This window comes from Lissotriton vulgaris, chromosome 2_1, assembly GCF_964263255.1.
Source record: "Lissotriton vulgaris chromosome 2_1, aLisVul1.2, whole genome shotgun sequence".
NCBI classification, from domain to species: domain Eukaryota; kingdom Metazoa; phylum Chordata; class Amphibia; order Caudata; family Salamandridae; genus Lissotriton; species Lissotriton vulgaris.
The window spans coordinates 127,622,726-128,776,158 of NC_141687.1; the positions used below are offsets into that span (position 1 = coordinate 127,622,726).

The 1,153,433-nt window shown below is 46.2% G+C and overlaps 1 protein-coding gene across 3 annotated transcripts; it reads left to right on the forward strand.

Annotated features, from left to right (window-relative positions):
- Positions 1 to 5,515: 5,515 nt before the first annotated feature.
- LOC147729693 (S-adenosyl-L-methionine-dependent tRNA 4-demethylwyosine synthase TYW1-like) lies at positions 5,516 to 688,606 on the forward strand. Of its 3 annotated transcripts, XR_015308342.1 has the most exons (17): positions 5,516 to 5,750; positions 93,054 to 93,196; positions 142,817 to 142,957; positions 201,656 to 201,757; positions 298,897 to 299,091; positions 301,512 to 301,796; positions 321,346 to 321,468; positions 431,964 to 432,090; positions 483,139 to 483,191; positions 500,335 to 500,453; positions 517,935 to 518,044; positions 538,444 to 538,621; positions 546,814 to 546,949; positions 581,648 to 581,758; positions 618,888 to 619,055; positions 687,261 to 687,823; positions 687,966 to 688,583. XR_015308342.1 is itself a non-coding variant. In XM_086954579.1 (16 exons), exons 1-16 carry the CDS (start codon positions 5,684 to 5,686, stop codon positions 687,477 to 687,479), a joined length of 2,277 nt encoding a protein of 758 aa, XP_086810705.1. In that variant the 5' UTR covers positions 5,516 to 5,683; the 3' UTR covers positions 687,480 to 688,606. The 3 variants fall into 3 exon arrangements, 2 of the variants coding, with proteins under 2 accessions (XP_086810705.1, XP_086810706.1); XM_086954579.1 differs by having other exon boundaries at positions 687,261 to 688,606; XM_086954580.1 differs by lacking the exon at positions 321,346 to 321,468 and having other exon boundaries at positions 5,544 to 5,750; positions 687,261 to 688,604.
- The last annotated feature ends 464,827 nt before the right edge of the window (positions 688,607 to 1,153,433 follow it).

Consider the following 1,153,433-nt stretch of genomic DNA (forward strand, 5'->3'; position numbering starts at 1 on the left):
ACGCCATTCTATGCCCCTGCAATTTGATGTACGTCGGACAGACTAAACAAAAAGTAAAAAAACGAATTTTCCAGCATTCCAGCAGAATCCGATGCTCTACAGTTGGAGCACCCCTTGTGGAACACTTCAAGGAACACAACCACACTCCTGAATCACTGAGATGGTTAGTCCTGGAAAAGATCTCTCTGGGACCACGTGGGGGGAATGTGAACTCTATAATGAACATCAGAGAATGCAAATGGATGCACCTATTGAAAACTGTGAGCCATGGACTCAATGAAATGGATGCCAATTTTGCCCAAATGGCCGGACTAAACCCAGATTGACCTCTTGCAAAAATAGGCAATTTGACATTCTGAATAATCAACTATGTTTTTTATTGAACATATTCATTTGGGATCAATTGGCTAAACCTGGTCTCTCGATATGACCAAACTAGTTTTAGACAGATTCTAGTGGCTGCGAAGACCGAGATAGCATTGAATGGTAATCTATAACATTAACATTGACTTATACCATGAAATGGGAAGAGAGATATTTCAACTGTGTTCCTCAATGATATCCAATAATAACCACTATCTTTCCCTGTAATCTTTGATTTATGTGGATTTCCCTTCCTGTCTTTAAATAATGCACTATTTGTTGTTCATTTGTAAATGCAGTTACACTAGAATGCACTATTTGTTGTTCATTTGTCAATGCAGTCACACTATAATCATTTGGCATTTGCTCATAACGTTATGTCAATAATATGGATGTTCACCACGACACCACTTTCCATCCTTGTTACAACGGCACTTTGCAGACATTCCCTTACTCTCCATGACGCTCTTTGTAGAGATTCCCTCCCTCACGCAAGACGCGTTAGAAGAACCCGGCGCTTTAAGCCCCGTCTCTATAGTGATTGGCCCTTTGAAGTCGAGCCTCCAACCCGACTATCATTCAGCGGCTGCACCGCGAGTTGTTCATTCCTAAACCAGAACCCCAGAGGTCGGACCACGAGCGGCAAGATTGAAGTAAGTCTTGCTGTCACCCGACTATGATGAACTAACCCTTAGCGTGCACTCCTGACAATGTTTAGTTTACTTCCCAGCCGTGAACCCGAGAGATCGGACTCCAAGCGGCACGCTTTAAATATGCCCTACTGTCACCCGACTCCGATGATTTAACCCTTAGCTTGCACGCGCGATAGTGCTCAGTTTATTTCCAAATTAAACAACAGACTACACACGTATGTCTGCGTAAGATACTGATTCTGGGTTGATTCTTTATTTTTGCTTAGCGCGTTTAGTCGCACAGGATTCATCTGTTTTTAAAGGAGCTCTCTTATCATTGTAGCGGCTCTGTGCGTTTTTCGAGGTAATTAAATGTCCTTTTCTTCTTAACAAACGATAGTCAACATTTCGTGGGGTTATTCATTTTTTGAATATCTTTCCACACAGCGCGCCCAACATCTATGAATAACAGGACATAAGCCTGGAGCAACTCGTCCATACTTGTCAGGAGCAGTTCCACAAGTAAGTTCCCCTTTCAGCCACGAGCTTTCCTTGTCTAGCAGCTTGTGCTAGCTAGCGACTGAATTTCAGTCTCTATTAATTTTTTAACAGATTTCCCAGGAGCACCACCATGCCCATTCCCAGACGGCAAAGATCCTTACCGTCCTGATGATGTATGTAAATAATAATTAATTTATTACTGAATATATAGTGAACCAAACGCACCCACTGATCCATAATATAGAGGTAATGGATTCCCTTACTATTTTTGTAGGCTCTCACTACTCTCAGTCCTGATGAAGACCCCAACATGAGGCAACAGTCACCCTTACAGCGTACTTTGGGGGTCGAAACGTAGACTACGCCACTCGAGCACAACATAGGACACAAGGAAATTAATGAATTTAAACCTATGTTTGATGCATTTTTGGAACCATGTACCTAACGATTGTAAAGGCATCTTGATTTCTACGTGATGTTCTTAAACCAGTCACACCACCTTTACCCGGTCCCTCACAACTTGCACACCTTCCCTTTCCTTTCTTCTGAGAGCACATTGAAATGTAATGACTACACAATTGCATTTTAGTTTTTATGTGTTTTTCATGTTTTTGGATACAAGCTCAAAGCTCGCAAAAGTAATACTGCGTCAATACTAACTATGCATAAATAAATGCATACTAAATATACATTTGGTTCAATGTACATTACTTCAACTGTTTTCATGTATGACGAATGAATTTGTGGTGGGTACTATTTTGATGCAAATACTGGACTTACTATATAAATTGTAACTTAACCAGGACCACCGTTTTTCTGTATTGACCATTGGACCCCGGTCCTGGAGTTTTTAGGGTCTACCCCTTTCTTACTCCTAAAGTGATCAGACAACGGGCGGAAATAGTCATGGTGACTCCGTGGTGGACGTCACAAGCGTGGTTTCCCACTTTGTTACAGTGGAGTCGCGATCGTCCACGGTTACTACCGGACTTGAAGTGGTTGCTGCAGGGCCTTCGTCAGGAGCAGCATCGGTTGCTGTTGTAGGGCAGGCTGTCGCTGATGGCATGGAGGCTTTCCGGTAACAGTGGCAGTTGCCGGGAGTTTCGAGCGAAACTGCCGAGTTCATCAGGCAGGCATGGGCACGTTCCACCAGGAAACGTTACTCCGCAGCCTGGAAGAACTGGGTGGATTGGTGCGTGGGACGACACGTGGATCCCGTGGGGGCAGAGTTGCCCCAAGTTTTAAACTTTCTGTCGGAGAAAGCTGCAAACGGCTTAGCGTACCGTTCGGTCAATAATTTTCGTTCCGCTATCTCGGCGGGGTATGCCCAGGTAGACGGGAAACCGGTGGGCATGCATCCCGTGGTTTGCAAGTTATTGAAGGGAATCAGGGTGACTAACCCTCCTAAACCCAAGTATACCGGGTTATGGGACGTTTCTTTAGTGATCTCGTTATTTAACAGTTGGCTGATCAATGCTCTTCTATCTAGAAAACAATTGTCGCCGAAATTGGCCATGTTGCTTTGCTTATCGTCTTGCAGAAGGTCTTCAGATGTGAGAGCACTCGACGTAACAGGTAGAGTGTTTACCCCGGAAGGGGTTTCTTTCCATATTACAGGTCGTACTAAAACATTGTCTCGACATATTTCTTACAATTCTTTCCCTGATAATGAAAAACTATGTGTGGTCCAATGTTTAAAGGTTTACGAGGAATGTACCAAGGCCTTGCAGCCTCAGGGCTGTACTCAGTTGTTGATTGCGATCCAAAGGCCCTTTAAACCGGTGGCTGCGGCCACTATTGCCAGATGGCTCCGCTTCATTATGAAAGAAGCCGGTGTTGATACACAGATCTTTGGTGCTCATTCAGTGAGAGGCGCTATGGCGTCAAAATCATATGGTTTGGGTTCTACTATCCAAGATATAATGCGTTGTGCAGATTGGTCATCTGAATCAACGTTTAAAACGTTTTATTATAAGCCGGTGGGAGATATTACTTCAGTGGTATCTAATCAGCGTTAAACTAGCATAATCTGAAGCCTCCGGTCCTGTAATAGAATCAAAAATTTGCTAGCATTCGCGACAAGAATTTTCAATTCTATTAAGGACACGGAGGCGGGATTATCCCACCCGGCTTAATGTACAGTATGTATTAAGCTTACCCACCCTATTATCCAGTGATTACGGTGGTGTTATCCTTTCTTTCAGGATCTGATAAGAAGTCGGATTGAACGACGTCGGATGTCAGGATGTTAACCTGCAGATGTTTCTTCCACGTTGGAGGATTTGTGCCTGTTCAAGTTTCGTGGACTTGTTTCGCCTCAAAGAAAGGAGGATGATGGGAGCACGCAAGGGGTTCTTATGGACTATGGGGGCGTGCCTATGCTCATGTGTGTTCATGGGAAATGAAGTTTATTTACTGTTTTTTGCGAAAATATACATTTTCATTGGCTGCTGTGTTATATGCAGTAAAGATTGAGAAGCATAATCCTCGCCTCCGTGTCCTTAATAGAATTGAAAATTCTTGTCGCGAATGCTAGCAAATTTTTGACTCCCGAAAGCGCCTTGCCGATAGCATGAAGCCCTTTGTAAATGCAACTACAATACGATCAAAACTGACACTTAAATGCTTTCAGACCATCATCCAAAAGGAACCGTCCTTTTTACTAAATCGAAAACCAACCTGTTTACAAATTTCTGTCGTGTCGTCTGTTCCAAAAGCTTTGGATAGATCTTCTTTCTTTGCCACTTGGCCCTTTGATACATTAGTGAATACTGAATGTGTCTGCATAACTTCATCAAGGTCTTTCTCTCTGTGGGTCAAAAGTATAATTCATGTGAGATGCTGCTAGAAGGAATTAACAGTTTCAGTATTTCCATATTCCAAAAGACGCACGAATGTTCAAATACACAAAATAACTTCGAGATGTAGGACACGCAAAACACTACGATGGATTATTATTTTGAAAATGCTTTAACAATTCTGATGCTAATAATTAAATATACTAAAAACTTACTGGTTTACTTACTGGTTGTCAAAAAAGTTAACAACGCAGTTCGGCTCCTCCATTGTATCTACCTTTCCCTCAATCCCCCTGAACGCACACCCACATACTGTCTCACCAGTGTTGTCTTAACGACACGTGTAGACATTCATCCCAGGTATCCAATGTGCGTACCCTTTACCCGTCACTTCTCCCGCTCAACCCATTTCGCATGTCCCCAGCCCACACTTACACTCCGCTTCGCCAGCTCATCACTTTGTTCTTGTAGCAGGCTATCTCGAAGCGTTTGCCGCCCTTCTTCATCCTCACCACGGCTACATTGGTCAGGCGGATCTGGTTGGTGGGGGTGAAGATAGACATCTTGATGCAGACGATAGGGACCACAGGCAGCTGTCACTGCGTGTTCACAGAGATACAGAGCGCATGCGTCATAGCCTCTGCGTCAGAACCGGCACGGGTGGTGTTTCAAGGCTCTCCCTCAACTGTAAACAAGGGACACTTACAGCTAATATCATGGAATTAAAATTCGGGTACTGTTTCGAATCCGTTAAAAGGCACGCTTGTTCTTTAGTGCTAGAACACAATAAAAAAAAATACGAAACATCATTCTGAATAATATTTCAAATACCGCACATAGTTTGTTCAAATATTTTGCAAAATACGATATCGATTTACAAAAATAAGTTGCTTCAATATTTCTTTGAATATATGTCACTACACGTAGAGTCAGAATAAATTACGAAGAAACATAAAAAGATGCTAGAAAAGGTATTTATTTTCCTCAAGTTCAATTGTGAATCGTCGACTCCGGTAGGCAAATATGGCGACCTCGCTGACGAAACTCCTCGCAGTAGCCTAAATAACCTAGAGTCGTTCTTGCCAAGTCCAGGCAAAGTGTATTCCATTACTTCCCAACCTTCGTTCCACCCCCTTTTCCCATGGTTCCTAAACTAGAGCGAGATGACTGACCCTAACGTGGCGACACTGGTTTGCGTTCTAGATGATTTTGCACAGACTCAGAAATGAATTGTTAGACTGAGTCCTTCGTCACTGTTTATGACGGTCTCCTTTGCAGAGTGCGCTTTAAAGTTGTTGTAGTACCAGACAGCGTGTCCGAGTGTCATGTGCGTTATCCTGTGAGCGTGTTGAAGAGTGGCTTGCCTACACGCAGCAAGAGCCTAGCGAGATGGGGGTCTGCCTGCTTCTGTTCCTCATGCTACACGTGATATCTGCTCCTGCTCATCAGGAAGTGGGTATGTACCTACAAATGCCTCTGTGAAACATACTCGCATTGCAACCTATTCTACTTCGTTCTGGGCCTTTTTTTTACCTCATACTTGTTAGCTCAAAATGAGGGATAAGTCATATCATTAAGAAGGCGATTGCATTTAGATTAATGTAGCGAAGGACACGCTTTTTGGAGAGAGATTTGTTTTTTTGTGACACCCATGAAAGTGTGTGTGTGGGGATATGGTTGTCTAAAGCCTTAGTAGGATAGAAAGTGACCACCAATTATTGAGTGAGTTGACAGGTGTGTTCTCTGGAAGAGCAGGCGTCCTGGCAGCACGGGGTGTCCTTTTTAGGTCTCCCCTAGGTAGTGGTCTGGCCTAGACAGTGGTTGCGCTGTTTCTTCGAGACATGCTGTATTCGGGTATGAACTTGAATCCCCGCCCAATTTCTGCCCATATTTTTCATTGTCCTGTGTCATTGTCCTTTGTAAATGTTTGCTTCTGATTAGTTAATAGGATTTAGTCCCTCCTTAGTACCGCCTTTTCTACATTTGTAACCTCCAATGAGCCTCTAGCCCTTTTACTTGTTTGTTGCTCTGTATGTTTTATTTACAGTCTGTGATCACTATTTTCTTTAATGTATTTCTCCTTCTGCAGACCCAACATGTTTTCCTGCTAGGCACCCGCTTTGCTTGCACCATTTTATCTACGTTATAGTGCTTCAATGCCTCATCAGGGGTTGAAAGTGCTATATAAATACAATTACAATATGTTATTTAAAAAAAAAAATGGCAGCTCAGCACACTTCAACTATAGCGGCCGCAACCCTTAATTTTCCTCATGACTTGGTCCTTTTTATCTGCCTTATTTTTTAAATTTTTTTGCAAGTGCAGTATGCTTTTACTATATAGGCTGCACCCCTTTTTTTTGTCCTCAAACTATCTCCTTTTAATCGGCATTATTTATTTTTTATACAAATGTTGCACACTTTTACTTTAGTGGCCATGTGCCTTATTTTTCCCTCGGAAAAGCAGCCAATGTCAGCACCTCCCAAATGTGCCTGTAATGCAAGGGTCCTTTCTGATCTGCACCGAACACCACCTTTAAACATGGAACCCACCCTACTCACAATTCCCCGGAATGCTTTTCACCTGTGCGGGTGTCACTGGACATTACTGCTGTGGGGCACGGACTCACTGCTGTGGCCAAAGTCACAGTTGCTACCTTAGCTGCTGTTGCTCCAGCTGTGGAAGCTGCAGCTTGGGGCCTGAGGACATCTTTAGCTATAGCTGCCAGGGCCCTATTATCTTGCTCGTCGCCGCCAGGTTCAGCATGGCTTAGCCTCCTCTAACGTCCTGAAAGGAATCAAAACCCTTATTTAGATTTAGGCCCTAATCATTCTGTTCAATATTCTGTTTTACCTGTCACTTACCCACAAACTTTGAAAAATTATCATGTAAAGAAAGAAAAAACAGTATAATGCGGTTTAAATGTTTGGTTAAAAGTCCATATTTAGGTTGCACATTTTATCTGGTAATAACCCACAGCCTGCTTTAAAAAAAAAAGTATAAATCCGGTCTGACTTAAGTGTTTTTTCTTCTTTTTTTGGTGGTTCTTGTTGCTTACTGGTCATGATACCTGTCACAAAGTAACATTGATGTTTGGATGAGACTCGGGGTGATTTAGTTATTGCCCAGAATTACAGGATGTTTAGGCGAAGCAGAGACTCGTACATGAGTTGGCAGCTCTAGTATTACACCACAACCTCTCCGTATCTGTTTCTTCCCCACTCCCCCATTGACAAAAGCTTGATTTTATTATTCACAAACTACTCTCAGTTTGAGGGATGGGATTGTTTGCAGTCTGCCTTTAATTAAAGGAGTAACCACGTCTCCGCCCTATAAATCTCACCTGTGTTGCTGCTGCTGCCAGTTTTGCGTGTTATCAGTAAAATAAAATATTTGCTTCATCACACAATTTACTTAAGCATGGAAACTCTGAGTAATCCAGGTTTTTTGGTTTCACTTTCTGCCTCCTGGTCCATTTGCTTTATTAGCTTTCTTTCTGTTTGGATGTTTTCAAACCTGCTTATTGTAAACTTTATATAGCTAATGCATATCTACAACCACTCCACTGCAGAAAAGAAAAAAAACAAGTAAAAAAAATTGCCATTTACATCATCAATAACTCTAACTTTCACAAATGTGAGACCTATTGCATTGCAAATGCTTGTTCTTAGCTTCGCCGAGTCTTCTGGCTTGGCTATAGAGGCTCCTTTCTCATGTGTTTTTTTATACTTGAGGGAAGGTGTATGTGTTTTTTTAAAACATTTTTTTAAGAACTGCTGGGTATTAGGTATGGCTTGACAACACAGCTGTCTTTAATACATGTTGTTACAAATTCTTTAAATTATACTCTGAGTAGTCTTTGTCGTCACCTGAAGGAGTGTTTTTCTCTCAACACATGCTATTGGCTATTTGGTGTGTCATTGTGCCTCCTACGGAGTTTTTGCATTGCCAGGCATGAGGGGCTATTTAACATCTCAAACGTTTCATAGATTCACTCTTTTTAGAAGACAATCACTTTTTCTTTTCTATTTTCTTTCAGCACAGCAGATTTAAAAAAAATGTTTTTGTAAGGACTCCTAATACAAGGCAGACCTTTTGCTTTGCCAATGCTTGTTCAATTTGCTTGTGCACAACTTTTATGTTTGAATTGTTCATATGCATGACATTCTCTTGCCAGATGCATGGCACTCTCAGCCACACATTGTTATCCAACAAAAGTCTTATGTCTGGAGCACAAATATTTTTTAAATTTTCTACTTCTGGAAATGTCCATGTAGGAATTCTGTTTTAAAGCCTCTTGCACCTCTGGAATGATTGCACATCAGACCAGGGTACGTTGAAGGGTTTATTACAAAAACGCTATCCCTACCACAGTAGCATAGCTATCCCTCAGCTAGCCCTCATTCAACACACTTCACTGGAATGTTCGCTAGACACCTCGAACAGGGAAGACAGGCTAATCCCATATTCCCTGTTACTACTGTAGAGTTTCTATACTGAAGTGAAGGTGAACATTTGCCTACTCGCCGAAATGCAGCGTCAACCTTTTCGTTTACTAGTGATATTGTGAATTGTTTTGAATATGTAATATTTTTAAACTTGATTTTATTAATGAATGGAACCCACCCACTTGTTGCATATTGTATTAAGTATGTTTGGTTCCTCACATGTGCTTTTCAATTGGCAACATACCCGAGGTTTACATCCAGCTAGTTCAAGATAAAGCTAAATATTGGTATAATAATTGTTCTAAATCTTTAATTGCTATGATGCTACACCTGCAAAACAGTAATTGGAAGCTTAATGTAATTACATTTCATTTTTCTGCACCTTATCACATAGACCTCCCCAAATCATGTAGCAGATTTTCGTCAGTGAGACTAACGTGCATCTAGTATGGCAAGAAACGAAAATCTCCAGTTATCCATATTTTATTAGTATTACAAAAGGCTGGACCCTTACTTGGGCTGCTATCTACGTGGTTCTACAAGTTGAAGCTGTTTGCACAGGAACTGATTTAATGACAAGACAGTAAATGCAGATAACACTTTGATTTAAAAACCTGCTTAGCTGCTGTACTTTACAATGGTGCCAAGCAAAGTAAATTGGTGGTTAATATAGTGGCCACTGTAAGGACAATCTGAACGGGCCAGATTTATTTTTTAACTGTGGTTATTGCTTACATTGTACATAACTGTTTTTTGACTAGTTCTTTTATGAGTGAATAATGTTTGTCTTGTTCATATGTATAGTAAAATACATTAATTGGCAACTCTTAACTAGAGTGGACTGTGACAGTTGTTTTTTAAATTTAAATTTTAGAGAAAAATGTCAATTCAATATTTTAATGTCTAAACAGATGAAACCATAAAAACAGTGATTATGACGTATAATGTATTTATATTTCAACATTGTAATAAATTTGAATGGCATCATTTAGTTTCTGATTTGTTCTCTGTGTTGCACTGACATACTTTTAACTGTATAACATTGTTTTTGTTCTGCTATTAATTTCAAGTACCTGTACTGTGTCAGATCATAGTTCTGAAATAGCTTTAAATCTGAGTAGGGACCCATTTGTTTTTAGGTCTCGCTATAGTCATTGCATTAGCAATGCTTTGCGAGAATTAAGTAGGGGCTTTAAAAAATGCTCCCATTAGGCGGATTGCCTACAGTGCATGTGTGCCGGGAGCATGCACATCGCACGCCATTTGGTAGCCTATGAGCCTCTGCATCAGACTTCAAAGGAGTCCGCTCCCCCGCCCCTGCCGTTACTGGCTTTGCTACACGGCGCTTTCGCAGCCGCGCTTGTCTCCTCTCGGGATAGTCACAGGCTGCTGACTACAGCCTTGTGGGCAGACATCTAATTCATTGGCTACACAGCGTGTTTGCAGTGACTTGTTTTTCAAGGATTTGGAGGGAAGCCTTTAGTACCAAGAAGAACCAACAAAAAACAGCCATTTCTTTTGTGAACTCGGCTTCTGGTAAATTAGTTTGAACGTGCATTCAGCACAATACTGGAGACATACTGTGCATCAAGCTGGTTTTCCCGGCCCACACTTTCACTTAATGACCAGAGCACTGTTTGCAGAGTTTGTTTCCCGTTTAACACGCAGTGTTAAGTAGTAAATGCAGCATTTAAAAAGTGCACACATACAATGAATGTCTCTCCGCATTACCATTACAGCATAGGCGGTCGCATACAAAGAAGGCAGTGAGGAATGTTTGCCGTCCTCAAAACATTATCTCGGAGGAAAAGCGGACTCTCCCAAAACGGAACCGAAGAATCTAGTCTTGTTATTTATACTTGAGCTTTCTGAACGTCTGGACAAGCAAGTCTTTCACAAAGAAGGTTGTCCTTTTAACTAGCAACACTTCACAACTGGGAACAAATAAAAACAATTCTGAGGTTAAATTACACTTTATTAGGTACATATTCGATAACTACATCTGAAGTGTCCCAAAGTCACCACAGCTTTTTACTACCTTCTAGGTTGTAATGGCATTTTAGTAATTGTCTTCTATCCGGATGATCGATTGAAAAAATGGGCCAGCAAGGGACTTTATTTATGTTATCAAATCTCAGCAAATTCAGGACTCTAATTAATTGAGAACTCACACTGTTATGGATTAGTGGCTGAAGCAAATACATTTCTAATGCAAGAAAATAATGTTACCACACTAACATAATAAAAGAATACAATAACCAGGTATTTAGAGTCAAAAAGTTTGTTATTTACTTGAAGACAAAAAATTAATTATTGATAAAATAGGGTACAGAAAAATGCATTTCAGATATACAGGGAGTGTATTGTATGTTCCACCAATATATCAGAAAGAAAGTCTAAACTGCTAACAGATAATAACACAATGATTTCAAATCAAAAAGTAGATGAAAATAAATCGTGGTAGGTGAATCACGTGCAGAATTAGACACAATTGTCGACGTTTCGGTCTATGCGGTATTATTTCATAAGACCATCATCAGGACATGGATTTAGTGCATTTGAATGTTGACCCTTTAAAATGGTGTAACATACACTTCCTAGTTAGGTCAGTGATGCTGGTTGAAATAAATCAATTGATGGCGACACTTGGTCGAAGTTGAAAACAGGGGCTTCAATTGAAAGGACGCTTTAAATATTGGTTCAAAAAAGCAAACAGGGCTCGTTCAATGGCAGTAAATGCGTTGTCGCGTTTCGGAAAGTCGAGAACACGGAGCAACTTCGCTATCCGGGTCAGCCACGGCAGCGTATTCGGCAAAAACAGCCTCCCACAGCAATACCAACCCGCTTTCCCCAGAACCAGAGTTACTCACATGGCCCTGCCGCGACTCTCCTGAGTTATGGCCGCTCTTCAGCTCCTCCGGTGGACACCACCACTCTTCCGTCCAGTGGTCGTCGTTTTTCCTCTGCCTCCTCGTCGCGCAGGCCGATGTCTCTCATCCAGTCGTTCGGCACCTCGTCCTTGTCCTCACTCGCGATGTCAGTCTCCACGCTTCGCGTCTTCAGCCCCTCCTTCCATCCGCAGGTCAAAGACGTCTCTTCCTGTTCAGGTCCCGATTTTACTGGTCTAACGGGAGCGTTTCCGGGGTCAGCTCCTCCCTCCTGCAATACAGGGCCGCGCTGGGGGGGGGTGGGAGGGGGAGAGAGAGGGGGAAAAGAGAGAGAGAGAGAGAGAGAGAGAGAGAGAGAGGGAAGGTGGGTGTTTTTCTTTCTCCTCGCAGGTATTTGTTCCTGCCCATATAGTCCTGTCCTCTCCGCACGGGGAAATCTGGTCACGGTAGTTCCGTGCCTTGCTGTCTCCCGAGGTTCGCCGTCTCCCAATTACAAATATCACAAAAAGATGTCAATATTTCACTTCTGTTCTTGGATTTTAGGCACAATAAAATACACTGAACATAATCTTCACAAAAGTTTCAGCTATTGCCATTATAAATTACAATAACTTTTATTTAAGTATTAATTATTTAAAAAAGTGATAAGCCATTGTTATTTGTAATATCAATACATCTAAGTCACGTAAATACAACACATATTGCATTATAAATGCTATAGGTGTCACATTTGCGAAAGCTATAACTATTGGCATTGTAAATGACCAAGCTATTAATTTCGCTATTTTCAAAAAATTGTGATTTACAATACCAATAGCTTTAACTTTTCTAATGCAAGCCCTATTGCATTGTAAATGCTTGTTTTAACTGTGATTACCCAGTCCCTATCTTCAATAAGGGTACCTCCCCCTTTTTTCATTACGAGTTCCTATACTAGTCACATCACAAGCTGCATAAGCACAACATATCTTCCCCCTTATAAATGAAATGTGATAAACTAACAATGCAATTATTACAAAAACATGAAAACCTTGACAGAGAGTAACTAATGTAAGAACATCAAAATACATGAATACTCCAGTTATTGAGCATAATCTATCAAGCATGCAGGTGGTCTATGATTCCTGCAACTTTTAGGCAAAGAATGCTTACCATCTGTTAAGGGAATCTCACCCACACCCAACACCGGAGTGTTAATAGGTCTTTCAGAGGACCTGCACATGTCCCTATCAAAAATCCACATAAAGGCACTGTTACTCTAACCCGAACTTGACCACCTCTGATATAAACGGTTCAGCGAATGTGTGCCAAGGTTTACCAGGAGCAGATATTTGACCCATATCCGATTTCACTCATACCCGTAATATTTTATTTACCTTGTCTGGAGACCACACGGTGGGACAAACTTCCCACCTCTTATTAATACCATGTCCCCACCAATGGACAACGTAACTTGCAGCACTAAATTCCTGACCATCTAGTGCTTCTATGTAAGTTTCGAGCATCTATATCCAATCCTCCCATTCTACACTCAACAAACCAGGTTGAGTTTGAAACAAAGATGGGGTGACAATAGCACTTTGCATTTGCTTAATGAAAAATTGTAACCTGCACAGGCAATTAAATGTGCATAAAAATCAGAAATAACTGCAGCCCAAATGAAACTCAAAGGATCATTATCACAATCCATTGAAAATGAAAGTCAAAACAGGTGTGCGCATCACCGGTGTTCAGATGAATCACTGAAGAATGACGCTCTCCTACTCACAAGTTCCTCGGTTCACCTCACTATGGGGCACAGTGGTGTGCGAGTGTCACTATTCCACACACTCTATAAATGACACAGGTGTACAGGTCACAGACAACCTGCCTGCTCCTGAATGTTTATAACCACAAATATGGCTGTTTAACTCAGGGGCACAACAGGCCGTAGAAAACAAGTCCGCGCTCTCACCAGTGCAATCTCCATTGCGAGCATCTCTCTTTATTTGCGTCCTGGAATCTCTCAATTTAAGATGGTGGCTATGCAGGTGATGTCATCGCCATCATCTATGCGCCCGCATGTACAGGTATTTTCACCACTGTATGCAGTTCCTTCACTCCGTGCCCAAACGACTTTTCACCTTTGCCTGCGCCGTACTTAATTTTAATACTTTTATTTTTTTAAGGGCTTTCGTGAAGTGCTGCCTAGAACAGATGCAAACAAGCATTTACAATGCAATGGTCTCAGCAATATTATAGGTAGAGCTATTGAAATTGCTCATTATTTTTTAATCTTTTTTGTATCCCGAAATAAATGGCATTGTCATTTGTATTCGCATTAGCTTTGTATTTTGCATATGTGATACCTATTGCATTAGCAGAGAGAGAGAGAGAGAGTGAGGTAGTGAGATAGAGAGTGAGGTAGTGAGAGAGAGTGAGGTAGTGAAGAGTGAGGTAGTGAGGGAGAGGGATGTTGTGAGATATAAGCATAGAGTGATGTTGTGATGTAGTGAGATAGAGAAAGAGGTAGTGAAAGTGTTAGTGAGATAGAAAGAGTGAGGTAGTGAGAGAGTGAGGTAGTGATGTTTTGAGAGAGAGCAGTTGTGAGATAGTGAGAGAGTGGAATAGTGAGGTAGAGAGTTATGTAGTGAGATATAGGTAGATAGAGAGAGGTAGTGAGAGACAGAGAAAGTGAGGTAGTGAAAGAGTGAGGTAGAGGGATGTTCTGAGGTTGTGAGATAGAAACAGTGAGTGAGTTTGTGAGGTAGTGAGAGTGAGGTAGTGAAAGAGTGAGTTAGTGATGGAGAGTGATTTCTGGTGGTAGGGAGATAGAAACAATGAGTGATGTTGTGACGTAGTAAGATAGAGAAGGATTGAGGTAGTGTAAGAGAGAGTGAAAGTGACTTAGTGAAATAGAAAGAGAGAGAGTTAGTGAGATAGAGAGTGATGTAGTGAGTTGGAGAGAGAGAGTGAACTTGTGAGCTAGTGAGATGGAGAGAGAGTGTTGTAGTTATTTTTTGAGTGAGTGACTTGTGTTATAGTTAGGTAGTGAGAGTGATATCGAAATAGAGTGATGTTATGGAGAGAGTTAGTGAGAGAGAGTGAGATAGTTTTATAGATATAATTTGAGTAGTGATGTAGTTATTTTTGTTTTGTGGGAGAGTGAAGTAGATATAGAGTGAGGTAGTGAGAGGGAGAGAGTACGGTAGTGAAAGAATGAGGTAGTGAGGGTGAGAGTTGTTGTGCTGTATTGAGATAGAAACAGAGCGATGTTGTGAAGTAGTGAGCTAGAGAGAGAGTGAGGTAGTGTATGAGAGAGTGAAAGTGAGTTAGTGTATTTGAGAGAGAGAGAGAGTGCGGTAGTGAAAGAATGAGGTAGTGAGGGTGAGAGTTGTTGTGCTGTATTGAGATAGAAACAGAGCGATGTTGTGAAGTAGTGAGTTAGAGAGAGAGTGAAGTTGTGGGGTAGTGAGAGAGTGATGTAGTGAACTTTAGAGAGTGTGTCGTGATATAGTGAGAGAGAGATAGTGAGATAGAAATAGAGTGAGGTAGTATATAGAGAGAGTGTGAGGTAGTGAGAGAGAGTGAAGTTGTGAGCTAGTGAGAGTGTTGTAGTGAATTTGAGAGCCCTCTCTCCTCCTCCCTTCGAGGGCTTTATTGCCATGGAGATGCCTTATTCTAGCTGTAACATACACCACTACCTCAGATATAACAGGAACACAGACAATATAAATTATGCACAACCCTCCTGGACGCAGGCTGGCGAGCAATTCTTGGAAATCAAAAAACCAAAACCCTTTTAAAATGGCATAAAATATTAAGTGGTAAGTGCTATCAAGCCAACAATTTAAACCATGCCACAAAAGGCAAAACCTGAACAGGAAAAAAACACACATAGAACAGCGGCCTCTTCTCGGTGTTATTTATGGGCGTGGTATAGCCATATTTTTTTTCTGCCAGTCACCTTCTAAAAAGAAAATAGTTTTCACTAGCTTCTCTTATGTCAATTCTAACATCTCTTCCTTGTTACGCTGAAAGCAGTGTGCTCAGACTTGCACTACCAACACTGTGGCCCTGATGCAGGACCTGTCGGCATGTGAAGTGCCTTCCTTCATAAAGAGACATAGCACGGAAGTGTACTATTGGGAGGGTGGCGTCTGCTGTGCAACCATTCCTAGAGCACAGCCCACAAATGCCAGGATTATTAGCGCTGGCTACTGACTCAGGATATATGAATACTACCATATATAGAGAGGGCACAAAATACCCAAGAGTAAACAGTGGCTTGGTACACGTTTGTTAGCGTTAATGTTCTTATAGAAGCACAGCATATGACTTATGCCAAAGGGCGATTGCATTTCCAGGTTGGATGTTTAGTGCACCCACTTGGAGTTAAATATAATTTGACGCACACACTTGCATGAATGGTGTAGATTTACACACACCCCCACACACGTTTCAATGTGCGCACAAAAAGAATTTCAGAACGGTTCAAGGACAAAAATAAACTACGTAATTTCTGTTCACGTGTTGCACCGAACGTTTAAGTCTACACAGAAGCTTAAAAATTAGATATATTCTCATCGTACAGTCAACACCCGAATCTCTCGATTATGTCTGATCATTTGTCTGTGTCACACGCACGTACAGACCTTTTAGATATTTTGCGAGCTGTGCAATTTCTATTATTTTAAAGCTACACACCTATATGAGCTGTTGGCAGCCGATTAAATAGGGAGGAGTAGTAGAGTCAACCTGCATACATGGGCTAACGGTCAGTTGATGTAGAGTATCAGTGGCTAAAAAAAGAGTTTGCACTTTAAGGTAAACATAACCCAGGGAACACTGTTCGCGGGAACCGAGATTCTAAACGCCTATTGATAGCGCGTAAACAGCGTGCTTGTTTTAGCGGGTGGGGTCCCCCGTCGCTTCGAAAGTGATCATATGAAGGGGGTCAATTCCCAGAGGGATAGGATTGTCGTATGAAGCGTGACCCGAGCTCCCAGGGATTCCGGATGAAAAGGCTCTTGTAAGAATGTAAAAAAATTATTCATCAGCACTGGAGGAGCTACTGAGGATATTGAGGTCACTAAAAGCCATTAAAGAAGCAAAAAGAAGGGGGTAATGCATGTGGGTATGAAGATGAAATCTTACAAATAAGGAGGAGCAGCCGTGGCGCTCAAATACACGGAGAGCGGGAAACAGACAGGGGGAAGAAGGCACAAACAGACACGGACAGCGAAAATACACGGAGAGCGGGAGGGGGGCGGGAAACAGACAGGGGGTGGGAAACAGACAGGGGGAAGAAGGCACGGAGGGAAACAAACACGGGCTTACCTTCACTGCGAAGGATAGAAAATGGCGGACACAAGCTTCCGGATTTTGAGGATTTGTGGGCGTGGTTTTGCTGTCCTGAGTGACGGACGACGTCACAGGGCTAAACAATGCGAAAAATCATGCACCCAAATCCGAAAAAGATGGGGCTTCTTTGGAGGGATGGCTCTCTCCTCCAATGGCTGGCCTCTGTTTAGGAAACCAGCCAATGGAGGAGAGACAGGGCAGGGAGGCGGGACCCACAGCACTACTAAGAGTCATTAAATCTCCGGCCACAGACTGCGCAAGCGCAGCCTTTAGGCCTTCGACCTAAAAAGAACAATTGATGGACAGAATGCAGAACAATGTCATACATTCACCCCAGTACAGAGATCTGGGCCTAGATCAATCTTTCTTTTGCTCACCGTGCCCTTCCAGTTTGAACCCAGCTATGTGCAAATCAGTCTTGACCCTGTGCCCAATGGGAACAGTCAAGCCCGAACTGCCAGGCTAGGTCATACCTGGACTGGAAACAAGCATCCTAGGACCGGTTTCAGGGTTTCACACCTCATCACCCAGGATAGCTTGTGGGTCCCTTGCTCACTGTGCTATTCGATTCAAGCTAGCCTGGTTGATGAAGGGTGACGTACACTGAAACTGGTTCCAGGATGCTTGTTTCCGGTCCAGGGGGGACCTGGCTTGGCAGTTACGTCTGGACTGTTCTCATGAGGCGCATGGTCAAGACTGATTTGCATATGGCTGAGTCCAAAGTGGGGTGGCGTAGTGGGCAAAAGAACACATGATTTAACCCAGTTCTCTTGACTGGGGGAGAATGTTTGAATCATTCAGCATTCCGCCCATCATTTGTTGCAGTTACGCCTAGCACAGATATCATCACATCATCATCAGAATAAGGCTCCTGAAAGCATCCAATCCTTCCTCCAAAATGTCACTGACACCGTATACTCCATCACTGACAGTTGTGGTGTAATAGACTGCTGGGTCCTGATCTACTTCGCTTCGGTGTAGGACATGCTTGGCCTCCTCGTCGCAAACTCTTGCTCCCCTCGCCATGATGGCACATCAGTCAAGGTTACGTTGAAGGGTTTTTCACACAAGCGCTACCCCTACAACAAGAGCTTCGCTATCCCTCGGCCAGCATTCATTAAAACTTATTTCACTGGAATGCTCACTAGACACTTCGAACTCGGAACACAGGCTAATCCCACATTCCCTCTTCCTGCTCCAGAGATCTTATTTATACGTCACATCACAAGCTGCATAGGCACAGCAAAGTCCTTGCTTCTTGTAAGTAGTATAGGATCCAGTCAGTCCTGAAGCTGCATTATGACTACCATTAGCCAGACTTGCAGTTCTAAACAATACTTTACATTAAGGGCTTACCTGCTAGTTATGCTGAGTGTGCTGAGAGAACCTCTCTGTACTCTCTCAGGTGGAAAAGGTTACCCTCTTTTTTTTTTTTTTTGTTTTGGCACAAGCCGGCTGCTTAAATGCTACACTTGCATAATAACCAGCCATGACTTTGGATATCTAAATTATCTAGGGCTCGGTGTGAAATCAACTAGAAGAGAAGCTGATGTAATAGATCCCCATTCACAAATAAACAATAGATTTTGGGGAAGGCGTTCCCTTATGAAAATCCTATTACAATAAAAGGCAGACTGGGATCTACTTGCAACCCACAGTCCCACGATAGGATTCACAGAAGCGACATTTCAGCATTTAATGTTTTTGACATCAATAAAGTGGGTATTACTGATTCGACTACCAAGAACATTTATAATTTAGAGCTCAGCAAAATGGTACATATGCTGTAGAAACACCATATGAAATAGAAGTTATTTGTCTAAATGAAAGTTGAGGTTTGGATGGAAGTTAGTTACAATTGGGGAATGATACAACATTAAAAAACACCAGTCTGAAAAGCCTTTAGTTAATGTGTTTTGGAAAGCCACCATAGCACTGCACAGATACCTTAACAATTCCTGAGTAATGTTGAGTCGTATTGTGGTGTTTGGGTGGTCATTCAGAATTGAGGGTATTTTATAGCACTAGCACTATTGTCTGTTTATTTCAAATGCACTTTAATGTATTTATGTACCTTTTTATTTGATGTATTAGAGCTGTCCTAGGGTCATCTTTAGCTGTATTAGCAGCCTCTTGTTTGAAAAACAAAACCATAATAAAATTGGATACCACAGCATACTACTAGGGGCAGTGAGTAAGCCCACTTCATCCTTTGGGTATTTTGCGCTGTCAATCAAGTATGGATTTGTGAAGCACACTACTTACCTGTGAGGGTCCCCAGACGCTGGGCGGGGGGAGGGGGGAGTGTTGGAGCTGCTCTCTCATCTGAAGACCCAGGTCTTGAGGCTCTTCCTGAATGCTTCTAGTGTGGGGGTTCGTCTGATGCTGAGGTGGAGTTTGCGGATGCATGGGATTTCAGCCAGAGCAAGATCGGCGGAGCGGAGGCTTCGCTTGGGTGCGTAGAAGGAGATTCGGTTGTTGAGGTAATGGGTCCAATGTTGTGGAGAGATTTTGTAGGCGTGTGGGAGGAACTTGGAGGTCACTTTCTTAATGCCTGGAAGCCAGCGGAGTTCTTGTAGGTGCTGGGAGATGTGGTGTTGTCATGGGATGCCTAGGGCGAGTGTGGCTGCGGCGTTCTGGATGGTCTGTAGTTTGCTGGAGTAGAGATTTGTGTATTCTGGCATAGAGTGCCTTCCCGTAGTCCAGTCTGTTGGTTATGAGTGCGTGGATGACTATCTTCCTGAATTCACTGTGAATGATGCATTTTGGTAGATCCCATTTTCACACCCTCTAGAAAAGATGTATACTTAAGTGCCAGGCTTGTCTGCTTGAGATGCTGATATATAGATATAGATATATCTATCTCTCATGGGGATGTGTCCAAAGTTTCAGCAGCACTCAACAGCAAGTTAGCTTTTCCCCAAAGGCTTTATTCGGTATGGGCATGCGCAATGGAGACAATTAAAAGCACCTGACTGGTGCCGACTCGTTTCGTATGTTCACTTCGTCTAGGGCATTACTAGTCAAGAAGCTGCATTATGGGCAATTGAGTTCCTCTTTAGGCAATATCACGTTCCCTGATGGGATATTTCATAATTATGCGTGTAGCCTTTGGAATTCAAATTGTCCGATATTAGTCCTCAATGGATGCAGCTTAACTTCGACGCTTCATAAAGGCTCCGCATGAGCCCCTCCCTTCACGCATGTCCTAAATCCATACTTGCTCTCCACCTGCGGGCTTTACAATACGTTGAGCTGCGTGGCCCCACTCTCCGTGGGTGGTGCAAACTGGGCGGCAGGACGTCCGCTACCATGAAAGGCTTGTGGGGATGTGTCCAAAGCTTCAGCAGCACTCCACAGCAAGTTAGCTTTTCCCCAAAGGCTTTATTAGGTATGGGCATGCGCAATGGAGACAATTAAAAGCACCTGACTGGTGCCGACGCGTTTCGTATGTTCACTTCTTCTTGGGCGTTACTAGTCAGGAAGCTGCATTATGGACAATTGAGTTCCTCGTTAGGCAATATATATATTTTTTTTTCTCCATTGCACCAACCAAGATTTAATCCTGTGGGTCTCTGGTTACAACCAGACCTCTGCAGGGCATTAGATAATAGAGGTTTCTTAATGTAGTTTATTGTATTTGCCACGGATTAACGTAATTTTGAAAATGTATTTCTCATTTAAGCTCTGCACTATTTTATATGTAGCTATCTGAAGGTGAAAGACCAAAATAACTTACCGAATATTTTGCTGTTTTTAGTCAATCTTTTGATCCTCACCCAACACTCACTGACCTCGCCATCATTGCATGCAGCATCACAGTTCCCATACTTTTTTTTTATAATGCACTTACACCGCTGACGACTACCATTAAATGCTTCCAAGCATGTTCTTTGATCTGATACATTATTTCTTTGGCTTCTTTATTTCATTGTTTTTTGATTTTTGCCTTTCTATTTTCCATTCTTTCTGTCTTCCTTTTTTTTTTGTTTCTGTTTTTATTCTCATTCGTTTCCTTTGGTTGAATCTTTCTCTCACCTCCTTTTTGGGTCTCTATTCTATTTCTCCCTATCCTTTTCTTGTTTGTTTCTGTGTTTCTTTTTTCACTCTGTCCTTCAGCCCATCTCTCTGTTCTGTCTTTTTTTTTTCTTTTTTTATATTCCAATCATTTTTATTGAGAATAACAAAAGACAAACAAAGGAAAAGAAATACATATCACGTAACCCAATAAAGCAAAAACATGAAGATGAGAATACATCATTATGTAGGGATGATCTTAAATAGAGTAAAACTAAAATAACGAAATGACAAAGCAATAAAGGAAATAGCAACAAAGTGAATGTCATTAATGATCGAAAAGTGCTCTAGTGCTAAGTAGGACTACATCGTGGGGCCAAGTCATCTAGCTCTAATTGTCAGAACAGCCAGTATGCACAATATTAGGAAGCAAGGTGACATTCTAGTTTTAAGGGGTAAGAGACCTCCCAGGAGCAGGATTGCGGTTTCATGGGGGGTTATAGTATGTGTATGAGGAATCGAGGCAGCTCCAAAGTTGTGCGATTTGCGCCATGGAGAATTGTGAAGAGACTCATTATCTGCACCTCTCAAAGAGAACAACCATTCTTGCCATGTTTTAAAGGCAACTTCACTAGCATTTTTCCATTTGTTTAGGATGAATTTACAGGCCAGTATAAGCATGAGATACATAAGATGTTGGTCCTGGGCCTTTAGAAGATGAGGATCTATAGCACCTAGTATAATGCAAGAGAAATCTTTTGGAGGTCGATAATGAAAGGTATTGTGTATGTAATTGTAGATCTTGTCCCAAAACGTTTGTAGGGCAGGGCAGTAAAAGAGTCTGTGCGCCAGGTCACCCACATCAGATTTACAATTCCAACAAGTGGGATTATCATTGAGTTTAAGTTTTAAAGAGTTTTTCAGGGGTCCAATATACTCTGTTTATTAACATTATCTTGTGAGAGTATAGGCGATATTTTTATTTGCGAAAGGGGTCAGATGAATTTACTCCCAGTCAAATGGGATCAGACATGAATTCGCTTCATTTTCCCATGCCATCTCACATTTCCTTTGTGATTTTTGTGAGTCAGGAGAGAGGGTTTATATATTTTGGCGATCTTGTGTCCAGCTTTTACGAGTTGAGCAAGCTTCTCAGCAATGGAGGGGTCGTGTGATGTGATCGATCGTGAGGAAATAAGCGACTTAAGTTTTAGACATTTATGGAAATCCAGGGGTTGAAGCCCGTGCTTCGATTGTAGCTCGGAGAAAGGTAAAGGCATAGTGATTGTAAATAGGTCTTTGATTAGGTTTAACCCATTTTTTTAGAACAGTGGTCCCAATAAGGAGACCTGCCATCTATTTTTAGACTCGCCTTATACCATAGGGATGCTAAGTTAGATTTGTTCATTTTAGTTTTGGCCTTGGTCACCCGTTCTAAACTCTGTAAGGCTCTTTTGGTGTTGAGTAAGATGTATCTGGAGTGAGGGAAGGCAGATATCCGTCGTTAGGAGGGTGGGGAGAGGCATTTTATTGCAGATCGGGCTTTCTATATCTACCCAAACAGGGGTATCGTCCGCTTGTGGGAGAAGCCAATTGGACCCTTGTTTACATAAGTAAGCAGTCTGGTAGTTTCTAAAGTTCGGGAGGCCTGTACCACCTTTCTCTCTGGGTTGCTGAAGTTTATTTAGTTAGATCCTAGGTTTCTTACCCTGCCACAAGAATGTTTTAAAAAGTTTATACACCTTTTTCAGGAAATCGTTAGATAGCAACATTAGCAGCATGCACACAAGGTTTTTAACCAGTGGTGTAATCTTCCTTTTCAGAGTTTCCACCCTACACCACCATGATAAAAAATTTTGGGGACCAACCGTCTAGCAAGTTGGATATTTTTTTGTAAAGGGAGTTTTCATTAGTCTTTAAATTACTGATTGGGTCCTTCTCAAATTCCAGTCCTAAATACTTGAAGCATTTCGTTTGCCAGAGTAAGCCTGATTCGCCCATGATGTCTTTGTCGCCAACATTGTTTAAGGGTTTCACTTCCGTTTTATCTTTGTTTAATTTGTAACCAGACACAAGAGAAGTCCGCTATTGACTACATTAAGGCTGGTATAGCAGTCTCAGCGCTTTCAGATATCACTAGGACATCGTCAGCATAGGCCGTGATTTTAACGGTACACTCCCCGAAACCAATCCCCTTGATATCGTCATTATGTCTGAGGTGATAGAGGAAGGGCTCAATAGCAAGCAGGAATAGGGACGGGGTGAGGGGACAGTCTTGTCTCATGCCTTGTTCTAGGTTAAATGAGGATGAGAGGTAGCCCCCGCCGCTCTAACCCTGGCAGTGGGGCTGGAATAGAGTGCCATCACCATACGGATGGAAGCCTCACCTAATTTAAATTTATGTAGTGCCGCGTCTAAGTAAGACCAGTCTACCTTGTCAAAGGTCTTTTCGGCATCTAGAGTTATTGCAACTGTTGAGGAGTCAATAGATTTTGCTTCCTCCAATATATGGGCTAGGATGCACGTGTTATCCCTGGAAAGCCTGTTTTTTAAAAATCCTACTTGAGACGGATGAATTAGCTGGGGCAAGAATTTCTGTATACGTTTCGCAAGGATCATAGCGTAGATTTTACAATCTAAGTAAATTAGCGAAATTTGCCTGTAATATTTTGGAGAAGACTAGTCTTTCCCTTCTTTTGGAATCACAGTTATAATGGCTTCAGCCTGTAAAACTTCGCATTATAGCCGTCCGGGCCGGGTGCTTTCCCTAATTTAAGTGTTTTAATTGCGCATTCAATTTCTGAAGCAGCAATCGGGCTATTAAGTTCTGATTGCTCTATAGCCGATAACAATGGTAGTGAACAATTATTTAGGTAGTGTTCTATTTTGGAAGTGTCAAGATCTTTATTTTTGTTGTATAAGCCATTGTAGAAATCCTTAAAAACATCTGCGATCTTAACGAAATTGGAGTGTGATGTTCCAGACTGGTCTGTCAAGCTCTTAATCATTGATCGCTTCAACTTAAATTTTAGGTAGGAAGCAAGGCTTTTACCTGCTTTGTTTGAGTCGCATAATCTAAAATTCTTTTGTGCTGTCAACCAGATCCCTGCTCTCTCGCTGACTATCTTGTTGTATTCATTTTTTTTATTCACTAATTCATTCAGGACAAGGGGATCTCTGACTAATATGTGCCTTTTTTCTAGTGCAGTGAACTCTTGTTCCAGGCGAGTGAGAGTACTGTTAGCGTATTTGTTCATAGCCAATCTGATTTTTATGATTTCACCTCGAATGGTGCTTCCCATCATGTGAGATCAGATGTTTCTCCTTTTTTAGGGCACGCCTGCTGATGCGCATGCGCATAGCTGGCGAAGCTCTACAGTGGCTTATACAGAGTTTAAACAACTGGCGATTTACATGCAGTGCATGTGCGCTTTTTAGGTCATTGCGCAAGCCCTAAAAAGCGTGTGTACAATGCCACCAGCCACCTGCCTGCCTGCCTCGCATTACCACATCAAAGGCAGCCCAGCCTCCCTCCCACAGCTTCTCAGCGTGCGCTAATTATTCACGGCCGGCCGGCCGTACTTTCAGTTCCGTGTCTCCTTTTATTTGCTCTCTGATGCTTGTTGGTTATGTACCTTTGTCCACATTGTTACGAAAGCAAGGACTGTTGCCTTCAGTGAAAGTAATTCCACCAATCCCCGCTTGTAATTCTTCAAGGGCTGGCATTATGAGCACCGTAGCACAGGGGTTCCAATCCAACAATGAATTATTCTAAGAGAATTAAACAGGAACAGTGCAAGGATTTTCAACACTCCACAAAGTCTTACTTTTCCGCGAGAGCGCTCCGTCCAGTGATGAAAAATATGATTTTCTGTCTTTTTCTTAAACAATTGGCCTTGCATCGCCTTAGGGGGACTTCTGGCCCTGGAATCCGTGTACTGCTGAGTTTCAGAACCGCAGGACTTCTCAACAGATGAAGCAGCTTCTCCAGGAACTGTTAAAGAAGTGCACAGCTTTCACTTTGCAAATTGTTGCTTCACGTTTTCAATGACGTTACGTCAACGAGGTATGGCCTCATAAAGGGTGGCAAAGCATTGCTACAATTATTTGTGCGTCACAGGAGCGGAGACACGCACTACTTCCAAATCCTCTCCAATGTCCTTTTCAGGACTGCACCATTTGGCCACTCATTAACATGAGCAATTATGATTTACCGTATCATTTTGGTAACTCGAGTTTGCATACGTAAAGCCAACCACATTAAGCAAATCTTGATTATCAGATGCGAAGTATGAACATCTGGCACCTGTTGAAGCAACCACCACACAGCTCCACAGATGCACCCACGACACAGCTCCACCGATGCAGCCACCACACAGCTCCACCACACAGCTCCACCGAGGCACCCACCACACAGCTCCACCGAGGCACCCACCACACAGCTCCACCGAGGCACCCACCACACAGCTCCACCGAGGCACCCACCACACAGCTCCACCGAGGCACCCACCACACAGCTCCACCGAGGCACCCACCACACAGCTCCACCGAGGCACCCACCACACAGCTCCACCGAGGCACCCACCACACAGCTCCACCGAGGCACCCACCACACAGCTCCACCGAGGCACCCACCACACAGCTCCACCGATGCACCCACCACACAGCTCCACCGAGGCACCCACCACACAGCTCCACCGAGGCACCCACCACACAGCTCCACCGAGGCACCCACCACACAGCTCCACCGAGGCACCCACCACACAGCTCCACCGAGGCACCCACCACACAGCTCCACCGAGGCACCCACCACACAGCTCCACCGAGGCACCCACCACACAGCTCCACCGATGCACCCACCACACAGCCTCACCGACACAGCTCCACTGAAGCACCCAACACACAGCTCCACCGATGCACCTACCACACAGCTCCACCGATGCACCTACCACACAGCTCCACCGATGCACCCACCACACAGCTCCACCGATGCACCCACCACACAGCTTCACCGAGGCACCCACCACACAGCTTCACCGACACCGCTCCACCGATGCACCCACCACACAGCTGCACCGATGCACCCACCACACAGCTGCACCGATGCACCCACCACACAGCTGCACCGATGCACCCACCACACAGCTGCACCGATGCACCCACCACACAGCTGCACCGATGCACCCACCACACAGCTGCACCGATGCACCCACCACACAGCTGCACCGATGCACCCACCACACAGCTGCACCGATGCACCCACCACACAGCTGCACCGATGCACCCACCACACAGTTCCACTGACATAGCTCCACCGATGCACCCAGCTCCACCGAGGCAGCCACCACCCAGCTCCACCGAGGCAGCCACCACCCAGCTCCACCGATGCAGCCACCACCCAGCTCCACCGATGCAGCCACCACCCAGCTCCACCGATGCAGCCACCACCCAGCTCCGCCGATGCTCCAACTAAGCTCCACCAATGCACCCACCACACAGCTCCACCAATGCACCCACTAAGCTCCACCGATGCACACACCACTCTGCACAACCACAGCATCACTCTGCACAACCACAGCATCACTGGTTCAAATATGTACTTTCAATGTTTCAAGCTGTTTTCAAGCTTTCACGCTTTATTACAAATCACAAAAAGATGTTAATATTTCACTTCTGTTCTTGGATTTTCGTCACAATAAAAAACACTGAACATAATCTTCACAAAAGTTTAAGCTATTGCCATTACAAATTAAATAAATTATTTAAGTATTAATTATTAAAAAAAATTAAAAGCCATTGTTATTTGTAATATCAATACACCTAAGTCACATAAATACAAAACATGTTGCATTACAAGTGCTATAGGTGTCACATTTGCAAAAGTTAAAACTATTGGCATTGTAAATGACAAAGCTATTAATTTAGCCATTTCAAAAAATAACACATAAATAAAAAAAAAATCATTTATAAGACCAATAGCTCAAACTTTCCTAATGCGAGCCCTATTGCATTTTCAATGCTTGTTATTACATGCGAGGTAACTTTGTATTGCCCTTTCTATGGTATGCCTATAGGGCTCTTTTTCTAACACCGCATTATTCAACCTCCAAACATTTTCTTTTTTGATCGTATGCAGCTAGACTAGTGATAAAGTGATACAGGAATGGTCTGAGAACTCTTGGTTCAATTGAGGTGTCCTCAATATTGTTGGAGGCTTTCTCAGACAGGAGTATATAATCTATACACGAGAAGGTGTTGTGAGGTGTGGATAAGAAGGTATAGTCCCTCTCTGTAGGGTTTTGTAATCTCCTTGTGTCGACCAAATTAAAACGAGGTACAGATATTTAGGAGGTGTTTGTGAGAATTGTTGGGACGGAAAGGGCAGCGGGATTCCCTATCTAGTGCTGGGTCCATGGGCGAATTAAAATTTCCGGCCAATATGTGTATTGCATTATCCGGGATTGTACAGACCTGAGCAGACAGCTCGTTCCAAAAAGCCGGGTCTTCTTTGTTGTGGTCATATACGTTAGTGACATAGAATTTCCTGTTATCTTTGGATAGCTGAGTTGAAACCCATCTTGCCTTAGTGTCAGTGGTACTGCTTAGTATGTCAAGATTAGACTTCTTGCATATTAAAATCGGCACACCATTTTTTCCCCTAATGCTTCAGAATCCACTACATCGCTGTAAGTCCTATTTTTTTAGTTAATTAAATTGTAACGTGTCAATTTTTGTCTTGTAGTAAGACAATGTCACCCTTTTGTTTATAGAGATAATACAATATCTTCCTACTTTTGATCGGATGGTTGACACCTTTTACATTTAGTGAAACAATTTTCAGATTATCGTTTTTAGGTCGAGCTCTCTCGACCTATTGTGATCAAGTTGCTCCGCAAGGGACTTAGACAGGTGCACGAGTGCCGATTGCACCTCGTGGACGCGCCCCCTGGCCCCTCCCCCCCCCCCCCCCAGCCGTGCACATCTTTTGCTCCACATTCACAGCAGCAGCCTCTCACAATCACGCACGCACACACACACACGCTGGCACACACACGCACACCCTCCCTCTCTGCCCCCCACCCACTCACCTGGCTCTTTCCGTGTGTCCCTCTCCAGCGGGTCAGTGTAGGCAGCAGGCAGCCTCGGAGGTCGGCGTGTCTTCTCCGGCGATCCGATGTGCACGCTCACGGCGACGTGTGCTCCCACTGCACTGTCTCGCGCCATTTCCGCAGTTGCACCAACCTGACCAAAAAGCACAACCATTGACGTGTGGAGCGTGGTCAGCCACTGATGCAGATGACTCGTGGAACAGTGCTGGTATTACATTATTTCAGTTCTTTGTTTCTCCATTGTAAGCCTTAATTACATTTAATTATCAGTGCCGGACTGGGACTGCCGGTGTGCAGCAGCACAGCGCGTTCACGTAGGTGTCTCCTCCGCCCCGTGTCTGCGCACCTTAATTCACCGCATGCGCACTGGGCTTTCACAATTTAAAGTGCGCGTAACTACCGTGATCCTAGAGAGGCACCGTGGCCGCTGCCAGGGCCATCATTTAATTAGCACCCCTGTCTGCCGACTGCCGCCCGCAGCAGGTGAGTTCCAGGGCTTTCCAACTGGGCTCTCTGTGTCGAGCTGTAACGTGATGCTGGGAGAGCCAATGCAGAGTGAGTTTACCGCACGCACTGTGTCCCACTGCTCTGTTGTTTGGAAGCCCGGTGCCGGACGGTGTTATATGGTTCGTCAGATCACTGGTAACCGCCCCGCTTCCGCGCCCCCACCCTCCCGAAATCTCTCTGCCTCCGTGATGGCAGCTTCAGGAGTCGGACCAGCAACTTAAAGAATGGCGAAACCTTGGACAAAAGTGCTTCCTGGTGGCCTTGAGAGGTTCATAGCAACCAAGGTTTCAAATTGTAATGTGTGACATTTTCATAATTTTCGTGTTTTTATGAGGGACATTTGGGCGACTATCAGTGATACTTTCTTGCGAGTGAAATCCGCAATTAAGACCAGGGAAACATATTAATATCTTACTCTCGGAAATTACACTCGTGCAAGAGCAACTCTAAAATCTAGACTCCTGTAACCTAATTGACCTGTTGAATAAATATCTAACAATTATATTAAAACTTTAACTGCGACCTTAGCAGGAACTGCAGCGTTAATTTTTTATACTTACCAAGTCTCTCCGCTTGGCTGCAGACAACTGCTGTGATTCGGGATATATTCTCACTTGGTGACAACGGTGAGAGGAGATGACTGGTGACACTAAAGCTAACACTAACGAGACAAACTCACTGAGGGCTTCACCTTCCATAGTTAACATGGAGTTGGCCATAATCACTTTGAAACTCATAACCCCACTCCCTTCCTCCGGTGTCAGACAGGATCTTACTCTCCACGGAATTAGCTTATTGCTCAAGGAGGCCTTTCACCCCCACAGCTGATAAGCACATCAGTTAATGCCACTGGGCAAATCAGCTCAAAGTGGCAACTTTATTACTGGATGGCAAAGATAAATATGCTTTTTAGACAAGTACATTAAAAAAACACTTGCTCTAGATCTGGAACTAGGAAAATGTACCCAAGGCTGCATCGATAGTCAGTGTAACATGTATTAATCAAAAGTTATAATTCAAACCAGCTCAAACATAAAATGTAGTAGAAACACCACAGGTCTTACACTGAACCCAAAAGTGTACTAAAAACACCACAGGTCTTACACTTACCCCCAAAAGGAAAAGCACATTCACTGTCACTACCCAAAAGGGTATCCGGCCATACACAATAGAGTCTGGGTCCTATCTGCCACAGTTTTAGCTTTGTTCAGATGGCATACTGAGTCTGGCAACAGCATTCTTCACTCACCCTAAACGTGTGCACAAGTATTAATTGTCATGCGCAACCTGCTCAGAGTTCCTTATCCCATTGGTCCACATCAGCTGACCTTATTTAAAAAAGATGGGCAGTGGATGTGACTCAGTCAATGTGTGATGTTCCACCTATACATGAAAATAAAAATATAGTTAGGCCATAATTTCTTTAAAAAAATATTGTGGTATCCACAGCATCGTGGGGCGTAATATTATAGGTACGAATATTGTTTTTTTCAGTTTTTTCTAATGCTCTGCAACCTCCATCAGAAGGAGGTTGCTGTTTCATGTGTTTGCCACATGGTCTATTTAATTTCACAGATATCATACAGCTATTTGTTTGCCAAATGTAGGCCAGTGTACAAGTGATCGTGTCGACTATCAGACAAAATATTCATGCAATTGAACAGAGTTCTTACTAACAAACTCTCTCACCTTCTTTCGGATGCACAATTCGTTTCCATAAGCGAAAATTATTGATTAAAGATGTTTAGTCTTGTATTTGTCACACACATAGGTGGTTATTTGAATTTGATTATGTAATGAGGAATAGTGCATAGTGTTGAGTATTTAACTTGGAGTAGCATAACTTTCTAATCACATGCATGATGGGTATATTTTGTTTCCACTATATGAGTTGAGCCTGGCTATTGTGACACATGAGGTTATGCTGTTACTTCACTCACATTTATTATAATTTTAATTAGTTCTACCTATGTTCTTTTAAAGTTTCCTATTTTTGGTTAAGGTGTTACTGATTAGGTATTGGATTGGAAGGGTCTGCTGTTTTTTTGCTTTGTTTTGAAAAAAAAAAACGTTAAATATATATACATTTGAACATTTAGTATTTTATGATAGATGATTCCCTGGCCCTGATGAAGTCAGCTAATGATGAAACATGTGTTGGCGAGGATAGAACAATAGAAGAAGATTCCAGAATTCTTCCAGTATCGTGATTTATTTTGGTCAACTGGATAACAAGAGTGCTCAGGGGACCAATTTTGAATTTCTTGAAAGATTTTTCCTACTAAGGAGTGATTGGCAGTCACTCCTTCCTCTTCTAAGCACGATACCTTTATGAATGATCAAAAGAACCACAGCCTATGTTAGTTAGAATGAGATCCTGCATTCAAATTAGTGTATACTTAGCAAAAAAATATAGGGACACCATCCTACACACAATCAATCCCTAGAGTGCAAAATCAGGGTTGGGGGAGTCCCCCCCCCATCTTCAAGATGGAGGGGACTGTAAAGTGTGCTTAACTTTGCCTCCTCCACCGGAGGGATGTCGTTGGCAGAAGTGGGCACAACTCCTTATCTTTCTGACTTTTCCTGCTGTTTTCCCACAAAGAGGAAGTGTAACAGCTTTTTTGTCGGTCATTGTTAATGGGAGGAATAGAGTATGCTTATGTGATACATTTTCACTTTGTTGTGGAGGATCCAGATGTATGTTTACAATCTGCTGTTTTTCACCCATGTATGGGCCAAAACACACTATGGTGCCTTTTTTAAACGTTTGTCAATGTGAAACAGTATTTTTTTTTACCAAATACAACTAGCTGGTGTTTTGTAGCCATGTCTAAATGGTATAATTTTAAGTATGAATTAATACAGCCATTTTGTTTTTAGTCCAACATTTAGAGATTGTTGTCGATTTCCTAGTCACTCCTTTATGGTTGTCATATCTCTGACCTCTGGATCAGTTGCCGGGTCATTGTTGCCTTCTGTATTTGGAAAGACATTTTCATATTCATGTTAATCTGGAACTTTACCATGCAGCCAGATTTTGACAACTTAGTTTATGCAAAATTAGAGCTCAGGTTCCTAAGGCTTTCCCATCTGTGATTACAGTATCAATATTTAGACACTTTTGTAAGGAAATTCTATGGAATACAGTGAGTGCCTTTCTCTAAGTTATGTAAGTATTTATTTTGAAAAATAGGAGAGAGACGTACATTTCCTTCCTTTGCTCTAATGAGCATTTGTGATTTTTGAGATTGACAGTGTTATGTGCTTGGTGGCATGAGTTTAGCTTGATACACCAGATGCAAGAAGGATAATCAGTCCTGCCATTGGAGGGGTATGAAGGAGGGGTGGGTAATACCTCTGTGACAGTGTAGTCAGCAGAACCTGCCTAAATAGGGCTCATTCCATTCCAGGTAATTCTTGAACATTTGGTAAATTTGTTGTGTTCTCAATGTTTGATTAAGCATGTCATAAAGTGAATGACTAGTGGCTGGCCTCGTTCATATTTTTTTTAATCAGAGTTCATTGTAGTTGATCTGAGAAATTGTAATTGATTTCAAATTGTTGGTGCTAATGTATTAAGGTTTTGAAGATAATTGCCCTAGAAGGTCTTGTGCAGGTTGTACAATCGTTCAACATCAAGGTAGTGGTTGAGTGTATATGTTAATTCAGTTAATGTATATGCTGGCCACTGGAGTATGTATCTCTGAAACTGTTGTATGCTCAGTAATATTGCTGTAGTCTAGTCCTAAGAGGACCAGATATCTGTTAAGGTCTATGAAGGGAGCAGGATAAGTACGTTTTCAATAAGGCTAGTTAATAACGATTGATGGGAGCCATGTTCACTTTGCAGGCAGGATTAAATCAGCAATTTAGAGTAACAATTTTCTGATGTGAGTGCACTAGATCATGGACTGACCGTTTTTCGGTCTCGGGCTGCGTAGGCTGCGCTTGCGCAGTCTCGCTGGTGAGACATTTTGTTTTACAGTATGGGGGCTTGAACCCGCCCCTCTTCTCCATTGGCTGGCTTCCTAAACGGAGGCCAGCCATTGGAGGAGGGGCGTCACTCCGTTCAAGCCCGGATTTGGGGGTGTGTTTTTTACGTTCTTTCTATTCTTTCTCTCCTCTTCCAATTGGCTGGAATTTTACATTCCAGCCAATGGGAAGAGGAGAGAATGAAAAACACGCCCCCCAGTCCTAAAATGTCGGGGCTTTTTCGGGAGCCATTTCTGCTGGACCGCCGCCGGAAGAAGTAGAGAAGCTGCCGAGTCCTCCGGTGAGTGCTCGCTTTTCTTGCCTCTGTTCCCTGATGGTGTCCGTTTTCTGGCGTCTGCCCCCTCGTTGTTCTTGCTCTCCTGCCCCCTCGTTCTTTGTGCTTGCTCTCCTGCCTCCTCGTTCTTTGTGCTTGCTCTCCTGCCCCCTCGTTCTTTGTGCTTGCTCTCCTGCCCCCTCGTTCGTTGTGCTTGCTCTCCTGCCCCCTGGCTGTGCTTGCTCTCCTGCCCCCTGGTTGTGCTTGCTTTCCTGCCCCCTGTTCCCTCGTTGTGAGCGTTTTTTCAGGCCGCTGTTCCCTGTGTGTGGCTCTGTGTGTCTTTGTGTGTTTGTGGCTCTGTGTGTGGCTCTGTGTGTGTGTGTGTGTGTGGCTCTGTGTGTGTGTGTGTGGCTCTGTGTGTGTGTGTGGGGGGCTCTGTGTGTGGGGCTCTGTGTGTGTGTGGGGCTCTGTGTGTGTGTGTGTGGGGTTCTGTGTGTGTGGGGTTCTGTGTGTGTGTGTGTGTGTGTGTGTGTGTGGCTCTGTGTGTGTGTGTGGCTGTGTGGGTGGGTGGCTCTGTGTGTGTGTGTGTGTGTGTGTGTGTGTGTGTGTGTGGCTGTGTGGGTGGGTGGCTCTGTGTGTGGGTGGGTGGCTCTGTGTGTGGGTGGGTGGCTCTGTGTGTGGGTGGCTCTGTGTGAATGACTCTGTGTGGGTGGCTCTGTATGTGTGTGTGGGGGTGGCTTTGTGTGTGTGGCTCTGTGTGGGTGCAAATGCAATAAGTCTCCGATTTGCGAGCGATTAAGCTATTGGCATTGTAAATTACAATGCCATTTATTTATGTTTTAAAAACAAAAGGCATAAAGAAAAATAATGTCATGAGCAATGCCAATAGCTCTAACTTTAAGAATGGCGAGACCATTGCATTGTAAATGCTTGTTGTGTGACAGGTTCTCAGTAGAGGATATTGGTGGTAAGAGACCGCTGTGTACAAGCAACATTTGGTTCAGTTGTAATAATGAGACGTAATTGGGATGTAGCATAGTGCAAAATGAATGCTAGTTCTAAGGAAGCTTCCTTGGCAACCTTAAGTAAAGCATATGTGTGTTTGAGACTTCCTGGGCCAACACACAGAGCTAGCAACACTGGTTGAGATCTGTTTTTAGAGCACATCGAGAAAAAACTCAAGAATAAAATCAGGCAGTAGAACATAGGAGCATAAAGAAAACAAGAAAACACATTGAAGGCCCGAACCCCACCCACCCCACTCCCAAACCCTCCCACCCCACCCAAAAAGTAATCTGTAGACATGACATAGTGACACGGGGGAAAATAGCTCCCCTCCCGTGACAGCAGTTAAATCATGTGTAACACATCGAGTCGTGAATTTCAAGAACATCATATAACCACAGTTAAACTGAGTATGAAGCAAGCTAGGGTACTTGCAAGGAAGGATCATAGGAACTGTAACATATATTCAAACATGGGGTAGTTTCTGATAAACTTAAATGGACCCCTTTAGAAGGATTTGAACAGTGAGGAATGTTATGTTATGTTAGTTATGTTATATAGAGTTTTATTAAGCGCTCAGCTACTCTAACCGAGTGTCCCGGCGCTGTCAGACCCAACACAACACAACCATCACAGCAGAGGGGAGTTAATTGCAGAACAGCCACGTCTTCAACATCTTCCTAAAAGACAAAAGGGTCACTCATTTCCTTAGTGACAGTGCATTCCAGGCTCGGGGTGCAAGGTATCCGAAAGAGCGGCCCCCGATGTGAGCACGCCTGACTGCCAGGATAGTGGCCAGTGAAAGGGACGCAGAACGAAGTGCTCTGGATGGAGCGTGAAATCCCAACCGCTTCCTTGGGTAACCTGCACCAGAGCCATGGAGTGCCTTAAATGCCAAGGTCAACGTCTTAAACTCGATGCGTTTCCGTATCGGAAGCCAATGGAGGGATTTCAGCAGGCCAGCAGCGTGAGACCTCCGGCCAAGGCCAAAGATTGCACAAGCGGCCGAGTTCTGCACCACCTGCAGACGTGAGAGAAGATAATCAGGGAGGCCAAGGTAGAGTAAGTTGGCGTAATCCAGCCTGGATCCTACCAGAGCCTGCACTGTACTTTTCCTGTGGGCGATGGATAGGAAAGGAAGGAATTTCCTGAGCATTCTCAGTATCCTGAAGCATTGGCCCACCAGGCCTAGGTCTGTGGTTTAAGGGACAGACCGGTGTCCAACTTGACTCCCAGATTCTTTGCCATCCCCGTCCCCACAGAGGGATGGTGGATATCAACCGGCCACCATGACTTTCAACATGGGTCCGGTGGACACCCAAAGAAGAGTACCTCAGATTTGTCTGGGTTACATTTCAGCTGGTTTACATGAAACCAGCCGAACACAGCACCCAAGCAGTTCTTAATAAGCTCTCCATCAAAGTCCCTATTGTTGCTCCAGGTGAAGAGAAGCTGGGTGTCATTGGCGTATGAGACAATCTGGGCACCACAGGCCTCGGCCAGCACCGCCAAAGGGGACATATATATATTAAAGAGGGTGGGACTTAGAATCGACCCCGGGGGGGACTCCCACCTCCAATGGCGGTACTGCGGCCGAGTATGGCGGGGCCCAGACTGTCTGTCGATTCGAGAGAAAGGACTCGAACCACCTGAACACCGTTCCCCTTAACCCAATTTCCAAGTGTCTAGCCAAGAGAGGGTCATGAGGAACGGTGTCAAAGGCCGCCGACAGATCTAACAACACCAGCAGTGCCTTTCCTCCCTTATCCTGGACCTCCTTGATCGCTTCCGACGCCTCAAGCAGTGCCGTCTCCATGCTCATGTTAGCACGAAAACCGGACTGGATAGAATGGAGGATGCCGTGAGATTCCACAAAATCCGCCAGGACTGCCTGTACATGCTTTTCAGTCACCTTAGCCAGGACCAGGAGCAGCGAGATAGGACGGTAATTGACATGGGTACCCGGATCTAATACCGGCTTCTTTAAAAGGGGAAGGACCAAGGCTTCCTTCCACGCTGGAGGCACAAATCCTGTCTCAAGGGAGAGATTCAAAATTGGATTGACCATATGGTTAATCACGTGTGCCAATTTGGCAAGGTGCTTGGCCGGACAGGGGTCTAGAGGTGATCCCGATCACAACTTAGATAGAATCTCGAGCGAGTCTTGTGGTGCAATAGGAGAGAAATTAGCAAGAAAGGGCTGCCCCAACACCGGTTGAGGGGCGGGCAGAGCATGGTGGAAGTTGCTGCCCCAGCTGCTGGAGAGAAAGTTGCCTGGATACTAATCTTATTAGCAAAAAAGCTTGCCAATTGAGTAACCCAGGACTTCGAAAAGTAGCGTTTAGGAGTGATAGAGGCCGGAGAAGTAAATTCCTTTAGAATCAGGAAAATGTCTTTGCTGGTATTAGAGGCCTCCTAAATCCTCCTAGCAAAGTACGATTTCTTTTCCACGAAAATTGCCTTGTGGTAGCCTTTAATGCACTGCCTATAAACCTCCATGAGGTACACAACGCTTCAAAATACTAATACTAAACATTTCTATGAGTACTCCTTGAGTAATCGTTCAGTAGAAAGCTTAAGATATACCATAACTCGGAAACATAAGCTGTAGACCACAAGGAGGAGTCTTCCGGCTAACCAAACATACCTGTAAGCACAAGTCACATTATGTATCTAGCAAGTAGTAGTCTGAGACTGAGCAGAGTACGCTGAATTGGATTGACGAAAAGAGGAATCCAGGTGCCTGAACCGGAGCTAGATGATCCTGGCGTTGCAGTGTCCATAGAGGAATCATCCATACCATCAAGGAATCTTCAATTGTAGAGGATCCACAAAGACCCAAGGTATCCCCTGGATCGTTACACAGAATCTTGCTTGCCCCACAAATCCAAACTGGTAGTTCATAGCACGCAGTTTAGGTCTAAGAGCAAGGAAACCTTTCCTGATATTTACCGTCTCTTTGCTGTAGTCCTGAGAGATAAAGATCTTGTTGTTCTTCCAGAGAATGTGGTTATTCTTGCGCATAAACGTCTGTATTTGTTTAACGTGTTAGTATCGTAGGGGTTTGCACACAATTGGTCTTGGGCCCTTTTGATTTGGAGTGAGTCGAGACGGGACTCTGTGTGCCCAGTCAAACTCCAGGGGGTTACTGAAGGAAAGGTTAGTTGCTTGGGAGAACCATGATTCGAGGAAGGGGAAACGCGAGCCAGCAGAATCCTCTGATCCCTCTGGAATTCCTAAGATGCGCAGATTCCCTCTGCGATTTCTGCCTTCAAGCTCCGAAAGTCTTCTATTCAGGGAGTCTGTCGTGATAGACATTTGCTTGAGGGACTTACAGACTTTAGTCTCGGAATCCTCCAGGTGACTTTCTCTGTTTTCGGTTTCAGATAGTCTGAAATTGGTGTGTCTAATGTCTTGCCTAGTTGCCGAAATTTCCTCCTTGCTCGACTTCGGCAGGTTATGTACCTCTGCCATCTTGTTTAGTATAGTGTCCATTGTTCAGTTGATATCTCTTTTCCCTTTGGTTGGAGAGTCCGGGTTCGGAGCTCTTCCTTAAGTCTTTTAAGGTTTTTTGCTTCCTTCTCCCCCATGGCGCACATGTGTGGGATGAGGAGCTTTTATGGCTTGTGAAGTATGAATCGACGGTTGCAGAGGCTGCAATAACAAGTAGCTGGACGTTAGATCCAACAGGAGATCTGTAGGGTCAGTAGAAGATCTATTGTTCACCCCTTAATTGATGCTCGTTATTATAACAACAAAGTTAGAAACACCCACTGTGTAGATCTGCGGCCATCTTAAGGTCAGGCAGAGCTAATGTAGGAGATAGGCAGACTTGGGAGTCTGCCCTTTTGAAGTCGGGCATCATGATCAGCAAGATAATTAAAAAAAAAAAAAGCACATAGCAGCAAGTAAAGTATGAACCAAGTATGTTCCAAAGGAACACTATCTTCACAGGCACTGGGCTCCTACCTGGATCAAATTCGACAGCTGTGGGGCATACTGTGGGGAAAAGAGTGCTCAAATCTCTACACAAGCGAAAGAGCCTTCATAATTTTCAGCTACCATGTATATTTTCTAAAATGATACAAGCATTTCACTCTAGCCCATATTTCACTCTCTTATATCTTGTCATTCTCTTGTCTCATGGAGGGTCTTAAAGGGGTAGAGTGAAAGTAAAAGCTGTGATACGTGGCATCTCACAGTACCCATGGACATTCAGAGATGGGAACTATCAGTTAAAGGGAGGTGCCCCTCAACTCTCCCTGTGCCAGCTGCAAACGCAACGCGTTTGCAGCAGGCACAGGGCGAATTCTTCATATGTCTTCCAAAGGGGAAGTATGCAGGGGTTAATTGAATATGTGGCGCTATCATTGGTGTCCTGCGGTAAAGTCCGTCATTTTAGATGCGTGTTCAGGCGCGTAGCTTCCCAAGTTCGCCTACGAGTTCGTTTTTTTTTTTTTTCCTTTGTTTCATTCTCACTTTCCCTATTTCTTTGATTCTTTCTTTCACCCCTTCTCACCTTTGTACCTTTTGTTTCGTTCTTTACATTCTTGCTCTTTGTTTTTAATTTCTTACTACCCCAGATTCTTTAATTCATTCTGTCGTTTTCCTTTCATTGCACCCTTTCTTGTTTCTATTCTCACCATCAGTCTTTCTTTCCTCCCTCCTTCCCTTCCGTCCGAACAATTGTTCATCTTCGATGTTCCATTCCTGTCGTTTTCTTTCTGTATCTTTTGACTTTCTCTCCTCCTGTCTTTCTTCTTCTGTCACAAAAAGTACAAAACTTCCTAAATTAAGCTTCTCGTTCATTAATTTGCCTTTCCTTATTGGTTCATGGGCATTCCCTAGGGTATAGGAATGGAGACGGATATATGTAGGTGTTTACTTATTTAACATAATGGTTATGTTAAAAACGTTGGTAAAATCCATTGAGTGTCTTTGGGAGTACGTGGACGTTTTACCATAGGGGATATAAACTTTGCCATTAAAACCTGTGCTGTTCATGCCATCAATAATTCTTCATCTTAGTCAAGTGTTGACCTGTTTCTGGTCAACAACCAATAGACTACAGAGCAACTGTTAGATGAGTAGTACCTTTTGGGTCCTAGCTAACATAATCAGAGCAGTGTCATACAAATATATTGCATGAGAAATACAACAAACCTCAGTGAATCACTCACCACTCAGAGGATACTCACAAGTAAGAACAAAAGTGGCAAAACTGTTTTTGGGGACCCCACTGGTAGACATTCTCGATACAGCTCTTGTGACATTGGTGCTCTGTGTCCACTGCATCAGAACTGAGAGCCCTAAAAAAACTGTATTTAAAAAAAATCGCAAACGTCACAAGGCACAGACCTATTGGGTTTGTCTATGTTTGGTTTTGAGCGTTGTAGTTAGTATCCATTGTATTGGTTATTTTTTTCTCTGATTTTTATATAGTGCGAACTTGACCCAAAGGTATCTGGTATCAGAGCGCTTTACATGAGCATCAGTTGCTTACACAAGAACACATTCATTTTTGTTTGTGCACAGGAAGATTAAGTGATTTGCCCAGAATCAGAGGATGTTGCGCGTCATTGCAGAGACTTGAACCCGGTTCCCCAGTTTTGAGTTAGACTGCTGTAGCTGTTAAGCTACACACTCTCCCCAACTAGGCCCCTAAAATGTCTCCCTAGTATGACGTTTTAGTGAGAGACGATCCTAGATAATCATCATGGGCCTTCCTGATTATATTACTGTTTGGGGTGGAATCAGCTTGGGGGACGGTACAATCATACCATCGTCTATAGAGATTTCACTTCCAACCTTACAGTATGGTTACAACAAAGGAGAAAAAAACCTTCTCTTTGGCCCAACCCTTTTTTACTAGTTCAACCAGTTGTTGCAAAAATTGATCACTCCTCATAGCAGCCAACCATTCATCTTTGGACACATTTTCAATTCAGGTATTTCCAAAGATGCCACAAGACAACCTTCTCAATCTTCATTAATGAGATGTGAAAAAGTAATTTATTTCTTTTTTCTTTTTATTTGTTGGTTTATATAACGTGACCTGGGGGTATCAGCGCACTTTATAACAGTGTTTCATAAAAGTTACATAGTAGAGCAGTCTTAAAAGCATAAAGATTGGTAGTCCAAGAGTGCAGGGGCTTCTTGAGGCATAGGTTTCTTGAGGTAGTGATTGAGTCCTGAGGTAGCCTTGTTGAATACTTTATTGAGGTAGTCTGAGGTCTTGAGGCAGCTCAATTGTTTGCACATTTGCCTAGAAGCGGTCTGAGATGGATCTGAGCGATGTAGAGTCAGAGAGCATCAGCATCAGGGATAGCGTGCTGGTGGAAGCTATGCATTTGGGAGGGAACGATTGAGAAGGAGGGCTTTTAGGTGTTTTTTAAACTTTGTGAAGGACGGGATAGTTCTGATATCTGTTGGGATGGAGTTCCAAATTTTTGCTGCGTTTCCAGCAAATGACCTCGCAGCGGTTTTGTGTTTGCGTGTTCTCAAGGGGATGAGAAGGAGGGAGTTTGAGCTCCTGAGGTTTCCTGTCTGCCCTGCCTTCTTCAATTTCATTGTGTTCATTCTCCTCTTGTGGAAAACGAGAGAGAAAATCAGCTCTACAATTCTTACCACCCAAAAAGCGAACTACATCACACTGATCTTCCGATAGTTTAGTGATTATTCTTAAAGTCCTAAGTGTACAACGTTTGTTTACCAAGATCCCTAGAATGCTAAGGGCTATTGATACGTTTGTAACATGAAACGCCTTCCCCATACTTGCAGTCGAAATTTCTCAATGGCCCACAAACATGCCAATAGTTCCTTCTCAATTACTGAGTATTGGAGTTCTGCCTCCCATAACACGCAACTTTATATTCACCCTCCCCAATTATATATTTGTTGACTGGAGTGGAACTAGAACAACCAGCTGGAAGCTTGAATGCTGATTGTGCTGAGTGCATGCAGGAGCAAATCTGCTGGGTATTTTATGTAGCACAGCATCAGTTAGTTGAGGCAGCCCAGACTTTATACTCCATGCCAGTACGTAGTGCAACATTTGGGAGTTTTTTTTATTTATTTATGTTTTAATTAATTCATTTTGTAAAAATATTTTCATTTATTTGTTATTTTTGTACCTGAAGGCATCCTAACTTCAAATGCCATTTCTGAGCCTGAAGCTCCAGCTGGTTACTGGCAGGATGCTTGCTGACTGCTGCCACTGAGGCCACAAACTATGCTACCAGTATAGTCTACGAGAAGATCATTGTGATGACTGACTATATAATACCGGGCCAAAGTGGCACTCTACCCAAGTAACTGGTTGTAATAGTTAGGCGAATTCACACAAGGGGGCTAGGGGAGATTTAAGGACCAGCATGAGCCACCTCCCCACTCATAAATCATATCACAGAAAAAAAGCCACGGTCTGAAATACTTAGAGGCCAGAGATGTAGCCTAGTCCACTTGACCAGGCATCAAGGGGAATCCCTTTTAAGGATTGGTGTGTGAGGGAAAACATTGTTAATAGTGATTCCCACTGATGCTTGGTCAAGTGGACTAGGCTACATCTCTGACCTCTCAGAGTATTTCAGGCCCGTGACTTTTTCTGATGTATGTAATAGTTAGATGTCAGCAAGCAGTAGTCAATTTTTGCACTTGAGCGTTCTACAGTCTTAGCATGCCCCTTCCTGTGCCGTGTCCGTTCTGGCAACTGACCGTGACACCAATGCACTCTTTATGGGACTACTATAGGGAGAAGCCCACGAGCAGGAGTAATTTAGTTGCCTTTGAGTATTTTTACCTACTTCCTTTCTCCTGACACCTTTGTCAGGGCCCTCCTATCACAAGGGAAGACAACCAAGGACTGAGTTTCAGAGACAAGATGGTGACGGAGATTCTCAGGACTCCCTCACTAATAGCGGCACCTCTCCAGGCTCTCCAGTCACACCACCCTTGTGAATAACTACACAGTGGCTAAAGCTCTGTTGGTTGGCCACTCCTGTTACAACCTAGTAAGGAGTAATTAGTCGCTCCATAGGCTAGCACGTGCTCTCTCCCGCACTGTAACGGGAGTTGCCGTTTGGTGCATTGACTGCCAGCACCTACCCCATAACACGTCTGCCTGCATGTGGAGAGACTAAATACTCCTTACTAGGTTGCAACAGGAGCGGCCAACCAACTGAGCTTTAGCCACCTTGTAGTTGTTCACAAGGGTGGTTCACTCCTTTCTGAGCAGGGTTCTTGACCCACTCACGGTCTCTTTCTGACCCACTTTTAACCTACTTCATTGATCCTGAAGAAGTGCCCTGGATCGGTCTGACAACTTTAACGGCGCAAAACATGTCGACCTAAAGTTACTGCGGCACATCATGTCTCACCAGTTACACATGACCTAACGTTTTTTTAAACAGGCAAGGGAACCAGCATATTCAACTCAATTCTTTCCGGTATCCCAAGCTAGTTTTACCATTCACTCACTCACTCGCACACTTGTTTTCTCAAGAACCCCCTATCTCACACCCTCACTCATCATACGGCAGTATCACAAAAAGAACTCCGCCAAAGCGACCCTTCATGGGACCCTGGGGTCAATGAATCGCCGGCCCGTCGATGAAGCATGACGTCCTTCGGGATGTGAGGGCATCAAGAGTCAAGACTTGTTCTTGCCTCTAGCCTGTGGGGTGTAGACCTAGGCCTTTACCTTTTGATTTCCTTCCTTCTTCTTAGGTCTCGCTGGACCAACGCGCATGCGTTGTTCTGCGAGATTATAGTGGGCAAAATAGCTCTTGAAACCAGCGAGGATTTGCCACAATGCATGTGAGTTACTCGAGCGCGACGCTTCCCCAGCCCGTGCTTGAGCTCACTTCTTAATCACACCCTCTATGGTGTTCCCTCCCACTCACTCTCACATCAAAGGCTGCTGCTCCCGCGCCAATGCGCTCCCGCCCCGCCTCCCACAGCAATGCCAAGTACTTTAATTTTTTTTTTTTATTGCCGCGTGGCGCCAATGCTTGTTTTTTATTCACGGTCAGCCTGCAGTTTCGTTTTCAACGCCCCATGTCCATCTCGTGAAGCACAGAAACTACTTGGGTTGAAGTGGGCATACAATAGCAACCAGGCTGCTGCTCCCTCGTCAATGCGATCCCGCCCCGCCCCGCCCCCCCCTCCCCCAGCAATGCCAAGAGCTTTTTTTTTTATTGCCGCGCGGCGCCAATGCTTGTTTTTTATTCACGGTCAGCCTGCTGTTTTGTTTTCAACGTCCCATGTCCATCTCGTGAAGCACAGAAACTATTTAGGTTGAAGTGAGCATACAATACCAACCAGCACAACAGATGTACTGAGCCGCGGCCACGTACAAACACACACACACAAACTGTCAGAGCAGCACATTCCAGACTCATGTCTACAATGGCGATGAGAACAGGTTGGAGTAGCTTGTGTGTCGAAACCAGTTACCAAAGGTGCACTCTGCAAGGAGGCGGAGTAAGTAGGAGCAGGCATCTGCACAAAAGACAGACTTTCACAAACGTGTGAAAAGCTGCACACCCTGCTTAGCGCAGATTACTGACCAATATACCTTTATGCACAAGACCAGAACAGACATCACGCCTCCAACCGGGCGATGCCACCTACATAGACAAACCGACAAAATACAGGAGCAGGGAAGAAGCGAAAAAGCTGACGTCATTTATATTTTTCTCCATAGCTAGGAGTCAATCGCGCAACGGTTCCTTCTCTTTAGGGCGAGCGGTAGTGCCTCTTAAGGGTTCAGATGGTCGCATGTCTTCAGAGGCACCAGTCTGACTTCAATAGAAATCTGGAGGATTCAAGACCATCACATCAACTCGGGTCGCACATACTTTAAAACATAAGACACAAGAAATCATTTGTCAAATCCGATCTCAATTTTAGTTGAACTAACTCCTTACAAAAGTAGGCATTACATTGTGGTAAAAGCAGACCACCACATAACGATCTGTAGTCGCATCAGACCCGCCACAGCAATGCCGTGAGCTTCACACTTCAAAGGAATGCCTCTTCTCTCCCCCTTTCGCTATCTCCCCCGCCCTCCCACCTTCAGCCTCTTCCTCTACAGTCTTCGCTGGACCCGCCCTCCCTCGCCATTTGTATGCACAGCACACTCTCTCCCCCCTCCTCACAGTGCTACGCGAAGGTTGGCACCCCGGCTTGTTGGAGAAGGGTGCTTTACATTGACATCTCCAAACTTAAGTTAAGCGCCCCTAGACTGTACTTCCCATGCTGCGGATGTTTATATTTATTTATTTGTTTGTACTTTGTAAAGTAAGCACGTGTCTTTCTATATGTAAGAGAACCTCTTGAATACCAGGGACTTCTTCAATCTGCACCCGACCAAGAGTTTCGTAAGTTAATATTAAAAAATAAACTCCAGAGTGTTGTAAGAGAAAAACTGCAGGCACAGCTAAACATTTTAAAATATTTAGCAGCACTTTATCAAACGAAGATGGCTGGCGTGAAACATTTTGTAGTTGAACGCATAGGAAATGCGCTTTAAATATTAATTTTACATCTAAACGCCATAAAGGATTTATAGGGGTGGGGGCTGCAGCACCTCCTTCTCCCCTACTTCCAGTGCATCTGCTTTCAGACCCACAATCCCTTCATGGGATCTAGACACGCACACAATTAAAAAAAAAAAAGTCTCTGACTCTTGGACAGCTGATATCAACCTTTGATACAGCGCATTGCAGACTCCCACTCATCTCCAGGCGCGCCAAACAGGTGTCTGTGTTACCTGACTCAATGGTTCTCGATTCTTTGACGTCAAAGATGTGACGCTAGTTTTAGTCTACAAGTCCCAGGCAAATGTCTCTGGTAATCGCTTTAGTCCACTCCGCTATCCTAGAATATATTTCTCTCTCTCTCTCACGCTCTTGGTCACTCCCATATCATTCCCCCCTTACTTAGTTTCACTTCCTTTCTAACAATACTATAAACTCTCCCCACTCTCCCCACTCTCCCCACTCTCCCCACTCTCCCCACTCTCCCCACTCTCCCCACTCCTCCTCTATTTCTGTCTCACTCTCTCCTGCCCCTTCACTGTCTTGGCCTCTCCACTCTTCCTCTATTTCTGTCTCACTCTCTCCTGCCCCTTCACTGTCTTGCTTCTGTTTATTGTATTTGCACAAATCTAATATATTGGTCTATTCCTTTTCAATAATCAGGCATTTTTGTTTATGAGGTGTTTATGTTTTTGATTGGTTTAGTTATAGGCACTTTCTATCTATCTATCGCCCTCACTCTATCTATCGCCCTCACTCTATCTATCGCCCTCACTCTATCTAGCTATCGCCCTCACTCTATCGCACTCATTCAGCACCACCACTCAGAGGCACCACAGCATCAATCTGTGCAATCATTCAACAACAACTGGTTAAAATATGTTGTCTCAATGTCTCAAACTTTATTACAAATGTCACAAAAAGATGTTAATATTTAACTTCTGTTCTTGGATTTCGTCACAATAAAATACACTTAACACAATATTCACAAAAGTTATTTACAAAAGTTTAAGCTATAGCTATTATACATCACAATAACTTTTATTTAAGTATTAAATATTTAAATAAATTAAAAGCCTTTTTTTTGTAATAACAATACATCTAAGTCACGTAAATACAACACATATTGCATTACAAATGCTATAGGTGTCACATTTGCGAAAGTTATAACTATTGGCATTGTAAATGACAAAGCTATTAATTTAGCTATTTTCACAACCAACACAGAAATAAAAAAATTGTCATTTACAATACCAATAGCTCAAAATTTCCTAATGCGAGACCTATTGCATTGCAAATGCTTGTTGCTGTGGGTGACTATTGCGCCCACCCCTGGAATAGTCACCCTCATTTGAATAGAGGCCATTACTTTGCAGCCACCAATGACCATTATTTTAGTGGTGGTACACCATTGCTGTTTTTAATTTATTTGCTGGTTAAATTGAATTTGGAGCACCACTGCACCTAATTTTAGCCCTCCCCACATTATCCCTTCACACATTTCATCCACAACTACACCACAAGGTCCGTCTGGACCCTGTCCATTGCGGACGCTCCTACACGCTTCCTGCTTTCAGAGCCCGAGCGTGACCCTCCTTCCAGCGCTGATTGAAACTGCAGTGTGGTATTGTTTTGCCTCGTATTGCTAGCGCTTTCAACTGTATCTAGCGCCGACTCTCGCCCTCTGATTTGTGCATCTGTGTAATTCTGCAATTTCACTCCGAATAAGAGTATCTGAATAGAAGGTGCTGCCTAGTATTGCTGCCTTTAAATTGCATTAGCGCTGTTTGTTTACTATCCCTCGAACTTCTGTGGCCTCTCTGCCCCGTTTCACGTTGCATTCCCATTCCCCATTGCTATTGGTGTATACTCCCCTGGCCCGCCTACCCTCCCCGATACCGCCTCCCAGCTGCCCCTCCCACTCTCCGCCCCCTCCACTCTCCATTTATGTCAGATGGTCCCACGCGCAGCGTCCACGCGCCACGGCCGCGCCGAAGGTGCGCCAAAAGTAAGCCCGTCTACGGGCGCCTGGACCGCGCCCAGCGCCAGACCCCCTGGTCCGCGCAATATCCAGCACACTCGCATCACTTACGATGCCACCACACTCCTAGCCCTTAACCCCGGCCGTTCTCCCAACTGCGTCCAAGCCGCTCCTGGACTCACCCATGGAACCTTCTCTTGCAACTCCTGCAAGTTCGACGGCTCCAAAACCAACTCCTCATCCACCAACACCACACAGAGACCTGACACCAACCACCTAAAATGCATCCTGCTCAACACCCGCTCGGTCCACAGACACGCCATCGACCTCTGGAACCTGCTACACACCATTTCTCCGGACGTTGCCTTCCTAACAGAAACATGGATGAATGCCTCATCAGCCCAGACATCACCATTGCCATCCCGGAAGGATACAAGATCATCCGTAAGGACCGCATCGAGCAAACGGGAGGAGGCATCGCTATCGTCCATAAGAACTCCATCCGCATCTCAACCAGCTCAGACGTCAACCTCGCCAGCACCGAACACCTCCACTTCCAGATCCACACCGACCCCAAGACCACACTCAGAGGCACCCTCCTCTACCGGCCTCCAGGACCCCGTGCACAATTCAGTGACAACATCATTGACTTTATCACCCCACACGCCCTCCCCTCCGAGGACTACATTCTATTGGGAGACCTCAATTTTCACCTGGAAAAGAGCAATGACAGCAGCGCCACCACCCTTCTGGACAATCTCGCCGACCTCGGACTCAAACAACTTGTCACTACCCCCACCCACATTGCAGGTCACACACTCGACCCTATCTTCACCTCCAGCAAACATGTCTCATTCAGTCACACCACAGCTCTTCATTGGACGGACCACAGCTGCGTGCACTTTATCTACAATAAGACCACAATCCACAACCATCCTCAACCCACCCTGCGAAGAAATTGGAACAAAATCACCATCGACCAGATCTCCTCATCGCTTCTTCTTAACCCCCCCGCCCACTCCTCTAACCCCGACCAAGCAGCCATTAACCTCACCCAATGGCTATCCAACAGCGCCGACATCCTAGCACCGTTGAAAAAATGCCAAATCAAACTAGGCAGCAAAATCGCCTCCTGGTTCAACGATGATCTCAAGAAATCGAAGAAACTCTGTCGCTCCCTCGAAGATCTGGAAAAAAGACCCAATCGCCAGCACCAGGGACGCCTTCAAAAACGCCACCCGCATACACCATCAACTAATCCGGTCTGCCAAGAAAGCCGCTTTCAAAGACCGACTAGACAACAACGCCCACAACAGCAAGGAATTATTCAACATCGTCAAAGAATTTACCAACCCCTCAGCCAACTCCAACGACATCACCCCCTCCCAAGCCCTCTGCGACTCCCTAGCTTCCTTCTTCCACAACAAAATCGCAGACATCCACAACAGCTTCGACAACCGACCCGGAGACCAACCCACCCAACCTTCTGCAAGACCTTCACCCCCCCTGAACACCCTCAACGACTGGAACCCAATCTCCACTGAGGACACCATCCGCCTGATGAACTCCATCCACTCAGGATCCCCAACTGACCCATGCCCTCACCACATCTTCAACAAAGCAGACTCCATCATAGCACCACACCTCCGAGATGTCATCAACTGCTCCCTTAACTCCGCCACCTTCCCGGAAAGCTGGAAACACGCAGAACTCAGCGCCCTTCTGAAAAAACCCACAGCTGACCCCACCGAACTCAAACTACCGCCCCATCTCGCTTCTTCCATTCCCGGCCAAAGTCATCAAGAAAGCTGTCAACAACCAGCTCGCCGCCTTCCTTGAAACCAACAAATCCCTCGACTCCTCACAGTCCGGATTCCGAGCCAAACACAGCACTGAGACCGCACTTATCGCAGCAACAGACGGCATTCGAACTCTACTAGACAATGGAGACACAGTCGCCCTCATCCTCCTCGACCTCTCCGCTGCCTTCGACACAGTCTGTCATAGCACCCTTTTACAACGCCTCAGCAACGTCGGAATCCAAGGAAAAGCACTGGAATGGATCACCTCATTCCTCACCGGAAGAACCCAGAGAGTCCGCCTCCCACCTTTCAAGTCAGAGGCCTCTGAAGTCATCTGCGGCGTGCTACAAGGATCTTCACTCAGCCCCACCCTCTTCAACGTATACATGAGCCCCCTCGCGACCATCGCACGCCAACATAACCTCAACATCATCTCCTACGCTGACGACACTCAACTGATCCTCTCACTCACCAAAGACCCTAACACTGCCAAAACCAACTTACACGAAGGAATGAAAGAAGTAGCCGAGTGGATGAAGCACAGCCGTCTGAAACTGAACTCAGACAAAACAGAAGTCCTCATCTTAGGCACCTCTCCCTCCGCCTGGGATGACTCTTGGTGGCCAGAGGACATTGGAAAAGCACCCATCCCGACAGACCACGCACGGAACCTGGGCGTCATCCTGGACTCCTCACTCTCGAACAGACAAGTCAACGCCGTTTCATCATCTTGCTTCAACATTCTTCGCATGCTCAAAAAAACATTTCGCTGGATCCCCACAGAAACTCGTAAAACGGTCACCCACGCACTGGTCACGAGCCGCCTGGACTACGGAAACACCCTATACGCCGGTACCACCGCAAAACTCCAGAAAAAACTCCAACGCATCCAGAACGCTTCAGCCAGGCTCATACTAGACATCCCGCGTAAAGAACACATCTCTGGTCACCTGAAAAACCTCCACTGGCTCCCCGTAAATAAGAGGATTACTTTCCGCCTCCTAACCCACGCACACAAAGCACTTTACGAACTTGGACCAGAATGCCTCAACACACGAATGTCCTTCTACACCCCCTCCCGTCAGCTACGATCCTCCAACCAAGCCCTTGCCACTGTACCTTGCATCAACAAAACCACAATTGGAGGTACATCCTTCTCCTACCTGGCAGCTAAAACTTGGAACTCTATTCCCACTCACCTTCGACTTACTCAGAATCCCCTAGCATTCAGAAAGCAACTTAAAACTTGGATATTCAACAAGTAATTCTCCACCCTTACTCAAGCGCCTTGAGACCCTATGGGTATGTAGCGCGCTATATAAATCACTTGACTTGACTTGACTACACCCGCACTGCACCTAACTGCTTGGGATAAAAAGATCTCCGACAAAGAGCCACTCATAGGGTGCCCATCAGGCATAGCATCATCAGCTTGACAAGGAGCATACCCTATGATGAAGCATGACACCCAGCTGGGTGTGTGAGGGCCCCATTTCCCAAATTGGGAGACACCCTGTCTCCACTCAAGGGTTAGGGTGTTAGACCAACCTAGCCTCTTCCATCCCCCGCAGGTACTGCATACCATTTCTGCTATCATAATTTAGTTGACTCCATAAATCCTGAAGCATTAGGGTTAAGAGTCATAAGGAGTCAGGAAACGATGCAAGGAATAAGGTTCAACACAACTACCTGTAATAGCTCCTAGAAAAGAAGATCAGGGGGTTAAAAGATCTGAGTTGATATGATAGTTCTAGTCTCCCTCTCCTTTTCTCCTCTTCACCTGCCAGCAGATTACACATTGGTCTGAGGAAGGTTTTCGGAGGGCTGACAAATGTTCCCATTTGTCAAATCCAAGTTGCTCGATTTTTAATCCGGTTGTGCTTTCTTCTGAGTGTGTCACTATGAAAGATAGAGGCCGAATTACGAGAGCCCAATATCTTATTTTATTCATTTATTTATTTTAAAAAGGAGGCTTCGGCTTCAAATCATTTATTTGGTTTCTCTAGAGAACTACCATGATAGAACTGATACTTCAGCTATCCCTGTGTTTCCTACACGGGTCTCAACATCTGTATTATTTGAGCAGTTGGATCTTGTCCTGACCACATTATCAGACTGTAGGAAAGTGGGTTTCTGTTGCAGGAACACCCCCACTTTTTGCCAGACTACTGATGCACTTTTCCTTGGTGTGCCCTTGGTCCCTGCCAATCAGGTTCCCAGGGCCTGAGTTCTTTCCCCAAAACTAACCCAGTTGGCATCTCTGGCCACAGGTCATCCCCTGGTAAATGGTACCATAGGTACCCAGGGCACTGTTACGAGAGAAGGCCTCTAAGGGCTGCATGCAGCCTTTGCAGGCTGCATGTTTTGGTGCAGAACAAAGTAAAGAGTCGACATGGCACACTGTGTGCCATGCCTACAACCCACGGCCCTGACATAGATCAGTCACCCCTCTAGCTGGGTGCCCTGTGCCAGTGGTGTGGGTACAGCTCCATGGGCCCTTTACCCTACAGTGTAAGCCAATTCTTAGGCATTGTTAGTGCAGTGCTGCCATTAAGAGTATATGGTGCTGGGAGCTTGTCATTACGAACTCCACATCACCATAATAGCTACACTCAAAACTGAGAAGTTTGGTATCAAACTTCTCAGCCCATAAAACCCACATTGATGCCAGTGTGTGATGTAATGAAAAATGCACACACAGGGCATCTCAGAGATGCCCCCTGAAAAACGACCAGCCTCTGGTGGGTTCCCTGACTGTTACACACCAGCCTGCCACCACAAGACATGTTTCTAGACCCCTAGGGTGGGAGCATACACCCCCTGAGCCCAGGAACAAAGCCTTTTCTGGGCGGAGGTTCTCACACCTCCCCCAGGCCAGGAAGATCCATCTGTGGCAGGGGAGCTTCAAAGGCCTGTCAGCCTTTGTAATGCGACCCCCCCCCTCCCAGCCTCTCCTGCTAGCAGGAGCAGGCCCCCTTCCTGTCTCCCCTCCCTTTCGTCGGGAAGACAGGCGGGAAAAACAAGGCAGCCCAGGAGGTGTACCCACCTCTGCCCCTCAGGTGGGGGAGGCGAGGTGAAGCCCACTCTCCAGTGCTCGCCTTCTTGCAGATAAACTAATTAACAAAATAATTGCCAGTACTGTGAATTCTATTTTGTCATAATGCCCGTCCACTAATTGACACAAAACAAAAAATGGGGAAGACTACTGTTTCCGTCTGAGTTAATCAAATTGAGATCCTTATTTATTCAAAATCACATTTTTCATTCAATTTTTGTTACTTTTCAATGTTTTCAAAATTTCAACAATAAAAATATACATATAATATACAATTTACATCCATGTACAGTACATTCACAGGCACACCAACTCTAGAAATGTCTCACTCCCACTCCATACATTCACCACAAAAAACACACCATATATTTACAATAATCAAAAAACTTTTTACATGATTCTTTTTACAAAGCCATAGAACCTAGAATCAAATAATGCATTTTTAAATGTGTTTCTTTTAATCCTGAAGTCAGACCATCTTATAGCTTGAAGATTGGTCTACGCGTTTCGAACTCATACTAATTTAGTGAGTTCTCTTCAGGACCATTCAGACAAGCTGTGGGGAAAGGAAAGCACAACCTAATTAGTCTCTATATTCTTGTCAGCTTCCCTCCTCTATCTGTCCGTCAGGAGTCTCTCTTACCTGTCTGAACTTGTGAAACAACCCTGTCACAGGATGCTACATCTAAGAACATAACCTGGGTTTTAACACTCCATGCTTATAGTCCAAAAACCACAAAAAAATGCATTTACTCATTCGTACCGGTTACATTAAGCTTACTTGTCACTTGGGAGTTCAACGGTGCGTGTATAAATTTGTGGAAAACTGATCGTAGTTTTTGATTCCTGTAAAGGATAAAAACAAGGCTAGGAACATAGGTTCTAAAACTGGGCTTTGTCGTCTTAATTGAAGAAGGGGAAAAGGGAGGACTTAAGACTTGTTGTGGCTAGTTTCTGAGTAATTTAGCTGCTTCGCGATTCGTCGTTCTGTTGGAATTAAAAGCAATGCATCAGACATTTTTGGCTCGTTTAAGCGGTAGTCTACAGGGGCGGGTTTGGTTTTCAGAGGCTAGCGCGGAGACATACCTTCTTATTAGTCAAGTCGCTGTATTTCTTTCTTTTCCTTGGGGCGCATTCATATCAGTACCCTTTGCCGTTTTGCTGCCGGTTTATCATTGTATAAAAAAGTTGGCGTGGCAGAGGCTCACGGGATTTGTAGTTATTTCGCATAGGACCATGGGACAAGTAGTTTCCAACTCTGTTTGCGTGCGTTTAGGTGTGCATGAATGAAAATCTAACTTCGTGCTCCCTTCTAAATTGGTTAATTCCATGTATGTCCAATATAGGTTAAATATGGACTATTATGAGGTTTCTTTTTTTGCAAAAATATCTTTTCGGGTTTTGAAAAGAATTTCGCGGTGCTGACTGAAATAAAGCCGGTTTACCTCTTCGTGGTTTTTTAAGAAGAAGCATGTGGATATCTTTATTGACACTTGTCACAGAGACATTTATTTGTGGTAGAAACAACTCCTTTTTGAGTTTCTACTAGTCCGGGATGGACTTCCCAATCTTGTTATCTTTTTCCAATTTAGCACATGGAGTTTGGGGATGTCCGAATTCCGTTGGGAGCTAGATTCAGTTTGCACTTCTTCAACCGAGAAGACCTAATATATTTCTTTTGTGTCCTATACGAGTTGGGGTGGGATGGCCACAGTTGCGTTTTACAGTTGGAGGTCCGTCTAACAATGCATCTTAATTCTGATTGGCATTCCAGTTCTGTGGGACTCTGTTTCAACTGAGGTTATAAATTTCGGATAACTCCATTTAGGCCTACAATTGCCGTGTTGTATTTGACAATTAGCATGGCTTCTCTCCTTGATAACTTTTGGTTTAGGTCACTTCCTCTTTGGTCTCTCTCAACTTTTGAAATGACTGTCCAAGAGAACTTTTTGGTCTTGTAGGCGCCAATGGTTGACGAGTGGTGCAGACTGTACGTTATTTTTAATCCTTGACTTATGTTGTTTTATGCGTGACCGAATCTCCTGGTTTGTTTTTCCTATATATAGGAGGTTGCAAGGGCATATGATTCCATATACTACGTATCGCGACTTGCAGTTTGTGAACGTATCGTGTTTCCAGTAGATGTTCCGGTGTTCAAAAATATTTCCTTCTTTAGTAGAGTAATAACACAAGCACGTGCCGCATTTACGGTGGCCTTGGATGGGTGGGAGTCCTGCATAAGATCTGACTGACATGGATCTTATCTCAGGAAATGCAGCTCCTACTAGGTGATTGGCTATACTCCAGTCTTTTTTTAAGGCAAACAGCGGTACTGTATTTAAAGTAGGATCCAAGTTCTTTACCAGGTGCCAGTTTTGCATTATAACTTTCTTAAGCATGTTTTAGTTTGGGCCGAAAGTTGAAACACAGACAATCCTGTCCGTTTCTTTTTTTGTGTTTTTATCTAGCAAATATTCCCGCAGGGTCCACCAAGCTTGTTTTATGGCTTTCTTTAGCAATTTCCTTGGGTCGCCCTTTCTTGTAAATTCTTTGTGAGTTCTTTTGCGCGTAGAAAATATTAGTCTTTAAAATGACAATTTCGTCTTATTCGGAGATATTGTCCGAAAGGAAGGTTCCCTTTCAGACTCCGAGGGTGATTGGTGGAAAAATGCAGCGCCTTATTCCGATCTGTCTTTTTCTTATATAACGTGGTGACAAGTCCACCATCCGATGGGTACACTTCCACGTCCAGAAAAGGCATTTTACTTTTGGAGAAGAGAGTAAATTGTATCTCCTGTGTTCGGCTATTTAACCATTGATGGAACATTAACAGATTTTCTTTCGAGCCTGTCCACACCATAAAGACGTCGTCAATATAACGACTCCAATTTTTGATTAATTGTCCCAACGGGTTGTTGTGATCAATACATTTTTCTTCATATTTTGCCATGAACAATATGGCTAGTTCTGGAGCGAACGGACAGCCCATCGCTACTCCGCCTACTTGAAAGTAGAATTTACCGTTGAAGTAATTCTTTTTTAGAGCAAATTTTGCTAGGCTGAGAATGAACTCCGTGGGAACTTTCATCGGTCTTTCACGTGTCTCTAAAAAGGATTCAATCACCTTTAAGCCTTCATCTTGGGGGATCTTAGTGTTCAGTGACACCACATTGAGGGTAACTAGATAATGTGTGCTCTCCTCTAAGTCTACAGTAGTCCATTTATTAATAAAATCTGTTGTATCTCTTAGGAAGGATTGTACCTGATGTAAAAACGGTTTCAAGAAAAAATCAACAAACTTAGAAATGGGTTCCATCAATGATTCGCACCCGGACACGATTGGACGTCCGGGTGGTGTTGTTTCATCTTTATGTACTTTAGGGAGTACATAGAATAAAGGGGTGCGTGGACATTTGATTTTTAAGTACTCCTATTTTTTTTTTGCCAATGAACCCTTGGGTTCTTCCTTCTTCAAGAATAAAGTACAGTTCATTTTTGAGTTCCATTAGTGGATCTTTATTGATCTTTTTTTAACATTTAATGTCCTCTAGCTGTCTCAATACTTCTGTTATATATTTAGATTTGTCCCAGACTACAATTGAGCCCCCTTTGTCTGCATGTTTAATTATTACAGATGTGTCTTTCTTGAGATTATTCAAAGCCTCCATTTCTAGTTTTGTGGTGTTGGATTTGAACCGTCTTTTTTTTCTTTTCCATTTCCGTGATTGCCGACTGGAACGACCGGATTTTCGGACCAGATAGAATCAGCTCACCAAGACCCCACCAACCCAGCGGGGCTCTTAACCACCACCCTCCTCAGGACCGACTTACCTCGGTACCTAGATACCTTCTCTGGGCATGGGGAATTGGCAATTTACAAGCTTACACTATTAACAACACCCCTAAATCCGTAGGGATTACTAGAAACAATCACTAATGGCTGCGGAATATCCATATTCTACACCACACTCATAATTTACAGTCTTGCGGCAACTCAGGCCCAGACTATGCTACCCTCCTCCTCACAGTGAAGGGGGCAGTTCTGATCATTTACATTACACACTGACCTCAATCAGTGCTCATGCAAGCCGCAATCCTGCGGGTATACACACCGTATCGTCCCGGTGCTCACACAAGCCGCAATCCTGCGGGTATACACACCGTATCCTCCCGGTGCTCACGCTGCCGCCACAATCGTGTGACGATACACACCGTATCCCTCCGGTGCTCTCACTAACGCCGCTACACAACAGCGATCACTGTCCTATTGATACCTTCAACTCTCTCTCTCTCGGGAAGTTTCTCTATATATCTAATATCTACTGGGAATGTCTCATACACAATATTATATTTTATGTGGTAGATAGACAGTTCAATCCTCTCACACAAGAATGGCCAAATCACAACATGTAAAGGTTATTCTCTGATTTAGGCGCTCCCTGCTCCCTTGCTCAGTTACCACTTACCCGGACGGGAAACACATCTGTCCACATAACAGCATCTGACTAGAAGAAAGGTTAGTCTCATCATAAAAAAACACCTGCACAGGGGTTCACTAAGAACTGGGGTCCCTTTATTACACAACAGTAAATTATAATAACGATATAACACTGCAATATAACATATAGCCTGAAAAGCAAAGGAAAGAATTAAGATATGTATGTGCGCGCTAATAAGAAAGGGTCGACGTCACCTTATGAGTACGAAGTCTGGACTCAGTTGTCATCTGGGTTCCCTTCTCGTCTGTGCCTTGGCTCATCTTAAGATCACCCCTGCAATCACGGACACACGTTTGCACCGCTATGCTCTGTCTCCTCTGCTCCCCTCCAAGTCACTGGAACCTTTCTCCTATTCTCTGTTTCGTCTGTTTCACTCTCGTCGTTCTGCACTACTCCTCTCTCCTCTCTGTCACGGACTATCTTCACCTTCCAACTTCGATCTTATAAATCAGTTTCTGCCGCTCTAGTATTCGTCCGCTCCACTAACCTCTTCACTCTGCATGGTCTTATCTCCGTATCAAAGCTCACCAACTGCTCCAATTAAAGTAACTCCAATCTTTCTGAGAGATAATCAGCCTTCGGTCTTTTCAGACTTCAAAAATGGCGACTGTCTGCTCCAAGTTGATTAACTGCAAAAATGCTAACGACTAGCTGCCGTCTACTAACTGACTGAATGAACACTCCTCCTCTCTGTACCTTTGCTAATATGGAACCCTCTCCATGCATGGAAATTTCCAGCCAGTAACCTGCCGCCCACCAAATTCTTGTACCACCCCGTGCCAAGGACACGTTCTCAGCCGGCCGGCATGATGTTGCGTCTTCGACACAAAGAAAAATACAGTCATTCGATAAGGGCCAGCTCGGGAAGATTATGTTCAGTTTATTTTACTGTGATGAAAATCCAAGAACAGAAATGAAATATTAACATTTCTAATAAAGCTTAAAACATTGAGAGAACATATTAGAACCAGTTGTTGTTGATTGGTTCTAAAGAGTGATGCTGTGGCCTTCAGTGGTGCTGAGTGATGCTGTGGCCTTCAGTGGTGCTGAGTGATGCTGTGGCCTTCAGTGGTGCTGAGTGATGCTGTGGCCTTCAGTGGTGCTGAGTGATGCTGTGGCCTTTAGTGGTGCTGAGTGATGCTGTGGCCTTTAGTGGTGCTGAGTGATGCTGTGGCCTTTAGTGGTGCTGAGTGATGCTGTGGCCTTTAGTGGTGCTGAGTGATGCTGTGGCCTTCAGTGGTGCAGAGTGGTGCTGTGGCGTTGAGTGGTGCTGTGGCGTTGAGTGGTGCTGTGGCGTTGAGTGGTGCTGTGGCGTTGAGTGGTGCTGTGGCGTTGAGTGGTGCTGTGGCGTTGAGTGGTGCTGTGGCATTGGAGGGTGGGGGTGACTGAGGATGTGTGAGGGTGAGGATGTGTGAGGGTGAGGATGTGTGAGGGTGAGGATGTGTGAGGGTGAGGATGTGTGAGGGTGATAGGGTGAGTGAGGGGGCGAGGTGTGAGGGTGATAGGGTGAGTGAGGATGAGGGGGCAAGGTGTGAGGGTGAGTGAGGGTGGGATGTGTGAGGGTGAGGGCGGTGTGAGGGTGAGGATGTGTGAGGGTGATAGGGTGAGTGAGGATGAGGGGGCGAGGTGTGAGGGTGAGTGAGGATGTGTGAGGGGGCGAGGTGCGAGGGTGAGTGAGGATGTGTGAGGGTGAGGGGGCGAGGTGTGAGGGGGCGAAGGGTGAGGGGGCGAGGTGTGAGGGTGATAGGGTGAGGGGGCGAGGTGTGAGGGTGAGGGGGCGAGGTGTGAGGGTGAGGGAGGATGTGTGAGGGTGAGGGGGTGAGGGTGAGGGAGGATGTGTGAGGGTGAGGGGGCGAGGTGTGAGGGTGAGGGGGCGAGGTGTGAGGGTGAGTGAGGATGTGTGAGGCGGCGAGGGGTGAGGGGGCGAGGTGTGAGGGTGAGGGGGCGAGGTGTGAGGGGGCGAGGTGTGAGGGGGCGAGGTGTGAGGGGGCGAGGTGTGAGGGGGCGAGGTGTGAGGGGGCGAGGTGTGAGGGGGCGAGGTGTGAGGGGGCGAGGTGTGAGGGGGCGAGGTGTGGGGGCGAGGGTGTGAGGGTGAGGTGTGAGGGTGAGGGGGTGAGGTGTGAGGGTGAGGGGGCGAGGTGTGAGGGTGAGGGGGCGAGGTGTGAGGGTGAGTGAGGATGAGGGGGCAAGGTGTGAGGGTGAGTGAGGGTGGGGGTGACTGAAGATGTGTGAGGGTGAGGGCGGTGTGAGGGTGAGGATGTGTGAGGGTGATAGGGTGAGTGAGGATGAGAGGGTGAGTGAGGATGTGTGAGGGTGAGGGGGCGAGGTGTGAGGGTGAGGGGGCGAGGTGTGAGGGTGAGGGAGGATGTGTGAGGGTGAGGGAGGATGTGTGAGGGTGAGGGGGCGAGGTGTGAGGGTGAGGGAGGATGGGTGAGGGGGCGAGGTGTGAGGGTGAGGGGGCGAGGTGTGAGGGTGAGGGGGCGAGGTGTGAGGGTGAGGGGGCGAGGTGTGAGGGAGGATGAGGGGGCAAGGTGTGAGGGTGAGTGAGGGTGGGGGTGACTGAGGATGTGTGAGGGTGAGGGCGGTGTGAGGGTGAGGATGTGTGAGGGTGATAGGGTGAGTGAGGATGGGTGAGGGGGCGAGGTGTGAGGGTGAGGGGGCGAGGTGTGAGGGTGAGGGGGCGAGGTGTGAGGGTGAGGGAGGATGTGTGAGGGTGAGGGGGCGAGGTGTGAGGGAGGATGGGTGAGGGGGCGAGGTGTGAGGGTGAGGGGGCGAGGTGTGAGGGTGAGGGGGCGAGGTGTGAGGGTGAGGGAGGATGGGTGAGGGTGAGGGGGCGAGGTGTGAGGGTGAGGGGGCGAGGTGTGAGGGTGAGGGGGCGAGGTGTGAGGGTGAGGGGGCGAGGTGTGAGGGTGAGGGGGTGAGGTGTGAGGGTGAGGGAGGATGTGTGAGGGTGAGGGGGCGAGGTGTGAGGGGGCGAGGTGTGAGGGGGCGAGGTGTGAGGGGGCGAGGTGTGAGGGGGCGAGGTGTGAGGGGGCGAGGTGTGAGGGGGCGAGGTGTGAGGGGGCGAGGTGTGAGGGTGAGGGGGTGAGGTGTGAGGGTGAGGGGGCGAGGTGTGAGGGTGAGGGGGCGAGGTGTGAGGGAGGATGTGTGAGGGTGAGGGAGGATGTGTGAGGGTGAGGGAGGATGTGTGAGGGTGAGGGGGCGAGGTGTGAGGGTGAGGGAGGATGGGTGAGGGGGCGAGGTGTGAGGGGGCGAGGTGTGAGGGTGAGGGGGCGAGGTGTGAGGGTGAGGGGGCGAGGTGTGAGGGTGAGGGGGCGAGGTGTGAGGGTGAGGGGGCGAGGTGTGAGGGGGCGAGGTGTGAGGGGGCGAGGTGTGAGGGGGCGAGGTGTGAGGGGGCGAGGTGTGAGGGGGCGAGGTGTGAGGGTCAGGGGGCGAGGTGTGAGGGTGAGTGAGGATGTGTGAGGGTGAGTGAGGATGTGTGAGGGTGAGTGAGGATGTGTGAGGGTGAGTGAGGATGTGTGAGGGTGAGTGAGGATGTGTGAGGGTGAGTGAGGATGTGTGAGGGGGAGGGTGAGGGGGTGAGGTGTGAGGGTGAGGGTGAGGGGGCGAGGTGTGAGGGTGAGGGTGAGGGGGCGAGGTATGAGGGTGAGTGAGGATGTGTGAGGGTGGGTGAGGATGTGTGAGGGTGGGTGAGGGTGGGTGAGGATGTGTGAGGGTGGGTGAGGATGTGAGGGTGGGTGAGGGTTGTGCACAGAGGAGACGAGTAGGGTGAAAAACTGAGTCATTGCTGGGACTTTTCTGGTAAAATACTTGGAGAACCCAGGCCAGTATAATGCTGTCTTCTGCGTGCAAGTCTAGCCGCCCCCCTCCAATCGGGGGGGGGGGGGGGCGAGTTGGCAAGCAGCTGGGGAGGGTTTAAATAAGGGCCCAAAGCCCTGAGTTACCACAATCCCCCCCCCCCTTGCAACGAGAAGAAGGAATGAGGAATCGCCAGGAAGAGTAACAACTGACTTGAGGACAAGACCTGAAACCTGACCGTGAGCAGTGAGTTGGAGCCGAGCAAGCGCGATTCGCAAGGACCGGAGGTGCGAGGGCAGCGATTCACAAAGACCACGGGGGGACTAGCTGAAGAGTTTTCAGGACTTACGGGGCACTTGAAGTCAATACAGCAGTGCCTTGGGTTGAGGCAGGAGGCCCAGCCTGGAGTTACGAGGACCAGCGATCCAGTCCTGCATCGCAAGGTGGGTATAGGTGTGGGCGGCGGTGCCCCCGATACGGCGGATGTGTGAGAATAGAGCTGACCTCGGGTCGGGATCCAGAAGGTTGCTGGTAGCATAGGCGGACAGAGTGTGGGGGTGCAATGTAGCTTAATGAAATATGGTTTACATGGAAGGGGATTTAATTACAGGCACCCCATTTGCAAAGGGATCAATCGGCGCACCACGTCTGGAAGTGTCTTCATTGCGAAAGTCTCTTTGTGGATAGTTGAGCATAAAGGCCACGCTGCTATGTTAATTTTCGCGACACCGCGGGGGTAAGAGTGGAGTTGAGTCAAAAACAGCGGGAAGTTCCCCCCCCATCCCCCAATAAAACGGCCCCCATAGGAGGCGGGTACCCCTTGTCTAGTAAGGACGATGTAGCATGTTACATAGTGCCACAAGAGAATTGTAGCTAAGCTTTTATTGTTGTAACCAGAACACGATGAGCACGGCTCCAGCAGCGCGCAGGGTTTGCTGCGAGGTGTTAGAGGCAGCAGTGAAACAGGGAGCGGTTCAACTCACAGGGCGCACGGTACTCAGTAATTTAGCAGATAACGTTTTTCAATTGGGTTGAAGTACGTTCGCAGTTGGAGCAGACAGCAGCTAATTCTTGCTATGGCCGCATACGGTGATAATAAAAAAGTGTTTTCGGTTTTTAAGGTGCTTTTAGAAGTGCAGGTTGTTTTTAATGTATCGCGAATGATTGTTTATTGTATACTGATAGACATGCAAGCACAACAGAAGCAAGTTTAAATTGGGGCAAGATGCTCTTAACAGTTGTTGGACAGGCCTCGTGAAGGGCTCGCTCCCTCCCCGCATGACAGAGCCCGGACACCGGTTCCCCCGGTGTCACCAGAAGAACAACCCCGACGACCCACAGAAGCAACCCACAACCCGTCCCCTACGGGACACCTGCTCCCGGACATCTCTGTATCACTGGCCCGGGCCACCGTCAGCACCATTGCCCGGCCCAGCCGCCATCTTAGACACTGCACCACGAGGCTGCGTGGCCTCAGCTCGACCCCAACCTTGGGCCTGGCCAGGCCCGGGCACCACCATCCACCCAGGAGGTGAACGGACCACTCGGCAGGTCAATGGGAGAGAGGAGTGTCGATGGCTCTCCCCCGCCAGGTGCCGATCGCCCCCAGCCTCCCAGGGCGCTGGCTCCACCCCCCTGCTGGGTGTCTGGACTCCCTCATCCCGGACCTCCCGACCTCCAAGAGCGAGGGTCCGGACATCAAAGGAGGCCAGACCTATAACTGGGGCAGCTCCAGAGCGGGAAGGTAGTTGTATCCTGGAGTCGAGAGACACCGTGAAGAACTCATCCTTGACTGACTGCTGGCGCTGCCGCAGCCCTGCCTTGTGAATCATCGTCCTGCCTGCCGGAGCTGCCGCGGCCTTCTGCAACCTTCCTCCTCGTCCAAGGGACCTGCTGGAGCTGCCGCGGCCCTCTGCAACCTATGTCGTCCAAGGGACCTGCTGGCGCTGCCGCGGCCCTCTGCAACCTACGCCGTCCTAGGGACCTGCTGGCGCTGCCGCGGCCCTCTACCATCTACATCATCGTAGGGACCTGCTGGCGCTGCCGCGGCCCGACCCGACCCTCCAGAACTCCGAGCTCGAGGATTGTGAGCTATCCATCATTTCACCTCCATACCAGATCGGTATCAAGACTGTCCCGCTACCCCCTTTCCCTTCCAGAGACTAGAATTGAGAGGACCCTCGTGTCCCGACCTCACTGTATCGTGATACCTTGCTTCAAGAACTGCATATAAAGAGCGTTAACCTTATCCTTGTGTGGTGTCCATCTGTGGGGGGGAAGTTACTTGTCTGTACGATCGCTGGAGACGGCCCTCCCCGGAGGCCTCTCTCCTTGTCCTCGGCCGACCCTCCAGGTCCCCGTCTAACATTGGTGGCCAGCGGCGCGATCCGAACCAACGCGTAACGTACAGAAAGTAACTCACCCCACGACTCAACCACAATGACAACAAAAGAGAGCGGATCCGCAGAGAAATTCCAGATGGAGAAACTAGAAGATTACAACCATCGAGAGCTAAAACAATTTTGCATGGAACTAGGCATTGCTACCACCGGGCTGAGCACAAAAGAGGACTTCAAACACGCCCTAGAATCTTGGGCAGAAACGGGTGCGGCTGCCCCCCGGAACCAAAACCGCAAAACACCAGAAACAAACACCACTCCGACGGAAGAAAGGAGAACGGGTCTCTCCCCGGAAGAGATCCAAGAACGAGAGAAAAGCAGACTCCATGAATTGGAGTTGGCGCGGCTCCGGTTGGACGGAGAGCTGAAACTGGCGGAACAAAAGATAAACTTAGAACACTTACGGCTCCTAGAGGAGCGGGAAGAGAAACAGAAACAGAGGCAGAGAGAACTCGAAGAGTAAAAACTGGCATACGAACACGAGCGCAAGCTAGCAGAAATAGAAATGCGGAAACAGAATAAAGATCTAGGGGTGCCCGAGCGCCCGCACTACCGAACCAAAGGTCCACATCCCCAAGGATGTCGTCAGAGAATATTTTCGGAACGACGACATACAGCAGTTCAAGGCCTACGAGATCGCCATGACCTCCCACCGGATTGATCGAAGTGACTGGGGAGCCGGGCTATGGGGGAGGTTCGTCAATGAAGGCCGCGATGCCCTGCTACAGCTCCCAGACCACCAGATGACCTCCTATGACCACATGAAGGCCGCCCTCCTCACTCGATTCGGACTCACGCCCGACATGTACCGCCAGAGGTTCCGCGACTGCAAACGGATCCCGGGTACAACTTGGGTCGAGTATGTGAACTATTTCAGCCGAGCCTTCGAGGGATGGATCAAGGGCAGCCATGTAACCACCTACGAGCAACTCTTTAACCTCATGGTCTGGGAGCACCTCTCCAACAATTGCTTCGTCGAGCTCAGGCAACACCTCCTGGACAGTAAGATGACTGAACCTCGGCAGCTCGCCGCCGAAGCTGACTGATGGGAAAGCACTCGAGTGGCCCGGAGTGGGCCAAGTGAACAGAACCGAAACAACCAGGGTCTCCATCGCCCCCGAGGAGGAGGAGGAGGAGGAGGCCAGGGCCGGGGCCGAGATGCCGTCCCGGCAACTCCCGCCAGCAACACCCTGCCCCCGGCCGGTCGGGGAAACCCCCCGATGCGCCCAGGGTTCCGAGCCAACGTTACCTGCCACCGATGCCAGCGAATTGGACACTACGCCAGCGACCCGAGCTGCCCGAAGAACCAGACTCCAGTGCCCCGCCAGGTCACGGCCGCCGCGCTAGGAGAAGAGCAAAACTCCGAAGAGTACGAGCAGGAACCGCCCGAATGGGAACCGGCCGCCATGACCTTGGCCTGCCTGGGGGAAAGAGACATGATTCCGCGGGCTCCCCTACCCGCCAACACCAGAAAATACAGCCAGTGGGTGAACATAAATGGGCGCAAGGCCGAAGCCCTGCGCGACACCGGGGCCAGTGTGACGGCAGTCCGCTGTCACCTGGTGACCCCAGAACAAATTCTGTCAAACGTCCTTTGCCCTGTCCGATCAGCCGACAACTCAGAGAGCCTGTGTCGGATGGCCTGCGTCCCCTTCGAATGGGGAGGAGTGTCCGGCATGCTAAAAGTGACTGTCCGCGATGATGCCCCCGTGGACTGCCTCCTGGGAAACGACCTCGAGAGTTCTCCCGTGGGCGGCCGTTGAGAGAAGAGAGCACCTGGGGATGTTGGGCCTCCCGGACTGGGTGTGCGTGACAACCCGGTCCATGGCCGCCCGTGCCATCACCAGACCAGAAGAACGCGAATGGCCAGCACCTCCTCCCCCGATCAACCCCGAGGAGGCCACCTTCAACGCTGATCCCCCAGAACAAACCCAAGAAGGGCCCACTCCGCTCCAAGATCTTCCAGAACTGGCTCAGTGGCGTCAAGAGGGGGGACCCACCCAGGAACAATTCCGGCAGGAGCAGAAGACCTGTCCCTTCCTCGAGGGACTCCGACAGCAAGCCCTCGCCCAGAGCGCAGGAGACACCGCAGGGGCCCACTGGATCTATTGGGACAATGACCTACTATACAGCGAGCAAAGAATTGCCGAATTGGGGGCCAGTCGGGTACTGGTAGTGCCCCTCCGCTTCAGGGACTTCCTTCTGAACTTGGCACACGATGTCCCCCTTGCTGGGCACTTGGGGCAAGACAAAACGTACAACCGCCTGGTAACCCACTTTTACTGGCCCAAAATGCGCAATGACGTCTCCAACCACTGCCGAGCCTGCCAGGCCAGCGGGAAGAGCGGCCGAAAAATCAAAGCCCCCTTGCAGCCATTCCCCATCGTAACTACCCCGTTCAAACGGGTGGGAATAGACATCGTGGGGCCCCTGGACCCCCGAACAGCACAAGGACATAGATTCATCCTGGTCCTGGTGGACCACGCCACCCGCTATCCCGAGGCCATTCCTCTTCGAACTGTAACAGCACCAGTGGTAGGCCGAGCCCTAATGGGGATCTTCTCCCGAGTGGGATTCCCCCGGGAAGTCGTCAGCGACAGGGGCACGAACTTTATCTCTAAATATATGAAATCTCTCTGGCAGCAGTGCGGGGTCATGTACCGGTTCACAACCCCCTATCACCCGCAAGGAAACGGACTGGTCGAGCGGTTTAACCACACGCTCAAGGGGATGATCATGGGGCTGGAGGAACCCCTACGTCGCCAGTGGGATGTGCTGCTCCCATGCCTCCTCTTCGCCTACCGAGAAGTTCCCCAGAAATCCCTCGGTTTCAGCCCCTTCGAGCTCCTGTACGGACACCCTGTCCGGGGGCCCCTCAGCCTGGTTAAAGAAGAATGGGAAATGGCCCTCCTGAAGACCCCTCCAGACGTGTATAAGTACCTCCTGACCCTCCGCAACCAGACCCGGCGATTCAGGGAACTCGCTAAAGCCAATCTCGAGGCCAGTCAGGAGGACATGAAGAAATGGTACGATCAACATGCCTCCTCCATTGAGTTCGAGCCCGGTCAGCAAGTATGGGTAATGTCTCCCATCGAGCCTTGTGCCTTGCAGGACAAATGGACAGGACCCTTCAAGGTGGTCGAGCGCAAGGGCCCTGTCACCTATCTAATCAACATGGAGTGCCCCGGAACCCCCTCCGGGTCCTTCACGCCAACAGACTCAAACCACACTTCGTCCGCTCGGAGCTCAGCCTACTGATGGCCACAGATAGTGGGGCAGAAGAAGATTCCGAGCCCCTCCCTGACCTACTGAGGACACGGGAGGGAGATGGTTTGGTGGACGGGGTCCGGCTTTCCGATGCCCTGACCCCTGAGCAGCGCCAAGACTGTCGGACCCTCCTGCTGCAATTTGCAGGCCTGTTCTCCCTCACCCCCGGGGTCACCCCCTGGTGCCTTCACGATGTGGACACAGTCCCCCTATCCGACACCGGCCGTACCGAGTGCCAGATCGGGTGCGCACCTGCATCCAAGATGAGGTCTCCAAAATGCTCACACTCAGAGTCATCGAGCCATCCGACAGCCCCTGGGCCAGCCCAGTCGTACTGGTCCCCAAAGCTGCTGCCCCGGGCACCACCACTGAGCTCCGATTCTGCGTCGACTATCGGGGCCTGAACGCTGTCACCCGAACCGACGCTCATCCCATCCCCCGAGCAGATGAACTGGTTGACCGCATGGGGGCTGCCCGCTACCTGAGCATCTTCGACCTGACAGCGGGCTACTGGCAGATCGGCCTCACCCCCAGAGCCCAAGAACGATCCGCCTTCTCTACCCCGGATGGTCACTACCATTTCAAAGTGATGCCATTCGGCATGAAAAACGCCCCCGCCACTTTCCAACGACTTGTGAACCAGGTATTGGCGGGCCTCGAAGAGTTCAGCGCCGCCTACCTGGACGATATCGCTGTGTACAGCCGCCACTGGACAGACCACCTTCACCACCTCCGAGAAGTCCTGCACGCCCTCCAACAGGCCGGCCTCACCATCAAGGCCAGCAAGTGCCAAATTGGCCAGGGGTCTGTGACCTACCTCGGGCACCAAGTGGGGAGTGGATTGGTGGCCCCTCTCCAGCTCAAGATCGCTGCCATCCAGTCCTGGCAACCACCCGTCACCCAAACCGAGGTCCGAGCCTTCTTGGGGCTCACCGGATACTACAGGCGGTTTGTGAAGGACTATGGCAGCATTGTGGGGCCCCTCACGGAGCTCACGTCCAAGAAACACCCCAAAACTGTCAACTGGACTCCGGACTGTCAAACGGCCTTCGAGAAACTAAAGGCCGCCATGTGCACCGCCCCTGTGCTCCAGGCCCCCGACTACAGCCTTGAGTTCATCGTCCAGACGGATGCCTCCGACCATGGCATTGGGGCAGTCCTCTCCCAGCTAAACCCCGAGGGAGTCGACCAGCCAGTGGCCTTCATCAGCCGACGCCTGCTGGCCCGAGAACAGCGCTGGAGCACTATCGAACGGGAGGCCTTTGCAGTAGTGTGGGCCCTCAAAAAGCTCCGGCCCTACCTCTTCGGTACCCACTTCCGGGTACAAACAGATCATCGCCCCCTGCAATGGTTGATGCAGATGCGGGGGGAGAATCCCAAACTGTTGCGATGGTCCATCTCCCTGCAAGGGATGGACTTCACTGTGGAGCATCGTCCAGGCCAGGACCACGCCAACGCAGACGGCCTGTCACGCTTTTTCCGCCTCGACGAGGAGAGTCCCCAAGAGGATGGGTGACTCTCGCCGCCTTCAGCTGGGGGGGGACGCATGTTGGACAGGCCTCGTGAAGGGCTTGCTCCCTCCCCGCATGACAGAGCCCGGACACTGGTTCCCCCGGTGTCACCAGAAGAACAACCCCGACGACCCACAGAAGCAACCCACAACCCGTCCCCTACGGGACACCTGCTCCCGGACATCTCTGTATCACTGGCCCAGGCCACCGTCAGCACCATTGCCCGGCCCAGCCGCCATCTTAGACACTGCACCACGAGGCTGCGTGGCCTCAGCTCGACCCCAACCCTGGGCCTGGCCAGGCCCCGACATCCCGGCACCACCATCCACCCAGGAGGTGAACGGACCACTCGGCAGGTCAATGGGAGAGAGGAGTGTCGATGGCTCTCTCCCGCCAGGTGCCGATCGCCCCCAGCCTCCCCGGGCGCTGGCTCCACCCCCCTGCTGGGTGTCTGGACTCCCTCATCCCGGACCTCCCGACCTCCAAGAGCGAGGGTCCGGACATCAAAGGAGGCCAGACCTATAACTGGGGCAGCTCCAGAGCGGGAAGGTAGTTGTATCCTGGAGTCGAGAGACACCGTGAAGAACTCATCCTTGACTGACTGCTGGCGCTGCCGCAGCCCTGCCTTGTGAATCATCGTCCTGCCTGCCGGAGCTGCCGCGGCCTTCTGCAACCTTCCTCCTCGTCCAAGGGACCTGCTGGAGCTGCCGCGGCCCTCTGCAACCTACGTCGTCCAAGGGACCTGCTGGCGCTGCCGCGGCCCTCTGCAACCTACGCCGTCCTAGGGACCTGCTGGCGCTGCCGCGGCCCTCTACCATCTACATCATCGTAGGGACCTGCTGGCGCTGCCGCGGCCCGACCCTCCAGAACTCCGAGCTCGAGGATTGTGAGCTATCCATCATTTCACCTCCATACCAGATCGGTATCAAGACTGTCCCGCTACCCCCTTTCCCTTCCAGAGACTAGAATTGAGAGGACCCTCGTGTCTCGACCTCACTGTATCGTGATACCTTGCTTCAAGAACTGCATATAAAGAGCGTTAACCTTATCCTTGTGTGGTGTCCATCTGTGGGGGGGGAAGTTACTTGTCTGTACGATCGCTGGAGACGGCCCTCCCCGGAGGCCTCTCTCCTTGTCCTCGGCCGACCCTCCAGGTCCCCGTCTAACAACAGTAATAACCACAGTGACTGATAGGTATGCAAGCAAAATGGAAGCAAGTTTTAAGGGGGGCAAGAGAGGTTCTTCACTGGGCCAGCATCACAGCGGGAGGCAGGAACCCCTTGTCTAGTAAGGGCGATGTAGCATGTTACATAGTGCCACAAGAGAACTGTAGCTAAGCTTTTATTGTTACACCCAGAACACAATGAGCACGGCTCCAGCAGCGCGCAGGGTTTGCTGCGAGGTGTTCGAGGCAGCAGTGAAACAGAGGGCGGTTCAACTCACAGGGCGCACGGTACTCGGTAATTTAGCAGATAACGTTTGTTGAAGTGGGTTGAAGTTCGTTCTCAGTTGGAGCAGACAGCAGCTAATTCTTGCTATGGCAGCATACGGTGATAATAAGAGTGTTTTCCGTTTCGAAGGTGCTTTTAGAAGGGCAGGTTGCTTTTAATGTATCGCGAATTATTGTTTATTGTATCAGTATGTACATATTTATTTATTTAGGGAACACTTAATGCTTCTAAAAGCAACAGAACTTGGTAGTAAGCAAAGCCCCAAGCGGCCGTGAAAGAAGTGAAAACAATGGAGGAAGGGTGACGAGACGCATGGGGAGCAGCAGCCTTTGATGTGCCAGCCAGCCATGCAGTAAATAATTAGGGGAGGAGAAATGCCGGCTTGAGGACTGCACTTCTCAAAATCCGCTGGAGAGCCCCTTGGCAGAAAGTATCGTTTGGCTGCATTAGGGCTCTTTTCCTATTCCTGCGGAATAGGAAAGGGGCGAGCCCTAAAAAGGACTTTGTTGATGTTGATTTTGGTAAGCACCTCTCCTGTTTGTATTTCTTCGTGGTTCCTTAATGTCTCCGCTGCTGCTTCCTGAGAATGTAGTATCCGAGAAGGTCAAAAAATTATTCTTTGATCTCCCTTGGAAATCCTGAAGAAATCTCCTTGACTCTGGTCGTTGATAAAAATCAGATTGTAAGTATGGATATACTTTTTCCAGGCTAAAGTTTTTTTTGTCTTTTTCAAATTGGTTGGTCTTCTGATTGATTGTATAGTCCTTAAAGTCAGCTATTTCTTTCACTACTTTATCAAGTAGTGCTTTTGAATCCGTAATCTGTTGGTTTGTTGAAATTGCTTTTTCTAGAGACTCAATTTCTTTTAATTGTTATTTTGAAAGCCTTTGGGCTGTTACAACAGTAAGGACCATCAGGTCCCTACTGCATTTTGTCTCTATAAAGCTTTACCCTTTCTTATAAATTGGGTCTTCAGTGAAAATTACTGGAACGTTTTTAATTTGAATTCCGCCGGGGATTGTTCCTGCTCTAAGATGTTGGATCAAAAAATGACCGTGTAGGTCAGTTCTTATTTGTTTTTTCTTTAATCTGATTAATTTATCAGTTTCGTTTTGATTTTGTGCCGAGAGGCTTAAGGCTGCTGACGCGAAAAGGGGGGGAGCTGCTATAAGTTTTTGAATATGGTCTTCACTGTATGACAAAGTTTCATTCTCCGACATTCTATCATACTCAACTAGACACAAAATGCAATTTCACACTATCGGTACTCTCACAACGCGGGACTTGCCCGACACTTAACCACAATAACACTTACTAAACCTACTTAAACAGTGACTGCTTAAGGGGGTAACCTCGCAGACCGCCGTCTGCTAAATCATAAGCAACACCACTGGGTTTTGGCTTGCAGATGGCAGGCAATCCCCAATCAGGACTACGGATTGTGCGCACTCCCTCACATGGGATGAGCACACCAAGGGTGTAGTCACCCTAAGGTCGGTAGCCCATTGAATACTGACCTTTAGACCCCATAAACGCCCCCTAAATGCAGTATTTAGGGGGCAGCCCTGAACCAAGAAGGGAGATTCCTGCAACCTAAGAAGAAAAATAATGAAAGAAGACGCCCAGCAGAGGAGACTGCAGAGTACAACTGATGTGGCCCCAGCCCTACCGTCCCGTCTGCAGTTTCCAGAGATCCTGCACCAAAATTGTCCTGCAGCTAGCGAGCTCCAGAACCTCTGGGAGGACTGACTGCCTACAATAAAGACGGGATCTCCTGTGAACAACAGCCCTGTTAAAAAAAAAAACCCTCAGAAAACAGACTCTGAGCCTGCTGAGGACAAAGAAACCAGATGCCTGGAACTACCACTGCACCTGTCGCCTATGGCCCGAGTTAGTGGACCACCAGTCCCAGCGAGGTCCCTCAGCGCTCCACAGTCCGAGTCCACTGTGGGTTGACCCCTCCAGGACTCCCCGACATCACCTGCAACCTCTGCACAGAGACTACCCCAACCGAGAGTGGTCTGGTAAGGTGAAATCCGACCTCAAGACACCCCTGCATCCAGCCGCCCTGCACCCTGGAAAAAAGAACCTGAGATGCACCTACATTCTCGACCCCTCCAACTTACCTGCCCAGCTGTTGGTTCCTTCCGAAAGTCGTCCTGGACCGAGCCTGTGGCTGAAAACCAAAACCGAAAATCCCCATTAAAAACAGGGCACCCAACGCCAAAACAGCACTCTGCACCTGGCCGCCCTAGTACCGCTGAGGGTGCACTTTTTGTGCCTACTTGGTTCCCCATTTGCCCTGACCTAAACCCTAGGAGCTTGGCTCCCACCATCCCCGTGACCTGCTTGCCAGCAGCCGCCAACCGAAGCCCCCCCCTATCCTCTGTAGGATAACATTGGACCTCAACACTCTGCACCTGGCCGCCCCAGTGCCACTGGGGGTGCAACAACAGTGCATCACTGACCCTGGGAGACCCCTGAGTCTTGCCCCAGAACCCTAACTTTAAAGACCGAATACTTACCCCGTAACCGATTACCTGTTTTTCCTCATAGGATAACATTGACACTTTTTCACTCAAAAACTTTGTCGACTTTTGAAAACTAAAAATATTCCTTACAAATTTCACAAATAACCTAACCGAATTTTCTCAACTGTTTGCAGGAAAGGTCCTGGTGCTGAACCCAGGAGTCCAGCACGGAGTAAGAAAAGTAACTAAAAAGTAACTTACTTGTGAATTGAATTTCCTTCCATAGGATAACATTGGGGGTTCTTTGTGAAAAAGTTTTCAATTGTCAACTTTTGAAATGCAAGAATATTAGTATAAAATTCTACAAACTGTTTTAAGTAGATGTCCCAGTGCTGAATCTAGGAGTCTAGCACTGGATTACAAATCAACCCAAAAGTAACTTGCCTGCTAAGTGAATTTCCTCCCATAGGATAACATTGGTGATTCTATGTGAAAAAGTTTGTGTCAACTTTTGAAATACAATAATATTCTTTAAAAATCGTACCTCTAACTAAAATTAATTTACTCAACTGTTTACAGGAAATGTCCCAGTGCTGAATCTAGGATCCAGCCCCGTGTTAGCAAAAGTAATATGAAAAGTAATTGTGATAAGTTGGCCTGGTATATGATGTCCACTATTCTAGTGGGCACCCTGCACCAGTCCAAACGATCCTTATGGTGATGGTTGTAAAGTCAACCTTATAGACCAGCTATCCTAGTGGTAGCATGGACAAAGCAGTCTTAGGCTAAAACCTCAGTGAGCATGTAAAGCCAACCAATTATAATCCTTTGAATACCAAATGAAAGGACACCACACAAGGTATATATAAAATATATATGTATTTATTACTAACACAACCCCTCTGAAGTCTTTGAGGTCAGAGATCGAGAAACAGTACAAGTTACTTAATAAGCATACTTTAAGTTGCACAAATACAATCCTGCCCTAGAGGCCTCATGAACCATATACTAAGTGGTATAAGAACCACTTCAGGAATAGGGAATAGGCCTAGGGAATCGATGGGGCTACACTGAACAACCGAGGAATTGGAAGTAGGAGACCCACGGAAGGCGTGTGGAGTGTCTAAACACACACGCGAGTTACTATAGAGTTATAATGGGAACGTAAAAGTAACAAAGTAGTAGATTTCAGACACTTCCGGATGAACTACGGTAAAACCCTTTTAAACTAGGACACTTGGATAGTTAACACCCACTGGAGCACCGGAGTACTAGAGTTACCTCACCCAGGGAAGCCGGGTGCATAGGTGTTCTTTCGTGTCTGGTTTTGTCGCTGTTTCCTATGGAGAGCTGCAAGAAAGTGCTGCAGGTGACCAGAAGAAAAGTGTCCGGGTGGATCTATGAGTGGATTGGAGTCGTGAAGAACCTGAAAGCAGAGGGGACAGTCTGGGTCTCTAGCCAGTGACTAGGAAGGAAGGAACCAGGCGATGTCGAGATGCAATCAGGTGAAGAGGTGAAGCTTGTCTCTGCAGCCACGAGGACCAGGAGGCGTTGACGACGACAGACGCTGGATTTGAGCTGTCCCTCGAAGAATCTTGTTGACTGCGGTGTCTGTATCCGGATTGGACCCATCAAGCCTTAGCAAACGCAATCCACGAAGGATGGGAAGATTGGCTTCTGGTCAGACCAGCAAGGTCTGGGGAGCTCCTCCTTCACAGGGAAGCTGGAGCAAGCCCAGAGCAACCAGGCAAGCGGTGTAATTTCAAAAGGAAGTCTACGTAGGGCTCACTAGCCTACGGGCTAGCAACCGGGAAGACGCGTTGAGCTGAAATGCAGGCGCAGGCCCCACGCGGCACTCGTGGAGTGTGGACGGCTGAGCTTCGGTGCAAATGCTGCTCTGGTCTGGGGCTTCTCAAATCCCAATGCACAACTTCGAGGGTACCTCAGAAGCGGCACGGTTAGCAAAGAGTAGGTAGTCCAGGGTGTCCGGTCCCACGTCTCTCATGTCCGCCAAGGGTCTCAGCTTTGCTGTGGATGTGGATCGGATTCTGAGAAGTCTGGAAGTCCAGTTCCTGAGTCGCTGAGTCTTCGGGTTCCGGCGGGAGCGTCAACAAAGCAAACCGGCAAATTACTGGTGGTGCCTGTTTGCACAGGGTGGTCACTCCTTGACCACAAAGGAGAGGTCTTCAGTCTTCCAGTCCATATGGAACATCGAAGGTCCAAGAGTTTCGTTTCAGAGTTTCTTTCCAGGATAATCTAATGTCTCTAGACACAGCTCCTATCTTTATACTAAACTAAGGGGCTGGATTACCTGATGGGTCCCTCCTATGGGTGGAACCTGAGAAGGGGATGGTTAGACCCCTTCCTCTTTGTCCAGTTTCGTGCCAGAGCTGGGTCTGGAGTGCCCCAGTAACTGGTTTGAACTGGGCTATGCATGGGGCAATTTGTGTGCCCCAGGCAGTGTCTGGAAAAGCATCTTTACATTGAACCCAACCTGCTCCAATCCACTACAGGCTGTCTGAGGAGGTGCTAGCAGCTCCCTCGACAGGAGACCTATTGTCCAGGCCTCCCTTGCTGGAGTTTCGTCCAGCTGCAGGAGGTCAGACTCGTGTTTGTTGCAGCAGTATCCATTTTGTGATGCTGAGGCTCTGTTTAACTTTAACCGGGTAAAGCAGTAACTACATGTCTTCTCCCTCTAGAAGGGTGGAATGCTACCCCCGCCGCCAGGACTGGCGGTGGGGTGGGGGGGTGGGGGGGTTTAGTATGTTTAAGTGTTTCACACCTTACACGACATGTTTTGATAAAGCCAAACCAAAGTTGGCATTAACCGCGAGGATTATAATGCACTTAAGAGTATATGGTATGGGTATATCCTAGAACAGCTATAAGGACATGGTTCCGAAAGCTGCAGAAGGGCTCAGCTCATGCAGACACGATGCGTAGATATTGTGCAATCTGCAAGATATAGGAGACATCATGCGTTTGTGTTTGCTGCAGGCAATGCTTGTGATTGAAAAATTGTCAGTGGATGTATGAATCGGTGGGTGGGTGGAGTTGAGTGGTGGTTGGGTGAATGGAGGCAGTGGGTGGAAGGAGTTCAGTGGTGGTTGGAGTTCAGTGGTGGTTGGAGTTCAGTGGTGGTTGGAGTTCAGTGGTGGTTGGAGTTCAGTGGTGGTTGGAGTTCAGTGGTGGTTGGAGTTCAGTGGTGGTTGGAGTTCAGTGGTGGTTGGAGTTCAGCGGTGGTTGGAGTTCAGCGGTGGTTGGAGTTCAGCGGTGGTTGGAGTTCAGCGGTGGTTGGAGTTCAGCGGTGGTTGGAGTTCAGCGGTGGTTGGAGTTCAGCGGTGGTTGGAGTTCAGCGGTGGTTGGAGTTCAGCGGTGGTTGGAGTTCAGCGGTGGTTGGAGTTCAGCGGTGGTTGGAGTTCAGCGGTGGTTGGAGTTCAGCGGTGGTTGGAGTTCAGCGGTGGTTGGAGTTCAGCGGTGGTTGGAGTTCAGAGGTGGTTGGAGTTCAGAGGTGGTTGGAGTTCAGAGGTGGTTGGAGTTCAGAGGTGGTTGGAAGGAGTTCAGAGGTGGTTGGAAGGAGTTCAGAGGTGGTTGGAAGGAGTTCAGAGGTGGTTGGAAGGAGTTCAGAGGTGGTTGGAAGGAGTTCAGAGGTGGTTGGAAGGAGTTCAGAGGTGGTTGGAAGGAGTTCAGAGGTGGTTGGAAGGAGTTCAGAGGTGGTTGGAAGGAGTTCAGAGGTGGTTGGAAGGAGTTCAGAGGTGGTTGGAAGGAGTTCAGAGGTGGTTGGAAGGAGTTCAGAGGTGGTTGGAAGGAGTTCAGAGGTGGTTGGAAGGAGTTCAGAGGTGGTTGGAAGGAGTTCAGAGGTGGTTGGAAGGAGTTCAGAGGTGGTTGGAAGGAGTTCAGAGGTGGTTGGAAGGAGTTCAGAGGTGGTTGGAAGGAGTTCAGAGGTGGTTGGAAGGAGTTCAGAGGTGGTTGGAAGGAGTTCAGAGGTGGTTGGAAGGAGTTCAGAGGTGGTTGGAAGGAGTTCAGAGGTGGTTGGAAGGAGTTCAGAGGTGGTTGGAAGGAGTTCAGAGGTGGTTGGAAGGAGTTCAGAGGTGGTTGGAAGGAGTTCAGAGGTGGTTGGAAGGAGTTCAGAGGTGGTTGGAAGGAGTTCAGAGGTGGTTGGAAGGAGTTCAGAGGTGGTTGGAAGGAGTTCAGAGGTGGTTGGAAGGAGTTCAGAGGTGGTTGGAGTTCAGAGGTGGTTGGAGTTCAGAGGTGGTTGGAGTTCAGAGGTGGTTGGAGTTCAGAGGTGGTTGGAGTTCAGAGGTGGTTGGAGTTCAGAGGTGGTTGGAGTTCAGAGGTGGTTGGAGTTCAGAGGTGGTTGGAGTTCAGAGGTGGTTGGAGTTCAGAGGTGGTTGGAGTTCAGAGGTGGTTGGAGTTCAGAGGTGGTTGGAGTTCAGAGGTGGTTGGAGTTCAGAGGTGGTTGGAGTTCAGAGGTGGTTGGAGTTCAGAGGTGGTTGGGTGGATGGAGTACAGTTGTGGATATATTTGTCAGTGGGCAAATGGAGTTGAGTGGTGGTTGGGTGGATGGAGTCAGTGGGTGGATAAAGTTGAGTGGTGGTTGGATGAATAGAGTTGGTGGATTCATGAATTGATGGTTGGACGTTTGTGTCAGTGGGTGAATGGAGTTGAGTGGTGGTTGGGTGGATGCATGAGTCGGTGGATGCATGAGTCGGTGGATGCATGAGTCGGTGGATGCATGAGTTAGTGGGTGGTTGGAGTTGAATGGTAGTTAGATTGATGGATTTACTGGAATGCATGAGTCAATGGGTGGCTGGAAGGAGTTTTATGGTTAGATTGAGACAGTGGATGGTTGAATTGAGTTAGGAGTTGGATGGGTGGATTTGCATGTTGGATGGACAATTCAGTAGGTGGATATATGTCTGGATGTGGTAAGTGGATGGGTGAATGGATAGAAGATGGAGCTGGCCAATAGATGGGTAAAAGAGTCAGTTTGTGCATATAGTCAACAGGTGGATCCATGGAGCTGGCCAGTGGGTGGATGCATAGATTGAGTCAGCCACTGGTTGACTGGATGGATGGAGTCTGCTTGGCTCTTGGAATTAGGGTGTGTGTGTGTGTGTGTGTGTGTGTGGCTCTGTGTGTGTGGCTCTGTGTGTGTGGCTCTGTGTGTGTGGCTCTGTGTGTGTGGCTCTGTGTGTGTGGCTCTGTGTGTGTGGCTCTGTGTGTGTGGCTCTGTGTGTGTGGCTCTGTGTGTGTGGCTCTGTGTGTGTGGCTCTGTGTGTGTGGCTCTGTGTGTGTGGCTCTGTGTGTGTGGCTCTGTGTGTGTGTGGCTCTGTGTGTGTGGCTCTGTGTGTGTGTGTGGCTCTGTGTGTGTGTGTGTGTGGCTCTGTGTGTGTGTGTGTGTGGCTCTGTGTGTGTGTGTGTGTGTGTGTGTGGCTGTGTGTGTGTGTGTGTGTGTGTGTGTGTGTGTGGCTGTGTGTGTGTGTGTGTGTGGCTGTGTGTGTGTGTGTGGCTGTGTGTGTGTGTGTGGCTCTGTGTGTGTGTGTGGCTCTGTGTGTGTGGCTCTGTGTGTGTGGCTCTGTGTGTGTGGCTCTGTGTGTGTGGCTCTGTGTGTGGCTGTGTGTGTGTGGCTGTGTGTGTGTGGCTCTGTGTGTGTGTGGCTCTGTGTGTGTGTGTGTGGCTCTGTGTGTGTGTGTGGCTCTGTGTGTGTGTGTGTGGCTCTGTGTGTGTGTGTGTGTGTGGCTCTGTGTGTGTGTGTGTGTGTGGCTCTGTGTGTGTGTGTGTGTGTGGCTCTGTGTGTGTGTGTGTGTGTGGCTCTGTGTGTGGCTCTGTGTGTGGCTCTGTGTGTGGCTCTGTGTGTGTGTGTGGCTCTGTGTGTGTGTGTGGCTCTGTGTGTGTGTGTGGCTCTGTGTGTGTGTGTGGCTCTGTGTGTGTGTGTGTGTGTGTGTGGCTCTGTGTGTGTGTGTGGCTCTGTGTGTGTGTGTGTGTGTGTGTGTGTGGCTCTGTGTGTGTGTGGCTCTGTGTGTGTGTGGCTCTGTGTGTGTGTGTGTGTGTGTGGCTCTGTGTGTGTGTGTGTGTGTGGCTCTGTGTGTGTGTGTGTGTGTGTGGCTCTGTGTGTGTGTGTGTGTGTGTGGCTCTGTGTGTGTGTGTGTGTGGCTCTGTGTGTGTGTGTGGCTCTGTGTGTGTGGCTCTGTGTGTGTGTGTGGCTCTGTGTGTGTGTGTGTGTGTGTGGCTCTGTGTGTGTGTGTGTGGCTCTGTGTGTGTGTGTGTGGCTCTGTGTGTGTGTGTGTGGCTCTGTGTGTGTGTGTGTGTGTGTGTGTGGCTCTGTGTGTGTGTGTGGCTCTGTGTGTGTGTGTGTGTGTGTGTGTGTGGCTCTGTGTGTGTGTGTGTGTGTGTGTGTGTGTGGCTCTGTGTGTGTGTGTGGCTCTGGCTCTGTGTGGGACTGTGTGTGTGGCTGTGGCTGTGGCTCTGTGTGGGGCTGTGTGTGTGGCTGTGGCTGTGGCTCTGTGTGGGGCTCTGTAGGTGTGTGTGTGTGTGTGTGGGGCTGTGGCTCTGTGTGGGGCTCTGTAGGTGTGTGTGTGTGTGTGGGGGGCTGTGTGTGGCTCTGTAGGTGTGTGGGTGTGTGTGGGGCTGTGTGTTTGTGTGTGGCATTTGCGAGAGATTAAGCTACTAGCATTGTAAATGACAATGCCATTTATTTATCTGTTTTCAAAACCAACACATAAATAAAAATGTTGTCATTTACAATGCCAATAGCTCTAACTTTTGCAAAGGCGAGACCATTGCATTGTAAATGCTTGTTGGTTAACTCGTCGATAAGCAGGACTATCTTTGAGAAATCGGTTAAAAAATGTCTAGTAATTGGCATAACCCCCTAGTATTCTTGAATCTCTTTAACATTCGAGGTTTGGGGTTGCTCGTGTACAGCCCTATATATCTCGGTCTCTATCTTCAACCCTTCATCTTGTATAGTAAATCACAAAAATGAGGACACGATGTTTCAAATACACACTTTGCCAGTTTGAGGTACAGTCCTTGTTTCCGTAATTGAAGCAAACCTGGGAGTCCGACAACACAGCTAGCCTGAACGAATACTTGTAAACTTGCAAATTTATAGAGCGCGAATTGTTGCCCGGAGGCGTCCAAGCGCTAGGATAACCAGAGCCTACTGATGAGCAGAGGAAGGGAGACTGGCAGTTAGTGGGGGGAAGTGAACAGGAAGGTCTTTAATTGTTTACGAAACACAGTGAGGTTAGGGTTGGTTCTGAGATGGAGTGGCAGTGTTCCAGGTCCTGGACGCGTTGCCAGATCTAGATCTTTTTATTCCTGGCACCACTGCCAAAAAGGTCTGGCTGGAGCGAAGACTTCGGTTAGGCGTGTAATGAGTGACTAAATCGCGGGAGATGCTGGGGCCTGTGTCCCAGTAGGCTTGGTGGGCTATGCATAATGCTTTGAACAGAACTCTCTGCCGAACCGGTAGCCAGTGAAGGCTAGCCAGTCCGGCCCTCACTGAATGCCTCCGGGGGATTTTGAGCAGTAAGCGCGCTGCGCAGTTCTGCACAATCTGCATTCCGCGTCGGGTGTACTCTGGGGCGCCGAGGTAGAGCACGTCATTGAAATCAAGGCGTGAGTGTATGAGACCTTGTATGGCCACCTGTTTGGCTTCCATGGGAAGGAGGGGAAATATTTTATTTAGCATCCTCATGATGCCAAAACAGGTGGCTGAAAGTTTTGTGGCTTGAACGTTGAAGGACAGACATCTGTCCAGCCACACTCCGAGGCTCTTGATGTTATTTTTGGAGGGTGGGGGGGAACCTAGACAGGTGGGCCACAGAGAGAGGGGGGGGCAAGATCTGAAGGGCCTAGGAGCATCAGCTCTGTTTTGTCCCCGTTCAACTTTAGGGATGATGAAGACATCCAGGTCCTCACTTCCTCCAGGCATTCTCTAAGCCCGCCTGGCGCAGGCCGGTTTGCCTCCTGCGCCAGTGAGACCACCAGCTGCGTATCGTCCGCGTAGGAGATGATCTTAACTCCAAATGGGCGGACGACATCCGCCAGCGGTCTCATATACAGAGTGTAGAGTGCGGGGCTTAGAGAGGAACCCTGAGGAACTCAGCACTTTAGAGGTCTGCTAGAGGACACGGACTCTCTATCAAAAACCCTAAAGGATCTGTTCTCCAAAAAAGATTTATCCTTAATCCCGACACAGGACAGGCGGTCCAGTAGGGTGTCATAACTTACTGTGTCAAATGCCGCACTTAGATCAAGTAGGATCACTGCCAATGATCCTCCTTGATCCAGGATTTTTCTAGCTTCCTCGGTAACCATGAGGAGAGCGGTCTCAGTCCCGTGTTTCGGTCTGAAGCCCGTCTGGGTGGGATCTAGTATGTGATGATTTTCTAGAAAGTTCACTAGCTGTTGGTTAATATATTTTTCTAAGACCTTGCTCACCTATGGGAGCAGAGAGATGGAGCGGTAGTTGGCCAAGTCAGACGGGTCTAAGTTAGGCTTTTTGATTAGCGACCTGACCATGGCTTGTTTCCAGACGGTTGGTACAGTGCTGGAGGTGATGGATGCGTTTAGTACCTCTCTGATGATGGGCAGGGTGATCCGGGATGCTGCCATTAAAATGTCAGGTGGAGCAGGATCGTCCGGCGATCCTGATTTGACACTGTGAGCTAGTGATTCAAGGGTAGTGAGGTTCAGTGGGGGAAAATGGGTCAGGTTATGTTGAGAGAGGGGAGAGGAGAGGATTGGGGAGATGTTGGATTGATTTGATGGGTTAATTTTTTGGGGAGGGAAGGCTGAATAAATAGTGTTTACTTTCTGGTAAAAAACCTCAGCAATATTATTGCAATGAGTGACAGATTTCTCGACATGCAACGCAGGGGGCGGGTTTGTTAACTTTTTAATGATCTGGAAAATCTCCTTAGGTTTAGACTTGGCCTGCAGAATTTTATCGGCAAAGTACGTTGCCTGGGCTGCTTTTATTTGGGCTTTACACTCGCCGATAGATTCTCGGTAGCGAGTTTTGTTGTCTGCTGAGTCATCTAAACGCCAGCGTCTTTCCGCCCTTCTACAAAGACGTTTCTTATGCCTAAGAGCCTGCGTATGCCAAGGGGCAGTTTTGTGGGGACGCTTCAGTACAGTCTTGCTCATAGGGAGGGTAGCGTCAAGGGTGTGAGTGATCCAGTTGACATAGGCCTGATTTGCTAGGGCAGGATCCTCCTGATCCCCGGGTTGGGAGCTGGCAAGCTTGATAGACCAGTTGTCAACCTCGAGGCGCGACCAGACTTGCCTGAGCCTTGTAGTGGGGGCGGGTGATTGTGTTTTGAGCGATGTCCAACTGAAGGGGATCAGAAGGTGGTCTGTCCAGGGCAAGGGGATGGCTGGGTCCACTGTGAGGTCGGGACAGTTACTGAAAATTGGGTCCAGTAAGTGGCCTTTGGCATGAGTAGGTGTAGTGACACGTTGGGTGAGTTGCAGGGCTGCTAGATCCTCTGATCAGGTGGCAGCTGTGTGGTCAGAGGGGGAGTCAAAATGAAAATTCAGGTCCCCTAGCACGGTGAAGTTAGAGGAGGTGCTAACTCTATCGGCCACACTAGATGGCAGGATTTCATGGAACTGCTTGGGGGTGCCGGGGGGGGCGGTAAATAAGGGTGCCAGAGAAACAGCTGTTGGGTGAGAGTTCGATGTTAAAGCCAATACTCTCGCAGTCCGAGATGGTTTCAGAGGTGACTCGGCAGTGGTATAGTTCCTTGTAGATGATAGCCAGGCCTCCTCCTCTCCCTTTAGGTCGGTCTTGCCGTGTGATTTGGAAGCCAGACGGGAGAGCATCTACTATCGCGGGATCGGCCTCGGAGGTGAGCCAGGTTTCCGTCAGGAACAATATATCAGGGGTGTATTCCTCTAGCAGCAGGGCCATTTCAGCGCTATGCTTAGGCAAGGAGCGGCAATTTAGTAGGAACATGTGAAAGTCGTGTGTGGGCACAGGACAAGGTTTAGGCTTGAGCGGGACGGAGCAGGTGGGGCAGGTTTGCGGCAGGTCCTCAGCTTGAAAGGTATGCCGGGTGCAGATGCTAGCGGAGGGCCTTAGTCCATAGAGGGTTGCCGAGGTGTAGCATCTGCGCTGTAATGGCTGTGATGCAGGGGGGGTGGCCCGGGGCCCGGACTCGGCGCGAAGGCGCGCAGACAAGCTTGCCTTATGCGCGCCTTCGGCGTGCAATCGTCGTGCCCGCTGCGCTCGCATAAAAGGATAGAAATCACAGCAAGATGCATGCAGCCCGAGATGCATGGCTGCAAGGATCTGGCAGGGTGAAGTTGGGATCAGCTGTGCAACCCCAAAGAGTAGAGTTCAGCAGCAGGTTTAATGACCTGTCATCCTTCTGGCCAATTGTCCCATCTGAAAACAGACAAGATGTCACAGGCACAGGAAAGAAGATGCTGTATTCAAGAAGCAGTTCAAAAATATGTCCCGTCGGCTCACTGCTGAAGTACCAAATACCAAACGCAGAATTCTATAAAGGGAAGCAGTGCAGTGGAGCTATGTGAAATATCCTAGGCATTATTCTACTCCCTAGGATATGTAGTGGTTAGCAGATAACAAAATAATTCACAAGAAATACACATTCCGGGTCGGAAGCGGCAAAATTATGTGCCATATAACTTCCTCATAGTCATTCACTTATAATAACTCCTTCAATTAGATTTTTTTTTTGCCTGTCTGCATTCAGCAGCATTTTGAATTTCCAAATAAAATGAAGATTTTAAAACGGACCAAAATGTAATCTGCCTAGAAAAAAGGAAGAAGGATGATAAATTGACAAATAGCGTAGACCTTTTGGTACTGTAATGCATGTCCAAGGTTGTTGGGGGTAAAACAAATCTAAGTGAAAATAAATCAAATGAAAGCAAAGGCTGGAGTCTAAGCACCTCCTTAGCCAGCTGTATCATAGGCTATCACTTGGAGGAGCTACCAGAGGCCAGTGCCAGACTCCAAAAGGTTCAGGCGAATAAGTTGACAACTGATCACCTTGCAATCTCAAAACCTTTCTTGTAGTGCCTTATTCAAGCTTAAGTCTGAATGTTTACGCATTAAAACCTCCTTTGCTGTTTTTCATCAGGGTGCAAGAGACCTTGAAAAACGTTTTGTTTCCTACAGGGAGCTCTGTCTGTTAGTAATGTAACCTGGATGAATTGGTGACGGTGAAAAAGCATCAACACTACTGGTTCAACAAATTTTCCCTGAAGAGGATGTACAACGCGGCCCTCTGGTTAATCTTCCAAATCCTCCTCAACAATGATCTGTCGGATTGAATTTTGATTTTTGCATTCTATTTGCACAGACGGAAACTTCTTACGATTGCTCTTCTCAAACTATTTTGCTTATTATGCACCACCAGGTAACATGCGTTCTGTATTGTTTGAGACTGTCCTTTGGCCTAATTCTCCCTGCCCCTAACTTGGACACTGGCCATGAAACAGTTTTGTTCTATCGGCATTTATCAGTTCCCACTATAAAGGTTTCTGGACACTGATTCCCCTCCTTCCCCTTGTTTTTCCCCCTTAGTGCTGAAATCTCTGCGGTGAGTTAAAAGTTGTTACAGATGCAGGTTGCTCTGCTAAGCTAAGCTATACAGAATCGCATGCTCTGCTAAGCACCCTGCCCCAGCCCTGCAATCTTTTCGGAGACTTTTTACATGAGCACATTAACGTGGTATCGTGCAAACTTTTTTTTTTTCGTTCTTAAGTACGAATCGGCCATCTCTGAAATATAAATAAAGTTTTCAAATAATATAACAAAATAGAAGCCACTACTTAAGAATATGGGTGCACGCAGAGGCGCACATCACAAGACATATATACTTTTTCATTTCTTAGGAAAGATCTGGAGCTTAAATTGTTGACCGTGGAATCAGTAGACCTGGGTTTTAATCCTGAATCTCTCACTAGACTGCGTTCGATAATCTTTATTAATGGGAATCCTATCTGAATACTGTGAAGAAGATACAGAGCAAAATTCGCTCCAGACCCCTGGTTTCCATATGGCATACCTGGGTGTTTAGTGTGACATACAACAACACACAATTCAACACCACCCAACAGAATTACACACCACATAATATCACTCAATGCAACATGATTTTACTCCATATAATTACACCCACTCAATACCACATGATACACCAAACAACCCCCCACCCGCCCCCACATAAAACTGTTCTATTCCACATAGCATCAATACACATAAATACACTCGTAATCCCACATAATTCCAATCCGCATAATTTCACTCAAGGCCACACAGTCCATTGCTACACAATCCAACTGCACATATTTACATTCCACACCACATACGTCGATAACAAACCAATAAATAAAATTGGCCTGTCTCTCAGTCAAAATCTTTACAATTAATCTTTACATTGGACACCAGCTCGCTTTCTATAAACTAAAATGACGAGATAATGATAAATGCTGGAACTGTGACCTAGAGCCGGGCACACACCAACACATGTTGTTTGGATGCAAGCTATTAGACTTCTACTGGACATTGATACAGAAACATTTGTCAGTAATCTTCAACATACCGATAACCCTGTTCTTTTCGATGGTAAGGTTGGGTCCCAGGGCCTCCTCTCCATTGCCCTTAGACACTATTGATATGGCTCTGCTAGATTTACTTGTAACCATTGCAGTTAAAGTCACACTTACAATGTGGAAATCTTTTCAACACCTGTCTTATCACACTTTGTGGGCTTCGGTGTCATACCTCCAAGGTGCTCACACGATACACTCACAAAGGCAATCCTCACCACCAGTATCTAATATGGTCTGGCGATCCTTGGATAGATCCAGGAAATCTCTATGCAGGGCTTCAACAGACCCATCCTACGAAGCGCTAAATCTTTTTTTGCAGGTAGGGTCTCATTTGTTCGGAAGATTATCCTTCAGATGGAAATTCACAATTTGAATACATTTCTTAAGTGCATCCCTCATTTGCTTATTTCTCAGATCCATCACCTTTCAGTTACACAGCTATCTATCTTTCAATTTCATGACTATTGTATATCTTTAATTTTGATCTTTCGTTCTTACCTTTTGCGGCATACACTTCTTTACCTATCACTTGAACATTCTTCTCATTTCAATATAACAGTTCTATGCATATATTTAATTTACAACCTGCTTGACCGCAGATTCACATGTGCATTAATTTCTTTTGCATGCCGCTGGTTGGCGAATATTTCATGTGTATACAACCTAAGTTATGCATATTTTTTCACTTGATTTATTAATTTTTTTACTTGCAAACCATGGACATTGTTAACTTGCACACGATTTCCTTTCATACCTTTCACGATTGCATACAACCTAGACTGCTATCCGTTTTCTTGTACACCTTTCTGTGTGTGTTTACCTAATGCTTCCAGATTACCATGTTATAATGATTAAAAAGTCACAACTTTTGTCACTCCCGGCCCCCAACCCAGGCGCTTGCTATTATACATCAGTAAATCTCCTTTCCTACTCTCCTGCCCCTTGGGCATTAACAGACCTGTTTGGCATATTGTGGCTTCGCAAAGAAGACTCTTCAGTTTTGCAATTTACTTGTTGTGGTCTATGTGACTTGTATTTCCAGTATGAGTGTTGTTATCTTATATAATAAATCATATTGTAGCTGGTGTAGCAGACTGTAAGCCTGTGGAAAGTTTATTTGCCTAATCCTAGACAACTGGTATCATGTACTTACTGCATGCACTAAACACACTTTGTAAGTAGTGTATCGTGAGCTCAGTGCATCCAGACACAGACTGTTAACGCTGTAAAAAACAGTCTCTAAGAGAAGATAACTATATCCTGTTGCTGCACCTTTTCAAAGATTATTTTTTTTAATTTTTTCTCCAAAAAGTGCATGTCCGTGTAGAATCTAAGTGGGGTAATGTCTTTGGTTGTCTCTGCTCATCTCTCCCTCACACTTCCACCAACCGTCACCTTTCCCTCTGACTCCCACTGCCCCTTCTCATCTCTCCCTTGCGTTTCAACCATCCCTGCCATCTCTCTTCACATCCCCACTGCCGCTCATTTCTCCCTCACACTTCCGCCTCTCATCCCTCCCTCACACTCACGGTCTCCTCTCTGTACTTGCTCAGACATGCTGCTTTACTGTACCACCTCACTCTTTACACTCGTCCACCTCTTGCTCCCTCCCCTCCACCTCCTGGGTGCCTCTTCTACGCGTTTCGGTGCAGCCTTCACTTCTACTTGGAAACTGGAAGATGTGCACAGCCATCTCTTACCTCTGCTCACAGGTCTCTCTCGGTCCGGTGTCCCATCCGTGGTGGCATGGTAAGTGGAAACATGATGGACTTGCCCCAATTCACTTGTATGCTCGAAAGTGAGCCAAACAGAACCACCTCCCCTAGGACTGGGGACAGGTTGGTCTCAGGTTCCCTGATGTATAGTCAAGTGTCGTCGGCGTATGTAGACACTATTAACCTGTAATTTGGAAATCTAATGCCCCTGTATCCATGATACTCCCGCAGAGCACATGCCAGGGGTTCCGCCATAAATGCATAAAGTATCGGGAACAAGGGACAGCCCTGCCTACTACCCCTACCGATTGGTATAGGGTCAGTGACTAGCGAACCTATCCGAACTCTGGCCGTGGGCGTGGAGTACAATGTCGCGAGCAACTGTAAAAAGACCTCTCCCACTCCCATTCTGCCTAAGACCAGTCTCATAAAGGGCCACTCAACAGAGTCAAAGGCCTTTTCCATGTCCAGAAAAACTGCAATCGCAGGAATCTCCGGGCGAGTATGTTGCATAGCCGTGAAAACAGTCCGCAAATTATATGTTGTGTTTCCCGTAGGGACGAATCCGGCCTGTTCTGGGCCTACCAATGTGGTCACCAGGGGGTGGAGACGATTGGCTAGTATCTTCGCAAAGATTTTCGTGTCCACGTTCATTAAAGATAGAGGCCTGGAGGAGGCGCAATCGTCCGGGGCTTCCCAGGCTTGAGTATGGTAACCACGATCGCCTCTCGCATAGTTGGGGGCATCGTCCCTGAAGTGCATAAGTCTTCGTACAATGTGAGTAAATGCGGTATTAGTATTTCCTGGAAAGCTTTATAAAATGAAACCGTGAGGCCATCACTGCCTGGGGCGCTCCCTGCTCTCATCTGGGATAAGGCTAAAGTGATCTCTTCACGCTCTATAGGTTGCATCAGGAAATTACGGTGCACATTAGACAGCCAGGGCAGCTCAATATGAGTCAAGTAATCAAGGATACCCTCCTCTGAGCCACTTCCCCGGGAAGAGTACAGCCCTCCATAATAATCCCGGAACTTCTCCGCCACCTGTACTTCCGTGAGTGGTGGCGCTTCTGGGCCCGACGCAATATTCGGGACCACGGTAGTATCCCTGCGTTGTTTGAGGATTTGCGCTAAAACCTTCCCCAGTCGTTCACCCTCGCCATAGGTTCTGGCAGTGGCGTATTTCTCAAGATGTTTAAGTTTCGCATCAGCCTCCTCGTGGAATTCACGTAGAGTCTGAGCCAGCTTCCGGGTTTTTTATCTCAGTCAGAGCCCATGAGCGAGAGCTCTCCAGTTCCTTTAATTTGCGCTCTAGGGTCGCCAGCCTACCACGTATAGATTTGAGGCCTCCTGGGTGCTTAGATATAGTGATTCCCCTAATATATGCCTTAAAAGCCTCCCATAACGTTTGGAAGGAGTCAACCGATCCAACGTTCTTCTCAAAGAATGTCGCAATGGACTCAGCTAGCTCCTCTCTAAAAGCAGCGTCCAGTAGGGAGTAGGGCGGGAAACGCCATAGGAACGGAGGGATTCGTTTCTTAGGCGAGACTAATGTCAATAACAGGGGGGAGTGGTCAGAGTATGTGCGCGGAAGGATCACGCACGCTCGGATCTGCTGGAGAAGCTGTCTGGAGGCAAACCAATAATCAGTCCTAGTGTGAATATTGTATTGTGGAGAATAGTGCTTGTAGCCGCCCTGGAGAGGGGACCTGTGCCGCCATACATCCGTCATGTCAAAGCGCAATAACTCTGTCTCCACCACCCTAGCCGTGGACGAAGGGCGTCTGTCCAGGCTGTCCGATCTGTCCATGGCTAGCTGTCTGGTGAAGTTGAAATCCCCCTCCCCGCCCACAAAGTCTGGGCCTGGGCATATGACTGGATTCTAGGGATAACCCCGACTTTTTTTTGCAAAGTTATCATAGTTGGGACCATAAACATTGAGAAGGAGGAGTTCCAACCCCTTACCACTACATCTGGACAGTACGAACCTGCCCTCCCTGTCAGTCACAAGAGGCTCCAACGCCAGCGCAGACATTGGGTTAAACCATGTCGGGACCCCTCTAGCATGCGACGTGAACCCTGCAGAGTGGATATTGCCCAGAAGTCCTTTGGAGCGTAAGATGGGGCTGTCTGGGCGCAGGTGGGTCTCCTGTAGGAGAGCCACATCTACATTGTGCTTGTTAAAATAATTGAAGATTTTTCGAACCTTGCGGTGGTCATTAAGACCACGTACATTCCACGAGAGTAGGACCATAGAATCTAAAGCACCCTCCTGTGCTGTCACTGGTGTGTCAGAAGCAATAGTGATCGTAAATGAAGTGAAACTTGTGCTTGCGTATCTGGGTTGCGCCTCCTCATAGCTGTAAACCTTAAGATTAAGAACTCTAAAGCAACGTCGTAGAACATTCCCCCAACCTGACTTCCTCCCACCCAACCGCGGCCCAGTACCTGTTGCAGGAATCTATGGATGCATTTTCCTACAATGCTACATCAAGTGAACATATCCAATATCCGCAAACTCAACAGGCCCACATCTATCCCATACCTATGGAACACGAGGCACAGGGCATACTCTGCCATCGATCCAAACACATCTTTGTGCCCCCCCTGCGCAATCCACCCCCCCCCCCCCCCCCCCCCCACCAGCAATGCAAAAGAATACTCATCAGTGATATATCGCGCTCCCTACTCAGTCCTGCTCCTCCAAGGATCCACCGCCTCCTCGTCCAGTAAGAGTTTGTCTGGAGACTTTTTCGCCGTTCCTTCGACCAGTCTTTTAGGGCTTTCTGCTGAGCTTTAGGGTCAGTGAAGAGGAACGAGCGGCCCTGCCGGTTAACTCTTAGCTTTGCAGGATAAAGCATCACATAATCTGCACCCATGTCTCTGAGCTGTCTCTTCATCGGGGCAAACTAACGCCTCGCCTCCTAGCAGTAAAATCAGGAAATAGGGAGATAGTGGACCCCTCAAAGTTCAGCGGCTGTTTTTCACGCGCCAGTTTAAGGGCCACGTCTGTCTGTGTAGTTCTATAACTTCGCTATAATTGGTCGAGGGGGGGGGGCACATGGCTTATGGTGAGGTGCGAGAGAGCTGTGCACCCTCTCCACCACAAACATCTCTGAGAAGGAGGTATCGCCCAGGAGCATCTTGAGAAGTTTCTCGATAAAGAGTTCCATGTTTCCTGTTGAGGTGGACTCCGGCAGTCCCGTGATGTGCAGTGCCTAGAGCGTGCTTCCAAGTCCTCCGTTTAGTCCTGTAGTAGCTGTATCACCCTGCCCAACTGTTTGTGCTCCGTATCCAGGCCAGTTTGTGCCTCCTCCACCTAAGTTATCCTGCGTTCTGACATATCAAGCCTCTCTGCATGCTTATCTAATCTTTCAGCCATGCGGTCCATCCGATCCGTGAGCGCATCCATGTTGGTGCCCAAGGAGGGGATCCCACACTGTAGGTTCTTCTCCATTGTAACCAACAAGCTGCGGATGTCCTGTTGTTGGTCGCCCGCTGTCTGCTCCTGCTCCCCAAGACCGTCCTCCGTGGAAGTCTCCCCGGGCTTGGAGCTCTCAGGGTCAAACAACAGTTTGGTTTGTGTCCTGTCTATGCGCCCCATTCCAGCCAAGCTAGTAGACCCTCTCGCCGCAATGTGTCGCTTCCTGGGGCTAGGCTACTGTAATGCGGACCGGCCAGTGTAGGAGGGGAGCCAGGCAATCACTTCTCCCCGGGTCCAGTCCGGAGCAGACAAGCAACAGGCCGCACGGGACCACGTGCTTCGGGGCCACAGGGCCACACAGCGATCCCTGCTGAGAAAATCACAGCTTGGCATCAACCTAGCACAAAGGGAATCGCAGTCCCAGCCCGGGTCAGCCAGCGATCTCGCAGCCGGGCCCCACAGTTAGACCTCGAGCTACCCAGGTCCCGCCAGACAGCACGCACACTTCACCAGCTATTTCTCCAGCATATAGCGCACTCCGTGGCAGGCCATACCACCGCCCAGATTAGCGTTGACAAACTGTGGAGACCGTATTTCAGGCAAAAAAGAAATGTCTCACCACACTGCTTATGTGCTGTCCGGCACCTGGTGATCTTGGGGGGAGGGGGGGGGGGTGGTGGTGGGGGGTGGGGGGGGGGATGGAGGGGGGGGGGAGAGGGCCACTCTGGGAGGGGATGAGGCGGCCTCTCACCTCCGCGGCTGTAATCCTCACCCCAGCGGCAGCCAAGCCGCACAACTGGCAGCGATTGGGGGGGGGGGGGGGGGAAGAAGCCTTCACACGGAGCACAGGTTCCCTAACGCAGCGCCTCATAGGCCGCAGCGAATCCCGCGCTGACTGTAGGTCGTCGCGCCGACCAGGGGGGAATCAAGCAGGCCTCTCCGTTCGATCGCCGATCTCACGGGGTCACAGAAGACTGCATGCAAGCCTCCGCAGGGCTTACGAAACGATGCAGCTGTAGGATAATTTACTAATTATCTGGCGGGCTAGCGGAGCTCGCGGCTCAAGCAGCCATCTTGGCTGCGAGCTAGCTCCGCCCCCATTTTGTGAACATTTAGTGGTCTAGCTGTGCATTCATTGTTGCAGTTAACATCTACAGGTTTTCTGTATTACATTAATTTAAATGTACTTTTTTTCCAAGAAAATAATCACTTGTTTTTCTAAATGTAAGTGAAACCAACTGTACTTCCGATGAGGGTAGGCACCAAGTGTGTTATGCAGTTAGTAAAGTGAAAATTGCATAGTTGCCAAGGTTTCAGATTGCCATGTGTGACTTTTTCATAAGTTCAGTGTAATTATGGGATTACATTCAACAACTATGATCAAAATGAAGCAATAAAGATGAAGGCAACCTAATAAATTTTAGCAACCAGAAAATGTGAAAACTGCTGCAAAGCACCAGAATTGCAACGCAGAGTAGTCTCAGGCATAGTTGGCAGCAAGGGTGCTGTAGGGTTTATACTTTCATAAACTAGTCTCTCCCAACCCTTACACAGTTGGTTCAAGCTGGTAATTCTTTAGGTAGCGTTTATAAGCACCCTCTCTAGTACTGTTTCACTAAAAGTGTCAACATTGATGCTTTTTGAGACCTAAAGGAAAATATTGCCTAAATGGCCAGCGTAAATTTAGGAGTGTCCGATTCAGGCCACGTTTTCAGGATAACCACTGGTATGTAAATGATAAGAGGTTTCTATGAATTGGATTTAAATGAAATGTTATTTTGATATCCTCACTATCTGCCCCCTCCCTTCCCACCCCCCCCACCACCACCCCCGCCCTCCCGCATATCCCTCTACCGCATATCCCCTATCCCTGCCATGTCATGCGAAGCTCTTCATTTTAATATAAAATTCACACCACCTTTTAGCTTCAAGGGAGTGCTCCTCTATCGTCCTCCTGGGGCTAGAGCAGCGTTCCTAACGAACCTAAGCACCTTAATAGAATCAATAGCCACAGATGAGTCCATTACTGTAATGGGCGATTTTAACTTTTATCTTGAACAAAATAATGATAAAGATACTATCACCCTTACATCAGACTTAGAAACCATAGGTCTTAAGCAATTGGTCACGGCCGCAACCCATCAGGCAGGACATGCGCTAGATGGCATGTTTACTAACGTAGAAGACCTACAGGTGACAGAAATCCTTCCCATGACGTGGACCGACCACTCGGCCATTTTCAGTAGGCTGACTATTAAAGATCCGTTCAGGAAGAAGACTTCCCACCCCAAGCCAGGCACTTTTAAGGCGTGGAAGGATATAAATTGCAACAACCTAAATATACTTTTAAATAACACTAAACCTGAACTATCTAACGATCCTTGTATTTCTACTTCCCAATTTCATGATTGGCTGAGTGACGCCACAGCACAACTGGTACCCACTAAGTCTCACTCTAGAAACAGAAGTACGCCTACTGCTCAGTGGTACACAGAAGAGCTAAAAATACAGAAACAATTAACAAGAAACAGGGAAAGGTACTGGCGACGAACTTATGACAGTGAAAGTAAGAATAAATATAAGGAAGCTCTAGCCACCTACAAAACTATGATCACGGCAGCAAAGAAGCATTTCTTCTCTCTGCACATAGAACAAGCTAAAAATTCCAGCAAACAGCTGTATAACATAGCTAAAACCCTATCGGGTAACACACCAGATCTAAATCCCGCCCCATCACAATCACTATGTGATGCCCTGTCTGAGTTTTTCTTCACGAAGGTGAATAACATATACCAAGCTTTCTCCTTGGAACCTAATACTAATGCTGCCCCCCCCTCGCAGACAGTCCTGAGTAATACCATGATGAGTTTTAAACCTTTAACGACCGATCAAACAAAAACCATACTGAGTGCCAATAAATCAGGCTCCGCCTTGGACCCCTGCCCCACATCGGTGTTAGCCATGGTTTCAGACACAATTATTCCCATTATCACTCACGTCTGCAATACAATATTGAGCTCGGGGACTTATCCAGACTCCTTAAAAAACACGTTGATTAAGCCTTTGCTTAAAAAACCTAATCTTGACAGGAAAGATCTGAAAAATTACCGGCCTATAGCAAGTCTCCCTTTTTTAGCCAAAGTGATAGAGAAAACCATGAACCAGCAGCTGTCGGAACATATAGAGAGAAACAATTTGCTTGATGATACTCAGTTTGGGTTCCGTAAATACCATGGAACCGAAACTGCTCTCATCAAAGCAGCGGATGATATTAGACTCATCCGGGACCAAGGAGGGGACCGCCTTGCTGGTACTCTTAGACCTCTCGGTAGCATTCAACACGGTTGACCATAAGACCTTGGTCGACCGTGTCGAAAAAATGGGTATCCAGTCAACTGCGAGAAACCTGCTTGCCTCCTTCCTGGCTAATAGAACGCAGGCGGTCACTCTTGGACCATTCCAATCTGCCAAATTGTCGTTGCCGTGTGGGGTTCCTCAAGGCTCATCCCTTAGTCCGACACTATTTAACATCTATGTGTCGGACCTTGCTAGTGTCATCAAAGCACATGGGATGAGCCTAACCTCTTACGCAGATGACACACAGTTGGTGTTAGCCATTAAGGGTGACGGACAGGAGGTGGCAGAACGGTTCCAAGGAGGCATGACAGCTATCGGTGAGTGGATGGCAGGAAACTGCCTGAAGCTCAATTCCGAGAAAACGGAGGTTGTCATTTTTGGCAATCTTTTGCCATCCTGGCCGACTACTTGGTGGCCATCAGCATTTGGCATTCCACCTTGTCCTACCCCCAAGGTGAGAAATCTAGGAGTTACCTTTGACAACCAGCTTAACTTTATGGCTCATGCCAATAAGGTAGCGTCCACGGCCCATTTTAAACTAAAAATGATAAGGAAAATTTTGCCTTTTCTGCCTGACACGGCCGCTAAGACCCTGGTCACGTCATTGGTTTTAAGTTCACTAGACTACTGCAACGGACTCTTCCTGAATGCACAGTCCAGAGTCATAAAAAAGTTTCAGACAGTACAGAATGCGGCCGCACGCCTGCTGTCCAAAAAACCAAAATTCGCGCCCATCTCAGATACTCTGAGGACCTATCACTGGCTGTCTATCCAGAACAGGATAAAGTTTAAAGCTATTTGTACAGTCTATAAGGCAATGCAGGATCAGGGGCCTCGTTTCCTTAAAGATCATCTAATACCATACTGTCCAGCCAGAAAGCTACGATCTGCATCACTTAATCAATTAGTGGTCCCACGCAGCAGAACAGTCACATGGGGCGACCGCCGCTTCCTAGTTGCGGCCCCCAAAATTTGGAATACCCTACCATACCACGTCAAAGCCAGTCCATCACTCTTACAGTTTAGAAAAAATTTAAAGACATGGTTATTCAACCAATAACACAGTACACCCACTGTATACCTCACCTCTTGGAATGACATCACTGCAGTCTAGCGCCGAGACACCCAAGGGTAATTGTTCGCGCTTTATAAGTGTCACAAAATAAATAAATAAATAAATAGCTCTTCTGGACCTGCATTAAAAACACCAGGATTAAACCATGGTCAGCGACGTGGCTTGTTACTCTGAGTAATGAATTGTTACATTCTTATTATGAAAGGGTCGGTGGATATATTTTCCAGTAATCATTCGATCTTTGTGTGCAGGTTCGACCATGGATCCCTGGCATTACGTCTATAGCCCCTGCATGTCACTCTGGCTGAACAGGTTTTACATCTACTCATGCGCTGCTTTCGCTGTTACTGTTTGGTTCTGCATCCGGTTCATCAATTCCAAGAAGACAACACAGGTATGTTTGAGAGTGCATTGATCACCTGACTAGATGAGCTATGCAGCTTAACTGGATTGTCCATGCTTTTGAGCTGTTACTCTTTGCTTTTGCTGTTTTTGACCTTTTTGATATTGTATTTGAGTTTTTGTTTTTGTCTTGTAGTTGAACACTAGAGGAGGAGAACAATTATGGTGGTTGTAGTGTTTGACTTAACTCTGTACTTGCATTATCTGGCAGCGTTAGAGCATATGCACAAGTGTAAGTCAAGAAAGAAGGTAATTACTGTAGCCAGGACTGCTGAATATCAGTGGCCGCGATCAGCATAGACTTGTCCCAACCGGTCCCAACCTCCTGATTGACCTACTTGAGCTTTGCCGAGACGTGTGTCAGAGACCAGGCATTTTCCACCCTCTTCGACCTCCACTCCAAGAGCAAACAAGCATTGGCAAAGCCAATTGATCTATCTTTTGGCTTTGTCAGTGCGTGTTTTATTTTTTCAGGGTGTTTGCAAAACTTTAAAAGAGCAGCAGATCCCTTGTCAGTCTATACACATTTACTAAAAGCAAAACTATTTATGGTCTCCAAAAACATTAATTGCCATCGTAATACTTAGCACTGAAAGAAACTACTTTGTGTATGAATTTGGTCTTTGTGAAAGGGAAAAATGCTATCCCTCACAGTGAAGGTAGTCTGTGCCTGAAGTGGGCTGACCTTTGTCCTATGCTGTATTAGGCTGTAAAAATGTCACTGGCACCATATCGGACAAATAGGTGAAGAGGGCTGGCTGATAGCGCTGATAAGTATATTGTACATATAATTTAGTAAATACAAAAAGTCCTGGGAAAATTTAGTAAATACAAAATGTCCTGGGAAAAGCCAGACCTACAAAGAATCCTGACAAAAAGTGGGCAAAGGTGAGCTATAGTTAGTATTGCTATGATTACTTTAGGTAATCCCCATTACTCTTAGTCCTACTCGTCCTCGACCCAGTCATCACTCATGAGGTATTCCACCAGACAGGAAACAAAACTAGAAACACTTTTTAGACTCCACCCACCCTCCTGCCAGGTGCTATAATATACCACATCACTAGAAGCACAACCTGACATACCAAGCAACAAATGCCTGGAAAAGGGAGGGTGGGCGGGAAGCATGACTGGGTCGTGGACGAGTGAAATGCCACCTTGAAAGACAGGAACTTGAGGTCCATGGACTCCAAATGCTCAAAAGGAGGGGACTGCAAAGCACCCAAAACCAAAGAAAGATCCTAAGGAGGAACTGGAGAGCGGACAGAAGGAGCAGAGAGAGAGAAACTCCGAAATTGACGGGAAACCAACAACCCATCCGAAGGTAGAAGAGAAGCCAGATCCTGAAAAGCCCGAACAGCAGCCCACTGACCCTTCAAAGTGGACAGAGAATAGTGTTTCTGAAAGCCATCCAAAAAAAATTGCAGAACAGAAGAAATAGCACAAGAGGCAGGAGACAGGCCCAGGGCAGCACACCAAGAAGAAAAAGAAGCCCAGTGCTTGGAATAAGAGGCCAAAGTGGGCTGCCGACGAGATGCCTGCATCACAGTGATGAGGTGGTCGGGAAAACCCCGGACCCCAAGAGACAGCCGTTCAACCTCCAGACCCCCAACCTCCAGACCCCCAAGGTGAGAGGAACCAGCAGGGAGGGAGACGGGGACCCCAGGGGAGATGGGCAGCGGGACAGAATCCACGGAGGACCCACCGCCAGACACAGCAGCAGAGGAAACCAGGACTGCATCTGCCAATAAGGGAGAACAGCCACCACCTGAGCCCCCACCCGCTGAACCTTCAGCAAGAAAGCAGGAATCGGAGGAAAAGGAGGGAAGGCATAAAGAAACCAAGGGGACCATAGGACTGACCAGGCATCCACCCCCCAATCCTCCTCTCCGGAGACCGGGAGCAGAATGGAGGAAGCAGGGCATTGGACTGGGAGGCAAACGGGTCCAGCACTGGAGTACCGAACATCCGGCAGAGCAACCGGAAAATCCGAGGGGCGAGACAGAGAGAGAGAGGACGGGAACCTCGGACTTGAGGAATCTGCCACCACGTTGTCCACACCCCGAATGTGCAGAGCAGAGAGGGCCAGAAGATTAAGTTCCGCCCAACACTCAATAGCACAGGCCACGAGGTTCAGGGATGGACAGCGGGTACTGCCCTGGTGGTTGATATAGGCCACTGTCACAGTGTTGTCCGATCTCACCAAGACGTTGCACCCCTGAAGATGATCCAGGAAGAAGCGAAGAGCCCCCTCCACTGCGTACAGTTCCTTCCAATTGGACGGCCGGTGGGACTCCGACAGAAGCCAACGAGCCTGCACAGCCCAAGGACCCAAAGTCTCACCCCAGCCCGACGCGCTGGCATCCGTGGTCAACACGTAAGGGGGCGGGGTACGGATCCACATTCCCTTTGACAGATTCGAAGAATCCAGCCACCACTGTAGAGCAGCCACCAACTCCAGAGACACAGGAACCGTGAAGTCCCGGACAGGAAAGCGGACCCAACGTTGAACATGCCACAACAGTGGCCGCAGATGAACCCTGGCCCAGGGCACCGTGAAGACAGTGGCAGCCATGTGACCCTGAACCACCAGCCACTGCAGGAGAGGAGCCGTATCTTGGGAAAACAACCTCCTCAGCAACGACTGAAGACACAAAATCCTGGACTCCGGGAGAAACCCATTGCCCAGAACAGAGTCGAAAATGGCCCCGATGAAGGCCCTCCGAGTGGCAGGCACCGGCGACACTTCGGCAAATTGATGAGAAATCCATGATCCTCAAGCGTACGCATGGTCAAGGAAAGATGGCGAGACATGACCTCCGGAAACAGAGCCTGGTGCAGCCAGTCGTCCAGATATGGAAACACAGACCGGAGATGGAGGTGAGCCACCAAGGGAGCCGCCACCTTGGTGAACACCCTGGGGGCGGACTGGAGACCAAAGGGAAAGACGCAGAACTGCCAGTGACGACCCTCCAGGCAGAAGCGCAGGAACTGCTGATCTCCCAACGCCAGTGGAACATGGAGGAAAGCATCTTGGAGATCGATAGAGGTAAACACCCAGCCCTCCTGGATCAAGGGAATCACCATCTGCAAAATCTCCATTTTGAATGGGATCGTCCGCACAAATAAGTTCAGGGCCTGAAAATTGATAACCACCCGGTAACCCCCTGTGACCTTCGGGACTACAAAGACTGTGGAATAGGTCCAATCGCCTGCTTGTCGGACAGAACCCGCATCCAGCGGGGGCTTCTTCTGGAACCTCCTCCGAAATGTCCTACCTGCACCCCGCTGGCGCTTAAACAAGGACTGCTGAAACCTGGAAGGCTGCCGAAAGGACCGGGCATTCGAGAAGGAGGCACCTTTATGAGAAGGACGATGACTGAATGACAAAGAATGCTTCCACCCCTTAAGAGCTTATGCAGCCTATCCTCCAAAGCATCCCCAAAAAGACAAGTACCAGAAAATGACAACCTCAAAGCCATGGAACGTTGAGCCACATCCGTCTTCCAACCCCGCAGCAGCAAGTTCCGACGGGCAGCAATAGAGGAACCACAAGACTGAGCAGAAGCCCGGACAAAGGCGATGTCCGAAAGGAAGTACGTCTGACGTTCCATAGACTCCAGCAAATCCGGACAACTGTCTCCCTCCTGCATCGTGGAAAACCAAGTCTTAAAGTCAGCCAGCAAAGACTGAGCGACTTAGGCACCATACAACCCTGAACGAATGGCCAGTTGAGAGCCAGCATAGGATTTCTTCAGCGCAGAGTCGATCTTTTTATTCACGCCATCCTTCAGGATATTATCATCCGCCATAGAAGGCTGACCCACCAGACTAGCAACAATCGAATCCACCTGCACAGAAACGGGCAAGCCATCCACCATATCCTGCAAAGGATAGAGCTTCGACATAAACCTGGGCATTGTAATATGTTCTGGGTCCTTCCATTCCTTTAGGAGAACATCCATCACAAAGGGGTGGATAGGCAAAGAAGAAGCAACAGTATCCACCGACAGGAAACAAAATAGGTTGTGCTTCTAGTGTGGAATACCTCATGATTGATGACTGGGTCGAGGACGAGGGACGTAGAGGTAATCTAGCCTGATCTGTAATTCTAGACATCATATTTCCAACTTCTGAGTGCACAGAGGTCTGGAATATGCTCAGTCCCAACAACGCCTTCATAACTGCACTGGTGTCAACCTAAGAATACAACGCTGCATTATTCGACTAGCTCCACAAACACCGTGTCCAACTGCAGGCTAAAGCCAATAAAACCATGATTATGGGATACCGTAACTTGTGGGCGGCACCCGGAAGCAAAATATACCACTGAATGTATTAACAATATGGAGTCCCACACATTCACAGAAACAGCACAGCAGAGCACCTGTGAGGCCACAGCCCCTAGTTTGACTACTCCTTGATCTCCATTGCGCTCTCACCTACTTTAAAAATAATTCCTCTATTACCTACCAGAAGTTTCAGAAACAAAATCACTAAGACATTTAAGAATTACATCTTACTTTTAATATCAGTCAACCCTTAACTACTGATCCCACCATTTTTGTCGACGGCATCTACCTCACTTTGTAGCTATGCTAGATGCTGTAGTTCCTTCTAAATCCCAAAACATCTAAGTTTAGCCCCTACACCTACTGAGCTACAGCATTTCAATTAAAATCTGGAATAGCCATGGTGAGAATTTCAGAGCTAAGCAGGCAAATAAACAAACGCTGCAAGAGAGGCTATAACAATATCGAGAGAGCCAACAAGCTCCCTTTAGCAATTGCATCTACCCAGCTCTACTGTACCCAGCCCTCAAACCAAAGACTTCCTTTGTGTCTTTACTACCTTGTTCAGTCGTCTGCCTCCAACAACTCAACCTTCCAGTTGTGAGTGATGTAACCGACTTGATCGATGTCTCCACCTGTTAGTTACATCCTATGGAACTCTATTATCACACCACACCCCCTTGCAGAATAAAGACATCAGCTGAGCCAAAAACACTGGCCAGCTACTTATCCACCCTCGACCTTTCATTTTTAGCAAAATTATGGGAAGGGAAATGACAACGTAACTTGAGGAGGACTAGTGCTGCCTCCTTGACCACCAATCTGGATTCAGACCTGCGCACAACATTAAAACTAGTGCAATCTACGAGATAAGAATTGCTCTTCCTAGATGGGGACAAGTAAACTACTTTTATTCTCCTCCAATTGCCTGTGGCCTCGGACATCGACTGCACAGTCCTGAATACTGGGCTGACATCTGCGGATCCTCGCTGCCTTGGGTCAACTCGTTCCTCACCGATTGCAGCAACAAAATCCGGATCAGATTAATCCGTTTGTCCCTAAATCTATTTACATGTCCCTCAGTAACATTTTTTCTTGTGTTTTCCTTTCAATGTCTTTATGTATGTCTTTGTACACCCCGTGCACATTTCCTCTGGCAGTGCCATGTAAAGTCCAGCTATACGTTGACAACACAAATCCACTTCTGGCTGCTTGAACATTGTATTTCACTGGGAAAAAGAGACCGAGCTCCCTGTAATCTTGGACTCCAAGCCTGATTCATTTATGTGTTTGACTGTCTTGCAAATCTTGCAGTTTAAGAAATCTGACTCAAATTTCACCTTTTCTCCCCAAGTTAATTGTGGTAAAGAGCATGAATATGCAACGCTCGTTCTTCTGGAAAATGCTTCACGTTTCCCACAAGATTGAGGTAGCAATAGCCCTCTTCCTGGCGAGTCTACACACCTTGCAATATCCTCTACTGTGACCTCAAAAAGCTCATTCTACGCCCCAAAGTCATTAGAATCAGGCAGCTAGAATGTGCCTTAACCTCAAGTCTCACCACATCACACCCTTCCTTTAAGGTATCCACCGACTCCCAGTTAATGCCAGGATAAAATTCAGAGTTCAGTGCACCATTCACAGAGTGGTGGATAGAGCTTGCATGTGAGAATTAACCTGACATTGTATCTGAACCAGAGATTTGCGTTCATGGTCCATCCATTGGATCAACCAACATTCTTCAAGAGGTTGAAATATGGCTGCAGATGCTTAGGAAAGCTTTCTGCTCCAACCTAGGAGTGTTATTCAACCACTTGCAGTTCAGGAAACGAGTGAAAGCAGAACTTTTCAGACTACCTTTTAACTGATCTCAACGTGGAATGGGAAATGGTGAAGAAAATCTGAACGGTGTTTCATCCTGTCCCACTGGATTGTTCGGTCCCCCTCCATCTTTCAAACTGGACCACCACCTATCAGTCCTCAATGTATGAAAGGGAAATATCCTAAACCCCTTAATAAATGACTGTGTAAATATTACACACCGTTTCACAAAAAAACATGCTACCAAGGCTGAGCAAAGGATTCCTTACAGACTTCAGGATCACTGTGGCTGATTTTTTTTTTTGTTTCTTGTGGATGCTCCTTTACAACTTAGATGATGATTGGGACATCTTTCCTCTCATGTCCATACATTTAGATGACTTATCAATGCATTGATTTTGGCTAGTGACCGCGGTTAAAATGAAGCTTCGGAAGGCTTACAGATTTTCTTAGTCTTATCGAATTGTATAAGAGCATTCTTTTAAATCTTCTCCAGCCAGGCCGTGGCCTATGTTCTACTTTGCTATTATCAGAATCTCTTTAAGGAACGCAGATAGGCCTTTCTATTCCTCCCAGATTCAAAAGAGTCCTTTAGGGTAAGAAGACTGAAGGAAATATCTTGTTGGCACCTGGATCATAGCTGTGAGAAGTTCCTTGGTAGTGCTAAAGGGTAATGGGTATGGTATCCAAGAAATGTATTCCTTCGGAAGAAAGATCTTTGCTATCCAGATGTACATGTGAGGCTTCACTTTCAATAAGACACAATCAGAGATAGACTACTGCCTAGATCTGGTAAATATATGGGCTCATATAGAGTCCCAAATTTATGAAGTTAGTCCGAATCTCACGGAGACAAAATTATTTTAACATCAAAAGGCCACAGCGATATTAGAAAAAAGATTCAATTTTTATTTTATTTTTCAACTTTTCAGTTCAAACATCAGATTGAAAAAATCTTTATATATCCATAATAAATAATCGCAACATTCAAACAACGTCCCACACATCCTTTCCAACAATCATGCTAAAACACACATACATCAACAAGATTCATTCATCCTTCTCACAACACAATCAATTTGCCAACTGATGTAGATGACTCTGGTCCCATTTTTTTTTTTTTTTGAAATAATTTTTATTGTAGTCATGCCTGTACAGGTCATTACACATAGAAGCAGCGTCATAAAATTGAGCAGATACACAGTATGCTTCGTTGATCAGTACACAGCCGTCAAGCCCACAACCCGGGGGTTGGGCGGCGATGATATCTCTGCTCTTCCATGCCTGACGTTCAATATAGAGGAGTGGTTGGTGTCCGGATTATGTGCATGACTACTTTTACATCCCTACTGAACTACGCGCTGAACCCCAACTCCCACTCCCTGCGCTAAACCTAGAACTCCTCCCCCCCCCCCCCCCGAACCCGACCCACTCACCACCACCTGTCTAAGGCTATGTTGTGATCTTTCCTGGAGTACTGTCGTTAGCCCCCCTGCATATCCGCAGCTCCTAGGGCCTCAGCCTGCCTCATCCGCCCTATCCGCCTCGGGGACCTCCTCTTCTTCATCGGCCTCGCTATCCCTGAGTGCCTGCACCATTACTTCCCATGAGGTCGCAGTGTCAGCTGCTGTCTGGCTAGGGTTCCTGCGCGCAAGCTGGTATCTGTGTGTGCTGTCAGCCGTAGCCCATTTTAGAAATTCCTGCCGCCACCTCCGTGGAGTTGGCCCCACTTTCGCCTTCCAGTTCCTAGTGATCTCCCTCTTAGCCACCATCAGTCCCATGTCGATAAACTTACTCGTGAGTTTGTTTTTGGGGGTATGGGGAAACCAGTGCAACAGACATTCCGCTGGGCCGTATTCTATGGATCTTTCCGTCACCTCATTCAACATCTCCCCAATGTCCTGCCAGTAACCCCGTAGGGCCGGGCACGCCCAAAGCATGTGCACTAACTCGGCCCCCTCTTCTGGGCATCGGGGACAGGCCGCTGTCTCATCGCCAAAATACCGCCTGATTCTTCCCGGGGTCATGTACGCCCTATGCAATACATAGTAGTGGATTAGTTGGAACCTAGCGTTTCTCGTGCTGTTGCGAGCCCTACGGACAAGCTGTGCCCACGTTGTGTCAGGTATGTCCTTACCCAGGTCCGCCTCCCACTTGGTTTTTAGGGATGTAAGAGGAGGGATATTCTCTCTGATCATTCGATTGTAGAGGCACGTTACCGCCTTGAGCGTGCCCGCCGCCATCATAGTGTACTGGCACACCGCTGCCGTCCCAGGTTCCTCTAGTCCCGTACCCCAGTGGGCCTGCATCGCCCTGGTTACTGCTGCATGAAGCAGAAATCCCCCTCTCGGAATGCCGAAGCGTTCTATTAACTCCTGGAACGGGAGCAATGCGCCATTTTCATAGAGGTCCCCAACCACCCGCACTCCCGCTTCCTCCCATTCCTGTAGGTGCGACCAGTCGCCGCCATGCGGTAAGGCTGTTAACATGCCCAGAGGGATCTCAGGCGCTTACGGGCGTTGGGTACCCGCTCTCTTCTGGACCCGGTTCCAACATTGACGGTACGTGCGCTGCTCCAGCGACAAATCCCGACTGTCCAGCCGCTGCTGGAGGGTAATATATGCCAGGACGTGTCTGGGCGTCCCACGCAAGCTTTCGTCTTCTGGGCCCCGAAACACCCTCGCTACCTCCTGCGTGAAGACCTGCAGTTGGGCCGCTAGGTAATAGAAATCAAAGTCCGGTACCGCCAGACCCCCCTCATCTTTCGGGCGAGAAAGCGTGGCCAGCGCTACTCTGCACCGCCCCGCTCCCCAAATGAACGTCGTAATTTGAGATTTAAGTAGCCTAAAGAAGGAGCTAGGTAGCCAGATTGGGAGCGTCCGAAAGTAATACAATAATCTCGGTAGGGCAACCATCTTCAGCAGGGAAATCCGGCCCGCCACCGAGAGTGGCAATGTGGCCCAGAAGGCCATACAGCCCCTCAGTCCACGTACGCACCGCCCCAGGTTGCCCTCAAGCAAGTCCTCCGGCTTATGGTAAATATGGACCCCCAGGTATTTAATACAGGTAGGGTTCCAGGCCGCCTCCGACCGGTGTTGCGGCTGGGCAGCGCCCTCCAGTAGTGGGAACAAACTCGTCTTGGGCCAGTTAACGCTCAGGCCCGACATCTCTCCAAAGCTCTCCAGCAGGGCTTCCGCTTTCTGCAAGTCCTCAACACCGTCGCGGAGGAATAGTAGTAAATCATCGGCATACAGCGAGATGAAATGTTGCCCGTCTCGGGCCCGCACTCCGCGGATGTGCTGCCCCGTCCGGGCCGCAGCCGCTAGCGGCTCTATAGCCAGTGCAAATAGAAGCGGCGAGAGGGAGCAGCCCTGCCGAGTGCCCCGTTCCACCGGGTACCGGAGGGACACCGCCGGTCCCACCCTCACCCTTGCTATCGCCTCCGCATAAAGGACCTTCGTCTAATGAATCTAACCGGCTCCCAGCCCAAATCGCTCCATGACAGCATAGAGGTAGTCCCATTCGAGGCTGTCGAAGGCCTTTTCTATGTCGACCGAGAGAACCAGTTCCGTCCCAGCCCCGCCGTCCAGCCCGTCCATGAGACGGACAAGCCTTCTGATATTCATCGTGGTGTTGCGCTTCGGTATAAAACCGTTCTGGTCTTCGTGCACAAGACCCGTCATGTGAGGCAGGAGCCTCGCCGCTAGTATGGAGCTCAGGATCTTATAGTCTGCGGTGAGCATAGAGAGTGGCCGATAGGACGCGGGGTCACTACTCTCTCTGCCGGGCTTCAGTAGTGGAACCACTAATGCCTCCCGCATCGACTGCGGTAGCCGGCCCGCCGCCTTGGCCTCTTTATAAACGGTCAGGAGTCGCGGTGCCAGTATGTCCAGATATTTGCCGTAGAACTCTGTGGGGAGCCCGTCTATCCCTGGCGATTTGTTCAGCGCCATGCGCCGCACCGCCGATCGTATCTCCCCCACTTCAATGTCCGATCCCAAGTCTTTCGCCTGCTCAGCCTCCAGCCGGTGTAGGGGTAGATCAGCCAGGAAGGGTTCTACCAGCCCCGTCCTGTCTCCCGGGGCACTCTTGTACAGGCCCTCGTAATATTTCTGGAAGCCGTTAACTATGCCCAGCTGAGTGTGTTGCATCATGCCCGCTGAGTCCCTCAGTTGAAGTATGGAAGCGCATCGTCTTGTGGGGTTCATGACTCTGGTCCCATGGGGTCTCATACACAGTTGAGACCAGATGAAACAATTTTGGGACTATCTTCATGCGCCTTTTTTGAAACCATTTTGGAACTATCTTCTCTTACAATAATTCCAGTCTCTGAGAATTTATCTTGCATCATTAAGGTACATTAGGAACACTTGTGAAGTAGCTTGTCCTCTTCAGATACCCAATTGTAGACCCATAGATCCTCCATTCAACCTAGAAGAAACTGAATGTAATGAATATCTGCTTCACTAGGTGGAAGAAGTACAGTAAGAGCCGTCCAAGTGTGTGTGGTATGTAAACAAGAGTTCGCCATGCAGCAATACAGTCTATATAAGAAGAATCTCCGTATTCAAACCAAGTTAATTAAAACAAAAGCTAAATTGCAAACTTGGTTCGTCTGTACACGCTTTCGCTAAGTTAAATCCTTGAATCAGTAGGAGCGAATTTGGCAGGACAGATGCATATTAGATGCATACTTTGGCATTTCTGTTCTGGCTTGAATAACCAAATGGCCGATGACGTCTTGTGGTGGAAAATTAACATAGGTGGGCTAGATTTGTGGACATAACATTGAAAACTCACCGTAACTTTCACTTCACTGATTTTCTCTCCCCTGCGTTGTAGCAGCAGTTTTCGGGCTCAAAGCAATACAATTAACTTTAAGAGTGTAAACCTTGTTTCACTAGGAAGATTTGCTGGTATATAAAGTTTTTAACCCCAAAAGCATTCAGACTTGAAGCCACAATACATTTAAGCAGCGCTTAACAAGGCAAAAGGTCAATACCAAAAACCCGTTATATAGTGTTATGGTACAGTAAATGTAGGTGAAGGGTTAGGGGACTACTCAAGCCTATATTGGGGTACCCTATGAAACAGAACAGCTTAAGACTTTTGGGAAAAGGTGTAATTTGTATTGGTAGAAGTGGGCTTTTCCTGTATTTTTGCCTTGTAACATTTAGAAAAAACTCAAGTACTTTAACCTGTCTCTTGGCTGAAGATGATAGATAGGCAAATGGTGATTGTCCTAGCTTTTGTGCAGAAAAAAGATTTCATTGAAGTGAGTATGTATCCAAATCCCACTATTATCGATCCCCGCAGCGACAATCGAAGAATGAAAATGTTCGAGGCATGTGGGCTGCTGAATTCATATCTGTGCATAGATCGCCGCCTAGTGTTGGGTCCGGATGATTGCACATTGTTGTCCTGGAAGAGTCTTGGAAGTATCACGAGATAGGTGGCTCCTCCCCCGGACTACAGTGCGCATGGGAATTCTCTCCATCCTCAGATTGTTTTTTTCTGCCATTGGGTTTGGATGTACTTTTCTTTACTCAAGTTCGGAAACTTTCTAAAGGCCAAAAGTCCTTCGGGGTCGTCGGTATTGTTTCGATCGGTGCTGCGTTCTTGGTCCAGTGTTCTTAAGCAGGACGTCTAAGAGAGCCGCATGGCCTTTTTGACACCGGAGGCCTGATCGTCGATGGAACGGAAGCCTTCAAACGATGCCCCCTCTGTAACTCTAAGTACCCTACCCGCACATCGATGTACACCCGGTGTGCAACAAGTGCTTATCACCGGAGCACGACGAGAACAACTGTCTAGCTTGTGCTCGATTCAGGTCGAAGAAGACGCTTAGACTCCGACGTGCAGTGAGGCAAACTATGTCGAAACCAGCGCCTGACCCGGTGAACATCTTCGATGAAGACGACGATGAGGTCGTCGACACAGAGGATCCAGAACAGCAGTCGGATCCCGGTTCGGAGCATGGCTCCAACTATTATGAGGAAGACTAAGACAACGTCGTCGAGTTAGGGAACGACTTATCCCCCATCGTAGCCGTTGCTGATGACTCGAGCGATGAGCCAGGCCCAACAATGGGTACGGGGCCCAAAACAGACACTCAAACACTTTCAAAGGCTCAGGTCGAGGCATCGCCAGAAGGCCTTAGCCGAGATCATGAACAACATTCTATAGCCCCACGTCGAGGCCCGGCTAAGAAAACATCGCATGAGCCATCGGTTCCACTACTCAAAACGAAACTGAAAGCCATCGAGCCAATAACAAAACCGAAAGTGCTAAAAACAGTCTTCGAGTCAAACTTCGAACCCATCGGAGTCGACGAAGAAATCCAGTGTCGACGACCCTGCGGGGTCGAAAGTAAAGGGTGTCGAACCGAAGATCGGGGCGCTAAAGTCCGCCATTAAACCCAAGCACGTCGAACCGAAGAAGTCGACGCCATTGGACAGCGACACAAACAAAGGACTCGAGTCTCGGAAGGGTCACGATCCAAAGCATCGGGTCGACAGACCACAGCTTGTCAAAGGCCTCGAGTTGAAGACCAAAAGCGCCTCGCTAAAAAGAGTGCGCCCCCGACGCCGCAAGCACCGAAGTTGGTGCACGCCCAAAAAGTAATTGGCGATAAGGCAAAGTCAGTCGGGCCTACATCGACGCCGAAGAAGGTCTGCCTGTCTAAAGACACTATGCCACCGATAAAATTCGGACAACCACCGACTGCACGCCCCAAGGCGCTCGATCCAAAACCTGGGGTCGAAGCCCCCAAACGGGTGTCATTAGGAAAAAGGAGTCCTCCTCTAGAAGAGGACGTTATGTACCAAGAGCCATCATATGATGACCAGTCCAAGTTACATATTGACTCAGAATCTGGTAAACTTACTATTTATCAGAGGAAAATCAGATCAGAAAATACTTTGGAATCATACAAAATTCCACTCAAAAAGAAAAGGGATTCTGCAACATCACCTGTCCTTTTTGAGACTTTGAGGTACTATGGCCAGGACACTTCGGCATATTCACCCACTACTGAGGATATGGGGTATGATGATGATGAACAATATAATTACCCTGCTGACAATGATCAGGATGACCAAACACAAGCCTGGACAGACCCTGCTGACCAGGGGGAATCAGACTATTCCTGATACTCCCTCTTATCCTGTGAAAACTTCACCAACGGAAGATACAGCTGCGCTCAACGCTTTAATTGAAAGGGCAGCACTAAATCGTGATGTGGACATGGATGCAGACCCAGTTGAAGAGGACTTCCTGCTTGACACTTTCTCCACTTCAGAGAAATCTGTTAACTTTGCCAATGCTAAAGGGTGTCCTTAAACACGCAGGGGACATTTTCAAGGAAACCACTCGGGCAAGGGTTATTAACCCCAGGATTTAAAGGAAATACAGACCGGCGCCTGTGGACCCTACATATATTAAGGGACAGCTGCCGTTGGACTCTTTGGTGGTGTCAAATGCTCGCAAGCGTGCCAACTCACAAACTACTGGTGATGCTCCTCCTCCAGACAAGGAATCTAAAGTATTAGAAGCTTCTGGGAAGAGGGTGGCTGCTCAAGCAGCTAATATCTGGAGGATTTCTAATACACAGGCCCTATTAGCCAGATACGATAGGGCACATTATGACACTCTAGAGCAACTGCTGCAACATTTGCCTGAGGCCTACAAAGAGGGAGCAGAGATGCTAATCCAGGAGGGTAAACTCCTATCCAACGCATCCATTAAGTGCGTGCTAGACGCAGCAGACACTGCATCCATGGCCATCAACACAAGCGTCATGCTCAGGAGGCATGCTTGGTAGCCCATCTCCGGATTCAAACCGGAGATTCAGACCATACTACTAAATCAGCCTGTGAACCCAGATAATCTTTTTGGTCCTGATGTGGACACAATCTTAGAAAAGATTAAAAAAGACACAGAGGGAGGAGCCTAGCCTGCAACCATGATGGCCGCCTAATCCTTCGGCTCCGCCGACCCTTCCGCTTTCCTCCCGTCCCGTGACCTATCCTCGCATCCATCCTGCTCCTGAGTCGAATTTTCGGGCATGGGAGAGGACCCCGACTCCGATGGTGTGTCTTTCAATGCGCTCCCTGCGGTGGAAGCGGTGTAGCGTTCTCGCCTTCTCCCGGACGCTGCCCGGCGCTGCAGGGTCTTTGTTCCCCGGAATCGGCTGCCTTCACCCACAATAACAGCGGCCACAGTAGACGGGGCCGAGCCGGCCTACGGAGTGCAGCGGCTGCATTGGGTCTTTCCTTTGCTACTTTATATCCTGCCTCGCTTTGCTCCTCTTTACGCGGAGGGCATGCCGGCTGCGATCGCAACAATGTATCACCGCCCAGACTTGTGGATGCCTTTGTTCGCCTCTTGCCTCGCTGTGTGATGCGGTGGGAGCCATCTTGAAGACCGAGCAACCGCAAATTATTTCTCACGATCCCGGACTGCACCTGGTGACACGGCCGCTGCTGACGCTCTGTTTACACCTGCACAGTGCACGATGGTATATGTTCCCTTTGTGCCCCCGGCCCGGCGATGCTATGTAGGGCACCGGCGAGTTGCTCAGCTTTGCTATGGAGACGTGGGTGTCCAGTCTGGTGGGCTGCCACGAATTTCCGATCCCCGTAAACAGGGAATCGCTACATCCTTCCCTCCTAAGGCACCAGTGCGGATTGCGGACATTTTGGAAGCCCTGGATACCTTTCGAACTGCTTTACGTGAAAACGTCTGTGACCTAGGGCACCGTCTAGATGCTGTTCTCTCTGTTGTGCCTCTACCAGACCGGGCACATTCACGAATGCGGGACGCTGCGCTGCACCTTGTGTCCGACTTCTGTGGACTACCTGCCCAGGTGTGCTCGGAGGAGTTGGAGGTATGTGATTTCGATATCCTTGAGACGCTGTCTGTGATGGAAACGCAGCGGTCGGATGTCTGTGTGCTGATTCAGGGGATGGGGTCTTATCTACGGACGCCATGTTTGGATACTCCTTTGTGGTCTATTGGAGATGCTTCCTACGTTATTCTGCAGCTGCTGCCACTGCCCTGGCCGGGTGGTTCCTGTACCATTGTCATCTACATGGCTGTGTTTCGGATGGACTTTGATGGACGCCCCCCCGCTCGTATGTGGTCACTTTGCTCGCTCGCCTCTTCCAGGATGTCTACCATGAGGCCGGACTATGTAGCTACTTCGCATCGCAGGGGGCAAGGTTGAGGTTGTCTCCTTTTATGTTCGGATGGTTTTTTCTTGTACTGCTGGGATATTGATTGACTGCCGGGGTCATTGAATATAGGTATTGTGTTGGTGGCGGGGTCTGGGATCGGGCGGCCGGAGTGATATGTGCTGGTAGTTTTGGTTTTATCTCTGTGGCCTTCCTCCGATCTTCTGTGAATTACGTTACAATTTTTCTTTTCTTCTTTCCCTTTTCTGTTCTAAACTTCGGGTTCTCTTTCTGGGCGACAGGCACACTGCTAGGGGGGGGGGGGTAGGCCGTAGCCACCGCATGCGTGCAGGGTGGGGGGTTGGGGGTGGGGATTTTATTTAGTTTCAGTTTCTATGGGCCTAAATTTTTTCCTTTTCTTGGTTTCTCTTCCTTTTTCCTTTTTTCTTTGGGTCAGACGGGTGTTTAGGGGTAGCACAGAGTATTCTTTCTACTGCTCATTCTTTTATTATTGTGGGAGTACTGAGTCCGTGGGGCGGGCGATCGCCAGCATGTACTGTTTGTTCGTGGTATTATCCTGAAGTATATTATTCTTTGCTGCTTTTTCAATTATTCTCTCTCATACTGTCGCTGATTTGCTGGTTCGTTGCCTGCCATCTGCTTTGATAAATTGTTCGCATCTGATCCTTCTTATCTACAAAATACAAAATTAACCTAATTCCTCCTTTACCCGGCGGTCCCTCTTTCCATATGCCATGTCCTGGACACTTTTCGCATTTTGTTGTTTGGGACTGCTGGACTGCCCTATCCTTACTTTTTGTGCTATTCATTGCTTCGAGGCCGGCCCGTGTGGTTGTGGGCCCGTAACTGTATTTCTCTGATGCACAATAAAGGTTTAAAAAATTAAAAAAAAAAAAAAAAAGACACAGAGATGGCCAAGTGCATGGGTGCCTTGCAGTCCCAACAATTTAGAGGAGGTTCCTTTCGTTGCTCCAGTAACAGAGGAGCAACACGAGGCCAGGCATCACAACAAATTCCATACAATAAAGGGAGCACGCAAACCACCTGAAATAAAAATAAGAGGTGGATACCTTGGCAACAGCAGCAAAGGCAGAGGACGGGGGAATAACAACACCAGATCCTCCGCCACTACTAAACAGTGACGCCTTGTCACTGCCCCCGGACCATATAACACCGGTCGGGGGGCGATTACAACAGTTCCTGCCAGTCTGGGAAAGCATTACCACAGACAGATGGGGGAAACAACTTATTCAGTACGGCTATTGTCTAGAGCTAACCTCCACTCCACCAACATGCCCCCAAGACACCGTCCTATGTCAGCAGAGCACATAGGCTTATTGCAGCAAGAAGTCATCAGCATGCTGCAAAAAGGGGCCATAGAACTCATCCCTATACAGGAACAAGGTACAGGGGTATACTCGCTGTACTTCTTAATTCCCAAAAAGGACGGGTCTCTTAGGCCTATACTGGACCTCAGGCCCCTAAACCAATACATCTTGTCACAACATTTTCACATGCTCACTTTGCAGCAGGTTCTACCATTGCTCAGTCAGGGAGATTTTCTCGCAACACTAGGCCTAAAAGACGCGTACTTCCACATACCAATACATCCTGCACACAGGAAGTATCTCATGTTTACCATACAAAATCGGTACTACCAGTTCAAGGTACTACCTTTCTGGGTGACAACAGCCCACAGAGTGTTCATCAAGTGCCTAGCGACGGTAACGGCGCACCTGAGAAGGAACCATGTCCACGTCTACCCCCTATCTGGACGACTAGCTCATCCAGGCAAAGTCGGCCCAACAATGTGCCAGCCACATGTCGCACACTATTCACCTCCTGCACAGCCTCGGATTCTCATTAAACTACGCAAAGTCTCATCTCTAACCTGCTCACGTACAACAGTACCTAGGAGCGGCGATAGACACTCTGGTAGCAAAAGCACAGCCAAACTCAGCGAGAATCAACAGTATTCTGTTGCTGATTCAAAAATTCAGACCCCAACACTCGCTCGCTCCCAGCACGGGTGATTATGCAGTTGATAGGCATGATGGCCTCCTGCATCGTCATAGTCCCTCACGCGAGACTACACATGCGTCCGCTTCAGGAGTGCTTAGCACGGCAGTGGAACCAGGTTCATGGACAATTAAAAGACCTAGTGTTAGTGACCGGTCGTGCATACCACTCTCTGCATTGGTGGAACCCACAAAACCTTTGCAGGGACGACCGTTCTAAGAGCCTGTACCACAAATAGTGCTGACGGCGGACGCATCTCTCCTGGGCTGGTGAGCGCATGTCCTCCATTACACAGTACAGGGACTATGGACGACACAGCAAAAGAAGATGCACATCAACCTGTTGGAACTGATGGCAATCTTCATGGCAATGAAGGCGTTCAAGGTACATTTGTGCAACAAAGTCGTGTTGATCCGGACGGACAACATGACTGCCATGTACTACATACAGAAGCAGGGAGGGACACACTCTCCACAGTTGTCACATCTAGCGCAGAGCATGTGGAAATGGGCCATTCAGAGGAACATATTCCTCATGGCGGAACACCTCCCAGGCAGGGACAACCAAATGGCGGATCTGCTCAGCAAAACGCAGCCACCAGATGCACGAGTGGGAGATACATCCCTCAGTGCTGCAACCGTATTTCCAGCTGTGGGGTCACCAGGAGATAGACCAGTTTGCCACAAGGGAAAACGCAAAATGCCAAAGCTTCGCCGCCAGGTTTCCACATCCGCGGTCTCAGGGCAATACGATATGGATGAACTGGTCAGGCAGGTTTGCGTACGCTTTTCCCCCAGCCCCGCTCCTACCACTAGTGGCACTCAAACTGCGACAACACTCCATGACACTCATCCTAGTTGCTCCAACATGGGCGAGGCAACCGTGGTACACCACGTTCCTAGAACTTTCCGTGGTGCCTCATCAAAGGCTGCCATTAACACCCAGTCTTTTAACGCAGAGCCATGGAGACATTCAGCACCCAGATCCACAACAGTTGAACCTTGCGATCTGGCTCCTGAAGTCATAGTTTGGTTGCCTGAACTTCCCTCCTGACTGTATGGATATTATCAAAGAGGCAAGAAGACCTACAACCAGAGCATGCTATGCGGCGAAGTGGAAACGATTTGTCATCTATTGTACCAATAATGACATAAATCCGCTAGATGCATCCACTCAAAACATCATATGTTACATGTTACATTTACATAGATGCAATCCAGCCTACAGTTCCATACGTATACATTTGGCTGCGGTGGCAGCTTATCTTCACAACAGGCAACACCTTTCACTCTTCAGAGTACCTGCTATTAAAGCTTTTATGGAGGGACTCAAACGAGTGATTCCTCCACGACACCCACCTTCCCCTGTCAAGAACCTAAACGTGGTCCTAACCAGACTTATGGGCCCACCTTTTGAACCTCTACACTTGTGTGAGATTCAAGTCCTAAAGTGGAAAGTGGCTTTCTTAGTGGCGATTACATCACTTAGGAGAGTTAGTGAGCTACAAGCCCTAACTATTCAGCAGCCATTCATACAAATTCATGCAAATAGGGTAGTGCTACGTACAAACCCTAAATTTATGCCAAACGGCGTGTGTTAACGCGTAACACACGCCGTTTGGTAAAAAAACACGGGGCAATGCACCAATAGGAGTCACACTTTTCAAACTATCGTTCATCCGCAAGATTTCTGTATCACTCAGTTTAGCGTTTTAATAATTTGTTTCATTCATTCAATACCCTTAGTACATCTATATTTCTCTTTGTTGACAGAACATATCCCCAGAAGAAGGCATGATCTAAATGCCGAAATGCATTGGGATGGTTTGAGTGCATTTTTCGAACTGAGATGTTATCATTGAATGTATACTTGTGAATACAACGAGATGCATTAAGAACGCAAGATTAAAAATAGGAGCATCACCAATATTTGAACTTTGCTGTTTATTTTATATGAACTATAAAGGAAACCTTCATATAAGGACACTTGAGGAGCCCGGAGGACACTTCTCAATTTTGAGAGTGCTACCCCACTAGCGAAACAGATGGCCCCATAAAGAAGGTAACAAAGGTTTTACGCCAGAGGAAGTCGGGCCGAGTCCGTCCAAGTGGGACGGTAGAAATAGAGAAAAGTCGGAGTTGTGGCGAGCGCTTGTTTCCTCTGGTTACTTAGTTGTTGGTTTGTGTCTCGCTCTCCCTCACGGCAGATCCAGAACCGCCGGCCAATCAGACCTCCCAGCCCTCGCTCCTTCCATCAGACAGTGCAATTGTCCTTAACCGTTGTCACTCTCTCACTGTGCACCAGTTCTCTGCACCCTCGATCGCCGCTAGACCTGCCCGGCCGAACCAGCAGAGCATAACCACCACCAGGCTGACGTGTTGAAAGTGAGGAACAGCGAGGGATGGCAGAAACACCCTGGCAAGGAGTCTCCAGAGAGCTGTGGCCCAGACTGTTGAATGAGCGCCTCTACAGCTTCCACTACAGGCGACCGGCTCAGTGTGTCCCATGAGCTGTGATGATTGAGGAAAATTGTGGGAGATTGTGGAGTAGCGGAGGGGGGAAAACTACAAGCAGACCTACCTTACCGGCTACCTCGTGCCAGATGACTCTGGTGTCATAATGGTGATTGCAATGTTGCGTGGAACGATGAGCCAGGCTACCCTAATCCGTACCAGGGACTGGCCCTGCCTTTTCCGGTGGAACGACTATCCTACAAAGCCTTGCTGTAGAGCCTTGACATGCTTCTCGTTCTGCTGGACAGCAGGCTGCGATACGGCAGGCTGTAGTGACTGCCGCTGAGGTTTTTTGCAAAACTGGAGGGCTGCTGTGTTTGCCAGAGTGGCCTGTGTGGCCGTTAGAAGGTTAATGATCGTTTTTAAAGGCAGGAAGCCAGGCCTCCCCAGCAACCCTAGGCGAGAGGCTTCCGCCCCCGGGGAACTCCACCCGTTGTACTTAATGCACACTGCTAATCTCTAGGTGACCACGAGGTGGTCCCTCCATAAAGGTCCTGGATTCGCTCACCCCTTCCAGCTCCCACCAGGCCACTGCAGCTGCACCCACTCCGCGCTGCCTCGCCACCCCTCACGTCTGACTGGCGTCACTCCGGGATCAGGAAGTTGATGTTAAAGGTTAAACCTACATGTTTCACTCTAGTTGCTTGGCCTTAATAATAATCATGACGGATCCTGCTTTTATGGTTTGCTCATGGCGAGCGCTTGTTATTATCATCTGGCCTTTCTTCCCTGCTCTCACGCTTTGAAAGATGTGTAAGGAAATAACTCTAGAGCCTTTTTCTTTGCAACCTTCTTGAGAGAGGAGCTGTACCTCGTGAAGCACTGAGAGCAACCGAGTGCTGTTTGAATTTTAAGCTCGGACTGAAAGGGGTAAAGGGGCGCGAGTGGGTCAGAAGTAGCGAGCAGTGCTGTATAGGCAGCTAAGACTTTCTGGAGAGTGCCAGTAAGGGTAGATAATGATGTACAGAGCGCGACGAGTGCCTGTACGCATAGATACCAGTACTTTACCGGGAGCAAAGACTGTCTGGAGAGTGCCTGTGCATGGAGTATCTGTACGGGTAGATTGTAGCACTGTATATGTGCCTGAGTACATGGAGAGTACCTGTACGGGTAGGTAACAACACTGCACATGGAGCTAAGAGTACCCGGAGAGTGCCTGTACGGGTGGATTACAGTACTGTACATGGAGCTGAGTACCCGGAGAGTGCCTGTACGGGTGGATTACAGTACTGTACATGGAGCTGAGTACAAGGAGTGTCTGTACGGGTAGTTAACAACACTGCACATGGAGCTAAGAGCATACAGATCGTGTACAGTGCATGCAGGGGGAAGCTTAGACTGTCTGTAGAGTTCCTGCACGAGCAGATAACAGTACTGTACTTGGAGATAAGGTTGCTTGGACAGTGCATCTACAGGTAGATATCCGTATTGTGCAGTTCGCTAAGACTGCCTGTAAAGTGTCTGTACTGGTAGATAACATTATAGTACAGGGATGTATTATTGCTTGGAGTGTTCCTGTAAAGGAAGATAACCATACTGTGCAGTTCGCTGAGAGTGCCTGTACCGGTAGATAACAGTGTTGTCTGTACAGGGAGGTACGATTGCTTGGAGGGTGCCTGTACGGGAAAATAGTGCTTTACATGGAGCTGAGAGTACCTGGAGAGGGCTTTTACGGGTAGTGCGTGCAGGGAAGACGAAGATTACACGTAGAGTGCCTGCACGGTTAGTTAACATCTAGGAATCAGGAGATCTTGGCCACGGCCCCATTGCTACTGCGCAGCCAGTTCACAGTGAGGCAGGTCAGGGAAGCCCCATGGAGGAGGTGAGCCATCCGTGCTCCGAGCAGGGCCTAGGAGTTCAGCTGGATCTCCAGCCGTGAGCATGTCCCTACGGTCGGTCTCTTCAGCTCACTTTTCTAGCTGAACCAGGTCTAAGGGAAAGTGAACCCAGAGAAAGGTTCTGATTTTGTTTTTAGATCCAAGCATGAACAATGTATTTGGAATGCAAACTGGACAACAAACCACTATAATCGTTTGTTTTTAATACAATGAAAGTTGCACTTCTACTGGGGGGAATTGTGATGACATAAGTGCGTATTTATTGGATTAGTCCTCAAATAAGCCCTTGGGGTCTCCAGACGGGTATATTGAATAGGAGCAAGGGTGTGAAAGCACAAACCTACACCAGGTTATTATTATTATTATTATTATTATTATTATTATTATTTAAAATCTTATATAGCGCGCAGCTACCCTTGGGCATCCCGGCGCTTTTCCAGACAACATCCGATGGTAATGGGGGACAGAATTAACGCATTATACAGGAAACAAAAAGGTTTTAAGACCTTTGCGGAAACGCAGTGTGCAAGACTCAGCGCGTAGTTTTAGAGGGAGCGAGTTCCAAAGCTTTGCCGTGTTAAATGAGAATCTTCTCCCACCCGTACGGGCCTTTTTAACTCTAGGAACTAGCAAGAGATGTTTCCTCTCCGATCGCAGCGTTCTGCTTGCTTTATATGGAGTAGCTAGGTTTTTTAGAATGAGGGGGCCTTTACCTGAGAGGATTTTATGAGCAGTACAAAGTGCCTTAAAAGTCACTCTCTCCCGCACAGGGAGCCAATGCAGCGCCTTCAATGCCGGTTTCGCTGATTGCGTCCTCGGAATATCCGTAAGCAGCCTTGCCGCTGCATTTTGGACCTGTTGAAGGGTCTTGAAGGTAGATTCAGGGGCGCCCAAAAAAATGGCGTTACTATAATCGAGTCTAGATGTTATAAGACCCTGAATCAACAACTTCCTTGATGTTAACGGTAGGAGAGGGAAAATTTTCCGAGCCGACCGAAGCAGGGCATAACACACTCCTGCAGTTTTTTTTAGCTTGAGTGCGAAATGACAAGTCTGGTTCTAGCCAGACTCCAAGGCTCTTAATCGCTTCTTTGGGGGCCGGGGGGATCACCCATGCATCCCGGCCAGCTGAGCAAAGGGAAAAGGGTAGTTTTACTCCCCAGCAGCAGTATTTCCGTCTTTGAGCCGTTTAACTTGAGGGAGGATTCTTCCATCCAAGTATGAACATCCGAGAGGCAGGAGTTCAGGGTGTCCGGGTTGTCAGCCAGATGGGATAAGGAAACCACCAGCTGCGTATCGTCAGCGTAGCTGACGATTTTGATGTCATATGGGGATACTACGTCCGCCAGGGGGGCCATGTAAACATTAAATAATGTAGGGCTCAGAGAAGAGCCCTGTGGCACTCCACACTGGAGGGGAATTGATTTGGATCTCTCACAGCCATCCCAAACCTGGTAAGTTCGACCCGAGAGAAAAGATCTCAGCCACTGCAGGGCCACTCCAGACACCCCTACCTCAGCCAGCCGCCGAATCAACACCTGATGGCTCACGGTGTCAAACGCCGCGCTGAGGTCCAGGAGGATCACTGCCACTGACCCTCCTAAATCAAGAATACGTCTAGCTTCATCAACGACCGCCAAAAGGGCCGTGTCGGTGCCCTGACCTGGGCGAAATCCGGTCTGTGATGCCCGAAGGAGTCCATTCGACTCCAAAAAAGCTGACAGCTGCTTGTTGACCAACCGTTCAGCAATTTTGCTGAGGCCCGGCAGCAACGAGATGGGCCTAAAGTTCGACAGGTCAGTAGGGTCCAAATTGTTTTTTTTTAAAAGAGCCTTAACAACAGCCGTTTTCCAAGTGGGTGGCACCACACCCTGGATAAAAGAGGCGTTCATTAGGTCTGTCACGGGAGCTACAATGGACGCTGTTACCTGTTTGAGGAACCTCATGGGAACAGGGTCCATGGGGGAACCACTTTTAACCGAAGATAAGGTTTTGGCGACCTCACTCACTGATACTGGGCCAAAGGAGTCCAGATCGAAAGCGGTCTCTCTGGCCTGAGTTCCCAAGGTCTGCTTGCCATTGTCCTGAGATAGCCTGGGCTGGGGCAGGGAGTTTAGGATCTTCTCGATTTTTGTGTGGAAGAACTCAGCTAGCTCCGTGCTTTTTTGTTTGTCATGCGTAACGGCCGGCTCCAGAACTTTAAGCAGTTCTTTAACCACTTTGAAACTCTCCCTAGAAGAACTAGAGGCAGATTTAATGCGTTCTTCAAAGAATAGGGCTTTTGCGTGTCGAAGGGCGGACTTATAGCCCCTCATTGCAGCACGATATTCTTCTCTCCTAGAAACTTCCCAGTTCTTCCTCCATAATCTCTCCATCCTTTTACATCCCTTCCTGAGGGTGCGAAGTTCTACAGAGTACCACGGAGCCGAGCCAACTCGTTTCTCCCTCTTTTGAACTCTCTTTTTGGGAATAAGAGCGTCCAAAGAAGCAGATAACCAGTTGTTGATATTGGCGTCGGCCTTAACTGGATCCGACTCAGAAAGAGGGGGCATGTCTTCCAGTTTAGAGGTCCAGTTGTCAACCGATAATCTGGACCAGGCTCTATCCACTAGGAAGGCCTGTTTGGTACTTGTAGGCAGTGGGTCAATTTGCCAAAGTGCTGATACCATAAAGTGGTCTGACCATGGAAGGGGTAGGGCAGGCCTAGCTGTAAAGCGGGGAATGTTGGAAAACATCGGGTCGAGAAGGTGTCCCTTTTCGTGAGTGGGCCCGGAATTAATTAGGTCCAACTCACACTTTTAAATCGCTCTGGAGGTCCAGAGCCGCTTGGTCAGTGGGATCGTTAAAGTGAAGATTGAGATCACCTAATACCATGAAATTAGCCGTAGATGCGGCCAGGATCGTCACTGATTCCACAAGGGAACTCACAAAATTACCCAGCGCGCCCGGGGGCCGATAGATCAACAAGCCTGATATTGACACTGTCGGGGATATCCTGAAAGCGAAGTGGCAGCTCTCACAGTCCGAGAGTAGGCCATTCTGTGCCCTGCAAACAAACAAGCTCCTGTATACAATAGCAAAGCCGCCCCCTCGCCCCTCTGGTCTATCCACCTGACAGATAAGGTAGCCCGGCGGAAGAGCCTCCACAATGTCCGCATCGGAACTCGGAGTTAGCCAAGTTTCCGTTAGAAACAAAAGATCTAGAACAGAGTCTTGGATGAGTAGATTGACTTCTGTCGAATGACGTGGGAGGGATCTACAATTCAGTAGACCTACAACCAAGTCATTCTTACCTTTATTAGCGGAAATAATCCTCCTTACCCCACCAACTGAAGGGGGAGACAGGCATTGCATAGAAGGATAATCGCTATTGGTAAATATGACGAAGAGCCATGAGTTTGTCGCGCTCATAAGAGAGCCTAATGGGATTACGGTTCGACAGAGTATCGGGCCCTAAGCCCGTCTGGGCCCGGACGGGCACAGACGGGCTGGACTCTGGCGTGACTCCGGCGCTGTGACGGCGCTTCCGCTGCGCGTCACCGCTGCGCGTCTTCATGGTAGCTTTAAATATGGGCCGCGCCTCCTGTGTCTACAACTAGAGCGCTCGCGGAAGTGGCGCCTGTACAGAGTCCCTAAACTACCCCCAAGATGGCGGCGCTGAAATGTACAAGTCTAAAGACCCGCGAAAAGCGCGGTGAGGGGCCCAATTTAAAATGCAAGTAAGTGCTACTCTCCAAAAGTATTTTAAAAGCAGGGGTACAACAATTAGTTACATAAACAGTATATTATAGGACAAAAACGGGGCACTCGGTTAAAAACGCGCTGCTAATTCCACGCACTGTACTGGCATAATAGGGAAGCTCCTACGCTCGATAATGCAGATGATTAGTGCTGTCCGCTGAAAATTAGGTAGGACGATGTCAAAAGGTGCTCCCAGAACAAGCCTCACTTCGTTATCCTTCGTCAGTTGCAACTTAAGATCACACTGGGCCAGCCAGCTGTCAATCAATGACTATGAAGGGATTTGTAGACTCTCTGAAACTGATGCAAATGTGGTCATATGCGGAAGAAAACAGGTGAGCATGTTTGCGCTTGAGCGAGGATAGTTGTGGGTTGATACTAAAGTGGGAGAAGACCGGGAATTCCCAAGGATATCGGAGTATTGGCTCCATACCTGCCAAGCTGAATTCACACCACTAACGGAATCGCCTATCCTAAATCAGCAAGTCTATTAAAACTGAAATTAATTTAGCCAGCGGTCGAACTTCATTCACAAATATGGGAACTGTGATCCTGAGCACAACAATGGGAGCGAGGCCATTGAGTGTGTGGACAATATCACACCTAATTAAAAACGAGCATTGAAAATGCAATAGGTCTCGCCTTTAAGTTCAAGCCATTTGCTTTGCTAATGGTATTGTATATCAAACCAAATGGCTTTAACTTAATAAAAGCGAGACCTATTGCATTTTTAATGCTTGATCTATCAAACACACTGTGAAAAAGTGTCTCCCAGTGACTTTAGTTTTCTTTTTTTCATTCCTTGAAAATCCTGCCTTGCTATACAGAGAAGCAAGTAAAGAAAACAAATGTCAATCTAGGAGATAATTCGTTTTTTTAAATATCGGAGATCTGTGTACCATCGCATTTTATTGCTGCCTACCTCGTAATGGACACCAATCAGCATAGCAGGTATTGTCACTGGGCTGTCAAGTGAGACATGGCCAGGTTTGCCCTACCTCACAGGGCTCCATCTCCTTCTTGTGTGAATTACTTTGGCAATACGAAGAAGAATTGCACTTTTTCTTTAATCTGTGCAGCATCCATCAATTTTGTGTTAGTCAGTACAACATGGCTTCAAAAAGGCGGTGTCTCTTTCTAACTGGTAAATGTTTCTGATGGTGCCTTGGTGATCTGAATATATTCTTGTGTAGTTGCAGTAATAAACTCAACCTGAGTAGTGTGTAAGCCTTCCCAGGGTATGTGATGAACTCTTACTGCTGCAGGTTCAAGAGCCAGGTAAGATAGCTGTATTATCTCCTGGGTGATGGTATTTCCTGCCAGACACTAGGACAAGGCCTTAGGCATTGATTCAGTTGTACGCGAGGTGCTTTGTGGAGCTCCGAGTTTACTGCAGTCTTGACAAACTAACAATAGCACTGTATGTAAGACGAAAACAATAAAAGCTCTATCTAAGAAGTTTAATGGGCAGAAAAGACAGTAGCAGGTTCCCAGCTTGGCAATGTGACATCCGTGCCAGATGCCAAGCAGATGCATCAGTGTGTGACCAATACCACTAGGTGAGTAACATTTCCAGGGTTCATGACATACGAAATGAAATGAAATGAAAAGGGGATTTGTAGAGCGCGGTTGCTGCCCTGGGGCGTCCAAGCGCTACAGAAAAGAAATGGTGCTACCTGCCAGACACAGTCGTCACAGAGAATCAGTTATGTATACTAAAAAGAAAAGTCTTGAGTTGCTTACGGAAAGAAAGCAGATTGGGGATGGACCTAAGTTGGAGTGGAAGAGAGTTCCACAGCTTAGCCGCATTGTAGGAAAACCACCTACCACGGTTCTCCTGACTCTGGGAACTGTGGCCAGAAAGTCGTGACTTGAGCGAAGTTGTTTACTGGGGTGATATGGGGTAATCAACGCATGGCTAATCGCCGGGCCCGTCTGCCAATAGGCTTGGTGGAAGATGCACATCGCTTTAAAAGTGATTCTTTCTCTCACCGGGAGCCAATGTAGGCTCCTGAGCCCGGATTTTGCTGAAATCCTGCGGGGCAACTGAAGCAACGTCTGTGCAGCGCAGTTCTGAATGATCTGCAGTTTCTGCAGTGTATAGTCTGGTGCACCTAGGTACAGGGCATTGCTAACGTTTAGTCGAGACTGGATCAGGCCCTGGACGACTATCTGTTTAGCTTCCACAGGAAGAAGTGGGAGAACTTTTTTCAAAAGCCTGAGAAGACCAAAGCAAAGTGCCGATAGCTTGGTTGCCTGGTTGCTAAAAGTCAAAGACTTATCCAACCATACACCCAGGCTTTTTATATTATCCTTAGGTGTGGGTGGCGTGCCCAGGCTGGAGGGCCAAAGGGGGTCAATAGTGAGCAAGGCAGGAGGACAAGGAGCATCAGCTCAGTTTTATCTCCATTAAGCTTAAGACAGGATGTAGTCATCCAACTTTTTACTTCCTCCAGACAATTAATCAGACCATTCCGTGCTGACTGGCCATTTTCCTGCGCAAGGGAGACCACTAGCTGCGTATATCGTCTGCGTATGTAATGATCTTAATGCCATATGGACGGACGACCTCAGCCAGTGGTCTCATATAAACGTTGAATAACGTAGGGCTCAATGATGAGCCCTGCGGTACCCCGCAGTTCAGAGGTTTACTGGAGGAGACAATGTCTCCCTCAAAGACCTGAAAGGTCCTGTTGCTTAGAAAAGATCTGAGCCAGGTTATTGCCATCCCTGAAATTCCCAAGCCAAGGAGACGACGCAGTAGCATATTGTAGTTAACAGTGTTGAACGCTGCGCTCAGATCAAGAAAGACCACTGCCACTGATCCCCCCCCTCGATGCAGAATCCCTCTGGTTTCCTCGGTGACTGCCAGTAGAGCGGTCTCCGTCCCATGTCTAGGGCGGAAACCCATCTGGGTGGCATCAAGCAGTTGGTTACTCTTGAGAAAGTTCGTTAGATGTATATTAATATATTTTTCAAGGATTTTCTTCACCCAGGGTAGCAGAGAGAGAGGGCGATAGTTGTTAAAATTGCTGGGATCTAAGTTCGGCTTCTTTAAAAGTGAGTGCACCATGGCTTGTTTCCCGGTGGACGGAACTATACCAGAAGACAGGGAGGCATTGAGTAGGCTCATAATGATGGGAAGAACAACATGGATGGCCGAAACCATTATGTCCGGGGGAGCTGGGTCACATGGGGAGCCTGACTTTACTTGACGCATCAACGGTTCAAGAGTCACCTTATCCAATAAAGGAAACTGATCCAAAGTGAATAAGGGCAGATGGACAGCTTCTAACGGTTGTAGCCGTTCTTGGGCAGAGAAAGCTGGATTGGCATCTGTGAATGATACATGAATTTGATGTACTTTTTGATAAAAGAATTCTGCTACATCATTGCAGTGAACCACTGTATTGCAGCTGGAAACAGAAGGAGGAGAAAGCTTGGTAAGACGCTTTACTATTTGATAGATTTCTTTCGGTTTTGATTTGGCCAGCATGATTTTTCCTGTGAAATAGACAGATTGCGCACTTTTTTATCTCTTGTTTATATGCTCTTATCGCCTCTCTCTGTAAAATTTTATCTGGGGCAGCATATTCCAGGCGCCTCCTTTTTTCTAGTTTTTTACAATGTCATTTCTTTTCCCTGAGCTCCACTGAATACCATGGAGCGGTTTTCCGCGACCGCTTTGGAGTGGTTGTACACAGGGGAAGAGTGGCATCAAGAGTTCAGAATCCATTCATTGTACTCCTTGTTGGCTAAAAGAGGTTCCTCATTAAATGGAGGTGAAGAGGCCATAAGAATATTGGTCCACTGTTCCACTGGGAGCTGGACCAGTTCCTCGATTTCCTTGAAGTGGGAGTTGAAGAGGATGGTTTGTATATAGACCAAGTAAGAGGGATCAACAAGTGGTCAGTCCATGGGAGGCCGATAATCGAGTCTACCTTAAGCTCGGTGCAGTTACTAAAAACTGGGTCCAAAAGATGACCCTTAATGTGGGTAGAGGATACAACCAGTTGTTCCAGTTGTAATGCAGCTAGACTACCCGTCAGCTCCACGGCACATACTCTGGCTGTACCCGTCCAGCATTGTTAGTGGAACTGCTGTTGCTCAGAGGTGGCTACGACAGCCGCTCAGATGAGAGGCAAACATCATTATAGCACATTTACACAGCAATGTCTGGATCTTGTGTGTTATGGGTATTATCTCGTTATGAACCTGCACAAGAGAGAACCGGGAGGTGACCATTGACGGGGAAGGGGAAAAGAAAGTGAGACCTCCTGGTCAGACTGGCAGTGTGTGCCTGGGAGGGCAGGGGCTGTGCCTTAGGAATGTGAGTAGTGCCTGAAAATGTAACATGACACCCATTTGGGTGTATGATGACTCCTGCTTCTGAGCAAACAGATTTCGACCCCCACCCCCCCCCCCCTCCCCCTGTCCCCGCCTCCTCCCTTCTACTGATCTGCTTCCCCGGACCCCTCCCGACCTGCTGCCTTTTCGATTTTCCTTTTCTGATTCTTTTAGGAACTGCATACTCCACTTATATACATAGACCTCTACATAGTGCATTTACACTGCAATGTCTGGATGTTGTGTGTCATGGGTATAATCTTGTTATGAACCTGTGTATGAGAGATAAGGGACGTTACCATTGATAGGGAAGAGGATTGGAGACCTCTGGGTCAGACCGTCTGTGTCTGCCAAGGAAGGCAAGGGCAGTACCTGAGGAATGTGGGCAGTCTCACCACTCCTCTTACCTTCTGCTGGACAGTGCTATAGCCTATATCAGAAGGAAGTGTTGCACTGACATAGTCCAACTGCAGCCTCGTAGAATATGGCAGTCTATCTGAAGCACAGATGAGTTCAGAAGGCCGTATGATCCCAAAGCAGGACTAAGACAAGAAATAACCATACATGCTCGCCATTATCGTGTAAAAACAACACTTCATGTCCAGTGAAAAAGTACAGCCACAACAGCATTCTATGCTAGCGTGCACCACAGATGCTGCTCCAATGCCAAGCGCCATGCCTGCTGCACTCACTCTCCTTGTGCAGTGACGTCGCTGCTTTCTCCAGCCTTATCCCTTCACTCAACGGAACTCAGCTGCTTGGGGGGGGGGCTAGGGTGCTTGCACTTTGGTGGTCACGACCATCAAAATGCCATTGCTTTCACCGAATTGCATCCCAAATACTTGCTATCCAGTGGGCTGATCCAAAGGTGAGTGACTCTGGCACAAAGCCAAAATTTGATTGACCCGCTAGTAAAACAATGGCTAGTGGCGCTGACCGATAGTCCTTCTCGATATATGTTTTGCGTATGTTTTGCTTTATGTATTATTGAGATTACTAGATGCTGTCCAACATTTGAAGCTGTCACACTAGACCTAAAAATAGTCCTTGGTGTTCCCTGCAGTGTTGGATTTCATAAAACCACTTTCTTCTTGCTGAAACTGGTTGATTTGTTAATATAATTTTTCTCCTCTTTATTAATGCATAGGTCTTATTTCTATCCAATAATTCTAGGCCCCTCAGCCTTTTGACCTGTATCAACAAAAAAAAATAGAACTTAAGCTGGCTTATTATGAACTGTGAAAAAAGTAAGAATTGGCAAGTGGAGTGAGCTGAGTAGCTGGAGTGAAGAGGCAGACCACAAGCTGCAGCAATCTTTGTGGCAGGAACCGCCAACACCGCCAGTTTCATGCCCGGAGGCGGTCTACTAATTGCACCTGTGGCTCCCGCTGCCTGGGCCAAGAGCGGACCTGTCCGCGGCTGGTCGATGCTGGGCTGGGCCACCCCTGTGGTTGGAGCCTCAAGTTTGTGCCAAGAAATGCAGAGTGTATCCCTCGTATAACTTATTTACATGACTAATATGAATTTTAGGGGCCTGATTGGGATCTCCTTTTTAACAAAGACCTGCATTGGAGCCCAAATATATATATACTAGCAGCCCGCCCCAGCGTTGCCCGGGGCAGAAGAGGTCTGGGGGCAGAATTTTAATCCTCTGTGCACTCCCGCCCGCCCCAACATTGCCCAGACCGCATCCCTACCGCCTCCCGCCTCGCCCCCCGCTGCCTGCCCTGACATTGCCCATACTGCCTCGCGTCTCGAGCCGACATTGCCCATACCGCCTCGAGCCTCCCGCCCGCTGCCCGCCTCCCGCCTCACGCCTCCCTTTGCCTTACCTGAGCCGCCGCTCCGGACTTCACTGCCACTACTTGCCGCACGTCACCGCTCCTCCCCGCATGACGTCCTTACGTCTAGGTCGCGGTCAGCAGTACCTCGCGGCCGGCGCTAGTTTTAGGGGACTACTTTGTTTAGAAATTTGAATTTTTTAATTTACGTTTTCTTTTTTTATTTTATGTCGCCTATGTCCATCTACACACCCTGAGGATTCCAACAATGTGTTGGGTGTGTGCATTGGCGCTGTGGTTCCCGTGTTTACCTTGCCAAAAGGTTTCTGTTCTCTCTTTATACTAGTAGTATAGATATATTTTTTTAACACCCCCCCCCCCCCCCCACCCCACCCCATCTGCGTCTGTACGGGTTAACTAAATAGTTGACTGCCTCAGAGACAGTAACTTGCTTTTGCGGCCGACACGATGGTACGAGCCGGTCACGGGCCACCGTCGTGGTTGCGAGGTGAGATGGAAGAGTTGCAGCGTGCGGTGTCCTCACAACTCTGTGCAGGCAGTGGCTCGTTGACGGAGTTGGTGAAGGCTTGCGTTGCGGGGTGAGACCGTGCTTGTTGCAGTGCTGGCTGGTCATGGTGTGGCGACGGAGCCGTTGATGTTTGTCGGGTAGCGACGGAGTCGGTGAAGTCGGAGTGCAGTGCCCACAGGACGTGGTGCAAGCAGCGTCTTGTTGACTGAGGCAGTGAGACCAGGGTTGGGTTGCAATGCGAAGCGAGGCGGTGCTCTCTGCGGTGTCTTCAGGACACAGTCTGCTACGGACTGGGTGACAGTCGGCTGCTCTTTTTTTCCTCAGCGACTGGTACCAGCGAAACCAGAGAGGGTGCCCAGAAGGATGGTGAGTCTTTGCTGTTCCTGAGATCTCTTGAACAGGGGGCAAGCTCCACTTCAAGCATTAGGAGATACTTTCTCAAGAAGGATGCATACACAGTTCCTCTCCGTGGCAGATACAGGCACTGCAGGTCAACCCCAGACAGCACACAGCATAGGGTCAGTACCCCTGTTCCAGTTTCTCCAGCTCTTCTCCAGCTCTTCTCCTTGGCAGAGGTTCCTCTTGAATTCCCAAAAGTGATCTAAAGTTTGGGGTCTGGGCCCCAATATTTATACAGCAAAATCCTTTGTTCTCTGGTGGCAGAGAAACCCAATGCGTAGTCAAAATTAGCTGTGGTGTAGCTTCCTGGCAGGAGGTGGAGACAGCATTGTGGAAGGCAGACCAGGCCCACTCAGGTGAAAGGAAATCTTGTCCCCACTACTCTAAATGCAGCCCAGGTCTATTCAGCCCACCCCGGACTCATCCAGACTCTCTGGAGCCACTGCACATCCCCAGCCCCTGCCACTCTAAAGCCAGACAGACTCTACACATCCTAGCAGTGGCATACTGGATGGCTAAGCAAGAAAATACCTACTTTCTAAAAGTGGTATTTTTAAACACAGAATGTAAAAATCACCCTCACTAAAAGATGCATTTTAACGTTCAGGCATACTAAACTTTATTTTCCTCCCTCTTCCCAGGGGTAATTATGTTTATAAGAGGTTATAAGCAAACTCCCTATTCTATCCTATGGGAACAGGTAGCCTTGCGTTATCGAAATACTGCCAATTTTGTTTTTCACTATCAGGACATGCCACACACACACACCAGGGCATGTCCTACCTTTCATATACACTACACCCTGCCCACAGGGGTACCGTGGGCCTACCTTAGGAGTGACTCACATGTAAGAAAAGGGAAGGTTAGGGTCTGGAGAGTGGGTGCACTTGCCAAGTCGACATGGCCATACCAAACTGTGCACAGACATTGCAATGGCCGTTCTGAGTGCCATTTCCAGGCTGCTCATGTGGGTGGGACAATCAGTGCTGCAGGCCAACTAGCAGCATTTGATTTACAGGCCATGGGCACACTCTTTGCGCTGTACTAGGGTCTGGCTAGTAAATCAAATATGCCAATCATGGAATCACCAATCCATAAACACAATTTACAGGGAGAGCATATGCACTTTTGCACTGATCAGCAGTGGTAAAGTGCCAAGAGTCATAAAACCAACAAAAACAGGAGGCCAAAAAGCAAAAGGTCTGCGGATAAAACTGCTGGACAAGCCAGGTCTAACAGGAACCCAACAACAGTCTCGCTCTGTGAATGGCAGTAAAAAAAGCACAAGATTGTTCTTTGCAACCGGTCTGCACGAATAAAACAGCAGCCAACTACAGGTCAAAATAAACCAGAGATCTACCTGTGATCGATCTGCAGCCTACCCTTATGTGGTGGTACTGGTGGGAGTATCTGGTCTCAGACCGTGCTAGTCTGAATATTTTTCTGAACTCAACGATGATGCCTTTATGGGAACGGGAGGCGTGGGGGCTACATAATTGGTTGTGGTGGGATATTTCAATAATACTCCCAATAGAGTACCCAAAAAATAATTTTGACTGACGGCTATAATATGCTTGGTAATTTTCATCTTCATATAAACCAGACCAAGGCTTGCGACATTTATAACGATTCAGTTTGTAATAGTTTTAGACCCCAGTGCCAATCTGATTGACATCTTGCCTAGGAAGGTCCCCAGTGTAAATCCCATTCTAATAGGCCCGTTCAAGAAGGGTCCTTAAAAATGACTACAGCTATGTATGTAGAAAACATGTTCTTAGAAGAGCCAGAAAGTGATGTTGTCATGGGGATTCAGGTTTTTTCCCCTCACCAAGAAAAACTGCCTAGATCGCAAGAGCTCCTTGCAAATGAAGTTAGAACCCAATAAAAGAGAAACCTTCTCTCCCTATAGTTCTTAGGGAAATACAACTCCAGTCTAGCGGATACTACACAAAAACCATAATATATGGGGAGAAAATCTACCCAGAGGTTAGTATCCTGGAACATTCGAAGTATAGGCTCGAAACTTATTAACCCAAACTGGGAGGCATTTGTTAAAGATCTTGACATCTGTCTCTTCCAAGAAACGTGGCTCTGCTCTCAAATAAATTGGCCTTGTATGGTATTGCAGCTGTAGCAGGTACGTGGAGTAGGCCTATTGAAATGGGTGGGGTCACATGTAGGGGTTATGTTGAGCTCAGAGAAACTGAATTAAAATGTACAAGGAGAAAAACTTCTAATGGGAGAAGAAAAACAGTGAAAAATGTAATGTCCGGCTGTTTTCCAGAGAGTGCTAAGCAGTGAACGTATCCCTATTGCTCGGAGCAGCAAAGAAGAGGTTTATATATGTAGCCATTGTGAAAAGTTGCCCTGGCATATGATGTCCACTATTCTAGTGGGCACCTTGCACCAGCCCAAATGACCCTTATTGATGGTAGGTTTAAAGTCGACCTTATAGAAAGCTATCCTAGTGGTAGCTGTGGAGAGCAGCCTTCAGGCTAAGACTTAGAGGCGAGTTAATCAAGTAGTTTTACCAGTATATAATCTCTTAAATGATCAAATAAAAACACAACACACTAGGCATATATAAAATATATATGTATTTATTCTAAACACAACCCCTCTGGTCTCTTTATGAGGTCAGAGGTAAAAGTACAATACAAGGAACTTAATTAGCATACGATAAGTTGCACAGTATACGTTATGCCCTAGGGGCCTCACAAACCATATACTAAAATAGTGGTATTAGAACCACGTGAGGGTTAGAAAGCAGGCCTAGGGCCTGTAGAACCCCTGGGGTAACCAGGAACCACCCAAGGTAGGGACGCATGAGACCCACCGGGGACGCGTGCAGTGTCTAAACACTGCCGTGAATCACCATTGACTTTCTATGGAGAACGAACAAGTTACAATTTTAAAGAATATGGGCACTTGGAGGTGAACTACGATGGAACCCTTTTAGACTAGGACACTTCGAGAGTCAAGACCCACGGGAGCACCGGAGTACTCGTGTTACCTCACCTAGGGAAGCCGGGTGCATGGTGTCAGGTTTAGTCATCGATTCCAATGGAGAGCTGCGAAGAAATGCTGCAGGCGACCAGAGGAAAAGTGTCCGGGTGGATCCAAGGGTGGATCGCTGATGTGAAGGACCTGAAAGCAGAGGGGACAGTCTGGGTCACTAGTCCGTGACCAGGATGGCGACAGGAAGATGCCAGCCGATGTCTGGTGTTTTCAGGTGAAAGAGGTGAAGCTAGACTCTTCAGCCATGAGGACCAGGAGGTGTCGACGATGACCAGGAGCTGGATTCAAACTGTCCCACGAATGCTGTTGAATGCTGCAGCTTCGGAATCCAGATTGGACCCAACAAGCCTTGGCAACCGCAACCCACACAAGATTACAAGATTGGCTTCGGTTCAGACCAGCAAGGTCTGAGGGACTCCTCCTTTTGGAGGGGAGTCAGAGCAAGTCTGGAGCAACCAGGAAAGCTCTGGAAACAAAGGATTGGCCTTCGTGGGGGCTCACTAGCCAACGGATTAGGAACCGCGAAGGAGCCTCGAGCTGTGGTGAAGAAAGGGGACTCACGGGTCACTCGTGGAGTGCTGGCCTCTGTACTTCGGTGCAAAAGGGGCTCGGGGCAGGGGCTCTAAATACCCCAATGCACAATTTTGGGATACCTCGGAAAGTAGGTGCAGTTGTAAAAATGCAGGATGTCCAGGAGTTTCGGTCCCACGTCTCTCGTGTCAGCTACAGGTCTCGGCTCTGCTGGGAACTCGTGTCAGCTTCAAAGATGTCTGGAAGACTGTGTCCTGTGTTGCAGATTCCTCGGGATCCGGCGGGAGCCTAAAAAATGCAGACTGGCAAAGATACTTCTTTGGTGCCTGTTTGAACAGGGAGGTCACTCCTTGACCACAAGGAAGGTTTTTCAGTTGAATTGAAATGTCAAAGGTCCAGGATTTCTTCTTCAAAGGTTTGTCCAGGGTAATCTAAAGTCCTAGGGACTGGATTCCTATTCTTATAGTAAGTTTAGGGGTTGGACTAACTCTATGGTCCCACCTATGAGAGGACCTGGGGAGGGGTGGTTACACCCCTCCCCCTTTGTCAAGTTTCGCGGCAGAGCTGGGGCAGAGTGCCTCAGCAACCAGTTTGAACTGGGAAATGCATGGAGCACCTTGTGTGCCCCAGGCAGTATCTGAAAAGCATTCACTGAATGCAACCCACCCTGCCCCAATACACTAAAGCCTGTCTGGGGAGGTGCTAGCACCTCCCTGGACAGGAAACCTATTGTCCAAGTCTCTCCTGCCGGAGTTTCGTCCAGCAGCAGGAGGGCAGCCTCGTGTCTGTGGCAGCAGCATCCATTTTGTGATGCTGGGGCTCTGTTTATCTTTAACCGGGTATACCAGTGTTTACATGTCTTATCCCTCTAGAAGGGTGGAATGCTACCCCCGCCGCCAGAACTGGTGGGGGTGGGAGGTAGTATTCAAAGTGTTTGACACCAAACACATGTTTTGATAAAGCCAAACCAAAGTTAGCCTTAACCGCAAGGATTATAATGTACTTCAGAATATATGGTATGGCTAGACCATAGAACAGCTATAAAGAGCTATTTCCGAAAGCTGCAGAGGGGCTCCGCTCATGCTAGGGCACCCTCTCACACAAAACCAAGCACTCTGCCTTCAGGATTGCCAAGGTCTTCCATAGGAGTGACTTCTAGGTTAATGTGTGTCTATATGTAAAGGTAGATATAGGTATACTAGGAGTAAGGAGTGCTTACACCACCTTACCCCGACTGCAAGTGCAGACCTGTGGTGTCAGTTTGGAAGGCTAATCAGGGGTGGCATAATACATGCTTCAGCCCCTGGTAGGCCTCTGGGGTACCTATGCCCTGGGTACCTAAGGTACCATATACAGGGACTCGCAAAGGTGACCCAGAAGCCAATCTGGTATGTACCTAAAGTACATGGTATCAATTTAGAGAGAGAACAGATAGGCTGTGGTCCTGATTAGCAGGGCCACAGCCATACTAAAGTCGAAAAACCAGTGAAACACAGCAAAAAGTAGGGGTAACCATAGGAAGCAGACCCTACTCTCCTACAGCCACCTCTCATAGACATGCAGTGGCCCCGTGATGTACTGTTTACTTTTCATCTCTATACCTCCTGGGGTCAGTGATAAATAGATTTGAGTGTCCAGCAACATCATTGTCGTACATTAAAATCTAGTAATTAATGCCAATACCAGGAATATAGGGTGAAGATAAACTAACATGCTTGTGCTACGTAGTTCTTAACCATTAAATAATGAAAAAAAATCAAGATTTCTGCCAACTTTCATACTATCCATGAGAATGAGACCCGTTCACACAAACTGAAAGAGTGAATCCTACAAAAATCATGCCTTTACCATGAAAGTGAATATGAGGAGCAACTACATAAACTAATAAAGTAGACTGGTGTGCTAACAATCTTTATTTGTAGGTATGTCTGTCATTCCCTGCTCTGTTTTACAGTTGTGCTGCATTTATATGGGCAAAAATCAAAGATTTTGTACCAGTGAACCAATGTTGGGTAGAAAATATCTGAATTAAAACATTATATGCTTATAAGAAGCTGGGCAGATGTTACATTATCTTTTAATGGAAGACCTACCTACTTGGTTGTTTTGTTTGCTTTTCATATCCTTGTTTTCTCTTTCACATGGGAGCTTTAACCCTTTCCATGCGGCCGCGATTCCCCTGGTGTGCTGTAAACAGCACGAACAGGTGCGGGCCGTGACGAACCCCAGCCGTCATCAGCACACTAGCACCGTAGTGCATGACGGCTGGGGTTCGTCATCAGCATGGAAGGGGTTAACTCAAAGTTGCTCCCACGCCAGACAGGTCCCTGGTGCTAAACCCAGAGAGAGTGAGTTGTGTTCTGCACCACAAGGGGGTATATTGGGTTAATCTGCCCGACCAGCGGGTGTGGCGGAGGGCGGCTCGCCAGGCCAAAAACACCCCACGAGTAACTTCTGGCAGAGTGTGGGGGATAGCAGTTCCGTAGAGCATCCCTTGAATACCAGAAAAACCCAGCGCATGCAGTTCCAGGCAGTAGGCCGGATCCGCCCAACCACCATTGAACCAATTATGTACGGTAAGAAGCCTGGTCGCCGGATAATAGAGATGTAGATTTGTCATTCCTAACTCCCCATCAAAGGGCGGAATACTGCATTGCTTGAGGGCCAATCTTGGCCTCCGACCCCCCCCCCATCCCCTCCACACAGTAATTTAGTCGCCAAGCCATCCATCTCACGGAACCAGGACCGCGAGAAGGCAAGGGGCATGTTTTGGAGCATATAGAGGAAACTGGGCACGACCATCATCTTGAAAGGGGCAATCCTGCCCACAAGGTTCAGTGGGAACGTTTGCCATCAAAGGAGATCAGCGCAAACCCGCTTCACCAGAGGGCTGACGTTGAGAGACCAGGTGAGATCAGGGAGGAGTGTCACCCAGATCCCCCAAGTACTTGAACGACTGCGGCCGGAGAGGGATCGAGGCCTGCCAATCTAAACACTCTCTCGACAGATGAAGGTGGACAGGACCGACTTGGCCGTGTTTAATCGGAGACCAGAGACACACTCAAAGAGGTGTAGGGCTCGGAGACATCGAGGCCCTGAGCAGGCTGGGTCAGACCGAAAGATCAGGACGTCGTTGGTGTACGTGACCATAACACTCCACCTAAAAACACACAAATTTAACTAAAAGCTAGCTGTACACTTATACTGAACTAGTACCTTTACCTCTTCTAGGTGATGTCCTACAACCAAACCACAGCCCTGATGAAGACCGCACAACAAAAGTTTATCTTGTCCTAACGAAAAGACGGTCGAAACGCGTTGGCACGAATTAGTAGATTGGAGATATTTATGCTCTACAACTACTTATATATATATATATATATATATATATATATATATATATATATATGAGAAACAAAAGACATTTTTCTAGAGGAGCATAATTGTGTATAGAAATTTTCTCCTACACTATCTAGGACTATTGATTCAGTCTAAATCCGAGGGGCATATAACTCTACCCCAAATTTAGCACTTGTTCGAGTGTATATAGTAGGACGATTTGAAACGATTTGATCGCACTAATTAAATGAAATGTACAGATGAATCTAATTGACCGCACAGAAAGTGTATATATGTTTTGTGTAAAGTTATATGTTTTGTGATGCAAATACGTTTTTTGTGGCAATAACCTCACATAATTTGTTGTGTATAAGAGGAGAGCTTTTGAAACGAATGTGGATACCAATATATAAAAAATATAAAGTAAAGTTAAATGAGTTATAACGCAGAGTCAATAAAAAGGACTTCTGTGATGTTAGTGACTTTCATTCATGGTGTCAGAGGTACTTTTGTTGTGAAATGTCGTTGGTGTAGAGGGCAATCTTGTCCTCCCCTAGACCAGGCCATTGCCACCCCTTGAGGAGTGGGTCCGCCTGGATGAGAGAAGCAAAGGGCTTCATTGCTAACGCGAAAAGGAGTGGCGAGAGGGGGCAACCTTGCCTCGTGGCCCGGCTCAGACTTCTGGAGGCCCAAGCTGCCCGGCTGTAGGCCCTTCCGCCTGGAGAACGAATGGAGGCTCAGGATCGGAAGCTCTCGTTTCTCAGGGGAGCTCAGACAGGCCCCACGGAGTCCGCTAAGCTGTTGTGGAGGTCCCTGTGGCTCGAGTGTATGGGTGGGGAGATAAAAATGGGTAGCTCCTCCACCGCTTAGCCACTTATCCAATGGCCAACCATATTATTTCTGGGGTGATGGATTCCTACGGCGGTGGCCCAATATTTTGCTTCATACTATGCTTCTTTGTACTCTGCTCAACCTCCAGACTCATTCTCTCAGAGCTCCTCCGGAGTGAAAGATTCCCCCTCCCGCGGCTCGCTGAAGCAGAAAACCTTGATCTACCTAAAACTCTAGAAGAAATCAATCGCTATCTCCCGTATGGCACCAGATGGCGAGACCTCGTGCCTGCTCTGGGACCCCCTCGGGAGTGGCCGAACTGACCCACATTTTGACTGTGCATCCTTTGACCTTGATTGGTGGCCCCTGCTGCGGAGACTGCCTAAAGAAACAGTAGGATTCAGACATCATTAAATGACGACCATGGGTCATGACAGGGCGGCCAAGACCCCGGCCACTCGAACCATTGTGATGATTCCAAATTCTCAGCCCCCCTCTGCCCACTGCTCTGATTACCACCCTAATTCTCTTATCAACTCGGAGCTCAAAATCTTTGCTACGGTCTTGGCACAGCCCATACGACCTCACCTGAGCACATTGGTCCACATGGACGCCAGCAGAGAAGGGGGAGAGTACACGGCTAACTGGTTCAAGGGTTGGGTCCCAATGTTCCCCTCCAGAATAACAAAGCAGCCTCCCGGGTCATGTATTACTTTACACTCAACAAAAGGAAGAGCGCGACGCAGCAGGCCTACCACCCTGCGAGATCCCCGGGTAAACCCAGAGTGCCAAAACCCACTGTACGCATAGCGCGCCAGAAAGGGGCAACTGTTGCCTACCAGGTGGGTTTCCTGAAGTAACAATATGTCTACATTGTGTCGCTGGACATACCACAGGTCTGTAGTGTGCTTCACCTTATCTAGGAAGCCGTTAACATTCCATGACATAATATGAAGTGAGGTGAAACTGGTTCGATCGTCGGACATGGAGAGGTTGGGGTGATGGTCGGGCACCCAACACGCCCAGAAAGCATAGTGGTGCAAGTGCGTGTGGTGCAAGACCTAGAAGGACAATGTCGGTCACTGTGTGGATGTCGCTGAATGAGGTAATAGTGCTGGCAAAAGAACAACAAAAACTAAAACCCGGGACAACGGTCCCCACACCCGAACCCCAACCCCATACTTCATGAACGGAAGAATCTGTCATCCTAACAGTGAAAACTAGCAAAAAACAAACTAAAACGCTCAGGACTGGGACACGTGGAGGACCCCGCCTCTTTGCAGGATGTGTATATTTAAGTCCGTCTGGAGTTGGAGCAGGGTTGAGACGTGCAGCCGTCTCCGGCCGCGGAGCCAAGCCTGGCAGGCAGAGACATGCTCATGCGGGATTACTGATGAGCATCGGGCTGCGCAACAGGTCCGTGTCTGGGTGGTCCAGTGGTGAAAGCCGGGGCGAGGTGTTACCAGGTTCTAGGTGGCCTAATAAACCAGACTGCTGCACACACAAAGGTTCTCCAGGAAGCAGAGCTGAGAGGTACCCAGTGGGGAGTTTGAGCGGGCCCGCCTCTTGCCATGGCGTCGTCGTGAGTGGTTGCGTTGGGTCTAGGGGCCAGGAGCCCCCTGGATGCCAGACCCACCAAGTACTCCGCCAGATGATCAATGCCGGTCCTCGGCCCGCAGTGGTCGTTCCTCTGTGGCCCAAGTCCAAGACTCCTCAGGGATATCGAAGAATAGGGTCTTGTTGAAGAGCACCACTCGTAGGCGTGCTGGAAAAAGGAGCCTGTACTGAATGTTGAGGGCACGCAGCTTTTGCTTAACTTCCCCAAATGAGTGGCGCTGACCCTGAACCTCCCGAGTATAGTTACGAAGACACTGCTGCTTGCGGGCCTCAGTCAAGATGTAATTGCAGTCCTTGAAATTAAGAATTCTCATGCTGATGGGCCTGGGGCTTCCCCCGGAGGCGGTCTAGGGGCAAGGGAGCAGTGTGCTCGCTCAATCGCGAACCACAGGGAGAGGGAGCCCTCGGTGACCCCGAGCGAAGCCACCTATACATGAAGTACGCTGGGCGACCCTGCTCCACCCCCTCCGGGAACCCCACCAGGCAGAGGTTAATGCGGCGGGACCTATTTTTCGCTTCTTCCGCTCTCCGATGCAGTTCTCGGGTGTGAGACTGAAGCCGGGTGACTTGCTCCTTAAGCTGCTGGACATCATCCTCCACAGTAGAGCTGCACGACTCTGTCTCCGTGATCCGGGCCACCGTGTTCCTCAGATCAAACCTCGCAATCTTGCCTTCCACAGAAGACTGCGAGGCAGGTATTGCCTGAAGAATGGTAGTCCGATCCGCAGCCAGTGGGGCCTCTCTGTCCACAGTTCCCCCGACTGCCCCGGCATCCGTGGTGTTAAAGCGGTCCATTTTGGTCTGAGTGGCCGGTGTCTTGGCCGCCCTGTCATGGTCCTCATTTAATGATGTCTGAATCCTACTGTTTCTTTAGACCGTCTCCGTGTCAGGGACAACCAACCAAGGTCAAAGGATGCACAGTCAAAATGTGGGTCAGTTTCGCCACCCCCGAGGGGGTCCCAGAGCAGGCACGAGGTCTCTGCACCTGGTGCCCTTGACCGCGCCAGGCCCCCTCAAGGTAAAGCAAGACAGGGGCGTGGTGGAGGGAATACCCAGGTAGTCCTCACACTGCATAATAGATGCAGGCAAAAGGATCTCTTCTGGGTCACGGTCGCAGCAGGAGGCAGCACAGTGGAGGACTCGCCCATATCCGGCAGCCAGGGCCACCGAGCGGAAGGATCTACAGACCCCAGCAGGTGCCCCAAGACCGATCAGGAGGTGCCAAAGGGGACCAGCCTACAGGGCCTCATACCGTTCGATGTGTGCTGTCTAACACCTGTAAACAATAAGAGGTGTACAGAGTTCCCCCAGGAGAGCTCTAGAAAATTAGCTCAACCAGTAATTCTCTCTCTCACTCAATCTAGACAAAGGGTGAAGTGAGGGTCTCAAGTGTGCGGTGTAGACCCATATTCCAGAATGTAAAGGTACCTCACACAGGCTACCGACAGGACTACAGCTGTAGCCCCAGTCGATAGTCGTCCAGCCTCATCATCGGTACCCTGCTCCTTCGGCAGGCTGGCGGTGCAATGCCCGTCGGGCAGCGATGGAAGCTGCACTTTTGATGGAGATCTTTTATTCTGGGCCAGCGGGTGTGTGTGTGTGTGTGAGGGGCCTAAGGGAGTGTAATCGTGAGCGTGGTAGTGAAGTTAAAAGAAGTCAGGGAAGTCCTGTTGGTGAATGTTTTAATAGTCAGGCTTCCTGCTTCAGTAAAAAGGTACAGGGGTACTAAGGGGTGGTAAGTAATGGAACCAACCCTTACTCGACCCTTAAAGTGCAAGAAATGGTCAACATGTTTCACGCCCTAAGGGCGATTCATCAGGACCTGGGTGCTCATAAATTACTCGGGTCCTCTAAGTTTTGCAGGACACCAGTATACGACCTGAGGCAGTGTCGTATCATAATGGTTCCACAGAGGGGGCCTCCTGGGAACTGAAAAAGAATAAAGAGAGACAACAGTATAGACACGGATAATGGCACCTTTACTTTAACTTACTAGTGACATATTATCTGTGTTTGTGTGCATGATATCCAAAACATGCGTGCCCAGTGAATGGCTCTGCCCAAACATTGACAGCATCAAGTGTTATCGTGGGAAAGAGAGAGAGTCAGAATTCAATTAAATCAGGTGAGTGCGTGGAAGGTGCTCGCACTAAACAATGGTGGCGTGCTAGTTTATTATGACTGGTGTGCTTTAAACCATGTCGTAAAATCAACACTGCCGCCTACATCATGCAGTCGGTCATCACGTGGCAGGACGCGTGTTCAATCATACACCTCGAGGAGATGCGGCGGCGTGTGACACTGGCCAGCCAACCGTGATAGGTTCGAATCTTTATGCTTAAAAGTAGTGAGAAAGCCACACAGTAAAACCGGAAACGGTCGTAGTTTGACACTCTGTAGGGAATAATCAATCTGTGCACCGGTACAATGGTCATAACGATTAGTACGCCGTGGGGTTGCATATATGCCCGACTCTGATCATGAGAGAGGCGGGAGACCGAGTGCAGGGGCCCTTTACAAAGCCATGTGGCATTTATCGGATCGTTTTCTCCAGTGTCGGCGCACTCACCCCTAATGTTTCCTCCTGGAAACCTCACGCGCCGTCCAAGTGGGGCCGGCAGCGAATGAGGAAGTCCTATGGGGGGAGAGAAAAAGGGCAGACGCCCACAGGGGAATCAGACGGACATGAAAATCGATCCGGGCTACTAAGGGCAGATTGTGAAGATGACACTACGTCAATTCAAACAGCTGATAACATACCCGCCCAACACCTTACCTCTTACGTCGCTGCAGGCAAGCTGCTCTGCACCTACCCCTCCCACTGGAAACCAACGGTCTGGACAGCCGGCATGGTTGATCAGATCGTTTCCGGGTTTAAATGAGGGAGGCAGCGCGCGCATATTGAGGGTGTGTCCGTCCAGTTGCTAAGCGACGGTACACAGAGGTGAAAAGAGAGAAGGGTCGGTGAAGGACTGCGCAAACCGGGCGCGTTAGTGTGAGCACCATCTTGGAATGGGGTCAGGTGTATTGTTGACAGGGAATGCACAGAAATGGAAGTAAACGTGGACAACATGTCCAAACTCCTGACTATCTGGCGAGAGTCGTCCAGGGCACCCCGTCATTTAAACCCAACGTTTCACACTGCAGTCGATGTATCCATCTTTGTTCATGCTTGAAGAGTGCTTGTTGATTAAGGTGTGGTAGAGATTCAATCACAGTCCATCGAATGCTTTCAGGAGGGTGTTCCTTATCCTTGCAGTGGTCATACAATTTGGTGTGAGATTTATGACATCGAATGTTACTGTTATGTTCCATTATCCTTTGCTTGACCGGGCGCATGGTCATCCCTATGTACAAACAATTGCAAGGACAGATCAGGGCATATATGCACCTGGAGCTGTTGCAATTCGTATGCTTGCTGTAAGTCCGTGTGAAATTGTTGTTAAGGGTAATGGACTTGCCCTGGATGGTCTGTGGACATACGACGCATGTGCCACACCGATAGTGTCCAGTTACAGGGGGGAGGTCCCACAATGTCTTGGTAGTTTGAACAGTGGTCTTCTTGGGGCGAGTGTGGACAAGAGTATCTTTAAGGTTTGCCGTCCTCTTGAAAGCGAAACGTGGACGTGGCATCTCCATTCCTGCAGAGTTCAGGATGCCCCAATGGGTATTGACAGTTTTTTTGATAAATGCGGAGTTCCTGGTGAATGAGGTAACACAGGTGATCTTATCGTCTGGTACCTTAGGGTGCACCTCGAGCAGGGCCTCTCTATTGTTATTGAGAGCTCTTTTGGTGGAGTCTTTCAGTAGGCGGGTGGGGTAACCCCGGTCCAAGAGTTTGGTTTGGAGGGAGCGTGCCTGTCGTTTATAGTCATCGGTTGAACTACAGTTTCTCCGGAGGCGGAGAAATTGACCAAATGGTAGATTGTCCCTGAGGGATTTTGTATGGTGGCTGCTATACGGTAGCAGGCTGTTCCTGTCCGTCTCTTTCTTGTAGAGGGTGGTGCTTATTGTCGTGGGTTCCAGCACTATGGTGAGGTCAAGGTAAGGGATGTGTTCACTCGACATGGTGCCCGTAAATTTGAGGAACGGGTCTTGTTGGTTTATCCAACCACAGAACGCCTCACAGGTCATCCGGTCCCCTTTCCAGAATACCAGAATATCGTCGATGTACCGACGCCAGCAGGTGAGATTCTCACGGAATGGATTGTGGTCTGGGGGGTAGATGCATCTTTCCTCGAATGATGCCATGTAGATGCAGGCTAGGCTCGGCGCAAAGGTCGAGCCCATAGATGTACCGCGTATCTGATGGTACAAGGACGACTCATATTTGAAAAAGTTTTCAGTTAATGCCAAATGAGCCAACTCCATAATGAGGGAAACCGGTGTAGGTGACACCCACTCTTCTTGTCGGAGGAGTGTTTCCACGGATTCCAGTGTTGCTTGTTGGGGGATGTTCGTGTAAAGTGCTTCCACGTCGAGTGTCAGGAGAAGATCGATGTCCTCTCTCCCATCCATATCGTTAATGAGGCGAAGCACATCTCTGGTGTCCTGCAGGTAGGATGGAATGAGTTTAACCAAGGGTTGCAGGAAGGCATCGCAGAACTGAGAGAGGGGTTCTAAAATAGAACCAATGCCAGACACAATGGGTCGTCCTGGAACAGGGGTGATGCCCTTGTGTATTTTGGGCAGAATGTAAAAATACGGTGTTACAGGGTCTGTGGTCACCAGGAATTCTGCCTCTTTTTTGCTCACCCATCCGTTGGTCTCTGCTTCAATGACCAGGGACATCACGGTGGTCATGAGACGGTTAGTGGGATCTTCTGTCAATAATCTATAATGGTTTGAATTAGACAATTGACGTCTGCATTCCCGATCGTAGTCATCATAATCGAGAATAACAGTGGCACCCCCCTTGTCAGCTTGCTTTATGACAATGGAGGTGTCATTGCCAAGCGAGGAAGCTGCCCGTCTCTCATCATTAGATAAATTGTTGAACGGTTTGGTGGATGGTATGTTCCTCAAGGTTCTCAGAACAGCTCTTTCGAATGTTAAAACCTCAGGAGGGACCATCCCATCGGTTGGAGTAAAAGTGGATGGTTTCCTGAGGCCCGTGTCTTCACAGGGGATGTCCGGTTTGTTGTCGAAAAAAGCTCGGAGACGTATCTTCCTGAAGAATTGCTTCAGTTCTATCATTTCATGAAAGGTGTCGGGGGTCGGAGTAGGGACAAACCCGAGTCCTTTCTCCAGGACTGTCTTCTCTGCAGTGGTGAGGGTTCTCTTGGAGAGATTTACAATCAGGCTCTTCTCCCCCTGGACGTCGTGCTCCTGGTCTCCATCCCCGTTGGTTCTGGCATCTGGTCTTGCCACTGGATACCTTTGTTCCCGCCTCGCTTTCGCCCTCTTCCTCTGCCCCAACCTCTGCCTTGAAAAGGAGGCGGATTAAGGGGGTAGAATTGCGGGGGGCCCTGGGGGTAAAATGGGTATTGCCATGGTGGAGGTATATTCGGTGGGCCATGGAACATTGGTCCTTGATGGTATCCTTGTTGCCATGGGCGGGTAGCTCTTGCATTTCTTGCTGGGTAGCCCCCACTGGAGTCACTACTCGAAGAGCCACGCCTGGTGTCTGTGTTCGAGTTATCATCCGAGGAGTAATTATTCTTTCTACCCTTAAAACCTTCTTTGAGGTAGGGGTAACACCTACCACATCTGTGTCATAGTCCCTCAGAGGCGGGGCAGTGATAGCTAAGGCGCAGGCTGGCAAGGGGAATCCAGAATACAACAGGCCCAAGGACCGCATTAGGAAGACATGGCAACCGGGAACAAGGGCGGCGGAGGGTCTGCTCTAGAAGCCTAGCAGCAGATGCAGGCTTCACCCCCCTCACCAGGTCTGCGCCAGGCTGAAATAGTGACGCAGTCTCAGCAGGTCGGTAGGCAGAGTACCTGGGCCCGGGAGGTCGGACTCACAGCAGACGAGGAGGGGGGGAGCGACCTGCCAAACCACTTGTAGCACCTCTCAGTGCCCAGATCGCACGAGCAGGCTAGGCACACGGGGCGGGGGTCACTCACAGCAGTCCCATGACTCTTCCCTCCCCCCCCCCCCCCCCCCACCCCAATCGCCAGTACTCCCCGCTCTCCAAGCTGCCAATTGCCGGGCCTGCGCCGCCTCTAGGTCACCATTCAGTGTCCAGGGTCTCTCTCCGCCACCATCCACAGCCCCCCGCCGCCTAATGCAGCGGCCGGTACCGCGGCAGCGCTGCTGGGGAGCTGGAGTTTAGCTGTAGGTATTGCCGTCACAGGGGGCCGTAGGTGCAGGTCCGCACCGCAGGTGTGCCAAGTGCAGCAGCAGGGAGCCGACCTCCACCGCAGGCAAGGAAGGAGGAGGAGTGGGCATACTGAATCAAGGCCCTCCCACATGCCACTGCCCAACTTACAAGGCTCAGGTGCCGCCGCACCTCAACCTCTGAGACCCGGCTCCTGCTGTCCGAGGTGACAGCCGATATCATGGCAGCGCCGCAGGGGAGCTAGGTGCACCGCCACAAATGTCACAGCTGCGGGCAGAGGTCAAAGGGCAGCCTGTAGGTATCGCCCCTACAGGGGGCCGTAGGAGCACACAAATGTCCCAGCCGCAAGTGTCCTGCCACAAATATCCCAGCCGCGGGCAGAGGTCAGAAGGCAGCCTGTAGGTATTGCTGTCACAGGGGGCTGTAGGAGCAGCGCCGCACCTCAGGTGTACCAAGATCAGCGGCAGGGAGCCAACATCCACCGCTGGCAAGAAATCCACCGCTGGCAAGAAAGGAAGAGGGGGCAGACCGAATCAAGGCCCTCCCACAGGCCACTGCCCAACCTCTAAGGCTCAAGCGATACTGCACCTCAACTCCCGGACCAGGCTCCCCCCGTCCGAGGTGACGGACGATATTATGGCCGGTGCACCACCACAAATGTCCTAGCCACAGGCGGAGGTCAGAAGGCAGCCTCGCGCCCGTGGCACCGATCACAGCGGGGGGCCGGAGGCATCCTGAGTCCGCATGGGAGCATGGCCCGGGAGGGAAGAAGAGGAGGCAAGTGGGGCCCAAACCTCCACAGTACCCCAGAGGTCGGTTGCTCCCCAGGGGCCACTCAGGCCAGTTCAGAGATCGCAGTCGGAGCCCAGACAGCTCAATCCCTGGTGGCAGGTAGCGAGTGGCAAAAAGGGGCGGCCGCCATTTTAGAAGCAAGTGCCAACCAGTCCGTCAGGCAATCGCATGAAAGCCCCGTTGCCCAGAGTTCCCACATCCAGGACCACCATCCGGTATGTGGCAGGAGTTAGGGCGCCGAATTTCCGGGCTGGATGGCAACCAAGACTGGCAGATTGGGGGCGGATAGCGGAGGGGTCCAGGAGCACACTCTAGGTGCGACCGCCATCTTAGCCCGCTAGGCCTCGCCCCCCTGCCTCCGTTTAGTGCTTAAGCAACTACCAATGCTGTACTGAGTCTTTAAAAACAAGTCGATAAAACTCACTTCTGGAATGTAAAACAATATGAACTGCAAAATGTAATGTTTAAAAAATTCATATACCTTTACAGTGCTTCGTATCACTTTGGTTTTCTGCATCAACCTAATTTTGTGTTTGTGCATTTTTTAGTGCCCAGTCAGGTTTTGAAACCACTGTTAAAACTGTTTCCTTGGTGTGCTGAGTTTGCATGTTTAAAAGTTTAGCCTGCTTTTGTTTTTCAGCTTGCTGTCTCGTAATCGTATCCTTGATTTCGGTACGTTTGAATGTCCCAAGCAATTGTTTATACAGTGTATCATCAATCTTTCAGGTTGAAGAACCGAAGGAGAATGGTCATATGCTCTTCGTAGCACAGGATGGAAGAGGCAACGGTTCACTACAGGCAGAGGAAAAAGAAGTCCATGTTGCTGGCGTTAAGATCTTCTTTGGTTCCCAGACAGGCACAGCCAAGGTAAAACGTGAAAGGAGCTCTGATAATGTACACTAAGCTCTAAAATCATCCCATCTTCACTAAGTAGTCATTTTAATACATTCTGGACGCCAGTAAATTATAAATTACCACTATGCCCCCCCTGTATTTTCTTGTACCCACTCTCCGAATTTTTTTCCCGCTGAAGTAACCAGTGTCATTAGGCACACTTCATGCATTCAGGTTATTGCCAAGCACATTTTAGCGGTCAAACTGTGCAGCAAGTGTAGTACTAAACTAGTTGGTCACACATGGCACCTGGTTCAGATCATGGGCCTGTATCAAGCCGATCTCCTTCTACAGATTCTGGGACCTTTGCGTTTGTCTATTTAGGTCTCGCCTACGCAGCGCGCATGCGCTGCATAGGAGGACCTTAAGCCGCCGCTCTGCCCTTTTTGAGAGCACAGACCCGTGCTTGTGGCGGCATCCACCTTGTGGGAGCGAGCAGGGACGCACCACAAGCACGAGTATGTGCTTCCAAAAAGAGCAAACCACGCACGCACCACTCCCGGGCCAGCAAACGTATGATTGCAGTGCCAGCTATGCATTTAAAAACACAGCACAATTAACGGGTTTTTATTCGACTACTTTTTCAACCGTGGTCTTTCATTTCCTTTCTGATGCTGTGTTTTTTAGAATTAATATTTTGGGCTTTCTCTAGCGCCAACAGTCCCAGTCGGGTGGCGGAGCCATTTTAGAATAAGTGGCAAAAATACACGTTTCAAGAAGGTACATTGTGGGGGGGGGCCCTAGGTTTATGCACCAGTTACTAGATACCATGATGCTCCCTGTTGTGTGGCGCATTCTGCCTTTTCCTTCCGATTAACTTTTCAAATTTTAAACTAGCACTAATGATTTGAATGGAAAAAGCAGAACTAAACTTAAAACTAAATGTCCACCACTGATCAAAGCTGTTGCTCGTCCTTTACTTGCCAAACTGATTAAGACAGGAGTACATTTGGCGATAAATGCTTCTAGTTCTAAAGTCTAATGCACAGTTTGATGCTTTTGCGACAACCGCACATTGTGCCTTGGATTTTTGAACCGATGCTTTTCGGTGTTAAAAGTGAAACTACGTATGCCACAAAGTAAGCTGCGGTCAGATTAAGACCAGGATTTACAGCAGGTTTCACGGATGACGTGGGACCCTGAAGAGCTGCAGGTCAATATTTAGTTGGAAAACTTGTACCTACAAAGACTCCCGTCAGAAAAATGAATATAAAATAGAAATGCTATTGAAATAGGAATAGAAAATGATAAACCATTCACCCATTCATTGATGTGAATGCGTTCGAAGCATGTGGGCTGCTGAATCCAAATTTGCCTAGCTTACGTAACGGTAAGTTTCAATTCTATTAAGGACACGGAGGCGAGGATTATGCTATATCTTCCTTCGCTTTATTAACATAAAGAAACCACAGCAGCTCAGGAAAAGATATAATAAGAACAAAAAATGCTTTAAACATAAAGCATTGACGTAATGTTCAACAAAAAATCAACAACTCCCAAGAGTCTCTTTGCATATAATAATAGTCCATAGTCCTTCGTCTCTGTCCATCATCACTATATAACCGGACTTCCCATCATCTTCCTCCTCTTTCTTCGCGCAGATCAAGCTTAAGCCTCATTGGTCCTGTTTAGCACCGTCGTTGCCTGCCAAAAAAGGAACAGCATCAGCGAGGTGGCCCAGGAAAAATGCGACAACAAGGCGAGGAGCATTCAGTGAACAACACAGTACCGACAACGTAAAGGAAAACGCTTTACTTACTGCCATACGGGTGGGTAGAGACACCACCGTAGTCCGGGTGGGATAATCCTCGCCTCTGTGTCCTTAATAGAATTGAAACTTACCGTTACGTAAGCTAGGCAAATTTCGATTCTATGTCAGGACCGGAAGCTTCAGATTATGCTAGTTTAAAGCTTACTTACCACCAACTGAGCCAAATCCACCACCGGCTTAAAATAAAACCTCTTGAAGGTGGAATCCGAGGACCAGTCCGCCGCTCGCATAAGGTCCTCCAGACGAGCACCCACCGAGAATGCCTTAGAGGCCATGGCCCCCCTGGCGGAGTGTGCTCCAAAGAGAGAAGTATTGATGCCCGCTTCCTGCATGACCCAACGCACCCACCGAGCAATAGTGGGAGAGGAGACAGCTTTGTGTGGCTTCCGCAGGGCAATCAACAACTGACGCTCGCCCGGAGGGCGCAGATCCAAGGTCAGGTCCTCATATGCTTTGAGGCATTGCACGACACACAACTTAGGAGTGTCAGTAAAGGCTGGATAGGAAATGGAACGCGACGACGTCTTAGTGCGTCGGCCCACCGTAAAGGTAACCCCATCCGGGGAGAAAATGCGTGCAGAAACATCCAGCGCGCGCACGTCCGAGACGCGCCTACAAGAGACCAGACATAACAACATGGCTAATTTCGCCGAGAGCTCCTTAAGAGACAGATAAGAATTCGCTGGCCACGACAGGAACAGATTCAGAACCAAATTGACGTCCCAAAGGACGGAGTACCTGGGTTCTGGCGGCAGTGCGAGGCGAACCGCTCGCAGAAGCCGGCACACAAAAGGGTGTTCCCCTACCGGATGGCCATCGATGTTATCGTGGCCCGCAGAAATCGCCGACCGGATAGCATTGATCGTCCTATACGCTAAACCCTTGTCGGCCAAATGAGCCAGGAAATTCAGCACGGGAACAAGGCCGGCGACCATGGGATCCAAATCCCTTCGTAAACACCAACGCATCCACTTAAGCCAAGCGGATCTGTAACGCTTCGTCGTACTATCGGCCCATGCTTTGGAGAGCAAGTGCGCAGCTGACCCCGAAAGGCCCGGGAGCGTCCAGCGTCTCCTGAGAGCCTCCACGCCACGAGGCGGAGAGTGTTCTGCATGATGAGAGGGTGAGGTTCCTGATCCGGGCTCGTCAGGAGCAGAGGAAACAGGGGGAGTAGGATTGGAAAATCCCAAGAAAGTTCCAGAAGAACCGGAAACCATACTTGAGACCTCCACAGCGGTGTAACCAACACCAGTTCCGCACCCTGGCGGCGTATTTGGGCCGCCGTTCGCATGATCATGGAGAACGGGGGAAACGCAAACGGCTGTTCCCGACTCCAATCCTGCAAGAACGCGTCCGTGGCCTCCGCCAGAGGGTCCGGCCTCCAGCTGTAGAACCGCGGCAGCTGGTGGTCGAGACGGGACGCGAAGAGGTCCACCGAGAAGGGGCCCCAAAGGGAGTGTAGCCACCGGAAGACTCCCGGATCCAGTTTCCACTGGCTGGCATCCCTGAGATGCCGAGAGTGCCAATCCGCTACCTGATTGCACTGGCCTGGCAGATACTCCGCCGTCACCGCAATGTGACGAGACAGGCAATAATCCCAGAAGTCCTTCGCTAAGTCCGCCAAGGCGCGGGACCGAGGACCTCCTAGGTGGTTCACATACCGGACCGCCGAAATATTGTCCATCCGTAGCAGGACACAAGCCTTCACCGAATCTTTGGTCCAACAGCGAACCGCGAAGGAGCCCGCAAGGAGCTCCAAACAATTGATATGCAATTGTTGTTCTTCTGACGACCAGGCGCCGCCGGTGGAAAAATCCCCGCACCGGGCGCCCCAGCCCGACCTGCTGGCGTCTGACTCTATGATCAAGTCCGGAGCCGACCCGAAGATCGCTTGCCCATTCCATGCCTCCATGTGAGACAGCCACCATGACATCTCCTCCTTCACCTCGTCCGTGAGGGGGACCCACTGATCGTAACACATCCCACGGCGCAAATGTTGCGCCTTCAGGCGCTGAAGAGCCCTGTAGTGCAGCGGGCCTGGGAAAATCGCCTGGATGGAGGACGATAGAAGACCCACCACCTTGGCGACATGGCGCAGTGACGTACGATCCCTCGCGATCGTCTGCCGAAGCAGGTGTCGTATCTTTGCGACCTTCCGACCCGGTAGGCTCAAGACCGCCTGTACCGAGTCCACCACGAAACCTAAAAAGGTGATCTGCTGAGTGGGAACCAAAACCGACTTGGAGCCGTTGATGACGAACCCCAGTCTCTGAAGCAGGCCGACAGCTTGACGCAGCTGTCCTGCCAGAACCTCTGGGCACTGCCCCATGAGGAGGATGTCGTCTAAGTATACTATCATACGGACCCCCTGACTTCTGAGAAACTCCACTACCGGGTGGAGGACCTTCGTGAAGCACCACGGGGCCGAAGAAAGACCGAACGGCAGGGCGGTGAATTCGAACACCTTGCCGTCCCACAGGAATTGTAGGAAACGACGATGAGGGGGGTGGATGGGAACGACCAAGTAGGCATCCTTGAGATCCAGTCGCACCATCCAATCCCGAGGGAGGAGCACGTCCCGAAGGAGGTGGATCCCCTCCATCTTGAAGTGACGGTAGACCAACCACCCATTGAACTCCTTGAGATTGATCACAGGCCTCTTGCCCCCATCTGTCTTGTCTACCAAGAAGACGTTGCTGAGGAACCCACGTGGGTGGCGCGTTGATAGACGGATGGCTCCCTTGCGCAGCAAGTCTGAGACCTCTTCGTCTATCAAGCGCGCGTCGGAATCTGCAAAAACCATAGGGCGCGGGGGCCTCACCTGAGTTGGCTGGTCGTAAAACTCTATATGGAAACCTCTCACAGTTTGCAAAACCCAAGCATCGGCAGTGAGCAATTCCCACTCCCCGTAAAAGCTTGCCAGTCGCCCCCCAATCGGCACTTGATCTAAGCAAAATACACTTACCGGGGGCATTTCCTTGTCCGGAGTTCTTCTTGAACCCTCTGCCACCATAGCGTTGTCCCCTGGTGGGGTAGAAGTTGGTGTCGTTGGCCGAGGTCTGGTACTGACCTCTTCCGGAGCCTTGTCCACGGTTGTTGGTCTGCTGACCACGGCCGATCGCGCGGCCCCTGCCGCGACCGGCCCCTCCAGAAAAACGCTGGTGGAACACCCTCTTGATGCTGGACTGGGCCTTGTCCAGCGACGTGAACGTATTCACGAACTTTCCCAGCTCGCGGATGAAAGGCTCACCGAAGAGGCCACCCTGGGCCACGGCACCTGCCTCCGACGAGGCCAGGTCCCACAGCTTCGGATCCAGCTTGATAAGGAGCGAACGCCGCCTCTCCGTGGATAGGGCACAGTTGGCGTTGCCCAAAAATACGATCACCCTCTGGGCCCAGTTGGAGAGCACCTCCGGTGAAATGGCGGTGCCATTCGCTCGGGCCTCCTCCGCCATATCGAGGATGCGGTCGGGCCCGCCACGAAGATCCAACAGCTTGTCCTGGCAGGCCCGCCAGGACCGGTCGATCCCCTTCCTGGGGTCCTTCATGAATTTCGCCAGGAAGGTGGCCATCTTGGGGTCCAATTCTGGTGTCATGGCCACCTTCCCTTCTAGTGTAGGCCGAGGGCATTCCCCGCGCAAGCAACCCCTCGCCTCCTTCTCCAGGGGCTTGCGCAGTCTGCCCGCGACAAACTTCGCCACCGTCTCCCCCGGGGCCCAGGCCGCGGAACGGGGGTGGACGATCTCGTCCGGGTCCAGCATGCCCGACTCGTCTCGGGGCATCTCCTTCGCTGAAGGTGCCGGAAGCCAAGAACGGGTCGACTCCCCGTCGTCATCCGTGTCCGGGGAGTCGTAGATCGGGGAGGCGGGCGCAGTAGACACGTCGCCCGAAGTGCCAGGGTCCACCAAGGGCGCCGGAGGCACCGCCGTCGCCTTAGCCAGGAAGGCGTCGCGAAGTCGCTCGAAAGCGCCCTTGTCCACGCCTTGGGCCTCCGATGAAGGTCCCTCACCACGGGGTCTCTTCGGAGCGGGTGGCAACCCGCCGGACGTCCCCGGGAGTTCGGGGGACGGAGGCACCTGTGCCGCTGCCAGCTTCGCACACTCCTCCACGATGCGGGCAGAAAGGCGGTCCTCCATGGGCCCTACCACCTCCGTCACGCAACGATAGATGGAGTTGTCCACCGCCTGATAAAACTCATCATCCTGCAGATAGGGGCAGGCCTCCTCCTCGTACTCCCTTTCCATCTCGGAACCAAGGGGCAAATGCGGGGCACCCAAGAGGGCGGCAACCGAGAAAGTTCTCGAATGTGGGCAGGCCCAGCGGCTGCGATCACGTTTTGGGCCAGCTGACGTGGCAGGTGGGCTGCACCAACCCCCAAGCGCGCAGACCCTCCTCGCCGGGACCGGGTCTACGTACCCCTCAAGCGCGCTAGGCCACACACGGGAAAGAGGTGCACAGATCTCGCCCGAGGGCGATTCACGCGGTCAGAACCGCTATACAGACCCCAGAGGGCGTCAAATTGGTAAAGTACAGACCCGGATCACCAGGTGTCAGAGGGGTACGCGAGGGTCGGCCCCTGCGCAAGCAGACCCCACGGCGTGGCTCCTCGCACTGCGGAGGCGCGCCGGAGGGTCGGCGAGACGACAGGCCGCCCCCTTGCGGTCTATGTACACACCGCACACAAGTGGGAATAAAGTCGCGTAGGAACGGTAGAACGTTCCCGCAACCGGGGACTCTGAAAGGGAATAAACCATGCAAGGAGTCCCCAAAGACCGCACACAAGACAATCAATCACAATAAAAAGAAGTCGAAATAGAAAAGCACTTATCTGGCTGCGGGAGCAGCGAAGAAAGAGGAGGAAGATGATGGGAAGTCCGGTTATATAGTGATGATGGACAGAGACGAAGGACTATGGACTATTATTATATGCAAAGAGACTCTTGGGAGTTGTTGATTTTTTTTGTTGAACATTACGTCAATGCTTTATGTTTAAAGCATTTTTTGTTCTTATTATATCTTTTCCTGAGCTGCTGTGGTTTCTTTATGTTAATAAAGCGAAGGAAGATATAGCATAATCTGAAGCCTCCGGTCCTGACATAGAATTCATATCTGTGCATAGATCGCCGCCTAGTGTTGGGTCCGGATGATCGCACATTGTTGTCCTGGAAGAGTCTTCGAAGTATCACGAGATAGGTGGCTCCTCCCCTGGACTACAGTGCGCATGGGCATCGACTCCATCCTCAGATTGTTTTTTTCCGCCAATGGGTTCGGATGTATATTGGTTCACTCTAGTCAGAATCAATATAAACTTTCTTAAGGCCAAAAGGCCTTTAGTTTTTTCGTCGGTATAGTCTTGCGTTCGGTGCCTGATTCTTCCAGCTCGGTTCCGAGCCGGATTCCAGAAAACCGCGTGCTTTCGACACGGAAGGCCCAGTCGACACCACAGACCCTATCGACTGATCATCATGGAACGGAGCCCGTTCAAGAGATGTCCCGTGTGCAACTTCAAGTATCCCCACATCGACGTCCACCCGGTGTGCAACAAGTGTCTGTCGCCTGATCATGATGAAGCCAGTTGCATGGCTTGTTCCCGTTTTCGATCCAAGAAGACTCTTAAGCATTGACGAGCTGCGCACCAGGAGGCCTAGCAGACTGCACCGGCGCCTGTGGACATCTTCGATGCCGGGGATGATGAGGGAGCTGACCGGGAAGTTGGTGAAAACCTGTCGAATCCCGCGTCGGAGGTCGACTATAACTACGACGCGGACGCTGAAATGTTCGAAGCGGAAGAAATCGTCGACGAGGTAGGAGACGACGATGGGGCCTTTGGGGCCATGGAGGATAGCTCGAGCGAAGAGCTAACTCAGACTGACATTGGGGCCAAAATGCTTCAAAAGGCTCAGGTCGAGGGATCGCCACTAGGCCTTACCCAAGATCTTGCCATGGGTTCTACAGCCCCGCCTTTGGGCTAGACTATGGACATGACTATTGAGCCGCACCCTGCAAAATCGAAACCGAAAGTAAAACCAACGGTCTCGACGCAAGCGAAAGCACTGGTGCCCCCCTCGAAACCGAAAGTGTGCATTACTTTGGTCGGATCGAAGGCCTCGGAGCCGTCTGCACTGACGAAGCAGAAGGGTGTTGTCGATCCGAAGACACAGGTCAAGAACGTCGAGACTAAGTCTGCCACGCCGAAGACAAAGGTCAAGGTGGTCTAACCGAGTAAATCGGCGCCGAAGGTGGTCGACACAAACAAGGGACTCGGTGATCCGAAGGTTTTCGAGACTCCGCGTCAACATGACAAGGCCAAAAGCGGCAAAACCCACGAGTCCACGTCTAGTGGTGCCTCGAAGGATCCCGTCGACTCGGCGCGGCCGTCCGCCGCTTTCTCCAAGCAGGTGGCGGACTCCCTAAAGCGCATCAAGGAGAAGGCCTCGACTGTCGGCCCGAAAGATCCTCCACCTTCGAAGCCGGTCGAGAAACCTCAAAGCGTCAACGCCCATTCACTTCACGTTGCCGCCGAAAGTGGCGCCGAAGGCTTTCACCCAAGGATGGGCGCCAGCGTGCCCGAGAAGGTGCCCTCGGTGCCGAAGTCGACGACAGTGGTTCCTACCTTAAAGCATTGACAATCTTCGTTGGAAGAACAACAAGAACACTTTATCGATGCCGAAACAGGCAGACTTTCCCTCCATAAACGGAAAATTGCCCCGGAACAGCCAATGGAGTCCTATAAAATTCCTTTAAAGAAAAAGAAGGAATCCACTTCAACTCCTGTTCTTGTGGAACCACTTTCTCCACATGGCCATGATGTCTCACCCACTTACTCTGACATGGACGCTGGGGAAGGTGATGATGATGATGAGTACAGCTATCCTGTCTACACCGACCATGAGGATACCAATGAACCCTGGGCAGTTGGTGGTGATCCTCACTCTACCCCAGACACTCAACTCTGTGCTGTAAAAACGTCGCCTACAGAGGATTCAGCGGCGTTTAATGCCCTCATTGAAAGGGCGGCTAAAAATCAGGACGTCCAGCTCCATGCTGACCCCATTGAAGTGGACTTTCTTTTTGACACCTTTTCCGTCTCAGAGAGAACTGTCAAGACTCTGCCTATGTTAAAGGGTGTCTTAAAACCTGCTGGGGAGATCTTTAAAGAGCCTACCAGAGCCAGGGTGATAAACCCTAGAATTGAGAAGAAGTATAAACCAGCGCCTACTGACCCTACTTACATCCAGGGACAGTTGCCTTTTGGACTCTCTTGTTGTTTCAAATGCCCGGAAGAGGGCTAATTCTCAAACAACAGGTGATGCTCCTCCCCCAGATAAAGAATCTAAGGTGTTTGAGGCATCAGGGAAAAGGGTGGCAGCTCAAGCGGCCAATATCTGGCGCATTTCGAATACACAAGCACTTCTAGCGAGGTATGACAGGGCACACTATGACACACTGGAGATCCTGTTGCAGCACCTGCCAGACGAATACAAAGAGGCAGCTGAGATGCTCATCCAAGAGGGGAAGCTAATATCCAATGCTTCTATTAAATGTGCACTGGACGCGGCTGATACCGCGGCCAGAGCTGTCAACACTAGCGTCATGCTATGACGACATGCCTGGCTCAGAATCTCTGGATTTAAGCCAGAGATACAAACCACCATTCTTAATCGGACAGTAAACCCTGATCATCTGTTTGGCCCAGAGGTGGACACCACCTTAGAAAAGATCAAAAAGGACACTGAAACTGCTAAGTCCATGGGGGCCCTGCAGTCCCAGCAATTCAGGGGTGGTTCTTTTCGTCGCTCAAGCACTAGAGGTGTTTCCAGAGGCCAGCTCTCCCAAACCACGCAGTACTATAAAGGCAACACGCAGACCACATACCAAACAAAGTCGAGGTGGATATCGTGGAAACAGCGCCAAAGGCAGGGGTCGTGGAAACAACAACTCCAGATCCTCTGCCACTAACAAACAGTGACGCCTTGTCACTGCCCCCCGACCACGCAACACCGGTCGGGGGAGACTTCAACAGTTCCTGCCAGTCTGGAAATCCATCACCACAGACAGGTGAGTCACACAGCTTATACAGTACGGTTATTGTCTGGAGTTAACATCCACTCCACCCAACATACCCCCAAGACACCGATCTATGTCCGCCGAGCATTTGCACTTATTGCAGCAGGAAGTCCTCGTCATTCTGCAAAAAGGGGCAATCTAGCTCGTGCCTGTGGAAGAAAGAGGCACAGGAGTTTACTCTCTGTACTTCTTAATACCAAAAAAGGACGGGTCCCTCAGACCCATTCTGGACCTCCGACCCCTCAATCTGTACATCCTATCGGAGCACTTTCACATGCTGACCCTGCAGCAAGTACTCCCGTTGCTCAGTCAGGGGGATTTTCTCGCAACTTTAGATCTAAAGGATGCGTATTTTCACATTCCGCTGCACCCGTCACACAAAAAATACCTCCGGTTCACCATCCAAAATCAACATTACTAGTTCAAGGTTTTGCCTTTCGGGGTCACCACGGCACCCAGGGTGTTTACAAAGGGCCTGGCGTCGGTGGCGGTGCACCCAAGGAGACAAAACATTCACGTCTACCCTTATCTGGACGACTGGCTCATCCAGGCAAAGTCAGCCCAGCAGTGTGCCGCCCACATGTCCCACACCATTCACCTTCTGCACGATCTGGGATTCTCACTGAATTACCCAAAGTCCCACCTGCAACCCACCCACATACGGCAGTATCTGGGTGCGACGATAAACACTCTGGCAGCCACAGCACAGCCAAATTCAATGAGGGTCAACAGCATCCAATCGCTGATACAGAGATTCCGACCTCAACACTCTCTTCCATCGCGAGTGTTCATGCAGTTGATAGGCATGATGGCCTCCTGCATCTCCATAGTCCCGCACGCGAGACTACATATGCATCCGCTTCAGGAGTGCTTGGCACGTCAGTGGACTCAGGCTCACGGACAGTTGAAAGACCTAGTGTTGGTGAGCGGTCGGGCATACAACTCTCTGCATTGGTGGAATCCACAAAACCTTTGCAAGGGACGACCGTTCCAAGAGCCTGTGCCATAGATCATCCTGACGGCGGACGCTTCTCTCCAGGGATGGGGAGCTCATGTACTCCATTACACTGTGCAGGGACTATGGACACCACAGCAAAGGAAGATGCACATCAATGTTCTAGAACTGATGGCGATCTTCATGGCACTAAAAGCCTTCAAAGTACATCTATGCAACAAGGTCGTGTTGATCCGGACGGACAACATGACGGCCATGTACTACATTCAGAAGCAGGGAGGAACACACTCTCCCACAGTTGTCTCATCTGGCTCAGAGCATGTGGAAGTGGGCCATTCATAAAAACATCTTCCTCATGGCAGAACACCTCCCAGGCAAAGACAATCAGATGGCGGACCTGCTCAGCAGGTACAGCCACCAAATGCACGAGTGGGAGATACATCCATCGGTACTCCACCCGTACTTCCAAAGGTGGGGTCATCCAGAGATAGACCTGTTCGCCACAAAGGAGAATGCAAAATGCCGAAGCTTTGCCGCCAGGTTTACACACTCACAGTCGCAAGGCAATGCGATAGGGATGAACTGGTCAGGCAAATTTGCGTACGCTTTTCCCCCAGCACCTCTAATACCGCTGGTGGCACGCAAGCTGAAGCAGCTCTTGATGACTCTCATCCTGGTTGCTCCGACGTGGGCTCGCCAACCATGGTACATCACGTTTCTGGAACTGTTCGTGGTACCGCATCAAAGGCTGCGCCTCACGCCCAGGCTTTTGACGCAGAGCCATGGCGACATTCAGCATCCAGATCCGCAACAGCTCAACCTGGCGATCTGGCTCCTGAGGTCTTAGAGTTTGGCTACCTCAACTTACCTCCTGACTGTATGGACATCATCCGGGAGGCAAGGAAGCCCACCACCAGAGCATGCTATGCGGCGAAGTGGAAGCTGGTGGGAGGTTGGGAATAAAGAACCCCCAGTTACAAATCATGAAGTGTACATCTCAAACTGGCCTATACTGATAAAAAGAAGGGGTGTATATAAGAGTCATACTTCATTAAGACAGGGGAGACCTGTTAGTGGAGTCATGCAAAGAAAGAGTAAAAGCAGAGTAGTGAGAAAAAGGACCGAGATGGAGGAATCATTAGATCTAACCGAACAAGTGCCAAAATGTAAGCCTCCAAAAAGTAAGAGAGAGAGAGAGTGAGCAATACAAGAATGGGAAGCACTGAGAAGCCAGCAATGAATCGAGTAATAAATGATGACGGCAGTAAGAAACAAAATAACAAGGGGATGCAATTTAATGAGAAAGCCTATGAGGTTAAAACTAAAATACAACAACAACATAGGGGGTCAAAAGCAAATGGAATGCAGTCTAAAGGAAATCAATGGCTGTACTTTGAGCAAGTAAAAATGGGAAGGGGAGGGAAAAAATGAAGAAGAGCTCGTACTTAAATAGAGACCTAACTTGAAAGGAATCGACACAAAAGATCTGACAGGTGGGCTTTCAAACAAACTTTGATGGAAAAGAGCTTACTAAGGTACAAGTTTATTCTGAGTTGGTAAAAATTGCAATTGAACAAGCTGGTAGTGAGATACTAAAAGCAGGGATTCGGTTAGTACCTATTGAAGAAGTAGGGGCTGAAGAAAGTATCCAGCAAGGAAAAGATTTCTTAAAGTACCATGCAGGACTTGGTAAAAGGCAAGTAAGATTTATAGAAAGAGGTTTAGGGCAAGGCCCGGGAAACCTTAATATTATAATAAATAACTCTGCTCCGGAAGACTCTTGGAAGAATTGAAGCCTTAATACTAGCCTCCCAGGTCCTTCCCAGCGGTACTTAGAGGAATCCAATAGGTTTGGGCCCCTTAGTGACGTGGAATAGACAAAAGGGGCAGCCACACGGCTTAAAAAGGGTCTCCTTGAATATAAATGGGCTAGGTAACCAAATAAAACTTGAACGGCTAAAAGATCTGGCAAAAAATAATGCGATCATCTGTATCCAGGAGACCTGGCTATGTGGCGAGCCCCCTGTAGTGGATGGGTTCTGTCAAGCCTATCGACCGGTAGTAAAATCTAGATCAGGACGCCCGGCAGGGGATTTATTGACTTTACGATCTACAAATTTGGTAAAAAACTTCTCCCGGCTCACTGTAACATGCAAATGGCTGCTCTGCTGTAGAATAACTTTAATTGCAGTCGGTAATAAGAAAGAAAATGTGCTGATTCTAAATGTATATATGCAATGGGGGGGCCAGGGAGGAGTATTGAGTTAAAATGGGTCATTTTAAAAATGATTTAGATTTATTGTGTGAAAAGTACGATTCAGATTTGATTTTGTTGGTAGGAGATTTTAACCATGAACTTAACCCTAAGCAGCAGGATCTCATGTATCAGGGTTTTTTAGAAACTCATGATATAATTCAAGCAAAGTTTCCCGAAAGTCTGTGTACAACGAATGATGTAAGCTTGGGGAACTACCTAGCAAATGTTTTTTTCTGTTTGAACAGTAGGTTTCCACAAGATCGCCCGGCAAAGAAAACCTTTAAACAAGGTACACAAAATTGTCCCATAGATTATGTCTTTATCCCAGCATGGAACTGTGATATAATAAAGGGCTTTATGGTTAACCATATAGAAGAAAGTGACCACAATATTCTAGACTTGGAACTGGTACATTCCCATCAAATTGTTGCTGAAAAAGTAATTATACCACAGATGGACTATCCCAGGCGCATCACAACACGGTTAACCGAAGAATATATAGGGAAATTAACCATGCTCCAACATAATATCGTCCTAGGATGCGCAGTTGGTCTAGATCTGGCCTGGTACATTGAAAAGTTAAACCAAGTGGTACAAAGTATCAAGGTCGAACTTAGAACAGACGTAAAGATTACCAAGAGTACACAAACCACTCAAGTTAGGAAGGGAAATTGGTACAATGTAGCCTCTTTAAATAAGAAAAGAGAACTAAAGCGAGAACAGCGCAGTTTGCGTAAAATATTTGATATCTACAGCTGAATATCTTGTAAAATTAAAGAAAGAGTATACTATGCTTCTTGATAGCACAAGAAGAGCCCATAAGGATAATTGCTGGAGGAAATTGCTGGAGGCAATAGAATCTAGGAATATACGATTATTCTGGAATCTAGTCCGTTCAGCAACAGAAGCCTCGGCTGCTTTAATGATTTATGTGGTAGAAGAGGGTGCCTGGGAGGATTATTTGAAAGAGGTATTCCCTCCGGGGAGAGAAACCGAAGAGGAAGTACAAGGGGACTGGAGAGGTCTAGTAGATGACCTAAAACCAGACTTCTCAGAAGAAAATGTACTTAATACAATAAAAACCTTAAATTTAACAAGAGCCTCAGGCCCAGATAACCTGCCTGCCCTGATAATTAAGTCACGAACATCGTGGTGGGCTAAATTCTTCTCCCAAATGTTTTTAGTAATCCTAGAATCAGGGATAGTTCCAAGCAATTGGAAGGGTGTGATAATTCGACCGATCCATAAAAAAGGGGACGTCAACGCACCAAGGAACTATAGAATAATCAACCTACTTGATATCGGAGAAAAAATAATTGCTAAAATAATATTATGTAGGCTAAAGACTTGGGCAGAAGAGAGAGCAATTATTCCAGTGGAACAGAGCGGCTTCAAAGAAGGCCATTCTACAATAGACCACTGCTTTGCCCTATGGGCTTTGGCCCGGAAATCAATAGAACAAATTGGGAAGTTGCATTGTTGTTTTGTTGACTTTCGGGCCGCGTTTGACTCTGTGGACCGTAACAAACTCTGGGAGGATTTGACATGATATGGAATTCCGGATGGCTTATTGAGGATCTTGAAAGATCTTCATAGAGTGAATTGGGCCCAGGTTATTAGAGATTCGCATGGGTCACTAACCCACAAGATATTTGTAGGAAATGGCCTTAGACAGGGGTGCGTCCTGGCACCCCTGTTATTTTCAATCTTTCTGGCAGATCTCCCTGCGACACTTGTAGTAGAAAGAAGCGCAAGCCCTAGAATGAGTGGGCACAAAGTGCCTTGTCTGTTATACGCAGATGACTTGGTGATCCTGGATCAAACAGAAATAGGACTTCAAAGGAAACTAAATGCTTTTAAAGGGTACTGTGATAGGAAAATTCTGACTGTAAATATGGAAAAAACTAAGGTTTTATGTTTTGGAAAGAGCAAGAAGAACTTTAATTGGTTTTTGGGTAATGATAAACTGGAGGCAGTCAAGGAATATAGATATCTAGGCCTCTAGTTTGATAGTGCGCTAAAATGGCGCACCCATTTGGAGGCGTAAAGAGCCAAAGCTTTTTCATCCACATGTGGGTTGAAAAGGTTTAATAAAGAATATGGTGACATGACTCATAAACCAATGATAAAGGCATTTGAAGCAACGATTACCCCCCCCCCAAACCCCCCCCCCCCAAGTATTGTATGGCGATGAGGTGTTATACCTGAGCGGTAAACATGAGTGGGACCAGGAAGAGGGAAAAATCTTTAAAATATTATTGTCCTTACCAAACTGTACTATGGTTCAAGCAATAAGAATGGAGCTAGGGCTAACTTCATAGACCGTACAATCTCAAATGGCCCTGGTAAGATTCTGGAAGCGCCAAGACCCAGGAGTGACACTAAAGGTCTCACAGTGGTGTAGAGATGAGATCCAAATAAGTAACCTTGCCTGGGCAAAAGATGTGAGTAAAACTCTCCAGAAAGTAACTTGCCGCCTTAATGTGAAATTCTCTCAGGACGCCTTGATAGCCGATTTTACTAAGAAAACACTTAGGGAACAAGGCCAGTTGCTCTCCAGGACGCAGGACCTAGATTATATGTCAGAGAAAAAATCGGTCCAGTGGTTAAAAAAGTCATGGGTTAACGATGGCTGGTTCCCGTATTTGGACATCTTGCCCAACCAAGTGCTGAGATATGAAATCCTTAGGTCTCGGGTTGGGGTTAACCCATGGAAGATGGTTATATGATGTTACAACGCATTCCGTTGCAACGCATGCCTTTTCCACGCATGCGTTACAACGGAATGCCATTACCACGCATATGATTTACCACGAAAATGCCTTTACCACGCATAGTTTAACAACGTTTTTCGTTGTTTAACTATGCATGATATTTGCATTTTCATGTTAAACCGACTGCACGATTGATTATGTAGTTGATATCTATACTTTTTTTTTTAATTATGCCTAACCTAATAAATTATTATAATTAAAAAATGAACTTACATTTTCTTTCGACGGTATTCTCCTTCTTCAAAGTGGTCCTTTCTCTATTTTTGATGGAGTACGTAGACTCACGTACGTAATTACGTCTGTTAGGGAGGCTCTTTCCATGAAGGACAGAGGCACAGATGAGCGTATTGAAGGTACGTTTTCTTTTTTTTTTTATTTTATTAATCCCTCTCGTTTGTTTTTTTTGGGGGGTAGGGGGGGAGACCCCCCTAACCCCCCCATTTTTTTTTTCATCCTTTAACTCACATTCCTTTACTACGTTTTTCGTAGTAAAGGAATACGTGGTAAAGGTTATAGTGGTAACCACGCATGCGTTGTAAAGCATGCGTGGTTAGTGCATTCGTGGAAACTGCTTCGTTGTAGTGGCTGTTTCCCATGGAAGATAGATGGAAAATTAAAATCTGCATTGATTGGCCAAGAAAGTAACTGTAACTGTGGGCGTGGGCGTGGACGAAGACCTGATATGCTGCATATTTTACTTGATTGCTTATTTGTACACGATATAAGGAAATTGTTTTTACGTCCTATATTTCTATCACATAAGATAACTTCACGTGCCCAGGCGATCTGTTTACTTACCGATATGCCCACGTTAGAAATTGCTATTGGATTGGGTACATTTTTGAAGGTGAAGGGAGATTTCGAAGGAGGGGCACTGATTTTAAGTTGTTTTTAAGTTTTTATAAAATGAAACATTTTCTTCTTATCCTTTCAGCGATTTTGAGATTTCTGTGAAAATAGGGTGTATTGTATGTTGTGTTTTTGAGGGTGCCACCCTATTTTAATATTCTTTTAACAAGTATTGAATTTTACCTATTTAAGATGTAGTAGAATTTTGTGTCTGTCCGTACTTTTTTGATCCTAATTGCGTGTGTTCTGTACTGTTTAAAAGACCATGGTCTAAATAAACAAGTCTCTCTCTCTCTCTCTCTAGTAGAATTTTGTGTCTGTCCGTACTTTTTTGATCCTAATTGCGTGTGTTCTGTACTGTTTAAAAGACCATGGTCTAAATAAACAAGTCTCTCTCTCTCGCTCTCTCGCTCTCTCGCTCTCTCGCTCTCTCGCTCTCTCTCTCTCTCTCTCGCTCTCTCGCTCTCTCGCTCTCTCTCTCGCTCTCTCTCTCTCTCTCTCTCTCTCTCTCTCGCTCTCTCTCGCTCTCTCTCTCTCTCTCTCTCGCTCTCTCTCGCTCTCTCTCGCTCTCTCTCGCTCTCTCTCGCTCTCTCTCGCGCTCTCTCGCTCTCTCTCGCTCTCTCTCGCGCTCTCTCGCGCTCTCTCGCGCTCTCTCGCTCTCTCTCGCGCTCTCTCGCGCTCTCTCGCGCTCTCTCGCTCTCTCTCGCTCTCTCTCGCTCTCTCTCTCTCGCTCTCTCGCTCTCTCGCTCTCGCTCTCTCTCGCTCTCTCTCGCTCTCTCTCGCTCTCTCTCGCTCTCTCTCGCTCTCTCTCGCTCTCTCTCGCTCTCTCTCGCTCTCTCTCGCTCTCTCTCGCTCTCTCTCGCTCTCTCTCGCTCTCTCTCGCTCTCTCGCTCGCTCTCTCGCTCGCTCTCTCGCTCTCTCGCTCTCTCGCTCTCTCGCTCTCTCGCTCTCTCGCTCTCTCGCTCTCTCGCTCTCTCGCTCTCTCGCTCGCTCGCTCTCTCGCTCTCTCGCTCGCTCGCTCTCTCGCTCGCTCGCTCTCTCGCTCTCTCGCTCGCTCGCTCTCTCGCTCTCTCGCTCTCTCGCTCGCTCGCTCTCTCGCTCTCTCGCTCTCTCGCTCTCGCGCTCTCTCGCGCTCTCTCGCTCGCGCTCTCTCGCTCTCTCTCTCTCGCTCTCTCTCTCTCGCGCTCTCTCGCTCTCTCTCTCTCGCTCTCTCTCTCTCTCGCGCTCTCTCGCTCTCTCTCTCTCTCTCTCTCGCGCTCTCGCGCTCTCTCGCTCTCTCGCTCTCGCGCTCTCTCGCTCTCTCGCTCTCTCGCTCTCTCGCTCTCTCGCTCTCTCGCTCTCTCGCTCTCTCTCTCTCTCGCTCTCTCGCTCTCTCGCTCTCTCGCTCTCTCGCTCTCTCGCTCTCTCGCTCTCTCTCTCTCTCTCTCACACACACCCAACAACAACAACAACAAGGTGATGCATGGTATGCTTCAATTAATCTCCGCAATTGGCAATCACTCTGAGCTGTATCCCAATCCATCCTTTTTTACCCACCATGCCACCTGCTTCGTTTAAGTGACATTGTACATTGGCAATGCTTAAGCGGTCAGTGGATTTTGCCTTACTGAAAAATGATTGTTGGTTGTCTGTGTCGGGTTCTACTATGTACACATTGAAAAGGCAGCGTATTCGGGTTGCACTATACCATAGTCCGTGCCTTCGTTTGATCTTGAGGTCTTGTCACCTACTATGGTTGCGGTATTATGGTGGTTTTGTTCAGGTTCTAACTCTTGTAGCATGGCTACTCTGGATTAAGATTAATTTATCTAAGAGGAGAATTGTTGAAATATTTGAACAAGAAGCACCATTCCAAGCTTTCTCCCATCAGTGCATGTTTATCAGTTGGGAAACATTGGGAGCAGGAATGCTTCTGAGATGGGGAGCCTTCTCCTAGTTCCAAACAAAAACCATCTCCAGCCAGGCCGTAACCAGCCTTCAAGTTGGTGTATATCGAGGAGGAGTACCTGGGAGCAAGCGAATTAGCTTCCAGGCAGCTTCAACCACATCAGCCCTCTCTACCGGAAATCCCTAGAAAAGCCTTCATAGGTATGAAGCAGTCGGATTCTCGCACACTCGGTAGTTGGGCAGATTAAGAGCGATGTCGAGAAAATGTAGCTCATTAATACTCAAGGCACATAACTGAGTACACAACAGGGCCAGGAAACAACGACGTGCTAGTAATAATCTCGGACCTGAAAAGAAGATCAAGGGCAAGAAGGTTAATAAAATGAACACCCAGGACATCCAGAGCATTGTTAGTATTTTTTGCTAGAGCACAAAGGACGATAAAGGAATTTCCAGGCAAAAAAAGAAAACACTGAACACAGTCACATCGGATGGAGAAACCTCAACAAGATGTTGTAGTGATAGTGTCAAGGCCCAGTCAATTGTTCCATCCCATGACCCATCCGCGCCCATCCATCCCTCGCCCCCCCCCCCGGCTTTCCTTCCCAACAAGAAGCAATATGGAACGGCCCGCCTCCTGCAGCCCTCTTTTAGTATTCTGCCTGGCACGTAAAAGGCAAGCTGGCCTGCAGCAAGACCTAAGATCAACACCACCTAACTTCCTCTTTAAGCCTTTAGTTCTAACCAACAGGACTCCATCCCCTACAAGCCCGACAAGATCGCACACTATCGCCAGGGACCGAAATGGAAACAAGCATTGGAAATGCAATAGGGTTCGCATTAGGAAAGTTTGAGCTATTGGTGTTATAAATGAATTATTTTTATTTGTGTTTTTTTTAAAATACCTAAATTAATAGCTTTATCATTTACAATGCCAATAGTTATAACTTTCGCAAATGTGACACTTATAGCATTTGCAATGCAACATGTTTTGTATTTACGTGACTTAGATGTATTGATATTACAAATAACAATGGCTTTTAATTTTTTTAAATTATTAATACTTAATTATTTATTAAATTTGTAATGGCAATAGCTTAAACTTTTGTAAATAACATTTGTGAAGATTATGTTCAGTGTCTTTTTCTGATTTGTAATAAAGCGTGAAAGCTTGAAAAATTGAAAGAACATATTTGAACCAGTGATGCTGTGGTTGCGCTGAGTGGTGTGTGCATCGGTGTAGCTGTTTGGTGGGTGCATTGGTGGAGCTTAGTTGGAGCATCGGTGGAGCTGTGTGGTGGGTGCCACGGCGGAGCTGTGTGGTGGGTGCCACGGCGGAGCTGTGTGGTGGGTGCCACGGCGGAGCTGTGTGGTGGGTGCCACGGCGGAGCTGTGTGGTGGGTGCCACGGCTGAGCTGTGTGGTGGGTGCATTGGTGGAGCTGTGTAGGTGGAGCTGTGTGGTGGGTGCATCGCTGGAGCTGTGTAGGTGGAGCTGTGTGGTGGGTGCATCGGTGGAGCTGTGTCGGTGGAGTTGTGTGGTGGGAGCATCGGTGGAGTTGGGTGGAGGGTGCATCGGTGGAGCTGTGTAGGTGGAGCTGTGTGGTGGGTGCATCGCTGGAGCTGTGTAGGTGGAGCTGTGTGGAGGGTGCATTGGTGGAGCGGTGTGGTGGGTGCATCGGTGGAGCTGTGTGGTGGGTGCATCGGTGGAGCTGTATGGTGGGTGCATCGGTGGAGCTGTGTGGTGGGTGCATCGGTGGAGCTGTGTGGTGGGTGCATCGGTGGAGCTGTGTGGTGGGTGCATCGGTGGAGCTGTGTGGTGGGTGCATCGGTGGAGCTGTGTGGTGGGTGCATCGGTGGAGCTGTGTGGTGGGTGCATCGGTGGAGCCGTGTGGTGGGGCATCTGTGGAGCTGTGTGGTTGGGGCATGTGTGGTGGGGGCATATGTGGTGGGTGCATCGGTGGAGGTGTGTGGTGGGTGCATCGGTGGAGGTGTGTGGTGGGTGCATCGGTGGAGGTGTGTGGTGGGTGCATCGGTGGAGGTGTGTGGTGGGTGCATCGGTGGAGGTGTGTGGTGGGTGCATCGGTGGAGGTGTGTGGTGGGTGCATCGGTGGAGGTGTGTGGTGGGTGCATCGGTGGAGGTGTGTGGTGGGTGCATCGGTGGAGGTGTGTGGTGGGTGCATCGGTGGAGCTGTGTGGTGGGTGCAGCTGTGGAGCTGTGTGGTGGGTGCATCTGTGGAGCTGTGTAGTGGGTGCATCTGTGGAGCTGTGTAGTGGGTGCCTCGGTGGAGCTGTGTGGTGGGTGCCTCGGTGGAGCTGTGTGGTGGGTGCCTCGGTGGAGCTGTGTGGTGGGTGCCTTGGTGGAGCTGTGTGGTGGGTGCCTCGGTGGAGCTGTGTGGTGGGTGCATCGGTGGAGCTGTGTGGTGGTTGCATCGGTGGAGCTGTGTGGTGGTTGCATCGGTGGAGCTGTGTGGTGGTTGCATCGGTGGAGCTGTGTGGTGGTTGCATCAGTGGAGCTGTGTAGGTAGATCTGTGTGGTGGGTGCATCGGTGGAGCTGTGTAGGTGGAGCTGTGTGGTGGGTGCATCGGTGGAGCTGTGTCGGTGGAGCTGTGTGGTGGGTGCATCGGTGGAGTTGGGTGGTGGGTGCATCGGTGGAGCTGTGTGGTGGGTGCATCGGTGGAGCTGTGTAGGTGGAGCTGTGTGGTGGGTGCATCGGTGGAGCTGTGTAGGTGGAGCTGTGTGGTGGGTGCATCGGTGGAGCTGTGTAGGTGGAGCTGTGTGGTGGGTGCATCGGTGGAGCTGTGTAGGTGGAGCTGTGTGGTGGGTGCATCGGTGGAGCTGTGTAGGTGGAGCTGTGTGGTGGGTGCATCGGTGGAACTGTGTCGTGGAGCTGTGTGGTGGGTGCATCGGTGGAACTGTGTCGTGGAGATGTGTGGTGGGTGCATCAGTGGAGCTGTGTGGTGGGTGCCTCGGTGGAGCTGTGTAGGTGATGCTGTGTGGTGGGTGCATCGGTGGAGCTGTGTCGGTGGAGCTGTGTGGTGGGTGCCTCGGTGGAGCTGTGTGGTGGGTGCATCGGTGGAGCTGTGTGGTGGGTGCATCGGTGGAGCTGTGTGGTGGGTGCATCGGTGGAGCTGTGTGGTGGGTGCATCGGTGGAGCTGTGTGGTGGTTGCATCAGTGGAGCTGTGTAGGTAGATCTGTATGGTGGGTGCATCGGTGGAGCTGTGTCGGTGGAGCTGTGTGGTGGGTGCATCGGTGGAGTTGGGTGGTGGGTGCATCGGTGGAGCTGTGTCGGAGGAGCTGTGTGGTGGCTGCATCGATGGAGCTGTGTGGTGGCTGCATCGGTGGAGCTGTGTGGTGGCTGAATCGGTGGAGCTGTGTGGTGGCTGCATCGGTGGAGCTGTGTGGTGGGTGCATCGGTGGAGCTGTGTCGGTGGAGCTGTGTGGTGGCTGCATCGCTGGAGCTGTGTGATGGGTGCATCGCTGCAGCTGTGTAGGTGGAGCTGTGTGGTGGGTGCATCGGTGGAGCTGTGTGGTGGGTGCATCGGTGGAGCTGTGTGGGGGCTGCATCGCTGGAGCTGTGTGGTGGCTGCATCGCTGGAGCTGCGTGATGGGTGCATCGCTGCAGCTGTGTAGGTGGAGCTGTGTGGTGGGTGCATCGGTGGAGCTGTGTGGTGGGTGCATCGGTGGAGCTGTGTGGTGGGTGCATCGGTGGAGCTGTGTGGTGGGTGCATCGGTGGAGCTGTGTGGTGGGTGCATCGGTGGAGCTGTGTGGTGGGTGCATCTGTGGAGCTGTGTGGTGGGTGCATCGGTGGAGTTGTGTGGTGGGTGCATCGGTGGAGTTGTGTCGGTGGAGCTGTGTGGTGGGTGCATCGGTGGAGCTGTGTCGGTGGAGCTGTGTGGTGGGTGCATCGGTGGAGCTGTGTCGGTGGAGCTGTGTGGTGGGTGCATCAGTGGAGCTGTGTGGTGGGTGCATCGGTGGAGCTGTGTAGGTGGAGCTGTGTGGTGGGTGCGTCGGTGGAGCTGTGTCGGTGGAGCTGTGTGGTGGGTGCATTGGTGGAGCTGTGTGGTGGGTGCATCGGTGGAGCTGTGTGGTGGGTGCATCGGTGGAGCTGTGTGGTGGGTGCATCGGTGGAGCTCTGTCGCTGGAGCTGTGTGGTGTCTGCATCGCTGGAGCTGTATGGTGTCTGCATCGCTGGAGCTGTGTGATGGGTGCATCGCTGGAGCTGTGTAGGTGGAGCTGTGTGGTGGGTGCATCGGTGGAGCTTTGTGGTGGGTGCATCGGTGGAGCTGTGTCGGTGGAGCTGTGTGGTGGGTGCGTCGGTGGAGCTGTCGGTGGAGCTGTGTGGTGGGTGCGTCGGTGGAGCTGTGTCGGTGGAGCTGTGTGGTGGGTGCATCGGTGGAGCTGTGTCGGTGGAGCTGTGTGGTGGGTGCATCGGTGGAGCTGTGTGGTGGGTGCATCGGTGGGGCTGTGTGGTGGGTGCATCGGTGGAGCTGTGTGGTGGGTGCATCGGTGGAGCTGTGTGGTGGGTGCATCGGTGGAGCTCTGTTGCTGGAGCTGTGTGGTGTCTGCATCGCTGGAGCTGTGTGGTGTCTGCATCGCTGGAGCTGTGTGGTGTCTGCATCGCTGGAGCTGTGTGGTGTCTGCATCGCTGGAGCTGTGTGATGGGTGCATCGCTGGAGCTGTGTAGGTGGAGCTGTGTGGTGGGTGCATCGGTGGAGCTGTGTGGTGGGTGCATCGGTGGAGCTGTGTGGTGAGTGCATCGGTGGAGCTTTGTGGTGGGTGCAATGGTGGAGCTGTGTCGGTGGAGCTGTGTGGTGGGTGCGTCGGTGGAGCTGTGTCGGTGGAGCTGTGTCGGTGGAGCTGTGTCGGTGGAGCTGTGTGGTGGGTGGAGCTGTGTGGTGGGTGCAGCTGTGGAGCTGTGTAGTGGGTGCCTCGGTAGAGCTGTGTGGTGGGTGCCTCGGTGGAGCTGTGTGGTGGGTGCCTCGGTGGAGCTGTGTGGTGGGTGCCTCGGTGGAGCTGTGTGGTGGTTGCATCGGTGGAGCTGTGTGGTGGTTGCATCGGTGGAGCTGTGTGGTGGTTGCATCGGTGGAGCTGTGTGGTGGTTGCATCGGTGGAGCTGTGTGGTGGTTGCATCAGTGGAGCTGTGTAGGTAGATCTGTGTGGTGGGTGCATCGGTGGAGCTGTGTCGGTGGAGCTGTGTGGTGGGTGCATCGGTGGAGTTGGGTGGTGGGTGCATCGGTGGAGCTGTGTCGGTGGAGCTGTGTGGTGGGTGCATCGGTGGAGCTGTGTCGGTGGAGCTGTGTGGTGGGTGCATCGGTGGAACTGTGTCGGTGGAGCTGTGTTGGGGGTGCATCAGTGGAGCTGTGTGGTGGGTGCCTCGGTGGAGCTGTGTAGGTGATGGTGGGTGCATCGGTGGAGCTGTGTCGGTGGAGCTGTGTGGTGGGTGCCTCGGTGGAGCTGTGTGGTGGGTGCCTCGGTGGAGCTGTGTGGTGGGTGCATCGGTGGAGCTGTGTGGTGGGTGCATCGGTGGAGCTGTGTGGTGGGTGCATCGGTGGAGCTGTGTGGTGGGTGCATCGGTGGAGCTGTGTGGTGGGTGCATCGGTGGAGCTGTGTGGTGGTTGCATCAGTGGAGCTGTGTAGGTAGATCTGTATGGTGGGTGCATCGGTGGAGCTGTGTCGGTGGAGCGGTGTGGTGGGTGCATCGGTGGAGTTGGGTGGTGGGTGCATCGGTGGAGCTGTGTCGGAGGAGCTGTGGGGTGGCTGCATCGATGGAGCTGTGTGGTGGCTGCATCGATGGAGCTGTGTGGTGGCTGCATCGATGGAGCTGTGTGGTGGCTGAATCGGTGGAGCTGTGTGGTGGCTGAATCGGTGGAGCTGTGTGGTGGCTGAATCGGTGGAGCTGTGTGGTGGCTGCATCGGTGGAGCTGTGTGGTGGGTGCATCGGTGGAGCTGTGTCGGTGGAGCTGTGTGGTGGCTGCATCGCTGGAGCTGTGTGATGGGTGCATCGCTGCAGCTGTGTAGGTGGAGCTGTGTGGTGGGTGCATCGGTGGAGCTGTGTGGTGGGTGCATCGGTGGAGCTGTGTGGGGGCTGCATCGCTGGAGCTGTGTGGTGGCTGCATCGCTGGAGCTGCGTGATGGGTGCATCGCTGCAGCTGTGTAGGTGGAGCTGTGTGGTGGGTGCATCGGTGGAGCTGTGTGGTGGGTGCATCGGTGGAGCTGTGTGGTGGGTGCATCGGTGGAGCTGTGTGGTGGGTGCATCGGTGGAGCTGTGTGGTGGGTGCATCGGTGGAGTTGTGTCGGTGGAGCTGTGTGGTGGGTGCATCGGTGGAGCTGTGTCGGTGGAGCTGTGTGGTGGGTGCATCGGTGGAGCTGTGTCGGTGGAGCTGTGTGGTGGGTGCATCAGTGGAGCTGTGTGGTGGGTGCATCGGTGGAGCTGTGTAGGTGGAGCTGTGTGGTGGGTGCGTCGGTGGAGCTGTGTCGGTGGAGCTGTGTGGTGGGTGCATCGGTGGAGCTGTGTGGTGGGTGCATCGGTGGAGCTGTGTGGTGGGTGCATCGGTGGAGCTGTGTGGTGGGTGCATCGGTGGAGCTCTGTCGCTGGAGCTGTGTGGTGTCTGCATCGCTGGAGCTGTGTGGTGTCTGCATCGCTGGAGCTGTGTGATGGGTGCATCGCTGGAGCTGTGTAGGTGGAGCTGTGTGGTGGGTGCATCGCTGGAGCTGTGTGGTGGGTGCATCGGTGGAGCTTTGTGGTGGGTGCATCGGTGGAGCTGTGTCGGTGGAGCTGTGTCGGTGGAGCTGTGTGGTGGGTGCGTCGGTGGAGCTGTGTCGGTGGAGCTGTGTGGTGGGTGCATCGGTGGAGTTGGGTGGTGGGTGCATCGGTGGAGCTGTGTCGGTGGAGCTGTGTGGTGGGTGCATCAGTGGAGCTGTGTGGTGGGTGCATCAGTGGAGCTGTGTGGTGGGTGCATCGGTGGAGCTGTGTAGGTGGAGCTGTGTGGTGGGTGCGTCGGTGGAGCTGTGTAGGTGGAGCTGTGTGGTGGGTGCGTCGGTGGAGCTGTGTGGTGGGTGCATCGGTGGAGCTGTGTGGTGGATGCATCAGTGGAGCTGTGTGGTGGGTGCATCGGTGGAGCTGTGTGGTGGGTGCATCAGTGGAGTTGGGTGGTGGGTGCATCGGTGGAGCTGTGTGGTGGATGCATCGGTGGAGCTGTGTGGTGGATGCATCGGTGGAGCTGTGTGGTGGGTGCATCGGTGGAGCTGTGTGGTGGGTGCATCGGTGGAGCTGTGTGGTGGGTGCATCGGTGGAGCTGTGTGGTGGGTGCATCGGTGGAGCTGTGTGGTGGGTGCATCGGTGGAGCTGTGTGGTGGGTGCATCGGTGGAGCTGTGTGGTGGGTGCATCGGTGGAGCTGTGTGGTGGGTACATCGGTGGAGCTGTGTGGTGGGTGCATCAGTGGAGCTGTGTGGTGGGTGCATCGGTGAAGCTTAGTGGATGTATTGGTGGAGCTGTGTGGTGGGTGCATTGGTGGAGCTTAGTTGGAGCATCGATGGAGCTGGGTGGTGGGTGCATCGGTGGAGCTGTGTGGTGGGTGCATCGGTGGAGCTGTGTGGTGGGGGCATCTGTGGAGCTGTGTGGTTGGGGCATGTGTAGTGGGGGCATCGGTGGAGGTGTGTGGTGGGTGTATCGGTGGACGTGTGTGGTGGGTGCATCGGTGGAAGTGTGTGGGGGTGCATCGGTGGAGCTGTGTGGTGGGTGCATCGGTGGAGCTGTGTGGTGGGGGCATCTGTGGAGCTGTGTGGTTGGGGCATGTGTAGTGGGGGCATCGGTGGAGGTGTGTGGTGGGTGCATCGGTGGAGGTGTGTGGGGGTGCATCGGTGGAGCTGTGTGGTGGGTGCATCGGTGGAGCTGTGTGGTGGGTGCATCGGTGGAGCTGTGTGGTGGGTGCAGCTGTGTGGTGGGTGCCTCAGTGGAGCTGTGTGGTGGGTGCCTCAGTGGAGCTGTGTGGTGGGTGCCTCGGTGGAGCTGTGTGGTGGGTGCCTCGGTGGAGCCTTGTGGTGGGTGCATCGGTGGAGCTGTGAGGTGGGTGCATCGGTGGAGCTGTGAGGTGGGTGCATCGGTGGAGCTGTGTAGGTGGAGTTGGGTGGTGGGTGCATCGGTGGAGCTGTGTAGGTGGAGTTGGGTGGTGGGTGCATCGGTGGAGCTGTGTCGGTGGAGCTGTGTGGTGGGTGCATCAGTGGAGCTGTGTCGGTGGGTGCCTCGGTGGAGCTGTGTGGTGGGTGCCTCGGTGGAGCTGTGTGGTGGGTGCCTTGGTGGAGCTGTGTAGGTGAAGCTGTGTGGTGGGAGCCTTAACGGAAATTACAACTCTCAAAACAAAAAAAATCTATCCTTTAACGATGCTGGATAAATTATGACAAGTGCTTGCTACTGTTCCAACAGATACATGCAGAAAAATATGTAGGACTTTATTCTGGAAGGAAAACTAAATCACAGAAAAGAAAAGAGTACGAACCGTAAATGAGAGAGGTTTGTTTGTTAACATCTGCATTGGGAGAAGGTTTTGTTAAACCTGTCGGTGTTTAATTAATACCGAAGCTACACTATATTTTTTTAAGGAATGACGAATTTTAAAGGTCTGCTTAGAAAATGATAAGTAGCAGGGCAAAATAAATCACAACAATGTGTGCAGAAAGGAAAGAAAATATATATGAATGTTGTCTGGGCACGGAAACAGCACATGGCAACATAACTGCGCCTTAGCTAGCTACTACACAGTGCACTCAGTACTTAAACCAAAACTCCGAAAAGCCCACTTAAGAAGCATGGAATTCGTGGTCCTGGATACAGCATGCATTCCATGTTTCTTTTCAAGCAGAGCATAAACAGTTGTTGCAGCAAGGGGCGGGAAGATTAGGAGACGAAACTGAAAATACGGCCAGCAGGCAGTGAATAATTAGGAGGTGACAAATGACCTGGGACGGCTGCCTTTGATGTGGTAATGCGAGGCAGGCAGGCAGATGGCTGGTGGCATTGTGCACGCGCTTTTTAGGGCTTGCGCTTGCGCAATGACCTAAAAAGCACATGCACTCAAAGGAATCGCCAGTGGAATCGCCGGTGGTGGTTAAACACTGGATAAGCCCCTATAGAGCTTCCAGCTGTGCACTCTTTAAATGAAGAACGTGAACCTATTGGTTATTATTATAGACCGTTCCGTCAGGTCATCTTACGCAACGGAGAGTACTTCTGTTAACCTGGTTTTCCAAAAAATCAGAGACCAAGAAGGGGCGAGCCTGAAAGCCAAACCAGCTGATCCAAATGGAGTAGAAGGGAGTTTCTTCCAACTAGATTCCCCTCCATTCTGATGCAGATGTGGGTATTCCAGTGGTGCCATGTAGTGGTTAAACAGACTATTGTCATCACGGCCGTTTCAGCTCGGTGACGAAGAGAAAAGTGCTGGGGTCACGCTGGTGATCAAGGTTGAAGCGTGCCAGCATACATGCTCATCGTGAGTTTCTGATTTTGGAGCGAGATCTATGTGGAGTTCAGCCCTGGGATCCTCTAGCCACGGAAAGAAGGAAATAAAACGGACGGTTTACACTTCACGAGTGGTTTGTGAAAGGAACCGTAGCTTGAGCTGAAAACCGTCTCTCAAGCATATGCTGCCACCTAGTGGTTAAAATTGTGCATTCTCCTTACTGTTCATTTTAATGATTTTCATCTGCTAAGGTACAAACTAGATAACACTGTTTCCTTCTTCATTGTGTGGCTCGTTAAGTTACCCATACAAAATGAAAAACGATTGTCCTGTGTAAAGGGGGTGAAAGTTCTGGTGTGTAGGAAGTTGTGTAATGGTGAACTGAAACATTACAAACTTTAAGTCACTTGTGTTGCACACAGCATTCACAATAATCATCCATAATATCTCAGTCAGCATGCAGAATGTCACTCCTCCACCTTTTTTCCTATCTACACCAGGGGAGCTAGTCCTAAAATGGAACAAGTGGAAGAAAGTTTTTCAAAAGTATTCATTGGTTTGTGGACCTAACTTTGGGTTGGAAAGGAGAGTGGCACTTCTCCTGCATTATCTAGGAGCAGAGGGGCAAGAAATCTTGGAACATCTGCCTGTGTTGAATGCTAATGATGCTAGAGGGTTGAATGAATACGAAATCGTCCTGATTATTTAAATTAGATATCCATTTCTTGCCAAAGATCAGCATGATAATGGAACGTTACCATTTTGGGAAGAGGGGGCAGAAGGAAGGGGAAACGGTAGAAGATAATATATCAGAGTTAAGGAAATTAGCGGCAACATGCAAGTTTGGGGGCACATGTGAAGAGAGGATACGTAATCGATTCCTGTTGAAGTGTAAAATTGAACGTATACGTGAAGAGTTGTGGTTGAAGGATGACCCGCCCCTGGGGGATGTGTTCATTGTGGTGAAACAAATAGAATACATGATGGAATGTGTGAGTGAGATAAAGCAAGATTGTGAGGTAAAGTTAAGGTGAGCGAAGTATCAACAGAAAGTGAGAATGTACTGGTAGTCAAGGCTCAGAAGAAAGAACTAAAGGAGAATAAAAGCGTTTGGAATTTCAAGGGAAGCTGTTACAGGTGTGGAAAGCAGCACATTTAGCGAATGATAAAGAGTGTCCAGCATTGAAGGCCACATGTAATAAGTGTGGGAGGAGGGGACACTTTAGACAATGCTGTAGAAGCAACCCTAATTACTGAAAACCTTGCAAGGACGACACCACCCGCGCATGTGATGAAATTGTGTTGCAAGTTGAGAGTGAATCTGTCAACAACCCTAAAGACATCATAGCTGTAGAGGAGACAAAGATTGAAGCAGTGTTTGACTCGTGTTCAAAACGGACTATAATATCTGCAGAAGACTTTGAGAAAATCTCAAAGGGTAAATTGAAATTGCAGAGAATGGATGTGAGACCGGGAGGCTATGGGGGGCAACCCATCTTACTGAAGGGCTTCTTCTGGTGCACAGTAGGCTACAAAGACAGGCTGACCGTTGCTAAGATATATGTGTCTAGAAAAGGAGATAACATCCTGGGGTGGCAAGCACCGAAATATTTGGAAGTATACCTCAATCCCAACAAGAACCCCCAAATACTGATACAAGAAGTGGGCAGAACACTAGAAGAGATAGAGGAAGAATTCAAAGATGTATTTACAGACAAACTAGGATGCCTGAATCACTACGCCCACAGAATAAAACTCAGAGAGAATTGCAAGCCTGTCTCCGCCAAAGTCAGGAACCTTCCTATTGCCATACAAGAAGCAGTGAGAAATGATTTGGGTTGGGGGTGATCGAACCTGTGGAGGCCACTGAGTGGTTAGCTCCCATAGTTGTGGCCAAGAAGGGGGATGGTTCTGTACGCTTATGTATTGATTTGAGGGCTCTAAACAAAGAAGTCATAGTTGACTAGTACCCTAAACCGAACATTACTCCGATGATAAGCATGTTAGCTGGGGCGAACGTTTTCTCTACACATGACCTAACATGTGCCTACTACCAGGTCAGGCTCCACCCCGATTCACAAGAACTTACTGCATTTATCACGCCCATGGTGGCCTATAAATTCAAGAGGGTGCAGTTTGGTCTAGTATCCGCTGCTGCAGTTTTCCAGAGGATTATTAGCAATCTCCTAAATGGCATCCCTGGGGTTATGGGTTATTAGGATGATGTGCTGGTCTTTGCGGAAGATCCGACACAGCCTGAACGAAGACTCAGACAAGTTCTGAAAAGGTTCCAAGAACAGGGGCTCACCGTGAAGCGAGAAAAGTGCAAGATTGGGTGTGCAGAGTTGGAATTCTTGGGACACAAAGTGACGGACGGCATCTGCCCCAAGACAGATCTGCGAAACACCATCATCAAACTCGCAGCACCAAAAAGTAAAGACTAAGTTAAATCCTTCTTGGGAATGGTATAGTTTTGCAACAAGTTTGTGCAGAACTTTGCCAGGCGCACGTATGCCATCCGCAAACTACAAAAAAAAAGGAGTGCCGGTCGAGTGGAATTCAGAGTGTCAAAAAGAGTTCGAAGAAACCAAGAAGGCGTTATCTGAAGCACCCAATCTCAAATCCTTCGTTCCGGGCCGATGGACCGTGCTGACCACCGATGCCAGTGCCATAGGCCATGGGGCAGTCCTGACGCAAATAGCAGAAGGCGGTGGGGCGGAGACGATAGCCTTCGCATCACGCTCATTATACAAGGCAGAGTCGAACTACTCTGTGATCGAGAGAGAAGCTTTGGCGGCTCGTTGGGCGATCGATAAATTCAGAGACTTTGTATGGTGGTGAAATTTCACCTGAGGACAGCCAATAATCCCTTAGTCTAAGTCTTTAGCAAGAAGGGCCTCAACGCCATATCAAGCAGGATCAGACGGTGGGTAATAGGTCTGCAGGAATACACGTTCAACATGGAATACGTACCTGGGGTGAGGAACTTCGCAGCTGACTGCCTCTCTCGCCTGGTGAGTGAAGATCACAATGAGGCACACGAAGTAGAGAGGGATGATGTGTCGGAAGAGGAAATGCAAGCGGAGAATGTGTACGTCATTATCCAGGGTGCCATTGAAGAAGAACACTGGAAGGAAGCTTTGAGTGCCGATGCACTCCTGCAGAGAGTTTGTGAGAAAACCAAGAGCGGTTGGGTAGACCAAGACATGAAGGAAGAAAATCTTAAGCCATACTGGATGATCGGGGATGAACTATCCTTTGCCTTGCCGACAATTGTCTGCTCAGAGGCACAAGGCTATTCCCACTCTCCACCCTCCCCCCTAAAGTGTTGAGCGAGAGCCTGGTGAACCTAGCCCATGAGGGACATATGGGAGTCACCAAAACAAAACAAAGGTTGCGGCTGGACTACTGGTGATCAGGGATGGAGTTTGAAATCGAGAGGAGAGTGAGAGATTGTGAGCCATGCTCTACTAGCGACAAGGTCCTTAAACACACACCTCTCATGCACTGTAGGCCTCTGCCTGTGGGTCCATGGGTGGACGTGGCTTTGGACTTCGTAGTTCCTCTGACAGGGGAACATCGCACACCCTATATATTGGTGCTGCTAGATCTCTACTACAGGTGGCCCGAAGTGAAGTTTGTGTCGGAAATCACGACCAGGGTGGTCATAGACTTCTTGTTAGAAGTGTTCATCAGGGAAGGATTGCCAAGCAGTTTGTTGACAGACAATAGGGTGCAGCTCTGCTCGAAGGAAATGAGAGAATTTCTAGAATGTAATGGCATTGTACATAAGCGGTGTGCACTATACCACCCAGAGACTAATGGGATGGTCGAACGTTTCAACAAGACTATTAAGGAGGGCATCTAACTAGCAAAGGCCAGTGGGTTGTGTTGGGAAGCTGAGGTCTTGAAGCGTCTAGAAGCCTACCGACTTAGACCACACCAAATCACTAGGTGACACAGTTTGAGTTGCTTAAAGCAAGAAAACCCAACTCAAGGTTAGTACCAGGGTGGATGAAGTGGTATAAAGGTTGGACAAGTCACAATAAGGAATCCCAATGGCAGGACAGAGAATGCAAGGCCATGTTAGAGAGGAAAATAGATTTTGACAGACTGCATGCGGTCAAGGAGATGGAGTTCCGGGTGGGAGACCTAGTCCAAATCAAAGCACCCACGGGCAGAGCAAACTGGTCAGAGTACACTGAACCCACCAAGATTGTAAAATTGTTTAAGAATGCTTTTAAGACACAAGAAGGAAAAATATGGAACCTGGGAAGGGTAGTTAAATACACAGCTCCAACTGTAGACACCTACAACGCCTTTATGTGCGAGAACAGTACCCTGGGCAGAGAAGAGGGCCCAAAGGGGTGTTCCAGACTGGTTAACCCTCTTCACAGGGCGAGTGACAGGAAGGCTTGCGGCCCCAAGTATTTGGTACTTTATGTTGACAAATAGTCTGTAACTTTGTTCTTTACCTTATCTGTACTTCAAATGTGTAAGGAGGGGGATGTGTGGTATCCTCTGCCCCAGGGGATCCTTTCCGGTGCCACCCACCCTTTATCCTACGTGCGGTTGGGTTCCTCCGCTGTGACAGTCATTAGAATGTCACAGTGGCCAACGTTCTAAGGTTAGCTCCCTGCGCGGAGCACTGACGGAGCGGTTTGCGATCATAGCTGTGGCTGGGGTCCTCTGTTTGTATTTTTCTCAATAAACCATCTTGGTTCAACTTTACCGAGTCTCTTCGTATTACTGCCGATAGTGTGACTCCACACTTTTCTACAAGCGGTCGAGGAAATCAGTCAAGCGGTTGTGAGGTCTTTGAGAAGATCCTCATCTCGATAGCAGGCCATGGTATTGTATGCAGACAAGCTAGATATATCCAAATCTCTGTGCTTCAAACATTAGCCACTTTCCTAATGGCCATCGGTAATACATTAGAAAGGCTGAATCAACTCATCCATAACACGCAGAAATCGGCCTCAGATGATGATTGTCGTCAAAGTCCTGTGATGGAAAAAACTTGCAGTTCTACCCAAAACAATCTCAACGATAGCTTAGTTCTTAAAAGAACCAGCAGCAAAAGTACTGGCACCCTGGGATTGTAAGGCAGGAAAACAGGGGCACAAATGTCTGACCCGCTCTGTATAAGCTTAGAGCAGAAGGGCATAATGTAGGAATTAGACTTGGTTGCAAATACTAAGTGACCGTAGTTAAAACCTCTACCAGCAAGGAAAGCAGTGGTGCCCTAGAGCACTCCGTTATTGTGGAGATGTCAGTAGCACAGTCCACTCCAATATTAAATAAACAACAAAATATAAAGACTAAAGAACTGGGCGGGACACAAAAATCAAGCAATCCAATCCGCAAAAAACTATTCTTCCTTTTTTAAATCACAAACCTTGGCCCCCCTCATTTCCACCAGAAATGAAGTCTCTCTGGACAGTAGTCCTACACATTTATCAACACTGGAGTATAAGGAAGCCTCAGTAACAGCTTGAAAGTCCTAGCCAGAAAAAAATCCAACACACAGGAGCACACCAGGAATGTAGACCGATGTGACGGTTCAAGAAGGCGACCACGCCAAGCCAATGAACATCGATGCACCCTGTGATGCTGCCAATGCAAGTATACTTGAGTAACCAACGGGGTTGGCCGTTAGATTTGGAAGATCAATCTCCCTTGAGTTTTAAGCAAATGGATGATACATAAGCGCACAACAGTGCATTAGAGTTTGCAGGGTATAGTCCCGTTCAGACTTCCTTCCCAGCAATTCCTTAACAGTAATCTGAGTGGGAATCCCTTGCCTTCAAACACCAGCTGTGGGAGAATTGAATGAGGACACTTAGATTACTTTCTCAGGCACCAGTAGCTGCTCGTCTTCTGGAGGGCCATAGCAAGCAATTGGTCTAGTGGGGCTTAGTGGTCTCAATGGCAGTAATCAGAAATCCAACATTATTTGAACCAATGACCCCTTGAAAAAAAGGGTTCCTCAGACTCCCTTGTGGCCAGCGGTCACAACTGCAGTCACTGTAAGCACTCCCTTTTAGCCTGTTCTGCGTTAAGGGTGCTTGTGGAAAGGTCTTGGTGAACACCGGAATATTAACCCGCTGAGCACCCTTGACTAGAAATGAGAATAAGTATGTGTGGAACATGCTCAAAAAGATGCTATATACCACCTTTGGGAGAATAATATTGTTTGCCTTCAGGAGACTTGGTCACATACGCCCTCTCCCTGCCCAGATTTTATGGATTTTTAGCCCCTACGAAGTAGTCACATCAGTGTGGTCTTCCATCGGGCAGAGTGTCGAAATAGGTCAAAAACAATTTGGCAGCCGATTCCACCTCATTGGTGCCTGGAAAGGGAGATTTCATCTTTGGCAAACTGGACTTAAGAACAAAAATTAACCAGATATCCATCCCTCCAATGATAATTGGCTGTGTCTGTATACGCACTTAAACATAAATAAAGGACACAAAAGCCTATCCCAACACTTAAAGTAGTAAAAATGCACTATTCAATTGCAGTGTGGTTAATAGCCGGAGACTTTAATGGCTAATCTTTTCCAACGTGATGTTAGTACAGTTTGGCAGCAATCTGACCACTCTTATTAGTGAGTATCTCAAAAATGAACAGCATTTCAAAGAAAGGATGCCCCTGAACGAGTTATGCACAATGCATTCAAAGACCTCAGCCTAGGGCTACTGAATGGTGGAATCCCAAAGTTCAACCAGCAGCAAACACTTATTCATTTCCCTTCAGTCTACTGCAAACATATATCAAATTGGGGGTTTAAAAGTACTCCTTAGGCTGGTAAGTGACCATGCAATGTTGGAGTGCACCCTGAATATTGTAAACAGTTGTCGGGTACAGTAGAAAATAATCGTCTCGCTAGATCCGATTAGATGACAGGCCGAAAAAAATCCAAATACCACAATGTGCTGATGATACAATCCTGATAGACCATACGCTTAATGGGCTGCAGAGATCTCTGGAGGACCTAGTGCACTACTGTGAGGCGGATACAATCCAAAACGTATCCAAAAACAATGTAGTGAGTTCTTGGATGTAAATTAAAAGCGGGTTCTGTTTTTTTTTTAACTACGAAATATCGGAGAGGATTAACGGCTGTAAATATTTAGTACATTTGGATGAAGGAGGTCGAACAGCACAGCATATGAAAGCCCCCACAAATTCAGCTCATTCTCTGATGCAGACTTTCCAAAGATTATACGAAAAATATGACCTGTCTGGACATAGCAGCCTTAATGAAAGCAGTAAACTAATACCAACACTCATTTTATGGAGCGATTGCCTTTAAAGATTAACAAGACATTTGGATTGATGAGGCCCAATTTAATTGTTATTGACAAATATTTCACCTGCCAGATTTGTACCGTTCCATCACAAATTTATCTAGAATTCAGTCTCTCAATACAAGATCTGTTGTGTCAAACTAAAGAGGGCACAAAGTGGATCCCTGAAGCACCACTCGCAGGTGATAATTCAGGGAAACTCCCTGGCACCATTATTATAACTCTTCTTTAATTACCCTTGTGGCTCATGAAGTCTGGGAGGGTTTACCTACTTGCCAAAAAACTATTTAGAAACTGAAAGAAAGATGATTGTGCCAGAGCTGGACATCAAGGTACTTGGCAAAAACTTTCATGGAAAATTAGTAACCCATCTAAATACCCCGATGACTCTGCCCATCTACCTAAAACAATTACTGGCCACGGTTCAGAAGCTGCAATCAATGCGGCTTCGAATTGGGCTTATCCCCATGAAAGCCTATTGGCATGGGTGATTTAACTGGTGGGGTGGGCAGCAGCTGCAGACTGTGTGGTCTGTCACAGGAATCACTGAGCCACATAGTTTGTATATGTGAAAAGTTGCTGCCACTTAGAAAATTCAGTCTGCGACCCATTATTAAAACTCTGAAAATTCAAATTAGTAGTGAGGCCATTGAACAGTGTTCGTAGGGAGTTGGGCGGGAGGGGGTAAACTCTACTCCCGCCTTGGTTTCTGAAGTGATTAAAGGTGGGTTGCCACAAATGAACCAAATGATGCATTGGAATCGTTTTTTTAGATTTACTGGCTCCTTTGGCCCATTAGCTTTGCACGTTTTGTTGTAGTTTTTGATACTCTGTTTTCCCCATAGTGATGTTGATAAGGTTTTGAATTTTGACATGCAAGGACCGTCAATGTCTGCTTGTGGAGTTAATCCGGATGCATGCAGGGCCTATAAAGTACTTTTATGTGTTTTGAATTAACTTTTAGATAACGTAGTTTTTTTTAAAGTTTCTTTATTGCAGTTTTAAGGTTCACTTCACATGTTGAGACAATTACATTTTACAGACAACTCTAAATAATAAGCATCAGTTCCCGTGCAACAGCTGTTGGGCCAAATTGGGTTGCCTCTGAAGTGTGTACCGAACTGGCAATTAGTATGAACATTATCAATCGTATGAACTTGTACCTGAACACCGCCTCACCGCCCCCCCACCATCCCCCCTACCGGGCCCACCCACCCAGAGATCCGTCTCAATTAGGGATATCCTCCCGTCCCTCCCCTTGTCTGGGGGATTCATTTCCCACATGACTAACACCAGTCAACACTGTTTGTGTAGAATTAGGGGAGCTTCTCCCTATCTCCTGGACCATTAGCCCCCACTCATGCAATACTTCCGGGAGTTTGGCATCCCTCCTAGTACTGCATATATGCCCCTCCTCCGTTAGTGCCCATTCCATCAGGTCCGCTTTCCAGTTCACTATCAGTGGCCCACTCTGTGTCAACCAGTGGACTGCTGTTCGCCGCCAAGCAGTCACAAGTCCCAGCACCAAGAACTTCCTGCTGGTTTTACGTTTAGGGTCCCAGGGAATCAGTCCAAGGAGACAAGTACGTATCTCTAAGGCAACCCTCCATCCCGTTATTCTGTGCAGGTTCTCTAAGATAGCTGCCCAGTATATCTGAATCATCGGACACGACCAAACCATGTGTGGGAAACCTTAGGTGCATAGTGGCTTCTAGGGCCCCTTGGATCTCTCGAGCTATCAATAGTGTGTAGGCGCTTGGGTAAGAGCTATGTCATATGGACCATGTTGTATTGTATCTGCTTAAATCTATTGGAAACCGCCACCTTACTTACGCCCCCATTAATTTTTCCCACTCTCCAGGTGTAATCTCCTGTGGGCTCACCTCCTGCCATCTACCTTCTATTTTGAGAGGTGCACATTTTCTGTCTTCCCGTAATGCCCTGTACAGGTGAGTCACAAGTTTCCGCCCTCCCGCCATGGCTATTATCGTGACCAGAGTATGCGTGTGTTCCGGGGCTTCCGGGAATGTAGGCCATAGATGTCGTGCCGTTGCCGCTATTTTGGCGCATTGCAAGAACTGCCCCAGTCCCAACTGAAGAGTCTACTGCTTCTTGGTATGTTATGAACCGTTGTTCCGGTTAGACGTCCGACAGCATATGACAGCCTCCCACCTTCCATTTGTCGTTAGACATGACCCTCTCAATGAGCGCAAAAGGTGAATCAGCCAAAAGTCAGCCTCCGGGGCAAACGGTCGCACCTCTAGAAGTCTTCTAACCACCCTGGCCCAGATGGCGGCCAGAAATCTGCCCAGTGGAGGACATTGATCCTGTCGCCCTTTTGTGTGCCATACGAGCGCCCCCAACTGTCGATCCCCATATGTATCCGCCAGGAGCGATCGTTCCCATGAAGGGTCTGTATCGTGCCAGGCCACTGCGTGCTGTAATTGGGATGCAAAATGATAAAGTTCAAGGTCAGACATTTCTAGACTTTCCCTACCCTAAGTGTGTTTCATGACTTCTAGGCTCACTCGACAACACAGTAGTAAGCATTGCATCGAGGTCCCTGAAGACCTCGAGTGGGAGTTCAAAGAAAGAGCCCTGCATTGTGAAGAGACATCGAGGCAACACCACCATTTTAATCAAGGCGATCTTCCCCATCAACGAGAGCCTGAGTGTGTTCCAGAAGTCGATACTGCCTCGGAGATCTCTGAGTATTCTCTCCATATTATGTTGATAAAAAACGTCTTTGTCCCTACTGATCCAGATCCCGAAATAGCGCAACTTATCTGAAACCCACTGAAGCCCCATCTCTGGGAGTTGGACCCCGCCCCACTCAGCCTCCGACACAACTGGATATAGTTGTGATTTAGTATTATTGACCTTAAGTCCAGAAGCCTCGGCAAACTGACCCAGAGCCGCTAGCAATATCGGAAGCGAGTGGGTTGGCTCACGCAGATACACCAGTACATAATCTGCATACAGTGATACTATATGTTCCAAGTCCCCGATTTGGATACCCTCCCCCTAGGAACCTACGGGAATGGCACGCTAATGGCTCCATCGCCAGGGCGAACAGCAAGGGGGAGAGCGGACACCCCTGTTGCGTCTCCCTGGTTATTGACATCGCATCTGAGATATAGCATCCCGTGCGGACCCTCGCCACTGGCTGAGTGTAGAGAAGTCTCACTCAATTCACAAACTCCCCACCGATCCCCATTTTTAGGAGCACCTGCCATAGATATTCCCACCTGAGCGAGATGAACGCCTGTTCGATATCTAGCAATACCAGGGTGTTCTGTTTGGGAAACATCCGTTACAACGCATGCTTTTTCCCGTATGCCTTTACAACGCAGGTTTTACAACGCAAGTCGTTACAACGACTTGCGCTGGAGGGCGCTGTAGGATAGGGAATTGTTTAATTTACTATCCAAAACCTTCCCTACTATCCACGGGGACTGAAGTTGGAATAGTAAATTAAACTATTCACTATTCAGCGCCCCCCAACGCAAGTCGTTGTAACGACTTGCGTTGTAAAACCTGTGTTGTAAAGGCATGCGTGGAAAAAGCATGCGTTGTAACGACATACATCCTTCCGTTCGGGTCTGCCCTTTAGTGATTGCATGACATGGGCAAGACGGCGAATATTCCGCAGCATGTTCCTTCCTGGAATAAAACCGGACTGGTCATCCTGTACCAATCGCCTGAGATACAGTTGTACCAATTGCCTGAGAGTAATCTGTTTGCCAATACCAGACTAATGATCCAAAGGTCGACATTGAGCATTTAGATTGGCCTGCAAGAGGCGGGAAGTAAGGGGTCTTTCCCCAGCTTGGGGATCTTCACGATCAGCGCCTCACGCATGGAGGCAGGTAATATGCCTGTCTCACCGGCCTCCATAACAATGTCTAGGAGCCTAGGGATCAGAACTCCCCCTAAATTCTTTATATTGCTTCGCCGCCAGGCCATCCATTCCAGGGGATTTAGCTGTTTTCAAGTGAGTGATCACGGTTCTTATCTCCTCCCCCCTTAAGGGTGCCCCCAGGGATTCCTGACTGTCCGGGTCAAGGCAAGGTACGCTTCCAAAAGCCTGTGGGGCGACATTGGGCTGGGGCTCGGAATATATTTTTTGAAGGGGTGTGGTGAATATGCCGTTAATCTCATACTCTGTATAAACCAATCGACTATGACTGACTTTAAGGGCCAGTATCTGGAGAGGTTGAGTCTCCACCCTAATAAAGCCGGATGCCTACTGGCGTGCTTGATCACCCTCAGTGTACCAACGACGCCTACTCGTGGTCCTATTGAACTTGCCCAGTGACTCCCATAGATCCCCTATCTTTTGCTGTTGCTCCGGCCTCTCCGGGTCTGTGGGAAGGTCTGCCTCTAGGGTCTTTAAGCGTTCCTCCTGTTGTTTTAGGTGCCGCTCTATCACTCTCCGCACCCCCACCTCCTTGGACATACATATCCCCCTCAGCACCACTTTCATCGCGTCCCATTCAAACGCCCTTGAGTTGGCTGTGTTTCAGTTCACCTCAAAATAGAGTTCCAACCCTGCCGCAATCGCCTTTTTATAAACCGGGTCCGTCAAGGCCTCGGTGTTAAGTCTCCATAACGGTATTTTGGAGCGTGGCCGGCCCAAGGTGTAGGCCACTAGCAGGGGGAGTGATCAGACAGATATCGGGCCAGGTACTGAGGCTCTAGAACTCGATTGGCTGCTGTTTCCTGTATAAAACAATAGTCCAGCCTGCTATACGTATTAGCTGCTGGAGTATAACTGGAGTATATCCTACTATCAGGGTTGCGGTGCCGCTATATATCCAGCAGGTGATAGTTGCTAATCATCTGGTGTAGGGCTTCCAGTGTCTTGGGTTTAGCATCCACTTTTGGGGGGTGCCTATCCCATTCCCTATCCAGGGCACAATTAAAGGCTCCTGCTATAATGAGTTCCACGTCAGGTGTCAAGTCTAATTTCCCCAGGACCTTAGCTAAAAATTCCCCATCGTCTGTGTTTGGAGCATACACTTTCACTAAACATGTGTCTTCCATCCAGTGTCCCCTCCACCACCACGTATCTCCCATCTGAATCATGACCACATTTTAAAACTTTAAAGAGGACTCCCGGCGCCACCCATATAAGTGCCCCCCTGGCAAACTCCGAGGAGGAGGTTGTGAAAAACTTGCCCCTCCACTGCCTTTGGACATACTTCAGGCAATCCCCCGAGAGATGCGTCTCTTGTAAAAAGGCCACACTAATCTTATACCGCTGAAGGTATGTTGCTATCCAGATCTGTTTGATCCTGTTATTGAGCCCCCTAACATTCCATGTTATAAGTTTATAGGTCTGTTGATCGGCTGTCATAAGTAGAGAATTCTGATTGACCACGATACCCGATGCCGAAGTAGTAGGAACTCTAATGTGTAGTGTTGGGAACCCTTCCGAACGCTTTCATGACCTCTGGTGATCTGGCATAAAACATTCCTCTCATCGAACAGTAAAACAAAACAATGTGAACATTCTCCCCCCCCCTATTCCCCCTCTCAGGCAGTAAAACCTCATTCGCACAGCCCAACCTTGGTCTGAGAACTCAGGACTCTGCCCCATAGCTGCCAACCCCTCCTGAAATCCCAACCTGTAACAGTGTAAACAACAATGGCAGTCTGCAGAGAGAAGAACCCCAGTCCTTGTTGTACAACCAAACTGCCTGGCACTGCGCAGTCCTGCCCAACCAAAGGCCTAGCCGGGCTGACACAGCACACCACAGCTGAGATACCTAGACTGCAGTGTGGCGGAATAGCGCCCCAACCCACCCGCTATGCTCCCACCCCCCCCCTATAGTCCCTGAGAATGAGGACCCCCTCCCCCCACGGGCGCTCCACAGTAGAGTCGGGTTTCAGTGCCGGTGAGTTCCGTACTTACAGCGTCTAGTGCAGCCCTGTTGTCCAACATCCCCTAAATGGCAGTCCCCTTACTTGCATACAGAGTGGCTCACAAGCCACCAGCTATGGGCTGGCAGTGCCCTCCGGTTCCGATTGAGTTTCTTGGACGAGGCACAATGGGAAAAACTGGTTTTGCATTGGTATGCCCCCCAGCTATTTTCTCAGGGTGCCATCCGGCCCCACCATGAAGTGACCGCCATCTGGTTTCCCCTATGGCCCGGACTGTTGTCCTCAAGTGCGGCAAGGCTGGCTCCGTTGTCGACGGCTCCGTCTCCTCTATTCCCGTCATCCGTGATGTTTATCTTGCTCTTCTAGGCCCAATCGAATCCATCCAGACCGTGGCCTCTTGCGGATCAGTAAAGAAGTGGACCCTGTCTGCATATTGTACTCTGAGCCGAGCAGGAAACATTAGGTTGCATTTTATATTGAGATCTCTCAGCCTCCTCTTTACCCTCAGGAAGTCGTTCCGCAAGTCTTGTACCTTTTTTGTATAGTCTGGGTAGATATGGATCTCATGATTATCAAACCAGGGGGGACCGTTCTTGTGGATGAACTGCAGGATCATGTCCCGATCTCTAAAATTGAACAAGCGAGCGATCAGAGTCCTAGGCGGCGACCCCAGTTTCAGTGGGGTGGGGCCAAGGGAGTGGTGAGCCTTTTCCACCGCAAACATCTTGGATAGTCGAAGACCCGGGAAGGCGGAACCGATCCATTCCTCCAGGAATAGGTCCGCTGCTGGTTCCTCCGCCCTTTCCGGAAAGCCCAAATAACAGAGGTTGTTTCTCCTCAAGTGCCCCTCCGCGTCTTCCGCCCTATCTGCTAGATGAGAGGTGTGCTCCTGAAATGCAGACACCGTTGCTTGCAAGTGTTGGACCTTCGTCCGTAAGGAGGCCAAGTCCCCCTCCGTAGTAGTGACATGATCCGCCACCTTCTCTAGGTTCAGGCGCAGATGATTTATGTCCATGTCCATGGCCATGCCATCCATCTTGGATTCCAGTGCCGCCCGTGAGTCTCTAATGGTCTCCAGGATACCAGCCTTATCTTGGGCCGCCGATTCCCTCCGGCGGTCCGTGTTCATGTTTCGGTCTGATGCGCTCCGTCGACGTTGGGCCCGGTACTCTATACTGCATAATCTTGTTTGCTTGTGCTCCTCGAAGGGGCCTTTCTCTCCCCATTTCCAGTCCGGGCTCGCCAAGGTCATCCCTGGAACCCTCCACTCCGCAACTCCAGGTCCAGAAAAACTGTCACATGTCAACTCAGGCCCAGGATGCATGTGTGGGAGTCCCTCACTACACTTTAGTTTCAGTCGGATCAGTATCATCTGGGTAAGTCTCCCCCAGAGCTCTTCTCTCCAGGCACTAAGGTAACCAAGAGCTGCCTCAGGAGTCGCAGTCCTGCCGGGGTCCAGCTGTGGCCTCCAGAGTCTTCCCATCATAAATATTAGGTGATCACTCCACCAATCAACAGGGGCCGAGGTCATATTCTTTTTCAGGAGGTGAAAAGCCCCTAGGGCCTCCGGGGAGGGCTGCAATAAATCCCTGGTTTTGGTCTCTTTGGGCAAGAGGTCGGTCAGGGGGGCGGCCACCTCTGCGAATCTGGCTATGAAGCGGCGGTAGTAGCCTACTAGACCTAGGAAGGCTCTCAGGTCCCTTTTATTGTTAGGGAAGGGGAGTTGGGCTTTAACCTTCTCGCTTTGTGGAGCGATGGTTCCATCCCCCAAGACGTATCCCAGATAATTGACACTGGTAAAGGCCGCTCTGGATTTTTTTGAGTTAATATGTAACCCCGCTCGTCGGAGGGCAGTTAAAATGGTCTGAAGATGGCTCTGGTGTTCGTCCCAATCCGCGGCTGTAGATTACTATGTCATCTAAATATGCTGAGCTGAAAAGAGTAGGGCTGCAATACATTGTTCATGAGTCTCTGGAATGTCGCCGGGGCCCCATGGAGGCCAAAGGGGAGGACTGTGAACTCGTATAGTCCGTTATCCGTTACGAAGGCTGTTTTCTTCCGATCCTCCTCACGAAGAGGCACCTGCCAGTACCCCTTCGTGAGGTCAATGGTCGTGATGTACTGAGCATTTTTTCAATTAATTCGTCAACCCTCGGAATAGGGTATGCGTCAAAATTAGATATTGTGTTTAAGGCCCTAAAATCCATATAAAATCCGTCGGTTTTCGGTATCATCACGATGGGTGATGACCAGTGAGTCGTAGTGGGTCATATCACTCCAAATTTGAGCATTTCTTGAACTTATTTCTGTACGGCCTCACGTCGGGCCGCGGGGATCCGGTAGGGGCGTTGTTTCACTATCTTCCCTGGCAGGGTTTCGATATGGTGTTCTACCAGGTCCGTTCTCCAGGGTAGGTCCGAAAAGACGTCCGAAAACAGCCTCAGGACTTCTTGTAGACTATTCTTCATCGGCGCAGTGAGGTTTGGGTTTACCACAAGTTGATCCAATGTGAAGGTGTTCGTTTGGGAGGACGGTGCAATCCAATGGTTCCCCTGGGGTACAGGCCCCAGCCATTCCTTCAATAGATTAATGTGGTAGGTCTAGGTCTTCTTGGACGAGAGACGCAGTCTGTAGGTCGTTTGTCCTATGGTTTAGAGGACCTGAAAGGGCCCCTGCCACTCATTTTTGGACTTGCTGATTAGGGAGGGCAACAGTACTAGAGCCCATTTTCCCACTTCTATTTTTCTTAGCTTCTTGCCTTTGGCGTAGTTCCTTTTGTATTTTTCCTGGTGGTGTTCCAGACTGGTGTGGGCCAAGTTCCGTAATTTGTCTAACCGGGTTCGGAGTTGGGTGGTATATTCCAACATGTTTTTTTGTTCTTGAGCCTCATCGGTTTCCCACAGGTCCTTGGTCATTTCGAGGAGGGACCTGGGAAGGCGCACGTACAACCACTCGAAGGACGAACAGACCAAGCTACTTTGTTTCTGTGCTCTCAAAACATACAGGGCCAAAGGCAGAAGCCTGTCCCAGTTCGTGCCTTCGGAGGATAACCTCTTCTTCAAGGTGGATTTGAGGGATTGGTTATATCTTTCTACGAGGCCATCGGTCTGAGGGTGGTACACCGAGGTCTTCAGATGTTTTATCCCCAGGGTTTTACACACTTCTTTCATGAGCTTTGACGTGAAGGGGGTACCCTGGTCTGTCAGCACTTCTTTGGGAAAACCGACGCGGGAGAACAGCTCCACAAATTTCTCTGCAATCACCGAAGTGGTGGTGGTCCTCAGTGGAAAGGCCTCCACGAACCTGGTGGCATAATCCACGAGGACCAGTGCATATAGATGTCCTTTTGTGGATCTGGGCAACGGCCCGATGATGTCCATGCCCACTCGTTCGAAGGGAACATCGATGATAGGCATGGGTTGCAGAGGAGCGGACTGGGACGATGTGTATTCTTCCTTTGGCATACGTCGCACTTGGCACAATAATCCTGTACATCTCTGTAAATACCCGGCCAGAAGTAGTGTCTGAGGATGCTCTTGGTGGTCTTTTCTTTTCCCGCATGGCCCGCCGTTAGATGGGTGTGTACAAAGAAGTGCACCTGTTCCCGGAAAGAGACTGGCACCAACAACTGCTACTCTCCGTGGCTTGTCTGTACAGCAGGTCGTTTTTGGTCAGGAATCAGGGATACGTCTGGGAAGATGTTCCTTGACTGTGATGAGCGCTTTCCCATGCGTTGTACAGTGTTCTGTCCTCCACCTACGCGAAACGGAAGCTCCTATCTATTGCCCATGGCTCGGGGTTATGAATGCTTGGAAGGGTCCCTCCCCCCTGGATGTGGGAACTGTGAGCTTCTCCCTAAATAGGGATAGGAACACTGGATTGTCAATTCCTAAGATCATATCTTCCGGAAGGTTATCCACCACTCCTACCCTGACAGTACACGGAGCCCTATCTGGTAGCACTATTGTTATGGAAGCCAGTGGGTAAGGCTTCACGTCTCCGTGTACGCAGCGTATATGTACTTCTGACTTCTGTACATATTGGCCGGGAAGGACGAAGCGCTCCTGTATCACGGACTGTCTGTACCCAGAGTCAAGGAGGGCCCTCACACTAAAGCCATTCATCCTCATACTCGCGTAAAATGATGTGCCCAGTACGGCCGAATACATAACAGTCTTAGGGAGATATACGACCTCCATCGGCTCCTCAGGGGATCTCTTACGGGGACACATCCTTGCGATGTGGCCCCATTCCCCACAGTCAAAACATTGGGGCCCTTTAACATGGGGGACATCATTCCTGATGGTCGGGGTCTCGGTGCTTCTACCCCTGGTCTGGGTTTTTTCTACACTTTAAAGGGTGGAAGAGGTTTGCCGGTCTTCTCGCTTTCCCCACCGCTGATTCTAGGCTGGGCTCTGGCATAGTGTGCAGCCATTTCAATGGCCTGGTTGACGTCCAACCCGGCGTGTTGGCGCAGCCATCTTTGGGTTGCATAAGGCAGGGCGTCCATGAACTGTTCACAGTATATTTTATTGAGGATTTCCTCTTTACTACAGACTTCCGGTCTTAACCATTTGTTTGCTGCCATCCGCAACCTAAAAAATAGGGTCTTGGGGTTCTCACCAGGAAGGCCTCTTTCTTTCCTGAACTTTACACGGTAGGCTTCTTGATCCAGGCCCAGGTGGTCCAATATTACCTCCTTCACTACCGCGTACGGGGTGTTTCTTAGGGGATTAGCAGCCTGGTAGGCGGATTGTGCCTCCCCTGTCAGGAGGGGGGCGAGAAAGAAGGGCCACTTTTCCTCGGGCCACCCTAAGGCCCGGGCGGCCTTAAAATTCAGTAGAAAGGCATCAGGGTCATCACCCTGTATGTATTTTTGTAGCGCTATGCCGGTGGGATGTGGGGTATGCACGCGGGCTTCGCCGGCTGGGATCGGGGCAGGAGGCGGCGCATTCTTCAGGCCTTCTATGTGGGCAGTGATCGAGGTTTTAAACAGTTCCCTGTCCGCTTGAGCCAAGGACATCTGTCTTTCCACTGCCCACTCGAGTTTTTGCTGGCCTTTAATGAGGTGCTCGATGAGGGTGTCCATCTTGTTGCTACAGAGGGGGGATGTTGCTGATCCCACTTTTGATACCACTTGTCCCAGGTTAGGGGGGGAAGGAAGGCTCGGGTCTAACTTCACAGGGGTAACCAAGGGGGAGGAGGTCAAGTGAGAGGCCGAATCCTTAATTAAAGTTTTCAACGAAGGCTTTATTTTAATGTAATAGCGTAGTTGCCGACTTGTGATCCGTTCTCGGGCAAACGCTGCTGGGTCAAAGGGTGGCTTCAGGGATGAATCCAGCTTGCTTCCGGAAGGTCGCTCTTTCGGGGTTTCGTCGCTTCTCCTCTCCGGCTCCGAGTCAGATCAAAGCACCGTGTCAGATCAAAGCACGAGACCATACAGGCCGGTGGGGCCGGGGGTGAGGGAAACCGGTGAACAGTGCAGTATATACACTCAGTGAGGAAGTGCTCGTGTAGGGAGGAGGTTTAGGGGTTAGAGCTTTACACGGGGCTGTACAATCACTCAGGAGGCTGGACCCTCCGTCCCACCCAGCCCGCCACTCGGCCCCGTACCTGCTGGAGCCAAGCCCCTCCCGTGGGAGCGTGGCGGGGCGAAGCGTGGAAAGGATGGCCTCCTGCCTGCGGGTCCGTTGTTCCTTCTCCGCTCTCCGTCAATTCTCTCGGTACTCCTTCTCCCGTCTTCTCTCTGCAATCAGCACTCCAATCTCCTTTCTCCACCTGGGAAACGCTGCCGCTGCTTCCGGGGCTGGTTCCTTTTTTGACGTCCCGCCGTGGCTGTAGGTGGGAGGGGCCAGGTCGTCTCTTGCCTCATAGTTAAAAGGGCCACATTTAACCTAACCTAACAGGCCGTACTCAGACAGTGCAGCTAGATACATTTTCATCAGAACAACTGACCTTACCCTGTGGTGTTCCTCAAGGCTCGTCCCTTAGTCCAACCCTATTTAATATCTACGTCACTGATCTGGCAAGGGTAATCAAGGACTGGGGGATGAGCCTAACATCCTATGCGGATGACACCCAGCTGGTTCTCACCATCAAAGACAACGGAGAACAAGTAGCTGCCAGTTTCCAACAGGGCATGCTAGCCATCAGTCATTGGATGTCATCTAACTGTCTTAAGTTAAACTCCAACAAGACAGAGGTAATGATTTTTGGCAAACTTACCCCCTCATGGTCTGATGTATGGTGGCCTACTGATTTGGGTCCTCCCCCACCCCCTGTTACCAAGGTCAAAAACCTTGGTATAACATTAGATAAAACACTCTTATTCAGCTCATGTCAATACCACGGTGTCATCTTCTTTCTTTAAACTGAAACCTATTAAAAAGATTCTTCCTTATCTCCCCCCCCCCCAACTCTGGTAAAACTCTGGTCACATCATTTGTTATGTCCTCAGTGGACTATTGTAACTGACTTTTAATGAATGCCCAAAAGAAGGTCATTAAGAGGTTACAATCTGTACAAAACGCCGCAGCCAGACTACTTTCTGTCACCCCCAAATTCAAATCCATAACCAACACTATAAAAAACTATCACTGGCTTACAGTCAACAAAAGGATAAAATTCAAGGCACTCTGTATAGCTTATAAAGCCGCGCACAAACAAGGCCCTAGCTTTCTCATTGATCCATTCACGTTTCATGTCCCCAATCGTTCACTTCGGTCCATGAATAATTTCACTATGACAGTCCCTCGCACCAGAACAGTTGCATGGGGAGATCTCAGCTTCCACATTGCAACCGCCAAACTTTGGAACTCTCTTGATCTAGAGATCAGATCAGCTCCTACTCTTATCATTTTCAGAAGAAAAATTAAAACATGGCTCTTTGACCAATAATTCAATTCTTGTTTCTTTCTGCCTCATTCACAGCGCCGAGACGCCCTTGGGCAATTGTTCGCGCTCAATAAATTCCATAAATAAATAAATAAATCTCATTGACTCGCTCAGCCAGTTCGATTCCGGCTCCTCACTCCAGGAGGGGTCAGGCGGCTGTTGGAAAGTAAAAGAAGTGGGTAATAGAGGGGTGGCGGACCACCAGTCAGTGTTCTCTTCCTCTCCTGGGCCACTCGCCCCGTCACACAGGCTTAGATGATGATCTGTTTCCCTAAGGAAGGAACTTGCTAATGAGAAAGATCTTAGCTTCCCTCTTGAATGTTGTGGTGTTTGTAATTTTTCTAATGTTCGGGGGGAGAGAGTTCCAAATTCTGGGGGCCGCTCCTGAAAAAGCTGTATAGTAGGTTTTCTTCTTGAATATGGGTGGTCTCAGCATCAGTTCCTTGGCCTTCCTGGCCGGTCTGTTTCCTCCTGATATTATAATTTTCTGTGCATGGTATCTTGGTGTGTTGTAATGAATCGCTCTGTGGGTAATGCATGCCATTTTTAGTTGAATTCTGGCTTCGTAGGTTAGCCAATTTAATGCTTTCAGCTGCGGTGATATATGGTCAAATTTTCTCGTTCCTGTGACCAGTCTAGCTGCTGCATTGAGGCATGTTTTAAGTGGTGCAGTGGAAATTTTTGGTAAGCCTGCTAACGTTGTACAACCATATTCAATCCTCGAATAACCAGTGATTGCATTGCTAGTTTTAGATCCGTCTCTCTGTTAAAAATGGTTTCATTTTTCTTAAATAGTTCAGATGAAAGTGGGCCTTTTTTACCATAGCTTTGATGTTTGCTTTCATGTCTAGATTCTCATCCAGTGTGATTCCAAGTGATTTCGCTGAATCAACCAAAGTGGGGGTGCAATTTAATGCTTTGATCATTTTCGACCATTCTTTCATTTCTGATTAGTTCTTTTGTGGCGAGATGAGTAAGAATTCTGTTTTATGTGCGTTTAGCTTCAGATGATTGGTAGTTAGCCAATTTCGTGTCATTTTGAGGGCCTCGTTCATTAAGATGATGTCTTCCATGGCTTTGATCTTGATGTAGATCTGCGTGTTGTCCGCGTACATGTGGTGCGATATTTTGGAATTTCGTAGAATTTCTGTGAGGGGTTCGATGTACAGATTAAACAATGATGGAGATAATGTTGAACCTTGAGGTACTCCAATTGTGTTTGGACATGAAGGTGAGAGAGATTGGTTGACCAGGAATCTGACTTCTATTCTGTAGGAAGGATTCGAACCATCTCGGTCCTTTACCAGATATTCCCATCCTGTCCTGAAGTCTGTTCAGTAATTTTTCATGGTTGACTGTATCAAATGCAGATAAGTCGAGGAGGATGAGTAGACAAGATCGGTTTTGATCTACTGCTTGAAGTGCATCATCGACAATGTGTAGGATTGCCGTTTCAGTACTGTGACCTGTTCTAAATCCTGATTGGCAGTCATCTAGTAGTGAGAAATTGTCGATATGTTAGCTCAGCTGATTCTGTACACATTTCTCTATTAATTTGGCCAGAAGTGGGATGTTGGTCACCGGGCGATAGTTGTTTGGATCTTTTGGGACCGCTGTAGGTTTTTGATGATCGGTACTACTTGACCTGTTTTAAGGCAATCTGGAAGGATCCCCTGAGCAAGCGATGCGTTTACGATTTCTGTCCAAATAGGGATCACAATAGGTCTGATTTCTTTTAGGCATTTTGACGGTAGTGGGTCATTATAGTGGATGTTAGGTTTGATGTCAGCTAGCGTTTTCGCAATGTCGTACTGGTTCAATGATTTGAAGGTGTCCCAGTGTGCCTTGTTTTTATCTTATTGTTCACATCTTTTGATTTAGTGTTGTAGCATGATTGTGTGTGGTAGTCCGGGTTGTCTGCTGCCATCTTGAGTTCTCTTTCCAGCTTGTTGGCTTTGTTGGTGAAAAAGTCGGAAAATTCTTTGCAGCTTAGTTGCGTTTTAATGACTTGTTGGGCAGATTTGGCTTGCTTGTTTGATTGTTATTTTATGATCTCAAATAGTTTTCGTGGTCTGTTTTGGCGTTGTGTAGTTCTATTCTGATAAACTCCTTTTTTGCGTTGAGGATCTTTTTGTTGTATTCCTTTCTAATTCTTCTGAGGGATTTCAGTTCAGGGGATGATGGGTGTTGTCTCCATTTTCTTTCCGCACATCTCAGTTTTCGTCTGTCTTCATTCAAGGCTCCATTGAACCATGGGATTTTATCCTTCTCTGTTACTCCTTTAAGTTTTAGCGGCATGGTAGTGTTGACAATTTTCGTTACTGCCCTAGTGTAATGGTTCGTGATCTCATCCACATTTTGTACGTTAAAAGGTAGGTTTAGGTCTTCCTTGCATCTTTCAATTAGTAGCTCCATGTTTGATTCTCTGGTATCCCGTATCCATCTTTTGCTTTTGATTGGTTGAGTGGTCTGTGTCTTCATCCATGTAGGTATCAGGAAGGTTATGGCATGGTGGTCTGACCAGTCGCAAGGCTCTATTGCGAGGAGTGAGATATTTTCCTTTTTAGAGATTATCCAGTCCAGTGTTGCGCCTTTTGTGTGCGTTGGTTGTAGACATGCTTCGGATACTCTTTCAGAGTGTTGACCTGTTTGTCGTTGTTGTTGTTCCAGTGGAGATTAAAATCACCTAAAAATATGTTATTAGCGTCAGTGTTCGTGTTAGCCGTGATTACCTCCATTAGCTGATCAATGAAGGTCACGTTGTTGTTTCCCGCAGTTTGGTTTGTTAGCTGATCTTATGTTGGGACCTAGGTATTCGCAAGACTCTAGAGGGTCAGATTGAATTTGGCAAATTTCTAAGTCCGATCTGTGTATTTAGGCTATACCACCCCCTATCTTCGTTTGCCTATCAAATCTTACAATGCTGTAGTGGGGGGGCACCAGAAGGTCCATGACTGGGGATGAGGATTCAGATAGCCATGTTTCCGTGAAAATTGTTATGTCTATTCCCTGGTTAATAATAATGTCAGCTATGTCAGATGCATGTTTAGTTGCAGATCTACAGTTGAGCAGTAGGTATTTGAAGGATTTTTCTGTTCTACATTGGTTCATATTTTGCGATTCGGTGATCAGTTTGACTTGTTGCAGGTTGTTGGGATTGGGTTTCCTTCCATTTAGCTTTGATATTCTGTTGGCGTCTATCGGAACTCTTTTGATTTCCTCCCCTCTTATGTCGTCATTAGGCTCATAATCCCGGATTAAGGATAGGGTCTCTTCTTCAGTTAAATAGTTCTGAGTCCTATTTGGTGTATTTTGTCTTTCTGAAACTGGCATGGCCTTCTTCTTGCTCTTGTACTGAGATGTATATAATAGTTTCCGGATGTGCTAGACTTCTGTGTGTGTGTTTCCCGTGATATCCCGTAGTCTTTCTATTCCTATAAGGGTGTTTTGTAAATCGTGTGATAGGTTGCTCATTTGTGTTTGTAGCTCTGTGATCTTTTTCATGATCCTGGGTGATGTACTGGGATTGGTCATCCGCTCCTTTCGAGTTTCACGACTTTTGTTCCTTCGTCTACTTTCTGAGCTTTCCATCAAGATCTTGTTCTTTTTGCCCTTATGTCGGTTGTCCCTATTACCGTTGTTTGCCTCGTTTGAGTCTCTATCATTGTTTTGTGTTCCTACGGTCTTGTTTGAGGTGCCTAACGTTCTAGGAAAGCCTAGTGTTGCCGTATTTGGGGGTATAGAAGGGGCGACTCTTTCCGAGTAAGCTGTTCCTAGGTATTCATTTTGTAATTTATTCCTGTAGAATGTTTCATCACTGATGTAAGGCATCACTTCTTCCCATTGGAGATTATCTGTAACGCTATATGCGTGACAAGTAGACATTCCATTTCTCCGATTAATGTCTCCAGATTCGCTAGAGTCTCTTTGTAGCGGTGAGAGATCTGGTTCAGTTTGTATGCTGTCTAAGGTAGCTTTTTCTCTCATAATGGGCTCTCTGTTGCTGAGGGTATTTCGTTTTCTTTCAGAGTCATTCCTTATCATCGAGACTTCTGTACTGTTTGTGTTTTCTAGTTGTGTGGATTGTTTGGTTCCCGGAGGTCTCTAATCGGTGTGCTGACTTCCTTGCCAAGGTTTTGGCATCGGTGGTAGTTTGGTCACTTTACTAATAGAAGATTTAAAGTTACTTCCATAATATGGTTGCTTTGTGTCCTATTGTCTACCGTCACAGCTATAGTTTTCCCTTCATCTCCAAATGGACATTGTACTCCCTTTTATGTTGAAACGTAGCACAGTAAGGAAAATTGTATCATAAGAATACAAGAGAACCTTTAATTCGGGCTTGTCAAAGTACCCACTTCTGCTTTACCAAGTTCAAGAAACCTGCTCTTGGCAATGAATCGTGTTGCTCTGTGCTTTGAGTTAACATGGCATAGTTACTCGGTTTATGCCTGTGTTTGCCTTGGCATATTGAAGTGGGCGGCACTGCAACCCTTTGCCACCCCAAAGAGCCCCATAATAAAGCCATTGACTCAAGGACCCCGAGGGGTTCTTCATCACGGACCATTCACTAGCTGACATTCTGCATATACAATGCTCACATACCTGCCTTGGAATCTTATAGGCTGGTGAGAATGTACCCCCGGGTTCTCACATAGAAGCCATAGGGTATCTTCACTGAATCTAGCTCCATACAACTCTAGCAATGTCATACAAGTAGACTGTCTGCTTAGTGGCAACGAGAAAGCTGCTGCAAGATCTACCTGTGCAGAGCAACTTTTGTTGTCCTTTCTCTGTTTCGGTCTCACCCTAATCAGTGAAGCCTCCTGCAGCATGAGCGATGTAATAGCGTGGATCCTAACCTATGCTGCACAGTCTGTGCTGTAAGTCTCTTTTCACGGAGCTGCCTTTCTCAATGTTCTTGTTCCTTCTCAGGAAAACTTGGTGATCACAATTCACTGAGGACATCTCCAATGTTGTCACATGACCGAAATATGACCGCACAAGCACCTTAGGCTAATCCTATGCTTAAAAACGTTGCTGTAGAAGTGGCAAAATACGGTGTCCCTTTTTAACTCTCCTTGAATGGCACCATGCTTAAAAACTTTGCTAGAAAAACTGACATTTGAGGTGAGCAGATTGTGTTGCTGTGTTGTAGGGTGCTTAGGAGCTTCTCTCCACCAAAATGTAAGAACTAGCCATAGTTCTCTGCTTCCTTATTTGCATAATGTATGCGACACTCTAAGTCTGAAAGGTTATTGTTTTGATTTTTATATAGTTTATCTTTATTTTACTCCGTTCTTGTCTGCCTTGAGATTCACCCTCTCCCACCTTCTCCTACTTTCAAACCTAATCCCAAGTGCATCTTTGGTATACCCTACAGAACGTTATAGGAGAGGGGCGTAGGAAGGTATATGCCCATTTTCAGTATTACAATTCTTGATTCGGGTTTTACAGAAAGTAATAAATATTTGAGCAGGTATCATTTACAAGTTACAGCACTCATAGGTGCTTCAAGAACAAGGTTGGAAAAGAGCTCAAAAGGATTAAAGATGATTGTACAGCCAGTAAAACAGAAAAGGGATAAATCCAACATGGCCATGTCATACAAGGGAGAAAAGTAAAACGGCAACACCTTCCCCAAAACATAATCGTCCCCCCATCTCATCTAATGACAGCCACTTTAGGGTGACTGTGTAGTGACTTCCCTATAACACACAACTCTGCAATAGAGGGTAAAAGAGGATTCGAGTGATATCATGTTCCGATTAAGTTAAGAAGCTTCCCCACATCTCCTCAAATTGTACGACCTGAGCTTGCGATATGTGTATGTGTGTATATACATATAAGTTTTTCAAAAACTACATTTTACTCATGTCATCCAAGCAAGAATGTAGGGTCGGGACCTTAGTTGTTGTTTTCTACAGCTGAAAAATACCTTATTTCGCCATAGCAAAAGCAGTGGACATCCATCTGTTTGTGTGGGTAATGAGCGGTACTAGGTCAAAACTGTCATGTAAAGGAGCCCGCTGTACGGACCGGAATCCCCCATCACTGATTGCAGTCTAATCGGGTGCCAATACTGCAGTAAGCCATGGCATTCCCACAGGAGGTGTACAATGTCACCGGATCCCAGTCTGCATCACCAGCACCTCGAATGGTTAATACGTTTCACGTTTTGTAGTCGGATGGCGGCCCAATGCCCGCAGTGAAGTAGCCTGAAATAACAATTTCAGATGTGCTTCCCTCAACTATTTATCATGCTCAGTCACTAAGGCGTCCCAATCATTGTCCAAAAGTTGTGTGGTGGAGGTGCTCCCACTAGGTCGATAAGGAGGAGGAGATTGATCGTGAGAGGCCTGGTCTAACAGAGTGGAGTATAGGCCTGAGATGGTTTTCCGCAAATGCTTTCCAGGTGAGTAAGTACTAACGGATTTTGTTTGTAAGACCGCGTTCATGCATGGGCTAGCTACTTATGGCGCAATTGTTGTCGGGTGGGTTAACAATGAGATTGGTGAGCCATGAAGAATTTAAGTGCACGGACTGGGCTAAGTGATGGGCCAACCAATAGCTTTCCAGGTTAGATAAGCGGATACCTCCAGCAGTCATCACTGCATAAAGTTTCATGCCTTTTAGCCTTTGCTAATCATTTCCCCATGAGAGTTGCAAAACCTTCCATCTCTGGAAGTCGGCCTTTGTTTTGTCTAAAAGGGGCTTAATATGGTCCTGCACCATATTGCTGAGCCACAGTTAATGAAAATTCCTTGATATTTCAATTTGAAACATTTCCATATGAAAAGTAACGAGCCTAACATTGTGTGGGGGGTGACTGGAGTTTTAGGGAAGACCTTGCATTTAGACTAGTTAATGCAAATGCCTGAAACTCAAAGGGTCTATCAGGGCCATTAAAGTGTGCGCAAAAGCCATCATGCGAGATTGGTTGACCAAGACGTCATCTGTGTAGTAAAAGGCTTAGTGTTCTCCTTTGGCAGTGGGGTTTCCAGAGATCTTGCTTTTCCAGCACATCTTAATGGCCAAAGATTCTAGAGCGATTAAGATCCATAAGGGGTAAAGTGGGCGTTCCTGCTGGAATCCACCACAAGTGACTGAAGCTGAAGAGAGACTATACAAACGCATGACTGAAGGAATAAAAATTGGGGCCCAGGCCCATGCGCTCCTTTGTGCAGAATAGATGGCCCCACTCCACATGGTCCAACTCCTTTTCGGCGTCTAAAGACAGTAAGACCTTTTCCGCTGTATCTCTCCGAGCTTGCCACAAAAGCTGTAGGAAGGTACGAAGATGGTTAGCGGAAATGCAGCCAAGTACAAACCCCAACTGAGTCGGGTGGATGGGAGCAGTAATACATTTTCCAAATCGGTTTGCCAACACCTTTGCAAGAATTTCAACATGTGTTAATGAGCGAAATGGGCGTTTAGTTGGGTATTCAAGTGCGATCGCACTACTGCTCTCCACTGGACGGATCACAGCTGTGTTCACTTCAGCTACAAAACCACCCTGACCCTTAACCGTCCACAGCCTATCCCTCGGAGAAACTGGAACAAAATCACCTCCGACCAACTCCTCACATCACTCAACCAAAACCCTCCCACCATCTCAATGGACCCAAACCAAGCGGCCATCAACCTCAAACAATGGATTACCCACAGTGCTGACGAATTAGCACCCCTGAAAAAGCACCAGATGAAATCAGCCAGCAAAAAGGCTCCCTGGTTCAATGACTAACTTAAAAAATCCAAGAAGTTATGCCGCTCCCTGGAAAAGATATGGAGAAAAAACCCAACCTCCGACAACATGACCTCCCTCAAGTCAGCCACCCGCAAACACCACCAATTGATTCGATCCGCCAAGAAATCAGCTCTCAAGGATCGTCTCGACAACAACTCTCATAACAGCAAGGAACTCTTCAACATCGTTAAAGAATTCACCAACCCCACCGCAGCATCCAACGACATCACTCCCTCCCAAGACCTCTGCGACGCGTTATCCTCCTTCTACAACAAAATTGCCGACATCCACAACAGCTTCGAGAATACTCCCAGCGATCTACCCTCCCCACCCCCTTCAGATCCTACTCCGCTAACTAACAACCTCAGCGCTTGGAACCCAATCACCACTGAAGACACCATTCGCCTGATGAACTCAATCCACTCTGGCTCGCCCACTGACCCCTGCCCCCACCACATCTTCAACAAAGCTGACTCCGTCATCGCACCCCATCTCCGTGATGTCATCAACTGCTCATTCAACTCTGCCTCCTTTCCAGAAAGCTGGAAACACACCGAACTCAGCGCCCTTCTGAAGAAACCCACAGCAGACCCCTCTGAACTTAAAAACTACAGACCCATTTCCCTCCTCCCTTTCCCGGCCAAAGTCCTCGAGAAAGCCGTCAACAGCCAACTCGCTGCCTTCCTCGAATCCAACAACTCCCTTGATCCATCCCAATCCGGGTTTCGAGCCAAAAACAGCACCGAAACCTCCCTCATTGCAGCGACCGACGACATCCGAACACTCCTGGACAACGGAGAAACAGTGGCCCTCATCCTACTCGACCTATCCGCCGCTTTCGACACAGTCTGCCACAGTACCCTTATACATCGCCTCAGCAACATTGGCATACAAGGAAAAGCCTTGGACTGGATCATCTCATTCCTCGCTGGAAGAACTCAAAGAGTCAGACTTCCACCATTCTACTCAAAGGCCACCGAAGTCATCTGCGGCGTACCACAAGGATCATCACTCAGTCCCACCCTCTTCAACGTCTACATGAGTCCTCTCGCCTCCATCGCGCGTTAACACAACCTTAACATCATCTCTTACGCCGACGACACCCAGTTAATCCTTTCCCTCACCAAAGACCCCAACACCGCCAAAACCAACCTTCACGAAGGCATGAAAGAAGTAGCCGAATGGATGAAACATAGCTGCCTTAAACTCAACTCAGACAAAACGGAGGTGCTCATCCTAGGATCTTCCCCCTCAGCCTGGGACGACTCTTGGTGGCCTTCCGCTCTGGGCGCAGCACCCACACCCACAGACCATGCACGTAACCTTGGTTTCATCCTAGACTCCTCTCTCTCGATGTCCAGACAAGTCAACGCCGTCTCGTCCTCCTGCTTCAACATACTTCGTATTCTCAAAAAGATCTTCCGCTGGATCCCCCTCGAGACAAGAAAGACTGTCACCCACGCATTGGTCACGAGTCGACTGGATTATGGTAACACACTATACGCCGGAATCTCAGCAAAACTACAGAAAAAACTCCAGCGCATCCAAAACGCGTCAGCAAGACTCATATTGGACATCCCTCCCCAAGATCACATCTCCGGACATCTAAAAGACCTCCACTGGCTACCCGGCAACAAAAGAATTACTTTCCACCTTCTCACCCACGTACACAAAGCCCTCTACAACCTAGGACCCGAATGCCTCAACACTCGACTGTCCTTCTACAAACCCACCCACCAACTACGATCGTCCAATCAAGCCCTCGCCGCAATCCCGCGCATCCGGAAATCCACCATGGGTGGCAGATCCTTCTCCTTCCTGGCTGCCAAGACCTGGAACTCTCTCCCCACCCACCGCCGCCTTACTCAGAACCACATCTCCTTCAGAAAAGAACTCAAAACCTGGCTATTCGACAAATACTGAACCCCTTCCCCCAGCGCCTTGAGACCCTCTGGGTGAGTAGTGCGCTATATAAATGCTCGAACTTGAACTATAGAGATTCACGCCCTGTTAAACATTTTGGGTATGCATCCCTGTTTCAGGGATTCTCCGAAGGCCGATACTAGTAGCTCGACTATCATGTGCTTAGTAGGTTTGAGGAATTCCTCAGCAAATCAGTCCTCCCCAGGGGATTTGCCTGAAACCTTATAATCTATAGCCACCACTTCCTCATCCTCCATTATGTTGAGTTCCAACCTGTCCGTCTGTCTCCTAGTCCGTTTTGGAATGGGCAAATCCTTCATAAAGGCATTCTCTTCTTCTCATGGATTCGGTCACTCAGAAGTATATCATGCCAAGTAATAAGTTGAAACTCTGCAAGTATATCTTGAGAATTCGTCCATAAGGCAGAGTGTGTTTTTTCGGAGGGTAGTCTATGCCCATTTCCAATGGTGAAAATGTGAATTTATTTTGGAGGTAAGCAGAGTTGTCTATTTCGGGGGGCATGGATGCCCCTTCTAACAAGTGTGTAATGACATAATTGGAGTTCATGTTAATGAAGAGTACCAGTAAGTAATCTTCACTTTGTGTATTGGTTGAGGTGAGACCTTTGTTTGGGCAATAACTTGGATACAATTTAAATACTGAAATACTCGGGTTGTGTTAACTCTAGAACTAGTTAAGCATTTTGAAGGATTCACATTGAGTGTTATAAGAAAATTTCATTTAAGTTTCTAACCCCTTATCGACAAATGAACTCTAAAACACTGTCTTTGGTATGTGGTTTTATCTGAAGCTTAACTTCTGTCTACAGTTTCACGTTTTTGTGCACACCAAATTTCATTGTACAGTATTTGTTTTACCTTCAGGGGTTTGCAGCAATTCTTGCAAAAGAAATTGGTTCTCTGGGTTTATCTGCAGAAGTGATGGACCTGAAAGGATATGATCCAGATGACAGTCTAGCAGACGAGGTTAGTCGCTTTCTGCTTTTACGTATTTGCTTCTTATGATTTTTTTTTGTCTCCAAAATGCACACATTTGTTCATTCTTCCAGTTCATACTCCTCATTATTTAGTCGTGAGCTACAGCATTTTAGCAGTTCTTACTAATTGGCATATGCCCACCTGTCATTTGGGCAGATATCATGATCATAACCTTTCACCTGATGCCTTAGAATTCAGGAAAACTGAATTAGGCTTAGGGGGGGGGGGTCACCAAATAGATAATCAGTTCCTTGAATGGAACCTGGCACCCTTGCAGGAAGAAATATTGTCATGCTAGGGGCAATAGGAGAAATCTGTTTAGCGCTATCTAACCCGGAATGATGCAAACTCAAACGGGCACTGGACATACTAATTGGTCCTCCTTTATGACCCATTTGCTTCACCAATGATTTTTGCCAATGCTACGAGGCATCAGCCAAAAATCAAAAGTGCAATGAGGTCTGCACGTGCTCATGATGCTGTGGCTGCCTAGCATGATGTGTGTGCTTGTCTGAATCCTTACGCACCTGCCATTTTTAAATTTCTTTGTGATTTACTGTTCCAAGATGGTGGACGACTTGAGTGGTAATTTAAAATAAATAAATATTGAAAAATAAAATGTTTAAGGCTCAAAATATGAGGAGTGGGATGCAGTGGCGAAGCAGATGTGGGAGAATGCACAGGGAAGCAATTCTCACAATTGGGTGAAGAGGGGGGAGGTAGCAACTCTAAGCTTGGAGTAGTAGGCATACCTTCTAGTTGGGACGGAGCGGCACATGAGAGAGAGCAAGCAAGTAAACTCATTCAGTGCTGAAAAACAAAAGCAACAAGCATTTGCAATGCAATAGGTCTTGCATTTGCAATAGTTGGAGCTATTGGCATTGTAAATGACAATGCCTTTTATTCTTTCGTTTTGAAAACCTACAAGCCATGCATAAAACATGCACTTTGTACGTGTAGCCCTTGTTTACGAGAAGCAAGGCTGTCAGTAAAAGAGACTGCCAGCTTTGCTTCTCATAAGCAAGGACTACAATTACAAAGTGCTTGTTTACGCACAGCTTGCAGGTTTTCAAACGCTTTTAATAAAAGGCATTGCCATTTACAATGCCAATAGCTCAAACTCTCGCAAATGCAAGACCTATTGCATTGCAAATGCTTGTTTTAATGAACTGTGCAACTACAGTGGGTCAGCATCTTGAATTGGCCTCTTTTCTGAATCGGGAGCCAGTGTATTTTTTTTAGATGAGGTGTGATGTGAGTCCTTTTGGGGAGGTAAAGTATGAGTCTGTATGGTTACTCAGGGGAAACATTTGCTTGACAAGCGCTCACACTCCCCTTGTTCAGGAGAATATCATTTGTGAATTTTACATCACCAATTTTGTTTGGTTTGGAAAGCATGAGTAGTGGTGTGATGGGCAGGCACAGTAGGCCAGCAGTAAGCCAGCAAATCGAAGGCATATGTCTGAGCACAGAGCCACGGGGCCTGAAATGGCATTGAAAGAAGACTGATTTGTCTCTCTCGTTCTCGCTCTCTTGTTCTCGCCTTCCCCTCCTCGTTCTCCCCCCCCCTCTCTCTGGTTCTCTCTCTCTTTCTCTGGTTCTCCCCTCCTCGTTCTCTCCCTCCCCCCTCTCTCTCTGGTTCTCTCTCTCTCTCTCCCCCTCCTCGTTCTCCCCCCTCTCTCTCTGGCTCTCTCTCTCTCTCCCCTCTTTGTTTCCCCCCCTCTCTCTCTCTCTCTGGTTCTCTCTCTCTCCCATCCTCTCTCTCTCCCCTCCTCGTTCTCCCCCCCCTCTCTCTCTCCCCCCTCCTCGTTCTCTCCCTCCCCTCCCCTCTCTCTGGTTCTCTCCCTCCCCTCCTCGTTCTCAGTCTGCCCCCCCATCCCTTCCCTCCTGCCTTCGTGTTCTCTGTAGGCCGATAGATCTCCGGTACCTTCTCTTAGGGAAAACGAGTACCTTGTGCGTGAGGCGAAATCTATCTTTGGAAGTTGGGTGTGGAGTGTTCTGCATTTTCTTATTGAAATGATTTCAGGATATGTAGTTTCTGGTTTTGTGTTATGAACTGAGTTTATGTAAAGAAAAGAAAAACTAAGCAAAATACTGCACACTATGTCCTCAATAAAATGAACAGACCTGAAAGCTAGGAGTTAGCATTCCCAATTGTTGGTGCCTGGTAGCTGTTGAGAGCAAACTGTCTCTTCAACCTTCACCTGGAGTTTGTGCTCCTCCTTTTCACTTGACTTTGCATGGAGCCTCTCTGCTGCTGACAGGAACCCCAAGCTACAGCCACACACTCAGGCTCACTGTGGCACAAGAGCTGCTTGCTCCAGGTAGGGGCTGTTTTGTTCATCAATCCTAAGTGTAACACATTTCTCATTTTATGCACAACACGTTTTATGATGTGTGCTGTCTCCCTGGCATTTAATGTGTTTATCTTCGTTTTGTAATTGGCCTCCGTGCGTCTGTTGCTCGATTTAAAGAGTTAGTTATAAAATCAGCGGACTGGTGCCTGATCTGTATGCCGCTAGCAAATTGTGGCTGTGAAGTTTATTTTATATTCAAAGTGTTTAATTAGTTATGATTCAACATTACCTGTTATGTTCTTGTATCGCTTGATATCCCAATATTTTTTTTTCATTGATACAGGACCCTGTCTTGGCCTTTCCATTTTTGGCTTTTTTAGTCAAACAAAGCAATCCTTGCATTGGCCTCGTTTTATGTTCTATATGATCATACTATTAGATCCTTAAGCACAGAAACACATGCTAGTGGCAAGCAGGAATGTTTTTGTTAAGGTCCCTGAACATTGATATATGTTCACAGTGACATTTTTGCTTTGAATCCTAGTATCTTTTGTTTGAACTTTTCCACTCTATTTTACTATTTCAACAGTTATTTAATTTAGGCAAATACTCCATAAGACGCACAGATACAACATATCGATTGTTTTTTTTTTTTTTATTTTTTTTTTTTACAAGAGCAGAAGAAATCCTTTGCAAATGTATACAATCTATCGAATCCGTAAAAAATAGGTATAGAGAACTTTGATAAATACTTTAATTCTTATTAAAAGCCCCTACCTCTTCCTGATAAATTTGTCAGCGAATTAAAATGTACTGGAACTAAAAAACTATGGTATCTTAGTATCTGAAACACCTGTGATGCAAGGAAACACTGTTCAATACCCATGCTCAGACACACCTGTTTTATCCGTTTCCTACGTGCCTTCTTATACCTTGGGCAAATAAATAATACATGGTCTATCTCTTCAATTATATTGTTGCACGTATTGTTAGCCTTCACTTGTACATGAAGCTATTGATGAATAAATGTTCATATCTTAATCTAGTATGTCTGTTTGGCTTGCGATTGCTATATCACATCCAGATAAAGTTCTAAGGAGGGAATATATTTGTGGGTCAGAAACATGTCCGTGGGACTGCCACTTTTGGCAGGTCTGTAGTGCTGTTCTAGGACAAAGCCCAATAGGCAGGTTTTATTATGTTATGTTATGTTATGTTAAAAAAAATTTATACAGCGCACGTACACCGAGACGGTTTCTTGGCGCTCATAACAAACATAGCTAGCCAGGGCAGGAGAGTTACTCAAAAGCCACCTTGAAAAGGTGTGTTTTTAGGGTTTTGCGGAACAGCTCATATGAGGTAAAATGGCGAAAGGAAGAAGGGAGGGAGTTCCAGTAGGAGGGGCCTAGGAAAGAAAAGCATAATCCTCCATGTTTATTACGGCGGAATGATGGAATGCAAAGAAGATTATTGGCAGAGGACCGTAAGTTGCGGGTTGGAGAATAACGCTTAAGTTTGGAAGAAATTAACTCAGGGGCCTGGTTATGCAAAGATTTGAATAGGGTGCAGCCTAGCTTAAAGGAACATCGTTTAGCCACTGGGAGCCAATGAAGGCTCCTCAGGAGGGGGGGAGACATGCTGGTGTTTGGGTTGGTGGTACACCAGGCATGCTGCCTGGTTCTGGATCAGCTGAAGTTTATGAAGCTGATAGACAGAAATCCCCACATACAGGATGTTGGCAAAGTCGACTCTGGAGATGACCAGAGCCAGTATTACTAGAATGAGTGCCTCTCTGGTTAGAAATCTACAGATCTTGCGAATCCTGCGTAGCTGGAAAAAGCAGGATGATGTTACCGCTGAGATCTGAGGTTTCATGGAGAGATCCTCCGAGATGATCACTCCTAGGCTTTTCACAGAGCTGACCGGGCAGGGGGGGAGACCCAAAGAGGGGGGCCAATAGTTGTCATCCCAAGGATTGGACGGACCGCCCACCAGGACAAGTTCCGTTTTAGACGGATTCAGCTTGAGCTGGCTGTGAGCCATCCAGTCCGAGATGAGTAACATGGTTGTTTGGAAGTTGAGGCGAGAGGAAGGTGTAGTGTCCAGAGGAAAAATCAGTTGTAAATCATCGGCATAATTGTATATTGTGGCAGAGGAATGGCGAAGAGAAGCCATGAGTGGTTGCATATAAAGATTGAAAAGGAGGGGAGAAAGAGCAGATCCCTGGGGAACACCACAAGTGAGGGGGAGAGAAGAAGCAGAAAAGGTGGAAAAGTGGACTGCCTGGGAGCGGTCCTGCAAGAAGGATCGAACCCAGTCAAGGGCAGTGCCCCGAATGCCGGCGTTTCTGACACGGTCGATCAAGATAGTGTGATCGACCGTGTCAAAAGCCGCCGACAGGTCTAACAGTACAAGGGCTTGGGGGATATTGTTGTCGGCTCCAGTTTGAAGTGTGTCCATCACAGCTGCAATCACCATCTCCGTAGAATGCAGGGGGCGAAAGCCCGCCTGCTGGGGATCAAGGAAGAAGGAGGACTCAATAAAAGTGCTCAAACATTTAGTGACGTAGGTCTCTAAGATCTTTCCCAAGAAAGGGAGAAGGGAAATAGGTCTATAGTTGCTTAGCACTAGGGGGTCTGCACTGGGCTTTTTCAGGATGGGTAACACTACCGCCTGCTTGAAAGCTTCTGCGACGACGCCTGATGTTAAAGAAGAGTTGAGAAGGGCTAGAGCGGGGTCAGGGCAGTGCATAAAGATTTCTTTGAAAATATGTGGGGGGCAGCAATCCTTCGGGGTCCCGGAGCTAACTTTGTGAAGGTGACTGTTGAATTCGGTGATGGAAATGGGAGGGAAAGATAGAAATTTCTGAAAGTTTTCCGGGGGGAGGGGAAGTGATTTGGAAGGGGAAGGTGGAGAGATATTGTTTTTGATGGTGGAGATCTTATCTTGAAAGAAAGCATTGAGCTCATCACACAAAGCCTGAGTGGGAACAGGTGGGAGGGTGACACGATCGGGAAGGGAGAGCTCGTTGACTATTGAAAAGATGTCTTTGGCTTTTGAAGCCGACGCCAGGATTTTACCAGAGAAGTAGGAAGTCTTAGCCTCTAGAATGGAGGATTTGTATTTGCTAAGTAAGCTTGTAAATTCAGTCTTGAGTGCTGGGTCATATTTGTGGGGCCAGCGCCGTTCGGCCTGCCGAAGAGCCAATTTGTCTAGTTTCAGCTGGTCAGTGAACCCGCGCTGGGCATCGTGGGGACGTGAGACTTTAATAGCCTTTAAAGGGGCTACAGTATCAGCAGCTGTCTTCACCCAGTACTCGAGAGCGGAGGCTTGGTCCGAGACAGATTCTGAGGCTGAAGGGACTGAGGCCGCAAGAAGAGAATGAAGTATTGACACATCGGCATTCTTCCAGTTGCGAGCTATGATGCTAGCGGGGCGCGAGGGGCGAGAAAAACTGGGAAGATCAATGGAGAAAGAGACAAAGTAATGGTCTGGCCAGGTGCAGGGGGTGATCGATGGAGGTGAAAGATCGAGGTTGGCAGTCCAAACCTGGTCGAGTATATGACCCTTACAGTGGGTGGGGGCAGAGATCAATTGCTGACAGTTCAGGCTAGTGAGGGTGTCTGAGAACAGCTTAGAAAGTCGGCATTCTTGGGGGTCAGTGGGCCAGTAATTAAAATCTCCCAAGATAAGAATTGTGGAGTGATTTATAAGAAGCTGGGAGAGAAGTTCCCCAACAGCTTCAGCAAAAGCCGGCATGTAGGTGAGAGGTCTGTACATAAGGACACAGATAAGGGAGGTAGTGGTTGAGCGAAGCTGGATAACGAGGGTTTGAGAATTGGGGATGGGAGTGCAGTTTAAGGTAGAGAATACGTGTTCCTTGCGAATAATAGCTGCTACTCCTCCGCCAGCTTGCCCCCCGGGGCGATTACCATGAAGAATGTAATAGCCGATGGGGAGGGCGGCCAGAATATCGGGTGCAGAGTCCTCCGTCAGCCAAGACTCAGATAAGAAGAGAATGTCTACATTAGTACCTTCTAGTAAGCAGTAGATTTCTAGTTGGTGTTTCACCAAGGAGCGCGTATTCAAGTAGAGGATAGTAAGAGTACAGCTGGCAGGTGTAGGTGATGGGGAATTAGCGAAAACATGGGAGGGAACAGGTCCAGGCAGGGGAGGGAGAACCAAACAGGGAGTGGTGGAAATGCCGCACTCATGAGCCCGCCTAATGGCCTCGGGTGGCAGGGGGACTGGGTGTTGAAGGGAATACAAGTCCGCGGGCGAATACCTGAATGTTTGGGCAGGGTGAGGGGCCGCAGGACGCAGCCGGCTGCGGACGGGCGCAGACGGGCAGGACTTTGGCTTGACTTCGGCGCGAAGTCGGCGTTCCCGCTGCGCTCGTCCGCTGCGCTTCCGCCATGTCGTCATCTTATGTGGATGAGGCATTAAGCCACTAGACCGCTAACCTGCGCTGTAAGAGGCAGGGCGGAAGTGGATCAAACAATGCAGGGAATGGCGCTCTCCAATGCGACCCTCCGCACAAACGGCACTCAGCCGGGGCGGACCGGGGTCTAGAGCGTAGAAAAAACAGGTGAGAACTCTCACAGTCCCTAAGCGAGAAGACAGATAGAGTTTTGCAATTTAATACAGTAAGTTAAAATACACAGCGCGAAATGCGCAACTCCGCCTTAAAAAGCTATTAGTCAGCTTGTAATCAGCCTGGCAGGATAGGGAGATAGCGAGTATCCCGCCCAGCCTGGAACGCCATTATGTTCTCGGACACCCCATCAATTGCTAGTGGGGTGTTCCAGAGTTCGTCCAACCCCGGCATCCCCAACTAATGTCTTGTGTGGCAGAACCAGGGAATAGAATGGGCTTTGTCCATATTCGTGCTCTCGATAAGGCCATTCCTAGATGTGATCAACTTGTGAGTTGAGCACAATCTAATCCAGAAGGGATCAGAGCTGCGTTGTCCCCAAATCTCTTAAGACTACTCTCATAGAAAAGTGGTAGAATAGGAGTGCTTTGAGGCCAGTTCAGCGCCTCCAGACCTTCACGGGTGATGCAGCCACGCTACACAAATCTTGATTGATTTGGTTAAATAACTACCTAAAAAAATAAATACCTCCTTATGTGTGAGATCTTTGACATTTCCCATACCCCTGAGTTCAGTTCCATATAATGATGCAGTTTGGCCTTCCGTTTGATAGACATCAGATGCGACTGGAACACACAAGAATAGTGGCCTTCTACATCGCGATACCGCGGATGAGCTGGGGAGCAGTACTACAGTGCCTTTCTAGTTGTGATTTCCATAAAAGAGAGTACGAGATAATCAAATGTATTAACTTTCTGCAGGCACGTCCCCTTCGTGAAGCCACCCTTGGATGATATGTTGGGCTTAAAAACCATGTATTTGGACCTCCAAACCCCTTCAATCACAAAATTCAGACCATTTGTTGAATTAGTTCTGCAATACTTAGAGAAGTGTTGTCCGCAAAAAGCTGGTGTAGGTATACTGTCTAGTTTAGGAGAATCGTGGACACACTCACACCAAACATTATTTAGATCATTAATATATAGGTAAGCGGCTAAAGCACAACCTTGTCTGACCCATTTCTCTACTGGTATTCGGTCAGTAAATTCTCCCAGTTTGCATCCGCATGCTTAGTGAGATAACTATTATCATAGAGCCTTATCAGAATGTTTATTGTATACTTTTCACTCTTTTGATTGAACACTTCCAGATTACTATAGTCCATAAGGACTCACTGCTCCTATTCTTGGTTTTTGTTTATCAGCGTGATGCATTCTGGTAGTTGTAGTCCTGGCGCACTACAATTGATCCAATTGATCTAGCTTACCTGAAACTTGACTCGTAAAAAAAAAAAAAAAACCACTATACTGCGTCCTTGGTGACATGAGTCAACTAGTAATCTGAATTTTATCTCCGGAAGATCTCGATGAGGAGTTTTAAACCAGCAACATTAAAGTGGGCTTAAAATCATAAATGCAGACAGTAACAATAAGTAGAAAATGTTTGATGTTACCTGCTGAAGAGAACTCCACTTGGTGTACAAGCCAAATAACATTGCTACTCGTTTATGAGGTTTTGTACTTTGAGGTGATTCTGCCCTTCTAGACTCATGTCGGACACGGTCTAAGAGATTGAGGTCTGAATTCCTCCCTACTTTGAGCCAGTGTACTTGTTTGTCTACTGTCAAACATTGAGAAAGGGAGTTCTTCAAAGTCACTTGTAGTAATTAATACAATTTATGATACAGATTTTAGGAACTTATTCGACTGCAACATTACCCCACAATGGGGTAAGTGGACCAGCAGTATTTGCACAAGGCACCTCTAGGTTGTCCCTGATTGGTATTTTGAATCCTTTCTTACAGCTGGTACATGTGGTGAAACAGTTTGGTTGATTTTGACCTTAATATAATGATTTTATCATCTCGAGCTTAACATCAAGCATGTTTTTCCTAGAGGCAATTTTAGAACAACCATATAAACCTTGCCATGCTTCGATCTTTGCCTTTCTGTCCTACAAGACCTTCTTAAGTGTTGTGTTGCCAGTCTGGATCGCAGCCTCCAAACTGATCCCCAAGAAGGCAAATTGTCCTCTTTCTCTGTGTTGCGACTGTTGCACAGATAGGGCTCAGACCGGGAAACTTTCAGAGCACAGTATTGTACATGCCCTGTTCACTTTTGTGCTATTGCCCCTGTGGCACAATAAAAGTTGTTCAAAGTACCCGTCACAGAAAGATTATACCTCTTGGTTGTCAACATCAAAGTTCGCCAGGAAAACGCCCACAAAACTAACCCATCACAACAGTCACAGCATTTGTGCAGCATGTGAGTTGTGAAAGTCAACTTAAGGAGGTTCCTTAAGAGGGCGCGGCTGGATCGCCATTGGAGGCTTGGCCTACAGTACCTTGAGCCCACTTACCGGTTCTAGACTAGATAAACTGGAGGGTGAGCGAGCATTGGGAGACTGTGCTGGACCCACGTGACTGGAAGGCTCTACCAACATGACCAGTTGTAACTTACCAGGAAGAACCACCTACTTGTTCTCTCAGTGCTGCTTAAAGTAGAAACCTGAATATATGCGGGATAGGCATAATCTGTTCCAAACTAAGCAGCTTCATTGACCAGGAGCTGTGACCACCGCCTTTGTTGGTATTTCCCTCTGATGTGTTTACAGCAGAGTGTTGACGCCATCCTTTTCCGCTACGTCTTCAAGTTCCTGTCCATGATTAGTTTTTGTGTGTCCAATGTAGTTCATAAAAGACACTTTATTTATTTACAGTGGTGTTTCTCAAAAATTAGCCCATTTTCCAGAAATGTATTATGACTTCCTTATTGGTGTTTAATACCATTTAAAGAAAACACAAAAGTTGGGTTTCTTACAGACCTCGAGGATAGGGATATTCCAGTGTTTTCATCCAACTCATCTCGCACTGCTTAAGTATTCATTTGATCACCAACTCCTAGTAACTAAGGGATGGACGATTTAGAAACTTTTAGATTCCAAATGATGTGTGACTGATTTTAAAACGATGTCCTGAAGGCGCCTGACAACTGCAAATTTCAGATTGCCAATTGGATCTTCCTGCCCATATAGTAAAGATGAAGAACATCGCATGGACTACAAATCACAGGTTTTAGATTGTCTCTTACGCTTGTGTAATGCATAAGGGTGGTGGCTCACACCTCCTTTTACTACAAAACTCCAGCTAGAGAAATTCTTACCAGATGGGTATCAGTTTTGTGGTCAATCTAGTTTATTAGAATTTCATAGACTGCTGTTTAGCTGTTATCATAATTCAATCCATATTGATGCTTTTGGCAGGGAACCCTCAGTGGTTACTTAAGATGACAGTCTTAAGTTGCCATCTTGGTGACAGATTTGCCAATTTTCCAACAATATATTCTTTTTTTTATTTTTTTATATTTCTTTTTATTAAAACAAGGCATCAACAAAAAAGGGGACATTACAGGGAGGAGACATTCTTCAACATTGCACATCATCTCGTCAGGAGAAAAAAAGGGGGGGCGAGGGGGGAAAGCGGGGAACATGATACCCAATTACAGAACACTCAACGAGAAGTAGGAACATCAACGGGAGAAGCAACAGGTGGGGCACAAATGTCTCCCCTGTAGCGGTTCCAGAGCCCCCACACAGATGTCCATTTACGGGGGCGGCTCCTAGCTATATACATTTTTCTCCCGGAACATACACCAATCCATATTTTCTTTCCATTCTTCGACCGTTGGTAACCTCTCGGATCCCCACCTCTGTGCTGTATTCCTTTTCGGACTGGACTGTTCCCATGGGGCACAGGGTCAGAGCTGATTTGCATAACGCCATTATCTGACCCAGGGTGGTGTGGAGTGCAAAAAACGATGGATTTAGGCCCAGATCCTTGTACTGGGGTGAATGTAAGGCATTGATCTACATTCTGTCCATCAAATTGTTTTTTGTAATTTTCTCCCTGAGTGTACTGGGGTAGCTCAGACGTGGGTCCCAGAGCCTCCACACCACTGGAGTCAAGCTAGCTGGGCTGATGAGAGGTGTTACCTCGAAACCGGTCCGGTCCTCGGATGCTTGATTCTGGTCTGGGAAAGATATGGCTGTTGTAGTTCTGACTGGACTGTTCCCATGGGGCACAGGGTCAGAGCTGATTTGCATAACGCCATTATCTGACCCAGGGTGGTGTGGAGTGCAAAAAACGATGGATTTAGGCCCAGATCCTTGTACTGGGGTGAATGTAAGGCATTGATCTACATTCTGTCCATCAAATTGTTTTTTGTAATTTTCTCCCTGAGTGTACTGGGGTAGCTCAGACGTGGGTCCCAGAGCCTCCACACCACTGGAGTCAAGCTAGCCGGGCTGATGAGGTGTTACCTCGAAACCGGTCCGGTCCTCGGATGCTTGATTCTGGTCTGGGAAAGATATGGCTGTTGTAGTTCGGACTGGACTGTTCCCATGGGGCACAGGGTCAGAGCTGATTTGCATAACGCCATTATCTGACCCAGGGTGGTGTGGAGTGCAAAAAACGATGGATTTAGGCCCAGATCCTTGTACTGGGGTGAATGTAAGGCATTGATCTACATTCTGTCCATCAAATTGTTTTTTGTAATTTATTCCTTTTCGCTATCATATCACCTGGAGTCACCCAGCTAGTCTGCGCTGTATAAAGATTAGTGGGTTCCCAAATATTTAGGAGGCATCTCTTCTCCTCCGGTAGCACAGCCACCCCCAAAACCTCTTGCATGACCTCATGTATCCCACACCAATACTCGGCCACAGAGCAACACTCCCAGATGATATGGAGGAATGTTCCCACATGACCGCACCCCCGTCTGCACAAATCCGTATCCGACAGCCCCATTCGAACCAGGCGGGGCCCTGTGACATACACTCTGTGCAATATTTTCAACTGAATAAGCCTCAATCGTGCTGGGATCGCCACCACATTCGGCGACGACACAGCAGACTGCCAATCCTCATCATCCAATTCAACACCATCTTGCGACCATTTTTCCCTCAATACGACCAATAGATCTCCCCTGTGATTAATTAGCTTTTTATAAATTAGGGAAATTGTTTTTTCGGGCAGATGGCCATCTAAAATTCTGTCTTCAAGAGGTGACGACTCTGGCAAGTCCGAAGCGGGCTCATTAGTACAAAGGTTAATGGCGGCCAATTGAGAGGCCCAATAGTATCGCCTGATATCTGGGAGTGCAATCACACCATCATACCACGGAAGAGTCAATTTGGCTAATGCGATCCGGGGTCTGCCATCCCATAACAACGTATGATGTAATCCCTCGACCTCTCGAAAATAGCAAGCTGGCACCACATCCAATGTATTTTGAAGAACATAAAGAAAACTGGGCAGGGACATCATTTTAAAGAGGGTTGCACGTCCCAGCAGGGAGAGAAGGAGTCTCTTCCAGCTGGCCACATCGCTTCTAAGTCTTATCTATGGGGAAGGAGATTCCTCTCATAACGGGTTGCGGAGTCCAATGAAACAAATATCCCTAAATACTTAAACCTGTCCGTAGATAATTGAATCGGACAATTTAAACAAAAGCGATTTTCCCCAATTTATGGACAACCCCGAATTCCTACCAAAGGAAACCAGCACATCACAAACAGTATCCAGGTATTTCCTGGGGGAGGCTAAATAAAGTAAAATATCATCTGCATACAGAGAGATCCTGTCCTCCCACTGCGGAGACCACCGGAGACCTCAAACCGAGGGCTCCCAGTGGATCCAAGCTGCCAATGGCTCCATAGCTAATGAGAACAGGAGGGGAGAAAGGGGACATCCATGTCAGGTGCCCCATCCGAGACTAAATGGCGTAGAGACCCGATTATTCACCACCACTTGGGCAAGGGTTCAGCATACCATAAGCGGACCTCAATGTACATTTCCTGGACCCAGACGACAAACTGGCCAATGAACTACTCCAGGATCTCACCTCAATGGGCCTAGATCTTAAAAACCCACAGGCCACCCACGAAAAAGGGCAACTGCTTGACCCCATTCTTTCCAACATCCCCAACCTTAGATCCCTTGACCATATCCCCCTTCCCTGGACGGACCACTTTTTGGTTCCCTTAGTATGGGACATTATTACTGTGCCCCCGCCACCCCCAAAAATCAGAACGTATTCCAGACAATGGCAAAAATTGGAACCAGACGTCTGGGCAGCCAAACTCCGAGAAAACGTTCCTCATCCCCCCAATAACACCTTAGTAGGGGACAAAAAATTCAGTACCTGGATCACCCAATCGCTTGACGCCATCCTGCCCAAAACCCACTCTCTTAGACACATCAAGAGAGTTAATCCCTCACCCTGGTATACCCCGGAACTCAATCTGCTACGTAAGGCTTGCAAAAGATATGAACGTATCTGGAGGAAGGAAAAAACCGAGGAACGGAAAGAAGCATTCCGCGCTGCGGTAAAATCCTATAAAAAAGAGCTCCGTAGCATCAAAACTAGTTTCTACGAGGACAGAATTCAAAACGCGGCCTGTTCGGCTCATGAAACCTACTCAGTTCTAAAAGAACTACTCCACGCCCCCGACCCCCCACTCAAACCCCTCGATCTCAAAGCAGCTGAAACCAAATGTCAAAAATTAGCCACTTTCTTCGATGAGAAGATTCAAAACATTCTCCTAACCATACCCCCCCCCCCCCCCCGAACAGGACCCCACACAGCCGGATCCTACCATCACTATCGCCAATCCTCCACTGCCGCCAGCCCCCCAACCCTCCCTGGACACCTTCGGGCCCGTAACAACGGAAGAAGTAGGAGCTACGCTGGCCGCAATTAAAAGTGGTTCTCCCCTTGATCCTGCCCCCCTCCGTTTCCTAAAAAAAGTGTCAAATACCATCATCCCCCCCTCACGGCCCTGATCAATTCCTCTTTCTCAGAGGGCATTGTCCCCCCCAGCTGGAAAGCGGCAGCAGTCAAAGGTCTGCTGAAAAAACCCTCTTTAGACCCGCAGGACTTCGCCAACTACAGGCCCATATCCCTTCTCCCTGGAAACAGCAAGATCGCAGAGAAGCTGGTAAATAAACAACTATCGCTTTACCTAGAAAGCAACAACCTCTTAGCGGCCTCCCAGACAGGGTTTCGTCCAGGTCAGGGCACTGACATCGCCCTCCTGACAGCAGTGGAGAAGGCCAGAAGCATTCTGGATACAGGAGGATCAGTGGCAGTGATCCTCCTAGACCTCAGTGCGGCCTTCGACACTGTAGACCATCCCACCCTAATCCACCGACTGGGAGAGATCGGACTAAAGGGTCTGGCCTTGAAATGGCTAGAATCCTTTTTGACTGGACGCTCCTTCCAGGTGCGGGAAAACGACAGCTGCTCATCCCTCATCCCCCTCCGGTGTGGAGTGCCACAGGGCTCATCTTTGAGCCCTACACTTTTCAACGTGTACATGGCCCCACTGGAGAAGAGGGTCAGCTCGTACGGCGTGTCAGTCATCAACTACGCCGACGACACTCAGCTGGTCGTTACCCTTTCCCACCCTCACCACGCCCCATCCGACCTCCACAGCTGCCTTTCCGAAGTCCACCGATGGATGAATCTCTCCTCATTAAAATTGAACGGGTCCAAGACTGAGATCCTCCTGATGGGCCACAATGGGCCCTCTCTACCATCTCACCTTTGGCCCAGGTGCCTAGGGGACCCTCCCGCACCCAAGGAAGAGGTCAAGAGCCTTGGTGTGTGGATTGAGAAAGACATGAATTTTAGAACCCAGGCAAAGAGAACCGCAGGGACATGCTTTGGACTACTCAGAGCCTGCAGGAAGATCTTTCCCCTGCTCCCAGAGACCGCAAGGAGGCTCCTCATCCAGGGTCTAATCCTGGCAAGATTAGACTACTATGACGCTATATACTTGGGAGCCCCTGAAGCCACCTTGAACTCACTGCAGAAAGTCCAAAATGCCGCAGCCCGCCTACTCACGGGCACACCTGGAAGATCCTCCGCCAGGCCAGCCCTCAACTCTCTCCACTGGCTCCCAGTCAGAGAAAGGGTCTTGTTCAAAGCCCTCTGTCTGGCCCACAAAACACTCAACAACAACGGTCCCCCTCTTCTGAAAGAACTTTTAATCCCATACAAAGCAGAGAGGGATCTCCGGTCCAATGCAGAAAATCTCATTGCAGTCCCTAGAGTGAGAAAAGCCAAGACCGGTGGCCGTCGCTTCTCGGTTCACACGGCGAAACGATGGAACCAGTTACCCCGAAAACTTAGGACAGAACCGAACTATCTCCAGTTCAGAAAGACCTTAAAGACCTTCCTTTTCCCGCAAATATAATCCCACTAGTTGGCTAAAACCCCTGGAGAAGCAGATCAGCGCTGGGATGCTCTTCGGAGTTACTACGCGCTTTACAAAACCAAAAAAAAAAAAACCGAATAAAATCAGGGCCAAAGCCAAATTTGGCTAGGACAGCCCACAAATAAGGCCATTCTACAGTATCAAAGGCCATTGTTGCATCCAGCGATGCTATTACGGTGGGCTCCATTAGGGTATGAGCTCTGGTGATCACACTATGCAACCTACGCAAATTAAGGGCAGTGTTTCTATGAGGGATGAAGCCAGATTGATCGGGATGCACCAACCCACTGATCACCTTAATCAACCTGGTGGAGAGAATCTTGGCAAGGATCTTTGGTTTAGCATTTAATAATGAAATAGGCTTATACGAGGAGCAACTTGATTTAGGTTTGCCCTCCTTATGAATAACCACTGTAGAGGCTACTCTCTGATCGTAGGGCAGCATCCCGGTCTCCCGGGCCTCAATAAACATCCGTCTCAGGTAGGGAGCATCCCGGTCTCCCGGTCCTCAATAAACATCCGTCTCAGGTGTGGAGCAACCTTATCAGGTCGAAGTTTGTACAGCTCAATGGGGATCCCATTTGCCCCCAACGCTTTACCCGAATTCAAAGAGCGCACCGCCTGGGCCACTTCATCTATGGTGAGAGTACTGTCCATAAACTCACGGTCCTCCCTGGTCAGGTACGGAAGCTGCAAGTCTCGCAGCATCTACTGGGAATCTTCCTCCGGGAGATCGGAGACCGATGTGTACACAATGTGAAAATATTCCGCAAAGCTATCTACAATATTCTGGGGGTCTGTAAGGTGTATTCTGGCCTCTGTCACTTTCTCTGGGACAACACGATTTGCCCTATCTTTCTTATCCAACCAAGTGATAAGTTTCCCCGCTTTATCACCGACGTCATACAGTCAACCTTGCTGCTCTTTACTCGGAGCCTTAGCGCTATCCGTGACCAGCGACCGGTACTCGTGCTGTGGTTAAGATTAAGGACATGCAGCTTAGCACGAGTTACTTCCCGCTCCAGCTCCATCTCCAGGCCCCCTATCAACTTCCACATCAACAATTGCTTTATTACGGTCTCTCTTAGCCCCTGCTATCAACGAGAGAGCTTGACCCCTGAGAACCGTCTTAAAGGCCTCCCAGAGCGTAATAGAAGAGGATACCGATCCATTGTTCTCAAGGAAATAATGATCTAGTGCCTTGACCAGGTCCCCTCTGACTTTAGGATTACGCAGGTGCCGGGGAGTAATGGGGGCCACCCTACCCTCAACAATATATTCTTGATCCTAGAAATCGGTGTGGAATATTTACTAATGAAAATCGATGTGTTGGGTAAATCTTGTTCTTCGTACTACACTGAATCCTAACATTGCAATTGCTTCTCCCACTGTCTTATAAAAACACAAAAATGCCAAGTGGTAATTTAAAGTACTGTTTAAACAAAAAAATATATTTATATATTTATTTCACTGAAAAAAATAACTGTTGAAATGAACTAAAAGGTAGGTGTTGGAACACTGCGATATGAAAATGAATGCTTAACTAAAGCATCACCGCAAAACTCTTGTGCAAAGCCGCCCTCTACCACAAACAACTACTAGACTCAAAGAAAAGAGCCCTTACCCTCAGACTTCAAGCCAGCTCTAACAACTGCAGACAACTCTACCATCAGCAAGGAGTTCTCCAATCTCACAGTACTAATGACATCTCCCCACCCCAAACACTCTGGGATGCCCTCTCAAACTTCTACGAACAGACGATCGCCATGATCTACAACAAATTTGGCACTCACCCAACCGACCTGAACTTCCTTGACCAGCTGGACACGGCCCCCACAGCCAAACAGAAGATCAACTATTGGAAACCCCTCTTGCACAAAGACATCACTGGCCTGATGAAAACCATCCATGCCGGAGCCCCCTCTGACCCCTGCTCCCACTTCATCTACAACCTAGGAAGCAGCACTATATCCCCTGCGCTCACCACAATCATCAACTATTCCCTAACCACCTCCACCTTTCCGGCAAACTGGAAAAATGCAGAAGTCACTGCCCTGTTTAAGAAGCCATTAGCAGACCCAAACACCCACAGAAACTGCAGACCCATCTCACGCCTTACCTTTTCCCAGCCTAAGTCATGGAGAAAACCATCAACATTCAACTGTCTAACCGCCTAGAGCACCACTAACTCCTCAACTGATCTCAATCCGGCTTCTGCCCAACCACAGTACTGAAACAGCCCTCATCGCGGCCACCAATGAGATCCGAAGCATTATTGAACATCTTTGCATGTTGGTTGATTCTGATTACACTGCCGCACTGGTTCTTCTTGATCTCAGTGCCGCGTTCGACGCTGTTTCCCACAATATCTTACTTCAGCGTTTGGTTGAGGCGGGTGTCGACAATCTGGCACTTGAGTGGTTTCGATCTTTTCTATCTGGTCGCACCTTCAAGGTTGCCACTCCACCTTTTGAATCTAAACCTTATGCGATTACCCAGGGAGTCCCGCAGGGATCGGCTCTTAGCCCCACTTTGTTCAACCTCTATGTGCAGCCGCTGGCTGCTGTCGCCAAACGTGGGAACCTGACTATGGTGTCCTACGCCGACGACACGCAGCTGGCGGTTGCAATAAGTGGGGCTTCCGATCTTGAGGCTGCTAAGTTCCGCGAGGGGCTTATCTCTGTGGCCCGCTGGATGACTGACAATTTCCTTCAATTGAACGCCAAGAAAACCGAGGTGCTCATTGTTGGGAAACAGACTCATCTATGGGGCGACAATTGGTGGCCATCTGAGCTCGGTCCTACTCCTATCTCTGTCACTGAGGTTAAAAACTTAGGGGTCTGGTTCGATTCCAAACTCAGCTTCTCCACTCACACTAAAAAGGTTGCTGCCACGTGTTTCGGGAATCTGCGTCAGCTTAGATCCACTTTTAAATTCTTTGATGCGCCTACTAGACAGCTCATTGTTCAAGCAATGATTCTGTCGAAGTTAGACTACGCCAGCTCTCTTCTTCTGGGAGCTAATCAGGCTGAACTCTCTCGACTCCAACGCTTCCAGAACGCTGCCGCCAGGGCTCTGGTTGGCTTACCCAGATTTTGCTCAGCCAAAAAAAACATTCACAAGCTCCATTGGCTCCCTGTTGTTCAGAGAATTAAGTTTAAGTCCCTTTGTCTGTCATTTAAAATTCTTAAACATTCTTCCCCTCAGATTTTGGAGCACTTCATCTCATATGTTCCAGCACGGTCTCTGAGGTCCTCTGGTCTCCACTTGGCCATAGTGCCGCGCTTCAAGAGATCTAGGATTGGCCGCTGCTCCTTTAGAGTGCTTGCTGCCAAGCTATGGAACTCACTTCCTGTTCATATTCGTGCTATTGACGGACTTCTGTCATTCAGGAAGGCTGTAAAAACTTTCCTTTTTCTCCTAGACCCCTAGTGTTGTTGTGTATTGAGTTCCTGTTATCGCTTTTGTCCGGTTTTTAGGTTTTGACTGGCCATGCGCTTTGCGCATGTGCCAAAAAACCTCTTGAGTTGTGTGTGTGGCTTTGGGTCGGCCCTCGTCATTGATTGGCTGGCTCCGTAAACGGAGCCTTGCCATTGGACGAGGGGCCTGTCCGTCAATGCCGGACCAGACACGGGGGCGTTCCTGAGATTCTTTGGCTTTTGCCGACGTCACGCGACGCCGGGAACGCCCCCGTGTCTGGTCCGGCATTGCCGGCACTTCTGCGTCTTCTGTTACTTCTGCAGTAACAGTGCAGGTGAGTGAACTGCCAAATTGCGAAAACACGCGTACTGATAGTGCTTGTCATCATCATTAATTCCAACATGACAGTCCCTTGTTTTCCAAACTCGCTCACGACAGCACCGTTGCTTTCCGGCGTGTTTTCACCAGCTCGACGTGTTTTTTCTTTTTAAAAATTGCCCTGTTGTTCTTCAGTGTTTCCTCGAAGTAGGCTGCCATTTGAACTTTACGGCCACCCCTTCACCAGTCACCATTCAGGGGAGATAGGCAGCGGAAACACGATCTGAAAACAGGAAACAGGCCGAGCAGAGGATGTGTCCTCGTGAAGGGCACCTGCGTGCACAGATAAGCAGCCGTCCGTCATACTCCGTCATACAGCCAGGGCCGCGCTGGGATTGGCCCAGCCGGCCCAGCCTCCGCCGTGTCATCGGGAGAAGGGGGAGTGGAGAGCAGGAAGCAGCCTACGTCTCTGTCCCGAGGCTCCCGAGCGAAGGAGGAGCCCCGGGGAAAGAGCAAGTCCCGCCTCGGCCCTGGCGTTGGGTCCCTGGTCCCCGCCGTGACTGCCCCGGTGAATCGGCCTAAATCCAGCAGCTTGCACCGGGCCCGAGGCATCATGAAAAGCCGCGTGTCTGTAAATAAATAAATTACACACCGCGTCACGGTAGAGTGATTTCAAGATTACACCATTTATTAATGCCGGAGATGTCTGAGCTCACTAATGCCGACTTCTGGTACCGAGAGAATGGGATGAGGGAATGCCCTGAAGTCTATAGCGCTGGTGGTGACTTGCAGACCCCGCCCCCTTCATCCGAAGTTTCCGTCTTTGGTCCCGGGCAGGCGATTACCTCTGAGCGGGGGCATGAATCGCTCCCAGTGTGTTTTTTTTACTTATGTTGTGGGGAGGAGGGTCTCCCCCTGGCGTGGGAGTCTCATCACAGATGTCCCCTCGGCAGCGGACCGGCTGCGCTCTTTCACAGACTGAGGCAAGCCCACGTCCTCGGCCAGCAAACTGCATGCACGTCCCAGGTGCCCGGCTCCAGTAGCAGCCTCCCAAAAAAAAGTTTCACGGCACTCTGTAAAGACTGAATCGCTGTCCAGAGTTTGCAAAACATCTGCCGTTCTGCAAAATGTCATTGTAGAATGCGAGTAGACCCTCGGCGCATTCCTTGGCAGGTGCATGCCAAGGAATGCGTGAGACTGTTCGTGCAGCACGAGGGGAGGTCGGAGGCTGGCCTCGCGCGAATGCATACCTGCCTGTATTATCTGCATTATTAATGCGCGCGGGATTCGGGTGGCACGAGTAATGCACCAATCACGCGATGCATTCGGCCCCTGCCTCTGCCGAGATTTATGTTCCACGGACTGGTTAATGTGCATGGTTAATAGCAGCTCTGCTGCAGGAATAAGGCCAAGCATTCCGTGCTGCCAATGAGCTGCACGCAGGGGCGGGTTGACGGGCCAGACCGAGGGGCTCTGGTGGCTACTGCAAAGGAGGTCAAGGTTGTGCGATCTCCTACCTGTGGCGATAAATGGCAGATGATGTATGATTGGCTGCAGAGCCCGAGAGTGGTCCAGCTGTGTTCTGAGCTACATTAGTGGGCACTGCCCATGTGTGATGTACCTGGGCACATCTGTGCCAGGCACACACACGGGCCCGGCCTGGAGTCCTCTTTGAGCGTTTGCTCACATTTTAGACACCGTCTGAAGGCGATGCTCATATCTGGCAAACCCGTGCCTTCAAAAGGCAGTCATTTTTGCGTGCAGTGTCCCAGGGACCTCACTGAACTTCACATATTTATTTCCGTTGACTCTGTGCAGAGAATTAGTTAGCCTAGACGTGCCATAAATTAGAACCAATTTGACCAGGAGGTGAATACCAAAGCCACTAAGCGCCTGTCCCCGTCCTGTCTGACAGTGTTGCGCTAGGTTGAACGTGGGCTGTCAGGGGAGGGATGTCCCTGCACCTGTCTCAGGTTTGCCTTGAAGTTTACTGCGATTTTATTCTCCTGGGTGCAGCAGGTGCAAGATGAAATCTGCTGTCTCTGAGACCCACGGGTGCCAGCTCACACACATTTGCAAAGTGCCCACCGCCCCCCAGGTACCCCCTGCATTCCAGCTATTTGAGTACATATACATACCACACAAACGACCCTCTTAGGCGAGGCACGTGTTATCCATTTGCTAAGAATCAAATCTGGAAAGAACTGAACCTGTCATGTCCAGCATATTTCACTTTATCGAGGCCACAATGCTTTTTGATAAAATAACACTAATTCCTATGTGATGGAGTACAGTAAACATGTTTTTACAGCAAGTTCTCTTCCAGTGATTTTACAACTGTGCTGCGTTTTCTTTGAAAATCCATTTCCTATTTACAAGGACGATGATTTTAATTTGTTTTATTTTTTTGTGTCAAATGAGCCAATTAAGTGTCATTGATATCCTGTAATTGTCGTTTATAGAATGTGCACTTTTTTGGTGCATACATTTGCTCAGTCGTCTTTGACACGTCACAGCAACTGTAATGTTTTACATATGGCGATATATCTACGCCAGCCCAATTAAAACAGCGTCTGCCTCAGATTCCTATTGAAGGTTGTGCTATAATTAGAGTGTATGCATGTACGCACATCTTCAGTACCATGTATGACAATAATCAGAACCTTGCTGATTGTCACATTGTCCCCATGGACGTCACACATTGAAATTCTGACTCAGAAGTGCTTCAATTTCATGTTAATCATAACTAGAAGGATAACCCTTAAATAGATTTCTTTCAAAATATCAGTTCCTTTGTTTCTCTGCGTTCCACTAAATATATTTTCTTGAATGTATCTGAGTAGGGAACCTTTTGCCCTTCCGATTAGGAGCTATCAATAAACTGAAAGTGCTAACAGATGTCTTGCTGAAAAAAAAAAATGAATCCTACCGTTTGACCTGCAGTTTTGACAACTTAAAACACAAAAATTGGTACGAAATGCACACACTACAATGATCCTCCTTTCCTTTGGGGTTTTCTTTTAACTTAGCAATTAAAATTAATACAGCCAAAAATATTTTTCCTTATTTCTTCTCATTTTCATGTAGTTACCATGTGCACACTAAAAAAAAAAAAAAAATGCCAGAGCCAGTAGATATGGATTTATGGATGATACAAGCCGTTCCCTACACATATATAATTTATACAAAAGGCCCTGATTTCCTCGTTAGTGTAAATGCCTCTTGTCTCCAGAGTTCACAGTGGAATAATGGCTGGGAAGCAGAGTTCGGTGAGGGCGTTGCTAGATCACGCAGCTAGAGTGAATGTGTCTGCTCCCATGGTACCCTGAGACAAGCTCCGTCGTTTGGTTCTTTGCGCCTTTTTAAAGGAAGAGATCATATCTATTTTAAAGATAAAAAGGAATTGGTTAACAAAGCACCAAAAGGAATGAGGCACCATTCTGAAACAAATTCTATACAACGAGCCTGGCAGTATTAAAAAGTCTCCTGACCTGTAGCAAATTATACCTATTGCTCGTTGGTCAATATCTCTTCCGTTGTCAATGGAAGCGCATTAAATGGAGATTCTGCAGACAAACTGAGTTCTGCTACATCAGTCCTTGCCAAAGTCTGACATTGTTAATACATTAATAATATGTCTGTAATGTAATGGAAAACTATTAATCACATCTGGTTATGTGCCAGAAATCTAACCTGTTGTTGGCTGATTTTTGACAGCAAAGCTCTACATATGCTTGATATTCAGCCGACTTGCGCGCTCTACACCTTTTCATTGTCCTTGCACCAAACTCATCAAATAATATAATCCATAATCCTGTATAATGGCCGTCATTATTGCTCTGATTTATTTAATGAGCATTTGAGGGGGAATTGCTTTACTACGACTGTATGTGTTAAGAAGACACTTGGGCTCACATTTATTTTCAATTTCTCCTCTGTCGCTGAGGTCTGTGCATGCATCACGCTGAGGCATGTCTAACACTGAATGTATTTATTGGAAATTATAAGTGGGGCGACAATGATGGGCAACTAAAAGTCAAATAGATGGGCAGAAAGGAATAGTGGATTTATTTGCACCCCAAACTTAAAACAGAAAATATGAAATCAGAGGAACAGCCATGTGCACCTAGGTTTGTCGCTTTGAGATTTCTTGAAAGCCGTTTAATGCTACCAGTAGTCTTCAGAATTTTTTTATTGCTAAAACTGTTATTGGAGGTAGCCCATTATTCATTGCCTCTATACAACTAATTAGTGAAAGGTCTGCATGCATATCTTGTATGATGCAGGGGGTCCCTCAAGTCTAATATACTTGTTGTCTTACATTTTTACTCCTTGCCACTTACCTGCCAGCAGTCCGGAGGCTCATGGGGTCTTATGAAAACTGAGCTTGTTCACTGAGATTTTCTGCAGGCCATATAATATGGGCTGAAAAGTATTTTTACTAGCTAACCACTACTTAATAGTGACAATTTTTCTAAATAAATAAAGCCCCAAATAATGGAAATGCACTAACATTTATTAAGATTCCCAAACTACATATAGGAGCATCACCGGTATCTGAATGTGCAATCCTATTTCATGACCTTTATTAGGACTTTTTATTCCATATTATGCTTTGCTTCTGTGATAATGAATGTTGCTAAGGTTTTTTTTTTTGGGGGGGGGGACATTATGAAATGTTTTAAGTTGCTTAATTTGAGTTATTGATAAATGCCTCTGACCTTCAGTCAGAGCCAAAGACTATTAAATCCGCATTTAGTCACAAACTCCCTCCCTGCGGCGTGGGATATCACGGGATCCCATGAAATTGTCTGGATTATCGTTTGAGTTAATACGTCCCTCGTCAGTCCCATGCCATCTTTATGGGATTTAAACATCTTCTGCTGTAGAGAAATCTGTTCCATACACCACAATTTCACTGTTGTTGATTACACATAAGTATTGCGACAGTTTTGCAGCAGGCTGGTCTGTATTCAGATCAACGTGGCGAGGCAATCCGAGTTTTCAGCACATTTCCTAAAACAAACTATTGCAGCCTGTCCTATAATAGCATTTTGTGAATTGAATATGATGAGAATGGCAATTGCATCCATAAGGCAATTATTATAAACGACTTTGCTATGGAAACACAATCCAACCATCTGTTGGCATTTCACAGTATCTTTGGCTTCACAGACTTGAAGGCCAGACAATATTTAAATACAGTGAACTATGCAGAGATTGTCCTCACATCAAGGAATTAGCATGATGCGGAAAGAGGTTTCATAAGGGCGTGATTGTGAAACTGAACTGACTTACTGATGGCCAAGGAGGAGAAGGCTGAGCAATCAGATAGTTGGAAATGAAGCCTTCTCCGAGAAGCATTGTGTTGATCCACCTCAGTTATTTCTTTCTATGAGTGATCATATGGGCTGTATTACGGATGAATTAATAAACGCACCGATCTATATGCGCCATAAGGGAGTTGCTTCAATTCGGAGAGTAAACTAGTGGAATTACTAAAGTCCAGTTTGTAGTATACAGATGTTTCAGACCCACTCGTATACATTCCGCACATGCTATAGTTTCTTCAAAAGGATGAGGGCGTGACCTTGTTAGGGCTTAGTGGGAGGCATGGACTTGCGACAGGGGAATGGAGGCAATCTATCGTAATCATTACAGACAATAAGAACTGTGTCTGCTAGCCTGTTTGACACAGGATGCATTTTCCACAATATGTACTCAGCCCATCCTTTTGAATTACAAAATAGTTAATTGTGGAATTTGTTTTACATTTGCAATCTCATAGGTTCAGCTCTGTGGGTGATAGACCTAGCAGGAATTCTAATATAGTTTGGAATAAGCCTTCTTTTATGTACGATCAACATTTTTGAGTGCTGTAAAAAGTTACATTAAAAGTTGATTGACCCATTTTTTGTCATTGTTATGTAATAACCCAATCAGCCTAGTGTGACACCGAAGTCTGTGATTTAAGTCAAGACTGAAAGAAATACGTTGATTTAAAAATTGAAACCTTTCCAGCTGAGGTGCTATTTATTTATTTAGACCTTGTAAATGCTCACAAGCAATTATATCTTTCGTACTTTTATACTCATCGCTAAAAACTGGATTGCTTGTTTATGTTCAATGATAATTGCTGTTAGCCAACCCAGTAGCAACCCTTCTATCAATTGCATAGTTGTTTCCCCCTGGATTTGAACTTGAAACGAGCAGGTTAAACGCCATTTTCTGCAGCAGCATTAAAAATACTGAAGCTAGTATTAAAACCCAATAGGAGAAAAGTAAAAATGTTGAAATGTATAAGATCCCTATGTATTAGGAACGGGAAGAGGTTAAAGTAGACACCGGCATAATGACCAGACACATTTAATCAAGTTCACATTTCATGAAGTTTCATGAGTTTGTCGCTCATTTGATTCCCATTTAGTCTACAGCTGACAGGTTTTAGGTTTTGCCTAGCCAATGCGTACGAAGTACGCATGTGCTAGGAAAAAGCTAATGAGTATAGTATGGGGGCTGGGAATCCGCCCCCGTCTTTCATTGGCTAGCTCCATAAATGGAGGCTAGCCATTGGAAGACACGTTTGTCCGTCAATGCAGGACCAGATTCGGGGGCGTTCCCGAGAATTTTTGGCTTTTGGCAACGTCAGCCGAAAGCCAGTTCTCGGGAACGCCCCGAGTCTGTTCCGGCATTGACGGCACCCGCCCTCAATACAGTTGCCTCGTCCCTTGCTGATTTTTTTGAGCCCCCTGGCAGGTGCCCACCCTGCCAGGGACATTGCCGTCTTTGAGCGAGTGCCACCTCGCTTTATATTTTAATTGAAGCCGGTGCCCACCTGGCATTGCCCCGTGTTTACACCGCCGCCGGCCCGGTGGGAGATTAGGAGGCGCTGTCCGGCCTCCCGACCCCAGGGCCGCGCTGCGATTGGCTGCGACCCGGAAGTCAGGCAGGCCGGGGGCGGGACAAGCGGAAGCGCCGGAGAAGAAGAGCTCCAGCGCAAGGAGAAGAAGCCGCCTGCCGTGTCCTTCCCTGGGCTCCCAAGTGAAGGGGGAGCCCCAGAGTTCTGGCCAGTCTAGAGGGAGGAGCGGGAGTCCTCTAGCCCCTGGCCGCCCTGTGTTGCGTAGGTGCGTCACCAACTTTGAGGGGGGCAAGCCAGGCTCGTCTGAGCTGCCGCAGTAAGTTAAAGGTAAGCTGTTGGGGGTGGGGGGGGCAGGGGGGTTCTGCAACCCTGGCGACATGCTCACCTGCTGCCCCTGTCGCCCTGGGCCTCTGTGGCGAGCTGGCCGCACCCACATCATCCGTCAGCAGCAGTGTGCGGTGGCTTCAGTAGGTCCTGACAGGCGGCTTCGGGCCGACGTTTCAGCTGCTGAGGGTTAGGGTGGGTGGTTCTGTCGTCCACCTCCCTCCTCCCCCAATCCCCCCCCCCCACCCGAATTGGAAAGTGTTTTATTTTTTATGTTTTAACAATGACGAGCTATTTATGTCCGCCTGGTTCTGTCGCGCGAGGGCCGGCGCTTCACGCCACCTTCCTCTCTTTGCGGCATAGTAAGGGAACCACCTGTTAGTGCGACCTCGACTGCCCCGCATATGCATAATGGGGATTGGATGTGAGTGCGCACAGCCGTGGCACCGCCAAGTCCTGTAAGGTGTACACGGTGTGCTGTCAGCCACTTATGAAGGCCTGTGGGGTGCACACAGACACGTCCTATAAATTGCACACACTGCGCTGCTTTATTCAGCTTACCAAGGTACCTGTATGCACATGGGAAATGACCTGCAGCGCACACGCAGCAAATCGTGGCACGGATGTCTGGAGAATGTTCACGCGCGTCTACTACAGACAATATGTTGTTCAAGTATCTATAGTGTACGTGTAGCACTCTTGCTGTCAGATATAGCGTCCATTTATAAAGCAAGTTTGCATAGTGCGCGTAATGCACATTGTTAATGATACTGTTAATTACTAGCCAGACGCTGAGCAGATCCAGGCAGAATATTCACACCTTTCTATTACGAGCAGGAATCTATACCTCGTAGGATGGGACATACGTATACTAGCATCATAGAACAAAAAATCCACCCAGTAATACATATTGAATTCAAATATCAGCTTCGCCAATGGTGAATGTATATATGTGTGTGTTTATCCCATACAACCTCAGTGCACGTCTATGCTGTAAAGACACGAACCACAACCCACTGTTTTGTAGTGGATGAGTGGGCGGATGGATGAGTGAGCGGATGGATGAGTAGGTGGAAGGATGAGCGGATGGATGAGTGGGTGGATGGATGGATGGATGAGTAGGTGGAAGGATGAGTGGATGGATGAGTAGGTGGAAGGATGAGCGGGCGGATGGGTGGGTGGAAGGATGAGCAGATGGATGTGTGAGCGGATGGATGAATAGGTGGAAGGATGAGTGGATGGATGAGTAGGTGGGCAGCTGGAGGGAGGGACGAGGGAGCGGATGTATGATGAGGTCGGCGGGCACCTGCTTTGATAGATGAGTGGGTACCGGAATGGACAAGTGGGCAGCTGGGTGGGTGAATGAAGAGATTGGCAAGCGCATTCGTAGATAGATGAGCGGGTGGATCAGTGGCTGGGAGTTCAGATGGGTTAGATGAGTGGTTGAATTTGCTATTGTAAATGACAATGCCATTTATGTTAAAAAAAACATAAATAAAAATAATGTCAAGAGCAATGCCAATAGCTCTAACTTTAACAAAGGCAAAACCATTGCATTGTAAATGCTTGTTCTGTTCTGTTAGCGCCAGGACGCCCCTTTGCTGGGGCATCTGTGTGCTCTACAAATCCGGTTATCATAACATAACATAACATTGACGAAGGAGAAGGGGACACTCTCCTCCTCCTTGACCTCTCTGCACCCTTTGGCTCCATCTTTCACAACACACTCATCAAAAGACTTCACCTTCTGGAAATCCGTGTGCCAGCCCTACGGTAGATATCATCCTTTATTACGGGAAGAACACAACGTGTGACACTACCTCCCTAATCCTCAGTACCCAAATATCTCAACTACTGGGGTCACTCAGTGCTCATCCCTCAGCCCCATGCTCTTCAATGTATACATGGCACCCCTTGCAGACCTCGTCCGATCACATAGCATCAGCATTGTCTCATACACTGACGGCATTCAGCTCCTTCTCTCCTAAACTAACAGGACCCGGCTCTTCTAGAAGGAACAAGCATGCTTCCATTTGTCCATTTGTCCACCTTTCTCGGGCCCTCGCCCTACTCCGCACCTGGAACCCTCCTATGTGATTAGCCGCGCTTTACAACACACCTGACATATGACAGTCATACTTTATTGAGCGAACTATAATTTGCGTCGCTGTTCGGCCGTTTTCGAGAAGTTACCATTTAAAGATGGGCTGTAAATGGGCATGAAGGAGTTTAAAAAAAAAAGCAACAAAAAAAAACTTTTCAACATTTGTATTGTGTTTAATCATAATTATCGAATTTACAGAACTTAAAAAAATGTATACGCATTTAATAAATTGCCACCCATAATGACGATTTGGAGACGATAATGGCAAATAATTTTTGTGATTCGTTTTGACCTCCATTAATGTAGCGCGGATTAATTAAATACGTCTCACTTAGTTGGAAACTATGAATATCATGAATTAATCTTCAGCAGAAACCGCTTTCCTCCACCAGGTGGAGCTAAAAGTTCAGTTTAGAAATTCTATTGATTGACGCAAAAGCAAATTTTTTTTTTCTTCATCAAGGTGTATAACACTAAACGATTAAAGTTGTATTTTCATCCTTTTCCTCGGATGCTTTTGTCGCAAATGATTACTTTTACTTTTCGACAGCTAGCCAGACTATTCTGCTCATGGCCTCCTCAGACCGGGACAGTGAGTGTCCTTGGATGCCGCAGCAGGCCAGGCGATATCTCCCAGCCTCGTGCTCTGTGGCAGTCATTGCAGAGGTCAGTCACTGAAGCGAGGCAAGTTATTTTCAGGAAGGATCAACGTTCTGTGCTGTACATTTTACGTATTATTCTGGAAGTCCTAAAGAAACCCTTGACGGATTTTCCATCCCCGGGGCGCAGTCCTCGAGTCGGGGATGTCATACATACATGTGACAATAATTCTTCGCTCTGTTGCTTAACTAGGCAGTAAGAGAGACACGTGCTGCGATCTGTGTGGTCTTCTGGTTGCAGTATCCTCTATTATGACGTAGTATTTTATCTTTCGGGGTCGATAAATCGGTACAGGTTGTGATTGAATTTTTCAGTCTTGTAGGAGGCGGTATATATTTTTAGACAGCAGAATCCTTCTGCATTTCATACATCTACTGCATATAAGAAAGTGGTCCGATTTAAATATGTCATTAAAATGAATGTTCCTCTTGTGGACCAGTGCAGTTTAAACTAGGCAGTGCGTGAGATTGGAAGAGGGGAATCTGATTACTGCCTCTACTGCATCTTGACGATTTGGCGTTTTTCCTAGCACAATGCTTTGGGAGGGAAAGGGGGTCAAGCCACACCGACAACCATTTTGTGTGTAAAAGCCAGCTTTATTGAATCAGGTACATATCACAATGTTATTAACACTGGCACTTTGCCTTACAAAACTAAACTCTCTATACATCAAATACCTGACTCCTTGTCCCCCCCCCCCCACCCTGCAACATACAATAAAATCACTTCCAATAACAATTATATTACACAATCTTACAATATAGCATTTATAAATCCTGACCTCTCATAACCGAAAATCCTACCTGCCTTTATGCAACTGTAGCTAACAAAACTCTAATATAAACTTCCTGCCTGTTTAACCTTTCCCTGCTCCAGTTCACAAACTCCCCAAACTTAACCAGAAACTACAAAACTCCAGCCAAACATGGCCAACTTACAAACAACCCCGCCACCCAGGAAAAGGCAGAAGACTAGGCGGAGACGCTGCCTCCTCATTTTCCTCTCCATTTTCCTGCCCCCCCCTGCCTCCTAGCTCCAGCTCCCTTCCCCCTTAACCCCTGCCTATAAACCTAGCCCCCCATGACTCCTCCAGAATAGATGCCAAGTTCAGCCACTACGCAGTCCCAGCATCCTGGCCAGTACGTCCCTCAACTCCAACAAATACAAGTCCATGGCGAGCCTGGACAAATTGACCCAGTCTCCCCAGAAAAATTCTGGCGTGTTGTATCTGATAGGTTTTGCCAGGATCAGGCACAAAGATAACTGGCTGCAAAAACTAATCATCTCCATGTTTACCTTTCTCCTGGCCTTGTCCACAGCCCCTTGGTTCACAGCACCCCTCCAAACCCTATGCGGCACAAACTCCATCCACACTACTGCGCACCCTGCCCATTGACACTTAATCACTACCAAATCGCGCTTCATTCACCTCATCGGTGCCAAGCCAGTCTCTTTACCCATATCGTTTTCTCCCAGATAAATGACCAGGGCTTCCGGGCACCTACCAGCCACCAACATCCTATTCAACACTTCCAAAAGATCTCTCCAGAGCATTCCCCCTTTCCCTTTCCATCAAACACTGAACAGTTCTTTATTAAAGCCAAGGTTCTCCCCGAAATAGCTGGAGCTGGCCTGGACCCGAGCCCACTTCACAAAAGAATGGCCCACGATCCAAATGGACATTTCCCTGGCGAGGGACCCATCACCGAACCTGAAACGAGAAACTTGAATGAACACAGGGAAAGTACATAACCACGCTACAACGGTCCGGGAGCGCTACGCACATAACGCTGGTAACGGTCCGATGACAACCTACACAATCTTATAATGTCTCCTCACACCGACCCAGATTGTTCGTTTGAATGAGTCCGAAAACATTTACCATCCAAGCCCAGGAGGGTCAAGGCCTTCCTCAATATAGCCAGGAGCTGCATCCCTTTTGCTGCCTATCTGCATGCCTGAACACCAATCCCAACGTGTCTGAGGCCAAAGCCCTTCATCTCATCCCCCACCTATACGGGCAAGTCAAGCAAGAGTCTGCTGCCTGTATAGAGACCCATCGCCCCCGCCCCTCTGATCCGTTTTTTAATTTCCTCAGCCACAAACAGACCCTGTTCCCCCAGAGGGAAACCTCGGTCCATAACAAGCCCTCCCCTATTTGGTACCCAATAACTCCGAAACCCGGAAGGCCCCCACAAACATCCACAACATCAATGTGGAAAATAGGGAAAGCTCTGAGTCGTCCCTGCATACCCTTGACAACACCTGCAACACTCCCTCCAAAAGGTCCAAGGACAGGGGGTTTCTGACCAGAGTCACCCGCCCACACTCACAGGCCCACCCTTCCAACATGCGCAAACCGATTTCCCCAGCCGACGGCACATAACCCCACAGGAGCTTACCCATGAAAGCGATCCCTGCCAATTTACCCGCTATTGTGACTCTCGTGAGCGCTTTGTTGATCAAAGACAGGATAAACTGTATTACATCTTCCTGCCGGCTCGCAATTGAAACCCGCCGCCTTGCCCCCGAACCTAAAAACTCCTCCCATGCCGTTGTGTATGCCACCTTCGTCAATTGCGCCAGTGACCCTAGAACCAGCTGCAACATCCTGTGTTGCCTACGCACCACAAATGCGGCGGCATGCTGGTCGGGGTCTTGTCCACGTCCTTGGTTAGCCCACAAAATATCCCCCACTGTGAACGAGACAAAGCATCGGCTATGTCATTGTCCACCCCTGGCACATGCACTTTGCGAAAGGCAATATCATGCCGCAAACCACCCAGCACAAACACTCTTAGCAACTTCAAAACGTGCGCATCCCTTGCAGACTGTCGATTCGCAATTTCTACCACTGCCATGTTGTCTATCCTGAAAGTAACCCGCTTGTGAGCCAGCAAGTCCCTCCACAGCGAGATCGCCACCACCAGAGGGAAAAAGTCCAGGAATCTATGCTTTGACCTCCTCCCACCTATTCATGGGGCCACCATTCTGCTCACCATTTGCCCTGCCAATATAGTCCAAATCCCTTGCTCCCTGCTGCGTCTGAAAAGATCTGCACATCCCAAACCATGTCGTCGTCCCGCATCATTGGTACGCCATTGAAGTTCTGTAAGAAGAACTGCCACATCCTCAGGTCCTCCCTCACCCCTGCTGACAACCTCACATGATGATGCGACTGATCCGTCCCGCCAGTGCTCTGCCCAGTCGCCGACAGAAAGCCCGCGCTACTCTCACAACCCTGCATGCAAAGTCCAGGTGACCCATTAGCACCTGTATTTCCATCACCGTGACTTTGTTTCATGCCAACATAGCTGCCAGCAGCCCCAACATTAGCTTCTGTTTATATGCTAGTAGGCATGCCTCCATCGGATGTATGTCGTTACAACGCATACTTTTACTCCGCGTACCATTACAACGCGGTATTTACAACGCATACCGCTACAACGCATAGCGCTTTGGGGTGCTGGATAGTGGTAAGTATAATTTACTATTCTAACTCCAGTCCCCGTGGACCCTAGGGAAGGTGTTGGATAGTAAATTAAACTTACCTCTTATCCTAGAGCGCCCCCCAGCGCAATGCGTTGTAACGGTATGCGTTGTAATGCCCGCGTTGTAGTGGTAGTGCGGAGTAAAAGATGCGTTGTAACGGGTGAATACCGCCTCCATCACCACAGAGTTCAATTCCTAGAAACGACAGTGCCGTACATGGCTCCACCGTCTTTTCCTGTGTCAATGGCACGCCCAAATCCCCCATAATGTCTTGGAACCTGAGCAGCGCATCCTGGCACTCCACGGAGCCTGGGGTGCCCACAAAGAAAAAGTCATCCGGTAGTGCTTTACTCCTTGGTGACCTGTCCGTTCCATGAACAACCATTGTAGGAATGTACTGAAACATTCAAACAGTGTGCAAGACATGGAGCAGCCCATCGGCAGTGCTTTGTCCACGTACCAGCGCCCGTTAAACTGGATCCCCAGTAGGTCCCAATCGTCTGGGTGGACTGGAAGCAGCCGGAAAGCCGACTTGATGTCACACTTTGCCATCATCGCCGTTGTGCCCGCGTTCACCACGAGTGACATGGCTGCCTCAACTGATGAATATGACACCATGGTCTCTCGCTCATCAAGAAAAACATTTACAGAGCCACCTACCGGCTACAACAGATGTTGTATGAGTCGAAACTGACCCTTCTCCTGTTTTGGCACTACCCCAATAGGTAACACTATCAAATTGTCCAGAGGCCAATCCTCAAAGGGTTCGACCATGTGGCCCTCACTCACTTCTTTGTTCAATTTTTTCTGCACCACCTCAGGGTGCTCTTTCGCCGACTTCAAATTGTTAGCCCAACATCTTGTCCTCGGTCCATCATAACCTAGTTTGAACCCCTCTAGAAACCCCACCCGCAGACGTTCTGCAGCCCCCTCTTCTGGATATCCCCGCAGGGCTGCGACCAACTTGTCTCCCTTAACCGGTGTATGAGCTCTTCATCCAAGGCCCCTTGGACCCTCTCCCGTGGGCTGCTGTTGATTTCCAGACCTAAACCCCCCGGTCTGTCCCTGCTGGTTCCCTTGCTGCTGACCTTGACCTCCCCAGTATTTAACCAAAGCATGCCCACTCTTACCACAGCCCGAGCATTCATGCCGGAACCTGCAATGTTCCTGTGTGCACAATCCTTTATTATCATCGCAACAGGTCCCTTTGGATCCTGACTGTCCCCTCCCCATGCCCCCCACCCCATCTCAGGTGGGGCGGCCCTAAAAGGGCTGATACACTATGGGAAGCCTGCTGGCCATAAATATGGTCTTCCCTGACCCTACTAACCCCATCGTATGCTGCCACAGGTCCGTGTCCCGCTCGCCCCATTTCGCTTCAGGGTCCCATGCCTGTCCAGTCTAGTTCTCTATTGTAAGCGGCACCTTCCGCCTTTTCTGTAACTCATACTCCTCCTCTTTCAACCCTTCTTTCGCTCTAACGTCCCTGTGCAGGAGCTTCAGTATCTCCACATACTCTCCCTTCCATATACGCTCCTTAGTAGCTAACATCAAATGAGCCCCCAACGGCTTTGTGACACCCATATACGATAACCGTTTAATCTTCAACTCTTTACTTTCCAATTTGACCCCTTACGCCCTCATTGTGTCTCGTACCTCTGTGTCCCCCCTGGACCCCTTATTCTCTGAGTCCCCTGGCCCCTTACCCGGCCATCTCCTGTAGCTGTGGGCCCCTTACCTGGGCCATCTTTCCCTCCGGACGCCTTACCGGCGTCCCCCAGTGCCCCTTCAACCGTTTAGTCCGTTCTGACCCCAGCGTCAGTCACGTAAGTACCTTTTATGTAACCCGCCCCCATGTCCCCCACCCCTCCCCCACCATAAAAGTGGCTGCAAATGCCACCCGTTTACCTGGAGCCAAAAAAGCTGCTCGCCGTTCTCCTATCCTCTCCTCCGGGGAGGCCGACCTGTCCTCCCAGCGTGATGTCCGACCCGTGGGCTCCGCCTGGCGCTGTGACACCTGCAAGATACTATTCACAACATTACTCAGCCCCGTCACCCTTTCCTTCTCTCAACTCTCCTGCCTCCTTACTATCGTCATCATAAACTAAATCAACATCTTTAGAACAACCGGCCCTCCCGGTCGGCGGTGCTGACTGCACCCTCTTAACAACATTAAAACCAACTTTCACGTTGCTCCTCCTCCGATGGTAGCCTCAGGCCGTGGCGTCCCTGTGGGTGTAGGGGCGGGTTGGCCCGCTGTGGGCCTACTTATGCCAGACTCGACGGGATCCCCCGCCGGTACCGGGCATGCCGCCCGTGGCTCAACCCTCCATTCTCCTTAGCGCCAGTTGGCCATCTCCAGCCCTGCCAAGTCTGGTGCCCTGCAACGCTCTGCCTCCTGAAAAACAAACGGAAGGTCTGGTGTGCTGGGCCCCAATAACTTCCCCCACCTATCCCACGCTGCCTCGCCCCTACCCCTACCCCCAAAGTACTAGCCGTCCACGCCCTACCTACCACACTAAGATTGACCCCAGCCCTCCTGTCCTCCCCATCCCCCTCCTCCTCGCTCCACACCAGCCCTCGCGTCCCGACCCCCTCGTCCGAGGAACCCACCCTCCTCACCCCAACCTCCCCTGCCTGCCTCCCCCTCGCCGTAATTCCCCCGCCCCCAAAACGCGGGAAGGTTGAAACCTCCCCAACACCCCCTCCCCCCCGCCCGCCCTCCCTCTCCTTGGGAGTAATTGACTCCCTCCGATTATGACTCAGACGTCCAAACCCTCCCAGTCCCTCTCGCTGCCATCAGAGTCCAGCAGCAGTGGGGACATGCCCCCCACACCTGCATGCCAGCCTCCGCTTCCCCCCAGCCCTGTCAAGCTCCTGCGCCCTGTCTCCCTCTTAGGCCCCACCTGGTGCCCCCTCCTCATGCTCTAGTCCCCCTGCCTTCCCCCTCGTGCCCCCCACACCACTCCTCATCAACCTGCCTGGGCCCCGTGGCTGCAGCCCCCCCGGGCTGAACTACAGCTAAACCCTAGGCCCCCGCCCATCTAACCGAAACCGGCCTGCCGTGTGCAGTCCGCCTCACTATACTTTTTTTTTTTTTAAACCTTTATTGGAAGAGAAGACCGGTGTTATCAGCGGTGTACATACAGATTTGGTACATAAGTAATGAAAGTACATTCCAGCATCAGATAATAACAATCCTTGTCCCTCGTCCCGGCCACAATGCGTTACAGACAAAGTCAGGAGTTCATAGTTGTGCTAGCCGACAGCGTACCATACAGTCACAAAGGTCAGTACGGAAGCACAGTACTGTGGACATTAATCCCGCATATCACGGTGCAGTAAAACAAAATGGATGTTGTTAGTGCTCCCCCATCGCTTGTAGCCTGTAGGCCTAAAGTACCCATAGCACCCTCGACATAGCATCCAGCAATCAATCGCCAAATCCGCGGCGTCTAGGCAACCACGCCCATCCAGTCATCATTCCATCAGGGCAGAGGGCCAACCCTACACCCAGTAGTGCATGCAGCTCGAAGGGGATAGCAGGAAGTCTCTAGGGAGGGAGAGTGGTCCACAGGAAATGCCAAGTCCATATCAGTTTTCACGTATTGTTATTTAAAGAAAACACACTCAAAAAAAACTCTGGACCTCTTGAGTTTTTGAACAGTAAAGTCTTAAAGGGGGTGATGAGTGTGTTTAGCAAAGGTTCTTGATATCCTTAGGCTGAATCCTTACTCATGTAGTCAGTCAGAAGTCCATATTATGTAGAAAAATTGCTCTTTATTAATTTAGATAAAAACATGAACAGCCGACACGTGTTTCGCCTCCTGTGGCGATTTGCGCCGGGGCTTTTTCAAGGCTATTTACAGTGTAGTGTGTTCATTACAGTTCTTCATAATATGTGCTATTTTTTCAACCAAAGTCCGGTTTTTTCAAAATGTGAATTTGTGTGGGTGTAATCCCCAAGTTGCGTCGAAAGGAGGCGAAACACGTGTCGGCTGTTCATGTTTTTATCTAAATTAATAAAGAGCAATTTTTCTACATAATATGGACTTCTGACTCTGACTACATGAGTAAGGATTCAGCCTAAGGATATCCAGAACCTTTGCTAAACACACTCATCACCCCCTTTAAGATAGCATGAAGTCTGTTAAGCGTTGCGTTCCTAGCCAACCCCTACTCGATCTTCACTCTCTGAATCAGTATCCTGTACAGCCCTAGTAAGCAAATAAACCTGCAGTGGACTCCAGAAATCCTTAGGCCTAAAACGTACAGGCATCATTTCGGCATATACATTATACTGATCCTGACAATATGTGACATCGTCCAGCCATTCCTTGAATTTCGGCGCCCTGCCTCGACCCCAACGACAGGCTACTCGCCGTTTCGCCAACAGTAAAGCCACATCTGCAAACCTGCGGTAGAGTGCCGGCACCTCCTTCGTGTAACCCAATAGCATCACTACGGGATCAAACAACACTGCATTTTCAGTCATGACTTGCAGGGCGTCGTGAACCTGTACCCAGTACTCATATATGGCTCCGCATTCCCATGCCAAGTAGAGGAAATCAGCCCCTTCCGCCCGGCATCGAACACATCTATCGTCCTCTGCTAAGCGGAACCTGAGTTTCCGAGCTGGAGTATAATAGAACCTCTGTATGATTTTGTAATGGATGATCTTTAGACGACAGCTGGAAGAGATATTGGCAGTCACGCCACAACAGTATGCCCATTGTTCATCCGAGAGTTCAACTCCCAATTCGGAGTTCCAATGTTCTCGTACACGACTAGCCGGCGCCACCCGCTGTTTCCTGATGGTGCCGTATAATTTAGAGACCAAGTGACGTCCGTCGGATATTAACATCGCGTGAAGCGGTAGAGCCACTCCCGGCTCCTTGGGGAACCCAGGTAGCAGTGCCCGCAGGCCCTGTCGCAGACGGACATAATAAAAAACATCCAGTGGAGAAGGTGCCGCTCCAGCAAAAAGTTGTTCACGGGTACGAAAAGTGCCCTCACGAAACAGATCCCCCCCCCACGTAAGTGTCCCAGTTCGTTTGCACATGCGCTGAAACCCCGCTTCCTGTAGTAAGGACAGGGAAGGATGATAAGCCAGAGGCCGTGCTGGCGAATAAAGGAAAGTAAGGTCCAATGTCAAACCCACCTTTATCGTAGGGCAGTATTAAAGTAGACCATGCCAACCTCGGTTGTTTACCCCCACAGAGCAGTCGAAGCAGCTCCGAGCGGAGACGTTTAAAGAACGCACCTGGATAAGGTAACAGCACGCACGCGCGCTATGCTGCTGCGATTGTAGGCTGCAGCGCTGGTCATTTTAAATACCGTTTTTCTGTTTACTTTTGTTGTAATTTCTATTTCACCCTGTTTTTAACTGTTCTGGTAGTGCCCACACACTTGCACTTTAAATTGGGCCCCTCACCGCGTTTTGAGCGGATTTGTGATCTGTCTGCCTTCGCTTTGGCGCGTGGCCGCCATCTTGGGGGTGGCTAGTGTCGACTGTGCCACTTGTTGAGCGCTCTAGCGCTTATCACGACCTCAGGTGAGCCCTACTTAATGCTCACTATACCCGCGCAGCGGTAGCGCCTGACTCGCGCCGGAGTCAAGCCAGAGTCCTGCCCGTCTGCACCCGTCAGCGTTCCGGAGGCGCTCGGGGCGGCGGGGCAGGCTCGACCATCCAACATGTGCCATACAGGACCACTTGCGCTGCGGTATACTGCTGGGGAGCTCCGCGCTCTCCTCACTGCTTCCAGTGGTTGCTGTACTGTCTTTCCTGGGCGTCACCGTGGTAAGTCCATCTGCCCCGGTTGCGGCTGGCGTCCCTCCCGCGCTCTGCCTTGTTCCCCTGGCAATAACATCGCCAGTGTGGGTTATCTCTGCATGCTACTAAACACCAGATCGGCGTGCAGACATGCACAAGACATCTTTGAGCTTCTTGACACGGCTAAGCCACTGTGTCTTATGCTCACCGAGACATGGTGGGGAGAAAATTCGAATCCAGACGTCGCCATGGCTATTCCGCCTGACTATAACGTCTTCAGGAAGGACAGAGCTAAGGGAAGGGGCGGTGGAGTGGCACTGGTGGTGAAGAAAGGCACGGCTTGTACTATCTTGCCAGTGGAGGATATTCGTGGCTCGGAGTCCCTCGCTTTTTCTATTGCTTTGGCTCCGCATCAATCAGTCAAGGGATTATTGGTCTATAGACCGCCTGGCCCACCTGGAACGTTCTTTGAAGATCTTGACTCCGTCTTACTGGGACTGGCCTTGAAAGCAGAACACTGCATCGTGGCCGGGGATTTCAACTTCCGGATGGATGATCCATCTGACGCGGCCGCTATTAAAATCTGAGGCTATGGCACCGCTGGGATTGCTCCCTTATCTGCAGGGGCCGACGCATGACAAGGGGCACACTCTTGACCAGGTTTTCTCGACTTCCCCTCTTGAGGTCCTTGAGATTATCCCGGTACTATGGTCAGACCATTTGCTGGCTAAATTTTCGATCAAAGGCACAGTTAAATCGGCTGTTGCCGCTCCACAGCAGCATGGTTGCACCCATAGGGCGTACCATCGAGTGACCCCCGAGATGCTGGCTCAGGCGGCCCTGGATCATCCCTGCCCCCTCTCTGGCGACCTGACGAAGGATCTGGAGTCCTTGCAGGCATGGCTCTCTGACAGGCTTAACGATCTTGCCCCGGAACTGGCCCCCCGTCTTACTCCCAAACGAGTCTCCGCCCCTTGGTTCACCGCAGCACTGTCGGCCAGGCGGCAGCAGTGCAAGGTAGCCAAAAGAGCCTGGCGGGTAAAATATGACTCGGAGGCTAAGTTGACCTATAAGAGCGCGGTTAAGGAGTATCACCGGGACATTCGCCTGGGTAAGAAAGCCTACCTGGCAGGGAGGATAGAAGCTGCCTCCAACTCCTGCAAGGAGATTTTCTCTATAGTTAGAGAATTTATATCTCCACGGACTAATATCTCTGAGGAGAGACCCTCTGACTCTTGGGCCTCTGATCTTGCTAGTTTTTTTACTAGCAAGATCCAACTTATACAGGATTCTTTTCCACCGGCTGTACCCGCGGAGCGAATTAACTCTGAGGCCAACCGATTGCCCCCGGCTTCGCCAGGCTTGACGCTGGGCGTATTCCCACCTATATCTGCGCCCGCCTCTTTAGCACTTATGGGCAATTTGAAATCGGGCTCGCCCTTGGACCCATGCCCCGCTAAAATTCTGGCGAAATTGGCCGAGGTGGTTAATCCATTGGCTAACCCGCTACTGAATCTCTCGCTGAGCCAGGAAGTGGTTCCGCAGGCTTGGAAGCAGGCAATGGTCATCCCGCTGCTCAAAAAGCCTGGTCTGGATCCAAAGGCCCAAGCCAACTACCGGCCTATCTCTCTGCTGCTGGCTCTTACGAAAATTGTTGAAAAGCACGTGCAGACGGTGCTGTCCAATTTTCTAGAGTCGAATGACATTCTGCATGCCACCCAGTCGGGCTTTCACCCAAATCTCAGTACGGAGACGGCGCTCCTCGAGGTCTCAGAAACTATTAAAGGGGTTTTGGATACCGGGGGCAAAGCCATGCTGGTGATGCTTGATTTGTCGGCGGCTTTCGACACCGTCCCCCATGACGGTCTTCTCACAAGACTCTATGAGATAGGACTACGGGGGACGGTGTTCAGCTGGTTTTCCTCCTTTCTAGCTGGCTGCCGGCAAACGGTCTGGGCCTCGCCAGATTCCGCCCTGATGCCGCCTCTGGGAGTCGGGGTCCCTCAGGGCTCTATCTTGAGCCCGACCCTCTTTAATATCTTCATGACCCCTTTGGCGGCGTTGGCGGAGTCGTTCGGGGCCCGGATCGTATCCTATGCAGACGACACCTAGCTACTCTTCTCGTGCAAGAGAGGAGGAGACTTTGATGGGGAGAGTATCCGGGATTGCCTTGGGGCTGTGTTTCAATGGTTTCAACTGAACAGCCTCAAGTGCAATTCCGATAAGTCCGAGGTACTTTTCTTTGGGTGTGACACGGAGCCAGATTGGCAGGCTTGGTGGCCTGCCAATATGTTCCCCCCAACTTGTTCATCCCAAATGGCTAAGAACTTGGGGGTCAAGATGGACAAGGGGTTGACCATGAAGTCCCAGATCCTGGGGGTGTCGGGCATTTGCTTCGGCCTCCTTAGGATGCTACGGAGGTTTCTTCCCCTCTTATCGGAGGAGCACAGGAAGCTGACTGTGCAGGCCCTGATAGGCTCTAGGCTAGATTATTCAAACGTTCTGTACCTGGGCCTGCCAGAGTACCTGCTACAGCGGCTCCAAGTTGTGCAGAATGCTGCGGCGAGAGCGATTTTTGGATTGAACAGACGCGCTAGTGCCGCGGGCTTGCTCCAGACCCTGCACTGGCTCCCAATCCGCAAGCGGATTGCCTTTAAGGCTTTGACCCTGACATACAAGGCCCTCCATGCGACGGGAGCAAAGTACCTCCAAAGGAGACTTGCCTTCTACCGACCGGCTCGTTCTCTGAGGTCAGAATCCCTGTTTTTGGCGACTGTCCCGCGAGTGAAGAGAGCGCGCTTGGGAGGTCGCTCCTTTGGACTACTGGCGCCACAGCTGTGGAACTCTCTGCCTCTTACACTTCGGGGAGCCACCAGCTTACTAGCCTTTAGAAAGGACCTCAAAACCTGGTTGTTCACCCAGTAGCCCTTTCTTGCTTGTCGTTTTCTTTCTGTTTGTGACACTTTCTCTTTTAATGTGTTATGTTAGTATACTGCAGCCTACCTTAAATATAAGCGCCGGGACACTCTTTTTGAGTAGCCGCGCGCTCTACAAAAGCCATCATGACATGACATGACTTGACATGACATGACATGACATGACACCCCCGCCATAGACGGGGGTAGAGACATCCATCTGGTAATATTGTCCGCCAATTTAGTAATAGCGACGCCATAATTGAGCCTAATTGTTTCCTCCCTGTCAAGGGACACCACAATGCCCAAATAGCGAAGATCCGAGTCACACCATTCCAGGGGGTAGTCCAGCGGAAATCGGCGAACCGCTGCAGTGAGCGGAAAAAATTGAGATTTTCGCCAATTAATATGTACTCCAGATATACCTCCAAACGCAACGAGCTCTCGTAGTAGCGCGTTGAGATTCGCCTGCGGATCTTTCACATACAGCGTAACTTCATCCGCATATAGTGAAATCCCTAATTGGCGCTGAAAACAATTAAATGCACAGTGTTTATGCAATTGCCGAATTCTACAGGCCAGTGGTTCTATGGCAATAGCAAATAAAAGGGGGGAAAGAGGACAGCCCTGTCTGGTCCCCCTCGTTATTGAGCATTGGGGGAAGAGCACACCATTCACAATTACCCTCGCCACCGGCTGAGTGTACAACAGTTTCACCCATGAAATAAAGATCCTGGGAAAACCCATTCTACATAAGACATCAATAAGGTAATTCCACTCAACAGAATCAAACGCTTTCGTAGCGTCCAGAAAAATAGCGGCCACCGGGAGGTCCGGAGCTATCGTCTGGATCAGAGAGAATAAAGTTCGAAGGTTATGCGAGGTCGCGCGACCTGGCACAAAACCGGACTGGTCTGGCAGCACAATGTTGGGCATAAGCTCTGAGAGCCGCGCAGCTAGAACTTTTGCCAATATTTTGACGTTGCAATTAAGTAGTGAGAGGGGCCGGTAGGAATCCACGTCCAGGGAATCTTTGCCAGGTTTAAGCAAAGAGGTGATTGCCACCTCTCTCATGGTCCCCGGTAGTATCCCCACCTCCAGGGACTCCTCAAAGACCTCCCTGAGTACTGGGGCCATAATATCCACATAGCATTTGTAAAACTCGGCAGGGAGTCCGTCCAACCCCGTTGCTTTTCCATTATTCAAGGACATGATGGCGCCTCTGATTTCCTCCACCTCAAGAGGCCTACCGAGAAACGCCCTATGATCGTCCGACAGCCAGCATAAAGCAAGATCGAGGAATCCCCCATATCTGACCTCCCCCACCTGTTGCGTACTGTATAACTGCTTGTAGTGCTGCACAAATGTCCCCCGAATCTCCTCCGAGTTTTGACAGGCAGGACCAATTCCAATACATCTGTGCTAAATCGTTGGTGTCTCGTAAGCGTAGCAAGCACCTTCCCCGGTCTCTCACCCTCGCAGTCCAGTATTTCCCTCTGTGCTTCACCTCCCTGGCTGCCTCTTCCTCATACTCTGACAGTTTGTCCCTAAACTGATGTCTAAGTTCCGGGTCAGAGTTGGTCCGCATTCTATTGTCTAGAAGCTTTAGATCAGCCTCCAAACTTGATAGGGTACGAACAATAGTCTTGAGCACCCCACAACTCTTGGATATTGTGACACCCCGGATCGTTACCTTAAACGCCTCCCATATCATTTCCACACTGTCTACTGATCCCCTATTCCTGGGGAAAAACGCCTCAATTTCCTCTCCAAGCTTTGCCTTGAAGATGGGATCTAACAGGGCGGAAGGGAACAGCCTCCAGGGTGGGCGAGGTCTATGAAGTCCTGGTACCGATAGTATAACCTTAACCGGCAATGATCTGAGTATGTCCTGGGGAGATTTTCCACCTCGTGTATCCCCACGACAAGCCCCCGTGACAGAAACACATAATCCAATCGTGCCCAGGTACGGGCATGCGCTGTGAAGTGTGTACCCTCCTTACCGCCCGGGTGAGCATACCTCCAGCTATCCACCTGTCCCGCCTCCTCCACAATGCCCTGCAACACATCTCTAGCCTCCACATTGTATTGAGGGCTCCCATCCGATCTATCCACCATTGCCCGCATCGCTAAATTGAAGTCACCACCCCAAACAATATGCGATGCCTCCACAGCCATAACATGACCCCAGAGTGTAATAAAAAAAGCAGGTGTATCTACATTCGGCGCGTAACAGTTCACAAATAGCACAGTATCCAACCCAAGCCTCCCCCACAATAGCACATATCTCCTTTCCGGATCCACCCGCACTCCCAGCTCTTGGAAAGAAAGTGTTTTCTTAATCAGTACAACAGCTCCACGTGCATATGATGAATATGATGAAAATTTCCTAACTGCAGCCCACTGCCTCCCAAATGTAGGATCATTCGTCTGACGCAGATGTTTCTTGCAATAAAGCAATCTGTATGGAATGTCTTTCTAAGTACTGTAACACATTCCTACATTTCCTGGCATTATTAAGCCCACGTACATTCCAGGACAATATTGATATCCTATCTAACGTGTTATCCGGCATCACCATGGACCATGAGCACTGTGACATACGCATCCATTTGACAACATTGCTTCCTCAGCGTGGAGCAATACTTGTATATACTCCCACCCATACCAGATCCACACCACATTCATCCCCGCCCTCTTCCATCCCCAGAACCTGCCAACCCCCTCCCAGCCCCAACCAACAACTCACGTGTAACAGACACGTGTTCAGCACCAGTAACAATGCAACCTCACCATAAAGCATCCAAAGAGCATTGGCATTGTCCATAGCAGTACAACCCCCATTGCGCCCCCCCCCCTCCCTCATGGCAACACCAATATTGATCAGAAGGCAAGGAACCACCCCTAGGTTCGTCCAGACGGGCAAGACCCAGTACGGTCCCTAAATAACCAAGACTTTGGTCCAAAGAGGTATTCATATCGAAAGCACAAACGCAAACATCGGTACACCAACCCTCAGTTCCAAATAGCCAACACACTGCAGAGGCAGTGTCACCTCCCCCCTCCCACCTGACCAACCCCAACCTGTCAGGACCGCAACCCCCCCCGCCCACGCACCCATCCCACCACCCACCCAACACAACATTTGCACAAGAAACCTCCAGAACAGTGGGGTATTCCCTCCGGGTTGTAATCTAGTGGTACACATAGCCACCCCCTCACACCACGCCATAATCCCCCTCGTAAGTCGTGTGTGCAGCCCAGGAGTAGGGGGGGTGGGTGCCTGGAGCATATTACCATCATCGTCCAACGTTCCTCCAATGACCCCCAGCAACATCCAGTTAGTTCAATTCTGCATTCCTCACAATAAGTTCCAACAGTACAAGGTCAAGACACACAGCAATGGAAGCGGCCACCGCAGCACCACTCCAAAGAGTGCAAAGCCGCCTCAGCCCGTGTAGCGGGCAGGATCAAGCATGTTCATCAGGGGGGCGTGGCTTGGATGCCGAGGAGGTAGGCAGCGTGAGCTCAGAGCTCCGTGCCCGATCCCGGAAAATATCCTGAATATCTGATCGGACCCCGATGTAACCAGTATCATCCGGTACTGGAAGGCACTGCGGAGGGCCCGGGGCCCACGGAAGACGACACCGAGCCATTCCACAGCGATATTTCAGCTTTGAAAGTTGGACCCAGGCGAGAAGTCGCGGACCCCAAAATGGCGGCGAGGGCATGAGACTCTGAAGCGACGGAGACATCTGCCTGGAGACCTGCTAAGGACTGCTCCCTGGCGACACAGGGGTGTTGACGGCTGCACCGCGCCTCTCCCCCCAGGTGCCGAGTGGACCTTGGGCGCGCCCTCGGGCGGAGACTGGGGACCCCCCCTGGTAGGGGCGACGATAGTGACCCAGCGACGAGAGCCCCGGGCCCCTGGCACGACTGGCGCCGGCCGGGCTGCGGTCATTCAGTGTTTCCTGCTTTTTGGAGATAACTTCGGACCCGGGAGCCCTGCCGGAGGGCGAACCCAACGGCAAACGGAGGACGACCAGGAAAGTACCCGGAGGCCACCGAACGAGCCGGCCCAGATGGGGAAGACGAAAGGGAAGGGAGATGGTGCGACCGATACTGAGGCCGCGGAGGGAGCGGAGCGAGACCAAGCGGCATTGCAGCGGATGCAGGATCGTATCCTGGAGGCCATCGCCACCACAAAGGACGCCCTGCAGCGGGATATAGCTCAGGTGGCGACGGGTTTGGGCCTCCTGAAGGCCGACCATGACAAACTTAAGGACAGGGTGAAGTCCGTGGAGACCACGGTTAAAGAATTAGCCCCGGGCCAAGCCACAATGAAGGCCCAGATGGCGGACGTGATGGACCGTCTGAAGGTACTAGAAAGGAGGGCCGAAGATGCGGAAAACCGAAACAGGCGCAACAACGTTCGCCTAGTGGGCCTGCCGGAAAAAATCGAAGGCGACGACATGGTGGGCTACCTTGATAATTGGTTGCGGACGGAGGTGGCACCGGAAGGATTGTCCCCCTTCTTCTCCCTGGAGCGGGCACATAGAGTTCCAGCGCGACCGCCAGCCTTGGGCCTTCCTCCTCGCCCAGTGGTGTTTAAGTTGCTCCACTACCGGGACAGAGACTGGCTCCTACAGAGGGCGAGAGAAGCGGGGCCATTTCAAGTGGATAACAACAGAGTCACCATGTTCCCGGACTATACATTTGAGACGCAGCGACTCCGGGCAAACTTTCTGTCCCTCAAACGGGAGCTCCGCCAGGAAGGCATCAAGTACTCCCTGTTGTTCCCTGCCAAGCTCAGAGTGGTGGTGGATGAGGAAACATTATTCTTCACGACCTCAGCGGACGCTTGGGACTGGTGGGACACTTATAAAGCGGGTACGGATGGTGCTAAGGCCAGGGAGGAGGAGGCTAAGGTGGCGCAACCGGTCAGGCAATCCCAACGGATCAGGAGGAACCGCAAGAGGACCGGAAAACCATCGGTGTCGCAGACGGAGGCGGAGAGGCAGGCGGCACTGCAGGCGGTAGTGGACTTATCTAGGACCGCCAGGAGTCGATCCGGGAAGGGCACGGACTCGGAAGACCCGGGCACGGGCTCAGAGACGGGACAGTCGGAATTTGGTGGAGCCCGGGGCCCTATTGTGACGCCGCAGACTTCGGGGGAGATACTGGAGGCGTGTTGAACTGAACTGGTGGAGTGAACTCGTTGGTTGGACACCGGGGCACTGGGCCCGCAGCAATGGAACGTTAATGATTGAGGTTTTGGGGAGCTGTAAGGTGGGGATTGTGGGATGGAGCGCACGGGGCTGATTTGTTTTGAGGTTACATTGCATTGAGCCACGCCTTACTGGCCCCTAAGGTCACCGCAGTGGGGACTGCGACTATTACCGCCTTTCCTTGAGGGGTGGTCGGGAGTGTTGGTTTGGATGGGGGTACTTCCAGTTGCGGGGGGGTGGGAGAAGCGAGCGGTTGGGGTTGCTCGGGGGGTAGTTGTTGTTGGAGGGGTTCGGCTTCCTGTTTGGAGAGGGTGGGTGGGGGGACCCGTGGTCGCGGGACTTATGCGGACATTGTTCTTTGCTCTTTGGTCCGGTTGTGTAGGGGGGGATGGCTAGTACCGGGGCTCTGAAATGTGTGACCTGGAATGTGCGGGGTATGCAGTCCATGACGCGCAGACATAAAGTCCAGGCGTACCTCAAGCGTAGGGGGGTTCATATAGCGTTCCTGCAGGAGACGCATCTTAACAAGCAGGAGGGGGCTGCTCTGCAGAGGCGCTGGAGGGGGCAGTTGTTTTACACGACATTTTCGGCTTTTGCAAGGGGGGCACTGATTTGGATACGGGCGGGGGTCCCCTTCCAGGTCTCCAAGTCAGTGGTGGACCCGGAGGGCAGATATGTGGCGGTGGAGGGGAGGCTGAGAGGCAGGGTGATATCTCTCTGTAATGTGTATGCTCCTAATGTAGACCTACCCGCCTTCTTGTCTACCATCTCGGGCAAATTGGCGGGTTATTTGGCAGGGCCGGTCCTCTTGGGGGGGGACTTCAACTCGGTTGAGGATGTGTTACTAGATAGATCCCATCCCCCGCTGCGCGCGTCCCCAGTGCATAGGGTCGCTAAGCGTAGGTTGGAATGGCAGGAAAGCTGGGCCCTCGCGGATGCATGGAGGGCGTTGCACCCCACCACTAGGGACTATTCCTTTCACTCGCACCTACATGACCTGCATGTGAGGCTGGATGCGTTTCTTTGTTCGGCGTGTGTGCTCCCCGCGGTGGGAGGGGCGGAATACTTGGCCAGGACGTTATCGGACCACAACCCTTTGTTGATGTCTCTGGCGTGGATGGTGACTGTTAACTGCGTGCCAACATGGCGCCTGCAACCTGACACTCTGGATGACTTGTTGTTCAGGGAGGCCCTGGGTGAGCGCATTGAGAGATATTTTGAGGAGAACAGTGGCTCGGCCTCCACTAGGGCGGTCGAATGGGATGCGTTTAAGGTGGTGGTGCGGGGACACTGTATTGGACACACGGCAGGGGCTCGGAAAACACTGCTGGATGACTTAGATAAGGCTGAGATGCGGCTGAGGGACTTAGAGAAGAGGCGCCCGAATCACCCTGAGCTGCAGGAGGGGCTTAGCGGGGCACGGGAGGGGCTGGCGGTAGAGCTAGAGCGGCTGCGCAGTTTTGATCATAAGGCGTACATGGCAAGGGCGCATGCGGAAAGTGATAAGGCGGGGTCGATGCTGGCTTGGCTTGCTAACCCCGTCCGGAGGGGTGTGCCGATCATGGGGATCCAGGAGCCGGGGGAGGAGCCCTGCCACACTCAACTCGGGATCCTGAATAAGTTTCGTGCTTATTATGAGGGACTCTATGAGAGTGGTGGAACGGGAGGGGCAGGCGAGCTTGAAGAGTTCTTGGACGGGTTACAGTTACCGCGAGTGGAGGACTCTGAGGCGGAAGAGCTAGGTCGGCCCATCTCTCTTGGGGAAATAGGTTGTGCTGTAAAGCAGATGGCTAGAAATAAGACCCCGGGACTCGACGGACTGCCAATCGAATTTTATGGTAAATACCTAGAGCACCTTGCCCCACGGCTGCGCGAGGTGTACAACGAGGCACAGGCCAATGGCCGACTCCCGGGCTCCATGTGCGAGGCCCTCATGATCCCGCTCCTGAAACCGGGCAGAGAGGGTGCGGCTCTGTCCTCGTATCGTCCGTCGTCTATGTTGACGACGGACTACAAGATCCTCAGTAAAATTCTGGCCAACAGACTGCTGGCACACATGACAAGCCTGGTTCACGGTGACCAGTGTGGTTTCATACCGACACGCAACACCACTCATAACATTCGTAGGCTCACGAGACTGATAGGTGCGGACTGGCCTGACGCCGTCTCCCCATTTGTCCTCTCCATTGATATTGAGAAGGCATTTGACAGCCTTGAATGGGGATACTTATATGAGGTGATGCGTCGCTTCGGGCTGGGGGACGGATATATAAAATGGACCAAGGTCCTGTACACCGAGGCGGTAGCGAGGGTTCGGGTGGGCACACTGATCTCGGGACAATACCCGATTAAACGTGGCACTAGACAGGGTTGTTCCCTATCCCCGCTCCTATTCGCGTTGGCGATGGAACCCTTCGCGGCGGAAGCCAGACTGGGCCGCCACTACGCAGGCTTATCATTTAGGGGGAGACCGCAATTCATATCCCTGTACGCAGATGACCTGCTGATGTTTTTGGCCGATGCGGGCCCTGAACTTCAGGGGGCGCGGCAGCTACTGGGGCAGTTCGGCCGGTTGTCGGGCCTGAGGGTCAACTGGCCTAAATCCTGTCTGTTCCCTCTGAGGCCGGGTGAACCGTGCCCACTCACTGCTCAGGAACTCCGGTGGGAGCCGCGCTGCCTGCATTATTTGGGGGTCTATGTTTACCACACCCCGTCCGACCTACTGGAAGGCAATATTACTCGCTGCATCAACGCTCTGCGGGGGTCCATGGACTTCTGGGCAACTCTGCCGTTATCCCTGGCGGGTAGAATCTCCCTGCTTAAGATGATAGCCCTGCCCAGGCTGTTGTACTATTTTAGGACGCTCCCGGTATGGGTCCCGAGCTCTGTTTTCAAACGCCTAAGGTCATTGGTCATAGCCTTTTTGTGGGGCACGGGAAGGAGGCGCATAGCGCTCGACACCCTGTTGCGCCCCAGAGATGATGGAGGGATGGCGGTGCCGGATTTTGAAGGATACTACTTAGCCGCGCAGCTGCAGACCTTTACTCAGGAGGTGGCGAGGGTGTATAGAGGCCCCGAGGACGCGAGAGTGGAAGGTACCCCGCGACATGTTCTGGCGTATATTACGCTGCACCAGAAGCTCCGGGTGGGAGACCTGACGGTCGAGGAGCTGACGTTCCGGCTTTGCTGGGACCGGGCCCGTAAGCGGGCGGGTATCCGCTTTATGTATGCCCCCGAAATTCCGCTGGGGATGGTCACCGCCCTCCCACATGGAGGCGATTGGTCGCGCTTACTAGGATGGGAGGAGGGGGGAATACAAATGCTGGGTGACCTTTACGAAGATGGGGTGTTGCTGCCGTTCCAGGGCCTGCAGGAGCGATTTGACATCCCGAGGGGCGACTACTTGCTGCACGCAGCAGTCACAGGCGCCATGCAAGCTCACTGGGGGGAAGGGCTGCAGGAACCGGGCACCTCGATGGCCTGCCAGTACACCATGATGGCGGCGGGAACCTTTAAGGCTGTCACGTGCCTGTACGCTAGGATGCAGCGGGAGGCCTTGCAGCCTTTGGCAGCCCTGAAGGCCAAGTGGGAGCTGGACCTTCAGGTGGAGATACCAGACACGACCTGGGGCCAGTTGCTAAGGCGGGCGCGGAAGAGCTCGAGAAATGCCAGGTTTCAATTGATTCATTTCTATATCATCCACAGGGCATACCTCACCCCCGGGAAAATCCAACAGTATTTTGGGGCGACCGACGCTGCTTGCCCCAGATGTAATACCATTGGGGCGGATCTGTGCCATATGCTGTGGGATTGCCCCTCTCTGGGAGACTATTGGCAGGAAGTTGGGCGGGCCCTTAACGTCGCGACGGATAGGGATATCCAGTTTACCAAAGCGGTTGGTGTCCTTCATTGGTTCCCACACACGCCTAGGAACAAGATGACTAGTACATTTATAGATTTGGGGCTTATTCTGGCCAAGCGGGAGATCACAAGGAACTGGAAGTCCAAAGTGGGGCCCACGTATAAAAGATGGTATGGGGAATGCCTGAGATGGGCCGCGTGTGAAAGTACCTTACGGTACCAGATGGCCTGGAGGTTGAATGACGAGAAAGCTCTGGAAAGGGCGACTGCATGGGAAGTGATGGTGCAGGCGCTCCGGGATGTGGACGATGAGGGGCAGGATGGCGAGAGCGAACTGGACGGGGCGGACCCCATCACTACACAGGAGAACACGCCTTAGTGAAAGATTACTTCCTCCTGCATCACACCGGACACTTTTACACTGTTAGTCCAGCGCAGAGCGACCACGGGGGAGGGTGGGTAGGAGGCTGTTTTGGAGGGATGTTGGGGTACCGAAATTTGGGGAGGGGGAGGGGTGAAAAACGCAAAAGCAACCCAGGGTTATCTGCTTAAGGAAGCGATCAGACATTGTAAGGAGCTACAAGAAATGGGCAGGGATGAGGTCACCCGCGCCAAGGCTGAGGTGACCCCCCGGATGGAGATCGACTGGGTCGTGCTGAGCCTGTACATGCTGTATTATCACTGATAATTGTATTGCCTGTACATTTATATTGGTGATGCAATAAAAATGATGTTAAAAAAAAAAAAAAAAAATCAAGCATGTTCATCAGCTGAATGGAACCCCTCCTGTCCATCCTCATCTCTCCGCCGGTCCGCAGCACGCTCCCGTCTGAGGCGCGTCGCAAAATCTTCTGCCTGTTGTGGATTCGTAAAAAAATGCTGCTTTGCCTGATACGTCACTCTCAGTTTTGCGGGATATAGCAGAGCATAGTCCACCTGCATCTCTCTAAGTTTCTTCTTGACCGCAAGAAATTTGCGCCGCTGCTCCTGTACCACCGGCGTGAAGTATGGGTATATGGTGAAGTCGACCCCTTCATAGGAGAGCGTACGGGCAGCACGGGCCGCCTTAAGAGCCGCGTCCCGGTCCCGATAGTTCAGGAGGCGCGCAATGATAGGGCGCGGCGGAGTACCCGTGGCTGGCCTCGGTCCAAGAGAGCGGTGTGCTCGTTCCACAATGAATTGCGCTGAGAACGCCTCCGCACCAATTAGGAGCCGCTCCACATACGTCTCCATCTTTCCCACATTTGTCGTCTCCGGGACGCCCACCACGCGTATATTGTTACGCCGACTTCTGGCCTCCAACTCCTCATTCTTTGCAGCTATCACCCGTAGGACATTATCCATTCTCGCCAGTTGTGTCGTATGTGTGGCTGCAGTATCATCATGGTCCGAGATACGCTGCTCCGCCGCAGTGATGCGCTCCTCATGCACGACCAGTTTTTGCACCACCGCATCCATCCGCGACGACAATTTATCCACTTTGTCCACTATAGTGGCAAACCCCTGCCTCATTTCTTGCATCATCTGTTGGAAATCCGGGGCAACAGGCTGCGGCGCAGTGTCAGTAATAGGCGGGGGGTATCTAGAGCTCCCGGATTCCTGTGCAAGCCGTGCACCCCTCCTGGCCGCCATTGAATCAAAGGACAGTTTAGGCGGTTTGTTGTCCGGCTTCCCCATGGTACCACGCCTGCAGTCCGTCGCAGCTCCCACTGAAGGCAATAAAGATGGTCAGAGTAACCTCAGAGCCCACCGCAACGCAGTCCAAATGGAGAGTCCTCCGTCCCCCGGCTGGTATTCACAGTGCATAGACGCCCCAAATCATGCTGCAGTATCCAGGCTCTAGCACCACTCAGACGCGACCCACAGGCCGCAGCGCAACACAACAGTACCAAGCGCGGGCACAGCCCTGGCAGCAGCAGGGAACACTCACGACAGCAGGTCTGCAACCCCGTGTGATAGCAACAGCAACACAGCTCCACAGGCAAGTAGGTAGCAAGGCAATCTGTCTCCCCAGTCAGCACCATAGACAATATGCAGGCCACATCAGTGCCAGTAGCAGTGTCGCCCAGCTGCCAGAACCACGCACACTAGGACAAGCAATGTGCAATAGGGATCAATAGGGGAGGTGAGCTGGACAGGCCACAGAATAAAAGTCCAGCACGCAGGGACCCCCTCTGCACAAATCCAGTATATCACCAGCGATGGGGAATGCGGCGAAATCAGCGTCCTGCCGATTGCCGTCCCCCCTAGCACACGGTCCCAATGTCTCCAATGGCGCCAGTAAACACTTATGCCTCGTAGCGACAAGACACAGCACAGTACATCACTTTAGCACCGCCCGCCTAATGTCCGCAGCACATCGTCCAGGCAGGGAATTAATTGAGGCAGACGGGGGCACGAGCAGGTCGGAGAACCCCGCCACACCCGTCAGCTCGATGGCCGCCACCAGCAACGGACGCCAGCCCACAGTAATTAATGCTCCCTCCTTAGCCTGCACGCATCGCACAGACCTCAGCAAAGCCCCGTACACACCTGGGCAGGAGCGAAGCGCCGGGCCTTCTTTCCGATAGCGTATCCCGCAGCTGGGCGCCACACCAGGGAGCCTCTCCAAGGGCTGAGCGTCAGGGTCCTCTCACCACGTGTGACGCCGCGGGCTCGAGTAGGACAGAGAGCCGACCAGCAGTGCACGTCTTCTCCAGGACGTCACTCGGGGGAAACTTCAGCCACGCAGAACTCCGGCCAGGAGTTTCCGAATCACATGAAACTTGGACCGAGTGCGTATCGTGGCATCACCTCCAAGGATCCGGGGTCAAAAGAGGAACAGGCGACGATAAACCAGGATAAATGACCGGATTAACTCTCCAGGCTGCAGGAGCCTCACATCAGTGCGGCCATGCTGCAAGTGCGCCCTCTAGCGCCCCCCCCGCCTCACTATACTTAGCAGGGGCCGCCCTCTTCCCACACGGGCGGCCCCTGTCAGCGTGCGCAGGGGCCGGGGAGAAGCTCTCTGCTCTCCCCTTAAGCGCCTTCCTGTCCAACTCTTGTAGGCCCATCCGCGAGGGCCCGGGCCTACGCATACTCTTCCCCGGGCCCCGCAACCTCCTCCCTCACTCCTGCAGCCGCTCCCATCCTACTGGAGCGGCCGGGCTTCAGTTGCGGTCCCGACGGGGAGACGCAAGAGGTGCTCCCCCGCTGGTCCTTTTTCCCGCCTGCCCCTGGTCTCCCCCTCCCCCGGGTCTCCCCCTCACTATGCCCCCGGGTCCCGGCGGACGCACCTCCGGGGCCGCTCTCCTAGCATATGCGCTTCTCTGATCACTCACCTGCTTCCTGGATGTTTTGCGGGGCGGCGGGCAGGCCACCAACAAATCCATACGGCCAGCCTCACTGAGAAGGCGAATGGCCTCAAGCACTCTAAAATCCTCGCTGGACATGACTCAAATAAAACGCAATAAACTCCACTCCTCGCACTGCAAACTAAGCCTTCAACCTACACCAGGCCTCCTGACAAAAACCTGACACTACCGCGCTCCCAGCCACCAGGTCACCAAAACCTAAAATGGTGGCTGGGCAAGCGCGCAAACCTTAAGTAGCTTGGGCTACTAATCAAAATTTGGGCTAGTCCCAATGTAGCCCAAGGACACAAAATGGCTGTGCCCCTCTGGCCCCACCCCCTCCCAATCTGCCCGGGGGGGCAAACCTCTTGATGCTCGGCTGCTCCCCAAGCCCACCGTGCCTTTTAACTGAATGGCATTGAAATCAAGCTTGGAGAGCCGTACGATGTACATACATGTTTCGTTGATTACATTGTAGAAAGAAAATATCACTCCATCGTTAACTTGAGAGACCGACCGACCCCTGCAGTTAGTCTTCCGGTGGCGCACAGCTGCTAAATTTCAGATTGCATATGTGCGACATTACCATGGTTTGTGTGACATGCATTTCAGTATGTATGACACTCTAAGTGAAACTTAGTTGCAAATAAAACCAAGTAGAAAAATCCAATAAGAAAGTACCCTACTTGGTGCCATATGAAGCTTAGATATGCGAATTACTTTTTGTTTAAATGTAGTGGCACTGAGGTAGTGCTGCTCACTGGTTGCATACTGCCTTTGAATTTAATGTTCACACTTGTGGCACACAAAGAACTACTGCTGAGTGCAGAGGAGCTCTACATATTGTGTGACAAAATGACTTCCCACAATAAAAGATAATAAATAAGAACAACGTTTTCAGTACTCTTTTTTTAATTTTTTTAAATAAAAGAGCACACTGTGAATCGACACTGAACCTTTTCCTGTGGCACCATAAAAACCTACTATAAAAAAAGACAAATAAATAAACCCCCCAAAACCTAGAAGAAGGACTCAACGCATCTTCCATTAAGCGTTGACATGTAATTTTCCCATAACAGCAGTGACTGACTGAATTGACACGGTCACCGTATTTGGGCTGCGTGGGTTATTGCCGAATATGGGCAAGATTCGTATGTCTTCATTAGGACATGATTTATCATAACCGCATGAAGGCATGAATCAGGAATATTTAATTAGGGTCCTAGATACATTCACAACACCCACTCCACGTATAATGTCCATCATTACTAAATACTAAGCAATATATAAACATATAGGTATGCATGTGTTTTCCAACCCACCCCAAAATACAATGAAATGTATTTGAAATGGTATAGATACACGAAATGAGTATTATACTGTACGCTTTCAAGCAGAGTTATCATTCAGGAAATGCAAATATGAATGTAGGCTGAATGAATTGCAAAAATTACATTTTATGAAATGGCTCTGAATACAGAAAAAAAGTCGAGACCATTCCATCACAAAGTTATATAACATTGTACATATGCTAGAGGCTGATTCAAAATATTGTCTCTAGAGTCTCTACAAATAGAACTTCTGTTCTCTAAGAATAGTTCTACTTTAAGCAGAGTACCATGTGCCAAAAAATGGTAAAAATTTTGGAAATTAGGGGAAAATAATTTCGTTCTCTGGAAGGGAGAAAAAAATAGTGTCACTGTCTTTTTGGAGTTCTGTTTATCAAAAACTGAAGGCCGAATTCAGAGTTCAGGGAACGCTGTGAGCTCGTTTTTCAAATATTATTCTCGTGGTTATGGGAGAACATTACTTCTGATAGGCCGGTAAAAAATTTGTCTACAAGAGTAGGTGAAAGTTGGGCCAACTCCGAAAAGGTGGAAATAGTGCATATGTGCGATGCATTGCCATCATCGATGTCGGGATCAGCAATGTTCACAGAAGGTTGTACCTGTGTGGTGCCGCTTTCATCTCGTACCTCACCGCCACTTAATCGTAATGGTGAAGTCTCAACGAATGCCGTCATCAGAATAGGTAGCCGCTGGGGACAACACATTGCATGAGTCGTTACAGGACAAAGCAAAGCGTCGATATCCATTGGTACTGCTGATGATAGTGTAAGACAGACGTCCAACACGCATTCTTCTCCGCATAGCAGACATCGAAGCACAGGTAAGATGCAATTTTGCCAAATTGGTCGGAATGAAAGAAACCAGGTAGTATTCAAATCTCTTAGCCGGGCCAATCCGAGGACCTTAGTGATACGGTCTCGATATCGTATTGCTAGGATGGTTTCTTCCTTCGTTGCCAGAGGTTTGTCTGTGTTCTGGCTTGCCATATCGGAGCAGAAGGAACAAAAATAAAATTCCTGCTATGAGTCCCAAAATAAGAGGCAGGCCACCGAATGCACAAAATTCGGGAAGATGCCAAGAACTGCTTCGAAGGGTGTTAGCAGTCCCGAAAAAATTGTCTTAAATACATGTGCGATGCCACTGGTATCTGACATGTTTAAGATTTGACTTAACATTTCTACGAAATGCACCGGGCAATTTGTCGATAATAGGGTATGTATCTCTGCCGCTGTCCTTGCAACTTGCAGGTCCTATGTCTCTTTGGACGAGGTTAAAGGCACAGTTGTCTGTAAAAGAATAGACTTCATTCTGCTTAAAGTATCAATTCGAATAGAAGAGATATTCACATAAGGCCATATTGTCGCCTACATGTCTGGATTGCTGTTTGGATACAATACTTGCATACAGCAAATGACCCTGGACGTCACAGTTACGAGATAGGCTTTTCCTGGCACCATGCCACAGCAGCTGTGATCGCTTATTAAAATGTAGCTACAGTTGGAAAGCTGTCTGAAAAATGGCTCTATCTGTGTAGTAGGGGTACCCTGAAGATGACATGAAAGGTTGTTCGAAGAACCTTCACAGGCCCCATGCAAGTTAATACCTTGACACAGGAGTGTACTGCTTAGTGATTTTTTACAATCATTAACACTAAGAAATACCTCCTTTTTTCCCTTCACTGCAACATTTGTGTGTATAAGGTAAATTCCAGGTCGATTTGATGTATCCTTTACCCAACCTTTCATACAGGCCTGCTGGTATATATTTTTGGCAGTATTGAAACTGAAAAGTCGTAATCGGGATTGTAATGGTGCCATGTATTATCCATTCAATGACAGGTCTTTCTGACATTGTCAATGGTAATCTCTCACGTTTTTCAATGCTCAGTATTGTATAGTCTGCTCCTTTTTGTGCCAAACTGATTTGTTTATCAGTAAGGTTAAAGATAGAAAATAATGACGTTGTGTTGATTAAACGCCATGGCACTTAGCCTGTAAGCAGGTTTTGTAACGTTCAACCTAGCTGTACAATAGAACGTAATTGGGACTGGCCATGTTGTAACATTAGCATGTCCTGCTCTATTATATCAATAGCAGATGATACGATGTTGTCCAGTGAATAGATTCTGGAGGACAGTCGTTAACCCATTGTCTACTACAGAAAATGATTTCTCCAAATTGATACGGTCAATTTCCCATATTTTTTCTGCAGTTTCAATTTGTTTCAATTTCCAAGCTTCATTGTAAGCTGCGTATATACTGGCGTATATGAAACGTTTTTGACACTGTTTGCGAGGTCCCGTTATGAAATCTCGCAAGTCAGCACCTTCTTTAAGTAAAGTTAATTGTTGCTTTATTTCGGGAAGTGTGGATTTCTGTAGCCCCTCAAGGCATAGTTTTCCTACACTATATGTTGTTACTATCCCTGGATGTTGTCTCTGGGAATATCTAGGGTCTGGCCTATTCTGTTTGAACCCCTGTATTTTGTTCAGGAATCTATTTTGACAGTTATTTGTGTCTATGGGCCAGATCAACCATTTTTTCCAATCAGGATTTATTCTGTTTTGTTTTAAAATATAGGACACGTCTAACCCCTCGTCTGTAGTGGTATTTCTATCGGGCATAGGTTTTGGTATAGACGGGTTGTTTAAATCTTTTATCTTAGCTAAGCCAAGACAGGTTGTTTGCTGAATTGTATCATTCAGGAACATTATTTGTTCTGGGATCATGCAGGATCTGAATAATGCTTCTAGACCTTGTACCTGCCATTCTTTTGTTCCCCAGATGGTTTTTGTTCCAATGTTGTTTTTCCAAAACTCAAAACCAAATGTTGACATTTTGTCATAATTTTTTCAGAATAAATCAATCTAGTATTTGTCAGCATGTTTTTCATTCCTGTCTTATTTAACATCTTGAAATAAAACATTTCTGGATCAGTGTGATTAAACCGTGAAAAGTATGGGAATTTTTCATAAAACGTTTTTGAACTGCCTATTGGCGGACTTGGACAATGTTCCCACTGATTATAAGTAAAAACATTTCTAGGATTCGCAGACTTATGCAGATAATGATGACCATAGTGGTTATAACAGTACATCTCTTCATAATTCGATGAACCCTGTAAATCATGTTCTGTAAATTTTGCTGACATTTCAAAATCTGACATGATTAAAGTCCCAATCATCAGAGAAAGAACTTGGTGTCACAGTCACTTAATGAAATCTTGAACTGATGTGGATACTTCAAGAGCTCTACCGGGCCATAGATTTCATAGTCAGTTCTGTCCCATGCTATACCACCAGGTATAGGCTTTGCTGTGATGTTCACTGATGATAGTTCTTGTTTCTCTATGTTAAAGGATCTGTGTGGTTTCAGGACCAAGTTGATGATCTGATTTGCTGTGTCCATTGTGCTTTAATAAATCTACCCAAAATTAAAACTAGGATCAACCATAGTAGAAGGATAAGTACACCTAACACAATCCATAGTTCAATCCAAGGGGAAATCAGATATGTTTCTTTGAGTTGATGAGAAAGTTCTGTAATTTTCATTTTGAAAGTTTTTGTTGTTGGCTTGTCTCCATGTTCACTCGGATCATCGGAAAAGTCATCAAAGTTGATAAAGTAGCCGGATGCATTTCTGTCAATTGGTGGGACTGCTTCCGGATTTCCATTGATATTTGCATTTTCTTTTGTTACATTTGTATAGTCCGAGGCTACATCGTTGTAGACTGATGTTTCTTGAACTGTTGCAATTTGGGTTTCAAGAGGCACAAGTTCCATGGCTTTGTTGCATAGTTCTTTTTTTTTATTCACTGATGGTTTATCGAAAGTGATTAGTCTTTCAGTTTGAACCTCTTGGATTGTAGCAAGATTTGGTCTTCTGCTATTTCCTGGGAGTCCACTGGGCCTACTACTTATTATTGGTCACATGATTGTGGTTTCACCAGGTCGATGGAAACAACTGTTTTCCTTTTTACCAGCAAGTGGCGGTAGTACTACTGATCTTGTTCCGCTGACAGCTAAGACAGGTACTGCTTTTCTGTAAGAAGGCCCAAATTCCTTCTTCACTGCAATCTTTTCTCTCACCAGATCCCCAATCTTTGGAATCCAGACAGGTCTTGCTGGGACAGGTGGTTCTTCAGTAGTTGTTGGCTTAGACTTTGTTACTTAGACTTTTTCTTGTTTCATTCAAGTCCTGTAAAACAGCCAAACTATCTTTGATATCAAAGGTTTTTTCTTCTACCACTGAAGTATGACAGTCTAAGTCCTGGATTCTCATTCTAGTGCCGAACAATAGTTCGTACGGAGTGAAACCCTTTAGAGAATTTCTTGGCAGATTAAGACTACGTTGGACACTTGTTAGATGTTTGACCACCCATCACCCGAACCTAATACCCTCACCGTTATAGATTGCTTTATGTCACGGTCTTTTCTTTCCACAACCGCATTTCCCTCCGGATGGAAGGGAGAAGAGTACCGCAATGCAATGCCCATGCTGTTCATGGCCTCTTTGTAAGCTCGAGAGTTAAACGCAGGACCCTGATCAGAATGTAGCATGCCAATTGCGTATGTGCTGATAAAGACTCGCAAATCTTTTATAACAGTTCTGGCATCAGCCGAGCGCTGGGGCCAAATCTTTAGTGAATCTAGTCTTAATAATTATGGTATCGCATTTGTCCGGTCGGACGTCTGCGCATAGATAGTCTGATGCTGTCTAATAGTGGTGTCTGAGCTGGTGCCTGGTCTGGTTCACAACTGAGATCTCTGTTGCAGTCCTCACAATTTATTGCAAAATTGTAAATTTCTACGCTCATCCCCGGCCACCAGTATTGTGATTGTAATTCTATCAGAGATTTAAAATCTCTTGGTGCCTCAGACCCAATCCCATGTGTGCTTCTTGTATCAAGAAGATTCTCCGGTTCGTGTTTGGAATTAATCTATCCCCCCACTCCAGGGATTCAAGCAAACAGAACGGAGTTCGCATCAATTATGTATGTATTATTGAGTTGATAGTTGAGAGGTAATGCTGCATAATCGCCTTTTAATGAGGCTTTTACTACCAGCACGGTTTCTCCATCTATTTGTTTTTCTGAACGCTTTTTAGTGGCTACGGAAGCCGGTTGACCAGCTACAGCTGTGGCTCTATCAGCCAATGAATTCCCTGCAATGTGAACGCCATCACGTCGATGACTCAGTGTATGTATCACTTGAGTCTTTTGTAGTTCTTTCTGCAAAAGAACTACTTGTTCCCAAAGTTTTTTATACTTTATTGTGGCATCTGTGTCATCTTTGTAACCATTTTGAATCCAAGTCTGCAGGTTCTTATTATAAGATTGGACGCAGTAATGAGAATCGCACACTATTAGTGTGGGGAATTCGCGATCGGCATTTTCAAGCGCCATCTTTAGGGATCTTATTTCAGCTCGCTGAGCTGTACAGTTTCTGAATGATTCTGTTTTAGTGACCAGTGGTCTAAATTTTCCTTCGTGCCAACGACCTTTAACAATCGCACACGCGTTGTTGTAAATTTGCTTTTCCACAACAAAATGTTGTGCAAATCTGTCTGTATAGATTACACAGGTGTATTGTTTGAGAGGCAGGATTTCGGTCGGCAGAGGATTTTCATATTCGTACTCCAGATTTTCTAGTTTTTTCATTTTCGGATCAAAATAGTGTTTCACGTCTTATGCAGCAAGAGAATTTTCCCATTGTATCCATTTCGGATCTAATGCCACTGCATTTAGATTGCGTGGGCTTCTTAATGCCTCAATGGCTGATTCTGATGTAGAAACAGTTATACTCTTGCCTTGGGCTAGGGCTCTTTCTCTTGCTACAGCAGTTTGAACCGTTGTCAGAATTTTTTCTGTAGAACTGAATTTCATTTCAGCTTGTGTACAAATGTGATATGTAAGCTATTGGTACAGTTTCTCCCTCATTAGAGGTCAGGTATGTGAATCTGCGTCTTCCTGGGATGACTCTGATTACCAGATTGCGTTTGTTTGCACGTGTTTGAAGTTTTGTTTTAGTTAACATGTCTATCTGTAATGATCTCAAAATTTTTGTCTGTTTTTGAGTCCAAATATTTGGTTTGAAATCAGGTTTTATTAATTCGTAGAGCGGTTTAACCCTCTCTGCATAATTTGGAATGTATGTTCTTCCGAAATTCAGGAAACCTAGTATTGATTGTAAATTCTTCAGCGTTTTAGATGCTTGGAGTACGGCACATTTCGCTAGGAAATTGTCTGCTAGGCTTTTGCCATCACTTGATAATTCATATCCTAAAAAAAGGACAGTTAGATGGGCTATTCTTGACTTTTTTTAAAGTTGAATTTGTAACCTTTGGATGCGAACCCAAGTATTATGGGTGTCACTCTTTTCAAGTGAGTCTCCAGGTCTTCGTCTGTAAGTTAGATGTCATCGACATAGGATAATGCCTCATCATCATACATTTGTAGTAATTCTGTTACCTTTGCTGAGAATAATCCTTGGCTATTCTTGTATCCCTGTGGGAGTCGACAAAATTGTTATTGTGACCCCATTATTGAGAAAGCTGTCAAATACCTGCTTTCAGGTGCAATGTTTTGACAGAAGAATCCATTAGAGATATCTAATGTCGTTTTATATTTTTTGCGCACAATGTGATTCATTAGGGCTGCACTGTGTGAGTTTTGGACTGCAAAAGTTTTACAGCAGGAGTTTAAATGTCTGTAGTCCAAAACTAGACGATATGAATTGTCTGGCTTGGAGACAGGAAACAAAGGATTGTTCATTTGTGAGGTGCATGTTTCAATCACCCCTTGATATTCAAGTTGATCTAAGATCTCCCTGGCTTGCTTCTTAGCTTCTTGTTTAACTGGGTACTGTCTTTGTGCAGTAGGTTGATTTTTTTTTTTTAACTGGATTTTGTGGTGAGGAGAGTCCTCATCCCATCCTACATGATTTTTATTTAAAGCAGGAGCTTGGGCCACTGCCCATTTCCTTGCAAATGTGTATTTGTTATGAATCGGGATACGATTTGAGAAGGCAGGCATGATCATTTCTTCGCCATGAGGGCACTCCCTGACAAACTCTGGTGGACAGTCTTTTTCAGCTAACAGGATATCATAGCATTTAGAAAGATTCTCCCAAAAGAAACCTTTTTATTTTCCTAGTTTTATCTCCCTCTATACGTAGTGTTATTTCATATAGTTTATGGGGCACGCTGACTCGCGTGTCTGCAGTTTCCACCTGAATGTATTCATTCGTGTCCACTGTCTCCAGAAGATTCATCAGGATCTTGCGAGCTATGGTCACTTCTGCTGCGCTGTCTAGCATTGTCTGGGCCCACTCTCCGTTTTTCCGTTGTGTCCTCAGGATTCTCTGCATGTTTAATTTTAATACTTGCTACCTTCTTTCTGGGAAATTGTGATTTTTTACTTTGATGAGCAGGTTCTTTGTCTTTGGACCTGACATGCTCTTCCTTGTGCTCTGACCATCCTCTTCTTTCCGATTTCTGTGAGGAAGTCTGAAAAGATCGAGAGGGACTTGTATCAATATCTTGATATCTCTCAGGTTTTCTTAATTTATCCCTATCTCTAAGGTATATCTTTTTTCAGAGGGCTCCCTTTGGGGAGATTTGTCCCCTCCTCCTGGAGATCTATTTCTCCGTTGGGGAGAGCTTCCTCTGGACTGAAATTGTTTTTCTTTGGGGGTTTATTACCCTCTCATTTCTTCTTTTGAGAATTGAGATTGTTTTTAATAAAGGTTTTTTCAGGATTTTCAATTAGTTGGGGTTTTACTGGTTTACCACCCAAACTATCTCTGCCTAATTCTTCATAGCATTTTTCAATTATTTTAGCAAGCTCAAAAGGTTGGTCTGTTATATCTGTTTCCTTCAATTTTTGGCGGATTGCCACACATGCTGCTTCTCCTTTTATGTTGGCTAGTAATATAGCCGAGACCTGCTTGAAGTCTTTCAGTAATTTCATACCCAGAGTTAAAGCAGGTTAATTTTGAATCTGTCTTAGTACATCTGGTATAATCGCCATTGATGGAACACCATGTGTTTTTGTGTAGATAGAAGCAAAGACGTGCCCCAAGTGTCAGTCCTCCACATGTGGTGCGATCCCCATTGGGAGACAGAAAGTCAGAATTCTGTGTTTTTCATGAGGGGTAGTATCAGGAAATACTGCCTCTATCTGAGTGATTTTTTGACTAACCAAAAGGGAATTTGTTCCCGTTTTGCGGGTGTTTTTCCAAGACATGATTGAATATTCTGTGGTGTGATTTTATTTGTATTCCCCTGATGAGGGGTGTTTTGAGGAATTTTGATTGCAGGTTGGACTGTTGAAGTCCGCATGACATATTGGACCAATTGTCTATGTATTTTAATTATTTGTTTTAACTGAACTAAAAGTTCTCTGTCTGACATTTCTTCAATGTCTGGGTGTGGTATGTAGCTGGCTAGAACCGGCCACGTGGCTCCTGGTCTACCTAGTGGACCGAGCCTGGTAATGTGATTTTGATGTTTTAGGGCGCCTTTAAATAAGAGCAGGTGCTCTTGGTATGTTCGTAGAATTTCAATTTCCTCGAAAGGAGAGTATCCCTCTGGAGATTCCGCTACTTTATAGTAGTCGAACTTGCGTGTCACAGTATGTGCTGCTGGAAAAGTTATCCAGGAATAGAATACCTCTGTCTGCCGATACTCTTGTGCCCCTACCACAAATACAACTGTACTACCTCTTGGTGATACCCCATTTTCTATAAGTTTATAGTTATGGTTTTTCTTATATTGACCGGGATGAGTATTGCATCAGTGTCTGCATTTTGGAGGACTGTGTCCTCTGCTAAGAGTTGAGCTGCTAAAGCCTCTCGGTCTCTTTCTTCTTCACTTTCCGTCATTTTTACTGACAGAAATGTCTTTGTTGTAGATCCGGTTTTGTGGAAACCAAGATTAGGTGCACAATATTTTGGAACACTGTATCCTTCAACGTTGACTATACCGTAAACTAATACATAGGATTCTCATCTTACTAAGTTTCGGCGGATATTAACCTTTCACCCACTCCAGACGTCTATTAGAGTTTTTACGGGAGAAAGGGGTCTGTGTGAAAAGCACGACTGAGTTACTCTAGTATCTTGCGTTAGATTATCGCCTTACCAATCGTTGGGCGCCATGTAGTGTAGTTCATATATTACCAATAGGCTCTGCGCATTGAAATAACATAAACAGCAGTGTAGACTTAGGACTGAGGTCATCTAGGTCTCTATTGACTATGTTAGACTTAATTAGTTTTTGCCAGCTAGCTCAGAGGTCACTAGAAACTTTCTCGAATGAATAGGGACGGTTTAACTTCCCTGATTTAGACAAGAAGGGATTAGCTTCTGACAAGCATATAACATGACAACTTTGCTCCCCCAGAATAAGGAGTGTATCTCCAGAGTCGTGTGAAAACAATAGACAGGTATTTCACTCAGTCAATCGTGCATGCTTAATTTCACCAGGGTGCAGAGAAATAGAGAGACGGGCGTTTCCAATAAAAAGTGTTATTTTATTAAGCAGTCTTCTTTCGCATGCAAGAGAAATGAATTGCCACAATTTCAATACTTATCATGAAGTAAAGTGCGTACAGTAAAAGGAGTATTATAAAATAATACTGTAAAAGCATTGATATGGTTTTTTAGCCATATGATACTTTAAAACGGATAAAATATTTACATACATAAAAACATTGACTAACAAACTCAACTGGTGCTTCTAAGATACGCCTACCCCGGTGTACCTGACCTAAGCCTAATACGTGGGAAGGAGTAAGTAAGTTGCAGTTTTAAGTTCAGTTGGGTTTTTGCCAAGAATCTGAATCAAGAATTCTCTCTAAGGTTTGAATCCGCTCCGTACCTTGGTTATAGAATGAAGGAGGTCTTGTATCTCGTTTCTCAGGACTCGATCTCCCAGTAACCCGCAAGGGTGACTGGATAAACACCGGAGCTGGATTTCTTGGCATGAGAAAAGGCAGATTCTCCAGTGTGAGAAAGGGGAGGGGAGGCTTCCTTCGGCTCGCGCATCAGCTGGGCTTCGGATAAGTAGATAGCCGCTCTGCTCCACACCACCGTGTGTTTGCTTAAGACAAGTGTTGGTATATTTATACCTGGAAGGTGCCGTGTTTGACGTAAGGTTGGACATAAGACGTCAAAGGATGCCACTAATAACTGACTGTTCCTTTAGTGCTCACAGGAGTTCAATGACAAATCAAAACAAAGACATGGGGAATTCCCAGGTTGCTGAAGGTTTGGTGTGTCGAAAGAACTCGTTGTGCTCTCTAGGAATCTAAGGAAGTAGCCTTGCCGTATTTGGGCTGCGTGGGCTATTACTGAATATCGGCAAGATTTGTATGTCTTCATTAGGACATGATTTATCATAATCGCATTAAGGCATGAATCGGGAATATTTAATTAGGGTCCTATATACATTCACAACATGCTAATGCAGCTCCTCTGGTAGGTCCCGCCTTGTGCCCCGCAGCACCAGCAGTGTGATGAGGCACTATAAATGCATGACTAATGGAGTTCAGTGTGGTGATGCGGACCACCACACTAAAATATGTTAGTCTAACTCTGGATGCGTGGTACTTGCCAGGGCTGGTGGCGGTTGGGCAGCGCTGACGGTTTTTGGACTGGAATGATTGCTGCTGAGACTTGCATGACTCTGGGACATGCGCTGCTCTGTGGGCTAATAAACCACAACAATTAAATAAAAAAAACTACAAACCAGCCTACTTTGGTATTGCCCGAGGATATGGAACTCCTTGCCCCCTGAAGTCCGGGTTAATCCCTCTACTGTTCTTTTCAAAAAGAACGTCAAATTGTTACTGATGAAGAACTTTTTGCCTTAGAAAGGGAGCTTCCAAGGAGCTACCGGACACCCTCCCTGGTTTAAGTCTCTGAACTCTGTTTTGTAGATCTGTTGGTCCTCTGCTTCTTCTGTTTGCACGTTATACTGTACTGTGCCATGACACCCTGTTAGCGGGGTCTCAATAATACTTTTGTGTAGCCACAATAGATGCAAAACAGAATAGCAATGTTGATACAGGTGTAGGAGTCCCGCTGGCTTGTCCTCTTCTTTCGACATCTTAAAGACCTCTTCTTGGACTCTAGTCGCGGTCTCTGTCATGGAGGTGCTCAAGGAGAGAAGTGAAATGGGAAAAACTGGTAAGACTCCGATCACCTGCAATACCACTGGGAAGGGTAGTGAGGAAACACCAACACTCTTGGGACAACTTGTACAGAGTAGGGACGTGATAGTGTGGGGTTAGTGAAGTGAAGTACCTAAGATGAGGCAGGGGCGGTTTTCCCCTATCCGTCCGGTTTCTCCCGCCGCTCTACCCAGCCCGTGAAGCACTTGCGTGCCTGTGAAGCACTTGCGTACCTGTGTTAGCCACGCTCCTCCTCATGGGTCAATATCTGCTCCATGTGAGAATATAGCACGCCCTTTGACAAGTATAGGGTGTGGGGGACACCGAGCCCCACCACCCCGGCACATGCACTTATTCGGGCGCTCTACATAGGGGAGGAGGGACGTAGAGTAGTATCTTGGCTCTACAAAGCATACGTGGAATGTACTATGGGGTTATTCCAACCACTAATAGACAAATAGGAAGACACAGTGGATTGAGTATTTAATGACTAAGAATTGCAAAGGGCCCTGCAATAACCCCAAAAAAATCTCACATAACACACTATTCTGGTACATCCACATCTGTATATACAGCTTACCTCTCCCCTACCAGGCCTACCTTTCCCCTTCCCACAGCTCCAGCCCTGTACGCTAGATGCGGGAGTGACGAGGCAGACAACCACCACATGATGTGGGACTGCCCTGCCTTACTGCGTACAGATGGGTAGTTTGTACTACTAGAGTACGCAGTGGGCAGAACTGATGTGGGCACGAGGTGAGCTTGTACTGCTAGATTGCGCTGCTTGTGAAGAGGAACAGCAATAAATGCTGGAGATTGGAAGCTTCCCTCTGATAGAGGTTTGGAATAAAAATGTCCTCCACTGGAAATGGAAGCAAGATCGCTACCTGGTGAAGAGCGCCAAGGCCCGCACAAAAATGCCAACCTCAGACAATCTAGAAGCATTGACCTGCAAATTCCACACCACTCCAAACGCGGACTTCCGACCCCACTGAATACACAGTAGACAGGAGCCCTAGCCCAGGGTTTTTCATCTGAACCCAACTGCTTACCTCCAGAGCACCTGCTACCCTACACACACAGACTAGCACTACAAGAGTAATGATAACTGTGCAGCCCTTCCCTCACATACACATCCAGTAGGTATGAACACCACCCATCCTATGTGTTACTACAACACAATCCCGAACTCCTTTCACAAGGTGTTCCTGACCGGCTGACCAAATAGATGCACTAGCAACCATGTGTCTCATATTGCCTTCTAGTGTAGATCTGGGTGGATGAGGGATGTAAGGGGTGGGTAGTTTTGTACCAGTGATGGACAACACACACCGTCTCATATGTTGAGAAATGTCATTGTTGTGCACCAAATATCCTGACACCTAAGCGGGATAACTGCGGTACTTTGTTATGTATGAAGAAAACCATAACATTGTGTTCATCACACCCGCAGCCTCTCCATTTCAACTCTTGGCTTCCTGAAGGTCTGGGTGCCGTATCCGTTGGCGAACCTTACATTTCATCCTGGTTCTGTGAATGGTCTCCGTAGGATTTGGAAGATTTAGCAGTGGGCCAGGGAGTTGGACACAAAGGGTAGCAGAGCCTTCTTCCTACCTCTTGATTGAACAGTGATTCAAAAACGCCTATACAATAAAGTGTGATGCCTAATAGGGCTATGTTCTTCCTAAAGAAAACTACAAATACATGACTTAATGTACAAAAACATGATACCCTTGGTGCTCAGTTAACTCAATGATTTGAGTGCTTGCTGCTATGTGTGGTTTGCAGGTTGGACGTTTACGTCCACTCAGTGCGTGCAAAGTCTTTCAAATGGTGTCTAATTAAAATAAGTGCCAATTTTGATTTAATTTGTTTATTTAGAAAAATGTTTAAAACGTAACACCTTCTTTTGAGTTTGTAAAGGATACATGCGGAACAGAAGGATTTGGTCTACTGGAAAATTCTAATTCAATTGAACGTTCTCTCTGTGGGCCATTTGGAATGAACTTGACCACTAACTTACTCTGTGCCTAGGCAGTCATTTTTAGGTTTCATCTGCACACCGCTTGCATTCAATATTGTATTCAATATAAATCTTAAAATGGGCTTACTTGCTTTTCATTGGATACTGTGCTTGCTACTTTCTTTTCCTGTCTTTCTATTGGCTGTAGAATACTGTTTCATGTTCTTCCTCTTGTTGCTCATCCTGTGCTTTCATATCAGTGTCCCGTTGTCCAAGTACTATTTCCATGCGCTTTCTGGGAACTTCTTTTTTTAATGTTTTGCCTGCACAGCGCTTTTGCTGTGCGTGTTACTTTGAGACATGCACCCGTACTTAGGTTCCCCTCTTGTCCCCCCTCCTTTACCCACCACAATATGTGTTCATTTATCACCCTCTCCCCTCGTTGCATTACCCATGGAGCCATTAGTAACTATGTAGATCGAAAAGCACAGAACACATCAGTAGGAAATAGCTGAAACCAGTCGCACAAAAGTTACTTGCTCAGCTTCAGAAAGATCCAAATTTATTCATGGCGAACTTTTACGCTGAGCTTGCAAGAAAGAATGTATTGGTGGCGCTACCTCTGAATCACGTGCGCCTGGCTGACAGGCAGTCATGTCAGTAGGACATTTGCATTTAACTTGGCCTCATGCGTTAATAAAGGAGCAATTGTGTGTATGCATGATTGGCTGTCTGTGCTGATAGCCACCCGTGACTTTCAGTCTACATTGCCTGCACCTGCAAACGTGTAACCTCGCAGAAGCTCCATTCTCTTCAGAGGGGAAGGAAGGGTTGCCAACAGGCAGCGGTGCTAAGCTGTGAGGAAGCTGGGCTGATGCGATAGCGTCTGTATGCACTAGGGTAGGACTGTCTCCTCTGCTGCTCCGTGAAACAGCATTCCTTATCTAGAGAGTAGTTGCAGCAGTTTTCCTAGTAATGCCTGATCAAACAAGCCTTTGAAATGAAATCGGTCTCGCACTAGTGAGGGTTAGAGCTATTGGCGTTGAAAATGACAGTGTCCTTTACCCATGTGTTTTGGCTTGGAGTGTATGCATGCAGTGTGGAGTGGAATTATGTGGGACGACTTGGAATTGTTAGTTGGGGAATTGTGTGGTGTGGAGTGGATTCGTGGAGTGGAATTAAGTGACATGGTGTGCAGCGGATTTATGTGGAAAGTTGTGGTATTGAATCTACTGGAATTATGTGGAGTGGGATTTTGCGTCATGGAGTGTAATTATGTGGAATAGTATTTTGTGTTGTAGAGTGGTATATAGTGGTGTTTAACTGTGGTGTGCTGTTGAATTATGTTGCATGATGTGAAATTATGTGGTATGGATTAGATGTATGTGGTGTGTTGTGCAATTGTGTTGAATTAAATTATGTGGTTTGGTGTTGAATTATGTGGTGTGGAGTGGAAATGTGTGGGGTTGAATTGTGTGGCGTGAATCTGTGGTATTGGGTGGAATTATGTTGATTGGGATTGTGTGTCATGGTCTGGAGTATCTATGTGGATTGTTGCGATGTGACAGTGGTTTTATGTGGCGTGTATTTATGTGGTATTGAGTACAGTGTAATTATGTGGAGTTGAATCATGTTGCATGCAGTGGTATGGTGTTGTTATTTATTTCATGGTACAACCTCACCTCACTTTAGGTTTGGTGATTTCACGCTATGTTATGGAAGCAAACCTGTTGTATAATAACTCGTCACAGTCTCTAATCTGAGCACACAGCAGGAATGAACACCTGGGAACAAAACACTGGCAGCTACCTGTTCCAAACTGTGCTTATCCTGTGACCTACCACTGAGTTTGCAACGCTGTACACACAACTTACAAGATACTTGAACGTATGAGTTTGCTTTTCCTGCAGTATTTTGAAGTGTTTTTCTCTTTTATTTTTTCAAACAATTAATAAACCAGCATTGACAATGCAATAGCTTTACGCTTGCATATTAAAGACCAGAACTATTGACTTAACAATGATTGTTAAGAATTTGTGTGGGATGGTAGTGGCTCTAGGAGGAACCTCAAAAGGAAATCATCTATGGGCTGCAAGAACTACTACTTTGTGGAAAAGTGGTTGTTTGTACAAGTCAAGAGAGGAAAGTGGTTGGGATACTGCACTGGACTAACTCCCTGGTGCACGTACGCCATAATATCCAAAGGCCTCAAGTTTGAGGCATTTCCATGAATACCGTAGCACTCCTTAACATATGGCCTTCACAGATTGTACATAACTCATACTAATCCAACTTGACAAATAATTTAGCAAACTACGAGGCACAACAGAGGCAGATGCAACCATTGCAGACTTTGGGTTTGTGGCAACAGTGTTCATTAGTGAGTCGAATATGTTCCAAAAAGCCCAGAGGTAAGCTATCCCCTCCCAGTAGGTACTACACAGGTGGCATTTGAAGTTAAATATTCTTTGGCATGAGACCAATAGGGGCTAGGTTGATGAACTGAAAGAATCCCGTGATCTCACCGCTCTGACAAAGCTGCACACCCAAAGAGTCCGGTAAGAGGGGAGGAAGCATTGAACAGTCACCCACATTCTTTGGAGGTCGGAAGCATCAGGTAGGAGTTGCAAGACAGGTAAGTTGCCAGACTGGGTAGAGCAGAGCACTTCATGCTCATTACTTTAAAGAGTACCTAAGGGATGCTCAGCCAGTAAAACATCCCCTAACATTTTAGGGGGGTGAGTGTCGGACAATGGGATGGTGGTGGAAAGAGGTCATCAAACTAAGATAACTTAGCACGTATTAATAACATCGTTGGGTTGATGAGAAATAACGGTTGCCATAGAAAGAACAGTCTACAATAAATAGATATGGCAGGCCATGGTTGGAATGGGTAAAGAGTGAGTCCATATGGACAGGAGGAGTGCTTTCTATGGGTAGGTACTGTGCAGCACAGGGAACCTGCACTTCTTTATTTTGAAAGAGAGAGTACCTGCACTTCTCAGCACTGTTGCTAGACATTTTATGGATGAGTACCAGTACTTCTCAGGAGCAAACAGGTACTCTAAATAGCTGCACTTCTATATTTCCATTTAGAGCAGTGCACAGGACTGGAGCTGTCCTGAGCATTGAAGAGGTTAAGCGCACATACACCGAAAGGTCTCTTGAAGCTAATTGGAGGTTGGAAGCCGTCCCGAGGTATGATCTGAGAATAGGCTTGGGTGAACAGCCAAGTTTTCAGTTTCTTCCTGAAACCAATGTGGTCCGGCGTTAGTCTATCAAAAGGTAGAGCGTTCCAAAATTTGAGGCCTGCTATAGAAAAACGTGAACCACACATTCTTTTGCACTTGAACCTAGGAGTTGTCAGCATATTCATTAAAGCTGATCTTAGGTTCCGTTTGGGAAGGTACAGTGACATCTTTGTGGAGATAAATTTAGGGCCCTTATCGTGGAGTGCATTGAAAAGCATGCAGCCTGTTTTCAACATAGACCGCTGAGCCATGGGAAGCCAGTAAAGCTGCTTTACTGACGGCAGTGTCTTGGTTGCTGGAAGATTAATCTGGCAGCTGGGCTCTGTATCAGCTGCAGTCTGTGGGTTTGATTGGCTTGGAGACCCAAATAGATAGCATTGGTATAATCCAGCCTGGACATTATCAAGGCCAGCATGATCACCCTATTAGCCTCCTTAGTAAAGAATCTCTGGATTTTCTTGAAATTTCTTAGTTGATAGATGCACAATGATGTGACCAGGTTAATCAGTGTGTGCATAGATATCTTGGCGTCAATGTGGATGCCCGTGCTCTTTACACAGTTCTTAGGGATAGGTGGTGCCTAAAGTAGGCAGCCAGTGTCCTGGCATCCAATGGCGGAGCCTTGTTTGAAATTACTCTCTCTTTTTATCAGAGTTCCATTTGAGATGGTTATGACTCATTCAGTCTTTAATAAATAGCATGGTGTTTGGAAAAAATGCCTGAGTCCTCCACCTCGTCTATTGGGGAAAAACAACTGCATATAGTCTGCATAGTTCTAGACCTTAACCCTCCTGCTTTGGAGGGAGTGGATCTGGGGCAGATATGAAGGTTTAACAGGCAGGGGGATAGGGACTTGCGATACCCTGCAGGTGGTATTGATCCTGGCCGAATTATAGGATGCCAGCCTAACGGACTTGGTGCGATTCCCCCAAAAAAGAGATCATCTGGTCCAGGGTGGTTCCTCTCAGGCCTGCCGCTGCCATTCTATCCGCTAATATTGTGTGATCCATGCAGCCGACCGGTCGAGCAGGACCAGTGCCAGTGCCTGTTAGACCTGGCAACATTTGTGTGGGTCTCCTTGCATTTTCTGTTCTTACCTCCTGTGTTTTTGCTGTGTGTTGGACTTCAATTTGTTGGTCTAGATGCTTTGGGCACTTTGCCACTGCTGTTCAGTGCCCAAAGTGAGTGTTCCCTTTGTAAATTGTTGTTATTGATTAGTGACTTCATGATTGGCATACTTGTTTTACTAGTCAGACCCTAGTACAGTGCACTATGTGTGCCCAGGGCCTGTAAATCACATGCTGCTACTGGTCTGCAGCACTGATTGTGCCACCCACAGACGCAGCCTGTAAAATGTAACTCTGGCCTGCCATTGCAGAGCCTGTGTGCAGTCTGGGACTGCCATGTGGACTAGGCAAGTGCACACAATTGCTAGTCCCTAATCCTTCCTTTTTCTACATGTTAGTCACTCCTGAAGTAGGCACAAGGTACCCCTGTGGGCAGGGTGCATTGCATGTGAGAGGTAGGACATGCCCTGATGTGTGTGGCATGTCCTGATAGTGAAATACTGCCAATTTAGTTTTTCACTATTGCCAGGCTGCCTACTCCCCTAGCACAAAATGGGGAGTTTGTTTATAACAACCTACAAACATACCCGCTCCTGGGAGCAAGGTAGGAAAATGTAGTTTGATATGCCTAACTCAGAATGTTAAAATGCATCTTTTAGGGAGGGTGAGTTTTACATTTGAAAATACCACTTTTAGAAAGTAGGTATTTTCTTGCTTAGCCATCCAGGATGCCTCTACCTGGTTCATGTATTACATGTCTGGATTTTGGATGAAAGGGGCTGGAGAGGAGCAGTGGCTCCAGAGAGACTGATGAGACCGGGCTTGGCTGAATAGGCCTGGGCTGCATTTAGAGTAGGGGGAGGAGATTTGCTTTCACCTGAATGGGCCTGGTCTGCCTTCAACAATGCTGTCTCCACCTCCTGCCAGGAAGCAGCACCAGTGAGAACAGAACTGGTTTTGGCTGGGTTCAGACACTCTCTGCCTTCAGAGAACAAAAGATTTTTGTGTATAAAAAGAGGGGCCCAGACCCAAGATATTTAGATGACTTCTGGGAAATCAAGAGGAACCTTTGCCAAGAAGAACCGGAAAAGCTGAGGTGAAGACTGCCCCCTGTGCGGTTTGCTGTCTGGGGTTGGCCTGTAGTCGCTACTTGCTGCCAAGGAACAGAGAAAAGGAATTTGCTGTTTGCTTTGTCTCCTGCTGGAAGAAAAGATCTCCAAGGGCTTGAACTGAGCTTGCCCCCTGTTCTAGAGTGTAGGAGAGTAGGGTCTGCTTCCTATGGTCACCCCCACTTTTTGCTGTGATTTTCTGGTTTTTTGACTTTAGTGTGGCTGTGGGCCTGCTAATCAGACCCACAGCACAACTGTTATCTCTCTAATTTGATACCATGTACTTTAGGTACATACCAGATTGGTTACTGGGTCCCTCTTGTGAGCCCCTGTACAGTGTACCATAGGTACCCAGGGCATAGGTGCACCCTCTGCCTACCAGGGGCTGCAACATGTATTGTGCCACCCCTGGTTTGCCTTCCAAACTACACTACCTTATCCAGGCTGTGTGAACAGACCTGTGGTGTCAATCACCCCTTACTTAGATATAGTATACCTATATCTACCTTTTATATACAGACACATATACACCTATAAACCACTCCTATGGCAGGCCTCGATAATCCTGAGGGCAGAGTGCTTGGTTTTATGTGAGAAGGTGCCCTAGCATGAGCTGAGCCCCTGTGCAGCTTTCAGAACCATCTCCTTATAGCTGTTCTATGATATAGCCATACCAAATAATCTTAAGTGCATTATAATCCTCGCGGTTAGTGCCAACTTTGGTTTGGCTTTATCAAAACAATTCGTGTAAGGTGTCAAACACTTTGGAATACTACCACCCCCCTGCCAATTCTGGCGGCGGGGGTAGCATTCCACCCTTCTAGAGGGAAAAGACATGTAAGTTACTGCTTTACCCGCTTAAAGTTAAACAGAGCCTCAGCATCACAAAATGGATGCTGCTGCCACAGACACAAGTCTGACCTCCTGCTGCTGGACGAAACTCCAGCAGGAGAGGCCTGGACAATAGGGTTCCTGTCCAGGGAGGTGCTGGCACCTCCCCAGACAGGGGTTTTGTGTATTGGGGCAGGGAGGGCTGCATTCAGTGAATGCATCTAGACACTGCCTGGGGGACACATGGTGCTCCATGCATAGCCCGGTTCAAACCAGTTGCTGAGGTACTTGAGCCCCAGCTCTGGCGCGAAACTGGACACAGGGAAAGGGGTGTAACCACCCCCTTCTCAGGTCCACCCATAGGAGGGACCTAGTCGGGTAATCCAGCCCCCATCCTTATTATAATATAGTAGCTGTGTCCCCAGGACTTTAGATTATCCTGGACGAATCTTTGTAAGACATATCTTGGACCGTCGACATTCCATTCTGATTGGAAGATGGAAGACATCTCCCTTGTGGTAAAGGAGAGACCACCCTGTGCAAACAGGCACCAACAGCAACTTCGCCGGTCTGCAGTTTCAAGGCTTCCGTCGGAACCCGAAGACTCTGCGACTCAAGAACTGGACTTCCAGACTTCTCTGACCCAGAGACCCGTAGCGGACACGAGAGACGTCGGACCGGACATCTTGGACATCCTGCAATTTGCTACCTGCACTCATTTCCTGAAGCCTCAGTAAGTTTTGCATTGGGGTACGAGAAGCCCCAGCCCCGAGCACCATTTGAACTGAAGCTCAGGCCCCGACACTCCGCGAGTGCTCTGTGGGCCCGCCTTCACATTTGTGCTCGACGCGTCTTCCCGGTTCCTTGCCCGTTGGCTAGTGAGCCCCCTGAAGGCGCCATCTTGAATCTAACTTGCGATCCTGGTTGCTCCAGGCTTGCTCCAGCTTCCTTAAAAAGGAGACGCGCCACAGACCTTGCTGGTCTGCAACAGAGCCAATCTCGGCATCCTGCGTGGGTTGCGGTTGCCAACGCTTGTTTGGTGCAATCCGGATACTGACGCTGCAGTCATCTAGATCCATCGTGGGACAGCTCGAATCCAGCTCCCGGTCATCGTCGATTCCTCCTGGACCTTGTGGCTGAAGAGTCAAACTCACCTTAAAGCACCCGACATCGCCTGGTTCCTTCCTGGTCTTTGGCTAGTGACCCAGACTCTGTCCCCTCTGCTTTAAGGTTCTTCACATCTCCGATCCACCCTTGGATCCACCCGGACACTTTTCCTCTGGTCGCCTGCAGCACTTCTTTGAAGCTCTCCATAGAAAACGACGACAAAACCAGACACGAAAAGGCACCTATGCACCCGGCTTCCCTGGGTGAGGTAACATGAGTACTCTGGTGCTCCAGTGGGTCTTGACTCCCGAAGTGTCCTAATTTAAAAGGGTTCCATCGTAGTCCATCCGGAAGTGTCCTTAAATTGTAACTTTGTATCTTTTACGAACTCCATAGAAAGTCAATGGGAACCCGCGCCTATGTTTAGACACTGCACGCGACTCCCGTGTGTCTTCTACTTCCTATCCTTTGTTTGTTTAGTGTAGCCCCAGCGATTCTACAGGCCCTAGGACTGCTTTCTAACTCTCACGTGGTACTTGTACCACTTTCTTATATGGTTTGTGAGGCCCCTAGGGCATAACATACACTATGCAACTTATCGTATATTAACTGTGTGATTTGTATTGTATTTTTACCTTTGACCTCATAAAGAGTGCAGAGGGGTTGTGTTTAGATTAAATACATATATATTTGATATATACCTTGTGTGGTGTCCTTTCATTTGGTATTCAAGGTATTATATATGGTAAAACAACTTGCTTAACTTGCCTACTGAAGTCTTAGCCTGAAGACTGCTGGTTCATGCTACCACTAGGATAGCTTTCTATAAGGTTGACTTTACAACCACCATCAATAAGGGTCGATTAGACTGGTAGAAGATGCCCACTAGAACTAGTGGACATCATATGCCAGGGTAACTTCTCACATAGAGGTCTCGGGAATAGCAAAGACCTCACTATGTCTGTGGGCACTGTCTCTGATCGTCCCTGCAGAAGAAAAAGGGTAACCAATTCTGTCTGTCATCGAGTCAGCAGGATTCTGAGTCCTGAAAGCACCTTCGAGAACAACGCTTTGATTCGCTACGCAACCCTGTTCTCACCAACTCAGTCAACGAGCTGCTGCTTGCACCTCGTCCTGTGGTCACTGCAATCCGCAAAGCTTCACTAAACACTGCAAGGATGTCACCGACTCCGTCGCTGCCAGACCGAACATCGACCGGCTCTGTCGCCGCATCATGACCTTCCAGCATCCTTGCCCCGACGGACTCGCACCGACGTGTTGGCTGCAACAAGAAAGGTACTGTGTCCGAGTCTATGAACACTAGCTGGCCTGTATCGACGCAGTTGGTTAGAGTTGTTCAATTCTGTCATATTCAGTTTCGCAGTAGCTTTTGGAGGAACTACCGAGTCGGAAGAACTGTTTTATTGATTTTCATGCAATTTAAAGGTTATTTTGCACATGTACTATAGAGTATTGTATGTTGGATTTTTATCGTATTTGGTCTTGTTGGCTTAAATAAAGATTTACTATTTTCTAAACTGGTGTGGTGTCCATTTGTAGTGTTTTCACCGTATTACTGTATGTGTTAACAAATGCTTTATTAGTTGTCTCCGAGATAAGCCTGCCTGTTCATGCCAAGTTACCTAGGGGGTAAGAAGGTTTTTTTAGGAGTGTATCCCCCCTTACCCTGACGAGAAGCAAAGGTACCTACCTCTGTAAACTAGAGACCTCCATTTCGAACATTGGTGGTCAGTGGTGAGGATCTGGACTTGTGATTGGTGTACACTGCTAGCATAGTGCAGACCATTATGTGACCACATACTTGTACTGGACCTTTCCCTTGGATTGTTTTTTCTGCAAAGTAAAGAACTGCCAATTTTGTCATCCTGGCCAAGCTAGCATCCATTGATATCAAATTTGAGGAAGATAGGGTGGAAACCTACACTGTTTCTCAACTGAAAGCCATCTGCAAGAAATTTAAAGTCTCTGTGAAAAGCCTTCTCCAGGAAGGATGAATTCCAAAAGGTGTTGAGGGCCTGGTTCCAGTCCAGGAGTGCCCATGGGCAGGATGAGGAGCCTCTGGTGGAGCAGATAATGTGGATGAGCAACTGGAAGGGCAATTTAATCTGCCTGTATAGAGGGTACCTTTCGTGGATGGCAGCGGTGTTTCTCAAAGGGGTCTGTCTCCAGAGGAGTTGGAGGACAGAGAGAGAGATTGGGTGCATGAGCCCAGGTGCCTGCCAGAAAGAGAAGAGGTAGCGGGTGCGGGAAACCGGCCCGAAGTTCCCACGGTCCAGGAGGAGGCAAACCTTAAGGGGATAACCTGGAGCCCACAGGGGAACAAGTGGCTAAACTGGGGGGCCTGCCTGAGCTGACCCATTGGCAGCTGGAAGGAGGCCCCTCCAGAGATGAATTCTACCTGGAGCAGCAGAAGTTCCCTTCTATTGTTGGTTTGTGGCAACAGGCTGCAAACCAGGCAGCAGGTGATCAGTCTGGATCACATTGGATTTACTGGGAGAGTGATCTCCTGTATAGCAACCCTAAAGTTGCTGAGCTTGGGTAATCCCATGTGCTGGTGGTACCCCAGCGCTTCAGAGCCTTCCTACTGGGTCTGGCTCATTTTGTGCCTATGGCAGTACATTAGGTGCAAGACAAGACCTTTGAAAGGCTTGTCGCCCACTTAGACTTGACCCGAATGCGTATGAGTTCTGATATTCATTGTACGTTTTGCCAGACTTGCCAGGCAAGTGGTAAGAATGGGAGGAAGTGTAAGGCTCCTCTACAACCTTTCCCTGTGGCAAGCACCCCCTTTGAGAGGGTGGGTATTGACACTGTGCGGCCTCTAGATCCCAAGACAGCCATGGGTAACAGGTTCATCCTGGTCTTGGTGGACTATGCCGTCCGGAAGCCATCCCTCTACGGACTGGGACTGCCCCCGTGGTGGGTCATGCATTGATGGGGATTTTCTCCCTTGTGGGGTTCTCCAGAGAGGCGGTGTCCGACCGTGGCACCAACTGCATATGCAAGTATATGAATTTCCTGTGGCAGGAGTGTTGTGTTACCTACAAGTTCACCACTCCTTTCCACCCCCAATGCAATGGGCTGGTTGAGAGATTCAACCGGACCCTGAAGGTCATGATGATTTTTGGTCTTGGTGAACCCATGAGGCATAAGTTGGACTTACTCTTGCCATGCCTTTTGTTTGCTTACAGAGAGGAGCCACAGAAGTACTTACGGCTCAGTACCTTTAAGCTCCTGTATGGGCATCCTGTAAGAGGACCTTATACTGGTGTAAGAAGGCTGGGAGAAAGCTCCCAGTAAACCTCTTGAGGATGTATATAGCTACATGCTGGCCTTCAGAAACCAGACTAAGCGCTTCAGACGACTCACTCGGGTGAATCTAGAAGCCAGCGAGGAGGAGATGAAATGTTACTATGATCAGAATGCCACTCTGATAGTGTTTCAGCTTGGACAGAAAGTGTGGGTCATGGCCCCAGTGGAGCCTCGTGCACTCCAGGATAAGTAGACCCGGAACCTTTGAGGTGGTGGAGCACAAGAGTGATGTCACCTACTTGGTGGACTTGCAGTTTCCAAGGAACCCTTTGCGGGTCCTGCATGTGAACCGCCTTAAGCCCCACTTGCAGAGGTCTGAAGTGGGCATCTCCTAGCCACAAATGCTGGAATGGAGGAATCTGAGCCTCTTCCTGGCCTCCTGTCTACAAAGGAGCACAATGGTCAGTGGATGGTGTAGCACTCTCCCCGCCCTGACTCCTGAACAGCAGAGTGACTGCTGCCAACTGTTGACAGTTTGCTCCCCCCCCCCCCCCCTTCCAGCCCCTGCTCTTCTTGGACCCAGCAACTCTGTTGCCTCTAGCATTTTCTGTGTCCCTCTGCTGATCTCCCTTGCAACCCAAGCCCCTGTGCAGCTGCAGTCCTCCAATAGTTATGTGCTCCAATGCCCCCCTGCCGATATAGGGCCCCTCTGCAGCCCCCCTGCCCGCAGCTGCCCTGAGCCCCCTGCAGGCCCAGGTGCGTCAGGCATGTTATTACATCACTTCATTGCCAATCAGGGTAATGCTCCATTTGCATAAGGTGCCACTTGTGAACTCTATTTAGCATCTTTTTACGCTGCTCCCTGCGATTTTATTTTGTATTTGAGTGCTAGTTCTAAATTGCTTTGAGTGCATATAGGCGCTTCCTCTGGATTACTCTGCATGCTGCTTCCTATTACTTTTACTATTTATTCGTATGTGTGATAGCTGAAAAACACCGCTTGCTACCATGAACTGTTATAATTTACATAATGGTGTGGTTCACATCAAGGACAAACCTCTCGTACCCAACAGGCATTGCAAACCCACCGGAGTCGTTGGGTGTTCCCCTGACTCATGTCAAATCAACATATTTATTTCTGTGATTTTTATAAAGCGCCAACTTGCAGTCGCTACAGAGCGCTGGCGGTATAGGCAGAAGAGAAAGGGCTGGTAGAGTGCGGTTTGGTGTGAGCTGTGACACCCCTGTGCAGTATTCCGGTATCACTATCCACCTTGTTCTGAATGGTGGTTGGCTTTCATTCCACACTGTACTGGTTTACAAGGATCACAATGCATTAGTTGCAAGTAACAAAGGGATCTCTGTCTTTAAAGCAGTAAACCATGTACCCATTAACATCAAATACAAATCTGTCATCTGCAAGTTACACAGTGTGCTTTGCAGGAGACAGATTATCCCTCAAAGCACACTACTCGGTCTGCAGAAGCAAGTCCAAGCCGCTCCAACGTTGTTTATATTTTGATTTCCCTCTCCGGTGACGTAGGGTTTTCAGGGTTCTTTGTGCTCCAACTTCAGCATTTTTATAATGTAAACATTTTGTTGGCTGCGCTCTGGCAGCTCGGACTCTCGCACCTTTAAATTACATTTTGCCAGCGTAGCCCACGTGAAATCCGATTACGAAAGCGAGACTTGGCTCTGCATGATGTATGTGTGAATAGAAAGAAGAGATGAGGTTCTGTACATCATTGATCATTTGCACGGACATTAAAATACCAGTTTCTGCCTCATTTTTCAGTCTTCCTTGACACATCGGCCCCTTGTCTTGTAAGGCTTCAGCAGATGGTCGCATTGACTCTGCCAGTGGCCGATGCAGCATATTCGCCTAAAGGCCCTCTGCCGAACTGGATTGTATTTTCATGGTATCAGGGCCAAAGTAGTTATTGATTTTCAGATACCTGGTCGACTTTTTTGTGTGTTTAAAAATATATATATATATATTTTAGTATCCAAAAATCCTTCTGTACTACACCAAATGGCTTTTCCTATGCTTATGTGTAGGGTATTTGTGGCATGCATCTTAGCTGCCAGCCCGCTCACCTTTTATTATTCCACGAAACGGAATTCACATTGCAGACTGACGGACATTTATAGGACATAAAGTGTTTTAACTATGCGTTTAATGGTCTTCTCTCTCTTGCCAAACGTGTCAGCCTGTAGCAGAACATTTCTCTGGTAAACTATATAGGCAGTAAACTTTTTAATATGGACTGTTGACCCTGAAAGGAATTTAGATTCTATATTTTGTTTCATTTCTTTCTTGTAAACAGATATATTGCGTTTATTAAAAAAACAGGTCATAACTCTTCAACAGACTTTCAGTAACGTATATTGCACAGCTATTCACCAAGCTTCAACTTGCAACATAAAACAATGCATTAATCACATATGCGAAACCTAATGCATTTACTAAAGCTTGTTTTTTTCCTTGTAGCATAATGCTTTGTAACTTTTAATTGGAAAGAAATACAACCGTGGTTTTGAAGCATGTTGTAATCTACATGTGCATCACTGGTTGTATTGTACAAGCAAAATATCCCTGCGTATGTTCACTTTGGTGGCAGCTTACTGTTTTTTTGTCCCTTCAGTATAGATCTTTATTTGACAGTGATGAAATCTACGGAAATACTCTGTCTACACCTCTCTGCAGAATGTGCTGTCTGAACTGCAGAAGTCACCCTTGCGTGACCCAAAGTCTCTAGGTGTTTTGCACAACAAATTAGACCAAGGTCTATAGATGGTCTTCCTCCTGCATGATGCTTTTGCACAGTTAAAAGTATCTGCTGGCTATTGATCCCTGTATGCAATTCTTGAGGGTTTTCCTTGCAAGCATAAGGGGTGTAGGTAGACCTAGAGCGGTGGAGAAGTGTGGCTCAATGGTTAGAGCGGCAGACCCTGATGCAGAGGTCTAGCCCGGGACCAGGGTTCAATTCCTCGCCTCGGCGGGTCTTGGGCTCAGAATTCCACGGACCTGATAATTCTCGCCTCGGTGCCTATTCCAATCATTGAGTCCCACTCTGCAACTCTGGGCAATAGCTTGCTTAATCTCCACAACGGCCCCCACAACGCGAAATATGCCTGGTCTTCACCCTGGGGGTGCCCAGGAGTGGACGCCTCACAGGGAAAGCCAGGACTGGTTCCACAGCAGTATTCGTACAAGCGCCTTGAGACCCTTGCGGGTGAGTAGTGCGCTATATAAGTATCAGTTTACTGTAGATATGTTGAACGTGGAACTGCACGCGTCCCTGCCAGTCTGAGATGCTCCCACTCATTTGTGTTCACATGGACATCCCTTTATCTGCAGACCCATTGGGTAACTAGTGCAGATAATCCGATTATTAAATACTTCTGCTCAGTCCAAAACATTGAGGAATGTCCGCTATTACAGTGCCTTTCTTCCACTACTGTTGAAATTCATGTTCACTCCTCCTGGGAGGTTCTGATGAGTTGGCTCATTGACCCCGCCCCCTCTCCTTTTCCCCTCAGACTTCCTGTCGAGATCATGGCGTACTCTGCTCTGCAGTATAGCGGGGCTGGTGAGGCCATGTTGCGAGTCATTGCTACAAAAGCTTGTGCCCATATCCCCTCCTTTTGTATTTACACCCGAAGAGTGTGACTGTCATGGTTGGTGAAGATGTTGGAACATTACTCTAGATGTCTCGGCTTAAAGCTCAACCTACTACTGTCTGTTCTGGAGTGGCAAGAGCCCTGGGGGTGCACCATACAGATATAAGCCATATAGCCAGGATGTTATTTCCCCCCTCTCCACTCAAGACCCCTCCTTTCAGAACACTGATTATAACTCTATACACTCCCTTTCCGACCACACGGGCCTCCCTTCATCCACCAACCTGAGAACGTCTTTCCACCGCCCCCCCCCCCCACCCCCCCCCGGCCCTTCAACCCACACACTCCGCAGACCACTCTCCCCGGAAAACTTGTTTCTAACATCGAAAACCAGCTTCTTACCTTGTCGTCTGAACTTTCTCAACTCAGGAAAGATTTTAACTCCCTCTTCTCTGAAATCCTTCCAAACCGCGCGATCTCCCCTAGCCCTGGCACACAAAATACTTCCAACCTTCAACAGTGGAGAACCTTCCCCCGCTGCAACTGTTCCCACCGACCACCCCGTGCCATCTCTCCCCTACAGACCTCCTTGACCTTTGTAACTCCTCCCACCCCCCACTCTACCATTCCTGTGATCCTGGGGACGTGCAGAATCCCCCCCCCCGTCTCCCCTAGACCCCCAACACAACTTACCTGCTATCCAAACATGCCCTCCCGCCTTAAACAACCCGAAACCCCTCACATGCATGGTGGTCAACTGCCGCTCAGCTGTCCGGCATGCGACTGAAATAGCGAAAACCATTCTCAGCGAAGACATTGACATTGTCTTCCTTTCGGAAATTTGGCTCATGGTCCACTCTACACCTATCCTTGACCTACTCTCCCCCCTGGTTATTCCATACTCAGAAAAGATCGACTAGATAGAATTGGAGGTGGTTTAGCTATCATCTTTAAAAACGAACTTCAACTCATGCTCGTCAAGAACTCTGACCCTGCCACCTATGAATACCTCGGAGCAGACTTAAAATTCAGGGCGCCCCACCTATTCGCTACATAATAGCTACCATCCCCCTGGCGAATCCCTTCCCTTCGCAGAGGAACTTTCCAACCTCCTCATCCAATCCTCACTTTCCAACTCTAAAAACCTTTTCCTTGGAGACTTCAAGCTCCACTGGAATGATATAAAAGACCCTGCTGTTAATCTTCTCACGAATCTTCTGGAGATTAGTGACCTTAAACAAATTTGTCACTCTCCAAATCACACCAAAGGTACTACTCTTGATGCCATCATCACTAATAATGATTTGGCCTCACTTTCCAACACCATCCCCATTAAGTGGTATGACGATCACCTCATCTTCTTCACGATCACCTCTACGCCCCCCCCCATCCACGCCAAAAGCATCAAACACAAAAAATTGACCAGAAACCTTCATCTTATTCCCCCAGCGAACTAGACGCTAAACTCAGTCCAATTCCTGCTTGCTCCCCTCTCTCATAATACTATCGCACTGACCGAGCATTATAATAAATCAGTTACCGAGGTCCTAGAACAAACTAAAAGCCCAAATAAACTTTCCTTCCAAATCCTGGTTCAACTCTGATCTCAACAATGAAAGATGCTCCCTTAGACTGTCTGAAAGAACATGGAGGCAACACCTGTCCCCCTCCCATCTAGCCCTCGTCTGATCTGCTACGTCCAACTACAAAAAACACATCCTCAATGAAAAGGCCTCCTTCTTCCGTACACAGCTTGATAGGGCCAAAAATAGACCTAAAGAACTTTAGCACTGTCAAAAAACAGACATCGCCTGCCCCCCAAAAACTGACGACCACAAATGAGAAATGTGAAGAAATTGCAAATTTCTTCGCTGATAACATCACCAAAATAGATGAATTCTTCCTCTTAAATCCCTTCTCTCCCATCCTACTACTTTCTTATGACATCTCTTCTGAATCTTCATCCCCATCTAATCCCCCCAAGGTCCCTCCCCGTCCCTTTCCCACCTGAAACCAACCCTTTTCTCCCCCAGCAAAAATGCCTCCTGGCATAATTTTCCCCCCGGTCATGGAAAATGCAGTCTATAACATCATCTCTAAGCTTAAACCATCCTCTCAAACCAAGGACCCTACGCCCCCCAAATTTGTCCAAGACCTAAAACATATCATCGCCTGACTTTGGACCACCATTATAAACTCATCCCTGACCACTGGGTGTGTTCCTGCCTCCCTCCAACTGGGTCAAATCACACCTATCCCCAAAAATCCCAACACAGATCCCAGTGACACAAATAACATCCGTCCTATCTCCAACCTCCCTCTTCTCCCCAAAGCCTTTGAAAAATGCGCCCTGCTCCAACTGGATAATCACATCAAAACTTTCGACCTCTTTGACTCACTGCAATCCGGCTTTAGAAAAGGATTCAGCACAGAATTGGCCATGCTCAATATAGTGGTCCACATACATCACTTACTTGACAATATCGAGTCTGCCCTACTCATTCTCCTCGACCTTTCCGCTGCTTTTGATACAGTTAACCACACTGCCTTACTTTACACTCTTAACGTCCGCTTTGGCCTCAATGGCCATGTCCTCAACTAGTTCACCTCCTTTCTCCATCACAGAACCCAACAAACCAAAATCGAGAACTGCCTTTCCAACCCCACTGCAATCTCCCTCAATGTCCCCCAGGGATCCATTCTCTCTCCTGCTCTCTTCAACCTTTTCATGGAACCCCTCACCCGCATTCTCAAACAAGCAGGAATCAATTACCACCTCTATGACAACAGCACTCAAGTTTACTATAAGATTAAATCCCACTCTGATGTCCTACACCTCAATGGCACCCTGACCAAGATCCAATCATGGTTCCACCACAACCCTCTCAAACTCAACCCTAAAAAAGACAAAATCATTCTCTTCTACCCTAAAAACAACCCACTCCCCATTCAAGCCTGGATATCCGACCTTAATCCTCTCAACTGCTCTCTTGCCACTTCAAATTCAGTTAAATCTCTAGGCATCACCATTGATAACAGCCTTGCCCTTACCTCCCACATAAAAACCACAGCCAAAAGAGCAGTCTTCACTCTCCGTCATCTCAAGAAAATCAAACCCTTCATCCCGGCTGATGACTTTAAAACTGTTGTCCAATCACTGGTCCTGTTGAGAATAGACTATGGTAACGCTATCCTCACTGGAACACCTAAAGCCCCTCTTGCACCACTCAAATCTGTGCTCAACCTTGCTGCTAGACTAATCTCCGACTACAAACTTTTTGACCAAATCTCCCCTGCTCTTAAAACCCTCAAATGGCTTCCCAACGAAGGCAGATCCACCTAGAAGATTTCATGTATCGCGCAAAAAGCCCTTCACCAAAACTCCTCATGCTACCTCTCGGACAAACTCCACAAAGAGGGCTGCACCCTACCGACAAGGAACACCAACGCCCTCATTCTTATCCCACCCTATGTTAAAAAAGAAATGCACACAAGCTCGCTTCTTCTCTGGAAACGCTCCTTCCATCTGGAGCTCCCTGCCTAAAGCCTATGCTGTAACCCTTTCTACATCAACTTAAAAAAGATCTCAAATTGTACCTCCTCAACAAATATTGGGGTCAATAATTCCTACCTCTGACAGTCTCCCACTCTACACCCTTTCGGGCTACCCCCCCCCCCCCCCCCCCCCCCTATTGCCCTCCAATTCTCTCCCCTCCGTATTCTCTCTCCTAACTCCCCTCCCTCATGCCACACCTTCCCCCTCCCCTACTCCCCCCTCCCTGCTTCTACCTTTTTATTGTGACATCTAGCCTCACGATGGCTTCACACTTATCTCCCATTCCCCCATTCCCCCATTCCCACTCTCCTTATCATCCACCTCCATTATCTTCTCCTTTTCCTCTCCCTCACTCCCACCCTAGCCCTATTACTTTCACCCACGTGTGGTTATTATTGTTCATTTGTAAATAGCATTCGTATTTATCTGCTTTCCTTGTTATATTGGTTCTTATTGTAATGTTTTTGACCTAATGTATAGATTGATGTACCTCCTCACACTTCTATAAAGTGCTCTGATACCCCCGGGTCTAGCCAGGGCTATATAAAACCTTTAAATTAAATAAATAAATATGGCCTGAGGGGGAATACCGGCATATTTCAAACATTAGTTTATTTAAACACCTACCTGCTTGCTGTTCAGCTGAGAGATATCCGACAGGGCCGGCCCTAGGCATGTGCAAACTGTGCACCTGCACAGGGCCGCCAAACCCCAGGGGCCGCCACGACGAGGATCCGTTCATGGCACTGGCGGCCCCCTGGCAGGATTTGGCGGCCGACTCCGGCTACTAGTAGCAATGGCAGCGGCCGGCCAGCGCCGTTGTTGTTTATCTGTAGTGCTACTGCTAGTTACTTTCACTTTCCCAAATCAAATCCCAGAGGCAGAGTCAGGCAGCCAGCACTGGGTCCCAGGGCCGTCAATCTTAGCACTAGCATGACGTGACGGCCCTGGGACAGCCCCCGCGGCGCGCGCTGCCTGTACGCAGTGCACAACTAGTCGCACCTGCTTACCTTACGCCCGGTCACGAGTGTGGTGGTCTGGGGTCATGGTCACGAGACTAGAGTGCGTGCGTGACTGCGTCGTCATCGGAGAACAAAGAAAGATCCTGAACCGAACGCGCCGCCACCGAGCCTGCTCAAAGAGAACACCTCCGACTCCGGTTCGTTCCCAATCCCCGACCCGAGACCGGACCGGACGCTATTTGGACGGTGTGAGAGACTCCCTGTCCTGTCGACAGTCAGTCAGTGAGCCGCGGACTTGCACTCAGCACTGCACAGGTACTGACACAATTAATTTCAAATCGGCACTTGTAATATGCAATGTGATGTGGGAGTGGGAGGACGGTGCAACACTAGTGCAGGCCAGAGGCCTCGAACAGTGAGTCACTCACTGAAGGTAGGCTATAGTTTACAGAATGGATTGTTGAGAGCTCCCATCATGATCCCAATTCAATCTGTCCTTAAACTACCTGCCAGGTCTGTTAATGGCGGGCGCCACCCGGTTTTTCACCAAAAATTACCTACCTTGTTGTGTCAGTGATTGTTGACACTCTGCCTGCAAATGGGCTGGTTACTCCAGTGCTTTACCGAAGTGCAAGTCCGAGGATAAGGAATCCTGACAGCTGTACGTGCAACAGTCTTGCATGTGCCCGGTTGAAGTCCAAAGAAATAAAAAGCGTGGTGTACGTTTTTGCACATTGAGACACGCATCAAGAAGTTGCATCGATTTAAAATGAAAAAGATAAACGTGTTAGGGCGTAAACCAGAAAGGGTGTTGCTCACATAAAAGGAATGTACATGTACAAAAATCTAATCTTTGGACAAAAATTCCGATAGGGTCGTTTGTACTTTATTTTTTTTTGAGACAGGGCGGGCGATTCAAAGGTTGGAGAGTGGGATAATAATTGACATTTTAGTGAAACTGTCAGAAAGTTAGGCCTGAAAAGAAGACGAGTAAGTGCCTTTCAAGAATGAGTAGAGAAAAGGCTTTCTCCAAAGGACAAATGCTCTCTGCAGAGTTCCACAATGAGTACTCCTGTGGATTGTCCTTCATGTGTAAAATCGACTGGAAATGCCCCCATGCAAAGGAGGGAAATCCTCCTTTTGAGTGTGCGTGTTGTGAAAAAACAGATCAAAAGAAAGTTAGCACTGATTTGTATACCAGGCACTCTAGCTGTAATGGGGCTTCAAGTGTGCATATCAGTAGGTTGAGAGAACAGAGAAGCAGACGCAACTATGTTCACCTTGATGTCCACAAACGAGGAAGAACATGTTCCCCATTCTAGGAGGTAACAAATTCATGAAGTCTAAAGAAATAATTCAATCAAGTCATGTTTTGTGCTGTAGCTCCTTTAGAGTCTTTGTTCGGATTTGTTCAATTAGGCCGTCGTATCAAGTTTTGCACTGGGCAGGAATGTGAGATTTATTTTTTTAACTTAGTATATAGTTACCTAGATGATATGTTGGCAGACAATATTGTGGGGGTGCAGTAGTTTAACATGTGAATGATGCCTACTTGTCTGCCATTCTAAATTAAATGGAGTGCCCTGATTTAAATGGGGACCTTTGCGCACAATGAATGAGAATTTTTATGAACATTATTTTCATAGGTGTTTAAGCCTAAGTCACTCTCATTGTATAGTTCTTTGAAACCTACGTGGGTTAAATCTGCATGATATAAAACAAATACAAATAAAACAAATGGTGGAAGGGGCTGCCAGTTTCAAATAGCAATCTCTCTTTTGCCGAAGGCTGGAAATGAAGAGCTGTTTGTACCTGGAAGTGATGTTTGGAGCATACTGCATACTTGGCTGGCTTGGCTGTAGACTGCTAGGTGACTCTTGCATTAAGGCACTTTTGCAATGCATTTGATTCCACTAATGTGGTCTTCCATCTTATGTCCTCATTATCCCATTGGCCATTTTGCTATGTGTTTTCACCCCTAGCTGCTCCTGCGTGTATTCACATACTGTCCAGCAACCCCGTTATCAGGACCAGTGTACAGCTGTATGATTCCTCGTGCCAAGCTCCTAGTGGGCATAGGGAGAGGGCGCCCATGCCCTCTCAAGTATTTGGCCACAAGTACATTTAAACCAAAGTCGGTGGGGCAGATAGCTCTGCACCTAGAATGGTAATGACGGGCTTGTTAATCATCTAACGACTTTTCTGGACGTATTATGAAAACACCTTCCTGAGCTCCGCCCCGTCCGGACCGCCTCTTCCGGGCCCCCACCTACGCTCCCTGCACAGGGCCACCATGAGCCTAGAGCCGGCCCTGTATCCGAGTAAAGCTCCCCCCTGCCCTCTCTGACCATACTTAGTTTGCAGGTCCACTGAATTCCGTTAAATCTGTATACAAGTAGATCGGATTTTAAATTTACTATTAATTTGAGTTCTTGAATCATGGGTCTAGCTATTTCCAAATTGCAGTTATGCGTTGTAAGGTGTTATGCAACCCAGTGTTTTCTACAGGTGAGCCAGCCTTGCCACTATGAGAAACGACTTAGGAGATTTTTTCGTTGCCAGAACACGTAAAACCGAAGTACGTATGTCCTTTTTACATACCATGCATCCGGGCTTGTAGGCCTACCTCCGAAGTGCTTTTTAAGTATTAGAAAAGCAGGTTTCTGGCACAAGTTGAGTTTTCTACATCTAATTTGCAGTTTTAAAACTGCACGCTAAGGCTGCAGGGTCAGGTCTGAAGGCCTGCTTTACATTTCACTTTAGTGGTGGCACAATAGTTGCTGCAGTCTAATAGTGATATTTGAGGTTGCGGCTCAGTGTACCATGTACTAGGGACTTCTAGGTAAGTTAAATGTGCCATTTAGGTGCTTTAACCAATTCATCATTAGTCAGAGCACATGTTGCAAGGCCTGAATAGCAGGGTTCCAGTTTATAGAGTCGAAAAACACAACCGCATTAGTAAAAAAAATAAAAACAAATATGTCTTGATCTTGCAAAAATAGTTATTTTCATCTACTGTATAAGACCATATCCTGCTTTGCCGCAAAAAGATTGTTCTTGTGTTTGTTAAAAATGATACCTTTCTTCTCACCCCCTTCAAAAATCTTATGATTCCTTGTGTTAATGTCTGCGCATGTGAAACATTCACCGTCTTTGCGTTCCCAGTCCAGTGATGGCCTCTTTGCCATTATCCTCCTTCAGCACATGCGCTTCCAGTAGTTCTTTGTTTCTTCCTAGAAGGTCTAAGCCGAGGTCAAAGCAATCTTCTGTGTACATTAAAGCACACTGCACCAAACGATTTTATTTATAAAAAGATATGGACTTTTAGCCAGCACTGCTCCTCCATTGGTCTTTTGTAGTGCCACTCTCATTCTGCTTCCACCCTCTACAGCAGGGAGCGACAGATTAGCCCACTTCAGTCATTGGCTCTCTTCACTGTGAGTCACCTCATATTTCATGTGGACATCTGCCTGAAAACTGGGCCTGGGGGGGGGGGGGGGGGGGGGGGCGGTGTATTTTACCCATCCTCCTTTTCACTGCTTTGTCCTTCATTTCTCTGTCTGATAGTGATATGTGATAAAGTGCTGTACAAAAGTTACTTGGACTTGAAAGATAAAACATCTCCCTGTGTTATGTATATATATCACATATGTCATTTATGTCACTTTTGTACAGCACTTTATCACATATCCCTATCAGTCACTAAGTGTACACCGTAGTAATTTGTGTTTTTTCGCCGTATGTGTTTAATATCACAGTCAGCCATTTCATTTATTTGCATATGTATGAACACAAAGTAAAGAAATTAATTTCTTAAATAAACAAGTTGTTCTTGGTGCGATATATGGATGTATGATTAGTACATACTTCTTCCCTTTATGTATTGAATACTTTCTGCAAATTAGTTGAACCACCCGACAGAACCAATTTTTCTTTAGTGTACTTACCCAGGGTCTGAGGTTTACTGGGTTACCCCATTATCACTAATGGTTGCCCTTCATTTCTGCACTGTGGCTCCCGCTCTCCTAGTCCCTCAGAATTGCCATAATTGGAAGTCAGCACTATCTGCATTGATTAATCGGAGTGGCCGCCCTCTGAGGTGCACTGTGATGCTTTTAAGTCACCCCGCGTGTCCTGCGCCACGGGTTGCAGGACATGGAGGCGTTTTCATTCAGCTGGAATGGCTCTGCTCCTCCCATCAGCATGCATTACTTTATCAACCTGCTATAAGAGCATGGTAAGGACTCGTATTTGGAGGCTTGTAGGCGGTACTGTCGGCGTCTATACTCTAAAGGTCTAACCTAGGTTATGGCTGGCAAGCCTCTGAATATTTTCTACAGTACTTTACTAAAGCACACACGGAATGCAATCAAACGCCTTAACTTTAGATCAAGCTTGTGTGGCGGCTGAGTTGGTGATGCCAAACCACACAAAATGGGATGAGGTTTGCTTGCAAAAAGTCAAACCACTGGCAATCGTTAGTGGAAAAAATAAACCGATTAGTCTTTTGCCCCCATGCCGCTTCCTTATGGACCCAGCCATAAGCAAATAAGTCTTGATCGTGCTCCAATAATAACAGCCCAGCCCGGACTGATAGGCCAGGTCCTCCCTGAACCGGAACACAAGCAACGCAGGACAAGTTTAGGCCTGATTGGGACTCCTCAGTCAGGTGTTGCTTGGTTCCAGTGGCACAGTGAGCACAGGACCTACATCTAGGCATACCCTTCGCACTTAGGGCCTCTCACTGAAGTATAACAGGAAAGAACGCCTACCCTTTCAAATTTTAAATATGCTGGTCTGCGGCAACTTTTTTCTATTAAAAAATTGACAGAGTAATTAATACAGAAACCACTAGATGTATTTAAAATGTAATAATTTATTAATTTATCATTTTGAAAATGTATTGCATATTTTATCTCAAATTTATAATTTTAAATAACGTTTTATATGTCTAAATTGATTGTCTTCCCATACATTCCTATATATCCCCACCCAATTAAAAAAACACACACTTCCACTCATACAACACACACTGCTATTCTAGTAATTTAAAATACAAACTCTAAACATAATCATTGTCTAACGTTAGCAATAACGTTCTTTTACATTCAGTGAATATGAAAACACTATCCTACATAGTTCATTTGTATTCAGCCTTCAGAGGTACATACTTAATACATACATATATATATAATAAACCGGTTCATATATTTGTACCTCCTATGTTCAATACCATCAATATCTGACACCACTCATGAGGGAACCAATCGAATAAGGAAAAATAACTTCAAAGGATATAGTATCTTTCACCCATACAAACTATGCCCTCTTCTTTAGCATTAGAGTATTTTTTCAGGGAATCTTCTCATTCAGACCCTCTTTGTGGGTTTCTGTGTGATTATTCAGTACATCTTCCTTCTTCTAATGCATGGGGTTGTATCTCTTCCTTTCACAGATTTGACTCTTTCCAAAATAGTCCACTTCATACTTCTCTCTAGGTGTTCATGTTGCACACAGTGTTGACCGTTGGAGCAAAAGGTTTTTTAAAATTTCGATTTGCTGGTTTGTTTACAATTTTTAATACAAAAGTGGCGTCCTGTTTGCTGACATAATTTAGACCTCCTGGACAGAGGATGAAATGGCCGACATTAGATTTTCTGCAGTTGGTCATTTTCCTAAGAGGAATTTGTTTTCCTGTATACTTTATCTCTGTAGATTCTATAGCTTTCTCAAAAGTGTGACCGTGACAACACTTACGGTTCCCAGTCAGAGGGTTCTCCCGACAGTGATTTCTCTAAGTAAGTAGTTTGCTTCTTTTTTTAATACGTGTAATACTTATATTATGCTCTGAGGAAGACGCCAGACTCATCCTCGACATCCCACGAACCAGCCACATCTCCGGACATCTGCGAGACCTTCACTGGCTCCCCGTCAACAAAAGAATCACCTTCCGCCTCCTCACCCACGCACACAAAGCCCTACACGACCAAGGCCCGAGCTACCTCAACAGCCGAGTCAACTTCTACGCTCCCAAACGCCACCTCCGATCAGCCAACCACGCCCTCGCCGCCGTCCCCCGCATCCGAAGAGCGACTACAGGAGGAAGGTCCTTCTCCCACCTGGCCGCCAAGACCTGGAACTCCCTCCCGACCGACCTGCGCCTGACCCAAGACCACCTCTCCTTCAGGAAGAAGCTGAAGACCTGGCTGTTCGAGCAGTAGCGGCTCCCCCCCCCCCCAGCGCCTTGAGACCCCACGGGTATGTAGCGCGCTTTATAAGTGTCACTGATTGATTGATTGATTGAGGAAGGTGTACAGTTTGCTTGCCCAAAACACCTCTTCAGAACACTTCCTGGATCCGTATAAGATCAGAAGAAGACTGGTCCTGCTGTCTGCGACCCGAGATGTCCCCTCAAGGACTGGACCTGCTCCCACTTGTACCTAACCCAAATAAGTATACTCCAATGTCATTTGGCTGACCTCCTGTTTAGCTGGAGGGATCCAACAAGTTGCAAGAGGCCTTTACATGAAAATGCCTGCTGGTCCATAGCAACGGCACCTCGACTGAAATTTGCTGTTGCCCCTTGTCTGACACCATGAGCATGGCAGAGCCTTCTCCCTTGCCTGAGTTTCTGGGGCCCTAGAAGTGTACTTCTGTGGTTGTTTGGGCTCAGACAAAAACTTGGACATTTCAAAAATGTTTTCCTCTAGAGATTAAGGGGATCTTGAGGGTGAAGGGGGGGGTGATTATCTGACCAGCAGTTCCACTGCGTCGGATTAAATTTCAGCTTTCCTTCCAGTCAAAGCTCCCAGCACCTCCGAAAAATCACAAGTCCCATTCTGTGTCTGGACTTTTTCAGTGAGAAATCTCCAGAGCTCCATCTGGGTCAATCTGTTAAAGTATCTGGCCTTTGGTACCACGGCAGCAACAACCCTTTCAGTGGCAGCCAGCTCAGGGAGGATTTTTCTTTTCGGACAAGTGACTAAGTCCCTTTTTGCGTAAAACCTTTTTGACTTACGGACTTCTACCTGGACTAATCAAATTTTTGTAACAATGGGTGTTGCGCGCCTCGTATGCACTGCTTACATACTTTACACATTGCCTTTGATTTGAGCCTGAATGCTTTGTGTCACTGTACCAGGGATTGAGTATAGGTTTATTTTATATAATTTGTGAAACATTAAGAAGCCTTCTCTTTTGAGGCGCTTGTTCACCTCAAATAATCCTTTTTCCTACACACTTGCAAATCACTGTATTTATTATTGGTGTCCGGCTCCACAGTGCTAGTTGGATGCAGCAAAGATCTAGGTAAACCAAAGGATAATTAATTAAACCCACAATCGATTACACTTATGGGGCGAGTAGGAATCCTGTTGATAGCTCATAGAGTATTGATCCCGGTATGCAGTGGGTGGGCAGATGCCTAATCACAAAAGGTGCCGCCCATTCTCAGATTCAGAGGTAGTGAAAAAAATTAGCTCGCTCAAAACGTATCTGATGTCTGTGGAATCTTTAATGGCTCACTATTTGTAAACACTAAAATTCTATATGTTAACTTCAGTTAGGCAGGTCAGTATGTTTCATTGCAGTGTAATATGGCAGTGACAGAGGACAGTTAGAACGGTGTCTTCAAACAAACCGTCCACCTGAAAAATAAAGGGAGAAAATTATATTTGTAAAGCAATACCCTCACCCCAAGGAGTCTTGAAATTAGCGTACTGATTAAAAGTAGGCAGTTGATTTTAAAAAGCACATACACTCATCAAATTGTTGTGCATGAATCCCCTGCACAAAAGTAGAAATTGAAGGTCCTATGATGATGTATGCACTATCAGTCCCAGTTGTGTGAAACAAGCATTGCAATGCAATAGGTCTTGCGTTTTGCGTTTTTTGAAAGTTTGTTGTCGGTATTAAAAGTGACCACGTTCTTTATTTTTGTTTTTTTATTTGCATGCTTTGTTGTCTTGCTTGCAGATAGTCTGATGGCCATGGAGGCATTGTCAGAAAGAGAATAGGCTACCATGTATTGTGAAGCAACACCGGACAGTTCAACAACGCTTTGCACGCGGGTGTGTCTGTCAACCCATAGTCCTAGAGTAAAAATTAAAACTACAAATGATGTGCTGCATAGGTTAAAATGGTAGGACTGGCTAAAGGGGGGAGGGGGAGGTCATACATGGCATCGGCCACTTGGTGTCGGCAACAAACAGGCATTTGGAGAGCACATATCATATGATTCCCCCCAGCGTCGACATATTATTATTCTATAGAATATTATTGCTCAGCACTAAAGAAAGACATATTTTAGCCTCTGCTCCATTTCATACCCCGATAATGAGGCGCTGAGAGATGGCACTGAGCTCTGTGGCCTCGCCTAACAGAACCGCTGATCCAACTGGGCTCACTCCGATGGTTAGCCCAAATCCACTTACATAACTATCTACAGTTAGAAAAGCATGGGATCCGCTGGTGTGGGTGACCTCACCGGACGACACACCGTACCTAGGAATGCTATGCAATTTTTGCAAAGTTCTTGAATTTTTAACTATTGAAAAACAGGCCTGTGCAGCAGCATAAAGCGCGGCACCAGTGTTGATAATATGAAAGCAGGTGCCGTGCTGAAACCTGAAACACAGTCAACTGGTGTGGGACGGGGATGAGTGGCTGTGACCTGTGAAAGGAGGAATAATATTGAGCCATTGTTTTTTATGTTTTGTCCTCATTGCCCAGGTATACAAGAGTGTTACTCCTTGATCACCTCCGAGATGGGTCCTACCAGTGATCTTTTATTTCCTGGGATGATACACTCTACACCTTGCCTTCTTTACTCCACCATAGGTGACTGCTTCGCCCAGTCGTCTGTAAGCCACCACCACAGTTTTTAGGCAATATAGTATAGAGGCCTAATCATTGGACTATTATATAAATGATTGTTCCCAGTTCTCATAAGGAAGACAGAAATCATTCTGCCTATATTTACGTACTCTATCCAGCCAGTTAATGTATTTTGAGGCCCACCATTCTATTTTATTAGGAGGATTTGCTTTAAACCAATTGTTGCATATTTCCCTACGAGCAAGTAATATTAGTTAAAATATCAATTTTTTGGTATTTTTTTATCAAAGATTCGTAATTATCAGGAAGCCCGCAGCTGCCATTGTTGAAGCAAAAGCTCAACGTGACTACTGCTTTAAAAAAATATAGTAGGGCGCGTGCATAGTTAATGTCGCAACCACCATTATTGAAGCAAAAACACTAGAAAGCGCTGCATTCTGCGCTGCTTAAAAAACAAGTGGTTACTGGAGAGTATGAGAGAAGGTAATTTAAGAAAATAGTGCTCACAGACGGTAAATAAAACAAACCGAGTAGCAACACAAGTTACAGGGGCAGTCCTCATGGGAGGTTACAAAAGGAGGGATGGCGGTATGGAGGACAAATTACTAAGCCTATTCATGAATCAAAAGCCACCATTCACAAAGGACAGTAAGAGGAGACCATTGAAAAGATAGGCGTAAAATGGGCAGAGCTTTAAGTCCATACCTGCATACAGCATGTCTTGAAGCGGCCTCACAAGCGTTGCCTAGGCGAGACCTACAAAGGGGGAGGGCTTTTAAGCAAAAGTGTTGTCTCTCATTCGTAGAAAGTGCCAAATTTAATCTGAGATAAATCATGGCAATAAAAGCTGTGTAAGGCCGGCAGAGAAATGACCTTACGAAGCCCACTGGGGGCTTCTGACGAACCAAAGAGCAGATCAGGAAGTCTTGTCACTTGGAGATCAGAAAGTCAAAAATTAATTGAGAACACTGATGGGCGTGAGCAAGTGCGGACTTTCACCATAAGTCGGCATTAGAAACAGGTAATTATAGCACAATGCCACAGTCATTTTAAAAACAACTGTTTTCTGTAAGCAAAGGTAAAGAATTTAATGGGTGTTGACTTTTTTTGAAGATTTAAAATAGTCCTTCATACATTGTTATGCAAGCACTCCATACAAGATGGAAGAACACACAAACCCCCAATAGCATGAGGTGAGGAAGAGTGGCTCCTTTGAGTGGAGCCAAACCCAAATCTATGTACATTTTTAGACTTTGGTAACCATAGGTATGAAGACAACTGTGCTACCAAGTTAGACCGAAAAATGAATATTCACTTCCCATTCATGTTGGCAATGCACGTCTGTGAAACTCAATTAAACTAGTCTTTCTGTGTATTTTGAACCTAACACTATGATGCACGGATGCCTTAATGTGATTACCAGGTATTTCTTAAATTATACAAGTTCTCATCACGTTTTCTTTGTAGTAATTTAAATTTTCAATTGCATTATTGTTCTTCCAGATTGTGGTGCCATTAGTGTGTTGTCCCCATTTCAAGTACTGAAAGCATTTTTCCTTTCTTCTCTTTGCCAGGCTTTTAGTAAGAATGTGTGTGTTTTTCTGGTTGCCACTTACACTGATGGGCAGCCAACCGAGAATGCCCAGTGGTTCTGCAAATGGTTACAAGAGGCATCCAATGACTTCCGGTTTGGTAAAACCTATCTGAAAGGCATGAGGTATGCTGTGTTTGGCCTGGGCAACTCTCTCTACGCCGACCACTACAATACGGTGAGCTTTATTAACATTTACACGATTACCCCATTTCTGTCTTGGTAAACACTGCCTCATGAACTTTCCCCTACGCCACCCCATCCTCCCCACCCTCGGTCATTTTTTGCCTCTTCATTTTGTCCCAGTTTGTTGCATGGGGTTCATCTAGCAAAGAAAGTCCAGTTTGGTACCAGGATGCAGGTAATGGTTCCTTCCGGAGGGAGTTTCTGAGGGGAGTACAGTGAAAGGTTGTCATGTTGCAGAAGTGACACATGGAATGGGCCGCTTCCACCACAGCCACGTTGTTTTCCAGATCTCACATCATGAGGCATGGAGGTTTAAGATGGTACTTGCGCAGCCAGGGGAAAAACCAGGGATAGATTACATGAAAGCAACCTGGAGAAAACCCTTGTAGGCATAGCCACTGATAAGGGTTAATAAGGAGTAGTAAATACGTGCATATTTATATTAATTTAATATGCTAAATAAAAAAAAGTTTAAAATGAAGTCTCGTGAAACTTGACTTTATCAACCGGGTTCTGAAAACATTTTCCAAAGAAAGTCTGAAGTACATTCATTTGTCCTCCTCACACTATTTTCTTGTTGCTATAAAGAGGCGAGTGTTCGGTTGCACAAGAGGGGAAAAGTATTCACTTCCCCCAAAGCCCCTTTTGCCTAAGTTTGATTTGTTTATTGACATTAACTTACCTAGGAGTTTTCAGTGTAGCCATATTTAGTAGGGACTGATTTTGAGTGCGCCTGGTAGAGGACTTTAGGTTTACCATTTTTCTGCAATAAGCTACAGTGTTTGCTAATTTTTGAAAACATAGATTCCTCATTGCTTTGTGGAATTGTCCTGGATGGCAGCAATTCATCCCTTCAAAATTAGTATTCCTGTATTAAATGGGTGCTTGACGGTCTCGTCCTTTAAGGCTCACGTTGGTGCAAAAAAAATCCATAATTTCAGTGCCTTTCTTTTCTGCACTCCACCCCATCCCTTGATCTGTGCAATCCATTCTTTGGCAACTTAAGTCTTCTCTCTGTGAGGCGAACCCAAGTTTGAGTGTCCCAGGTGCAGGGCGAGTCTTTGGCTTGGTGTTAGCGGATGCTCTTTTCTAGAAATCTGGAATGTGTGTGTCTGTCTTATGTGTTAAGACACATGACACTGGAACAAACTGTGGCAGGAACTTTCTTGGTCCTATTGTGATCACCAATCAAGATTTCCCCTTAGGGAGCACTGTTGGAAAGGTACAGTTTACACTGGCGCTCCTACAATGTACAGGGAGCAGAAGAGACTGGTACCTCCTTCGTATATGTTTCAACCCCTGCTTATGCCGTGGTTTTCACTATGGGTGTCACTACATCAGAAACTTAGCACCTTTACCACTGCAATGCCAAATTCCTGTTAGCAGCACTGAATTCAGGCACATTTTTAGTTTAATCAACTTCTGAGTGATCCTGTTGAGCTCCATTTTAAGATGCATCATTTTTATATCCTTTAAGAACTTATTTCTGTTGATTCATAATGGATAGCTATACATGCGCTCTTGCTCTCAACCCCTCTCTGAAGAGCGTATACCCTGCTTTGGGGGCTCTGAATTTGAGTTTTCATGCTTTTAATGCAGCTCTCAAGCTTCCTAGTCGTTGCAAAAGTAGTTAAACCACCCACGTGCTTTCTTTCCATTCGGGTCCTTGTGGTATTGATTTGATAATGGAATATACTCAGGACTACAAGTAACAGATCCACAAAAACCTAGATTCTATTCGAACTGGTTGCGTTTAAGTGGAGCTTCATACAATGGACGACGGGCTTCTCATGCCTGGTCCTGCCCCTTTAAAAGTTGAAAGCTCTGCTATGAATAATCTGTCCTAATTGATGCTGGTAATTGGAATGTCTGTTTTCATTAAATTAAAGGCTAATGACAGAAAACGTGTTCAATGAAGCTCACTCAACACTGTTAAATTACTTTCTGTGACCTAAATTATGGAACTTCTTAGAATAGACCTATTCTGTTTCTGTAACTTAGTTTCTTTGGTTGATTTTATGATGGGCTAATACACATATCTGGTTGAGATAAGGAATCGCCTTTAGAAAGTAAATGGAGAACCTGTATCTATAAGCTAAGAAAAGCAGTTAAAATGTTTTACTGCTCCTTGTAGACTGAGATATAATGTTCTGCTGTGACTCTCCCTTTTATGTGCAGGCTTTGGGTGCAAGTCTTTACTCCTTAATGAATGAGAAAATGTGGTCTGATTAAAATCCTAAATGTTAAACTGGTTAAGCTTTTCAAGCTCCTAATCCCTGATTTAACCAAGATGAGAAATTCAGCCCAATGCTAACTCGGCGGACTGTGACATTCTCGAGCACTTGGGTGTTTTCTAATGTCTTTAAGTGTTGGCTTCTAAGCATTCTAATCATCATTTGTACTATGCTTTAGGTTGGAAAAAACATTGATAAGTGGCTGTGGATGCTCAGCGCGAGTCGCATTATGACACGGTCCGAAGGCGACTGTAATGTCGTGAAAAGCAAGCATGGCAGCATCGAGGCAGATTTCCATTCCTGGAAGACGGAATTCCTTGTTAGATTGAAGGCGCTTATGAAGGGAGAGAAGAAGACCTGTGGTGGCAAGTGTAAAAAAGGCGAATGCAAATCCAAAAAGAATCATACAGAAACCTCTCATCATGACCATCAAGGACAGGAGTCTGACAGCGAATCTACAGAGGTACGGATAGCAAGATTAGGGAGTCCAAAACTTGGGGCTCAGGGAGGGACTGTATATGCCTCGTAAGTCGTGCTGAATTAATTGTATAACTGCACTGCCTTTTATCTTGACAAGCACATGGAAAACCTCTTAGTAACAGACCCTATTTGTTTTGTATAAATGACAATCTCTGATGCATAGGTAGGATTACATACTTAAGGATAGTGGAGGAGTGGGGGGGGGGGAGATATACAATTCCTACCATATTACAGTGTAGTTCTAATTGTATATAAAGTGTGATCAAGAGAGTTTAACAATGTTACTGACAATGCAGCCTTGGTAAACATACATTACTATATTTAATGGTCGCAACAGAGTAATTTTTTTCAGCATATGCTTTTACATCTTGGGTGTAGCCTGTTACTGTGTTCCACTTTTCTATTTTATGCGGCAAAGACATGTGTTCTGAGCTATTGGAGAGGTTGTCATCACAGGTATGAATTGATGACTTCCACAGATTGAATGTTAGAGGTACTAGATGACCGCAATCCTGGCTCCTCTATTCCCCTCAGGTGTTGAGTCCATTATTTTCACAACAGAAAGGACCATTTGAATGAATGATCAAAGGCATACATCACACAACATTGTGTTCCGCCTCTTTATGATCGTTTTTTTTGCAAAGTGGTTGTGAATAGCTTTATTGAGAACCTGTCATTGATTGGTTGGAAACCAGCTAATTCAACTAGGGGTGCTTGTGCAAAAAGGCAACCGGACTAGTCTCACAAATGCAAGCTCAGTCCTACTGCCAGTAATGAGCCTAGTTAATCTGCCTGCTACCCCACATGTTGAAGTTCTTGGAGGGGGGAGGAGTACCGACAGTACGCCAAGGTCACCTAATTGGTGGGCACTGTGCAGCTGAAGGAAAGATTTGTGCCGGTGCTGAGTGGCCCGTGGCTTGCAGCCCAAGAGGGACCGTGAGAGCTCCTGACGAGGAACTGGGCAGAGCACCAGCCACGCCTTCTTCCCGGATCGAGAGGTGGGCCACAAGAGGGGTGGTGTGTGCACTTGTCCAGGGGTGTCTCTCCCAGGTCAGTAAACCCTGTGGCTCACTGTGGGTGCTGGTTGCATCGTGGGGCATCAAACGGTGGAGCGGAGAAAGCCGACATGTATCAGCAGGAACGGCCTGCAAGGCTGGGTGCCAGCTGAACAGAGCACGCACATTATGACGAAGGACCCTAACCATTTCCAGCAGGCAGTGCAACAACATACAACGCAGCAGGTGGCCCCCATTTGCAGGTGAGACTACTCGACAGGTCGCAGAGCAGCCTTGGAAAGAGGGAAGCCTCATGGAATAGTCAATACCCTTGCATGCAAGTTTACACAATGCCTGGGCCTCTGAGGACGAGGGAGCTTCTCTGGACGCTAATAGTACATGCTGGCTAGCACAACTAAAGTGTGCGTTTCCCCTAAAAAGGGACCACTAGTGGCACCTAAAATGCGGATGGCACTGCGGGGGCCTGGTGTCCTGTCTGGTGGGTTCAGATAGCAATACCTGTGGGCCTCCCAGTGAGGGCCTAAGAAGAATAACCCATTAACTAGTTGGAACGTCTTCTACTGTAATTTGCTGACCTGTCGGAGGACCCTTCTCCCACTGTTTGTTCTATATGCGCTCCTCTCACAGATATTGACAAAACCAGAGGAAGCCAGTTTGTGGATGGAGTTGCACCTACCGCACAGATACTGGCTGACCTGGCCCCAGTATTCATGTCTCCCTCTGTAGAGCAGATGCTACAACCCCACACTGACAAAGAACTCCTGACAGTGGTTAGCAATTTAAAAACCTCCCTGGAGCCCAAGTTAGAAACACCGAAAGTTGAAGGCAATGCAAACATATATCCAGGCGCTACAAGAAGAAGTCGACATGTTGTGGTCCTGGGTAAATGACGGCGAGGGCTGCTCCAAATGGAATAACATTTGATTAGTGGGACTACAGGAGGGGATAGAAGACACAAGCATGGTTCTATACTTGGAGAACTGGTTAACAGACCCAGCTTTGGGAGGCAAGACTTCAGCCTTTATTCAGTAGAATGTGCACATGAGGCACCTGGAAAACCACCCCAGCTGGGAGCACCCTCGAGACCGGTAGTGGCTAGATGATTCAACTTCGGAGACTAGGACAATTTGCTTCAAACCGCCAGAGCCAAGTGCCCATAGACAGTGGAAAACAACACAGTCCCAATTTTCCTAGATTACACAGTAAATGCACAAAGGTAAGCAGTGCGAATCTTTTCATACATTGAAACAGCGATTTCGCCTCCAGTCCTTGGCTCCTCTTTGCACTATTGTACCCAGTGAAACTGAAAGTGATGAATAGGGATAAAACTCTGATCTTCCCTTGTCACTCAAAGTGGTGTGGAAATGGTTAGAAACAAGTGGGGGTGGGGGGGTGGGGGGGTGTCAACCCTTCAGTTGTACGCAAACTCAGGCGAAGGATGGAGGATGTAGAGAAACAGACGTTGCTCCAACAGGAAATCCATGGCAAATCCACGAAGGAACAAGCTGCAAATAGAGTGCAGGTGGTATCTGAGATTGGAAAAGCAGGAACTTCGAGGACTGACACCCGAGATTCTCACTTGGAAACACTAGAGTCGAATGACCAAAGAGCTGCGGTGGGAGGGTGGGCATATCACCCAGATGAAGACTGACCTGCTTGCATGACTATACCACATATGGTATCCTTTTGATACAGTCATAAACGCAAGCCCATTGTGAGTACATCATTGTGCTATGATGGCGCGAGTACCCAAACACTGTTACCTGACTGGGGAGGGGTGCACATGATGGCTGGTCAGACTATTAGAATGAATACCTGATGGAATGTCAAGGACCCTCCTTGACTCTGAATGATTCTCAATGGTGTGCCAAATCATCAAGGGCAGTAGGTGACTGTGGCTGGCTGACACCATGGTGTGAGGTGTGGGTTTGTTGGGACTTGTTCAAGTTGTTTGTTTGTTTGTTTGATATGCATGCACATTTACCCCATCCACTGCAATTATTTATTTATTTTAAAGGTTTTATATAGAGCTGGCTTGACCGGGAGGTATCGGAGCGCTTTACATGAGTATCAGACCATGATTGCAGGTTACATCGTTACAAAGGTTACACAGTTTTTAGAGCCTGGCAACATAGTGAAAAGTAAGGTTGAGACAAACAAAAAGGACATATAGGTAAGGGGAAAAGCAGGCAAAGGGAGAATTTCAGGAGAGGGGGGTAAGTGCAGGCGAAGTAGACAGAGAATGGAGGAGTGAAAGAGAAGGGGCGGGTGAGAGACACAGCATGGAGAGAGGAGGGAGAGGGTGACAGGGACACAAACCGGTAGACGAGTCAGAGCTGCGTCCAAAGTCCAGTAAGCTGTGATCCCAGGGGAAGTGGTATCATTTCCCCATCTCTGTTGCGAGAGGCTCTCTATACGCAGTGGACTCTCTCAGAAGTGTCTGGGACTCCAAGGCCTACATACTGGATCATTCCCCAAAAAGGGGAGAGGGAGTGCTTCGGCAAGGGGTGCCATACCATACCTCAGCTGTGAGTGGCTCCCTAGGCACTGTGGACTCTCTCAGCGGGTTTGCTGAGACTCCAAAGTATAAATATTGGATCTTTCCCCAACAAGTAGAGAAGGAGTGCATAGTCAAATGGCACAAAAGGACAGAGGGCTAGGTGGCGTAGCGGGTAAGGGAAAAGATTCAGGTGAGAGGGGATAGGAGCAAAGGAAGTGAGACAAAGAAAGAAAGAGTGCTAAATGGGAACAGATAGATAGGAGACAAGGAAAAAGCAGAGTTAGAGAAATATAATGAGGGGGGGTGGGCGAGACAGGGAGACAGAAAGAAAAACTGTTGGTGACGGTCAGACGATAAACCAAGGCTGAACAGAGCAGCTCTACCGGGTGTCGGACATAGTGCTCGGACTCCTCTGTCAGGATGGAGAACAGGTGTAAGGGGGTTGGGTGGTGGGGGAGAAACCATGGCCGAATGAATTCCAGATGCCATCTTTTGGCCACGCACAGTCCTGGTAGGATTATTTAAGGAAGATTTCAGCTGCGGGAAAAAGTCACAACTGGCGTCCATGTTAGGGTCAGGCACCCATCCGTCTCAGCTGCGACCCTGTTGGATTGTGAACTAGTAACACTTACTTAGGTCTCTTGGAAGGTAAGACACTTGATAGGGATCACACGTCAGGCTTCCTACTGAGAGCATCTCCACAGTGGAGACACCATCTCAGGTATCCGTGAACAGGTCAGATCATACTCATGCACATCCAAAGGAGATTTAAATGCTTAACTGTCGCTTGCTTACAATGTGGATCCTGCACACAACTGCATGCATCCGCTTTATATTAGGGTTCTGGCCATGCACCTGACTGTAATGGAAGCTGCCATTTTAGGTCCTGCCATCGGGGTCAGGCAAATCAGGTGGGAAGGATCGGTAGACTACCGTGAACTGAGCGCAATGAAAGAGGTATAACTTTGTAATAGTTTATAGCCTGATAAAGGGTTACTCCTTCCCCCAGGATATGTTGCCCTCGTTCCACTGCCTGTCTGTGTTAGTTGGTGCCTTTTTGGGTCTACCGGCCATCCGCTGCTTTTCAGAAATACCTCTCCCAGCTGTTTCTCACTGTGTAATGACGGAAAAATTCTCTTCACCTATGATCTGTGTCGCTGGTGCTCACGCACGAACTCAGCGCCCCCGGTGCTCCTCCTCGATCCTCAGGCTCTCTCCATCTCTCTGATCCGGATGGGTCCTTGATGCGTTCTGTCACACTGAGTCCTTTTAGAAAACTTCTGGCAATGATAACACTGGTCAGGGTTGTGTGAAGTTGGAAGGCACACAATATACACAGAGTGTGGGTCTGACAGTGACATTTTCTCGCCACAGGAAGGACATTTCCCAAATAAAGCAGGCATTCTGACTGGAAAAACATGGTAAAAGACCAAAAAACTGTAGAATATACCTCTAGGTATCAGAAAATGTTGAATTGTCCAATAAAATGTAACATATATCCCTTTCAGTCAACAAACTGAAGAACTCAAACACCAGGATCCTCCCAGAAGGAGCCGGAAAAAAGAACTGACCCAACTGTCACCCGCGGTGCAACATCCACTGTGTCGCAGATAGTTCACACTATGAAACTGCATTGTGGCTCATGCGGGACCAACTGACAGTCGTGGTAGTGAAAAACCCTACATTTGTTTTTCACTAAGGTGAGGCCTACCTCTCCCATAGGATAACCTATAGGATTTTTGAATTAATAAGTGATCTCTTTTGTTTTTAATTAGGTAGGAATGGTAAGTTTGGTCTTTGAAGAATGTAATATAAAGTTGGATTTTAAGTTACAATTCTGAAAATGCCACTTTAAGAAAGTTCATACAAAAGAATCAAAACCTCTAGCTGACCATGTATAAGGCTGCCACCAGTTTAAGCAGACTTAAGACCAAACTAACCAATAAGATGCTCTATTTCATTTAATTATTCACAACAGCGGACGGAACACAAGGAAGAATGCATGACGAGCGCCACTGAAGTACGAAGAACTAATTCGAAAAACAAGAATAATTGAATGGCTATAAAATTACGGACCTTTCTCACACTGCTATTGCGAGGGACTGCTGTTTGTGCCTGCCCTATGGGTGACTTATATTTCATAAAAAGGGTAAGTTTAAGGCCTGGCAAAAAGTTTAATTTGCCAGGTCGAAATGGCTGTTTACAAATGCAAGCTCAGGCTGCAATGGCAGGTCTGAGACTCGTTTTAAGGAGCTCCTTAAGTAGGTGGCACAATAAGTGCTGCAACTCCATTTGTAGAATTTAACTTTAAGGTCCGGGTATATGTAGTTCCACTTTTCCACGATCTTACAGTAAAGAAATGTGCCAATTTTACCATGTTTAGAGGAAAGAGCACAAACACTTTAGCACTGTTTAGCATCGGTTGTGTGCAGAGTCTTAAGGCTTGAATAAACGAAGACCGCAAAAACTGGAGGATTAAAGGCTACAAGTTGGAACACCACGCCAAGGATGTCTGGGTCAAACGGGCACTAAAAGTCCAGAGGGAGATGATCATGGGGTTCGAAGACCGGTTAAAGGCAGTGGAAGGTGCCAGGGTAGTTGACCACACTTTAGGACACACACTAGTAGGACTTAAAAAGTTATACGGAGACTTCCTTACCCGACTATTACACTTCAAGCACAAGGAATATATAAAACGTTATGAACAAGTAGATAAAGTTGGAAGCCTTTTGACCTGGCTGCTGAATGAAGAAATCCTCCATACCCCACCAGTGATGGGTCGGTGGTAGGCTCCGAGTCAGAAATCAATAGGCTGTTTAAGACATACTACAGAGACCTCTCTAGAGACAGTGCAAGAGTTGAGCCGTTGGTGGCCCTAGAGTATCAGGTGGTGAACTGAGTTCCCTTAGATCATCTGGCACGGGACGCTTGTCCATTCCAAAGGTGTCCAAAGCTAGGATGGGTGGCAGGTCCTTCAGGTACCTGGCAGCGTCCAGCTGGAATAAACTCCCTGTGGCGCTACGCCTGGAACCCTCACAGTCCATCTTCAGAGCTAAACTAAAAACATTTCTCTACGCCCAATAGCGGACCACCTTTTCACCTCTTCTGCTAGTACTAGTATCACAGCGCGGGGACACGCCGTTGGCGTCACCATGCGCTCTACAAATCCCCCTATTATTATTATTATTATACGATCAATCCCTTACAGAAGCACAAATTAGAGGCTCATCTGAACTTAGCAGAAATAAAATTAGCTCTTCAACAGATGGAGTTTATACAACTTGCCAAGTACAGTGGACTCCATGCTTGCTAAAGGCATATGAGACGACCAAAGAGCAATGACTACTGTCTGACTCTGAGAGAGGTATTGATAGTAGTGCACCCTAAAACCAGAAAATGACCAGCTTAGGTGTACCACCAAAACTCCTATTATCATTAGCCTTGATTACAAGGTACTTGGTGAAGTGCTTGCTAACAGACTGTACTCCCCTACTGCCCTTAGTGGTGCACCAAGATCAAAACTGCTTTATACCAGCAGTAACACATTTCAAAACCTGTTGGTTGTTCTGGGTTATGGACTGGGTGAAGAGGACGAGAACACAATTTTGGGTGGCCTTGTTAGACTTAGAGAAGGCCTTTATCCTGTGGTGGACATACCTGCAGGGTAAACTGGGGATAGGCTAGAGTTCTGCCGGTGGATAACACTATTGTACACTCCTCTGATGACAAGGGTGCGTATATGCGCAATCATTTCAAAACCGATACCAATAGAGAGAGAGGTACTAGACAGAGATGCTCCCTATCTCCTACTTTATTCGCGCTTGCCATGGAATCGCTCGCCTTTACGTTTCGGATGTGGGGACCAAAATGGGTGGTTCTTCTTATTGGGCAACCTCAAATAATACAATTATATACGGATGACTCTGAACCCGTTCCTGTCTCACTGGGTATTCCCCAGGGTTCTGTTCTATCTCCCTCTCTATTTAACCTCTTCATAGAACCCATCATCCTCATTCTTAAACAAGCAGGAATCAACTACCACCTCTATCTCTGACGATACCCAGCTATACTATAAGATCAAATCCCAAGCTGACGTTCCGCACCTCAATGATGCCCTGACTAAGATTCAACAATGGTTCCATCACAACCACCTGAAACTCAACCCTAAAAAAATGGAAGTCATTCTCTTCGCTCCTAAAAACAACCGGCTCCCTATTCAAAACTGGATCTCTGACCTCAAAGCTTAACTGCTCTTTGTCCACCTCTAACACAGTTAAATCTCTCTGAATAAGCATTGACCAGAACCTCAGCCTTTCTCCCCACATCAAAAAATACGGCCAAAGGCGCTCTCTTCTCTCTATTTCTAAGACTGTTGCATCGTTGGGGACGCAGTAAGAAACTAATGCATCACCTCCCCCGCAGTAAGAAACTGATGCATCACCTCCCCATGCAGTAAGAAACAGGCTCATCACCTCCTCTACAGTAAGGAACGGATGCATCACCTCCCCTGCGCAGCAGTAAGAAACCGACACATAACCTTCCCTGAGTGTAAGGAACAGACGCATCACCCTTTCTGTTTGTGTGCGCGACGCATCCAAGTAACTTTATGTGAAAAGTGTCACATCTGCAATTTGCTTTGAACAAAACTATTTCTACCATTTGAAAATCCTATTTTGGTACTATATTGTGGATTTTTTTCGTTGTTGGTCTTGTTTGGTTTAGATAAGATTACTTATTAGGTTTCGCCTGTCGAGAGCTGCGCAAGCAGCAATTCGCGCAGGCGAAATCTTTTGTTTTGCAGTATGTGGGCTTTGTCCCGCCTCGGTCTTCCATTGGCTTGCTCCATAAACGGAGGCTAGCCATTGGAAGAGAGAGGCGTCCGTCATTCTGCGAGGCGACTCGTGGGCGTTTTCTTTCCCATCCAGCCCCTTTTAGCACGTCATTGCGGCGGTGGGCGGTTGTTTTTTTTTGTTTTTTTGGGAAGGCTTGTTTTTATCATTCCGCCCAAGATGGTGCCGGGGACGGTCGACTTCTCGTTGCTCGGCGCGTTTCTCCGTGGCTTCTTTCCATCTTGTTGTTCTTATGCCTGCCGGGCACTCCAGTGTTTTCTCGGAGCATTGTTCGCACTTTAAATCAATTAAAAAGGAACAAAAAAGCCTTCGGGTGCCTCACTTGTTAAATGTTAGCTGTTTGTCTCTCAGCCATATCAGGTGCGCAGTCTACCTTAGTGTTCCACGGTGGTCAGCAGTCCTACGAGAACCTCGTATAGCGAGAAAATACTTATTCCCTCATTACAACCGTGTACGCAGAATAAATCTTTCCCGAAACTCCTCAGAGCGTTTACACAGTGTGCCTTTCCTTCCAGCAGCTGAATTCATTTTGCCGCGTTCTGTGATCCGTCCCCAGAGTGCTGATTTAGCATCTTAGTGACTTCAGGTACGTTTGAATGCAGAAATGCAGAAATGTTGCTTGTTGACCTCATGGTCTCGGGTTCAAATCCCAAGGGGCATTTCATCATTCTGAGGTCGATAAAATGAGTACCACCGAGTTGGGTAACATTAAACGTGTTATTCAGCGACAATAGGCCTTTCTGAGTGAACGTGCACTTTACAAATGCAGGTTATGTTAGCAGATATTGAAAATATGGTTAATATTAGAAAGTGTTTCATACAGTAGTGTGCTACTGAAGACTGTATCCGAACGGTCTAAAGAGTTTTGGACAGATCATGCGTCTGATGAACACATGAGCTCACCTATATATATGAAGATTCCTACACGCTGGGATTCATTATATGAGGCAGGAACGGGCCGAGTGGCCTCAGCAGGACTCCCTCGCCCAGCCCTGCAGTGTCAGCATGAACTGAGGCAAAGTCCCTCTCGAGAGGCCAACGTCTGTTTACACTGGAGGCCTGGCGTCTGGCCAGCTGCAGTTAAAAGGTACAACACACAGGGGCGCTTTAGAAACACCAGTATCTTCAGTGATGCAAATGGAGAAGAGTAGACAGTCTGCCCCAGAAATTAGCCCCTTTTTTGGACCAAGAACAGTTAATTTGCAGTGCTTAACGGTAATTGGCGCTTATCTGTCTGCCTTTGGGCGCCCTTTGTCCTGAGCCGACACTCCTGCTGGGACGGCGCCTTCGTGAATGGAGCACCTCCTGAAGAAACGGTTACATCTGCAGATGGGAGAAAATGGTCGGTTAGAAAGAGGCGGATCACCCGACGTGCTAATCGATCCTGTGCGAGAACCAATCACGCGCTTCGTCAGGGGCAGTAAGCGCTTTGTAAAGGCAATTGGAACAATTACAGCACCAAACTGTTCCCTGTAGGGGGTCATCAGCTCTTTCCTCATCTCTTCCCAAATAAATTGAAGTCATAACACCCCCCCCACCCAAGTTACGAAGAAGGAACAAGAAACGTTCCCTACGCACCATGTTTACTCACAAGTGGGCTCCAGAAAAGAGTTTTTATTTTAAACCTCAGAATGTTCGATTTATGTTTTTTATATAGCGCGAACTCGACCCGAAAGTATCAGAGCGCTTTACGTGAGCACCAGATACGTTACAGACGGACACATTCGTTTTTAGGCTCTGGGAGATTTGCCCAGAATCACAGGATGTTTGAGCCTCCCGCCAGACTCTAACCCGGTTCCCCAGCGTCAAAGTCGCCGCTCTCGCCGTTAAGCCACATCCACGTGCAGTTCTTGATTCAACCCCTTTGTTCAGTGTACACCTGATATGTATCTCTGATGCAATTCAGATAAAAGCACTTATAGAGTATTTTTGGGAAATTTATTTTTTAATGTTCTTGTTTAATCGCAATGGTCCGTGACCTTGTCGGCCCCTGTTTAACAGAACTCATTGTTGGTCAGAGCAACAAGAAAGAGCTGAAGAAAGAAGGCTTGTTGAGTGGATAAATACACCAGCTGCAATGATTTGTACGCCCATCTCTAATGACAAGGTCGATAAAGTGGATTCATACCCCCGAGTGCATATGATAATGTTGAAAATAAAAACAACATGTACACATCGAGAAGTGTGCAGTGAGCTGATACATTCCAGAGAGTCAGTCACTGCACGTTTATGTTATGTTAGACCTATTTCTATGACGTACATTCTACCATAGTTTTTCAGTTTATTTGTTGCAGCATATTGGCTGCTGATTCACACGCAGATTAGATGGTTGTGTACAATGACCCTTAAGCGGAGAGGGGGAGGGGAAAGCAAGAGCTCACTGAATGAGTTTGGGCTTCTAAAAAAGAACACAGTGTACATTATGGTTCGTAGCAGACCATGTTATAACATTATGGACCACCAGGGTGGTCTTACTTCCTCTATCCATCGCTGGTGTTTCCGTCTTATTCCATCTTTCATTATTGGAGGCAGGCTGTGCTTGACTTCCTGTCTGTAGTGTGGCCTGCATCCTGCCCAATAGTCAGTGGGTCAGTTTTCCGTTTTTTTTACTTTCCTGTTTCCTGTTCTTGTGTCAGTGGTAGAAGGCCCTCCTCATCTTTTATTAGCAATGATAACTTATTACATAGAGTTTCAATGCTGTTGTTTCTAGATGCTGTAAACAACAGGTGTTACTACTGCCCAATTCAATGGTGCTCATTGTACCCACCTCCGAAGCATAGGAATCGGAGTTGGCCTTTCAGGGCTCAATATTATGACCCGCAGAAGATGAATATGTAATTACTGACCTGTATTGCAGGTTAACATTAGTGGGGTGGGTCCCCAATTCCTTCCTTATTAATAGCAGGGTCTTCATCGCCCTCCTTCGTTTTCGTATGCTGTAAAAGATTCTGCATTCCACCTCCTTCATAAGTGATGCCTGCCTCTCTCTTCTATCGTGAGAGGTAGTGGTAGCGGTGTCTCCCTTCATTCGAGGTAGCAGGGTCTCCCTTCCTTCATTAGAGTTAGCAGGGTCTCTCTTCCTTAATTAGAGGTAGCAGGGTCTCTCTTCCTTCATTACTGATAGCAAGGTCTGCCTCCATCTCTCTCTTCATTCCTGGAGGCACGGTCATTTGACCTCTTCTTTCATTTCAGATAGAAGGGTATGTCTCACCTCATGCCCAACTCCTCACACAATGCCACGTATGCCGCTCTTATAGATTACCAGCCTCTGTCCATTGCAGAGTCTTTATTCTCCTATCATGAAGCCCCGTCCCCGCTCTCGCGGCACGGTAAGCATCTAAAGAACTAGCCCAGAAAACAGCTTACTCACCATCACAGTTACTCCCCATGCTTGAAGCTGCTCCTCGAGGATGGCTGTTTGTGCGGCCTCAATAACAAGAAAAAACGTTTTTTAATGAACTGCATTTGTAACACGTTGCCAGGACTTCAACCCCGCTTCTATTTCTGGGCAGTTTTAAATAACGCGAAAGTAGGTATTGGAGTGCTTTACATGAGCACCAACTACATTACACAAGTACATTAGGTAATGTTATTCTTTCTGTGCTGTGGCATTTCTGTGGGCATGTGGTGTTCCTGGATCCAAAGCACAGTGGTATGCAGTAGTGTAGGAGGTTGTTATTCCTCCACTATAGTTGTACACCGTCTTCTTCCCAGTTCAGTGGTATTTGTCCCTCGCAGTTACAATTGCAGCCTCTCTCGTGTAGTCAGGACATAATGTTTCTATTTCTGAGGTTTCATTTTGCTATTTAATGTATTCTGGGAGTTGTTTTCGTTTGAGTGGCAGGCCGGATACCAATGGTTTGTTCAGAATAGCCAAGCACTGGAAACATGGCTGTGCTTGCTTCCCTGCCCCCTGGCTGTGCTTGCTTCCCTGCCCCCTGGCTGTGCTTGCTTCCCTGCCCGTGCTTGCTTCCCTGCCCCCTGGCTATGCTTGCTTCCCTGCCCCCTGGCTGTGCTTGCTTCCCTGCCCCCTGGCTGTGCTTGCCTCCCCGCCCCCTGGCTGTGCTTGCTTCCCCGCCCCCTGGCTGTGCTTGCTCCCCAGCCCCCTGGTTCCGCCTTCCCCTGGCTGGGCTTGCTCCCCGGCAACCTGGCTGTGCTTGCTTCCCTACACCTAGCTGTGCTTGCTTCCCTGCCCCCTCGCCGTGCTCGCTTCCCTGCCCTCTTGCTGTGCTTGCTTCCCTGCCCCCTCGCCGTGCTTGCTTCCCTGCCCCCTCGCCGTGCTTGCTTCCCTGCCCCCTGGCTGTGCTTGCTTCCCTGCCCCCTGGCTGTGCTTGCTTCCCTGCCCCCTGGCTGTGCTTGCTTCCCTGCCCCCTGGCTGTGCTTGCTTCCCTGCCCCCTGGCTGTGCTTGCTTCCCTGCCCCCTGGCTGTGCTTGCTTCCCTGCCCCCTGGCTGTGCTTGCTTCCCTGCCCCCTGGCTGTGCTTGCTTCCCTGCCCCCTGGCTGGTGCTTGCTTCCCTGCCCCCTGGCTGGTGCTTGCTTCCCTGCCCCCTGGCTGTGCTTGCTTCCCTGCCCCCTGGCTGTGCTTGCTTCCCTGCCCCCTGGCTGTGCTTGCTTCCCTGCCCCCTGGCTGTGCTTGCTTCCCTGCCCCCTGGCTGTGCTTGCTTCCCTGCCCCCTGGCTGTGCTTGCTTCCCTGCCCCCTGGCTGTGCTTGCTTCCCTGCCCCCTGGCTGTGCTTGCTTCCCTGCCCCCTGGCTGTGCTTGCTTCCCTGCCCCCTGGCTGTGCTTGCTTCCCTGCCCCCTGGCTGTGCTTGCTTCCCTGCCCCCTGGCTGTGCTTGCTTCCCTGCCCCCTGGCTGTGCTTGCTTCCCTGCCCCCTGGCTGTGCTTGCTTCCCTGCCCCCTGGCTGTGCTTGCTTCCCTGCCCCCTCGCTGTGCTTGCTTCCCTGCCCCCTCGCTGTGCTTGCTTCCCTGCCCCCTCGCTGTGCTTGCTTCCCTGCCCCCTCGCTGTGCTTGCTTCCCTGCCCCCTCGCTGTGCTTGCTTCCCTACCCCCTCGCTGTGCTTGCTTCCCTGCCCCCTCGCTGTGCTTGCTTCCCTGCCCCCTCGCTGTGCTTGCTTCCCTGCCCCCTCGCTGTGCTTGCTTCCCTGCCCCCTCGCTGTGCTTGCTTCCCTGCCCCCTCGCTGTGCTTGCTCTCCTGAGTTTGTGTGTGGCTCTGGGTGGGTGTGTGTGGCTCTGGGTGGGTGTGTGTGGCTCTGGGTGGGTGTGTGTGGCTCTGGGTGGGTGTGTGTGGCTCTGGGTGGGTGTGTGTGGCTCTGGGTGAGTGTGTGTGTGGCTCTGGGTGAGTGTGTGTGTGGCTCTGGGTGTGTGTGTGTGGCTCTGGGTGTGTGTGTGGGGCTCTGGGTGTGTGTGTGTGTGTGGCTCTGGGTGTGTGTGTGTGTGTGTGGCTCTGGGTGTGGGTGTGTGTGTGTGGCTCTGGGTGTGGGTGTGTGTGTGTGGCTCTGGGTGTGTGTGTGTGGCTCTGGGTGTGTGTGTGTGTGTGTGTGTGGCTCTGGGTGTGTGTGTGTGTGTGTGTGTGGCTCTGGGTGTGTGTGTGTGGCTCTGGGTGTGTGTGTGTGTGTGTGGCTCTGGGTGTGTGTGTGTGTGTGTGTGTGTGTGTGGCTCTGGGTGGGGGTGTGTGGGTGTGTGTGTGGCTCTGGGTGGGTGTGTGTGTGTGTGTGTGTGTGTGTGTGTGTGTGTGTGGCTCTGGGTGGGTGTGTGTGTGGCTCTGGGTGTGGGTGTGTGGCTGGCCCTGGGTGTGTGTGGCTGGCTCTGGGTGTGTGTGTGTGGTAGTAATTGCGGTCTGCTGAGCTCGTCCGTAGGGTACAATAGGTCTCACATTTGCGAGAGATTAAGCTAATGGCAATGTAAATGACAATGCCATTTATTTATCTGTTTTCAAAACCAACACATAAATACAAATTTACAATGCCAATAGCTCTAACTTTTCCAAAGACGAAACCATTGCATTGTAAATGCTTGTTTTTCTAAACTGGTGTGGTGTCCATTTGTAGTGTTTTCACTGTATTACTGTACATGTTCACAAATGCTTTACACACTGCGTGAGAAGTTGGCCTGATATATGATGCTCACTAGTTCTAGTGATCACCTTGTATCAGTCCACACAACCCTTATGGTGATTGGTTGTAAAGTCAACCTTATAGACCAGCTATCCTAGTAGCGTGGACACAAGCAGTCTTTAGGCTAAACTCTTTAGGCATGTGAAGCCAGCTGTTTTACCACATATAACCCCTTGAATACCAAATGAAAGGACACCACACAGGTTGTTATGAAAATAAACAAGATATTTATTAACTAACATACACCTCTGAACTCTTTGAGGTCAGAGGGCTAAGCACATGACAATACTAAAAACGAAATACGAGTTACCATGATATTTACACGAGTGCCTTAGGGCCACGACAAACCATATACTGGAAACAATGGAATGCGAGGAAAGAAAATACTATAAGGAGATTCAGAGGCTGGAGGATCGCTGGGACTACGCTACAAACTAGGTAAGTAAGGAGCAGGAGGCCCACGGGACTCACGTGCAGAGTGGAAACTCTCACGCGGGATGCGTACCAACGTCTATGGATGTTACAGTTTTACAAAGTTACGGATTCCGGACGAACCCGGCTGGATGGAGGGAAAACAACAGTGGACCTGAACACTAGGATAGTGAACACTGACTTCAGCACCTAGAAGCTTTAGTTACCTAACCCACAGGCTGCGGGTGCATAGGGCTGAAGTTGTGTCGGGTTTGCTGCGTTGATCCCGGTGATGCCTGAAACAAGTAGTTGCTGGCAGGCGGCCAGGTGGAGGAGTCCGGTGGTTCCAAGGATGGAACTTAGGAGAAGGAGTCCTGAAAGGGAAGGGGACAGAGTCTCGGTCACTAGCCAGTGACGGTGCTGGAACCAGGAGGGAACCAGATGCTGTCGCCGCGTTAAGGTGGAGGAAGGGTCGCTTCTCTCTGTAGCTGCGCGGACCAGGAGCTGTTCTTCACGACCAGGCTGGAGGCACGAGCTGTCCCACGTAGTCTGCTGCTGTTGGCGGTGTTGGATCGTCAATCTGGTCAACAGGCCTTGGCAAGTGCAAGCCACGCATTGGAACAAAGATGGCGTCTGGTGTGGACCAGGAGGGTCCGGGGTGCTTCTCTTTCACAAGGAAGCAAGGGCCAGTCTGGGGGACCAGACCAGCAGTGTGGAAATTTTCGGGCCGTCGTCTCAGAGGTCACTAGCCAGCCGGCAAGTGACCAGACAACAGGAAAAGCAGCAACCAGGCAAAAGGGCCCCACGCAGATCACGTGGAGGCTGGGAGGCTGGTCTTTGGTGCAGGAGCTGCGTTGGTGTGGGGCTTCTCAGACCCCGGTGCACTCACTCGAGGATCCCTCGGCGGTCGTGCTGGAAGCGCTGTGCAGGTTTTGTCAAGATGGCCGTCTCCAAGTTGCTCGTCGCACCCACGGGTCCCAGCTGTGCTGTGGATGTGAGTTGAGGTCAGAGGAGTCTGGAGGTCCGGTCTCGTCGAGCTGGGTCGTCTGGTTCCGGGATGGAAGGACTTGCAGCAAACCACACAGGAGCTTGATGGTGCCTGCAGCGCAGGATGGTCACTCCCTGACCATAGGGGAGATTCTTCAGTCTTCTGGTGTTCAGGAGGTCGAAGGTCAAGAGTTCTTCGTGGAAGTTGTCAAGATTAATCTAAAGGGGAATGGGACCAGCTCCTACCTTTATTCAGCTAAAGGGGGCTGCCCTACGACTAGGTCCCTCCTCTGGGTGGGACCAGGAAGGGGGGTGGTTACACCCCCTATCCTTGTCCGGTCCTGCGCCAGCTCTGGGGCTGGAGTGCCCCAGGAACTGGTTTAGACCGGTGTATGCACAAGGACACCTTGTGTGCCCCAGGCATGTCTCATTCCTTTGAGCCCTGTCCTACCTAATACACAAAATCCTGTCTGGGGTGGTGCTAGCACCTCCCAAGGCAAGAAACCCTTTGTCCGAGCCTCCCTCGCTGGAACGACTCCCAGCAGCAGGAGGTCAGACTCGTGTCTGTGGTGGCAGCATCCATTTTGTGATGCTGAGGCTCGTGTTAACTTTAACCGAGGTTCACAGTTACATACATGTTGTGTCCCTCTAGAAGGGTGGAATGCTACCCCCGTCGCCAGAATTGGCGAGGGGGTAGTATTCCAATTCGTATGACACATGTTTTGATAATGCTATGCCAGAGTTAGCATTTGACCGCGAGGTTCATAATGCACTTAAGAGTATATGGTATAGCGTTATCATGGAACAGCTATTAGGGCTTGGTTCCGCAAGCTGCAAACGGGCTCGGCTCATGCCAGAGCACCATTTCACATAATTCCAAGCACTCTGCCTTCAGAATTGATAAGGCCTGCCATAGGAGTGACTGATAGGAATATATGTGTCCATTTTAGGTTTAGATATAGGGAACTATATCTAAAGCAAAGGGTGATTACACCACCTTGCCCAGCTGATTGATCAGCCAGTTGTGTCAGTTTTGGATGGCCAGCCAGGGTTGGCATAATACATGCTGCAGCCCCTGGTAGGCCCTGGGTGCACCTATGCCCTGGGTACCTAAGGTACACTGTACATGGACTGATAAGGTGACTCAGTATCCAATTAGATATGTACCTAGAGTACATGGAATCCATTTTACAGAGAGAGCAGTGGGCCTGGGGTCCTGAATAGCAGGGCCCCAGGTCAACTAAGTTGAAAAACCAGCAAAACACCAGGCAAAAAGTTGGGGGCAACCATAGTCAGATATCCACCTTCCTACACACTGCCTCTGAGATAAGCCTGTCTGCTCGTGCCAAGCTACCAATAGGGTGATCAGAGGTTATTTTAGAAGTGTATCCCCCTTACCCTGTCTAGACTCTAGGGTCCTTATTTGGACAAAGGTACCTAACTCTGCCAACTAGAGACCCCCATATCTAACAGTTATTTTATTTTTCGTTGAGGAGTTGTGGACTGTGCACACAAAGGAGCCGGCCAAACCACCATGCGCACTTTGTGTGTTCTCCACCAGGCTGCATCACATAGCTTGGTGGGGAACATGCCAAGTCCCAATAGTCTAGTACGTGGACAACTAAATGTTTATTCGGATGTAATCAAGGTGTCCCGTGCCTCCTGGGTATCACTCCCTGAACCCTAATGGATTAAATGAAGACTGGCTGCATCCCCACTGATGTGGGGTATGTCCCCAGGGTACTGGTATATTATCCTCTAAATGAGGTTAATCCTTTCAATCCAAAGTATAAATCACATCAAAAACAACTGTTTCACTGAAATTAATTTCTTTCTTTCTTCATTGTTATTTCTTCTCAGTATCAGTTCATTTATGTGGGTAGTTTATTCAATACCTATCCCAACATGCATATCACTGATCCCAATGCATTTCGGCCATCCAGGCCTCCGTCTGGGTACAATCTGAAAATCAGAGCCACCGCTCAATATACTGGGAGAAAACTGCTTATTATAAGGATAATGAGATGTGTTGTTTCTGTGTTAACTTAATGTAGAAAAAATCTCACGTGCGAGTGATGTAGCCTGCTCCACCACCTGAAGGCCCAAGATAGAAAGCGTGTCTAAATCATGAGGTTTCCAAAATAAAACTATACAAACGTGTGCTCGTAATTGCTAAAGTACCCGTGTCACACTCTTCATAACTGCGTGCTTATACCGTTAACCCCGTGTTTAACACCATCGCTGCTGATGGTATTCCCCTCCTGTGCTGAGCTATCTGTAAATCCAATTGTTCATGACGAGCTGAGCTCGTCATCAGCACAGCTCAATGAGCATCGAAGGGGTTAAGACATGCCAAGTCCCTTAGTCCCCATCTGAGCGCCGATCCACTGCGCTTAGACCAATCACAACAATGCGTTGCAGTGTTGATTGGCTATGAGGAGCCAATCACAGCGCTGCAGTGCGGAGATGTGATTAGCTTAGGGGAGCCTGTGTGCTTTCGGACTCTACAGCAACGACGAGGAGAGATGGAGGCAGCAACGACGCGAGGAGGTAGGTGCATTGCCTTCAAATATTTTGTCCCACCCACCCTCCTGCCCCTCCACCCCGTTCCCTGCCAGCCAGTAGGGTAGGAGGGACGCAGTGGGAATCAGACGCCTTCCTCTACCCACCCCCACCCTACTCCCTCCAGAAAACTACGCTGGGATGGAAAAACCTGGTCTGGAGCCGATGTAAAGCGAAGGAGTAAAAGCACCCCAGAACTATACAATGGGCTTATTGATAGGCTGAGTGCTGCATGCAATATTGTTATTACACTTATTTTAGATGTAGCATAGACAAATTGAGTTACTAGAAGGGCATGGCCCCACGCCAGCACAGGTTACAAGATATATGCACCATGTATAATGTGATACTGCCATATCATGTCATGTACTGGAATTAACAGGTTATACACACAAGCAGTAATGTGGCAAAATTAATAAAGCAATAAAAAAAATTCACACTGCCTTCAACCTCATTCTGCTGTAGCTTTTCACACTGGATAGGAAAGAGAAGTAGTGCAGGATGGTCATCTTTTTACTTTGTTTTTGTTTTCTTTTGGCTTACGTGATCATTTCATCGTCTAAGTTGTTAATTGTGGTGGGGGATATTGGTTAGGCCTGGATGGTGAACTCTCCTCCGTTTGCAGATTTTGGGGTGTTTTCTGCACTCTGCGGAGCTCCCAGGGTGCTGCAAACTTCACTCCGCATAGCGCAGCAGACTTTTTTCTTGGCTCGCACTCGCTTATTGGCGAGCGCGACCTGCCACTTGGGTAGGATTTCTACCAGAGCATCATGAAGATCAGTGCAAACAGGAGTTTCTGCCGCACTCTGCCACTTGTGGAACTCCACAGAGTTTTTATGTCACTTTGCGGAGTTCCATGTAGCAGAACTGCACGACCTCTGCCCAGGCCTGATATTGGTTCCTTTTGGCTGTGCCAACTGTGTGAACTTCCCAGAACGGCCCAGCAGTATGTTGAGGATGGAAATATTGTACTGTATTATTCATTAAGGTTTGTCTGTATTCTGTATTTCCTGTTTGCATACCTAGACTCCATTACATGTGACTTCTGAGGAGATGCCTTCCCTGTTCATTCTTCTCTCTGGTCGTTTTGCAGCAGGAGGAGCAGTTTGAAACAACCAGTGAAGAGGAGTCTGGCGCAGAAGATGAAGCAGGGGCCAGCTCGGTTGTTGATGTCGAAGACTTAGGCAAGATAATGAGCCACATGAAAAAAGCGAAGGTACCCACAGAGGTTTTGTTTTTTGAATGGATAACGTAGCAAGGATATGGGTACATGGGAGCCGTGTTCAGTAGTGTGGTTTTGTATTTATGGCACTGCACATCACATTCCACACATATCAAGCAGTGAGCCAAAGCTCACGGGAACAAAGGTCTTAATGGCCCAATGAATCCCACTTGAATCGCCAAAGTAAATTATTGTGGCTTTATTTCATTTGACATTTTTTGGTGTTAGTAAATAACTTAAAGTATATCTCTCATGGTGGTTCAAATTAAGTATATTTTCACTAGTGTTAAATCCATCATGCATTTGTAGGCCTAGATATTTGAAAGTCACTTGTTTGCTAGGCCTAGGAAGTGCTAATTCAATTATCAAGTCTTAATTAAAAGTCTGTTATCTTATAGTAAACTTTTGGCGCCTGAAAGGGCTCATCCCTCGATTCCTACAAAGAATGATGGGACTGTTCACTTTTTATAGCATTCCCATGATCTGAATGTGAAATTGTTTGTGAACATGTTACACAAGAGATAACCATGTAATATGCTAATTTATAAATAGGTTCTGCTGATGTAATATCCATGTTCCGCATGTAACAAGATTTGTAATATCGATTACCTAACTGCAATTTTTGCGAATCGCAATTAGGTTATCGATATTACAAATGTATTCAACTCCAAGACTATATTGGTTTGTAGGGGATCACAAATCGACCTACCTCATTAATATTAATGAGGTAGGTCACAATTTGTGACCCCCTAGGAATCGTAAAATCACATGGATGGTGGCCTGCTGGGGTAGTAGGTGGTAAAATGCAAATGTTTTGAGACCGCATTGCGGTCACAAAACATACATACCGATGCAATTCGTTATTAGAAAGGGACACCCTAAAGACGCCCCTTCATAGCAAATCGCTGACCCATTTTGAGATTCAGTCATGGATTACCGAATTGCAAAATATTTTATTTATTTATTTTAAAGGTTTTATATAGCGTTGGCTGGCACAAAGAGTATCAGAGCTCTTGACAGGTTTTGGTAATCCGGATTTTTAGTTTCACTTTTTTTTTTTTTTTTTTTTAAATCTTTTTATTGAGATTTTTTTTACTGTTACATACAGGGCACGGCAATATTACTGACAAAATAAATCACATTGAGAGAAGAAAAGGAAAAAAAAGCAAATAAAACAGCAACAATAATAAAAGGCGCAACACCCAGTTGAAAAAAAAACATAATCAAAACTAAGAAATAGCAGTCCAAGTTCTGAAAACATAAACCTAATCAAGCAAAGTTTCCATTCTAAAATATTTTCATAACTTTACTTATTTACAATTATATCCTAATCAGCTGTCTCCCTCCTTCCATCGTGTAATGGGACCCCATATTAACTTACCCAACTTCCTTTCCCTTTTTCCTTTCCGTGCATAGATCTCTTTCTCAACATTATAAGTTATTAATTTGGCCAACCAATTATGAAAAGTGGGTGGGATAGGGTCAATCCATGCAGAGGCTATGCATAGTCTCATAACTGATAATGCTACAAATAAAAATTCCCTCCCGCTTGATAATTGTTCATCCTCCACATTTACTCCTAGTAATATTGTTCCGGGAGTTAACACAATTTCAGTTCCTAAAATATTATTTATGAAGCCTTCAATATCTTTTTTAAGTGAATATAGATGAGGGCACGTTGCAAATACATGTTTTAAATCAGCTTCCAGGCTTCCACACCTATAACACTTAATACCCACAGTACCTCCCCATTGTGCTATTTTTGCAGGGGTATAGTATAAATGATACAGCGTTTTATAATGTTGCGCCTGCAATGGTGCCGAGCATTACAAAGAATATCCCTTTTCTAAAGAGATGCCAAAGCTTTCCCCGCTGATGTTAAGATTATCTTTCCATTTTTCATTCCATTTTTCATAATCATCCAGCTTTGATTTTATCAGTTCAGCATAAAACCTCTTGATAGTACAATCTTCCCCTAATTGAACCACTTCCATAATAGGATCGCGCCTGAAACCCAGAGCACCCCCCTTTTTATTCAACAGGAAGCTCCTAATTTGTAAGTATTTAAAAAATTGCCTGGTGTCTAGCTTAAATCTAGCCTGTAATTCTGAGAATTGAAAAACCCCCTGTTTCCCCATTACATCCCTTATACTTCTAATTCCCTTATTTTCCCACTCGATAATTGTGGAACCCGAGAAAATCTCTTGTGGAAGATTTGGGTTATCTGAAAGTCTGGTGTATACATTATATTTCCCCAAGCCTTCTCTTTTAACAAAACTTTTCCAAATTGTACATGCTGCTATAAGCGTCTTAAACTTTGTCCTTTTATAGTAACTTGCCTCTGTAAACTTCAAAAACACATTCTTCACTTCTATTCCCAAGGTTAGTCCATAAAATGCCAGTGTTCCAAATTCGCTCTAACCTTCTGATTCTGCCCCTCCCATCAAGCCAGTCATATTTTGAAGAGCTGCTGACCAATAATAAAGCTTTAAATCTGGTACTCCCCAGCCTCCCCTCTCTCTCGGAAGTGTCATGAATCTGAGAACTCTTCTAGTTTTCCCCTTTGCCCAGATGAATCTATTGATTATATGCTCTAATTTTTTAAATAAATTGACACCCAATAACAAATGTATAACTCTGAATAGATATAAAAATTTTGGGAGAACCATCATTTTTATTATATTCGTCCGCCCCACAATTGACATGTGCAAGTTGTCCCACCTGTCCAGGTCTTTCTCCACTTTCTTAAGTAAGGGGGTAGTATTCTTCTCTACTAACAAATCCACATCTGCCAAAATTATTACCCCTAAGTACATGCCTGCCTGCGTCACTCGGTTATCTGTACAGATAGTATACGAGTTTTTAATTATCTGTGTTTTAGATGTACTTAATTTATAACCCGATTATCTTTCCAAACTTCATCGCCTCAATTTCCAGATACTCTATAGATTCAGTAGGATTAGGAGTGATTACAGCGATATCGTCTGCATAGGCTAAAATTTTACAGTGCCTGATGAGTGTTGTTAGAGGTGTGATCATCTCAGACGCCTCTATTCTACGGATTAGTGGGTCCATATATATAGCAAACAAAAGCGGTGAAAAGGGGCACCCCTGTCTTGTACCCCTTTTTATTCGAAATTGCCCCGTATTCCCAGCATTCACACGTAGTGTTGCTACCGGATTTAAATATAGAATCTGTATTGCTTTCAGATATCCCTGTTTAATACCTGTTCTTTCTAAAGCATACCAAAGATAATCCCAGGAGACCCGATCAAATGCTTTTTCTGCATCGAGTAACATTACTGCCATCGGGTCTCCTGTGACTGATGTAACATCAAATAAAGTTATTGCTTTACGTATGTGGTGAGTCGTTCCTCTTCCTGGTATAAAACCATGTTGAGCACTACTAACTATTTTGTGGATTACTCTGGCAAGTCTTAATGCTAATGCCTTGGAAAACACTTTCACATCTACATTCATACATACTGATTTACCCAACTGTGCCTGTTGCATAATCTTTATTAGCTCTTCTTCCAAAATATTCCAAAACACTTTATAAAACTCTATAGGTATTTGGTCAGGGCCCGCTGCCTTACCTGAGGGAAGTTTCCATACTGCCTCCTTAATTTCCTCTGCAAAACCACCTCTAAACCATCTGCGTCATCCTCCTCCAATATATCCACCGGGATCTCTTGAAGATACTCTTTCATGTCCTCTTTATCTCTTCGGGTGTCTCGCCCCGCTAGTTCGTCATCATATAGCTTCTCATAAAAAGTCCTAAATACTTCCCTTATTTCATTAGACTCTGTATACGCCCTACCTGATGTATCCCTAATTTCTCTCACTGTTCCCACCGCTTCTTTTTGTCTTGTCCGGGTAGCCAAGATTCTCCCTACTGACTCACTCAGTTCATAGCACTTATCCCTTTTAGTAGTGTATATTTTCGCTGCTTTGCTAGCTATATCACTCTGCCTCACCTTTTGCTTTCACTAGTTCTATCAAGGCATTATCCATTTGACTCCCAGTCAAAACACATTTTTCTAAATTCTCCTCTGCCTTGAGTACCTTTTCGGACAGCTCTAAATTCCTCAACTGCATCTGTTTCCGTTTATAAGAATTATAGCTCCTCGTTTCCCCCCGTACCCTTCTTTAAAAGTGTCCCAGACCACCCCCAATTCCGCGCTATCCCTGTTAAAGAAAAAAAAATCGCTAATCCATTAATTCATATGTTCTATATATTTATCCTCTTTTAACAACCCTCTTTCAAAAGTCCAATTTGTATATTGTCTAACATTTGTTTTTGTTACTGTTGTAAGTACTAAAGGATTATGATCGCTAAGGATCCGTGGCAGCCTTTCAATATTTGTATTCGATATGGTAGTACTTGAAACAAAAAAATAATCCAATCTTGCACACGTTCGATGTGGGGCTGAGTAATATGTAAAACCTTAGTTATCCAATCTCTTTTTCCCCCCATACATCTGAGAGAGCATTGTATAAGACTAACCTATGTAGTGCCTGATTAACTCTCCTTTTCCGACCTTTATATTTTCCAAAAGAGCCCAATCCTAATCCATCTGCTCCATTTATATTAAGATCACCTGCCAAAATAATTTTCGGTGCCCAGGTAGCCAACTCCACATCTAAGAATTGAAAGATTTCGGGGTCATCCTCCGTTGAACCATAAACAGTTACAAGCGTTGTCCACTCCCCATCTATATAACACTCAACCATGGCCCATCTACCCCATTTATCCTGTGCTTTCTTCCTAGTCACTTTTAATACATTGAGGTCATCAGATAAAAAAAGCACTGGAGGAAAGCAAAGTTAGTTAGTGTGAGAGGAGGGCGAGAGAGTGAAGGACATCAGTGAGGGGTGAGCGAAAGTAAGTGGTAGAAGGTAGGCATTACCCAAAGATTACAGAGGGGGGGTGGACGGGGTTGAAATTAAAGAATAGAATGGGGGGGATGGGGTGACACAATAAGTCGAGGGGACCTAGGCTGATGGGGCAAGGGTAGGAATAATCAGCCAGTGACAATACATTAAGAACCCTAATATTTATTGAGAAGGGGCAGCTTGAGGTCTTTTTTGAAGCTGGTGTAAGAGGGGTTGCAATGTAAATCTTTAGGGAGGGCATTCCAGACGGAGGGCACGTTTCCAGAGAATTGGATTTGGTACATTGGGAAGGCCTTTTTTCTGGTCACAAACGACCCAATTCTGTGAAGTTGGCAGTTTTCGACCTTAAAGGTACATACATGTGGCCCAAGGAGGTGAAAGCACAGTGATTTGTATATGTTGCCAAAGCCCTGAGCTAGTTCTATATGTCCATCCTGCACAGGTTACTCAAGGTCTTTTTTTAATTATGGGTTTTTTTGTGAGTAGTTGCCATGGAATTGTCTTTTCAATTAAGGGACTTCTTATTGTGAAATATGGATTACTGTACGTGAAGCATTTAATTGTACAATTAAAATAAGAAAAAACATTTGATTATCAAGTTCATAAGTTGGGGTTTTAGTAAAAAGGATATCCATTGTTTAATTTTAAAAAAACACCTCAGTATTTCTGTAGATATAAGAACGTTGTTAAGCTGCTACCTCCATGGTATAGCTAACAGTGGGCGCTGATGGCAATTAGGATGTTAAAGTTTTTATGTTTTTTAGAAGGATGCTTACTAAACAAACAGAAAGAAATAAGCTTAGCGAAGAGGGTTGGGACTGTACCGTGAATGCATTGTCACAATTAGAAACTAATTACCTCAAAGGAATCAAATCATGGCCTAGAGTTGTCCCCCTGCTAATGTTATACTTGTATTACAAGAATGATGTAAAATATGTGAAAAAAACATTTTGGCTGTATGAAATATAAGCTGATATCGCATAAAAGCAGTCTTTTTTTAAATATGTATATTTTGTGGAAAAAAATCAAAGGTTAAAGCTACGTTAGTTAGGTGTTGTAATAAGGTAAAACCTAATGTTTATAAATAAAAAAACTCTGAAATTCAACAGTTCTAGTTTACTGAGCTAGAACTATAACTTGTGTCTCTGCCAGGCATTGCTTATGACCTCACGTTACATCACCTGCAACATGTTAAATGAGCTCATTGACATTACTCGCATCAGACAGTCATTGTGACCTCATCCTATAGGGTTTGTAGACTTTAAGTAATTCAACACAATACACATTTTTCAATTCACCTAAATTGGATTACGCTCTTAAAGACCTCGTATATCCTACATTTTAAGTCACGAGGTTTACAGGTATACATTAGCCTCTGTAAAGACACCATCTGTCAGGGCCACATGGACAACACTCCTTAGTTAAGTAAGTACCCTACACACATTCTTTAGATGGGCATAATGGCATACATTACAGCCGTGCTTGCAACACCAGTATGAGATAAACTACCTTTAAGTGGGATACCCTTATGTTCTGCATTATTCAGTAACCTGGAGCATCTCAAAATCTTAATCGAAGTTCTGGAAATAAACATGCACAGCCTATAGAATTTGTCTATGCCACTTTATCACAGATATTTAACATGGATATGCACTTGGATATCCACATGTGGATAATGTATTGCCAACATCAGCTTTGGCCTTTCTCAATGATTTTTTGAAACAGGCTTTAGCTTTAAGCCACAACTTACTTTCAACCATACCTCTGCAACGTACAACAGGTGCGCTCAGCTTTTCCTAGTTCTTCCATCCGAAAGTTCAGTAATTTGTAAATTGTGCACCATACAATGTTTAAAGTGCACAATTACAATTGATGTAATTTCCATGCCATCTACCCACAGACCTGTACACTTAGTAGCTCTATTCTTTGTTTGACTATGGTGTTATTACTGATGTAATCAAGGATGTCATTTAACATGTCAATAGCGGTGTAATTTATTTTTATTTTAAAGGTTTTATATAGCGCTGGCTAGACCTAAAGGTATCAGAGCACTTTACATGAGCATCAGATTGTAGTTACAGGTTACATTGTTACAAAGGTTACACAGGTATTAGAGCATGGCAACATAGTTACTTGTAAGGTCAAGATAAACATTAAGCACAAATACGAAAGGGGAAAAGCAAGCAAGGGGAAAGATTCAGGGGAGGGGGGGAAGGAGCTGGGGAAGTAGATAGGTAATGAAGGCGGGAAAGAGAAGGGGAAGGGCGACGGGGGACACAAACCGGTAGCCTAGTCAAGGCAACGTCCAAAGTCCAGTAAGCTGTGATCCCAGGGGAAGTGGTATCACTTCCCTATCTCTGTTGCGGGAGGCTCTCTATACGCAGTGGACTCTCTCAGAAGTGTCTGAGACTCCAAGGCCTACATACTGGATCATTCCCCAAAAAGGGGAGAGGGAGTGCTTCGGCAAGGGGTGCCATACCATACCTCAGCTGTGAGTGGCTCCATTGGAGCAGTGGACTCTCTCAGCGGGTACGCTGAGACTCCAAAGTATAAATATTGGATCTTTCCCCAACAAGGGGAGAAGGAGTGCTTAGTCAAGGGGCACAAAGGACAGGGGGCTAGGCAGACTAGCAGGCAAGGGGAAACATTCAGGGGAGAGGGAATAGGAGCTAGGGAGGTAGACAAAGGGAGAAAGAGTACTAAATGGGAACAAATTTAATTAATGAGTTATTATATAGCGCTGGCTAGACCCGATGGAATCAGAGCGCTTTCCACTAGGGACAATAATGTTGCGAATTACGTCAGTTAAAAGTTACGTAAGTATCAACAAAAGCATTTAAAGAACATAGGGGTGGAGCAGGAAGGGTAAGGGGATAAGGTAAAGGGGTAGGAGGAAGACAGGACGTAGAGACGAGGGGAAAATAGTTACAAAAGATACCAGAAAAAACTTTTTAGGAGCATAGAAGAAAAGGAAAATGGGGTGAGGAATGGAAAGGGGGAATATATGTATACCTTTCTCTGCCAACATTTTACTATTTTAAAATGAGGAAGCTGTTAAGAGATTGAGAAGATTTGCAGACTGAGCATACATGTTGAAAGGGGATACTCAACTTATGCTGACTTTTCTCCCTAACTATTGGAGCTCCTTTAATAATGTATTATGCCTCAAATTACTACAAAAAACACACCTCCAATGACTTTTTTTTACCCTTTAGTTTCATGCCTGCATTAACATATCTGTATTCATTTACTTCAGCCTGCTCTTCAGGAAAAAACTTTAAATTCAACTACTCCTATTCCAACAACATGGTGTTCAGGAATGCCTCACTTTTGTCTTCAATGCAAAATGTTAGCATTCGAGTTTTTCATTAGAACTCTATGGTAATGACGCTTCTGATTACTAGGAAGGTAACAGGCAGACTGCTGATGGTGTTGGAAGTACATGTTTGACACTGCATGTCAGAATGTGTTACTGAAATGGATATGAAAGAAATTTGAGAGCCCCAAGACAATGCTAGCTTTCTAGAGCACTCACCGTAATTCCTATTACATAAAGAACCCCCCTCATTTTGTTAATTTCTAAAGGAGAGGTGCAAGTTTTACAGCTCCTATTTCATCATGGCTTCTGTGTGCCACTTTTGTTAAATGCAGAATGTAGCACTCTTGTTGTTAATTAGACCACTGTGGAAAACTGCATTTGATTACTAGGAAGTTAATGGACAGATTGCTGCTTGTGTTAAAAGTATGGTTCTGTCTACATGTCAGACTGTTTTACTGAAATTAGTGAGGAAAAATTATGTAAGGAAAAAAGATGTAAGGAGGGAAATGCTTTAAGTTTTATAGATTTCATTTAGTCAAAATGGCTTAAGCTGTACCACAGTTTATTCATGGTTATAGAATGTTACCACTCTAGTTAATAATTACACCAATGTGATAAGCTGCAGTAGAACACTGCAGAATCAACCGGCAGACTGCTGCTGCTTGGAAGTATGTGTTTTACTCCGAATATTAGACTTTATCCTCACATGGCTGAGGCAGCTGATGTGAACTTATAGAAAATATGCTCTCATGTTAGTTCTGGAGCACATTTTTATCCCTATATGGAAAAAATCATAAGAGATGTTTTCTCTCAAACATGGTTCATCAAATCTCAACAGAGGGTCAGCATTTTTCACAGGATAAATCACCTTAGAATACACTGCGATTCCTAAAATTAGTATACCACCAACAAATTGTTTATATTGTCACTAAAATCTTTTATCACGCTTTTATATGTGATCCGTTTTGTGATCCTCCAAGCCTGTCATTTAGAACAATGCAGGTCAGTGGAGACTATCTCCCCAGTCCTGTAATAGCCATCCAATCAAGGGGGTGGCACCCACATGCCCCTTAGGGTCAAAATGTGGTGCTCACTTTGCTTATAGTGTTTTTTTGTTCTTTATTCATTTTCAGTATACAAAAGTCATGAGTCCTGTAAAGGCTGCCACAACATATTTTTAGGTTGTGGCCAGCCAATCAAGATTGACTATTTCACTTTACATAGATGGATACCAGCTGTCAGACATCACTATCTTTTAACCTCTTCATGACCACCCCAAGCATCTCTTTAAACACAGATCTCTCAAACAGCTATACAGAAGTTACACCAAATACGCACTCTCTAACGAAATGTCTAACTTTTTGCAAGATTTGGAGTAAATCCTTTCAACCGCTTTTATTTCTATATCACATGCCAAACTTTCCTTTGGGAATTGGGCCCGCTTGAAAGAATACCCCAAAGCTTTCCAGGGAGAAACTAAGGTGTATGACCTTTTCCTATTTTGGAAAGTTTCATGAAGATTGGTCAAATGGTGCTAAAGTTGTTACTGAAACAAAAAGCTCTCTTCCTATGTAAACTCTGACATAACTATCCCTACTCGGTGGAGACTTCCACTGTGCTGGTCATAGCACAGAGTCAGCTCTCTTGGCTATGACGGAGCTCCTCCGTTCCACCCTTGATCTCGGTCAAACGGCGGCACTGATCCTATTGGATCTGAGTGCTGCTTTCGACAACCTTTCCCATCAGATTTTGCTCCACTGGCTTGAAGAGGCAGGAATCACGGATATGGCTCTTGCCTGGTTCAGATCCTTTTTGACCGAGAGGTCATTCCGTGTTTCTATCCCTCCCTTTCTCTCCAAGGTGCATGCCATCGAACAGGGTGTTCCTCAGGGCTCGGCACTGAGCCCCACCTTGTTCAACCTCTACGTCCAACCACTGGCTGCGGTCGCAAAAAAATGGGACATTATCGTCTCATATGCGGACGACACGCAGCTAGTGGTCGCCTTTACGGAAGGTATTTCCCCCGATCCTGTTAGATTTAAAGCGGGCCTGGCTGCTGTGGCAGAATGGATGACATCTAACTGTCTACAACTGAATGCTACTAAGACAGAGGTGCCACTGGTTGGAAAGAATATTCACCTATGGGGAGATCATTGATGGCCAACTAACTTGGATAAAGCCCCTACACCTAAGACGGAAGTCAAAAACTTGGGGGTCTAGTTAGACTCATCTCTCAGCTTCTGAACTCACATGAAAAAGGTTGCTGCCACATGCTTTGGCATACTGCGCAGCTTGAAACTAGTCCTAAAACTTTTTGATCTAGCCACGAGGCAGCTAATTGTCCAGTCCACGGACTATGCCTGCTCTCTGCTGTTAGGTGCTAATCAAGCGGAAATTGCCCGTATGCAACGCATTCAAAATGCGGCGGCCAGAGCCTTAGTAGGCCTTCCCCGGTTTAGCTCCATCTCTGCTACCATCCGGAGGCTTCATTGGCTCCCGGTAGTTCAGTGGATACAGTTTGCATTGCATTTAAAATTCTAAAACTTGCTACCCCCAAAATGCTTGGTACTCTGTTGAACATGTATGTTCCTACTCGTGCATTACGCTCGGCAGGTCAAAACTTGGTCAAAGTACCCCGGATCAAACGAAGCAGAGCGAGCGGACGTTCTTTCCGCCTTCTAGCAGCAAAACTATGGAATGCTTTACCAGCTCACATTCGTGAAGTGGAAGATCTGCTAGACTTGAGGAAAGCAATCAAAACATATTTATTTCCCCTTAACTAAACCTCTCTGTGTGCCTGCCTTGCTGATCCCTTAAACTTTTGTCTTTAAGTTGGAAACATCGCCAGGACGCCTCTTTGCTGGGGCAGCTGAGCGCTTTACAAGACTATCTAACATAACATAAAATAACTGTGTAAAAACAAAAAAATAATTTGCTGTTCAGCTGTGGTTAGGTAGAATTTTCGTGGAACGGTCTTTTTTTCTTCTTGATTACTTTGGCACTGATTGAATCTGGATGAGACAATAAAGTTAATCCACTTTGGGTCCTTCGTCACATGAGAGCCAAAAAAGGGGAGTCCAATAGGAATCTCTAATGTGTGATACAGAAAAAAATGGCTGGACAGAATTACAGCAAAATTGCTTGGTTTGGTGTAAAGCCATTCAGTAGGTTTTGAGGAATAATTTGTCTGATCATGAAGAGATTAAATTACCGAGCTATTTAGACATAATTCACGGGGTCCGCAAACGTGCCCAAAATTTAAAAAAATCAGTTTGTTCTACTTTAAGTAACGTGGTCTCACAGCTAGGTCTGCAAACCTGGAATGAATCATTGTCATCAGTAATGTCATTTGAGTTGTCATCAGTGATTATGGTCATTGAACCTGTCATGAGTGATGTATTTTATGAGGTTATGAGCAGTGCAAGGCTGGGCAGCAATTCTATGGCAGGACCGGAGGCTTCGGATTATGCCTTACTTTCTTCACTTTATTTCTCACAGCAGCAAGAAAAACATGTATATAAAACTACTTTTCCCATGAACATCAGGGAAAACAGGAAACTAAACAGTAAGTCCTTTCTCAGTCTCTGTGCACCGGCAGCAACCATCATGCCTTGCAACCACTCCTTCTTCCTCTTTCTTCGCTGCTCAGCAGCAAGTTAAGTGGCTTTTTCTCTCTTCTCCTGGGTTGTTGTGGGATTCTGTGGGCGAAGCGTTGTTTGTTGTTGGCGCTGGTTTTGCGACCCCTACAGGTCCCCTTTGGCATCGCGGGACGCTCCTGCGCTCCTTAAGCGATTAGCAGCCCCAGTAGAGTGCGGTGCGCTAGGAGCGCCGCTGGGGGGCAACGCCTTCTCTGCGTTAGGCGCGCTTTACCTCGTGTTTTCTGCAGCTTGGGCGCTGTTCCTGGCTACCCAGTGTTGACACCCTCCGGGGTCGAAATTAGGTTTTCCCTTGATTCTGACGCTTTGAGTGGGTCGTATTTGGTTTTTCTTGGACACCCTCCCCGGGTCTTAACTGGCGCTGGTGCGCAGCGCTTGGGAACGCTTGCTGGGTAGCGCCCTAGGAAGCAGAGGGCTGTGCGTTCTCTGGGCTAGTCCCGTAATTTGTGCCGCCACATACCTGGGTTGCCCAGATACATATTGTGCCCTTCGGGGTCTTGTTATTGGCTGTGCTGTACCTCTCTCCTGTAAAGCCCAATTTACCTCATCATGCAGGGAGAGTCAGGCCGGTACCACGAGGAGGACCCTCTCTCTTACGCCACCTGGGATGAGAATTTCTACCAGGCGGTGGACGACTCCATTTATAAGGCGGTGGATCAGGCGATAGAACCGCTGGAACAACGCCTAACGGCGCGTCTGGATGAGGCGTACGCGAAGATTGCGGCCCTCATTCCGGCGCCGGCTCCAGGCTCGGATCCTTCCCCGTCACCTCTTCCCCCCCCCCCCCCCCCCCCGCCTAAGAAGGCTTGCGTTGAGGGGATTGATCCGGTCGCCTTTGACAAGGTCCGGCACGCCTTCAAGGTGCTTGAAGACCCGATACCCGTTCCCGATCAACCGGCTATTGCCGCTTCGGCTACTCCTCGTACCATGTCCCCAGAACCGAGGCAGGACGACGACTCTCCGGATTCGGATGAGGAGGAGGCCTGCTCTTCTAGATCATGGCTGCCTTCCCAGCAGCCCTCTACGTCCGCGGCCCCCTCAGACATGTTGGACCCGGACGAGATCGTTCACCCGCGCTCCTCCGACTGGGTGCCGGGTGACAAGGTGGCGGCGTATGTGGCGAACCGCCTCCGTAAGCCGGTGGACAAGGACGCTCGCAGCCGTCTTAGGGCGGAGTGTCCCAGGCCTTCCCTAGAAGGAAAGGTGGCCATGACCCCCGATATAGATCCCAAGATGGCCACTTTCCTGGCAAAATTTGTGAAAGACCCCCATAAGGGCATCAACCGATCCTGGCGCACGTGCCAAGACAAACTGCTTGATGCAGTGGGGCCCTTGACTAAAATTCTCGATATGGCGGAGGAGGCTAAGGTCTCGGGGGACCCCATCTCCCCGGAGGTGCTCTCGAATTGGGCGCAGCGGGCCATAGTGTTTGTTGGTAACGCTAACTGCGCACTCTCTACTGAGAGAAGGAGGTCGCTGCTAATAAAAATCGACCCCAAACTTGGCAACCTTGCTTCTTCGGAGGCGGGCGCCGTGGCGCAGGGCGGTTTATTTGGAGATCCTTTCATTAAGGAGTTGGGCAAGTTCGTTGCGACGTTTACGTCTTTGGACCGGGCCCAGTCCAACATCAAAAAGGTGTTTGCTCCTCAGGTTTTCAAAGGGGCCGGACAAGGCAGGGGCCGCTCGTTCGGCCGGGGCGCTCCCTCTGACAGAGGCCAACGCTCCGGACGTGGACATGGACAAGACCATGGATCGAAGTTCAACAACTTTTACCCCACCAAAGGTCAGAAGTTCAAGGGACGTGGTGTCTATCGCGGACAACAGCAGGGTGGACGAGGTGAGTGTTCTGCCTTCTGCGACTTTGCGGGTGGGAGGCAGACTGGCACAGTTCTTCCCTGCTTGGCTTTCCCTTACCAAGGACGCCTGGGTACTTCAGACGGTTCAGGGGTTTCAGCTGGAATTCCGTGGCCGTCCTGCGCAGCCCCAGCGTCCGCGCCCCATTACCTTTTCGCAGCGCGATGCGGCTTTGGTGCGGGACGAGGTTTCCGCCCTCCTTCACAAAGGGGCGATTTGCCGCGCATGCGAACACCCGGACGGCTTCCTCAGCAATCTCTTCTTAGTAGACAAGGTAGATGGAGGCCGCCGTCCGGTTATCAATCTCAGAGTTCAACGAGTGGCTGGTTTACCGCCATTTCAAGATGGAGGGAATCCACCTCCTGCGGGATGTGCTGCGGCCGGCCGATTGGATGGTCCGTCTCGATTTGAAAGACGCCTACCTGGCGGTCCCAATTTTCCCTCCTCACCGCCGTTTCCTTCAATTCAAGTGGGACGGTCAGGTGTACGAGTTCACCACGCTGCCCTTCGGGCTCTCTTCCGCGCCGTGGTGTTTCACAAAGGTACTCCACCCCGCGGTAGAGGCCTTGCGGGCTCGCGGTGTCAGGATGATAGTGTATCTAGACGATATGCTTTTCATGGACCAGTGCCCAAAGCGCTTGAGGGCCCAATTGCAGTTTGCAGTGGACCTGTTGCAGGGTCTAGGGTTTGTGGTAAACGAGAAGAAATCCCTCCTGGTCCCAGCTCAGTGCGCAACCTTCCTTGGTTTCAGCATAAACTCAGTTTCGGCTACCTTGAGTCTTCCCGCACGGAAAATGTGCAAGATTCGCCACGAGTTGCGCCAGACTCTGGCGAAATCGATGGTCTCGTTGCGGCATCTGGCACGGATTGTGGGCCTGTTGTCGTCTTCGATTCAGGCCATCTTCCCGGGGCCGCTCCATTACCGGGCGATGCAACGGCTGAAGGCGCATCACCTCAGACAAGGCCTCACGTACTCGCAGCTGATCCCGTTGTCTGCGGAGGTGAGGGACGAAATGAGCTGGTGGCTGACGCACATGGAGGCCTGGAATGGTCGTGCCATATTTGGGTCGGCTCCTGACGTTGTGATAGAGTCGGACGCCAGTCGAGCAGGTTGGGGGGCCCGCTGCGGAGAATTCTCTACCGGCGGTGCTTGGTCCCCCCCACGAGCAGTCTTTACACATCAACTGTTTAGAATTGCTGGCGGGCTCCTTTGCGGTCCAGTGCTGGACCAGGGAGCGGGTGCAGTCGTGTGTTCTTCTGCGCATGGACAACGTGTCTGCAGTCCGGTATATCAACCATCTGGGCGGCACCAGATCCAAGATGCTAGCGGATCTAGCGCGGGACTTCTGGAACTTCTGCCTGGACCATCAGGTCTCGTCACGGCGGAATATTTGCCGGGCCACCAGAACGAGGTGGCAGATTGGCACTCCCGCCATCTCCTGGATGCCAGCGTTTGGAAGTTGGACCCGGAGGTTTTTTCCCTACTGATGGCCCGGTGGGGCCCGTTCTCGGTGGATCTGTTCGCCTCGCGGCTGGACCACCAACTGCCGAGATACTTCAGCTGGCGCCCAGACCCGTCGGCGGAGGCGACGGATGCGTTCCTCCAGGACTGGTCGGGCGAACAAGGTTATGCGTTTCCCCCGTTCTCCATGATCACAAGGGTGTCGGCGTTGTTGCGCCGTCAGTCAGCGCAGGCGGTGATGATCACGCCTTGCTGGAGGTCTCAAGTCTGGTTTCCGGTTCTTCTGGAACTTTCTTGGGATTCTCCAATCCTACTCCCCCACTCTCCTCACATTCTCCTGAACCCGGACGGGAATCCCCACAGGTTGGTTCAGGAGGGTTCTCTGAGGCTGATGGCATGGCGGATCTCCGGCGTCGATGGTCTCTCCCAGGCCTTTCGGGAAAGGCAGAGGATCTGCTCTCAAAGGCATGGGCGGACAGCACCACCAAGAGATACCGGTCTGCCTGGCACAGGTGGCGTCGCTGGTGTGTGCGACGGGGTCTTGATCCCGTGGGGGCAGATGTTGTCTATGTCCTGAATTTCCTTGCCGACCTGGTTGATGTTGGCTTGGCCTATAGGTCTCTCAATACCTTCCGCTCGGCCATTTCGGCGGGGCATGACCTGGTTCAGGGTTCCCCGATTGGGGAGCACCCGCTGGTTTGTAGGTTGTTGAGAGGGGTTCGCCTCTCGTTGCCCCCCGAACCGAGATGCACAGTCCTCTGGGACGTTAACAGGGTTTTAAATCTGTTTCTCTCCTGGCAACCAAATAGGTTTTTGTCCCGCAAAGAGCTTTCTGCTAAGCTGGCTATGCTTTTGTGCCTGGTTTCCTGCAGAAGAGTCTCTGACGTGCGGGCGCTTGATGTTTCGGCGCAGACTTTCTCCCCTGACGGGGTGTCCTTTACGGTCAGCAGGAGGACCAAGACCCTTACGAGGGTTATTTCATATCCGGCCTTCCCGGATTCCCCGAAGCTGTGTGTTGTGCAGTGCCTCCGTGCATATGAGGATATGACTGAGGATACTCGCCCTCCGGGTGAGCGACAATTACTGATTGCCCTACGGAAACCGTACAAGGCTGTTTCTTCCCCAACTATCGCCAGATGGGTGCGTTGGGTGATGCAGGAGGAGGGGATTGACACTAAGCAGTTTGGTGCTCATTTGGCTAGGGGGGCCATGGCCTCGAAAGCCTTTGCGCTGGGAGCTCGGTTGGAGGACCTGATGAGGGCCGCAGACTGGTCCTCGGACTCCACCTTCAAGAGGTTTTATTTTAAGCCAGTAGTAGAAGTGGCTCGGCTTGTGGTCGATAAGCTTTGAACTGGCATAATCCGAAGCCTCCGGTCCTGCCATAGAATGAGAATTTGCCTAGCCTTGGTGCTGGTAAGTTCCAATTCTATTAAGGACTCGGAGGCGAGGATTATCCCTCCCTGGGACTTCCTGGAAGTGAACCCTCCCCGTATGGACCGTAAGTAATCTATTTACGTGGTTCTCTTGTGATTGACTTATGGTACTGTTCCTATCTGACTTGATTTATGTACCTATTGTTCCGAAATAGAGTCCTGACTCCCTTATTTCTTCCAGGGTCTGATGGATCGAAACTATATGCGTGAAGTTGACAGACAGAATGCTTCGCACGAAGAAAGAGGAAGAAGGAGTGGTTGCAAGGCATGATGGTTGCTGCCGGTGCACAGAGACTGAGAAAGGACTTACTGTTTAGTTTCCTGTTTTCCCTGATGTTCATGGGAAAAGTAGTTTTATATACATGTTTTTCTTGCTGCTGTGAGAAATAAAGTGAAGAAAGTAAGGCATAATCCTCGCCTCCGAGTCCTTAATAGAATTAGAACTTACCAGCACCAAGGCTAGGCAAATTCTCAGTCTAGTTCACTCAGTTCACTGTAACTGGTGAATTTCCATTTTTTCTTTAGTTTTTAAATTTAGTTTTTCTGTTACTTCAGCACCTAAGTATAACCTCGCTTAAACTACTGTGTGTTTACAGTTAGATCAGTTTCGTTAGGACAAGCGTTTTTTGTTTTGCTCTGCTCCATTAGATGAATCTTCTCAAACCTTTGCCCAAAAAGTTCCTCTACCTCTGCTACTTCTTGAAAGTTGTGTGCCTATCCATCAAGCAGGTGCCCAGAAAAGTTTGTGGGAGGTGTCCCACAGAATGAAATTTCCAATGTTCATTTCCAATCGAAAATGTTGGGAAGCTTTACGGAAGAAACAACTGAACAGAATTGCACCAAATTTGGCAAAAAGTTATACACTTACTATGTAAGTGTGCTTTTCGTTATTTAAAAATGAGACCCTCTGGTTGTTACACACAGCATTTTCTCCCTTGGGCCATTTCGAAACTGTAGTACTGAAAGATTAGTTAGCCACCATACTGGGATTGATACTCTGTCCCTGAGTCCTGATGTATCTTTTCGAAATGCATAGAAGAGGGCAGGTTAGGCACACCCTCGGGGAAGTCCCAAAGAACCCCCAGTATCTTAAAACCCAAGCAAAATTATATTCAGGGGGCAAGTACCGCGGTACTATACATCTGGTACTGTGGTAGCCTCATTGACCTTTTTGTGGTACCCTGATACCGATGTAGGTACTGCACAATCATCAAAAAATGTATATATCCAGCCCTGCAGGAACACGGGCAGCAACAGCGGTCTGGCAGTATGCAATAGAAATTCTTTCAACCAGTTAGTACTTACTCTTCAAGCAGTAGAAAAGACTCCTCTAGGGTGGACATTTGAATCAAAACTGTGGGCTGCTCTTGGATAAATATATAGGCAGTTTTCTTTTCTGGCACCAATGTGCAAATCGCAGAAATGAAACCTCAAAGGGAAACACTTACACATATGTACACAGCAGGTGCCCCCTTTGACGCTCCACTGCTGTAAATGTCAACAATCCAAAATCTGTGTGCTGACCAAGTGCAAAGCTGAATGTATTCTCTCTACACTCCTTCACAGGAAAACAATCTGAGATCCTTGATTGAGGTGAATGCATTGCGTTGACCTATCTGAGCTCAATCTCTTCTGTCCGCTGTCCAAGTTCAGTGAAAAGTCCGGGACATTATACAGTGTTCTAGAATGTAGAATACGTGGGTGACTAAGGGTTCAAGTTGCAGTATGATTATAATCGTTGTTCTAATAGTGTACGCTATTCTGCGCATTTCATGAATGTGTATCGTACTTTAACAAACTACGGAGGGTTGTCCATAGTGCCTGGTTGTGCATGCCTTATGATAATGTATAAATGTGAAGACTTTTACTTAGAATATTGTCAGATGTCATTAAAGTAAATATTGACCAAATACTTTTTGAATGGTATCTGAGTTTTACAAGTTGCTGATCTCATTAATGTTTACAGACCCATTATATTTCGAACCCACCTGTGAATACCACTACACCTGATCATAATGCTATATATGAGTGATTTCAGATATGCTTCAGTCATGCATGTTGCAAAATGTTCTGCCCATTAGCACTACTGAGGTGATGGGAAAATGTGGTCTAGGTGTGGCTTGCTGCTTACCTTGCTTTTAGAAAAGTTTATAACAAACTGTCTCATTCGCCCACTGTTATCACACATGATGTTATCAATGATTTCATTTAATATGTTGTGAGTGATGTCATATTTTAAGTCCTAAGCAGAATCAAGTTCTAGTTTGCTCATTTAACTGTAAGTGGTGATTTTCAGTGTGTTTTAAAAAAAATGCTTTTGCTTCTCGGCGTTTTGCCCCATGAATGCTAAGTCCTTTTTGGCTATTTGGGGTAATTTGCGTCAGCATAACTTCTTTCCACATACGGCGTGCATGCCAAATTTGACTTGCATCCCCACCCACCTCCCCTGAGAAAATTGGCAAAATGTAGCTAAATTGTGTTTTGGGGCGGAGTAATAGAAAGAATGTGCTCTTCAAAAAGTATCTAGTTTCCCCCCGAAAAATTTCATCAATGAAAGGTCTTCTGTGCTAAAGTAATAATCTTCTAGGCTTCCAGGAACATGCAGTACTGATCCAAAAGACCTATGCCTTTTTACCGCCATGTTGGCATTTTTCAAAGAGCTATTCCATTTTTCTGCATTTTTGTCCTTTCAACCCACTTCAAGTTTGTGGTGTAAAATGCTGTGAAACCCCCAATGCTGATCCTGGACAGCTATAGATTTCTGGAAAGTACACAAAATTCTGAATTCAGCAAATGGTAAATTGTTAAGATCCCTCAAGGTTTCTCCAACAAAATCTAACGGTTGAATTGAAAACATATTGAAAATGTGTAGAAAAAATGTCTATTTGCAACAACATTTTCATTTGTAATTTCTCCTCACGATTGCCAATTTTGCAAAAGCAATATAAAATTTGTCTGCCTGACCCTTCTGGTTGCAGGGATATATAGGGTTTGTACGTTTCCAAAAACCTGAGGTACCCAGAGCCAACAACTGAAATGCACCCTGCAATAGTTTTTCTTTGTGTACAGGTTGTAGAGCAAATCATATGGTAAAATATAAAGAGTGAAAAATCAGTATCAAGGAAACGGATGTTTCTGAAATTGGAATAAGATATGGAGTTTAGAAGAAGTGGTTATTTATGCATCTCTGAATTTGTGATGCCCATAGTAGCATTTGAATTAGAGGGTATTGTTCAAGATGTGTATATAGGGAGCTTATGTTTATCTGAAATCGCACCAAATATGGAGTTAAGGAGCAGTGTTTATTTGTGCATCTCTAAAATTGTGAGTAGTAGGGGTGGGCGGAATTGGTGGAGTTTCATTCAGCTGAACTATATAAAAATATTGCAAGATTCAGCGGAAATCTATGATTGGGTGGAGTAGGCATTTGGTGCTATTTTCTTTGCGCAAAATGCACCCTCTACTCTAAAAATGGTGCGAGGATGCATTTTGCTTTAAGAAAATGTGCAGCAAAGCACCACTCGATGATCTTGCATACTTTGCAGTGACTATAATGCAGAGTATGTAAGGGCCACCGAGCAGTATGCAGTGGTTTCTAAACTCTGTAGTGCCTACACCTCGATGCCTTTACATACTCTGCATTGGTTACTGCAAAATTATGTAAGGGTGCCAGGGGTATGCACTGCAGTACACTCAGAACATGGTGTGACAATGGAGCAGCCCCTCTGTTTAACAAGCATTGGAAATGCAATAGGTCTTGCAATAGAAAAGTTAGTTTTTGTGTGGTAAATTTAAATATTATTTACATTTTTTTTATGTTGTGCAAATTATAAAAGTTTTTTTTGTTATTATAAATGCCAATAGTTATAAAATTATCAAATGTTACATCTATAGCATTAGTAAAGGTACATATTTAGTTTTCCCCTGTCTTACATGTATTGAACTGACAAATCACAATGTTTCAAAAATTAATAGCTTTGTTGTTTACAATGCCAATAGTTTTATCTTTCGCAAATGTGACACCTATTGTAACACAATATGTGTTGTAGCACTGAGTGGTATTTGGAGTGTATGTTGCATTGAGCGTAGTGTGATTATGTGGCATGTAATTATGTGACACTGAGTGGGATTTGGAGTGTATGTTGCATTCAGGGCTGTGTAATTATGTGGCACTAAGTGGGATTTGGAGTATGTTGCATTGAGTTTAGTGTAATTATGTGGTGTGTAATTATGTGGCACTGAGTGGGATTTGGAGTGTATGTTGTAGTCAGTAGAGTGTAATTTTGTGGCGTGTAACGTGGCACTGAGTGGCATTTGGAGTGTATGTTGCATTGAGCGCAGTGTAATTATGTGGTGTGTAATTCTATGGCACTGAGTGGTATTTGTAGTGTATGTTGCATTGAGTGCAGTGTAATTATGTGGCGTGCAATTATATGGCACTGAGTGGTATTTGGAGTGTATGTTGCATTGAGTGCAGTGTAATTATGTGGCGTGATTATGTGGCACTGAGTAGTATTGTGTGGAGTGTGTTGCATTCAGTAGAGTGTAATTATGTGGTGTGTAATTATGTGGCACTGAGTGGTATTTGGACAGTATGTTGCATTGAGTGCAGTGTAAGTATGTAGCATATAATTATGTGGCACTGAGTGGTATTGTGTTTTGCTATGCTATGCTTTGTTGTGCTATGCTATGTTTTGTTATGTGCAATGTTTTGTTGTGTGTTATTATGTTTTGCTATGTTTTGTTATGCTATGCTAGGTTTTGTTATGCTATGCTAAGCTTTGTTTTGTTTTGTTATGCTATGCTATGTTGTGTTTCGTTAAGCTATGCTATGTTTTGTTGTGTTTTGCTATGTTTTGTTATGTGTTGTGTTTTGTTATGCTATGTGTTATGTTATGTAATGTTATGCTATGGTTTGTTTTGCTATCCTATGCTTTGTCTTTAATGCTATGCTATGCTTAGTTTTGCTATCCTATGCTTTGTTTTGTTATGCTATGCAATGTTTTGTTATGCTATGTTTTGTTATGCTATGTTTTGTTATGCTATGCTAAGCTTTGTTTTGTTATGCTAAGTTATGTTATGTTTTGATATGCTTTGTTATGCTATGTTTTGTTATGTATGCTGTGTTTTGTTATACTATGCTTTGTGTTTTGCTATGTTTTGTTATGGAATATTTTGTTATGTTTTATCTTATGATATGTTTTGTTGTGAATTGTTATGCTATGTTTTGTTTTGCTATGCTTTATTATGTTTTGTTATGCTAAGTTTTGTTGTGTTTTGTTATGCTAGGTTTGTTGTGTTTTCCTATGCTATTTCTTGTTTTGTTATGCTAGGTTTTGTTTTTCTATCCTATGCTTTGTTTTGTTATGCTATGCTATGCTTTGCTAGGTTTTGTTATGCTATGGTGGTGAGGGTGTGTCCGGGTGAGTGAGGGGGTGTGAGGGTTTTGGGGTGTGAGGGTGAGGGTGAGAGGGTCGTGAGGGTGAGGGGGTGAGAGGGTGAGGGGGTGAGAGGGTGAGGGGGTGAGAGGGTGAGGGGGTGAGGGGGTGAGAGGGTGAGGGGGTGAGAGTGTGAGGGGGTGTGAGGGCGTGTGAGGGTGAGGGCGTGTGAGGGTGAGGGTAAGGGGGTGTGAGGTTGAGAGGGTTGTGAGGGGGTTGAGGGTGAGTGAGGGTGTGAGGGTGGGTGAGGGTGAGTGAGGGTGTGGTAGGGTGAGAGGATGTGAGGGTATGTGATGGTGAGGAGGTGTGAGGGGTGTGAGGGTGAGGGGGTGTGGGTGTGTAAGGGTGAGGGCGTGTGAGGGTGTGTGAGGGGGTGTGAGGGTGAGTGAGGGTGTGTGAGGGTGTGTGAGGGTGAGTGAGGGTGTGGGGAGTGAGGGTCAGTGAGGGTCAGTGAGGGTGTGTGAGGATGAGGGTGTGAGGGTGGATGAGGGTGTGACGGTGGTTGAGGGTGAGTGAGGGTGTGTGAGATTGAGAGGATGCGAGGGTAGCTGATGGTGAGGAAGTGTGAGTGAGGGTGACTGAGGGTGTGTGAGGGTGAGGGTAAGGGTGTGTGAGGGTGAGTGGGTGTGTGAGGGTGGGTGAGGGGTGTGAGGGTGAGGGTGAGTGAGGGGGTGTGAGGGTGGGTGAGGGTGAGGGTGACAGGGTGTGTGAGGGTAAGGGTGTGTGAGGGTGAGGGTGAGAGGGTTGCGAGGAGGGGTGAGGGTGAGTGAGGGTGTATGAGGATGAGGGAGTGAGGGGGTGAAATGGCCTTGGTACTGTGTGAAGCAACATCTAGGTCCCTTCGGCTGTATGCCTGTATGAAAAAAAATAACACCTCAAATGGCTGGGCTCCGCGGTTGCAATGGACTGTGCTTACGACACAATTCAATAAGCAAAGGCAGAAGCTAAACGGCTGAGAGAGGGGCCACATCCTGCACAACAGGGCACTGAGCTGTGAAGAGGTGCAGAATGAACTGTGGCACAGGGAAAAGGATCTTCATATAACCTCACCCTATCACAACACCCAGTCGGAAAATGTCACACTCATGCAGCCTTCCTTACATTGCCATGACTATCGTACCAGCGGATAAAAAAGGCAACAGCAAATGGCTGAACCAAAAGCACACTCCCTCTGTACTGTGTGGTAAAATGGCATCTCTGATGAGTAACTACAGCTGTCTTGTCCGCAAGACCTAAAAACATTAAATTGCACAAGTCTGCAACACTGATTAGGAATTCTATTTGCAGACTGCCATGTGATGCTAAAAAGAAAGAAACTGAACGTTGTTATCAGGTAATTCGTCCCAGTCATCGATTTCAAACAAATTAAATGCCTGTTTTGAATAGGTTCGTTTTGGAAAGCGCACACTCACTAGATTCCCCAGTGATGCATGAAAACGCCCTACACATGTGTTCCAAGCACCTCCAAAACTCCAGTTTTATGTTAACGGCTGCATTAGTCCAGGGCAACACTTATCCGTGACGTCCACCACACTGCCAAGTCACCCAACCGGAGGGCGAACTGGGCTGGGCGTCATGCTCTCTGCAAAGCAACTCACATGACACCAAACCCAAATAAAACAGCAACAAGAAAACAAACCGAAAGAAAAAATGGAAGGCAAACGGTAATCCCTACAAAACAAACAGATGATGACAAGAAGTAAACTAATGGAAAGAATGACTAGGAAACCAAATTCCTATGTGTCAATAGCCACTGCTAGTTAAAAAAAAGAGACACGGCCTGGCGGCCGTGAAACTGAAAGCACGGCCGGCCGGCCGTGAAAAAGCCTTTGATGCAGCAGGGAGCAATTAGGGGAGGAGAATGGCTGGGCTGAGGCAGAGAGCAAAGCCTTTGATGCAGCTGGGGGCGGAGCGGGAAGAGCTACTGGCGGCACCAAGCTGACGATTTGATGCTGTGCACGCGCATTTTAACTCATTGCGCTTGCGCATTGAGCTAAAAGCGCACATGCACTGCATCAAATCGCCAGTCTGGTTAAACTCTGGATAAGCCCCTTAATCTCTCGCCAGCTCGAATGCGCAAGCGCATCGGCAGGCGAGACCTAAAAAACCACTGGAGTGATTTTTAAACATAACCAGGATTATGCTGTTTCTCTGCAGTGGTTTGGTTTATAAATGGGGCCACAAGAGGGAGCAGTCCCTCTGTTTAAAATCCACTACAGATCTAAACATAGAGGGACTGCTCCTTCTTTTATCCCTGTTTTTAAAAACCACAACCACTTCCAATTAATTCCGCTGGTATTGATCAGTAATTCCTCAGATTCTGCCAGGGGATTTAAAAGTTCTGCCCAAGTCTAGTGGATCCCGATATAAGCATGTTTTCTTTCTTACATACCGACTTACATTTGGGAGGCACAAATGCATAGAAATACAATTGGTAATAACAAATGTTCTGCTATTTTGTATTTCCACATGTCTCCCGATAAAAATGGTACCTTGCTTGTGTGGGTCGGCCTAGTGCCTGCGACAGGAAACAGCCCAAAACACAACAGAGAAGCATCACATTTTTCCCACAGAAAACTGACTTTTTTCCTTGTGGGTAGCTGTGGTTTTTGGGCTCTTTTTCGTCTTTTTTTTTTAATTTATTTTTTTACCAAGGATCGAGCCTGGGTCCAAACGCTGGAGCTAACCCTATTGCTGATTTCTTCACATTGCATTTTGGTATGTTTTGTATCACGGACACTAGGACCAGCCACACAAGTGGGGTAACAATTTAATCGGTATAAGTGGGGAAAGGTAGGGTGGTAAGCATTTTTTTTATATCTGTGGTTTCCAGAAGATTGTCACAAAACCAGGGCACACAGTGCGATGTCAAAATGATCACCCCCTTTTTTTTGGGGGGGGGGCGGAGAATATTTGCCCCTTAGTGTTGTGGCCTTTCTGTCCCCTGAAGGAAGATTTTGGGTGAATACACTCAATACAACCTGGGGGCATCGAGGGGATTGGTGGGGGGGATTTCACCTATTCCAAAGTGGGCAAAAAAGGTGCAAGTGGCTACTTGCTCAGGCATCACGCCTTCCTTCTACCTATAGGTGCACCATTTTCTCCCTATACTCAGGGAGAATTGAGGGTGTTTACCCAAAAATGTCCTCCTGGGGACAAAAAGGCCCCATGACACCGTGGCAAACATATTTTCATAAATAAACAAAAACTAGAAACAAGGGTAAAAATATTTTCATAAAGAAAACAAAAAGGAGTTTGGGGCGGCTCACCCGACATTGTGAAGTGCTTCCATCCCAGACAGGGGAATCAGTCTTTCTGCACCCCTGGGGTGGATTGAGGGTGTTTACCCAAAAATCTTTCTCCGAAAAACAGAAAGGCCACTTAACACCAGGGACAAAAATATTCTCACAAATGCAAAATGGGAGGGGCAGCTCATCCATGCATCACGCCTTGCCCCTAGTCCAGAAGGAGCACATCAGTTTTTCTAACCCCTTGGGGCAGTTTGTTGTTCAACACACTTCAGCCGGCCTTTTTTTTTTCTTTTTTCTTTCTTTTAAATATGGCACAGAAAAAATAACTCTGGTGTCTATTAGGCTTTCTGCCCTCCCAGTAGTGCAGTTAAAGACCCCTTATCTGCGCCCTGGGGAGGCAGATAGACTGTGGTAGTCATTTGAGGGGTGGGGGCTACGATTCCTCGGGGGGTTACCCCAACCCATTTTTCAATAAAAAGAAAAATCTTAGTGCCTAGTGGGTCATATCCCGTCTCTGGGGGCAAATTGGAGGTAATCTGTCCCAGGGTGTTAGAAAGACTTTTGGGCCTGGGGAAGGGATGGGGCACTAGTCTATTATGGGAAGGTTGGGGAGGGGGGGGGGGTGTGGGGGGGCTTACTCACTCAAAATCCACTCCCTGGTGATCTAGTGGACTTTCTGCCCTCTGCTGTGGGACAGGAGGAAAACACAGTTATCTGCCGATGACAGGAGCAGAAAGTCTGCAGGGACTTGTTTTGGGAAGGCACTTGGGACCTGTGGGGGCCGGGGGGCACTAGCGAGGGAGCTGCTTTCACCCCCCTTAAAGAAATAGTCCCTATTGTCGAGTGAGTAGACACAGGGATCCACTAGGGAAAGCTACCATTGGGAAGTGGAGATTCTCCGCCTTTCCAGTGATACCTTTTCCGTCTATGTGCTCAGGGTCCTAAGAGCACCGAAGCAGTGAATGTTAAATGAGCTGATCGGCTCATTTTACTTTCATTTTTAATTATAATGATGTTAGCGCGCCGATTGCCAATTCATAATGGAAAAATAATCCCTTGGGTTTCTCTCGAAGCTCTTCCCTGGCAGCCCGAAGTGAAACCAAAAAAAGTAAGTCCTTCTGCTGCTCACACAGAGGGATTTCCTGCCACCAGTGTGAAGATGTGCTGGACTCTGTATGTCCATAGCATGCAACCGGTTAAATGTAGGTTTTTGTGTCATTTCAACACCCAGCTACAACCTAATTTTATCCTTTTTGTTTTTTCGAGTGAATTTGTGTATAGGTTTTGGTATAGCACTTACAACTTGGTAGTAACCACTTTATACTTTTTCCCATTCTGTGAGCACATATGAGAGGGAACCAGGGACTTAAATACTATTGCCATTTTTCAACTTGGCATGTAAAGCACTAGCTAATTCTATGTTCAAAGACTTTGCTGCAAAAATGTCAAAGGCTTTGTTGCTTTTTTTTAGCTTGGTGTTGCTGGCACTTAACCTCTTCGAGGCTATTGATGGAACCGTTCCGTCACGGCTCGCGGGTGAGCTGTGCTCATGTCTGAACGGTTCCGTCACGGCCCGGCCGCCGCGCCTGTGCGGCTCTGATTTCGCGCCTGCGCTGCGCGTTTAATTGAGCGGGTGGGGTCGTGACGGAACCGTTCCGTCATGAGCACAGCTCACCCGCGAGCCGTGACGGATTGGTTCTGTCACCCGCGGAGCTCACCCGCGTGCCCCCCGCGACCGTTAGCGCCGAGGCAGAATAGCCGCCGCAGCAAAACAGTGAAAAAAAGACATTTGAGGTGGTTGAAAATACGCTCCAACTGGAGCATCTCTCTACATAATCTTGTGAACTAGATAGAGTTCTTTGTTTTGGGTAATTTATTAGACACTCTATGCTTGTGAGTTTGGTTTTTACTTATACTTGGCTCCGATATTTTTTTAATAATAATCCAAAACTGTAATACTGTGCCTGGTGCAGTAAAAAAGCTCATTATTTTTCAGCTCAGCTTCTTTGACACTAACTAATCCTAAAAATCTCTGCTAGAAAAACAGACATTTGAGGCAGGCTGATTTCCTGTTGCTAGTATGGTAGATGCGTTTCAACAGCTCTGCACCTAACCTTTGTAGTTTTTGGTATAGCACTTAAAGCTTAGTAGTAAATAATGTGTTCTAGTTTCCCTTTTGTGAGCATATTGGGGAGAGAACCAGGGACTAAGAATTACAGTTCCAGCAGCAGCTGTTTTTAGACTAATCAATATTCTGGGTCTCATGCTTAGGAAATCAAATTGCAAAAAATAACAAAGATATGAAAGTAATATTAAAGTAATCTCTGTCATTGGAAGCCATTCTAGCTACATACCGGTATATTCTTTCTTTACGAACTTTGTTATTCTAGGCAGAAAGCAGCCATATGCAAATAAGTCTTGAACCTCCTTCTCTAGTAACTATCCAGTCCAAATTGCCAGACCAGGACCCCTCTACATAAGAAGACGAGAAACCTAAGACTGGTTTTGGCCTAGTAAGACCTCCTCAGTGATACATAGCTTGAGTTCTTGGCAAAGTCAGCATGGTACCTCTGTTTGGGCATGCCTGTTGCACTTAGACAACTACTGCAGCAAATAACAAGGTAATGGAAGGAATTCTTGAATTAATCTCCATCACTGGCGATCGCTTGGGACCGCAGTTCAGTCAATTGTTATTTATCTTGTGTGGCACTCTAGACCGAAATAAGCTGTAAGCAAATTGGTCTTGATGAAGACTGGTTTGTATACAGATGGTCTGTTATGTGCATTTGTAGAGCGCTAAATCGTCTGCCGTGGCTGAGGGATATCCTCTCGTTTAAGCAGGAGGGTCAGACCTAGGGCTAAGTGGGTGGTGCCTCGTCAAAGACTCAAGTCTTCAGCTTCTTGCAGAATTTGAAGAGACAGGTCTGAAGTGCAGCAGCATGTCTTTCCAGGCTTTAGGAGCGATGTAGGACAAGGCCCGCCTTTGGGCCCTGATTTGTATGTGCGTAGGATGTATGCAAGTAGAAGTCCAGCTGAGCGGAGGTGTCTGGTACCTTTGTGGAAAATAATGCTTTTGTTGAGTTAGGCTGGACCCGTTTTGTATATGGCCCTGAAGATGTGTTTGTGAACCGTTTGAAAAGAGCTAGTTTATAGTATGGGCAGCCAGTGGAGCTCCCTGAGGTGTGTAGTGATGTGTGTTGTGGAAGGTTGAGTCTGATCCTGGCTGCTGAGTCTTGTATGGTTTGGAAGTGTCTGGTCAGTTGCGTGCTCATTCCGGCATAGAGGATATTTCCATAGTCCAGTTTTCCTCTGACAAGGGCTTGGGTGACTGTTCTGTGTGTGCTGATGGGGAGCCATTTGAAAATCTTCAACGTCTTCAGGGTGTGGATGCAGGAGGTGCTGACTGCGTTTACAATGCCTTGGTTCTTGCTGTGAGCAGTGGGGTGGGACTGGTGATGTTTTTCTGCCAAAGATCACAACATCTGTCTTGTTAGTGTTCAGTTTGAGAAAGTTGGGTTCCTCTAGTCAGTGAAGGCATTCATGCAGACTGCAAACTTGGTCCTGGTGTTGGTTGTTTTGTCCATGTGGAAGAGTCTTCGTTATGAGATGTTGATTCTGTGCGTGTGAACCATGCTTGCAAGCAGGATCATGTAAGTGTTGAAGAGGTTCAGACTGAGAGATGATACTTGCAGAACTTTATAGATGATGTTGCGGGCATCTGAGTGGAAGGGGGCCATGCTGACATACTGGGTTAGCCTGCCAGGAAGGAGCATATCCAAAGGAGTGCAGGTCCTTAAATGCTGGTTTTGTGGACTCTTTTGAGCATGGGGGGGGTAAATTCTGTGGAAAAGTCCAATAGGATGAGTGCTACACTGTCTCCTCTGTCCATGATCAGCCGGATATCATTTGTAGCAGTGATGTGGGCTGTCATAACCCACATTGAGCTGTGGTGAGAAGGTTTAAATTATTATGGTGGGATAGGCGTATGTTAATCTGCTTCTCCAGGACTTTGGCTGGGTATGGAAGCAGGGAGATGGGCATGTAGTTGGCTAGTGTATTTTGGTATGCTGAGGAATTTTTTTAGGAGGTGGAGGTGGAATACAGTGGCATGCTTCCAGGCGTCTGGGTGGGCAGCATTTGCGATAAAGGTGTTCATGATTGGGGTGAGCGCTGAGCTGATGGGTTTCCAACCTTTGACAAAGGCAAGGGTCTATAGCGGCCCCAGAGTGGAAGAACTGCGTGGAGGAGGCGCCTTCTTTTGTGGTGATAGCTGGCTATGCTGTTAGTGTGGTTCCTGTTGTTGAGATGGGGAGCCATGTTGCAAGGTGGGTGGGGGTCTGGTGGTAGTGGGGATCGACTTTGTCCTAAATGCTGGTAATTTTGTGGCAGTAAAACAGGGACAGTTTGATGCAGCGTTCCTGTGAGGAGGTAGAGCTGCTTGCGGGGAAGTGAAATCTTTCACAATCAATCAATCTGGCATTTGTGAAGCGAACTACTCGCCCATGATGGTTCTCAAAGTGCTGGGGGGCGGGGTAGAATATCGGGCAGTTCTGAGTCTACTGAAAAACCAGGTCTTGAGGCTCTTCCTTATGCTTGAAGTGTGGGGGTTTGTCTGATGCTGAGGGGTAGTTTGTTCCAGGTCTTGGTCGCTATGTAGGAGAAGGCTCTTCCTCCTATTCTGGCTCTCCGGATGTTAGGGATTTTGGCCCGGGCGAGGTGGGCGGAGAGGAGTTTTTTCTTGGAGGCGTGGAAGGAGATTCTTTGGTTGAGGTAATAGGGTGTGGTGTTGTGGAGGGATTTGTAGGCATGAGTGGGCTGCTTGAAGGCCACTCCCTTTTCGACTGTGAGCCAGTGGAGGTTATGTAGGTAAAGAAACACACAAGGTAGTGCTGGTCACACTGTCGCACTTCAAAAGCAAAGTTATCAGAAACAGGTAAGGTCAAATTGTACGTCATATAGGTGTAACTATACACCAAATAGTTTGGTAGGTGCCACTCAGGATGGGATACTCCACTACCTAGACTACCAATAGTCACAATACACAAAGTGACTTGTACAGTAATGTACACAAAGCAAATACCCCGGCACTCTAATCATTCATATCTACAATTTTACAAATCAGTCCTTAGAGCTAGAACAACACCAAGATGATGAGTGAAGCTTTCTCTCTGAGGAATCGTATGTAGAGACAGATTTCATTCATTTTTTACAAATGTTTATTCCCTAGTAAGTATCAAAAGAAAGTATTTCTTCATAAATAGCATCACAACCAAAATGTAAACATTTACAAAGGATGATTTATGTGATTTCTGTGATGTATTCATAGTACCACTTCTTAGTCAAGTAGAATGAGAAACAGCCAACGCGTGTTTTGTCATCACCGTGACTTCCTCAAGGCTTATATTGTGTTGTCATAGAGCCCTGATACCATATTCTTTGGTTCTAATATCCCCGGAAGTACCGAGGGTTCCTGGTCCGGGCTCTCAAATCAAAAAGGACGGAATGTAGAGAATGCTATCGGTCCCTGCTCTTCCTGTTATCTTCGGGGCACCAAGAGCGCCAATTGCGCATCTATTTCCAGCACCGGAAATACATTCAAAGTAAAAATTCCCATCCTATTCAGCGCACAGTTTGGTTGTAGTGTTACGGGCGCTGTGATAAGACCCTGTCACGTGGCACTGGTTCCAGCACACTAAGCCCGCCTCGAAATGAGATGGGTATTTGCTTTGTGGAGGTTATGTAGGTGCTGGGTGATGTGGTCTTGTCGTGGGATGCTGAGGACGAGTCTGCCATTCTAAACAGTCTGGAGTTTGTGGAGTAGAGATTTGTTAATTCCGGCGTAGAGGGCATCACTGTAGTCCATTCTGCTTGTTATGAGTGTATGGGTGACGTTCTTCCTGGCTTTGGGGAGGATCCAGGTCTTAGGGAGTATGTGGAGGGTGTTGAAGCATGTGGAAGATATGGCATTGATCTGTCGGTTCATGGTGAGGGAGGAGTAGAGTATGATGCTGAGGTTGCTGGCGTGGTCCTGGGAGGGTTGCCGAGGGCATGGGGCCACCAGGTGTCTTCCCACATGGAGGGGTTGTATCCGAGGACGAGGACTTCTGTCTTCTCAGAGTTGAGCTTCAGGCAGCTGCTGCTCATCCAGGATGGGACATCCTTCATTCCTTCCTGGAAGCTGTGTCTGGTAATGTCAGGTTCCTTGGTGAGGGAGAGTATGAGCTGGGTGTCATCGGCATAGTATACTATACAGTTTTTTCTGAGGACTGCTGCGAGTGGGGCCATGGGGGGAGGTGGAGGGGGGGGTTGAACGGCGCCAGAGTGAACTCCAGTGGGCAGGATTCTCACATCTCATTGTTTTTTGCTGGTCTCGGAAATCATACTGGACAGGATGTGAGGCATAGGCATGGACATAGGCTAGGAGCTCTTTCCTGCAGGTCTTTAATCCATTCAAGTGTTCTGCTGAACCGATCATAGGCTGATCGAATGTACTTTAAACCCAAGGTGATTAAGTGTCTGTCTCGCATTCCTTTGCTGGATGAGACTAGCCGGGAGAGGAACGTAGATTTATTTTCCATAAAAGGTTCTACTTGCATAAAACTTTATTTTAGTATCTGCACTTTTGAGACAACAAAGACAAGCTAGAAAAGATCTATTTTATTCAAGCCCAATAGTTTAAAAATGCAAAATGTAACGCTTTAACTTTAAAGGTATGTCCCCCCTCAAAAGCAAGGGATTGCGGCCGGGTTGGGGGTGAGGGATGGCGGGTAAGCTACCTTAAGTCTTGACCTTTAAACGACTTGATTTTGATTGATCAGAAAATGGCCTTTTGCCACCATTGCGATGTTCGTTTTTATTGACTTACCATTTACTCAGCAATTTGTTGTGGGCGTGACATAACATTTTAGTATGAAGGAAGTGCCAGAGATGTTTGAGCATATAACCAGTGTTATGCATGTGCTGCCAGAGGCTACAGACTATAGAACATTTAAGCATTTACCATTAACAGCTGCTTCTGTTCCTCATAAAAGAAACGTTCATTCTCCTGTGAGACAACCAAGCGATTTTTCTCGTCCGCATTTTTTCTCCTTTGGGAAACTTGATGATTCTTTGTGAAACTTGCAGCTGAAAGTAAATGCATTTTAAAGGTTGCAACAAACCCCTCTGAGATCACAGGTATCACAGAGCTGTATAAAGTATCAGGCCTTTCAGGAGTCTGTTCAAAGCTTGAGTTTATTTGTCCTTGCCAGTGTAATATTTTCATTGACATCTAAATACAGGTTACACAATCACAAACTTGCTTTCACCTAGGATCGTTCCCAGACCAAATCACTCTAGAAAAGTAGAGTTGTGTTATTTACTTGATTTCAATTTGTCACCCGTGATACCGTAGTCACTGTCTAGTTCATGAGTAGCTGTTCTTTTTGACCCATATGAAGTGCTTAACGTGTGCCTATAATTGCAGCTGGTGGGCACCAACACTCATTTTTGCTGCCCCAAGTAATTACCAGTGGCACAGATTATTTCAAGCATTTCATCCATCACTTTTTTGTATGCATAGTGCGTCGCCCTAAGTGGGACCAAGCTGTACTCTGCTGATGAGCCCATACCAAGGGCGAAACTGACCCCGAGTTGCTTGTGTTCTGGTTCAGTGTGGACCTGGCTTGGCAGTTCGAGCTGGACTGTTCTGATTGGAGCAGGGTCAAGACTGATTTGCATACAGCGGAGTCCAAACTGAGGTGTCATGGTGTACAAAATAACAAAGATTTGGGATGCGGCCCTTGTAATCACCAGTGGCTGAGATTAATTCAAGCATTGTTATGTTCATACCATTTGTATAGCGCACATATACCACTGGTCTCTTGGCGCGTATCTGAGGGGTAGATAACAATGCTACTGTGAAGTTTTTTTAAATAAAGTTATTTTAAATAAAACGTTTTCAGGGTCTTATGAGGGTGGTTTCTTTCCGCAAACTGTCCGGCAATCCATTCCAGATCTGGGGTATCAAAATTGAGAATGCCTGACCACCAAAAGATGCTTTAATACAGCTTGGGCAAGTCAGCAAGATCGCTTTGGAGGAATGTAGCCAACGACCAGGCACGTATTGTTGCAGACGTTCCTTAATGTAAACTGGCACAGTGCTAGGAACCATCTTGTGTGCAATGCACAAGCCTTTGAATAATGGCCTCTGTTTAACTGGCAACCAGTGTAGATGTTTAAACAGTGTCGTGGCATGTGCCCATCCTGGTAGTATAAACCGCTATCTTGCTGTATCATTCATTGTCAACTGGAGCTTAAGGCAACAGCTTATTGGGGAGGCAGATATACAAGGCATTTCCATAATCTAACTGTGACAAAATCATGGCCACCTCCAATGTTCGCGTGGTGTAAAACAAAAGGATTGGAACCTGTTTCCAGAGCTGTCTCAAGAGACCTGTGCAACTCCCACACACTCACTACTTGTCTGGGCATGGACGAGTTACTGTTCAGCTTAATACTCAGGTTTTTCACTGTTGGGGTTAGGTTCTCCCCAGGCACCATACCAGGAGCCAAAAAGTGTCCGCCCGGGGATCTCTTTCATTGTGGTTGCTGGCACCTCGGTCGTGGCTGGATTGATTTTCAGGGGATAAGCTGCCATCCAGTTCAAAATATTCTGCATGGTGAACTGTGATTGCATGGAACTCTCGATCCGCAAGGCCAACTGGGCATCGTCCTCATAGTTGAACAGTTGACAGTCCAACTGTGCTTGTGCAGCAATCAACAGCTGTATATAGAAGTTAAACAGCAATGGGGGTAGCATGGATCCCTGAGGGATCACACAGGTTGGAGCCCTTTCCTTGGAGACATGACCACCCATCTGCACCCTCTCTGAACGGCTATCCAAGAACGACGAGATTCACAAAACTACAGACCCGGTGATTCTACATGCCATTTAACCAGTGCGTGAGCAACTGGTAGTCCATTGTATTGTTTGCTACTGTAAGGTCCAGCAAAACCAACGCAAAGGATCTGGTCTTATCTGCCGCCAACTTGAATTCATCCAAGTCAGAGAGCAGCTCAACTCAGTAGTATGATGTGCCCGAATGCCTGATTGGCGAGAGTGAAGCAGTTGCTGGTCATCCACAAATTTTGTAACAATCTTAGTTACATAATGCTCCAGAATTTTTGCCAGAAATGACCGTAGGGATACTGGGCAATAGTTCTTTAGTTCTTTTGGGTCCGCCCCTGCCTTGTTCAACAGAGGGTTAACTATAGCCCTCTTAAATCTAGATGGAACTTTACCCGATGCCAATGAAATGTTCTAAGAGAGACAGAAGCTCGCCCCCCCCCCCCACCCCTCCCCCTCATAACTTGGGTAGGCTACTTTGAACACCCCTGGTGGACAGTGGTCCTCCGGCGAGCCAGATTTAACACCCGCCAGGCAAGAGGCCAAATTCTCCAGGGTCAACAATGGGAGTGTCGATATCTGCCCGCCCTGATGAAGGGACACATCAGCCTTTGCCCACGGGCAGGGATACTGTGTGGTATTCCTTACTTCATTCAGGATGTTCTCGATCTTATACATGTAGTTCTGCATCCTGTTACAATACTCAGGATCTGCCGCAAAGTCCTGATCGTTAGTCTGGTTTAGCTCTTTGAGCACCTTAAAGATCTCCTTTTGTGGGCCACTAGCATCCATGATCCTTGCGTCATAAAAAGCAGATTTAGTAGCCATGATCTCTTTTATAGGCACTCAACTCCGCTTTATAATTACTCAGAGCATCCGGATCATAGTGCTTCCCCCATTTTCTTTCACAGCGATGAAGCCTGTGCTTCCCTCTCAAAGTGAGGGGGTGTACCAGAGAGCATGCATAACTCTATCTCTTAATCTTTCCCTAAGGGCAGGAGCCACCATATCTATTGCAACCTGAATCTGACTCGTAAATCTCACGCTGTACTGTTCCACATCGTCTCTCCTATTAGGAGGATGCATAGAGGCCCTTAGGGCCTCCGCTAAATAAGCATTACCAATTTTAGACTAGCTGCATACTGTACGCCAAACTGGCGGATATTGTACATTCTGGGATTGCGGGGAGATCGCAAACCTAATCTGATAATGGTCTGACCAGCCACAGGGTTCAATCCCTACTAGCCTGGCCATTGACTGAGTGGACCATACCTGGTCCAGAGTATGACCCTTATTATGAGTCTGTAGCTCAAGTAGTTGCTTTAAGCCCAGCATTTCCATCCCTTTGTTGAACTCCCCCATGCGGTGGTCCCTTTGAACAATACCCTACCAAAAGTTAAAATCGCCCACGACTACTATCTGTATATATGTGGCGCTCCCATCACTCAACTCCTGAAATAACTGTTTAAATAGTGGAGTTGCCCAGGGAGGGTGGTAAATTACCACAATAACCAGACAAATAGCTTTCAGGTTCAATTTGACCCCCAAGACCTCAGCCCCGTCTATTGTTTCAGCAGCCACTATTTCTGTAGCAAATTGGCTCTGAGTGATAAATGATCCCCCTCTTGCCATCCCGCCGGTAATGCGCAAAAAGGTGATCATCCAGGACCAGAGCTGCTACTATGTCAGTTTATGACATGCCTTCAACCATGTATCCGTCCATGCCAATACAGCCAACTCCTCCTCCTGCAGGAGAGAGATTTCCAAACCATGTTAAACAACCTCAGCAAGAGGTCCCTACGTAGGCCCATGTTCTTGGTGGTAGAATCCCACTTCTCTGACTCCATCCACCCTCCCCCTAGCCCATGTTCACGCCATGCCATTCCGCTGCCCTGCTTCACTTCCTTGGGGTTGCCCTGACCTGCCTCTCCCACTGGAGTCAAATGTCCATCCGCTCTTAACCACCTCACCACCCCACTGGAAAGAAAATGGGCAGCTCCCCCTTCTCTCATCTCCATCAGCTCCTCTGCTAAGTGCATCAACAATTGGGCATGGGTCCTGGCTCCTGGTCTTGTTTGGCTGTGGACGGTCAAGGTTGATCTAATCTTAGGTGCGCCTTCGGCATGCCCACTGCGTGAGCCTGCTCCAGCGTGCCTAAATGGGCACTAGCCCCGAACCTCCCGCCAACCCTCATGCAGACCAATCTACTCCGCTCAGCATCAGCTGACACCCAAAAAAGCGACACTGCTCACTGGCGCCAAAGCGCAAAGGCAGTTGGGAGGGGAAGGGCGAAAAACAACCCACTTAAAGTGCAAAGTGAAAAATTGCAGGTTTAAAATTACATTAACACTTCATTAAAACAGTAATCACACTGTCAACCCACTGGTACAGCGCATCCGCTACAGCTTTCCTTCCTGCATTCCAGCCATCACTTTTTTTTTTTTTTTACACTTTAGGATTCTTTTTCTAGCGCCTTTGTTTTTGTGGTGCCCCAAGAATCCCCTTTATCCCTGGGGATGACTAATGATGTGGACTTGGCACGCCCACTCCTGATTTTTCTGGGGCTAGCCCTGGTAGTGGCCAAGAGGGATATAGCCAGGAAATGGGGGGGTGCCTGATAATCCGCTGCTTTAGGAATGGAGAAGGGGCATGGACCTCTACATGGCAGCCGAAAGGGTCACATATAAGGCGAGGGGCTGCCCAAAGAAATTTCGCAGAGTATGGGGCAAATGGAGACACTATCACGGACTTGATGGAGGACTATGAGAGGTCGCAAACACTTGCAGGCTTGGGTATCAGAGAAGGAGTGAGGATTTGGGGTCGGGAGATATCACTGCAATGGATTCTGATGTCCGTAATAGTGGGCTATGCAGGCGCTGGACTTTGGGGTCTGACGCGCAGGGAAGGCTGGTAGGGGAAGGAGGGGGAGGTGTTGGAGGGGTGCTTAATAATGACTTGCGTGTTCTTTGTGTTTTTAGCTGCAAACATAATAGAAATGGTACTAAAACAAACGAGGGGAAAGTATGGGGTGGGGGTAAAAGTTAAAAGACTGTACTTTGTTCGTAATATCATACTATGTAATGTGATATATTATGCAGTCGTGAATAAAGAAGTTTAAAAAAAAAAGAATCACCTTTATCCCTCACGTTTAACATTTTGCATGCAACTGCAGTTTATGGGTGGAGCTTGGCACGCTTCATGGCATTGTTTTCTGAGCTCCATGACCAGCTCCCAGTAATGAGGTGCAATCGCTTTAGGATTCTGTGGCGGGCCACTGATTTTTCTATACAGTGGTGTAAGGTACTCTGCAATGCAATTGCAATAAAAGAAAATGGCATGGCCAGCATGTGTAGCCCTCTTTCCATGGATGCAGCTGCCTAGAGTAGCATGCAGAGAGCCTTTGTGCCCTTAAAGCCTCCGCTGAAAAGCCTCGTGTTGCCAACAAAGGCAGGGCAGCTGGAGAAATATTGAAGGGCTATGATGGAAAGGTGAAAAAACAAGTCTAAGCAAAACAACGTGCTGTGTAGGTCGAAAGGTATCTTGGTGTATTCAGTATGGTCATATTCATTTTTAAAGGGAGGGTCCACTAGTCTCCGCATATCCAGTTGTACATCTTGTCTAATCCAGCACTAGATCAGGTGCAGTGTGTGGAATGTGAGGGCCTGTTATTTTTCTGTTCAAAAAATGGACAAGCTGCTGCTGGCAAGACAGATGGAAGAATTGAGAGAATCAAATCCATGAGTGCACGGCCTTCCTCTTGGGGATAAAGAGCCTCCTACTTCATGAGGGTGGTGCTGGCTGGAACTAGAGCAATACCGGAGCCTTTCATCCGAGGAGGTAGAAACATTTTTGCTTCCATGTCGCAAAACGTCTATGAATTCTGTAAGCCAGGAGTCGTTGCCTCATCTATGTTGCACCAAGTGGTGCTTTCAGCAATGATCTATAAGCAGGGAGGGGAGTGGATTCGTGTAAGGTGTCCTGTAATCCCTGTAGTATCCCTTCCTACTGTCGATTAGTTTGTGACACGTGAACTATGAAATTCAGAGTACGATATTAAACTCAGGAGTGTTGATGATGTCAAACATCAGGTGTTCCTCGTACTCTTTGGTGGTCATATATACACACATTGTTTTATGTGACTGGACCTAGAAGTGAACTGTTTCTAGGTCTAAATGGTTCAGGTTTGGGTTCCATCATCCTGTGTATAGACAGTCCTGTGCATTGTGGTGGTTTATGTAATTGCCACCAGCCACGCTAGAGTCTACGTGAATGGCAGTAGGCCGTACACATGGAGCAGCAATCAAGCTTATTTAGAGACCGAAATGAGGTGTTACAGGGAGTGGAGCATACGGGTAAACAGAAGTGACTGGAGTGGCACCTTGAAGCTTTGTCCTTATTGCCAAGTCTTTACATTTCCCAAGTCCGAAAGGGGCAGGGCTGCCAAAGTGTCCCTGTTTACCACAACAAAAGCATAACCGGTCCTGACAGGCATTCTTTTCTTCTCTGGTCAAAGGCTTTGAGATGCATTGCTTGCTTGGGTCTTGCAGGTTGACTGGATGAGAGCCGTACCGGAGTTATGAAGTGGTTTTTGCTGCTGCCTTTAGTTTTTAGTTGGCTAGGTTGCCTTTCTTGTCTTATGGGTCAGACTGTGGCCAGTGTGGTTGTTAATGAATGCTGCAATGGAGGAAGACGCTATCGTCATCAGGGCATGTGCATCTGGAGATTTTCTCTCAATCCATGTGGAAGCGCTTTGTTATAGGGTTTGTTCCACCAAGTGACGTGCATTGCATAATTTATTCAAATGAGACCACCTCTCTGTGTCCCTGTTTCAGATGCAGCGTTTCCACTCCTATCTTTTTTTTCTTACCACAGCTCATGTGTGGCCATGAACACTTTAATGAATTTGGCATAATCCTGAAGAATTGTGTTATTTTGACATGGTTAAGGATTGCACCAAGCCAATGCCTTACCATACGGTAGCAGCAATAAAGCCTGACTTTTGTTGATGGGTAGTGTATGCCTTTGGTTGGGCCTGCTGCAAAGTTAAACAGACTGCCATAGAATAACTTGGCAAGTGGAATGGCATACCCTGTGTTGCATGAATGGGTGAGCGATGAGAAGCTGGTGGTTATCTGTTGGCGTTTACTGCCCAGTGTTGGTCACCACTGCTGCAGCGCGGGATATGAGCTAACCAAGTGTGGGGGGCTCATGCTGGCTAGCACTCAGTTCAGCAAGAAGTTAATTGAAATGCGGTTCTGGTTGTAGAATTTTGGCATCGATAGGTTTAGTCTTCGTTCGTGTCTTTTGCAGTCTTTTTCGGCACTAACCTGCGTTGCAGATGCTGGAACCAATGTTGTTCATAGTCAGCCTGGAATGGAAGACCTCTGATGGGATCAGCACCCCAAAGTTGAGTATGCTGCACTCCTAGAGTAGTAGGTATTTGGCGATATGGAGTTGGCGCATTCTGTCTTGAAGAAATAATCTCCTATGACACTGTAGCTAAATAATAATCTGGGCAGGCAAAACAGCATACTCCTCCTAAACGTATATCAATAAGTTACCCACAGATGAACAGTACTGGGGAGTCAAGGACTCAAGATTTTGCTGGTAGGAAGGGGCGAGCTTCAAGAAAAAGTAATGTAATACCCTGTGGTGATCCAACACTAACTAAAGGTTACATGATTTGTAGCGGAACAAAATCTGAGAGAAGCATCCGGAAATTATGGAGCTGTGGAAATGTAACCATTCCCAATTTAGAGATGACAATCACATAAAGAGGGTAACAAGGGTCGCAGTGGGAGAGGGAACGGGTAATGCCTGTCAGGACTCGGAAAGGATAGCCTCAACAAATCATTTTTCAGTAGAATATGCCTAGAGTCAGGGAATCATTACTTCGTATACAATAGAAGCGCAGACAGCAGGTCTGTCCAGGTCAATCTTCTTGTGGAACCACCTGGTCTGCCCTTATGCGTGGTGTTTGTGCTGTACTCCATGATTGTGTGGCGGAGAGATTAAGGATAGTTCCTCGTGCTTGTCTATCTGGAGTCTTTATTCACTTGTTGCCCGTTGTAGCAGATCACCTGCAGTCAGTCGCTGGATGGAGTAGGCTACTGAAAGCGGAGGCATCCAGTAGAGAAACCTAGAACCAAGTAAATGAGTGTTAGTGACCCAGGGAGATACCTGCAGTAAATGAAGAATTGAAGTGTGACTGTTAGAAACTGTTTGCTGCAGTCCTAGCTGGAAGAAATGGAGGGTCGGAGCCTTACGGTATGATTCAGAAGGTTATTTTTAGCCTGCTTTTTTATTTATAATCTAGTATGACGGATGTCATTTTTGTTGGAGATTACAGATGCTGTTCCTTGGAAATGTAGAAAGAATGGCTCAAAAAGAATGTTCTCTTTAGATATCTGTCTGCCTGGATCTGCATCCCACCTTAAGGGTTGTAGCGGATCTATGCAGATGGCCGACTGCGCCAGTCCTATATTACAGATTTGACATTGCATTATCCTGAGTTGTGTCTGCCAGAAAGGGATCCTGTAAAATGAGTTGTATCTTGTTTTTCTGTTTACATTCTATTAGTTCTTCGTGTACAAAGACTAGGGAAGAATTCCCATTCCAGCACAATGTTGTGTTTCCAGCTTCCTACAGTTCACTGTTTGTTAAGAGCTAAGAACAGAGTCATCCAAAGCCTTCTTATTATCCCATAGTTCCCAGGTGATGTTGCCTCTTTCCAATTTCCCATCGGATGCGGCATTTGAAGCTGCATTGGTGCCTCATCAAGAATACATAGATTTCCCGTGTGCAGGGGGGATCGAGGGATCAGGGTTGAATGGAGGACGTGGATGAAGTGTCCTCGTCCTCCTGGTTACTAATGCCCGCTGCCTCGACACTAATGCATCCCCTGACGAGTGTTTATCGGGTGAGCGTGGCTCTAATAGAGAGGTCTTTAGCATTGGAGGCCCCGCCATTAATCACGCACAGCGCCTTCTAACGTCAAGTGCGTTCACTGCTGGAGGACTCTGATAAACTTCAAACACAGCTCGGCTCTTCCACTAGAATCTGCATTTGGAGACCTTCCAACATAAATAAGCTCCTATTGTTTTTGGATCCGTTGTTTGACATGTGTTGTTCATGAGGGTCAGCGCTGTGCTGGGTCCCGTGGGGCAAGGCAGAATGTGTTCAAATCATGGAATAACTAGGAATAAAGGAATGGGGGTCTTGCAGAGGTTTGTTTCTTCGCTTCCTGCTGCTCCTCTGTGTCACATCTTACATGCTGAATAATCCTCGTGTGATCATGAAGCAATGCTACAGTCTCCGCTAGTTTTTCCATTTTTTGTTACCTTTTTTAGGGCAAATGCGTCCAAAAGCACCCTTGTGTCACAAGTTTAGACTTGATGCTAGTGCCCTTGCGTGTTCTACATTTTCCCCTGTAATGTGTAATTAAACTAATTTAAAACATCCCTTCCGACTAGGATACTGAGCTTCAGCTTCCAAAAAGTGAAAATTTCATACAATCCAACACTTTTCCCCAGACTGTGATGGTCCAAGGAAGACCAATATTTTTAACTTCATGAACTGCAACTCTTGCCTTGGCTTCAGCACTGCTTACCGCCGCTTTCAGTGTGGCATTGGTGTTCTGCCACAACCAGTATTTCAAGAATGGACTCTGATTCTGGTTTGACATGTTTTTGCCTCCGTAAAAGTGTTAACTCATACAATGGATCATACGTCATACAATTTGAGGTACACATAATCAGTGATTCGGTTTCACATCCATCTATGCTCAACAAGAAATGAAAAGCTTTGCTCTGGTGCTCTTGTGCTCTTGTTGTTCCGATGCTCTTTTGGACATAGGACTGATTGCATATGCTGGAAAATCACCGCAAATGTTTTCAAACAAACTGCATCTGTAAGTATAACACTAAAAAGATGGCATACAAACCTTAGCAGATCGCTATAGGCCCTCCATGATTCAAGCACTGTTACCCTCATCCCAAACTGATGTACCTCCTGCCATAATTGTTACAAGAAGACACAAACCTCCAGCTGCCACTGGTGCATTGTGTGCCCCTGTAATTCTCCAGTGTAGTGCAGCCGAACATGCTTGCTCCAATTCAGGGATCCCAGGTTCGGACCAACGTTTGCCTTTGTTTCAAATCAGGACATTTTTTCTCCATTTCCTCCACTTGTTTTGGATGGATAGTCCTGAAATGTCCCTATTGATTTTGATTCAATGCTCAATTTGAGCCAGTGGTTTCCGGTGCTCGGCACCAGCACTTAATTTTCAGCACTGGCGCTTATGACAGTCTTCCACATGGTGGTACTGTCTACCTAATTTAGGTAGGAGCACAAAAAATGCTTTTTATTAATTCAATATACATTAACAATGGCTGATACTTAAAACACAAGCCATTTTCATAGCTTTGGGGCCAGGAATAATATGAATTGTCAGACTCGTAGGAGTGTGATGGTTAGTAGTAGCGCTGGTACTGTCACTGGCAAAGCTGGCAGGGGCAATGGATGGTGCAAGCTGCAGTGTCCTCATGACTAGGGCCCTGGCACTTATTTTTTATTGTTAAATAGGATAGTTGGGAAGTGGTGCCTTTGCTGGCATTTCAAGCCTTTTAACCTCACCTGTATTGCCCTTATGGGACGTGTTGCTTGTAAACCATTTCCCCGCGTACCTAATGAGGAACATTATTCTATTAACACAGTGGATGAAGTGTTTTTATATAAAAATAACCAGCATGCCATTTTAAGATGATTCTAATTGAATTCCTTAGAAAATCCTACATTCCAGTGTTTACTCTCGCATGAAGTAGTTCATGTTCTGCAATGCTGCCCAGTAATAGTAAATATTCTCAGAGCCCTTTAGAAGACAGACGTCAGCATGGTTGACAGCAGCTTGAGGGTAAGGAGCTCTCCCCTGGCGTTAGACTCCACCCACATATAACTGCTTCACAGGCACTATCCTGCGATGTCGTGAAGTACAACTGAGGCCATGACACCCACCCTTCTTTTTAGGGGTAGAGGGGTGGCTTGTGGACGGGTGGGTTTTGTATGTCAAGGTTTTTTAAGCTTCGGCCAGGGCGATGTATTGTATTGTATTGTATATTGGATTTGTATAGCGCCTTATCACCCAGGGGTCTCTAAGCGCTTGGCAGAGAGTGGGCACCATGCTATAAGGGGAGAGTTAGACATTACCCCAAGCCTCCTGAAACAGCATCGTTTTTAGCTTTTTTCTGTGTTAAGCAGAGTTGTTAAGAGTTAGGAGTCAGAAGATGGATCTCATGAAATCAATGAAGGTGGCTCAAGCACGCACTGTTACATGTTTCTTTACTATAAAAAAAATTGGGTTACTCCAATTTAACTGAACTACATAGTCACTGCAATTTGGGTGTTTATTGCATTTACCAAACTCTGGGTCGAAATGAATATTTCTTCTAGTGAGCTGAATTAGACCTATTTGCCGCCGCACATTTGTGGGTGGGCAGTGGGATGGCTTTTATTTACTTATTAATGCTATGGCAACAAGACAAGCTTCCATGAGCCACTACCAATGTCTCATTATGGGTTAATTAGTAGTAAATTGACAGTTCTTCGTGTTGGCCTAGTGATCTGACGCAACCTGAAAGTAGGCCACCAGTAGTTGGTCCTTAGTTCGAAGGGCGAGTTCATAGTGGTAGCTGGTGATCTTTGATGGGGGGCAGGGGTGGGGCTTAATGAGTACTATGAAGAGTGAAGTGAGCAAGTCAAACTCCGATATCTAGGAGAGTTTAAGGAGTTCTCCACTTGAGCTTTTTTTTTTAAGTAGGTTCAATTCAGCATAATTTTTACATACATTTGTTTAAAAGCCATTGGTGTTTTGAAGCCATTAAAGCCTGATGCCCCCCAGGAGTTGCCTATATTTTTTATAAATGACTGTGCAGTTGGTGCACCTGCATGTCAGTAATTGCCTTTATTATACCAGGACCGGCATTTTGTTATGGGTGGTCTCTAGTTGCCATTGGCGTCCACTAATGCTAAGAACTATGAGTGACCAATATATAAAACAAGCATTTGCAATGCAATAGGTCATGTGTTGGCTTTGAAAAATATATAAATTAATAGCATTGTTATTCACATTGGCTATGGCAATGCTTGTTGGTAGCAAGCAAGGACAGTGCTGTTGTGGTGCTGAGTGATGATGTGGTTGGGTTGAGTGATGCGGTGGTGTATTAGAGTGATGTGGTGGTGTATTAGAGTGATGTGGTGGTGTATTAGAGTGATGTGGTGGTGTCCCAGAGTGATGAGGTGGTGTCCCCGAGTGATGGGGTGGTGTCCCCGAGTGATGGGGTGGTGTCCCCGAGTGGTGTCCCTGAGCGATGTGGTGGTGTCCCTGAGCGATGTGGTGGTGTCCCTGAGCGATGTGGTGGTGTCCCTGAGCGATGGGGTGGTGTCCCTGAGCGATGGGGTGGTGTCCCTGAGCGATGGGGTGGTGTCCCTGAGCGATGGGGTGGTGTCCCCGAGTGATGGGGTTGTGTCCCCGAGTGGTGTCCCTGAGCGATGTGGTGGGTGAGGGTGTGTGAGGGTGACTGTGAGGGTGAGGAGGTGTGAGGGTGAGTGTCCGAAGTAAATGGTGGCAGGGCAGACATCGTAAGACAGATAGAAGAGACTACGTTGGTCAGTTTCAGAATCAGGAGGGGCAGAGTCAGCACAGTCTGCGAGGGATCAACGTGTCTAGAGGCAAAGCATAGCAGATGTAGAAGCATTGCAGCTAGCAAGTCGAGTGTTTTCAAGCTGAGTGTCCCTAGAGAGATGGCAACACAGCAACAGCATTTGAGGAGCAAGGCTACTGTAAACAAGCCTGGTAGGCTTTCACTTTCGTCCAGAAACAAGCTCTCGGCATTGCTGGGGGCGGGGGGGCGGCGGGGGACCGGCAGCCTTTGAAGTCTGATGCCCCTACTGATCTGATACCCACCAAACTAATCTCCCCTCTGGACGAGATATTAGGACCCTCTATTCAGAAACTGCTCAATCTCTCCTTTGCCGAGGGACAACTCCCACAATCCTGGAAGGAAGCGGTAGTGAACCCTATACGCAAAAATTCCACCTTGCCCTGGTCAGAACTCTCCAACCTCCGCCCGATTTCTCTCCTTCCTTTCATCAGCAAACTGGCAGAGAAACACGTTAACACCATCCTCTCCAGCTTTATCGAGGCGACAGGGGGCCTGGACCAATCTCAATCTGGGTTCAGGCCCAACCACAGCACTGAATCAGCCCTTCTCTCTGTGACAGATAAGATCAAAATGTCACAGGATAGAGGCGGTTCCATGATTCTAGTGCTGCTGGACCTGTCTGCAGCCTTTGATACCGTGTCCCATAACATCCTTCTCAGCCGTTTGCAGGGAGTAGGAATTGGAGGCTTAGCATTATCATGGTTGGAGAGCTTCCTCTCCAGGAGGTCACAATCTATCAGCCTGGGCGCCTTTCGTTCCATCTCAAGGGTGCTCACGAAGGGGGTGCCACAGGGCTCATGCCTTAGCCCTACATTGTTCAATGTATATGTGGCCCCCCCTTGCTGAGATTGTGCGGAAATATGGGTTCATACCGGTTTCCTACGCTGATGACACCCAGCTCCTCTACCCTTTCAGCTCCCTTGGCCCCAAAGTCAAGGAGAACTTTGCTGAGGGTATGAGGGCAGTGTCACATTGGATGGCTGTGAACTGCCTCCAATGTAACGTGGGGAAAACAGAGGTCATGCTCTTTGGCAAGGCGAGTCTCCTCTGGTCCCCAGGCTGGTGGCCAATAGATCTTGGCCCAGTACCCACATCCAAACCTCATGTAAAGAATCTAGGGGTGAAGTTGGACCAAAAGCTTACCTTGAAGGAACACACCAATTACATCGCAGGGCTGTGTTTCCACACCATTGGCCTTCTTAGACGTGTCTTCCCGTACCTCCCTGCCACCTATAGGAAGACACTTGTACAGGCCTTGGTTACCAGTCGTCTCGACTACTGCAACGGCCTGCTGACATTAGCAAACGCAGATGCAGTAGGTCGTTTGCAGGTAGTCCAGAACACAGCAGCAAGATTGGTCATGAGTGCACCGGCCAGGACTCCCTCTAAGCCCTTGTTGAAAGAACTACATTGGCTCCCCATACGGCAGCGTATCAACTTTAAGATATGCTGTACGGTCCACAAATGCCTATATGGAGCAAGTCCTAAATACCTGTCACAATCCCTTGAGCTGTACCAGCCTAACAGGTCTCTCCGCTCAAGCAATCAAGCCCTTCTAAAACTCCCTGCCACAAAGAAATCCAGACAAGGAGACCGTGCTTTCTCCTCGGTTGGACCTGCCTTATGGAACAAGCTCCCCACTGATGTAAGAATGACCACCAACCACGTGTCCTTCAGAAAGACATTAAAGACCCTTCTTTATCAAGAAGCATTTCTGTCCTTTTAACCTCTCATGTCACACTATCTGATGATTCTATAGCTGGCAAAGAGCGGAGATACCCTTACGGGATTGATTCCAGCGCTATATAAGAAATTAAAATAAATAAATAAAATAAACAAGACACAGACAAATGGTGGTGCGCGATGTGAACGCAGGGGAGCAGCAGCCTTTGAAAACTGATGCCGATGCACAGACAAATGGTGGTGTGATATGTGGCTGGTGATGGTGTGCACACGCATAGATCACATGAACTGTATGCGATCCGCAACCGTTTTGATAGACTTTTCTTTTCCGCTTACTATAATCTCGCCAGAGCAATGCACAAGCGCATTGGCTCAGGCGAGACCTAAAAAAAGTATCATTGTGTTGTTGTGACAGCATTTTGTTCTGGTTGCCGGCCCCTCGCCCCACCCTCCAACGTGCCATTGTTGTCCTCTCTAATATGGAGAATTCCCACCTCCCATTTGATAAGGAATTGTTTCCAATATACAGGTTTCACAATTTTACAGTCTATGCCAGTAGGAAAGTAGGTTAACTGTTGTAGCTGTTCCTCTGCCCACAAGGAATAATGGCACCAGCTTTTCAGGATAAAACCTTGTTTCCATAATTTAAGCCCTTAACCCCCTTGTTAGCAGATGGTCTTAACTTTGGATAATGTGTAAGTATTTAGCAGTAGCAACATTCAAAACACAACAGAAATCCCACCATCAATTTAGAAAAATAGAGAAAAATGTAATTAGTAAAATGACCTCAACCATCCCATGAGGGACCTGAGAGAGTGGGCACTGGCTGGGAGGGTGGGGGGGTGGGGGGGGGGGGTAGCATATGCGCAGCACTAGAAAGGATGACAAATTGCCTGAGATACTGCTGTCTTGGGGCATGATAATGAATAATAAAAGTGTCTTATAGAGCGTGCGACTACCCCCGACGGGAGTGACCCTGCGCTGCGCAGAGAGGAGGAGAGATACTGTTAGCATTGTGTAGCCCATCGGAGGCTAAGGAAGGCTGAATAACTAGGTTTTTAGTTGCTTACGGAAGCTAAGTTCCGAAGGGGCCTTCCTAATTTGTAGTCGTAAGGAATTCCAGAGGGTGGTTGCTTTGACAGAGAAAGAGCGTCCACCTATTCTGGCTTTGGCAAAACGATGTGTAACAAGAAGTTCTAGGTGGTTTGATCTAAGGTTTCTTGTCTGGTGGGATGTATGAATTTGTTTCCTAAGCTAATGGGGGCCAGTGCCCTTTGTTTCTCTGTAGGCAATGGTGAGTGCCTTGAATTCTGTTCGCTTCCTTACTGGCAACCAGTGAAGGCTGCGCAAATGAGGTGAGATATGAAGTCTGAGTGGGATGTTTCTTATAAGCCTCGCAGCTGCGTTCTGAATTGTTTGCAGCTTTCTGTACTGATAGTCTGGTAGGCCCAGATATAGACTATTAGCATAGCCTAATTGGCATATCACTAGGGCGTAAACAATAGTTTGTCTGCACTCTATGGGTAGTAGGTGGAGGAATTTACGCAGAGCCTTTAGTTGGTAGAAACATGTCCTATTGGGATTTACAGGACAGAGTGTGGTACAGGAGATAGAGGGATAGGCCCCACATGCCACGCAGGTATCACCAGAGGAGAAATACTCCTTAGAGTGTCTCTCTTCTGTCTCCCTTCCTGATCCACAGTCAGGAAGGGAGACATGAGGAGACCCAAGACTCTTTTTAAGATAAATGGATCTCAAGTTGCATGGACCTGGCAGGTGTGGGGGGGGGGGGGAAGAGCTCGGGGGTTGGTTAAGTTATAGTTTGGTTACTGCACATCAAAAACCTTGTCTGATTGGGAAACTTCTTTGGAGGAAAGTATATGTCTAAAATCCTGAATCTACTATTGGATTGTTCAGTGTATCAGCTGTCGTATATGAGATATGTAAATGTATATGAACATGGTCTATACCTTTGAAAGAACAAAATAATAAAAAATATTTAAAAAAACAAAAAAAAGCATCCCATGAGGGGCACTAGAATATGAATTTCTAAAGATGTGAAGCAAAAAAGCCCCCCAAAAAAATAAAGCGCCAATCAGTAGTCACTGTTTGTGGTTGAGCAGCACTTGGGAGTCCCTACCGCCCATGACTCGAATACACCAAGCAGGTTCGTTACAGTGAGAGATTTTTCATTCTAACTCAGTCTCTGAATAGAAGTCAACATCCTCCTGTAGGGCAAGGCTGCAGGCTGTATCTGCCAAAGTCCTCTCGAACCCAGATAGCCGCCGGATGAGTTGCCACTGAAGCTTTTGGTGTTGGTGGGAAAAGATCTGCTCTAAGCAATTCAAATTTTATGATGACTAAATCCTTTTTTATGAACCTTTCCTATGCCTTTTGAAAAGGTTAACAGAGCTAAACTATGGGTGATCATGGAGGAGATGAGGATTGAACAAGCCTTGATTGACCTTTTATGTATGATGCAGTGGACACTGTGGCTAGAAGTAGATGCAGAGTAAATCGGGAACTCTTGCTTCCAATTAAGTTCTCTTCAGGGGTGCTCCAAGACTGCTTGATGGCCCAGTTGCATATATCTATATGTATATATCCTGGAGGAACACCTACTGCAGGCAGGTAAAAATTTGCCAGAAACGACAGTGTGCAATTCCAGTGCTCCTTTATGCGGATGACACAGTTTTAATTTCCAGGACAGCCAATGGTTTACAACTCCTTCTGGATGCTTTTAATATGTTTATAGGAAATCTGAACCTTCAATTAAATATTTGTAAATCCTTAATTATGAAAATTGGCCCCAAAACTCTAAAACTAGGGTATTTCAATTAGGAGGGCTAGAGATTTTAAAAGTTTCAAAATTTTATGTTCTTGGGTTTCCCTTTTGACGCAAACTTAGATTTGAACTTTTCACCCCATTCTAGGATAACACAATGCAAGAGTATTTTGAGTCCGTTTTTAGGTTTGCACGTAGACGGGGACACAAACCAGCGAAGGAGAACTTGAATATCTGTAATAGTAATTGTGTCTCAGTGTTGGTCTATGGAGCAGGGGGTTGGGCTATCAATGCGTGGAACAAATACAAAAGGTAGAAAATATATTTCTGTGCAGATTATTGGCGGTTCCCCAATCCTTGCCCCTTTTCATGTGCCGTTTAGTGGTGGGGCTAGATCCAATAGGCCACTGATACCTAATGTACTTAATGGGGGCTGCATGTGGCCCTCCTGACCTTTACATGCGGCCCCCTGGGCAACAGCACTAGGCTGCTATTTACTCAACACGGCACTAACATTAAAAGGATGTTAAATAAACAAGCCAATGTGTATTTCAAGGGAACTTAAAGGGAAAGGAAGGAAGTAACTAGAGTGTCCTGCACCGCTTAACACAACCCTTTTTAAAGACCTCTTGAAACAAATGTGTGAAAGTCTCTGCAAAATTCTTAAAGTGTATTTTATTAACACGCAGAACTGTTTCAACCTAGTACATCAGATTATATCAGTGCATTGCAGAGTATTCTTCTTAATAAGGGATAGTTTTCAAACAGGAATTTAGAAACATTCATTCTTCCTTGCACTCCTCCAACCCTGACAACAATGCCAAAAGTAAACTAAGAGGTAAATCAGTTATGTCCACTCTTTGGGTAACAAACACTGGAAAGTTTTCTACAGCACCCATCCTGAAGCCCTGTATTTCAAGGTTCTCTTGTATGTGATTATGAAAAAAGAGAAAATGAAATCAAGCAGTTGCCTAGGATCACACAATTTGGTTTAGGGAAGAAGCTGGAATTAATCCCAGGTGTCATGCTTTGCTTCAACTATGCCCACCTTACTGCCAAATCCGACCCCACAACCGCCACCCGGTTTGCCACATCACTGACCAAACATTTTGGCTTTGAGTCTGGGAGGAATCATGAGACTTGTTTTTCGAGGGAATTTGGGTATGATGGTCTTTCCCTGAAAAATGACGCAGCAATCCCATGGATAGATTATGAAAAAAAATAGCTTTGTTGACTTTGGTCTGACAGAGCTGTTTTATGAACCGGAGAATTTAAAAGCACGAGATAGATCTTAGTTTAGAAAACTATTCCTGCGGAGGCGAGCTAGATTATGCTTGGAGGCCTTTCAGAACGTCAGTTCTAGTTTTAACTATAGTTTAATTAAACAGTCAGTGGGGTGAGAGTTTTATCCCTTGAGTCTTTTAAATCATGGGTATAGATTTAATCTTACATGACTTCGTTTTAATATTAAACATTTTTAGTTGTGTTCCCTCTTCAGAGCTTTTGGTCTTCTATTCCTCAGAATTGTCCTTGTGTCAAGGTTTCAACTTAATGCAACTTGTACTTTGTGCTTTTCTGTAAGCGTTATTCGTGTCCGCGGAACGTTTTTCAGTTCCAGTTTTGCGACCGGCAAGAATTATACAGTACAATATCGCTCTCCTTTTTCTGCTACAGTTAAGTAATATGAAAGCTTGTATAGCTGTGAGTAATTTTATCCACTGTGCGTTGGTTGTTAGAAAGACATGTGACAGCGAAAAGCGACCTTACTCTGCTGTTGATTATGAAGTACCTGTGGATATTAAGTACATGTGGATGCTCTATGGAAGATCAGTGTGTTTGTTTTTGATTTTATATGTAAATGAGTTGTTTTATTTATCTATGTACACTTTTATGGCTTTCCAGCCGAATAAAGCTTTGACTGATGACTAAGTCCTTCTGTCGCACTGATACTTTTCGCACCTTTGCCTTGTAAGTGTTCTACTTATGGACTTTATTATGTAGCTCAAAGAAATAGGTTACGTTTGCCAGGAGCTCCTACTGTGGAGATTTTGGAAGTACTAAACATTTTCAGGGTTTCTGGAACAGTTGTTCCTGGTCACTTTTTAAGGCTTCCAGGACCTCAGAGACAGCACTTAGGGGACAGGACTCACTCCAGCTGAGGCAGCCAAGAGGGTTCAGTCCCATTTGCTACTGGACAGCTTGGACTTCAATAAAAAAAAACTCTTGCAGCTTGGTGTGTTACTGTAGCCACGAAGAGGTCAGCCAAAAGACCTTTCGAGTCAACTTCTTAGTCCAGGGTACAAGTGGGAGAAGGGCCAGACCTTCAGGTCTCCACTGAGACCTCCAACAGCAGTTCCAGCTGTCTTCTGTTCTTCACTAGGTACAGAGAGTATTCTAATGAGCTGTGGACCAAGTGCAAGTTTTATAGCTTTCACTACCCAGTGGGTAGGTTGACTCCTGGACTCTCCCTAACCAATGAAAAAAAAAGTTCCCTGGGGCAATGCATTGCATCCTGTTTATCTTTCTGCAAACTATTTCACAGTGGAGTATTCTAAGGCAAATCCAAAATGGCAGTATATTTCTGCCTTTGAAGGGAGTATGTGGGCCAGCCATTGGTGTGTTTAGGGAAATGAACAGTCCCCTCCATGTCTTCTACACAAAACTAGTTACAATACCAGTTTGTCTTGCCACTTGTCTGGTACCAAGCTGGATACTTAAGGCCTATGGAATAAAAGGCTTCTCTTCCCTAGGCCTCCCTTTAAACTGAAGTATGAGTGAGCAGGCCTCCACCTGGTTCATTTCAAGTTTGTGAAGTTCCTGGATCCTCCCCAGCTGGAGTTCCTGAGCTGATTTTAGTCCAGTAAAGTCAGATACACACTCCATAAATTAACCTTTGCTCACGTTCTGGCAGCTTGGCACAGAGCAGGCAAGCTTAGAGGCATTGTTTAAAGTATTTATGCAATGCTTCAAACAGTAACACAGTGAAACACCACAAAAGACTCAACATCAGTTTACAAACATAGCTTATATTTTATGAACAAAACAAGACCAAAATGACAAAAATCCAATAAGTATAAACGTAGATATTAATTTTTAAAGAATAAATTACTACAGTGTGTATGCAGCCTTTTGTGAGGGGACATGACACAGCTTTGTAGTTAGGGCTGGGCCTTACTTGCGTACATTGCTATGTTAGCATAAGCTTATTACAAGTTTAAATGCCATTTTACCTTTTTGCTGTTTTTTGCACATAACACTATATGTAACTGTTGTTGTAAGTTAGGCTGCGTGAATTGCTTCACATGAGAATGGCTTGTTTTCAATGTCCCTAGACTTGCAGCTCGACCTTAGTCTGCACAGTGAGTGCTGAAGCCTCCAAGGTTATCAAAACAATGTTTGGTGTTTGGGCTGATCGACTCATGCACTAGACCTAACCTGCACGCAGCTGCAGCTAGCTGAAATCCTGGTGTCTTTAATATCACACTGCATTCATGATTTAGACACTCTGAAGGAAGCCCGTTTCCAGAGAAACAGAGAGCTATTGCAGATCCTGATGTGATTCACTTCTGCTGATCTTTGAGGTATGGGGTCCCCTATTCAAGCCTAAGAGACCTTCTATATTTTATAAAACAGCGTTCCTAGCCAGGGAGGGTGGCATCCTAGGTGCTATATAACCTGTTCCCATCATCATTATAATATGATTTCTCCTTTTGTGTTTTATGGCAATGTAAAAATGCTGATCATATTATTTTTAATCATAGGTCTGCTTATGCTCGCAAAAATACTGTATTTTAGAGCACGGCGTTAAAATAAATATTTTAAACGTTATCGTGTCTCTCTCTTTACCCATGTTGTGGACTGGTATTAGAATATAAAGCAGGAGTGTTCTTGATTCCCACCATTCCTGAGAGTAACCTAAGTCTCATGTTGTGGGTTGTCTAATCATTGGCACCTTTGCTATAGGACGAAGAGCTAATGTGACACTGATGCTAGTCTGTTAGGGGTTCTAGGTACTCAGGTGAGTTGTTGGTCCACCACAATTCACTGATGTCCTGGGTCTCTGTGCACAGTTCTGTGTAGGAGCAGAATCCCTGCAACAGCTTATTCAGGTGTCTGCTCCTCTCTCCCATCCTGCCCAGTATGACCCATCATGATGTGTTTGGCCCGTCAGTCACACCTAAGCTCCCTTTGTGTGTGGCTATTTAGAGAAAGTGCACAAAGCCCAGCTGTCACCCACCCCAGATGTGTGTGGGGGGCAGGGTGCAGGCTCACAGGGCTAAGAGCAGCAAAAATGCAGTCTTTCAAAAAGTGTCATTTTAAAGGGTAGTGATAAATTAAACGTTACCAGTAAAGATGATTTATCATTACCATTCCAGTGATGCGAAATATGACAGATCTACTCCTTCTCAATCAGGAATTGCAGCGTATACAGTGTGAGGTATTCCCAATGTTAACCTATGAGAGGGGTAGGCCTCATAGTAATGAAAAAGAAGTTGGTGTTTTTCTCTACCAGGACATACAAAACCAGCACCCTGCCCTATGGGCTACCTAGGGCCTACCATAGGTTTGACTTTTATCCATACTAATATAATAAAGAGAGAGCCCAAACCTTTGAGGCGGGTAATCTCAGGAACCACAGCACCAATCACAACACCCAATACAGCGTTGGAAAGGGCAGTTGCAGCAGAAGGACATAGGCTATGCAGACGCCCACCATATACATTTAAAAGGTAAAAGAACCGTGCCAGCAAAGTAGTCCCTTGTGGGCGTGTCTACGTTGTGCTGTGGGTGTGTGCTGGGGGCGTGACAAACGCTGGGGGCGTGTGGTACATTCCCCCCTTCATGCCATGTCTCATATTGTGTGCTAATCCCACCCTGCTCCCTTTAAATACCCCTGCACCCCATAATCATAACCCACCTTTACTCCTTAAAATACCCAAACACCCTTAAACACTAACCCATCTTAACCCTATAAATATACCCTGTACCCCAAAACCCAAACCTATCCCTAAACCCTCAAAATACCCCTGTACCCCAAAACCCAAACCTAGCCCTGAACCCTATAAATACCCCTGTACCTCAAAATCCAAACCTATCCCTGAACCCTAAAAATACCCCTGTACCCCAAAACCCAAACCTAGCCCTGAACCCTAAAAATACCACTGTACCCAAAAACCCAAACCTACCCCTGAACCCTAAAATACCCCTGTACCCCAAAACCCAAACCTAGCCCTGAACCCTTAAAATACAACTGTACCCCAAAACCCAAACCTACCCCTGAACCCTAAAAATACCCCTGTACCCCAAAACCCAAACCTACCCCTGAACTCTAAAATACCCCTGTACCCCAAACCCCAAACCTAGCCCTGAACCCTAAAAATACCCCTGTACCCCAAAACCCAAACCTACCCCTGAACCCTACAAATTCCCCTATACCCCAAAACCCAAACCTAGCCCTGAACCCTAAAAATACCCCTGTACCCCAAAACCCATACCTAACCCTAAAACTACCCCTGTACCCCATAACCCAAAACTATATCTGAACCCTTAAAATACCCAAACACCCCAAAACGTATACCTCAGTACCCCAAAACATATACCCTTATACCCATACTTACCTTATCCAAACATTAAAAAAACATGCTTTTACCATTCAAGCATTTACAACGAATTTCGTTGTAAATGTATGCGTGGTAAAAGCATATAAAATGTAATGCCATGTATTATAATGGCATAGCGGAGTCATGGTACTTTCGTAATGAAAGTATGCGGAGTGATGGTATGCGGAAAGAAAGTTGCTGAATAATGGGTGTTTACCCTCCCCCGGTAAGTACATTGGTGGCACGGCGGCCCACATCTCCAGCAACATACTCATATTTTTTCACCAGCCATTTGAAAAATGCACAGGTCTCTCTCATTGATTGCCAGCACCGACATACACTTTTAGACACACCTCCCGCCACAAGTTCTAGAATTGCGAACTTTAGAGCTGGGGAGCTACGTTTGAATCTCGGCATCAGCTCAACATCCTGTGATTCCAGGCAAGTCGCTTTGTCTCCCCTTGCCTACCACAAATGAATGTGTTCTTCTGTAATGTAAATTGTGCTCATGCCATGTTGTCGAGTTAGCGCTATATAATATTGCAAGGAAAATAAAGTAGGGAAACTCGAGTTCACACACTACTGAACGCGCACTCAAGTGCATCAGCAGTGCACTGTTAATCGGAGCGTTTCACAGGCCTGTCACAGATAAGAAATGCTATCTAAACGAAATCCTACAAAACAATATACTACTGGCCGGCAGCAATTCATACCCGGACAACGTCGGGACGGGCTGCTAGTATGTAATAAAAGCAGAGTTTAAGGTTCGGCAAGGGGTTTTATACCTCAAGTTGACTTAACAGTGTAAACTACTCGCACCTTTCTCTTCTGTGGCCATCCTAAGACATATTTAAAATGCTACTTAAGTGGGTGGCACAATTTATGCTGTAGGCCCACTAGTAGCATTTCATTTACAGGCCCTGGGCAAATGTAGTGCACTGTACTGATGACTTATAGGTAAATTAAATATGCCAATTGTGGATAATCCAATCAAACCATGTTTAGGGTGGAGAGCACATGCACATCAGCAATGGTTGGCAGTGGTAGGGTGCCCAGAGTCCTATGGTCAAGAAAAACCACTCAGCAAAATTGGAGTCAAGCAGGCAAAAGGTTTGTTGGAAGACCACCCTAAGGCTGACCGGGCTAACAAATATTTATTGAAAATCCAACTACAAAGTTCGATTTTGAAGTTGTTCCAGTTGCCTGTCCCAAACCAACCAGAAATAGCAGGTTTATGGTTTTATTCTGAATCTGCCCTTTACAGTCAAAATAGGTTTAGGGGTGGGGGGTCACTGTATGTATATCCCAGCATTACATTCTTGCATGTACCATTTTTAAATACTCTGCATCCTACCTTTTGGCTTTAGGGCCTGCTTAAAGGAGACTTAGTTAATATTTAAAAGTAGGGTACTTTTCCATCAAAAAGGGTTATTTTGACCGGTTCACGTGCAGGTATAAAAGCTGCAGGAGTCATGCTACACAGGTATGTCTGAAGCCATGTGTCCTTTGTCAGTCTACTGCACCTGTACTAAAGCCTACAGGTGACATTCTCACCCATGACACTGGTCTATTTACTGCACCACATACAATAGCCCAACTGGAAAGTTAAACATGCCAATTAGGGTTTTGCCAATTTTACCTTGCTTTAGGGATCAGAGCACATTCATTGGGGGCTAGACAGCAGCACCCCAGTGGGCAGAGAAACCCCCCCAAAAAACAGCTTCATATGGAACAGGAAAAACAAGGGGTATTGATGACCATGTACAATGACACCCTTTCTCACAGTGTCATTTATGCCCAGAATTGTCCATTAATCCAATGCCACCTTTCTGCCTGGATGCTGCTTATTTCAAGGAATTATCTCCAATATGCGAGCATCAGCGTTTTGCCATGAGTAGGCCAGATGCCAAGAATTATCTTCTCACATTTGCTATGCATTCAAAGGCAGAGGTCAAATGCCAGTCTCTATCTTCAGAGGGCCATTTCTCTTACTTCAGAGTGAGATGATTTATGTGTCAATCCTCCTTGGTGCCCTTGTGAGAGGAAAGGCTGTTGGATGTTATTTTTTCTAGCACATTACAAAATGTAAATTTCTTTAAATAAACTGAAAATATTTTAGAATGTAGCACAATTATGAAAGGACAAATGTAGCTCATTTCTTTGTAATTCTGAAGTGTGGAGGAAACATTTTTATACAATCGCAATAAATCTATACATGTGGTAATGCAATTTCAGCACATTATTGTTTAAGCGCTTTATAGTTTTATTAGGAAAACTGTCTGTGCAAATGTCATTTTCATTTAATTTGAAAATAATTGCAGTGTGCTACCACACCATGTATACTCTCCGATGTTGTACTCTACTTTGACACACTACAACTCTCTGAAGGGCTGCACTCTACGCCATCCCACTCTATGCCACTCCACTTTCCTACTTCATTCCACGACACTTGCACTCTACACTGCTACATGACCCTCTACTCCACTCTCTGCCACTCCACTCTGTCACTCCATGCCACTTTACAGCACTGCTCCACTCAATGCCACTCCACAGCACTGTACCCCATACCATTTTACAACACTACAATCTATGCTACGTCATTCTAGGCCACTCTGCCAACACCACTATGTCATGCCCCTCCACTCCATGCTGCTCCGCTCTGCTCCACTCCACGAACTTTTAGCCATGCTGAACAGCAGCCACACTGGTGTACAACATAGCTAAAACAAAGCCAATAACTCTTGCCTATTCAAGTATTGACTTTGCTATTGCTTGGGTTTTTTGTTTTTTATCTTGCCTTTAGCTGCCCGTGACAGTCTGCTGCTTCACCCGTTGGTGGATGGACCATCTTGCAGGCACACAACTACCATCCACTTTAAGTACTAAAACAGGAAACTCTGCAGTGAATAAAGTCTTCATTGTGCCGGATTTGGCTTTCAGCCTCTTAATTTTTCACCTCCTCGTTTCTCAACTCATCGAAAGTTGGGTTGGTGTCCCTGAGGCACCCGACCTCACCCCACCCCGTGACAAGATGAATGAGGTGACATTCTAATGGACGTTTTAACGCCAGCACTGTAGGGTGTAACACCTCCCAGGGATACCTTTACATGTACTACTGCAGCCTGTAGAAAATGGGATGGCACTTAGGCATGTCAGATTTCTGAGACCAGGCCTTGGATTGAGCCAGCCCTGGAACGCCAGGTTGGCTTATAACTGGCTCTTGTACCTCTGCGTGTGCACAAGTTATCGGACAAATATAATTTCTGAGGATGCTGTACGACTCAGTGCTTGTTGTATGGGACAACATTTTCTTTTCTTATACCAATAGTGCACACAAGGTAGGTAGAGCCCTGATGCCCATAAAGGCAAGCGTCCACTGAAATTACTCTGGTACAAAAAGTAGTTTTAATTGTGATTTCATTTTTTGATAGGCCTCACTATTATGACAAACTGTTGAAATAAAGTAGGCTTTATTTCTGTGAAATGAAGGTAACCCACTTGTGATTGAAAAGTCACACGTAATCTGGGAAATACAGTTTGAAGTACAAAGTGCAATATAATATTGGATGCCATTTGCAAACTCTCAAGCCCAGTTCTCATATTTTCGTGTCTCAACGTTGGATGTTCATTTCCGTTGAGGGCGTGTATCTGGTTTTTCAACTCCTTGTAGGGAATTGAGGGTCTTGCTGAGGAAATTTCTTAGCAGTTTCTGTTTTGTATAACTAATCTGTAATGTTTTATAGGTTACGATTATTTCTTAGTTATGATTTTTTGGGCAGATTGTGGTCACAAGAGCCTCTTTCTTTAGATCTGATTTGCCTGTATTATCAAAAGCTGTTTGTGTATTTCAATACATAATGAAACCCAATCAGATGTATAAAGCACGTCTACTATTGCAACGCTCTTCTGCTGGGGTCCCCTGAGTTTTTGCTGGATAGACTCTTAAGGGTTCAATCAGCGGCAGCCAGGCTTGCTCTGGGGTTGCCTAGAAGAGCACATGTGTTGTCCGCCCTTGCGAAACTGCATTGGTTACCTATGAGGCAGAGGATACATTTTAAGGCCCTCTGCCTAGTTTTTAGGGCTCTCCACGGAACAGGTCCTGCCTCCCTGCAATCGAAATTTGCTTGGTACGCTCCAACTAGACAGCTTCGATCTTCCACTGCCAAGTTGGTGAAGGTGCCAAGATTCAGGAAGGTCAGAGCCGGAGGCAGATCCTTTGAAGTGGCGGCTGCCAAACTCTGGAATCTGCTCCCGCTCGAGATCAGGCAAATCTCTGAACTGCTTCCGTTTAGGAGAAAGATTAAAACATGGCTGTTTACCAAGGTAACTCTCTGAAAGTTTTTGCTCTAGTCTCTAACGTCCATTCTGAACCAGTCAGCGCCAGGATGCCTGCAAGGTGACAGTGCGCTTAATAAATGTTTTAAATAAAATAAATATTCACCCATAAGGGTATCCAGGCGCTAAGGGTCAAGCAGCTTCAGGTGGTATCAGTTGAACAGCCAGGTCTTGAGTGCCTTCCAGAATTGTAGAAGAGAGGTGGAGGCCCAGAGGTGAAAGTGGAGATTATTCCAGGATTTTGCTGCAAGGTAGGAAAAGGATCGAAAATCCCTGTTCACTTTTCTGGCTTATGCAAAAAGAATAATTGATGGACAGAATGTTGAATAATGTCAACCATTCACCCCAGCACAGAGATCTGGGCGTAAATCCTTAGTTTGTTGCTCCCCATGCCATTCCAATTTAGACCCAGCCATATGCAAATCAGGCTTGACCCTTTTCCTCATGGAACAGTGCAGACCGAACTGCCAGGCCAGGTCTCCCTGGACTGGAAACAAACATCCTGGGACCAGTTTCAAAATTTCACCCCCTCATCAGCTAGGCGAGCTTGACTACAGTGGTATGGAAAGCACGGGTACTATGCCTGGGCATACCCATCCCACGCGGGTTGACATTCTCTCCATCAATTGTTCTTTTTGCATTTGTCACCCCAGGTGGGACGGCTATGCCCATACGTGGGTCTGCGTCTCTCCATGCCACTGGATTCAACCTAGCCTGGCTGATGAGGTGTTTCCCTGAAACCAGTCCCAGGATGCTAGTTTCTGGTCCAGGGAGAACCCAGCTTGGTAGTTCGGGCTGGACTGTTCTCATGAGGAACAGGGTTAAGACTGATTTGCATAAGGCTGGGTACAAACTGGGGGGTGGCACAGTGAGCAAAAGAACAATGGATATAACCTAGATCACTTGACTGGGGGTGAATGTTTGATTTATTCAGCATTCCGTCCATCATTTGTTGTTGCAGCACTTTTGTATCCTCATATCAGAAGATATGTCATTGGGCTGCGCAGCACCAATGCTTTTTTAAAGTGTTCTGAAATCACATTTTATTGTTTTATATCCTCAGCAATGTCATTACAGCACAGCTGAGGGAACAACTTTGAGTACATATTTCACTTGTATCAAAAAGAATTGATAGGTAGACTGACCATGTCCATTAAAAGTGCAGTGGTACGATTGTTTGAACAGGAAAACTTGATAACTTCACCACGTTTAACAATCTGACAGTCATTTCACGCATATCTTTCTGCACTTTGTCCTCGTTAGGTACCATTTTTCATCTGTATTTCTTCAGCTAGTAGCCTTTTATGTGCATCTTTGTTCCACAGTTCTAGTGAGGGACCCTATGGCTCCAGCCAGTGTATCCGCATCTTGTGTTTCTGTAGCATTCATTTCACAGATCTGTAGCCTTCTTCCTTTTTAGGTCGAGCCTGGGAATACGCATCCGAAGGATGCGGTCCAGGTGGAGAACTATAGCTAGCTGACTCGGGGGAATGAAGGACAAGAAACTGCCACGCGCTTCTCTCCGGCTGGATTCAGCTGCGTGCACGCGCACCCACACTCACGCATGCGCACATCACAGCCACACTCATACACAGCCACACGCATACACAGGCACCCCCCCCCCCCGCCCCCGCACCTACACACACTAGCGCACCTACACGCACACACAGAGACCCCCCCACACACACACCAGCACACCTACACACACACATACAAAGACCCCCCTCCGCCGCCGCAATCGCACACATACACATACACATACACACACACACACACACACACCAGCACCGGACCCCACTCACCGGCTACGCAGGATTTCTCTTCTCTGGGGCGGCCCCGGGGCGCTCCGTAGCTCATGGGAGCCCCGGGCCGCGGGAGGACTCGGCTTCTTTGCTCCATCCCGGCGGGCAGCTAATCGTAGCCCAGCAGCAGGCGGGACTTCCTTCTTTCTTCTGGCCCGGCCTACGTCTCCTCTCCCGTTGCCTGGCTTCCTGCCTCAGGGGTCCGCCAATGGCAGCGCGGCCCCGAGCAGGGAGGTGGGCACAGCGTTTCCTCTGGAATCCCGGGCCCGTCGGCGGGCACCTATTGCATTGCAAATGCTTGTTGATGTAGGTTTGTAGAGGATATAATTCTAGCCATCGGCTTTCGGGGTTTACCAATTAAACTGCAATAGCCCGTGAAGAAAGTGCTGGTGATGCGTTAAGATTATTTGATGTTTAAACAGTTTGCCAGTGCACTGCCATGAAAGGGAATCTGTTTTTAAAATGTAAGCAAGGTCAGGAGCAGGCAAGAGCTCCGGGAGTTTACATATTTACCCCAATAAGGCACGGAGATCAGTATCCAGCTGTCCTCCCTACTCTCCTGTTCGTTTACGGGCTTCCCTCCTTCCTGTAATATTACAAATGCACCTCCTCTGCGTTCACAGGGTGCCCTACTCCGTCCTCCTTTACATGTGTACAAGTACTGATTTCCTGTACAGATGCATGTTTGCATTTCCTATATATACTAATGTGCTCTAATCGTAATGATCCACCAGCCTCGCTCGTCACCCTCTATACTCTCATGTGCTTACCACCTCTACATTCACACGCTTCTCCTCTACTTTTGCAGGCTATGCCCTCTTCTGTATACTTACAGGCAACCCTCCTTATATACCTTGGCACGAGTCTCTTTTCTACTGTACATTTGCAGGCTTTCCTTCTCCCCTGTACACTCACATTCATCCCCACTTAATCCCTCCACTACGTTCCCAGGCCTCTCTTCTATAAATGTATGTATTTCCCCTCCTCTCAAGAACACTCATATGCTTCCGTCTTTGCTGTTACATTAACACGCCTCCCCTCTCTGTCTGTACATTATCGTGCTACTCTTCTGTACATTAACGCTTCCCTTCTCTGCGGTACATACACATGTTGTTCTCATCTCTCCTCCTGTACATTTACATGCTTTGCCCCTTTCCTCTAAAATGTAATTCTTCTCTGTGCATATGTGTATGGATTGGTATTTTATAGCGCAAAATTAGCTAGGAAACAACGGAGTCCTATACATAACTTCAGGGAATAGGAGACGATGTAAAGGATCTTTTATATCAAATTGGGATTAAACAAATACAATGCACACTTTGTATTTCTTTATTTCGGGGGAACAGGGAGATTAAGTAATTTGTCCTGAATTGCACAATGTTAAATCAAGCGCCAGGGCCGGAATTCAAACATGGGTTCCCAGGTCCCAAAGTTAGCAGCTGTAGAAGTTAAGTCACAATTCCCTACCGTTATTCCTTTACATCAGGCCTGGATCCAGAATTTTTGAGCTAGGGTGGCCATGAAGAAGAATGGGTGATCCATGAAGATGAACGGCAGTTGCCACAGACTACAGCAAAGCGGTTCGGTTATATATGTAGGTACTGATTTATGTCCAATATTGACACATTTAACACAATAACCAGGACCTAAAAAGCTACATACTTCGCATTCCCTTCTGCAAGAATTCCTGCACCAAGGCTGGCGGATAAATAGGGGTGAGAGGGCGCTGCCGGTCAGGACTTTAAGGTGTAGGAGGAGTGCAATAATCCGTATTTGTAATCCATATTTTGTAAATCTCGAACATATCACCGTTAAGGTTTCAAGGCACTGGGGGCTGTCGGGGAGATTAAGTGAGTTATTGCCCAGAGTCACATGGTGCGGAGCTGAGCTGCCGCTGGCACCAGGGATCGAACCGTGAGCCTGCCCTCCGGAGTCAGCCGCTCTGGCCTCTGCGACACACCTCTCCCTCTCCAGCAGCATGTTCATGATTGTAAGCAGTAGAACTGTTACTGCTGCCAAATATGGCCCCTTTGCTCCTTTTATTTAAAAAAAAAAAAACCTTTGGCAGCTTTGCACTTTTCAGAGCAATGACATTTAAAACTGTATTGCACTAAGCCCTGTAAATATTTTGCACATCCACTATCTACTTCCATAATAAACTGCTTGCCTTTATTTATCTTTTTTCTACGTACATGTTCACTGAAAAAAACAGGTATTGTTCCGGCTCAAATGCTGAAGACCACTGTAATCTGACAGTTTTGGTTAGCAGGGACGACACGCACACAATAACTCATGCTGCCTACAATTGTCAAAACGGCGATTTGCCAAGAGATCAAAAACAAAGAAATAAGCAATCAAGACACAGCACCACCACATTATCACTCAGCACCACCACATTATCACTCAGCACCACCACATTATCACTCAGCACCACCACTGCACCACTCTGCACCACCACTGCACCACTCTGCACCACCACAGCATCATTCAGCACCACCACATTATCACTCAGCACCACCACATTATCACTCAGCACCACCACATTATCACTCAGCACCACCACATTATCACTCAGCACCACCACATTATCACTCAGCACCACCACATTATCACTCAGCACCACCACATTATCACTCAGCACCACCACATTATCACTCAGCACCACCACATTATCACTCAGCACCACCACATTATCACTCAGCACCACCACATTATCACTCAGCATCACCACACTGTCACTCAGCACCACCACGGCATCATTCAGCACCACCACAGCACCACTCAGCACCACCACATTATCACTCAGCACCACCACATTATCACTCAACACCACCACAGCACCACTCTGCACCGCCACAGCATTATTCAGCACCACCACAGCACCACTCAGCACCACCACATTATCACTCAGCACCACCACATTATCACTCAGCACCACCACATTATCACTCAGCACCACCACATTATCACTCAGCACCACCACATTATCACTCAGCACCACCACATTATCACTCAGCACCACCACATTATCACTCAGCACCACCACATTATTACTCAGCACTACCACAGCACCACTCAGCACCACCACTCAGCACCTCCACAGCACCACCACAGCACCACCCAGCACCACCACAGCACCACCCAGCACCACCACAGCACCACCCAGCACCACTTCAGCACCACCACAGCACCACCCAGCACCACCCAGCACCACCACAGCACCACTCAGCAGCACCACTCAGCAGCACCACCACAGCACCACTCAGCAGCACCACTCAGCAGCACCACCACAGCACCACTCAGCACAACCACAGCATTGCTCAGCGCAACCACAGCATTGCTCAGCGCAACCACAGCATTGCTCAGCGCAACCACAGCATTGCTCAGCGCAACCACAGCATCGCTCAGCGCAACCACAGCATCGCTCAGCGCAACCACAGCATCGCTCAGCGCAACCACAGCATCGCTCAGCGCAACCACAGCATCGCTCGGCGCAACCACAGCATCGCTCGGCGCAACCACAGCATCGCTCGGCGCAACCACAGCATCGCTCGGCGCAACCACAGCATCACTCGGCGCAACCACAGCATCACTCGGCGCAACCACAGCATCACTCGGCGCAACCACAGCATCACTCAGCGCAACAACAGCATCACTCAGTGCAACCACAGCATCACTCAGCACCCCCACAGCATCACTGGTTCAAATATGTTCTCTCAATGTTTCAAGCTTTATTACAAATGTCACAAAAAGATGTTAATATTTCACTTCTGTTCTTGCATTTTGGTCACAATAAAATACACTGATCATAATCTTCACAAAGTTATTTACAAAAGTTTAAGCTATTGCCATTATAAATTACAATCACTTTTATTTAAGTATTAATTATTTAAAAAAATTAAAACGCATTGTTATTTGTAATATCAATACATCTAAGTCACGTAAATACAAAACATGTTGCATTACAAATGCTATAGGTGTCACATTTGCGAAAGTTATAACTATTGGCATTGTAAATGACAAAGCTATTAATTTAGCTATTTTCAAAAACAACACATAAATAAAAAAATTGTCATTTACAAGACCAATAGCTCAAACTTTCATAATGCGAGACCTATTGCATTACAAATGCTTGTTTAACGTTTGATGGAAGTTTGCCCTTTCCAGTATTTGCTCCTGTAGGGTTTCTTGTTGTTCGTCCATGTGCAAATAAGACCAAGCAATTAGTCATTGTAAAAGAAGGATTTGATTTAGTTAATGAAGTCAGGGGCACTTTACCAGCACTTGCAGTCTAAAGCATTGTACAAATCAGGTTTATCCTGGTTGGTGGATTTTTAAAAACATTTTTTAATGTTTGGGGTCCTCGTTCTGAGTAGTGTGAAGGATCTGGCCTAAGCTTTACTTCCTCCTAACTTTACAATTTACTGCAGTTGGATGAGCACAAATACACCATCTTCCAGGATGTGTCGGAGGGAAATCGAGCTGCTGAAACAGTGCATTGGGAACAAAGTGCACAAAAATGAGGACAATAAACGTGTGAACTATAATTAATGAGGTAGTTGTAATCTGGTGCAAAACATACATGCACCATTGTGTGAAAAGCTTTGTGTTGGTGTACTTTTGTGCCAGTTATTACCTGTTAGGGGAGAAAGAGGAAGATAAAAATGCTAGACAAATTAAGATTGGGTAGTCAAAAAGTGGTCGCAATTTGCACACCAACTTTTTGCGAATCCACTGGTAATTTGAGAACCGACTTAAGAAATAATAGCTCTGTGCACAAAAGACCAAATTGCAGTGGTTTACAATTTGACCTGCATCTTGAATATGAATGAGGTAGGTTACAAATCGCGACCCGCTGCCAGCACAGAAGGTGGCGGCTGGTGTCCATGGACCCAATGGTCTGTGAATGGCTTTAAATAAAGCCTTTTTTTTAATGCGGTCGGTTTTCCTTAAAGAAAAAAGGGAAGCACGTTTAAAAAAATTATTTCAAAACTTTTTTTTAAGAGTAGGCAGTGGTCTGGACCATTGCCCGTCAAAAGGAAATGTGTTTTGACCAATCAGAAGAAGGGAAGGGCTCTCTTGGGGACCCCTTCCTGTTTGTAAACTGGCTACCACTACCTTTCAGCAGTCAGTAAAATATTAATGTTTTGCAAACCCAGTTACTGATTCGGAAACAAGTTCCCGAAATACAAAAGGAGTTTAGTACATTTTTAAAAACACATTTCCCTGTCACAAACCCAGCGATTTAGCAAACACAAGGTTTGCGACCAGATAATGTGTTCATACATCTGGTCTAGTATGCTGCATGCAAGCAGAACAACCTAGATGAACATTCTGAAGTTCAGTTTCCTATTTTAAATGGTTAACTTACAGCGAAACACTGCGAGACATCCTCTGGCTATGTATATGGGTTTGATTGAGGTTCATTGTATGCAAGTGAATTTTATATGGATATCCTGAATTTTTGGTGAGGATCTGGCTCTCTGGGCCTCTTTTGGACTAGTCAAGATTACTAGTCCCAGAAGGACGGATGTGGTGAAGACGGCTCACAGTTTTGGACTGGAAAGAACGTTCCTTGTTGCTGGGAGTAAATGGGTAACGGCGCTTAACCTGATGTCTTCCAGTCGAAAACCACTGTGCGGCGGCAGACTTTGCTGGTTCCATTTCTCCTAGGAAAAATCATAGCGTTTACATCATCCTGCTGTTTCCAAATTATCACGCACATCTTCATAAACAAAATAAGCAGCCCTGGAGGATTGCAGCATATGTCACAGAATCTGCCGCTCTAATCTATTGGGTAATTTTAGGGGTGACATGTTATCATCATTTTCAAAGCATGCACATATTTAGTCATTAAATCTGAAAATTTCCTCCTGGAGGAGCGAATCAATCCGCCTTTAATTCCTTTATGCCGTGGCCAGGAGCTGTTCCTGTGAACTCCTGTAATTGAAGCGGGTGCTTTGATTCATATTGATGACAGCTGGCGTCAGCGGTGCTGCGTGTCCTTAATACGACTTGATGTAGGAGGTCAAAGGACGCGTGGCGGCGCGTGCTTTGTGAGTCTAACGCCTTGCGTCACTGCTTTCAACGCAGCTTTGACGCCAGCTTTCTCGTGCTTCGCCCATGATGGTGAAAGACGTCTCTTGGCCGAATTCGGAAGTGATTTTGACATACACGAGCATATAGAATGAGCACTAATGTTTTTAAACTTTGAAACCTAATTTCTGTAATTTGGGATTGCACTCCAAAAAAAAATCATTTTTAATTATTTGCTCAAGCAGGTTTTTCTGAGAGTCACATATGTTCCTCGGATTGGCCAGGAGATTCCAGGGTTGGAGTGCCCGGGAAGTTTGGACACACAAGCAAAACTAAAACGTTTCTGGATATTCACCAACCACTTTCAACCCCCTTTCCACCCTAGAGAAGGGTGCATTCTTACTTCTGACTTAGGCTGGCGGGGTTAGGAAGGGAATTCCCCCAAAATGAATTGAGGGGGTGGGGGAGGATGTGGAGGTAAGGAAATGAGTTCATACTTTTTCCAGAATTAAACATATTTTCCCCATGGGGAAAATCGATACAACTTTCAGAATGAGACACACATTCGCTGCATGGGTAATCTTAGGACATGAGTTCTGTTGACCTGCTAAACCCAGTCACATTTAGTTACAGTTTCTCTTCTCCTCCCCCTCTCGTTTCTGCCCCATCCTGCTGTCAAAATTGTAGGGTTCCTAGTCACGTTGAACTGGTGGTTTGTTGTTTTCTGATGACGGGAGTTATTTCCTATCTGCAGAAATTCTAATCTCCCAGTGTTGCTTCAGTACCTCTCTCAATTACTCCTTCCATCTTTAATGCCAGTTAACAATTTTGCAGAGTTGCTGAAGGCCTGTTCACCTCTTTGCATCCAAGCTACTTAGGCTCCCGTGGCGAACCCCACTCTGGTCACTTTGTTGATCTTCAGGCGTGACTGCTCTTGCAGATGTCTGATGTCCACAGCCTTTGCGTTGTGCAGCAGTTCGCTGAGCTGGTCCCACGTGTAGCGCATTCTTCAGCAGTCTGGTGATCCTGGGGAAAGGTTGTTTGGGTTTGCTTATGAACTGTATCAGTTTGTTAGGATCCTTAGGGCAAGGTATGAAGGAGATATGGAAGAACCTCAGATCAATCAGGCAAATAACTCTGGGGTTAAAAAGCGCGACTAGTCACCCGTGAGGGTCTCAAGGGTGGGGGAAGGCTGCTGGTCCATCTGGCTGTCCATCTGATCATTTGAAGAGCCAGGTCTTGAGGTCCTTCTTGAATTTTGTTTTCTTTTTTTCTACAGAGTTTTATATAGCGCAAACTTGACCCATGAATTATGTCATAGAACACGTCATGAGTATTGTATGTGCGGTCATGAGCAGTGCACGGTGTGGTGCAAGTTATGGTTAGCTTGGCTAACTATAGTGAATTTCTGTATATTTTGTTTAGTTCAAAACGCTAATGTTGTCACTGACAAATACACCCAACTATAACGTTACTTTAACCTTTTTTTCTCTTTCAGTGGATTTCAGAGCGACCGACTCGGAGGCTGCTGGCTCTCATAGCCTTCTGCTAGGGGTCTCCAACCTTTTCTGTACTGATAGCTACTTATGTTCGATAAAACACATTGAGAGCTACTAATATTATTAGTGTTGTATTCTCTCCATTTTTTTATATGTAAATTAATTCAACCAAGCAAAAGCTTTCTAATTTAATAAGTTGAGCTGCTCAAAGGTGAGCAAATCAGAGGTAGCTGGAGAGCTACGGTAGCTCACGAGCTACTGGTTGGAGAAGCCAGTACACATGCGAGAAGTCATATGCAGGCTCTGCAGTGGGACCTAGAGTTCCAGTGGGCACAACGCCAGGGGAATCGAAATTTACCTAGCTTATGTAACGGTAAGTTTCAATTCTATTAAAGATACGGAGGCGAGGATTATGCTTTTCTTTCTCCGCAATTTATTATAACAGAAAAAGCACAGCAGCCTCAGAAAAACTTACAATGAAAAAATGCTTATATCTCAACAAAAGTGAAGCATGATCCATAAACAATCCAAGAAAAGTCTCTGGGACTACAACTCCCATCGTCCCAATATAGTCCGTCTCCACGGAGTCCTTCCACCATGTCTACCATCCATAGATAGGCAGTCCCTTCTCCATGATCTTCCTCTTTCTTCGCGCGAATTAAGCACTCAGTTCATTGGTCTGGCTTGGAACCATCATTTCCTAACAGAAAAAACAAAGCAGCGTAAGCGTTTGTAACTGAAACTATACGTGCTTACGACTGAAATAAACAACAACATAACCAAATTCAACCATGAGGATTAAACCATCAAAACCTGGTTACTTACTGCCATACGGGCGGGATGTCGTTCGAAGACGTCCTGGGTGGGATAATCCTCGCCTCCTTGTCAATAGAATTGAAACTTACCGTTACATAAGCTAGGCAAATTTCGATTCTATGGCAGGACCGGAGGCTCAGATTATGCTAGTTCAAAGCTTACTTACCACCAAATGAGCAATATCCACCACAGGTTTAAAGTAAAACCTCTTAAAGGTGGAATCGGAGGACCAGTCAGCGGCCCGCAGCAAATCCTCTAAACGAGCTCCTGCAGAGAAAGCCTTAGAGGCCATGGCCCCCCTGGAAGAGTGAGCTCCGAAACGTTTGGTATAAATGCCTGCCTCCTCCATGACCCAGCGCACCCACCTGGATATGGTGGGGGAAGAGACTGCATGGTGTGGTTTTCGCAAGGCAATCAACAACTGTCTCTCGCCCGGAGTGCGAATGTCACAAGTCACATCCTCATAAGCTTTCAGACACTGAACAACACACAACTTCGGAGCGTCTACAAAAGCCGGGTACGAAATGGTCCTAGAAGCCGACTTTGTGCGGCAACCAATCGTGAAAGTGACTCCATCCGGTGAAAATACGCGTGCTGAAACATCCAAAGCACGCACATCTGACACTCTGCGACAGGACACTGAGCATAACAGCTTTGCCAACTTCGCTGAGAGTTCCTTGAAGGATAAATCCCTATTAGGTTGCCAGGATAGAAAAAGGTTCAACACCACATTGACATCCCAAAGGACAGAGTATCGCGGCTCTGGAGGCAATGACAACCGGATGCCCCACAAAAGCCGGCACACAAAAGGGTGAACCCCAATAGGGGAACCATCAACAGGATGGTGTGCTGCCGAGATAGCTGAACGCATAGCATTGATTGTGCGGTATGCAAACCCCTCCATGGCCAGTTCCGCCAAAAAATTCAACACGGGAACAACTCCCGCGACCAAGGGATCCAAGCTCCGTCGAAGACACCAACAAACCCACTTAGACCAAGCGGATTTGTAGCGCTTCGACGTACTGACTGCCCAGGCCTTGAACAAAAGTCCCTCAGCCGATCTCGAAAGGCCTGGGAGCGACCAACGTCTCCTGAAAGCCTCCATGCCATGAGGCGGAGAGAGCCCTGAACGATGTGATGATGCTGCTCCCGATCTGGGTTGAGAAGCAGGTGAGGAAACTGGGGGAGTAGGATTGGAGAATCCCAGGAAAGTTCCAGAAGAACTGGAAACCAGACTTGGTACCTAGAACCAGCTCCACCGCCTGCCGGCGAACCTGAGCCGCCGCCCACATCACCATCGAAAAGGGGGGAAAAGCAAAGGGTCTCTCCTGGCTCCAGTCCTGGAGGAAAGCGTCCTTGGCCTCTGCCAGCGGATCCGGCCTCCAACTGAAGAACCTCGGAAGTTGATGGTCCAAGCGTGACATGAACAGGTCCACTAAGAAAGGACCCCACAGCTTGTTCAGCCAGCGAAAAACCTGAACATCCAACATCCACAAACTGGAATCCAGAAGATATCTGGAGTGCCAGTCCGCAACTTGGTTGGCCTGGCCCGGTAGGTACACCGCCGTCACAGAAACGTGACGGTCCAGACAGTAATCCCAGAACTGTTTTGCCAAATTCGCCAGTGCCCGACACTTCGAACCACCTAGGTGGTTCACGTATCGAACTGCCGACACATTGTCCATCTGCAAGAGCACACACAACTTCACTGAGTCTCCGGCCCAGCAGCGAACTGCGAATGAACCCGCCAGATGTTCTAGACAGTTGATATGCAACTTCTGTTGTTCCAAAGACCAGGTGCCGCCTGTGAAAAAATCTCCACAGCTCGCCCCCATCCGACCCTGCTGGCATCGGACTCGATAACGAGATCCGGGGAAGACCCGAAAATCGCACTGCCATTCCAGGCCTCCATGTGGGTTAGCCACCACAACATCTCGTCCTTCACCTCCTCCGAGAGGGGAACCATCTGGTCGTAAGACATGCCCCTGCGCAGATGGTAAGCCTTGAGACGCTGAAGGGCCCTGTAATGAAGAGGGCCCGGAAAGATGGCTTGGATCGAGGACGACAGAAGCCCTACTACTCTGGCCACTTGCCGCAACGACGTGCAGGGCTTTGCTATTGTCTGCCGCGAGACATGCTTGATTTTGGCTAATTTCCGCGACGGAAGACTGAGGGAAGCGTAGACGGAATCTATGACGAAACCCAAGAATTCTACCTTTTGAGAAGGCACGAGAACCGACTTTGTACCGTTGATGAAAAAGCCGAGCTCTTGCAGGAGGTACACAGTCTGGCGTAGCTGGGAAAGCAAACTGTGTGGACATTGTGCCATCAGCAAAATGTCATCCAAATAGACGATCAGGCGTATCCCCTGCCCCCCAGGTACTCCACCACGGGATGTAACACTTTCGTGAAACACCACGGGGCCGAGGATAGAGCGAACGGCAGGGCGGTAAACTCGAACACCCGTTCCCTCCAGAGGAACTGCAGGAAGCGACGGTGCGTGGGATAGATCGGAACCACTAGATAAGCGTCCTTCAGATCCAACCGCACCAACCAATCTCGCGGGAGGAGTACGTCCCGAAGAAGATAAATCAAGTTTAATCAGGAAAGACCTTGGGCGTTCGGTCGAAAGGGCGCAGTTGGCGTTGCCTAAAAATATAATCACCCTCTGCGCCCAATTAGACAGGACGTCGGGAGAAATGGCGGTCCCAGTGACCTTATCTTCCTCCGCCATATCAAGGATTTTCGTAATGGGCCCCACTGCGTCAAGCAGCTTGTCCTGGCATGACCGCCAGGATCTGTCGATTCCTTTCCGCGGGTCCTTCATAAATTTCGCTAGAAAGGTCGCCATCTTAGGATCTAAATCCGGCGTCATGGCCACTTTACCCTCTAAGGTAGGCCTAGGACATTCCCCACGGAGGCACCCCCTTGCCTCTTTCTCCAGAGGCTTGCGCAACCGGCTAGACACGAACTTCGCCACCTTGTCGCCCGGGGCCCCGGCCGCGGACCGCGGATGCATGATCTCATCCGGGTCCAGCATACCTGAGCTGTCCTGTGGTAACTCGGCGGACGAGCTCGAAGGCCGCCAAGAGCGCACCTACTCTCCATCCCCGTCCGAATCCGGGAAATCCCCCGGAGACGAAGGGGCAGTTTCAGGAGCCACTACAGAGGCGGGGGCCGAAGGCCGGTCAGGCGGGGGCACGGTCGCCTTTGCCAGAAAAGCGTCACACAGACGTTCAAAGGCTCCCTTGTCCACCCCCTGGGCGCCCTCCGACAACCCCTCCCTGCATGGCTTCTTAGGAGCGGGGGGCCTTCCCCTGATGGACGGGGGGGGGGGGGGAATATGGAAGCCCTCCCTGGGCCTGGGCTAGCTTGGCGCATTCCTCCACAGTGCGCGCGGAGAGACGCTCCTCCATAGGAGCTACTACCTCCGTCACGTTACGGTAAATGGAGCTATCCACTGCTTGATAGAACTCCTCATCCTGCAGATAGGACTGCGAGTCATCTTCATAGTACTCGCCCTCCATGCCACCACACCAGTATCAAGATTCACACACAACCCAACCAACGTGGGTGTTATAACAATGTGGGCAGACCAGAGGACTGCAATAAAGTTTTACGCCAGGGACTGGCAGGAATAGGGAGCACTCACCCCCACAGCGCGCAGACCCACCTCCAGGGACCAGGTCAGCCACCTCTTAGCACGCTACCACACCGTTATCTTGAAAAGAGTGCAAGACTTACCACAAGGCGTCAGCTGCGGTACAGAACCGCTGTACAGACCCCAGAGGGGCGTTCAATAAGGGCAAATGGGGGCTACAGACCCGGAAAAACCGAGCATTCAAGAGGCAGCTCGAGGGCACGGCTCCGCGGCAGTTGGTCTCCTCAGCGCGGCTCCTCCGTGAGGAAAAAACAGCGCTGGAGACCAACGAGACGTGGCAGCGCCCTCTAACGGTTGGCAGCTTACCGCAACAAGTACACGGGAACAAAAGTCGCGAAGGAAGCGAAACGGCGCTTCCGCGACTCACCTGGGGCTCTGCGAAAGGAAAGAAGACAACAGAGACCCCGCAGCCCCCAAAACAATGCAACAACAGAATTCGTCCCCCACCAGCTGTGTCATTCAACCCGGGGAGGAAAGGAAACACTTATCTGGCTGCGTGAGCAGCGAAGAAAGAGGAAGATCATGGAGAAGGGACTGCCTATCTATGGATGGTAGACATGGTGGAAGGACTCCGTGGAGACTGACTATATTGGGACGATGGGAGTTGTAGTCCCAGAGACTTTTTTCTTGGATTATTTATGGATAATGCTTCACTTTTGTTGAGATATAAGCATTTTTTCATTGTAAGCTTTTCTGAGGCTGCTGTGTTTTTTCTGTTATAATAAATTGCGGAGAAAGAAAAGCATAATCTGAGCCTCCGGTCCTGCCATAGAATCTCTCAGACCTGCACCATATCTCGGAGGACACTGCGAAAGATTTGCAGTGGTGGTCAACGTACCATGATTGGGTCAGAAGCAGACCCCTCTCCCTCAGCCAGATCTTTCTGCCATCTACAAAGAGAAGGCTGGTACAAGTGTTTACGGACAACACCACAGCCATGTGGTTCTGCAAGAAACCGGGTGGGATGACCTTGCGTTTCTAGACCTGGCTGGAACAGCAGAGCATTTTCCTTGAAGTTAAACACCTGGCAAGTTCCCTGAACGCCAGGATGGACAAACTCTGTCTATTTCAAGCTGATCATAAATAGCATCTCCATCCAGAGGTCGCGTAAGTTCTCTTTCAGCTGTGGGGAGAGCCTTGGTTAGAGCTCGTCGCCTCTGCCGATAACACGCAACGTCAGCAGTTTTGTTTACTGTAGTTTCCAAGGCTGCTATTTTCTATTTCTATTTAGGGGGTTTTGTAAAGCGCATGGTGACGCAACAACGGCGTGTCCCCGCGCTGAGGAGCTACTTTGTTACTGGACCATACAGAAGCGGCACACCTACTAAGCGAATAGAGCAGTTTTGAGGTTAGCTCTAAAAATAGACTCAGATGGCTCTAGTCGTAACGCCATGGGCAGCTTGTTCCATCTAGCGGCTGCAAGGCATCTAAAAGATCTTCCCCCCCCATCCGTGCTCTGGATACCTTAGGGACAACCAGGAGTCCAGAGCCGGAAGATTTCAGAGAACGGGGAGGCTCATAAGGTGTCAAGAGTCCTTGTAGAGGGAGAGGGGATCTCCCATTAATGATCCGATGGCACGTGCAAAGTGCTTTAAATTCTACCCTGCTTCTGACCGGGAGCCAGTGCAAGGACCGGAGAGCCGCTGCAGAAGCAGCTCTTCTGGGTAATCTAAGCACCAATCGTGCAGCAGCGTTCTGTAGGACCTGTAAGCGGCTGAGATTCTTCTCCAGGGTGCCTAAATAGAGAAGGTTGCCATAGTCCATCCTCGATGTGACTAGTGCATGTACCAAGGTCTGTCGGGCTCTCACAGGCAAGAACTTCAGCGTCTTCCTGAGGCTTTTAAGGGTCCCGAAGCATAGTCCGACCACCTGATTGATCTGAGGGCCAAAGGTGAGGGCGGCATCAAACCAAATGCCCAAATTCCTCGCTTTTTGGCAAGGAATAGGTGTTGGGCCCAGGGAAGATGGCCACCATGCCGACGTCCACGCAGACTGGCAGCCCCCCACGACCAGCACCTCGGTCTTGCCCCCGTTGAGCTTGAGGCAGTTGGCGGACATCCAGGCAGCAAGATCTTGCATGCATGCTCTGAAGATGTCCGCCGAAAGACCGGGTGCGCGCGATAGGGAGATGACCAACTGCGTGTCGTCGGCATACGACACCAAGCTGAGGCCGTGACTCTCTACTAAGGTGGCAATCGGAGCGACATAAAGATTGAAGAGTGTTGGACTCAGGGACGAGCCCTGCGGCACCCCCTGGTCCAAAGAAGTTCGCTCCGAGTAGTAGTCACCCTGCCTCACTTGGAAACCCCGGCCAGTGAGAAATGAATAAATCCATTTCAACGCTGCCCCTTTCACCCCGACCTTGTCCAGACACTGTAGCAAGATGGAATGTGCTACAGTGTCGAACGCGGCGCTAAGGTCTAATAAAATTAGCGCCATTGTTTGTCCCTCGTCAGCACCCTGCCTGAGGGCTTCGGTAGCCCTCAGAAGGGCGGACTCCGTCTAATGACGGGGCCGAAACCCGAATTGGGTAGGATGAAGATGGTTGCCTTCCTCCACATATGTCATTAGCTGTTTATTTGCCACCTTCTCCGCTACCTTGGAGAGATAAGGCAGCAAGGAGATGGGGCGTAAATTGTCCAAGTTCTCGAAGCTAATGTTGGGCTTCTTGCGGAGGGGAAGCACCACAGCCTGTTTCCAGTCCTCAGGTATTGAACTGGATCGGAAGGAGACATCTAGCACATGCCTGATGTAGGGTTCCAGGGTCTCCAAACTGTCACTCAATCTTTTAGGGGGTGCGGGATCTCGAGGAGAACCAGATTTAACAGACCTACAGATTTTAATTAGCTCTTCCGGTGAAGGGGTGATAAAGTTAAGTAACCGATTACGATCATCTTCCTCTGCTGCTAGGTCTATTGGCTCTTCCACTGCATGAGGTATTTCGGGGAAAGCAGCGTAGATTTTAGACACTTTATCTCCGAAATAAGTAGCGATGCGGTTGCATGCTGCTACTGAGTGATCTTTATCTAGACTTGCAGTTTTAGGGGTGGCTAGAGACTTATATATGCTAAACAGTTCCTTGGCGGAATTCTCTGCCCTCTGGATTCTGTCTGCATAGTATGTAGCTTTCTCAATACGGATTCTATTATGATAGATGCGCCTCTTGATATGATAGACTTCTTTCATCGAGTCATCATATGCCACTCTCCATTGTCTCTCTGCCCGCTTGCAGTCCCTTTTGGCGAGACGCAATGCCTCGCCAAACCAGGAAGCAGTTGTCTGTCTATGGGCACCTTTTTTTGGCTGACCCAATGGGGCTGTACAGTCCAGAGCGGCTATGATGCGGTCATTAAGCAATTTGTTTGCTGTTGTCACATCCTTGCCTCCTGGAGGCCCTTCCGCAATGAGAGCCCTATTAAACTCTGGCAGGGAGAATGTTGCCCACCTTCGACGAGGGTAATTGAGAGGGGCGGAAGCATGAGCTTTGTACTTAGGCAGGTGAATGACAAACGGGACAAGGAAGTGATCTGTCCAGGGAAGGGGCTCTGGGGGTGCAGCCAGGACATCCTCCCAGTTAGCAAATATGGGATCTAACAGATGCCCACGGTTATGTGTGGGAAGCTGACCCTTGAGCTCTAGCTGTAGGGTATTCAATTCCTCACAGAGCTCCATCGCTCCCTTGTCTAGTGGATCTTCTAGATGTGTATTTAAGTCACCTAGCAGCAAAAACCTATCACTTCTTAACGCTGTTTCAGTGATACACTCTAGCAGATTACCTTTGAATCTAGACATAGGACCTGGTTGGCGGTAAACTAGCAAGCCTTTTAGAGTTATATTACCGTCAATTGTTATGGTAAAAAAGCCCGCCTCACAACTTGCCAAACAGATTGATTCAAGTTTACAGGCCCAATGTTGTTTAAAGGCGATCGCAATTCCACCTCCTCTGCCTTTCGGTCTGTCCAGGCGGACCATCTGATAATTCTCTGGTAAGGCCTGTATAATATCAGGGTCACAGTTGGGATCAAGCCATGTTTCTGTCATGAACAGTAGGTCAAGGTTTTTATCGGTGAGGAGTTCATGTACATCATATTTATGACAACTCAACGATCTCACGTTAATGAGGCCGCAGGACAAGGAAAAATTACTAGTCTTGCTATCTACTTTCCCTGTGTGGAAACGAAATTGGCAGTGACGGCACCCTTCATTCAACCCTACTCTCATACTGTGGAGTCCTGGAGTACACACATTGAACGAGTAACTTACAAGTTCATTCCTGCTCCAAGTAATTCTGCTGGTCGGGGCAGGGGTTCGGGCCCTAGCCCGTGTCCGGTCGCGGACGGGCGCAGACGGGCTTGGCTTAGGCGCGGCTTCGCGCGCATCCGGCGCGCCTGCTGCGCCAGCCCGCTGCGCCTTCTGGCCGGAATACACATTTTATAGAGTGTTAGGAGGGTGGGAGGGCGGCGCGACTAGAGCGCACCCCCAGCCCTACCTAAGATGGCGCCCGCCAGTGCTAGCAACAATTCCAATAAAACGACTGGGCGAGGCAGGGAGGGTACAGTACAGCGTGTGAACAGGTGTCAGTGTGCCTAACGAATTCCCCAATTAAAACATAGTATTTAGAGCCCCCAGGTACAGATGATAAAAAACGCTATATTTCACTGTTAAAATGCAGTTTTCGTCCGTTAAATGTGCCAGCAACAGAGTCCAGCTAAAAGTGCTCGCAGCCCTAGTGTCTCTCGCTAGGGAGAGCTCAGAGAAGGCTATCGCTCTGAGATGCTTTTCATCTTGAGTGGAGCTCGGGCCTCCTGTACTCCTTTCTGCTCTTACCGCTCCTGCCCAGAGTTCTTAAGATCAGGAACAACTGGACTCAAATTATCATTGTGGCTTTCGACTGGGCACGGATAGTCTGGTATCCCGAGCTGCAGAACATGGCCATCGATCCTCCAATCGAGCTACACCTTCGGGAGGATCTTCTGTTGCAGCAGCAGGGGAGGGTTCTCCACCCAAATGTGTCAACTCTCCTCCTTCATGCATGGAGATTGAGCAGTGGAGATGATAGCTTTCAACTCTTCTCCGGTAGTCTGCACTGTTATTCTGGCAACCAGGCGTTCCTCCACCAAGATGGTATATGCCTGCCTTTGAAAGCAATTTGGATCATATTGTACAGAAATGTCAATTGACTCACAAAATGGCTCCTCTTCTGATATTTTTCTTTTTATTGTTACCCTTGCACAACAGGGCTCTAATTTGGGCACTCTAAAGGGTTCTCTTTCTTCTGCCCATCTTCTTGCGGCTGCCTGACTAATCCTCTTTATTTAATTTCCGTATTGTAAATAGATTTTTGAAGGGCCTTGTAAATAAGTTACCCCTTCTCCCCCTTTTCTCTCTGGCTGCTCACCGTTAAAACAGCCTTCCGTGTGGCAATTAGACCTACCCGGAGGGTGAGTGAGCTGCTAACTTTGCCATCCAAGCCTCCCCTATTCTCGGTGGTCACACTATTTCATGGGGGCCAATCTGTCACCCTGACCACCTTCAATGCTCCTCAACATCTTTCCTAGGAAGATGAGCGACTCCACCGTCTGGACCTAAAAAGAGCATGGTCGTTCTACCTTGACCGAACACAAGAGTTTCGGGTGGACGACAAACTCTTCATGGGGTATATTGGTGCAAAGAAAGTCTGGCTGCGCAGAAGCACAGCATCTCTCGATGGGTTGTACTCTTCATCAAGAACTTCTATGTATTGGTAAAGAAGCTGCCTTCTGAAGGCTTACAAGCTCATTCCACCAGAGCTAAAGCTTCGACCACTGCGTTAGCATGTAGAGTTACAATCTCAGATATCTGTCAGTCAGCAGCGTGGCCTCTCTGCACACATTTGCAAAACATTGTTTCTGGACAGTCAGGTCTGCAGGGATGGACAATTCGACCATTTAGTCCTGTCGGGCTTCCTAGTTTAAATTTGTCTTCAGACCCTCCTCCGGGAATGGTATTGCTTGAGTGTCTATTCAAAGGTAAGGACTACACGGCTAAAAGTCTCTATCAAATAAACAAGTTAATTACTTTCGTAACACCTTATCTGGTAGATACTATATCTAGCTGCAGATTACTTACAGACCCACCCATCCTCCCTACTCTGCCAACAGATTTCTAGGGTCAGGGCTGATCCCTTTCAGGCCCCTAGTTTGGACACACCAGTGTCCATGCACTTCATGGCTCCGTACTTCTGGTATGAAGCTATGAAAAGTAACTGACGTTGCACACCTGGGTGGAGCTTATATTGGTACCACGATGGCACTCCGGTGCCAATTATGGATGCGGAGCCGACCGACAGCACCTACCGGTGCAGAGGGGTACTGCTCAAAAAATCTTCTGTATCCAGTATGATGCCTGGGAAATTCAAAGATAAGGAATCTATGGCTGGATATAGTCTCTGGGGAAAACCAAAGGTCTCTAGCAGATAAGGCGTTACCGATGGTAAGTAACTTGTTAGTTTGTGTTAAACGGACATCTGCATTAACCCCTCAATCCAGCCTGACAAAAGGTGGTGTGGTTTGCGATAGGCTAGCCCGTGCAGTTAGATGTCTTACCTTGGTTATTAGTGTAGTAGTTTAGAAGAGACCGCGTTATCCTCCAAGAACCCTCTCCTGGGGGATAAGTGAGTGTAGTAGTTGAGAAGGTTACAGTGAGTTCTCTGCTGTATGTCTCATTGGTCTCCTTTTCTTATTTAAAAAAAAATTAAATGCTATTTTATGAACTATATTGAAGCTTCCTTTGCCAGTGATGTCACCGATCAGGTCATGAGTGATGTTTTATGTAAGGTAGTAAGCTGTGCATTGCGGACGGTTTAAGTTATAGTTAGCTTAGGTAACTATAAATGCTGAATTTGGGCTCGTCGTCTGGAGCAAAAGGAGTCCAAGAACACCGAAAAGGGTCCAACAAGGCCCTAGATATCCACATTTGAAGTTGGTGACCTTTGACTCCACAGATCAAATGTAGAGCGTGGGACTTCACAGTTACCCCTGGGGTGGGCCAGTACATGGGGTCAGTGCGAGTCTTTACATTTTTTATGAGCTCGAAAGGGGGACGTGTGTTGAGTCTCTTCCCCCAGAGCTTGGCATAGCCTGGAACACCACACCGAGGGCTGACTTGTAAATTTGAGGGGCCTAGCACCCCATCCTTGGGCCCCCAATGCAGTATTGAGAGGGAGCACTGTCACGCACCCCTCCCAAAATGCCCTTCCTCCCTCCCACCAAAATGGCGGTGGCTTCGCCCCCAGCTCCCATGTCTGGGGGAGAGGGACCGTCACTGCAATGAGTTCCGTGCCCCATGAGCTGGCAGGGGAGCTCCTGCACCTTATCAGGGATGAAGCTTGCCAGGCAGGGAGCCATCTGGGCAGCCTAGGAGTGGGTTCCCTGCGCTGCACCAACAAAGGGATAAGGCAAGGTGCCCTGGTGGAACAGGGCACCCTGAACTAAAGTGGAAAAACGCAAAAGGAAAGCGTCTCTCTTGAATGCAGATGATGAGCTGCTCATAAAATCTGAACTGCTTCCCAACTGTGAGCGCCCCCTAATGCCCTGCAGGGCTTGATTTTAATACCTTTCTCTGTTGGTGGCAGAGGCACCACCAACTAATTCAAGGAGTGTTGTGGGGGCTGTAGGAGTTACAGCCGCCCCATTAGAAGTAATATTTAAAAGTGAACCTCAGTTTCTGGCGATCATGAAAAGCTTGACCCCCAAGATTTTCATCGTTTTCAGACACTCCTAACAACCACTGATTATGGTTATATAATGATTATTGATATTTTAATTTGGTGACCCCTTGACCAAGCCAAGTAGGCTTGCCTTATATGTTGTTTTTGTTGTGTTGACCCCACTTACTAAACCAATAGAGCGACTTTATTTAAACTGATAACCCTCTATATATCGTGATGTTCTATCTGGTATAGGTGGGGTCTGGGGGTGTTATATGAATTTGGGTATCATGACCCATTAGGGGTCAAATATGGTGTCAGAATGTCACCTAAAGCATTTCAAACTGCCTGCTGTGTATGTTTGTAAATGCGTGCGTAGTATTTAGTGGTGTGTGTGTACTTTACCTTTTTCTAAAGAAAAACACTGACTGGATAATCCTTTATTGAATGTGTTTATTATTGTGTGCCTGTGAATGGTGATTGCTACCCCACACCACCTCCCTTGACTAGGCTGCAGACTGCCCTGCTTCACTACCCTGAGAGAGTCCAGCGCCCCAATGGGGGGGGGGCTTGGCTCCCAGAGGGAAGTCGTTGACTGATAACCCATTTTCTTCCAAAATCTTATTGTAATTTACTCGGGGTGTACATATGTGCATATTTAAGTATGTATTATGGATGGATGGGCATTCGTAGAGCACAGACCTATCTAGAGTGCACTGGAGCTCTGCACGCGGCAGAAGCCCAGAACTACCAGTTAAGTTATGTACAATGAGCTGTGCCTTTAATGCCGCACATTGATTTCCAGAAAGTTTCTTATCAGCGATGCAGGGTTTAATTAAAGTATGGTGCTATAATAATGCAGGGGCCAACATGTGCTTCCCTTAGAACAGGAGGGCAAAGGAGTGGGTTGGCCGATGGCCTGCCCAGGGACATCTGCATACCTAAATTACACTTCATTGTAAATTTGTTCTCATTCTGAGGGAGCAGTGATGCACAGCGGCTGCAATGCATATTTTAATGACACATTCAATGTAGATTTCATCCAAAGGGTGCTGCAATCTCTAACAGATGCTGGTACCAACCCAGCAGAGCATAAAGCTTTGCATGTTCGCTTTTTATCGCGTTGGATTCGGCTGAGGCTGTGACTTGAGGTGTTTTTCCATTTCTTAACCCCTTCACTAAACCCACTTCTCCTGGAAAATCAAGTGCTCAAACCCTGGCTTCCCCACGAACCTAAAATAAAGTGAATTGTTTGTATTGGCTGCTGTCACTGGTAAGTCTAGAATGACGTTTGTTGTTCGCGTTTCAAAACGAAATTATTCCCTTCAATTAGCACCTCGCCGTCGCTAGAAAGATATTAATAGTTAGCATTCCCAATCTTTCATTTTTAACCGCGTTGTTCAGCACACCTTGGCGGTCTTTCTTTCATCCACTGTTCCATTTGATGATAATGTTCTATAATATTATTCTCAGTACTGGCCCCAGTCAAATTAGAAACAAAGAACGAAGTATTGAGCTAATCACGCTCTAGATGGGACAAGAACGTTTGCTAGGGTAATTGAGAGCGGAGACTATGGGAGGAGCGGTGGGGTGGGCGCCCCAAACTCCCCCCACCCCTCCGAAGCTACGCGCCTGTGGAGGAGCGGTCAGGTGGGGCGCCCCAAACTCGCCCCTCCCCGCCGAAGCTACGTGCCTGTGGAGGAGCGGTTGGGCGGGACGACCTGCAAGCCCTGTCTCACTGCTCGGTGGCAATGGGTTCTTTCTGAAAAAGTTTGCGCATTCACAGTCACTTTTTAATAACCCTTCGTGCCTGATGCCACAGGTGAGTGCTGGCCATTTAGTCTTTCCTAAAGGAGCCATGATGTTCACAGGTCGTAGTTTAACTGCTGTATTCAACGCTCCCGTATTGAAACATTTAATTAGTTTCCCTTTCAGATCTGCCTCTAAATCATATGCATTTGTAGCCAATATATTTGGGAAAAAAGTGCTAGAAAAGGCACCACTCCCTTCCCATTTTTTCATTGAACTTGATGGCTTGCAATCCCTTTTCCCCCAACATCCCCTGAAAGGTGCTAACTCACTCACACTATGCATTGTGGTGACGGCATCAATGACCGCCCCCTCCTCCTTAAAACGCTGCCTTCAGATCCTCTCGTATCCACTGATGTAGAAAGTCGTCCTCTTGATTGGGTTGAGTGGATTTCTGGTTATGATCTTTTGCAGACAGATTCTGGTTTCAGGCTGTCATCTGTAATAACAGAAGGTGTTGAAGATGTTTTGATGTTGTCAATGCCTTACCTCTTTCATTTGTAGCTATTGGGCTTGTGCTTACATTTAGCGGTTGTTTAGCGTTGGGTGGACAGCCAACCAGCCTGCCACTTCAGCAGTGGTGATGGATTACTCTCTCGTGGAGGAGGACTGTCCACCATATGTAGAGGTCCTGCATACCTGGCGGAGATCTCTGTGCCTTCAGCAGAGCCCCCATTGCAGATGATACATTAAAGGCACTGGTCCTTCCAAGACCAGGCATCATATTTGATGCCCATGCTCTACAAATCTTTTCTTGTTTTTCAAAACAGACATCCAACGTATTAGTTTTATTGGGAAAACAAAGAGTATCACTGCCTTGATTGGCTGTGAGGTTGCTCCCGGCGCATGGGGGTACTGTTGGTTTTCTGTTCATGACCTCCGGGTTTCACACAATGGCCCAAACCGGAAAAATGTACTTTGGAAGGAGCATTCTAACTAAGTTGATCATTCTGATGTACAACGACCGACTACCTTTGGGCATGCAGGTCGGCCATTAACACAGCCAGCTGAGACTCTGCCAGCGGACACCTAGAACTTTGCCCCCTTTAAATGAGCTGAGGGAACTGTAACTAGGCATGTTAATCTCTGAATGACCACCCTAATTTGCGCCAACTCGTGTCTCATGAAGCATGTTTGGATATTTTTTATATCCATGCCTCATTGTTGAGTGTTCGAGTGCTTCATGCTGGCCACATGAGGCTGGCAGGTTACAAGTTGTTCCTTCGACTGCAGTGGATCTGCCTTTATTGGAGGGTATTCTAGCGCTTCAGTCTTCTCCAGTGCTGCCTTGTGTGCAATGAATTGCTGCTTTTGCTTCAATTAAGGTGTTTTGGAGGTTTTTCAACCATAGCATTTACAGTTAGCAAATAGCTTTTGTGCTTTAATTTTTTTCCTGTCTTTTTCTATGATGATGCGATTTATATTATTTTCTACATTATTACTAGTAACAGAAACCAAAGCAGGGTCTCTTCGGAATCCTTTTGGAATAAGGCTGGTGTTGCTGGGGCCCTTTCACCTTCTGCCCTTTTTCCCCTGGTCTTACATAGGATGTTGATTCTGGCTACATACATCCTTTAAGAGTGATGACTCTGTGTTCAAGTGTGCTTTTATTGCATGGTGCTTTGAGTGTATGGGTACCATTACGATCAATGGGGTCACCCTGTCTCCCTCAGAACTTGGGTGTATAATTAAAAAGCTACAAATGGTTCCGTTGTGTAAGCACCACTAGGTGCTAGTGTAAAACCAAAATTTCTTCAAAATCACTATTGAATTGTACAAAATCATGAATGTACGACACCTACAACAAGTTAGCAACAATATATACATTTATTACTTATTTTGTTTTGATTTTTCTGTTTTTCAGACCAACTTTGCAAACACCTAGTATTGAAAATTAATATGGTCTGTCTTAGAAAAAAATACACTAACAAATACGCAGACAATTCAATGGGTGACTGTGGGGACATAAAGTGAAATGCTTGGCCTTTCAGATTCAAACACAAACAAGACAATAACATCAATTCTCTGTCCTTTTCTGGTTTTTCACTCTAGCTCACACTATTTTCTAAATTATTCACTATAGTGAGCCTGGACATGATAGCTTCAGGCCGATGTTTCAACCCTTTGGATATGTGTTTGTAGATACATCCAATAGTGTCTAATTCAGAACAAAACCAGACTAGCGACAGCCTATTTAAAACGGAAATAAGATTCCTATTAGTGTGGTGGGCAGCCATGTTCTAGGGGTACTCCCTCTTGTTGGTTAGATATTCAAAGACCTGAATCTACTCCTCCGAGCCCGGATGGAGCATGTCAATAGACAACTCTTTTGCAGACTAGGATCTTCTGAAAAATGGTGAAATTGCCCAATACAATCACCTTAACCCATATGTATACGTAATCTTACCAATGTGCCTCCATTTGTGAATCCGTAAGTGTTATCAGCTGTATGCCAAATTCCAGCTGTAAACCTGTTGGGATAGTTAAATTCCCTATCACTGTTATCAAAAATAAATTATGATGCCCCATTTGCAGTATTACAGCTAACGCACTTATCCCTCACTGGTCATGTGCTTCGACCTCTAGGGGGGGGGTATATAGAAAAAATAATTTTGTGATTTTCTGCTCTCCAAGCCAGTGATAATTATTAGGAATGTCCAAGTCCATAGAGTTCAGCTTCCCGCACCTCCACCAGTTCTGGCAGGAGAAAGGACTCCTTAGTATGCTAGCTGGAGAACTAATGCTTACGCGTGCCGTCCTAATAAAGAAATCATTGATGGTAAGGCACTCACAATGCTAAGGAATTTCTAGAGTGTGTGGAGAAAACAATTCTTCTTGGGTATCTGTAAAAAATCAGTCTTCTTCAGATATAAATCAGCCTTTGAAATCGGACTTATTCTCTTAAGAGCGCAGCGGTTAAAATAAAGAAGCAAACGTAGGCAAAACCAGTTTTTCCGACTTTAATGGCTTATTGCGTGTAAGCACAGACACTTTCAAGGGCTGTCAATGTGCGTTGTATGCACAAATACGGATTATAGTAAAGCTTGCCCTTTTGACTGCCAATGCTGGTGGAAAAGTAATAAAGGATTGCTTTCTGTAAAGAAGGGAGATAGGATTTAAAGAATTGAATGTGACAGACATCATGGTGACTGGGCGACCCTTAACCAAGAAATCAGAAAATTACAAAGCGATAGTCAAGATAAAGGGTGAAGAAACAGCAAATCAAATATACAAACTAAGACAAAATTACAAAAAAGAACCGTGGCTAGAAAAATCAAAATACCAAACTGCCATCTGGCAATCACTACTAGCATCCAGTAAATCCAACAATAATGGCAAATTTTGGCCAGAAATAAACAAAGTCGCAAATGGAGCTGCTCAGGTCCCTAATGCCAACATACTTGAGGGTGATTGGATACAGTATTTAGAACACACACAAAGTAAAAATATGCTTGCATGGAGTCCAGTCCAGCACAACCCACATCAACCAAAAAACCGAGATTTAGACCCACAGTTTGATGTAAACTGGATAACGCCATTGCAGGTAGAAAAGGTACTTAAAAACTTGAGATCTAAGGGCGCCCCTGGACCTAACGGCTTACCGAACGCCCTGTTCAAACAAGATCAACAGTTCTGGGCGGCATATCTTACCCCTCTATATAACATCGCTTTTCAGTCCGGAAGTATTCCTCAATCATGAAGAGGCAGCATTCTACATCCCATCTTCAAGGCAGGGTCAAGATCTGATCCAGCCAATTATCGCCTCATAGCGCTCATAGATGTCGAGGCTAAAATCTACGCCTCGAACATGTTGACGGTCTTAGAAGATTGGGTCTGCGCGAAACAAATTCTCCCGATCACGTAGACAGGTTTCAGGCCTGGAACCAACACCCTATGCAACCTGCTGGCGTTAAACCTCCTGGTCGACAAAGCAAGGGAGAAGACAATTATAGTAAAGCTTGGCCTTTTGACTGCCAATGCTGGTGGAAAAGTAACAAAGGATTGCTTTCTGTAAAGAAGGGAGATAGGATTTAAAGAATTGAATGTGACAGACATCATGGTGACTGGGCGTGCATTTCAGATTTAAAATAGTTCCTCGAGCATTCCAATGGAAGCACTTCCTGGAAGGTGGAATGGCACACCCAAAGTGCACTTGCGGTGTCAAGATACGTGTTTGCAGAAATTTGGTGCATATCTGCATGTTGGCATGGGGGAAAAGTAGCGTAAAAGATTGGTATTATGTGTGCGATACCGTTATCCTGCTATAATACATGGAGGCCTGTAATTCCTGTAGCGGGGCCCTTCCCGAATTCTCTTATTATGGGCGAATCGAGACGCTTTTAGTTGCCTGTAATAAAGAAACGACGTAGCTGCTCAACTGAAGCGAGTTCTGAGGTCACAATGCCAGCAGCCAGGGTGAAAGGCGGGACACAGAGCACAATTACAGCTGTGATTTAAGCATGAAAAACGAAAACTTCCTTTTCTGTCTTATAATAAGTTTTTTTAAATGAAAAGCTTTCAGCAGTAAAGCAACATATTTATTCTTTCCATGCTATAGGTCGTTACAGGAAAGATAGAATCACTCTGCATGTTTCAACATCATCTCAGACACAGAATTTTTTGAAATCTGGCTTGGATAAAACTGTTTGGACAAATACTGCTTTTTGGTATGTTTAATGCAGAGTCTGCAATGAACGTGTAAGAGTAAGGCACTTAGAATCTCAGTGGTTTGTGGGAAGTGTGAAGTTGTTACCATGTATTATGAGGAGTAAAATACCCTCTGATGTATGTTAAAATAAATCTGCAAGTCACCTCGGGATTTCATTACATTATAAAATAACTGTGTTGGTCTATAGGGTCATGAAACTCTTTTTGTGACTTGTAGTATCTTTCCAATATACGTTTAATAAATTATTACATGCCGCATTTGATGTCGCAGTGCTTAAGTGACATTGAGGTCTTCCCACAGCAGGAAAGAAGATTGTGTGTGCAGTGCCAGTTTGAAAAATAAACTGCTCGGAGGGGCCCGCTTTCCAACTTCTCTCTTAACCTGGGAAGGAATGCTGGCTGTGTTCTTGACAGCCTGCAGGATTGAGCAGCACAGATCTGACCAAGATTTAAAAAATCAGTTCTTTCACGGGTGATGGGCAGAGGAGCAAACAAACGGGATGCTATGCCCATCACCCGTAAAATCATTTTTGCTTCTTGGATCAACAAGGGATGCTGCTATCTGGAACCTGCTCAAGTGCAGCTACCGAGGCTCAATGTTAGGTGACCCTATTGCATGTAAACAATCTACTCGTAGGTTTCAAGAAGTTTATTCAGCATCACCGAATCATAGACATGACTGGTCAGCAGGACGGTCCAGTGAAACTGACCTCCAAGCTGTCTCAACATCCAAGTTCCAGGATGGAATAGGAACACAAATCAAAATATGCATAGTTGTGTGATACAATGGAACAAACAGGATGGTGGCCCAATGCATGAGCATGTGAGGATGTAAACGCCAGTACGCGTCATGTCTGCAGTGCAAAGTGTGGCGAGCAGTGCAGGCAGATGCTTTGTGATTGCATCCAGCGGCGTCGGTGAGACCAGGGTTGAGGTTTGAAGTAGGGCTGTGCTTGTCGCGGTGCTGGCAGGTCACGGTGCAAGCATCGTCGTCATTGTTGCTGAAGCGCTGCCATGGGTAGACTTTCTGGAGTCGATGGCAGCAGCGTTCGTAGGCCAAGGCTGCGGTGGGGTGAGTCGAGCAACTTGCAAGCGGCACTCCTTGGTCACGGTGCAGGCAGTATCGTTTATGTTGTCGTGGAGCGGCATTGTCTGGGATGCTGGGGCGGCGATGTGAAGCAAGGTGGTGCAAACTGTGGTGCCCTCTGGTCATGGTGCAAACAGTGGCTCAGAGGCAGCGGCATTCTCTGTTGGTGAGACCAGGGTTGTGGTACGAAGTAGGGCAGTGCTCTCTATAGTGCCAACAGGTCACAGAGCCGGCAGTGGCATCATTGTTGCAGTTAGGTTGCTTTTTCTTCTGTTGCAGCACAAAACACACATTTCCCAGTGCTGGTAGCAGATGAACTTGAAGTCTCTGGTTTCCTGGGACTTCTTGAACGGGAGGCAAACACTACCTTAAGCCCTTGGAGAAACACAGAAAAATAAGTTGTAGAAAGTCCAGTCCTTTCACTGCCCAAGACAGAAGCAGCCACTGCAGGCAAACACAGCAAAGTGGTAGTTCCTCCTCACAGCTTCTTCATCTCTCCTCCTCGCCAGGTTCCTGAGCCCAAGCGAGTTCTAAAGTACTGGGGTCAGGGACCCAATATTTATACCACTTTTCCCTTAGAAGTTTCAGGCAGAAAGTCTCAGAGCTCAGTGAAAAACAGTACTGTTCTCCCTGGTCCAGCTTACTACAGGAGGTGGAGACAGCATTGTGCAAAGGAGACAGTCTATTCAGGCGCTAATGAAAATTCCTCCCACCGCTCTAAATGCAGAAAAGGTCTATTCAGCCTGGCTATGAGTCGCCCAGGAAAGGCAGGACACACCTCTACCCCCTTGTGACTGACTACTGTGAATGCTCATCCCCAGCTCCTGTCACCTCAAAATTTGAGACAGTGAATACACAAACAGGAAGAGGCAGACAGTATGGTTAAACAAGAAAATGCCCACCCTCTAATAGGTCATCCAGATTTGAACTGCGGTCTGTACGTTGGTTGAAGTAATACCATCGCGATTGAAGCGAGAAGAATTAAAGACTTTTTGGTGAACAGCTCTAACACAAGAAAATGCGGGCATGAGCACACCGCACACAACATACAAGTTACCCTCGGCTAATTGATTCACCAGCTGTGAATAAGGAGGTTGAAGTTTGATCTATAGAGATTGAGCTTGGTGTACTACGTCTTGCGGAGAACCCGATAATTAAACTTAGTGGGTGCGAAACACGTCGACTGGTCTCATTCTTAACCAAATAGGTTCCCACTAGGATGGGATTACCACTTTTTGCTCACAGGAGATTTTGTATATATAATATTTTGAAGATTAATTGAGCATAGTAGGTCCACCATTTGGCTTTGGCCTCTGAATTAAAAGCAGAAATTGATATTTTATAAAAAACTATCAGAGGCATTGTACATTCATAAACGTGAGGTGCAAAAACATGATAGAACCATAGCTACATATGTATTGTTTGTTTATAATTTTTTTGTGATTAGTACTGTATATTTGCTACATTTATGTGTTATTGCATGTTAAGTGTAGTGGTGTCTTCAGTGTATTTTATTTATTTATTTTTTATTTTAATTTCTTTTATAGCGCTGGAATCAATCCCGTAAGGGTATCTCCGCGCTGAGCCAGCTATAGAGTTCTCAGTCAGTGCATCTAGGGGAATTAAGTGGACAGGAATGCTTCTTGATAAAGAAGGGTTTTCAATGTTTTCCTGAAAGATAGGTAGTTAGTAGTTGATCTAACATCAGGTGGCAAATTGTTCCATAAGGCAGGTCCAACCGATGAAAAGGCACGGTCTCCTTGTCTGGATTTCTTTGTGACCGGAGGTTTTAAAAGCGTTTGGTTGCTTGAGCGAAGAGACCTGCTCGGCTGATATAACACCAGAGATTGAGACAGGTATTTAGGACCTACACCATAAATGCACCTATGGACCGTGCAGCAGATCTTAAAATCAATGCGCTGTCGTATGGGAAGCCAATGTAATTCCTTCAGCAGGGGTTTGGAGGGGGTTCTAGCTGGTGCGCCCATGACCAGTCTTGCTGCCGTGTTCTGGACCACCTGCAAGCGACCTATTGCATCAGCATTTGCTAGTGTCAGCAGGCCGTTGCAGTAGTCCAGACGACTGGTCACTAGAGCCTGCACAAGTGTCTTTCTGTAGGTGGCAGGGAGATACGGGAAGACACGTCTAAGTAGACCAATAGTATAAACGCACAATCCTGCAATGTAGTTGGTGTGCTCCTTCAGGGTTAACTTTTGATCCAACTTCACCCCGAGATTCTTTACATGATGTTTAGATGTGGGTGCAGGGCCAAGATCTACCGGCCACCAATCAGGGGACCAGAGAATGCTTGCTTTACCAAAGAGCATGACCTCAGTTTTTGTGACATTGCATTGGAGGCAGTTCGTCGCCATCCAATGTGACACCGCCCTCATACCCTCAGCAAAATTCTCTTTGACTCTAGAGTCAAGGGAATTAAAAGGGTAGAGGAGCTGGGTGTCGTCAGCGTAGGAGATCGGTGTGAACCCATACTACCGCACAATCTCAGCAAGGGGGGCCACGTATACATTAAACAATGTTGGGCTAAGACACGAGCCCTGTGGCACCCCCTTTGTGAGCCCCCTAGAGGTGGAGCGGAAGGGGCCCAGGCTGACAGATTGTGACCTCCCGGAAAGGAAACTCTCCAACCAAGATAGTGCAGGGCCTCCGATTCCTACTCCTTGCAGACGGCTGAGAAGGATGTTATGATCCACGGTATCGAAGGCTGCTGACAGGTCCAACAGCACTAGAATCATGGAGCCACCTCTGTCCTGTGACATTTTGATCTGATCAGTCACAGAAAGAAGGGCTGATTCAGTGCTGTGGTTGGGCCTGAACCCAGATTGTGATTGGTCCAGGCCCCCTGTCGCTTCGATAAAACTGGAAAGAATGGTGTTTACATGCTTCTCTGCCAGTTTGCTGATGTAAGGAAGGAGAGAAATCGGACGAAGGTTGGAGAGTTCAGACCAGGGCAAGATGGAATTTTTGCGTATGGGGTTCACCACCGCTTCCTTCCAGGCTGATGGGAGCAAGCCCTCAGTGTAAGAGAGATTAAGTAATTTCTGGATGGAAGGTCCTACTATGTCAATAAGAGGGGAAATGAGTTTGGCAGGTAGCAAATCAGTGGGGGAGCCAGTCTTTACTTGATGAATGAGTATGGTCAGGCCCTCAAAAGTTATTGCTGGGATTACCCGAAGGGTCGTTACAGGGGTCAGTATAGGGGACATTACAGGGACCTCGTTTCCCAAAGGATCTGAGACTGCAGTGATTTTTTTGTATATCCCTTCTATTTTGTCCTCAAAGAACTGGGATATATCATCACACAAGGCCTGGGTGAAAGTGTCTGGGCTCTCACACACCTCAGGATTAGTGAAAGTCTGGATGATTTTAAAAAGCTCTCTTGTAGAGTTACCTGCCTCTTCAATTTGGGCTGTAAGGCCTACTTTTCTGGCCTTTTTGATATTTTTATAGTAGGAGGTCATTACTTCCAGATAACCGGTTTTATCTTCCTCCTTGCCTGTTCGTCTCCAAATTTTCTCTAGTTTTCTGCATCCCTGCTTTTCAGTTTTTAGGGCCTCGGTGTACCAAGCTTCCCTTTTGGCCATGGTAGGTTTCTTTACGTTTTTCTGAGGGGCAAGAGTGTCAATAGCCATCGTCAGGGTGGAATTAAACTTAAAGAGAGCAGTATTGATGTTGTCAGAGTTGGAGAATGTTGGCTGTTCCCATGTTTGCATGAGTTTAGCAGAAGTTATTTTATGCCAGGGTCTGCGTTTAATATGCTGGGAATGCGAGCGAATCATAGGATTAGTAAGGTGGGTGAAGGAGAAATTAATCAGTTTGTGGTCAGACCAAAAAATGTATTTAGGGGAAGAACAGTGAACATTCGGATGCGAAGTGAAAATCAGGTCCAAAATATGGCCACCTGAGTGAGTGGGTTCACTGTTTCTGAGATGGAGACCTAAGAGAGCAAGGTCCGCGAGAAAAACTTTGGTGTCCGGGTGATCCTTAATATCAACATGAAAGTTAAAATCTCCTAAGAGAATAAAATCTCCGTTAGCTTTCAAATGAGGAGCTAACAGTTCAGTGAGGGCAAGAGAGAACCCTGCATTAGGCCCAGGCGGACGGTAAACTAATGCTCCTCGCCAGTATACCTTGGGGCTGAATGCCAGGTGGAAAATTAACACTTCCATGGTAGGTAGCATGACTTGGTCTAAGACTCTGATATTCAGAGTGTCCTTATATATGATGGCGATTCCACCTCCTATTTTCACAGGTCGATCAAGCCGGAGGATTCTGTATCCTATGGGTATCCCCAGAGTGATAGTAGGGGTAGTGTGAGGTTTCAACCAAGTTTCCGTTAGGAAGCAAATCTCTGGTTGAATACTATGAATGGTATCCCATAATTGTGTATGATGTTTCGGGAGGGATCTGAGGTTCAGCAAAAAACTTTTTACGCCTCCTTGGGGGCCTATGTTGTGAGTGGGCCGTCCAGCAATAATATGGGAGTCCATAGCCTGAAATCCGCAAGTAAGGCATGAAAAAGGGCCCTCTGGGCAGCGTAAGGTTTTAGTGGTACAGGTATATTTCGCCTGGTGTTGTAGTGCTTTCAGAGTGTGTGAGGCGTACCTGATTACGGGAGTTGGCCTAAAACAGTCCATAGTGGCAAGGACAGGGTGGGTATGTCAATCATTGCATTTGTATATATTGACATTTTTGATATAAAGGAGTTTTCATTAGAATAAAAGTATGACATGATAAAAAGTACTTGAAAGAAAGACAAAAAATAACCAGTTTTACAGACCAGACTGTTTAGGTCTTCCGGCTGCTGGTATAAATGTGATATTTGAATGTGTATCAGTATTGGCATTCTTTGTAGTTGTTCTCACTTTCTAAAAGTGGCATTTTCAAACACACAATTTAAAAACCACATGTATTAAAAGATTTGTTAATAAAGTCTGAGCTCATGGAGCCTAAACTCAATTTCTTCTTCTCGTCCCAATGGAGATTTACACTTGTAAGATGTTAGAAGGCTGCTCCCATGTTAGTCTATGGGACAGACAACCTTTCAATAGTGAAAAAAGAAATGCACAGTATTTTTCTATCAGGACATGTAAAACACCCTACTAATGCCCTACCTTTCACATTCAGTGTACCCTGCCCAGGGGGCTACCGGGGGCAGGGCACAGGAGTGCCTTATATGTAGTGGAAGGGTAGGACCTGGCAAGTGGGTGTACTTGCTAGGTCGACATAGCAGTAAAAACTGCACACAGACACTGCAGGGGCAGGTCTGAGACACCTCTGAAAGGCTACTTGTGTGGGTGGCCCAACCAATGCTGCAGGTCCACTACTAGCATTTGATTTACAGGCCCTGAGTGCACACAATGCACTATACTAGGCACGTACTAGTAAATCAAATATATCAATCATGCAAAACCAATCATAACACAATTTACAGTAGGAACACTTGCACTTTAGCACTGAATAGCAGAGGAAAAGTGCACAGCTGCACTAATCAAACATACCATAAAAAATCCAGGCGGTCAGAAAGCAAAAAGACACAGGAAACCCACCAAAAGATGCCAGGTCTAACTACTTGCCTGAAGAAGATGAGTATTAGTGTTGTTATTCCATACTCGATACATGGATTCAAAATATTAAAACTAGTCTTATGTTAATAAATTGAGATGCATAGTACCGGCCTTCATTTACAACTGGTCAGAATATCTAAAATTAATCCATATTTGTTTTTCTGTTACCTCTTGGCAGCAAACTTAAAAAAACAACAACTTTTTACCATTTTAGCATAATGAAGAGATATAGTCATGAGTGGTACCTGTCATTAAATTACAATTGTGTTAAATGACATGGGCATCAAACGTCTTGGCAATGTCCAACATCAGTAGCAACTATCGATGCAAACAAACTAGCAAAGCATCAAAGAAATACAGGCTGAAGGCCCATCTCCCCACATCAATAGCTGTCTTCGCCCCCCTCTGTAGCAGGACCACATACTAGCGCATTCCCAGCTGCATAGTCGTTGGCCTAACAGCTAGGGCGGTCGACCTCGAATGTGGGGAACTGAATTAGAGTCTTGGCAATGACGCTCCACTTCCTGTGATTCTGGGCAAATCACTTAATCTCCCCGTGCCTAACAAAAAGGAATGGGTCCTCATGTAATGCAACTGGTGCTATGTAAAGCGCTCCGATACCCGATTCGGGTCAAGTTTGTCCTATAAAAACTCTGTAAAATAAATAGTCAAGTAACTTAATCAAAAAAGAACAAGCAACATTGAGGTGTCATGATTCAAAGGAAATCAATCAGTCGGAACGAGTGAAGCTAATCACCCAACCCCTGTAGGGACAATGCCCCGTTCCAGTTGGGAGTAGTTGGCCCGTCTAGCTTTTTCCACATAGGACCTGCAGGGACCCTATATGTCCTTGGAGCGGGAAGAGCCAGGCAGTGTACTTGCATATATTTCGCTATTGATGTTGCAATAGGCAGACTGTTCAGCCAGCCTTGTAAAGTGGGAGTGGACAGTCTGTCCCAGTGAATAGCTTTTTCCCTCTTGGCTAGCAACAGGCTGAGAGATGCAAACCTCCAAATTATTTTAGGAGAATTAACCACATGCCCTGGTAGTGCCACTTCAGGTGTGGGGACGAGGGACAGCTCGGTCATGTGGCCCAGTGTACTATGCACCCCCTCTCCCAGTATGACTGTAGTTTTGGGCAGGTCCAAGTGAGGTGTGCAAAATTAGCATTTGGGCCACGCATTTACGGCAAGTATGGGGTCTGGAAGGGCCCAGTCTATGGGTCTTGGCGAGGTTGATGTGTATCCTGCGTAGGAACATAAAGTGTAGAAGTTTATGCCTGCTGTTTATAGACACTTACTTCGTTACCCCACAGCATTTAGCCCACTGGTCGTCCGTGATGGGCGGCCTAGATCGTCCTCCTAAAGTTTGTGGATCTTATCGTAATTAATCGGGTTCATTGCAGAGCATGCCTTATATAATTTGGATAGAAGATGAACCCCACTCTTGTTTTCAATGATGAGCTAGAGCAGTGTGAGCGAGTCCGGTTCAGTCGGGAAACCAGGTAGAGTGGCCCTGAATCGCCAAACGAATCCAGCCTAGAACAAAGCTGTCCATAAATGTGGCGTCATGGAAGCGGACATCCTCAGTTGCCGAGAAGATGTGGCCATTCGGGTATAAATCACCCAGTTTTGAGATGTCAAATTTGTCCAAAGTGCGCTGCACCATTGGCAACCAATGGGCATTCGGAAGAGGGAGAGCTGAGAAATAGTGTGGAGGTGCTGATGACACGTCACAGCTTATCCCAGGCCCAGCTGGTGGTGGAGCCCGGTCTGAATATTGTTAGGGTCTCTGGGTATGCACTTAGCTAACACTGTGGATAACTGCTCGAGAAGGACGAAATCAACCTCTTGGCGGAGGAAGGGAACCCTGGCGTCAGGGTGGTACCATGCAAAGGCATAGCTGCATTAGGCTACCAAATAGTACAAGTGGAACGCCGAGCCCTCCCCTCTCAAATGGTAGGGTGAGCACCTGCCAGCGCACACTGGGCTGTTTGCCTCCTCCAGACCAATCTGATAAGGTGAGACCGTAACGTGGAAAAAAAACTGTTTGGGAGGGGTATGGGAATATTGTTGAAAAGATATAGAAATTTAGGGAGCACAACCATCTCAATGGTTGCCACCCTGCCAGCAATAGACAATGGTAGCTGCAGCCATATTTCGAGTTGGGCCTCAAGGGTGCTGATTGCCCGCCCGTAATTAAGGGGGAGGATTTGAGCGGTCCCCAGCTGAATGTGTATGCCCAAATACTTGACTTAGTCAGAACAGCATTCAAGGGGGGGAATTCACAGAACTCCATTCCCCCGGGATGGCAGGCTCAGCGGGTGCTCCATGTGATCAGTAGTCTGCGCGGGTCATGCAGGAGCCGGTTACAGCAATATTTGCGGGGATACTGTTTCTGACCTGGGGAAGGCTTACAGAGCTTCAGTGCCGTACGACCATCTTGGTCGGTGGCCTGTCCATGCCCCCTCTTGTCAGCAAACTTAAGGTCCTATTCCCAGTCATCACTGCATACAGCGAGTACTGTTAGTGTGCACAGTGGTGGTGTTTGATTAATATATATATTTTCTGATGGATAAATCTTCTTGCAGATTCCTAGCCTTTCGAATATCTTCTGGGTCAAGTGACACCAATCTGCCTCAGCAACAAATCCATCTGACCATGATATGATGACATTGGGGTATAAAAGGAGATAAAGCCCCTGAAGTTCTGTTTTTCCGTGCCTCGTTAATGCAGGTCCTAAGCTCTTGTCTGTGCTACACTGGCAAATCCCTCTGCTTTTGACAGTGACTAGTTCATATGTCTCCTAAGGTTCTGTTTAATCCATGTTGCAGTAGCCTCAAGTATATATGTCCCTTTTGGACCCACATGACCTCTGCATGTGGTGTCGTGTGTCCAATTATGCCTCCTCAACTTGCACCTCCTGTTCCTTAATCCATAAAGTCTGTCTTTGAGCAGGCGACCAAGCTATTTTTGGCCAAGGCTCACAGGGATTCGTCAGATTGTCCACCACCTTCTTCACGTGAGTTCCCAAATGAAGACTGCTCTATTATGAGCACTTTTCCCAAAAAACACAAGAGGTTGAAAAAGTCACTGGAAAGTGTGTTGTGCGAAGACTCTTCTGCAAAGTTAAACCTAAATGCCTTTCTACCTCCCCTTCAAACTGAGAGTCAATTATACAGGACTCGGTGAGAGCCTAACTCTTTGCCCTCTAAGTGCTGCATACCTTTGTGGCTGCTGTGTCCATACCCTTTAAGAACTGCCAAAACAAGTTAGTTTAAGGGGGAGTGAGGGTCTCTGGTGCTGGTCAATGAACCTCTTCTCCATAACTTGGGCTTTATGATCAACCCTCACAAAGTAGCTGACCTTCATAGTGGCTGTCCTGGTGGACTTGCCTATCCAGGCTAGTCTTTCCTCCTCCTCGAAGTATTGTGGATATTCAGGAGATAATTCCATTGTTTGTAGTTCAGATATGGATCCCAGGTCCGCAAATACTAACAATTCTGAGTCTGATAGCCTTGTGCATTCTGCTAGTGCCACATGCCAGAAGGCAGATGAGGGCTATTCGTTGTTGCTTAAAAAAAACAGCTCCAACACTAATGCCGCCTCTTGGTGCAGACCTTGAAGTTAGGTGATCTGCACCTTCACTGTTGAATTTGTCCCGCTATCTTCTTTTCCCGACTCGTAAAGGTTTTTTTTGTGTGCTTTATTTATCATTTTGGAAACAAAACCATAGTACAGCTGTCACATGCGTATACAATCAAAATCCCACATATTACATCCGGTGATAAAATGCCACAGTACATAGAGCAGTACAACAGACAATAGCCAAAAGGGGGAAATAGTCAGGGGGCCAAGACAGTACCATCTTATTAAGTCAGTGTTCAAATTGGGGGTCTCTGGTTGGCACAGGTAAGTGCTTGTGACAAGCAGGGACCCTCTCCTCTAGTCAGGGCAAGGGAATTACTCTCCCAAAATAATCCCTGCTCACCCTCTAGGCGGCGTGGCGCGAGCAGTCTAGGCTTATTTCAGAGGCGATGTAAGTTAAGCATTTGTGACCACATACAGTAACCCAGTGACAACACTACAAATGGATACCACACAGGTTTTATATAAAAAATAAGTATACTTTATATAGAGTTATCACAAGACCAATAAACGATAAAAAGAATCCACAGTACTATTAAGTTTCAAGAGTTCAGGTTAAAAAGGCTTAATTCAAGGTTCTGTGCGAGTCGGTAGCCTTGTCTGGTTACAGCATTGCTGAAAAGAACAGAGTCAAACAAATCCAGCGGACCGCGGCGGTCCGGGCCCACTCAAATGTCGACAGACTCAGTCACAATACCTTTTCCCTGAGGCGGCCGGCCCGGATGTGTGAGCCGGTTCCGGGGTTCGTCGCAGTGTAGAAAAAGAAAACGTTTCAGGTCACGGTGTCCTTCGGTCGCGGTGCAGTCTACGGCTCGTTGACGGCGTCGAGACGGAGTCGGTGAGCTCAGAGCTTGCGTTGTTCGAGGCGGACGTTGCTCGTTGCGGTGCTTCCAGCTTTACGGTGCGGAGTTCGGGAGCTGGCGTCGGTCAGTCCGGATAGCGGTGCGAGTCGGGAGGTGCGTCGCGAAGCGTGCGAGGAGGTGCCCAACTCCGATGCGATCACAGGACTCGAAGTCAGCAGCAGTGACCGCGTCGGTAAGACCAGTTTGATTCGGTGTAGCGAGGCGTTGCACGGCGCTGTGTCCTTCCACTCGCGGTGCAGGCTACGGCTCGTTGACGGCGTCGGGACGGAGTCGGTGAGTGCAGAGCTTGCGTTGTTCGAGGCAGACGTTGCTTGGTACGGTGCCTACAGGACACCGGGCCGGTCGTGAGAGTTGGTCACAGCTCCCTGCCTCTTTAGCCACTTGTTTCCAACTGCAATTCACAAAGGCTGTTGAAGTTCACTGGTCCTGGGACTTCGGTCAGGGGGCAAGCTCTCTTCCAAGCCCTTGTAGATCTTTGGCCTTTTCTTTTCAACTTGTGCAAAGTCTTTCTCCTCCCTTTGGCAGCAAGGCAACCACTGCAGGCCAATTCCCCAAGCAGCACTTCAGCTTGGAAATAGTCTCTCCTCAGTTTCTTCAGGTTCCTTCTCCTCAGCAGAGGTTTTGTCTTGTAAGTCCAGAAGTGATCCAATGAAATTAGATCAGGGTCCCAATACTTATACCCCCAAATCCTTTGTTCTCTGATTGGAGAGGGGCCTGTGCCCAGTTCAAGCCAGTTCTGAAGCACTCTGTTTACCAGATTTCTCCTTTCCTTTCACAGCGCAGGGCAGGCACATCAGATGCCCCACAGGAGTTTGAGTCAGCATTGTGGAAGGCAAGTACTGTCCTGGAGCACTTTGTTTACAGTCTTCCTTCTCTTCTTTCAGTGTGCAGGGCAGAGACATCAGACACACCACAGGGGGTGGAGCCAGCATTGTAGAGGGAAGGCCCACCCCTATTCAGATCCCAGGTGCAACTCCTCCCTCCCATCTAAATGCAGATCTCCCTATTCACCACGGGCTGCCCCAGCCTATCTCCTGGAATTCCCCAGTCCTGTCACACACAAACCCAGACAAGGAATACACAACCTCGCAGAGGCAAGCAAATACCTACTATTAAAAGTGGTATTTGCAAACACAGAATAATAAAATAAACTTGTAAAGATGTATTTTATTATTCTGAGTCCAGGCATACTAAACTCTCATTTCTACCATGTTCTTTTAGCCTGCTAGGATTATAAAGTGTAATAATTTTAACAGCCCATTCTGGCCTATGGAGAACAGGTATCCTTGCACTAGTGAAAAACGAAAATGGCTGTAATTCACTATTAGGACATGCAACACACATCAGGGCTTGTCCTACCTTATACTTACAATGCACCCTGCCCTTGGGCCTACCATAGGGGTGACTAATATAAAGAAAAGGGAAGGTTTAGGGACTGGTAAGTGGATGCACTTGCCCAGTCAACATGACAGTACCAGACTGCACACAAGCTCTGCAATGGCAGACCTTAGACATGTTTTACAAGGCCGCTTCTGTGGGTGGCACAACCAGTGCTGCAAGCCCACTAGCAGAATTTGGATTTACACGCCCTGGGCACACTCAGTGCACTGTAATAGGGTCTGACAAGTAAACCAAACATCCAATCATGGAACCACTAATCAATACATCAATTTACAGTAGGGAGCACTCTCACTGTGGCACTGGACAGCAGTGGCACAGTGCCCAAAGCATTTAACACCAGAAAAACACATGAGGCAACAGCAAAAATGGAAGGGAGGCCCACGCCAATGGTGTCAGGTCTAACAGTCAGCCATTCAGTTTTGTACTTATTCATCCATAGAGTGTGACAACATATATGCTGTGTATGGGCCCCACACATCACCGGGTCTGGAGGCCTCGGTAGTTCCTCTGCATAACAGGTGAGTTGGTCCCGGCAGTAGGCAAGATCCTGCAGCCATTGCTTCAACAAAGGCGCTGGCCTACCATCCCAACATAGAGCAACTCTGCGCGTAGCCAATTGCAGAGACAGCATCACCAATTTACGAACACCCTCTGGGATTTCAGAAACAATACCCAATAAGCATATCCACACATCTCTTGTGATTTGCACCTCCGTCATTTCAGTCATTGCTGTTGTCACTTCACCCCAGAAGGCAAGTACTTTGGGACAGGCCCAGGCCAAATGAAGAAAATCAGCGTGGTCCACGCCGCACCTCTTACAACAATGCGAGTCCCACACTCCATATTTATGTAGTCCTGCAGGAATATAGAACATTTTGTGAATGTTCTTCTAATGAAAAAGTTTAAAGTTGCCATTCAGAGCAAAACTCCCTGTCATTCGACATCTTTCTTCCCGCTCCTCATCTGTTAGTGGCTTTGATAAACATTCATCCCATTTGACCCTAGAATTGCTCAGCACCGCACCCGTATCCAGTTGTGAGGCGTAATAGAGCCACAAGACTAATTTGATCTTATTCTATATGGTATATAGCAGCTGCAGGGCCCCCAATTTAGGAGGTTCTTCAGGGAAGCATGGATATAAACTACGCATGGCAGACTGACGTCTAGCGTATACAAACGTGGACATAGCCACATTCGCCCCTTACTTCACAAACTCCTGTACTGAAATAAACGTCCCACCCACAAAAGCATCCCCCATCGTATGTACCCCAGTGGCCTGCGGAACCTTAAGAGGCTCAGTTTCCCCCATTACAGATATCTCAGCATGATGCAACAAAGGCATAGCCGGTGCATACAGTGGTAAACGCCGCCCCCGCCTCCCCTGCCCCCCAGCTACCTCCTAGCTCGAGCCGTACACCTGACCGTGTCCACCTCTCCTTGGTCAAAGACCGAATGTGTATTGACGATCATTGCTTTCAGGGGCAGGGGGTGCACCGAGCCAGCCTCCACTGCCACATGTGGCGTAAACGGTGGCGCATTCTGCCAGTAGTAAGCAAACTGTGCCTGAGCACAGAGATAATATAAATGCATGTCGGGCACCGCAAACCCACCCAGCGCATAGGGCTTTGTAAGAGTCTCCCAACCAACTCGGGATTATTTGTCCCCTCATGTAAGAGTGATTAACAATGAGCGTAACATACTAAAAAATGCTGTGTTAAAGGGATAGGCACATTGACGGACAAATACAAGAGTTTCGGAAGCACCTCCATTTTGATTAATGCAACCCTATCCGCAAATTACTATAGGAAAATTATAGCTAGAGAACGATATCAACCAGATCTATTAATAAGAATACCTGTCTATGTCTTGAAGAGCACCCTATAAGAACAAAATATACATATACAGAAGATTAACATGATAGATTTATTGGCTTATTTTTTTAAATACATATAGTTCATGCTTCAGTAATGTTACAATGATTCAAATGTGCATATAATATTCAAAATGGTCATTCCAGAGAATTAATTTCTACAGCCATCATAAATATATACAAATCCGTATGAGAGACGAGACGTTGACTCAGGCAGTGCGGCAGATGTCTACAACGCGCGTTTCGGCATACACACCTTCATCAGGTAGCCGTCTATTGCACTATAAAATATACAATATCAATAATACAGTAAGGGTGCCTCTATATTACATAGTAAAATTGCAATTTGAGGTATTCAATTGAAAACAAATTCATATATATCTTCTTGCACTACAAGTGACCTAGAAGATTAAAAAGTCGTCGAATCTAATAACCATCTGTACATTTGTGCTTAGCTTCACATAGTGAATAGGAAAGATCAAACATAGTAACACATATAATTACACTTAGTAGAAACATAATTTCTTATATACATTTATTTACATAGGTTTCTAAAATGTCCTCTTTCTAATACCAAGTTTATTGTATACATCTCTAGGCATATAGAAGAATCAAAACAAACAATATGGTGTAATAATTAATACGGAACCGAAGGGCAGCTCAGAAATTCAAGTGCAAAAGCATGGATACTCTCACCATAAAGTAGATTCTGGATGTAGACAATGATGTACTGTGGCTTCAACTAGATCTCTACTTCGATGCAGATTCTACAACACCGTGTATGTACGCAGAAGTGTGTCGTCTCGCTGAGGATGATAAAGCCTTTTATTAGGTTCATATATAAATAAACCTACATAGGGGATAAGAAGTTTATGCACGATAGTGGTTCAAACTATGTATAGTAGAATGGAAACTAGGGTTAAGTATGTCTGGGTCAAATATAATGTATGTATTTGAACTGATTTATAAAGATATACAAACTCACAATCGCTGTCCGTGAAATGTGAACTATAAACTGATAAATATCGCTACTGATTTATAAAGACATACAAACTCACAATCGCTGCCCGTGAAATGCGAACTGTAAACTGATAGCTATCACTACTAAGAGTAAGACAAACTATCTCTCTATCTATATATAACTTCGATACATATAAAGCACATAATGGCTCTGTATAGTTGCACCATATTTAAATATTAATCAAAGTTATGAGACAGATGGTGCTATATAGGATACTGATAGATATAGTATGTATCAGATCATGTCCGCTATTTATACTATTCTAGCAATACATTAATAAGATATATCTACTCCACTTACTGGGTAAAGGTATTACAAAAGATTGAGCCATGAGGATCGCGCTACAGTAGGACGACCAAACCATGCGTAGTCTGTGTATAAAACGGGGACACCTCCTATAATGGATAGCGTAAGAACAGAAGGGGAGATGTATTTATTAAGATCTAATACGTGCCTTACTTAGAAGGTAAACACTATACGGTAGATTAAGGGTAGCATGGACTACTTACACATAAAGGATATAGGTGGGGGATGACGTCGCAGCCAAAGAATTGTTCAAGAGAACGACTAAAATCTGCCGGAAATGGTTTCCTATAAGGAAAACACGAGATGTTTGGACATAATGACCCTAATAATTCATGGTGACAAGAAAAGGGCAATATGATATATAATGTACGAGATAATTTGTATTTACCTGACTACATCAAGTTAAAGCGCAGCGGCTCATTATCGCCGCAGAACACCACGTATAGATAGGGAACGGATAAATAACAGCCTCCGGTTCTGATTGATATGGAGGGGTTCTCCTAGAATCATTGCTTTCAGGGGCAGGGGGTGCACCGCGCCAGCCTCCACTGCCACATGTGGCGTAAACGGCGGCGCATTCTGCCAGTAGTAAGCAAACTGTGCCTGAGCACAAAGTTAATATAAATGCATGTCGGGCCCCGCAAACCCACCCAGCACATAGGGCTTTGTAAGAGTCTCCCAACCAACTCGGGATTTCTTGCCCCCCCATGTAAGAGTGATTAACAAGGAGCGTATCATACTAAAAAATGCTGTGTTAAAGGGATAGGCACATTGACAAACAAATACAAGAGTTTCGGAAGCACCACCATTTTGATTAATGCAACCCTATCCGCAAATGTCAGTGGTAGCCGAATCCATCGAGCCACCTGATCCTCGAACTTCGAGATGGCCACACTATAATTAGCCCTGATAACTTCCTGCGGGTCCCTGTGTATCCATATACCAAGATACTTTATAGGATCCGAAGCCCACTCCAAAGGGTAATTTAATTCATACGGCACAGTACACTGCATCAGTGAGAGTATTATAGATTTGCTGCAATTAATAGCTAATCCCGAATACCATTCGAAACGGATGTATTCCCGAATAACCTACTCTAGATACTGTACTGGCTCCCTCACGTACAGGACCATGTCATCAGCGTACATGGACACCACTAGCAGTCGTTGATAAAACCGCAATGCTGAGCTAGCATGCCTCTGCCGCAGCAAACACGCAAGGGGCTCCAGCACGTTCGCGAAAATCAAGGGCGATAGCGGACAACCTTGTCTGGTACCCCGCTTAATTGGAAACAGCTCTGAGACGTGTCCATTCACACGCACCGAGCCACTGGGTCAGTGTACAGCAATTTTATCCAATTTGTAAAAACGAACCGCACACCCATTCAATGGAGCACTGTAAACATATAGGTCCAGGCAATCGTATCGAACACCTTCCCGGCGTCTAAAAGAACTGCAACCGCTGGCAATTCTGGTTTTAAAAGATGCAGGACCGCAAACAGTGCCCTCAGATTGTGCGCTGTGGAACGAGTAGGGATAAATCCCGACTGATCCGGAAGTACCCTAACATTTAACAGCAGGCGCAGCCGCGTCGCTATTACCTTCGCTAATATTTTAACGTCTGTATTCATAAGTGACAAAGGCCTATACGATTCACACCGATCCGGCGGCTTGTCCGGTTTCAACAATGCGACAATCAACGCTTCTCTAAGTGAATCAGGCATCCGCTGCTGCTCGAACGCCTGCACATACATGGCCTTTAAAAGGGGCAGCAACATATCAGCATACTCTTTAAAAAATTCAGACGGGAGCCCGTCAGTACCCATAGCTTTCCGTAATTAGGTGATGCAGCAATGGCATCCCTGATTTGCTCAGCAGTGAGCGAGTGCATCAAAAAATCTTGTTGTCCCTTCGACAACCCAACCAGCGCCACATCATCTAAATACTGTGCTATTTCCTCCTCACCAGCCGTACGCCGACTCCCATACATCTCCTTATAGTGGTTGACAAATTGCTCCAGGATACAAGAAGTGTCCGAAATGGTCTCCCCCTCCGTAATTCCCTGCACATTACAATTCTTGGCCCACGGTTCTGCAATTCTTTCAGCTAACGCCCACCCCGGCCTGCCACCCTCGCCAAAGTGTCGGGCTCAACACCTCCGCGCCAGATGCCGTACTTCCTGATCTGCCAGCTCGTTGTTCTCAGTCACCTTCGCCCGTATAGTAGCTAGGGTAGCCGCACCAGGTGCTTCCTCATACTGCCGCTCTAGCCTCATCAATTCACACTCTATTTTTCTCATGGAGCAGTGCAAAGATTTCAGCACCCCCGCCTGCAGGTCTATACAAGCCCCTCAAATAGTCACTTTAAATGCTTCCTGGATGGTGTCCATACTTTGCACCGCTCCGAGATTGTCAGAAAAATAATTTTCAATAGCCTCTTAGACCTTCCTTAAAAACTGGATCTAATAAAGCCGATAGCTGCAGCTTCCATCTAAACGGGGCCGGAGCATAAGTAGGCAGCTGTACCACAAGCCGTACAGGCGCATGGTCCGACAACTTGCAGAGAAGATGGAACACCCGAGACACCCAAGCATTGACATCATGTGTCACTAGCCAATAATCCAACGAGACCATGTGTTATGTGTATATGAGTAGCACGTTCCCTCCCGCAACCCAGGATGTTGCAACCTCCAAACATTATTGAGACCCAAGCCGCATACACCATCATGAACAGCCTTTGCAGCTTTTTTAACCGTAGTACTTATTGTCGAGTGCCGATCCATGTCATGATCCAGCACCACATTAAAATCTCCTCCACAAAGTATAGCAGACGCCAGTAGCTTATAAACTTTGTTCCAAAGCAGTGTATAAAACTCCGGATCATCTACGTTCGGGCCATAGACATTCACCACCGTGATGAAGGTGCCACAGAGCCTCCCCCTGCACTATAATATACCGGCCATCCGCATCAATCTCCTCATGCGTGCTAACAAATGGGATACCTTTTTTAATTAGTACCATCACCCCCCCTCGCTTATGACGAATATGAAGAAGCGAAACGAACATCAGCCCATTTCTTGGCTACAGAAGATGCAGTACGTTCAATAAGATGTGTCTCCTGTAGGAGCGCAATTTGAACATTGTGACTATCCAAATACGCCAGCACCTGCCTAGTTTTTTTCGGGTTATTTAACCCCCTGACGTTCCATGTGATCCACTTAAGTTTACCTGTACCCTCCATCAGTCACCAAACTGAGGCATCACCCAATGCAACGGACCAACAGTTGTTCTGTCAGATGTATGAGACCATAGAGTTCCAACACATTTATTCCGCTGTACGGAAAGAACAACACCATAACAGTCTCCCCCTCCCACCCTAGCCCCGCAACCTTACCAAAACCCTCCCCAACCTCCCCCTTCCTGAACCCTCTAGATTACTCTGCCAAAGGTCGTGTACTGACTAAGGCCAGACATCTTGTACTGCCAAACAGTCCAATTATGTGTCTCGAAAAATCCCATCCCCTCCACAATCCCCCCCCCCCATCCCCAATCCCACTTCAGCACCCCAACCATGCCAAAGCCATCCCAACACCCAGCCAAACACCCCCCCGCCCCCACCCCAACATAGCAAAACATATTTGGGGTACAGCGTGGTCCATTGCGGCCTTCGGTGAGCTAAAACCCTTGCCATCACCCATCGCACCCACTTGAAGTCTGGCAGGGTATAGCATAGCGTAGGGAACACCCTCTGTCCTCAAGAACTGTTTCACAGCACTAAATTCCTTTCTAGCAGCTTGTAAAGCAACTGTAAAGTCAGGAAGAAAGGCCAAGCGTTACCCTGATGTGTGATGTTGCCCTTCTCCCTAGCAAGGCACAAGATAGTATCTTGGTCCCTGTAATTCAAAATGTTGGCAATGATGCGACGCAGGGGAGCCCCCGGGACCGGTCGCGCAGCCAGGGAGCGATGGGCACACTCCACGATAAACACACTGGATAAATGTTCTGCACCAAACATTTCTGTAATCAGTCTCTCAACAAATGTCTCCATCCGGACCACTTTTGTCGATTCCGGCAGCCCGGTCATTCGTATATTGTTGCGCCGGGACCGCGCTTCTAAGTCCTCGTCCCTAGCCTGGATTACTGAGTGGACCTTCTCCATGCTTAAGGTTGAAACCATCGTCAACCTGTCTGAAACCACCGTCAATCCATCTTCAGTCGCAGAGACCCTTTGTTCCACCTCCCCACCCGAGCATTTTGTTTCTCTAATTGAGATGACATGTATTCAAGCCGATGATTCACCTCAGCCATCGCTCCCTCAATGGGACTATAAAGTGCGCTGCATGTGCACCAATGTAGATTCTAGCGTGGGAGGATTGTCCGTGAGCGCCTCCGCTTCAGAGTCGGAGGGCGCTTTCTGCAGCATCTTGGGGGCTCTCCTCGACTCAAAGATAAGACGTGGTTGGGACTTATCCGTATGTCCCATATACGTCGACTCCGTATAACTGGAGAGAAATATGCCACAGGTAGACCTATACCCACGGCCTCACAACCAGGCAATAACGTGATGATGGGTCACCCAAAAGGCCCAGACTTCTCAGGCGCAGGGTCCAGTTCCATGCCAATTAGCGCTCCAGAGGCACCCCACAGGTCAACCAGTCAGCATGCCCCACTGACCCCGGGACAACTCATGAACAAAACAGTGCCTAGACCTGGGTACCACAACCAGAGGTGATATGATAAAACCCCAGTCAGTTTATCAATATACCAATAGCAGAAGGCCTGTAGCATGAGTTCAGGGTAAGGCCTATAGATGTTTCCAGCATGCGCAAAACAAAGTCCCCCCCTTAATGGCCAGCGCACCTCATGTCTCAGGACTCAAGGGAAACAATGCCATAGTCTGTAGCAGTGTCCTCGCCGCTCGTTCTCCTCCAGCGCTATGTAGGGCCCCACTTATTTAGCCAGCAGTAGGCCTCACTATGCCCCTTTCCTGCCGAAATCACACCCTCTGCCTAGGAGGTCCTCGCAGGAGCAGCTCTCGCCCTTAGTAAATCAGTACCCACTTCAGGGCTGGCAGCAACAATATGGGGAGCCCTCTGCACATTCCCTACTTGCTGGATGTCATCAGCAGGTCTGGCGCTCCCCACTGGCCACACATGTCGTCTAGGTACCGCGCTGGCCGCAGCAAGCAGAATGCTGCCACGGCCCGATCACGGCTTGAGCCGCAGTCAGACCGCAACCACACCTACCGCCGACGGGCGCCAGCACTCCAGGCAGTTCTTGCAAGGAAGCGCCGTATGAGACTGGCTCCACAGCCGTCAGTGCCCCTCTCCAACTCTGCACAGACTCTGCTGCACAAGTGGCGGCTCACCGGTCCGCTGTCTAAGTCCCTCCGAAGTCCTCCAACAGCCGTCCCGTAGTTCAAGGCAGGGCACACCACATCCGCCGCACAGCGCGGCCTCTTGGAAAACAAAGGGGGCCGCGCAGGATGTTGACCCAGGCTCCCAGTCCACACAGCACAGGGGAGGCCTACCACGCCATCGCAGCTGCCATTTGCCGCAGTGCAGCTCCTTGGTAATGAAGGTTATCTCTCCCCCTGATCCAGGTCCGACTCGATCCCCAGCACCACCGACGGACTCAGTAAGTACGGGGGAAGCAGCTCAGGGTTGCAGTAGGCACAAAGAAAGCACGATGCAGCAGATGTTTGTCAGATTTTAGCTTGGTCAGGCAGAGCCTCACATCGGTGCGGCCATCTTGCCGTGCACACTCCCCCGCCCCCCCCCCCCCCGATTTGTAAAGGTTACCATGGTAATGGAAGCTCCTTGCAGGTTTGTGGGTTTCTTCAGGCTAACATAACTGCATGGAGCTTTAGGACCATGTCAGAGCAGTGGTGCTGGGAGTAGTCCACTTTGTCTCAAAGGCCATCCTCTAATTCATTTTAAGGGGCACAGTTCATATTTTGTCTGACACCACCACTGCACCATTATATTAACAGGTCATGGACTATGTGCTGGGAGGTGGTTCTTCTGTGGAAATCGCTTCAGCGGCCAAAGATTTTCCTAGTGACCACACACTTTGCAGGCTCCTCAATTGTGAGAGCAGGTAGTTGGAGTCCATTTTCCTCAGGAAAATATGAAGGGGGAAATTCATCTCAAAATGATAGACCTGATCTTGTCCAAATTTGAGTGTCTATGCATGGATCTCTTTGCCACACCCAGTTCATTTAAGTCTCCTCAATTTCTTGCAGTATTCTACTGTGATAAAATGGGTATTTGCTCCTGTCGACCTTTTCCACCAAATGGGCTATCTGCCTTTCAGTGGGACCTTCCATCACTCTTGCAGCTCCTAATCGCACCAAAGATGAGGCGTGGGTTGCATAGATTGGAACCTAGGTATGCAGTATCCTATTTCTTATACTGCACTCCACAGCACAGAGTAGATTATCATGTCTTTATGGGCTTAGCCTTCCGAAGGGTATTTGTGCCCACTCCACAAGGACAATAGCTGCTTCCTTGGCACTCACCAGAAGCGACCCAGCAGCGGACATTGGCCAGTTGGCCACATGGTCATCCTTGCCTACTTTTGCAAAGCACTGCTGCCTCACAGCCGAAGCATGCAGTGACTTTAACTTTTGCATTATTTTATTGGTTGACTAGCACTACTCGGTTCGGTTTCCTGAAGGATATGTCTTTGAGGCTCAGTCATAGGGTGAGGAACCTTCTGTAATAGGTAGCTGTAAGAAGATAAATTTACTTACCTTATGTACAATGTTCCTGGTGGATACCTAAATCTACCTCTAGATTCTGCAACACCCTCATTCCTCTCCAGTGAGTTAGTACTGTGATTACTAAAATCCCAAAGTAGGCAAATGTATCTTCTGCTTTTTTCCCGCAAACTGACACCGAGCCTGCAGGTTGGCCGCTTACATATCCAGTGTTCCCTCATCTTGGGGGTGCAGTCGGAGCGGACTATGCTGGAGAGCTTTTGTTGTGAAATCAATTTTTTAGTACCTGCCTGGTGCCTGGAGAGTATTTATACTGCGAGGAACCTCAGGAAGATCCTGTATCTAGCCCATTACCTTTTGTAGCATTTCTATAATCTGTATAATATTTTTGATAAAACATTTTTTATCTCAGGAACTCTTTACTTTTTCATGGTTTTTCTCTTGGGTGGTTGATTGTCTTCATCACATACACCTTAAAACCTTTAACAAAGATTTGAACTAAATCGAACAGCGTGCAAGTCTGTGTACGAAGCAAATTTGTTAATCAAATCCTGAGATAAAAGTATTTCAACTTTGATTTGAAAGGTTCAGTATGCATTACCATTGTTACGCTTGTTTTGCTGTTTAATACTTTTTATTACACTCGAAATAGATCCATTTACAAATCCTTAAAAAACTGTTTTTGTACATTCTAGAAAGAGCAGGAGATGCAGAAGGACTCTGGAAAATCTGGTCTCTCGAGGGGCAGTGCTGGGTCAAATGAGAATGGCGAGCCCAGAGAAATGATCACCCCGGCTCTCCGAGAAGCCCTGACAAAGCAAGGTAAGCACAGTGCCATTTTCTTTCATTTGTGTATTCCGAGCCTGTGATGTTGTATGGTTGGCTTTACCTGCCAAAATCATTTCATTGATTTTCAATACCGTAATCTGTAACTTAAATCAAAGAGGATTTTTTAAATATGTGAACCAGTACCAAAACTACTACTGATTTGAGGGACATTTAAAACTGCTTATAGAGCAGTGCAGCTTTTGTTTGAAACACCTGACTTAAAAGCAAAACTATGAACTCCTCCTTCACCTGCCCCTAAATGAAGACTTCCCAACCCGTGGACTAACATGTGGGAGCTGAGACTCGTATGCGGGGAAATTAAAATATCATACTCTAATTATTTGTTGGTGAAAGGCAACAAAAGGTAAACCTAGTTTACCAGATTCCCGAAGGGACACGGAGCTCCTAGGGTCTAGTTTTTCCATTTGTGTGTAGCCCATACAGGGTGCATTTATGTTTTATATAATAAGGTACCTGTGCATTTGACTGAGTTGTTCACACCGCACACACTTTGAGTAAAGCCTAGCTGCTGATTGAGCCAATTTAAAAAGGCTGCAGCACAATGTTGTTTTCATACAGCAACTATGGGTCACTTTGGGTTTTGTGAGGGCTCAGTCACGGATCCTATCTGGATAGTACCCTCTCTTCCCCCATTGCGCACCGTTCTGGTTCGATATATGAACTAAACGCAAGTATTCGACTTCTGAAGAGAAAAGTATGGAGTGGTCCTGTTGTATGTAATGAATCCTATTCCTAACCTAAGGGAAGCAGATGTGTCTGTACAGTTGACATGGGCATAGTGCTGCTAGAAAAAGACTAACACAAGGTCTGTTCATTTTAAGGAGGGCAAAAAGGACTGCCCATAGTGCTGTGCTGGAGCAGGGACCTTAAGCCTTGACTTTAACGGCAGAGGGATGCAGATTACACTTATCGCCCCTTTTTGGCAGACACCCATCTCCACGTTGCCCTTCAGCAAACAGTGAGGTAGACTCAGTCAGCTCGTGTTTCTCTGCCTCACACCCGCCATATACGTGGTCTTAACGTTTTCCATATCAAAATCTGGCATAATTGGCATGCTTAACGAATTCTGTAATTTCTGTGCGACACCTGCGGGCATCCATTTCATACCCTTTCAATGAAATGGTGAACAGCCCTGCTGAATGACTCCCTGTTTCAGTGGTAAGTACTCACACCCGTGCCTAGGGCCACCGACCTATATTGTATGGCGTGACACACTACCTTATGGTATACATTTGTATTTCTGCTCTGGTCCACCAATTTTTTTTTTAAATAACTGACATTCTGATGACTTTAGTATTTCTCTAGACTAGATATGGTCTGTGATGAATTATGTAAGAAAAACTGTAATGAGGCTTTAGGACTTAAAGAATGCAAGAAGACAGTTGCACTCATTAGTAATTTAAACTTTAAAAGAAAGTGAGAGTGGGTTGAAATCTGCAGTGTGTGCCTGTTGTTTTTTACCTCTTTGGATAGGGCTGGTCTTATGCCTGTGAAGTGGGTATTATGGTAGATGTACGTCAGGCAGGCACCTCTTATGCATGCTAATCGGAAAAGTGTCAGTTTGCGGGATGTAAAAAATAAAATAGGTCTGGCTTCCATTTTGAGTCCTGAATAAAATATTTTTAAAAAGCCAGCTGTAGTGAATGAGATAAATAATTTAATGTGTCAGGGTTCAATTTACTCAAATTTAAAAATGAAAGCACTGCATAGACTTTGAAATGATACTCCAACCAGCCAGCAGTATGAGGTGAAAGCGAAATATTCCTCCAGCAAGAGCCAAAGGCCACTTTATGTATATTTTAGAGAATTTGTACCAAAGTGTCATGTGACAGCTGTGCTGTCAGACCTAAAAAAATAAACACTAAAAGAAAGCCACAATATACACATTTGCGAGGCTGAATGACTAACGTGGATATAGGCAGACATCTCCTTGGCTTAAATAAGACGTGCAGCTTTTCATCAGGAAAAGGGAACAGCTACAAACCAGCAAGAAAGGCATCTGAATTAATGCGTATAAAGCTTAGAGGATTGAACCCAGATCCATCAGCCTCGCAAAGGGCATTAGAGAAAGTGCAGACTGCACGTCACTCCTAACCCTGCCCCCTTTAAGGAATGGATGGATTCCTCCTCTCTGCCTGAAGGCTGCTTTCATGAAACCATAGATTGCACATGGGCTTTCAAATGACCCTTCCCATTTGTCCAGTTTGTTTATTAAGTATTTTAAGGGTCTCCCCGGATTTGAGTTTGCCTCCTGATCACTAAAAGGCGAGCCTCTCTCACCTTTCTAAGGCAACATAATTTAAATGTTCAACCACAGAAAAGTACGTTTATAATATTCCCCTTCTTTCTTTCCAGCTTAATGTCCGCGTTGACAATTTGATTTTTTGTGTGTACTTTATTGAAGTTTGCAAATGTTTTGCAATTAATAATTTGACTTAATGTTTCACTTCCAAATATCGGATAGTTATTTCATCAAAAATGTATGTAGCTCATAAATATTTGAATTTTAAATACGTGTACAGGGAACATTCAAATAAAACTGCTGTTGAGTCGCTCTATGCGTCTAAAAATGCAGATACAGTTTAAGTTTATTGTCAATTTGTACAGTACAGCTACTACTTGTAGTGCCTGCCTACCTGTGTGGTCAGAGAGGACAGCACCTGTAGATTGTGAGAGCAGATTAAATACTGAGGAGGCAAGAGGAAGTCTGCTTGTAGTGCAGACTTGGTAAAAACCGGGCAATGCAAAAGTTGTAGGGCAAGGTTATAGGGCAGAGGAGGTAACCATTTCTCACAGCTGAATAACCAAATCAAACTACCAATTTAATCACAGATTCAGTTCAATTCAAGTCCAGATGCATTTCTGCTTTATTCTTCTACAATTTATTAAGTACAGGCGGTTCTCAACATTTTGAACTAGTGCTGCTCCCTGCTGAGATCCCGCAGCGCCCTGCTGAGATCCCGCAGCACCCTGCTGAGATCCCGCAGCGCCCTGCTGAGATCCCGCAGCGTCCTGCTGAGATCCCGCAGCGTCCTGCTGAGATCCCGCAGCGTCCTGCTGAGATCCCGCAGCGTCCTGCTGAGATCCCGCAGTCACCTGCTGAGATCCCGCAGCGTCCTGCTGAGATCCCGCAGCGCCCTGCTGAGATCCCACAGCTCCTAGTTTGTTTAGTCAAAACCTTTTCAAAGATGGTGGGACCTTTGTGCCTCTCTAGAACACAGCTACTTGGGCTGTGTCTGGGCTGCTCCAAATAACCATTACCTAGTAGGTAACCACTACTTCTCCATGCATGGAACGCCAAAGAAGCAACTCTAGCAGCAGGTCTCCGAGCGACAGCAGCAGGACTCCCAGGGGGAACACTGGAAATATTACCCAGGTGAGAATGGTGTTGGGACTTGCACATCCAGTCATTCTTCCACCAATACATTTGTCTTATTGAGTGAAGCACCACCTCCAGAGATTTGTCTGTAACCTACTTATCACTCATGCCTTACCTGTGCATGTCTTATGAGTGATAAAAGCTTCTACTAGTGTGCCCTGTTGGATTATTTCTTCTCTGGCATATGGAACATTGATCTGTTTGCCTTCTGTGAGAGGGAAGCTTGCGCTCCTCTTGCTAGGCAGTCCTTGTTCTTTGCTAAAGTAAAGCTTGCGGTGCAATGTGTACGTGTCCTCTGATGGGAAAAGCGTGTGCGAATGGTATCATGGCTATGCCTGTCCTCCGAAGGAGGGAAGCTTGCACTGTTTCTGCCAAGGGTGTAGCTGTTATTTGAAGAGGGTTGATTTCAGTGAAGGTGCCCAATCTTATAAAAAAACAAATTATATTTTGAATATATATGCTTAACATGCTCTGCCCAGTCAGAACCATTCATTGGACCCAGGGAATGAAATGGTTGTATGACCCTGATCCAGGGATTCTGGTTTTAGTCACAGCTTCACCAAACTGTAACTCCGGGCAGCTACCTTTCCTTTTCTCTGCCTCCTTTTCCATGATCCTAATATTTGCAAACACCTTGAAATTATTCAGTTTCGGATGCACACTGTACAGTAATCTCTTTTGTGTGTGGTTTGGTAGGCTGTAATGTTACTCCATTTAAAAAAATAAAGGTTTACTTAGGAGAAACAAAACCAGTGAATTGAGACAGTAATACAATTGTTACAGCAGACTGGTGTGGTTCACTAATTCTAATAAAAGCCACTCAGTAGTGCTTGTCTTGCATGTGTGAGAGAATTGTGTGATGTTCCTTCTGCAACTGCCACCTGTCCTTTTCTTATTCTTTGTGTTAGGGAAGGTTGCACTGCTGTCCATGTAGTACCTTTATTGTGCTGTGGCTGTGTATACAATTTCCCATTGCATATAAGAACAATCTATCCACATTGCCAACGATTCTCTTAATGCATGATGTATATGTGAGAAAGAGTGAGTCTAACATATATAAGCCAATCTACTTTGATTTTAGGCATAAAACAATAGGCATAAAACAAGCAGGTTTTTAAATGGAGTATGAAACATTGTAAAATGTTAGACCCTAGCTTACTAATGTGTATATTTCCTGTGTAATGCACCAAGCTAGTTCTGCCATTTTAGTGACGTCTCTGTGCATGCTGAGGTTCCGGGCCCATAATTACACTGTTAAAAGCAAAGCTATAAGCCCCACAGTACAACATGCTGTCGGCTGGGGAAAAACAAATCAATAGTAGGTGGCGTCCTATGTCGTAGTGCCAAAGCTCAGGGGTTCTGAAATACAAAATAAAATAAAGCTCCTGGCTTTCAGCCCAGTGGGTGAGAGGGCAGAGAAAGACTTTCAGATGTTAATCAGGAAATCTCCTTGCAAATGGGTTAAAAATAGCACTTTGTGGCAAAAGGCATTGTATACTCCAACAATTTGAACAGCAGCAGTTAAATATGTCTGGAGACAGGGAAAGCAAAAATAACATCAGAAGTTGATGCGCTCTGTGGTTAAGAAGTGCAGCACATGCTGCCGGTGCATCCCCGCGAGGGCCGCCAGTGGTGTTAAGCGTCCTTTTTAGGTCGAGCATTCGAGACCTCTTGTGTATAATTTAGTATATACTTATTATATACTTATATGTGTATGTACTATGTGGGCTCTGGAGATCAGCCCTAGGACTTGTCTGCTTCCGGTTAGGGACTTTTATTTCTGTTCAACTGCTTTATTTATCTGTCTTGATAGCAAACCACCAGCAGAGGTCAGTAAAATACAAGAATTACTTTAGCATTCTCTGGATTCCAATCCATAGAAATTGTCTTCCACAAGCACCCGTGTACAATATTTTTTTCAAATCTTGTATTTTCAGTGATATGACCACCGAAGGCCTTGTTTTTATGTTAAAAACAAAGCTTTGGACTGTACCATTTCCCGCTGCAAGGCAATATTTCTCTCCATGTTTTTCTATACCTGGCATGTCACGCAGTTTGATGCTTACTTTCCATCAGTGTTAAAGATCAGTAGATGTTTCAGCACCCAGGCTAATGTGCTGGATAGCTAAATACATATAAGGTCCCAAAGGCTAGACCGATTGCATTGCAAATGCTTGTTAATTCTTTATTGATGCAGTTAATACATTACAACATAGAACAGGTAATGAAAAGGCAAAGTGTGCAGTGACATCCCATTTCGTATGCTCATGCAATTTGATTGAATTGAATTACACATTTCTAAAGCGCACAGCTACTCACAAAGTGGGTCATGGTCCTATTCGGTATGGCCTAAGGGGAGAGTACCAGGGATAGAAACCATTGATCCCAGCTAACATCTAGACAGAAATGTCTTCAGTTCCCTATTACATTTGCTTCTTCGGGTATCCGTCTTGGGTAATCTGGGAGTTTTTTCCACAGATTCGCTGCTATAACCGTGTAGGAAGCACCTCCCCTCCACTGTTTTAAAAAGCGCAGGGAGACAATAAAACCAGCTGAGCTTGACTGCAGCAGTCTCCCTGGGCAGTACACCTTAATGCGATCTTTTGAATACCTTGGTCCCCTATTTTGGATGGCTTGATGCTTAGGGTCAGAGCTTTATACCTAATTCGCTGAAGAACTGGCAGCCAGTGCAGTTTAGCTCAATAAGCTGAGACCGACATGCATTTTGGAAATTTGTATAATAAACGCACTGCGATGTTCTGCATGACCGGTAGGCACTGGATCAAATATTCTGGGAGACCAAGATACAGGATATTAGCATAGTCCTACATGGATAGAATTAATGATTTAACCACTGTGATATGGGCCTCATGAGGAAGCAAATAGAGACACTTCCTCAACATGCGGAAGATCCAAAAACAGGATTTAACCACAGCTGACGCTCGTACTCCAAATGCAAGCTACACCCCAATTTCTTGCCACCGCTGTTGGTGGGGGCGTCAGGGGAACACTTTCAGGCCAAGCCCCAACCCAGCCAGGAAGGGGATCCCGTCCAAATAATAAGACTTCCATCTTATCCGGGTTGCACTGCAATGTTAGCCCTCAACCAGTCTAACAGTGCCACCATACAGTTAGCTAAGACAGTCTTCGCCCTCTCAGGTTCCCCATCGTACATGAGCAGGAGTTTGGTATCATCCGCGTACGAGATGATCTTGATATTATAGGATTGCACCAGATGAGCCAAGGGAGACATATACATATTAAGAAGTGTAGGACTGAGGGAGGAGCCATTAAGTAAAGAGCCAAGCCAACTCAATGCAGAGCCCACTATTCCCAGATGTTTTAATCTGTGCAGCCACTGTATCAAAAGCTGCTGACAAGTCCAGCTCCACCAGAGCCACAATGCGGGCAGATTCCAGATTGAACTCGATGGACTCAGAGACTCCCAACAGTGTGGTCTCTGTGCCGTGGCCAGCTCTGAACCTTGTTTGCGAGGAGTGGAGCAAGTTGTTATCCGCTAAGAAGTTGGTAAGTAATTCAATTAATGCAATTTGATGTATAGACAATGCACTGATCAGTTAATCCCTCTTGGGTCCTCCAATCTATTCCTTTATTGACCATCAGGCACCGATTGAAGAAGCTTCCTTCCTTCAACTCAGTGTCTGCACATGCTACGCTACACCACAGCTCTTGCTTCATTTGGACTTTCTTGTGCAACAAGCTAAAATCAGGAAGTTATGTGTATTATTTCTACTAAGAAATAAGCTTTATCGTGGGTTACTGCACTTTCAAACATCTTGGGTGTATAAAATGTAATCATTTGCTTAAAAAGTGACCCCCATCATGTCACACACTGCATTACAAGTTGGTGGGCCGAGCATTCTGCTGCATGTGTACTGCTTATACTGCTGGCCGGGACAAGCATGTTTTTTTTCTTGTTTTAGCCCCAAGCTCCCCTTGATGGGAGTGTTTGGTGGAATGATCTGCAATGCGGGCAATCTCTGATCCAGATCACCCCCAGGAGGAAGGAGGTCTCCCCGGTGTACTACTCTGGGGTCCTTGCGATCCATCTTAACCCCACTACACCCAAGCAGATTCCAAAGACACCACTCAACTCCCACCGCCAATAAAAACCTACCCACATTAATAACTGCAAACAGCTAGCAATGTTCCCATTGGTGCTGGTGCTGAGATGGTAAACGCTTCAAAGTAGACCAGCAGTGGCTGGACATACTTGCATGGAGCATGCCCTGCTGGAAGTTTGAGTTTTTGGACGTGGTATGTTGCTGGGGAGAGTTCTGCTCTACTGCCACACATGTACCATGATGTGATGCCTCTGTGAGGCAACATGGTGGGGGTGCAGTTTAACACTAGTCTTTTGCATGTACTATTTGCGAGAACCCATGTGTGTGGCTGGGTAGCATGCTGTGGTAGCACAAAGGTGTACAACCAGCTAAACCTATAATTCCAAACCAGGCACCGGTCGCCACTGCTGTGCCCTGATTTTTTTTTTAAATACTTTGTTACTTATGCCGTATTTATTAATTTTTGCTGTCATTGCCGCTGGTGGATCTGCTGACACCAAACTTGAGAATGTTCTTGTATCTGCTAAAACGAGGGAAAATGTTAGATCCATACCTTAGTGTAGGAATTGTACGTTTTTATGTACAGTTGATGGAAGTATTTGTTTTTCTTAAAGACATTGCAGGCATGTTTGCAGGAAGAATTTGTCAAACAGCATTTTACACTGCTGGGCCCCAAAAAGTCTTAACTTTAACCCATATGCATTAAATTTAAATATGTCATAATAGGCCTACAGACTGTCACCGTCTGGCCTGTCCCAAACGTTTAATGGGTATTATGGCATTTGCACTGCCGCACTTGACTTTTAAATTGGAATGCACGCGGGTCTCCCAGGTTATCCACTGGGGCTTCTTCGAGGACTTTAAAAGTTTACACTTGGTCCCTTGGTTGGTATGGCGAAAAAGAGCATGCAACATCTGCTGCTGGGTCTCTTTGCTGGGTCCCTGACATGCAGAAGATAGATTTCAATTATGTTTGCATGACTTATCCAGGACTTCACAACTATGGTCCATGCTTTATCTGCAGTATTGCTTATGAATGTGTTTAAATTCTGGAAAATTCTCCCGGGGCAGATCTTTTTTGGTAACGATTCCTCACCCTTGAATATTAGCTACCTTTTTAGAAAAGCTCTAAACACCAAACCGTTTCCAAAAATGTATTGTAAACGCTGGACAATTGTAGATGTTCTTCAGTAGTTCCACTTTTCAGCTCCAAGAAGCCCGGTTAGTGCCAGTTGTGCTCCATTAGTACGGGTAAATTGGGCTTATGGTTGCAAATTAAAACCTTCAAACAACTGAAATGTACCAGTTATGGTTAGGACCGTAATCCATAATACACACAACAGATGTGTAAACAATACCTGGCATGACAGGTGCAATCCTCACAGTCTCACATTTTGAGGTTACAGATTAAAATGTCAAATCTTAAAGATGATAACAAATAATGTTACTCTAACACTGAAAGAGAAGACTACTATAAATGTGGTATTTATTGTTAAGTATTTTTAATTACGCTGTGCTTTTAGTTATCACTTATTGGTATACATATAGTGAGGTCATTAGCATTGTATTTGTTGCACAAGGTATGATTTGCATGCCTGTTTTGTCAGTTATAGGTTGCGGTCCTAACCATTACTTGCATAAATGCATTTGAGTTATTTTACACTTTTAATTTGCAATCATAAATCCACTTTAACCATATATTTGTATTTGTTTTTTTATTGTTTTTTTCAAATCTGTTTGTGTTATAACCAAAGCTGACCATAACTTCACTTTTGTATGTTTTTCCCCCCATAGTTTCTTGTGCTCAACCTTCTGTGGGCAGACGGACTCTGTGCAGGAGTGTCGGTTGCATTCCTTTCTTTTTATTTTTTTTAAGGATTTACAGACCATGACCTTATGGTTTGCAAACCCTCACCGACTCATGGACCTTTAGTGTTGTCCACGGACCTGTATCTCTGAAATAGGTCCTGCATTGGCCCATAAAGCTTGCTGTGGGTTCTCGGTCCTTGGCCACGAATCTTACTACAGGGTTTGCAACAACTGGCTAGGGTTACAGATCTTTTTGCTCACTTGGGTCTGAACGGCATGCAAAATTAGCTATTTTCTTATTTTTAAACTTAATTGACTGGATGGTAGGTGAGCTTTGAGCCCCACCACCATCCCCATCCCCTCCTGACCTAGTGGATGCTTCCCTTGTTCCCTATGGTGTTTTTAATTTGTTTTTTCCAAGACGCATGAATAAAGCCCCTGTGTCCTGTAATGGCAGCTACAACATTTATCCTAAAGTTGTGGTCAGGCAGTCTGGTTCGCATATCCCACTTTGAGTTCGGGGACTTCGAAATGGAGGTGGGGAGAAAAAACTCTTGTCCAATCAGATTTGAATGCTTTTTAAATTTGGGTCCATGGAGTTCCTCTACAAATGAATGGTCAAGGTATCTATATAATTTACTAAACCTGAGAATGGTCCTCGCCTCCCTCTGTATATATTTTGTGCTCGTGAGCACATATGTAAACTTCCTCATAGTGCAATAACTTGGGTCCCTTTTTACTTATTACTACATTAGGACCACTTACCAGCACCTCTCGGTCCGTCGAGAAGCCCCAAACCCTCCCATTTGGGTAAGTGTGAATAAGGATATTAACATATGTAAAGCATGTTTGAGTGAATGCATGTATAATTGAATTGTACTGCCTCCAAATACAAATCAATATGGTGTTTTAAACCTGCAATAGAGACCGTTTTTCTTTGGTTTTACTTTAATACCTCTGACTACCCTGACCACATAATTAAGTTTAAAGGGTAGAACTTGGCACTGATATCGGTTGCCACTAAAAACACGAATGTTACCACATATGAGAATGGGTGACACTGAGTGGGGACATCATTTCTCCTTTGTCACAGCATGCACACAAGACGTTAAGTATGCAGCTTTATGGATTGAGCACTTATAAAATATGAGACCAAATCTATAATAGCAATTAATAATGTTTTTCCACAGATGGAGCCTGGCATCACAGAGATACCGTGATACATACACGAGGAGAAGCTACTCTTCCCTCGCTACATTGGTAGGACAGGGACTTCCCTTCCTATTCACTCCCCACACATAGAGGGGGGTTGTTCCAAGCCCTGAAGAAAGTCCTGGACCTTTATGGCCATTTATATGGACTGAAACATGTCAGCACTAGGGTCATAGGACCATTAAAATCCAAAGAAGACCCACTTTTAAATATTTTTTAACGACCCAATCAAACCCACGAATAAAGGGAAACCAGGGGTCTGATTGAGGTATTTTATCTTATAACCCCCCATCCTTCATCTCTCAAAGAGCTACCCAACACTGTGATTGAGCCCACCTCGACTTTTAGGAGTCGGGGTGACCCAATGATGAAGCATGACACCACTAGGGTGTGTGAGGGTAACTAAAAAGAACTAGTTTTTTTCCCCCATACAAGTAGACATGACTAACAAGTCCAACATACCACTAGTGATCAGTCTTTCAGCCCCCACTACCACACACAAGGCTTAAATTCCATGTGTGTCATGCTACCTAGATACCATTCTCAGGTTTAGTAATTTTTTGGAGTATTTTTTGTGATAAATTAATTGTAAGGAGGATATACTCAATTTTTCCTCTTAAAACCCCCGGTCCTCTGGATACTATACCAGAGACTCTTTGTGTTACAACAATCTATATAATTTAACCTTTTCAAACCCTGCATTTTTTATTTATATAACTTCCAATTTCTCAAACTACTGAAGGATTTACGCCAAACCAATCAAAGGCACTTTATTGAGTAAAGTTCTACTTTTATGGTATATTTAGTGTAAGTTCTTTCAGTCAATTTTCTATATTGGAGAGCAAAGAGTCTGTTGAAATGAAGACGCCTTCACGCTGGTTGTCAAGATGAAGATTTATTCATGTTCAGAGATGATGGCACAGCACCAACTGTACAGCAGGACACCCAGCTCTGGAATGGGTGATTCATGAGCAAGCATGCATCACTACATTCCATGACATAGCCAGCTCCAGACGGAGCAGATATGGAAATGTGAATTTAAAACTTGCACGGTATGATGAAAAAACCTGTATGCTAAGGTTAGAAAAAATAAAGATCGGCTTATTACAAAATCGGAGGAAGTGACTGAAATCCGAGTTTCCTGACTAAAATAAGAAAACTCTGCTAAACACCCGTGCCTGCATATACCTATATGGGCCCATTTATAGGCAGATATTTGTTACTGTCTTTTTGCACTGTTCTGTTTTTAATTAGGAGGCATGTCATGTCCATAGAATAAAGTTGTTAAAAGGAGGGCATTCCATCCTATTTTAAGTCACTTTTTGTTTTTGTTGCACCTGTTTTTTCTACCATCAAAGATCAGTCATTATGGAAGTTCCATTTATGTTGGTGGACCAAACCCCAAAACATCAACAATGTGCGGTTCGGTCCCTATGATCAGGGGACCAGCCTTCCACACCAGGGTTTGGCCAGATGATATGACTGATCATTAAGTCTCTTTTGATGGAAACCCTATATGATTGGTTTTGGACTGGTCAGCCATTCATGAATACTCTGTAATGTATCGGTTTCTTTTATGCATGTTTAGTCCATCCCTCTTAATTTTCTTCACAAATACATTGTTTTTGTGATGTATACACTCTGAGATCTAGTTGACTCAGTATTGACAGTGTAGCTTTAATAGTTAGCTAGCAGACCCCCTGTGTCACTACACTCCTTGACATAGCCAGGACTCCAAACAGGGATTAATACATTTCATCTACCAGATTACAACAAAGTCCTATGAGAATGCTTGACAGAGCGGCACACATCTTGCCATGCTAATCTAATGTAAATGAACCTTTTTTTATTCTAATCTTTTGTGTAGAGTCCTCAAAAAGGCACCTAATTAAGAAAACAAAAAAAGAAATGGAAATACTGACCTAACCAAAACTAAATAGATGCTATTGTGTGTGTACTATTTGCCAGCTCGTACAGCAGCCATGCAAACCATACCTCACTAACCAAGTGCAATTCCTATGAGATGAGTCTAGAAAAACAGACTCCAGGGCCTCAACATCGAAGAACTCTGTCCGTAGTTGCGTCCGGAGAAAGACATCCGTAGGATCCTTAGACAAGGACTCCGTAACTGCAGAGACCCTCGAAAAATCCAAGCCATCGAGAGATGGTCAAGGAAAGGACGCAACGCCGTCGAAACAAGATGGGTCTAAACCCGAAAAGCAGAGCACGACACCGGCATCAGCTATCAAGGCGCATTCTACTGCAAAGAGAAAGTCTGAAAGCCCTGATGCCGAAACGCAGGCATCGGAGATTGAGAAGAAAAAGAAGAGGCTTGTAGCAGGAATGTCATATATTTTACAGCAAAAGAAGTAATTCGATGGTAACTTGAAACAATTCAGGATACTGCCGAAAACCTCGATGGAAATCGATAAGAGTGGCAAAGAGTTAGAGACTCCTGCGACCACCAAACCTTTAGAGGAACAGGAAGAAGAGTTCTTTTTAGAAGAAGAACAGACTTATGTAGGATCAGAAACCACGAGCTACAATGGCAAGACCTCGACACAGATTCCCTAGAGGAGGATGTTGACACCTATCCTTCGAGGCCTTCTCCACCAGACGATATTGGTGTGTACAACCGAGTCATCAAAAAGGTGGCAGAAACCTATGGGGTACAACTGTGGGACGATAAACCTCAGTGATATTTTTTACTTGAAACTTTAATGCCTACAAAATCAAGGAACCAATTCTTCCCTGTGTTGCCAAGTGTTCTAGACCAGGAAAAGGAGGCATTTATGGTGCCTGCCACTTGTAAAGCAGTCACGACTAGAGGACAGAAGAAATACAAACACTCCTCTAAGGATCCGATTTACATTAAGGGGTCAGTGACGCTGACTCCATCATAACGGCCACAGCCAGGAAAAGGGCTAATGTTCCAACCACTACTGGCCCACCACAGACAAGGAAAGCAAGGGAATGGACCTTATGGGTAGAAAAGTCGAGAGAAGAGCGGTAAGCCAATGGTGCATCGCCAATTCTGATGCTTTGGTCAATCAACACTCATACCAACTCTGGGAGGAAGTAGGGGAGCTACTAAAGCACCTACCGGAACAATACCAGAAGAGAGCAAGCCACTTAGTAGATGATGGGAAGAATATAGCAAATGCATGCTTAAAAATCAGCCCTAGATCCCGCAGAAACATCAAGCAGACAGATGATCTGCATTACAGAAAGAAGACTTGCATGCATGGCTGCGGATATCAGGTATCAAGTCCGAGGTGCAGAACAACATACTCCCTGCACATTCAATGGGGAACAGCTCTTTGGAAGCATAGTGGACAACACGCTGAACCAAATAAAGGAAAACAAGACGGCAAGATCTATGGGGGCTCTACAATACAGAGGTGGCATGTGTAGAGGAACCACCCCCTCATATAGGCCAGCGGGTAGAGAGCCATCACCCGACAACCTCGCATCAGACATATCAACAAGGTTAATCAGGGGAAAGCCAAGGTCAATAACCAGGACAACAACATAGTTGGCAATGCCAGCAAGGAAGACAGTTCTTTCGAGGATGCCCCTGTGGAAGAGGCCCGCAGGCCTATACCAGCATCTATCATAGTCCCGTCATCCCCAACCAGACTTCGACCCGCACAATAGTGGTAAACATGTATAACAGAAAAGAACAGTCATGTCCTATGAGTACAATACATTACATCACTCCTAGCCAATCCCTTTAGGAACAATTCCATTTGCGACCTGTGTATCCGCCGCACTACGTTTCTTGGTAATGTATGCTCTGTGTGGGCCTCATATATCCACAGGACGTGAGGAGCTGGGCACCAGTGTTGCATATTCCTCGCAGTTCACATTACTAAACGCCAAACTGCGAAGCCATGCCTGCAAGGTAGGGACTTTTCCTACTACCCCATAATAACGCCATCTCTCGTTTGGCCAACAGAAAACCAAGTGCTGCGAATTTCCTAACCTTCTTGGGGTAATTAACCATATATCCCAACAGTGCTATCTCAGGTGTAGGAACCAGTGTCATAGAAAGCATGTCTCCCAGCGTGGCGTGCATCTGTACCCAGTAGTCTTGTATCTTTGGATAGGTCCAGGAGAGATGAGCAAAGTCAGCATGTGCAGCAGAGCAATTCTGGCATTGGGGGGATCTATCTTGTGGGACCATGCTGAGGTGTGGTACATCCTGTGGAGAAACTTGAAATGTAGCAGCTTATGCCTACTATTCAGGGAACCTTCCTCGTGACCTTGCAACATTGTTCCCAATGATCATCCGTAATAGGGCGACTGAAATCACTTTCCCGTGCTGTACGAATTTTGACGTCAGAGAAGGGCCGATCCATCACACATTGTTTATACAATTTGGAAATCAAATGTGCGCCAGTTGGACTTTCTATAATTAATGACAGCGGAGAGGCCGGTTCAGGAGCCTCCGGAAAATAAGGGAAGGTGGCCCGCAACATTGAATGCATACGTCGCAGCACAAAGGCATCCATAAACGAGCAATCTTGGAACCGCGCCTTCTCTGAGACTGAGAAAATATGATTGTCTGGGAAAAGGTTGCCTATCTTGTGAATTTGAAATTTCGCCAATGTACGCTAAACTAAAGTTTCACCTGTTATGGGGAGCAGTGGAGGATTCTGAAGCGGCAATGCCGGGGAACACAACAGGTCTAATCCCAGCAGTCTCCGTAACCTCTCCAACGCCCAGCAAGTGGTAGATATGAATGTCCTGTGGGTCTCTCGGGATACCTTTAGGTAAAACGGCAGACAATTTCTGCAGAAGTACCAAATCAGCCTCTGGCTTTAAATAGGGGATGCGGGCGACTGGGTGGTACCAAGCATAGGAATAGTATCATTGCATGGTCAATTAGTATAGATACATATCAGGAACACCAAACCCGGCTTGCTCATACGGCAGTGTCTGAGTCTGCCAGCTCACCCGTGATCGCTTGTCACCCCAAACTAGTCGTAAAAGAAGTTGAAGCAGCTGTAAAGAAAGGCTTGGTGAGAGGGATAGGAATGTTGCTAAAGAAATATAGAAATCTTTGAAGAATCACCATTTTAATAATGGCCACTCTACCCGCCATTGACAAAGGCATCCGCAACCACCTCTCTACCTGTGATTCCAGCGAGCTAATTGCACAGCCATAGTTTAATCTAATGATAGTGACTGCGTCTGAGTGCACATAATCCCCGAGATATTTAACAGCATCATGGCACCACTCAAGCGGGAATTCACATTCCCATGCAGTCGTACTGCTTGTTAATGGAAAAATCATGGATTTATGCCAATTAACAGTAAGACCGGAGAACCTGCCAAAGCGGATAATTTCTCTAATAAGGGGTTCGAAGTTAAGCTGGGGCAGTCTAACGTACAGTATAGTATCATCGGCTTACAGTAACACCAAAAGAGGTCTTGTACGAAACTGCAAACCCGGATACAAATGTTTCTCTTGAAAATGCCGGACCAATGGGTCTATTGCTAGAATGAAAAGTAATGGGGACATGGGGCAGCCCTGACGGGTGTCGCGGGATAGGCGAAGAAACGCGGAGATAGTACCATTCAGGCGCAGTCTAGCTGTGGGTTCTGTATATAACAAAGCGATCGTAGAGACGAAGCACTTAGGCATTATAATGCGGAGCATCACCGAAAGAAAAAAGGACCACTCAAAGGAGTCAAACCCCTTCTCTGCATCAAAGAGCACCGCAGTGGCCGGTGTATTGGGCTCTGTCCTATGTAACACTGTAAATAAGGTCCGTAAATTGAGTGAGGTGGACCTGTGGCGGACCAAGCCAGACTGTGTCAGCGAAATAATGTATTCCATTAATAAAGACAACCAGATAGCGATTACTTTGGCCAATATTTTAAAAACATTTAGCAAGGACAACGGCCGGTAGGAGCTGCAGAGTTTAGGGTCCTTGCCTGCCTTGGGGAGAAGGATAATGACAGCCTCTCTGAAAGTTGGCGGAAGGATACCTACTTCAAGAGCCTCCGCATACATCTCTATTAACCTCGGACCCAATAAATCTTTATATGCTTTGTAAAAATCTGCGGAGAACCCGTCAAGGCCGGGCACCAAGGAACTTTTAAGCGCATCAATTGCCTCCACTACACTCTCCTGAGTTAAGAGGATGGCCAGGAAGTCTTGCATATGCCTTTCAAGATATACCAGTGCAATTTCCACGAGGTACTCTCCTTTTTCACAGAGGTCTTCAGTGAGTCTAGAGGAGTTCAAAGTTTTAAAGTGAGTGTATAACACCTGGTAATTCAGCCTGTGATTTCAGTGATATAGGCTTTGTCGGGCGGAGAGCGTGCGCCAAAATCTTGCCGGGCCGTTCGCCCTCCCCATATCTTCTGGCAACATGCTGTTTGCTGAGGTATAAAAGTTCTCGCTCAGCGGCCTCCCGAAACTCCATCATCAAAGCTAAACTACAAGCCTCACCGGCCTCTGACTCATGGTCTAGCAGTTCCAAATCCAGAGCTGTGATGTGGCTTAAAGTGGATCGTAGAGCCCCAAGGACTCCTGCATTTTTAGAAATACAAACCCCCCTATACGCCTTAAAGCCCTCCCAAAGCACCGCCCAGGTATCCACCGACCCGTGTTAATATCAAAATATCCCTCAATAGCCTCTCTCACCTCCTCAAGAAATACCTGATCTTGTAGTGCCTTCTGAAGGAAACGCCATTGCCTCTCATATTCCCCAGGCCTCGGAATGTTGAGTCTGAGCAGGACCGGCGAGTGGTCCGAGAACGTCTGTGGTAAACCAACCAGCGGCTCCAGGGGAGACCAACCAGTAGTCTATTCTAGTCCAGGTGCTGTGGAACCCAGAATAGTGTGTGTATGATGCAAGGTGTGGGTGATGCGTGCGTTCAATATCGACCAGTGAGAAGTGCCTACAGGTGTCCTGCAGCGGGTGGCGTGAGCGGAGCTTGGTGTCTGGTGAGGAGGAGGTGCTATCCCTAGCAGGATCTAACAATAAATTGAAATTCCCTCCCATTATCAACAGGCAAGGATCCAAAACCAGGAGGCGCACCTGCAACGCATGGTAGAATTCAGGCGAGTCTACGTTAGGACCATATATTCCCACCAGAGCAACATTGTGCCCCATCAGAGAGCCAGCAACTATCAACAAGCGGCCCTCTTCATCAGCCACCACTTTATACAGAGAGAAGGGGACTCTTTTATGGATAAATATGGCCACCCCTCTCGCATAACTACTATAGTTCGAAAAATATCTATGGGATCCCCAGCTCGCCGCCATAAGTGGTGCATCGGACTTGGACAAGTTAGTCTCCTGCATGTAAACTATATCAATGTTATGTCTAGCAATATAATTGAGGACTGGTTGTCGTTTTCGTGTATTGTTCAACCCCCTGACATTCCAGGACATCACAGAATGCCCGAAAGGACAGGGCTGCCAGCCTAACTGTCCCATTTAGTAAATATTACAACAATCATGTGACTTGTCAAACCAACCCAGCGCCATGTACCAGTAACCCGTGTAGCAATGTCTGAAAAACTTATTAAAAAACTGCAAATGTCCCCACCACCCAGCCTCACCCTGTCCCTGGCGAGGCAGAGCTCATCCCCGTAAACTAAATGTCGGTGCAATTCGAACAGGCTCTGTAATATAGTAATCACACTTACACACCGTAAACTTGGCATATTTAGCAAACAAACCTCGGTGTTCACCATGAGGCGCAGCAACGCCACGCCGGCCGGGCACAACTGAAAACTATAGTGACAAATGGGAAAAATATGACTATAGTAATAACACAGTGGAACCTAAAAAGCAAAAAAAAAAAAAAAGAATCAACCAGTCCCAGGATTATAGAAGAACTCCATGCTGGCCTCTGAACCACTATGAGGAGGGGATGTCACTCGTGCAGCGGCCGTCGCTCCGTTGTTCTTCTTATATTCTTGGCAAAACTCCTGGGTTTCAAAGATTCGCCATCCACATCCACCTTCAGTCTGGCCAGATTCTTCAAAGTGACTTTCACTTCGTTAAACTTGCGTGTTCTCGCATCTTGTACCATGACCGTGAAGTCTGGGAAAAATGATAGCCTACTCCCCTGCCACTGAACCTCCCCCCGCTCACGGGCAGAACGAAGAGCTGTGGTCTTGGAGGCTGCCCGGCTTTAGGGCGAGGTCCCAACTATCTGTGTACACGTTCGACCACAAAGCCCTGTGTGAATGATTCTCTGTCAAACAAATCTGATAGTAGTTGCTCCACGAAGATATCCATGCGGCCGGTGGTGGCCGTTTCAGGCACGCCAGTAATGTGGACTTTGTTCTGTCGACTACGGGCTTCTAAATCTTCATTCTTTATCGCCACTTCTTTCAGAATTCTTTCCAACCTCTCTAGTCGTTTCTGCGATTGCACCGCTTTGCCCTCTATATCTGATACCCTAGCCTCCACAACATCTAACCGACGGTCATTTGCTTGGACCTTCGCACCCATATCAGACAGTCTCTTATCCAGCGCATCAAATCTGCAGTCCAGGGCCTTGAAGCCAGCCCTCATCTCCTTGAGCATAGCCACCGTGAGGGAGGCAGGGTCGTCCGCATCGTCATTGCCCTGTGCCCCATCCGCCATGTCTGTAGGGTCATCAGAAGTGGCGTCAGGGACCTTATCAAACTGCAGTGTCTTCTGTTTAGGATCCCTCTGCCCCATTGCTCAAAGAGGCTGACCGTGCCCCAAAGCACAGGCGGAGAGAGGCAGTCGTGCCCCCATGAACAAGCGTGGAAGTAAGACCACGAAAGTGTGGATATACTGAAAGCAACGACTCTCAGGGCCTAACTAGGCAACTCCGCCCCAGATTGCAGGGGGGCTGCGAACCAAGTCAATTGATTGCACACAGTAATACTGGCCTCGAAGAGTGTCGGAGTTAGTGCCACCAGGGACAGAGAGTCATAGGTGCGAGTATGTGTGACGCAGATGTAGCCCGCTCCGGCAGCCAGCCTAAAGAGGTATAGAGCGGTGGGAGTGCGCTACTCTCTAACCAAACACAACAGGTAGCGTAGAGTGTGTGATCGTTGAGGCCAAAAAGTGAAGGCCAGAGTGTCAGTGCCTGACAATACAACAGAGGGCCTCCTCCCCGTGGAGCGGCACAGCAGCGCCGAGGCCAAGGATGATACCACCCTGCATCAGCTGCCAGGGTGAGCAAGGCCCAGCTCAGCACGAATCTAGGCCAGGCGTCAAGGCATCAGCAACAGCATACCCGGGCCGATGTTCCACACTGCTACCAGGGCCATCCGTTGGGGGGTGGTGGGGGCAGGCAGCCAGCACACCCGATCAACCGTTCCTCTAACATTTTACACTATTAGGAGGCAGGCTAAAGAACTTCCCCACAAATGGAGAGAGATCACTTCAGACAAATGGATCTTAGACGTAATACAGCATGGTTACTGCATAGAACTAGTCAAAACCCCTCACAACAGAAGCCCAAGGAGGATGGTACATTCCAAAGGAGAGACTACTCGGCAACTCCAAGAAGTAAAAGAACTACAAGTGAACGAAGCTATAGAACTTGTGCCACACAAGGAAAGAAAAACAAGGGAAATTACTTTACGTACTTCCAAATTCCAAAAATAGATGGAATGCTGATGATCTCTGATTCCTCAACAAATTTATAAAGGTTCAAGATGACAACCCTACAAGAAGTGATACCTCAGTTTCAAGAAGGGGACTACATGGCTCCTATAGACTTAAAGGATGCCTATTTGCACATCCCATGAACAACAAACTCAAAAAACTATTAAGATTTGTGGTCAACAAAACACACTACCAATTTAAAGTGCTAGCATTCGGTCTGAAGGCAACACCAAGGGTGTTCAAAAAATGCTAAGCAACAGTGACTGCCCACCTAAGAAGGCAAGGAATCCATATATACCAGTACTTAGACGACTGGCTAGTAAGGGCAAATTCATACAGAGTCTGCAAACATATACATCCGGTAATAGATGTATTAGTACAGCTTGGTTTTTCCACACACTGGCAGAAATCTTGCCGGGAGCCAGAACAAGAAAAGGTGTTCCTGGGAGCGAGAATAAATTCAGTATTGGGGAAGGTGTTTCCAAGCGAAAAAACAAACAGCCCTACTGAAGGAAACATAGCTATACCGGAAGGGCAAGATCTGACAGTGAGGACAGTGGGGAAACTGCTAGGGATGATGGCTTCATGCATTCGCTTAATCCTCAACATTCGCCTACACATGAGACCATTCCAGGAATGGTTTCAAGCGCAATGGTCACAGGCAACAGGGAGTTGGGTAGATCTAGTGGTTGTCACATAGAAAATACAGGAGGAAATAGCATGGTTGAACAAAGCAAACATATCACAAGGGAGACTTTTCACACAACCAACTCCAACAGGGACCATAATGACAGATGCTTCACAGATAGGAGGGGGGCGATCGCATGAACAATCTCAAAGTAAGGGGACTGTGGACAGAGCAGGATGCTCTACAGCACATCAACATCCTGGAGATAAAGAACGTATTCCTAGCCATAAAAGTCTTTCAGAAAGAGCTCTACGGGAAGACAATTAGGATACAAACGGACAACACAACTGCCATGTTTAACATAAACAACAAGGGGGAACGCACTCAGTTGCAATTTCGACTCTCGCTCAGCAGTTGTGGAAATGGGCAATCCCATGGGACATAAACATAATGGCAATACACCTGCCAGGAAAGGCCAATGTAGAAGCGTATAGACTGAGCAGACCAGCTTCATCGTCCTACGAGTGGGAACTGAATCAATCGGAACTCCTCAAGATCATTCGCAAATGGGGAACTTCAGAAGTAGACCTCTTCGCAACACCTCACAATGCAAAATACCAATGCTTTGCATTCAGGCAAATTTGCCAACTGTCCCTGGGGAATGCGCTATGGATAGACTGGTCCTTATGCTTTTACCCCGATACCCCTACTCCACAAGGTGATCAACAAATGCAAGACCAACCACATGAAAGTGCTTCTCATTGCCCCACAATGGGCGAAACAGACTTGGTTCGCAGAGATAATGGAGACATCTTAAGGCTCCATTCACAAATTACCAAAGAGACAAGACTTGCTTGTGACGCAAAAGGGAAGCCTGAGCCTCACAGCATGGCTACTGAGGAATTCGAAATTGAACACATGAAGCTACCGGAAAGCACAATGGCAGTCCTACGGGGAACCAAGACAGCCGACCACTAGGAAATGTTACACGGCAAAATGGAAAAAATACTCACTATGGTGCCTCAAAGAAAGTATTTTCCAAAAGATCACAAAAGAAATGACAGTGCTGAAGTATTTAACACATCTATTGCACAGTAAGCTAACCTACCCATCACTGAAAGTTCACTTCACAGCAATTGTAGCAAATACATGAGGTCACACAGGAAAACGCTTCTTCACTTCACAAGTGGTCAAGAGGTTCCTAGGAGCCAAGAGAATCTCCCCACCAACACACACATGGAATCTAAATATGGTACTCGCCCAGCTAATGAGAGCACCATTTGAGCTGCTACACAAGGCCACTCCACAAAAGCTCACACTAAAGATGGCCTATTTAGTAGCAATAGTATCACTACATAGAGTTAGTGAATTGCAGGCACTAACATTACAGGAACCTTACTTTCAAATTCATAATGACCGAATCGTCATGAGAACAGATCCACACTTCATGCCAAAGGTGGTATCACAATTCCACATAAATCAATCAATACAGGTAGCAAGTTTCTTCCAATATCCAAAGACGCAGGTAGAAAGAGCATTGCACTTACTTGATGCTAGCAGAGCAGTGAAGTATTGCATTGAAAAAACGAAACAATCTAGAAAGACAAAACAGCTCTTTGTATCTTTTGCAAACCGTTTTCTTGGAAGACCTGTAATCAAAAACACAATCACAAGATGGATAGCTCAAACCATACAATTGTGCCATAAACCAGCAGGAGAAGCATTACAAAGAGCCATACGGGCTCACTAAGCAAGAAAGGGGCAACTATCGCCTTTCTAGTCAACACACCACATCAAGACATTTGCGTGGCAGCAATATGGTCTTCAGTGCAGACGTTCACAAAACACTACTGCATGGGCATCCAAATGAATAAAGAAGCGCTTGTAGGATAAAAGGTCTTGCAACATCTATTCACAAACCAACGCTCTTCTTCGACCCAGCCATCACAGAACAAACAAACCGCTACAAAATCTGTGCACAGCATGTGAATCCAGAAAAGTTTCATGCTGCAAGACGTATAGTTTCTTACCTGTCGGTGTAGTTTTGTAGCTTGAACAATGTTCTGGATTCACTAGTGAACCCATCTTCCTCCACCAAAGAAGAGGAGAGAGAGGAAAAGAGAAAAAACAAAAAAGAATCCGAAGATGGCTACCAAAGGTGGGAGCTTCCGAAGGAAGCACGACAACATCACAAGGGGACACCAAATGCTGGAATGTCGATGTCCACAAACAAAACTAAAAAAAAAAAAGAGGAAAGAAAACAATTCCGGACCCAACCACTAGATGGCGGTATAATGAACAGCATGTGAATCCAGAACATTCTTCAAGCTGCAAAACTACACCAACGGGTAAACTATACGTTTGCATGATTAAAATTGTTATTAACATTTAATTTTCTTCATATTAGCCCTTATGACCAATAATGAAATGTGCAGCTGCAGAGGCCTACAATAGTGTTACCATGATGGCTGACAGAATACCTCTGTGTGTGCCTACTAAATGTGTTTTTACATTTTCAAATGCAGAGGAGGTTGTCCCCCTTTTGACACCCACTGTGATGAACGATGGTGGAGAAGAGGAGATGCTTCGATAAAAATGTGCAGTATTTGTGAGCGCTGAAGATGTTCAAGATTTGAAAGCAATATATTGTCTTCAGGTCACATTGCGTTGCCGGCAATCGATTGAGGGGTCTACAGCAGCTGTATCTTGTTATAGATCCAGCCTTTGGAAAAGATATGTGTTCCTGTTTCACTGAAAGCAGAATAACTATTATTTTAAAGTCAATTCAGTTACATGATCGGACAACCTAATGGTTCACATAATTCATTGCCTTGGAAGTCATTTATGCACTACCAAACTGCCTGGGAATTGCATGCTGCCTAAGGCATTTTTTGGTAGCAGGTGTCTGCTAGATCATTTTTCTGGTGTATTAAAAAGGGTCTTCAGTGTTTCCAAAATACCCCACAAAATGTCATGGACCTATGTACATCTAGGTATGAAAAATAGTGGGGCATACTAGCTCCAGAACCTATTGACAGAGGAAATCATTTCAGTGAAGTGACTATCTTTACTTTCTAGAAGCAGATAAAGGGGTAAGCAAGAAGTGAAGCTAGTGCTACAGCAGCAAGCCTCTGCAAAGTCAGCAGAGTGATGTTCTGCTGTCTCGCTAATGCATAAAGCTTCCATATTATTTACAATTGTGTGTTAGTGAACATGTCTACCATTGCCATACATTGGCAAATAGGTGTCCCCCGGCCCCATGTTGTGGAATGTATGGGGTGCACTGCTGGAGAATAGTGTTAGTCAACTAGATTCAGGGGTAGGCAGCTATTCTTTGACCAGTATGGAGTTTGGGGCTAGCCCCTGTGCGATTCGATGAACACTGGCACATGTATTCAACTGATATAAAATCACTCACTAGGATCGCACCATTAAGCCAGGAGGAAGAACAGTCATCATCCACAAAGACCATACAGTGCACCAACACCGACAATACCACCGCCCTCATAGAGCAACTCAACTTCAAGCTCCACACAGACAAGACAACCATCAGAGGCACCCTCGCATACCGAGCCCGAGCTCCTGCAACACCATCGCAGACTTCATTGCATTCCTAGCCCTGGATTCCATGGACTACATCTTCTTTGGTAACCTCACCTTCTCATTGACGACCCAATGACAACACCGCACGCCTCCTCGACAGTATGAGCAGAAATGACCGAAATTGCCCACGACCCCACGCGCACTGCAGGACACATGCTGGCCCACATCTTCACCTCCAGCATCCACGTCAAATTCTGCCATGACACAGAACTCACATGGACCATCATCCACTACAGCATCTCCATCCCCAACTCCAAGATGGCCATTGTCCCCATCCTCCGCTAGAGCTAAATTTCAGAGGCCAGCTGGAAGCTGGGCGGGCGCCCTCAACACCTCCACCACAGCTGTCACCACCAACCTGACACTGGGAATTGTGAACTTCAACCCATGTATCACCAGCTGTGCCGACAACATTGCCCCCATCAAGAGCAACAATCAGAGAAGATCCTCTATACTAGCCAGCTGGTATACCCAAGAACTCAGAACAGCGATACATGACAGCAAATAGCTGGAGAAGAGATGGGGCACCAGCCAGCACACCTTCAACAGTGTGCACCAGCCAGCACACCTTCAAGACCTCCCTCAACCTTTACCACAACCTGCTGAGGGCAACCAAGAAGACCGGCCTAGCCGCAATGCATCGAAACAATCGCCAACAACAGCAAGGAACTTTTAACATCATTAAAGAGTTCTCCAACCCGGCTGCCAGCGAAAACATCACACCCTCACGAGCTGCTTGACATCCTCGCCACCTTCTTCCAAGACAAGTTTGCAACCATATACAGAAATTTCGAATACCAACCTACACCTACAGACTTCCTCAACAGATATGTCTCCACTGCGACCGACATGAACCACAGACTTACCACTTGGCACCACCTCCACTGAGGACACCATCTTCATTATGAAATCCATCCACTCTGGAGCTACCGCAGACCCATGCCCGCACCACATCTTCAACCTCGGAACATGAAGGATTGGCCATGAACTCACCACCCTGCTCAACACCTCAATCACCACTGCAACATTTCCCAACACCTTATAGCACGATGAAGTCAAACCACTACTCAAAAATCCCTCTGCCAACCCCAGTGAGCTCAAAAACTACAGGCCAATCTCCTTGCTCCCATTCGTAGCCAAGTTACTGGAAAAGACAACCAACAAGCAACTCACAACACACCTGTAGCAGAACCAGTTACTCGACACCTCCCATTCTGGCTTCTACAGCAATCACAGCACCGAGACGGCTCTGGTCGCAGCCACCAACGACATCTGAATCCTCCTTGACCGAGGAGAAACAGCAGCTCTGATTCTCCTCGGCCTCTTGGCAGCTTTCGACACCGTACACATGCTGATCGAAAGACTCCACCACATCGGCATTCAAGGGGACGCACTAAGATGGATTACCTCCTTCCTCATCAGAAGAACACAGGGTCTGCCCACACTTTTCACATCCAAACCCAATGGAATCACCTGGGGTGTCCCCCAGGGCTCATCCCTCAGCCCCATGCTCTTCAATGCAAACATGACCCCGCTGGTCAACATAGTCATATTTCATGGCTTTAAACATAATATTCTATACAGACGACACCCAACTCATTCTGTCACTCACCGATGACCCTACCACCACCAGGACCAACTTCCACAGATGCATGACAAGCGTCACAGACTGGATAAAGAAGTGCCTAAAGCTGAACAAGGACAAGGCGGAAATACTGGTCTACGGCAACCATGGCAACCCATAGAACGACTCCTGGTGGCCATCATATCTCGGACAGCCACCACACCCGCAGACCACGCCACAAAGCTCAGAATCATCGTTGATGACAGGTTCACCATGAAATCACATATCCAGTCTTCTCTGCCTGCTTCCTCACTGTGCGCATGGTACATAAGATCTCCAAGTGGCTACCCCTGCATATGAGATGCACTGTGACCAAGCCCTCATCACATGGTGACTGGAATATGGTAACCCTCCCCACATAGGAATTGGTGCACACGTCCTACAGAGACTTCAAGCCATATAGTACACCGCAGGTAGATTCATCCTCTGCCTTCCCCGGTGAACCCACATCAAACTCAACCTCAGGCAACTCCTCTGGCTCCACGTACAGAAGAGATGCCCATTCAAGCTGCTGACCCATGCACACAAGGCTCTACACAACCAACGACCCAACAATATTAACCACTGCCTTAACTTCCAGCAACCATCGAGAAGGCTCTGCTCCGCCTCCCTGTAACTCTCCCACACTCCCCGCCTCTACTGAAGCAGAAGTGTGTGCGCCTTCTCCTAGATCGCAGCAAAGACCTGGAGTGGCCTCCACACACGCCTACGGACCATCACCTCACTTTGGATTTCTAAAGGGCCTTGAAGACCTGGCTGTTTGAATGAGCCTTCTGGCACTTGCAAGCGACTGGATACCCTATCTGGTGATTAGCAGCGCTATATAAATCCAGATGGATTGATATACAGCGATGACCCCACTCTTTCAGTGTGTCATTTAAAGAGAAATGCTCTTGTTGTGCAACCAGATTCAACATCCCCCTCTAAAACAGCTACCCTCTGGAACGCCCTGCCGTTCACTCTCAGGGACACTAAAGATCTGAACTGCTTCAAAAAGCTACTCAAAACTCACCTTTTAAATCAAGCCTACTAATACAATGCTGTGCTCTCTCTAGGACTTCTCTGTGGTTATGATCCGCGCCAGGATACTCAAGAGTAGTTGTGCGCGTAACAAATACCCATATAACATAACATATAACATAACATAAATAACTGTTGGTTGCTTGCACCTTGACCCCGGAGTCAGCATCCCCTCAAAGAAATAACTGACCCGATGCTTGCACCTTGACCCCAGAGTCAGCATTACCTCAAATAAATAACTGTTGGTTGCTTGCACCTTGACCCCGGAGACGGCATCCCCTCAAATAAATAACTGTCTGATGCTTGTACCTTGACCCCAGATTCAGCATCCCTTCAAACAGAGCATTGGCTGATGCCGTTCCCGTGCTATGAGATTCAACATCTCTTCAAATAGAAGAGGATTCCCAGCAGTCCTTAATTTGAGCCAGTGGTTTCCGGTGCTCGGCACCGCACTTAATTGTGGGCACCGGCACATAATTGTCGACAATGGCATTTATGACAGTTGCCACATGGTGGCGCTGTTTGTATAAATTAGAGATGAGCAGAACAACAATTGTTTATTCAGTAGGCATTAAAAACAATTACTACCAGCTGAAAATAGCTATTTTCATAGCTTTGGAGGCTTGGAATAGGCTGAATTTTCACACTTGTAGTGTGCTAGTAAGTAGTAGTTGTGTAGGTACGGTCATTGTCAATGACAGCAGTGGCAATGGATGATGCAACCTGCAGATGCCTCCTGACTAGAGCTCTGGCACTTATTTCTTTTACAAATTAAGCACTGACTCCCAGAGGCTTTCCCTTGACGCGCGTCACCAAAAGTGGTGCCTACTGTACAAAATGATTTTCAAAGTATTTTCTTTATTTGTATTTTTTTTCTGTTCAGTAACATCACAATACACGTGTCCGCCTGAGCTTTCATATGCATCATAATTTAACATACATATAAGAGGGAATTGAAATTGAAAATGTAAATAAAAAAGCTTTTGGGTTGTAGGCAGTGTTGTGCCTTTCCACATTTTATTCTCTTCTTATTCAATGTGGCCTACCGCATCAGAGGCGGATAAGTAATCGGTTTACAAGAGTAGAGTTTTGTTATTTACATTTTTCCCCATTGTTAATTTAGCAACTTCGAGTGTCCCTGGTCTAAAGAGGGAACGCGAGGGTCGGAGCAAGTCTTTCTGTTGACGTGGCTCGAGTCTAGCAGCGTGAACTGGGCCCTAGAACAGTGGTTGGATAGCATACTTGTTTTGAGTGCACAAAAATGACCCGCGTTGTTCTGTTTTGGAATGTCTAAAAATGGCTACCGTACAAGTGCGTCAGCTGTTCATGCCCTGGTTGTTTTCATCTCACCAAGGTCTGCGCCGCGTTTTGCGATTGGACGGCTACTGTTTTAATGTGACAGTCAAGATTCATCACTCTTCCCTGAGAATGGCTGCTGTAATTTTCCTTAAAAAAAGCCCAGCTTTGTGGATTTAATAGGATAATGTCATATTTGAGGTGCTGGTTGCTATGGATTTAGCTGCCTCCTTTTCATGAGTTTCCCATGGGGCATAATTAGCCAGAGACGGGAGCTGTGTGCCAGCGCTTCTGAGGAATGCAGAGTCTTTACAGTTTGGTTGCAGTTGCACAAGACAGATGTACCTTTGAACAGTCTCATTAGGTTACCTTGCTGCTACTTCCTTTTAGATTTCCTCCTATGGTCCAATTAATATTTTGATTAATTAATTTGATTGAATAGTTCTTTATATCAAATCGTTACTGAATCTATCCCAGATGGACAGTCGTGTTTTCCCTTCCAAATAACATGGAATTCTGATTTTACAATGATCCATGAATGCCTCGCGTTCAACTTTCTCCTGAACAAGGTGGTGAAACTCTGCCCTGTATTTACTGTAAGTCCCGGATTTAACATAAAGTCCAGTGAAGCGCATCCCCCGCGCTGCTGCACACCCACCAGTAGCTTCACCTTCAGCCATATATTGCTCGCTGTGATCACCTTAGCCTGCCTGCCACACCCACCAAGCCAGCATCATCTTCAGACACAGCTGAGTCGCAAACTAAAGAGTAACAATCTGCAACAATACTACCTAGAATGTGTAGGTCAGTGTACCACAAGATGTTGGTCCATCATGGCACTGTTTTGTGTTGTATTGTTTCATTTTGACCGTGTTTCATACCCATGAGGCGCTGTAGCCCGTTACTGTACTTTATATATGATATTTCACAGTTGCTGCGTAGTGCCATGACAAAACGGAGGAATGAGGCACAACACAGACTTGCCTTAAAGGGTCATGGAACTCTGAAGTGACCTACAGTACGTGATGGGGAAGTTTGGATTTTTTTTGTGCCGGTTAATTAAAACCATTACAATTTTATTTGTAAACACTAGCTATGTACACCGGTACTCCTCCTAGCAGGTAGCTGTTCGCACTTAATACATGGCAGTATTATTATTATGTACCTGATGGGGGTAGTTTATTTCTTATAACTTTCCACTCCAGCCTCGTCACTAGCCTCTTCTCACGAGTGTTCTAGTCTGGTTCTCGGCAGTGTGTGCACTCTTTTGATTTTGTAATGCCAATTTGGCTCTGCATGCTTGTATGGCACAGAGAGTTTGGGAAATGCCCTAATGCTGATATTGTTCTGAACGCAGCCAGTACTTGTGAGGATTGGCATCCTCTGGAGCCCCCTCTGTGCAACTCCACCCATTCCAGAATGGGGCGGTAGTTTTCCGTCAGCAGTGGGACTTCTCACCACTTGGTGAAGGGTACTGCCTTTTTATGTAATGACACACACAAAATAATTAATTGACCATTGTAGCATAATCTTTTTCATCTGGTCTAGCTCTCATGGTCCACCCTGATGCTTAAGCTTTTTAAAACATTTCCATGTTATATTTGCAGCATGTGTTGATCATCTTTATATTGTATCGTTCCAGTTTAGATTCTTGGTTAGAAAAATAATTTAAAGAACTGGGAAACTTCCTCTGCGTGTATGAATGAATGAAATAAATCTTATAACGCGCTACTAAGCCCAAAGGCATCAAGGTGCCTACCATAAAAACAATCAAAATGACCAAATAACCAGCACTACGGGTACGCCTTTGAGAATAGCCACGTTTTAAGATCTTTCCGGAACTTCAGGACAGACAGTTGGGATTTAATTTCTAGGGGGAGGCTGTTCCACAGCTTGGGGGCTACCGTTGAAAACGCCCTCCCACCCCATTTACTTATTCGAACACGAGGCACCACCAGCAAGCTCTTAGTTGAGGAGCGGAGGTCTCTGCCCGGTGCGTAAGGAAGCAACAATTTCCTCACACCACCAGCCCCCTTGCCAGAGAGTGCCCCATAGGTCAAACAAAGAGTCTTAAAGGCGATCCTGGACTCAATAGATTTGATTTGATTTGATTTGATTTGTGCATTTCTAAAGCGCACGAATGCCCGAAGGTGTCTTGGCGCTATGAATTGTCCAGATTCCGGGGCAAGTCTGGAGTTAGTGAAATTTATGCGGTGAATAGCCAGGTCTTGATTCTCTTTCTGAAAATCTCCAGGGTTGGGCTGTTTTTTATGTCAAGTGGTAGTGCGTTCCATGTCCGTGCTGCATGCACGAGGAAGCTTCTTCCTCCCCAATTTGATAGTTTAGTGCAGGCTTTTCCTAGCAGCCGTGGCAGAAAAGAGTCTTGGGGCATCCAGTACAAATTTAGCCGCCGCATTCTGGGCAGTCTGAAGGCGCTGCACCAAGCCTTTATTAACGCCGGCATACAGAGCGTTGCAATAATCAAGTCGCGAAGCGACAAGTGCAACGACAACCTGCTTACGAGCCTAAGGGGACAAATAATGTTTAATTTTCCGAAGAGTATTAATAATGCCCCAACAGGTAGCAACTGTCCTATTAACCTGCTGTGCCATTGAGAGAACAGGATCGATCATCACTCCAGAATTCCTCGCAGAGTCTGTTGGTGTGGGGCAGACTCCCAGCGAGGGGGGCCACCATTCGGCCGACCAGATGTTGGTGTTTCCGCCGAAAACCAGAATCTCGGTCTTCTCCCCATTCAACTTTAGTGAATTGTAAATCATCCACTTAGAAACCGCCTCCATTCAGTTTCTAAAGTTAAGAACGGAAGAGTTCACCGAGTGAGAGAGGGACACCAAGATCTGGGTGTCGTCGGCGTAGGAGACTACCTCCATCCCAAACGATCTCACAAGCCTGGCAAGTGGCGCCACATAGATGTTGAACAGGGTCGGACTTAATGCCGACCCTTGTGGCACCCCACATTGCACAGGTGTGGGTGGAGATAGATATTCTCCCAGCTTGACCCTCTGCTCCCTCTGATCCAGGAAAGAGGCCAATAGGCTCAAGGCCACGCCCTCTACCCCTATCTCCCTCAGACGAGATGTAAGAACCGAGGGAGACAGGGTATCGAAGGCGGCTGTCAGGTCTAATAGGACCAGAAGGGCAGTGTGGCCCTGATCGACCTCAGTGCGGATGTTGTTAAGCACTATCGTAAGGGCCGACTCCATGCTATGGCCTCTCCTGAAACCGTGCTGGGACTGATCTAGATGACCCGAGGAATCCAGAAACCCCGCCAAATGCTGGTTTAGATGGATCTCCAGCATTTTTGCTGGTGCTGGGAGCAAAGAAATGGGGCGAAAGTTTTTAAGTACCTCAGGGTCTAATGTAGGCTTCTTAAGGAGTGGCTTAACCACAGCACTCTTCCACTGGGAGGGGAAAATACCATCCTTCATTGCCCTGTTCATAATATCCAGAAGCGGAGGCAGCAGGGTATCTCTACAGTCCTTGAGGACTTTGATAGTACAGGGGTCTAAAGGAGACCCTGACCTCATCTTGCTTATAAGCAAGTCAAGTCCCTGCAGGGAAAGCGGTGGAAACACAGACAGACTCACTGTACTAGTCGGGGCATCAGCTTCAGGGGGAGAGAAGACCGAACTGGGAGGGGGAGGGGACATTGAGGCCTTTTGTAATTCAAGGGCCGAGTAAATATCCGCTATTTTTGTGTGAAAATATCCTGCGATTTTATCACAGAGGTCTTGTGAACACACTATGGGATCAGGCATCTGTAACGTGCACAATGAATCAACTATCGTAAAGAGTTCTCTCGGGGAGGTAAGAGTGGTCGTTAAATGGGCGAAGTATTCTTGCTCCATCTTAATAACCTCCGCCTTATACTCCTTAAGGAGAGATTTGTGCTTTTCCCTCTCTTGAGGGTTCCAGCTCACCCGCCCTAGCCTTTCCTGCTTCCTACACCCCTGCCTTAAGAGCCTTAAAGGCTCTGAAAACCACGGGGCTGATGGTCTCTTTCTGGCAGAGTGTCGAAGAGTTACAGGAGCCAGCACATTTACTGCTGCCGTAATGGCATTCGTTAGCTCGGAAGCGGCTGTATCAACATCTTTGCCTGAATCAATAGCAGCTTTCTGAATTAGAGGAGCAAGGGAAAGGTTAGTAACCCTCCTAAAGTTTCTCCTAGGTTCCATTTTACTGGGACCAGTCAGCTTAAGGTTCCTAGGGAGAGCCTGAAGTTCCAGCGGAACGGCCAGATGGTCAGACCAGACCAATGGAATAGGTGGGTCCGTTTTTAACCTGGGGTCATTTAAAAACACCCCATCCAAGATGTGAACCGCCTGGTGGGTGGGAAATTTAACCAGCTGCTGAAAGCCACAGGCGGACAAAGAGTCCAGAAGGGTAAGGGAGTCTCTGGAAACAAGATTGTCCAAGTGAAAGTTTAAGTCGCCCAAAACCGTCAATTGGGCACAACCAAAGTAGGGTTCCGGATATTGAGCAAGGACTGGCTGAAATCTGTTCTGGGACCCGGGGGTCTATAAATCAATATGCCCGTAAAAGGGGCAGCACAGGGGGAATTTATTGAAAAATGATGAGCTTGAAAGGAATATGAAGGTGCCAGACAGTGCAGAAGTGCGGCAAATATGAGATGTCTTATAGAGGATCCCTAAACCACCTCCTCTACGTCCTACTCTATCCAGCCTGGCCAGCTCATATACTTCCGGAATAGCTGCCACCAGATCAGGGCCAGAAGAGTCCGAGGCCCAGGTTTCAGTAATGAACACCCAGGCAGGCCTTCTTACCAATACGAAGTCGCTAAAGGCTATGTTGTTTTTCACCAGGGATCTTGCATTAATAAGGAAACCACTTTCATTTGTGGAGCTAGAAATAAAGGGCAAATATATAGGAGGGGAATGCTTAGAGGAATCCCCAGTCGGCGACTTACAATGGCTAGCAAAGCAGCCGCAGCCTCGGGAGTCTCGCAACACCTCCGGAGGGCAGGTAAAATGACACATTAACCAGGAAGGTTTATAAGCGCATATATCCTGATAGGAATATTTAAAAGTTACATGGGCAGCCAAACCAGGTCCGCTTACCTTCCCGTGAGTCCCGTCCACTAGCCCGTCCTTAGCGCAGACGGGCTGGACTCTGGCGTGACTCCGGTGTTACTACGGCACAAACGCTGCGCGCAAATGCTGCGCGCTTCAAGGGCTGCTTTAAATGCATGTCTAGCCTGTCCTGATGACAGCTAGCCCGCAAACAAAAATGGCCCCGCCAGGCGTCCACTTGTACCCCCACGATGGCCGCTACAATGAGAGCGTGAAGCTGGGGACCCGCCAAAGGCGGTGAATATGCCAATTATAGTGCGTGACTGAGGGCTATTTAATTAAAAGCAGGGGAAAAGTGCCAACATTTTTTTTAACAAAAAGACAAAACAGCTATCGCGTTTTAGCAAGAGGAGAGCCTAACGCGCACTACCAGCACGCAAGCGTCACAAAGGTTATCTTGTCTAAGGGGCCCGCCTATACTGCCCGCCTTAAATGCAGGTCTAGCCTGTCCTGATGACAGCTAGCCCGCAAACAAAAATGGCGCCGCCAGGCGTCCACTTGTAACCCCACGATGGCCGCTACAATGAGAGCGTGAAGCTGGGGACTCGCCAAAGGCGGTGAATATGCCAATTATAGTGCGTGAGTGAGGGCGATTTAATTAAAAGCAGGGGAAAAGTGCCAAACAAAATTTTAACAAAAAGACAAAACAGGTATTTTAAAAAACGCGATCGCCTTTTAGCAAGAGGAGAGCCTAAGGCGCACTACCAGCACGCAAGCGTCACGAGCGTTATCTTGCGTTGTGTAGAGCAAGCCAAACGTGGGGTACCTAATTGATTTTTAGGTCTCGCTGAGTCAGTGCGCATGCGCTGCTCGGAGAGACATTTAATGGGCTTCTGGAAGTGCTCCCAAAGCGGCGATCAGCTTGCCAGAACGCGCACAGGCACGCGCGACGTGCACAGCACTTTTTCACTTTGCACGCGCGTTCTAGCAAGCTGGTCATGAGAGCAGAGAAAACGGCACCACTGACCAAACTTTTATTTTCAGGGCGCATTTTCATTTTCTAAGCAGCACTGCACCCCGCACTTTAGCAGTAGCTGCCACACACACAACTCACAGACACTGCTTGGGTGAGGGCTTGTTTAGACAGGATACGGCACTCCCATACGACGCGATGACTAAAACTCACCGCATCCCAGAGAAGGGGCACAGCTCTGTGTTGCAAGTATTAGATTTGTAACTTTTATGTGTTCTGTGTCAGCAGGCAGACCTGTGGACCCAGTCATTTTAAACGATCGCTTTTGAGACTGCAGGTACAATGTCCACCTTGGTCTTGGTTGTGCTTGTTAACCTCAGCCGTCAATAAAATGTTTGCCATGTGTTTCCATTACTAGCAGATTCTAATACAAAAAGTCATTCTGAAGCTTTTTCTGCACCAGCCTGTGTCGGTCATATTTATAGGTTAAATACCACATAATTTTATCCCTTACAGAGAATAAGAGCAGAGGTCACGCCCACCAAGTACTTAGCAGAGGTCAGGCCGGTAGCACCGGCGAGATGTGGGCTGCATTACTCACGCTGCAGCTCTCTGCCTTTTATCAGAGTGAGATGCGGCGCACAGGCACCAGGTCTGACGGGGCAGAGAGAGAGGCGATGTCTTCATCACAGCTCGCTGCCTATCATGTGTGCAGAGCCATGGCTGCTGCTCTGCTGTGTGTGGCACCAAGAGCAACGCAGCATCGGTGGCCGGCCTTTGGTATGGGCGAGCTGGGCCAGGGCCCAGGGCACCAATATTCCGAGGGGTGCTGCAGGAAGCTGCTTGTTTGTTTTGCAGATTTATATAGCACAAACTCGACGCCAAGGTATTTAAGCGCTTTACGTGAGCACCAGTTACGTTACACAAGGACACATTCATGTTTTGTTAGGCACAGGAGAGCAAATGATTTGCCCTGACTCACAGGATTTTGATTTACATCCAACCTCTTACAATTCACACAGTGCAGATGCACAGCGCCTCAATGAGGGAAGGATGGATGTTCAGATAGCTGTGCGTCTGGACCGGCGCGTCAATGAAGCAGCAAAGCCATCAGAGAGCCCGAGCCAGACCCGTCCTAGGCGCAGGGAAGAGTAACAAAAGCTAAGAGGGCTGAGACGCCTTTTAATTGGAATCTCCAGGGGGTTTCCATCACTGCGCTGTCACTATACGTCTGCCGGTGCTGGTCGTCAAATACAAGCACATAATAAGTGGCAAGCGCGTGCGACCGCAGCAGTACCCCGTGCCCTTTCACCCCCACCCGCCTGCAAGGTACGGAGCGAGAGTTCAAACTGCAGCAGCCTGCACTTACTCCTGTCTGAGAGGACAAGATGGGCGCCCAGCTGCAGGCTGTACTTACTCCTGTCTGAGAGGATGAGACGGGCGCGCAGCAGCGGGTTGCGCATACTACTGTCTGAGAAGTGAGATGGGCGTGTGTAAGCTGCACTTACTTGTGTCTCAGAGGATGAGGGCGATGTGCAGCAACAGGTTGCACTTACTACTGTCTGAGGGTGGTAGACTGGCATGTGCGGGCAGAACTTACACCTGTCTGAGGAGTGAGACGAGCATGTGTAGGCTTCACTTCTCTCTGAGGGGATGACACAGGCATGCACAAAATGCGCTTACTCCTGTCTGAGAGGACGAGACCGGCTTGCAACAGGCAGGCTGCACTTACTCCTGTCTGGGAAATGAGAATGATATGCACGTACTCCTCTTTGAGGGTGTGAGGCAGACGTACACTTACCCTTACTCCTCCCTCAGGGGGTGAGGCAGACGTGCACTTACCCTTACTCTTCTCTGAGGGGGTGAGACGGGCGCGCACCTACTCCTCTCTGAGAGGGAGAGACAGGCGCTCACTTACTCCTCCTGTGAGGGGATGACACGGGCGTGCACTTGATTTACACCTTTCTCCAAGGATGAGCAGGGAATGCGCAGGCTAGGGGCTTCTCCTGTAACCTCATTTTAATGAATGATTACCCACCAGAGGGAAGTTGTACTGACTGCCGACACTGTATCTGGTGGGCTCAAGGTCAACTGCAGGGTGATAGTTAAAAAACAATTTTTCCCCAAGGGATAAACTAGAACTTGAAATCCTCATCGCTGGCGCATCCAATGTCACTGCTGTGTGCCTGCAAGATCGGCCCGCTATACAAACCTACTTCACAAACTCTGAATGCCACGGACTTGAAGTCATCCACACTGCTGGGTGGGCACAGTAGGCATGACGTGGCATCCACCCATTTTCTAATTTGAACTTTCCACCGTTATGATGGATTTCCGCAATGGCAAATTGAGTCCAATGGGAGGGCTTGTCATGATCACTTGTAAAAGGGCAGTCACCGCTGGAGTACAGCCCCAACTCACTGGCGCGTGACACACCCATAGGCAGAACAGTGTTTCATGTGACGGTGCAAACACCCATTATTATTTTGCCAATAGGTCGCGCCTATGGGACCTTATAAGTGTTTAGATATCCTTGGTGCAACAACATCAACTGTTGCATGGCTAAACATGTATAAGGTCCCAGAGGCGAGACCTATTGGCTATGCCAATGCTTGTTTGGATTGCAACCATAACATGTTAATTTAGTTGATATAATGGAATAATTAAGAAGGGATTGCAAGTGTGGTACCTTAAAGCGTGTGGTACAATGCTAGCTTGAGTAGCAGCTGATCCCTTCTAGAGGTGATGGTTAGTGTACTAAATTAGGTTTCTGGTTGAAGGAGGGTGAAACCCGCTACTCAAGCTGAAACCACAATCCTTAATGAGATGATGTCACAAGCATCCCTACATTAATCTGTGCTCAACACTTAGGTAGCTTGCCACAGAGCAGTCAGGCTTAGCTCAGAGACAATTTATAAAGTATTTGTGCAACCCATCAAGCAGTAAGACAGTGAAAGCACACCACAAAAGGATCCCACACCAGTTTAGGAAAATAGAGTAATTTTTAATAAATAAAGACCAAAGTGACAAAAATCCAATCAGTAGAATCGTAGATATGCAAATATAAAGATTTAGGTAGAAGTAGTACTTAAAAGCACAAAGTGCCAACTGTTATCTGATCGCTAGTTCATGCCGACTACAATGGAGTGTGGGCAGGCTACAGGGACCCAGTGAGACCATCTGAACCATGGTGCCTTTCGTCCTTGTTGCTCAGCTTCTACAAGTCCTGTGTTGAGGATTTGTTGACCAGCAGTCATTCAGAACTGTGATGTGAGGTACTACGTTAACGATGCGTCGAAACAAGGTCCTGCATTGAGGATGTGTTGCGAGGCTGCAGTTGCAAGGAGCTGCGGGGCTGCAATGTGAGATGCTGTGTCGAGAATGCTGTGCAGAATGGTGGTTCAGAGGAGTTGCGAGGTCCTGCTTTGGTGTTGCGTAGTGCAGTGGTGGATCTGCATGACCACAGCTAGGCTTGCAGAGCTTCAGGTGCACGCTCAAGGATCCAGGAGTGGGTGGCAACACTTGGAGGCGCAAGACTCGCAGCAGACCGAGTCCAGGTGCTGTGTTCAAGGTGCATGGTGCCTTTTCTGTCTCTTCTGCTCTGATTACGTGGCCAGCCAAGTAGCCCTTGGAATTACTCTGGTGGTCCTGGGTTCAGGATGCAGATCCAGTTCTCACTCAGGCAACAGAGGAGCAGTCCTTCATGAAGCAGACCAGCAAAGCAGTCCATCTGTAGTATCCAGAGGTGTACTGAAGAGTTGGATCTGGTGGTCCAGTATTTATATCTTGTGCCCACTTTGAAGTAGGAGAAACTTAGAGTCCTCCCCCTCCAGAGATGTCTTGAATTTCCTGCCTTCCTCCCCTGGTGCCAGCTTGTCTTGTGGCACAAAAGATTAGTGCCAATCCCTTTGTTAGTGTGCTGAGTCTTTGTGATCTGCTAGTGAGGTAGGTGACCGCTCCGTCTAGGAGCACTACACAAAAACCACCGGTCAGCTACATTTAGTCATGCCGCCTAGGATACAGGCTGCAGGCACCAAATCACTCTATGCAAACACAAGGAGATGAAGGACAGAGCACTGAAACTTTTCAGAAACTCACCCCCAGTCACAGATCTGGGTTGAATCCATTGTGGTTATTTAGCTCACTTCGTCACCCCAGTTCAGACCCAGATATATGCAAATCAGACTTGACCCTGTGCCTCATGAGAACAGTCCATCCTGAACTGTCAAGCTGAGTCTTCCCTGGACTTGAAACAAGCACTGTATTTCACTGGATGTCATTGCAATTTGTAATTCAAAGTTTTCTCAAGCAGATGTTAATGCTACATGTTTTTGAAACAATAGTGCTTTGAGTCTGCGTAGCTTGTTAGTCTGCCTGCAAAGTTGGAATGGAAGGCCACAATGAGTACTCAAAGCCACTTTGAGTAGGAGAAAAGAGCCCGTTGTTGCAGCAAGTCACTATTTTGAAAACCGATAAATGATATGGGATCGCAGCTTTCATTCCACACCAGTCCTGATCGCTTAACATTAAATGGCTACTGTTTGAAAGAACTTGAATAAGGGTGGGCAATTGAAACCCAAATTTGCTACCAATGCTTTACATGCACCAGGAATGGTAATGTGTTTTGCAAACAAGTGAATGTCCTACGTAAAAGTTTCATTGCTTCCAGTGAGGAAGGCCTCCTTTTTGGGACATTCACAGCTATAAGAAAATGGAAGTGACCATAACTCATGAATGAAGCAGCCTCCTGAGGGCTCATATATACCGACAAAGAAATGTTTCATGCAAGCTGTGAACTGAAATGTTGAAATTGGCCAAGATATTACGGAAAGTATTAACCAGATGGCAGAAGGTGCTTCTAATATTGTGAATAGAAGTTGTTCTAACTTATCAAGATGTAACATGGTGCATGTGGCATTTTTCTTAGCCTTCAATTGTTGTTTACTTGTCGGGTTTAAAGGCAGAATAGCTGACTAGAAATAAGGTAACGCTGTGGGATGCAACCAATTTTCATGGTTTGAAGTGTCCAGCTAAAATGCACGCCAGATCTAAGCTGGATTTGCCCATGGTACAATGTAGACATGTCACTTTGCATAATATCAATTACAGATGACACAATGTTATTCATAATATAAGTGTGAGAATACAACACATTAATGCTATTATCAACAATAGCAAGCACTTTATCCAAATTATTCTGGTCAGTTCGTTTTAAACATGCAGCAGCATCCATTTGTGACCATTTTTAAATTTCATTATACGTGGCATAAATGAATCTTTTAGAACGTGGAGATTTAGGACACTACACTAAATCAGAGCGGTCCATCACGTCCAGAAGAAGAAAGATTTTATTTTACTGCAGTCAGTGTGGAATGTTCCAACCATTATTGACACAATAAGTGATGGCGATACTTGAAGCTGATATTGGAAATGGCAGGGTTCAGGTCTGCTTGCTTTAAGCCCCGGTGTGGAATTCAGAAACTGGCTTAACAATCATTTGTGTCTACTGGCCACAATAACCACCGGGAAGACCTGAAAGTGTGGAATCAAATTTACCATTGTACTACATATTATTGAGCTGTTTCTCCGTGTAAATTGTTAAATGTTGCCAATTATCAAATCGGGCAGTTAAATATATGCTTGGTGCATTAATTTCTTAAATTTTTGCTAATCCTGGACGCATGGCCTGCAGACGGTATAATTTAGAAAACTAATTTGTGTTGAGATAAAGCAAGCTCGTTAAAAAGTTTCCTTCCCCAGAATTTGCCAAGGTTTGGTTCCGAAATTGATTTCATGTTGATGCTTTTCTTCCAATAAGCATAATCTTTTGCAGCTAATAGGGTATATTAGCTTAGTTTGTGTAAGCATATATGTTAAGTTAATAATTAATCTTACATTGAAATGTATTTTACCTGTTTTTACCTAAGTGTATTGATGAATTACGAGGTATTTGTTTACTTATGGAGATCCTTGAAAAATTGTCATAATAACCCTTTTGTTAAGGTTATTTGTAATGTTAGGCACTTTGACAGACTTTGTTTAAATAAAGTTTTGTTTTTTTAATTTTTGTCAACATGTACATTTTTGTGGTGGTGTAGGGACAATAAATAATATACTATATATAATAAATAATAACTTTGGGTCAGATATGTCCTCTCCAGAACAATGTGAGTTTATTCTTATGTTTTTGATCTCTCTTGTGGGGGAGTAGGGCAATGTTCTCAATGTGTGTAATTAAAAAGTATGCGTTGGTAACAGAACATTTCACTGCTATTAGCAGAATTTAAGTACAGATCTTCTTATTCAAAAACAGTATAGTATTCAAGCTCCAAGAGCATGGAGTTTACAGTTTCAACATTCCAATCATCAGATTGTAACCCAGGTACAATTACATCACCCATAAAAAAAAACTAAATAGATAAGGTATCTGCAGACTTTCATTAGGACCAAATACATCGTACCGAACTCTATCCCAAACAATTCCATCAGTTACTGGAAGTATGGAAATATTCATGAAGAACAAGTGCCTTTTTAGCTTATGTGATGATGAGTGAGGTGTCAACACTTGATCGACCAGTTCTGTAGAAGTGCGTTCTGGTAGATAATGGCCATTAATCAGCAAGTTAAAAAAAAGTAAAAATTTCAATTCACAATAATAGAAAAACCAAGGAAAGTGTTATCCAAACATATATCCCAGGTGGTACCAGATAAGTGTGTTTCAGCCTTGAGAAGAAAACACAGATCCGTGCAGGAGGAGTGTCTAAAACAAAGTACCATCAAAGGAATCCGAAGAAAAATCATCTCGACCCACAATAATACCCAGAATCAGTTTGTTGAAAAACTGGACCGGAAAAATACAAAAGATCTATAGACCTATACCTCTATATCAATCTCTCCATCTCTCTCCATCTCTCATCCACTGCAGAAGACTCAGCAGCAAGACCAGTACTCACTTCTAGTAGTTGTAGCAGATGCAGGCATTAGTTGTAGTGCATTTTCCACCGACTCTCCCGCTGCCCCATCCTGGCTGGGGAGAAACCGCTTTGATGGTGCTCACCAACTGTAAAGAAACTTCCTGCTTGGTAGCGAAGAGTTTGGGAACTACCAAAAACTACTCTTGGTACTGTTCTGTATCGGCCACATGATGTAACTTGATGTGATCATAGAGACAAAATGATTTGTCTTTAAAACCAGAAAGCAGTAGCAAGATTACAGTTCTTGTACCTTGTATGCCAAGGACTGGCACCGGTGCTCAGTATGAAGGGCCTAACTCCCCCTTAATTACCATCTTCTCTCGCACGAGATCTCCCACTTGTGAAATCCAGCTGGAAAGTTCTGACTCTCCTGGATTTTCGCAGAAGCAGAAGCCTTTAACTGTTCATTGGATTGTGCGTCACAAAACGTTTGTAGGTCAGTGTCTTTTGTAGATCCTGTGGGTGGAATTTACCTTGCAACATAACACGAACAGTGGTGCACACAGCCGAATATTGCTGTTTAGAGCCTATAGTAGGCTCAGCTGAGCCATCAATATAATCAATATGTGTATATCGTTCAAGATGTAAGACAGAGCTGGGCATGGGATAGACATGCTCATATTGTAGAAAATGCTATGTCTTTAAAGATGGGTAAAAGACCAAGTCTACAACAACGGTTGTTAAGGATGTTGCTTACTGTATCCATCAAGGTTAGAGGGCTTTAGCGTTAGGAAAGCTAGCCTTTGTGGCAGCCTCTAAAGCTTGCATGAAAGTAACAAAAATTGTGTGTTTCCTTCATGCAAGTGGTCGCTCTTCAAGAATAGCCATCTGCACTACAGTCAGTATATTTTTTTGTGGAAGCAAAATGCATTTATGCACTTGACTATAAATGCGAGACAGCGGCACACGTGTTGATATAGCTTGAAGATTTATTTGTGACTGCACTGCAAAACCATATGTATGCCAGTCCAAATATGTAGCCAGACGTGTTTCAGGCCCCTCCCCTTAATCATTGGCTTTAAGCGACTGGAGATTAAAAAAACTGCTGATTTACCTGTAGTTGTTTTAATTCCATGCTCCCATGGGCGCGGCAGCTTGCATAGCCTCCTGGGACTTGAAGTCATCAACGTGTTGTTCATGTGAACCTTGTTGCAAAACCAGAAATAAAATTCATGTGTTCCCCCAGTGGGTGGCTGGCCAGTCCTCCGTCATTTGCACAAACACCTTGTTATCACGAATATCGCTCCCGTCCTGCTCCGATAGTACCGCTTGGCAATATCTCGGTCTACTCATGCAACGGGACTCTCACGGCTAGGAAGGCCGTTAAAACATTATACCACAAAGAGTTACCTATATATATTTATAGTGTTTTATATAGCACAAACTTGACCCTGTATCGGGTATCATAGCGCTTTACATAGCACCAGTTATGTTACATGAGGACACATTCATTTTTGTTAGGCACTGGGAGATTAAGTGATTTGCCCAGAATCACAGGATGTTCAGCGTTCTTGCCGAGACTCGAACCTCGTTCCCCAGATTCGAAGTCAATCGCCCTAGCCGTTAGGCCAACTATAATTTAAATGTTATTGGTGTTGTCTAACCTCCATTAAAAGTGATATAGTGATATAGGGGGATCCAATTACACCTGGTAAAACAAGGATGACTAGGTTTGTGGTATTTACATGTGTATGGAAGGGACGTGTTGCAAGCAAGTCCGATTTTAAAGATGTGTGTGTTTCTGTGTGTTCCGATGTCCAACAGGAGGTGGAAAAATCAGGGTGTATTAACTCATAAATAGATTATATGCTTTGAGCAGGTTCAGGAATGTATATTCTGCCAGAATAAAGGAATCCTAATAAGGATTACAGTTTCTCAGGACACTTAGAAATGCTATCTGAAATTTCCTAAAATTGAGCTTATAGCATATGTAGTGAATATGGTTATGCAACATATTCTGGCTAAGTGTGGGTTTAACTTGTCATCCATTAGGTAGGTATCATCAACATAAGGCAATGGGTCAGTATCATGTAGAATTGGCACTATGGGCCTGATGATGAGTTTTGGCGGAGTGGACGGGCTACCACCACCACGCTCCGGCGCCTTTTGAGACTCACTGCTGTCTGTCTGCGAGATTACGACTTAAGTGGTCTGGCGAGTGTCGTGGCGGTCCCGCAGTGGTGCCTCCTTCAAAGGCACCTCAATGGAAATGCCACTCAAGGTACCTGCACGGCATGGACTGTAACGTCCAAGCTGTGCAGGAACTGGGGTGCATGCACAAAGGAGAGCAAATATTGTGCCGCTCCCACCCCTGTGTGCGTCAACATGGCATGAGGCACCAGGGGTTCTATAGGACCTTATTTGTTTCCTTTAGGCCACGATTTTCATACCAGATGAAACTCATAATCTATTTAGCATGACCGCAGCAGTCCTTCCAAGAATATTGCGGCCTCAAGACTGCCACACCACCGCCAGGGAATTACGTCAGTAAACAGTTCTAGACTGTTTTATTATCCCATTTCGAGTCATGCAAAACGACGCTGAAAGCCAAGGGCCCGAAAATGCTGTCCAATCTCTGCTTTTAGGTGCTAGATTTTTGGCTGAAAGAAACATTCAAAATATCCATGGTGGTTTTGTATTTTTTTACGGACTATATTATTAATCTGTGTCGTACTGTGTGTATTTTGTATTGCAAAAGTGTGTGAATGGCAGTTTAAATGTCTGTATTGTGAGACTATGTGGTATGAATGATCTGGTTTTAAGACCAGAAAAGGGGGATAATTTATCTGAGAGACACAGGATTCAATTACTCCCTGGGACTCTTACTGGGAGAGTATTCCTTGAACAGGTGCCTTAGCATCCCATTTAAAAGGGTATTGTGGTTAAACTTGTGGGCCGGAGCATGTGGATAGTATATGATCAGGAGAGTCCTTCTTCTCAGCCAACATGATTGCGATATAAACCTTGGGTTGTGCAAGAGCTCATTCTGCTGCATGAACTTGCTTGACTTCATCAGGGACAAGAGCCGAAAGTGAAGGAAGCATTACATCCTCACCCTGTGAGAATGTTTGAACAAAGAGTGGGGGCCAATTGACATAGACTAAAAAGATGTCGTAAGACAAAGTTAAATTCTCCCAGAAAACTTCTTTAATGGTGCACTTTAGGTCACCCTCAATTTGTTTATCTAAGTCATATAACCTATCTGTAGGGTCTCTGTGCCTAGCTGGGATTTCAACTGTAACAAAGTTATTAGTTGCTTTCACTGCCAAAATCTCCTGGAGATTCTGGCTTACCATAGTGACTTCTGCAGTGTTGTCGAGGAGAGTCACTGCCCTTCTTATATTCAGAAGGAGGATTCTGTGTTTGTGGCATATTTTGCAGGTATTGCCACAACCTTGTTTTTCAGATTTTCTGATTTTTCTGGTTTAATTGGACATTTTTCCTCCTTTTTCTTTACGTCTGAAGAGCATTGTGAGTTTCTTTTTGCTTCACATACTCTTCTGGTCTGATCTCAGATCGCCTTCCTCTCTTGTACTGATCTTCAGAACAAGGAGAACGTGCAACAGAAATCTGATACCTTTCTGGAGCCATGATTTTAGTGCGGTCATGAAACCCTTTGCGCCTCTGAAGGCATCAGGGGTGAAGAACCTCCGCGAGGTTTACCTTTCTGTGGTTTAGATTTAACAAACTCGCATGTCTGCTTGGCTTCCTTGTCAGTACTACATTTGCCAAGAGGTAGTTTAGTAGGTCTGGTTCCCAAATTATTGCGACCTAAAGATATATATATATATACATTCGCAGTAATTATAGGTTGCTCACAGTCTACTTGTGCCACCACTGTGGAGTCACTGGCTTATAGCCATATTTGCTGCTTCACCTTTAATGTTAGACTGGATCTACTCCTTCCTTACTGGCCGTACACAGCGATTCAAACTTCTGCCGTTCCTCTCAGAATCTACAGAGATCAGCTGCAGAGTGCCCCAAGGTTCTTCCCTGAGCCTCACCCTCTTCAGCGTTTACATGATCCCCCCCCCCAATACTCCCACCCAGCTATCGTTTGGAACCACAGACTCAACATTGTATCCTTCGGCAATGACACCCACCTGATCCTCTCTATCACTGATGAACCCACAGTCGCCAGAATCACCTTTCACAGCAGGATGAAGACCATTGCCACCTGGATGAAAGACGGCTCCCTAAAGCTCAGCTTGGACAAGACTGAAGTACTCACCCTGGTACCCACCCCCTCAGCATGGTACGACTCTTGGTGGCCCGCCGCACTGGGAACCCCCCTCCCACGGACCACACGCGCATCCTGTGCATCATACTGGACTCTTCGCTCACAATGCACTGCCAGATCAACAATGTATCCTCATCCTGCTTCCACACACTTGGCCTGCTTCGTAAGACATTTAGATGGATCTCCACGGAATCAAAAAAGACTGCCACCCATGCACTCCTCACCAGCAGACTCTACTTCGGCAATGCACTCTATGCTGGCATCACCCAGAAACAGCTCAGGAATCTACAGAGTGTTCAAAACGCCGCAGACAGACTGGTCCTTGACGTCCCCCACCGCAGCCCCGTAACACCTCTGACAACTCCACTGGCTCCCAGTCAACAAGAGAATTACCTTCAAGCTACTCACCCATGCCTAGAGAGCTCTCAATGACGCAGGATCAGCATATCTGAACCACCGCCTCTCATTCCTCTCTGCCCAATTTGCCCTAGGCCCCATCCCATAGATCCACATGATAAGAACCGGAGGAAGATCCTTCTCCTACCTTGCTGCCAAGACCTGAAACAACCTGCCCCTCCACCTCAGGCAATCCTCGTCGCTGACCCAATTCAGGAAGGATCTCGAGGCCTGGCTCTAAGACTGAACCTCCATGACAAGACGGATCAGCAGACTCACACCCCACTTTCAGCGCCTTGAGACTCTCCCTGGTGAGTAGCCACGCTTTACAAGCCCCTGATTGATTGATTGAATGATGGATTGATTCACATCACAGGAACAGTTCCCATTAATTTTATACCCAGGACAGCAGCTGCCCCTTGCACGTTCTGTATTGCTTTAACTTGTCTGACAGACTGACATGGACAAGTGTTCGTCACCTATAGTGGGAACCATTCCATGTGGTAAGTACACAGTCAGTATCTTGTGCTTAACTTGTGGTCCTGTAAGAGGAAACACCGTTTCAATTAGTTTTTTGGATGATATAAAATAGAATTTGCTCAAATGTAGTGGGAATTTCGTCCATAACTGAATTAACAATTCCAGGATTTATTGAAGGAACTGCAGGCAACTGGGCTTGCCCTGCTAGGCCGGCCCTTGCTGGTACAGCTTACAAGGTGTGAGAAACCTATTGATTTAAGTGTCTTCAAAGTCAAACTAAATTAGTATCCAATGGTTGTAGCTGTTGAGAAGTAATATTTGCATAATCAGAGTATGGCGTATATCCAGCTAAAGCTGGGCAAGTTTCACCTACGTTACTGAGGGGACCTATATGTACTGGTGCAAGTATATGGGGAAGGGGGCCGCGGAACCAGGGGGTGTGTTCCACTGCAACGGTGGTTTTCTAAGAGCACATACGCTCTTTAGAGTCCTTATGGTGGAGTATCTGTGTATTCATGAAATGTTTCCATTCGCATACACAGCCGGAAAATTGAGCCAAGAATAAAAGTACTTGAAATAGATAGCTGTCTTGGTCTTCAACCATAAAAATCACCACCTGAAACCCGTTGATGCCCCCACCCTCCTCTTTGAAAGTTACAGGGTTTTGATGCAAGACCCAAAGGGTCTCTGTAGCCCCCCCCGCACTTGCTCTAAAATCACTGTTGGAATTGCCTTCGCCGCCCTCTAACAGGAGACCTGGGGAAGGTTCTCTATTCACTCTCCCCGTCAGGTGAGGGGAAAGCTCAGTTACCAAATGGCTGCAAAGATTAAAACCGCACAGGCCGATCCGAGTGGATGTGGGCGATTTGTTTGAAAGCGAGTGACTGGGGTGGCACTCTTAGCCTGTTGAGGGATAAACGTTATGATCGTATCACAGAGAGAAGGCGCACAAGCACTCCCGTGCTCTGCTTGTTGTTGTTCTCTTCAGTGCATTTGTGTTCAGCAAGGCTCTCAGAAATTACTGTAAACAGGTGGATGGGCGCCCAGATGCTCCCGCGCAACCTGGTTACCCACTGAAAATAGAGGTGTTTCGCGCCTCAACATGCAGTACCTAGGATTGTGTGAATGTCTAGCCGGTGCTTGCAGCCGAATGTTTCTCGAATGTATTTAGAACAAATCTTCAGCATGTGCATGCTTAGTCGGGGAGACACATTGCAGATGCTGTGTCCTTGGTACCAGAGAGCTCTGTGGTAGTTGTCTCATGATTCACATGGAGGCGCTTCATCAACTACATTAATAAACCCATGCTCTCGTCAGTACTGTTGTGTGTAGCCAGTGTAACCTTAGATATCTATTGGCTGAAGCGGTGACTTCTGAGAAGTAGCTCTATTTTTTGGAGTCTGCTGATTGTTTGACCTTGGGGTTTATCTTTTGGTCTCCTAGTTCAGCATAAATATTTGTTTTTACACTCTGCTCTTTGCATGCATATTTTAAATGATAAAATAGGATTGCAAATCCCTTTGGAACGGGCAAGATGTGAAAATAAAATGAGATGGAAGATCTAAATTAAGCAACATAAAATGTTTCATTATTTTATAAATCCTCTTCACAATGGAAGAGGGCTATGTCAAACGGCATACCAGATTATTCGAACTGCCTGATAAAACTGTAGCTTTGTAGACCATTTTTAGAGCGATTGGTCTTAAAAGGCTACATTTTGCTACCGTTTACTACAAGACTTGTCTGACGTCATTAAATTACAGGAATATTTAATGATTGTGCCTTAATAACTGCCCTTCAAAAAAAACTATGGTTATTTTATCCAGTTTAAAAATTGTGCTGTAAAATGCACATGTGGCCCTATTTTTTCTTTTCATACTACCCTTTGGAAAGAGTTCCTTAAATTGAGAGCTGTCGACTTTTGATCAATTCGATTACTTGAAAATAAGGGTTTTTTCACATTTTATTTAAAGGGGTTTTTATGGATACAAGAGGTTACAACCATCATGCATCGACACAGTAGTCCAAGACATATCTGAGCATACCATAACATTTTTTTAAAGTGTGCAGTACTGGGGGTGGGACGGGACGGCAAACAATGGCTACAAACTGTGTTTGTGAGTACTTACTCCCATTGAAGGGGTATAATTAAATAGTATGCAATCCATCTTCCATACCCCACTAAGACACACCTGAGCATACATTTAATTTGGGGGCGGTGGGCTATCAGGTAGTCTTTCTCGCTGGACAAGGGGGGAGGGAGTTTTTCTACAAACCCAACCTATGAAGCACTGGAAACATTGGGCCGGACCAACTCTGTTGTCCCACATTTCTAATACGTTTCGAAGTGCATCCAAGTGTTTTCCAAATTGGCCACCCTATCATAGACTAGAGCTGCAGATTATTATTATTTTTTTTATTTAAAAAAAAAAAAATTCCCATGGAGGATATGTACCATAGTTTGGACCACCACATAGTAGGGAGGGTTAGGTTGTTTCCATGCATGAGCTATTTTTCGTCGGACTGCAAGTAACAAATATGTATAGTTAATAGATATTCATTCTCCCAATAAAAGTAAAAAGGATTCTTTGGTATACAACAATGACCTCTGTCAGGTTAATTTTGTCGAGAATCTACGGCCAAAAAATCTAAACCTGGTCACAAGGCCACCTCATATGAGCCATGGTGCCTCTCACCACATCTCCAACATGCCTCTTGTGAGCTAAACATTGCATGAAGCCTATCTGGAGAACACTACCATTGCCTAAGTATTTTATAGCCATTTTCCTTATGTTATGTGCAAATTGTAGCCTTTGCTGCCTGTTCCATACATGTTCAAGATCAATCAGGAAAATATATATTTTTTAAACCTACGTTACTTTTATAATCTTTGTGACCTGGTCCGGGCTGCTTGTAACTTACCATTTGATTGCACCCTTCCCTGGCAGTAACAAGCATTTACAATGTAATGGGTCTTTCATTTGCGAGGAAATTTAATCTATTGGCATGGTAAATGACAGTGCCTTTTAACTGTTTTGATAATTAACACACAAATAAAAGGCATTGACATCTATAATGCCAATAGCTCAAACTCTTGTAAATGGGAGACCTATTCCATTTCAAAGAAGCGGCCGCCATTGTCCCGGGCTGCTTGGAAAGTGAAAGTGTGCCTTCCGCTCTGAATGTTGTAGTAAAGCATGTCTTGTCTGCAGTAGGAGAAATTAATTTAAGAAAATAGTGCTTACAGACTAAATAAGACCTACCGTGTAACTACTGAAGTCAAATGGCCAGTCCTCATTAGAGGTTACAAATGAAGACGAGGCGGTACTAAGGAGGGACTAACAAGCAAGCCTATTAACGAATCAGAAGCCAGTATTTACGAAAAGACAATGACACAAGCCAATGAAAAATATGGGCGGAGATACAAGTTCAAACTCTAATACAGCAGGTCTCGCAGAGCAGTGCATGCACAGCCCAGGCCCCACCTAAAAAACCAAAGGGGCTCATTTAACACAGACCTACTTGTTTCTGAATCGTAATTGATAATATTGTACTAAAAAGTTAATCCTGATCATTTTAGACACTGTTTGCAGCGTTATGATGCCTGACTACAGGTTAAAGAAACTAGTGTAATTTTAAAAATAAAAATGTCTTTGCAAGACCACACTGAGAAAAACACATACACCAGTTCTGCATGTTTTATTCACATTGCTTTCACATTTTATAGCATAATGATATTTCATAATATAATGATTTATTCAGAATGTCTCATTGAGTTAAACACTGGCTGTTAAGAAATGTAGAGATCTGCAGCTCACAAGTATACATTCATGCTACCGATGTTGGTAAATTGAGTACCATTAAAGTGGTTACACTAACACATGGTATTTTCTGCGCTTAGAAAGGCCAGGTGTGCAGTATGAAGCGCTATATAAATTCAAATTGTTGTTTTTGCTGATCTTTAAGGGGAGGGCTTAAAGATAATATACTGTATACATGCTAAGCGAGCAGTACTGCTCTGTGCTCCAAGAGTGATGATAATATTTGAAGAGAAAGTTGTGACGTCTGAGAGAGTAATTATGCGTTCTAATAACTTTCCAAAAGAAGAAAGGGAACTCATTGGCAACCTCTTTGTAATTAGCAGTGTGAACCCATGGTTATTTGAAAGAAAATAATAATAAACACTACTTTTCTCAGCCAAGAGGCCCTCCTGGCCCTTCCTTGTTATAGGAGGCATAATTATCATCTTGGTAGATCCAGCGCCTCGTGTGCGGCTCCTTGGAGCTTGCGACTAGTCGCACCTTCATAGATATGCCAGCGAACTCCAGCACCTTGTATCAGTGGGATTGTGCTTTAAGGTGAGTTTTGTAGGCATGGCACACACTTTCCAGTTACTGTGACATCAATACAGGGGCTGAGTCTACCTACACTTCATGTAGCTACCGCTTCCAGACATTAAATGCGCTTCCATCGCAGTCTATCACCCCAGCCTTGAAGGTCTCCGCAGATTTAATTCAAAGGGCGGCAGATGAAAATGCCAAGATAAAGTATGGCGCGCTTGCACCAGCTCCTGCTTCTTATAAAGTGCTGTCACCGGGGGACCATCCGTCTCAGCCTCCTCTTTTATCTTCCAGGTTACAGGCTGATCGGAAGCCATTCGGGAGTCAAGCTCTGCAGATGGACAAAGGTATGTTCGAAGGCGGGACATCATTAAATGGCAGTAACTTCTCAATGGGTGCTAATTGGAATAAAAGTAGCCTTCTTTTGGTCTCATTAAAATATCCCATGTTTGCCTTGATCAACTCAAGCACTTTTCTAATGGTCTACTTTGTTAGGGGAGATTGGAAGTGTTCTTCAGTTGAAACTAAATGCACCTTTGTCCTCTCTTGATCATTTTCTGCAGGGCGTAAATGATTTGTAAATAGATTCTACCTAACAGTGCACAGATGTGTGTTTGGAGTTCTGCATACTTTTTCTTAAATTGCAGGTTTTTTATTTTATTTATCTCCGGTCCTATACCATTTGACATTCGAAAGTGTACGCATTTTTGTGACTAAAACAAACTGTCGGCCCTCTTTGTCCACAGACCTTCATATGCAAGTGTCTTGTCTTGGGACACCTTTCATCACTGGTTACAGATAGATCTGTCTTGGACATTGAAGCAATTGTAGTCCAAGCACATGTGCATCACATGTCCAGTAATATACTTGGAGAAATTTAAGAGTTCCCAGAGGAGATATCAGATGACACTGGAAGAGGTGGAAGGAATCAGTGCACATACACACCGAACTGAAAACATTGCATCACAATAACCGGTCGAAAGTGGGGCTGACTGTAAACTGGTGTAGACAAAGGTGAAATACGAGTTTAAATGGTCTCCATGTGCAGGAACAATTGAGGTCTAGTCAATTTGAAGCTCTTCGTTGCATAATGCACGGCTTGTATAATTACAAAATAAGTTGCAGACATTCGAAGTTTCTTACTGTACATTACAAAATAAGGATAAATAATGTGATATATTAGTCGGTGTGAACAGTCTACGCTAATACCAGTTTGAAATGAGTTTACAAGTTAAAGTTTCAAGGTATTAAGTGCTCAACCCCCAATTAAGCATGAAAATGTGGCTGGTCAACACACTGTTAACTCAGACTTAGCTGCGCACAACATTGAATGATATCTATCGATCAAACACTTTTTTACTTTCTATACATGTTATTTATTCATGTTAACACACAATGAATCGCATTAGGTGCGTTATAATTCTATAAGCATGATTTCATCACAAATCCAAAAGCAATACAATTCAAGTTTTACATTAAAGGAAACATTAAACTCTTTTTTTCGTATGTTGTTATTCGCCCAATGCATTTCGGGACTATAGTAGGGTCCCTTCGTCAGGGGCAACGCAATGCTTCTAAGGCGATTCATTGAGTGTTAACATGAATAAATAACGGGACTATAGTAGGGTCCCTTCGTCAGGGGCAACGCAATGTTTCTAAGGCGATTCATTGAGTGTTAACATGAATAAATAACATGTATAAAAAGTAAAAAAGTGTTTGATCGATAGATATCATTCAATGTTGTGCGCAGCTAAGTCTGAGTTAAGTGTGTTGACCAGCCACATTTTCATGCTTACACTTAGGTTATTTGGGTATACTCTGTTAGTTGCAGCACACAGATCAATAGAACTGATCATAACTCATTTAATTTTGATAAATAGGTGTGCTCAGAACACAACAGTTTTGATTTCAAATACAACCCCCAATTAAGGCATGGTCAGGATATGTCAGGGTCTCATTTAGACTATTAGTCTCCATTTTCTCTATGAAAGACTCTTTCTAGTCGCACTGTTTTCACACCATTGCTCAGGGGAGAAGATCCTTTTGAGTATGCAATCACCGCACCTTTCCAGTTTGCCTTCTTTGCAACCCAGCTTCAACCGCTTGCCCTTTGCCCTTTGGAGAGCCAAGTTGTTAAGTCTGTCTCTTCGCTGGCTCCTGGTGAAGGAGAGAATTCTCTCTAAGTTACTATGCATCAGTCAACGTATCCTGCGGGGAAAGGGTCCGAAGTACTTACATAACCTATTGTCCCCCTTCCCTCCTAACAGGGCCTTACGATCCCGGGGATCGGGACCGGTTCAGAACCCAGTATTTAAAAGAGCAAGAATGGGAGGTCGATCCTTTAGCTCCTTAGCCGCTAAACACTGGAACGCTCTTCCACAGGACCTCCAAATAGAACAATCCGAAAATCGATTCCGGAAAAAATTGAAGACATGGCTCTTTCAGATATAAAGCCAAACTGAACCTGCTCTGATTCGGGTTGCCACGGACTGCATCAATAGCCGTAGCGCGAGGACACACTAGTTAGTGTAACCAGGCGCTTTACAAGCTAATTTATTATTAATATTATTATTGATCGTACGTAGACTTGCCCAGGGAGGAATGGGTAGATTTACCAACTGTTGCAACAGTATGCATATGGTGATGACCGCATCTGCCAACTCTCTTCTGGCATCTTTTGTCTGCAGGAATGTGTCCGCTTTATCCCACCTTCCAAAAAGGAGGACTAGAAGGAATGTGGGTAAATATGGGCTCTATGTACCAATGCTGTAATTTTACTCTGTGCGGTGAGACCTATGTCGAGGTTAAAAACAAGGGTGGGGATTGGTTTGGTTCTTTACATTTAGGTCCAGATGAAATGCAGCGAGATCCTTACTGACTGTTTAGGGTGTGAAACATCGACCGTATTTCTGCAGTGCAGGAAATCCCCACACAAATTTTTGTTTTTCTGGAGTATAGGAATTTCAAACATATACTTATTTTCAGGGAATACTGGACTATTATTCTTGACAATGCCCACATTCCTTCCAGTCCTTCACCAGTGACAGATTAGGGAGCACTTTATTGCCACATCAAGGTTCCTGCCCGTTTTGGGATTGAGGCCTCCTTGTATATTCTTTGTTTATCATGCGTAGGAGGAGCTTACGACACTCTTCGTTCCTGGGGACTGTTAGGCTTACTTGATTGATTCTACTTGGAGAATACTACTCTGCCTATAGAAGTCTCCTTGATATGTGAATGCACCAGTGGGTTTCGCATTGGTTGCAGTGTTGCCAATCTGTGGTTTTAGGGATGCAATCCCCTGTTTTCTCTGTGCGGATGCTATGCTAGTTGGTCATGCGCATAGCCCCTTACTACCTGCCCAAGAATTCTACTCATTTCTGCCCACTTGCTTTAAATAGTCGCAACCAAGTGACTGGAGGAGGTAGACTGACTAGGTTATAATTAGTACAGGTCAAGTACAAATTTCAAATGTAGTCAGTTGGGCCAGATGCAGCCTGCTTTTCGTACAAGTATTGACATTTTTGGGCAAATGGCTAATGCCAAAGTTGGAGAGGCACATCTGGTCCCTCAGGCTGAACACAATCACAAATCTCACTAAGGCTCACCTCTGTACCCTCCTCAGCAACTTCATCTGATGTCGTGGTTTCAGAAGGCGGGATATGCTGCTGACAGTCTCCACTCCTGTCTCCAAAGGGCAGTGCAGGAATGGTCCACTGCGGAGTCTAAGCTGCATGGATAAAACGGGGAGCATGCGAGCTATGGGTTCAAACAAGGAAAGAGCAGAGGACAAGAGGTGTTGGAGTGTGAAGAGCAGGCCACCCCCGCTGCTATCCCAGCAGCGCGCGCACCCTTAGCAATCCTCAGACCTCGGTCCCAGGATCTCACTCTCCCCAGCAGCTCAGCAGTGCTCTGCGCCTTGTGTCCAGCCAGCACTCCTGTGCAGGGTTCGAGGCTTCCCTGCTCCTTTTTAGGTCGAGGACTGCGTCGCACTGCGTAGAAGTGTGGGTAGAGCTCCAAGATTTAATGTTTTTAGGTTAGGGGACTTGAACCCACCCCTCTTCTCCATTGGCTGGCCTCGTAAATGCTGGCCAGTCATTGGAGGAGAGGGGCGTCACTCCCTTTAAGCCCCGTCTTTTTCGGATTCGGGGGCGTGTTTTTTGCGTTCTTTCTCACTGCGACTTCATCGGTCACTCAACAAAAAACACACCTCCGATTCTGAAAATGTCGGAGCTTTGCGGCAGCCATTTCTGCCCGACCGTGTCCGGCCCTTGCATCCATCCGCTTATTAATTATACTATTTGTTTTTTAAACCGATTCTCTGCCAGTATTATAGCATTTCTGATAAACGATTTGTGGAACGTCCGTCACGATTTGCTGCACCGTGGACGTGGAGGAAGAATCTTAATTATGTAGGTTAAACCACACATTCGTATTCTTAAGGTATGTGTTTTCTCGTGATAGCAATGAGCAGAGTGTTAGTCCAGGGAAACATTTTCTTATAAACTGCCCGTCTGTTTGTTGACTTGAATGGCGCCCACAGGGGGGGGGCTAGGGAGCCTTGCACCAGAACAGCCCCGGACAAACCGAAACCCACATGAAGGCAGGCACACCCTGCGGAGATGCACAGCAGCTCTCACTACTGTTTACCTTTCCTTGCGACAGCTCCCTGTGTATCTGCACTGCCAGTACCCGTGTTCATCAAGGTCACTGCTGCTGGAAAACATTTTAGTTATGAAGTCCAAAAGAGTGGATTAGGACATTTCATTTCCAACATTGAGGATCCCGGAAACAATCGAGGGGAAATTCTGGCTGCCCAGGAGGGTTGTGACAGCTCCGGCGATGAAAGGAGAAAATTGACGACAAGGTGAGAAGGGGTAGGGAAGGAGTGAGGGGTGTGTACGGGGCAGGAGAGAGAGGCGTGAGAGGGGGTGAAAGGCAAGTCTTCTCCGCTCCAATGACATCCAGAGTCAGCTGGAGCGCCATTGTCGTGCAGAGAGGAAGACGAGGGGCAGGCACTCGTTCATTGCAGTCTGCATTTTCTGGTCAACGGAACAACGCAGCAGGAGTGAAAGAGGGTGTCTATAACAAGAGGGGCAGGGACGGAGAGTGTGGCTCGCTCCCTTCGCGTTCCATCACCCGGAAGACACAAGCATGCTCTCACCAGAGACATCCGTGTGTCCACAGCAGGGTCCGTGCGCTCCCGCATCTGACAACGCTCCCGACCTCCGGACACCAGTGTGCATCGCACCGCCGTACTCCACATGGGCAGCATTTCCACACAGGCCGGCCCTGGGAAACTACACTCGGGGAGTAGACTCGTTATCTGGGGTGATTAGCTCCGATAGTAAACCCAGCCTCCACTACAAGGCGCTAGGAACTGGGCAGTGCTGTATTAGTAGCCTTCACAACCACAAGCTCCGGCGCACCACAGCTAGACGTGCACTCATTACAGTCTGGTCCCTCCTCGTCACTCTGTCACCCTGTTGTCACTGTCTCATCTTTCCTGCCCGCTTTGTCCATTCACCACAGGCAGCGTTTTATTTTCAAACCACAGAATACATAAAGCTCCAATGCACACACGTCACTACCATCAAAGAGTAACATTATGCCAGTGGTGTAACCAAACTTGAGGGGGGCCCCTTGCAAAGTAAATTCAGGGAGCCCCCTCCATGGTCCGGGGCAGTCCGGAGCTCTCAGATCAGGGACCCCTCCTCCCAAGCTCTACCCCCCTCCGCGGGGGCAGCGGGGGCTTTTGTTACTCCACTGCTTTAATGCCTGTCCTTGTCAGGTTCCTGCGTTTACTTTCATCTCGCTCCACTCCTCAAACTTTCAAGATCTAGAATTTGCTATCTGTTCATTTTATTAACATGATACATATATAATGCACATACGCATAGGGGTTTTCATCCAGCCCTTTTCATCCATTGATCTGTTGTTTTTGGGCATTCTCGTTTTAAATCTGCCTACTATAGCATTGAGCAGGGGGTCAGCCCGCTTCAGAGAGGGTTCACTTCTCTGAGGGACAGCATTTTCCCTTTCATGAGGAACATATCCAAACATAAATTAGTTCCCTTAAATGCCAGGGTCTCTTGTGGCAATGTGTGCTTTTCGGAACCAAATCATATTTTGTTTTTAGCCAATGTGTTTTAGATGGGCGAGGTCCAGCATCTGCCCCCAACAAAAACGTTTTGCAAAAACAATAGCTTTTGATAACTTTATTTCAGTCGGGAGGACCATAAAAGTGCAGATAAAATACATACAGAGCACTGTCAATTTAAAAAGAATAAATATCAATATTAAAGATAAAAATGGATTAAACACACAGTTATCAAAGACCAAGAAATATACAATTTGTGAATTAATACACAGGGAATATACAAAACTTTTCCTTCTGCGCCACATACCAAATAAAAAACGGGATACAGCAAACACTATTGGGGAAGAGGTATCGTACATTAAAACCCTACAGGCCTGGTTGCTGTGTCTGAACCCCAGGTTCCTACATAATGGGATCAGCCAGCATTTCCTTATTGCAAGATACGCTGGACAGAAGAACAGAACATGGCGGACATCTTCTTGTTTATAATTACAAGCCGGGCATGCGCCGTTCTTCAAGGGTGCCCATTTAGAAGTAAATGCCCTGATTGGTAGGCAGGGTTTGGGCGGGTCTGTCTCGGTGGATTGAATATCATAAACTTGGTCTTTTCCAAGTTGACCTCCAATCCACGCAGAGCGCAGAACGTTGCGAAACCGTCCAGGATATGCTGGATGCCCGATGATGTTTTGGATAACAGCAAAGTGTTGTCCGCAAACATCAGAGCGGGCACCCTCCCAGTAGCCAACCTAGGTGCGTCATTGTCTAATAGGCCATTTAAATGGTCCACAAGCCCATTTATGTAAAGGTAGAATAACGTGGGAGCCCAGACGCAACCCTGACGTACACCCTTTAGGACAGGAAAAGGTGGTGAGAGCTCTCCATACCTCCCACATCGGACATAGGCATAATTGCCAGTATGTAATCTATTTAAAATGTCCAATAAATAGGGCGGGAGGCCTAAGGATGCTAGGACTTGCCACAGCTTTTCCCTTGGAACAAGGTCGAAAGCGGCCCGTTCGTCAACAAAGACAAGGTAGAGACTACCACCCTCTACTTTTGCCGTTTTCCAGAATAGTCTGGAACCGGAATATTCGGTCCAGGGTTAAAATACCTGTCCTAAACCCAGCCTGGAGTATGGTGAATATTTCATTTTCCTCCACCCACCCAAGGATCCTGCCCAGGATAATCCTGCCCATTAGCTTTTGGGTTGTATCAATAAGGCTAATGGCCCTATAATTTGATGCGATTAACGGACAGCCTTTCTTGTAGATGGGAACGATCTCGGCTCCCAACCAAGTGCCCGGTAGGTCGATCCCAGAGAGGATAGCATTAAATAGGACAACCAAATATGGTGCCCATATTTTGGGTTGAGAGCGAAATAAATCCCCAGGTAGTTTATCAAGGCCGGGAGCTTTGTTTGGAAGTAACCTGGCTAGTGCAAACTCAACCTCCTTCAGAGTAATGGTCTCGGGTATTGCAAGATGTCACTCATCCTCTGCCTCCCAAGTGCCCTGCCGCCACTCTCCTCCAGGGCCCACGCCAATCGATACTCATGGCGGGGGTCCGTGGCTGCGAGCGGAGGAGGCACCCTAGCTTTGCCCGTGACCTGATCCATCGCACTCACCATGCTCCGGTCCTGACATGGTAAAAGACCTGAGAGGAACACAGACTCTGGCTCGGAAATAGCATATAATGCACCAAAGTGGGCCTCCCAGGCTAAAGGTGCTATATTCAGTGAGACGGCCAGACTACACCCACCCACCCCTGCTGCGACTGGTCCAGAAGGATTTAGAGTCCTTAGATGAGGGAGCTAATCTAAGCTCCTCCCACCTTTTCTCCTCCCAGTCCCTTTTTCCCATAGTGGTAGCCTTTTTATAGAGCAGTCGTGATGTTCTAATTCCGGCCCTATCTTTAGGTTTAAATGCTGAGAGGAGTTCTTTTTTTGCCTTCCTATAGGTGTCGCCATACCAGGGGTGTGTCTTGGCCCAGTGGGATTTATTCCCACTCACAGGGCAAAACACATCCACTAGAGCAGCAGCCAGTTGCTCATGGGTTTCCACAGCTCTACCTTGGGGGCCCAAGTCCTCCATCGCAGAAATCAGAGGTATGACTATCCTTTATATTTCAGCGAGTTTAGTGGGGGAGTCCTGGAAATAAGGCCATTTAACCCCTGCGCCTATTATTTGCTACCGTAAAAGGCAAGAAATTAGAATTTGGTTCGGGTCCAGGGTTTATCAACCCAAAATTCCCGGGTTTAAGTGTTAGGACAAGGGCTTTGTATGTAGCAGACCCCGGTCTATCGGGCTCCAACCTCCCATTGCACGCCCGCAAAGACGTCGCAAGGGACAATGATTTAATTTGGAGGACCAACGGGGTCCATGCCCTGACAGGTGGAATCTGTGGATCAGGAACATGCCAAAAAAGGTCCTCATCTTCCTGCTCACCCAGCTCAACATTAACAAGGGGCTCAAACTGGCAATTAAAGTCACTGCCAAGCACTATGACGATCGAGGGATCAAGTGCCTGAATAAAGTGTTTTAATACATCAATTGTTTCAGATTCCTGCCCGTATTTAACTGCCCGTGAATAAATATTTAATATGGCCACCTGATAGCAAACAAAACAAGCACCAACAAAGCTAATAGTCTGACTGCTAATTTCAGCCCCGTTGACTTTGCCAATGCTTGTTTTCATCATGGACTCTAAGCCTTTCCTTTGATCCTGGTTGTCTCCATACCTTGTTCTCTTTCTCATACTTGTCTTTCCATCACAGACTCTATGCCTGTCCACTTTATGTGACCCTCGGAGCTCCGCCCAAGGAAGGCCGTTTAAAGTCAGTCAGGAAGTTTTTTTTTTAAATCAACAATCCACATGCAACAACAGTTTTCCTAAAATACATTTCGGAAACCGAGTTTCAATCCGGTGTTGGACAACTTCTCATTTAAAAACATACTAATTTAAATGTACTTCACACTGTGCGCTAGATGACAACTGTACAGGAAGAATTCTTGAGACGTGCTAATTAATCTATCTTGCATATTTGCGCACATCAACGAATATTAATTTGTGCACGTTGCTCTAATAGCGCATCATCCGGGATGTGCACGAATTCAATAGTTTTTCACACAAGTGCAGGAACAAATGATGCCAAAGCTTGTTGCTCGTGGCCTTTGTCATCGTTCAACGTTGAAAGAATATATATATTTTAGCTGCACCTGAGAAAATGACTTGGTATGTAAGAAACCTTTGTTCTTTATTTTTTATTTATTTATTTAATGCGATTTTATATAGCGTGAACTTTACCCAAAGGTGTCGGAGCGCTTTACCTAAGAACCAGTTGCAAACATAAGGATTTAGGATTACATGCGTTACAGAAAAGATACAAACAGGAAAAAATGCAAATGTACAAGATGTAAAGTCACACAAGGAAGAGATACAAACAGAAAGAAAAATTGCAAATGTTCAAGTAGTAAAGTCACTCAAGGAAGAGATAAGAATGAATATACTCGAAGAGTCAAATAGGAATGGTAGCGAGTACAAAGGTCTACTGCATATACTAGTGATTAGTTATCTCTATATACATATATATATACACATGGTAGATTTTCTCAGGTCAAGACCCAATACAACCATTTACAATGCAATGGTCTCGGCATTATTAAAGGTAGAGCTATTGGCATTGCTCATGACATTTTCTTTCCATTTTCTTTTTTTTTAAAACCAAAATAAATGGTATTGTCATTTCAATGGCAATAGGTGAGCATTAGAGAGTAGTAGAGCGTATTCGCGGACACAGCCACACACACACAAACCGAGCTGCGCACACCCACCCGCCCCGCTCCCGCCCCCCAGCTGCTCCTCCCTCCCCCCTACAAATGCCGACCGCTGCACGGTCGCGCAGCGGACGCGCCCAGTTGGCTTGCCGCATGCGTGGCGAAGGCGCGCCCAAGGCAAGCCCATCTGCGCCTGTCTGTGCCTGGACCGTGCCCAGCACCAGACCTCCTGACACCCGCGACCACCACAAGACCAGACGCCACTACGACTCAAGCACCTTCGATGCACTCCACGCCAGCCAAAATTCCACCTGCTTCCAGGCCACACCGAGGCGCACCCACAGACCTTTCACCTGCCGAAACTGCAGCTACACCAGCCAACGCACACCAGCACGTCCTGCCCATCCCTACACTGCAGACCACAACCATCTCAGCTGCATATTGCTGAACACCCGCTCAGTCCACAAGCACGCTGTCGAACTCTGGGACCTTTTCGACAACTCCGCCCCGGACGTCGCCTTCCTGACTGAGACCTGGATGAACACCTCCTCGGCACCGGGCATAGCCATAGCCATCCCAGATGGCTACAAGATCACACGCAGGGACCGGAACAATAAGAAACCAGGAGGAGGAATTGCCATCATCCACAAGAACACCATCAGAATCTCAACCACCACTGAACACCTACACTTCCAGATCCACGTCAATAACAACACCACCCTCAGAGGAACCCTCATATACAGACCTCCAGGACCCCGATCACTCCTATGCGAATCCATCACTGACCTCATTAGCACGCACGCCAACACCTCCACAAACTACATCCTCCTCGGAGACCTGAATTTCCACCTCGAGAACACCAACGACAGCAACTCCACAACACTGATCGACAACCTTGCCAATCTCGGACTCCCAACAACTCGTCACGACACCCACCCACTCGCTGGACACACGCTCGACCCCATCTTCTCCGCCAGCGACCACGTCACCTTCAGCCACACCACCCAACTCCACTAGACCAACCACCACTGCATCCACTTCTCCTTCGAGAAACACCGCGCACAACCAACCGCAAATTATCGCGCACCGCAACTGGGAAAGAGTCACTGAAGTCGAGCTCACCACCACGCTTTCCCGTGACACTCCACCCGAGCCCTTCGAGACCAACGCAGCAGCCCACAGCCTCAGACAATGGATGGACGACTGCGCCAACACCCTTGTCCCGATCAAGAAACCCTCCAACAGGCGCACCAACATGAGAGCCATCTGGTTCAACGCAGACCTCCAGAACTCCAAGCACATCTGCATAAGACTCGAGAAACAATGGCACAATGACCAGACTCCAGACAACCACGCAGCCCTCATAAACGCCAGACGCAAACACCACCAACTCATCTGATCCACCAAAAGAACCTCCTTCAAGAAACGCATCGACAACCGCGCACACAACAGCAAAGAGATTTATTTTATTTATTTATTTATTTAAAGGTTTTATAGAGCGCGCAGTAACCCTGGAGCATCCCGGCGCTAAACCTGAGTCTCCTATAGTTTCAGCAGAGGAGGACATTATGGGTGAGGAAAGAGGAGAGTCTTCAGCGATTTCCTAAATTGGAAGAGATTTGGTTCTGTCCTCAGTCTTCGTGGAAGGTTGTTCCAATGTTTGGCCGTGTGGACCGCAAAGCGGCGGCCACCGGCTCTGGCTTTTCTAGCTCTGGGGACTGTGATGAGGTTTTCTCCGCTGGACCGGAGGGCCCTTTCCGTTTTGTAGGGGATGATGAATTCCTTAAGGAGAGGGGGACCGTTGTTATTTAGGGTTTTGTGAGCAAGACAGAGAGCCTTGAAGGCAACCCTTTCTCTGATATGGAGCCAGTGGAGAGCCTGGAGAGCTGGCTTAGCCGAAGATCTTGCGGGCGTGCCCGTGAGCAGGCGGGCTGCGGCATTTTGGACTTTCTGCAAGGTGTTGAGGGTGGCTTCAGGAGCTCCCAGGTAGATTGCGTTGCAGTAGTCCAATCTCGCCAGGATAAGGCCCTGAATCAGGAGTTTCTTGGCGTTCGCAGGAAGCAGGGGGAAGATCTTTCTACAGGCTCTGAGTAGTCCGAAGCATATTCCTGCCGTCTTTTTTGCCTGAATTCTGAAGCTCAGGTCTTTATCGATCCAGACGCCAAGGCTTTTGACCTCTTCCTTGGGCGCGGGAGGATCACCCAAGCAGCTGGGCCAGAGGTGAGGAGGCAGGGAGGTCTCTTTGTGGCCAAGCATCAGTATCTCAGTCTTTGAGCCGTTTAGCTTTAGTGAGGAGAGGTTCATCCAGCGGTGAACTTCAGAGAGACAACTGTGAAGGTCAGAGGGAGAGTGATGGGGGTGTGATAGGGTTACCACCAGCTGGGTGTCGTCGGCGTAGTTGACAATTGAAACGCCGAACGGACTGACCAGTTTCTCCAGAGGGGCCATGTATTCAACATTGTGAAAGAACTCGCTACCCCCAGCTCCAGCTCCAATGACGTACCGCCGTCACAAGAACTCTGTGACTCCCTGGCTACCTTCTACCATCGTAAGATCGCAGACATCCAAAACCGCTTCGACACTCGGGCACAGACGACAGGCGCCGACACCCCCGACCCAACACCCACCAAACGCACCAACCTCCTGCTCTCCTGGAACAACGTCAATGACGAAGACACCATTAAAATCATGAACACCATCCACTCTGGCTGCCCTCCGACCCCCACCACATCTTCAATAAGGCCAGCTCCATCATCGCACCCCAGCTCTGAAAGATCAACAGCTCTTCGAGACTGCCAACTTCCCAGAAATCTGGAAATACCCCGAGATCAACGCTCTCCTCAAGAAACCTAAAGAAATTCCGACCAATCTCCTTGCTCCCGTTCCTGGCAAAAGTCATTGAGAAGAGCGCCAACAGACAACTGACCCACTTCCTGGAGGAGAACACCATCCTGTACTCCTCCCAATCCGGCTTCCGCATCAACCATAGCACCGAGACCGCCCTCATCGCCGCCACCTACGACATCAGGACCATACTGGACAAGGGCGAAACCGCAGGCCTCATCCTCCTGGAACTCATGACCGCCTTCGACACCGTCTGCCACCACACCCTGCACACACACCTCCACGACGCAAGAATCCGAGGCAAAACCCTGGACTGGATCACCTCCTTCCTCACCGGCAGAACCCAGAGAGTACGCCTCCCCCCCCCCTTCCCATCCGAAGCCACCATGATCACCTGCAGCGTACCCCAGGGATCATCTCTCAGCCCTCCCCTGTCCAACATCTACATGGCACCGCTAGCCAACATCGTCCGAGCGCACCACCTCAACATCATCTCATATGCCGATGACACACAGTTAATCCTCTCCCTCACCAAAGACCCGGACATCGCCAAATCCAACCTCCACGAGGGAATGAAGGTCGTCGCAGATTGGATGAAGACCAGCCGACTGAAACTGAACGCAGACAAAACGGAGGTCCTCATCCTCGGCGCCACCCCCTCCGCATGGGATGACTCCTGGTGGCCGACCATGCAGGGAGCACCCCCGACACCCACAAACCATGCACGCAGTCTGGGTTTCATCCTGGACTCAATACTCTCTATGACCCAGCAAATCAACACTGTTTCCTCCTCCTGCTTCAACACCCTCCAAATTTTCTGCAAGATCTACAGATGGATTTTCACCGAAAGCAGGAGAACGGTCACCCAAGCACTTGTCAGCAGCAGGCTGGACAACAGCAACACCCTCTACGCAGGAACCACCACCACACTCCAGAAGATACTCCAACAAATACAGAACGCCTCCGCACGCCTCATCCTCGGACTCCCTCGCCACAACCACATCACCACCCACCTAAGAGACCTGCACAACAAGAGGATCACCTTCAAACTCCTCACCCACGCACTCCAAGCACTCCACAACGCCAGACCTGCATACCTCAACAAACGACTGTCCTTCTATACCCCGAACTGCCAGCTTCACTCCGCCGACCTCGCCCTCGCCACCGTCCCACGAATCTGACAATTGACCACCGGCGGCAGATCATTCTCCCACCTCGCCGCAAAGACATGGAACACCCTCCCTGCCCACCTGCGGCAGACCCATGACCTGCTGACCTTCAGGAGACTTCTCAAGACCTGGCTGTTCGACCAGCAGCTGCTTCCCCCAACCCCTTAGCGCCTTCAGACCCTCACGGGTGAGTAGTGCGCTCTACAAATACTTGATTGATTGATTGAGCAATGATCCCTCAACTCATCTTTATTCTAATTTTACAAACCGTGAGATTAAGGATGAGGAGTATGTGGTTGTGTGAGGGTGGACTGCAGGTAAGTGACTGGATGCCGATGGTTGCATTCTAGGGGAAGTGAGTACATACTGGGATTGGAGTACATGGATAGAGCGGGGGGCAAGTGTTCAAACCCTGAAAATTCATCTGTTTGTGAACGTCGTTGTCTGGTGTGATGGTGTATGTCCAGGGCTACACGTGCCTGAGGGGCGGGACGGGGGGGGGGGAGGATAGGGGGGGAGGGGACTGGGGTGCCAGATTAGAAGAGGTTACAGGGGAGTTGATTGGATGAGAAATACCATGCTGTGGAAAATAAGTGCTTGGATCATGTTAATTCCTCAAAACTCAGATATGCAGACTGCAAATAAAATGCATATAAGTATGTAGCGTCTTGTTTCTGTTTTATAAGGTGTATAAAATGAAGATATTATTTGTCCAGTTATCTTAGTTTTCGCTTTTTTGAAAGTAATGGGGTCTGCAGTTTTTGTTCTGAGCAGTTGACTTTATTGCCAAAAATATAGTTCTGCATAATTCACCTACTAGAAAACTGAGCAGAATTTCGCTCTTACAGCATTTCATGCCCATCTCTCAGGAATGCACAAGGTGACTCAAGCAGGAGTTACGAGTCCTGAATAATAAAATTCTGCAGGAATCGCTGCTTCTCTTTGCAAGCTTGGCTGAGCTGAGACAAGGCCGAGTGGGACAGCGAGTCTCACCGTCTGCACTTCTAACTGAAGCACTTTCCAAGCTCCCTCCGAACACGCGGACCTCCCCGAGTGGGGCACCTTCAGGTGCACGTCTCAAAGCGCTGCAGTGTTACATACCAGCAGCTTGCACCCCAAGGCACTTTGTATGATAGGAGGGAGGCGCAGATGCTTTTGAGGCCCCTTCTGTGGTACAGATTGTACCTGCACCCATTTTCCAACCGTAACCATGGCATCTGCTCCATGCAAATGAGGGAGCACTTGGCATTTGCACCCTTGCCTTATTACAGACACTGACACAGACCCAAAGCAGTTGTTGAGAGGTGCACTGGCTCAGTGTGGGCTCGCCCCTCCTTCCGAGGTCACCCTTAGGGAAAGGGGTGGGGGAGCACGCCTTTGTTGAAAGGTGGAGCAACCTTTTCAAACGACGATGTTTCATCAGTTTGCACTTATCAGCCGAGATGAAAGTGTCAGCCTGTGTTTGTACTGAAGACAGCGCACTTCTCTAATGGTCGACACTGACGCAAACCGGGACACCCCATCCATTGTGAGATTCTTGGGCACGGGGTGTTTACAAATAAATAAATAGAGAGCTGAGATTGGTCCATATAGATTGAATAGCCCAGAAGACACAGGTGAAGAAAAGTATGCACAGTGTTGGAGTGCTGCGGTGGGCCCAATGGAAAGGAATATGAGGCGATCCATTAGCATCCGTGAATGCCTCCATCAATAACTAGGAGGGTGCTTAGGCTTTAACTCCTTGAAGTGCCCGCCTTTATTGTTGCTCTCTCCGACATCTTCAGTCCGAAGCATCAGTTATCCGCCTAGGAAGTTATAAAGTGGGAAGGCATCTCTGGGTCTGTCATTTTCAGTCATTGCTTTGTGTTCAAATTCAAATAACTGTGAAAATGAAATTTATATTTGTGGTGGTCATGCTGAAACATTCAGTTATACCCAATGGCTCTAGAAAACCCAAGGGTCTAAGTGAGGTGCGTCTTTGGGTAGGGTTGTGCAAAGTTGCTGAACTTTTCTGTCATGAACGTCATGATCGGCGGGCAGACTTCTTTGTCAGCTACCGCGAATGGCCTCTATCGCAGGGACTTTCCGAGACTTACACTGGCTTAAGATAGAAAATCGTTCCAAATACAAAGCCCTCTGCTACATGTACAGAATTAATGCCGGTACAGTTCGTCTTTACCTTAGTACCCCCGTACAATCCTACTCGCCTTCGTAGATCATGCAAACAGGCAAAGTGTTTTGTCCCTAGGATCAAACTCACTCGTATGGGTGGTCGGTCCTTCGCTTACTTGGCCCCGTCCTTATGGAATTCTCTTCCACTCCCACTTTGTTTTGAACATAACTATGTAAAATTCCGAAAAAGCCTCAAAACGTAGTTATTCAACCTCTGAGTTCTGTCTTTCCGTTCTCTTTTTTCCCCGAATGGGTCTGTAGGCGCCGAGAAACCTCCGGGTAGCTGTTGCGCGATATAAATATAAATTTATAATAATAATAATAATGTAATTCTCGCAAATACCACAATTACTGCCCAGGTCGCAAAATTGTCTGCGGTAGAATTTTCCCAAGATACTTGTGATTATTTTAAGTTGTTGTGCGAAAAAAAGATAGCAACATTTTCATAGTTTCAAAGCTGTGAGGAGACCTGTTGTAAACTTAACCGGTGAGAAAATGGCCCTTCCATTTTCAGTGCTAACAAACACTTGCCAGGAAATATTGACAATTTTCGGAAGGAAAATGACAACAGAGCCTACATGTAGGAATCTATGGCAGCAACATGAACTAGGGATGTTTTGCTTTAGAATTCACATAGCTCTTGGTTTTCCCAAGAAGGCTGCGTAGCATCCGATTTGCATTGTTTCTCAAAATCTTGCCCAAATGCATGGGCAATGGGGATGATTGATGTAAGTGTATGTATATATGGGAGGGGTTGAATGAGGTTCAAAGATGTGCTTTAAACATGGTATGACAAACATTGGATCTGCTGAAATATGAACTGTTGCAGAGTGTGGGAATAGAGAACATTGTACATACAGTTTTCAGATCTGGGGTTTGAGAGGGTAGCTGTCAAACAGATCTGTTTGCAGTATTCATATAGTGACTTTTGTGTCTGCCCCTTTCAACTATTGGCTTTCCTCATCCATCCTCTTTTTGTCAGTAACTTGAGTCTTAGGCACACATGTCTTTGGCCAGCTTCGTAGAGTATTCATGGCTCATCTAATCCTATGGGCTGTTTCTTTCCTCCATTTCAGTGCATGCATTGAACTGCGTAAGGAACTTCTTGCAGCTGTAGCACCCTCTGTCTGTTCATGCAGGACCCCTTCTGTGTGTCTCGCTCTCCTGTTGTGACGTTGTATGTGTTAGCAAGTGACCTATTGGCTTTGCCAATTCTTGTTTTTTTATTTTTAACTTGGTCATCTGAATCATGCAGTCTGAGAGAATGAGAATAGTCCTATTTTAATGGCTTTTTGGAATTTCAATGGTTCCTAATCTGGGAGTCCAGTATTCGTGATCTACGCATGACTTTACTCGCTTAGTAAAAACTGGAACTGATGGTTGCAGAATGGATGTTTCCTAGAAGATTAATTATTTTCTTTTTCTTTTCCAGTCGATGCTGCGGGGCAGAGGAGGCTGCTACAAGCACACCTTCTATGGCATAGAGAGTCACCGGTGCATGGAGACCACTCCCAGTCTGGCTTGTGCAAACAAATGCGTGTTCTGTTGGAGGTATGCACACGATGCTTCTCTTAAGCACCCCGTGTGCAGCTCGTTTACAAAAGATAGCTCTATTTTCTATCAAATACAGTGTTCCTGCGCATGCTCCTTGTTAAGGAGGGCAGTAGATATCGCTTCCTGGGATGCTGTGTAAGCCATGGTGGTCCCGGGCAAGGAGTCGTCAGTGACCCCCACTTGCACCATCAGACTCCGTTTTGGGAGATTGAGTTAAGCAAATAGAAATGCTGAGCAGGGCGAAAACAACATGGAACCTGCTCTGTATTTCTTTGCCTCTATAATGGCGCTGCTTGTGTTGCAGTTTCACTCTAAGCTTAGAGATCTCCACGAGAAAGGTGAGGAGCTCTAAATTAGGCAAGGGGTCCTCCACCAGGGGCACGAAGGCTTCGATGACCTACCCGTCTGATGGGCTTCACATCAGGCTACGTGACTTTTTAGATCCTTCGCTTTGCGTATGAATGTTTTTGTCTAATGGCTTTGGGTTTATGATTAAAAGCAGAGTTAATTTGGTGAAACAGTTTATCATATTGTATTTGAAAGTTATTTGGAACTTGAATATTTGTTTACCACCTGTATTATGTCAAACATGGTGCGCATCTTCTTTAAATAGATTGCCTTTTCTTCTATCATTTTCTTTCCACATGGTTTCTAGGTAAACCTCAACATAATTTATATAAACATATTCGTAAAGTAAGGAAAACATGTTTAATGAATGGAATGATGGAGATACATTGTGGTAGGTATGATCCCTACTGGTTAACTGGCTCAGTAGTCCACTTGCATTGTTGAAAAGAAAGTGTACAATTCCATTTGGTAAGATGAAACATACTGTAGCCATAAATATGTGCATTTTTTGTGCTTGCTAGTTAATATTCAATGAAAGGTAAGGAGCCACTTTAGGTATATCTGTAGTTAGTGGCGGCTGGTGACATTTGATAGTGATGGAGCCGTAAAACTATTGCCGTACTGCACTATGGCGAACGAGCATAGCGAGCATGAACAACTTCCACTGAGTGGAAAGCCCCCCAAGTGGGTGCACACATGCTGTCCAAATACGACGCATGTATCCACAGCCTCATAGGAAATACCCATCTTTTACCCATATAACACATACACACTTTCCCAATATGCAACTATGGCACGTCGCGTTTTCGCAAGAGGCAGGCCATGTTTCACAGAGCCATACAAGCCGACCCTTGGACCATGGACCTTTCACACAGACCATACCTACTTCCACACATTCTATAACTTTCACACAATCCAGGTCTCTCTAAAATGCACTCTGTCAAGAGCACACCACCCACGTTTCCATGATTTCCCCCAAATAAGTACGATAGGTCGCTCAGCTCTCCGTCGTAGAACGTGTGCCACTCACATACCTCTTAAGTCTGCACTCATTACCCACTGCCTCGAGATGCACCTTACAGACCGTGTGTCTTTTACACTCCAATGTATGTCAACCAAATTCCATGTGCCCCTCCAGCCACCAGGCACACATCACAGGCCACATAACTCGCTCATTTTCTAATGTCTCACTCCTATCCCCCACAGCCACATATATTTTCCAATTAACTATACATCCATCAGATGTACCACACCAGGCACCTGAGACTCCTATATCCCTTCAATCACCGTCTCCCCATGTGCCACAGGCCGCCAATGAAACACATCGATGGTGCTCCTAAAAATGGCCATTTTACAAGACGGTCAGCTTAACGCTGTGGCACAATGCCGAGCTATAAGTGTCTGGCGCACTAGAGGCACATGCTCCAGTGCACAATCCTACATGTAGTCAACTTTGCAGGGGTAAGATGTGTAATATGTTTGTTACTGTAAAGCGCAGTTGTTACGCATCTTTGATCGACCGATTTATTGCTTGCGCAGCGCCAGGTTTCACTTGGTGTTACGATGTGCACAAAATCAGACCACTTTATAAGAGTAAATCTGGTTTTGTACCAGACATACATCTTTTCGTTTGTTCTACCCCAAACACAGCTCATTTACAAAAGTGATCAGTTGTTTGTTGCAAAGCCGTCTTGGCACTGCGCCAGGGTCAACTTTTGATGCAAAGTAGGATTGTATTTGAAAGTCTGTTGGTGCTGCATGTGCGCATTTGTGAGGTTTTGTGTCATGAGAGTGCTCGCGCAAACCTCTAGTAAATCTAAACCCAATCGTAATCAAAACTACGCAATACATTACATCTCAGATTTTCAATGCTGCGCCTTGTGCTATGCATTAAATACACTATTTGCTTTTCAGAATGAAAAAGGGACATTTTATATTCGGTAAGCGCCTAAAATGTTCTGTAGGTAGGCTTTAATTGGCCAAGAATTTCTTAATTCCAGATGTTGCTATCGTTCATTCGCTACTTCTTGTAGAGTGTTCTCCGTGTGGGTGCCTCGAAGGTGCTTAAATGTTGTGCTTGGCGCCTTATAAAAACTCTATATTCACATACAGCAATAACTCACTTAAATAGCTCATTCCCTCCTATTCACTGTCGCTCCTTCTCGTGATCCATCTCACCCATTCACTCCTTCACTCACTGTGAAGATGCTGACCCTTGCAAAACAGACAATGCAGCTAATTTTGGACAGTGACCCATGCTGGAGAACCCCAAGGGCACCACCTATAGGCTGCGCCAAACTACAATTAGAGGCCCTAAAATATTAATGCGGGGGGCCGCAGAGGGTTCTCCAAAGACAAAATAAAATGTTATCTTATCTTTAGTGTTGGAAAATCCTTGCACCCTTTCTACTAATAGAAATAATTCAAGGTATTGCTTAAACTAATTAGCAGTCGCAGCCGGCCAGATGGGCGGGTGGAGGGGGAGAAGAGGTGGAAATAGGGTCGTCTTGGGGGGGAATGCGGGGAGGGTTTGTTTAATTAAAAACATTTATAAAATAATTTAAAACTTAACTTACCATCCTGCGCTGCTGCCACCTCAGCTTCTGGATGGGTCCACCCTCCGACTCCCGCCTACCTTCCTTTTCCGAATTGTATTCCTGCATCGTCCTCAACCAGCAGGCAGCATCCCTCCCTCCTGTCTACCAATGTTGTGATTGGTGAGGCGCAGTGGAGCGCACCCCACCTGGGCCATTTTCTTTATGTAGGCTTCTGCACAGCAGCCTACATGGGGAAAAAGGGAGAGTGGGCGGTGTTGCTCGAGAGCAGGGGGGAGTGGCTTGTCCACTGTTGTTCATACTGACTGTTTGGGTGGCCTCAGGCTGCCCAGACAGTCAGTATGAACAACAGTGGGCAAGCCACCTCCCCCCTGCCCTCGAGCAGAACTGGCCACCCCCAACCAGGCACTTATGCTTTCTCGCCGTGCGAGATGGTAGTTATTACCATTTATGTTTCTGCCTTCTCACACTGCGAGAAAGCAGTGGGGCAACGCCCCATGCCCCAATGGGGGATCCGCCACTGTCTGTAGTATTGTGTGAGAAAGTAGATCATTAGTTTGGGTGGCTAATAGTTCACACAAGTAATAATGTCACTATTTTTGTTATGTCAAGTAAAGGTTTCAATAATTTAAAGCGGAGCTCAACTCCTGATAGAAGTGGCATAGAGCAGACAGTTATAACTTAAGAAAATATGTAATGCATATGTAATGCATTTACAAGTATCAAAACAGTTGGGAGGTAAAAAACACAACACAATAAAAATGCCACTCCAATTTAAAAAAAATAGAGCACATTGCCGGAAATAACATGACTCCAAAACGACAAAAATCCAATACGGGGAACCAGAGAAATATATTTTTTAAGATTTAAATAAAAATAGCTCTGAAAAATGCAAAGCACCAACCGTGGACAACTGTTTGCGCTAGAACGGGACAAGGGTAAGGTTTGAGGTCGACCTTAATGGAGTGCAAGTCCGATAAAAGGACACAGTTGGTTGTGGTCAGAGAGCTACCTTCGGACTTCTGATTTTGCTAAGCATCAGCCCCGGTGAAGCCCTCTACATTCAGACTTAGAAACCGTTCTGGAAGTTGGTTTTTCTTCTGCAGGGCTAACCAGCAAGCTGAGGCCGACCGGTAATTTGATGGCTGTGGCTTCGGCAGTGACCCTGTTTTCAGTCTGTTCTCCTGGCAGAATGTTGGTAAAATGTTTCTAAGTTTCAGTTTGGGCAGTAGGGGTGTACACTAACGGCCATCTGTTCTACGACACTACAGATGGCAACCAGGGAAACCCCCGTTAAGGAAACTGCTCTAGCTTCCCATCCCTCAACGTTGCGCAATCAAAACAGGATGCCTGCTCTTCAAATCCTTGCACGGTCAAAGGCCCAAATTCATTGACAACCTGATACTCAGGAAGACCCGCTCCCACAACTTGTACTCAGTTCACCTCTCGCTCCTTTCCACCCCCATGTTCAGGCGGAAACGTGTAGGAGGCTGCAGATTTGCAACTCTCGCCCCTAGACTATGAAACTCTTTCCCCTGGAGATCCGGCCATGCACTGACCTTCTAAAGTTCAGAAGATATCTCAAAATCTGGCTATTTGCGGAAGTCTACAACGGACGTCCCCATAGGTAATGATCAGAGCCTTTTCTTTTCTACAGCGCCATGAAACTACCCGGTGTACGTGCGCTTTACAAGTCATTCTTAACATTAACATTAAAACAGTAACATGAATATCACGTGGGGGTCAATATTCACTCCAGCAAAAGCCACCAGCATGTCCCAGTGCAAGTCCAGCTGAAAGTGGTCCGCTAGATTTTTTCAGGAAAGAGGTCTTGCAGCTTTTGTGCCCCTCTAACTTAACAGGAGGTCAGCCAACTGACCCTTGTACCCAGGACAAAGAAGTGTGCTCCAAGTAGGAGCAGGTCCAGCCTCTTAGATCTCCTCACTGGTCACAAGAACAGGTGCAGTCATTCTTTCTTCTTCCGCTCGTCCAGTAGTGTTCTGAAGAAAGTGCCCAAGGTTTCCACATTTGTGCCTTGCACTAGCCTGTCGGTGGAGTGACTCCTGGCCTATCCCTGTCATTTAGGGGAAAGTTCTTAGTAATAACCCTGTCCACTTTTACAACTGTTCCTGTGTGCCCTACTACGAGCAGTCCCTCAGCACCCCTCTCTGCCTAAAGTAGAATGGCAGAACCTTTATTACCCCGTGCAGAACTCCTGTGCTCACCATAGAGATGTATCCAGGGTAATGATCAAACCCTCCTCTGTGGTCACTCCAAACCAGTTCTCCCGGTTCTGGTGACAGCTCCTGACACTGGAATTAGTATCTGACTGGATAAAATGACAATCTAGGGGTAAGACCCAAGTGAGAGCTGCATCAGTCTGTGATGGGGTAGGCGTCCTTTGAATAGATGCAAGGGTCTGGGCACAGCCCGTAGGCCATCTTATCAAGGGAATGTTAGCTTCTCCTCACACCCAGGGTGTTTTACTTTGGTCTGTGAGTAAATTCCCACCTAGTCAAGGAGCTATTCAGCTCCTGGGTGACCATAAAAGCTCAAGCAAATGGACATTGAGAGGCTTTTGACAGGTAAAAGGTGACTTTTCAAAATTACAGTTTGTAAAATATTTCTTACAAATCCGGCATTATCAATGAATTGGATTTGTGATGAATATTTTTAAAAGTTCAAGGATTTAATTTTCTTGTGGCTCCTAGGTGGTGATAAATTTATTAGCTTTAATAAAGTATTCACGTTATTTTCTATATAACAGTTAACTCTGCTACAATGAAAATAGCTTTGAGAGGACTGTCACTGTAAAGACAGGTTTATCATTAAACGTCTATATGTCTTACTTTTATATAAGAGGCATCCTGCCTTATGGGTATTTAAAGCTTACTTAGGGGGGATTTACTAATACTTAAAATGGGGGGGTTAGTCCTGTCAAAAGTGATATTTTGATCAGATTAGTTGAACATTCCAGTTACTGATGATAGGTCTGAAGTGATGTTTTGCACTTTATTAGCTGGAACAGTATATGCCACAGTCCATTAATGACATTTACCTCGCTGGCATTGGGTACATTTTGTACCGTATACTAGGGTAAGTTAAGCATGCCTATTAGGAGTATGGCCAATTTCAGCATATATTAGGGGTAAGAGCACATACACTGGGGCCTGGTTAGCAGAGTCCCAGTATACAAAGTCAAACAAAACAGTAGCATCAGTCCCAAAATGTGGGTGCTAATGCCAAAGAGAGGCATTTTCTTAAGGATTAAAGTGTTCATTTAAATATATTTATTAACCATTTAGTATTGATTGTCAACTGCTTATAGTGAATGTCTCGACAATGGGTGACATACAGGGTAACTTGGGACTTAGATGTTAGTAAGTAAGTTAATGGGATGGGGGGACCGCCTATACTAAAATAGGCTCCTAGTCGGTCAATAATATGACTATTTGATATCCATATTGGTGTACTGGGCACTACTGTTGAGGTGGGATCGCCTGTATTTTATGATCAGGCGTGTCATGGTAGGCATTGTTGCGGCATCTCGAGGAACAGACTGCTTCAATGGGCTATGGGTCCACAATCTGTGAGAGGATTGAGGAATGTAGTGAATGCAGTCAATGCAAATACAAGTAAGCACACGCACATGTGATCCCTCGCACTCGGTCTGCTGGATCCTAAAATGGCGGCCTTAATAGAAATCTATTGAGGGTCTAATAGGCTAAATCTGCCATCAATACAGCGACCAGGTAACATTTCATTGTAACGGGCTTCAGAGAGAATCCAATGATTGTGGTGGTTGTGGACAAATGCAGATACTATTACAAATAAGCTTAATCCCTCGCAATGCCTGACTCCAAAATGGCAGCCGCAGTGAGGTTCTCGCAAGATTCTCTGCCAATCATGATTAATCCTGCTACCAGTATAGCCTAATACTCTACTAGCTCATCGCTCCCATAAGACTAGGCTATTCTATTGCCGCTTCAGAGTTTTTAGAGCAAATACTGTGCCTACCAGCATCTATGCAGTGCCTGACCCTGCTATGGACCCTACCATGGCATAAGATCATTCCAGGAGATTCCATTAGAAGATTAGCAGACCAGCAGGCCTCGCTAACATTTGGTGTTCTCTGTTCTAACTGTGCTTCATCGTCATTTTCAGTCTCAATTTTCAACTGTGCTACAGGCGTCCATATACAGCACAGCACTGGTGTTCTGGTGTACTGGTACTGGCATACTCATCCCACAGTGCAGCACAACTCCAGTGTGCCATCGTATCAGCCAACTATATTTAGCCTTCAGCACAGCACCATTATACCACATTGTGCCAACCAACCATTGCAAGGGCACCTTGGTACGGAGGTCATTGAGGATATTGAGGTCATTGTGAAGGCACTACTGCGAACAAATGTTTAATACAACAGCACTAAGGACACCCCTTCGGTATCAACAGCTCCACCGGTGCACTGTAGAGGCACGGTTCTCACACAAAAATGGCTGACAAAGAGATTAAGATAGATCTCAAGATTTAAGGCGGACCCACTTAATGCAGACTCACTGGCTAAAGGCAAACAGGACATCAGTACCACTATAGAAACCATATTAAGTAAATTAGCGAAAGTCAATGAACTAGCTAAGTCCACACAGGAAAATACTAATAGGATGCAGACAGATTTCTGCGATCCGACAAGACATCAGAGACACCAAGGTTGGAATAACAGAAACAGAAAGCAGAATTAGCCAACTGGAAGATGTGGAAAGCAAAATGAGTAAGTCCCTCCAGTGCCTAACCATTACTACGCACTCGCTCACAAAATGGTTATCAGGCCTAGAAGACCGAAACAGAAGGGGGAATCTGCGAATCTTTGGAATCCCAGAAGGGGAGGAGGACCCTTCTGGGCCATGCATCTCTTTTCTGGAAAACTTGTTTACTCAAGCCACAAACCTGACTTTCAGTAAACCCCTGGAGTTTGATAGAGCTCACAGGATACCAGCAAGAATATTCGCGAGTCAGAAAGCACCGTGACCAATAGTGTGCAAACCTCACCGTTATCAACATGTAGAGCTGATCCTCCCCTTCATGCGGAAAAATAACCATATCTTTTGGAAAAATAATCAAATCTATATATCTCGCAGGATTTTAGTATATAAACTGTCGACACAAGAGAGGGCTTTCTGGCCCTTCACCTCAGATTAAGGGCCATGAACTACCAATTCACCTTTGCAGGCACAGCCAAATATTGCGTCATGATTCAGCGGTCTCCACACTTCTTCACCGGTCATCTAGCATTAAAAAGATTCCTTGACGGAAAAGATGAAACTCTTATGGACATCTCGGCCCCTGGGCCTTCTGCTACAAGATCTTGCATTACCATTGTATTGGAAAATGCACACCTTTTTGAATCTTCTGTCCTCTCTTTAATCTATAAGCTATACATCTTAGGTATGCTGGTTATCTTGCCACGTGAAATTCTTCTACGAAACCCAGTTAAGAAATCCATGACGTTGACCAGATAAGTTAATATCAGCTAAGTTGCTTAGTGGTCAATTGCCAAACTAGATTTCTCTGTCGTAATCCAGTTAAGTGTACTGGTGTAATGTTGCTAAGAGACACGCTTGATAAGTTAAACTGCCAGTGGTTAGTAGCTCACACACACACACTGACCTACTGACACACTGACACTGGCACACTGACATACGCCGACATACATTAGGTTGCTGCCAAATGTGTGTAATTTATCTAAAGTTGCCTGTTATTGTGATGACAAGGCTCTGTCTATGCTCAGTCATGCTGTTATTACATACTGTTAGTGCACTGTAGTGCTCTGTTAGTCCAATGTAGTGGACCTAATCAAGTAAGCTTGGTCCTTCCTACAGCATGCCTCATACTTCAATATATATTTTCATACAATTTCATAATGATTCAAACAGGCCAAGCATTGAATGTGCGAACCATAATTACCTCATGGTTAATAAAATTGGAGGCACCTTGTACCTCACAAGATGGGCAGCACTGAAAAGCACTCTTATAGGTGATATCATTAAAATTAGGTCCGCCATTACAGGCACACAACCGCAATCTTCAAAAACTAGAAAAGGAGATTTCTAACTTGGAAGGGAAACACATTGCCTCTAGAGAAACCTCTGTCTTGAATTAATTGGTGAAAAGAAATAGGAGTATAATAAAATAATGTGTAATAGGGCAGGGATGTAGTTTAATAAACAAAAGAGCATTAGGCTCTGTGAATCCAACCAGGCGTGGAAGAGCTTAGCCTCCTACTTAATATTCAAATTACAGAAAAATATGATTAACATCTTAGATGACCAGAAGGGCGACTCTCACTCTGATCCTGACAAAATAGCAGAAATATTTAATAATTTTCACAGCACATTGTATAGCAAAAACCACGACCTATGCACAGCTAAAACCCAAAACGACTTGACCTGCTCTCTCAAAATTGGGGACACAATAAAATCCCTTAAAGTCGGGAAAGCGCCTGGACCTGACGGGTTCAATACAAAATTCTACAAATCATTCGCATCATTTCTGATTCCCCCTCTTCTAAACATGTTCAACGAATTTAGTGAATCCGGCCAGATAAATGGGATACCTGCAGAGGCTATCAAAGCGGTGATGCCCAGAGAAGGGAAGGACCCATCACAACCTAAAAATTACAGGCCTATATCCCTGATAATTGACAAAAAAGGGGGAACAGTTTTGTGGGCTTTGGTAGGTCCAACGTACAAGCCCTAGATACACTTAACAAAGATAGGAGTACGGAGTTCCAATGTGATGTGGTAATCACCCGTAGAATGTCATAGCTAGTAAAGTCTGACAATATATTACAGGAGGTCAAGGAGGGGAATTCCTCCTTTCGGAACTAGGGCTCTCACACATCCAGCAAGTTAGGTGGCATGCTTCATCATTTGAGCCTGCTCCTTGTCGAGCCGGCGCTGCAATGCCCGACGGGCACCCTTAAAGGGGCTTTTTGTCAGATCTTCTGTTCCTTGCCGTAAGGGTGCAAGTGGGTGTGAGGGATCTAGTGGGGTGTAGATGTGTATTTGTGATTTTAAAACAGGTGAGGGAATCCTCTTGTAATATATTGCCAGACTTCACTAGCTATGACATTCTACGGGTGATTACCACATCTCCAAGGAACTCCGTACTCCTATATTTGTTAACTATATCCCTGATTAACATAGATTGCAAAATTTATGCCATGATCCTTGCTAGACGTCTCCACAAATATTTATCCTAAATTATTCCTCCTTCACAAGTGGGATTTCTAAAGCACAGACTTTATAGTGATAATACACTAACTTTGTCATGCCTTGGAGAAAGCCAAACTAACAGACTCCCCCACAGTAGCAATCACTTTATGTGCCGAAAAGGCTTTCGACAAGATAGATTGTCCTACCTTAATGCGACACTAGAAAAATTTAGTTTGGGAGACAATTTTATTCGAATGGTAATGGCACTGTATTTTAACCTGTCCGCCAAAGTTAGCAGGTGGGAGCCTGTCCTTATCTTTTAACCCCTTCCATGCGGCCGCGATTCCCCTAGTGTGCTGTAAACAACACAAACCCCAGCCGTCAGCAGCACACGAGCACCGTAGTGCATGACGGCTGGGGTTAGTCATCAGCATGGAAGGGGTTAAGCTAGAGCAGGGAACCAGGCAATGATACCCACTCTCACCTTCCTTAGTCCTATTGGCAATAGAGCCGTTCCTCTATCAGCTACGGAACAAGAAACAGATCACAGGAAAATGCTTCAACAACAAAACAATAAAAGTAACAGCTTACTCAGACGTGTGTGTATTCTGCTATTACTGCCCTAATATCCTCATAGAAGACTTCTCCGCAGTATCTGGTTATAAGCTATAAAGATAAAACTGCTCAACAATCTTGGTGACAAAGAAATAATTGGCAGCTCAGGCCTTACATGGCAACCATATATTATCAAATACCTAGGCTTAGATTTCACAAGAGACCTAATTACCACCCTGCAGGCTAATGAGAATGCCCTCATCAAAAGAATTTCCACGTTACTAGACGGTTGGTCACCAAAATTGTTATCCTAGTGGGCAAGAGCAGAGACACTAAAAATAATGATCACCCCGTTAGTAAACTACATGGCCAGTATGTTGCCTATGAAACTCTCGAATGAGTTCTTGACCAAGATTTACAAGATTTTCAACACGTTCCTATGGTAAGGAAAGATGCCCAGAATTTCCATGAAGAAACTTCAACAATCCAAAGAAAAAGGGTGTTTGGGCCGCCCAAACTTTAGGAACTATTAAATTGCATATCTTTGCAAGGATATAACTGGCTATTAAATGACTCTGACTACACCCCAATATGGTTGGACATGGAAAGGTCAATCATAAACTAAATCCCTTTACCTGCTCAACTAACCATGGATATTTCTTCCATCCCTCACTTTAAATATATCATTCAAAATACTAGAAGAGCCCTACTACGTTTGGATCAAATGTCAGCGGTAAAAATCAACAACTCCAACTTAGCCTCTCTATGGTGCAACCCTTACCTGAAGGTGGATGGAGAAATGTTATTCAGGGGAAATTGGTAAAAAAACGGCAAAAACCTAGTCAAAGACCTCTTTACAGGGGAAACTCCCTTCTCCAAATTACATTCACGGTTTGGTTTAGACTCCTTAGAATTTTATAAATTTCTGAAACTAAAGGCACAGCTCACTCTAGTTCAATACTACCACCGACCTGTCAATCCTCCCAAGGATACTCCAGCTACTAAAGTCAGGGCACACTGTATCTAAAATCTACAAACTTTTATCCCCAAAACGACGCTAATCACACTTGAGATGCGAGATAAAATGGGAATCTGAATCTAACACTAGAAACTTCCCCTTCGAGTGGGACAAGATACATAAAACTTCCTTTTCAAATAAAATCTCTCCAGTACTATCCCAAACGGAACTTAAGCTGATAAATAAAACATATTGGACCCCTCAAAGGATCTCTAAGCTTAACCTCAGCCTGAGCCCTACATGCTGGAATTGTAATGAAGATGTTGGTGATTTAGCTCACATGCTCTTCCAATGCCCCATCCTACAAACATTTTAGGACAAAATATACAAGTGTATAAACAAAACATTCAAGATCGACCCGCCCCAGGGAATTCTCCTACATTCTTCTGGGATTTCTAGACCCAATGCTACCGGATGAAAATGACGTCTGTCTGTTAAACCTAATGCTTACACTTGCCTGCAAAATAGTACTGTGGCTAGAATGGTTGTCCTTTATCAAAGGGGCTGATAATATCTCTCCACACTCTTTCACACTTTACCCTGGCGTCCCCCATATCGGAAGTACTGGAGGTCCCTTGATGCCTTTTCCTTTAAATATGACCCTCTGTGAAACTCATGAGTCCCAATAAACTAACACATACACTCTACTGAGCTCTCGATGACTACCATTGCACAAACACCCTCCCTATGGATCTCGACCACAAACCTATTTCCTCTCGCCTGTCCCTCCAATCTGAAAGAAACCGGTTAAGATTAGATTCTTCACCTTAGAATATTCCCAGGCATCAGACTGGATCCGTAAACTTTGGCGTAGCAGTACCCTTGCGTCGTCTGCGGCTCCGCGTCCGTCGTTGGCGCCGGGATGACGTCGCCTGAGTACTTAGACGCCGCCTCGCGCGTTGACGTCAGTCCTTCTTTTTTTCCGCGCCAGCAAGCGCCGATCGGGAAAAAGTGGTACCCTTAGTCAATTTTTGACTAAACTTTTTCGATCATTTTTGATCTTTCTTCGAAGTCGAACGACTCCGACGGTGCCTGTAGGGATGCCCAGGTTAAAACCCTGCGTCGACTGCATTCGACTGATGTCGGTTACCGACCCCCATCGCCGGTGTCTACATTGCCTGGGGCCCGACCACGATGACAAGTCGTGCCCCGACTGCCGGGCCTTGACGTCGAAGGCTAGGCGGGAGCGGTCCCGCAAGCGCCTTGAGCTCCGGCAGTCGGCCCGCGCCGTTCCCCCAAATACAAAGGAATGGCCAGAACAGCCAGCTTGTTCACCCTGGAGCCGAAGTCTACTAAAAGCAACTTCCGGCTACTATAAAGGAAGTGGCAGCAAAGGGACACCTTCAAAACAGCACTGAACCAGTACCACGATTACTGAAAAAAAAACAAAGAAGCATGCACGAACAGACCGCATGGAAGCCAGCAAGGAGATTTTCACCATCATGAAGGAATTCTCCCACCCCACAGCCGGCCGAGATAATCAACACTCCCTCCCAAGAACTGTGCGACACCCTGGTGGACTACTTCTACGACAAGATCTCAGTCATCTACAAAAACATCAAAACCCATGCCATGCCAACAACAACAACATCAGCCTGCTCACACCCACGAACACAAACCCCGAACACCTGCTCACCTATTGGGACCCTTTCACGTCTCAAGCCACATCTCAGTGTACTCTGGAGCTCCCACGGATCCACGTCCCCACATCTTCAACCTCGGGAGCTGTATTATTGACGACTACCTCAAGAAAGTCCTGAACACCTCCATCACATCGTCCTCTTTCCCTGAGAACTGGTTAACACGCTGAAGTGATGCCCTTCCTGAAGAAACCATACGCCAACCCATCAGAACTGAAGAACTACCAGCCCTTCTGCCTGCTGCCCTTTCCAGCGAAGATTCTTGAAGGCAATCAACTAGCAACTCACCGAACACCTGCAACACTACAACCTCCTCGACCCCTCTCAATCTGGATTCCAAGCCAACCACTGTACAGAAACAGCCCTGATCACAGCCACTGATGACATCAAGTCCCTCCTGGATCGTGGGGAAATAGCAGCCTTTATCCTTCTAGACCTATCTGCCATCTTTGACACGTATCACATTACATCTTGATCAACAGACTCAACCACATCGGTAATCTACGGAGACACCCTCAAATGGATCACCTCTTACCCCACCAGCAGAAGCCAAAGAATCAGTCTCCTATCATTCACCTCGGAACCCAAGAAGATCATCTATGGCATCTCCCAAGGATTGTCCCTCAGGCCCCCCCTCTTCTAGATGTACATGACCTACATGGCCAACACCATCAGATTGCACGGACTCATCACCTACATCAAAGAAGCCCAGGTCACCCTCTCTGTCAGAAGGCCCTTCCACCAGCAAAGCCAACTTCCACAGATGTATGATGAACGTCGCCGTCTAGATGAAAGACCACTGTCTCGAGTTCAACACAGGCAAGACGGAAGTCCTCATCGTTGGGAACAACACCTCGCCATGGAACACCGCATGGTAGCCCACCCCCCTGCCCCTCCCCCCGCCCGACAGCCTACAACCACAACCTCAGAAAAAAATGTAGACAGCGAGCCATAAATGAAGAAACGGGTAAACCGTCTCATCCTCCTGCTTCCACACCTTACGCATGCTCTGCAAGATCTTCAGGTGGCTCCCAGTCAACACCAGAAAGACAGGCTGAACTATGAAAACACACTATGTAGGAATCATCACATGCCTCCTGAAGAGACTACAGACAATATAAAACTTAGCAGCAAGACTCATCTTAGACCTCCCCTGACAGACCCACAACACATTGCAACTCAAGCAACTACACTGTCTCCCAATCCGGAAGAGGTGCCAGTACAAGATACCGACCCACGCATATAAAGCCCTGCACAACGAAGCATACATTCACAAACTAATGCAAAACGTCTTACAACGGCTGACCTAAGGTTCAGCACATCAGTCCCTGTTGGTAAAAATGTTGAGTTCTGTGCATCCACTTCTGGCGCTTGCCGCCATTGAGTGCCACTGAGATCCAGAGAGAACAAAGTCTTTATAGAAAAGGAAGGTGCACCAGAAATGAAGTTTGTCATACTTAAGTCCATTCAGCTAGTTTTATTGGTGAAAAACTAAAAGTGGCCATCAGCCAACGTGTTTCGTTCCTTTGACAAAAGGAACTTCATCAGGGCTAAAACAATGACATAAGACACAGTATAAGAATTCACACAACAAACAAACAGGACAAGACACTAATACCCAAGTTTTACATATTTACATGTAATACTCGAAGGTACCTACAGAATAAAACAAATCCACTAAGAGATGACGCACATACACCCTTTGTAAAATTACAGACAATCAGATCTCGAGACAGCCCACCCAACAATTATGTACAAACATATAGTACTTATTTACAATCATATGTACAGTATTACATACATCGCATGGACACCATGTCTGATCTATGCACACATTATCAATTGATCAGTACCTGGAAAGGCATACATTCATAGATGGCTTCTGAACACAGAATTTGAAGTCTACTTGTGTATAGGTAGCAATAAGATAAATGTTTCCAATTCAAATTTGATAGAAAAGGATAAGATAAAAGAGAAAGGCAAAAACGGGAAGAAAGAAGGAACAGAGGAAAGGTTCCAAACCATGGTGTCCCTGCCATGTATGTAATGCTGTAAATATGATTGCAAATAAATGTTATCTTTTTTTCCAGATTATTTTCATTGGGTTTTCAAGGAAAAGAACGTTATAAATGATAATAACAATAATAATGGCAATTATAATTACAATTATAACGAAACAGAAAGCAAGGAAGAACTACAAAAGAAGAAGAAAAATGCCAGGAGGTTACAAATTAAGTGGCAGTTGGAATTGCGGTTAGGGTAGAGATACAGGTGGTGGCAGGTCCAGGTGAGCTGTATGATGTGGTTGTACTTGACTATGTTGCTGGATGTGAAAATGGGGTAGAGCGTGTGTCCTGGGATGTGGGTGGGTGGGTTCAGTGGCAAGTTGCTTGAGCCCCATGTTGCTCATGCTTTTCTAGGAGGCACGTTGTGCAGGTGTTGCTGGAGTCCTCTAAGTGGAAGTTAAGATCTCCCAGGAAGATGTAGTGCTTGGAATCAATGATGTCCGGGATGACGTTGCAGAACCTGGGCGTGGTCCTGGTGGTCTGTAGGCAAGGGTGCCTTTGATGGTGTGAAGTTGGAAGTTGAGATACTCCATTACTGTGGTCCAGTTGTCTGAGGAGGTCGTGCAGCAGATGGTGTCCTTGTAGATGATGGCAATTCCACCTCTGTTTATGTTGGTCCGGTCCCAGTGTGTTATCTTGTAGCCTTCATGGGTGTCAATGGTGATGTTCGGCGCATAGGCGGGGTTTAGACATGTATCTGTGAGGAAGGTGACGTCCAGAGTGAGGGATGAGATCATGTTCCCAATCTCCATGACGTGTTTGCTGAGCGATCGTGCCTTGAGAAGAATACACTGGAGTTGTGCCGTGGGCGGGGTCTCTGTCGGCATGGTGAACGCAGTCTTGTTTGCAGCGTCTCCGGTGTTCTTGGTTGCTCTGGTGCTGCAGGTGAAGTGGCAGTGCTGGCAGGAGAACAGTCCTCTAGCGGGGCGTGGAGATGTGCGGCAGCAGTTGTTGATTGGCCTGGGATCCAGGGCTCAGAGGTCTGCAGTGGTTTAGTTGCTGGTAGCAGGAGTTCCAGGGTTCCTGTCGCTGGGTGCAGATGGGCTTTCCTTTGATGCTCTGGTGGCTGCACTGTGGACACATTTAAGTAGGTCCAGGAATGGGGGAGGGGTGCTGGGAGGCAGAAAGTGACAGGCAGCGGGAAGTGGTGAACGGAGGGATGAGCGAGCGGCGTAGGGGCACAGACAAAATGGGATACAAGTATGGCAGGCTAAATGTAACCGTTTCACAAATGGCAAAATAGCACAAACACAAAATGACGAGGCTTAGACAGAAAACTGAACACAATGTACAGAAAAGCGTTGACAAGCTGGAAAAGTGTACAGACCAAGATGGGATACAATGTAGCGGGCCAATGACAGGCACAGCTGAAATAACTGGCTGCGAGAGAAAAGGCTTCATGCACAGCAACTGTGACAGTAAAGGCAGGCAAACTCACGGAAGAAGCGCTAAGCACAAGGAAACGAGATCGCTTTGGACACTATTTTAAATTTCCTTAGTAGTAAATTATTCCTTGCCTTCTGTGCTAATAATCTAAAAGTGCTACTCAATTTATTTACCATTTCTTCGTATTTGTTGCTCTCTAGGGGACAACTACTTGCTGAGTACTATTAGTATTTGTCTTCAATTGGACTGCATACCATGAATAGCTGAATGAACTTGCCTTTCACTCAGAGCGTTTGGTTCAGCGTCCTTTGAAATATCGCCAGTTTGTATCTGGAAAGAAATATTCTGATCACTATTTTAATCTGACTGTACCACATTGCAATACCTGTAGCTCATTTCAGTATACAAGAACTATATGGTCTATATATATATATATATATATATATATATATATATATATATATATATATATATATATATATACCATATCTGTGCTTTCTGTTAGTGACTGCATTTTTATGATTTCAACATTACCGAATCCTAGTTTAAGAATGTGGCATAGTATGCTGTTGACAAATGGGAATAGTGTTATTTTATCAAAAGTACTTTTAAAAATGATTATGCACTTCCCAGCTCCTCATTTTGGGATGCCGAGAACTTTATATTTTATCATCTAACACTACTTGTGCTTTCTAGACATCACACAAACCCAGTTGGCACAGAATGGCGGTGGCAGATGGACCAGCCCGAAAAGATTTTACAGGAAGCTATTGAAAATCACCAGAACCTGATAAAGCAGTTTAAAGGTATTTTAGTATACTATTAATATGATATTGTTGGTAGTAAAATGATAGCACAGATTAATATTTTTTAACATAATGTCACTGTTGGGGCTAATGCTTTGATCTTTTATGTTGGTGTTTTGTTATTAAAAAATGCAGTGAAAATAAAATTGTGACCTCTCCCTGTTCCACAAACTGAGAAAGTCAAGTTGCCAGGAACACCGAAAAGTTTAATTTGGAACGAATATGGTGCCTCAGAGTGAGCCCTTGTAAAATGTAACCCTTGCATTGGTAAAAGTATCTCCAAGGATAATGATCATGTCAAAGACTTTAATAAATCCCCCTCTTCAAGAGTGACTGACCATTAAACAATATGTTGTTTTCATTTGATAGCTTAATACTAATATGTGCTTGTTCGTGCTGCTGATTTTTATGGATGAACATGTGTTTTACACCTGTCCGCGAAAAGCCCAGGGTGGAATGTTGTTTATTTAAATATTTTAAAGTGTTCATACTGTTAGTCCGAGACTTTACTTTTTTTGCTCCAACCTAGGTATTTTAGTAGCAATGTCCTGAAGATCCCCAACATGCCGTTCCAACTCCGACACCTTATCCTCCATAATGATCCACCAATCTTAAATTTGTTGCAATTTTTCGTTAGTAGCGCACATAAATGGTTGAAGACCATGCACCTCATCCAAAATAGTCTAAGATAGGATTCTGAGATGACAAAAATTTGGGAAGGAGGATCATTTTTGGCTCTCTTTGGTTTTGTACCTGAAGAAGACGGTTTGGAGGGAGACTGTAAAACGTTAGCTATTTTAGTGTAATGAATTGAATGTCGTGCGAGTTTTTGAAGAGGGCGAATCCTGCCTATGTGCCAAAGAGGAATAAGAGTTCAGCACGTATAGTAGCGCAGATAGCCAGTGTAAAAAGATATAGGAATACCTATGGTATCCTTACATCATATTTTCGTTATCTTTGCCATATTTAATAAGAACTGCTGGGCATTTTGGATTAAAACTACAGTTTCCATGTAGCAATACTTGAAGTAATACTGTAAGTCATGCCAGATAGGAATACAATCAAGTAAGAAGAGACACAATAAAAGAAAAATGTTTTTTTTTGTTTTGCAGAGTTTTATGAAGCGCAAACTAGACCCGATTCGGGTATCAGAGCGCTTTACATAGCACCAGTTATGTTACATGAGGACACATTCATTTTTGTTAGGCACGGGGAGATTAAGTGATTTGCCCAGAATCACAGGATGTTCAGCGTCATTACCGAGACTCGAACCCAGTTCCTCAGGTCCAATGTCGAGCGCCTAGCCGTTAGGCCAACTCCTCTCATCACAGCTGCATCACCAGGAGCTTAACAGCGTACCTCTTGATGTTTGTTTAGGTGTTCTGTGATTATCCGATAAGCCACGGGAGGAAACTCTTAACCTCTTAAGTGCTTCGAACGTTCAGCGGCCGACGGCACCACTACCTCAGGAGTGCTGCCGTCGGCCATTGAACGTTCAAACCTCATAGCTGCAATGGAACGTCCAGCACTGGAGCTGGACGTTCCATAGCAGTTATGAGGCTAAATCTTGAAAGCGAGCGACGCGTCATGAAATGGAGGGCGCTTGTGTGAGGAAAAACACAGCCGCAGCACGGAGAGCCAAGGAATGTATCTCCAAAGGACTCTTCAATATGAGGAGTTGCAGCAATAAATCAGGAGCCGTGGACCATGTCAGAAAGAAGGCATGGTAAACAAGGGTTGAAAAAATGGAAAAGCTCAGTGTTCATCCTGGAGCTTAGCTGACCGCCCCTATCTCGTTTTGGCACACAAGCCACGCCCCCCATATAGATACAGAAATGAACAAAAATGGATTCTACAACTCACAAACCTGGCCACTTAGTCAAAAAATTTAATAAAAAAAAGATAATATCAGAATAACAAGAATGTGAGTCAGAAAGGACATTTGAAAGAAAACTGAAGAATACAGATTTTCTGAGCAAATTTTGAAAAAAAATGAATCCCTTACGTTGAGATTATTTATTAAAAATTAAGACAAGGTTACTTAGAAAATGGTGTTTTGAAATACACTCAACAAACATCCAAATTATGAAAGTTAATCAAAGATTGCTCTATAATTGAAAATGATGAACAATTTCTTTTTTCTTAAACTCCATAATTTGCATGTGGAACTGGAAGAAACTGGGATTGATAAAAGGTGTGAAACTGAAGTGGAACAACTAATGCCTTTTATTAGCTAAAATAAATAAAAAAACATCTATTTACATCTGAACGCATCAAACGTTGCATATGGGCGATAAGAAGCGATCATGTATTAGCCTTACATGAAGAGAAGAAGGAAAATATTGAAAGGATATGCAACATATGATGCCATCATGTTAAAATGAGAAAAAATGCCCTTGAGGCATATTATACATTGGAGTAACAGAACATTGGTAAAATGTACTGATGTAAATAATAACGTTGTTGAAAAATGATGTAAAGAAGACTCAAACTGGACTTGAGAAAAAAGACTTACTATTGAGGTTGTAGAAGTGCATATTCTGGACAATAAATTGCTGCTGCCTTAAGAGTGGGCGCCCACCTCGATCAATGTAACATTTGGATAAAAAGACTTTCTTTGAGATCATTGAAAGATGCGTGATAAATCAAGGTTTCATTAGAAGGTGAAAGTGTACAATTCATGATTTCGTTGATGAATATAAGATTCTTTATTAAAACGATGTATATGTATATATTCCTCCCTCCCAAAAAAAGGTCAAGACCTTAAAATGTATAGATTCATTGCAATTTACTAAAATATTAAATGAATGCATGTGAACGGAGCTAAAAAAAAAATGGCCACTAAGAGTAAATTAAAAAAACACACAATCAAAAAATTAATTGAATTCATCACTAGAAGTGGTGTGGCAATCCTATAGCTCGACTCCGGCCCGGACTGGCCATAACGGGCACCGGGCAATCCCCCGGTGCGCAGCACAGGTGGGGGCCGGTTTTGGGCCCCTGGGGGCCGTTTTTGTTACAGAGCCGTTTTTGCAGCATAGCTGCAAAAACGGCCCAGTAACAAAATCGGCCAAAAACCGGCCCGACTAAGTGCTCGGCCCCCCTCCCCCCCCCCCACCCCCACCTCCTCCTAGTGGGGTGGGCGGCCGAGCACTTTGCCAGGGCCGGTTGTGGTTCCTAGTCCGGCCCTGGCTCGACTCCAAAGACATATTGTTTGTGATCAAGGACAACAATTTTTCATGTGTATTTTATCCTTGGGACAAGTAGGCTCAACTCCCTGCAGCACAAACCCTTTGGCTGCCAGTTTAGAGTACCACATTATGATTCAGGGAAGGGCACTGTCTGCATTTTAGGTAATATTTATGTCCTAATGTTCTGTTCGAACCTGTATTTATGGTTCATTAATGCATAGCCTTTCTTATTTGGGTGAGCACGCAAAGGGAATGCTGTAAACACGGAGTGCACTACTGACAGTGGTTCCAGTGTAAATATGTGCTCATGTATTTGCAGAGTTTAACAATATGAGGCTACATACAATGCTTCCAGAATGCCCTCCAATTAGATGCAAAGATCTGCAAAAGCTTGAAAGCAAGATTGATGATCCTTTGCTTTCACAATAAAACGTTCACAAAAAATGCAACTAGGAAAAAAAACTTTTTGCTAAGCTACTGTGAAAATGTGGGTAACCTTTTTTTAAACATCATTTAGTGAATTGTGTTGATACATGCTAGTATTTCCAAAAACAATCATAATGGAAAATCTGTGCAGCCATTTCCAACAAGATAATGGGAAACACAAAAATAAACCTGCATTGGCAAAGCCAATAAGTCTGAAATTAGTAGTCCACCATTTGGTTTTGTCAATGCCTGTCTTGTTTTGATATGGTTTTTCTAAAACTTTGCGGGAGCTGGCAGACACTCACAATTGCAACAAACATTGGCAAAAAGCAAGAATATCTTTGGATCTCAAAAAGCATACTTTGCCTCAGATGCCCAAGGGACTGTACAAAACTTTGTGTTCTGATATGCTCCTTGTGAAAGAGCATAAGCCAGTCAATGGATAGACAGAGAGAGATGGAATTTTAGAAAAAAACTAAAGGTCTTAGTTAACTCTGGGCCTAATTTAGGGCCCTATTCTTGAAAAAAGTCACAAAATTGCACCAATGGTATATGTCCTTACATTTTTCAGCTTTCATAAATTCACAAGAATTTTAGGAAGTAGCCAAGGAAATCGTACTCCTAGAAAAAATGTGTCAACTGCATTTTAGCACGAGCAAATATGTAGTTGTAGATTTGCTCATGCCAAAATCTGTTGACCGTTTACAAGTTCACTTTCCTGCCAACCACTTTTTTCCCAACCCTGGAATAACTTTACTTCTGCCATTGTTGGGACTAAATTTCCATCCTTCCTGAGTATGGCAAAAGATTGAAGAAGAGCTGGCGAAAACCCCTAAAATATGCAATTTGGTATGTTTGCACCGACTCAAAAGGGCATTCCAACCCTGGAACTGTTGCTTAAAGCTACCGCCAGCTTCATTATGAAATCTGAAGAAAGTAGGTTTATGAAGCAACCTGTACCATGGACATGTAGATATTTTATTAAATTCCACAACAATGGGAATATTTTTGGGAAGAGATTTCTTTTTAGAATTTGAGTTATATTGAGGCAGCAAAGTTATTGAATGGGATCCGGTACCAATAGATTTCTATTGTATTTATTTTTATTTATAAAGAGTTTTATAGAGCACGATAATTACCAAGAGTATCATAGGGCTGTACACAAGTCGGAACAGAAGTAAAACATGAACATAATAAATGAACAAATATGATATGATGCATCACAGATATTACCAAGCAACTGTAACTCAGTTACAAAGCAAAAAGCTGTTCCTCACAAGAACGCCTTCTGTGGGCCGTCTGAGATGATCTGGTTAAAGGCTACCTAGTGAACATTGCTTCGGGGTGTTCTGCTAGGATGGAAATGCTCATGCCCTATTAGTAGTTGTCCCTGGAGTCGGGCTAAACAAGACATAATGTAAGGCACCTATCCATTCATTAGAATGCTTTTCACCACTTGCTTTGAAAATCGCGGTCAATGGGTTTGACCGATAATTAGATGGGAGAGAGTTCAATATCCTCGGGGCAGATCCTGAAAAGGAGCATGTAGGTTTGTATGCTGAATCTGGGCGAGATTTCACAGCCTCGTAGTTCTCAGTTCTGATTGAGTGGCTGCCCTCTGATATTCAAATCTTTTCTACCAGGTACTTGAGTTTATCATAGTGCAGGGAAAGCAATTTTCAGCTGAGCTCTAGCTTAGAAAGGGAGCTAGTTAGGAGACATAAGTGAGGGGAGAATGTGGTCAAAGCATTCATTGCTCTCCTGAGGTGGAAGCCGGGAGATAGATTAGAGCATTACTAGCGCTTTGCCCCAAAATTTAATAGTTGTGTTTTTAAAATTACTTTGCGCCGCCAAGCTTTTGAATTTTAACAAAATCACTGCACATTGATAATCGCATCAACTTCACTGCCAGAATCGCCCCATATTCAGCCGATTGAGGTGCTGAGTGGGAGGCTGCATTTCAGCGGCCATATTGGGCGTACACACAGCCCCAGCGCTCTAGCACTCGAGGCTCCTCTATAAAAGCAGAGAATACATCTGCTCGCGAGATTTCATTGCTCTCCTGAGGCGGAAGCCGGGAGATAGATTAGAGCATTACTAGCGCTTTGCCCGAAAATTTAATAGTTGTGTTTTTAAAATTACTTTGTGCCGCCAAGCTTTTGAATTTTAACAAAATCACTGCACATTGATAATCGCATCAACTTCACTGCCAAAATAGCCAGAATCGCCCCATATTCAGCCGATTGAGGTGCTGAGTGGGAGGCGGCATTTCAGCGGCCATATTGGGCGTACACACAGCCCCAGCGCTCTAGCACTCGAGGCTCCTCTATAAAAGCATACGGTGACGCCTCCGCGCAGCGGACGCGGTCAGCGGGCGTGCCGGAAGCGCGCCGAAGTCCAGCCCGTCTGCGCCCGTCCACGCTAAGGACGGGCTGGGGGAAGCTCCTTCTGATCAAAAATGTATCCAGGTCAGATTTCCAGAGAAAACCTACTGTCACTTAACCATAGTTGCCTGCAATCTCACCATGCCTTAGAAGTAGACTAGGACCTACTAGTTGTATTGTATGTAAACAAATTTTAAAACCCTATTCAAAGCAGACTTCGAAAACTATACACAAGGTCATCAATGGAGGACTAATTAATGCACGCTCTATGTGTAAGAATGCACTACACATACACGATTTAATCTCAGAAAGCAATCTGGACTGTCTTGTGGTCACGGAAACATGGCTTAAAGACTGGGCCAGCCCAGACATTGGATGCGCACTGCCACCCGGTTACACGATACAAAGACTTGATAGACCTATACAAAGAGGAGGGGGGATCGCCATTATACACAGAGAGACTCTTAAATGCAACATCTCGGAACTATTTGACATCAAAGGAGCCGAATGTTTAGCCTTTAACCTACAGGCCCATGACTCCTTTGCTTTCTCCGGTGCATTAATATATCTCCCACCAGGACAAGCGAGCCATTTCCTGGAAAGTATGGGTGAAGTGCTCACTAGTCTGACGCTTAAGGCCGCTAACTTCACTTTATTGGGAGATTTAAATCTACATCTAGACAGCACTAGTGATCCAAATGTACTATGTTTTAAAGACATTATACATGTGTTGGGACTGACAATTCTTACGACTGACCCTACACACAGCGGGCCACGTACTAGACTGTGTTTGCTCCAATCTCAACACTATTAAAGTCTCCACTCCCCTGCCCCTAACTTGGACCGACCACAAATTTATCGCATTTAACCTCAAAACCGAAGAAACCAAGGCTGTTAAATCAGACATAATAAGAAATGGGAAGCCAATTCCATGCTGGACGAAAATCATTGAGCACCCAGACCTTCCTAATTGGGTGAAAGAGAATAAACCATTGATAACTGGAGATGCTGCCACGGACAACCTTAGCTATGAGAGATGGATGAGATCTATAGGGGAGAAATTGACTTCTGGAGGAGCCAGAAAATCTAAATTCAAACAAGGGAAAGTTTCAGCTCCTTGGTTCACTAATGAATTAAAAGATACATTACGAACAGTTCGTAGACTAGAACGAAAATGGCGTAAGCACTATGACAGTGACAACCAGGATAATTTTAAAGCAGCAAGACGGAACTACCATGCATCAATTAAACGTACCAAAATAAATTACTTTACAAACAGGATAGAAGCCTCACACAACAACCAAAAGGAAATTTTCCGTATTGTTAAAAGCTTTCGAAATCCTAAATTCCTATCACAGGAAATACCACCTACACAGATTTTTTGCAATGAGATTGCAAATTACTTTGAACAAAAAATTGTTAGTCTTACCAAAAAATTTCCACCTATCCCTTTAAACGATGAAAACACCGCACAAGGTAAAAACCCTGGGATAACCAGATGGAACACCTTCGCTATAATTGATCTGGCAGACTCCTCACAAACCATGTCAAAAATTAAATCTGGTTTGCCACTTGACCCTTGTCCCCCCTCACTGATCCATGCAATTAAAGATGAGGTGAACCCCATGATTAATACCATTGTCAATGCATCACTCCAATCTGGAGAAGTTCCCATCACTTGGAAGACTGCGATAGTAAAACCATTGCAAAAAAAGACTTTATATTATCCCTCTGTTCTAACTAATCTGCGACCCATCTCTCAACTCCCCGCTCTATGTAAATGTGCTGAATCCCTGGTCAATAAACAGCTCTCAACATTCTTGGAGGCAAATAATATCCTACATCCAAATCAGGCAGGTTTCAGAGCAAACCACTCTACAGAATCGGCACTATTATCAACAACAGAAACCATAAGAGCTGCATTGGATCAAGGGAGGAAGGCAGTTTTAATCCTCCTCGACCTATCTGCAGCATTCGACACGGTGTCCCATGCCATACTATTACATCGCCTGGCTGAGGCTGGCATAGGGGGCACCGTGTTGAAATGGTTCAAAAACTTTCTGCTGCACAGAAAGCAGATAACTATGTTAGGACAGTTCCACTCTGAGGAGAAGGAGATTGGCTCAGGGGTGCCGCAGGGCTCAAGTTTGAGCCCTACCCTTTTCAATCTTTACATGGCGCCCCTGATCAATCACATTGCTTCCTATGATGTGAGCACAGTTGCATACGCAGACGACACTCAACTGGTCCTGGTTCTGGATGATGATACAAATAAAGCCGAACAGGTTCTGAAAGAGTGTCTGACTGCGACTTTCAATTGGATGCATGACAACCACCTCAAATGCAATTCTGCTAAAACAGAGATTCTACCATTTGGGAAAAATAATCTCTTTTCTCCACACACTTGTTGGCCATCTGATGCGGAAGCCCCCCCAAACACCATCAGTGCAACTCGGAACTTGGGCATAAAATTCGATGACATGCTTTCTTTTAAGCAACAATCTAAAGAAGTAGCTGCCGTCTGTTTCAATATCATAAAAGGCTTACGTACATTTTTTGACTACCTGCCTTTGTCTGCCCGCAGTACAGTGGCAATTGCTCTATTAACATCAAGAATTGATTACTGTAATAGTCTGTATGCAGGGGTGGCAAAATCTACCCTGCATAAATTACAGATGGTTCAGAACTCGGCGGCACGGCTGGTCCTGAGGTGGCCCAGAAAATCATCAGCATCAGCCGCCCTAGACATGTTGCACTGGCTTCCCATTCAGAAACGCATACTATTCAAAATTCTCGTGATTACATTCAGATCTTTCCACAAACGCGGTCCAAAATATCTGTCCAACAAATTTCACAGATACCACCCCACCAGAGAACTCAGGTCAGCCACGGCTAACTTGATGACTGTCCCCAAGTTCAGACTTGCCACCAAGGGTGGAAAATCACTGGCAGTTCTAGGAGCCAAAGCCTGGAACACACTCCCTGCTCACCTACGCTCAATCACATCAGAACAGATCTTCAAAAAATTCCTAAAAACATGGATTTACAGACTAGCCGAATCAACTTGCAAATCTCTGGTTTAAATCACTTATAACATCCTCAATCCAGCTAAAAAAAAAAAAATCTAGTCTAAAATCCAATCCACTAGCAATGAAGTCGCAGCGCCAGGATGCTCCTTGGAGTGAAAATGCGCTATATAAAAACCCCCAACATCAACATCAACATCTCATGCCTGTTATCAGTCTTGCTTCCGAGTTGAGGGTCACCTAGAGTGGAGCCATTCTCAACTTGGGAAGACCTGTAAGGGTTGCATAGCCACATTCCAGTCTGGAGACCACTAGCGAATGTTTTGCTAGCTTGAAGTCTGGTGGTAATGGGAGCGGTTTTGGTTTCTTCAGGAGATAGAGTTGGAATGATGCTCTGCACCTTGTTGAACTGACGTGTTTGCATGATTTTTATCTAGTTTTATTCTAAGGGATTTAGTTGTTTCGATAATGGCAGGTTTGCATTTGAGGGGGGGGGAGAGGGGCGGGTGTATCACTTGCCCGATCTACAGGAAGTCCGGGACTGTACTTGCTTAAGCTGTGAATTATGTTCTTTATTAAATGTGTGGGGGGAGAAAAGATGGTTGGGTTCCTTTAGTATTGTGAAGGAGATTAGGTTGTTTAAATGTGTAGTATTTTTCATGGATACGTTCTCATCTTCATTTAGTGTTTTGAGCTCTATCTGGGGTACTTGTTTTTTAGTCTTTTGCGGATGGTTTGTAGTTTGATCCTCCTCTGGGGATGGTGATTCACCTTGGAAAGATGATTGTTGCCTATAGTGACTTGTAACCTTTCTCTGTAATTTGTGGTTAGAGGTTAGGATATTGAGGTTAGGAAGGTTATTTATTTTGAAGCAATTGCGGCCAGATTTTGAGGGCCATCTTTCTGGAGGAGTCTTTCTGTCGAGCCGTAGAGGTGGTTTGACATGCGTGTCTCGGGTAGACGGCCAGTTACATGTACCATGTCACTGTCATTTGGTGGGTTTAGTGAACTAGAAAGATGTATTAAAAGGTCACAGGTCAGAAATTAAGGTAATCAAAAAAGTGATAGAATGTAGGCTCAACACAATTTCAACAAAACATTGCATGAATGTCTATTGGATAGTAAAATATGCAAACAGTTTTGTAACATTTCATCATCTCACCTATTGTACACCTACATTTACAATTAGTACAGCAAGGCTTTTATTGGAAGGTATTAGAATGTGTAGAGCATTGATAGCTCGGCAATTCTCTTCAGATTTTGGAGGTTTATTGCATCTGACCATTTTGCCACTGCCTGCTCATGGCCATCTGAGTTTAAATGTTTCTTGTGTCAAAGAATTATTTTGATTATGTAAAAAGTGAGCAGTTCTGGAAGCCTTGTTGATCAAGATGCATTTACACCATTGACATCGGCTTGCTGTTCTAATACTTCCATTCAATGTTTGAATTCCCAAAAGTCAGAGGAACGCATTTTAACAATGTTTGAAAGACGAAAGGCTGAGTGCAATGCTGGATTAAAATCATGTAAATTGTTTATTGCCTCGGAAATCGGCGCTCGAACCGTAGCACTGTCTGAACATCTTAATTCAAAATAAATGTTTGCTCCTGGTCTCTACCCACACCTTATCCCTCGTCGTGGATAGCAATGACTTCTATTGATGAGTTGTAACACTGAGAGTTCTATACCGTGACCGTGGTTGCAATTAAGATTTTAAAAACTTGGGGACGTGGCTTGCAAGGCTGCGAAATTGCACTCAGTAGGCGAGCTCTGCCGGCCAAGCTCATTATCCTGCCAAAATCCTGCTCTAACCTTCCATCTATGCGGCGTAAATACCGAAATATGAAACCGGAGACAGAAGCGAACCGGACGTGCTAAATTTCAATATTATGCTACAGTGGAGAGCGAAATATAACCAAGTCTGATCGAGCGGGTCAGAGCTACGACGGAGTGCCGGAGGCGGAAACCGGAACTCGGGCCCCGAGTTTAAATCGAGACGGAGGCTGTGCAGGCCGGGCTGGGAGACATCACTAGTGACCTGGCGTGCGAGGCGCGCACCCTGCGTGATATGAGCTGAGGTTCCCCGCCCGTGAGGTTGATGCCGATTATCCGAGGATTGTGCTGCAGGTGCGGCCTGGAATCCAACTCAAGGAGACAGATGATTGAGATAAGTGTGGCAGCGGTTTCCCCTGAGGCTCAAACATGGCGCTAGTCCGGTTTCCATAAAACCGAGAGCGAGATTTGATATATATGAGGCATAGCATATCCCCACCGGGTATCTCGGACATATCGGGGTTCTGATACGGACTGCCTTTGAGCCCGATTTAGTTCGGATTGCAGTTGTGGTTGTTGAGCTGGGCTGCTGAGATATGCCTGATTATTTAACAAAACATAGCCACTGCTGAACCGGTCACTAAAACGCAGATGTCATTGCTATTGGGGCTCGAGGTTCAGCGCTCCCACGAACCCGAAACCTGCAGGCTAGGCGTGATACTGCCTGCCATTGTGAGTACTGGTGACACCCTTTTCTAGCCCGAACTATACAACGCCGCCATTTTGTCTGTTAAGCAGCCTGCAGCGACTGGACGTAACGTTATCCTTCTTTCTGGCTGAGAGAGCTGGGACCCTGAGGTCGCAAGGATAACGTTTCACACGCACACAGCACCGGTAGTTACAAGTGGAGAGATTGATTGGTTATGTGGTGGTGTCGTTGTCATGAGGAGTTTCAAAGCGCTGAGGTCACTACTTGGAAAACGCACATGGAGTAAAAGCGGCTGCCGACCACCACTGGCCTTATTCTAATGCGGAGTCCTGGGCTGCTGCTGCCTGCTGCTTAGCGGCGAAACTGCCTGAAGGCGTGTGAAACAGCGAGAGGGAGTGATTTGAGACTGAGTCCTATGTAAAGATTTGGCTATAGGAAATCTGTGAATAGCTAGGCTGTAACTGCATAAACGAGCTGCGAGTGCATAATGGGCAGGTCAGACGCCAGACAGTCCAAAATACCATTCCAGCCGCAAAGGGCGGTAAACCACCTGAACACAACCAAGATACATCTAGAGATGGTGAAGCAATGGATGACCAAGGTGGGGACTTAAAATCAATAATGTTGGAAACGAGATCGAGCCTCAAGAGTATAGACGCAAAACTAGACCACTTCACAACTCGATCTGGTAAAATCGCAAGTCACGACACACAACACCAGACTGGACTGCCTGGAAAACAGACAGACCGAATTCCACGAGTTCAGGCAAGAAACAAAGGAACAACTTTTACAAATGGACAAACTCCTCATGGTCATACAGGCAAAGAATGATGACCTTGAAGCGCGCTCTAGAAGAAACAACCTACGCCTTCTTGGGATTCTAGAGACTACAGCTACGCCAAAGATGGAGACTTTTGTGGCTGATCTGCTGCACAAGCTATTCGACCCTAGTCTGTCGCCGGTATTTGCAGTGGAAAGAGCACACAGCTCTGGGCCCCAAGCCGCCAGTTGGAGGTACGCCCAGGCCCATCCTCGCGAAGCTTCTGAACTACCAAGACAGAGACACCATTCTCAGGCTGTCCAGAGAATGTGCACAAGTTAATAAAAGCCACAGCGACCACATAACTATGGATTTACTGTATTTGCCGCATGCAACAAAGAATCCAACTCAAACGGAGGAAAATATTGCCGAGAATGTACCTCTCATTTTTCTTTTTTTTTCTTTTTTTTTACTGGGCATACATTTAGAGATAATCGTGGTGCATAAAATGGTTTACCATCCTGCATTATTCTGTAGCGCGGCTGATGGTAAAGCTCAGCGTGAAACCACATACACAAGGAAATAGAAGACGCACAATGAACAAATGCACGGCGCCATCAGGTGTGAGCACATATTTTACACTATAGTTGACGTTTCTTTACAAAATATATGGAGAAGGAGCAGCGTGCTAGCAGGCCCCCGCAAACACATCGGACCTACATATACCACTGTACACAGGCCGAAATTTCACGTGCATTCCTGCATCTGGGGCATAATGAGCCTACTGCACACTCCAGCACCGTCCCAACACCCAGCCATGCCCAACGCCGGCAGTGCCTCGAAACCCTCTCGTCAGCAGCAGGATTCTGCTGAGGGGGAGGAGAGGGGCTGAGAACTTTCTTTAACATGCCCGAAGGGTTTGTGTTTTCCTAAACAGGTCATTAGTCCCAGGGGTTGGTGCAGCTGGCAGACATGAAGGAGAGGCTAATGTGCAGGTTGCGGCACACCCAGATATTAGGAGTGTGTGCAGATGTAGCCCGGAGTGATTACACCTAGTATGCGCGCGGGGCACCGGCCATCTCTCAAAGAGGTCCACTGCTGCATCAGAGCTGGCAACACACCCACCAAGGAGACCCCGGACACCTCCACAAATAAGAAATGGTTAGGACCGTCACTTCGATGAAGATCTGGAGGGACATTTATGGCGGAATCGGGCATGTCTTTCCAAAAGATAAATACATCTCGCAAGCCACAGCTTTCATGCTGAAAACACAACGTAAAAAAAAATCACTTGCCTAACAGGAAACGGCACTAAAGAACCCCATTTTACTCACAAGAAAGGTCACTCATCGTCATTAGAGTCACTCGTAATTACACTTGGATGATGAAACGTCACACAAGCAATTTGAAACCAAGGCAGCTATGTCGCTGTCTAACTGCCCGCCCCTGCCTTCAATAAGGTACGAGCCCCCCCGTCCACCTAGTATCGGGGGGGGGGGGGTGAGGAGGGTGCCGCACCACCGGAATGCAACCAGGACCAGCTCCGCAACACGCTGCGGCGGTGGGGACATGTGGGCAGAAACCTGCCGTGGCATTCCGACTGCTGCCTCAGTCAAACACCCGAACAAAGGACCGAGGGGCTGCACCTTCCCCCTAGTGAACACCAACCCCACCACCACGTGGCGCAGCTGCACCACTAGCCCGTGTGGCACTATGGTCAAACGTTGCATGTGATAGCCCGCCGTGCTATATGTCCACAGCTTCCATGGAAGTCAGGCACAGGATGAAAGGCATACCCCAGGGCGTAGCACGGACAAAGAAACCCACTGTGCAGCTTAGCCCAATTACACCCGGAACCAGAAAAACAATCAACAATTCGGTAAGCCCAGAGGCTGAGATAATCCACCTCAAGATCCGAGTGAAGGCGCACCTTTCAACAGCTTGGATGAAAGGAAGAGCAAACCTCGGCAACGGACAATGGTAGGCAGACCGGAAGGCAGAAGAAACACTACCCCCCGCATGTGTGAGGGGACACCAAGCCCTGAATGGGGAGGAACACCTACAACAGGGCACACAAGGGAGCCCCGGCGTGGGGGTGTCCCATTTTATATGCAATTCGTTGAATTGAGATATGTTGCGGACGTCCGGATTTGGAGTGGCCGGGGTGCCTTTCTGTCACTACGTAGAAATGTGTGCTGTTGGATTATTTTCAGTTCCTAAGTGCAAAAGAGAATTATGGGATGGGGACCTACATGGAAAAAGCATATCAAGGGAGTGCCATACGTGAAAGATGCGGGTTTTAAGTGCAGACGTAAATGAGACGGTATTAAAATGAAATAGAATGTATGCTTGGGGAGCTGTAGGATTAGGAATGCCGAAACTAACCATGAATGTATACAGCTCGTTTATATGGCGCCTCGTTGCATTCTCCCGACACGCTTGGGCTAGTCTTAACGTGCCACCATTTTGCTTTGTAGCAAATCCCTGCTGCTCGCACCCCTGCCAGAACCGAGGGGTGTGTATGACCGTGGGCTATGACCGATACGAATGTGACTGCACCCGGACGGGCTACATGACACCCTGTGCCACACAAAAGGCAGACCCGAGAAATACCGACTCGTCCCGCAGCCAGAAGCATCCCGATGACTCATCCACCACACCATAACAAAGAGGCGGCATGGACACTCGCACCATCCAAACCGCCGGAAGAACAACACTGCCCGCCACGCTTCTCCCTCGGCCCCCCGGGCCACACAAACAGCCGCTCTGCCTCGAGGACAACAAACACTCACCGCACCCTCATCGAAGCAGACCCGACGCAAGACCAGCGAGGCAGAGACCGGAACAGCGCCTGCAGAACGAACAGCGCAGAGTAGTCCAGAAGAAACGCGGCGGAAAAGAGGAAGTCCTGAACCGGGCTGGCCTAGATAAAGGCCCTAGGACCGCCCACCACCTTACAAGCCTGCGCCTGCATTGGCCACCCCTAAAGGGGGCGGCGCCCTGACTGTCGCGCTGGTGACGTTTTGCTCGCGAGGCATGTGTCACTAAGACGCTGTCTCGCGTTATCTCCCCTTCGCGTCGCGCGGCCAGCGGCAATCCTGCTCTAACCTTCCATCTATGCGGCGTAAATACCGAAATATGAAACCGGAGACAGAAGCGAACCGGACGTGCTAAATTTCAATATTATGCTACAGTGGAGAGCGAAATATAACCAAGTCTGATCGAGCGGGTCAGAGCTACGACGGAGTGCCGGAGGCGGAAACCGGAACTCGGGCCCCGAGTTTAAATCGAGACGGAGGCTGTGCAGGCCGGGCTGGGAGACATCACTAGTGACCTGGCGTGCGAGGCGCGCACCCTGCGTGATATGAGCTGAGGTTCCCCGCCCGTGAGGTTGATGCCGATTATCCGAGGATTGTGCTGCAGGTGCGGCCTGGAATCCAACTCAAGGAGACAGATGATTGAGATAAGTGTGGCAGCGGTTTCCCCTGAGGCTCAAACATGGCGCTAGTCCGGTTTCCATAAAACCGAGAGCGAGATTTGATATATATGAGGCATAGCATATCCCCACCGGGTATCTCGGACATATCGGGGTTCTGATACGGACTGCCTTTGAGCCCGATTTAGTTCGGATTGCAGTTGTGGTTGTTGAGCTGGGCTGCTGAGATATGCCTGATTATTTAACAAAACATAGCCACTGCTGAACCGGTCACTAAAACGCAGATGTCATTGCTATTGGGGCTCGAGGTTCAGCGCTCCCACGAACCCGAAACCTGCAGGCTAGGCGTGATACTGCCTGCCATTGTGAGTACTGGTGACACCCTTTTCTAGCCCGAACTATACAACGCCGCCATTTTGTCTGTTAAGCAGCCTGCAGCGACTGGACGTAACGTTATCCTTCTTTCTGGCTGAGAGAGCTGGGACCCTGAGGTCGCAAGGATAACGTTTCACACGCACACAGCACCGGTAGTTACAAGTGGAGAGATTGATTGGTTATGTGGTGGTGTCGTTGTCATGAGGAGTTTCAAAGCGCTGAGGTCACTACTTGGAAAACGCACATGGAGTAAAAGCGGCTGCCGACCACCACTGGCCTTATTCTAATGCGGAGTCCTGGGCTGCTGCTGCCTGCTGCTTAGCGGCGAAACTGCCTGAAGGCGTGTGAAACAGCGAGAGGGAGTGATTTGAGACTGAGTCCTATGTAAAGATTTGGCTATAGGAAATCTGTGAATAGCTAGGCTGTAACTGCATAAACGAGCTGCGAGTGCATAATGGGCAGGTCAGACGCCAGACAGTCCAAAATACCATTCCAGCCGCAAAGGGCGGTAAACCACCTGAACACAACCAAGATACATCTAGAGATGGTGAAGCAATGGATGACCAAGGTGGGGACTTAAAATCAATAATGTTGGAAACGAGATCGAGCCTCAAGAGTATAGACGCAAAACTAGACCACTTCACAACTCGATCTGGTAAAATCGCAAGTCACGACACACAACACCAGACTGGACTGCCTGGAAAACAGACAGACCGAATTCCACGAGTTCAGGCAAGAAACAAAGGAACAACTTTTACAAATGGACAAACTCCTCATGGTCATACAGGCAAAGAATGATGACCTTGAAGCGCGCTCTAGAAGAAACAACCTACGCCTTCTTGGGATTCTAGAGACTACAGCTACGCCAAAGATGGAGACTTTTGTGGCTGATCTGCTGCACAAGCTATTCGACCCTAGTCTGTCGCCGGTATTTGCAGTGGAAAGAGCACACAGCTCTGGGCCCCAAGCCGCCAGTTGGAGGTACGCCCAGGCCCATCCTCGCGAAGCTTCTGAACTACCAAGACAGAGACACCATTCTCAGGCTGTCCAGAGAATGTGGCCCTATCACCCACAAAGGGAACAATATCTCGTTCTACCCTGACTTCACCCCTGTGGTGCAAGCTGCGAGCCGTGAATTCCTTCCGGCCAAGAGATTACTTCTGCAAACGCAGATTCCTTACTCCTTATTGTACCCGGCTAAACTTAGTGTCCCATGAGGGTACGTCTAATTTTTTTGCAGACGCAAAATCAGCCCTCAAATTTGCTAAACATGTCTGTGGGCCCACTGCAAAGCGAAAAGGAGCCGGGAACGATCCTCTGATGCACTGTCTAAGTGACAATGACTGAATGCTGATGTGGGTCACGTAGGATTTGGCTGTGCTAATCTAGCTGCTTCAAATGCCACATTGTCACTGAATGTATTGCTTAAAAATGTTAATTCGATGATAACAGAAATTGATGGTGGCTTTATTGCCAAGGCACTATCTTCTTTTTTTCGTTCCACTATGAGACTTGTTCACATGCGTTCTGTATCTACATACTGCTGTATACGTTGCTATGTGCTGCTGTTGGGGAAGGTAGGCTAAAATGTAAGCTTGGCCACCCTGTGTGAACGGGGGAGCATGCCTCTACAACCTCGCCCCCACAGGAAATTTCCCATTCTTTGTAAGTTTTCCCGTTCTACGTGTTTATGGGGGGGATTCAGACACAACCTAATTGGGCGGTTGCTGTGGGTGGGGGGAGGGTGGGAGCAGTTGTGAGTTTGGTAAGTTGCCAGTACGAAAGATGTATGCTCAAATTTGTCATGCATTGCACTGTTATTGAGGACCACGCTGGGAACGGCAGCGATCAATCTGTTTATTGCACATGGGAGTGACTAAAATCCTTACATGGAACATCAGAGGTCTAAACGATGGGAGAAAGGCGAGGCTGATGCACACATTTACAGAGACATGCAATAGATGTTTGTTTTCTACAGGAAACACACATTAACTCTCTGCCTTCAGCAAAACTCAAACATAACCGGTGGGGTGCCATATATTCAAATTATGCTCAAGGGGTGGCAATATTGATGCGTAAAGGTTTGGACTGGAGAGAGCGTAACACGTACACTGATCCGCGATCTGCTACGGGAGTTTGTAAAGTTTGGTGGCTTATCCGGGGTGTCTATAAACTGGACTAAGTCAGTGCTGTTCCCCCTAACAGACAATTCACCGGAAGTGAAATCGGAGTTCCCTCTGCGCTGGGAGGCAGACGAAGTAAAATATTTGGGGGTATGGATAAGCCGAAACCTCCAGAACATTTGGTCCTTGAATTTTGGACGGGCTGTAGATTGGCTAGAGGGTAAGGTGGCAATCTGGTCAAAATTACCACTCTCTATTGCTGGCAGGGGGGCACTAGCGAAAATGGTAATCCTGCCCAAGTTCCTATATTTATTCACCAACATACCGATCCCGCTTACAAAACACTTCTTTGCTTGCCTGCGTTCTCATCTTTTATCCTTGGTGTGGGCCGGCACTCAAGCCGGAGTCCCCTGGGCCTTGTTGACTCTGCCACTGAGGCAGGGAGGGCTGGGTGCTCCGGACATGCATCTATATGCATTATGCGGGCAGGCCCAATTCTTGTATTTCTGGGCATACCAGACACCCTATCAGCCACATGTGGCTGTTGAGCTGGACTCGGTGGCCCCATTGCCTTTGAGTGTGGCGCTTTACCACAAGACTCCGAGACCCACCACAGATGTTGACACGGCTGACACTGCGATGGGTGTGGCGGAAATTGCAGCGGCGAGCGTGTCTCCCGTTACTGTATGCACCAGCCATTCCACTGAAACAGAACCCCTAATATAACCTGTTTGGCGGAGAGTGGGGGTGGGCTGTCCCTGGCTGTCACACCACTGCGCACATTTTTTGACTTGTTCCCTGATGGGAGATTCAGGGATCTGCAGCCCAGAAGTGAAGACTCGCCCGTGCCATTCCGAGACATGTTTACCTATCACAAGTTGAAATCCTCATGTTGTGCACTTTGGGAGGGATTTCCGAATGAGCCCCCAACATTGCTGGAACTCCAGGATGTACTGACTCGGGCCTCAGCCCAAAGATTTAGTGACTCGCATTTACACAATCATGCAAGACCAAGCTCCGATCACAACACCCACATCTATGCAACTTTGGAATAGAGGAATACACCTGCCATTGGATGAGATGCAGTGGTCCTGCTACTGTAAACAATTATTAGAACTCTCACCAAATTACAAACTACGCCTCATACATTTCAAATTCTCGCATAGATATTACCGTACCCCTATCAGCCTACAGAGAATGGGTTTGAGGGATGATGCTAACTGCTGGAGATGTGGCAAGGAAGATGCCACGTTCCTACATGTGGCTTGGGATTGTCCTTTCTTAACTAACTACTGGACTGCAGTATTTGATGCTATCAATCAGATAGTCGACAGATCAGATGTCCCAACACCACATATTGGTCTTCTAGACTTGATCACTAACACGGAACCCACAAAGCGCAAACTACATGCATTACTCCTGTTATATGCCAGGCGACAAGTGGCTCTTAGATGGGGTCGTAGGATCCTGCCAACATTTGCAGCCTGGCTATCTGATGTTACATACGGACACCCACAGCTCGGCACGTACTGGGAATTGATGCCTACTTAGGCCCGCGATATATGGGAACCATTCCTAATCGGGGCACGAGCCAGAGCACCTTCCCCACCTTCTACACAACATATACCTGGGGTAGTAGGTCCAGTTAGTCAAAGTACTGTGCATGATTCAGACTCGGACGGTATGAAGAGGCTGCCTCAACTGCCTGCAAATGGAAATGACCTATAAATTGAATGCATGTTATAGATGTATACCCTAGCAAATTGACCTGCCATGTATTACTACTTTCCATGTATTATACATCCGTATAAGTGTTTATTCTGATGTGCTAACCCGTTCCTCCCTTGTGTTCTCATAGCTTAATCGACATTGGGTGTGTTAAGGCGTGCTAGATGCATACCTCTCATTGTGATACTGATTACTAGTGCTGGCAGTTACCAGTTTTTGTTACTCTGTTCTTGACTGATACTTCATGTCTTATGTACACCCAAGTACTGTACATATTGCATATATCCTAGCTGTACTATTTAGAACGTGAAGCCTGTACTGTATTTATCTGCAAAATTCTATAAATAAAGTCTTAAAAAAAAGATTTTAAAAAGTTGATGGTTCTTCAAATTGGCCACCCTTTTAAAATAATTTTTGCATTTTTAATTGGTTAATATTTGTATTATCACCGTATGTTTTTTCTTCTAGGAGTGCCAGGAGTCCAGAAAGATCGCTTTGAAGAAGGCTTGAAGGTCAAGCACTGTGCCCTGTCATTGGTTGGAGAACCAATAATGTACCCCGAGATCAATCGATTCCTAAAGCTACTCCACAGCCACAAAATATCTAGTTTCCTGGTTACAAATGCACAGTTCCCCAAGGAAATCAGGTGAGTCATTCACAGGAGACCTTGATTGAAACTGTCTCTACATTGCCCTCCTTTTAACCTTCTAGTCCCTATACCCTGACAAGCACATCTAATACCCTGGCAGCATCAGGCCTTGTTCTCTAATGTGGGTTATTACAAAGAAAGCAACATCAGGTTCTCTAGCTACTCTCCAGGTACTACGTTTGCAACAGAAAATGAATACCGGAGGCTTGTGGTGTCCAGCATGTTGACCTGAGAATATTAAGGGTTTTCTCCATCCCCAGCCTTAAACCTTATCCAAGCTGGAAATGAACTGCCGCGAAGTAGACTCAGCAAAGGAAATGGCGAATTGAGAGGCGGATCCTACAGTTGGTTGCAGAGTGAAGTGCTGTTGAAGTGAAGGGTAGGCGACATTGAAATGGACAGGAGCTCTGCAACCTGAATAAGGGTAGTGATGGTGACTTGGTGAGAACAAGGGCTGAAGTCTGCAATGAAGTCTCCAGTAACTACTCCTATGGCTTAATCATTCATCGCAAGTGATGACATACAGCAGTGCTGGAGGAAAACTCGAGCACTTCAAGTGTCCCCTCCTGCAAATACAGGCACTAGCTAGCATTCCCTGGAGGGGGATACATACCTTTTAACGATGCTTTGACTAATTAGTGACCGCGGCAGGATGGGGATACCTGACAGGCCTCATTGAGAACTAAGTGGCTCTAATGGGTTGGAATGTGATTGGCCCCACTGGTAAGCAGCAGTAAGTACCTCCACTGCCACTTACTGCAGCTAATCACCTTGATGCTTCGTGACCTTCCGCCACCCAAATTATTGGGGGCAAACTGGATATTTTGACTCCTAAACTAAGACCGTTGAAGCGCACATTTCTGAGCTACTTTGTCTGCTGGCAGAAAAAAAACAATGGATGGATGTCTGTAAAAAATTGGAGTATTTTCTAGTAATAATCATAAATCCTAGTCTGCGTGAACCAAAAATTTCACTAAGGGGACACGATGTGGTGCTATGGCCAGAGCTGCCGACTTTTGACCTGGGGAACCAGTTTCAAGTCTCTGCTCCTGCCCATCATCTTGTGATTCTGGGCAAATCACTTAATCTCTTTGTGCCTAAAAAGTGAATCAGATCTTGTATAATGTAATTGGTGCTCGGCAAAAGGCTCCAATAACTTTGGGTCAAGTTTGTGCTATACGAAATGCAAAAAATGTAATTAAATTAATTAAAATACATCTGTGCTTAACCTCCGGAAGCTGGAACAAAGCAGTTAGGCCGACTTTGGAGGCAATATGTAAAGTATTTATGCAATACTAAAAAACCGTAATAAACTGAAAATACTGCACAATAAAAATCTCAAACAAGTTTAGAAACCTAGAGAATAGTTTAATAAATGAAACGACACCAAAACAACAAAAAACAATGTATGTAGAACCAGATACACAAAGTTGTACATTTTAAATTAAAAATAGCGGTAAAAATCGCAAAGCGCCAGTCGCAGTTACCGGGTTAAAGTCAAACGTTAAGGCGCCTGTGATGGAGCACGGATGTGGTTCTGGGGCCAAGTTTGTCCTGATGGGAAGTTCGGACTTCCAAATTTAGGAAAAAAAGTGATAGTTGGTGCGAACTCTGCAAAGCAGACTGCAAGCTGGATCCGAAGCACGGCTCAAGGATGGCAGATTGCTGTAGTGCGGGGTCCCGATGTGGTTTTCAACTAAGGCAAGAAAGCTCTGAGTGCGGCAAAGTCTGTTCCTAGGAAGGCCTCAACTTCCACAGGCTGCTCCTCAACATCTGTTGAATCCAACCAGTGGTTCAACTGAGGCCCACAGGAAAAGTTGGTAAAATGTTTCTAAGCCCGATCCTTTGCAGTTTTGTCAGAAGGAGTATACTCTAAATATCAGCCAAGGGTCTAGGACCTGGAAGGCACTTTTTGGGGGATTCGCTCCAACGGAGGCCAGGGCAGGTTCTTGGGCAGGTTCGATTGGAACTGGTCGGCTGGCCAGTTGCAGGAAGAGGTGCCACTGGAAATTTGTGTCCTTGTCGCTCAAACTGGGGGAGGGGAAGGGGCAGGGGGGGTGGGGGGAGTCAGGCAAGTGGCCCTTGGAGTCATTTCTGGCATCCTGGGTACGAGGCAAATAGGTACAGTCTTCCTTTAGGTTTTTCAGACATCAGAGCATTCCTTCTTCTGATTCTTCAGAGAAGAATTCTTCAGGTGTTCTAGGAAGAGGTTTGTGAAGGTCAACTGTTGTGCCCAGTGCCAACCTGTGGGTTATGGACACTTTTGGCCACTCCCTAACCAATGGGGTAAATGTATCCCAGAGGTGACTCTAGCCATTTTTGCAGCACTTTCTTTGTTTTTTTTCTGTAAACTATCCCACAGTGCCCCTGTCTACCTAAATCCAGCATGGTAGAAATCTTCCCATGGTCAGAACTGCTTTTCACACCCTGAGGTGTGGCTGGGGAAGTGGGAAAACCCTCCCATGTGGTCACTTCAAACCAGATGCGGCGTCGAGGTGACTAAAAGACAAATGGAGTCAGGACTAGGTGTAAGCTACATCTGCCAGTGAGTGGGAAACCTTTGAAGTTCAGGAAGGGGCTGGGCTCAACCCCTATGCCACCCTGCTCTAGGAAGAAAAACACATCTCCACACCCAAGCCTTTTGTCCACTGTCTGGGAGTAATCCACATCACCCCAAAGAGAAGCCATTCAACAGCCCGGTGGCACTGGTCACTGGTAGTGAGGCTCTTTGGCTCAGGCAGAGAAATGATAACCTTCTAGAAGTGTCATTTCTAAAATAGTAATATTAGAATGCAACTTGAGTATTAAATTGGAATTTGATGTACTATTAAAATGAGTCTTTGAAACATTTTTCTAGCTGCTCCTAAATTGAAATTGTTGTTATAAAGTAACAGTGTTTTCCTATGGGAGTGCCAGCCTTGTTACGGTGACACTAATTCGGGGGGTCGCTGCCAGGACGTGTAATACATTAAACAGTAGGACCTGTATATTTAACACCTCCCATGCTCATTACGGAGCGGTTCCATCATGGCCCTGCCGCCGCGCCTGCGCGGGGCTGATTTCGCGCCTGCGCGGCGCGTTCTTTTGAGCGGGCGGGGCCATGACGGACCCGCTCCATCACGAGCACAGCTCAACCGTGGCTCGTGACGGAGCGGCTCCGTCACGAGCATGCGAGCGCCGCTCGGCCCCCCGGCCCTCCTAGCGCTGCGGCGGAATTGCCGCCACAGCGAAGGGGTTAAACAGTGTGCACCCTGTACTTGGGCATCTACTACCTATCTTTCAGTTGACCATTAAGTATTAAAAAGGAAGGTTTAGGCCTGGCAAAATGCTTATTGTAAACAAAATGGCAGTTTAACTGCATACTCTGGCTTGCTGGGACAAGGCCAGTTACATGTTTTATTGTGCTACTTTAGTGGGAGGCACGGTGAGTGATATCGCCCACTAGTCTAATTTATTTAACATGTCCTGGGTTCATATAGCACCACATACTATGGACCTATAAATAAATGTCCCAATTGGGAAAATGTCAGTTTTACTATGCTTAAAGGGAGAGCAAATCACTATGCCACAGGTTAGCAGGAGTAAAGTGTGCATAGTCTATGGCCATCAAAAACTGGCTCAGTAAAAGAACATGCAACAGATGATTTGGTTCGAACTATGACCTCCCAGCAATTGGGAGAAACAGTCCACAAGATAAATGCACAGTCTTTGTAGCAAGGGAGACTAGACAAGTTCACTTTCTACCAATAGTTTGTTAATTACTCATTATAAATAACTGATACTGAACTGTCACACTTGTAGTAGTGTGATAGTTATCAGTTGTGTTAATACTATCATTCTCAGCACCGACAGGTGTAGGCTGCAGTGACCTGCTGACGAGGGCCCTGGCACTTAATATTTTACAAATTAAGTACTGCCCCTATTTGTGTCTCACTAATTTTGTGATTAATGAGATAGTTTAATTTCTTAATGTTGGAGCAACAGGCACTATAAGCATTGACACATAGTTGGGATGGTAATGTTTTTCCCCGTTATCTGGAGCCATGATATTGCATCGTCTGAGATCCATGATGTCTATGTTTACGTCCCAAGATAGAAAAAAATCAAAAAATCATCTGGTAATTGTGTGTCCGAAACCTAGGTTTGTATGATATGGAATGTAAACTGCCTAAGGGCAGTCCAACAAATACTGACCGGCCTGAGAAGAATCCTGTCTAGCTTTATTTCCAACAATTCATATCATTTGCAGTAATTGTAAATTTATTGGCTGAGGGAAAAATCTGATATATTTGCTATTCTGGTAGTATTCCATTGGCATGTCCTCTCAGCTAATTAGAATATAGATGGCATCAATAACAGTTATTTTGGAGCTCGGTGATGTCAATTATTGTGATGTCATCAAGTTTTAGGTGATGTCACTTCACTTCCTGGGAAGATTCATGGCCTAAGGTTGTGATGTCACTTTCTTGTGATCTCATTGCTGTCAAAGGGTGTATGATGTCACCTTGCTGCTATACCTGATGTTTTGGTGTATCGACGTCCATGGTGATATGCTCTGGATTTTGGTCCAAATCCTTATTGTTCCCATTGCACACTCATCCAACCACAGACTACAGTTACTGCTCAGAAGTGAACACCCACAAATAGTTGAGAATATAGATATCAAAGGACTGATCACAACATTCTGCACAGATAATTAGATCCTTATAATGCATCTGTTTAGTTTAGAGGTTTCACACTGAAAGAGACTCCCCCTGCTCCAGTCTGTATGCATACTGCAAAGAACACCATCTGGTATATTAAGAATCTTAAGGAGCTAAAATAGCTGTTACTGTTGAGAGAAGGCTCCACCATGATAGCGTTAGCACCCTGACTCACGTCTCCTTTTGAGTGTGGGATACCATTGCCCAGCATTAGACCGCATTATGAAGCTGCCCAGTTAATGACATGAAATGAGTATGCTTTCGACCCCAGGGTGAGCTGGCTTTGATAACACAGACGATGTTGGGCAGATACTGCCATTCTCAGTAGGGTCCAGATTTGAGATTTCCAAGGTTTAATAACTTTGCGAGATTTAAAAGTGGAATTACGTGTGTGTTTCTATGCTGAGTGATTATCGTAATGTTTGTGACGTGTTAGGTATTATTTTCTTTGACGACTTATGGATTAAAAAAGATGGTGTCTCAGTAATAAAACACTTCTCAAAAAGCAAACCCATTGGCAAATGCTAATATGATGCGGGAAAAAAGATGTGGGCAACCTGTGGGAAAGGATGGTGGTAGGAGGCTCTGATGCACGCCTGGGATGTCTTGATCTGGTCTTCACTGGAGTCAATTAATGATCCTACACACAGTTTGTTTTGCAACAATCCAGCTCCATAAATTTGGAAGAATGTAAAAATGTTTGTTTAATGTACTGTGAAGAGGTAAGTTTCTTCTCAGACCATGGACTAGTCCAGTCCTTGAAAGTTACTGGACATTATTTGAGCTTAATTGTAGTGAAGAGAGATTTTGCGCAACAGTGGGGTACGTCAACACCGCCACATAGCAGAGCCTGGTGTATATAGGGTTTGGAGGCCCTCTTCAATTTCCACAACATTTTGGTTGCCTGGATAGAGTAGCAGGGTTCGGCCCCAAAATACTTGCAGAGTCTTGTCCAACCTTACAAGCCTAGTCGCACACTAAGATCTTCTGCCAACTTCGTTGTTCCAAGATTTAAACTTGTAAGGATGGGGGGTCGGGCCTTCTCCCATCTAGGCCCCAAATACTGGAACGCGCTACCCATCGCTTTGAAATCAGAGAACAATCTATTCTGTTTTTGGAAAAAAGTGAAAACTCTACTCTTTCAATAGATCTATATGCTGCTTTGATTGGTCTATGGTACTGTTGTTGTGTCCTTTTTTCTACTTCAGTCTATCCCTTGCGCCGGGAAACCCACTGCGGGTAGCTGTTGCGCCTTATAAATTCAAATAAATATAAATAATATATGTAGTAGGTCAAGACTTGCAGACAGGTTGAGGGTTGCCACTGGAAATAGCCTGTGGATGAAGTAAAGACAAATGACAGAAGCAGAAGTATGTCTCTGGCATGTTGGTTTAATCTTTAAGCATATTCCTGCACGGGCATACCTAAAGTGAATGGTCGGATTCCATACATCTCATCGAACTTAGTTATTGATGACGGCAGTGACAGGATGGTATAATTGCTTCAAGCTTTTGTTAATGCTATAATTGTATATTTTAATCGATATTGTGAAAAACGAAATAACTCCAACAAATAAGTTTGTTCATGCTGCCTTGCTATAATCCTGGCCTCCTCTTACAGGAGACACCCAATCCATAATTTATTGTGCCAGTGACCAGAACTCATGCTTGCAATGTGCCTACTGTCACTGGCCAGAACTTGTGTATTATGAGGGATGCTCTGAGGAATGTGTTGTGCCCTATCAGCACGATAGGGCACACCTATCATTGTTCAGAGCAACCCTCACAATTCTAGCTGCAACCAAATTCTGTGCTTTCCTGTATTTGAAAGGGTTCTAATTTAAACACTTACCTACACCTACTCTGATTTCTTTGTTGGGGTTATAAAACCATGGAACTCATCACACAGCGTATCCCTATGGGAAAACTAGTTTTTTTCTGTGCTGCTAGGGGTATTGATCATAACCACGATCCATGAGATGACTCCTTGTGGGCTGCCTTGCAAACCATTTCTTTGCACCGGAAGCGCACACCAGTTTCTTTTCCACATCAGCCTACTTTCCTCATTTAGTGAGTTTTTCTTTTCTACTTTTATTGAAGTTTTGCTTTCTTCTCTCTGAATTAAAACTCTTACAACAGAATGTTAGCAGAATTCTACCTCTGATTCATTATGGAATCAGGAATCATGTGGAGAAGTGTGGCTCAATGGTTAGAGGCGGCTGACCCGGAAGCTGAGATCGGCCCGGGACCAGGGTTCGATTCCCAAATCGGCGGGGTCTTGGGTCAAAATGTCCGCGGGCCTGATAATTCTCGCCTCAGCGCCTACTCTAACCTTGGGTCCCACTCTGCAACTCTGGGCAATAGCTTGCTTAATCTTCACAACGGCCCCTTCAACGCCGGGGATGCCTGGCTTCACCTTGAGGGTGCCCAGGAGGGGCATCTCACAGGGAGAGGTAGGAAGGGTTCCACAGCGTTATACAGCGCCGGGACGCCCCATTGCTGGGGCAGCTGTGCGCTTTACAAGTTTACTACATTTACATTTACATTTATTTTCAAATTAATGCTCTACCGGTCCATTGCTTGTATCCCAACTACATACTTGTAACCTAAGCAGCACAACCTTACACATTGTACAAGTGTGACATGTCTTACAACCCCTGTACTTTGTCCCAATCTGGATGAGAGGTAACGCTTACCAGTTACTTCGTGTACCTGCTCACAGCGGATTCTAGAAGTGTGCAGGAGCATCACAACACTACAGTTTTAGACAAGTTGCTACCTGCACTCCTGCGCGGAGACAGTAGCATCACCAACAGTCCATGCTTTAGTCCATGACAATTTTTTTTAATACATCCCCAAAATAAAATACATCCGGAAAAAGTCACCTCGTTTGAAACCTCCCTTGATACTACCCTGATATGTTTATTAGCTAAAAATGTTCCCTCTTCCCCGCATCTCGTATTTGTCCTCATTGCATCTGCACCCTAACATGTACACCGTGTAGTTTGTCAATGTAAATAAATCAAGTAAGAGATCGGATATTTGGCTCCCCGAGGAGCAGCATAGGAAAAAGGAAACTTGTGGCGTGTTCAGGGTGTCTGTGCGTCTCACTGGCATGTCAGGGTTTGTTTCTGTTCTCTGTTGTAATTGAAATAGAGATGCAGTTGGAGGGACTGTAAGTAGTTTAATGTATGATGCCAGTCTCAAGTCTTGACATTAAATCCTCCACCTCCATAAGAAATGTCAATTGTAAATTATAGTTCACAAAAATGCATTGAGACTGCAACCGGAGGCAACCCAATTTTTGCTAGTATTTTATTTGTTAATGTAGAATAGTGCTGCAGATTTTTTTATTTTCCCCTAATGAGGGATATTTTTTAATGAGATGAATTCACTGTATATAAATGTTTTGAAAGACTATAGTTGCATGATTACTTTCAGAAACCTAGAAATGTATTAAACAAACTCCTTTTCTTCATTGCTGTAGATGCCTTGAACCAGTAACTCAGCTGTACGTCAGCGTGGACGCCAGCACCAAAGACAGCCTGAAGAAAATTGACCGCCCTCTGTTCAAGGATTTCTGGCAACGCTTTCTGGACAGCTTGAAGGCCTTGGCAGACAAGGTACGGCAGCTTTAGTATCGTTACAGCCATTTATAATTTCACTGGCACTTCATCATCTTTGATTTTTATAAGGATTTGTGTCCACTGTAAGCTTGTACAGTTATGGTTGATTAAATAAAATCTGATATAAAAACATAAATTATGTAAAACTAATTTACTGTTCAACTTATGAGTTAGAAAAACTTCAGAATCGGAGTCAAAACAAAAATTAATCGTCCCATGAAGCTCCCCAAGATGTAGATCCCACAGGATTTTGACACAAATGTGTAACCACTATTCTCATCCAGGGGATACTCATCAATAGTCATAATCTATGAATAATCCCCACCCATGTGCGGGATCCCGGAGCATATAGAAAATACATATAAATATATATGTATATATATGTGAAAACATATTTGCAGCCTAAAACATTTCCCAACTGGCAAAATTTGCCGCAAAATTACATACATACAGTAGTACTCTTCCAAAACCTAAGGAAGAAAGAGAGCAGAAAACATTTGTATACAACAATGCTTTATTGCCATAGGAAAAACCTGTAATTGCAGGCATTTGCCAGTAGGCTGCAGTAGAGTATAAAGCAAACAAAGAAAACCGACACCTTACCTTTAAGGCATTAGAGTAGGGGTACTGTGCCTTTAAGACCTGAAGGCAATCCCCTGCTCCCACGGTGCACCACAGGTGACAGTTGGGTCAGTTCTTTTTTCCGGCTCCTTCTGTGAGGATCCTGGAGCTTGAGCTCTTCAGTTTTCAACTGAAATTGTTTTTTTGAGAGAGTTTTCTCTTATATTTCGACATTTTTTTAATAAATAAGGCTTCTGATTTATTTTTCTGTGGTAACCCACAAGAATTTCCTGTCAGAATGCCTGCTCTGTTCCGGAAATGTCCTTCTTGTGACAAAAAGACGGCTCTGACTGACTCACATTCTGTGTGTATTGTGTGCCTTCCATCTTCACACATTCCTGATCAGTGCCATCACTGTAAAAAATTTAAAAGTCGGACTCTTCGCGACAGGGAGAAGATTCGACTTCATGCCATGCAGGAGATGGACAAAAGTCACTAGGTGGGTGCTTCCACAGCCCCTAGATCTTCTCCTACAAGCAAGCACGGCCATAAACGGCGTCATTCCACTTCTCCTGTCCCCAGAAAGAGGAATGAAGGTCGAAGAACTCCGTCAACGTTGAGGTCGCCGTCGAAAAGGCCCAGAACATCTTCACGACGTCGAAGATCGCCGCCGCAGTCAAGTAAGTCGGCGTCGAGGCGCCATGCTTCGGGCTCGAAGTCCATGGCTGCTACTACATCTAAGTCTCCGTCGACGTCGAGGCTTCCGTCGACGTCAAGACACTCCGCCGCCCCGGAAGGGATCGGCGTCGAGAGCTAGGACGGCATCTAGGTCGCCGCTGGCTAGCGGGCCGCCGTCGAGAGGGACTGTCTGATCCCATCCTATGACGTCAAGGAGGTCGACGCCGAGGCGACGCCAGGAAAGGTCATCGTCGAGACGACGTCGAGAGTCGTCGTCGAGACGACGCCATGAAGTATCTCCACCTGATCGACGTCGAGGGAGATCGACGTCGAAGTCTCCGGATCGACGTCGAGGTTCTCAGTCGAGCCTTTCACGACGTGATCGATCACCGTCGAGAGCATCAAGACACCGCTCGACGCCACTAGTCACTCAGACGTCTTCGACGTTGAGGATTTTGCCGTCGAGGGATAAAGTGACGGCAGAGGTGGAGTCCCCTGGTTCTAAGACTTCAGGAGGAAAATCATCATTTCCTGGCTTGAACATCGTGCAGGTCTCCCCAGAATCTTCGCCCAGATCTGCGGGCAGCTTGATTTCTCAACATCCTCAAGGGGCTGTATCTGGACAGAGTAGTCCGGGCTCGGATTACTCCCGTACATATTCCCCGTCGAAGGCAGAGACTCCAGCCAAACCAGCTAGATCTCCTCGGAGTCCCAGGATTTCACCCAGGCCGAGATCTCGAGTCAGATCACGTTCTCCAGTACGGCCAAGGACACCTGTCAGACTAAGATCTCCAATCCGGCCAAGACCGAGGTCTCCATCAAGACATCGCTCTAGGTCCAGGGACAGTCACAGCAGGAATCGTGACAGGACCCATAAGAGGCGGCGTACAAGATCTTCCACAAGGTCGTCCTCGTCTAGGTCGTCTTACCGAGATTATTCTCCGACCTACTCCACTACGCCTCCTTTCCGAGTCTCTCCAATTGATGACCACACGACTTTCTCCGATGTACTGGTCAGGGGAGCTAAAAAGCTGAATATCATGCTGCACACTCCAGTAGTTCCCACTTCTGTGATTTTTGATACCCTCCGTCATCGTACAGCGCCCAGGCCTCTACTGCCTCTGGTCCCCGGCCTCCTAGAACCAACTATGGCTACTTTCCTCACACCAGCAGTGGTGGGATCTGTTCCATCTCGGATAGCCAAAAAGTACAAGGCCCCTGCAGAGGATCCACCATTTTCACCTGGTGCTGGCCTTCCTCAGTTTTCTTTGTTTGCTTTATACTCTACTACAGCCTACTGGCAAAGGCCTGCAATTACAGGTTTTTCCTATGGCAATAAAGCATTGTTGTATACAAATGTTTTCTGCTCTCTTTCTTCCTTAGGTTTTGGAAGAGTACTACTGTATGTATGTAATTTTGCGGCAAATTTTGCCAGTTGGGAAATGTTTTAGGCTGCAAATATGTTTTCACATATATATACATATATATGTATATGTATTTTCTATATGCTCCGGGATCTCGCACATGGGCGGAGATAATTCATAGATTATGACTTTGATGAGTGTACCCCTGGATGAGAACTAGGATTACAGGTAAGTAACTAATCCTTGTAATAACTGGGTCTCTCAGCCTTTACAATGTTGCTCACTGGAGTAAGAATTTTACCAAACGTGACAGCATCTGAATATAGCCAATGTTTGAGCACAGATTAATTGTTCTGCCAGAGCTCCACACCCCTTGTTCATGGACCACTGCCCTCATCCGAGGTCCACCAGACCTTCCCGATATAAACCTGACCTGGATAATTTCTTGTCTCTTTATTTTAGTTGATGGAAACAAAATGGTTGTGTATTGCCCATCAATTTATTTTATGTAATGTAGTTTGAAACCTTCTTAGCGTTCAAGATGTGATTGAGTCCTAATATGCACCATGAAAGAAGATTTAAAGAGATTTAAAGAGACAGTATGTACCAAAATTTCCCATTTTGAGAACAGAACAGTTGTAGAGCAGGTAATGCTTTTTCATAGTATTTGTTCAGGGCACTGAGCTGAGCATTTTTAAAAAAGTGAATAGGTGAGTGAGTGAATACACAGTTGTGAGAACGGGTGAGTGTGAACGTGTGAAAGCGTGGTTGTTCGGTTGGGTGAGTGTGCCTGCCGCAGCATGCCCTGCTCTTTAAGCCTCTCATTCAAGCCTCACTTAAGTGAGTCTACATTGTATATGCAAAATGATCCCCATCCATAACTAAGGCATAAAGGATATTGTATATTGGAGATTGCTCAGGTTCGCTTATTGGGGAAAGTGAGTAGGATAGATGGCAACGTTTCATCTGAAGCTGAAGGCTTTCTTAACTGGGCTTCATAGTGGAAAATTGTCCATTTGGGTTTTTCCTGAGCATGTAATTAAGGAGGTGATATGATTTGTGCTTGCAGATCGCTGATGGATGATTTCTGCTGGTGTTTATAGCTAGTTCATTGAATTTAGTGACTGCTGAGGAGGCAGACAGTTCATAATTCCAAGGTCCATTAATAAACAGACTAAAGCGGGAGCACAGCAGAATAAATGAGCTACATGGTAAACCACTGAATACATTTCTTTCTTGAAATAAAAGTTAGTCAGAAATTCTAAAAAGCTTTTCAGTAAAACATTGCCCATGGCTGATATGTCCAGCAGGCAACAGAGGGATACTTTTTTGTTTGTTTCTTGCATGCTGATGACGGCCCCCATCCGTCATGCACTACGGCGCTCATGTGCTTCTGCCCAATCGCGATTTTGCCACACAGGTGCGGAATCGCGGCAGCACGCAAGGGGTTAAAGTCCTGCTGCCTTGTTAAATAAAGTCCCTCACCTTCAGCTCGGGCCTTTAACGCTGCAGCGGGCTTTTAATAGCTGGTATAGCCTGCTATGGCGGGCTATAAGGGTATATTAATGTCAAGAACACATCAGAACACCATAACATTCCCAGTGCCAGTTAAGAAAATGTTAATCCCAAAAATACCAAAATTATTATTAGCAAATACCAAAATTATTATTAGCAGATAAGATTAACAAGGCCAGTGCCAAGTCACCTATTCGTGGTTGGCTGGGACACCAAGGCCTGATTTAATACCACTACAATGAACTAGATGTTGGTTAAAACCAGCAGGTTGCATTGGTTAAAGTGTTTATCTTCGGATGTAAAAGAATTGTTGGCTCTCAAAGTGCAAGGTAGGATGCTGAACTGGTGAGATTGCTTCAAAGTCTAATGTCGTCGTCAGGCTCCTGATAAAGCATTCCGTTTTGGCACCATAAGTTTTGACTGCGGCAAAGCACAATTTCGTAGCAGTCAAAATTGCTTCGCTGCTGGGGTAGATTTGCCTGCATGCCTCAGTCCAAGGTTTCCCCTTCAGACTAAATCAGAACTATGTTTCTGTAAATTCTTCAGCATGGCAAGACTGAAAGGTGCAGCCAGGTTGGACTTCATAATGCCACATACCTTCACCACAGGATCCAATTGAATCGCTTGTTTCTGTTGCAAACAAAATCAGAACATTGAAGATAAGCAAACTCATCCCTCTCCTCCCAGACTCCCCTGGGTGACATCCCCACATATCTCGTCTTGGTGGTCTGAATGTGTAACAATGACTACCTCTTTGTTTCTTTCCGTATCTGCTTGAAACGTTCCTCTGGGTCACTACTACGTCGACCAGTTCCTCAGCAAAGGTGTATATTTTCACGTAGGTTACCTATCAATGGTTTTAGTTCCTTACATGCCCATTTGGGACCTCCACTTCAAAAGAAGAAAAGGAGCTATGAAAACTGTCCTTTGTGTTGTCAACTGTTCCTGCCAAATGGCTGATCCCTTCTAAGTGGCCACCACCACCACTGCTCCTCCTTTTCTGGTGCCAGAGGCTATACCATTGTTTTCCATGAGTACCGTCATTAACAGCCAGGGGGTATTTAGTCTCTGGAGCATCTCTGTGAGGCTAACCTGTGCTCAGCAAGTTTATTCTCAAGCAGCACAAGGTGTACTTTTGTAACATTACTTTATGGCTAACTATGTGAAAAAACTATTAGTTTTACCTACATGTTGACTGTCATCCTTAGTGGGGTCTACCCCCATCCCCCCCAAACTTCTGATTGGGAGCAAACAGAAATATAAAGTTTAGATTCAAATGAATTGCAATTTAAAACCATCTTTTGTGGTAAAGCTGGATTTTAAGTCACATTTCAAAATATGCCACTTTTAGCAATTTGGCATTTCCTTGTCCTAACCACGATGTCCTGTTTTTTTTAACGGACTTCAATAGGTCGGGCCCCGCCTCCTGCGTATCCTGCAAATCTTTGGCGAGACATCGGGATTATATATGAACCCGCGTAAGTCTTCACTCTTGGTGTTGGAGAATGGCCCGGCGAAGGGGGACTGGGCATCAGCACTTCAGATTGCAGTCGGGGGCATTAAGTATCTGGGGGTGTTTTTATCCGACATCCATGCTATCGCTTGGGAGCGAAATGTGGCGCCAGTCTGGGAACGGACCCGGGCGGACATTAAAATATGGTCCCGCATGCCCCTGACTATATATGGCAGATCGGCCATAATTAAAATGGTGGCCCTGCCTCGACTGATTTATCAGTTGCAAAATCATCCCTATCCTATCTCACCTCCTTGGTTTAAACAGGTGGACTCCGCCCTAGGACAATTTCTTTGGATGAGCGGCTCAGTCCAGGTGGCGCTGCGCACGTGCTTTCGGTCGGCGTTTTGAGGGGGCTTGGCGACCTCTGATGTTCTCTCCTATTACCAAGCTTCGCATCTTCTAGTATTAAATGAATGGTGGTATGGAGACAGGGGGGACCCAGCCTATGCTCTGGAGCGGGTCCTGATGGAGCCCCATACACTCCATACCCTGTTGTATGCGGCCCAGAAGCGTAGGGCGTTGCCTCCAGTGACGCAGGTAGTGTTTGATATCTGGAGGCAAGCTCTGCGTCGGATGGGGTGGTGGCAGACTCTGACCGAAGAAACTCCCCTCTGGCGTAGCGGTCGTCTACCTGGCTTGGCAGCCCTACAGGGCTTTACGGGCTGGGACGACATCGGGATATCTAAATTGGGGGATGTCATGTCAGGGACGTCACTCAAGTCGTTCCAGGAGCTGAGTGCGGAATATCACATGCCCCGCACCCAATTTTTCCGCTATTTACAGTTCCGACACGCCCTGGCCCCGCAGCTGAAGGGATTGACCTCCCTTCCTGAGTGCTGTGTAGATGGTTGTGTGTATACTGATTGCCGAAAAGTTAGTAACCGTGCCGGGGGGGGGGGGGGGGGAGGGGTGGAAGATCCGGCCGGGGGGAAGGGGGAGGGTGAGTGGGGGATGGGGGGGGCTGTTAATTGCATTGATTCTGTTCTCTTATATATGCAAAAGTCATGATGGATTGCGATGTCCTACGCATGTATCTTTGCCTGGCAGATACCTCTGGGGTACAGAGCTCTGCGATTTAGATGTGGTCTGTCAATAAAATCTGTTTTTTAAAAAAAAGAAAAAACCAAATGTGGGGGCAGTATAGTTGGGCGCCCCACCCCCTTTTTTGAAGGCCAGCACCAGGTAAAAATAGTGGATCCTCAGAACACCTCTTCAATACACTCTTGGACCTGTGGAAGACTTCAGAAGGGCTGCGCAGACCACCAGAGGACTGACCCGCTGGTTGAAGGAGAACTAGATCATTTCCACGAACCACGACCACCAGTAGTGACTCCAAAGTCTATCCTAGTGGCCTCTTATGTGAGCTACAGGATCATAACAAGCTCCAGAGACCTTGTACCCTGCACCTGGTCTCTATTGGAGTAAGTCCTAAAAATCAAGTGCTGCCCCCCACCTCCCCCAGGTCCTGGACCTTTGGAATGTTCAAGGTTCTGACTTGGAAATATTTTCACCAAAACGTGCTTGGAGAACCGATGGAAGACTAGGACTACGTGCGAGCTGATCTGCCCAAGGTATATCACTAGTCAGCCCCACTTTCATCTCTGCGCAGCAGATTCTGTTTAGTAGGACCTCTCAGTATTAATCTGGCCTCATGGTCATTTTATTGATTGAACATTTTCTCTATTTTTCTAATTTGGTCCGGGATTTTTCTCGTGTTGTTTTTTCACTTAATTACTGTTTGTGTGCAGCAAAAATATTTTACACTTTAGCTCGAAGTTAAGCCTGACTGCTTTGTGCCATGCTGCTAGAGGGTTAAGCACAGGTTAGTTTAATGACTTTTATGGTTCACCCTGACCAGGATTGTGGTTGTTGCCGGTCATTTCACTCTGTGGACATACTTTTCCTTAGGATCTAGAATGCCCCACTTTTATATTGAAAGCACCCACCCCTCTGGCTTTACAAGGCACGCTCTAGGGATGATTTTATGTATAAAAACCTACTTTTATTTTAGATAAGGCACTTTTTCCTGCCATGTGGCGCTGTAGTGCAGCCAAACACAACCACTAAGCTTACCCACTCCATATTTGTTTTGTTTTGGCTTATATGTATGCACAGCCCCAGCTGACTTGTAACATTTAATTGCCATGGCACTAAATCATTTTCTTCTCAGTCTACTCTGCCCTTAATGGAAAGTTAAATAAGCCTGTTTAGTGAAACCTGAAAAAAGTACGTGTTTTGGTGGAAAATTACGCACACTGTGTAGTCCTAAAATTAGAAAGAACAACATAGGAGAAGGTAGAGGCACTACAAACAAGCATTTGCAATGCAATAGGTCTCGCATTTATGCGAGTTTGACCTATTGGCATTGTAAATGACAATGGCTTTTATTTATGTTTCAAAAACCAAAACATAAATAAAAGGCAATGTTATTTACAATAAAAATAGCTTAAACTCTCGCAAATGCGAGATCTACTGCATTGCAAATGCTTGTTTTCTCTTCTCCTGGATGGAGAGGTCCTGAAAAGGCACTGGCATAGCTCAGCAGAAAAAGAGAAAATGGAAGGACCTCTGCTGTTGTTGGCAGCCCTGATATCAAATAGGGCTTTTGTAATAAGTGTGCTGGATAGCAACATTTTAATTCATTTGAGTATGCATTGCATGCACTTCATAACGTTTTTTAAAAAGGACTCACGCGATCCCCATTTTCCTTCTGTTCATAGCTATGCCTTTGCGATCTCAGAGGCCTGGGGTCGCAAAAGGAGTTCCAGGGGTCTCGAAGAGCAAGCCATGGGTCGCAGCTGCAATGATGTCCATGCTAAAATGTCATTAGCCCAAGAGGCACAGAATTAGTAGTGTCGACATAAATGACGGTATACCTTTTAAACAATCATGGACAGAAAATAACTGGTTAAAATATGAAGACTTTCAAATTAAGTAATAATAATAAGATAACAAAAGAATGAAGAAAAAATGTAAACGCTGCCGGAAGATAATAAAATAGATTTAAAATGAAATTAAGAAATAGCTTGAGTAAGTGACCAGGAAGCAAGGCAACTTAGGGGGAGAAGGCTATGGGCAAGATGTGCTCACAAGGAAATCAGCTACACAATGGAATCATTAAAAAGTAATACATGTTAGAGGAAGGTGTAACAGTCTGAGTTGTGATTGCTGGCCTTTGTCATGTGGACTTAGCATTCCTGGCCTGAAAGGACAGGAGTCCAAGATGAGCTGAGTCAGGAGGTAAAGGATCTTCGGCGCGAGCAGGAGTTTTATAGGTCACCAGAATGCCCTACTAAATATTTCAGACTTTATTCCTGAAAGATTCACCAATTTAGTCAAGCAAATTGTACTGGCTTCTGCGTTCAGACGTGACCTGCTATGTGTCATGACCTATCACATACAATGGCTGACCCACCATATACAGTGGTCTCTGCTGCCATCGTCAACCTAGCTTACAGCCACACTTGGGGCATGAATTTGCACACCGCTCCTGGAAACCCTCAGCAATACTGTGAATACACCTATTCTTTCTATGTCTGACCGCTTTTACTCAGGTAGTTACTATCAAATAGAAATTGATTGCGTTATGCCCATGCAAACATGTGGCTTTGCGCAGTTTGAATCTCCTAACTGTCGTTGGCATTAACAAATTTCTTTTGCAGTTTACCGTTAGTCACTGGTGCCTCTAGCTGACATACTGTTTCAAAGTTAGAACCCTAATCTTGTGTGTATTTCGCCTCTCACCTACGCGTGCACAGGCGGATTTCCCACGCTTTGTCTAATTGATCAAAGGCGGAGGCCCGACAGAGAATGCAGCCATACATTTCTTATGAATTGGAGGGCGTGCACTGCTCAAAAGGCTGCAATTTGGTGGGCGTTCTAGAAATCTAGAGCATGCAATCTTTAGAGGAGAAACACAGAATGAAATGCATACCAAACACACCTTACGAAGGAACTCAGGCAATTTTTCACTTATGTAGAGTAATGATGAACATTAAGCAACGAATCATCATTTCCGGGATTGCCCAGGGCCAAAAGTACTCGACACAGTGACAGTTCACGTGCGTCTGTGCAGGTGGAAAGATAGCTACTCAGAATAAATGTTTGACGGAGATGTTACTTCACAGCTTTTTTTAAACACAGAGCGGGGGTGGAAAACGAAACAAGTGGTGCGCGCGCAACACAGAGAAGCGGGGGCAAGGGAGCGCGGCAGCGAGGTGAACGTGCGCTGCTGCTCGTGCTAGCCACCGGTGGGAATGGGCGGACCAAAGGCGGGACATGCGCCCGCCTTTGCCCAATTGCATGCCGTATTTTGGGATTAAAAAATGCTTAAGCCGATGGCGGGCGGCGAAAGCCTGTTCACACGCACAAGCGTGTGAGCAGCTTTCTGGACCCCCTTACAAGAGGTGTAGCGCTGCGCGTGCACTGCTGCACACTGCAACGCTAGGCGCGAGACCTAAAAATGATTTTAAATGCATTTTCCCCTATGAGTTTGCTGTGAACATAGGGAAAAGACCTGTGCACTAAAAAGAGAATTATACACTTGTTGTTGTGAAGGCCATGGGAGGTACTATGTGACAGTTAACTATAATGTTGTCTATTCAAGATGGAGGAAAGAAAGGTGAAAGTGTGTGCGCCCACTGTATAGTACATTGTTAGTGAGACTTGAAAAAATATGATTAAAAATATCTTGTACGTGAGACTAGAATTTCCTGCTAGATCAGTTCTCTCTCACATTTAAAGGACATCACTTGGTCTGCCAGTCATTGAAGTTCATGCATCATTTTCTAAAAATTACCCCACTTTGCAATATGTGGAAGACAAAAATGCTATCCTCAGCCTACTGTTAACTTCAGAGATGTCCTCTATCTCTGCACATAAGAAAAAAGTGTATTGTGTAAGCTACAAAAATGTGACAAACCCAACCGATTTATTCTGGTCTTCCAATTAAGGCATGAGTTCTTTACCAGTAATGTATGCAGTTGTGCTTTTGTACTACTAAGCAGTACGACTCAGGAGCACAATGCAGCCCATTGTGAAACGAAAGTGCGCTACTCTGCGTGTGGGATGCAGAGTTATTTAACACTTAACAACTGCATATACATGCACAGCTGACATGTTGGGAAAGCTTTTGGTTTAAAATCAAATTAAAATATGTAAAGTTCCCTTTGGTGCAGTAGAAATGGGGAGGAAACTAGGAGTTGTTGACTATATGAAAAGAGAATACATTTGTGTAGTAACTCCTCGCACCCAGCTCCATAAAGGCAGAGGTTTTTCCTTCACATATTAAAATGCTTCCAGTCTTAAACTATTGTGATGTTGATGCCTACTAGAGAACCAAGGTATTTTTAATTAACCATTTACGTATAGCAGAAAGGGATGTTTAACATTATTTCTTTATGCACTGTGGCAGGCAATCTGAAAGTTATGGAAGGTGTCTGTAGCTCTGAGTATTTTTATAATAAGACGTACATTTTGCTAAGACCCAGCCAGACTCAATCCGCAAACACTGGTGACTTGTTTGATTCTGGCACGCTTCCCAGGTGGTGCAGTTGAGAGTAACTTTGCTCTCATCCTGAAATAGTATCCAGATGTATCTTAGTGAGCCGCCACATACATATCCTAGTTGTGCTCTAATGCAACACCCGTCTCAGACAGCACGTGCGCCCGCAGCCTGTCTTTGAGGTTTCTAGGAAGACCGCCGGGTACGAACTGGAAATATGATGGAATGTACAGATGTGCAGTGTACTACTGAGGATCATCTTCATGTAGCCCCTGCAGTATGCCTTGAATAGAAGTAGATGAAATGTAGTGTCTTTGTGTGTTTGTACTGGAAAGAGACCAGGGCATGAGACACCTAACCTACCCAAAGCTGGGCAGGGCTACTGCGGAAACAATTAAGCTGCAATACAAAAATCATTTCTTATTTCCGAACCTTTATCAGTGATTGTGAGGGTTTACGGTTTGTGTCTTCTTTTTCTTCTGATGATTTAAAAGTAATCCCGTTGATCAATTTGAGAGTTATTAGAGGTACCACATATTTTAAAGCACTGTTGTCAGGGCCTCGTCTGTCGTTTTGAGGAGCTTCCTGGTCGTTATTCATGACTTAATCTCCATAAATTATCTTTCAACCTGTTCTTTCTGAAGTTGTGCAGGGACTTGCTGTGCTGCCCAATTAAATGGTGCCAGTGCTGTGCTGGGGAGCCTTTTCAGGGTTCAGTAACAAGAAAAGCCTTCATGAACGCATCAGTGCAGCTGCTGTGATGCAACAAATGTAGACCTGGTTGGAAGACCCCACCTAGTCCAAGCTGCACATCCAGAGGCAGTAAATGGACCCTATTATTTAGATGCAGTCCTAAATGTACTTGAGGGGAGTTGAAGGATTGACACTCACTCATGTATCTTTGATGATGAAAACCGGACATCTTCAGTCTGTTGTCCTTATATTCTTACCCAGTGCCCGCCGTACCTTTACCGGCACCCTGTGGGTCACCAAAACCAATCGAGTGACTTTTCCACTCCTCCTCACGCTAGAGTTCTGGAGGAGGTGATGCTCTCGCTTCCTGAGATTCTGCAGTGCTGAGAAACATATGAGAATTGTAGATTTCCTGGTGTACATCTTGTTCTCGGTGTGTAGCTCAATGGATTGTTGGCTTTGCAGCCTTTAATACCATGGTTATAGGACATGCTGTGGCTTTCGCACAGGGTTGTCTTTACCTCAGAGCATATGATAAACAGGCGTTTGCAGTGCAATAGGTCCCGCAGTAACAAGAGTTTGAGTTATTAGCATTGCAAATGACAATAGCTAAAAGTCTCGCAAATGCAAGACCTATTGCAGTGCAAATATTTATTGTTCTGTAGACGTGCCGCATCCAAAGAAAGGGACGCAGCCGCCATTAAAGTAAAAGCGAGGTATGGGGCACTTTTACAAAAAAGTATTTGCTTGTCAAGTTGGCAAACAAGTGTGTTTTTTTTTGTTTTTAATTCCCCCATGACACGGCTCGTCTAAAGAAATGGGTGCGGCCTCTATTAACTTGAAAGTGCGGCATGGATAAAAATAAAAAAAAACATGTCTGTCTTCGGCACTGCGAATAGACCAAAGGCATGGCTGTCACTGTGGCGTGCAGTGCTATAAAAAAAAAAGCGTTAGAAGAGACGGATCTTGCCTGCAACAGCTGGCACGTGAAAACAATTTAACGAAATGGAACACAGAGCCTGTAATTAAAGCCTACCGAGCAACACATATAAGAGGGCCAGACCTTATAGGAGGTTACAAAATGAGACAAGGCGGTACTAAAGAGGACTAAAGCCTATTGGCAAATGAAAAGTCAGTGTACAAAGAGTAATGGCACAAACCAATGAAAAATATGGGCGGAGGTTCAAGACAATACCTGAATACAACAGACCTCACACAGCAGCGCATACGCTGTCAAGGCTTGATCTAAAAAGGTGAAGGATTGACCCCTGCATCCAGCTCTTGCCATCAGTCACCTAGCTCTCATTCAAAGGGAATTTGTGTTTTCAGGAAAACCAGCTGTTTTGTCCTCCACTAAGCCTTCCCAGGTGCTGTTTGTACTCTTGTCTACTCCTTCATTGTGTAAACCCAGCTCAGACATTTTTCTTCTCATCCAAGACTCCTGTCTTGTTTTTTTTTTCCTGACAGGGTCTTGACGACTCTGCTCCTTGTTGCAACATCAGCAGGACGGAGCCGAGACGGGATGGACGTGGACCGTCTCGGCTCCCGGCCCACGCGCTGCTCCGGCCTGGAGCCCAGCGTCCTTAGGAGGCCCCCCGCGACGCACACGCTTCCTAATTGTAGCGGAAGGTGTGGGGCACCTGCAGGGCTACCCCGATCGCTGCTGGTGCCTGTGGAGCGGCGATTGCTGAATGCTCCCGATCCCCGCCGAGGACCCAACATGGCGGCCGCCCGTTACCAGCTCGGGCTTTAGAACAACTAGGAAGAGGAGCGGAGACCGGGGGTGAGTCGGACAGGCGCTGTTCACCCGAGCCGTATGTAGGGCTCCTACCGCGTCCCCCGCTGCCACCTCGTTGCTGGTGTCTGTGGAGCGGCGCTAGCTAACTGCTATCGATCCCTGCCGGGGACCCAACATGGCAGACGCCCGCTACCAGCCCGGGCTAAAGAACAACAAGGAAGAGGAGCGGAGACCGGGGGCGAGTCGGACAGGCGCTGATCACCTGAGCGGTATGTAGGGCTCCCACTGCGTCCCCCGCTGCCACCCGCTGTCACCCGCCGAGACTCTGAGGGCATTCCAGGGGCACACCAGTAAAGGGCCGGTGATTGACGGCGGCGACCCTGCTGATGACGGCGCCGCCTTGAAACCTTCCCACCTACCTGCTCCGGGGGCCATACACCCCTCTCTCCGCCACAGACGGGCCTGGGCCCGAGGGCAGAGATGTGCCCCCCCCCCCCCCCCTTCCCCCTTGCTGACTACGCTGTTTAGCGCCAACGGTGCCTGACTTCAAGATGGCGCCCTTGGGGACACGCTTTCTATGACCGGCAGACACAGGCTCCGGGAACACGAACGCAGAGGATAGTGCCCTGGTGGACTCTGGAGGACTTTTTCGTTGGACTAGTCCCTCCCTCCATACCCTGCATCCTACCCACCCTTCCTCTATGCTGTGAATGCTGCTGTTTTTTTTGGACAGTTTTCGCTGGACTCTAGCCCTTTCCTCCAGACCTTTGCATCCCACCCACCCCTCCTCTATGCTGGTACTCGTGTAGTGTTTGCAGCGGTCCTTTGTACTCTCTACCACCCCTATATTACCCATAGAGTGTTTCCAGTCACATCCCTCCTGTCAAGATAGAAGATAACTCTAACGACTAGTATCCTATTTGATTTTTAGATTGTATCCATGTGTATCCCCTCCCGGTGTTTAGAATTATAGCGTTAACGACTAATCGCCTGTGGAACTGTTGGAATATAGCCAGGTGTATCCCTTCCCCCGTGTGAAGAGATAACCCTATTCACTAGAGCAAAAAGAAATGTGTTCCTGAAATGTGTAACGTAACTGATTCTATGTAAAGTGCCTTGTAAAGGGGCAGCTGAAATTCCAGGAGCCTAGTCCCGACAGCTCGACGACTTCGGAGGGCTGGAAGAGGTCCCCCGCTACACGGCAGAGGAGGGCACTGGACATCGAATGCTGTCTTATGTAAAGCGCTCTGATAACCTAATCGGTTCAAGATCCTGAAATGTGCAACGTAACTGATTCTATGTAAACTGCTGTGATAACATGTAACGGAACTGGTGCTATGTAAAGCGCTCTGATAACCTAATCGGTTCAAGTTCGCGCTATAGAAAACTCTAAAAATAAAAAATAAATAAATAAATAAAGGATTGTGGAAATGCTTTGGGATTAACATCAAACTTGTCTGCAAAGTCTTCCATTTAAGTGTGAAAGAAACAAGGAGTGGTGACTATAAGAAACGACAATTACATTTGTCTAGAATATTTTTTATGGAGTGGTTTCACTTTGTATGTGAATGTGAAGTCCCAGAAAGAAACTATTTCCAAAATATAAAGCATCTCTGTCATATTTCATTGTTATACTCCTGATGCCCTAAGCTCGGACAATACCTGGTGCTAATGCTTCTTTTCAGTTGTCATTTACCCTTTCAAATCAAGTGTTTCAAAGTTGTCCCTAAACGGGGCAAGAGAGATGGCAGTGCCTTTTCGGTTTTCATTGCCACCTTTTGTTTGAAATATTTTGAGGATTGAGCTTTATATATCGCATCCTACATTTGTTACTTCGTTTTACTTTTCATTGCACTTAAATGTGCCTCTGAAAAAATAAATTGGAAAACAAATTCCAAACACTTGTGGCCTGATAAAACAAGCATTTGCAATGTAATTGGTCTCGCATTGATGAAAGTTTTTTGAGCTATTGCCGTTGCTAGTAATAATGCAACGGGAATTGCTCAAACTTTCAATAATGCAAGAGCTATTGCATTGCAAATGGATAGCAGCGCTTGCGCTTTACCTTTAAACATCTTAAGGTAAATCGCGAGTGCCGCGATTGTTTCAAAAGTAAAGAAATAGAAAAGACGTTTTTTTCTATTTCTCTACTGTTGAAGCAACCGCGGCCCCCGTTCGCTTAAGAGGTTTAAAGCCGCAATTGTAACAAAAGTAAAGTAATGGAAAAAGAAAAGGTGCCTCACTTTCTTTTTTCTATATGTTTACTTTTGTTACAATGGCAACACCTGCGCTACACCCGCGCTTGTACTTTGAACATCTAAGCTAAAGCGCAGGTGCCGCGATTGCTTCAAAAGTTAAGAAATAGATTTTAAAAAATCGCATTTTAATTGCACTCATGCTGCTTAACCACGTAGCAGTGCTGCTGTTGCACTTATTGGATCCCAAACTCCACCTACATTTTTAAAACAAACTTTTTATTAATTTCAATTAAATAGAAATAATTCGCTTTGGGAGGTAGAAACATAAAAAGTGATGACTCACTGAGTGTCATGAATTATTTTCAGTTTACAATCCGTGATTTTTTTTCCGGGGAGGTAATGTTACCAGCCTTCCTTGGAAGTAAGGATCACTTTTCAAAAGAAAAGGATTGTTTGTTGGGCATCTGAAAGATGAAATTCAATTTAAAAGAATAAAACCCAGAGTGAAAGATCTGCAGCAGATGTTGAAATTTATCATCGTTTTGCTCTCTGCGCCTTCAGAAACACCTGTCCGGTGTGAACAAGTAAGCCATTCGTCCTCTGCCAGCTGTTTGCTAGCTTTAATGATTTCGAGACAAGATTTATTGCTGCAATTGTTTTGAAATGAAACCTGATAAGAGTCAGATGACAGAATACACCGAAGAATGTGGCATGAAAATAAAATGCCCTGATTTTATGAGACTATCACCTCTCGGTTCAAGACTTCAAAAAAGATGGTAGCAAACACATACCTGAGGCTTTTGTGTTGCATCTGTTTTGCTGAGCGCGAGGGTGTAATAATGTAATGGTTATTATTCATGATTATCAAAATAATCCTTTTATGTCATGTTCTGCATATTTGTATACGCTAGATGGCATTCTGTATGTAATGTAGCATACCTTTGTGATAGGATATGAAGAGCCAATCACTAATCAGCTCTGTCTCTCCCTCCCTCTCCTTGGTAATTCTTCCCTGGTATCCCTAGCCCACATCCTTTCACACACCTGCAAAAACCTTGACGCCCTACCTTGTGGGTTGCAGGAACCACTCAAGGGTGACTTACTTAATGTTTAAAAGTAAGATTTTAAAACTGCAGCACCAGCCGACCACACCAGGAACCTGGGCATCACCATGGACCGCAAGCGCAGCATGACGGCACAAGTCCGTGCAGTGAGCGTAGTCTTCATCCACATCCTACGCATGCTCTGAAAGTTAGTTCTTCAAATGGCTGCCACACTACGTCAGATGAAGTGTTGCTCTAACACTCCTCCCCAACAGACTCAACTACTGCAATAAACTCTATGCAGGAATCTCCAAGCACCTCACACAGTGACTCAAGACCATCCAGAACTCCTCCGCAAGACTCGTCCTCCAACGTCCAATGCCATACCCACATCTCACCTCATCTCAGAGCTCCACTGGCTCATCATTCACAAACACAGCCATTTCAAGCTCCTCACGCACACATATAAAACCTTGCACAACACCGGGCCAGCATACCTGAACAGCCAAATATACTTCCTCCAGCTAGAAACATACGCTAGGTCTCACTCCTAGTCACACCCCGGCATTCGCTAAAGCAAAGCAGGATTGTTTCAATCTCACGTGATTACCAAACTATGTAAAATATTTTTAGTCACTCCGTGGCGGAGGAATGAAAGCCCAATTCTGTTCCACATCACCGTATGTCTTGGTAACGTCCCAGCCATGATAAATTTAGTGGGTCTTCTGGACCCTACACCTACTGGTTTCTTCTCAGAAGTTTGCTGGCTGAATAAATATATTTCTCGTGCCTATGTTAGGCTTGAATACGGTCTTGTAAAACTGTGACCGATGGCCAAAGGCTGATTTAAAAAAAAAAATATATATATATATATATATATATATATATATTTTTTAACAATTCTTTATTGAGCAATTTTTGACAGAGCCCCACCCTTCCCATGTACCCACCCCCTTTTCCCTCCCCCGCCCCCCCCCCCCTCCCCTCCGGCCACATTTGACAGGTAGTTGAGAAAAGAGAGAAGAAAAAAAAAAGAAAAAAAAATTAAAAAAGAAGGGAAGGGAGGTTATATGTTCTTAATGTGATGAGCCGCACATTCCTTTGGGACACAGCCTTCTGCTCACGGGCTGAACTGCCGTATCGCATTCGGAGGGCACTACAGCAGCATCTTTGCCTGAGGACACAGCTTTTTGCTCACGGGCTGACCTACAGGGAGCACGTATGGAAGGCACTGCAGCTCCCAGCATTCCCTCCGCGAGCCTGTGGACATAATTTCACCGGCCCAGGATGCGCCCAGGTGAAGCCTCTAACATCTGGTCCATCAGAGAGGGCCTGTAACAGTAAAAAAGAATCCAATCTGTCTAAAAATGATATAGTGGTGCTTGTGAGGTCACTAATATATTAGGAAATCGCTAGGCTAACAAAACAAATTCCCCCAACAGAGTAGAGAAAATCTTTTTAGGAGAACATATATATTTTTTTTATTAGTATTCACAGTATTTTGTCAGGGTTTGCAAACAATAACATAATTTCATTAATACAAACAATAACATATAAATAGAGTCCCACATTCATACACTCAGAACAAACTCACATCCACAAATGCACACATACTCAAACACTTTAACCACTCAAGAGCAATTTCCTCATAAGATCCAACATCGTTTAGGGTCCTATACAAAAAATCGTCATTAACCGTAAACTATCGTGCATCCTCTGGGTAGTGAAAGGCAGACCTATATGGAGGCACGAAGTTCTGCAGCTCCAACGCGTGTTTCGGTGTCTAACCCATGTGGGTCACACCTTCATCAGGACGACCATGTCAAACAAGGGTCACAAGAGAAGAAGCACCATGACATGGGGCATCCAAGTAAAATAGCTCAACACACTAGATCAATACGAAATTGTAGGTACAGCAGAAGAGTGGGCTCCTCAGGCTCAAGCACGTGGCAGTTTTAAAATGCACGGAAATTCAGGAAATTTATATATCCAGTATCCGTGGAACAAGGCGCATATTCAAATCAATCCAGACTTCATCTTAATGTCGATGGTAGATGCGGCGGCCAAAGTCCTCCTGCGGCGGGGAGCGGCAGGCTCCAGATAATCTGTTAAATAAGCTGACAAGGGCGCCTTCAACTCTCAGGTACTGTTATTGATTGGTTTCCTCTTAATTTACACAGTGATTAACACTCCGGTAGACTACTCATTTACTCACTTAAACTCTATACCAAAAGTGAGTACACGCAAGTGCCGTCCCGCACTGGAGTAGCGGATGTTGCGGTAACTCATGACGCCTTCATTATACGAGCAGAATCCATGCTTACGTACGAGATTCAGCTAACTGAACGGCGACTTTCACTAGACCTGCTCATGTCTCAGAGACTTACTTCATTGGGGATATCCCATTCGGCTGGCAATCCCCAACCTTCTTCTACTGCTGGTTTAAATCTCCCCTCGCTTTCCCCCCTCCCAGACGGTCGCTTCTGTCCCTCCATATACTCCAAATGGGCCCATATTGGGCGATTAATGGACAAGGTTTCCAAATCACACAATGATATTATGAGTGAACCTCCAGTAAAGCGAAGGAGGGGCGCTGTTGTACAAAAACCTAAACCTAACCCAAGGGAAGGACCCCGATCCATTAAATCTAAAGTGGACGGAGATCTCGCACAGGGGCAAAGTCTTAACCCTTGGCCTCTGACGAGGTAACAGTGCCCACCCAGCTGATTGGTGAATAATTTTGGAAACAAATGGAGACCCTGGTAATGGTGTCATTAAGTCCCGTGCAGCTGAAGTTATCTGAAATTGAAGAGAGACTAGCCAAACTAGAGGCCCTGGGCCCACAGGGCCACACTCTGGCATTAAACTCCGCAGTGAGAATGGTTGATTGGCAAAGGACACACAAAGAAAAGGCTCAGGAAACCTGTCGAAATACTAACTTGAGTACTCCTGCTCCATCCCTTGCCCTGCTGGGCATAACCAGCTTAGTGCAGAGGACTGGCAACTCTTCAAATTTGACTGAACTTGTAACTATTCCCTCCCTCATTGCTAGCAATATCTCGGATAAGCCTGTATGTAATTCATACCTAAATAAAACCGCAGGCCAATGCTGTCACCTTAAACCAGGGGGAAAACATTGAGGGCCAGGCTAATACCAGGTTGGACCGCTCAATTTACCACCTGCAGCGGCTCCCCTTGTACTGGTCTTGGGTAATGTTCCCATCCTGAGGAAAGGTCACTTTGAATCCACAATCCAGCTAATTGATTAATCTCTTAATTGGATGTCTACCCACACAACAGGCTGGATAAGGGGGAATCAATTCTTGCTCACTATATTATTATTGTGAGAAGGGTCAGGTGGGTGGGCTCGACTCCAACTCCCAAAAAAAATCTGGATGGCGATTGTGTGGTACTTAATTTTAATAAATCATCAATACTAAGACTTTTTTGGTTTGTTACAGTGTCCCATCTAGAAACTCCTAGATTGTAGCCCTCCCCCTGAGTCATTTTTATACCACTCCCCCTCAAGAGCTCTGGAACTAATAGGAAATTATAAAGAGGGTCATACAAATTTTATTTCCAAGGGAAATTCCCTGGGAAATGTTGTTATCTACCTCAACTAGATTTACCCCACTCTCAGGTATGGAGCTTTGTGACTGACTGACCCCAAGGCCATCTGAGTGCCCTTCCTCATTACAGTGTGCACCACTTGACATCATGGAGTCTCCTAGAGCGTCTCTGCAGAAGTCAGGGGAGGCTAGCTCTCACTTACTTAGCATCCTGGAACGTAGCGGGTATAACAAATAAGCTGGGTGATGATCAGTGGGTTAAAACTTTGCAGAACTGCAATGTAATCTCCTTTAAAGAGACCTGGGCACCAGACGAAAGATTTTAAAATGGCTATCATTCTTTTCAAACTAGAGCCATTCCGTCATCATCATGGAGGTCCAAGGGGGGCTTGTTAACATTGATTCCCAATACGTCAGCCCTGAAAATAAAGCAATATGTAGCCAAGAGCTAGTGTTGTAATATCCTCATTCTTGAGTTGGCCAAACAAGGAATCCGGCTTTTAATTAATTTCTACAATAACCACTTTGGAGCCAACATGCACCTGGCTGTAGATGAGGTGAACAGGGAATTGGACGAAATACTACCAAGGTTAAAGGAACCCATGCATGTCATATGGCTGCTAGAGTTTAACATCCATTCCTGTAAATACAATTAAGAGAATGTTTGTGGTTTGGTGTACCTTATAGGTAATCTGATATCTCATTTCTCCCACTTTACATACGGTAACCGCCTAAATCAAACATTATCAGCCAGGAACTTGGTAACTGTGATTAAGCATTCTTCCCTCTCCGACTCCCTGCTAAAAACCTGTTGACGGTCTGTTTATGAAACAACAATGCATTTTATCCTGGTCTCAAATCCTTTTAAGGAGCTCTGTTCCAACACTGATGCTCAATTTACAACTTTTAGCGACCATGCCATTTTAACCTGCGAGGTTTGATCTATCACTAGAAATGTCTCTCCACCAAACAGGGTTATGGCCCACCACTCATAGCGAGAAGAAATGGTTACCAGCTGAAGTGGGCCCAGATTGAGAGCTCTAAATTTCTTCTTGAAATGGTGTGCAACTCTCTTGATAGTATCAAAACCTTCTAGGATCTGATTATCTTTCCCTCTGTAACGCTACTAGGGTTCACGAAAATCCTAGAAAACATAAGTAGCGCGTTAGCACACCATGAACCTAAAAGGCCAAAGGGTTGGTTGATACTTCATGTTCGAAATCAAGAAAAGCGCTGGCAGTTGATCTCAGGGCCCAATCTACAGACGCGCTATTAATTGCATCACTGCGTAAGGAGTTCTAAATGGCTAGAAGGTCGAGGGAAAGGTATTAAGGGAGGAGATATGGACAAGACTAAAGGAGACCTCAGAGACCGGAATAGTAAAGAGTTTTGGGATTCGATTAATGCCCCCTACTTTAAGAATAATGGAGAACTCACACACACACACACACACACACACTAGAATTCCATGTAGGTGAAGAAGATTGGGTCATACATTTTTCAAGTATCTTTTCCCTTACTGATACCCTGCCCAGAACCTCTAACTTAATAGGGCCCATTTCTCAGGATAAATTAGTGTTTTCTCCCTTAGAGGTAAAGCGTGGTTTAGAGGCTTGCAGCAAGGGAAAAGTGCCGGGTCCGGACGAGGTTCCCATTGATTTTTTTCAGACGGATTATGATCTTTGGGTCCCCGTGCTGATAAATGTATTTAATAAGATTGAGGAAATAGGCCCATTACCTTCATGGAGGACGAGTGTTATAGTCCCCATCCACATGAAGGGAGACCAGGGGAATCCAAAAAACTATAGACCCATATCTCTTATAGATACAACAGCTAAAATGATGGGTCCTCTCCTGTCTAGACTGGAACCAACAATGTCAAAAAAGAGAAATTCCCTTTGGGCACATTAACACAGACAAGTAAGCTTCTATATACAAGCAGCAAATCAATTCCTCAAACATACATACAATAATCAGAGCAATACACTAATTAACCAGATTCTGAAAAGGCAAATAAATTCAAGACGTACAGTTTATTATTGAAATTAAAAAAGATTAAAAACACAGTAAAAAGTGTGTAAAATAAGGGAAAAACAGACAATATACATGGGAACAAATCATATACACAAGTTCATCAAGTTAATTCTTATAGCTTGAAAGGGAGGTACAAAAAAGGTATTAAGGAGTTTCTTTTTTGTACCTCCCTTTCAAGCTATAGGAATTAACTTGATGAACTTGTGTATATGATTTGTTCCCATGTATATTGTCTGTTTTTCCCTTATTTTACACACTTTTTAATGTGTTTTTAATCTTTTTTAATTACAATAATAAACTGTACGTATTGAATTTATTTGCCTTTTCAGAATCTGGTTAATTAGTGTATTACTCTGATTATTGTATGTATGTTTGAGGAATTGATTTGCTGCTTGTATATAGAAGCGTACTTGTCTGTGTTAATGTGCCCAAAGGGAATTTCTCTTTTTTGACATTGTCAATAGTTGGTACCCCATCCCTTTGGTAGAGGGTCCCTCTCTCTTTTATTAGAGATAGACTGGAACCGAGAAAGGAATCTTCTTATGCGGACCCAGCATGGATTTCAATTAGGGAAGGGCACTGTTGATCAGTGAATGAAACTCTCCCTTATTATGGATAAATACACCAGAGCCAAAGGTGCAAAGGTATATCTTGCCTTTATGGATTTATCAGCAGCTTTTGACTGTGTGTTCCACCCAAAGCTCTGGAACATCATGGTGGAGATGGGAATTGAATACCCCCTAATTGACTTCATCCGGCAACTGTATTCTCAAGCCTCTGCAACAGTTCAGTATGGAAAGAATGGGGAGCGTACTCGCTCCTTTAACATCTTAAGAGGGGTAAGGCAAGGCTGCGTCCTTGCACCGTTTCTTTTTTCAATGTACGGGAACAGTGTGGAGGAGGCACTGATGGGTGAAACATTGATTGTCCCTACTTTTGATTCCCAACGTATCCCCATTTTGGCATATGCTGACGATGCCGTACCGCTTTGCAGAATGGGTCTGGGCCGTCATCGCCTTGTTACTGTGTATGCTGCCTTTATGAATACTTAGGACCTTAAAATGAACCAGGCAAAGTCTTTTATACTAGTAGCAAGAGCAGGGAAAAAGGAAGAAAACCCATACTTCCATATGAACTCTATAAAAATTGAGGTGGTAAACTTGTTTCCTTACCTGGAAGTTCTTTTTGATAACCTTTCGTGGACACTTCTGGTGGAAGGTAGGGTTATGGTTATGGATAGGAGTTTAGCGGCACTAAAATCATTTTTATTAGAGGCTAGGCTCCAAACCTCTTGATGCGAACAGCAAAACACACAAATTCATGGACGAAATGTTGTTCCAAACCTCTTGAACCTATAAAAAAGATTTATAACGCTAAAACAGTATCCGCTGTGTCTTACGGGCCAGGGGTATGGGAGATGGTTGCTATTGACACTCTCCAGTCCACAGAAAATAACCATTTTAAATCATTAGCCTCCCTGCCACAGTCATATTCAATTTGTCTCCCATATAGAACTGGGTCTTCCATACATTACCGACCTAATTCACCTGGCCCTACTGCTGTTATGGCTATCAATCTGGAGCCAGAGGTACTGTTCCCCTTAATCAAAAGATTACTGATTTATCAAAACTTGAAAACCACACTAAGGGTGGATGGTAAATTATGTTGACAGGTCACTTAACGCCTTAGCTCTGGTAAATCTATTTAAAGATCCCATTTTGTGCAAATAGTTTTCAAAGCATATACTGGTTTAGACTTTTAACTTGAGCGCCCAATATGAACGAAGGGAGAGGCACTGTAGAGCTCAGATGGTCTAGATGTATCAACTGACCCCCTCGTTGGTAGAGGGAGAGTTCTCTTACTTAGCAGAGGTCTTATTCCCAAACCATTTGTTTGTCTTAATGAGGTTCCGTTTGAACCTGATCGCACTGATGCTGGGGTATCCGGCCAGAAGTTACAAGCACTCGGACTTCATGACTGTGAGTTTGCCATTATGCGGCACTAAGTGGCTGCCCTCTTATGAGGGTGCACTGCGGGCAGCTGCAAAGGGCCAATATCAGCAACATTCCCCCGCAAACAATCGTAAATGGCTACTTGGCCCACATGGAATTAAATAAATCACACAGCACATGGTTTGGTGGAAAATCAGTTTGCTGCAGGTTTATTTCATAAATTAAATATGCCAACGTGGTAGGTTAACTTACGGGCGATCCAAGGGCAGGCAGCGATGAGTAACTTAACCTCTTCCATGCTCATGACGAGCTCAGCTCATCATGAGGCACGGTTGAGCTGCACTCATAACGAGCTGTTGCTCGTCATGACCGTTGGAACGTTCGCACGCGGGGATAATTACCCCCGCTGTGCTGAACGTTCCAAAACGGGTGTGGTTGTGACGAGCTCGCTCATCAAGAGTGCAGCTGCACTGTGCCTCATGACGAGCCGAGCTCGTCACAAGCACAGCGGCGCTACGCGCGGCCCCCCTGCCCCGGCTCAGCCGGGGGGAAACACCCCGCAGCGAAGGGGTTAAGGTGCCTGTACTCTACAGAGTGCAATTCCCCATTCTACTAAAGCCAAAGAAATTTGCTACTATTGACTGCTGGACTCACATGAGATCAAAAATCTTCACAATTGTTTGGCAGTTTGTTTTCCCAAGTGGAGTTTATCCATGCTTACATTCACTTCCTTCACCTGTTGAAGTGAAAAGCCCCTTGTTGATCCCAGGTTCACTTTCTTATTCACGTTTTCACATTATAGTGCTGCTCCATCATCAAGAGGGGAAAGCACGGCTTTGGTATTAGTCACTACCGGCTGCGACTGGTAGCGATAAACTGTATGACGTCCTCACCGTCCTGCAATGAGTGCGCCATAGCGCTCATTGCTTAAACCATGGCGCACTCATTTTCTTTTGTGCCAACCGGTGCTTTCCTAGTTAAACTCTGCTGAGCCATCCAGTGCACCTGAGAAGTATTTGTCATTAGCATAATTGGTTTTGGATTCCTCCCTGGAGATCCTTGTTTGGCATCTGAAAGATAAAATTGAATTTAAAAAAATAAAACCTAGAGTGAGAGCTCTGCAACAGATGTTGAAATCAATAATCGTTTTTGTCTCTGTGCCTTCAGAAACACCTGTCAGGTGTAAACAAGTAAGTCATTCGTTCTCTACCAGCTGTTTGCTAGCTTTAATGACTTTACGGCAAGATTTATTGCTGCAATAGTTTTGAAATGAAACCTGATGAATGAGTCAGATGACAGAATACACCTTAGAATATGGCATGAAAATAAAATGGCCTGATTTTATTAGACTTTATCACCTCTCGGTTCTAGACTTCAAATAAGATGGTAGTAAACACATACCTGAGGCTTTTGTGTTACATCTGTGTTGCTGAGCACAAGGGTGTAATAACGTAATGGTTATTTTTCATGAATATCAGAATAACCCTTTTTTGTAATGTTATGCATATTGTACAGCGCATTTCTATAGCGCGTTTGGATAGTGCAACTCACCACAGCTGCTATCCTCTATGTAATGTAGCATACCTTTGTGATAGGATATGAAGAGCCAATCACTGTTCAGCTCTGTCTCTCTCTCTCTCTCTCGCGCTCTCTCCCTCTCCTTGGTAATCATCCCTGACCTACCTAGTGTCATCCTTTCACATCCCTGCAAAACACTGGACACCCTACCTTGTGGGTTTGAAGAACTACTCAAGGTTGACTCACTTCATGTTTAAAAGTAGGGTCTGCCTGCAAGGTTTTAAGGCTGCAGCACCAACCCAACACACTAGAAACCTGAGGATCACCCTGGACACCAATCTCAGCATGACGGCACAAGTCATGAGCACCGTCTGCTTTCACATCCTACACCTGCTCTGAAAGATCTTCAGATGGCTGCCACATTGCACCAGATGTACCATCATTCAAACACTGGCAGACTTGACTACTGCAATGCACTCTATGCCAGACTCTCCAAGCAGTTCGCACAGTGACTTCATCCTCAACGTCTAACACCATACCCACATCACCCCTCAACTCCGAGAGCTCTACTGGCTCCCCATTCACAAATGAAGCCAATTTCAAACTCCTCACACACACATGCAAAACCTTGCACAACACAGGACCAGCATACCTGAACAGCCGAATATACTTCCTCCAGCCAGAAATTTAAGCTAAGTCTCACTCATTCATACACACACCCATGCATTCATTAAAGCACAGCAGGAGGGAGTGCTTTCTCCTAAATCACACCAAAACTTGGAACAAACTCCCTCATCATATCAGAGCCACCTCCTCTGAAGACTTGGCTATTTGAATGGTCATTTGGGGACCTCTCGCCTTACTCCTGCTCCAGCAGTTTGATACCCTCATGGGTGATTAGCGCACTAATCACAAATCTACAAAACGGGTTTTAGAAATGGGTCCTCTAGTTGGATGTGGCTTACACCCTGTCCAAGTATGGACGCTTCCTTCTAGTCAGGGTAAGGGGATTACACACCTGAGATAAACCCTGCTCACCCCCATGGTAGCTTGGCACGAGCAGTCAGACTTATCTCAGAGGCAATGTGTAAAGCATTTGTATATAACACACACATCTGTGATAGACTTCTAACTGCAGATTCCTTACCTTTGAATTTCGCAGGCGTCCGCTTTTGCTAAGCAATACCCCTTGTGCTCTCAGTCGGGTGGCTCCATTCGGCTTAACGTGGCGTCGTCCGCATCAGTAGTGTTGGCTATGACGTCATGGTACTTATACAGGCGCCAACCAAGTGCGCGTATGTCAGTTCTTTTCTTTCCGCGCCAGTTAAGTGCAGATCCAGGAAGAGCTAACCCTTGTTCACTTTTTGACAAGTTTTTTCTTGATTGTCGAATTTGGATTTCTTTCCATCTTTGTGTGTGAGGAATGTCTTCGAGGAAAACAGGTTTCAAGCTGTGTGGTGTCTGCTACCGCATGATGTCGGTTACTGACCCCAACCTAGTCTGTCTCTGGTGTCTCGAGCGCGACCACGACTCGTAATTGTGCTCGGACTGCCGAGCCATGGCTCAGATGGCCTTGAAGGGAGCGGGCAATGAAGCTCCTTGCGGCCGGCAGTTGACCCAGTAGAGTGAGACTCCGTGGAGGTCCTGGTCCTTATCGAAGAAGAAGTGGTTGCAGGACCGCTCCCTGAGCCCTAAGTCTACTTCGTCCCACTCGAGGTCCTCAAGACACTCTGGGAAGTGTCATAAAAAGAAGTACAAGCGGACTTCATCTACACCTCTGCTATCGGCCGTCAACAAGATGGTTAAGGAGCACCAACGCTCTAGGTACGGTTCCCCGAAGCCGGAGCCAGGGTCGACTTCATGCCCCCTCCCTTTATGGGAGCTGGAGCGATCGCCGCTCAGATAAAATGATTTTACAAGGCCATGCGCTGCGTATTTGAGCTGGCCAACCCCGCTGGTAAACCCTCAGGCCCCACAGGGTCGGAAGAGGTCCCATCAAGTATGACGCTGTCTGCTCCGGCCATGGCACCGATGGGGCCTCATGGATCTTGTAACTGATCCGGGTAGTGCCAACACAACCTCCTCTGGCATCAGACCCGAAATTGGTGGCTGCGGCGCCGCTGGTGCCCATCAGCGGTGCCAGCCCCATCCTCATCCCTAATGACACGGAGTTCATGGAGCTTGACTGCGATTCTAACGTTGATTGTACCCACGGGTTCTATATTGTTCCCTGAGCACTTTGAGGATGTGCTAGGCTCAGGTGAGGAATGGGAGGGGGTCTATGGACCCTCTGGAAGACCAGGATAACTCTACGGAGCAGTTGAATTCCTATGGGGAACTTGCGGAGGGCAGTGAACTGGACTCGTATCCAGATACTGGCATGCTCTCTCCACCAACAGTGGCTACATATGAGGGGTGACAATTGCAAAAACAGTTGATGGACAGAATACAGAACAATGTCATACATTCACCCCAGTACAGAGATCTGGGCCTTAATCCATCGTTTTTTTGCTCCCCACACCACCCCAGTTCAGACATGGCCATATGCAAATCAGCCTTGACCCTGTGCCTCATGGGAACAGTCCAGTACGAACTGCCAAGCAAGGTCTTCCCTGGACTGGAATCAAGCATCCTAGGACCATTTTCTGCGTCTTCAGCCCGGATAGCTTGACTCCTGTGGCGTGGAGAGCATGGGACTCACGTCTGAGCATACCCATCCCACTCAGGGTGACAAATGCAAAAACAACAGGTGATGGACAAAAAAAAAAGATGGATTTAGGCCCAGATCTCTGTACTGGGGTGAATGTATAAAAATTGTTTTCTTCCTCAAACCTGGCATGGCGGTCGTGTAGAACACATGTTTATTGGGTCGTTTCTTTCACTTGGGAGACGGTTGCGCAAGTGCTGCCAGAAGTCCCGGAGGAGGCCCGGGCTGTGCTCTCCCAAGCATTGAAGGATGGGTAAGATGCAGCAAAATCACCATTCTGTGTGGCCTAGATACTACAGATTCGCTGAGCAACGACAATGACCTTAAGGCGCCACGCCTGGCTTAGGACAACAAGCTTCTCAGGGGATGTCCAGGCCAATCTCATGGACATGCACTATGCACTATGATGGATTTTGTCTTTTGGGGAAAAGACGGATTCGGCCCTGGTCTGGTTCAAGGACTCTCAAGCTACAGCCAGAACCTTGGGCCTCTCCTCTACTACTCGTAGCCATTTTTCCTTTCACTCCTTTCGTGGCAATGGAAGAGGTTTCCAGCCACATCAACCCTATCTCAGCCACCGTCCTGCACACATGACCCAAGCTGTGCAAGGACGTGGACACAGTACATTCCTATCCCGGGATGGAGGCCAGAAGCAGTCGGCCACCCTGACCCCGCCAGCCGCACCCTCCAAGCACTCCTAGTCTGAGACCACACTACCACAGTTTGCTGGAGAATTTGTCACCAACGTCCCCCACTGGAGAGTCATAACATTGGACAAGTGGTTCCTGCAGATTATTCAGGAGGACTATTCTCTGCCTTTCCTTTCTTTTCCTCCTCCCATTCTGCCAAATCAAGAAGTTACAGCTCTCTTGGCCAAAGGAGCTATAGAAAGGGGTCCTGGTTTCAGAAGTAGACGGTGGTGGTTATTCCTACTACTTTCTGATTCCGAAGAAGAACTTACGGTTGTGGCCCGTTTTAGATCTTCGGACCGCCCATCTCTTCCTCAAGAAGAAGTTCAAGATGCTCACTCTAGCTCTAGTTTTGTCTGCCCTAGACCAAAAAGACTGGATGGTAGCGTTGGGCCTGCAGGATGTGTATTTTCACATCCCCATTCTGCCAGGCCCTTAGGTGTTAGCTGCGGTACAAAGTATGCAGTGAGCACTTTGTTTACCGTGCTCCACTGCGACCTTACTAGTGCCCCTCAGGTGTTCAGCAATCTGATAGTGGTTGTCGCAGCTCATCTGTGCAGGTTAGGGCTGTCAGTCTTCCCCTACCTCGACAACTGGCTGTTGTAGGCATCCTCACCCAGTCAGTCGTCTTCCACCTTCAGATTATGACGGATCTACTCCATTAGCTAGGGTGCTCTATAAATATGCCGAAGTTACACCTGACTCCTTCTCAGACGCTCCCTTTTATCGGAGCAGTTCTAGACAAATTGCAGTTTTGGGCCTATCTTTCTGAGCAGCGAGTCCAGGATATTCAGGTTATGAAGCTGATGTTTCGTCCTCTATCCTACATTTTGGTGAGACTGACTCTGTGGCTGTTGGGCCTCATGCATCCTGTTGGTAAAGCATGCCAGGTGGCGTATGCAGTGTTTCTAGTGGGACCTGAAGTTCCAGAGGGCACAGCATTGAGGAAATCTCACTGATGTGGTCCAGTTCTCTGACTGAACTGTGAGAGATCTGCAGTGGTGGTTGATGTACCGCGATTTGGTCAACTGCAGACCCCTCATCCTTCCTCAAACAGAATTCACAGTGGTGACAGATGCGTTTTGAATGGGGCTGCCATCTGGGGGAGGTGGAGATCAGTGGACACCGGTCTCTGGCGGAGTCAGGGCCTCACATGAATTTTTTGGAGCTCCGAGCGATTCAATTGCCATTGAAAGCATTTCTTCCCTCTGTCAAGGGGAAGGCAGTGCAGGTGTTTACGGACAATGCCACTGCCAAGTGGTACTGCAACAAGCAGGACGTGGTGGGGTCCTGTTCCTATTGTACATAGATTTCTAAAAGGGCTTGCTTACATGTTTCCACCCACGCTTTTTGTTATGCCACTGTGGGACCTTAATTTGTTCCTTGTCTATCTGATGTGTGTTCCCTTTGAGCCTCTACACGAGTGTCCCCTCTGGCTGTTGATCATCAAAAGAGCCTTCTTAGTGGCGATTAGATCGGTCCGAAGGGTGAATGAGTTGCAGGCGTTAACTTGCACCCCTCCCGATCTAATGATCTTACTTTCATTTTTTCATAGATTAAAATGTATTTCCCCTGATGAAGTGTGGTTCGCACGAAATGCATCGGGTGTTTGGAAGATACTTTTGATTATTGAGTGGATTGTTTATATATTCTGGAATCAATGGATTAATCATGAGACTCTAAATATGAAGCTGTGACGTAACAGCGCAACTAGAGAGAAATTTACGACATATGAATAAACCAGAGTGAAAATTCCTTTTTTCTTGGTTATACTTCGTGTACACTTTCATCTACCTTGAGTCAAAAAATGTTGTGAAGATTATTACATCTCCCAAAGGAGTGCGGTTGGGTTTACTGTAAAGCTTGACAGCACACAACACTACCTTTAATATAAACTGTGCCCTGCTCAGGAAAATCCCTTAAACCTACTTCAGGGGTGCCTTACATGTAGAAAAAGGGAGGGTTTGGGCCTGGCATGTGGGTGCACTTTCAGGTTGACATAGCAGTTTAAAGACTGCCCTCACAGACACTGCAATTACAGGCCTGAGACAAGTATACAGGACTACTTCTGTGGGTTGCATCTGGCCAGGTCTAAACTGTGGTGGCATGGTGAGCAAAAGAATGATGGATTTAAACCAGATCTCTTGACTGGGGGTGAATGTTTTGATTTGTTCTGCATTCCATCAATTGTGTGTTTTTTGCTTCCTTGCCCTAAGTGCGCCGGGTATGCCCAGACGTGGGCCCCGGGCTCACTGTGCCACTGGAATCAAGCTATCCTGGCTGATGAGGGGTGAAACCCCAAAACCGGTCCTAGGATGCTTGTTTCCAGTCCAGGGAGGACCTGGCTTGGCAGTTCGGGCTGGACTGTTCACATGAGGCTCAGGGTCAAGACTGATTTGCATATGGCCTGGTCTAAACTGGGGTGGCATATTGAGCAAAAGAATGATGGATTTAACCCAGATCTCTTGACTGGGGTGAATGTTTTGATTTGTTCCGTATTCCGTCCATCAATTGTGTCTTTTGCAAGCCCACTAGTAGCATTTTATTTACAGCCCCTAGGCACACACATTGCACTTTGCTAGGGACTTACCATTAAATCAAATATGCCAACCATGGAAACCCAATCATAATCACCATTTACACAGGGAGCACTTGCACTTTAGCACTGATCAGCAGTGGTAAAGTGTGCCGAGTTTTAAAACCAGCAAAAACAAAATGCATCACACAGTCAAAAACAGAAGGTCAGAAGCAAAAAGACAAGGGAAAAACACGCCAGAGATGCCAGGTCTAACAAGCTACATATTTAGGCCTGAAGCCATATTTTCCTTGCCAGCCTAGTGACTGGCGCAATATGTGCTGCTTTGTTCAGGTGGCATTTATCTTGCATAACTCTGCTGTATTATCTGAACCTTGTACTAGGGCCTTGCAGTAAAGTTAAACTTGGTAGTTTAGCATTACCAAGTTTTGTCATGTTTTTGGGATCGGAGTACATGCACTGGTTACCCAAAATCCGTGTTGCAGTGCACAGAGTAAAAAATAAAAGTATCATAAGCCCTTAAAACATGGAGGTGATCGCCAAAGACATTTTCAGACAACAAGAATGACACATTATTCTATTATTTCATCTAAATCTGCATTCCGCTGTTAATCATTCACCAGTTTATGATCTGGACGCAAGGCATAGAGTTACTGAGCAGTTATTAGAAGTGCCTTGACACCATCTTTGCTAAGAGATGCCACATTTACACAACCACAACAACAAAATGGTCATGGCTACTTCCTAGTCTGTCTTGTCTTTGGGGTTGTTGGAGTCTTTATCTTATACTTCTATGTTTCCCACTTTGTCCCCTTTAGTGGCAGTCAGTAACAATTTGAGTGTGATCTAAGCAGTAAGAAGGGTGAGCACAAGAGACCCATAAAAGAGCAAGTAGCCGAATTTGATATTTGGCTCTGGATGAAGGCCTCTTAGACGTATTACATCAGATACTAATGTTGCCTACAAATACATCTTGAGAATTCATGTTTCATGCATTGTCGTGATCTCCAACACTGTGGGATCTAATTTTTGCGGTTACGGTTGTACATTTCTTTTGAAACGAAAGACTTGAAAGCTTCTGGTTTTTCTCTAGGAAATCTCATGTGATTTAGTCTTCTTAAAGATTGTTTTCCTCATTCCTTGATGTGCATATCAGCAGAAGGTGAGAGCAAGGGGCTGTCTATGGCTCTCCCTACCAGCTTTAAGTTCTTTTGTAATGGAGCTACATGGGCTACTTCAGGTTGGTTCTGAAAGGATTATGTCTGTTCACGAGCTGACCGATGGCTCTGCCGAAGAACCTGTTTAACTGGGCAGTAATCGTCTGGTTTTCTTCTAACCGAGCAAAATGTCATGCCTCTCGCTTGTCTAATGTCTATGTGGCAAAAGAGGGCAGACCCTGCCAGTAAGTACCTGATATTCATTGTAATGACAATTTACCATATAGTCCTCCGTTTTACTTTTCCTCCAAATCAGCCTGCCACCTATCCTCCTTCTTATGTACTCTCTGCTTACAATGACAGAAAAGGGCTCCAGGAAAGAAGCTGGTGGATACAAAAGAGGGTAGAACCTGTGGTGCGCATGCGCACGGTTGACTGTGCCCACACTTGCTCATTTTCTGAACCTGTAAATTAGGTGAACTAGTGGCTCACCAACGTTCATCACTAGTGAGTGACTTCTACTTATTATAACATACATATCCGGTGTAAATAAGTTGGTTTGCAGAGATTCATTGTAAATCATGTCCTCTATTTTGAGTGAATGTCAAATCGTGTAAATGTGCAACTAGCCATGAATGAAAGTGAGTGAAACATTAAGGATGCATGACCAGAATAATTACATTGACAGTGTTTCGTCTTCGACCCAATATTTGTAATTTGAAATAACCAATGTATAGCACGCACATTCGTATAATGTAGTTTTATTTCACTACAAGTGTTAAAATGTGCATTATTTTCTGAATATTTTAACACTCCTACTTTATTACAACCCCGAAATGTCAAATGTTTCCTTTGATTTATTTAATATAATTGTTACTAGAGAATACATCGTGTCCATCACAAATGCACTAGGCAGGCCCTCAAAATAAACTTGATATTCTGTTCAGTCCCTCCTCCTCCTCTTCCTCCTCCTCTCCAATATTGTAGCATAGTCATTTCTGTTCATCTTGAGACTTGCAAACAATAATACAACATTGATACAGAAGATTAAACCACATGCATTACCAATAGATTTAAGGTCCGCTTGCAGCTAGAAGTTTCATCTCGTGCCTGAATGCGTTAGATGGCACGCGGCAGGGGTACTAGGGCTTTGGTACGGGGGTTAGTTCAGCAGGTGTGATTTGAGGGACAGGCAGTTTGGTGGCATTGTTTGGGGGTAAAGGTGAGATGCAGCAAGTGTGCTATAGCGAGGGTAGTTGTCTGGCAGATCTTACATGAGAAGGAGTCAACATCTGCGGTGAATAGAGGAGACCAGTAGATTATTAAACGTATAATACATTCTTGAAGTAAGGGGTCACTTCTCCTACACTCTCCAAATTTTCCATGCATAATCACATCAACCAGACATTATTCTATCAGTGCTCTAGTGCTGAAGAGAAGGCTTTAAGATCAGTGTCCATACTTGACTGTCTTGGTGACTTCTGCAGATTTGCTCACTGTCCTTCTTGAAATACTGGCCTAGCCAACATTCCATCTCTATCCAAAAATAAGTTGAGTTTTATTTTGTGGGTAGTGGTACATGTCTAAAACCTGAACCCCATGTGTCTTACTGTGTTACAACGGATAATTTACATACTTTCCCTGATCATTTAAAGTTAATTGACACTAATTATAAAGTGATATTACTGGAAATAATTTTAATTAAACTATATTTTTCTTGGTAGCAACAACGCACAGTATACAGACTGACCCTTGTGAAGGCTTGGAATGTGGATGAACTGAAAGCCTACGCTGAACTGGTGGCTGTTGGGAAGCCAGACTTTATTGAAGTTAAGGTAAGAAGCTTCCTTAGTTTGTTGTTTGACTGACTTTCCACCTTGAAAACCACTGGTTTATCTGAACAAATTCTCAAAGCCTAAATTCCAGAATCCTGCTCAAGAATCTCAGAAAGAATAATACAAATAGGTATTACAGAAGAATCCTTCCATTGAAAGCACAATTGATCAAAGAAAACGGAGATATAAAACGCTCAAATCATTTGTTTCAGTAAATATTCGACTGACTGCTCCTCGCAAAATTCAAGATGGCTGCCTGCATAAAAAACAAGCACTGGCAAAGCCAATAGGTTTCACCTACTCTTTGTCGATGTGCTTTATCTATGTTATACAGCAAAGGAGCTGAAACTTAAAGAAAATAAAAAGCACAATAACTTGGCCGACTTGTTGTTTTTTGAGACCTGTAGGAAATTGGGTTACTGGTTGAGGGGAGTGAAACACTACTCAAGAAGAAACTACTATCTTTGTCAAAGTGAAGCTACAAGAAACCCTTAGTTAACCTGTGCTTAACCCTCAGTTAACTTGGCACAAAAGCAGTCAGGCTTATCTTAGAGGCAGTGTGTAAAGTTTATAGCACATCAAACAGTAATAATGTGAAAACACAGCACAAAAAAACTCCCACACAAATTCAGAATAATTAAGTAAAATATAATTATTATTTGACACTAAAACAACAGCAGTCCAGTCAGTAGATCCAGAGATATGCAATTTTAAAAGTTTGGGCAAATATAGTGCCTGGAAGCACAAATCGCCACTCTGTTATGTGGTGGTGCGGATGATCGTAGCTGTAGCGCGAAGACCAAGCCGGGCGTCACAAATGGTCCTCACTGTAGTATGGAGATCTTGTCGGGCATTGTGAACGGTCGCTGCTGTTGATGCGCGTTGGCAGTCACCGAGGGCTGTGAATGCAGTGGCGCATAGTGCAGATCTCGCGCTGGCAGCGGCTACATCATGCCTAGAACATGCCTGTCCGCAGATGCAAAGAGCTCAAATCTTCAGGACGAGCTCGACTTGTGCCACTTCAAGAACCTGAGGGGCACTCCTGGTGATCAGGAACTCAATCCAGCAGAGGACAGCAGTGCCTAGGGAGTTCCAGTTGCATCTCCAGCCAGCAGGTCACCTGGGCAGATGCAGGGAGTCCTCTGGAGCTGATGTCCCTGTAGCTCAGTACAGGAGGTCAGTCTGCTGACCCTCTGTCTCACGTCTGCCTGAGAGGAAGGGTGCAGGTCCAGTCTGCCTTCTCAGCCAGCTGTGCAGCAGTCCTCCTTGCAGCAGGAGTAGTATCCACAGGTCCAGAGATGTACTGAAGAGCTGAGTCTGAGAGTCCACTATTTATCTTTGATGCCAGCTTTGAAGGAGAAGTTTCTCGAGGCTTCCACCCCTGAGGTGTCTGAAGCTTCTGCCTTCCCTGGTCCAGCTTGTCTGAAGACTGTTGTAAATCCCTTGGCAATTGTAATGAGGCAGAATCTGTATGATAAGCAAGTGTGGTAGGTGACACCTCCGCCATCACACCCTCCCTCCAACTTCCCATTCAGGGATGGCCTATCCTGCCAACATCTATTCCCCCTTTGTCTCACTCTCTAGGAGTAATGTACAAAGACCAACTGCCAGCTATACCTAGTCCCAGGAAGAGGCTACAGACACCAAATAGTTGGGACAAGAAAATGCCAACTTTCTAAAAGTTTTGCTTTTAAGGAGCAGGGGCCCCCAAACCAATCATATATAAGTGTTTACTGGGAGAAACTATCATGCGCAGATGCCATGCCATTTGACAAAATCACATTTATTTAACAATTAAATCAATTTTAGTGGGTGTGGACACAACATAAAAATAAGCAAAAGGACTCCGGTAATAGTGTGTGACAGAAATAAAAAGAATTGGTTAATCACAAATCTATAGCAGCACTTCTGCCCCAGTGTTATTTGCTTCATACATTTAGTAGGGTCAGCGTGCAATTGTCGACGACGTTTCAATCCTAACACAATAACAGGATCATCATCCTAAGAAATGCTAGAAGTGGCATCAGTGTAAGAAAAGCCGGCGCGAGCCAGTACACTGCTCGGGCAAAAGGAAAGTAGTCAGCCAGTTCCACAGAAGACCTGAGGGTCGAGCAATTGCTGGCAACGTTGCGAAGAGCGCCCTACACTGATGCCACTTCTGGCATCGTGGCCTACTTCTGCAAGACCCTCAGGCCCTCCAGAAGACCTCACACATTGTTTTTTGACCTGTCCCAGAGCCGAGCATTATTCCACGCCAGTCCTGTACCCTACATATGCGGTTGTCTAATTTCTCGCCGTCATTGCATGCCAACATTGCCTGACATGAGCATTCTAGCCAAGCGCATCCACATGCTGGCTCTAATCAGACTAACTGGTCCCATGTTTACTAGGGACTTACACTCAATTGGCACACTTAATTGAGTGTAAGCCAATGTTACCAAGTTGAGGGGGGAGAGCACAAGCACTTTAGTACTGGTTAGCAGAGATATAGTGCTCCAAGTACGAAGGCCAGTAAAAACGGGTTGAGTAAACAGGAGAACGAAGGCAAAAAGTTTGGGAATGACCCTGCAGAAATGTCCAACAAGCCACTATTAATGTATTCTCAAACTTAAATAAATATGAGATGTTTGCCATAGCATCTCTAATGACCACAGAGGACTTTAGCCCATTTCAACATACACTGCTGTAATGGACATTGGATTAAATTGCATTGTCATATGTGAACTTTATTGCCTCATGATAGGGTTGGGATTAGGTAATGCGTATCACAAAGATGTATTCATTTTGAAACTGTGATATTTGGTGGATTCTTTAGCATGTTTACTTTTTGCATTGTTGGGGAACTTAGTATTGAAGTGGGTGATGGCCAATGTTGATTGATCTAGTCACGACATAAATAGATGCACAAGTAATTTAGGTCAAAAACCCCAAATAGGGGTTCTGGGGCCAGATGGACTAATCATTTTTGCGATCACACGCACTCCGATTCGTAGTTTGTGACTGCAAAAATGCTGTGTCTAATGTACTAATCCCATTTTAGGAGTCTACGTTTTACTGACTATTAAAATGGCAATGCGAACCTCAGATAAATACTAAATCAATATATGATGTATCAATGTTTTTGAGCGTAATCTGGAAAATTGGGAAAATTACAGACTTCCGAATTGGGTTAGTAACTTCGTCTTTTGGAATGCAAAAACACAAGTTTATTGGCAAGTAGGCAGTGGTCAGACGATCACTGCCAACTCTCAAACTTATACAAAAGAGAAAGTAAGTTAACTTTTTCTTTTTAATGACAACACCGTTGTCTTTGAGGAAAACAGGATGCGTTTTAATTTCATGAATTGATCTATTAGTGCAGATGTCTGTTTGAAAATTTATATGCTGGTCACACAAATATTGGTTGCAAATTGCAACCATTTTTTGCCTTCAGTATTTAGCACAACTTGCCCCTAGTTTCATGTGGCTGGCGGTTTTACTTGAGTAAAGTTACAGGATCCTTTGAAATTCAGTTCTTTGCTCTAAAATATTTGAAGCCCAATGGAACACTTCAGAAATGTCACTGGATAATTTAAATAAACTGCTAACCCACTCACCCAGTTTGCCTGTCTGCATTTAAGCCAAGTCTGAAAACCTACCTGCCCAGCAGTTTTTGAAACACATACTAATCTAGTTCAATGCATGAGGCGTGATTTGAGACTACAAGAGTTTACCTTCATGATAAACTGGCCGCACATCCACAATGTAGCTAAATCCTGATGCTAAACATTTTAATGGTCAGTGAGGCTGATGAGAATTTTGTGGTTACTTGATGTTGGATTGACACCAAATGAGCACTTTACCCGAAAAAGGCATCAACAGGTAGGCCACTGCACCAGAAATCTCTGCAGTGAAGGTAAGATATAAGACTTGTGGATAACCTTCTCAACCATTTTGAAAAGGTTTACTCTGGCATTTGAGACTGTATTAGTGCAAAGCTCAGAATATCCACCGGATGTACTACGGGAAGGAAAACACAAGATGCCCGGCCTTCTGCTGTGCACTAGAGATATGAAAAGGCATTGTAGTAGAAATGAGTCGGGTGATATACCCCCTCTGCTTCACAGAAGACCTGAAGCCCCTAGTATTCAAACACCTCGCTGCTGGATAACCTCCAGGTTACAGGATGCTTTGGAAGTATGTTCCTGTCTCATTTGTGCCCCCCTCCCAGTTTTCAAACTCCATTTCTTCTGTTCAATGGGAAAAAAACGGTCCAGACATCCTGGTTCTGGATATGAATTCCTAAACTTCTGGAGGAACTTTGCTTGAGGCTCTGGACCTTTCCTGCCTCGTATTCACAAATGGGGGTAAAGGTGTAAGCATATTTTCCTCCCTTTCAGCCGGTCTATGTCAGCCAATAGGATGATTCTTTTTTTTTTTTGACACAGCACAGTAGTCCAAGTTGATTTGAGTGAAGATAGTAATTTCTTTTTCCTACACCGCTTTTTAGGTCTCGCCTGTCAATGCGCATGCGCATTAAGCTTGCGAGACTATAGGGGCTTAAACAGACTGTAACTAGACTGGCGATTTGATGCTGTGCGCGTGCGCTTTTAGGTCAATGCGCAAGCGCATTGAGCTAAAATGCATGTGCACAGCATCAAATCGCCAGCCATCTGTTCCCCAGCTTGGCGCCTCCGCTCCTGCTCTCTCCTGGCTGCTCCTCCCCTAATTATTCACGGCCAGCCGGCCGTACTTTCACGGCCGGCAGGCCGTGTCTCGTTTTATTTTATTTATTGTCGGGTCTGAATAATTCTATACTAACACTGCAAGCTGGTAGATGTAGTCAATTTGTCGCATTTCTCCTCCCCCCCACCCCTCCCCACAGTAATGCCAAGAGCTTTTTTTTTTTTAACTTGTTTCTCGAGCCGCCCGGCAACCGCGCTTCAGCAGTGCTGCTCTCCAGGACTGTCTCTCAGCCTGCCCTCTGCTCGTTATGCCTGTGTCTCTGTCTGATCTCCATGCCCGTCTGTCTGAGTGCACACTTGCGCAGTAAGTGTTGTGGCGTATTCCCCATATTCGCATCAAAGCTAACCTATTTTCTGAATGTAAGCATGGCGTTGAACAATTATTCATTCTGGGTTATTTAATATACGCACTGCAGGATTACCTCTTGTGACTGGCATTGCAGTGCATCTTTTGGGTCTTTACTTTTTCATGAATACATACATTGTGGCCGTTTTACATTTGGAAAATAGAGTGCCGGTGCCTAAACATAGCACTGCTCAGATGCAAGAGGTTGGCGCTAGTAAAAGTCGGCGCGCCAATAACCAAGGCTGTGTAGGCCTGATCCACCTCAAGCCTCTTAAATCCTCTGCTAGGCACTCCCGGCCCCATTATCTCGCTCTTAAAGGTTACCGCGTTCTTCCCTTTTTGCATGTTTTGCATTTTCTTCCTGTAGCTTCTGCGAGTTTTTCCCGGTCTTGCTCTCGGGAAATGTTTAATCACGACAAATAAGTGCCGTCCCCAAAATTGTATGTTGTTGTCCGCCACCGGCTCAAATTAAGTAATGGTTTAACATTTAGACGACCTTCGGTTTAATTTCCAACCGCTTCGGTCTTAGTATTTTTTCACTGGGCACTTCACTTTTAGCCAATACAATGGCAAATGTGTCTTAGTATTGTTATCTTCTAATTTTATATTTGGCCTCAGTTTAGCTTTCATTGAAGGTTTTTTTAACTTGTTACGGTAATTTTAAGTGGTGGTTTAGGCTTCAAAGAAATTCTTTATTTCAGTGTGCTGTAATTTCTTTAGAACATTGCTATCAATTTTGCTCGAGGCAGATGTTGTGCACATCATTTTCTACCAGCCAATTAAAGGGACTCTCAACCTGGCAGAAATGGTATCGCTTGCCTAAAGTTCGATAATTGTATTGGGCTACAATGTAGTTTAGTGTGTCTCTCATTTCTCTCTGGTTTTCTCTGTTTTGGAAGATAGAGAAACAATTTGCTTGTGGATACAGTAAGATACAGAATTGTCCGTTCTTGGAATTTACTCCTCAAAGGGTGACATCTAGGTCATTGCTATCAATTTTGCTCGAGGCAGATGTTGTGCACATAATTTTCTACCAGCCAATTAAAGGGACTCTCAACCTGGCAGAAATGGTATCGCTTGCCTAAAGTTCGATAATTGTATTGGGCTACAATGTAGTTTAGTGTGTCTCTCATTTCTCTCTGGTTTTCTCTGTTTTGGAAGATAGAGAAACAATTTGCTTGTGGATACAGTAAGATACAGAATTGTCCGTTCTTGGAATTTACTCCTCAAAGGGTGACATCTAGGTCATTGCTATCAATTTTGCTCGAGGCAGATGTTGTGCACATAATTTTCTACCAGCCAATTAAAGGGACTCTCAACCTGGCAGAAATGGTATCGCTTGCCTAAAGTTCGATAATTGTATTGGGCTACAATGTAGTTTAGTGTGTCTCTCATTTCTCTCTGGTTTTCTCTGTTTTGGAAGATAGAGAAACAATTTGCTTGTGGATACAGTAAGATACAGAATTGTCCGTTCTTGGAATTTACTCCTCAAAGGGTGACATCTAGGTCATCTATTTTGATTGAATTGTAGTGTGCTTTTTTAATATGTATTATACCGGTGCAGTATGAATGAAAGATCTGCCGTTTTGAACATTTCTGCCCGTTTATCATTGCGATCCGGTCTCTAACTCATATCTACCTTTTGAGAAATTGATGGAGAATTAGTAGATCCTACAGGATCGAGTGGGCTTAAGAAGCCTAATCCTGGACTTATTGTTTCCTCCTTTCTGTAGTACATCCTAGAAAACAATTTGAACCCTGGAATACTTGCCAGAACTCAATGACAGTCAGCTGCTCCGACTACTATATTGGAATAGTGTTAATGTTCACCCTCAAGCCACCCTTCTCCATTGAGGCTCGCAATTCATTCAGGGCATGTACAAGTTAGTGCAGATGGAAATCACCTTTGTTTCAGCACAACCTCCTATAGAAACAATGCTGTGCAAAAAAGAGCAGTGAGTTTAACTCTGCCAGGCGTTTTTACAACAGCTGAATCTTAGTATTCCTCCCCTCCCAAGAATAGGACATCTTCCAGATTTGGGTATAGACCTAAAACAGCAGCCTCAAATTGTAGATGCAAATTTTGCTACAGCTTAAATATACAGGTAAAACGTTAAGTTAACTTTCAAGCTCCTTGCATACCTGTGGTGAGTGGGGTCCATTCTCCAATACTATGCAAAGGGACTGGCATTAAAACGGGGAAACCATAGCACCTCTTTCTAACAGGTTCCCGCTTTCAGGTTGCATAACCTGTTAGCTGAAGGGTATCAGTGTCTATTGGTGCGTAAACTGCAGTGAAAGGATCCTGCAACTTGGCTGAGTGTAGCAACATCCTCTGATCAATGCAACTAATCCCTTCCTTTCTGTTTGCTTGGTCCATCTTATTTGTGTCCTACTTCTATGCTTGTGATAAGAGAACATGCCTGGATCACTATACCTGACAAACACTGAAGCGGCCTTTTATTAAGTGGTCCCTTCGCTATACTACACCTGCTTGAAAGCTTGGCTCCTCAGATGCCAATTGATGATTTGAACTATGTAAGCTAGGTTAGGTGGGTACTCCTTACTCAGGCACTACTTATTTTTTAGGTGTCTTGTTTTTCGTTGCCAGGGCCAGCGTTTAACCTTTGCACTGCTGCTCAGCAATTTCCAATCCTAAAGCAATACTCGGGAAGTGCAAACATTTTTTGATTGTACTGAGGGGGGACAGAACAATATTTAGGGATATGGTTTTCACTTGGAACAAAGTCTCGCTGAACTTCAGAAAGTTACTGGCGATACTGCTATACAACTTTCTGGTAGTGGTTACAGTGTAGAAAGGGGCCTTTATGAAGTTGATCATTTTCTTGTTTCCCAGTATCAACAGTTATAGGTTGCTTGCGAGCTTGCAAGAATATAGGTGCTTAACCAGAGCTTAAACATCGGGCGATTCCATGCTGTGCCCGTGAAAAGCAAGCTCAATGGGCAAGCGAATTGACCTAAAGCGTGTGCACATGAAAGCCAGCCATCTGCCGCCAGCAGCATCCGCTCCGCCCCCTGCTGCATCAAAGGCTTTTATTTCGCACTTTTCACGGTCGCCAGGCCATGTCGCATTTCTCCTCCCCCCTCCCCACAGTAATGCCAAGAACTTTTTTTTTTAAACTTGTTTCTCAAGCCGCCCGGCACCCCACGCTTCTGCAGTGCTGCTCTCCAGGACTGTCTCTCTGCCTGCCCTCTGCTCATTATGCCTGTGTCTCTGTCTGATCTCCATGCCCGTCTGTCTGAGTGCACTATGCTCACCAGGGCTGCCTCTCTCTGTCTGTTCTCTTCCTCTCCTCTCAGTGACTGTCTGTTTGAGTACCTTCTGCTCTCCAGGGCTGTCTCTCTGTTTGCCCTCTGCTCTTCATGTATGGCTGTCTCTTTGTCTGTCTCCTTTCTCTCCACTCAGTGACCGCCTGTCTCAGTGCCCTCTGCTCTCCAATATCTCTGTCTGTCCTCTGATGTTCATATCTGGCTGTCTCTTACCCTTCTCTGTCCTCTCAGTGGCCGTCTGTCTGAGTGTCCTCTGCTTTCAAGGGATTTCTCTCTGTATGCCATCTGCTCCTCATATCTGGCTGTCTCTCTGCCTGTCCTCTTCCTTGGTGACCGTCTGTCTGAATGCCCTCTCCTCTCCTCCAGGACTGTCTGTTTGCCTTCTGCTCTTCATGTCTAGCTGTCACTTTGTCTGTTCTCTTTCTCTTCTCTCAGTGACCGTCTATCTGAGTGCCCTGCTCTCTATCGTTGCTTCTCTGTGTCTCGACAGCTTGACAGGGCCTACTCATTGACACTGTCCCATCATTCACCGTTCCCCAGTCTTTCAGTCGGCTCACAGTGATGCCCCAACATGGCACTTTGACATCAGCCTTACTAGTGTGCCCCCAAGCTGCCTCTCACTTTTACCCTTTACTGTGGGCTCATTGGGAAGTGAAAATAATAGTCATCCATCCATCCCACTCCATCCATCCATCCATCAACCCCACTCCATCCATCCATCTCCCCCACTCCATCCATCCATCTCCCCCACTCCATCCATCCATCTCCCCCACTCCATCCATCCATCCATCTCCCCCACTCCATCCATCCATCCATCTCCCCACTCCATCCATCCATCCACCCCCACTCCATCCATCCATCCATCACACTCCATCCATCCATCCATCCCCACTCCATCCATCCATCTCACTCCATCCATCCAACTCATCCATCCAACTAATCCATTCATCTCACTTCATCCATCCCCCCCACTCCATCCATCCCCCCCACTGCATCCATCCCCCCACTCCATCCATCCATCCATCCATCCATCCCCCCACTCCATCCATCCATCCCCCCACTCCATCCATCCCCCGACTCATCCATCCCTCCCCGCCCCACATTCCATCCCTCCCCGCCCCACACTCCATCCCTCCCCGCCCCACACTCCATCCCTCCCCCGCCCCATACTCCATCCCTCCCCCGCCCCACACTCCATCCCTCCCCTGCCCCACACTCCATCCCTCCCCCGCCCCACACTCCATCCCTCCCCCGCCCCACACTCCATCCCTCCCCCGCCCCACACTCCATCCCTCCCCCGCCCCACACTCCATCCCCCCGCCCCACACTCCACCCCTCCCCCCCACACTCCACCCCTCCCCGCCCCATACTCCATCCCTCCCCGCCCCACACTCCATCACTCCCCCGCCCCACACTCCATCCCTCCCCCGCCCCACACTCCATCCCTCCCCCGCCCCACACTCCATCCCTTCCCGTCCCACACTCCATCCCTCCCCCGCCCAACACTACATCCCTCCCCCGGCCCACATTCCATCCCTCCCCCGGCCCACACTCCATCCCTCCCCCGGCCCACACTCCATCCCTCCCCCGGCCCACACTCCATCCCTCCCCCGGCCCACACTCCATCCCTCCCCCAGCCCACACTCCATCCCTCCCCCGGCCCACACTCCATCCCTCCCCCGGCCCACACTCCATCCCTCCCCCGGCCCACACTCCATCCCTCCCCCGGCCCACACTCCATCCCTCCCCCGGCCCACACTCCATCCCTCCCCGGCCCACACTCCATCCCTCCCCCGGCCCACACTCCATCCCTCCCCCGGCCCACACTCCATCCCTCCCCCGGCCCACACTCCATCCCTCCCCCGGCCCACACTCCATCCCTCCCCCGGCCCACACTCCATCCCTCCCCCGGCCCACACTCCATCCCTCCCCCGGCCCACACTCCATCCCTCGCCCACACTCCATCCCTCCCCCGGCCCACACTCCATCCCTCCCCCGGCCCACACTCCATCCCTCCCCCGGCCCACACTCCATCCCTCCCCCGGCCCACACTCCATCCCGCCCCCGGCCCACACTCCATCCCGCCCCCGGCCCACACTCCATCCCGCCCCCGGCCCACACTCCATCCCGCCCCCGGCCCACACTCCATCCCGCCCCCGGCCCACACTCCATCCCTCCCCCGGCCCACACTCCATCCCTCGCCCACACTCCATCCCTCGCCCTCTTGCCCTGCCTCTATCTCTCACCCTGCCTCTATCTTTCGCCCTCCCTCTACCTATCTTTCGCCCTCCCTCTATCTATCTTTCGCCCTCCCTCTATCTATCGCATCACCACAGCATCCCTCAGGGGCACCACAACATCACTATGCGCTACCACAGCATCACTGAACGCCACAGCATCACTCGTCGCCGCCACAACATCATTCAGAGCCACCACAGCATCAATCCGTGCAACCATTCAACAACAACTGATTCAAATATGTTCTCTCAATGTTTCAAACTTTATTACAAATGTCACAAAAAAAGTTAATATTTCACTTCTGTTCTTGTATTTTCATCACAATAAAATACACTAAACATAATCTTCCAAAAAGTTATTTGCAAAAGTTTAAGCTATTGCCATTATAAATTACAATAACTTTTATTTAAGTATTAAATATTGGAAAAAATACAACGCATTGTTATTTTTAATAATAATACATCTAAGTCATGTAAATACAACATTACAAATGCTATAGGTGTCACGTTTGCAAAAGTTAACACTATTGGCATTGTAAATGACAAAGTTATTAATTTCGTTATTTAAAAAAAAAAAGTCATATACAATACTATCACCTCTAACTTTACTAATGCGAGCCCTATTGCATTGCAAACGTATTATTTATAACATTTTTAAAAATGTTTGATTTGTCAGATCAATACATGTAAGACAGGGGAAAACTAAACATGTATCTTTACTAATGCTATAGATGTAACATTTGCTAAATTTATAATTATTGGCATTTCAAATAACAAAATTAATACTTTTATAATTTGCAAAACATAAACAAAAATTAAAAAATATTCACATTTACCACACCAAAAGCTCAAACTTTTTTATTGCGAGACCTATTGCATTTCCAATGCTTGTTGAATATGTCAATTTTTTTTTAGCTTATTTTGTGAAAAAGTTTTTGAGAAAAGGGAACAGCCGACGCGTGTTTAGCCGATGTGGCTAGTTGAGTCAGGGCTTTCCTTTCTTGCTGACCGGCTGGTCACGGCGGAGCTCCAGGGGGCTGTACAGAAGCCTTACCCTTCTCCCCCCAGGTCCCGGTTTGCTGATTGGCTTGTCCCCTACTGCAGGAGCTTTCCACTTTGCCCCCAGACACCTGAGCCACTGAACCCCAAGAGGATCCAGGTTGTTCCCAGAGGGCGTCTCTCATCCCCCTTGAGACAACAACAACGAGGATAAATGTTTTTGAGCCTAAAAATAAAAAAATTCATTCAAATTACATCAATGGATTAAATAAACAATCGAATCACCCCCAGAGGGTCGCCTACAAACAGGCAGCCATTCTTACTTTAACTTGGGCCATTTTCTCCCTGCCTTGGGCACAAGAGCCCGAGCCTACAATTAATAAAACGAGACAGAGCGCTACCTCTTCATGCCTATATAGGCCTGCAATACTTCCATCTGCCACAAAGTGCAAATTAGCAGCCATATTGTAACATCTTGCCTGTACTATCATCTCTGCCATACTTTGACCAGCTAGTCTCTCAGTGCAGCCCCTTTCTTCTTCTTCTGCTCTATTCACCCACCAAACACATTCCCTCCCCACTGGCCTACTTTGCTCCTACACATCTCCCTTTGAAATACTTATTCCAGCTACTCCTCAAAAGGAGTGCGAACTGGCCTTTCCACCTAGAACAAGGATTATCATATAATGGCTGGACCACACATGAAACCTGCAGGACCCAACGTATATTCTATTCAATACCCCCAATATATCTAAAAATGCCTCTAAAACCTTCAAACACAACTTTCTCCGCAAAAAAACGACACACTGTCCCTGGACCCCACCTTCAAGGCTAAGAAAGGTGTAATAATCAATGGCCTTATATTTTGAACAAGAAAAATGGCCAAATGGCGAACTACCTTCTCCAAGCTACTAAACGTTTGTGGCAAGAAAAAGATTCCCTGCGGAACTAGAATTACAATGACACCCGCACAAAACCTGAGAGCCACCCTGAATATAACTTCCTACAAAAAGGACCTAGAACTATTCGACAAATACTTTCCCACACTAAAATCCCACACCAACACTCCACCCAGTGTCCTCCAGGACCTAACTATTCCCTCTATACCTATCTTTCCAGAATCTCAGCGACCCACACCCTCACGTAGTTCCTTCGAAAGAAAGCCCTTTGAACTCTTATCATTGACACCCCAACCTAGCACCACCACTAGAAGCAATAACAATGCTCCTCCCTTAATAACCAATCTCCAACCCTCCTCATTTCCACATTCCGCCACCAACCCTATCCCCACAATCCTTCCCTGACCGCCGGAGAAATTCACCACGACAAGACAATTTTAGCAAATCGTAAAAAAGCCCCCAATGCGTGCATACCCCACTCATTTTAGTCTACCTCGCTCCCAGCCACTCAAACCTACCACACTGCCATCACAGTCATCGAACCCCAAGAAATACTAGCTCCAGCCCTCTCTGCACACCGATCCTGCCTCCCCCTCTTACCAATCTGAACTAGACTCACTCAAAACCCATACTAACCTCATATCACGGAACCTACAAAACGTTATCCTAGAAATCAGGAACATCTTGCTACTCGCAGGATACTCTCTCTCTAAATTCAGTCATCTTCAAAACTCGCTAGCTGCAGCCAACAACGTGTTAAACACTATCCCATTGCCTCCGACCAATTGACTTTTACGTACACGCAAACACCCCAACTATCTAACAGACTTGGAAATCCAATCCTTACTACTTCTCTACGAAACTTTTACTTGCCCCACCACAAATGGGGAAGAATTCTCTATTCTCCTAGTCCCCATCAACCCAAACAGAACATCCCAACCGAATCACAGGATGATAAACCTGGATAACCATCAAACAATGACCCCTACTTCCAAAATTCACGAACAGTCATCAGAGAATGCCCCAAACCTGATCTCCTGCCGCCTACTAAACTGCCGCTCCGCCCCAAAACACGCCTCTGACGTTGCCAACCTCATTGGCTCACAGAATCATCCTCTCCATACCTAGACCTTCTAGTACCCCTAAACTACAACATCATAAGCCTAGACAGACTTCACAAAAAGGGTGGAGGCATCGCCTGCATACATCGATCCGACATCACTATCTCGAAGTTCCACTCCGAACACCTAGAGCAGAGTTTCCCAATCTGTGGGGCGCGCGAACTGACCCCTCCCCACCCACCCTCCCCTCCCCTTCTCTCCCCCGGGCGTGACACCATCTCAGGGGGGGCGCGCACTCCACTCTAATCTTATCTTTGTTCCCTGCTTTGCAAGTCTTCTTGAAGAACTCCGGTATGGTTGGAGGGGCGGGGGAGAGGGAAAATCGATGGGGCACTATGTGCCCATGCGTTTGTCTTGTTAACTCTCCCAGGAGGGGGTTAATTCCTACAGCTGACATGCTTCAACTTCAGTGGGAGGCAAGGAGTCTCCTCTGCTAAAACCTTAAAGCAAACCAACAGACAGACACACTTTCGGTTTTAGCAGGAGACCCCTTGCATCCCACTGCAGCTGAAGCATTTCAGCTCTATGAATTAACCCTCTCCTGGGAGAGTTAGCTCTTCCCAGAAAGGAGACAAACTTTCCGGAGAAGTTTTAAGGCATGGGCAAAGTGGGCTCTGGCCCAGGGCCCCAGCCTTTCAAAGGGGGTGGGCTTAAAAGAGCCAGCTCTGTTCTACAGAGTCTTGCCCTCATGACCTTGAATAATTTTTAAACACAATGTTGTAAATAGCGTTTTTACTATTATTCATTTTTAATGTGTCTATTACAGACATTTTGCAGACAAAATGCGTATGTGTCATGCAACATCCATATAAAAAGTGTATTTTAGATTAATACATGACCTCACATATGAGAAATGGGAAGGTGTGACAGATTATTTGCAATAATTTTAGTGAACTGCTGTTGTGTTACAGACTGAAAACACACATCAATATCCCTGAATATCCGATGTACACACATGTAGTACTTGACCAAAGAAGGCATGAAAGAGCTGAGATTGGGTCATAAAATCAAAGCTGGTCCGAACAGGGGCCACCAAAATACATTTGGCCCAGAGGCAACAAAATCCTCAAAACATCCCTGAAAGTTTCTTTTAAAATTACACAGGCAGGCGCGCAAAATGCCTGCCAGCCAGCCATGTGTTGGTTTAAACAGCCTGCAAATTGCTAAATATGGTTATAAATAAGAAGTATATATTCATTTGTAATGTAACTTTTCTGTCTTTTTTTCCCTTTTATTATCAGTCATGGATCATTCAGACAGCGCTAGAAAACAATTAAAAGTTCTTTCTATTTATATTTGCTGTTCAAAGTATGCACAGACAAGTGTTGAAAATACAGCTATAGGTGACTGCTTATTTTTATACCATCTGTGACATCAAAATAATGAGCTGGCAACCCTAATCGTAAGACTGGAAGTTTGTTCAGGGATCAGCACATTTTTTATTTCCTCCTACCTTAACACATTTGAAACCCTACACTGCCGTCAATAACATGCTGAGTTACTTCAAGTGTCTGGGAGTGCACCCTGCATTCAGACCACTCACTCTTCATTATCGCCCTTCACTCTCATGCTCACCCAGCACTCACACTGATCCCGATGCACTCACAGCCTTCCCCCGCTTACCCTCCACTCACAGTGATCACTCTGCACTCACAGCGATCACAATGTACTCACACTGATCACCATATGCTCACAGCATTCACCCGCTAACCCTGCACTCGCACTGATCACCATGCACTCACACCATTCACTCACTTACCCTCCACTCACAGTGATCACTCTGCGCTCGCAATGCACTTGCTCTGTTCACTCTGTACCTCACCCTGCAGTCACACTAGCACACTACTCAACCTGCACTTGTGACACTTCACTCGGCTGTTCCCCCTCACTGCTCAATCTGCAATATCACTGACATTCATTCGTCCCATTATGCTCTAACATGAGCACCCATATTCATATGGTCACCTCACTCATCCCGGTACACCAGTATGGGCATGTCGTGCCCTATTAAGGTTTTCGTCCTAAATTACAAAAGGAGACCTCTAAATGCACTGAAATCCAGCCTTCCAGGGGCCCCTTGATAGAGACAGTTCTGTTTTTGCCCTGATGGCCTGGAATAATTCCTAAACAGATTCTTGCAAATACCGTTTTCTTTAATATCTTTCTAATGCAATTGATGTGAGGGAGTCTATTACTGTTTGCAGAGAAATGTGTTTGTTTCATGCAACAACCATAAAATTAACTATAAACAAGTTAGATCCAAGCAGGTCCTCACATATGAGAAATTGGAGGATATCACAGATATTATTCACTGTAAAATTAGTGGGCTGCTGCTTTGTTACAACTGTGAAAACACATCACTATCTCTGAATATTAGATGTAAACGCTTTTAGGATTAAGACTACAGTGCCTGTGCACCGTTAGTAGCCTGGCTAAATATGGTATGGCAGAGCTGAAAGTAAATCATTTAAACTCAAAGCTGTACTGAACAGGGGCCCCCAAAATAGTTTTGGTCAGGACACCCAAACTCCCTAACATGTCCCTGCCATCACAAAGTCTGTCAGACAACATTCCTCTGAAGTTAACTAGACAACATCATTAATTTATTATTAGTTCTATTTGTTTTTTAAACATAAGCCCGACGTGTCCCAACCCCCACTGCTTCAGGCAAGCAACTTATCGTACCACTAGGTGTTTGTTCAGCGCCCTCTCTGTGTGCTTTCAACTGTCTTCGGATCCATAACTGGTTGGTGGGCATTATCCCAACTTCATGCTGCCTAAAACAGTTGTTAATGATTTCTAGAGAAGATTTGTTTCTCTTGTACCATCTCTGAGCTAGGGAGTGCTTGAAACATCTGACAACACTGTTGGAAAGGGGCGACCACTCGCCCCCGAACGTATGGCAGAGTACCACGATCCCCCCGGGAAGCCATCTTGGGCGGGAGGCGAGTCTCGGCTGGTATGCCCGAAGCGGCGTAGCCGGGGCGCGCCTTTTCCCGCCCTAGAGTGGGTTGGCCTAGACACTGACGCGGCTGGCCACGCCCTTGGGGCAGGCAGGGGCGGGTTTACGCCCGCCCTGAAGACGGATAAAAGGAGAAGCAAGATCAGAAGGCATCCTCTTGTTCCTGTGCTCTGAAGCTGCATCTCCTCGCTGCACGTGAGCTCGAGACGGAACGAAGAGCCAATTTTGAGCGTTGTAATCGTTCTTGTTTGTTTTTCAGATACTCTGTTGGAGAATGCCGAAGAAGGCGGGAAAGCGCATGACTACTGACCAGATGCTGCGCGTTCTCATGAAAGAGGTGACCGACCTAAAGAGGTGAATGGATAAAGACGAGGAAGGGGGACCGAAACGTCCTTTGGCGGAAGCAGCCCCGGGAGGGAAAAACAAGAGGCCCAGGAAGGGAGCAGCTGGGGGAGACAACCCGGGTCCCAGTACCCCGCTCGAGGCACCCAGTCCCGTGCCGGAAGAAGGGAATCCGATTCCCGTTGTGGTCACCCCCGTGTCCGGGGAAGATATGCCGCCCGAGCTGGCAGCACAATTAGCAGCGTGGTTGGGAAAAGGTAGCGAGGGCGCCACGGCTGTCGACGCACAGGAGCTGATGAAGCAACTGCGTGAGTCACGGGAAGCAGCGAAGGTGTCCACACCGGCTGCCGCAGTAGAGAAGCCACAGGGGACGGGTTCAGTAGCAGAGGCAACGTCCGGTTCAGGTAAGCGGCCATTGCCGATTGCAAGGGATGAGTCAGCACCCTCTCGTAGGGAGAAGTTGGGTCAGCATGTTCCTTTGGCTATTAAAGAGAAGATATGGGCAGGGGAGTACGTAAACATCTTCTCGTTGCTTACTGATCACTATGAGATGGAGCATGTTAAGGGCCAGAAGGATCTCATGCATCCGAGTGTTTGGCGCGCAAAAATGGCCGCCTTTAAGGTAAATGAAAACATTGGCAATTGGGGCCAAGCGTGGGGGGTTTTTACATCGATTTTGGGGGGACGAAGGCCCGATCTGCTACCCGAATTACCGATTTATCAGTCACGAATCATGGGGTACTCGGTATCACACGAGGGTAATCATTGGTTCTGCTATGATAACCTGTTTAGAAAGGCTAAAGAACATGATAAAAACTTAACGTGGGATTGTTATGATTCTGTGTCATGGTCCAAAATGAAGGATACTGGTATGTTAAAATTGCCATTAGTAGGGAGTAACGTTGGCGAATCCTCCCGCCAATATGCGGGGACGCACTTTCGATCAGGTGCGGGTACCGACAATTACTCGAGGCCTGCCGGCAATACAGGAAAAAGGGGGGTTTGTTGGAACTTCAACAGGGGTAAATGTACTAGGCCCCAGGGATCGTGCAAATTTAGACACGAATGTAGTGGGTGTGGGCAATCATCCCATCCTGAGTCCACGTGCAGAGCCAAACCGGGTGATAACGGGGGTAGAGGAGGCGCCAAACAGGTCTAACATAGTCCGAGGGGCGCCTTTACCGACCCCGATTGATACCTTGGCAATGATTCCTTGGCTCAGTGAATACCCGGATCGTACTTCTGCTGGGGTGTTGCGGAACGGGTTTTCTTATGGTTTCCGCATCCCAGTGGGGGACTTTCAAGGTGCAGAGAAATGTAAAAATCAGCTATCGGTCTTCCAGCATACGACCGTGGTACAGGATAAGATCAGGAAGGAGGTTACTCGAGGTCGAGTCGCCGGTCCATTTAGTGTACCACCGGTTCCTAACTTTGTTTGTTCCCCTTTAGGTGTGGTCCCAAAGAAGGACCCGGGTGAGTTTCGGCTGATACATAATTTGTCAGCCCCACGTGGTCTTTCCGTAAATGAAGCGATAGACCCGGAAGTGTGTTCGGTGCGGTACGCATCCTTCGATGAGGCCGTAGCCATTTTGAATCGCCTGGGGCCCGGGGCGCTGATGGCTAAATCTGATATCGAGTCAGCGTTCCGGTGGCTCCCGGTACATCCAGACGATCAGCGTCTCCTAGGTTTCATGTTTCAGGGTCATTATTACATGGATAGGTGTATGCCGATGGGGTGCTCTATATCTTGTGCCTATTTCGAAAAATTCAGTAGTTTTCTACAATGGGTCTTCACAAGGAAGACGGGTTTCCAACGTGTGATGCATTACCTTGATGATTTTTAGTTTCTGGGGGCAGCCGGGGATCCGGAATGTGGGCAGGCTTTGGCGCAATTTTGTGTCTTGATGAATCAGTTTGGCGTGCCATTGGCACCAGGTAAGACTGTGGGGCCTTCCACTTGCCTCGAGTTTCTGATGATCGAGAAGGTTGTTTTCGTTTACCAGCTGACAAGGTGTCAAAGTTCAGGACATCCCTGCAAATGTGTATAAGTGGACCTAAGGTTAAGCTGCATCAATTACAGCAGTTAGTGGGCCAGTTGAATTTTGCCCTGAGGGTTATACCAATGGCCCGCCCCTTTTCCCGTTCGATTGCTCAAGCCATGGTCGGCCTGAAGGAGGGCCATCATCGCACAAGGCTCTCGGCAGAGGTCCGCCAAGACATGCGCATTTGGTTGGCATTTCTGGCGGATTTCAATGGTCGAGTCGTCTGGAACAAACCGGCCGTGTCCTCGGAGGAGCTGGGGCTGTGGACAGATTCGGCAGGGAGCATAGGTTTCGGTGCCATCTTCGGCACGAGATGGTCTGCACAAAAGTGGCCGACATGGTGGCATGACAGTGGACTGACAAGTAACATTGCTTTCCTGGAACTTTTCCCCATTTTAGTGGCCCTGAGAACTTGGCCCGAAGGGTTCAAAGATCACTCTGTGGTATTTTGGTCTGACAATATGACCGTGGTCGAGTGTATCAATAGTCAGGCAGCACGATGCAAATGGATTTTGAGACTGCTCAAGGAAATTGTTTTACTGTGTATGCAATTGAATGTGCTATTCAGAGCGAGACATGTCCCAGGGGTAATGAACCAGGCGGCTGATGCACTGTCTCGTTTTCGTATGCAGGCTTTCTGGGGTTTTCTTCCCACAGCGGACCCGGAGCCGGCACCCTTTCCCGAAGCTCTCTGGTCTCTCGGTGCCCCGAACTTCGTAACCTCGTGGGAGAGAGTTTAGCACCCAGGACGAGGAAGGCATATGAAGGGGCGTTCCGGTCCTATTTAGCCTTTTTGGGGACTGATAGAGAGGAGCTTTGGGGCCAGGAGGAGTGGGTGGTAAATTTTCTGATGTCCTTACATCGGGTCGGGAAATCGGTGGCCACGGCTCAGAGGCATCGGGCTGCCATTTCCTTTGTTGCTAGGGCTCATGGGATCCATGACCCGACAGCGTCTTTCGTTATACAGAAAGCGCTACGGGGGTGGCAACGCCTTGAGGGTCGCAGAGTAGACGAGAGGCGCCCGATAGGTTTGGATAGGCTGGCCCAGTTATTATCCAGACTCCCTGCTACGTGTTCATCTCAGTTTGAGACAGTGTTATTCCGAGCCGCTTTTACGCTGGCATTCCATGGGGCTATGCGGGTAAGCGAACTAGTGGCGAGGAACAAGCAGGATGTGACAGGAGGATTGTGCCAGGAGCACGTCCAGATCAGAGGGGAGACAATAACGGTCTCATTTGTCAGGTCCAAGACCGATCAAAGTGGGATGGGTGACTGCGTAATCATACGCAGGATTCCCGGGTCCTCCATGCGCCCGGTAAAGTGTTTACAAGATTATTTAGCACGAAGGGTGGCATCATGGGGGGGGACCTTGTTGAGACACGCTGACGCCACCCCACTGACAAAGTTTCAGTTTCAGCGGGTGCTTGCGATGTCGATTGCCGCTGCGGGCTTGAACCCGGGCGAGTTTGGAACCCATTCCTTTCGGATAGGGGCTGCTACAGAAGCTACAGCCAGGGGTCTGAATGTGGAACAAGTTAAACGGGTGGGGCGTTGGTCCTCCAATTGTTATAAAAGGTATGTGCGGTTGCACATGTTGTGAAGCTGTAACAATGTACTCACGCTTCTTGTTTTTGTTTGGTTTTCAGTTGCGCAAGCCTACGAGGCGGGGCGGACTTTGCAGTCGACCCAACACCGGGCCAGCGGTCAGACATCACCGGCTGTGAAAAAGGAGGTGTGGGTCGTGGGCCACTCATACGTGAGACGTGCCGCAGACGTATTCAAGGCAGGTGACATGATTCACGTAGCTGGGGAATACGGGTACAGTGTGTCCTTCTACGGAAGAGGCGGTCTCTGTATTGACCAGTTTCAATCATTTTTTGAGGGTTTGCTAGGGCGGACGAGGTCACCGCCGTCTGTAGTCATAGTACATCTTGGGGGTAATGATTTGGTCACCACTGGTAGACGACTTCTTCTTGAGGCGATGCTTTCCACTGTAAGTTGGTTAGCGAGGAGAGTTCCAGGGTGCATAATTGCGTGGTCCCATATGATCCCACGAAAAGTGTGGCGGGGGGCTATTTCGGTTCCGGCTTTAAATCATTCTGTTAGAAAGCTTAATAACAAAGTGAGTAGGTTGTTCCGTTCCAAGACACTGCATTCTATTTCGCATGGGTGTATTAATGATGACAGTATGTATTTGGGGGATGGAGTGCATTTGTCTCGGGTGGGGAATGAGTTACTCATAGGAGACTTCTTAGCATGGCTAAAAACGTTATACCATGACCTTTAGGTAGGAGTGTTGTGGGGGGTCCGGATAGCCGGTCAACTATCCGGCCTGTGGCGGTAAGGTCATGATCGGTGAGCACTAATTGGAAGATCCCTATGAGTGGGCGTCACCCAGCACGGATGGGAGCGCTCGGGGGAGGTGGCCATTGGCCCCTCAACGGGGAGGCGGTCCCTTCTAAGGATGGGTTGCCGAAAGAAAAGGAAAGGCGGTCAAGGCCCCTTCCTGGGTAGGAGGGGTTACAGCCCCCTCCTGGGGAATTTCCCGGGGCCAGGACGTCTGCGACGGCAGATGTGGTAAGTTGTGTGGGGTTTGGGGGGGGGTCTACGCTACCTTCTAGATACCTCACACGAGTCCTCGTACGACCTCTAAGTGGCGTCGAGTTTTATTGGGGCCCCCGTCAAGTCAAGGGAAATTGGTAATTGCACTTGAGGTACGCCTCTGGGCCGCCCCTCACAAGTGAGGGCGATATTTCTGGGTTAGGGATCTTGACACCGGTTACGACCTTGCCGTTGGCCCTTAAACGTTAGGATGTACAATTTCAAAATTTCAAGTAAATGTTTTGTAGGATGTTAGTTCGGCTAGGAGAACCTTTGTATTAGAGAATCTGTTAAGGTTAGCCAAACATCGCAATGTGGTAATGAAATTGTACATAATATGAAACTGTTTATTTAATGTTTTAATTTTGTTTCATATTTTAATAAATACGGCCGGGAGGGTTACTCCCTCCCGTCTTCCAAAAACTTCAGAACTGTTTCCGGTTTCCCATCCTTGGGGATTGTGTTGAGAGGGGGTGGCGGGTATCTCAGCCATATGGAAAGGGGCGACCACTCGGTCCCCCCGAACGTATGGCAGAGTACCACGATCCCCCCGGGAAGCCATCTTGGGCGGGAGGCGAGTCTCGGCTGGTATGCCCGAAGCGGCGTAGCCGGGGCGCGCCTTTTCCCGCCCTAGAGTGGGTTGGCCTAGACACTGACGCGGCTGGCCACGCCCTTGGGGCAGGCAGGGGCGGGTTTACGCCCGCCCTGAAGACGGATAAAAGGAGAAGCAAGATCAGAAGGCATCCTCTTGTTCCTGTGCTCTGAAGCTGCATCTCCTCGCTGCACGTGAGCTCGAGACGGAACGAAGAGCCAATTTTGACCCACCCACCAGCCCCTGAGGACAGCAAGTGGTTTTTTGAATAAAGTTGATGGATAACTCTGAGTTTCGTTTACAGGTTGTGGTATTATCGTGATGATTTTGAGTATGTAATAAAGAATGGTCGATTTGTGTTACGTTTCGCAAATAAAGAAATTCTGCTTTAGTGTTCATCGGTAAGCATGCTTTTAATAAAATTGTAGTTGCTACTGTCTTTTTAGTTTAGTCATTTAGTTAGCATTGTCGTATTTATTTTGGTCGGGCGGTAAGGTCATGATCGGTGAGCACTAATTGGAAGATCCCTATGAGTGGGCGTCACCCAGCACGGATGGGAGCGCTCGGGGGAGGTGGCCATTGGCCCCTCAACGGGGAGGCGGTCCCTTCTAAGGATGGGTCGCCGAAAGAAAAGGAAAGGCGGTCAAGGCCCCTTCCTGGGTAGGAGGGGTTACAGCCCCCTCCTGGGGAATTTCCCGGGGCCAGGACGTCTGCGACGGCAGATGTGGTAAGTTGTGTGGGGTTTGGGGGGGGGTCTACGCTACCTTCTAGATACCTCACACGAGTCCTCGTACGACCTCTAAGTGGCGTCGAGTTTTATTGGGGCCCCCGTCAAGTCAAGGGAAATTGGTAATTGCACTTGAGGTACGCCTCTGGGCCGCCCCTCACAAGTGAGGGCGATATTTCTGGGTTAGGGATCTTGACACCGGTTACGACCTTGCCGTTGGCCCTTAAACGTTAGGATGTACAATTTCAAAATTTCAAGTAAATGTTTTGTAGGATGTTAGTTCGGCTAGGAGAACCTTTGTATTAGAGAATCTGTTAAGGTTAGCCAAACATCGCAATGTGGTAATGAAATTGTACATAATATGAAACTGTTTATTTAATGTTTTAATTTTGTTTCATATTTTAATAAATACGGCCGGGAGGGTTACTCCCTCCCGTCTTCCAAAAACTTCAGAACTGTTTCCGGTTTCCCATCCTTGGGGATTGTGTTGAGAGGGGGTGGCGGGTATCTCAGCCATACTCCCTTACAGTCCTAGTCTTGGCTGAACATGGCTGCAGAATATTCAGCTTTGGGAGAAACTGCTATCAAAACTCTCTTGCCTTTCAGCTGGTCCTATTTATGTGAGATTGGATTCTCAGCACTTGCAGTATTAAAGACTAAGTACCGTTCAAGACTGGATGTGGAGCACAACCTGAGGAAGGCAGTAGCAAAAATCCATCCACAGTTCGACTGTCCCTGAAAAACAGGCTCACCCGTCACATTTATGTTGGTGATGTTGTTATCAATCTATGTCATGTGTAAAACAAAGCATCCTAGTAAAAACAATATGTGCACATTTTATCTTGGAAAGTGGTGTTTTTGAGCTGTGTAATAGACCTCTGTCATTTCACCACACCCACTCACAAACCTGCAATTTACTAAACACTCTTATTGTTTTGAACATTATTTGCTGGATATGCCCGGAATGTGCACGTGGGGATCGATTCCAGAAATTTCTGTCAGGTGGTGGGGGGCCCAACATCTAAAAAATTCAGCTAGGGGGGCTCAACCACCAACATTTTGAAGACCTCTGCCCTAGAGTCTTGTGAATACCTTGAGATTTTCTTAAAATCCTCAGATCACAACTCCCACAAACTACATATACTCTACCATCCCCCAGGTAGAACGCTGTATTCACAGGTCAACTTATGGAAATCATTACTACTAACTCGACCCCTCGTTCCAATGACATATTCCTTGGCGACTTCTATCTCCATTGGGAACACCCCCTAGACAAGCAGGTCAACGCTATCAAAAACTTCCAGCAGACCATTCCCTGATCCAAGCCATCTCAAAGCCCACTCACTCTAAAGGTGCTACACTTGACTGGATCATTTCTAAAAAAAAAAAAATATGATTGAATCTATCTCGATCTCCCCGTGTGACTGGTCAGACCATCACATTACTACCTTCCAAATTCCGTCCGCTAGAAAGAAAAGTTATTTGCAGCAACTCAAGCCTAAACACTGGATAAGAGACACGAAAAACCGCAACTGGAACAACCTAGCATCCCACTGTGAGAATGTTCTCACTCCACCGAATAACATGTCAGACTGCTCACTACAACTCCACGATGACCAAAGTCTTTGACCAAGTAGCCCCACCAAAACTCAAAAGAATACCAGACAAAAACCCTTGGTTCAACTGAGCCCTGAATGAAGAGAGACGTAAACTAAGATTAACTGAATGGAAATGGAGACAACTCTCCCCCTCCTACTTAAACTACTTAGGAAATCTAGAAACTCCTACAACAAAAGTATGCTACAATCAAAAATAAACTTTTTCAGATCAGAACTAGACAATGTCGAAAATAGACGGAAGGAACTCTTTGAATTGCTAAAACAACAATCTAACAAATTGGACCACAGCCGCTCTCTTGACTTCAAACTCACAGCTTAGTAGTGAAGCATTTTCATCATTCTTCACAGAAAAAACCAACTCCCTCCAAATCTAGTTAATGACGGCAGCAACTAACTCAGCTACCCTAAAGAACACACAAGTTGAAAATCCTAAAATACTTGATCTAACCTTTGCCTAAAAATAACTCTTATTGGTCTACCTTCAAACTTTACGATCTCAATGACATCACTAAAACCTTAGCTACTACCAAACCCAATAACCACTTCACCAACCCTGTCCCCTCAAACTGCTTACCCCACATCTACCATATCCTCCCCCCCCTCTCTGGACCAAAATCATCAATTCCTCGCTAGTGCATGGTCTCATCCTGGATTGCCTAAATACTGGTCAAGTCATTCCTATCTTAAAAAAACCGACAGCAAACCCCTCCGACTCTAATAACTTCCAACCTATTACTAACTTTCTCATGTTAGCCTAGGTCCTAGAAAAATATGTTCAGCGACAACTGAACCAGCACATCACGGATTTTAAACTACTGAACGACTGTTTCAGACCCGGGCATAGCACAGAAACAGCGATTCTGTATATAGTAGATGCCCTCCTCACTCTTGACTGTCATGAAACCTGTCTCCCAGTCCTGCTCGACCTCGCCTCAGCCTTCGATATGGTCAATCACAACAAAATTCTAACAAGACTGGAAAACAGGATGGTGTTTTAACTGGCACAGTCCTTCAATGATTCAAATCCTTTCTAGAAAACAAAACACAATCATTCATGGTGAATAAAAATCTTTCTGCCACTTCACCCAACCTACAAGGAGTACCAAAAGGCTCAACCCTATCCCCAGCACTATTCAACCTTTATGTCGAACCGCTAACCAAATTACTACTGCACGCGAATATCTTCTACCACATGTACGCGGACGACACTCAACTTTACATCAAGATCACTTCCATTGAAGAGATAAAGATAATGAATTAAGCTCTCGAAAAGACGGTCCACTGGCTAACGGCCAACTTTCTCAAGCTAAACTCGCTAAAACTGAATTTCTTTTAATCTCCCCCCTCACTGGAGATAAAGGAATGGACCAAGATGATCACTGTTTTAAATTGCATGCCGACTCTGGTGGGCTACACCAAATCGCTTAGAATTACACAAGATAAAAACCTTAACATGCAAACACACATCCACCTGTTGGCAAAAGATGCCCACTTTCACCTCTGCTATCTCAGAAAAATGAAACCATTCATCGAGAACTCTGACTTCAAAACTGCAGTTCAGGCTTTAGTCATCTCAAGGTTGGAGTATGGATGTACTGCCCACACGGGGTTTCCCAAAATCTAAACAGCCCCTTTAAAAGCCTGTCTCAAACCAGCACAAGACTCCTAACAGGATCTAGGAAATTTGGCCACATATAGCCACACCTGAAGACGCTAAACTGGCTACCCTACGAAGCTAGACTCCACCTAAATATGGCCTGCATCACTCCTAAAGCTCTTCACCAAAATACCCCCAGTACCTATCCCAGAAACTTGATTTTTACAGTAAGAAAAAACTTCTGACAGATCTTTCTCCGGAGTGGCACCAAGATTATGGAACTCACTACTTCCGTCCATCAGAAAAATCGCTTCTACACCATTATTCAAAAGGGGAGCAAAATCATTCCTGATGAGCAAATTCCTCCCTTAAATCCGCACTTGCCTCACCGTATGGGGCTCGACTAGCACACCAGCTATTTCACTGACTGAAAAGGCGCTGTATCAGTCTACTACTTCAAACTTGTTTCGACACTCCCCTTAATGACACTTTCGCCCTTACTCGAGTCGTACTCAAACTTGTTCCTACTGCTTCAAACATGTCATCTCTATTACAATTTCTGCTACCTGCAGAAACTTGTTAAAATTGTTTTGATACTTTCTCTGCTTTGTTTTTGTAAAGCGCTCTGATACCCTAATCTGGGTCTTGTTCGCGCTATAGAAAACTCTAAAAAAAAAAAAATAAAAAAAAAAAAAGAAACCTGTACACTTTCAGTGACCTGGCCAAGGAGGGCATGAACGAGCTGAAATTGGATCATGAATACAAACATGTTATGAACAGGGGCCCCCAAAATAAATTTTGACCAGGTTCCCAGAAATCCTTAAGATACCCCTGATGGCTAGGTTAGGCTATCCAGGAAGCAAAGGTTGTTTTTTGATTTGCAGTATATTTGTGTGAGAAGAATGATAGTTTGGATTGGTTGTGATACAAACTGAAATATTTTTAAGATTAGGATGTATCTTTTATGGTTCCCCTTCAAATTCAGTTGAGTGAGTCACTGCCACTTAGACTTTCTGTAGGGCCTCTTTGACTTGCACTAGAAAGAATGGTCCCATTGACTAACTTTAATTTTTATCCAGGGTCTTTTTGTATTCATTCTTGGTTTAGAAGTTACGTTCTATATTCTTTTAAATCTTTTACATTTTAAAGTGTTGATGCTTAGCATCGTCTCACACATCCCACAGTGCAAGTCTTAAGCTCGGTCTGCGCTACTGAATGGTGAGGCAAGGTAACTTCAATGAAGATTTTTTGCTACCTAGGTGGAATTTTTTTGACAATTATCCTTCGCTTCTTAACCCCTTCACTTCGGCGGCTATTCCGCCGCAGTGCTAAGGGGGCGGGGCGGCGGCCGCATGCTGGTGACGGAACCGCTCCGTCACCAGCCTCGGTTGAGCTGTGCTCATGACTTAGCAGTTCCGTCATGGCCCGCACCGCTCAATGGAACATCCAGCGCAGGCGCGGAATTCGCGCCGCGCAGGCGTGCAATTCGTGCCGCGCAGGCGTGGAATTCGCGCCGCTCCGTCATCAGCACAGCGCACCCGCACCTGATGACGGAGCGGTTCCGTCATCAGCATCCAAGATGTTAAATCGCTATTACTGAAGCTGTAATTGAGGAGGTGCATGCTCTGGGAGTACCTGCTGCTAAATCCCATTGCCGTGAGGGGAACGGCTGTTGTGTCCATAGCGCCAGCATCCTGACCACCGCGAGGGCAAGGGACTACCCCCCCCAGGTGCCCCGGCGGGCGGGTGACGTCAGCGAACTAATTACTCTGCTGTAGAGCAGAGTTAAACAGAGAAGCATGTATAGACTTACCTCCGGAAGCCGCCCCCTTTGTGCTTGTTTTTTCAGGAGTACCAGTTCCCACTCACAGGAAACCCGAGAGATATCAGGACCTACTACACAAGGTCATCTTCTGGTTAGCTAAAAATAGACCCCTGCCACCCAATATGGACGGTGGTATCCTGAGTGTTAGAAGGGTGGGCTGGTTGGGGTCACTACCTAAAGACATTCCCGGGGACCTAATTCTTGTTAAATTTAGGAATAGGAACATCGTCCCCTACCTACGATCCTCCCAGCCCCACGAAGGTGACGGCCCCATCTCCATTTGGGATTTGCATGATTTTTATCCGAGTACCCCACATATCCCCCTACCAAGATCAACAGCAGTATACAATTATTTGCTAGGAAGGGGCGGTATTAGCTCTCCTGCCCCCCATAGATTTGACTTATTCTACAAATACTGCAATGTCTGAGAAGCTTTTATAAAGGGACAAGTTTACGTTTTAACCCAGTCAGTAATGCGGTTTTTATGTATCATGCTTTTAAATAAGGAAAAGGCTCCTATAGGTTGGGCATATGTCTCTTCTAACTTGTATATATCATTGTATGTATTTTTCCATGCTCTTATGTTTATATTGTTTTTTATTTGTATGCTTTTATGATTTTAAATCAAAATCGAATAAAGCTAAGTGACTGACTGGCTATTACTGAGGAGTAACTCACAGCAGCAATGTAGGTGCTACAAAAATTACCATCGGGGGCTTTTAATGGGGTGGGTTGCTCCAGGTCGCACACTCGGTAAAAGTTAAAACTTCACACTAGTCTTTCACAGGAAGATACCTAGATGTAATTTGTGTTGTTAATTGATCTGCTTCATTATGCTATCAAGTGCCCCCAACACCTAAGAAACCAAGTTGGGTGAAAATCACCATACGTGGGAGACAAATGTTCAGAAGCCAGAGGGACCAATGCATGTAAAAAAGTGGAGTGCAAGTGACTGAAACTTTTAATATATTCTTTAGCTGCAATTCCACAATATCATTCTTCCTTAGCCATATGAAGACTGGCATATGTGAATATATTCTAAACAGGATATATCTTGAGGTCCTTAGCCTGCTAAAGCATAGGATTTCAAAATGCATTGCAGGTATAACTGTTAACCAGTTTTAGTCAATTTGTTTGTCGGCCTAAGCTACTACAGCTTCTGATCCTGATGTTGTATTGATACTGAGGTCACATTTTGTACTTTGAGAGTACATTACTTGGAAATCTCTGACGATGAAATACTTACCTCTGTGAGAGACCACTCCTGCCGCACTTATCAACATCGCACATGTTTTCTTTTCATAAGTAACTACTTTGAAAAGAAAAACATTTACTTTGAACAAAGCCCTGCATGTTTTTCAGAAAACCAGGCTATCCACGGTGTCCGAATTTAAATCTCCCATAAATGACAATAGGTTTCCAGTTCATGAGCATACATTAGACCTAGCAGTGGTCTCTTCTTTTGTGTAAGCGAACACTTGAGAATGAATAGTATGCAAGGAACTTGCTCCTATTAAAACAAAATCTAATATTAGGTTGAAGCGTACGAATTATTTCATGTGGGGGGTTCTTTAGTAATTCATATTATGTAGGATTTTAATACGATTTTAAAATCTTCTACAAACATCGTCATGATACATTGGTTGAATTTCACTGACATGTCTATTTATAGTCAAATGGTGCCCATGTGACAGCATTAGTGTTCATCTACCAGGTTAACACGAATACGAGAGAAATCCGAAAGTACATTTCTGTTCTTATGCCCTACTCTTTAAGTAAATGTAACATTGCTAGGGCAGACAGCCCATTTTGTGTCTTTCTGTCACTAGTTATGTTATGTTATGTTATTTATACTTTTGTATAGCGCAACGGTTGCTCAAGAAGAGTGTCCCGGCGCTTTGGGTAAAGAGAACTAATTCACAATAACATAACACATTAAAAACAACAGAAAGCACATAAGACAGACGAGGGGACTGCTAACAGGACTATTGAGAGAACAACCAGGTCTTAAGACCTCTCCTGAACTCAAGCAGACTTGAAGCCCCCCTAAGAGGGAGCGGGAGCGAATTCCACATCTGTGGAGCCAGCAGGCTGAAGGAGCGGCCTCCCAGGCGCGCTCTCTTAACACGAGGAACAGCCGCCAAGAGCAAGGATTCGGATCTCAGAGAACGAGCAGGATGATAAAAAGCCAGTCTCTTTTGAAGATACCTTGCTCCCACCGCATGGAGAGCCTTGTATGCCAGAGTCAAAGCCTTGAAGGCGATCCGTTTGCGGATGGGTAGCCAATGCAGGGTTGATAACAGGCCCGAGGCACTGGCACGTCTGTTAAGACCGAAAATGGCCCTGGCAGCTGCGTTCTGCGCAACTTGAAGACGCTGCAACAGGTACTCTGGTAGGCCCAGGTAAAGAATGTTGGCATAATCCAACCTGGAACCTATCAGGGCCTGTACAGTCAGCTGCCTGTGCTCCACCGACAGAAAAGGCAGAAACCTCCGCAACATCTTCAATAGGCCGAAGCAGGTGCCGGTCACTCCAAGGATCTGGGCTTTCATCGTCAGCCCCTTGTCCATCTTAACCCCCAAGTTTCTAACCATAGGGGAAGAACCGGACGGAGGGAACATATCGATGGGCCACCAGGCCTGCCAGCTCGGCTCCGTATCGCATCCGAAGAAGAGTACCTCAGATTTATCGGAATTGCACTTGAGGCTGTTCAGTTGGAACCATGTGAACACCGCCCCAAGGCAATTCCGGATACTCTCCCCGTCAAAGTCGGCCCCTCTCTCACAAGAAAAGAGGAGCTGGGTGTCGTCGGCATACGACACGATCCGGGCGCCAAACGACTCCACCACCGCCGCCAAGGGGGTCATAAAGATGTTAAAAAGGGTAGGGCTCAATATAGAGCCCTGAGGGACCCCAACTCCCAAAGGCGGCATGGCGGCGGTGTCAGGCGGCGTCCAGATCGTTTGCCGGCGGCCGGCTAGGAAGGATGAGAACCAGCTGAGCACCGTCCCCCTAAGGCCAATCTCATAGAGTCTAGCGAGAAGGCCATCATGGGGGACGGTGTCGAAAGCCGCCGACAAGTCCAACAACACCAGCATGACTTTGCCCCCGGTATCCAACACCCCCTTGATAGTTTCAGAAACCTCAAGGAGCGCGGTCTCGGTGCTGCGATTTGAACGGAAGCCCGACTGGGAGTCATGTAAGATCTCATGGGTCTCCAAAAAATTGGAGAGCACCGACTGAACATGTTTCTCCAAGATCTTAAGGAGGGCCGGCAACAAGGAGATCGGCCTATAGTTGGCAGGAACCTTCGGGTCGAGACCCGGTTTCTTAAGCAGCGGGATGACCATTGCCTGCTTCCAGACAGGCGGGACCACCCCCTGCCTCAACGAGCGATTCAGAAGAGGGTTCGCCAGTGGATTTATCACTTCCGCCAGCTTACCCAGAAGCTTGGCTGGGCAGGGGTCAAGTGGAGACCCAGATTTCAAGTTGCCCATAAGCGCTAGGGAAGCTGCGGCTGGTAAAGCTGGAAACTCAGCTAATGTGACGCCCTGCGCGGCCGGATGGAACAAACTGGCCTCAGGTATCACCGGCGAAACAGGTACCCCAGATGGAAAAGAGTCCTGTATGAGTTTTATCTTGCTGGTGAAAAAACTCGCAATGTCTGCCGCCCAAGAGTCTGAAGGCACCTCTTCCGATGACGTGGTCCGAGGAGATATAAATTCTAGTCACCCACGACTATCCACTTAACAAAGGGTGTTCAAACATTTACAGTAAGGTGCCCTGAGGAAAAGTGCCACTTTGTGGCAAGGAGGATCATTCAAAATTGGCGTCATATTTAACTATTTAAAAACAGTTTAATCATGTGGGGGAACCACTAGCTTAAAGAAGTGAAACAAAAAAATACCTATCAGGTCAAAACAGTTTATACCATTGCTTAACCAAACTAATTAAACAAAAAAATTAGTATGATTGAATCAAGAAGATTTTGTCTTGAAACTAGTTGGCTTAGAGAGTGTTTCAAAATGTGTCCTAAATATTGCGAATGTCCATAAATCTATTTTGCCAGTAAATGAGGTTTGCTTAAAAGTAAATGCAGATTGTCCAGTCTTTAATTAATTTCTAGATGTAAATCTTAGGTCCATAGCATCTAAAACTTGTCTCACCCTGTACTTGGGATGGATCTGTGAAACTGCTATTTTAATCTATAACCGTTTTAATTCTATTTGCGTGTGTTTTCTCTGACCTGACATCCTTCCATGTATGTTTTTTTCTTTTGTTTCGTGGACCTGCTTGGTTCTATCACTGTATCGAGTTTCTACGCTGCTGGTGTCCTGGATTCCACCATGCATCGAAACCATTATAGGAGATGGAGACAAATGCATGCCGGGAGGTGTACTTTATATTACAAGGACCCTTCTGCCACTTGATGTGTTTGCATGTATATTTATGATGGCTCTGGAGGACTTCCTCATTCCTTCCCCTTCAAACATTCATGGCAGATATCTTAGGGAGTAAAAATTCGAACTTTGTTTTTTCACCTCAGGGGTTTTTGACACATGACCTGCCTAGCCATGGTTTTAGTGATGTGTGCATCACTGTCTATCGTGAAAAGTCAGTATCTCTGGCAAGGGTGGTCATTTTATGAAAGGTGGTTGGGACACATATGCTCCATGAATGGCTATTTGTAGTTTCAGCCTCCCAACCTGTAGCCAAAGAACATTTACTGTCTCCTTCACCATGAGCAACATTGCTTTGTTAGCCCCATTCTCTACTCTTCAGGCTTGTGAAACTCAGTTGTTCTTGTCTGTAGAGGCTGCTTCTTTGGTGGCCAACGCAGTACCAACAATTAAGCATCTACATCTATTGATGTGTGGATTGTCTCTGATCTTTAAGCAGCAATTCTATGTTGAAAAGAAGGAACATTACATAAGTGTTTAATTAGGTTGTGACCTTATAGACAAAGGTGTCGTTGACTATTAAGCAATAATTAATTGCTGTGTGGAATTTTAAAATGGTAACCACCCATTTAAGTATTTTTTCAGAGCCAGCTTGCTCTATATGTTTAATTTCAGGCTCCGGTGTATGTCAGGAGCCTGCGACTCATTCTTTAGGCGTCATCCCAAGATAGCAGTATTTATTCTACTTGGGAGTAATGCTGCTTTGATTTTAAGCTGAACCCTATCACTCTGTAAGAAACTGAACCATATAGATGCTCCGGCCTTCATAAATCTATTCACCATGACATTACAGTCCATATTGGAGTTAGTGTTGGATGCACTCCGTTTGGAAGACCAGAAACTCTATAGAATAAATATAGTTTTCTATACCATTTGTTGAGCGAGATGTGCCCATAACATGAGATAAAGATCACCCCCCAATGGCCCACCATAAAAGTACATTGTGTGCTCCTGAAGAAGGTGGATTGTCGTTTCATGTTACCCACCGAAACGTGCATTGACTGTCTTGTTTGAAAGATCCCAGTCCACAACACCAGAACAGCAGAAACTTTCCTTTTTGTAATTTTGAGTGTATGTCATATGAAGCTGGGATTGAAATGAGTGGTGGACATGAGAGGATGTGCCTATTTTATGTATGAGTGAGAGAGTGGATTGTGATATGGGGGTGGGGAAAGGTTACTCTTGTTGATACAATAGACATGACACTGTGTCGTTTTTTTTATTGAAACACAGGTTAAATGTATGCAATTATTGCATACGTGTAACCTGTGTTTCAATAAAAAAAAATCTCAACCCACCTTTAAAACAGAGGTCGGCTCACTGTCGTCAGTGAAAGACGGACCATCCGCCTCAAACAGATGATCTTCCTTTTACTAATGCTCTATTCCCAGTGCAGATCAGGTTGTGCCTTTTCTTCAAAAAATACATTGGTTGTAATAGGCCTGAGTCTGTCCAGTACCCTTCCTGTGACATAGATGGGTGCACCAAGTGTGCAGTTATACCAGGCAGTCTGCTGCTAGTGTTGACATCCGATAAAACAGTGAATGCGGTGGGCTGTGTTTTGTGAATTTGTTAGGTCAGTAAGAGCCCAGTCTGCTGATTTGTGAAACCCAGAACCATGTGGTGACCTTCCAGTGACGCGTCGAGTGTGTGTATCTGCAGCACATGTGTAATGCGTGCATGGTAGAAGGACTGTGTTATGGGAGTCTGAGCACTGAGGGTAATGGGATTCGTTTTGGGTGACCCTGGTTTATGAAGGGCTAGCTTGGGAACTTCCCTAAGGTCCTTGTTAGCCTAACACAGCAGGTTCATGCCTCCTGAGTGCTGCCATGTGGATATGGTGGAGGTTAGGGGTGGGTATGCGGTTTGTGTTTCAATGCGGGGATCTTGTAGGCAGTGCCTGCTCTTATTACTGCTCAGGAAGATGATGGAAGCCTGGTGCAGAGAACCCGCTCGTCACTCTGCCCATGTGTTGGATACTTGTGCCTGGAGCCGGCTCCATCGCTACCTGCTGTGAGCGCCATCCCAAAGCTTGTGTCTGAGAATACGCCCCAAAATGACTTTTGAAAGACAATCCGCCAAAACCGTTTCTAAATCCTTAGACAGAAGAAAATTCGCATCCCATGTCTGGAAGATTTTCATAAATGTGGGATCCAAACCACCCCACTTTTTTCCAGTTCCAAATTATTTTTGATTGAAAAAGGGAGTCCCCGCAGAGCACTCGGAGGCCTGCTGAGTGATCAGCACTGACACCTGTTTGCATCTGGTCTCCCAGACATGTAGGTTCATCACCAGGCGCCTGCGCGTGCTGCTGTGAGAGTTGTGTGCTTGCTACAGCCTAGAAGAGTGCCTGCCTGCTGAGAGTGCGAAGGTGTGTGCCTGGCCGTGCTGGGGGAGAGACTGTCCAGAAGGATAAGCCCCGCATGGTAACGGAATGAGGAATAGCCAGAGAGGGTGCCCTGTCCCTGATTAAACACTGGATCGGAGGTGCTGAGAAGCTGCATTAGCACTGAATGGTGTAGCTCCTAGAATCACAAACCTTACTGCAGCCCCTAACTGTTCTTTGTAGTACTAATTAACGCTGTATTATTAAAGTACTTTCTTTTACTCAAAAGGCTAGCACTGAGCTGCACAATTCTTTATTGCACCTGTGGGTTGATTGAGTTCGGAGCTCGGACCACACACCACCTTTGAGAAGCCTGCGACTCCTGCGACTCCTGCCTCACTCTTCAGAGAGGTCTGCGCAGAAATGTAAATGTATGTGTCTTGTAAAGCGCACTGCTGCCCTGAGGCGTCCTCGCGCTGTAGACCGCTGGGGAACCCGTCCTGGCTATCCCTGTGAGATGGTCCCTACTGGGTATCTCCAAGGTGAAACCAGGCATCCCCGGCGAATGTGGGAGGCCGTTGTAGAGATGAGGCAAGCTTAATGCCCAGAGTTGCCGAGTGTGTTCCCTGGTTAGAGTAGGCACCGAGGCGAGAATTATCGAGTCCGTTTGACCCTGGTCCACGACCCTGCCGAGTCGGGAATTGAATCCTGGTCCCGGGCCGTTCTCTGTTTCCGGGTCTGCCGCCTCTAACCAGTGAGCCACACCTCTCCACTAAAAGGTTTGTACTTGGTCCAGTTTGCAGAGCTATTGTAGGGCAGGCACCCCCGGACAGGGACTGACCAGGGAGTACTGTCCCAGTCTGTGACGAGCACCTGCCGCGGACTGGGGCAGTGCGCCCTATATCTATATGGTCCTGGGTCTCCATTCAGGCAATGCACTCATACAACCTCCTGTATTGTGCATGGTTTAAATGAACTTACCTCTGTAGGTTTTTAATCGAATGGAACATGAGGTGCATTTATTAGGAGCCTGCCTTTCAATAATGCTGTTAAAATATTTTAGTGGGGAGCGAAACAGTAGCCAAGACATTATACAATTCACGTTTTGTGAAATAGTTTCTGTAATAAACATTCTTTCTCGGTAAGATTCGACCTTGTGTTTTATAGTCTTATGCTGCCAAAGCCCCTTTGGTGTTCTGCCATGGGGACCTCATCTCAGAAAGTGCAGCTTAATAGGAGCCAAGTCTTCCAGCCAGGCCCTGGGCAGCGGTTCATCGACCGCTGGAACCAGGAGGAGATGAGCTCTGTGCATGTTTGTGGTTCATGTAAGGATGCAGTGAGGCCAGTGAGTTATCCCACAAGGGGCATTATGTTTAACCATAGGTGACCTGCGTAGGTGTTGGTAACCGCACTTACTATCCCAACCCACCAATGGCCGCTGATAACAAAATGCTGGTGGGAAACGACCTCCAGTTGGCGGCAGGGATCACAGAACTGTGCTGCCCCAGAGGCAAGTTCAATCTAGTTTTGTCAGAGGCAACATGGACCTGCCCACGAGAAATATGTACTTCCCGGACCTCCATGCGAAACAATTAAAAATATTTAAGTTGATGGTCTTCGATTTGTAACCATCGCCTCTTTCCCCTGGTGGGCTGTGCTCTCAAGACCAAAAGCCTCTGGACCACATGGGTTTTATGCATTAGTAACGTCATGAGACTGAAGGACTGGAAGGGTCCTAAGAGACCGTAAACTGAGGTCGTCATTGCACGTGACGTGAAACGGAGGCTTTATAGCATACAGGTCATAGAAAATACTAATACCTATGTGTGTAGCAAACTCAGCAACTAAAGAAGCTTGGCAAAAATACATTTCAAATAAGCAATGGTATAGCCAATAGGTCTAGGTTTAATGTACCAAATAACAAATGCACACATGGCGTTAATTCATAAAATCCATATGAACGTGAGAAACAAAAACTAGACTACGGTGAAAGTCCTGTTGTCTTCAGTACACTCCGTTTATTGTTTCTATGTTGAATGTAGGTTGAACGGCAAAAGAGCAGCCTTCATTTCAGTCCTTTGCTTCGGATTATGGCTAAAAGAGGCCCACATGAAAGCTCCCTTACCACACAAACATATTCAGTTTTTTTGTGATATTGCATTAACTCCATCTTCTTTTGTGTACAGCAAATGATTATATTGTTTTACTGCTCGTTATATATTTGAATATTTTCATATGGATAATTGTATGTATGTATTGTATTCCATTTGTGGGCTGTTTTTCCCTCTTTAATTTATTTTAACGAGGCTACTTGTTATGTAATTATCTGCAATTCCATATTTTGTCAGAATATTGTTTTGCAACAATGTCACTTTAATGTTCGTTCTGAATGCATTGATTCTTCCATTTTTTGGCACAGGGAGTGACTTACTGTGGGGAGAGTTCTGCCAGCAGCCTGACCATGGCCAACGTCCCCTGGCATGAAGAAGTGGTGCATTTTGTCCAAGAGTTGGCCGATTTTCTACCAGACTACGAGATTGCTTGTGAACACGAGCACTCAAATTGTCTCCTGTTAGCGCACAAGAAGGTAAGCCGTTCACTGAGATGGCCTTGACCAAAGTTTGTGAAGATGGAACCAGCCAGTTGAAATCTTTACTGGATTTTGCATTCACTGGAATGTTTTTCTTTTTAAGTTGTTTACCCATCACAAATTGAATCATGAAATAGCCAGTTGTTTTAAAAGGAATATTAAGCTTCTAAATATTTTGGAAGTGGAGCCAACGCAGAACTTGCTGAAGCCATTGATTCAAGTATTGTTTTTCATTTCATTTGAAATTAGTAATAATTATTTCCTACAATTCCTAACACCATCCTTTCCTCGAAGAAAACATTCCCAAGTTGGCTAGGCTGGATTGTAGTAGGAAGCCTGGTTTATGTTTGCAAATTAATAACCTTATTTTATTGTGAGGTTCAACATAATAAACCTTTAGGGACAAGCTGTCCAGTCCACATCCTTATTGTCTATTTGTTTTAAGTTTAAGTATGTATATCTTTATCTTTTTTTATACAGTGGTCGCCAATGTGTAGTCTACTGAAAAGGTTCATTTACCGATAACTTTTGACTCAATAGACTGATTTGTACCAAAAGTGGCAGTAGTTTGGCATAGTAGTCTAAGGCCCGGCATGCCAATTTCCGAGAAAGATCCATACAGAATAAAAAATAAATAAAAAAAGAGGGGTCAAATGTTGCATTTTCCCATTTTAGCTTCCATTAGAAATGTTGCTCATGCCTACCTCCTAAAGCCAAAGCACTGAAAGGTTTTTTACACAAAGTATTGTTTTTGTTGGCTTGGTGTAAATCTGTTTAGTAATTCTGGAGATATACAGATTTAAATAAAGTTACCAAGTGGGCTTCTAAAAGGTAAACTTTTTTTTATCTCTATGCCATTTAAAACCACAAATCCTGTCACACATTTTTTCAGTTGATTTTTTATTTTTTTTGTCGTCCTCTTCAAAAATGTGTGTGTGAGTGCCCCGTGGCCGGCCTGTGTAGATCGAAGTAGTGGGGCTGCGCAGCATCCCTCCTGGAGCCATATATGGCCCTGAGGACTGCCACCCTCCCACAGCCAACTCCAACAAAGTCACTGTACCCCCCACCCCTGGAACATAGCTGTTTGCTTTAACTTGGCGGGAACTGTGACTGCCCCAGCTCCTTCCGTGCAGCAGCAGTGCTGGCTCCCGTAAGAGGAGGGGAGCCAGCTGGGACTGCAGGGGCTTTGAGGTTCTCCCTGTGGTCCCGAAGGTCATAAGGTAGCAGAAAGAAGCAAAATGATGGTCAGATACAAGAAGATAGAGGCAGAATAAAGGTCATAAACTAGCAGAAAGAGGCAGAATCAAGGAAAGCAAAGAGCAGAAAGAGGCAAGCTGAAGGTGAGAAACTTGCAGAAAGAGGCAAAATAAAGGTAAGAAACCAGCAGAAAAAGACTAAGTTCAGCAATGAGAAGAAAGATGCAGAATAAAGGTCAGAAACGAGCAGAGAGATGCCGAATAAATGTCGATAAGAGGCCGAATAAAGTTCCAGAGCAAGTAGAAAGAGGCAAAATAATGGGCAGAAAGTAGAGGTCAGTAAAAAGCAGCAAGAGGCAAAATAGAGGTAAGAAATGAGCAAGACTCTGAATAAAGGCGAGGAGCAAGCAGAAAGAGGCAAAATAACGGGTAGGAGTTAGCAGGGAAGCAGCAGAAAATGAGCAGAAGAGGCACAAAACTGAAGGCAGCGAACGCTAGCGGACAGCAGGCAATCTGGTGAGTGTCTGAAAAGTTTCAGCGCTCCGTCCATCATCTCCTTGTGTTTGCTTTGTTCACCCTAAGTTGGCAGGGCATGCCCAGATGTAGGTCCCTCGCTCACTTTGCCACTGGATTCAAGCTAGCCTGGCTGATGAGGTGTTACCCCAAAACCAGTCCCAGGATGCTTGTTTCCGGTACAGGGAAGACCTGGCTTGGCAGTTCGGGCTGGACTGTTCCCATGAGTCACAGGGTAAAGACTGATTTGTATATAGCTGGTTCTGAACTGATGTGGCGAAGTGAGCTGAAGAATGATGATGGATTCTACCCAGATCTGTGACTAGGGGTGAGTGTCTAAAAAGTTGCTCCGTCCATCATCTCCTTGTGTTAAGCTGGACAGGAGGACCATCCCTGGGGGAGCATGCATGAAGACCTGCTCCCATGTGCCCCATACTATTTTTTAACCACACACCCACTGACCGACCCACTCATACCCTCACGCACCAACTCAGAGACTGACATCTACTGACAGAAACTCACATTCATGCACCCACTCACAGATACATTCAACCACTCATTCACTCACTGACCCACTGAGACACTCACCCTCATGAATCCACTCAAGCCCACTGAGACACTCGCATAACCACACACCGACCTACACAGACAATAACGCACCCACTCACTCATCTAACCACTCCCAGACATTCAAAGACATTCCTGCACCCTCTCACAGACCCAGTCAGAGACTTATGCACCGATTCACAGACCCACTAACACTCATGGACACACTCAGACATCCAGTCGTCACAGACCCACTCAGAGACTCATGCACTCACTCATAGACCCACTCAGACACATGTACTCATTCATGCACTCATGCACCCAATCTCACCCACTTAGATGCACTGACCCTCTCAGAGATACTAAGACCCGCTCGCAGACAGACTGAGACACACTCGCTATCAAAGGTTAGTAGTTACATTTAGGGAATACATTTATTTTTAAAAACCTTAGAAATTCACTTAAAAAACCAAAGTTTACAGGGAATCCTTAGAAATCCATTGAAAAAAGAACAAATGTTACAGGGACTTTCTAGTTATGCTCAGATTTCACTTGTACAGAACCAGTGAAATTCAGCAGTTATAGTTAGCTGACCCAACTTTAATTTACACCCCGCAATGTACTGCTTATAACCGCACATATTACATCACTCTTGACATGGTCAGTGACTTCACTGGTGACTTCTCAAATGACATCACTGATTACATCCCTTATGACATTCACAGAAACACTCACACCCCTATTCAACCTCTCATGCACCCACCCATGCAACCACTCACATACCCATTCACAGACCCATATAAATATTCACACAGCCACTCTCCTCCAAAGAGCCACTCACCCACCCACCCACCCACTCACACATACAGCTACTCATACAACCAGTCACTTACCCATACAGCCACTCACACAGCCACACACTCAACACTACAGCTACCCACAGACCCATCTATTCACTAGGGGTGGGCGGTGTAACTCCGCTCAGCCAGCGCAGTTCAAAGTTTTGCAGCGTGAATATTTTCTGCATTCACATGCTATGCATTATTCCGCCATCTAGTGGTTGGGTCTGGAATTGTTGTATTTCTCTTTTTTTTTCTTTTCTTTTGGTGGCCATTGACGTACCACTATTTGGTGTCCTTGTGTGATGTTGTCATGCTTCCTGTGGAAGCTTCCACCTTTGATCGCCATCTTCAGATTCTTTTTCCCCGCCATTGGGTATGGCTCGATACGGAAGGAGCTCCAAACTTTGGAGAGAAGAATTGACAAAAATCAGGAAAAGATCTACGAAAATCTGCAGTACGGCGATTCAAGTTACTGGACTTCAAATCAAGGTGCAGAGAGGGGAAAGAATTTCATCGATGACTGGAAAACCGTGCACGTGCAGGGGGCTCCTTGTACGTGGTGATAGACAAAACCCGGTTCAATTTTTGCCAGATTTGCCATCACAGGTTCGCCCTGAAAGAAGGACCTCTTACCGGTAGATTACTGAAGTGAAGATTGCACCGCATGTTCGGTGTTCACCCCGAAAACCCTGAGGGTAAGGGAGAGGCAGAGAAGAGCCAACTATAACATACAGGGACAGAGCACAGCACAATCTCTGAGACTTGGCCTTCTCCAGCGAGGAGCAGGACAATGTCGCCGAAGGTCCAGAAGGCGACAAAGAGATGGATATCCCAATTTGTTGAGGTTGAAAAGAAAACTTCGGAGAGGTAAGAGAACCATCACCCTCGAAGAAACTAGAGTCACAAAAAACAGCCTCAAGGGCCTCACGTCAAAGCACTCGATGTCCACAGCTGCATCCTGAGAAAAAGATACCATAAGATCCTTTGACAAGGATTCCGTAACGGCAAATACCCTCATAGTCCAAGACGTCAAGAGACGGTCAAGGTAAGGGCGCATCGATGTAGAAACAAGGTCGAAATCCGAAAAGCATAGCCCGCCGCCAGCGTCAAGCATCAAGGCAAAAAGAAAAGCGGTCTAGATGCTGACACAAATGAGTGGTAGATAGAGAAGAAGAGGAAAAGGCTTGAAGTTGAAATGCTGAGTATATTACAACAAAAGAACGATTAAAACGAAAGCTTGAAACAGTTCAGGATACCGCTCAAGATACCGCCAAACACCTTGATGGAAATCGAGAAAAGCGTTGAGGATTTGCTGCCTCTTTATGTTATGTTAAAAAGTTTTATACCGCGCACATTCACCGAAACGGTTTCTTGGCGCTCATAACAGATGCGGAGGGCAAGGGCAGAGGTTTACTCAAATGCTAACTTAAAGAGAAACATCTTCAGTGTCCTACGAAAACACTCATAGGAGGGGCAGTGGCGGAAGGAGGAAGGAAGGGAGTTCCAAAATTTAGGGGCTAGAAAAGAGAAGCGGAGACCGCCATGTTTCTTGCGATGGATTTGAGGGGTGAGCAAGAGGTTATCGGCGGAAGAACGTAGGTTTCGCGTGGGTATATACCGCTTCAAGCTGGAGGAAATAAACACAGGCGCGAGATTGAAGAGGGCTTTGAATATTGTGCAGCCAAGTTTGAAAGTGCAACGTTTGGCCAACTTTTGACCCCTGAACTTCTGAAGAAAAAGGAAGAGGAGGTTTTCTTTAAGAAAAAGAACAAACTTACTTAGGATCAGAAACATCTGAGGTTCAAGAGCTACAAAGGCAAGACCTCAACATAGCCTCCCCAGAGGAGGCTATGAACACCTATCCTTCGAGGCCTCATTCACCAGACAATATTGGTATGTACAACCGAGTCATTAAAAAGGCGGCAGACACCTATGGAGTACAACTCGAGGAAGCAAAACCTCAGTCATGTTTTTTGCTGGAAAAACGAATCTCTACACAATCAAGGAACCAAATCCTTCCTATGCTGCCAAGTATTCTAGACCAGGGAAAGGAGGCATTTAAGGAGCCTGCCACATGTAATGCAGCCACGCCTAGAGGGGAGAAAAAATAAAAACACTCATCCAAAGATCCTCATTACATCAAGGGGTCGGTGACTGCTGACTCCATCATAACAGCCACGGCCAGGAAAAGGGCTAATGTACCAAGCACAGCTGGGCCACCACCAGATAAAGAAAGCAAAAGAATGGACATTATGGGCAGAAAGGTCGGGAGTAAAGCGGCAAACCAATGGTGCATCGCCAATTCTAATGCTTTGCTCAACCAACATGCATGCCAGCACTGGGAGGAGGTAGGTGAGCTACAAAAGCACCTACCAGAACAATACCGAAAGAGAGCGAGCAAGCCACTTAGTAGAGGAGTGAAACAATATAGCAAAATCGTGCTTAAATTCAGCCCTAGATGCCGCAGAAACATTAGGCAGGCAAATGATGATCGGCATATATAATAGAAGACATGCATGGCTACGAATATCAGGATTCAAGCAAGAGGTGCAGAACAACATACTGAATGCACTTTTCAATGGGGAACAGCCCTTTGGAAGCGTGGTGGACAGCACACTAAACCCATTAAAAAAGGACAATGAGACCGCAAGAATTATAGGGGCTCTACTATTCAATCGTGGCATGCGTAGAGGAACCACCCCCTCCAGGAGGTCAGCGGGTAGGGGGAACCATCACCCCACAGCCTTGCATCAAACATATCAACATGCTTACCAAGGAGGAAGCGAAAAACAACAACAGGACAGCAACAAGTTTGGCAATACCAGCGAGGAGGACCGTCCTTTTGAGGGTGCCACTGTGGAAGAGGCCCTCCGCAAGGGAGGAGACCCACACCATCCAAATGACTGCATTTCAAACACAGTACACACTCCAGAAAGATCACAGAGTGTGCCCGCAACATCACGGCATCACTTAAGACAAATGAATCTTCAACATAATACAGTACTTTTATTGCATAGAACTACTCAAACCACTTCCAAACAGAGGCCCAATGAGGAAGGTACATTCCAAAGGGAAAACTACTCCGCTACTCCAAGAAGTGCAAGTACTTAGGGCGAAGAAAGCTATAGAGCTAGTGCCACACAAGGAAATAAACAAGGGACATTACTCCACATACTTTCTAATTCCAAAAATAGACAGAATGCTGCATCCCATCTGGGACCTCAGGTTCCACAACAATTTTATAAAAACTCAAAGGTTCAATATGACAACCCTGCAGGAGGTGATACCACAGTTACAAGAAGGAGACTGCATGGCTACAATAGACACAGGACGTCTGTTTGTAATCAACATGAACAACAAGCACAACAACTCCTAAGGTTTGTGGTCAACAAAACACACTACCAATTCAAGGTGCTAGCATTCGGTTTCAAGTCGGCACCACAGGTATTCACAAAGAGCCTGACAGCAGTGGCCGTTTACCTAAGAAGGCAGGGAATCCATGTCTACTTGTACTTAGAGGACTGGCTAGTAACGGCAAACTCGTACAGAGCCTGCAAATAACATAGACATCAGGTAATAGATACACTAGTCAAGCTCGGTTTCTCCATACACTGGGAGAAGTCTTCCCCAGAGCCAGAACAGGAAAAGGTGTTTTTAGGAGTGAAAATGAGTGCAGTTTTGGAGCAGGTGTTCCAGAGAGAAAAACAAACAGCCCTACAGCATGAAACTTAGCTATACCGGAAGGGGCAAGGTCTGACTGTGAGGAAGTTGCTAGGGATGATGGCCTCATGTATTCACTTAATCCCCAACATTAGCCTACACATGAGACAATTACAGGAATGGCTTCAACAACAATAGTCGCAAGCAACAGTGAGTTGGGAAGATCTAGTGGTTGTCACACAAAGGATACAGGTGGAAGTAGCATTGTGGAACAAGACAAACATATGACAATGGAGACCTTTAACACAACCAACTCCAACAGTGACTATAACAATAGATGCCTCCCAGTTGGGATGGGGAGCTCCTTTGAAGAACCTCAAAGTAAGGGGACTGTGGACAGAGCAGGATGCGAAACACATCAACATCCTGGAATTAAAAACAGTGTTCCTAGCCTTAACATCCTTTCATAAAGAACTCTATGGGAAGACCATTCTGATACAGACAACACAACCACCATGTTTTACATAAACAAACAATGGTGAACAGAATCAGTAGCACTTTCAACTCTAGCGCAGCAACTGTGGACATGGGCCATCCCACGGGAGATAAACATGATAGCATTACATCTCCCGGGGAAGGACAGTGTAGAAGCAGACAGACTGAGCAAGTAAGCTTCTTCATCCCACAAGTGGGAACTGAAGCAATCAGAACTCAAGTATATCCTTCACAAATTGGGGACTACAGAAGTCGACCTTCGCAACACCCCACAATGCAAAATGCCAACACTTCGCATCCAGGCAACCTTGCCAACAGTCCCTAGGGAATGTGCTATGGATAGACAGGTCAGGGATATTTGCTTACTCTCCCCCTTTTTCCCCCCGACACCACTACTCCACAGGGTGATCAACAAATGCAAGACAAGCCACATGATTCTCATTGCCCCACTACAGGTGAGACATACCTGGTTCTCAGAGATAATATCTCAAGGATCAATTCAAAAATTGTCAAAGAGACCAGACTTATTAAAAGTATAAAAGTGAAGGATGCTCTTCCCAGAACCGGAGCGCTTGAGCCTTGTAGCATGGCTCCTGAGGACTTAGAGTTTGGACACCTAAAGCTACTGGAAAACACTAATGAATGAATGAATTAATATAAAATTTATAAAGCGCTAACTTAGCCCACGGGCGTCAAGGCACTAACTACAGAGCAACATGCAGACTTGTAGGCACACTCATACAGACTTCGAAGATAACAACCACTATGGCAGTCCAACAGGAGTCAAGAAAGACGACCACTAGGAAATGTTATACAGCAAAATGGAAAAGATGCTCTCTATGGTGCTTCAAAGAAGGACTTTTCCAAAAGAACACAAAAGATGGACAGTGCTAAAATACTTAACACATCTACTGCACAGTAATCTAACCTACCCATCGCTACATGTTCACTTAGCAGCAATTATAGCATACACAGGGGGTCACATAGGCAAAAGCTACACTCTACAAGTGGTCAAAAGGTTCCTAGAAAGAGCCAAAAAAACTGTGTCACCATAGAATCTAAATATGGTACTCGCTCAGCTAACGAAAGCACAATTTGAGTCCCTACACAAGTCCAAGCCACAAATGCTCACACTAAGGACAACCTTTTTATTGGCAATAACTTCACTACATAGAGTTAGTGAGATGCAGGCACTAACATTACAGGAACCCTACTTCCAAATACATAATGACAATCATGAGAACAAATCCGCACTTCATGCTAAGAGTGCTCTCACAATTCCACATAAAGCAATCCATACAGATACCAAGTTTCTTCCAAAATCCAAAGATGCGGGCAGAAAAACCATTGGACACTCTAGACACTAGAAGAGCAGTGATGCATTACATTGAAAAAAATGAAAGAAATAGAAAGACAATACAACTCTTTGTATCCGTTGCAAACCGTTTCCTTTGGAAACCAGTAGCCATGAACAAAATCGCATGATGGATGTTAAATGTCGTATACTTGTAAAGCGCACAGCTGCCCCAGCAAAGGGGTGTCCTGGCGCTGTATACCGCTGGGGAACCCATCCTGGCTTTCCCTGTCAGATGGTCCCTCCTGGGCATCTCCAAGGTGAAGACCAGCACCTGATGGGGCCGTTAGTAGAGATTAAGCAAGCTATTGCCCAGAGTTGCTGAGTGGGACCCATGGTTGGAGTAGGCACCGAGGCGAGAATTATCGAGCCTGCTGACCATGGCCCAAGACCCTGCCGCGTCGGGAATCGAACCCTGGTCCCGGGTCGACCTCTGCTTCCGGGTCTGCCGCCTCTAACCAGTGAGCCACACCACTCTACTGATGCCATCACTGATACAATTGTGCAGCAAGCAGGCAGGAGAAGCATTACAAAGGGCTCCTCTGGCTCATTCAGCAAGAGAGAAAGGGGCAACGATCGCCTTCGTAGCCAACAGACCACTTCAAGACATTGCCATGGCGGCTACATGGCCTTTAGTGCACATGTTCACTAAGCACTACTGCGTGGACATCCAAATGAATAAGGAAGTACAAGTAGGACATAGGCTCTTACAACATCTATTCACAAACCAACGCTCATCTTTGACCCAGCCACCATAGAACTAAGAAACCACTACAAAATCTATGCACAGCATATGAATCTAGAAAAGATTCACGCTGCAAAACGTATAGTTTCTTAACTGTCGGTATAGTTTTTTAGCTTGAAGAATTTTCTGGATTCACTAGCGAATCCACCCTCCTCCACCAAAGAAGATGAGAGAGATGAATCAGACGAAAAAATAAAAGAATCTGAAAATGGCGACCAAATGGTCGTACATTGACGCCCACCAACAGAAAAAAAGAGAAATACAACCGTTCCGGACCCAGCCACCTGACTGCGGATTAATGAACATCATGTGAATCCAGAAAATTCTTCAAGCTGCAAAACTACTCCAACATGTAAGAAACTATATGTTTTGTCACTCTGCGTTACCTCTAGGCCAGTGAGGGGTGCGGTCTCTCAAGGCCTGTAATGGAGCGGAATGGAGCTGCTGTCTCCAAGCGCCCTCTGTGGACTTCGGCGGAGGCAGGTCACATGTCAGATGACATCATACTCCGCCGTCGAGGTATCATTGAGCTGTGGTCACCCTTGGCCTTGCCTGCCCCACCCAACTCCAGGGTTAAGGTAATCCCGCTCCACTTGGGAACCAGAATTCCAGACATCCTGGCTGAATTCCGGCCCTATCTCTGTCACTCAAACCTCCCGCTGCCACCCGCCGGTTGAGGGCAGACCAATGGGGGGATGACAATAAAAGGACACACCAGCGGAAAGCACTGGGTGACTTGTACAGGCCCATTGACCGGGCTGTGTGGAAATCGGCGGCCATCATGAAACTTTTACCACCACTGGAAACACTGGCTGGATCCTGGGTCTGTGACGGCGGGCTCTGCAGACCCATGGGATTGTACCTGGATAGAACGAACCGCGGGAAGCTTCACTGGGAATAAACATTTTCTGCTGTACGCTACAGCTCTTCTTGGAGAAACCAATACCAAATGTTTAATGATGAATGGGTTTCAGGACTACTGTAGTTAAATCAACCTGCAATTGTATCATATGGAGGTAAGGCTGTATATTATCGTTGCTTTATAATGTTGAAATATCCTAGTTAATGTAGTTTTAAGACATTTCAGCTGAAGAGTACTTATTAATGAAGATGCAAGGCAACGCCCAAAAAGTGAACACATCTATAAAAGTGTTGGAGAATGTGCTGACGTGATGCATAGGCACTTTATCTTGTCAGACATGTGAATGATGCACACTTGCTGTCATAGCATCCAAAGCAGTGTGCTTTGCTGTCTCTCTGAATATCAATCGGTCCTTTATCTGAACAAAACAATGACAAAGCCAATAGCTGTAACTTTTATTAAGTTAAAATCGTTTATAGTTCAGTAATTTTAGAGTCACCTATTTGCAGAGGGGGCTAAATGAAGTTATAAAAAGGCAGACAATGACTGACAAAATGCAAGTAAAGTGGAATAGTGCCGCTGCTGTGCTTGTATGACAGATCGGAATGGTAGAAGTAGGCGAGTGGAGCAACTAGGGGTGGGTGGAATTTGCAAAGTCGTGCTACGCAAATCTCTGCGAAACGGTAAAAAAATCTCCGTGAGCACGCAAAAGTTCAGCGAACACGCGGAATTGCTTGTTCCGCCCGTTCGCAATGCTTTTTCCCTGTTCCCGAACGCTGTTTGCGTGCTCGGTGAGAAATATCTTGCGAACACACATTTTGAAAGCGCGAACAAGCAAAAAATTCCGCGAAGGCCTGGATCGCGGAATTTATGGCAATTCCGCGTTCTCTCCGGAAAATGAAATTACCCAAATATCCCAAGCCGAACGGAATTTAAAGCCCAGGCCTAAGAACCACTCCGCCCCCTTCGAAACTCCGCGGAATTCCACTTAGTTTTTATGCAACTCTGTGGAGGGCTTTGATTTATTGGCAAATTGGACATAAGCCGGGGTAGGAGGTGGATGTGTCCATACACAGCACCAGGCAAAGCCACACCATTCTTTCCCTTTATAAAACAAATTATCAGTCAATCAATCAAAGACATTTATAGAGCGCACTACTTACCCGGAGGGTCTCAAGGCGCTTGGGGGGGGGGGGTTGCTACTGCTCGAAGAGCCAGGTCTTGAGCTTCTTCCTGAAGGAGAGGTGGTCTTGGGTCAGGCGCAGGTCGGTCGGGAGGGAGTTCCAGGTCCTGGCGGCCAGGTAGGAGAAGGACCTTCCTCCTGTTGTCGTTCTTCGGATGCGGGGGACGGCGGCGAGGGCATGACTGGCTGATCGGAGATGGCGTTTGGGAGCGTAGAAGTTGATGCGGTTGTTGAGGTAGCTCGGGCCTTGATGGTGTAGGGCTTTGTGTGCGTGGGTGAGGAGACGGAAGGTGATTCTTTTGTTGACGGGGAGGCAGTGCAGGTCTCTCAGATGTCCGGAGATGTGGCTGTGTCGTGGGATGTCGAGGATGAGTCTGGCTGAGGTGTCCTGGATCCGCTGGAGTCTCTTCTGGAGCTTGGCGGTGGTTCTGGCGTAGAGGCCGTTGCCGTAGTCCAGTCGGCTGGTGACGAGGGCCTTGGTGACCGTCTTCCTGGTCTCGGTGGGGATCCACCGGAAGATCTTCCGTAACATGCGCAGGATGTTGAAGCACGCCGAGGAGACGGTGTTGACTTGTCTGGTCATGGAGAGGGAGGAGTCCAGGATGACGCCCAGGTTCCGTGCGTGGTCTGCCGATTTGGGTGCGGTGCCCAGGGCGGGGGCCACCAGGAGTCGTCCCAGGCGGAGGGCGAGGAGCCCAGGATGAGGACCTCCGTCTTGTCCGAGTTCAGTTTCACGCGGCTGGTCGTCATCCACTCGGCTACGTGTTTCATCCCTTCGTGAAGGTCGGCTCTGGCGGCGGCGGGGTCGTTGGTCAGGGAGAGGATCAGCTGGGTGTCGTCTGCGTAGGAGATGATGTTGAGGTTGTGCTGGCGTGCGATGGCCACGAGGGGGCTCATGTAGACGTTGAAGAGGGTGGGGCTCAGCGAGGATCCTTGAGGGACGCCGCAGATGACATCATTAAAGTGTTGTGAAATTTGTGACTAGCAATTTCTCAAAAGCTTTTGAACCTGGGGAGAATACCCTTGCTGAACAAGTAGTGTTACAGGAAATTAACTTTGCCTATTTTGTTTAACCACCACTATCCTTGAGATAAATGTTTGGGAGTCATAGCTGTCAGCAGTGGGGCTGGACCAGATCTTCGGCAAATTAGCCTGTTCTATGTTTTCTGCCCACCTGTAGAGAAAAATTATTGTTGTTCAGCAGACAGGGGAAGAAATGCTCAAATACCAACACAGTTTATTTTATATGCATTGTAAGGGGATGGCCTGTACTCTTCAAAATAACTGTCCCAACACAGAAGCCTGTATGCAGGGTCCTCCTGGCATCTAGCAGATTGGCACCACTCAAAAGGCCCCCTTTTGGGAAACTTGTTTTCATGTGCTCTCAGGAGGTGGGTTTTGTAAATAACCTAATGCATTTATGATTAAGAGAATTCCATTACAAGGTCCCGGACAGTGCTGATGGCACAAGTATGTATAGTTCCTCACTGTGGGAATTAGGAAACCAAGCATTGGCAAGCCATTCGGATTCTCCTTTTGGATTTATTGGCTTTATCACTGTCTTTTGGCAATGCTATTCAGTGTTGAGCCTTTTTCACAATACTTAGGAGCATTATGAGAAAAAAAATAGTAAATGGAAGGCATGTAGACGTGACCACTACTGGTGGTTGCTTTATTTCACTGGTGTGCGCATTCATTCTGACACATGCATGCGGCAGTGCAATGACACTGGCTCCATTTGTTTTAGTTTTTATTTACCAATCCAAGATGGCGGACGCCACTTGGATCAGTAAATTAAAAATATATATTTTACGCAACAACAAAAAATGCACTGCAGAGGTGGGAGAGATAATGGAGAAGCGAATGGTGGAGTAAGTGGAAGGGTGGAGGGGGAAAGAAAGCATCACATAGGTGAGATGTGAATCGCACTTGGAGAGGAACAGCACAGAGACGTGGAGCAAACTAAGCACAGTGGAGAGAAGCACTCGAAAGTGACAGCAGCACAGGGGAGAGAAAGACAGAGGGGGAGAAGCTGGGACAGTTGGAGGGGAGGACACATGGGTTAGAGCTGGAAAATATGTGCACCTGCGTACAGTGCTTAATCAAGACAAAAAAAGTTCCCTACAAATGAGCCGTAAAAGGCTAGAAGCCATCCAGTCGTTAAAGAGGCTATGCCCCTGGGAGTGACACACACAAGATAGGCAAGCTAGAACAAGGGCTGCCATCAAATACAAAGCAAGAAAATGAGTGACAAACCTAGCCAATGGAAAGCATGCTGCAAGCCCCTTGGTAAGCCCCCATAATAGGTCTTTTGTTCGACCACTAGTTTACTGGAGAGCCATTGCAAAAAAAATTGCATCCTTGACTGGCATGCAGCGGTTTGGGCGTAGTCTAAGCTTGTGCCTAGCATAATAACCCTCTGCTGCCTCCCGCACAATTATGAAAACACCAGCATAGTGCTGCCTCTGAAGTAAGTTGTCTGTGTGCTTATGATGGATGTTACTACTAAATTCACACATTCTAAAAATGACAGGTCAAGTGTGCCTGCAGTATTTGAACACAGTCACTTACATGTGATGCATAAATCTAATGAGCTTTCTTCAGAAATGCTTCTGGCACATTCTTGACATAATTTCCAGTCTTTTGCTAAGGGCACCAATTTATCCTACACCGGTAAGTCTTAAACAGCAAGTCGTCCCTGCGTTGACCAATTCCTAAGGTGAAGCGGATAGCATTGGTTTGAAACGCTTCCATTTTTCCAGCTCACAGTCCTTCCTCACACTTAGTGGCTGTTGCTGAAGCCAGCTCTGCAGGAGATGGGACCCAGACGTGCATCCTGGTTTTATTTTCCAGATGGCAGCGAACTGCTTCGGTTCAGTGTAGCATTTGCAAAATGGAAAGTACTCATTGCTGGTAATCTGTGCAGTATCCTTTTATGTGAAACCATAAAAACCTTTTTTTTTATTTTATTACTATGGCTTGATGTAATACTATTGGTCTGCAACGCAAGTGCTGGGCTTCGAGCTTGTCATGAAAACCCCTTCAAATGTATCAAGGTAGCTTTGTGCCAGGAGGTATATAGAGACTGTCATTATGCATTAGTTAATGAAGTCAAAGAAAAGCCAATCCTGTTTACCAGATATAAATAGAATTGTTGAAGTGATGAAACCAGCTGGCATTTCCTTGCCCTGCATTATAATTCTGGGCATGAGATATAATTGAACTCATCGGTAGGAACATGTAAATGCTGGAGTACTGCAGGTGGCTTTTAATCACTTAATATCTCTCTCCCCAATGAACTGTCTGAGCTACAGACACATGTACTTATTTTTAAGTATTCACAGAAATACTAAGGTCATCCACCGCAATTACTATGTACTCCTTAACCTCTTCAATGCTCATGACGGCTTCCGGCAGTCATGAGTCACGGTGGGCGTGGGCTGATGACGGCCGGGAGCCGTCATGACCACGCCCGCATTCGGAATGTTCAGCACTGCGCGGAATTTGCGCCGCAGTGATGAGGTTAACTTATCTGCCCTCTCACCAAACACGCCACAGAGATCTGGGCCTTCTTCATGATCCCGTGCCAGACCTCCTCTTCATGGAGACTTGCCTTGCACCCACACTTGCCGCTGACATCTTCACAGCTGTCCCTCCTGACTACAGTAAAATCGCCATCATCTTCAAGGATTCCATCTTCCTTGGCCCAAGTACTGTCATCCTCTTCCAAGGCCTACATTTCCACCTGGAAGCCCACACTTTTCCAAACACAACTCCTTACTCCGATCTGAAGAATCTCAGTCTCACCAAGTGCTCAGAAGGACCCACTCATTCCACCGGACAGCTGGACCATATTTTCACCACCTTCTGCAGCTTTTTAGTCAACAAGTCCACTGCGATGACCTTGACTGACCACACCCTTATAATATTTACTATCTACTTCCCACATAAACTCATTACCACCGCCAGTCCAGCCTTCTGAAACTTGAACAAAGTCCCAGAAGAAGTCTGGTATGTCTCACCCAGGAATGATTGGCCAACACACAGCAGCAGCCTTGTCACCTCCACCAACTTCTACAACTGGAACACCGGCTGTGTTGATGCCCTGGCTCCCATCAGATCCACCAGACCTACTGGATCCAGACCACAAACCAGCTTGTATGTGGAGGAGCTCAGAATGACTGAGTCCCACAACAAATAGGAAAGCATGGACAGGAGCACCTTTAAATCCGCCCTCAGGCGCTACCAACAGCAGATTCGAATGAATATACGTGCCTTGCTTGAGGACCATATGGACACCAGCATCAAAGAAATTTTTCCCACAGAGATTTCATCATATTTATCACCTGCCTACACCAGTATCACTCCCTTGCAGGACCTTTACATCTAGCTTTCCCAGTAATCTGCAGCACGATAACCAGCAAAAACAACAGCTTTGACTCGCGTCTAGACTCCGCTGAACTCTCAACGCACCTCCCCATCTCGACCAAGGAAATAACACTCTGGCCCGCCATCTCCACAGACGAAACTTCTTCCGCCTTACAGTCCATGCACTCTGGGGCCCTATCAGACCCATGCCCGCACCACACTTTCGCCAAAGGACTACAGCCCATCAGCTCAGCCGTCACTTCTATCCTGAACACCTCCATCAGTACAGCCAACTTCCTGAAAACACTGAGCAGGCCTCTCCCTATTCAAGCAACCCACAGACCCCACGACATTTACTAATTGCAAACCCATCTCCCTGCCACCTTTCTTGGCCAAAGTACTGCAGAAACTGATAAAGTGCCTAACCAACATCTGGATTCACACTAAACCACAGCACCAAAGCAGCCCTCATAGCTGCACCAGACAACATCTATTTGATCCTGGACTAAGGAGGCCTGCCAGTCCTCCCCCTCCTGGATCTGTGTGGCTTTCGATACAGTATCCCACCCTATTCCCATCCATCGAGTACATGAAACTGGCATCCAAAGCCCTGCACTTCCCTGGGTTTGTTTCTTCTTGATGGGATGAACCCAATCTAGTAGCCTTGCCACCTGCACTCTTTACCTCATCTGTGGAGTACAGCAAGGCCCAACCCTCTTCAACACATACATGACCCCGCCTGCCAGCATCATCCGTGCCTATGAAATCAATGTCTTATCCTATGCGGACACTATTCCGCTGATTCTCTCCCTCTGACAAAACATCTGATGAAAATGACCTACTTTTGTGTAGTAGTCCCCAAAATGTTTGCTTGGACTATTTTCTTTGGCTTAAGGACTCTAAATACTTACTCCTGCTAACCAGTAATAAAGTGCTGTAATCTCCCTTAAAGCAAGCTGAAATTGGCATACACATGTTTGAGCACATTTTATTTACTTACAAGTCCCTAAAATAGGTTTCTGCATGTACACCGGGCCTGTAAATGAAATGCTAATAGTGGGTACTAGCACTCATTGTGCCACCCACTACAGTAGCACTGTAAAGCATGTCGCCAGGCCTGCCACTGCAGCCTGGCTGTGCAGTTTTCAAACTGCCAATTCAGCTTGTCAAATTGATGCTTTTGTAAACTCTTAACCTTTCTTTTAAATATTTAGAAGTCATCCCGAAGGGAGGCCTTATTGCCCAATAAGGTATGCTGCATTGTATTTAAAGCAAACACAAGGAGATGATGGATAGAGCCCTGAAACTTTTCAGACACTCACCCCAGTCACAGATCTGGGTTGAATCCATTATGGTTCTTTAGCTCACTTCGCCACCCCAGTTCAGACTCTGCTATATGCAAATTAGTCTTGACCCTGTGCCTCACGGGAACAGTCCAGCCTGAACTGCCAGGCCAGGTCTTCCCTGGACCGGAAACCGGCATCCAGGTTTTTTTTCCGGGTAACACCCCTCATCACCCAGGCTAGCTTGAATCCAGTAGCAAAGTGAGCAAGGGACCCACGTCTGGGCATAAACTGCCAACTTAGGGGGAACAAAGCAAACACAAGGAGATGATGGATGGAGCGCTGAAACTATACAGACAATCGGATCTGGGTTGAATCCATCATCGTTCTTTAGTTCACTTCGCCACCCCAGTTTAGCCTCCTCTAAATTCAAATCAGTCTTGACCCTGTGCCTCATAGGAACAGTCCAGCCCGAAGTGCCAAGCCAGATCTCTTTGTGTTTGCTTTGTTAGCTCTAGTCCAGGATACCCTCCTGGGTGATAGAGCGCAATACAAATTCTCTAAGCATAACTGAACTATCCAAGGTACAACACTGGAAAAGCCAGTCAACTGATAAATTGGTCACTGATTCCCAGGGAAAATGGGGTATGTGCGATTAACTTGGAAGAACCAAAAGTTATGTTAATCAGGCTGTTTAATTCTTCACGTCACTATTACTTATGCTGTCGCTTCATTGGTTCCCCACTTAGCCCTCCCCACTCTCCCACCTCTTGCACATAAATCACTTTTTTTTTAATATTCACAGGGGCACAGTTATCATTATGTGACGCAGTGCAGCAAGCCACCTTGCTCCACTGCGTGACAGGGAAAGGGCAGGAATACACTCTATTTAACATAATGCAGGCCCATTTTATCCTTTTCCCAGAGCTGCTACAGTGTGCTGCTTAGCGCCAACACAGGTGCTCTTGCACCATGGAGCAGGGGTGCCTGCATTGTATGCAGGATTGTTTTGTGCAGGAAGGGACACCTTTCTGCACAAAAACAATCTCTTGAGACCTGTTCCTCTTTCTATGTGTGCTGCAGAATGCAGCTTAGATAGAAAGAGGAAAAAGCAAGGAAAAATAAACATATTTCTCCTTGTTGCCCCTCACCTGGGTAGGTGTAGCAGTTTTGGCACATTCCCAGGTCTACCACTTATGATCAATCTGGGAATGCGTCAAAATGTATGGGTGTTGCGTGGGAACAACCCCTCGCCACCCATGTCCCTAGAGCAGACTACAGCAACGCAGTGTTTTGCGCTGGGTTGCGTTACTCTGGGTTTATCTAGCCACTCCGGGCCACACACGATGACTTGCGTTGGTCAATAAATCGAACTTAATGGTTGTATTGCACTTCCACCCCACTGCATTGCTCAAAAGCGACGCAACCCTTTGATAAATATGCGCACAGTTTTTATGCTGTTAAATAGTCTATTTCCTCTTCCTTTTTTCCCTCCTGAGCTGACCTGTGACCTCTTGTTCTTTTTATACTTAGGTGATTTCCTGTGTGCTCTACTAGACCCTTCCAGAAGCTAGAATCTCTAAACCAGTTGACTTGAATTGCTCTTGAAGTATCCTCTGGATTCCCACCCAACCTTTACTACTATCTGTTAGAACTGGGGGTCTCTAGTTGGCAGAGGTAGGTACCACTGTCCAAATAGAGACCCTTGCTTCTAGTCGGGGTAAGGAGGAAACCCTCTGAGATAACCCCTGCTCACCCTCCAGGTAGCTTGGCACGAGCAGTCAAGGCTAATCAGAAGGCAATGTGTAAAGTATTTGTACCAACACTCACAGTAACACAGTGAAAACACCACAAACTGACTCCACAACAGTTTAGAAAAATAAAGGTATTTAATCTAAACTACACAAGACCAAAACGACAAAAATCTAACATACACAGTTCAAGAATATGGTTGCAAAAGAGTTCTTAAGGTTGCAATAAAAATAATCCAAAGTTGCGGGAAAAGTTCACAGTTGCGTCACGTTTGACCAACAGTACCTTTAGATGCGATAAAGTTCCAAAAGCAGAAGCTGGTGCGGTGGAAAACAAGCACTGCGTTGCTCCTGAGACCATGGGGAGGCGTTTGCGACAGCCCCGCTGCAGCAGCGGGCGGTGTTGTGACTAATCCGGTCTGTATGGGGAGGAAGGCCACTTGTATGGATTCCGGTGCGTAGGTTCCGTAGGAAGTTTTCTCTCGCAAAGGTACGATGCGATGATCTTTGGAGTTGCGACGATCTCCGTGGCGACGATGCGCGGACCAGCGGTATTCTCTTGCAGCTCCTCGATGCGATGGCTTTTGCAACGACACTCACAGCGACGTGATGCGGTCCGCAAGCAAGCAGTGCAGTGTTCTCACCCAGCGACGACAGGCTCTGCGACGACACTCGCAGCAATGGTAATCTTCCCGCACCGGTCTGGTGCGTCCCGCAAACGACTGATGCAACGGCTCTGGCAGCGGCAACAGGCGCTGCGACGATCTCGTCCTCCGTAGCGGCAGGAATTTCCTTGCACTGTCGGGGATGCGCTCCGCAGCGAGTGATGCGATAACTTTTCTGTAGCAAAGTCTTTAAAGCTTGGTTTCCAGCTTCCCAGCACAGGCACAACTTCCAGAGGCACCACACATGGGCCACGCACTCCAGGAAGGACAGAACTCTCTCAGTAGAGGTCAGGGGAAGCTGGGGGTGAAGTCCTTTTGTTCCTGGGACTTCAAAACAGGGAGCCAGCTCTTCTCAGGCCCTTGGAGATTCCTTCTAGCAAGGGGACACAGCACAAAGCAAAGTCCTTCCCCTCTCCTTGGCAGCAAAGCAACAGCAGGACAATCCAGCATAGCAACAGCTGGACAATCTTCCTTCTTCAGTTTCAGCTTTCTCCTTGGCAGAGGTTCCTTCTTGATTCCAGGATGATCTAATTTTCTGTTGTCAGAGGTCCTGTACTTATACCCCTAAATGTCTTTGTTCTCTTTGTGCAGGTGGGCCCTGAGCCCAGTCTGAACCAGTTCTGGGTGTTCCTTGAGCACTTTGTTTTCCTGGCTTCTCCTTTCCTTTCAGAGTGAGGGGCAGGGTCGCCATCCGCCCAGCAGGAGGTGGAGCCAGCATTGGGGAAGGCAGGCACAGCCCTATTCAGGTCCAGGTGCTATCTCCTCCCACCACTCAAGTTGCAATGCATTCATTCAGCCTAGGGCTGATTCAGCCAGCCTCCTGGGGAATCCCCAGCCCCTGTCACTCTCAAACCAGACAGTCAATACACAAACAGGCCAAGATACACAGAAAGGGCAGACAAGAGAACAGCTACTTTCTGAAAGTGCTGTTCTCAAACACAGGATTCATAAACAACCTTTCCTAAAAGGTGTGTTATTAAATTCTGAGTTCAGGGATACTAGACTTTTATGTCCTATCTTGTTCCTATGGGAAGATATGCTTGTAGCCACTGTAGCCAGCATCCCCCATTATAGCCTATGGAGCAAGATAGCCTTGCAGCAGTGAAAAACGAAAATGGCTGTAATTCACTACCAGAGCATGTCACCTGCACAAGTACATGCTCTATCTTCCACATACACTGCACCCTGCCCAAGGGGGTACCTTGGGCCTTCCATAGGAAAGCCATTTCCAACATTATCCTTCATGTTTTTCCCTCAAATGCTGAGAGTTCGTGTACTGCTTGATGATTGTTGGTCTCTGTTGCATCTCTTGAGTTTGTGGCCTGTGCCGTTTGTCTCTGTGAGGGCACTTGGTAGACTTTGTTCACAAGTGTGGTTCGGAACGCGAAATGTGTTAAGTGTGATCCAGAGAAGAGCACACTTATCAGTGGGGTATACACCACCCACTGATTACTCTTGACAATGTATGACTTGTACTCCCTCCATCCTGCTTTTGCCATTTCCGGTATTACTCTGCCCACGTTTTCTTTTGCATCATTGATTTAATGTTCAGTACCTTGTAAATACGAGACTCCGATGTTTTTCTTCATGTCACCGTAGCACACCTCAACTGTTCCGTCCAAGATCATATCAAATAGTATTTTCAAAATGGCAACTTTTAAACACTGTACATTATTAGTAGCCCGACCTACTGCCATTACTGGGTCAGGCCCATGCCTATCATTCCATTTACAGCCTGTCGTATTGCACAACAAACCTTTCACACAGTCGATTGAAGAGGCTGTCACTAACTACATCACTGAAAATGAGGGCTCAACAAAAGACACAGGAACTGAATGAGAAACATTTGAAGTGTCCCAATAGGTATATTCGTGTAAACATCTTACAGTGTCAAAAAGACAGCAACTATGGAAACACCGAATCTAGAGCAAAAACAACGTGATGTACAAAAAGCTACAGCAGAGGGAAAGCAAGTGGCTCATGAACTACACAATTATAGAATCTAAGATGCGGTCGGTCTAGAAAGGCTCTCATGCCTAGACTACAAAGAATACACTGCAAGGCAAAATGAAGAAGGGGGACTGATCGGGCAGGCAACTGCAATGGATGTTAGCTTCAGCTAATACCAAAACCTCAGTGTGCGCAGTACAAGCGATGAGTGAAGACCTGGTCCACACAAAAAGATGTCCGGCCTTTTTCAGACTAGTATACCCAGTTACATTTTCTCCCTGTTTGTGGTAAATTAATTTTACCGTATCATTTTTCCATATAATTATCAATACAAGACAGCTCATTCAAATGAGAGGCAGAGTCCGTGGGATCGGAGTCATACGGGCTTTAATGGAAAATCCTCGAGGATTGGATATCATGTTCCATCACCTCTAAGGTTCAGGAAGGGACATTCAACGTTTTATTAGCATTTCACATTATATATAGTAAAACAGTACGATTGAAACCAATACAGTAGGCGTAACAGGTGAAAAGAGAGAGATAAGAACACATGTGCGTAACAGGAGGCGTGTAAAAAGGCGTACACATGGGCGTGCACTGTACATGTCAGAGAAACGTAACAAAAAACGTCACATGTGTTTGGATGCAAAGAGAAAGTTTGCAGGATCAGCAGAAACCTATGACCTGAATGCGCGCGCAACTGGGCATGACGTGTAACTGGGGAGAACTGGGGGTTTTGACTTTAGCACTAGTGGAGGAGACTGGTGTCTGAGATGTCAGGGCAACCTGTACCTAAAACATATCTGGTATCTCATGTTTGGGGGATGTAGTGTCTGAAGTGAAAGGTCTCTCGAGCAGAGGCCGTTCAATACTGAATGCTAGTGCGTGCATACGTGTTTTTGGTGCAAGGCGCGGGGCCATGGGCCTACCATGGTAACGAGTTCAGTAAATCACTTGCAAGGAGGACAGGAAGGCCGGGCCCTTTGCTCTGCAGCCGGGAAGATGTTTACCTATTTCACTAGACTGGAATGTGTTTTCGAGGAGGCTGAGCAGATAACTGTAGGCAAAATATGATTTTGGCAGGCAAGCAGGCCGAGCCGGGCACCGCTTCGCTGGCAGGAAGTAAGGCAGGGGTCAGGGATGCATACAGCTTTCGGAGACAGGAGAGATGAGACTTGGGGCCTCGTTTAAGGGCCTAGCTCGACTGGGCCAGGAAACATGGAGAAAAAACGTGTGCGGGATTCAGAAGTGCACCATGTAAAGACGTTGGCACCATAGGCCTAGAAGCCTAATTAACGGGATTTTCTTGCATGACTGGATAGCTGACATGTTAAGGATGGACGCAAATGTATTTGCGTCTTTCTAACATGTACGGGACAGAGGTTACACGACATACAAGGAACATGGGTGCATGGATAGGGTGCGAGTGGGGGACACATTAGCTACCTGAAAATTTCTATTACCTCATTCCCTCCTTGGACCCTACTACACCCTTTAGGATATATCTATATTCATGAGATCATCTATCTGTTCGTAAAGCATCATTTGCTCATCTTTCTTAATTCGGGAACGGGAACGTGTACTTGGACGGGGAATACAAGCTGTGGCGCACAAGCCGCAAATCGCTGGCCCACATTGCAGACAGAGACAACAACTGAATACTATGACCAATATTATTCCAAGGAATGATAACAATTTCCATCCCCAGGCGGATATCATACTCCAGAGCCAACCGGACCAAGTCCAGGTGTCTGGATTCTGGTGCATCTGATGAGCTATGGTATGGAGCCTTGCTATGGCCTTATACACGGATGGCGCGTTATTAGGAATAAACACGCAACAACTGGATCCGATGACTCTACAAGCCCCGCCCCTATCTGCCAGGATGACGTCAAGGACAAGGCGATTTTGGAGAACAACAAGTCTCATAGCAGACTGTTCCTCGGTCAAGTTACCTAAAGCAAAAGTAGTCTCGTTCACTACTGCTTCCAAAGTTCTGGTCAATCTTCGAATTATCTTACTATTTTGGACAGGACCTATGAACCAAAAATATCCTTTAATATAATCTTTGTACTGATCCCATGATGATTCGGAATAATCGATAACGGGAGGAAGGTCTCTCTTATGTCTTACATGTACAAGGTGTGGGTTTCGATGATAGTCAGGCGGGGCTAGGAAAACAGGTGGCAATAGGAACGCAATATAGCACGTCCCATCCCAATCTAATGGCAGACGTACATAGGCTGTCTGACCACATATAAAATAAGAATGGCGGGAAGCTTTGAAAGTAGACTTTCCTTTATCACTGAATTCGACAACAGTATTACAATCACTGTGTCCTAGATGTACTGAACCATTCTTTCTGACGCATAATACACCTTTCACTGGCAAAACTGTAATAAACGGCAAGTCCGAATTAGTCTCAGACTGCACATTCAGGATCATAAGGTTAAGTGTAAAATTACCTAATCCATACACTTCATTTTCTAGATCGGTCCCTGTCCTTTGGGGGAAGACCTTCCTTGTCTGGGAAACATATTCTATTCATGACGGTATTCAGGTTCCCCCATATCCAATTGCCTTGGGAAACCTTGGACTTACTATCCAGGGAAGACATTAAAGTAAACCATGCACCACACGAACCATTATGTGTAAACGGATAAGGAAAGAGGGGCAGAGCTCCCTTGTACTTCTGATAGGGAGGGAGTCGGCCACATACCCAACAATTTGTGGCATTGCTGGTCTGGTGAGAATGATGTAACATACGGATGAATGTATTGTTGCGCATTGCTAAATGATAAGATAATTTGTGTGGAGGCAGGTCACTAAAAGTGTGCTCTATAGTGTCATTAGAGGAAGCATGTACATGAGAATCAAGAGGAAAGAAAACATGTAGCATTAGGCTTATGCATAAGTAAGACTCAGAAGAAACATAAAAATTAATGCGATGATGCATCTGCTGTGCAAAACTTTACAGTACTGTTTTCTCTTTTCGCTACGCCTATCTCTCTGACTACTTGGGTCTATCTTATACATGTCAGAAACCTGTCTAACCGCTTCACCCGAGGGGGACTTAAACAATTAAACGCTGTCTGACTTACTAGACCTCAACTTGGAACGATACTCCTCTTGGGGAGTTTTCTCTAGCAGGGGGAGTTTAGAGTCAGTATCTAAAAGTGGGCAGTCCTTAATCGGAGTTTCTGGACACAGTCCGTGAAATTTCTTAACGTGGCTGGAGTGCAGCCATCCCTTGCGACCTTCCAGCTTGACTGCAGTTCTCGTTGACATCAACACCAACTTTGGCTGCTTCCATCTGGGTTCCAGCGGACTTTTCCTGTCAAAGTTCCTCACGTAGACATAATCACCAGGGACGACCTCATGCGGTTTTACTTGGGTGTTGTCCGGAAAGGCAGCCGCGACCTGTGAACGACAAGATTGTAGTGCAGACATCAAGGAAGCCAAGTAATCTGTCAGCATGTTACTTTCAACATCAGTGATCTTCCTAGGCATAGGCGTACCCCACATATTCGGGGGACGACCAAAAACAATTTCATATGGAGACAATCCTGTTCTAGAATGAGCTACCATTCGCATGTAAAAGAGTGCAACTGGCAGGGCAACTATCCAATCTACACCTTTTTCTGCACAGATTTTTGCTAGGCGTGTTTTCAGGGTTTGATTATGTCTCTCTACGAGACCTGCGGCTTCGGGATGTCGGACGCAGTGGAACTTCCACTGGTAACCTAATAGGAGTGATACCTGTTTCATAAGCTCGGACGAGAATGGCTGTCCATTATCAGAGTACACGACACGGGGCAAACCATATCGTGGGAAAAACTCACGTACCAGCTGTTTGGCAGTGGTTGCAGCAGTGTAATCGGGGACTGGATATGCTTCTGTCCATCGGGAAAGAGCACATACGACTACGAGGACATACTTGAATCCTCGACATCTGTCCACCTGGATATAATCCATCTGGAGGACTTCAAAAGGATGGTCAGGAGGATGAAATCCACCTTGTTCCACTGGAACACCTTTGCCTGGATTGAACTGACAACAGATCATGCAGGTACGCACTTTCTGGTTTGCTGCTGCTCGTAAATGTTTGTTGAACCAGAGATTCTGTAAACTGTCTAACATGGCTTTCTCTCCTAAGTGTGCTGGACTATGTGCTGTATTAATGATGATTTGAACCATAGAGTCTGGGAGGAACCATGTGGCTCTTCCCTTCGTCATCCATCCCTGATCTGTCTGGATCCCTCCTTGTTCAGTCCATTTCTTGATTTCATCTTGAGTTGCATGTGTCTGTATGTCGAGTACTTCTAGTGTGGGATCCTTAACTGTCAGGCAATGTGTCAGTGAAGTTACTTCAGTCTTTGTCACGTCAGTCGGAATGTCTGTCTGAGCTGTGAGTTTGGCTGTTCGATCTGCCAGGTCGTTACCCTGGGAAATAGTGTCGGTGACTTTAGTATGTGCTTTGCACTTCATAATGTAGGCAAGTGTATTGCTTCTAACAGGGCTTGAATGAGGGGACCATGCTGGATCTTGGTACCGTGAGAAGTTAAAAAACCTCTCTCTTCCCAAAGAACACCGAAGTCGTGAACGACTCCGAATGCATACTGTGAATCTGTGTATATGTTTACTTTCTTGTTCTTGGCTAGTATACAGGCTTGGGTCAGAGCAATGAGCTCTGCAGCTTGAGCAGATAGTGTGTCAATACGGTGTGTTTCTATGACTTCAGATTCAGTGGTCACTGCATATGCGGCCACTAGCTCTCCTGTGCTTGTTCTCATACATGAACCATCCACGTAAAGTGTCAGGTCTGGATCGGTCAATGCAATGTCTGTCAAGTCTTGTCGGGGCTTTGTTACTGTATTAATGACTTCTACACAGTCATGTGGTGCTGGATCAATTGTACTCGAGGGTAACAATGTGGCAGGATTGAGTATGTTGCAGCGTCTGATTTCTATGTGTGGCTGGAACAGTGTCAATTCATAACCTGTAAGGCGTGCTATGGTTAAGTGTTGAGTCTGGGTTCGGTTCAGAAGAACTTCCACTGAGTGTGGAACCTGTACTGTCAAGGGATGTCCTAACACTATTGAATCGCTTTGTCTGATAGCTAGGGCTGTTGCTGCAACTGATTTCAGGCACGCAGGCAAAGCCTGGGCTACTGGATCCAGTGTACTAGAAAAATAAGCACAAGGCTTATGGTGTCCTGCTTGATCCTGTGTGAGAACAGATAATGCTGTGCCATCGCGTTCTGTGACAAAAAGTGTAAAAGGTTTGCTGTAACATGGTGTCTCTAAAACTGGTGCTTGACATAAAGCTTTCTTCAAGTCATTAAAAGCTTGTGTATGTTCCTGAGTCCAAGGGAGGACAGTCGAAGTCGCTGCCTCTTGTGTTGTCAACTGTATGAGTGGCTTGACTAGAAATGCATACTGGGGAATCCATTGTCTGCAGTAAGAAGTGAGGCCAATAAAAGCCCGTACTTCCTTTTGTGTCTTGGGTTGTGGCAGATGTGCAATTAACTGGATACGATCTGGTGTCAACTGTCTACCCCTCTTGGACAGCAAGTGTCCAAGGTATACCACTTGCTGGGCACAGAATTGGAGCTTCGAAGGGGACACTTTATGCCCCTTTTCGGCCAGAAAATACAAGACTGTCAGTGACGCGCGCTCGCAATCACGTTTGGTCCGTGCTGTGATCAACAGATCATCAACATATTGCAGTAGAGCAGTGTCAGTGGGCATGTGAATACTGTCTAGTTGTCTCTTCAGAGCCTGGCTGTAAATACTAGGACTTTCCGTGAACCCTTGAGGTGCACGTGCAAATTTGAAACTTCGGCCATTTAAACAGAATCCGAAAAGGTATTGGCTTTCGGGATGAATGGGGACACTAAAGAAGGCGTTCTTGAGATCGATTACAGTAAAGAACGCAGCTTCGGAATCAATGGCAGTCAATAGTGACAAAATATCTGGGACTACTGGGTACTGTGGTACTATGCATTTATTGAGTTCTCGAAGATCGATCACCAGGCGATAGACTGGAGGTGCATTTGGGTCAGTTCGTTTAAGAATCGGAATGATCGGAGAATTACATACATTGGAGTCAGTTTCTACAACTACTCCTTGGGCAATGAGATCGTCAATAATTTTCAGTAAGGCTGCTACAGCCTCAGGGGGCAATTTGTATTGTCGGATTCGGGGCAGTACAACACCTTGCTTGAGTGTGACACGATAGGGAGTAATGTGCATACAACCTACATCAGTTGGACCTTGCGCCCATAAATGCTGTGGAACATTTTTCAATCTTGCATCAAAATCTCTCAACACATAATGACCCTTAAAGTCACGTAAGAATAATCTCACTCCTTCCGGAGAACAACATATAACAGCTCCTAGAGCCTTTAACGTTTTAATACCAAGCAAGTTTTCAGGACATGATTTCGTAAGTAACAAATCTGTGGTACGGGACAATGGACCAACTGCAAGGGGAACTGGTTTCGATACTTCGTTAACAATAGGCTTTCCTGAAAATCCAAGGGAAACATTCTGTGAGCCTGAGAGGGGTGCCCCTGGAACCTCGTCGTGACTAATTGTAGTTCTGCTCGCCCCTGTGTCAATCAAAAATTTTCTGTCTTTCCCTAATACCTGACTATGTACATAGGGACCCTCTTGATCTACAGGAACCTCGATAAGGGGCAAGCCAACCTCCCTCTCTAGGCTGTTTCATGTATACTGCTGATAATCGGGGTAATCGGACTGTGCATACTGGTACATTTGCTGTGTGACATGTGTTGCGGCAATGGGTTGGGGTTGGGGTACAGCTACTGTCTGTTGCTGTGCATTCTGTGGAGGTTGCGTATTCTGTGGAATATTCTGTGGAACGTGCTCTGGTCTAGGCGGACGTGGTCGTTCTTTTGTTTTGCCTGTAGCAATATTGTGTCTTAAGACGGCACATTCATTTATGAAGTGACCTGGCTGTTTACAGTAATTGCAATTCCCTTTAACAGGAGCTGCAGAATTACTAGTCTGTGTGTTCTGCGTGTTACCCCTTTTCTGACCATCTGCTGGGACGGACTGGGCAACTAGTACTTTTATTTTCGTATCTTTCATACGTCTCTGTTCATGATAGTGTTCCTCTCTAATTCTGTTCTGGTGGTACTGTAACATTTGTAACATTTGGGAAGGCGTATTTGCTTGCCATGTGCTTTCGACTTCCAATACTCTGTTTTTAACCTGTGGTAAGGAATTCTCGACTAATTTGGTCACAAAAAGATGCGGATATGATTCACTACTTGTTTTCAGGCCACTATTAATAATGAAACATTTCTCGAATCTGGAATAAAAATCACTAGTGTCTTCGTCTTGTTTCTGTTTGCAGGCTGAGATTGCATCCCAGTCTTCCTTTTTAACTGTCAATAATCTAGGCAAAACTTGTACTAATAATCCTGGTAATGCTTTCGTTTTGTCCCCAAGACCTATACCTGGGGTTCGTCCCTTTTCCTCGTCTTCTAATTCAGTCCAAATAATCTTTTTATCTCCCACCTCCCATTCTTTTTCTTTCAGTTTTTCGTAAATACCCGCTGGCAACAATACTTTTAACATTTTAAGAATGTCGGGATACGTGTAATCTCCCATGAGTAACATGTCTTTTAATTCACTGTGGAACCCTGCAGGATCTTTATCGTGACAAGGCACTATTTTCTTCATTTCTAATATTTCCATTTTGGTCAAAGGAGTGTATACGAATACGCGTTGAAGCGCACCCCCTGGAATCTGGACGGGATGAACTTCTCGTAAGGGATTCTGTCTGTCTAGGTGATATGGCTGTCTTACTGGGGGTGGAACAGAAACAAAATGTGGAGTCAGGAAAGTTCTGTATTTGTGACGTTGTTCTAGAATTGGATTAATTAAATCGGTACCTAGGCCTCCATCTTTTCAGGAGTAATTCGTCCAATATATTATATAGGGGACCTGGATCAGAATGCTGGCTTTCATATAGTGTAATGAGATGTTGGATCATGTACATACCAGCTAGTCGCTGTTCGTCTGGAGAAAGGCTCAAAAATGTCTGTGCTACTGAATCATCATTATATATACTTTCATTCCCAGCCCATTGGACTGCTGCCCGGGCTAATTCCTGATCACGCATCGAACTAAGTTCATGGTAACCTATTCTTTCTTTCAGTATTTTATCAGTGTCTTGAAATACATGTTCAAGGGAACATTGTTCTGGTATAGGGGAAAGGAAACGTTTCTTGTTTTCTAGACGAATGGGTCTGTCAAAAGGTCTATCAAAAGAATACTGTTTAGGAAGTTTCACTCTACCTACGTACGCTATTGTGCCTTGATTATCTACTGGATTATCTATTTCTTTCTCCTCTGAGGATTCATTCTTGTCGGACTCGGCTTCCTTTTCAGCCTTCTGTCTGTCATGCATCGTTATTATTTCTTTACGTATCTTTCTGTACATGACATCTATGCAATTTTGTTTATCATGTTTACAATCTGCTATATTATTACTCCATTTCATCAGTGCATCCATCTCTTCTTTACTAGTACCTGGCCGATCTCGTTCCCTTATCAAACAATTTATCAAAAATCGTAAGATCAAACCTTGTGTCTCAGCCTTCTGATATGCCATGGCCTCGCGAATACATTCTGGTCTCTCCCCCCGTTCTAATAAAATGATATATATTGTCTAGATCGTTTGTCATTTCTGGTAATAACATCAAATAATCTGTAACGCGTCGTAGACGTAACGAGACTAACATCATGTCTCCCTCTCTGCCAGGTACTGGGTCATATCTACAATCTGTAATATACTGTCTAAGGTTTTCATATGTGACCGCTTTCGGCGTACGTTGCAATGCTAATTCTCTGACTGTCATTCGTTTAACTTGTGGCGGGGTGCGAAGGTGGCCTCCTACGGCACCCCCTGAGGCGGAGGCGTGACTATCAACTAGCTGTGTTGAGACTGCTGGTGTCATAATTTGAAAAGCAGGTGCAGGTAATGTAAGCGGACCCTGGGTTGTCGGTATAGCGAAAGGATTGAGAGGACCAATAGTAGGGGGAACCGTAGTAGGGGAAGTGACAACAGGCGCAGGAAGATGGAGACGTGGAGGGGACGTGGCCTGAACAGTGGAATGAACAGACGGAGTAGGCTGCTGTACATTATTAACAGGTGGTACGGGTACATTAGTATATGCTGGAGCTACGTCATCTAAATAGGAAGAAAGGAAAATGTCTGCTGCGGTCTGTTTGTGACGGAGTTTAGTCGGAACCAATGGTGGTGGCAAGTTACGGGGTACTTCCGGGGTCGCCTTGGGCAGGCCCTCGGCAAGAACAGGATACATGCCTGTAATGAGTGCGTTTCTTTGACGGTCTAGTTGTTCTAATCTGACTTGTTCTCCTTCTTCTAGTAACTCTTTTTCTCTGGCTTTTTCAGATTCTTCTCTACTTCTCTCTGCTTTCCTGATTTCTTTCTCTGTTCTTCTATGCGATTCTTTACGCCACAATTCTATGGCATCTTTCTGGGATTGTCTGGCTTTCTTCTTCCATAATGCTTCTTCTACTCTCATGATGCACTCAGCATCCCATGTCCCTGAGACAGGCCATCTATACTTCTCTTCCAGATCCTTGGTGTAATCCACCCACAAATCTAAATACAGCACGGCATCTAAGCCATGCTTATGGTACATAAAATACCCTGGAGTGTCCCTAGGCGGGACGGGAACTGCTTCTTCGAGTATCCCTTTCCTAGTCCCTATCTGACGTAATTTCGAGAACAGTGGCATGATTGGAGTGATTCGGACGTGAACACAATAAACACAGTAATGAACAGCAAACAATCATTCACCCCACGACATTAAAACACATTAAAACATGTCAGACTGAGAACACATATTCTGAAAATCTCGAGATAATATTGAATAACTGGATGCACTGCTAAACAGTACAGACCGGTCCCATAAAGAGACACGTCTGACCGTATCCACCTAAGTGAACACGTCTGGACCAGGTCTGTGTACCCAGACCTGTCTTGACCGGGCACAAATTAATGAACCCGTCTAGATGCGTTCCCAACAACGGTACTCACCGGGAAGCAAGAAACTGAAGGCCTCGGAAACTGGACTGGACTGGACTGGACTGCTACGACATCTGACAGCTACGCATCACGCTACCACGCATGCGCTTCGGAACAGGTGGGCCTCCGGACACCTCGGACCTTGCTCTCTCGACTAGGGCTCTGGTCGGGATCCTCCGCATTCCTCACCGCCTCGTCTGGACGCCGGACCGCAGTCTCCGTCTCCCCCGTGGGCCCGAGGGAAGATAGCAGGAAAACCCGCAAACGTGCACGGTTTCCGTCGCGGCTGTAGAAGGGGTCAAAGCCTGCGTAACTTTGCCGGCGAGTGGGGAAGGGGGGGAGTCCCTGTTCGGGCGCCAAATTATGTGGTAAATTAATTTTACCGTATCATTTTTCCATATAATTATCAATACAAGACAGCTCATTCAAATGAGAGGCAGAGTCCGTGGGATCGGAGTCATACGGGCTTTAATGGAAAATCCTCGAGGATTGGATATCATGTTCCATCACCTCTAAGGTTCAGGAAGGGACATTCAACGTTTTATTAGCATTTCACATTATATATAGTAAAACAGTACGATTGAAACCAATACAGTAGGCGTAACAGGTGAAAAGAGAGAGATAAGAACACATGTGCGTAACAGGAGGCGTGTAAAAAGGCGTACACATGGGCGTGCACTGTACATGTCAGAGAAACGTAACAAAAAAGTCACATGTGGGTGGATGCAAAGAGAAAGTTTGCAGGATCAGCAGAAACCGATGACCTGAATGCGCGCGCAACTGGGCATGACGTGTAACTGGGGAGAACTGGGGGTTTTGACTTTAGCACTAGTGGAGGAGACTGGTGTCTGAGATGTCAGGGCAACCTGTACCTAAAACATATCTGGTATCTCATGTTTGGGGGATGTAGTGTCTGAAGTGAAAGGTCTCTCGAGCAGAGGCCGTTCAATACTGAATGCTAGTGCGTGAATACGTGTTTTTGGTGCAAGGCGCGGGGCCATGGGCCTACCATGGTAACGAGTTCAGTAAATCACTTGCAAGGAGGACAGGAAGGCCGGGCCCTTTGCTCTGCAGCCGGGAAGATGTTTACCTATTTCACTAGACTGGAATGTGTTTTCGAGGAGGCTGAGCAGATAACTGTAGGCAAAATATGATTTTGGCAGGCAAGCAGGCCGAGCCGGGCACCGCTTCGCTGGCAGGAAGTAAGGCAGGGGTCAGGGATGCATACAGCTTTCGGAGACAGGAGAGATGAGACTTGGGGCCTCGTTTAAGGGCCTAGCTCGACTGGGCCAGGAAACATGGAAAAAAAACGTGTGCGGGATTCAGAAGTGCACCATGTAAAGACGTTGGCACCATAGGCCAGAAGCCTAATTAACGGGATTTTCTTGCATGACTGGATAGCTGACATGTTAAGGATGGACGCAAATGTATGTGCGTCTTTCTAACATGTACGGGACAGAGGTTACACGACATACAAGGAATATGGGTGCATGGATAGGGTGCGAGTGGGGGACACATTAGCTACCTGAAAATTTCTATTACCTCATGTTGACCAAAGATAACCTCAAATACAAGCTTATCTAGGTAGGACAGAAGTCCCAAATATAATACCCCAACAAAGAGCTTTACTTGATATGCAGCTAACCTCTGAGGAAATCAAAATAGCCATAAACCAGTTAGCCAGATACAAAGCACCAGGTTCAGACAGTTTCCCAGTGAAATTGTATGCAACCTATTTGTGGCAGTTAATACCCCAACTATCAGTGATGCAAGATGTTAAAAAGTGGGTTTCTGGTTGGCAGAGGTATGCACCCTGTCCAAGCAAAAGCACAATATTAGTCTGGGTAAGTCAGAGAGACTGAGAAGTGGCTCTCCCGCCTAGGGAGAGAACGCCCCTGCGCACAACTCTAGGGAGACCAAGAGGTCTAATTCCATAAATCCAATAGTCAATAAATGATATATCCCACACTTGTGTTGTCTTCTTTCAAGATTTATTAGTGTATCTTTTACTTGAAATCTTCTTGAGAATAATGCATATCAGAATATGTAATCCAAAACAACGTGCATAGTTGTAGGTGTGTTCTTTATCACACAACCCAATGCATTTCGGGCGGAGCCCATCGTCAGGGGAATACTCTACAACGAAAACAGAATATCTAGCTGTAGTAAGTGAATAAAAACGGAGGTAACAAAAAGAAGTAACTGCATGCAGCAGACTGATAAAGTGACAGGTTAAAAATTGCCGAAAATCGAGCGTGACAAGAGACCAGAGTAAGTCTGAAGGTATTCAGGTGGGTAATAGCGGAAAACGTAAATACGGGAAACAAGAAGAGAAGCAATGTACATGCGTGCATACAAACGCCTCCACCCAGAGACGATGACGTGTAGAGTACAGATACACCGCGTGAGAACTAAGCGTGTTGCTCCATGTTCGTAAGGCAATGAAAAACAGTGTGAAACCTCACCGTGAGTGAGTGCGAAGATAGCAATCAGATGGCCGTGTACTTACTTGTGTGATAGCTCCATTCGGACTCCGAGGAGTTCCGAGGAAGTTGGCTACCCGGCGGGGGAAAGGAAAGTGATCAAATAGCGTGTCAAGGAAAGTGAGGAAGGACTACCAAAAGACTAGAATGTCCGAAAGGTCGGGGTGTGAATAGAAGTGTGAGCGCCATGTTGTAGCGGGCAAAAGGTGTAAACATAAAGAAACAACCCTGGTGAAAGCCTGAGACGCAACTCTGGAAGTAAAAAATGAGCAAAGTAAAAGAAATGCAATATAACCGCAATCAATGTAGGAACAAAAACAATAATTATAAATAACACAAAAATTCAATTCGGTCATTAAGCCCCAAGGGCACCATCGTAGACAAAAAACGGATCCAGAAGTTCTCCCTTTTTAGTAGAAGGGTCTTATTGTTCAAAGTAATGGGTACTTGTTCCAATATCTGATATTTTAGTTGGGCTACTGAGTGTCTATTTTCCAAGAAATGAGTGGCTAAGGTGGATTTTAAATTACCGGTGCGAATATTGCTTTTATGCTCTAAGATCCTGGTGCGGATCTTTCTCTCTGTGTGTCCCACGTAGCATTTGCCGCATGGGCATTTCAAGACATATATGACATTTTTGCTATTGCATGTAGCGTTGACTCTCAATTTTATGGCGTGGCCTTTCATGGGATGATTGATTTGGCTCCCTTGGATACAATTGCTGCAATTACTGCAATTATGGCAAGGTTTGAGACCAGAGTACGTGACATTGGTTTTGGGTCCGCTGGGATGGCTCAGAATTTCTTTGAGGTTTTTGCCCCTGGTGAATGCAAAGATAGGGGGTTCTATGAATAACCCTTTAAAATCTGCTTCCATAGTCAAAATTGGCCAGTGTTTACGAATGATTTTTTGGAATTGAGTGGATGCTTTGGAGTACTTGGAAACCACCACTATGCGTTCGGAGGGTGTCTTCTGTTTAGGTAGGAGCAAAGTGGCTCTGGTGCATTTGTCACTCCTCTGAATAGCCAAATCAAGTATAGGTGTGGGATATCCTCGAGCTCTCAAACGTTCCAAAACTGTCTGTATTTGGATTTTGCTTTCATCAGGTTTAGAGACTATTCTTTTTACCCGCAAGATCTGAGCATAAGGTAGGTTATTTTTTAATCCCATGCGATGGAAGCTCTGATAGTGTAGGGTTGAGTTTCTATCGGTCGGTTTCCTGAAGATGGTAGTGGACCAATCTCCGAGTTCTCTCAGTATTTTAACGTCCAGATAGTGGACGCAGGAAGTACTGTAGTCCCATGTGAATTGAATCCGTTGTCACTTGATTCCAGGTGTTGAGGAAGGTGACGAGGGTTTCGGAGGAGCCTGCCCATAAGAGAAAAATGTCATCAATATACCTGAGGTATAGTCGTCCGTGTTCAAGCCAGTTTTCTTTGCATAGAATGTGTGTTTCTTCAAATATTCGCATGAAGATATTGGCGTAGCAAGGAGCCGCCGAATTTCCCATGGCCGTCCCGTTGAGTTGTAAGAACCATTTGTCAAAGATGGTAAAATAACTGTGGTATAGTGTGAAAATAGTGAGTTCCATCAAAAATATTTTTAGATCATGGTCAATGTCTGATTGAGCCAGTGTTTTTTCGATGGCCTCAATCCCTTCATCATGAGGGATTGACGTGTAAAGGGAGCTGACGTCCACAGTACACATAATGAGGTTAGAGTCCTTGAGTTGATTCATGATCGGTTCCAATTTGAGTAGAAAATCAGTTGTATCTTTTACAAAAGAATCTGAAGTTATGACAAAAGGCTGATAGTATTTGTCCAAAAATTTCCCTACGTTTTCATGCATGCTGGTTCTTGTCGACACTATCGGTCGGAAGGGAGGATTCGTTGGATGTTTATGTAGTTTGGGTAACATGTCCAATGTAGGAGGTTTCGGATTCCTGGGTGTGAGATACCTCTTCGTTCTTTCATTGATTGTCCCGTTTTCAAAGGCTTTGTTAATGATGGTGATCAAATCTTTCATATACTCCCTGGTAGGATCTCCAGGGAGAATATCATAAGTGTTGGTGTCTCCGATATGTTCTGTAACCTTTTGTTCATAAAAAGAGGTGTCCATGATGACCAGGGCACCTCCTTTGTCAGCGTTTGCTCCTACCTAAACAGAAGACACCCTCCGAACGCATAGTGGTGGTTTCCAAGTACTCCAAAGCATCCACTCAATTCCAAAAAATCATTCGTAAACACTGGCCAATTTTGACTATGGAAGCAGATTTTAAAGGGTTATTCATAGAACCCCCTATCTTTGCATTCACCAGGGGCAAAAACCTCAAAGAAATTCTGAGCCATCCCAGCGGACCCAAAACCAATGTCACGTACTCTGGTCTCAAACCTTGCCATAATTGCAGTAATTGCAGCAATTGTATCCAAGGGAGCCAAATCAATCATCCCATGAAAGGCCACGCCATAAAATTGAGTCAACGCTACATGCAATAGCAAAAATGTCATATATGTCTTGAAATGCCCATGCGGCAAATGCTACGTGGGACACACAGAGAGAAAGATCCGCACCAGGATCTTAGAGCATAAAAGCAATATTCGCACCGGTAATTTAAAATCCACCTTAGCCACTCATTTCTTGGAAAATAGACACTCAGTAGCCCAACTAAAATATCAGATATTGGAACAAGTACCCATTACTTTGAACAATAAGACCCTTCTACTAAAAAGGGAGAACTTCTGGATCCGTTTTTTGTCTACGATGGCGCCCTTGGGGCTTAATGACCGAATTGAATTTTTGTGTTATTTATAATTATTGTTTTTGTTCCTACATTGATTGCTGTTATATTGCATTTCTTTTACTTTGCTCATTTTTTACTTCCAGAGTTGCGTCTCAGGCTTTCACCAGGGTTGTTTCTTTATGTTTACACCTTTTGCCCGCTACAACATGGCGCTCACACTTCTATTCACACCCCGACCTTTCGGACATTCTAGTCTTTTGGTAGTCCTTCCTCACTTTCCTTGACACGCTATTTGATCACTTTCCTTTCCCCCGCCGGGTAGCCAACTTCCTCGGAACTCCTCGGAGTCCGAATGGAGCTATCACACAAGTAAGTACACGGCCATCTGATTGCTATCTTCGCACTCACTCACGGTGAGGTTTCACACTGTTTTTCATTGCCTTACGAACATGGAGCAACACGCTTAGTTCTCACGCGGTGTATCTGTACTCTACACGTCATCGTCTCTGGGTGGAGGCGTTTGTATGCACGCATGTACATTGCTTCTCTTCTTGTTTCCCGTATTTACGTTTTCCGCTATTACCCACCTGAATACCTTCAGACTTACTCTGGTCTCTTGTCACGCTCGATTTTCGGCAATTTTTAACCTGTCACTTTATCAGTCTGCTGCATGCAGTTACTTCTTTTTGTTACCTCCGTTTTTATTCACTTACTACAGCTAGATATTCTGTTTTCGTTGTAGAGTATTCCCCTGACGATGGGCTCCGCCCGAAATGCATTGGGTTGTGTGATAAAGAACACACCTACAACTATGCACGTTGTTTTGGATTACATATTCTGATATGCATTATTCTCAAGAAGATTTCAAGTAAAAGATACACTAATAAATCTTGAAAGAAGACAACACAAGTGTGGGATATATCATTTATTGACTATTGGATTTATGGAATTAGACCTCTTGGTCTCCCTAGAGTTGTGCGCAGGGGCGTTCTCTCCCTAGGCGGGAGAGCCACTTCTCAGTGTTCACTTTCCACACTGGCCGGCCAGACAGTGTTTCCCCAGCTGCACACTACAACGCTTTAAAAACACTATCATTTGAATCACACAGGCTGTGCGAGTTCCTTTATATTCATACATTTCTCTAAGTCAGAGAGACACCATAAATTAACCTGTGCTCACCCTCTTGTAGCTTGGAACAGAGCAGGCAGGCTTAACTTAGGAGGCAATATGTAAAGTATTTGTGCAACATTTCAAAAAGTCAAAACACCACAAAAAAACTCCGCAACAGTTTAGAAAAAGATTATTTTATAAGAAAAAAAGACCAAAACGACAAAAATTCAATAAGTAGAAGTCGAGATATGAATTTTTAAAGATTAAACGTGTAATAAGTGCTTAGAACCAATAAGCGCCTACGGGGGTTATCTGGTTGTGCTGGACCAGGGCAAAGACAAGCGTACAGGCTGAGCGCGATGGAGTGTAGGCCAAATATAGGAGCCACACAAGGCCGTCTGAATAAAGTAACTTGATCCTGTTCGCAAAAGTGAGCTCTAGGGCGCAGCTGAGCAATGAGTCTGTGTCGATCCCTACAGTTGATGTGATGCGTAGATTTTCTCCATGCATCGATTGCGATGCGCCGGTTTCAGTGACGAAGCAAAGAAGTGAAGATGCGTAGGTTCCAAAGCTGATGCACTGGGTTTCTCCACACACTCGAGGGAATGTGTTGATCTTCTCCCACTGCAGCAGCGGCGATGCGACTGTTCTTGAGGCAATGTACTAGTTGTGAGTGTGATGTACTGATTCTGAGTGCGCTGTGCCGGTTCTGAGTGCTATGTGCTGGGTCTGTTCCCACAACAGCAGTAATGCGGTAATTCTGCTTCATGCAGCAGAGGATGCATCTATTCCACTGAAGCAAGCACCTGGATCCACTTCCAATGGACCAGGCATAGGATCCAGAGGTGAGACTTTGATATCCATGAGTCTCTAGTAGGTTCAAGCAAGATTTCAGTTCTTCTTCAGCAGGGGCAGAGAGTAGCAGGAAGCAGGGCAGCACAGCAGAAAAGTAGGTGTTCCAGAGCAGCAGCCACAAGAGATAGCCATTAGTGGCGTTTGTTTGCCCCTCATCGCCTGAGGTGCTTTAGAAATCCTTATTTTCACCTTCCTCATTCTGATACAGTATACATACATTCCACTTCCATTTTTGTGGTAGTTCCCTAGGTGTATCGATGATTGTAACAGCCTCCTCTCACTCCTCTGTAATAATTTGCGACCAATACGTGGTAGAAATGCTATAGAAACAAGATTCAGTGCCCACAAATGGGTTACTAGCGGCAGAAATCTCTAGGCTCTTTAAGCTTCTAGGCGAAGTAATTCTGCATTCATCTATGTTGTCCCCTATTAATGTCATGATCCCTGAAATCTTTTCATCTGGTAATTACTTCCAGACACAGCAGTTATTAAATGTATATACTTCATATGAAAGAGACCCTTCCGCATCTGCCTAATATTGGCTATCACATATGCACTACTCTGAGGCAGTGCTCTCTCTTCGTTCCCTCTGCCACTGTCCTTAGAACCGTGCTCCTAAGGCACCTCTCCTGGCTTTACCAAAAACTCTAGTATTATTGTAGTATCAGCTGCAATCTAAAAGATACAGCCCATCTACTCATTACAGATCCTTAATTTGGCTGGTAGGATCCCCACTAGGCAGACTATCCTATGAAGGAACATCTCACAGTAACATCAAAGGGGGTCCCCTTGCCTACTTTTATAAGCCACCCAATATTGTGCCCTCCAGATTCACAATGTATTTAGCTCCTATGGGGAACCCATTTACTATCCCAACCCACAATCGCTTTACCCCTCTCGAGCAGGTTGATTGACCCTATGGCATGATGGGTGCAAGACCCAAACTAAATCAAGTTATGAGACCGGAGTCTAATCTGACCATTGAGGGACGCTTGCACATAAGTAGGTCTCTGGCTCCACCGATACAGTGAGGCAGATGGTAAGGGGCGTAGTTCTGCCCACTTTTTCTCACTATGACTCCGCTCCTCACTTGCAGGACCTGAGGCAGACTTTGACTTTCTATTTTGGAACAACGGCTGGTTTTATGAATAAGTTGAAAATTGCTGATTAGAAGGATCTGATAAGGAACTTTCATATTCTCTGTCTACAATTGAGATGGGCTTGCAAGAAAGTACTTATTGACGGGTTTGTTTCACTATCTACTCTGACCGCTTATTCCAGACTGGGTCATCTAGGGGTAGTTTGTCAACTTTTATCTCAATTGCATTAGAAAGTAGGATTATTAAAATCTACTTTAATTTACCTCACTTACAAATTATTTGTCTGCTGCATTAGTCTAAGGGAACGTTTGGCAGTGTACATTTCTTCCATAATTGTTTTAATCCTTAGGCAGGCATGCAGATTCTCTCGATCAAACCCGTAGCAAGGTTCTGAATTACATTTTATAGTAATCTGGGAGGAAGGAGGAGATTTTAACTGCAGCCTCTGCCTAATTTCTAGAACCTTCATCTGTGGTGCGTTTGGATGCGACAAGTATTATTCCCACTTTGAGCATTACCCATGTGGTGATACCCTTAATGCAGTCATCAGTTCTCTTTTACTTGTGTTAGATTTTACTGCTGTTCCAACCCACAAGCAAATTACTTTTACTGGCAAAGGCTCGAGTAGTCTAATTGATTTTATTGTTTTTTCAGAGAAATAGAGATGTAAGGTTGCTGACTTCTAGATATTACATAATTGCTTTAGTGTTCACAATCCTATGGCTCTTTGTTTGTGGGCAATGTTCAATTATCGGCTGTGCATTCCATTTGGCCAGTCGAGGCTAACCATGATAAGGTCACCCTCTGCAAAAAGGATATGGTGGATTCCAGGCACCTGCCAGCAGTACTTGTAGTAAAAACGGGAAAACAGTAGATGGTGTGCCTGCAAGTTTAAATGGACCTCTCTTACATCTTTTTGGCATATAATGAGATCTGTGATTCTGTAGCTCAACTGCTACTGTTTGTGAAGACCCGCAAGGAGCCCTCCAATCAGAAGTGGTTTGATAGCGCTTGTCCGCAAGTGCATAGAAATCTTATTCATGCCCTCAGGCAGGTACCCAGGGATGCGGGGTAGTGAAGTTATGCAGACGGAATTATAAACAGGCTATCACCAAAAGGAAGTTAGCCATAAGGCAGGATGCTTGGGAACAGCTCTGTGAGGCTAGTACAAAGAATGACAGCTGCTTCTTCTGGAAAACGGTTAATGCCCCTTGTTTTTGGAAAGCCTCTATTCTCCCATTATGGTCTGAGATTGTAAATGCCTCACTACGTCAAGGCACTATCCCTGATTGCCTAAATGTAGGCCAGGTAACCCTCATTTTGAAAAAAACAAGGGCAGATTGTTCAGATCTTAACAACTTCCACCCGATCTCCAACATCAGCACTATGGCGAAGCTTCTGGACAAATGTGTCCAGATCTAACTTTGCAACCACAAAGATAACTTTTAACTCCTTGACCAATATCAATCCAGCTTCTGTTAAGGTCACAGCACTGAATCAGCACTCGCACACATTCTGAATGACGTATTAAAAATGCTGGACCTAAATGAACCAAGTCTTCTGATATCACTTGATTTATCTTCTGCATTCGACACTTTTAAATACGACAGTCTGCTGAACCTTCTTAAATGGAGGGTAGGCTTTTCATGTTCCATATTGCAATGGTTTAATTCATTCCTCCACAACAGAACCCAAAGAGTCAAGGTTAATCAGTCCCTTTCTCAGCCCTCCGCGGTCACCCTTGGGGTGCCACAGGGATCTGCCCTCTCACCCATTGTCTCCAATTTATTCTTCGAACCTCTAGCAGACTCCTTAAAATCTTCTAACATTCATTATCACGTGTATGCAGATGACACTCATTAATATCTGAAAATCTCCTTCCCAGAAGACATCATGTGCCTCAACTCTACTTTATAAAACACTCCACATTGGCTCACTGGCAATCATCTCAAGCTCAACGCTGCCAAAATGGAATTCCTCCTAATTACTCCTCCGATCCACATTCCTAAAATCGACCTTTGGATTAAGTATCGAACTGCCCTCAACTGTTCTCCTAACATTATAGATTCTGCTAGATCCTTGGGAATTACACTAGACCAATACCTGAATATCCAGAATCCCGTCAGGACTGTCACCAAAGGAGCGAATTACCAGATGCGCATTTTAAGAAAACGTAAACCCGTCCTTCCCCAGGACGACCTTAAACTTGCAGTCCAAGCTCTTGGGTTGCCCAGGCTGGACTATGGAAGTGATACAAAAGGGGATGATAGACGGAGCGTTTGAGCAAATCAAACACTCACCTCCAGTCAACTGATCCGGGTTTAATCCATCACCATTCTTTAGCTCACTCAGCCACCCCAGTTCAGACATGGCCATATGCAAATCAGTCTGACCCTGTGCCTCATGGGAACAGTCTAGCCCGAACTGCCAAGCCATGCCTTCCCTGGACCGGAAATAAGCTTCCTAGGACCGGATTCTGGCATTACAGCCTTCTTCAGCCAGAACGGTGATGGATTAAACCCAGATCTGTTGACTGGGTGTGGGTGTTTGATTGGTTCAGATGCTCCGTCCATCACCACCCCCTTTTGTACCGCTTTGGACTACGGAAGTGTCACACTATGCGGCCTCCTAGATACAAGCGGACCTTTCTAAGGGCCTCACAAACCACTAAAGAGAGAGTCGGGGAAGACAAGGCACCCCTGACGTCCCTCAAGAATGATAGTACAAACACAAAAGAAGTAGGTTGCCTTCACCAACACAGTGAACAAGAACCCAACGGTTGGAAGCAGATTCTGTCTGCTGCAGGTCATGTGGGGTCTTTTAGACCAAGTAGGCCATTCTTAATGGAAGAGGATGCTACACACACAATATTGTCATGCTTCGTCATAGGCATCCTCTCCCCACCCTGGTAAGATGGTACTACCAGGGTGGATTCAACCTCCACGAAGACTTGGCGGTAGGAGGGAGTTCCTACATAAAACTTGCAGGACAAAATCCAGTAAAAATAAAAATACTTTGAAGTACCTCGCTTATCTCCTTTTTAGGTGTCGCTTGCGAGGATATAGGGCTTTAAACAAACTTTAACTAACTGGGCGATTTGGTGCTGTGCCCGTGGCTTTTAGGTCAATGCGCAAGCGCATTGACCTAAAATGCGCGTGCACATCACCAAATCGCCGTCTGTTCCGTCAGCCGCACTCCAGGCCCCTGCTGCTTTCACACCCTCTCCCCGCTCCGCCCCCTCCCCTGCCCGCCGTGTCGCATTTCTCCTCCCCCCTCCCCTTCTCTGCCTTCCCTCCCACACCTCTCACACATTCATAGCATTATTCCCAACACTCGGGATTTTGTCACTGTAGGCAATTGTTGCTTCACCTTTTTAAAAACAGGGTCCTAACATGAGGAATAAAGCTGCAGGGTAACATCTGCTTAAGAAATGCATATGGATGATTTATGCAGGGAAATTAGCTTAGTAACATGCTCACTGCTGACGTGTGTGCATGCTGCGGACCACATATTCAAAACCTGGAAAGGCCAACTCAGCTTTCGACCTTCTGAGCTATTGAGAAACAATTCAATTGTGTAGCAGTTCCACAATATGTTAGTGCTTCTAAATGGAAAAATCTGAAATAACTCAGTACGAAAAAAGTTGGCACTTTGAAAACAGGCTTCTTTCCGTTAACAATTCTTTAGTTAATCCTTTGGCACACAGACCATTAAACGTGCTAATACTACATTCATGCGGACTTACATTTTCCGATGAAATAATTGAAAAGTACATTACTGACTTGTGATCTGTTTTTAAGCAAAGGGAGAAACAATCATGAATAACAGTGGGCCAAGTCGATCAACTAAGTTCAATTAACACAAAATCAGCAACTTGTCAGACTTCTAGAGAACATCTAAGGTTTTTTATGTACGTCTGTCCTCTGTTTATCAAATACACACGGCAAGATCTATTAAAAATACCACAGAAGTGACTTGAAATTTAAACGTACAAATAGGCACACACAAGTTTCTTGCCCACAGATTTATCTTGTTTTCACCAAACCGGTTCTACAAGCTTCTCAGCGTGCGCTCTGACTCAGGCCGGCACATCTCCTCCCCTAATTATTCACTGCATGGCCTGCTACAGAGCGCACGCTGGGAGAAGCTTGTGGTAGGAAGGCTGCAGCCGTGTATATCCTTTTCCTCTCCTTGCCCCTTTCTCATTATGTCTGACTTGTTAAATGATTGTCCTATACTCATAGCATTATTCCCAACACTCGGCATTTTGTCACTGAAAAACAAGATCTCTTGAGGCCGGTTTAAAATGAGTTTGTCAGTGCAAAGAAACCACGCTGCTGGCAAACGTTCCCTTCACAAACGGACTTTGATGACTTCTGTGTAGAATGTTCAAAATAAATGTTGCGCCTTTACACCTCCATCCCACTCGTCTTATTCCTCCTAAAAGCACTTAATTTAAAAAAAAAGTGCAAATGTGTCTAGCTTCACCTTTCTTAATAACTCGACTGACAACATAACTCCAGTATGCAAACAACCTATTGATCTATTGCAGCATAAGGATTCATTTATTAATCAGTGTTCTTCTGATACTGGCCATGACGTGTTAGTAACGTGAATACCATCAGTTGTAGTGATACTCGTGAAGAAAAATATTTCAATGTTCCTAATATTTCAACACGCGCTGTTAATTTTAGCATATTTCCTAGCGGTTTCTGATCTTAGTGGGCTTTAAGTGTGTATTTCCACTGTCCTACATTATTGATAAGTGGTTAGAGGTCTACATTTGCAATGCCAATAGTCTCTCTCCCTTGCTCCCTCTAGCTCCCTCTCTCTCTATCTTACTCCCTCTAGCTCCACCACCACCACATCCACCACCACCACCGCATCCACCAACACCACATCCACCACCACCACCGCATCCACCACCGCATCCACCACCACCACATACACCACCACATACACCACCACATACACCACCACATACACCACCACATCCACCACACCCACCACCACCACATACACCACCCCATCCACCACCACTGCATCCACCATCACCACCGCATCCACCACCACCACCGCATCCACCACCACCACATCCACCGCATCCACCACCACATCCACCATCACCTGCACATCCACCATGACATCCACCGCCACATCCACCACCACATCCACCACATCCACCGCATCCACCACCACCGCATCCACCACCACCGCATCCACCACCACCACATCCTCCACCACCACATCCACCATCACCACCACCTCCACATCCACCATGACATCCACCTCCACATCCACCACCACATCCACATACACCGCATCCACCACCACCACATCCACCACCACCACATCCACCACATCCACATCCACCGCATCCACCACATCCAACACTTCCACCACCATCGCATCCACCACCGCATCCACCACCACCACATCCACCACCACCACCACATCCAACACTTCCACCACCACCGCATCCACCACCACCACATCCACCACCACATCCACACCCACCACCACATCCACCACCACATCCACCACCACATCCAATACATCCAACACCACTTCCACCACCACCGCATCCACCACCACCGCATCCACCACCACCACCGCATCCACCAACACCACATCCACCACCACCACCACATCCACCACCACCACCACATCCACAACCGCCACATCCACCACCACCACATCCACCACATCACCACCACATCCACCACCTCCACCACCACCAACACCACCAACACATCCACCAACACATCCACCACCACATCCACCCCCACATACACCACCATCACCACCACATCCACCATCTCCACCACCACCACCATATCCCCCAGATCCACCACCACCACATCTATATGTGTGTGGCTCTGTGTGTTTGTAGGTGCAAATGCAATGTTCTTGGATTTTCGTCACAATAACATACACTGAACATAATCTTCACAAAAGTTATTTACAAACGTTTAAGCTATTGCCATTATAAATTACAATAACTTTTATTTAAGTATTAATTATTTACAAAATTAAAAGCCATTGTTATTTGTAATATCAATACATCTAAGTCACGTAAATACAACACACATTGCATTACAAATGCTATAGGTGTCACATTTGCAAAAGTTAAAACTATTGACATTGTAACTGACAAAGCTATTAATTTTGCTACTTTCAAAACCAACACATACATTAAAAAAGTGTCATTTACAATACCAATAGCTCAAACTTTCATAATGCGAGACCTATTGCATTTCCAATGCTTGTTTATTGAGGACCTAAGGTACACTAAAAACAAATCAAATGATGAAACCCTACGAGAGTAGGTCTATTGTCCATCTTACAGTCTGCCAACATGTTTCTACCCATATAGATAACCTAATAGGTCTGGGGCATTCGTCAGGGTTGTTGGATCCCTATAGTAACATTACCGGGTGTCCACTGTGTCCCTACGTGCTAGTGTGGGAGGGAAATACATCTAAGAAATAACCCAAGTGAATCCTACTTGGGAATACCTATGCGCAATGCGTTGTACACCTTAGACTTTGTGATACCAGAGACACATTCGTCACATTCTTGGTACCCAGCGGCAGGTAGCTGTTTGGTAAGGTGTTCCCATGTGTCGTGCCATCTGACAAATGTGTGACTAGAAAGGCCTTCACCCCTCCTGCGACCGAGTCACTGGTATCCCCTAAAGTCTAGGGTGTACAACGAATTGTGCATAGGAGTATCCCAGGTTAGGATTCACTTGGGATTTTTCTTAGAAATATTTATCTTTTGTACTCTTTAAAGTTAATGAGCTATTATCACTGTAAATGTTCTGCTTTATTCACCATGGGTTTAGTTATTCTCCAGTCTGGGATTGCTGTGCTCTAGTGGCCAATGATACGACCATTTGATATCTTCTTAAAAAGCCCATCTAGCTGATTAAGGCATTATGACACTTTTTATGGCTGGTTGATACTTAAAGTATACAACGAATCTTTAGTCTGACATTTATGGGAAATTCAGATTTTTTACTATTGTATAAAGTTATAACTTTTTTAAGTTGACACCATATTGTTAAATCTTATTGGCGTTGACATAATTCTGTTCTTTGTATGCAAAAAGTGTTTGATACAGCGTGACAATTATACTGAAAGAAAACTCGCCACATTACCAAGCTTCCCTTATCAATTACATTTTTAGCTGATGTTGGCAATTTTCTGTAGAAAGCTTTTAGCTCTTGGGCACGCATTCAAATGCCATTGAAGTGCTTAGTGGTTAAATATGTTAACATAAATATTTCAAGTTCTCTTGGACGCAGTCTGCCTTGGCACAGTTTCCACCGGGTAGTGGTTCATGAATGTTACTACACTGGCTTGGCCAGCGCAATGTAAAATACATATTGTCTAGGTGACCGGCATGGCAATTTCTCCCAAGATGTACTCGAATTTTTAATCTTGTTACACACTTGTTAAAAAAAAATGGAACAATGTCATCTATGAATGTTGGTTCCCTACTTTGTGTGTCCTCCTTCCTGCCTTCTGGAACTATGAGAGTTGTATATGTTAATGTGGATGTGAAGCTGGGCAGGCGTGCGATGGAGAGTGCTGAGCGGAATGTATTTCAGGTGGCCAGGTGTTGATGGAGGTGCTGATGCCACTCTGGCAGGGTGTTCTGTTCTGCAGAGGGGCCCACTTAATACGATTTAGTATATTACATTTTTCGTTTTCTTTGGGGACCGAATAAATTACCAGATCAGTGCACTTAAGGTCGAGAAAGACCTTGCAAAAAGTGAAGCTATATTTTGGGGGTTGTTTTCCTAGAATGAATGTGAATAAAAAGTGATAATGCATGGTTCCGTAGTCACCCCCTATCATGCCAGTTTTATGAGGTAATGGTTTATCTGATAGTTGGTGCATTTCTGACGCCACAAAGCGTATGGGCATGCACCTATCAAAACACGTATTTTATTCTGCCTCCAGGTTGCCATTTACTCTATTTTGCGCTTTACTGTAGTGTGCATCGCAAACAAGAATGTTTAGCATGGTTATTGAGTTGTCTAGGTTCAGGAAAAAACAAAAAGGTGGTTCACCACTAAACTTATTGCCTTGAACTCTAACATGATGGTAGTGATTTTTGGCCTCTGCGCACATTAGCACTGTGGACCAGTGTGAAGTGCGTGCGCTCTCTGCGTGCGTGTGGTGAGATTGGCCTGCCCTCCCATAGGAATGCATCGGGGATATGCGTGTCCATGGTAATTCCTGATATGAAAGGAGTGCAGTGGCGAATTTATTATGTGTGAACTTGTGAGAATAAATGCTGCGCAATGGTGTGCGCAGATTTATGGTGACTGGGGGAGAAATGACTCTTTTTAGAAGTTGGCATTTCTGTGTAATGTGTGTCTGCCTGCCTGGTGTGAATTGCATGTCTGGCTTGTGATTAACAGGTGCTGGATGATGTGGGTGGCTCCAGGAGCCAGGATGGGTCTGCCAAGTGGTGAATAGGGAGATCTGCATGTAGATGGGAGGGAGGAGTCGCACCTGGGACCTGAATAGGGTTGCGCCTTCCCGCCACAATGCTGGCTCCGTGCCCTGTGGTGCGTCTGAGCACTGAGCCCCCACCTGACAAAGGAGAGAGGAGCTGAGCACAACAAAGTGCTCCAAAGCTGTTTTTTTTCCCCAGCCCTGTGCTGTCACAAAGGGAAAATGCTGTATAAATATAGGGGCTGTGGCCCCATGAAATTGTTCAGCCCTGTGCATTGTTCCTGGGGGCTTGCTGCTGGTGGGGCCCAGGAGGGACCTCCATGGGGGCTACCTCCCAGCTGGAGGTCCTTGTGTGCTGGCCCCTGGGCCCTACATTGCCCCCCCAGATCCCTCCAGGACTTCTTGGACCTTTTGCTCCTCCTTTGACTTTGCCAAGACCTGATGCTGCTTCTTTGCGCCCAGATTTGGCTCCAAAAGGAGCCCTGGAGCTTGGCAGCGCTGAGCTGCATATTGCCCTGAGGGAATCCCCAGCATAGGGATTCCCCCGAAATTGCTGAGATTAGCGGGTGCCCAGCTAATCGCGAGGCGGGTGCCCAACCCGCGATTGTGGCCTTCTGATTTTGTTTTATTAGCGGGTGGTATTTACCTTTTAGTCGGTGCCCACCCCGCTTTATATTAAGTGCGAGGAAGTCTACCCCTCTTGCCACAGAGGAAAAATCACCGCTGCGGCCGAGCCCAAACCGGAATTCAGGCGCCCTTTGCCCGGGACGTGGGCGGGGCCTGATATCCGGCCGGAAGAGGCGCCAGAGTTGTTGACAACGCGGGCTCCCGTGAGCTGTGGGGAGCGCAGGATGAGGAGTGCGGAAGGAACCCAGCGGGTTCCCTGGAGAAGTCCCGGGTCCCAAGAAGGGGCCCGGGTGAAGAGCGGTGCAACGGATCACCCACGAGACTCTTAGGAGCGAGAGAGCCCCACCTGCTGCCACCGCTGTGAGAAGACTTCTGCATGCGCCACCGAAGAGCCCGGGTGAGTGGGTTTCGCAGTAAATGGTGCCTGGCAGAGGCATCCGGTCAGAGCGACTCAGTTTGTGCAGCGGGCCGCTCCAATGTGGCGATATTTGTTTTAAAGGTCCCCGGGGTGGAGGGGGGTCCCGAGGTCCCCTGCTGCCCATGTTGGATATTATTTCCCAGCAGCCCTACTTTGCAGGGGTCAGCCGCAATGATGGGGCATAATGATCTTCGAGCCCCAGAGGAGGGCTCCCGTGCCCGTGCCCCTACCAGTGTGACCCAGAGTATTGAGAGCCCCATCAAGGCCCAGAGGGCACAGTGGTGCCAGGGCCCTTTTCCTGATCCACAGCTGCGCCGCACCAGCTGCAACGTTTTTGTGCAGTTATTGAGAGAGTCCCTGAGAGGGACAGAAGTGGAACAGAGGTGCCAGGCCGTCCCCATTATTTACAGCTGCGCAGCCATTAGTGCCAGCTGCACCGTTAAGGTGCACAGTTCTCTGGGGTAATGTCTTGTGAAGTTAGGAGTGAGATTCACTCCTTTGCCCCACACTTTCCCAGCTGCCCAGCAAGTAGTGGGCAGCTTCTACGTTTAGGTTTGCACAGTGGCGCTCCCTTGACGTTCGCTGCATAGGCAGCAGCCCTGACTCTTTGGCCATAGGGCATTTGAGCCCCTTTTTGAGATGGCCAGTTGGACTGTTAGAATTGTAGGGTGCCAGGCCCTAATGTGATTGTGGTGCTAAGAAATGTAATGTATGTAGTATGATTACGCACCCGGTTTTATACCTCTAAATGTAGTTTTATTATTATGCGGTTGTTTTGCATATTATGGTTTGTGCTAGTGAGATTGTTTCCCTGTGTGATTTATGCCCCTAATGGGAGTTATGCTTAGGAGGTTAGGGTCTAATGTGTTTAGACTTGTGAAATGATTGCATATTGTGTTTATGCTGGTGAGGTTGGCGCAGAATGTAATTCGCGCCTGATGTGATACTGTGCATAATGTAGTTTGTTACAGGCTGATGCTAAGTACAGTGATTACCAGTGGTTACTGGTTGTACGTTTATGATCTGTTTTACTAAGTTCACTTTGTGATGGTTCTGACAGTGGTCCAGTGGGCCTTGTCAGGTGCATAAAATCCATTGTAGATATGACCCTGAGCCAGGTGGCACCATATATATTATGTGTATACTATTCTAATGTGTTATGAGAATACAATGGCTATTTTTGATATAATCCTGTGTGGAGTTCCTTTTGTAGTGTGCCTGGGATGTTGTTGCTGTGTGCGTGCGCAAATGCTTTACACATGGCCTCCGGGATAAGCCTGACTGCTAATGCCAAGCTACCAAGGGGGTGAGCAGGGGTTATCTTTGGCGTGTAACTCCCAAGCCCTGACTAGAGAGGTGGTGTGTGCCTGGCTTTGGTGGACGCCTTAGCCAACCAGAGATCCCATTTCTAAGAGGCGGAAACCTCCACACTCTGGATATACTCTCTGGAGAGAAACTTGGGGCCTTCTGATATGCAAGCCAAGTGTAAGACACGGGATGTTACATTTGTAGGGGAGAGAGGCCTAGTTCTTCGTGTGAGCTGCGGATGAATTTTCTTTTTTTTTTTTTTTTTTTTTTTTTTTTTTTTTAAAACCTTTATTTATCAAATGCACAATACACAGCGTCTGCCTACAACCCCGCAGGGCCGGCCGCTATGACATACAATAGAAGGATAGAAAGGAAATTATTAGAACAGAACGCTGTTAAAGCCATCTCTAAGCAAAGAGTGCCGTGTGGAGCCGCGAGCAATAGTAAGAGGATAGAAAAAGGTTTAATTTTATAGTTTTGTCGAGGTCAAAATTATAACACTACGAAGAGAGTAGAGGCAAAGAAAAGACCAGGATAGCTATCATCGTTCAAGAACACTGACCCCCGACCCCAAGGAAGCGAGGAAACGCAGAGGAAAAGAAGAAAGAGAGAAAAAGAAAAAGAGGGCCATAGAACAAAGAAGAACACAAAACACATCCCATCCCCCCACCCTGCATACCAACGGAAGGCCACGGCCCACCCCCCCCCAATAGGCATGCCTGTCGCCCCAAGAGTACCCCCAAGTGGGAAAGAGAATAGAGAGAGTGAGAAAGGACATCCCACTCCCCAACTCCCGGAAGAGGAGGGAGGAGCCAAATTCAATATGGTCCCGGTCCCCACCGGCCCCGTAAGCATCCCCCCGCCAGAAGTATCACATGCAAAACAGTTGTAACAAGCAGAACTGCAGGCGGGGAAATCAAATCCAAATCTGAGAATAAATCATACAATAGGCAGTCCCATGCTCAAACAGTGACAATCTCAGCTCGACCAGTCCATAAACCGATAACAAGGAAAAGCAATGAGGCCCGGCCCGATCCTAGGTACGTCCCCGAATAGAGTCCCTGGAGACGACTCGCCCCCTCTGAAAACAAGAAACAACATGGCAGCATAGATTGGAAAGCGAAAGGCGGGCACAACATTATCTTTCACGGACATATCCGCCGTACAGTCTCTTCCCACTCCGTAAGATAGTGAAACCATAACAGTCTTAATTACAATGAAAACGGGGTGGGACATTACGGTGTGCACAATCCAAAGCCTAGTCGAAGATGTTCCAATCTGAGTCCCCATTAGCTCATCAGTCCAGATCTACAACCAAAGTTCTTCAGCCCTGGCCAGAGCGCAACAGTCCCCCTGAGCACGTCAGCCGAGGAAAGCCTAATCCGCACAGAGCCGGGATATAAAATGGCCACAGTCGATGAAGAAACAGGAGACGGGGACAAAATGGAGGTCCCCAGGCGGCAGCCGCACCATAGGCAGACAGGAGAAGCACCCCCATATACACAAACGGACATACCTTCCATCGCCGGGAAAAAGGCACTTGGGAAGCAGCAGGCTCAGGGGGATACAGTTGCCGGGTTAATGGAGGTTGGGGAAACAGTAACTTCTCCACGGGCAAGGTCCCAGACTCCAGTGTCATGTGCAACAATGTGTCCCCGGTACCAATGCCGGACTGCCAATCACGGGAGCCGCGGTGTAGGCTGGCGTTCCGCACCTCCGTGTCAGCACTCGGTCCCACGACTTCCCCCTCCGTGATTGTCAGAGCCGAGTCAGTGCATCCCTGCGAGACGGCCGGTCGGACCCACTCCGTCCGCCATGTAGCGTTGCCTCCCATCATGGTAGCTAGTGCACGCAATTCCGCCCTGAGCTCGATTAGTGCCATGAGGACATCCCGGCAGGTCGGCTCTGTCTGCAAGTTATGCTGCTCCGCAGCGCGAGGCCATGAACGCCTCACCACGTCCCATTTAATATCTGGCAGGGGGTCGCTGGCATGATGCAGGAGGGTAGTCTCCGCGACAAGAAGGGCAGTCGCCATTTTCGGTGTCCGGTGGGGCGCAGTACTGGAGGAGGACAAAGACTGTCTCAGTGAGTCCGGGATCGGGCGGAGGAGCCTCTCGATTCCGGAGCGTTGCGCTAGGTGAATCACTGCCGCCGCGGTGCAAGTCTGGGCAGTCTTGGGGGGATCCACTTACTTCGGACGGCGCAGGGCAGCCCCAGCCGGGGAAACGATAACGACAAAGGAGAGCTGGACCCTCTCACACTAATCACGCAGGGCTGTGGCGCAGGTGATGCAAAGTAAATCCGTCCGACCCATCAAACAGCGTTGATTCCAAAGAGTGGATCCCCACTTCCCGGACACAGCAAACGCATGCCGGTCTGAAGGTCCACGGCGGCCAGGAGCAGCACTGGTCTCAGCGCACGGGCATGGGGACGCCGCCCGATGCGACGATATCTTCGGGAATCCAGCAGATAGGGACCTCGGCGGGGAACCGGGAATGTCTGTACAATAGTGGCTATGGTCCGCTGCGGTGTAAGTCCGGATTAAAGATCAGGATATATGTGCAAAAAATATCGGCTTGCGGAGCCGAGAATCGAGCGTCCGTTCAGGTCGCCATCTTGGCTCCTCCCCTGCGGATGAATTTTCGAAAAGCCAGAGTAGTCCATTTTCAAATGAAAACACTGCTTCCCGTGAGTAATCCAGAGCACTGGTAATCTGCAATTATTAGCAAGGCCTTTCCCAGATAGAATTACCTATGGTACATTAGGAGCTACATCAGTGTGACATTACTGTTCAGAAATCGCAACAACATTCCAGAATCGATTAGATTCAAAACAGCAAACTTCAAGCATCAAAAGTCTTCAAAAATCAAGAATATCTGACGCACAGATCAGGGGTAGATACAAAAATTAAACCCTGATGCTTTTACATCAAAATCCTTCTTTGTAAGTAAATTGTGAGTTGCACCAATGTGCTGGCCGTGGTTCTGAAAATCAGCCACTTCGGGGGCAGAATTGCTTTCATTATTGGCATTGGAATAAAGTCAGTGAATTGTTTTAAAAGAGATTAGTTTCTATTAAAATGCGGTCTTCTAAAATAGTTTCATTCACTTGCAGTAATTGTCTTTGAAAGATAGCTGATGAAAGAAAATGCAACAATCAACAAGGTGATGGATGTAAAGCTTGAATTAATCTCAGCCTCTGGCAATCCCTCTGGGCCGTATTCCAGACCATCAAGAAAAATAGTCTGGATCGTTAAGACTATTTCTAATGGATGCAGCTTCGTAACCTTATTAATTATCCCTCCAGGTTTCAGACTGGTCTGGAAAAGTGTTTGCTCACCAATGTCTCTCCAGCGCCACCAGGTGGTGCCATGTCATTACAACCGTGACTCCGCCTCCAGATAAGATGACACTGATGTATATTAGGTTACAACAGGCATGCAGAGGTTAGGTCTTGGTTTTGCTAGCTTTATTGATGTGGGTACGGAGCACGGTTTGTGTTTCACGGACAAAATTGCTCAAAATTTCGAAAGCAGTTAGGTGATATCTATGTGTCATCCGAAAGTTTCATGTTGCAACTGCAAGCTTAGTTGACGATGTTCATTTTCGACCTTCCGTGCATCTATCTGCATGTGTTTTCTGGGATTGGAGCACCACAGTGAGGCTTGGATTTTGGTGCCTCCATGCATTGGGGAGCCGGAGGCCACGTTGTCTTTGGCATTAGCCTGCAGAGCAACACAAAAGCAATCTCCTCTGCCTGTAGATAGATCAACTGCCAGGAAATGATCTTCCCTAAGATTGTCCATTAAAAAATAAAATAATAACAAGCATTTGCAATGCAATAGGTTGCGCATTTACGCAAGTTTGAGCTATTGGCATTGTAAATGACAATGCCTTTTTATTTTTGTTTTGTTTCCTTTTTAAAACATAAATAAAAGGCATTGTCAGTTACAAGCCCAATAGCTTAAACTCGCATAAATGCGTGACCTATTGCATTGCAAATGCTTGTTTCTGTAGCCATTGTCTTCATTTACTGTCGTTCCTGGCTGCTCCTTTTCTTTCTGGTTTGCAGTAGACATATTATTACTCATATAATTTATATCATTTTAGAAATTACTAGCAGCCCGTCCCGACGTTGTCAGGGGATTTGGCCGTCCCGACGTTATCTGGGTATATAAAAGAATGTCAGCCTCTACACCCGATAATGACGGCGCCAACATTCAGCGTGTGTAGCCTCACCGTGTCCCAAAGGGGCATCGCGATGCTGTGCTGTGATGATGCCGATGCTGTGCGTGTCCCGAATTTCTCCCCCAATGACAGTGTGCACTCGCGCCTCAGCCGTCCTGGCCTGCACAATGTGGCCGGGTGCCTCAGTATGTGAATGCACTTCTGAAGTTCTGAAACAGCACACACCTGCACAGGACGTGTACGTGATAGGACGCTATTCACGTTATAGGACGCTATTCTCATGGACGCTATTCTCACACACCATAGGACGCTAGACACAGTGCGGAAACACGCCTCACACGTCCTGGCCTGCACAATGTGCCCATGTACCTCCGTACGCGATGCTGTGCGTGTATCAAATTTCTCCCCCAATGACAGTGTGCACACGCGCCTCAGCCGTCCTGGCCTGCACAATGTGCCCGGGTGCCTCAGTACGTGAATGCACTTCTGAAACAGTACACACTTGCACTGGATGTGTACGTGATAGGACGCTATTCACGTGATAGGACGCTATTCTCACGGATGCTGCAGGCTAGGACACTCCTCAGAGCTCGCGCTACTTCCAACTGACTATTTTGTCCCAGAACGTTTTTCCCCTTACAAAGTATATGTAGGGCTGCTGTATAGCCTATGTCCATCTGCTTATACTCACCTTTCCAATGCTGTATTGGGTGTTCTGATTGGCGCTGTAGTTCCGGAGCGGCTCAATGATTAGAGCGGCAGACCCTGATGCAGAGGTCTAGCCCGGGACCAGGGTCTCGGCGGGTCTTGGGCTAAAAATTCCCAGACCTGATAATTCTCGCCTCTGTGCCTATTCCAATCATGGAGTCCCACTCTGCAACTCTGGGCAATAGCTTGCTTAATCTCCACAACGCCCCCCACAACGCTAAGGATGCCTGGCCTCCACCTTGGGGGTGCCCAGGAGTGGAGGCCTCACAGGGAAAGCCAGGATGGGTTCCACAGCGGTATTCGTACAAGCGCCTTTAGACCCTTACGGGTGAGTAGTGCGCTATACAAGTATCAATTTAAATTTTTACTGACCCGCCTCAAAGGTTTGGGCTCTCTCTTTATAATATTAGTATAGCTATGAAGATTACATTTTTTGTGTATACTGGAACTGGGTTTCAACCTATGTCTAGTATTTTTTTCCATGTAGTCTGATTCTCATGGAAAATACAATTCTTCATTTTGGCATAAGCAAGTCAACAAAGGAGGATAGAAAAGCTATACTAAAACCAGTGTTCGGCATCAGGTGGCTAGCTACCCACTGCAAGCAGACACTCATAGCTTTTGTTAATATATATATATATATATATATATATATATATATGTATATATACACACACACAGCTATACTGCAGATTGGCGAAATACCTGGAAAGAGTTAAACAGTAACTCAGAACCCTGGCTGCTGAAAATAACCACCGACCCAGGCAGAAAATAGAATCTTTACCTCTTTAAGCAAAAGATCATTTAACCTCTGAGCACTTTATGAACCTTGACCCTGAAAGACCTCTTATAACTGTAACCCGTGGGTCTTTGCCTCAAAGGATCACTTCTTGGTATTCATTGTACACTGATCAGCACAAAGTCCAGATGCTTCATCGAACCCTGATCTGAAACTCCATGATCCACAGTAACAGTACTGTCTCCCGCTGGTCAGGTGTTAATGGACTACGTTACAGTTCATTAACGTTTTAGTGACTGTATCAATTGTATCGCTGTAATCTAAAACTTACAGCGTTCGCCACTTTGCACAAATTGTACTTTATTACTGTTTTCATTTAACTGCTCTACATGTTCTACAGACTGGTGCAACGGTTTTAACTAACTACGCACTTCAGATAAATAAAAAAAAGTAACACAACAACTTGTTCCATCCGCTACAAAAAGAGGAACTACCGTCTGGCACTTTGATAGCGATAACAGTGATAAGATCCGGCCCCCGACTCGCCCTCCTCCGCCCGGTAACTTTGGTGCATCAAAAAAAGAAGGGAACTTGTCGCCATCATTTGCACGCTCTGTAATTTGCTAATATTGATTAAACAAGTTCATGCCATACAAATTAAACGAAAAGAAATAAGCACAGACTGCCACATGTACGTGGTAACAGTATTCGTGCAATAAATATGTTAAATCAAAAAACACAATTGATGACATGACTTCTTTACTAGAACCAGTGCGAGACCTAACGAGACCTAAAAAACAAGTCACGTATTAAGAAACTCACCGCCGCAGCCCGGCTTGGACAGGAAGCTAGGCAACCTGTGTTGGGACGGGGCCGCAAAAAGACAGGAAGCAGACGGAAGCCCGTGAAGCCAGCCGGAAGTGAGCGTGTGAGCTAGCGGGGCTCCCGTGCTCGTGGAGAGCCTTACCTTCTGCCGACACTGACCCGCTGATGAGGGACAACCAGCGTGGTACGCTGTACCTAAACTAGGAAGAGCAGCGTGTGCCAGGTGATGCGGCGGAGTGACGAAGCCTGTAGCAGCGGAAAGAGCCCCGTGAGTAGGGGGGAGGGGTGTGTGCGCACGCGTGTGTCTGTGTGTGTGTGTGTGTGCGCATGTGTGTGCGCACGTGTGTTTCCGGCATGCTGTTCACAGTCGCAATGGAGCGCATGTTCACGCGCGCGACGTGATCCGATTCCGGCATGCTGCGCGTGCCCATCTCCTGTCTCCTTGAAAGCATAGCCGCTGACTATAGGTCTCGCAGGCGAGACATCGCTTTGCGCTGCATCGCCAGTGCGAGACCTAAAGAAAAAAAAGTGCTATAGGAAGAAGCCAACCTCTTGGTCTTTCTGGAGACTGTCACAATCTTGTTCGGAGTCTTGGCGCCATTCCCTGACACCAGATTCCATTATTGGACAATATCCTGATGTTGAAAAAAGATGATATTCCGGGTCCATCGGCCAACCTTCACTGTGGTCGAGGCCTTTTTGTTTGTTCTACTGTATCTGTTCACAAAAGCTCCTGCACCACATTTGCTTCACCCCTCCCTCCAAGGAATAAGGAAAATGCATGGTCCTACAATCTTGGTGGCTCTGACCCTTACCCAGCGCCCCTTGACACAGCGTGTCTGTGGTGTCTGGTGTTCAATCAGTAGGATTGCCAAGAGCTGTCCCAGCTCTGGTTTAACCTCTTTCAGCGCTAGCACCGTCGCTACCCACGGAGTCTGACACCTGAAGAAATTATATGTGTTTAGAAAGATAAAGTTAAGGTGAACTTTAACAATGTTCTCTTGGTAGAGCGCCTTCCTAGAGCTCAGTCATTTGCCCAGATGGAGGAAGAGTTTGGCTTTGATGGATGCCCTCACAATGCTTGATATATATACCGGAGGATGACAATTTAGATGCTTTTATCTTCCTTCCCCACCATACTACTGATGCTGGTTATTACCTAGGGTTACAAAAATTGAGTTGCCTGAACAGTTCAGCATAAGGTGACATCCTTTACCCCTCTGACCCTGCTTCAAAAAATGAATCCTCATTTACGACTGTACTAGGAAAAGCATTTAGACCGTGGAATTGACCTAAACTTCTACCTGTAACCTGTACCTCGACTGTAAACGTTTATTCTCCTCAGTGGTGCAGCCATTGCTAATCTTTTGGTGAGGCCCTCTTGTAACTTGTCATGGCTGCCTGGGAGAAACACTTGTTTGTACCAGGTTGTTCATATACAGATAGACAGGTGCCATAGACCTTCTCTGGGTGAACCCCACCAGAAAGTCTGGTAGTCCAGACCCAATCTTCGCAGTAAAACCCTAGTTGCGTTACTCATAGCTCATTGTAATAGGGAGTCGAAAACAATTGATTCACTGGACTGAAAAATCTTCACTTCCGGCAGCCTTGGCATCCTCATGGCTAATGCCACCTGACTGTTGAACTAGTATGTTCATGCCTTGCAGGAGTTGGGAAAATGTAATGATCATCCTGCCTTAGCACATGAAAAAGCCATTTACAGACTTCATCAGTGATGGATTGGATGCATCCAGACAGATCTTGGATTGCAGCCTGTATTAAGTGCACCATTGTTTGGTTCATGGGCACAGCTGTCACCATGTGGTGGAACTCTTAAATGTATTCCACTCCGTTTTCTAGCAATGCCAAGGCTACAGTCATGGACATGTTCTTTGATGGTGAGAGGTTGTTCGTGGCGAAAGCAGAGACTTCACTCGAACGCTTGAAAGACTGTAGATGTGGGCCTAGCCAACTATTCCACCAACAATTTGTAAAGTTTGTGTCTACTGCAAGATGGTTCAGTCCTGGCAGAAATGGCCTGATCAGCCCGCCCAGACTCCACAGAAGTGGAACCACTCTTTTCAAAGAATATTGGATTTAGGAGTCTCCATAATTTGCAGCATATCCAGGCTCCTCCATCCTCCAAAGGGTTTGCTGCCTCCCCACCAAACCCTTTTGAGATATCTTCTAGTGCAGGCATGGGCCTCCCATTTTTCCACAAGCTAGGAGTCCATCATGATAGATCGCTGGGACGTCCAGTTGATATTTAAGGGCTAAAGCTTACTTCTCCGGACTGCCCTCTTTCCACTGGGAGCTCAGTTGTGGACGTTTAAGTCCATGCCCTGATGAACAAGTGGGCCATATAGGTGGTGTCTCTTTTATTTGTATTTGTTTTTGATTTATTGAGCGCACTATGACCCAAGGCGCCAAGGCACTTCCATCAGAAAGTAGCAGTCTGTAGGCGGAGAACTTAAGGGAGGGAATACAACCAAGTATTTAAATTCTTATGGAAAGCCATTTGATCAGTTAGAGCAATGTGGATTGGCAAAATATTTCACAATTTGGCTTGTTATGACTTTTGGAGTGTATCGCTCACGCGGGAGGGTATCCAGGGGTATCCAGGCTAAGAAGGGTACTGAGCTGAGGTCTAGGTAAAGAGCCATGTCTTAAGTTTCATGCAGCATTTGACTGAGCAGGTGATTCTGATGTGCCTGATTCCAGGCTCTGGATGTGAGGTATGAGAAGACACAGCTGGCGACTCTGGTTTCCACAGATGCTGGGGATGAGTGAGCAAGAGGCTGACCGAATCTAGGTTTCTGGTTCAGGTGTGGAAATTGATGCAACAGTTGAGTTAAAATGGAATTAGATTGTACAAGGCTTTGTATGTGTTGGCGAGCAGTTTGCGTAGTGTGTATTTGTGAATGGGGAGCCAGTGGAACTCTTTGAGGTGTGAAGTGGTGTGTGTGCAGAGAGGAACCTATGTGTGAGTCTAGTCACTGCATTTGTATGACCCGACGTCTTCTGGTCAGTTGGTTGGTGATGCCCACCTAGAGTGCGTTGCCATAGTGCAGTTTGCTGGTGATGAGGACTTGGGTGATGGCTCTGCATGTGTTAAGAGCCATTTGTAGACGTTTCTGAGGATCTTCATGGTGTAGAAACAGGATGAGGCGACTGCATTGACTTGACAGGTCATCAAGAGTTGGTTGTCCACCACTATGACCATTATCCTGCCATGATTGGCCGGGTAGGAAATTGGTCCGAGATCTGCTGGTCGTAAGGTAGAGTTCCATAGGGAAGTGTTCTTGCTGAAGAGTACACTTCTATTTTGTCTGTGTCGAGTTTGAGACAGTTGGTCTGAATCCAACTGCTGACTTTGGACATGCATGAGGTGAAGTTGGTCCAGATGTTGGAGCTTTCGTCGGAGGAAAGGATGAGTATCGTCAGCATAGGATATGATGATGTAGACGTGCCTTGCAGTGTGAAATGATCCTTATGGTACTCCACAGATGAGGTTGGTGGTGACTGAGGTGTAGGGGAGTCAGTTTGACTGACAGGGTTGATCTGGTGAGGAAAGAGCAGATCCAGTGGAGGGCAGGCCCCTCGTATGCTGGCTTTATGGAGGAGAGGAATGAGGATGGGGTGTGTCAGATTGTCGAATTCAGCTGATGGGTCAAGTAGGATGAGAGCTGTAGTGTCTCCTCTATCCATGATCAGTCTGACGTCTTTAGCAGCAATGGGAAGGTGAGTTTGAGGAGGTGGTGGTTGTTCAGCTTGTTGGCCTGTCATTTGTGGATGACTTTCTCCAGGACTTTAGAAGCATAGGGAGGCAAGGAGATCAATCGGTAGTTAGCCAGCATATCTGCTAAATACTACTACTTGCTGCAGATTTCTTAAAGTAGAATTATCCCCAGGTGTAAGACTGGATCTGGAAAACTTTTTGCCACAGCATCCTTGCGCGCCGGGGGGATGGCACCACGTGACTCCGCCCTGACCACGTCCATGACGTCAGCGAGGATACACAAGTCCCACCCCAGCGTGCCTACGTCAGTTTTTTCTCTTGGATCCGGATTGTGCCCTGGCCTGTTTTTAAGGCCTTCTATATTTTTTTACACGCTTTGGCGTTAAGTGGAACAGTGTGCGAATGCCTTCGGGCTCCAAAATGTGTACCTTCTGTGCGCGTCCCATGTCGGCAACGGACCCTCACCCAATTTGCATGTGGTGCCTGGGTGAGCACCACGACTCTGAGAGCTGTGACGTCTGTCAGCACATGAAGCCTAAGTCACGGCGGCAGCACCGGATGAAGTTGCTGTTGGTGTGCTTGTCCAGATCGGTGTCATCCCAGCATCCGTCCCCTACCTCGGAAGCAAGGAACCGCCGGTTTCGTCTGCGACATCGTCTTTCGCAGCCTACCTTTGGGCGAGGCTCACTGTCTGGTAGGTCATTCAGTTTGTCTCTGAGGCCCTGTCCTCCTTCCGCTGTGGGCGCAGACTCCCCACTGGACAGGCACCCCCCACCTGTCACCTACCTACCCGCCGTTTCCCGGGGAAGAGGCGACTAGGGCCCAAATAACAGCCTATTTACACAGCCGCCGGTATTCTGCGGATGGGTTTACCTGTCACCCCGTTTCCTACAGCCAAACTTTTGGAAGTTCTCCACCAGGGCTCTGGTGGACAAGAGTTGTTCCTTCCCTTTGAAGCGTCACTCCACAATTCTCTTATGGTGGCTTGGGGGCGTCCTGCCCCAGGTGATCCAGTGCCTCAGGCACTTCTGCCTCATCACTGCCCTGCTCCGCAGTACCCTGTTTGTCTTTCTTTCCACCCTTCTACTCAAGGCTCTCTTCTGCGGAATACCTTTCTGTGTTTGCCTGTAGTGTTTCCTCCGCCTCTGGAGGCCCGATGGTTAGATTCACGGGGGCATAATGTCTTTGCTTCTTCTAGCGTTGCCTTGCGGGCGCTTAACACTTTGTGTGTATTGACCAGGGCTACTTCCAGTCTGTGGGACTCTGTGGAGTCCCTTCATTCTCATGTCTCTCATGAGGGTGCCCACGCTGACCTACGGAGCCATGTGTTGGATGGTAGGGAATTGACTGTATTTATTCTTCGTGCGACCTTGGATGTTGCCGATGCTCTAGGCCGTACTATGGCCACTTCTGTGGCTCTAAGTCGCCATGCCTGGCTGCATGCTGCTGTCTTTCCTGAAAATATCAGGGAACGTCGGGTGGATTTACCCTTTGACGGGGTCCTTCTGTTTAACACTCATGCGGACTCCGCCATTCACCGTCTTCTTGCGGGGCTTCGTCCTCCTCCTCCTCCTCCTCCTCCTCCTTCTCCTCCTCCTCAGTAGGTGGTTTTCTTGATCCTCCGGGTTTTAGTGGGAGGTGTTGTCCCACTGATCCTGGAATCTGGTGTGGGGTGACAGTTACACTTTCTGTGCAGGATACTGTGGACTCCTGACCCTGAGTTGGCCTACCTCTTTAGTTAGCTGCTGGTTCAGCCCCCTTTGGCAAGAGTGTTCTTTTTGGCTGCTTACGAAGCCTTCTGTGGTTTTTGCCGCAGGGTTTCTAATTTGTTCTCTGATGCAGGATTTTTTCCCTAGAGTGGTTCCCATACTTCTTGGGCCGTGTCCTACCCTGCGTGGGGTATTTGTAGCTTTGGATAGCCATGTCTTACACTAGGAAGGTGTAGACTTCCCCTTGTGGGTTCCTTTCCCTTCCGGGTTCCTTTCCCTTCCTGGTGTTGCTGTATGCCGCTGGTGCATTTTCTTGGGCAGCTGCGGCGTTGTGCTGCAGTGTTACTGCCTCTGGTTTGCTGTTGGCCTGGTCCTCTGTCTGGTGTCCAGAAGGGTTATTTTCCTGTGCTGACGACTCGGTAGACACCCAGTGGCGCCCGCCTGTTTTTCTGGTACATGGCCAAAGGTCTTGGAGTGAGGCCTGGCGCCTCTGCTTCTGGTTTTTCGGGAGCTTTATGGGACAATGTTTTACTCTTCCACCCGCCTTCTTACTGAGGCGCTGTTCTGTCTGGCCTGTTGACGTCCAGCTGTGATGAGTTTGACCGCCCTCTTCACTTGGGGTGTTCCCGGTGGAGGGCTCTTGCCCTCGTTTCTGCTCTTCTCCTTGGAGGCTCTGGGTTACTCTTCTTCCTCGATACTCCCCTGCGTTGCCTTTACCTGGGGCTTCCGATGGAACTCCCTGGTACTTTGGCTGCTGGCCTCCTCTTCTATTGCCTGTACCGGGGGCCTCCGATGGAGGTCCCTGGTACATTGGCTGCTGGTCGCCTTTCGTATTGACTTTATCAGGGGCTTCCGGTGGAGGTCTCTGGTACATTGGCTGAAGGCATCCTTTTGTTTTTCCCTTCCTTCCTTCTGCTTCGTGAAGGTGGGGCTGCGGATTGCTGCTGTGACACATCTCCTGTAGGGTGGTGTTCTCCGCGACATTGGGGTTTTGGTCTGCTTGTTAACGGGACTGGGCTCTTTTCCCTGTTCCTGTGGCTCACCCCCTGTTGGAAAGGACTGGATTGTTCCCTGTACTAGCGACTTGTCCCCTGTCGGGTTCTTGGGTTCGCCTGAGCTGGGGTGGTCCTCTCGCAGACCCTTCTTCCTCTTTGGTATGTCTAGGGTATCTATTCTATGTTAAGGAATCTCCGGCTAGTAGTCTCTATCAGTTGTACGAGTTACTTGCCTTCGGTATCTCGTAGAGACGATTCTAGCCGCAGATTCTTTCACGACCGCCCTTCCTCCCCGTTCTGCGAGGGCCCTCTCGGTCTTCTGCACTCGCCTGCTTCCGGGTGGTTGTCTTTTGCGTGTGCCTTTTCTTCCTCCCTCCTTTGGGGGATGTTTGTCTTCTTGTTATTGCTCCTTTCTTGACTTTTATAGGCACTTCTGCGTCCCGGTATCCTGGTCTCCAGTGAGAGGTTCTCTTGTGCTTCTTCTTGAGTAATTTAAAGGTTATCTTGCAAAGTAACTATTTTTACAGTACTGTACAGTACATTTTTTCCGTTTTGGTCATTTTTGGTTTAGATAAGTTATTTATATTTCTAAACTGGTGTGGTGTCTATTTGTAGTGTTTTCACTTTATTACTGTATGTTGGCACAAATGCTCTACACACTACCTCTAAGATAAGCCTGTCTGCTCATGCCAAGCTACCAAGGGGTGAGCAGGGGTATTTTAGAAGTGTACCCCCTTACCCTGATAAGAGGCAAGGGTCCCTATTTTTCACAATTACCTACCTGTGCCTACTAGAGACCCCCAAATCAGCGGCCGACAAATTGGTGCAAGTCTGTAGAGGGCAACCATCGCGGTTGCATTGCAAACACATGAAGTGGTGCAGGGTGCGGTTCCCTCACAATGCGGTGTAGGCAGTGGCTCGGTGACGGTTGTCCAGATGGGGTCTATGAGCCTAAGGCTTACAGTTCAGGGTGAGGCAGTGCTCAATGCGGAGCTGGCAGGTTGCAGAGTGCGGTGCCCATAGGACGCGGTGCAAGCAACGGCTCGCTTGTGATCGTCGAGACTGCGTCTGTGAGACCAAGGATGCAGTGTGAAGTGCGGCAGTGCCTTGTGTGGGGCCTTTAGGAATGGAATGGAATAGGAATTTGTATAGCGCAAAACTGCCACCCTACGGGTATCCTGGCGCTTGGATCAAAGAGAGAAAATCAAATAGCAGAGTCCGTAGCACAGAAGCTAAGAAGCGTTCCTTGGAAAGAGCCAGGTTTTCAGACTCTTCCTGAACCCGATCAGTGAGCTTTCCTGCCTAAGTGTCAGAGGCAGCGCATTCCAGATATGTGAGGCAAGTACTCCGAAGGCTCTACCCACCTTCCGGGACCTCTTAAACCTGGTAGTTGTAATCAAATTGGTATTTGACGATCTGAACTGCCTCCTTGGGTATACCAAGTGAACATTTCTTGGACTAGGACCCTGTCCATGTGCTACCCTATATACAATACTGACACGGAATCCTGTGACCGACTCGGTGACCGACTTGGTTGCCCTTTTCTTCTACAGCAACTGAAACCAGCGGTCCCAGAGACTGTGCCCAGAAGGATGGTGAGGTATTTCCTGTTCCTGAGACCTCGTGAACAGGGGTCAAGCTCCACTTCCAAGCCCTTTGACACACTTCTCAAGCAGGATACACACAGAGTTCCTCTCCTTGGCAGAAACAGCTACCTCAGACCAACCCCAGAAAGCACACAGAAAAGGGGCAGTATTCCTCCTCCAGTTTCTTCCAGCTCTTCTCGTTGGCTTTGGTTCCTCTTGAAGTCCAAAGTCTAAAAGTCTGGGGTCTGGACCCCTCTTTTTATAATACAAAATCCTTTGTTCACTATGGCAGAAAAGCTCTTTGCGCTGCCCAAACCAGTTCTGTCTTCTCTGGTGCAGCTTCCTGGCAGGAGGTGGAGACAGCATTGTTTATGGAGGACCAGGCCCATTGAGGTATGAAAGAAATCTCCACCCCCTACTCTGAATGCAGCCACGGTCTATTCAACCCAGCCCTGGAAAGGCAGGAGAGACCTAACCCCCCCACCCTCCCCCAAAGTGGCTGTCTGAACAGAATGCACATCCCCAGCCTCTGTCACCCCAAAGCCAGATGGTCAGTACACAACCTAGCAGAGGCACACTGGATGGTTAGGCAAGAAAATACCTACTTTCCAAAAGAAATATCTTCAAATTCTAAGTACAGACATATCAAACTTTAGTTTCCTATCTTGTACCCATGGGCAGTTATGCTCATAAGCTGTTATAAGCAAACTCCCGATTCTATCTGATGTGACAGATAGCCTGAAATTGGCAGTATTTCACTATCGGGACATTCCACACACATTAGGTAATGTCCTACCTTTCACATACAATACACCCTGCCCACAGGGGTACCTTGAGCTTACCTTAGGGGTGACCAACATGTATGAAAAGGGAAGGTTAGGGCTTGGCAAGTGGGTACACTTGCCAGGTCAATGTGTGGGTACCAAACTGCACACAGATACTGCAGTGGTAGATCTCAGTTATATTTACAGGCTGCTCCTGTGGGTGGCACAATGCATGCTGCAGGCCCAGTAGCAGCATTTGATTTACAGGTCCGGGGCACACACAGTGCACTGTACTAGGGACTGACTAGTAAAAAAGATACCCCAATCATGGATTCGCTAATCCATAACAACAAATTCCAGGGAGCACTTGCACTTTGGCACTGAACAGCAGTGGTAAAGTGCCCAAAGAATCTAGACCAGCAAAACGAGGCAATGGCTAAAAATACTGGGGAAACACATGCCAAAGATGCCAGGTCTAACACATGCCTTCACCTGGCACCTATCGATTTTCAGGTTCATAGGGAGGACCATTTTCCGCAGCTTGTCCTGCAGGACTGCCTATTGTAAAGCCCATTTGTCCGACCAACCTCCATTGGAGTGTTCTGCTTTGGTATTGATTTTAAAGTTTAGGGATCTCCAGTTAGAAGGATCCTTCAGAATAATCCTTCAGTAACGCGCTTTCTGGTACAACTTCTCTTTTTTTATTTATTTATTTTTTATTTTATGGAGTTTTATATTGCGCACACTTGACCCGGTGTCTGGTATTACATAGCACTAGTTGGGTTAAATGAGGACACATTCATTTTTGTTAGGCACAGGGGAGATTAAGTGATTTGCCCAGAATCACAGGATGTTCACACTCCTTGCCGAGACTCGAAACCCGGTTGCCCAGATTCGATGTGGACTGCCCAAACCGTTAGGCCAACTCCTCTCCCCTACTGTCTAATCCCAGATTCCTCACTGCCCACCCCGTTCTTCAGAGTGGTTTCCTAAATTGGGGCATTAGGCCCCAATTTATGTTCCACATTCTGTTCAATCATTGTGTTAATCCCTCCACCTCTAGGTGCATAGAAGTAGTTATGTGGAGATTCGGCTGTTGGAGGATCTTTTCTCCTTCCGTAAGGCTATTAAAACCTTCTTATTTTAACTTGGTTCCTTTTCTTTAGCTGTTGTGTTTCCTGTGGCTGTTGCGTGTTACCTTGCCATGCGCCAGGACGCCCCTTAGCTGGGGCCGCTGTGCGCAGTACAAATTCACGTAACATAACATAACATGTGAAACTGAGCGAGTCCTCAGGGGTGGTCCTATATGGAACTCCATGTCATCATTTCCAGAGGCAAGACAGAGCCACCATAAAGTACGATGGCACCACCTACCAACACACAGAATCTGCTGCAGGAAAATTTTCCAGATCCAGTGTGGCTCCTAGGAAGATTCAAAAGAGTGCGGAATAAGTGGTTTGACAGGAGAATCCACCAAAAAGCATTACCAAAGCGAAATAACTTTTTCAAATGTTATAGATGTCCTTGTTTAGCATTGTTGAATTTTCATGTTTGGCAACCTATGTGAAAGCTGTTTGAAGGCAAAAAAACTATTCCGGCTTGATTGGCAACAATTAAAACCAGTATTTCAGCTACGAGAATTCATCAAAATATATATGCTTTTTCTGATGGCAACTTGTGCTCAACATCAAAAACATTAGTGAAGGCTCATTTTTCTCTATAGCCTTAGAGCCAGGCGTAGCGGGCTCTACTGGCCATTAAAGGCCCACTAAAGCTTTTGGTGAGGTCCTTCAACAAGGGAGCAGGGCTTTAATGGCCCATAGAGCCCACTATGGGGGGCTCTAAAGCTATTAAAACATTCCGCCCCTTGAGCGCAGAATAAAAGAAAGGCCTCACAGATCCAGAGGGGATTGAAATCCCCTTGGGCTCCTTGAGGCCTTTGTTCACAACAAACATTGGGATGTTGGCACTCCAGGCTTCTGCCGTCCATTAGAAGCCCAGATGACTCAATTGTTTTCAGTGGAGCTCCCAGCATTGCAATGTTCGAATATTCCTTGAAAATTGATTTTTTGTTGTTGTTTAGTACCTTGCATGTCATTCAGTTCTGCCTGCTTATTCGCTACGTGCAAATGTTTATATGCTTGAGGATAATTCAGTTGTAAGAGATACTTTACGTTACTCCATGGAGCTAGTAAGTCACAAAACCCTTGTAATCTTTAAGCACCTCCTACAGAAACACATGAGGTTTTATCTTCGGGATGAGGCTGGCTGTTGATCACATGTAGTCCTCTGTACATGGTTCTAATCAAACGTGCATCTTTCTTGTATCCTACAGTTTAAGGTTGACGGTGAATGGTGGACATGGATTGATTACGATCGTTTCCAGGAGCTCATCGCACAGAACCAAGAGAATGAAGGAAACAAGATCTTCTCTGCGCTGGATTACATGGCGAAAACTCCCGCTTGGGCATTATTTGGGGCCAGCGAGAGGGGCTTCGATCCTGTAGAGACGCGATTTCAGAGGAAGAAAGCCAAAGATATCTCTGGGTGCTGATGCTGTGATTGCGCTTTTGTCACCCTGAACTGTTTGCTGGGACTGCGGTTTTGATGGTGGTTGACTCTTGTTTTTATATTTTTTTTTGCCTCTAAGAAGAGATCTTCCAAAAATCTGTTCTGGCCGCACCAGCAGCCCCTCCATTCCCTTTAAGGTGTTCTCAACCTTACTGTTTGAGATAATCCTCGCAATGAACGTGCTGAAAAAAATTAATAAAACTTCATGGGACAATCTTTTTATAAAAGTGCAAATGTTAATTAAATTTGTTACAGCTGATGCGAATTGCCACTTACTAGAAAAATAAGTGAAACAAGCAGTAAAAAGGAAGTGAAAACATTCAGATCGTTTTAACCCCTTGTATGCTGGTGACGAACCCCAGTCGTCACGCTCTGCGGTGCTCGTGTGCTGATGACGGCTGGGGTTCGTCACGGCCCCGCCCTGTTCGTTTGTTTACCGCACAGCGGCGGAAACGGGCCAGCAGCGAAGTGGTTAAAGTTGAAAGTGACTTTTACAGTAAAGTGGGTATTGTATGAATTTATGTTTGAAAAGTGACAGCTAAGATGGGGGAGCAATGTTGAGGGTCTGCCCCTTTATTCAGAGGATAATAATAATAATAATAACAGATCACTCAGCCGAATATATCACTTGTGATCAAGTGAGAATCCCTCAGAACACACAGTTACTTCAGCCCAAGAAATTGTCCTCAACCTATTTCACTGACCTATGCTATGAGGTGACCCCCTTGTGTAGGCATGCGAGTCATATCACCGTCTTTTAATTTTGAAATTACCAGGAGTTAAAATATTTATCCAATAAATTGGATTTTGGGTGACTTTTTTATTTTACATATATTTTAATAAAATTGGCTGGTCCCAAGACAGTGTGTACCAGATATTGAAAGGATATTTACACCGGCCTCCAATATGCATCAATGAAAAATAATGCAAAACTGATGCTGCTGTGTATGTTTTTTGACCTTTACCTATTTCTGCCAAGGAAGTGTGTCCAACCACACACGTTTTTGTATATTGAGAGGCACACTTCACAAATGTTTTCATGTAAGGATTTATGAGGTAAATTAAGTTCTGTATGAATTTAGAGGTCAATAAAATAAAATGTAAAAAATATTTGTAGTTGAAGATTATTTTTAATTGTCTCGCAAACCTCACTAGTATTACTTGAAGCACCTTAACTAGAATCAAAAAGCCAGCCAGGTGACGTTCTTAGGTCGTCCAAGTTTGTTTTTTGTCATCTGCTTTCCTTAAATATTGTGTGACATATGAATATTATATTTTGTTCATGAAAAGCAGGTCTGCAAATTCCAGAATATAATTATTGCTCTACAGAAGTTGGGCAATACAACTTGACTGGCCTTCACTCACGCAGGTGGTTTGGAATAAGGTGGCATCAGTAGGTTATGCATCTGAAGTGTGTCCTTCCCACATGATCAGCTCTAAATATATGCCATCCGGTTGAGGTGCTCTGTAGATCTTTTTGTTTTTGTGCTGTAGTTGTTCAAACACTAGAAAATCAGCAGGTGTTGCTATTTGTAATGTGACATGTGCCAGTCACTTCTGCTTTTCTGCTAGCATAGGGCTACTTCTTGCTATTGTTTTGGGAAAATACGTTATTTTATGATGTGTTTGATTTATCAACTCAACCTCTATGCTGTATTTGTAGTCTGATTGGTAATCTCATGATCAAAGGGGAATTAATCACTTGTGTTAATATTACACAGTCCTAAGAAAATTGTATCAGAGACCCTCAACCACACATGCACAGTCTGCGGTATATGTTTTTTCTCCGCTCATGGGGTAAGGAGGATTGTATCATCATTGGGTCTTATCACTTGAGGGTTCAGGTCTCCGACTGATTTACCGTGCTCCATCAGGAGAGAGACTGTCTGGGTAGTGGCAGTCATGAAAGTGATAAAAATATCTCCTTTTCTGTATATAAAATGCTTTAGTCACGAAAGGGATATGTTTAAAAGAAAACGTTGGTGCTCAATTGGATACGTTATTGGTCCACTGCATCTCATGTGAGGTCAACATGTTTTGGCCAGAGGTGACCTTCATCAGGACCAGAGCTTGAGTTGAGTGGTCTAGATTTTAGAACACTGCTTGTCTAGTAAGGGTAAGTTGAATCACTTACCACTCTTCGTCAAGGAGCACAGATGCTCGTAGCTGACGTGGTCATAGGTGCCTATGACTTTAAAGGGAGGCTGAAAATCCACAGTGGGACACAGGAAGCAATATGACGGTCCTTACGGACGCCCATCTCAACAGGCACTCTTGTAGTCCTCCTCATCCCGGATGTTACTCTGAGTGGTAGCCACATCAGTAATGATCACCATAGTGTATTTATGATTCAAAAGAATGGTTTTCTACTTGGTTGTCTTATAGATAACTGAGTCTGTGTGGAGTGTTTCAATTGATAGCGTCATTTTCATTGTCCAGGTCAGATCGAGTAGCTATTTTTTAAATAGTTAGTAAATTTGCAAATGATAAGTTCCAGGACTAATTTTCAAGAATGGTCTAACATAGCGTCTAGTTTTTTCTTGAGAGGGGTGCTTCTGTCTAGTTGACTTCGATTCTTTAGATTAAAGAAAAACAAATGCCTCTGTGGCCAGCTCCAATTCAGTTTAACTCAGTTAGATTCATAGGGAGTGCTTCACTTGAAGAACATTATAGATGGCGATTGCACACCTCTTCTTCAAGCCATCCTCCTTAACATAGACAGCCATCCTGTCATTCAAAAAATCAGAGCCTCTGAACACATTTTGATCTGCTTGTGGTTCTTGACTTCTTTACCAATTGAGTGGATTATGATGTTTTGTGTAAGGTAAGTGATACCTTATCTGTGGATAGTACTTTAACAGAAAAGCCAATTCAGTGCTTTGGCAGAAATGGAAGATTTGGAGATGCATTATTGGTGCAGTTACTTCGTCAATAGGGGAGCAACTTTCAAAGTCTAGTCCTTTCCCTACTGATGCCAATTTACAATAACTGAACAAGTAAGGTAGCATCTAATAACAGTGGTTCATTTCAAGACTGTCAATTAACTGGGCAATTCATAGACAGATGAGTGGCCTATCTACATTATCTTTCCTAGTCCTGACTAGTATCTGCTTTTAAGTCGTTGGTGTTCCCTGACAATAGCATCTCTAAACAAATCCGGAATGCTAGTATATCCAAGATGTCCATATGTAAAATCTAGACTAGCTACTTTATTAATGTGGCTCCAGCACTCTGAGAGAGCTGATCCTTTTTCACATGCAGGAGCTGGCAATAACTGTCAACAGGTAGGATAATTAGCAGTGGAAGTTTCCCTTACAGCAAAGGTGAGTCCATTGACTCTAGAGCCATCTCTTGTGTCCTGGAATCCAAGTTCTATGTCAGCACCCTAGTTAATAGGCTCAAACTAGACCACGCAAGTCACGTAAAAGTGTGTAATAACCCCATGTTGGCTATTGAGGAGGATGATCATTACTGAATTAATCAAAAGGGAATGGACACTGGTGTCTACTAAACCTTCGGTTAGTCTTTGAAAACCCTCATAGACAGCCTGATTTAGTCGATGCGGTGTATCTTTTATCCGCCCCGTCAGGCGTCATGGCATATTCATAGGGTAGTCAAATAACGTGCGGTATGCCTGCCTCACCCGAGGCTACCTCTGGTCCAGGTAGAAGTGTCCAGAAATAATAGGAAAGGGAAAAATATAAAAACAGTGTGTCACCAAAAAAGAATTTTTAATGAAAAGGTTGGCACTGTTGTTAAAAAATTCGATATATATGTAATCGGGCAACTAGATTACCATATATCTATATATATATATGGATGCGTCAACATGTTTCAGCTCTATGAGCCCAGCCGGGTCTGTAGAGCTTTCGTCAGGACAAAAAGACAAATACATACACAGAAGGTACTTACACAACTTGTGTAGGTTCCTATAGCTATTATGGAATTTCTTATACAGTCACCTTAATAGACGTTCTTAGAGGCTTCTACAGGAGTGAAGAGTCGCTAGGAGTGGTCTTTGCCACGAGGACCAGCTTTCAGTCCCTGTGCTGACTCTGCCCCTGGTTACCAGACCAAGAAAGGGATAGTTGACTGGTTCATCTGTAGGAACGGGAGACTAATGTGGTACTAATGGGCTACCAATGCATGAGCAAGCCCCCTTGCTGAGGAATTTCCACTTACTAATATGCTCAGCTCTTTTTTTCTGCTGACTCATGAGCGAAATGAACAGCGTGGAATCTAAAAGTGGGGCAGGCAGCTTTATTAGTAACTCATCCAATGATCTTGAATACCTCAATTAAAATTACATGCATAGGAAATGTGCGTTTGCAATATCTCTCGTGGCTGACATCCAAGGGAACATGATAGAGATTAGTGGCAAAGGCCACCTTGGCCCTCACAATATGTAGGTGAATACCCTCTGGAGTAGCTTGACTAACACTTTTTAGTTGCACTCAAAGGTGTAACTTAAGAAAACACACCAAAATGCCTTGATTGCTAGTTTTCCGAGAAGGTGGGCCATTGTAGGTGACAGTCTGGATTTGGACAGCTCGGCCTATCAAGAGGAAACCTCAGACTTCGACTGATATCCAGTGAGTGCATAGTTTTTTTGGGGGTTTTTTTTTAGTTCAAAAATAATTTTATTGAAAAGAGTGGAGGTGTCTGTATACAGTACAAAATATTGAACGTACTGCATTACAATACATGTCTGTTATAATTAAGCTACATTAATTGGACTTGTTAATTAAGGTGGAAAAAGTAAAACAATATAAATGAAGCATAAATAACATTGAGTCAAAATAAGTTTCAGGAACCATCAGGGGAATCAAGGTGGTTTAAGTACTTCTTGCTGAGATGGTAGTGTTGGAGAACATCTTAGGGCACTTGCGTCAATGTATGCTGTGACAGGTGACCAGATATTTAAGTGTTTTGTTGCCATGTGCTAAGGGTAAACAAAAGAAGTATCCAGTTTATGGTAATGGCAAACGGCATACCACCAAGCTTTAGAGGACATTTTTGTAAAATCCTTCCAATTTGTGGTTATTTGCGGAAAAGCAACTGCTAATAATAAATACATTTTAACATTTAGCCTGACATTATCCCAAATAGAGGAAAGACTTCCTAGAAAAATTTGAATAAAGGAAAAAGGAAACTTAGTGCCAAAAATTAAATTAATTTGGGCCCATACTTATTTCCAGAATGCATATGCGCATTGACAATAAAATAGCATATGAAACAAATCGGCATTTGTGGACGAGCATGTCCAGCAAGCATCCGAAACAGCTGAGAAACTTTTACTTAAAGTAAGTGGTGTTAGTAAGAGTCTATTATATATAAAAAAAAGAGTGTTTGCGTTGTATTAGCTGCTCTGGAAGACCTACGAATCTTGGTCCAAATGTTCTTCCATAGTGATAATGGCCAAGATGTCATAAAGTTGCGTTCCCATAACAGCTCTGTTTTATATTTATACCTAGCAATGGTGGGATTTTGTAATTAATTATAAATAGTGGATGCTTTGGGCATTATTTGTAACAGGGTATGAAGTCGCGATGCGGGATTTGGTGTATTGGGGGTATCCGGTAAAGTAGGTAGTGGAGTATAAATATCCATTACAGTTTTCCTAAGGGAATTATATTTTTGATTAAATGACGCAGGCAGATTACATGATTCGCTGAGTGAAGAAAAGGATAACAAATCTGATCCTGAAAATAGCTGATTAACCCATATTAGTCTCTTTAGTCTCCAGGTTTTCAAATAAAAAGGTTTATTTCAGATGAGAAGGTTCTTGTTGTGCCAAATTGGTGAATTAAGAAAATAATCTTGAGTGTTATAGGGTAAAGGAAGGGTTGGTTCAAGTAGTTTGGAAGTGAATTTAATTATAGGAGTAGAAAGGGACTGAGGTTTGCGTGAGAAGGAGAGATACTTACAAAAGGAAAAAGGATTTAAAAATATGCGCTCGAGAGAAGTCCAGAAAGGGCAAACCTCCGTGGATTAACAACCAACAAGAAGCTTGACACAAAAAGAAGGCTTTTTGATAAGCCGGGAAATCTGGAAAATGAACTCCACCTTCTAATTTAGGGCGAGTTAATTTTAAGAGACATTCAGGATTTCTTATTATTCCACAAGAAAGAGGAAAGGATGGAATTAACTTTTTAAAATAATTTAGCAGGGATAGGTACTGGAATGTTAGAAATAGTGATCTGAAAGAAACAGGTTAGTTTTAGATTCCTTACCTTAGAATATCTCCAGGCGTCAGACTGGATCCGGAAATTTTTGCATAGCAGTACCCTTGCGCGTCGGTAGGCATCGTCCGCGGCTCCGCGGCAGTCGTGGGCGCTGTGATGACGTCGTCGGAGTACTTGGACGCCGCCTCCACGCGCTTACGTCAGTTCTTCTTTTTTCCGCACCAGCAGCGCAGATCTGGGTACCCATAGTCACTTTTCAGAGTCTTCGACTCCGAACGGTGCCGGTAGGGATGCCTGGATGTAAACCCTGTGAGGACTGCGACCGACTGATGTCGGTTACCGAACCTCACCGCCAGTGCCTTCACTGTCTCTGCTTCGACCACGACGACAAGGCCTGCCCCGACTGCCGAGCCCTGACGTCGAAAGCTAGGCGGGAGCCGTCTTGCAAGCGGCTCGAGCTCCGGCAGTCGGCCTCCCGCCGCGAAAGGTCCGGGTCCGGACGGAGGTCGAGGGACCAGTCACGGGGTCGGAGCCATCATAGCTCCGGGAGTCACCATCGGTCTTCGGGCTCGAAGTTGTCAGGTAAGCACAAGAAGTCAAAGAGACGTCATCGCTCTTCCGACTCTCCCCGACGCTCGCGCGATGTGGGCGGGCGTTCGGGTGACACTGCCAACGCGGCTCCGGAGGAGTTGCTGGCGTCGCGGCCTGCTTCATACCCTCCGGTCCCTAGGCAGGACGCAACGCCGGAGGAGATCGAGCGCTTCCTCATGGCCATGAGGTCTCTCTCTCCTCCGACGGGCTCTGCGGCGCCTTCGGGCCCAGCGGACCCGTCTGGGGGCCCCAGCGGGTCGAGTGCTTCGGCCCCCGACGCCGGCGGGTGCTTCGGCCCCGACGCTGCCGATGCCTTTGGGCCCGGCGCCGCTGGATCCGCTTCCAGGTAGTCGCCGGTTGACCTGATGACCTCACCGTCGCCGATCCCTAGGGTGTCACCTCCGGCGCCACCTTCGGGCGACGCCGTCCCCGATGCCTCCCTCGATCTGGTTCCGGCGTTGGAGCGGCGCCGCTGGGCATCGCTCTCGACGCCGCTTGGAAACCTCTACTTCAACGAACCGGCCCCATCCTTTAACAACCCGGATTATCAGGAAATGGATGATGAGAAGTATTGGGAGGGGTCTGAGGACCCTCTGACACGTGAGTGTCAGTCCCAGCAGGACTGGACAGGTGAACTTGGCAATGCCAGTAGTCTGGACACTTCGCCGGACACTGGTTTTGTCTCACCTCCTACCGTGGCTACGGAGGAGGGGCAACCTACAGTGTGGTACTGACGCGGGCGGCCGAGAGCCTTGAGCTCTTCGTCGCGGCCGTGAGGACTAACCTCCTCACTGAGGTCCTTAAACCGCAGTCAAGCTTGGCTGAGCCTCTGCTGCCGTTTAATGAGGCCTTGACTGACGTTCTTTTGGGCACTTGGTCCAGGCCCGCTACAGTCCGCCTGTAGATAGGAACATGGCCAGACGCCACCGCCCGGTCCCGGGCGACCCTGGTTTCCTGTCCACCTATCCCACCCCGAGAGCCTGGTCATCCAGGCCTCCAACTCCCAGACCGCATTCCCGATGGCTCCGCCCGATCGGGAATCCAAGAGGTACGAGCAATACTGCAAGAAGGTATTCTCTTCCTTGAGTTTGGGACTGCGGTCTTCCAACACCGCGTGCCTCTTGGGCTGCTACACCCACTCTCTGTGGGACACGGTCACGGACGTGCTGCCTGAATGCCCGGCGGAGGTCAGGGCTAAACTCGCCCAAGCCCCTGCAGAGGGTCGAGATGCAGCACGTTTTTCCATCCGATGTGGACTGGATACCACCGACTCACTGGGCAGAGCGATGGCAACGACAGTTGCGATTCGTCGCCACGCCTGGTTGAGGTCCGCCAACTTTTTCGGCTGATGTTCAGAATACACACATGGACATGCCGTTTGATGGTCGTCGCCTTTTTGGTGACAAGGCAGACCATGCGCTTGAGAGCTTTAGGGACTCCAGGGCTATGGCCAAGTCCTTGGGCCTCTCGGCCCCGCGCCAGCAAACGGGTGCCTTTCGCTCCTTTCATGGCCAAGGAAGGGGCGCCCCACACGTGCTGCCGGCCACGCACCGCAGACTAGTTTCCAACGCAGTGGCGGCTATGGAAACCGCCGTGGCGGCGGTCAGGGACAACGGCGAGGTCAGTCCACACCTACCCCTGCAGCATCCCCCTCAAAACCCTCCTAGTCCGAGCTTTCAGGCCCATGTGATGCCAGTGGGGGCCAAGGTTCGCCATCACCTCCTCCACTGGCGCACTTTCACATCAGACAGGTGGGTGCTGCAAATCGTCTGAAGGGTCTACTCCCTCCCCTTCAAGGGGACCCCTCCAGCCATGCCACGGCAATACCACTGCGTGTCGGGGGATCACTTGCGACTTCTGCAAGAGGAAGTTACGGCCCTCTTGGCCAAGGGGGCCATCAAGCGCGTTCCTGGGCCAGAAGTAGGGTGTGGTTGTTACTCCCACTACTTTCTGCTGCCAAAGAAGGGCAAAGGGGACCTACGCCCTATCTTGGATCTCCGGAACGTCAACGGCTTCCTCCGGAAGGAGAAGTTTAAAATGTGGACACTGGCTCAGGTCTTAGCTGCCCTGGACCCAGGAGACTGGATGGTAGCATTGGAGTTGCAGGACGCTTATTTCCACATTCCCGTCCTGCTGGCCCACCGGCGCTACCTGCGGTTCACGGTAGGCCACAAGCACTTTCAGTTTACCGTGCTCCCCTACGGCCTTACCAGCGCCCCACGGGTGTTCACAAAGGTGATGGCGGTGGTTGCAGCTCATCTGCGCAGGTTAGGGGTTTCAGTCTTCCCCTACCTCGACGACTGGTTGTTGAAGGCGGGCTCGCCTCCGACAGTAGTCAGCCACCTCCAGACGACTGCAAACCTCCTGCACCAGCTGGGGTTCTCCATCAATGTGCCGAAGTCACACCTGTGCCCCTCTCAGAAGCTCCTCTTCATCGGAGCGGTTCTCGACTCGGCGCAGTTTCGGGTTTATCCTCCCGAACAGCGGGTTCGGGATATTCAGGCTCTGATTCCGATCTTTCAGCCTTTATCCTGAGTCTCGGTCAGGTTGACGCTGCGGCTTCTGGGACTGATGTCCTCCTGCATCCTTCTGGTGCATCATGCACGATGGCGGATGCGGGCTCTGCAGTGGGACCTGAAGTTTCAGTGGGCCCAGCATCAGTGCAACCTGTCAGACCATGTCCTGATCTTGGACGGCACTGCGAGACCGCTGCAGTGGTGGCTCACGGACCGCCATTGGGTCAGCGGCAGATCCCTCTCCCTTCTCCAACCGGAGCATGTAGTTGGGATGGACGCGTCCCTCCAGGGCTGGGGAGGCCACATGGGAGAGGCGGAGATCAGAGGTCTCTGGTCTACGGCGGAGTCCCGGCTCCATATCAACCTTTTGGAGCTGCGGGCGATTCGTCTAACACTGAAGGCATTCCTCCCCTCTGTCCGAGGGAGTGTAGTGCAGGTGTTCACGGACAACACCACCACCATGTGGTAGTGCAACAAACAGGGCGGGGTGGGGTCGTGGACCCTCTGCCAGGAGGCTCTGCGCCTCTGGCAGTGGCTGGAACATCAGGGCGTGACCCTGGTGGTTCAACACCTGGCAGGTTCCCTGAACGCCAGGGCGGACGAACTCAGCCGCCGGTGCATGATAGATCACGAATGGCGTCTGAACTCGGACGTGGCGCAAGGTCTCTTTCTGCAGTGGGGAGAGCCTTGGTTAGATCTATTCGCCACCGAAGAGAACGCGCAATGTCATCAGTTCTGCGCTTTGGAATTTCCAAGGCGGCACTCGCTCGGAGACACTTTTCATCGCGAGTGGAGTTGCGGTCTGTTGTACGCCTTTCCGCCTATACCTCTTCTGCCTAGAGTGCTGAAGAAGATCAAGCGCGACCGGGCACAAGTCATCCTTGTGGCTCCGGACTGGGCACGAAGGTACTGGTATCCCGAGCTACTCAGTATGTCAGTCGATTCCCCTGTTCGTCTGCCTCTTCAGGAGGACCTTCTGTCGCAGCAGCAGGGGACGGTCCTCCACCCGAACCTGTCTAGTCTCCACCTCCATGCTTGGAGATTGAGCGGCGACAGTTGACTTGCCTCCTGAAGTCTGTAATGTTATTCTGGCAGCCAGGCGTCCCTCCACAAAATCGGTATACGCCTGCAGGTGGAACAGATTTGTGGCATGGTGCAGAGCAAAGGGTGTGGATCCGCTCTCTGCCCCCGTTTCTGAGGTTCTTCTCTTCCTTCTTTCTCTTGCCCAGCAGGGCTCTGGTCTGGGCACTATCAAGGGCTACTTTTCTGCTCTTTCAGCCTTTCTAAAGCTGCCTGATCAACCATCTTTGTTCAAGTCCCCTATTGTAACTCGTTTTTTGAAAGGCATCACACACATGTTTCCCCCTGTTCCGTTTGTGATGCCTCAGTAGGACTTGAACCTTGTTCTTACCTATCTGATGTGCGCTCCCTTTGAGCCACTTCACAACTGTCCTCTCCACCTTCTTACTCTGAAGACGGCCTTCCTGGTTGCCACCACCTTTTGTACCGCTTTGTTCACCATAAGTTGGCAGGGTATGCTCAGACATGAGTCCCTTTCTCACTTTGCCACTGGATTCAAGCAAGCCGGGCTGAAGACGGCTGAAATGCCAGAAACCGGTCCTCTGAAGCTTGTTTCCGGTCCAGGGAAGGCATGGCTTGGCAGTTCGGGCTGGACTGTACCCATGAGGCACAGGGTCGGACTGATTTGCATATGGCCATGTCTGAACTGGGGTGGCAGAGTGGGCTAAAGAACGGTGATGGATTAAACCCAGATCTGTTGACTGGGTGTGAGTGTTTGATTGGTTCAGATGCTCCGTCCATCACCACCACCTTTTGTACCGCTTCCTGGTTGCCATCACCTCTGCCAGGAGAGTGAGTGAGTGAGCTCCAGGCTCTTTCTTCCAAACCTCCTTTCCTTTCTGTCCATCCGGACAAGGTTGTGTTGCGGACTAGACCCTCTTTCCTGCCCAAGGTTGTCACGGCCTTCCACATCGGGCTTGCCCACCTTCTTTCCGCCTCCGCATCCCTCAAAAGAGGATGAGCGGCTCCACCGTCTGGACCCAAAACGTGCGCTTTTGTTCTATCTAGATCGCACACACCAGTTCCGGGTGGATGACCAACTCTTTGTTGGTTACGTGGGCGCTAAGAAGGCACAAGCGGACCATCTCTTGGTGGGTCGTCTTGTGTATCAAGGCTTTTTACTCCTTGGAGAAGAAGGAGCCTCCTGTTGGGCTGAGGGCCCATTCCACTTGGGCCACGGCGGCTACCACTGCCCTGGGCAGGGGAGTCCCCTTGCAGGGCATCTGTCAGGCAGCTACGTGGGCCTCGCTGCACACGTTTGCAAGGCACTACTGCCTGGACAGCCAAGTCCGGAGGGATGGCTTCTTTGGCCGTTACGTCCTCCAGGACTTTCTGGTGTGATTATTGGTTCGCAGACCCACCACTGGTGTTGGTATTGTTGGGGTATCTATTCTAAGGTAAGAAATCTAATACTAACCTGTTTCTTTCAGATGAACAAGTTACTTACCTTCGGTAACGATATATCTGTAAGAAACAGTAGTTAGTATTAGATTCCTTACCGCCCCACCATCCTCCCCGTTCTGCGAACCTATATCTAGGGTTAAGGTCATCCCCTTTCAGGTCCCTAGTTTCAATGGCACCAGTGTTGGTTTTTATCATGGCTCTGCGTTTCTGGCGCGGAAAAGCTATGACTAAGAACTGACGTCCGCGTGCGGAGGCGGCGTCTAAGTACTGCGACAACGTCATCATGGCGACGCCGACAACTGACGCGGAGCCGCGGACGACGCCTACCGATGCGCAAGGGTACTGCTACGCAAAAATTTCCGATCCAGTCTGACGCCTGGGGATATTCTAAGGTAAGGAATCTAATACTAACTACTGTTTCTTACAGATATATCGTTACCAAAGGTAAGTAACTTGTTGTTTATAGTATCCAAGCGTCCCCACCATGACAAATAGAGGGGATGCCATTTAGTGGTTAATTCTGATACCCTTTGTATACATTTATTCATACATAATGTTACTGTATCTGAAACTGAGGAAGTGAAGTGTAATCCTGAATGTTTAATGTGTTTAGGGCTACATGTGATATTGGAAGCATTGAAGTCTGATTTAACCCCTTCGAGGCTAATGACGAGCTGGGCTCGTCATGGCGCTTACCTGCCGTGCGCGGATGACAAGGCCAGCTCGTCATCAGCCCCACCCTCGGGGGAAGCGCTGGCGCTCCCCCCGAGGGTCTGCGATCTTGGTTGTGTTGCTGGGGGCGGCAGCGGAAGAGCTTCCGCTGCCCCCCCCGCACTGCCCCGTGGGAATCCCTGATGACGTCAGCGCGCACAGCGCGCGCTGACATCATCAGGGATTCCCTGCGCTCGGGAAGCCATTTGCTTCCTGAGCGCCGTGCAGCAAGGTAGGTTTTTGGACTCCGGCGGGGGTTTGGGGCAGCGAAGAGGTATCAGGGGAGAGGAAAGAGATTTTCCTTTCCCCTGATGTCTCTTTGCAGGGCATTTCTGCCTCACGATCGCGCACAGCGTCGCGATTGTGCGGCGGAAATGCCCCCGCTAGCACCAGGGATTGTTTATTTAGCTTTTCGGAAGCGACCCCTTGGGCAAGGGTCGCTTCCAGGTGGGCAGCCAAATAATTTTCAATTTTCAATCGGCCTGTTTTTTCGGCCGTTTTGCCCCCAGGGGGGGCAGAAATTTCCCACTAGCAACAGGGTTGTTTTGTGAAGCCAAGATGGCGGCGATGGCTTTTGTTTACGTTTTTCTGTCCCCCCTGGGGTCAAATCGGCCCGTTTTTTTTTGCTGTTTTGCCCCCAGGGGGGACAGAAAATGCCCACTAGCACCAGGGATTTTGTTTTTAGCTTTTAGGAAGCGACCCCTTGGGCAAGGGTCACTTCCAGGTGGCCTCATATTTAACTTTTTGTTTTTCTGCCCCCCCTGGGGGCAAATCGGCCTGTTTTTCGGCCGTTTTGCCCCCAGGGGGGGCAGAAATTTCCCACTAGCACCAGGGTTTTTTGTTGGGGCAATGTGTTTGTTTTGGGAAGCGACCCCTTGGGTAAGGGTCGCTTCCAGGTGGCCATGATTTTTTTTTGTTTTTCTGTCCACCCTGGGGGCAAATCGGCCCATTTTTTTGCCGTTTTGCCCCCAGGGGGGGGGGCAGAAATTGCCCACTAGCACCAGGGAATTAAAAATTTGTTTTTAGGTAGCGACCCCTTGGGCAAGGAGTAGTGCTTGGCTGGCGGTGTGTGCGGAGTGGCGCTTGGCTTGCAGTGTGCGTGGAGTGGTGTTTGGCTGGCGGTGCGTGTGGAGTGGCGCTTGGCTGGATGTGCGTGCAGTGGTACTTGGCTGTCTGTGCACGGAGTGGTGTTTGGCTGGTGGTGTGTGTGGAGTGGTGTTTGGCTGGCGGTGTGTGTGGAGTGGTACTTGGCTGGATGTGTGCGTGGAGCGGTGTTTGGCTGGTGGTGAGTGGCGCTTGGCTTGCGGTGTGTGTGGAGTGGTACTTGGCTGTCAGTGTGCGCTGAGTGGTGTTTGGCTGGCGGTGTGCGTGGAGGGGTACTTGGCTATCTATGCACAGAGTGGTGCTTGGCTGGCAGTGTGTGTAGAGTGGTACTTGGCTGTCTGTGCACGGAGTGGTGTTTGGCTGGTGGTGTGTGGCGCTTGGCTTGCGGTGTGCGTGGAGTGGTGCTTGGCTGGCGGTGTGCGTGCAGTGGTACTTGGCTGTCTGTGCAAAGAGTGGTGTTTGGCTGGTGGTGTGTGTGGAGTGGTGTTTGGCTGGCGGTGTGTGTGGAGTGGTACTTGGCTGGATGTGTGCGTGGAGCGGTGTTTGGCTGGTGGTGAGTGGCGCTTGGCTTGCGGTGTGCGTGGAGTGGTGCTTGGCTGGCGGTGTATGTGGAGTGGTACTTGGCTGTCGGTGTGCGCTGAGTGGTGTTTGGCTGGCGGTGTGCGTGGAGTGGTACTTGGCTATCTATGCACGGAGTGGTGCTTGGCTGGCGGTGTGTGTGGAGTGGCGCTTGGCTGGTGGTGTGTGTGGAGTGGTCATTTGCTGTCTGTGCATGGAGTGCTGCTTGGCTGGCGGTGTGTGTGGAGTGGCGCTTGGCTGGTGGTGTGCGTGGAGTGATACTTTGCTGTCTGTGCACGGAGTGGTGCTTGGCTGACGGTGTGTGTGGAGTGTCGCAAGGCTGGTGGTGTGCGAGGAGTGCTACTTTGCTGTCTGTGCACGGAGTGCTGCTTGGCTGGCGGTGTGTGTGGAGTGGCGCTTGGCTGGTGGTGTGTGTGAAGTGGTACTTGGTTGTCTGTGCACGGAGTGGTGTTTGGCTGGTGGTGTGTGTGGAGTGGTGTTTAGCTGGCGGTGTGTGTGGAGTGGTACTTGGCTGGATGGTGTGCGTGGAGCGGTGTTTGGCTGGCGGTGAGTGGCGCTTGGCTTGCGGTGTGCGTGGAGTGGTGCTTGGCTGGCGGTGTGTGTGGAGTGGTACTTGGCTGTCGGTGTGCGCTGAGTGGTGTTTGGCTGGCAGTGTGCGTGGAGGGGTACTTGGCTATCTATTCACGCAGTGGTGCTTGGCTGGCGGTGTGTGTGGAGTGGCGCTTGGCTGGTGGTGTGTGTGGAGTGGTCATTTGCTGTCTGTGCACGGAGTGCTGCTTGGCTGGCGGTGTGTGTGGAGTGGCGCTTGGCTGGTGGTGTGCGTGGAGTGCTACTTTGCTGTCTGTGCACTGAGTGGTGCTTGGCTGGCGGTATGCGTGGAGTGGCGCTTGGCTGGTGGTGTGTGAGTAGTTACTTTCTGTTGGTCACTACACACATTGCTAGTTGAGTGACACTCTACGCAGTCCATCTTTTTCTGTAGTTGCTGTGTCAGATATGTGGGCGTGTGAAAGTGATGGGCCCTTGAATGGCGCTGGCGGTGTAAATGTTTTATATGTGTCACACGTACAAAAGGTATATGAATGTCCTTACTGCCCCTGTGTGATGGGGGTACTGTTAGGAGCAAAAGACTGACTGGCACCAAAGGGGTCTGGCAGTAAAAAAAATTCAAAAAATTAACCAGTGTCTTGATGTTAAACCTCATCTAATCCCAATTGGTCTAAGCCCTATTTGGTGGCCCATCTTGCCGAATTTAAATTTGGGGGGCAAGTTTGTGTGTTGTTTTTTTGAATTGTTATATTGTTTGTGAAATGTGGTAGTTATTTTTTTTTCTTCTCTATTTTTGTCTTGTTTCAGGCTTTTGCTGTTTGGATTGTTGTAGGTTGCGTGTCTGTTTGCAGCTTGTGTAGTTGCTTGTGCTTGGTAAGTGAATGTATTTTGTACTACTTTCCCTTGATGTTTGTCTTTTTGAAAAAGGTTGTACTTCTACCAGTTTGCGTGGCTCTGTTTTTTTTTGTTTTCAGTATTAGTGCTTGATGTGCACTTTGTTTTCTAATCTGTCATTTCTTTTTTTCTTTCTAGTGGGATATCATTTCTTTTTGCTGTGTCTCAACAGAGTAGGTGCTGGTGAGTGTAGCTATATTTGGTTAGAGTGAAATTGTTTTGGATTGTATTTATCTGTTTGTGAAAGCCTTACCTTGTTTACTTCTTACTTTGCACAGTGTAGGTTGTTGTTCACTTGTGTGTGCAGTCTTCTTGCTTTTGAAGGATAATGGCTAGTCGCAGGATTACTGCTCAGCAGGTTCTTGGTTTGCTTTTTGAGTCTTCCTCTGACCATGGTTCAGAGTCTGACTCCGATTTGGACTCCCAGGTGGGGGCAGAAGATTCAGGCAGTGAGTTTTCTCTTCGCATGGTATCATCATCATCGGATGATGAATCTTCTTCTAGTGCTGATGAAGGGCCTATGTTAGAGGAGGACATTGTGATGCCGGTAGTGGGCCAAGAGGCATCTGTGCTGCTGCCTGGGGCCGCAAGGTTTCCTTTCTTTTTACGTCAGCAAGAGGTAAGTGGGCTGGAGCCTGCGCCCAAAAGGCTTCACATTGCTGTGGTGCGCAAAGAGGCATCTGGTGCTTTTCGTCTTCCTGCTGGTGTAGTGCAGCAAGTAGCATCTCAGGCTGCTGGGCTTCCCGTTGGTGTAGTGCATGAAGAGCCCTCTGGGGATGCTATGTCTTCTGTTGGTGTTGTGCAGCCTGAAGTATCTGTGGCAGTTAGGCTTCCCATTGGTGTAGAGGGGCAAGAGGCATCTGGGTCTGCTTGGTTTCCCGGTGGTGTAGTGCAGCAAGAAGCATCTCAGGCTGCTGGGCTTCCCGTTGTTGTAGTGCAGGAAGAGCCCTCTGGGGATGCTATGTCTTCTGTTGATGTTGTGCAGCCAGAAGTATCTGTGGCTGTTAGGCCTCCCGTTGGTGAACAGCAGCAAGATGTTTCGGTGCTGCAGGCTGGGGCGGCTGCTCCCCCCGTTGATATGGATGGCCTCTGGGTTCCCCCTGGCATGGTGCAGCCGGCATTGCCAGAGTTCACTGGTGTTCCTGGGTGTAGAGTGAATACTGAGAATTTTCTGCCAATACATTTTTTTGAGTTGTTTTTTGACAATGTGTTTTTGCAAGAGATTGTTGATCAAACCAATTTGTATGCAGAACAATATTTGAGGGCCAACAGTGCCAGCCTTAAGCCCCATTCTAGAGCAATCCGGTGGACTCCCACAAATGTTGAAGAGTTGAAAAAGTTTTTGGGATTAACTTTTTTGATGGGCTTGCTAAGGAAGCCATCAATTAATTCATATTGGTCCACTAGTCCCTTGATGGCAACAGCTATATTTCCAGCAATCATAAGTCGTGATCGGTATACGCTTCTTCGGATGTTGCATTTTGTTGATAATAGGTTAGCGTTGTCACGCGATCACCCTGATTGTGACCGTTTGTTTAAAATTCGACCTGTCCTGGATCACTTTGTTGATAGTTTTTCTGAGATCTTTGTCCCTGGTAAAGAAATTGCAGTGGATGAGTCTTTGCTGTTGTTCAAGGGCCGCTTGGTTTTTAGGCAATACATTCATAGTAAGAGGGCACGCTATGGAATCAAACTGTATATGCTGTGTGACAGTGAGACTGGATATGTCTACAATTTCAGGGTGTACACTGGTAAGGAGTCCAGCATTAACCCTCCTGGTTGTCCTTCTACTTTTGGAGTGACTGAGAAAATTGTGTGGGAACTAGGTAGAGGATTATTTAACAAAGGCCATCATTTATATGTAGATAACTTCTACACTGGTGTGCGGTTGTTCAAGGAGTTGGGCAAAGTGGGCACTGTTGCTTGTGGCACAATGCGCAGTAACCGTAAAGGTTTCCCAAAGGAACTTGTTTGCAAAAGGCTTGTGCGGGGACAGTCTACGGCTTTGCGATGTGGGGAGCTTCTAGCTGTGAAGTTTTCAGACAAGAGAGATGTGTACATGCTGACTACTATCCACAATGAAATAACAGAACCTGTGCCTGTTTGGGGTCAGGGTGCTGAAGTGCGCAAACCTGTGTGCATTTTAGATTACAATAAGTTCATGGGAGGTGTTGACAGAGTAGATCAGAGGTTGGAACCTTATGCTGTTCTTCGAAAGGCTTACGTTTGGTACAAGAAGTTGGCTATCCATCTGTTCCACTTGGCAATTTTTAATGCTTTCGTTGTGTATCAGAAGTCTTGTCCTCAGAATAAGATGCCTTTTGTTAAGTTTCAGGAGTCTATAATAGGCAGACTTGTACTTTTGGAGCAGGCAACTGTTCCTAGATTTGGAGTGGTGGAGGAAGTGGCTAGATTGAAAGATCGCCACTTTCCTTAATCTATTCCTTCCACTCCCGCAAGAGACTTTCCGACTAAAAGATGCAGAGTCTGTTGGCGAAGAGGCGTGCGGAGGGAGTCTCGTTTATACTGTCCTGACTGTCCTTCTAAGCCTGCATTGTGTCTGTCAGCTTGTTTTAAATTGTACCACACGCAAAAGAAGTTTTGGGAGTTTTAATGAGCTCTAAATTGAATTGCCTGGTCTGCATTCTGTAAGAAATTTTTAGTTTGTTTCAAGGATTGGCATTAGTGCAAAGTGTTTAGTTTAAGAATTTGTGTTAGCTGTTTTGTAGGTATTTCCATTTGTTTAGTGTTTTTTTCAAAAAAAGAATTCTCAATGTGTTTGTGGTGTGTGCCGGCTGGTGCTTGGCTGGCGGTGTGTGTGGAGTTGCGCTTGGCTGGTGGTGTGCATGGAGTGGTACTTGGCTGTTGGTGCACGGAGTGGTGCTTGGCTGGCGGTGTGTGTGGAGTGGCTCTTGATTGGTGGTGTTCGTGGAGTGGTACTTGGCTGTCTGTGCATGGAGTGGTGTTTGGCTGGTGGTGTGTGTGGAGTGGTGCTTGGCTGGTGGTGTGCGTGGAGTGGTGCTTGGCTGGCGGTGTGTGTGGAGTTGCGCTTGGCTGGTGGTGTTTGTGGAGTAGTACTTGGCTGTCTGTGCACGCAGTGGTGCTTGGCTGGCGGTGTGTGTGGAGTGGCGCTTGGCTGGTGGTGTTCGTGGAGTGGTACTTGGCTGTCTGTGCATGGAGTTGGGTTTGGCTGGTGGAGTGTGTGGATTGGTGTATGGCTGGTGGTGTGTGTGGAGTGGTACTTGGCTGGATGGTGTGCGTGGAGTGGTGCTTAGCTGTTTGCATGGAGTGGTGCTTGGCTGGCGGTGTGTGTGGAGTGGCGCTTGGATGGTGGTGTGTGTAGAGTGGTACTTGGATGGTGGTGTGTGTGGAGTGGGACTTGGCTGTCTGTGCACGGAGTTGTGCTTGGCTGTCGTTGTGTGCTGAGTGGGGTTTGGCTGGCGGTGTGCATGGTCTGGTGCTTGGATGGTGGTGTGGGTGGACTGGCACTTGGCTGGCAGTGTGTGAGTAGTTACTTTCTGTTGGTCACTACACACACTGCTAGTTGAGTGACACTCCACGCAGTCCATCATTTTGTGTAGTTGCAGTGTCAGAAATGTGGGCGTGTGAAAGTGATGGGCCCTTGAATGGCGCTGTCTGCTGGTGTGAGTGTTGAAATGTGATGGGTCCGCGGCTGGCGGTGTGAATGTTTTGTATGTGTCACACGTACGAAAGGTGTATGAATGGCCTGTAAAGAGGTTGGTGCCTTGACGTGGCTTTACAGCTCACGAGCTGTGAGTCAGTGGTTCAGTTTATCATACTTTCAATTATACGCAGTGTATTTCATTTTTTTGAAATTACTTGCGAATACAATTGTATGTACTGAATCATCACTCACCCTCGTGCCAAATCCAACCAGAATGTGTGTGTGCTTGCGGATTAGATGGCTGTGCAGTAATGTTTGTCTTTTATCTCTTTCTGAAGTAGGGTGTACCTTGTCTCTTATTGTGATTGTTGTAGTGTGTTGCTGTTCTTTCTGGATGGTGTCAATGGTCTGGTTTGTATCAGGTATGAAAGGCGAGTGAATGGCCTGTAAAATGGTTGGTGCCTTGTCGTGGCTTTACAGCTCACGAGTTGCGAGTCACTGGTTCGGTTTTTATGCATTTATTTAGTGACAGTGCATTTCATTTTTTGAAATATCTTGTTAATAAAATTTGATGTACTGAACCATCACTCGCCCTCGTGCCAAATCCAACCTGTATGTGTGTGTCTTTAAGGAATAGTTAGCCGTGCCTTGAATGTTTGACTTTTGAGTAACTCTGTTACGGTGAACATTATAGCTATAAATAACTTACTAAATTTAGTTATTATTGTTAAACCATGGAAGTATATGGTCATGTCTTTCTGGTGAATTCTATTGTTGATTTTTATCCAGAATCTCCTGCAAACTTGAAATTGTCTGTCACAATTTCCTTGAATCACACGCTCTCAAATTGAAAACTTAATTCTCCACTGTACGATTTGGACCGTTTCCTGTTGCTGCCACTATGCATACCCACGCAAGTGAGGTACCATTTTTATCGGGAGACCTGGGGGAACGCTGGGTGGGAGGAAATTTGTGTGAGCCCAGTGATGCCACGCTTTCCCATGCAAAAAAAGTGTGAAAAAACCGATTTTCTTTTTGCTAAAATTGAGGTTTGCAAGGGATTCTGGGTAAAGGAACGTTGGAGGATCCACGCAAGCCATACCTCCTTGGAAGCCCCCGGGTGTCTACTTTTCAGAAATGTATGGGTTTGGTAGGTTTCCCTAGATGGCCGTCTAGCACGGGGCCAAAAACCCAGGTAACCCCTCTTGCAAAAGCTGGTTGTATTGAATGTCAATACCGCCAGCTTTTGCAAGAGGGGTTACCTGGGTTTTTGGCCCAGTGCTAGACGGCCATCTAGGGAAACCTACCAAACCCATACATTTCTGAAAAGTAGACACCCGGGGGCTTCCAAGGAGGTATGGCTTGCGTGGATCCTCTAACGTTCCTTTACCCAGAATCCCTTGCAAACCTCAATTTTTGCTGGAAAAATCAGTTTTTTCACACTTTTTATGCGTGGGAAAGCGTGGCATCACTGGGCTCACACAAATTTCCTCCCACCCAGCGTTCCCCCAGGTCTCCCAATAAAAATGGTACCTCACTTGCGTGGGTAGGCATAGTGGCTGCAACAGGAAACGGTCCAAATCGTACGGTGGAGAAATTACAATAACCAATAGCAACATTACCTTCTTTTTTGGGGGGTAGGATTGAGTTTTTGGACCGGGGCTCGGCGGGCATCTTTGGAAACTACCAAACCCAAACAGTTCTGAAAACTAGACACCTGGGGGAGTCCAGGGAGGTATGGCATGCGTGGGTCCCCCAATGTTTTCCTACCCAGAAATCCCTGCAAACCACAAATTTAGGTTAAAAAAACAGTTTTCCATACATTTTTGCGTGGGATCGCCGTGTCGGCACAAATATCCTACCACCCTGCGTTCCCCTTGTTCTCCCGAGTAAAATGATACCTCACTTGTGTGGGTGGGCCAAAGGCCTGTGACTAAGGCAGGGGGGCTTAATTTGTAACACTGAAATACTACTTTTTTCAACATTCGTTTTTGGCCTGTTCTGCTTTGGGGCACCCACACAAGTGAGGTATCCTTTTACTCGGGAGAACAATGGGAGCGCTGGGTGGTAGGACATTTTTGCCGGCACGGTGATTCCACGCAAAAAAGTTTGGAAAAGTGATTATTTTACCTAATTTTAAGGTTTGCAAGGTGTTCTGGGTAGGAAAACGTTCGGGGACCCACGCATGCCATACCTCCCTGGACTCCCCCGGGGGTCTACTTTTCAGAACTGTTTGGGTTTTGTACTTTCCAAAGAATACCACCGAGCCCCGGGCCAAAAACTCAGGTCCCCATCCCCAAAAATCAAGGTTGTTTTGCAATTTGGTATTGTAAATTCATCACCGTACAATTTGAACCATTTCCTTTCGCAGCCACTATGCCTACCCACGCAAGTGAGGTACCATTTTTATCGGGAGACCCGGGGGAACGCTGGGTGGGAGGAAATTTGTGTGAGCCCAGTGACGCCACGCTTTCCCACACAAAAAAGTGTGAAAAAACTGACTTTTTCTGCAAAAATTGAGGTTTGCAAGGGATTCTGGGTAAATGAACGTTGGAGGATCCACGCAAGCCATACCTCCTTGGAAGCCCCCGGGTGTCTACTTTTCATAAATGTGTGGGTTTGGTAGGTTTTCCTACATGGCCGTCTCGCACGGGGCCAAAAACCCAGGTAACCCCTCTTTCAAAAGCTGGTGGGATTGACATTCAATACCACCAGCTTTTGCAAGAGGGGTTACCTGGGTTTTTGGCCCCGTGCGAGACGGCCATGTAGGGAAACCTACCAAACCCACACATTTCTGAAAAGTAGACACCCGGGGGCTTCCAAGGAGGTATGTCTTGCGTGGATCCTCCAACGTTCCTTTACCCAGAATCCCTTGCAAACCTCAATTTTTGATGGAAAAATCAGTTTTTACACACTTTTTTTGTGTGGGAAAGCGTGGCGTCACTGGGCTCACACAAATTTCCTCCCACCCAGCGTTCCCCCAGGTCTCCCGATAAAAATGGTACCTCACTTGCGTGGGTAGGCATAGTGGCTGCAACAGGAAAAGGTCCAAATCGTACGGTGGAGACATTACAATAACCAATAGCAAGATTACCTTCTTTTTTTGGGGTGGGGGACTGAGTTTTTGGACCGGGGCTCGGCGGGCATCTTTGGAAACTACCAAACCCAAACACTTCTGAAAACTAGACACCCGGGGGAGTCCAGGGAGGTATGGCATGCGTGGGTCCCCCAATGTTTTCCTACCCAGAAATCCCTGCAAACCACAAATTTAGGTTAAAAAAACAGTTCTCCATACATTTTTGCGTGGGATCGCCGTGTCGGCACAAATGTCCTACCACCCTGCGTTCCCCTTGTTCTCCCGAGTAAAGTGATACCTCACTTGTGTGGGTGGGCCAAAGGCCTGTGACTAAGGCAGGGGGGCTTAATTTGTAACACTGAAATACTACTTTTTTCAACATTCGTTTTTGGCCTGTTCTGCTTTGGGGCACCCACACAAGTGAGGTATCCTTTTACTCAGGAGAACAAGGGGGGCGCTGGGTGGTAGGACATTTTTGCCGGCACGGTGACCCACGCAAAAAAGTTTGGAAAAGTGATTATTTTACCTAATTTTAAGGTTTGCAAGGTGTTCTGGGTAGGAAAACGTTCGGGGACCCACGCATGCCATACCTCCCTGGACTCCCCCGGGGGTCTACTTTTCAGAACTGTTTGGGTTTTGTACTTTCCAAAGAATACCACCGAGCCCCGGGCCAAAAACTCAGGTGCCCCCCCCCCCCAAAATCAAGGTTGTTTTGCAATTTGGTATTGTAAATTCACCACCGTACAATTTGAACCATTTCCTTTCGCAGCCACTATGCCTACCCACGCAAGTGAGATACCATTTTTGTCGGGAGACCTGGGGGAACGCTGGGTGGGTGGAAATTTGTTGATCCACGCAGATTCCGGAACTTTCCACCACAGAAATGTGAGGAAAATGTGTTTTTTTTCCAATTTCTTAGTTTTGCAAGGGATTCTGGGTAAGAGAACCTGGGGGTAGGCAGTCGAGTGACCCCATCCTGAATTCCCCTGGGTGTCTACTTTTCAAAAATATATAGGTTTGCTAGGTTTCCCTAGGTGCCGGCAGAGCTAGGGTTCAAAAACAAAAGGTAGTCTCTTTGCCCAAAAAGTGCACAATTTCACTGAAAAATTGAGTTGTGACCACGTTGCGTTTTGCACTGTTTCCTGTCGCAGCCACTATGCCTACCCACGCAAATGAGATACCATTTTTCTCGGGAGACCTGGGGGAACGCTGGGTGGGTGGAAATTTGTTGATCCACGCAGATTCCGGAACTTTGCACCACAGAAATGTGAGGCAAATGTGTTTTTTTTGTCTAATTCTTAGCTTTGCAAGGGATTCTGGGTAAGAGAACCTGGGGGTAGGCAGTCGAGTCACCCCATCCTGAATTCCCCTGGGTGTCTACTTTTCAAAAATATATAGGTTTGCTAGGTTTCCCTAGGTGCCGGCAGAGCTAGGGTTCAAAAACAAAAGGTAGTCTCTTTGCCCAAAAAGTGCACAATTTCACTGAAAAATTGAGTTGTGACCAGGTTGCGTTTTGCACTGTTTCCTGTCGCAGCCACTATGCCTACCCACGCAAGTGAGATACCATTTTTCTCGGGAGACCTGGGGGAACGCTGGGTGGGTGGAAATTTGTTGATCCACGCAGATTCCGGAACTTTCCACCACAGAAATGTGAGGAAAATGCATTTTTTTTCCAATTTCTTAGTTTTGCAAGGGATTCTGGGTAAGAGAACCTGGGGGTAGGCAGTCGAGTCACCCCATCCTGAATTCCCCTGGGTGTCTACTTTTCAAAAATATATAGGTTTGCTAGGTTTCCCTAGGTGCCGGCAGAGCTAGGGTTCAAAAACAAAAGGTAGTCTCTTTGCCCAAAAAGGTCACAATTTCACTGCAAAATTGAGTTGTGACCACGTTGCGTTTTGCGCTGTTTCCTGTCGCAGGCACTAGGCAGACCCAGGCAAGTGAGGTAGCATTTTTTTCAGGACACCTGGGGGAACGCTGGGTGGGTGGAAATTTGTTGATCCACACAGATTCCAGAACTTTCCACCACAGAAATGTGAGGAAAATGTGGTTTTTTTTTTCAAATTTCTCAACTTTACAAGGGATTCTGGGTAACAGAACCTGGGAGTAGGCAGTCGAGTCACCCCATCCTGAATTCCCCTGGATGTCTAGTTTTCAAAAATGTATAGGTTTGCTAGGTTTCCCTAGATGCCGTCAGAGCTAGGGTTCAAAAACAAAAGGTAGTCTCTTGGCCCAAAAAGGGCACAATTTCACTGAAAAATTGAGTTGTGACCACGTTGCGTTTTGCACTGTTTCCTGTCGCAGCCACTATGCCTACCCACGCAAGTGAGATACCATTTTTCTCGGGAGACCTGGGGGAACGCTGGGTGAGTGGAAATTTGTTGATCCACGCAGATTCCAAAACTTTCCACCACAGAAATGTGAGGAAAATGTGTTTTTTTGGTCAAATTCTTAGCTTTGCAAGGGATTCTGGGTAACAAAACCTGAGGGTAGGCAGACGAGTCACCCCATCCTGTATTCCCCTGGGTGTCTAGTTTTCAAAAATGTATAGGTTTGCTAGGTTTCCCTAGGTGCTGGCAGAGCTAGGGCTCAAAAACTAAAGGTAGTCTTTTCCTCCAAAATGGGCAAGATTTCACTGGGAAATTGAGGTGCGTCCACGTTGCGTTTTGCGCTGTTTCCTGTCGCAGCCACTATGCCTACCCACGCAAGTGAGGTACCATTTTTTTTGGGAGACCTGGGGGAACGTTGGGTGGGTGAAATTTGTTGATCCACGCATATTCCAGAACTTTCCACCACAGAAATGTGAGGAAAATGTGTTTTTTTGTCCTATTTTTAGCTTTGCAAGGGATTCTGGGTAATAAAACCTGGGGGTAGGCAGACGAGTCACCCCATCCTGAATTTCCCTGGGTGTCTAGTTTTCAAAAATGTATAGGTTTGCTATGTTTCCCTAGGTGCTGGCAGAGCTAGGACTCAAAAACAAAAGGTAGTCTCTTTGTCCAAAAAGCACAAGATTTCACTGGGAAATTGAGGTGCAACCACGTTGCGTTTTGCGCTGTTTCGTGTCGCAGCCACTATGCCTACCCACGCAAGTGAGGTACCATTTTTCTCGGGAGACCTGGGGGAACGCTGGGTGAGTAGAAATTTGTTGATCCACGCAGATTCCAAAACTTTCCACCACAGAAATGTGAGGAAAATGTGTTTTGTTTGTCAAATTCTTAGCTTTGCAAGGGATTCTGGGTAACAAAACCTGAGGGTAGGCAGAGGAGTCACCCCATCCTGAATTCCCCTGGGTGTCTACTTTTCAAAAATGTATATGTTTGCTAGGTTTCCTTAGGTGCTGGCAGAGCTAGGGCGCAAAAACAAAAGGTAGTCTTTCTGTCCAAAAAGTGCAACATTTTACTGGGAAATTGAGGTGCGACCATGTTGTTTTTTGCGCTGTTTCATGTCGCAGCCACTATGCCTACCCACGCAAGTGAGGTACCATTTTTTTCGGGAGACCTGGGGGAACGCTGGGTGGGTGGAAATATCTAGATCCACGCAGATTCCAGAACTTTCCACCACAGAAATGTGAGGAAATTGTGTTTATTTTGTCAAAATCCTAGCTTTGCAAGGTATTCTGGGTAACAAAACCTGGGGGTAGGCAGACGAGTCACCCCATCCTGAATTCCCCTGGGTGTCTACTTTACAAAAATGTATAGGTTTGCTAGGTTTCCCTAGGTGCTGGCAGAGCTAGGGCTCAAAAACAAAAGGTAGTCTCTTTGTCCAAAGAGCGCAAGATTTCACTGGGAAATTGAGGTGCGACCACGTTGCGTTTTGCGCTGTTTCGTGTCGCAGCCACTATGCCTACCCACGCAAGTGAGGTACCATTGTTTTCGGGAGACCTGGGGGAACACTGGGTGGGTGGAAATTTGTTGATCCAAGCAGATTCCAGAACTTTCCTCCACAGAAATGTGAGGAAAATGTGTTTTTTTTGTCAAATTCTTAGGTTTGCAAGGGATTCTGGGTAACAAGACCTGGTGGTAGGCAGTCGAGTCACCCCATCCTGAATTCCCCTGGGTGTCTACTTTTCAAAATGTATAGGTTTGCTAGGTTTCCCTAGGTGCCGGCAGAGCTAGGGTGCAAAAACTACAGGTAGGCACTTTGCTAAAAAAGGGTCAATTTGTAACTGCAAAATTTAGGTGTCACCACGTTGCATTTTGCGCCGTATCCTGTCGCAGGCACAAGGCCGACCCACACAAGTGAGGTACCGTTTTTATCGGGAGACTTGGGGTAATTCAGATTTGTAAATCAACTGTTATTACCAATTGAGCTTTTGCGCATTTCTCCCTTTCAATGAAAGACATTGTGTAAAAAAAAAATAATTTTTAAAAATGACCAATAATTCTCATGCTAGTATGAGTATTCCCAATTGTGAAAATTAGCAATAATATACTGTTTCTGAACTCTATATTTTGTACCCAATTCAGAAATACATAGGTGTCTTTCATACAGATTTTTCCATGTATACATTTTCCAAGACAAAGTGCTCTATACCCAGTAAATGAAAAAATACCATTGCAAGTTGCTGCTCAGTTTTTGGATCTGGGTTCGTCGGGTTCTTGGTGAAACTACAAGTCCTATATATCCCCACAACCAGGAAGGTCTAACGGATGTAACGGTATATTGCTTTCCAAGAGCTGTCAAAACTAGAAAAAGTTATAGGTGAAAACGTTGAGACAAAAGGCTGTTTTTTTCAACAAATTTTCAATTATTCCAATATTTAACTGTTAGTTTCTATAAAGAAACTTTCATGGATTTAGACAAATGACCCCTTTCTGAATTCAGAATATTGTCTACTTTTTGAAAATGTACAGCTTTCTAGGATCCATTATTGCTTTCAAACTCATTTCTACCATTAACTGGAAGGAGGTGGAAAGCTCTAAAAATAGCAAAAATAGGCTATGTCCCAGAAAAATGCCAAAACTGTGTGAAAAATGTCGGTTCTCTGACAAAAGACTGTCATTTCCTAAAAGCTGAGGAAATGGAGATTTCAGCCCCACAAATCCTTTTTTGATAACATTTTCAGGGAAAAACCCAGAGGCTTTCATTTGCAGCCCGTTTTTCCCATTTTTCTGAAAAAAACAAAAAAAACACTATATTTTGGTTAATTTCTGGGACCCCTCCAAGGTAATCTACAAACCCTGGGCGCCTTTAGAATCCACATGATGTTGGAAGAAAAGGACGCAAATTTGGCGTGGATACCTTATGTGGTCAAAAAGTTACAAGGGCCTAAGCGCGCACTACCCCAAATCGCCAAAAAAGGGCTTAGCACAGGAGGGGAAAAGGCCTAGCAGCGAAGGGGTTAAAAGTATATAAGTAAGTCCACTCAACTCTATCAAACGCTTTTTCTGCATCTAACGCTATTTCTGCAATCGGCGGCTTTAGAAGGGATGATTTAGACAAAACATTAAAGAAAAGGACGTGTGCTGTCTGTAATAAGACATCCCTTAACAAAGCCAGATTTCTCTTTGTCCAACAATGTTGGTAGATATGAATCTAAGCGTATAGCCAATGCCTTAGAATTTGTTTATAGTCCATATCAACGAGGGAGATAGGCCTATAATTTTTACAATACTTAGTATCTTTCCCCTCTTTTGGGATGAGGCAAATGTGGGCTTCTGAGAAAGAACCAGAGGAACTATGTATGAAGCAAAAATAATTTATCAGGGAGTAGGGTTGGGTATTAAAAGTGTGGAAAAGTGAAGATCACACTCCACAGTAAAGCCATCCGGACCTGGCACTTAATCCTTTTTAAGACATTGGAGAGCTTTAAGTAGTTCTTTGTTTGTGAGGTCCAGTTCCAGTGAAGATAAATCAGGAGTGTGTTGGGATTTATGAACATTAAAACATTTTTTTTTACAGTTCTTGATCTGTGGGTTGAGTTTTGGATGTATATAAAGATTTAGAAAAGAGAGAGAATTCATTCAATATCTCAGCATCTTTAAATTTTAAAGAAGAACATTCGTCATAAATAGATTCAATATTTAATTTGTTGTGCCGAATTTTTAAATAATTAGCCAATATTTTCCCAGCCTTATTTTTGCCACCATAGAATTTTGCACTAGATTTTAACAAATAAAGTGAGCAATTATCTGTAGATTTCTTATTAAATTGCGAATTAGCATTTATAAGAGCTGTTAAACTTGTCTGCAAAGGGGACGTGTAATATGAGTGCTCAAGTCTCTTAAATTCATGAACAAGATCAGTAGTAAGGTTGCGTGCTGTTTTTCGTTTCTTGGAAACTAAATGAATAATAATCTCTTGCTGAGGCTTTAAAAGCATCCCAAATGGTTGAAAATGGCATTGAATCATTCTGGTTTATCACAAAGTACTCCTTAAAAAAAGGAGGGGAAGGAAGTTGTGAGCACAGAATATAAAAGAAGGGCATTGTTAAAACACCATCTTCGATGAGTATTAACTCTAGGCAGTATATCAAGACCAATTGAGACAGGGGCATGATCGGACAGTAGGATAGGACCAATTTCTGCATTTGTGAGGGCTTGCAAAATATTCTGAGACACAAATATATATAATCAATTTGTGATTGAGTGTGATGAGTTGGGGAGTAGAAAGTGTATTCCCTGGTTGTCGGGTTACATTAACGTTACGCATCGAGGAGTTTATGTTGCGTAATAGTGTGAACAAAAGAATGATGGTGTTTATTAGGGATAAAAGAAACCTTAGAACATCTATCTATAAACGGGTCATAGATCGGATTACAATCGCCAGCCAATATAAAATTGTCTTCCATGCCATGAGTAATTTGCTTAGCCAATGTGTGCCAAAAAGAGGCGTCCCCACCAGTGGGAGCATAAACATTAAGGAAAGAGACTGGAACATCTTTGAGAGGCATTTTAACATTCAACCATCTTATTTGATTTATAATTTTATAGAGCGCGCGAATGCCCATGGGCGTCTTGGCGCTGGGAAGATTCAAGAAACTCGGGATCGACAGGACAGGATCTAACTGGCAGTAAAAAGCCATGTTTTCACTTCTTTCCTGAAGGAGAGCAAAGATGGACTGTTTTTGATGGAGATTGGGAGAAGGTTCCAGGCCTTGGCTGTTTGCAATAAGAAGCTTCTCCCTCCCCATCTGGCCAATCTGTGTTTAAGGACCTGAAGTAGGTTGGCCTGGCTCGATCTAAGAATCCTGGAAGGCTCGTACAGTTTAAGATGGGTTTTTAAAAACTGAGAGCCAGATCCGTGAAGCGCCTTATAGGCCAGGCAGACCGATTTTAAACTTCACTCTTTTGGTGATGGGAAGCCAGTGGAGGGACTCTAGTCTGTGGGCGATTGGCTCATGCTGGGGTCGTCCAGCACCAGCCTTGCGGCTGCATTTTGCAAGCGTTGTAATTTTGCTAGAATTTGGGCCTGGGCACCGGCATACAAGGCGGTCCCATAATCTAGCCTTGACAAGGCCAGGGCTGTTACCACCATTTTCCGGGCGTCTAATGGGATATAAGGTAAGAGCTTCCTTATCATTTTCAGTATGTACCAGACTGATGATGCCAGTTTGATAGCCTGAGCATCAAATGAAAGTTTGTTGTCTAGAGTCATACCCAGGTTTTTCACCTTGTTTACTGGGGATGGGCAGTTGCCTAGACTATCTGGCCACCACTCCGGGGACCATATGTTTGGATCTGACCCTAGCAACATTACTTCACTTTTGTCCCCATTCAATTTCAAGCAGTTGCTCTGCATCCAATGCTTGACTTGTGTCATACATAGTCTGGATTTATCCGCTGTCTCTTTAGCATCCTTGGTAATGGACACCACTATTTGGGTGTCGTCTGCATAAGAAACCGGAATAAAACCACTTTTTCTTATGATTGCCGCTAAAGGAGCTACGTACAGATTGAAAAGGGTAGGGCTTAATGAGGACCCCTGAGGTACACCACACGGTGAGCTAAAAGATTTCGATCTTGCCTCCCCCAGCTCTACTGTAAAAGTCCTGTTGCACAGATAGAATGCCAGTAGCGTATGTGCTGAGCTGTGAACTCTGGCTTCAGCCAGACGGGTCAGGAGTGTCTCATGGCTGACTGTATCGAAGGCCGCCGGAAGGTCCAAAAGAACCAAGGCGGCCTTTCCTCCGTCATCCAGAACACTCCTGAGTTCTTCCACCGCCGTTAATAGCGCAGTTTCAGTTCCATGTCCCTTCCTGGAAGCCTAACTGTGAGTGGTCTAATACGTGTCCGTCCGAGAGGAATTGGGCTAGCTGCTTGTTCAGTAGTTTCTCCTGGACTTTTGCGGCGCAGGGTATCCTTGCAATAGGTCTATAGTTGCCAGGTTCTTCGGAGTCTAGATTAGATTTTTTTTAAAGTGGCATAACCGAGGTGGTTTTCCATGCATCAGGAAAAATACCAGACTTTAATATTTGTATGAACAGCTTTTCCAGTTGTTTACTTAGCAGCTCGGGAAAAAGCTGCATCACCTTAGGTGGGCAGGGGTCCATCGGACTACCTGATCTGGTGGTCTTAACCACTTTCAAAATCTGTTCCACTGAGGGTTGCAGGAATTGAAACCGAGGACCCTGAGGTATCAGAGGAGGTTCCTTATTAGGTTCAGAGTTTGGCTGTGCGGGTATGACTTTGTCAATTCTTTTAAAGGAGTCATATACTGATGATACTTTATTGACGAAGAATTCGCCCAGAGTGTTACAAAATTCGGAAGTCATTGCTACCGCGTTATTGCTATCGATTTTTGTTTGTTTTCTTACTGTGGCAAAGAGTTCTTTGATGGAATTTTTTGCCTCGTTAATTTTACGCGTAAAATAGCTGCTTTTTTCTGCTATAATCAATTTTTTGTAGGCGGCCAGAGAGGCTTTATAGTCTTCTTTTGGCCCTAGGTTGTAGTTGATCCTCCATCTTTTCTCAGCCTCCATGTAGTTTTGCTTTTGTGTCCTAAGAGCTTCCGAGTACCAAGGTTGAGAAGGGGTTTTCCTCTTAAAAGTAACTTTTCTTTGAGGGACTGCAACTCTATCTGCCATTAGCATCTGATTCCTGTGATAAAAGTTTAACAGAAAGTGATTTGCGAAAAAGTATTATAACACGTTTACCATCCCCTTTAGAGCAGAAAACTTCCCCAACCCAGTTTCTTTTAAGTTTTAAAGATTCATATTCCGTAAGATGCTTTTCTTGCAAAAAGCTATATCCGTACCCATTTTAGCTAGATGGGATAAAACTCTTTCTCTTTTGATGGGAGAGTTTAGTCCCCTAACGTTCCATAAGATAAGTTTTAAAGACCTAGGATTTCAGGAAAAGAATGGAAAAGGAGCATGAAGTGAAAGTCCAAATCATGAAAGCGACATTGAAGAATATAGGAAGAGAAACGATAGAGACGAATAATCAATTCAATTGCAAGGCGAAACAGGATAAAATAGTCAGACGTCTTAAACCAAAAGTGAAGACTAGAAAAGACAATATAGCATGAAATACATATTCTAGATAAGTAATACAAGTATACAATAAGATTTAGAAATATAGCATAAAGTATATTAACAGACATAAGTCAGTGGCGTAACGAAACTTGAGGGGGCCCCCCTGCAAAGCACATGGAAGGGGCCCCCCAGCGGCCCGGTCTGGCCCACCACCTACCACTTTGCCTCACCGACAAAAATAAGCAATCACCTAAAGCTGTACTTACCTGTGCATACCTCAAACAGCAAATATAAATAGAAAGCACTTTAATTGTGTTCTAGGGCTGCCTGAATGATGAGATCCATGACTGATAATTTAAGGGAACAAAAGCAGAAAAGTCACGTTACAAATGAATACATACTTTTTAATTTATAACCCTATTTAGTGCCAAGACAAGGTCTTTCCAGGATCTTTAAACACATGGCTGGCATTTTTCTTTTGGCAACCCTACTTTATATTTCTTTTCTTGAAATGCATCCTCACACTACAGCAGTAAATGTCAAATGCAAGGAATAGGCAGAGTGGGGGCCTAGGGGGTACTGGAACCTGACAAAAACGTATCCTTGTTATCCAGTTTACAAAGGTATGTTGACTGTGCACCTCAGATAGAGCACAGCTGACTGTTGTGGTGCACTGTAGCACGCAACAACACTTTTCGTTCATTTACATCACACACAGACATGCAATAGCACACACTGGGTACAGCTTATATAGCACATAGCTCAGAAATACCATATAGCTGGATGGCACGCAGCTCCCAAGAGCATTGTAAGTAGTTTAAAACACAAGCAAGCATCAAACAGAATGCACTAGACAGACCTTGCATACACCCCACATAGCGCAGATATACTATACAGCTGGCTGCAAGGTGGCCCGAAGAACTCTTTTCAATAGCATGGAATCCAGCTATATGGTATTTCTGAGCTATGTGCTATATAAGCTGTACCCAGTGTGTGCTATTACATGTCTGTGTGTGATGTAAATGAACGAAAAGTGTTGTTGGGTGCTACAGTGCACCACAACAGTCAGCTGTGCTCTATCTGAGGTGCACAGTCAACATACTTCCAACACAACACATTAAATAGAACATTTTGCTTAAATCTATCTAAGCACAGACATGGCATTTGGGCCATGGACCATATTTTTCATAGAATGCAGTATATAAACATAAATAACGTAACATAACATGTAATTGCTGCCCCAACAGTAGTGTAGCTCTATCTATAACTTGGTCATCCGAATGTGTTACAACAAAGACGATGATGTTGGGCTGGTAAACAGGTGAGAGGGCCAACCCATCTTCAATTTTGAGAGGCTCAGAAGTGCACCATTTAATTTATGAGGCAGGCTGCCTAGCTGAAGGACTGATATGAGGCAACTGGTGCACCCATGCTGCAGCTACGCGCTGCAACTACTGCGCTGATGGCCCAAAGTCTACGCCATTCTACTCTATGCAACTGCACTCTACTCCACTGCAATCTACTCTGCACCACTCCGCACGCCTCTAATCTGCGTCATGCCGCTCTACATCACTGCACCAATGCACTTTGCGTTAATGCAGTCTATACCACTTTACTCATAGCCAATGCACTCTATGCCAATCTACTCTGCACCACTGTACTTAATGCCACTTCAGTCTAGGTCACTTTACTCCACTCTACAACACTCCACTCTTTGATGCTCTTCTCCACTCTGTCACTTTATGACACTACCTGCGCCATTTCACTCTACGCACTGCAGTCTACTCTGCACCACTGCACTCCGTTTTGCACCACTCTACACTGCACCACTCTACGCCACTGCACTGTATGCCAATTACTCAAAACCAATGCACTCTAAGCCACTGCCAGTCTACGCTTCACCACTATACTTTGTGCCACTTCATTCTAGGCCACTCGAATCCACTCTACAACACTCCACTTTATGATGCTCTAATCCACTCTATGCCACTCTGCGTCACTACTCCACTCTACGACCCTCTATGCTACTCCCTCTACGCCACTTCACTCAACTATATTCGACACCACACTTGTCTACTCCACTACGCCACTACACGCCACACTACTGACACTCCATGCCACTCCACTCTACGACACTACTCCACTCTATGCCATTTCATTCTACTACACTACTCCTCTCTGACACACTACTCTACAACATTCTACTCCCCACTACACCACTCTATAACACTGTACTCCACTCAACACACTCTATGCCTCTCCACTGTGCTCTTCACCACTCCACAACACTCAATGCCACTCCACTCTGACACTCTGCTTCACTCTACAATACTCAACTATATGACACTCTAATACACTCTACGCCCTTCCAATCTACAACACTCCACAACACTATGCCAGTCCACCCTATGCAACTCCACAACACTCCACTCAACTCTACACCACTCCATAACTCTACGCCACTCCATAACAGCCCACTCTACTCGACGACACTGGTCTAAATGCATCTCCCATGCTGTGTAGTAAATGGGGAAGGGTCAAATGTGAACATTAATCTGACCCAGATTATCTAACGTAATCGAATCACTGGCTTCGTGATTTCTCATCAGCCAGAGCTGTCACCCATTACCATTGGTGTACTCAAAGGGCATGCTATGTGTTTCTAAATTATCCCTACTGAATAAATATAAGCAAATGATAATGAGCCCTTAAATGTCCAATGCTTAATTTGAGCCTGTGGTTTCTGGTGCTTAGCACCAGAAATAAATTGTCAGCACCTGCACGCTTGACCGCCTGCCCCATGGCAGAACAGGTGGCTGAAATAGGGATGACCACAACAGCAGCCGCCGATTAATTCAGTAAATGTTAACAATGATTAATAACTGCCTTGCAAACCATTCTTAGAGCTTTGGGGGCCAGGAATAGTATGAATTGTAATACCTGCAAAAGTGTGAGGGTTAGTAGTCGTCATGGTATTGTCATTGGCAGCAACAATGGATAGTTTAAGTTGCAGAAGCCTTCTGGCAAGGGCCCTGGCACATAATTGTTTACAAATTAAGCACCGCATGTGAAACATAACCATACGGGGGCCAGATGAGACCGAGCAATACAGGGAGGCATATGCCTGAAAACACACACTGCGCTGTACCCACATTTTGTGAAAAGGCCACCTCGCACATTATAACTTCATGATACTAAATAATACATGTAAACAATTTCGTATTGCTGTATTCATAGAATGACTGCCTGCTTTTTTGTGTCCTCTAATTACTAATCAGGGATAATTGACGCTGATGTAGAAGCCCGGTAAAAATGCTTTCCATTTTCATTTGCTGTTTGAAGTATGTGCCGATAAGGTAAGATATCAGCCACGGAAAAACGCCTCGCCAGCCACGGGAAAACACCTTGCAATTAGCTTCCCTATTTCCTCACCTGGTGAAGATAATTCCTTCACCAAACTACGAGCGCAGCCATGAGTTTCTATGCTGTGGCAGAGCTTCCATCAGTTTTAATCCAAGAACAGAAGACAATCTAAAGGCGTGCTAGTGGCAGCCAGAAGGTAATGATCATGCCCAAACACAAACAATAAAATCAGATAACAATGCATTATAGACAAAAGGGAAAACCTTTTAAACCAATGAAATTATGGGTTGGGCAATTGCCCATGACGAGCAAGGTTAGCATTGGCAATAATTAAATTAAGGCTGCAACAGTCCGTCCTGGGCCGCACGGCTGGCACGGTCCCTCTCAGCCACCTCACGCGCATTTTAAATTGCGCAAAGTAGAATGCACATGAGAATGCTCAGCTGCAAGGCTATCCCTGCAATGTCAGTGTGCAGTGGTCTGGAGTTTGTAGCCGTGGTGCACTGCTTCACAAGCTCTTTTACTTTAATATTAAAACTGTTAAATCTTACTGCCAGTTTTACATTCATCACTACGGGCCCTCCTCCGAACTTAGTGCCCTTCAATTTTTGGTGTTTTGCAGAAGTTTTAATATCATCTTAGAGTTTCTCGTTGCTTCAATGGGTGTAATTTCTGATATTTATGTTTCACTCATCTTCAGTACTTGATTTTTCTCGCAAGAAAGTGTCACTCATAATTACACTGAAATTATGAAAATGTCACACATAAACAATCTGAAACCTTGGCAGCTATGTAAGCCTCATAATTAATCCTAACCACTTGATCAAACTCACTATCAATATAAATCCCCAGGTATACGACATATTTAAGAATGTAGTCTTTAGCATTCATAATAACCTTGATGGGACTTTTGTATTTACGTGCATTAGAAGTATGGTCGTACAAATCCCAGTGCCGCTTGGTGTGGTAGGCTTAAACAGTTAAAACTGGCCTAAACTCGCCATCATGATTTGGAACAAGTCGGCAGCTGTATTGGTAATGTTTGACTAAAGTCAGATGGTTAGTAGTCTAGAACATACACGACCCTTCCTAAAACAAAAAAAAAGCTTTCCGATATAGTACCAAATAAAATAATGCTACTCCAAAATCGTTGCCCTTTTCAGCCACGAGAACACTGCAAATACGGATTGCCTTCTGCTTCTGAAATGTTTTATTTCTAGCTTTGAATTTTGTTTAAACTTCCCTGCCCTTCATGTTTTCTACAATAGCTTCTAACGGGAGAAATTATTACCGTATACAATATGCCAGAATAAAAGCAAGTCTACATAACAGGAAGCATGTAAACAAAAGCAAGTCTACAGCAAGACCACCTCTACAAACCTGCAGCTGCTGGGATACCCCGAACGTCATGTGCAGACGTTTTCCCTTCTAAAGTAAACATCTCTTACTACGGAGTCCTACGCTGCACCAGGTCCACTCCCAGCACCGAACCCTTTCTGTTTCCGCAGCCGCTTGGGGTGGGGCAAGGGTTTACGATTTCCGTTTGTGTGTTCTGCGGCTGCGTGGAGGGTCCAAGCATGAATATTAATAAAATATTGTATTTCTTAGTGCGCTCTTTTACGCGTTTTCTGCCATAAAGTGAAAGCAATGTAGTAGAACGGTTTCCATTCGGAGGTAAAGTGAAATGTAAGATGTAATGTCCTACTTTATGGCTATTCTTGCATTTGGTATAAAGTAATTTGATAGTGGACGGATGCACAGCTGGTTGTGTGTAACATATAATTCTTTAAGGTTAGAAGGTTTTGCTAAAGTTTTTTAGGTGCTCCACAAGGTGGCGCCAGGGGTCCGGTGGCGTCAAGAAGTTAAGTGCAAAATTGTGGACCTAGAGGATCTCTAGGGACATCACTTGTTGGGCACACTATGCCTTCATCTTTCTACTGGGAAAAAGATTTCCATTCTTGTTGATTTGTTGTTCATTAGAAAAATTTATTAGATATTAACATGTTCATTTAGCTTTTCATGATTTTTGACTTCTCAATACTTTCAAAATACAGGCAATGTCATTCTATTGCTCAAATCCAATGCATTTCGGGCATTATGAGGTCATGCCCTTCATCAGGGAAGTAGACACTGAAAAAACGAAAATGAGGTGGCATTTACTAATTTCAAAGGTATAACAAATCGAAAAACAGATCGAAAAACAAACTAACTGAATACTTTGCCTCTCAATCATAACACTGTATCTCATTATAAGTGAAGCATACAAATCCAAAACGGGCATTATAATCATGTGGAGGTGTGCTGTGGGTAAGGGTATACGTGCAAGGGTATAGGGGCGCGTTTACTTACATGCCTTTCTTCATGTAAGTGTCGGAATCTGGAAGAAATATGAAAGGTATGGTTTAGGTTGTTGCACGAGAACTAAAGGAAAACGGGTTGTGCGCGAGTCAAAAAGACCGCGTACGAGTGTGCCTATAAAACTGACCTGGTCCGATGTGAATTCAACTCGTTGTGGGTTAATTCTTTCGCCGTAGCGGTTCCACGTAGCAGCGGCTGCGGGAAGCAGTTCGCGCTTTCCTGCTTTTCAAAAAGGTAGCGGTCATGTGTTGTATCACGTGACAATGGTCAGTGAAACAAGACTACAGCGATATCGCTATGAATTAGTCTGTGATATTAGGCAGTATCATAATAATGCTAGAAGCTGAACGAACAGTGATACTGATGGATTTTGGAAAGGTAGAATGATAAGAAAAAGACGGTTTCCAAAGTGGAAAAAATATATTCGAATATAAAAAAACGGTCAATAGAAGCCTCGAACTGGTGGGGTCCTGATGTCAGGGTCGGTGTCCTAAGCAATGGTGCTGTGGGATGTGCTCTGTAGATTGTTGCTTGTGCATACTGTACTGGGTTCCTAACATCAGACACATGTATACACTTGTATCCTTATTTTCATTCACTTCCTCCAACCCACATCCCACAGCACCATTGCTTAGGACACCGACCCTGACATCAGGACCCCACCAGTTCGAGGCTTCTATTGACCGTTTTTTTATATTCGAATATATTTTTTCCACTTTGGAAACCGTCTTTTTCTTATCATTCTACCTTTCCAAAATCCATCAGTATCACTGTTCGTTCAGCTTCTAGCATTATTATGATACTGCCTAATATCACAGACTAATTCATAGCGATATCGCTGTAGTCTTGTTTCACTGACCATTGTCACGTGATACAACACATGACCGCTACCTTTTTGAAAAGCAGGAAAGCGCGAACTGCTTCCCGCAGCCGCTGCTACGTGGAACCGCTACGGCGAAAGAATTAACCCACAACGAGTTGAATTCACATCGGACCAGGTCAGTTTTATAGGCACACTCGTACGCGGTCTTTTTGACTCGCGCACAACCCGTTTTCCTTTAGTTCTCGTGCAACAACCTAAACCATACCTTTCATATTTCTTCCAGATTCCGACACTTACATGAAGAAAGGCATGTAAGTAAACGCGCCCCTATACCCTTGCACGTATACCCTTACCCACAGCACACCTCCACATGATTATAATGCACGTTTTGGATTTGTATGCTTCACTTATAATGAGATACAGTGTTATGATTGAGAGGCAAAGTATTCAGTTAGTTTGTTTTTCGATCTGTTTTTCGATTTGTTATACCTTTGAAATTAGTAAATGCCACCTCATTTTCGTTTTTTCAGTGTCTACTTCCCTGATGAAGGGCATGACCTCATAATGCCCGAAATGCATTGGATTTGAGCAATAGAATGACATTGCCTGTATTTTGAAAGTATTGAGAAGTCAAAAATCATGAAAAGCTAAATGAACATGTTAATATCTAATAAATTTTTCTAATGAACAACAAATCAACAAGAATGGAAATCTTTTTCCCAGTAGAAAGATGAAGGCATAGTGTGCCCAACAAGGGATATTCTTGCATTTGCTCTTCTGTGATAAATGCATAACTGCATGTGGAGTGCTAAGTGGTTGCTGGCTGCTCGGCTGCGAAGGGGGCCCCTGGAGTGGGGGGGTCCCGGGCCCCCCGCACCGTGTGGTCTGCGGGGGCCTGTGTTACGCCCCCTGACAGAGGTATGTAGAGAAACGTGAATATATTAAGGACACCAAACGAGAAGATAGTAAGGAAATACATTACAGAACAAAGAACAAAAACCGAAACAAATAACATGTCTACATGAAAACTTGAATCTGCATCTATAAAAAGAAGCATAATCACGAGAATACAAGAGGAGCTGGGAGTACTGAAGACATCAAATAAGAAAAAACAGGATATGCGAGACAAACCAAAGAACAAAAGACAAGACAAAACAAATAACCAAAAATAAAACAAACAACTTACCTACATAGAGGGAACTTGAATGCGGGGGCAGGTGGAACCACATGGAGCCGACAAACGTCTAGTGACGACTCTAATAGACCGGAGAAGGACCACACCATGACAAGACTTAACTGTGAAGCGAAAGAGAACATGGTTAACTTTAATTTAGAAACCAAACATTAAACATGAAAACAAACTAACAAAATAACTAGAACTATAATGCTATTAAGGGAAAGTTACCAACAAAAGCAAGAGACGAACGCCGTAGAGACTTTTAATCAGCAGAAACATCTCACATATGCGGAACAAACAATTCATGTAATATTAGATGAGAGGGAGCCCGAAGAGTCCATATTAACCGTCTTTTGCGAGTTTATGAAACTTTGCAGACAAACTGGATTTTCATATGTTGTTGTTCTGTTGTTATAAGTAACCTTAAAAAGGTATGGGTGAAAAAGACCATATCTAGCACCCATGGAGCGAAGGTAAGGTCTCATGTTAAGAAAGGCTTTAGGTCTAGCAGCTGTAGCCCTAGAGTAGTCTTGTGCAAAGAACAAGGTGGAACCAGACCATGAGATTTGTTGCATAGCTTTAACTGCTGCCAACTCTTTCAGCAAGTCAGTATATCCTAGAAAATAGAGAATGACACCTCTTTGTCTTTGTGAAGATGACGTTGTAGTAGGAGCTCGTCCACACCTGTGAGTACGTTGTATATTAAGTGTAGTATCTTCTGGCATGTGCAGAATTTTAGGGAGGAATGATGTGAAGAATGACAGTCTGTACCTTCGGCCCCCTCCACCAGGCCATAAATATGCATTTTGTTCCTTCTACTATGAATTTTAAGGTCCTCGACCTGATTTTGGAGTGTTGAAACCTGAGAATGCAGAAAAGTGACACTCTTAGTAGTTTCGTTTAGGGAAGAAACATTGTGTTCTACTGCTGTAAGTCTGGTATCCATTTGCGACGAATTGTCGGAGAGGATTTGTAATTTAGAATTTGTCTCCTCCATAAAGGGTTTGAGGGCCCTTATCTCCTGTAATAATAGCTCTATTGAGACTGGATAAGCAGGATTAGGTGGTGAGCTAGGATCTTTTTCAAGCGTTTCACATTAGACTTTCCTGAAGCTCCTTGTGAGGATTCCATTATTGTGTTGGTATGCTCTGCTACAATTAATCCTGAGTCCTCCAGTTTGGAAAGTTGTGAAAAAAGCGTTGAAGTTTTATTAAAAGAGCATTGTGATTTTAGTGTGCTGTGCATAGATCCTTTTGTTCTGCCCATGGACATGAAAGATAAGCAAAAAAAAAAGTCTTGAAGATGGCTTCAGAGAGAGTTGGCACGAAAATGGCCAAATGAGGTAACAACTTCAGCTTGGAATAGGTAACGCTTTTAAGATGGAAACAAAGCAGCTAGGCTTAGTAATGTATCCTTCAATGAGCTAAGAGATATTCGCAGACATTAAGGAACATGGACCACTACAACCATTGCTACAGAAATAACAGTTTTGTTCCTTCAAATATGCGCTTTCTCCTCAAATAATACGCCATGTAAGTCAACCATCAAATCATTTGAAGCATTTGAAACATGGGGGCAAAAAATTACAAAGCAGTCCTTTATTGTGATATTGTAAAAGAGAGTATATGAGCACATTCATAAATTGCATGAGTGCTTGAGGGATTACCATGAGGCATTAGTAGAAGTTCCCCAAAATGGTGGTCGATTCTTTGGCTCCTGAGCCATTACGAGATAATGAGAAAACATTGGGTCAAAATGCCCCCTCGAATTTCCTCTAATGAGGCCCAGAGAGTAGTTCTATTTCTAAAAGGCAGGTGGGCATATTTGAGTGAATTGTTTTCTCCACATTTCAAACAGCAGGACGCTCGTAGCTCAGGAACGACATCTAACGACATCAGCCCCATACTCTTTAATGTCTACCTCCGCCCCCTAGTCCAGCTCATTAAAACCTTCGGTATCTCCGCATTTAATTATGCGGATGATACCCAGCTGGTCTTTTCTCTGGAGGGACAGGATGCAGTCACACTGGAGACCTTTCACCGGTGCATGCAGGCGACAGCGGAATGGCTCCGGTTGAACTCGCTACAGTTCAACGGAACAAAGACGGAGGTCTTACACTGTTCCACTGATCGAGTTCCTCGCGATCTCCCAGTAGACTTCTGGCCTCCGTCCTTCTCAGAGACAGTGTCTGCGGCACAATCAGCGCGCAATTTAGGCGTCACTTTTGGGCCTAACCTGCAGTTGGATCTACATGTGAATAAGATCTCTTCAACATGTATGATGCTGATTCGTATGCTGCGCAAGGTCCTTCCTCTCCTCCCTGCGCAAGCCAGACCAGAAGTAGTGCGTTGTACCATCCTAAGTCGACTTGACTATTGTAACGCACTACTTCTGGAGGCCCCGGTAACACTCTTGGGCAAGTTGCAAAGGGTGCAAAATATCGCTGCTAAACTCGCCCTTTCTCGCCCCTACCAAAGTTCTTCTACGGCAGCACTGCGAGAACTTCATTGGCTGCCAGTTCATCTACGGGTGCGCTACAAAGCAGCGTGTATTGTGTTTAGGGCTATTCATGACCTGGGCCCCATTCCTTTGCGGCGAATGTTTGCCTGGTATTGCCCATCTAGAGCTTTACGCTCCTCGTCATCCAGGCTACTGGTAGTCCCACGATTCCAGAGAGTGAGGATGGGGGCCGCTCTTTCAGAGTATCGGCAGCCAAACTCTGGAACTCTCTGCCTATATCCTTGAGAAGCCTTGGAGATCTCTTATCTTTTAGAAAGGCTCTAAAAACTCATCCTTTTCCCAGGATAGGCTGAGCTACTGTTTTCATTGAGTACGGGTCAAAGCGCCAGGATGCCCTTGGTGGTGACAGGTTGCGCTATATAAGTATGCCACAATACACAATACAATAAAATGGCGGCCGCGATGCCGCAAGCTCAACGTCTGGATGTTTTGCCTGCAAAAAACCTCCTTCTGTGGTGTTGAAATACTTCAGGCTTCAGCGCATCTTGTCTTGCATACCTTCACTGACGCGCTTGCCTGTTCGGCTTTACTCGAAGTTTCGCTGAAACGGAAGTCCGCCGCACCAGTACTGGGAGCCTCACTTAGTCTCCTCCATGCTCACCGGGTGCCAAGCCACACCCTGCAGTGCATAGTTTCCTCATCAGAAGAAGTCAGTACAATTCCCTGGTTACTGTGATAGTCCCGCAGCACCTTTAGAAGGTATGGCAGAGGTTTGCTTTGGTAGGCTTGGCCTGATAAAAAAAGAAAACACTGCATAGGGCTCAGAACCAGAACAAAAGCTAAACAGCTGCAGAAGTACGTTAAACAAAAGGAATTACCTTTCAAAGGGGACTTGATAGAGACACTTTACTCTGTGCTAGAGGAATAACAGTCTGACTCAGAGTTCAGTTGTGTTGCAGTTTCTGCTACATAGAATTTGCAAGGCTCATCTTGCATCCACCTCCAGCCAGGTACATGGTGCGATAAGTTAAAAATAATGTTTATTACTCAGTGCCTAGGGCTTCCGTGTCACACTCCTCACTTCTGAGTTTGAGAGGTCACCCTGAAGGTGAACGACGTACACCTCCACCACTCTAAAAGATAATTCTTCTCTTAGACCTTTAAAAAATTAAACGTACAAAATGTGCGGCTTTTCCCCTTTTTGCTTTATTCTGGTCCTACCCTCTTCTTCATCTCCGTACAGTATTCTGCTAGAACATTCATGGTAGTGGTGATTTTCACTGAGGTATTAGAGTGTGTGAATGAAGGACTGTGACAAGGGAACATTGGTAGTATACCAAAAATAGATGGATGGAATGCTTGAATTATTCCCAGCCACTCTTGGCCTCATCTCAGTCAATGGTTATTTTGAATACTATACCACCTCAGTTTGGATCCAGCCATATGAAAATCAGTCTTGACCCTGCTTCATTGAGAACAGTCTAGTCAGCCTTCCAGGCCAGGTCTTCCTTGAAATGGAATACAAGCAACCCACGATCGACTTCACCCTAGTTAGGGAGCATCAGCCAGGTATAGCTTGGTTCCAGCAAAACAGTTTGCACGATCCCACATTTGGGAATGCCCGGCCCACTTAATGATTAAGTGGCAAAGAAGACCAGAAATTAACAAGGTCATTGCTCTATTTCCATATTGTAACTCTGACACAAGCCAATTGACCTGTGGACCTTACAAATGTCTCATGAATTGAGCCATCTTTTGTGTTATTAGTTACCAGCTTCAGCAGGAATATTGAAAAAGGAAATGCTTGATAGCTGGGACTCCTCTATTGCTGCTGTATGAAACATCAAGCACTATACTAGTGGAATACTGATAGTTATTTCCTTGTACATGCTACCCATGGGTGACCAGCATCACCTGATAAAACAAGCATTGGCAAAGCAAACCGGTGTTGGCGATGCGAGAGCTATTGACTTTGTCAATGTTAATGTCTTTTAGCAAAGAGCACACAATTTAAGTGTGCAAGTTTGTTTTTGGTGTGGTACAGAAATGACTTTCCTTTATATAAAACCAGTCTAAACCTAAAGAAAGATAACTGAGTGTGCAAAAATATATTAGACACCCTCAGACCTTGATATCCAACTTTCGTTACAGCGCGAACATCGGCACAGTCCTTATCTTCTACTCCAGAAGAATTGCCCCCTGGCGCAAAACCTTCAACAAGACCACCTCTACAAACCTGCAGCTGCTGGGATACCCCGAACGTCCTGTGCAGTCGTTTTCCCTTCTAAAGTAAACATCTCTTACTACGGAGTCCTACGCTATACCAGGTCCACTCCCAGCACCGAACTCTTTCTGTTTCCGCAGCCGCTTAGGGAAGGGGAAGGGTTTACGATTTCCGTTTGTGTGTTCTGCGGCTGCATGGAGGGTCCAAGATTGAATATTAATAAAATATTGTATTTCTTAGTGCGCTCTTTTACGCGTTTTCTGCCATAAAGTGAAAGCAATGTAGTAGAACGGTTTCCATTCGGAGGTAAAGTGAAATGTAAGATGTAATGTCCTACTTTATGGCTATTCTTGAATTTGCTCTTCTGTGATAAATGCATAACTGCATGTGGAGTGCTAATTGGTTGCTGGCTGCTCGGCTGCAAAGGGGGGCCCTGGAGTGGGGGGCCCCGGGGCCCCCCCGCACTGCGTGGTCTGCGTGGCCTGTGTTACGCCCCCTGACATAAGTGTGTAGAGAAACGTGAATATATTAAGGACACCAAACGAGAAGAGAGTAAGGAAATGCATTACAGAACAAAGAACAAAAACCGAAACCAATAACATGTCTACATGAAAACTTGAATCTGCATCTGTAAAAATAAGCATAATCACGAGAATAACTGGGAGTACTGAAGACATCAAATAAGAAAAAAAACAGGATATGCGAGACAAACCAAAGAACAAAAGACAAGACAAACAAATAACCAAAAATAAAACAGAACAACTTACCTACATAGAGGGAGCTGGAATGCGGGGGCAGGTGGAACCACATGGAGCCGGCAAACGTCTAGTGACGACTCTAATAGACCGGAGAAGGACCACACCATGACAAGACTTAACTGTGAAGCGAAAGAGAACATGGTTAACTTTAATTTAGAAACCAAACATTAAACATGAAAACGAACTAACAAAATAACTAGAACTATAATGCTATTAAGGAAAAGTTACCAACAAAAGCAGGAGACTAACGCCGTAGAGACTTTTAATCAGCAGAAAAATAACATCTCACATATGCGGACCAAACAATTCATGTAATATTAAATGAGAGGGAGCCCGAAGAGTCCATATTAACCGTCTTTTGCGAGTTTATGAAACTTTGCAGACGAACTGGATCTTCATATGTTGTTGTTCTGTTGTTATAAGTTACCTTAAAAAGGTATGGGTGAAAAAGACCCTATCTAGCACCCACGGAGCGAAGGTAAGGTCTCATGTTAAGAAAGGCTTTAGGTCTAGCAGCTGTAGCCCTAGAGTAGTCTTGTGCAAAGAACAAGGTGGAACCAGACCATGAGATTTGTTGCATAGCTTTAACTGCTGCCAACACTTTCAGCAAGTCAGTATATCCTAGAAAATAGAGAATGACACCTCTTGGTCTTTGTGAAGATGACGTTGTACTAGGAGCTCGTCCACACCTGTGAGCACGTTGTATATTAAGTGTAGTATCTTCTGGCATGTGCAGAATTTTAGGGAGGAATGATGTGAAGAATGACAGTCTGTACCTTCGGCCCCCTCCACCAGGCCATAAATATGCATTTTGTTCCTTCTACTATGAATTTTAAGGTCCTCGACCTGATTTTGGATTGTTGAAACCTGAGAATGCAGAAAAGTGACACTCTTAGTAGTTTCGTTTAGGGAAGAAACATTGTGTTCAACTGCTGTAAGTCTGGTATCCATTTGCGACCAATTGTCGGAGAGGATTTGTAATTTAGAATTTGTCTCCTCCATAAAGGGTTTGAGGGCCCTTATCTCCTGTAATAATAGCTCCATTGAGACTGGATAAGCAGGATTAGGTGGTGAGGGAGAATCTTTTTCAAGCTTTTCACATTAGACTTTCCTGAAGCTCCTTGTGAGGATTCCATTATTGTGTTGGTATGCTCTGCTTCAATTAATCCTGAGTCCTCCAGTTTGGAAAGTTGTGAAAAAAGCGTTGAATTTTTAATAAAAGAGCATTGTGATTTTAGTATGTTGTGAATAGATCCTTTTGTTCTGCTCATGGACATGAAAGATAAGCAAAACAAAACGTCTTGAAGATGGCTTCTGAGAGAGTTGGCACAAAAATGGCCAAATGAGGTAACAACTTCCGCTTGGAATAGGTAAAGCTTTTAAGATGGAAACAAAGCAGCTAGGCTTAGTAATGTATCCTTCAATGAGCTAAGAGATATTCGCAGACATTAAGGAACATGGACCACTACAACCATTGCTACAGAAATCACAGTTTTGCTCCTTCAAATATGCGCTTCCTCCTCAAAGAATACGCCATGTAAGTCAACAATCAAATCATTTGAAACATGGGGGCAAAGAATTAAAAAGTAGTCCTTTATTATAATATTGTAAAAGAGAGTATATGAGCACATTCATAAATTGCATGAGTGCTTGAGCAAGTACCATGAGGCATTAGTAGAAGTTCCCCAAAATGGTGGTCGATTCTTTGTCTCCTGAGCCATTACGAGATAATGAGAAAACATTGGGTGAAAATACCCCCTTGAATTTCCTCTAATGAGGCCCAGAGATTAGTTTTATTTCTAAAAGGCAGGTGAGCATATTTGAGTGAATTGTTTTCTCCACATTTCAAACAGCAGGACGCTCGTAGCTCAGGAACGACATCTAAAATGGCGGCCGCGATGCTGCGAGCTCAACGTCTGGATGTTTTGCCTACAAAAAACCTCCTTCTGTGGTGTTGAAATACTTCAGGCTTCAGCGCATCTTGTCTTACATACCTTCACTGACGCGCTTGCCTGTTCGGCTTTACTCGAAGTTTCGCTGAAACAGGAGTCCGCCGCACCAGTACTGGGAGCCTCACTTAGTCTCCTCCATGCTCACCGGGTGCCAAGCCCCACCCTGCAGTGCATAGCTTCCTCATCAGAAGAAGTCGGTACAATTCCCTGGTTACTTTGATAGTCCTGCAGCACCTTTAGAAGGTATGGCAGAGGTTTTCTTTGGTAGGCTTGGCCTGATAAAAAAAGAAAACACTGCATAGGGCTCAGAACCAGAACAAAAGCTAAACAGCTACAGAATTAAGTTAAACCAAAGGAATTACCTTTCAAAGGGGACTTGATAGAGACACTTTACTCTGTGCTAGAGGAATAACAGTCTGACTCAGAGTTCAGTTGTGTTGCAGTTTCTGCTACATAGAATTTGCAAGGCTCATCTTGTACCACCTCCAGCCAGGTACATGGCGCGATAAGTTAAAAATAATGTTTATTACTCAGTGCCTAGGGCTTCCGTGTCACACTCCTCACTTCTGAGTTTGAGAGGTCACCCTGAAGGTGAACGACGTACACCTCCACCACCCTAAAAGATAATTCTTCTCTTAGACCTTTAAAAAATTAGACGTACAAAATGTGCGGCTTTGCCACTTTTTGCTTTATTCTGGTCCTACCCTCTTCTTCATCTCTGTACAGTATTCTGCTAGAACATTCATGGTAGTGGTGATTTTCACTGAGGTATTAGAGTGTGTGAATGAAGGACTGTGACAAGGGAAAATTGGTAGTATACCAAAAATAGATGGATGGAATGCTTGAATTATTCCCAGCCACTCTTGGCCTCATCTCAGTCAATGGTTATTTTGAATACTATACCACCTCAGTTTGGATCCAGCCATATGAAAATCAGTCTTGACCCTGCTTCATTGAGAACAGTCTAGACAGACTTCCAGGCCAGGTCTTCTTTGAAATTGAATACAAGCAACCCACGATCGACTTCACCCTAGTTAGGGAGCATCAGCCAGGTATAGCTTGGTTCCAGCAAAACAGTTTGCACGATCCCACATTTGGGAATGCCCGGCCCACTTAGTGATTAAGTGGCAAAGAAGACCAGAAATTAACAAGGTCATTGCTCTATTTCCATATTGTAACTCTGACACAAGCCAATTGACCTGTGGACCTTACAAATGTCTCATGAATTGAGCCATCTTTTGTGTTATTAGTTACCAGCTTTAGCAGGATTATTGTAAAAGGAAATGCTTGATAGCTGGGACTCCTCTATTGCTGCTGTATGAAACATCAAGCACTATACTAGTGGAATACTGATAGTTATTTCCTTGTACATGCTACCCATGGGTGACCAGCATCACCTGATAAAACAAGCATTGGCAAAGCAAACCGGTTTTGGCGATGCGAGAGCTATTGACTTTGTCAATGTTAATGTCTTTTAGCAAAGAGCACACAATTTAAGTGTGCAAGTTTGTTTTTGGTGTGGTACAGAAATGACTTTCCTTTATATAAAACCAGTCTAAACCTAAAGAAAGATAACTGAGTGTGCAAAAATATATTAGACACCCTCAGACCTTGATATCCAACTTTCATTACAGCGCGAACATCGGCACGGTCCTTATCTTCTACTCCAGAAGAATTGCCCCCTGGCGCAAATCCTTCAGCTAGACCACCTCTACAAACCTGCAGCTGCTGGGATACCCCGAATGCCTGTGCAGTCGTTTTCCCTTCTAAAGTAAACATCTCTTACTACGGAGTCCTACGCTACACCAGGTCCATCTCCCAGCACCTAACTCTTTCTGTTTCCGCAGCCGCTTGGGGAAGGGCAAGGGTTTACGATTTCCGTTTGTGTGTTCTGCGGCTGCGTGGAGGGTCCAAGCTTGAATATTAATAAAATATTGTATTTCTTAGTGCGCTCTTTTACGCGTTTTCTGCCATAAAGTGAAAGCAATGTAGTAGAACGGTTTCCATTCGGAGGTAAAGTGAAATGTAAGATGTAATGTCCTACTTTATGGCTATTCTTGAATTTGCTCTTCTGTGATAAATGCATAACTGCATGTGGAGTGCTAATTGGTTGCTGGCTGCTCGGCTGCAAAGGGGGGCCCTGGAGTGGGGGGCCCCGGGGCCCCCCCGCACTGCGTGGTCTGCGTGGCCTGTGTTACGCCCCCTGACATAAGTGTGTAGAGAAACGTGAATATATTAAGGACACCAAACGAGAAGAGAGTAAGGAAATGCATTACAGAACAAAGAACAAAAACCGAAACAAATAACATGTCTACATGAAAACTTGAATCTGCATCTGTAAAAATAAGCATAATCACGAGAATAGCTGGGAGTACTGAAGACATCAAATAAGAAAAAAAACAGGATATGCGAGACAAACCAAAGAACAAAAGACAAGACAAAAAAATAACCAAAAATAAAACAAACAACTTACCTACATAGAGGGAACTGGAATGCGGGGGCAGGTGGAACCACATGGAGCCGACAAACGTCTAGTGACGACTCTAATAGACCGGAGAAGGACCACACCATGACAAGACTTAACTGTGAAGCGAAAGAGAACATGGTTAACTTTAATTTAGAAACCAAACATTAAACATGAAAACGAACTAACAAAATAACTAGAACTATAATGCTATTAAGGAAAAGTTACCAACAAAAGCAGGAGACTAACGCCGTAGAGACTTTTAATCAGCAGAAAAATTACATCTCACATATGCGGACCAAACAATTCATGTAATATTAAATGAGAGGGAGCCCGAAGAGTCCATATTAACCGTCTTTTGCGAGTTTATGAAACTTTACAGACGAACTGGATCTTCATATGTTGTTGTTCTGTTGTTATAAGTTACCTTAAAAAGGTATGGGTGAAAAAGACCCTATCTAGCACCCACGGAGCGAAGGTAAGGTCTCATGTTAAGAAAGGCTTTAGGTCTAGCAGCTGTAGCCCTAGAGTAGTCTTGTGCAAAGAACAAGGTGGAACCAGACCATGAGATTTGTTGCATAGCTTTAACTGCTGCCAACACTTTCAGCAAGTCAGTATATCCTAGAAAATAGAGAATGACACCTCTTGGTCTTTGTGAAGATGACGTTGTACTAGGAGCTCGTCCACACCTGTGAGCACGTTGTATATTAAGTGTAGTATCTTCTGGCATGTGCAGAATTTTAGGGAGGAATGATGTGAAGAATGACAGTCTGTACCTTCGGCCCCCTCCACCAGGCCATAAATATGCATTTTGTTCCTTCTACTATGAATTTTAAGGTGCTCGACCTGATTTTGGAGTGTTGAAACCTGAGAATGCAGAAAAGTGACACTCTTAGTAGTTTCGTTTAGGGAAGAAACATTGTGTTCAACTGCTGTAAGTCTGGTATCCATTTGCGACCAATTGTCGGAGAGGATTTGTAATTTAGAATTTGTCTCCTCCATAAAGGTTTTGAGGGCCCTTATCTCCTGTAATAATAGCTCCATTGAGACTGGATAAGCAGGATTAGGTGGTGAGGGAGAATCTTTTTCAAGCGTTTCACATTAGACTTTCCTGAAGCTCCTTGTGAGGAATCCATTATTGTGTTGGTATGCTCTGCTTCAATTAATCCTGAGTCCTCCAGTTTGGAAAGTTGTGAAAAAAGCGTTGAATTTTTAATAAAAGAGCATTGTGATTTTAGTATGTTGTGAATAGATCCTTTTGTTCTGCCCATGGACATGAAAGATAAGCAAAACAAAACGTCTTGAAGATGGCTTCTGAGAGAGTTGGCACAAAAATGGCCAAATGAGGTAACAACTTCCGCTTGGAATAGGTAAAGCTTTTAAGATGGAAACAAAGCAGCTAGGCTTAGTAATGTATCCTTCAATGAGCTAAGAGATATTCGCAGACATTAAGGAACATGGACCACTACAACCATTGCTACAGAAATAACAGTTTTGCTCCTTCAAATATGCGCTTCCTCCTCAAAGAATACGCCATGTAAGTTAACAATCAAATCATTTGAAACATGGGGGCAAAAAATTAAAAAGTAGTCCTTTATTATGATATTGTAAAAGAGAGTATATGAGCACATTCATAAATTGCATGAGTGCTCGAGCAATTACCATGAGGCATTAGTAGAAGTTCCCCAAAATGGTGGTCGATTCTTTGTCTCCTGAGCCATTACGAGATAATGAGAAAACATTGGGTAAAATACCCCCTTGAATTTCCTATGAGGCCCAGAGAGTAGTTCTATTTCTAAAAGGCAGGTGAGCATATTTGAGTGAATTGTTTTCTCCACATTTCAAACAGCAGGACGCTCGTAGCTCAGGAACGACATCTAAAATGGCGGCCGCGATGCCGCGAGCTCAACGTCTGGATGTTTTGCCTGCAAAAAACCTCCTTCTGTGGTGTTGAAATACTTCAGGCTTCCGCGCATTTTGTCTTACATACCTTCACTGACGCGCTTGCCTGTTCGGCTTTACTCGAAGTTTCGCTGAAACAGGAGTCCGCCGCACCAGTACTGGGAGCCTCACTTAGTCTCCTCCATGCTCACCGGGTGCCAAGCCCACCCTGCAGTGCATAGTTTCCTCATCAGAAGAAGTCAGTACAATTCCCTGGTTACTATGATAGACCTGCAGCACCTTTAGAAGGTATGGCAGAGGTTTTCTTTGGTAGGCTTGGCCTGATAAAAAAAGAAAACACTGCATAGGGCTCAGAACCAGAACAAAAGCTAAACAGCTACAGAATTAAGTTAAACAAAAGGAATTACCTTTCAAAGGGGACTTGATAGAGACACTTTACTCTGTGCTAGAGGAATAACAGTCTGACTCAGAGTTCAGTTGTGTTGCAGTTTCTGCTACATAGAATTTGCAAGGCTCATCTTGTACCACCTCCAGCCAGGTACATGGCGCGATAAGTTAAAAATAATGTTTATTACTCAGTGCCTAGGGCTTCCGTGTCACACTCCTCACTTCTGAGTTTGAGAGGTCACCCTGAAGGTAAACGAAGTACACCTCCACCACCCTAAAAGATAATTCTTCTCTTAGACCTTTAAAAAATTAGACGTACAAAATGTGCGGCTTTGCCCCTTTTTGCTTTATTCTGGTCCTACCCTCTTCTTCATCTCTGTACAGTATTCTGCTAGAACATTCATGGTAGTGGTGATTTTCACTGAGGTATTAGAGTGTGTGAATGAAGGACTGTGACAAGGGAAAATTGGTATTATACCAAAAATAGATGGATGGAATGCTTGAATTATTCCCAGCCACTCTTGGCCTCATCTCAGTCAATGGTTATTTTGAATACTATACCACCTCAGTTTGGATCCAGCCATATGAAAATCAGTCTAGACCCTGCTTCATTGAGAACAGTTTAGTCAGATTTCAAGGCCAGGTCCTCCTTGAAATGGAATACAAGCAACCCACGATCGACTTCACCCTAGTTAGGGAGCATCAGCCAGGTATAGCTTGGTTCCAGCAAAACAGTTTGCACGATCCCACATTTGGGAATGCCCGGCCCACTTGGTGATTAAGTGGCAAAGAAGACCAGAAATTAACAAGGTCATTGCTCTATTTCCATATTGTAACTCTGACACAAGCCAATTGACCTGTGGACCTTACAAATGTCTCATGAATTGAGCCATCTTTTGTGTTATCAGTTACCAGCTTCAGCAGGATTATTGTAAAAGGAAATGCTTGATAGCTGGGACTCCTCTATTGCTGCTGTATGAAACATCAAGCACTATACTAGTGGAATACTGATAGTTATTTCCTTGTTCATGCTACCCATGAGTGACCAGCATCACCTGATAAAACAAGCATTGGCAAAGCAAACCGGTGTTGGCGATGCGAGAGCTATTGACTTTGTCAATGTTAATGTCTTTTAGCAAAGACAACACAATTTAAGTGTGCAAGTTTGTTTCTGGTGTGGTACAGAAATGACTTTCCTTTATATAAAACCAGTCTAAACCTAAAGAAAGATAACTGAGTGTGCAAAAATATATTACAGACACCCTGAGACCTTGATATCCGACCTTCGTTACAGCGCGAACATCGGCACAGTCCTTATCTTCTACTCCAGAAGAATTGCCTCCTGGCGCAAAACCTTTGCGCACCTTCTTAATGTTCGCTCTACCAGGAACATTCCATACCGCACCAAGCTCACAATAGCGCCCTCCTCAACCCTGCGAGCCGACCTTACTATCACCCTCTACAAAAACGGCATTGTTCTAATCCAAGCCTCAACCAATAGCCTCAATAAATTCACAGACCTTTTCACTCTCCTCAGAAATCCTGTGCAAGACACTGACAGGGTAACTAACACTCGTTTCAATGACCCACCAGTTCATCCCATCCCCCCACCAAGTCGCCTGACCCTGGCTACAGAATCTCCCCAACACCTATGATCTCCTCCCACCTAGCACCCCACACTGACTGTGAGACTAGTATGCTCCCAAAGATCTCTGATTCAGACAGAGCTAGCCCTCTAATGATTACCAACACTGATTACCCTAACCTTTATAGCACGTCCCCCTGCGCCTCCAACAGAGTCGCCCCTAGTCACCGGACAACCTACCCGCCAGCCATCCACCCGAACCGTGAGTGTGGTACACCTCCAGTGTCCTGCGTTTCAGCTTGAGCCAACCCTTCTCCCCTTCTACCTAACCATGCCGCCTGTACTGCTCCTGAACCTTTGCCCCTCCCGCCCCCTAGCACCTCCCGCTTATACTGATCTCTAAACCCTGCACTCTAGAGCGGCTAAAATAACCAAGAGCATCCATATTTCCATTCTGGAACTTATGAATCTCCTTCACCAAGCTTAACTCTCCCTTGCTAACATCAAGCCCCTGCTGATATCCACTCCCCCACTGGTCACAGATTCTCCCTAGCACCCTCTACCGCTACCCTTCAGACATCTTTAACCGTGCAAACAACCTTGCCACCTTTTAGAGGAGGATTCCCAAGCTCTTGCCCTCTTACAACTCTTCCACAAAATCCTAGCCATCCTCCAAGACCACAATCCTGCCCAAATCATCCCATGTCCCAGCATGGTCACCATCAACCACAAAAGGCCAGCTACCCACCGTCACAGAAATGTGGGTAAAAGCAACCTTGCACCTGTACTCCTGTCCACCCAGACCCATGACACTCCCCCAGACCTGCCCTTATCAGGTCTCTGAATCAACTGCCGATCGGAAGTTAAGCACGCCGCTGATATTGCTGATCTCATCCTGAACAAAAACCTAGATCTAGCAATACTAACTGAATCATGGCTCAACTAATACTCTTCTCCCTATCTAGATCTATTAATCCCTCCCAACTACAATATTGCTCGACTCGACAGACAATCCAGCAGGAAAGGAGGAGGCATCGCCTGCATCTACCGCTTTAGCCTCCTTGTCACGGGACTCACGGCGGACACCACTGACTCCTGCGAATACCTCATTCTCTCCATTTGCAGCAACACATTGCATCTGTGCAATTTGCACATCTTTTACCACCCCAGGTTCGTATGACACTTTCACTGATCACCTCTTGGAAATCATCACAACTAAGATTTCCTCCAATGCTAAAGAGGTTCTCTTTGGCGATTTCAACCTGCATTGGAACGACCCTAAGGATCCCCACATCAACGCCATCAAAGATCTCCTAACCGATCAAGCCTTGACTCAAGTTTTCTCTGCCAACTCACTCAAAAGGGGCCACCCTGAACTTGATCATCGCCAAGGAATCTTCAGTTCAGCTCATCTCCATTGACCCATGTGACTGGTCTGACCACCACGCCATTGCCTTCCTTTTACCGGGGACCCACAAGACAAAAGCACCGCGACCGGTGATTACGAATTGCTGGATCAGAGACACCAAGAACCTTGACCACATGAAACTGGAGGCTTCTGCAAATCTGACCTCCCCTCCCCGCCCCATATAACTATGATCGGTGACCTCAACAATCATTACTCAGCGACTATATCGAACATTCTGGATGACCTTGCCCCACTAAAAGTAAAAAGAACACAAATCATAGAGAGAAACCCCTGGTTCACTGGATCCCTCAACATGGAGAGGAGATCCCTCCGGCAATCTGAAAGAACTTGGAGGCAGCACCCCTCTGCTGCGCATCACCGCCAGGCGAGAAACAAGAACATCCTAAATTCAAAGAAAGAGTACTTCAGATCGGAACTGGGGATGCCACAAATAGACCCCACAAGCTCTTTGAACTGTTCAAACACCAATCAAATAAACTGGCTAAAACACCGAAAGAATCTCCAGAGTCTCTAATATCATCTGAGGAATTCTCCTCCTTCTTTGCTGATAAAATCACTGCCTTAGGAAATGAACCCAGTACGGCTACAGCTTCTAAACCCCTTCCTGACTAGCCCCCCCTGTTCCCGCCACTCCGATTGGCCTCTCCTAAAAAACAAGCACGTTGGACCTAGTTCAAATACTATGACAAAGACTCCGTCTCTAAAATCCTCTCCACCTTAAACCCGAATAACCACTTTAATGACCCTCTACCTTCCTACCACTCTGAGGCTGCCTCCCAATCCATTATCCCTAGCTGGACTGCAATTATCAACGCCTCTCTCCAGCAAGAATCAATTCCTGATGCTCTAAAAACTGGCCAAGTCCTCCCTATTCTAAAACAACCATCAATGGATCCTCCCTCCCCTGACAACTTCAGACCTATCTCCAACATCCCTCTATTAGACAAAATGTTAGAGAAGTGTGTACAGCAGTAACTAAGTCAACACATCAACAACTTCCACCTACTTGATGACTTCCAATCTGGATTAAGACTGGCACAGCACTGAAACTACTATGCGCCACATCGTGGACGATGCCCTCCAAACACTAGACCAAGGCAAAAACCTGCCTTCTTATCCTCTTAGATCTATTCACGGCCTTCGGTACGGTCAACCATGAAAATCTACTTGAACGCCTCAAACTTAGGATCGATTTGGTTGTCTCTGTTTTAAGAATGGTTTAGGTCCTTCCTCCACAACCCATCATAGAAATTCTTAATTAACAGCAAACTATTAGCTCCCACCCCAGTCACGGTTGGAATACCTCAAGGCTCACCCCTGTCCCCCACCCTCTTTAATCTTTACCTAGAGCCGCTTACCGAAGTTCTTCGCATCGCTAACATCTCCTACCATATGTACACGGACTCCACCCAACTATACATTAAAATCTCTTCGCTCGCGGAGATACTCTCCCTGAATGAGACCCTGAAACTGACCGTCCAAAGGCTCGCCTCTAACCAACGCAAACTCAACGCAAAGAAAACTGAATTCCTCCTAATCACCTCTACAAAAGCCAAACCTGAGATTCAGAGGTGGATCATGGCCATCACAGTCCCAATTTGCCCGCCGACCATTGTGGACTCGGCCAAATCCTTGGGTATAATCCTCGACAGCAACCTGAACATGCGGGACCACATCAACTCGATGGCCAAATCAGCCTGGTTCCACCTGAGCTACGTAAGGAAGCTGAAACCATTCATCGAGGCTCCCGACCTAAAAATGGCAGTCCATCTCTAGGTTGGACTATGGCTGTTCCACCCTCTCCAGTTTATTCAAGCTCTCCCTGGCACCCTTAAAAGCCTGCCTCAACGCAGCTGGTAGACTACTTACTGGCACCAGGAAATTTGACCACATCGAAAAGCTTTGAACTGGTTCCCCCTTGAGCCAACAATACAGCTGAAGCTGGAATGCATCACACACAAGGCTCTATACACAAACTACCCTGCTTATCTGGCACAGAAACTAGTAGTATCTGGAAGAAACAGGAACTTTCGGTCCGCCAGAGACCTCTTGCTCCAACCTGCCCGTTTCTGGAAGAAAAAGAACTACAATCTGGCTTTCTCCGGGAACGCACCAAGAATTTGGAACTCTCTCCCACCGCCATCAGAAGAATCCCTTCTTTGGCATGCTTCAAAAAGGAGGCCAAAACTTTTCTCATGGGTAAATTCCTCATCTAAGCTCTGCTGTGTGCCTGACTAATCTAAGACTACCGCCTTTGCCGCATTTCACCTATTCTCCCCACCAAGATTTGGTGGTTTTTTTACGGTCTCAAATTGTTAACGTAACCCTCCACTTGTGTTCCAATTACTCCCCATGGGTCCAGCACCACTGCCCCTCTCAATTTTTTTTATTTTTTTTTTGTATATATAATCCTTTTTGTTTGTTCTCTCCTGTAAAACTTGTAAAGCACTCTGATACCCTCACGGGTCAAGTTCACGCTCTATAAAACACTTAAATAAATAAAATATAACTTCCAAATCATCAAGTAAAATGCTAAACTGACACCAAAGATAATCGCAAACAACAAAACTTCTGAAAAGATAACTACCAAAACTTTGAGACCGGATCAGACCATAAATAAATAAAGGTACAATTAAAAGTAGTAAAATGCAGTCGGATCTCTGAATGGGGGCGTGCAGGGGAAGAGTGGCTAATCGTACCTTATAGGTAGCCAGTGAGTGCAAGATTGGTTTTGGAGAGTATGCCCAATAAAATATCCAGCTCCCGTTGCGTTTGGCGAAGTTTATGCTATAAAAATGCCATATATATTCATGCATTCATCTGCATGCACAGTCCATCATCTTTGAATTGCTTTTGTTGTACTTTACCAGAAAACATTCAAAGGAACACGCATTGAAGGCAATGGTAAATTAATCAGCTTTACCAATGCTTACTTACCTTTATTTCGTTTTTAGAAGTGCTTGTATATAATTGAACATTAACAGCCCCCTAAAATGCGTTGGGTTTAAGCACTAAGATATGACGTTTTTTCAATACAAGACTACAAGAAATATATAAATATAGTTCAACATAACATTTTGAGTGCTAATCTCTATTACAATAAGGAATGGTGATTTAAGCTGCACTTTGGAGCAAGGTTGATGCTGTACAACAGGAGACACTTCTCTGGATGTGGCCTGTGCTTCAACACAGCTAATACATTGAAAGAAAGAATCATGTCAGCTCACAGATCTGCATTATGTAGGATTGGGCCGCATTAATAGGAGTATGCAGCTAGTATAAAGCATCACACTCCGCATATTGAAAAAATCCATTTATCAATTGCGTGCCTGTTTTAACACACTGGAGCTTTCAATGAACATGCCCATAATTATAGGCAGAAAACCCTTTTACATCTGCTCAGTCCTAAGAGGTTCTGTTTAACTTGTGCTGTTTCATCCTCACCTCAGGATCTCGAAAATAGAAGGGATTCCACAGAGCCAGCCAGAGACTGCATTAAAATAATTACTTTGATCAAGACACCATAGAAACTCTTAAAACTCTCAGCCATGCCAAGAATACCCTGAGCAAAAGGGTTTTGGTATCAAAGTCTTTACCTCTGAGCATGATGGCAATGGAGCAGCATGGTTCTTTAGAAGATCCTATAATTATGAGAATCACTGGATCATGAAATGTTGTTGGTATGAAGATACTTGTGAAAGTTCTCTTGGACGTTATTTAATACATAAAGAAGGGCAACTGGCAGAGAGTCCTAGTTCTCGTCTCAACGCTCCTTCCCTCTCATAATTTACTGCCAGAAGTAGGTAGTAAACTTAGTCCCATAACCTGCAACTATTTCTGAAGAGGCAATCGTACTCATCCAGTGATTGCGATAAATGTATTGGGTTACAACCGGTGCTGCAGCTACGCAGTAAAAGACCTAACACTGATCTGTTGACACGTTGTCATGTGTTATCTACATATTGGTGAGGATATCCTGAGGGGTTCACAGTAGATGTTAAAGCGTTTGATTGCACCGCTTATGTGAGATGAAATGGGTGGAGTTATCTGATTTTACTGCTAAGATCAGTTTAGTACTTACATCAATGCCTATGAATTAATCTCTGGTTTCAATATGTTCTATAGTTATTATAGTCGAGATGAATAAATAGGCAGGTTTACCATTGTTGTGAAATTCGTAAGGCTTCATCAACCACCAAAAGCAAGACTCTCTCCGTACTACATCTCGGTTGGAAACCGTACTGAAATTCAGGTAGGTGATTGTGATAGTCATCGATGTTCCATTAACGCAGCTGTTTCTTACCTTCACCCACAAGTGAAGAATTAACATTACTTAGAAAACGTTGAGGTCCTCCTAGCCATCTGAGATTTTTTTAGGGGGCAGAAATAAAACTTGATGCACTTTAAGAGGGGAAATACATCGAGAGGAAGTGAAACGTTCACTAACTTTGTCCAGTTAACTGGAAGATAAGAGATCATGTTTTTAGTTAGGGAAGCAAGGAATGGATCTGTGAACGGGTTTCACATTAGCTATGTTCTTGATCAAATCATTTTTTTAGAGACTTCATCGAAATTTTGTCAGGTTCTTTCCTGCATATTAGAATAAGAAGAAGATGTTTAGGTGGATGTAGTAAGGAACACTAGGTGGATTTAATTATTTTCTTGTCAAAGAATTGAGCCAATTTCTCCCGCAGTTGTAGGGCCATTACTTTTCAAACATGTTGTAGGATTAGTGGCAGATTTGAAGATTTCATGCAATTTCTGGCTGTGTCAATTTGTGTTTTTGTGTAGGAGACTTTGGCATTGAATAGATCTATTGTAGAGTTGCCTGACTCTGTTTAGGTTTCCCAGACTATTGACTGAGGAAGATTGGCTCTTTTTTCTTAAAATGTGCTATGTTAAGTTTTTCACTCATAAGGTTGTTATATTTGATTCTTTCTAAAAGGCCGGTCTGGTTTCTAAAAGTGTTCAACACAAAGTTAGCATCAGTGATTTTTTGTGTCTCGCATACATGTTCTCTGCTTTTTGAGTGACTACATATCTTGATCTTTGACAGCAACATGGAAAGTTGAAATTAGTCGACTGCTTAGCTGCAATCTTCTATAAGGCAAACCAAATTGCATTATTGAGGTTGGCTATCTGAGGAACAATGCAGATGGGCCTTGTCTGACTTGGAGATAACAGTGACGTGGGCCTTTGTGGATAGTATTCGAACAGAATACCCAATTCAGTACTTTGGTAGAAATGGGAGGTTTGTAGAGGGGTTAATGGTGCTGGTACAATGTTAATATGGGACTGATTTTCAAGAGTCTAGTCCTTCCACAGTGTTTCATTGAAGATGTTCAAACTTGAGCTATAGGATTGTATAAAGTATTTCGTTTAGGGATTACATGTGAGCCAAAACCTTATAGAAATTTCCACTGGAAACACCACAACAGTGGCTTTATTTGTGTTAATATTGTAAATTGCTAAGTGTAGCTCTTTACAATTATAGTTCACTTTACCTCCGGTAAGCAGCCTTAAAGTTCCAGTATTCTCTCTTTAAACATGTTGAAGTAGACTTAATCCTGATTGATGCAATTGACTTTATTATAAAGCCATAGTATATGGTCCAAAAAGAAACCTCTGGCATAGAAAGTTAAATGCCACCTGTGGACTGCAGCACCTATTGCGCCATCCACTACAATGACCGTGAAAACATGGGGTCAGGCCTACCCTTTGTAACCCGACAGCAGCAGCTTGAACCCTGTTGCAGAAACCTGTCAAAATCACCCTTTTGGCTGGTTGGAAAACCTGCGTATCACACCGAAGCACACCTTGCTGCTCGCAAAGTAGAGTGCTTAATATTTGAGTGGAACATTAGAAATGCCATGCTCACTCGGGGACTAGGCCCAAAACGACATTGTCACTGTCCAGGATGTGAGTAGCACATGGGAAATGTCAAACTATAGATGGTGTATCTTAATCTATAACGTTTAACCTGCACGGGATACAGACTCCTCTCAGAGTTATTTTGATCATTAGTAAAAGCCATTATATTAATGGTCGTATTTTGTTTTATTATATTGGAAATGTAAATTTAAGAAAGTTTCTTTATGATGCTTGAAGTTTCAGAAGCTTAATTGGCATTATGTCTCCACCTACTGCCCAGCCTGTACTTGGCCTGAATGAGATGTGAAAGATGTGTAAAAGCTGATTCCAGAGCATGGCCTGGGATTGGAAGGTGTTCTCGTCCCCTTGCAGGGAGGACAGTTATAGGCGACCCGGGAACTTCATTACCGTATAAGGGGCCTGCTCTGTCAGAAGGAAATGTTAGGTGACCCCTTGAAGGCCCCAGTCATTGTCCCTATAATCAGCCTAGTAGCAAATCCAGTTGGAAGAAAGCTACCCCCAATACTGGTTTCAAGTAACCACTGAGTAGGGGACTGCTCATTACCTTTCTCTAGTTACTGCCATTTTCTTGCCTTTTTATTTTTGGGTTTAGTGGACACAATGACGGATTTGGACATACCTTAATCTTTCATCCAAGCAAAACTCCTCTTTACATAGGGGGAAGGATGTAATTGTTTTATTTTTATAATAATAAATCTTTATTGCATGATTAATAAATATCATTGCAATCAAAACATCTTCACATCACACAATATTTAAAAACTGCACCACGTATACTATTTCAGAATTTGCCAATACATTCATCATAAAATCAACAAACCCGACCAATTGCTTAATTATGTATAGCTAAATAAATTGGTAACATTTAGAAATACATCGATAATTACTACAACAGGATATTGCACATTTTGCTGTTTAAAGTGACAATGTGCAAAGCATACTAATTCCCCGTGTATAATGACAAAAATAAAATCTAATAAAAATACTTCAATAGTTACTGTAGCAGAATATTATGCATATTACAATTTAAAGTGCCAACGTGCAGTAATTACAACTTCCATTGTACAAAAACAATAACGTGCATAAAAACTCACTGTAACGGCGAAGCTTCTATTACATTTCTAATTAACACCCTAGCGGCATGAACACTAGGATATACAAAATATAAAAAGTATAAAAGGTATTGGTTTCCAGAGCCATAGAAATAATGGATCTCAAATATGTTATATCAAACATTTTTCGTCTGCACTTAAGAATTTTACCAATTGGCATAACAAGGGGATTGATTCACCAGATAATGACATAATTAGTGCCTGACTAGCTGATCTAACCCTGATCCTCGAGAATTGTATTTTTAAAAAGGTATGTTGAATGTTAATCAGTTTAGGACTCACGCACACTATACGTACTATGTTTCTTGTGGCCATCTGCTTAGTCTACAATTAGAATCTGGCACTGCTTGATACATGGCCTCTTATATTGTATTTATTCCAATTCGTAACCTTAAAAAAATTTTTTTAATCTTTGCTGAGAAATTAGCAGTTAAATATGGCTTAATGTGTGGAGAGTGGTATGAGATAATCACATACCATGCATATTTTTTCCCTGCTAATGCATTTTTATCCAACTTGAGAGAATTAACTTTGATCAGTTTTTTTCAAATGAACTTATAGTTGGGCATTTTCAAATCTTGCAGTGCTATTTACAGACCAATATTCCTTAGGGAGGATAAGATATGGGATCTCCATTTAACAGCGTAGGTAGACTTATCTATTTCTAACCAGCAAGTGTTTCCTAGGGATGCGGGAGCTGATGAAAACATAGCGACCACACATTTCAAAAATGCTCATTTTGATACCAGGCACTTTCTCTGGAGACCAAACTCTAATTGTATTGGCCTATTGATCCAGCAATCCCAAAAATTCACTTTGAAGACTTGAACTACCAATAGATCAAGGGGCTTCGCATCTTTCCCTCTGGTGAAGGATCAGCCATATAAAAGGTTTGGTTGTATCTTAGCTCTGATGACTTTAAGAATATGGTCATATGATTGACAATTCAGTGTTTTTTAAAAGCATGAATTAAAGTCACAGTTTTAGCCCTTAGGTCTTTAAAGTGGTATTTGAAAGAAACTCTGTTATCGAACATCAAACCTAGATATCTATAGGTTTTAACAACGTCACTTGGGCTAGCTATGGCCTTCCATGTATTGAACATCAGTTTAACAGATCCAATTTTCAGGATATTTTTTTTTGCATTCAGGTCAAGGCCATTTATTTGTATGTAATCATCAAAGGCGTTTATAAGTATTTGTAGGCCAGTAGGAGTATGGCCCACTAGGATAGTGTCATCAGAATATTGAAGGTAGCTGATTTGCACCGCTCCCAGCCTAGTGAAATGTGCATGAATAGAATCCAGATGCTGAGAAAGATCTGATAAAAATAAATAAAAAAGGTAAGGAGCAAGAACACAGCCTTGCTTTAGGCATTATATGTTCTGATTTTTTTTTTTTTTTTTTCGGAAAACCTTTATTTACCAGAACAAAGTACACCGCTATTCAGCCATACATCCCGGAGGCCAGGCAGCATTGTGACTCAGTCCGAGCACATGTACAAACCAAAAACACAGGAGTAGTCGGGTTTAATTTTACGATATGAAAATTGAAAAGAGCGAGAGAAACCAATAAAGCCAAGAAAGAGAAGAGAGGAGAAAGAAAGGAAGGAAGAGAAAAAAAGAGAGTAGAAAACAACAAGGCTAAGGAGCATAAAAAAAAGTAAGGCACACTTCACGGGGGGGCGGGATCGATACATCATACAAGCGTCAGGATACAAGACACTCATATGGACGGGGAGTAGAAAGTCAGGATTAACCATGTGGAACCTAGGGAAGGGGGAGTTATGGAGAGAGGCGGATCTCCGGCTGAGCCATCTCCGGGGGTGCACAAATGTCTCCTCGATATGAGTCCCAGGCACTCCAGATCAGTCCCCACTTCTTAGGCTTACCCCGGGCCATGTAAACAGTTTTCTCCCGGAGCATGCACCAATCCATATTGGTTTTCCAAAGACTAACAGTGGGGGGGGTCGGGGCACCCCACCTCTGGGCGATGTCCCTCTTAGCTATCATATTGCCCAGGGTGACCCATCGAGTCTGAGCCGTATTGTAATCAGTCGGACCCCACACGTTCAGCAGACAGCACCGAGCCTCCGCATGCAGGGTCACACCAGTCACAGCTCTCATTATAGCATGCACACGCTCCCAATACGAAGCAAGACGTGACACTCCCAGATTATATGCATAAAGGTGGCAGTCGCGCCACATCCTCTCCTGCAAAGGCCATCTTGGGAGAGTCCCATGTGAATTAATCTGGGGCCTGTGACATAGATCCTATGGAGCACTTTCAACTGGACCAACCGCAGCCTGGCAGAGATGGCCACCTCCTTAGGGGAGGAGACCGCTGACTGCCATTCCTCGTCATCCAACTCAATCCCGTCATTCACCCAGAGGTCTCTCAGTTTCACCAATAGGTCCGTTTGCACATTAATACGTTTTTTGTAGGTCAGGGAAATAGCACTGTCAGGCATATGGCCGTCTAACACCCTGTCCTCCAACGGGGACGATTCAGGAACCTTCTCTCCTACGGGCATAGAAGATGAGAGTGCGTGTCGTAGCTGTGCGTATCGAAAGTATTCCGTGGCCCCTAATTGGAACTCAGTCTGTTGATCAATAAATGACTTGATTTCCCCCCTGGACAACATATCTGCGACCTTGGAAATGCCAATGAGGTCCCACCTGTCAAACCCCTTGGAATGCCAGAGTTTCCCCAGCAAGTCGGAATCATACAGGGGAGTAGCCATGGTGAGCCTACCCTGCCAGCCCAAAGTTTTGGTCACCACCCTCCACAAGTGCACCGCCGTGTTAGTGGGTCCAGTCAGTTTCCGGTCCAGAGATCTAGAATACAGCGCCCTATAGTACATCCCGTCATTCATGAGCCAGCGATCCATGGCGTAACCCGGGTTGACTGCCGGTCCGTAAAAAACGTGGTTAATAGCCGCCAGCTGAGACGCCCAATAATAGCGGCGTATGTCTGGCAAGGCAATGCCCCCATCGTACCATGGTATAGTCAATTTAGCAATAGAGATTCGCGGTCTGCCATCCCACAATAAAGTGCGCTGCAAGCTCTCAACCTCGCCAACGTACTTGGACGGCACTGGGTCTTGTGTGTTCTGGAGCGCATAGAGGAACCTCGGCAGGGACATCATTTTGAACAGTGCTGCGCAGCCCAATAGGGACAGCGGCAATCTCTTCCACCCCTCCACGTCTCGCCGCAAGCGCGCCAGAGGGGGGAGTAAGTTGTTCGCATAACGTGTACGGGCATCCATGGAAATGTAGATACCCAGGTACTTGAATCCCTGTTGCGAGACCTGGATGGCGCAGCCTCTAGGGAGACGCGGAGTGTCCCCGCACAACACGTAGAGGTAGGACTTGGACCAATTGATGACCAGGCCCGAGTAACCACCAAAAGTAACCAGTACGTCGAATGCCACAATCAAAGACCGACAGGGAGATGTGAGATAGAGAAGAATGTCATCCGCATAAAGCGAAACGCGATCCTCAAAGCCCGGCGACCATTTGATACCATCAATATCAGGATGTGTACGGATCCATGCGGCCAACGGCTCAAGCGCTAAAGCAAAAAGGAGCGGTGACAGCGGACAACCCTGTCTAGTACCCCTGCGCAAGGCAAAGGAGGCAGACAAACGACCGTTCACAGTCACGTTGGCCATCGGGGAAGAGTAAAGGAGCCGAACCCAACTAATGAAGTCAGGCCCAAACCCGAATTTAGCAAGCACCGCCCAGAGGTAGTTCCACTCAAGCGAGTCAAATGCCATCGTCGCGTCAAGCGAGGCAAGCACAGTCGGTTAAGTGAGCATGTGAGCTCGGGCCATAACCGCGTGAAGCCTGCGGAGATTAAGGGCCGTGTTCCGGTGGGGGATGAAACCAGACTGGTCCAGGTGAACCAAGTCCGCAATCACGCCCACAAGCCGATTGGCTAGCAGCTTCGCCAGGATTTTAGGCTCGGCATTTAACAGGGAAATAGGACGGTATGACCGACATAGGTCTCGAGGCTTCCCCTCTTTGTGAATGACCACAATAGTGGCTAAACGTTGATCAAGCGGGAGCTCGCCGGCCTCTCGAGCCGCAAGGAACATATTCTTCAGGGGTGCAGCGACGGCGTCCGCCTTGAGTTTGTACAGCTCCACTGGGATACCATTGGGTCCCGGAGCTTTCCCAGAGCGCAGTGACCTTATCGCCACTGCAACTTCGTCTACCGTCATGCCACGGCCCATGTCTTCGCGCTCAACATCCGACAAACAAGGGAGCTCAATCTCCTCCAAAAAGGAAGCCGAGTCCGATTCGGATAGAGTGGAGACAGACGTATAGACCGTCTCAAAATAATAAGCAAATGCCACGGCAATAGCAGTAGGGTCAGTGACGACTCGGGATGCCAGTTCCTTCTTGTCCAACCAGGCCAGTAGCTTACCCGCCTTGTCACCGGCGTCGTAGATCCTACCTTGCTGCTCCCTGCCCATCGCCTTGGCCGCATCAGTAGCAGTGGCGCCATACTCCGACTGCTTCAGGGAGAGAGCATGGAGCAATTCCGGTGTCGGTCCCAGTGCTATTTGGGAATTCAGGTCAGCAATATCCGACTCCAGCCGCACCAAGTCCTCATCCCGCCTTCTACGCGCTTCGGCTATCAAGGAGAAGGCCTCTCCTCTGAGAACAGTCTTGAAGGCCTCCCAAAGAGAGACGGCCGAAGTTACTGAACCCGTATTTTCAGTAAAATACAGCTCAATAGACTTAGCAAGGAGGTCACGAGTCTTGGGGTTGCGAAAGTACCAGGGGTTGATAGGCGCCACCCTGGCTGCCGCCACTATGCCAAAGTCGAAAGACACCCAAACCGGAGAGTGGTCCGAAATACCCCTGGCCATAAGACGAGCACTAGAAACCGATAGCGCTTGAGCCGCGGGGGTCAGTATGTAATCGATACGAGAGAGACTACCATGAGCCCCTGAATGGAAGGTGTATTTGTCGCTGGGCAGGATGCAGGAGTCGCCAACAATCAACCAAGCCCATGGTGTTCATGAAATCTGGGAGCCATGATTGTGCACTACGAAGATCTCTGGACGGGAAACGATCCAAAGCACCTGAAACCACAGAGTTGAAGTCCCCACCCAGAATCAGCCGCCCTTCCGGGAGGCCCAAAATGGCACCACTCAGGTCTTGGAAGGTGGCTGTCTGCAGCCCCGGGGGGACATAAACCGAAACCAATACCAGAGTACGCCCCTCCCACCTGCACACCACGGCCACATAGCGGCCCCTATCATCCACCAACGTAGACTCCACCTCCAGGGGAAGGGACATGTGCACCATGATACCCACCCCACGGGACGCCGTAGAGAACCCGGAGTGGGCCACCATTTTAAACCCTCTCCTATTCAAAGCCTTACAAGTGTTGCCAACAAGATGAGTTTCCTGCAAAAGAACAACATCTGGAACACACCGTTTAAGCATTTGTATCACAACTCCACGTTTAATACGGTCCCCCAACCCATTTACGTTCCAACTCAATACATTCAGAGACTTACCCCCCATCATCAAAGACGTCCCACCCCAGCAACCCCCCCCCCGGAATGCAGCCATCACATCGGTAATCGCAACACAGTAGAATCCTAGCCATGAAGAAAGTAGGAAGAGAGGAACAGAAAGAAAACACACATCCCAACCACCCCCACCCTGCACCCCTGCATTAGACTAAAAGCCACCCCAACTAGCAGTGTGCCTGTCGCCCCTAAAACTAACCTACAAAAAGCCCCCAGAGGAGAAAGGAGACATCCTATACCCCCGTTACCCTCCTTCTTAGAAGTTCAGAAGTAGGAAGAAAAAAGAATCAATGTCCGAGGTCGATGCCAGCCGCAGCAACCCCCCCAGATAGAAAGTCACAGACAGAGAGTTCATTCCTGGGAACCTGGACCTCCTGCTGCGCCCTCCGACTGGTCCTAAGGGGCGGTCCGATGTTGAGGCAAAGTATCCAACCAGTCCCCTGCCGCATCCGGGAGATCGAAAAACATTGTCCGGTTGCCATGTTCAATGCGAAGTTTTGCAGGATAAAGCATAGAGTACCGCATCCCCATCTCCCTAAGCCGCCGCTTCACACCCATAAAACTTTGTCGGTGTTTCTGGACAGCCTGTGTAAAGTCGGGGAAAAAGTTAATGACAGCGTTCTGAAATCGCAGCGGGCCACCACTCCTCGACGCCTGCAAAATGGCGTCCCGGTCCCGATAGTTGAAAAGTCTCGCAATAATAGGGCGAGGGGATGCGCCCGACTTTGGTTGACAACCCGGCAGTCTATGTGCTCTCTCGACTGAAAAGAACTTGCTCAATCCGCCCGGTGCCAAGTTCTTAACCACCAGTTCTTCCACAAACAAGTCCACTGACCCATCCTCGGCTCCCTCCGGCACACCCGTGATGCGGACGTTCTGGCGCCGGGCCCGTCCCTCGAAATCGTCAAGCCGGCGAGCAAGCGCCCCATTAGCCGCCTTCAGGTCCCGTACCTCGGTCTGTACATCCGACATGTCGTTAGTCAAACTCAACGTTTTGATGTCGAGCGACTTCACTCTGTCGTTAGTCTTGCCGAGGTCGGCTCTGATGAGATTGAGTTCGATCTTAAGGGTATCCACTTTGCTGGACAGCGCCTCGTGTTGGCTATGCATCTCAACCTTCACACCAGCAATGGCTCCCATCATGTCCCGGAGTGTGAATTCAGGATCTTCAGGGGACATATCTCGTTGCGGGTCTTTAGCGTGGCTCGTCGTGCCCGGTGATCCCTTTGAGTGGGAAAACCGTTCTGGGATGGTAGATTGGGACTGGGTCGGCTTCCTGCTGACCCTCGGAGGTTTTCCTTTGTCCGGATCTCCTCTGCCCGCCATGTTGAGAAGCGAGAGCAATATAGTCCAAGGGAGGGGCGTTCTGATTTTTCTTGATAAGGAACTATTATCACTCAACCTGACTTGAACCCAGGTATCCTTATACAAAAGGAAAATATCCTTCAACAGTTTCCCTGGAATGCCCTGTTCAAGCAATTTGTTCCTTAGCAGATTTCGAGGCACTGAGTCGAAGGCTGCCTTTAGATCACGGTCCCACATTTACACTGTAGTACACAGCTTTCCAAACTTTTCATGTTGATGACACACTTTTTAGCCATTCATCATTTTGCGACATGATAATGCGAGTGAGTGGAGCGTGCGAGCCCGAACCACCCAAGGGTGTTCGGGGGTGTCCTCCCCCCCCCAAATTTTTTTGAAAAAATAGAGGGCAAATGGTGCATTTTCAAGCAAATTTGAGAAAGTAGGAAGGTTAATAAAGCAATTGTGAATCTGTTCTAACAAAGACAGTGACTACCAAAACTAGGTGTAAGGTTAGGTTTGTGCCTGAAACAAAAATATAATCATGCACACACTGACACATGCCCCAGTGATTTACAGCACAAAAAGGTTGGGTGCACTCGCTGCCAACCCTTTCAACCATGCACAAAGTCCGCCTGCTGCCTTGCTGAATATGAGTTATTCAAAAATCTGTTCAGGAAGGGGGAACTGTGAGTGCTAAAACAATCATGCAACTTATCAGCCGGTCTCTGTGCTTTGAACTCAGGTGGGACCGCTTTCCTCAGCGCAGCGCGCCAGAAGCCAATATAAAATAAGACGAGTCATATGTTTTTCCATTCAGCACTTTGAGGTGAAATTAACTGCATATAAGATATGAGGCTACAAAAAATAACAAAAATATTTTGCCAAACTCATACCCCAACAAAAAAAAACAGTTTAAAAATTAAGTACAAGCAGTATTTTAGAGACCATTTACAAATGAGCTTCTGGCCTGGGCTGTGTGTAGAGTTACATTCAGCTGGAGTGGGCTAGTTGAGCGCAGCCAGTGGGGCTGTGAGGTTCAGTGGAAGTCACCAGCCAGAGCTGGAGAAGGCGCTTCTGCTGCTGACAGACACGCGCTGGCTGCGTTTGCAATAGAAATGCCAGGACAGTCTATTAATCACATTAGCGCTCACAAAAGCTGCCTGTAGTGTAGCCAGATGCTTAAAGAGGAGTAAATAGCAGAACTCTGACTCCATTTCCAACTAGGCGTAGTGTAGTCCGTGTCAGCCAGAGGAGCCCTATGCTGCAGCATAATGCACAACGATGGAATGACTATTTGCAGAGGACAGCCAAGTGTGTGTCTGCATCTGTTTGGATGAGATGTGTGGGGTCTGTCCCGGGTTGCTCAGGGCTCATTTCCTTGTATGCCAAGGCTACAGTAACACTATGCATCACTTTCAAAACCAAACAAATGGCTGTAGTATTCACTCACGCTCCTGACAACTTCAGTTCTCTGCTGTTCGACACACTTTCGCAAAGAACCAGATATGTGATGGAGTAGTATATGGTGCTGAAACCTACAGAGCAGATGGCCGTTTCACCCTCCCACATGGGTGCACAGGCCCTGCTTGAGTCCTTCAGGGGTTGTGAACTTTGCCATATAAATCAAGTATTATTATGTGTCTTTGGGCAGGTGTCTGATGCCCGCTCCCACGTTGGTGCTCAGTACCTGTTCGTGTTTATCCGCTGACAGAATGGCTAAAAGATAGACAAGACCTATTGGTTTGCCTGTCCTTTTTTTTCCCGGGCTCTGCACAGTCTTTGGCTCTTATAGCCAAGGCAGTGCCCTCCGATGAATTCTCTGACTCGCCCACCTCTACACTTACGGCCAGGTAGACTCAGGTAGAGGCTAGCTGACGCATCCCTGGTGCATGGTGACTGTTTCATGAGTCTCCTCCTCTGTACAATGATTATCTGCTTCCTGCAGATGTGCGTCTGGAATGCCAAATTGTAGCTCAGATGAGGGCCAGATCGTTAACCAGTGGGGAAGTGTGCAGCAGCCAATGAGAAGTGACCTGCCTAGACCAGCCCTCTCTATTCAAACAGTGCGTAATCACAATGCTGTGGCAGGCCGGGGTGTCTTCTAAACAGTAAGGCAGAGATTTATAATAAACTGAAGCCAAAAGTTCCCTCCCAACACAACCTCAAATACTTAAAATATGGCGATTTTTAAAACTGGTTACAGGGAACATGAGTAAGGGCTCGTCCACGCTATCATCTATCTAAATAGCGTAGTAGAGATGATCGCTAGACTGCTAACCAATGGTGGAGTGTGCAGCAGCCAATGAGGAGTGACTTGCCTTCTCCACTCAAACAGAGCGTAATCACCACGCTGTAGAGGACCAAAGGGTCTTCTAAACAGTAAGATGAAGATTTAAAATAAACTGTAAGTCAAACGTTCCCTCCCAACACAACCCCAAAATTGTATACAGGGAACCTGAGTAAGGCTGTACAACCATTTTCTCTCCATTAAGCACTCAGTTTATCACCACTCAAAGTTGTCTACCTTCTTTCAGCAGTTGTCTCTGCTTTATTATAATGTTTATCTTACCAATCTTATCTCTTTCTCATCTGTTTCTGTCTGTATCACAGTTACCATATGTTCCCATATTGACATCACCTTTTTTATGACCTACGTCATGGTGGCGCCCCGGGGCTCAAAAAGACAGCTTAGCCCGGCTCCCCTCGGTGGCCTCTGGGCTGTGCTCCCCCGTTGTCTCCCAAAACTGCGCCCTACCGAGTTCTTAGAAACGGGGGGGCAGAGGTGGCTCTACTGACTACACATTCGCTTCTGGAGAGGACGTGGCCTTGGCGACAGACCTGCCGACTCTGTCACCAGAGAACAAAATTGGAGTTTCTGCACCCGCACAACATCCTGGGATTGTGGCCAAATCACGTAATCTTCTCGCCCCTAAAAACAAGAATGTGACCTTGTGTAACATAGCATGTTAAAGCGATCCAATACATTTGGATCGAGTTCACGCTATATAAAAGTGCAAAATTAGAGCAGCACTGTACCCATGGTCTCGCTGCACGTTGCAATATGTCTGCTTATGAAAACAAGGTGCTTGGGCGCCGGTAACCACAGACTGACTTTTCCCGGTTCAGTTTTTTCTTCAGGCAAGAAATTACACCTCAGGCGCAGAGAGACGCTTAGAACAGTGAAGGGCAGCAGGGATGATGCAGGCAGTTGTAAAGAGAGACAGGAGTAGTGTCTGGGGAGGGGGCAGGGCATGGGTAAAGGGTGGTACTGAAACGGCAAGAAAGCCCGAGAGAGGCTGGCGATCCACGCACAGACGAAGGGTCAGAGAAGTGCATGTAAATTGGGGCAGAGTAGTTAAGACACCGCGTCTCCGCGACACACCCACACATGGCAGGCGACAAAGTACCGAGTCGCGACACAGAGTTTGGAAAGCTCTGCCGTAGTAGCTACCAGTACTCAAATATTCCATTGGTTGTTTGTGTTCTGTCTCACCCATATAATATTCCTCAGTGGTTAGCCTGTAATTGCATGGCCCATACGTACTCTGGGAATGTCTGTTTCGGTTCTGGACCGTTTTATAATCACTCTAAGTTGAACAGCTTTGTAGACCTTTAGAACGTTAGGAAATGCTATTCCACCCTGGGGTTTAGGTTGTTGCAATAATCATACAGCAATCTTAGTCTAGCCTTATTTCAAATAAATATTATTAGTCTTTGTAAGTGTTGTAAAAAGGTATTATTCACAAGGTGAGAAGTGCCTGAAAGAGGTAAAGACACCTGGGCAACAAGTTCATTTTAACCACATTAATTCTTCCCATCCAGGAAATGTGGGGTGGTGGTGCCCATTTTATCAGATTTAATAAATCGACCATTAGACGGAAGTTAACCCTAAAAAGATTTTGTGCTGTGGGTGTTTTTTTCTTTCCAAAATAGTTAAGTTGTTCCTTAGCACATCTAAAGGGAAGAGAAGCCTTGAGGCGTGCCCTCTCTTTATTTTCTGAGGATAAATTGAGGTTTTCAGATTTATCCACATTTTGTTTTTCATCCTGCCTGTTGGACTTGGCCTTGTCTGCAGGATCATCGCCAAACTTTTTGCCTTCACCCTCCTGGTTTCTGAACCTTTTTTGTTGATTTTTAGGACTCTGTGCTCTTTACCACTGTTAACCAGTGATTTTGCTCTCTTCTATAAACATGGTAAAATTTACTTACACCCATTTGGCTCATTTAATTTTCTTGTAAGGCCCTAGTAAAATGGTACTACGTGTATCGAAGGCCTGTAAATTAAATGCTACTAGTAAGCTTTCAGCAGTAACAATACCATCCAACTAGGTGGCCTTAAAAATGTATCTCAGGCTTGCCATTGCAGTCAGCGTGTGTAATTTTAAACTGCCATTCCGACGTGGCAAAATAAACCTTTGTGGGTGGTTTACACCATTAAGGAGGGTTGAAATAGTTACTTTTGGAGGTTGTAACGTATAAATGACGAGTTAATGAGTTGAAGCACAGACGCGCCATGAAGCTTAAGGGAGACAAAGGTTATGCAGAGTATTTGACTTGAAAGCAGCACTTACAGTGACACTTTGGGAACATCATTTATGTGAAGGAGGGCAGATGGTTATGTTTCTTGTTTGTTTATTTTGGTAGTGTTGTGAGAGTTTCACAAATACCAACTTTTAGAAAGTTGGCATTTTTCTTGTCATAACCATTTGATGTCTGAAGCCTTTTTCCCGGGTCACATAGTTTTATTTTTTTTAATTATTCAGTTTTCCAGAAGAAAAACAAAAACACAATATCATGACCCCGGGTCACATAGTTGGTTTTTGTGTATATTGCTCCCAGTCAGTGTGACAAAGTAGCATAGGTGTTGGCAGGATGGACTATCTCTTACTTGATGAGAGTGAGAAACTGTTACCTACCATACTTGCACATCGCAAAGGCTGTGCCTGAGAGCACTCACAAGGGTTTTGTCTCTAGTCTTTTGTGACCACAGACAATCTGGGGCCAGGGCATGGTAACAGAAAATTCCAAGCACCTCCTATGTTGAAATCTAGTTTGCAGCGTAAACATTATCGGTGCCATCTTGTCCCTTTTCTAGGCCCATGCGTGCGTGTAAGCGGCAGCCATTTTAAGTACCATATTTACAACAAGGGGTGGTGAGGGACAGAGTCTCTGAATTAAGCAGAAAGCTCTCACCCAGTCAAGAGATCAGGGCTAGATCCAACACCGTTTTTTAGCTCACTGCACCATCCCAGTTTCAGAACCTGGCTGTATGCAAATTAGTCTGTTCCTGTCCCAGTGCATGATGGGAACAGGGCAAACCAAACTACAAAAGCCAATTCTTACACTGGGAAGGAAACAAGCTCCCGGGGACCGGTTTCTGGCATTACAGCCGTCTTCGGCCCGATTTGCTTGAATCCTGATGGTGCAATGAGCAAGGGTCTCACATCTGAGAATACCCTTCCACGCTTAGGGTGGACAAAAATATTTACAACAAGGGGTGGTGAGGGACAGAGTCTCTGAATTAAGCAGAAAGCTCTCACCCAGTCAAGAGATCAGGGCTAGATCCAACACCGTTTTTTAGCTCACTGCACCATCCCAGTTTCAGAACCTGGCTGTATGCAAATTAGTCTGTTCCTGTCCCAGTGCATGATGGGAACAGGGCAAACCAAACTACAAAAGCCAATTCTTACACTGGGAAGGAAACAAGCTCCCGGGGACCGGTTTCTGGCATTACAGCCGTCTTCGGCCCGATTTGCTTGAATCCTGATGGTGCAATGAGCAAGGGTCTCACATCTGAGAATACCCTTCCACGCTTAGGGTGGACAAAAATATTTACAACAAGGGGTGGTGAGGGACAGAGTCTCTGAATTAAGCAGAAAGCTCTCACCCAGTCAAGAGATCAGGGCTAGATCCAACACCGTTTTTTAGCTCACTGCACCATCCCAGTTTCAGAACCTGGCTGTATGCAAATTAGTCTGTTCCTGTCCCAGTGCATGATGGGAACAGGGCAAACCAAACTACAAAAGCCAATTCTTACACTGGGAAGGAAACAAGCCCCCGGGGACCGGTTTCTGGCATTACAGCCGTCTTCGGCCCGATTTGCTTGAATCCTGATGGTGCAATGAGCAAGGGTCTCACATCTGAGAATACCCTTCCACGCTTAGGGTGGACAAAAATATTTACAACAAGGGGTGGTGAGGGACAGAGTCTCTGAATTAAGCAGAAAGCTCTCACCCAGTCAAGAGATCAGGGCTAGATCCAACACCGTTTTTTAGCTCACTGCACCATCCCAGTTTCAGAACCTGGCTGTATGCAAATTAGTCTGTTCCTGTCCCAGTGCATGATGGGAACAGGGCAAACCAAACTACAAAAGCCAATTCTTACACTGGGAAGGAAACAAGCTCCCGGGGACCGGTTTCTGGCATTACAGCCGTCTTCGGCCCGATTTGCTTGAATCCTGATGGTGCAATGAGCAAGGGTCTCACATCTGAGAATACCCTTCCACGCTTAGGGTGGACAAAAATATTTACAACAAGGGGTGGTGAGGGACAGAGTCTCTGAATTAAGCAGAAAGCTCTCACCCAGTCAAGAGATCAGGGCTAGATCCAACACCGTTTTTTAGCTCACTGCACCATCCCAGTTTCAGAACCTGGCTGTATGCAAATTAGTCTGTTCCTGTCCCAGTGCATGATGGGAACAGGGCAAACCAAACTACAAAAGCCAATTCTTACACTGGGAAGGAAACAAGCTCCCGGGGACCGGTTTCTGGCATTACAGCCGTCTTCGGCCCGATTTGCTTGAATCCTGATGGTGCAATGAGCAAGGGTCTCACATCTGAGAATACCCTTCCACGCTTAGGGTGGACAAAAATATTTACAACAAGGGGTGGTGAGGGACAGAGTCTCTGAATTAAGCAGAAAGCTCTCACCCAGTCAAGAGATCAGGGCTAGATCCAACACCGTTTTTTAGCTCACTGCACCATCTGCTCAATTCAGACACTCTGTTCATCACCACCCCCTTTTGTAAATCGATTTTGGCCACTATAGGTGTGGCAGGGTATACTCAGACATGAGTCCCTTTCTCACTGCTCCATCAGGATTCAAGCAAGCCGGGCCGAAGAGGCTGAAATGCCAGAAACCGGTCCCCGGTAGCTTGTCTCCTTTCTGGTAAAGAATTGGCTTGGTAGTTTAGTCTGCCCTGTTCCCATGATGCACTGGGCCAGGGACAGACTGATTTGCATATAGCCAGGTTCTGAGCTGGGATGGGGCAGTGAGATAAATAACGGTGATGGATCAAGCCCTGATCTTTGGACTGGGTAAGAGTGGTCTGCTCAATTCAGACACTCTGTTCATCACCACCCCCTTTTGTAAATCGATTTTGGCCACTATAGGTGTGGCAGGGTATACTCAGACATGAGTCCCTTTCTCACTGCTCCATCAGGATTCAAGCAAGCCGGGCCGAAGAGGCTGAAATGCCAGAAACCGGTCCCCGGTAGCTTGTCTCCTTTCTGGTAAAGAATTGGCTTGGTAGTTTAGTCTGCCCTGTTCCCATGATGCACTGGGCCAGGGACAGACTGATTTGCATATAGCCAGGTTCTGAGCTGGGATGGGGCAGTGAGATAAATAACGGTGATGGATCAAGCCCTGATCTTTGGACTGGGTAAGAGTGGTCTGCTCAATTCAGACACTCTGTTCATCACCACCCCCTTTTGTAAATCGATTTTAGCCACTATAGGTGTGGCAGGGTATACTCAGACATGAGTCCCTTTCTCACTGCTCCATCAGGATTCAAGCAAGCCGGGCCGAAGAGGCTGAAATGCCAGAAACCGGTCCCCGGTAGCTTGTCTCCTTTCTGGTAAAGAATTGGCTTGGTAGTTTAGTCTGCCCTGTTCCCATGATGCACTGGGCCAGGGACAGACTGATTTGCATATAGCCAGGTTCTGAGCTGGGATGGGGCAGTGAGATAAATAACGGTGATGGATCAAGCCCTGATCTTTGGACTGGGTAAGAGTGGTCTGCTCAATTCAGACACTCTGTTCATCACCACCCCCTTTTGTAAATCGATTTTGGCCACTATAGGTGTGGCAGGGTATACTCAGACATGAGTCCCTTTCTCACTGCTCCATCAGGATTCAAGCAAGCCGGGCCGAAGAGGCTGAAATGCCAGAAACCGGTCCCCGGTAGCTTGTCTCCTTTCTGGTAAAGTTTTGGCTTGGTAGTTTAGTCTGCCCTGTTCCCATGATGCACTGGGCCAGGGACAGACTGATTTGCATATAGCCAGGTTCTGAGCTGGGATGGGGCAGTGAGATAAATAACGGTGATGGATCAAGCCCTGATCTTTGGACTGGGTAAGAGTGGTCTGCTCAATTCAGACACTCTGTTCATCACCACCCCCTTTTGTAAATCGATTTTGGCCACTATAGGTGTGGCAGGGTATACTCAGACATGAGTCCCTTTCTCACTGCTCCATCAGGATTCAAGCAAGCCGGGCCGAAGAGGCTGAAATGCCAGAAACCGGTCCCCGGTAGCTTGTCTCCTTTCTGGTAAAGAATTGGCTTGGTAGTTTAGTCTGCCCTGTTCCCATGATGCACTGGGCCAGGGACAGACTGATTTGCATATAGCCAGGTTCTGAGCTGGGATGGGGCAGTGAGATAAATAACGGTGATGGATCAAGCCCTGATCTTTGGACTGGGTAAGAGTGGTCTGCTCAATTCAGACACTCTGTTCATCACCACCCCCTTTTGTAAATCGATTTTGGCCACTATAGGTGTGGCAGGGTATACTCAGACATGAGTCCCTTTCTCACTGCTCCATCAGGATTCAAGCAAGCCGGGCCGAAGAGGCTGAAATGCCAGAAACCGGTCCCCGGTAGCTTGTCTCCTTTCTGGTAAAGAATTGGCTTGGTAGTTTAGTCTGCCCTGTTCCCATGATGCACTGGGCCAGGGACAGACTGATTTGCATATAGCCAGGTTCTGAGCTGGGATGGGGCAGTGAGATAAATAACGGTGATGGATCAAGCCCTGATCTTTGGACTGGGTAAGAGTGGTCTGCTCAATTCAGACACTCTGTTCATCACCACCCCCTTTTGTAAATCGATTTTAGCCACTATAGGTGTGGCAGGGTATACTCAGACATGAGTCCCTTTCTCACTGCTCCATCAGGATTCAAGCAAGCCGGGCCGAAGAGGCTGAAATGCCAGAAACCGGTCCCCGGTAGCTTGTCTCCTTTCTGGTAAAGAATTGGCTTGGTAGTTTAGTCTGCCCTGTTCCCATGATGCACTGGGCCAGGGACAGACTGATTTGCATATAGCCAGGTTCTGAGCTGGGATGGGGCAGTGAGATAAATAACGGTGATGGATCAAGCCCTGATCTTTGGACTGGGTAAGAGTGGTCTGCTCAATTCAGACACTCTGTTCATCACCACCCCCTTTTGTAAATCGATTTTGGCCACTATAGGTGTGGCAGGGTATACTCAGACATGAGTCCCTTTCTCACTGCTCCATCAGGATTCAAGCAAGCCGGGCCGAAGAGGCTGAAATGCCAGAAACCGGTCCCCGGTAGCTTGTCTCCTTTCTGGTAAAGTTTTGGCTTGGTAGTTTAGTCTGCCCTGTTCCCATGATGCACTGGGCCAGGGACAGACTGATTTGCATATAGCCAGGTTCTGAGCTGGGATGGGGCAGTGAGATAAATAACGGTGATGGATCAAGCCCTGATCTTTGGACTGGGTAAGAGTGGTCTGCTCAATTCAGACACTCTGTTCATCACCACCCCCTTTTGTAAATCGATTTTGGCCACTATAGGTGTGGCAGGGTATACTCAGACATGAGTCCCTTTCTCACTGCTCCATCAGGATTCAAGCAAGCCGGGCCGAAGAGGCTGAAATGCCAGAAACCGGTCCCCGGTAGCTTGTCTCCTTTCTGGTAAAGAATTGGCTTGGTAGTTTAGTCTGCCCTGTTCCCATGATGCACTGGGCCAGGGACAGACTGATTTGCATATAGCCAGGTTCTGAGCTGGGATGGGGCAGTGAGATAAATAACGGTGATGGATCAAGCCCTGATCTTTGGACTGGGTAAGAGTGGTCTGCTCAATTCAGACACTCTGTTCATCACCACCCCCTTTTGTAAATCGATTTTGGCCACTATAGGTGTGGCAGGGTATACTCAGACATGAGTCCCTTTCTCACTGCTCCATCAGGATTCAAGCAAGCCGGGCCGAAGAGGCTGAAATGCCAGAAACCGGTCCCCGGTAGCTTGTCTCCTTTCTGGTAAAGAATTGGCTTGGTAGTTTAGTCTGCCCTGTTCCCATGATGCACTGGGCCAGGGACAGACTGATTTGCATATAGCCAGGTTCTGAGCTGGGATGGGGCAGTGAGATAAATAACGGTGATGGATCAAGCCCTGATCTTTGGACTGGGTAAGAGTGGTCTGCTCAATTCAGACACTCTGTTCATCACCACCCCCTTTTGTAAATCGATTTTGGCCACTATAGGTGTGGCAGGGTATACTCAGACATGAGTCCCTTTCTCACTGCTCCATCAGGATTCAAGCAAGCCGGGCCGAAGAGGCTGAAATGCCAGAAACCGGTCCCCGGTAGCTTGTCTCCTTTCTGGTAAAGAATTGGCTTGGTAGTTTAGTCTGCCCTGTTCCCATGATGCACTGGGCCAGGGACAGACTGATTTGCATATAGCCAGGTTCTGAGCTGGGATGGGGCAGTGAGATAAATAACGGTGATGGATCAAGCCCTGATCTTTGGACTGGGTAAGAGTGGTCTGCTCAATTCAGACACTCTGTTCATCACCACCCCCTTTTGTAAATCGATTTTAAGTACCATGGCCTCTCTGCCCATTGCCGATCGCCAGCGCGTCTCTCTGACCTCGCCAGCATCCCCCACGCACTGACAGCCCCCGCACTCACATGCTCGGGCCATAAACCACCCCTTCAGCACGGCCCTGCCTCGGAGCCACATCCCGTACTAGGCCAACACCTCCCTCCATCCCTTTCATAACCACGGATCCTTTGATAACCCCCTTCCTCCGTGCCCGATTGTCTGAACTGATCCCAGGCCTAGCCCTGGGGATGTAGTTTATTGCTCCTACTGTGAAACTCACCCATCTTCAAAGGAGCTATGATTAATCAATGCCTCCACCCCATGAGATCCGATCGATCGCACACATTCCGGGAACCGGAGGAATGTCCAGCTGTGCGGTAGTCATCACCTGCTGAGATTGGGGTGCGGACTTCCACTGTAGATATGTGTGGGAACGGGCCTGAAGCGGAGATTCCGAGGATGTCTATCCTTACATCAAAGTATTTGCAAGGATGTACCATATGTAATAAACTGCAATAAAGTCATAAACCTGTGTATAAGAGGCCAGGCCTCGTAGATGCGGTTAGAGCACCTCGAGACGATACCCTGTTTGTCTGATCTGACGTGTTCTGTTCCGACGGAATTAAACTTTGTTTCCCGCTTTTCCAGTTTCCAGCGCCTGCCTCTTTATTTCTTAAATCCTCGAATGGTATGAGAGGCGACTAACGCCAAGCAGCGTCTAAAGGTTATCTATAAGAAATGCTTTTTCCACAATTGGCGTCCCAAGCGTGGGGCCCATCAGCGACACGTGGATCCAGTGGGAGAGGTCCTGACGACACGACTGCAATGATCGGGAAGAGCTCCTCGTCTGGCAGCCGATCATCCGAACTTCACCGGTTCCGAGCAGACCTCTCTCGAGTGATCTACGGTCCTGACTGGGAACCCTCAGGAGTGCCGCGGCAACAACGGAGAATAGAGGACGATCGGGCGCTGGAAGTGGAAGACTGGAAACTGTCCATACGGTCAGGGTAAGGTCGTGTAACACGACGAATTGTGAAATGATTGTTTTGAAATACTAGTATTACTCATTGATTGGATCGCTTAACCTCGGTTAACGATATTGATTGCTTTTTGAGACATTCTCTGCCTGCAAACAGTGAAGAATAGAAATATTCTCTCTCCCTTTGAAGGTAGTGAAGGATAGGTAGCGCTGACGTTTTGTCCATATCGATAAGGGCTGATAATATGACGCGCCTATCTTCTCCCCACTGATTGATTGTTTAGATTTTAGTTCTCTTGAGATATTCCCTATTTGCAAATAAATTAGAATAGAAATATTCTGTCTAGTCTTTGCAAGTAGCGAAGGATAGGTAGTGCTGACCTTTGTCCACTATTGTTTGAAATCTTTTTGACCACTATACGTCATGCCTATCTTCTCCCCACTGATTGGTAGTTGGTTTAGCCCGGACCGTTTATTAGAGGTGGATCATCCAGCTCCACTGGAAGGCACCCCTAATAAGGACATGTTCACAAAATATGAACTAGTCGCCGTAGCTTATAGTAAACTATTGCATAAAAATACCAAGAAATATCGAGAAAGTCAGTGGCCACTGATAGGATCTTTTGAGATAAATAAAATAGAAGCTCTAGAAATAGCCCTTCATAAACATAAAACCCTGCCAACCATGCTTGATAGTCTCGGCATGTGGCGCAAAGAAGCAACTCAATGTAAAAAGAGAGACAAAGCGAAAACAGACAAAGAGCTACGGAAGGCAGCTCGCCTAGCTGGTAGAAAATTAGAAGAAGAGATCAAAGAAAGAGAGAGAGTCAAGAGAGAACGAGAGTCTGAAACATCTGGCCAATGCCCTGTTAGAACACCCTCCACGCTCTACCCCGAGCTACCCTCAAAGCAAAAAGCAAACGATGATTTATTATTAGCTCCTCCAATCATCTATATGCCCCCTCCATGTGCTCCCTCGCATCCTTTAGTACCACACCTACAACCCCAAAACCCAAATGAAGGTAGTGCTAGGGCCTCGGTCTCTACGGCCTCCGCGCCGGCCGAGCTCTCGTACTAAGCATAGCACCAGCAGAAACGCTAGACGAACCCGAAGCTAAAAGAAAAGATTCCACAAGAATGAACCGTTTGAGCAAAAGTGAACGAGCAGGGATTGATAAAGTAGTGAAAACACTGGTGGAATGGAAAGAAAGCGAAGAATATATATATCGGATATGTATAATTCATATGCCGATAGCCATAGACGACACTTTGTCGAGCGATTTTGCTATCACACCCTCACTGCTTATGAGGAGAGATACCAGAATAAATGCCCTGAACGCCTCGTGGCCTTGTATAGGAAAGTTGATATTTGAGTTGAAAGTGAGTGTGATGTGACGGACCTCTTCTCACAAACTCTTGAAGTTTTCCACCACCTCACCGAACAAAGGCAGGTAGCTAAGACTATGACTCCTGTAACGACTGAACCCCAAACAGAGAAGATTGACACGATGATGCCTATAAAGGAGGCCGCTCCCTACTGGGTCCCCCCACGAGGTCAGGGAACACACGATGACATTAATCATCAAGATGCAAAGGGAAGGGTAGTATATAACTGGGTCTACCAACCATGGGATCGACAAGACATCCTGACCTTCCGAAAATCCTTGCTGGATTTACGGAAGAACCCCACTGCCTTTTACACGGAACTAGGTACAGCCTTAGGATCGACAATTATGACCCTAGCGGGCATCGACTTGTTTTTCGGGCTATGTCTGCCAGCTGATGTGTGGAAGCAAATCCGGAAAGTCGACCACCTTGAGCTGTTCGGACATACCTGGATACAACTCGATGGCATAGACAAACAGCGAGACCCAGGACAGAAGCTGTTAAAAGCCATTTTAGAACACCCGGACAAAATTGTCCAGAAATTGAAGACCCTGATCCCAGAAAAGAAGGTGGACTGGTCGATAGTAACGGCTTGCCGCCAGAAACCTCAGGAAGATGTCTCCGAGTACTTCTCCCGGTTTGAAACGGTGTTCTCAGATTATAGTGGCCAGGATATGACCACTGCAACCGGACATCATCTGTTCGTCTAAAATTACGTTACAGGTCTGCTGCAGGAAGTCTCACAGAAATTGCAGTCCAGTGAGAGTAGTTGGGCGGCCTCCAAACCCGCGACTATCCTTCAGATGGCCCAGTACTACGAACATCAAAAGAACGAAAATGATAGGGCATCAGAAAGAAAGAAAAAGGACCTAAAGGAAAGGGTCACGATTGCACAGTTACAAGGGGTGACTATAGGAAAGGAACCCTACAAGGGAAATTATCAATCGAATGCCCCTAGAAACCCACCTCCTAGAGATCGCACGTCCACACCCTACACTGGACGGAAGGATTTAGATGAGAACCAGTGTGCGTTCTGTAAGGGATTCGGACACTGGAAGTCTCAATGCCCGGTCCTTCTAGAGATGAATAAAAATAAGGAGGCAAGGGATTCTGCAAATGGACCGAGGAATAGAGGACAAGGACGAGAGTACGCAAATGACACTAACAACGACAGGCCTGGTAGACCGAACACATTTGACCGTCCCCGACAGAACCAGTGCCAACAGTCTGACTACGATAGCGCTTATGACTTCGCATAGGACTGCCAAGGGCAAGGAAGGGATCCAGTCGAGCTCTATGTTGACCAGCAAGGCCCCTACGTCACCGCTAAGGTCCTAGGCACACCGTCTCCATTTCTGGTAGACACCGGAGCAACACGTATTGCGTTATCTAAACGACTGATTCCACGTCACATAACATCAATAGGTTTTGATGGAACGCCCTCCACTAATCCCTTATCCACACCAATCTCTTTTGACTTAGAAAATAACAGCACTGACACAACATTTCTGCTCTCCTCCAACACCCCCGATGCCATTATGGGTCTTGATTTGTTGAAACATTTCCGAGCCACCATTAGATGCTCACCGGACGGAGATCGAGTCATTCTGTACGACAACCCTAATCTGCTCAGACCTTGTCCTACACGACACATGTTCTCTATGACCGACGCTGACATATCCGTGCTTGACACATTACCCCCGTACTTATGGGCAAAAACCGACTCAGACGTAGGACGCATGATGATCGACCGTGTGCATGTGACTGTACGACAGGACGCTATGCTCCCAAAGCTCCCACAGTATCTGATATCACTCGAAGGCGAGAAGGCATTGGTAAAGATCGTCCAGTCCCTAGCGGAGGCAGGAGTGGTAGAGGAAGTAGTCAGTAATGTTTGCAACAGCCCTATCCTACCCATTGTAAAGAAGCAAGGTGAGGGAGATGAGAAAGCGTACCGCTTCATCATCGACCTACGAGAGGTTAACAAAGCAGTCGTGCCTCAGTACCCCGTAGTCTCTGACATCACCACCATTCTGACCCTGATTCCGTCCACCGCCACCACTTTCACTGTAATTGATCTCAAGAATGCTTTCTTTTCTATCCCCATCCACCCAGACAGCCGCTACCTCTTCGGCTTCACCCTAAAATCCCGCTTGTACAGATTCTGTAGAGCACTCCAAGGCTACAATGAAAGTCCCAGCATCTACAGTCAGGCCCTCAAAAGACCGCTAGACGCAGTTCAGCTACCGGGTGGAGTGGTGTTGATACAGTACGTACATGATATCCTTCTGGCAGCCGACACCACTCCACTTGCAGTCACAGCTACCATCCAACTCCTACACTTCCTCGCGGAGAATGGTCACAAGGTCTCCAGGAAGAAATTGCAATTCTGCCAACCCCAAGTGACATACCTAGGCCACCTCTTGTCCAAAGACGGAAGGAAACTTACGCCCAACAGAATTCAAACCATTTTGGAAACACCCGTCCCTAAGAACCAGAAGCAAGTCCGCTCTCTAGTAGGCCTCACCTCATTCTGTCGACAATGGTTGCCAAACTTCAGCCTTATAGTTAAGCCCTTACTTTCCCTCCTGGCCAAAGATGTCCCCTTCCCACTCCCTTGGACTCCCGAATGCCAATCTTCCTTCAAAGAATTACGAGAGGCCCTTTGCTTGGCACCAGTTCTATGAACCCCAGACTACTCCAAGCCCTTCTCCCTCTACACTCACGAAAGGGAGGGATGCGCTTTATCTGTTCTAACTCAATCCATCGGTCCCAAACAACGCCCTTGTGCTTACTTCTCTGCCACTCTTGATCCCGTAGCCAGAGCTTTGCCTGCCTGCCTTCGAGCTGTAGCCGCCGCTGCTGTCTCTATCCGACAGAGTGAAGGAATCGTGCTTTCGAACCCCCTCACAGTGTTAGTACCCCATTCGGTTGACACCCTCCTGAACCAGACTAAGACTCAGCATCTGACTAGCGCACAACTGACTGGATACGAGTTGACTCTACTGGCACCCCACATAACATTGAAAAGATGCAACACCCTGAATCCGGCCACCCTGTTACCCTTACCTGAGAACGATCCCAATGTGACTCCTATACACGAATGTGTGACCCTCACGGACGAGCAGACTAGGAGTAGAGTTGACCTCCGAGACACTGCTTTTCCAGAACTAGACGGAGAGCTATGGGTAGATGGCTCATGCATCAAACTCCCCGACGGCACCACCTCAGCTGCTTATGTAGTCACCACAGCCCGAACCGTAGTTGAGACAGCTCGCATTACACAATGATCCGCACAGGCGGCAGAACTGATTGCCCTCACACGGGCATGTATCTTAGCAGCAGGAACAACAGTCAACATATACACCGACAGGCAGTATGCCTTCGGAGTGGTTCATCATTTTGGGCTTTTATGGAAGGAAAGAGGATTCTTGACCTCACATGGCACACCGATCTTACATGGAGATCTAGTCTCCGCCCTGACTGAAGCAGTCCTCCTCCCCAAACAATTAGCTGTGATCAAGTGCCAGGCACACAAAAAGGTGACGGACATTGTAGGGCAGGGGAACTCACTAGCTGACATCACTGCCCGAACCACGGCCGAGAATAGAACAACAACACGCATGTATGTGACCAGGTCACAAGCAGAAAAGTGGAAGGACGCTAGGGAGACTATTAGTGACATTCAAACGGCCTGCACACCACACAAACTGACTGAATGGGCACGGGTGGGACTAAAAGACGACGAAGGCTGCTGGCGGACGAAAGACGCAAACAAATGGTTGCTACCCAATTCCTATCTGATCCCCAAACTGACCATGATGCACTCCCCGGCACACATAGGATCTGCTCCCATGACTGAACTGGTTTCCTGAATTTGGCATAACCACAAAATAGCAGACGCAGCAAATCACTTTGTTCAGCAATGCCTGATATGTCTGCAACACAACCTGGGGAAAGGGACTGTAGTACCTCGGGGAGGGTTTGGGGTCCCTGACCATCCCTTCGAAGTCCTCCAAATGGACTACATTCAGCTAGAAAGATGCCACAGTCTGAAATACGTACTTGTCATTGTGTGTGCGTTCAGCAAATGGGTGGAAGCTTATCCCACGCGGGGCAATACCACCATCACTACCGCAAAGGTGTTATTGAATAAATTCTTCCCACGCTATGGCCTTTGTCGAATTTTGTGGAGCGACAACGGCACCCACTTCATAGCCGAAGTTATCCAACTTATCTTGAAAGGGTTGGGTGTAAAACAAAAATTTATTGCAGTCTTCCACCCCCAATCTGCAGGCCTATGTTATGTTATGTTATGTTAAAATTATTTGTACCGCGCTCGGTCACCGGACGGTTTCATGGCGCTCAAAACAAATGCGGAGGGCAGGGACAGGAGTTACTCGAATGCTGACTGGAAAAGGAACGTCTTCAGCGTACTATGGAAGCAATCGTAGGTAGGGCAGTGTCGGAAAGAAGGCGGAAGGGAGTTCCAAAATTTAGGGGCCAAAAAAGAAAAACAAAGACCACCGTGTTTTTTACGTTTGATTTTCGGGGTGATTAAAAGGTTGTGTGAAGTGGAGCGGAGATCTCTCGTGGGTACGTATCGCTTCAAACTAGAGGAGATGAAGACAGGAACTTGATCAGAGAGAGCTTTGAATATCGTGCAGCCAAGTTTGAAGGTGCAACGTTTAGCCACCGGGAGCCAGTGCAGGCTCCGCAACAGCGGCGAGACGTGCTGGTGCTTAGGCTGGTGGTAGACCAGGCGTGCTGCCTGATTTTGCACTAGCTGCAGCCTTTGGAGATGATAAGCAGGAATTCCTACGTATAGAGTGTTGGCATAGTCAATTCTAGACATGACAAGAGCCATGATGACAAGGATGAGTCCGTCTCTGGTGAGGAATCTACTGATTTTGCGTATCCTAAGCAGATGGAATAAGCAGGTGACAGCACTAATCTGGGGCCTCATGGATAGATCACCTGAGATGACTACGCCAAGACTTTTCACAGAGTTGACAAGGCGAGGAGGAAGCCCTAATGACGAAGGCCAGAAGCTGTCATTCCATGGGTTGGCTGACCCGCCCACCAGCACAAGCTCAGTCTTGGTGGGATTTAATTTGAGCTTGCTGTGATACATCCATTCCGATATATCCAGCATGGTGGTTTGAAAGCTGGTGCGGGAGGATAGGGAAGTATCAATAGGAAAGATTAACTGCAAATCATCCGCATAGTTAAAGATTGTGGCTGTGGATTTGTGGAGGGAAGCGATTAGGGGCTGCATGTACAAATTAAATAGCATAGGGGATAGGGCAGAGCCCTGTGGGACTCCGCACAATAGGGGGGAGTAGGAAGCAGAGAAGGTAGACAGGTGTACGGCCCGGGATCGCTTGTCCAGGAAGGATCTGACCCAATCGAGAGCTGCGCCCTGGATGCCGGCATTATTGACACAGTCGATCAGTATTGCATGATCGACCGTGTCAAAGGCCGCCGACAAGTCCAATAGGACAAGTGCGTGGGAGATGTTATTGTCGGCGCCCTTTCTCAGGGTGTCCATCACAGTCACAATGACCGCCTCAGTAGAGTGGAGTGGGCGGAAACCGGCTTGCTGGGCATCCAGAAAAGACGAGCTCTCAATGAAGGCACTCAGGCAGCGAGTGACGTGTGTCTCCAAAATCTTTCCAAGATAAGGGAGGAGGGAGATGGGCCTATAATTACTCAAGACTGTAGGGTCGGCATTGGTTTTTTTCAGGATCGGTATCACAACTGCCTGTTTAAAGGAGTCTAGTGGGCTAGGCTAGTAGAACGAGCAGGCCTAGTAGAACGACATAACGCCACACTGAAACTCAAGCTAGCAAAGATAGTCGCCACCACAGGACTGAAATGGCCAGACGCCCTTCCACTTGCATTGCTATGAATGCGCTCCACTCCTACCAAACACCACCTGACTCCCTACGAAGTTGTCTTTGGCCGACGCATGAATATCTGGGCCGCACCAAAACCAACATCCATCCATGATGTACCGGACATCCTAATGTCTGACTATCTACATAATTTAACAATAATGCTAACTGTTATCCACCAACAGGTGCAGCGAGCCATACCAGGCGCATCCAGGGGCCCCGGACACAACATCCAGCCCGGAGAGTTTGTTTTGATTCGAAATTTCCAAAGGACGAAGAGTCTGGAACCCAGGTGGACGGGCCCCTGGCAAGTCTTGATCACCACCCGAACAGCACTCCGAGTGGAAGGGAAACAAAATTGGCTGCATGCACACCACTGTACGCGGATTTCCCCTACTCTGACAGCGACCGAAGACGTAGACACCCAAGAAGAGCTCCTGAACAAAGACAGACCAGCCCTGAGTTGCTACCCTGACACAGAGACACTTGAGTTGACAGAATTCCCAGATCCCACTGTGCCATCCAGAGAAGGGTACAACTTACTTCGAAAGGAGAGCGCTTCGGCCAAGCAGACCACTGACTAAGTCAAAAATCTCAGAGCGGTAGCCTAACACTACTAAGGTTATCAGGAGAGAAGCTAGACGAAGTTTGTGGTCTTGCCCGTCACCGAGCCACTTGAAGATGATGGCAGCGCCCAACATGAAGGTGATGGAAGCAACCGGACGTCCAAAGACCCACTACAAAGAACTAAAGACTGACAAACTGCATAGCTCAAAGACAATTGCCCTTTTCATCGCTCTTCTCTTTTGCCTCCTCCTCATGGCCAACTTCTGGATCGTAGAAGAAAGTGCACCCGCCCATGAGACTTTGATACCCACTGTGCAACCCACCACCAAGAGAGAACACTATCTCATTTCATTTTCACCCACAGCTCCGAGAAAGACGCAAGGAATTATGGAACAATTCGTTCGTGCAGTTGCTGCACCAACAAAACCTTGCTACCAATGCCACGAACTGCTGGATCTGTGGGCTGTTACCACATGCAACTGAACATTCTATCCCTTTCATTCCCTCGCCTTTTTCCGTTCATGGGTCCTGCCTTGCCTGGCTGATACTCTTGCAAGAGAGTTACAAGGACAATGCAGCATCTGGCGAAACCATTTCGCACTTCTACAATGAGTTCTGGCTGAAAAAAACTGGAAAAACTTCTGCTCCCTTTTGCCCTTTGACATCCAACACCACCTTTCAAATGAACATCCCTGCAAAGGAACAAATTGAAATGCAGGTGTGCAACAATCCAGCCAGACCCACTTTCTCTTATCTCCGGAAGCGAACTGCCACCACACTGACTGTGGCCCTAACTGTGGTGAACGTCTCAGGCCTTGTCTGCATTGAAGGCCATGGAACAAAATCAGTGGGTGACAGCTCCTGCCACATCACAAAGACCTTGCACACGACTGATCCACCCTCTTTTGTTTCCTCCCCGAATATGTACTGCGTCTGTGGAACCAAGGCCTACACCTGGCTCCCAAAGGGCTGGGAAGGCACCTGCTACATCGCTTTTGTCCTTCCTCCGACATATGTGGCACCAGCAAACCATCACCGACAAAAGCGAGCAAAGGACATTGAACAAGCAGACTCCAATGGTACGCAGTTCCTAGACGCAGTAAAGGGACTCTTTCCATTTTGGGGCCCGATGGCAAACAGCCGTGCCATCCGGCATTTGACCCAGGCAGTTGAAACGACTATGAACATCACAGCTGGCATCCTCACGAACAACACAGTCAAGATTCAGGCGGTCCGCCTGGTGGCTCTTCAGAACCGCCTTGTTCTAGACGTGGTTCTAGCTGATCGTGGAGGAGCATGCCGCATCATCGGATCTAGCTGCTGTACCTACATGCCGGACAACTCGCCCTCAGTCTACAAGGCAATTGAACACCTCCACAGACTTTCCTCAGAGGTTCACCAACAACAAGAATGATGGTCGTTTGGGAGCTGGTTCTGGAGTACTGTAAAGGACTGGGGGTGGAGGTTGTTTGCAATCATATTGATACCAATTGTAATAATATGTGGATTCTGCCTGGGTATGCAATGCTTGCCGCCTCTGAAATTTTGAAAGAAAATATCCTAGAAGACCGCAAATCTATATGTTGCCCAAGATACATAAAGACCCTGTAAATCCTCTGTTTAGACCGATAGTCTCGGCGTCTGGTTCAATCTCCGAACCAATTGGCAAATTTGTAGATATGTTTTTGCAACCTATCGTTCAAAAGTGTCATATGCTCTCCCTACTGAAAAGTGTACATGTGATTGATGTCCATGATTGGTTCATTGGATTTACTGTTAGTCCCCAGTAAAGTGCACCAGGAGTGCCAGGGCTTGTAAATGCCAATACTGCTAGTGGGCCTGAAGCACTGGTTGCGCCACCCACAGAAGCAGCCTTAAGATGTGTCTAGGGTCCGCCATTGCAGACCCCGCGTGCAGTCTCGTACTGTCATGCCGGCTGGGCAAGTGCACCCACTTGCCAGCCCCTGAACCTTCCCTTGACTACATATTAGTCACCCCTATGGTAGGCCTGCGGGCAGGGTGCATTGTAGGTGTAAGGTAGGACAAGCCCTGATGTGTGTGGCATGTCCTAGTAGTGAATTACAACTAAATTCGCATTTCACTATTGAAGGCTACCTGCTTCCGTTAGGCCAGAATGGGCTGCTGGAATTATTACACTCTATAATCCCAGCAGGCTCAGGGAGCATGGTAGAGAGTCATGTTTAGTATGCCTGAACTCAGAATAATAAAATATTTCTTTTAGTAAAGTTTATTTTAATATCCTGTGTTTGCGAATGCTACTTTCAGAAAGTTAGCATTTGCTTGCCTAACCATTTCAGTCACCTCTGCTGGTATGTGTATCTGACTGTCTGGGATGTGTGAGTGACAGGGCTGGGGGATGACAGGTGGTGAAGGCGTAGATTGCACCTTAGTGGGAGGTAGGAGTGGCTCTTGACTCTGGATCTTGCTGTGCTCTGCCACCACAATGCTGGCTCCACCCTCCTGGGGAGCGACTGATGACTCAGCCGACATCTGGCCCAGGAAGGGCGAAGCCCCATCAACAAGGTACTTCTGGCTGCCCCTGTCCACACAATGCTGGCTCCACCTCCTGTGGGGCGTCTGATGTGCCTGCCCCTCACACTGAAAGCAGAAGCCGGATTGCACCCACCAGAGTATTCAAGGACTGAAAGTGGCGATGCAAAGGCCCCCCTGGCCTGCAAGAACAAAAGAAATGCCGTATAAAAGTAGGAGCCCTGCTCCTTGTAAATTAGATCCTGTTTGTGCTACAGAAGAGACTCTGCCCGAAGAGAAGGACCTGGAAGGACAAGGAGGAGTGCTGTCTCTTGCCTGTGTCTGGTGCCTTGCTGCAGAAGGAGAGGAAAAGGAAAGACTACAAGAAGACTTTTGCTTTGTAAGACTTTGTGCCAAACTCTGCTAAAAAGATCTCCAAGGGCTTGCTGCTGAACTTGCCCCCTGACCAGCGCCCAGGACCAGTGGGCGCTACACCCTGAAGAAAGCGACTGTGTGTGCTGCTTATCGCTGCAGTACTGACGGAGGAGTCTGGGAGCGCTGGGCAATCCTGCCACGCTCCCCGTAACCCAAGGCATCGACATCCCCCCGAGCACCGTGACCGGGGCCCCAAGCAACAGCGAGAGCAACGTGAGGTCCAGCCGCCGCTGGCCCGAACACCGTGACCGCATCTGCGCCGGGAGCCCGAGAGCAACGTGAAGGAGGACCCGTCCGGTCCAAGCTCCCGAATTGACTGCGTTTCGAGCCGTCAATCCACCTGCGAAGACGGACAGCCGCCCTGTGGTAACTCCCCCTGGTCGGTATCCTGCCCGACAGCTCAGCTGTGAGCGCACAGCTACAACCGGCACTTTGGCTGGGTACGTCCTGTACTTGGGGACCGTACTGCCACTTGCCGCCACCACACAGCCGCCACCTCCAGGGTCGGAGCGAACGGCGAAGGAAGGACCCTGCCGCCACTGAACACCGCCGCCCCGGATGACCCGTGACCTGCCCGGCTGAGAGCCGCAGCGAACAGCGACCCCGGAAAAGCAACGCGACGTGGGACAGCTCCCCTGGAAGCCGCCCGCTCCACAAGAATTTGAAAGGTACTGTGTTGTATCCTCACGGTGCGAGCGTCCTGCAACTCGAGCTCGCACCACGCTTTCTGCTCCCAACGCGAGCCGCCTCTGAAACCGAGGCTCGCACGGCACCTGGTCCTCGGAGCCCACGCGGGAAGCGTGAACTCTGGCCGACCGGGCCCCGATCCCCTCTCCGAAGCGAGCAGAGACAGCGGAAAGCGCATTGAGGCGCTACAAGACACTGAACCTTACTGAACCCGGGCAGAAGGCCCAAAAGATTGCTTATTGCTAAGAAAGAACTGTGGCAACCTGAACTCAAGTAAACTGGAACCGCTATTGAAAGTTTGACAACTGTATTTACAAGCCTGCTTAAAATCTATATAAAGATATATATTTTTGACAAATACAGTTTGGTGTCATTGTGTGGTGGGTTGGTTGTGACGGTGTAATATTGCAAATGTTTAACCCTATGTGCCCCAAAGATTAGCCTAACACTGCTTAAGCCACACTACCTAGAGGGTAAGCAGAGGTTGTATGGACGGTAACCCTCAGCCCTGACGAGGAAGAGAGAGTCCCTGCTTGTCGTAAGTGTTGCACTGCGCCAACTAGAGACTCCCTCTCCCTACATTGGTGGCAGCGGTGGGATCTCGAATTTACATTTGCAGTGTTTATACCTGAGCTTCTGACCATTGCACAGTGATTACAGTCCAGTTACTAAGCCACAGACTTTTTTTGATTTATGTGTTGCTAGAAGAGATATCTATGTGTTTTTGAAGTCATGCCTGTGTCAGTGAAAATGGAAAAGGCACCATCCATTTCTTCTATTGACTGTGATTGGGAGAAACTAGAAAACTATACCGGGAAACAGCTCAAGAGCTTCTGCAAAAATTTGAAAATTTCCATGACCGGACTCTCCAGAAGGGAGCAGTTCCAAAAGGCGCTGAGGGCCTGGGTCAAGGCAAGGAATGCCCCTGGGAAGGATTTTGAATTTGAGGATGCAGAACAGCAGCTGGAGGGACCCCTAACTCCAGAGTGGAGGGGTGCAACCTCCCCATTGGGTAGCAGTGTTTCTGGCCGAGGTCTGTCACCAGAGGAGCTGGCGGACAGACAGGCCGCCCGAGATCATGAAAGGAAGCTGGCAGAATTAAAAATCCAACTGGAACTTGAAACCAAGAAGTTGGCCCTGGAAGAAATGAAAATGGAGCTTGCGCATGACTTAAGAATGAGGAAACTTGACATGGAGCTCGAGGGGCTTGAGGCCAGGAGGGCTTCAGCCCAGCAACAAGAAATGTGTGTAGCTCAGAGATTGAGCTCGGCTGAGTCGGAGGTGGAGTCCAGCTCAGATGGTGGCAGCAACATTCAGGTATCTAGTGCTGACAGCATAGTGCGCGCACCTAGAGATATGGCACCTGACTTGGAGGGGGTTAACTTACACCAGGAGGTTCAAGGGCATGAGGTAGCTCCAGTAGTGCGCAGCGACCCTGAAGGGAATAGGGTGACTGGCGTAGGAGTTCATGGTCCTAGTGGTGGGAGGGATTCCCCCATGGTTGAGGTCCTGGTGGGTGAGTTTAAGGACCGCCCAGAAGAGTGTGGGTTGTGTGACAGAGACAGTCCGCTACTGTCTGGCCAGTCTCAGAAGGATGGTGAGCAGTATGTGTGTGAGGCGCTGGATGGTGAGGTGAAGGATAGTTTGGTTAACCCTGCTAGGGGGCTGTGTAATCCAATTGTGGGAGAGCATACTTTAAGTCCCAGTTTTCCAGAGCTATGCCAACACCTGTTGGAGAGTGAGTTCTCTGACCCCAGGGAGCTCACATTGGAGGCAGACCTTGTGGTGGATTCCAGTGGGTCTGGAGAGGCATTGGGGTGTGATCCTGTGGGGAGTGGCTCAGGTATCTTCCAGCCCAGAGTGGTGGAAGTGGCGCAGAGTAGCCCAGCTAGGTCCGGTGGTAGTGAGAGGGGTGTAGGGCCTCACGTCCTGTCCTTGAGGGGAAGGAGTGAGAATGGGTTTTTTCCCGGTAGTGCCCAACCTCAGTCTCAGAGCCTGGATGGTTCTTTAAGGGAACACCAGGTGGGGAGCCTAGGCTGTCCGGATGAGTCACCCGCTGAGGGGGATCCCCCAGTGGCTAGAGAACGTGAAGGCTCTGTAAACAGAGCTCCAGTAGTTCTGCTGTCTGGCAGTACCACTCCAGTTGGGAGAGTGCAGAAGTCCAGAAGGAGGGGCGGGAGGGGGAAGGAGTCCCCAGTGGAAGAACCAGTGGGTCAGGGGCCAGCCAGCAGGGCTGCTTCCCCAGTGAATGACCATGGGGACACCACTTCTGTCCTGGGGGATCTTCCCGCACTGTCAGATGGACAGGGGTTGGGAGATCTGCGCCAGGCAGACTGTCGCACGGCACATGAGCTATGTGCCACCCTCAGGGGGGGCATGCGTGCTCCCCGGGAAGTCCTGGTGCGCCAGACAAGAGTTCAACTGCAGGGTTGGGTCCCTGAGTTGGAGAGCCAGGTTCAGGTGTTGTCTGACCTGGAGGGCAGGACCACTGTAATCAGTGTCCTGGCCCATTTCACTTCTAGGGGTACCACTCCAGTTGGGAGTGGGCAGTACTCTGGAAGGGGGTGCAGAGGGAGGAAGTCCTCGCCTCTGACCCCGGTTCAACTAGAGGGTCTAGACCCTAGGTTTAAGGGCCAGGTGCAGGGTGTCCCCCCTGACCTGGTGCCCCAGTTGCAGGATAGCACCCCTGAACTGGTGGGCGAATTGTGCAGATCACCTGCCACAGGTGCCCTGACAATTCTAGAAGGGGGTACCACTCCAGGTGGGAGGGTACAGAGCCCCAAGGAGGAGGACCGGGAGTGGGAGAGCCCACCCCAGTTTTTGGTTCAGCTGCCAGGTACAGGCCTGGAGCTGGTGGGTCAGTGCCAGGATGACATACCTGACCTGACAGGAGGGAGAGTGGACAAAGGGTGCCAAGCACCTGGGGCTACTGCCCCCCGCTCTCTGAGGCCACAGAGGTTTGGGAGCCCTGAGAGGCATGAGGCCTGGGTCTCAGCCCTGACTACTGTCAGTGGCCACTGTGATTTGATGACTGTCTGTTGGGACACACCGGTGAGCAAGTTAAGGTTAGAGGCTGCACAGGTGGTGTCCACAGAGGAAGAGAAGGGTGCCCCATGGAGTAGCTGGGTGGACCCTGAGAGTATGTACAGAGGATTTAAAATAGGTTCTGATTGGCGTAGAACTGGAATGTGCCCCTGCTGTTGCGGGCCAGGTCCATGTTCTATCGCCCTAAGCAGGGAAGCCCATCACAGTGGTGATTGGTCTCCCCTGCGTTTTGGCTGGAAGGGGGTTGTGTTGGACCTGGGCCTCTTGGCAGGGTCATCCCTAAACTTTTTGCCTTCCGCCAATACTCTCTCTGACCTATTTTGTTTGGTTTAATGACTCTGGGCACTTTACCACTGCTGACCAGTGCTAAAGTGCATATGCTCTCCCTACTGAAAAGTGTACATGTGATTGATGTCCATGATTGGTTCATTGGATTTACTGTTAGTCCCCAGTAAAGTGCACCAGGAGTGCCAGGGCTTGTAAATGCCAATACTGCTAGTGGGCTTGCAGCGCTGGTTGCGCCACCCACAGAAGCAGCCTTAAGATGTGTCTAGGGTCCGCCATTGCAGACCCCGCGTGCAGTCTCGTACTGTCATGCCGGCTGGGCCAGTGCACCCACTTGCCAGCCCCTGAACCTTCCCTTAACTACATATTAGTCACCCCTATGGTAGGCCTGCAGGCAGGGTGCATTGTAGGTGTAAGGTAGGACAAGCCCTGATGTGTGTGGCATGTCCTAGTAGTGAATTACAACTAAATTCGTATTTCACTATTGAAGGCTACCTGCTTCCGTTAGGCCAGAATGGGCTGCTGGAATTATTACACTCTATAATCCCAGCAGGCTCAGGGAGCATGGTAGAGAGTCATGTTTAGTATGCCTGAACTCAGAATAATAAAATATTTCTTTTAGTAAAGTTTATTTTAATATCCTGTGTTTGCAAATGCTACTTTCAGAAAGTTAGCATTTGCTTGCCTAACCATTTCAGTCACCTCTGCTGGTATGTGTATCTGACTGTCTGGGATGTGTGAGTGACAGGGCTGGGGGATGACAGGTGGTGAAGGCGTAGATTGCACCTTAGTGGGAGGTAGGAGTGGCTCTTGACTCTGGATCTTGCTGTGCTCTGCCACCACAATGCTGGCTCCACCCTCCTGGGGAGCGACTGATGACTCAGCCGACACCTGGCCCAGGAAGGGCGAAGCCCCATCAACAAGGTACTTCTGGCTGCCCCTGTCCACACAATGCTGGCTCCACCTCCTGTGGGGCGTCTGATGTGCCTGCCCCTCACACTGAAAGCAGAAGCCGGATTGCACCCACCAGAGTACTCAAGGACTGAAAGTGGCGATGCAAAGGCCCCCCTGGCCTGCAAGAACAAAAGAAATGCCGTATAAAAGTAGGAGCCCTGCTCCTTGTAAATTAGATCCTGTTTGTGCTACAGAAGAGACTCTGCCCGAAGAGAAGGACCTGGAAGGACAAGGAGGAGTGCTGTCTCTTGCCTGTGTCTGGTGCCTTGCTGCAGAAGGAGAGGAAAAGGAAAGACTACAAGAAGACTTTTGCTTTGTAAGACTTTGTGCCAAACTCTGCTAAAAAGATCTCCAAGGGCTTGCTGCTGAACTTGCCCCCTGACCAGCGCCCCAGGACCAGTGGGCGCTACACCCTGAAGAAAGCGACTGTGTGTGCTGCTTATCGCTGCAGTAATGACGGAGGAGTCTGGGAGCGCTGGGCAATCCTGCCATTCTCCCCGTAACCCAAGGCATCGACATCCCCCCGAGCACTGTGACCGGGGCCCCAAGCAACAGCGAGAGCAACGTGAGGTCCAGCCGCCGCTGGCCCGAACACCGTGACCGCATCTGCGCCGGGAGCCCGAGAGCAACGTGAAGGAGGACCCATCCGGTCCAAGCTCCCGAATTGACTGCGTTTCGAGCCGTCAATCCACCTGCGAAGACGGACAGCCGCCCTGTGGTAACTCCCCCCTGGTCGGTATCCTGCCCGACAGCTCAGCTGTGAGCGCACAGCTGCAACCGGCACTTTGGCTGGGTACGTCCTGCACTTGGGGACCGTACTGCCACTTGCCGCCACCACACAGCCGCCACCTCCAGGGTCGGAGCGAACGGCGAAGGAAGGACCCTGCCGCCACTGAACACCGCCGCCCCGGATGACCCGTGACCTGCCCGGCTGAGAGCCGCAGCGAACAGCGACCCCGGAAAAGCAACGCGACGTGGGACAGCTCCCCTGGAAGCCGCCCGCTCCACAAGAATTTGAAAGGGACTGTGTTGTATCCTCACGGTGCGAGCGTCCTGCAACTCGAGCTCGCACCGCGCTTTCTGCTCCCAACGCGAGCCGCCTCTGAAACCGAGGCTCGCACGGCACCTGGTCCTCGGAGCCCACGCGGGAAGCGTGAACTCTGGCCGACCATGCCCCGATCCCCTCTCCGAAGCGAGCAGAGACAGCGGAAAGCGCATTGAGGCGCTACAAGACACTGAACCTTACTGAACCCGGGCAGAAGGCCCAAAAGATTGCTAATTGCTAAGAAAGAACTGTGGCAACCTGAACTCAAGTAAACTGGAACCGCTATTGAAAGTTTGACAACTGTATTTACAAGCCTGCTTAAAATCTATATAAAGATATATATTTTTGACAAATACAGTTTGGTGTCATTGTGTGGTGGGTTGGTTGTGACGGTGTAATATTGCAAATGTTTAACCCTATGTGCCCCAAGGATTAGCCTAAGACTGCTTAAGCCACACTACCTAGAGGGTAAGCAGAGGTTGTCTGGACGGTAACCCTCAGCCCTGACGAGGAAGAGAGAGTCCCTGCTTGTCGTTAGTGTTGCACTGCGCCAACTAGAGACTCCCCCTTCCTACAAAGCCCTTGAATGGAGTTTGCTCAATAGCGGGCTCGAAGAATCACAACAATTGTTCATTCTTGAATTGATGCAATTCGCTTTGTATTAGTTATTTCGAGTGGCAAGGAAAGTTTTTCAATCAATGTAATGGAACTTCGATGGGCTTTGGGGGAGCTCCCTCATATGCCAATATATTCATGCATAAATTTGAGACTGACCATATTTTGAGCAATCCCATTTGGACAACCAATCTGTTGACTTTCAAGCGTTACATTGACGATATTTTTTTAATTTGGAAAGGCGAAAAAGACAAATTGGAAGAGAACATCGCCATGCTGAATCTACATAATGAGCGGATCAAATTTACCCAACTATTGACAAGTCAACCATAGCATTCCTAGATGTTAATGTATTGTTACAAAACAACAGGCTGAGTACCAAAGTACACATTAAAAATATGGACAGAAATTCAAGCCTCTTATTTCAGAGCTTTCATCCTGAGACACTAAAGAAACATTTACCCACATCCCAATATATCAGATTAAAAAGGATCACCACTCATGATGTTGATTTACAAGAAGCATGGGAATTAGAAACCAATAAATATCGTTCAAGAGGTTATCCAGAACCTATTTTGAAAGTTGCTCTTGAAAAAGTCAAGGCTAAACCAAGGGATATTTTATTACAAGAAAAACAACCAACCAAATCCAACCAAACTGTCTGCGTTTTAAAATATTCCACTGAAGCGCTACGTATCAAAAGCATTATCAACAAACATTGGTTATTAATCCGAATAGAACCAGATCTGAAAGACCTTTATAATGAAAAGATCACCTTTGCATTCCAAAGATAAAGGAAATCGAAAAAAATACTGAACACTCCTAAGAAAAACAAAATCACATTCATGGGTATGCAAAAATTTTTAAATTGTGTACACTGCAGGAACGGTATCACAGGCAACAGTTTTCCTCACCCCACCAAGGGGCATCAAATTTAATTGCATCACTCCAGCACTTGTGACACCAACAATATAATTTACGTCATCAAATGCCCTTGCGGCATAGTATATATTGGACAATCAGAGCGCAAACTGAAAGTGCGTATTACGGAACACAAAAGCATCATAAGGCTTGGCAACAGTAAATCTACTGTGGCCAATCATTGGAAAGAAGCTAGACATCAGATTACACAACTGAGATGCATGATTTTGGAGGTCATCCCACAAAGCACGGGACATCGATCCCGTTAAACAGAGACTACAGGCAGAGTACTTTTGGATTAAAAAACTGAATTCTCTCCAACCGGTGGGGATGAACGATAGGATTGAATATGCCTGTTTTCTTTAACTGAACCAGTTTCTTTATGTCTTGCATTGGTATGATGAACTGTTTTGAGTCCATTAATATCGATTGAACTGTTTTGAGCTTCCTAATATTGATTGAACCATTTTGTTTCTTGTCTAATACGATGAACCTCTCATCTTGATCATGTCATTATTATGGTTTGTTTACATTGATATTCACTGTTTATCACATGCATGTTTTGATTTTTTCATCTGTTGTTGTCACACGTCATGCATTATATTTTGCGTACACTTTATTGTTCCACACACGTCCTTGAGCTTTCCCTCGGTTTTCCGATTTCTGAAATTGTAGTCATGTTTATTCGTTGTTGTAATGTATTGTACTACTTTATTGCACTCATTGTTCACATCACCGTTTACACTGTTCTGATGCCGCCACACTCATATCACGTGACATACGTCACACGCGAGAGCCTGCGCGCCGATTGGTTTAACTTCACCAATGGTTCCCACATTGTTTGTTTGCCGATTCCGCTACGAGCGTTTTCCCGATTTGGATGTAAGTTTATGGTGGCGTCCTGTTACTCGTTGGGTTTCTGGTTACTATCGACTCTTTTTCTCCCGCTTTATAGTTCTTTAAGATCTTTGGTGCTTCACGGTTTTTTCACATTCGTTGTGTCACTATTTCGAGTCACTGTGTGGAATCCGTATCGTTTTAAACACCTTGTACACTTCTACCCTTCTTCCCACGCACGTTGTATGCTAATGCATGATCAGAATCAGTTACCGTTTGTTGTAAAATAACACAGATAGTGTTGTTTCTGATAGCAAGTATTTATTTTGGTCCTGTATTATTCCTCCACAGACCCCTGACGAAGGGCCCTTACATTGACCGGAATGCATTGGGTATTTTGAAGTATTTGGGAATTTGAGATCAAGAAATCATGGAAATGGAATTTAAATCATGGAAATAAAATGTGACTGAAAATGATTTGAACTGACACGTTTGTCCTGCAATTATATGTATGAACTGTTAAGAAACACCTAGGGTTTCAAGTATATTGAGCGCACATCCTTGTGAGAAGTGATCCTTCCCACTCCACGCTTACATATTTGAAGGCACGGCTTGACTACGTGCATCGGAAGTAGCGCCAACCCGAATGTTGTTTAACTCAATTGAATGTTAAAATCAGAGAAAATCGAGTGCACGGGGATAACACAGATTCCTCATAGACTGCAATAAAGTCATAAACCTGTGTATAAGAGGCCAGGCCTCGGAGATGCGGTTAGAGCCCCTCGAGACAATACCCTGTTTGTCTGATCTGACGTGTTCTGTTCCGATGGAATTAAACTTTGTTTCCCTCTTTTCCAGTTTCCAGCGCCTGCCTCTTTATTTGTTAAATCCTCAAATGATATGAGAGGCGACTAACGCCAAGCAGCGTCTATAGGTTATCTATAAGAACTGCTTTTACCACACCTAGGGTTGAAAATCTCTAGAACCTTCTACTTCATAATAGGTAGCAGATATACATATTGGACCCTCCGACCTAACTCTTCAGTACACCTCTGGACTTGTAGAAGACTACGGGCTGTTGTGCTTGTCTTTAAGCAGGACTGCTACACTTTTGCCCTGCTGCCTGAGTGAAGGACTGACCTGCATATTGAACCCAGGACCACCAAAGTGTCTCAAAGGGCTGTTTAGCTGGCCTGCTGATCAGAGACTCTGGGAACGAAAAGGCTGAAACCACCTTGAACCCAGCACCTGGACTCTGCTGTGAATCATTGAGCCTAGTGGTGCCACCCCAGTACAAGACAAATGAAAGTGGACCTGAAAGTGCTCTGCGAGCCCACTGGTTTTGTGTCAAACTACTAGAGAGTTAAGCTCAGGTTAATTTTGTGTTTCACCTTGACAGATATTGTGGTTGCTGCTTGAGTAGGGTTTTCAACCCACACAACCAGGAACCCAATTTCCAAAATTGGTGGCAGTGGTGGGACTTGGCTTGTGTTTGTGCAGTGCCATGCAGTTGTTTTTGGTAACACTAAAATCCCAGGTAGATGATTTGATATCATTTCAAGGTTCTTTTAAATTCTCCTTTATTGACCTTTTTGCTTTTGCCAAATTCTCACTCATTCTATTTGACTGTTGTGCCTAAAATCACACCCGCAAGGATGGAATTTGATCTTGCTAACTAGGATGCCTACACTGTGACTGTGCTCAAGGAGTTCTGCAAGGAGAGGGGATTTTTAGCTAAGAGCAACACCAGATGGCTGAAGCTCCAAAATGGACTGAGGGCCTCTGCAGTAGTCCATCAGTCACTGGTTGCAGCCACAGAAGGGAATGATGACGTGGAAAGGCAGGGAGAAATCCTGGATACCAATCCTGAGCTGCAGATTTCAGCTAAGGGTGATAACTTGTTTCTTTAATTAGAGCTCCCTGCCAGAGCGGAGAGCAGTCTGTCTTCCCAGGAGGAGCCTATGACCAGGAAGGCTGACCAGGAGCTTTGGCTAGAGATAGCCAAACTTATGATGGAAGAAAAGAAACTGCCTGTGGATGCTGAGAGAGCCTTGGCAAAGGAGAAGGCTCAAGGTGGGAGAGCCTTTGAGGAGAAGAGACTAGCCATGGAGGAGAGTATAATGGCCAATGAGCTATGTCTCAGAGGGCTGGACAACAGAGCTAAACAAGTGGAGTCCAGCAATACTGGTGTCCGCATACCTACAGTGGTCTCTGGAGACCAGGGGGGGGCCACATTCCAAAGATTCTGGTGTAAATGTTGCTGTAGAAGATCCATCGGCAAGTGTTTTGAAGCCTATGAGGTTTCTCTGGAGACTAATAGAATCCCTGAGAAGAATTGGGTGGCTAGTATCTGGAGGCACATGCCTAGTGTAGCAAGGGACACCCAACTGGCCCTAGAAAAGAGGGACAGAAAAAAGTATCCCCAATGAAGTACACCCTTATCTGGAAGTTTAGGCTCACCAACAAAAGTACACCCAGACATTTAGGGACAGTGGGATACTTCCCCAGCAGTCCTGGATGGATTGTGTGGATTCATTTTTGAAATGCACTGGATGGTTGGGTAATTGGCAGAGAAGTGAAAGATTGCCAAGGACTGTACAATGTTATAGCAAGAGAGCACATGTTCAAGCTTTGTTTGCAGCTCTGTGCCAACAGCTGATTGACCACCCCCTTTTTTGTAAATCGTTTTTGGCCACTATAGGTGTGGCAGGGTATACTCAGACATGAGTCCCTTTCTCACTGCTCCATCAGGATTCAAGCAAGCCGGGCCGAAGAAGGCTGAAATGCCAGAAACCGGTCCCCGGTAGCTTGTCTCCTTTCTGGTGAAGAATTGGCTTGGTAGTTTAGTCTGCCCTGTTCCCATGATGCACTGGGCCAGGGACAGACTGATTTGCATATAGCCAGGTTCTGAGCTGGGATGGGGCAGTGAGATAAATAACGGTGATGGATCAAGCCCTGATCTTTGGACTGGGTAAGAGTGGTCTGTTTAACTCAGACACTCTGTTCATCACCACCCCCTTTTTTGTAAATCGTTTTTGGCCACTATAGGTGTGGCAGGGTATACTCAGACATGAGTCCCTTTCTCACTGCTCCATCAGGATTCAAGCAAGCCGGGCCGAAGAAGGCTGAAATGCCAGAAACCGGTCCCCGGTAGCTTGTCTCCTTTCTGGTGAAGAATTGGCTTGGTAGTTTAGTCTGCCCTGTTCCCATGATGCACTGGGCCAGGGACAGACTGATTTGCATATAGCCAGGTTCTGAGCTGGGATGGGGCAGTGAGATAAATAACGGTGATGGATCAAGCCCTGATCTTTGGACTGGGTAAGAGTGGTCTGTTTAACTCAGACACTCTGTTCATCACCACCCCCTTTTTTGTAAACAGCTGATTGACAGCATGCAGAACGGACTCAGCGCACTTTTTATTTGCAACTGCATTGGAACCGCCACAGCGAAACGCCTCCCAGATGCCAAACCTCAGATCGCAACCCACAGTCTTCTCAGAACCACCTCTGTGCATCGCATCCGTGACTTGGGCCTTCGCCTCAAAAGCCACTTATCGAGGACATCCTCGACAATGATGCAGGACTCCGCATTGCAGCCTAGCAGTTCCTCAGAACCGCTGCTGTGCAACGCAAGCTCAACGCAGGATCTTTCAATGCTCCACAAACAAGCATTTTGTGTACTTTGTTCAGTGCGCCTGAATACGTCCCTTTATCTAGCCTGCGCTCTCACGTGCGACTGAACTTTACTTTGTCCCCGACTAGTGCGACTTGATAACCACAGTTGACACTTTGTGCCACCAGGCATTATTTTTACTTAAAACTTTGAAATTGCATGTCTCCGGCACTGCTCATTGGATATTTATCATTTTGGTCTCAAATATTGTATTACATTTTACTCTATTTTACTAAATTGGTGTGGGATTTTCTTTGTATTGTGGTTTCACTTTATTACTGTTTGAAATGCTGCATTAGCACTTTGCACAGTGCCTCTAAGTTAAACCTGACTGCGTTGATGCTATGTTACCATAGGGTTAAGCACAGGTTAATTTGCAGTTATTTGTTTTTCACCCTGATACATTATGGTTGCTGCTTGAGTAGGGGTTCACGACCCTCAACCAGTAACCTAATTTCCAATACTGCCACTGCTTCAAAGTAAGCCATCTGGCAAACCACCGTGGGTAGGGAGCGTGAGAAGGGCATCAGCATAGAGAATAATCTTATGTTCATCTTGTCCAAATCTTATCCCTTTTGTGTCTTGTGAATTTTGCATCATGCATGTAGATGGTTCTGTGCTCAGTGAAAACAATAGAGGTGACAAAGGGCATCCCTGTCTCATGGCTCTTTCCAAGTAAGTTTATTGCTCTGGATGAACCTCCTCTGAGAAAAATCCTAGCCTTTAGATATCAGTAATTTGCTAGAATCATACTTTTATATCTGGGACCTACCTGTATCTGTGTCATCATTTTCGCTAAAAAGGTCCAATCCACTTGGTCGAAAGCCTTTGTGCATCTAAAGACTAGAAAACTGTATGTATCTTTTTGTTGCCTATCTTTTCGATGGGGAATATCACACTCCGAATATTGTCATGTGCAGGCCCGGACTGGCCGTTGCGGGCACCGGGCAATCCCCCGGTGGGCCGCATGGTTGGGGCCGGTTTTGGGCCCCTGGGGCCGTTTTTGTTACAGGGCCGTTTTTGCTGCAAAAACGGCCCTGTAACAAAAATGGCCGAAAACCGGCCCTGGCACAGAGCGTGGTCGCGCCCCCCCTCCTCCCCCCTCCTCGGGGGGAGGGGCGGGGGGGGAAGAGCCGGCCGAGCACTTTGCCAGGGCCGGTTCTGCTTCCCAGTCCGGCCCTGGTCATGTGATTGCCTTCCATCCACAGAGTTACTCTAATCAGGAGAGCAATAGGTCTGTATACCACACACAATATCTTTTATGTCTGCCAGGCTTAGAAATGACCGTGGTGACCACTTCCTGCACGGAGGCAGAAAGTTGCCTGTCTCTGCACTCTGATTAAAGAGAGAGGTTAATTTCAGGGTCAGTTTATTTTTATCTTATAAAATAGTCTTAGAAAGCGGCCTGCATCCAGGAGCCTTGTTAACTTTAATCATGGGCATTGCTTTCCTAACCTCTTTTTTTCCTGAGCCCTGTACTCTGCCTGCTTCTGCTCTTCCTCCATTTTCGTATTTCTAATGATCTGATTTTCTTAAGATGGGCCATAAATACTATACACCTCCCATAGCATTTTACTTAACACTTGATTATCCTTTTCTAAGAAGTAGCCTTGTATATGAATGTCCAGTTCTTCTCTAAAAGCAATAGGGGCATTCTCATCTTTCCTTTCTGTGTATAAAGTTCCTCTGACCCTGCTCGCAGGCAGGTCGCTCCCCACGCTGCTGCACGGCTCTGCCTGCATTGTTTTTGCCTAATCTTGTAGTTTTCCCCTGTGCATAACTTGCTTTCTTGCCCAGACTTGTTTTTATTCCTCTGTGCCTGTACTTGTTTTCTTGCCCAGACTTGTTTTTATTCCTTTGTACCTGTACTTGCTTCCCACAAGAAAGCCACTCGCAGACAACATCACCTCATCAGATTCACCAAAAAGGCCTCCTTCAAAGACCGCCTAGACAACAACGCGCTCAACAGCAAAGAGCTCTTCAACATTGTGAAGGAACTCTCCAACCCCAGCTCCAACACCAACGACGCCCCACCCTCGCAAGATCTGTGTGACTCGCTGGCCACCTTCTTCCCCCGCAAGATCGCTGACATCCACGACCGCTTCAATGCCACGACCGCCCTGACTACCACTGAGACCTCCGCGCCCACGACCACCATCCGCACCAACCGCCTGCTCTCCTGGAGCAACATCAATAACGATGATGCCATCAAGATCATTAACACCATCCACTCCTGATCTCCGTCAAACCCATGCCATCTTCAACAAAGCCAGCACAGCAATTGCACCCCATCTCAGGAAAGTCATCAACACTCCTTCGAGACAGCAACCTTCCCGGAGTGCTGGAAGCATGCCGAGATCAGCCCCTTACTCAAGAAACCCAAGGCAGACTCCAAGAACCTCAAAAACTTCCGGCCCATCTCCCTGCTTCTGTACCCGTCAAAGGTCATTGAGAAGACCGTCAACGAACAACTGACTCAAGCATAACAAAATCCTGGACCCTTCCCAGTCTGGGTTCCGCAGCAACCACAGCACCGAGACTGCCCTCATCGCCGCCACCAATGACACCAAGCTCCCTGCTGGACAACGGAGAAACGGCGGCCCTCATCCTCCTGGACAGGTCAGCCGATATCGACACGGTCTGCCACCACACACTACGAACACGCCTCCACTATGCCAGGATCCAAAAGAAGGCCCCGTACTGGACCACCTCCTTCCTTTCCAGCAGAACACAGAGCATCTGCCTTCCCCCTTCCACTCCGAAACCACCGAGATCATCTGAGGCGTACCTTAGGGCTCATCCCTCAGCCTAACTCTGTTTAACATCTACATGGCACCGCTCACCCACGTCGCCAGTTAGCATGACCTCAACATCATCTTCTATGCCGATGACACCCAGCTGATCCTCTCCCTCGGCAAGGGACCCCCACACCGCCAAAACCAACCTTCATGAAGGAATGAAGGCCGTCGCTGAATGGATGAGGAACAGCCGACTGAAGCTGAACCCGGACAAGACGGAGGTCCTCATCCTTGGATCCACCCCTTCGGCCTGGGACAACTCCTGGTGGCTGACCGCACTGGGAACCGCCCCAACACCCACCGATCACTCACACAACCTAGGGGTCATCCTCGACTCCACCCTCTCCATGACTAAACAGGTCATCGCCGTCTCCTCCTCTTGCTTCAACACCCTCTGCATGCTTCCTAGGATATACAAGTGGATCTCCACTGAAACAAGAAGAATGGTCACCCAGGCCCTAGTCAGCAGCAGGTTTGACAACGGAAACGCCCTCTATGGAGAAGTCTCGGCCAAACTCCTAAGACGGCTCCAACGCATGGGGAACGCCTCTGCACACCTGATCCTCGACATCCCTCGCCGCAGCCACCTCACACCCTACCTGAGAGACCTGCACTGGCTCCCGGTCAACAAGAGGATAACCTTCAAGCTCTTCACCCACACACACAAGACTCCACGACACCGGACCAACGTACCTCAACAGACGACTCAGCTTCCACACCCCCACCTACCGCCGAGCCAAGATCTGCTGACCTTCAGAAAACTCCTCAAGACTTGGCTTTTCGAGCAGTAGCAGCATTCCCCACCCCAGCGCCTTGAGACCCTCACAGGTGAGTAGTGTGCTTTACAAATGATATGATTGATTGATATTGATAGGCTTGTGATCTGAAACCGATACTGTACTAATATCTGCCATTACTGTCTCTGTTTGCCAGTGCATTACTTACAAATACATGGTTAATGTGTGGCTGAGAGTGGTGCACATGAGAGTAAAAAGTGTACTTATTTTCAGTCCTGTATAGCCAGTGCTTAATTTGTGCCGGTGGTTTCCGGCACTTATTTCTTAGGGCTGGCTGCCTCATCAATAGTAAATAAAAGAAAAACCAACGTAGTAGCTTTCATGAAAGGCTCTGTGGTGTCCGTTTCAGGCGGCACGTAACCTGATACTTGTTTTTTAGCACTGTGAAAGTGGATGCAGCTGCGCATATGTGAGCCTGGGTGAGAGTGTACTTGTCTTGAAGGCACAAGGCAGTGTTGTGTCACAAGGATAGTGAAACAACTGGACCCCCACACATAAGTACACTTAATTATTGGAAATGTCACACATAAGCAATCTGAAACCTTGGCAGCTATGCCCTTGTGGACCCCCGGTTCTGGGCCCTTCCGAGGCCCCTGCTGTGCTGCGTTCTCCAGGACTCTTAGGCCCTCCTCAGGCCTTGCTCCTTTCTCTGGGCTGTCATGGCAGCTGGAGGGGGAAGGAGGGGGTTTGTCTCCCACCTGACATTCCTGGGCTGCTTTCACTTTCAGTTCTGACATGGCCTCCACGTTGAAGCACGGAGGACTGCGAGCTGCAGGGCCATTATGAGAGGCCCTGGACCCGATCCCAGGGACCAGCCAGACATCTCCCCAAAGAGGCTGAAACTCTGCCAGAGGTGAAGGCACAAGTGCTGTGGCCAACGCCCGAGGTCTGTAGGAGGCACTTCATGACCCTTGTGCTGAGTGAGGCGCTACAGGGGTGAAGGACCTGGAGGCAGTGGAGGCTAATGGTGAGTTGAGGGGGTGAACCACTGTACTGACTGGACCTGGGGTGAGAGAGCAGAACTCGAGACAATCAAGAGCTTTGTTTACGAGCATTAGTTATGTGGGGGTGGACAGGGTTGTCATTTAGGGGTGGGGGGCAGTGGGGGATCACCCAGCTCTAGCTCCTAATGTGTGCTCCCCCCAGAGCCACAAAAGTGCCAGAGAACAGAACCAAGTTGTGGAGAAGTACACTGCTTACATTAAAAACTGTCTGAGAAAATATCTGTAACAAAAGGTTGTTTTGTTTCAGAAATATTTCACGCAAACAGCATTTAAGACATAATCTATTCCACCGAAACATTGTTGTCTGCCAAAAAGAACAATTTTGCAAAGTGCAATAGTTGTCCGATTTCTGGCAGCGGTTGCATTGTTTGTCAAAATTGTCACACATAAATTGGTTGGTTGAAGCTTTTATTCGATATGCAAGATATCTTGAAAGCGTACACAGAATACAGCATTTACAAAACTAGAAAAAACATTTTTAAGAAGCAATATTGAATGTACATTTAAGAAAGATAAAAAGCCATATGATGCCAGAATAAATTAGCTAAAAACGAATTAAACCGCTATTGACAATCTCTTGCAACGAATCAGCCAGAAATGCTTTAAAAATTTGGCTACACCACAAACAATGGGGGGGGAAGTGTCCGTCATTAGGATGCGAAGGGCTACCAGATAACTACGCGTACCCATATTGCAACAAAGGGGTTTGAGCCAAAAACTCCTGGGTTTAGCATAGTCCGGACATTCGAACAGGATATGCGGTATAGACTCTGTCCTAGTGGTACAACGGGCACAAAAGGGTGACGTGTGGGCACCTGATTTCCACTTTGACACCAGGGCCCCAACTGGAAGGGAGCCCACTCTGAATTTAAAATACAGTGCTCGATCAGCTGGAAGGGTAATTAGGTCCAGGTAAGGTTCGTAAACTACTACATCTTTTATTGTTAAAAAGGCAACTGTAGATTTACAATGACTAGAATTTTTAACTAGCTGATCCGCAACCCAGTTTCAGTATAATCTTTTCAGAACATCTTTTGGTGGAGCCGTTCTTGATGACCAACAGTCCCCCAGCCCAAGTTCCTCCAAAAGCTTTTTGGTGTCTCTCAACCACTTAATCTTCGCCCAACCGCCCAGGCTCATTATCTCAGCCAACCCTTCAGCATATGATTTTAGCTCTTCACCCCTCCAGATACGTGCCCATAGAAGGAGCGGACGAAGCCGGGCTTGGTCTTTGATATTCTTACAGCCTGTGTCCAACAGCACAGGCACTGTTGGAGTGCTCGGAGGGAGGGCGATTAAAGATTTCAAAAGCTTGCTCTCTGCTGTTGCCAGGGAATCTAGGCAGCAATGCCCCCACAGCTCTGCCCCATACAAGGCTGATGTTACTCCCTTAGCCTTGTAAATGTCAATTGCTGGGGCAAGCGACCTCCTCGGTGATGCCCGGAATTCCCTCAGCAGGGCACCTCCTACTCTCTTGTGGTTCAAGACCATCTTGGCAATGTGAGGTGACCAGTTCATGCTATCCATAATCCGTATTCCAAGGTAATCAAATTTGGATACTTTCTCCAAGGGAACAGAGTTGAGAATAGGTGGGCGGCCCAGTTTCCTTGGAGGGTTTAGAATTAAAAACTTGGTTTTATCCACGTTGATTACCAAGCCCCTTGAAACGCAAAAGTTCTGGAAATGGGTTAGCAACTTCTGGAGGCCTTGCGGAGTCTTGGAAATCAAGAGCGTATCGTCCGCAAAAAGTAGGGTTGGAATCCGCACTCCCCCGAGACAAGGAGCGTCGGCTGGTTCTTGCTGGATATATTCCACCACCCCATTAACCTATAGTGAAAAGAGGGTGGGCGCTAGGACGCATCCCTGTCTCACACCCCTAGACACTGGGATTTTCTCAGTTAACTCTCCGTTTCTCCCCCAGCGAACCTGAGCAAAGGCATGGGCGTGAAGGCTAATAAGGAGGGACAAGATGTAAGGAGGCAGTCCCAGCCCATAAAGCACCCTCCATAACTCCTCCCGAGGAACTAGGTCAAAGGCAGTCCTCAGATCTATAAAAGCCAAGTATAGACTGCCCTTGCCTAGCTCCACCACCTTCCAGCCAAGGAGTGCTAGCCTAAACACCTGCTCTATCCTCCCTGTACCTGCCCGGAACCCTGCCTGGAAGTCTGATAGTATTTTATTTTCCTCCACCCAATGAAGAATCCTACCAAGTATAGCTTTGCCTGCTATCTTTTGGGTGGAGTCAATAAGACTTATGGGCCGATAGTTCCCCGGAATTTCTCTACATCCTTTTTTATAAATTGGGACCACCACCGCCCCTTTCCAGGAATCGGGCACTGGCCCCCCCTTCATAATATCATTTAGGAGTGCTGCAATAACCCTTCCCCATGCCACTGGATATGCCCGCATGAGATCCCCGGTAAGCCATCTGGGCCTGCTGCCTTCCGGGGGCTACCCACCCAATTACCTTTTCAATCTCTAGGGCTGTAAAGAGATTGTAGCCGTGAGGTTCAGGTACTAGTGGAGGGAGCACCCTGACATTTAGTGCCCCATCCGCCGGGAGGTATAAAGCCCCGAAGTGTTTTACCCAGCTTTGTGGGGGGATATTACAGGGTCTCATAGCTTAGTCGGGCCTGTTCCGGGAGCCTACAAGGTTCCAAAAACCCCTTGAGTCTTTACTTTTGCTGGCAAGAAGTAGGTCCTCCCAAAATTTCTCTTCTCACTCCTTCTTAGCAAATTTAAGAGATCTATTATAAGCCTTCCTTGCTTCCAATATATCAGGGTGGGATTTGAGTTTCACTGCCTCTACAAGTCTTGATTTGTGTACCCTACATATTTGTGTGTACCATCCGTTACCTTGCTTTACACCTCCTTTCTTCCCTACCTTACTCGGGGGGATGGTAAACACATTTGTTAGAGCCTCTGTTAGGGAGACAAAGACCCCGCAATCCCTACCCACCCCTTCCGGGAGGGACCCCAGGTTTAACAGTGCGTGATTTAAAAGGGTTGATATTTCTCCAACCTTTTCCTCCGAGAGGACCAATTTTGCCCATTTTAGACGCCTTCCACAGAGTGAGAGTACCGATTCGTCAGGGAGAGCTAATGTGGGGTTAATGGGACCCTTCTTAGAAAAACTCCACCACTGGGCCATGGTCAAGGAAAGTGGGTTGTGATCGCTTCGACCGTCGGGACCACAACCATGTCCCTCACCTGGCTCCACAGACATATATCTAATAAGATATAGTCAATTCTAGAAGTGTGTCCTGGTCTATTATAAGTATGAGCCCCCCCTATCTGAATTTGTCCTCCCATTCACTGCCCTTAGATTTAGTTCGATACTCAGGGTGTATAACTGCAACGCCACCTCTGACCATCTCCTAATGGGTGGAATTTCCAGGGCTGGGATCCCTATCTTGGCGTCCTCCTCATCCTGGTCTAAGGCAACATCTGAGCCCAAAGGCTCGAACGTACAGTTCATGTCTCCCGCGACCAGGGTACACATCTTGTGTGAAGTTGTGCTCAGAAGGCTCTCCAGAAGAGATACTACAGTGGACTTCCTCCCGCCCTTAGTCCCTCTGGCGTACACGTTATAAATATTCAATATTGTTCGGCCCCTGGAATCTCTTAGAATAATATTTTGAATGTCTGGACAGCCTGTCTGAGACTCCTCTATTCTACAGTCTAGGGAAGCTGCCACCCATATGAGCAGGCCACCCGAAGGGCGACCCCTCCCTGATTCCGAGATTAGAGCAGACACGAAGTAGGAGGAGAATCCCAACCTATGTACCGGCTCCAAACTCCAGGTCTCCTGAAAGATGCATATAGCGTGCTCATCAACCAAGGCATTCCAGTCTGGGAGGGCCAACTTTCTCGCGATCCCTGCGACATTCCAGCTGAAAACCTTGAAAACACGGTCCGTCACAGCTGATGTGTCGCTGACCGCGAGAACACTACTGTCCGCAGGCCTCACAGGGGGAACAGGCAAATTACAGTCCAAAGCAATGGGCAGAGAGTCTACCAACCCACTGTCGCCTGTACTTATCGGTGAAACTATTCGGGGTGGTGGTGCTGTCATTAACCCTATTTTATTGCAGTTACCATATCAGAAACGGCTATTTCCCTCGTATCACCCCCCTCCAGTCAACATCTCCCTGGCGTCCACAGGGGGTTCAACCCGTTGTACCCAAGACCCCCAACCCAACATGGGTCCCAGTTTTGGCCTAAGCCAAATGTGCTAGGGCCCACCCAGGGCGACATAACAATTGGCCGCCGGGTAAAAAAAGGTTAGATCCACTACTTTGACCCCTACCGCATCCATGTTTTTTATAGGGCCACAGATGGAGCTCACCACTCTGGGATCTTGAAAGTTTATTATTATACAATCCCCCTCCTGTGTTTTTTTTCCTCGGCCTACCCACCCTACTCTGCGAACACTTAGAATTAGCCATCCACACCACTCGGGATTGGCTTGTTTAACTTTAGCCAGTGGATACACTTATTCTTGAGGGCCTGGTGATCCTCCAACTAGTCTTCCTTCAGTGGGGGAACGTTTACTAGTACGGCTACAAAAGGGTGACAATCTGGTGGGAGATTTATGGGGGGGCTCCGCCGTGGGAATTTGCGGGGGGCCACTGTGGTAGCAACTGGGACTACAGGTTGAAGGGCAGTTTTGGCGACCATCTCTGTCGCTGCTCCCTTTCCTTTGTCTTGTGTACCAGAGGTTTGGCTAACCTTTACCGCCCCTCTACTTATCGGGGGCTGCAATTGGGGTGTTAGTTTTGGTGTACTTTTGGCAACCTCAGAGGATGTTACCGTTCCCTTGTGTTGGGGCCCTACTTTTGGCGGGGGAGGAATTACAGGTACTGGTGCTTGCGCTTTGCTAGTATCTACCTTATTTGCCCTAGTTGGAGGATTAAAATCCGTTTGTAGTGGCAAGGAAGCTACTGGGGGCACACTCCCCTTTGGTCCCATGGCCTGGTTCTCACTCACTCTTTTATGCTGTTTAATTGTAGATTTAAGTGAGAAAAAGCCGTCGAGGGTAGATTGCTCTAGTTTGTCTATTCTTGCCCCCAAACCCTTAACCTGGGTCAACAGGGGCATCAAGAGACTGTTTACCCTCTCCATAATGCTGTCAATGATCTTGGGGTCAATAAATGCGGAGACATTAACAGCACTACTACTAGGGGACGAACAATTATTATTACCCGTGGGTGTGTCCACAGAACACCCCTCCACCACACCCTTATCAACTGGGTCCGACCCCTTTACGTCCTTCCCACCCAGCCCAAGAGGCTTCCTCGGTCGCTTATAAAGCGCGGCTTGTCTCACCAGCCTACCCTTACTAGAGCTGGCTGCCCTTTTATTTTTGGCCCTTTTAATCTGCCCACTCGAGTCCGATTTCTGGCAGCGGTTGCATTGTTTGTCAAAATTGTCACACATAAATAAAGGCAGAGCCCGAAAATCTGATCGTTCTGGACAATGTAACAACAGTTTAACAAGTGTTGGAATTGAAAAAAACATTACTCCTGGAGGCGATAAATTGGGGTGGTCAAGGTGTGGCAACGAAAAGTGGATAGCCTCAAAAAGCATTCTGACAGGTCAATTCATTCATTTATTTTATTTTAAAATCTTCTTCCACAAAGGAATTGGCAAGAAAATGAAATGTGACGTTGAATGTGAGCACCATTAATTCTCTCAGCCCCCTTGCATAGATGGTCACATGTCTTTCACCTTCTATTAGTCAAAGCACCGCTAACTGAGAGGAACTGACCCCAATAGGTCTCATGTATACGGGCCTGATTAGCTTTGTCAATGCTTTTTTGGTGTTGCATTGAATTGTGGTGTGGTATGCAATTGCCTGTCATTCCATAGTGTTGTATGGTATGGCCTGTAATTCTGTAGTATAGTATGTGAGAAGTGTGCCTGTGTGAGTGCAGATTGACTCGTGTGCCTGTATGAGTCCAGGATGAGTGATGTGTCTCTATGACTGCAGGTTGACTTGTGTGCTTCTATGAGTGCAGGGTGAGTGGTGTGCTTGTATAAGTGCAGATTGACTTGTGTGCCTGTGTGAGTGCAGGGAGTCCAACACACATACAGTAAAGGGGACCCATGGGCAGTTTAATGACCAGCTCTGAATACATGCCCACCTAACAGTAATCATAAGAGAGTATCAGAGGGTCAAAAGTGAGACAGGCTAAATTGTCAAAGACAGAACAGGTATGGCGCTCCCACTGGCCATATGACTAAGGGGCAAGGGTTATAAAATGTGCCAGATCAAGATCAGTATCTGGTCTCTGGCTCCCATCAGTCACCATTCGGAACCGCCCTTCATCATTTGGGGCTCCGAGGACCAACACTATACCAGATCTTGGTGTTCTAGCAGAAAGGGGGAAATCTTCCTGTTAGTCAGTAAGTGTTAGTGTTATGGTTGAAACCATATGGGTTGGTAAAGTGACTGACAGGGTTGAAAAGGTGTAGTGTGCAGTGCAAGAAAAAACCAAGAAAAGTATAAGAGGGTGAATAAAATTGGTTTTAAGGAGCAAAAACTAATTTAATGAGGTATAACTCCTAGCACCAATATTAAAAAATAGCCAAGACAGGGTGAATTTATAACCTGTCTAGTGGTGTGACGTGGTCGACATGTTTCAGCAAAACTGGCCACTAGCCTTGCTTTCTTCAGGACCTATTAAATACAGCTACTGCAAACAAAGAAACCCAACGTGACAGATAAGTAAAATGTAGTGTAGGAACGACACAGAAAAGTCACCTGAACCTCCAGGTTGTGTCTGTTCCAGATCTCTTCATACACTCAGCGGTGGGCTGAAATAAAAAGCATGGCGTGAGCTAATCCCCCCATATACCTGTCTGAGACAATCCTGTCTAGTATACCTGGTGCAATTAATCCACATAGGTGTGGTCCATGACTTGAACAGGCACACTGACCACATTAGTGTAAAATACAAATAGTGGAAATTGAAGCATTTCAAGTTTCACAGGGTACTTCTTACCTGATTAGTAAGAAGTATACACCTCACCTCGCCTGGCTGCGGCTCACGACTGGTGAAGCACCGCTCTAAAAAAGGGTGAATAAATTCAAAGAAGAATCATCCACCGTATCATGCCTGGACTTGATCATTGAGAGCACATGTCATCGCTAGATGCTAGCAGTTAGAGTGTGGCGGTAGAAAATGTCATAACCGCTTGTACCCGGAGGATATATCATATTGCATGTTACCTATAGTTACAGGACCCATTGCCCACTGAGCTATGCCCAAACGTAAGAACATCCAATGTCTATCCCAATGCGAATAACACTGCGTGCCCCATGAGGGAAGGACTGCAAATGCATGAAACAAGAAGACTCAAAGGGCCCATTAGTAACGGATCGCATGCTCAAGAATGCGTGGTGTGGCTCCAAAAACGCGTGCTGTAGCTCTGATAACGCTGCGCGCACTCACCTATCCGTCGGTACTTCCTAGCGGCATCTGTGCCGTCTGGGGAGGTACCGGCGGTGTGTTGTTGAAGGGAATATATTACGCGTGCCCTCATTGGTCCCTGACGTTCACGTGACGCGCTATTAGGTGCGTCAAGCCTCAGTGATACAACGAAGTCACTGATAGGGGCAGTGTCCAGGCTCGGTAGCCAATAGCGAGCCTAGTCAATGTAAACAAAAAACTCAGCTTAATCCTTCGAGACTAGAAGTAAGAATTGTGCTAATTTGTATAATCAGCCGAGATTCCGGGTAGTGCTACCGCACCGGCAGAGTAGAGGGCATCGTTTGGGACACCTTAGATTTAAACAGGGCTAGCCACAACAGTGAAATCTTGGGTGCAGGGAGTGTCATGTGCCTGTGTGACTGCAGGCGGAATGGTGTGCCTGTATGCAGGCTGAGTGGTGTGCCTGTATGAGGGTAGGGTGAGCAGTGTGCCTCTTTGAATGCCAGGTGAGCACTGTGCCTGTATGTGTGCAAGGTGAGCATGTATGAGTGCATTGTGAGCGGTGTGCCTGCATGTCTGCAAGGTGAGTGGTGTGCCTGTATAAGTGCAGGGTGAGTGGCATGCCTGTATGAGTGCAAGGGGACTGGTGTGCTGTATGAATGAGGGGTGAGCATTGTGCCTGTATGAGTGCAGAGTGGGTGGTATGTCTATATGCAGGCCAAGCGGTGTGCCTCTATGAGAGCAGGGTGAGTACTGTGTCTGTATGATTGCTTGGTGAGCAATATGCCTGTGTGAGTGCATGGTCAGCTGTATGAGTACAGGGTGAGCACTGTGCCTGTATGAGTGCCAGGGGACTGGTGTGCTGTACAAGTCTAGGATGAGCACTGTGCCTGTATGAATGCAGAGTGACTTGTGTGCCTGTATGAGTGTAGGGTGAGTGATGTGCCTGTTTGACCGCAGGCTGAGTGGTATGTCTATATGCAGGCTGAGCGGTGTGCCTTTATGAGTTCAGGGTGGGCACTGTGCCTGTATAGGTGCCGGTGAGCACTGTGCCTGTATGGGTGCAGGGTGAGCAGTGTGCCTGTGTGAGTGCATGGTCAGCTGGATGAGTGTAGGGTGAGGTGTGTACCGCTATGTGTGCAGGGTGACCACTGTGCCTGTATGTGTGCAGGGTGAGCACTGTGCCTGTATGTGTGCAGGGTGAGCACTGTGCCTGTATGAGTGCAGGGTGTGCGGTGTACCTGTGTGAGTGCAGGGTGAGCACTGTTCCTGTAAGAGTGCAGGGGGAGCTATGCGGCTTTGACTGAAGGCTGAGCGGTGCACCTGTATGAGTGCAGGGTGAGAACTGTTCCTTTATGAGTGCAGGGTGAGGACTGTGCCTGTATGAGTGAAGGGTGATTACTGTGCCTTTATCAGTGCAGGGTGAGAGATGGGCCTGTATGACTACGGGCTGAGCGGTGCGCCTTTATAACTGCAGGGTGAGCACTGTGCCTGTATGAGGAAACAGTGAGCACAGAGCCTGTATGAATACAGGGTGAGTGGTCCAAACAGAAGCCTGCATAGATGGACATTTCTGACTCGGGTATGTGCAGTTTACACACCTCCATCATTTGAGCAGCAATGCCCTAGTCATTTGCACATCTGAAAAGTGCCATTTTCAGATACCGCAGCATTACATACTGTGCATATTAAGGATCTGCATTGTATAATTTAGACATATTTTGACATTGCATTTTACATGAGCCTATGTTATATGCACATTTTGGAGACCTGATATATGCATTAATCTGAGGTTTTAGATGTCTATATTGGGCGTATTGCAGGATTAAATGATGTGCATAAATCAGTTACAGGTCATGCATATGCCAGAGAGGTGCATATTGTGCATTTAGCAGGGTCCAATATATTGTTCATGTGATGCCTTCATATTGGTCTTGATCCTCTGAACTCTATCATGTTGTATACCCTTTGGCAACAAAATATACACATCAGTGGTGAATTCCCCAAATTTTCATAGCAAAAGAATTGAGAAGTGTGTAAGGTGCGGTGCTGTCTTTTACTACTAGACTGGTCCGGAGCAGTTTAGAGTGTTATTTGAAAATCAAGGCTGGGGAGACACCAATACAACAGAAGTAGTGGGCTTTCATGGTCAGAAAGGTTCATTATGTGTGATTTCAAAAGTCATCACATCTAGTCTCTTCTGCAGTTTTGCCTTGATTTTATTAAGTTAACTTTCGCAAGAAGCTGGAAAACCAACAGGTGTTTCAAGTCAACCATCATATTACCATGGTAGGAATTCAGATTGGGTATTACATCTGGCTTTCAGTGCCAGCTGAGGATGTGGGTGGAGCCAATTGAATAATTTGGTGAAGCCAGTGAAGGAAGTGGGTGTAGCCAGAAAAAGTGGGTGTGGTCTCCTACAAAAATGTGAGCACCTGAACTTAATATTTTACAAATTAAGCACTGAACAAGCACCTAGCCTCCACTTGGAATCAAAGACACTGTCCTTTACCCCCTCCACAAAGAGGCTTGGTGTGTCCATTCCCTGTTTACCCGGTATCCAAAAAATCTTTGAATGAGAAGAATACATTTACATTTAGGGGCTCATTATGATGATGTGATGTTCGCCACCGCCGAGCCGGCGGTGGCAACCATTACGACATCGTAACGGGTGAAACCTCAGCCATATTTCTATGGCCTGGGGTTTTGCGGCTGATGCAAAGTGCGTCCGCTGCTTTTCCGCTGTTCAGCAATCGTTTTGATTGCCGGGCGGAATAGGCCCCTAATATGGTGGCAGTGCCTAGCTGGCACCGCCATCCATATTGTGATGTATTGCTGTGAAGGCCTTTCCATGGTGGCCATGGAACGGCTGGCGGTGAATCGCTTTGGGGGCCCCCGGGTGGTTGGGGTGCTGCACTTGGGGGTACGGATGGTACCCCCCTACATTGCCATGCACAAGGTGGCAGGCACCGCGCAGTGCCTGCCATGTTGTGCATAGGAATGCACGTCATTTTTATTTAGACATTGCGGCTGGTGCTGCTGTGAGCAGCAAGTGCCATAATGTTAAATTGCGGAATGCAACTGCCGAGATGGCGGTCATATCCTAATCAGGGCTGTGGGACCGCCACATGTCTGGCGGCAGGTCCCGTTTCCACTGGGATGTCTGGCGCCCTAAAGTCTGCCCGCCATCCTAATCCGCCCCTTAGTGAGGATTCTTACTGTGATTTCTCATTTCCAGTGATATTGCAGATCTAATGCCTTTCAGGTTTGCTTCCCTCGTTTGTGGTCGAAGGGAGGGGGTGCGATGACATTATTAGATCCTTGCTGCATGTCGCCTTGTCCCCAGCGCCCTTGAGGAGAGAGCTACTCTGCAAAGGCAAAGAAACCTGCGAAGTTGTTTCCAAGCAGCCAAGATGGAGTCTGTGCGGCGCACGCGGCCGCTGGCAGGGTTTCCGTCTAGTGACATTTCTGCGCTGTCAGCAGTTTCCTTGAATTAACCAGCGGACCTGCTGGCACCGACTCCGAGCTGATTACATCTATGTAATGACATGATTTATTCTCGCGCTCGAGTTATTTTAATCTTGAAACATGGGTGAAGGTTATGTGGAGCGTATCTGACTTGAACGTTTGACATAATACACCGAACATTCGGGAAATGCACGAACAAGCATAAGGAATCAAGTTCCTCTGCATAGGGCAGTGTCAGGGAGCACAGTCCAGGGTCAGAGGGCATCTCTGCTCCATGTCCAGGTGTGTGCTTGAAGAGGGCGCTGCTTCAGACCCTGCTGCTTGTGAGCCTGGTGGACATGGGTGGCATCTGGAGAAGCGTGGCTCAATGGTTAGAGCGGCAGACCCTGATGCAGAGGTCTGGCCCGGGACCAGGGTTCAATTCCCCGCCTCGGCGGGTCTTGGGCTCAAAAATTCCACGGACCTGATAATTCTCGCCTCGGTGCCTATTCCAATCATGGAGTCCCACTCTGCAACTCTGGGCAATAGCTTGCTTAATCTCCACAACGGCCCCCACAACGCTAAGGATGCCTGGCCTCCACCTTGGGGGGGCCCAGGAGTGGACGCCTCACAGGGAAAGCCAGGATGGGTTCCACAGCGGTATTCGTACAAGCGCCTTGAGACCCTTGCGGGTGAGTAGTGCGCTATACAAATATCAATTTACAATTTACATCTTCAATGGTCTGTAATAAGGCCATTGGGGCTTGCACAGTAACTAATGATGCCAGCTGGTAACTAAAGATGTCTTCCTCCTGGCATCACTTCCCATGCACCAGATGATGCATCGCAGCCTCGATCTTTGTCTCTTACCGATTTATGGTTGTCTGTGTCTCTCCGCTCTTCTCATTTGGAAAGCGTCAACCTCCTTCGACTCATCTTCACCCTTTAAACAAAGGGGGTGTCTTATTACCCTTCGGTGGGATCACCCGGTGTGAAAATCTTCTTTACACTCCCCCCAAATAATTTTACCTCCATTTATCTCAATGGTCTCACACTCTCAAAAATGTTCAATCCTTCATTGACCTCAATAGTCTCACCCTCCCAAAAATCTTTTCACCTCTATTGCTCTCGGTGGTCTCACATTCCCAAAAATGTTTTCAGCTCCATTGAGCTCAATGGTCTCACATTCCCAAAAATGTTTTCTGCTCCATTGAGCTCAATGGTCTCACATTCCCAAAAATGTTTTCAGCTCCATGGTCTCACATTCCCAAAAATGTTTTCAGCTCCATTGAGCTCAATGGTCTCACATTCCCAAAAATGTTTTCAGCTCCATTGAGCTCAATGGTCTCACATTCCCAAAAATGTTTTCAGCTCCATTGAGCTCATTGGTCTCACATTCCCAAAAATGTTTTCAGCTCCATTGAGCTCAATGGTCTCACATTCCCAAAAATGTTTTCATGCTCCATTGAGCTCAGTGGTCTCACATTCCCAAAAATGTTTTCATGCTCCATTGAGCTCAGTGGTCTCACATTCCCAAAAATGTTTTAAGCTCCATTGAGCTCAATGGGCTCACCGTCCTAAAAAGGTTTCACCTCCATTAATCTCATGGTCTCACCCTCCCAAAAATGTTTTCACCCCGATTGAGCTCAATGGTCTCACTCTCCAGAAGCTGGGAGGAAGAGGTCGAGCGGCCAGGATTGCTTTTTTGGAGATGGAATCGTGGTTAGATCAATAAAGTGGTTGAGCGTCAGGCATAGGGCTGTAAATGTGGTTCGCCTGTTTAATAGGCCACTCAGACCCACATATCCGTTGCTCACACCCCTAATCAATTGTAATTGAATCCTTAACAACTACACTTCTATCATGCACCCTACCATTTGTCTGATCGGAAGGCTCTGATAACTGCTCTTTGTTATTAACCAATTCTGTATTATTTGTTTTATCAGCCTCAGAAGGATGAATGGTGGAGCCAGGATTCAAACCTGTAACCTTCAGCTGATACAAAGATCTCTACAGGGGCTGCATTAGTCCGCTAAGCTATCTTGCTGAGTTACACTATGGGTGTTTTTCTGGATACATGGCTCCTTGTCCTCATTCACTCATTCAATTTAGTCAATCTATTAAAGCCAGAAAAGTGTCAAGTCCTTTTTTCAGAATAAATACCAAAATTCATGGGTGACCACACTTCCAGGGGTGACATTGCTACATGGTAGCGTAAATTATATTAATGTTCTAGATTACCACTAGCAATATGGAATTGATGTCTTTAGAAGTGCTCATTGTTGAAAATCAAGACAGCATCATTTTATTTTTTACCATCAACTGTGCATTTTTAACCTTTTTTAAAATATTGATTTTCTTTTCCTTAAATGCAGCATACAATGTACATACAGTATGTTCACATGTTGAAGAGTCCCGTTAACATTGGCTCACATAGACACCCAAAACCTCTTGTCATGTTTAGTGCATTTGTTGGACAGTGTAGAGCCTGTGCGTGTATGGGATGAGAGGTCGGGCCGCTTCGCGCTGGAATAGTATTGACTGCCCCGGGGAATATGCGCTTTGTCAAGGGAGATATTGCGTGCATTAGGGGGTATTTGTTTATTGTTTTATATCTTCGGGTCAGCGGAAGAGGTGGGGGGGGGGGGGGAGGGGGTTCTAATCCTTGCTGGTCGCCTCCGGGTGTGCAAGCATATATGCGTGCAGTGGGTCCCATATGTCTCTTGGTCTAAAGGCTGTAGGTAGTAGTTCTGCATATATTAATGTCTTGCCAGAGGAAGAGATCTCTGATCCAGTCCTTAAACTTAGGTGCCTCCCCTGCCCCGTTAGCATGCCACCCTTCGCGGAGCCAGTAAAAGGCCCAGTGCTGTGTACCTTTGATATTCTGAGGGTAGTCCGGAGGGACCGCAACGCCAACCAGATGGGAGGAGGCATCGCCATCATCCACAGGAACACCATCCGTCTCACGACCAGCACCGACAACACCCTGACCACCGCCGAACATCTGCATTTCCAGATTCACACCGACCCGAATACCACCCTCAGAGGCACCCTGATCTACCGACCTCCGGGACCACGCACCCAATTCAGCGAGGACATCGCCGACTTCGTCAGCCCGCATGCCCTCCCCTCCGCTGACTACATCCTCCTGGGGGACCTCAACTTCAACCTGGAGAACAACAACGACCGCAACACCAGCACCCTGCTCGACAACCTCGCCAATCTTGGACTCAAGCAGCTGGTGTCCACCCCCACCCACCTCGCCGGACACACACTCGACGCAGTCTTCTCCTCCAGCACAGACATCGACTTCAGCCACGCCACAGAGCTTCAATGGACGGACCACAGCTGCGTCCACTTCACCTTCAAGAGAACGACGACCCACCACCACCAGCATCAGGCCGCCCGCAGAAGCTGGAACAAGATCACAGCAGACCAGCTTGCCGCTTCCCTGAGCCAGCACCCTCCCGCCAGCTCAGCGAACCCCAGCCAGGCCGCCGACAACCTCACGAAGTGGATCAGCAACTGCGCGGACGAACTCGCCCCGCTGAGGACCCCGCCCAGCAGATCCGGAAGCAAGAAAGCCCTGTGGTTCACCGACGAACTCAAGAGCTCCAAGAAGAACTGCCGAGCCCTCGAGAAAGTCTGGAGAAGGGAACCTACACCAGACAACAGGACCACCCTCAAGCTGGCCACCCGGAAGCACCACCAGCTGATCCGCGCCGCCAAGAAAACTGCTTTCAAGGACCGGCTGGACAACAACGCACACAACTGCAAGGAACTCTTCAACATCGTGAAAGAGCTATCCAACCCCAGCGCAGGAAACAACGACATCACCCCATCGCAAGACCTCTGCAACTTCCTCGCTTCATACTTCCACAACAATATTGCGGACATACACAACAGCTTCAACAACCAACCAACGCACACCAAGACCGAACAACCACCCCCCACCACCACCCTCCACGCCTGGACCCCGATCAGCACCGAAGACACCATCCGCACGATGAACTCCATCCACTCCGGATCACCGACTGACCCCTGCCCTCACCACGTCTTCAACAAGGCTGACGCTGTCATCGCACCCCACCTGCGAGACATCATCAACACATCCTTCGACACCGCCACCTTCCCTGAGAGCTGGAAGCACGCCGAACTCAGCGCTCTTCTCAAGAAACCCACAGCGGACCCCACCGAACTCAAGAACTACCGCCCCATCTCGCTCCTCCCGTTTCCAGCCAAAGTCATCGAGAAGACCGTCAACAAGCAGATGGCCGCCTTCCTCGAGACGAATGGATCCCTCGACCCCTCACAGTCCGGCTTCCGAGCCAATGACAGCACCGAGACCGCCCTCATCGCCGCCACCGATGACATCCGAGCCCTGATGGACAACGGAGAAACAGCGGCCCTCATCCTCCTAGACCTCTCCGCGGCATTCGACACTGTCTGCCACCGCACCCTAGTACAGCGCCTCAGCAACGTCGGAATCCAGGACAAGGCGCTGGAATGGATCATCTCCTTCCTTGACGGAAGAACACAGAGAGTCCGTCTATCACCGTACAAGTCAGAGGCCACCGAAGTCATCTGCGGCGTCCCTCAAGGATCCTCTCTGAGCCCCACCCTCTTCAACATCTACATGAGCCCCCTCGCGGCCATCGCACGCCAGCACAACCTCAACATAATCTCCTACGCCGACGACACCCAGCTGATCCTCTCCCTGACCAACGACCCCGCCGCCGCCAGAGCCAACCTGCACGAAGGGATGAAAGAGGTAGCCGAGTGGATGACGACCAGCCGCCTGAAACTGAACTCGGACAAGACGGAGGTCCTCATCCTGGGCTCCTCACCCTCCGCCTGGGACGACTCCTGGTGGCCTCCCGCCCTGGGCACCGCACCCAAACCGACAGACCATGCACGCAACCTGGGCTTCATCCTGGACTCCTCCCTCTCCATGACCAGGCAAGTCAACAACGTCTCCTCAGCGTGCTTCAACATCCTTCGCATGCTACGGAAGATCTTCTGGTGGATCCCCACCGAGACCAGGAAGACCGTCACCCAGGCCCTCGTCACCAGCCGACTGGACTACGGCAACGCCCTCTACGCCGGTACCACCGCCAAGCTCCAGAAGAGACTCCAGCGGATCCAGAACGCCTCAGCCAGACTCATCCTCGACATCCCACGAACCAGCCACATCTCCGGACATCTGAGAGACCTTCACTGGCTCCCCGTCGACAAAAGAATCACCTTCCGCCTCCTCACCCACGCACACAAAGCCCTACACGACCAAGGCCCGAGCTACCTCAACAGCCGAGTCAACTTCTACGCTCCCAAACGCCACCTCCGATCAGCCAACCACGCCCTCGCCGACGTCCCCCGCATCCGAAGAGCGACTACAGGAGGAAGGTCCTTTTCCTACCTGGCCGCCAAGACCTGGAACTCCCTCCCGACCGACCTGCGCCGGACCCAAGACCACCTCTCCTTCAGGAAGAAGCTGAAGACCTGGCTGTTCGAGCAGTAGCGGCACCGCCCTCCCCCCCCAGCGCCTTGAGACCCTACGGGTATGTAGCGCGCTCTATAAATGTCATTGATTGATTGATTGATTGATTGATTATATCTGCAGTGTAGCTTAATAGAGCCACTACAGGAGTTTGCGTGATTGTTGTAGTGATCCTGTGTCCCAGCGTCTCCATAACATTCCTCCAGTATAGGCAAATCTCTGCACACTCCCATTCCAAATGCAGGAAGCCTGCGTTCACTTGCGTTCTCTACGCGATTGCGATGCTTGTGGCAGGTGTGTACCTGTCACAAGCATCGCAATCGCGTAGTTTGAACTTAAACAGCTAAGCAGGGGTGTAGGAGAGTCACAGCAATATTGCTATTTCTTCTCATCGATGGGTTCCCATATCTCTTGCTCCCACTGGCCTCTAGCGGTCCCCGGGTAGGTGCGTGTTTCTTTCTGTGTGTTGTGGTTTATGAGGGTTACTACGTGAGCGGAATGCGTGCTCTGGAGGGGGTTATGCAGTGGACCCAGAGGGGTTTGCCAGGGTAGGCAGTGTTTGCAGCTTGTACACTCTGTCTCAGTCGGACATACATGAACAAGTCCATAGGCTCGGGTTCCGTACCGGCGAACAACTGCTCTTTAGTGCGGAACGTGTCCCGTCTCCGTAAAGGTCACCCCATGTGCCTATATCCATCCTTTTGAGAAGTTGGCAGCACTGCACCTCTCGAGTGACCTCCAGGGCAGGGTGGCGGTCCACTGGAAGCCGCGGCGAATACAGCATTTCGATGGTCATCTGTCATGCTCTCACAGTGCACCTCGCAGTGGTGGCCCACACTTCATGCACCGGAGCTGCGTTGCTATGAATCCAGATAGTGGAGTCGGTTGCATGTAGCATTGTTGTATTACAAGGTGCGGCGTGCAGGGAGTTGGATAAACCAGTGTGTCGCATAGTGTGCGTGTGCGCTAGGATAATACAATTCAAAGTCACCCCCCTGTGCATATGGCCGCGTCGGCGTTTCTCACTTCAGTCTGGGTTGCCTCCCTCCCCATGCAAGGCGCATCATCTGAGTTTTAAGAGTTTTCAAAGAAGCCAGCCCGGGTGAGAGAGGAATGTTAATAAATACATACAGTAACTTGGGTAAAATTACCATCTTCTTCCTGCCATGGATAGGGCTAACGCTATCATCTCTCCACTGACTCCGTGATGTGCTCCATTGCTCTCACGTAGTTGGCACGTAGGGGCTCTGGACTGTCTCTAGTTATTGGTATTCCCAGCTATCTAACTTCCCTGGGGCACCATTCTATGGGGTAGTCCAGGGGATAATGGCGCACAGCATCAGTTAGCCGACACATTTGAGGTTTTGCCCAATTTATTTTAATCCCTGATAGCGCTCCAAACACAATGAACTCTCTCAAGATTGGGTTAAGACTGGTCTGGGGTTTTCACACATACAGCGTGATGTCGTCCACGTATAGTGAGATGAATACATGCCTAGTAGGGTATTTCAAGGCCCATTCACGATGAAGTTGCCTGAGTTTGGCCGCCAAGGGCTGAACAGCCAAGTCAAATAACAGTGGTGACAGTGGGCACCCCTGTCGAGTGATGGTCCCGTTTATTACTACCTTTATGCACGGCCGCGTATATAGTAGCCTTACCCAGGCCAGTAAGCAGTCTGGCATCCCCATTCGCCGCAGTATGCCGAATAGGTAGTCCCACTCTACTGAGTTGAACTCTTTGGTAGCATCCAGAAAGATCGCAGATGTCGTGAGGTCAGGATCCATAACTGCCGCGAACAGGGCCCTCGCTCCAGGTTATGTTCAACCAACTAAATTGGGGGCAGGAGGATGTGCATACATGGGAGTGGTGGTACTAGACCCCCCCCGTGGGAGGGGTGGAGATGCCATGCAATGTCACAAAGTAATACCAACAGCTTATGTATATTTGTAAATTGGTGCATAGTATTGAGTTGTGTGTGTTTAATATTTCTTACTTTAATAAAGCAAAGTGCAGACTGGACAATCAATTATTGAGTGTTATTTTAGCGCACCTGCAAATGGCGATTACTAGCCCACACCACCTCCCTTGAGTAAGCCTCGGACTGCTCTGCAATGCTACCCTCAGAGTCAGGCGCTACGATTGGGTGTTTGGTTCCCAGTGACGGACAAATGTAGTCATGTTATTTGTGCAGGCCTCACAGATGCTGCCTCGTTTTCCAACACTCAGGTAGCACTTTCCTTGGCCTTTCACCCTCCCTGTAGCGACGTGCTTTAAAGTATTTCCCTCTGAATTGACACTCCCTATCTGCTTCTTCTTTATACTGAGTTACCTTGTCCCTATGCTCAATGTATTTCTGTAGGGGTGGAGAGCTAGTTATGTCCTCTTTATTAGTTTTAGTTCTTTTTCTAGCCGGTTGAGAATCTGCTGTAGGTCCCTAAGCACCCCACCTCCCTTGGCAATGCTTATTCCTCTGACAGTCACCTTAAATGCCTCTCGCAGAGTCGTCACATGTTCAACCGTTCCTAGATTTCGCTGAAAGAATTACTGTATTTCTTGATCCATTTAGTCTTGGAACGCCTAATAGCATTGTGGGGTTTAGGCACCTGTTTATGTAGGAGGTATGCGTCATTGGTGGTAATATACTTATGAGTACAGGCAAATGGTTGGAGGAGGTGCGTGCTAAGTCCACCCCAGTTAACCAAGTGCTAAGTCCTCTAGTGATCATCCAATAATCCAAACGCGACCAAGTCTCATGTGCCGCCGTGTGACACGTGCCTTCCCTCCTCTCGGGGTGCAGATGTTTCCAGGCATCTAGCATACTCCATTCCTTAATGACTTCACCCATTTGGCGTTGTGAGTGGCTATAGTGGTAGGGCTGCAGTTTGGACCTATCTAGCAACGGGGTAAAAGTGATATTAAAATCTCTCCCCCGTAATACATGCGTTGATCCGATATCTACATCTTCAGTGTTGGGGCCATAACAGCTAACCAAGATCACTGAATGCGAGTCGAGCGCTCCCCATTTCAGACTAAACCAGCCTTGCGGGTCCAATATCATGCCCGCGGGCACGTACAGGGTGGTTTTATGGACTAATATGGCCGTAGGTCGAGTAGGATGAGAAGCAGCTATATCTAGCCGCGTGTTGATGCTACATGGTGCGTCTGTATGCTCATGTTGTGCACTGAATGGGAACTTTGACGAATATTGGTCATGCTGCGGAGTACTTGAACAAAAGTCTTTCCCTTCCCCTCCCCCCACGCACAATGACTTCCCAAACTTGTTGTGAAGATCATTCCATCCCACCAAAACGGTCAGCTATTAAAACCATGTTCATTAACAACCAAACTTAGAATCAAATAGAATATAGAATTTAAAGAGCACTAACTTCGCCCAAGGGTGTCAAGGCGCTAACAGCAGAGCAATATTCAAGCAGGAGAAGACACACTCAGACAACCATCTAAGGGATCAACCAGGTCTGTAAAACCCTTTGAAAAAGAGTGTGTGATTGTTGTCCAGAAACTTCCTCAGGGAGGGAGTTCAACAATTTGGCTGCAGCAATTGAAAAGGCTCTCCAGCCCCATCTCACCCTTTTAAACCTGGAAACAGTAAGGAGATGTTTGCTTGCTGACCGGAGATTCCAAATGGGAGCATAGTGTTGAAATAAGGCTTAAATGCCCTCAGCACCCAGGCCATAGTAAGCATTGTGAGTGAGGCAGAGGGTTTTAAACTTCAGCAATAATATGCCAACTTGTGTGAACCAAAGAAAATAGGGGGGGGGGAGATAAGGGATAATTGAACGCAAGAGGAAGGAAGAAAAAGAGAAGGGGGAGAGATGGAGCTTGAGGTATATTAATAGGGGGAGGCGAACGGGCGTCAGGGGAGATGGATGGTGAGCTACAGGCATCGAGGAAAAAAGGTGGGGGGAGAGGGGAGTTCTGTTCTTCAGGGGGGAGATGGGGTGGAAAGGCAGTAACCAGTAAAGGTCCTAGGTGGACCAGTTCCTGAGATAGCAGGGTGCCCGTGATTCAGGGAAGTAAGCTCACTCATTTTCAATAGCAATGCTAATCAACTATATATAATATATATGTTTGTTCTATGCCTTTGCAGAGCTCACTCAGTTTTTGACCAATTTAGTGAACACCACGTTCTCATTCTCTGCCGCTGGTTCTAGTACTCACGGCCCGTTTCTCGTTAGATAAAGTCAGTCATTATGAGAGAGCTGAGAAGGTGTTCGGATCTCTGGATCGTCAGTTTAGGGGTTCAATTTCTGTTACTTCAGTTTTGGTAGGTAGTCCTCCACTTGCTGAGGATTGGTGTAGAAGTGCTGTTTCCCATGGTAAGTAACTCGCAGGTGTTCAGGATACAACATAGCGTAGTCTATATGTGCCTGCATCAGTTTCCACTTCACCAGAGCAAATTTCTTTCTGGCCTCTTGGACAGCGATGATAAAGTCCGCTTATAAAGCAACAGTGTGGCCGTCATGGATTAAAGGTGATTTTGATCTCGCCAGTCTCAGAGCCGTATCCTGATTTCTCAAATTAAGAAGCTTTACAATAATAGGTCTGGCTGGTGTCCCCAGAGGGGGTCTGGGGCTCAGAAGTCGGTGCGCTCTCTCAACCACCAACTGGGCCGAGAATGCCTCCGGGCCAAAGAGGCCACACAGCATCATCTTAACATATTCCTCTATTTTGCTGGTATTGGCTCTCTCCAGCACTCCCAGAACACAGATGTTAGTACGTTGAGAGTGCTCCTCGAGGTCTTCATTCTTAGCTGCTATAACCTTTAGTAGCTTGTCAACTTGCGCCAGATGCTTTTCCTTGGAGGTCGCCGCGTCCTTCAAATCTGAGATTCTGTGTTCTGTCTCCTCGATGTGTGCATCCTGTTTTTCTAGTTCTTGGGCCATAAAATCGACTCTGTTGCACATAGTGTCCATTTCGGTTACTATGGAAACTAGATTGTGACAAGCAGCGTTTATTAAGTCTTCCTCTGTGGCCTGCATGCTGTCAGTATGTGCTTCTGTGGGCAGTTGTTCTGATTCGCACTAATGTCTCGAGGTTCTGCTGGCTTCAAAGGTCAGTTTTAGCTGTTTCTGGCCAGTTTTTCCCATTGCGCGTGACTGCCGCCTATCAGCACTCCTCCGGGTAAAGCTCAGTGGACACAGAGGCCTACAATCTCGTCGCAGGGGCCTTCCGGCAGTATGGCAACCAGGGGGGCCCTCCTTTATCTCTGATATCGCTTCGGCAGCTGATGGACCTTATTTATGTTGGCTAGATGGCGCTGCAGACGTCTCAGTGTACAGTGCTGGCGTAGCAAGGGTTGTCCTCAGCCAGCGCTGTGTTTCTCTTTGTGGCACTGAGGGGCCTCTATTAATGTCTGCGTGAATGCGAGGGCAGAGGCATCAGGTCAATGCTAACAGTCTTTGTTCAGTTTAAGGGTTCGATTGGGCCTCCACTCAGTGGCCCTGCCAGCCGCTATTTCTCTGCTACGGTGAAGCACTGCCTGTGGGTTCTCGGCTGGCTGTAGGCCGCAAACGGATCTCAGCTAGGCCTCGCTGTGTATCATTCCCTTTGTGCTTTCGCCCATTGCAGGGGATATGGCCACATTTCCAGTTGGGGCTCAGTAGTGTAATCAATTCCCCCAGTGCTAGTGCGTATATCTATTACTGCATACTGCAGTCTGATGCAGCGCTGTCAATTTGGGAGAGCCAGCAGTATGTGGTCCGCCCGCCTTGCAGATTGGGCCTTCTCAATTGAGTGGGGCCTTCCAAAAAAATCTACTAGGCACTCCTATCCTCCATCTTTTCTTCTGCCTTCTTTTGGGCGCAAAGGCGTGCCCCTCACCACTACTTGCAGCTTTCCGATTGGCTAGTGTCTTTCCCTGCAGCCCAGCAGTGCGTTCGATCCTCCAGCACCGCTGCCGCCGCATGTACCTGCGTTTAGGCGGGTCGGGCCTCTTAGCCCTGCAGGGTAGTCGCGACCACCAGCACTCCGGGGGGGTGGTGGTTGCTCTTCTCGTCTCTGGTTAGGCCCCCTCCAGCGCTCACCGCAGCAGGAGTCCCGGCTGCACCTACAGCTCTCAGGGGCACACGGGCGAGGATGGGGTCATGCCATGTTGTCCCGGCGGCAGGCTATCACACGCCCAGGACTGCTCAGCCACACCTCCGCAGCTGCAGAGAGTGACTCATCGTTACCCAGCATCCAGCGGGGTATTACATCTTCTAGCCACTGCATTAAGTCTCAGGTGCGTGCCAGCGCTGTATTTTTTTTATTTTTTTTTATTGGTCTATCTTGTCACAGGGAGCAGGGTAATTCCAGATAATTATTCCCAGGCCACCAGAGCCTCACAGGGGTGCGGCCATCTTAGTTGTGCGCACTCTAGCCTGTACATTTTTAACCTTGTGTGGTAAAACAAATTGACATCAACAGCACAAGTATTGATTGTAGGTAATGTATGACTAAATATTTCTAGGGTTTAGTGACCATTTTAAGACAGGCCATACTTGAGGCAGTCGCACTTGACCTTGACAACATTTAGCATGGGTATGACAGTTTTTTTGTGTGATAAATACTATCATTTGTATACTTTTTTTTGTTTCTAGTGCTGTCAAACGACTCAATTGAATAAATTATATCACAAGCTCTCGATTGGCTCAGCATATCTTCTACCTGAATTTTTGCGTAAACAAAGACTGAACCTTTCCTGCTTAAAATTAAGATTTTTTTTTCTGAATAAATTAGCTTTTTGTAGGATTTCTTTATTCACATATTTTTAGGTCTCGGCTATATACAACCCTTGTTGTTTGTTGGTGCGACCTAGTGTTTCCAGTGTATATAGATTGGGCTTTTTGCAGCCCCTCCTCTTGATTGGGATTGCTTTATCTATCACACTCCGCTCCTTGCTCCTGATTCTATGGCTTTCCTCCCAAGTCATGTGTTTTCCCCACCCAGGAGCATTTTTGTCTCACACTGTTTAGACTTTCACTGCTAACCTTGCACTTCTTTATTAGTTTCGTTTAAGCACCCTATCGAAGAGCATGTGTTTTCCTACTGTTTTTTTTTGTGCGTTTGTAGACATGTCTTCTTTGTACGGACTTCAATCTTAAATCATGAATTCCGTTTAATTGAAGTTTAAGGAAGCAGGGCACCACATGGCAGAAAATCCAGACCAAAACTATCACTGGAATCTTTCACATATCTGTGCTTATTCACATTACCTAGATATTAACTGAATGAGAAAACATTTATTCAAGGATTAGAAGGCACTCCAATTGGGTGGGCCCAACCTATATGTATCTCGAGGCATAGTCAACACAACATTCTCAGGGAATTGACCAGTCAAGATATACATGACACATTGCTTTTCTCTCCATTACTGAATAAGGCAGAAACCCTTTACCTATGGCTTGACTAGTAAATGAATGAAGATTGAAAATAAATGAGTCGTTAGTGAAGTTAATCGTCTCCGATTGAATTCCAGGTTAACTCTGCAAGTAGCACCAGGTTAAAGCCCTCCCGCTTCTTCTTCACCTCACATTTTGATACCTGCCGAATCGCAGGTAGTTATCATGATGCACTCTACTAAAGCTAAAGAAACTGCATGAACTCTCCCTTCACTTACTAGTGCCTTTTTTACGCTGTCCATCCCACAGGCCTATACAGCAAATTGCAAAGAACCCTAGTGAGAAGCCCTCATCCATAATCTTTACATCCTACGGTCTACTTGATTGTCCTACCCTGATGAAAACACATTGTAAATCTAAAATGTCGCAAAACTTGTGTTGATTTTATTTCTGCAGGAGAAAAACCCTTAAACACTTCCCTCTGCAAATCATGCTCCATTTTTTGATTTATTGATCCATATATATATATATATATATATATATATATATATATATATATATATCTTCACCAAGCTCCCACCAGCGCAGGAAGTGGAGTCGCACACTCACGGGTTGACAAGCAGGTACTTTATTTTCTTTTGGGTGTCATACCTGACGCGTTTCGTCCAGCTTTGGACTTTATCAAAGGTCACCCCTTAACACCATCGCTGTTGTTGCAGTCCCACAAGCATTTGCCACAATTTCTTTTATTGACCCCCAGTGGTCAAGACCTCCAATGGTCATTGCGTAGTTCAAGGCATGCTGGGTTTTGTAGTCCTTTTAACAACAGTAGTTCCTGCCCTCCATTAGGCGGTGTTTTCAATGTTTGTTATTTCAATTAAAAGTGTCTGTCTGTTCCGTGGGCTGTTGGCAAACCATTTTCAAGTTTGCTTGCAGAGTCATACCGGTGCCGGTCACCGGTGGCAACCGCTTTCCCTATGCGTGCGTCACGACCAGAAACGAGGGGGTTCAAGTCGGGAAAGCCTCCGGCGCGCTTGCTGACTGTGCGTCCTCCCGCGGCAGAACCACGCCGCCAAATATCTTCACCAAGCTCCCACCAGCGCAGGAAGTGGAGTCGCACACTCACGGGTTGACAAGCAGGTACTTTATTTTCTTTTGGGTGTCATACCTGACGCGTTTCGTCCAGCTTTGGACTTTATCAAAGGTCACCCCTTAACACCATCGCTGTTGTTGCAGTCCCACAAGCATTTGCCACAATTTCTTTTATTGACCCCCAGTGGTCAAGACCTCCAATGGTCATTGCGTAGTTCAAGGCATGCTGGGTTTTGTAGTCCTTTTAACAACAGTAGTTCCTGCCCTCCATTAGGCGGTGTTTTCAATGTTTGTTATTTCAATTAAAAGTGTCTGTCTGTTCCGTGGGCTGTTGGCAAACCATTTTCAAGTTTGCTTGCAGAGTCATACCGGTGCCGGTCACCGGTGGCAACCGCTTTCCCTATGCGTGCGTCACGACCAGAAACGAGGGGGTTCAAGTCGGGAAAGCCTCCGGCGCGCTTGCTGACTGTGCGTCCTCCCGCGGCAGAACCACGCCGCCAAATATCTTCACCAAGCTCCCACCAGCGCAGGAAGTGGAGTCGCACACTCACGGGTTGACAAGCAGGTACTTTATTTTCTTTTGGGTGTCATACCTGACGCGTTTCGTCCAGCTTTGGACTTTATCAAAGGTCACCCCTTAACACCATCGCTGTTGTTGCAGTCCCACAAGCATTTGCCACAATTTCTTTTATTGACCCCCAGTGGTCAAGGCCTCCAATGGTCATTGCGTAGTTCAAGGCATGCTGGGTTTTGTAGTCCTTTTAACAACAGTAGTTCCTGCCCTCCATTAGGCGGTGTTTTCAATGTTTGTTATTTCAATTAAAAGTGTCTGTCTGTTCCGTGGGCTGTTGGCAAACCATTTTCAAGTTTGCTTGCAGAGTCATACCGGTGCCGGTCACCGGTGGCAACCGCTTTCCCTATGCGTGCGTCACGACCAGAAACGAGGGGGTTCAAGTCGGGAAAGCCTCCGGCGCGCTTGCTGACTGTGCGTCCTCCCGCGGCAGAACCACGCCGCCAAATATCTTCACCAAGCTCCCACCAGCGCAGGAAGTGGAGTCGCACACTCACGGGTTGACAAGCAGGTACTTTATTTTCTTTTGGGTGTCATACCTGACGCGTTTCGTCCAGCTTTGGACTTTATCAAAGGTCACCCCTTAACACCATCGCTGTTGTTGCAGTCCCACAAGCATTTGCCACAATTTCTTTTATTGACCCCCAGTGGTCAAGACCTCCAATGGTCATTGCGTAGTTCAAGGCATGCTGGGTTTTGTAGTCCTTTTAACAACAGTAGTTCCTGCCCTCCATTAGGCGGTGTTTTCAATGTTTGTTATTTCAATTAAAAGTGTCTGTCTGTTCCGTGGGCTGTTGGCAAACCATTTTCAAGTTTGCTTGCAGAGTCATACCGGTGCCGGTCACCGGTGGCAACCGCTTTCCCTATGCGTGCGTCACGACCAGAAACGAGGGGGTTCAAGTCGGGAAAGCCTCCGGCGCGCTTGCTGACTGTGCGTCCTCCCGCGGCAGAACCACGCCGCCAAATATCTTCACCAAGCTCCCACCAGCGCAGGAAGTGGAGTCGCACACTCACGGGTTGACAAGCAGGTACTTTATTTTCTTTTGGGTGTCATACCTGACGCGTTTCGTCCAGCTTTGGACTTTATCAAAGGTCACCCCTTAACACCATCGCTGTTGTTGCAGTCCCACAAGCATTTGCCACAAATTCTTTTATTGACCCCCAGTGGTCAAGACCTCCAATGGTCATTGCGTAGTTCAAGGCATGCTGGGTTTTGTAGTCCTTTTAACAACAGTAGTTCCTGCCCTCCATTAGGCGGTGTTTTCAATGTTTGTTATTTCAATTAAAAGTGTCTGTCTGTTCCGTGGGCTGTTGGCAAACCATTTTCAAGTTTGCTTGCAGAGTCATACCGGTGCCGGTCACCGGTGGCAACCGCTTTCCCTATGCGTGCGTCACGACCAGAAACGAGGGGGTTCAAGTCGGGAAAGCCTCCGGCGCGCTTGCTGACTGTGCGTCCTCCCGCGGCAGAACCACGCCGCCAAATATCTTCACCAAGCTCCCACCAGCGCAGGAAGTGGAGTCGCACACTCACGGGTTGACAAGCAGGTACTTTATTTTCTTTTGGGTGTCATACCTGACGCGTTTCGTCCAGCTTTGGACTTTATCAAAGGTCACCCCTTAACACCATCGCTGTTGTTGCAGTCCCACAAGCATTTGCCACAATTTCTTTTATTGACCCCCAGTGGTCAAGACCTCCAATGGTCATTGCGTAGTTCAAGGCATGCTGGGTTTTGTAGTCCTTTTAACAACAGTAGTTCCTGCCCTCCATTAGGCGGTGTTTTCAATGTTTGTTATTTCAATTAAAAGTGTCTGTCTGTTCCGTGGGCTGTTGGCAAACCATTTTCAAGTTTGCTTGCAGAGTCATTGTACGGACTTCAATCTTAAATCATGAATTCCGTTTAATTGAAGTTTAAGGAAGCAGGGCACCACATGGCAGAAAATCCAGACCAAAACTATCACTGGAATCTTTCACATATCTGTGCTTATTCACATTACCTAGATATTAACTGAATGAGAAAACATTTATTCAAGGATTAGAAGGCACTCCAATTGGGTGGGCCCAACCTATATGTATCTCGAGGCATAGTCAACACAACATTCTCAGGGAATTGACCAGTCAAGATATACATGTCACATTGCTTTTCTCTCCATTACTGAATAAGGCAGAAACCCTTTACCTATGGCTTGACTAGTAAATGAATGAAGATTGAAAATAAATGAGTCGTTAGTGAAGTTAATCGTCTCCGATTGAATTCCAGGTTAACTCTGCAAGTAGCACCAGGTTAAAGCCCTCCCGCTTCTTCTTCACCTCACATTTTGATACCTGCCGAATCGCAGGTAGTTATCATGATGCACTCTACTAAAGCTAAAGAAACTGCATGAACTCTCCCTTCACTTACTAGTGCCTTTTTTACGCTGTCCATCCCACAGGCCTATACAGCAAATTGCAAAGAACCCTAGTGAGAAGCCCTCATCCATAATCTTTACATCCTACGGTCTACTTGATTGTCCTACCCTGATGAAAACACATTGTAAATCTAAAATGTCGCAAAACTTGTGTTGATTTTATTTCTGCAGGAGAAAAACCCTTAAACACTTCCCTCTGCAAATCATGCTCCATTTTTTGATTTATTGATCCATATATATATATATATATATATATATATATATATATATATATATATATATATATATATATATATATATATATATATATATATATTTTTTTTTTTTTTTTTAAAGCCTCAAAGTCTCTCTGTTACTTTATTCGAGTAAAGCCTGGAAGGCGCTTTACAACTCATAGGTAATGTAGTTGGTCCATATTTGGATTTCCTTCCACACTCCTTGACTCTGTTCTAAACCCTGAAATGATTGTCCAGGCTGTTTCTTCTGACCTTGACAAATGAGAGGAACAAATTATCAATAAAAGTTTTCTTAAGACAATCATAAAATCTTTCCATCCTAATAACAAAGGAGGCAGGTAAGAGAGGAAATATTGTCGTGGGGAATTATAATACAGAAATAAGAGCACAATGACAGAAAGCAGCATACAATTGTTCGCTGAAGAGGAAACCAATATACATCACTAGCAAAGAAATCTGTACCAAACTGAACCATTGGTTGGACTTGCTTAATCATGATGAATAAATACATTGATCTCAAGGTTGACAAACCAAGGCTTCCCTGCTTATACACTGACTAAAATTCACACAAAAGAAGCTTTGCCACCAAAGAGGTCTAATATTTCTGACATCAACAGCAAGAATATTACAAAACATCATACGAGAAAAAGATGATGCTGGATTTACACAGTATTAGTATATGCCAAAATCTCACATCAATGGGGTATTCATGCCTTACAACTCTTTCCCATTAAGAAGTTACAGTAATCAAAGCGAGATGGAGTTTAAAATGCTTTGCAAATTACAAAGCATCAACCATAAGGCAATGATGACAATGTTTAAAAATACCCAGGAATTTGTAGAGCGCACTACATACCTGTGAGGGTCTCAAGGCGCTGGGGGGAGGAGGGTGGCTGCTACTGATCGAAGAGCCAGGTCTTGAGAAGTCTTCTGAAGGTCAGCAGGTCTTGGGTCTGTCGTAGGTTGGTGGGGAGGGTGTTCCAGGTCTTGGCGGCGAGGTGGGAGAAGGATCTTCCGCCGGCGGTTGTTTTCCGGATGCGTGGGACCGTGGCGAGGGCGATGCTGGCTGAACACATGATTAGATAGTGCTTAGAAAGTTTGTACCTATTGGTTAAACCAAGCGTGTAATTTGCAATCTTCAAGGGTAAAATGTTAAGTAATAAAATAAGCTAAACAAGGCTCCTGGTTCTCTCAAGAGTTCATAGAAGCTCAATCTGAACTATGTAAAACGTGAATGATAAAAGAATTATGGTGTGGTCAATAAAAGTAGTTTTAACCGAGTCATGAAAGATTGTGGAGAAAACTGCTCATCACTAAAGTATCCTGTGATAATAATAAGGTAACAGATACTTCTTATACCCGGAAGTAAGTCTTCAAAATTGTAAATGACTTCCCTAATCAGAAACAGCTAGACAATTTATTCATAGAAAAAAGTCTCTTATTAGAGAAAGCACAATTAAAGAACCACATTACTCTATCTTTACCGCAATAACCCTGACATATGGGCACATATGAGCACACTACTTAAATGCCCAATGCAATGCGGACTTGCAGGGAGGCTCAATCCTGTAATCATGGAAGGGCGTGGAGGTAGTGCCCATATTCAAAAAGGAGCCACGCAATGAACCAGGCAACTATTGCCTGATTCCTTTAATTAATAAGTTTCCAAAAATATTTTGCAACCTGATTTTAGACAAATTCACTGCGTAGATGTCAGCAAATTGCATTTTAAACCACCTTCAAGCGAGCTTTAGACGTAAAATATGCGCATTAGACCAAGTCTTCCTTTTCCAATTGATTCGGTAGAAGAAAGTCATCTTGAAAAGGGGCAGCCTGTATATGACTTTTTTGATCAGAGGGCAGCATTTGATATGGTCCCCAGGGGCAAGTTATGGGAAGCCCTTATAGATGGGGCCATTCCATCTGACATACTACTGATCATCAGATGCCTTAATTCAGAAAATATGCGTAGGTCAGCATTGGCCGCAACCGCCAACTCACAGGGGAAATAGAAATCTATAGAGGGGTTTGCCAAGGTTGTGTGTTTGCACCAAATCTATTTCTTCTGTATATTAATGGCCGTCTTCAATTATTGTTTAACTGTGAGAATGATACACCCACACTGGCAGGTCAAAAGATCCCAGTGACACCTTACTAATATACAAAACATAGAAATGCCTCCAGACACTGATTGAGAAGTTTGGTACATTTTGCAGAACAAATGGCTTAGAGATAAATACCCAAACATCAAACTAATGTTGTTTAATTCCAGGAGATCGTACAGATGCAGAATACTTTTGGGCTCCAATGCTCTGGAAAGAGTCAATGACTTTGATGACTTGGATATCAGGCTGTCCAATTCTGACAGATGGGGTGAACACATTGAAAAGAACAAGTTCTGCTAAACTATAGGGGGGTTTTCCCAATTCTACATTTTTAAAGAGTTTCACAAGCAATCAAATCTCTCCTGCACTGCTGGGCTATAGTGTGGCAACCTATGGAGCAGAACTTTAGGGCCACAGTGATGTTGAAGATCTTGCACTCCCTGAGAATCATGTTTGTAATATTATTACTGAGGTTGTTATAGTGCACACCTCTATTACCCCTGTTTCTAGACAGAGGCTTGCAACCAATAGGCGAGCATGCTAGCTTGAAACCCATTCAATTTTTGGCCAGAGACTGATCTACCAAAGAGTTAGCCCACTTTAGTGCAGGCCTTCAAGATGTCATTAGCAGGCCAGATGTGCTACAATTCCCACGGATAAGGTACATTAAGAGTCTTCTGTCAACCTAGGGCTGGGAAATTTTTTATCTACCCACCTGGTATCCCTGCCAATGCGTCTTATTGTAAAGTAGAGGTTTTCCTTGCCAGGCCCAGTCAGGAAGAGTGAATCCCTTCTCTGTCGGGAGTGTAACAGCTTCTTTTTTAAACATTTTGCCAATAAGTCTGAGGATTTTTTAGATCATTTGTAAACCCCAATTTCCAGAAAACAGTACATATAACTCAGGCTGGGCCATCTTCCGCTAACATCTTTTGAGAATAGCTGGTCTGATCCAAATCTAGATCATTGTACATGCCCTGTTTGCAGCGATAATTATGAATGAGTCGAGCATGTACTTTTCTTTTGCCCCACTTATAAGTAGGGGCAATTAAAATGGACCACACCGTGGAGATCAATAATAATAATGAGATTTATGCAGTGCATGACTACTCCTTGCGGAGTGTCCCAGTGCTAGGGTGCTGACACAGTAGATGTGCGAATACCCAGTCTGATGGAAAAGCTCACTCTAAGCCAGAAAGCCTGGTCTTTAGCTTCTTTCTGAATAGGAGTGTGGATGGGGCTTGTTGAATTTCCACAGGCAGGGTATTCCATGCTTTCGGAGCTAGGCGACTAAAAGAGTTGCCTCCTGCTCTGGACCTTTTGAATTTTGGGAGCAGGGCCTGTTTGGCTACAGCTGATCTCAAGTTTCTAGTGGGCACACAGGGCTTCATCAGCTGCTGGTAGTGAGGACCTTGGGAGGAAAGAGCCTTAAAGCAATAACGGAGCGCTTTAAAAAGGACTCTATGCCATATCGGAAACCAATATAATTTCTGCAGAGCAGGTCTCGCATAAAAGCATGCCTATGGAGCTTAAGCAGTGCCCGACCTACTGCATTTTGGACCCATTGTAATCTATTAAGACGGGCCTTAAACACACCCAGATATAGAATTTTCCAATGGTCCACCCTGGATATATTGTTTCAATGCAAACCATTACAAAGCATACTTTTACATTGCAGTTTTTACAACGCAAATATCATTACAGCGTATGTTTTTACAATGCAAGCCATTACAGCACATGTTAATTAAGATAGTAAAACTCCCATTACAACGCATTCCATTACAATGCATTCTAATACAACGCATGCTATTACAACACATGATATATTTTCAATGTTAATTACTAAAATTACAGAAAGTATAACGTTTTGCATCCATCCCCTGGGACGGGTTGCAAGGGAAATAAGGGTTTTGGGTGGGGGAGTGTTCTAATACAAAGGTATTAATTTTAATACTTAGGTATTTTCATACTACCTAACCAATAAAATATCGAGGTATTCTAACAAAAATGCAAAAATATTTTTGAAAAAATTGCGCAAATAAGACATTTATATATATATATAAACTCTTTATTCTGAATTTCAGTATTAGAAATCCATATAAGCAGTGTTAATACATAGTAAGTCAATCGTTAAAGAACAAATTTGAACACATAAAATTTTGAAATGCAGTATGATTTCGCATACGATAATAGGTTTCGCAAATTATTTACAGTACTGTGATTTAAGGAAATTACTTTATAGGTTTTTCCTGTGTCTGAATATGCATTTCAAAAAGTTAAGAACGTGGTAGCAGGTGATTTCTGTGTCTAGAAGCTGTAAACACAACATGGCAGGACGGCACTGCCTAAAGCCCCAGGATTTTAACAGAGTCAATAACCAGAGTTTACGATGTTCATGGTAAAATTTGCAGAACATAACTGTATGTAAAGTGGTTTGTGCTGACTTTTCGTCACAAGGACAGGGGGGTAAAGTCGGATCCCATGCGTTTGTTACTGGGAATGCTATTAACCTGTGAAATAGATTTAGTCTAAATCTTATCAGAAGAAAACGATCAGAGATACTGATCTTAAGATTTAGGTAGGGCTGAATAGAAAAAGTGGATTGAACCATTACAGCATGTTGGACAGACGGTTTGCCTGCTTCAGATTGTAGCCTCAGATTTTCCAAATGTCCCAGGGCTAGTGCTTTTAATTGCTTTTTCGAGAGTTCGCAGATCTTTTCAGGAATGGAGTAGTATTTTTCTAACCCTAGGTCAATAAAAAAGTTCCTAATGTAAGCTAGCCATTTTATTTTTAGAGCATGATCTAGTGTCATAGCATCTGCCACTATCATCTTGGTAAGTGCATTTTTTTCTGAGGTCCAGATGCGGTGACATAAGAGTAGCGGTTGTATTCTTGCCAGATCCTCAATGTATGGGACGCCTAGTTCAACATGACATGCGTACGTTGAGGATCGCTTTGGGGCCATCAGGAGGAACCTCAAAAAAGCATTTTCTGCAATTTGTAGGGCAGAGACGTCCATGTGACCCCATACGCTAGCTCCATATAGTGCTGTTGATTGACATTTGGCTCTGTAGATTGTTATTATTTCCAGGGGTGGTCGTTTTTCCAATTTTTGCGAAAAATTCACCAGGGCTGCTATCGCTCTCTTAAAGCAGTGTTTCCTTGCTTCAACTGCCATTTTCCAGGACAATTTGTCATCTATTGTAATGCCCAGGTAACAATATTCAGATGTGAACTCTATTTTTTGGTTTTTAAGGATTAGGTCTTTAGGGTGTTTCCTCCCTGTGCCTGCCGTCATCACGAAGGTCTTCGTCACATTTATGTGGAGGTCTAGAGTGCCGATAAACGAGAATATCTGTTAAGTATCCTCTGGAGTTCGCGAGGGGTCCGTGCCAGCAGGACGGCGTCGTCCGCGTAGAGTAGAGCGGGAATCGGGCGTTGTTTTACCTGTGGAAGGTCCCGGGCGCCCTTCAAAAGCTCGACCTCCAAGTTGTTAGTATAGAGGGAGAAAAGGAAAGGCGCAAGGACACATCCTTGTCTGACTCCATGCTCCACTCTGAAGGACGTCGACAGCTCGCCCTTTGTGCCAAAACGGACTCTAGCAGAAGGTTTGGAGTACAATTCCCTCAAAAAGTTCAGAAGTGGCAAGTCTACCCCCATTTGTGACAGCAGAGACCATAGTTTGGTGTGAGAGACACAATCAAACGCGGCGGACAAGTCCACGTAAGCCATATAGAGTTTGTCCTGCTTTGCATGTATGTATTTTCCAATGATGATGGAGAGGTTTAGGGCTTGTTCCACTGTTCCGAAACCCTCCCGGAAGCCAAATTGCAACTCAGATAAAATACCTCTCTTCTCCACCCATTGCTGGAGTCGCTCCAGGATCACCCTACCTGCTATCTTTGCCATTGAGTCCAACAAAGATATTGGACGGTAGCAGACGGGGTCCTGGCGATTGCCCTTCTTAAAAATCGGAACCATCACGGACCTCGTCCAGGACTCCAGGATTCCTTTCTTTGCGGCTGCCGTGCATACCCTGGTAATAATAGGGGCCCAGAGATCTATGTTATGCTTAAAAAAAGTCTACCGGGACTCCGTCCGGTCCTGGAGCTTTTCCGTTTTTGCTTGATTTCAGGGCCAGAAGGACCTTGGAAATTTCAAAGTCTATTTGGATGGGGTAAGATGGGACTGCTAAATTTCTACCTTCGGTTTCCTGTTCTATTGTTTGAATTTGGAATATTTTTGAGAAATGTGATACCCATTCTGACTCATCTATGGCAACTTCGATTTTTGGAGTTTTTTCATCAACCAAAAATGGGGCTCTCACTACTCTCCAGAATGCTTGGCTGTTTTTTGCTTGAGCGCTGGAGTGGAGTTCATCCCACAGAGCTTGCTTTAACTCCGCCTTTCTCTTTTTTCTGATAGCAAAGTATTCCTTTCTTAGTGTGGATATGATATGAGGATCTCTTTCGTCTTTATTTAGCGCTATTTTAAGCTTGGAGTGAGCCTGAGTGCATTCATGATTAAACCATCCTGTATTTCGATGGGGGCCAGTTTTATGTTTTGCTGTGAGTAGGGATTTAATTTTTTTCATGATTTGTGAGAAGTTGCTAAGGAGTTCCTCATCTTCTGTCATTATGTCTAAACATTTCTTGATTTGAGGATATGCCGATTTTATCAGCTCTTCGGTAAGTTCCCCGGGGTTTATCTTCCCCCACTTTATTGTGTACCCATTTAATTGGCCCAGATTTATATTATCCTGGCTCAGTGCATTAGCTATTGTCAAAGGTAGGGATTGTTGGTGGATTAAATTCATTTCTAGTTTGAGGATTGAATGATCACTTAAGGTGTTGGGTATGACTTCAAAATGGTTAACTCTAGTTTGCAAGCTAGGCGATATTAAAATATAGTCAACCGTTGTGTTAAATCCCCTTCCCACATAAGTCGGTTCTAGGGATTTAGTTCTACCATCTGGAGTGTTTACTATTTGGAGGTCCAGATCTGATAGAAGATCGTTCATTATTCCACCGATATTATTATGACAAAAGTGAGTAAGGGAATTACCTTCCTTTGTCACCATACCTGCACATTTTTCCTCTGGATGGGTACAATAATGTAAATTGAAGTCCCCTGCCCATATTATAGATACTGGGCCCTTTGCTCCTCGTTTCTGCCTTAGGGTAGTTAGTTTCTCGTATATATATACCAGCACTCTCTGGAGCTGTGGTTCCTCGAGATTATTATAAAAATTAACGAGGACAACAAACTCGTTTTTGGGTAGGGAGAGACAAATGATCTGGAAATTGTGATCCAGTTCAATAGTGTTTATTTTTATTTTTTGGATGGTATTGGCTATGTAGATGTTTAGTCCTCCCTTTGGCCTGCCCTTTTGTCCCACCAGCGCGGGAGAAAAGTACGTCTTGTATCCCAGTAGGTGAAGTTCTATTGGCCACCATGTCTCCTGTAGGCAGACTATTTGGTGTCTGTGTACAAGGTGCATGATACTCCCATCCTCAACTTTTGGCCGTAATCCCGCGATGTTCCAGGAGATCATGGTCAAAGGTGGAGGTTCATTCTTGGGGATATTATCGATTTGTGAATTACAAAGGATATCAGGGTCATCAGGAGTTGAGGGGTTATCTGGGGTTAGGGGTTATCTGGAATTAGGGGGCCCTGGTCTTCTGGCTGTGATGGTCAGTCCACACACTCTAAGCCACTATACATGTTTGTTAGTGGTATTCCATTCCAGCCCTCCCAACGAGATGGTTCTCTGTAATTTCTCCGCTGTTCTTGCCCTCTCCACTCTTCCCTTTCTCTTCCCCGGTAGCGAGGGCCCACTGTATACCAGGGTCCGTCACTTTGGGAGGGACCATCCAGGAATCTTGGTGGATAAAAGAAAGAGAGGCGCTTTGTGCCAATCCCCCCATTTAAATTTAAATCCTCCCCTGAGCAGATGTACTCCACTATTCTAGGGTCTTCAAAGGTGATTAAGATACAGTCACCCTGTATTGTTTTTCTACCCTGACCAACCCAGGGAGCTCTTCTAACCATTAGAATTCTGGTAGAGCAATAGGGGGGGGGGGCGATTTATACTAAGCCAATGTTGTATCTTGTTTTTTAATGACCAGTTTAGTTCGGGTTTTTGGTCCACCAGTTCTGGCACGCCGGTCAGAATGACAACAAATGGGCTTGCTTCTGGCGGAAGGGTTACTGGGCGTGTTTCGCCCGGTTGTTGTCTCTCCCTCTCTCTATGTATTTGGAGTTGTTTAGTTTTCGTGGCTGTGCTGATGGTGTCACAAGGGGTATTATTTTTTTCAGATAAGGTGTTTGCGGGAAGGGTGTCTGCTACTTTTTTCTTGGTCACTATCGTAGTTGTGGGCTTAGATGCTACAGTGGGTGCAGGGGTCGAGCTTTTAACTTGAGCCACAAGGGTTAGATTGGACGGCTTAGCCGCCACTGGCTTTTGTGCTTTTTGTGGCTCTTGGGTACGGTTAGGGTTATGCTTAGTTTTCATCAGAGCTGAGAGTTCAGCTATTGCTTTTTCTAAGTTTGTTAATGTGGCTTGTATGGGTGTAAGGGTTTGTTGTAAAAGGACTCCGATTTTTGCTAATAGATCGGTGTTATAATTATGATCTGGTTCCTTTGTTGGCGAGACGTCAGATGCTATCTCTAAGTTTGTAGAAGGTGAAACATCATGTACGTGGTGTATCATCGCGGTATGCCTATTCTGATTTTCCAGCAAAGGGGAACTAAATGTATTCTCTATTGCTTCTGCTATAGGTGGTAGTGGTTTACTTATTGGTGTTTTGCTTGTCGCTACATGTTTCTTCTTCTTTATGGCTCCCTCCCTCCTCCCTCTTGCCTGTCTTACCTCTTCAGGGGTGGGGTGCGGGACTAAGTCTGGGGTTTTTTCTAGATCTAATGTTAGTTGGGATTCCGAAAGTTGCGACAGTTGCGAGACCGATAGGTCAACTATGTTTGGAAGGCTCTGTCTTTTATTCCCACCCTCACTCTGTCTTTGATCCTTATGGGGGACCGGCGTTCTTGCAGTTGCCAGGTGACCCATAGAGGATCTTCTAGCCTCTAATAGGTCTTGGGATACCCTGCGTTCAATAAGTGAAATACTCTGGTCTATAAAAGAGTTTGCCTTTGTTATGAAACTGTCTATAGGGCCAGTAAGTTGCCCTTTTTTAGCCGTGGCCTTACTTCTGGTTCCTCTAGGAGACATGGTAAGAAATTAAGAGGTGTTATGAGACTTATTTTAAACTAGGAGTTAGGGGGGTGGCCCAGCCCAGCCCTAATCGGCCTCTAACGTCCTAAAACGGCCCGCTCTTTGCCTGGTCTTCGCTCCGCACTTCGTCCCGCGCGCGTCCCGAGAGCACGGGGAAGGTGTTGATTGTTAACGTAGGCGCTGGGGGCGTGGCTTCCGGGGAGAGCTGGCAAGGTGACTCTAATTGGCCTCGCAGGGACTCCTGGGCAATGGAGTCCCTGCACTTTAGCTCGCAGCCCCGTTCAGCCTACGCAGCCCGCGCTCCCTCGCTGACCTGGCGAACAGTGAAACAAGTTGCTGGAAACAATCAGGGTAGGTCCGGTGATCCTCGCTCCTCTCGCTCTGTCAGGCTGTGCAAACATCCCGCCGGTGGGAAAGCAACGGCCAGTATTCAAGGGTCCAGGCGCTGGGGGCGTGGCTTCCGGGGAGAGCTGGCCAGGTGACTCTGATTGGCCTCGCAGGGACTCCTGGGCAATGGAGTCCCTGCACTTTAGCTCGCAGCCCCGTTCAGCCTACGCAGCCCGCGCTCCCTCGCTGACCTGGCGAACAGTGAAACAAGTTGCTGGAAACAATCAGGGTAGGTCCGGTGATCCTCGCTCCTCTCGCTCTGTCAGGCTGTGCAAACATCCCGCCGGTGGGAAAGCAACGGCCAGTATTCAAGGGTCCAGGCGCTGGGGGCGTGGCTTCCGGGGAGAGCTGGCCAGGTGACTCTGATTGGCCTTGCAGGGACTCCTGGGCAATGGAGTCCCTGCACTTTAGCTCGAAGCCCCGTTCAGCCTACGCAGCCCGCGCTCCCTCGCTGACCTGGTGAAGCGGGTCCCGCGAAGCGGGACCGGCGGACAGTGAAACAAGTTGCTGGAAACAATCAGGGTAGGTCAGGTGATCCTCGCTCCTCTCGCTCTGTCAGGCTGTGCAAACAGGTCCTGCCGGTGGGCAAGCAACGGCCAGTATTCAAGGGTCCAGGCGCTGGGGGCGTGGCTTCCGGGGAGAGCTGGCCAGGTGACTCTGATTGGCCTCGCAGGGACTCCTGGGCAATGGAGTCCCTGCACTTTAGCTCGCAGCCCTGTTCAGCCTACGCAGCCCGCGCTCCCTCGCTGACCTGGTGAAGCGGGTCCCGCGTAGCGGGACCGGCGAACAGTGAAACAAGTTGCTGGAAACAATCAGGGTAGGTCCGGTGATCCTCGCTCCTCTCGCTCTGTCAGGCTGTGCAAACAGGTCCCGCCGGTGGGCAAGCAACGGCCAGTATTCAAGGGTCCAGGCGCTGGGGGCGTGGCTTCCGGGAAGAGCTGGCCAGGTGACTCTGATTGGCCTCGCAGGGACTCCTGGGCAATGGAGTCCCTGCACTTTAGCTCGCAGCCCCGTTCAGCCTACACAGCCCGCGCTCCCTCGCTGACCTGGCGAACAGTGAAACAAGTTGCTGGAAACAATCAGGGTAGGTCCGGTGATCCTCGCTCCTCTCGCTCTGTCAGGCTGTGCAAACAGGTCCATAAGACATTTATTTACAGCATTTTTTATAAAATACACAATACTGTCAGAGGAAAAAAGAGCTTATACATACAATAAACTTGAGGCACAAAAACGGCAGCCCTTCAACCTACCATCTACTCAAAATGTCTGACTTTCCGAGAGAACGTATAAACAACATTTTTTACACAAGACATAATAAATATACATTCTGTCAGGGTGTGAATCAGGCGAAGAAACTGTTTCTAAAACATATTTTCATTTAAATTCTCGTGTATGTTTATATTAAACAGTTTCCAAATGATTACACCTAATTCTGAAGTACTTACAATATATTTGTAACTTATTTATAGCATTTACTGCATTTGCCCCTACTCTACTGCAGACATTCTTGAAATTATCTTTCCTATGGAAGTAAGTGTATAAATCTACAAAATGTATTCAAAAATTAAAAGACCAAAAGCTAAAAAAATATTTCTTTACATTTTCCTTTAGATATTAACTTAGATTGGACATACAGCAACACCAAATACCAACCTTGAACAAACAAACCTTTACAGAAACAACTGTAAGTAAACTTTAAAAAAATGATCTGAACCCCCCCAAAAAACTGGTCCGTGATATGTTTTAAAATGACTATTTAACCACTTCCATGTGTTTACTTCAGGGAAGATGCTCAAGGAAAGTGCAAGATGTTCATGGGGGCACATTTACTATTACTACTCTGAATGGTGCTTGCCTCAGGGAAAGTAGTGGATGGTGGAGGGGGCAAATTTACTATTCCTTCTCCGACCTGTGCTTGCCTCAGGGAAAGTGCTTAATAGTGTTGGGGGCAAATTTACTATTCCTTCTCTGACCTGTGCTTGCCTCAGAGAAAGTGCTGAATGGTGGGGGTGTGGGGGGCAAGTTTACTATTCCTACTCCGACTGGTGCTTACCTCAAGGAAAGTGTTGGATGGTGTTGGGGGCAAATCTACTATTCCTACTCTGACCGGTGATTGCCTCAGGGAAAGTGCTGGATGGTGGTGGGGCAAATTTACGATTCATACTCCGATATATATTTTTAATACAAACACTTAAACTAAATAATAATTAATTCACAAATATTAACATTTATGCCTAAGTATTAATACACTCCCCCATCCAAAACCACAGTTTCCTAAGCATCCCGTCACAGGGAATAGCTGCCATGCCCATTTAATTATTTGAAAAATATATATATTAGTTAATATTTTTTAATTAATATAATTTAAAAACGTGTGTAATACCCAAAAATACAAATAAAACTGTCAAAGAAAAAAACGTACCTCACTTTACAATGCATTGTAATTGCATGTGTTGTGATGGCATGCATTATAATGACATGCATTGTAATGGCACATGAGTTGTAATAGCAGGCGTTGTAATGACACCTGCATTGTAAAGGATGAATTGTAAGGGCATTACAATGTAATGCCTGAGTTGTAATTAACTTTTTCCTGCCTGGATATCAACAGTGCCAAAGTCAAATTACATGTTTTCTAGGCGGCTTCTCGTAGGAGAGTACTTACGCAGACACTACTGTCTACTGTAGTCTGAATTCCTCACGGTTTGATCCCGGCAACAGGTTAGCCCAGCACCATGAAACTCGGGGCAATAGCTCGCTTAATCTTCCCGACTTCTCCCAGTGCCTTGACACCGTTGGGTAATTTTTTGTGCTTTACAAATACTGGATTTCATTTCAAACAGCTGGATTCAGTCTATTAAAAAAAAAACAACAAAAAAAAAAACATTGTACTGGCTAGCGAACTGGACTTTTTGCATCTCTCAAGACACACACCTCACGCGGGTCACTTTCCTTGATTGTTTATCACTACTGAGAGCTAGCTTGCATTTAATATTCATGGATCATTTGTTTTGAAATTGACAGTGAATGTTTTATTGAAAGGTTTTATTAATTCTATATATTTAATGCCTCTTTGATGTCATTTAAACTTATCATGGGTTGTGGATGAATTTAATTAATTTGAATTGACAAATTTGAATTTGAAGAACCAAATTATATGAAACCAGAGTAATTCTAATAGACTCTCTTTAGCTGAATATCAATTGATAAACATGAAAACTTTACAAAATGTAATGATGAAAGTAAAGCCTGTGTCTTCCCATTACCCTTCTCCTCCTGCAATCTTGAAAGAAGTTGAATCAGTGATTAGGGAACCCCTATTGGATGTTCTAACATCTCCTTTGTGCAGGGAACTGTTCCCAGTGAATTGGTGATCTCACCATTAAAGAAAAAGACTGAGGACCCATTAGTTCCCAAAAACTGCAGAGCTATATCCCTGCTACCTTACCTCCAGAAAATCTTGAAAGGGTATGTTGTGAATTTTAAATGTGGCTATCCTAAGGGATCTCACTATCTCGATCCCTGACTTTTGCCCAATGCCACAATACAGTCAATCAATCAATCAATCAGGGGATTATAAGCATGCTACTCACCCATGGCAGTCTCAATGCGCTCGGGGAGGGGGGTGCAGCTCAGGGTTAGCCATAAAGCCAGGTCTTGAGGCTGTTCCTGAAGATGTGCGGGGTGGAGGAGCGTCTGATGTTGACTGGGAGTTTGTTCCAGGCTTACAGAGACAGCTGTTTTATCTGTCCTGGACGACCTAAGAAAGGACCACGACCTTGGAGATGTGGTAGCACTAGAGCTTCTTGACATGTCAGTCGCCTTTGATGTGGTCGATCATGATATCCTGTTGGACTGTGCCAGGGCGGCAGGCTTACATTTTTCTTTGCTAAACTGGGTGAGATCCTTTCGATAAATTCTGGGCCAGGCGGTGCAGCTGACCCACTTTAGCAGAAAGTGAGTGCACAAGGAAAGTATTGGATCTCACATGGTCTTCTTTGTCCCCTCATTTATTTAACATCTATGCTACACTTTTAATAAAGGGGCTGGCCATTAGGGGATGTTGACTTTATAACTATGCAGATGGCTTTGCGTTACTTCTGTATTTAGATGCAAAATATCATTTACAGTACCTAATGTGCTTGATTTGGTGGTAAAAAATAACCATCTACAGTAATTAACAAGTGTAGTTATGTGTCTGACACCATATGTAACTACTAAGTGCTACCTGCACTAGTGGAGAAATGTTACCATATCTTATTTGCATTGGGATTATAATGTGCTTTGTGTATGTTCATCCTAGCTCTGAGGACAAAGGTGTGGGCAGGCTGGAGTTCTTTTGAAAAAAATCTGAAGTCTAGAATAAATGTGTTAATTATTTTAACACTTAAATGGATTAATTATTATAACACTGAACTTTGGTGCGCATGCATTTGCTGCAGAACAATGGTGGAATAGAAGAGGGGACTGAGCCTCTTCCTGACCTCCTGACTGCTAAGGAGCATGATGTGTCAGTGGACAGTATAACCCTCTTCTCTGCCCTGACCCCTGAACAGCAGAGTGACTGCCATCAACTGTTGGGACAGTTTGCTGCTCTGTTCTCCCTGACCCCAGGTGTCACTCAGTGGTGTGTTGTTGACACTGGGGATAGTCCTCATGTGAAGCACAAAATGTAAGAGGGTGCCATGACAGGGTCAAAGCTTGCATCAAGGAGGAGGTCTCCAAGATGTTAGCACTAGGGGTGATTGAGCCCTCAAACAGCTCTTGGGCCAGCCCAGTGGTCTTGGTCCCAAAGGCTGCCGCATCCGGTGCCACGACATAACTCTGGTTCTGTGTGGACTACCGAGGGCTGAATTCAGTCACCAGGTCAGATGCACACCCCATCTCCAGAGCTGATGAGCTCATCGATTGGTTGGGAGCTGCCAAGTACCTCAGTATGTTTGACTTAATGTCTGGGTACTGGCAGATTGTCCTAACTGATGGGGGAAAGGAGAGATCAGCAATTTCAACACCAGATGGGCATTACCTATTCCGGGTGATGGTCTTTGGATTGAATAATGCCCCTGCCACCTTTCAGAGGTTGGTCAACGAGGTGGTGGCTGGACTGGAGGATTTCAGTGCCGCTCACCTGGATGACATTGCAGTGTTTGTTGCCACTTGGGAGGAACATCTGCACCAGCTCTGGGAAGTGTTGAAGGCCCTGCAGAGGGCAGGCATCACGATCAAGGCAAGCAAGTGCCAGATCAGGCAGGGTCCGATGGTGTACTTGAGACACCAGGTAGGAAGTGGCCAGGTGGTGCCTCTACAGCCCAAGGCTGATACCATTCTGGCTTAGGAACCCCTCAAGAACCAGACAGAGGTGAGAGCCTTCTTAGGACTCACTGGGTATTACAGGAGATTTGCCAATTGTAATGGCTCCATTGTAGCCCCCTTGACAGAGCTGACTTCCAGGAAGCAGCCCAGGAAGGTGAACCGGACCGAAGCCTGCCAAAATGTTTTTGATGCCTTGAAATCTGCCATGTGCACGGCGCCCGTGCTCTTGGCACCCAACTTCTCAAAGGAATTTGTGGTGCAGACAGATGCTTCAGAGCATGGTGTGGGGGCTGTGCTCTCAGAGCTAAATGAGGAGGGCCTAGACCAACTCATAGCTTTCATTAGTAGGAGGTTACTGCCACAGGAACAGAAGTGGAGTGTGATTGAGCTTGAGCCTTTTGCTGTGGTCTGGGCACTGAAGAAGCAGAGGCCCTCCTTGTTTGGAACCCACTTCTGGGTTCAGAACCACCACAGGCACCTCAGATGGTTGATGCAGATGAGGGGTGAGATCCAACGTTGTTGAGGTGGTCCATTTCCCTACAGGGGATGGACTTCATGGTGGAGCACCGCCTGGTACAGAGCACAACAATGCTGATGGTCTGTCCAGATGTTTCAGCCTTAGTGAAGAGAACTCCCAAGAGGGTGGGTAGTTTTCCCCACATTTCAGCTTGAGGGGCCACGTATTAGACTTTCCGGATCGTACGTAACTGACGTCCTGTGACTAAAACCTCCAAATAAATGTGAGCGCCTTGGAACAGTGATACAAATTGGACCAATTACCAGAACCTGTTCATTGCAGCACTGCTGTGTGCATAAGTGCTTGCTATCTAAAATTGACTTAGCCCATTGCCCGCCATAGAAGAAGAAGCGGATGCCGTCACATACTCTAAAGTGACGTGAATCTAAATCAAAAAAAGGGTCATCAACTGTATATATTATCACTTCGTCCTGATGATGGTCTTGTGAATGATCAAGATAAGACCGAAACGTCGACTTACTTAGTCCAATTCTGCATAGTTTGTTTTATATCAACTTTTGATTTTCTGCTGATTGATAGTGGAAATCAATCCAATACTGTGTTCCAGCAGTCTGGACTTTACTTCTGGATATGTTATAGGAAAAGCAACCGACACCTTAAATATCCAAAGTATATCTATGTATGTACCCTGTCCTATGTTAATGTTCATTTTTTGTACAGAAATATTCTTTGTCTTGAATTTAAAATAATAACTTTTCAGACAAACAAATAATCCTGGTTTCATGTTTTATTACTCATTTACTGTATCTATGATGTTAGTGTGGTAACATCTTGTGCTTCTTATTTAAAGAACGTTTCATTTTAAATTCAACTGAACAGCCGCTGATTCAATTCAGGTTGTGGTACTTTGATTGCCCCTAAACAAGTCCTAACCAGTGCTGAAATTGCATATAAACAAAACCCCTTGCTGGCCATTTTATATTACATTAAACTCTGCCCGAGCCCGCAAGGGTATATTGGGTTACTCACCTTCTTATACAACGTATTAGACTTGGCATCATTGGCATGGGTTTGCCCTATATTTTGATTTTGCCTCCTATGCTTTTGCTGTGTGTTGTACTTCGTTTTGCTGGTCTAGATGCTTTGGGCACTTTACCACTGATGTTCAGTGCCTAAGTGCAAGTGCTCCCTTTGTAAATTGTTATGGTTTGGTGTTTCCATAATTGGCTATTTGATTTACTAGTCCGTCCCTAGTACAGTGCACTGTGTGTGCCCAGGGCCTGTAAGTCAAATGCTGCTAGTGCGCCTGCAGCACTGATTGTGCCACCCATATAAGCAGCCTATATATGTAACTCAGGCCTGCCATTGCAGAGACTGTGTGCAGTCTGGTACTGCCATATCGATTTGGCAAGTGCACCCACCCACCTTCCCTTTCTAAGGTAGGCCGAAGGTACCCCCGTGGGCAGGGTGCAGTATAGGGGAAAGGTAGGTCACGCCCTGATGTGTTTAACATGTCCTGATAGTGAACTACTGCCAAATTCGTTTTTCACTATTGTAAGGATCTGTCCCCATATGATAGAATGGGAAGTTTGCTTACAGCATCTTTTGAGCATAACTGCCCATGGAATCACAATAGAAGAGTGAAGTTTGATATGCCTGAATTCAGAATGTTAAGATACTTCATTTAGTGAGGGTATTTTTATATTTTGAGTTTGAAAATACCACTTTTAGAAAATAGGTTTTTTCTTGCTTAGCCATCCAGTGTGCCTCTGCTAAGTTGTATATTGACTGTCTCGTTTTGGAGTGACAGGGGCTGGGGATGTGAATTCTGTTCAGACAATCACTTGGGCGGTTGAGGTGTGTCCTGCCTCTCTAGGGTGAGGTAGGGCTGGGCTGAATAGACCTGGGCTAAATTCAGAGTAGGAGGAGATTTCTTTCACACCTGAATGGGCCTAGTCTGCCAAGGACAATGATGTCTCCACCTCCTACCTGGAAGCTGCACAAGAGGGGATGAAACTGGTTTTGGCTTGGCGAAGAGCTTCTCTGCCTCAGAAAAACAAAGGATTTTACCGTATACAAAGAGGTGCCCAGACCCCAGACTTTAGATTACTTCTGAAAATTAAGAGGAACCTCTGCCAAGCAGAAGACTTGGGAGAAATGGGAGGAGGAGTACTGCCTCTTTGCTCTGTGCTGTCTGGGGTTGGCCTGCAGTGGCTATTTCTGCCAAGGATAGCAACTTTGTGTGTTTCCTGCTTGCAAAGTGTCTCCAAGGGCTGTTAAAGAGGTCTTAGGAACAGCAAAGACTTCACCATCCTTCTGGGCACCTTCTCTAGAACCACTGGTTTCGCTCGCAGAAGAAAAGGGCAACGACTCATAGAGTCCATCGAAGAATTCCGTGTCCTGAAGGCACCGCAGGGAGCACTGCCTCGCTTCACAACGCAACCCTGGTCTCACTGACTCCGTCAATGAGCCACTGCTTGCACCCCATCCTGTGGGCACCGCACTCCTCATCGCTCCACTTCATGCTGCACAGACATCACTGACTCCGTTGCTGCCCGATCGGTATATCAACAGCCTTCGTCGCCTGCACCGCATCGAGCACCGCCCCACCTTGCACCGCAAGCCTGACCTTACTGACGCCATCTGGATCATCATCACCGAGCCGCTGCCTGCTACGCATCGAGTGAGCACCGCACCCCGCACCGCTTCCATTTTTGCAACGCAACCGCAATGGTACCCCTGACCGGCTCGTACCAACGTGTCGGCTGCAACGAGAAAGGTACTGTTTTCGAGTCTGTCTTCACTTTAGCTGACCCAGGCCGACGTGGTCAGCTGGAATTGTTAGGCTCTGTAGTTTTCAGCATCGCTGTAGCCCCGGACGGAGCAACTGACTCGGAAGAACTGTTTTCATCTATTTCCACAATTTACAGGTTATCTTACAAAGTACCTCTTTTTTCAGTATTGTATTGTAGATTTTTCTTGTTTCTGGTCTTGTTTGGTTTAGAAAAAGTTGTCGTTTTTTTAAACTGGTGTGGTGCCCTTTTGTAGTGTTTTCAGTGTATTACTGTATGCATGCACAAATGCTTTACACACTGCCTCTGAGATAAGCCTGTCTGCTCGTGCCAAGCTACCAAGGGGGTGAGCAGGGTTTATTTTAGAAGTTTATCCCCCTTACCCTGACTAGGAAGAAGGGTCCCTTCTTGAACAACAGTGCAAACCATTGCCAACTAGAGACCCCCATTTCTAATACAGTTCATACATGAAAGATTTGTGCAAACTACAAGTGATACAAAACTACTCTTAGTGATTTATCCGTCTATCTTTTCAGATCTCTCTGTTTATATATCTTTCTAAGGTAAAGAAAATGGTGGCCAACAAATGACCAATTGCCTTTGCCAATGCTTGTCGAATCATGTGCAAATGTGGGGTATAGGAAACAAGTATAGAAAAGCTAGAGTACTTTGATTAGATGTTGAAACAAAAAATCAATTGGCACAAGAAATTCGGTTAAATACATAGAACTATCTTCTTGAGCATTGCTTATTTTTTATGAGGAGGTTTTGAACAGCAAAGGTACAAGCTGGACGTGTTTGATACGGTACATTGTATTTACAGAGGAGAGAAAGGTCGGAAGGAGTGTAGGGGAACAACATCAGATTAAGTAGTGTTTTCTTTCTAGTGCTGCCTAGTACACTGTTACCATATGTAACCAATCTGAGTTAGAGCAAACATAGAAATATGGAGGCTTTATTACTTATGTCACTGAACACACAGAATGAAGTTAGTTTCCTTGAGTGCAAGGAAGCCTCAAATCTATGTTTTGGCTGCTCTTTGCGCACACTCTTCCAACCAGAAAGTGGCACGGGACTCAGTTTGCAGAGACCTGTTCTCATTCATCATGAATTTTATTTTATATGTGAAGTATCTCATGGGTTAGAACTTAACTCACAGTGTGATTGGCCTTACACCTTAGATGAATACATTAGAAGATTATGTATCAAAACTATGACACCCCATCCTCAATGTTTAAATTGTCCCTCCTTCTATGGGGCACTTGTAAGGGAAAAGGGAACACTAAGCTACATTATATGGAACACATATAAGCGTTATTTTAATGTGAACTTTTAAAAGTATTTATTTTATTTAAAATGATCGAGGTTATCTTCTGTGGCAATCTTATGCTGTTACCAAGAAATGTAAATCAACAATCAGCTCCCCAAACATGGGTTTTTGGAGTGCTTATAGAACAACAGAGATTCAATCTCAAGGTAGGAAAAAAACAAAATATCCTTTAAACATGTTTTTTAAAATAAGGTGTGCAAAAAATAAATATTGAATCTTCATTTAATAATTTACTAAAAAACTTTAGTTAATCATATTTAAATGCATGAATGATTGCAGGAATTTGGTCTCCTCTCTCCATCCTTAAAAATTGAGTTAGGAACAGTTACATATATTAGGCAATGCTTCATCATTAGACGCCATGCCTAAATATTTTAGTTGTTCTCTATAATAATTTTTTCTCTTGTCCTCATTTACTTAGTGATCAATAAAACTTTGTTTGAAATGTGGCTAAAATGCAATAGTATTTTGCATTTTGTTTGTTCTTATTAGACTCCAATAGCATCTGCTTTGATTAATTTTGTAATAAAAATGTCACATATTTACCAATATGCATGAATAGAATGTGTAAGAATCCATACCCTAGCTAGTCTCTCTTGTTAACACTTGAAGTACTTTAAGTAGTTGCATTTCTTGATACTAAAACATTCGTTTTATCAAATATTAAGGAGCCAGAAAGAATCCTCAAAGGCACAATTCTGATCCAAAATGTATGGGGAATATTTGAAATTTAAAATGTGAGAACATCTCATACCAATATGACTTTGTCAGAAAGTGGATTATTAGCTGAGGATGATGGTAATCCACTGGAAGGAATAATGTAATTATGTTTGTTAGGTTCAATTAAGGTTTCAGTAATTTAAACCTGAGCTCATCCCCTGGTAGCTATGGCACAGAGCAGACAGGCATAACTTTAGAAAATGTGTAAAGCTTTTTGAAGTACCAAAACAGTTAACAAGTCAAAACACAACACAATAAAAATCCCACAATAAAAATCCCACTCCAATTTCTAAAAGCAGAGAATAATGTAATAAACAAAATATTACCAAAAAGACAAAAATCCAAAACAGGGAACCAAAGGTAAATTTTTAAAAAAGTTTTAAATGAAAAATAGCACCAAAAAGTGTCACGCACCAACCACCATCATCTAGTTGCCTTTGCCTAAACCTAGATATGACGTAAGGCGAACTGTGATGGAGAACAGGTCAAATACAGAAACCATGTTTGTCCTGGTGAGAAGTTTTACCTTCTGACTTGGGGCTTGATTCACAAAGGTACACTGTTAGACGGGACCTGGATGTTCGGCCGAGGACAAGGGGAGAGGTCTCCGGGGAGAACCGTCTCCAGCGATCGTACAGACAAGTAACTTCCCCCCCACAGATGGACACCACACAAGGATAAGATTTAACGTTCTTTATAAGCAATCTTGAGGTACGGTATAATGGTACAAGGAGGTCTGGACTCAGGGGTCCCCTCGATTCTAGTCTCTTGGATGGGAAAGGGGGTAGCGGGACAGTCTTATTACCAATCTGGTAGTTGCCATGAGATGATGGGTAGCTCACAATCCTCGAGCTCGGCGTTCTTGAAGGACGGGCCGTGGCAGCGCCAGCAGGTCCCGGGGAGGTCGAAGGTGGCAATGGTCCGCGGCAGCGCCAGCAGGTCCCGACGAAGATGGTAGTTACAACAGGCCGCGGCAGCGCCAGCAGGTCCCAACGAGGATGAAGGTTGCAGAGGGCCGCGGCAGCGCCAGCGGCAGGACGACAGTTTACAAGGCAGGGCTGCGGCAGCGCCAGCAGTCCATCAAGGATGAGTTCTTCTCGGTGTCTCTCGACTCCAGGATACAACTGCATTCCTGCTCTGGAGCTGCCCCAGTTATAGGTCTGGTGGCCTTTGATGTCCGGACCCTCGCACTTGGAGGTCGGGAGGTCCGGGATGAGGGAGTCCAGACACCCAGCAGGGGGGTGGAGCCCGCGCCCGGGGAGGTTGGGGGCGATCGGCACCTGGCGGGGGAGAGCCATCGACACTTCTTTCTCCCATTGACCTGCCAAGTGGTCCGTTCACCTCCTGGGTGGATGGTGGTGCCGGGATGTCGGGGCCTGGCCAGGCCCAGGGTTGGGGTCGAGCTGAGGCCATGCGGCCTCGTGGTGCAGTGTCCAAGATGGCGGCCGGGCTGGGCAATGGTGCTGACGGTGGCCCGGGCCCGTGATACAGAGATGTCTGGGGGTAGGAGTCCCGTAGGGGACGGAGTGTGGGTTGCTTCTGTGGGTAGCACCTGGAGAGCCGATGTCCGGGCTCTGTCATGCGGGGAGGGAGCGAGCCCTTCATGTGGCCTGTCCAACATACACTTACACTGTTGTGTAAAATTTAGTATTTTTCGATATTCAAAAATTCCGAATTAACCCTTTCGATGCTGATGACGAGCTCAGCTCGTCATGATGCACAGTTGAGCTGTGCTGATGACGAGCTGAGCTCGTCATGAATACATAGTAAGAGCAATTTCCAGCACAGGGGGGGAAAACGCCTAGCAGCCAAGGTGTTAATAGTGATTTTACGTATCGGAGAACTCTCCACATGAAAAATAGGCCTGCCTTGAACTCTAGCCACCAGGAGATTTTGCAGGCTACTTCCTGACCTCTAATGTTGCACACTCTGTGGGGAGCCAGTTTTACTGCCTTCCTACACAAGCATTCTTTTTTGCTATGCTCTCCACAGAACCCATGCCCTCAATAAAGTCTTGCAGGGCATCTGGGGGGCTGTGACATTCTAGTCTTCACCCAACTAGTCATCGGGGGATATAAGGGGCCAGCATTACTTACCCAGGAGAGACCCATGTGCCCTGGTGTCAGACGTAGACAGAGCCCACAGTACATTAGTGATTGAGGGGGCTTGTTCTTTAGCTGTCCATGATGTAGCTGCTGTTGCATTCCAGGTACAAAGTCTTGATCTCCTACAAGTTCTGGGGCACCACTTTTATGACCAGTGCAGCTTGTTAGTGGAGGTGTTGCTCCTTTGTCTCACCTTCCCCGTTACTGGTTACTGGGTGTGGCTCCAGCTGGGCTAGTGACACAAAAGGCTGTTGTCAGATCTCTTTATGTGTGCTGGGGAAAATCCCTTTGAAGAGTAATCGGGACTGGGTCCAACAGATCACAATGCATCCTGTTAGACAGAGCCACTCCCTGTACACCCAGGAGCCCACTGTGCACGGTCTAGCTATAATTCGCATTTACCAGTGGAAGAGCCATTAATAGCCTAGGAGGTGAAAACACCAAGAAACCGTAGGCAAGACAATGCCACCTTTCTAAAAGCAAAAGGAACAAATGATGGACGAAATGCTTAACAATGCAAACATTCATCCCCAGTCACAAAGATCTGTGTTTAATCCATTGTTCTTTTGCTCCCCACACTACCCCAGTTTGGACCCAGCCATGTGCAAATCAGTATTGACCATGTTCCTCATGGGAACAGCCCAGACTGAACTGCAAAGTCAGGTCTTGCCTGGACCGCAAACAAGCATCCTAGGACCGGTTTTGAGGCATCATGTCTCATCTGCCAGGCTAGCTTGAATCCAGTGACGCAGTGAGCACGGGACCCACCTCTGGGCATTCCCTTCTCACTTAATGCGACAAGACCAAAACGAACAAATGATGAACGGAATGCTGGATAGTGCGCGCATTCAACCCCCCTCACATAGATCTGGGTTTAATCCATTGTTCTTTTGCTCACTACGTAACCCCAGTTTAGACCCAGCCATATGCAAATCAGTCTTGCCCCTGTACCTTATGGGAACAGTCCAGCCTGAACTGCCAAGGGCTTTGCTGGACCGTACACAAGCATCGTGGGACCGGTTTTGGGTCATCATCCCTCATCAGCCAGGCTAGCTTGAATCCAGTGGTGCAGTGAGCATGAAGACCTATGTCTCTTTTCACATTTCCTCTTACAGGTTACAACTCACAGACACCAACTGACACCTGTATAGGATTGAATCATCAAATGTAGGTTCAAAACGAACAAAATATTTGAAATCTCAGGTAGGGTAAGAGAAAATGACAAATGACCCCCAGTCTCCCAGTAGCCAAGGGTCCCCCAGAAGACATTACACATTTAGAATGTACTAGGCTGGGGGTATTGGCTGGGGGTACACAAGGGAGCGAAATAGGCAGCGAAATGAAGAGAATATGAGTAATACAGCAAGACAACATGTGATACTCCAGGAGGGGACCATTTTCAGGTAATGGTGACACAAAGTTAATTCATTTAATTATTAAAAGATGATACAATAATTACAGAAAAGGGCATTTCAATATTTTCTCACCTCCCACAAGGCCTGGGGCTTCTGACCCAGATGAAATGAAGAAGAATTGGCCCCACTGCAGGCAGCATTGTATGTAATAAAGCACAAACGCAACAAAAACCAGACAACATCCTTCCATGGCAAAAATGAGGTAAGAAATGTGAAGGAAATAAAAAACAGCTTTGTAGAAGTTGAGTGACAAACTGCACAGGTAATGGAAAACCACCCAACTCGCAAGGTTGCCACGCCGCGTGCTTCTGCCTTCCTGACTGCTTATACTGTAACTGAAATTCAGGACCTTGGACAGGGAGGGGAAGTCTAAACCCTCTTAGAAAGTGCCATGTTGACCTGGATTGTTCTATGTATAATATTTTGTTTGATGACCCTTTCAGGAGGCCCCCTTCTTTATTAAAATTGCATTCCCATACAGTTACTCAAAATTAAACTACCACCTACAATTTACTGTTTCTTATAGTCCACAAACTCTTTCTCTATGGGATGGCATATCCCAGGTGTGCTGATGCTGCTCCTCTTTCTAGACTAGTTCCCTATACTTCTGCTTGATTTATTTCACTTTGCAGTTTTTCTTATTCACCTTTCACTAAATACGATGATTTACTCTTGTATTCTTATCTTTTAATTCATTTATTAGTTGTATCTTATCTTTAACTTTTATGTGGCATACAAGTTACCAAAGAAGTGCACACAGCACTTTAAAAGTCCCAAGAGTATCTTAAAACATTTGTTTTTCTTCCCAAATAAAGCAAGCTAGATTCCCAACAGTGAACAGGAAAAGAGTGCTATAAGTCACTGGCATACTCAACAAATAAACAACCGGCCATTTAAACTCTGTTTAGTCTTAGCACCATCTGAAATAATGTATTCTTTTAGATCATGAAAATGACTGTAGATGATCTTGTGTGTTAAGGTTTTGAATTCCCCCCTTGCTTCTAGCTGGAGGTGGTGCATTCTAAAGTTTTCATTACTTGTAGTTTGTGTTGATTCCTCTTAGAAGAACTGATCAAGAGAGCAGTCCTGTAATCAATTTTGGAGCTTAGGTTTGCTCAAGCAATAGTGTCTCCATGTTGTGCATCACATACTCTCAGAGATACAACAATTTTGCCACTGATTGCACATTGTACCAGTTAAACAGTTGTATGTTACCATTATAGGCGCATGCCTTCCCATTAATTTACTTGGCATTCAACAAATCCAACATTAGCCTCTTTGTTGTATATTTCACAAAGGTTTTGGTAATCCAAAACGTACATATCTATTGTTTGTCTCATGAAAGATTTAGAGGTGGGTTCTGTATTCCATGGCATGAGTAGATGTAATTGTGTTTTGATGATGAATTTTCTCACCACAGGATCTGATTATGCTAATGCCCAAGCTGTTAAGATTTCAAAGCCCTGAGAATACTGTGTGATATGTGCTCAATTATGCTGAGTTGCAAAGTTTGTCTCCCGAGAAATATAAACAAATTAAGCTAGAGGAGAGTCAATGACCGTAGGTCATAGTTTCCTGCCATCAGTTATGTACGGTAAAGCACCTTCACTCCGCAAATTTCACTCCGCATACCTTCACTCCTCATACCATTACAACGCAAGTACCATTACTCCGCAATACTTTTTAAACGCATACCATTACATTTTATATGCTTTTACCACACATGCTTTTACAACGAAATTCGTTGTAAAAGCATGAATGGTAAAAGTATATGTTTTTAATATTTAAGTTTAAGGTAAGTATATGGTTTTAGTTTGGGGGTGTTGGGGTATATGTTTTAGGGGTTCAGGGGTATTTTAAGGGTGGGTTTGGTTTATGGGGTGCACAGTGTATTTTTAGTGTATGGTATTTTTAGATTATAAGGTTGATTTTGGGGGTGCTTGGGTATTTTTAGGGTTAAGGGTGTACGTTTAAGTTTTGGGGGCTAGGGGGTTTTATTAGGGTTCAGGGTGGGTTTTGGGTTATGGGATTCAGGGTTATTTTTAGGGTTTAGGGATAGATTTGGGTTTTGGGGTACAGGGGTATTTTTAGGGTTCAGGGGTAGGTTTGGGTTTTGGGGTACAAGGGTATTTTAGGGTTCAGGGCTAGGTTTGGGTTTTGGGGTACAGGGGTATTTTAAGAGTTCAGGGCTAGGTTTGGGTTTTGGGGTACACGGGTCAATTAGGGTTTAGGGGTAGGTTTGGGTTTTGGGGTACAGGGGTATTTTTAGGGTTAAGGGCTAGGTTTGGGTTTTGGGGTGCAGGGGTATTTTTAGAGTTCAGGGGTAGGTTTGGGTTTTAGGGTACAGGGGTATTTTAGGGTTCAGGGGTAGGTTTGGGGTTTGGGGTACAGGGGTATTTTAGGGTTCAGGGCTAGGTTTGGGTTTTGGGGTACAGGGGTAATTTAAGGGTTCAGGGCTAGGTTTGGGTTTTGGGATACAGGGGTAATTTAGGGTTTAGGGCTAGGTCTGGGTTTTGGGGTACAGGGGTATTTTTAGGGTTAGGTTTGGGTTTTGGGGTACAGGGGTATTTTTTTGGTTCAGGGCTAGGTTTGGGTTTTGGGGTACAGGGGTAATTTAGGGTTTATGGGTAGGTTTGGGTTTTGGGGTACAGGGGTATTTTTATGGTTCAGGGCTAGGTTTGGGGTTTGGGGTACAGGGGTATTTTAGGGTTCAGGGCTAGGTTTGGGTTTTGGGGTACAGGGGTAATTTAAGGGTTCAGGGCTAGGTTTGGGTTTTGGGATACAGGGGTAATTTAGGGTTAGGTTTGGGGTACAGGGGTATTTTTTAGAGTTTAGGGCTAGGTTTGGGTTTTGGGGTACAGGGGTATTTTTAGGGTTCAGGGCTAGTTTTGGGGTACAGGGGTATTTTTAGGGTTTAGGGATACGTTTGGGTTTTGGGGTACAGGGGTATTTTAGGGTTCAGGGGTAGGTTTGGGTTTTGTGGTACAGGGGTATTTTTAGGGAACAGGGCTAGTTTTGGGTATTGGGGTACAGGGGTATTAATAGAGAACAGGGCTAGGTTTGGGTTTTGGGGTACAGGGGTAGTTTTAGGGTCAGGATGGGTTAGTGTTTTATGGGTGCTGGGGTATTTAAAGGGTCTAGGGTGGGATTCGTTTTTAGGGTGTATAGGGTAAATATTAATTTCAAAAAATTAAATATATATGAATATATATATACGTGTAATATTAATATAGATATAAATATAATGTAATTTAAAAGAAATAATGTTTCATTTTAATAAAAAAAATATATATGTGTATATTTATATATATATATATATATATATATCATTTATATATATTTTTAAATAAAGTACTTTTACAAAGTATATGACTTCACCACACATGCATTTGCGTTGTAATTGCATGCGTAGTAAAGTCATATGCGTTGTAAAAGTTTGAGGAATTATGGCTTGCGGAGTAATGGTACTTACGTACTAAAAAATGCGGAGTGATGGTATGCGGGATGAAAGAATGCGGGATATCGTCATATATTCGTTATGTACTAACAAAAGTGGATGGACAGAATGCAGAACAATGTTCACCCAAGTACAGAGATCTGGGCCTAAATCCATCGTTTTTGTGCTCACCACACCACCCCAGTACACGGCCATATGCAAATCAGCCTTGACCCTGTGCCTCACGGGAACAGTCCAGCCCGAACTGCCAAGCCTTGTCTTCCCTGGACCGGAATCAAGCATCCTAGGACCGGTTTCTAGCTATCAGCCGTCTTCAGCCAGGATAGCTTGACTCCAGTGGCGTGGAGAGCACAGGACTCACGTCTGAGCATACCCGTCCCACTCGGGGTGACAAATGCAAAAACAAAAGTTGATGGACAGAATGCAGAACAATGTCATACATTCACCCCAGTACAGAGTTCTGGGCCTAAATTTAGACCGCTTTGTTCGCCATAAGTTGGCAGGGTATGCTCAGACATGAGTCCCTTGCTCACTTTGCCACTGGATTCAAGCAAGACTGGCTGAAGACGGCTGTAATGCCAAAAACCGGCCCTAGGAAGCTTGTTTCCGGTCTAGGGAAGGCATGGCTTGGCAGTTCGGGCTGGACTGTTCCCATGAGGCACAGGGTCAGACTGATTTGCATATGGCCATGTCTGAACTGGGGTGGCAGAATGGGCTAAAGGACGGTGATAGATTAAACCCAGATCTGTTGACTGGGTGTGAGTGTTTGATTGGTTCAGATGCTCCATCCATCACCACCCCCTTTTGTACCGATCAGTTATGTACTGGCAAGGCTTATTGTCTATTTAGGTCTCGCAATATAAGCATTGCAATGTTCCTTCTACTGCCTTAAATTGCGTGGGACATCTACTTTTGCATGAATAACCAGTTCATCCTTGGTGGATCAGTGGGTTTGAGCTGTATAATTGATCCAAGAGTCATTGATCTAGATTATCAGAAACAAGTGACATAATATAAACCATTTTCATCGAAGGGAACGAGGACAACTCTAAATTCACCACAGAGGTATTGAAATATTTTGAGTATAGATGTAATGCAAAATTATATTTTGCCTTGAAGTCCCCAATTATTGATATGTAGAGCATATCTCAATATTCTAATCATGGTGTAATGAGCGTCCTATAAAGGATCTTCAAAAGGAAGAAGAGATATTCTGTTTGTTAGTCAGATAATAGCATGCTTTTAATTATAACATAAAAATGAAAAATGCATTTATTAGGTTAGGATTTTGGTTGCTACTTTGAAACTCACATAGTTTATTCCACATAAATGCTTGTTGGAAAGATCTCTACATTGAGTGTCTGGCATTATGACCCCTGTGATGGCCTCACACCCCTCCTACGATTATAACTCATGCCCACCATGACTGAAATGAACCATTGTTGGCTTGCTCCAGAAACCAGCAGCTCTCTTGGAGGATGTGCCTCAAAGATGAGCTCCCTCGATCAGCGCATAGAAGATCTTCCCAGAATTTCACCTGCTGTTGCAAGGCGAGCCATCGAGTGCAGGGCTTGAAGAATGCTACTAGCACAGGTCCAGTTGCACTCAACAACCAGTCCCTCCAAATCATGCAGCTGCCCTAGGTCTTCAATGTCTTTGGATTCGTGCTCCAGCCCTCCAGAATTCATTTCCACAATTCCTACGTTGTGAACGCAAGGATTTCAGTGACTATACATGGCCTTGCATCCAGCCTAGAGGGAGGATAGACCACAGATTACATTTTAACGGATCACAAGGTGCGCTCCTCACCCAAATGAGTACCTGTAGTTTATTCCACGACTCCTGTCCACACTCTTCCCAACATCTCACCAAACACTCACTGGGGATGTAAATGTACTTTATTTTGGAGATAGATGTCTCTAACTTTTGTACATGGCCAAGCAGACCATGGTGCAGGTGGCTCCAGCATGCTGCTAAGATGTATCAGGTAAATTGAACGTGAGCCGTGGCTGGCTGTTGTAGCTTTTATAGAATATAGTTATGAGTTCATGTTATTTAGGTTTACTTAAAGTATGTGTAAACACCTATAAGAGCTGAGAAAACACTCATATGTCCAGGTGAGTTCAGCCGTCATGTACAGCCCTTTTTGGTCAAACATCATTTCAGCTGGAGTGTAATGCAATATGGGTATGCTCATAAAGTACCGAACCTGTCGATACCTTTGAGGGTCGCCTAGAATTAAGACCTCTGACCCAAGACCCAATATCACTCAGCATGTGTCATGGTGCATCCTTCCTGTGCGTCACACGGTGTCTCATAATCTGATCTCCACACACTTTTTCAACATCCCCACCTGGTAGTACCTCTGACAAACAAATATAGAACATCTCAATCTCAATCTCAATAATCTTTATTTCGTTGCAATTGCATCATAAAAGATATACAACTAAAATACATAAAAATTCAGTTATATAATATTCAAGAGTACAAATGGGGTATGGAGGGTCTACTTAGAATTTCATTACATTATCAGTTCAATTCATCCCGGTCTACATCATTTCATATCAGTCATGGGGCTACGGTCAGAGAAGTCATCACACAATTTGAATAAATATAAAGTTAAAAATAATCAACATATTTACAAGCTAAAAAGACAATTAAATTTATACCCACCATGGCATAATAAAAAAAATTACGATGAAATAGTAAAAAGTAATGCATGGTTGTTATGCCCAACCGCAAAGTTGGGTACTCGGTCATCCTTTGCTTATGGCATATGTAAAGATCATAATAGTATTAGTTTAAGAGGGCTTCAACAAGTTATGTGGTTAGGAATGAAGACCCAATTTCAATTTAATAAAATTAGCAGCAAGAAGAAATCTACTGATGCCAAACACAATTACTTGACTGGTGTCTGTTTTTAAGATTCTACCAGCCTCCTTATAGAAATTTGAACCAATAACACGACATAGTGGCGCTATCCACTTTTTCCTAGGCTTCGATTAAACTGGGACAAAAAAATAATGTATGTAAGACATCTTCCTTTGCATTATTAGGACATAAAGTGCAGAGATCACTGTTTGTCTTTACCCAACTTTTCTCAAGGACTTTAGTTCTCAGTATTCCATATCTATATTTTATATACAAAGTTTTTGCTAGTGGCGGCTGTACCTCATCCAAAAACGTTTCAAAATGTGCCACATCTTTAACCATTAAAAACCTTTCAGTTAAGGGGCCATGGATTTTAATGTATACAGAATCATGACTTATATAGGACCAGAAGGACAATTTTACAATTTTTCTTGAACCCACACTCATGGATTCCGGGTCGCACCAAAAATGGGCTAGTCCTAATTTAACTAGCCAGGATCTTACGTGCTTTAACCAGTAAATTTTGCTGCCTGTATCTAGGTCCATGACTTCTTTCAACCCGTTTTTGTATTCGTTCAGTTCGGGGGTTGTCCATAATTCGGCTCCATATAATAATGCTGATTGAACCTTATACCTAAAGATCTCCAAAGATGGGGTAACTGCCTTGTTCGAACAGTTGTTGTGTCTTTTTAAAATTGGTAGGCAGTTTTGTTTGAACACTATTTTCGTTTTTTCTAGCTGCGGTCTCCATGCTAGTAGTGAGTCAATTAATACACCTAAACATGTAAAATTCTGCTCGAGATTTAATTTCTGGCAATTTAGCATTAGGTTTTTTCTAAAACTTTGGTGCGGGCTCAGTGCCATGTATTTTGTTTTTTTATGTTAATTTCTAACCCTCTAAGATTACAATATGACTGGAACCTTTCTAATAAATTCTGAAGACCCCGCAGTGTTTGTGAAATAAGGATGGTGTCGTCTGCAAAAAGGAGAGACGGAACCCGTTCACCCCCCAATCTAGGTGAATCATTGTCACACTTCTCCATATAAGAGGGGATGTCATTAACAAAGAGGGAGAAGAGTGTAGGAGCCAGCACGCATCCCTGACGTACTTCCCTTTTTATTGGGATAGATTGTGAAAGTTCCCCATTTGGGTCCCACCTAACCTTAGCGTAATTCTCCTTGTGCAGACCCATCACCAAATTTAACAAATCCCCTGGGAGTCCCTGGCATTTCAAGGATTCCCATAGTCGGTCTCGATGGATAAGATCAAATGCTGCTCGTAGGTCAACAAATGCCACATACAAGTGGCCTTTGCGAATGAAGACATATTTCCAATACAAGCAGCATAACCTTAATACCTGATCTATGGTTCCTGTTTTTTCTCTGAAGCCCGCTTGGTATTTTGTTAAAACTGATTCTTGTTCCAACCATGCATTAATACGGTTTAATATATGCCTGGCATATATTTTTTGGGTTATATCTAAAAGACTTATGGGGCGATAATTAGCTGGATCGCTCCTATCCCCCTTTTTAAAAATTGTGATAATTTCTGCGCCATTCCATGTATCCGGGATTGGTTCGCCAGCCGCAACAGTATTACACAGATGATTTAAATATGGTGCCCATACAGCCAAGTCATGCTTCAAAAGGTCACCAGGGATCTTGTCAAGTCCAGGGGCTTTCCCCTGTTTGACCGAGTTAATAGCTAGATTTGTCTCCTGTAAATTAAAGACTATCTGTGGGTGTACATCATCTACAACAGGTAGAGCTCCCTTTTCCTGCACTACTCCCCCGGGCGCTAGTGCCGCATAAAGGTTCGTAAAGTGGTTTATCCACGTTGCTTCATCTAGGAAGACCTCTCTCGAGCCTTTCTCCATTTTATTTCCTTTAGCTACTATTTCCCAGAATAACTTCTGGTCCTTTGTCTTAGCCTCTGACAACATACTGGACCAGAGCTCTTCGTCCCAGGAAGACTTAGCTTTAGTCAGAGCTTTATTATATAATTTCCTTTTTTCTTTTACTTCTAGCGCTCCTTTTGTTTTAAGTGCGTCAATTAGAGTAGATTTTGCGACACGGCATTCTTTACTAAACCAAGGTTTACCAGTAGGCAATGCATTCACGACACCAGACCCTTTTTTTGGCTTTTTTGTCATAAGTTCTAATAATTTGTTAAAAAAGGCTTTGTGCAGTTTAATAAATTCACCTGAATCGCATTCGACAGGGTTATATGAATCAAATATATTTGCAAGGGAGCAATAAACATTGGCCAATAGCTCTTCTTTTTCCAAGATGTATGCCCATTTTACTGACGTCTATTATTACTAAGAATAATGTTGTCTGTCGTGGGTAATTGCATTTGGCTTTGACCTCCCTCGCTAACTTCTAAACCCTTTAGTAAACTCAGTAAAAAGCTAGTTTCAAGGGGGCGGTGATCACTATCAAATCTTTCCTTTACCTTCAAGTCTTTTGTGTGTGGCCATAGATCAAATGAGACAATGACATAATCTATTTTACTTTCACATGTACGCCTCTTGAAGGTGGGTGCTTTCGGGCTATCAGATGACAGGCACCCATTACATGCTCTCAGTCCTTGACTAGTGAGTAACCTTGTAATCTGAAGAGCTAGGGTGGTTCCAGCAGCCGCCCCATTACTAACCAAAGATGGTATTCCATTAGCAATATCCTCTTTTTCATACAATTTATACATGCCTATAATGGGTTCGAAATTACAATTCATGTCCCCACATATAATTACACTTGCTTCTGGTCCCAAGGTGTCAATAAGATTTTCTAATTTGTCGATGCATGGTGACTCCTTATAAGATGGACATGGTCTATTGTAGACATTAATAAGATATATCACCCTTTTATCATCAGTGGTAATTTCCAAGCCAAGTAAATCAAGAGAGTCCACATTTAAATTGTTTATGCCAATGTTAATAGATACACTGACCCATATTAATAAGCCACCTGATGCTCGTCCTCTGGTTGATTGAACCGCGTCTATCTGATATGTTTTGTATCCAACTCTGTGTATTTGATTTGTAGCCCAAGTTTCCTGCAAAACACACATATCAAAGGTATTCATATAGTTATTCCATTCAGGGTCACTTGTTTTTGTGCTCACTCCTGCTACGTTCCATGAAACTACTTTAACTAAGGACAACCCTTCGTTTGTACCACTACTACTCAATGGTGGAGGTGTAGTTGGGCTTCTATTTGCCCCTATTCGGGAACTGTCATACCTACCCACTACTGGTAGGTCTGAACAGACTGTTCCTGTCTTTGGGACTATGACCCCGTCTACTATACCTTCACTCGGGGGCTGATCTATAGTAACAGTGATCCGCATTTGGTCAACCACCTGGTTTGTACTAGGACGTACTACTCCATTAGTGTCCCTGGTTCCTACCTTTTCTAAATCTGATGCTCTGTGATGTTCGGGTACCTGTTCTACAATCTCTTGACGTGGTGACAGTGAGGGAAGAGGGAGAAGAGTATCTTGCAGTCAGTCAACTGCATCTAAGCAATTGAAGCGATTGTTGGTGGAGATATAATCTAGATGTAGAGGCGGCATTAACCAGCCTCCATCTCGTGGCCCCCTACCATTTCGCTGCACCATTGTCCATCCATCTGCCCTAGACGAAAAGTGGCCTGGTGGGTAGAAGTAGGTCAGTTGAAAAGTACGAATAGTGGTACCTAAACTAGGGAACCTCCAGTTACAGATATGTTTCACTACTCTAGGATTGTCAAAATGTATTATTATACAGTCCCCATTTATATTTTTTGCCAAATGCCCCACCCAGGGAACTCGCCTGATGTTAAGGATTCTGCCCATCATATGCGGGGGTAATGGTCTGTTAACATTCAACCATTGAACCACCCTGTTCCATAGGGTTGCAGAGCTTTCTACCTCATGTTTGCCCAATTCCGGCACTCCAGTCAGAATAGCCACAAATGGGCAAACCTCTGGGGCGAGATTAATGGTCTTTATAGTGCTTTCTTTGCCATAATGTTTACCATTACTGTCCTGACCTCGTTGAGAATGGTCGCTCCCTCCTGCCCTCCCTGACTCCTGCCCAGAGCTACCTGGTATCGTGTGCATTGCGCTGCTGAGCTTTCCTGACGCTGCACTTCACTTTCACTTTTGCCTGCATAGCGCTGCTGCCCTCGTTAAGCGCTTGAACGTGCCTGCCTGTTTGTGCTCAACTGTGCCTGCATTTATTATATGTGCTGTAATCCTTTTGCCTAAAAGCTGCATTTGTTCACTGTTTCTCATCGTTTTTGGCTAAAACCTATGCACCTTCCTCCAACCCGGTCTGCACTCGCGTTATAGCCGCCATTTGCTGTGCTGTTGTTGTTTTGCCCTGAGACCGCCCCCTCCACCACGCACCCGCCTCCCTTCTGATCCTCCCTCCCACTTTGTGTTTAGGCTCACCCCTGTCCACCGTAGCGCTGTGACCGCCTCGACCTCGTTGAGAACGGTCGCTCCCTCCTGCCCTCCCTGACTCCTACCTAGAGCTACCTGGTATCGTGTGCATTGCGCTGCTGAGCTTTCCTGACGCTGCACTTCACTTTCACTTTTGCCTGCATAGCGCTGCTGCCCTCGTTAAGCGCTTGAACGTGCCTGCCTGTTTGTGCTCAACTGTGCCTGCATTTATTATATGTGCTGTAATCCTTTTGCCTAAAAGCTGTATTTGTTCACTGTTTCTCATCGTTTTTGGCTAAAACCTATGCACCTTCCTCCAACCCGGTCTGCACTCGCGTTATAGCCGCCATTTGCTGTGTTGTTGTTGTTTTGCCCTGAGACCGCCCCCTCCACCACGCACCCGCCTCCCTTCTGATCCTCCCTCCCACTTTGTGTTTAGGCTCACCCCTGTCCACCATAGCGCTGTGACCACCTCGACCTCGTTGAGAACGGTCGCTCCCTCCTGCCCTCCCTGACTCCTGCCCAGAGCTACCTGGTATCGTGTGCATTGCGCTGCTGAGCTTTCCTGACGCTGCACTTCACTTTCACTTTTGCCTGCATAGCGCTGCTGCCCTCGTTAAGCGCTTGAACGTGCCTGCCTGTTTGTGCTCAACTGTGCCTGTATTTATTATATGTGCTGTAATCCTTTTGCCTAAAAGCTGCATTTGTTCACTGTTTCTCATCGTTTTTGGCTAAAACCTATGCACCTTCCTCCAACCCGGTCTGCACTCGCGTTATAGCCGCCATTTGCTGTGTTGTTGTTGTTTTGCCCTGAGACCGCCCCCTCCACCACGCACCCGCCTCCCTTCTGATCCTCCCTCCCACTTTGTGTTTAGGCTCACCCCTGTCCACCATAGCGCTGTGACCGCCTCGACCTCGTTGAGAACGGTCGCTCCCTCCTGCCCTCCCTGACTCCTGCCCAGAGCTACCTGGTATCGTGTGCATTGCGCTGCTGAGCTTTCCTGATGCTGCACTTCACTTTCACTTTTGCCTGCATAGCGCTGCTGCCCTCGTTAAGCGCTTGAACGTGCCAGCCTGTTTGTGCTCAACTGTGCCTGCATTTATTATATGTGCTGTAATCCTTTTGCCTAAAAGCTGCATTTGTTCACTGTTTCTCATCGTTTTTGGCTAAAACCTATGCACCTTCCTCCAACCCGGTCTGCACTCGCGTTATAGCCGCCATTTGCTGTGTTGTTGTTGTTTTGCCCTGAGACCGCCCCCTCCACCACGCACCCGCCTCCCTTCTGATCCTCCCTCGCCCCTCCCCCCTCCCCAACCACTTATGACAGATGCCATCGCGTGCAGCGTTCACGCGCAGCGACCGCGCCCCAGTCGCGCCGAAGGTGTGCCAAAGGTAAGCCCGTCTACGCCCGTCCGCGCCTGGACCGCGCCCAGCGCCAGACCCCCTGGCACCCGTACCACACACCCCACCCGCATCTCATACGACGCCTCCACCCTCTCAGCCCTAAACCCCGGCCGACTCCCCAACTGCGTCCAAGCCGCTCCCGGACACATCCATGGACCCTTCTCTTGCTACTCCTGCAAGTTCGACGGCACCAAGAACAACTTCTCATCCACGAACACAAAACAGATACCTGAAACCAACCACCTACAATGCATCCTGCTCAATACCCCCTCAGTCCACAGACACGCCATCGACCTCTGGAATCTACTAGACACAATCTCTCCAGATGTCGCCTTCCTAACAGAAACATGGATGAACTCCACATCAGCCCCAGACATCACCATTGCCATCCCGGAAGGCTATAAGATCATCCGTAAGGAGCGGACCGACCAAACAGGAGGAGGCATCGCCATCGTCCATAAGAAATCCATCCGCATCTCAACCAGCTCAGACGTCAATCTCGCCAACACTGAACACCTTCACTTTCAAATCCACATCGACCCCAAGACCACACTCAGAGGCACCCTCCTCTACAGACCACCAGGACCCCGTGCACAATTCAGTGAGGACATCACGGACTTCATCACCCCACACGCCCTCTCCTCCGAGGATTACATTCTTTTGGGAGACCTCAACTTTCACCTTGAAAAGAACAACTACCGCAACGCCACCACCCTTCTGGACAATCTCGCCAACCTCAGACTCAAACAACTTGTCACCACCCCCACCCACATCGCAGGTCACACACTCGACCCTATCTTCACCTCCAGCAAACATGTCTCATTCAGCCACACCACAGCTCTCCCTTGGACGGACCACAGCTGCGTTCACTTTACCTACAACAAGACCACAACCAACAACCATCCCCAACCCACTCTGCGAAGAAACTGGAACAAAATCAACATCGACCAGATCTCCTCATCGCTTCTTCTAAACCCCCCTGCCCACTCCTCTAACCCCGACCAAGCAGCCATTAACCTCACTCAATGGCTATCCAACAGCGCCGACATCCTAGCACCGTTGAAAAAACGTCAAATCAAACCAGGAAGCAAGAAGGCCTCCTGGTTCAACGATGATCTTAAGAAATCTAAGAAACTCTGTCGCTCCCTTGAGAAGGCCTGGAAAAAAGACCCAAACACCAGCACCAAGGACGCCTTCAAAAACGCCACCCGCATACACCACCAACTGATCAGGAATGCCAAGAAAGCCGCTCTCAACGACCGTCTAGATAGCAACGCCCACAACAGCAAGGAATTATTCAACATCGTCAAGGAATTTACCAACCCCTCTTCTAACTCCAACGACATCACCCCCTCTCAAGCCCTCTGCGACTCCCTAGCCTCATTCTTCCACAACAAGATTGCAGACATCCACAACAGCTTCGACATCCGACCCGAAGACCAACCCACTCAACCCTCTACAGGACCCCCACCCCCCTTGAACATCCTTAATGACTGGAACCCAATCTCCACTGAGGACACCATCCGCCTGATGAACTCCATCCACTCAGGATCTCCCACAGACCCATGCCCTCACCACATCTTTAACAAAGTAGACTCCATTATAGCACCGCACCTCCGAGACGTCATCAACTGCTCCCTCAACTCCGCCACCTTCCCGGAAAGTTGGAAACACGCCGAACTCAGCGCCCTTCTGAAGAAACCCACAGCTGACCCCACAGAACTCAAAAACTACCGCCCTATCTCGCTCCTTCCATTCCCGGCCAAAGTCATCGAGAAAGCTGTCAACAACCTTCCTCGAAACCAACAAATCCCTTGACTTCTCACAGTCTGGCTTCCGAGCCAAACACAGCACTGAGACCGCACTCATCGCAGCTACAGACGACATTCGAACTCTGCTAGACAATGGAGACACAGTCGCCCTCATCCTCCTCGACCTCTCTGCAGCCTTTGACACAGTTTGTCATAGCACCTTAATACAACGCCTCAGAAACATCGGAATCCAAGGAAAAGCACTGGAATGGATCACCTCGTTCCTTGCGGGAAGGACACAGAGAGTCCGCCTCCCACCATTCAAATCAGAAGCTACCAAAGTCATCTGCGGCGTGCCACAAGGATCCTCACTCAGCCCCACCCTCTTCAACGTATACATGAGCCCCCTCGCGGCCATCGCACGCCAACATAACCTCAACATCATCTCATACGCTGACGACACTCAACTGATCCTCTCACTTACCAAAGACCCTAACACCGCCAAAACCAACCTACACGAAGGAATGAAAGAAGTAGCCGAGTGGATGAAGTACAGCCGGCTTAAACTGAATTCTGACAAAACTGAAGTCCTTATCCTTGGCACCTCCCCCTCCGCCTGGGATGATGACTCTTGGTGACCAGAGGCCCTTGGAAAAGCACCCATCCCGACGGACCACGCACGGAACCTGGGCATCATCCTGGACTCCTCACTCTCAATGAACAGACAAGTCAACGCCGTCTCATCTTCTTGCTTCAATATTCTCTGCATGCTCAAAAAAACATTTCGCTGGATCCCCACCGAAACCAGAAAAACGGTCACCCACGCACTGGTCACGAGCCGCCTGGACTACGGAAACACCCTCTACGCCGGTACCACAGCTAAACTCCAGAAAAAACTCCAACGCATCCAGAACGCCTCAGCCAGACTCATACTAGACATCCCGCGCAAAGACCACATCTCTGGACACCTGAAAAACCTCCACTGGCTCCCCGTTAACAAGAGGATTACGTTCCGCCTCCTAACCCACGCACACAAAGCACTCTACGAACTTGGACCCGAATGCCTCAACTCACGACTTTCCTTCAACACCCCCTCCTGCCACCTACGATCCTCCAACCAAGCCCTTGCAAGTGTACCTCGCATCAACAAAACCATCATGGGAGGCAGATCCTTCTCCTACCTGGCAGCTAAAACCTGGAACTCACTTCCCACTCACCTTCGTCTCACTCAGAACCACCTTACATTCAGAAAGCAACTTAAAACCTGGATATTGGACAAGTAATTCCCCTCCCTTCCTCAAGCGCCTTGAGACCCTCTGGGTATGTAGCGCGCTATATAAATTACTTGACTTGACTTGACTATCCTGTGGAACACTATTTTTATTTGGCTTACTTTTAGGTTCCATTGCATCCTTATCTTTGGGGCGCTCCTCACCCAAATGAGCACCTGCAGTTTATTCCACGACTCCTGTCCACGCTCTTCCCAACATCTCACCAAGCACTCACTGGGGATGAGTCCCAAATGTACTTTATTTTGGAGATAGATGTCTCTAACTTTTGTACATGGCCAAGAGGACCATGGTGCAGGTGGCTCCAGCATGCTGCTAAGATGTATCAGGTAAATTGGAGGTGAGCCGTGGCTGGCTGTTGTAGCTTTTATAGAATATAGTTATGAGTTCATGTTATTTAGGTTTACTTAAAGTATGTGTAAACACCTATAAGAGCTGAGAAAACGCTTATTTGTCCAGGTGAGTTCAGCCGTCATGTACAGCCCTTTTTGGTCAAACATCATTTCAGCCTGAGTGTAATGCAATATGGGTATGATCATAAAGTACCGAACCTGTCGATACATTTGAGGGTCGCCTAGAATTAAGACCTCTGACCCAAGACCCAATATAACTCAACATGTCTCATGGTGCAGCCTTCCTGTACGTCACACGGTGTCTCATAATCTGATCTCCACACACTTTTTCAACATCCCCGCCTGGTAGTACCTCTGACAAACAAATATAGAACATCAATCCTAAATGAGAACCTTAATATCCTAATAATGTACCATATTAAATATTGTGACCCGGGGCTATAAAGAACGTGGGCGCCCACTTTGTATGCCCCCGGGGCACAATAGTATTAAAGAAGGGGTCGCAGACGCAAGTGCAAACCCTTCTGTAATACTGATAGCACTGGAGCACATGTCGCAGGGGGAATTCCCTCATTTGGATTGTGGCATGCACTTCTCGGTTCCATCAACAAAGGATAGGTGGCAGCTCCTTCTCTCACATGGCTGCTCTAGCCTGGAACCAACTCCCACTGGAGTTACGAGCTCTTCAGGATCCGAAAATCTTTAGGAAGAGACTGAAGACCTTCCTTTTTAACTAGCTTGATACCCCGTTTCTGTTCACAACCTTACCGGCATGCGCATGGACACTCTTTGAGTAGCTGTGCATGATACAAATATTGGTAACATAACATAACATTTGCATAGGGTCAGTATTGCAAACATGGGGGCAGACAGAAACAGATGCCACAAAAAAATGGTGCACTGTCAGTGTGCCACATCTGGAAGGGGCAAAAGGGTTCCATGGACCCCCCACACCTTAGAAAGATGGAAAGAGTCAGCACACATCTCACAAGCACTAGGTGAACTGAGCAGAGGGAGGAACTGCAGTGAAAACAAGTATCTGGCAAACCATTGGGAGTTAGCCTAGAAAACCAATCCCTGCCTTTGAAACAAATATAACTTCAAGGAGAGCACCGGGGACCCAGACCGATTGAGAAATGTCATTGTTTACCTTTTCATGGTCATCGGATGGGAAAACATATATGGACAGCTCAAGAGGGCACATGGAGCTTAGTTTTTCGACCAACCAATGGGCTCATGACTTAGCTCATGAAACGAGAGACCTAACGGTTGAGCCCCAACGTTCTCGAATGTTGAGTAAGAATTACTGGGAAGCTATATGGTTATCTTAATGTATATCCAATCGTTGGAAAATCCAATATGTGGAAAACCCAAAATATACGTTTAAAAAAGATTAAACATATCAGGTGTGTTGTTGGTTTATTGTTTCAAATGTACTAACTAGAGTGAAATGTTTGCCCAACTTAGAGCCAATTTCATACTAACTTCTTACAACTAAGTTATCTATTTTCTTTACAGTGGTTTATAAAGATTTCCTTTGTCGAAATTCACTGGATTTTGGTTCAAATTCAGGTAGTTCTCCGCTGGGTCCTTTTATTTTCCGAACAGACAGCTGTTTCTCTTTCTGCTTTAACTGATATGCCGAGTCCGTAATGAAAGAGTGTCATCAAAGTAATTAACACGCATCCGGGGATTGAACTCTTTGTTGCATGCAACAGAACGAGGTTATCTGAGTTTTAGGAGGCGGCGATGATGTGAGTGGTTTTCACTTGCTCATGAAAAATGCAAGACAGGTCTGAGAATATGTTTTCTGTATTCACCAGATGGTGCGAGGCAGACTTCTGGGAAATAATTGGGGGGTGGAGAAGGATGGAGGTAGTGAAATCCTAATTAAACTCTACTAGTTTCTAAAATCCCCCTTGTATCATCCCTTCTATAAGTTACGCATACTAAAGAGATGGGGTATTGTAGCATCCTTCAGAAAGACCTCTGTACCCTACTCACGCAGACGAGTCTTCATTGTAAATCAACGCTCATTGTAGCAGAAATGGAAATTTGGAAAAAAATACAATCTCTTTAAAAATCCTTACTAACAAGTGAGTAAACCATCTAAACGCAGGAGGGAACATTGGTGGAAGAGATCTCTGACTAGAACCGAGACTTGATGAGTTTGTAGAGTCTGTGATTTTTAACTTAAGACGGGGAAAGATCAACAAAGGAAAAAGTTCGTAAACATAATATGCCAGACCTAAAAATGTCTCAGATCTACAAGTCTCAAAATCATAGTGCATTTCTATTGAATCTGGACATACATCAGGTCTATAATGACTCACGTTAAAGGACAATGACACAGTGTACCTGATCATTAAGTGCATATGCAGCATTATGAACAGTACAAGACATATCAACATGCCACCATGATTGCACAAGGTATGCCTATGCTTGCTAGCATCATCTTATGCACAATCGGTAGCACTGACTCTAACACCAGTGATAATATTAATAACTCAAGTGTATATTGTGCTTCACGCTGCACTTCTGTCATTTCAAAGTGCTGTAAATAATAAGTGCCACTAGTTGGTATTAGCCAATTTAATAGTAATTATTTTACCGACTCTATATAGATGTAAGTGTGAGTTGGCCTTGCTGGGATTTGAAATCAGTCCTGCTAATCAAAGCAAAACAGTAACCAGTGGTTTGCATTTAACTCACTGAGGGCCCGATGTAGGTGGCAAATACCGGTCGGAAACGGCCGAATTCGGCCGTTTCCGACCAGTATTTGGCATCTTGAGATGTAGGGGGCCAGATTTTACAGATTCTGTCAATTTACCGAATCGGTAAATTTACAGAATCTGTAAAATACCGAATCGGTATTTTTACCGATTCTGTAATTCCCAGATGTAGGTGGGACTCTTCTGAGTCCCAAAGGCCCTACAAATTCGGTATTTTACCACCCAATCCAATTGCGTGTTAAAATACCGAATTCAGGTGTGCATGCACATGCGTGCATGCACACCTAGCCATGTGACAGACAGACATGCCCTAAGGGCATGTCTGTGTGCCACATGGCGCACATGCCTATTTTTGGGGTGCCAGAGGGTGTCAAAGTGACACCCCCTGCACCCTTGCAAAATTCGGTATTTACCGATTCTGTAATTACAGAATCGCTATTGCCCATTGATTCCTATGGGTTTTAAGGCCCATAGGAATCAATGGGCAATACCGATTCGGTATTTACAGATTCGGTAAATACCGAATCTTAACGATTCGGTATTTACAGAATCTGTAATACCTACATCTCCCCCCTTCATATTTACCGACTCTTAAATACCGAATCAGTAAAATTCGGTATTTAAGAGTCGATAAATATTAATTACCTACATCTGGCCCTGAGTCAGCAAGATGTGGGTAGTGGGCCCGATGTTGGTCACCAAATACAGGTCAGTAACGGCCGAATTCGGCCGTTACCGACCGGTATTTGGTGATTGAGATGTAGGGGGAATTATTTTACAGAATCGGTAAATTTACCAAATAGGTAAATTTACCGATTCTGTAAAATACCGAATCGGTAATTTTACCGATTCGGTAACTCCCAGATGTAGGTAGCACTGTTTACAGTGCTACAGGCCTTCAGAATTCGGTATTTTACCACCCAATACAATTGGGTGGTAAAATACCGAATTCAGGTGTACATGCACATCTGTGCATGTACACCTGTGCCATGTGACACACAGACATGCCCTTAGGGCATGTATGTGTGCCACATGTCACACAAGCCTGTACTTGGGGTGCTAGAGGGTGTCAAAGTGACACCCCCTGCACCCTTGCAGGATTCGGTATTTCCCATTGATTCCTATGGGCTTCAAGGCCCATAGGAAACAATGGGCAATACCGATTCGGTATTTACTGAATCGGTAAATACCGATTCCTACCGAATCGGTAATTCTAAAATAAGAATTACCTACATCTGCCTACTTCCGATTTACCGACTCTTAAATACCGAATCGGTATGATTCGGTATTTAAGAGTCAGTAAATCGGATTTACCTACATCGGGCCTTAAGTGTTTTCCTTTGACACATACTGTGATCTTCAGGACTTGCAGCCTGATTCATCATTCTCCCGTTTTGCGAGCCCCTAATAGCGATTCATAGCGAATCGCTATTAAGGACTCGCAAAACGGGATTCATGTAGAAATTGCATAAAGAAATGCGATTCCTACATACTCCTTATTTGCGATTAGCAAATTGCTAATCGCAAATAGGGAATAACTCGCCATTCATTCCTATGGGCCAAAAGGCCCATAGGAATGAATGGGGAGTATTCCTTATTTGCGATTAGCAATTAGCTAATCGCAAACAAGATAGCGATTTGAAGGGTGCCAGGGGTGTCCAAAGGACACCCTATAGCACCCCTCAAATGAAATTTTACACAGGTGTTGCACACACACATGTCCAAAGGACATGTGTGTGTGTAACATGCAACTCAGAAAAATGCATTTAAAAGCATTTTTCTGAGCTTTCGCAATTTACCACAAGGTCTGACCTCGCGGTAAATTGCGGCCAGAAATTGCGAGTTCGCAAAACAAAATTGGATGATGAATTGCTTTTAAGGAATCTCAAATAGAGATTCCTTAAATGTAATTCCTCGCAAAATTGCGAGATCACAATTAGCGATTTTTGCATTTGGGATGATGAATTCCAAATGCAAAAATCGCACTCTCAAAGGGCCAGATTCTCCGAATCTGGCCCTTTGCAAACCGATTTCGGCTTCATGAATAAGGCTGTTGGTTTCTAATCTCAACAAAATAAACTTAAACTGCTAAATTAAATAAACTTAAACAACGAAATGAAAACTTGTTATTCTTTTTGGTAGTGTTTAGCTCACTAAACCATTGTGCAGAAGTGGATATGCAGCAGTCCTGGAAAACCTTAGCCCCTTCTAGGAATAACACTAGAAAATAATTCTCTTTATGGTAGACTGGGCCCGATCCAATGAAGAGCAGATATTGACAGATTTCAGATGTCCTTAGGAAAGAACTAAGCAAAGAAATATCCTTCAAGCGAATCATAATGAGCATGATGCCATTATGCTGCGTCATATAATCACATGCTTTTCAGGGCATATGGAAAAACTGCAAATGGCCAGAAAGCAAGCAGTTTTTTGTGTAACCTTTTTTCAATCACAAAATGCATTATTCAATCAAATATATAGTGCTAATAGACGGATTTGCATTTCATATAATTATGGGTAATTTCACTTAATTTTCCTAAAATTTCACATAAATACACGAAAGTAAATTTTACTCACCTTACATTGTTCCTGCCCCATTTAAGAGAGGTTTCAAGTGCCCATTCTTTCTGGTTTACAGATTGATGGCCCAGCTAGACCTGAAGCTATCCACCCACTCTGATGCCAATTTCTCAAGTTTCAATGGAATGGGAGCCTTTAGCTATTCTGCTGTCTGCCCTCCAGCCTATCCTTATTATTTGATGTTGATCACTTTATTAGGGACACAGGTGTCCACCTAATAAGCATGATGACATGTACAGCTCCAGTGCTTCGGCATATTCTGAGACAACACCGTCAAGCTCTTTCTACAAACAGGACATTTTAACTGGGCCCCTAAGTTACAGGGCCAGTAGGGATACAAAACTGTCAAACTGCACTAGGGTCTCCCCTATTACATTCAAATCCCCCTGGATATGGTCTGCAGAGAGGAATTTCTTTGGCATATGACCAACAGAGAAGCTTGGAATAGCGAGACCATCTCGGTCTTCACTCTAGAGCTAATAATCGAGTCAGACACATGCAACCTTGGTTGATGTGCCATTCTCTGGGGTCTCTCTGCTGGGGGTCTTCTGGTTCCTAAGATTGTCCATTGCCAGGAAAGCCTGGTCCGAAAGCTATCCATATAATATGGCACCAGTGTTGATGAGCGATGCTCCAAACCCTCTCACTTTTACTTTCTTTCAGGGAAGGAAAGGCTAGCCGTCATCAAGTAGTGTCACTACTGTCTGGACTGTGTTAGTGTATGCAGAGAAACTGCCACATGGCACCAAGATGACAATGAACAATTATTCCCGGAAAGATATGAGCTCTTGCCTATTCTTAAAAAATGGTTGCTCACTTGCAAATGTGGGTATAACTTACTGCGTAAGCCATAGCATGTTTACTAGGCAATCATTGTACAAATTTGCTCTAGTGAGGACCTCACTACATGGATGACAGATTTCCTCACTAAGACTTTATATGGATTTGTATCTGAAGGACATTGGGAATAAAGAGAAGTACAGAAGGTGTGTTGTTGATAAAAACAAAGTTTGCACTGTTTCTTGAATATTAACCACTTCACCTTCAGTGGATCCCTCTACATTTTCCTACACCGAAAGCCCTACAAAACTCAAACATTTAATAAAATTACGTTTTTCTCACAGTTCTATGAGGGAAAGTACTGGAATCTGCAGGGATTCACAAATTTTCCACCACCCAGAATTCCCACACTTCTTCCACTACAAAAGGTACCCCACTTATGTGGCTGTGCCTATTGCCTGTGACTGTAACAGAAGAGAACTGTGACCATATGAAGTCAATGTGGTCTTTGCATGGTCCATGGTTAGTCCATTCTGGTCTCAAGTAATAGACTTAGTGACATATATGGGGTACTTTTTTATCAGGAGGAATATGGGACTGCTGGGTGATAGGAAGTTTGTGGGTACCCGCAGATTGTGGAAGTTTCACTCACAGAAATCCTAACCAAAGTTTGTAGTTTGCAGAGCATTCTGGGTATGAAAATATATTAGGATTCCTGCAGGATACTTTACCTGGACCCCCCTTGGCATCTAGTTTTCAGAAATTTCTGGGTTTGTATACTTTCCTTGGTGAAGGCAGATACCGCAGCTATCCCAATCGCCAGAACGGGCTAAAAGCAATATTTTTATGTCTCCACATTGTACATTGGGCTTTGTGTCCTTTCCTATTGTGGGTGATCCATCCGGTCACACTGGTGGTATTCTGGTTTTATTGGAAGAAGTTGGGTAATAGAGAATAGAAGACTTTTTTATTAGAAACTGAATTTCTCTCAATGTTTGTCCTCTAAATATAAGCCAGTGTGCAAGAAAGAACGAATTTAGCAAAATGCCCTTTAAATCACGTTGGTATGGGTAACCCCAAATTCAAATCCTACTTGCACTTTTTTTCATTCATTGTATTTTAGCATATGATCATAGTCTTTTCCCAATGAAATGTAATAAAGTGAAGCTTGGTTGTTGACTCTGGGTATCACACGTTTTTGGATCACCAAAAACACTATATAACCCTGCGACCAGATGGACCACAAGAGTATAATACGTTTATAAGTCAGCCTTCAGGGCAAAAAGTTATAGATGAAAGCTTTGTAATGTATTTCTATTTACTGCTATTTTATAGATTACTTTTGAATTCAATTATTAGTTTATTTGTGAAAATCATAAGCAACTTACAGAAATTACCCAAAAAGAATTTGCAATGTTATCTACTTTTCAGAAATATGTAGCTACCTTTCTAGGTTGACCCATGGGTTTCACACTTGTTTCCACCACAAACTAATGTTTAGTAACATAATACATTTGTAAAAATTGACTATCACTTACAAAAATGCAGAAGCTGTGGTAAAAATAAGTTTTTTCAAATCTGCTTCCTGAAAGCAGGGATGATTGTGATCAGTAATCCCCTGACTGCTGTCCTTGGAAGGGGGCTCACTCGGCTATCGCTGCATCTTGTGCTCTGCTGTTCTCCCTCCCGCCGCCGCAGCCAGACATCTCGCGGCTGCCGTGCGGAGAGAGACTACACTCCCCAGCCTGCACTGCTTCCAGCCGGAAGCCGAAGCCGTTGTTCCAGCGCCCGGAGGAGCTTGAAATTACCGGCAGCCCCGGTGGAGCGGGTGTCCTCAGTAATCCCCTGACTGCTGTCCCTGGAAGGGGTCTCACTCGGCTATCGCTGCATCTTGTGCTCTGCTGTTCTCCCTCCCGCCGCCGCAGCCATACATCTCGCGGCCGCCGTGCGGAGGGAGACTACACTCCCCAGCCTGCACTGCTTCCAGACGGAAGCCGACGCCGTTGTTCCCGCGCCCGGAGGCGCTTGAAATTACCGGCAGCCCCGAGGAGCGGGTGTCCTTAGTAATCCCCTGACTGCTGTCCTTGGAAGGGCACTCACTCGGCTATCGTTGCATCTTGTGCTCTGCTGTTCTCCCTCCCGCTGCCGCAGCCAGACATCTTGCGGCCACCGTGTGGAGGGAGACTACACTCCCCAGCCTGCACTGCTTCCAGCTGGAAGCCGATGCCGTTGTTCCCGCGCCCGGAGGCGCTTGAAATTACCGGCAGCCCCGGTGGAGCGGGTGTCCTCAGTAATCCCCTGACTGCTGTCCTTGGAAGGGGGCTCACTCGGCTATCGCTGCATCTTGCGCTCTGCTGTTCTCCCTCCCGCCGCCGCAGCCAGACATCTCGCGGCCGTCGTGCGGAGGGAAACTACACTCCCCAGCTTGCACTGCTTCCCGCCGGAAGCCGACGCCGTTGTTCCCGCGCCCGGAGGCGCTTGAAATTACCGGCAGCCCCGGTGGAACGGGTGTCCTCAGTAATCCCCTGACTGCTGTCCTTGGAAGGGGGCTCACTCGGCTATCGCTGCATCTTGTGCTCTGCTGTTCTCCCTCCCGCCGCTGCAGCCAGACATCTCGCGGTCGCCGTGAGGAGGGAAACTACACTCCCCAGCCTGCACTGCTTCCAGCTGGAAGCCAACGCCATTGTTACCGCGCCCAGAGGCGCTTGAAATTACTGGCAGCCTTGGTGGAGTGGGTTTCCTCAGTAATCCCCTGACTGCTGTCCTTGGAAGGGGGCTTACTCGGCTATCGCTGCATCTTGTGCTCTGCTGTTCTCCCTCTCGCCGCCTCAGCCAGACATCTTGCGGCCGCCGTGCGGAGGGAGACTACACTCCCCAGCCTGCACTGCTTTCAGCCGGAAGCCGACGCCGTTGTTCCCGCGCCCGGAGGCGCTTGAAATTACTGGCAGCCCCCGCGTCGCGGGCCTCGGGCGAAGCCCGGGCAAAGGGCGGGCCCTTTGCCTGAAAAGGCTGGGCTGGGCCACCTCCCTAAGTTACTGTAATAGGTGAGGCCGACCTACTAATACCCACAATGGTGAAACGAAATATCAACAACGTGGCACAAGCATCTGAAAGACCCTCTCTGGAAAGCATGTTGGAAAACGCTTTCAACATGGTAACAAACGAAATTGCGTATACCGAGAGGAGAATGTCAATGGGTCTCGCAAGTGTACTCCCTGAGACACCATTGGCAAACTCCAATAATGCCCTCCCTCTTTCACCTGTGGTTACAGTCATGAAATCATCATTACCAGCTAACTCTCTGCACACAAAACCCTACACAACCAAGGCCCGGGATACCTCAACAGCCGCCTCAACTTCTACGCTCCCAAACGCCAGCTTCGATCGACCGGCCATGCCCTCGCCGCCGTCCCCTGCATCCGAAGAGCCACCACAGGAGGACGGTCCTTCTCCTACCTCGCCGCAAAGACATGGAACTCCCTCCCGACCCGCCTCCGCTGGACCCAGGACCACCTCGCCTTCAGGAAGCAACTCAAGACCTGGCTGTTCGAGCAGTAGCGGACCCCCCTCCCTAGCGCCTTGAGACCCTTTGGGTGTGTAGTGCGCTATATAAATGCTGTGATTGATTGATTGATTGATTGATTGAACCACCGCCAGGGGAGAGCGGTTCCACCATCACTATTGAGTCCTTACCAGATCCAGCTGTTCACACTGTAATTGCCCCCCTGACCCAGAGTAACAAGCCTGGAGGCGAGAAAAGAAAAAGAGGCGCCTCCAAACCAACGGTTAATAAGAGGAAGCAACCTCTTCGCAACAAGAGCCAGCCAACTCCACTGAGTATGTGGTCCAAAGGGAACAAAGAATTACCAGGGGGTGGCGCTGACACGATCGAGTCTACACCACATGACGAAGTGGTTCTTGTTGCATCCCCAACAACCCCTGTAAACGATGGCCACACCTCTGCTTGCACACAGACTGAGTCATTACTCGACAGCATCAGCCAACCAAAGACTAATGGGAATCTCATTGAGACTATTGTAGACACTATTTTTAAACAAATGGAAAGTCAAATGATCAAGCAATTTAATACTATTTTTAAAAGACTAGATAGGCTGGAAAATCTAGTATAAAAGGAAGGGGCTGATTAGTCTTGACCTATTGAGGGGAGATCGTCTAGTGAAAGACAGCCTGTAAGGTTAACATGGGTGAAGGGCCCAAGACTCCCAGCAGTAGCATATCCACACCTATTGCTGCACCTAGGAGTAATACTGCAGGGAAAATCCCAACTGTCATGAAACCACAGCACACCTCGGTCATGGCAGCTGGACCCTCCAGTACCACCAGCACGGTTAGCGGCTTGTTAAAGGATGTCCCTAATCCTGCTAACACTAAATCAGGGGCATTAACTACCACTGCCCCTGATAATGGGCCCGCTGCGACAACAAGGCCCATAAAATCCCTGGGACCTGTCCTGCATTTACCACCGGATGCATGTCCATATGTCTTAGTTTTAGCAGGCGCCCCACCGCTTAAAGAAGGCCAAGGTGAGTCTTGAGTACAGTTAAATGACAAATGTATAGACTGGCTGTGTAAACATAAAGGGGTAGGTCATGATATTTCCAATGAAATCTTGTCAGCACGCCGAGTAAGTTGGGTTGGCCCCTTATTTAAGAACATTAACGGCGACTGCATTGTGATTAATTTCCGCCACCCTGGTAAAGCCAAATACATTCTCAACAACAATAACATCTACCCTGGCCCATCAACTATTATAACTCCACTTCTATTAGGCTATTTTAATAGGCCCCCCCCCCAGAGATCATTTAATCAAGCCCCACCACTTTATCCTCTGTTTAATAGATTTCATATTTTATCAGAGTTGCGCAGTTTTGAATGACCACTACCATCTATCCTCCTGGATACAACACCTAATGACCAGCCGCATATAATTGATTCCATAGCTGAAACGCCAATTTGCCTTAATGCAATGGTGCCCAATGATTTAGGAGTACCCGCATCACCAATTACACGTTTAAGATCTTCCCAGGGCATCAATACCCCCACATCCACTGACGACCTGACCATTCTGAGCTGGAACATCGCTGGTCTTAATGCTAAAATACAAATTAAGGAGTGGACAGAGTGGGTTATTAATTTCGATGTCCTGATGTTCCAGGAGACCTGGTGTACTAGTCCCCTACTTCAGGAAGGATACAGCTGTTATAATCAGATTATACCCTTCCCAGCCACGGGCCGTCCAACTGGGGGACTATCCATTTGGGCCAAGATCACGGCAGGAGTCAAAATTGAAGCATTACCTGTTAATGATAAGAGCTTTCAGGCGTTGATACATATTCGTAGGATAAAGCTTTGTCTAATCAATTTTTATAATAACGATTTCACAAATCATCCCAACGCCAATTTTATAAGATTATTTGATTTTATTGCCGAAATTGTTGAGGGACACAAATATGGCATTTTTGACGGCATTTGTATAGGGGGTGACTTTAATGCTCATATTTACCCAAGAACCCCTAGCTGTAAAAGAGGAGTAGAACTGCTTGACCATTTAGCTTCATGTGATTTAGTTAACGCTATGGAGAAGGCAAATATCAATGGGACTGATGAACCTATGGCCACCTATGTAGGGCGAGGGTGCTCAACCACAACAGACTATGTATTCATATCCTCTCTTTTAGGAGATCTCCTATTAAAGGCCAAGGTTGTTAACGTTCCCTATAGTGACCACTATCCGATTTTAATTACCCTTAAATCCATCAAAAAACAGGGGAACAAGAGAGAAATTGGGGCACAAAACTTAGCGGCATCCACAGACAAACTCATGGTGGTCTGGAGGGTAGTTGATAATAAGGGAGTCTTAATTCACACCATTCAAAAGCACCACCAACTACTGTCAGTCTGTCTATCCACCGACAGTCTCGAACATGTTATCATCGAGGCCTTTACGGGCCTTTGTAAGGCTATAAAAAGGGAGATTTCCAAACCAGCTCGAGCCACTAATCATATACAACCGAGGTGGTTCGACTCCTTATGCGCTAAAGCCAACCGGGAACTAAGGGCTGCCCTCACAGCGGACCCATGAGATCAGTCTGCTGTGAGGAGACTGAGGGCTAGTTATAAGCATACTCTTAAAATAAGATCAGAGGAGTTACTAAGAGATCATTGGGACTCTCTCGTGTGTTTTGCGTCTCTGAGGGACGTCACTGGGTTTTGGAGCGAAGTTAAGAGCTTAAGATCACTAGGAACTAATATCACTCCCATAAATTGTGACATACCAGGGGATGTGTGGGTGGATCACTTCTCGAAAATTTATGAGGCCCCCCTTAACCCCACGGGCATTGCCCCTCCATTAACTATACTGAATATCACTTTAATGGAGGTGGAAGACGCCATTTCAGAAAGCGCGGGGAACAAAGCTCCTGGGCCCGACGATCTATTCATTGACGAAATTAAATCGGAAGCAGACTTTTGGGCGCCATTATTGTGTAACATCTTTAACCATTTATCCCACACCCCACCCCCAGTAACTTGGTCAAATAGTACCATGAAGATTTTAGGTAGGGTCCTTTTTAACAGGATCTGAGTTTGGGCAGAAGATAATTCCATCCTACACCCATGCCAGGTAGGCTTCAGAAGCCACGTGGGTACTGTGGAACAATGCCTAAACTTAAATCTATTAATGGCAAAGTACACTATTGCAAAAAAATCCCCTCTTTATTTAGGTTTTATGGATTTAAGTTCTGCCTTTGATTTTGTTAACCGCTCCCGTTTATGGTCAGTTTTGTTGAATTATGGTTTAGATGAATCTTTGGTTTACTTTCTGGCCCACTTGCATAGTGATTTGAGAGCTCGCGTCCGTTTGAATACCCTCGGTGAAGTCTCCAGTGATATTTTTATTGGCAGGTGGGTCAGACAGGGCTGCGTTCTGGCCCCCCTGCTTTTTATTTTGTACATAAATGAACTAAGCAGTTTTGTATGTAAACTAACAACTGATGTCCCGCAAGTCAATGGTACACCACTTCCCGCCCTCCTCTATGCGGATGATGAGGTACTTATGGCCCGCACACCTAATGCACTGCAAATTTTAATTTCAGGTTTTGTCACGTATATGGCAGACCTTGGCCTCTGCACAAATTATAACAAATCATTTATAATGTGCTGTGGCCCAAAAAAACATAAGATTAATCAAATTTTGACAGGGAACATTGTCTTAAAAAGCACAAGCACTTTCCCATACCTAGGCCTGTTGTTCGCTGACTCTGGCTCATGGCAACGTCTCGTTGCCCTGGGAAAAAATAAATTGGGCAAAGCCATAAATTCTGTAACCTCTCTTCGCCAACCCCTACATGCTGAGGTTATTATATCATTGTTACAAATTTATAAGACCCAATGCTAACCCACAGAAACCTATGGCGCCGAGGTGTGGGGTTACACGAATTGTACCAATATACAGACCGTGGAGAATACGTTCTGTAGGAAGATTTTGGGGGGGGTTATTTCTGCCCCAACTTTTGTGTGCCACCGAGAATTAAGCCTTAAGTATACAGAGGATTTTATAAGATGTAGACCCGCTCTGTTTTGGTTGAAAATATGGATGAACCCAGCTGCGTCACGGACCCGTGACATCATCAAGGATTGCCTAAAATGTGATCGGGCCAGTCACATACCATGGCTCGGGCGGTGGAAAAAAATCTAGTGAGTGTGGAGCAGGGGCATTTATTTACATCTCCCCACACAATAGACTGCACACACAAGAACTTAGTAAAAAAGGCTCCGTACAATCTTTATAACAGCGAGAGGGAAAAGAAAGAGCTTGTAAAACCGGCCACTATAAGGTACATAACCCTCTTGGTATCTAGTGACAGGCCTTTTGACTTGCCCGAAGGCTACCTGTTTAGAAAGATGAGTAAATGGAACAGGAGCCTGGTGTTTCGGTTCAGGGATGGGAGCAGTAAAAACCTAATATGCTTCCCAATAGGTTTTAACAGAAATTTAGAAAACCTAAACTGTCCCTGTAACCATGGCGGGAAACAAAGCCTTTTACATTTTATGCTTTTTTGTGGCTTTTATGTAAAATATACTAAACATTTTTTAATGCCATATTTTCGTAAGACTGTCCAGCCTGATTTTAACTTAGCCTTTGGTGATTTACTGAGGTTGAGCTCTGATGAAGTCATTTTTAGAGTCAGTTTTTTTTCTCAAAGCTGCTGCCCGCTCAAGAGTGTCATTGAACATGGCTTGAAAAGTTTTGCACTCCATTTGCTTAGTTTGCACATTGCTCATTTTGCACAAGTAGCTGCCCTTTGCACATATTATAGACATTAATGTTTGAACTGTTCTTAATTGTTGTCCATTTCATCGTGTGCCCTAAAATTTACTGATATTTTAATCCATGCAGTTATTTGTAAACATACATCATGATGAATTATGTGATTTTATTATGTGATTTTATTAGTTCCTTTTAAACAAAAAGATTGTGGTATTAGGTGTTTTGGATGATTGTTGTGATTTTATGTACTTTTATGGATGTTATATAAATCCGATTAAAGATCTTTGACTTGACTTGACTTGTGATCTTAGCACAGCAAAACATTTATTGAGGCTATGTTTAGGAAACAATATGCTTCCTTGGGCCCAAATGTTATCCTGTGACTGAACAAACAGGTCATTATACTGTTTTATGTTATCATGTATGAATGTGAAAAACAAGGTATTAGAGTTCTGTAATGTACATGCAAATTGCTACAACTGAAAAAACCACAGGCTATTACCATTGTTGGTAACATTGCAGTTCTACAGGAGTCAAGTCAATATATATATTTTTAGTTACTCATTCTTTATGTGTTTAGTTTCCGAGGATTGTGATTCTTTAACAAAGTACAGAAAGTTGTTTACACAGAGATACTGCTATTCACAATTATTGTTCATTGTAGAACTTTCATTGACATGTTACTGTGTCTTGTTGATATAGACTATACCCTCCTCCTTGATCAAAAGTCTGACAGGTGCGAGTGGTGGAGTTCTATGTGTCTGTTTTCTCTCGTATTCCATTCCCCTTTGCCCATTTCTGCGGCTGACCCTCATATCCCTGTGCCTGTGGTCACTGGTGGAGATGGTGAGAGTCAGAGAAGGGCATAGGTTCTGTTGGAGCCTAAGCAGAGTAATTGCATTTGTAAAGATTACCTATGCCACATTATCAGTCAACCTGGGTGTTGCATCAGGACAGTACTCTGCCTCAGATCTTAGACGAATAACAACAAGACGTCTGTTTGGTTAAGTCAAAGAATAAAGTGCTCCATTCTGAGTTAGCTGCAATGAAACAAGACACATATTTGAAATCCGAAAAGAAAGATGTAAGTCAAGTTTCTTTGCCCGCAGAATCTAAGAACTCCTATTCATGTGCATTGCCGCCAACTTTGAAAGAAATTAGTTTTTTAAACATTTGTTTTCTGCTGTGACTGTCATATCCTCACACTTCCTGAAAGGGGTTTTTCCATCCAAAGAAATGTGCATTATATTTCCATCAGTGTCAGTTACATTGTTTGTACAAACTTCCATGATTAAACCACGGTGGCCTTTTGTCTTTCTATATTTGAGTCAAAATGCAGCCAATTACAGTCATTCTTTGGTGCAGAATAATGATCCTCTGTTTTATATTTTCTTGGTTTTTGTGATCAGATGAGGTGATTGTTAGAAAATTGGATACTTTTTCTTTAAACAATGAGTTGGTAAACCTGAAACAAGACATTGAGATGTACCACATTGTTTTAACAAATGTAATTGCTTGATACTTAAAACTGGTTGGCAACAGGCAGAACGGGCATCCTTATTCTTTAACACCCAGCAAAGTGAGTTTATGGATGTCTTTGTGTAAGTGGTTATTACTCCTGCTAATTTTGGTGAGCTCATTAAGTTAGTGGTGCAGTTGAATCATAGCTTATTTGAATGTCATCCTATGGCCACTGGTCTTGACAGCATTGTTCAATAATTATTAATTTGCAAGGGTTACCAAACTTTGAGGCATTAGCACCTTTTCTTGGTTATTTCACTCTGAACCAGTCACCAACAACTACAGAAGTTTTCTTAGCAGCCTTCCTCACATCAAAAAAAATCCTTCCTCCTCTGCATACACCCCAACTACTTTTCCCTCCAACCAGTAGTATCTTCAGACCCACGGTTAGACATTTTCCGGCACAAGGCCACCCACGATGGAATTATATTAGTAATGGCTGACCTACCCTTAAATAATCTTAAGGGAGCCACTCCTGTGGATGAATTAGGTGTAAACATATATTCACTAACCTTTCTTTTGATGCCCAACTCCCAATTATCACCAGAAACAACTGCTAGCAGCATGGCATCTTTCAGCACTTTGATAAACCTTTCCACTGTGCCATTACACTCTGGGTGATTCAAGGCAGCCTTTTTATGTTTTATACCCCTCTCCTCCAAATATTCCTCAAAGAAATGTGAAGGAAACTGAACTCCATTGTCAGACAATAAAGACATGGGAAACCCTTTATGCTCAAAGAGCTCTTCCAAAAATTCCACAACAACATGAGATTAAACAGAATTTAAAAAAAAAAGTTTTTTAAAATTAAATATGAAACGGAAGATCTGCATTTACATCTTAACAATTGACAGGATATTACAGTGACAGTCTCACAGTGAGCGACAATACGTGTAACATTATCATCTATATGATTATTGTGATTTTTATAACTTCTTCTCTGATACCCAGTCCATTGTGAGATTCAATAGAATTGACATTTTAATTTCATGCCACCTAAAATATAAATCCATACAAACCAAAAACAAATCTTTCCTGAGACCATAACTTCACAGGTCCCAAAGTGTCACTTGCAAGATCAACCCAAGGACCAGAAGACTGTTCCGGGATTATCATTGGTTGCGCCCTGCACTTCAGCACCTTGTCACTCCCAGCACACTGGGGCAATTGTGAACAACCCTTTCTAGGAAAACATCCATCGTTGGCCACCAGCAAGCCTCCCTAAACCTTTCTTTGGTTTTTGCTATTTCCATGTGACTCACTTGAGCATTATCCACCAGCTTATCTTTCAAAGCACAGGAACTACCAATTTACTACCTCGCATCAAGATACCACTCACCAAGGTTAATTCATCTTTGACATTCCAAAAGCCTTTAAGATTTTCATCACAGTCATGCTTGTTGCCCCAGCCATCACAAACCTTCGCCAAGGCAAATTTCAAGATATTATCCTGATCAACATTTTCTCTACACACTTCCTCTGAAAAGAAACCCTCAGTGATAACACAAATATTCACCTCTTCTTCAAACTCCCCGCCAGAAAAGAACCCAGACTTCTCTGGCACATCAGCAATATTTTTTTATTTTTTATTTTATGGAGTTTTATATAGCGCAAACTTGGCCCGAATAGGGTATCAGAGCGCTTTACATAGCACCAGTTAGATTACATGAGGACACTTTTTTTTAATTAGGTATGGGGAGATTAAGTGATTTGCCCAGAATCACAGGATGTTCAGGGGCGTTGCCGAGACTCAAACCCAGTTCCCCAGATTCGAGGTCGACCGCCCTAGCCAATAGGCCAACTCCTCTCCCCAATACAATTTTGAGTACAAAGCCTGGAGAGACAGTCTGCCAAAATGTTTTTCGGGCCGGGAAGATAGGAAACATCAAATTGAAACACTTGCAAGGCAACAATCCACTTCCTAATCCTGTGCGAGACAAAGTCTACCCTTTTCTTGCAGAAAACACCTCTAAGAGGTTTGTGATCAGAAACAACATGAAATGGTTTTCCCGACAAAAACGTCTTTAGCTGGTGAATGGCCTAGTAGACTCCCATTGCTTCTTTCTCCACAACAGAATAATTACACTCAGCACCTCTCAAAGGTCTGGAAATAAAAAGAATGGTATTTTCAGAACCACCAGATTTCTGTACTAAAACAGCACCCAAACCTTTTTTTTGTACTAGCATCCGTCATGAGATATGACTCTAACAAGGGATCAAAGCTAGATAAGGAGGGGGCATCATTCAAACACTGTTTGATGACAACAAACTCTTCACTACAGGCATGAATCGACACAAACTCACAACCTTTTTTTTTAGCATGCTACACAAAACTTCAGTTTTTAAAAAAAAATTGGGAACATACTTTTAATAAAATTCCGCCATACCCAGGAACTCTACTAATTCCTCTTTGTCCTTCGGGTATTCCAAGTGAAAATGGCTTGTACCAAAAAGGGTTTGTGTTCAATACCAGAACCAGAAGTTTAATGACCAAGGTCCTCGTTTCTCCTACATTAAATGTGCATTTTTCAGACTTCAGAGTTAGACCAGCAGAAAAGAGCCTTTATAAAACCAGAGTTAAATTTTTATCACGTTCTTCAAGGTTAACGCCATGGATAAGGATGTCGTCTTGATATAATTTGATCCCAGCAATACCACTGAGAACTCTCTCCATCACCCTCTGAAAAACAGAGGCCGCTGAGATAAGTCCAAAAAGCGTCCTGAGACACTTGAAGGTACTAAAAGGCGTGATGAAGGTGATAAGATCTTGTGAAGTTTGATGAAGCTTGACCTGATGGTACGCTGATAAAAGGTCCAATGTGGAACAGTGTTTGGCTCCAGCCAAAGAGGACAACATTTCAGTGATATTGTGGAGAAGATAATGGTCAACAATGACTTATTTATTCAATTCCCTCACATCAATGCATAATCTAGCCTCCCCAATGGCCTTGCGAGCCATAACGACTGGATACATCCACGTAGTGGCCTCTATCTCTTGAATGATTCCATTTTTGATAAGTTTATCTAATTCATTTTTCATGCTATCTTTCACTAGTAAAGGGACACCCCTTACCTTTGCTACTTTGGGTATAGCTCCTAAATTGATCTTTATGTGGTGAACATAGTTATTGAGGCAGCCTAATTCCTTGCTAAACACTACTAGATATTACTCAATCCAGACATCAGACCCATCATTTACAGCTTTAACAACTGGCATATCCCTCAAACACACCGAGGGCATTTGATTAGGACCTAGGTACACATAAATATCCCACTGGTGGAACCAACTAATCAAAGAAATACCCCAAAAGATCAATAACCTTTCCTCCAAAACCTCCGGGTTTGATGTCTGGCTTGACTAATTTGACCTTGTTACATAGCTGTTGATCATAAAAACCCTTAGGAATAAGCGTGATTTTGGTACCAGAGTCAAGTAGCATTTTTACAGACTGTTCATTTAATCAATACATTCTCAAAAGGCTCCTCATTCCTTGAATCAACAACTTGACAAATCTCAACAATGTCACCATCTTGCTCGTAAACATCAACTTCCCTAACTTTCTTCTGCTCCCTCTTGTATCTACAGCAACACGAAAAATAGACTTTCTTGCCACAATTGGAACAGGAAACCTTCCACCCAGGACAGTCTTTAAAGTTGGCCATGTTCCCAGGATTTCCACACCTAAAACATTTACCTTGAAACACAGTGTCACTAGAAGGTGAAAAACATTTAAGAAGGTTTGGCTGAGACCGAAGGCCTATCAGATCTACTTTTAGAGGGAGGTTTGATACTAACCTCTTTAACATCTTTTTTCCTTTCTAATGGTGTCAACACAAGCTATAGAATGCTCATGTAACTTCAAAATAGTAATAACTTCTTGTAAGGAGGGATTATCTTTTTGCCATATACTGTCCTTGGCTTTGTCAATAAAACAACCAAGCATAAGTTGATCTCGCAACCTCTCCTTCAAGTTGCACCAAAACCACAGGTAGAAGATAGTTTTCTTAAAATGGTAATATATGTCTTTGCATTCGCTTTCCAAAATGATAACGCTCAAGAACCATACTTACTCTGGGAAGAAAATGTATGTGCATCTTTCTAACACATATTTCATATTCATTTAAAACGGCAGCTTTACTGTCGGGGAGATCAGTGAGATGTTGAAAGACTTCCTGACCCTAGGCACTCAGACAATGCATAAACAAAGAGGCTTTCCTTTCCGCACTTAAGGAAGTGCCACAGACCTTAGCATAATTGGCAAAGACTTTCTTCCATTTGATCCGTGGAATTAAAGGATCATCAGGTGCAGCTAGAAAAAAATGGAGCATCAGTGACATGCTGCATGTTTAAAAATTAAGGAGAGAGTTTCACACAGACGTAAGCAATTGTGAATATTTTAAGAAAGACAAGAAAATAATTGAGACAAAGGTTAAGCAAACAGCTGTGTGTGAAAGTAAACAAAGAGAACTACAGCTGTGCACGTGAATACCTACAATAAAACGCAGCTGTGCACATAAGGTAACAATAATAAAGTCAATATTAAGAATTGCAGCTTTGCACATCAACTATGGGTTAATAGTAAGCTGTGCACATCAGTGCTGTTTTAGAAATATTAAATAGCAGTTGTGTGCAAATGCAGCTGTGCAAATCAGTATAGAAGCAGGAATGATAGGAAAGGATTACAGCTGCGCGCATCAGCTCAGGTTTAGGAGTATTAAATGGCGCTGACAAGGAAGCAATGAGCCTGTTCCAACAAGCCCCCAGGCAAGGTCAGGCAACAGACCTAAAGCAAATATTAAGAGGAGAACGTTATGCGAGCCTATTGTACTTTGCGAGAAACAGAATTAAACAAATAAAGAAAATAATAAAGCTGTGCACATCAGCGCAGATGTGAAAATATAAATTAAAAAAAGTGCATGTAAGCACGGAGAATCAACAAATGGGCCTGCTCCGATATGCCTCCATGCAAAACAGTTAAGCGTAGGCCTCCAGGCAAGGTCAGGCAAATGTAGGCCTCTGGGCAGGGACAGGCAAGCGTTGGCCTCCAGGCAAGGTCAGGCAAGTGTAGGCAAACATAGGCCTTCAGGCAAGGCCAGTCAGATGCGACAAGGCTCAAAGTGGCGCACAGCAGCGCGTTGTGAAGCCAGCGGAGAAGATTCAGAAAAGGGGGTAGTGATGGACAGAGCATCTGAATTAAGCAGAATACTACTACCCAGTCAGCAGATCAGGGCTTAAACCATCACCGTTTTTTAGCTCACTGCACCATCCCAGCTCAGAACCTGGCTACATGCAAATTAGTCTGTCCCTGGCCCAGTGCATCATGGGAACAGGGCAGACCAAACTACCAAGCCAATTCTTTTACTGAAAAGGAAACAAGCTTCCGGGGACCGGTTTCTGGCATTACAGCCTTCTTCGGCCCGGCTTGCTTGAATCCTGATGGTGCAGTGAGCAAGGGACTCATGTCTGAGCATACCCTTCCACGCTTATGGTGGAAAAAACGATTCAGAAAAGGGGGTGGTGATGGACAGAGCATCTGAATTAAGCAGAATACTACTACCCAGTCAGCAGATCAGGGCTTAATCAATCATCGTTTTTTAGCTCACTGCACCATCCCAGCTCAGAACCTGGCTACATGCAAATTAGTTTGTCCCTGGCCCAGTGCATCATGGGAACAGGGCAGACCAAACTACCAAGCCAATTCTTTTACTGGAAAGGAAACAAGCTTCCGGGGACCGGTTTCTGGCATTACAGCCGTCTTCGGCCCGGCTTACTTGAATCCTGATGGTGCAGTGAGCAAGGGACTCATGTCTGAGCATACCCTTCCACGCTTATGGTGGACAAAACGATTCAGAAAAGGGGGTGGTGATGGACAGAGCATCTGAATTAAGCAGAATACTACTACCCAGTCAGCAGATCAGGGCTTAATCCATCACCGTTTTTTAGCTCACTGCACTATCCCAGCTCAGAACATGGCTACATGCAAATTAGTCTTTACCTGGCCCAGTGCATCATGGGAACAGGGCAGACCAAACTACCAAGCCAATTATTTTACTGGAAAGGAAACAAGCTTCCGGGGACCGGTTTCTGGCATTACAGCCGTCTTCGGCCCGGCTTGCTTGAATCCTGATGGTGCAGTGAGCAAGGGACTCATGTCTGAGCATACCCTTCCACGCTTATGGTGGACAAAACGATTCAGAAAAGGGGTGGTGATGGACAGAGCATCTGAATTAAGCAGAATACTACTACCCAGTCAGCATATCAGGGCTTAATCCATCACCGTTTTTTAGCTCACTGCACCATCCCAGCTCAGAACCTGGCTACATGCAAACTAGTCTGTGCCAGGCCCAGTGCATCATGGGAACAGGGCAGACCAAACTACCAAGCCAATTCTTTTACCGGAAAGGAAACAAGCTTCCGGGGACCGGTTTCTGGCATTACAGCCGTCTTCGGCCCGGCTTGCTTGAATCCTGATGGTGCAGTGAGCAAGGGACTCATGTCTGAGCATACCCTTCCACGCTTATGGTGGACAAAACGATTCAGAAAAGGGGGTGGTGATGGACAGAGCATCTGAATTAAGCAGAATACTACTACCCAGTCAGCAGATCAGGGCTTAATCCATCACCGTTTTTTAGCTCACTGCACCATCCCAGCTCAGAACCTGGCTACATGCAAATTAGTCTGTCCCTGGCCCAGTGCAACATGGGAACAGGGCAGACCAAACTACCAAGCCAATTCTTTTACTGGAAAGGAAACAAGCTTCCGGGGACCGGTTTCTGGCATTACAGCCATCTTCGGCCCGGCTTGCTTGAATCCTGATGGTGCAGTGAGCAAGGGACTCATGTCTGAGCATACCCTTCCACGCTTATGGTGGACAAAACGATTCAGAAAAGGGGTGGTGATGGACAGAGCATCTGAATTAAGCAGAATACTACTACCCAGTCAGCAGATCAGGGCTTAATCCATCACCGTTTTTTAGCTCACTGCACCATCCCAGCTCAGAACCTGGCTACATGCAAATTAGTCTGTCCCTGGCCCAGTGCATCATGGGAATAGGGTAGACCAAACTACCAAGCCAATTCTTTTACTGGAAAGGAAACAAGTTTCCGGGGACTCGTTTCTGGCATTACAGCCGTCTTCGGCCCGGCTTGCTTGAATTCTGATGGTGCAGTGAGCAAGGGACTCATGTCTGAGCATACCCTTCCACGCTTATGGTGGACAAAACGATTCAGAAAAGGGGGTGGTGATGGACAGAGCATCTGAATTAAGCAGAATACTACTACCCAGTCAGCAGATCAGGGTTTAATCCATCACCGTTTTTAAAGCTGTGCACATCAGCGCAGATGTGAAAATATAAAATAAAAAAAGTGCATGTAAGCACGGAGAATCAACAAATGGGCCTGCTCCGATATGCCTCCAGGCAAAACAGTCAAGCGTAGGCCTTCAGGCAATGTCAGGCAAATGTAGGCCTCTGGGCAGGGACAGGCAAGCGTTGGCCTCCAGGCAAGGTCAGGCAAGTGTAGGCAAACATAGGCCTTCAGGCAAGGCCAGTCAGATGCGACAAGGCCCAAAGTGACGCACAGCAGCGCGTTGTGAAGCCAGCGGAGGAGATGCCATAAACGGGAAAACCAAACCCTACCGTGAGACTCCAGTGTACAGGACACCAGGGCGCTCCTCAGGAAGACAGGAGCAGGGAGGCTGAAAAGTCATCAATGAAGAGTCCTCACATTGAATGAAGCAAAGAAGACGTTAGTCGAGGTCAGCACACCTGATGAGCCTCAAGGATTTAAGGTAAAAGTAGCCTTATATCTTCAAGCATGGAATAAATCTTCAGAAGTGACTGAGTTGGATAGTTAAGCTGAGTTGTGTTGAGGTCCCTGTGTGATAAAAGTAGGTTCACTCGTCACCAAAATGAGGTGTTCTCCTCAGGATAAATAGGAGGCTGGAGACCAAAACTAGTTGAGGAAACAGCATAAGTTTATTGTACATCCCATGCAAGGGACCTCAGCCCCTAACAGTCCAAGAGAGCTGACAAAAGCTTTCCAATAATAACATTCTCTCTCAAGCGGTAGAGTTCCACGATAGAACACAGCCTAGCAACCTCAGAAAAGGAGATTGCGCAATACAAGGCGCAGAAAGGTGAGACATAAAAGCAGAATACCACAGTCTACCCGCATCTAAATTGGGCATGTGAATCATTATCCTGCCAGTATTGATACTACCTCACTGTTGCGATGGAGTATCTATACCACCAAGTTATAAATCAGGGTATTAGTAGTTTAGGCTAACGTATAGAAGAACAAAATGATTGAGGCTACTGAGTCTAAGCAGTTAGGCAGCATAAGGAGACCCATATGTAAAGAAGATAAAGATAAAAAACAGGTTTATGCTTATGTTTTGGAGTTTGTTTTAAAATATTTTTTTCTGAGGCACCAATTTTGCAACAATCCAATGAGGATTATGAGGAATGTCTTTTCACTGTTGAGAAATACATTTCTTATCTTGCTACAGAAGGTGTTTTTTCTCAGAGGCAACCAAAAACTGGTCAGTAGCTTACCTTTCAAAGAAATCCTCACCAGGTAGTTAAATTATACAATCACTGATAAGGACCTTTAGGCCATTAAGAAATATTTTAGAGATTGGAGATATTATATTCTAGGGGCCAAATACACCATAGAAGTGTATATTTATCACATACATTTGCAATTATGGAAATCAAACTTAGTCCATTCCCCAAGGCAATTCAGACAGATTATTTTTCTCTGATTAGGACTATGTAATACATTTTACATTATGGGCGACATGTACTAAAATTAGTGTCTGCAATGACCAAATGGCGATTTTTTGCAATTAGCTATTTGATAACCACAAACACTAATGTATTAAAGTTTTTTTAACACTATTTGCGATTCCCAGTGGGCTGCAAATAGACCTACTGCATAAATATTAAATCATTAAAGACCTGGCTTTTTGCCCTTTAATCTTATCTGATATCTACCGTCCCCTGACCGGACATCCGATATCAGCGCCTTGAAGCCTTTGGGCATTGTTTGAGCTCTATAAGTGGCTTATTCAGGAAGGAAGGAAGGTCTCAGTTTGCGACCTATTGGAATTGTAAAAATCACAGGGATGGTGGCCTACTGGGATCAGTGTACGGAGTTCATGATGTCTGCGGTGTCTTGTGTGGTGAGCTGGTCCCAGATGGTGTGCAAGTGGTCAGGTCTTCTATCCGTGAGAGCAAGGAGGCTGAGGATGTCAGCAGTGGTGGGTTGAGATTCTAAGTTTTTGTAGATGGTGAAGATCTTGTGGAAGAAGCCCAGCCAGGGTGCCGCAGAGGTCCTGGGTAGGGGTGATGATAATTTTATTGGCTGAGGTGCTTGAGAACTCTCTGATGATGTTGAAGAGTTCTTTGCTGTGGTTAGAATCAGCTAGAATGGGTGCCTCTGATGGTGGATTTGCTGTCAGTTTGGAGTTGGAAGTTGAGGTGATCCCTTGATTGGGGTAAAGTTGTCTGCAGTGGTGGTGCAATATATGGTTTCTTTGTAGATGATGGCTATGTCATCCCCATGTTTGTTGATGTGGTGGGCGCGGATGCAGGGTTGAGCCAGGTCTCGGTGGGAAAGAGGACTTTGGGGGGTAAGGTAGGTGATGATGTCTCAGATCTCTGTGGCAAGTTTGCAGAGTGATCTTGTGTTGAGCAGGAGGCAGTGGAGTTGTTCGGAAGCAGTCGTGGTCAGCATGGTGGTAGTCGTCGTGTGTGTGGGAACTGGTATGTTGCAGGAGAAAAGACAGTGCTGGCAGGTGAAAGGTCCTACCATTGATTGAGGAGAGGTGTGGCAACAGTTGTGTTGCAGGGTCCAGGTTTCAGAGCTCTGTGGAGGAGTATCTTCTAGATGCGGGGAGCCAGGGCTCTTGGCACTGAGCATGTCCCAGGCATGGATGGGCGCAGACAGGCTTGCCTTTGGCACATCAGTGGAGTGTCTGCTACACACATCCACTTTACAGCCACTCTGCAGCCACGATTAAGTAGATCCTAGGATTGGGAGGGGAACTGAGCTGGAGAGTGGGGAAGACGGGAAGACAAAATGGTGGGAAAACGAACAGCGGGAGAGCGGCAAACAGGAAACAGAAAAGGGGGTGGTGATGAACAGAGTGTCTGAATGAAGCAGACCACTCTTACCCAGTCCAAGGATCAGGGCTTGATCCATCACCGTTTTTTTAGCTCACTGCACCATCCCAGCTCAGAACTTGGCTATATGCAAATTAGTCTGACCCTGGCCCAGTGCATCATGGGAACAGGGCAGACCAAACTACCAAGCCAATTCTTATACTGGGAAGGAAACAAGCTTCCGGGGACCGGTTTCTGGCATTTCAGCCGTCTTCGGCCCGGCTTGCTTGAATCCTGATGGTGCAATGAGCAAGGGACTCACATCTGAGTATACCCTTCCACGCTTATGGTGGACAAAAATGATTCAGAAAAGGGGGTGGTGATGAACAGAGTGTCTGAATGAAGCAGACCACTCTTACCCAGTCCAAGGATCAGGGCTTGATCCATCACCGTTTTTTTTAGCTCACTGCACCATCCCAGCTCAGAACTTGGCTATATGCAAATTAGTCTGACCCTGGCCCAGTGCATCATGGGAACAGGGCAGACCAAACTACCAAGCCAATTCTTATACTGGGAAGGAAACAAGCTTCCGGGGACCGGTTTCTGGCATTTCAGCCGTCTTCGGCCCGGCTTGCTTGAATCCTGATGGTGCAATGAGCAAGGGACTCACATCTGAGTATACCCTTCCACGCTTATGGTGGACAAAAATGATTCAGAAAAGGGGGTGGTGATGAACAGAGTGTCTGAATGAAGCAGACCACTCTCACCCAGTCCAAGGATCAGGGCTTGATCCATCACCGTTTTTTTAGCTCACTGCACCATCCCAGCTCAGAACTTGGCTATATGCAAATTAGTCTGACCCTGGCCCAGTGCATCATGGGAACAGGGCAGACCAAACTACCAAGCCAATTCTTATACTGGGAAGGAAACAAGCTTCCGGGGACCGGTTTATGGCATTTCAGCCGTCTTCGGCCCGGCTTGCTTGAATCCTGATGGTGCAATGAGCAAGGGACTCACATCTGAGTATACCCTTCCACGCTTATGGTGGACAAAAATGATTCAGAAAAGGGGGTGGTGATGAACAGAGTGTCTGAATGAAGCAGACCACTCTTACCCAGTCCAAGGATCAGGGCTTGATCCATCACCGTTTTTTTAGCTCACTGCACCATCCCAGCTCAGAACTTGGCTATATGCAAATTAGTCTGACCCTGGCCCAGTGCATCATGGGAACAGGGCAGACCAAACTACCAAGCCAATTCTTATACTGGGAAGGAAACAAGCTTCCGGGGACCCGTTTATGGCATGGTGCAGTGAGCTAAAAAACGGTGTTGGATCTAGCCCTGATCTTTTGACTGGGTGAGAGTTTTCTGCTTGATTCAGAGACTCTGTCCCTCACCACCCCTTGTTGTAAATATTTTTGTCCACCCTAAGCGTGGAAGGGTATACTCAGACATGAGTCCCTTGCTCATTGCACCATCAGGATTCAAGCAAACCGGGCCGAAGACGGCTGTAATGCCAGAAACCGGTCCCCGGGAGCTTGTTTCCTTCCCAGTGTAAGAATTGGCTTTTGTAGTTCGGTTTGCCCTGTTCCCATCATGCACTGGGACAGGAACAGACTAATTTGCATACAGCCAGGTTCTGAAACTGGGATGGTGCAGTGAGCTAAAAAACGGTGTTGGATCTAGCCCTGATCTTTTGACTGGGTGAGAGTTTTCTGCTTGATTCAGAGACTCTGTCCCTCACCACCCCTTGTTGTAAATATTTTTGTCCACCCTAAGCGTGGAAGGGTATACTCAGACATGGGTCCCTTGCTCATTGCACCATCAGGATTCAAGCAAACCGGGCCGAAGACGGCTGTAATGCCAGAAACCGGTCCCCGGGAGCTTGTTTCCTTCCCAGTGTAAGAATTGGCTTTTGTAGTTTGGTTTGCCCTGTTCCCATCATGCACTGGGACAGGAACAGACTAATTTGCATACAGCCAGGTTCTGAAACTGGGATGGTGCAGTGAGCTAAAAAACGGTGTTGGATCTAGCCCTGATCTTTTGACTGGGTGAGAGTTTTCTGCTTGATTCAGAGACTCTGTCCCTCACCACCCCTTGTTGTAAATATTTTTGTCCACCCTAAGCGTGGAAGGGTATACTCAGACATGAGTCCCTTGCTCATTGTACCATCAGGATTCAAGCAAACCGGGCTGAAGACGGCTGTATTGCCAGAAACCGGTCCCCGGGAGCTTGTTTCCTTCCCAGTGTAAGAATTGGCTTTTGTAGTTTGGTTTGCCCTGTTCCCATCATGCACTGGGACAGGAACAGACTAATTTGCATACAGCCAGGTTCTGAAACTGGGATGGTGCAGTGAGCTAAAAAACGGTGTTGGATCTAGCCCTGATCTTTTGACTGGGTGAGAGTTTTCTGCTTGATTCAGAGACTCTGTCCCTCACCACCCCTTGTTGTAAATATTTTTGTCCACCCTAAGCGTGGAAGGGTATACTCAGACATGAGTCCCTTGCTCATTGCACCATCAGGATTCAAGCAAACCGGGCCGAAGACAGCTGTAATTCCAGAAACCGGTCCCCGGGAGCTTGTTTCCTTCCCAGTGTAAGAATTGGCTTTTGTAGTTTGGTTTGCCCTGTTCCCATCATGCACTGGGACAGGAACAGACTAATTTGCATACAGCCAGGTTCTGAAACTGGGATGGTGCAGTGAGCTAAAAAATGGTGTTGGATCTAGCCCTGATATTTTGACTGGGTGAGAGTGTTCTGCTTGATTCAGAGACTCTGTCCCTCACCACCCCTTGTTGTAAATATTTTTGTCCACCCTAAGCGTGGAAGGGTATACTCAGACACGAGTCCCTTGCTCATTGCACCATCAGGATTCAAGCAAACCGGGCCGAAGACGGCTGTAATGCCAGAAACCGGTCCCCGGGAGCTTGTTTCCTTCCCAGTGTAAGAATTGGCTTTTGTAGTTTGGTTTGCCCTGTTCCCATCATGCACTGGGACAGGAACAGACTAATTTGCATACAGCCAGGTTCTGAAACTGGGATGGTGCAGTGAGCTAAAAAACGGTGTTGGATCTAGCCCTGATCTTTTGACTGGGTGAGAGTTTTCTGCTTGATTCAGAGACTCTGTCCCTCACCACCCCTTGTTGTAAATATTTTTGTCCACCCTAAGCGTGGAAGGGTATACTCAGACATGACTCCCTTGCTCATTGCACCATCAGGATTCAAGCAAACCGGGCCGAAGACGGCTGTAATGCCAGAAACCGGTCCCCGGGAGCTTGTTTCCTTCCCAGTGTAAGAATTGGCTTTTGTAGTTTGGTTTGCCCTGTTCCCATCATGCACTGGGACAGGAACAGACTAATTTGCATACAGCCAGGTTCTGAAACTGGGATGGTGCAGTGAGCTAAAAAACGGTGTTGGATCTAGCCCTGATCTTTTGACTGGGTGAGAGTTTTCTGCTTGATTCAGAGACTCTGTCCCTCACCACCCCTTGTTGTAAACAGGAAACAGTGCAATAGGAGATAAACCAAAAGCAAAACAGAAGGTATTGCAAAAATAGCAACAATCAGGCAGAATTTAAATACATCAAAAAAAGGTGAAACAGAAATACGGGCAATAGAGGCAAACACAATAGCAAAATGATAAATAAAACTACAAGACAGACGGGGGCAAGGCTGTTCAAATGGTTGTTCATGCGGCAGCAGGGAAAGCTGGTAAGAGGACTTGCTCAATGAGGTAATATTGCAGCCTCCGTATAATAGGTATTGGGAGGAGGTTGGAATGCTGAGGTGGAGGCTGGGGCAGGCAGTAAGCTAGAGAAAAAACAGCAGGAAAAAGAACTGGGGGAGAGTTGCAAGCAGGCAACTGCACAACAAGGGGAAAAACAAAACCAATAACGAAGAAATTGCAATAGCAGAGACAATCAGGCAGAAGTTTGTGATTTGGCACCAGGTCTCAGATGCTAAAACCTTCAATACTTTGTTCCAGCATTGGAGCCCCTTCCAGGGCTATTCCTTCTTTCCCCCTGTTTCTTTCACTCCTTGTGGTCTTTTTCACCTTCTCCGCAGTCAGTACAATTTGGCCTTCTTGACTCCATTCTGACTATCCCAGGTCTTGTTTCCTTAATACCTGTGATACTCGGCTGATCTACCTTGAGTTATTGTGCTCTTCTTGGACCTTATAGTTGATCTAGAAAGGAATCCCCTCTTTCTACTTCCTGCTTGCTTGGCTAGTGTTAGGAACAGTGGAACACTGAACCACCTTTCATTCATGGCTTTCCATCTGGCAGTCCTGGAACAATCTCAGCTGTATGGGTTTAGGAAAAAGTGCCTTTTTTTGCATGATCACACCTATGTTTTGTGGATTGATGCTGTTGGTTTTTTAACTCAGCCTACTGGGGCACTGCTGTCCAGTCCCCAGTATGTATACTCTGACTCCTACAACATGGCAAAATTGGATAACTCTTAACTGCCAAACTTAACTTTCCGTAAGACCATGCTATATAGTGGATCAAAATACACCAGTGGCATGGAAAAGATTTATCCTACCTGGGCAATGCACATAACCTGTTACAGTAGTCTGTTTTGATAAGAAAGAAACATAAGTTTAAATATTAAATGTCACCCCTATGAAGGCCTTGCAACCTACAAGCGAGGGTGCCCAATTTTTAAAAATGATACACGCAGAACTTCAGTGTAGGCATGTACCTACAGTGACTATTTTCCCTGTAAACATACAGCAGCAGCTGTCATTTGAGGAATACTGAAATCAGCTCTGCTATCTTTGGTTTGGGATAAGCTACCTGAATAAATCAAACACTATTTTTAGGGTGCCTTAAAAATCCAATTCAGCGGTGAAGTAAGATTTTTAATACATATTTAGGAAAAGTGACTTTTAAAAAGTTACGCTTTGCCTGAACCCTCCATATGCAAATTTACATTAGGCTGCCAGCAACTAGCCCATGACACACCTCCCTTGATGAGGTGTAAACCGCTCTCAGAGCAAGAAATTGTGGTGTGAGGTATGTGACTCCTTACAGCTTTGGAACAGCAGCATTCAGAAACTGCATTAATTTGATAGAGGCTAGGGTGTGGCCTTCCAATTCATTGGTATTCAAAAAGGGAGGCAAGGGCTCTCTGTAGACAGTGTGTGGCAACAACCCAGAGGAAGGAGGGACTGGTCTCAGAAAAAGTTGGGTGTCGTTGTGGAGGAGGGGACTAAACATTATCCTAAACACATCGCTGGCTGGCACAGCAGCGCCCACCAAGATTTGCTTCAGAATAGTGCTCTGTGTAATAGTTTGAAAGTGAAGCAAACAGGATGTGCTTAACAAGTGAGATGTCCCCCCTGGTAGCATTTTCTTATTGTTTTTGGAGTGTCTGGGAGTGCCCCTCCCCTATACCTAGTGAAACCTAAAAAAAGTTGGCACCTCACCTACATGTTATCAGAACACTCTCTCTATATGTTAATAAACAGAAGAAGACTCGACTTCCTGCATGAAATCTGCCGGTTGAACCTGCTCAATGTTTACCTTTGTGGCCACAGGGACACAAGCCACTCAAGGCTTTTTTTCTAAATTGCACAGCTGAACTGTAGCAATTGCACAGCTGAACTGTAGCAGCTTGACCTGAACTTGACCCTTGCCACTAGGAGCAGTCCCCAAGGTCCGGTGAGCATTAAAAGAGATGAAGAGGATCTTCTGTAAAAAGGTCTGATAGATGGTATTTACAAACATCGGGAGCATTAGCTGAACCTTATGGGATAATGTGTTTGATTTTGAGTCGACTTCTTCAAACGCAGATTCTGACTTGCCTGATGGAGGATTTTGAGCTCTCTAAATAAGACTTCACCCGAAGTTAGAAATCTTACAGAGCAAAAGACTGCAGTGGGTGCGAAATTTGAATGTCTCCCAACCTGAGCTTTTCCTACCAAAACCAATGGTTTATGCGTGACCTCATTCAACAGGTATCCAGCTTTGAGACGACTTTGGCAAAATAAACCTTTTGCCAGGCCCAAACCTTCCTTTTCAATACATATAAGCCGTGCAGGGGGTAGGTCCTAACAAGCTCATAATGCGAAGTATATTTAAAAGGTTAGACATGTACTTTTAGGTTTTACATGTCCTAGTATTGAAAACTCTTATAATAGTTTTTCACTACTGCAAGGTCTACTACTCCCATAGGATAACATTGGGTTACCTTATTACATTTAGTAAGTAATAACACTTGTACGGGGGCCGATAGGAATATCAAGTTTGGTGTCCAAAGAATTGTGGGTTAAAACTCTCTTTAATGATAAAGTCTGATTTTAAGTCACAATCCTGAAAATGCCACTTTTAGAAAGTTAAAAAACCGGGGGTCATGAATTTTTGTTTATTTGTTTGTTTAAATATTTTGTTTTTGAATATATACATGCAAAGTGTTTCCCTCATGTTCAGATGGTGTAAGACCTAGAAACAGTCCTGAAATTTAAAAAGAAAAAAGGTTAAATAAATAACCAGATCTAAGCATAACACAATGCTGGTTCTTCCTATGTATCTGTTGAATTTAGGAGCAGGAACACGAAACAGTAGCCAGGTAACTCCCCCAGTTTTTTTTGTTTAAAAGGCCCTACCTGCTGGGGTCCCAGAGCCAAACCTCTCTCTGCACAACTATCGAGCGGGTAGCTACCTGCAAAGGTGTGACAGCAAAATCACCGGCTAAGAATTTTATGATTCAGTCTTCAGCAGGCAGGCACATCCCACCTGTCAATAGCATGTCTGAAAAGGATACACTATCATTTAGGGAAGAACACATTCAAAATGTGATCACAACACCCTCCCCTTTCTCCTCTATCTCTCTTAGCCACACAGCTAAGCAGCCAAATGAATTAGATGCACTAACACGCCTACACAAAAAACACATAAGAACAGGGTTACACAGTCATTTCCTTCTAGAACACCTCAAAGCTGGCACGATCCCTTGGGGTCTGCAAATGAAGAACATCCCAGTTATTTTTATCATGGACCTGGAGTACAAAAGGGGTTTCAGTTTCATTAGCACAAAATGTAGTCGAGAACTCATGGTGCACACAATAGAGACAGGCCAGAGGATATACAAAAAAGAGGCAGTGGAATTGGAGGCAATAACTCAAGCAATCAAGGACAACCATACTTAATCTGAAGCGATGAATTTACTTGAGAAAATTGAAACAGAAATTCTAACGTTTAAAGATAACACAGTCAGCTTTAAAACAGCTACATTCGAAAGGGACACTAAATCTTTTAATATAGAAGCAACAAATCCCTACTTGAAGGACGATTTTTATACTGAGACAGACTCTCGTCGATTTCTATCCAAATACCAAGGAAGATCAAAGAAACGGTTCTAAACATTTTATGAATCTTCATCGTCAGATACCTCGGGAGAATCAGACCCCAGGCAAGGACCATCTAAATGGCTAAATTCTTTTTTAGAGAAAGGTGGAGAAAAACCCAGGGTGAGATTCAAGCCCCAACCATGGGAAATGAAAACGCGGCGTTAATATTACAAGCCTTAAAAAATACTTCAATTGTCAACTTGTCGGAAAAAACTATCTAAAGAAGAACAATCGATCCTGGAGTTGGGCCTGTAGTTTGTTCCAAACCAACACACTGATTTTACAAAACTGAAAATAGAAGCAACTGAATTTTTTCACAAAGTTCGACTCAAGGCATTCTATGCTGGTAAAGAATATCAAGGAAGTGGAGAACACTCTGGCTTGGCAAACAAATCTAAGTTTATGCCACCATCACATAGTATTCCTAAACAAATTGGAGCATTTGAACAAGTAGTGTTATCATCCATCAGCCAATTAGAGATACAAATAATCTATTTGAAAAAGAACATAACAGCTCAACAACAACAAGCTATACGTAATTTGAAAGAGGAGGCTACAATAGTCTTAAAGCCAGCGGATAAAGGCGGGCGGTGATGATATGGCCTACGAATATGTATCTTTCAGAAGGAAGAAGCCAAGTAAATAACCTTGAATGGTATTGCCCTATTCAGTGAGATCCCACATGGCAAATCCAGGAACTAATCCTAGGAATCTTGAAAGAAGGCTTGGAGCAGGGGTTTCTTGGACCTAAGGAATTTGATTTTTTGGCAAAGAAACATCCACGCGTCCCTGTGATTTACTTCTTGATAAAGATACATAAATGACTAGTTGACCCACCAGGGAGTCCAATCGTCTCAGGGTGGGATTCCATCATGGAGCCCATTGCAAAATATGTTGACATCTTCATAAAGCCATTCATAGAAGAGGTTCCATCTTATTTAGGGGACACTACAGATTTTATCCTCAAGGTAGAAGGCCAACAATTTGACAGCCAATTACTTTGGATGGGCTTATTTGATGTCATCAGCTTATATATAGAGATCCTGCAAGACGAGACTCTGGAAGTGATAGAGATCTATTTGGAAAAGAGAGTAAGACCGCACGGAGTCCCAACAGACGTTGTTTTACAACTGGCCGAAGTCGCATTGAAAAAGAATTACTTCAAATTTGAAGAATCATTCTTTATGCAAACCAAGGGCATCACAATGGAGTGTCCTTTTGCACTGGGGATGGCGGTGCTCTTCATGGTGCAGTATAAAAATAAATTCATTACCAACAACAACTCGTTTGGAACAAGCAATCTACAATGGCATCGTTACATAGATGACAGTTGGTGCTTATGGAAAGGCTCTGAAGAGGATCTGGATATGTTCCACGGATGGCTCAACAACAGACATCAAAAGAGATACAATTCAGTGTTAGACCAGCTTGACCTTTTTTTTATATATCTTTTTATTAACATAAACTTACAGTACAGTGAATGAGACATTTGAAAAAACACTGTGGAGACCAAATACAAATACAATAGGATATTACATTGGATGTCATTGAGAAGGGGCATCATCACAGACAATACTACTGGGCGGGACTCAAATATTACCACGATGCGAGTTCCAGGATTCCAAAATCTTGGACCATTTGCGGGGGCAGCCATGGGCTATGTAGACTGTCCTATCTCTGTGCATACACCAGTCGAGGTCTTTCTTCCAGTCTGCTTTTGTGAGTGCATGTGTAGCCCCCCAGAGCTGCACGATGTTCCTCTTGCCTACCCTAAGTCCAAGTGTAACCCATTGAGTTGTGTAAGTGTTAAGGTCAGTAGGTTCCCAGATGTTTAAAAGGCACCTGCGTGCCTCAGGGCGGAGAGCGACTGTCAAAACCTCACTGATCACTTCATGCACCTCCTGCCAGTAACGTTGGATAGTTTTGCAGTGCCAGATTGTATGTATGAAAGTACCCAGTTGAGTACAACCTGTTCTACTCTTCCCATCATTGGATACCCCCATGCGCAGTAGTTGAGGCCCCATTATGTAGATTCTGTGGAAGATTTTATATTGTATTAATTGGAGACACGCTGGGATTGCGACTTTTAGGGTAGGAAACCACCTCCTACCATGCTTCATCATCTAGTTCGATGCCGTCTCTGACCCATTCTTCTTGCAGTGTGTGGAGGGGGTCTTCCATGTTGTTTATGTGTTTTTTATATATGAGGGGAACAGTTTTCTCAGGCAAGTGTCCGTCAAGTATCCTGTTGTCTAGTGGGGAAGCGTCAGGGGGGCGGACCCTTTGGGTAAAGTTGACTGAGGAGCATGTCGGACCTGTAGATATCGGAACCGTTCCGATTCTGCCAAATCATGCTGGTGCTGGAGCATGGCAAAAGATTTCACTTCACCCTTGTCCCAGAGGTCCTTTAGATGTGAGATCCCTATTAGCTCTCACTTGTCAAAGCCCTTTGATTTCCACAGCTCACACAGCCTCTGAAAATCCCATAGGGGAGTTGCTATTTTACATTTTTGGTCCCATCCAAGCGATTTATTAGCTGAGTGCCAGACATCAACCGTCTGTTTGGTGGAACCCGTGAGTGGGTATTTACCCGGTTTGGAATAGAGCACTCGATTGTAGAGTCCTCCGGGGAGGAGCCATCTGTCCATATTGAATTCTGGGTCGTCTGGGCGGACTTAGATGCCTTGATTAATGACTACAAGGTGCGCATCCCAATAATATTTTTTAATATCCGGTAAACTAATTCCCCCATCGTACCAGTTTAGTATGAGTTTGTGCAAGACGATACTCGGTTTACCGTCCCACAGAATCTCTCACTGGAGTCCTTCTATTTCTTTAAAGTATGAGTTAGGGACAGGGTCAGCTTAATTCTGTAGGCATACAAAAATTGAGGCAATGACATCATTTTAAATAGGCCCTCCTTGCCCAACATTGAGAGTGGAGGTGACTTCCAATTTGCAATGTCTCGTTTGAGTCTTTGCAGTGTGGGGGATGAGGTTGTGGGAATAGCGGAGCATCTAGTCTAGAGAGATAAATATTCCCAGGTATTTAAAACCATCTGTGACGGTTTGAATTGGACAATTTGGTGGTAGCGGATGAGGGTCTCCCCGTTGGACATAAAGGAGGGATTTATGCCAATTAATACTCAACCCGGAGTATCTATCAAAGATGGCCAGGATGTCAAGGACAGCAATCAGGGACTTTTTGGGGAACATAAGGTATAGCAGGATATCATCAGTGTAGAGGGAAATCCGATCTTCCCAATCCGGGGTCCAGCGCATTCTGCGAATGACTGGGTCTCTTTGGATCCACGCCACGAGGGTTTCTACGGCAAGTGCAAATAGCAAGGGGGATAGAGGACATCTCTGTCGAGTCCCTTGACTGAGTATAAAGGTGTCCGATTTTTTGTTGTTTACAACTACTTGAGCCATAGTTCGCAGTATAGGAGATGTACCCACTGAATAAAGCCTGGTCCAAATCCCATCTCCGTGAGAACAGCGAAGAGGTAGGGTCATTCGACTGTATCAAATGCCATGGTGGCATCCAGGGAGACAATAGTCACCTGCTCTAATATGGTGGTCGCCCTACCCAAAACGCCATGGACCTGCGCAGGTTTAATGTAGTTTTCCTATGTGGCATAAAGCCAGATTTATCAGGATGTGCAAGGTCTCCTATGACTGACTAGTCTGTTAGCTAGTAATTCGACTAGAATTTTAGGTTCATCGTTTAAGAGCGAGATAGGGCAGTAGGAGATGCAGTCGGTTTTAGGTTTCCCTTCTTTATGGATAGTGACAATAGTAGCAATTCTTTGGTCTGTGGGTAATCATCCTCTCTTGAGACTTTCAGGTAGGGAGCCAGTTTGTCTGGTCGAAGTTTATGAAGTTCAATAGGGATGCCGTTTGGTCCCAGGGCCTTACCAGGATGTAGTGTGCGTATCGCTAGTGCTATTTCTTCTGTGGAAAGGTTATCAAGGTACGTCCGGTCGTCGACTGATAGAATGGGGAGAGAAATGTCCCTGAGAAGATCTGCAGAGTCTGCTTCAGCGTGCGGGGCAACGGTGTGTAAACAGTACATAAGTGATCGACAAAATGGCCAACAATAGCTTGGGGGTCTGTTATGGAAGTCATCTCAGCGTCTTTAAGCTCGGGGACAAGTCTGCTAGCCCATTCCTTTTTTTCAAGCCAGGCTATCAAGTTCCCTGCCTTATTGCCCCAGTCGTAGATTCTGCCCATCTTGTCCTGTCCAGGTGCCTTGGCTTTGTCATTTAATGGTGCCCTATATTTGTCTTGTTGAGGCGGAGTGCGTGGAGTACTTCAGGTGTGGCATCCGGGTTCAAGTCCTGTTCTAGACAATAAATCCCCTGCTCTACTTCGGAGATGTCTTTGAGTCTATCTTTTTTTGTCCCAGCTATCAGGGAGAGGGCCTGACCTCGGAGCAGTGTTGAAGGTCTCCCACAGTGTTTGAGGAGAGTGCACTGATCCCTCATTTTCTAGAAAGTAGTTGTCTATGGATTTGATCAGGTCTTTACGGATTTTAGGATCTCGTAAGTACCATGGATTGATCAGCTTGACATTCTTAGACATTGAAATTGTCCCATGAGATGGAGAACTGACCACTATACTGCATCGTAATTCAACAGACTGGAATACTATTCTACCCTGCAGTAGCTCGCATCCCCGCAATTAACAAGACAACCTACAACCTCCCGTATGGCCAGCTATTAAGAACACGTAGGAACTGTTCACGAAAAGAAGATTTTGAAATCTATGCATCCACATTTTGTCAACAAATGAGGGAAGGAGGATATTCAAAAAAATCCCTCAGACATGCAACCAAAAGAGCGTGGTTCACACCACGCTAAGTACTCCCCCAAAAAGTGAAACGGCCACTGGAGAAACTAGTGTGTGTGTCCACCTATAGTCCGGCCACTAACAAATTCCGGCAAATAATTTTAAGGAACAGGCCTTTGTTACAAGATCTTGAATATCCATTTCCTAAACCTTTGTTTGCAATGAAGAAAAATACTTCCATTGGGCGACAAATCATCCGAACAGATTTGCCTTCTGTCCGTCCCAAAAGTGATCTAAGAACGCAATGGAAATTGAAAGTTGTCCAAGGCCACCACAAATGTGGCAATTGCTCTGTATGCAATTTGAGATAGAAGGTACAGAATTCTGACATGACACCATTAAATGGAAACACATGGAATTCAAGAACTACAAAACAAAAAATGTAATCTATGCAGTAATTTACCCATGTTCCAGGATCTATATTGCCAAGACAAATCAACAGATAAATCAAAAGATTGTGCAACATCTAGAATTAAAAAGAAAGTTGTAAATGCGCCCATGGTCTCTCACTTTATTGAAAATAATCATGAGGAAAATTATCTCAAATGGACTGTCCTAACAGCTATCACAGCAAGCTCAAGAGGGTGAGATGTGGAAGAACTGCTCCTCCGCAAAGATGCGTATTTAATTTTGATTTAACTGCACCATTTTTGGACTGAACGAAATGACAGAGCTTTCATAGACGTGAAAAAACGGAGATGGGAAAACCACAACACCCACAATGCACCTGAGCTTCCCCGGCGGAAAGTAGGAGCAAACAGGAAGCTCCTCCTGCTTTCCTGGACGGAAATGCTTTGAAGGCGAATACAAGATGCTTGAGGACTACACTGGTGAAGAACACGGAGACGCAGCCTGGAGTAGAAGAAGTACAAATACTGATCTGGTAAAGGGGCACCATTGTAACAACGTAGTGTGAAAGATGAAATCCACAACAGTAACATATATGTTGCCCGCAGGCAGAAATCATCGCGAGAATTTATCGTATAAATGGAGAAAAAAGCTGTATATCAGCAAACAGGTATGCGCCTTGTTGTTCATTGCCAAAGTGAATCTAATACTAATGGAAACTACAATGTATCAGAATGACTGGCAATAACATAAGCATCGTTTGTAGGAAAGAAACAAAATGGAGTAGTGCTGAAAATACAACAGAAACGCCAAGTTTGATTAAAAGACGCCGCCTGCGACTCAGGTACAGGTTGTTTAAAAATAGCGCAATTTGATGATGGCACAGGGAAGACATTCCCAAATTGCTCATGATCTGTTCTCTCACTATTTGGAGCCTCCACATCATGTAGGAAAGACATTCATACAAGCAAAAAGAGAGAATATAAATCTGAACACTGCAGGTAAATTGACTAATGTGCCGCCTTCAGAAATAGAGAGGAAGAGATGTTTGTAATGCACTGGCACATATCTATTTATTTATGTTTATCCACCAGATTTTGTACACATTGAGTCAGATTAGAAAGTGAGAAACCCTGATGAGAGTTCCATGAGTCCCCCTGGAATTTGAAACGCGTCTGCATTTTTTTGAGAAGTACCCCTCAAAAGAACAGATTGTCCCCTCCTTGAATGTTTGTTTATTTGTTTGTTTAAAGATTTTGTTTTTGAATGTATAAATGCAAAATGTTTCTCTCATGTTCAGACATTTTAAGACCGAGAAACAGTCCTGAAATTTGAAAAGACAAAAAGGTTAAATAAATAATCAGATCTAAGCGTAATACAACGCTAGCTCTTCCTGTGTATCTGAATTAACGAGCAGGAGCATGAAACAGTAGCCAAGAAACTCTCCCAGTTTTTTAGTTTAAAAGACCCTACCTTGCTACGGTCCCAGGGTCAAACTTTTAGAAGGTTGGCATTTTCTGGTCCCAACCATTTGATGCCTGCAGCCTGTATCCTGGGTCACATGACTAAATTTAGCCGGCAGTTGGTCTTTGTGTATTACTACCAGACAGTAAGACAAAAGGGGAATAGGTGTTGGCAGGAGGAACTATCTCTGACTTAGCGAGGTAGAGGAGATGTCACCTACCACACTTGCACATCTCACAGCCTCTGTCTCAGCACACTCACAACGGGTTTCCCACAAGTATTTTGTGTCCCTAAACAAGCTGGGGCCAGGGCTGGGAGGCGGAACATACATCTTTGGGGGTAGAGCCCTCTAAAAACCTACTATTTCACAGCTGGCACCAAGTATACGTTTTGGACCCACAGACCCATCCCTTAAGAACACTTCTAGCCTGCCTGTATGGACCCTGAACTTTAGTGAATCTGCAAAACTACATCGTCTGGCCCCCTGGTCCAAGCCACAGGGGCATAACAGGCTTCTTCGACGTAGACGCATCTCCACCAATCTCGACGCAGCACAATGTAGCGCACCATCGACTCCAGCCCGGCATCATCCAGATTGTCCTTGACACCGTTGCATGTCATTGCAAATCCTCTCAAACACTGATGGCTTGTTCAATGCCAAAGCAGCTCGAAGCCACCACCGTTCTAGCTTGACACATCTGGTCACACGCACTGGTACATGGCAGTCCAAGTGTCCGCAAGCCCCACAGTCTAGCCATCTAGGCACGACGCATTGTGGCCTCACATTGCAACTCCTCATCAATGGTTCCTGGACGCTGGCCCCCGCACCTCAACGGAAGGAGTTCGCATCTTAATACACAGGCCCACATGGTACATTCTCAGCAGACAGAAAACAGTCCTGCATTCGCTCCGCGCTCCCTGGCAGTTGGACTGAACTTGTGATTTGGACCTGGTTTACCACAACCAGATGCAGCTCCACTATTAAGATTTTTGTTGTTTTGGTGTCAAATAATGTTTCAAAATTTACTTTATTTTTCTAAATATGTGTGGGATTTTTCTTGTGTTGTGTTTTTACTTTATTACTGTTTATGTGCTACATAAATATTTACACATTGCCTTTAAGTTAAGAATGAACGATTTTGTGCGAGGTTACACAGGTTAAGCACAGGTTAATTTAGTGATTTTTTTGTAGTTCATCTTGACCAGGATTGTGGCTGTTGTTTGACTAGGGTTTCACCTCTCTCAAACAACACATACATTTCTCTCAAACTCCCCTCAACTGAATGGGCTTGTGAGGAGTAATTACATTTCCTGATTAGTCTACCCCACTGCTCCTCAACCATAAACATGAACACCATTCTTGTGGGTCTCTTTGTGTTGGCCCACTAACCTGCATTTGTCACTTAAACAACTGTCCTTCTCCATTTAATGTATATCAATCATGTGTCTGATATCAAGGCCCTCTCCTTCCCTGAAAAGTCTTTCACTCCAGATGAACCTGTTTTTTAAAAAACTTTCCGGAAGGACTAAAACGTGTTGCTTCTTTACTTTGTTTTCTTACTTTCCAGAGCATCCTCAACTTTACATTGCTAGTTGTCTTAAAAAATATGATAGGGTCTCCTTTTCCGTCAGATGAGTTTGCTTGTTGATGTCCATCAACCTGGTTGGTGTACCTCAATGTTATCCATCCAAGCTTGTTGCTCATTAGAGTTACAGAACTACTGCATACTTTGTTAGTTATATTCTAGACAACATCTTGAAATCAGCACATTGGTTCAATGTGTTCACTTTCGGTACCATCTACTGCATATCAATTTGTATGCAGTGAATACTGTTATTAGTAGGCTTTGAACATTCTATATAATAGCATTTACTTGCCCTTGACATAAAATTGGGATTTTTCTAGATTTTGTCAAGGGCCTAGGTCCTTTCAGCAGGGTCATCCCATATGTTTTGCCTTCCTATGCTGGGCCCTTTTTGTTGTCTTTTAGGACTCTTTTCACTTTTTCCTTGCTAACCAGGGCTTGTTTCCGTCCCTTAAACATGGTTAAATTGGCTTACAACTAATTGCTACAGTTAATGTTTGTTAAGACCCTAGTGTATGGTATTACATGTGCATAGTTCTGGTAAATTAAGTACTGCTAGTGAGCTGCAACACTCATTGTGCTACCCACTAAAGTAGCCCTTTAAAACATGTCTCAAACCTGCAACCACAAAACCTTTGCAAGGCCTAAACCTTTCTTTTTAATATTTATAAGTCATCCCTAAGGTAGGTCCTAAATATTCCTAGGGCATGGTGCATTGTATTTGAAAAATAGTAAGTGAATTTAAGTTGTATGTGTCCTGGCAGTGAAAAACTCCTAAAGTTTGTTTTCACTGTTGCAAAGCCAAACTCTCCCATTGGCTAACATTAAGTTGCTAATTTCAATTAATAAGTGCTAACTTCAGATTGGAAGCAAGTAGAGAAATTATGTTTATACTCAATTGAATTGTAATTTAAAATCCTCTTTAATGGTAAATTTGATTTTAGATTATAATTTTGAAAATGCTACCTTTCTAGGAGTTTCCAGCTGCCTGGGCCTATTAATAGATTCCCCATAAAGAAGTTTTATTGGACCCAGACAGTAACAGCAGGACCTCTGTGTAGCTGAGAGACGGTCATCCGAACAAGATGGCTGATTGAGGAGTTGTACCCTGCTCTGATGGCATTTCAGAGGACCTTGCCCACAGCACACACAAAGGAACCTGACACTAAACTTACACTGTCTTTTTCACCCTAGACAGTTTGGAGCCAAACCTGAGGGAACAACTAACCAGAACTAATTTTTGTGGCACGTCAGGGAATTTCCGCACACAAAGGCTGGCACCAGGTGTAAATAAGGGACCTTCAGAACTTCTCACCTGAAGACTTCTGGACCTTTTGAAGATTCATAAGAAGTATTGCCCTGCTACTGGAAGGACTGCCTTGCTCCCTAAATAAGGAAGACTGGACCTGCTTGAATGATCCAATGTTACCTTGAGAGATTCCAGTGGTCAGTTGTCTGGCCTCCTGTCTGTGCTACAGGTACACAACAAGCTTCCAGAGGCCTACCTGCAACTGCCTAGCTGGCCAGCACCAACTGGACCAGCCTGAACCTGCCTGAGCCCTGCGACTGACTTCTGCTTGAGTGAGTCCTGCTCCCCAAGATCTGCCCTCCAGATCCTGGTTCCTTGGCTGCCATCTGTGAAAGCTCCTCCTAAAGAAGAATCTAAAAAGGTTTGGGTTCCTTCTGACTGTGAATTGGCCAGTTTGCACTAAGACTCTGTCACCCACAACAACCGCCAATGTGAGGTTCCAGCTGAACCTCTTTTTCCGCCCACCGGTGACCGGCAGCACGAGACCTGCACTTTGCGCTGATAGTAATCATCCTCAATGATCCACCACCTCAAAACCCACGCGATTACCAGATCTTTGTGCTGTTGCATCGACCACCCTGGCACTTGAACTTCTCTCTGTTCTGACAGCCCCCTCCTCCCAGCCACCTCCAACGTGAATGGAACTCTTCACGTCGGACTTAAGTAGGTAACTCTTCAGCTGATCTAACCTAGTCTCTGTATCTGACCTGCGCTCCATTGTGGTCAACCTGAAGTTGTGACTTATCTCAAGTCTAGCTGTACAAGATAACCTTGGGTGGTGCTTTCTGCTACTTGGCACTATTTTCACTTAAAACTTTAAAATGCAGTATCTCTGGTTGTACTAGATTTTTGTCATTCTGGTATCATTTTAATTTTTTTAATGTACTATATCTTCCTAAATTGATTTTGGCATTTTTCTTATGATGCTGTTTTACTTTAAGCTGGTTGTGTGCTGTATAAACACTTTACACAGTGCCTCTAAGCTAAGCTTGACTGCTTTTGTGCCAATGTACCAGAGGCTTAAGCACAGGTTAATTTATTCACTTTTGTGGTTTATCCTGTCAAGGATTGTGATTGTTGCCTTCTACCATGCCTCGCTTTGGTTTTTGTAACACATACTTCGTATTTACAGGGCACTAGTCTTTACAATGTCATCACCTGGTGGAATTGTATGACATGAATTTCTGACTCGAAAGGAGTGAGTTATTTCTGAATTTCTGCCTCTTTTATACTTGACATCGTCGCCACATGTGTTTGTCACACCACCTCAACGTGAAGCATGTCTCAGCCACTGTTTCAGTGCTGCATGGGCATGTTTTTTAATGGTATGATTAATACCAGGACATCGAATTGATGCTATTATCTTTCATTTTTTACAGGTCGTCATTCTAGAGTGACAGGTACCACTTTTTCAGGTGCTATATGTGGTCTCTCACTTCAATTGTCCACGATTGTTAGTGTAGACAGAAACTGATACTGGTCCTAAAGAATTGCCGTCCAATAACAGTTTTGTCAGAAACATGTTGACCTTAGAGTGCGGTACTCTGTAACATCAGGGGCATGCCACACTTAATTTTACCTAGGAGAGGGGCCACACTCATTAAAATTGTTCCGGTTGGACCCTTCCTCGGGTTTTAGCCTCACCTTTCTTTACATCTACACACACTAGGCCCCTCACACGCACCACACCTAACGGCAAGGAATAAAAGATCTCCGCCAAAGACCCCTTCATGGATGCCCGTCCGGTATTGCAGCGCCGACCTGATGAGGAACTGACCCAATACTGAAGCATGACACCTAACTGGCTGGGTCTGTGAGGGTCTTAATTCCAACAAGAGGAATTCCCCCCGTAGTGTAGGAATTAAACGAGCTTCCGCTCGCTTACACAACCTGTTTTATCCTGTCAGGAACTGCATACCCTTCTTGTATTTATCTGTCACAGGGCATATATGCTGGACCTGTTGAAAGAAGCCCTTAGTTCCCCCTCTTTTGAGGACGCTTTTTTCTCCTTGACATGGGGCTTTCACAGTACCCCATTGATATTTTGTTTCTTTTTTTCCCTTCCACCCTGATGTCCCTGTGACTTGTCATACAAAGAAGTGGTCCTCATCTGACCGTAGCCGGCCGCCACCTTGTTGCTACCTCTCACCCACCTGTCGTCTTCACCTATTTGTAGAGTTCTTTGACTTCTGGCTTTCAACTGCTTCATATGATGTTATTGTTCCTTTGGTGAGTTGTTTTGAGATACTTAGGTCACGCACCTAAAAGAGAAAGAGGTATTGCCCAGAGAGTAGCATAATTATACCTCAGTGTGGATGTTCATTTTTATTGCTGCTGGGAGTAGCAAAGTAAAGAGATATTGTCATATGATTTACACCTTCGTGTCTTTATTAACATTTAGTTTTCCTTGTTGCAATCTAGAGAAATCCTTATTTGTACTGTCCTGCACTGGACACTGGTGTGCAAATTCCAGATTAGTTGACCTCCTAGATGGTCAAGTTAAAGATACTGATGCTTTTAGTTTATAGGGTGTACAATGCTTGGTGGGGGGGGGCGTAGATATTTATTTAAATGAAAAGATGAATGTTTCTGTAAATGTATGACTTCAAATGTATGTGTTCATTCACACCTGCAGAGGTGCAAGAGTTATAGTTTGCCGCACAACTTAGCGTGTTGCCATTCGACTACTACCTCTGCCCTGGTTAAACAGCAGTTTTTGACCCACACTTGTGATTTCCTGTCAGGCAGAGTGATGGTAGCCCAAGACTGATGCCTTACCTTCAGTAACTATCACTGCTGCAGCAATTCCCCCTCTGTGCTGCAGATCCATGGAATGGAATTTCATGACGAGCACACGACCAGTGTACTGCATGATGAGCTGAGCTCGTCATGAGCATCGAAGGGGTTAGCACTGGTTACCGAATTATGTCTGGTTCACCAATCCTTACCTTACCATTGGTAATACCAGTGATGTTAAGTAGCAACATTTAACTAAAACTAAAACACATTGGGAAATAGGTGAACACTCAGGAGGACCTAACCATTGCATACTTGCCAGGCAGTCACCATTTAGCTAATCTGCACTTGAAGATGTTGGTTTCGAGGGCAGTCCTTTTCTGGTCTCTAGGCAGACATGAGAGCTTCTGGGCACTAAATGCATGAATGTGGACTACCTACGCTCATTGGGGTGTCCACGCAGGTGGTCCAGTCAGATGTTGTCTGTCAGAATATCGACCACAAAAAATATTTTGCACAAATATTGTAGCAAAAATATTAACAATACAAATATTGTGAAGGTAAGTATAAATACATAAATATAGAATTACTATTCTTTATTCCACATCAATATACCCATGTATCAGTATTTTTGCTATTATATTTTTTCAGTGCAATATTTATGACTCAATATTCTGTTAGCAAATCTGATGAGCAGCAGTAAGAGGCCATGCAAGAAGAGCCTCCAAGCATGTTTCCAGCACGAGGAACTGGAACAATTCTGGAAGCACCTCAGTATGACACAAACATCTGTTGAATTCATATGCAGGTCAATTTGATTAAAGTAATAGCCTATATATCTAGTTGAGAGCTGGGCATCAGCCTTCTGCCAAGCAGATTCAGTGCAATCTTTCATTTGGGATTTTGTTACAGGGAGCAAAAGCACTTGAGCCGGCGGCGACTCCCTCGCTAAAACTGGAACCAGTGTTATTTGTGCTAGCCAGTCATTGGCCCTGGTGCAAAAAAACGCTTACAAATTATTTGAATCCATATTTGTACGCATTCGGCTTTCACCCACACCCTTAATATTTATCGAAAAGTGTACATTTTTTAGCATTTTTCACAATTACATATAGCCTGATTTCCAAAGGTAAATATACACATGTATATTTACTTGTGTATATTTGCGACTACACCTAGGTGAAACTCTATGGGGCATATGTATCATCCGTTTTTTTAGTCGCAAACGCTGCAATTCGCAAAAAAGCAGCGTTTGTGACAAAAAATTCAGAAAATGCAATGTATGATTGAAATCGCATTGCAAAATTAAGGAATCGTAAAATTTGCGATTCCTTAATTTTGCGTCAGAATTTAAGAAATCGCAAATTGCGATTCCTTAAATGCTATTTATGAAGCACCCAAGTTGTGCGATTTCTCATTAAGAAATCGCAAATTACCACCAACTTGAAGTTGGTGGTAATTTGCGATTTCTTTCACGAATGCACTTTTTGCCATTTGTGAAGGTGCCATGTGGCGCACATACATGCCCATAGGGCATGTATGTGCACCATATTCACACACATGTAAATTCCAGGGGTGCATCAGGGTGCCCTATTGACACCCTTGCACCCTTGAAACTATTCTCAATTTGCAAGTCTCAAATTGCGAATCGCAAATTGAGAATAACTTCCCATTCATTCCTATGGGCCTCCTGGCCCATAGAAATGAATGGGAAAGTATTCCTTAATTGCAAATTCATAATTTGGTAAGCACAATTAAGGAATATTAAGAAATCAAAAAAAAATGCGATTTTTTACATACATCCCTTTTTGCAATTTTCAAATTGCAATTTCTAAAAAATTGCTATTTGAGAATCGCAAATGAGGATGTTGATACATATGGCCCTATATGTTTTGCTATTCACCAATTCCAAGTGTAGACTTACACCTTCGTGTGCACTTGCATATCTCCACTCCCCCAAATCAACTGCTGAAGATTCCAAAAACATGATTTAGGGGTAAAAAAAGTTACTACTAGTAACTTTGCACACATAGGTAGAGGTCCCAGACAATATGGTGGAGATCTCTTTATGGAAAAGTATAGAGAAAAATATCAATGTTTGATATTCTTGAAAATAGGCTACAAAATATTTGAATGCATCGTATAAACGAAAATTAATTTAAATACTTAATGTGAAGCTACAACTAATACAATGAACTGTTACAGCATATGAACTCTATGATGAAATATGTTAAATGATTAATTGAATTAAATATATGCATTTAATTTATAAATAATTTCTTAACAATAACTTTAAAGGATCCCATCTTCACTACCATTTTTATTTTTATTTAATATTTAGTGAAGTATAATTACATGCATTATTACATTTTCAAATGATAAAATGATTATTTATACATACATTTTGAAACCCAATATATAATTTAAATGTTTAAATAATTAAAATAATTTAACATTAGCTTTGATGGGTGTTATTTAATTTCTCTTCCCCCATTGTTTTCTAAGTAATAGGATTGACGTTCCTGCTGGTAGCCTTGGAGGGTGCTTGACTAACCCAAGGCTGGGGTTGGAGTACATTACACAATTGTTCTGACACCTTTAGAATGTAGTTTGCGAATAGCAATGATATTGTTCTTTACAATTTATTTATTAGTTTTATAATTTTTATGTATCACAACAAACAAATTATTCATTTTCGCATTTTCCATGTACATGTGCACCTTGGCGGTTGCGATAACATAAAAACCCAACATTATAAAATGTATTAAAGCAAAACAAAGAACAAGGGAGGGGAATGAGGCGGTAGGAAGGGAGAGGGGGATATATGAGAACCGGTAGAGGAGGTGGTAGAGGGAAAGGGATGAAGGTGGGGAAAAGAGGAGAGGGGGGGAAATCGCATTTTACTTAATTTACATTTCCGATGGGGTGGTATAGCAATCACACTATTAGTCACATATCTTCCATCTCTCCCAGTACCTACCCACCACGCAGCATTGTCTCGTAGTTATTACCTGTTGTCGTGTGAAGGGTCTGTCAGGGGTCATGCTATGTATTCTGGCACTTCTCACTTTTCTAGGTTGGGACCAGGGGGGAGGAGGAAGTGGGGAGTGGAGGGAGGAGCTTGTGAGAGGGGGGGGTGGCATCAATGCTTGTATTGAGGGTCTTTCCGCTTAATCCCTGTTGTTATTCGACCCCTGGGATAGATCTTGTGCTTCCAAGTGGTCTTGCCATGCACCCCGTTGGTCAGTGCGAATTGCGGCCCAAGCCTCGGCTATCGGTGCCCTGCATATACATATGGTATCCTCCCGGTGTAGGGCCACCGCCTCCGCCTGTGCCCAGATATCATGGAGTGATACCATGCCTGCGTTGATGGGGGACAGGGGATTTCCAGCGTTTAGTGATGAGCCATTTTGACACTATCAGCCTGATTCATCAAAGACCCGTTTTGCAAGTCTTTAATAGCGATTCATAAGGAATCGCTATTACAGACTCGCAAAACGGGATTCGTGTAGGAATCGCAAAATAAAATGCGATTCCTACATATTCCTTATTTGCGATTAGCAAATTGCTAATCGCAAATAAGGAATAACTCCCCATTCATTTTATGGGCCAAAAGGCCCATAGGAATGAATGGGGAGTATTCCTTATTTGCGATTAGCAATTAGCTAATCGCAAATTAGATAGCGATTTAAAGGGTGCCAGGGGTGTCCAAAGGACACCCTGTAGCACCCCTTAATTGCAAATTTAAACAGATGTTGCGCACACATATGTCCAAAGGACATGTGTGTGTGCAACATGCAACTTAGAAAAATGCTTTTAAAAGCATTTTTCTAAGTTTTCGCTATTTACCACGAGGTTTGACCTTGCGGTAAATAGCGGGCCGAAATTGCGAATTCGCAATTTAAAAATGGATGATGAATTGCATTTAAGGAATCTCAAATAGAGATTCCTTAAATGTAATTCCTCGCAAAATTGCGAAATCGCTATTACCGGTCTTTGCATTTGGGATGATGAATCCCAAATGCAAAAATCGCACTCGCAAAGGGCCAGATTCTCTGAATCTGGCCCTTTGCGAGCGCAATTCAGCTTGATGAATCAGGCTGTATGAGCCCAAAGTCTATAAATCGTATTGTCACTTTATGTTTCTTGCGCTGGCGGTTTACCCCCAATTCACATACCTCCCAGCTCCAGTCCAAATCTCGCTCTGTGCAGCATGCCAAGTGTGTTGTGACGGCCTCCCAATAATTACTCAGCTTGGTGCATGCCAACAGCATGTGTACTAGATCTCCTATCATTTCGCAGTGGGGACAGTGCGTATCAGTTCGATTGAATATTGTATTTATCAAAGCTGGTGTCATTTATGCACGTTGTGTTATGTAATATTATGAGCCTGAACCGAGCATTCCTCGGTATGTGAGTGGGGCCCGTCAATATAGTCGTCTATTCCCGGTCATTACTTTCTCTCTGTAGGGCAGTATCCCAGCGCTCTCTCAATGGGGTGAGTGGGGTTGCTGCATGTGTCCGTAAGGACTCTGCGAACCATTTAACAAGGTGTCTGCCTGTCCCCATTATGTTAAATGTACTGTAGTGTCAGGTGTGTTTTTGGTTCCTCCGATATATCTCCCCAGAGTGTCCTCATTGTTCTAATGAGCACTGCATGGAGCAGGAACTGGCCCCTTGGCAGGTCATATTCATCTACCAATACATCAAATGGGAGTAGGTTCCCATCCTGATATAGGTCTCCCACTGTCTGAAGCCCCACATCCTCCACATATTCAATTCTGTTCCTGTGGTCACTGGTAGTTGGCGCGGTGTGCCCAGTAATGGGATAGACGGCGCGTAAGTAGTGATCATTTTAGTGTGCTTCAAGACCCGTCGGAAACAAGCGTACGGCATGCTCTCAAGCTGCTGAGTTGGTTTGGGTCCCCGTCGTCCCGGGTGGAAAAGGGAGATCCCCTGCATCTGTGTACGGCCCGGTTGTTGCGTGGCTGTATCTGCAAGTTGCATCCTGCTGAGCCAGTGGGCTATCCATTGCAGTTGCGCTGCTAGATAATAGTGTTCCATATTTGGGACTTCCACTCCACCACCATCTACGGGAAGATAGAGTTTGGCTAACGCCACTCTGTTCGCACCACCATGCCATACAATTTTTGTCACATGTCTCCCTCGAAGACACAGAATACCGCAGGCTTGATATATATCAGTAAATTCACGAAGTGGTATAGGAGTGAAGTAGTGTGGCTCACTGGTTAGAGGCGGCAGACCCGAGAGCAGAGGGCGGCCCGGGACCAGGGTTCGATTCCCGGCGCGGCAGGTTTCTGGACCAGGGTCAGCGGACTCGATAATTCTCTCGCCTCGGTGCCCACTCTGATCAGCGATCACACTCGGCAACTCTGGGCATTAGCTTGCCTCATCTTCACTAAAGGCCCCACCAGACCGCCGGGGATGCCTGGTCTCACCCTGGAGATACCCATTAAGGGACCATCTCTCAGGGAAGCCAGGAAGGGTTTCGCAGCGGTCGAAGCGCCTTGGGACCCTACGGGTAAGTAGTGCGCTATATAAATGCCTATACATTTACAATTACATTTACATTTAGGAGTCGCGGAAGCGCTACCATCTTTAGGAGCGCTATTCTGTCATAGTGGCAATAGGCAGCGTGCACTAAAACATCATCTGTGATCTAAGCACCGTTACCGTCCTAGAGTAGTTGCCTTCAAAGAGGTCGGACGGTTCACAATATATCCGTATCCCCAGATAGCGGATTGTTGCCAGCGTACCGGTGTAGCATTGACTGTTTATACCGGGTCAGGGGTGGTCTCGTTGAAGGAATAGAAGCAAGACATTCCCCAATTAACACAGAGCCTGGAGAGTGCCGCAAAGTCGGACACTGCCTTTGCTATAGCATCACAAGGCTGCCGGATATCACGCAGGTATATAAGGAGGTCATCAGCATACAGGGAAATGGCGTGCGTCCCAACTCCAAGAGGCCTGCCCCAATCTTCTTTGGTGCTATGAAACGCTGCCTCCAGGGGTTCTATTGAGAGTAGAAACAGGAGTGGGGAAAGAGGACAGCTCTGTTGCGGGCCTCGACCAATTGAGATAGGTTTGGAAACATATGGGCCTGTCTTTACCTGTACAGTGGGGTGGGTATAGAGCAATTTAACGAGTCCAATGTAGTCGTCGCATAAGTTGTATTTGGTCAATGTGGCAAATAAAACATCCCATTCAATTATGTTGAACTCTTTTTCTAGTTCTAATACTGGGCACCCTGAGTGTGGCCACTGCTCTAAAGAACCGCCTTAGGTTAAGGGACGTGCTACGTGCTGGGACAAACCCATATTGGTCTTTATGCACTAGTCTGGGGGCCAGCCTATCCACCAATATCTTGACAAATATCTAATAGTCCAAATTTAACAGCACCAAGGGCCGACATGAGCCCAATAGCTCTGCGTCTCCGTCAGGCTTGGTTAGCGATACCAGCAGTGACTCGCGGAGCGAGCGATGCAAGATGGATGCATCCCGAACATTGGTGTATAAAAAAAGCAATTTCAGGGCTATCAGGACCTGATATGCTTTGTAATATTCCGCTGGCAACCCATCTGGGCACAGTGCCCTACCCGTAGCTAATGACTGAATCGCCAGTTGCACTTTCAGTAGCGTTATAGGTTCAATGAGCCCAAGGCGCTGTGCATCATCAACCATGGATAATGGCAATGGAGCCAGGTATGCTGCCAGTGCTTTTGGGGTTGCCTGAACCACTGATTTATATATTGCGCTGTAATGGCCTGTGAGTTTGTTGTATATGTGAGTTTGCCTCGTGAGCAGCTGGCCTGTACCGGACCTCAGATATTGGGCTGATGGTTGTGTGCGATCCTGTTGGATTAACCTCGCTAATAACCTACCCGCCCAGTCTGCTGATCCATGAGTTATGGCCAGTGCGCTGCCTAGAATTCTCTCCAGGACCTCTGCGTGTTCCTTCCTTTTCTCATCTATCATTCACAGTGTGTTCGCCTCCGTTAGTAAGCCCGTCTCTAGTGGGTGCAGGGCGTCTTTGATACTTTTAGCCTCCCTTTCCAATTGTTTGCGGACACTCCAGGTCAAGCCCATGCAGTGCCCACATACCACTGTCTTGACAGCATCCCACAAAGTACTGTGATCCGCCACTGAGCCCTCGTTGAGTTCAAAGTATGTCGCTATGGTCGTATCCAGTAAGTCTCGAAATGGGGGATATCATATTGGCCCCCATCCAACCGTAACACATGCGGGTTGTGATCGGAGTGTGTACGTCCCAGATAGTCAGCGGCTATGCAATCCGCCAGTAGTCCCCTACTGCCTACAATTCTGTGTAGACATACATGCAGGCAATGTGGGTGTGAGAAATATGAATAATGGCGTAGGTGTGGGTGCGGTGCAACGATCTCCAGAGATCTAACAGTTCTCAGTTGAGTAGCCAGTCATTCAGTTCCTTAGCACTGGATGCAGCCATTGTCTGTTGTATGGGCGGGAAGGATCTATCAAGCTCTGTGTCCTGCACTGAATTGGAGTCTCTTCCCAGGAGCCATGGTATGCCACACCACTGGGATAACTTTGCTGATAGTGAATGACAGAATTGGGTCTGATCAGTGTTTGGGGTATAAATCAATCCCAATACTATCTGTCTACCATTGAGCCTGCCTTTGGATAACACAAACCTGCCATGTATATCAATTTCCTCAGGCCTCCTGTACATATTGTGTGCCAGGCCTGACCCAAATTAGTGCGCCCCATGTGTAGGGTAAGTATACGGTTGCAAAGCTCGGCCCCCTCCATCTGCATTGTAGTTTATGTGTCTCGAGCTGCGATATGTGCGTCTCTTGCAGAAATGTGAATGAATAAAATATTTAATTTGAATGAATAAAATATTTAATAGAGCGCACGATGGCCAAGCGGCTTCCTGGCGCTAGGGACCTGATCAAGAACTCAGCAGAGGGAACCCAGGGGAGTTTAAGAGGGAAATGCCTGAAGGAAGAGGAAGGTTTTAAGGGCTTTGCGGAAGTGAGAGTAGATGGGAATGGAGCGAATAGAAAGAGGAAGGCTATTCCAGAACTGGGGGGCAAGAACTGAGAATCGGGTTCCCCCCGTTCTGGATTTGCGGAAGCGAGGGGTGTGAAGAAGAGAGAGAGAGGAAGAACGAAGGGTGCGAACAGGGGCATGAGAAGAGACAAGAGTGTTGATGAACAAGGGTGCGGATCGAGAGTGAGCCAGGAATGCTAGACAGGCCAGTTTGAAGAAGGATCTGAGATGAACGGGGAGCCAGTGAAGTGATTTAAGAGCCGGGGTGATATGAGAGGATTTAGGGAGGGAGAGGATGAGACGAGCAGCTTGGTTTTGAATGGCCTGTAGGCGGCGAGATTCGTAAGCAGGTATGCCCACGTACAGGCCATTCCCATAGTCAAGGCGAGAGATGACGAGGGCCATGACTATGGATTTAAGAGCATCAGTGGAGAAGAAACGGGAGATTTTCCAAATTAAACGGAGGGAAAGGAAACAGGAGGACACAACAGAGCTGATCTGACTGTGCATGGATAAGTCATGGCTGACTTTGATGCTGAGAGTGCGGACAGAAGAAGAAGGAACAGGGGGGGGACCAAAAGAAAGGGGCCAATGTGCGGGGGTCCAGGGGTTAGAAGGGCCACCGGTGAGAACAAGTTCCGTTTTATCTGGATTGAGCTTCAGTTGGTTAGCGCACATCCAGTCAGAAATGAAAACTAAGGTGGAACAGAACTTGGGAAGAGAATCCGGGGTGAAAGAGAGATCGAAAACGAGCTGAAGGTCATCTGCGTAAATATACACAGAGACCCCCAGCTCAAGAAGAGAAGTGATGAGGGGGTGAATATAAAGATTGAAAAGGAGAGGGGAAAGAGAAGAGCCTTGGGGAACACCACAAGTGACAGGACGGGGAGGAGCGGGAAAACCGGAGAGATGAACTGCCTGCGACCTATCCTGAAGGAAGGACGCCAGCCAGGAGAAGGCCACGCCCCGAATGCCCGCTGCGCTGACACGGTCGAGGAGGATGGCATGGTCAACCGTGTCAAACGCAGCGGACAAGTCGAGAAGGACCAGAGCTTGGGGGAGATTGGAGTCGGCCTTCCCCTTAAGCTCGTCCAAGACTGCGAGGACCACCATCTCCGTGGAGTGGCCCGGGCGGAATCCTGCCTGGTGGGATGCAAGGAGGCCGTTCTCCTCAATATAAGAGGAGAGGCAGGAAGTGACATGAGCCTCGAGGATCTTGCCGAGGTAGGGAAGGAGAGAGATGGGGCGGAAATTGGAGGGAAGAGAGGGATCTAGACCAGTTTTCTTTAGAATCGGAAGGACTATGGCAGATTTGAAAGAGGAGGGGACGGATCCGAGAGCCAAAGAGGAGTTGAGGAGGGCAAGGGGAGGTCCAGAGCAATTGGTGAAGAGGGTTTTAAGAATGCGTGCTGGCGCGCAATCCATGGGGGAGCCAGACTTGATTTTGATCAGGAGTTTTAGAAATAGTTCAGTGGAAAGAGGAGGGAAGGAGGAAAAAGAGAAGGAAGGACAGATGGGAAGACAGGTGGGGTGGGGTTGAGGCAGTGTGGGAATGTTGGCTTTGATCTTTACGATCTTGTCGATAAAAAAATCGTTAAGTGAAGAACAGAGGGACTGTGAGGGAACCGGGCTGGGGGTAGAGCGATCAGAGGTGGTGAGATTGTGGACCAGAGAGAAGATTTCCCGGGGTTTGTTAGCCGCGAGAGCTACTCTCTCAGAGAAATAGGCGGTTTTAGCCGCCAGGATCGCTTTTTTATATTCAGCAAGGAGTGATTTGTATTTGGCGCGCAACAAGGGGCAATAGTTCCGTCTCCAGTGACATTCCGACCTCCTTAGGTCGAGTTTGAAAGTTTTAAGTTCTGGAGAGAACCATTTGTGCGCGTCATGTGGACGAATCGCCTTGATCTTTCTGAGCGGAGCGACAAGGTCGCAAGAAGAGGAAAGCCATGTGCCAATGGCGTTGGCCTGAGAATCAAGAGAAAGATTGGTAAGGGTTGGAACAGATGAAGCCAAGGTGAGCGAGAGGGAGTCAAGGTCGGTTCGATTCCAATTACGGGCTGAGATGTTCTTAGGGAGGGGAGGCTTGTCAACCACTCCCAGGTGGATGGCAAAAGAAATGGAAAAATGATCCGACCAGACGCATGGGGAAATAAGAAGGGATGAAACAATGGGGCGGGAGGACCAGATTTGGTCCAAGATGTGACCCTGGACGTGGGTGGGGGCTGAAATATGAGATGTGAAGTTTAGGCATTGAAGAGTGCCTGAAAAATCTTTTGAGGGGAGGTCTTCCCTGGGGTCGCCCGGCCAATAATTAAAGTCGCCGAGCAATAGAACGGAGGAATTATTGACCACGAGGGTGGCCATAAGGTCCTGAATGGAGGCTACAAAGGAGGGCATAGATTGAGGAGGACGGTACACAAGGACAACAGTGAGGGGGGCAGGTAGATTGAGAGAGCGGGCCACAAGATAGTCCACATTAGAAATGGGGGGGTGATTAAGAAGTTGGAATTTGAGGGTTGACCGAATGATCATCGCCACCCCTCCCCCCACCTTGCCGTCCGGACGATCAGCCCGGAGGGCATAATAGGTGTCGGGAAGAATGGCTAAGAGGTCGGGAAGGGAGTCAGCAGTGAACCAGGTTTCGGTCAGAAAGAGGAAATCCGGGGAGTCGGAGGTAAGGAGATTAAAGAGAGCCGTCTGATGTTTAGCCGCTGAGCGGGTGTTGAGCAGTATGGCAGAGGCTGCGGTGGAGGCAGAGAGGGAGGAGGAGCAAGAGGCGGAGAGGAGATCAGCAGCTGGGGGGGTAGTGCTAGTGGGGCTAGAAAGAAGCGGGGTCAGGTGAGGGGAAGGAGAGGCGAGAATACCAAGTGTGTCAAGGTGTCGCAAGAGTGGAGATGAAAGTGGGGAAACAGCAGTGAGAGCTAGGAGTTGTGCTGAGGTATAAGACAGAAAAAGAGCAGGGGGTGTGGCCCCTGGTCCCGGCCCGTCGCGGACGGGCGCAGACGGGCTTAACTTAGGCGCGCCTTCGTCGCGCCCGCTGCGCGCGTCCGCTGCGCGGCCGGGACTGGGTAACCATTAAGTAGAGACACATGGGGGGGAGATGTGGGCTAGATGTCTCTTTAAATATGCATATGTACTCTACCGGCGCGCTGGCGTGTGCATGCCCCCGACATTCCAGGAGATTATCATTGTGGGAGGCATCGTTCAAGTGTACAATCTATTATTGTGGACCTACTGTGTGTTACCCTGGGAGGGCTATGTGTAGTGCGTGCAAGCAGTCAGTATCTACACCACCATCCCTTCATTCGGGTCATTCAATGATTCATAAGTGAGATGTTATGTAGGTGGGGGAAACATCTCAGTGAACTGCAACAGCGCAGAGGGACAACTGGTATCTGCCCAAACTATGACTGTGCCTCTCGGCAACTCTCGGCTATGCACGCCAAACTTCTTTGGGTGTGAGGGTGGGTAGCCCTGCTTGTGTGTGCAACAAGCCAGTAGAAGTTTTGGCCCACTTGTCTAAGTGTTTAAACTGCTGTGTTCCTAGTGCCTTATCTAGTAGAGAGTGCAGCATAAACAGTCTAGGTCAGGAGAGGGGACTTTGATTGGTGAAGTGTAGGGGGGTGAGCTGGACACAACCTACTGCGTCTGACCCCCATCTTGTAAGACTGACTACATTGAGCATCAGTATTCGGTAATATCAGTAATACATCAAGTATACATCACATAATGTTATCCGCCGTTTGTGGCGTCACTTCAGGGAGTGCTGCGAATCCGCGGCTATCTGCCAATCCACTGCTATATTGTCAGCACTATCGGAGTGCTCCGACGAGGCGTCCGTGTCTTTACGATCTGGGCTCCACCACAGCGTTGATACTTTCTGCAGAGCCGCGTGTCATTCCTGGAGGTGCTTCTTGAGGTCAGGGTCCGCTTTCAGGGGCGGGGCGCCTCCGAGGGTGCCTGTGTGGTCATGGCCCGGACCTCCCAGTGCTCTGCTGAGAGAACATGGTCACATTTCTTTGACTGGGTGATACTCCATGCTCCTCTGTCTCGAGCCAGTCCCATGCATCCTCCGTGCTGAAGAAAAAATGGGTAGATCCATTATGTATTACCCGTAGGCTAGCCAGGAAGAGGAGTTAGTATTTAATGTTCAGCCCCCTCAGTTTCTGCTTCACTGCCAGGAATTTAGGGGCATAACATCAAGGCCATGCGATAATTATCACTCAGCGCTCTTAGCGTGAGGATAATATTGCTGGCCAACTCTGAATTTTATTGCGGAGATAACGTACTATCAGCAAGACTTATCTCTAAAGCGATAAAATTCAGAGCGCAAGCTGCCAATTGTGCGATTATCGCTGGAAATACAGCGATAATCACACAAGGTTTGACGAAAGTTTGCTGATAGGGCAAGGCATACTTAGCCATGGTATCCACCTTACATAGGATATCATGGCTAGGTCAGTTTTGAAGCAAGCGTAAGGAAAATAGCGACAACAGAGGTTAATGCTACTTTGCTTGTCTCTCTGCAGGTTAGCGTGCCCATTTATACTTGGAGAAATTATGCTTAGCGATATTTCTCCAGTTATGCCAGGGCAGGAACGCCCACTTTGCATCTCATTAGCGATGCAAAGATGGGCATTGGGGAAAAGGGCGATAGTGCAAGGATTCACGTGATAGCGTAACTTTGCTGATTAGGCGATAATTTTATCGCTGATTTCCGTCCAAAAACGGCCAAAAAGTGGCGATGATTTCATCTCCGGTGCTTGATGATATGCCCCTAGCTTTGTTGTTGCTGCACCCCGAGCATAGCAATGATGTTGCTCTTATGAGTGTGTGTCTTTGATTTAGCATTTTTTCCAAAAACAATTTTACTATTTTCCAACCAAAGTAAGTAAAATAACAAATATAAAACATTTGGTGGGCCTGGGTGCAAGGACATGGTCAAGAAGTCAGTCAGATTTGCATTCAAAACAATATATACAATCTGGTGACATAAGGTGAACACCAACCACCTCGGGTATAGAGAATGGTCACAAGATTAAACTTGCACGTGGAAAATATGACACGTTCCGGTATATTGATATCAACATTCATCGCCACACTAAGCAACTCTGGGGCACATTAGCAAGAACCTCGTTAAAACAGCGATAATGGGCTTGCTAATATGCATTATAAAATTCCAATAGAAGCCCAGGTTAGATATCCTGCACATCTAACCTGGGCTTCTATTGGAATTCTGGAATTCTATAGCGCATATTAGCAAACCCATTATCGCCTTTTTTAGCGGCAGTTTCCTGCTGCTAAAACGGCAATGATTTTAACGAGGTTCTTGCTAATATGCTTCTCTGTATCCCGCAGTCAGAGAGGTCCCCTGTTCACGGGGTTCCTGCATCACCGTGCCTCCGTGAGGGTGAAGCACTGGCCCACGAAGGATCTTCAAGTATTTCATCCATTACCATAATCCTCCCCTGTGGATCTAGTTAAGGGCAGTCCTACAATATTGCATCCCATGCTGGTAGGATTGATTTTTTGCATACTCCGCTAGCCTCTTCCTTCCGGATCGCTTCCCTCGAGCAGTCTGCCCATCTAGTCATCTCCGCTCACTATCTGTACACGTCTGGACCCCAAGCCAATTTCCATAAAATATAGTTATTTGGCTACGAACGAGGATTAACACCAAATCCACAAACCTATCAGCGACCTTGTGACCAGTGCGGCGCTTGATCTCTTTGCTTTAGCATCTCCCTTTTCTAGAACGTTCCCTTTTATCAGTAAGTATTCCCCATTATCTAGCCACTCCCTTTTACCCTTCCCACATTCACTACAAAAACATACGCCTCCATGTACAGAGATTAGGGTGACCAACCAACCGGAAATTTCACGGACGATCCGTCATTTCGGTGTCTAGTCCGTTGTCCGTTATACAGACGCCTTTGTCCATAATGTTGTGTTTTGGGTCTAGTGCCCTGCTTGGCCACTTTGGCTATGGTGGGCCTAGGTGTGCGTGGGTTGGAGCGCGCAAGGACAGCGTACAGACTGCAGGCACACACACTGGTACAGTCGGAAGTGACGTCCCCGAGCGGGCGTCCTCCTTTTATTTAACCCTGCAGGCCACGCCTGGCCTGCGGATGTGTGGATGCGTGTGTGCGTGCGACCACTAGACCGCTGGGGATATTACATCCCTATCCAACTATATAATTTTTTCAAAACAAACCACACAGTCCCGGACAACAACATTTGGAAAAAGAGCCTGGGTACTTGCATGTCCCTTGGTGGCGGCTTCAGGGTCTCAGCAAACAGGCATAGTCTCTCAGTCTCTGGCTTGGTGGCGAGTTGGGCCGCAGGTTGTACCTCTGCGAACTGGCCCTACCGCTGTCAGCATCTCGGCAAGGACTACTGGCCATGACGGATGGTGTCAGAGAGGCTGACGCGGTCTCCGGTTCCTCTGACTGTCTTTCCGCCAGCGCGTCGTCTTCGTGGGCTGTCTTCATACTCGAGTCAGGGCTCCCTCCTTCTAGCTCTGAGCCTCGCCTGCCTCCCGACGATATGGCCTTGAAACAGGAAGTATTCCGCAACACTTCTTCCTCTCCCTTCTGTGCCGTGATCATTATGCCTCTTGTGGACGTGACCGTCCAGGTGCCGGGTTCATAACGAGTTTGAAATTTTCCTCCTGGGCGTCGGTTCCGTATGATCACCCGGGTCCCCGGGCTCATTCTTCTAGGGGTGGCTTTCCTGCAACGACTAGCTCGCTGGTTCTCTTGGCGCCTCCGTTCCTGGGCCTCACTTGTGTCGGCTGGGGGTGGTGTCCACCCCGGGGCATTGGGGAGAAGGTTTCTTCGTGGCCCCTGAAACATGAGAGCCCACGGGCTTCTCTGAGCTGTGCAGTGAGGAGTGCCTCTATATTCACGCAGGAACTCATGTAGCCTCTGCTCCGGATTGGCCTGTTCTACTAAGGCTATACGGAATACTTTGTTTAGGGTCCGCATAAATCTTTCAACGTCTCCGTTGGCCTGGGGCCATTGGGGTGTGATGCGGCGGTGTTGAATTCCCCTTTGTCGGAGAAAAGTGGCAAATTCAGCCCCTTGGAATGGGGGCCCATTATCACTTCGTATTTCCAGCGGATATCCAAACATCGAGAACATCTTCTCCAGTGCAGGCCCCACATGGGTGAATGCCGTGGAAGCTACTTTGTCCACTAGTGGATACTTCAAGTTGGAGTCAATGACGACCAGCGTGTGTCCCTCTCCAGGAAAGCTTCCGAAGTCTATGCTCACCTTTGTCCAGGGAGATGTACAGGCTTCTTCAGTGATCACGGGCAGGGGTCTTTCAGGGTCGCTCGTCAGCTGACAGGCCATGCACTTCCGCACATGTTCCTCCACCATGCTCTCCAGCTCAGGGAACCATACTTTTTCCCTCATGCGCGCCTTCATCTTCGTGGTGCCTTGGTGGCCCCCGTGGGCAAGTTGCACGGCCCTGCCTCTCAGGCTCTGGGGAATGACCAAACGAGACCCTCTTAGCAACACTCCCTCTTCAGTAGCGTTAGGTCGTGTCTGACTCCCCACATCTTCTTGATGGACTCTCTGTCTTCCGCTGACCAGCGGTTGGAGGGGCGGAGGTATTCAGCCCACGAACCTTCTTGCACCGCCTTCAAGGACCTAAGGTAGATGTTGTCGGTGATGGCCGCTTCTTTGATATCTTCCAGTGTCATGCTCTGGGGGCATGATGTGAGTGCCACCCACTGGGCATACTCTTTGCCCTCATCATCCACCGACTCTGGCTCGGGTAGCGATGGATGGCGTGAAAGAAAATCCGTGGGGTTTTTGGCTCCCGGTCGGTATACGACCTCCATCTCACATGGTTGGAGTTGAATTACCCATCGTTCTATTCGGGGTGGCGGATGTGGAGCAGTTCCCTTGAAGAGAGACACCAGGGGTTGGTGGTCGGTGACCATGACGAAACGATGTCCTCGCAAGTATAGATGGAAGTGGCCACAGGCCCACTTGATGGCTAGGGCCTCTCTTTCCACCTGGGCATACCTGGTCTCGGTTGGGGTGAGGGCTTTGCTGGCGAATGCTAGCGCTGTCCATTGGCCGGGTTCGTGTTCCTGAGTCAGCACTGCGCCAAGGCCCACCGGGCTGGCATCAACTAGCACCTCCGTGCGCTTCGTGGGATAAAAGTAGGACAGGGTGGCTTTTTCCAGGAGAGCATCCTTGATCCCCTGGAATGCTTTGTCTTCTCTCGGACCCCATTGCCAGACGGCATCTGCCTTGGTCAGCGCCCGTAGTGGTTCACTCCAGGTGGCTAGGCCCGGTATAAATCGGCCACAGTAAGTGGCCATCCCGAGGAAGCTCCTCATTTCTGTTGGGGATTTTGGTGCTAGGGCATCCTTGATTGCCTTGGACTTCCTCGGGTCTACCTGGATACCTTCCTGATTGAAGACATACCCGAAGAATTCTATGGAGGGCTGGAAAAATTGACACTTTTCCTTGTGAAGTGTTGCTCCATGGGCACTGTCTCCTCAGGACGTCCCGGAGGTGTTTGTGATGGTCCGAAGCGGTGGCGGAGTGGATCAGAATGTAATCGCTGACATTAATTACCCCAGGCAGCCCGGACAGCAGTTCTCTAATGGTGTATTGAAACACCTAGGCTGCCGAGGAGATACTAAAGTTCAGCCTCTTATACCGTCGTAATCCAAGGTGGGTGCTAAATGTGGTGATAAAACGACTCTCCTCCGCCAATGGTAGCTGGTGGTATCCAGAGTTCAGATCAATCTTCGAAAACCACTTTGACCCATTTACGTCCGCAATGATGTCGTCCATGGTAGGGGTCAGGTGTCTCTCCCTCCGGATCGCGGTGTTTGGCAGTCGCATGTCAATGCACAACCGGATTTCTCCCGGTTGGTTTTGGTTTTTCCACAATAACCATTGGGGAGACCCACGGAGTGGGTCCCGTGACTTTTTCAATGACACCTAAGCTTTTCAGCTTCTCAAGTTCTCTCTCCACCAGTGGGCGTAAGTGAAACAGAATCCGGCGGTGTCGTAGTGCGATGGGAGCGACTGACCTATCGATGTGCAGTTTGATAGGTTCACACTTTATACAACCCAGGCCTGTGAAGAGCTCAGGAAATCGTCCCAATAGCTCGTCCACCTGGTGTGCTCTGATGCGATTGGCGAACGCTATTAATTTTAGGTGTTCGGCCGTGTGGCTGCTTAGCAGAGTGTCGGCCTCTCTGTCAATTATGTGGATCGTCGCCATCACCTCTGATTCATCAGCCTTGATGGGTACTGTGATTTTGCCTTTGAGGGGTAGTGGTGTATCAGCTCCATATGTGAATATTCTCGTTTTTGACGGTAGCACCTGGCGGCGCGGGCGTAATTTCCTGAATTGTTGCAAACCCATGACATTCACAGTGTCCCCTGTGTCAATTACTGCCTTGACTTCGTTTCCGGCCATCTGCACAACGCACGTCGGCTGCGGCCGTCGCCGCTGTTTGAGTTCCCGCACGAACAAGACAATGTACGCCCCCTCATCCTCGGGCTCCGAATCCTCGTCCAATGTGGGTAGATGTTTCTCTGTTTTTGGTGATGGTGGTTCAGTTACCGACAATTGCCGAATTGCTTTGGTAGGCATGCGTGATTTCTTAAATGTCCTTGACGTGTTCCGTCTTCGGCACACCGTCGCAAAATGGTTTGGGATCCCACAATTCGAGCAGGTTTTTCCTTGGGCTGGGCAGTCCTTGGCCACGTGGGGCTCATGCCCGCAGTACCCGCACCGCGTTCGGGACTGGTCTTTCCTGTATTCCTTTTAAGGTGGCCCACGTGGCTGGGTCCTCACAGCGTCTGCACGTTCACTCTTAATGGCCTCTGTTTTACCTTAGGGTTTGTGGAGTGCTTGTTCCATAGCGGTGGCCCTGACGTTCGAGAGGTCATGTGATCTGGCCAAGATTAGGATGTCCTCAAGTGAGATCCCTGGCTTGCATAGTATTGATCCTCTCAGTGTCTTGTCTCGACACCCTTGAATGATCTGTCTCCGTATGGCCTTCGGTTGATCCTCGTCGGTACAGGAACTTGCTAGCTCCCTCACGCGAGTATAAAAATGGTCCATAGTTTCACCTTCCCTCTGACGTGCCTGTCCCAGTTTGAAGACTTCAAAGTCTAGGTTCAGCTGTGGGTCAAAATGACCGTTGAGGGCAGCTACCGCAGCGTAATAATTATCCGCCGCCCCAGTGTTGGGCAGGTGTTTGAACAGCCTGAATATTTCATCCCCTGCATGGTGTAGTAATAGGGACCTTTTCACTGCTTTGTCCGTCTCTCTCGTGACTACAAAATAGTTTTCCAGTCTCTCAAGCCATATTTTCCAACGTGGGGACGCTGTAGACCTCCATTTCGCTGAATGGTGGTAGGACCCCAGATGCAGCGTGTTGGAACGGAATATTAATGGTGGCTGCTGGCGCGTCTTCATCCGCCATGGTAGTGTTTTGTTGGGATGATCACCCCTTCTTCCCCCTTTGACTGCAAGCTTGTTAGAATGGAGCAGGCCCTTGCCGAGCGTTCCCACCTTTTCATCGACCGCGTGGCAGCGGGGCGGCCTACCTCAGCTCCATCGAGTGATCCACAGGCGTCTGGGCACGCAGAGGTGCCGGAATCCTTCCCCGGGCCAGGATACCGCCCACACTCTCTTCAGGGCGCAGTCGTGGACATCAGGAGACGTCTGCAGCTTCTCACGTGAGCTGCGTGGGCTTTGGTAGGGCTCTCCGCGTACCCGCGGCTCACGCGAGATGCGTGAGATATGGCAACAGGTCGCGCTGCTGGTCCGGTTCCACCTCCCGACACGCCGACTCTCGGGGGCAGTCACTGGGGCCTCCAGCGACACCGATATGGAGCAGCAGGGGCGGCCAGGTGAAGGGTCAGGCCGGGTGGAGGCTGCAGGCAGGCACGCGGTATGGCCGCGTGAGGGAGCAGGGTGCCTCGCTTCAGACTTCGGTGCACGGCCGAGGGTCGGGCCCCCTCCGCTCGTCACCAATGTTGTGTTTTGGGTCTAGTGCCCTGCTTGGCCACTTTGGCTATGGTGGGCCTAGGTGCGCGTTGGCTGGACCGCGCAAGGACAGCGTACAGACTGCAGGCACACACACTGGTACAGTCGGAAGTGACGTCCCCGAGCGGGCGTCCTCCTTTTATTCAACCCCGCAGGCCACGCCTGGCCTGCGGATGTGTGGATGCGTGTGTGCGTGCGACCACTAGACCGCTGGGGATATTACACATAATTCTGGGGTTTGCAGGAATCTGCGATGCCCCCTTTGAAAAGCCTAAGGGGTTACACAGCAGTCACTGTTGGGGTCCAGCTCGCATTTCTTTTAAGTGACAAGGCATCCACATCACCTCCCCGACTTGTCAATTAGCCCCATTGTCATTCTGTCTGAGCCGATTATCTCATACAGAATGACAATGGCCATGCTGCAGTGACAGCATGTGGTGTCTGTGCCTGCATTGCAGAGTCAGGTGTCATAAATGCTGGGGATGCTCCTGATTGCCAAACAACAGGAACAATATTTTGCTTTCACTCTGAATGACAGCGATGGCTACACAGCCTCTAGTTTGAGAGTTGTTTTTTTATGGAGTGTCAGTCCAGCGCATTCCAGGAACCGAACTGTGCCCTTTAATTCTTAACTCCCCGTTTCTGCATAGTTATCACCCTGCGGGATGGGTATTTTTGTCACCTGCTTTCCCCACCTCTTTGTTGGCGACACCACCCCCCACCTAATTGCCAGGATGTTTGAATTAGTGTATGTCGTCCTGCCAAGTATAGCTTCCTGACGGTTACGTGAGCTGACATTTTTTTCTTCTTCTTTGTTGTTGGTGGCGCCTATACCCTCCTTTTCGGAAGACTGGCTCAATCTATTTATTTATTTATTTATTTATTTATAAGTTTATATAGCGCTAGAATCACTCCTACAGGAGTATCTCTGCGCTATATAAATCTATGACCAGGGCATCAGGCAGGAATGACTAAGCTTTAGGAGACACACAGACCATGAACTTTAAAAACAAGTGAATACAATATAACTAGCCCGTATTTCCAAATTAATTAAAAAAAATAATTTAAAAAGTACACTTTTAACCTTTTTTGTAGTTTAAGAGAAAGGAAAAGTTTTAGGCAAATATGAACAATAGGTGTGACTTTGTGCCATCGCACCCACTGAAGGGCACAATGATAAAGTGGGTAGACCTATAGCCACTTGCTGAAAGCTGTGGTGGGCTGAAGCAAAGTGTAAATGTAACAGTTTATAATATAACAGGCCAATGAATGGTGCTGCCTCACCAAACTCCCCTTTATACTACTGCACAACTTCCTCTGATGTAAAACGTAAATTTGCCCCCTCCCAATGTTTTGTCCTGAATTATGATTGTGTCCTGAATTTTTGCTCTTTGTCCTACATTTTTACACTCACCATCCTGAATTTGCACTGATGCCAACGGTCACCCTAACAGAGATCTCTGCACAGAAAAGGCAGGAGAAGCAGAGGTGTCCGGCCATAGGTTCCTGAATAGCATTTTGTAGCACTACTTTGAATACTACAAAATAAAGTTTATGAATCAGGACCAAAGTTTCTACATACTCTCCAGTGCTTCATTTGTGGCCGTGTTTTCTGGTGCTCTGCACTGCCACTTATTTGTAAACACTGGCACATGTTTATGATAATACACCACATGGTGGTGCTGTGTATCTATTTTTAAGCTGTGTTCATTAGTGGAAGATTTAACTTTAATAAATATTGAAAAAAGGAATAAAACTCTGACTTAAACCTGAAGTTTAAAGTGACGTACGAGTTATGCTGGCCACAATGGACTCAAGTGAAATACCAGGGGCCCTGACACTTAATTATATATAAATTAAGCACTGATACACTCCATCGTATCTGGTCCTTTATTATAGTTTGTCAGTTTACTAATAGGTTAAAGGGAATGCATCTGAATAACAATAGTACATTTTGGGGCATATTCTCAAGGAACTATCGCCGCGGTATTGGCACTTTATCGCAGCCAAAGTTGCGTTAAACTAACCCCCTATTCACAAGCAGGTGATAACAGCCCATATCACCAGTTTACCCGCGATATGAGCCGCAAAAACATTGCCACAGATGACCCTGGCAACTATCGCTAATGAGATGCAGAGTAGGCGTTCCTGTACCAAAAGCCGCGACAACACTACTCCGCAACATTCTCAATGACCAGCCAGATCTGCGAAAAGACCACAAAACATGTGATAAGGCGCTTTAGCAGCAGGAAATTAACACCTGCTCCGACCTGGTGTAAAGTCAGACGACAGCCTGCACCACAAAAGGGAGCCCAGCCCAGGGCAACACCTGAAGGACAACAGATGCCATGGAGCCACTGATCATGCAGCCCGGACAACCAAGAGGGCCACATCACACACCACCACCACCTCCAGGGCTACACCCCACTCCCCCGGGCCCTCACCGCCACCCCCCGGACCACAGAGCTACACCCCACTCCCCCGGGCCCTCACCGCCAATCCCCCGGACCAACACTGAGGCAGCGCAGGCAAAGACAGCGACCCCCTGAAAATGCATCAACCTCAAACACCCAACACCAGAGAATAACATTACACACCACAGGCTCAAAGGGACAACCAACATCCCACCTCAGACAAAGCTACTAGCCGTGCGGCTCCTGTTGGCCTCTTGTACCTACCAACCAACAACTGCCAGAGTCAGAGGAGCCCTATCAAAGTTCCTCAAACCTGTCCTGGATGCCATCATCAGCTTGGTACCCCATTACCTGTACTTACCCCACGCTGTGCAGGAACAGCTGGAGACCAAGCAAGGCGTCTACGCCATAGCTGGCTTCCCGCACGTTGTGGGTGCAATTGAATGCACGCGTGTCCTACTGATGCCCACTGGCAACAATGCACACAATAACCGCAACAGAAAGCACACGCATCCCATCAATGTGCATTCAATAGCGGTCCTCTGGGAAATCTCCACCAAAGTCGATGACAACCACCCAGGCAGTGTGCATAATTCCTACACCTCCCGACAGTCCATCAGCAACCAGCGCTACCAGGATGGCACCTAAGGAAATGCACTGCTCGTTGGTAAGCACCAAATAAATACAACACACACCTGAACTCCACAATCATGCAACACACACCACTGGGAATGCACCTTACAAACTCACATACAACAATCAATCAGTCACTTGTAGAACGCACTACTTACCCGTGAGGGTCTCAAGGCACTGAGGGGAGGGAGGTGCTGCTACTGCTCGAAGTGACAGGTCTTGAGGAAGGAGTCTTCTGAAGGTGAGCAGGTCTTGAGTCTGTCACAGGTGGGTAGGGAGGGTGTTCTAGGTCTTGGCGGCGAGGAAGGAGAAAGATCTGCCGCCGGAGGTTGTTCGTTGGATGCGGGGGTTGGCTGTGAGGGCGAGGCTGGCGGAGCGGAGCTGGCGGGTGGGGTGTAGAAGCTGAGTCTGCTGTTCAGGTAGGCTGGTCCGGTGTTGTAGAGTGCTTTATGTGCGTGGGTGAGGAGCTTGAAGGTGATCCTCTTGTTGATGGGGAGCCAGTGCAGGTGTCTCAGGTGGGGGGTGATGTGGCTGCGACGAGGGATGTTGAGGATCTGTCGGGCGGAGGCGTTTTGGGTGCATTGTAGTCATTGTAGGTGTTTGGCTGGGATTCCTGTGTAGAGTACGTTGACGTAGTCTAGCCTGCTGCTGACGAGGCCTTGGGTCACTGTTCTTATTGTTTCGGTCGGGATCCACTTGTAGATCCTGCGGAGCATGCACAGGGTGTTGTAGCAGGCTGAGGAGATGGCGTTCACCTGCTTGGACATAGAGAGGGAGGAGTTGAGGATGAATCCTAGGTTGCGTGCGTGGCCCGTGGGTGTCGGGGCTGTTCCCAGTGTGGTCGGTCACCAGGAGTTGTACCAGGCAGATGTGGTGGGGCCGAGGATGAGGACCTCTGTCTTGTCCGAGTTCAGTTTCAGGCGGCTGCTCCTCATCCACTCGGCAATGGCCTTCATTCCCTCGTGGAGGTTATCATCAGCATAGGAGATGATGTTAAGGTCATGCTGGCGGGCCACTTGTATGAGGGGGGCCATGTAGACTTTGAACAGGGTTGGGCCAGGCAGGCCCAGGGATGAGGCTGTGGGATTAGCCTGAGCGATGAGCTCTGGGGAATACGGCAGATGATGTCGGTGGCTTCAGATCGGAAGGGTGGAAGGGGGACTCTCTGGGTTCTGCCGGAGAGGAAGGACGTGGTCCAGCCCAGGGCCTTCTCTCGGATTCCGGCTTCTTGAAGGTGTGTCTTTAGTATGCGGTGGCAGACCTTTTCGAAGGCGGCTGACAGGTCCAGGAGGATGAGGGCTGATGTCTCGCAGTTGTCAAGTTGCTGCCTGATGTCGTCTGTGGCGGTGATGAGGGCTGTCTTGGTGCTGTGGTTTAGTCTGAATCCGGACTGAGACAGGTCTAAGATGTTGTCCTCGAGGTGGCGGGTCAGTTGCATGTTGGCGATTTTCTCGATGACCTTCGCCGGGATGGGGAGCAGGGAGATGGGCCGGAAGTTCTTGAGGTTCGCCTTGGGCTTCTTGAGGAGGGCGTTGATTTTGGCGTGCTTCCAGCTTTCCGGGAATGTCGCTGTTTCGAAGGAGATGCTGATGACCTTCTGTAGTTGAGGTGTGATGGTTGCGTCCGCTTTGTTGAATACGTGGTGTGGGCAGGGATCCAATGGTGATCCTGAGTGGATGGAGTTCATGGCCGTGCACGTCTCGTCGTCATTGACGTTGGACCAGAAGGTCGGGTGGTTGGTGCTGGTGGTGTTCGAGGGGGTGTTGGAGTCTGGCGTTGTAGGGGCGGTCGTGGTGTTGAAGCTGTCGCGGAAGTCGGCTATCTTGCGGTAGAAGAAGGTGGCCAGTGAGTTGCACAGATCTTGTGAGGGAGGGATATCGTTGGTGTTGACGCTGGCAACATGCCAAACAACATGCACAACCACCAGACATGACAGCACAACTTACTGTGGAAATCTGGGCCAGCCAGGTACATAAGCCATCAACGTTGTGGCACCTCAGCCACACAATAGCTGAATTTGGGGAGAGGTGGGAACCAGGCATGTGTGAAGGAGGCAAGTGACCCATGAATGAGAAGGTACCCATTGCCAAGTATGGCGTGGATGTGATGGCCAGACTGCAGTATGCAGACCACACAAATATCCATGTTGACATACACCGCTGGTTTATGGAGTGTATTGGAGACTGTATGCAACCATGTCACCCCAGCCACTGGGGAAGCTTGTGGAAATGTGGCTTGTTAAGTCCCCTCGTAAGCGTGAGCGAAGTGGGCTGCTCTGGCATACACAAGGCCAGCGTAGGGATGTGAATAAAAAGCATGTAGCTCTGGGCGTGGTCCTCTTCCCGAATGCCCAACGTCTCTGCCAGGGCACAGCAGTGTGGCCTGCAATTCTATGCACCTGTAGCCCCCAATGCCGCTGGGTTCCGAACTCGACTTGCCCGCCCCTGCGCACCCAGGCCTCACTGCTCACCAGCCGACACTGGCGTGTGTCGAAGAGGGCCCACCACATGCCGGTGCAAACTCCAAGCCCGAGGCATTCGAACCCGTCAGCCTGCTACGACCGTCACGGCCTCCGTGAGCAAGGCCCACAGTACTCCTTTCTCATTGACGTACTCTACCTGCATACACAGTGGACTAGTAGGTCACACATTTGTAACTGAGTCTTTTTTTTTTTTTGGAAAACCTTTATTTATAGGAAAAAGTACACCGCTATTCAGCCATACATCCCGGAGGCCAGGCAGCATTAAGGCAATAGGATAGGTCATGTACCATACCAGAAGCAGGAGCAGTCAGGTTTAATTTTTTAAATAACATCAAAATCTGAGACAAGTAAACCATAAGGTAAAAGGGCCCAGAAGGCCAAGAAAAAGAAGTGTGCAAGAAGCACGGGAGAAAAAGAAGGGAAGAGAGGGTAGGCTGAGGACAATACAGATACAGCAGACGTGCGGGCGGTAGGAGGTCGGGGGCTGCACACCCAAGGTAACACACTGATAATGGCAACAATGAGGCATGTGGGAAGTAGTACCGCAGGATAAACAATCTGGAACCACAGGTAGGGGGCACTACGGGGAAAGCTGGATCTCGGGATCAAGTTCAACGGGGGGGTCGCAAATATCACCTCTATAAGAGTTCCAGGCACCCCAAACAGATCTCCACATTTTAGGTTTACCCCTGGCTACATACACCGTCTTTTCACGCAGCATGCACCAGTCCATATTAGTTTCCCATAGGCTGAGCGAGGGAGGAGCAGGCGCACCCCATTTCTGGGCGATGTCTCTCTTAGCCACCATATTGCCCAGGGTGATCCAGCGGGTCTGTGCAACATTGTAGTCGGTCGGGCCCCAGATGTTGAGGAGGCATCTCCGGGCCTCTGCCGGCAGGGCCACACCAGTCACTTCTTCCATAACCTCATGCACACGCTTCCAATATCGGGCCACATCCGGACACTCCCATATGATGTGCAGGAAGGTCCCAAGCATACCGCACCCCCGCCGGCACATGCCGTCCATCGAAAGCCCCATACGTAGAAGTCTGGGGCCGGTGAAATACACTCTGTGCAGTATCTTCAGCTGCACCAGGCGGAGCCGTGCCGATATGGCCACCTCCCTAGGGGAGGAGATCGCCGATTGCCACTCTTCGTCATCCACCTCTATACCGTCATGCACCCACAGCTCTCTCAGCCGCACCAGCAAATCCACTCTTACATTAATAAGTTTTTTATACGTTAGAGAGATAGCGCTGTCCGGCATATGGCCGTCCAGCACCCGATCTTCCAGGGGGGATGATTCAGGGATAGACTCCCCTTCCGCTACATAGGGAGAGAGGGCATGACTAAGCTGGGCGTGTCGGAAGTATTCCGTCGCCGCCAGTTGGTATTCAGACTGCAGCACCTCAAACGACTTGACCCGTCCTCTGGCCACCATGTCCCCAACCTTGGAAATCCCAATGGTGTCCCACCTGTCGAAGCCCTTAGTATGCCACAGCTTCCCCAGTATATCCGAATCAAACAGCGGAGTGGCCATAGTAACCTTATTATGCCAGCCCAGAGTTTTAGTAATTGTGCGCCATATACGCACCATCGTCATAGTGGGACCTGTCAGCTTCCGATCCAGAGATCCGGAGTACAACGCTCTATAGTAGTTCCCATATCCCACTAGCCACCGATCCATAGCGTAGCCCGGGTTGACCGCCGGGCCGTAGAGGCCATGATTAATTGCCGCCAGCTGGGACGCCCAATAGTAGCGCCTTACGTCAGGCAGGGCAATGCCCCCATCATAACTTGGTATAGTCAACTTAGCCAACGAGATTCTCGGCCTACCATCCCAGAGCAACGCCCGCTGCAGTGATTCGATATCCGTAAAGTATTTCGCCGGTACGGGATCCTGTGTATTCTGCAGGGCATACAAGAAGCGAGGCAGCGCCATCATCTTAAAAAGTGCGGCTCTACCCATCAGGGAGATCGGCAACTTCTTCCAGCCTTCGACGTCCCGGCGCAATCGCTCCAACGGCGGGAGGAGGTTGTGCGAGTACCGGGCTCGGGAGTCCCGCGACACGTAGATGCCCAAATACCGAAAGCCCTGCTGGGCCACCTGAATTGAGCACCCACGGGGGAGGCGCGGCGTGTCTCCGGACAGTACATACAACGAGGATTTAGACCAGTTGATTACCAGGCCCGAGTGGGTCCCGAAGGTCCCCAAGAGTTCAAAGGCCATTATGAGCGAGTGGCATGGAGAGGAGAGATACAGAAGGATGTCGTCCGCATAGAGCGATATCCGGTCCTCGAAACCCGGGGACCACGGTATCCCAGAGATATCGGGGTGCGTTCTGATCCAGGCCGCCAGTGGCTCAAGTGCTAGGGCAAACAGGAGCGGGGAAAGCGGGCAACCTTGCCTAGTGCCCCTGTGCAGCGCAAAGGAGGCAGACAACCGACCATTGACCGTCACATTGGCCAGTGGAGCGGAGTACAGCAGCCGGACCCAGCCGATGAAAGCGGGGCCAAACCCCAACTTGGCCAGAACTGCCCACAGGTAGTTCCACTCCAACGAGTCAAATGCCATAGTGGCGTCGAGGGAGGCGAGGACAGTGGGGTCACGGAGCAGATGGACACGCGCCATTACTGCGTGAAGCCGTTACAGATTGAGCGCCGTATTCCGATGCGGGATGAAGCCGGACTGGTCCGGGTGCACCAGGTCCGAGATCACTCCCACCAACCGATTAGCCAATAGTTTGGCCAGAATCTTGGGTTCGGCGTTTAAGAGGGAGATGGGTCGGTAGGATCGACAAAGATCGCGAGGCTTCCCCTCCTTATGTATCACCACAATGGTGGCCAGCCGCTGGTCGGGGGGGAGTTCTCCCACCTCGCGGGCCTCAAGGAACATGTTCAACTTGTAACTGAGTCTTGATTACACTATGGCAGAGAACAATATTTATGGCTGATTTGATGTTACTATAGTCCATTCGATGTGGTGCCACCAGGTCTTAGTAGTGCATCACAACCCCACGTTTCTGTGGGCCAACGCAGATTACTGCATTCAGCCTACGCTGCGCCCGAGTAGGTCACACAATTGGAACTGAGCATCTATTTTTCAATGGCAGAGTACATATGGTTGCACACAAGGAGAGGTGTACACGTTGCAGTCAGGAGGGAAAAAGATCTCCATTACGGAGGTGATCGAACACTACCGACAACTGCCCTGGTGTCACTGACTCTGTGCATTGCGAGCCAACGTCATGTGGCTGTGGGCCACTGCTGACCGCTGCATCCGGCCTACACTGCGGTCAAGGAGGTCACACATTTGGGACTGAGTCTTGATTTAGCAATGGCGGTGTCCATATCATTGTATCAGCATCATGGCATTCATGGACATTCTCTGGTTGAACAATGGTGGCGTCTGAGTCAATGGACTGGGGGGGTTGTCTTCCTCCTCATGTAGCTGATACCAAAATGTTGGTGGAAACAAGACTGTAGCACTCCACTCCTCCATTTGCTGCTTCTGGACGGCTTATGGGCTATGCATCATGCCCTTCCACTGTCCCCCGCAACCCTCTGCCACATTCACCTCGGAAATCGATGAGGACCCGCTCATTCCGCATGGCCCTGCCTCAGTGCACTGTAAGGCACCATCCAGTGGTGGGGTGCCTGTGCCGGCCGCTGTGCATCTGAGGCCACTAACTGTGTGCTGGTCAAGTCAGGGACCCTTTCTTCAAAAATAGTGGATGCCCTCCGAGACAATAGCATTGGGGGTCATCAACGCCATGTGTATGTGGCCCTGCGCTGTCCACTACCTCCGGCCTCAACTGTGGCCCACCAGGGCTCACACATCAAATTGAATACTGACCAGCCTGGACGTCGCATCACTCCAGGAGGCACACACCACCATCGCCAGGACAAATTCCAACCACCATCTGCAAGAGTCAAACAGTGGTACTGGCAGACTAACGTAGTTGCTCACACCTGTCGTGGATGCCATCATCTGCCTGATACCCTGCTCAGCACTCCAGGTGCCACTAACTCAGTGCACCGCGATTCATCGTTCATTACTGTTTTGCTTATTTGCTGTGGCGAGTTCACACAGCAATGTCTCCTCAAGCAGTGTGGTAGACCTGGGACGGTAATGTGTAAGACAATGCAGGTGTGATTCCCCCCACTGCAGCTGCAACACGAATATCCAGAAGGGACCCAATCCTAGACGTTTTGTTCACATGAACGTGCTCAGCTCTGGTGCCCCAACCTCAGTGCACTGGAACTCACGGACACTTTAGTTTGCTCATTGGATGGTCTCTGTACTTGCTCCGGCTACCACCATAATGCACTGCTGTTGTCTCTGTAATGTTGGTGTTTACTGTTTCTGTCTTCATAGTGTTCACTGTTGTATTTGTTCCCAGCACCAACCACTCCGTAAGGGCTGGCTAACACTCACCCCACACACATCCAGCACAGGCGTCACTGTACATGTGACCCTGCCAATAAAGGGGCCGGGCACACATGCCTGTAGCCAGTTCCACAAACTCTATGCGTGTGTCCGTGTGGTCATGATGTATGCAAGAGGGCCCTGGGCCCTACAACATTAATATTGTGCTATGTACAGCGGAAACAGCCATGTCCTCGCAGGCAGTGTGTTAGTGCTTGGACGTGTAGCTTTGTCGTCAACCTCTCATTATGTATGGGGAGTGTACTGGACCATTGTACGGGGGTCCAGCGTGGGTGTGTGAATGGTAATTCCGGGTCTCTGGGCGTGGTTCATTGCAGGAAATGTGCAAATGCACGTGACTCTGTCTCAGTGTGGGTTTCCTTTGTGGGGTGCAGGTTTGCCCTGATGGGACTTGGAGACCCCGTATGTAATGTAATTCGGCTTCCAGGACCCCTGACCCCACCCGCACCTCTTCGGCCAACTTATTTTGGCATTCTGACACCTGGCATTTGTATGCGATGTGTGCCTCGGTGGTATGTTGGGTGCCAGCCGTGCTTGCAGGTGCTTCCTGCTGTGTGGTCTGCACAGGGGCTGGGTTCTTCTCTATGTAGCTTGTCTTCCCTGGTAGTAGGTTGCCTGGAATGTCCATGAGCTGTTGTAGGGCGTCGGTGTTGAAGGTGTGGTGGTCCTCTCCAGCATCACTGATGGGTTGTCTGGTCTGGTCCGCAGGAGGTGTTGATTGTCCCTCTGCAAAGTGTAGGGGAGCTGCATGGTGACATTGTATTGACATGTATGTTTGCACATTGTTCTTGTTAACATGCAAACTGTATGACAATATACATTGTGGCTGTTTGGGCGGGATTGCCTCATTGATGCGGGACAGTGGAGTTTTGGACTACGTGACGAATGTGAGGTTGACGCGTACATATGAATCTAACGATTTCCTGCTCTGTTTGATGTGTTTGGCATGTTTCTGCGCATGAGCGGAACCAGTTGTGTCCTCTGTCCTGCAGTGTCGGTGTTGCACTTTGTACAGCATTGTTGTGGGATGTGCTGTTATTGCTATGTGTGTGTGCTGCAGTGTGTCAGGGACATGATCCAGGGTCATTGTGGGTGTGCAGTGTGCTACACATCAATATATCAATCAATCAATCACGGCATTTATAAAGCGCACTACTCACCCGGGAGGGTCTCAAGGCGCTGGGGGAGGGGGAACGCTACTGCTCGAACAGCCAGGTCTTGAGCTGCCTTCTGAAGGAGAGATGGTCCTGGGTTCGCCGAAGGTGGGTGGGGAGGGTGTTCCAGGTCTTGGCTGCCAGGTAGGAGAAGGATCTTCCTCCAGCGGTGGCTTTGCGGATGCGCGGTACGGTGGCGAGGGCGTGGCTGGTCGATCGTAGCTGGCGGGTGGGCGTGTAGAAGGTCATGCGGTCGTTGAGGTACTTGGGGCCCAGGTCGTGGAGAGTCTTGTGTGCGTGGGTGAGGACTCTGAACGTGATCCTCTTGCTGACGGGGAGCCAGATCAGGTCTCTCAGGTGTCCGGTGATGTGGCTGTGTCGGGGGATGTCCAGGATGAGTCGTGCGGAGAAGTTCTGGATGCGCTGGAGTCTTTTTTGAAGTTTGGCTGTGGTTCCGGCGTAGAGGGTGTTCCCGTAGTCCAGGCAGCTGGTGACGAGTGCCTGGGTGACGGTCTTCCTGGTTTCAGTGGGGATCCATCTGAAGATCTTGCGGAGCATGCGCAGGGTGTTGAAGCATGCAGATCAGACGGCGTTGACTTGTCTGGTCATCGACAGGGAGGAGTCCAGGATGAAGCCCAGGTTGCGTGCGTGGTCTGTTGGCTTGGGAGCGGTGCCCAGGGCCGGGGGCCACCAGGAGTCATCCCAGGCGGAGGGTGATGATCCCAGGATGAGGACTTCCGTCTTGTCCGAGTTCAGTTTGAGGCGGCTATTCCTCATCCAGTCGGTGACGTCTTTCATCCCTTTGTGTAGGTTGGCTCTGGCGGTGGTGGGGTCGTTGGTGAGGGTGAGGATCAGCTGGGTGTCGTCGGCGTAGGAGATGATGTTGAGGTTGTGTTGGAGTGCAATGGCTGCGAGGGGGCTCATGTAGACGTTGAAGAGGGTTGGACTGAGGGAAGATCCTTGTGGTACGCTGCAGATGACTTCGGTGGCCTCGGATATGAACGGGTGGAGGCGGACTCTCTGGGTTCTTCCGGCGAGGAACGAGATGATCCACTCCAGTGCTTTCTCTCGGATCCCGATGTTGCTGAGGCGCTTCACTAGGGTGTGGTGGCAGACGGTGTCGAACGCCGCAGAGAGGTCCAAGAGGATGAGGGCCGCTGTTTCCCTGTTGTCGATCAGGGTTCTGATGTCGTCGGTGGCTGCGATTAGGGCGGTCTCGGTGCTGTGGTTGGCCCGGAACCCGGACTGCGAGGGGTCGAGGGATCCGTTCATCTCGAGGAAGGCGGCAAGCTGTCTGTTGACGGTCTTCTCGATGACTTTGGCCTGAAAGGGAAGGAGCGAGATGGGACGGTAGTTCTTGAGGTCGGTTTCTTCAGGAGGGCGGTCAGCTCAGCGTGCTTCCAGCTCTCTGGGAAGGTGGCAGTGTGGAAGGAGGAGTTGATGATGTCCCGGAGATGGGGTGCGATGATGATGTCGGCTTTGTTGAAGACGTGGTGTGGGCAGGGGTCGGTTGGTGATCCGGAGTGGATGGAGTTCATCGTGCGGGTGGTGTCTTTGGTGCTGATCGGGGTCCAGTTGCAGAGGGTGGTGGTGGCGGGCGTTGGTTCGGTGACAGGGTGCGTAGTCTGTGCGTTGAAGCTGTTGTGTATGTTGGCGATCTTGCGGTGGAAGAACGCAGCAAGTGAGTTGCAGAGGTCTTGCGAGGGAGTGATGTCGTTGTTTCCGGCGCTGGGGTTGGAGAACTCTTTGACGATGTTGAAAAGTTCCTTGCTGTCGTGGGCGTTGTTGTCCAGTCGTTCTTTGAGTGCTGACTTCTTGTTGGCGCGGATCAGCTGATGGTGTTTGCGGGTGGCGTGCTTGAGGGCGGTCCTGTTGTCTGTGGTCTGGTCGAGCCGCAAGGCTTTCTCCAGGGTGCGGCAGTTCTTCTTGGATTCCTTGAGTTCGCCGGTGAACCAGGGGGTTTTCTTGCTGCCGGGTCTGCTGGGGGGGTTCTTTAGTGGTGCGATGTCGTCGGCGCAGGCGGTCAGCCACTTGGTGAGGTTGCTGGCTGCTTCGTTAGGGTCCGTTGTGTTGGTGGGGGTGTTCTGGCTGAGGGAGGCGGTGAGCTGCTCGGTGGTGATCTTGCTCCAGCGGGGAACCTGTTGCGGGTGGTGGTGGGTCACAGTTTTTCTGAAGCTGAAGTGGACGCAGCTGTGGTCGGTCCAGTGGAGTCCGGTGGCGTGGCTGAAGGAGATGTGCTTGCTGGATGAGAAGACGGGGTCAAGCGTGTGGCCGGCGTAGTGAGGGGGAGTGTTCACCAGTTGCATGAGTCCGAGGTTGGCGAGGTTGTCCAGCAGGGCGGTGGTGTTTCTGTCGTTGTTGTTCTCCAGGTGGAAGTTGAGGTCCCCTAGGAGGATGTAGTCGGCGGAGGGCAGGGCGTGCAAGCTGACGAAGTCTGCGATGTCATTGCTGAATTTTGTGCGTGGTCCTGGGGGTCTGTAGATGAGGGTGCCTCGGAGGGTGGTCTTGGGGTCAGTGTGTATGTGGAAGTGCAGGTGTTCGGCGGCGGTGAAGGTATCGTCAGAGTTGGTCGGATGGTGTTCTTGTGTATGATGGCGATGCCTCCTCCCGTCTGGTTGACGCGGTCCTTCCGGGTGATCTTGTATCCGTCCGGGATGGCTATGGCGATGTCAGGCACTGAGGAGGCGTTCATCCAGGTTTCGGTGAGGAACGCGACGTCCGGTGCTGTTGCGTCGAGCAGGTCCCAGAGTTCCACGGCATGCCTGTGGACGGAGCGGGTGTTCAGCAGGATGCACTTCAGGTGGTTACTGCTGGTGCTCGACTTGGCGGGGGTGGAGCAGGTCCGGAGGCAAGTGAATCGGCAGGCTTGGCAGGTGAAGGGTCCGTGGGTGCATCTCGGGGTGGCTCGGTAGCAGTCAGGGTTCCGGCCGGCATTGAGTGCGTTGAGGGTGGCGGCGTCGTAGGTCCGTCGGTTGGTCTTGCATCGGCGGGGGCCAGGGGTCCTGGCACTGGGCGCGGTCCAGGCACAGACGGGCGTAGACGGGCTTGCCTTTGGCGCACCCGCTGTGCGTACGCGCGGTCGCCATTTATGGCGAAGTGGGAGGGAGGGAGGAGCAGCTGGGAGGCGGGAGCGGGGAGGGCACAAAACAAAAAAGGGGCGTGGCCGCTTGGACGGCAGCGGGAAGCGGGGAGCGGGGTGGGCGGGCACAAGGGAAGTTAACAACTACAAACAAAGTGAATACAAAAAACGTGCAAGGGGACAGCAGTGACAAACAGTCAGGAGGCAAATGATAACAAAATAGGAGAGAATACGATTAATTACACACACGCAAATACGGCAGAATGCAAATGAAAAAAAATAGGAGAAAATACGAATAATTACACACACGCAAATATGGCGGAGGGCCAGGGGTCAGCGAGGCAGGCACAACGAGGCTGCAGGCAGCAGTGAGGCGGGGGGCATACACACAGCTGGTGGCCGTGCAGCGCGGGGGTCTCCTGAGAGCAGGTCACACTCACCTGCGCCGCGCGGTCGCCATTTATGGCCAAGTGGTAGGGAGGGAGGAGCAGCTGGGAGGCGGGAGCGGGGAGGGCACAAAACGAAAAGGGGGCATGGCCGCTTGGACGGCGGCGGGAAGCAGGGAGCGGGGCGGGCGGGCACATGGGGAGTTAACTACAAACAAAGTGAATACAAAAAATGTGCAAGGGGACAACAGTGACAAACAGTCAGGAGGCAAATGATAACAAAATAGGAGAGAATACGATTAATTACACACACGCAAATACGGCGGAAGGCAAATGAAAACAAATAGGAGAAAATACGATTAATTACACACACGCAAATATGGCGGAGGGCCAGAGGTCAGCGAGGCAGGCACAACGAGGCTGCGGGCAGCAGCGAGGCGGGGGGCACACACACACACAGCTGGTGGCCGTGCGGCGCGGGGGTGTCCTGAGAGCAGGTCACATCGTTGTGCATGTGTGTCATTGTGCCCATCTCCCCCATCACCCAAGTCCCTAGTTGTTGCTCACCCAGTTGATGTTGTGTCGGTTCCTCTTGAGCTGTATGAGGACTCCCACCTTCTTGCACCGTCTCCACACTGATGACTGTGGCCTCCATTTCCTCCAGCTCCTCCTGTGCCGCAGGACTCCCACCTCCTGTCGCTGTTGCTGCATTCCTGTTGGCAGAGGGTTTGTGCTTGGTGAGGCTTTTCACATCATGCCAGCGCCTGGTGCCCTCCTCGACACTCCAACTGCATTCACGGTAGTCTAATTGTGGGTCAGTTGATGGTAGTGTTCTGTCACCTAAGTGGCGCTGATCTGGTTTTCTTGCGGACCGCACCCCGTCTTCCTCTCCCTCTTCTCCTTCCCCAACCCCATTGTTCCTTGCTGGTGGTCAGTGGGGCTTGTGGGGTTCGCGTTGGCCTCTGCGATGGGTCAGGGTGCATCCATGTTGCAATGCACTGTGGATTGTTTCTGGTGCGTTGTTTTTGTAGCTTTTATAGTGCATTTTTCCACTAGACACCTTGGATTTCCAGGCCTGCCACTGGTTTTCGCAGCTTTTTGTATAGCGGTTGGCCTCATCCCCACTTTTTTTGAGTTTGTGATTCGCATTTTTGTGGCGTGGCATTGATTTTAGCGCGGTTATTTGATACGTTATCTGGAGACTATCACATGGTACCGCCGTGTTGTGAATACTTAGTTAACACAGCGTGATTTTCCTGCAATAGACTGCGATGTTGAGTTAAGTTACTTTTGCGATGGTTATCACACGTTCTTGAGAATATCCCCCTTTGTGTTCTAAATCAAGGATTTACCTGGATAATCACACTGCATGTAAGTATATAACTGCCTGCTAGTTTTTATTGCTCATCCAGGGGCTTATTTATAAGCCACTTGCACTCCCGGTGCGTCACTGTTTATGTGAAAAAAAGCGAACCACCCGGTGGCTCAAGGGGCTTGTAAATAAGCGTGATAGTTATTTTTCTCTTATTGGTCTAGTCGGATGTAGGGTTAATTTTGAAAATGGTGTATTATGAGTAGATTATCCAAACTCGAGGTTTAGGCCTGCTCTTTTTTTTCGCCAGACGCTTAAACTCTATAGAGAAATAAATCAAAATAATATATTGAATTGCAGTCACGACCAAATAGATAATGAGTTTAAAATGTGTTAGTCACTCAATCAAATAAACATATGACAATATTTGCAGCGCCTTTGTCTTTCTAGCCCTCTGGTACATCTGTTAATTAAGTTTCCACCTTAATTAAGAAAGCATCAAAGCCGCCGAGCTTTGGGGGAAGGAGACAACAAAGAGGCTCATGAGTCAGAGCAAGCAGGTCTACGAGGAGGAAATGTTACAGGGAATATCTATGAGCCCCCTTGCACTCACTTTTTGTGATGTTCCCTCAGCACAAACCTTGGAATCATATCTATGAGGCCACACAAAGCCACTTTGCATGGCTTTGAATGGCCTCATAGATAGGCAATGCAGCGTGAATTGCTGCAGTGCCTTATTCTGTGCTCCCGAGGCGTTCCATGGGCGTTGTAGATGTTGTTCCCACGCAACACCCATGGAGTTTGATGTTTCCCCAGATTTATAAAACCATGTAAACCTGGGGATGTGCCAAAACCTTACGCCTCCCGAGGTGAGGCATAACAAGTAGAAGTAACTTTATTTCTCCTGGTTTTGCACTCTTTTCATGTGTGCTGCATTCTGTAGCAGTAGCACACAGAGAAAGAGAAAAACGCCTCTCAGGATTGTTTTTGTGCTGGAAGGAACTAACTGCACAAAAACAAGTCTGCCAACAACAAGCCTGTGTTGGTGCTAGGCCGCAGAAACGCCGCCAGTGCAAGGGGAAAGGGCAGGAATGCACTGTATCGGATAAATATGATGCAGTCCTGCCTTTTCACTTTGGCATACCTGCTGGGCTGCCCTACGGCAAATCGCCATAAATTAGGGCCTATTTTATTTATATTTTGCGCCCCTCAGTCCAATGCGGTGCAAGCCAATAATGTGTGCAGCCTTGAGGTCATTGGTCACATTTTGCAGGAAAAAGTCCTTATCATTGATCAATGATGACAAAACTATTTTGAGCATATGTGCTCTCTTGTGATTTGTGCAGATGCACATGTTACATTTTTAATCAGTGCACATTCTTTAAATTGCTCACAACTGAAATGCTCACAAAATGTTTTGCAAACATTGAAAGCAATGATTTTTAAGTTATAAATGTTAGTGATAGTAAATATTTTACTGTGGGTACTAAGATCTGTTTTGCATGGAACGAATGATACTGAATGGAGATATTCATAATGTTACCTGAAGCAAAATCACTGCATTAGTGCAAATCATGCTTTTCCGCCATGCCTCAGTTAGGAACAAATTCATAAAATGTGGCTTAACTGATGCAAAATGTAACTTGCACGTCTGCGCTGGTCACACCAGAGTGATGTACAAACTGCTGATTGGGGATATTTGCATACAAAAAAGGATGCACATGTGAAAAAAGAATTGCCTACACATGCACATATTGGTGAGGACTTAACGAGTTCTAACTAGCATTGGCAATGCCAATCGTTCTGGCTTTTGCTCTTTGAATGCAATATTTTTTAAAAAGGGGAGGGGGTGTGCAGCTCCTCTCCGCAAGCCTTAAAGGCCCCCAGGGACCTAATCTCCGGGGCTAGCTTGCTTGTGTCCTGGGGAGTCAACTCCTGGAACACAGTATCGCTGCCCGCAAGAGCACAAGCAGAGAAAGTTTTCCTGCACCTACACAGTGTGATCTGCAAGAATGCTCCCACCAGGTGAGAGCAGACATTTGTTTCCTTCCTGCTCTCTTGCAAGCAGGGAAACTCAAATTGCTCCATGCCCTCACCATCCCATAAATCCATCAGGGGTTTGTAAAGCGCATTCCTCCCCCGTTGTGTCTCAAGGAGCTATAGGTGGAGGGAATGTGCAGTTCTGTTGCGGCCATCTGAAGAGCCAGGCTTGAGGTCTTTCCTGAACTGGAGCAGTGTAGGGCTTTGCTAGAGACGGAGGTCGTTCGAAGTCTTGGCTGCGCGGTAGGAGAAGGACTTTCCTCCCACTCTGTTCCTATAGATACGAGGGACGGTGGCCAGGGAGCGGTCCGCTGAACAGAGGTTTCTCTTGGGGGAGTGGAAGGAGAGACGGTTGTTGAGGTATTGTGGTCCGATGATGTGGAGGGCCTTGTATGCATGTGTGAGCAGTTTAAAAGTTATTGTTCTTTTGATTGGGAGCCAGTGGAGATCGCAGAAGTGTTGGGTGATGTGGTTGTGCCGGGGAATGTCTAGGATTAGTTTGGCTGTGGCGTTCTGGACAGTCTGGTACTTGCGTAGCAGTTTTTTGTTGATTCCGGTGTAGAGGCCTTTCCATAAACCAGTCTACTGCTGATGAGGGCGTGTGTGATAATTTTTCTGGATTCAGAGGGGATAAATCTGAAAGTCTTATGGAGTATGCAGAGGGTGTTGAAGTAGGTCAAGGATACGCTGTTGATCTGGCAGTTTATAGTGAGCGATGAGTCAAATATAATGCTCAGGTTATGTGCATGGTCTGTCGTGGTGGGTGGGTTTACGAGGGTGGGATGCCACCCGGTGTTGTCCCAAGCTGAGGGGGTGGAGCAGAGGATGAGGACTTCTGTTTTCTCTGAGTTCAGTTTCAGGCAGCTCTTCTTCATCCAATCTGTTCTTCATCCAGATGATAAAGGCTTTCATCCCTTCTTTGAAGTTGTGCCTGGTGATGTTGGGTTCCTTGGTGAGAAAGAGGATGAGCCCGTCGTTTCTGATGATGGTTGTGAGGGGGGTCATGTAGATGTTGAAGAGGGTGGATCCCTGGAGTAGTACACATCTGGTCTCTGTTGGTTATGTGATATACAGAGAGAGTCTGGCTCTCTGTGTATCCAGTCTAGGGCCTTTCTTCAGATACCGGTGTCATGGAGTCTGGTGGCTAGTGTGCGGTGGAAGATGAGGATGATGAGGGCTGCCATTTGGTTCTAGTCGAGGAGGGAGTGGATGTCGTCTGTGGTGGCGAGGCGGGCAGTCTCGGTGCTGTGGTTGCTGTGGAATCCGGATTGGAAGATGTCTAGAACGTTGTTGGATTCAATGAAGTTTGCTAGTTGAGTGTAGACGGCCATTTTTTATGCTAATTACTCCACATATTACGTCCTGACATGATTTATGACATCCTTGATAACATGACTGCAGCATCTAAAGTGGCATTATTTATTTCAAGACTGTGGAGGGTGAGGGAGCAATTTATGGTTACTTTATGGCTCAATTTAGTTTTATATATAGATTATAATTAAGGCTCCCTGTTTTCCGTTTTACGGATTTTTACACATAAATACAGACAGAAAACAATGTGTTTTCTGTCTGCATTTATTTTTAAAAGTGGATGAATACAGAAATTGTACTCCTTTTAAGTGACTCTCTATGATGTCTTTGGTGAATTATAGGCCAGCAGCTGAGCATATGGACAGCATGGGAAATTCAAAAAAGAGGATGAAATGTATTTAAATAACGGCATATGTCAACATACATTCATGGTATAATGCTAGTATTTACCAGTGGATGTATTGTTATGTAATATTTGACAGTTTAAATGGCTAAAATACAACAGACATCAACGTATGAGTGCGCGTCTACCGCAGGCTACAGACGAGAAGGTTCCCTCTCTGGGCAAAATTAGGCATTACTAACCCTACGCTTTTCTCCTTTGCCTTTCTTGATTGTCTGATTAACTGCTACAGCACACACCTGAATGTGATTGTAGGGGAGACCTTTTCTGTTGTACTTGCGGCCAGAATCTACTTTGCCCAACTCAGAATAAGGCGATGGGCTGCCATAAAGACGCTGCGCTGCCCTACCTGGTAAAATCGCTGCTACACCACCATTGACATTCGCAACACCCGGGGTGAGGACTTCAGCCCCCAGGGTGCACCAGGCAACTCCCAGCTGCTGCGAAGGAGGGGGAGGTGTGGCCATCACGCTTAAAGCGCTGCCACCCCCCAAAGGGCACGGAAGACCTTTTCTTTTGTCTTGCGGCCAGAATCTACTTTGCCCAACTCAGAGTAAGGCGCTGGGCTGCCATAAAGACGCTGCGCTGCCCTACCTGGTCAAATCGCTGCTACACCGCCATTGACATTCTCAACACCCGGGATGAGGACTTCAGCCTCCAGGGTGCCCCAGGCAACTCCCAGCTGTCGTGAGTGAGGGGGAGGCGTGACCATCGTGCTTAAAGCGCTGCCTCTCCACCCGCAGCGCGGTACGCACGTGGATCGAAGCACGGACGAAGCCCGGACCAGGGCGGGCCCGTTTGTGCCTGTCAGGGGCCGGAAGAGGCTGGGCTGTGCCATCCCACTTGGTTTTAATTTCATAGCTGTGGAACAATATTTGCTCTCTGGTTAGTGACTTTGTTTTCATCTAGCAGGTGTACTAGTAGAAGTGTCCAGTTATAGCCCCTTTATGTGTGAGAAGTAGTATTCACACAGGATTCTACTGAGGCTTTTTATTTTCCGTTGTGGTAAATTTGACCAAGGGTATTAGTTGCTTTGTTGTCAATTTATCGAAGGATTTGGGGGTTCACCTTGGTTCGGAGCCATGGGGAGGCGGAAGACTCAAGTTAACCAAGTAGGGACAAAAGCTGCAACTAGGGCTACTGTTACAACTATGGATGCCTTCTTGTCAAGAGCTGCCTCAGTTATTGATAAGGAGATTGAACTAGTGAACAGGCGTCTCTCTAGATCATCCTCTCATGGCCTTTTGTCTCTCCTGGGGGGGGCAAAAAAAAAGCCAATAGAAACTGTCAGTGAAATACCGAGTACACTTTCGGCCCCTGGGTTGGGTAGTAATTCTCAGGTTAACTAAGCCCTATCCCCTTTATCAGAAACTCCCCGGGAGGTGCCTCCTAGGACACTGTCTCCCATTGTGATTATCGGGAACAGGAAGAGTGGTGCCTCTTCCCTCACGATAGGGAATGGTGGGATGGGTGGCAATATTAATCATTAATCATTGGAAGTTCCCAGCGATGCTGACCCCTTGCAACTGCCAAGGGTGACTCACAGGTCCAGTGTTAGCTTGAAAAGAAAATGTAAGCTAACAGGGACTCGAGCCAAAAAGACTGAAACCTAACGTACCCCCCAAGTCTGTCCCTAAAAACAAGGTACCTGTGTCGCCCGCACCTAATTTAGTCCACATGGCCATGTTGGAAGTAAGCATGGGCGGAAAATCCGTTTCGCTCGCGGATTTTGCGGATTTTCGGGAAATTCGCAATCCGCGAGATTCGCGAATCTCCCGCAAAATCCGCAAATCCGCGAGCAGCGGATTTTGCTCGCACTGCTCGCACTGTTCGCGTGAGTTCGCGGCTTCCCAGTACAACTTCGCGCCCCGCGAATAAGTGCAAAATTGCAGAAATACGATCTAATCAAAACTGAAACTACTTACCAGGTTCAAAAGTTCAGGCTCATCATTAGTAGCCATTTCCTGTAGTGCTTGCTGAGGGGCCCCTCCAGAGTTCAGTTGCCAGTTGCAACTATTATGTGACCCTGCTCTGAACCTCAGAATAGTTACACATATGCCACAAAGGTCCTGAATTACAGCTAAGGGAGACAAGCAGGAGCCAGGCTGGCAGTTCAAATCCATTAATCAGCCCCTAATTCATTATTGTCAGTTGGGGCAGGGCAGGTGTTGTAACTAATTTTGCAACAATGAAAGCACTTAGCAAGTGCAAAAGTTCACTAATCAGGAAGCACTAAGGAAGCAGGTGCCAGCTAAAAAAATATTCTGTGACACATTAATCAGCCCCAAATTAATTCAGGTCACTTGAGGCAGGGAAGGTGTGCTTGCGTTGCCACAATAATGTACACTGACTGGACAACCAGAGGGTGCTGTGATGAAACAGAGGGTGGCATGGGTGGGCCAGAGGGTGGCATGAGTAGTCAGAGAGTGGCAGTGGTGACAGAGAGTGGCAGTGATGAAGAAGAGTGTCCCAAACAGGCTGGACACGTAGAAACAACAAGTTCGCGAAACTTGCGACCCGACAGGTAAGTTCGCAAATTGCGAAATTGTAAAAACCCTCGCAAACTGGCAGAAACACGGGCGAACACAAAAAAAAAAATCCGCAAATTCGCGGGAATTCGCGGATTTTGCGGATTGCGAGTTCGCAAATCCGCAAAATTCGCGAACGCGAGATCCGCAAAATTCGCCCATGCTTAGTTGGAAGCCTTTAAATCTACTATGTGCTGCATGCTGGACGATAAGCTAAGCCCCATTGTGGCTAAGTTAAACCGTATAGAGCAAATCCTAGCTGAACAACATAAGTTTTTAGAACCCACTCATTTTTTTCAACCTGTGGTTTCGGAGACTTGACCAAGGTTAATACAGTGCCAGTGACTTTGCCTTTATCTGCGGTAGCCTTTAATTCTCGACCTTCTAGCGGTGCTCAGTCCAGCAGCGAAAATGTGGGTTCCAGAGATCTAGGGAGTTTGGCTGTTGGTACAAGTGCCAGGCAGGTATCTAACGGGGTTTTATCTACAAATTACCAGGGCCAGGCTACTTATAGATCAGGAAAAAGCTCGGTACAGTCGCAGGGATATTCAACCAATGCCCCTCAGAATCGGTCATCAATCTTCCACCCAATCCGCGCCACTGGTAGTAATCTTGGGGAATGTCCCACCACTTACACAAGGCTCTCAGGAGGACTTCACTCAACTCAAAAATAAGGTTACTCATTGGCTATCGAGCAACACCTCTGTGGGCCCTATGGTGGAGCGCAATATCATCGTGGTACGCTGTTTGGACTGGATAGGTAGCTCGGGAAATCCGGGGTGATTACATTATTGTGAATTTTAATAGTTCATTCCTTGTGGAGAAAATCTTTCCAGATGTTTATCTTGAACTAACTCCCAGGGATTCTGGTATCCAGATTCTGCCTCTGGGTTTTTTCTACAAGGCTGACCACACAAGGCGCCACAATTTAAGTATGCCATGTAATAGGTGGATTCAAAGACCTTTCTGAGGCTTCAGGGGGTAACCATTTTCAATCTCTTTAGGGGATGTCCCATTCGGCTGGACGAGTGCGACTGACTGCACAAGAACTTAGAGCCCACAGGAGACTTACTTCATCAACAGAAGCCCCCTGCCCTCCCACCTGTAGCGTCGTGCCCTGTAGTACAGAGCTGTCTGGTATGTCTAGCCCCCAGCGCAGGTGTCGTCACAAGTTGTACTTCAAGGGGCGATCACCGAATTAGACGCCTATAATGTCCTATCATGGAACATAGCAGTTATGGCGGGGAAGTTTCAGGACCCTTCATGGGTGCAGTTCATCAGGCAATTTCCTGTGACTTGTTTCCAGGAGACTTGGCTGGTGAACTGTAACCTATTTTTGGAGGGATATAAAGCTTTCTTTGTCCCTGCGTCCCCGTCAGTTTGTGGCAGAGCTAGGGGTGGTTTGGTTATATTTATAGCGTTGGCCGTGCATTGTAGGATCCAGCAACTCCCCATTGCTTATAGAGACCTTCAAGCTATCGTCCTAAGGAGAGGTAATGACAGTATGGATATCATTCATTTTTACAATGCAGTGAGCGCACAGGGGGAGTGTAAGATTGCATAGTTGAGCTGCCAAATTAGGCAGTCCTATGGCCCTGTTGTACATAGACTTATGGTGGCGGGGGATTTTACCGTACACCCTTGTGGTAATCCCAAAACCACTTATATGAGAGAGCTGGGATGTACTAGGATGCAGGGCTTTCACTTTGAGCATTCTGTTCAGGGGGATGCACTTAACATTATTCTTAATGAATTTGACTTGATATCATCATTGTCTTTTTCTGCCTCATTAGTAAACAGTCCATCCCTTCTTTTAAAGAACGAAGCAACTGTTCTTTTATAGATCATATTTTGATCTCAGCTGGGCTTCAGTCCAACCTTCGGGGGTTTACAATCGTGGATAGTGTATTCAGCGATCACAACCTAATTTGTGTGATCCTGGGAGGTGGTTTGTTGACAAGTCATACCAGGGTGGTAGTGCCTGGCATGCTGAGGCCCACGGATGGAAAGCACCGCCTAAAATGGTCCCAGGTAGCTCGGGACGTACTTTATGGCAAGGTACAAGTGGTATGCGCATCTGAAGTAGCATCCTGTGTGACTCCTGGCTCCCTTCCTGGGGGTGTCCTCAAGGCCTTTGATGGTATTATTTGTAAAAAAGGGGCATTGTTAAGCACCCCCTCTCCTAGGATGGTGCCTCGTGACCCCAGTTGGTTTGATCCTTTATGTTCCAAAGCTGCTAGAGATTTAAAGGAAGCTTTAAAAGCTATCCCAAGAGACCAATCTCTGATCCGTGACCATTGTCTTAAGTATAAACGTGCACTGGCCACTTGCAAGGGTGAACTAAAGGAAGTAACGTGGTGAGAACTACTGGAGCCAGGTACATTAGTGAGTAACTCTAGGTTTTGGGGTATTATCAATCGACCGTTATTTGAGAAGGATGGGGTTGGAGAAGTAGGCACTAATATAACAGAAGATGAATAGGTGTCTCATTTTAAATCCATTTTAAAAGTGCTACAGATCATCAATAAGCCCAAACCAGAGTGCATACTAATGCCTCAGTAACATTTGTGCAGAAAGAGGTGGAGAAAGACTTCTCAGGACTGTCATGTAATAAGGCTCAAGGTCCAGATGGCATCCCTCTGGATCTTTTTAAATCAAACCCACTATTTTGGGCTCCAGTTCTGGCTGCCGTGCTTAACTCAGCAGCCAGGTCCGGATGTTCGGAGTCCTGGGGCACCTCAACGATTGTACCGGTTTTCAAGAAGGGCGATCGTAATAGCACTTTGTGTTATAGACCGATCTCCCTTATTGATTCCGTGGTCAAAGTTGCGGGCGGGGTTTTATTGAATAGATTAGCCTCCTGGGCGGAAGAGAATAAGAGTGTCTCCTATATACAATATGGGTTTCGCCCAGGGCATTCTACTTTAGCCCAGTGCCTTAACTTATGTATGATCCTGGGGAAGTACACAGTGGCCCGCCAAGGTACGATCTACATGGCCATCATGGATCTTTCCTCCGCCTTTGACTGCATCAACCGGGGGAAACTGTGGCAATCCATGAGGGCCATGGGGGTGGAGGACGGCTTGGTTAACTTCCTGGGAGATCTGCATAGGGACACTAAGGCTAACATCAGATTTGCCCAAGATCTTCGGGTTTCTATGGATTTTAAAATTGAAAGGAGAGTACGGCAGGGATGTATTCTGGCCCCATTTCTAGTTAATTTATACATTAATGACCTGGATAAGACCTTGGTAGAAACAGGATCCGATTTCCCATATGTGGGGCGATAAGGATTGCCCGTTCTGCTATATGCGGACGATGCAGTTCTCATTGCCAGGACGGCAAGGTGCCTTCAGACCCTGCTCGACACCGTTCGGAGCTTCATGGCCGATCGTGACCTAGCTATTAACAACTCTAAATCTTATATTATGCAGGTCAGGATACGACCATAGAAGCAGTACCCCATCAAAGTGGGTGATGAGAAAGTGCCTTTGAACCCGACATTCTCATACCTGGGTGTTTTATTAGATGATCACTTGAACTGGGGGGGCCCTTATTCAGAGACAAAAGGGGGAGGTTATAAGGGCGAACACAGCTATCTTCAACTTTGCTGCAAAGATGGGTAAGCGCCCGATTGCGGCAATGTTGAAAATTTACCAGGCCAAAAGTGTCACTATTGCCAGTTATGGGAGCGAATTATGGGGCTATGCAGCAACCGATGTTCTTCAGGTGGCGGAGAACACCTTTTTAAAACAGCTCCTTGGGGTGCCTAGAGGAACTTCAAACTTAGTGGTACACAAAGAAACAGGGTTGCCATTTATTTGGGATAATTTGGCCATGCGCCCTTTCCTGTTTTGGCTCAATTGCTGGTTAAATAAAGACTAAGTTCTTAACCACCAGATTTTGAGAGAAGTTTTGAGCCTTGATCACATGTTATGCATTCCATGGTTAAAATATATAAAGGGTTGTTTCGTAGAGCTGGGGCGACTGGATCTCTTTTTAAAGCCTGATTTTATTACCGTGGTGTGGTGGATGTGGAATTTGTAAAGAAGACCTCCCACGGGCAGCGTGTGCTCATGACGGCGTGGTTCCGTCATGCTGCTGCCGCTCCGCCCACGCGGCATTAATTCCCTGCCTGTGTGGCGAAATAATGATCGGACGGGATCATGGTGGAACCACGCCGTCATGGTCGCACGCCACCTGTAACTCATGACGCCGTGGTTCTCTCATGAGCACCGCAGTGCCGCGCTTACCCCTACCCCGCCCACACCGCAGCAAAATTCACGCCGTGGCATAGGGGTTAATACTCAGTTTGCCTTCCTCAAGAGTCAAGGGGGCCTCCAGTTCCTGCATCAACAACAGTTTAAGAAGGGGTGTCTTAAGAGGTTGCAGATTGGTGGAAATCACCTCTTGACCACCTATTGCGGCTCAATATAGTACCCTATCATTGGATTCGAAATCTGAATTAATAAACAATTGAATGTTCATTATGGGGCCCGCAGTGAATCGGAGGACCCGATAGGGCTGATCAGGTGTTTGGATTTCAGCAACCATGCCAGTAGGCCACTGACCTTGTCCTCCAAATCATGCTGATGCTTGGTATATTATTTGTAATTAAAGACCGATAAGCGTCTGGACACTTCCCTGTATTCTGAGTTAGGACCTGATTTAGATTTCGGCAGACAAGTTGCTCTGTCACAATGGTGACAGATATCCCGTCCGCTGAATTATAAATCCTATAGGATTTTATGGGATTTATAATTTGACTGACGGGATATCGACTCAAATTTTAATTCAGGCCCTTAATGTCCTTCTTTAACTTGGCCCTTTTTGCAGGGTGATCCCTGAACTTTTTGCCTTCGTCCTGTATTTTTTCTAACCTGTTGTTGGCTGTTTTATGACTCTGGGCACTTTACCACTGCTGATCAGTGCTAAAGTGCATATGCTCTCCCTATGGGCAATTGATGTATGGATTAGTGACTCCATGATTGGCTGGTTTGGTTTACTTGTCAGACCCTAGTACAGTGCACTGAGTGTGCCCAGGGCTTGTAAATCAAATGCTGCTGGTGGGCTTGCAGCACTGGTTGTGCCACCCACAGAAGCAGCCTGTAAAATGTGTCTCAGGTCTGCCATCGCAGAGCCTGTGTGCAGTCTGGCAGAACCCTCATTCTGAGTGAAGTATCTGTCCATTTGTTCCCCTACATATGTTTGGAATGCCGTATCCGCCAAAGCCCGCGGCTGCAGACGCCAGGCGGGATCACCGACCAGGCCTCCCTCATTGAAAAGTCACCATCGAGGGGCAATGGTCGGACAATGTTCTGCCTACCTACCCCGCCCGTTGCCTTTATTCACTAATGGCCCACTGTTATACACCAGATCAGCCCTTGAGGGGGGAGGGTGCATGGCAGAGTAAGGGGAGTAATGGCAAGCAGAAGGCGAGATGATCCTTATATGGTTACCAGGTCACTGAAAGAAAAGGAGTTGTGTTTTCAGCTCTACAAAAACATACAAAGGAAGGCAGGAGTAGCGCAGTACGTCATGGGACCTCAAAAAAAGAAAAGAAAAATCTACATAGGCATTTGATTTGCCAGAAAGTAAATAGTAGTTAAAACAATCCTGTAAGCTTTAAAAAAACAAACAAACACAGGAAGAACCTTCTTGAATACCCTTTCATCCAGATTAATCTTGGTATCTAGAGAAATTGGGGGAGAGTCAGCCATCACCCAGCAAACACTGGTCTCAGCTGAACATCACCATCCCAGCATGAGGATGTAGTTATGGTGCCTACAATGCTTCCACCAACTGCAGGGGTGGCTCTAGGCTCATGGTGGCCCTGGGCAGGGAGCGTAGGTAGGGGGCCCGGAAGAGTGGGTCCGGGCGGGGTGGAGCCCCCCTGGGCTCAGGAGGGGGGGTCTGGGTGTTAGGAAGTGGAACAGAGCCAGAGGTCACCAAATCCCTGCCAGGGGTGCCACGCAAATATGTATCCATCCTCAGAGGATTATTATATTGAGGATCTACATTGGCATGAAGGCCCCTGGGGTTTGGTGGCCCTGTGCAGGTGCACAGCTTGCGGATGACTAAGGCCGCCCCTGCACCAAGGCATAAAATATTTATTAGGTTCTTTTACTTGCACCTTGTGACATCCGCTGCTGCATTGAGGCAGTACACCATGGGGACATCTGGAATGTGAAAGCATCTTCGACCCCATCACCCTGACCACATTGCCTGGGATGAGATGTAGAGGAAAAGGGAAGTTGGCCACGAAGAAGAGGCAAGTGCGCCCCCTGCAGTTGTACAGCAAGCAGAAGACGAGATGACCCTTTTATGGTTACTTTGCCACACACAGCACTTTGTAAAATAAAGTTGTCTCTTCAGCTCTACAAAACATATAAAGGATTAACACGAGGACATTTACAAAAAATTTGAAAGATAAGACAATTCAAAAGACCAGAATTCAAAATATAAGTTTATTGTTCAAAAGATTAAAAATATAAAAAAGATTCAGAAAACGTTCACTAAGATGAACAAAATTGACTTGGCTATAGAGTTTGCCTAATAACAATTTCCTAATATGGAAAAATACTGAAATATTTTGGAAAAATCCATGAGTAAAACTACCTCATTCACATAGCTAGTGACACTGTGCTGAATGTATAGGGTTGACTGCCTGTAAAGCATTAGGTGCAGGTAGGGACTGGGGCTGGATGTGTTCGCGGAGCTCAGTGCATACAGACGTAAGTTGTGCACCATGGTGGAAAAACACACAGTAATATTTATTCACATATCTAACAACATTTATACACATATAAAAAAAATATGATAACCCGCCAGAAATTCACTGAGAAAACCAAAGGATAAACAGACTTGTATAGTTAGGTGTGAAAATAATACAATGGTTAAAGTAATGTAATGGTTAAGTATAGTAGAAAGACCTTACAGAGAAAAACTAACAGAAATTCACGAAAAGGTAAAAATACGGTTCTAATTAGATGAGAAATTCACTCGAGATGTAACATTTTAAGAACTGAAAAGCCATAGCCTTGACAGTTGTAGTTCAGTGAGCAAACTATAACTTGCACAGTCGTCATGCACTGCTCATAAACGCACATATTACATAAATAGTGACATGTTAAATTACATAGTTTAATTACATAATTTAAGCTGTAGCGCAGGTATTTTTCTAGGTCAAGTCAAATTTATATTTTGTTGTTTGGGTGCTCCCCTTTACAAAATATGATTCTCAATGCTATTAGTTGGAACGCACCCTTTTGTGGACTCATTTAGTAGCTATGCGAGAAATCTGCTGGCTGTGGCCCTAATCTAGGTCTTGTTGTACCCCAATCCATGAACAGTGAAATACTGACATGTCTCCTGTACCTGTTGGATGGGTGAGGACTCACTGTAAGCATGAGGCTTGTATGACAAGCCCTCTGGCCCGTGTGTAGCCTGCATTGAGCGAGGCAGCTTCTGTAGAAGGCTAACGTGAATCGCCAATTTTTCTTATAGTCTTATCTACTTTCTTTCATGTCCCTCTTATCTTTTTGTTGCAGTGTGCATTCCTGGAATATATTGTGCGGTGTTTGGTATCTGGATTGCAACTTCTCCAGCACGTTACAGCTGGAGTTTGTGTTTGCCTTGAGGCTGCCAAGGATGACCCCGCTGCATAAATTCCCTTTCTAAGTTTCAATGACAGATAAACAGCCGTCGCGGACTGAGGGATGATCAGTCATCACTATCACTGTGAGTCACGGACACCCAAGGTCACCCAAGGTCACCCTGGGAGCGCGAGACACGAGATAGCTTGCATTTTCACCAAAGTGCAGCTTCCTAGAGTGACCAATGGGAGCAGGCCTGAGTGACGAGGTGTGTTTCCTGCTTAGGTGAGCAGTGGTCCATCTGTTGAAGCACTCAAACTGTCGATGACACACACAGAGGGGTACCTACCAGAGGTGCAGTAGGTGAACTGACACCTGGTCCGGAACCCGAGGGGCCCCACAACCCTGAAATGTACCATGTTTTACCCCCAACCATCCCTCCGGGCCCACATCCCTTGCTTGCACTAGAGCCCATGCCCCACGCCTACACCACTGGACCAACAGCCCCTGTTGGACGAAACCAGTGTCCTTTGTGGCTTTGCATAGCACAGGCTGAGCCTGTTGGGGTGTCAGAGCGCTATGCAATGACAGCCTGCCTGACTGATTCCCAAAGGTGACGCTGATTCTCCTTTGGGGCTCAGTTTCCACCCCAATTCAAAAGCTGTCTTCGAAGCAAGACGGTGCCCCACTAAGCATGAACATTTATGGGAGAAATGGATGGGACTGTTGGACTGATTATCCGCTTCACGGGGGGACTCACACCACACGTTCTGGAATTGTGTTCTTGAACCATTATTAGAACATTGGAATGTTGGGAGCTCCAGTGTAGACAATGGAGTGCTCTGGGCTTCTACGGCCGGTAAAGGCCCGCAGAGCAACATTTCAATGTACTACAAAGGCTTCTCGAAGCTGGAGGGGATTTATATCCCGTCGAACTTCGAGAACCCTTTGTTTAATTTGTTAGAATATTCTGCCCTCTAGTGGCAGAATGTTCTAATAGCCTTATAGCCCTTTGTAGCAGGGCTATACTGGCAATTACAGTCCTGCTGTCTTATTAAAGTCCCTGCCTTCCGCTCGGGCCTTTAACGATTCAGCGAGCCTTTAATAGCCGGTATAGCCCGCTATAGCCCGCTATGGTGGGCTATAATACAGTCCTTCCGCATAGGAAAAAGGACAGATATGCGCATTTCACGACCCCTCTTATCTGCAATTCGGAAAGGATCGTAAACGCCCTTTTATGAGTTGAAACTACTTTTCTGACTCGCAGAGGAGATTTTGTACATTCAAAAAGACCCTTTTGTGTTCAGAAATCTTCTTCTGTTTCCAAACAACTGCTAAGGACACAAATGAAATCCATCTTCATTAACTGCACACATCCCCGAGATATCACAGCAATCATTAATGGTGTAATCGGCTTACAAAGATTGTGTTCAATAACCTTCATTACAGATATTGCCACTTGTAATGTATAACTCTGCTGGGTGGAACACATGACCCCGATACGACCTTTAACCCCCAGTCTGGGATGCTAGGATTGGATTAGAATGAGTTTGCCTGCATTATAAATTCAGTGAAAGTGTCAAGTTGATTTAAAAAAACATTCAGGCTTGTTTTTTACCTGTATAGATTGGTGAGTTCTAATTGACTTATTTTCCACAAGCTTTCAAACATTAACCCCTGCTAATTGCCCTTCCATTCTAATGTGTGGTCAACATCTGCTGAGATCAATAATTGCCAGGCAGGCAATTAATCGAGGCCTGTTAACATCTATAACAGACTTTAATATGGCTCGTCTTTTAAGGAGCAGATCCAAGCCTTGCACAGAGGGCCTCCAGGGCAGACACCAAACAGCACAATTCTGAGTTTTAAAGGGGGAAGGAGTGCACCCGGTGAAACCAAATGCTTTTCTGTGCACATTTTCCTCCTGTTAAAAGTAGGAGGAAAAGGTGCTTGAATGGGTGCCCGAAGTCAGGACTGTCATGCCACAATGGGCTTGTAATTCCAGGCCCAGTACATTACTTTCCACTCTGAACTGACAACTCATGATTACCGGAAAGTGAACTGAAGATACTGGCTGGAAAGGTGTTTGGACAAAATATTGTGATTTTTATATCGGAAGACAGGAAAATATTGTGATACAAAAATATTGTGATGCAGAAATATCGTTGTCAAGAATATTATTTTTTTAGCTAAGTAATATCGCCGTTGTTCAAATGGTTTTCAGTAATCTAATTGTAAAAAATATCGTTTTTTAATTATGTTCATGTGTTTTAGTTTATAAATGTGTGTGTTATTATTGTATGTATAATTGTTATACATTTTTCAAAACATAGTTTGTAATTTAAAATTTTTAAATTTTATTATTTTTATAACCAATTTTATTGTCATTTTTAAAAAACAACAACGTGACCACAGCACAATTTTGACATATCAGATATTTCAGTACGGTTACAACTGACCTCTCAATTCTGTTCACGTGGGGCGTGAGTCTCCCCGTGCAGTGGATAATCAGTCCAACAGTCCCATCCATTTGTCCCACAAATGTTCATGCTTAGTGGGGCACCCTCTTGCTTCGAAGACAGCTTTTCCTTGAATGGTGCACCAATCTACACCCTTGCGCCATTTAGCTAAGGAGGGAGGTGCTGAGTCCTTCCAGGCCGCTGCAATGTCTCTTTTGGCTATGAGAATGGTTGTTCCTAGGAATATTTTTTCAGCCTGGGAACCATCTAGTCCCTCCATCACCCCCAGTAGAAGAGCACAGGAGTTGAGAGGGACCTCCCACCTTAACACGCCACTTAACTCAGTCGCAATGGACGCCCACTATTTAGAGAGGATGATGCAGGACCAAACCACGTGATAGAAGTCGGCTGTTTCTGCTTTACAGCACAGACAGGGTGGGGTTGGAAGGAAGCCTGCCCTGTGGAGCCGCACCGGGGTAAGATATGTGCAGTGAATGTAGATCTAAATGAGGCGGAGCCTAGGGGAGATTGTGAGTGTCCTAGGGGCCATCAGGGCATCTCTCCAATCTTCCTCTTCGACAGGACCAAGCCAACAATCCCAACGGGCCTTAAGAGGTTATATTTTCAATGGGGTATTGATAACCAGGGAGCAGTAAATTTGGGATATTCCCCCCTTTCCTAAGTTCCCCATAAGGAGTTTGGCATCTAACGGGCTAAATTTGGGGATGGTTGTGTGGTCAGGGATGTGGAGTGTCAGGGCATGCTGCAGTTGGAGGTATCGAAAGAATTGGGTTGAGTGCAAGGAGTATGTCTGTTGGAAGTCTCGGAAGTGGGACATATGCTCTCCCTTACATATGTCTCCCAGGCAAGTTATGCCAATTAAATCCCATTTCTGGAACCCTGATAGTGTTGCGACCTCCCGCAACCAAGTGCCGTGCCACAGCGGTGTTTGCAGTGAGAGTTTGGTGTCCCAGTGGAGGTGCCAGGAGGACTGTGTGGGTAACTGCTGGCAGAGTGCAAGGAATTGTGGCCCCGTAGAGCATGGCCTGGACTCGAGGGAATCCGAGGCTCTCTAACTCCAGTTGGTAGGTTGAATTCAACCATCCGCCATCAAACCCATCGTGGATCACTAAAAGGCGGGTGGCTAAATAGTATAGAAATAGATCTGTCAATACCCTTACACCATCATCACACGTGGGTCATTTAAACGTTGTGAGGGCCAGGTGCGATCTCGACCCATCCCAGAGGAAGGTCATGATTACTCCGTCTAGATCGTGGAACCAGCTGCAAGGGAGGTGGAGTGAAGGTTTTGAATGGTATTTAATTTTTTAAAATTTATATCCTAATAATAATTAATAAAAAATAGCAAATCTTTCGGCTCCGGAGTCCAATGCTGCTCCTACTTTTGCATAGACTGAAATGGGAATAGTAGATTTACCACCTCTGAAGTACAAAACGTTCCCTACTTTTGCACAGACTGGTGTGGCAATGGTACATTTAACCCCTCCGAAGTCTAAAACTTTCCCTACTGTAACACTGATTGGAGTGGGAAAAGTAAACCTTACCTCTCGTAAGTCCAACGCTTTTCCTACTGTTGTAGAGAGTGCAGTGCGAATAGTAAATGTAACCTCACGTAAGTACAACACTTTCCCTGCTGTAGCATAGACCGGTGTGGGAATATTAAATCTTACATCTCCGAAACAAATCCCATGGATCTTTTGTTGTCATAATTTTTCTCCACCATACAAAAACCTCAACACTCTCTTCCTAATTTATCTTCCTTGGAATCGGACTTCACACAATAGGAACTTTTAGACGCTCTCCAACATCTCACAAAGCACCTGGGCCAGATCGTTTCACCGTCAAATTTTTCTTCATTTTTCTAAATTATTACTACCCAAATTACATCTCCTCATTAATTCCTTTTGCTCTATGAAAAATTCGGCGGGCTCTTCTTCAGAAGCACACATGTACCTCATACCCAAAGATGGCAAGACTTAAAGTACTGTCAAAATGATCGACCCATTTCTCTTGTCAATATTGATTGCAAAATTTTCTGCAAAACACTAGCTCGTCGTTTAGATTCCTTTTTATCTTATTTATTAGATATCAAGGGACATATTCTATCCAAAACCTCACATAAAAAAAAAACCTTGCAGCGATAGCATTAGACGCAGTGAAGGCGTTTGACAGTGTTGAATGGTCCTAACTATTTTATACTCTTAGATGGTTTGGTTTTGGCCCTAAATTTATTTCCCTAATATCCCTTCTCTATTCTAATCCTCGTGCTGCTGTTTGTGCTTATGGCCTAAATTCTTCATTCTTTGAATTAGGCAGAGGAGTTCGCCAAGGTTGTCCCTTATCCCCCTTATCCCCCTTTCTTTTTCAATTTGGCTCTATAACATTTTCTTTCAAAAATATGTCAAAATCCACTCATAAACGATTTTGAAACACCAACATCCCACATTAAACTTGCAGCATATGCTGACAACATTTTACTTTTTATTTGAAGAACTGTGGTAAATATTTGATTTACCGTCCTAATTTCTATGCAGGTAAGTACTTAACAAAAATAACTCAATCGGAAAGAAAGAGGCAGAGTCCGTGGTGTTAGAGTTCTTAGGGGTTTATTCCTTAAAAAGGAATGGTCATGGTACCAGATCGGATATCGTGTTCCTGCCACCACTGGGGTGCAGGAAGGGATAGAGCAATATTTTATTGACAATACATAGCTTATATACTTAAATCATACAATAGAAACCAATACAGTAGGCGTAACAGCTGAGAGAAACAAGATAAGAGCACACACGTGGTAATGATACGTAATTAGAAGGCGTGAACTAGGCGTGAACATAGAGGTGTGTGCTAGAAACGTCACATGTAAGTGTCACGAGTAGGTGGGTACTTAGCAGAATTTGGCAATGTCAGCAGAAATCTGAGGCCTGGATGCGCGCGCAGCTGCATGACGCGTGAATGACGTGGAACTGGAGGGTGCAGGGGACTTGACATTTACACTAGCGGAAAGAGACAGAAGTCTGGCATGTCAGATCAACTCGTACCTATATCATATCTGATATCTAATGTTTGGGAACCATATTATCAAGAGGAAAAGGTCTCTTGGGCAGAGGCTATTCTATACTGGCTGTGAGTGCGTGTATAAGCGTCTAAGTGTCTGCATGAGATGCGAGGGGGCATGGGCCTACCATGGTAACAGAGGCTATGAATTACTTGCACGGAGACAGTGAGGCCGGGCCCTTTGCTCTGCAGCTGGAAGATGTTTACTTGAACTAGTAGGCAGGAATGTATGTTTGAGGAGCGGAACAGATAATTCGAAGGTTGAATACAGTGTTGGCAGGCAGCAGGCTGAGCCAAGCGCCGTTAGCCGCACAGGGAGTAAGGCAGAGGTCACGGGTACAGAGGCAGCCCAGGCTGAGGCGTTCAGAATCAGAAGGCAGGAAAAGGCTCGATGGCAGAATTCAGGGCCTACTTCGCCAGAGCTGAAAAACGTGTAAAGTACACCACAAAAAGACGTTGGCATGGCATATTTAGGAACAGAATATTCAACCCATTCAGGGTGGATCTGAAAGAGGACATGTTAACGTTGGACGCAAATGTATTTGCGTCTTCATAGCTGGCACAGGAGGGAAGTTACATGCACTTTAAGCGGGTACATGGAGACGGTGGGGTACACGTTAGGGAACATTTCTTGACCATAAAATTTATATTTCCTCATTCCCTCCTTGTTCCCTACGGACCCTTCATGATATATCGATTCTCATGAACCGATCAGTCTGTTCTTGTAACATTATTTGCTCTTCTTTCTTCTTTTCGCGTTTTAAGTGAAAACTGGAATGTGCAATACATGAAGTGGCGCACACACCACAAATCGCTGGCCCACACTGTAGGCAGAGGCAGCAACTGAATACTATGACAAGGGCAATGCCTAGGAAGGATAGGATCTTCCATCCCCAAGCGGTCAACGTTGTCCAGAACCAACCGGACCAAGTCCAGGTGCCTGGATTCTGATGTATCAAACTTGCAATCTTATGAAGACGTGTAATAGCTTTGTATACTGTAGGCGCGTTTTCTGGAATGAAAACACAGCAACTTGACCCGATGACCTTACAAGCTCCGCCCCTATCTGCTAGGATGACGTCAATAACAAGACGATTCTGGAGAACAACAACCCGCATGGCAGATTGCTCCTCTGTTAAGTTGCCTAGAGCGGAGGTAGTTTCATTCACTACTGCTTCGAGTGTTCTAGTTAATCTTCGTATCAGTTTACTATTTTGGACAGGGCCTGTGAAGAAAAAGAATCCTTTATTGAAATCTGTGTATTGCTCCCATGCCGTTTCAGTATAGTCGACAATCGGGAGATCTCTTCGGAGTCTATTCTTTACTAGATTTGTATTTCTGTGATAGTCAGGAGGGGCTAGAAAAACAGGTGGCAGAAGGAATGCAATGTAACAGGTACCATCCCAATCTAGAGGTAAGCGTATGTATGCGGTATGGCCACAAACAAAATAGGAATGACGAGTAGCTCTAAAGGAAGATTTGCCTTGATCACTGAATTCGACCACAGTAGTACATTTGCTATGACCTAAGTGTACTGAACCCTTCTTTCTGACACATAAATCACCTTTGACTGGTAATACTGACATAGCAGGGAGAACTGGTGCAGCTTCGGATTCGACAGTAAGAATCATAAGGTTAATTGTATAATTACCTAATCCATATACTTCATTTTCTAGATCAGTTCCTATTCTAGTGGGAAGTCCCTTTTTGTCAGGATAACAGGCGTTAAGTAGAACTAAGTTCAAGTTTCCCCAAACCCAGTTTCCTTCGAAAACAGCAATATCAGGATCTAAGGAATTTATTATTCTAAACCATGCTCCACAAGAGCCATTGTGTGTGAACGGGTACGGAAAGAGGGGCAGAACTCCCTTGTATTTCTGATAGGGAGGGAGTCGGCCACATATCCAACAGTTTGTAGCATTATTAGTCTGATGGGAGTGATGTAACATACTAATGAATGTATTGTTGCGCAGAGCAAGTCTGTAAGATAGTTCATGGGGGGGTAACTCGCTAAAAGAATGTTCGGCAGTGACATTGTAAGCAGATTGTTCACGCTTGAAGATAGGGTAGTATATGGGAAGCAATATACTAGCAACAATAATCAGAAGACTTAGAAAAAACATAATCAATAATGTCACAATACAGTGACTACGGAGTGATTTACAATATGCATGTTTCTTGAGTTGTCTCTCTCTCTCTCTCTATCTCGATCTAGGGTATACATGTCAGAAACTATTTAACCGATTCACCTAGGGGAGGACTTAAACAATTAAACTGTCTGACTTGCTAGATCGAAGCTTTGTTCGATACTCCTCTTGGGGAGTTTTCTCTCTTTTTGGAACTTTGAAGTCTTTAGTATCAAGGCAGTCCTTTGAGGGGGTGGACGAGTCAGTTTCTGGCAACAGTTCATTACATTTTTTAATATGACTCGTGTGGATCCACCCCTTTCGGCCTTCCACTTTGATTGCGGTCCTCGTGGTAAGAAGGACGATCTTCGGCTCCTTCCAGCGGGGCTCCAGCGGGCTTTTCCTGTCGAAGTTACGAATTAAGACTGTATCCCCGGGACGGACATCGTGTGGCTTTACATCAGTGTTGTCGGGAAAGGCTGCAGCAACCTGTGAACGACATGATTGGAGTGCAGACATCAAGGAGGCAAGGTAATCTGTCAGCATATTACAATCAACATCGGTTATTTTCTTAGGCATGGGCGTCCCCCACATATTCGGTGGTCTGCCAAAGACCACTTCATACGGGGATAGTCCTGATCTCGAATGGGGGACCATTCTCATATAGAACAGTGCAACTGGCAGGGCGACTATCCAGTCGACCCCTTTCTCTTTACAGATTTTAGCAAGGCGTGTTTTCAGTGTCTGGTTATGCCTCTCTACAAGGCCAGCGGCTTCGGGATGTCGGACACAGTGGAATTTCCACTGATATCCCAGCAGAAGGGAAACCTGTTTCATGAGCTCGGATGAGAATGGCTGTCCGTTATCTGAGTACACAACACGAGGCAAGCCGTACCGTGGGAAGAATTCTCGAACCAGCTGCCTGGCAGTGGTCGGGGCAGTGTAATCTGGGACTGGATATGCTTCGGTCCAACGGGAAAGTGCACAAACAACTACGAGGACGTACTTAAATCCTCGACAACGGTCCATCTGGATATAATCCATCTGGAGGACTTCAAAAGGGTGATCAGGAGGATGGAATCCACCTTGCTCTACAGGGACGCTTTTACCTGGATTGAACTGACAACAGATCATGCAAGTACGCACTTTCTGTTTTGCTGCTGCTCGTAAGTGTTTGTTGTACCAGAGATTCTGTAAACTGTCTAACATAGCTTTTTCTCCTAGATGTGCTGGACTATGTGCTGTATTTATTATGACTTGAACCATAGAGTCGGGGAGAAACCATGTAGATTTTCCCTTCGTCATCCAACCTTGATCTGTCTGGATCCCTCCTAGTTCAGTCCATTTCTTGATTTCATCTGGAGTAGCATGTGTCTGAATATCGATTACATCTAGTGTGGGATCCCTAACTGTCATACAATGTGTCGGTACTATTGTCTTTGTCATATCAGTTGTCTGGGTGTGAGTCAATGCTGTATGTTTTGCTGTTTGGTCTGCCAGGTCGTTACCCTGGGAAATGGAATCTGTAACTTTAGTATGTGCTTTGCACTTCATGATGGATATGCCTGAAGGCAGATGTATTGCCTCTAATAGTGCTTGAATGAGGGGACCGTGTTGGATCTTGGCACCGTGAGAGGTCAGGAAACCTCGTTCTTGCCATAATACTCCGAAGTCGTGTACAACTCCGAAAGCATAACGTGAATCTGTGTATATGTTAACATTTCTGTTCTTGGCTAGTATACAGGCTCGGGTCAGAGCGATGAGCTCTGCTGCTTGAGCGGACAGTGTATCAATACGATATGTTTCTTTAACTTCAGTTTCAGTGGTCACTGCATAGGCGGCCACTAATTCTCCTGTGTTTGTTCTCATACATGAACCATCCACATAAAGTGTCAGGTCTGGATTTGTCAGTGGAACATCAGTTAAGTCTCGTCGGGGCTTTGTTACTGCATTAATGATCTCTATACAATCATGCGGGGCTGAATTAGTCATAATCGAAGGTAACAATGTTGCGGGATTCAGGATGTTACAGCGTCTGATTTCTATGTGTGGCTGGAATAGTGTCAGTTCATAACCTGTCAGTCGTGCTATAGTCAAGTGTTGGGTCTGAGTTCGGTTTAGAAGAACCTCTACAGAATGTGGAACTTGTACTGTTAATTGATGTCCTAAAACAATTGAGTCGCTCTGTCTGATTGCTAGGGCTGTTGCTGCTACTGACTTTAAGCACGCAGGGAGCGCCTGGGCTACTGAATCCAATGTACTTGAAAAATAAGCGCAAGGCTTATGTGAACCTGCTTGATCTTGAGTGAGGACAGACAATGCTGTACCATCACGTTCTGTAACAAAAAGTGTAAAAGGTTTGCTGTAACATGGTGTTGCTAAAACTGGTGCTTGACATAAAGCTTTCTTTAATTCCTCAAAGGCCTGTGTATGTTCCTGAGTCCAAGGGAGGGCAGTCGAAGTCGCTGCCTCCTGTGTTGTCAACTGAATGAGTGGTTTAGCTAGAAATGCATACTGGGGAATCCATTGTCTGCAGTACGAGGTGAGGCCTATAAAGGCCCGCACTTCCTTTTGTGTCTGGGGTTGTGGCATATTTACAATTAACTGAATGCGGTCAGGAGTGAGCTGTCTCCCCACTTTGGACAGCAAGTGACCCAAGTACACAACTTGCTGAACACAGAATTGTAGCTTCGAAGGAGACACCTTGTGTCCCTTGTCGGCCAGAAAATGTAAAACTGTCAGTGATGCTTGTTCACATTCAGGCTCACTTCGTGCGGTGATCAGCAGATCATCGACGTATTGCAGTAAGGCGGTGTTAACTGGCATTTGAATACAATCGAGTTGTCTTTTCAGTGCTTGACTATAGATGCTGGGGCTTTCTGTGAATCCTTGAGGTGCGCGTGAAAATTTGAAACTTCGTCCATTTAAACTGAATCCGAAGAGGTATTGGCTCTCTGGATCAATAGGCACACTGAAGAAGGCGTTCTTGAGATCAATTACAGTAAAGAACGTTGCTTCTGAATCAATAGCAGTCAATAGGGAAGAGATGTCGGGAACCACAGGGTACTGTGGAACGATGCATTTATTTAGTTCTCGTAAATCAATCACCAACCGATATACTGGTGGTGCATTGGGATCAGTACGTTTAAGAATCGGAATGATAGGGGAATTACAGATATCGGAGTCGGTCTCTACGACCACTCCTTGGGCAATGAGCTCTTCAATGATTTCCAGTAAAGCCACTACAGCATCGGGTGGTAACTTGTATTGTCTGATTCTTGGTAAAACAACTCCTTGTTTGAGTGTAACACGGTATGGTGTGATGTGCATGCAACCTACATCGGTCGGGCCTTGTGCCCACAGGTGCTTTGGTACATTTTTCAATCTGATATCAAACTCTCGTAATACATAGTGACCCTTAAAGTCACGTAAAAAGAGTCTAACTCCTTCCGGAGAACAACATATCACAGCTCCTAGAGCCTTCAATATTTTGATACCTAACAAATTTTCTGGACATGATTTCGTAAGTAACAAGTCTGTAACACGTGATAATGGACCCACAGCCAGGGGGACGGGTTTCGATACCTCATTTATAATAGGCTGTCCTGAAGAACCAAGGGAAACATTCTGTGAGCCTGAGAGGGGTGCCCCTGGGACTTCATTATGGCTGATTGTTGTGCGGCTTGCCCCTGTGTCAATTAAAAACTTTCTATCTTTTCCCAATACTCGACTGTGTACGTAAGGACCCTCTTGATCTACAGGAATCTCAATAAGAGGCAAGCCAACCTCCCTCTCTAGGCTGTTTCATGTGTATCGTTGATAATCGGGATAATCAGATTGGGCATACTGGCACATCTGCCGTGAAACTTGCTGCGTTGCGGCTATGGGCTGTGACTGTGGCTGTGATACCGCTGCTGTCTGTGCTGTATGTGGTGGAGCATGCATAGGTTGTGAATTCTGTGAAGTCTGTTGCTGACCCTGATCTTGTCTAGGCGGATGCGGTCTTTCTTTAGTTTTACCTGTTGCTATATTGTGTTTCAGGACTGGGCATTCATGTACGTAGTGACCTGGCTGCTTGCAATAATTGCATATCCCTTTAACGGGAGCTGCGGCATTACCTGTCTGGGTCGTACCCTTTCTCTGGCCGTCGGCTGGAACCGACTGGGCCACTAACATTTTCATTTTCGTGTCTTTCATACGTCTCTGTTCGTGATCCTGTTCTTCTCTAATTCTGTTCTGATGGTATTGTAACATTTGTAACATCTGGGATGGCGTATTTGCTTGCCATGTACTTTCAACTTTATATACACGGTTTTTGACTGCTGTCAGGGAATTCTCGACTAACTTTGATACAAAAAGATGTGGGTACGACTCGCTACCTGGTTTTAGGCCACTATTAATAATGAAACATTTCTCGAATCTTGAATAGAAGTCACTGGTATCTTCATCGTGTTTCTGTTTACAGGCTGAGATTGCGTCCCAGTCTTCCTTTTTGGTGGTCAGTAATCTTGGCAGAACCTGTACTATCAAACCTGGTAATGCTTTAGCTTTCTCCCCAAGGCCTAGCCCTGGAGTACGAAGTTTCTCCTCGTCTTCTATTTCTGTCCATATAATCTTTTTGTCTCCCACCTCCCATTCTCTTTCCTTCAGTTTCTCGTAGATGCCGGTGGGCAGCAGTACCTTTAACATTTTCATGATATCAGTATATGTGTAATCACCCATCAGTAACATGTCTTTAAGTTCTCTGTGAAAACCTGCAGGGTCTTTATCGTGACAGGGTACTAGTTTCTTCATCTCCAATAGTTCTAACTTGGTCAGAGGTGTGTGTACATACACACGTTTCAAGGTATTATCGGTACCCATAACTGGATGTACTTCTCGTAAAGGGTTCTGCCTTTCTAAACGTTCCATATGATACATTTTTCTTTCTGGGGGCGGAGCAGGAACATATTGTGGGCCTAAGAAAGTGTTATATCTGTGCCGTTGTTCTAGAATTATTTGGATTAACTTGGTACTTAGGTCTCTCCATCTATCCATGAGTAGTGCTTCTAATGTATCGTGTAAGGGACCTGGATCAGAATGTTTATTTCTGTATAACGTGAGGAGGTGCTGAATCATATATATACCTGCTAATTTCTGCTCGTCTGGGGATAGGTTCAGAAATGTCTGCGCTACTGTGTCATCATTGTATATATTAGGATTGTCAGCCCATAGTACTGCGGACCGGGCTAGTTCTTGTTCATCCATAGAATTGAGTACATGGTACCCCATTCGTTCTCGAAGCATTTTATCAGTGTCTTGAAACAGATATTCGGGCGAATTCGGTTTTGATATGCCAGAGAGAAAAACTCTCTTGCTTTCTGGACGAATGCCTTTCCTAAGGTAAGTTCCCTTACCTACATATGCTATTGTATCGGTAGTTATTTCTGGTTCTTCAGGTCCTTCCTCCTCCTCGGAGGAGGCATTTTCTTTTTCTTTTTCGTGCATTTCAATTACTGCTTTTCTTATTTTCTTGTACATGCTTGATATACAATTCACTTTATCATGTTTTCCTTCGGCTATATTTTGACCCCACCTGTTTAGTGCTTCCATTTCATCCTGGTCTGTCTCAGGCCTGTCTCGTTCTCTTATTAAGCAATTTATGAAAAAACGTAATATATATGCTTGAGTGTCAACTTTCTGATGTGCCAGGGCCTCCTTAATACTTTCAGGATTTTCCCCAGTCTGGACAAAATGATATATTCTATCTAGGTGATCAGTCATCCCTGAGAATAACACTAGGTAATCTGTAGCTTGTCGCAAGCGTAGTGACGCTATCAACATTCTATCGTCTTTGCCGGGTACTGGATCGTATCTGCAAACTGGAAGTTGTTCTTTGAGTATGTCGAGACGGGGTGACTGGAGTGTAGGGTGCTTCTGCATGTCCCTAAGGTGTAATCTGTGTGTTGCTGGCGGGGTCTGGTAACCCCCAGTTGCACCTCCTGAGGCGGAGGCTTGGGCATTATCCCTCTGTGGAGTCTGTATGTGCACTTGAACTTGTCTCTTAATAGGATCAGGCAAAAACGGATTTGGTATCTTAACCTTAGGTGTGGGAAGTGGTGGAGGTGGAGGAACGACAGGCTGTCGGACAGGGGAACTTTGTTGCGGTAATGGCGGGATATGGTCTGTAGGCGGGTTGCCACCTCCGTCCCCGTCACCGTCAGTAGGCGGGGCCTGTGAATTGGTGTAAGCGGGTGCTACATCGTCTAGATAGGAATTCAGAAATATGTCTTTAGTAGTCCTGTGCTTTACTTTAGTTGGAACCAATGGTGGCGGCAGATTTTTCGGTATTTCTGAAGTGGTTTCAGGCGAACCCTCGGCCACAAGATACATGCCATTTACAAGATTGTTTTGTGCGCGGTCTACTTGTTCTGCTTTTACTCGGATTCCTTCTTTAACTAATTCGTTCTCTCGGGCTCTATCTGACTCTTCTCTATGTCTGTCTTCTCTACGGAGCTCTTTCTCGGCTCGTTTATGTGATTCTTTACGCCACAATTCTATGGCATCTTTCTGTGATTGTCTGGCTTTCTTTCTCCATAGTGCTTCTTCTACTTTCAGGATGCACTCAGCATCCCACGTTCCTGTAACGGGCCATCTGTGTCTTTCTTCTAGGTGCTTAGTATAATCGGCCCATAAATCTAGATACAATATGGCGTCTATGCCATGCTTATGGTACATAAAGTTTCCGGGCGTGTCCCTAGGGGGGATAGGAATTTCTTCCTCTAGTATCCCTTTCCTAGTTCCTATCTGTCTTAGTTTATTGAAGAACGGCATCTTGTTACTTAGTACTGGATACTTGGTACTGGTTACTTATTCTGAACACAACTAGTTACACAAAAACACAATAATGTACATTAAACAATCACTCATACCACGACATTAATCACATGAAAAACATTTTGAACATATATCTCTACCCTAGATACTGGATGTACTGCTAGTGCAAGAACTTGAATAACTGATATACTGCTAAACAGTACAGATACACTGTCTAAAACAGTGCAGACCGCGTTTGTGTACCCAAACCCGTCTTTACCGGATACATAATAATGCACCCGTCTAGATACGTCCCAGCAATGGTACTCACCGGGAAGCACGGAATCGGAAGGCCTCGGAAAACTCGACTGGACTGGACCGGACTGGACTCGACACGTGGATACTTCGGAAACTGGTGGGCCTCTTGACACCTCGGACCTTGCTTCTTTCGGCTAGGCTCTGGTCGGGATCCTCCGCACTCCTCACCGCCTCGTCTGGGTGCTGATCGCAGTCTCCGTCACCTCCGTGGGCCAGAGGGAGAAACAGGAAATCCTGCGGGTACGCGTAGTTCCGTCTTGACTGATGGCAGGGGGCAAAGCTTGCAACGCACCATCCGGCGCGTGGGGTGGGGGAGGGGTCCCTATTCGGGCGCCAAAATATTGTGGTAAATATTTGATTTACCGTCCTAATTTCTATGCAGGTAAGTACTTAACAAAAATAACTCAATCGGAAAGAAAGAGGCAGAGTCCGTGGTGTTAGAGTTCTTAGGGGTTTTATTCCTTAAAAAGGAATGGTCATGGTACCAGATCGGATATCGTGTTCCTGCCACCACTGGGGTGCAGGAAGGGATAGAGCAATATTTTATTGACAATACATAGCTTATATACTTAAATCATACAATAGAAACCAATACAGTAGGCGTAACAGCTGAGAGAAACAAGATAAGAGCACACACGTGGTAATGATACGTAATTAGAAGGCGTGAACTAGGCGTGAACATAGAGGTGTGTGCTAGAAACGTCACATGTAAGTGTCACGAGTAGGTGGGTACTTAGCAGAATTTGGCAATGTCAGCAGAAATCTGAGGCCTGGATGCGCGCGCAGCTGCATGACGCGTGAATGACGTGGAACTGGAGGGTGCAGGGGACTTGACATTTACACTAGCGGAAAGAGACAGAAGTCTGGCATGTCAGATCAACTCGTACCTATATCATATCTGATATCTAATGTTTGGGAACCATATTATCAAGAGGAAAAGGTCTCTTGGGCAGAGGCTATTCTATACTGGCTGTGAGTGCGTGTATAAGCGTCTAAGTGTCTGCATGAGATGCGAGGGGGCATGGGCCTACCATGGTAACAGAGGCTATGAATTACTTGCACGGAGACAGTGAGGCCGGGCCCTTTGCTCTGCAGCTGGAAGATGTTTACTTGAACTAGTAGGCAGGAATGTATGTTTGAGGAGCGGAACAGATAATTCGAAGGTTGAATACAGTGTTGGCAGGCAGCAGGCTGAGCCAAGCGCCGTTAGCCGCACAGGGAGTAAGGCAGAGGTCACGGGTACAGAGGCAGCCCAGGCTGAGGCGTTCAGAATCAGAAGGCAGGAAAAGGCTCGATGGCAGAATTCAGGGCCTACTTCGCCAGAGCTGAAAAACGTGTAAAGTACACCACAAAAAGACGTTGGCATGGCATATTTAGGAACAGAATATTCAACCCATTCAGGGTGGATCTGAAAGAGGACATGTTAACGTTGGACGCAAATGTATTTGCGTCTTCATAGCTGGCACAGGAGGGAAGTTACATGCACTTTAAGCGGGTACATGGAGACGGTGGGGTACACGTTAGGGAACATTTCTTGACCATAAAATTTATATTTCCTCAGAACTAGCAATTCGATTCCTACATTTTTAGCAGAGGTAAAATCCTTTTCTTCAATCTCTGGTTACAAATTAAATAGTGACAAATGCGAGATTCTACCTCTAACTAAATATACTTTCAAAGCAGATTTCATCCCTTCTAGCTTCATGTGGAGCCGCAATCACATTAAATATTTAGGGTTACTTCCTCAATTCCTGGCACAGTGGCACTATGCATGAACAAGTGTATTCAAAACATTTCGGAGCTCACATCCAAATGGCATCCCCTTTACTTGTCTTGGTGGGGTCGCCTTGACACTGTAAAGATGATGCTCTCCCCTATAGTATTGTACACCATATCCAACATTCCAGTTCCTATCTCTGCTAAATTATTTAAAACAGGTAACTCTATACTTTCCTCCTTCTTATGGAACAAGAATAAGCCCTGTATGTCTATTTCAAAACTATCCCGTCCTAAAATGGAGGGAGGGGTTAATTTCCCCAATTTTTCTGCTTATCAAAAAGCATTCCTTTTACGTCTAGCTTCATATTGGTTACTTGACTCCATAGAAGAGTGTCCTTTATGGATATCACTTGAAGAATAATTTCTATCCCCCTTTTCTTTTCAAGAATATCTATCCTTTTCCCGCAAGCCCAAATCCCTCTCTACCCCTATCATTAAGCTTACTTCTAAACATCTTGGATCACTTAACCATTCAACTCATGAGACTCTAAATTCCTTCCTCAACTATTTGGATTAATACAGTTTTGTTCATACGTAGTAAACCCTTCTATTGGAAAACATGGCGGCCAAAAGGTTTAATTTGGATTCATCAATTATTCTCACTAACGGAATTTATATCCTTTCCCACACTTAGGCAATAATTTGGTCTACCTGCTTCATTCAACTCTAACTACAACCTCCTTAAGGAAGCTGTGTTAGATGCATGTGCCCAATTTAGCACTACATCTACTAATGCTCATACCCCCATTTTAGCTAAAAACCTATCCGCTTTGTTGCACACATCACTCAAAGCATCCACTATATATACGTTCTTAATAGGTATTGACAATATTAGACAAAAATTGAACACAGAGCTCACATGGGAGAAGGAATTTGATACATCTTGGCCATAATCCATTTGGAATACTATCTGGTCTAAGTTACAAAAGACTTCAAGAGCAGCTAATATAATGCAAACACTGTTTTTTGTATATAATAGACTTTTCTTATCCCCTGATACTTTAAGTAAAAGATTCTCCAATGTGCCAGGTACCCATTGGACATGCTAGTCCCCAAATGCAGATCTGTTCCATATGTTATTTTCGTGTTCATTTGTACACAGTTTTTGGAAACGTGTGTGGTTTCAAATTTATTCAATTTTCAGTATCAATTTTCCTTTACCCCCTACTATTGTATTTCTATGAAATGTTTCACCTGTTTGGAGCAAATCTACTTTTAATTATTGATATAGTAATAGCAGTTGCTTTTCAGCAAATTACCAGGAACTGGAAGGACTTCACTAAAATTTCTTATAAGGCTTGATGGTATGCTGTTTGCCACAATCACAGATTAGATACTTCCTTTGTTTATCCTATACTTATGGCAGCGAAGAGCATCCAGCTATGGTTACTTTTAACATTGTACTTTGATGTAAGTGCTAAGCAATCCTCCTCGCTAAAGCCTTCCCAACAAGAAGTACTTAAACCTCCATGAACTCCCCAGATGTTCCTCAAATATCTACTTGATTACTCATATTAATATACATGCATATTTTATATAAACACAAACACACATTTATGTCTATATATGTATTTCAGTGTTTATATCATTTTATCTAGTACTAAATATTAGTGGAATTTACTTAACTGTATATTTCAAAATATTTAACATTTACTAATTAAAATGCCATTAATATAAAAAATCTATATATGTGTATATTTGGATGATATTAGTGTCAATGGTCAAACACCAATCTAACAAACTGGCTAAAACGTCCAAAGAAACCTCGAAATCCCTAATAACCTCATTCTTTACAGCCAAAATTACCTCCCTAGGGAAAGAATTCTGCCACCAACATCCGACCTCTTCCTGCCGTGTCCTATCTCTCCTCTCTTCCCCCCCGACACCACCCAAGAACCAAGAGCACTGGTCCAACTTCAAGTTATATGATGACCATTCCATCTCGAAAATTCTATCCTCCTTAAATATGAATAACCACTTTAATGACCCACTTCCCTCCAGCTGCGTGGCTGTGACCTTCCAAGTTATCATTCCCATTTGGGCTAAAATAATCAACACTTCCCTACACATACCTGACTCTCTAAAAGCCAGTCAGGTCAACCCCATCTTAAAAAACCCTCCTTGAAACCTGCTACTACAGACAATGTCAGACCAATATTCAACTATATACTTCTAGTGAAAGCTCTGGAGAAATGTGAGCAAATTCAACTGAGCCAACATATCACCAACTTTAATCTGCTAGATGAACTCCAATCCGGGCTCAGGCCTGAGCACATAATGGAAACTACTATTCTCTATATTGTGGATAATGCTCTCCAAGCCCTTGACCAAGGCAAAACATGTCTCCTCATTCTACTGGATTTATCCTCTGCATTCGACACAGTCAACCACGAGAAACTACTCCTCAAATTCAGGATGAGAGTAAGGGGAACCGTTATCGAATGGTTTAGATCCTTCCTCCGGAACCAGACCCAGAGATTCTTAGTCAACAGTAATCTATCTGTTCCTTCCCTGATAACAACAGGAGTCCCCCAAGGATCAACTGTTTCCCCAACAGTCTTCAAACTCTACCTTCGACCGTTAGCTGAATTACTTTGTACCACCAACATCTCCTTCCACATGAATGCTGATGATACCCAGATGTACATCAAAATCTCATCTATAGAGGAAACCTGCTCTTTGAATGTGGCCCTAAAGCTGACTGTTCAATGGCTATCCTGTAACCAGCTCGAACTAAATGCACAAATAACGGAATACCTTCTAATCTTCCCCCCTAAATGTAACACTGACATCCAGGAATAGACCAAGTCGATCACAGCAGTAAAGTGCACACCGACCATAGTGGAATCTGCCAAATCTCTCTGTATAACCCTGGACCGCAACCTGAATGTGCGAGACCACAACAATTCGATGGCTAAAACTTCCAGGTTTCACCTGAGCTACCTAGGGAAGCTAAAAAGTGTCCTAGATGCCTGGGACCTAAAAATGGCAGTCCAGGCATTAGTTATCTCCAAAATCGAATACGGATGCTCAGGCCCTTCAGGCATGCCCCAGATCTCCATGGCCCCCGACAAAAAATGGATTCAACGCTGCCGTCAGACTTTTAACAGGGTCAAAAAAATTCGACCACATTTCACCGCATCTGAAGGCGCTGAACTGGCTTCCTCTTGAAGCCAGAATTCAACTCAAACCGGCATGTATCACCCACAAAGCACTACACACGAAATCTCCAGCATATCTTGCCCAGAAAATCATGGTTTATGGAGGAGCCAGAAACTCCAGGTCCGCCAGAGACTTTGTGCTCCATCCACCCTGCTTCTGAAAGGAAAAAACTTACAATCGTGCTTTCTCTCGGGCCGCACCAAGAATCTGGAACTCGCTGCCATCTGTCATCAGAAAAATTCCCTCTCTGTCCATATTTAAAAAGGAAGCCAAAACCTTCCTAATGGGCAAGGTTCTCCCACAAATCGTGCATTGCACACACCGCTCATTATCTTTGGTTATTTTTGTTGCCGCTAATGTTTGGACTGACTGGCTGCTATCTATCTTGTACTGACCTTGTACTCTCAAAAATGTATTTGCTGGATTTCTCTGCATTATGATCTGAATATTGTATACACCCTGTTATTCCCAAATGTTTCACCTCCTTCTACTCCTACTCATGTTTTTTTTTCTTTGACTATTTCATACTTTTATCCCTGTAAAGCACTCTGTCACGTTCGCGCTCTATAAAATACTAAATAAATAAATTATATTTTTTTCCCAATATTTCTGATTTTGGGATTTTTACCATTATAAGCATAGGAACACAATATTTTAGTAAACAATATTTTTGACACAATATTTGTGTCAAAAGATATTCCTTGCCTCGATATTGTGTCAGTGATCCACTGGAAATAGTAACTTGGGGCCGTGTATTTCTCCCTTTATTTATCGGCCACTTTGAATAGGCTCCTAACAAACTCTATTTGAGCCAGAGTAGATCCTATAGCTCAATATTGACATTCCACTCCTAATAGTTTTATTTTCAACACACATTTTACTATATAGTGAATACGATACAAAAAGAAGTGAGAAGAAACTAAATAAAAGGAGGGCAATAACATAGACATGAGGCGGTCCAATGCACCAGAAATGGCAAATGCAAGTGTTAGTGATATCAATAATAACAATTTAAAGTGTTGCTGTGATGGCATATGAGCATTGGTTAATCATAGACAAACTACTCCTAAAAGTCAGCATATACTTCTCAACACTGAGGGTTGATGTTTGTCTTCTTGTCTGGTTTAACGGTGCTTGTTAGGGTAAAGTCCCCTGTACAAGTGTCAACTGTAAAATCTGGAAGGCCTAGAAATATAGTCCTATATTAAGTAATGTAATGAGTAACGTAATGAGGTTCTTATATAGCGCTCTATCACACGATGGGTATCCTGGCGCTTAAAAAAAGAGTCCCCACCAGAAATTAATAGGGGCAGCCGAGGTGTGGTACAGGAAGGGAGAAAAAGAGAGGATATCAAAAGGAAAAATTACTTAAGCCTAGGGAATAAAAACGTTTTCAACTTTTTCCTGAGTTCCATGCCATCCTTGTAAATCTGGTACTATGTCTTGCAACCTAAGATTTGGCGTCACTCTGTCCCTCCAGCTGGGGCCTGGAGCATTCCTCTTTTAATGGGCATCTGGCCCTGAAAAATGTTATTTACTTAATGATCAATACTTGTAAAGCGTTAACATATCACCCCTAAAGGTTTCAAGGAACATGGGGCCATTGGGGAGATTTAGTGAGCTATTGCGCAGAGTCACATGTTGCTGAGATGAGCTGTCGCTGGTGTCAGGGATCAAACTATGATCCTGTGACTCTGGAGTAAACCACTCTGATAGATGCACTACACGTCTATATTTGCTGTGTGGGGGAAGCTTTCCAGCAACTTCCTTGCTACCGACAGGGCATTCAGGTGAGCTGAAGAGGCTGTATACGGGATAATCCGACATTACCTTCAGGCGAGTCAATACACTGGTATGCATATTGCCTTGTTTTACCTGAGGCCAGCTCATCCCTTCATGTCTGGTGCCCAGTCCCCCTCGCATTTTAATGGCCAGTGTCCTCCAAAGGACTGGGCTGCTCATGCTGAGATCACCGGCTGCTCTCCTCTGGCGTGGCTGGTGACAGAAAGAGGGACAATTTATCAATATGTCTGGACCAGCGGCGGCTCTTCCTCTATGGCAGAGGAGTGTCACCCTCCCGCCGCCAGCAGCGTAAAAAAATAAAATTAATTTATTGTTTCTGGGCTGAGTCTTGGGGGCAGGCCAGGGGATGATAGGCACTGATGGGGAGTGATATGCACTACTATCAGTGCGCAAGTTGAGTTGGCCAGCCGTCTCAGCCTTGCCAAACCGACATGCGCGCTAGAGCAGTCTCCAATCCGTGCTGCATTGCCGGGTTGAAGACAGCAAGCACAGGCTCCCTGTCTCCCTGGGTGCGCAAATCAAGTCCACTGAGGCCAATTCTGAAGATTCTGTAGTGCATGAAAGCAGCTGCAGAATTGGCCACAGGAGAGTCTGGTAGCCTGTGCCTGCAGTGGAGCCACGAGAGCAGCAGAAGATGGTGATGCGGTGGGTTTAGGCGGAAGTTATTTTTTCCCCCCTTTTTTTTGGTAAATGCCGTTTTTTCCTCCAATTCCTCCACTCTCCTCTGACACCGCCCGCTACTGGTCTGGACGCCCTAACACTGGTGCACAAGTCCACCCCTGCCTCAGTGAAGCTGGACATTAGGAACATTCTACCACAAACCCTCACTGCAGATACAGGATGTCACGGAGAAGCAGAAGCAAGCTAAACCTCACACTTTATCCTTGGCATAGTATCAAAAACTACATGCATTATTCCTCTCCTTAGATAAGAGACATTGCTATACTCAGCCCCACTAATCGTTCTGCCAGCCAAGTTGGGTGCTACCTGGCCTGAGTAGGCTTTCTATGTCAGCATACACTGCCCGCCACACATTATGCTGGGGTGAACTAAGCGTTTCATAAAGCTGAGCTGCTTGTGCTGTCGTAGCTAGCTTCTCTCACTCCTGGTATAGCTGGTGGTGGTATGCGGGCCTGATGACAGCATCAGCAAATTACCGGGATGCTCCATCATCCCAACATTGTTCTCATGTCTGCCACTCTGCACTTGGTCACCTGCACCTCTTCATGACCAATTCATGTGGTAGGCTCTGGAGCCATGAGAAGGCTAAAATGGACCAGCCCCAATACCCATTTGTCGGTGGGGTGTCAGGATTTGTAAGCAAAGCAATGGACCCACTTGTTGTAGGACTGGACAAGCTTGCCATTCCACTGGTAGTAATAGGAACAACTAGGACTTTCCTAAAGATGAACAAAGACTAAGAGACCCAGTTGATGTTTGCCTGCTGTGATATTATCAAAAGTAATTGGACCACAGAGTCTCGCAATAATAGAGGGTATGTCAAGAACTACAGCAACAGACATCAACCTAAAGCACAAGATCCAAGACTTAATGGACCAGTCTTGGCACAGCAAACTCATAGTCGATGGTATCCATGAGGGTTTGAGGGGCAGGATGCTGTGGCATTCCTGGAGAAGTGGATCAAGAGTTTTGTGGTTTCCCACAAACTCTCCCCTTTTCTTGACACAGTTCACCATGTTTCTGGATGTCGGCCTTTTCATGGTGTCCCGCCGAGGCCAGCTGTTGCCAAGCTGCTGTACTTGAAGGACAACAATGAAAAACGACAGGCGGCATGAACACCGGCGTAGCAAGCGGGTGCGGGGGGCGGTCCGCCCCATGCGGCACGATGTTGAGGGCGGCGGCCGCGCTGCACTGGCCTGTTGTGGCAGCGTTTATAATTTATTTGGGTACACTGACTGACACTACTGCCAGCCAGTGTATCCAAATAAATTATAAATGCTACCACAACAGGCCACGTTTGAATTGCCCCTGGAACCTTCCACAACTTCTTTCTCACACAGGAGAGAAATAATTCCCAGAGCCTCAGGGGTGCTGCCCCACACAAGAGTTCAAAAAGGCAGAAACAGGGGACGTCACAGGCCCCACACGCCCCCTGACTCTGCCCTTTTGAACTCTTGTGTGGCGCAGCACCCCTGAGGCTGTGGGAATTATTTCTCTCCTTCCAGTGCACTTGCTGCTGACTCACGTCGACCTTGCCCCATGTCTGCTTCCAACTTGAAGATGGAAGGGCTGGGCAGCAGCATGTTCCCACGATGTGTGGTCCGAGGTCCCTCATGCGCAATGGGTGCCCATAAAGTGAGGTGAGGCCAGTGGTAGAAGTGGGGCGGGATCGGCAGGGCACGGCGTGCACCTAATTTAATGGATTCCGTTCCCCTACTTTTTTGTTTTAAACTCGCATCCCAGGACAGCAGAAAAAGCCAATAGATAAGGCTAGGTGTTGCTGGCCGTTCGGGCAGAGAAGGAAAAGGCTTGTCTCTTGCTTCTTACTCAGAGATGTCCATTTCTCCTGCTCTGCCGTGGTCATCTGCCCTCCCCCTCCCTCTTTCCTACTCTTCCTCCCTCTGTTTTTATCTTGTTCCTCCTCACTTACTGAAAACCGTGACTTCAAAAAAAGGTTATTGCACCCTCTTTCCTCGCCTTTCGTTTATTTGTTTCCCTGTGAAATGGATCCAAAAAAGTAAAACACTTTTACTGGACATGTCGTCTTTTTCTGACATGTTTCTATTCAAAAGTGCAGCCTGGGGATGGAGAGAAATAAAAAATTCAAAATGTGAAAAATAACAATATAGAGCAAGATAGAGGGGTCGCAAAGTGGCCAGATTGATGTTATTCACACCCAAACACATGAACACCACTTTACAGAGTTTGCCAGTGAAACGCTACTTTTGTTTTCTTGTCTTTCTTTGAACATTGTTTTCCCTGGGTGGGGAAGTGCTCCTTTGCTGGAGGCACTGTGCAATATATTTTTGATGGGTGGATTAGAAAACAAATTGTGTACCCCGGCTCTGTGTTCAAGGATGTGGTCTTGTTAAACGATACTGCCTACGTTTTGTAAGGATATAAGCATTGGACATTGAAACGGGTTCGTTCCAGGCCCTGTAGATATGTACTTAACCTGTTAAGGCAAAAACACATACATTTCTTAATAATGAATGTGAAACCAATAAGGTAGTCATGTTTCTGCTTACATTTCACATGCTTTACTTAAACTTGAATTCCCTATGAGTATTTGCTTTTTCCAGGATGCTATTGCTTTTTTGTTCAGGCAGCATTTTACTCGTGTGAGCAATTTGAATTGTGTCCAAGTGTTTATAGCGGGGCACATTTGGGTTGTAGATGAAGGCAGTGCAAGTATCTCTTAGTGGGGCAGTATAGTGTTCAGTGGGGGAGAAAATGTGGCACTATGGCTGGAGCTGCAGAATTTGGAACTGGGGAGCCCGGTTCAGCCTTCATGACCAGTCCCCCAGACCACTCTCCTAAGAGAGCACATTCCCATGCTAGACCTTAGAAGGCTCCACAAACCTTAGAAGTCATTGGAACCAGCAGGTGGACCCTAGCAGTGGCCAGGGTGGGTTAACCTTGAAGGCTTGACATCCGCAATTCATGCTGAAGTTCAGCTCCTGTCTTGCCGACAGGCCAATGACGCATCACACCCTAGAGCAACAGTGACCCTGTCACTGATATCACAGGACCCTTGAGTAGGGTGGCTCTAGAGCGGTGCGATTAGTGCGATCCAGGTGCTGACTTCAGGTGGGGGCGTCATTTTAGCAAGTATATTATGTTTCTAAAAGCACTTCCTGCCTCCTTCCTGACCTCCAGCAATTTTCAGCAAACATAAAAATGTCATGATAACTGGTGATTAATGTTCTTCCTAGAGGGAGATGGAGTTTTGTCAAGTGGAAGCTTTGACTTGTGGAAAGGTAGTGCAGAGAGTTTAATGTGCCTGCTGCAAAGAACATGTACCATGCAGATCACAAAGTGCAAATAAAGTACATTGGTCAGTGGGCTACTGCTTTTGTCAGTGAGATCCTTTTATTACCTGCAGCTTATAAGTCAAAATCTTAATATAGAACAGTGAGCTATTAACTGTCATCTAAGAGCCGCATGCAAACTGCAAGGTATAAATTAGAGCGTTATGGTTTTTCCCCAGTCTTTGATTATCCTAATATTCCAAAAAGGGTCCATTTGGATAGCAATGAATTTTGGTTATTAAAGAGAACCCCCTACCAAGGTATTATATTCTAAATTCAGAGTTTGTGTTTCTCCAGACCAATCACTATTAAACTATACTGACTACTAGTATGGTTGTTATGCGACTCCTACACCTTGTAGTCCTTTGTCTTATGTAACATTTCCTATACAGTGATTTACCCAAGTCTGATTGATTGTCTCTGTGTAATGTGTGTGATGTAAAGTGCTCTGACACCCTACACTGGTATTAGTGGCGTTGTAAATCAAATTAAATGCATCTGAGCCAGAGTGTGGTATGGAGACTTGAGGGGCACTGTTAAAGGGTGGTAGTGAGGGAATCTGTGGTGGAGGGAGTCGCTTGGGGGCACAGGAATCCACCAGCAATAAAGCCGTCGTTGCCCTTGAGGCCAGTCTACCTCACACATTGGTTACTCCATTGGGCTTGTTTCAGCAGTAGTAGCTGTAACTTGCCAGGGGTCTGCAATGCATGATTTGCAAGCAGCCAAACTAAGTTTATAAACTTCATGGTCTCGCTGCTTCATGCACAAGCACTTTTAACATATGTGATCTGCTTTGGGGGCCACTGGAATTATGCAGCACCAGAGGACAAATTATGCTGCAGTGTTGACTAAATTATGCATCAAAAAAGGCTGCAGCGTAATGCAGTATATTTTCTGATACTGATTATTTTAACATTTTTACACATGCTAACAGTCTCTGTATAGATTTTGCCTTATTAGTACCAGTGTAACATACAAATGCATCAGTGAGAAAGGTGATCAGTCAACCTTTGCAAAGGGTCGTCCACTTCGCAGAAACACATTTTCTATTAACTTTTGATCTGTTTGAGCTACAAACAATTTATTAGTTCAAATTGTCAAATTATGCAGCAGATGATGCATTATGTGGCTAACATTGCAGAGCCATATTTATATAGAATTTTTTTGCAAATTAGGATATTTTGCCATTCATGTTTGAACTGCTCTTGTGGAAAGAGGGAGAAGTGCTGATGTCAGAAACTCCATGGCTCTAAGACAAATGGCTTGTGATTCCACTTTTAAGCATATTTGGGACATTCTGTGATTGGAAATGAATCGCACTCTGTGAATGCATTTTAATGTCAATACCTCATAACCTTAAATAAACATGTATCTATGGGTTGAATTAAATAATGTAATAATCAGTAACTGGGTAGTGAAATGCCAAACAAATACTAAAAATAAGAATAATTTGCTCTTTCTGGCCACTCCGCCCACTGACCCAGAACTCGGGTTATTCCCACCCTCTGATTCTCCGTCCACAGTTCCCCTACTTTCCCCCCCCCCCCCCACTATGTGTGACATCGAGAGATCACAGACAGCTTCAGCCTCTTCGTGTTACCACTACAGCTGCACTGGCCTCCTCAGCTTGTCTGCCCCCCTGACCGTCCCTTTAAGACTGGGAGTGGAATCCTTGTAAAATGGGGGTTCCTCGACACAGTGCAGACCTAGGTTATTGTGCTGCACACCAAAGTGTCTGTATCCTCAGCTTTGAAAGCAATAGATGCCCCTTTGGGGGGTTGTGTGAATGTGTGCACGTTCCTCTTGTGCTAAGTGGTCCCTGACTGCAGTCTGCAACACCTGTCCCACACGGATGTAGAGCAGGCCTCGCACACGCACGCACACAGGCACAAACCAACACAGTCTCAAAAGCAGATGTCAACATACACGCACACAGAACAGACACTTGCACAAGCATGCACACACGCAATGCAACAGCCACAGACCGTGTCATGTATGTGCATGTAACTTGCATGATCGAGGTAACTATTAGCGGCGATACTACACGTCTCTTGGACCTCTTCAGGTGCTAGCCGTTGTTTTTCCCCAGCACCCCCCCAGGGGGGCGGAAATCTGAAGGATAGCCCCGGGCGCCACAAGCTCTATCTACGCCTGGACAACCACAAACTCCTCGTTATCCCAAGCTGGATGTCCAGCTTCAAAAAGCACCCTAACTAGGCCTAAAGAGAAAACTTAGCAAGATGGGAATGAAATACTCGTATACTGTTCATAGACAAACGCAAGATCCTGTCAGGGCAGATTTTTTTTTTTTTTTTACCAGACCAGAAGGAGCTTGGTATTGGGCTGAATGGCAAGGAACTTCATCACATGCGGATGCACCCGGCAGCCAGATGCAGATGCAGAAGATCCAGAGCGAAAACCACTGCACCTCCGGGCCCAATTGCAACTCCCTTACGAACCTATGTGCATTATTCTCTCCTTAGATAAGAGACATTGCTAAAGTCAGTGCCACCAATCGTTCTGCCAGCCAAGTGGGGTGCTTTCTGGCGTTAGTAGGCTTTCTATGTCAGCAGACACTGCCCACCACACATTATGCTGGGGTGAACTAAGCCTTTCATAACGCTAATGCCTCCTGTCCACATTGCACTTGGGCCTCAGCTAGCTTTCAGCATATGTCATGGGATGGTCCCTCATTGGCGGCCTACTGGACAGGAGTATTGGGTCGGCTGGCTGCTGTTACTGTGCTAGTTAACCTATATAGCTTGGAAGCCTGTGCTTTGGGATTATACAAGCGACCAAAAAAGAGCAGGACAGCTGCCCGTTTCCTGTGTCTCGCTTTATCAATTGCCAAACAGGCAATCACCATGACATTGAAGGCCAACACCAACATCCTTAGCTCCCTATCCTTACTTGCTTCACAATCCTTGCTATGTAGGTCTAGGACTTCAGTCATATATCGGAGGAGACTCGCGCTGTCTACAGCCTACTCACTATCATTATCACCACCTGCCCCACGGCCTAGGTTAAATGGGACAGTTCAAAGTGGTTGTTCACAGTTGCAAAGCTCAGGGCTACATTTAATTGCGTCCAGATAAAACTATCATTCGCGAAGAACGGCAGATTTTCTCTCCCACCAACAGCTATACCTCAAGCAATCTGCAGGAAAACATGTTGCTGATACTTATATGTACCATATAAAGAGGGCTGTGAGCTACTGCTGCCTGTCATTCAGATGTAAACTCGGGGGCCTATTTACAAGAATCTCACGCAGCGCAGCAAGTCATCTTGCTGCGTTGCACTGCGTGACAGGGAAAAAGGCAGAAAAGAGCTACTTGTATTTAAGGCAATACAGCCATTCCTTCCTTTTCCCCTGCACTGGCGCCCTTTTGGCAGCCCAGTGTCAATGCGGGCACCCTTACCTATGGTGCAAGGGTGCCTGTGTTTCATGCATGATTGTTTTCGTGCAGGAAGGAACAACTTCCTGCACAAAAACAATCCTGAGAGTCATATTCCTCTTTAAGGAGAAATATTTTTCCATGTTAGGCCTTACCTAGAAATATGGTGGTACAAAAGGGGGTGGTGATGGACGGAGCATCTGAACCAATCAAACACTCACACCCAGTCAACAGATCTGGGTTTAATCCATCACCGTTCTTTAGCTCACTCTGCCTCCCCAGTTCAGACACCTAGAAATATGTCAAAAACCATGGTAGTTGCATGGGAGAAGCCACGCGACGCCTTCCCAGGGCAGAATTTGTGCTGTGTTGCCTTTCTCCAGACTTATGGAGACACTCTGGGCCATGCAAAGTGACTTGCGTGGCTTCATAAATCACATGTAAGGATTACGTCGCTCTTGCACCACTTTGCGTGGTGCAAATCCAACACAACCCGGCTCATACATAGGCCCAACTGTGTATTTGTGAGAAATAGGGTTACTGTTTGACTGGGGTGTGAACCCTGGCCAAGATGCAACCATAATCCTTGTCAGGGTAAGATACGAGCAAACCCCAAATTAACCTGTGCTCAGCTCCTGGTAGCTAGGCACAGGCCAGTCAGGCTCAACTTAGAGGCAATGTGTAAAGTTTTTGTGCAACACTTCATACAGTAGGACAGCAAAAACACCAGACAAAAATGATCTGGCATCAGGGTAAACAAATAGATCTGAATTTAATAGATAAAACAATCCCAAGATGATAAAAATCCTATCAGTGGAGCCGGAGATATACATCTTTAAAGACTTTAGTGAGAATAGCATCAAAAAGCAGAAAGTGCTACACCGGATGTCTGGTCAGGTTGGACCGGGTCAAAGTCACAAGTTCATACCAAGTGCGATGGAGAGCAGGTTGGCTACATTCCCTAGATTAATCCCACTGCAGTTTACCTTCCCAAGCTTGTGCCAAGAGTCCTGTGGGGTAGAAGCTGGCAGTGGTTTGCCCTTTAAAGTCTTTAGGCATCCTGCCTTTTCTGTCCTGGCTGCAGACTAACTACAGGGGGTATCCATCCCTTTGTGTGGAGGCAGGACGCAGCCTATTCAAATGAAAGTGTTGTGCCAAGCTCTGCCTTCCCAACCTGCCAGTGAAGGCTAATTCACGCACACCTATTCTACCTATTGCTTTTGGCTGTCTAGGAGAAATACAAAAAGCTCAACTGTCAGGCTACAGGCACTAAATGGCTAAAGCAGGAAATCCCTACTTTCCAGAAACCCCCCGTTGGAACACATAGTATCCAGGTGTGGATCCATACACGGTCCATTGGGTCATTACCTTGATTTTCTCTCCAACCCATTGTCCAGGCTAGTCAGTCATACTTACAAGACACCACTCATTTGTTGAACATTCTTCCAGACATTGATATACCTGAGATTGGTGAAACTTCGTTATATACAATAGACGTTGTGTCCTTGTACACATCCATTCCCCATCTTGAAGGCATTGCAGCCATTGAATGGGCATTGTTGAGACAAGACAGTATAAGGGCTAACAAAGTGTTTCTCCTTGAGCTTCCTAATTTTTGTTTGTTTCATAGATATTTTCTGTGGATAGATCAGTTTTTTCTTCAGGCCAATAGTACCTCTATGGGCTTTTCGGGAGCCCCCAGCTATGCGAACATTTTCATGTTAAAATTTGAAACAGAGCACATTCTTTCTGACACCTCATGGACATCTAAGCTGATAGCATTTCGACGTTTCAATGAACAATATACTTATTATTTGGCATGGGTCACATAGTGTTCTAGAATCCCAGGTTCTTAAGTTGAATGTCATCAACCCTAGAATTCACTTCACTCATCAGATTGAATCTCAGCACAAAGCTTTCTTCGACGTCTTGCTCAAACTTTCAGGCACCACTATTGAGACCACTGTTTTTAAAAAACCCACTGATCGCAACAATGCCTTGTTATATCAAAGCTGTCACCCTTGGCCTTTGTAACTTCATCTTCCTTTTTCTCAGTTTTTGAAAACAGGCACATTACTTCAGACTCAGAGCTAGGTTTGCAGACTATTCAAGATTCCAAAGAGAAGTTTATAAGTAGAGGTTATCCTCAACAGGTAGTAGATCAGGCTGAAATGAGATCTTTAGCATTACATCGCGATGATCTGTTGAAAAAGAAAATGACGCTTCCTGGCGCTGCCAGAGAAGTGTTTGTTTCTACATATTCAACCCACTCCAATATCTTTAAAAAGAGCATATTGCAAAGATGGGATCTGCTCCAATCTGAAGCAGACTTTTAAGGAATGTTTTTAGATCCTCCGTTATTTGCATTTAAGAGGTCCCGCTATTTGAAAGACATTTTGAATAAATCTGCAGAGAAGGTGCAAGTCCCACACAAACGGATGTCTAAATGCATGAACTGTTCACATTGTAATAACGTGATCACAGGCAGTGTACCACACCCCTGATCAGATAAAAAGATTTTCCTGAATTTCAACGCAAATTGCAATAGTCCTCATGTTATTTATGTGATCAAATGTCCGTGTGATTTGTATTATGTGAGGAAGACGGAGAGGGTTCTCCGCACCCGAATCACTGAACGCAAAAGCAGAATCAAGACTAAAAGGATCAGTTCCCTGTTAGCACAACATTGGTTAGCTGAAAAACATACTATTGCAAAGCTAAGATTCGGTGTTCTAGAGATGATTGAGACCCGTCCGGACAGATACATGTCAAAAGTTCTATCCCAAAGTGAGTCTCAATGGATTTGGTTCATGCAAACATTGTCTCCGAAAGAGGTGAATGATAAATTTGAATTGTCCTGGTTTTTATAATTCTTGGAATCTTGTTACTGTATTTTTGACAGTTTTCTCTGTGTTTGTTGCTTCATTAAAGATAGGTCCACCATGTATGTATTAGATCAGATTTTACAACCCTGTCATTATGGCCATTAACTCTGTTAGTAAATTTAGTGTGATTACATTTCTCTGACTGAGTTTGAATTATTGCTATTGTTCTTCGCCATCTGTGTGTTATTCCTGCTCACACTTTTCCTTTGATCCGCTCATATCAACTTATCCTTTACATTTTTTTATTTTTTCACTGCTTTTTATTAATTCACTTTTCCTTGTTTTTTTCTGCACTGCTATTTTGCGTTTTGGCCTCATATTCGTGGTGACAGCCGCCTCACTTTCTGCCACTTTCATGGTTTGATTAGTACCATTTCTATGTCCATTACCATTTTCTCCGTCATGCACTTATACAGAGAAGACGCACAGGCTCACTCACTGGAGCTGGCATCTCCTGTGGGGTAGTCCACGTCTGTGTTCGCGCTGCTTCTGGTGAGTTTTGTGTCCTGAAGCTGTCATTACGCTGTGCATTTGAGAGTGTTTTAGACACCATTCTCACACCAGTTCCGCTTTTTAGGTGCTGGTAATGCCATTGATCATAGACTTAGCGCGTGGTTATTAGCTTTGCTACAGGTAAGCGCCGCAGCTCACCCTCGGCGTCACACTGGCACTACGCCATGCATTTGAGAATGCTTTAGACACCATCAATTGTTCTTTTTGCAGACTCTCTAGTAGCATTTATTTACAGGCCCTGGGCACATGTAGTGCTACTTTACTTGGGACCTATAAGTAAATTAAACATGCCAATCAGGTATAAGAAAATATTATCATGTTTTTAAAGAGTGAGCACACACAGGCACAGAGCCCTAAAGCAAGTAAAAACAAGATCTGCAAAAATGGAGGAGGAAAGCAAAAGGTTGGGAGGAAAAATGGCAATAAAGCTAGTTTGAAATAATCTTTTTTCGACATACAATAACAGATTGATTGTGGAGTCTTCAGCCATTTTCTGTTCTCAGACAGTATGCAGACTATGTATATCTGTTGTTGTCCTTCCATAGACAAAGTTCATCTGTAACTCATGAAATAAAAGAAGGTAGGATAGTTGGTTCTACTCACCCAAAGCCTTGACCAAAATCTTAGCATCTGTGTAAATTGATTTTTTCTTGCTTCATCTAGGTGGCTCGTGCCCATGTTTTGAGACTTCAGCTGTCATGGCCCTGTTGAATTATTCATGAAATATTTCTTGGCTTTTGCCTCCCGAAAATCGTTGGCCAACAATGGTACAGGATGTATTTTCTTAGGCCTTGTTATTCTCTAATATGAGTGAATTATGTGTTTTCTTTTTACATGTGTATACATCTTTATGGGCTTTCCTATTTCCTGTGGAGTTAATAAGCCATCTTGGCGGAAACTATTGAGCTCTTAGAACAAATTATTTCCAGGACCACATTGGGGATCCGTTCAGAGCTATACGATTGTTAGACTTGGCTCTTTTTGCAGGGTCATCCCATAACATTTTGCCTTCCTCCTGTATTTTTTCTGACCTGCTGTTGGTGGTTTTATGACTGTGCACACTTTATCACTACTGATCAGTGCTAAAGTGCATATGCCCTTCCTGTAAATTGTTGTTATGGATTGGTGTTTCCATGATTAGCTAATTGATTTACTTGTCAGACCCTAGTACAGTGCACTATGTAAATGTAAACTGTAAATTGATACTTGTATAGCGCACTACTGACCCGCAAGGGTCTCAAGGCGCTTGAACGAATACAGCTGTGGAACCCATCCTGGCTTTCCCTGTGAGGCGTCCACTCTGGGCACCCCCAAGGTGGAGGCCAGGCATCCTTAGCGTTGTGGGGGCCATTGTGGAGATTAAGCAAGCTATTGCCCAGAGTTGCAGAGTGGGACTCCATGATTGGAATAGGCACCGAGGCGAGAATTATCAGGTCCCTGGAATTTTGAGCCCAAGACCCGCCGCGGGGAATTGAACCCTGGTCCCGGGCTAGACCTCTGCATCAGGGTCTGCTGCTCTATCCATACATAGTGTGGAGATACACTTCTCCACACTATGTGTGCCTAAGGTCTGCGAATCAAATGCTGCTGGTGGGCTTGCAACACTGATTGTGCCACCCACAGAGGCAGTTTGTAAAATGAGACTCAGGCCTGCCGTTGCAGAGCCAGTGTACAGCCTGGGACTGCCATGTCGACATGGCTGGTGCACACATTTGCCAGTCCCTAAACCTTCTCTTTTTTACATATTAGTCACCCCTAAGGTAGGCCCAAGGTACCCCTGTGGGCATGGTGGATTGTATGTGAAACGTAGGACATGCCCTGTTGTATGTGGAATGTCCTGATAGTGAAATACTGCCAATTTAGTTTTTCCCTATTGCATGGCTATCTGTTCCCATCGGACAGAGTGGAGAGTTTGTTTATAACATCTTATAAACATAACTGGCTCTGGGAACAAGGTAGAAAAATAAAGGTTAGTATGCCTGAACTCAGAATGTTAAAATGCATCTTTTAGTGAGGGTGATTTTTACATTTTGTTTTTAAAAATACCACTTTTAGAAAGTAGGTAATTTCTTGCCTAACCATCCAGTGTGCCTCTGCTAGGTTTGTGTACTGTATGTCTGGCTTTTGGATGACAGGGGCTGGAGAAAAGCAGTGGCTCCAGAAGTCTGATGAGTCAGGGCTTGCCTGAATAGACCTGATCTGCATTTGGAGTGGTGGGAGGAGTAGCACCTTTACCTGAATAGGGCTGTGCCTGCCTTTAACAATGACGGTTCCAACCCCCTGTGGTGTGGCTGAAACCAGGGCTCACACTGAAAAAGAAGGATGTTGTGCACTAGCCAAGTGCCCACAAGAAATGATTTTGGATGGGTAGAGACACTCTCTTCATTCAGAGAACAAAAATATTTTGATGTGTAAAAAGAGGGACCCAGACCACAAACTTTTAGATCACTTCTGGGAAATCAAGTGGTACCTTTGCCAAGGAGAAGAGCCAGATAAGCTGAGGAGGAATTCTTCCCCTGTGTTGTTTTCTGTCTGGGGTTGGCCTGCAGTGGCTGCTTGCTGCCAAGGAAAGGAGAAACTGACTTTGCTGTTTGCTTTGTCATCTTGAGGAAGATCTCCAAGGGCTTTAAACTGAGCTTGCCTCTTCTTCTGAAGTCTCAGGGACACAAAGACTTCACCACCAGCTTGCCTGAATTTCCTTGCTGGGAATTCCAACCTGCAAAGTGGTGCCTGCTATTGTTTAGGACCCCTAGAGACTGTTTGTCACTGGGAGCTAGAAAATCGACGCAACACCGAAGAAGGGTGTCGCATCTGCACCTGTTTGCCGGAGCATCGCTGAAGAAACGTCACAGTGCTCACCGCGGCATGAGAAATTGCCGCTTGACGCATCGGGTGCAACAATCTCTGAAGTCCGAGATCCCCGCACTGATCCCGACGCAAGCCTTCTGTGCAGTTGCATGAAGCCACGCATCGTACGTGATCGGCGCATCGCGGGGCCAAGACTGTCACATTGTTGGGGGATGCAATAAGAAAAGGACGCATCAACTCCCAGCACAGTAAGAAACCGATGCATCACCTCCCCTGCCATGTAGTAAGAACCCGACGCATTACCTCCCCCGATGCATGGAACCGACACATCACCTTCCCTGCGTGTAAGGAACCGATGCATCACCTTCTCTGTGGCCATTTTGTTTGCTTTGCGTGACGCATCTAAAGTACTTTTGAGAAAAGTGTCGCATTTACAACTTGCATTGAACTAAACTATTTCTACCATTTGAGAGCCTTATTTTTAACACTGTATTGTGGATTTTTGTCGTTTGGTCTTGTTTAAGTTTAGATAAAGATTACTTATTTTTCTAAACTGGTGTGGTAACCATTTTTAGTGTTTTCACTGTGTTACTGTATGTGTTTCTATCTATCTATCTATACGGAATTTGTTAAGCGCACGGTCACCCAGGGGTTTCATGGCGCTGAAGAAAACAGATGGTAGATGGTAAGTGAGGGGGCAGATGGTGTATTGCTCTAACCATACGCTTGTTTGAATAGCCAGGTCTTCAAGGCTCGCCTGAACTCTGTCAGCTTGGTACAGCTCCGGATGGACAAGGGCAATGAGTTCCAGGTCTTTGGGGCGAGGTATGCGAAGCTGGATCCGCCGAGTCGTTTCTTTTTAAAAGTCGGCACCGTGAGGAGGGACAGATGGGTAGAACGAAGCTCGCGGGTGGGTTCATGTTTGTTAATGAGTTGGTTAACGAACCTGGGGCTCTTTCCGTGAAGAGCCTTGAAAATTATGCAGCCTGTCTTAAAAGTGATCCGATGGGTGATGGGAAGCCAATGGAGGGAGGCCAACAAAGGTTTGGCTGACTTCCTGCGATTGCTCTTGAATATTAATCTGGCTGCTTGATTTTGAGCAATCTGCAGGCGTTTAGCGATGGTGAGGGGGAGGCCCAGGTAGGTAGAGTTGGAGAAATCTAACCGCGAGAGAACCAGTGCGAGCACCACCTGGATAAGAGCAGAATGGGTCAGCAGATGAGCGATTTTTTTAATCTTTCTTAACTGAAAGAAGCAGGAGGAGATCACAGTTCCGACCTGGGTCTTCAGTGAGAGATCGGCGCTAAGAGTGACCCCGAGGCTTTTGGCTGACTGGGAGGGGGATGGGGGTGTGCCCAACGAGGATGGCCAAAAGTGGGGCCCCCAACTGAGTGCGCTGTTGCTAGGGAGTACTAACTCAGTCTTTCCTGGGTTTAGCTTAAGGTGGTTCCGATCCATCCAGCTCTGAATGTGCAGCATGGTCTTTTGAAATTCCTTGACGGAGTCCGGGGAGTTGAGGGGAAATACCAGCTGCAAATCGTCTGCGTAGTTAAATATAATGACTTTTCTGTTTTTCAGGGAGTGCAGTAGGGGTTTAAGATAAAGATTAAAAAGAAGGGGAGACAGTGAGGAGCCCTGTGGGACACCGCAAGTGGTTGGGAGTGTGGGGGCTGTGAAGTTCTCCAGCTTTACAGCCTGGGATCTGTCCGTCAGGAAGGACTTGATCCAAGAGAGAGCCGCGCCGCTGAGGCCGGCTTGTTCGACACGGTGTAATAGTATGGTATGGTCCACCGTGTCGAACGCGGCCGATAGGTCGAGCAGTACGAGGGCCTGATGGATTCCATTGTCGGCATTGGTCCTTAGGGTGTTCTGCACGGCAAGGATCACCGCCTCGGTGGAGTGTGCCTGGCGGAATCCCGCTTGGTTGGGTTCCAAATACTCTGATGTTTCGATGAAGTTAGATAAGCAGCTGGTTACGTAAGCTTCCAGTAGCTTTGCACAGTAAGGGAGAAGGGAAATGGGGCGGTAGTTAGAGAGGTTGGAGGGATCGGCACCTGGTTTCTTGATAAGAGGGACCAGGGTGGCATTTTTGAAGGAATCGGGTACTATTCCTCGTGATAGGGAGGTGTTCAGAATAGGGAGTATGCCCTGGGGGAGTGCAGCATAGACTTCTTTCAGAATATGCGGGGGGCAGGGATCGTTGGGTGAACCCGATTTTACTCGGTTCATTAGCTCCAGTAATTTGGGTGGGTCAATGAGGGGGATGTCCAGAAGGGTGTTAGGATTTCTACAGATGTCCGGGTCGTCTGCTACAGCATGATTGGTTTGAATGCTGTTTTTTATGATGTCAATCTTCTCCTTGAAGAAGTCGTTAAGCAGGTTACACATCGTTTGTGAAGCAGGTTGAGAGGGAGAGGTTCTGGCGTCATTGCATAGGTCGTTGACGACTCTGAAGATTTCCCGTGATTTGTTTTTGGCGTTAGAGATTTTATCTGAGAAGAAGGAGGCTTTGGCAGATAGGATAGAGTCGTTGTAATTTTTGCGGGCTGTCTTGTATAGTGCTCTGTCTGTGGCGTGTTAGCCATGTCTCCACTTCCTTTCTAGTTGACGGAGTTCTAGTTTCTGCTTTTTTAGGTCAGCGGAAAACCATTTGTGGGCGTCCATGCGACGGGCGCGGGAGAACTTGGTGAGGGGAGCATGTTCATTACATGCAGAGGAGAGCCATTCGGTATGTGCTTTGTCCATCAGATTGATGTCTGGTCCCTGGGTAGGGATGGAGTTGGTCAGGGTGGAGAGGAAATCTTGAAGGTTTAGGGATCTCCATTTCCTGACCAACCCTCCCGGGGGCGCTTGGTTGTTTTGGTGACCCTGAATGGAAATAGAGAATTGCAATAAGTGGTGGTCAGACCATATGCATGGTGAGGCCGTAGGACAAGAGGTAGAAATGTTGCGTGACCAGATGTGGTCTAGGATATGTCCTTTTTCATGGGTGGGGATCAAGACATGTTGGTGGAGGTTTAAATTGGAGAGGAGTTCGAAAAGTTCTGTGGCGTGAGGCCCAGCTTCTGAATTGTTGTACCAGTAATTGAAATCTCCTATGACCATGACCTTGTCATAGTCGACGACTAGACCTGCTATTTGCTCAGACAAGGAGGCAGGGAAGGAAGGCATAGATGTAGGTGGCCGGTATATCAATGCTAGCGCCATGGTGCCTGTCTCGGTGTCGGATTTGATGACTAGGTTATCCGTATCTGGTAAGTCTAGGGGAGGTAAGGTGGTAAACGTGAGGTCTTTATGAATGATAGCGGCAACACCTCCTCCGGCTTTTCCTGATTTTCTATTTGCAGACAGGATGTAATAATCTGATGGTAAGGCCGAGAGTATATCTGGCAGGGAGTCTGTAGTGAGCCATGTCTCAGTGACAAAAAGTATGTCAGGGCTATCCGCTTTCAGGAGCAGGAATATATCTAGTTGGTGTTTGACCAGGGATCTGGTGTTAAGATAGAGACATCGGAGGGTCCGGAGATTAGGTTTAGGGGGGGGCTTATTGTTTTTAGAGCTTAGAGATAAGATTGGGGCCGGTTCCTGTGAGTGATGGTGAGAAAGAATATTGCTTGCCTTGAGGCGGGCGTGAGTGGTCGGGTCAAGGGGTTGAAGAGCGGGGTTATGAAGAGAATGCAACTCTAGGGAGGAGTACCTAATGAATTCTTCATTATGCCTGGTCCCTGGGCCCGTCCAGGCGCAGACGGGCTTGCCTTAGGTGCGCCTTCGGCGCGCAAACGGCGCTCCCGCTGCGCTCGTCCGCTGCGCTTCCTGCCCAGGCACATGATGAAGGAAAAGGAAGGGGCGTGGCCTCAAGGGGGCGTGGCTAGCGAGCACGCCTGCGATGGCGGCCGCTGAGATGACAACAAACAATTGCCACAGCAGCGCTCAATCGGCTGCGTGGTAGGAAGGCTAAATACAATGCTCAGGTATGCTTTTCCAAGTTATCAATTCAACAATTAAAAGCAGTTTACACAGTTTAAAAGCGAAATAGCGTACCTCCAGAACCCGGCTTCCGCCTCAGGTCTGGGAATCTGGATTCTGTGAAAGCTTCTGAAGCGGCGCTTTATAAAGGGGCAGGGGGCGTGGCCTCAAGGGGGCGTGGCTAGCGAGCACGCCTGCGATGGCGGCCGCTGAGATGACAACAAACAATTGCCACAGCAGCGCTCAATCGGCTGCGTGGTAGGAAGGCTAAATACAATGCTCAGGTATGCTTTTCCAAGTTATCAATTCAACAATTAAAAGCAGTTTACACAGTTTAAAAGCGAAATAGCGTACCTCCAGAACCCGGCTTCCGCCTCAGGTCTGGGAATCTGGATTCTGTGAAAGCTTCTGAAGCGGCGCTTTATAAAGGGGCAGGGGGCGTGGCCTCAAGGGGGCGTGGCTAGCGAGCACGCCTGCGATGGCGGCCGCAGAGATGACAACAAACAATTGCCACAGCAGCGCTCAATCGGCTGCGTGGTAGGAAGGCTAAATACAATGCTCAGGTATGCCTTTCCAAGTTATCAATTCAACAATTAAAAGCAGTTTACACAGTTTAAAAGCGAAATAGCGTACCTCCAGAACCCGGCTTCCGCCTCAGGTCTGGGAATCTGGATTTGTGTTTACAAATGCTTTACACACTGCCTTTGAGATAAGCCTGTCTGCTCGTGCAATGCTACCAAGGGGGTGAGCAGGGGTTATTTTAGGCGTGTATCCCCCTTACCCTGACTAGAAGCATGAGTCCCTATTTGAACAAAGGTACCTACCTCTGCCAACTAGAGATCCCCATCTCTAACAATGATGTAGAAGAAGGCAAATTAATTTCTAATTTCTAATGTGTTTCAGATGTTTTACCTATTTGATTTGCCTTGTTGCTATTTGTTTGAGCAGTAGGACTACAGAGGAATGCAGCATTAACTTTTGGTAAAAATAGGATCTGGTGCTAATTAAGCTGAGGCTGCCCATTGCGCAAAAATATTTAATCTGGCCCACACACATAAACTGGTTCCTGGAAGAATTCTTGTTTCACTTTTGCACCCAATTGTGCACCAGAGCTACCCTCTAAATGAGGCTTTCAAAGCAAAGTTTCTCTTTTCACTGCTCTTCCATATTAGGTCCTGTACTTTATAAGTGATCCTGGAGGAATTATATTCAATTGTATGCTGTTGCAAAAACCAAAATAAGATTACAAATGTGATAAAAGCACATCTTAGATCTGCTCAGATTACTATATGTATCTACCCATATGCTGATGGTTGTTTGGTGTATCATTCTCTTTTTATGGAGCGCTTGCGCTAAAATGTATGAGGGAATATTGTCCTTTAATAAATTACTCTCTCCTTTCTTTTCTGCAGGTATTTTTGAATGCTTTTGCTTTGACTCATGTGTGTGCCTGTCCCTAAAATCAACTCCCAATTGCTTTTTAATACATTCTCGGCCATAGTGGGGTCCGGCTGCCCTGAAATGATAAACAGAAAGCAATTAGGTGGTGTGAGTTTGTGATATACATATCTATGGGCACTTGATGAGAACCACAACACTTCTGCCTATGCCTTCATCACAACGATACTGTTAGTCCTGGGGGTCTCTAGTTGGCTGAGGTAGTTACCTCAGTCCGAATAGGGACCCTAGTCGGGGTAAGGAGGGACACACCCTTAGCTAACCCCTGCTCACCCCCTGGTAGCTTGGCACGAGCAGCCAGTCTTATCTCTAAGGCAATGTGTAAAGTATTTGCAACCACAGTCCCAGTAACACAGTGATAACACCACAAATGGACACCACACTGGTTGCATAAAAATAGTGGTATCTTTTTTCAAAAGGAATACGATAAGACCAAAGGATAGAAATCCAACATAGGCGTATTCGTAATATTTCACTTGGCTGGTTATTAGACCAGCAATCACTTGTAGGTTATTGAGGTATTAATGAGCAATTCACGATCTCTAATGCAATACTATGAAGTTCGTAATGCAGTTCGTAATGTGGTAATAAGGCAGTCCTTAATGCAAGAATCAGGCAGTTCGTAATGCAATAACAATGCGGTTCGTAATGCAAGAATCAGGCATTACGTAATGCAAAAATAATGTGGTTTGCAATGCCAGAATCAGGCAGTTCGTAATGCACTAAAAATGTGGTTCGTAATCTGTGCGGTCAACTCGGGCCCCACTAGGCCCCAACGCCAAAGACAACGGTCATAAGCTCAAAGGTGCGGCCCCGGTACTGCTGGGCTGATACGGTCCACTCGGGGACTCAGCGTGTCTAACGTGGTGCAGCGTGAGAGAGCTCGGAGCACCCCTGTACTCCTCCTGCATGCCTCCCCAGGCCACACATGCTTATGGCTCCCGACCAGAGTCCAAGCCTTACCTAGGGGCTGTGCTGCCTCTCTCTCTCTCTCCACTTGTCGGACGTCCTGCTGGGCGATCCCGATCACGTTGCAGCTCTGTTGCCAGGCGACGCTGTAGCCGGACAGGTTACGCCGCTGCCTTGTCTTTCATTGACGATCTTGGGCAGATTCCTCTCAGTAAACACGATCCCTTTCACCTTGCAGCTTCTTAGCTTCAAGAAATCCTTTAGCACGTTGCGGCTCGGGCCAGCGGTGGTGATCCTTGCTCACAGCTTCAGTTAAGATGACGGCTCGGGCCACAAACAGCAATACAGCAGCGTGGATGATCTTTCATGCTGTGGGGACAATGCGATCACGGGGCACCTCATAAACAGTACCACGGATCACACAGCAGTCTTCCAGAAATCCTGTAGCCGTTGCGTCTTGGGCTAGCGGCAGTGATTCTTGCTCACAGCCTCAGTTACAATGACGGCTCGGGCCACAAACAGCAAAACAGCAGCGTGGACGATGTTTCACTCTGCGGGGGCAATGCTATCACTGGGCACCTCATAAACAGTACCACGGACCACACGGCAGTCTTCCAGAAATCCTGTAGCACGTTGGGGCTCGGGCTGGTGGCGGTGAATGTCACTCACAGCCTCAGTTATGATGACGGTTCGGGCCACAAAAAGCAATGCAGCACCGTGGACGATGTTTCACTCTGCGGGGGCAATGCGATCCCGGGGCACCTCGTAAACAGTACCACGGACCACACAGCAGTCTCAGGCGTTCAAAAGCATCACGCATAAAGCGTTTCTGAGACACGGTTGGAAACTTTTATGTTCCTGAGTTTCCACAACAGGGGACCAGCTCTCCTCAGGCCCTTGGAGACACGCTACTTCAGGACACAGCACACAGCAATGTCCTCACAAGCAGGTGGACACAGCACACAGCAAAGTACCTTGTCCTCTACTTAGGCAAATAAGCAAACTGCAGGCCACCCCCAGAACACACAGCAAGGACAGTCCTTCTTTTCATTTTCTTCAGCTGTTCTTTTTTGGCAGCGGTTCATATTGAGCACAAAGTAGGATCAATCCTTTTTCAGTAGGGATTTCAGTTTTGAGTTCAGGGGTTTCAGCTCTTACATTTATACCTCTAAATGCCATTGAAGTCTTTGTGTTGAGTGGGCTCTGACCTTGGTCCAAACCAGACCTGGGTGTCTTCCTGCCAGTGCACACCCTCCTCCTTTGATAGTCAGGGTTTGGGGCCCTTACGCTCAGCAGGAGGTGGACCCATTCTCTGGTGGCAACAACACAGCCCTCTTCTCATCCAGGGGGCTACTCCTCCGCCACATCAAAGCTGGCACGCCTGTTGCTGTCTCACCTACTCCTCCCTGGGGTCAGGACACTTCCCAGACCCTGAAACTTCCAAACCCAGGCAGGCAATATACAAACACGCAGAGGCACACAGGATTGTTGTGTAGCGTTTTAGGATCCAAGCGTAATTTACCGATTAATGCCCTTATATAGGTGTAATTCATCTTGCCCTTATATAGACATAGAAATCATGCCCATGTTTATACATAGCTCATCCAGTCCAAATACAGGCATGGCTACTTCCACTAGTTTGAAAAAGCCACAATGATTTCTTGGAAAACTCGGCTTTAGCAGTCAGGGACATCCCCTTTCTTGAATATTGATTTGTCCTAGAAATCATGGAGTTTTCAAGGAACTACCATTCCCTTGGAGTTCTTTGGTGAAGTTAATATGTCCGACTTTACGTCAAACCAGCACCATCAAGGTATAAATATGCCTAAACTTGCCCTAGCAAACACACCGTGGTTCGTAGCAGCTCTCTACTTGCCCGACGCAGCTCGCTACAGCAAGTGCCGAAAGAAGCCCACCCTCCAGCTGACGCACTGACAGAGAGGCTGCCTTTCTCTCGCTGAGAATCCAGCTCCAGTGTTTCCAAGAGAGATACCAGACCTCCTTCATTCTAAAACCAAGGTACGGAGCTGATTAGACCCTAAGAGAAATCTTGGATAGATTCTTGGCAAAGAAACTAAAACCTATGCTACATCATACTTACTTCTTCCCTAGTACTAGACTCTGGTTAGGGACATCGGGGTAGGCGTATTTTAGAAGCACCAGTTGAGTACTTTTTAGCCATTATTATTTATGTATGTATTCCTTTATGGTTTAAAAACCATATAATGATTTTACAGTGTTATTTTATAATATTGTTCTTGCTGTACGCATTATACTTTGCATCCTGCATAACGATTGTAGCAGTTCACTTTACTTGCAAGAGAAAGAAGACTGTTCAATAAATCCTTTCATTGAAAACCCCCGTCTCTCTGTTTCTCGGCAACTCTGTTGAAACGAAGCATGCACAATTGACGGAGTGAAATATCTATCTATTGTTTCCACGACTCTTAAGATACATTTTATCTTGGGGAAACAAAGTTGTCAGGTTTATGCGGTTGTCAGAAACAAATCCCTTCTTGTTTATTCAAGAAAGTTTCTAGTGACCTATGAGCTAGCTGGCACTCGCAATTAAGTCTAATATAATCGATAGAGACCTAGTCGACCTAAGTCTTACGTCAAATCTATAGGATATGTTATTCCAATGCGCAGAGCCTATTGGGAATATAGGAACTGCACTACATGGCGCCCAACGTTTGGTAAGGCACTAATTTAACGCTAGATACTAGAGTAACTCAGTTGTGCTTTTCTCAGAGACCCCTTTTTCCCGTAAAATACTCCAATAGACGTCAGGAGTGGGTAAAAGGATAAATTATCCACCATAACTGAGTAGGATGAAAATCCTATGTATAAGTTTTTGCTTTGTTCAACGTTGAAGGATACAGTGTTCCAAAATATTGTGCACCTTATCTTTGTTTCCTTGAAACTTGCTCTGCAAACTTTCAGTCAACAAAATGACTGAAAGCGAGACCAGAGGGGCGGCAGTAAATCCAGCAGTCTTTGAGGATACAGGTTTCCAAGAAACTGACCCGGATGCTATAATCATCCCGGAAAATTTAAGGAAAACCATCACTATAAAGCTTATAACAAATGGCCTATCATCAAGAGGTTGTGGGTAATTTTTGTCATAGAGGCACATGAATATCGGCAGACAGAGGTATACTATTCATAGATTGTCTTCCCTGAAGCAAATCTAGTAACACATGTGTTCCACTTCCTCAAAGTAGAAGAACCTCCAGCGGAATACACTCCTTTCGAGGATGTTGAAATTCCATTAATATACCAAGAGCATGCGCTCTGGTTTAAAGGTGCCCTACAACATCAAAATCACATTACCAGGCTCGGTCCACTAGGTAGACCAGGAGCAACATGGCCTGTTTTAACCAGCTATTCACCACATCCTGCCATTGAAGAAATGACAGATGCAGAACTATTAGTTCAACTAAAACAACTAATCAAAATCCATAGACAATTGGTTCAATATGTCATGCGGACTCTAACAGTCCAACCTCCTATAAGGATTCCACAGCAAACCCCTCACTAGGGGAACACAAAGTTACACCACAGACTATACAATCAGTCATTGGTAAATTACCTGCAAAAAGGGAACAAATTCCATTCTGGATAGCTCAAATAATTACTCAAATAGAGGTAGTATTTCCTGAAACTACCCCTCATGAGAAACACAGGATTCTAACAATCTGTTTACCAATGGGGATCGCACCACACATGGAGGACTGCAACACTTGTGGTACAGTCTTTGCTGCAATCCACACAAAAACACATGGTGTTCCGTCTATGGCAGTAATACCAGATGTCCTGAAACAGATTCAAAATGAATACGGGGTAGAGCCTGCTTTAAGTCTGGGCATGAAATTACTGAAATATTTCAAACAGATCTCAGCTATAATATTAGCTAATATTAAAGGTGAAGCAGCATCTGTGGTGATCCACCCAGAAAGAAGAGAAATTGATGTAACTGAGCAACCATATGAACTGGCCAGAATAATTGAAAAATCCTATGAAGAACTAGGTAGAAATAGTTTGGGTGGGAAACCAGTATAGCCCCAACTAACAGAAAGTCCTGAAAAGGTCTTTATTGAAAACACTCTCACTACTCCTAAAAAGAAGTGGGAGAATACTAAACAGTCCCTTCCTAAAGAGAAGCGTTCTCAATCCAGAGGTAGGTCTCCTCAAAAGGAACACTCTGAGAAGAGGTATAACCTCAGGAACAGGGATAATTTGAGAAAACCTGATAGATATCAAGCTACTGATACACGTTCCTCTCGTACCTTTCAGACTTCCTCACAGAAACCGGAAAGAAGAGGACGGTCAGAACACAAGGAAGAAAGCGTAAAGTCCAAAGATGATCAACACGTTCCAAAAAATAGGAAAACCCAATTCACCAAAAATAAGGTAGCAGGCCTAAAAATCAGACATGCCGAGGATCTTGAGGACACAACTCAAGAATGTAGAATGGGCCCAGACAATGCTGGACAGCGCAGCAGAAGTCACCATTGCTCGCAAGATCTTGAAGGATCATCTGGAGACAGTGGACTTGAATGAGTACATTCAAGTTGAAACTGCCGACACCAGGGTTAGTGTACCCCATAAGTTATATGAAGTAACGCTCCGGATGGAGGGGGACATAACTAGGAAAATAAGAGCACTCTTTTGGGAGAAGCTCTCTAAGGGCTATGACATTCTTCTAGCTGAAAAAGACTGCCCACCAGAATTTGACAGGTAGTGCCCACATGGCGAAAACATCATTATGCCAGCCTTCTCCAATCATATTCCAATTCATTTAAAATACACGAATGCCAGAAAATGGGCTGTAGCCCAGGCTCAAGCATTACATAAAAATCATGTGGGATGGGATGAGGATTCTCCTCACCATAAAATCCAGTTTAAAATACAACCAACTGCAGAGAGGCAGTACCCAGCTAAGCAAGAAGCTAAAAAATAGGTCAGGGAGATCTTAGATCAACTTGAATACCAAGGGGTGATTGAAACATGCCCCTCATCAATGAGCAATCCTTTGTTTCCAGTCTCCAAATAAGACAATACATATCATCTAGTTTTGGACTACAGACATTTAAATTCTGGTTGCAAAACATTTGCAGCACAAAATGCACACAGTGCAACATTAATGAATAACATTGTGCGTAAAAAATATAAAACTACATTAGATATTTCTAACGGTTTCTTTTGTCAAAAGATTGCACCTGAAAGCAGGTACTTGACCGCTTTCTCAATTATGGGGACACAGAGTCACTTCCATAGTCCCCCCCAGGGATTCAAGAATAGTCCAGGGTTATTTTCAGTCAGAGTAACAGAGTTACTACAAATGTATGAAGATGAGGCATTATCTTATGTCGATGACATCTTTCTAACAGACAATGACTTGGATAGGCACTTGAACAGAGTGAACACCATAATACTTGGCTTCCCATCTGAAGGGTACAAATTCAACTTAAAAAATCAAGAATTGTCCACCTCAACGTCCTTTTTCTAGGATACGAGTTATCAAGTGAAGGCAAATGCCTGGCAGCCAACTTTTTAGAAAAGTGTGCGCTGCTCCAACCTCCAAAAATGCTGAAAAACTTAGTCAATTCTAGGTATCCTGAATTTCAGAAGAACTTACATTCTAAATTACGCAGAAAGGGTTAAACCTCTCTATGAATTAATCAAAACTGATATCAAACAAACTAATTGGACTCAAAAACACACAGAAATTCTGCGTTCAGTGCAAACAGACATGTTAGCAACAAAACATTTACAAACACGCAAAAATATGCTAAACTTAGAGATCCGAATCATCCCGGGAAGATGCGGATTCACGTACTTAACCTTTAATGAAGGTGAAAAAGTACCAATAGCTTATAAATCACACTTGTACACACAAACCGAAATGAAATTCACTTCAACAGAAAAAATTCTGACAGCGGTTCAAACTGCAGTAGCAAAAGAGAGAGCCCTCGCACAGGGTAGACGCATTATGGTTGTTACTCCTGTACCTGCCTTAGAGGCAGTGACAAAAGCGAGCATTCCAAATGCAAAGGGTTTACATTCGAGATGGATACAATGGGTTAATTCTCTTGCTGCAACAAACGTTGAATACGTTTTTGACCCCTATTTGAAAACACAAGGATTTCTCCATTACGAACAATAATGTCCTCTGCCCACTGAGATTCTGCCTCTAGAACAGTACGAATTTATAATCTATACAGACAGATCAGCACAGCCCGCAATTGGGGGTAAACAAGCTTATAGTGCTGCATGCGCGATTGTTAAAGGTCGCTGCCGCAATGGTAAATTCCGACCTATGGTCACAAAAACTCAATCTCTTGGAGATTGTACAGCTCAGCAAGCTGAACTACAAGCTTTCAAGATGGCGCTTAAAAGTACCGATCGCGAATTCCCCACACTCATAGTGTGCGATTCGTATTACTGCGTTCAATCTTACAATGAATATTTGCAGAACTGGGTTCAAAACGATTTCAAAGAAGCAAAAGGTGGCACAATCAAGCATAAGTTGCTTTGTGAACAAGTACTTTAGTCACAGACAGAACTACAAAAGACTCACGTGCTCCATACACTGAGTCATCAAGGTGATGGCGTTCACGTTGAAGGGAATTCATTGGCTGATGAAGCCGCAAAGGCAGCTGTGCAAAAGGCTTCCGTAGCTGCAATCACTCGTTCTAAAACAAAAATAGACAGCAAAATAATGCAGGCTGTCACCGCTTCCAACAAAGATAGCGGTAAAACATTACCAAAAGGCTTTCCACTCTAATACTCATATATAACCGATGCAGTTAATGTTCCTTTTGCTCGAATTACCAACATACCGAGGAGTAGAGGGTCTAAGGGAAGTTTAAAGACCTAGCCCAGGTTAACATCCCCTATTCGCCAAACTGCACAACTAAATAAACCTGGGGGTCTAATAAAGAGTCCAAAGGTACTCTAGAGCACTACGACTAGGAGCCACACTTGGTGCAATGTAGAAGACCTTAGAGTCTTAGCAAAAGGGTTGATAGCCCAACACATTTAACCAACAGTAATAGTAGGTGAGACCCAATGTCCAGAGATGGATTCCCATCAAAGTCTTGTTAGTGATCTAGTATTATCATCTGGTCATCCAAAAGGTTGAGATGGGTCATCTCTAGATCATCGAGAATATCTCCATTCCCACCATAAAGGACTCGGTAACAGTCCACAGTTACTCGCAGACCATGCGTGTGACCACTAATTGGGAATAAGCGCAGTGCAAAATGTGAAGTGAATTAGTGACTATGATTTAAAAATAGAATAGAAGACAAACAGCAAAACTACTTAAATAGCTGTAGGTCTCTTTCTAATTTAAAATCAAGAATAGCGCAAAAAAGCAGTTTCATCAAATAGCTGCATATGGGCCGACATGTTTCTGCCAAAAAAAGGGGGGGGGGCGACCTCCCAAGGCTTTCCACAGGGCCTCTGTTCTAATACATTTTTGTCACTGCATGTACGTGCTACTAAACAAAAAACCATATATAAGACTTGACTAAATCAAACCATAAAGGATATACATTATTGTTCCTCCATGTCAAATGGTGTATTGCTCACCTACAATAAACAAGATAAAAGATGGTGTAAATGCTTTGGATATATCATAAATCTGAAGTGTACACTGGAAAGCACAATTCCTTACTCACCCATAGTGACAGGGGATAAAACCTCACCTCACCTGGACCTGTCTCAGGATGAAGGAGGCCACGCACTGTGGAGATAAGGTAGAATGTTTAGTGTAGGGGAAGGATTAACAATTCTACTCCTTTCCACAACAGTCCATCACCCTTTTGTTTGCCCATCTCACAACTCTCCCATAATCCAGCTCACCACAAAGCTCACACACAAACCAGCTAACTACAGGCACCCTCAATACGGTGCTTTAAAAAAAATATAAAAAAGAGAGGGAGCAAAGTGGGGAAAGCAAACATTTTCCTTCTCTTCCCTCCCACAAGACAGTATCTAAAAGGCCCGAACACTCCTTACCTCTCCGTCTTTGCCTCGGACTGAGCCTGAGTGAGGGGGAGGCAACGCGGCAGAGGAGGAGGATCTCTTAAGTAAGTGAAACAAGTTGGGCGTCACTATCGAACAAATGAAGGTATCAGCCAATCCACGCACACATAGTTTGTTGTAATAAGCATGTTTCTGATTAGCATCTCAGCCCTTTGGCATGACAGCAGATAGAATTTACGTTAATATTACTCTAACTTAATAAGAGTTAAGGAAAGAGACGCTACTTGTATTCGAAAAAAGAGTAACCACGTTGCGTCTTCTTGCGAAAGTTCCGCGGGACGTTACTGGACTACAGAATGACGTCCTCATGGTCGGAATAGTAGTTCTGAACTGTCAATGCCGTGTTTTACTGACACTTACTATGCCATACCAGCTAGCGATGATCAATGAGTACAATCAAAGTGAGAAGCGTTAACTGTAGCTTAATCAAGCTTTACAAAATCGCGATGACTCGCGGAGTCCTCTGGGGATCCCGCATGATGAACTGAACTACAGAGTGACTTCATCTTTAAAAATACTGTGGTTCAGAAACAGCGAACCAGTGTGTTGGTGGCCCTTGTTTGTCCTCATAACTTAAGGGGAAGGTGCATACATGCCAGGATCCCTGGTGTGGGGGATAGAGTAATTCCAAACATGGAACATAGATTAGGACTAACTTTAGCAGCACATGAAGGGCTCGCCTCTGCACACGCAGGTGTTTCCACCACAGTGTTATTATTAAAACAGAGATACTGGTGGCCGCGAATGAGGAAACAAACAAGAAATTATGTTTTGGGATGTAAAATCTGCCAAACAATGAAGGTTTCAACAGTGAAATGTCCTGCGCAGACGCCCCTTCTAATTTCAGATAAACCATTAGCATATGTTTACCTGGACCACTGAGGACACTTACAGAGGGATGGTAACTACAAATATATCATGGTAGCAGTGGAATCATGCTCAAGATTCATTTGGATGTGGCCTCAGTGCTCGGCTGACGCTCGAACTGTTATAAAAGATTTGCGAGTCTTTATCGGCACATACGCAGTCGGCACACTACATTCTGACCAGGGTCCTGCGTTTATTTCTCGAGCTTACAAGGAGGCCATGGCCAATATGGGCGTTGCATTGCCGTATTCTAGTCCATTCCATCCTGAGGGAAATTCTGTAGTGGAGAGAAAAAAATGTGACATAAAGCAATCTATAACAGCTAGGGTATTAGGCTTGGGTGACGGGTGGGTCAAATATCTAATAAGTGTCTAACGTAGTTTAAATAATCTGCCAAGACATTCTCTGGGTGGAATCACTCCATATGAAATCCTTCTTTTTACTAGAATGCTTATCCAGGACCTCAATCATCACACTTCAGTGGTAGATCAAAAACCCTTTGATATCAAAGGCCGTTTGGCTGTTTTGCAGGACTTAAATGAAACAAGAAGAAGTCTAAGCAACACATTGCAGAAGCCAAAGACCACTGAAGGGGAACCACCCGTCCCAGCAAGGCCTGTCTGGATTCCAAAGATTGGGGATCTAGTCAGAGAAAAGATCGCGGATAAGAAGGAATTTGGGCCTTCTTACAGAAAACCAGTACCTGTGCCAGCAATCCACGGATCAAGAACAGTATTACTGCCGCCCCTTGCTGGAAGAAAGGAGACCAGGTTCATATCCTTCGATCTGGTAAAACCACATCATGTGGCCGATAATAAGTAGTAGGCAGAGTGGACTCCAAAGATGTAGCAGAAGACCACATCTTGCTACTATCCAAGAGGTTCAAATTGAAAGACTCATCACCTTTGAAGAATCTGCAGTGCGAAAAGAAGGACTATGCAACAAAGCCATGGAACTTGTGCCTCTTGAAACCCAAATAACAGTTCGTCAAGAAACTCCTGTCTGCAATGATATAGCCTCTGACTATACTAATATGACAAGGGATCAAGCAGCTCCAGTGATTTCCAGTAATCTTGATGCAATACCAACAATTGACAGAACTGTCTCTGGCTATTTCATCAACTTTGATACGTTTTCTGAGGATATCAGTGAGGCCGAAACGACGCCAGTAAATAAAACTTTTAAAAAACAAGTAACAGAACTTTTTCAGCAACCTGAAAAAACCTATTTGGTTTCACCATAGGTTGAACTTTGGATTATGCTTGGCGTATTTTTTCTTCTACTTTGACTAATCCTTGTATTAAGTTTGGGAATGCTGATAAATGGAAAATATAGTAAAATGGACACAGCAAGTAAGAACATCAACTTGCTCCTGAAGCCACACAAATCATCTCATCATGAACAAAGAGACTTGACATCAGTGAACATCACAGCCGTTCCTAGCACCTTTGAAAAAACTTCAAATCAAACCAGGCAGCAAAAACGCCCCCTGGTTCAACGAGGATCTTAAGAAATCCAAGAAACTCTGTCGCTCCCTTGAGAAGGCCTGGAAAAAAGACCCAAACACCAACACCAGGGACGCCTTCAAAAACGCCACCCGCATACACCACCAATTGATCCGGACTGCCAAGAAAACCGCACTCAAAGACCGGCTAGACAAAAACGCCCACAACAGCAAGGAATTATTCAACATCGTCAAAGAATTTACCAACCCCTCTGCCAACTCCAACGACATCTCCCCCTCTCAAATCCTTTGTGACTCCCTAGCTTCGTTCTTCCACGACAAAATCGCAGACATCCACAACAGCTTCGACAACCAACCCGGAGACCAACCCACCCAACCCTCCGCCACACCTTCACCCCCCTTGAACATCCTTAATGACTGGAACACAATCTCCACTGAGGACACCATCCGCCTGATGAACTCCATCCACTCAGGATCCCCCACAGACCCATGCCCTCACCACATCTTCAACAAAGCAGACTCCATCATAGCACCACACCCCCGAGACGTCATCAACTGCTCCCTCAACTCCGGCACCTTCCCAGAAAGCTGGAAACACGCCGAACTCAGCGCCCTTCTGAAAAAACCCACTGCTGACCCCACCGAACTCAAAAACTACTGCCCCATCTCGCTCCTTCCATTCCCAGCCAAGGTCATCGAGAAGGCTGTCAACAACCAGCTCACCGCCTTCCTCGAAGCCAACAAATCCCTCGACTCCTCACAGTCCGGCTTCCGAGCCAAACACAGTACTGAGACCGCACTCATCGCAGCAACAGACGACATCCGAACTCTACTGGACAATGGAGACACAGTCGCCCTCATCCTCCTCGACCTCTCCGCAGCCTTCGACACAGTCTGTCATAACACCCTGTTACAACGACTCAGAAACATCGGAATCCAAGGAAAAGCACTGGAATGGATCACCTCATTCCTTGCCGGAAGAACTCAGAGAGTACGCCTCCCACCATTCAAGTCAGAGTACACTGAAGTCATCTGCGGCGTGCCACAAGGATCCTCACTCAGCCCCACCCTCTTCAACATATACATGAGCCCCCTCGCGACTATCGCACACCAACACAACCTCAACATCATCTCCTACGCGGATGACACCCAATTGATCCTCTCACTCACCAAAGACCCAAACATCGCCAAAACCAACCTACATGAAGGAATGAAAGAGGTAGCCGAATGGATGAAGCATAGCCGTCTGAAACTGAATTCAGACAAAACAGAAGTCCTCATCCTAGGCACCTCCCCCTCCTCTTGGGACGACTCTTGGTGGCCAGAAGCCCTTGGAAAAGCACCCATACCGACGGATCACGCACGGAACCTAGGCGTCATCCTGGATTCCTCACTCTCGATGACCAGACAAGTCAACGCCGTCTCTTCATCTTGCTTCAACATTCTTCGCATGCTCAAAAAAACATTTAGCTGGATCCCCACCGAAACTAGAAAAACGGTCACCCACGCACTGGTTACAAGCCGCCTGGACTACGGAAACACCCTTTACGCCGGTACCACCGCAAAACTTCAGAAAAAACTCCAACGCATCCAGAACGCATCAGCCAGACTCATATTAGACATCCCGCGTAAAGAACACATTTCTAGTCACCTGAAAGACCTCCACTGGCTCCCCGTCAATAAGAGGATAACCTTCCGCCTCCTCACCCACGCACACAAAGCTCTTTACAAACTTGGACCCGAATGCCTCAATACACGTCTTTCCTTCTACACCCCCTCCCGCCTGCTTCGCTCTTCCAACCAAGCCCTCGCTGCGATTCCCCGCGTCAACAAAACCACCATGGGAGGAAGATCATTCTCCTACCTAGCGGCCAAAACCTGGAACTCACTTCCCATTCACCTTCGCCTCACTCAAAACCACCTAGCATTCAGAAAGCAACTTAAAACCTGGATATTCGAGAAGTAATTCCCCACCCCTCCTCCAGCGCCTTGAGACCCTCTGGGTATGTAGCGCGCTATATAAATTTATTGACTTGACTTGACTTGACTAGACTATACCTGGTGGTATAGCATGGGACAGAACTGATTATGGGCCAGATGTAGGTGGCCATTTACCGACCAGTAACAGACGATTTCGGCTGTTACCGACCGGTAAATTGTCATTTGTGATGTAGAGGCCCTATTTTACCGATTCGGTAAATTTACAGAATCGGTAAAATACCGAATCGGTATTTTTACCGATTCGGTAAGTTCCTGATGTAGGTGGGACTCTTCTGAGTCCCACAGGCCTTACAGAATCGGTATTTTACCACCCAATCCAATTGGGTGGTAAAATACCGAATCCAGGTGTGCATGCACATCTGTGCATGCACACCTGTGCCATGTGGCACACAGACATGCCCTAAGCCCCACACAAGCCTGTAATTGGGGTGCTAGAGGGTGTCAAAGTGACACCCCCTGCACCCTTGCAAGAATAGGTAATTACCAAATCGGTAAATACCGATTCGGTATTCCACATTGATTCCTATGGGCTTCAAGGCCCATAGGAATCAATGGGGGATACCGATTCGGTATTTACAGAATTCAGAATTTCCTACATTTCCCCCCCTCTTATTTACCACTTCTTAAATACCGGATCGGTATGATTCGGTATTTTAGAAGTGGTAAATTAGAATTATCTTTTGTAAAGAATTGAAGCAAAATCCAGGGAAAATAGGAGGTTGTGTTATTAGCAGAACAGCACAGTACTCTTAGCTCCAAGCTCCTCTCTAGAATAACCAGTACAAGTCTTTTACAGATAAACAATTCCATAACAGAACCTTAGAGTAAATGCATGTGCACATTGAGAATAAACATAAGATTAAAAGGGAAACACACTATTAAAGGGGCAATGGATAAGATGATACACTAAGGATCCTACACATTTCCCCTCTCAAGAAAAGTTGTACACAGCAAAGAAAAACAAAAGAAAATAAAAGAACTATGTACACCCATCAATATAAAAGAAAATCAATGGTCCAAAACTCTACACTTTGAAACACGTCTAACATTCCAGACTTTTCCATCCTGAGTTACAACACTATTTCGATTCACTCTCACAACCCGAATAGGCTTTCCATATTTTATTTCACCTTTGGAAATAAAACCTGGTTTGCGTATTCTCACCCAATCACCAGTCTGGAAAAGAGGAACTTTAACATTCATCCTGGAATCATAGTAAATCTTGGACTTCTCCTGTTTAGATTCAACCTTCCGAGCCACCTCAGACACATCCACATTACTTTCACAAGGAAACAAGTTCTTCTTAAACCACCACGGACACAACTTAGAAACAGGTTCCCTACCTTTCAACAAACGAAAAGGTGAAACCCCCGTCGTAGAATGCGGTGTGATGCGATGTAACCACAACCTCTCTATTAACTTATCTTTCCACAAACCACCAAAGGAGCGTGCCCAAAGAATGTCCTGTTTGAGCACCCTATTATACCTTTCAACTTGTCCATTACCCTGAGGTTCATACAGCGCCGTTGTCATATGCTTGATACCACATACCTTCCAAAAATCAATCATTTCAGATGATGTAAACTGTACACCGTTGTCTGAAATCACCATCTCAGGAGAACCCTCACGAGCAAACAACTCTTTAAGAAACATTATGACAGTACTAGTGTTGGGATGAGAAATCAACTTAACCTCCGGCCATTTGGAATGGTAATCCACTACTACAATGGCAAACCGGCAGTCCTGTGGTAAAAAATTGAAAGGACCTGTGATGTCAATACCCAACTTTTGCTACGGAAAATCTGGCCACTTTATAGGTGACAAAGGAGCTGGACTACATCTACACGCTTTATCACTTTCAATACAGTCAGAACATTCTCTTACAAATCTGTCAACAAACCTGTCAACACCAGGCCACCAAAAGCTAGATCTGATAAGCCTCTTCATGGAAGACATTCCCATGTGACACTCATGACTGAGTTTCAAAATAGATTCACGTATACCACAAGGTGGGACACATTTTCCTTCTTTGAACAACAAACCATTTTCTAAAGTAAGTTCATCTCCAACATTAAAATATGGAACAACATCAGCAGACAACTCAGACTTTGCTGGCCAGCCCTTACTAACAAAATCTCTAACCTTGCAAAGCAATTCATCCTTGTCCATACATTTCTTCCACATTGCCTCTGAAATAGACTTGAAATTGTCAGGCACAGACTCCACAATGCTAACAACCACTTCCTCATCTTCACCTTTCCCTTCATGACCACATGGCAGTCTAGACAAACAGTCTGCAGTGACATTCACCTTCCCTGGAACAAACTCAATGTCAAAACTGTATTCTTGCAAACGTGACATGAGTCTGGCAATGCGAGCAGTGGCCTTGACACCTCCCCCAGGAGACAGAATTCCCACCAATGGCTTATGATCAGTTCTTATTAAAAACCTTGCTCCCCAAATATAGTTTCTAAAGTGTTCAACACTCCAAACACAGCCCAACAGCTCTTTTTCAAAGACTGCATATCCTCTTTCTGTCTGAGTAAGAGTGCGAGAGGCAAACGCTACATTCCATTCCTCTCCACCAGACCTCTGCGACAACACACACCCTAACCCGTACATACTAGCATCCAGTCAACATACACAACTTATTCAAACAAAAGGGTTTGAGAGTCGGTGCCGCAACCATGTCAGCTTTTATACTTTCAAAAGCACACTGTTGCTTTTCCCCCCATATGAACTCAACATTTTTCCTTGCCAACGCTCTTATTGGTTCCATTTTAGTCGCAAAGTCCTTAATAAATTTGCTGTAGTATTCTCAGAGACCTGAGAAAGAAAGCAACTTATCTCTGCAATCAGGTGCTGGTGCTTTTAAAATTGCATCAATCAGGGACTTTTTCGGAGAAACACCATCTTTAGACAAAGTATGACCTAAATACTCTACTGTAGTCTGAAATAATTTACACTTTTTGCTCTTAATAGTTAAACCAGACTCACTCAACACTCTACACACACTCCTTAGATGGTCTAAATGCACATCATCATTTTTTGAAAAAATGAGAATATCGTCCTGAAAACACTTCACGTAACTACCCATTTCTCTAAACAGATGGTGCATGGACCTTTGAAACACTGATGCCACCGAGGCTAAGCCAAATGGCATTCTTTTAAATTGATATAAACCCTGTGGAGTGATGAAAGCCGTCATATGTCTTGATTCCTGTGATAATTCAATTTGGTGATAAGCCGATCTGAGATCGAGAGTGGAAACCACAGTGGCTCCACCTAACATGCTCACTACCTCGTTGATATTCGGCAGAGGATGACAATCTATAACTATGTTTGCATTCAAAACCCTCAAATCGATGCATAGCCTCAAACTTTTATCAGGTTTCCTGGCAAGAACCACAGGCGAAACCCACTCCGATGACTCTATTTCTTCTATAACCCCATTATCCAACATCTCACGCAATGTTTCCCCAAGTTCTTCCCTGACATTGAGTGGAACATTTCTTAATTTCTGCACAACAGGCACAGCACCCTGCTTAAGTTTAATGGCGTGAGTGAAACCCTTCAACTTTCCTAAGTTGTCAGAAAATACCCTTGGAAACTCTTCTGCTAACAACATCCACCTTCTGTCTTCTCCTACTGACACAATTTGTTTACCGTCCAAAAACTCATCACCTAGCATCATAACTGGTTCTCTGTTGCGAGGATTCAACATGATTCCTAACTTCCATTGGTCTCTCCACCCAAGTAAATCAATACCTTTCCTTGCTACATATAACTTTATGACAGCAGACCTTCCCTTAAAATGTATAATAGACTGTATAAAGCCAATTAAATCAATATTCGAACCTGTAAAACCTAAAGCTGCTATATCGGGAGAAACTAAGTCTCTTTCAGAAAATCTCAGACCATATTTTTCATCAAAGTATTTTTTGGTAATAATTGTCCTAGGAGACCCAGAGTCAGCCATCAGTTCTAGATCAAAATCTAAGAATGTCACAACACACTTTGGGGAACTAAGCATTTCACCATCAACCACCCCTACATTCACTAGGGTAACTACCATACCAGTTTCTTTAATAGTATCTTCTGAAGTTGTATGTTCACACCTTGCACAAACATTTTCACACGAGGAATCATAATAAGGTCTAACACAGGAAACTTCATTCTTCTTGTAATGGCTAGCATTACGATCGAAATTCCTCCTCCTTTCATCTCTGCAAGCTTTTGCAAAGTGTCCTATCCTACCACATTTGCTACATTCTTTTCCAATCGCAGGGCAAAATTTAAATGAAGCAACATGATTACTGCTGCCACATTTGAAGCATACAATTTGGTTTTTCCCAATGCCTCTGCTTTGTTGCTGGTGAAAATTCTGTTGAGACTGTGGATAAGATTTTGTATTCACATTGCTCAAAGCACACACATCATCATTTGACTTATCGCCTTTTCCCCCTTTAACATTTTCTTCAATTGTTTTCATCCATTTGTTTGACTGTTCAAACGCTTTTGCAGTAGATATACTTTCTTTTAAAGTTGGGTTCCCCAAAATCCATAGTTGTTGCTGTGTTTTTTTACATCTCACATTTACAATAATCTGATCCCTAATCATCTGATCAGTAATTTCCCCAAACTCACACGAAACAACTAAAGACCTTAAACCAGTTAAAAAATCATCAAACGTTTCCCCCTCTTTCTGTGCTCTCGTGTAAAATTTATACCTATTTAGCGCTATACTAGTGGTAGGTTTAAATCGTGTCTCTATTCTTAGCATCGCTTCATCAAAACTTCCCAATTCACCAGGGACAGAAGGAAGTGTCCTGAATATAGCTTGCCCTTCCGACCCTAAACAATGTAGAAAAATATTCTTCTTTCTCTCATTTCCCATCCTATCCCCATCAATGGCCTTCAGGTAAGTTAAGAATTCCTCTTTCCACCTTTTCCAAGGTATGGGTGGGTCTCCCTTGCACTGCAAGAACTTTGTGGGAGGTTCAAACTGCATCATGAGGTAAAAGGTATTATGTCAAAAGGTATTCTGTGGAGAAGAGACCCACACGCCCTTAAAAGTATTTGGATACAAAGGTATGAAATGATGAGAACAAGAGAAAACCCTTAAAATTATTTGCATACACCACCTTATGTCTCTTTTTTTTTTAAACAACAAAAAAAAATAAACTGTCTCTCAAAACATATTCTCAGTCACTACCAAAAATGACGCCCAGTTATTTCAGACCTCCTCGCCGGAGAATTTATCTCTTTCGTATAGCTACAGAAGCCAAATGGAAACCTCCGTGATGCACTCCAGATAAAACGCTTTACTTTCCGCTGCCGAGTAAATAATCAGTGTCCCGATGCTGCAGTTGTCATGACAACGCCCAAAATGGCCGCCGACGTCCTCGTCACTGCGTGATGACGTCACGTCGTTCACGAAGTCTCTTCTGGTGATCCGCGTTGCCGGAGCGATGACGCTGCTGCCACAGCGGTTGCCAGGATACACGCTGCCAGGATACAGTGAGCTTCAAATAATAACGCGGTAAGCGTTTTTTCCCGAATCTTTTCCGATCATCCGTTTTGAAAGCGGAAAAGTGCATTTAAATCCCCATCCAGTCCTTGAATTCACCAGAGAAGCAGGATTTTCGACATGCCTCTCTGAATAATAGTCTCTTACAATTTGTTGCATCCAAAGCGTGCAGTAACCAAACGAAGATGGCAACAGCCACAGATATTTCATTCAGAGTCAAACCACGGTTGAAGTAAAAGTTTTTTGTATCTGGGCAAGTAATCCAAAGTCTAATGAAAGATATTCCAATCAAGATAGATCCATATTGTTAGAAGTTGTCATTCCATTTCTTCTTCTTCTTCTTTTCCTTATGAAAAATTCCTCCAATATGTACCACACCTGTGCTGACTTGAGTAGATAGGTACAGAACACCCTTGTCGCCAATTTTGTAAAGAATTGAAGCAAAATCCAGGGAAAATAGGAGGTTGATTTATTAGCAGAACAGCACAGTACTCTTAGCTCCAAGCTCCTCTCTAGAATAACCAGTACAAGTCTTTTACAGATAAACAATTCCATAACAGAACCTTACAGTAAATGCATATGCACATTGAGAATAAACATAAGATTAAAAGGGAAACACACTATTAAAGGGGCAATGGATAAGATGATACACTAAGGATCCTACACATACATCGGGCCCTATGTCATTTATGGCCCTGCAGAGCTGTTGAAGATTCCACATCAATTCAAGGTTTCCTTGAGTGACTTTGTTTCACCCAACACATTTTCTGATGATTGGGACTTTGAGACTGTTAATAATATGATGTCAGATTTGGAGATGTCTTCAAAATTGGCAAAACATGAATATTTAGAAGGTTCATCAGATTATGAAGACATGTACTGTTATAATCACTATGGTCATCATTTCTTGTACAAATCTGCAAGCCCTAGAAATGTTTATACTTTCAATCAATGGGAACATTGTCCAACGCCACCAAAAGGTAGCTCAAAAACATTCTATGACCCATGATTCCATACTTCCCAGGTTTTAATGTCACAAATCCAGAAACGTTTTTCTTTAAAAATGTTAATAAGACAGGAATGAAAAGTATGTTGACTAATACAAAGCAAATTTATTCTGCGGCCTTTTATGCCCAGCTGTCTTCATTAGGTTATGACTTTTGAAAAGACAACATTGAGACAAAAACAGTCGGGGCACAGAAGACTGGCAGGTGCAGGGACTAGAAGCTTTATTTCGAGCCTGCATTATCCTTGAACAAATAATGTTTTTGAATGACACTGTGCAACAGACATCCTGTCTTGGCCTAGCCAAGATAAAACATTTAAACAAACCGTCCATACCCATATCCACGCCTACACCTGATAATAGAAACATTTCAGAGGGAGGGGTCGACGTAAAATCACTTTTACTTAAAAACAGAACTAATCCTGATTGGAAAAAATGGTTAATCTGTCCCACAGACACGAATAACTGTCAAGATAGATTCCTGAATAAGACACAAGGGTTTACAGTAACTAGGCCAGATCCTAGATATGTCCAGAGACAACATCCAGGGATAGTATCAACATACAGTGTAGGAAAACTATGCCTTGAGTGGCTGCAAAAATCTACACTTACAGAGGTTAAACAACACTTATATTTACTTAAAGATGGCATTGATTTAAGGGACTTCTTACAAGGTCCTGCAAAACGACGTCATAAACGTTTCATATACGCAGGTATATATGCTATTTATAATGAAGCTTGGAAAGCGACACAAGCAGAGACTGCAGAAAGAATACGAGAAATTGATTGTATTCATTTAGAGAAAGCTATCTCTGTAGTTGACAATGGGTTAACAACTCTGTCATCCAGAATGTATTCTTTGGACAGCATAGTATCCTCTGCCATAGACATAATGGAACAGGACTTGCTCATGCAACAGCATGGACAGTCACAATTACGTTCTATAATGCTTTTAGGCTGGACGTTACAAAATCTTCTTTCTGGATATGTGCCGTGGCGTCTAATCAACTCCACATCATTGTTTTCTGTGTTTAACCTTACAGATAAACAAATCACTCTGGCACAAAGAGGAGCAGACTATACGGTGCTGAGCATTGAAAAACTGGAAAGATTACCATTAACTGTTTCAGAAAAACCTGCAACAGAATGGATAATACATGGGACAATCACTCTGCCTGTCACGATTTTCCACTTTCAATAATGTTTGAAACATAGCAGCGGGCGTGTATGAAAGGTTGGGTAAGAAATACATAAATTCAACCTGGGAATTACCATACACACACAGATGTTGGAGTGGGGGAAAAAGGGTATTTCTTAGTGGTACAAACTGCAAAAGCACACTAAGCGTACACTTCTGTGTCAGGGTATTAATTTACACAGACTCTGCGATGGTTCTTTGACCAACTTATCCTGCCACCTGCAAGGTACTCCGGCAGCAATGATAGATACAATTTTTAGGCAGCTTTCCAATGGTAGCTACATAATGTTGAATGATCACAGCTGTTGTGGAATAATGTATGTCAGCCAGGGTCACTTGGTGTATGCAAGTACTGTTTCCTAAAGCTAAGACAGACGGAGATTCTCCTTTATGGCCTTCACTGAACATGTGTTCGGTGGCCTGCCTCTCATTTTGGGACTCGTAGCAGGAATACTATTCTTATTTCTTCTGCTCCGATATGGCAAGTCCAGTCACCAGCGACGCCCAGATTACCATAGAGAACACTCTCCTGGCAATGAAGTGTCATGAGCGCATGATACAGACCTTGGGCTTGGCTCGTTTGAGAGATCTGAATACCATGTGGTTTCTATCATTCCTAACAATCTGGCAAGATTGCATCTTACCTGTTCTACGATGCCTGCTATGTGGAGAAGAATGTGTGCTAGACATCTGTCTAACACTTCCATCAGCACTGCCAACGAATGTTGATACTTTGCTTGGTTCGGTAACGGCTCATGCTTTGTGTTGTCCCCAGCGGCTACCAATCCTGATGACGGCATTCATTAAGGTCTCACAGACCCAATCGGCTGACGGTGAGATACGTGGAACAACAGATACACAGGTACCATCTACTGCGAACATTGCTAATGCGGCTGACGCTGATGGCGATGCTTCTCATCTGTGTACAATTGATCTGCTTAACGAGGTAGTCCAACTTTCACCTACACTAGTAGACGATTTCTTTGCCAGCTTAGAAGACTTGATGTTTTCTCCTAACAACGAGAATGACTTTTGAAGTAAGCACACAGCGTTCTACAGGACTCTGTATTCGACCTTCGCTTCTCAAAACAAAACTTCCAACTTCAGAACTCTATTTTTATGCGATTTGACTTTTTCCAAAATTGAACATTTTCTTTGGGTACAAAGCAATCTGCTTAAAGTAGAACTATTCTTGGAGAACAAGAATTCTTTGAAAAACTTCCATGTGACAATATTTGATCTTGTCCACAAGTGAATTGATTTTTTTCTGTCATGGAATGGTCTCGACTTTTCTTCTGTATTTAAGAGACATTTCATAAATGTTATTTCATGATTCATTCTGATAGCATTTCCAATGTCATACTGATGAATGAAAATTATTGCTTTTAAAAATGCGTACAGAACAAATGCTCATCTTCATGTACAAGCATTTAGAATGCTTTTTTTATACACTTTGGGAGGGAGTTTTACACATCATGCTTTAGATATGTTTTAAATGCTTAAAAATGAGAAATATTGAACATAATAAAGTAGAGTGGGTGTTGTGTAGCGTTTTAGAATCCAAGCGTAATTTACCGATTCATGCCCTTATATAGGTGGAATTCACCTTGCTCTTATATAGACATAGAAATCATGCCAATGTTTAGACATAACCCATCCAGTCCAAATACAGGCATGGCTACTTCCACTGGTTCCAAAAAGCTACAATGATTTCTTGGAAAACTCAGCTTCAGCAGTCAGGGACATCCCTTTTCTTGAATAGTGATTTGCCCTAGAAATTATGGAGTTTTCAAAGAACTACCATTCACTTGGGGTTCTTTGGTGACGTTATTATGTCCGACTTTACATCAAACTAGGCACCTTCAAGGTATAAATATGCCTACACTTGCCCTAGCAAACACACAGTGGTTCGGAGCAGCTCGACTATCTACTTGCCCCACGCAGCTTGCTACAGCAAGTGGCGAAAGAAACCGACCCTCCAGCTGACGCACTGACAGAGAGGCTGCCTTTCTCTTGCTGAGAATCCAGCTCCAGTGTTTCCAAGCTCCCCTTGCGGGGTGTTGAGAAATCGAGTCCAAGACAGAGAGATACCAGACCTCCTTCATTCTAAAACCAAGGTACGAAGCTGATTAGACCCTAAGAGAAATCTTGGATAGATTCTTGGCAAAGAAACTAAAACCAATGCTACATCATACTTACTTCTTCTCCAGTACAAGACTTAGGTTAGGTACATCGGGGTAGGCTTATTTTAGAAGCACCAGTTGAGTACTTTTTAGCCATTGTTATTTATGTATGTATTCCTTTATAGTTTAAAAACCATACAATGCTTTTACAGTATTATTTTATAATATTGTTCTTGCTGTACGCATTATACTTTGCAAGCTGCATAATGATTGTAGCAGTTCTCTTTACTTGCATGAGAAAGACTGTTCAATAAATCCTTTTATTGAAAACGCCCGTCTCTCTATTTCTCAGCAACTCTGTTGAAATGAAGCATGCACTATTGACTGAGTGAAATATCTATCTATTGTTTCTACGACTGTGAAAATACATTTCATCTTGGGGAAACAAAGTTGTCATGTTTATGCGGTTGTCAGAAACTAATCCCTTCTCATTTATTCGAGAAAGCTTCTAGTGACCTCTGAGCTAGCTGGCACTCACAATTAAGTCCAATATATTCAGTAGAGACCTAGTCGACCTAAGTCCTACGTCAAATCTATAGGATATGTTATTCCAATACACAGAGCCTATTGGGAATATAGGAACTACACTACAGGATAGTTTAAGACAAGAAACCAGCCACTTCTTAAAGCGGGGTTTCTAAACACACAATTCAAAAACCATCTTCACAAAAAGATGTGTTATTAAATTCTGAGTTCAGGCACACTAAACTCAATCTCTCCATCTTATGCCTATGAGAAGATATGCTGAAAACATGGGATACAGCATTCCCTATTCTGTCCTATTGGCAAGATGGCCTTGAAACAGTGAAAAACAAATTTGCCAGTATTTCACTGTCAGGCCATGGTACACACCTCAGTACATGTCCTACCTTTCACATACACTGCACCCTGCCCAGGGGGGTACCATGGGCTTACTATAGTGGTGTCTGATGTGCATAAAAAGGGAAGGTAAGGCCTGGCAAGTGGTTGCACTTGTCAGGACAACCTGGCAGTTAAGAAACTGCACGCAGGCACTGCAGTTCAGACCTGAGAACTCTTCCTAGGGCTACTTGTGTTAGTGGCACAATTAGTGCTGCAGGCCCACTAGTAGCATTGCATTACCAGACCTGGCACACATAGTGCACTTTACTAGGCACTTTACTAGTAAGGCAAAGATACCAATTATGGACAACCAATTACCATAACACTTTATACAGGGAGCACTTGCACTTTGACACTGATCAGCAGTGGCAAAGTGCCCAAAGCATTTAAGTCTGCAACATTATGACAGAAAAAGGTCTCGGAGGAAAGCAAAAAGTTTAAGGAACTTTATCCAAAAAGGGCCAAGTCCAACAAATACCAATACCATGCTATCACCAGAATCACCACCACCAATACCTCCATTAATAGCACAATGCCATCCCATCACTAATATAATTATTGCAATACCTATACCATACCCACAATGCCATTATCAATAACACAACTAGCAATCCTTCCATTATCAATACCCTACCACTAGTGTAATCACAAGTACAAAACAGCCAAAACTCTACCCCTACCAATACCACTACCAACAATACAACTACAATACCACACCATCACTTCAAGTAGTACTACCCTGAAACCACAAACCAGCAATACCAGCATCATTGCCACCAGCTAACTACCTCCAACAATATTACCACAAATATCACCATCACCGCCTCAAATACCGCCAGCAACAAAACTACCTCCATTATCACCACTACCACCAATTCCACACTACTAACACCCTTACTAAAACACCCATTACCACATATTTCAAATCTATTAAGTCTGGCTTTAATGTTACCTGTCACATATAAACTGTTGAGGTGACTATAACAACAATAATTCACCACAGAGTCAAAATCTAAGGGAAAGGATATATTCCAAGTACAGATCGTAACACTACCAATATGCGGTTAGCCTTCACCATAGTCAGGCTCCAGCTGCCCATCACATTCATATTAGTCAAGTCAAAGGATTTGTATAGCGCGCTACATACCCGGAGGGTCTCAAGGCGCTTGAAGAAGGGGGGGAATTACTTGTCAAATATCCAAGTTTTAAGTTGCTTTCTGAATGCAAGGTGGTTCTGAGTGAGACGAAGGTGAGTGGGGAGTGAGTTCCAGGTTTTAGCTGCGAGGTAGGAGAAGGATCTACTTCCCATGGTGGTTTTATTGATGCGAGGTACGGTAGCAAGGGCTTGGTTGGAAGATCGTAACTGGCGAGAGGGGGTGTAGAAGGAAAGTCGTGTGTTGAGGCATTCGGGTCCAAGATCGTAAAGTGCTTTGTGTGCGTGGGTTAGGAGGCGGAAAGTAATCCTCTTATTGACGGGGAGCCAGTGGAGGTTTTTCAGGTGACTAGAGATGTGGTCTTTACGCGGGATGTCTAGTATGAGTCTGGCTGATGCGTTCTGGATGCGTTGGAGTTTTTTCTGGAGTTTTGCGGTGATACCGGCGTATAGGGTGTTTCCGTAGTCCAGGCGGCTTGTAACCAGTACATGGGTGACTGTTTTTCTGGTTTCGGTGGGGATCCAGCGAAATGTTTTTTTGAGCATGCGAAGAATGTTGAAGCATGATGATGAAACGGCGTTGACTTGTCTGTTCATAGAGAGTGAGGAGTCCAGGATGACGCCCAGGTTCCGTGCGTGGTCCGTTGGGATGGGTGCTTTTCCAAGGGCCTCTGGCCACCAAGAGTCATCCCAAGTGGAGGGGGAGGTACCTAAGATAAGGACTTCTGTTTTGTCTGAGTTCAATTTCAGACGGATGTGCTTCATCCACTCGGCTACTTCTTTCATTCCTTCATGTAGGTTGGTTTTGGCGCCGTTAGGGTCTTTGGTGAGTGATAGGATCAGTTGAGTGTCATCCGCGTAGGAGATGATGTTGAGGTTGTGTTGGCGTGCGATGGCCGCGAGGGGGCTCATGTAAACGTTGAAGAGGGTGGGACTGAGTGAGGACCCTTGGGGTACGCCGCAGATGACTTCAGAGGCCTCTGAGTTGAATGGTGGGAGGCGGACTCTCTGGGTTCTTCCGGTGAGGAACGAGGTGATCCATTCCAGTGCTTTTCCTTGGATTCCGATGTTTTTGAGGCGCTGTAGAAGGGTGCTATGGCAGACTGTGTCGAAGGCTGCGGAGAGGTCGAGGAGGATGAGGGCGACTGTGTCTCCATTGTCCAGTAGAGTTCGAATGTCGTCTGTTGCTGCGATGAGGGCGGTCTCCGTGCTGTGTTTGGCTCGGAAGCCGGACTGTGAGGAGTCGAGGGATTTGTTGCTTTCGAGGAAGGTGGCGAGCTGGTTGTTGACGGCTTTCTCGATGACTTTGGCCGGGAATGGAAGGAGCGAGATGGGGCGGTAGTTCTTGAGTTCGGTGGGGTCCGCTGTGGGTTTTTTCAGAAGGGCGCTAAGTTCTGCGTGTTTCCAGCTTTCTGGGAAGGTGGCGGAGCTGAGTGAGCAGTTGATGACGTCTCGGAGGTGTGGTGCTATGATGGAGTCTGCTTTGTTGAAGATGTGGTGAGGGCAGGGGTCTGTGGGGGATCCTGAGTGGATGGAGTTCATCAGGTGGATGGTGTCCTCAGTGGAGATTGGGTTCCAGTCATTAAGGATGTTCAAGGGGGGTGAAGGTCCTGCAGAAGGTTGGGTGGGTTGGTCTCCGGGTCGGTTGTCGAAGCTGTTGTGGATGTCTGCGATTTTGTTGTGGAAGAAGTCTACATTCTATGATGGCCTTTACTTATTACACTTCTACTAGACAGACCACAGTATTATTTCCACATGCCTGTGTTTGCTTGCATTGCCACAGTAAAGCACAACCTATTTGCTTTACCAGTGCTTGTTGTATTTGAGATCCATGTTTCCCCAGCATTGATCTAGTGGCTAAGAAGTGAGTAAACCCCTGAGCTGAGCCATAAACACCTGCCTCAATTATCGATATGGCCTAACTTCATCATCTGATACTGTCGAGTGATGCTAGGTGGGAGAACTATGTAGTTAACAGGTGTGGATAGTCAGCTTAGCCCATCTAGCTTATGTGTGGCTCTTCCTCAGTATGGGCGGGTTGTACATGAGCTAGTGGTACCTCTTTTCTGTCACCTGGAACATGGCTATTACATTTGTAGGAAAGTGGGTTATTAGTAGGTGGGGGTATTCACCCTCGACTGGTAAGAATGCATCAATCACCAATTGGTCCAGTCCAGTCTCAGTCAATTTATCCTTGCTCTAACCCTAAAAAAGTAAAAGACACACCACTTTAAAAATCCAACACCGATTTATTCTTGATAGAATATTGTTATCTTCCAAACAACACCAAAAAATACAAATTCATTGTAGGAAACCAGAGAAATGAATTTCTAAAGATTAAAGTAAGAATAGTTGCAAAAGCGCCAAATGAGGATATCTGGTCTCGTTGGACGGGTAAAAAGTCACAAATTCAGACTGACCACGATGGAGTGCAGGCCAGGAAAGAGGACCAAGTTAGGCCCGCTTAGTATTGCCCCTTATGTTTTTGGTGTGCGGTCTGCACGCATTGCTTTACAAGATTTCGCATCATCCAGCATTGGTTCAGAGAAGCTGCGAGGCCTGTGACGCGTGGTCCAGCGTGATGTCGTGTCACGCTGCATCGGTTACGATAAAGCTGTGAGGCAAGGCTTTGCAAGGCTTTGTCCTGCTTCGGTTCTGTTGAAGCTAGCAGCTGAGTGGAGAGGCTTTGCGTCGTTTCACTGTGGTTCGTGTTGGTTCTGATGAGGCTTCCAGCTGGCTCTTGAATCCGTTGGGGAGATAAGTGTCCTCTTGCACTGGCCAAGGGCTCAGAGGGTCTGATCTGAGGAGCTCCTACAGCTCTCGTATATTTATTCTATATATGGGCTGGCAAGAGGGCAGACACACCACAACCAATAGTAGTAAAGTTTCTTCCTTCTGCTATAACCACTTCGTGCAAAGTGTGGCATACTTGTGGCCCAGAATTCATTATTCTCCCAAAATCAAAATGAAAAAAATTTCTCCTTGGTATGTGTGTCTCTGTAACCCAGCCCAAAGGTGTGGCTAACATCTGACTACACTCCTCTTTCAGCCCCTCTCTAGTTTGATTAGGGGGACCCCATCTTGCTGAGACTCAAATACATCGGGGCTGGCCTGGGTCCTATGAAATCGGCTTTCCCGGCTTTATAGTCCAGTTTATCTCCCCTGCCCCCTTCCTCTCGCTGGCTTCTCCATGAATCAAATCTCCTCCCACCAAATGGTTGTGTTGTTTCAGCCCCAGGTCCCTTCACACCTACTCAGGTAGCAGCTTGGCTCAGACTGTCAGAGACTGGGCAACCAGAATAAACTGCTACAGAGTTGCTTTAGGTAACTTCGGGATAGTTAGTTCTAGAAACTTCTTTCCTCTAATACTTACATTAAATCCAACTCTGGCAAGTTTTTGGATTTAACCAGTATTTTAACACTCCGAATTGTTAGCTAGCTCTAATCAAAAGTCAGACATTAAGTTTAATAAAGCCTTCCCACGTTAGCCTATGGGGCTAGCAGCACTACAATAGGGAAAATCGACTTTGGCTATTTTTCCTTACCAGGGCATATAAAGCAGCTTTCATATTGTCCCTGCTTTTATAACAATGGACCCTACCCTTGGGGTACTTAGAGCAGACCTTTGTGGTGACATACATTATGAAAAGGAAGTTTTAGACTTGGGACATATTTTTAACCCCAAAGTCGCATTTGGACATAATTTTATTTTAAAACCAAGTTGCAAAGCAGGTCTGGCTTTAAATTGACACCAGACACCACAGCAGTAAACACTTAAGTGCATTATGTTCACTAAACCTACATGTCCTACCATACACTAGGGACTTACAGGTAGGCTGTCATTGCCAATTAGAATTATACTAATAACCATATACTTTTGTAGAGCAGAGCGCTGGCCCTGGGCCTGTTTGGAAGAGCCCAGGGCACTTTCAGAACACATAGCCTCCTTCAGAGTGTCAAAGGTCGGCTGACACTCTGGGGTTCAAATTACCTTTTTGGGCTGCTTCTTTGAGGTAAGCTCTGTCAGAGCACCACAATGGTCCCATAGTTTCTCACAAACCTCCAGTAGTACTCAGTCAGGCAAAACATAATCCCCTGACCTGTGTTTTAGGAGCTTCCAAATCCAGGATGGTCTTGATCTTGGGCTGGAGAGATTGTACCTGGCCTCCACCTACAAGGTGGCTCAGGTACACCTCTGAACCTTGACCTATCTAGGATTTGCTTGCCTTGATATTTAGGCTTGCCTGTTGCAGGGCCTGAAGTACTTCTGTCAGGTTGACCATGTACTCATCCCAGGAGGAACTAAATACAGCTATATCATTCAATTCAGATAAGCTCCTCTGAAAGTTTCCAACCAAGACCAACCTTTAGAAGGTGACAGGGGCATCCTTCGAGCCAAAGGGCATCACTTTGAACTTAAAGTGGCCCACTGGGGCGGAGAATGCTGATATCTCCTTTGTCCCAGGACTTAGGGCACTCTGCCAGTATCCTGAAGTCAAATCAAATGTACTCAGGTACTCTGCAGCACCCAGCCTGTCAACAAGTTCATCCGCTCTAGGTCCATGGTGAGTATCAGTCTTGGTGACTGCATTAAAACATCTGTAGTCAACACAAAACCTCAATTCTTTCTCCCTTGGGCTTTAGGATTTGGCACTGGTACTACTGGACTGGCCCATGGACACTCAAAGGGTTCAATTACCCCAACTCTAGCATCTTGCCCACCTCAGCCTTAATGCTGGCTTTGACCTGGTCAGACAACCTGAACAACTTATTTTTTAACAGGTAAGCTGTCACCGCTGTAAATGTCATAGCCACACCAAGTAGTGAGTCCAGGGGTCAGGGAGAACAGCCCAGCAAACTGCCCCAACACTTGTCTGCAGTCTTTATGCTGCTGGTCTGTCAACTTGGGGAAGAATACTACTCCCTCTACTGACCCATCTTGTGCATTGGTAGAGAGAAGATCTGGAAGAGGCTTGCTCTCCTCCTCCTCCTCCTCCTCCCCTCCTTCTGTGACCATCAGCAAGGTCATGTCTGCCCTGGCTTGGTTAGGTTTCAATCTGTTGACATGGAAAACATGGTGGGGACCTCTGGTGGTGCCAATGTCCACAAAGCAGATCACCTCACCCTTTTTCTCCACAATGGGGTAGGGTCCAGTCCACTTGTCCTGGAGGGTCCTTGGATCCACAGGACCCAGCACCCACACCAACTGCCTTAGATGGTAATCAGGCATAGTAGCCTTCTGGTCACACCAGAGCTTATAAGCTCTTGGCTGGCCTCCAGGTTGCTGCATGCTCTCTTCATGTACTCTGCCATGTGGGACTGCAGGCCTAGCACATAATCTAGCACTTATTGTTTCGGCTCCTTGAGAGTCTCCCCCAAAGTTTCTCTAACCAAACTTAATGGACCTCTTACAGGATGGCGAAACAGTAACTCAAATGGGCTAAAACCAACTCCTTTCTGTGGTAACTTCTGTGGTAGGCATGTGAAGAGAACATCCCTTCTCCACCTGAGCTTCTGAGTAAAGCCAATAATCATGCCTTTCAAGGTTTTATTAAATCTTTCCACAAGATGATTCATCTGGGGATGAAATGGGTGGAAAATGTGTAGATAACACCACATTCCTCCCACATCACCTTCAGGTATGCGCACATACAATTAGTGCCCTTATCTGAGACCTCTTTGGGAAAGCCCACTCTAGTGAGGATGCCTCGTAGGGCTCTGGTCACTGTGGGAGTAGGGACCATCTTGAGGGGTATTGAGTCTGGGTATCTGGTGACATGGTCCACTAACACCAAGATATATTGGTTCCCAGAGGTAGTTGGTCGGTCTAGGGGACCAACAATGTCAATCCCTACCCTTGCAAAGGGTGTCCCAACCACTGACAGTGGTATCAAGTGATTCTTTTGCTTTCCCCCTGCTTTGCCACTGGTGTGAGAGGGGACACAGGAGCTGCAAAGCCCTTTACCTTGTCAGACGTAAGGGGCCAATAGAAATGGTTGATCGGACTGTTCCAGGTATTGGTCATTCCCGATGTCCAGCTAAAGAGATTTCACGAGCCAATGTGAGGCGGAACTCTCTATACTTCTAGGGGATCACCACTCTCCTGGTTGCCCCTGGTTTGGGTATTGAGGATTCCACACTCCTAATAGACTGTGTGGAAACCACTGACATCTGAGCTACCCGGGCTCTCTCCGGGGAGCACACTAGTCTTCCTTTCTTCTGATCATTTCCCTGGTTCTTCTTAGTCACCTTGGTGCAAACCCACTCATCAGCTGTCTCACTCAATTACCTAGGACTAATCAGCTTAGAATCAACTAGATACTTGTATACCTTCTCCTCCATTCGGCATTTGACCAATATATGCTCTTTTTTAATCATATTGTACAGCTCCTCGTGGATACTTACCTTGTTACCCTGTGTCCAGCCCTCTAATGCTTGACAGATATGTCTACAAAGGTAACCCAGTATTGGATAGTGTCTTTCAAGGTGCCTCTAAACTTCATCCCCTACTGTTCTTGGGTTGGACCATATCTTCTGATCAAGCTCTGCTTTCATGTGGGCATATGATGAAGCCTCCTCTCCCTCCAAGGTCAAGAGGTACCTGCTACTGGAATCAGTTCCCACAGGAGTGAACCTCAGTACTGAGAACTCACGCTCCTTACCTTGAGGGCACTTTCAAATGCTATCAGCCATTTTGCAATGCCATCCCCTTCCTGGTACTTAGGGACAACCCCCATGGGTAGTCTTGGATCAAACGCACCACCCCTGGAGACTTCTGTCTCTTCTTTACTGCCACCATCTTCCTCTCCACCACGCGCCCACGTCTTCTTGGCCAGGGCCAACTTCTCTGCTTATTGGGCGATATAAGCCAGCTCTGCTTCGCTCTATTTCGGTAAGGGATAGATCTAGATCACCTCTTCCCCAATTCACTCTAGACAAGGCCCTGGGATGTGTGTGTGCATGTGTATGTGTGTGTGTATGCAGGTGTGTGTGTGTGTGTGTAGAGGTATTCAATTTCCTCATCATTGAGGTCTATGGGGGTCTTCCTCCCCTTGTCCTATCTGTGGAGCCTCCCCTGTGGTAGAATGTTGATCCTCTAGCTGGACCTCTACACAGGCCATCATGGCCTTTATTAGCACTGCCTTCCTGGAATTAGAGGGTGCTGGTAATCCCCTAGCCCTACACAGGTCTGTTAGCTCTGCGACTTGGAGAGTCAGTAGGATAGCCGTGTCAAGCTTTATGGTATCGCCTGGATTTAAAAACAAAAACGTTGTGAAAATTGATGTCAGAGTAATTTAGGAAAAAATGTAAAGTAAATCAATTAATACTAGTCCAAATTAAAAATCAAACAAAACGTTTGAACTAGGTCTATTTAGATTTGTAATTGTGCAACTCAGATTCTGAAAGTTCTGGATCCCAACGCTGCGCAGAAAATGTAGGAAAGGGGATTATTAGTAGGTGTGGGTACTTGCCTTCAACTAGTAATAATACTACAATCACTATGAAGGTCCAGTCAAGTCTCAATGCATTAATCCTTGCTCAACCCTTGGTGGTTTAGCAAATGATCAGTCAGGCTTAACTTAGAAGACAGGTAGTGTAAAGCATTTAATATCACAAAAACAGTAAATAACTAAAAAACATAACAAAATACGAACACCAAAATGACAAAATCCAAAATGTAGGGAACAGGAGATATTATTTTTTTAAGATTAAATCTAAAAATGTGCATTCTAGCTGTGAGTGCCGCATTACAAATTTTGCTGTTAAAATGCACAATTCTTGTTCATTAAAAACACAGGTTCATTCATGCTAGGACTATCACGCCAGAGGTCACATTGGCTTGCAGCGACAACCAGCCTTGGTTGGAAGCAGCTCTGTGAGCAGTGCAGACAAGGGGCCTTGAATCTTGCAATACTTATTATTTCCAAGGCAGTATTGAAGCATAGCTAAACCACTATTTTATATTTTGAGAAGATATGTTGTGTGATCCATCAAAATAAAGTGCTATTTATTGCTTCTGTTAAAATTCAGCATAGAGCTTAAAATTAACTATAAAGTGCTAGGAACTTGCCAACCATGTTAGGAATGTTCATATTGTTTTCGCTAACTTTGTCATTACCTTTGTGCATTAATTTTTACATTCGTTGTGGTTATCGTTCATGTATGCACTAGACATCGTATTTTTATACAAATACTTTTTTTCATACTAAATATATCTCCTGTTGTTTACTGCTATTTATTTAACCCCTTGTCTGCTGATGACGGAACCGCTCCGCCATCAGCTGCGGTGGCGCTGTGCTGATGACGGAGCGGTTCCGTCATGGCCCGCTCGGAGCGCCTGCGCGGCGCGAATTCCGCGCCTGCGCTGAGCGTTCCATTGAGCGGGGCGGGCAATGACGGAACCGCTCCGTCATAAGCACAGCGCCACTGACGCTGGTGACGGAGGGATTCCGTCCCCAGCATGCGGCTGCCGCGCGGTCGCCCCGCCCCCTTAGCACTGCGGCGGAATAGCCGCCGCAGTGAAGGGGTTAAAGTGTGTTATTTATTTACAAAAGCAGGTTTTGAGTTCCACTGGGTCAGTGAACTCATATACTGCTCAGTGAGTTGTGTACGAGTCACAGTCCAACTGGATTTTGAATTCATATCGATGCCGCCATGGAAAGGCTGGCTGGGATTTGCTTTGGGGGCCAGTGGATGGCCCCTGGGTAGGGGGGGTTGCGGTGCTGCACTTGGTGGGTACCTATGGTACCCCCTACATTGCCCTGCACAAGGTGGCAGGCACCGCGTGGTGCCTGCCACCTTGTGCACGGCAATTCACAACATGACATTTTACCATTGCGGCGGGTGCTGCAGCCAGCAGCACCTGCCGCAATGGTAAAATGCTAGATGCGACCGTTGCGATGGCGGATGCATCATAATTGGCTTGGCGGGACCACCGCATAGCAGGCAGGCGGCCCTGTTAGCACTAGCCGCCCACCATCCTAATCACCCCCTATGTCCTTGCATCAGTAGGTTAGAAATACGACCCCTTCAGCTCTCGGGCCCCCAGATCATGACAACCTAGCCTACCGAGAAGAACCAGGGAGTAGCAAGGCTGAGAATGAAGGCCGAGTGGGTTTGCAAGCAGCATGAAACAGGCCCACACAAGCATATTCAACTTCTCAGTTTGTCTGAGATTAGAGCACAACTGATGCAGGGAAAGTAGTGCAGGCCAAATGTGACCAGCTAGCGCATTACCGTAACACACCACCTTCTCCCAGCCTACTGACAAAGGCAGGGAGAGACAGCGGTGTACCCGGGGTAGGAACACTGTAATGTGACAGTCGTTTTATTCTCCCAGCCTGTATGGAAAAATACTCTGCCTGTGGACGTCTGCCTCTGTATCATCAAAGTACACATTGGTGACTTGCAATGTCCTTACAACGTACCCTCAGGAGTACTTTATCCTCCCTATAATATTCTGAACCCTGCAATAGTTGCATAGAAACCTCTCCTTACTGCAGTCTAATTATGAATCACTACTCACCTGTAAACACAAGAAACACTCTACTATATTTAAGTAGAGCTGAGTTGTAGCAACACCTGATGCCGGAGTAAGTAGACATTGTGAACAGCAGGTCCTTAGTTGTAATGCAGAAGGAAATAGCTCAGAGCGTTTCTCTTTTTTATCACGAGGAAGATGTTCATACACGTTCACTACAAGAACCAGGAATCTACCTGGAGGGTACACACATTCTAATTCAGAGCACGTTTCAGAGTGATTTACAGCAAATTACAAAGTGCTTATTTCTCAGACAGTTTACTTTCACAGTGATGACTCACATTAAATGTTTCTACTATACATAGAATGGACACTGCAAAGCAGATTTGTGTTCCTTCTATACAGTTACCCCTTCATATATGCAAACACAACACTTGTATTGTAAAGGAACTCAGCCTTTGGTGTTGTTCGTCTGTTTGGTCGCTAATGCCTTATGACGTCGAACATCGTCATAAAATACAGAAGGGGTTACTTCATCCCTTTTATAAACGAACTGTTGTGATGTCATAGGGAAGCCAGTGCAAGGTAATTATGTTAAGTATATTGTATGTGTTTTGTAACAATTCATATTATAGACTTACCATACTATTACACACAGCCAACACAGCTAAAGCTTAACAGAGAATAAATGAAGACAAGACATGTGGTCATTCTTGTGTGCAGGTCGCTCTGATTGACTACTGAATTCTTCAGCATTTTCCACTCTCCCCCACCCCCAACCAAATACTGGGACTTGATTTGCTCCCATTCTAATAGGATGATCCATGAATCAAAATTGTCAAGTGACTCTTAATAGCCCCTTAAACAGGTGTTTAATAAACTATTTCGCATGCAAAACACCAAGGGGTGCCAGGAATTACCATACCTCCCCTTTGATTGACACATCCATCAGAGCAGCACAAACTCTAAATGCCCCCCTAGCGTGCATAATTAAATATCCCTTGATTATAAAGGGGCGTGCAAGATGATGCGGCAGACAGTGTCTGCACTGGGCCTGGGGAAGGAAGGCTGGCTCGGGATGGAGACATTGCAGCAGTGACATTTTCATTTCTGAAAGGTCCCACTGCCCCCAGCTGCTCGCAGTCTGACAGGCATGTACAGTACATCTTGGTCTGGTGCCTGATTGCAATATGAATTATTGACAAATAGGCTGTCTTAAACATATTCCCAATAGTGCATTTGATTTCTGTATTTTAAATGTGAAACAATTCAAGGCTCGTTCAGTTCCACCGCACAACACCACCTTCACAAAAGCCACTCCTTTTTCAGATAAAACGATTTTGAAAGTTTATATTTTCATGATATTTTTTTTATTTTCAAGGGGTTTAATGAAATTATTAATACGTTGGTTTCACTCCACATTTATTTTTTATTTCTAAAATAAGCTCCTTGTGTTTTTGTATATTTTTTGTAATTTCTTTGTCCATGTTTGTAATGAACTCCTCTCACCTGCATAGGCTCCATCCAAGTTTCTTTCATGTGCACTTTCACGCGGGAGTAGAATTGGAAAATTAGAAAATAAAGAACTAAGGACAACTTAGGGATAAAGTAGCGACCAACCAACTCTTACCCCCTTTTTGCCCTACTTATTTCATCACACTTGTTTTCTGAAAAATGTTGTAATAAGTTAAATTTTTTACAACACCTTGCTACATGTGCTGCCCTGCATCTTGTCAGAGCGGCCTGTGTGTCTGTTGGTGAATCCACAGCAATGATTGTCCACACCAATGCTTGCTCCCCACATGCTACTCTGCCTTATTAATATTACGCGGGAGACATCCCTGAATGCCTCTATTTGCCCAGTCCTTTGAGCATGGACTTTTTGGAAACCCCGTATTCTGTAATACCTTCACTCCCAGGCCTCATCACAGATTTTCTTGAAAGAGTATCAATAAGTAGCAACACTACTGAAATTCATAGATTTGTACAAATCAAGGCAGGGATTTGCAAACATTTTGCGCTGGGTTATCGTCACAAAAGTGACGCTAACCAGCGCAAAATATTTTTTTTCTGCGATTTACTTTCCATGGCAAAACTTGCCGCGCTGGAAAGCGCACACAAAGTAGCGCAAAGCACAGGTTTGCGTTACTTATCATCGAGGGGGCGTTACATGGGTGGAACAGGGGCATTCCCATGCAACCACCCATGCCTTTTGACGCAAAACAATATTTACAAAGATTTGTAGATATAGATATGCACCAAAAGTTAATGACCCTTCAAAGGAGACGCTAACAAGAGAAATGCTTTCATTTCTCCGTGCTTTTCTGACTTTACATGTGTGCTGCACTGTGCAGCATGCATTCAAAGTGGGAAAAGCTTTCCATCGTCTCTAGGCATAGTATTTCGTACAAAAATGGTACCCTTCCTGTACAAAACCTATGCTAGACTCATGGACACACCCTAGTGCTACGGCGCTAAGGTGTGTGCATGGCGCACAGCAGCTGAAATCAGCGTTGGTGCGAGGGAAAGGGGAGAAGAGAGCCACATCTCTAAAGATATGGCGCTCTCCAGCTCCCTCTTTGTTGCGCGACGCAGCGAAGCCTCACGGGGTGTGCTGCGTTGTGTGAAATTGTTTCCAAACTATTCCCTATACTTGGAGTGTGTTTTGGGTTAGCCCTTTCTCATAGTTGGATGGCTTTGCTGTCTGTCGTGTCTCTTGTAGGATATTGGGTTACTGGTTGAGGGGGATGAAGCCCAACTCAAGGAGTTACCACAATTCTTGGCAGGGTGAAACAAAGCAAACCACAAAATAACTTGTGCCTAAACCCCTGGTAGCTTGGCACAAAAGCAGTAAGGCTCAACTTAGAGGCAATGAGTAAAGTAGTTATGCAGCACCTCGAATGGTAATTAAGTGAAGACAACACAAGAAAGATCCCACACCAATTAAAAAAAATTGTGTGAAACAAACAAAATTATTTGACTCCAAAATAACAACAATCCAATCAGTAGAACAGGAGCATATGCAAATTTAAACATTCAAGTAAAAACAGTGCTTAGTAGCACAAAGCGCCAGCTGGGGTTATCCTGTCACACCGGACCGGGACAAAGTCACAAGTTCAGGCCGACCACGATGGAGCGTGGGTTGGATACAGGGACCAATTTGGGCCAGCTTAACAAAGTTCTATAAATCTGGTTTGCGGAGTATTCTGAGATCCCACGCAGAGGATGTGTAGTGCAATGGCAGTTCTTTTTTTTGTGTTCAAAATAGTTTATTACATTTTATAATAAACAAATGACAATACACAACATAGTACTGTTAGAATACCCAATTAAAATAGAAAACATTCAGAACAGTAATTAAATTCCAACAGTTAAAATACAATATAGTATAATATTCCTAAAAAAACAAAAGGGAAGAAGAAGAGGCATGTATACATATATTATTAATAACAATTAAAGTAGAGCTACTATAAAATAAAGACAAGAGTGTTATAATAGCAATAAATAACTAGAGACAGCTATGTATTTAAGAAGATAAATAATTATCAACAGGTTTCCAAAATGAATGATAAGAATTAGAATTATGATGAATACCATTCAAAGATAAATGAGCTCCTCTTATGATACAAATAACTCATGACCACCAAACATGAACAGATAATAAGGAAACATCTTTCCAATAAGTTGTAATGGATTTTAAAGCTGCTGATAACAGAAAATTAAAAGTTTGCCTTCTAAGTCACTTATTTTTTTAGAAAGACCGACAGATTTGCAGATTAATAATATGAATGAAAAATCTTCATGTATATTAAGTATCTTTTTTACAATATCCCAGTCTTCAGTCCAAAATTTGAAAACAGAGGGACAATCATAAAGCATATGTTTTAGCAAGCCAGTATGTAAATTACAGTGCCAACAATTCGAAGTCGGAAGAAGTTTAGCTTGAAACAAACGTAATGGAGACCATATACAATTATATAAAATATATGAGCTTGTTTGATAGAGTGAAACAGGTAACCCTCCAGAATTATTACTGAGCCAAATAATTTTCCATGTATCAATAGATAAAGAGGTTGAAAGTTCGTTATTCCAGAGTATTGAGATCACATTAATGTTGGTACCATGAGAGATGTTCATCTTTTTATATAATATAGAAATACCATGAGATAAAGTGGACACAGTTTGAATATAAAATGATAGCTCCGATTTAACATTAGAAGGAATATTATGAGGAAATGAATCTAAAATAGAATTACGTAAAAATTCATATTTTAGAAAATCAGAAGAAGGTAAAAGAAATTTTGTTTGTAAAACCTCAAAAGATATTAAAGCATTATTACAGTAAACATATGTAAGATAAAAAATACCAGCTTTAATCCATGAATGCCAAAATCTAACATTTCTAATAAGTTTTATGCATGGGTTATGCCATAATGCCAGATCTTCAGTAATGGATATGGGTGACTGAAAAATTAAATCAAAATCATTTAAAATTAATTTAGTGAATTATAAAATAACAGATTTATGAAAAAATTGAGATTTATTGGACATGGTTAACAAAGTAGGTAATGGAAATCGTTCTATTATAGTTTCTTCTATAAAAAAAAACATGTAGGGGGATTACTCAAATGAGTTATCAAACCAAAGAGAGCTTTGCTTTAATATAAAAGCTTTGTGATAATAAAAAAGTCTGGTAAACCAAATCCCCCATTACATTTAGGCAACTTTCGTTTTTTATAACAAATACAAGGTGATTTATTGTTCCAAAGAAATTTGGAAAGGAGTTTATCTACAGCTTTATAAAACTTTAAAGGGAATTGAGTAGGATTCATGGCAAGGCTATAACAATATTTTGGTGCAATAATCATTTCTATAGAGTCCATTCTTCCCCACCAAGAAGGAGGAAGTGAAGACCATTTGGATATTTTATCCTTAATATAATTTAAGATAGAGTCACAGTTCAATGATATTGTTGTTTTCACAGATGAAGAAACCAAAATGCCAAGGTATTTACATTTTTCTCTTTGCCAAAGTATTTCTTTCATGGGTAGCATATCTGGAGCACAATAAATGTTTAAAGGAAAGAATTCTGTTTTATTAATATTTAACTTGTAACCAGAAACTTTGGAATATGATGAAATAATTTCAAATAAGGAAGTGAATAAGGATAAATGATTGCTGATAAATATAAGTAAATTATCCACATATGCTAATGTTTTAATAGTCACCTCCTTAATATCGAGTGCAGTAATTCTATCGCATTTTCTAATGGAACCAAGCAAAGGTTCAATACCAAAAGAAACAAAAGCAGTGCCCTTTACAGGAGATGATATAATGCTACCAACCCACTTTTTTCTCATATAATCTAAGACTTTGTCATCAATTTGTGTTTCCTGTATAAAACAAATATCTGCTTTACAACTTTCTAAACAATCTAAAATGTTTGTACGTTTAACACAATGGCGTAACCCCTTGACATTTAAAGAGATTAATTTAACATTATGAACTTTAACCATAAAAAAAATGATAGAAGGAAAAAATTAAGAAGAGGTGAGAAAAGTAAAGAAAGAATAAGAAAAATAGTAGCTCTAGAACGGGGAAAAGGAAAGAGTAGGAAAAAGAAAAAACAAACAAACTTGAAAAAGACGACAACACTTAAACATTATTAACAGGAATGAAATGCACACACGCTATACAAGCATGACAAAGACAGTTGGAGCCCCATGTGAAAATAAACAGTTAATTTGTCAGAAATATACGTAACAGTAATCTTCAAGTAGCAGAATCATGTGTGTCCATTGAATGCTGTGAATGTTGATCCAGGAACAATCTTAAATCTTCAGGTCGTTGGAAGGACTTTGAAAAATTATCTTTCCAGATGCGTATTGTTGAGGTGTCAAAAAGACCATATTTGAATCTAAGATTTCTTAACTGAGGGCGAAAGTCAGTGAATTCCTTGCAAGTCCTAACAGTATCTTTAGCAAAATTTTGGTGAATAAAGATTTTATTACCATTGACCATTAAAGAGGGAATTTCACGTGCTGCTTTCCTTATCAAAACCAAATGATGGTGACGTAAAACTTAAAAAATCATTTGTCATGGTTTTGTGTGGTGAGGATTACGATGAGATAGAATCCTATGTGCTTTATCAATTTCAAATTTCTCTGGAAATTTGATGTTTAGAAGACCAGGAATCATATTCTCCAAATATAATCTGCAATTGCAACCTTCAACATCCTCTGGTAAGTTAAAAATGCGTTTTAAGTTATATTGCCTATTACGATTTTTCATATCTCTAAGGGGGGAAGACATAGGAGAAATGTTCGCCACAAGTAGAGTAAATGCATCAATTTTAACTCCATTGTCTTGTATTTTAATTGAGTTATCGACATTTTCATTAACATACTAGCCATGTCTTTGCACACATTTTTAATCTCTGTCGTAATGGTATCTGTGCTAGCACGAAGTGCTTGAATTTCGTCAGAAATTATTGTCAAAGAAGGTTCACCCAACTCCACTTCTTTAGATTTAACTGGAGGTGGAAAAACCTGTTGTTTCCTTTTATTATGAGGAATTTGCACATTTTTATTTTCCGTTTTCCTTTTGTACAAATTAAAGATGTAGAGAAATGCTAAATTAAGGAAAAGGTGAATATTGCAGACAAATGCTTGAAAAACGAGTGGTGCAGCAGCTAAAACAGACTGTGGAAGTGGTTAGGCCAGAGCCAGGCCCTCTCTTGAATACTTACTCCGCCCCCTGACAGACAAGCTGGGTAGTACCTCAAGGCAGAGCTGGGAGATGGAGCAGGAAGGAAGAAAACACCACATCAACGATATAAATTCTGGGAAAAACCTCACAGTGACAGGTAAGTACTTCAGAGCAAAGCTACTTCATTATGAAATGAATTCTGACAGCAAATGCAGAGTTATTTGTCTGAAAACGGGCTGTAGAAAATGGAGCTCACCGGGAGGTGGCCATTTTGTTTTGCGCACTTGTGCATCATGCAGTGGCAGTTCTAAGGGGCTGATATGCGAGGTCATGCATTGAGATGTGTCACGCAGAAGCAGTTACAAGAAGCTGTAGAGCAAAGTGTTCCTCTGCATCAGGTCTGCTAGAACCACAGCTGGGCTGGCAGAGCACCTTCAGGCCCATTTTCAAGGGTCCAGGACTGGGTTGGCATCAATTGGGGGGCAAGACTCACAGCAGGCAGAATCTAGGTGCTGGGTTCACGACTGTTGTTGCCTTTTCTGTCTCTGTGGCTCTGATCAGGAGGCAAGCCTACTAGCCCTTGGAGTCACTCTGGTGGGCCGGGTTCAAGATGCAGGTTCAATCTTTCTCACTCAGGCAGCAGGGCAGCAGAGTAGCCGTCCTTGCCCAGCAGTAGAGCAGTCCTTATGAGTATTCCACAGCTCCAGAGGTGTGCTGAAGAGTTGGGACTGGGGTCTAATATTTATACTTGGTAGTTTCTTGAGGCTTCCACCACCAGAGGTGCTTGGACTTTCCTGCCTCCCTACCCAGCCCCAACTTGTCTGGAGTCACAAAAGAATAGTGTCAAACCCTGTGTGATTGTGCTCAGGCAGAGGCTTTGGGATGAAGTGTAATTAGTGACATCTCCACTACCTATCAAGTCAGAGAAAGCCCATTCTGTCAACACCTAGTTTCAGCCTGGACAGAAAGTTTGGGTCTGAGCACCAATGGAGCCTTGTTCACTCCAGTATAAGTGGACCGGACCATTTGAGGTAGTGGAGCACAAGAGTAACGTCACTTACTTGGTGGACATGCAGTTTCTTAGGAACCCTTTGCGGGTCATGCATGTGAACTGCCTGAAGCCACACTTGGAGAGGTCCGAAGTGGGCATGTACCTAGCAACAGTTGCTGGAATAGAAGAGGAGACTGAGCCTCTTCCTGACCGCCTGTCTGCAAAGGAGCATGATGGGTCAGTGGATGGTGTATCACTCTCCCCCACCCTAACTCCTGACCAGTAGAGTGTCTGTCGCCAACTGCTGAGACAGTTTGCTGCTCTATTCTCCCTAACCCCTGGTGTCACTCAGTGGTGTGTCCATGATGTTGACACTGGGAACAGTCTTCCTGTAAAGCACAACATTTACAGAGTGACTGACAGGGTCAAGTCTTGCATCAAGTAGGAGGTCTCCAAGATGCTAGAGCTAGGGGTGATTGAGCCCTCAAACAGCCCTTGGGCCAGCCCAGTGGTCTTGGTCCCAAAGGCTGCCACACCCGGTGCCACACCAGAACTCTGGTTCTGTGTGGACTACAGAGGGCTCAATTCGGTCACCAGGACTGATGAGCACCCCATCCCCAGAGCTGATGAGCTCATTGATCGGTTGGAAGCTGGCCGGTACCTTAGCATGTTTGACTTAACGTTTGGGTACTGGCAGATTGCCTTAACGGATGGGGCAAAGGAGAGGTCAGCATTCTCCACACCAGAGGGGCACTACCAATTCCAGGTGATGCCCTTTGGGTTGAAGAATGCCCCTGCCACCTTTCAGAGGTTGGTCAACCAGGTGTTGGCTGGACTGGAAGATTTCAGTGACGCCTACCTGGATGATATCGCAGTGTTCAGTGCCAATTCGGAAGAACATCTGCACCACCTCTGGGAAGTTTTGATGGCTCTGCAGAGGGCAGGCCTCACGATCAAGGCGAGTAAGTGCCAGATCGGGAAGGGTTAAGTGGTGTTTTTGGGACACCAGGTAGGGAGCGGCCTGGTTGCTCCCCTAGAGCACAAGATTGATAACATTCTGGCTTGGGACCCCCCCAAAACCCAGACAGAGGTGAAAGCCTTTTTAGGACTCACTGGGTATTACAGGAGATATTTCAAGGGGTATGGCAACATTGTTGCCCCCTTGACAGAGCTGACTTCCAGAAAGCAGCCCAAGAGAGTGAACTTGACTGACGCCGACCAGAAAGCGTTTGATGCCCTGAAGTCTGCTGTGTGCAAGGCGCCCGTGATTCAGGTGCCCAACTTCTCAAGGGAATTCATTGTGCAGACAGATGCTTCAGAGGATGGGGTGGGGGCTGTGCTCTCACTGCTGAATTAAGAGGGTCTTGACCAACCTGTAGCCTTCATTAGTAGGAGGTTATTTCAGAGGAACAGAGGTGGAGTGCGATTGAGCGGGAGGCATTTGCTGTGGTCTGGGTGCTGAAGAAGCTGAGGCCATACTTGTTTGGGACTCACTTATGGGTTCAGACAGACCACAGGGCCCTCAAATGGTTAATGCAAATGTGGGGTGAGAATCCAAAGCTGTTGAGGTGATCCATTTCCCTACAGGGGATGGACGTTCCGGTGGTACACCGCCCTGGTACAGAACATGCCTATGCTGATGGTCTGTCCAGATTTTTCCACCTTAACCAAGAGAACTCTCAAGAGGGTGGGTAGTTCTCCCCGCTTTTCAGCTTGAGGGGACACATGTTAGACCTGGCACCATTGGTGTGGGTCTCCCCTGAATTTTTTTGCCATTGCCTCCTGTGTTTTTGCTGAGTGTTGGAATACTTTTTGCTGGTCTAGATGCTTAAGGCACTTTGGCACTGCTGCATAGTGACAAAGCGCAAGTGGCCTCTTTGTAAATTGTTGTTATGGATTAGTGATTCCATGATTGGCAAATTGCTGCAGCACTGATTGTGTCGCCCACAGAAACAGCCTGTAAACTGTAATTCTGCCATTGCAGAGCCTGTGTCCAGTCTGGGACTGCCATGTTGACTTGGCAAGTGCACACAATTGCCAGTCCCTAAACCTTGCCTTTTCTGCACATGTCACCCCTAAGGTAGGCTCAAGGTATCCCTTTGGGCAGGGTGCATTGCATGTGAAAGGTAGAACATGCCCTGATGTGTGTGGCATGTCCTGATAGTGAAAGACTGCCAGTGCCAATTTCGTTTTCACTATTGCAAGGATACCTGTTCCCATAGGTCAGAATGGGGAGTTTGTTTATAACAGCTTATAAACATAACTGGCCCTGGGAACAAAGTAGAAAAAAAAAGTTTAGTATGCCTGAACTCAGAGTGTTAAAATGCATCTTTTATTGAGGTTGATTTTTACATTCTGTGTTTGAAAATACCACTTTTAGAAAGTAGGTATTTTTTCTTGCCTAAGCATCCAGTGTGCCTCTGGTATGTTTGTGTAATTCATGTCTGGCTTTTGAATGACAGGGGCTGGAGAGGGGCAGTGTCTCTAGACATCTGATGAGTCAGGGCTGGACTGAATAGACCTGGGCTGCATTTAGAGTAGGGGGAGGAGATTTCCTTTCACCTGAATTGGCCTGGCCTACCTTCAACAATGATGTGTCCATATCCTGCCAGGAAGCTGCACCCGCGAGTACAGAACTGGTATTGGCAGTGTACAGACACTCTCTACCATCAGAAAACAAAGGATTTTGGTGTATAAAAAGAAGGGTCTCAGACCCCAGACTTTTTAGATCACTTCTGGGAAATCAAGAGGAATCCTTACCAAGGAGAAGAGCCGGAGAAACTGAGGAGGAATACTGCCCCCATGCGGTTTGCTGTCTGTGGTTGGCCTGCAGTGGATACTTGCAGCCAAGGATAGGAGAAGAGGACTTTGCTGCTTATTTTGTCCCCCTGCTTGAAGAAAAGATCTACAAGGGCTTGAACTGAGCTTACCCCCTGTTCTAGAGGTCTCAAGAACAGTAAAGGCCTCACTGTGCCTGTGTGCACCGTTTCTGATTGTCTCAGCAGAAGAAAAGGGTAACCGACTCTGTCATCAAATCCGTCACAGGATTCTTTCTCCTGAAAGCACCGCTAAGAGCAATGCCACGCTTTGCAACGCGACCCTGGTCACACCGAGCCGCTGCTTGCACCGCGTCCTGTGTGCACCGCACTCTGCAACGCTTCGCTAAATGCGGCAAGGACGACACCAAATCCGTCGCTGCCTGACAGGAACATCGACCGTTGCCGCACCGTGACCTGCCAGCACTGCAGCTAGCACCGCCTCACCCTTCTACGCAAGCCCTTTTCTCACCGACTCTGTCAACAAGCCGGTGCCCGCACCACATTGTGAGGACACCGCCCGCCGCATTGCTCCACTTCACAAGGTGAAGGCGACGTTTTCCCCAACCGACTGGAACCGACATGTTGGTCGCAACAAAAAAGGTACTGTGTCCGAGTCTGTCGCCGCTTTAGCTGGCCCATATCGAAGCGGTCGGTTGGAATTGTTACACTCTTTCGTATTCAGTATCGCGGAAGCCCCAGGAGGAGCTACTGAGTCGGAAGATTATTGATTTTCCTGCAATTTAAAGGTTATTTTGCATAAATACTATTGTATGTTGGATTTGTATCTTATTTGGTCTTGTCGGTTTAGATAAAGATTTTCTATTTTTCTAAACTAGTGTTGTGTTCATTTGTTGTGTTTTCACTGTATTACTATCTGTGTTCATTAATATTTTACACACTGCCTCTGAGACAAGCCTGTCTGCTCGTGCCAAGCTACCAAGGGAGTGAGCAGGGGTTAATTTAGGAGTGTATCCCCTTTCCCTGACTATAAGCAAGGGTTCCTTTTTGGACAAGGGTACCCACCTCTGCCAACTAGAGACCCCCATTTCTAACATCTGGACATCAAGTTCTTATGTTATGGTGATTAACATGTTTCTTAGTGCTCGGCCTTCTACAGATAGACATTTCTACTAGTCTGATCCATTGAAATTATTGGAGGAGCAGATTTGTATTTCTTTCTTTATAAGTGCACTTCAGCCTAAGGTGAAAGAGCATTCCACAAGGCTGGGGTATGAACAGCGAAAGAACTATTACTCTTACATTGCCTGAGAAAATGGTAATGTTCGTAATGGTGTGAACTGAATTTCTGTCACTGTTTTATTTACAGAAATCTGTAATTTTTGCCTAAAAAGCCTTGTCTTGTTTGTTTGTTTAAATCTTCACAATGTCCATCTGTATGTGTTAGGGTATAGGCTTGTGCCCTACTCAAAAGAACTGTTGAAGGTATCCTGTGTGATTCTTTTTAAAGTAAAAAATGAGACCTCTGTCCGGCTGGACAAGTCATAACTAAATATAGTTTCCGTTGTGTCTATATTCATTTTTTGTTCGTATATTACTTATGCATGGGCCCACTGTTGTTTTCATAAATGAGAAAATGATGGGAACATAGGAAAGGAGGGGGCACTAGTAGGCCAGAATTTGATTGGTGCTAAGTGTACTTGAGGTTGTGTTGACAAATCCTGTCTTTAGGAGGGGTGGTGCCGGGATGTACCAACAGCTGTGTAGTGCAGGAGTAAAGCACTTAAGTGGTAGTCAGAAGGGTGTTCGAAGCAGGGGAATCTCTTGTTTTTAAGCACCTGGCCCAAGAGTTAAGGGAAACAGCAGTGTCCATGACAAGCTTACACACTTTGCACCATGATCATAGGAAAGACTTGGTATAAACCTTGCAGCAGTCCATTTATGAGTCACCAAAGCAGAAAAAGCAAAGATGTGACTTGGTGGGTGCAGCACGGAAGAATAGGTTTCCAAGTATTCAGTCCATAGCAACAGGGGTACTACTCCATTGAGTTAAAAAGGACGCAGTCTGGTCTGCCTTGAGGTTAACCCCAAGATTCTTTACTACGTTTACAGGGAGTGACAGGTAATGATGATCACATTACTTCAATCAGGCAATGGCTCACTCTACTCAAAGCACTATATTTGTTCAAACCGCTTCCTACAGCAGAAGAACCCATCCTGTCATCCAACACGTGGCATGTTGTGGGAGTCAGAGAACCTGTCATGTTTGAGGCGGTTTACCAATCTGTTGTGGCAAGACCTCTCCGCTATTGTCGCTAGCTCATCTACAATTATGGACTGCATTTAAAGTGACTAGGTGTTACAGAACACACTAACCCACTGACCTGGAGTTTAGCTAAGGAACAAGGAACAAACTATTCTTGCATTTCAAATGATGAATGTCATGTACTTTGCTTGAACAGGCTGTTTCTTCCAGGTTAATGACTAAAGGCGTATCTAATTTGAAGCAAGGTATGGCCGTGCAACAAAAGAATGGGGGAGAGGATGTGGTCTGACGGCTAGAGCTACCGACTTTGTAGCTGGGAAACCAAGGGTCGAGCCTCAGGGACGCGACCACATCCTGTGATTCTGGGCAAATCACTTAAACTCCCCGTGCCTAACAAACTAAAAACCACAACATGTCCTAGACAGTTTCTTTCGTGACCACACAGGCCTCAGAGCAGTGCTATGTGCTTTGGGGGAAAGAACCTGCCCTGTAGCAGAATACTGTTTGGTGTGGGTGTGTGTGTGTGTGCACACGCGTGTAAGAGGTCCATGTGTGTGGAATGTGGCTGATAAACTAGGGAAAAGGGCTCTGACACTGCAGCACTAAACAAATCTGCATAATAAATATTTGAAAAAGACTTGCTGCATGGAATATAGTTACTCCAATGTAGGAAGGATGATTTAAAAAGAAAGACATTGTAAAACTCTAAATGTTTCCATTTCTATATTGTAGGGGCACTGAAACGTAGGGTGAATCTGCTCATCCCCCTTGTCACCCTCGCAGCTGTACTGAAGTCATGAAATAGTGCATAGTTAGCATATACCGTAAAACTATTCTGCATATATTTACTTGACTGGTAAATACAACATACAATGCCACAAAGTCCGCCCCCCACACACACTGTAAAGTCACCAGTTGCCACAGTTTTTTTAAAATTTATTTTTTACGGTAAAGGTGGTATGCAAGCTTTTTTTTTTCTATCCTCTAAAACATTCACCTTTTTAGGCCGAGCTGGGCAGCGTATTCACTGCTCTGTGAGCCATGCTGAACTGGACTATGGAATAGAAACCCCGCCCACTCTCTACCCATATTTGTCATTGGCTTGTGTCATTGCCCTTCGTAAATGATGGCTTCTGATTCGTTAATAGGCTTGTTAATCCCTCCTTAGTACCATGTTGTCTTCATTCATAACCTCCCATTAGGATTGGACCTTTTACTGCGGTTGTTACAGAGTAAGTCTTTCTTTAACGTCTTCCGTGTGTCGGACGGCCCCCGTGGGCATGTGCGGAGGACGGCCCCCGGCCGTCCGAACAGCGCACATGTTTAAATTGCTAAGCACTGCGGGGGAATTCCAGCCGCAGCAAAGCGGTTAAGTCTGTAAGCTTTTTTTTCTTTTAGTAGTTACTCCTACTGCAGGCAGGTCATGCTTTCCTGCAACATACTGATATAAGCAAACAATGGTCCGAGACCTGTATATTTCTAGACGAACAATGAATCAAAACTTATTCAGTTAAAGGGCATATGTTATTTAAACAGCCCTCCTCAATTAATGATGAACATAAAAGAATGGCAACAGCAACAAACTCCAAATATATATGCAATATTTTTAATCTATTGTCATATTCAAGGTTTGAAAACCAATTCACAGTTTATACACATTGCCCCGTATTAGAGCGTGCAGTGTAGCAAAGGGTGTCAAAAGAACGTGAAGGTGATAAGGTGAAAAGAAAAGAAATCACACAAGATTATAAATAAGATAATTTCAATAATTTCAAAAACAACCAGCCAGTGAATGCCGGAACAGTACAACCTGGCCACTTCAATTAGTCCACATGAGCTACCTAATATTATTCTGAGACATAGGATGTGATAAATGTCTGCACTATATCACAGAGAGAGATATAGTTAGTGGTCCAGGTTTTTGATAAGTGTCGACGTTTCGACTCATCTTGCGGCCTTACGGTTGATTATGCCTGGGCCATGCGAGTCTTCTTCAGGACATATTAGACGGGGCAAGACAGGGATCTCTTTTATGACCCCTTCTCGGGGTGTAGTGGTCGTAATTCCCACTCCAGCTGGGATCAGTCCATATGAATCCAAAAAATCCTGTGAGCATTTGCCTCAGGTTCTCGAAGACGTGTGTCATAACATGGAACTCCGCTTTCTTAACGCTGCCTGAAAGTTTATTAAAATACCGGCATTCGACCATCCTTGAGTTTGGATACAGTTAATCCAACAGAATTTACCAATCCAGGTTTTACAGCGTGAGGAATTAAAATCGTATAGTGAAATAGTACAATACTCAAGATTGGATTTTGACACAAGCCTCCTGTTGTCAAGACATCGAATGGAGAAATTATACATCTATCTAGGATAGGAAACCCAAAATTATTGAAAAGAAACCTGGTCAATTGAGCAGTGTGTATAATAGGATTTTTGGATTCATATGGACTGATCCCAGCTGGAGTGGGAATTACGACCACTACACCCCGAGAAGGGGTCATCAAAGAGATCCCTGTCTTGCCCCGTCTAATATGTCCTGAAGAAGACTCGCATGGCCCAGGCATAATCAACCGTAAGGCCGCAAGACGAGTCGAAACGTCGACACTTATCAAAAACCTGGACCACTAACTATATCTCTCTCTGTGATATAGTGCAGACATTTATCACATCCTATGTCTCAGAATAATATTAGGTAGCTCATGTGGACTAATTGAAGTGGCCAGGTTGTACTGTTCCGGCATTCACTGGCTGGTTGTTTTTGAAATTATTGAAATTATCTTATTTATAATCTTGTGTGATTTCTTTTCTTTTCACCTTATCACCTTCACGTTCTTTTGACACCCTTTGCTATACTGCACGCTCTAATACGGGGCAATGTGTATAAACTGTGAATTGGTTTTCAAACCTTGAATATGACAATAGATTAAAAATATTGCATATATATTTGGAGTTTGTTGCTGTTGCCATTCTTTTATGTTCATCATTAATTGAGGAGGGCTGTTTAAATAACATATGCCCTTTAACTGAATAAGTTTTGATTAATTGTTCGTCTAGAAATATACAGGTCTCGGACCATTGTTTGTTTATATCAGTATAATACCCAGGTCCAGTACTTTTGGGTTACCCCATTTCTTTAATGGTTCCTGCAACATACAGCGTGCCATGCACACTTTCGCTGTCTAAGCAGCCCGGAACAATAGTGGCCGCTTCTTTGCATAGGTCTTGCATTTACAAAAATTTGAGCTATTGGTATTGCACATGAAAATGCATTTTATCTATGGGTTAGGTATCACAACATATAAATAAAAGGCATTATAATTTACAATGCCAATAGCTTAAACTCACGCAAATCCGAGACTGATTGCATTGCAAATGCTTGTTGTATACAGTGGCCTCTGAAGAAGGTATTTCATTCCAGAAATGCATTGGGCATCTTCTATGGATTCTTTGACACAAACATTGATGTTGTTAAATAGGAGATTCTGTGAATGTGATTTGGCGATATTATTTTGTTTCATTCAGAAAATTGTTCGTATTATTATTTTTAAACATTGTTTCATCTAAGAATATTGTTACAAGTGGATGATTCTTCACAATAATAAACAGAGGTTAATTGACCTTCATTTGTATCATTTAGTGGATAGCATACTAAGAATTGTGATAATTTTGTTGAAAGAATTCTTGTGCTGTGCGGCCAGGCATCAAATGTAAGTTCACACTCATTTAATGACTATCGGCCAGATTCATGAACGGAAAATTGGCTTGCAAAGGGCCAGATTCTGAGAATCTGGCCCTTTGCGAGCGCAATTTTTCCATTTGGGATTCATCATCCCAAATGCAAAAATCGCTATTGTAGAATTCGCAAATTTGCGAGGAATTTCATTTAAGGAATCTCTATTTGAGATTCCTTAAATGCAATTCATGAAACATTTAAAAATTGCGAATTCGCAATTTCGGCCCGCTATTTACCGCGGAGTCAAACCTCGTGGTAAATAGCGGTGCATTTTTCTAAGTTGTATGTTACACACACACATGTCCTTGGGACATGTGTGTGCGTAACACCAGCGTCTAATATCATTTCAGGGGTGCAACAGGGTGTCCTTTGGACACCCCCTGCACCCTTGGAATCGCAAACGCAGAATGCGAATCACTAATAGCGATTCGCACATGGATATGTCTTCCTATTCATTCCTATGGGCCTTTAGGCCTTTAGGCCCATAGGAATGAATGGGGAGTTATTCCTTATTTGCGATTAGCAATTAGCTAATCGCAAATAAGGAAGCTGTAGGAATCGCAAACAAAATTGCGATTTGTACATGATTCCCATTTTGCGAGTCTGTAATAGCGATTCCTTAATAATCGCTATTACAGACTCGTAAAACGGGCCGATGATGAATCTACCTGTATATGTTAGAAGAGATAGGCAGCCTCAATCCGGACCTGAAATCTAAACTGGTGATATCCCAGGTAATCAGATACAAATTTTAAGATTAGGAACACTACAAGCAGTTTAAAACAGTGAGTGTGCAACTGATTTCAGTTGTTGCGTTCACTGCCACAGCTGGAGCTTAGGGTAGGGCGGCAGCTCGGAGGCCTCTGGGGCAGATGGACGGAGGCTGCCGCTGGTGTCCTGTCCTGCCACGCATCCCCAGCCTCCTTCTGCCAGAACTGCAGGCTCAGAGGATAGGGAAGGCGCCAACAGATACTGTTTTTATAAAACATGAGGTATCACGATGGGAGCCAAACTATTGAGCAGCAGTGCAGAGAGCTGCGTGTGCACCGCATGGTCGGGAGGGATCGTTGATGAGTGCTAGGATTGTCGTGTAGGTCCTATTTAACCCTTTACAGGATCTGTGTGTTTGGATAACATAAACTGTGGGATTGGTGGCAGACTGATTCCGTGCACCCCCACCGGGTATGTTAGCCTGTCTGTATCATTTAGCTCACAGTGCCACTATAATCTCTTCTTACCAAGGAGAGAACAGATTCTGGCAACCTCAGAACATGCCAACCCTGATCCCTTTAGAATCGTGGAAACAATATACTACCTTTCGCTCAGTCACTCATGCTCACTTAGTTTGTCTCAGAGTGATACACAGACAGGCTGGGCGTTTTCCATAAGAATCTATTGAACAGTTGTTATTCTAGTGTACACTAGATGAGCTGTAACAACCATTAGACAGTAGCAGAGATATATGATTAGAAGTACTATGAAAGTAAAAGGATGGTACAGTTCTAACATTTTGCAGTAATCATGAATATATATAATCATGAATATATACAAGTACATAAGATACAGGATAAAAAGTGCTTACTCCTACGATGCCTAGCTAACTAGATGTCCCTAAATGTACCTAGCATCCGTGTAGGTGTCATGCCAAGAATCACTCAAGATCTAGTCAATCCCATTACATTAGAATGAGAGAACATGGGACCCCGTGCTGGTCTCGAGTGGGCACTCCACAAGGGATGTTAGACCACTGTGAGCTGGAGTGTTTGCATGCAGGAACCTCAGCGTCTCTGGTCAGTGTGTCAGCCGGGAAGTCTCAGTCTCCTCTATCTTTATAAGCAAGATGTGATGTAAATATACCTATACCTATACCTACCTTGCTATGTTACTGTGTCGACCTAAAGGATCTCGTCAGCCCTGAACTTTATACAGAGATATTATAAAGGAGATGATAGTCCAAGAAACCTCATGCATAATGTATGAGATACGAACCAGGGAAAAACCTGTGTTCTGAATGCAGTGTCGTATCTAGGTAATGTATGTAATGTAGGGAAGAATATAAGTGAAAGGTTGCAATGTTACCTGCGCTTGTATAGGGTACCTATATGGAATATAACAGGATGCAGGCTGCTACAAGGATCCAGCCTTGCTGCAACGTCAGCCTAGTCATACTGAGGCTTGGAGTTGATGCGTTCCAGGGCCTACGGTGTGCAAAGAAGGACAGAGGAGGGAAATGGTGCCAAAGGTTACAGTGGGAAGCAAGGAGCTGGACCAATTTTCAGGTGAGCTGAGAGGTGCACTGGTGAACTTCGCTCCGTGGTCGATGTCAGAGTTTTTGCTGAACCCATTGCTCCAAACACAGTGGGAAAAACTGCACAAACTCCGCTGTGCTTGAGTGCCACACAAAATTGCCAAATAAGTATGTACATAAATAAATATTAAAGCTCATTGTGTCTCGTTCTCCTCAGAGACGGTACCGCCAGCCACACTGCAGAAACCTCCCTAAGTGCGGCCCCCTTTCCTTCAGTAATTGCAGATGGATCACTTCACCATCGCTTCTCACAAATCACCCTCAATGTGGATACCCTCACAGTCTACGGCTGCTGGAGGTGTCTTGTTCTCATCGAGAAGGTACAGCCAGCCAGAGGCGCAAGACCCAGGAACAGTGCTGTGGGGCACCAGTTCTTGCAAATGGTTCAATTTCAGTTTCCTTACCATGAACAGTCACCAAGGCAGCCCCCTGGAGGACCCTGCTGCATGGTGCAGAAGTGCAGTGGCACAGGGGCCAAGAGCTCCAGGAAACCCACTGTACACCAATTATATCTATATATTGCTACTAAGCAAGTAGTCACAAGTGCAGTTACCTTGCAGACACATGTGCCAGGATTTGGATGGTGTAGCCGGTGCAGTAGCACAAGTTCCAAAAGCTCTTGGAACCCACTGAACATTCAATATTGCTATATTTGACTACTAAACAAGCAGTCACAAGAGCAGTCACCTTGCAAGCACCAGAGCCATGATTTGAATGGTGCAGTAGGTGAAATGGAGTGGCAGACAAAAGCTCCGGGAATCCCACTGAATACAGACTGTTTATTGCTGTATGTTGCTACTAAACAAGCACTCACAAGCACAGTTATGTTGCAGGCACTGGGGGAATGATTTGAATGGTTTAGCAGGTGCAGTGGAGTGGCACAGGTGCCAAAACTCCAGGAAACCCAATGAACCCCGAATATTGCTATATCTTGCTACTAAACAAGCAGTCACAAGCACAGTTACCTTGCAGTAGCCAGGGCCCTGATTTGAATGGTGCAGCATGTGTAGTAGCACAGGGGCCAAAAGCTCCAGAGTGCTTGTTTGCTGCATGTGTTTTTTTTTTCTTTGTCCTCTGCCCATTACTTAATCTCCTGCCTATATTACCGCCAATTACTGCACAATATCTTGGCTTTCTCAAAAAATAAGCCATAACAATTTTATGGAGTTTCAGTACCTTATATTAGACAAATGCTCACCAAGCTACATCTTACAACAAGAAACTTCTATTTTTAATCACATAGGTGAAACCTAATGCATTTATGAATGCCTGTTGCATTTTAAGTGTCTAAAGTTAATGCATATAACTTGGATTTTTTTCTGATACAGTGCATGAATTGCATGCAGCACAAGTCGGAACCAGCTTGGATTGCCTCTCTCTTTTTCAAACATGTGCTGTTTATAGGTCATTCATTAACTCTGGGCACTTCAATGTTTCAGCCTATCGCGCCGGGGGCTGACTCCATTAGTGACGCTCCCCCTCGCCATTACGGGGATGCAGTACCCTCAAGGCTGAGAAATATTCAGCTTGTCATACCTTGACAGCTTGACACCTGAACATTAGCGAATCTGAAGCACCTGGCTGCCTGACTTTGACATGGTGAGTGTCTGTCAAGCTAACCTCCGCTTAGTATGACAGACGCATATCATGCACTCAAAAAATAAAAAGCGTGGCGTCTCGTCACCCACACTAAGGTGCTACCACTGCTTGCAAGGAGCATTAGAAAGCAGTATAGTTTCCAACCTCCGATGGAATTTGGAGCCAGATGTACGACCATTCCAAATTGCGAGTAGCAATTTGTGCTCAATTGTGAGTCGCAATTTGGAATGTACAACAGTTTAAGAGACACTGATTGTGATTCAAAATGGGGTCGCAAAATGTGAGGCTCATGAATATTAATGAGACACTCTCAATTTGCGACCACATTCGGAATGGCTGGTCCTCCCAGAGTTGGTGGCCTGCTGGCCTCAGCAGATCTCCATGTCTGGGACTGCTTGTCAATAAAGCAGTGTTTTTTTTTTAAATGCAGCCCATTTTCCTCAAAGAAAAATGGGATGCATTTTTAAAAAACAAGAAATGAAACGTTTTTGTTTAATTTTTTAAGGGCGGGCAGCGGTCCCTGGGACCACAGCCTGCCCGTAAAAATATTTTTAAAGCCAGTCACAAACGGGAAGGGGTCACCTGGGGACCCCTTCCTATTTGCGACTCCATTACCACTCTCTTGAAGAGGGCGATACATTGCAAGTGTTTAGTGACCGCAATTGCGGTCACAAAACATTCATTCATGGCTAGACATTGAATATTAGGAAGGGAATGCCTTCTCCTAATAGTGAGTCTCAAAACACTATTATGCGAGTCACAATTTTTTGAGAGTCGCAAAATAGTATTTGTACATTGCCATGTAGGTTTTTGCGTGCACAAATAGGTTGCTAACCCGTTTGCGCACCCAAATACTGGTCGTATATCTAACCCTTGGCTTATTGCCATAAAGTATGTTAGAATAGATAGGTTGTGCAGAGGTTGGCAGCCTCACCTTTTTTTATTATTAAACAACATGGAGACACATGAAACAACACCTTGGTCAGCACCCAGGAATACAGTACAGGTATCCTGGCATATTGCCTAGAAACCCTGGGCCCGATTCACAGAACTAACTTAAGACAACATCCTAAACTTACAACCATTTTGGTATTCACAGAAGGCACTTACTCATTTTGGTATTCACAGAAGGCACTTACACAGAAGTTAGGAGTCCTAACTTTAGGACTCCTAAATGCCTTCTGTGAATACCGAAAGTCTTAAAATTAGGAGTTTTCTCAGTTTAGCAGTGGTAAAGTTAAGACTCCTAACTTTATGATGCCTAAATCCCTTCTGTGAATACCGAAAGTCTTAAAATTAGGATTTTTCTCAATTTAATAGTAGTAAAGTTAGGACTTCTAACTTTAGGCCCTCCTAAATGCCTTCTGTGAATACCAAAGTCTTAAAATAGGATTGTTCTCAATTTAGTAGTAGTAAAGTTAGGACTCCTAACTTTAGAACACCTAAATGCGTTCAGTGAATATCGAAAGTCTTAAAATTAGGATTTTCCTCAGTTTAGAAGTAGTAAAGTTAGGACTCCTAACTTTACTACTACTAAACTGAGAAAAATCCTAATTTTAAGACCTTAGGTATTCGCAGAAGGCATTTAGGAGTCCTAAAGTTAGGAGTCCTAACTTTACTACTCCGAAACTGAGAAAAATCCTAACTTTAAGACTTTCGGTATTCACAGAAGGCATTTAGAAGTCCTAAAGTTAGGACTAATAACTTCTGTGAATACCGAAATGAGTAAGGGCTAGATGTAGGTATCCAAATACCAGTCGATAACGGACAAAAATACTGATTTTCGGCCGTTACTGACTGGTATGTGGATACTGAGATGTAGGGCATCTCAAAATACAGATTCAGTAATTTTACCGAATCGGTAATTTTACAGAATCAGTAAAATTACTGATTCGGTAGAATTAACGATTCGGTAAAATTGCCGAAGCTGTATTTTGACAAGTAGGTAGCACTGTAAACAGTGCTACAGGGCTTTAAGGATTCGTTATTTACCACCAACTATTAGTTGGTGGTAAATAGGGAATTCCTTTGTAAATGCATAAATGTGCATTTACACCTGTGCCATGTGGCACACAAGCACTAATCAGGGGTGCAACAGGGTGTCAAAGTGCCACCCTGCCACCCATGAATTTTTCGGTATTTACCGAATCGGTAATTACCGATTCGGTAATTGACATTCATTCCTATGGGCCTCCAGGCCCATAAGAATCAATGGCAAATACCGAATCGGTAAATACCGATTGGGTAAATACCGAATCTTACTGATTCAGTATTTTTTACCGAATTTTTATCTACATAGGAGTTACCGATTCTAAAATACCGAATCGGTAAAATTTGGTATTTTAGAATCGGTAATTTCCTATTACCTACATCTCGCCCTAAGTGTCTTCTGTGAATACCAAAATGAGTAAGTGCCTTCTGTGAATACCAAAATGGTAGTAAGTTTAGGATTTTGTCTTAAGTTAGTTCTGTGAATTGGGCCCCCTAATATTACTGTCAGGATCCTAGCATACTACACAGTTAACTGGTACTATTTCCAATACCTTAAGATGTATTTCTAGCACTCTGACATATTATGGCTTCAATTATATCGGTTGGATATTACATGGAACAAGAAATGTAATGGGCATCCGGACGCAATATTAAAAATTGGTGATATGATTGTTAGATGAGGGTTAATTTAAGGATTCCTCATCATGGGAGCACAGGAGCATATGTATCACTTCATATGCCCCTCAGTGTATAAGTTAGACTTTATTTCTCCTGTGGTACAAACGGTATGGTACCAGAATATCATGGATTTAATATTGCCGTGGAACAGCATCTTGGCACATGGATTTAGAGTTTGGAATAGGAAGGGCCAGATGTATCAAAGGGTTTTACCCATTTTGTGTCTATGAGGAAATGTGTTTATACATATGGCTTTAAATCTTCACTTGTCTATAGATGCTTCCATTGTTTGTCGATATTTTGACTATTGTATTCATGTAGAATAAAATTTACTTCATGATATTCTGACATGCAACCAGCACAACCATCAGTCTGCTGTGTCTCTGTAGTTACTAAAAGGGACACAATTTTAGATTGACATATACATTTTATTTTCGGCGCAGAGGACTGGTCATGGGAGGTACTTTATCAGACTGTGAAGTCCCTGAATATGTTATGGGCTCGCATCAGAACTGTCCCTACAAAATCCCGACAAATAGATCTTTTGCAAACATATATGAGGGTAAAAGAGACGCTACGATTCTAAACAATTCCTTTTAAGAACAGGAAACATGACTTGCTCCTCAGTGGTTCAGGAACGGTTTAAATAAGTAAAGATTTGGGTGAAATATTGGGGATCAGTTCAAGCCATTGAAAAAATCCTCGGTGCATTGGAAAGTGGCAGCTTGCACTTGAAGGTGGCGCTTCTGTTTTATCTTTTAATCCTTCAGTGCACGTGATCGAATCCCAACCAGGTGAAAACAGGCTCACTCTTACACCTTCGCCTACACGAATACATAACATTTTGTTTATAGCATGCTAAAAACCTGACCAGGATTTGAATAACAATCTAACTGAATATGTCTGTGCTTACCGAGGGTCTATTTTATGCACGGATTTGGGCATTTGAAAACACCGACCAAGGCTCTGGGCCACAATTACTATTCAAAGTTTATTTGCTTTGTAAATTGCTGAGCTACTGTAGTATAAGAGCATTTATAGGGTGGCAGCTGAGGTGTTTTATGAATGGGTAAGGTTTCAGTTTTTCCTAAATTATATGAGGATTAGGGCAATTGAAATTCTGACAGTTACAAGTATGTTGTTCTAGGTCCTGTGTGTTGTTCTAGGTCCTGTATGTTGTTCTAGGTCCTGTATGTTGTTCTAGGTCCTGTATGTTGTTCTAGGTCCTGTATGTTGTTTTAGGTCCTGTATGTTGTTCTAGGTCCTGTGTGTGTTCGTGGTGAAGGATTGTTTCCTATTTTCTATTTTTCTTCAACTCTGTGGGGCCTTGTCACAGACTGCATTTTATAGTATGTTTAGAAGTACTACAGGTATACTACTGAAGTAACACAAACCTACAAGTGTAAATCTCCGCCCGACCTATCATGTCTATGTGGAGATCATTGCACCTGTAGGATTACTGCTATGGGCCCGATTAAAATGTTGGTCAAAAAGCCTCTGACCGGTTGTCAGAGTCTTTCCGACTGACATCACAGTTTTCAATTCCCACTGCCAAATTACAACCAAGAAGGTCAGAATTGAAACTGGCCGCCCATTCCGGCTGGATTTCGACGGGCTCGAGGAGCACGTTGACCAGTCAGACGTTCGCACTTTAATCCCAATAGGACTGCGTTTCCGCCGTAGGGATTACGATATCGGTTTCCGGCAGCCTTTACGTGCCCGCCTTTCCTTCCTCAACACCTACGGCCTTCCATTGTGGCCCTTGGGGGCGCCTTTGGTGCCCCCTTTAATCCCTTCACCCTGTGGCAGGCGCCTTGAGATGCCTGCCACAGGGCGCAGGGATTTACACAAACTCCCATTTCTCTATGGGAGTTTATGCTACGGCCAGTTTACGGCTGTAGCACAAGCTCCCATAGAGAAATGGGAGCATGTGACCGCACAGTGTGCAGTCGCATTGTAATCATGCGGTCAGGACCGCTGACCGGAGGTCAGTTGGTCCTGAATCTGCGACAGTGTTGGTGCCAATTGCCTGTCTTTCTGTTGGACCCCTACACTACTGTGCGGAGTGCAGCTATTGGAGGGCAGATCTACTAATGTTTCATGCAAGGCAGCAAGATATCTTGCAGTATTGCATGAAAGAGAGAGAGAGAGAAGAAATGTGGCATAACTACTAAGATATGGCGTACTTGTGCTCTTTCCTAGTGCTCGAGCTTTGGTTCTGCCTAGCGCCAGCGCAGACACCCTTGCGCCAAAGTGCAATGGTGCCTTTGTTACAGTCAGGATTGTTTTTTTTTTGTGCAAGAGGGCTATCTTCCAACACAAAAACAATCCTAAGAGACAATCTGGGAATACAAAGCAAAACTGTATGTTGCCGAACAACAAAGGAAGTAATGGACGTCCCACTCTGGCTCAAACATGAGGATGTGGACCCATTCCTGCTCTCAGGCCATTTCAGTGACAGGTCCTCTTCGTGGTCAAAGTATTTTACAAGGTCAAATTGGAAGCACAAGAAGGCCAAGCAGCATTCGTCCCATTCCTGTCATTGCCATATGTCTTTCTTAATGAAGAGAGATATATGGCTATATAGAGCACCACTCTCAGCCGGAGAAGTCATTAGGATATCCTAGTGCCTCTCGGTTTCGCTCAGGGCCCACCACAGAGGAGCTGATTCCTTAACTGATCCTGATACACCCATAGTTTCCTGAGCCATCTGCGACATTGCAACACACTGAGGCCTATAGTGAGACCATGCTGCAAATCTCCGCACTCTTGCACTTGCAGCTCCTTCTGCTGTGCCTTCATTCCCGAGGATCCGTGGAGTCATGTTACTGACAGTGGGTCCCCCCTTGGCTCTATGTGTTCCTCCTTAACCCAGTTCGGCTTCTGCTTTGATGCCAACGCTGCCTTGCCAACTGGCACCAAAATCCATGCTGCTCCCTTTCACGCCAGCCCTGACCGCTTATGCCAGAAAGCCTAGGGTTTTGGCCTCCACCACCACAGTGAACCGCAATTGATTCGTTATGACCCTTCCCCTTGGCCAGAAAGTCCAAAAGAATTAAAGCATTCACAAAACAGATGTTTTGATTAGCCAACCTAGCCTTCTGCTCAGTCAGTGCCAGATGTTTGCTACGGAGATATTCCTATCCTTTATGGAACATGGTTAGGGAGATCTTGTCTGCAGTCCCTGAGCCCTGAGAAAGGTCAGGCCATGGTTTCTCACACCATTCAAGAGGGTCAGGATAATGCCAAATATCTCATCTATTCTGGACTGGATTCTACTGATTGCTTGGACAGAGCTGTCTGCACTAGTGTGGTGCTTTGGTGTCATGCCTGAATGAGATATATGGGCTTACCTGGGGCATGCAAGCCTCACTAATGGTTATTGCATTCAAGGGATCTCACCTGTTGGAATGCTACAAAGTTAATTGAGCCAAGGGGCGTGCCTTAGGCCGTCCTACCCCTTTGAGGCAACACCGTCAACAGTTTTGCCCCTTTTGAGGATACTCTAGAGTTTTGGCAGATTGGTAAATCCAAGGTCCAAAACCTCCGCAACAGGCACCCAAGCACTTTCGGGTCAAGGGTTTGGATTAAGGAGACAAAGTCCAGGCCACCATGGGCAGAAAACCTCCCAATCCATCACCCATTGTGGAATCAATCTCCAAGCCACTATAATTTGGCCTGAGGGACCCTTGGCCATCCTGTGAGAGGCAGGATCTGGCATTTCCTTCAAGGTTTGCAAAATATAAAATCCAAAAGGTGGGCCTTTCAGATTATTCCACAAGATTATGTCCTGATATTCCTTTTAACCTGCTGCATCTTCAGCCCACATCAGAATGTCTTTCAGAGGAGCACCTGTACATCTTGCTTCAAGAGGTGCAGGCTCTTTTGGGGAAAGGAGCAATAAAGATGGTTTCAGTTCCGGGAATAAGGACAAGCTGTTACTCCCACTATACCCTCATGCTAGAAGGATGGATGCAGTTGTCCAGTTTTTAGATATCTGCCACCCCAATGTCTTCTTATAGAAGGATAAATTCAAGATGCTCATGTTGACCCAGGTTCCGTCTACCCTGAATCCGGTAGACTGAATCCAGGCTATGGACCTGCAGGACATTTACTTTGAATTGCTCATTCTAGTCCCACATATGCTCATTGGAGATTGAGTAATCCAATTTTCCCTACCTCGACAACTGGCTGTTGAAGGCAGCCATGCCATAGTCAGTTGTACATGACCTCTAGATAAAGGCAAACACACTTGACTCCTTTGAAGAGGCCTCCTTTTATTGAGACCATTATGGATACACTGCTGTTTCAAGCCTTCCTTCCACCACACCACGACATTCAGCCTATGATCCTGGTGTTTCAGCATCGATTCCTGGTCTCAGTGTGAGTGGACCTGAGGCTGCATGGCCTCTCAGCATTTTGCATCCTGATCATCTACTATACAGGTGGCATGTGCGGTTTCAGCAGTGGAATTGGAAGCCACAGTGGGTTTAGCACCAGGGAAACCTGTTGGATTCCATCCATGTTTTGGAGGAGCCTTAAAAAGATCTGTGGTGGTGTCTGATCAACATTAATTACCAAACAACAGCCAGCATTGGTGTTTATGGATGGTACTGTTCAAATATCCCAATCTTATAGTTCTCTCATGCCCAGTCCTGGAGTTCTGAATACCCACAAAACTCAATCCTTGGTCAATGTTTTCACTATATTAGGAGGGTAACCTAATTTCCTTGTTTACATTGAACTTTCCAATTCAAATTACATGTATCTGTAATCACTCTTGCTTCCACTTACATTCCATATTTTGTTTTTCAATTTATTTCCATACTTTAGTGTGCTTTTTTATTAAGCATCCAATTCCATCTCACTTCAAACAGACCCAGCCAACGTGTTTCATCCCTTATAGGGACTTCATCAGGGCCCAAACAATTTTATTTTAAAAAATATGTAATCAATACTTTTCACTTATTAAAATCAACAAATCTGGTTCTTATTTTTGCATTATATTCAGTAAATTGTTAGATTTTTTGCGTGTAATTTTTAATCTAACATGAGCCACTTCCATTTCAAGGGCTGTATCAATCAAAATGTCTGTACCAACCTTTTTCAGGTATACAGACTAATATATACTTACCATCCCCAAAAATGTAATTAATCTGTGTATTCGTTAAACCAAAAGACACAAACCTTTTAAAGAGTGATTGCAGTTACCTAGTGTATTCTTCTGAACTAACACCTCTAGTACTCCTCAATTGCACATAAGAGAAGATCACTACTTTACTTATGATTTGATTTATCCTCCTTCTCAAAATTCTTCTTTTACATTCATTCCCCGTATAAATGTCTGTGCTCCTATTGTCAAGAAAGCTATTTCATTTGTCAATACGCCTAAAGCCTTTCCATCTCATCCTCTTCTTTATTAAATTATGCTTCTCCTTGTTTCTTTCTAACCTGCTTGATGCAGTGTTAGTGAACCATACCCTGATTTAACTTCCAACCCCTGCAACAGAGTAACCTTATATTCCTGTCAGAACTAAAATTCCCCTTCTCTCATATACTGAATTATTTCTCCCACATATCATTAAATTATACCAGCATCATCATATTTAGTCCCTTCAGACGCCATATTCCTCCTTCTGATCTCTGCCCCTTCATATGGGGTAATCTCACATATCTACCAAGGTCTCTTACCTTTCAAGCAGACTTTCAGCATGGGTGTCCTAGTCCTGTCTGATTGATCTGTCTTAAGTGAACTCGTCCCACCTCTTAAATATTCCTCAAATTTCAGCAACTGTTTCAGCTGTGCTCTGTCCGAGTCTCAACTGGCAATCCATTATTCTATGGCAGCCATCTTGAAAGTTCTTCCTGCTTTATTCAGCCTCCATAATCACATTCAAGTATCCTGACGCTTCACTCAATTGTTCCTTTCTTTTTTTAAACCGGGCTTGTATCTCAAGCCTATACTGGGCGTTTGTATATTTGCTCTATTTTATAAATTCCGGAGCCCACGCTTCTGATACATATATGGGTCATCTTGTAATGGCTATTTCGATAAACTCAAGATTGTCCGCCATCTTATAACAGGTGTTTTGTTATTAACCTAAGACTACCCCGAGCTCTGGTTACCAATCCATTATTCAATGGCAGCCATCTTAAAAGTTCTTCCTAACATATTTCTCCTCCATAATCTCATTCAAGTATCTTGAGACTCTACCCTATCGCTCCCTTCCTTTCATATACCAAGTGTTTACCTCAGTCCAATGATTTTATAATAGCCGGACCCCTGCTTATCATACATATTTGTGGCTGCCATCTTAAAATGGCTGTCTTAATACACTCAAGAGTGCCCACCATCATATAACAGGTTTCTTATGATACATATAAGTGGCCGCCATCTTGTAATAGCTGTCTTGATACACCAGAAAGTGGCTGCCATCTTATAACAGGTTTCTTGTTGTTAGCCTAAGACTTTCTCCTGACTTATTCATAAGAGGTACCTCTTATCCATGCCTTGTCTGTTATATTTCTAATGTCTTATTGCCGTTAGCATCATCTTTGTACTATATATCAAGCCCTGTCCCCACCACATATCTTTTATGCTAGCACATATTGCGCTGTAGTATCTTCCCTTTAAAACATCAAAACTCAATGTAATTCATTTAGCTCCTTACCCTCCCTTACTGTTAGTGTGCAGTGCTCTGTACACACAAAACGGCGTGCTGTACCATACCGTGCATTTTTTAAGGAAGTAATGAATCTTGTTCAATATTCAGCCTCCTCTCTACAGATATTCCTTCGATTTTAACCACCCAGCATCAGCACTACTGGCTGACTGTAAGGTTTACTGCAGCCATGTCTTATTGCTTGTAATTACATCATCCAGTTGTTGTCTTGTTCACCGCTAAGAACAGTAGGGCAGTCTTTCCTACTAACTACATGAAGTTTGTATGAAGTGTAGAGATTGATTACAGCATGTGCACAGCTAGGAAAGCAACTGTTCAAATGCCCAGCAGGAAGCACAACAGTCTGAGGCAGATTTATCAAGACTTTGGGCTATCGCAAAGTGGTGTAAACTATTAATAGAGTATGTAGGGGAAAATTTATAGGATTTTGGTGTAGGGTAGCGCAGCAAAGCATCTTGCTGTGCTGCCCTATGCCACAGTAAAAGGGCAGGAATGCACAGTATTTAAGCAATACAGTGCTTTCCTGTCCTTTCTTCATGCGCTGGTGCAGTTTCTGCAGCCTAGTGCCGTTGCACCATGGTGCAATGGTGCCTCTGTTTCAAGCACAATTGTTTTTGTACCGGAAGGGTCACCTTCCTGCACAAACACAATCCTAAGAGGCTGTTGGAACTGACACTTTCTGGTTGGCTGAGGCATTGTGCTAGCCATGCATAACCTACCACTCCTGTCAGGGGTGGGTGATTACACCCACTGTATAACCTGCGCATACCCTTGGGTAGCTTGGCACTTAGCAGTCAGGCTTATCACAGAGGCAATGTTTAAAGCATTGGCACAGCTCTCTCACACAATAAACATAATGAGCGTTGCAAAAGAAAGAGACTTCACACGTGGTGTATGTAAATAAGGTTTGTATGCAACACACACATTAACTAACACAACATGAACATAATGTATTTCTGGGGATAAATCACATTCAGAAATGTCACTAGCAGTACTAAGCCCAACCGTGTTAAAATGACCTGAGTAATATGCACACAGGGAGGAGATTCTACTTTACCCCCCCCCCCCACCACCATAATGCAGTGCGAACTGTTATCAGAACGAGGCCCAACCTGGCAATTATTATATTTCAGTACCACACAGTTACAGGGTGCACCTCAGATCACAGCGATATCAGATAATTAAAACACTTTTAAACAGCACCACGAGCCAAAGACGCATGGTTAAAAACCAATGTCAACGTAGTATTCTTTTGCCAAGGAAACAAAATATAAAGTAACAATACTGAGGGGTGTTATTAATCACAGGCAGTCACTCCCACCTACTCACTGAGCACCGATACACAGTGCCACAGATATCAGGCAGGTCCGTATGGATCACACACACACACAGCTCCGTAATGTGGTGCAACTCATAACCAGCAGGTCAGTTGATAATGCACCTGCTGACCCTGAGGCCCCAACACCTCCTCCACCCTTCAGTTGACCCCAACCATCGCCGAACTTGGAACACAAATCAGCCCTGAAAATTCAGTTTGACTGACCAGAGGGGGGGGGGGGGGGGGAGTAAGAGGGTGCTAGTTAGAAGCAATCCTGCTGCTTTTGTTTCAGGGGGGCGATATTGCAGCACTGCTGCAAACCCTTCCCCAAGTAACAAAAACTGCCCGACCACTCAAAAAACTTCCCCAACCTTTACGGCCCACCAGGAAACCGCCTGGTGCCCGCTATGGCAAGTCCGGCCCTGATCCCGACTACCCTACACTCACTCATGACCCTGAGACTTCCGCAAGAAAACGTGACAAGCCAACAAGCCCACTTCAGGTTGCCACACAGCAACAAGTAGTCAGCCACTATTCAGGAAGGGTGCACAGTCCCTTTGAATGGCAGTAATCCTCCTTGTGCAAAACAGATTTGTAGGAAAGTAGGACCTGCTTTCATGGTTACCCCCACTTTTTGCCTGGTGTCAGTGTGTTTTGACCTATTCTTCTGGGATGCTGCTGATCAGGACCTCAACAACTGTTTTCCCCCCAAAATTGGACCTGGTAAGTACTTTGGTACCACCACAATTGGCTACTGGTGTACCCTTATAAGTCTGCATTACATGGTACTGAGGTACCCGGGGCATAGGTATAGCAGGGGTCTCCCATGGGCTACAGTATGTGTGCCACCCATGGGTGTCCACTTAAACTCTGACTACAGGCCTGCCATTGCAGCATGTGTGAGTTGGTGCTTGCACCGCTCACCAGAGATATAGGTTTCCATATATCTGAGGTCACTACACTTAAAATCTATGTCAATCCTATGGTAGGCCCTTCTGTCCTGAGGGCAGGGTGCTTGGTTATAGGTATGAGGGTGCCCCTGAATGGGCAGGACACCCCTACAAATGCCAGAGTCATTTCCCGAGGCAGTGTAAGTGCAGTCAGCAATGTTGAGATATATAGTGCCTTTATAAGATGTCTAACTACATAATTTCTTCGTCGAACCTGGTCATATTTGGTACCAAATATGTTGGAATCATACCCCAGCACAGATTCAGGTGTTGGGGGCATGATTCCATGTGCTGGGGGAACTCTTAGAGAAGCCCCCAGTACTCCTGGTAACAGCCTTTCAGTGCCTGCCAGCAAGGAAGTGTTTCTTTCAACCACAGACACAATTCTGCCCTCTGGCTGCTCAGCTGAGCTTGAGCATGGGAAGGTAGAACAATAGACTTCCAGTTCAGGGTGGTGTGACCACCTCTCAGACAGGACTTAGTATATTTGGCTGAGGTGCGGGTGCTTTGCAGTACCACCAGCCTGCTTTGAAGCACACATTTGGTGCTCTCCTACCATACTTCAGTTTGAGCCAGTTCAGGAACCCTTAATTGCCGATCTAGCATTAAAATGGACCCAGGATAAGGGAGTATCCTCCTCTCTGTCCATCTCCTCCTCTGGGAGGGACCCCAGAGTCATTTCAACCCTCTCCATAGGGTACTTTAGGGCTCCCCTGTGGGTGGCCCCTTAGATTCATTTGGAACAATACTCACTTCTCAAACCAAGACACTCTTTGACCGTCTGGACACTTGGACTTCGACTAGAACTGAGACTGCATCAAGGAGGCTCCTGCTGCTCCTGATCTCTCTATTCTTCAAGTCATCTGCGTTGTCTGTGTCTGTGCTTCTCAACAAAGCTGACTGGTCTGCTACTTCTGTCGTCCTACGGACTTCCTGAGGCCCAGCAACACAAGTGGTGGTCCTGCAACTCCAAAGAGGCATGACCTGTCTTCTCTGCAATTTTGAGGACAGTATCCCTCATCGTAACCCGCTAGCACCAAACCCCTGTGCATCACGTCAATGTGCCATTGCCAAGGCTTGTTGGCTCTGCAATTTGACTTACAAGTAGGTTTAGCCTTCAGCACCTCATCCCTCAAATATCAGTATCCTCCCTGCAGTGCTTGCGTCGTGAGCCTCCATCTTGGGTGAGCTGCCTACAGACCTCTTGCAACTCCTGCGCCTTCGGTCTGTTTGTTCTCTTGAGGGTCTTCCTTGGCTTCAGCGGGCTCCCCTGATTGCTTGGGGTCTGCTCTGACTCTCCTGCTCTTGGTGTGTCCCTTGTACCTTGCTGATCCCAATGATTGCATCTTTAAGTCCTCCATTGCCAGTTACAGGTACCAAGGCTTGTTGGTTCTCCCGCCGGAAACCAACCACCTGGACACAGACATCTGATATGGGACACTCATGCATGGCTCCTTGTCTTTCTCAGCATCACCTGGTCCTCACAGCTGCAGCAACAAGGTCACACTCATCACTCTTGAACCTCCCGACATTGGTGAGCATTGTGTCTTTGTGCCTCCTGGTCACCTCTGAGTACCATAGACTGTCATCACTGCTTACAGGTTCTTCTCTTCAATAATCCACCCTTGATTTCCACTGGATTTCTTTTTTAACTCCTCCAGAGGCCCTTTCTCCAAAGTCTTCTATTGTCGTCCACGGCAGATTCCGACTTCACTTCACCTCTATGTACCTCGCTTCCCTAGTACAGGTAACATGGTTCCTGGGGTATCCATGGGTGGGGTGGCTCTCCAACCTTCTATCCTCCAAGGGATTTATTTGGGTTCCTCTGAGAAGGGTTCTTCTTCTTTAAAACTGCAACTGCGACTTATCCATTGACTTCTATTAGGCACGCAGCCATGTTTCCACACTGCACACAGCCTCCGTGGGGTCCTGGGATCTTACCTCTGGTCGTTCCGTGTGTCCCCAGCTCCTTTGAGTCTTCCGGTCTGGGTCCCATTCTTCTTTGCAGTTTGCATTCCACTTTCTTAATATACAGTGATAGAGCACGGGTTTACCTGCCCGAGATTTTCACCATACTAACCTGGGCCCATAAACACATTCGCACTTTTGAACAGGTAAACCTACGCTGATTCAGGATTTTATATTAACCTTTTAGAACCTATACCATTGACTTACTAATCCTTGTCGCTTGCACCTATAGTCCTAATGGAAGGGAGTTAGCAAGAGAATAGGTAGTAAATAAACATGTGTACTCATAAAATAACCACAGACTCAGGAAAGTTTGAATTGCTTTATCTAAATAATTTCTTTAAATGTCAGAGTCCATACTAACTCAGTCAGAGCTTGCTCAATTAGGAAGAATAAAATCAAAGCAAGATGATGTGAAAATATCATGAAATGTTCTTTAAGCATTGAATTATAGGATGGGTAAGAAGAGGGAAACAGCACAATGACATATACTGCTCAGCCTTATATTTACCTAGAATGGTGTGAAGACCAACCCTGGCCACGGGCTGGGATAAAAGACAGGACCCCGATAGTGCAGGTGCCAACAGGATAGAACAGGTGTAGACCAGAATTAGGATAAGTACGGACCAAATTGGAACAGGACAGGACCACAGCAGGTCAGGACCGGCACCCAAAGCTAAAGTATAACGCCAGCGTCACACCCTCTCTGCAGCTAACAGTCGGACTCCGATTGGGTTAGCGAATCTTCTCCCTCATGAACCCCAATTGGGCTATCGATCTCCTTCCCAGAACCCCGATTGGGTTATCAAATCTTCTGACAGAGTGCTCCGCCGGCACCTCTGCTCTCGAATCTTCTGACAGAGTGCTCCGCCAGCACCTCTGCTCTCGATCGCCTATTGAGTGCGTTGGGTCAGTGACTGCTCAGCTATTCGGACAAGTCGGACAATCTAACTAGCTAAGCCTGCCTTAGTTATACCATTTTCCAGGGCAGTGTACTACCCCCCAATGTTGCAAATGTGTGTATTCTCGCAATTTGATTGGACAAAGTACGAGGAGAGGTCATCACACCATACTAGATATGAGGTTATGCTCTTCAATATTCATATTAATGTTCCCGCCCAAAATATTTTTATTTCCCATACACTTTTATTCCACCCAACACTGAATGTTCTATTAGTAAATATAATGTTAAACATTTTAACAAGTTGTCTTCCTCTTAAAAGTTCAATAGTTCGGGTTCCCAGGCGCATCGCAGACAAGACTGTCACTGGCACTGGTTCAATGCCATGACTCGAGGAAAATTGGTCTCTTGTGCACAGGCGTGATTCCGGGACCCAAGATGGAGCACTGTATATAAGAGAAACCGTTTTAGAACAAAGAATAAATGAATGTTCTGTATACCACTTATCTCTACTCTATTCCCATTTCTTTATTTTAACTACAGCGTTAGGGATTAGGCAGAACGAACAATTTAATAAAAGCAGCTGTGAAAGCATTATTCATGTGAAAACATAGAGCAGCCATCTTTAATTCTAGTGCGCAGAAGCAAAGGTTTTCCACCAAGCAGAGAGTACGTCATGTCATGTGAGTGTGACAGACGCATGCGCAGAAAGGTTCCCGTGTTGCGACAGCCATTTTAATGCTTTAGGATTACGGCTAGTAACAGTACATTGACAAGCTTCCCCTAGATGCTAGAAATGTCGTGTAATGCAATTATTAGTAAAACGAAACATGTTTATTAATACTTTACTTATTATTTTGAGAGGGCTGAGTCCAAGCAAGTCGCTTTACGTGCGAATCCTTGCTCCATCAATCCCCTCTTTGATGGTATTTTATATCATCACAAATTACAGAACCAGATGCCAACTTTCAACATTTACTCAATTCCATCTCTTCAAACACTCTTTTAGGTTTTTCCCCATTATTCATGTGGAAGTTTTTCATTTTCTTATACAGATCCCCATTTAATTCTTCAAGCTCAATTTTATTAAAGTTTCTTTTCTTTCCCTTTGTGTTTGCTGTATACGTCCTTCTATGTATGCATCATTTACAACAAATCAGTATCCCTAAACTCAGTAGGGCTACTCCCACCATTGGCATCAGTATTCTACCTACAAAACATTTTCCTACCTATAGAGGAGAGACCATCTGTAAGTCTCTTCCATGCACTGTCAACCTCCAGTGGTTTGAGTTATTTTTCCAAATGTGTAATATTCTTTACATACCCTTTAATTTCAACACTTTTATCAGGTATGTAAGTGCAACAATGTTGCGCTTTTAACATTCTATAGACTCCGCCCTCTTTTACCAATAACGTATCAAGAGCAAGTTGATTTTGTAAAACCATTGATCTTATCACAACCAGTTCGGTATTGATCATCAAAAATTCTCCAGCAGTGTCAGTCGATAAGCGATCCACCACTGTTGACAATTTGCAAATTCTTTGAGTATTCAGAACCACTCCCACTGAAGGTATTAATGCACTAAATATATTGCCTACAATTTCGGAAAAACTAGCTCTTTTACTACGTATTAGTCCATTTTCTTCATTGCTTCCAGTGATTTTGTTCACATGGTATACCTTTGGGAATTCTTTTCCAAAATAGCAACTCCCATACCAATGATCAGGCAATTTATAATAGGCCTTGATCCCACAAATGTAATAAATTCCAGGGAATACTGGTTCAGTTCCATCTTTGAATCCCCAACCACCAATTACTTTATAATTGTATTCACATTCACTGGAACCAGTTAATATATTCTTATAACTTGGTCTCTCCCTGTGGAGACAGAGTTTCCCTTTCTTTTCAAAATCCAGCAACATAGCAGCGTGAGTCTAGCCCTTTAAGGTGAGCTCTTTACTTTGAGCACATTTAGGAATCTTTTGTTTCTGTTCAGTGGCTTTTCTTTGGAAATCCTCTCTCCTTTCTCAACTAAGTTTAAAAATATTTTCTCTTTTTCATGTAAAATGCATGTTAAATTTTTCTTGTGTGCTTCATCTATATCTATTGTACCCATTGTTAGAATATATTCACCCCTATAACGAGTTATGTCACTTTTAGTATGTACAGGGTTCAGGTTACTACGTATAGGAAGTTCGGAAAAATCACATCTGAATTAGATTAATAATAGTATAATGGTCCTTTCTTATAAAATAAACTAGCTAAAACACTACATGAAATACATATGTCAGGGGTAAATGGTGATAGGTAACACCCTCGGCTACAGATGTGGGTCATTTCATACACACATAGCAATCACTTATTTCGAGAGCTTCTACATAATGTACTAACAGGTTAGCGAATACATTTAAGTTGGTTTTATTTTTAACTTTACTATAGTGTAAACCTTCCTCATCTGATGCTACTAAGTCTACCCTTTGCTGTTTGAAACTACCTACCTTCTTATGTGTAATTAACCTTTCATGTGCATCTACTTTCTCATGTACATTGGTTTCATTTTTCAAGTTTCTACTCATTAGATAAGGAATAGCTACTGTCAGTCCAAACCATATTATGAGTACTCTCAGTATACTACATGTGCATATTCTACAGCATGTCTTTAGACAATTTCGTTTCGGTCTTCCATTAACAGTACGATCAGCCATTTCTGACTAAGGAGGCTTAACCCCTCTTTGTGACTTTCCACAGAATTTTAACCTGTGAAACTTTCTCTCAAGTTGGTCTCACTTCCTCGTCAGTCTGGTCATCAATTAACTCGTCATCACTTTCAACACTTAATTCTAAGTTTTCAAAATCTTCAAGGATGACGTAGGTCCATTCAGGGCCTCTGAATTTGTTATTCAGTCTTTTCAATCGTGGACGTCTCCTTCTCGGTTGCTCTGTGGATGATCCAGCTTGGCTTGTTATTTCATTTACTTGCTCTGGTTCTTCATTTATTGTTTTAAGACAAAATTTCAGTCTTTTGACAAAACCAGGCCCCTTATCTCCTTTTCTGAGTATTTTAGCTGGCAGTGTGCTTTGAATTTCTTCCGATGCTCTTTTATTTTCTTTGAGTTGCGGCACATCTGGGTCAATGTCGTCCTCTTCATCCCTCTCTATCTGACTTGGTCCAGGTCTTATTTTCACTTCTTCTGCCTGGATACTAATCTGGCCTTGTTCAGGAGTCTGCTGTAATTGACTTTGACTTTTACTTGTTCACCTTCTTCCTGAACACGTTTTTCTACACCTATCTGGTCCTGCTCAGGTCTTTTGATCTCTAGATTGTCTTCTTCCTGAACTCTCGCCCTAATACCTATCTGTCACTCCTCAGATTCTGGAACTTTGACAGGTGTGTTGAATGTCTGAGTATGTTGATCTCTCCTCTCAGAATTACTATTGGCTTTGATTTCTGTAATCTGAGTATGTTCTTCTATTCCTGACTCATCCTCACTATCGTTCTGTCTATCTAGATAGGTTTAACTTCTGGTTCTCACAAAGTCTGCAGATATGTCGACTACTGGAATCCATTCATCCTGACTGGTGCTCGGTTGTTCCTCATCAACTACTTTGGGATCAACTTCTTGAGACCCCTCAGCTGCACAACCTTCAGCTTCTTTTTCATCAGGTTCTGTCACCCTCTTCGTATGACTCGCATGGATCCAGTTCGGAATTCCCCTGCACTTCACAGCTGTTGTGATTATCAGGTACTAGGCAAGATTCTTGAGTATGTTCTTTTATCACTACCCAGCCATGTGGATTCAGGTCATGTGCTGGAGTTGATTGCCTGGCGACAGCGTTTTCTCTAACCTGGTGAGAGATAGAATGCACTTGGTCAGCCATACCTTTGCAGTACTCGAGCACTAAATCATCAGATATATTTATCAGCTTGTGTCCTGGTACCCATGCCTGCCTCATTTCTCTTCCCAAGAGTATCTTATGGGGACTCAAGCCTGTGTTTCTGCCTGAAATGCTTCTGAGTCCCATCAGAACAAGAGGTAAAGCATCAGGCCACTCCAATCGGGTAGATTCATACATCTTTCCCAATCGTGCCTTGATGGTGCCATTCAGTTGTTCTACCACTCCAGAAGCCTCCGGGCGGTGTGCACAGTGCAGCTTTTGCTCAATTTGGAATGCTTCACAGATCAGACAAATTATTTCATTATTAAAATGAGACCCTCGGTCTGAATTAATCGTTAGTGGAAAACAGAAACGTGTTATGAGTTCCCTCAGTAGTAGTTTAGCTGCTGTGATGCTATCATTCCTGCGGGTAGGGTAGGCTTCCACCCATTTTGAAAACAGGCAGACAATGGCTAGAACGTACTTTAGTCCTCGGCAAGGGGGTAATTGGATGAAATCAAGCTGGAGTCGTATGAAGGGACCTTCTGCCTTCCCAATCTTTCCTGGCAATACTACAGTTCTTTTACCAGGATTCATTCTCTGACATGTTATACACCTCTGGTAAAGACTCTCTGCTACATTCCTGAAACTCGCATTGAACCAACTCTTTCTGAACTGTCTAATCATCGCGTCTCTACCTATATGTGAGCTTCCATGATATATCCTAACCATAGGAGCAAGCATACAATCTGGTAACACAGATCTCCCATCAAGGTAAACAATAACGCCATCCTCAGCCCTTTTCCAACATCCTATTTTCTCCCACTCTCCCTTTTCCTTTATTTCTGCCTCATTTGCAAAACCTCTTCCCATGTTTTCACTCTTTCAAGCAACATAAGTTGTCAACTGTTTCCATGTGCGATAATTTTCTTATTTATTGTCATCTTATGTTTGGCACAATGCTGGGCTACTTGGTAAGCATATCGGTTACCTGCTGTCACTCTGTCATTTCCAGATTGGTGAGCAGCACACTTGACCACAGCCACTTCTTTTGGTAATTGAATTGATTCCAGTAAGTCTTTTACATAATGTCCATTCTTAATAGGAGTACCCGAAGAAGTCAGGAACTCCCTTTGCATCCAAAGTTAGCCGAAGTCATGCACAACCCCGTAACCATACTGACTGTCAGTATATATGGTTACTTTCAAATTTTGCCCATATTTGCAGGCTCTTGTCAATGCAACTAATTCGGCTACTTGTGCAGATTTGACCCCAGGTAAATAGGATGCTTCCACTGGACCCCACAAAGTACACACTACATAGGCAGCACTTAATCCTCCTTCCTCATGTCTCATGCATGAGCCATCTACAAACAGCTCATATTCAAATGTCAACAGTGGCTCTTCTTTTATGTTTGGGCGGGGCTTTGTACTGTATTCTGTGAGGTTGATGCAATGATGCTTGACTTCCCCTTTCACTTCAGCGAAGTGTGAATCAGGAAACAGTGTAGATAGAATTAAGACAGTGCATCTGGCAATGGTCACATTCCTTGCACCTAGAAGAATTTGCTCATATTTAGTCAGCCGACTAGGAGTCAAATACTGAGTACGTGTTCTAGTTAACTGAATCACCACTGAGTGTGGGACATACACAGTTACAGGGTATCCCATAATGATGGATTCACTTTGCTCAAGACTCATGCAGGTTGCAGCAACTGCTTTCAAGCATCCTGGTAATGCAGATGCCACTGGATCTAATGTGGATGAAAAATATGCCACAGGACGTCTCTTTAAACTATGCGTTTGGGTCAGAACAGACAATGCACAATTGTCGCATGCATCACAGAATAGTCCAAATTCTTTTGAATAATCAGGTGAGAGAGCGCAAACTGAACAAAATGTATGAGTACACCAAAGTTACAAGTAGTACGCCCAAATCATAAGGGAAATGCTATGAGTACTGCGAATATATTCACCTATACTTCGAAATGTGTAGTTAATCTAGAGATTTCATATAGAAGTGGAACTAATGCAGAAATGTGTGAAAATGTATAACCTTATTAGACGTGATTAATCATGATCCATGTTATGTAGCTGCTAATAGAAGAATGTCATGCTACAAGGCATAGAAGGGAACGGGCCTTATGACTAGGCCAGAAGGGTAGAAACGTATACACCTTTGCATTGACATGGATTGCACTAATGTTACAATGATTTTGTTTATTCGCTAGATTTATATTCCATAGATGTGTTTCTTATTTCTTTAACAATAAGATGCTAACATGTTATTTTAGTTTAACCTTTGCGAGAATTGTTGTAGGCCTGAAGTGATAAAAGGGTTTCTGATTTGCACGTACTGGAGCAGGCCGAGTTGTGTCAGGAAATAAGTTGCAAACTTCTGTTAGAAGTCTATGGGAGTGGGGATTCAGCTACGGATGTCTGTCTGCATATGTGAGGGGGATCCAATTAATAATTGGATGAATAGAGTTCTGTTCAAGAGACTGGTGTAGACATGGAGGAGGGTTCAGGAATGTTTTAGGGGGTATCGGCGGTCCGGAGAAGAGTCTGAGAAGCAAGGTCAACGCTAACGCACGAGGCCCAGAGGAAGATCATCATGGAAAAAGCCAGAATCGACACCACGTGAGGGGCGTCTCACGAGGGGCGTCTCAAACGTTATTGTGTTTTGTATTAGGGTCAGCACCCCGGGGTGGAGTTAGAGCAGACGCCTGAGGACCCTTTAGAGAGCGGATGGGTAGGCAGAGAGGGGTCATGACTGGAGATTATAGGTTTTCACCTAGAGACTAAGAGTGGATGATCTTCCTAGGAAGTCATTCACAGCTGACACCTTTTGATAGGTTGGGATTCTGTTAAGTAGGGATACCATCCAGCACAGGGTAGGGACAGCCTAACCTGAAACCTTTCCCTCCTGCTGTAAATGACGGAGAGATCCCAATTCGTGTCTATGCTTGCAGCCCTTTTGATTTTAGAATTAGTCCTTGTAGTATTTTTTGCTCGCCTGAGGGCTTTCAGAGAGCACATGTATGTAGTGGTGCCCGTATATCTTTTGAATCTCATTTTGAGACGCCTGTACCTGCAGTTAACTTTGACTTTGTAATAAACTTTTAAACTTAGAAGTAGTCTGTGGTTTTTCCGAGCCCAGTCCATTATTGATTTAACTAATCTGGTAAGAGATACACTTTTTCCCTCAAGGACAGGCAATAAAGGTTCAGTCGACCAGAACGGGGTTTAGATCTAGAGTGATAAGATAGTGATCAAAATCCCGCCCCGCAGTTGGTAGCTATAGAGGATGGTTGCCTTCTTGAGGAAGGTGATCTAGGCCAGGTTAGATTACCCCAAGGCCCCTAGAGATCGATGATCGGAAGAACCGCCCGCCGAAGAAGGTCCGGATGACGTGAGACAGAAAAGCAGCAGTATCGGTCGAGAGTGAGTATAAAGGGTCATGCGTGTTAGATTGCGGTGTTTTTGTGTTGTATCTATATTGTAATGTCTGGCGGAGCTGAATGCCTGTAGAGTGACTGTGGAACAGGTTGTGAGCGCGCGCAACCGGTGCAAATCTTAAGTTCAGATGAGAGCTTAAGTGGTTTGGGTGTATCGGACATCCAGAGTAATTGTCAACCCAGAGTAAAGGGGGTCATGAGGTACCATTGATCGCCCGCAGGACCGAGATAGGGGGAACGTAAGAGTGAGTGCGTGAGTAACGGACGCTGGTCGGAAGTTACTGTGTGTAAGCAACCTATCAGAGAGACGGAAGACATTTCGTCAGTTGTGGTGACAATTACAGATAGACTGTGGACGTACAGTCAAGAGAAGTGACGGCTTGGTCGGAAGTAGTCATTTTTCGGTGTATGAATGGGACGCATGTGTGATCGGGAGACGAGCTGAGGAAGGAGGGGTGCTGCTGCGAAGCGGAGACGAGTGACATCAGAAAGTGCCGCGCTGGGATTGGCCGGCCGGAGCAAGACCGCGCTGTGATAGGCCAGCTAGCAAAGCAGCGCTAGGATTGGTGGATTGTCATCAGGAAGTAAACAGAATAGCGAGGCTGGAAATTGTACGTCTAATCATGAAATGTTTTACATGGTTAAGAGCAGCGTTTAAAAGAGAGAGGCGGAGATCTTATGATGGGGAAGAAGCCCCGCCGGAGGGTACGCCGGCTTATTATATGGCGACAAATGTTGGGTTGCACACTATATTGTGGATTTCAGAGTGGAGTAAGATTACAGAAGGAAATGAGGAACTGACGTTTCCAAAGTACGGGACGTTCAGATTAGAGGTGCTACACCGATTAAAAGCAGTCATGACCTCAATGAGACCTATGCCTAGACCGACCCAGTTTGAAGCTCTCAATGCATGGATTAGGGCAGCGCACGAGAGGAACCTGAATAGATGACAAGAAAGGGTGAAACGATCGGTAAGAGCAGTACAGGAGGCCAAATGGGATGCGGATGCTAAAAGATGGAGAGTGCATAACCTAGAAGTAAACAAACTGTACCCAGTGATAGAGGTGGCAGGAAACAAAAGCCCATTAGAAGAAGATGATGAGAGCGAGACAGAGGACAGCCTGATAAATAGGCTACTAACAGATAGGCCACCCCCGTACAATAAAGAGACAGGGAATGTCAAGCCATGCAGAGAAGGGGGGCCTGGTATAGGGGAGTATGGACCGCTTCCCACGACAGATTGGGATCCCACGGCAAGTAAAGAGTTGTCTCAACCTAGCCCGGTGCAGAAGGTAGTCGGAAGGTTTGTGGTACAAAGGGTGCCAGAAACGGAGTGTGCCACATCCTACGCACTGCCAGACGCCCTGCAAGTACCTGTTACTATAGGCCCTATAGTATCGATTTATGACCCAGAGAGAGCTAGAGGGGAGGAACAGGTACGGATGGACAGGGAGAGAGCAGAGATGGCAAGGAGGAACGATACAATCAATTCCCCTAGTCAGTTGCCAAGACCAAGGGAGTGGAGCACCCCAGTACGTACAGCAGTAGATCCAACAGGAGATCCGGGGGGCCCTAGATGGCCGAGGGATCTGAGGGGATCAGGACGGAAATCCTTCCAGGAGCTAAGCGAGTACATGAAAAAATGGGATGAGGCAGTAGAGGCTCACAGGAGCATCATAGCAGCGGAAGCTGGAAGGGAAAGCCAGGATAGCAGGACCCGGACTCACTGCGGGGCTGATGAAAGCAGTCCGGAGTGGGACGGGAAGGGTCAGGACGGCAGCGGAGACACTCGTCATACCAGGAGTGAGGGTAGAGCAAACCTGGAAAACAGGAGCCCTGAGTGTGGGGGGGTGTCTCGCCCAATTCACAGCGAAGGGGATAGGAGAACGCAGGAGTACAGGAACAGTTTTAAGTGCTCACACTATGCGTCTGGCAATAGTGGACAGAACGAGAGTTGCGAGAGGCCTCGCCATAACCCCTGTGACTACGGACATGAACGCAGTCCTGGGGAGATGGGGAGCCGAGAGGGAACTTACCGAATCCTGAGTGACACCAGACAACGAGAGGATAGCGACAGGAGGGAGAACAGCAGGGAATCCTACCAGGGAGCGAGGGAGGACAGAGAGAGTGGACAAAATGAAATTGGGGGAAACAGGCCCGTGTTTCATCACTTTCCAAGACAGGATGGCCGAGCATGGGACCTAGAGAGATGGGAACAAGGGAGAACTCTCCTTAACTCCCCTGAGCCCAAGCGTAGGACTCGGAGTTGGGACGGTAGAGAGACCAGTGAACCCCCTAAGAAAGACATACTGCGAGCCGAGATAAAAGCCAAGAGACTTGATGTCGCCAGCCTAAAATCAGACCTGGATGACATGGTGGATGGTACCTTGCCTCTAGAGAGAATGGAGATGTACGAGCAGGATGAAATACTGTTCATGGCAAAGGACATCACTCGAACGGCGAGAGCAGCACATGAGAAATTAGTTGAACTAGCAGGCAAATATATGGTAGACCTGTCAAGGACCAAAGCATTGCAGGGTAACCATAGGCTACATTACTCAGACCAGGATTTAGATGAGAGAAGAACAATAGGATTGAAAACACACATAAGGGAACTGATAACAGGAGTAAGGACGTGTAGGGCGCTGGATAATGGGAAGAAAGATGGTCCAAGAAAGGGACCGTTAGGAGAAGCATGCTTGGGATGACACCAGAGGGAGGACTGCAGAGAATAGAGGCATACCCTTTGCGTGAGGTTGCAAACGGGAACTATGTACACGTGCCATGGAGTAGGGGGGACTTAGCGGCCTTTACCAACTCCTTCCCTAAATTGAGGGAGAATCCAGTTGAATGGTACAAACAGGTGGAGAGGTTCGTAAAAATCTCCAAAGTACTATGGATAGATCTGAACACACTGTTTGACATTGTGGTACCAGGAGACTTGTGGACAGCATGTAAGGTTAGTGCTGAGTGGCCCACAGCAGAACCAGAGAGAGATGCAAATGGGCCGTCCGAGATAGTAATGGCAAAATATGAGAGAGTGATGACTTGGCTGAAAGAAAAAGTGCCGATGCAGGACATAGATTGGGTCAAAATAGATCGAACTAGACAGGAACCCAAAGAGACAGTTCATGAATATTATGAGAGATTGCTGAAGGCGTTTAAACAGTATAGCGGATTGGATGTAATGGATCCTAAAGACATAGGGCAGTTTGTGTCTAAATTCGTTTTGGGTTTAAGACCGGATGTTAGTTTAATGATTCAGCAACACTTGATTTGTTGGCAAAATAAACCTTTGGATGAAATTCTGAGATATGCTAGGTACTGCTGTGATGAGATAGACTCAAAGGCAAAGAAGCTAAAAGAGAAACTGATGGTGGTGCAGATGCAATCAGCCGGGAAGGGTGGGCAACAGCAACAGCAACAGGGAACAGGGACCGGGGGCAGGAAGCAGAATAGTCAGAACAAGGGCAATGAGGAGAACTCCAACTTTAGACCTAGAGTAGACATAGCTGCATTGAAGAAGATGACCCGGTGCCACCAGTGTAACGAGGTGGGGCATTGGAAACGCGAGTGTCCCTACAACGTTGAAATCGGAGAACAGGAGGTAGAGGAGGAAGAGGTTCAAAGTACTCCAGGAAGAGGGGTAACGCCATACCAAGGAAAGGTGGTCAAAGGGGGGACCCGAGCTCCACGAGCCCAGTTCCCTCAACCACCCAGAATAGGGACAACGGGAAAAACCTATAGACAGATGCCTCTTTTTGTAGGAGGAGAGGAGTGCTATTACGTTGATCCCTTAACAGGACAGAGTAGAGAGAGAAGACTGTACCCTCGGGGCAGCCTTAGATGTGGACCAAAGGGGACCCTACGTTGAGGCCGAAGTGGCAGGGTGCCCCACGACATTCTTAGTAGACACAGGAGCCACCCGATCCACGATAAGATCAGCCGCAGTTCCAGGCCTGCCAATGTCAGGGGAGACTATTCAAGTGGTGGGGGTCGCAAACAGGAGAATAACCAGCCCATTGACAGAACCAGTGCAAGTAAAAATAGGGAAATACAGCGACGAACATCAGTTTGTGGTTTGCGATTCTAGTCCAGTATGTCTGTTGGGAAGAGACCTTTTGTGCAAATTAAATTGCACAATATACTGCACACCGCAGGGAGTGGAGGTATTGACTAATGATGATGACGCTGACTTCAAAGTCACGAATTCGAGAATATGTGTGGAGCTGTATCCCACTTTGACAGTGGATGAGCTCCCCTGGGATCTAAGAGAGACCGTGGCACCAGAAGTGTGGGATTTCACTGGGGAAGAGATTGGACTGGTCAAGGGAGTGGACCCAGTGAAAATTGTAGTTAAACCGCATGCTGAGTTTCCAAGAACACCCCAATATAAATTGACTCCGGAAACGATTGCAGGTATAAAGCCCTTGATCGAGTCCATGATTAAGCAGGGAATACTGAAAGAAATCGTGGGTAGTCCATGTAACTCCCCGATTATGGGTTTGCAGAAACCAAATGGGAAATTCAGAATAGTGCAGGACCTTCGAAAAATTAATAACATAGTCGTCTCATGTTGTCCAGTGGTACCGAATCCATCAGTGATATTGTTTCAGATACCGTTCCAAGCTGAATGGTTCACGGTGATAGATCTGTGCCAGGCTTTCTTTTCGATCCCATTGGACGAGGATAGCCATTTCCTTTTCGCTTTTAAGCTGGAAGGTCGCGTATTAACATGGTGTCGTATCCCACAGGGGTATACAGAGAGCCCATCGATCTTTAACCAGCTTTTGAAGAAAAATCTTGAAAGTCTAGTGCTGCCCCAGAAGTCAGTTCTGGTCCAGTACATAGACGACCTACTTGTGGCGTCAGAAACTGAGGAAGCTTGCAGGGAGGACTCCATTGCTTTGCTAAATCACTTAGCTGCAAATGGGCACAAGGTGTCCCCGGGCAAATTGCAGTACTGCCTGACAGAAGTGCAGTACTTGGGGCACAGAATTGAAAAAGGGAAACGAAAGGTGTCCCCAGACAGAATAGAGGCGATCATGAAGATGAATGCGCCCAAAACACAGAGAGAGGTCAGGATGTTCCTAGGGATGGTGGGTTATTGCCGACAGTGGATAGCGAACTTTTCACTGAAAGCAAAACCCCTGCAAAAACTGACGCACAAGGAGGTGAGTGATCCGGTACCATGGGACAAGGACTGTTTGATGGTGTTCCTGCAGCTGAGAGAGGACTTGTGTCGTGCTCCTGCTCTGGAAATGCCTGATTACGATAAAACATTCTTGCTTTACTGTTGTGAAAGAGAGGGTTGTGCTTTGTCTGTGTTGGTCCAAATCCATGGGAATGCCCGTAGACCAGTTGCCTACTTTTCGGCTACCTTAGACCCAGTAGCCGCAGCGTTGCCCGGATGTCTCAAATCCGTTGCTGCAACAGGTGTCAGCATCGAACGTTGTGAAAATATAGTTATGGGACACCAGTTAGAGGTGTATGTGCCACATTCTGTTGAACTATTGATGACCAGGACCAAAACACAGCATCTGACCAATAGCAGGCTCACGCGATATGAGCAAGTCATTCTTGCTGCAGAGAACGTGACCCTCAAGAGATGCTCTGTTTTGAACCGTGCTACCTTAATGCCACTCCCAGGTGACATTGATGATGATGTATGTACAGACCATGATTGCCTTGATGTGACTGAACTATGCACCAAACCGAGACCCGATATCGTGGATGAGCCTCTGACTGACCCCGATGAAGTTTTCTTTGTCGATGGCTCATGTGTAAGAGACGAAGTTGGGCAGTTGAGAGCAGCTTATGCTGTTTGTACAATTACTGGAGTTGTGGAAGCCGGATGCCTGGAAGGAGTACACTCCGCTCAGGTAGCTGAAATTATTGCATTGACTCGTGCCTGCCTGGCAAGCAACCAAATTCGAGTCACCATATACACCGACAGCCAATATGGTTACGGGGTAGTTCATGATTACGGGCAATTATGGTCTCAAAGAGGTTACATGACTTCTTCAGGTTCACCCATTCGTAATGGAGAGTTTGTACGTTTGCTGTTAGAAGCTTTGCAATGTCCAGCAGGTATTGCAGTTGTAAAATGTACCGCCCACACCAGGAATATGGACTTCGTGTCACAAGGCAATAGATATGCCGACGAAGTCGCAAGATACTGTGCAGAACAAGGGTACTCTTTCACAGAGGTGGAAGTGGGTGGAATAAATGTAAGGACTGAATTAGCTATGATATTGGAGACTGTAGACACTTGGGACGAGCTAAAATGCATGCAAGAAAATGCACCCGATTTTGAAAAACAAACATTGGAAACTGCAGGATGTGTGATAGGTGAGGCGCATTTCTGGGTTTCAGCAGATGGAAGAGCAGTGTTGCCCAATGAGATGGTGAGCCCAATGGCCAGACAGATACACAGTCCAGTACATCTAGGGAGAGATGCTATGCTGAGAGTATTCAGACAAACCTGGTACAACCCTAAGTTCAGAGTAGCAGCAGAAGCAGTGTGCCAGCGTTGTGTGACCTGTCAGCAGCTGAACGTAGGAAAAAGAACACCAGTTGCATTGAGCCACATAGGGAGGTCCGGAGGTCCATTCAATAGAATGCAAATAGACTTCATCGAAATGCCAAGATGCAACCGCCTTCGTTATGTCCTGGTGGTTGTTTGCATATTTTCCAGATGGGTCGAGGCATACCCTACACGCAGGTGTGACACCCTCACAGTAGCTAAGTTATTTCTCAGGGAACTCATTCCGCGCTTCGGGGTACCGGCCTCTTTGGAATCAGATAGGGGAACACATTTCAACAGCGAGCTTGTGAAGATGATTTGTGCGGCCCTGAACATAGACCAGAAATTGCATTGTAGTTACCGACCAGAAGCTTCGGGAATTGTAGAGCAGATAAACAGCACCATCAAGTCCCGAATTGCCAAAATGTGTTCATCAACGTCCCTGAGTTGGCCCGATGCTCTGCCATTGGTCCTTATGAGCATCCGTAGTACCCCAGACAGAAGAACGGGACTGTCACCTCACGAGGTGTGAATGGGAAGGGCAATGAGATTGCCATCAGTACCAACTGCTGCACTGTTAAACATCACAGATGATATGATCCTGGACTATTGTAAGGGGCTGTCTGACGCCATTCATTCTGTGTCCCTTCAGGTGCAGGCTGCCGAGGTTCCGTCGTGCCAGGACCTGTGCCATGACCTGTGTCCTGGAGATTGGGTGCTTGTAAAAAAGCACGTAAGAAGAAGGTGCCTAGATGTCCGTTGGCGTGGGCCCTACCAGATCATCCTGATCACGAACACTGCTGTGAAGGTGGGAGGCCTGCCCAACTGGATCCACGCGTCTCATACGCGGAGAGTTCCAGCACCTCTGGAAGAAACAGCTCCTTTCTCGGATGTAAGTCCAGCAGTGGACAGAGAAGCCATAGAGGGGGCCAGCCAAGCTGTAGAGGTGCCAGAAGATGCAGGGAACGTGTCTGACCAGGCTGAGGACGGTCAGTACAACAGCGCAACGGACGACGCTACAGAAGGAGAAAGCAGCTGGGAGTACGAATCAGACACCGACCAGGCTGAAAGAGAGCGCGAGCAAACCAGAAGGACAAGGAGCAGAAGGGTAAGGCGTGGAGAAGCCAGCTGGCCGCAAAGAAGGAGTTCAAGCCTGAGGTCGACTCCAGAGAGAACCCTTGTTCCAATATCCGAAGACTCAGACCTGGAAGAGGGTGCTCAGGGCTCTGAAGCACCAGATCTAAGAAGGTCAAGAAGAGTACGTGTGCCTAGCAGAAGATACGCCACTCCTGAGTGGACATATCTGGCGACAAATGTCTTGGGAACGAGCGACAGGGAGGATAAGAGCGGTGCTGGTGACCAGCTCTGAACCCATCATCACAGTGGAAGTACAGCTGTTAGTGCCCGGAGTGGAAGCAGAAGGGTCACTAACGTTCAAACTCCCCAACCCTCCCCGCCTAAGCAAGTTAAAGCACATGTTTTTCACCGAATTGCAATTCCCCGACTTTGGAACAAAGATAACAAGTCATGAAGAGCACATTCTTCGTTTGGAAATATTGAACTATGCTATCCAAGCTGCAGGCCCAAGCCTCATTGTCGATGCTTAAAGACTTTGTAAATAAACGAGTAAAAGAAGATTACCTAGCGCCCAGGAAGCAGAGAAACTTAGGGACCTTTCCTATAAGTTGACGGAGAAGGGCTAGGGTTGTCTGTGTTAAGGCTCAAAAAGACTTTGCAAAGGGAGATTGCCAGCTTCCAATTGTGTGGTTCTAAAGACTGAAGGATCAAGAGAGACTGTAGAGGAACGAAGAGAAAAGAACTTTGTGTTGAAATAGAAGGAAAGAATCATACTGTCTGAAGAAATGGAGGCCGGTAGTCCGAATCGTAGAGCCAAATGTATAATAGGCACACTAATAGTAGGAGTGATACTTCTAATAGCTTTAGTAGTTACTGTATCATATGTAATGGGACATGAGAGTGAGGCAAGGGTAGCAGACGAGAAGTCTGTAGTGACACCAAAACCCACTGTTGCTGGTAAGAAAGGGGAAAACCTACAGGAGAAAGCGTTATTAGCAGCAGAAGCCCGTAGGTTACACATGGATGAGTCCCAAGGCGACTATAGGTCAAATGCTTATGCCAAACTTTTGTATGAATACGTGGATGCCATGGAGGTTAAAGATTGCTACGTCTGCATGCAACTGCCGGCGTCTGTAGATGAAGGCATTAGATATCATCACCTCCCGTTGACATATGGCATTACATGTAGCTTATTGCTTAGCATATTTTACGGAAGAGATAGTTTTGAGTATTATTTCTCTAACTATGATTCCGTGTTACCAGAAGTCCCAAATTACAAGCAAATGAACAAATGGGACTACTGGAAGAGTGAAGACAGATTGGCCAAGTTCTTCATTCCTTGGGATACCTTAGATACTTCACATGCCCGCAGAAATAACCTAACATGCAAAGTGTCAGAAGTCGAAAAGAAGTTTATAGGGCAGGTGGATGATCGATATAGAAGGCAAAAGATTTTGAAAAAATCAGGACAATGGAAAACAGATTGGACCGAGGAAGAGAAGGCACACAAGAGAAAGGGTAGTAGTGGTCCAATAGCTTTGGATAAAACACAGAGAGGGAAGTTATGCCTTCACCGAAGCAAAACGTACTACGAAAATGTATTCGTAGGAGAAGTCAGTTGTGAACATGCTTTTAGATTAGAATATTACACGAAGGATTTCTTGAAAGGAATGCAAGTGATTCCAAATGTATATTTTGTATGTGGAAGAAATGCCTACGTGAGACTACCTGATAACTGGTATGGATCATGTTACTTGGCAATTGTCTTCCCCAAAATATACCACGCCCAAGACTTAGAGATCATAGAGGGCAAAGCTTCAGTGAGAGGGAGAAGAGACCTAGGAGATGCAGAAATGGTTGGAGATGTATTTGGAGCTGCATTTCCGCTCTTAGGACTGATCCTCAATGATGTCAAAATTAGGCGACTGGCAACAGTCGTAGACAGGTTGTCTGCCAGCACTGCTAGATCCTTAATGCTGGTGGAAAGAGAGATGCAATCGATAAGGGCCATGGTGCTTCAGAACCGTCTTGCGTTAGACGTCCTGCTAGCAAAAGAAGGCGGAGTCTGTAAGGCTTTGAAGGTCCAGGAATGTTGCACTTACATTCCAGACAATTCAAAACCTCTTGAGAAAGTTATCATGAACATAACTAACATTCACAATGAGATCGAAGACCTAACTAAAGTAAATGTTTGGGAAAAGGTGGGCCATGGAATGGGCGAAGTTGGAGGTTGGTTCGCCAACCTAGGGAAGAGTTTTGTATGGTATGTGCTGAAACCTATCATCATAATAGTGATCTGTGTGATCATGTTGTGGGGATTGGTGAGGTCATACCAATGGTATAGATCAAATAGATTGGAGAGATCCAGGAGAGAGCAGTTACAGAGATTGGCTGCAATGCAAGACAATCAGTACCGGAGTCTGAGGGCTCTAGAAACGCAGAAACGAGGGGCAATAGCCATTAGTTCAGTTTAAATGTTGGTGATGACCCCTAGAGGTCATCAAAGGGGGGAACTGAGAGAGCGCAAACTGAACAAAATGTATGAGTACACCAAAGTTACAAGTAGTACGCCCAAATCATAAGGGAAATGCTATGAGTACTGCGAATATATTCACCTATACTTCAAAATGTGTAGTTAATCTAGAGATTTCATATAGAAGTGGAACTAATGCAGAAATGTGTGAAAATGTATAACCTTATTAGACGTGATTAATCATGATCCATGTTATGTAGCTGCTAATAGAAGAATGTCATGCTACAAGGCATAGAAGGGAACGGGCCTTATGGCTAGGCCAGAAGGGTAGAAACGTATACACCTTTGCATTGACATGGATTGCACTAATGTTACAATGATTTTGTTTATTCGCTAGATTTATATTCCATAGATGTGTTTCTTATTTCTTTAACAATAAGATGCTAACATGTTATTTTAGTTTAACCTTTGCGAGAATTGTTGTAGGCCTGAAGTGATAAAAGGGTTTCTGATTTGCACGTACTGGAGCAGGCCGAGTTGTGTCAGGAAATAAGTTGCAAACTTCTGTTAGAAGTCTATGGGAGTGGGGATTCAGCTACGGATGTCTGTCTGCATATGTGAGGGGGATCCAATTAATAATTGGATGAATAGAGTTCTGTTCAAGAGACTGGTGTAGACATGGAGGAGGGTTCAGGAATGTTTTAGGGGGTATCGGCGGTCCGGAGAAGAGTCTGAGAAGCAAGGTCAACGCTAACGCACGAGGCCCAGAGGAAGATCATCATGGAAAAAGCCAGAATCGACACCACGTGAGGGGCGTCTCACGAGGGGCGTCTCAAACGTTATTGTGTTTTGTATTAGGGTCAGCACCCCGGGGTGGAGTTAGAGCAGATGCCTGAGGACCCTTTAGAGAGCGAATGGGTAGGCAGAGAGGGGTCATGACTGGAGATTATAGGTTTTCACCTAGAGACTAAGAGTGGATGATCTTCCTAGGGAGTCATTCACAGCTGACACCTTTTGATAGGTTGGGATTCTGTTAAGTAGGGATACCATCCAGCACAGGGTAGGGACAGCCTAACCTGAAACCTTTCCCTCCTGCTGTAAATGACGGAGAGATCCCAATTCGTGTCTATGCTTGCAGCCCTTTTGATTTTAGAATTAGTCCTTGTAGTATTTTTTGCTCGCCTGAGGGCTTTCAGAGAGCACATGTATGTAGTGGTGCCCGTATATCTTTTGAATCTCATTTTGAGATGCCTGTACCTGCAGTTAACTTTGACTTTGTAATAAACTTTTAAACTTAGAAGTAGTCTGTGGTTTTTCCGAGCCGAGTCCATTATTGATTTAACTAATCTGGTAAGAGATACACTTTTTCCCTCAAGTACAGGCAATAAAGGTTCAGTCGACCAGAACGGGGTTTAGATCTAGAGTGATAAGATAGTGATCAAAATCCCGCCCCGCACAGGCATCCCTAAGGCTGGAGCTGAGCAGAGACAGTAACGCAGCTTCAAGAAACAAGTCATGCTTTTGTCATCCCATTCTACTGGGTCTTTTGCTTTTTTCGTTGTCATTTGTATAAGATGTTTAGCTAGGACTGCAAATCCCACAATCCACTGCCTGCAGTAACCTACAACCCCAAGGAACATTCTGATTTCTTTCTGTGTTTGAGGTAGATTCATGTTTCTGATTATTTTGATTCTTTCAGAGGTAACTCGTCTGACACCTCTCGCTATCTGGTGCCCCAGATATTTTACTGATGTGCTGCAGAATTGCAATTTCTCAGGTGACACTTTATGCCCTCCTTCTGCCAAATGATTCAGCAATGCAATGGTATCAACAACACAGTCTTCTCGAGTCTTAGACACCACCAACAGGTTGTCTATGTATTGCACCAGGACAGACTGTCCGGACAAGACCAGTGATTCAAGAATTTTTTTCAGAATCAGATTAAAAATCAATGGACTCTGTGTACCCCTGAGGGACACGGTTCCAAACATAAACATGGTCATCGAATTTGAACGAGAAAAGATATTTGCTATCTGGATGTAATGGTATGGAGAAAAATGCATGGCATAAATCTATTACTGTGAACCATCCTGCTGCCCACGGTATCTGATACAAAATCACTGCAGGATTTGGCACAACTGGACAACATGAGACGACAATTTTATTAATTTTGCGAAGGTCTTGTACGACCCTATATTTCCCATTTGGTTTCTTTATGCCAATTATCGGTAAATTACATGGACTGCTCATCAATTCTTGTAAAAAGCCTTGTTCAACCAAATGCTTTATTTCTACTGCAACACCTGACTTTATTTCTGGGCTCATTTTGTATTGTCGAATATTTGGGTATACTGCACCGTATGTTACAGTCACTTTTACTGGGTCAACATTTGCCATTAATCCTACCTCTGTCCCAGTGAAATCCCACACTTCAGAATTCACTGTATGCTGTAATTCTCTTGGGAGGTCTTCCACTAGCATCTTTTTATTTTCAGTTTCTTGTTTGGCCAGCATTAATTTATAAACTCCATCTTCATCTGGGGTTTGAATTTCAACACTTCTTGGGATGCAAAAGATTGTGCAATTCATTTTACACAGCTAGGGGTCCATTAGGATGACGGGCGGACTTTGCCCGCCCGTCATCCTATCGTAAATCGAAACCGCCCGCCATAAGGGCGGGGGTCCCGGGGGTGCCTTTAGGATGTGCCCGCTACAGTGGCGGGCACATCCTGTATTTTCAGCATTGTGGCGGGCGGTGCTCTCTCCGCCCGCCACAATGCTGAAAATGCACTTTCACATTTTCATTTGCAAAGCGGCAGGCACCGCGCGGTGCCTGCCGCTTTGCAAATGACAATGAAGGGGGGTACCACAGGTACCCCCCATGTGCACCCCCCCAACTGTACTTCACACGGGGGCCACCAGGGGGCCACCAGAGTGAAGACCGCATGCCTTTCCATGGCGGCATTGCCGCCACGGAAAGGCATTGAAAAATGCCCATTATAATATGGCCAGCGGTGTCTGATAGACACCGCCACCATGTTATCCCTTTTCCGCCCGGCGGCAAGGCGACCGGGGCGGAGAACAGACGGGTGGTGTTTCCCACCGCTGCGGTCCCCTCCGCCATCGTAATATGGCGGGGGGGAATGCAGGGAAGGTTGTCGGGCGGATTGCCTCCGCCAGGGTTGCGGTGGCCACTGCTACCCTGGCGGAGGCAATCCGCCCGACATCCTAATGGACCCCTTAGTCTCTACCTAATGGGTTTACTGGACTAGAGTCACACACTACAAACTTGTGCATTTCATTAAAATTACCTATTCTAATTTCCATAGGTTCTGTAACAGGGCTACTAATTTGTTTATTAGAAACGCCCACTACTTGGATCGCTTCTCCCGAGACGGGTAGCTTTGGAACATCTGCTGTTCTCACAGTAGAACGGGTAGCGCCAGTATCCAACAAAAAGGTAACATCCTTTCCCTCAACTTTTCCCTCGATGTATGGACCTGACTGATCTACCGGCAAGGATGCGCCAAGTACGCACTCCTCGTCCTCCCCTCTCAGGCACAGTCAGTAACTATCTTCGTCAAAGTATGTGTCACTCAAAAGAAATTGTGGTGTCACTGTGTCTCTCCTACCACTTCCCTCCCAATTTGTGGTATCCACAATGTATTTGGCTTGACTCCCAGAATTTGGCATAGGTACTAATGGTAACTGGTTCTGTATTACCTGCTGTTTCTGTTTTCTCCACACCTCATTCTGCGTCTGTGGATTCAAAGTGTTAGTTCGTTCATTATTACTCAATATAGCCTTACACTCGTTCTTCCAATGCCCCAATTTTCCAAACCCGGGACAAGGGAATTTCTTCCTGGCCTACTCTCTGTTAAATTTTCCCCTTGGTTTTCCTCCGTTTTCCATCTCATTGAGTCTGATTCGTGTTCATTTGGAGTTCTTGTTGCTCTGCTAACTTTACCTGAGCTCACATTACTTTTTCTTCTAAATTCTTTCGTTTAGTGTCAATTTCATCTCCACAGTACCTTGCATATTTTAAAATCTCATCTATGGGTTTGTTCTGCCAGCAGATCTTATGATATTTATTAATTTGCGAGATCTCCGGCTTTAATCCTAACACAAAACGATAAATAAAATGGGTCATGTCATGCAAATCTATTTTTTCCAATCCACTATACTGTTTAAATACCTGTAAAAGGTGTTCATAATATGCATGTACAGATTCGTTTTTATTTTGAATAGTTCTGTCTATTCTAGTCCAATCAGTTTCTTTTGGGGGCACTTTTCCTTTCAAATACAGTATTACTTGATTGTATTTCTTCATCACTTCATCTGATGGGGCTCCTGTCTTTGGGTCTCTAGGGTACTCATCATTGGGCCAATCGACAGCTATTTTACATTCTGTCCATAGATCTACTGGAACAACAATGTCAAACAACCAATCTAAATCTTTTAGCAACACTTTTGAGACCTTTACTAATCTTTTGACCTGCCTGTACCATTCTACAGGTTTCTCTCGAAGTTTTGGAAATTCATTCGTAAATGAGAAAATATCCTGTTGTGACCATGGGACATGTACATAAACTCCTCCTGGCACTTCTCTCATTGGACACAACTTTTCTACTTTTTCTGGTTCTTTTAATACATATTCAGATACAGTGCTTTTCGCTTGGGCCTCTTCCTTTTTCTTTGCCCAGCTAGCCTTACATCTGTCTAGATCACCCCATTTTTGTAATAATGATAATAACTCCTTTATCTGAACCTTTCGTCCTGACACGTTCATATTTTCTAAATCTTTATCAGAAAATTCAGCTCGTTATGGTTTCTGCAACACTTTAGATTTACCAATGTCAATTCCCATTTCAGAGCCCATATTTAATAATTTTTCAAGAAATATTTTTGTATTTCGAGTAATGCTTCGACATATGAATAACAATTCATCATCACTTAATGTATTTAATCTTTCCTATCCGACATTTCCAGCAATCATTTCTTCTAATTCAACCATTAATTTGAATATATCCAATACCCTTGCTGCGATTTAGGCTTTTCTATTTCTCGGGACCATCTCTCTATTTCTTCTGGTGTTACCACAGTAGCACTCCTTGTACCTGAGGATGTTTCCATCCTACCCTCTCTAGAACTTGCGGGAGTAGTAGTTTTCCTAACTGAGCTACTTGCAGGTTCTCTTATAGGTAGATCCATTAATTAAATTTCTGATTCACATTCACTTGCTTGATCATCAATTATCAATGGTTCTTTCGTTGTCTGCACTACAGTGTAGTTAGAGCAAGGGGTTTAGGAATAATCTGCTTATCTCCGTACAAGGGAACAACAGGACCTATAGTTACTGGAAATGTTAGGGCTTCAGGAATAGTATTTAACTGTGAAATGTTCTGTATTAACTAATTTCTCTGTTTATTTATTGCTTCTCGCTCCCTGTCCTGTAACACTTTTTCTAATGAAGTCTCAAGTATTATTTGCGGAACCAAAGGTGGATTTAGAAACTGAGCACTAGGATTGACTGTGCTTGACTCTTCACTATTTCATTAACAAATCCTCCAAATAATCATCTTCTGATTCACCACTAATCAATAAATTTTTCGTTTTCTCTGTGCATTTGCTTCCTGACGCTTCCTCTAAAGTCCGTACAGGATATAATCCTTCTGCTAACATAGAATGTCTCCATTTCTTCGGATCACTGAAACAATATCGATGTCAAAAATATCGAGATACCAAAATATTGAGTAAAAAATATAGAATGCCATAATATCGACTTCCTATCTCCAAACAGGTAAGTACAAAAATATCGAATCAAAAATATCGATGTTAAAAATATAGACAGTCAAAATATCGACTTTTTTAAATAGGTAAAAGTAATTTAAAATTATTAAAATAATAAATATAACTAACTTAAAAATACTTAAAATACTTAAATAAAATTAAAACTAATAGATAATTAATAAAATAATTTTTTTTTTAAACACTCACATATATATATACGGTGAATTTTTGCGAATTCATCGAACTTGCAGCTCACCTATACTTAGAGATCAACAGCAAAAGCATGCCAAGATTAGACTCACAGCCAGGGGTTATTCACCACCTATGTTAGATACTGCCATGAGAAAAGCCAACACTCTGAACCGTCTAGACCTACTTGATCCTGACAGGAAAAACTCAGGTATCAAACAGATGACATGGTCTCTAACCAAATCAGACTTATCACTGGTTTCAGCAGGCAGGCTAAACAAATTAGCCAAGTAGTCAGACGCGAATGGCCCATCATTATGACCGATTTAGTCTTGAAGGAGACCATGCCCAAAGCCCCCACTATCACTTTCAGACGCGCATTTTCTATGCGCAATGAATTGGTCACAAGCAGCCCTGAAACTACTAAAGGAAAGACCTGGCTGTCCCCTAAAAATGGTTTCTTTAAGTGTAGTTCCTGCCGGGCCTGCACATTTGGGGTTAACACTACCACCTACACCACCCGGTATACACCCGTTACAACGCATCTTTTACTCCGCACTACCATTACAACGCGACTTTTACAACGCATACCATTACAACGCATTGCGCTGGGGGGCGCTCTAGGATAGGGAATAAGTATAATTTACTATCCAACACCTTCCCTAGGGTCCACGGGGACTGGAGTTAGAATAGTAAATTATACTTACCACTATCCAGCACCTCAAAGCGCTATGCGTTGTAATGGTATGCGTTGTAATGGTCGCGTTGTAACGGTAGGTAGTTGTAATAGTATGCGTTGTAACGTCATACATCCACACCACCCCATTTGAAAAAACTGGGCCCATTTCACGTGTCGTACAGAGAACGCAGTATATGTGCTGCAGTGTACTTGCAATCTAATGTACGTGGGCAGCACGAAACACCCAGCCCACGTTCGCATTCTGCAGCACATAAGGGCTATTGTTAACACGGATTTAACATATCCTGTAGCCCAATACATTGCCACTACTCATAACAAAGATTTAACTAATTTGCAATACTTTGTTATTGATGCAGTAGAGCAGTCGAAAAGGGGAGGTGACATAGACAAGAGACTACGCCAGTTAGAATCTAGATACATTATCAAACTTAATAGTAAGACTCCTGGGGGCCTCAACATGGGGGAGGATCTCAACAACTTTCTTTAATCGGCAGTTTGGAGTTCATACTAAGGAAAGCATCTGACTACACATTTTTACTTACATATACCATTAGTCACTAGTCCCCTTTGAGGGCTGGTTGATAATCCTATGAATTAAGATGTATTGTTACATATGAGATGTTTTTAATTACTATATTATTGTTTACATATCACACTTTGTACTTTTCACCTCTTATCATGCTATCTGATAAGGAGTGTCTTCTTCTCTGCAAGCTTCTTAACAATTGCGTTCTCCACCGTGATCATATACATATATGCATACAACATGTCTACTATGTTGACACTCACGCCATATGTTCAGACTTCACTGGTACTAAAACGCATTTGTGCATTAGGATATCTTTATGTTAAGTGCAAGTAGTCCTATATTAGATGATCATATGAGAGTCAACACATTAGCATGGTTTTTCAACACTATTGCATTTTTGCACCGTTCTGGAAAGTCCTATAGTTACATATATTCTGTTTACATTTTGCACTATGCACTATTCCTACATTGCATGGTTAAGTTTGCACAGGTCTTATGTTTACAATTAAATTTACATATTTCAGCACATTAGCACTTTATTGTTGTAATGTTGCACTAGTTAAAACCAAAAATCATCATTGTAGACATCGCAATCCACACGCATAGGGCTATGTCAACACATCGTATTTGTACAGTGTTATTGGTTTTATATATTTTTAATGGGACTAACTTTTAAACATAGGCATTCCAATTTATGCCAGTGAACGGATCATGAAACCTTGCTTTTAGTGTATTATGCTTTTATTCCCACCATCTGATAGACATTTTACATTTTTTACATTTCTTTACATGACATCAACAACCTAACTAATGCTATGTATATAATGCAATTTTAAACGTTTTTATGATCAATGATCGTTTTACGTTTGTTTAGGTATATCTATGTTGATGTTAATGTGTTATGTTTATATTGGGCTATGTTATATACACCGTTCCAATATGGCGGGACCATTCCATGTATTCAGTGAAGCATTTAATGGTACAAGTCCTTTATCTCTGTTGATTGTTAAACTGTGAGGTTGGCGCGCATTTGTTATACTGTTGTATTTATATTGGTGGAGTAACCATGGCGAATTGTCAGTGAGCAAGGGCACAGCCGGTGCCCGAAACGCGTTTGACGAGGCTTTGCACCCTGCATGCACGAATAAAATTTACCATGAGTGAAAGCATCTGAAGTCTGGTTGTGGCGTCATTTGGTGTCCCGTTCTTGTCCGCACGGAAAGTGCATTGAGGGACAGCAGGCTGGAGTTTATATATATATTTATATATATATATATATATATATATATATATATATATATATATATATATGTGTATATATATATATATATATATATATATATATATATATATATATATATATATCAAAGTTTCCTGCTACGGTAAGCAAAAACACGCTCTCAGAAAGGTTGCAGCTAGTGGGAGTTTATTCACAAAGTAACGCTACGCGTTTCAGCACGGAAGTGCCTTGATCGCACGCGTAGCAGGAAACTTTGATTGACTTAACTCGGCGGTGGGATTGGCCGAGTGTTACACGCCACCTGACAATGGGATATGGATCCCGGAAATAAATCCTCCTCTGTAAAGCGACTGAATATATATATATATATATATATATATATATATATATATATATATATATATAACATCACAGGTTCCCCCACTGGAGATGTCAGACAGGGCGGGGTTACAGCACACGCACCACCAGCAGCAGCAAGTCAGCCTGCCTTCCTGTCTCCTCATTCTTTCGCCTGTGTGACATCTCCAGTGGGGCAACCTGTGATGTTTTATGTTTAGCAGCCATTCTAGCCGCGGAGATGTCCCGCCACCAAAGTGGCAGATCCCAGGCGTCCAGATTCACGAGCGCCGTTTGGAATGGTGGGGGCCTCGCCACCGGGGTACATTGGACAGCATGCAGTATCTCCCTCTCTGCCTCTACTCACTGGGGGTGAAATATGTTTTTAATTTCCCATTTGATGGCAAGACATTGTCCCATTTGATGGCTGACTTGCTGCTGCCGTGGGGCGTGTGCTGTAACCCCGCCCTGTGTGACATCTTCAGTGGGGCAACCTGTGACGTTTTATATATATATATATATATATATATATATATATATATATATATATATATATACATATATATATATATATATATATATATATATATATATATATATATATATATATATATATATATATATATATATATATATATATATATATATATATATATATATATATATATACACGCTCCAATTCTCCTTCCTTTTACCAAGGAAAACAAAACAGCACTCGGGGAGTTCGTAATCGACCACGCAAGATTTTATTCTGCGGGGGGCTTACACAGACGCGTTTCGGCGTGCTGCCTTCGTCAGTGTGAATTACACAGATACAACACTCGGCATGTTAATATAGTATTATGTCAATCATGAAAATTGACAGAGGACTAACCCCACTTTGATCACAATGCGCACCATCTTGGAGTTGTTTAAATGCACCATATAAATGCATGTAAGGTGCAAATAAAGCTCAGCAATGGGCTGTAATATGTGGGCGGGGGGTATTTATAACATCAAAAATTATTTAAGATATAAACAAGACATAAAGCTGTGGATCGGCTAATATCCTCTATCAGTTCATTTTATCATAGTAATACTTATATATATGCAAGGATACATGTCCTATAGTTATACCGAGTTGACATAAAATTCATCAAATTTCATTCATCAAAAGTTCATATGCATCGGGCAATTCAAAAATCATATCTATAGTTGATCCATCATAAATTCAAATATGCACATTTTCTCATTATCAGTTCATAGATCATATACTATAGAAAAATCCACAAAATTATACGTAGAAAGTTATCTACTGAAACATCTCCGCATCAGTGGCAAATTCATATATGTGGCTATATCGAGCTGATAGATATTCTGCCTACAGAACATGTATATTAGAACATCTATCAAAAAATCAGGAATCACAGATTACAAAAATTACAAAAATAGATCAGACATTGTGGGAACAGGCTGGAAATTCCATGTATACATTCACAGTTACTGCAACCTGTACTATGATCCCGGGCTATACCTTGGTTTTATGTCTTTATTTTCCCAGATGGAACGCCATTTCTTCCCCACTATTAAGGCCTTTCGGGTGCTTCATAGAGAGATCTATAATGTACCTCGACTCTAATCTACGAAGTCGTCTCAAACGATCACCGCCTCTTACGTTTGGAGGCACGATGTCTAGGCCAAAGTATTGTAACTTCTGGCGATCCTGGCCATGAACTTCAGCGAAGTGGCGAGCCACCGGATAGGTCAGGTCTGCTTTGTCTATGGCCCTGAGGTGTTCTAATATTCTCAATTTCAGCTCCTTGATTGTACTACCGATGTAGCGATGGCCACAGGGACAGTGCAAACAATAGACTGCATATTGCGTACTACAGGTGATAAACATTTTAATGAATATTCTCTTTCCTGTCTCAGATATTGTGTACGATAGAACCCTTTTACTGCCCACACAGGCTTTGCAATGGCCACAAGGGTAGAACCCTTTTTGGTCCCTTAAAGTGTTCATCTGGGGTACAAGTTTTTCCAGGTGGCTGGTGACAAGCATGTCTCCCACTGACCTTGCTTTACTGAATGTTAATAGTGGGTAAGATGGTAGGTCCTCTTTTAACACATTGTCCGTTTGCAGAATGTGCCAGTTTTTTCTAAGCATCATTCTGAAATCATTAGCCCCTGCTGAGTATGGAGTAATGAGCCTAAATTTCCCTTTATTTGTGGTTACATCCTTCTCACGGCCACCCATTGTCGGTTTGGCGGTGAATAGAGTCCCTCTGGAGATTTTTCTCACTTTTTTCACGGTCCTTTGCAACAATTCATCGCCATATCCCCTGATCTTAAAATGAGATAGGCATTCCGAGGCAGCCGCCTCGAAATCAGAATCCCTAGAGCAATTCCTTCGGAGCCTCAGTAGCTCCCCATAAGGAATGCTATTGATGAGTTGGGGGGGGATGGCTGCTGCTGGCAAAGAGTGTAGAATAACCAGCAGTTTCCTTCCTGTATAGGGCCGTCTGTAGTTGTTCTCCCTCTATAAACACTGTTAGATCCAAGTACTCTGCTGCCACCGGACTAATTGAACCTGAGAAATGCAGGTTAAGGTCATTGTTATTCAGTACCCTGATGTATTCCTCTGCTGTGTTTATTCCACCTTTCCATACGATGAATAAATCATCGATGTAGCGATGCCTTTCTCTTGTCCAACCCGGCAGCTCCTGGGCACCTGCTCCTCCCACCAGCCCACGAACAAGTTCGCGTAGCTGGGGGCAAAGCAGGTGCCCATCCCTGTCCCTGACTTCTGTAAATACAACTGATCTTCAAATAAAAATATATAGTGGGTTAGACAAAACTCAACAAATTCTAGGATCATTATGTTATGTCTTGCAAATCGCATCTGACGCTGATCTAAAACATGTATGATTGGTTTCAGACCGTGATGGTGTTCAATACAAGTGTATAAACTGGTAATGCCCAGCACCAAAAGCAAATACCCTGAGTTCCATTCCAGATCTTGTATTTTCATTAGGAAATCCTTGGTGTCCTTAATGTAGGATTTCAAATTCAACACCAAGGGAAACAGGATATTGTCTACAAATCGGGACATATTCTCAGTTAAGCTGCCGATGGAAGAAATAATAGAAAGGCCTGGTGGACAGTCTCTATGTTTATGCAGCTTTGGGAGGTGGTAAAAGGTAGGGGTCATGGGACAGTTGTTACGTAGAAACAAATGTTCATCTTTACCCAGCATCTGGAGGTCGTACCACTTGTGGATCAGTATATCATATTCCTTGATGCTCTGTTGATAAACATCAGTGGTACATTTCGTATAAAACTTCTCATCATATATATATATAAACATAGTATTCATAAAAAAAAATACAATATATTTACAATAGGATTTCGAGAGGGTTAAATTTACCATTACCCCTCCAGTGAGTGCAACAGTAGAAAAAACATTGGATAGCGTAGCAGTAAACATTACTATTCCCACTCCAGTAAGTGCAACAGTAGGGAAAGCGTTGGATAGCGTAGGGGTAAAAATTACCATTCCCACTCCAGAGAGTGCAACAGTAGGGACAACGTTGGATAGCGTAGGGGTAAGAATTACTATTCCCACTCCAGTGAGTGCAACTGTAGGGAAAGCGTTGGATAGCGTAGGGGTAAAAATTACTATTCCCACTCCAGAGAGTGCAACAGTAGGGAAAGCGTTGGATAGCGTAGGGGTAAAAATTACTATTCCCATTCCAAAGAGTGCAACAGTAGGGAAAGTGTTGGTTAGCGTAGGGGTAAAAATTACTATTCTCACTCCAGTACGTGCAACAGTAAGAAAAACATTGGATAGTGGGAGGGTAAAAATTACTATTCCCACTCCAGTGAGTGCAACAGTAGGGAAACTAAATACTTCATATATAAATAAAAATAACATAATATTAATACCAATTACAAATTAATTTAAATAATTAACAATTGTATATAATATATTAATTAATCCATTTAAAAAACAAATAAAAATTAATTAATAATTACCTACTAATACAAATTATTTACCAATTAACAATAAATTAATTAAATTAAAATTAATAAAAACATTAGATCAAAAAATATACATTTTAAAAATGTAATTACTTACAATTAAATTACTTCCCACCCTATTCCACTGTAAACCCACAAGCCACTACAGAAAAGAAATTAACAAAAGTAAAATAATTATCAATAAATCAATTATTTAAAATTAATTAACAATTATATTTTAATTAATTACCAATTAATAATTAATGAACAATTATTTCTAAATAAATATCGATAAATAAATTAAAATATTTAACTAATTATAATTAAATTACTTCCCACCCTATTCCCCTCTAAACCCACAACCCGCTACAGAAAATAAATGAATACAATTAACATATTTATCAAATAATCAATTAAAATAAATTACCAATTATATTTTAGTTAATTACCAATTAATAATGAATTAACAATTAATTCAAAATAAATACCAATAAATAAATTAACATATTTAATTAATTATAATTAAATTACTTCCCACCCTATTCCCCTATAAACCCACAACCCGCTACAGAAAATAAATTAAAAAAATTTACATATTTATCAATTAATCAATTGAAAGTATTTACCAATTATATTTTAATTAATTAACAATTAATTAAAAAAAATACCAATAAATAATTTAACATATTTAATTAATTATAATTAAATTACTTCCCACCTATTCCCCTATTAACCCACAACCCGCTACAGAAAATAAATTACTAAAATTAACATATTTATCAATTAATCACTTAAAAATAATTACCAATTATATTTTAAATAATCACAAAATAATATTTAATTAACAACTAATTCAAAATAAATACCAATAAATAAAATAACATATTTAATTTATTATAATTAAATTACTTCCCACCCTATTCCCCTATAAACCCACAACCCGCTACAGAATTATATTACGCAAATATTAAAAATAATATTAACTTACTTACCTCAAATTCGATATTTTTGTTGTCTATATTCTGTCCATTCGATATTTCTGTATTTTATATTCTGTCCATTCGATATTTTGTCCATTCTATATTTTTGATTCGATATTAATGCTATTCTATTCGATATTAATACTATTCTATTTGATATTTTGGTAGTCTATATTCTGTCTATTCGATATTATGTCTATTATATATTTTTTACTCGATATTATTGCTACTCGATATTAAAAACTCGATATTTTGACTGTACACCCATTTCTTCATTTGTTTATCTCTTGTCTCTTTCGGAAATTTGGGATAAAACTTACTCCAATTTCTGTCGCTTCTGGGTCTATCTCGCTCAAAAGCCTCGATCTCCCATTCTTCTAATGCTTCGTACTCGGTTAACCTAGGTCTAGGATCTAATTTATTCATGTGTGTTCTCAAATTGTACAAAACTCTACCATTAAAAGTACAATTTTCTGGAAATGCCAAAACACCATCATATTTTGTATACTCTGTCCAGTTCTCTAACCATACACAGGTGTGGTAGCCCCTTTCTACCATCATGTATGATGCGGACGTATTTGGTGGAGGAATAATAATTCCATCTCTAGTTTTAATCGTTTTGTCCTTCTTAAAGAAATTCTTAATTCTTTTGAATAGCAACATTTTTCTCTCTCCTCCGTACATGATATGAGGTATTCCCCTTACATATTGCTTGTGTGCAAAACCTAAGTACCTCCTACCCGGTCTATTTCCTATAACTGCAGGATCTAAATGCCACATATACTTTGCATCAATAATTTTAATATGCAGCTACACTCAATTGTTTACTAAATACTTTACCAATACCAATGCTTTTCTTATTTTTCAAAAACCAATCAGCGACTTGAATTCAAATAACTCTTGACAAATGATTGTGCAGCGTCTCCCGTGAGACAAGTTCCTTCACTCACCCCTCCTTTACAAATATTACCTCAGCTACACACCCGCTGTCTCAACCAATTCCAGCGCATCTCTGAGTGACATCAGCGCAGCTCTGCAACTGACTATCTCCTTTGCAAGGTAATACGAGAACTTATTTCTTTTTACTTTTCAATGCAAATTTCATTAATTAACAACGTAAAAACATCCGCCACTGTGCCTGAGTAACTAATTCAAAGGAAAGATGATTGCACTTACTACGAGTAAATCCTTTCCGCTTACTCTTCATATACTGCAAGTAGATCCCTTCCGCCTACCTTTTACAGAAGCATCAGAGAACCTGTTACTCCCTCGGGCTTACCCTTTCTAGGGGATATAAGGCCGAAGTTTCATCAGCACATTCCTTTGCGGTCAATTAAGCTCAGGAGAACCTGCTACGCCTCCAGTGTTACCCTTTCTAGGTGATATAACACTAAAGTTTCACCAGCGAATCCTTTGCTACCAATTATTCACACATTTATACAGAAAGTCCCTAAATAGTGCTTCCGGTTTTACCTAACCATGCACTTACTTCCACAGACAAGTGACCTCAGTACATTGTGGCTTCCATTTACCACCTATTAATCTGCCCCCGGGGATTCCAAAAACAAACATATAACAGGTACAAACAGGTTTTGGTTAATATATAAATCAATACAATACGCAAATGCAATTCAATTAACCATGACTAACTACCTATCTTAACTAAACCCTAACCATCTAACTACTACCAAAAGAAATACTGATAGAACGCGGGTTTACCTGCCCGAGATTTTCACCATATTCACCTGGGCCCATAAACACATTCACACTTTAAAATAGGTAAACCTATGCTGAATCAGGATTTTATATTAACCTTTTAGAACCTATACCATTGACTTACTAATCCTTGTCACTGGTACCTATAGTCCTAATGGATCAAGGGAGTTAGCAAGAGAATAGGTAGTAAATAAACATTTGTACTCATAAAATAACCACAGACTCGGGAAAGTTTTAAATGCTTTATCTAGATAATTTCTTTAAATGTCAGAGTCCATACTAACTCAGTCAGTGCTTGGTCAATTAGGAAGAATAAAATCAAAGCAAGATGATGTGAAAATATCATGAAACGTTCTTTAAGCATTAAATTATTGGAAGGGTAAGGAGAGGGAAACAGCACAATGACATATACCGCTCAGCTTTATATTTACCTAGAATGGTGTGAAGACCAACCCTGACCATGGGCTGGGATAAAGGACAGGACCCCCGATAGTGCAGGTGCCAACAGGATAGAACAGGTGTAGACCAGAATCAGTATAAGTACAGACCAAATTGGATCAGGACAGGACCCCACAGCAGGTCAGGACCGGCACCCATAGCTAAAGTATAACGCCAGCGTCACACCCTCTCTGCAGCTAACAGTCAGACCCCGAATCTTCTCCCTCAGGAACCCCGATTGGGGTATCGATCTCCTTCCCAGAACCCCGATTGGGTTATCGAATCTTCTGACAGAGTGCTCCGCCAGCACCTCTGCTCTCGAATCTTCTGACAGAGGGCTCCACCAGCACCTCTGCTCTCGATCGCCTATTGAGTGCGTTGGGTCAGTGACAGGTCAGCTATTCGGACAAGTCGGACAATCTAACTAGCTAAGCCTACCTTAGTTATACCATTTTCCAGGGCAGTGTACCACCCCCAATGTTGCAAATGTGTGTAATACCGCAATTTCATTGGACAAAGGACGAGGAGAGGTCTTCACACCATACCAGATATGAGGTCATGCTCTTCAATACTCATATCAATGTTCCCGCCCAACATATTTTATTGCCCATACACTTTTATTCCACCCAACAATGAATGTTCTATTAGTAAATACAATGTTAAACATTTTAACAAGTTGTCTTCCTCTTAGTTCAATAGTTCAGGTTCCCAGGCGCATTGCAGGCAAAACTGTCACTGGCACTGCTTCAATGCCATGACTCGAGGAAAATTGGTCTCTTGTGCGCAGGAGTGATTCCGGGACCCAAGATAGAGCACTGTATATTTTGATTGGTCCAAACACGAACTAATAGCAAAATGAAGGAGAAACAGTTTTAGAACAAAGAATAAATTAATGTTCTGTATACCACTTATCTCTACTCTATTCCCATTACTTTATTTTAACTACAGCGTTAGGGATTAGGCAGAAGAACAATTTAATAAAAGCATTAGTCATGTGAAAACCTAGAGCGGCCATCTTTAATTCTAGTGCGCAGAAGCAAAGGTTTCCCACCAAACAGAAAGTACGCTATGTCACATGAGTGTGAAAGAAGCATGCGCAGAAAGGTTCCCGCTTTGCGGCGGCCATTTTAATGCTTTAGGATTACGGTTAGTAACAGCCCATTGATAAGCTTACCGTAGATGCTATGCATGTTGTGTAATGCAATTATTAGTAAAACAAAACATGTTTATTAATACATTACTTATTATTTTGAGAGGGCTGAGTCCAAGCAATTCGCTTTACGTGCAAAATCTTGCTCCATCAATAGTTTGGTCTCCCCCTGGAGACAAGTGTATATTTATGCTACTTACTTGATTATTTTGAAGTATTCTTGTGTATTCTGTTGATAACTCCGGGTCGGAGATATACTCATGTGTTAGTGCTTGTGTTTTGTAATAGACTTATTTTTATAAATACTGGGCGGTCCCTTTTCATGTAATCTACACTACATATTAAAGTTGGCAAAAACAGGCTGCTTTACACTCCTTCAAGATAAGCCTGAAGGCTGCTCTCAACAGCTACCACTTTGAAAGCCAACGGTTATCAAAGACCACTAAACTCACCATAAGGGGTGTCTGGATGAGTGCAAGGTGTAGCACTTGAATAAGTGTGCACCATACACTAAACAAGCCTCCTAGAAGATTACTCTGGCAGTGTGCACCACGCAGTTCCAGGATCCCCGGTCCCACGTCCCCACACGTGCATCTCTTTCCTGCTGAAGTTAGGCACCAGTAGCTATACTGTAGTGTGCCTTTGAAGGGGGGAGTGGTTTTGAGAGTTTCCCTTTAAACCACAATGTCTTCCCTAAATGTCATTCCTGTCTGCCATGGGACGATGGAATACAGATCCTAATCTTTAGTGGGGCCATCATCTGGCTCCTAGAGCCCAAGTGTCAAAACCTCTTCCTCCAATCTATCTAGGACCTCAAATAGCAGAGGTCTATCGTTCCAGTTGCATGCTCAATTTTTATAGCTGTCTCTGGGGAATGCACAAATACGCTCCCCGAACCCCCAGTGTGGAATAGATTAAAACTAAAAGGCACACAAAAAGGTTTTGAAAAGAGAAATGCCCACTTTATAGAAGTTGTGTTTCTAAGCTATTATTGACAAATCCCTCTTTACCACAGGAGAGGGATTGTCATTGTGAATCCACTGATAGGAAACCTTATGAGGCTGCTTCACTGTAACCCACTATTACAGCTGGAAGTAATTTCAACCATTCCCCCATGTTAACCTATGGGAAGAGAAAACCTCATAGGTAGTGAGAAGACACATGGGTATTCTTCCCTGCCTTGGCAGGGAACACATGTGTACCTGCCCTGCCATTCACCTACCACTTGCTTCACCCTGTAAGACTTCCACCTGGGGTGCCCTAGTGGTAGTGAAAGGTCCCCCACCTGGGGTGCCCTAGTGGTAGTGAAAGGTCCCCTCATTATTGGCCAGTGGTTTAGTAAGGCCAAACTGTAAATGCAGCTGTGCACCCACAGGCCTGCAATGGCAGGCTTGAGGCATATTTAAAAACATCAGGTAAGTACCACTTCCTAATGTGTGTAGGAAGGGTGCACCACCTTAACACTCAATTTACAGTGGGAAAGTGCCCAGAGCCTTAAGGCCACTAAAAGAGAATCAGCAAAACCCTGGTGTTGTCCCATGGGAGGAGCCGACTTACTGGGTAAGACCCACATGGGGTTCCTGTCACTATCGGTCCCTTTGTACCTGCCCTGCCTTTCGCCTACCACGTGCTCCATTCCTCAGGGCTTACCCTAGGGGTACTCTAGTGGTAGTCGAAGGTCTACTCAGAGTTGGCTAATGAGTTAGAAATTCCAAACTGAGCATAGGCGCAACTGAGCACCGATAGGCCTGCTTACATGGCTTGACACATGCTTACAGGCTTGATACATGTTTGAAAGGCTATTCTGGTGAGTGTCACAATCAGTGCTGCGTCCCAACATTATCATGTGCAGTACCTGCCCTGGGTATATGGAGCACCTTTTTACAGGACACTCACAGGTACAACAACTAAACCAATCAATTAAGCACCACTTCCTAACTTGGATAGGAAGGGTGAGCATGCTTTCACACTGTATTATAGTGGGATAGCGCACAGAATCCTAAGGCATGAAAAGAGAATTAGCAAAAATCAGGAGGGGAAAAAGTTAAATGTTTTAGGGAAATCCCCTAGGAATGGCCATGTCCATCAATCAATCAATCAATCAAAGCATCTATATAGCGCGCTACTCACCCGGAGGGTCTCAAGGCGCTAGGGGAGGGGGGTCTGCTACTATTCGAACAGCCAGGTCTTGAGCTGCTTCCTGAAGGCGAGGTGGTCCTGGGTCAGGCGGAGGTGGGTCGGGAGGGAGTTCCAAGTCTTGGCGGCGAGGTAGGAGAAGGACCTTCCCCCTGTGGTGGCTCTTCGGATGCGGGGGACGGCGGCGAGGCCGTGGCCGGTCGATCGAAGCTGGCGTTTGGGAGCGTAGAAGTTGAGGCGGCTGTTGAGGTATCCTGGACCTTGGTTGTGTAGGGCTTTGTGTGCGTGGGTGAGGTGTCTTCCTTTCTCTATGTGTGCTGCAGAATACAGCACAAATAGAAAGAGTAAAAAACAGGGAAAAAGAAACATATTTCTCCTTGATACTCCTCACCTCGGGAGGCATATGGATTTGGCGCATCCCCAGGGGTACATACTGTCAACTATGAGGGCTGTTGACCATATGGAAGAAAATCACGAGGAAACAGTTCCACACTTTTTATTATTCTGTTTATATGTGACAGTAACAACTTAAAGGATTTCCTTTTTGGGCTATTCCCATCGTCACCAAGAGTCTCTCTCTATCTGGGAAGTCCGTTCTTCATTTCAGCTTTTCCTTGGGGTTCCGCCTCGGTTTAGGGATCAGCCCGGATACCAATAAAGAAAACCAACAACAACAAAAAATACCGATCAGTGCTGAGGAAGTTGCTGCTTCCTTTTTCGGGAATAGAGGGTGAGGGAGACTATCACCGCCTGTCCGTCACCATGTGGAGCCCGTGTGACCTCCCTTGTTATTTTCCCGTACCTCTCCCGTGCCCCGTGAGCCCCTGAAATGTCGCCCGTACCTTTGCAAGCCACCCTCTTCCAGGAGGGTGGCTGGGCGAAGTGCAGTCTTCTGGGCCTCCCGGCTGGGGCTCTGTGGAAGCAGCAGTGTCTCTGGATGCGGCGTTCTTCTCCAGCAGGGCTCTTACAGTCTCCTCTCTTATTCCGGTTTCTTCTCTGGCAGTCCACGCCACGAGCTCTTCTCCCTTGTGAGTTTCCGGTCCCGGTTCTTCTTGCGTTCGGAGGCTCGTCCCTCTTGTTTTGCTCGTCTCCTCTTCTGATAGGCTTGTGCTGGGTGACGTCACGAGCCCCGCCCCCAGAGTCTCTTCGTGTGGTTTCTTAAAGGGCTCCGGACCGGCCTGCGTAGAGGGGGATACAATCACAGTGTTCGAATCAAAAGGTGGTATAGTTTGTAGCTCATCATCGGAATCGTGACACATACTTTGTAAATCTGGGGCAGCATCAAATTCCAGGGGTGTTACATAAAAAAAAACACTGCATTGCCATGGAATGCCTCCTGGGCATAGAGTAAGATGACGCAGCGATTTGTGTCACCTTACTTATGATTTATGAGGTCACTCAAAGCCATGCAGAGTGCCTATGCGTGGATTCATAAATTGAAATGAGAACCCTGCATCATGCATGTACCACTTCATGTGGTGCAAAAGTGACACAGAACTTTCATAAATAAGCTCCTTACTTTCCAGCACAAAAAATGTTTGCCGCTGGAAAGTTGCCTTTAAAGTAAAGTTAATATAGCTTAGTGCTGCTTTGCACTACTTTGAATCAAGGGGGTGTTATGGGTGGTACTTGGGTGTTGCAACACTACCAACCATGGATTTTAGTGTACAAAGATTGTCAGATTTGGCTTTGTGTCAGACAATAACAGCTCCTTGAGACAAGTTTTAAGTAGGAGAAATCTCTTCTTTCCTCCTAACATTTCATACATTGCATGGCAGCTACATGGTACAGCACACACCTAATGTGTGCAATGTTTTAAAGTCTCAGTACAGGATTTGTACTGGAAGGCTTCCATTCAGGTACAAAACCTATGATAGACATCATGCATGCTGCCTTGCACTGCGGTGCAAAGGTGTGTGCGTGGAATGGATCTAGTCAGCCTGTTTCCACGCCACCCCAAGGGAAGAGAGACGCAGCAGGCATTATTCAGTATGCTCTCGCCACCTAGTGCAACTCAGCGCAGCAGCTTTGGATGCTGTGCTGAGTTGCACAATGTTTTTAATCAATTCTCCACCTGTAAGGAAGGCGCGATGAGGTAATCAGGAGCCAAACCTGGAGGGAGTCACAGATCCTGCAGTGAGAGGATTGGTGTGATTCTCCAGAGGACTTTTGCTGAATGGTGCATGTTCTGCTCTGAAACTCTCCAGAGAGTTGGTGTAACCCAGAACCACTTCTACCTGCTTAGGTAGTAGTGGGCAATGCATTGAGATCACCGCCAATGAGTCTACTAACCCTGATAGTAGATATTTAGGGCATTGGGTGGGATGCTTCTTCACTTAGGGGTAGAGCCTACTTTAGACATTGGCCTGCAGTCTTGTCTGACTAGCCTATATTTTTCATGTTTTTGGGAGTCCCCTCAGGGGACGTAGAAGGGATATAACTCACACCGGTTCATATAGTCCTGTGTCACCTCTTTGCTGATTGTCCAACCACCTCAGACTAGAACACTTCTGAGACTACTTCTGCCAGGGAGGGAGGAAGTGTCCCTGGTCATGGGAATGGAAGAAAGACTTTAACAGAGCCTCATCAGTGTATGTGTCTCCTGTTTTTGTTTGATTATTGTAATAACATGGATTTTTGTGTTTCCATGAATGAGCGAGGTTTATACTTACCTCTCTGCACCACGTGGCTGTTGTTTGGTTTGGTGATAGCCTAGAGCGCTTATTCTGTGCTGTAGCAGGCGCGCTCATTTACATTGGCTTTAAACTAATGCTACTTACCTAGCTGGGTTTGTTGCATTCTTGGACTGAAGCAGGGCTTCCTGGATCCTAAAAAGCAGGTTGAGGCAATAAGCACTTAAGTCATGATGCTTTACCCCACAGTACCTGTGTACACCAGATCAGGACCTGCACGGGTTGGCGCCAAACTCACCGATGCCGCCTGGGAGTGCGAGTAGGGTGGATAGCACAAAGTTAGTAAACTAGGGCTTCAGAGCTGGGTTAGTGTCCTGAAAGGATGCGTTTCTATCATTATTAAGGTGACAGTTTTCATCTTGGGCACCCTGTTATAAATGCCGCCTTACAGCGAAGCCTTTTCTTTTTATAGATGCCAAATAATGTTCCTAGACTGAGACAATTGCTCAGCGGCTTGGAAATGTCTGCTCAGCTGCACTACAGCAGCATGACTCATTTTGGCCAGGCAGATTGGTGCAATTTATAGGCCGGCATCAGAGGCAGCTTCTGGCAGGTAAAGGCTCAGCATCAGGCGACTCCCGTAGACTTGCACTCTGAATGCTTCCTGCTCAGGAAATGGAAATCTGCTGCAGAGCATTCACAGTTCTGCTGAGCTGGGCTCTCCCCCGCCCCGTCCTTCTTTCTAGAGGCTGCATTTCACTTTCTAGGATGCAGAATTAGTTTTTCAGGATTGTGCTGGCTCGCGCAGGCGGTGCGTGGTACCCGCTCCAGTCCCAGTTTCTTGCTGCCGTGTAGGAGAACTGCAGAGGGCTCCATTACTGTAGGTGGCAAGTTTGAACTGCAGAAGCGAGGGCAGCCTTTCTGAAGCATGCAACTCTTGGAAGAGAGCAAAAGCACACAGCAGCGCTTTGGTTGCCCATTCAGCTGCACCAGGTACAAAAATGAGGTTCAGGGTTCCTTCGTTTGAGGCTTGGTCTTCGCAAGTGGTGGTGAGAGCTCCATCGTCTGGGGATTTTACCTGCACGACATCATGGATCCGGACCGCCTTCCTCCTGGGATCGTCTCCGGGTAGGGTCAATGCTTTCTGTGCCTAGAAAACCGGTGTCTCACCATAGGTTCAACGCATGTTTTAAATTGATTACTTGAAGCTGCTCAACATGTAGGTGTTGGTCACCGGTGTTTGATCAGCATGAACAATTTTCAGTAATTTCGATAGCTGTATGCTTTGCATTATATCATTTTGCAGTCATATGTAGGTGTTGTTCACGGGTGCTTGAACAGAATGAACAATTACAGTCATTTAATTGTTGCATACTTTGCAATATATAATGTTCTAGAATACGATTAGAAGCTGTTTCAAAAGTTAACTTCTAATCGGATTACTGATGAGTTCTTAGGGTAATTGAATTACATGACCGGTCAGTACCTGTCAGTTGTCATACACTGTTGGTGTTTAACGAACATGTGGGATGGGTTGTCTAAGGGACTCATTTTAACTTCATATCATCATTGTAGGTTCAGTGTCCATCTCGATTGGGTGCAAACTGCACATGACAACTACATAGATGAGGGGTGAGCAGCCTAAGAGCAAGAGACTGGATCCATGCCAGACTTTCGAGCTACCCAGATTTTATGTAGAGGATTATCATTTAGATTCGTTGTGGGAACATGTATCCTCTGTAGATGTCCTTCAAATATGGAATGCATCCGTTCCCCATGGACCTTTGTCGAACACCATTGCTATATCCGGGAGGTATCAGCAAGGGGTTTGTATCAACATATAGGGGGGATTTTGAACAAGAATTGTCCCCTCTCACTTCCACTATTAGCAAGGATGCAAAGTTAGATTCATACTATAATTGATATTAACACAGATAAGGCTGTGAATGGTATGAAGTGCATTGAATTATATTGATTCATTTTATGTGCAACATTCTGAGATCTGCACCACAGCTCAGGCAAAGCTCTGCAACTGCAATATTTGTACATGAAACCACTTTCTCCTTGATAATTATTGTTATAATGTTTATCAAACCCACAATGAAAAAGTAAAGAAGATATAGCAGAAATGCTTTGAAGCCACAAAGATGCATTATTTAGTTCTAAACATCCTGAACACGACCATCTTCCTTTGTCAGTGGTCGGGTTAAATGTATCACAGGGTAAATATGCTTTATGGCATTAACAAACAAGGCAGCCAAATAGATTGTGGCCCATAACATATTGGTTTATATATGACACACGTTTGTTTTCTGCAGGAAGGGTTTGGCTTACGTTTTATGTCACCTTTCACAGGATTATTCGTATAGTAACCTTTTTGAGTGCAAATCTTTTGGCTTGAATTATGTTGGTTAACTGAATTTAGCACCCGTTATAAAGTCACCAGAGATATTGCTGAGAACTACACATTTTAACTGGCCACATGAAAACTGAATTGATAATTGTTGAACCATGGGCTCTTCAAGGTAGCCATATGAAAAGGAGTTCAGATTTGCTACTGGTGCAAAAACAGCTGAACAGTTGTGGCACAACTTGAGGAACACACAGTGCTCCTTCGTGAGCTAGCATGTGTGTGCAACAAATTGTTAAATGAAGCATGTAGCGTTGACACCAGTTCTAATTAGCTTATCAGCACACGCCTGGTTTAGCCCATGTCGGTTCAGAACGGTCAGATCCATGCCCGATATTGGGCAGAACTGCAATGTAAATTGAGCGCCAATCAGACTTATTGTATGTACATACATGCCTGTCCTATGGATTCCGGAAAAGCTGGGTGGTGTCTGACACTCCTGGGCCTACATTGGACACCCCTAGGATAGCCCATTCAAACATGGTTTCCACATAATTTAAGACACATGGCTAGTATTGAGGATATGCTTAGAGGGCAGAAAGCAGACCATGCGGTGAAGATGCCCCACTTCTTAACTGATTGAGGTCACCCTAAAAACAGCTGTTGTTGTTCTTCCTACTATCCTCTAGTTTCCAAGAGCTTTGGAAGAGTGCCCTGTAGTGATTTTGACCCTTAAATGCAGAGAAGCTTCACCCGAAAGCTAGGTTGCAGCAGCATGGAAGGGCAGCATGCGTAGTGATCTCATCACGCACGGCTTCCTCTTGGCCTTTTCTTTTAAGACTCCTCCTGGGTTGCAAACAATTGGAAAGCTGATCTGGGGGAGGCTGGGATTCCCAGAGGAACTCTCACTCTATTAGGAACCAAGGCATGCGTGTATTTGTCCCAGACAAAACAATATTTTAATGTCTCATAATTGTGGTTAATCGCCATTTGCTTGTTTGTTATTGATTATACAGTAGCTATTGGACCTTTCAGCAGGTGTCCACTTCACTTCTGGATCTTTTTCACAGCTATGGAAAAGGCACCTTCGGTATGACTGGCATCTTATGCTAAATTTGGGCTGCTTAGATTGGCGGGAGAGAGAAAGATAACTGCTTGTCTGACTACAGCACTTTCTGGTTCTGGTTCTGGTTTCTGGTTTCTGGTTCTGGTTCTGGTTCTGGTTGGAAGCCAGTCTTTCCCTGCAATACATGCAATAACTCCCAATACCGAAATAGAGTGGTTTGATACATAGCTATAAAGGGTATCCAAGAGTGTATCAAACCACTCTATTTCGGTATTGGGAGTTATTGCATGTATTGCAGGGAAAGACAGGCTATATATATCCAAAAGAAACGGCTTGTTTCTTATATATATATATATATATATATATATATATATATATATATATATATATATATATATATATATATTCTTCCAATCCTGGCTTGGCGTAAAAAAGAACAGGCACCGACTCCATGGATGAAGATCAAAGGTTTTTATTCACCAATATAGACGATCAGCCGCGTTTCGGCGGACAAGTCCGCCTTGTTCACTACATCTGCTTGCACCATGTTAGTGAGCCTCATTTATACTAGTGCATATCTTACATGTGGTAGATCAACCATGTGACATAGGTAACCATGTGACTGTAAACATAGAAAAGTTGGTTGCGCTATATATTAGATTAGAAATGTATTCTTATTGTTAGTAACATTATTTTAGTCACTGCATATCGCTGGTGCTAGCACATGTGGCTCTATATGTTATCGGTATTCCATCAGTGGATTGAAAAATTTATGCCTTTGAACACAAGGTATTGGAGCCCTGCTTAAGTTGGTATATTTGCCACTTTGTTTCCCCATTTGCCCTGACCTAAACCCTACAGCAGCCACCAACCGGAGGACCCCTATCCCCCATTGTATAACATTGGTCCTCAACACTCTGTACCCGGCCACCTTAGTGCCGCTGAGGGTGTAACAAGAGTGCATCACTGACCCTGGGTCTTACCCCAGACCCTTAACTACTACAGTCGATAACTTACCTCTCAACCGATAACCTGTTTTTCCTCCATAGGTTAAAAATGACAATTTTCTTCCAAAAGGTTTCTAAGTGTGGAGTTTTGACATCTAAAAATATTCTTAAAAAATCGCCTGAATAACCAAAACGTATTTACATACCTGTTTGCAGGAAATGTCCAAGTGCTGAATCTAGGTACCCAGCACTGAGTTAGAAAAGTAAAGTAAAAAGTAACTTACCTGTAATTTACTGAAAAAGCCTATTAATTTCAATGTACTGTATTTGCTAAGTATTGCAACTTACTGCATCCCCTGTAAATCAAACCAAGTACAATTCCTATTGCATTTTCAAACTGTTCTACAATCAGCAGCTTATTACTGTAAAGTATTTAATGCTTACCTGTGCCATGCTTGCTTGGTTCAAAAAATAAAACAACAGTATATTTTTTATACAAAAACAATGTTCTAGAGTTCAGTCCTTGAGTGTGTGAATTCATTTGCTGACGGAGTGTGTACATCAAAGGCTGAACACTGTCCTCTAATACTGCCTTACTGCTCGACCATTCTACCACAAATAGAGAATAAGGTTCTATCTAACTTTAACCTCTGCCTACCTCTGGGGTCACCTGAACTCTATACACACTATACCTCATGTTGGTGTAGTATATATGTATATAGAGCCAGTTTCCTACAGTGTGTGAGTACCTTATGTATCGCTTCTGAGTGGGTGCATGAGTGCCTGTGTCAGTCTGTGAGTGGCACTATGTATCTCTGAGTAGGTGTGCGAGCAGACGTGTGGGCCCTGTGAATGGGTGTGTGATTGCCTGTGAGTGGGTGTTTGAGTGGTGCAATGAGCCTGTTAGTGGGTATGAGTGCCCTGTGTGGGTCTGTGGGTGGGTGTATGACTGCTGCTGTGTGTGCCTGTGAGTGTGTGTGTGTGTGTGTAGTGCAATAGGCCTGTTAGTGGTTGTGTGAGTTCCTGTGTTGGTCTGTTAGTGGGTGTGTGAGAGCCTGTGTAGGTCTGTGACTGGGTGTGTGAGAGCCTGGGTGGGTCTGTACATACCTGTGTGGGACTTGGACTGGGTTTGTCAGTGGTGCTATAGGGCTATGAGTACCTGTGTGAGTGGTGTTATAGGATTGTGAGTGGGTATGTTAGTGGCTGTGTGGGTCTATGAGTGGGTGGATGAGTGCCTGTGTGTGTCTGGGAGTGGGGTGTGGGTGGTGCTATTGATTGTGGGCATTTGCATACTTAGGGAATTTAAAAGTGAGAACCATGGACTCTGCTCTCCACAGAATATGACAAGAACGAAACCACTTGTCACAGTCATTACAGATCAGATTGCGCTCCATTAGAACAAAGATGCATTCACCACCATCAAGGAATTCAGAATACGAGAGGAAACACATTTCAAGTTATGAACCTTTGTGCTTTACTGAAGTATTGTATTGTATTGTATGTTGGATTTATATAGCGCTTATCACCCAGGGGTCTCTAATCGCTTGCCTTGGGAACTCATCCTGGCTTTTCCCTGTGAGATAGCCCCTACAGGGCATCCCCAAGGTGAAAGCCAGGCATCCCGCCGCGGGGGGCCGTTGTGGAGATTAAGCAAACTTAATGCCCAGAGTTGCAGAGTGTGAACCCATAATTAGGTAGGGCACCGAAGCGAGAATTATCGAGTCCGTGGACATTTGAGCTCAAGACCCTGCCGCGTCAGGAATTGAACCCTGGTCCCGGGTCTGACCTCTGCTTCAGGGTCTGCCTGTGAGCCACACTTCTCCACCAGTGGAGCTTCAGGTGGGGCACCTTCTATGTTTGCATTTGTAAGTGCTTCCCGCTAGGTTTAATTTCTGTGTAATCAGCACCAGTGCCAGAATCGAACCTCAATTTTTCCAAGAAGAGTCCCTAGTGTTGCTGAAAACCTATCCCAACTGGAATAGTTTCATCTGGTTAATTTGTAAGTGCTACCTCATCGGTTAAATGTCTCACACATATTGTGCACTACAGCTGCATAAAGGACCATAAGGTAATGCTTCCAGTGACCTTGTGTGCATGTTATTTTGTCAGGGTGATTGTTTCTGTAACATCTTCATCCACAACTCTGTATTAACTCGAATCCTCTTCAAGAGAAGACGACAAGACTGCAAAGAGAGGAATCTCCATCAAGCGGGGTGCTTGCTCTTAACTAAATGAAGTAAGTGCTTCTTCGTTTGGTGGCGATGTCCTCGCATTTTCTCTGCATCAATAACACATGAAGTGGTGTGGCTCACTGGTTAGAGGCGGCAGACCCGTAAGCAGAGGACGGCCTGGGACCAGGGTTCGATTCCCGACGCGGCAGGGTCGTGGACCATGGTCAGCGGGCTCGATAATTCTCGCCTCGGTGCCTACTCCAGTCAGGGACCACACTCGGCAACTCTGGGCATTAGCTTGCCTCATCTTCACAACGGCCCCCCCAGACCGCCGGGGATGCTTGGTCGCACCTTAGGGATACCCATTAGGGACCATCTCTCACGGTGAGCCAGGACGGGTTCCCCAGCGGTCGAAGCGCGGAGTTACTCCTCCGGGAGTCGATTCCTAGCGCTATATAAACCCACAACTAACTAACTAACTAACTAACATCACCAAAATCAGCTGGAAATACTCTCTCGGGCCTTTTGTTAACCTGTCCATGAACGTGGGAAAAGGCGGAAAGACCTTTGCATATTAGTAAGTAAAATGGGGAGGGGGTCCACTCCCTGGGCCGATTTTGTCCCCGGGACCCCATCTCCCAGGGCCTAGCCTTGTCAAGCTTGGTGCCCTGGAATCCAGCCAGGGCACCCAGTCTACATCGTTGGGGACTGCGAGGTAGCCTGAATGCCCTGCGGTCCCTTCTATCTCCCTGCCTCCAGTGGGAGTCAGCATTGCTCTTGCACACAAGGAGATGCTGGAAAGGCAGCTCCCTACGTACGAGAGGAATACATTCATCTCTGTCCCTGCCCGCATGTTTGCGGGCAGGGAAAGAGATGAAAACTCCACTTCCAGCAAGCGGGAGCAGTTTGACAGTTCACGTTTGCTGGAAGTGGAGTGTTTGCTTTTGCTTGGCAGGAGCTGTCACAGCTCGTGCTAAGCAAAATCAAACAGCTATCTCCTGTATTTGGGCACCTCGGGAGATAGCATGAGCTGGCCATGGGTGGTGGCGATCCCCGGGGCCATATATGCCTCCAGGAGGGGGCACCCTCCTTTGTTATTCTAGGGCTATCGCAGGGGGGTGATGCTCACTGGGCTGTATATGACCTAGGAGGAAGGCCACGTGGCTCCCCCTCCTTCTTTTAAAAAAATTATTTGACCCCAGGGAGGTGGTTGTCGCCAGTGCCAGTGGTCCACGCGTAACCCCTCTATAATGTTTATTCTAGCCCCAGAGAGATGGTGGTCTCTGGGGAATGGAGGGGTCCATGTGGCTCCCCCATATATATTTTTTAGTTTATAGCCACAGAGAGGTGGTGGTTTCTCTGGCCCAGGGGGTCAGCGTGCCCTCCTGTTTAAATTTGCCATTAGCCCTGGGGAAGGGGTGGTCCCCAGGGCATTATTAAGCCCTTGGAGGGGGTCCCTGTGCGCCCCCTCCATTTGTTTAACTCTACTCTGCAATCCTCTGGGACCTGGCTTACCCGTCGGCTACAGTTATAACAAGCACAGAAGATCGTGCTTGTTTTAAAAAAACTGTTTCTTCACGACTATTTGTGAATTTTGCATTGAATTAAAAAATGCTTCTTTGCCCCGTCCTGGACTCTATGGGACCTCAGGACCAGGGCAAGAGGGTTAGGGTGTTTCTATCCTGCACCCTTTTCTTTTTTGGGGTTTTTCTTTTTTGGGACTTATCTGAAGCCAAGTCCCAAGATTGCTGCCAACTCTTCCTGCTTGAAACGTTGGCAGCCAATCAGTGCTATTCAGATCTCTGCAGGAGTTTGTCATTATTTGCACAGGATCCGCGCCTCTAGATCCTTTAATATCTCCAAAACTGCTGAACGGATATACACCAAATAACAAAAAGCGTGATCTTCGGAACAAAATCTACCTTTCTGCCAAATTCGGTGTAATTCCATCCAGAAGTGGCTGTAGTTGTATTTACCACCCCTATGGGATTTAACGTAGGAATCACAATTGTTTTGACCCCCCCCCGCTTTTTTCTCAACCCCTCTTGACAAATCACCCTGAAACTATCCATGCACAACAGGAATCATTGCACCTTTTATGGGGGAAAAGTTTGTGAAGATTCATCAAACGGCACCAAATATACAGGCAAGTCAATAATGCCTTTCCTACAGAAACTAAGTCCTACCTATACATATATACATACATATATATATATATATATATATTCACTGAAAAAACCATAGGTTTCACACCAGTTATAGTTAGGAATTAGCATTTAAAAAACCTATTAAATTCACTGAAAAAACCATAGGTTTCACATCAGTTATAGTTAGCTGGAAATTTTACTGACATAAAACCATTGAAATTCCCACGTTATAGTTAGTTAGACTCACTATAACTTGCGCGCCTGCAATGCACTGCTGATGACGTCACATTTTACATCACTCATGACATGGTCAGTGACATCACTCATGACATCACTGATGACACCATCCAGTGAATGTGTGTCTTTCTGAAAAATAAATATGTTTTATATATGTATATGTAAAGGTCGATGGAAGAATAAATGTTTAAATAAGTGTCTAAATGGATGTTTTTTAAAAAAAAAATTGATTGGTTAACTGGCTTATTCAGTGTATCTTAGTGAATACATATATTAGCGAGTAATGTTTAAATATTTAAATATATGTATCAGTGTTTCACTTTGTGTATAAGTGGCTGCATCGGTTGGTGACTGACTCACTGTTTGTATGTGTTTTGAAGACAGCATATGTGCAGGACTGTATGGGTGGATGAGTGTGTATATGTGTGTATTAGTGAGTGAATGACTGTCTCACTATTGTCTTTATTAGTAACAACATATGTTTTAATCTAGTATATGAGTATTGATGTATATAAGTGAGTATATGTGAGAGTGAGAGATTGTAAGAGTTCCTGTTTAAATAAGTATGTGTTTCTATAAGTAATTGTTTAAGAGAGTAAGTATGTGTAAGTTTCCTTAGAAGTAAGCTGGTAGTGTGTGTTTAGTTGTATATGCAAAAAAATGGATGTTCAATAGTTTATTTGCATGTGTGAGTATGTGTGTGAGTAACTTTTGGATGACTGTCGGTGTGTAACAGGATGTATAGGTGTATCACTACATATGATGAGTGAGTATATGTATGAGTGACTATATAGAACTGTTGGTGAATGAGTGGATGTGTATATAGATGGTGGAATTACTGAATTGGTTGTTGTAACTGGTATGGGTATCTCCATTTTTTTGAAAATGTTAGTTTCTATTTTTGAATATGTTTTTCAAGGGTTACATTACACTGAAAGGAGGTCTGTCACTATGTCACAAGGATGGTGTCATCAGTGATGTCATGAGTGATGTCACTGACCATGTCATGAGTGATGTAATATGTGACGTCATCAGCAGTGCAGTGCAGGCGCGCAAGTTATAGTGAGTCCAACTAACTATAACGTGGGAATTTCAATGGTTTTATGTCAGTAAAATTTCCAGCTAACTATAACTGGTGTGAAACCTATGTTTTTTTCAGTGAATTTAATAGGTTTTTAAAATGCTAATTCCTAACTATAACTGGTGTGAAACCTATGGTTTTTTCAGTGCATTTAATAGGTTTTTTAAATGCTAATTCCTATCTATAACTGGTGTGAAACCTATGGTTTTTTCAGTGAATTTCATAGGTTTTTTAAATGCTAATTCCTAACTATATATAGGGCCTCAAACCTATGTTTTTTTCAGTGAATTTCAAAGGTTTTTTAATAGCAAATTACAATAACTATGAAATGCAATACTTTTTATAATGAATCCTATATTGTATATTTATGTAATACTATTTTCTTTATGTATATTGTTCATGGTTTTTTTTTTGTATTTTTTTTTTGCCCTGGAGCGCTGCCGGTGCCCGTACCAGTGAGCGCAACAGAAAGCGCAGTCTTGCGGCGCGCCCCGGTGCGCGTACCGGTGAGCGTCCCGTTAGCGCTAATGCTGCGAACGAAAACATCATCGTGACGTATCGTGTAGCCGCGTCCGCGTGATACGCACGGCGTAAGGGCACCCGGAAGCACTCAAGCGCATACGTAAGCGCCCTGGGGCGCGCCCCGGGGCGCGTAGCGTAAGCGCGTTGGGTCATGTGACCTAAAAATAACACTTTTCATTGGTTCAAGACAGTTTTGGTTTCCAAAATGATGAAAGCCCGGGTCATGTGACCTGAAAATAACACTTTTCATTGGTTCAGGACAGTTTTGTTTTCCAAATGATGAAAGCCCCCACCTTTTTTTTTTATTCTCACTTTGTCCTTTGACTGAGGAAGACCTGTTTGGAAATCTATTAGTACCAATTTGTACTGAAAAATGGCTACAGTAGCAGCAGCAGGAGCATCTCAGCCACCACCACCACCACCACAAGGACCACCACAACACCACAGTGGTGGAGATGAAGAAGAGGAGGAGGAGGAGGAGGAGGAGAGGAGGAGGTTCCTGCCTGAAGATACTACCCCCATATAAGCCAAAGGAGTACATTATCTGGGAGTTTTTTTCAATCCCAAAGGACCTCAAGAATGTAAATGCGCCAAAGGCTACTTGTCTAATCTGTAACACTGTACTTTCCAGGGGGAATCCTAACAAAAAGTACTCTTTTGGCAATAACACCATGATTCGCCACATGCAACGCCGGCACCCTAACAACTATGCTGCGGCAGAGGTCCGAGAAATGACCAGAAACCCTCCCAAATCTTCTCCCAGCACCTCCCAAAGTAAGCAACCCACTCCATTGGGTCCAGAGACAAGGGAGATGGTCCCAAACATACAAACCCAGTTTGGACAATACAAAATCGTTTGTATATTTTGTGGAAAAAAAATTACCTATGGTGAGCAAAGTATTAAACTCATCAACCGTGCTGGTGACAACCACAAATGCCCCAAAAAAACGTAATTTTTTCCAGATTTTTTTTACTCCAGTTGAGCCGTTTACAATTCCCTGTTTTTTGTTTGTCCCCATAAAAATAACAAAAAATATATAAAATTGTTCATAAAAGCCAAAAAAAAGTACAACATGTTCCCAAAATATATAAAAAAAAATATAATAAAAAAGAATACAAAAACAGTTCTTTTTAGAACTACCTCCAATTTATAAAAAAATGCTACATTTTTTAAAAAACTCTGTCATTCTTTTTTCCCCATTGTACGCTCCCTGGTTCGCTCCCCGATGCGCATACCTGGCGCTCCCCCAGCGCAAATGAAAAAAAATTATATATTTTTTTGCCCCGCGGGGCCTTTTATGGCCCCCACATCAAACCTAGGGGGTCAGGGGGGGTCTACCCTGCCCCCTTTTGGTCATTTCCCCCTTTGTTTTTGCCACCTCTTGTGTCTCGATCCTACTGAGACACAAGATGGCGGCCGCTCCGGACTGTTTGGAATGTTGACAGACACCCGAGAGCCAATCAGCTTTCCGCTCGCGAACTCGCGTAGCACGCTAGTACACGCCCTGGTGCACGTACCGGGGCGCGCTTATAGATATATATTTTTTTTTAACCTAAATTACTCAAAATCCACTGGAGCACATATCTTGAGACATAGCAAAGGCACATCGGGCTACCAGTCCCTACAATTTTGCCAAGTTTGGTGGAAATCCATTCAGCCGTTCGGGCTAAAAGTGAGTTCAACCGCCCTATGGAAATTAACATGGGGAAAACATGTTTTGGGACCCCCCTTTTATCTCGGCCCCCGCTTGACGAATGCCCCCCAAATTTTCAGGGAAAGAGCGGAGCGCCGCGAGGCAAATTTGAGGAAAATTTCAGGCAGATCCCTCAACCGGCGCCAAAGTTTTTCCCAATAGAATGTTGCGGATTCCCAATACAAAATAATCCTAACTATAACTACCTACTGGCGACTGCCAGTAGGTAATATATATATGTATATATATTACCCACTGGCTGCCACAAGTAGGTAGCTATAGGTAGGACCTAGTTTCCATTGGAAAAGCGTTTTTTATTTGCCAATATCTTTTGTGCCGTTTGATGAATCTTCTGGAAATTGTCAAAAACTATTGGCCCATTTAGGTCTGCTCATGTCTTCAAAGTTTCAGGGGGATATCTGATCGACATTATTGTCCAAAGCTCTCTTACACACCCCTACTTTATAGTAGTGGGTGATTTTAATGTACATGTAGATAGTTCTAGCTGCCCCTTGGCGGCTCAGCTATTATCTAGCTTGAGAGCAGTAAATTTAATACAAGTTGTTACCGGCTCTACGCACAGAGCAGGTCACACGCTTGACTTGATTTTTTCCAATATTCAGGACACGAAAACAGAGACGCCGCAGCCTATGCTTTGGTCGGATCACTTCTTGATCGCCTTTGCTATCACACAGCCTTCCTGCTGTCAGGCTTCTGGCAGACGCTCCTTTGTGCATAGGCAATGGAAAAACCTTCGATCTGACATCGTGGGCCCGGCCCTGGCAGCTAATCCCCCCAGCGCTTACTACAGATCCAAATACAGATGTGGCCGCAATAAATCAATGGATAGGCGATGTGGTGGAGACTAATGCCCCTGCTAAACTCGCCTTATCTCGCAGGGAATCCCCTTCGGCCCCATGGTTTTCAACAGAGTTGAGGGCAGAAAAGTGTGCCTGCAAGAGGCTGGAGCGTATGTGGAGGGCGAACTATTGTGAAGCAGCTTGAGTCTGCTATAGATCAGCCCTCCGCAAGCTGCATAAATCAATAAAAAAAGCAAAAAAACATTTCATTGCCACCTCTATCCGACAAGCGGATCAATCAGCAAAGAAGTTTTTAAAATAGTGCAGTCTTTTTTTAAGCCTAGAATCATTGAAACAGAAGTCACTCCATCTGAGTCTCTTTGTGAAGATATCTCAAATGTTTTCAATGACAAAATTAAGAAAGTGTATGGTACTTTCTCCCTCCCTAGTCCTACTGTAATGGCAGACTTTGCTGAAAATAGGGCACACGCCCTGTCCCTAAGTCAATTTCACCTTATTTCATTTAAGGAGGATCTGCAGGAAATAAAGAGATGTAAATCATGGGCCCCGGATGATCCCTGCCTTCCGAAACTATGGAACATGATGGCTGAGTCAATTGTTACCACCCTCCTGCATATTTGGAACACGTCCATCACATCTGGGGTGTTCCCGGATTGCTGAAAACACGCTACACTCCTCTCCTTGAAAAAAAAAACAAATGGGGATCCGGAGGATCTGAGCAATCTCCGACCGATTTCCCTATTGTCTCCCCCAGTCAAAATGTTGGAAAAATTGATACAGCGCCAACTCAATAGTTTTATTGAAGAGAATAAGGTCTTGCACGAGACTCAATTGGGTTTTAGGTTGGGTTTTAGCACTGAGACCACCCTGATTGAGGTAGCTTAGTCGGTTAGGTGGTCTTTAGATTCATGGGCATCCGCTATGCTGGTGCTCCTGGATTTATCGGCCACATTTGATACGGACGACCACGGCAGGCTTCTGCAGCGCTTAGAGGACATTGGTCTTCAGGATAAAGCACTTGGGTGGCTTCACTCCTATCTGGCCAATCGGTCACAGAAAGTGGCGCTGAGCTCCTTCTCCTCTAAACCAAAGCGGCTTGGGTGTGGGGTCCCTCCGGGATCGGCACTCAGTCCCCTGCTCTTTAATATTTATTTGGGGCCACTTTTCACTTTGATTGCCAAATGGGGGGTCACGGCAATTTCATATGCAGATGACACCCAGCTCGTCTTCCCTTACCAAGAAGTGTCGGAGGCAGCTTTTGTTAAACTTGAGGGGTGCCTCCGCGATGTAGCCAGCTGGATGAATACCAACAAACTAAATGCTGGCAAGACGGAGGTGATCTTTTTTGGGAAAGGCTTTCGCCCCTCCCCGGATCTGTGATGGCCATCTAAGATGGGCCCTGAGCCCCTCCCCAGTACAAAGGCAAAAAACTTGGGGGTGAGGTGGGATGAGAGCCTGTCCTTCTCCGCCCACATCCAACAGGTCACAGCAGGGTGCCTAAGTAAACTGAGGAATCTGAGAAAGTTCCTCCTGCTTCTACAGGAAGATTGTCGGAAAATGGTCATCCATGCGACCATTACCTCCAGGCTGGACTATGAAAACGGCCTCTGTCTGTGTCTACCTAAATATTTAATTCAACTTTTGCAGACCGTGCAGAATGCGGCTCCCGGTAGCAAGCAGAATTAAATTCAAGGCTCTAACCCTGGCTTTTAGAGCTCTTCATGGCACCTGCCCCAACTATCTTAAAGCAAGACTTCCTAGGTATGAACAGGCGAGATTCTTGCGCTCAAACTCCCTACTCCATCTACACGTCCCGCGAGTTAGAAAGGCGCGTCTGGGTGGCAGGACTTTCTCGGCAGGCACGGCGAAGCTGTGGAATGCCCTACCATCTGTCATTCAGTCGGAAATATCAGAAACTGGGTTTAGGAAGCAATTAAAAACCTGGCTCTTCACTCAAAAAATCTGATCCACTGGTGTTACTTATTGTCTCACTGAGCTGCTCACTTAGTGCCGGGACACCTCCTGGCAAGGTAACTGTTCGAACTTTTAGAAATCTCTGTCTGTATTCGTCAAGTGGGGGGTATATTGTCCATGTTAATTTCCAGAGGAAAATTTAGACAAATATACAGCCCGAACTGCTGAACAGAATGACACCAATTTAGCAAAAAGGTAGCTCGTGGTTGAGAAAGCATTCTCTTTTTTTTTTTTTTGTTCAAATCTGTTTTTATTGTGAACACAGCGATAAGCCTACAACCCCGTGCTGGGGCCGGCCGCGCAGCAAAAAAATGGATAGGCATAAGGAACCAGGGGAGGATGAGGTATTAACACAGCGCCCAGCCTACAACCCCAGGAGGGGCCGGCCGCGTGGCTTAGGGGCAGCATTCCCTTTTTTAAATGGTGTAAATCTGTTCAGTAGTTCAAAATTCCAAAATAAAAAAATCTTGATATCTGGTGACCACGGATCTGCTAACACTTCAAACCAGAAAGTGTTGGCAGCCATCTTGTGACTTGGGTCAAGGTGAAAAATGATTAAAAATTAGAAAAGGGGGCAGGATAGAAACACCCTGACCCCTTAGGCCTACTCAGGGGGACCCCTGGGCCAAAAAAAGCATTTTTAAAAGTCAGTGCTTTCCATGTGGTCCCCAATGAGAGGCCAAGCCCCGGTCCAAAAACTTCTCACTCAGCCCCCCTCCCACCCTGGATGGGGGCCATAATTGGCCAGAGGAGGGCGGTCATCCGGCCCCTCTCCCTTCTTTAAAAAAAAAAAATGATCCTGGCACTGGTGGATGGCTGACATCGGGTAATGGATCTGGCGGGCATTTTTTTCTCTTGTGATAGTAGTCCCGACCCCATCCGGGCTCTCTGCCCAGCTCACCAGTGTACCGTCGCTGTGGATTCGTGGATCCACCTCAAATAAATAATTTCATTAATTCAGAAGGTAGTGTTGCTTTTGTGAACTTTTTAATAGAGTCTGTAAATTGAACTTAATAATGACATTAAATTTGATAGAGTTAGTAATGAAAAAAAACATACAAATTCAAAATTAAGCTTGAAATGTGTATTGTGTTGTAGTACATTGAATGTGTGCTTTTGTTTTGTGGATTCGCGATGGGTTCGCAAACCCAAAAATATTAATAAAAAATATGTTTGTTAAAAAATAAATAAGATTCACTGTTGAGTTATAGGGTGGCTCTAAAAAGAGCCATTGCTTTCATTATGATATTCTGTAGCTACATGAAAGTGTGGATGCCTAGCTTAAGGTTGCTGAGAAAGACTCCTTGATCTGTGAAGTTTACTCGATCACTTCTGTCAATGTCATCCATATCAAAACGTAGATTGTTGTTATAGATGGAACCCATCTATGGTCTCTGAAGTAAGCAGAAACAGCTTTATTGACATACTTTCTAGCTTTCTCAATTTGTGGACAGAATTGATTTGACCACTTCCATTTCTGTCTTTGGCATATGTTAGGATACACAAAGACAGTTTGAACGAAATGCAACATAAATTGTGCAAAGGTATCATTCATGAGCATTTCCAGTCCTACTCCAGTCAAGCTTTATTCGACGATTGTCAGAAAAGCATAACAATTAAAATGTGGTCATTTACAATAAAATTAGATAAATACATAAAAGGGTAAAATCACAATTAGAAAAAATTTCATCATGTTTAAGTACAACAAAGTGATTGGAAGTTAGTCATTTTGTAGCTCATACATTTACACTTTTGTTTCTGATGACCCACGCCCATCCTAAATATTTCGCCACAGCAATGTATATAAAGGGAATTGGACTTGTGCAAATAATTCGAATGGGCACCATTTGTCTCCGTGTGCCCAGCAATTTGGCCATAGGACGCAACCACACTCTCCGCGTGGCAGAGTATGCAGGGCATCCAAAGAGCAGATGACTAATTGTTTCTTTTGGATCTGGGCAACATGGACATGAGGCATTTCTGCCACTGGACCACCCAGATGTAAATATTCTGACAGGGCTACTGCCTAGTCTCAGTTGGAAGTAGAGTTTTCTATCCAGTGGCTTTGTTATGTTGTCCCAGAAAGACTCAAATAGAGTCGCATCCTTGGACTCCATAAAAGCCCCAGTTAATGAGAGAGGAGAGGTGGTCCTGAACACTCTGGAGGATATCATTCCCCAGTACAACCCCTTTATTTCTTTTTTTGAAGGAAATGTGGCATTGATAGGGTCCTCCCATGCCTCCGTCAGGCCTAACTCCCTGAGAATCACTCCAATTCCAGAGAGCCATTTTACCTGGTGGAAAACATCATTTTTGATTATATCTAGGGGACCCATGGCGAATGTTTTTAGTTCTGGTGTAACCCACACCCGCCCCCAGTATAATACTGGGCAGTGGTTTGCAATGATCTCAATAGGCTTCATGCCTAGGTCCTGAAAAACTGGGCCCATGGGGGTACTTTGTGGAAGTTTGATGAGATTGCGTAGGAACCTGTTTTCAGAACCTGTAAGCTTTTTTAGGTTCCCTTGCCCCCATATTTCCACGCCATAAAGTGCTGCACTCACAGCCTTTGCGTTGTAGACAATGATAGCCGGGGCCATTGATTTTGTCATGGACTTGGCATGTTCAGTGATCAGTGCCCCTGCAAGTTTCCTATGCTTTAGCGTGGCTAGATCTATCTGTTCATTCCAGCGTAAATCATGCTGGATGGTTATGCCCAGGTATAAGAATGACTTGACTTGTTCCAGAGGTAAGTTATTCATAAATATTTTCCCCCTGAATGCTTTGTGTTGATTAAAAGACATGAATTCTGATTTTAGAACATTTACTTCCAGCCCATGATTGGAACAGAAAGTTTCAAAGATCCCAAGGGCTTTTTGCAAACCACTTGGGGTCTTGGAAATAATAAGACAGTCATCGGCAAACATTCAAATTGGAACTTTGGCGCCTGCTAGAGTTGGAGCATCAACATTTGCCTGGATCAGTACCTTTGCCACGTTGTTAATATAAAAAGAGAAGAGGGTCGGGGCTAGCACGCAGCCTTGACGCACTACCCTTTCTACTGGGAACTGGGTTGTAACACTTCCCGGGGGGCCCCACCTTATCTGGGCATAGTTGTGCTCCTGTAATTTGACAATCAAAGAGAGTAGGGCAGGGGGCATGCCCATGTCATTCAATACAAGCCAAAGGTTTGCACGTGGGACAAGATCGAAACCTGCCCTCAGATCAATGAAGGCAGCATATAAACTGCCTCCCCCCCAGTTGGACAGTTTTCCAATAGAGCATGGCAAAGTATAACACCTGGTCTATTGTGCTTATGCAGGCTCTAAATCCTGCTTGGAGATGGGACAGGATATTCATCTCACGCTCCCAGTCGTGAACTTTGTTTAGTATCAGTCTGCCATAGATCATCTGAGTTGTATCAATTAGACTGATAGTGCGATAGTTACCTGGGAGTGACCTATCGCCCCTTTTAAAAACAGGAATTATTTCTGCCCCATTCCAGGATTCAGGTATTGGTGATCCTTTCGCTATCATGTTTGCCAATAATAATATGTATTTTCCCCATAGTTCTCTATCATGTAGGAAGATGTCTGCCGGGACACCATCCATCCCCGGTGCTCTACCAGGCGTAATAGAATCCAGAGCTCGTTGGATGTCCTGAATAGTAAATACATCTTCCTCCTAGGTGGTAATGGGACCCTTTCACTTCGTTCATGGGTTAATTCCACCCCTTTAGCATATCGAGGCCTAAAGTAGGCTACCCAGTTTTGGGGCTTTTCTGGGCGACCCTCCAGCCCCCATTTCAACAGATTCCAGAATTGCTTGGAATTCTTGGTTGAGCTAGCCTCCTTAAGTTACCCCCATTTTCTTTCATCCCAAGCGCGCTTGGATTTTTGGATGGTGGATTTGTACACTTTGCTGGCTAAACGGATACTAACACTAGATCCAGTTTTAATAGCCTGCCCTAGGTCCAGACGTGCTTTCCTACATTCCTTATTATACCAGCCAAGAGAATATTTGGTTGAAATTTTATTTGGGTTATTTGTTTTAACAAATAGGCTTTTTATTTGGAGAAACAGGGTTTAGTGCACCTTGTTTGGTCTATTTCTCTCTAGAGATGAGGGTTCGGCAGTAGCACAAACGCTCAAGTCTTCTATAGCTAATTCCAGGTTATGTAAAATAAAATCAATGTTTGACTGGTTTTAGGCAACTGAGGCCCATTTCAGGTGACGCATGTCATTTGCGAGGGTGTCGGATTGGGAACGTTCGTCCTTCTTTCCCTCAATTGCCACAGGCGCCACCCAATACGAGAAGATCATGCACAGTGGGTTGTGATCGCTCTCAAGGCGGTCTACGACCATCATATCCTCTATGAGGTTCCACAACTCAAGATGGGCGAGTATATAATCAATTCTGATTTCTCTTTGACCACTCTTGAATGTGGTGGCACCAGCCCTGTCCCTCAGAATCCTCCCATTGGTCGCACTTAATCCTTTGGCTAAACAGTTAATCTGAATCACCAGATTGGTCCACCTTCTTACTGGGTTGAGTTCGAGCCTAGGAACCCCCCACTGACTATCTTGTTCCTCTGCTAGATATCATTCGCCACTCGACAAGGGTTCAAAAGTTACATTGAAGTCCCCTGCGACAATCAGACGTGAATGCGAAAAGATCATCAAGGGCAGCGAGGGTACTAGACTACCTGCCCACTGTACTCCTAGCATATACATTATAAATGTCTCGGGATTTGGCCTGTTTTGAGATAAGAGATACAATCTGAATATCCTTATGTTTCGTCTGAAGCTCTTTTACTGTAATTCCAGAATCCTGTTTGACCCAGATTGTTAGGCCACCCGATGGCTGCCCTCTGTCACTTTTTTCTGCTGGAATACTATCATTTAAGAACCCTGGGTAGTGTTGAGGTTCAAGAAGACACGTTTCCTGAAATAAACATATGGTGATGGGTTAACAAAGGATGCCCACTCCGGGCTTTCCACCTTGGTTCTCAACCCCGCAATGTTCCATGACATATTAGAACCAAATGCATCAAAATCCTTAGTAAGGTTTGAGTTAAAAACATGATCGGAAGAGCAACCGCCCCCATCATCTACCCCAGAGACTATTATTGTACTGGATGTTCCCAGAGGACTACACTGCTGCGTGGTGAGAGTGCCTGTTACCATGTCACCTGGGAGGTTGGAAACAATACCCACTGTCGTCAGTCAGTCATTAGAGTCCAGACGCGATCCACCCCCCTCCGTGCCCAGTGGTTGGGTTCCCCTACCTTTTGTCCACTGCTGGGGGAGTGAGGATCTCAGTTGAATGCGAGAGTAGTCAGGGGAGCAGGACCTGAACTCTATTAAAACCAAATTTTGTGCCAAGTTTTTGTGTTTGAAGCTTAGTTCAATACAGTCAGTTCTACATCCTGGGTACGACAACCTAGTGGCCCTAGAGATGTCTTCCCTTATCACTGATCGGCAACCTCTAGTGTGCCGGATCCAGTGAATTGCTTTATTTGTCAGGGAGTCTCTGGTTTCTACGTCCTTTCCTACATCCAGTTTCGGAACATTCACCATATATACTTTAGATAAGTCGGGAGGAATAGAACGGGATGAGGAAGGGCCACTGACTACCATTTTTCAAGGAGAAGGCATTGAGGTATTAAGGCTATTAGTAGGTCTAGGGTTGAACTTGGTAGACCCCCTGTTTTTTTCTAATTCTGGGCGTTTAGATTTAGGAAATGTATCGGGCATGGATTTCGCGGGCACCTCCCTGTCTCCTCTAGCTCTACTATGGGACGTGACTCCCTTCCTCAGCATATTACCCCTAAGTTGTTGCTGCTCAGAATGTTGAAGAAGTTTGCCTCTGCTTATCTGCAGGCGCAGTGCTCGGCTGCTTGCTATCTAAGCTACATTTAAAGCATGCATTTGGGTTAGGAATTACCTTGTCCACTTTAACAGTCAAAATATCAACTTTATCTTGCATGCAATGAATGAAATTACATAAGCGGTTCACAAGGAAATACAGTTTTGAAATGTCCTCCCCCGCACCAGAAATGGGTACACAGGAGTTTGCCTCCACCCCCATCCTCCCCTCACATAGCCCTAGCGAAGCATCAGATGGGGTTAGCTGGATTAGTAAGTCTCCATTCTCCTCATTTGGACAGTCAATGTCAGTAAGGGCAGAGAACCTATTAGTGCAGAGGACAATTGGATCAAACGAGAGAGGGAGAGGTGCTTCTACCTCCACATCAACACTCGTTACAAGTCCATTAACAACTACTCCTGCGCCATCATGGCCTTCCTCAGAATTGCGAGAATTTCTTTTCCTCAGAAACATCCCAGGGACAACACTCGGACCCCGTTTGGCATTTCTCTGCGTTGAAATAGTAGCATCGACCCCTTTAGTCTCTTCCTGGCTGAGGTCTTTGGGTAGCTCAGATGTAAGTATGAGGCTGCATTCTTCTATCAGTTCGTCAATTCGAGTCATGACACAATTCTCCCCAGCATGTTTAACTGCCTTGTTGGCCTTCTTAGACTTTCTCCTTTTCGCCCGGGTACTCAGCCCATCAGCTACCCCTTCCATACTTTTCCTCTTCCCCATTATAGTAATACAGAGGGCACAGTATCTTGAAGCGTGGTAGGACGATGGAGATGTTAGTGCTGTGGCCCTGCCCTGCCTTAACCTGCCACGGATGGCCACAGACGGCCCGCCCTTTGCCCGGGCTTAGCCCGCGCGCGACCCGCGTGGCGGGAGGAGCTGGATGGTTAATTTCCTCAGGGCAGGAAGGGGAGGGGCTAGCAGTCCGCCGTGGCCCACACTGACTCTTGGTAGCTGTAGGCTGCAGGCACTGTCTCTCACTCAGCGCCCCCCCCCCCCCACCGGCGATGCGTCTCCCCCGAAGCGGGAGGCGCGAGCAGTTTTCAAAGCCCCCGGCGGAAAGGGGAAGGGCTGGCAGTCCGTCGTGGCCCCTACTGACTCCTGGTAGCTGTAGGCTGCAGGCGCTGTCTCTCACTCAGCGCACCCCACCGGCGATATGTCTCCAGTCAATGTGCCTAGGTCATTGCCCCCACAGTGCAAAATCATGAGGTCAGGGGGTTGGAGATGCAAAAAGGTTTTAACCAAAGGCATCGATTGTACCACTTTAACTCTCTCTGTGCAATCCATTTAATATCCACATTTTGCAAGGCTAGGTCTTTGTCAATACCTCTATGTTCAGCATACCTTTTGCACGAGAAAACACAGCTGTGCCCTACAATCCATACTCAAAGCACACTGAAGGGATGTCTGGAAGGAATGAAAAGATGTCTGTAGCACAGGTACTCAGTTGGTAAATGAGTAGTTCCTAAAATGAGGAGAAGAAGCTGTTTTTGAAAATGCTGATAAGTGATTGACTGTTTATTAATATTGTGCACTCAAAAATAGGATGCATGTGGCTTTCCGATGAAGCATGTTTCTTATTGGTTATTAAAAAATGTTTGAAAGGTACAGTAGATACGATATGGTCATATTTTGCAATAGTCAACCACACCTGCTATTTGCATTTGTAAGCTACTGTATTGAACTTGAAAATATAGTGAACTTCTGACCTGCCAGTACAGTTGAATGTTGCAGAAATTGTTAGTTTGGTAACTGGGATTAAGCAGAATGGGGGAGGTGTTGAAACTGTGAATTTAAAATGTGAAATGATAACTTATATAAAAGTGATAGGGTACTAAAGTCCGTTTTCCAAAAACAGTAGTATGTTTAAAAGTGGTGTGTTATTAAAAAAGAATACTAGTGTTATTGGAAATAGGTTTTTGAACTTCCGTAAGGGTTTGAGGATGCATCACAACACTACACTGCGGCACCGAGGTGGAGTCGCAACTCCAGTAAATTACAGAACCAGTTTGGGCAGTTTAAGAAGACAGTTAGAAAGGGTTAACATGTGTAACCAATTCAAATGTGTTTCACAATTTAAAATGATGTAGGAAGTAATTTGATTTGTTACTTACATTTATTTGTGTGCAGAAAGAGAGGGGAAGTTTGCCATTACTGGTTTTACCTTGATGATAGTGGTACATTACATTTATTGTGTGTAAAAGAAAATCTTTTATGAGTTTCTGATAATTCATATTCTGCAATAATATTTGAAATGTAAGTTACACATTTGTAAGGTGTATGAGGTATTACGTAGTAGTGCTTTAGTCTTTGTAGTGATATTTTTATATTTGAAAAGCTTTATTTACACAAATTTAGATAGAATGCGCTTTGACATGTTACTATTAAAATGTGTGTGTTCTTATCATAGGTTTGATAATATGTAAAGTTTAATATTCTTAATATTTATGTGTTATGGAGAGATTTACAAAGTAATTGAAAGTATTTATTTATTATTATTATTCTGAATATTTATATATAATTATTTAAAAAATATATTTTTTGAAACTATTTAAAGTTTTCCTTTTACATATATTGGTAAGAAATATTGAGTATTGCAAGAAAAGATCAGAAGAGAAAAAGACAAGAAAAAAACAGTACTATTTAAAAGAAAGAGAAAAGCAGAAATTAGATGCAGTGCAAAATGTTACACTGAAAAAAAGACTTCTGGTAAGACAACAAAAGAGTTTGTTAAAAGACTTTTAAAGAATTTTGGAAATGTGGGAAAGAGAAGGGAAAGTTCAACAACAAATCGGAGGAAATGAATAAAGGAAATACAAATAGAATATCATGTTATAGGAAAACAATCCAAGTTGAACGAAGACTGAAAGAATATAAAGACATAAGAAAGAGAATGTTTAGAAGTAGAGTACTACAAAATGTATTGAAAGATTGCAAAAAATATAAAAAGATCAGTAGTCTATAAGAATAAGCAACAGATTGAAAGTGTAGTAGAAAAAGCTATTGAAATAAAAAGAAAAGTGTTTATATTAATATTGAAGAGAATGAAAATATTGTATAAAACAATGCTGTTTATGAAAGAGAAAAGCAAAAGAAAAAGACTGGTTAATAGAAGTAATTTTTGTAAAATGTTCACTGGCAAATGGAAGCATACTTCTAGTACTGAGCTTTTCTTTAATGAAGAAAGTTATTTTTAACAGAATTCATTAGTTCATGCAGTTGATACTAGTGGTCGATGCTATAAGATGAAAGACACCGCCACCATATTAGAGCTTTTCCGCCACGGTCGGAAGGCGACAGCGGCGGAAACACGGTGGACGGTTTTCCCGTCCGCCGATGACCCCCCCAGCAATCCTAATCTGGCGGGGGGTCTTCGGAGGCACTGCTGCGGTGATTCCACATCCTATGGGCTGGCGGTGGCTTCCGCCGGCCCGGAGGATGCGGAATCACCACTATCCTAATCGGCCCCATGTGGGGTCATTAGGATGGCGGACGGACCTGCGTCCGTCTGCCACCCCTGAGGTAGAGGGACCGTCCGCATGGGCAGCGGCGATCCCTTCATGCAAATTAGGATGTGACCGCCACCCTGGCGGTCACATCCCGTATCTTTAACCTTGCGGCGGGTGCTGCTTGAAACAGCACCCGCCGCAAGGTTAAAAATGCACGTATTGCATTTACATGCACAAAGCGGCTGCCGCTTTGTCCATGTAAATGCATGGGGGGTACCATAGGTTCCCCACATGTGCACCCCCCCTGACACCCTGAGGGCCCGCAACGGGCCCCAAAACTGAAAAGACCACATGCTTTTCCACAGCGGAAAAGCCGCCGTGGAATAGCATATTTCCTGCCCCATCCTAATATGGCTGGCGGTGTCTGATAGACACCGCCACCATATTAGAGCTTTTCCGCCATGGTTGGAAGGCGACCGCGGCGGAAAAGCGGCGGACGGTTTTCCCGTCTGCCGATGACCCCCAAGCCATCCTAATCTGGCGGGGGGTCTTTGGAGGCACTGCTATGGTGATTCAGCATCCTCCGTGCCGGCGGTGGCTTCTGCCGGCCCGGAGGATGCGGAATCACCGTAATCCTAATTGGCCCCTATGTTTGTATTTGTTGTCGGCGTACTCACTATAGAAGTCAAACTAGGAATGTTGATCTATATTTAAAAAGTGAAAAGTAAAGCAATGATAGGTGGCAGCTATTTGGTGATTATTTGTTGGTTGAAGTTCATTTTGAGTTGGCTACTGATCAACATATTTGTAAATGATGTTACAACAAATTAGAAGAGAACAAAATGCGAGCTGGAGCTATATATAACAACTTAGAGTTGGTAAGTATACCTATGGAACTGGCAGATTTAAATGCATATGAGTTTATTCTTAATCAATCTGCGCACCCTTTTCAGGCTTTAGTTTGTATGGAGCCTAAACCAGTTAAGGTGCCTCCAAAAGATTTTTCAAAGAGGTCTGAAAGGAAGGGTTATGTACTTACCTTTAGATCTTAAGAAAATTATTGAAATTGTTGGTATAGACAGGGAATAAAATAAGCCTGCAGTTACTTTAGTTAATGGTGTACCAACAAAGAGTCTAAAAATATGGCGAGTTTATCGTTGTTAACAAACTTCAAAAAGCTACATAATATCTGGTACAGAATAATATTTATTATAAGAATGTAAATGTGGATGAACAGAAAATATGTTTATAAGATTAAACAGAAATTTCAAGTGGCCAAATAGAAAAAGTGGACAAGTTCAGGAGTGAAGAGATTCATAAACATTACAGTATACATCCTCTATATTGAAAAGAAGTGATAGGAAACATTAATGAATTATTTCAAATGAAGAAAGCAAAGGGAACTCCCATGAGTGTATGGGAAAAACGTTTAGGAGCACATTGTTTTCCACAGCTGTTTCCCACTGGAGAAAGTGGGTGATATGATGAACAGGCACTACGGATTCCAGCTTCAGAATAACGCTCGACGACATTGTTCTTAGAAAATCCAAGTGTTGACAGTGAATTCTATATATATTTTATCTTCTGTTTGAAAGTGATTTGCCTGCACTTTCATATTAAAAACCACATATTAAAAATAGGAGTTTATCTTCAACATGTATCTGCAAAAGAATGCATGGACAAAGTTCAACAAAGAGATGAATATTTAGAATCTCAATTAATTTGATGGTGAGTCAACGTGGTATCAATGTGTTTGGTATCGTTTTCATGGAGAACTTTAATGTATGTTAAGAAACTTAGGTACTCCTACATGGTTTGTAACACTTAGCTGTGCTGAATATGCATGGGACGATTTACTTGAATTTCTATGAGAAGCAAATTCAAATATTAAAAATATTGAATTGAGAACTCCGTTCCTTGGATCCTTTAAATGTGTGCAGGTATTTTAACCACATATTTCAAAGTATGTTGTCATTTATCTGCAATAAAAATATTCTTCCTGTTGGAGAAGGTACTGATTTCTTTTGTCGAAAAGAGTAGCAAGCCAGAGGTGCTCTTCATATACACATGCTGGTATGGATCAAGAATGCTCCAAAATTTAGAACTGAAACAGATGAAAGTGTTTTGTCTTTCATCGAACAGTATGTTACCTGTGTCATTCCAATATAAGGAAGAAAAAACAGCTTGAGACAATAAGTTTTACAGTTTCAAAGTCATCAATGTGGAAAATACTGTTGACGAAAATACAAGTCTAATAGAAAATGCTATACAAAGTGTTGTTTTGGATTCCCGCATCCAACAATTTCAAAAGAAATAGTAAATAGATTTATGTCAGCAGTAAGGCATACAATAACTTGAAAGTCTCCAAAGAATACATACAACCTCAAAAGAACCGAAGTGTATTAATGACTACAATCCAGTGATTTTTGCCAATGTGGAATGCAAACAAGGATATTCAATATTTTGCAGATAATTCAATTGCTGTTGCACACTATTTTACATCATATATAACCAAATTTGAAAAGATAGAGATGAAAGAAATGTGGGAAGAAATTTCGCAGGAAAAGAGCCTTAGCAAGAAATTGTACAGCTTTATCTTGAAAATGCATTCCAACCGAGAGATTGGATCATATGATTGTTCGGATTGGTTGAGCGCTGCCATTTTATATTCAAAGTCAAGAGGAATCATTTGGGTGAGTTTAGGTTTTGCTTGCATTGAAAACATTACAAGAAATCGAATACTTAGCATTAAATGAACCAGAAAGTACAGATATTGTTAAAACTGTTATGTTGGATACATACTATCCCAAAAGGAGTCCAAATCTGGAAAACCTATGTCTCTATGAAATACTTCAACATTACAGCTTTAAAAGAAATGTTACAAAAAATATAAATGAAAACAAAATATGCAGTAATTTGATATGATGGATGTTTGGTTAAACATGCTGAAGGAAATCTTATTAACCACAGAAAACTGAGTTACGAAAGTCCAGATAAGATGGAATTTTTCTATTTAGCACTTTTACAAATGTTCAAGCCTTTACATAGTAAAACGGGATTACTTGAAGATTTTGACTGCTATAATGATTCTTTTAATGCATGTAAAGATAGCTATCAATGCAGAATTTTCCCAAATTATCTACAAATATTAAATGATGAGATTGAACAAGAAACTACTATTGCAGCTGAAATAGGTAGAGACAGTTCTCAAGATAGTCACAGTGCGACTGCACAAAATCAAGATCCACTAGGACAACCAATTATTGAAAATGAAGCAGCAATAGCCATGAAGGAAGTAGAAACTGTAATGCAAAAACCTCAACAGCATATTATCCAGTTGGTAATATTAGAAGAACAACTAAATATCGAACAAAAAGAAATATGTCAGTAATTGACACAACAGATACAACATGGTTTGCTGCACGAAAAGAAATAATGCCAATGTTCATCATTTACACCTATTCTAATGTATATCAGTGGTCAAGCTGGAACAGGAAAATGTTTCTTAATTAAAGTTTTGACCAGTTATGTATACAAAACTACAGAATCACATTTATCAGGTGTTGTAACAGCTCCAAGTGGTACACTCGGTTGCAGTAACGCGGAAAGACGAGCATCACGGAATACGCTGACTGACAGCAGCGTCAAGCCTCATCATTCACTGATGGTTTCCTACGAGAGAGGAATCTGTTTCCATTGGGGCTACATTCAGCCTTGTTTTAGCTCCCGTAAGGTGTTTTTCTAATCCTTGGATCTGCTGTGAATCCTTCACCACACGGGTCCTCCTCAAGGGGTCATCTACAACCCTTGGTTGCCCCCCCACCTAGTCCTGATGAAGACTCACATGGCCAAGGTCCAACTTGCCTACAGGCCCTAAGTCGAGTCGAAACTTCGACGCCCCCTGTTGTTCCAACCTGGACCCTGTTCTCCCATATTTCACGTGCAATACATTTGGAGCTACATGTCCCCATTGTCTGAATGATTCCATTTAATGTGTTCATAATCAATTTTTGTGGCCAGGTTAACGAGGACCGTGATTTTCTAAACCGTTCCTCTATATGTAAATATTGTAAATATTTTGTATGTCACCATCCTATGACTTTTCCTCTATCACCCAACCACTAAACACATCCCGGACCACACCCTTTCATCTGCATGTCCCCTTCCTTGGGGCAACCTACACGTTCATGAATTACTAAATGTGCATTTTACTCAGCAATCTAGATGCAATGAACTAAAATTGCTTCTGTTCCTTGAATCTGGACTGTTGCATTTTCATTTGACATGTGTATTTATTACCTTGAGCTGAACCTAGGAGTAGGCTCTCAAATAATTTCGTTTAGTACTGATTGATTCTGCTATATTAAGTAACAGGTCTAGGACCACTGTGTTCTATACCCAACTGGATTAGCAGCACACAACATTAAAGAGATTATTTAACATCGATAATTTATGCTACCAGTTGAACATAATTATAAATTGAACATCGGAACCTATCTGGGGAAGCTTTTTTTTTCTTTTTGTCCTCATTAGCCTCAGATTGCCTTCATGCACTTCCATCTGTAACCACCCTGTTGAACGTGCTGTGAGATCAAGAATCTGATTTTGTCTACCTTACCAAGAGACCCGTCAATTGCACTTCATGAAGCCAAAATTCCTGTCTTCCAACACTCTCACCTTACAATCATTTCTTTGATACTGACCTTTCATGATAGACATGAGAGATTGAGGATTGGCTTGTGCTTTCTGAGGCCTGCTTTTAATCATTGGACCGCTCTTCGTACCTTCCCAGCCATTCAGCTACCGGGCGCCAAAAAGCATACCTTTTCTTGTCGAAGGAGATTGCATCTAAATTTAGATTATAACTTAAAGATAATTCCAATTCTATATACGTTGGAGGGAGAGTACTGGTCCACTTTTTTAAATAGCTCCCTTCTTGCCAGCAGCATAGCATAAAATAGTAATTTTTGTTCATCTCTACCTGATCCATTGTCCAACCCAAAAATATTAGGAGAGGGCTTACCTGAATTTGTTTCTTTAGAATTTAAGTCAGCGCTCTACATACCTCTTCAAAAAAAAACTGGATTTCTGAACACCCCATAAACAAGTGAATATCATCAGTCAATTTCAAGCCACATTTGGTACATGCCGTCTCTCCTCTATGCCCTTCCTTCGACAGCTTTTCGGGGCCCAATATACTCTATAAATAGAAAAAAGGTGATTTATCTTTAAATAGGCAGGTTTGATCATTTTAAAAAGTGTAGTAAAGGATACTTGCCATAAGTTATCCAGCGTTGTTCCTGGCAAGTCTGTCTCCCATATTTTATGTTGTTATGTAAGTTCCCCCTCCATCTTTTCCATCATTTGCCAGTACCAATATGACGTTTCCTTCTTCCTTGTGTTGTCCAGAATCAGCATTTCCTCCAATTTGTTTGCTCTTCCTATCTTACTTTCTGATGCTTGGACCAAACTCTTGATTTGGAGATACTTAAATCTGGAAACACGCTGTTTTGTTAATTTTGAAATCTATCCCATGAAGTCATCCTTTTTCCTTCAATTAGATCCTCCCATCTTTCTACTTCAGCGTGACTTAATGTTTCAGCCAGATTATCCTTTGTCCATTTCGGTGATCCTGGTGAGTCCCATATCGGAGCCATATTACTATAGTACATCCAATATCATTCTCCTTCTGATCTTGTACCAGGTTTCTGCCGCTTCGCTAGGGATTTTCAGCCTAACTTTTTTAAAGTATCTAGGATCTACATATTTTAACATAAATCCTGAACTCCCTCCATCGACTTGCTTTAACATTCCCGTGAACAGCTAGCCAATTTCTGAGACCATTGTCTTATCTAAGAGCGTCCTATTATTCTTGAGCTGAAATGCCCATGCATATAGTTGCAGATCAGGAAGAGTCAGTTCCCCTTTCTCTTTCCTCCGGAGTAACTTCTTTCATGAAATTCGGGAACCTTTTGCTGCCCAGGTGAAAGACCTGATCTTACCTGGCAACTTCATAAGCCCCATATCTTTAAATGGCAAAGGTATAGCATTAAAAAGAAAAGTCAATTTAGGTAGTAAGATCATTTTCACTAAATTTACTCTTCCAAAGATAGTCAGGGGGAGATGCATCGAACTTGCCATTAAATCACAGATTTCTTTCTTCACCTTGTTATAATTAATTTCTGCTAATTTATTGATATATTGGGTCACTCTCATTCCTAAATATCTTATTCTGTTGTAATTTTTTCTGTCCCTCCATCCAGATTCCACACCATCATCTCTGATACCTAGATACCTTCCCGGAATCTTCAGCAATTTTTACTACACGTTTCATTGTGTTCTCTAAATCCGCCGTATATATCAGCAGGTCGTCAGCATATAGTTCCAGCTTCTTCACCCAACGATTGCAAAGAAAGGGAACAATCTGCGGCTCTGTCCTCAATATTTTAACTGAGGGTTCCATATACAAATTAAAAAGTAAAGGAGACACCGGACAACCTTGCCTTGTTCCCCTCTTTATGTAGAATGGCTGATGTTAATTCTCCATTCACTAAAACTCTTGCTTTCAGTGACTTATGAAATCCAGCAATTGCTCTGCAGAACCGATCCCCCAAATTTAGAGGTTTCCATAACAGATGCCAGAAAAGCCCAATTTACACGGTCAAAAGCCTTGGTGGCGTCCAAGGCAATGACCGCCAAAGGTGCCCTATTTGTTTCTGCCAAATCTATGTTCCTATCAGGGAGTGGGTTAACTCATGTAATGACCTTCCTGGTATAAAACCTTTTTGGTCCATGTGGACCTGATTTCCCATTAAGCCTTTAAGCCTATCTTCCAGGATTTTGGCAAAGATCTGATAGTTGCAATTTAAAAGCGACACCGGCCTATAGGATTCACACCAATTCTTACACTTTCCTAGTTTTGAACTTAGTGATATTGTAGCTTCTGACCAGGATTCTGGTTGGGTTGTTCCTTCCACAAATAGCTCATTAAACAATCTTGTCAAAATCGAGGTCAACACCTCCTTTAATGAAATATACACTGCTAAGGGCAGGCTATCTGGGCCCGATGCCTTCCCCGGCTTACCCGTCTTGAGCACCTGTTCGATCTCTCCCTCTAAAATGTGAGTGTTCAGTAATACAGTATTTTCATCCTCCAATGCCACTACGTCCCCCTCTCTGAGCCACCTGCTTCTCTTCTGATGACACCATTCCTTCTTCATACAAAGTGCCGAAATAATTGTAAAAAGCCTCTTCAATCTCTTTTCTGTTGACTTGAATTTTGCCCGAATTCTGACACTTAGTTCCTTGTATTCCATTCCTTACCCGATCCTTCCGTGTCTGCCACGCTAACAGTTTTCCACAATTTTCCCCATATTCAAATTGGGTTAGCTTACTTGTCTCCCACCTTTCCCTCACCCTCTTATCCAGAATACCTGCAAGTTTAACTTTCAAATCAGTCTGGCCTTCCTCAAACTATTATTAACCAACTCTCCTTCTAATTCCCTTATCCTTTTCTCTATTTCCCCGATTTCTTCTCTGCACTTTCCAGCTGAATAGTTTATTAACTTTCCCCTCAAATATGCCTTATACGAATCCCATACCACCCCGCAAATGCTATGCCCCAATTTAAGTAAAAAACTCAACTGTGTCTTCCTTTAATCTCCACACGATTTCTTCATCTAACAACAGGAAATAATCTAATGTCCATCTTGTGGGGGACTTTTCTTCCTTGAGGCAAATTGCCAAAGAAATAGCATAGTGATCAGACAGGTGCATTCCTACATGTGCCAAACTCCTAACTTTTTCACGCAAACCTAAATCCAGTAAAATGTAATCTATCCTTGCCTGGTGAGGATATTTCTTATTCGCATATGTGTAGTCTCTTTTATCCCCATCCACCATCTCCAACCATCACACAAACCTAATTGCTTCATCATAGATTTTGATTTGCACATGCCCTACTACTGCAGATCTATCTAAGGTGCTGTCTAAAGCCACATTAAAATCCCAACCCAATAATAGGGTCTGAGGAAGAAGTGAGCTCCGTTAGTAACTCTTGCAATGGGGCTCTATCATCCATTTTTGGTCCATAGTATCCTGCTAACGTCAAGCCTTGTCCCCTCAATTTCAATTTGACCGTGACCATCTTCCACCTGTATCTGATTTACTTTGTATGATTGAGATATTTGGGTCTTGTTTTACCAATACAGCCACCCCCTTGGTTACTATAGTTTGCTTTGTACACACCATATCTCGCACACACTTTTGGGACTTGAACACTTGCACATTTTTTCTGACAAGTGCGTCTCCTGAAGCACACAAATCTGGGCATTACAATCTCTCAAGTACTGTAGGATAAGCTCTGTCTGGAGAAGCTTGTTATGAAGTGTCAAGAGGACTGAAGAAAATGAAACTAATCATTGATGAGGTGAGCATGGTCTCAAACTTAATGCTTGCATTTGTACACTTGAGAATGCAACAGATTTTAAAAACAGATTATGATGTTCTGTTTGGAGGAAAACATGTCATTATATTCAGAGATCTACTACAACTTACTCCTGTAAAAGGACAACCTGTTTTTAAAACACTTGTCCACGAAGACACTAGGAAATAATTGGGAAGTATTGAAAATGTAGACATTTGGTCACATTTTGAATATAAAGTACTTATTAAGAATATGTGACAAGTCAGTGATGAACATTATGGAAATGTTCTTCAAGATATAGGAGTTGATGTATTGACAAAAGATGGTAAACAAGCTTTAAAAAGTCGGCTAGTAAGAAATATGTTTACAACTGGAAACACAAAGGCTGAAATAATGTACAATAAGCTTGAAGATAAAAAGTCTATAGTTTGCCTAATGCCTACACTGCAAGTGTGTTTTACATTTAATCAAGAAGTTTTAAAGCTGGAAAAACATCAAATAGTGGGAATTGCAACTATTGATAAAATTGAACACAATGGAGTGACTATTCTTCTCCCAGAAAAACTACAGTCTAAATTGGATTCTTTGGAAAAGTCAGTATCTGTAGGCTTAGAAAATACTTTACATGTATGCATAAATTGTCAGGTAATTTTACGGCATAATTTGAATGTAGAAGAAGGTTTAGTTAATGGAGCAATGGGAAAAGTTGTTGACTTTGTTAATTTTCAGAACAGAGATGGAATAGAATGTTTTAAGATATAAATATATCAGATTAAAGAGGTAAGACAGATTGGGCATTGTGTTGTACGTTTTTTGCTTGTAAAACATGTGTATGTTTGCAGTAAACAGTTTCCTTTGTCTTTATCATATGCAGTAACTATGCATAATACTCAAGGTTTAGGTATAGACAGTGCCTTTGTAAATATCGGAAGTACAGCATTTAAAGAGGGACTGATATATATTGCATTATCTTGCGTAAGAACATTATGATTTTTGTATTTGATAGATTTTGATGGGGAAAAGGTTAGTGTTGATGCAAATTGTGTAAGAGAGTATAATCGTTTAAGAAGACTTTATGCTTCCAATTTAGGTGACTATCCCACATATGAGAAACATATCATCTGTCCAAAATGGAAATATGTCAAAGATGGAATTGAGGTTGAAATAAAGAAAAGAAGTCAAGAGAAACTTGAAGGGGTAAAGAAAAAAAAATAAAAACTGTTGATGAGATTGTAGGTTACCAGTTGGAAAATAGTTTAGGTATCAACTGCTATGCTAATGTGATTCTGAATGTTGTGTTTTATCTAGAAGAGCTTCATTGTGAAATCAAGGAAAAACATGAAAAAAGATTTTGTTCTTTATTACATCATGTATTTCAACAGTTGGTAACTGGCAGAAGTAAAATCCATACTGCTTCTGGCCTTCAGCATCTTTTGGATATATGTACTGATTCATTGATATTTACTCTTGATGTACAACAAGATGCACACGAATGTTTAATGCTTATGCTTGGATTGTTAGGTCATGTAGGAATACAGATTGAAACTTATTTGGACTAAGTTACAGATGGGATCATAAATGTGAAGAGTGTTTGTTTATTACCATCACTGAAACACAAACAGAACGATTCAGATACTTGACGATACCAGACTGAAATTCAGTACCTTTTAACAAATTGATTAAAATAGCCAGTCGAGGCATGAAATGTTTACATTGTAGATCAGCGATATTTTCTATATTACATATAGAAAGATTTGGAAAATATCTCATTTTAATGTTTCAACGTTGCAGAGCAAATGGAAGAAAACTAGAAATTAAAATTAAAATTGTTATTGCACGCCAAATATCTATTTCAGGAAGAACATTTATAGCAGTGGCTATTATTTTCCAAGATGGACTAACTACAACATCTGGACACTATACTGTGTATTTAAAGTGTAATAGAGGATGGACACATTGCAATGATACCCACTTTGAATTCAAACCTAGATTGCCTCACTTATTACCTAATCTGCATTTGATATTTTTGAAGCCAAAGTTTTGAATACATCATTTGGCCTATTGGGAAGATGTGAACACGAATTAACAAATTTATATTAGATATTTTCTAAGCGAAAGTTTTAATAGAAATGGACAGGATTGAAATAATTACTATTTATAAATAGTGTTTGGATTATTATTTCTGCTAATTGATATTGCATTTGGAAAATTGTATTTATAAGCAAACAGTTGATATATTTGTTGTCTATATTGTACCAGATGTAAATGAGAGTGTACATTTCAGCAAATGTAGTTGAGAGAAATAATAGACATAATGTACAAGAAGTACGTAATTAAGAAACTGTAGATAGGGAAACACATAGCTACCCATACTGACAATAATGTTCTGCGCTTATTTTATTTTTTTACAATCTTGTTGATTGTTTTTTCCCGCTGTTCAATGATGATACCACATTGAAATCACTGTGTATGGTGAAGTTCTGTAGAATCTGAGAAAAGCAATAAACCGAAACTGAAACTGTTATGTAATTCTAAAATTACGTTATGTTCTTAAAATATAATATTTTAAGTTCTGTAATACATTACATTACATACCAGTTTTTCTTTTGCTTGTTTACAGTAGGTAATGGTGAGCTTTGAAAAGAGTTTTAATGCAGTTTATGACAATACTACTCTAAAATAGTTCAACAAAGTTATGTATCTAAATTACTTAAAAAGGCAAGAATACAGATAAGTATAACAATGTTTAGAGTTCCTTTATATGTTATTTATTTCTAATGTTGACCCTTTATACTTTTTAAAAACGTTCATTATGTTGTTGCTGTCATCAGTCAGGTAGTCATCCTTTCACACAAACCCACCCATGGTCTCATCTAATCTCTGTAGCACAACTTTGGCACTGATAGGATAGCCCAGGCATTATCCTTGCAATATTTGGTTCACAGAGGCAAAATTCATGCACTCATGCAATCAGCCTGATGCTACCCCATGCAATCACCAATGCACTACCTATGTACTCATTGAATTATCCAGGCAGTACTCTTAAACTTAGCCATTCACTCAGGCACCACCCACTCATCCATTCTCTCAAATACTACCCATATACTAGTCCATGACCAAGGCATTTTCCTTGCACTGATACTTTCACTCATGTACTTCCCATGCCCCCATTCAATCACCCAGGGACTTCTCCTGGGCTCATGGAATCACCCACCCAGCATGTATGTACTCATGCAATCATCAAAGCACTAGTGTTGAACTCAACTATTCACTCAGGCTCTACCCATGCATTAGCCTTGCATCAATCCTTTCACTCAGGCACTAACCCATAGACACATCCAATCACCCAGGCACTACCACTGCACTTGGGCAACCACCCAGATATTACCCATACACCCATACACTCATGCAATCACTCAGGCACTACTCTTGCACTCAGCCATTCACTCAGGTACTACCCATGCACTCTTTCAAGGACCCAGGCATTAGCCTTGCACTAATACTGGTACTTCTCATGCAATCACCCAGGCACTATCCATGTACTTATGCAATCACCCAGGTACTACTGTTGTACTCAGCCATTCACTTAGGCAGTACCCATGCACTCATCCATTCACTCAGGCACTACCTATGCACTCATCCAATGACCCAGGCATTACCTGGCATCCAGCCTACCACTGCACTTATGCAATCATGCTGACACTACCCATCCACTCATGCAATCACTCAGGCACTACTCGTGCATTCAACTATTCACTCAAGTACTACCTATGCACTCATTCACCCCCTCCAGCACTTCCTATGCACTCTTTCAATGACCCATGCATTAGCCTTGCATCAATCCTTCCACTCAGGGACTACCCATACACTCATGTAATCACCCAGGCACTACCTCTGCCCTTATGAAATCACCCAGGCACTACCCATGTACTCATGCAATCACTCAGGCAATACTATTTCACTCAACCATTGACTCAGGCACTTCCCATGCACTCATCTATTCTCTCAGGCACTACCCATGGATGCATCCAATGACCTAAGCATTACTCTTGCACCCATCCTTCTATGCAAGCACTACTCATACACTCATCCAATCACTCTGGCACTACTCATGCATTTACCCACACACTACCCATGCACTCATGCAATCATTTAGTCACTACTCTTGCACTCAGGCATTCATTTAGGCAGTAACCTTGCACTCATCCAATGACCCAGGCATTACTCTTGCGCCAATTCTTCCACTCAAACACTAAGCCATGCGCTCTATCAATGACTCATGCATTAGCCTTGCATCCATCCTTCCACTCAGGCACTGCCCATGCACTTATCCAATCACTCAGGCACTACCCCTACACTCATGCAATGGCTGAGGCAGTAGCCATGCCCTCATGCAATCACTCAGTCACTACTTGTACACTCAACCATTCACTCAGGCACTACCCATGCACTCATCCACTAATCCATCCACTATCCATAGATTCATGCACACACACATTTATCCAAGTAATCAGTTTTACTACATATAATTTTTCTATTTTCAACCAAACTATGTTGAGATTTGTTTGTATTTTCATACATTTTTTTGTCTTTTTAAAAAATAGAAAAACTTGAAGAGTACAACATGACTGGTTCAGAAAAAGAGACAAGATTGTCAAACTAAAAAAAAATGGACACGTTTGTTTTTATCATATTAATGATGGCATGAATGCATGAGTCTCACACGTAAATATATATATATATATATATATATATATATATATATATATATATATATATATATATATTACCTACTGGCTATCGCCAGTAGGTATATATAGTTAGAATTTTCAAAAATCCCATAGGGAAAAAATCCTATGTCTAATAACTTTGGCGTTTGTGGACGGAATCGGCTGAAATTTTCAGGAAAAAGGCACATTTTGTTTCTGAGCAGCCCTTGAAAATTTGGGGGGGTTTTGTCGAGGGGGGGCCGAGAAAAAAGGGGGGTCCCAAAACGCGTTTTTCCCATTCATTTTTCCATAGGGCGGTTGGACTCACTTTTAGCTCGAACGGCTGAATGGATTTGCACGAAACTTGGCAAAATTGTAGGGACTGTTAGCCCGATGTGCCTTTGCTAGGTCTCAATATATGTGCTTCAGTGGATTTTGAGAAATTAACGTTTAAATCAAGATATATATCTGTAACAGCGCTCCGGGCAGCGATCCGGTCCGCTTACTTTTCGCGTTTCGGAACTTTGCGCGCAGAAAGCTGATTGGCTCTCCGGTGTCTGTCAACATTCTAAACAGTCCGGAGCGGCCGCCATCTTGTCTCTCGGTAGGATCGAGAGAGAAGAAGAGGTGAAAAACGAAGGGGGAATTTAATGAAAGGGGGCAAGGTATCCTCCTCTTGACCCCCTAGGAATGTTGTTGGGGTTATTAAAGGGTCCCGTGGGGAAAAGAAAAAAAAAATGATTTTTCACGGTAGAAGCGCTTCACGGGCCGCGAACTGGGCCGCAAACTGGTAGCGAAACGAGAATTCGCCATTTTGTGCTTCGTTTCAATTAAATTACTAGGTATAAGGGGGTGCGGGAGACGTATCCTGATCCCTTATGTTTACTGAGGGTGGCTGAGGAGGCTCATATATGTTGATACATGTCTTCCAGCGGCTGTGTGTGAGCGTTTTTTTTTTTTTTGCTGCGTGACGTCTGTTAACGTTCGATTCGATGGAAATCAGGAAGTGTTGACCGCCAATTTGTCAGTGCGATAAAATATTTTGTTATAAATGAATCCTTATTGATAAACATTGTCTGCGCCATCTTGCCTTTTTTCCAATGCCACAATTTTGTCGTGCACGGCAGCCATTTTAAACAGAGTATTGCGACTTTGTGCTTGTTTGTAAATAGAGAATGATCCAAAGAGAACCAATTCTAAAACAGTAAATGCTTGGACAACAATCAATCAAATGGAGAGACAAGCAGGCACGACGGATTACAACAGGGGTAAAGGCCTGCGTTAACTACCCTTCAGTATCTGCAAAGAGAGAGTACTACTAAGACAAAAGAGGGGAGGGGGGGGGTGCAGCGTTCAAAGCACATCAGCGTGCATAAATACGAAAATGTTTTTATCTATCACGTACTTGACATTTTAAAGCTTTTCATATTTGCTATTAAAAAACCAATGAAATTCACAGAAAAAACCATAGGTTATAGTGGATATATAGTTAGGAATTTGCATTTACAAAACCTTGAAAATTCAATGAAAAAACCATTGGTTTTAGGCCATATATAGTTAGGGATTTGCATTTACAAAACCTTATTTTACTCGCATAAAACCATTGAAATTCCATATATAGTTATAAGCGCTAACTATATATCGCGCACCCGCAATCCACTGCTGATGATGTCACATATTACATCATTCATGACATGGTTAGTGACATCACTGATGACATCACTGATGACATCTCAAATGACATCACTGATGACATCACTGAAAACATCTCATTTGACATGACTGATAACATCACTGATGATATAATTCATGTGATAATACGATGAACCTCTTCAGACTCTAATATAACCTTAGATACAATCAGTGTAAACAGACACTCACAGACTGTCACTCATCCATGGAGTTACTCACACACCTAGTCAGTCATGCAAAGAATCAATCACACCTCCATTTCCTCAACTATACAGTTATACAAACTTTACTTATTCAAACATATACTAACACATATTTACTCTATTATACAATCCCTGATACAAGTTCACAATGATCCATACAGCCACTCACACATTCACTGGCTCTTATGCACAGTTATTTATATATGTCAACTCTCATATAGCTGAGATACCCGCCACCCCCTCTCAACACAATCCCCAAGGATGGGAAACCGGAAACAGTTCTGAAGTCTTTGGAAGACGGGAGGGAGTTACCCCCCCGGCCGTATTTATTAAAATATGAAACAAAATTAAAACATTAAATAAACAGTTTCATATTATGTACAATTTCATTACCACATTGCGATGTTTGGCTAACCTTAACAGAGTCTCTAATACAAAGGTTCTCCTAGCCGAACTAACATCCTGCAAAACATTTACTTGAAATTTTGAAATTGTACATCCTAACGTTTAAGGGCCAACGGCAAGGTCGTAACCGGTGTCAAGATCCCTAACCCAGAAATATCGCCCTCACTTGTGAGGGGCGGCCCAGAGGCGTACCTCAAGTGCAATTACCAATTTCCCTTGACTTGACGGGGGCCCCAATAAAACTCGTCGCCACTTAGAGGTCGTACGAGGACTCGTGTGAGGTATCTAGAAGGTAGCGTAGACCTCCCCCCAAACCCCACACAACTTACCATATCTGCCGTCGCAGACGTCCTGGCCCCGGGAAATTCCCCAGGAGGGGGCTGTAACCCCTCCTACCCAGGAAGGGGCCTTGACCGCCTTTCCTCTTCTTTCGGCGACCCATCCTTAGAAGGGACCGCCTCCCCGTTGAGGGGCCAATGGCCACCTCCCCCGAGCGCTCCCATCCGTGCTGGGTGACGCCCACTCATAGGGATCTTCCAATTAGTGCTCACCGATTGTGACCTTACCGCCCGACCAAAATAAATACGACAATGCTAACTAAATGACTAAACTAAAAAGATCGTAGCAACTACACTTTTATTAAACGCATGCTTACCAATGAACACTAAAGCAGAATTTCCTTATTTACGAAACTTAACACAAATTGACCATTCTTTATTACATACTCAAAAACATCACGATAATACCACAACCTGTAAACGAAAATCAGAGTTATCCATCAACTTTATTCAAAAACCACTTGCTGTCCTCAGGGGCTGGTGGGTGGGTCAAAATTGGCTCTTCGTTCCGTCTCGAGCTCACGTGCAGCGAGGAGGTGCAGCTTCAGAGCACAGGAACAAGAGGATGCCTTCGGATCTTGCTTCTCCTTTTATCCGTCTTCAGGGCGGGCGTAAACCCGCCCCTGCCTGCCCCTAGGGCGTGGCCAGCTGCGTCAGTGTCTAGGCCAACCCACTCTAGGGCGGGAAAAGGCGCGCCCCGGCTACGCCGCTTTGGGCATACCAGCCGTGACTCGCCTCCCGCCCAAGATGGCTTCCCGGGGGGATCGTGGTACTCTGCCATACGTTCGGGGGGACCGAGTGGTCGCCCCTTTCCATATAGCTGAGATACCCGCCACCCCCTCTCAACACAATCCCCAAGGATGGGAAACCGGAAACAGTTCTGAAGTCTTTGGAAGACGGGAGGGAGTAACCCCCCCGGCCGTATTTATTAAAATATGAAACAAAATTAAAACATTAAATAAACAGTTTCATATTATGTACAATTTCATTACCACATTGCGATGTTTGGCTAACCTTAACAGAGTCTCTAATACAAAGGTTCTCCTAGCCGAACTAACATCCTGCAAAACATTTACTTGAAATTTTGAAATTGTACATCCTAACGTTTAAGGGCCAACGGCAAGGTCGTAACCGGTGTCAAGATCCCTAACCCAGAAATATCGCCCTCACTTGTGAGGGGCGGCCCAGAGGCGTACCTCAAGTGCAATTACCAATTTCCCTTGACTTGACGGGGGCCCCAATAAAACTCGTCGCCACTTAGAGGTCGTACGAGGACTCGTGTGAGGTATCTAGAAGGTAGCGTAGACCTCCCCCCAAACCCCACACAACTTACCATATCTGCCGTCGCAGACGTCCTGGCCCCGGGAAATTCCCCAGGAGGGGGCTGTAACCACTCCTACCCAGGAAGGGGCCTTGACCGCCTTTCCTCTTCTTTCTGCGACCCATCCTTAGAAGGGACTGCCTCCCCGTTGAGGGGCCAATGGCCACCTCCCCCGAGCGCTCCCATCCGTGCTGGGTGACGCCCACTCATAGGGATCTTCCAATTAGTGCTCACCGATCATGACCTTACCGCCACAGGCCGGATAGTTGACCGGCTATCCGGACCCCCCACAACACTCCTACCTAAAGGTCATGGTGTAACGTTTTTAGCCATGCTAAGAAGTCTCCTATGAGTAACTCATTCCCCACCCGAGACAAATGCACTCCATCCCCCAAATACATACTGTCATCATTAATACACCCATGGGAAATAGCATGCAGTGTCTTGGAACGGAACAACCTACTCACTTTGTTATTAAGCTTCCTAACCGAATGGTTTAGAGCAGGAACCGAAATAGCCCCCCGCCACACTTTTCGTGGGATCATATGGGACCAGGCAATTGTGCACCCTGGAACTCTCCTCGCTAACCAACTTACAGTGGAAAGCATCGCCTCAAGAAGAAGTCCTCTACCAGTGGTGACCAAATCATTACCCCCAAGATGTACTATCACTACAGACGGCGGTGACCTCGTCCGCCCTAGCAAACCCTCAAAAAATGATTGAAACTGGTCAATACAGAGCCCGCCTCTTCCGTAGAAGGACACACTGTACCCGTATTCCCCAGCTACGTGAATCATATCACCTGCCTTGAATACGTCTGCGGCACGCCTCACGTATGAGTGGCCCACAACCCACACCTCCTTTCTCACAGCCGGTGATGTCTGCCCGCTGGCCCGGTGTAGGGTCGACTGCAAAGTCCGCCCCGCCTCGTAGGCTTGCGCAACTGAAAACCAAACAAAACAAGAAGCGTGAGTACATTGCTACAGCTTCACAACATGTGCAACCGCACATACCTCTTATAACAATTAGAGGACCAACGCCCCACCCGTTTAACTTGTTCAACATCCAGACCCCTGGCTGTTGCTTCTGTAGCAGCCCCTATCCGAAAGGAATGGGTCCCAAACTCGCCCGGGTTCAAGCCCGCAGCGGCAATCGACATCGCAAGCACCCGCTGAAACTGAAACTTTGTCAGTGGGGTGGCGTCAGCGTGTCTCAACAAGGTCCCCCCCCATGATGCCACCCTTCGTGCTAAATAATCTTCTAGACACCTTACCGGGCACATGGAGGACCCGGGAATCCTGCGTATGATTACGCAGTCACCCATCCCACTTTGATCGGTCTTAGACCTGACAAACGAGACCGTCATCGTCTCCCCTCTGATCTGGACGTGCTCCTGGCACAATCCTCCTGTCACATCCTGCTTGTTCCTCGCCACTAATTCGCTTACCCGCATAGCCCCATGGAATGCCAGCGTAAAAGCGGCTCGGAATAACACCGTCTCAAACTGAGACGAACACGTAGCAGGGAGACTGGACAATAACTGGGCCAGCCTATCCAAACCTATCGGGCGCCTCTCATCTACTCTGCGACCCTCAAGGCGTTGCCACCCCCGTAGCGCTTTCTGTACAACGAAAGACGCTGTCGGATCCTGGATCCCATGAGCCCTGGCAACAAAGGAAATGGCCGCCCGATGTCTCTGAGCCGTGGCCACCGATTTCCCGACCCGATGTAAGGACATCAGAAAATCCACCACCCACTCTTCCTGGCCCCAAAGCTCCTCCCTATCAGTACCCAAAAAGGCCAAATAGGACCGGAACGCCCCTTCATATGCCTTCCTTGTCCTGGGAGCTAAACTCTCTCCCACGAGGTTACGAAGTTCGGGGCACCGAGAGACCAGAGAGCTTCGGGAAAGGGTGCCGGCTCCGGGTCCGCTGTGGGAAGGAAACCCCAGAAAGCCTGTATACGAAAACGAGACAGTGCATCAGCCGCCTGGTTCATTACCCCTGGGACATGTCTTGCTCTAAATAACACATTTAATTGCATACAAAGTAAAACAATTTCTTTGAGCAGTCTCAAAATCCACTTGCATCGTGCTGCCTGGCTATTGATACACTCGACCACGGTCATATTGTCAGACCAAAATACCACCGAGTGATCTCTGAACCCTTCGGGCCAAGTTCTCAGGGCCACTAAAATGGGGAAAAGTTCCAGGAAAGCAATGTTACTTGTCAGTCCACTGTCATGCCACCATGTCGGCCACTTTTGTGCAGACCATCTCGTGCCGAATACGGCACCGAAACCTATGCTCCCCGCCGAATCTGTCCACAACCCCAGCTCCTCAGAGGACACGGCTGGTTTGTTCCAGACGACTCGACCATTGAAATCCGCCAGAAATGCCAACCAAATGCGCATGTCCTGGCGGACCTCTGCCGAGAGCCTTGTGCGATGATGGCCCTCCTTCAGGCCGACCATGGCTTGAGCGATCGAACGGGAAAAGGGGCGGGCCATTGGTATAACCCTCAGGGCAAAATTCAACTGGCCCACTAACTGCTGTAATTGATGCAGCCTAACCTTAGGTCCCCTTATACACATCTGCAGGGATGTCCTGAACTTTGACACTTTGTCAGCTGGTAAACGAAAACAACCTTCTGCGGAGTCTAACTCGATCCCCAGAAACTCGAGGCACGTGGAAGGCCCCACAGTCTTACCTGGTGCCAATGGCACGCCAAACCGATTCATCAAATCACAAAACTGTGCTAAAGCCTGCCCACATTCCGGGTCCCCGGCCGCCCCCAAGAACAAAAAATCATCCAGGTAATGCATCACATTTCGGAAACCTGTCTTCCTTGTGAAGACCCATTGTAGAAAGCTACTGAATTTTTCGAAATAGGCACAAGATATAGAGCACCCCATCGGCATACACCTATCCATGTAATAATGACCCTGAAACATGAAACCTAAGAGACGCTGATCGTCTGGATGTACCGGGAGCAACCGGAACGCTGACTCGATATCAGATTTAGCCATCAGCGCCCCGGGCCCCAGGCGATTCAAAATGGCTACGGCCTCATCGAATGATGCGTACCGCACCGAACACACTTCCGGGTCTATCGCTTCATTGACGGAGAGACCACGTGGGGCTGATAAATTATGTATCAACCGAAACTCACCCGGGTCTTTCTTTGGGACCACCCCTAACGGGGAACAAACAAAATTAGGAACCGGTGGTATACTAAACGGACCGGCGACTCGACCTCGAGCCACCTCCTTCCTGATCTTATTCTGTACCACAGTCGTATGCTGAAGGACCGATAGCTGATTTTTACATTTCGATGCACCCTGAAAGTCCCCCACTGGGATGCGGAAACCATAAGAAAACCCGTTCCGCAACACCCCAGCAGAAGCACGATCCGGGTATTCACTGAGCCAAGGAATCATTGCCACGGTATCAATCGGGGTAGGTAAAGGCGCCCCTCGGACTATGTTAGACCTGTTTGGCGCCTCCTCTACCCCCGTTATCACCCGTTTTGGCTCTGCACGTGGACTCAGGATGGGATGATTGCCCACACCCACTACATTCATGTCTAAATTTGCATGATCCCTGGGGCCTAGTACATTTACCCCTGTTGAAGTTCCAACAAACCCCCCTTTTTCCTGTGTTACCGGCAGGCTTCGAGTAATTGTCTGTACCCGCACCTGACCGAAAGGGCGTCCCCGCATACTGGCGGGAAGACTCGCCGACGACACTCCCCACCAATGGCAATTTTAACATACCAGTCTCCTTCATTTTGGACCATGACACAGAATCATAACAATCCCATGTTAAGTTTTTATCGTGTTCTTTAGCTTTTCTAAACAGGTTATCGTAGCAGAACCAATGATTACCCTCGTGTGATACCGAGTACCCCATGATTCGTGATTGATAAATCGGCAATTCGGGTAACAGATCAGGCCTTCGCTCCCCCAAGATTGATGTAAAAACCCCCCACGCTTGGCCCCAATTGCCAATGTTTTCATTTACCTTAAAGGCGGCCATTTTTGCGCGCCAAACACTCGGATGCATGAGCTCCTTCTGGCCCTTGACATGCTCCATCTCATAGTGATCAGTAAGCAACGAGAATATGTTTACATACTCCCCTGCCCATACCTTTCCTTAATAGCCAAAGGAACATGCTGACCCAATTTTTCCCTACGAGAGGGAGCCGACTCATCCCTCGCAATCGGCAATGGCCGCTTACCTGCACCAGACGTTGTCTCTGCTACTGAACCCGTCCCCTGCGGCTTCTCTACTACTGCAGCCGGCGTGGACACCTTCGCTGCTTCCCGTGACTCACGCAGTTGCTTCATTAGCTCCTGTGCGTCGACAGCCGTGGCGCCCTCTTTACCTTTTCCCAACCACGTTGCCAATTGTGCTGCCAACTCGGGCGGCATATCTTCCTCGGACACGGGGGTGACCACAACGGGAATCGGATTCCCTTCCTTCGGCACGGGAGTCGGTGCCTCGAGCGGGGCACTGGGACCCGGGTTGTCTTCTCCCGCTGCTCCCCTCCTGGGCCTCTTGTTTTTCCCTCCCGGGGCTGCTCCCGCCAAAGGACGTTTTGGCCCCCCTTCCTCGTTCTTATCCACTCGCCTCTTTAGTTCGGTCATCTCCTTCATGAGAACACGCAGCATCTGTTCGGTAGTCATGCGCTTTCCCACCTTCTTCGGCATCCTCCAACAGAATATCTGTAAAACAAACAAGAACGATTACAACGCTCAAAATTGGCTCGTCTCGAGCTCACGTGCAGCGAGGAGGTGCAGCTTCAGAGCACAGGAACAAGAGGATGCCTTCGGATCTTGCTTCTCCTTTTATCCGTCTTCAGGGCGGGCGTAAACCCGCCCCTGCCTGCCCCTAGGGCGTGGCCAGCTGCGTCAGTGTCTAGGCCAACCCACTCTAGGGCGGGAAAAGGCGCGCCCCGGCTACGCCGCTTTGGGCATACCAGCCGTGACTCGCCTCCCGCCCAAGATGGCTTCCCGGGGGGATCGTGGTACTCTGCCATACGTTCGGGGGGACCGAGTGGTCGCCCCTTTCCACATGTACTGTGTTTTACATATGTACTTACTTTGACATGTAGCACTGACATATCCATTCACTCACCAATACACTCATGCACACAGTCAACCGCCCATACAGCTGTTTCCACATGCACTTTTGAAACCATACATCTAGTGAATCAACTGCTCACACATCTATGCACAGAGTCACACACCTCCCAGCCACCCACACACACACTCAGTATCCCATACAAATACTTGGGCAACCAATCAATAACCCATATAGTTACTCATATAGCTACTTATCAACACATGCAACAGTTTACAGAACAACAGACATAATGATGCACAAATTAAGACAGTTTAGTCACTAACCCATGCACTCAGTGAGACACATTTAATCACTCACTCATACAGTC

Bases quoted from the DNA above. Each gene is read 5' to 3' on its own strand.
- LOC147729693 (XM_086954579.1), top strand. From the start codon at position 5,684: ATGGGGGTCTGCCTGCTTCTGTTCCTCATGCTACACGTGATATCTGCT. The intron at 5,751-93,053 runs GTATGTACCTAC...CTTTGTGTGCAG, and splicing joins TCCTGCTCATCAGGAAGTGG to GTTCGACCATGGATCCCTGG. The intron at 432,091-483,138 runs GTAAGCACAGTG...TTTATCTTCCAG, and splicing joins AGAAGCCCTGACAAAGCAAG to GTTACAGGCTGATCGGAAGC.